We start from the raw sequence: 975175 nt of genomic DNA on the forward strand, positions 1-975175 counted from the left end.
GCCTGTCACACGAGGTTTGAGGGACAGACTGTGACATCCGTGTTTGACATATGCTGCAAGTAAATGGGGCTCTAGCAGGTAATGAATGAGTCATTATCAAAAGACTCGGGAGGAAATCGCCGCAACAGGAGAGAAGATCACTCTGCCCAGGATGAAGAAGGTAACCTGGGCAGGAAAAGAGGAGAGGAAGAGAAATCCAGAAAGAGCGTATAGCAGCGTGTGCCAGCAGGTGTGCACAGCCGTCCTGTGGCAGCTGGAGCCTGCTTCTTCAAAAAACATTAGGGAAGTGTAGTTGTGGTGTTCATTTTAAGGTCACTTTCGTGAATATTTGGCTATAATGATCAACATTTGTTCATATTTGTGACACTGAGTGGTTAGGGCGAAGTTGCGATTGCAGAGTTAATTTCAGGGTAGGGTTCTGGGAAGATGCTGATGGTCAACCGGGGTTAGAGAGCAGGTGCGGGCGGGGGTTGGACTAGGGGTTTGGGACTGGCATACACACACTGTGGTATGGGACTGACCGACCAGTGGGCACCTGCTGTATAGCACTGGGAACTCCACCCAGTATTCTGGGGTCATCTACGTGGGAAAAGAATCTGAAAGAGAATGGATGTAGGTACATGTATAACTGAGTCACTTTGTTGTGCAGCAGGAATGATCCCAACCTTGAAAATCAAGGATACTTCAATGAAACTTTTAAAAAGAAAACACTACTGCTTATTCTGACCAGAACCACGCTGAGCCACCCTTTAGATACTGGCACGAATTACAGAGGAACTTCATTATTCATGAGAATCAGAAAGCCAGTCCTATTGGCGATGGCCTAAGGGGCCAATTAGGTTGGGAGCGATAAAGAACCCCATTCTCATTGGTATTGCTTCATGCTGCTCTGCTGCGGTGGCACTAGCTGGCTAATATATGCGCTGCACCCCTGGAACTTAATGGGAAAGACTCATCATTGCTTTTATTCCATGACATATAATCCCAGAAATGATTTTTAAGTCTATCCATTTACTTGAAATAGTTTATTGAATTGTACAAAATGAACAAGGCAAAAATTAATATCTCAATTTCTTGAGGAAGGATTTGGAACTACTGAGACATTTTAAAGGTGTTTTTGTTGCTTCGATTTTTCTCTTTTTTGTTTCTTCTAAAATTAACAGATATTTTAAAAATTTATTGAAGTGTAATTGATTTACAACATTGTGTTAATTTCTACAGCACAGCAAAGTGATCCCGCTATGTGTATATATATATGTATGTATACTGTATGTATGTATACACACACCCTTTTTTATATTCTCCCACATTATGATTTATCACAGGATATTGAATGTAGCTCCACATAGTTCCCTATGCTATACAGTAGAACCTTGTTTATCCGTTCTATAGATATTATAAAATTAAATGATATTGATGCCCCCTCTCTGAATGAGCTATTATCATTGGAGGGTGGGAAGATAGAGGTAAACCAAGAATGGATATTTAACTTGTAAACAATGAAAAAAATACTTTTTTTTTTTTTTTTTTTTTTTTTTGCTTTTTAGGGCCACACCCACAGCATATGGAGGTTCCCAGGCTAGGGATCAAATCGGAGTTAGAGCTGCAGGCCTACACCACAGCCACAGCAACACCAGATCCTTAACCCACTGAGAAGGCCAGGGATTGAACCTGTGTCCTCAAGGACACAAGTCAGATTTGTTACCGCTGAGCCACAATGGGAACTCCTCAATACATTTTAATACGGGATTCCTTTTGGTGATGATTTTACTATAAGTAAGATATGCTAACTTTTTTATGACTGCACCCACGCATATGGAAGTTCCTGGGCCAGGGACTGATTCCGAGTTGCAGCTGTGTCTACGTCACCGCTGTGGCAATGCCCGATCCTTTAACCCACTGCTGGTCAGGGGATGAACCCATGCCTCTGCAGCAACCCAAGGTGCTGCAGTTGGAGTCTTTTTTTTTTTTTTTTTTTTTGGCTTTTTAGAGCTGTACCTGCGGCATATGGAAGTTCTCAGGGTAGCTGCCAGCCTACACCACAGCCACAGCAACTCAATATCCAAGCTGTGTCTTCAACCTACAGCTCACGGCAATTCTGGATCCTTAACCCACCGAGCAAAGCCAGTGAAAGAACCCACATCCTCATGGTTACTAGCCGGGTTTGCTACCACTGAGCCAGAATGGGAACTCCTGAAGTTGGATTCTTAACCCACTGCACCATAGCGAGAACTCCTGAGCTATGCTAATTTTTCATAAATAAACTATTTTACTATACTGGGTTGTGTATTTTTGACATTACATTTCTAAAAGCAAGTTTTAGGTTTTGATCACTATCTTGAAGTTTTAATTTTTAAAAAGACCTTCAAGAACATTTTTATTTTGAAGCTGATATGACTCATGTTTGAATAATATACATAAAGTAACACGGAGTCCAGGGACCTGCCATTCTAGGTCAGGCTCACATTCCACATGCGTGTGAATGTTCTCTTTCACAATTTCGCTGATGGATGATAAATTAAAGAGAGATTTACATTGCCAATGAAGTCAGAATTTACTGTGAATAAATCATAAAAATGGAACAAGGAAAATGACTTTTAAATTCTGAACGTGCCTCATATATCAGGCAGGAGTTGGTTTGGAGGTAGGAACAACTGAGGACTCCCAGCATGGAAAGGTACTTGCCTCGCGTCCTGTACAAGATGCTCCAAACACTGTTCCAAAGCCTGTTTTGCTGCAGCACAATCCACATAAGCTCCAGGCATGCTATATCTTATGTCGCGTGCCCATGAAAACTTAACATAATTAGGTAATCATGCATCAGGCTTAACTCCTCTCACTAACTTTGATAATAATTGCCCACCAAGGGAGATCCCATTGTGGCACAGTGAAAACGAATCTGACTAGTATCCATGAGGTTGCGGGTTCGATCCCTGACCTCACTCAGTGGGTTAAGGATCTGGCGTTGCCGTGAGCTGTGGTGGAGGTCACCAGTGTGGCTCAGATCCCACATTGCTGTGACTGTGGTGTAGGCTGGCAGCTGTGGCTCCAATTCAACTCCTAGCCTGGGAACTTACATATGCCATGGGTGTGGCCCTAACAAAAAAAAAAAAAAAAAAACAATTGCCCACCAAATTCTCCTCATCCTGTTTCAGGGCAAATTAGCTCAAGGATGTGGTCCCTTCTTTTCTGAGACGTGGAGTGACCATGTGACTGAGAACCAGTTAAGGGGAGTGAATGAAAGTCAAGGTTTCCGCTCAACCTGGAATCAAGTCGAATGTCAGTCAGCGGGGGAAGGGATGCAGAACTGTAGACCACTCCTGCCTGGGAAGACGACTCAGCACTAAGAGAGGACTAACCACGAGTAAATGCAGCAACCTGGGCGCATCTCAAAACAGTATTGCAGAGTCAAGCCCACAAAGAAGAGTACGTGTATTATTCCATTAATGGAAACTGCTCAAAGCACAAACTAATCCACGGTGATAAAACCAGATCAGTGGCTGCCTCGGGAGAGAATGAGGAAGGACTGAAGGATGTCATTACAAAGAGCCACCGGGAAAAGCACTGGGAACAATAGTCAGGTCCTCTGTCCTGCTTATGATGTTTCCGTAGGTTTGTGTGTTTGTCAAGATTTTCCATATTGTGCATTTGAAATATGTACTGTTTATTATTTGTCAAGTGCTCCTCATTATAGCTGTTTAAAAAGAGCTACATAGCAGAGTAAGGGGCAAGTTAAACATGTATCTATGCATTTAAAATGGAAAATGCTGATTTTGTGTATGAAGGTACATATGGGTATAACAGGTGTTTGAAAAGTAGTTTAGAAACTGTGCTTCTCTGCCTCTCCTTATCACATCAAGCCCAGATTCTTGACCCTCTTCTGGATTTTATTTACCACCACTTTTCTCCAACCCGCATATGCCCTGTGTCTTAGCCAGACTACACGACTCAGCATCTCCTCGATAGATGATGCAATGCCATGCCTTTATTTTATTCCCATCCTGCTCTCGCTTTACAACTTACTTTTCTCCAACTTCCTTTGCTATGGACAAGGCTCAAGTGAACTTCCCACCCTTTCTGGTTCTTTCCCAAGTTGTGTTCAATTTATATATATATTTGTTCCAATAGCACTTGGTATACACTAAGTTTAGAATTTTTTATATGATATTAAGCCAAAGTAGGAATATTTTCATTCATCCCAGATGCCCAGCACCAAATCTGGTCCGTAGCAGTTGCCAGGGAGCCTCAAACAGGTAGAGAGTAAAATAATAAATGAATGCATACTCTTATTAAAAATTTTAGTAAAAAGAAATTACTTCTGACAAAATAAATGTGATGGGCACTTCAAAACTGAGTACTTCTAAATGTCATGGCCATCCCACAAAATAGGTATTTTTACCCACCTTTTGAAAATAAAGGAATTGAGCTCAGAAAGGTAAAGGATTTTCCTAAGGCCAGGGGGCTAACTGATGGCGGAGTTAGAACTGAAAGCCAAGTTTGTTCTTGGTTCAAGGTCTGCACTTTAAGGTGGCAAAAGGATCGTCCTGATCCAATGGTTTTTCCATCCATACTTGCTTCCATCATCGTTCTGACTACACAGTTTATGTTCTGGAGTCAGATGTCTTTATCACCAGCTCTTGACTTTTCTTCAAAACATTCCAAATTTGTTTTTGGAAGGAGGCACCTACTCAGATATCAGCATGGTTGTCTCTTAACACTGTCCTCAACCCACATGCACCTGGACCTTCAAAAGACCCCACTGTTTTTAATGCTTTCAAGTTATATGTGTCTTTCTTCACTATTAAAATAAAGTACACTTGGAACAAAATATGTGCACCAGAAACTTAAGACACTAGAACAAGATGTCTACACATTCCCCGACAAGAGTTATTTAAAGACGTGTCTAGGTTCTTACCGATGCAACACATGTTGGGTGGTGAGGGGAAAGGGTGGTTTAGCTGAGTGATGGTGACTTGAGGTTTTCACAGGAAAAGAGTAATAAGATTATTTGATAAGACAAATGCAGATGATCTAAAACAATCATGAAATTGCAGCCTGTAAATCACAGGTGCCTTCAGCATTCTTCCTGTTACTCAGGCTGAAAACCAGAGGTCATGTTGGACTTTTTCTCTCCCTCATCCTTCACATTCATCTTCAGCAAGTCCTGCAGATGCCACCCCCCAAGACACACCTGGATCTGGTCTTTCCCCTGTTCCCCTGCAAGCCCACCCCCCAGCCACGCTATCCTCTTGTATCACCTGGCACGGTCATAGCCTCCTACTCGACTCTCAGCTCCTTCCCTCTACTCTCCACCAGGAAGTCACTGTCATCCTCTCAAACTGAAAACAGATTAAGCACCACCTGCTTAAACTTCCAAAGACTTTCCCTCAAGCACGGGATGAAATCCAAACTCTTTCCTACATCACACGAGGTCCTGTGTGGTTTGGCCTGGCATCCACTTGCTCTACGCAGTGTTCATCTGATGACTTTTTAGGGACTTAGATTTTCTACCTCGGGTCAAGTTGGTTTTAAATTCTGCCTGGACATGGGCGTTTGTATCCCTTGTTTTGCCACTGATTCCCTTGACCCTCAGGTAAAGTCAGGACCACCCTGGTATCTGGGAGCTTGGATAACATGGACTCACAAAGCCCAGCGCTCCAGTCTGAGCATCTGCCCTGCTCCTCAGCCAACCTGCCACACAGCCCTCTACTCAAAGCCAGGTTCTCCAGATGGCTGGATGCTTGTGGCCTCGATTTCAGCCTCCAGAGAAGAGATGTCAGGATTCCCAACTGGTGAGATTTCCTTGACACTGATTGTCCTTGAATTTCCAAGTACAGTCTTCTCTAGCACTTCCAGACTCAGGGCTCCGCTATCTTATTGACCTCTTCAAAATACTACTCCTCTTCTTAAAATCATTCCACTTTTCTTTCTTGGTAATAGTTTTTTCTCATAATCTTAGATACATTTAGAACTATACTATATTTATGAGCATATTTATTTTAACTCAACAGTTATTGTTATAATTAGGCTGAGATAAACTACTCAATATTAATACATAAGTAATGTTTTGCATCATGGGTAAGAATGAAACAGTTTATTAAAGTATGATCTATTTTATTTCCTTTGAAAGTAACAAACTGAATACCATATTTGTGCTGCTAAGGTAGTATTAGGTACTAAGTGATGCTGAGGTAGTATTAGCCTTCAATTACAAACTAAGGCATTGACTCATGTATTTTGTGAACTTAACTTAGATGTGGGAAAAAAATCAATGTAAAGTTGTGGCTTAATTTCAAAATAGGTACATTAATATCAAACAGGTTAATTTGTAGTTCATGATTTGCTTAAAACTAAGAAACTCCTCCCATCATATTTTGGGCTGAGGTGAAAAAAATTCTTAAAACTTTAAAAAGTAGCAATAAGTCACAAAGGCAGTTACTTTTCAAAAGGTTGCCAAAAACTCGAGCTAGTCTAAAAAATTCAATAGGAATGGCCTAGAACCTCCAACACTGGCATAACTTAGTTTTATCTGTGTTAGTTTAATCTCTTCTTCTAGTGAAACCCGACACAAAGCTCAGAGTGTCTGCCATATGCAGCCTCCTAGGCATCTCATGCTTGTATGACATCTCTATTAAGATTATAAATTCTCTGGGGATAGTATCCCCTTAGGTAAGTTATTGCAAGACATTTGCAAGTTTGATCTCAGCTGTCACTCAAAAGGAGCAAGAAGATTTCCAAAATTAAAAATTAGAACCCAATTAATCTTCAGCATAACGTCAACATGTTTCATATTTCCTTGAGTGAGCCAAGAAATTTTGGAAGGTGACATCATGTCTGCGAAAATGTCACACCCGGCAGGAAAGATTCTTTGACTAATTAGAGTCGTCCTTTGAGGTGATACTGTGCAGGAAAAGTGTTGAAAACGTATAGTTGTCCAAAAAGGGGTAGAGGAGTCCCCTTTTCTTCCACATCACACAGGATTTGAGAGCCAGGGCTCAAGAACTCACAATTTTGTGGAACCACTGTTTGGAGGCCACGGGACACAGAGACTATAGGAATGGTTATCTGTCTGGTTTCCGGTGCATTCTATCAAAGAGAGCAGAGTGTGGCGAGAGATGAACTACAGACCTAGGGCAGTGACAATTAAATGGAGCAAATGGTTGGCATCGTTGTCGGAAAGACCAAAAGGGTTTTCGGTCCATTGGGTCGTTGAGGTCTGCACAAACCACCACTTCCTTTCACACTAATTGTTTCTGGGAGATGACTGCAAAGAATCATAGCTCCCATGAAGCGAAAAAGTCAGGTTTCTTGTATCCCAATACAATATTATTATATATTGCAGATTATTAAAAAAAATTATCAGTTTTTGGCTGCAAAATCTTATGTTTATCAGAAAGACATTTAACAGCATAAATATTTTGTTAAAGACTTTGCTTTATGTTCATCTCATTGCTAAAATAAACATGAAATAAAGATGAGAGTTAATATCAGAAATCTTTTTTTCTCTTAGAACCAATTTGTTCTTAGAGGAAGACTGCCAAAAAACTATGTTGCAATCCCTAGGTCCATCTCATTCTTTTCAACAAGCCATTAAAAAAAAAAAAAAAATAGGATGTGTTTGTGTTTTGAAAAGCTTCAATAATGCAGAAAATATGTGATATGTTTCCTTCCTCAGTTATCTCATCCTTTTATAATATAAACTGAGATTTCTTTGTGGGTCCCTTTCAGATTTATTTCCACTCATGCACAGACCACTCCCCACAAGTTGGGCACAACTTTCCAGCTTCCTGCCAGCATCCAGGCCTGGCTGCCTCACCCACCTCCACACTCCGAGGACTCTCAGCCAGCTTACCACACTCCCCCTCAAGCCTGCTGCCCTCTCCCAGCTGCTTCTCACATCTTCTTTCCCAAGCCCACGCTCCACACCCCATCAACCTCAATTCCGATTTCATGGGGTGTCTTTCTCATACACACTCATCATTCTTCTTCTCGTTTTCATACCACTTCCTGCATCAATTTTTCTAGTTCCTGTTATCTCTCATCTCGATTCTGAGAGGATTTTTCTAGATTTTTCTGGCTAACTCCATTCTACTCCTATTCTCTGTTCCTTTTTTTTCTTTTTCTTTTTCTTTTTTTTTTTTTTTTCCATTTTGGCATGCAGAAGTTCCTGGCCCAGAAGCAACCTGTGCCACAGCACTGACAATGCCAGATCCCTAACCCACAGAACCACCAGGGAACTCTCATTCCATGCCTAGTCTAATCAGTCCCACACATCGCTTCCCATTCATTTTCAAAATACAGAATTGCTGTCCACTTATCTCCTCGGAAGCACCCCCTGGCAACCCATGGGCTGACAGTCACAACCCAAGGTCACTTCCACAGCTTCTCAGGACCTGCCTGCGTAATGCAGCTTTGTAGGTTATGTCCCACGACGTCCCTGCCTGTATTTGAAACCACAGCTTCTCCTATTCCGTGCTCCCGCCTCCATGTGCTGACTCTGCCATCATACCCGCTTAAATCTGTGTCCCCGTTGTCTTCAAATAGCCCAGGTCTCCCTGCCTGCAGGCCCTGCGCACACACCACCTTTTCCTTTAACCATCGTTCTTGCCTGGCTCTCTGTTCTGAACTGCAAGAGCAACTGAATGGTCCTACTTGGTCACTTCACACTTTCCCTCTTGTGCCTCAGCCATTTGCTGGATGAATTTTACCCTCTTCCCACCAAAATCTAAATTTCTTGAAGACAATATGAGAAAAAGAATGTGTACGTGTGTATATATATATATACACACACATACGTATCCATATATATACATATATATATGACGGGGTCACTGCTGTACAGAAGAAATTGGCACAACATTGTAAATCAACTGCACTTTAATAAAATCATCAGGTAACTTTTTAAAAATAAAAAAATAAACTTCTTGAAAGGCAGAATCTTATTAATTTCTATACCCCACTTGTCTTAGAAACTTAAGGTTTATTTAAGATTGTTTAAATATTGCATATCATATATAGTCCATCAGTTTTAGCTCTAACAAGGAATTATAAATTAAGCATTATTTTTCATCAAGAAAGAAGTGGATTCTTCCATATTTGTCTTGTCAGAAAGATGAAGTCCATTGAAATAGAAACACCTGTGGTGCTTTCATTGATCCAGTACAGCTGTGACAAGTAGAAACCCTACTGGTACTTTGACAGAAAACTCAGGGCACTTGGGTCTACCGAGACCTCGCTTTACTTCCCACACCAGAACACTGAGTGTTTTACAAAGCATGACCTTAAAATTACGAGATTGATTCCACAAGCCAACTAGGAAAATTGGAATCATTATTTAATGGGCATATATCAAGTGATACCAAAACATCATAACCACTGTGATTAAGGGCATTATGAGGAGGATGAAAATACATCGAATAGAAACACTTAGCCATATGGGAAGGAAATGAGGTACTAATATATACGGGTTCAAATAAATCCTGTCGTAAGAGAATTGAAGTGAGTTCTAACAGTGATTACCAACCTCCACTCCGCCTTGACACCGTGCTTCCCCCACCCGAGGAACAGTCATTCAACCTCTTCTGGCATGTTTTTAACAGTTAGAGGCTAACAACCCTCACGGCAATCCTGTCCATTACGTATTCAATTCACACAGTTGTAAGTGCCATTTTTACAAATTTGAAAACTGGTCAAACTTTTGTCCCCAGTTCTGTATCTCTAGAGGAAAGTCTGTTTCTGTAGGTCCACTAAATGCTTCCAGCACAATGAAGCACTGATTGTGTTTACTCCAATTGTTATGCAAGTGAGAAACACCCTTCTTTCGTCAACAGTTACTAGATGACATCATTTCCACGTTACAGGGCATCCGGGATCCCCTCACACACTCTGTTGTGTTCACTCACTTCGCACTTGTTTATTGAGGAGTTGTCCGTGCAAGCATTAGGCTCTGAGCTGAGAAGGATACACAGACAGACAAGGTGATTTGCTTGCAAAGTAGCCTTCTTTATTTCTGTGCCATTATTCCACTATATTTGCACTGGGAATCTCAGATCATTTGTTTTTATCTGGACGTCTGCAGGTGTGACAGCCAACCTTGAATTATGTGGGTCTGAGACCTCTCCAAAAACGTGCCCTTGGCCAGAAGCTCCAAGAAAAACTAATACTCTACGTAAAATCCCAGTGAAAGTTTTTAAGCATGTCCTGTACACTCAAACAAAGACTACAGGGCTTGGTGTATGCGTGTGGTCTGTACAGAAAGCAAACACACAAAGGCTATCTTTTAATATTTGTCCTACACATGATAAGGTAAAGAATAAAACCTGTGCCATGTGTTCATTCCTGACTTCGATTTGGCCACCTGTACTGCGCGAGTGAGTCCAACAGTTGGCAGAAAGAGTCAATGTGAGCATAAGAAAACATCCAAGTATGGCTAGATTTTGCAGAGGAAGGGAGTTTTTCCAAGGATCACAGAATATGATATCTGTACCCACTCCTGGGGATGGAAATGAGTTATATATTCTAGCTTTCACTATTTTTTTAAGCCAAAGGAGAGATGTGATGAGTCCAACTCATAAAAATTCAGAATACACACATATTCTCTAACAGACGTGGTGGCCTGCTCTTTCAAACAGCTGAATTAGAGGAACTTGGAAGACCAAACCCAGCGCCCTGACTGCCTCTCTGAAGCCAGCCGTATAAATGATTTTAATTACCCCGGCATAAGTGGAACCACAGAACAACGATTTGGAGCTTATCACACCTTCAGCTGCCACTGCTAGCTTCCTGGACACAGGTCAATGGTAAGGTCTTGAACTTGAAACTTGCATCAGCCTGACGGCTCAGCCTCCACTGGGACCCTATCCTGAAACAGCCCAATCACTGTCCAGTGATAGCCTCTGTCTCTCTGCCACCGCCAATGCCAGGCATGCCCTCCGCATTCTCCCCACTACGATGTGGAAAGGAGGGGGCTGCCAAACTCATAAAACAGTCCTCGCACTTTATTACCCCAGCCAGCGCCCCTTGCATTTTACGGGGTCAAAACAGTCATGTCTTGGGGTGGAATTTCAGGCATGGTTGACAGAGGAGACTTGGGTCTGGGTCCCCTTCACGTCCCAGCCCACGGGCAGCTCTCTGCTTCCTACAGGTAAAGGTAACGACGGCTGAAGATGCTCGTTCTCTGTGAGGCATAGGGCGAAAACGGTTATTCTAAATGCTAAGGTTTTAAGGATAGAGGAGTGGACGCGGATAAAATTACCCCATAGCGCATCACTAAAACGGCCCCTCTCCTCCCACAAAAATGTGCTGGCCTTGTCCTCTTGGCTGACAGTATCACCCCCTCCCCACCCCATCGCCAAATGGCCAGATCCTCAGCAGAGCTGGGTGTCCAGCCCTGTGATGGTGCTGTGGCCTCTAACTTGTAAAGACTCCATAGATGAATGTGGTCTACACACAGGAAGCTCTGCCCTGCTGCTGGCACAGTGCTAGGTAGACTGTGGGTGCCTTGTTTGACCCGTGATGGAGGCCGGGTTTCCCCAGCAGCCAAATACCCTGGTCCCTGTTAAACTCTCTTGTGGGTTAAATGGACCCTCCCGTCTGACTCAGGGTAGCATCCCTCCAGCCGCCCACTATCACACAATTGACCACATTGCTCGATTTTTAAAATCACCACACACAGGGAAGAAATATACTGACACCAGAGTTTCTGAAACAAGAGGCTAAGGACAGCATTGCAAGGGAGGTTCTACCATTTTGAAGATTTAAAACAAAGCTAAGAACAGGAAAAAGATGAAGATAGAGACAACAAAATTAGTATGATCTCAAGATTGGAAATCAAGCTGTATATTAATAAAAGCAAGAGATCCATTCAGAGAATAAAACGATTTCCAGAGAACTCGGCTGTTGGCATCTCAGATTCTTTTCCATTATAGGCTATTATAAGATACTGAGTACGGTTCCCAGAGCTATACAGTAGGTCCTTGTTTACCTAACTTATGCATAGTAAGCATATATGTTCATTCCAAACTCCTCATTTGTTTCTCTGCCATCACAGGGCTTCCCTGGATCATCTACAGAAATAACACATTGTACGAAATAACACTTCTGCCCCGGCCTCCCTTCTTTTGCTTCACAGCCTTTAATGTCCAGGGACCTGTGTGCGTCCGTCTCTCCCCCCACTGAACCTGAGAACAGGGACCATGACTTCATCCACTTGCTTTACCTCTAAGGTCCCTGACAGTGTCCAGAGCCTGCTGGGCCTCCAGGAGCAGCTGGGGAAGGGGACAATGAAGGAGACGGACATCCCCACATGCACGACTCAGCATCATTGCTTTTTTTAACCCCGATCGGGATCTCGTAAGTAAGTAGCACTAGCTCCAAGCTCAGGAAGGTTCGGAAAATGTGCCCAAGAAATAGACAACCGAACGGTGGAAGAGTGCTGCAAAGGCAGGCTGGCCAGCCTACAGTCTGGGCTCTGGGCCACTCAATGCGGCGAAGGCAGAGAGGAGAGAAACATCGCCTGGCGTTCGGGCAAATTCAGACGTCTCCTGGTCAAATCGAAATGCCCTCGGTGCACAAGTGGTAGGTGTAGAACCTCTAAAGGAAGGCTCAAAGCCATTTGAAATTGCCCATTGTCTCTGAACACGCACGGAATCTAATTTGGTTTATTGGCTCCCAAGTCAGAAATATGGCTTGAAATTAGGGAGTCTTCTGAGCTCACTCCTTTTGCAAGAGAAAAAATAAAACAGAGCGCAAAAGAGAATGAAGGGGGGGGGGCCACTTCCCCCTCCCAGATACACTGAAACAGGACTGTCAAATGCAGGAAAATCTTGTAAAGAGTTCCTCCGATGTAGGCCATTAAATACAACTGTAATAAACTCTGACCCATAAAGAGTCATGTAAACATTATAACCTGTTTTTACTAGCCCTTTAAGCACGGGCAGCAATTGATCTAAAACAGCTTGGGTCTCCCAAGTTCCTGAAGTCTCCACCAGAATCCAGCCTCCACCATGGGTGTTCAAATGCCTCCGGCACTGAAAGCCAAAAATAGGGCCAAGCTAGAAAATTGCAGCTATTTAGCTATCTGCCCTCGGCAGATGTTTGCCAGTTCCAAGAGCAAAACATCCACAAGGAAAGTTCCGGAAGAAAAGCTACTTTGCAGCACCTATTGCCAGGGGCCCTGGCATCCCTCACCGAAATCAACATCCATGTGGACCTCAGCTGCCAGGTTTAGCTGTCCCTAAAAATCACACCAAGAAAGGTTTTCATGCAGTAAAAGCAGTCACATCACCGCCGCAGGACAGACCAGCTCTGACTACCGCCCTGAGGCTAAAAAGCTTTACTGGGTGAAACACAAATGTGGAAACATTCAAGGGAGATTTTTACAGGTGTCAACATGAACGTTCATTCCATTACCCATTCGTGGAATGCTAGTTAAGCCTGCCTTGAGACTTTTCTTCTTCCGTTTTCCTAGAATCCAAAAGAAATCAGGGAGAACTAGGGGAAAATTAGGCAGGACATCTCGCTAGCTGCCTGTCAGAGGCCACGCTTTCCTATCTTGTTTGTAATTGTCCTTCCGAGGCATTTACTGTCTGTGAGCTGGTCTCTGTTTAAAAGCGGTCAGGTGGCCGAGGAGAGGAGAGCGTAGTTTAGTTCTAGAATGGGGGTATTGGCCAGTTGATGGGGACTCCTCCGGCTTTGCTTGGCATCACCGAGCATCCCCGTGGTGACCTGGTTGGTACTCACCTGTCTTGCTGGTAGCATCAGGTCATGGATGGAGCGTGAGAGTCAGATCATTCCAGGTCAGCAAACATTCCTTTACTGACAGCCTATAAAGAATTGGGGACGGGGCTGGATGCTGATGTGTGGCATAGGCCCTGCTCTGAAGGAGCTCCCAAACCTATGGGTGTTCTAGGGAACCCCTGGGGTCTGCCCGCTGCTCGGATGCTCTGGGTGTGCTGGACAAAGGCAGAGGCTCATGTTCCTGATATGGGAAACAGGTGTATCATGCTAAGTGCTCAGAGCAAATTACCCTTGAGCAGAAAAAGGAAGGAGAAATTAGAACCAAGATAAATTTTATTTATGACTTTGTAATTTGTGAGAATTTTCTGAAATGCTGAGACATCAATGTTTTGTTTTATGCATGCATTTTACCTAAATGCATGTATGAATAAATTTCTTAATTGGGGCAGTAACTTTCCCTAAGCAGGATTCATGTTCCAGAGTTAACAGAAAAAAAAAAAAAAAAGAAGAAACTTGAATGAATGTACTGTGAGATTTAGCAACCTGCCTTACTGGATTTAAAGGGAAAACATTTCTCTCCATCTTGTGGAATATCAGAAGCACCCCCTGGGGCTGAACCAGAAACAGAGAGAAAGTACCACCAAAACTTAAACATGCAGTCACTGGCGATGACGCAAATAGATCTATGCATCTGATCTTCAAAATAACCTGGAGAAATTAGCCAATTCAAATGTTGTCTCTGGATGGGAGCTCCCGTCGTGGAAGCAAGACTAGGAACGACGAAGTTATGAGTTCGATCCCTGGCCTCGCTCAGTGGGTTAAGGATCTGGTGTTGCTGTGAGCTGTGGTGTAGGCTGCAGATGCGGCTTGGATCCTGTGTTGCTGTGGCTGTGGCACATGCCAGCAGCTGTAGCTCCGATTCGACCGCTAGCCTGGGAACCTCCATATGGCATGGGTGTGGCCCTGCAAATAAAAAAAATAACAAAATAAAATGTTGTCTCTGGAGTTCCTATTGCAGCTCAGTGAGTTAAGAATTCCAACATAGTCTCTATGCAGAAGCGGATTTGATCCCTGGCCCCACTCAGTGGGTTAAGAATCCGGCACTGACTTGAGCTGCAGCATAGCTTACACTCTCGGCTCAGATCCCGCGTTGCTGTGGCCGTGGTGTAGGCACGCAGCTGCAGCTCCAATTGGACCCCTAGCCCGGGAACTTCCATATGCCGCATTTGCGGCCATTAAAAAACAAAACAAAAAGATGTTATCTCCATCTTTTAGATCTGCTAAAAGTGACAGGAAAATTTTGTTTTTTTACCAAGACCACAGAGTAATGGCAGCTTCTTGAACTCCCTGTTCTTTCCACTCTGGTGTTTGGATGCAGACACCCTGTCCTCCCTTCTCTTTTCTGACCATCCTTCTAGAACAGCAGCAAGTTAAGCTGGTACCAGAGAAAAAAGAGCCACCTAAAACTATGCCACATCTCAAAACCCGGGCGGCCAGTACAGCTGCACCTCCTGCCCATAATGCCCCTGCGACTTCTTTCTCAAAATAAAGAAACGGCGAGTATTTATCCTCACATTTGGATTCTGATGCCTGCTCAATGGAAGCCAAAACTTAGGAGCGTGAATTATTAAGGTCAAATGAAAATGATTTCTCTAACTGCCCTATTCTGGCTGCAACAGGCCAAGCACAATGCAAAACAGTTTCCATGAATCTCACTGAAACCTCATAACATACACATAAAATTAGTGCTATGATTATACCCATTCCACAGCTAAAGGAACTGAGGCACAAAGAGGTTAAGGTACTTGCTTAGGGTCACACTCACCAGTAAGCGGGAAAAACAGCAGGGTGTGTACCGCCAGTGCTTAATCACTCTGCTGTGTGAAGAACAATTGCTACAGACTGAAAGTTTCTTACTGCAGAGTCTCCTCTTCAGGATGGTATGGGGGGTAGGCCTTTAGGGGTGATAGGTCATGGGGGGACCAGCGCCCTTATAAAAGGCCACCCCAGAGGGCTCTCCTGCTTCTGCCAGATGAGGACAGAGGGTGAAAGCCAGCCGTCTGCGAGCCAGGGAGAGCCTCCAGCAGACACCAGGTCTGCTGCGTCCTTGATCTTGGACTTCCGGCCTCCAGAACCATGAGGAATAAATTTCTACTATTCATAAGCCACCCGGTCTATGGCATTTCTTTTACAGCAACCCCAAGGAACTAAGACAGAAACATACTCAAAGATTATAGCCAATAAATATTATGGTATGTAGCAACATATTTACTCATATAAACAGTCTGAGACATAAACCTAAGAACACTTGGGAGAGTCAGGATTTAAATAATGTAATGAGCCCTCGTCTCTCCACCTTGGGAAAGTGGATCAGGGCATTTGGGGGCAGAGAAGGTCTCTATGGCAACTGAGTACCACCACTTAAGTTTTAGCTGAGAGTGCGGGGTTGAAAGAAGAGGCAGGAAAGCAACAGGGAGCAGGGAAGGCTGAGCGGAGGGGCGGAGAGAAACTGCTGTTGCCATGGCAAGGGCCCCACCTCCCTCCACAACAGGCACACAGCTCCTGCAGGAGTCACGTCCTCTAAGCGATGGTTCCTGGGCAGGATCTGGTGCAGCGCGAGCACGCCAGCTTACACCTGCGCGGGTGTAAACCTTGAGCAAAGGGAGTTGGAAGTCTCCCCTTTTCTCTACGGGGTTTTCTCCGTAGCAAAGAAACATGATGCTTCTCAGCACATATCCACCCTAGTGTCTACACAGCATCCTGAAAGAGTCTAAAAAAGGGTGTTACTTGTCTAATGGGCACCGCTTAGAGAGACCTATCATTATTCCTACCAGATAGAAAGAGGTGATTAAGACGCTTGGCAACAGACACCCTTCGTGTTTGTGGCCCCCCCCTCCCCCCCTCCCCGTGGAGGAACATTATGAATTACCGACTGGGGGTCTCCCTTCCTCAACTCACACATACGCCGTATCTTCAAATGAAATAAACTTCCAGCCTCACAGTTGTATTTCTTGGTATTTGTTCACACAAAAGTGATCATTAGCCTTTCAAAATAATCAGAGGCAGTGAAATGGATAAGCTCATTCATCACACTGAGCAGAGGCAATGTGAACCGCGCACAGCGGTGAGTATGGGTGTGAGCGTGTGTAATGAAAATCAGGCTGGGGTTCTAAAATCTGCCAGAAGCTGGAAGTTGCTTAATGACAGTTATCTTTTCTGGTCTTCACAGTGGACACTGAATGGATGGATGCTTGAATTCTCCTTGCCTTTGACCTAAGAGGAGACAATGGGCAAGCAGAGGCAAAGCGGAAGAATCGAGAAGATGGATCTGTGTGACTGATCGAGGGCAATGTGGCAGATGGATGTTTTGACCAGTGACCACATCTGTTGCCATTTAAGAGCCTTCAACAAATCGTCCATCAGACACCTCAGAGGACTGGCTTGAAATAAGATGTGAAAACCTGTTTCCACACTTTGTGTTTCATCGTGCACCCAGTCCGGCTTCTCGAGCTCGCTGGATCGACAGCTGGCCAGAAAGAAGAATCGGAGTCTTTCCCGAGAGTTGGCCCTGAGGAGCAGGTGCGCCTCCATTAGTGAGGACAGACGGTGGTGGTTCAGTGAATTCCACCACCAGCTGGAAATGGGTGGTTGCCACGGGCTCCCAGCAAATTGGGGAGGAGCACATTTCTCTTCTTTCCTCTGGAACACGTGCATTAGCAGATGGAAGGGGGCAACGTAGCAATGGTCCTGGAAGAGCGATGCAGGAAGAGCTGATGTTCATCTCACCTGCCCTCTCCCTGTTCGGGGGCTTAAAGGAACCTAGAGATGGTGGCCCGCTCCGTCCTGCTGCAAAAAGTGCCCGAGGCACGGCTGACATGGACTTGGTGTTCACCAGGCGGCCGCCAGGGCTCTGAGAGCTTTACGTGGCTTAACAGAAAGGCACTGCCTGGTTCTCCTCTAAACAGATCCAGGAATATAAAAAGAAATCTCAAGGTAACGTCCAAATTACCACTCCCAATTCCCCGTGTAGACAGAGAACCCCTTGTGTGAGGGTGTGCGGGCTATAACCATCGCTTCAGCTGGTTTCAAGAAAAAGCTTAGGAGTTCATTTCTAATTAGCGATTCTTAGAATTGAGATGTCCGTCCCGGCTTCATGCGCTGAATAAAATCATAAAAAGTTTCACCGCTTTACTGTAAAGAAAATGACCTCAATCCTCAAAAATAGCTACAGAGTAAAATAAATAAGACTGGTGATGGGACACATAAATTGCACCTAGGAGCAAAAGGCCCAGAGTCAGGGCCGGGGGGAGTCTAGTGGGCCTGAGGCTGGGCTCCCGGACTGGAGGGTGTCTCTGGAAGAGCTGGGAAAGGAGACAGGAGGGGCAGAGGGGGTCCCCGTTAATTATGCAGGAACCTGAAGTCGCTGGGATCAGCGTCTGGCTTTGAATTAACAGGCGGTGACTCTTGAAAGTTGTTCAACACAGGCCCCAATCTGCCGCTGGGGCCCAGAAAGCCTTTCTGATTTAAGGGCAGTTGTTGCGCCGCATGGCTGGACTTTGGGAGCAAACCCAGGGCCTGGACAAACCCGGGCTGAACTTTCATCCTGTAGGTTGCAACCCCAGAACCGGGGGGGACGGGTCCCTCTCACCGCTCTTCCCCGGGAAAAAGGGATCAGCCGCTGACACCCCAGGAGAGGTGATGGATGGGGGTGGAAGGGCCCGGATGCGGGGCGGGCGGGAGCAGCCGAGCCTCCAGCTGCAGGATGAAGCGGGAGAGACGATCGTCTGTGGACAGTGCCATCCCGACGGGTGGCAACGAAACGTCTCAGAGGGGCCTCCTGGAGAGGCAGAGCTCCCACACGACAAACCGGAGGATGCCGGCGAGTGCTTGCTCCAGCGGTATGTCTGGTTAACCCTCTGGCCATTTGATAGTCCAGTCCAACCAACATGGCCCCGGGCTTGTGCAAAAGCTCTAGCCCACAGTCGAGGCAGTAAGGATTAGGAGACTTTATTAACCGCATTTACAGTTACTGATTAATACCACATAAAAAGCAAATCTTAGAAAAGCAGCATCCAAGCCTTCCAGTCAAATAAGAACATTAATACTTATTCCACATCTTTTCAAATATTTCACTTCTACTCTACGGCTTTTCAAGCTATATAATTCAGCAGTAAAACACAATTGGCTTACAGAACAGTTTCCATATAGCTATGTCGCTGACACATACTGTACCCAAGTGATCATAATAAAATAGATGATATTTTAAGCTTTTATTATACACTTGAATTAAGTTTTGCTTGGCTGTCGTATAAAAGGTATTTGAAGTATTCACTGCATTTATCATGCATTTTTTTCGCATTAAATATTATTTCATGAGAAATAATCTCACATTAGGTCAAACCAATGGGTTTGTCTCAACTGGTGTTCTATTTGGACACACACTGAAATACTTACAGAACCTGATAGGAAAGGATAATATAATAGGTCTTCAAAAACTACACTATGTCAGAGATTCCATCTCTTTCTAACACCCTGGGTGGGCTGGCATGAACTACAAATTGAGCTATTAAATCCTGAAAGTTTTGAAGAAAATCCGGAATGAATTCTAGGTATTCAGACTAGCTTCAAATTACCTTTAAAAATGAGACTGAAACACTTAAATAAGTTAAATATCATTTAGTTGATGAACTGGTGTTATGCAAAGATATCAAAAAAAAAAAAAAATCTGAGACCACAGGACTTATTTCCACTCAATACCATTCACTTGCTAACTTTAGTAAAAAGAATATACACCAAAGAATACTGACCAAGATATTACCCTAACACAATCTATTATATAAAATGATATAGTAATTCTTAGCGCTGTCAGATAACAGACTCTTATGTCTTATGGAAGAACTTTTAAAATGTTAATAATAGTGGAAAAAGAAAAGTGATGGAAAAATAGATTTTTCCAAGAATTTCCTTTCCATTTGGGGAGATATGAAAGGGGGGGAAAATGTTTGTTGTTTGTTTTAGGGCTTAAAAAATTCTCAGTTTATGAAAGTAGCATAGTCATATGACTATTAAAAAAAATTTATAATCTGCTCATAATACCTTCTTGACTGTGCTTTGGCCTCTGGGAGCTGGAGTGTCCCCTGCTCTTTGGTCTAGTCTGGTGATGACTCAGGAATTGTGATTTTAAGAGGCAAAGGAATGGCCCGTCACCCAACCCACGTGTGGAGGACAGGAGGGCCTTGGGCCATTTCTAAAGGAGAGAAAACCCACCCTTGAACACCCAGGACCTGTCCCCTTCCTGCTAAATGCTGAGGATAAACTATAGTCAACGCATCTATCTAGAAGGCTCCAGAAGACACACTGGCCAGCAGTAGTGACCCTTGCAGAATAAGAATGCTTTTAGAACTGTACTCAAAGGTGACACAGGCCCAGAACCGTACAGTCGGTGGGGGTCCAGAGTGTTTTCCGGGATGGCAGTTCCCGTTTCCATGATGCCAATGGCACCTGACAGAAGGGGGCGCCACACACCCCACACAACCACTCTCAGCCCCACCCCCAGAAACCTCCAGGGGAGGTGGGGGCAGACTCGAGATGCCTGGAGGAGCAGGCCTGAGGTATCTCAGATCCAACCACAAGGCGATTTTATATTTTTTCACATATGGCCTTGAAGGCAGGCATCTGGGGGTGCATCTCAGCTCCAGCAGGTGCGAGCTGTGTGGGTTCAAGGTGCCATTTCTATACAAGCTGCAAACTGCCCTCTATCTCAGGACAAAGAAGCGAGTGAGAGCGGCCAAGGACAGGGATCCGGGCTGCCCACCACCTCCCCAGGAGGCGAGGGCTTTCCTGGGCGAGGCACAGAGCTTAGCCTCGGAAGCGAAGGAAGAAGGTCAGGGGTGAGCCCATCTCTGATGATCCCTGCCCTCTGCCTCATGCAAGGAGGAGCAAACCTCATTTTATTCTTGCAAAGGCTGTTAGAGCTTTCTCCTTGGCAAACCTGCAAAGAAGAACATCAGCCCAAAGAGTTCACACATGAAGTCATAGATAAAACAAAAAGCCTGGGACCTAATCCCTTAGCCAATGGACACACATGTAGAAAGCAAGCCTGGGTTTGCAGTGAAATTCCTAGTTGGTGTTCACACATGGACATCTATAGTGTCGTACACAGCAAACATGCTTAGTAAGAAGCCATTGTCAGGGCTGTTGTTAGCAGGTGGGTTTTAGGAGCAGAGGCTGTCCTGTTCATCCTTCAAGCCACATTATGAAGGATCTGGTCTGCCTTTTAATCGTCAGATTAAACTGGCTGCCCAGGATAAATGTCTAGACAGGTAGCAACCTGCAAACCTATGGAAACTGCTACACAAGGAATGGTCATCAGGACAGGACACATCAAGAAAAAACATGCATGTGAAATTGGAGGCTAAGAATGGTCTCTTCTGTATAAACACAAGCTTTTTGGGGTATGATACACAAATACATCCTGATTGAGACAATCTCCGTATATCCACAGGTAACTTTAAGTTGAATAGGAGAGTCTTGTTTTTTTTATTTTTTTATTTTTCGCTTTTTAGAGCCGAACCCACGCCATATGGAAGTTCCCAGGCTAGGGGTCCAATCAGAGCTGTAGCCACCGGCCTAAGCCACAGCCACACCAACTCAGGTCCCAAGCCACGTCTGTGACCTACGCTACAGCTCATTGCAATTCTGGGTCCTTAACGCACTGAGTGAGGCCAAGGATCGAACCCACAACCTCATGGTTACTAGTCGGATTAGTTTCTGCTGTGCCACAATGGGAACTCCAGCAGCAGCCTTTTTTAAAGCTAAGCACAGATTCGCTTGGAGTCCTCAGCTGAAAAATCTATGCAAATAGTTTCAAGGCCAAGAGCAAGAGAGGAAGTCTATGTGCCAAAGATGAGAGAGATTCAACAAAATAGCTAGCCGTCAGTTTATCCATAATACCCTGGCGTTAGAGCTTGGCTCTGCCTTCATGCTTCCTACATGTTTTATTCATTAAAGCATTGGGATATTACCCTCCTTCAATAACTGAACTATACTTGCCAAATCATTTTTAATTTGTGGATGACTATAATACTCCAATTTGTAGATTCAGGGTTTGCTTGTATTTCTACAACCGCTTCAGAAAGATGCATGTTGAAATGTTTTTATATTTATTTTTGACTATCCTATAAAGCTTCAAGTATTTTTGCTACAGGCAGCAGGACTAACCAAACGTAAATTAAAAAAAAAATTTTTTTAAAGAACAGAATGTGTACATGTATGTGTAACTGGGTCACCATGCTGTACAGTAGAAAAAAATTGTATTGGGGGAATAACTATTAAAAAATAATAATTACCAAAAAAAAAGCACAAATCATATAATTAAAAAAAAAAGCCACCTAGAGCACTGGAAACTAAAAAAATTAAAATAAACCCAATATGGCTGCCAATATTGATCAATTTTTGAGTGGTTCAACAATATATTAATCTTGTCAAAAATATATGAATCTTGGCAAAGAAAAATAACTTTTCTGAATGTATTTTTAGTGCCTGGTTGACAATCAGCTCTCTGAAATCTTGCTATGATTTGTCATCAGATCTCAGATTTCGAAATAGGTGCATTTCCGACTCCTTTCTCTTTTGAAGTGGTTTTCTCGTAGCACATTCCTTGGCTTTGACGTAAGAGGACTTTGGGGCCAGAATAAATACCCTCCCGATAGATAGTGGTGTACAACACTGTCCTGCCTGAATGGAAATTTCAGACTATTTGAGCCGAAGGTCCCCAAGTTTCCTGCAGGGTGTTTGAACAGAAGATCATTAAACCATAAACAAGCCTCAACAAAAATGACGTATTTTTTTGGTTGTTTCCCTATGTGGCTGTTTGACGGAACTCTTTTCCAGTATAAATACCTGAGTCACATCCATCCTGTAGGTGTGTCACACGCCCTTTTGCTCGGCCACCTCTGCCTTGAGAAACCAGAATGAGAGTTCCTGTGGTGGCTCAGTGGGTTAAGAACCCAACGGGTCTCCCTGAGGATGCAGGTTCGATCCCTGGCCCCCCCTCAGTGGGTTAAGGATCTGGCGTTGCCGCAAGGTGTGGTATGGATCACAGATGTGGCTCAGATCTGGTGTTGCTGTGGCCTCAGCTGCAGCTCTGATTCAACCCCTAGTCCAGGAATCTCCATATGCTGCAAGTGCGGTGTAAAAAGAGAAAAAAAAGGAAAGGAAACCAGAACGCCCACGGTCAGAGTGCATCTGGCCTCAGAATGGATGGATACACGGCAGAGGTTCGGGGGTAACCCTTTGACGAGCTCCGCACAGTCACTCTCAAGTCCACTGCCTGAGGAGGAGCCCTGAGCTTGCTCACCGTGCAGTTGAGTGGCCATGTCAGGGGTCAGGCAGCATCAGCTTCTCCAGCCAAAAACATGTGGTGATGTATGACTGTGTTGCCTGGCCAACCACCAGGAATCCAGTTATCTTAACTCACCCAGGCCACGCTCTGAAAAGCTAATCTCTGCCTTTTTAACGGCATCTTCACTGGGGGAGCATCACACATTCTCAGGCTGTACCTCACCAAGGACGGTGGTTGAAATGACCCACTGTCCTGTGATGTCCATGAATTGTGGCTTCCTTCCTATGCCTCCCCGTGTGATTTTACTATAACCCATGATGGAATTACTGCTGAAAACACAGCAACATCATTCCACGTTTGGGCTCTCTATGTATGCATAGCAAGAGCACTTAAGCAATTGGCACGTGCTTGGGAAACCAAATGAAAAACTGGTGTTATCAAAGCATTCCACAGGAAGAGGCCTCTCCTGGGTTTTCTTGCCGATGTCCTCTGGGAGGGGACAAAGAACTACTGTCCTCTGCTAAGCTACGAACCGCAAAACCTCTCCTTTGTCGTCCTACACAACAGTAACAAAATGGCATCCTATGTTTGACTAATTGGCTTTTCACAGTCCACTTCGATGTTTTAGCACTTCCTTGATTCTAAATTTTTAGTCATAGGAATAAACGTATTAAGCTAAACGTAAATAGAAGACAGAAAAACGTAAGTCAACCCCAGAATCTCCAGAATGGGTCAACCCCGCTGACACCTTGACTTAAGCCTCGTGAAACTGGCTGCGGACTTTTGGCCTCCAGAACCGCAACAGGATAAATCTGTGTTCAGTGACTATGTCTGCGGCAATTTGTTACGTCAACGAAAGGAAACTAACCTACTCCCTTTCCAGTAAATTCAAGAGAGTTCACTCTAATTTGCCACCTTGTCAACACCTGATATTTTGTCTTTTCCTTTTAGCCTTTCTTGTGGGTGTTTCATGGCAGGCTGAATATGCATTTTCCTGATTAAGAATGAAATTTAGCAATGACATGTTTAATGGCCAAATAGATTTCCTCCTTTTGGAAGTGATCTTTTGTGGTTTTATCCCATCTTTTCCACTGAGGTATCCTTTTCTCGTTGATTTGTAAGTATGATTTGCCATTTCTACACATTAACCAGCCTTGGGTGTATAAATATGGACATGGATTTGGATTCGGATATTGATATGAATACATACTCATCTCCCGTTACAGAGCTCATCGTTTTAGGCTCATATATTTTTAAGAACAGATTTCAACTTTGACACAGTTCTTTTTATCAACCTGTTCCTTAAGAATTGAGAAATTAATCTCATTCCTTGAGGCCATGAAGATATGCTTTTATATTATACTCTGAAGGTTTTGTAATTGTATTACATTTATACTTTCTATACAGTTGGAATTGCATTTGGCTATGTTGTGAGAGCCATCAAGTTTGTCTTTCGTTACACAAACACCCGATTTTCTTATCACCATCTGTTGAAACTCCAGCTGCTGTCTACTTCTGCAGCCCTCTGTGTATGTACGACTTTTCCACTGAACTCTTTATATATCCCTGCCCCTATGTTACACTGCCTTTATCACTGTAGTCTTACAATAATTCATGATATTTGTTAGACTCCTCCTACTTGGTTCTTATGTTTGAGTCTCTTAGCTGTTCTTAGCCTTTTGCAATTTTCTGTAAACTTTAGGCTTAGCTTATTAAGTTCCACCCAAAACCTATTTAGATTTTCATTGGATTATAGTGACTGTGTAATTGAATTCAGGAAGTTTGATATCTTTAAAACACTGAGACTATTCAACTTATATAGATATGGACTATATTTCCATGTACTTAAGCCACTGTTAATGTCTGTCAATGAGACTTTTTTTTTTTCCGGACATGTCTGTGGCATGTGGAAATTCCCAGGCCAGGGACAGAACCTGTGCCACAGCAATGACAGTGCTGGATCCTTAACCCACTGTGCCACAGGAGAACGCCTATAATGCATTTTATAAATAACTGTATTTGAGGGAATTTCAATTCTATTGTTGGCTTTATTCCTACATGATGTATATTTGTGATGCTATAGTAAACAGTGACTTTGTTTAAAAAATAAGTCATTAAAATTTCAGGTATTTTAATAAAATTCTATAATTAATTGTATGCTTAATTCTAAACAATAAATGCCTACCATCATGCTTGAAGTGGGTTCCAGAACTGCAGCCGCATCAAATATAAAGTCAAATTACTGTACTGTTAATCAAATGACTGATGAAGGCTGCAAAACCAGCAGCTCTGAAGGTCAGGGGCCCAAGGACTGAAAGCCAATTGCTTGTTGCATCTTATCCAAATTTTCTTTAGCACTGGGACTCACTGTATCGTCAAACCACTGCAAAAGTTTTTACAAACCAAGTAATAAAAGAGACACCAGTTCACATTAACTCAAAATAAACTCCTGCTTTTGAATTCCAATTTTCACACACAGTTGAAGAAATGTACGTTTCATAAATAACTAGATTCCATTTTTCGCCTGACAATGATAAATAGTAGCAAGAGTGAAGAAAAACAAACCCCTCTCATACACTGCTGGAATTCTGCAAATTGGTATCAGCTTTTTTTAAGAGCAATTTAGCAATTTGTATCAAAATGTAATATGCTTGTACCTGCTGTCCCAGCAATTCTACTAGAAATTTATACCATGGCTATACTCCCACGTATGCACAGAGAGTGTGGATGAGGGCGTTCAAAGCAGCTAATGTCCATCCACCTAAATGACCACCACCCCCGTAGGTCCATGTGAAGCATGCGTCCGGAGTGGAGGGCAAGGCAGACACAGAGAGCGATGGCTCCGGCGCGCTCCTGTGAGGTTGGTTCCAAAGATTAGATAATAGGGTTCGCCAAAGCAGCCGGTACTGCGTCCCTTCTGTTATTAGAACCTTCAACAGCTCCTGCCATGGACCCAATTAAGTACGAATTGCTCACCCTCGCATTTCAGAGCCTCCGCCATATGGCGCCACCTCCCTTTCCAGCCGCATTTCACACGTCTCCGCTCCAAGTACCGACATGGTTGCTTGTTGCTCATCAAAACTGGTCTGTGCATGTGGCCCAATGTCTCTGCCTCATGCTGTTGCCTCAGGTGGTGTGTCCTCCTCCACAATGTCCCCTTAAAAAAAGCCCACTGTCTTTTCAAGTCCAATCTGAAATCCTGCAAGGCTCACGGGAATCATCCCACAGCTGACCCAAAGGGATGCGTTCACTTTTCCCTCTGACCCCCTTTAAATATTCATACTGTGTCTCTTATATCCCCTGCAACACCTGATGTCACGATGTAAGTATCGTCCCTTCTTCCCATTAGGCTACATGTTTTCCTTGAAATAAAGGCTTAATTCACTTATTTTCATTATTCCTTTTAAAAAGAATACAGTAAAAGCATTTTAGAATATTTTTTCCTGAGTTTAGTTTTGTCACACGCAAGAAGTTTGGAAACGTAGTATTATTATTAATGTTCTTTTCAAAACACTATTTAATTACATGTTTTATTTCCTTTGTTACCCAAGAGTTTTAATAAATTTTATTGGAGCACAGTTGACTTACAAAGTTGTGTTAGTTTCAGGGGTACAACACAGTAAATCAGTTGTGCAGGTACCTATCTAATCCTTTGCAGAATCTTTTCCCATATAGGTTATTACACAGTATTGAATAGTTGACCCTGTGCTACACAGTAGGTCCTTGTTAACCTATCCATTTTATATATACTAATATTTATAGGTCAATCTCGGTCTCCTAATTTATCCCTTCCCCTACCCACATTTCCCCTTTTGTAACCATAAATCTGGTTTCAAAATCTTTTTTTTTTTTTTTTTTAAGGGCCATACCCATAGCACATGGAAGTTCCAAGGTTTGTGGTGGAAACAGAACTCCAGCTGCTGGCCTACACCATAGCCACAACCACAAGGGATCCGAGCCGCATCTGCGACCTACACCACAGCTCACAGCAACGCCAGATCCTTAACCCACCGAGCGAGGCCAGGGATTGAACCTGCAACTTCATGGCTCCTGGTCAGATTCGTTTCCGCTGCACCACGATGGGAACTCTCTGATACTGTTACCTTCTTAATGGCAGAGATTTGATTATATTTTTCATACACCCTAGCACACTTAGCACTGCTGTATATATTTTAGATATTTTTCATTATTTTGTCTAAGTGAACTCATTTGCCTATCCTAGGTCAGCTCCTCATCATTCTTAACTGGCTTCCTGACACCTTCCAACCCCTTCTCTGTCTGCTACAAAGTAACCTTTCCAAGTGCAGGTCTGATGGTGCCGACCATGACTTAGAAGGTTCCCCTTGCCTACAGAACAGATGCAAACACCTGTGCGTGGCACACAAAACCCTCTGTGTTTCGGCTACTGGGGTCTATTTCAGCAGCCCTGCCTCCAACCCTATTCTCATAACATGGGGTGAGTTTCCAGGTGCAGATTCCAGGCCAGACGTCTCTCCGCCTGTCCTCCATCCCGTTGCTCACACCGCTCCTTTGCCCAGCCCCATCCACCTGCAGCCCCTGCTGACCCATCTTCCCCGCCCAGGAAGAGTCTCTGCTCATGACAAAGCACTCCCTTCCTCGGACACCCCTGCATCCTTCCATCACAGATCCTGGAATCCTATTCCCTACTCACTGCCCAGGTGCCTGGACCCAACTACTGTAAGATAAGCCCCTCGAGAAAAGGCTCCATGTTTTACAAAGCTTTGCATCCTCATGCACAAGCCTAACAAAAAGCATCTTATTCAATGACTGCATGACAAAATGAACCCAAACCAGAAAGTAAGTCTTTCGGTTATCAATGAGGACCGTAAGAAACCAATGCATAAAATGCCTCCCAACCAGAAAAATCAATTCTGCAGTGCCTGGGTATCTGACATCACTGAGAGATCTGCATAAGTCAATTTTTTAATTGATTGCTTTGTCAGTTTCATATTAAAATTTCTAAACTGCCTTACGTATTTCCCTGGGTCGGCCAACAGGATATTCAGGAAAGAGTTCCACCCTCTGCTGGAGTTGTCAGGATGAAAATAAACCTCAGAATGGGTTTTAACTAATTTATGCCCACAGACACCATTAAAGAATGGCCCTCTACTGGGAAGCCCCAGAAAGCCTGCCTTTCCCTTTACTTCCTGCTTTGCCAGCAGCTGTTACCTCCCATCCCGCTAGGGCTTCCGCTGAAGGCATCACCCACTGGGCTCTCCCGCCCCTTCTTCGCCCTCACCTCCCCCCCTGCATATGCATCTGAAGACTCGGGGGAGTTGTTAGGACAGAGTAGAAATGCACACGCATGAAATCACATGCCTAGTCAGACAGGCCTTTATTTACAGATACCGTCCTGAGACCACTACTTTTCTGTCCCTGGAAAGAAAACACAAGGGCTAAGAGTTTATCCCTTGTGTGGCAATGGCTTTGTAAAGGAATTTCTGCATCTGAGCTCTGGTCCTGGGTCTTAAACTTGCCAACAGCCTGACCACCAGAGACTCATCTCCACTGGAAAAAAAGGGTTCAATCAAGTACCATCAATGGAGATGTTCCGTTGACAGCGTGTGGTTTAATCCTAAGAAGCCAGAAGGGAGAAACGGAAGAACAAGGCTCAAACTCTACCAGCCCAAGGTGAAAGGATGTTAAAGCTGAAATAAAAGAGGCGTGATATTTAAAAAAATTTTTAAATAGTATGGGAAGGCGAACAGATTGGAGAAAACCAAGAATCTGTAAAGGAAAACAGGACGGAGAAAAATACTTGATGTCAAGGCACAGATAAAGTGTAGTGGGTTTAACAAAAAGATCTGCTTGCTACTGAAAGGAAACATCAGTTCTGAGGAAGGACTCTCTCCGGCAGAAGACTGCAGCAATGTGGAGGGTGGGGACGTCTCGACAGCCCCTGGCGTCTGAGTGGCAGTACCAGCAGTTACCGGCCATGTTCTCAGTGGCAGGTGCAAGGCAAAGCACTGTACATGCAGCAACTCAGACGAGGCCCATATAGGCCACTTCGGCAGGCGTGAAGGTCACAGGTGCTGCTTCAAGGTCCCAATATCATGGGTCCGAGAAAGCCACCTGGCCAGGCACAGAGTCGGAGTAGGGGACATGACAAGGTTACCTCCATGTAGGCTACCTAAGGACAGAGGGTGGGTGAAGATGCGCCCCTAATGCAGTCAGCCTAGCAGCAGAGATGGAGACGGCCACTTGTGAAAGGTCACTCACTGCTAAGGGCCTGGATTCTAACCAGACCCGAAATCAGTGACTGCCTTTCCAGGGGCCATGATGGGTCAGATGGTGAGAGCCAGTCCATGGGCAAGCGGCATGGCAAAGAAAGTTCAGGGACAGAGGGATTTGAGAGATGGAGTAGAGAGTCCCATTGCTTTAAAAAAGGAAGCGTTCCCTGGTGGTGCAGCAGGTCGAGGCTCTGTCACTGCTGTGGTCTAGGCCACTGCTGTGGTCTGGATTCAATCCCCAGCCCATGCTCTTCCATGTGCCATGGGGGTGGTGGCCAAAAAATTTAACTTCAATGAATTTTATAGTTGTGCAATCATCACAACATAATTTTAGAACATTTCTAGGGATAGGCTGGGGGTTTGGGATGAAAATGTCTTGAAGAAACTTTAAAATGAAAAATAACCAAATGTACAACTGAAGGGATAGTCCTTCTGAAACTTGTGACTAAGTTTATGAGGATAAGGCCAACCGGCCGGGAGGCCCAGTCATTTTACAGAAGGAATAAGAGGAGGAATGAGATCCGGAGAAAGGGTCAAAATATGAGTTGACAGCATTTACTCCTCAAATGTTAGTAATTTTTTGTGTCTGGATATTTTTATTTTTTCCAGCTTTAAGGTATAATTGACAAGTAAAAATGTAAGATTTTGTCTTTCTGTCTTTCTAGGGCTGCACCCACAGCATAGGGAGGTTCCCAGGCTAGGGGGGTCCAATCAGAGCTGTAGCTGCCGGCCTACCTCAGAGCCACTGCACCACAGGATCCGAGCCGCATCTGTGACCTACGGCACGGATCACGCAATGCTGGATCCCCAGCCCACTGCGTGAGGCCAGGGATCTAACCCACATCCTCATGGATGCTAGTTGGGCTCGTTAACGGCAATCCACGACGGGAACGCCAAAGCTGTAAGATATTTAAAGCCTACAACGTGATGACCTGATCTAAGTATTCACTGTGAAGGAACACCCCCCACCATGACTGACTGAATGTGGGATTTTATTTTTATTAGGTAGGAAAGTCTCAAAAGTGTGCACCTCGTAAACAGCTTTCCTGAAACAAAAGATAGAGCTGAGATTTGCTGACAAAATTCGCCACACAAATTAAAAGGCCCTTTGGAAATCTGGAGAACGATTCATGAGCCAACCATTTTTCTTGAATGAACTGGACCTTCTGAGTCACTTTCTGTTTCTAGGATCTTACATGCCTTTGAAAGAAACAAGATAGCTAAGATAAATAAACACATTCGGAGACTACCTTCTCAAAAGTAATCCAGATTGTTCATTAGAGTGGTGTCCGGGCTGAATAAAATTAAAAGCAAACAAAGAGATCTTAGTGCTAATTCATCTAAAAGATCCTTCAGGAAGAAACCTACATGAGGTTACCGCCACCCACGTTCAGACGAGACAGAATAAAGCAGACAGGTAACATTTTTCATAGCTGATGAGTGACTCCGAATTAAATTTTATCCTGTGGCCAATTTCACGTCTCAGCCAACACAACCGGTTTCATCAGGGCTTATCATAACATCAAGGTGACTTTCAGAGGCAGTGGTGTCATGGTCACTTGTCACTTTCACCTGTTGGCCCTACTGGGCAGACTTTTTGCCTTCAAAATCTGACGTTTCCTCACTGGGTAAGTTCGAGGCCACGCGGGAAAGTGGGACTTTTCCTTAGGGGTCACTGCTCAGGCTGGACGGGAAGGTCTGTGGAGGAGACAGTAGGAGATCAAGGGTGTCTCGTTGCCATGGGCAGTGTTCCCGACTTACTGGTCCACACTTACCTGTGTGATGTTATCATTCATAATTGTGGTAGGAATAGCAACAGTTGAGCATACCTCGGTGTGCTGAATTTGACATTTTGCCCACATTCTCTGGTTTAATCCTCCCCACCACCTTTCTGGAAGCCACCATTGTGGGTACTGTTTAAGCATGCAACTTGAACTTGGAAGAAGTTGAACAGCTCTAAGTCACAGCTTGCCTGCGATTCCTAGCCATGGTGCTCACCTGTGTGTGGAACTGCCCCTTTTTCCATTTTTAAAGCTTTACTGAAGTATCATTGATTTACAACGCTGCGCTCTCTCCTGCTGTACACCAAAGTGAGTCGTACGTGTACACACAGCCATTCTTTCAGATTCCTTTCCCACACGGATTATCAGACAACACTGGCCAGCGTTCTCTGTGCCATACAGCAGGCCACGCCCACACTGAGGTTTATGCAATGACTGGCCAAGGGGGACCCGCTGTACAGCCCCTTATTCTTATACCTCAGCTTGGCAAGACAGAGCCCTGCATGAAGGTTCAAATCCTATGGATTTTCCATGGTTCTATATTCACCTGACAACTTTGTGTGTCTTTTTAGGGCTGCACCGGCATCATGTGGAAGTTCCCAGGCTAGGGGTCTAATCAGGACTGCAGCTGCCGGCCTGCACCACCGCTCATAGATCCTTAACCCCTGAGCAAGCCAGCCTGAACCCACATCTTCAGGGATACTAGTGGGCTCGTTACTGCTGAGCCCCAACAGGAACTCCACCCTGACCTTTACAAACTCCTTGTGTCATAGGGTCTAGAAGACCAGGGACCTAGTTTGATTGTGTGTTGGGGTGGGGGGACATCCTTGGAATGCAGAAGTTCCCAGGCCAGGGATAGAACCCGCGCCACAGCAGTGACAATGCCAGATCCCACTGAACCACAGGCGAACTCCGACAATGTGATCTTCAGGTCACTCACCCTTGCCTGGCTGGTGTTTCCACTTCTTAGGATATTTTACAGGAACCAATGAGGATCAAGTACGTGAAAGAATTCTGCAAACTCTACAGCAACGCACACAGGCGACTGTGATTTCTGCCTTGATAAATCTCCCACTTGGACCCTGGAACAGCTGTGTCATGTTGTGTTTCCAAAAAGGATGCAGAGCTGGGCAGCCAGGCCAATATTATTCCACCTTGAACTGGATCCCTCCCGCTGACCCTCTGCTCCTTTCCCAGGCACGCTGACGATTTATCTTCTCAAAGCAAAACAGCGTGTTCCGACTGCCTCACTCCTTCCCTGCACTTGTTACTCTGCGCTTTACCTCTTGTGTTTTTTTCTGCAGGATGCGAGGGGTGGGAACCAAATGCAAACACCACCACCAATGAACACAGGTTTACATCTCCTGCAAGGGACTGTTTCTCCCCTCCTCCTCCCACCCCCAACGCCCCAGAGCTCGACGGATGCAATTCTCCTTTAAATGTTTCTAAGTCTTGTACAAATACTCAGGTGATGCAGAAATTCTGAACTTAGGAGCAAGCTGTGACTGTTCAAATGATTTTGTTTTCTGTTTTCTTAAAGATGAGCCATGGCCAAGGATGTCATGGGGGATGGTACAGAGTCTGTTTACCTAAAGCAGCCTTGTTTGGGTAGTCTTCCCTTCAAACCAGGACATCAGCCTCCCCTGCCGCTCCTGAGGGACAGCGTGACGGACTCAGCATCTGTGCTGGTTCACCCAGCACCGTCCCACTTTGAGCATCGCAAATCTCACCTCCCAGCAAACCCCCGGCCCTGAGCACCCTGGCCGGCCAGCGACCCCGGCTTCCTGCTCCAGCACTGGCCCTTTGCCTCTCTGTATGTCACAAGCCCCAAGCACAGTGGGTAATTTCCACCTATCAGTTACACACATGAAGTCCTAACTGCATTCAAAAATAGATCTACCACCCCCATAGACCGTGAGGGAGGAGAGAGAAGAGGGCAGATGTGCACAACTGAGCCACCTCGCTGTGCTGCAGAAACCAGCACATTGTGAACTGATACCTAGTATAAAAAAAGTTTTTGCTCTTTTCACACAACAGCCGTTCCCCTGACGCTGGAGCAGAGCTCAGAGCTGGCATGGGCAGAACAAGCCCTCGCACTGTGGCCGGTGCCTCCCAGTCACCCTGGGTCCTCGCAGCATAGTTGGTCGTCGAACCTCTTGATAAATGATGGTTTTCATGTGGGGAGCTCTCGGGGAATAAAGCAAAAATGTTTGTCATCCACAAACTCCATCTGCAAGACGTGTGTGGGAGTGATAATTGGCTGACACCCAGGGAAGGGGGAAAAGCAGCCTTTCGGGAGGATGAGGTGTCGCGTGGAAGGCGAGCCAGCGGCCCACAGAGGACAGAGCCCAGCAGGGTCCCGGACCCCGGGCCCCCCGGGCTGCGGGGACTCGCCTGCTGCCAGCCCAGGCAGGTTCCAGCAGGTTCCCGGGCCCCACCGGCCGCCGGCCAGCTCCGGGCCTGCTCGTCCTCACTTTGGCAGCTGGAGGCAGCCCGAGGGGAAGGCCGTTTCTGCTTCCCAGTGGGCTGCGGTGCGGGCGAGGCCAGCGCCTTTACCCCCGAGCAGGCCCTTTGACAGCCCGGCTTTGATGCTCCGGGGCAGCAAGACGGGACCGGGGAGCCTCATGAAAGCGCCACCACACACGTTTGATCCTCTCCCCCGCGTGTCTCCACGTCCGAGGGCTCTCCGCAGTGGGAGAACTCGGGGATCGTAAACAAAGCGGCATTGATTCGCGCCGTCTGAGTCTGCGGCTCCTCTTTTTAATCCCTCCTCCAGGAAAATCTCCAGGAGGCTTCAAAACCAGCCCAGCAGTTTCCCAGCTTTTTACGTGACACCCCCAGACAATCAAAGTCCACGGCAAAGATCACACGCCGATATTTTCAAACGGTGAAAGGTGGGTGCAGGCCTGGGGGTGTGTGTGTGTGTATGTGTATGTGTGTAAGCCGCATGGGTTATTCACAAAAATCAGCGGAGGCAGCTCAAGATCAGACATCGCGGAAGAAGAGCGCCTTACCTCCTGATGATGCAGAAAGCGAAATCGGAAAGCAACATGTGTATTTTTTTCTTTTTTAGAGCCACCTTCATAGCTTACAGAAGTTCCCAGGCTAGGGGTCGAATCAGAGCAGCAACTGCTGGCCTACACCACAGTCATAGCAATGCCAGATCCCAGCCGCATCTGCTACCTACACCGCAGCTCAGGGCAACACTGAGTAAGGCCAAGAATGGAACCTGCAACCTCATGGATACTAGTCGGGTTCCTTACCCTGGTGCCACAGTGGGAATGCCAACATTTTTCTACTGAGGGAAAAAATTTTTTACGTCCGCATCTGCAGCACATGGAAGTTCCCAGGCTAGGGGTTGAATTGGAGCTGCAGCTGCAGGCCTATGCCACAGCCAAGGCAACACTGGATCTGAATCACATCTGTGACCTACACCACAGTTCACAGCAACCCACTGAGGCCAGGGATCCAACCAGCGTTCTCATGGAAACTAAGTCAGGTCCTTAACCTGCTGACCCACAATGGGAACTCCCAGGAGGGCAATTTAAACAAGTGGCACAGGAGTTTAGAGAAAAGGAATCATAATATTAAAGGGAGAAGAAAAATGGGGGCATTTAATTTGAGCTCACCCTGCTAGGTTATACTTTACAAAGAAGAGAGAACATTATCGGGAAGCAGGTGGGGTCACCCTTGGGCCCCCAAGGAGGCACTGGGTCAAGGCTTCAACCACAGCCAGCAAGCCAGATCCTAGCAGCATCCTGGATCTTCAGAGAATGAAAAAGAGCTGCAAGGGAGCTCCCATCGTGGCTCAGTGGGTTAAGAACCCGACTAGTATCCATGAGGATGTGGGTTCAATCCCTGGCCTTGCTCAGGGAGTTAAGGATCTGGTGCTGCCATGAGCTGTGGTGTAGATCGAAGATGTGGCTTGGATTTGGCTTTGCTGTGGCTGTGGTGTAGGCCGGCAGCTCCAGCTCTGATTTGATCCCTAGCCTAGGAACTTCCATATCCTGCAGGTGTGGCCTTAAAAACAAAAAACAAGAAAAAAAAAAAAAGCTGCAACAAGAAGGGGAAATATGGTCTGTGTAGCTCAGGGAAGGTTCTGGAGCTCCCTGGAGCATGTGGCCTGCTGCTGACCAAGGCTCAGCACTGTCTTCTCTCGGCCTGAGCTATGTTCTTACCCCCGGACACAGGTCTCTCCAGCCTGGCACGCTTGGTTTTTGGGACGGCTTCCATCAGGGGCTGTTCTCCACTCAGGCTGCTTTCAACAAGTACCACCGTCTTTGCGGCAGCTTCCTTAAACAACAAACGTTTGTCTCCCACGGTTCTGGAGGCTGGGTAACACCCCCCTCACCCCGTTTCCCACTCTGGGAAGCTTGTTTGTGCTCTTACGTCCTTCAGCCAATCAGCGGACTCCCACGCACATGATGGAAGGTAAGTGGATTTGAAGTCCACTGATTACTGACTGCAGATGTTAACCACGTCGAGAACATACCTTCCCAGCAACAGCTAGAGCAGTTCGTGTTTAAGTGCTTGGGTTCCCTGCCCAGCCGAATCAGTATGCACAGCTGATTATCACAGGACCAACGGGTAACTCCTCGTTGGGGGGGATATTCTGTGCACTGTCCAAGTTTAGCAGAATTCCCGACTCCTCGTTACTGGCATCGCTGGGGTCCTGACAGAACCGCTTTTCCAGGACATGACGTTAAGACCTGCGTTTCCTCCATCTCCCCACAAACGGCTCTGTGTTCTCCCCAGCTGGATGCAGAGAGACCACATTGCAATGCCTGCATCCTCTGAGTTGGATATTTTCACTCAGATGCTGTTTTAACACGCTGACAGTTAAGGAGTTTAATACTCTCAGGGGTCTTCAGTGGGCAAAACAACTAGACCTTTGGGTGGGAGCAGTCCTAGGCTAATACGTCGAAAGGAATGCGTTCTCTGTCCTGGTGCTGTCTCGTACGTACCCTTCCTGGAGGAAATGCCTTTTCTCCTGAAACACAGACTTCAGAATGAAATAATATAACCAGAGATGACAGTTAAGGCTGTTCAGGCTGGGCACTAGGCTTGAAAGAGGGTCTCTTTACCAAAAATTCTGAAAGCGCTTAATGTCACCATTTTTTTTGTTGTTGAACAGAATATTTTTACTTACTGAATACGTAAAAATAGCTTTGACCTTGAGATGAAGGCAATTTGACAAACATTCACTCATCTAAATTATAGATCTTTTTCCTTTTTCAGTGCCTTGCTATCAACAGATTTTTATAGGTACCCTTGTTATATATATACACACACACACAAAACCATGTCCTGTGCTCTTCCAACCATCTGGTATGAAAAAAAACACGTGGATGCAAAACTGCCATTTGAAGCACTGCCCGTGTTATATACAAGCAGGATTGTCGCCTGCACTGTTAATTTCCTTCTGTGCTGGTGTCATTCCAGTTATTTTCTTCGTTATATATAACTGCACAGGACCTTCCAAGAAGCCCACATACATTAAAAAGGAAAAAAAGAAGTAGAGTTGTTTAATGGTACTCTAACCACAAAGTTCTGAGTTGCAAAATAAACACCGCAAAAGGCTAGTAAACCATCGTTTGCAAATGACACATACATATTTGTTTAGTTGCTTCAACAAAGCGAGGGAGAACATCCAATTTGGAATTCTGACCCATTAAGCATCATGGCAGGATACGGAAATCTCTCCTTGGCATTCTTTTTTGCCATTAAAAGAAAAAAGAACTATTTTATTGGGCTCTTAAATGGGAAGCATCTTCTGTCTGATTTACAGCGTGGTCAGCTGAGAACCAGACGCCAAATGTGTTTATGACAAAATACCCCAGATGCTGGCATTGCTGGCCCAATAAAGTATTCCTTTTGCTAATGAAGTTTTAAGGCGCCAGTGTAGACCCAAGCAAAAGACGACCGGGGATTCATTTCGGAAGGAAGGATTCTTTGTTTTCTCCGAATCCACCTAGTTGTTCACATGAGGCTACTTCCCAAACACAGGAGTGATGACAACTTCTATCCTCCTCTGTGTGTTTAAAGAGAAATGGATCTAACTGGTGAGAGAAGGGACCGCCAATATGTTGAAGGATTTTTTTTTTTTGGCATCCTTCATCTTAATCCTCTCTGTGTGGCCCTTTTCATCCTGACTTAAGACATAAATGAAAGTGATTTATGTATCTTTAGGCAGCGAGTCAAACATATATACATGCTCTGCATCAGTTAACTAGTATCGACCCTCCCAGGTTAGAGGTTAATCTTACACACCCAATAAAAGACACAGAATAAAATAAAACCAATATTCTTCATAGGAACATGTCACAAGGTAGTAATTCTATTCACCTTGAGGCTTGGAGTTTCACAGCCCTGGATTATTTGACGAAGTCAGTAAAGTGTGGCCCCACCATACTCAGAATTTGCATTCTGACAAACTAGACTTTCCATTCACTTTAAGTGAAAACATTTAACCGTATGCACCCCCCCACCCCCAAAATACTAGGGGTTTGGCTCCTTTTGCAAGAAGGTAAGCACTTTCCCCTTAGGAAAGCAAATAACCTTTTGTTATATGTTTGTAAATTCATCACAGCTTGATGGTGAGAGGGGAACAGACTAGATTCATTGCTTCCCACAGTCCTTCCCACTCAAATCTCCCAAGAACCAGGCAGAGTCAATATACTTATTTCCATTGACGGGAGAGAAACTGAGGCTTGTCTAAGAATGGACCATTTAACAAGAAAAGAGGTTTGAAAACATGATCAAACTTATGACCTTGCCAGGCATGAAGCATGCTCGACAGCTCATTAAGATGTGGACACTTTTACCCTCTCAGCCTGAATATTCTCCCAATTCTGCATCAGAGAACACTGAAGGTCCCTCTGCCTAACACCAATTACAAGAGCAAACGTTCACTGCTAAATGTCTCAAAGAGAGACAATGATAGCTTGGAAAGAGACGGAGAATAGACCATATCATCTCAAGTGCTTTTCCCCAAGACGACTGAGAAATGGGAACCCATTTCTAGACCTAATCTGGCATGTCTTCTTAGGCAGACACCCCGCTCTGAGTGGTTCCACAGAATAGTGTGTTTACCTGGACATGGGTTTATTGAGATGAGTCCCGGAATTACACACAGCCTACAGACCAAAGCAAATCAAAAAATTGCCGCCCTACGCATTCAGCCATGACCCCACTTTATCATGCACACACATGGGTTAAAGCAACAATTTCAACCCCTTCTGGTGTTAAAGCCTTAAATTACATATTGTGAGTACTGGAAACTTCTGGGTACTGCCCCTTGCTGGGTTTCTACCACTAAACCAGCTCCTGGCATCTGCAAATTCAGTAAGTTTTTACCGAATGAATGCATGAACAGTGGATTATGATGTGAACGAGTCTGTTTTATGTCAGGGAAATTCAAGGTGCTTCTGATCATGAAGCATCTTGTTTAAAAGAACTGATGGTTTGAAAGTATCAGACCAGTGTACTTAAGATTTATCGCTGGCTAGAAGAAAGCCTAAAACAAATGAGACTTATTGCATGAAAGGGCAAATGGAAATATGTGGAAAGGATTCTTCATATAGCATGAGTGAGCCCAAGCGGGTTGCACCATAGACCCAGACCTACCTTGTAAATGAAGAGTTGGCTATAGTAAAAAGCAAAGATAAGAAAAGCCTTGTAGTCCTGCCAATTCCCCCACTGTTGCTTAGCCATCACCTCCTGTGTCATACATAATTGGCTTAAGAGCCAGGGAAGGGGAGGCTTTAATTATGGAGAAGGTAATGGTGCAAAAAATAATTACTCCAGAGCCGTTTGTATTGTGTGGTTTCCATTTTATGGTTTTAATAAAGAGAATGTGACAGTCATCACAGCCGTATCCAAATTCCTTCACAACGACAGAAACGTAATGCAACTTGACATGCAAGAATTTCGTTCAGCAAGCCCACGTGCAAGTGCTCCTGCCAAAGTCCTGGCCCCTCTCCTTCCAGCCATGCTCGTCGTCTTTTTGAAAACTATGTCAACCCCCTCACTGCATCCATGCTTCTTTAAGTGCACAGTCCTCTGACTTGCTTCGTTTCCTCCCAATACTTGATTACTTCCAAAATACTACCCAGCCAATTTTCTCTATTTATCATATTCCAACTATTTCATATTTCCTGTGTGTCTTGCCAGCAACCTAGTGGGTGCGTATCCTAAGGCTGCACCCCTTTACCAAAATTCCGTCAAGTTCTATTCCTTTCATAAAGTGATAAGTGATGATGAAGTCATTAATTCTGAAACCATCTTCTGTTTTTTTCCCATTCCCTCTTGATGGCTCTGCCTCGGAGCTCAAATTTCCCAAGTTGTCTTGTAAGTATTCATTTTCCCAAGGTTGCCTTATTGTGTGGGAGACCATTACGGAAACAACAGTGAACCTTCCCTTTGGCTCTGTGCTCGCGCTCAAGACTGAGCAAGAAGTAGGATTAAACAAAAGCAGAAGATACTCAATTTATCAGGAACTTCCTGGCAAAGGAGACTAGCAAGCGTGTAGAATTCCTCCCTGAGGACCTCTAGAGTTGGAAAAACACCCCAAATGTACTTGCAGTAATTTATGTGGACCTAGGGACGTCACTCCATTCTCCCATCTTTCCAGTGAAGAATTGCTCAACACAAGGCATTCTTACTACACAACATCCACTGTGACGCAGGCATCCATCACACTGCACCATGAAAAGTTCAGTCTGCCCAGAAATTGAATGGGAGATAAAGAACCTCATGGTTCCTCAAAGCGGATGTCTCCATATGATACATAGTTTATGAAGTATCAATTTCACAACTCTGGATGTGAGTACTTCTCTTCTGCTTCTTTGTTCCCCACAGATTCACCAAGAAACCAGTTCCCCCTGCTTGAAAGACGTCCTGATGGCTGAAGCTTCCACAGCCAAGTGACGCCCTGATTTAGGAAATAAGAATATAAGCAATTTAATGTGAAATTAGAAAGCATTTTTGTCATTTAAAACCATGCGCTCTGAATCTTGAGGTCTCAATTAAGTTTGAAAGCTAGTACGCCAAAATGAGGAAACACACACTTTAAGAAGCGCCAAATGCAAGCTTTGGGAAGCCTAATATACTTGACTTATTTAATTGCAAGACACGGCAGCTGCCTAGATCGTAAAAGCCATGGAAGGTCAGGAAATGACACTCAATTCACTGTCCAGGAATGTATTAGGGATAAACACAAGGCATGCTCGTGGAAAAGTGTGAACAGTCAAAAGTATGGAATTGAAGGCTGCAGAGGTCATGAAAATTCACAGTGTAACAAGACACAGAACCCCTCTGAAAAATGTGCCTCAGTTTAAGGAGACATCCTCCGCGCTCCTGCGGTCCAGCTTCCTGCTCATGTGCAGATCAATCAAAACAAAAACCAAGCCAAGGAGGAAGTCCCAGCCCCACCCCTTTCCCCCTTCTCAGCGACACCTGGCTAATCCCATAGCAGCGTTAGCGTGGACTCATGCATCCTTGGAACCCTAACCAAAAACTCCTTCCATGGCCCTCCGATGCCTCTCAGAAGTAAGAACAGTCTCCTTGAGAGAGAGTAAAAGATGGCCATGGCTTGTTTAAAATATGAAGTGTGTAATATGGAATCGAGCCCTTACAACTCTGAAAATCCATCTCAAGCATACACCTAGGTCACATTAAAAGAACTGAGAAGCACAGACCCTTTCACTGGTTTCCTGCAGAGGAACAAAGCATTGGGCTTTATTTGTAAACTCTGAATTTCCTCCGTAAGCATGAGCTTTTTCCCCCCTCAGTATTGCTAGTCAAGAAAAATATGGCTCTAATCCTTTAGCTGTGAATTAACCTGGTATGGGAACTCACTTGTTTTTTTATGGTTGGGGGAGGGGGGAGTTGAGAGGGAAAAAAAAAAAAAAGCCAGCTAAGTTTTTATTGTCTTCATCATTCTAAAATGCCAGACAAGACACAATGTAATTCTGCAGAATCTAGTCTCATCCTGTGACAGATACTTAAATACTCAGGTCAGAGACACTGGAAAGCTATTCTTCATTGCTTGTTTCAGCGATTCCCATTTGGGGTTGCAAATCTGAACCCCCTTCATATAGCATATACATGGGTAAGTATCACGCCTTGGTCTGCAGCCTCAACCTAATTTTGTCATTTTCGGCAGAAGCTACGCAACGCAGAACTAAGGAGGGTGGTGGGGAAGGGAAGAAAGTATGTTTCAATCTTCCCAAAGGAGAGCAGGGATTCCAGCGGAAAGACAAGTTCCTTCAGGTCAAGTGCACGTAACAGCAACATTCATCCTCTTTAGCCTGTAAGACTTCCTAGCAGTAACCAGCAGTGGAAACACCACAGCCATTAAGACCTAGAAGAGTCCCCATCACCCCACAGTTCTTTCGTATCCCTTTGTGACTTACCCCTCTCCCCAGCCTCAGCTCTGGGCAAACACTGGTCTGTTTCCTGTCCCCATAGATGTGCCTTTTCCAGAATGTCACATCCATGAAGTCCCGCCGTACTTAGCCTGGTAAGCATGTGTGGTATCAGAAGAAACAGGAACCTTGGACAAAACTCTGGGAACCACGATTGTCAAAGGAAGGAGGCTTTGCAATGGAAACTCAACCGTAGCGGACAGACAGGCGGAGTGCAGACAGGGAGAACATGTTATCATTTAAATGAAGGCAAGTGGATATTTCAAGAAGAATGGAAGGAACAGATTGTGACAGAGACAGAAAAAAAGATAGAGTGTGGGGAGGGGGGGAGAGGGGAGGAGCAAGGCTCCATTTCCCAATGCAGGCGAATCTTTCAAGAGTTGTTTCCCTCTCTTCTCTGACCCCTCACGGTGTGTTCCCCATTTTGATTATGGTCTCTCGGTATCTGAGGCGGTTTGGATTCATCTCGATCCCTGTGCACTGACACTTTAGGAGCGACGTGAATGGGAGGCTGCATGACTCATGTGCTCAGTTATAGACTGTGGAGCCCTGGACGGCGATGTTTAAGTTCATCTTTGCATCCGGGATGGTGCCCAGCACAATGCCCAAGGGATGCTTAGCAATTATCTGCCGCCTGTCTGAGGAAATGAATTGATCAATTAAAAACGCAGACAGAAAGTCTCTTAAGAAGGCAAATCTGTACCAGATTTTCAAAGGGTCCCTTTCATTATAAATTCACTTAGAACACTGGATAAAGAAGTTGTGATCTATATCTATCTATATATATATATACACACACGTGTGTACATATACATAATGGAATATTACTTGGCCGTAAAAATGAGGAAATCCTACCATTTGCATACAACAGATATGCACTTGAAGGTATTATGCTAAGTGAAGTGAATCGGGACGAGAAAGACAGATACTGTTGATCTCACTTATATGCGGAATTAAAAACAACGCAGAACTCACAGAAAAAGAGCAGACTTGTGGTTGTCAGAGACAGCGTGTAGGGGGCAGGGGGAATTGGAGGTCAAAAGGCACTCATTTCCTGTCCTAAGATAAGTAAGTATTAAGGATGCGGTGTCTGGCTAACACTGCCAAGTGGTGCATTGGAGAGTTGCTGCGAGAGTAAACCCTAACACTTCTCATCACAAGGAGAACTTTCTTTTTCTTTTGACTGTGTCTGCATGAAATGATGGATGTTAGCTGAACATACTGCAGTGATCATTTCATAATATACATAAATCAAACTCTCATGCTACACAACACACCTTAAACTTATACAGTGATACAGGCAAACATTTCTCAATAAAACTGGGAGGGGGTTTCTTAAGTCTTCCACTTTGTCTCATCTTTTCCCCTCTTGGTCATCTGCCATCTCATGTAGACAAATAAATGCCAAATTAGGACACAGTAGAAAGGAATAAATACCAGACACGGAGAAATACACCTCTGAGAAAACCGAATCATTATGGTTTGTGGACTATGAAATTATGTGACACCATGAGGCATATGCCACAGAGCTTCACGCAGTGGCCCTTCAGTAAGCATCATTACCTTCCCGAACTCAGTGAATGGAGCCGACTGCAGATGGCCGTTTGTTTGGATGTTCTCCAATTACACTGCATTACTGATGCTTTCATAAAACCGACACTACTGACTTACCATCGGTTAGCTGTGCACTAGGGGGTTCAAGCTGTAGATGGCTGCATGTCAGGTGATCCGACAGATGCGTCTACAAGCCAAGGAACACCCCAATGGATAGCAGCCACCGGAAGCTGACAGAAACAAGGAAGAATCCTCCGTGAAAACCTTCAAAGGGAACAGACCCCTCTTGACACCCTGGTTTCAGACTCTCAGCCTCCAGAACAGTGAGAAGATACGTGTGTGTTGGGCTAAGCTACCAGGTGTGTGGTATTTTGCGAGGGCAAAGACCTCGGAAACTAAGAGAATTCACCCTGAAAAAGTACCAAAAGCACAAAAATCAAAAAGTTACTTGTGAATGCACCCTTGAAGTAACAATTACAATTATAGCAATAATATCAATTGCGTATCAAAGACGAGCGCCTCGCCTTTCAGACAAGAAACACATCCCAGGAAAAAGATGGCACATATGTTGGCAGAAGGCAACAAACAGGCTTCCTAAGTATGTAGGAGAAGCAGCGATTGATGTCACGATTGGGTGACATCCATCGTGACACCCCTTATCGCTGAGGTCAACAAAGTCTGTGTTTACCTCATGACAATTTTTTTTTTTTTTAATGGCCACACCTGTGGCATACGGAGATTCCCAGGCTAGGGGTCGAACTGGACTGCAGCTGCCAGCCTACACCACAGCCACGGCCGATGCAAGCCGCTCTTGTCTGCAACCTACACCACAGCTCACAGCAACCCACTGCATCCTTAACCCACTGAGCAAGGCCAGGGGGTCGAACCATCCTCCTTATGGAGACTATGCTGGAGCCTTAACCTGCTGAGCCGCAGCAAGAACTCCCAATGACTTTTCTCAATGCAGCTATTTCAAAGGTCAAATGAGAAACTGTTTCGCGGAAGTGGCCAGTGATCTGTAAAGTGCTATGCAGATATAAACTGTTGTTCTAAATACCCACGAGGTTGGATTTTGTGAACATTGGAATGTTCGAGAGACTAATTCCAGGGAAGTTGCTGGGAAATAATAGCTCTTTCACTCTTGTGAAATGAATTGCTCAGCCTGGATCAAAGTACAAATGGATACCAGTGATCAAAATACAGGAAAATACTAAATCAACTTCCCTCTACAGGCAATAATAGATTCCACAAATAAAATCTATGTGATGGAGCAAACATGTGACACTATTAAGATCAGGCAAAGGGAACGATGAGCTAGAATTGTTTTAAAGACATTGTTTTCTTAATTTTACGAGCAATGCATATTCCTTGCAGATGACCAGAAATACACAAAAGCATGAAGTAAAAAATAATCAACCAGGGAATTCCCGTCGTGGCGCAGCAGAAATGAATCCGACTAGGAACCATGAAGTTGCCGGTTTGATTCCTAGCCTTGCTCAGAGGGTTAAGGATCCGGCGTTGTTGTGAGCTGTACTGTAGGTCTCCGATGCACTTCGGATCTGGCGTAGGCTAACGGCCACAGCTCTGATTAGACCCGTAGCCTGGGAACCTCCATATGCCGCGGGTGTGGCCCTAAAGACAGAGACAAAAAAATCATCAACCATAATCCCCACCCCTCTGCTAGATAACCGCCATTAGCATTTGGCTGCATCTCCTCCCAGGGTCTACATGTTTTAATAAGTATAATTGACCTACATCATTTTAGCTCCAGCTACACGACCAAGTGCCGTTTCTGTACACCAAGCGCGGTAAGTCTAGTGAGCATGTCACCAAAGGTATAACTGAACATCTCCCCCACACGGCACATCTTATCCCCATGACTCGCTTGTTTTGTAACTTTAAGTTTGTGCTGCTTTACCTCCCTAATTCTCTCGTCCCTTCACTACCCTCCCCCCTCCAGATGCCATCTATTTGTCCTCTGTATCCATCACGCCTGTTTGTTATGTTTGTGCATTTGTTTTTAGATTCCACAGAGGAATGAACTCAAACCGTATTTATCTTTCTCAGACTTATTTTCACTAAGCATAATATCCTCCAGGTACATCCATGGTGTCACCACAAAATTTCCTGTTTTATGGCTGAGAAATATGTCATTGCGTGTAACACATCTTTATTCATTCATCTATTGATGGGCACTTGTTTTTTTGTAACCTTTCTGCTGGTGTCTTATTTAAGCATTTAGTCCAATTAAAGTAACGACTGCTAAGTCTGTACTTACTGCCTTTTTTTTTTTTTTTTTTTTTTTTTTGGTCTTTTTGCTATTTCTTGGGCCGCTCCCGCGGCATATGGAGGTTCCCAGGCTAGGGGTCTAATCGGAGCTGTAGTCTCCGGCCTACACCAGAGCCACAGCAACGCAGGATCCGAGCCGCGTCTGCAACCTACACCACAGCTCACGGCAACGCCGGATCGTTAACCCACTGAGCAAGGGCAGGGACCGAACCCGCAACCTCATGGTTCCTAGTCGGATTCGTTAACCACTGCGCCACGACGGGAACTCCCTTACTGCCATTCTGATAAACGTCTGGGGGTTGTTCTGAAAGCTTTGCTCCTTTCTTTGGCTCTCCCCTGTTGACTCGACTAGCTGTGGTGTTATTTGGAATCCTCTTTTTTGCTGTATGGGTTATAAATCTTTGCTTTGTAGTTACCATGATGTTTACCTATAGCAACCTACGTATATACTTGTATACATAAAATCTGTGATTAAGTTGTCCAATTCTGAGGCATGTGAACAGCGTTCCCACATTCAGTATTTTGGACATTTCACATCTTGTTTGGTGTCATCTCTTAACTACATCGCGTGGATATAATTTCTTTTACCCTTCCCACTAGCCCTGCGTGTACTTGAGCCATACCTTTACTGTACACTTGCCTTTACCAATGAGATTTTTCCTTTGCCAATTTCCATTTTTCTAGTCATGGCCTTTTGCACTTAGAGAAGGCTGTGTATCATTTCTCATAAATCTGTTTAGTGGTGCTGAACTCTCGGCTCTTGTTTATCTGTAGAACTGTCTCACCTTCAAATATGAATGGGCGCCTCGCGGGGTAGAGTATTTCTCCCGTTCATCACGGCCAGCACATCACAGCGCACCCTATGACTTGCGACGGTTCTGCTGGTCTTTCACCTGTTTTGACCTTTTGTTAAACTCCTCCCTGGGTTCATCCGTCCTGAGCCCGCGGGGCATCCTCCATTTTACTACCTTCACCTCTTCACTGGGTAGATGGTTTATCTCCATTGAGCTTAGTTCCAAGATTCTCACTTGGAGCATATTCCTGTGGTCTGGTTCTGGTTTTACTTGTTAGGTGGGCTGGCTACGCGGCCTTTGGTGGAAGACATCCTAGGGGCCCAGCAGCACACTGTCCACCAGACACTTATGCCCCAGGGGTGCCTCCCTGCCTCCCACGTGGGCTGTGTGTTCTTTTGCTCGAGCCAGGCTGGTTCTATCCACGGCAGAGTCTGCTGGCCAATGGTAGGTGGGGTCCCAGGGCTGGGACCTGCCTGCTGGTAGGCAAGGCCCAGTCTTTCAGGTTCCTGGACCAGGTCCCAAGGCTGCTGGTAGATACAACTGGCTGCCGGCCTGGAAGGTCCCAGGGCTGGTGCCAAGTGCCTGGTGGGCAGGGCCAGGACCTGGCACTAGGAGGACAGAGGGAGGACTCCAGGATTGCACCTGCCAACACCAGCATCCCTGTGTATGATGAGCTCCTCTAAATAGCTGTCACTAGCATCTGTGTCCCCAGGAGGAGCCCCAGTTGCCTCCTACTCTCCAGGAGGCTAAGATGAGCAAGCGCAGCTGACTCAGGCTCTTTGCGAATGACCACTCCCGCCCTGTGTCTAGACTTTGGCTTACGCCCTTCAAGCGTCTATTCCCACAGCCTTCTGGCTCTCCCAAAGGCAACCCCCACTAGCCTGCAAAGCCAGACCTTCTGAGGCGCTCAGACCCCTCCCTCAAAAAGCATCCCTGCCATTGTGATTATGCCCATTTGTGGGTCTCAACTATGCCATCTCTCTGCCCTGCCTGCTTTGTTGTGGTTCTTTACATCTTTGGTTGTAGGTCTTTTCTGCTAGTCTTCAGGTCATTGCCCTCAATGGTTACTCGGTAAGTCATTGTAATTTTTGTGCACCAGGTGAGCTCAGGGTCTTCCCACTTTGTCATCTTGGTCACTGCCCTTATACGTCTTTTTTTTACCCAACAGCACTCACTATTTCATACATTTTAGCTGCTTAATAATATTTTTACATTATGTTTAGAAATATGGTTAAGAACTGGGCTTTGACTATTCACAATAGCCAAGACAATGGAAACAGCCTAAATGTCCATCAACAGATAAATGGATTAAGATGTGTATACACACAACGGAATATTACTCAGCCATAAAAAAGAGCAAAATAATGCTCTTTGTAGCAACATGGATGGAACTAGAGACTCTCCTACTAAGTGAAGTCGGTCAGAAAGACAATACCACTAGAATCTAACATATAGCACAAATAAACCTTTCCACAGAAAAGAAACTCATGGACTTGGAGAACAGATTTGTCGTTACCAAGGGGGAGGCAGTGGGATAGACTGGGAATCTGGAGTTGATGCAAACTATTGCATTTTTAATGGCTAAGCAATGAGATCCTGCTGTATAGCACTGGGAACTATATCTAGTCACTTGTGATGGCGCATGAGGGAGGATAATGTGAGAAAATGAATGTATATATGTATGTGTGACTGGGTCACTTTGCTGTACAGTAGAAAATAGACTGAACACTGTAAACCAACTATAATGGAAAATATAAAAATCATTTTAAAAAAAAAGAACTGGGCTTTGGTATCCCAAAATACCAACACTCCTACTTCCAAGGACACAATTTCCTGAAGATTACTTGCATACCTTGCACATTATCTTATTAAATCAGTTTACCATTTCTTTAAAAATTTTAACTAGATCATCAGTGGAAATTGGACTCGAGATCTCTCGAGAGGAAATTTAACTGAATTTGTAATACATATTTCAAAGAATTCATGTGACTCAAAATTTTCATTATAGCGAATACTGGAGTCAACCCACCTGGATTCTGAGTGAGTGCTAAAACCCAAATAAATTAGTGGTATTCATAGGGTCCAAAGAGGCCTGCTAACTAGCCTCAGTCTCAGACTCCCCCTCAAAAACCATCCTGTTCATTCAGAGCCTATCTTGTCCTGTCAGCCCACCTGACACTAACAAAGCCCCCTCACTCCTCAACAAAAGGCAGGTGTGGCAAATGACACCTTTCCCTCCCCTGCAATCCCTCCAATCCGCCTGCCCACAGAACTTCTTCAGACTTGGGGCAGTCACATCTATAGGAGCAAATTTTCTGTTGAAGGTCAGCAAGAGCTTCCACCCGAACTCCAGAGACCACGTCCCACTCTTCTCGCATCTCCCGTCTGGGAGGCACGGCCTTTCCAACAATGACCTTTTCTCCTCTTTTTACAGCTGCACCTGCAGCACATGGAAGTTCCCAGGCTAGGGGTCCAATCAGAGCTGCCAGCCTATGCCACAGCCACATGGGATCCGAGCCACCTCTGCGACCTACATTTACGGCTTGCAGCAATGCCAGATCCTTAACCCACTGAGCGAGGCCAGGAATGGAACTTGCATCTACGAGGAGACTATGACGGGGTTCCCAACCCGCTAAGCCACAATGGAAACTACAATCACTCCTCCGTTACTTCCAGTTTTTCCACCTGCTGCCCTAACGGTCTTTTACCAGGTCCTTGCCTGGCTTCTCTTCCTCAGTTCCTCCAGCATCTATCTTCAGCCCTTTTCTTGCACACTCAGTGGCTCTGAGTCGCTGCTTCCATACGCTTAACCTCTACCTTTAACTAAAGAGCCATGTGCACAGCCGAGCCAGAGATTATTTTCAAAAGGATGTTTATTGTCTACAAAGAGAGGACTTTTCCTGATCTGCCCGGAAGTTTGGTCAATTCTGTCAGATGACCACTGTGTCCATCCCAGAATTTCAGGCAAAGCACGTGTCAGAATGTGTAAGCCCCATAAACATCTCGATGATATATTTTGGTCCAAGCAGGCTTGCTAATAACGTCCCCCCCTCTGGGAGGATTTCTCATATCTGCTTTAATCATCACTACCTACGCTATAGGAAGGTAAACACACAATGAGGTTGTGGTGGAGACACTTGGGCTGTAGTCAGGGATACGCGTAGCCCGCACTACCTACAGGTCAAATTGCGGGGGGAGGGGGGTGCTGACCATTGCGAAGGACAGAAGTGAGACTCAGATCAGAGGTATCCAAACGCCACCCACACTGAGGTCAGAGTCAGGGTCACCCAGTGTCCCTTCCTCTCTCCTCCCAAACGCCGACGCCTCCGGTTTGGTTTTCAATCCCTCCCAGCCTGGAAGCACTGGACGCCTGCTCATAGATAAATCCTGTCTTGGCACTGCCTTCCGCATTAGGGGCCACTGTTCCTTCTTGTTATAGGAAGAATTGTGCCGCCTGCCCCCACCGCCACCACAAGTGAGACTGAAGTTCTAATCTCACACCTGTGAACGTGGCCGTATTTGCAAACAGGTCACGGCAGAGGGGATCCTGTTAAGAAGCGGCTGTCAGCGTGGGCTTGAATCCCAGCGACTGCAGCTCCTACGAGAGGGGACACCCATGGGAACACAGTGGCAGAGACTGGAGTTTGATGCTGAGAGCGAAGGAAAGCATGGGGCTCCCCAGCAGCATGGGAAGCAAGGCAGGATCCTCTCCTGGTGGTTTTGGAGGGAACTCGGCTGTTGCCCTCTTAAGCTGCCTAGTTCATACTTTGTTGAGGCTGCCCTGGGAAAATGATCCAGTTCCAAACAGTATTGCTGTTTGGCCTGTAGCATAAATTGATGCTTAGCAACTACTTATCATACAAAAGACTAAGGCTGGGTGGCTTCCAGGCTCCCATGCACCTCCTCGTCATCCTTTGTATGGAAATGACACTAATCCGCATCTTGTCTTTCTCTTGCTCAAAATCCCTGCCAAATATCACCTAAGAACAGAGTCAAAATCTCAGGCCGATGTCTTCTAAGGACTAACCTTAGCTCTCCAACTGCACCTCTTCCTACACGGCCTCAGACCCTCCCCTGAAAACTGGAGTCTCCCCACCCTTTCCCCACCGCTGTCCCTCATAGAACTGCCCTCCTCCCACCTCCGCCACTCAGATGCAAGTCACAGGCCACTGCTGGAGTAATCGCCTCTCCCAAATAAACACTTCCTAAGACCTTGTGTGTACATACTGTATCTCTAACAATACGTTCCTTGTTAGAGTAAATTATAAACATTTTGCCATGTCCTCAATTGCATTCTAAAGTCTGTAAGGTTTTTATGTTTGCATATTCTTTCTTCTCTTGCATGGAGACTGGCATATCCTGTAATACTGGCTGGATTGAATTGGGAAAAAATGTGGGTTGTCTCAATGAAATTCAATAACTCACATGGCAATGAAATAGCATCCACCCTCTTTACCAAAAGGCGCCCACGGACACTTGTCCACTCAGGTCAGGTCTTTAACTGGTAAGGAAAGCAGCAGCAGATGATGCGTCAGAGAGAAACGACACACTCGTAACTGTCTCTGGTAACACGATCGCGCTGTGCATGTGGGTGTGTATTTGCACACTCTAGTCATTTTTAACGAGGAGGAAAGGGGAATACGTGAGTATGTGCACATGCGCGTGTTTGTGTTCACACATAAGAGGAAATCAAGTATCAACTCAAACACCTGAGATATATAGTCCTTTCTTAAGTAAATTACCACAACGATCCCCCAAAAGTAGAAAACGGGATCTCCCGCAACCTAATCTCTACAGAAACTTTGGAATTCTTTTGCGTCATGCCATGTCACACGAGTGACACAATCTGATCCCTATTTTTACGACTTATGGTAACAATTCAATAAGGCTGGATCCTGACTGACTAGTGGAATGGCATTTTATAGAATTCCTTCTTTTCGCTAAGCACTTCAAGCAGTCGGTTACTGTATGGAGCTGATTAACTGGACTTAACAAGTAGAACTTGGAAAGGAAAAGTCTATTGCTTCTGGCTCCAGGAATTTATCCTGGCTCAGTTAATTGATGCTGTTTCAAACGCTCCAAGTAAAAAGGTTTTCAGTAAGAATTATTTTACTATCTTTATGGAAATAATGAAAATTTCAAATAACTCTTTGCAAAATCTACACAATTACTAGGTAGGATGGAGGGGGGGAAATGTCTACAAATGTGCTTTCTAAAAATAAAATCTTGAGGTCAGTGCATTTATTATGAAAGCCAGTGTCCAATATGAAGCAAGTGACATCATTTGCAAAAATAAAAATGAAATTTTCAAAAAAGACATATAAAGCATGCAAATTCTGGAAATATGAAATGGTATTTGATAAGACAACCCAGGGTAAAATGTTCTTTTTATAAAACCATAGACTAAGTTACAACTAATTCAGAATCAAGGCTTTTAATTGTTAGGCTTTGGGTTTTTTTTTTTTTTGGCCTTTTTAGGGCCGCACCCACAGCATGGAGGTTCCCAGGCCAGGGGTCAAATCAGAGCTGTAACAGCCGGCCTACACCACAGCCACACCAGATCCGAGCCACGTCTGCAACCTGCACCACAGCTCATGGCAACGCCAGATCCTAAGCCCACTGAGCAAAGCCAGGGATCAAAGCTGCATCTTCATGGATGCTAGTCAGAGTCATCTCTGCTGAGCCACAACAGGAACTCCTTAACTGTTTCTACCCACTGAGTTATTTGACCTGAAATTTTTGTAGTTTCTCCTTTCAACATCTACATGTTTTAGTTTAGAATCGCGCTTCATTTCCGCCTAACACTTATTTCCAAGGAAATTAAAAATTTAAGAACATGTCATGTCACTATTCTCACCAACTCTCTCAGTAAAATACATAATAATTGGAGCCAGCCTTTAATGTTGACTCTTTCTCCACTACAGTTTTGCTTTGGAAAAAACACATTAAATGTCTTGTTCTTAAATCCTGTTAAATATTCTCGTGTTACCCAGAGATTAATCACATCAGCATCAGGCTGGGGCGTCCTCCCTCCCTCCCCCAGGCTAGAAAACCAACCCTGGTTCTTCTCCAGATGGAGGCATACCTATCTTGGAGATTTCCTACAGATGTGAGGTGGACTTGGTATTTGTTAATCATTATAAAACTCATGCTTCAGTTGTATGGTCTTCGCAGAAGAGTCTTCTTGATTCCACTTTACATGCTTAAGAATCATACACTGTCATAGCTTTTAGAAAGAAATTTCCTCAGACATCAAGTTTAACCATTTTGTCCCTTCTGGGATTGTCAGCTTCAGTTTTCACCAATATCATCGGTTTTATAAATCATAAGGATGCTGATCTTCATAGGAAGGTAGAGAAACAGGAACACATTAGGGAGATTCGAAATAGACCCATTACCAGCCAAGAAGATAAACTGAATGCCCTAAAGACTGGTCTACCTGCTGAGCTAGTTTCCAGAGATACTGAAACACTTGGTTCCATCTTCTGCTGTAATGGAACTGGCATCACAGAACACCGTGACTATGCCGGGTCAGGCTCTACCTGTTATCCACCAAGAGCTCCTGTCCTGAAGAACATGCGAGAAATAAAGCAGAAAGCAGGCATTCACCTGTCCTTGAGCAGCTTACATCTAACAAGAGGATTAAAGTAGAAAGAGACAGATACAGAGTGTTAGAATCAGAATCATGTTTTAAAGGAAATTATTTTTCACAAGTTTTACTGTAAATATGTTCTATGGATTGTAGTAACCTGGAAAGATGATTAGTGAGCTGACAGATAAGCAAAATTTAAAGGTACGGAAGACCAATTCTGTTACTCTATACGTATGATCAATACTACAATATAAGCTGTATCAATTTTTTTTCCTGTAGAAAAATCTACTTGACAGCATTACCTGGATTTGACTCCCTCCTAATATGCAATAAGTCAGTAAAAGTCAAACATTCTGTAAAAGAAATAGTTAATACGCTGCTGAGTGCCCATTGATAGGCACTCTTAGCATTCAACCTAAGGATTACCTTGAAAACAGTGGATCTATCATAAATGAATATACCAGTTTTAAGTGTGATTTCAAGTCTACACAGAAACTAGAAGCCCATAACTTTCTGACTTACTCTATCATGTAAACCAAATATCTGGAATGACTGCTTCCTAGTTTTAGTTTGACTTCCCTATTGAGACATTTTGTGTGTCTACAGTTTATGATTCTGCCCATGGCATGATATTTTCAGTCATCCTTTATTAGATTCAAACAGCAATTCTTGATCCTTTGATATGTTGGGACAAAAAAACAAAATCAAGGCCCAGTTCCTTCAGCTGTGCCTAAATGCAAAAATCTCTACTCATCTCTTCTACTTTTCCCTTTCAATGAGAATAAAATTATCCTTTTAAAGAAATAAAAAAATTCTTTGAAAATGAAAATAAATCAAAATGAAAAAAATGGAAAGCATACAAATTATTGCAAGTTAGAAGTAAATAAACTGCTTTGCAAATACTGAAATTTAAAATGAACAAAATGCAACTGGTATTTCTGAAATGAACATATGGTGTCTTACCCTTTAATAAGTTGGTGTTAGTATCAACAGCAAAAAAGGGAGTGGATGCTTACTCAAAACCGAAGCCCAGCTACAGACTAGACAAAATAGACTGGAGCAATGCAGAAAAAGGCTCAGGATTTGCTGCTGCTGTTGTTGTTCAAATAGAGAAATAGCTAAGTGTCAGCTTAAGAACCTGTAAACTCATACAAGAAGAAGTACTATTGGCATAGATATAATATAACCAAGGTAAATAATAAAGTTACAGTTGTTTTCCTTGGAGGATATCCTCTACACAAAAATATCATTAAATGGGTTCCAGGAAACAACAGAGTTTAACAGAGAAACCTCAAGATTCCACAGTCTCTCTTGTATTTAAGGTCTGTTCGCAGGCACAACAGGGCGTTCATCAACCACCTCACACAGAAGACGGAGGACACGTGGACCGATGCATCTCAGCCCTACGGGTGTCCCAGGGAAATTCAGGAATCGCGACACTGTATCTGTAAGTGCGCCTCCACGACAAGAATGTTCAACTGGTGATACGTGCATCTAGACAGGTCCCTCTCTACAAATAGAGTATTAATCATGTACAAACGCCACCAAGAAACTGGTAGGCAATGGGCATAGAACCAGAAATAGCTATTAGTGTGCGTGCACACACAAGTGAGACTTTTTAAACTCATTTTCTAAGCCTGAATTATTTTCCTTTCAGTTTTTAAAACTACTTTGAGATATAACTGACATATAAAAACCTGTACACATTTAACGTGGCTAACTCGAGTCTGGAGACAAACCTCGGTGAAACCATTGCCAGAATCTCTATCAAATAGATTCATCGCCGCAGAAAGTTGCTTCCTACCCTTTCTGTCATGATGGGAACACTTAATTTACCCTCCCAGCACAATTTTAAGTACACACTGCACCACTGCCTGCTTCAGAGACCTGCTAGAGAGTCCCATGCCCAGGACTTGGCTGTCTTGCAGAGCTGACTCTTTCCTGCCTTTGACTCACAGCTCCCCGTGTCCTGTCCCTTCAGCCTCCGGTAACCACTCTTTCAGGGGCTTCTACCTGCTACATCATAGCATTTGTCCTTCTGGGTCGGGGGCCTTCCACTGAGCGTACTGTCTCCCAAGGTTTGGAAGTGATATTTCCACACTCAACTCTGGTCAGCAGTAAAGAGACACTGTTACTCCAACAAAGTAACGAGTTCCCCTATTATTCTACGAACGTCACAGCTTAAACGGCTTTTCATTTTCTCCAGGAAAAACTAGCGAATTCATTTCCCTTTGTACTAACCCAAGACAAACTTAGCTGAAATTGCAGTGAAGACAGCACATGGTCAGTAGATATACAAATTGCTTAATTAAGTCTTGTTTACATGGAAAGATTTGAAGAATCTCGTGTGCACTTAGGATTCTGAGAACCGTGTCAGACCATTCGTCTTACGATAGAGGAAAATTCCTGCTGTGAATGTTGGGTCTCAGATTTATTGGCTCTAAGTCCTTAAACCATGTAAACCCTTTACAGGAACCTCAGGCTCTACGTTGGTAAAAGTTCAGTAAAGATATCCTCATGCCAGCATCATAGGGTTTTTATGAGGATCAATTTTTAAAGTGTTTTATGATAATATACATACATATATATATATACCCACAGACACCAGATACATATTAGTATTAAAAGTTTAACTACTTTATTTTTTCCTTTTATTTTATTTTTTGTCTTTTTGCTATTTCTTGGGCCGCTCCCGCGGCATATGGAGGTCGAATCAGAGCTGTAGCCACCGGCCTACGCCAGAGCCACAGCAACGGGAGATCCGAGCCGTGTCTGCGGCCTACACCACAGCTCACGGCAACACGGGATCGTCAATCCACTGAGCAAGGGCAGGGATCAAACCCGCAACCTCATGGTTCCCAGTCGGATTCGTTAACCCCTGCGCCACGACGGGAACTCGTAACTACTTTAATATCTCTGGCATATTATATAGAAATCATAAATGACTGGATCATTTAAAAGTAATGGTGAAAGGAACTTGTGAGGTTTTGTATCCCCAGCACGGAGCCCTGCGAAGGAATAACAGTGCACTACTAAGACCGCGTACAACTGTGCAATGGCATCATAGAAAAAACAGCCAGAAGACGCCCACTTTCCCACTTTCAAGAATCCAGAATCATTAGAAGCAGACTTAACCCTTCCATCATTGCATTTTATCAATAAAAACGAGCTAACAAGGGCAAAAATGTCCTAGCACTACAAACCACTGTTACTGGTAATTAGGGTATTAAAAAGCAGCAGTAACAGAGGCATTAATGAGGTAGGGGCGAGAAAGAAAAACAGATGTTCATATTCAAATGTATAAACAAATACTAACAATTACGTCTAAATTCTGATCCACGTTCAGAGTTATGAATTTATATCAAACAAAAGACTGATTATATATATATGAAGAAAAATTAATTAGAAGACTAACAGGAAAACGTAGTTTCAAAACCCTAAAAGGATTTGAGCATAAATACAGCAAGATCGCGCAAGGATTTGAGCACACGCTATGTACAACTCTGTTCTAAATACTGGAAGATCAAAACTTACGTAAGAGATAATATCCAATTCTGACAATAAGGAAGGGAAATGGCCCTCTCATATCGTTATTATGGATAAGTGAATGATTAGATCTTTTTAAAAAATCCTAGAAATATCTTAAAAAATATGCATAGTCTTTGACTTGGTGGTCTCCCTTTGGACAGCTAGCCTTCAGAGGAAAACACAAGATGTATGTGCAAGGATATTTATGGCAGTTTTACAGGATAAAAATAACAGTAACGATTACAACAGATCTGGGAGAATCTGAAAATCATCAGCAGGGAAATAGATAAAAAGCCTGAACATTAAAAATGAGTTAGCTCTTGGAGCTCCCGTCGTGGCACAGCGGAAACCAATCCGACCAGGAACCAGGACATTCTGGCTTCAATCCCTGGACTCGCTCAGTGGGTTGAGGATCTGGCGTTACCGTGAGCTGTGGTGTAGGTCTCAGACGTAGCTCGGATCCTGCAGTACTGTGGCTCTGAGGTAGGCTGGCAGCTACAGCTCCGATTAGACCCCTAGCCTGGGAACCTCCACATGCTGCGGGTGGAGCCAGAAAAAGACAAAAGACCAAAAAAGTTACCTCTATATATGCCTTCCTCGAAGGAAGTCTATGATATATTGCTAAATGGAAAAAAAGAAGCTGGCGAGATTCAGGGAGTTGTTTGAGCATCTGGTTATTCATGTTCGCTTTATAAAGCTTTATAAGCAATAGCTGCTTAATTTTTTAAGTGGATAAAAAACAACTTTGAGAAATAGTAAAGAAGGTATTGTGATGATTTCAAGTTTGCATTTACATAGTTTAAATAGGTAGATTTTTTTTTTAATTTTTTGTCTTCTTAGGGCCACACTTGAGGCACAAGGAGGTTCCCAGGCTCAGGGTCAAATAGGATCTGAAGCTGCCCGCCTACACCACAGCCACATCAGATCCGAGCTATGTCTGCATCCTACACCACAGCTCATGGCAATGCCAGATCCTTAACCCACTGAGCAAGGCCAGGGATCAAACGTGTGTCTTCACAGATACTAGTCATATTTGTTTCTGCTGAGCCATGATGGGAACTCTGTTAAGAGATTTTAAATAGCTAATTCTAAGACCAGTTAGAAAGAGCATTCAATAGGCATTTGACATTGCTGAAACACATAGAAATGTCATGGGCAGTTGAGGGGTGGTTAAAATTGAACTGGAAAGGGTTTAGGTAGAATGACTGAATTTGGTCATACCCCCTTCAAGAATGTTCTAGACCAAATAAAGCCAGAGGTAGAGGCTGGGAATAGCTGAATGAGGCAAAAACAATCTGGATCACAAGATTCCTTCCTTCCAATTTGTTCTGTCCAACTGATCAGCTCTGATTCAGATGACACTAGTTCCCACACAGTTTTTATACATGTAGCCAAAGAGTGTTCAAATAACCTAGAGAAACATGCTTCTTCTCAAAGTGGTGTTTTTGAGTTTGGGGAGATATATATCCAGGAGTGGAACTGCCGGCTCATACGGTAGTTCTATTTTTTGGCATGGGCCCCCAATGTTCACAGCAGCATTGTTCACAAATACCAAGATATGGAAGCAACCTAAGTTTCCATCAAGAGGCAAATGGAAAAAGAGGTTGTGGTGTGTATATACACAATGCAATGCTACTCAGCTATTAAAAAGAATGAAATTTTGCCATTTGCCACAACATGGATGGATGGACTTGGAGGAAATTGTGCTAAGCGAAGTCAGCCAGCCAGAGAAGGGAATGTACAGTATGTTATCGCATATGTGGAGCCGAACAAATACAACAAACTAGGGAACATAACAAAAAAGCAGACTCACAGAACCAGGTAATGATTACCGTGGGGAGAAGCAGTACATGGGTAGGGATTAAGTACAAACTGTTTGGTATAAATAAGCTAAAGGAATGCATTATAGCACAACATGGGGACTAGAGACAACATTTTATAATAACTAAATATTACCTTCGAAAAGTTGTGAGTCACTAGACTACACCTGTAACACATACTGTCTATTGACTATAATTCAATAAATACTATTACTCTAGAATCTAAAGACATTAACATCTGTCAAATAGTTTACTGATGTAATCGTAGTCTAGGAATATTCCAGTTATGTTGAAAAGATCATTTACTAACAAAAGAAAATGTTAACAGTCGATCTTAAAATACAGAACACCCTCAGAACGCAGACGGCACGGCTGTGGGATCATAATGAACTCTGAAGTACGCTAATTTGTGTATGATCTTTGTCTCGAGTAAGACTATCTGCCTTTGTGAGGTTCCAATTTCCAAAATTACCCCCATGCAGACCTGAACATCATCCAGGCAACTGCCTAGCACTTTCTCAATTGCTTTCACAGAAACAGATGGTAATAATAAATTTGCATATCAAACACTTACGGAAAACTATAAGCCAGATATGAAAATTAAGATCTAAGCAAAATAAATTAAAAATCATTAATGAGTTCCCAAGTACAAAAAAAAATGATTGGAGAAATTCTTTAAATGACAACAGTTCTAAGTTTTGTGAAGGCACAAATTAAGCAAGAATGTCTTATGTTTAAACTTCAGTCAAAGCTTATTAACTATGAGTGAGAACTCGATGTTCGGGTTCCCAAGGTGGCATGTTTGTAGATGACAGCTATGTGGGACTCAGGCTTGACATTTTGGTGGCATCCGCACTTTAATGTAGCTAATCAAACAATAGTTATCAAAGGAAGGGTTTCTCATTAATAAATAATGAAATATGTAGGAAACAATTACATCATCTAAGAATCTAAAAGTCCACCATGTTGGGTAGACGGTGACTTAATTTTATTATAGTTGATTATCAATGTTCTGTCATTTTCTACTATACAGCAAAGTGAGCCAGTTATACATATATATGTGTGTTGTGTGTGTATATATATGTGTATACACCTTTTTCTCATAATATCTTCTATCGTGTTCCATCACAGGAGATTGGATATAGTTCCCTGTGCTATACAGCAGGATCTCATTGCTTTTCCATTCTAAATTGCATCTACTAACCCTAAGCTCCCAGTCCATCCCACCCCCTCCCCCTCAGCAACCACAAGTCTGTTTTGTATGTCCATGAGCTTCTGTTCTGTAGCTAGGTTCATTTGTGCCATATTTTAGATTCCACATATAAGATATTATATGGCATTTGTCTCTTTCTTACTTTACTTAGTATATGAATTTCCAGTTCCACCCATGTTGCTATAAATGGCATTGTTTTGTTCTTTTTTATGGCTGAGTAGTATTCCATTGTGTATATGTACATCATCTAAATCCATTCATCTGTCAATGGACATTGAAGTTGTTTCCATGTCTTGGTTGTTGTGAACAATGCTGCAATGAACATTAAGGGTGCATGTATCTTTTTGAATCAAAGTATTGTCTGGATTTATGCCCAGGAGTGGGATTGCCCGGGTCATATGGTAGTTCTATATTTAGTTTTCTGAAGTGCCTCCATACTGTTTTCCACAGTGGCTGTACTAATTTGCATTCCTACCACCAGTGTAGAAGGGGTCCTTTTTTCCACACCCTCTCCAGCATTTGCAGACTTCCTTAATGACAGCCAGTCTGTCACTTCTTTACCAACACTGAATCACAAGTATCAAGTGTTTCACTCTTTCAGAGTATGAGGATATCAGTTGTTCCCTATTACCCACATGTATAAGCCACTTTTATAGCTAATATCACATAAGTGGTCAATACCTCATTTAAATTGTAAATGTATACTCATGTATACTCAGAACAAATATGTCGTCCATTCCAACTTCCGAGTAAGCCTGAAAGTCACGGAACTTAATTTTTTGGTTACTAGAAAGACACTAGCCTAGATCCTCTCAACACCTGCACAAATGTTGCCAGTGCGATTTTCACTAGTCCTGTGGGTGCAGGAAACATGCTACCTACTACGTAGAGGAAATGCATGAAGGTCCTCATGATTTTGGGCCAGTTGCTTCTAAAAACCTAGTAAACACAACTGTTTCAAGTTTATTTTCATGCTTACTTGATACCACCTACAATGTGGTTGATATATTAAATAACGTCCCATTTGAAAGATTCACCTTCACAATAAACACGGGAAGAGGACAGAGCGTTTAGGCAGATTGACCACAAAATACAAGTAGGCTAGAAAATATGCCCTTTGGACATCTGGGAATCTCCACGTTTCACAGCTAAGATCATCATCAAAAGGTCTGAAGGAGAAATCCAAAGTTATTGCTTCCCGTTGACTTTGCTTCTGAAAGAAGAACAGAGACCAACAACAGGTGACCACTGTTCCAAAGGAGCCGTGTATTTATGGGCTCTGGACTGACCTCACCTATCACCTTACCCCGCAGAAGCCCGCAGGTGGTCACCATCTACGCATCCCTGACCGCACTAAGGGCCTTCACAGGCAGGCATCCAGAGAGCAGAGTCTGTGTCCGCCCTCGCTCCGCCTTAACTCTAGTCATCTCTCAGCATCTGATTTCTTGGACCCCTTTCCTCAGGTAACTCCTGGGACAGCACTCTACAGAGCTGCAGGTCTTTCCATTCTGACCACTTCTCCTTAGTCCTCTGTCGTCGTCCCTCTGCTTGGACTTTACAGGTCACTGATGCCCTCAAGCTCTGTTCTTAGGTCTCTTCCTTTCTACGGGCACATGGGCTCCTTGGAGGACTTATATCTGCACCCTCAACACAGGTGACTCGAATCTTTATCTCCATCTAGACCTCTTTCCTAGCCTCGAATCCCCATACATCCAACTGCTGATGGAAAGAGCCAGCTGGAGTCCCATGAGAACTTCAACCAACAGCCCTAAAGCCAACATCAATTTCCTTCCCCCCCTCCCTCCCCATCTACCCACACTTCTGTATCTTCTTGTTCTGGTTAATGGAAACTCGACCAGAGAAACATACTCAGTGACTGAAGAGCTTCAAGTCATGAAAACAAAGCATTTTTTTACTCATATTTGAATTCCCAGCATGATGTGACAAAAAATTGATGATCAATACTCTGAATAGACAGTAAGTGAACTTTATAATGAAAACTTTTGAAGGATAGACAACATCCAATAGAACAAGAATGTGGAACATTGGGACAAAAAAAATTTAAAAAAACTGTTTAAAAACTGGAAGAAAAGATTTGTGACTTCGTAATATTAAGCAGGTAGGGAACGTCTCTAAGACCTGGTAGCAGCAGGCAATAATATTTGTGTAATGACTTCATAAATTACTCACTTTTCACAAAGTGTATTTTATATTTTAACCCAGTCATCAGATGACTAACATTGAAGGCTTCCTGCCATTTGTTAATTAGTTACTTCCAAGCAGTAAAAAAGGGTAAGACGGTCTTGGGTGGTCCGAAGAGCATGGACTTTAGAATCAGTAAGCCTAGGACACGCATCCTGGTCCTGACTGCTGTCTGTGGGACCTTGGGCAAGCTTCTTACCTTCCAGAGCCATCGTTTCTCTATCGGTAAGTGGGCTTAATTATCCTCAGCTGGCACGGCTTCCTTTCATCTCAGAAAATTTCAGAATTATGCCTGGGAACTGACACACTGAACACAACACAGAGCCATGCATCAAAAACGGATTTCAGGCCAGAAAACCTTAAAACAGGAGCATTTCAAAACCTCCTGCAAGGGTGCTCTGAAGTGCTGTCAGGATCTCTAAGAGCTGACATTCTAATCAAGTTCTGTGAATGAGTCCAACGCACACACGCCAAACATGTGAGGACCCCGCCTTGGGTGAGAGCAGTCACACATACTTTGGTGTCTTCTGTATTATTTAAAGCTCTTTCAAACACACTCACCTTTCCCAGTTCTCACAGGACAGGGAGTCGTCCATCCATTCACTTATTAAACCGGCAGTGACCGAGTGTCAGGCATTGTGTGGGCTGCTGGGGGCAGGGGGGTGCCGGATGGAAAACAAGACCAGACATCCCTCAGCCATGCACTACACAATTTGCTCAAATCCTAACCTGACTCTAAAATTTACATCGCATGATGTGTCAGAGGTAGAGACACACATGTCACTACGAGATTCTCATCCTGCTCGTATCGGCAAAGAAGCTGGCACAGAGAGGTCAGCGTACATCTTAAAGCAGCCTCATCAACCGCAACCAGAAATAGTGAAAAGCTGGATTTGCTTTATGATGAGCATTCTAACCATCTGTGAAACTATTATCTAATCCTGGCCTCGATGTGTGCAGACGACAGGGCAGTAAGTTGCCAGAGAGCTGCCATATGACGGGCTGACCTTGAACTGCTGTAAGCTCGGAGTGCAAAAGCAGAAGAAAACATCTCCACCGCAAGGTTGCCCTGAGACAGAGCTCCAAAACCGGGGGCAGGGCCAAGGTCTAGGGATAGGCGAGGGGCAGGTGGGCTGGCTTCGCGCTGAACAGCATCCTCAAGCATTCACGCTTACTGGTGGGAGACTTGCCCTTCTTGAGAAATCCCATAGGATAAACATATTAGGCTTACAACTGGAGCCAGAACTTCTACGTTTAGGAGCTACATTTTTAAACATATGCTCAAAAAAATATTTACCTATTGTATTCTGAACTGTTAAGAAATCAGAAACTCAAAAGTAACGCTAAATGAGGATTTTTTTTTTATTTTCCCACTGTACAGCAAGGGGATCAGGTTATCCTTACATGTATACATTACAATTATATTTTTCCCCCACTAAATGAGGATTTAAGCAAGTACAGGCTGGCCATCAACTTGAAAGGATGAAGCCGTCAAAAAACACAGGATTTTGAGTTGTAACATTCTGGCTCCCTAAGAATAAATGGAAAAAAGTATATAGGTTGTTTGGTCTGGATTTATAAAAACACACAAGCACAACAGTTACCTGGTGCAGATGCGTGGAAGTTCACACAAATAAACACCCTCATACTAACGCTGAACAACTTGTTCCATCCTCTACTCCCCTCCGCTCTCAACATGCATCTACAGTTAAGAAGGAACAGGAGCTGCCGTCGTGGCTCAGTGGTTAATGAATCCAACTAGGAACCACGAGGTTGAGAGTCCGATCCCTGGCCTCGCTCAGTGGGTTAAGGATCCGGCGTTGTTGTGAGCTGTGGTGTTGGTTACAGACAGGGCTTGGATCCTGTGTTACTGTGGCTCTGGCATAGGCTGGTGGCTACAGCTCCGATTAGACCCCTAGCCTGGGAACCTCCATATGCCACAGGTGCAGCCCTAGAAAAGACCGACAAAAAGAACAGAAAAATGGGTGTTTGTAAAAAGAACGGAATTTCTTCTGCAGAGCCACACCTCCGCCGGCCGCCCCAGACGCTCAGGGACTAAGGTGCACAGAGCACCAGGCCTTCCCGAAGAGCAGCTACCAGGACAAATCAATGAGGAGGAATTTTCACCTGTATCTGGGCAGTGAGAACCCACCGTAACGATGGCACTTTTTTAAAAAGTAGGAATTTCTGTCGGAAGCCTAGCAGTACAACACGTACATTGCAAACACACCTGCAGGTCACAGCTGTTTATATTGTTGGAAAATCTTATTTAAGTGATGTGGGGACCAAACAGTCCTCGTAGCCTGGGCATATTTGTTCGCGTATAGGACCCTCCTCTTTAAACTTCCAGCTATGTCTGGACTTCGGTCAGGACATAACTTAGCTAAAGACTCGCTCGCCCTCCATCATGTCAAGTCACTCTTCCTGCTCTCGCATGGGCGGTCTTCATGGGGAGAGTTGGCTTTCTGAAGGTCTATTAGCTACAGTCTCTCACATGAAGCCAACATGGGATATTAGGCCACCAGAAAAATGCAACACAAGGACCTCTCTGTTCAGTCCTGAGCCTTGCCTCCAGTTGCAGGGCTGGTCGCTATACTTCTGTACACAGTATCATTATACTACCCCTTAGAGTTTCTGTTAGCATATTATGCCATGTTTAATACATTGCACCCTTAATGCTGTCCTTATTTCAAGAGTCTGAACATAAGGCATGCCAGCATTGTTTGATAGTGAAATTTTAAGTGTTAATAAAATAGCATACCCATTTAAAAAAAAAAAAAGTAACGTAAGATCCCAGATGCATAAAGCAGGTGCCTCTGGGAGCTTTCTGGTGGTGGCGGGTTGAGCTTGCACATGGGGTCTACGCAGTGCACTTGCACATGGGGTCTACTGAGCCCCTCGGGTCCTGAGGGAGGCAGACAGGCTGCCCTCCCAGCTGGTGGCCATCTGCCCAAGTGACAACTGCCAGATGGGGAGAAACGACTGAAACGGGGATCAAACATTAAGTAAATGAGGATTTCTTGGAAAGCAGCATTGATATCGATTATTCATATATGACGTTCTAATGTCTTGGGCGTTTTCATTTGAAACATTTGGGTGGGAACAAAGATGATAAATTCCTGGATGAGTATGCCTAGTGTGTGTTCGACATGAAACGCATTGTACTTCCTGCAGAAAACACACTGAATTGATTTATCAATGCACTTGTTCCATTCAAGCTTCCAACTCAGATCAAAGACACAGAGGTGTTGTTTTTTTTAAATCTCCTCCACCACACACGGTAGGGAGCATTCTGACTCTCCCCTGATCACATCACCAGTTCCTGTCTGTGGTTCGATTCCCCAAAGTCATTCCTGAGTGAACCTCTCACCCGTGGGTTTTCTGACTTCGGGGCTTGAAGCAAAGGAAAGGATGAAAAGTGACAAGAGCAGGGAAAACATGCGATGTTGCCCGCCTTCCTTGCAACGTCAATGTAAACCTAAAACTGCGTCAAGAAAGTTTTTAAGAAAACAGTAAGAGCTGCCTGCCTCTCACCAATTTTCAAGTAATGACTGGGAAGAAAAGCAGGTGATAGATGGGATTAGAATAAAAAGAGCCTCTTTGCTACCTTTTCTTTATTCCACTTTGAATTATAAGAAAAAAAACTATCCTGCATCATCATTTTTTAAGTTTTTACTTATTTTTTTCTTTTTGCAATGCCAGATCCCAGCCGCATCTGCGACCTACGCTGCAGGATGTGGCAATGCCAGATCCTTAATGATCAAGGCCAGGGACTGAACCCGCATCCTTACAGAGGCTACATCAGGTTCTTAACCTGCTGAGCCACAGTGGGAACTCCACAATTTTCTTTGTTGTTAAGTTTTGAAGTTTAGGACACAGTTCTAAACTCAACATCTAACTAAAAATAATTGAAGTAATAGATAGTTGAGACTATTCTATTTTTTTGGCTGACCTCACAGCATGCTTAAGTCCCTGGCGCCAGGGATCAAATCCACCACAGCTGTAACCAGAGCAATAACAACAGGGGATCCTTAACCGGCTGAGCCACAAGGAAACTCCTATGTTTATTATTTTTAACAAAGAAAAATAGTAAATAAAACATTTTCAGGAAAGCAAGTATTTTTCATTAAAAAGGTAATTCCTGCATAACAAATTTTTTTTTTTTAACTACCATCCATCTTCCTAATCAAATCTGGATCAAATACATTACCTGAGTGTGGACTTAAAGGAATTAATTAACTACCATGGAGGCTCAAGCCTTCTTTGATTATCAGAAGATGAGCAGGGGAGTAGCTTCTTACCAGCCCCAAGCAGACGAGAGTCACACTCGAAAGGTCATCTCAAGGGCAAGTGCATCGGAACAACTTGTTTCCAGTGGCTGTCTCGGCTGTGATGCCAGCTCATACAGGGGCTTTTGCAGAGGTTTTGTTTACTCCCTTTTGAGTCCATTTCTTCCGTTTTGGCAGGCGATTGGGTCTATCCAAGCACAGGCTTTATCTAAGCTGGCAGTGGGGAGGTGAAAATCCCTAATGAAAACTGACACATGCAAATCCTCCAATTTGACATTTTCTGAAGTGTTTGATTTGGTTTCAACATAACGGCTCAAAGAAGCTGTGAGTTATTTTCATATATTTACATTTTTATCATCGATGCCTCTAGGACTCATGTTTTTCATTTGTTTTATAGCATCTTGTCTTTTTTAGTGTTTTTATTATGGAAATGCACAGCAACAATATCCCACAATGATACAAGCCATCGGTTTTCATGGAGTTTGTTGGTGGTGGTGGAGAACCCCATCCGAGCATTAACGTCCTCTGAGCTTTAAATTCTAAAGTTAAAGAAGGTTCACTTTTAGGCTCAATGTTCAATTGTCAGATTTACTTCTAAGATGTGAACAATGGTTACTAGGGAGTTCCCACCGTGGTGCAGTGGTAACAAACCCTGCCAGTATCCATGAAGACACAGGTTCAATCCCTGGCTGCCTCAGTGGGTTAAGGAGCTGGCCTTGCTGTGAACTGTGGTATAGGTCGCAGATGCAGCTTCAATTCAATCCCTAGCCTGGGAACCTCCGTGTGTCACGGATGTGGCCCAAAAAAAGAAAAAGACTTGAAAATCTCTTACAATTACTCCTGAAACACAGTTACTCATTTTCTACAATATGTAATGACTCTAGAGTAAAAGTACATACGGGGGCCTATGTGTTATTGCAAAGAGAAGTAAAACCAAACATAGGTTTAAGGGTAATTTTATAAATGGCTATTTTGTATCGCTTTTCTATAGACCAAGCGGAGAGCACCAAGGTCAGACACATTGAATATTAATCATAGTCTACAACCACAGACATGAATTTTAAACTGTTCTACGGCAAAAGGAAAAGGATGACATTTCCATGGAATGCCGAAGTGACTAAATTAAAAAAACAACAACAAACACCACAGCAACTGGTCTGATAGTTTCAAAGCCCTCAAAACACACTTCCTAAGAGGTTAACCAAACATCGCTGGAAGTTGATACACCTGCCTTTTTCTGCTCCTGGATATATTCCTGGACCATCCAATCTTCCTTCCTACCTTCAGGGGAGAGAGACACATTTTCACTCACACACACACACACCCAGGGCTCACTCAGAAAGTACACATTTGGTTGCACTTCCTTGAGTCAGCACACAGTCGGATTTTACAGACACTGTCAGCTTCCGTGTCAACATCAGCTCGTCTTACCTCGCTTTGGATCATCTGGGTGACTGTTGTTTCACCAGTTTCCTCATGGCATGTCACATTTTCTCAAGTGCTGTGCTTTGGAGAAATATTTCCTGTTTTGTAGCCAAAAATTCTAACAGTCAGAAAATACTGTCAAGTTTGTGGTGAATCTTCTGATGCCGGGACTAGCTTTTATTTCGTACTGCAGCTGCTACAAATCCCTCGTGGCTCTAGATAAGGCAGTGCCTTCCCCTTATTTTTGGACTATTCCTCCCAGGTTTTGCAAAGATAGCTATGGTTTTCAAAGCTGTTCCATTTCTGAATTCCTTTGATAGTTCTCAAGAGTCTTGGGTTTCAGGGGAAAAAATGATTTAGAATCTTCATTCTACTATTCACTTAACTAGATGATTTGAGCCAAGATGCCTCTCTTTTCCAGTCTCAGTTTCCCTATCTGAGAAATGGCGACTAAATGAGCTAATTCATGTAAAGTGCCCAGAACACCATCCGGCTCATTAAATCCTCCTTAACAATAATATTAACATCAACAAACCCTAAACCATGCCATCAAGGTTTCTCCAGCAGCTGTGTCTTGCCTAAACGTCTTATCAACCGAAACAGGTATGCAGGTAAGGCAAAGACACATGAGGCTGTCTGACCAGTTTCTCTCCTACATGTCTACGGAATAATTTGGGAGTGAAGCTGACAGTGACAATACCAGACATCTTAACCAGTGCTGGTGCCAAGGTTAGGGTACTCTTCATCCTCTGTTAAAACACCACAAACAGCCATCAGTGCCCAAATGTCTTCAGCAAATAAGCATATTCAAAATAGGAAAGCTGGTTGGTTGATCCATGTTCATCCATAGGCAGGTAATGCTCCCAGTGTCATTAACACTTTGCAAGGAAACCTCCCTTCTAAACGTCTCGAGTTCCCATCCCGCCCTCAGACTAGCAGGTTAGCACAGAAGACCTTTCAGGGCATCCTAGACGCCTCCTCTCAACCATCATCGCATTTGGGATGCCACGTCTGAGAACAAATTCCAGGTAAAGAGCTCATATTTAATGACATCATAGCTCAGTTACAGACCACAGAAGCGAAGTCTATCAATGCAAATGCTGGTCATGCAAAGTGCTCATGAGAACACACCTGCCAGATCAGTAAAAGAGAGTTAACTATGTAATGCTTAAAAGTCTATACCAAAAAGGCATAATCCAGATCAACAACCCAGAAAGTATATTTGCAATATTCGAATATACAAAAAGCTCTTATAAGCCAGTTAGGGGAGAAAAAAAAAAGTCTATAGGAAAGAAGGTCAGAAAACTTTGTAAAAACTATTCTGCTACCAAAAAAAAAAAAAAATAGACAAATAGGCTAACAGGTACATCAAACATAGATTATAAAAAGCCCTAATATTAAGTCAAAATAGGCAGAGTAGTGTTTATTTACCTAACAGATATAGTTAAAAGTACTGACCAGTATTATTAAGAGTATGAGGAAAAAGACACCTAATTAGGAGTTTAAATTGTACAACCTTTTGAGCAATCGTAGCATTTAGATGTTTTTAATATGTAAACTTTTAACTTAAAAATTAGAAAGTTTCTTAAGAATGCTCAGAGTATTCCTTATAATTCTAAAAAACTGAATATAAAGGTCCATCATTAAGCAGTTGGTTTAAAAATGTATGCCTATTAAAATTGGTCCTGTAATACCTATTATTTAAAATATAAAATAATTTATTTAAACTACCACATTGTTAATAGAGAATGAAATTACAAGATCATTAGGAATTCAATGTTGCCACTCGTGTAAAATTATAAATAGCTAAAAAGCTTATTTAGAATAATGAGTGCCAAAGATGTGATTATTTTAGGGTCATGAAATTTCAAATGCTTATTTTAAAAATATTCTACATTGTATTTTGCTATGAATTTGCACTACTGAGATGAACACAGGTATGTCTAGTTTTACTCTGACACAACGTTGGACTTGCTCATATGGAACTAGTGTAACCCTCCGAAAGTTTGTCAGCTCTTTGCAGCTAGAAGGCAACTTGCAGAGAAAAAGACAGCCCTTGCATCACATGTTTGCAGGCTGAACGTCTCTCAGGTTACAGTCTGAGTTTAAATAGGGTGAGCCGAAGAACAGGTGGAGAGACAAGAAATGGGAGGAAAGCCACTCTGCAAGACCAGCGGTCTCAGCTTAGGGTCCTTACTGCTCTCGGATTGACCGTATCTGAAACCAGGCTCTGGACCCACAGCCTCCCCACCTGCCACCTTCACTTGGTAACCTGTTTCTTTATACCCGATGCCTCACGCTGAAAGCCCAGCGGCCCCCTCACCGCACACCCAGCCCTGCCCATCCAGCGAAGGATGGCCTCAGTTCAGTTCTGTCCACCTCTTTCCATCCCTTCTCTTATCTCGCTTTTACCTGAAACTACAGTGACCTCGGCATCAAAAACCAGGCTCCCCTCTTCACTGCCTCTGATCTAGGCTCATAATAGCAATTTGCTAAGCCTTTATTTTATTTTAGCTTTAGGGCCACACCTGTGGCACATGGAAGTTCCCAGGCTAGGGGGCGAATCAGAGCTGCAGCTGCCGGCCTACACCACAGTCACGGCAACACTGGATCCAAGCCAAGTCTGTGACCTACACCACAGCTCACGGCAACGCCAGATCCTTAACCCACTGAGCAAGGCCAGGGATGGAACCCACAACCTCCTGAGTATTAGTCTGGAGTTTGTTTCTGCTGAGCCACATGGTGGGAACTCCCAATTTTTATTTTTTTGGCAGTACCTGTGGCATGTGCAAGTTCCCAAGCCAGGGATCTAATCTGTGCCATGGTGTCTACCCGAGCCACAGCAGGGATCACACCAGATCCTTAACCTGCTGAGCCACCAGGGAACTCTGCTAACCTTTTTTGAAAAGTGCCTTGGAACTCATCAATCTCAAAATCAAACCCTATCCATGGCTTCCCTTTTAGGATTCCACGTAAGATATTTTGCAGAGTTAGGACCCACTGAATTTGTCCCTAGCCTGTTCTTAACTCCACACGTGTTATACCCTTCACTGTAGATGTAGCTTGGCAGTTACTGCAGAGGTTAAGTTCTCTGGAAAGACGCAGCCCTCTGCCCGCTTTTTCCAGCTAACTCCAACTGCAGGTGCAGGCCTGCATTTCAATGCCATTTCTCTGTGAGGTCTTCCTGGATCTTCCCACATAAGCCAGTTTACCTACATGCTGCCATTTTCTTTTTTTGATCTGCTCTTTCCTGAAATTTCTGTTTTCACATTTGCCTATGAAGCTACATATTCACACTTGGCTCCTCTACTTGTGAACATGAAGGTGGGGAGTCAGCTATGTTCTGTCCCAGCAGAGACCTGAAACCCCTTCGCCATGCCTGGTAGTCAGCATTGGCTGAGCAGAGGGGGATCCCAAGAAACCAATGCCTGCATGAAGGCACCCCACTTAGGGCACAGACACAAACACCAGGCTCTCCCTGCCCCGGGCAGACCAGATAAGACCTCACTGGAAACAAAACTGAAGCTCCAAGTCGGAAGCTTTAGTTGAGTAGATGCGACCCACACAGCGCCTGATAACAGCACCTCCCCAACCTCATTCTGTAGAAAAGCCGAAGAATGGGGTTCGAAGCAGAAGAGATCGAGGGGCAGGAAATCTCCCCCATTGCTCTGGAAAGATGCAAAGAGGAGAAAGGGCTCTGCTGGGGAACTCCCCTGCCCTCATGTAATCAAGATCCAGGACTAACTGCGGCATGCCCATGAGACCGTATCGTCAGTTAATGTGAGGTACCTGGGTGTCCTATTTTAGAGTCTACATGGTGCTTTCACGCCATGTTCTCAAAGTGAAATATGTCCCGGGTCTAAGAGTCGCATCCTCAGATTACTACGAAAGCCTGTTAGAGAGGGTCCTCCATCCGAAAGTTGAAGAAATAAACAGGAGTTCCCGTTATGGTGCAGCAGAAATAAATCTGACGAGGAACCAGGAGGTTGTGGGTTCAATCCCAGGCCTTGCTCCGTGGGTTAAGGATCTGGCGTTGCTGTGAGCTGTGGTGTAGGTCGCAGACGCAGCTTGGATCCAGCATTGCTGTGGCATAGACCAGCAGCTACAGCTCCAATTAGACCCCTAGCCTGGGAACCTCCACATGCTGCGGGTATGGCCCTAAAAAGGAAAGACATACATATAAAAGGAGTCCAGATACTCTGGGTAGACCCTAATAAAAAGGCCTGAAGTTAGAGAGATGTTTTCATTGACACCACTTGGCATTTAGTCATCTCTCTGCACAGTTAAGCCAGGCAGCGTTTGCTTCAAGACAGCACCTGTTTGAAAGCACTGACCTGCCTCAGAAGATACCACGTGAGAACCTGCTGAGACGGCAGACTGGACATTGCTTCCTCCACTGCCACCACCTTCTCCATTGAGAACCTCTATTTGCATCTTCCCAATTTAAAGCCTAAGTGCTTTATTTACTGGTGTGATCCTCTAGTAGTGGACTCAACTCCAAGAATTAAAAGGAAAAACAAAAACATGGGTGTATGAACATTTCGGGTAACCTGGGTATTCTCTGTGATGCAGCTACTACAGCATCAGACTCCCCACCCACAAGTTGTCTCATCCTGCCAACAAGCCTGGCTCTGACAGGCAAGGAGGCTGACCTGGGCGTGTTTTGTAGGAATCAAGTTGGCAAAGGCAGTTGGGCAGTTGCTTTTTCCTACATGATTGTAGCTGCGACTGTGAACCTCATCCTTTGTCCCAACTTCAAATTCACAATTACAAGTATGCCCATGCTACTTTTCAGCGACTGCTTTTCATTCAAAATCATTCTGAACGGCAATTCCACCAGGCACTATTGCTGATGTAACTACGGCAATTGCTTTAATATTTTTCCCAGATTTGACTTTTTTCCCTTATACTATTTTGCAATGCCGAAATGTTAGGGTGCAGGTTTAACCTTACTGCTTAAAAGTAATTCCGATGTCCTAAACACATGTGTGCGTATTATATTCTTGTAAAAATGTCGATGAAATACATTTCTGGACTCTGCTATACAGTATGTGTGCGTATTATATTCTTGTAAAAATGTCGATGAAATACATTTCTGGACTCTGCTATACAGTACGTACAGTTTACTTCAATTTGCCCTAAGATTAGAAGAGAATGTAGACAAGGAAGGAACAACTGAGAAATAAAAGGGACCTGTTTAACCTGTTTTGCTTTTCAAAAACTGGGATGCATCTCTAACTTCATGTTCTTTGGGAAGGGCAGAGGAGGGGACACTGAGAGGGTATGTACTGCATGTTCTTCACGGGCCAGTGTCTACTCTTGGAAATCACATCTATCGTCTTCAAGTACTCCAGTTCCACAGCAAGGGGAGATGACAGTGCAACCAAGCTCGAGGAAGGTAGAATTCTAAGGCACGCCAGCCTACTAGGCAGCACACCTGTGCACCCTCTTTAAATGGGGGTGTCCACTGAGAGCGACACAGAGCTTTACGACCCAAGACGTTTGCATAAAAACAGATTCACCACCATCCTCTATTCTTTGAACTCTCTTAAAGTAAAATTACAAAATGCATCCACATAAAAAAAATCAATCCAGCAGCTGGAATGATAACTCAGCCTGCTTTAAAGAGAGAGGAAAAGAAAATAGGCACCCTGTAGCCCAGAAGAGTTAAGTTCAAGGTCTGACAGTTTCAGTGGGGGTTAGAAGGGACATCTGTGTTCCACGTAAATTCGCTGCCCTTCTGAACCTTCCATCAACAAGATTTTCTCATCCTCCCATTATTTCTGTCCACCAATTAATCAACAGCTGTTGAAACATTACAAGCATGCTTGTAATTTGGGGTAAAATTAATGATTGCTTATCTATTAAAATGCTGAGGGAGGCTTTGTTTTCCAGCCCTGGTGTGAACTTGCTGATTTATCCTTCCAATCCATTACCCTCCTGAACTCCCTTGCCTCCTGGCTGTTGGCGAAGAGCATCCCACACCCCACGCTTCTCCTAAGTGAGCGGGTGACACACGTGAGAGACTGGGAATGCTCATCTGGTCACGCGGGTCAGTAGATCACAGCAATGCGTTAGCAGAGTCAAAGAAGAGCGTACTTAGCAAGACTCTGCTCTCCAGCATCTTAATTATCTGAGTAACTTTTTAGAAATAATGGTTGTATCAGAACACCGTATCATGGACACTATGAAATCAATGACTTGGAGTAGTGAATAAATAATGTCGTTTACAGAAATATACAACAAAGATGATGAAACCACCTTGAATGGGTTCATTCTTCCCTGGCTGGCATCTGCAAGATGTTTCACTCTCTGGACCTGTTAACCCAGAACCTGGACCCTCCCAAATGTCCAGCAGAACCCCTGTTCAGTGACGTGGACATCCCATCAGCGGTAGTGGTCTAAGTCCATTCATATCAAGCATTGGGATTCTGCTTTGATGCCCCAAAGTCTTGACCCAATTCACTCCCATCTACCAGGTGGAAAAGAGAAAACCTATCCTCTGCTCCTACTGGCTCATTTTAGGAAATGTGCTGAACTATTATAGGCAATTACTAGTGTTTTGTTTTTTTAAAAAAAACCTTTTCAGTCATGCCAAGTAATTGTCATCAAGGAATAACATGATCCCTTGAACTTCAACTGAGAAAAGCAGAGACAGATGTGGATCACCACTTCTGTCTACACTGCTTTCCATGCACGACTCTTACCTGGTACTAAATCAAGTGACAGAAAATATTCAGTTATCACATGCCCTCTCTAGTAGCTCACACACATGCACACTGCAAACCACTAAGGCAGACAATGACCCATGAGGCAACGCTCAGGGAAACTACTGTTCAAACCGATGTCAGTTCTGCTGCCCACCCAAACCATAAGGCCATTTTACCCTTTCTTTCTTGCAGGTAATTCTACATAAGGAGGAGAAACGTACCAGCATCAATTTGTTTGCAAAAATAGAAAACAGCCTTTGCTGTGAGGATATGAAACACATAATTTAGGGTGAATAAAGACTTTCATTATATAATGTCTGCAGATTTTCACTATCTGTATGAAATGCTTGAGTTCTCAGTCTGACTTCTCTCCATTTTCCTTTCCACATATGGGAACAAAATAATTCTCTCTTCCAAAAGGAAGTCCTATTTTTCTATAAAATACATCTAATATATTAGGAATAATGGTGTGCTACTTCAAACGAATTACAAACTAATGCTAGTGTTCTTACCAAGGGTACACCAAGTAATAACTCCCTGCAGACCAATTTGCATACAAAATGTAACATTTAAAGCCAAGTTGCAATTAGTACTTTATTATGGAACCCTCTGATTGTAATATACTGCAAACTACTTATACCTGCTACAAGGATTTTCATTTATAAAAATTACACTATTAGAGATGTCATTACAACAAACCAACCTGCATTCAATTACAAACAGACTCAAAGACCAAGAGTCATTGTTTATACTTGTAAAGAGTAAGAAAATATCCGGCACGGCAAACCCAACGAGACGGATTCGGCTGAGCAATTGCATATTTAAATTACAATATGCACACATACCCATATAAATAAAATCCTACACCAAAAAAGCACAGAAATAATTTTGAGTAATCACCATAAAAAAATAGAAGAATATCATTTGCCTTTCAAAGTATAGCATTTACCAATTGCTAATACTGGATATGTTGAATCTCTTCACAAGCATTTATAAAGCTAGATTATAAATAATGCCACAAGTATTTCCACATACTTCATTGTTTAAAAATTAAAGTTATATAGTATCTGATTTTTCTCACTATTCACTCAAAATTCATACTTTCTCAGCTATTCTCCCTTTTCAGTGGTGGACTCTTGGTGTTCAGTGGCGACTCTCCAATTCCTCATTCTAGTTAAAGAAAACTAGATTCTCAAGTGTTCTAATTGTCTTCTTATGAAAGACTACATGTGGGTGTTAGAAGCATCCATTTGCTGCCTGAAATGGCAAGTATGCCCTTCAGATTAATTTCAGGTTAATTATTTTTTTACATTTCGCCTCCATATAAAAAATAAACTGAAGTTGAATGCATTTACTTTCATGGTTAAGTTTATATAATAAAGTGACAGAGCAGCTTGATTTATTAAGATATTCCAAACACCGAGAAAAGCCGCAGAGATGGTCGCATAAACTGATGTACACATCCATCTCGGGCACGGGCACCCACGCGCGCCCCTCTCGGGCACGGGTGTACACACGTGCTCATGCCTTTCGTTTGAATCTTAAAGACACTGCACATGCAAACCGAAATTCCACTTAACAATGATCTCCGAGCCTTTAAAGCATCTGCGAACCAAAGTTCCATTCTCCTTTTTCCTCATTTCAGCTTGCCCTTTCGTACACTCAAGAGTGATATAGTCCCCTCATCTTCCTCATTCTTACCCAGCATATTCTTCTCCCCATTTCAAATACTATTAGTCCAAGTACGTGAGTAAGCGGTGGGGGGTGGGAGAGAAGCTATCCTACAATGGGCAAATTCTAGAAAAGCCAGAGCCAAGTTCTGTTCTGAGATAAGCACCGAGATTTACAGCTGCCATCCACCAGAGACATGGAGGCTACACCAGGGAGAAAATGTTCCCTCATATTTTTATCGTGAGCATAACACTACAAACAGAAATGAGAGCTTCCTGCAGAGAAGGGGTAACACGACTTGAAAGCCTGTCCTCTGCTTCCCCGCCGATTAGGGTCATGACCTTAGACAGGTCACCGAACAGCTTTGTGACTCAACTTCTCAGATGCTAAACTGGCAGAAACCCCATCTGACATCTTTTTAGGAGCAAGCACAATGCATATTACAGAGATAATGTTGGTAAAGACGTGTTGAATTCCAGAGCCAAAGAATGACGTTTCCATCCGATGGTCACTTACACTTACTAGGATGCGATGGAGGGATGCCAGCCTATCTATCATGACTTGGGAAATACAGAGCGTTTAGCTTCCCAGGCTAAAAGAAACCTTGGCATTGTCATTAATCCAAGTTCTGTGGTGCAGTATTTGTATTTAATAAGACACTCACTGTTCACAAAGTCATATTCCAAGACTGAATCTAACAGCCTCCAAATGAGTAGCCACTAGTTCATGAGAGGTCAATTCTATCTGAATAAAATACTGTTAAAGTTATTTAAAATATTTTATGGAGCTCTCAATGTTCAAAATGAAAATAAATTCAAGATTTTTCATTAGGGATACAGCTCTTTTCCTATTTTGTGCACATTCACATCACTAGAACAGCAGGAGAAAAGTGGAAGCATTCAGCTTACTGTAAGATGATTTTAGGTGTGGGCTGAAAAACTGGTGGCCAAGTTACCTTGAAACTCACCTCCTCCCCCTGCTTCGCAATTTCTTGGGACACCTGGAGTTAAATCCCAAGAGGGACTTAGAAAGATGCTCTTTTCACTCAAGCTACGCTTTCTTTTACATCCTCGAAGTATGGTGGAAGACTGGAATATTTGATTTTGACATCTAACACAGGGATAACAGTTAAAACATACATGGATTTTTAATTGCGAAGAGTGAGAAGTTACAGGCAACTGGAACCATGTAGGCAAATGTATGGAAATGACCTGAGGTTGCAGGACTCCTCGGGGGGAGAGGACCTCCTGGGCTGTGATGTACTGAGCACGGCACATTAGCAAACACTCTCTCCAAACCAGCTAGACCAGCCGGCCACAAGGTCGCTGCACTGGGCTGCATTTCTCTGATGATTACCTGAGGATGCTTTTATCAAGCATAGTCGCTATTGCCTTGTATTGAGCTCACTAAGCAACTAAAATCTGCACAGCATTCTTTCGGGGGATTTTATCAAGCTTGGTCACACTTCTATTCCTGTACATCATTTTTTTTCAACCTAATGCAGAACCTGACAGTGCCATCATGTTTCTTTGTTACAGTGATTATTTTAATTTATCAAATCCTGTCTTTGCCATTCTCTTTAACAACTACTCCTCCAAGCTTTGGGTAAGGACAGTTTATAATGATACCGAACACCTTGAGAGGATCAAAGGCCAAGCCTTGGGGGCACAGCCTGAGACCTCCTGCCAGACTCACGGTGCTCCACCGACACTTAAGTACTGATTTGACGAGCTCTTCATCCGCACACCTCTCTGGTTCTTCCTCTGTCTCTCCATCTTCCACACAAGGTTCATGAGATGCTTTTGAAGTACACCGCTGAAATTTAAGGTCACGTTCACCTACTAAAATACCAAAGCCTATTTCTGGGCAGGACGTTGTTCTCTGTGTGGCAGCCATATTTCTACGTTTTCCTACTGAGTCATTTATCCTTTCAACCACCATTTACTAAGAACACTAGCTCTTCTGAGTTGGCGAGAACCCATTTCAGAGCAGCCTGTGCTGGACTACAGCCACCTTACACCAGCGCACCAGAACCAACTGAGACTCTCTCCCCTCTGCAGCCAATGACCATCCTGGGTGGGTGACATCAGCCTCTTGGGAATGTCTGCTGCGTGGCAATCAGCACATGCTACCTCCTAGGGATTGCCGAGAAAACTTGCTAAATGTTTACCAGCATAAAACTAAGAACGGTTCCAATAATTCTCCAAAATCTTGAGCAGCTTTATACCAATTCAAATAGTGTCCCATGCAGATAAAAATAGGTTTGGGATTTGAAGAAAAAAAGAATCCTGTTAATACCAGGGGCATCTGAGGTGATCTCAGGACACCTTTGAGATGACTTGCAGCTCACAGGCATGAAAAGCACAGGGGAGAGAAAAGCCAGAGGTGCAGGTTTGGGAACCATCAGTTGGTTGGTACCAATGCTGTCCCTGATAAGACGAGACTTTGCAAAGGGGAGTGTGTGCAACACAAGAGCAAAAGTCCAAGTACCGCATTTTGTAGAGCACCTTCTTTTACAGGGAGTGTGATACCCAGAACCCTTGAACAAGTCCAAGATGCAAAAACCACACGTACATATCAAGCCACTGTCGCCTGAATAAGCATCACTAGAGAACAGGAAGGGCATTCAGTGCTGAAATTGGGCATCCCTCTGCCTGGGAACCACTCTGTGCCTTTAATCCATGATGGATCTACACATGCAACTTTGTTTTCCAGAATGAAAGAAGAACCCTCAAATGGAATGGAGACTTAAAGCATTATTGCAGTTTTAGCCTGAAGGATACATTCTATATAAACATGGATCGAGTATAATTATCCTCATTTTGGAATCATTTGACTGTTTCTCTAATATTGGGAAGCTGAAAACAAACATGCTTTGTCTTTTACCCCCTTTGGCTTAGCCATTATTTATTTATCATCACTAATAAACTTGCTGTTTTCATTTCAAAATAGGACTATCAGAAGAAAAGCAAAGATAACACAAGTAATCTTCCCAACATGCTTTGTTGGAACTGTTGAAATCACCCGGAACCACCACTCTGTTTAAAGGACGTAGCCTCACCTTTTGGAATTATAGATGCTCTTGCAACCCTAATGGCATTTGTAAATCAAGAAAAAATTTACAGTAGTAACAAGTTGAAAATATGCAAGATCTATAAAATGGTGACTTGGAAGACACAGACTGCTCCCTTTCTTCCAGATAGTTATACTTTTTCACCCAAAGCTATATATCTTGGGCTAATGAATGAACTATAATAAAACTTTATTCTAAGTGATTCTGCAGTTTTCATTCTCTCAAATCCAGCACCCCCATTCTGGACTGATGTCAGGGGGAAGTCTCACATAGCAGGTTATTAAGCCAATTCTCTTTCTGCTTTTACGTATTTTCCAACTGTTCTGCAGTGTGCATATTAGGTTACAATTTTTAAAATAAACCTTATCTTTAAAAAGGAGAATACTTCTTGCACAAGCTGAGATTCTAACTCCAAACCACATTTACATCAGTTTGCTTCGTTTTAGCAAAAATATAGCTAAGGAAAAAAAAAGTATGTGTATATATAAGTTCTACTTTGAGGCTGAGTTTATTCTGTAAAGTACATCAACTTGGAAGATGTTTACTTTAAAATAATTACAATTTCATAGCGAATGTTGACAATTTTAAGGAATAGAATGGTTAAGGGCCAAATATAAAATGTCATAAATACAAAACGTTTTAAATAGGGATGTCTTCAGCAGGAATGGAGAAAATCATAAAACCCCTAAGAGCTCATAAGATCTCTACACAAGAGGACTCGCCACCCAAAGTCTCAGTTTACCCCGCGCCTAAGAGCAACCTAAGAAGAGCTTTAAATCAAGATGTCGATTGGCGTGCAAGTGTGTAGGTTTGGTTTGCATTACATTCAATATATCGAACAAGATTATTTTTCTCTTCCATGATTGATCTCTTCTTTGGCTTGGTTCAAAATATGTAACTCGCTTCTGCCAACCAAACCATTCTTCCAGCAACAGATGTTATGTCATAAAGAGAGACTTACGCATGCTAGTATAAATAACAAAGGTGTTAGCTGGAATTAAAGGGAGACATTTCCTGTTTATATATAACTCTCTTCAGTGATTACTGAAGGAGGGTAAAAATCCGCTATAAATAAATTTTATATAAACAACATGTTTAAGAAACATTGCAAAGTTTGACTAAGAAAATGTATCCTCAAATTAATGGCTGTTTTGTTCACCCCACATAGAGTTTACATGAGTCTTATACATACACAGATTCTAAGATCTTCATTAATCATCAGCTCTGAATTAATCCCCATTTGAATGGAACACATGTGCTTCTGGGTGTGATTTTTTTTTATACACACCAAGGTGCCTTAACACCCTCCCATGTTTTAGAATCTGTCACTGCTTCCAAATCTTCCCCCTGAAGGAACAAATCCAAGTGGAGGGAGACTGTCCTGCCCTCGCCCCCTTGTCAGCCCCCGTCTGCTATCCAGGAAGGCCTCTGTCGCCCTGCTGATGCGGTGTTCACTCAGCAGCTGCTTTCTGACTCTTCTAGAGGGTTTCAGGAAAGCCGAGTTGCCAACAGCTGTGGGGCCACCAGTTCCAGAACAATGATTCTCCTATCAATCTGGTGTGTGTGTGGGGGGGGAGTGGTATGGGGGAAGGTGTCCTTATAGGAATTCTGGGCACAACACAGAAAAACCTTCTAGCCCACTCTTCACAGGTCTTTTTTCCCAACTTTTTTTTTTTTCCAGCTTTTGGAAAGTAGCATAGAAGTGGTTAAAAAAAGAACCAAGAACTCTACAAACAGAAGGATTCAAACCTTAGCTCTTTCACGTGTGTGTGCATGTGTAAGAGAGACAGAAAGACACCTTGGGCAGGTCACTTGGTTTGCTTGTGCTTCAATTCCCCCTCTTATAACTTAGTTATGACGACAGCCACCCTATGCGGTAGGAACTAGGAGTACTTGATACATGAAAACTCAAAGGACTTGGGGAAAAATCTAGCACAGAGTATTTATTTTTGCCTTAATAAACAGACTTCTACAGAACTCTCACATGTGTTTCTTAATTTTCAAACACATGAAGGTAATGTTTTTCCTATTTCAGAAAGATCTGAGCATAAGAGTAACCTAAGTGTCAGCCCCAAACTAACAAGCCCACAATTTTCTATGTAGAGAGCAAGTTTTCTACAGCCCTTGTTAAACAAAGCTCAATAAACGCTCAGAATGACTCCCAAGCTACTGAATGAAATATTCAGCAGGGTCATTGGTTCTGCACTTTTATTCTAATTTGCTCCAAAATGGATTTCAGGAGGCTGGTATAAACTGCTCACAGTATAGAGAGACCAAGAAGAGGACACATTTGCCATCGCCCATCTCTCACTGACTCCCTGAGACCCCCCCCTCCGGACCCCAGGACTACCCCTGGGCTGTGAACCCCTTTGGCGTCTTAGCTCATTGCCAAGAAAGAAAGGAGAAAATGAATGAGAAGTGTCATTAATGCGGTTTCCTTTAGTTGTGGGAATAATGTAACAGCTCTCGAGGACCGATTCCCTACACAAGTATGGATAAGGAGGGCGTTCATTAACAGCTGGGACATAAAGGAGAAAAGCTGGTGACACACCTAGGTAATAGCCACCAATTCTGAGCAAGCACAATTCAGAGGAATGCATGTGGATATATGTGCAGATAAACACGTGGCTATATGTTTATAATCTACTTACATTCCTCTGGATGCATTTCTATGTATGTGACTCAGAAGGGGGCATGACTGGAGAAAATCTTTGCATAGGAAACAAGGATGTAAAGAAACTAAAAGCCATCTCTTTGGAGAGAGGACTGTGAGGGTCCAGAAAGCATGAAGGCGAGAAAGCATGAGAACTACGAGAGACGGCATTTCTTCTCTCTTGCCCATGACTGTTTAAACCAACGCGTGAAGGTGGAGGGTAAACTGAGTATGAAGAAGTCACTGGCTGTGGAGAAGGGCAGCAATCAAGTCGGAAGCTGAGTTCTCTGAGATTGGAGGCACTTGCTCCAAAGCTGGGTGGTCAAACGTTGGTCATCGATAGAAAAGAAATTCATAAAAATATAACGTGGTCCCTCAGAGGCTCCCAGTCACTCAGTGTGTTAAGGGTCTGGGGCCGAAAAATTCTTCATTGGCTGTGAAGTTGAAATTGATGACTTTTGGGCTTCCTTAAAAACGCTCGAATACTGATAACACATTTTTTTTCCCCTTTGTACCACCCAAAGTTTAAAATCAAAATTGGCCAACCAGAGGAAAAAAATAAGACATTGATTAAAAACAAGTGAGTTTTTCACGGGCTCCACAATGCTGTAATAAACATGAGCGCAGTTGGGACGATGGATCCACTGTGTTGAGTGAAATTTAGATAAAAATAGAGGAATTATCTTTTAAGAAAAATGAACATAATTACTTCCAGTTTGGTATGTTTATGATACTGTAATTTGGTATATCTATGTACTACTATTGATGTATCACCTAAAAATAGCAAATACTGTCAAGACTGAAATATTGTAGCAGAGAGAACCGCTTCTCCAGAAGCTATGGAAACCTCTCAGTACCTAGGTGTGATTACCGACTCAGCAAGAGCCCAGGGAGTATCTGCTGGGGATTTAAACATTGTTAACAGGGCAGCTGCAGACAGAATGTTAAACACGAACAGGAATACAGCGAATACACATAACGGCAGTACGTGTTTTTCCCTGATCCCGACTATACAGGCTGGGAAATTTTAACTTAAAACAGCAAGTGTTTCCTCGCCCAGAGCATGATTGTTTCTATTGTCATGTTGGAGGGTTCATTCATTTATTCTTAACAAAGGGATCCCTGGACTGACCGCACTGATACAATGTTAGCAAAGAGAGAACAGGAGATGTAAATACAACAATACAGAATTTCAAGGATCAGAGTGCAGAGCTGTAATGGTGACCCACTTCTTTGATGTGTGTTGTTAACCACAACTCGGCCAATTCAATGTGCAGGTAACTCATAAATACAGGAAGAATGTTAGCACACTAGTAGTCTCACTTTTGTGTACGTTTTTAAAGCTATGGTATTTTACCTAACTGGAATGTTACTGTTGGATCTGCTAAATATTTCAGCCTTGATTTCCAAGCGTTGTATATCACAGCCTCCTGTTCAAGCAGCCCCCCGCCCAGCATGCCCCACCCTGTTTATTATGTGGTTGTTCTTCACACTCTGCTTCCAGCTTCACCTTTCTAGGCTCTCGGTCCCTCCTTAATTCCCATAACTTTGGACGCAGCAGTATTTATCACAGTAAGACATTTAGACAACTAGTTCCACTCCTTCTATGTACCACGAAGAGGCCAATGAAATTGAATATTTTGAACTGTAGTAATCATGAAAGTACATTAAAAATGTGATCAATTGTTCAAATGATTGCTAAGGATAAAATAAAAATTCAGTTTAGTATCAGGAGATGCTGCTAGTTATTCTGATTCTTAATTTTTATGGAATCATACTGAGTAAAAAGCCTTCCTTTGCAAGGGTTGGTGTTATCCTATTACTTCAGCTTGCCCCCCCCATCACATTTAATTCGTCTTCACCAGCAATGCCATCACATTCTATTCATCCTATTCTAGGAACGGTGCTGATAAAACCTTGGGGTTTAATTTTTTATTATAGTTGATTTACAATATTCTGTCAATTTCTGCCAAACAGCAAGGTGACCCAGTTATACATGTATATACATTTTTCACATTATCCTCCATTGTGTTCCATCACAAGTGATTAGATATGTGATACACACAGGATCTCATTGCTTACCCACGCCAAAGGCTAGTTTTTACACCAGGTTCAGCACACTTGGCAAACCATGGCCTGTGGGCCAACTCTAACCCTCCCTCCACCTGTTTCTCTGTTTGACCTGCAAACTAAGAACCACTGATACAGATGGACATTTGCTGTTGATCTGAGGAGAAGGAACACTAATTCCAATTAAGAAAAATATGCCCTCAAAAATAATTCTGTTCTTATAATTAGACCTGTTTTACAAAACACTGTACTCAATTATATTTTGAATTTCATTAAAACAACAACTTCGTGCAAATGTGTTTCCTGTCATGTTATCTAAGTGCCTAGAGCACAGTCTGTCGTCCATGGTCAAGCCCTACCTATTTCCTGTCTGGCCCTGTGCAGAAAGTCCTTGTGGACCCTGATGAAGAGGTAAAGCCAGTCTCCTCCAAAAGACCCTATCAAATAGACTGAGAAGACAACTTGATTGCTCCTCACAGCTGCCCCCTGGAAAAACTGCTCTGCTGGTCTTTTCATCCTCTCCTTTAAAAATAAAATTAAAAAAAAAAAAAAATCAGGCTCATCTATGATTTCCTCCCCTTCAACTAACAAAGTTATTTGTTCACGGTCTCATCACAGTAACTCTTATGTACCCTTAATTAAAATCTTTCATTCCCTAGATTCAAAGACTTCAACATTCACTAAGTTTGAGGCTCCTTTGCCTTAACCATCCCCGCTTCAGGGGCCATGGTTAGCTTGCCTCTGCTCACTCAGCCCCACTGTACCCCCAACACACCCCCAATTGCTAGCTCGTTCCCAAGATGCAGGTGGGGCTGGGAAAAGAAGGAGTTCAAACTTTGCAACTATGCAGCTGGGGACCTTAACATCCTGGCCCCTTATCTCTATTTCTTTCTATTTTCCAAACTTCGGTGTCAGGCCAAGTGAACTCCTTGATGGAAGTCCTTCAAAGCCGACCTTACTGCTCCATCTGGAAGCTCCTGCATCCCTCTCTTCATCTGCAAGGTGATTTCAGAGTCTCTGAGCTCCCACTCCTTCTGGATGTGCTGCTTCCTCCACACTCTGTGGTCCACTTACCTGTTATACAACTGTCATACATGTTCAGTGAACAGCCTTGCTTCTTTAACCAAAAAAAAAAAAAAGCAGCTCTGAGAGATCATGGGCTTGTCTAATACGCGTTTTCACCACTGTGCCTAGTCTGACTTAAACATCAAGTAGTGACCAGATTGGCTGATTCATTTTTAGCTCTACTTAGATGTCAGTGACACACATTGCTTAGTACATGGGAGTGGCTGGTAATCTGCCTTTAGGTCATGGCCACTGGCCATGCAAATAGATTATAAATTATTAGTTTCAATGTGACATTATCTCCCCAATTATAAGAACACTTAGAGACTAAAAAATACAAATACATTTTGAAGCTAAGATAACAATGATGAGAAATTAGGATATAGAATTCCTGATAGAATCATAAGTGACATGAAAAATGGATTTGACCTTAAGATAAACATTTTTCCAATGTAGTGACTGGATAACGGGCAATTAGATCGATTAGACCTATATGTATACACAAAACTATGTATTTATCGACCTCAGTTATAGAAATCAATTTTAAATGGTTTTAAATTATTCCTTTATCCTACTTACAGTGACAAGTCATACAACTTTCCTGTGAGCTACCGAGAGTCTATGATCACCTCCAAGTCATTCCTTATGTTTGTTATTTTTATGTTGTCCCTGAGCCTTATTCCTATTCTTGCTCAACTACTTGGAGAATTCTAATCTACATTGTCACTGAAAAGAAAGCTTTGCTGATTTCCCAGTAATTTGCCTCTAAGTTATTTCTCTAGGTTAGTTATGCAGAAAATTGTATACACCTTTTCAATTAAATTTATATCTTGGATTAAAATTATAAAAGTCAGCTGAAATAAAGAAAAAAAACTTTCCCACATGAAGTGAATCTTAAAAAATATAATTTAGGGTTAGTAGATGCAACCTATAAGCATGTGGGGTGGATGAGCAGTGAGATTCTGCTGTGTACACAGGGAACTTATCTAAGCACTGTGATGGAACACGATGGAGGCTAATGCGAGAAAAACAGTCTACGTGTGACTGGGTTACTTTGCTGTACAGCAGAAATTGACAGAACATTGTAAATCAAGTATAAGTTTTTTTAAAATATAGCTATACTGATTTGAGTCCTTCACGGTTCTTATTTCTGAATTGTTTCCATTCTAGCCTGCAACAACACGTAGGAAATAACCTTCATATAATTAACTCCACTGCTCCTTTTTCATTCATGATGGTGTAATTTTTATCAAGGTTTTGGTAGAGGCAGAGGGAACATACCAGTAGATGGCCTGTGATACAGAAGAAATGGGTCACAGCACATAGAAACATTAAAAGAGAACATACATCTGTAAAGTGCTATTTTGAAAGAGTACCATTCAGGTACCCAGGAACAAGGGAAGATCACCTTCTCCCCACTGTTCTTCCTAAACATCTAAATGCCTCCAGCTGGACTGGCCACCTCTCATGTCTACTGTTGCATAGTCAGTGCCACAGACAGGATTTTGGTTCACTCGTTAATATTATAAGAGAGAAACGTATTTCTAATACAGAGATAAAGTGAATGAAGGTTTGAATTTGGTTATGTAAAACGCGTGTCTGGAGAACAAGTACTGTTCAATCCTTGTTGGCTTTTCTCCTACCACACTGTGTGCCCACCTACATGGTCCGCATATAGATTCCAGACCGAGCACTACCAGAGGAGGAGCCTACAAAGTAAAGAGGAACCTACAATTACAGCAGAAGTGTTGGCACTGGACGTGGCAAACTCTCGAATTCTCCTGAGATTCTGGGAAGGAGTTGTGTCTGGCGTCAGGATCATTGAAATCAACTTTCAAACCAAGAAAGTGAAATTAACTATCACAGAAAGAATGCTTTTTTTTGTCAGAAAAGAATTTTTTAAAAAAGACACAATAGGAAATGAAGATGTAATCACCCTAATCCCTCAGCCCTAAGAAGGCAGTTGTTCAGACTTAGTCTCCTGATATTTTGCTGTTGGGTCACAAAACTGTCAGGAGAGGGATATATGAATAAAACCTGAAATATTAAGTGCTGAGGCTTTCTTCCTTCTGGTATATATCTCCACCCTATAAAACACATGCACTCTCAAAGACTGTAGAGAGAAGGTAAAACGGTACACTTATCTACCTAGAGCAGAAAATCTAGAACTACCCATCAAAATTATGCATAGTTATTTCACTCAATTGGCACACTTTCAGACTCTGGCCTATAGTTACACTTGCATACAAGTAAAATTCGGAACATCCAAGCCTATGGAATTAGTTACACTAGGTAAAACCACACAAGTAAAATTCAAATTTTAGGAGTTCCCATGTGGCTCAGTGGGTTAAGAATTTGACTAGTAGCCATGAGGATGCAGGTTCAATCCTTGGCCTCACTCAGTGGGTTAAGGATCTGGCATTGCTGAAAGCTGCAGCATAAATCACAGATGTGGCTTGGATCTGGCATTGCTGTGGCTGTGCTGTAGGCCAGCAGCTGTAGTTCTGATTCAACCCCTAGCCTGGGAACTTCCATATGCCACAGGCCCAACCTTAAAAAAAAAAAAAAAAAAAAAAAAAAAGTGAAATTCAGCTCTTAAAAAGGAAGTTTTTTTCCACTTCCAAACACGATGAAGTAAAATGAATGTGATTAGGGGAAAAAAAATATATACTGGACATCAAAGAATGATCATCCCTAAGAGAGAAGGAGGAAATAAGTTTTGCAGTTGTTTCCACTTGCTGGCTTGACCAGTGCCTAAAAACAAGGAAACCACTTGTGAGTGGGTGAAGAGCCACTCCAAGGGATTTTTAGTGACAATGCCAGGCACAGTCACAGGATCAGGAATAATGTCTATTCCCACCAGTCAGATGCTGAGTCACACACAGGGAAGAGCATTATCTCAGTAATGGGGAATAATTAGCCCTACACGTTGCTCTGGATGTGCATCACAAATCTTCAAAACAATAACCATCACCCAGACTGAGATAAAATTCACCATGTCTGGCATCCAAATTGCCATAAAGCAACAAACAGGAAAAATGACCCATAATGAGGAGATAATATAAAAAAATGCACCCGAGAATTGACACTAATGTTAGAATTAAAGAAGGGCATTAAACCAGGTAGGTGTTAAGAATAAGAGTATTCCAGGTCTTTAAAAGTGAAGTAGAGACGTAAACATTAAGAGATCCAACATAAACTTCTAGAGAAAATGATAATGCCTGAGATTAAAACAACAAAAACAGTTAACAGCTGTTTGCATATTGTAGAAGGTATGTAAATTTAAATATAGAGCAACAGAACCATCTAAAATGAAACAAAGGAGACTAATAACAAAAGAGCATCCATGAGCTGTAAAACAGCTTTGAGTAGCCTAATGTATATGTATTTGGAGTCCCTTAAAAAGAAAAGGTTGGGAGAGGTGAAAGGCAGAAAAGTTACTAGAAGAAATTTTCTAAGTTTGATGAAATTAACCTGCATATCCAAGGAATCCAACTAATCCTAAGCAAAGAAACATGAAGACAATACCAACACACATTATAATCAAACCCTAAATGTCTACGCACACAATAACAGAGCTTCAAAATATATCAAGCAAAAACTCCTATAAATGTAACAGGTGATAAAACCTCTCACTATAATTGAGAACCTACTACCCTCTCTCAGTAATGGACAGAACAAGTATACATAAAGGATATTAAAGACTTACACAGTATCACCAGTCAACTTGATCTTATTGACATTTGTAGAACACTCCGCCTACACCACCAGAATATGCATTCCTTTAAGTGAGCATACAACGTTTATCAAGATATATCACTTTCTGGGCTATTAACATGTCGCAATGCACTTTAAAAGATTTAAGTCATGAGATGATACTTTTTGAGTACATTGGAATTAAATTAAAAGTCAATAGTAGAAAAATATCTGGAGAATCTCAATATTTGGAATCACTTTTAAATAACCCATGAATCAAAGAAAATACCAAAAGCAAAATTAGAACTGAAGGAAAATGATAAAATATCAGAATCTGAAATGTCACCAACATACTGAGAGGAAAATTCGAAACAAAAAATATCTTTAAAGGAAATGGGACCATCTCAAATCCAGAGTCTAAACCTTTACCTTAAACTAAAAAATTGAAAAGTGCTAAAACAGATGTAGTACTCCAAATAAGCAGAAGAAACAAAGATCAAAGTGGAAATTACTGAAATAGAAGACAAAACCAATAAAGTAAACCAATGCAACTACAAGCTATTGGAGAAAAATCAATGTTTGACAAGCCACTAGTGACGGTGATCAGGAAAAAAAGGCAAATTACCAATATGAATATGGCCGAGGAGAGTTATCAGTATTACTTCTGCATTTATTAATATTATATACAAACTTATGCCAGTAAACTGAACAATCTAGATGAAATGGCTATTTTCCTTGAGACACAAACTAGCGCTCACACTCAAAACTGGAAAATCCCCTATCTATTAAAGAAATTAAATATGTAATCAAATGTCTTCCCACCAAGAAAACTCCAGATCCAAGTGGCTTTCGCTAGTGAATTCTACCAAATGCTTAAGGAAATAACTCTAGTTTGATGCAAAATGTTCCCGAGGGTTGAAGAGTATACAGTACTTCCCAAGTAACTCCCTGAGTCTGGATTTACTTTGAAAAGAAAAAGCTAAAGATATTCCAAGAAAACAATAGACCAAAACACCTCATGAACATAGATGCCTAAATTCTAGACAAGCTTTAACAAATAGACTCCACCAAAACATTTAAAAAGATAATATCCCTTGACCATGTCAGGCAGAATTCGAAGACTGTCCCCGAGATTCCCGTTCCCAGAGTTTACGCCCTGAATGACTTCTTCTCCTTGAGCAGGCCAAGGTGTGCGGATATAATTACAGCTTCTTAAATATGCACCAACCATTGAATTTAGCTATTTAACTCCTAGGTATTTACTTATGGGAAATGGATCCATTTATCCTCAGGAGAAAGGTACACGAATGTCCGCAGTGGCTTTCTTTGTAATTGCTGCAAACTGGAACCAATCTAAACATCCATCAGCAGGTGAAAGGGTTCGCAAATTGTGGCCTGTCTCTAACGATGCTCTACCACACCGTAAGAAGGTTCAACATGGATGAACCTTGCAAACGTTATGCTAGTGCAAGAAGCTAGTCACAAAAGGCCAAACTATACGATTGCAATTATATGAAATGTCTGGGAAAGGCAAATCCATAGACACAGATTAGTGGTTGGTTGCTCAAGTCCTAGGGTGAGAGGGTGCAAAGTGACTGGAAATGAGCATGGAGTTTATTTTTGGAGGGTTGGGGGGGGGACAAAAAAAAAGATCTAATGTTAGATCATGGTGGTGATTGGACATGTTTGCAAAAGTACTGAGAATCATTGAATTGTACCCTTTAAAGGTACAATTACATGGTAAGGCGTATGAATGGTAATCTTAATAAGACAAATATTGCTTTCATTAATTTTCACTGACTACCTGAGAGATTTGTATTTTTCGATAGCCACTCATTGAGCAAAACAGATATATAGTCCTTGACAGAAATAATGCATTACTGCTTCCACATCTACTAGCAAGTGAGTTGAGAAGAGAACCATGTGAAAAGCCCAAGGCGATGTGCTTCTAGCTAGGCAGGACCGCAGAAACCCCAGCCACACTCAACGTGCAGCTTCGTATGTGGTTCCACCATTGCTTCAAAGCCAGGCCACATCGAGACGTGCTTTTTCACAAATTGTACCCGACCAGCTGACGGACTCAGAAATTCTTCCCACACGGACTCCTGTTGACAGGTGTAAAATAATCAAATATCCAATGATGCTTGGAGTGTACGAGAGGTCATTCTAGGGTTCATTTAAGTATATTTGAATTGCTCAATTAATGAGGCCAACTTAATACCACGTGCCCTACCAATTAAATGTTCATTCCAGTTTGCTGGACTGTGTTATGGAACAGAAAATCTGAAACCCTAATCCAGATGGGTGGTCTGGAGAGAGGACCAGCTGCACAGAGAAAATGACAGGACAAAAAGAAACAAAGTCTAAGGTAGAGAAGCCTGTGATGGCAAAAGTTACAGAATTAGGTCAATAAAATGTAAGCGTTTTCAGTCCAGAAAAAGTACAAATGAGGAGCTTAGAAATAACTTAACTTGATTAAATTAGATGACTACAGGATAAGACCACACACAGCAAGTAAAAAATAAACTCAGATCTAATTATTGTTCTTCCAATTTATTTAGAGAATCATTATAATTGGAAACAAAAATTCCATGCTGACAGAGGTGACAGGATTCCTCAGGAATTGCCATCCTAATGCAAAACCAGAGTTAAACAGAGCTTCTATTTAACATCATACTCCACGGCTATTACGGAGGCAAAAACTCAAGACTGGAGGGAACTTAAGAACAAAGCAAGAAGAAGTAGTTACATGAAGCTGGTCACTTCACCTGCGGTGAAAAGAAAATAAAAATCCGACTATTTGCCCCAGAGCTCAGTGCTCTCTAAGCCATTCACAAATGGTGCTGCTACTACTGTTCTGAGTGTTTTCTTCTTCATTTAGGCACCCAGTAAAAACTGACATTTTACTGTTTAAGATGGGGGGAAAACATTCTGAACATTTTAAAATACTTGGATTCTGTCTATTTCCGAATCAACTTCCTTTGCTTTCTTTATACAAATATCAGAATCAAGAAATATGTTTATATATAGGAAAGAAGAAAGGAAAAGTTTAGAATTTCCTCCTTGGATATAAACAAAAAGAAAATCCCCCTCGCTGGCGGACAGAGCCAAGGGGAACAATAAATGGATTGTTGTATTTGGGGAAAAAAGCAATGCTCCTGAACTTGAACAACCCTGCAGCAGTAGACTCCCGTGAATCCATTCTCATCTGAATGTGGACCTTGACCAAGGGCTTGCTCTGACCTCGAGCACGTAGATAATTACCAGGTTCAAGGAAACAAAATCATGTTTAAAAGTCACACTATGTGATGTAATCAAGGCCACCCAGAGCCCAGGGCTCCTGGTTTTTAAAATGTTCCAAGGAAGTCGTTTCCCAAACCTTCTCCTCCTCTATGTCTCTCGATTAAGGCTCTACATAGGACACAGAGCTGAAGACAACTGATGAACAGTAATGAGAGCATCCCTTAGAAATAAAAGGTCATTCTGGAGGAGAGCACGGGATCCTGTTAGGGTCAGGGTGCAAACCACCCTTCCATCCCTCCTGCAGCCACCTTGGACTTGCCTTGCTCTTCGACGTGTCCTCCCAGCCTCCCCAAGGCCACACTCCCTAGGACCCTGCATCTCTGCCTCCTCCATCGTTGTCTCGCATCACTCCGTCCTGGTCCAGAGCTAGGTCTGTGGTAGGACACATGGGGCTGGCAGATGGTCCTCCTCTCCTGTCCCCATGTCGCATCGATTTACCACTCCAACAACCCACCGATTTTCCTCAGCAGACATAGCATCATCGAGAATTCTGAAAGCCCTAAGCTTTCACCCTGCTTTCAAAGTCAAAGCCAATACTTGACCGTTTCATGGATACCAGCAAAGAAGAGATTTCTGAGTCTGAGTAGATCAGTGTTATTCACAGTGGTCACTGTAGCAAGAAGGTGGCATCTGTGCTGTTTCCTCAAGCCCAATGCCCAGAGGACATGGAAAGAGGGCAGTCGACCCCACCTGGACAGTGGGTTGTGTTTACAGGAGAGGAACTCCGGGTTTAGAGACCCGGATCTTTTCTAACAGCTGAGTACCAAGGAGCACGACAGACGATGCTTCATTGCACTGGGCACCGAATTTGCCTGCCCTGAAGGGAAGCCACCCAACCCATCTTCCACAACTGGACAAACATCCTTGAACAGAGTTCAGAACAGTTGGCAGTCAAGGTCTCTCTTCCAAAGACATGCCGAGAAACAAGAACCCTGCAGAGAACTGTCTCCCAGTGTGTCAGCATGAGGGGTGAAAGGAGACCTGGGCAGGAGTCCACCTGCCTCATCACGGGTGCATCATGGGTGCCTGGTTGATAACCAGGAGGGAAGTAAAACAAAACAAAAACCCTCAGCAACTTCCCAGGGACCACATCCTGGTGTAGGGGGCAGGAAGGGAGGATGCACACTGTCTTGACACGGATCTACACGGGAGGCCAGGACCAGCAGCCGCTGGCAGTCCAAACTAAACACAGGCCTCAGCATTACAGCTATGGGACAACCGACCATTAAAATGTCCGCTGAGAAAACCAAGACATGAAACTTTCTCTTCTCCATGGGCTCACAAATGCACACAGTAGGTCGTTTCCTCCCACTTCTTTGTCTTAAGACCTTTGGGAGCTTTGCCCCGTGGCCCCAACTCATAACCCAGTCTCACCAAAACCTCTGCTTTAGAACTAGCACCTCTGGGATCACACATGCCTTCCGTAAGCATTCAGAGAAGAGGGAGGTGGAGCCCTTGAGCCCATTAGCGCGGATGCAGCTGGGGGAAAGGTGTTCTCAGGGCTTCCCCGAACGCCGGATCCTCTTTGCTCAGAAGCTGTTGCAGCTGATCCCGAGGCTGCTGCTGCTAAGACCGTGTGATGACTCAGAACATGCCCAAATCTTCAGAACCCGAGGACAGCCCAGGAACACGACCCCCACGGAAGCCACTTCTAGAGGAAAACATTTTCTAAGCAACACTCCTGAGAAGTTTTAGAATATAGCCATTCACTTGTTAGAGAATCTTTATGTATTAATTAGGTAAAGACATTTACATGTTGGCTAGCATGGCCACTTTGTGTATAAGGTTGTGAATAAACACATCCAATCATACAACCGTCTTCACTGTGAAGAAAATAAAGCTGAGATTAAGATGGCTACAAGAGGAAAAGTGTGTATGATATTTAATTTTCAATGAGTGATCCATGTTCAGTGACTTCCACGGAATTTGCTGTTAAAAATGCAGGGTGGGGAGGACATTGTTTATTCTAAGCAGGAGCCCTGAAAAAACGTCTTTAAGTGCCTGTCTATTCTACACCTGGCTGCAAACATTGTCTAGGCAACAAGAAGTACCAGGTAAACGTACGTGGTGATGAGGGGTGACCAAGAATGAACAGAACTGGAAAGTGAGGAGCAGCAAAAACAGCGTCTAGGCTGAGAAGCACTTTATCCTATGAGGCCAGAATTTGCAAAACGAACAGAAGCCCCACTGATCTAGACCAGGGTCCACGTACGACAAGTCAGAAGGGAGCCTGCCTGGCGCATGGGACCCATCTAGCAAGCACTCTTTCACAGTCTGCTCTCTGGTTCTACCTACTTGTGACGCCACGGAGCTAAACAAGCCCGAAAACTTCCTACTCCATCATCGTTCCTCCACTGCTCCTGGGTCGAGGTTTTATTCCCTGGGTGTGACTAACGGAGAACATTCTTCCTGGTTGCAGTGTTTCTCTCCTGGGGGGATTCTGAGTGAACACAGCAGTTGTTTCCTGGCCTCTGTCAGACTGTGCCTGGGGATAAAACCATCACAGACCTTATGCTTCAGAATCGAGTTCCTATTTACTTGCCCGTGAATAAGTAGTTGCAAACGATTACATCTGCAAGGGAATCTGCCACATCCTACCTTGTCCAGGAATCAGATGTGAACTGTTAGAAGCCAGAGAAAGAGGGAGTGAGTAGTGTTTGTCTTAGAGAATAATAAAAGCCAAAACTACGGAGCATGGAAAACTCAATCAAGGGTGCTTAAATTGTTTTAAGACCTTACTGACAAACACCAGTAAAACTAGGTTTTTTGGGAATCCTATATACTTCCCGATTTATTTTTTTCTCTTTTTAGGGGTGCACCCACAGCCTATGTAGGTTCCCAGGCTAGGCGTCGAATCAGAGCTGTAGCTGCTGGCCTACACAACAGCCACAGCAATGCAGAATCCGAGCTGCATCTACAACCTAAACTACACCACAGCTCATGGCAACACAGGATCCTTAAACTATTGAGCAAGGCCAGGGACCAAACCTGGGTCCTCATGGATGCTAGATTTATTTCTGCTGAGCCAAGACAGAAACGCCATACAACCCGATTGATTGATTTGTGTTGTACAACTGATTTCTTCATAGGTTATCTTTTAAGTCCTACAGAATTTTGTCGAACATTGTGCTGGTGGGACTACATGCAAAGATAACAGTGGTTAAAGAGAAGATTGGTTGTTTTGCTGAGATATACGGGAAGTACTGCAGAGACCATTCCTCTCCGAGGAAAGCCGCCTTCTGGTCAAATTCAACCTGGAGCAGGTGCTCATCTCTGCTCCCTCCCCCATCACAGGGGGCAGGTGCGAGGGTGCCTGGAGCAGAAGCAACCTCTTGAGAGGTATTCGTCTGAGCGTCTTGGGGGAAAGCAAATTCAAATCATGTCAGTGGGAGTTCCCGTCATGGCACAGCAGTTAACAAACCCGACAAGTATCAGTGAGGACATGGGTTCCATCCCTGGCCTCACTCCGTGGGTTAAGGATCTGGCATTGCCATGAGCTGTGGTGTAGGTTGCAGACACGGCTCGGATCTGGCGTTGCTGTGGCTGTGGTGAAGACCAGCAGCTATAGCTCTGATCCGACCCCTAGCCTGGGAACTTCCATATGCCACAGGTGCAGTGCCAAAAAGACAGACATAAGTATCAATGAAGTCCCAGAGTTCTGACCAAGAGAAAGCTCACTAGATGCCTTTCACTGGTATAAAAAGGGGGTCATCCTGAGGGCTGGAGCAGACCCCACAGAGAGGCGGTCATCTCAGGAAGGGCAGAGTGCTCCACCGAGCCAGCTGGCCAAAGGAGAGGAGTCGCTGGGGAGGCCGGCTGGCAGCGGCAGGACGCAGGGCACGGCAGCCACACCGAGGTAGCTTTGTAGCTGTGCTTAAGGACAGCCTCCCTCCGACGTGTCACCTCCCCGGCCCAGAAAGTGGGTTATTATCCGATAATCCCCTTGTCGTCTTCCAAGTCCCAAGTTCCAGAGGCCCTCGGTTATTAAACACCATCACTCAGAGGCGGTTCGGCACAAAGCCAGGCGGTACTGGGCCACATTCTCTCAAGGTCGACTCTGCGGAGCTCTCGCCTCGGAGCAGGCTGACTTCGTTATTCGTAATCACGAGCAAGCAATCTCAGGGCTGAGGATTTTTGTGAATATGCCCATACATCCCGACTTGTGTGTCCAATTCTAAACTTTGGTGAACCAGGAAACCGAACTACGAATAGAGCAGGCTTGAGTCTTTCTGCAGAAGGTGTGCCACAGAGAACAGACACGCACAAGATCCTTTATCTTCTACAGGCAGATTCTGGTGCTCACATAACTGTACCCTTAACCCCCTCCCCTCACCCCCTGGGGCTAGATGCTCTGGCAGGGAGCTTAATCCCAGTGACCCCCGGAATTCCTCTCTGCTGTGCCTGGATTCCAGAGCCCTCTGCATCTGTGAAGACCTGGCGGCCAGTTGTGAAAGGTTATCAGTCCACTCTTGTTATCACTGAGTCACCAAGAGTCTCCCTCTGCCTGGCCCTTCAGAGCTGGCAGCTCGACCACTTTCCCAGCCACGCCTGAGGCTCTGGAAGTCTTTGCAAAGCCTGGGAGGCTGTGCGGGGGCTGGCCTGCCAATGCAGGAATCAGCCCGCATGGGGCCCTGCCCCCCCCCCAATAGGAGACCTCCACCCTAGGCCTCTCCAGCCTGAGGGGGACATCTTCCCTCTGCCGGTCCTCGGAGGCATTTATCCCTAAGGCCCTCACTTTAACAAAGCTGTTACCAAAGACAGGAAAGGTGGTTGTACTCAAGTGTTTGCCAGGAGATCTGAAATCTGAAGCAAGAACACAACCTGCCTCCTCAAAAGGAGCCCAGCTACCCTATGGGCTTAGGGGAGGGAGCAGGTATCTACCGAGAAAAGGGACAAGTGAGTTCAATAAAGTACCCCCCCCATTAGGTCCTGCTCTGCCCAATTATGTGGCCCTGGGGAGGCATGGATCTTACCTGCTTCCCCATCTTCCCATTTGTTCCAAGTGGGAATTTCAATCCCTGCCCGCCCCCCACCCCCAGCGGGATACCACGTCCTCTGCTTGTCGGGTTTATTGCTCTGACTTTGTTTACCGTCTACGTCATCCTGACAGCATGAACACAGACGTCGACACTGTGCGTTGAGACGGGGAAGGTCTGCCGGCGTTACGTTACCACCACTGTTCTAATCCTTCAGGCGACCCTGAACTTGAACTCTGAGCTCGGCCTGGAAACATCTGTCTCCTTCCCCAGCAGGACAGCTGCGCCCCTGCCCTCAGGTCCCCCCGGTTGCCCAAGCCAACCCTCCTCCAACACATTTGTGAAGAGGGAGGAAGGGTTAGGAGTGGTCGCTCCGATCTCTTTGTAGAAAGAGGTCTTAGTATCTCAGGAGTAAAAATGAGAAGTGAATTTGAGGCATGTCTTCCATACATGAGATGTTCCAAGTTTTACCACAATATGTCAGTCAATAGAAGACTACTGGAGAGTAAGTGTGTGTTAGAAAAGTAGAAAAATGTTAAAACCGATGTATTCATAGTAAAAGTTTAAAAATGTGGAAGCTTGTTTATGAATAAATGTATAAAGTTGACATTCTCACAACTTAATGGGCTCGGTGTCTTCGGAGAACTATAGGACAGTGCTAACACAGGCTGCGGGACGAAACTTAACAAGCCAACGTGGTTGGAGTGAGAGACTTCTGAAAGCAATTAAGAGAGGAAATTGGGAGATCAAAGATTGGAGGGAAAAAGTGCAATGATGGCAGGAATGCAAAGTGGCCTGACACACCCGAGAGGGCAAGACATCGGGTCGGGGTACAACAGAAAGCTTGAGGTCGTACAAGTACTGCTCGGGGAGCTGGTGTTCCACGGGCCAGCTGCAACAGCAAACACATCGGAAATAAGGCAGGACCCTGGAGGTCCCGTCGTGGCTTAGTGATTAACGAATCCAACTAGGAACCATGGGGTTGCAGGTTCGATCCCTGACCTCACTCAGTGGGTTAAGGACCCAGCGTTGCCGTAAGCTGTGGTGTAGGTCGCAGACAAGGCTTGGATCTGGTGTAGCTGTGGCTGTGGTGTGGGTTGGCAGCTATAGCTCCAGTTGGACCCCTGGCCTGGGAACCTCCATATGCCACGGGTGCGGCCCTAGAAAAGAAAAAAAAAAAAAAAAAAAAAAACACAACAGGACCAAAGAACCAGCAGTCATGTTAATTCAAGTAAGTAGAGGGATGGAATCAAAAAGATGACTATGCCTACAGGTGGAAGAAGAAAAATGAAAGCACACAGCAGCAGCGCACAAATTAAAACCAGGTGACAAATTCTTTGTTAGTTCAGCTAGATTTAGCGTTGCCTGGATTGTAAGTCTGTATGTAGCCCGGTCACAAAATAAAAGTGTGACCTTTAAAGAGATTAAAGCAAGTGAAAGATATAGCCTGTGCTTGTTTGTGTTGAAGTTGTTCTATAATTTTGTTTGAAATACCTCCAAATCTCCTAAAAGTTTTGCTTGGGAAGGATAAGATCACACAAAGCACTTGGTATTTCCAAAAAAATAAATAAATAATTAGGATAATAGTATGTAAATTTATAGTAGAATTAACTCCAAATTAGCCTACACATTTAAAAATGTTTTTGCTTACAATTCTAAAGGATTTCAGGACGCTCTAAGATATCTTTTAAAATAACCAGTGCATGTAGCATAGGTTCTAAGATTTGAATTTTTAAATATTTGATTACCATCTCTCCAAAAATGAAATGTATTTTTCCATTTCTCTATGAAGTGGTAGTCTTTATTCTGCTTTCCAGACCATACTGGAAGAGATCTAAAAGAAGTTAGAGCCAGAAACCTATATTACTTTTAGTTTTTGTTATTAAGAAAATCTCGTAATTCATTAAGTAGCCACCAAACTGGAACATATACTTTCATCAAAAGAAACTTCATCCATGGAAGGCAGCATTCTTTCCTCGAAGAAACAGGATTAGAAAGAGACCCATTTGCCAGCATTTCCCATAAATACAACACCAGCAATCCCTTCGCCTTTCTTCAATCCGTATGAATATTCAGCAGAAAAAAAGGAAATGCCAGGGGCCCTGGTGGGTATTTTTTTTTTAGGGTGAGACAATCAATAAAGCAGTAGTTTTCAGCTCCATTTTACTGCCTGTTGCGTCTTGTTCAAGAAGAATTTGCATAAATCTAATACCTGTATGAGCAACCTTTATGTTACCACTTAACCCTTCCTTCGAGGAAGAAGAACGGCTCTGGGGACTCATGGGTATTGAAAGATGCCATCTAACAGCAAATCAATAAGGTAGTGACTGCTGGCCTGTGTGAATGAAGTGAGGGATTCTGAAACACAGCATCATCATGTCATTATATGTGTGTGATATTTTTGGGCATTTTGCAAGATAATTCCTACATATATGCTAAGAAACAGATGATAAACATAGGGTCCAATTTTCATTTCTCAAGCAGTCATGTTACTGATTTGAAACTTTCAAACTGAGCTGTGTTCGGAATTATCATCTTAAACTTGATCAGAGTTAAAAGCATATGTCTGAAACTTTTAAACATACATCAAATGATTTAAAGAATTAACTTCCCCTAGAAAATGAGCCTCACTATTAGATATGTGCCTTGAAGCTATGTATGGGCCCAAATACTGATTTAATCTAATGAAGACAAGTTATAAAAATAACCACAGCAAAGGTGGTTGCTCTGCCTCCATTTATGTGTTTCAACAGAAGAGACCTCTGTAGGGCTGCCTATGTGCTTCCTAAGGCACCGTCTATAGATAAACAGGAGACTTTGTTCCCTGGGTCTTTTCATTCAGAGCCTTTCACGAGCTGTGAATTCCCTCTAAAAGCACCTATCAGCATGAATAAACTGATAAAAGCAGACGTGTGAAATGCCTTTCACTTAACTAACAGGCATGACTCCAAATTCTAGAACCCCCACTGCTTTCATCTGAAACCCTAACCCACGACGATAGTAAACATGGTGTGACAGAAAGTCCTGCACTCTTGTTACATGATCTTCGGGCCACTGTCAAGTGATCGTTAAGGACAAGCTTTGGCAGACATGATCCATTCCTGTATAGTCTTTCCAGCATCTTCCGTGAGTGTGGCATTCCATTTTATAAAAAAAAAAAAATTAATAAATCCAGTCAGCCTTCCCAGAACATTTATTCATTTGTTCATTCAGGAGCTGCCACCCTGGGGAATGAGAGGGGGACAAGTTATGCCCCCTGCCTTCAAGGCCTGGTAAAGACATCAGACCTGGGAGTTCCCGCTGTGGCAACCAGCTGGACTCGTATCCACGAGGATGCGGGTTCGATTCCCGGCCTCGCTCAGTGGGTTAAGGATCCGGCATTGCTGTGAGCTATGGTTGTAGGTCACAGATGCGGTGTGGATCCTGCGTTGCTGTGGCTGTGACGCAGGCCAGCAGCTGCAGGGCTGATTCGACTCCCAGCCTGAGAACTCCCATATTCGGTACGTACAGCCCTAAAAGGGCGGGGGGGGGGAGACAAGGAGAAACAGAACTGTATGGAGATGCTAGCAGGGTCACAGTAGTGAGTTCTCAATTACCGATGGGTCAAGAGAATAAAAGCATTAGTAAAATATAGAATTTGAGAATAAACAAAAAAGCTTATTGAAAAGAATTTACCTAGACCCCTGCAGAGAAAGTATGCATTTTTTCCTCAAGCACACATAGGAAATGTTTTCATTTTCGAACTAGTTCATAAGTCTCAATTTCGGAGAATTATGTCACAAAGAAAAATAACACTAACACAAAGGCAAATTTAAAAATCCCCATATATTTGGGAAATCAGACATTTCTACATCACTTATAAAAACAGAAGTAAAATAATAAAGCAAATACATATGAGCACTTGTAACATTCAATGTAACATTTCAATTATTAGATCCTCAGTTTACAAGAAAACTAGGGTATCTTAACAAATGTGTGATATGGAAAGAAAAGAGCCAAAAATTGGTGTCCCAAGAAAACTAGTAAAACAGATAATCCTCTAGTGAGAATGGCAACTGCAAACAGAAAGAACATAGAAGTCATCCTCAGCGTTCATGAAAAGGGAGCGATTACCACAGATGAAGAGACTAGAAGGATGATGAGACTTACAGACAGATCTGCATCAACTAATCAGAAGACTAAATGGACAAGTTATTCGATACATTATTTTCAAAATGGATTCAAGGAGAAACAAAGCCTATTTCTACCTTATTTTTAAAACTGTTCCATAAGCAGTTTAAAATCTTTCCACAAGAAAAAGCATTTGGCCTAAATCGTTTCATAGAACTTTTCCATATTGTTCTACTTTTATATAAATCCTTCCAGAAAATAGAAGTCACTCTCCAACCCATATCCTTAAGTTTGCATCTGCGGCTTTGACCTTGGAGCAAACAAGGACAGGGCATGGTGGAAGTTCAGAGCAATCTCACTGAGGAAGGCAGAAGCAAAATTCCTAAATAATGTATGAGCAAACCAAACTGAGCTATGAAATTAGAAGAAAAAAAAAAAAAAAGACAGCCAAATTGGGTTTATACTAGGAAAGCAGGGAGGGAGGTCTTAAATAAAGATGTTTTTAATGATTCATGTTAAAAGATCAAACACACTTTGATGCTCATATGGTTTAAGCATCTCAATAGATGAAGAAAATGTATTTGATAAAAAAATCCATCCTTGACACAAAATAGTTATCAAACAAAAAATAAGAGCTCCCACAAGATAAAGGCATCCACCAAAATACCTAGAGCAAATGTAATTCCCAATGATAATCATTTTGAAGCATTCCCTTTAAAGTTGGGTTTCAAATGACATTAAGACTTGCGTAAATTAGAACTCACAAGAATAGGAAGACATAAACCGAGAGATGATATTTGCAATACACAAAACCAAAAATACAGATTAGTTTCTGTAACACAGAAGAGAATCCAAGATATCACTAAGAAAAGCAAACAACTGTATGGAAATCCAATAGCAATGGACACGAACAGCCATCCATACAAACGACCCGAAAACATAAGAATTCTCCACCACCTTGGTAATCATTGAAACGTAAAGATGACAGGATACTGTCTCACACCCCTCAGAGAGCAAAAATCATGACGTCTGACAGTCTTAAGTCTAGGAGTACAGGCATCGGTGGCAATACTAACAGTGTTGAAAGCAGGATTTAGCATCACTTTTAAATGTTAAGCTTTTAACATTTACCTACCCTGCAGCCCAGGCAATTTTTCAGAGAGAGAACCCCTTGCAGTGCATTCGAGACAGGTGCTGCGACAGCAAAGAGAAGGTCAAACAACCCAAATGTCTTTCAGCACCTCAATGGATAAGCTGAAGTGTGTCCACATGCTATGAAGTATTACATAATGAAAAGAAACTCATTTAACGAAATTTTTCTCCTCCTGAAAGTGCTAGCTTTGACCCATCAGTGCAGAACAGATGCTCAGCAGGTGAGCTCGGACCATGGGCGGCACCGTGGGATGATCTGGGAACTCATTAAAAAACGCGAAACCCCTGGCTCCATCTCAGATGTACCGGGTCAGCGTCTACATGTTAACAAGATTGCACTCATGCTAAAATTTGAGCGAGTACTGCCCTCCAGGAGCTGTATTCATTATTCGCTGGATCATCTGCTACTTAGATCCTCTATGACGTCCAAATATTGCTTTCGGCCACTCTAGCATTCAAATACACGTAAATGGGTTTCTACTCTGTGCCAGGCATCCGACTAACGGCTAAAGATACAAACAAAATACTCTGGAGCTTTAGCATCGAAGAGCTCAGACTTATACACACATACACACACGCACTTGCAAGAAGAGTGACATAACCTGGTGTGACCAAATTGGTTTCAATTACACTTTTCATAACATATGGTACTTTACATCCTGTTCATATAATTATGTGCACACACCCACTTTATTCTCCTCCTATGTTCTGACGATGAATACTGACACTCCCTTCCAGTAATACAAAACACATTTACTCAGTTTGTGCCACACCGGCAAAAAACCGAAGAGCTTCGGTGATAACTTCACTTACCTTTTGCACCTAAACTTGGAATAGAGCACAGTTTTTCACTGGATCCTCTGGCTGGCCCTGATCCATTCAGCCTTTGAGTGGATTCCAGGACGACTAGCGCAGGCACTAATTCAGGCAGTTTTTGAAAGGGGCCAGTAATACTCCTAGCATAAATTCTACTATGCGATATGATGTCTCTTCCCATCCCGAAGCAAAATGCATAATGTGCTCTACTTGCACATATGTTACTCTTGTAAGTGTCCGTGATGTTTTCATTTTTCATAGAAGCATGCTGGCTCTAGGTTACAAATCCCCACCCACACAGGTGTGTTACCTTAGACTCAGGTCCCGTGACTCCTGTTACCACCTCTGCCTTGGACAGCCAATGGCTCTCAGGGAGCTTTCGAACCAAGAAATGCAAATACACCTCCTTTTACACAGAGTTGAATTCCTAGAAAATCCACTATTCAAGCCACACGAAAAACACAAGCTATACAACAATTCTAGGTTCAGATCATTTTAAGCAGGTGTTCTTCAACCTGGAAGATTATCTGGTACCAAAGAAATCTATACAAGACCAGGTAATTCTAGGGTGTGTGATATGGACCTGACCTTTGCAAGACGCCCAATATCCTTGACTTCTGTTCAACCCTTATCATGGTTCCCAGTTCACGGTGACAAGAGAAACTGCCCCACATCAAGTTCCTTGGAAGAGAAACCCTCCAGGAGGCAGTACCGCCCCACTGAGGACACAGCTCTCAAGAGCCTTCCTGGTCGAGTCCCCACCTTTGACCCCACACAGCCTTTGGAAAGAAACCTGTCATGTCCTAAGTGGACGTTTACTTCCATCGCTTCGGTACTGCCTTTTCTCTGAACACACCCGTGTGTTCCCTCTACCAGCTAGCAAGGGCAATGATTAATATTGAGAATTCTTACAAGCCAATTTCAGTCTTGTTGGTGTAAATCCACCCTGGTGGGGATATTTAAACAACTGAAACTGCTAAGTGCTGCAAAAGTCAGGGCTTGTTTTGCTGGGGGTGGGGGGAGGGCCCATGGGTAAATGTTTAACAGCATACTGCTGATTTTATACGAAGGACCTCTGCCAACTTCCTCTTATTCTCAGTTTTACATATTCAGGTTCAAGTTCCTTTACTGCAGTGCGTACTTACTCCTTCGACGGACCATGTTGGGTGGGATTGTTCCTGAACATTATGTCAGAAAGAACTAGACGCCCACTTGGCTTTCATGACTGAAAAACGTACCCTTAATTTCAAGGTATGAAAATGGCCTGTCGCTCACTTTTTCAAGGCACTGATTAAGATCTCCTTGCAGCAAAACATACACACAACTCCAATCATATGCAGAAAAGAGTTTGTTTCCCGTGTTTTGATGAAGGTGTAACTTAAAAAGGCATGGGCAGGGGTGACAGGCTAAGGGGTGGGAAGAGAGGCTGGAAAAGTTTCCTCCTCTGTCGTCCAGGCTGCAGCTTGCTCAGGGTTCAGGCTTCAAGTGGTTGCCAGGGCAAGGTCACATGTCAATGGAACTTCTCAGAGCGACAAGGGGACTTTGAGCCCACAGGGCTAGTGTGACCGAGGCTCTTGTTGGGCTCAGAGACTACTGGGCCTGAGCCCAGGAACTGGCACCCTGAGCAAGCAGAGGCCCGGACACACCTGCCTCTTATCTTGACCACTGGGACTGCCATGGGTGGGGTGGTCCTGAGGCTCCTCCCAGGGGTGGGGAGGCAGTAAAATGGGCAAGTGAAAGGGACCACAAGGGGAAGACAGGGTGGCTACTCACAGGGACCAGGTCTGCAGGCAGCTGGTTGAAGATGATTTGGGGAGCAGCCAGAAATAAGAATTACTTGAAAACAAAAAACCTTGGAAGTCTGTTGTGGCTCAGTGGGTTAAGGACCTGGCATTGTCACTGCAAAGGCGCAAATGGCTGCTGTGGTGCAGATTCCAGCCCTTGCCCGAGAACTTCCACATGCCATGGGTGTGGCCAAACAAAACAGAAAAACTAAGCCGCAGGGAAGCTGTTAATTCAGCAAGAGATGTGGGTTCCACTTCAACTAGAAACACCCGTTACTGGGACTATCTTGATATCCAAATGATAACTGAGTTACCATTAAGCTAGTGCTTCTGTAACTTCAGTGCAGGGAACTGTTCCCCCTGGCACTTAATTCAAACGTAGATTATGGAGCCCTAACCCCAAGATCATCCTGCTTAGGGCTGGGTGGGGGTCTGAAGCCACACTTTAAACTACCCCTCCTCTAAAGCATCAGGCACACTGGACTAACCCCTTTTATTTCTGAGCCAAAAGAAAAAAAAAGTTGCTCGTATTCTTGAAGAAATTCACCTTCACACGATCTAATCATGTCCATACATTAATTCTGACACAAGAAGATTTTACTTATGCACTTCCCAAATAATTAAGAACATCCTTTGATTACAGCAGATTTTAAGAGTTTAGGAGTTTCCTTAGGGTGCAGTAGGTTAAGGATCTGGCATTGGGGCAGGGGCTAGGGTTGCCGCTATGGCACAGGTTCAATCCCCAGCCCACGATCTTCCGTGAGCCTCAGGCATGACTCCAAAAAAGATTTAAAACTTTGCAGAGAAATATTACCCCATAGGAGGAGGGATCAGCACATGGTCAATTAACAAGTTACACAAATTATTTCCATTTGTCCTCAGTGGAGCAGCAAAGCCGTTATAGCCCGGTGAGCTAACGAGGAGTATAATGAACTAAATACTTTGCTTTTTTGAAGGGCGTATTCAGGTAGAGCCAGATGTGACCCAGCTGATGTAAACGTGTCCCCACGGTGTTCCTTCCTCTGCACCACAAACCCGCAAACCTGACCTTCAAATTCTGTCTACATGACAGTGACATAATCCAAGGACAATGTCAGAAATGTTTTGTTTCCTTTTAACCTGAAACAATAGATTTTATCTAGTTATTTGTTCATTCACCTGCTGAACAGGTCAGCTCTGGCATTGTTTAACAGCAGATTTGGAGTAGAAAAGCATTGTCGTCTTTACGGAACTTGCAACAGAACAAACCCACCAGCGTCACGTGAAAATTGATTGGCCTTCAATCTCAAGTTCTTGAGGTCTTGATTCTTAATTCCACTCTTTAATACCTTACAGCTAGTTATGGCCGGAAGAGCATGAAATTTTTGTTTCCCTAATTTTGAGGCACATCATGATGGTTTTTTTTGCTATGGCTCCACCCACAGGATATGGAAGTTCCTGGGCCAGGGACTCAATCTGAGCAGATCTCAGCTGCAACAACGTGGCATCCTTTAGCCCACTGTGCCAGGCCGGGGATCAAAGCTGCACCTCCACAGCAACCCAAGCTGCTACAAATTCTTAACCCACTGCACAACACGAACTCCCCCCGTGGATTTTTTTTTAAATGAATGAGCTATGTCCTTGATCAAATGGATCGTCAGACAAAAGGAATAGGATGTGATTCATGGCAGGGCAGCTGCAAAGGGCAGTGGGTCCTTTTCCCGAATGAAAGGTCAGTAGGTCACTCGGTCACCGAGATGTTTACCGAAGGTATGACTAAGTCCAATATTCATATTCTACTGCCTTGCACCCTAGTGTCAAAACTGCATTTCATAGCTTCACTAGACTCAGTCTACCCCCAAATGAAGCACGTACAAGCTGTCTGACATCGGCACTCTCCCACTGAGCACTGCAACAGCCCGTCCGTTTCTATGATTATTGACTAGCCTCCCAAACAGTGTTAACAAGTACATTTATTCATCTAAACATTGGATAGATTATGAAAGTTAAATGTAGTATCACAATTACACAGTGAACCCACCAGGTATGATTTGGGGACAGGTAAATTTGGGGAAACCAGAGCAGAATAGTGTTACATAGTTAACACCACGTTCAACCAAAACCCCGTAATCGCTGACCATGGCATGCGATGGGGGTGACGAGCTGGGAAGCAGAACTGAAGCTTCCTCCTTATTCCCTGTGAGGCCACTGCTCTAAAAACAACTAGCCCTGGGCTACTTCATGTGACGGACTTGCCAAACGGGAAGACCCAATTCTTTCCACTCAACTAAAGTATGTTAAATTACAGTACAAATAATAGTACCATCCTAGAGAAGTCTTTTTCCTTTAAATCTTGTTCCAAATAGCCAATACATTTCTTTATTTCTAAATTTAAAACGTCAAATTTAGATAGTCTCATAGTATTATTACAAAATTATAGAAGCCAGTGTTTTGCTAAGCTGCTGATTGTAATTGGAAATTTTAACTGTTTCCCAAAGTCATAGCGACAGAAGGTTGATCTGAAACAAGGGCCCTCTAATACTCCGTCATCTTTTCATTTCCTGCCACTGTTGGCTTTAACTCAATGCATTTTATTGCATTTATAGTTGTACAATGATTGTCACAACCCAATTTAATAGCGTCTCCATCCCAAACCCCCAGCCCATCCCCCCACCCTTGGACCTGTCTCCTTTGGAAATCCTACATTTTTCAAAGTCTGAGTTAGTACCTGTTCTGCAAAGTTCATTGTGTCATATATATTCCACATGTAAATGAAAGCATATGAATGTTGCTGTCTAACTTCGCTTAGCATAGTAATTTTTAGGTCTATCCAAGTTGCTGCAAATGCCATTATTTTTTTCCCTTTTAATGGCTGAGGGATATTCCATTGTGTATATGTACCATATCTTTATCTACTCCTCTGTCAATGGACATTTTAGGTTGTTTCCATGTCTTGGCTACTGCATCTAGTGCTGCCATGAACACTGGAGTACATTTATCTTTTTGAGTCATGGTTTTCTCTGGATAGATGTGCCCAGGGATTGCTGAATCAAATGGTAATTCTTAGTATGGAGATTCCTCAGAAAACTGTTTTCCACAGTGATTACACCAATTCACCTTTCCATCAACAAGGTAAGAGGTTTCCTTTTCCTCCACACCCTCTCCAGCACTGATTGATTGTAGGCTTTGTGATGATGGCCATTCTGGCTGGTATAAGGTGGTACCTCATATTAGAGAAATCTGATGAACATCTTCCCATGTGTTTAGCCACGTGTATGTCTTCTTCTGGAGAATCGTCTGTTTAGATCTGCAGTTTGATGGGGTTGTCTTTTTGGTATTTAGCTGAAGGAGGTGTTTATAAATTTTGGACATTAATCCCTTGTCAGTCACTTCATTTGCAAATACTTTCTCCCCTTCTGTGGGGGTTGTCTTCATTTTGTTTAGGGTTTCCTTTGCTGTGCAGAAACTTAAGTTTAATTTGGTCCATTTGCTTATTTTTGTTTTTATTGCCATCACTCTAGGAGGTGGATCTGAGAAGATATTGCTATGGTTATGTCGGCCTATGTTTTCCCCTAAGAGTTTCTAGTATCTGGTCTTATATCTAGGTCTTTAATCCATTTTGAGTTTATTTTTGTGCATGGTGTTGCAAATGTTCTAATTTCATTCTTTTACATGTAGCTGTCCAGTCTTCCCAGCACCACTTATTGAAGGGTCTCTTCATTGTACATTTTTCTAGGCAACATCTTTCTACCCCCCAAAACAAGCACTCCTAGACAACACCTTTAATTTACGGTTTTCAAAGAATACAGATGTAAATTTTACCAATATCAAAATTTTTCTTTGCAAAAATTTGTACATATAAATGGCACATCATACGAGTTTTTATTGATATTTTCATACTTATTTTTCCTTTTACCATGTCCCATAGCCTAGAGCAAAATGTAACTACAGCGGAAAAGTAAAAAGAATTAGCAAATTAAGAGGGATCTACAGGTTTCATATTAACAGAACAGTAAAACATTTTCTTGGCATGTAGTATAGTGAATCCATTCAGTTTTCTCATTCAGGAGGGAAAGGAATAGCATCTTCTCAGAGGTGGAGTATGATGACAATTTGCACAAAACCAACCATGAGGTTTTCCTCTTGGTGTCAATCATTCATTATTTCGCTAAAATATTGATAAGCGGTGGTCTGACATTTTGCTTAAATTAAAAAACTAACTTTGAAGAAACACTCAGTTATAATCCACCAGAAATACCCAAAGATGTAGGACCGTGGTCCCAGCTCCCCAGATGCTCACCACCTGGTGGAGGTGGAGGGGATGCACACACTACTGACCATGACACAGGCAGACAATAGAAGGGGCTTCCATAGCAACAGTATTTCCAGAAATAATTTTGCCTTCTAGCATCAGGAGCCACTGCACTTGAATAAGTCATAGGAGGAAAAGGTTTTCACCAGGCAATGGTACATAAAGAGGACTTTCGAGTCAAAGGGAACAAGATGAGAAAAGGCATGGAGGTCCAGCAAAATGGGCTGATTTGGATAAATTGGGATGTAAGAATATAAATGAGATGGATCTGAGAATCAGGGATGGCAACAGGAGATAAAGATCCTTACACTTGCTTCTAGGAGTCTAAAATCATCTATGGGCCAATGATGAATTTTAGGGGGGGAAAAAAGCAATGAATATGGTTTCCTGGGATGAAGCAGAGGTTGGACTTAAAAGGATGAGGTGCAGGATGGAGGGTGGTCAGGGATGTTAGAAGAATTAAGGACAGGCAGAGATCAGGGTGACAGCAGGGCATCTGCAGAAGGTGATACTTGATAAAAAGGGAAAAAAGGACAGAACTTTCACTTTCCAACCTGTCATGCCAAAGTAGTGCCCTGTTTTTCTCCTTGCTGAAATAATGGCTTCAGATAGATCTTGTCATATTTGTGTCACAATGACTTCACTAAATTAATACCTATGCAAGGAAAACTAACTTTGCTTAAAAGAACAGGATGGACTGAAGAAAGGGTTCACCAAAGGTGACGGAACCAAAGGTGACGGAACCAAAACAGATGATGAGTCTTCCTTTTCTTGTCACCGCTCTTCCGCATCTCCCTTCCACAAAACACGTCTTCCATTCCTCTTTGAGTGCAGACCCAAGCCCTTGACGTGGTTGGCCTACAGGATGCTGGAAGGCTTGCCCTCATTTCTCAAGCTCTGTCACCTTGCCCCTTGCTCTCATCTCCAGCATCACTGGTCTACCCTCAGTCTTTCAAAATAGCTGATTCCTCCTCCATGAACTTACCAAACACTTTGCTTTGTTATTTGCAAACATGAACTCACCCCTTAGCTCCTGTTCGGATGACTTGTGCAGAGCATTCAGCATTCATCCTGGCTGCCCCACCTCCTTGCCAGGGTCTTTGGAAATAATCTCATAGAACTACATTCTCTCCTTGGAAGCAACTCTTGTGCATTGTGACTGCACACTTGCTGGTGATGTTATTTAGGCTAAACCCCATGGAAAGAGGGCTTTTTCTAGTTAGCACTCTATCCCCACAAGTTATATGTTCAATAAACCTTTTGAATCAAGAGTAATGAATGGGTAAAAAAAAAAAATAAAGTATCGAGGAAGAGGTCTCCCATTCCCATCCGTTTCACCTTGCCTTTGGGAAATTCTCCCGTACCCAACATCCCTCTACCATGTTAAACTAAGAAGCACTGACTCCTGGTCCTGACCAAGGCTGGGCTGTGTTACAAGAGACACTGAGAGCTGTCACTGGTCGCTGTCTTTGCCATCCAGAAGAAACAGTGCCAGCTTCAGGATGCCAGTTTTTTTTTTTTTTTTTTTTTGGATTCTGGGCTTCCCTCGGAGGAAGGAGGAAAGGCATTTGCTAGTTCATCCTACCGTGGTAGAAAGTTTATTTATTAGAGACCACGTCTACCCAATAGCACTTAGACCTCTGTGATACTGTCTCAGTCTAACCTAACGACACAGGCTCTGCGAGAATCCGTTGCTCTTTCCTACTGCACTTGGCTCCTGCCATTGACCACACAGCTTTTCAAAAACTCTGACATTCTGGTTTCCAAAATTCACTTGGAACTCCATCAGAGCCCTCCCTTCCAGCGGTTCCAACCCTCAGTTTGAGAATTAAGGCATGAAACACATGGAAATACAATGTTCCAATCCATCTAATTAATGCATTAAGTCCCTCATTTGCATAGTACAAATTTCCCTTTATGCTTTCAGTTGCTTGGCAATTGCTTGCCTCAAGAAAATATATTAGCAGTTAAAATGCAGCTTAATAATAAGAGAAACAAAGACATCAGCCCTATTTCAAAAAGCATATTTCAGAAAGGAAAGGGGGGAAAAAAATCCATGTAGGATTTCAAATCCTATAAAGTAGCTGAATCACCCGATTTTGAAAAAATAATTTAACCACAGGAAGTAAAGTAACATCCATTACTCTGGCAGGCTAGAGGAGCCTCCATGCAAGTCTGCACAGCAGATGCTACCCACAAAGCTATGTAGCATTCTCCCCAAACATATCTTCATTGTAAAGGGCACAGAGACTGGAAGCCCCTTCCGACTTTACCAGGAAAGAGGACAAAGTAGATTTAACTCCAAAATTACACCAGCCTAGGAGCGGCGCTCCCATTAGAACTGAAATTCTCCCAAATAGGGGTAAGATCTTGAGCCAAACTTAACATGAACAAAGCACTATAAACCATCCTGAATCACTGGAAAGAGGCAGATGGAGGGGCAACTTTGATCCTAAATTAATCCCAGCTTGCGTTGGAAAGCCATGTGCTGAAAGCCATGTGCTCCGCAGGCGGCCAGGGAGGGGCAGGGCTCCGTCGGCTCCACTGCACTGCGCATGCTCCTCAGGACAGCCTGCGTTTGAACAGGCGAGCGGGTGTCCTCTGCTTGGAGCGCCTCTTTCTTGGTGTGTGCAAATGACGTCCCACCAGGAGTCAAGGCCGAAGGGGCAGCGTGACCTTCACTAATTTAGATTTAAAATCAAAACATACGCGAAGCAAGCAATGCAATCTTGCTGTGTAGCACTGGGAACTATACCTTGTCACTTATGATGGAGCATGATAATGCGAGAAAAAATCCAAACATGTATGTGTAACTGGGTCACCATGTTGTACAGTAGAAAATTGACAGAACACTGTAAACCAGCTATAATGAAAAAAAAACAAAAAAAACATACACGAAGCAGCATTAAGATGCACATGAGGTTGCCCATAATAAAGCAGGTACTCTCCAGCTCAGAAAACCCTGCGAGAACATTTCAAAATGCAGGCCTGCAAAGGATATGTTGAAAAGCCCCCTCCACCAATTTTGGTCTTTCACATATGATCAAAATTCAGAAAAACCTTGACAGTGTTTTATAACGACATAACACGATTTTAAGTAGCACATTAACACACACAGAAAACTTTATATAATTCCTACTGATACTTAGAACTGGCAAGTGGAGTTTTGACTACCCTTGTGCGTCAGAGGAGGGCAGTTTCCGAGAACTGAAAGGTGAACTGTCCAAGATATCAAAAAGTCTCGGTCGTGACAAAAAGGAGATTTTATGCTTCCAAAAGCAAGCTGAAGGAGGAGAAAAAAGTTAACATGTGAACTCAAGTTGTACAGAGTGTACACGGGGTATGCGCTTTCAAACTCATGACCTGATGTGCAGCATGTGAAAGTCAGTACAGAATGGTCCATTCTCCTACTAAATTAGAATGGACATTTTCTCAGAATGCCATTTTTAGCACATATATACAGATAATAAAGTGAACATGAGATGGGAGAAAAAGGTACAATGCCCCAATAACTATATGAAATGAAGCTTAACAAACATATATTCGACTGGAGGAATATTAGGTGTGCTTTCCTAACCAGACACCTTAGTTTGAAAACATCAGAGCCAAATATTCAAAGGGAGCCTCATAAAAATTTTTTTTTTAGTGCTATGTGCAGGGTAACCTATGATAGCCACATTTCTTGGGACTGTTGTTAGGGAAAGCTCTCAACTTCAAAAATCAGACGCGGAGCTGTTTCTACACAGGTCTGCAGGTTTCCTAGACTGCGATTTCAGAATCCTCTTCGACTTCATTCTGGTTCTTCCCATCTTGATCGTCACTAAACCTCCTAAGGGAGTCTCCCCACTGCCTCCTGATTTTCTTCTAAAAATCGAAACACCAGAACTGTCATTCTTACTTTCCCTCTCTATGCGGTTATCCAACAAGTCTTGGATTTTTTCATTCTTTAGCCAGATCCCTTCCAACACCTGATGGGGAAATTCAACATCCTCACGCAGGCACAGGGCCTTATACATGCGGCCCAAGCTGACCGCCTCCCCTACAGACCTCTGCAGCCAAAGGGCTCTACCTTCCTGAGTGTCTCATTTTCATCCTCTTCCTGTCACCCCTGTTCTCACTGCCTGCCCTTCCCAGTTTCACACGTCTGAACTGAACCCTGAAAGCCAAAAGCAAAGTAACGCCAAACTTTTCTGAGCCTGTCCTTCCTGTCTCCTGCCTGCTCTGAATTTTCCTGGAAGGTTTAAGTAGCCCTTCACAGGCATCATATGCACAAGGCCATGGATTGAGTCTCACCTCCCCCCATGAGACAGACTTGGAAGGTGGCCCACCCTGGGCACATCCAGGGTATCCTGTAAGTACTTAACAACGAGCTCTTGGGGCCCAGGGAGTCCTGCTTTGCAGGGTTTGCCAGTCATTGTGGTATCCATACTTCCTGGTCATCATCCATTTTAAGCAGCCAACAGGTTCTCCCCGAAGGCGTAGTGGGGGAGAGAGGAGCAAAAGCGTGTTATGCAGGATTTTCAACTTAAAAAGCAGAGGTCCTAATAAACACATCACTATATATAGACAAGTAACAGGGACCTACTGTACCGCACAGGGAAATCTAGCCAATGCCCTGTAATAACCTACATGGGAACAAAAATCTGAAAAGCAATGGATACGTATGTGGATAACTGAGTCACTTTGCTCTACATCTGAAACATTGTAAAGTCAGCTATATGCCAATAAAAAAAGATAGAATGAAATTAGGATGTGATGAATTAAGCCTTTGCACCTTCTACAAATATGATTTATATAAGTTTCTCATTTAAATTTTTAGCTGAAGTATAGTTATTTGCAATGCTATTAGTTTCAGGTAAAGCGAGTCAGTTATACCCACATTCTTTTTCCGATTCCTTTCCATTGTAGATTATTCCTAGATATTGAATGCAGTTCCTTATGCTATACAGTTTAACTGCGGTTATGATTACTGATTACCTGCAACATTCCTGGAAATTTAAAAGTCTGTTATGAGCTAGTACAGAAACGCTCCAGCAGAGAAACCCCTTTCCTACCCCTGAGCAGTGTTGTGTGACCTTGAAGAAATTACTTGGGGAGCTTTAGTTTGCTCATCTGAAATACAGCAACACAATATTAAGTTATTGAAAGGATAAAACATTTACAGCCATGCCTCATAGCTGGTTAGATCTCACAAAAAGGGTGGTGTTCCCTGCAGCATCAGTTCCATCTTATAAACCTCACAGTCTTAGCACTGTCTTAAGTCTTTGCAGATACATCCCGTTGTACAAGTTATAAATTTTTATTCCTAGACATCCCCTTGTATGTAGACTTTGGGTATGTTAGCTAGGAGAGACTGCCTCCGAGCAAAGGGGCTGTCTTTTTCGTCTTGGGGCAGATCAGTGTCCTCAATAAGGACCCATATCTGGAAGATGGCTATTATTAGCCCCAGAGGAATTTGTGGAAATCAACCCAATACTCCCAGAAGAGTTTCATTTTTTTCCCTCTGACAGGTGGTGTTTTAGTGCACTTTCACTGTCACCAATAAATACCATCACAGTTTTACCATTAGCCTGTCTATTTTTAAAAATAATTTTTAATCCGCAGGATACTTCGTGTCCCAGTGATCAACAGACATGCTAGAGAGAAGGGCATGTTTATAAAGCAGAAGCCTGCATCAGTGAGAACCAACCCAACACGGTTTCTCTTCTCACCGAGCACAATTTGAGGGCAACAGTAAAATTTGAACAAGCTATTGTTTTGCAATGAGGTTGCTTGTTTTCAGCCAAGAGCTTCTTGCTTGAAGGGCACAGGGACCTAGAAGGAGCAGCGGTCTTTGCCTTGCCAGGTCACTCCCATTCCATAGCTCACCATTCTGTCCATTTTATCCTCTTATATGTGGTTTGTATGCATGCTTTTCCAGGGGCTTGCACACAGCTCCCGGGGTTATTCCATCTCCTCCTCCATGTCTCCAATTTCTCTTCTGCTGACTTTCTTCTGTCAGCCCACAAACCCGATGTGTCCCTTAAACCCAGCCCTGCGCAGCACGCACGCAAATCCCATTGGTCCTTATGATGCTGCTCTTTTCACCCAACTTTTTAAGAGACTTATCCAGGCTCGTTACCTCTGCACTGCGTGAAATCAGTATTTCACAGCCTCTATTCTACCAGTAAAACAAACCAATGCCTCCCCCCATCACAACACGCCACCCCCTCCCCACTCTCACCCAGGACAACCTCTGCGGTCCTTAACACCCCCAGCCCTGCCCTCTTTTCATTCCTTTAAGATTTTTAGTGTATGACTCAACTATTACCAGGCTGCAAACAGCACCTCTGTCCATGTCTCAAGTCCTCATCTCCCCACACTCACATTTCCAACTGTGGGTTGGACTTTTCCAAATGAATCCTAAAGACGTGCTCAAACTAGAGCACAGCTGCCTCCTCTCAAAAAAAAAGTTTAAATGGTTCTGCTCATTAATCAATGGCATCATCAACCATCCAGGAAGTTACTGTTGAAACTTGACAATCATCTTTGATGTATCCCCTTAGTTCCACCCCCACGTCCAACCATACGTGGAAATCCTGGCAATTCCCTCTCAGGAAGCACACCCGCTGCCTCCTCGTTGATACGCTCTCCTAAGGCTCTTCGCCGCGTCCCAACATGCTCTTCTGGATTGTAGATCTCGCCCCTTCTCTTCCCTAATCTATCCTACCCCTTGCTTTCCAAACCACGTTTCTCAACAGGTATCTGCTATTATTCGACACTCACAGTTTCAACGACTCCCTTCCAGGTTGAGAGTAAAGTACAAAGACCCAGCCCAGCATTCAATTATTTATTTGGTCTCCGCCTATCTTTGGAGCATGGTTCTGCATTATATTCCACTCCCCAGAACCACCCTGCTGGCCCTGATGCTCCGCTCCCTGCCCCCCAAAAGACCTAGTTCTGTCACCCTAGCCTAAGCCGTCCCCTTTCTCCACAAAGCTCTTCCCCCTTCGTCCTCCTCCCTTGGTTCACCTACTAGGGACTCAGGTCAAACCCAGCTTTTCCAGAAGCCCTTCCAAATCCCCCAGTTGGAGTCCATCTTTTCTTCTTCCCCTGTTAATGCTCAAGCTCCCCCCCCCCCCCCGCCACACACACAGCATTTTGAACTAAAATCCCTATGCAGCTATAGCAGGTCTTTAAAAATTATACACATACTCCTTAAAAGTGGCAATGTCTGTTTTACGATTTTAATCATTCACGACAGCAAAAGTATTTTTTGTGAGGTGAGCTACTTAAGAAATTGATCAAGAGCCTTGTAAAATGCTCACTTGTGCTGTGCCAATCCAGATTCACTCATTCTTATCACACTCCCAGCCATTCAAAGCAATAAAACATGGAATCTTTGGACTTTTCTTGGCAGCTTTAGCTCCTTTGACAGTGTTTCCTGGTCACGTGTTTATTTTGTGGTCTGCTGTTTTATGATAAATTAAACTTCAGAACTCCGCCATCCCCGTGCCTGTGACATTTCCTTGAAAAGCTCATAAAGCTTACAGACCCTTCCCCTCAGGCAAAGCACAGAAGTAAATACAAACATTTATATCCAGCTTCAGCAGGCTCACCGCCGCCCCATGAAACCTACGGACAGGACATCTAGGAGGTCAATGAACATCACCTAAGACTCCTCGAACTGGGGGACCTCTACCATCAGAGGTGTAACGGCCAACAAGAATTCCAAAGCCACTTAAAATTTATGACTAGACAAAATTATGCAGTCAGCATGATGTAGAGATCTCTTGAAATATCAGGAGCTGCATCTCACCTTTGAAGTTTTAGAAAATTCAGAAAAATTCTCTTCAACTTTCTTACAGATCATAACATTTTGTAACTAGGATGCTACTTTGGTTTCTAAAGTACTTTCTGAACTACTTGTACATAATTGTTATTAGTTATTAATTCTAATATTAAAAAGACTCCCTAAATACATCTAAAACTCTTTAGAATTAAAACATTTGAATGGTGTTGCAGACGTTTAGAATAGCCTTTTGAATCCCAGGCATATACTTAAAAGCAGTTCAGGACAACAGCAATAAGAACTATTTAAAAATGCTACTCCGTGATGATTTAGTTATAATCTTGCCAAATTATCAAGTAAAAATTCTATTTAAGAAACTAGTTATTATACTATCAAACAAAAGCCTGAGAAATTTACTGGAATCTTTTTTTCTTGTTTGTAAAATCTGTTCCTCAGTTTATTGCAAAACCTCAAGAAGGGTGTTTTTGGTTTCTCTTATTCACTCATTCTTTCCATGTCATCATACTTTCGACATTTATAGGACACTTACTGTGCATTGAAAAGGTGCTTGGTTCTCAGAATACAAGGTTGAGGAAGATAGGTTGACTCCCATTTTCCTGAAGTCGACTGTCTAGCAGGTAACAGACAGTTATTTTAAATGTACAGTAGATGCCAAAGGCAGGCTTCTGAGCCAGACTGCGATGGTAAGGAAGGCCTCTTACAGGAAGTGGTACCCAGAGGGGAAGGAATCAGGGTAGGTGGGTGATGGAGAGGAATGGACTCTAACAGCTCAGCCACGGGAGCAGGCCGAGATGATGGAAACAAGTGTCAACATGCCTGCATCCACGTCAGAAGGGACTGGGGGGGAGGAGGCTGAGAAGAGGCAGAAATCAGATTATGAGCATCTCTCAGGCCACATTTAATAGCTTAGACATTTTCCTAGAGGCACGAGGGAACCCCTGCAGTATAGTAAGCCAAGAGGCCACAAGAGTTGATTTGCCATTGTAGAAAAAAATCACCCCAACTTCAGTGAAGAAAGGGGATTGGATGAGATGGGCTGACAAGTCAGCCCGTCACCCGAGTAACCGCAGGGAGACACTGATGGCCGAGTTCGTGTTGCTGGTCAGCCTGGCCTTAGAGTCGAGGACAGGGACAGGTCTAAGCGTGGTACGCTGTGCGCCCAGTGCCTCTCCAAGCTGGTCAATACAGCCCACTAGAGGTTCTAGAGAGACGCCTGCCCCCATGCTCTGCCTCCTGAATTAGCTATTAGTGACTGACCTGCCGCTAAGTTTCCATTTTGGGGAATCACCAATCCATCTTAGTCTTCTCTTGGCCATGCCACCTTTGGAACCCAATAGGCCACCTCACAAGGGGAGATGCCACATGTCAGCCTGCAAACGAATTCGTCTAGGACCTCTCCCCAGTAGAAACCCCTCTTACAACATTCCGTAGTAGGCTGATCCCAAATATGTCTTCTACAGTAAAGACCTTCTCGATCATTCTAACGCTTTTTCATGCCCATGGAACTTTGCACTTTATGATAATTTTCCAGGCTGTAGTAGAGTTTGAGCTTTTTGTTTCATCGAAAAATGACACAAATGTAATATACACTTTTTGGTGAGTTTGGACATATACACACCTGTATTACCATCACCACAACGAAAGTACTAAGCCAATTACCAACAAAAGTTTCCTCATGTTCTTTTGTGGGGTTTGTTGTATTTTGTGGTAAGCACACGTAAGCATATCTTAAATTGCACAAAACTATATTGTTACAGTTAGTTAATCTAGTTCTTTACATCTTGAAACTTCTTTCTTTGCCTCGAAGAGCCAATACCTAGTCAACTGACCCACTGAAGATATGGGGGGTGGCCTCAGAAACACACCAAAGTCACTTTTAAAACAGCCTATATTTCTTCTGTTAAATACCGGTAAATAGCTATGAGTTGATTATGATGTTTTGATCTGATCCATTCTTTACATTGGTCATTTGACTTTGAGCGTCTTTAGTACATATTATTTGAATTCAATAAGATACCAAAAAATAAAGCCATGTAGCCTAAGTTTTTGTACACAAAGGTGAAATCCAGGATGAATGTTGAGCTCAGAGGATCCGAGATTATCAAACCTATCACATTGGCTCACGTGAAAGCAGAGCACCGAGTTTCTAGATTCCGCCCCCCCATTGGGATTCTAAAGCATCAGAATAAAGCAAACTGTTCTCCATGGGAAAACAGAGGCGGGCAGGTAATGGGGCTCCTGCAAATAACCCACTGGAGGCAGAGAAAAAAGGGCCTTAAGGAAGCCAAGCATCGTAACAGTGACGGGTGTAATGTTTACCACATGCCCCGTGTGTGTCCTAGTTACGCAAGCGCAGCTCGTCCCCACAGCCCGTTTGCAAGTGGACCTGACAGCCCGGCCCGCAGAAACCCAAGACTGATCTACCATAAACTCTGCCATGCTCGACGGAACGAATATCTGTCAGGCCTTTTTAAACTTCTCTTCCTTTAAGAGAGCAGCATCTGGCTCTAAACTGCACATTTAATTGGAAAATCCTTTAATAATAGCATTAATTTTCATTTTGCATTCTGGCCGGCTGTGACAGGGAACAAGGCCTGCATGTGGGAGGAGGGGCGGGGTGCAGGGCGGGGCGCAGGTGAGGGGTCAGCAAGCATCCTGTGCCAGCAGCCCAGCCCAAAGATAAAATCAGGTACTGGAGGTGCATATGATGAAGGAATAAGGTGGGTTTTATTTTTTAACTGATGAGCTCTTTTAAACAGGACAATGCACTTCAGGCTTATCACAAACCACCTGGGCCCTGGAGAAGGCTAGCTTGGCAATGGTGACAAAGGCCAAGGGATCCCTGTTCTTGGACTGTCAGACAGGTAGGGTTTTTTTTTTCCTTATTAGGGCCGCACCTGTGGCATAGGGAGGTTCCCAGGCGAGGGGTCAAATTGGAGCTACGGCAGCCGGCCTACACCACAGCCACACAGCTTCCAAGCCGCATCTGTGACCTACACCACAGCCCACACAATGCAGGATCCTTAACCCACTGAGCGAGGCCAGGGATCAACCCCACATCCTCACGGATATAACTGGGTTCTCAACCCCACTGAGCCACCACGGGAACTCCAGCGACTGCAACTTTGACCAATCTTACTTTGGGTTCTCACTTAACCTCATTTGGGTCCTCCTCTTTCTAAAGCAAGTGCTCCTTTTGATGGAGAAGCTAAAAGGAGTAACGGATGCCCCAGGCCACACCCCCACCCCCACCCCATGGGGCCCTTTACAAGCTCTTCCCTCAAGCTTGCAGACTGGCCCCAGGCAGGTGAGGGATGGAGCCAGAGAGAGCTGCTGTCCTGGTTTAGGCTCAGCAAAGCACCCCAGGGATCTGTGCCTGGCAGGCCAGAAAGGTGGGGGCACAAACTGGCAGCATGGGGTGGGAGGGGAACAGGAAGGAAAGGGATGTAGCAAAGTGCCCCTTCCAGCACAGAAAAAGGACGAGCCTCTTTTGTTGGGCTTTCCAGTGCCAGGGACCTTGCAGAAGATGAAAGGCCAAGCTGCCCCTCCCGCGAGGGCTGCCGGCTGCCCTTTTGTTTGGGGAAGCGCACACACCCTGGGGTGGGGATTCCTAACCCGTTGCCATGACCGACCCGTCACACTAAGTTACAGGCCTGTCCTCTCCCTGCCGCCTCCTCCTCCGGAGCTGGCTTCAAATGGCCTAGATTTTCACTTCTTCAGGGGAAAGGGAACTTCACTTCTTAGGGTTTCTAAGCAGATGATCTCATTTTAAAGTCCTGGTCCCTCAGTGGCAGAGCAAATCTACATGAGATTTTTTATTTTTGTTATGTCAGATGTTCCTTGTTGTTTTATTTAAAGCTGGGTTTGGTGCATTAGCAATGCATAACAATAACTGCTTAACAAACACTGCAAAATGGGAACTCAAGTAGGGGGCCCCCCCCCGGGGGTTAAACAAAAAAAGGAAGAAACAACAGACAATTCTCTTGGACTCAAATTTTCCTCTTCTTTCACACAAATTTTCTAGTATGTAACCCCCCCAAAAAAGTAGTCCTTTGAAAAGAGGTCTGTGGTCTGACCCCCTCTTCAAATTTAAGTTTTATTACTAACTAAGCATACTGCTCAAAAACCTCATTAACTTTTGGGGGGAAAAAATAAAAATCAGACAGAATGACCAGGCTTGGCCTTTTGGCTCAGCCTTCAAAAAGCTTTAAAGTTCCTTAAGTGACAGGGTGATGACATTGGAATTGAGGCCACGTCAACCAGCCCACCCCCCAGCTCCAGTCACTGTTCCTCAAAGGCTACAAACTGAGCCCCTTGGACCTCGGATTCTCCCCCCCAGATCTTCACAATGTCTAGAACCACCGTCCCTGGAACATCAGAGGGCCTCAGCAGATACTTGAAGGAGAGCAGTGGAGCTGTTTGCAGAGGGATGAAAGCCCCAGGACAAACATGATCCAGCTTCCAGGAAGAGCTGAGGAAAAAACACTTAGGTTAATCTTGCTAAAAATTAAAACCCTAGCACGTTTTTTCGCTCCTATCAGATTCCCTTTCTTCCAGCCCTTCAAGTTGGTAGTGTGAGCTAAGCTTATTTTAGGGCTGCACAAGGCCATATTCTAGAAAAAACAAAATCATTGTTTCCAAAATTACCAAACACTCAAGTAGACAAAACATCCTTTTAACAATGCACCAAGAGAGAAAGATTTGAAATTAGGAAGAGATTCTCCTGTCTGGCTGGAGGGAGGCTTGGGAGAGAGGGTTCTAGAGATCCTGGATTCTTGTCCATTCTTGTTCGAGGCAGAAATGTGGAGCCGGGAGAGCCCAGGGGCAGCAGGGAGGGGCGGGTTAGCTAGAGTGCGTGGGCTGCCCACAGAAGACGCCCCTGTACCAAGTATGGAGATGTGGGAGCCCCGTGTCCTGTGGGTACATGGATGCAGTGACCTCGGGACTGCTGATGGAAACGGACTTAAACGTGGTCCAAAGCTAGGGACGGGAGAGGCACAGGTGGGTGGAAAAGTCCCAGTAAGGGACCACAGATTAAGAGGGAAACCTAGGGGACTCTGGGACATCACTGTGAGTTAATGATTGCTAAAGAAAGCCATGGAACGTGGCTGGCTGGCTTGACTAGTGGAGGGCCAGACCTTGGGTGGGGGGTGGATGAGGGCTGCATTCAGATTCAGACCCAGGGCAGGAGTTTGAGGACCGCCCTTCCGCTGATTTGAATACACACCTCACCAGAGACCAAGGAGAGGCTACCACTCCCAGAAAGGAAGAGGCGGGCTTTTCCGACCCCCACTCCCCTTGGACAATAAAGCTGGAGCCCACAGGATCCTCGGGGCAGAGCTTCTGTGCCCGCCTGCTTGCGTCTCTCATAAGCATCCTATCCTAACAAGCCTATTTCTTGCCAATCACTGTCTCACCGAATTCTTTGCGTGGAGGCGTGAGGAACCTGAACCTCAGAGAGTCCAGACACTGGGTGGGTGAGCGATGCTAATTTAAAACCATGGGTTCAAGTCCCAATCTGGGCTTAAGCCGTTTAAGCCCCAGAATGTGGGTTCCAGTCCCAGGCTGCATTCGGGCTGGGTTCAGGCCATCAGTGCTCCCAGTTCCACCCCCACTTCCAACACCTTGACCCCCCCCACCCCCGCCAAAATCCTTTAACACAGATCTGGAAAGCAGTGGGGGGGGGGGGGCGTCAAACCCTGGAGTTGGCACATCCTGCCAGCTCTGCTAGAGGCAGCCCTAAAGCCTGCGTATAGTGTTCTTTCTCACCCAAGCTGATCTTGGGAACAGAGAGTCGCTCTGAGTGGACAAGCGGTTTCTCTGACAGCAAGTGCAGATGGACTTTAAGTGGATTTATCAAAGGAATCGCCTACTTGGAAGAACCATCCAGCTCCTTTAGGCTCAGATGCCTGCCTTGCTGTACAGCCTTCAACCACCAGCACAGCCCCGCCATGCCCAGCATCACCCCAACTAGTCACCTCCCACAGAGCCACTGCCAAGTGCCGGGGTTGCCCCTCCTGACTCGTACTGGGACACCTGCACCGTTGGCCCCCACCTGCATGTTGACCTGGCGTCTTCAGCCTTGTCTTCAGCCCTGCTGCCCTCAGCACTTGGTGTTCTTGCTGGGTCTCCCCGTTCCTCCCTTGCATCTGCCCCGATCCGCGCACGCCCTCTTCTCATCCTGGGATTTCTGCCTCACTGGTCTCGCTGCCCCTGGCCTCTGCTCATGACTCCACTTCCCCCATTGGAGCAGAGCTGCTGCGTGACACAGGTTATAGGTGTACAGCATAGTGATTCAGTTTTCCAGGGTCATAGGCCATTTATAGTCATCATAGCCTACTGGCTATATTCCCCATGGTGTACAATACAGCCTCGTAGCTCATCTTACACCTAATAGTTTGCATCTCATTCCCCTACTCCTACGCCACCCCTTCCCTCTCCTCACAGGCAACTCCCCATTTTCTATTATCTGCGAGTCTTTGTTATAGTCATTGTTGTACGTTTTAGATTTCATATACAGTGATATTGGACAGCGTTTGTATTTGTCCGCCTTATTTCACTGAGCATAACGCCCTCCAAGCCCACCCATGTTGCTACAAATGGAAAATTCGATTCCTTTTTATAGCAGGGTAGTCGTTCATGAATCTATTCTTTGCAGTCTAAAACCATGCGTCTCTTCCAGCCCTCCATTCAGAATGCTAACGGCACGAACTTCACTAAGGAAGCAGTCCCTCATCCAGTCCTGCAGGCAACAGGTGATGACTGAACAGCTACTAGGCTCTAGGTGCCACGACTCAGTGAGGAAAAGCGACAAGCTGCTTCAGCTATTCCAGCCATGTCACCTCTGAGATGGCAGCACACCCAGCCCAGGACTCTTTCAGAGCCATTGTGCATCTTGCACATCTGTCTCCCACCTCACCTGGGATGCTTTTGGATTCCTCTGCACCCTGGGAGCACCAGGACAATATGGACGAAGCCGCAGGACACGCAGAAGTAGCTGAGATGTCCTCACACAGCCAGAGGGGCCGGCAGCCACGCAGCAGACCCATGCTTCCAGGACCAGGAGGAGTGGGGGTCCTCCAGCTGGGGCTTTTCACCCCTTTTCTTAGCGGGCTTCATGCTCATGTCAATGAAACCACGTCCCCCATGCACCAGAATATAAGCCTCTGCCACCAGGGCCTGGACGTTCCCTTGGACTCATTCTCAGCTCTCCACCCAGTCCCTGAACCAGCACCTGCCATGCAGCAAGTTCAACAGGTGTTCATGGAACAGGTGAGGGAAGGGGTGAATAAGCCACTGCCATTCTCAAACGGTGCCACTGCAAACATGCCCAATTGTGGGGAAAGTTCTCCAAGTTCCTGACAACAGGAACAAAGTGTACATGCTGTGTGTTCTACTGTATCAGGTGTTACACATATTTTCCCACAGCTACGTATGGAAGTAAATTGATTGCATTCTCTTTTGTGGGGGTGGCAAGCAGGTCAGGGTCACCCAAAGACTGGTCATTCCCTCAAAGGATTTTACGTGGTTGATTGAATACAATCTTCACAACCCTTTGGTATCGACGCTGCACCTATTTGACGGAAGAGCACACTGAGGCAGAGTAAGGCACCAAGCTCCGGGAGAGTTACTTAGTGGGAAGAGCTAGCATTCAAGCTGCAGTCCGCCCCGCTGGACAAGTGGTTCCCATTAGAGCCATGAGTCACCTGGGTGGTTCTTTCAGTCCGCAAACTCTGAGCACCTATGCTTCATCAGCTGAACAGAATCACGAGCACGGAGCCACAAGTGCCCAGGTCCAAGGCCTATCGCCAACCACCTGGGAGGTCAGAGGTGGCTTTGCAGGGAGAGCTGTGATTAAGCTCCATCTTGGGGGGATGTGTAACATGCCATGCAGGCGACAGGGAGAGACATCCCAGGCTATAGGACAGCATCTGTCAAGGCCGATGGCCCCGACAACATGGACATGGCTAAGTTTTAGGACATGTACTACTAGTTCAGCCTATCTTGAGTTTGAGAGGCCCCATGAGAAGGGATTTGGCCAGAATTCAATGCCGTGGTTACAGAGGGCATTGTCGAATGCCACGACGGGAGGGATGTCACCTCGACGTCTTTTAGCAGGAGAGGATGGCCAGAGAGGTCTTCCTGCAAGGCTGTAGACGGAGAACAGGCCTGCAGGAACCAGTGACTGGGGAGGACACACGTGGGGCCCTCTGGCATCTGTAGAGGGTAAGACTGGGAAGAGAGGCCATAGGAAAAGGCTGAAGATGAATTATCTGACCCAGTGACTCAACGCCTGGCCAGAAAGGAGGAGCGAGGGACACACAAGACGTCTGGCTTGAATTTGGAGTGAGGGTTCCTTCCAGGGGCCAGGAATCACCTTCCAGGGCTGAAGTTAAGGCTTCCAGCTCTGAAAGGTCACTGCCTAGGAGGCAGTGGCCTTAAGGCAGTCATGGCGACTCACCTGGAGGATACGGGTGACTTTGGATTCCAAGTAAGGACTGCAGTCATCAGGATACACGGGGCCAGTTGTGGGGCCCTGTGCCTACAGTGCTAAGACTCAAGCTGTGACGGAGCATCACGTGAAGCTCAGGGTCCTTCCCACCGTGGGTCCCTGTGTAACTGGACTGGTCACATCCTCACGAAACCCACCCTTGGTGGGAAGAAGAGATGGAGCCCAAATGTGGCAATTCTGGGCACCAAAGGCTAGAACAGCTCCAGTGAGGGGGCAGCGGGAGCACAGTGGACTCAGGTGCAGCCAGTCAATGCCTATGAGCCACACGTTGGCAGAAATCACTGTCTCAAGTATGGATATTTTTCCCAGGAGGTGTTTCAACAAAGCCTGCATTAGACTAGGGAGTTGATTAAATTCCTGGTCAGAACAGTCATTAGACCCATTATCTGAGCCTCCCAGGAGAGCCCGTGACCTCTCCCACAACAGTAGGCAGGATACGGAAAAAATGAAAAGCCCGATTCTATCCACATGGTTGCCTGGATCCCCCGCCCCGAGGGCCCAGGCGGTGCCCAGCTCCCACACAGGCACCAAGGCTCTGGAGAACTTGCCTCCGTCTGCGATCTGGCCCTCAGCTTTACAAGCAGCTACTTGGGGGCAGAAACACGTTTTCCATGCTCATTAGACTAGAGCATAAAGCAAGAAGGTCAATTTCATAATTTGAGAAATAAGGTGGCCTCGCAGACTCAGGACTGGCACACTCTGTCCCTTGAGGTTACACAGTAGCAGAAGCCAGCTTCTCATCAGGAGCCTTTCCGTCGAGATTCCAAGGAGAATTTTTATATGGGGCCCCGGTAGGGCTGTGTGTTCGGCCCTCTGTAATGAGTCAACTCACTCATTAACTGAAAGAAGTTGCTACAACAGCCAAAATTCTTGAAATCGGCAGGCCTGTGGGGGAGGCCAGACCATGATCAGAATGCTCTATCAAACACAGACACCAGCCCGCTGCTTAGAAGAACTAGGGGTTTAATGGCACCAGGCAAAGAACCACCAGGCTAACTTCTCCCAGGAGGGGCCTTTTGCCGTCAGGACCTTGACCCCGGAGGCATCTTGGACGAGCTCACTCCCATCAGCATCACACCCGGACCCTCACCAGCAGAGCTGGGTGTTCCAAGACTCTTCCACCAGTGCCACCATCGGCAAGGCACGCTAGCAACAGACCCATGTAAGGCACAGTCCATCAGACTCAACTGTCCGATAGAAAGACATTCCTCCAGACAGAGAGACAAATTTAACCCTGTTCTGCAGGCTCAGAGGGCCCATCGATTCCTTTAAATGGTCACTTTGCACATCTAGACGAGATGGGTCTTGCTATTGCAGGTGCACATTCAGAGGACATGTTTATTTCCTTTCTCTCTTCGTGCTTCTCCTGGTGGCTGTGGGGTCCTCGCTGTGAGGCAGCAGCATCTGGGAACTCATTGCAAACGCAGAGTCTCGGCCCCAAGCCCTTGCACCGAACCACAAACTGACAGGACCCGGTGGTCTGTTGTAACAAGACAGACTCCACACAGATTTGGGGACACCCTCTAGTACTAGTGCTCTCACCTTCACCTATTTTACTAAAACACTAAGATTTAAGAATAAAGGCAGCTGTTTGGCTTTTAGATGAAGTTGTCATCTTTAAGCATACTCAGTTATAGGTGGTCAAGATGACCTAACCAAGAGAAGCTGCTTGTTCTCACTTAGAGCATCCCTAACCCACATTATCTCAAGCAAACTTAACAGTCTAGAAAAGTCACCTGGCACTCGTCAGAAAGGCTCAGATAATCTTCCACCCATGGGATTAAAAGACCTGACTCGGCTGACCAAACAAAATAATTCAACGTCCTCCAAGGCCACTTTTCAGCACCCCTTCTCATAAGCCTCAAACACGCTGAAGTGCGTAGTTTGAGAGAAAGGTCAAGCTTTAAGTACGTGCGCTGAGGTCCCCGCTGTCCGTATCAGAGTTGCGACCTCACAAAACAGGAGGACAAAGGTCCTCAGAACCCAAGAAAGGGGAGTGACATAAAGAGGAGTAATTTAATATCATGTTAACTCATTCTATACGATCCAAGGTAATGCTGCATCGTGGCCAAGACACGGTGTAAAGTATTCCCATATGATTTTAGGGCTATTAATACGAGAATTCCATATTTCATAACATCAGCAAACCAGATGGGCCGCATCCACTCCAAGTACAGAGCAGTGAAAAGAACCAATGTCTTGTGAAGAGTGGAAATGAGAACAGCGTGTGCGAGGTTAGACAGTGGGCATGAGACGCGCGGCTGGGCACGAAGCCACCATCTCTGCAGCGCCGTTTCTCTGTTTAGTTTACAAGCACGTCAGCGTGTGTGAGCCAGGCCCGTGGCACAAAGGAAACCCCGGTGTCTGGGACGGGTGGGCAAAGTGGCCGCAGACCCCTCCAACTCCCGACAGACTTGGCAGCAAAACTTCGCCAAGACAGTGTTTCTGGCCCGGGTGTACCCAAGGTGTGCCTGCAGCGCATTTAGGCCCACTGCGAGCTTGGAGGAATCAGGTTTTCTCTTCAACCATACCGTAAAGGGATTATAAGACAGGAATTTATTTAGAAACAAAGTGAAAGCAAGCTATGAAATTTAAAATCGCTACCACGATGGAGCAATACATATATGCTCTATAATTTAAAATCTAGGTTGATCTCATGTTCTGGATATTTACTATTTAGGTAAATGATATGGCTGATGCTGAAGTCAAGTTAAAACTTTCTTCTCCACTACCCCGAGTTTCTGAAATAACCAATACGAGGAATCCCCAAGTCGTCAGACTAACATTGTAAAAGTAGAAGATTCTAGACTGTTGGTGGTCTTACATATTAAGGAGTGGTGGCTGCTCAGGGAGGGCAGGGACCCTCAGAGCTGGAGGAGTCAGGTTCCTTTCCCTAGGAAGCCCATGCTGTCCCTTCAGAGTGGGCCCTGGGGCAGAGCTCATCTTAGAAAGTTGGCGACGGACTCCCTGCAGAAAGGCCTTCTGGAAAAGTTCCATGGAGGTCAGCCCAGGCGAACGCTTTAGGCATCGAGGCAGGGTTGCAGGCTGAACTAGCAGCTCAGCCCATCCTTTCTGCCACAGTCCTGCAGGTCAATTCCCGTTTACACCAGTTGAGGGGCTGGGCATCCTCAAGTACGCCATCCAACTTTGAAGGCCCTCACCCAGTGCCCCTGTGCTGGGGGTCCAAGATTCGGCCGTGCCGGGTTCCTGGGCACCTGGCCCCACCCCCTCCGGTGTTACAGACCCTCCAGTATTTGGAAAACCCCACCTCGTGGTGTATAGGCTGCTTGTGGCTTCATGACCGTGTCATGACAAAATGCTGCCATCACTCAAAAGCATTTCCGTGTTTGGAATTTTTCAGTCATTTCCTAAGCTTTTCTTTGGAATACTGTCAGTGGTGGACAGTCTCCGCACTTTGTGTTTTGTTTCTGGAAGAACAAAAGGACAATGGCTACTCAGGGCCAAGTCTGGTGAATACAGGCGAGTAATCAAGCCGTGTGACACTATTTGGTTGAAATAAGTGCTGTATTCAAAGAAATAGATGGATTGTTATTTGGTTCCTAAACCAACTCTGAAAGCCTTTCCAATAGAAGGTTTGAGTAACATCGTTAAACAAATTCTAAATCTTAGGAAGGTATTTTGAAGGACAGTCCTTGTTTGCATGGATGAGTTTTGAAGTTGTGCTGAAAACACCAGATCCTATCCACATTGCAAAGACATGATGTATAGCATCTATTTTCAACCTGTTTGTATTCTCATCTCCCTACGAGAAGTTCCATATACCTACTGGCTTAGCAAAACAATGTTGACACCTTGAAACATTAAAATAGGATTCAATATTGAACCAAGTAGTGGCTCCATGCCAAAAACATCAGAAATATTGCTCTTACCAAGTCCTGTAAACCCAAGATTTATGACAAGCCCAGGTAATGCTTTCTGAATCCGCGCCTCGGTACATCCAAGTGCACACACGTGACAAATCAATGATATTTACAAAGGCCTCTCCATCGGTTATTTGTTAAGCTACACTGCATGCTGAGGTTGGCGAAATGAACCATCAACCTGTCGCTTGGGTAACAGACTAGCCAGCCTGCTGTTCCACGGGTTCCCCAGGCCAGAGACCAGAGCCCGGGGAGCAGCTGAAGCGGCCCCAGAGTCCAGTTTCCAAATTCTCCACTGCATTCCCCCGCCTGAGGTTTTCCCAGAGACACTCCTGAGGAGTGAGTGAAGAAGAAACGAGAGTGGACAGACACAGACGTCAACGGCAACATGACCAAACATACTCCATCATTGGACTCAGCAGTGGTGCTAAGAGAAGCCACTCAGTGAATACAGTGATAACCTCTTTTCTAAGGACTTCCATAGGATCCGTTTCCTCGAAGTGCCTAAGCTATTATTTCATATGCAACAATGCCTTCTTCAGGTTTTGTTACCTGGATTTACTTTCTCTTTTAGGTTTTCATGTTGATTTTGCATATATTGCAACCATTTAGTTTTTAGTGTACTTTCTCCTTTGACAGTAATGACGCCCCCTTCTATTTGTGGAAGAAAATTATATAAGATTATATAACTTTATTAAAAATACATAATTATACTCAAATGCTGACACTAGAGCTATCTCTTGTCCCTCATCAGCAAATGAGAGCCATTTTTGTTGATTCATAAGTGAAGGCAAAACAATTCCCCGATGCTGCTCTGAATAGAAAATGAAAGGAAAAAGGTCTACATTTCCAATTACTAAAAGCAACTCCCATCTCCACCCTCACCCCCCAAAGTTCTACAGTTGGACACCTCCTTATTCTTTTGCACAGTGGATTCGAAAGGAGAATTTTACATTCATGTTCCCTTGCTCCTAAGGTTATTCTTTCAGTTCCTCAACAGAATCACAGCGAGAACATCTTTCAGTTTTTTCCTGCACATACAACATTCAAGTGTCTTTTCATAAACTGTAAATTAATCCTCACACATTTAAGATTCAGTCACATAGCATTATGGGACTGAATTGAGAGTTGTCACCCTATCTTTATTCCCTAGTTGGCCATTCGCTCAACTTTTAATAATTATTTCCCAACGATATTGGTTCTAAACCTATAGACCAATACAGAATTAAGGGGGAAAATAACACCCAAGAATGGGTTTATATCCTTAAGGAGACTATTACCCCTTCTCGGGCCGACTGAAAGTACCATGTATTTGCAGTAAAGAGAACACCTTCCGTTTTAAGATACTTGAAACATTTTACAACAGGCAAACGTAGAAGACCTGCTGAGATTTAACTCAGACATGAACTGCTGAATGATGCCAAGAGGTAGAGGCAGTTTTTGTTTTAAGTGTCTGATGTATACATCTGCCATCTTTTGAGATCTTGATTCTACGTAAAATGGAATATGTATTTTTAGGTTAGAGGTTTTATGACTTTTTCCAGATACTTTTAATTTTAGTTAGTGGGATAAAATACTAAAAAGAATGGTAAGGAGGAAATAAAAGTATTGGAAGGGCAAAAGGAATTAAAATTAGGGTGGCTCAAGCTGGCCATTGGTGGCATCAAACTTGAGGAGCAAAAGCATGCAAGTTACAGTGCCATTTTCAGCCCTGTGCATCGAAGGCTTAAGAAGCCCTCTGGGTTTTTAGGGTTAGATCTTCGTCAGGGATCTGACCTTCTCCCATCACAATAGCCCGGATGAGTGTCAGGTTACAGTGGTCACCTGAGGAATCACACCCAGAATAGGCATCGGTTTTGTTCTGTTTAGGGCCACACCCGAGGCATATGGAAGTTCCCAGGCTAGGGTTCGAATCAGAGCTACAGCTACAGGCCTATGCCATAGCCACAAGGGATCCAAGCTGCACATGAGACCTACATCACAGCTCACGGCAACACTGGATGCCCAGCCCACTGAGCGAGGCCAGGGATTGAACCCATATCCCCAAGGATACTAGCTGGATTTGTTTCTACTGCACCACAAAGGAACTCCCACAGTCATCTTTTTGATGGGAAGGAGAAAGATGCTGAGAAATAGGGACTATTTTGAACTCAGGTTCAGAGAGGGGAGAAGGAGGGTGCTGGGTAAAGAGGGCACAGCTGCTCGGGGCTTAGAAAGATCACCATCTTTCCCAGGGCTGATCCAAGAACAGCCGTGAGGCAGCACAGGCAATGAGCCCGGGGAAGATGAGAGGTGAGCAATACTCAGGTGCTCCAACTAGGTTTGGGCTTTTTCCCACTGCTGTTTTGCTATTTCCTGGTCCCTTCCTTTGCTTCTTTTCCTTAAGGTACTTTCAACAAACCGTAAGAGGGAATTTGTTCAATAGATACAGACTACGGTCTATAAAATAAACAAGGACCCACTGTATAGCACAGGAACTATATTCAATAGTTTATGATAACCTATCATGGAAAAGAATCTGAAAAATAGCTATGTAAAACTGAATCACTTTGCTGTACACCTAAAACATTGTAAGTCAACTATGCTTCGATAAAAATAAATACACTTAACAGCAGCCAATCAGTGTACCAAATGAGAAGGAATCCATTCTGGAAAACAGGAGGCTTCTTAAAATTCCTCGGGGTAGGCCCAAACTTTACTGGAATGTCTCTCTGGAATAGCCAGCTGTACCAGGCAACTGGCACCTGCTTACTCACCTGGTCCTTGTCAAGTCAAGGGATTCCCAACCACAGCTGCTCCAGTCTCACCCATTCCCTCCCATCTGTCTGGTTCCAAGCAGTGGAAAGACTTGGGGGTGCAGGGTGGGGAGTGGGTTGAATTAAGCAACCACGAATCCGAGCAAAAGGGAAGCTGAGCAAAGTCAGGCTGAGCAAGACTGTCCCATGAGAGCAGCTGACGCTTGCTCAGAAGTGAGGAGGAAAACGGGCATCGGCTCCCGTCCATCTGGAATGCTCCCTTCATGAGCTCGCCTGTGTTCCAATTGCCTGAGCTGCGTGGAGAACGCTGATCCAACATGCCTCTATCTCCATCACAGCAGGACACAGGGTAAGATTCTGCACTGTCACATACAGCCTAGCATCACTTCGTTTCTGGGCTAAAATCTTCAAGGGCCACAAGAATAGCTCTTTAGTTTTTGGCAGTGCCTCCTGCAGAAGTTCCCGGGCCAGAGATCAAACCTGCACCACTGAGGTAACCAGGTCCTTAACCTGCTGAGCCACAAGGGAACTCCCCCTCTTTCACATCTTGAGTCAAGAGGCGCGCCACTTTCCCCCAGAAGCAAGAAAGAGTCTAAGACAGGAGGCGCTTCAACTCTCCTGCTCAGTCCTTCTGTGTAAGCAGTTCCCAGCACAAAACATTGGAAAGGGTGAGACAGAGCATGCCGAGCTTTATGACTAGACGGGTATCTACTTTAGAGGCAAATAATAAACCTGTCCACTGTGCTTTGAGCATCCCCCTAAGTATCTGCAATGTCCACGCTTCGGCAAAACCATGTCTACGGACCTCCAGTTTGGATCTCTACCTCCCAGTTCCCCCTTTCAGTTCTTTAAACCATATCCAAGCCACATGAAAGAGTGGATGCCCCCAGGCTTTACTTCCTTCCTTCAGCACCTTCACTAAATTACCATCAGAAACTAAAGAACCCCAGATTTCTTTCCTGTATCCTAGGCAAGAGTCCAGCTTTGGCTCATACACGTATGATACTTAAGCATCTCCATCCTTCGGATCATGCTCTGACCTCGCTTCTTTGAGGATTACTTGGGAGAGGTGAAGCCCAGGGCTGACCTTTCACCCTGCATGACAAAGCCCTTCAGGAGTCTCAAGGAAGAGTCTCTCCTGCGTTTGTGGGGAGGAATCCTCCTTAATTGTGGTCTTTAAAACGTCTTCCTCAAGACTAATAGCTTCGTAAATTGAATTCTTTTTTCATTTATGCTTCCAATAAATACTGTTCTCATTATTAGAGAGTGCCTTTGAATAGTCCATGCCCAAAAAAGTAGTTCAAACTTGTTGACATAAAACGCTCCAATAGTATCATGACGGAGAAGACAGCGTCTGAAAACTTGTCTATTAATTCTCAGGTGACCTCTTCTATGAGGACTAGGATACACAGATACATTTTAACAGACTGACACTGGGAAGCACGTACAAAGCTTTAGGATCACAGCAGGACAAATAAATGTGCAGAGTTGAACCCAGAACAAGGCAGTTTATCAGGCTAACAAGAGTTCTACTGAATACACTTGCTCACACTGACTCCACCTCACTGGCTCAGCAGAGCAGGTATTCCCACCCCCCAGTCACCAATACATAATCCACAGGAGCTCAGGAGAAAGGGCTCTTAGAGCAAACCTATTGAAGGACAGGCTCCTCGTCTTACTTAAAATCTCACAGGTCCCTCGTTTTCAGGCAGAAAAGCAGTTATCGACTTGGAGGAACTAGGAGATGCAAGACATTGCAAGCATTTGAATTTCCATTTCTACATCTCCGGGCTGTGAGTCAGCTACATAAAGCCTCTGCCTGTAGTTCCTCAGTCTAGTGCGAAGTCAAGGCCCCCAAATGGTGAAGGAAGATCTGAGAAGCTTGGAGAAAATAAATGAACTGCCTGCTTTTCATTACGCTCCAGTCTCAGGATGGGGAGACATCTGGTTTTCTGATTACACTTTCCCGTAGTAAAGAAAATTCTAGCCTAGCAGGTCAAACCAGCTGATGACTAGCCAGCTCCAATTACTGACCTGACCTGCTTCTAACCTCAAAGGGGAAAAAAGAAAACCCTTTTCACTCATCCTCAGAAACTGAAATATGGGCGTAAACCGTTGTTGGGTTTTCCTTGATTAATTAAAGTTGCTTATTCAAATTGTGCTTTAGTCTTTAATTATAAACAAAATAATGCCTGACTTCCTCTATAAAACACTCAAAGGCAAAGAGAAAGACTAGACTCTTTTCTTCTTGTAATAAAAAGACAACAAAAGCCCAGTAATTTCAATATGGCATTTGGAACTTGATTTGTTCTATTTAATGAAGGAAAGATAATAGTATTTCTCAAAGGAGACAGTGTCTCCTAAGATAAGGCCTTTTTGAGGTTTCTTTCAATAGGCACTCCAAAAGCCATTTCTAACTTCCAAATCAACTTCACCATGGGTTCCGATGAACTCTGCTGAACAGTGCCTGTGGCCTTGCTTACAAATTCTGAAATGTTAATCTGATCCAATTTTAGCCCTCCTCAAACTTCTCCCCATCACTTCCCCATCTGTGGAAGATTCACACAGTAACAGTTTTTTGTCAAGCATTTCAAAACAATAGGAAAAATACCTGCCTCCACATTGAGACCACACTATTTAAGCTGACAGCTCACAGAACACACACAAGCCTACTAATTTGTTCTTAGGTTACAATTCAAAATGTTTACGATAAATGTAGCGGTGTTCGCTTGAACCAGATAGAATCACCAATACCCAACTTTTAGACCTATGAAAATGATTTCAAATGCTTGGACCTCATATTAAGGAGAGCTGAATCAAATGAAGTCATTGTAGTCAATGCATCTACAGGGTGATCTTTAGCCTATTACCATAGGTGACCCCTGGAGGGCATTACCTGGAAGGTGATGAATCGCCACGGTCCTTCTACTGTAGCAGGATGCAAGCGCTGTCTCTCCAGTGCTGTCCCTAATACGTTACAAAACAAGCAACCTCATCCCTCCTTCTAGACACAGCACATATATTCCTTGTGATTCACCCGGGAGGCAGAGAATACTCTGCCCATTCTAGAGATGAACAAACTGAGGACAGATGGTCAGTAAGGCAAGAGTGGTGAGTCACTCTTGGATCTGCTATGGAGTCTCTTCCTCAAGCCTGAATTTATTTCCTTTGGAGTGTTTAAAAGGCGCCCAATAAATGAATGCTCATTCTCTGGAAGCTTTTAATGACAGATTTGAAACAGTCCATAGATGCTTTCTTTATAAGCTTTTAATTAAATTAAGCCAGTAAAAATACCAGATGTGTACACTCATTTTATCATATCTGGATTGCTTCTCCCTTTTTCTTCTGTATTCTAATGTGTGTGTACTTCAGCTTAGTTTCAAATATTTTTTGGCTGCCTATTATGTGCCCAGCACCTCAATGGCTGCTGTTAAGCATGAACCATGACTGAGATAAGGAAAGCACTGAATTACCTAGAATCTAGGAAAGTCAGAAGAATATCGACAGAAATTTAATGAAGAGAATACCCAAAACATCCAGGATAGGTAACAAGGAACTACATTATAGAAGATCATGCAGAATTTTTTTTTTGACAGTGGCACATTGAGCATATCAAACAAATCCATTTTTCTCATTTTCAGTAAAGATGCTCCAGCAGAAGCTCTGATCAGAGTATTCCCACAGACAACCAAACATTTATAATTAAAAGTTCTCCACACACCAAGCAGGAAGTTTCTCTCTGGGCTGGGCGCCTGCTTTTCAGTCTGCTGTTGAAACAAGCACGAAGTTTTAAGAAAATGTCCTTTCCGTCTTGCCACCTGCAGCGCAATTCAGAGCTTGCCTCTGTCCCTCACATCCCTCCACAAAAAAACAAACTGTACCCCCCCCCTTCTGGGCTGCTGGTCTCCAACTCTGAGCCACTTCTCCCACCCAAGGGTCATCTCGTCGGAAAGGAACGTCCCTTTTGTTGTACGGAAGCGGAAACGTTGTATGTTTCCAATCAAGCCTCCATCCTTTTATGCTCACAGTATTATGTCTAGCAGAGGTTGGTGGTTCAATCCAGTTTTAGTAACAATTATCTCAAAAATAGCATCAACTGTAGGAAAAAATAAATCAAAGGCGATAGTACAGCAGTGGTGGCCTTGCACACTCAGCAGATAAAGCCGGTGCTGAAGCAGGCGAGCTCCATTTTCAGGTGAGCCTCCGCAAGCAGTGTGCCACACGCGCCGTGCCCCACCCCCCACCCTCTGAGGGGGTCCCCGCTGTCTCGCAGCAGCCCCAGCTATGACCAGAACTGTCCTCTGGGAGACGACCAGTGACCTCTACATTGCCTCCTTCCATGGGCTCTAAACAAGCTGAATTCTATCATCTTCAATGTGGGGGATGTGTGTGTGCTGAAGGATACTCGACCTCCGATGCTGTATCCCGTTCAGGGCACAGCAAAGTGAATCAGCCATACACACAAACACACCCATTCTTTTGTTTCCCTCTAGGCCATCACAAGCCACTGAGCAGCTTTTCCTGTTGGATGTTGATGAGAGTACCATCCCTGAAACTGTCCGAGCTGGACTCCAACACTCAGGCTGCTCCAACGGGATACCATTGACAGAGGCATCTGTTTACAAGCCACCTGTGGTTCTGGAGACTGCAAGTCTGGGACCAAGACACTGACAGATTCAGTGTCTGAGAAGGACCTACTTCCTGGTCCAGAGATGGCCGTCTTCCTGAGAGCAGAGGGGGCGAGAGCCCTCTGGGGTCTTTTAGAAGAACAGTAAGCGCATTCATAGGGGCTCTGCCCTCATGACCTGATCACTTCCCCAGAGCCTTGAAGTCTCACCACATCGAGGATTAAGTTCTCAACATAGGAGTTTTGTGGGAACATAAACATTTCAGTCAACAGGGCTGACAATACCGGTTTCTCTCCCACGTCTTTCAGTCCTTCGTTTCCTTCATAGACCCATCCAGGTCTGCCCTGCTTCTTGAGCCTGCGTTCCCATCACTGCACACCTTTCCTTCTAGACATACAGTTACCATCAACGCTCCCAAAAGGCCAAGTTTCCCACAGATAGAGGCACTGAGTCCACACCTAAATCCACTGTCCTTCCTCTGCCCTAATCTGTTCCCTGTAATGACCCCGAACCCACTCAGCACCTAAAGCCAACAACTTTCGGGATGTTTGACTCCTCTGCTCACTCACCACAGTACGTTTGTTGCACAGGCCTGCTATCTCGCTTCCTAAATATCACAGATGCTTCATCACCTCTTACCTGCTCTGGATAGTTGGTTCCAATGATTATCGTTCCAGGCCGTGTTCCAACATAACTGTCAAAAGGCGCCAAAACCACATAATGATGATGGTTGTAATTCAACGGCTCTCCACTGGTGGACAAGATGGTCCGACCTCTTCCCCAGGAATACCAAGTCTCCTAACACCAGCCCTTCACCATCTGGCCCCTCCCTTGGATTCCAAGCTTTGGTTCCATCAATCACTTGGATCAGAGGCAAAGCACTAATCCTAGAGTTATCTTGCTTCTGGGATTTTGCATATGAAGTTTCCTCCATGAGAAAACCCATCTCCCTTCATTTGGCAAGCGAACTACTCAGCATCTAAGCCAAGACGGTGCTTTGTCTAGGAAGCCTTACACATAACCGTACCTGCACCCACCATTGCCAAGGTCAAATGCCACCTCCTTGGAGCTGCAAGACTATGTCATACACAACAGCTCCATCTGGGTACTTCCCGAGTTGTAGCTCCTCATGCCTTGCACTTTCTAGACCAGGATTCCTCAACCTTGCCCCTGTTGTCATGGTGTTTCCAGGTAGTCCTTGGTTGTGGGAGGCTGTCCCGCACATCGTAAGACCTTTCACAGCATCCCTGATCTCCACTCATAGATACCTACCCTCCTCATGAGCCAAAAAAATGTCTACAGACGTTGCCAAATGCCCCCTGCCCTGGCTCGCCCCCGGCTGAGAACCCCCACTCAAGGCTGCAGGTTTTACTTTAGGCAAAGCTCTTGGCACCCCCAGTTATCAAGCACACTATGTGTTAATGCAAGTGTTATCAATACATGTTTATTAAGTGATGCTTATTGAATAGATGCTCTAAGCCTTATGCATCAGCTATTTGAAAATAAATCCTGAAATGAAACTAAGTGAACCATGCATAGGTCATCCTTTGGGGATGGCATTATAGACTCGTGAAAGCAAGTAATTGTTAACTCTGTTGATTTCCCAAAAAGGACTCAGTTTCTGCTCTAGAGATAACACATTTCGTAACACCATCGTAGTATGTGAGTTATTTTACTGGGGAAACAGGCAATTAGCATCAGACTGTTTCAGTGTGTTGTTCCCATTTCTTTACATAAAAAGAACACCTTGAGCCATGTATCACATTTCAATTGATATTTTCCCCAGTATTAAGTTACATCAAATCTGGCTCAAGTGAGGAACTCTAGAGATAATGTAACACACTTGAAATACATTGAGTTATATTACAACCAATCATTGGCAGTGACCCTTAAGCTTTTCAAGATCTGTGCCTGATTAAAACTTGCATTTTAAACCTTAAATGAGGCCCACCAATTTCAAATCTCTTTCCTCCTCTTCCAAACCACACAACCAATTACATATGCATTTTCCTTCAAAAGCCTCATCTCTCAAAAGGATCCTGCTTGCCTTTATCCAAGGATTATGATGAGAGGCAAAAAACATGAGCTTGATTCTCTTTTGAGAGAACTACTAAGTAATTAAAAGTTTCACAAGTGAAGAATCCATCCGTTCGTTGAGGACAAAGTTTGGCTTCGAGCAAAGAACCAAATTAAATTAAAACCTGAAAGTAATTGGTCGTAAGTGTCTTTATTGAAACTTACCCCTTTTATTCTCTGTAATCAATGATAACGTTCCTTTATGTTCTCCAAAAATGCATTAACCAACTAAACCCAGCCCGCCTCACTTTTTCCAGTTGCTCAACTGAAGATTTTATGAAATACAAAGTTCTTCGTGGTCTGGTGGAACACCGTAACAAGAAGCCCTTCAATTTTGAGATTAAATTACGTACTTCTTAGAAGAGACCCGAGTCGTTACTGGGGCTGACAGTGCTCCTGGTTGTCAAACGCCAGGAATAGAGAGGCCTCAACTTGAGGCTATCACATGATTTAGTGTTTGATTGTTTTGGGAGCGTAACGGCAAGTGTTTTAAGTGATGTCCTTTATTCAGAAAGTAGGAATCTTAAAGACTGAACGATACCCAGATTATAGTGTACCTCCAAAATAGGTACACGACACTCAAATACCGACGCACAATGTAACACACATTATCAAATTAACAAAGGTAGGACACACATCACGTAGAAGCAAGCATCTGAGGAAATCTGCCAACGTGAACTGCTTAATAAGATAACCTGAAAAGGGGTGACAAACACAAAGAAAATGTCACTTCAACTCTACTGCAGAGGTAGCAGCAAGATCCACGAAACCTCAAGGTCAAATGCAAGTTACAAGGATAAAGATTCAGCTCAGATGTGGCTGCAGAGAGACCCGAGCGCTGCCACTGCTGCTCCTCCATCACACCTCAACAGTGTTGTGGTCCCGTGAGTGCCCACAGCATCTTCTGCCTTCAGAACACGGCCGTGTGCTCGGGACCAGAACCTTATTTCCCTCTGCGTTCTCCTCTCCCCTCAGAGGAAACCACCAGGTTGATTTCCACCTAACCCCCCCCCCGCCACACCCCCCCCCTGCATCCCCACCACCTCGTTCAGCTGCTGGATTATTTTTATGTCCCTTGCTCGCCAGGCTCAGTGTCCCTTACTCCTCCTCCCTCTCTCAGGAACCCAGGACTCAGCTTATAGACACTGCCTTTTTGGAAACTCTTCCCAAGTGATCTCAGGCCCCTCAACACACCCCTAAGTCCGGATTTCTTTCCATGATCCCACAACTCTCATCCATATTCTCTTGTAAGACAATTCGAAATTTCCCATGTCCATCCAACTCCTCCCATCGTCCTGCCATCCAAAGTAACTACTTCTCAATGCTTCCCTCATCTCAAGGGATCAGCAGATACATCCTAAGAGACGCTCAAACAGGTACATGGGGCCGGTCCCCACAGCCTTCAGCAACCACAGCCGAACGGCACTGCTGCTCTGCTTAGGCGTGTCCTGTGGTCCCTGCCACGGTCTAAGGCCGAACATCCAGGTGACCCAGTCTCCTTACCTCACTCCACCCAGCCTTTCGGTTTTGCTTCTCTCTGCCTGGAATCTTCTTCCCCCGGGCCCTGACATGGGAGAGACCAACTTTTCTTTCAAGGGCCACAGCTGCTATTTTCAGCCCTATCGTCTCTGCACACAGTTACTCAGCTCTGTTCTTCCAGCAGGGAAGTGTCACAGACAACATGCCAACAGATGTTCAAACGGTCTACATGCACAGGGCCCAAGGGAGCTCAGCCAGACACCACAGTTCGCAGCCCATCTTTGAGAGGGAGGCTTTTACGTATTGGGTCTCCCCCCACCCTTGGATCGTGGGCTATAGGCAGGAAAGCACATTCCTTTGTCCACTACCGAGTCTGCAGTCGTCAGAGGACCAACTGCCACGGATCCCAGTGTTTACTGGATGAATAAACGCATTCGAGGCAACACTTTCTAGCAACCTTCATGTATCTTTCTCCGATGCAATAAATTCTCCTGATCCATCTCCCCCCTCCGTGAGGTCTTCCCGTATGTCACTCCAACTAGACCCTGCTCACCTATTTGGCGAAGATGGGTTTGAATCAATCCCTTCTTTAGAGCCCAATGCACAACAGCACACTTAGCGAACACACTCAATAGATTTGTATCGAATGAAGGAATCAATCAGGACAAGACTGAAGTAGGAGGAGACGGCAGAGCAGAGTGGGTGAGAGGAGTCTCCACGAAGAAGGATCTCCTACAAGTGTAGCTGCCAGCAATTTTCCCCAGTTACCGAAAATGGAGAGGATTCTGTTATATGCTTTGCTGGTCAGACACCACCTGGAGGGTTTATGTTCCAACTCCGGCGCCCGTACTTTCAGACAGTTTGCGCAGTGCTTTGTGCTTTAAGAGAAATACAGTCAAGATAGTGAAAGGCAGGAAAGTCAACGCAGTGAAAGGAGAAAACTGTCCATGTTGAAACCGAGACTGCTTCGCCTAGGAAGGAAGGGATTTAAGGTACATGCTAGCCGTCTCCACTTCCAGTTGTCAGATTTAAGGAGGATTGAATTCTCATCGTTGCTTCAGAAGTCAAGCCACCTTGTGAACCTTAGAGTGAGGTTGATCTTAGTTCAATATAAGCAAGAATTTTCCAGGGATTAGAGCCATCATCTGAAGACACATCCTTCCCAACACCAGGAGAGCCCAACCACCCGTCAGGAGGAGGCTGGGAGGATGTGGGCATGGGGTCAAGCCTACTGCCCAGACAACCGAGGTTCCTTTCAATTCTGAGGAAGGACAGTTTAACAAAAAGTTACGAAAGGGAAACGCACCCAGAAGCAAAGGTGATGAACCAACATGGCAGCTGCAGTCTCCTCAGGAGGCTGGGGTCTCAAGACAGGACTCTGAACCAATGCAATAAACAGCCTGCTCAGAGGCAATAGTGTCAACTGGTCACCTTGAAGATAGAGCAAAAAATTGGGGGGGGAGTCTCAGGCCAAATGAGGCTCGGTGAAGAGTCACACAAAGGACTATTAAGTCTTCTAGATGTTCTACGTATCAAGAAAAAGGGGAAGGAAAGTGAGAGTTATCTACATTCCCACGTCACAGCTGAAGATACCCTCAAGAGTTAGGTCCTTACGACTGGTCCACAAGGAAGCTACAGAAGGGGAGTCCCTGAAGACAGGCCAAGCAAGTTATGTTCCTGGAGAGGCAGGGGCTCCCCAGACACCTAGCCCCATCCTAGCAGACAGGCCTGACAGCCCATTTCCATCGACTTTCCTCTTTCTCTGCATAGATCTTTAAGCTTTTTGTCAGAAGCCTTGTTTTCACATCAAGGCATCAAAATGTCTCCCTTCAGTCCCAGGCTCTTCCCACAGTCTTATTCTCTTGCCTTTCAGAGGAAGGCTCCCGAATGACCTGCCTCCAGTCTTTCTTACTCTGTCCATGCTACTGACATTAGCCAAGCCTCTGAGAGCCAAACACCAGAGGCTTCACTCTCGCCGTCTGACACCTCGCGAACTTGATACGGCTCGCCTCTGCCTGCGTGCAAATCATTTCCTTTCTGCGTGAGTGAGAATTCCTTTTTGAGCTGTGTGTCAGGCACAAAGCTTAGCATCTGAAGAGGACAAATGTGGTGTCTGTTCAGAGTTAACAACTTTCTGGGTGATGGGTACACGTGTTGTGGATTGAGCAGCATCTCCCCAGTAGGTTAAGTTTGAACCCTTGGTACCTGTGAGGGTGCCCCAGCTGGAAATAGGATCTTCACAGGTGCAGTCAATACCAAAGCTACAATACGGTCAATGTCGGCGGGACGCGATTCAGTAACTGGTGTCCTTAGAAGCGGACCAAGACTTCCGTTGATGTTGAACACAGACACAGGAAAGATACCCCAGGGAGAGAAACACTCCGGAGAGGGAGGATGTAAAGATACACAAGAGGAATGTCACATGACCACAGGTTGGAGTGATACTCCTACAAGCCAACGACACCAAGGATTCCTGGGCTGGCAACACCGGAAACTCAAAGACAAGCACAGGACTAAGTCTCACTTTAGAAAGTTAGGAGAGCAGGACCCTGCCAACCTCTTTAATTAGGGACTCTGAGAACAGATCTTCTGTTTCTGTATTTTAAGGAAGCCCTAGGAAACACACATGAAGCACTTGGGCAGTTGAGTGGCAAAGTGTGTCAGGTGCTGGGAGGAGAGTAATAAGGAGCCACAGGTGAAAACTAGCAGGAGTGAAAAACTTTGCCTGTAAACAATGGAAGCCAAGCTCAGGTTGAAGAAAACACATCAGCAAAAGTTTATTATCTACAACCAGCAGGTCTAAAGGGTCCACGAGACTTAAGGGTTGTGATAATGCCTTCAGGAGTATTTCTCCACTTCCTCTTCTCAGGCAAGCTCCCCCCACACAGAAAAGCAGCCCCAGGCTCACCCTCTGCACATCCATGTTAACACTGAGATGCTCTGCTTGGCGGGCCAGGATCACTCATCTGACCTTAGAGCCAGAAAGTAGAGCGTTGTGATAGTCCCTGTTAAGGGCAGAGGGGCAGGCACTGAAAGGCAAAGTGTTCCAGGACTCGGAAAAAGCAAAGAGGGGTGCAGGCAAGTCAACACCCCACGAGGAGTACCTAGTTTCCAGGGCAGGCACTGAAAGGCAAAGTGTTCCAGGACTCGGAAAAAGCAAAGAGGGGTGCAGGCAAGTCAACACCCCACGAGGAGTACCTAGTTTCCAGGGCAGGCTGGGGTTACGAATGCCTTCGTGGCTGGGGTTCCTCGGAATTGGCCAGGCCAAGATAGAAGGAACCCGTTTCAGGCCTAACAAATGAGGCCTGCAGGGGCCCGACACTCACCTGGGCCTTCGCAGCTGCCTGTTGTTCTTCTAGATTCCCGGTAAGCAGAAGTTTTAACTCCCGTCCCCAGAAAATAAGACAACCTTGGTTTTCTTCCTTAGCATTCTCATATCAGAGACCTGTAACCCACTCGTTTTCAAGAGATGACTTTACTCACTTCTTAGAAACGAGGAGCAGAAGAAACCCCATCCATTTCCCACCAGCAGCCCACAAAACTCACCTCCAGGCCGGGTTTCTCACCACCAGCCTCCCAAAGCGTCAAGCAAAACCACGGCCCTCGGCCTCCTCCCCGCCCCCACCCAGCCATCACTCAGAAAGCCGTGTCCCTACGGTACCCCGGTTAACGCTCTTTCCAAAAGGAGGGTGCAACTTCTAATCTTTTCTGTGGCCCGAGTAACGTTTCTAAAACGCGGCTTCCGTCCTCTCCCCCCCTGTGGGAGTTGTCCAGTGCTGCTGGATAAAACCCAAACCGAGGAGCAGGGCATCAAGAGACATGCCCACCGCAGCCTGGTTCCACCCTTAGCTGCCTCCCTCACCCCACCGTTCCTCGCTCTGGGCTTTCAACAGGGCCCTCGCTGGTATTTTCTGGTTTTTTCCTCTAACAAGTTGCCCCAAGCCAAACGGAGGGTCTTAAAACAACATAAGCTTGAACAACTTACGGTTCTGGAGGTCCAGGAGCCGCCGCAAGCCCCACTGGGCTCAAGTCCAGGGGTCCCAGGGCTGCTGTCTCGTCTGGAGACTCCAGGAGAGACACTTTGCTGGTTTCTAGAAGCTTCCCACATGCCGAGGCTCACGGCTGCTCCTCCAGCTCCCAAACCACAGCAAGACAACCGCCGTCTCTACCTCGGCCGTCGCTTCCCCCTTTTAAGGACGCTTGTGATCACCTTGAACTCACCTGGGTGGGTTGCCCGCCCCCCGCTCCCTATTGGTCAGCTAATTAGCACCACGAATTCCACCTGCAGCCGCCCCGCGCCCACGCGCTGCCGCCTCATTGGCAAACACAGGTTTCTCAGGTGTGGCGGTAATCCTGCCCACCGCACAATCCGCATCTCCGTGGCTTTGCGACACTCGTGCTTTTGTTCACCTCTGGGCTATTTTGCGGGCTGTTTCCCTGCCTGCACCTCTCTTACCTCCCCCGCCTCTCCCTCTGCTCTCCAGATTCCGCTTCCACCTTCCTCACCATCGTCCCTGGTGACCGCCCGCTCTGGACTCCGTCGGTTAAGTGGGCGGTCCATCCCCGGCTCCAACGAGTCCTGGGTGCTCCTGCATCCCGCAGCATCCACCAGGGCCGATGGACACCTCATCCCCTTATCTCTACGCCCAGAGTGACGGGGCCACGCCCTTGCCCGTTGGCCCGGAACTAGCCATGCAGAGTCCGTCCAGGCTGGAGTGTATAAGCCACGGGATTACCTGGATTCCAAGGTCTGCCACAATCAACCCAAAGCTTCCTTTGGTTTTATGTGTTACTAAACCACCTCTCACTTTTCTCCGTTTCCTTCTTTACTTTTTACATAAGCATCTGTGTAAACTCTAATGATTTCCTTCCTCGTATTTCAAGTGATTTCGCTTAAAAAAAAGAACCCCAGTTCCCAGATTGTCTGTAGTTCCCGGCAGTAACCTAGAAAGCAACTAGACAGCTCCTTCATGTTGTCAATATTTATTTATGTCTAATTTTGTGGACTGAGTGATAGGTTCGAAGCCTGTAGGGCAGAGCTTTTGCATAGCACACTGTGTTTATAAGCTTACCAGTAGCAGTCTACAAACCACATCTACGATGACAGTACATTATCTGTACAAACCAACACATGCCTTTCTAATTTGCGCATTTGTGGCAAGTTTTGTTATTTACCAAAGATGGCTATCACCGAAGTCTACTTTTCTAGAATGTAGGTCATGCTATCAAGTTTCAGAATATTGTGTTAAACATATTGGAAAGATTCCATTTGGAATCTTTCTTTACTCTCCCCAGGATTGTAATAGCTCACAGAACTCAATTTGTTAATAATGTATGAATTAATACAATTTTAAGGAACACAAATGATTAACATTAATGATACTGGTAATTTTATGTTCCTCAAAATGTAACTATTCTGCATGGCATCCCCTACAAAATCAAGCATATCGTGGGAAGTCATTACGAAGCTACACATCAACAAGCACAAAGTATTGAAATATAATTCAGGAATTAAATGCAATTATCAGTGTCAGCTACATTTAAAATGAACATATAACTGTATGTATACTGAAGAAAATCATGAATCATCAAATTATAATAGAATCACATGTGGAAAATTTTCCTTAGGGAAAAGAAAATTTCCTCCAGGGGTGAAGTTGTGGCATAGGACTGCATGGTTGAGCTGGGCTATTACATTATGCAGTAATCAGAGAAGTGAAGAGAGCCAAGGCCATGTGAGAATTGCCTGCTATAAAACGGACACCTGTTGGTGGGAACGTAATTTGGTGCAGCCATTATGGAGAAAGGGATGGGGGTTCCTTAAAAAAGTAAAAACCAGAGCTCCCATTATGGCTCAGTGGAAACAAATCTGACGAGTATCCATGAGGACACAGGTTTGATCCCTGGCCTCACTCGGTGGGTTAAGGGTACGTATTGCCATGAGGTGTGGCGTAGGTCACAGATGAGGCTCGGATCTTGTGTTGCTGTGGCTGCAATGTAGGCCAATGGCTAGAGCTCCGATTTGACCCTTAGCCTGGGAACCTCCATATGCCACAGGTGTGGTCCTTAAAAAAAAAAAAAAAAAAAAAAAGTAAAAACTGAGGTAAAATATGATACAAAGATCCCATTCCTAGGCATAGATCTGGAGAAAACTATAGTTCTAAAAGACACTTGCATCTTCAGTGTTCGTAGTAGCACTATTTCCAGCAGCCAATGCATGCAAGCAATATAAATGTCCATAAATAGATGAATAGATAAAGAAGCTGTGGTATATATACGCAATGGACCACTACCAGAAAAAGAATGAAATAATGCCCTTTGCAGCAACATGGATGGACCTAGAGATTATCATACTAAGTGAAGTCAGAGAAAGACAAATATCATATGATATTGCTTATATGTGGAGTCTTAAAAAAAGACACAAATGAATTTATTTACAAAACAGAAACAGATCTACAAACATAGAAAACAAACTTATGGTTTCCAAAGGAGAAAGGGGAGGGAGGGATAAATTGGGGTTTGGGATTAACGGGTACACAGTACTATGCATAAAATAGATAACCAACAGAGTCCTACCGTATAGCACAGGGAACTAAATTCAATATCTTATAGTAATTTATAATGGAAAAGAATCTGAAAACAAACACGTATATTCAGAATATATATAGAACTGAATCACTTTGCTGTACACCTGAAACACGACCTTGTAAATCAACTATACTCCAATTAAAAAAAATAGAAAAAAAAATACCCCAAAACTCAATAGGTTCATTGAAGACCGTGCCAACTGAGAAACTCTGATGAAATGCAATGAGATATTATTAGAGAGAAAAAAAACAAGGTTGAAGAAGTCTTAGGAAACCCGTAGTTTACACTCGTTATTTAATCTTTGCACAAATGTTTATTGATTCCCTTCTAATTGCCAACCACTGTGAAATCCGTCAGCTTGTTTGAGGATATGTCCTCATTATTGGATAAGGTCCATCTTCTTATCTGATGCCTAAGGTGTTGACCTCACAGGACAAACTTTGATGAGAGCCTTATATTATGCAACAATTTTTAAAAGGTGAATCACAAGACATTACACTTAACGCCATTAAACTTCATCTCTCTGTTTCTGGTCTATATACCTATTTGCTCATTCCCTTTAGTCTCCTGATACAGCCCTCCCCTGTCCTAACTTCTCCCAGCTTTGTGCAATCCACAAATATCAGCACAGGCTTCTTTGGTTTGACTTAGGTCGTTAACAAGGACGTGAACTAGCACGGGGCTTCAAACGTGGGCTCTAATCAAGGATGAGAAACACACAGGTCCAAGGGCCTCCACTGATAAGCAAAGTCCTTGAAGACAAAGAGGTCTTCCCACTAATACAAACGAAAGAAAGGCCCAGAGAGGCAGTAGGCCCTGAGAGAGGGAAGGAAGGAAACTCCCAGTTGCAAGTACCCTTCCAGTTACAGAGGGGTCCTCACCAGTTGGTACCCTTGCCTTTGGGAGGTTCTGTTCTCTTCTTGTGGGATGACACTTAATAAACCAATATGTTTAAGGTTCAATAACATGTTCCTTGCTGCTGGCCTGACATGCCTACATTCAGGCACATCCCTTCCAATGTGGATGGAAAAGCTTGGGATTGTGTTCTTCAGCAGACCAAAGCTTTCGCACAAGCCCGCAGTTCAGACCTCTGCACAATCCATAAAACCTCCATCTCTCACCCTGGGACTCCCCAGTTTAACACTGAGTAAGGATGGACCCCATAACCAAGACTTACTGTGGAGTCTAGACCTTGAGGAATTTCTGAATGCTCTTGTTTCTCAGCTGTAGATTTAATACTTGGTAACTGGGAAGCTCGTGGCAAGATCTCAAATGGACACTTGCTTTCTCATGGCCTTTCTAAACCAGGAAGAGAGTTGTGGAGTCGCTCACCTCTAAACTATGACCAGCTGCTCAAAGAGCAAGCACACAGAACTACAATACTTTAACGAGGTCCATATATATCCCATTGGCCCCAATGAGGAGCTTAAGGACTTTCTCTCAAGATTTGAAATTCATCATAGGCAAATTCAACACATTAAAAATATCCTCTCCCTCCAGGCGAGACAACCACCTAAAGACCTCCAGTGAAGGCTGCCATCTCCTTCAAGAACTGGTTTCAGTATTTAATAAACCTTACCATCGGCCAGCTCTTAAATCTGACTTAAATCCCGCTTCCTGGTGTTTAAGTTGGGGAATATCCTTCTATGAAGGAATCTGAAAGTTGGGGAATTACTCATCAGCTTAGGTATCACTGCCAAAGATTAACTACACGTGGAAATAACTGAAGCGTGATGCTTTTGAAAATAGAATCCCATTATTCACACCCTCTGCAGCCAAAAACAGAGCCACAAGACATTATTGTAACCTATTTGGAGAACCAATCTGGCTGTGGGATTCAGCCATGAGCCTGAGCCCCGGTCTCCACACTAACCTCCTTCCAGCCAGCACGATTCCGAGAAGCCATTTCTACATCATAATATAGAATTCTGGGTTCATTACTGTCCTCTTTGATCCTCTCGGTGTGGTAATGACATGCTTGCACATCTTTTCAGAGCCCAACAGAACACTAGGCAGGCTGGTTATTTACCACAAAGTCGCTGGAATTTCTCCTGGGGAGCTTTTGCAATCAGAGTTCAGCTTATCACTTTGCTTTCCCTTCATCTAAATGACCCATTCTGTTTGCTTTCAAGTCCCCCGGTGCGGACCGGGCTCGTACCAACCAGTTGCTGTTTGTCATGATGAGAAAATCCTTACCTGTGTTCCCCATGAAATTCTGAAAGCTCTAGTATCTATAAACCGACAATTCCATGTGAAAAAAATAATGCCTGCAATGGTGGGTCTACAGCCAGAGTAACACAGGGCATTTTTACATCTAGCCCTTCCTCCACTTACATTCCGATAAACTCACTGTGAGTTGAAAATATTACAAGTCAAAGATGCATTTAATCCTCCTAACCTAATGAACATCACAGCTTAGCCCAGCCTACCTTAGACGTCCTTAGTTGGCCAAAATCATCTACAAAAAGGCTGTTTCATAATAAAGTGTTGAATACCTCATGTAATGTGTGGGATACTGTACTGAAAGTGAAAACCAAAATGGTCAGCTGGGCCCCAAAGGATTTTAAGTACATCAGTTGTGTGCCCTCGTGATTGCATGGCTTGCTGGGGGCTGTGGCTCTCTGCCACGTTCAACATCACAAGACAACATCTAACTACCCATCGCTAGCCTGAAAGAAGATCAAAATTCAAAATCTGAAGTACAATTTCTACTGAAGGCATATCCCTTTCACCCCGCAGTAAAGTCAAAAAGTCATGTCAACCCTTGTTAAGTCAGGGACCCTCTGTGAAGCCTTTTAAGAGGGCCTTTACATATTTCCATGCAACACTGCAGAGAAGAAAACTTAACAAATCCTTTCAGTAGGTGCTAAATACCATCAACATGTGAATCATCTTTAAATCATTTCCCGAACAATAGCTACATTCTGAATGGTACAAATTACTTGGCTGAAAGAGACAAGGAGAGCGCCAGCATCCTGATAAGCTCTCAGACTCCAATGAGGTCCATGTGCCTGTCACTTCATATACCCTCAGCACTCAGCATGGGGAGGGTGGAAGGAGCCTTGAAAATGCTGTGGAAAATGACAGCCTTCAGCTGTCATGACTGCTTACTCAGCAGAATTACCCAAACTGGAGGGTGAGTGCTACCTGCCTCTGGAGGAGCACAGTGTTATTAAAGTGGTCTTCTCTGAATTCCCTGGTGGCTCAGGAGCTTAAGCATCCTGAGTTGTCATTGCTATGGTTCAGGTCGCTACTGTGGCACAGGTTTGATCCCTGGCCCAGGAACTTTTGTATGCTGTGGGAGCAGCCAAAAGTTCAAATACATATGAGTAAACATTTTTAAAATAAAATAAAATGGTCTTCTCCCCACCTCCTATTGCTCATCATCATTGCTCTGGTAGACAGAATGATGCTCCCCAAAACTGTTCTCCTCCATAGAACTGGGGGATACGGCAGTTTCCATGGCAGACGGGACTTTTCGGAACAATTAAGGATCTCGAGATGGGGAAGTGAGCCTGGATTCCCCAGGTGGGCCCAACATCTTCACATCGGTTCTCCTAGGGAGGAGCGGGAGGTCAAAGTCCAAGGAGATGTGAGTGGAGAAGCAGAGGCAGGTGGATGAGAAAGGGCTTGGAGCCAACCGATTGGGGCAGACTGTGAAGCCAGAAAAAACCAGGAAACAGTTTCTCTCTTTGAGCGCCTAGAAAGAACACCACCCTTGATTTTAGCTTGGCAAGACTTCTTACTCCAGAATGATAAGACCTTAAAGTGGTGTTTTTTTCAGCCACTGCGTTTGCGGCAGTTTGTCACGGCAGCAATCTGAAACTCATACAGGGGCATGATGTTTACAGAATCAAACATAAACCAAAGATTTACACAGACAGCGACTGAAATAGTTCCTTTTTTAGAGAATTAAAGGTGATCACGTGATCTAGCTTTTCATGTTTTAATTAGCCTTCTGTTTACTTGGTGTTCTAAGATTTTAAGTTCATCAGCATTATTAAGATAACAATTTTCCCATCTTCCTGTACCTCCATAAATAGGAGGCACTAAAATAGGATTTTATTCAAGGGCATTTAATCAAATTTTCTCAGGGAACCATTAAGTTAAAACCTTCCACTTATCCAGTAACTTAAAACTAACTTAGGCCTCCTTGCCCCAAATAAAAGGAACAATGGCCAACTACAGACCCTGGGCCAAGTGCACTGCCTGCGTAAATGCAGCTTTATTAGAACTTAGCCACACGATTTGTTTATGTATGTGACTGTTTCATAGTACGACCACAGAACTGAGTACATGTGACAGTGACAGTAGGGCACACAGGCGCCTACTTAACATTCTCAATTCTGTCCCACCACCTACAAAGCCTGAAATATTTACAAACTGGCCCTTTACAGAAAACACTGGCTGACCTCTGGATTAGAAGATTCATTCTGGAGTCAGACAGACTCAAGTTCTAACGGCACCTCAACCATTGCTGAGCTGTGTCATTTGGAGCAAAGTATTTAATTTCATTGACCCTCATATTTCCTTATTTACAAATGGAGATTTCAATTCCTATGTTAGAAGAGACTGAATTTTTCTAATCCTTAAACCTGAGCAAGATTTTGTGTACTTTCTAAACCAGGAAAATCAATTCTTCAAGTCGACTGAGCTTTGGCCACACCTCTTTATCATATGCTTTATTGCAATTTTATCATTTTCTGGGCACAACCTTGGCTATCCCCAGGGAATAGGGTTAATTGGGCTTGGAGTCAAAATACCTGATCTGAATTCCAGCTCTGTAACTTTCCACTCTAGTCATTTTAAGCAAGTTGCTACACATCCCTAACTTTCCATTTTCTTATCTGCAAAATGGAACTACACATTCTTAAATTATGGAATTGCTATAAATATTAAATGAGTTAACATATGGAAATATACAAAAAGCATTATTATTTTGCATGTTTATTACTAAGATAATTAGATAGCGGAAATTAGATGAGGCAAAAAACGCAAAAATACTCTATAAATGTTAAAGGCAATATAAACATTAGCCCTTTGTATGCAGCAGTATATGGAGTAAACTTGATTGAATTTTAATGTGACTCAAAAAATCATACTAAAAGCCACCTAATTGTTCTAGTTCATAGCAAAATTTTTACAATGGACAAAAACTGGAAAGAACTCAAATATTCATCAACTGGCAACTGGCTGAATAACTGGTATAGTCATTCCATGGAATACTACTGAACACGATAAAGAATGTATTACTAATGCGTACTTGAACATGGATCAATTTCATAGACATCATGCTTGAGTGACTGAAACTAATTACAAAAGGCGGTGTGATGATTAATTTTACCTGTCAGCTTGGGTAGGCTATGGTCCCCAACCGCTTGCTCCAACAACAATCTAGATGTTTCCGTGACTGTATTTTATGATAACGATGTCTTTGAATGAACAGATTACCTTCCATAATGTGGGTGGATCTCACCCAACATGTGAAGGCACAAGAGCAAAGACTGATTGGGTCACCAGGCTGTACAGTAGGAAAAAAAAAAATTGTATTGTGGAAATAACTATTAAATAATAATAATAATAATAATTTTTTAAAAAAAGAGACTGAGGTTCCCTAATAAAGGAAAGACTTCCGCCTCCAGATGACCTTTGGCCTCAAGATTCTAACATCAAACCAAAGAATCTGGAAAAGAATGGATGTGGGTACATGTATAACTGAATCACTGTATTGTCCAGCAGACGTTATCTCTACATTGTAAACAACTATACTTCAGTAAAACTTTTAAAAATGAAAAAAAAATCTTCAACTTTTGCCCAAACTTGTGGCCTGTTGCCCTGTCTTGCCAATTTCAAACCTGCCCACCTCCATAATCAAATGAGTCAATTCTTTTTTTTTTTTTTTTTTCAGGGCCACACCTGTGTCATATGGAAGTTCCCAGTCTAGGGGTCAAATCAGAGTCATTTTAACAGGCCTATGCCACAGCCACAGCCATGTTAGATCCAAGTCACATCTACAAACTATACTGCAGCTTGTGGCAACATGGGATCCTTAACCCACTGAGCAAGGCAAAGGATTGAACCCATATCTTCATGGATGCTAATCTGGTTCTTAACCCACTGAGCCACAATGGGAGCTCCCAATTCTTTTTAAAAATAAATCTCTTGATGGATAGATATTCTATTGCTCCTGTTTCTCTGGAGAACCCTAATACGGGCTGAATATCATAAAATTCCATTTCTATGAACTTACAGGAAAATTAAAACCGTCGAGACAGCAAGGATATCAGTGCATACCTGTAATGACCTAGAGCTGCAAGCATGGGAAACTCTTTAGGATAATGGAAATGTTCAATACATTTGCAGTGGTGGTAGTTACACAGTTGCATCAGTTACCAAAATTTATCAAACTGCATACATGTACTTAAAATGGGCGAATATTATTGTATTTAAAATATAGTTCAATAGAACTGCGAGGAAAAAGTCAGACTACAAGCCATATAATAGGCCATAATATGACTTTCTCTGACATATCATGAGTAAACTCAATTAAAAATTATTTTGTGTATAACTTCAGTATTTTCATGAAGATGGAAAGACAGGAATTCACTGACTGTGGATTGCTGTCTAAGATATTGAAATGTTCAAGGTGAGCAAACACTGACTAATATATCTGTCAGGCAGGAGCATGGGTAATTCACATATTCATTATTAGGAACAAGTTAATTAAAGTCATAATATTAATAAATTACATCCACTAAAGTCATTATTTTATTCACTTCTGATTTATACACAGTCCCTCTCTTGAGTAAATGGGAATTTTTATGTGACAATAAAAACTTAATAACTAATATATCAGTCCACAGCAAACATCATCCAAAGGCAACCGCGATAAAATTAAGTCGCTGTAATATCAGGAAAGGACAACAATATCAAAAACAAAAGCGTTTATAGCTTCAGTTGATAATGCTGTAGCAGCAACATTATCAGTTCTGATGGGGCTCTTTTGATCTCTGGCTCTAAAAGCATTTTGCAGCAGTTCATGAGTTATCATCAAGAAATCATACGCCCAGGACAGAGCATTTGACAAATGCATGCAAACACCAAATAAAGAGCTAAAAGCCTTTGCTCCAAAGTTTCACCTCTGCTCTCGCAGCTGCCCTTCTGTCTCAACAATTTGACAATAAACAAATTGGTCTACCCTGGGTTGGCCACAAATTTCCTAGGTATGAGTCAGCCAGCAGAAGCACTAAGCCAGGAAGCATGATTAACCTGTGACTGCAGACACCCCAGGTCCTTCTGCTTCCAAGACAGCTAAGCCCATAGGTTACTGTCACTATGGAGATTTATTCAGAACATAAGAAAATATCAGAAAGGGAGAGCTCCATGTCTCAAAACGCCTAGTCCTGGACTTTACAACATAAAGGCCGTCTTGTAATTAGTGACCTGGGACAGTGGGGAAAACCCGGGTTTTGGAGACTCACTTGGATTTTAACACCAATTCTCACACTTTGGAGCTCTTAAGTTTTAGACAAACTCTCGATCTCTTTGAAATTCAGTTTCTTAGTTTGTGAAATAAGAAAAATTATACCAACCATGTGTAACTGTTCAAAGGCTCAAATAATGTTTGGAAAGGCTCTACTCAGCCATTGGAAGAGCTCAATAAAAACGAGCGCTGATACGGTTATTATTCCTAATAAGCTAAATTTGGAGGGACCAGCATTTGATTCCTGAGACAATTGCCATCTCCCTGAAAACCACGGTCCCAGAGTTACAGATTCTCATCGATTCCAAGTCAGGTCATATGAACGTCAAGGCCAACCTTAGGTGGAGATGTGCCAAGTATGGTCTCCCCTGCTGGGGGAATCCACAGGCATCTCCTGAAGTGGGGGGCTTTATTTTGAAGGACCAAGCATCCTCTCAAAATTGGTCCCCCAACATGCCAGCCTGAACTTTCATTTTCAAAGATGCTTAATCAATAGATGCCAACTAAGTCGTAACTGAACTTACTCCTGGTATAAGCAACTTGAAAGGTCTGACAGGTGTCCGGAAGTGCTGATCGATTTTTTAGGAGATACGTACATATATTAGGAGATTAACAAATATTACATGCTATTATAAAATACGTATGTATTAGGAAGCCAACTTATTGTCTCTGATGATGACTGATAACAATTTCAGTTCCTTAAAATGCAGCTGGTCAGGGTTTCTGTACCCTTCTCTTTTTGTGCAATTCTTTTTCTCTATTGGACATGTCATGACTCACCAACTGGTAACAGTTATGTCTTTGTTACACTGAAGCCCACTTTTTGGAATTACCACCATATCGTTAGCACCACTGGAATCTCCAGCATCAACATGGATGACTGATTGGGCAACAGCCACCAGTGAGGTGCAAAAGCAAATCATAAAGACTTCTTTATAAAGATACTAAAGATTCTTATATCTCAAAGCATGCATAATAGTGCACAAACAGAACACATATTAGCCCATATACATGTACCAACAGCTCTGTCGGGGTGAATGTATTCTCTTTCTTTGGGTTCTTCACACTAGCAAAACACCTGGCACAAAATAAGTGCTCAATAAATACTTGAGGACAGAGTGAATAAGCCCCATTTAAAAAAAAATGAAATAATGCCATTTGCAGAAATACAGATGGACCTAGAGATTATCATACTAAGTGAAGTACATCAAACAGAGAAAGACGAATATCATATGATATAATTTATACGGGGACTCTAAGAATATGACATAAATGAATTTATTTACAAAACAGAAATAGAGACATAGAAAACAAACTAATGGCTAACCAAAGGGGAAGGGGCGGTAAATTAGGAGTTTAGGATTAACAGATACACACTAGTGTATCTTCCTGTAGATAAAATAGATAAACAATATGTATAGCACAGGGAACTATATGCACAATCTTGAAATAACCTATAATGGAAAAGAATCTGAAAAAGAATATACATATATATATATATATGTACGGGTATATATATATATAGATATATACATACATGTATATATAAATGAATCACTCTGCTGTACATCTGAAATATCATAAATCAACTACATGTCAATAAAAAATTTTTTTAAAGAATGCATAAGCCACATCTCACACAATATACTGAAAAATGACAGAGACAGAACAGTGTCTTTTTCTTCTATCAAAGGGAAAAGTTTTGAGAATGCCCAGTGGAAGAACTCATCAGAAGGTGAGTACTAAGTGGCTGGATTCCTCTCTCCCACTAGTGCAATTTCTCTGAGAACCCCCAGGGCTCAGATAGAGGCACTAAAGCTGGTCTGCATCTGGGGTCACTAAATTAAGGAGCTCTAAGCACAAAGAAACAAGAAATGCCATTTGAGAAAAGAGCTGGGAATATATGATAATAGCTGCTCTCTTTGGGACCATGGAAAACAATTGATTCAATCTTTGAAAGGACTGATATTTATGACTTCTTTTTAATAAAATTCTTCAGGGAAGTCTTCTATAAGTTATTCGTGCAGTGAAATTCCCTGCACCAAAATAAAATGCCATTTAGACACAATCCTTTGATTTGAAACCGTCAGAACCACACCTTGTTAGAAAGGTTTTATGTTCCCCCAACATTTAGAACTTAGGCTTGGTTGGGGGGTGGATATAATTAGATGTGTCTAGATATTGCTGTGTTAATTCACCACACATGCCTCAGCTACGATGTCTTAAACTTGATGTCACATAGACAAGTCTACTGAAGTTTGCCTCAACTGGAAAGAAAAAAACCCCCATCATATCTCACTAGCATGGTGCATCTTTCATTTTGCATCATTGCTGCTTACTCCCCTGCTGCCAAATGAAATGATCCTGACGAATTCAAGATATGAATCTGAAGGCAAGTCAAATTCAAATGACTTTTGGCTGGGATCTTTGTTTTTTTTTATCACTGCAACTCAAAAGCTAGGCATAAGTTTAAGGGCCAATAAGGCACAAAATTCTCCTTATTTTTCTCTCCTTACGCCCCACTTCTAATGATTGGTTTTACACAGCTGTCCAACCAAAACTTGAAGGCTAATCGCAAAAACATTTATAAACACCAAGAGGTTTAGCCTGCACGTAGAATATGAATTTGAAAATGTTTACCTATGCAAATATATGGGTGCCAGAACTTTATTCTTGGCATGGAAATGATGGGTTTTTCTCCCGGAGCATGTTGCTACAGAAAACTGATATCCTGGAGGGACTGTTTACTTGGAAGAGGCTGTGGGGATAAGAGTTTTACCAGCACTTCATGATGTTGATGAAATGTTACTTTTATCTTAAAAGAAGCTGAGGATTTGACCTTAAACTTTTACCGAACTGTCCTTCTTTTCATAGTAATAGTAGAAACTATCATTCTGAAGTAAATTCAAAATGTAAAAACTATCATTTTGAAGGTGGACTATTATTATAGCACGGGGTGCACTTCTTTCTCAATTCCGCTGACGTCAGGGAAAGCAAAATGGGATGGAATTGCATGCCCACTGGGGTCATTAAAAAAGAAAACTATGTAATTACAGTATTTAGTCAATAAAGGAATTGGATAATATTTACACACTCATTTTTGAAAGAGTCATTTGAATTTTTACTTGAGCGAAACTGAGCCAAAGCCTGGAGCCCTGCTGGCCATAGGGAGACCGCCAAGGCTGCCATGAAAATGCAGTCCTGTGAGCTTCTCTCCCCACCAGGGTCTGTCCTGAGATTTCCAGCGCTGGGTTTCTCTGTCTTGATTGATCATTAAACAGCCGAGGTGTTTATGTTTTATTCTCAGACATCAATTTCATGCTCCCATTGAATGTTCTGGTCGCATATTTCATGTTTACCTGCTCATATGTGAAAATAAATACTTGAGATTCCATCTCCGAGCTACCTTTCAAGTTGGTTTCTGCTCTCCCCGGGAAACCTGCTCAACCAGTCTTACCAAGTTCTTAGAAGAATGTTTCATTCCACAAAGAAAGCATTGTTCTCCAGGACAAGATAGGCAATTATGAGATCATGCATAAGTTTGTCTTTCATTGTGAAATTACATAAAATAGAAATAAAGTGGAAGATTACTGATTACAGAAGTTCTCTGACTTACCAGGGAACTTGTAAGGCAAACAGAGGAAGTGCACGTACCAAAAGGGCATTCCAAACATGCTCGGTTTGTAACCCAAGCTAATGAAACCCAGGAAACGTACAGTTAGGGCTGACTTCCAATACCAGCTCACACCCCAGGGCTGCTTCTGAATCCTTCCCCTCCGATGTCCCCGTGTCCATGGAAGGGAGAGGGCGACTTGGGCTGTGAAGTTCCTTATTTGCCTCGTCGGTCTCGACTTGAATGCACTTTGAGTGACTTGGGTTGGTTGGTACGTTTAATTTCCTCTCTTTAACAACGTAGGTAAGACCCTCACAGGAGACGCCGCCGCAACTGAAATTCCATTATCGCCAAATGCAGAGATGGCTCCCGTCTGAGTCCCAGATGCTGGTGTTCCGTTCCTTTCCCACTGCTCTCACCACAAAGGGCCTGTTCGGAAGGCAATATCTTCATAAAGGGTTTTTTTTTCCCCTAATATTAAGAGCTTCTTTTATGATGTTAATAAAATTTTACATGTAAATGCTTTTTAACGTCATGGTTTATTGTTTCAAAATCAAGATCAAGAAAGCGACCTTCTGTAAAGTTGCTGCTGTGATTTACAAGAACAGACCTGCAGGCTTCTTTGTTCAGCCAAAGGGGTAGGATTCCACTGGGCCCAAGGAGAAAACAATATCACTTTCTCATTACTGCCCAGTGTCTGTGGACAGTACACAAACTGGCCACCTGATGTCATGGTCATTACTGCCCGGTGGCTGGACAGTTCTCCAACCCATCACCTGCCGTTCACGGTCATTCTCAGATAAGCAAAGTCCTCCAGTCATTTTTGCTAATAAAAATAACACAGTTTCAGTCATTTAAAAGTCGAAACCAACATAACTGCCCAAGTTTCAGACTTCGTTTGGAAGTAAATGGTTTCTCCCCTACTTCTGCCCCTGCTTTGGGGGTAGGGGGGGGGCTGCTGCTGTGGAAAAAGGGTTGTCCTCTTCATTTCAGTACCTTTGCCTTTTCTTGTCTGCCCTGGTCCCCACTAAGCTGCCTCTGGCTCTTCCTGGGCTAGAGTGGGCTCTGGGAGGAAGGGGAGGTGATTGCACAGAAAAGGTTCTAATCAGTCACCCACGGTCTCTGGACTTCGGGCATCTTCAAAGCACTTTTTGTCTTGAATGCATTGTGAATTCTTTGGCGACATCACCCCAAAGGAAGATGTCTGCTGATGGCGACCACGTGAGGAAGTCAACGTTTCTTCTCTGGCTGTTCCTTAAGATGCCCCTCCGCACGCGCGAGACCCCTCCAAGCGCCTTCAGTGGGCGCTATGTGCGCCCAGATGGGGTTGCTATGACAACGACTCTCACGCCAGTCCCTCCCCCATGGCCTACCTGCGCTCTTCCCGTTTCCAGGAGCGCTACAGCCCTTCACCAGGACCAGCTACAGAACGTGCAGGGCCCCGGGCAAAACGGAAGTGGAGAACCTCAGAACGCCCAGACGGCGGCAGCCCGAAACCAAGCATGGAGCCACGTGGGTCTGGGGGCCACTCTTCACTTTCCTCCAGCCCGGTGGCTGCAGCCTCTCACTGCCCCGACGTCTCCTGTCTTCAGCAGCACCCCCCGGTGTTTCCCTCTGAGTCCCACTCAGCACGCAGACAGCCAGGCCACGGAGGAGGCAAAGGCCTTGGTCTCCTCGAAGGAGACCTCTGAATTCATCGGCCTCAAGCTTTGCGACCCTCCAGGTCAGCCTGACCCAGAAGGTGGCAACACTCTCCTTTCTACATCGGCGCTCGAGTGAACATCCGGCGAAGTCCTTGACCAGCTGCGCTGGATGTTCCTCTGGGAATCCTCTCCTTTCACAGCCCTCAGGACACGCGCGTCAAGGTCACTGCCGAGCACACGGCCCAGCCTGCGCCATCAGCACATGCGTTCTCCTCAGCAGAGACGGGCAGGCGGTGAGAGTCACCAGCGCAAGGACTGAGAAGGAGACTCTTGCCACTGCTGAGGATAACGAGGCAGGGTGTGAGAGCAAGCGCAAGAGGCTGGCCACCGTCTCGTGACCGCAGAGGTGAAATCCAGGGATGCAAGCGGATGAAAGGACCTGAGGACGGCCTCTGAGCCCCTGCATCTCACGGGAACGGAGATGCGGAGTCAAATGCCCTAACGGACCAACGCCTTTTTTGTTTCCACCCATGTGAATTAGGTTTTCTGTAATTTACACACAAAAGACCTCACTGTTACATTTGCCAACACTAACATTTTGCAGTTCATCGTTTCAGTTTTATTCCTTGGGAATAAGTGCTATAAATACAAAATTTAAACAATATTAGAATGCATGTACCTGCACCATTATTCTTCCTACACCCAGGTCAAAAGGAACTAACATTAAGTATAAAACGATGCAGTTGATAACACCAGGCCACATATGGAAAGTATGATATTTTGCAGGTCACGGTGGCAAGGTTTAAGGTCTTTGAACCCCCTCAGAGACATGCTGTAGAAAATAGCAGTGAATTAATGTGAAAAGTATTTATAATTCATTATTCGATGCTAGCAAACAAAATAGAATGTCTTCACTTACATAATTTACAGAATGCTTTCATATAATGTTAATAATATGCATGGCTTCTTTTAAAGATGATTTTTAATGTTTTTAAAATTATTGCTCTGTCATAAATACCTGTCATTTCTGGAACAAGAAAAAGATAAATGAAGAAAAAATTATTAGCAAAAACAACACGAAGAATATTGAAAAGCTTGACCTTTCATTTCCTCCCACCTGTGAAACTCACACCTTAAGGTGAAACTATAATATATCTTTTTTCCACATTTTCTAGCCACCAAAGACACATATCACCTTTTCCTCATAAACAGGAACCCTTCCGTGAATATCAGCCAAGTCGAGCTTTACAAAGACCATCTCAGAGCAAGAGGAAGGCTGTGCTGAGGAGAAATGTCGTCTGTTCTAGAAATCCTACCGCCCTAACTGTGCCTCACCACAGCTTCCCGTTTGATTTTTGTTATTTTTAAGACAAAAGTGCAGGAGACCACAGTGCTGGGGATAATGTCTTAAATGCGTGGCAGCTGTATCCATGAGCTGCGTTCTCTTTGAAGTACAGAACTAATAGTTAAACTGTATACCTCAAAGACGGTCGCCGAAGGTGGCCAGAGCGCGCTCACTCTGCACTTTTAAAACGTGAGCATTCCCAGAGGTGTGCACACGTGGGTGCCGCGAACACTTCCATCTGGGAACGTTTCCTCGTCCTCCTGCCAGCTACCCACGCCGAGTCTTCTTTGAAGTCTAAAGCATCCCTGATGGGAGAGAGAGAGATACGATTCCAGGATAATGGACTAGGGGTCCTCCCGGCAAATTGCTCTAGATACAAACAAACAAAAAACAAAAGAGCCTCAATCACAACGGTTTTGTCATTTAAGTGCAGCATCTTCCCCATGAAAACTCTGAAAGACTCTCTCTCTATGTCTGTACAGGTCCTCCTAACCCAAGCAAAGGCATTTTCATGGCTAAGATGATGGTTTTTAAAGGATTTCTTGAAGGGATAGAGGGGAGGGGAAGTAATGCTACAGGTGGAGAATAGTTTGGAGGGAGATATTTTAAAATGGGATAAATTTAATGACAGTGACAGGATGACTTATCAAGTGAAGTCCCATGAGCTCTGCCCCACACAGACACAAATGACAGAGAGATTAGCTCTGTAATACACAAGTCTGAGCTGACCACTCTCCTGCTGCAATCTCTCCACGAGCTTCCCATTGCCTGCAGAATGGCCCAGACCTTTGGTCTGTATACAAAATCTATTTAACCTCATGTGTCCAAATAGCCTGCAGATACTGTTTCCTTTAACTCAGGGATCAGCAAGTATTTGTTTAAGAGTGAATATTTTCGACTTTTGAACTCTACAGTTTCTATTGTAACTGCCCTGCCATTTCACATCAACGAATGGGCTTGGCTGCGTCCCAATAAAACTTTATTTGCAGCTTCTGAATTTTAATTTCATATAATTTACAGATGTCAAGAGCTATTCCTTTTCTTTTTTTCACTGCACCATTTAACTATTCACAAACCATTTTTAGGAGTTCCCGTTGTGGCTCAGCAGGTTAAGGACTGTCTCTGTGAGGATGCGGGTTCCATCCCTGACCTCGCTCAGTGGGTTAAGGATCCAGTGCTGCTGTTAAGGATCCAGTGTTGCTGTAAGCTGCAGCACGGTTCAGACCCAGTGTTGCTGTGGCTGTGGCGTAGGCCACAGCTGCAGCTCCGATTCAACCCCTGGCCCAGGAACTTCCATATGCAGCCATGAAAAGAAAAAAAAAAAAAAATTGCTGTTCCCAGACCATATGAAAACAGGTAAGGGGCCAGACTTGACACGCAGGCCATGGTTCCCCAAGCCTACTGTAATTGTCTGGCCTTCCCTTATGTGCCAGACTTCCTCTTTAGGACATTCTGGAAGCTTCCATACCCAAGTACAGAGCTGCTGTGGCCATGTTAGAACATCTCTCTAATACCACTGGCTTCAATTCTTAAGTGCTTTCTACTCCCTCTCCTCCCACCCAGGCTCTGAGCTCTTTATAAATAGGAAAAGTCTTAAGCATTTCGGTCCCCCTCCAAGCCCTCCCCACGTGCCAAATGCGTAATGACACAAAGTCAGCGGTTTCTAATTTCCAGATTCCTTCTTTCTCTCCTACAAAATGTTTCTGGTGAGTCATCCCTCCGTGAATAAGAGGTATTAGGTTTGGTGGGGCTGGGAGATGAGAGCCTGTCAATGTCCAACCCCAGGTACCCTGTGTGTGACCACGGCTAGTAGGCCTGGGGCGTGGCAGACATTCTGCGGCTCCTGGCTGTTAGGATTCTGGCCCCAACAGGACAAAGATCCTTCTTTCCCTGAGGAATTTACAGACTGGTCAGGAAGAAAGATGTCAAAAGCTAATCCGATGAGAAATAAAGAGCTGCCAGCACGCTGAGCAGAGGGAGCCCAGGCCAAGGGTGGGGAGAGGTTTGCTGAGAAGCAATAGGCACACTATGACCTGAAGGAGGAGTCAGAGTTGGGCAGGTGAAAAGAGAAGGAAGGATGGCCACACAGAAGGAACAGCCTGCATGAAGGCTCAGAGGCAGGAGAACCAGAGAGTTTCCCAACCGTCCTACTCCATTAACCACTGCATGAGGCTTTACAAGGGATTCTCAGGGAAACAGTTGCTGCCTGGCCCAATTCAGGCTCATCACCTGCAAACCGAGGGCAGTGAGTTAAAACACATCCTTCCGGAATATGTTCATTCCAGAGGCACACGTTCTTGTACGGCTCTGCGTCTTTGTCAATGAGACATCCTGTGGGTTGGGCGCCTGTGGGTTTTTCATTTGGGTTTCCCTTCTCCCCCCACTAGTTCCTCTGCCCTATAAGGGAAGACCCGTTATTCTCTGCCGCATTTCTTTAATTCCACACCCTCTTAAGATGTTATGTATTCGAGGAATAGCTATGCAGCGTCACCATGTTCTAGCTGCCCGGGATACGTCAGATTAAAACAGAGCAAGGTCCTGTGAATCCTGCAGGGGGTGGGGTGGGGGGGGCAAGGCAAGAAGAGGTGATGATATCCACAGAAAGAATGTATGAGTCAATTGTACGTTAGGCAGTTGCTGTGGCGTTAAGGCTGCATTTAAAAGAGGGTGTGGCGTTAAGGCTGCATTTAAAAGAGGGATTTCAGAGTGGACCCCATTGCAAAGGAGCCTTGAGCAGAGGTGCTGGAGGAGAGGGTTCACCATGGGGAGACTTTCGGGAAGACAGAACGCCAATGCAAAAGGCCTCGGGCAGGAAAAGGCCACCATTCCAGGAGCTACGAGAAGGACCTGGCACCGAAGGAATGAGGGAAGGGATGCAAGAGGTGAACTCAGATACGGGGGCGGGGGGGGGGGGGGCTGATGGTAGGGGGTCTTGGAAGACCCCATCACCAAGTGGCTTTTATTCCTGACTCAGGTGGGGAGCAATGCAAGGATGTGAACAGAGGGATGAGGTCGCCCCACCTGTGTTGCAAAGCGATGCTTTTGGCTGTGGGATGGAGCCAAGATGGTCGGGGCCAAGACGGAAGCAGGAAGCCTGCGGAGGAACCTGTGGCAGAAACGCAGGTGGACTGGGAGGGGCAGGAGAAGCCGTGGGTTCTGGGAGCTGCTGGAATAAAGTCCACAGTCTCCTCACCATCCGAACGTGGAGTCCAGGAAAGGAGAAGAGACCAAGGTGACACCAAATGTTTGGCCAGAGCATCTGGAAATCTGGGGTGGCCGTTGGTTGACCTGTAAGGGCGTCTGCCGTGGAGCCCATGCAGGAAGCAGATCAGAAGGTGGATAGGCTGAGAATTAAATTTCTCTTACACTTTTTTTTCCTCTTCTTTCTAGGGCCACACATGCTGCATATGGAAGTTTCCAGGCCAGGGGTCGCATTGGAGCTGCAGCTGCAGGCCTACGCCACAGCTCATGGCAACACCAGATCCTTCACCCGCTGAGCGAGGCCAGGGATCGAATCTGAATCCCCGTGGGTTCTAGGCAGGTTCATAACCCACAGAGTCACAACAGGAGCTTCCCTTTTAGACTTTTAAGTGGAGAGACCACAGGCAATTGAAGCGGCAGGTCTGTGATTCCAAAGAGAGTAATGAGGAAGGGCAGTGAATGTGGCATCTATTGCACGCGGACAGCCAGCAGGACAGGAGGCGGGGTGCGGACACCAAGGGGGTGGATGGGGGCCAAGAAGAGGTCCGGGGACAGAGTCCAGAGGCCCCTGATGTGAACATGATTTACTGCCATCTTGACTGAACTGATTCACTGGCTGAATCAGGTAAAAAAATAGCACAGTCACCAGAGTCACGCATTGGAATTATGTCTGAACCTCTTTCATATTACAACAAATGATATTGCCTATTGTTGACAATATGATTTGGCTCAGCCTATTTTGACCAAAACCCCCCTGCCAGAACAGCTAGCTTTAGCAATAACCATCAAAAAAGTGACAATTACACACACACACACACACACACACACGTATATTTCAATAAGAAAACAGTGCCGAAAGCCCTCTCAGTTACTCCAACTCTAATTTATAGTCTAGGTACAAAACAGGAACCAGATACACAGGGAAAAAAAACAAAAGCTGACTGATTCTAAAAGGAAACGGCAGCCAATGTGTCACCTCGCCGCCCGCGAGGGTGTCAGGGCCCCAGGAGCAGCGTTGATGGCCGTGGGAGACCTTCCTGAAATTGACTTGATTTTGATGATGCCACAAGCTGAACAGAAAGATGAGGTCAAAGTTCCCAGCGCCTCGCCCCCACTTCTGCCCTCACAGTCTCGCTGTCGATCATGCAGGAATCCAAACAGCCCCATTCCCAGGGGCTGAGGAGAAAAAAAAAACAATTTGTGAAGCTATTTTTGGACATAGTGGGGCAAAACATTTCCCTACTCAAACAGGTCAAGTCCAACAGCAGTGAAACAACACCAATACGGCCCACGGCCAAACTGAGCATTTCAACCCGTTATCAAGAGGGTGCATTCACCCGGGGGGGCCACAGGGACCAAGGGCCCTTCCAAGATCAACTTTCTGTGGCTCATGAAAGACGCTGCCCCTTCCACCAATGCTCTGTGCGGGATCGGGTCTGGAGAGCTGGTCCCGCTGCAAGAAGAGGCGAAAGAGGAAGAGAAAGCAGGCGTGTGTGCCCGCTCCGTGCACTTGAGGGAAATTGCACAGCCCTCCAGCGGAAATCTTGGAGCAGCCCTCAAAGACGCAAAAGCAACGCATCCTCCTAGAAGCCTAAACGTTTGGAACGCAGGTTGCCTTACTTCTCTCTCTCTTTTTGTTTTTTGTTTTTTCGTTGTGATTTCTGCTTTCTAAATCGCACACCTGCAATGGACGGGAGCTGAAGGCCCTTTCTTACTGACAAGGTAAGAGGACTGTTTTTGTAGGAGATGCAGTATTGTTAGGATAAGACGTGAGAAGCTAACTCCTCCAGCTCTGTTTCTAGTTTTGACTGTTGTGACTGGGAAGCAGTGTCTGGGAGCCTATAAATACTTGCCATAAAGGTGTCATTTCGACTAGACTCCATGGGATTCCTGCTATCTCTGGGGAGAATACTATTACCATCATTGCAGTGCACATCGGCCAGTTGTGGTCTCTAAAATGAAATATATACACACACATACATATTTAAAATATACATACACAATGGTTGAACATCCTCTGAATAGCAGCCATGCGTTCACCCTGCAAACAGTTGCTTAGACAGTTAATCGGGTTTGACCACTCTTAAACTACTTGACTAGCACCTTACCTGATGAATTTCAAAGTTCCACACCATACCACTAGGAAGAAAAAAAAAAAGGAACAGAATTTTCTGTTTTAACATAACCCATTGTCATCATTTTAAGAAGTGAAAATGACTAATGGGGACTACACTTAGGAAGTCACTTATGTGGGATATTAATTTTACTTTGGATTCAGGAAAAGAGGAGGAACAAACAGCAGATTTCAGCCTGCTTCCTTAGTCAAACGCAATAGAATCGTCTCAATAAACATCGTCAGATCCACCGACAAGTAGCCCATTTTCTTGAAAATTTATTTTTTTGTATCAACCTCATAATCTTCCCTGCTTTATTTCTATTTTCGCAAGTACTATTTTACTGCGTAGCTGAGATAACATCTCATCAAACGGGCTCTAACAAAACCAGAACAGGTCGGTGTTCTTTTTCAATCGGAGGCCTGGCCGATTAGGGGAGAGGGAATGGGAGAGCCCCGAAGAAGAAGGGTCCTCCTGGGGCATCCTAACCCTTGCCAGTGGCCGGAACGCCCCCCAGGAATGTTCCCGAATGTGGAGTCCAGTGTGGTGACAATGACTCCATTATGCACCATTTCCTCCAGGAGTCTGTTCCACAGACGCTTCTTCAGGGGCCAAAATCATTAGCACTGTGTTTTTCTTCAATACATGAATTTACAAGCAGCACAATCTTAAATTAAGCCCATGAATCCCCTTCGTGGTCTAGCCTGCAATCTAATGCTCCACCGTTTACTGTCTTGAATTTCTTTCACGTTGAGCAACTCACTGGGGCTATTTTTCATAAATTTCATGCCGTAAGTGTGGTAGACAACGGCCGATGCTGGAAACAATGAGATTTAAAAGGCATAAACTATGCTGGGTACGTCTGTTTGTAGCTGTAATCTCTTTAGTGTAAAATACTCTGTTCCTGCCTCTTTTCTATACCGGATTCAATAAATCTATTCAAAGCTATTTTCCAAAAGCCTGAAAACAAATGTCAAGGACTCCTTCTGTACCTGTGGGTTCTTCTTTACTTTTAGTAGCTGCTGCTTCATTTTAGAGCAAAGCGACATTTCCAGAGCCAAAGACACAGCCTTTACTTTTAAGAGAATTTTCTTTTGTACAAATCTGCTACCACGATAATCCTCAAAGTCCAAAGGCAGCTAAATCATCTGTCCTCTTTTCTGGCCACGACAGCTTCAAAACTTGAACTTTGATTACGATTAAACGGAAAAGATCTCCAGAGAAGCCTTGGGAAGGTAGGTTGGTGTTGGGTGTGACCAGCAGCTGCTCCCGCAAGTCTGAAGGGCAGGGCCAACGTGCAGTGTAAGTTTGCTAGGAAAAGCAGTAAGTAACGATTATAAAATGCTTCATAAATGCTTTTAATGTGACACTGAAACGCTGCATCCTAAAAGAGTCCTCCGCCCAGGCATGAGGGGACCCTGCGTGGGAAAGTCGCCGGCCTCGGGTTGAATAATAACCACGATTGGCAAGACCTGCTGGCTCCTCCGAGAGAGGGGTGCTTTCTCTCTCGGTGGGAAAGTTATTCTTCAGTTCCTTGACTTTTGAGCGAGAGCAGTGCTGCAGTGCCTTGCCCCCGACACCAGTTGAGGGAATGAGGGCCTTGGAAATTATCGGATTGAAGAAAGTAGGTGGTCTGTCTCTGTCCATCAGGACGGGACACTTGACCAGAATTCCCTCAGGTTCTCCAGCCATGCTCCACGCCTGTCTTCCTTGGGGCCTCTTCCGCTCTTTATTTCCTGCTAATTTGATAGTCACTTGTCTACTTCTCAGTTTCAGCCTCAACCTCTGCTCCTCTACCTCATGAATAACTACCTTTAACCCCGGGTTGCCTCTCCAAATGGCAGCAGGCACACGTGCTCAGACCCACGAAGAGCACCCTTAAGCCCTGAGGTTCCAACTTTCATCCGTAAAGTTATTTACTCATCCCTATCGATAAACGACCTCTTCTTCATTTTCCGCAGCCAACTTTGAGACTGATTTTTGCTTCACGTTCTAGATTTTTCCCTCATGGGTAAATTATTAAAAAGATATTGTTCCTACACTTTTCTAGCAATTTGCATTAAAACTAATACAAATTTTCCCATAATAGGGTGCACATGTTACTGAAGATATTTTTTCATCAAATTTAAGTAGCTTATCCACTCATCACCCTAATGGTGCTTGTGTTTCATGTTCCCTGTTTTTTTAATTGCATAAAAACTTTCCATAAATCCCGTTTCTCTGGCACCATTCATTTTATTCAACGTCCCCTTGTAGCTGGATCATCTGCAATTAAGATTCTCCTGTAGGGGAGTTCCTATCATGGCTCAGTCAGTTAAGGACCCAACATTGTCTCTGGGGGGATGCAGTTCCATCCTGGGCCTTGCTCAGTGGGTTAAGGATCTGATGTTGCTGCTGCAAGCTGTGGCGTAGGTCACAGATGTGGCTGGGACCCAGCACGGCTGTGGCTGTGGTGCAGGCCTGTAGCTGTGGTTTCAACTCAACCCCTAGCCCAGGGACTTCCATATGCCACAGGGGTGGCCATGAAAAGACAAAAAGAAAAAAGAAAAAGATTCGCCTGTAAGGATCAGAGAGGCAATGAGAGCAGGAACTGGAGGGAGAGGATGGGCTTGTGCTTCCCTGGGGGGACTGAATACTTCTGCCTTCTGGGGACATGTCTCTGATACGTACAGACCACAGAGATTTTGAGATGCTCCCTCTTGCAACTTACTCATTAATCCAACTAGTAGTTTTTGAGCCTCTTCTGTCACCCAGGCTCTCCCCTTGGTGCAAGGGGATATAACTGCAGAAATGGAGTCCTGTAAGCATCATTTACTTTCATCAGTGTTTCTCAGCCAATTATTCAACCTCCCCGAATTTCATTCTTTCCTTCTTTCTTTCCTTCTTTCTTTCTTTTTGTCTGTCTTTCTGTCTTTTGTCTTTCTTCCTCCCTTCCTTTCTTCCTTTACTTATTTTTGGCCATGCCTGCAGAATCCAGAAGTTTCTAGGCCAGGGAACTTACCTGCGCCACAGCTATAACCAGAGCCATAGCAGTGGCAATGCTGGGTCCTTAACCTGATGAGCCAAGAGGCAACTCTCTGCAATTCATTTTTCTGAAAGAAGTCTTCCTGTGAGATCTTGGATACGTCATTAAAATGTCTGGGTTTCAGTTTTTCTGTCTATGTGATCAAGCCGTTGGCTTGTGAGAAAGCCTTGAAATATGGACCACATAGATTTATTTGTCAGTTGCTTTTTTATACAGGGTTAATCCATCTGTTTCACTGTATTTAACATACAGTAGCTAAATCATCCATGTGCCCCACCAAAATGCACAACAATGGCCGCATCGGTCATTTTAATAGTTTTCTAGGTCCTCTGTGTTAACTCAGCTTCAGGAGAGCTGAGCTTTGCCGTCTGCTAGGTTCTCAACCCAGTTACATTTCCACATACCTTTGGGTGTTCTGAACACTCACCTAGTTTCTTACCTCTTACTCACACAATAAAATGGTGAACTATGTCACAATCACTATGTAAAAATGCAAGAGAGGAAGACCAGTGCTGATGGGGAAGGATTCGCAGAACAAGAATCCCCGTTCAAGCTGTGGCAGCCTCTTGGGACAGCAATTTGGCGGCGTGAACAACAAGGGAAAATGTATGTGATCAAGGACCTCGGGCAATTGCCGCTCCAGGGAAACCCTCGCAGGTGAACAGGGAGGCAGGTCCACAGCAGTTTACTGTGTGTGGTTTGGAATAGAAAGGGGATATTCCCAACCATCAGTGGGGAGCCCAGACATTTGAAAGTGGCCGTGTGGATAACGCATGGTGCCCACACACAGTGTGTCACTAGATGGTGGTGAAAATCGATGGACAAGAGAGCTGCGTGTTTCAGCTCAGCAAAAGATGTTGGTAAAGCCAGGCTGGCCCCGAAAATACGACATGGAAGCAAATGTCAGACAGAACGGTGTTCTGCTGATGGCTGTTGATGTATAAGTAACAATGAAAGGATTCTCGTCATTTAGTTTCCACAGAGGAAAGGCAAAGGGTGAGGTGGGGGCGGCGCTTGGGCGAAGGGGCTCTGGTGCCACCTGGGATGCGCTGTCTTTCTCTTTTAAAGAGAACTATGGAGTTCATGCTTTTTTTCTACTTTTGTCCATCTTTTTTCCCAAAGAGCAGGAACGCATGCTTTTCTTGTGTGATTTTTAAAGAATGTCGATAGAAAAAAGACACAGGCAGCATATACCACAAAACGTTTAACAGCTGTAAATGTGAGTAGTGAGAATAGAGTTGTTATATTATTCTTTGTACTTTTCCGTATTTCAAAAATTTCCTCAAATAGGGGGAAACAATTCAACTCTAGGAGGAAGCTACCAATGATCTAGTTTCTTTGGGTTTCTTTGTCACACACACACACACACACACACACACACACACACACACACACACACACGCCGCCACCATTCATTAGCGGTGAGATTTGGAGAGGATCTTAAGACCTCAGCGGCCCCTTGGGGGTGATGAATCCTTACCCCCACTCCCTGAAAGCCGAGGGCAGATGGTCTCTTGAGATGCTCAGGTTTTCAACTCTGTGATATCAGCTTTGCTTGCCTTTCCAGGGACAGAAGCCGCAAATCTCCCTGATGCCGACTCATTCTGCAACCTGTCACCTGCATCAAAGAGCCGGAGATGCAAGTCTGGACAGAACTGGCTGCTCAGAGCCCTGTGGGAGCTTCCTCCCAGAAAGAACGAGAAGGCTGGGGACCGAGAGAAGGGGACAGAGACAGAGGGGAGGGAAAGTCAGCACCAGGGAGAAGGAAAAAAGAGCCACCTGGAACAGCAGACACGCAGACACCAGGACGTGGAGAGGACAAGCCAGGGAAAACGTAGTTTTCTATGCTGACACGTCAGCAAGCGTATCATCTGGGTGTATGCATGGCTGTGACAGAGGCACCATTACTCATGCTTGAGTGAAAGAAATAAGACCCATCCAGTGCTTAGGCGCTATTCTCGCTGGCATTGATTCTCACAAAGGCAGCACCTGCATGCTTTGTGCGTCTTGATGCAGTGACGTCACCCTCTCACCTGGGAAACCTAAACCACCAAATCCCCTGCATCCCACTTCACTTCCCTCCACCATTATGGTTCCATTTAAAAGGGCAAAATATGAACTGCTTGACCTGTGGTACCTTAAGGCAAAATTTGAGTCTAATGGAATAAATGTGTTCATACAAGTCCTGAGAACAGCTCTGGATTTTTTTTTTTTTTTCTGCCCATTTCATAAAGTCGGGGGAAACTGTGGAATAACCACCTTCTTCCATTGCACATTATTTATATCATCCTTTTGTATAAAAAAAAATGAAAATTTTCTCTCCCCCCCCTTTTCTGGCCACACCCTCAGAAGATGGAAGTTCCCAGGCCAGGGATTGAATCCAAGCTGCAGCTGTGACCTACAGCATAGCTCTGGCAATCTGGATCCTTAACCCACCACACCACAGTGGGAATTCTGAAAATTTTCAGTTTCATTTTCTCTAAAAACTGAAACATTAGTTGCACCCAAACAGGTGTGTGGGTTGCAATGGCAGTAAAATCAGTATTAATTTCTTTCTTTCTTTCTTTCTTTTTTTTTTTTTTTTTTGTCTTTTTGCCATTTCTTGGGCCGCTCCCACAGCATATGGAGTTTCCCAGGCTAGGGGTCTAATCGGAGTTGTAGCACTTGGCCTACGCCAGAGCCACAGCAACGTGGGATCCGAGCCGTGTCTGCAACCTACACCACAGCTCATGGCAGCGCTGGATCGTTAACCCACTGAGCAAGGCCAGGGATCGAACCCACAACCTCACAGTTCTTCGTCGGATTCGTTAACCACTGCGCCATGATGGGAACTCCAAAATCAGTATTAATTTCTGACCAACTGGAAGGAACTATTAGACTAAACAGGTATTCGAAGAACGATTTCTTGGCCAAAGTTTTGCCCAGCAGTGTGTGTATAAGATGTAACAGTAAGAACTAGACAGGAGTTATTTCAACGAATCCCAGGTGACTGGCCTCAAGTGACTGCTATAAGTAGGATTTCACAACATGGGAGCTTAGCTCTGTGAATTGACTTTTCTCCACCGATTTAAAGATCCTTTCACCAGATGGAGGTTTCAACTACTTAGACATACCATTTTCATATGTATAATTTTCCCCTTAGTTCTCAAATTGCATCATAAAATGGGAAGAGTGATACAGACACTGTTTCTCTATTTGGAATTTAATATGTAAGATAGAGTTGTTGTTGTTTTTTTTTTTTTTTCTTTCCCTTTCTGGAAAAATGTGAATCCACATTGTTCCAACAGTTGGAAAGTTATCCATCTCATGCCAGACCTATAACGGAGCAATAAAATGTGCGGCAGTTGGGTGGAGTGCCCCGGATTCCAGAAGTCCGTGAAATTCAGAGGCCCCCAAGTTTAAAAAATAAAATGTCTGTTTATTTTGTCCTTAACACATTTCTAATTTGTTTTTGCAGATTGTTCTTTATTAACAAGGGAAAGCTATTTTTGTCTTGTTGCCAAGAGACTTCAGAAACCAACAGTCTGATCAAAATAATAACTTCCTGTAATGAACAGTCTTGCTGGTTCAAAGATATTTAATTCTGTAATTTTTTTTCTTAAAATATAAATTAAGGGCTTTTAAGCCTTAGCGACATGACAGTGCCGTTTCGGCATCTTATACTAAATCACCCTGCCCTATTTTCACTGCTCTACTAGGGAAGGTGAAGAACAATGCTTTTCTCTTTGAAACGCTATAGCACTTTGGAAAATACTGACAGACTTATGCATTAGTTCTAAATGCTATTTGCTAAAGGTTTCTTTAAAGATGATAGGCTAACAAAAAACATACCACCCAAACCAAAACAAACAAAAAACAAAAACCCCCAAAAAACAACCTCTGAGACACCCTGACAGCACAGCATAACAGTCAATCATAAAATCAAGTTGGAAGCAAATTTCAGTTCTTTATTTTTCTAAAACTTCACATGGACGTGGCAGGAAATAAGTTGCCAGTGAGACAAGCTATAGCGTTATGAATTCTTCTCCCAGAAAAGAAACTATGAAATGCATTTTCTTGTTGTAAATTTTCTCCACTAAGAATGCTAGATCTTCTTTAAAAAGCTATACCAATTACCTTTTAAGATATAACCGTACAGGCTGACACTATTGTAAGAGTAAATTATATTAAGATAAAGGTCAAATGATATTTGTTATAAAGTCTCCTCCTCTGCACTAATTTTGCACCTTCTTTTATCATACACGCTTCTAAGTTTCTTTGAAATTTGGTCTCAGCTGAAAAGCCATGTTAGGAAAGAGGGGAGAAAGACAGATTTCCATGTGGAAATTTCGGCTGTCAAATGATACATTAAAAGGTAAGAAACTGAAGATACGTGGTTGGGGAGGCTGAGTGATGCTGATGCAGAAATGTTACAACCTGAGATATGTTTAACCTGGAATTGCGGTTTCGGGTGGAAAGTGAAACAAAGCGATACTTGTTTTTCCTTTGAACCATGCTTACTCCCTGCCTCACTTTGGTAATGAAGCAAAAAGAAAAGTTCACTCAGATTATTTTTAAAATTACAGAAAAGTGCTGCCATTAGTGCTTGACAAAGTCATTAAATTTCTTTTTTGATCCAAGAATCCCTTTCATTCTGAGGGTCTCTCTTCTATGAATTCAGAGAAAATAAATCCTTGAAAATTCCTACTCTTTTTTGTTTCTTCTGTAAACTTATTTTATGAAAACACAACCTTGCTGTCCAGAGCAGACGCTGTCCTAGCCGTAGGTCTGGGGAGTCAGAACTGATGAATTAATCTTCTCACCTCACTTTCTCTAAGAAACGAGTCCCAACTTGGAGGCCATACCCAAAGTCGGGGTGAATTGTTGCTCCTTTTAGAGTACGAGTGGCTCTGCCATGGCCCAGGTGGCTAAGAGCGGGTCTCAGCTGCTGTGGCTCCCACACAAGAGCAACGCAGGGACCACCCCCACGTCCCCACCCTGAAAAGGCTCACAAAGATGCTGAAGGCATCATGCTAGCCCGGAAACCAGAGGCACTATATCATATTTAAACGCAAAAATACCGGAGTTCCGGGTGGCTCAGTGGGTTAAGGATCCAGCATACTGTCATTGCAGTGGCTCTGGTCACTGCTGTGGCGCAGGTTCCATTCCTGGCCCAAGAATGTCCACATGTCGCCTGGTGCAGCCAAAAATAAACTCAATAAATAAAAAATAAGGAAAGAAATAAATAAATGCAAACATTTTAAAATAGGAAAGTCTTTCTTTTTCGAGAAAGTGTTAAAATAGGATGTAAAACTCATGGACATGGAACACAGACTTGTGGCTGCCAATGGGAGGGACTGGGGATCTGGGGTTGAGAGATGCAAACCATTGCCTTTGGAGTGGCTAAGCAATGAGATCCTGCTGTGTAGCACTGGGAACTCTATCTAGTCTCTTATGATGGAGCACGATAATGTAAGAAAAAAGAATGTACACATGTATGTGTGACTGGGTCACCTTGCTGTATAGTAGAAAACTGACAGAACACTGTAAACCAGCAATAATGGAAAAAAATAAAAATCATGTTTAAAAAAGGGGAAAAAAACAGGCATGTAAGCCAAAAGTCATTCAAAATAAAGGAGGCATCCTAACCAACTGAGACTGGCTATCTTAAAAAATAGAAAAAAAAACTAAGCTTCTCATCAGACACCAAGATGAACTAGAGATGGCTGCAAAGTTTAATGTCTGTGACATCACAACAAAAGCCTAAGAGAAGCTAGAAGGCATCATTCAATATTTTTCTGACTTTATGTGGAGGGTAAAAAAAGCTTTCTGCGCACCAAAGCAATGGTGGAAATCGAAAACTTTTGATATTGTAAAGTAAGTTTCAGGGGAAAAAGAGCATCTGCAACATTAAAAGACCAGCAAACTAGACGCTGTAGTCACAGTAAATAGACATAAAATTTGTTAATGCTTGAATTTGTGAAGAACACCTACACATAATTAAAAAGAGCAGGAAGACCCCCAGTGGGAAAATAGCCAAAATCACCAGCACGGAAATTACAAAGGAGGAAATGCAAAGAGAGGATACGTGTAGGTGAACCGAGGTTCGACTCCCTAATAATCAGGGAAATGCAAATTAACTGCAATGGCATTTTTCATAACTCACGAACAGGCAGAGAGTTTGGATAGAGTCTAAGCAGCACTGGTGAGACTCACTAGAAAATACGTGTTATGACAATATAGGTCAAAATGCGTAACTGGCTTGTTACGGCCCTGACCAACCAATCAGATGAGATTCAGGGCACAGAGGTGGAGAAGGTTCTGGAGTTTCTCCTGAAGCTTGTGGAAGTCTGAGTGTTCCTGGGAAAGCGTGGGATGGCCAGGGGCCCTCCCAGCAACTATTTACTAACCCTGTATTATGGCTGAAAATCAATTCAAGTATTACCTAAACAAATAAATTGCAGAAGTTCCCGTTGTGGCTCAGCAGGTTCAGAACCCAACGAGTATCCCTGGCCTTGCTCAGTGGGTGAAGGACCTGGCCTCGCTGCAAGTTGTGGTGTAGGTCACAGACACAGCTAGGATCCAGCATGGCTGTGGCTGTGGCTGTGGCTGGCAGCTACAGCTCTGACTCAACCCCCAGTCCGGGAACTTCCACATGCCAGAAGAGTACGGCCCTAAAAAAGAAAGATAAATAAATAAATTGCAAAAATTAAAAAAACAAAAACAAGAATTTTTTTGCTTTGACCTAGGGATTCTATTACTGTATATCTAATTTCTAAAAGTTGACAAAATGAAAGTGGGTTGATCACAGAATAACAATGACAGTTGACAATGGCTAAAGTTATGATGCGCCAACTATCCGCCAGGGCTCTGAATGATATCCATAGACGACTTCATTTAATATTAACAACAATCCTGAAACATAAGTTGTGTTATTATCCCCATTTCCTAGAGGAGGAAACCGAGGCACAGAAAAAGGAAGCCATTGTGCCAAGGTCCGATGGTCACCAAGGGCAAGAACCAGAATTCAAGGTTTTCCCCCAGGCCTGAACTTACCCATTCCCTCTGTGCTTAAAGACGTGGTATAGTGTGAATTGGCAAGCTTTATGGCGTCTTAAATTAAAAATAAGAATCAGTCTACCTAAACGATAGGTAAGGTGCTTAAATTTTCATTACCTGCTCACATTTGCTATTACTCCCTCCTCACTATTTTTGCGCTGTTTTCACATCCTGTCCAGCCAGCGATAAGCCATAAGATAACACTGTACTCCGGCTATAAATCGTGATGTGGTTGCGATTCAACTATCTGCCTGCATCAACTGCCTGCCTTTCCCCTTGTTCCCAGGAAACAGTAAACAAGTTACTATTCGATGCATAATTAAAAGCATCAGAAACAACGGATTCATTAAAAGCAATAGCATAGTCACCAATAAACTTAGGAAAATGCCTGTTTTAGATGCGCCATTGCGTTTGAAGCTCCATTAGCAAAATCATTTCCTTTTGACTCAGCGTTTCTGCCTCACTCTACCATCTCCAGCCGCGCGCGCAGGGCTGGTACTCTGGCCTTTGACCTGCTCACTCAGTGGACTGGGAACCCCAGCCGTATTTAGACTGTTTCCCTAAACCCCAGCAAGTCCCAGGTGGTCTCCCCAACATGACCAGTGACCTTCACATTCCTTAACTGGCCTTTTCAGGGTTCACTTTTGGTAACTTTCCGGTTCTTCATGAAACCGTTTCCCTCTGAATTCTGAGACAACCGTCTCCTGGCTCGCCGGGACGATTCCTTCTTGGTTTCCTTTGCCAGCTAATTGTCGTCCCCACAGGCTTTGGATCCTGAGGGCCAGTACGTGGTCCCCACACTCTGTTCTCATTGCATCCTTCCTCCCAAGGCAACATCTTCTCCATCCATCCTTTCTCTCTCCTCCTGTCTAGACACAGAATCCCAGGGTTTTCTCTCAGGTCCAGGCATACCTCAGAGTCTTACTAGCCCACTCAGTGTCTCAAAGACACTTCAAACTGCCCAGGTTCCAAACCTCTCCTCCAGACCGGGTTCTCTCCCAGCGTGTCCCAGTTGAGGGCATGGCTAGCCACCAAAACTTTTACGCACCATCCCTCCTTTTCTGTCCACACTTCACCCTCTGCTGCCTGCTCCAGCCCAAGGGTCATCATCTTTCCGGACAACTGTCGGTGCTCCCAGCTGCTGCTCCACCTGTTCATATGGTGCTCACCCCCCGCCCCCAACACTTTCATGGCTTCCACCGATCTTAAGATAAAAGCCTGGAGTTCTAGTCATGGGCTCCATGGAAACAAACCACCAACCTCATAGACTAGTATCTATGAGGATACAGGTTTGATCCCTGGCCTCGCTCAGTGGGTTAAGGATGCAGCATTGCCATGAACTGCAGTGTAGGTCACAGACATGGCTCGGATCCCGAGTTGCTGCGGCTGTGTCGTAGGCTGGTAGCTGCAGCTCTGATTCGACTCCTAGCCTGGGAACCTCTATATATATGCCATGGGTGTAGACCTTAAAAAAAAAAAAAAAGGATAAAAACCCAAGGGGGCCCACATATCCCTACATGGTTTGGACTCTCATCCCATTTCCACTCCAGCCTGTCTGCCTGGCGTCGTCCAGCTCATCATTACCTCCTGAAAAACGTCACTGATCCCTGTCAGACACGGATAGACGCCCTCCAACTTTCCTTAGGAGCGCCTGTCAGAAGGTGTGACTACACGTTAACGGGGATATGCCCAGTCTTTCTCCCCCCTGAGGCTATGACCTCTATGTCGATGACGGTCATTGCCGCGTCCCATGCCTAGCGAGCACCGTGCCTGGCACATGGAAGCCACTCAGTAAGCATTCATGGAAGGAATAACTTAATACTTAGGCAAGTTCCATGAGTTTAAGGCTTCTTTCCAAATGTTATTCCCTTCTCTGCCACTAAACACTTTGTCCAACCTGTATTGGTTTGCAAAGAGGATTGCAATTCTCCAATAACTCAGTAGCAATGGCTGCCTTACTCTGCACCCTGAAGCCCACTTGGGTGGGGTCTCTGGCTTGCCATATCATCCACTGCTGGCTGGGTCTGGCTCCAAACCCAACAGCATTTGGAACCCAGGCCTCTTCCACGCCTGGCTGACAATCCTGCTGCCCTTTGGCTCCCACTTGCTGGATCTTCCTGGCCATGAAACACAAAGTAGAGAGTCTTCATTGGCTCCTTTGTCCCAATGGACAACCTAGAATGGCTCCTTACTCCCAGACCACGTCCATTCATGACTTCCGGCCTTCCCTCTCAGCAGCACTTCCTCAACCTCCCCAGATTAGCTTAGGGTTAAACTGGTATGGATTTGGAGAGCTTGAGATATCCTCATCTTATTCAGTAATTTCCAAAAGAAACTCTTTGTGCAAAGTTAAGTTCAATCGATTTGGTGACTTCCTTCTTGGCATTAAGGAAAAATGCGGAAAAAAAAAAAAAAAAGCAGTTTCTGGGTTTCCACTGTCATACAGCAGAGTTCATGGTTTTGAGACAAGTGGGGTACACCCTCATGAAGGATGGTGCAATAATGTCCTCTTCCTTTTAAATCTCTAAAAAAATTCTTCAGACCATTATTTTACTGGAATTAGACATTTTTAAAAATTTTAAACCAAAGTTGTCTTTCATGATCAAAACCATGACACCAGTTTTTCTAAACGTTTGTTATTATGGAAATTTGCTACAAACCAGCCTCTTCAAATAAATCTTGGTCCTGTTTTATTCTTTGCCTCTGCCTGGCCGCAGCAACTAATAATTCTATGCCATGCAGCGATCCCCCAGGGGGGTGTGTTCGAGTGTGCGAAAAATGTGGTTCATCAAGAGCGTCCCATCTGGAATTCCCTATGGGAATTCTCCTCATGAGAATTACTTAGTCCGTGAATATACCCATGAGGAAATGATACAAGAAATGCACGTCAATCTCATTCTGCAGATTTTACAAGAAGTGCTCTGGGCTGGTTATGTGTCTGTGGATAAAAAAACTCACTGACACAAACCTGGCTTTCTCACTTCCTTAAAGCCATGCGCTCTGTATTTGCTCCTGAGCAGAGCAGGAATTTGTGTTTAAACATCAAGGCCCAAAGCAACACTTTAGCTCATCTCAGGCTCTTCCCATCTAGCCTTCACTCAGCACCACCCAGAAAACGGACCTGCCCCTCACCCTGTTGGAGAGTGAAGGCTGCCAAGCAGGTGGGCTGTCAGAGGGACTGCAGGCTCTCCTCGGGGCAGTGCTGGGCCATGGAGACGACACACGAGAATCAAGAGGAGCCTTGTGGGCATCCCCTGCCAGAGTGGGGTGAAGATGAGCGGCTTGTTACTTGGGGAAGTGACAACACTGAGGATGGGGATGGCGGGGGGTTTACTGAGCATCAGGCACCAAAGTGCTTCCAATGAACTCTAGTCACACCCACCCTGAGCACCGGGTACTATCATTAGCCTGTTTGACAAACAAGGGAGCAGGCACTAACTCACTGGGTCACCTGCTTGGGCTGGGAAAGGACAGAAGCAAGTTTGCCACCCCCCCTCCCTCGCCCAAGAAAAGAACATTCCATTCCCACCTAGGTAGACCATTCAAATCAAAACTACATCCAGTCTCTTGGGGTATGGCATGATGGAAAATAGTATGACCCATAGGACTGGGTCACTGTGCTGTACAACAGAAATTAACACAACACTGTAAATCAACTATTCTCTAATAATTTTTTTTTAATTTTAAAGATGTTCTCTCTACGGTGACAAGGGACAGGTCACAGGAGGATCCCAATCAGGCATACAAATAGGTTCAAAACAGGCTTTGATTTTCCTAAAGGCCATAAAAGAGAAAATAAAAGCTAATGTATGATAAAAGAGAAAATAAAAGCTAATGTATGATAAAATTATATACGTTCGACTGTCGAAGTTCCTACTTCTTAAAAAGATAAAATGCATGGCTCTGTACACATATCTCTGTACAAACATCACGTATTTATTCAGCAAGTATTTCCCAAGCACCAGCTACATGCCAGGCTGTGGTAGATGCTGGACTGGAAGAATAACATCCCTACTGCCCGCTCACAAGGGTCTCGTAATTCCCACTGCCTGTGCATGGCTTGGATGAATAAACCAGCAATCACAGCACTGCATTGTCTGCTGCTATGCTGGGTCCAGTGCTCCAGGCCAGCACAGAGAGCTCCCAGATCAGGCAAGGAGGGAATGGATGCTCAGGGGGCTGACAATACCTGGGCTGAGTCCCGAGGATGGTTGGGAATAAACAAAGTTTTGGACAAGATTGTTCCAGAAGGAGGAAGTGGTCTTTGATACAAAGAGTGTGTAGGGTCCCTCAGTGGTTCCTAGTGGTGGATGAATAGATGGAGAAAGGGCAGACCCATTGGGAGAGGAAGGTGGGGGGCACCCAAGGGGGTTGCAGAGCTGAGCATTTTGGACATTCCTCAAGGTTACAGGGAGTCATGGAAGATTTTCTCTTTCAAGAAGTATAACATAATCTGTATCCATGAGGACACGAGTTTGATCCCTGGCCCTGCTCAATGGGTTGAGGATCTGGCATTGCCATGAGCTGTGGTGTAGGTTGCAGAAGTGGCGCTGATACCCTGTTGCTGTGGCTGTGGTGTAGGCAGGCAGCTACAACTCTGATTTGAGCCCTAGCCTGGGAACTTCCATATGTCATGGATGCAGCCTTAAAAATATAATAATAATAATAATAATAATAATAACATAACAACAATAACAATATAATAAGATCTGGTTTGTAGCAAAAGCATGCTGATGGTGGTAGGGTAAAAATGGAGCAGAGTTCCCTGTGGCATACTGCATTAAGAATCAGATTTCATTGGGAGTTCCCATCGTGGTGCAGTGGAAGCGAATCTGACTAGGAACCACAGGGTTGCGGGTTTGATCCCTGGCCTCGCTCAGTGGGTTAAGGACCTGGCACTGCCGTGAGCTGTGGTGTAGGTCGCAGATGCAGCTTGGATCTGGTGATGCTGTGGCTCTGGCATAGGCCGGCAGCAACAGCTCCAATTGGATCCCTAGGCTCAGAACCTCCATATGCTGCAGGTGCAGCCCTAAAAGGACAAAAGACAAAAGACAAAAAAAAACAAAAAAAACCAGAATCTGATTGTAGCAGCTTGGGTCAGCCCAATCCCTGGGCCTCCAAATTGGGTTAAAGGATCTGGAATGGCTACAGTGGTGGCTTAGGTCACAGTTGTGGCTTGGATTCAATCCCTGCCCCAGGAACTTTCATATGCCACAGTGGGTATGGCCATTTAAAAAAGGGGGGGGGGAATGGAGAAGGAAGTTAAAAGGGTAAAGATTTATGGAATCTGAAGAGAAATTAAAGCCCTAAAATATATTAAAATACATATTTAAATTGTTTAAACAAAAAACAAAAATAAAATTTAAATTTAAAAAATAGAGCAATCAGACTGAAGAATGGGGCCTGTGACAAAATGATGAAGGTAAAGACTGCGTGCTTTCACTATTTTAATAAATATGCGCATAACAGAAAGGAAGATAACAAATACTATTTTTCCCATGCACTGCATTAAGATCGCCTACCTTGATTATAACCCTTTGCAAATTCAAGTGTGTGAATTCCACAAGTGTCTTTGTGGTACCACCACCACCCCCACCCCCACACCCCCGCCATCCCGAAAGAAAGAGCTGACCTATGAAATGTTTTGATGGGGAAGAAAGTTCATTGTGTTTCTTTCAGGACTTCCATACCCCAAACTAGTGGGCCCTACATTTTTGTTCTTAGCTGTTAAATTATCTTAATAGGAAAATGAACACATGCCACACAGAGGTGACACAGAGAAGAAGAGGAAATAAAATAATTCACTTTTTGAGCTGAGATCCAGGGCTATTACAAGCTATAAATCCTACCAGAGATAAACATGCAGGCTAGAACGGTTCTAAAAGATTGTTAAGTAGTTTCTGCACATGGAAAGCAAAGGAAAGCTTTTATGTGTCAGTAATCCTAGTACTCAATGCTTTCATGGCATGTCTTTCAGCAAAGAACAAGTATTCGCCCGTCTCTTAAGAGTTTGTAAATTTATAGGCTTCTAAGATATTCCTGAAACCTTCCAGTGTTCTCTAATCCCTTTCAGAGAGCAAATTCTGCAAACCACTCACTGATGACCAGCAGCAGACGGTAAGGTCGCTGGCCAGGAATTTGTACGGGTGGCCATTTCAGAGACTCTGTGTTTTTCTGTCCTTTTTGCCAGAGACTTATTTGAATATCTTCCTACCAAAGAGGAAAAGAGAGAAACCTGAAATAATAGATTCACAGGGAACTGCTCTGTCAGCGGCCCAAGTCCTTCCTAGCCTTCCTATCAGCAGATGACAGCAAATGAGTTTGTTTTGCCCTCAAACAACTTGAAAGCTTGGCGCGCCCTCCTTGCTTTAGTGAGACGGCATATTTGCTTTGTGGGCAACTGGGTTTGGGGAGTAGATTTAATCTTCCTGCTTCCAGTAACTCTCCCTGGGATTCTCACCTTTTCCCCACTTCAGAAAATTCCCTTCGTACCCAGCAGCTAGAGTCTGAAAATGTCTGATTTACCCCCAAGTCGCAGGAGAGGCTATGTCACGTTGCCTTGAAGATTTCCATCTTTCTCCCACATGATCTTAATCCGGAAAACTGTAAATTGTTTAGGCTAAGAACTTCAACATAAGCTGCCTCCAACATAAAAGCTGAGATGCGGCAAGTAAGAATTCAGCTTTTTTTTTTTTTTTTTTTTTTTTTGGTCTTTCCATTCAGAGACTTAAAACAACTTGAAAAAAATTTATTAAATGAAAGCAGTGTAATCACTTCAGACGACATAACATAATGGACATCAAAGATACACACAAATAAGATACGGATTGCTGTAGTTGAACAACATGAAAGCGTGCATGCTTGCATTTGGATTTTGTTTTACATGCGCAGGCTATATACAACAGATTTACTTATTTGAGTCAGATGTGGCTTTTGGCAAAGGACTCTTAACATTTTAGGTGGCCCATTTAAAAAGGAAAAAAAAAAAGAACTTTTGCCTTATAGACTGTAAGAGATTCAACTTAAATGAGGGTCAACTGCATTGCTTTTCCTCTTGGAAAAATATTCCTCCAGCCCCTTGCAATGCCTGCAACCCCAATTTTTACCTAGATTTCCCACCTGCTTGCAGAGGAGGGGGGAAAGCCTGTAGATTCAGAAGCTTAAGGGGAGGAATAGCTCAGTGACTGTCTTTGCAAAGTGCAGTTGTATCCAGAAGGTTCTGCATCTGGGCATGGGAATGAGCTCACACTGTCCCCTGAAAGACTCTGCAACCCCTGGAGTTACAAGCTGCTCATCACTACCGGCCAGTCCCCAGAAGAATGAAGTGAAGGAACAGTATCTTGGAAATGTCCCAACATGCCAGCCTACCCTGCTGGAACGTGTATTACCTCGTTATCAAATTTCCAGGAGGCAGAACCCTTGAGACTTGCATTCCAAGGCAATGAGGCCGAACCAAAACTCTGTCACAGCCGATGGCTTCCACAATGCCTCCAGATCAAAGCCAGGGGAACCGGGCTGGGGGACCAGGTGTATATGATCCCAGGCACGGGGGCTGGGGGGAGCAGTATGGGGATTGGAGCCCACACCCTGCAGCAGGCTAGTGGGCTGGAGCAAAACAGGTGTGGGCTGCAGGTGGGATCAAAGGGTTGTTTGAATATTATTCTGACGAATCTAGTTGGCCCATTCGTGAGAGTCACACCGCAGTGCCCCAAAGCCATGACTTAATTATCATCCAGTAGGAATACCTTATTAGGGACGGAGAAGCCAAGCGGTGAGCTCCTAATTGCACCTTGCTGAACTTGAACATGAGGCCAGCATCTTTTCTCCCAGGCTGCATCTTTGAGATAACCCATCTGGGGTGACTCCATCTTCCAAACCAAAGCATTTCTTGTGGCGATTCAGAGACTTTCCCATCAGAAGGAATGTGACAGAAGCTGGGAGAGGACCAATTTGTTGAATTCTACCCCACTCTCCTGCTTGTGTACGAAAGAGAAAGGGCTACAGATGCAAACAGTCGTTTTATGTTTCCATGAGAGGAGAGAAGACCCAAATGCCCTGGGGTTCCAAAAGACCCTGGGGTTCCAAATATTTAGATGCTTTCTTTTCTCTCCCAAACAAAGCCAGAATGGTAAAGAGGGATGCAGAAATGAGAAACAGCCCTACCGGGACATGGGCGGCCTCTCTGTGGTTCAGCCACTGCTGTTTGGCACAGAGAGAGGCAACTGTGGTCTAGTTCCTGTATTCTTGGAGGTGTCTGAGACCCAGAAAGGGAGGGCTGTGTCCTGAGGGCATGCAACATAATGGAGCTACCTCCCGGAGTTGAAATGTCCCCTGCCCTGAGCCAAGAGCATGTTCCAGAAAGCAGTGACGTTTCAGGAAGAAATCATTGTTTTGGTAAGGTGTTGCCAGCGTCCCGTCCTCAACTCGTTGCCAAACTGAACCGGGGCAAATAAAACAAGATAAGATGAACTTTGGACACATTAGGGTGCTTCATTCCAACAGCTCGGCGGCTAATCTCTGATCAGATCTTTTACGCAGCATGTCAGGATTTCGGACTCAGCAAGGATGCACGAGGCAGGGGCCAGAACAGAGTCTGGGTATTTTATGCAAGCTCTGTGGTGTAGCTTCTGCGCCAGGTCCTCCGCCAGGGGCCCTGGACACGAGGAACTGGAGAAGCTCCGGGTGAGAAACGACCCACAGCCTGTTGCCACATTAAGTCACTGGAGATGAGCTGGGATGAAGAGAAAAGCAGATGTGCAGGGAGCGCCAGGAAGGAGGACAAGTTAACAGTTCCATGTGGGAGCCTCTTGAAAGATGTTCGGGAAAGAGAAAACCCCCTCAGGCGGGGGAAACGGAGCCCCTCGCATTTTTAATGTCCCCTCTGCTTGGAATATGCTTCCCAGAGCCTTGCTGGCGGCTTTAGTCTTTCACGTTCTGAGACCCCCGCTCCCCACGGACTCTGCTCCTCCATCATTCTCCAAACTCCCTCTGCTTTGTTTACTTCATGGCACTTAGGGAGATGGGAATTTCGGAAGACTTGTAATTATCCTCTTTGCTGCCTGCTCGTTGTCACTCCTGCCGCGGGGTAGGTAGGCTCGGTCAGGCAGGGCTCTCGGCTTCTCGCATTCACCCAGGTTTTTCCAGCCTCGGGGGAGGGCTGGCACATCACTGGGGTTCAATCAACACAGGGATAACTGATGGAGAAATCAGCTCGGCTTCACTAGCCTGTTTTTAACATGGGCCATTTGTGGGAATCACTGAGAAACATAAAGCAAAACTTTCTACCAGTGCAGCACAAGAGGGCTTTAATTTTAGCACTTCAAACAAGCACGGTCTCAACTTTATACAGGAGTCCCAGCACCCTGTAGGTTTTGAGATTTCATGCCAAGCTAAAAGGCCCAAAATAAAGCGAGTGCCAGCCCCCTTCACCTTCCTCCACACGCTCTCTCGAAAAGCAGTATAACCTGGCAATTTCTTCGATCCAAATTGCTGTCTGAACAGCTTCATGATCAATATTTTATTTCTAGAATGTAATATTGTTTAGGGGGGAAGGTTTCTCTCCGCCCCCCCAGAGACACAGAAAAGTTTATTGCCTTCTAAAGTGTGATTTTTATTGCAAATTCATCAGCTTAAGGCTAGAAACCCAAAGATTCAAGTTCTGCCTCTCTTATCAGCCTCCATCTAGTGCTGAGGAGTCAGTGTCTCTACGTGTCAATTTCCCTCCCTGCAAAATTAGGGTAATAATAGCTTCCCTCTGCATCTCAGTGAGATGTTGGGAGGATAAAAAGTAGCACCTTTTTAATTAGCGTAGAACATGCTGCGATTTTAAGGAAGGTGTGAGGTTCACACAGAACAGTACTTATCTCCACTTCCTGGAATACTTTAATGGAAAAAACTGTTAGAAACGCAGCTGCTAAGAGGAAACACAAGCCAGCGAATCCTCTGCGTGATTGATGGAGTTGGGGAGAATCAATGATAATAGCATACACATTGGGCTTGGCGGGGATTTTCCTCCTAAAGAAGTTAAGTATTTTATAAATATTATCTCTTTCATCCTTTTAAACTTCCTGTGATGTGGCATTTATGACTCTCAGCTTCCAGATGGACAGCTAACCCCAGAGAAATGTCCGCTCTTCCCAAACGCCCCTGACGGCTGGGCCTCTGTGCGCTCGGCGGGCTGGGCCCTGGTTGGCAGAGTCCCTCGTTCATTCGCTTACTCGCTCGAAAAGCGGAGAACCCCTTAGGTGCCAGGCCCTGCGCCGGGATGTGGGGAGGAGACAGGGAAGAAGGAAGCCCTTTGGAGGCACCCGTCGCCCCCCCAGGGAGGTCAGGAGGCTCACAGAGGCAGCCCTCAAAGATGGGGAAATTGTGAGACACCAACCATCCAGAGGAGGAGGAGGAGCGTGTGCTGATTTACCGAGAGGCACACATGCCTGTACTGATCCCAACGGATGTAGGACGAATACCGCAAAGTGAAACCCAGGTTCAATACGAAGGTTATGGGGAGTTCCCGCAGCACGTTAAAGACCCAGCTGCGGGGCTGGTCACAGCTGCAGCTGGGATTCGATCCCTGGATCCCTGGCCCGGGGAACTTCCACATGCCAAGGGTGAGACTCCCCCCCCCAAAAAAAAATAAGAGGTCATGCTTGATGTGGTTCTTCAGGTAGGTAAAAATAAATAAGGCAGATGTCGAGCTGTTAAGAAATGCCAGGGTGTAGAATTACACGTTGCTTTTCACTTCCTTTTTTATACCTTCATGCAGTTTCTGAATACATCTACAGCAAGCATGCATTGCATTTTCAGTGGAAACAGATTATTTTGCTTATTATAACATGTTGATTGACAAATACATCAAATAGTGTAAAATAAAAGTTGCTAAAATAGGAAATAAAAAGTTTCTTAATCTCAACTCTCAGAAATAACCACGATAATCAATGTGTTTTATAGAAATCCACATTTTTAATTCATAGATATATGTTTTTTAAAGGGGATTTTCAGTGGGATTGTTACAAAATTATACATGCCTTTCCCAGTTAATATTTGTTATTGCTGTTTGGTTGTTTTTTGTTTTCTTTTTCATTTTTTAAATGGATAGGCTAAAATATATTTAACCAAATGTTTATTATTAGAGTAAGTTTTTTTGTTTGTTTGTTCGTTTTTTGCTTTTTAGGGCTGCACCCATAGCATATAGAGATTCCCAGGCAAGGGGCCGAATTGGAGCTGTAGCCACTGGCCTACACCACAGCCGCAGCAATGTGAGATCTGAGCCACATCTGTGACCTACACCACAGCTCATGGCAATGCTGGATCCTTAACCCACTGAGCAAGGCCAGGGATTGAACCCGCAACCTCGTGGTTCCTAGGCAGATTCGTCCCCCTGCGCCACGACAGGAACTCCTGGAGTTTAAGTTCTTTTTCTTTCTTCCTTCCATCTTTCCCTTCTTTCTTTCAACCAGTAGAAATTGATATTGCATATTCCTGGCATATATCTGTGGAAACTTTGGATTATTTCCTTAAAATAAATCTTACAGGTGGGATTAATAAATCAAATGTCTATTTGCCTATCACATATGTTGCAGATAATTCCTGAAACAGTATTAATGAAAGAAAAAAATCAAATAAGTGCAAGAATTAGTCTCAGATTTGGAAGGATAAGTCATATGCTATTACTTTAAATAGAATACTACAAGAAAAAAGTCAGTGTCCCAAGAAATAAAGATACTATTTTTCAAATTTTTACTGCTCAAGAAACAGAGAAGAATATGAATCAAAGAAAGAGAAGTATATGAAAAAAGTTGATTTTTCCAAAACACTTAGAAAATATGAGATTATTTTTTGAGAAAAGGTTAATAAAAACAAAAATAATAGATCCTGTACTTTAGCCGTACATCAAAGAGGTGTCCTAAAAAAAAGAGTGAAAAGGGTGATGAGGAAGGGGGGAGGAACAAGAGTTTGGAACTAGCAGATACACACTATTATTTGTAAAATACATAAACAACAAGTCCTACTATAGGACACAGGGGAACTATATTCACTGTCTTGAAGTAACTTTTAATGGAAAAGAATCCAAAGGGGGAAAATATATATATACATATATTTTTAATATTCAGAAAATACATGAAGGTATAAAAATACACACACACACACACACACACACACACACACACACACACACGTATATATTCCCTGGTGGCTCAGCAGATTAAGGATCCAGCATAGTCACTGCTATGGCATGGGTTCAATCTCTAGCCTGGGAACTTATGCATTCTGCGGATGCAGCCAAAAACGATATATATTTGTTTGAACTGAATTAAACTGCATCACTTCGCTATACACCTGAAACTAACATAACATTGTAAATCAACTTTACTGCAATTTTTAAAAAGATCAAAGGAGAAAAAAAAAGAGTGATGAGGGAAGAAAGTTATTTCCTTTAAATAGAAGAAAATTTCTCTGAACTTATAAGATCAGAGAGAAAGAAATTCCTGAATAAAATATAAAAACAAGCAGAGATGGAGTTCCCGTTGTGGCTCAGCAGTTAACAAACCAGACAGACTAGGATCCATGAGGATGCGGATTCGATCCCTGGCCTCGTTCAGTTGGTTAAGGATCTGGTGTTGCCATGAGCTGTGGTGTAGATCAAAGACGTGGCTTGTATCCCACGTTACTGTGGCTGTGGTGCAGGCCAGCAGCTACAGCTCCAATTTGACTCCTAGCCTGGGAACCTCCATATGCCGGGGGTGTGGCCCTAAAAAACAAAAAACAAAACAAAACCAAAAAACGTAGAGAAAAAAATGTTAAGCAATTTCCTCATAAATTAATTTATAAAATTCAATGCAAATAATCACAATTTTTAAATCTTTTTATCATTTTCATTTTAAAAATTTTAACAATGAATTCTAAAATTTATCTGGAAGAGTAATTTTGACAAAGACCACTGGAACAAAGGGTTTATTTAAAAATCTAATCAAATATAAATTAATATAAGTGAAAATATGTTTTATGTATTATTTGTACAGGAATAAGAAATCAATGGAACAGAATAGATGAATGAGAAACAGACTTACGTATGCAAAGAATTTTATAACATGAAAATTTAAAAATTTTAAAAATTTTAAGTTGATTGCTTATAGGTTACATTGGGTAATTCAGTACTTATTTGGAAAAACTAAAGTTGGATTTCTACCTCCAACCATTCACAAAAACAAATTTCAAGTGGATTAAAAAAGTAATAAGTAAAAAAATAGAACCCATGTGTTAGTGAAAGATACAGGAGTCTCTCTTTAAAACATCAGTATATGGAGGGTTTCTTGTACAAAACACAAAATCCTAAAGCCAACAGAAAAAGGGATGGAATGCACAACTCAAGATTAAGTATTATTAATATATAATAAAGATAAAATCCATAACACAGATTAAAGATGACCATGATTTGTTGCACTCCTTTCACTGGAAGGTAAGTTCTAAGATCCCTCTTCTTGAGTCTAGGTAGACTATTGCTACTTGGAAAGTAGAACACTCTAAATGATGCTAAGCCAGTTTCTGAGCCTTAGCACAGGTGCCAAGCCAGAGTGCTGTGAGAAATCTGAGTCATATAATGAAGCCACTTGTAGATGCCTTAGCCAACAGCCCTAGAAGAGTTTACAGCCAAGAGCCAACACTAATAGCCAGAGCTGGGAATATGCCATCCTGGATATCCAGCCCAGCTGAGCATTCAGATTACTCCAATTCCAGCCATTGACCACAATGACCCCAAGAGAGAACTGCCCAACTGAGCCTAGGCAACTCACATAATTATAAGAAAGAAAAATAACTTGTGTGCTTAAGTCATCACATTTTAGCATGATTTCTTAAAGCAGGAGTAGATAACTAGAACACAATTTGATATTACACATGGGGTGCCATAACAAATTCTAAAACATGTGACACTGGCTGTGGGGCCCAGTGGTGAACAGAAGGTGAAAGGAGTTTGAAGAGAGTTTTGGAGCAAATAGCAGAGTTTTGAGGAGACTATTGGTGAGGGCTTGAGTGAGAGTGAAAAATTCTACTGGATGCTAGAGAAAAGGTGACTCTCATCCTATAGAAGCTGAAAGTTACTACAGAAAATAGAAAATACATGTAATAAACTGAAGGACTTGGCTAAGGACATTTCTAGTCAGAATGTTATATTTTTGATCACGCATTAAAAGGATACACAACTGAACTATATAAAAAAAAGAACTGTTCAGTTTTTAAGTTGAATTTCAAAAAAGCAAAGGCAATACTTAATGAGATACGAAATTAAACTGATTCTTCATGGAGGGACCCAGAGATTATCATACTAAGTGAAGTAAGTCACAGAGAGGAAGACAAATATGTAATATCATGTATATATGGAATCTAAAAAAAAAATTATAAAATGAATCTATTTAGAAAAAAGAAACAGATTCACATACACAGAAAACAAACTTATGCTTATCAAAGGGGAAAGGGGTGAGCAAGGGATAAATTAGGAGCTTGGGATTAATAGATACAAACCACTGCACATAAAATAAGTAAGCAACAAGGATCTACTGTACAGCACAGGGAACTAAACTCAATACTTGTAATAACCTATAATGGAAAATAATTTGAAAAAGAATAAATAAATAAATACACCTGGCTGCAGATTGGAAACTAACACCATAGTACTATAAACCAACTATAATTTAATAAAAAATAAAAGTTTAAGAAATAAAAAAAGAAAAATATTTAAAAAATTCTTATTCCAAGTTGATCCAGACAGCAAAAGACTCCAAAAATAAAAAATGACTTCAGGACAAATACTAAGTCCAGATCATAAAGCATGACCTCAGTGTAAAGACGTTAATAGTGAGTCTATACAATCTTTAGATGTGCCCCGAGAATGTTTTATGTGCGTGCCTATTAGATTCTTAAATGCTCTTAAGGCCATTAGTCTGAAATCTTCTAAGATGACGGGTAAGAATTAAAACGCCTCAAAGCCTCTTTCAACTACACAAAAACTCTTCTGAGATCTTAAAGAGTATTGTCCCACAGGCTCCTGGCTATTGCCTCAAAAAAAAAGAGCCCATATTCAAAAAATGTGAGTATGACTTTTGTCTAATGAAGTATACTGTAATGTGATACACAAGGGATCTATGATGTTTTTAAAAGAATTACATCAGCTTGGACTGAAAGAATCAGAGGGACTTTGGTTACCTCCTCTCCAAACGACAATGGGCAGAAAGAAGGAGATACTCAGATGTGAACAGTCTATATGTTATGGAAAAAGAAAGAGGACTTGAAGGAAGAAACAAGAAACCAGGGCCCAAAGCCAAGAACCATGGAGAATCATTCCCAGGGAGCAGAATAATTCAAAGAATTGGCAATACGTGCCCAGCTGGATTTCATAACTGCTGTGGACCAGTGATTGCCATGTGCCTCCCATTTTCCTCACTTCTGAATGGGAATGTCATTTGTGGCTTTTTTTATGCCTGTCCAACATTGTATGTCTAGTGTGCGTGTAGATAACTTGTCTCTTTTTTTTCATGAGTCTTCAAATAGAGATGGTCCACACCCAAGGAGCCCTCATCCACAACTGGGCCTGATTTAGATGCAAAACCCTGACCCTTGAACTTGAACTTGAAGCTATCATGGTATAAGTGAGACTTAAAGTGGGAGGAGGTGTTAGGAAGTGGTGGCAAGGGCAGGGGCAGCATACATTCTGCATGTGGGAAATATGTAAATATGTTAATAATTTGTGGTAAGAGTGGACTGTGGTGAATTAAAGAGGATCACATTTAAAAAAAAATATTCTTCCTGTCCCTTCCCTTGCATCTGGGTGGGCTCCCTGACTGCTTTGAACAATATACGGGAGCAGAATTGATTGGCGCTACTTTCCATGCCTAGGATTTAAGACTGGCCATTCTGCATCCTGTCTCCTGCAACACTTGCACTTAGAAATAAGCCATCAGGCTATGAGAGCCCAAACCACATGGTCAGGCTACATGGAGGCACCCTGGCTGTCAGTCCCAACTGAACCCCCAGGGACAGATAATACCACCTGCCACCTGTGTAGGAGCCTCTGAGGTGACCAACCCAGTCAATCAAGCCTCTGGATAACTCGGGTCCCAGTTGCTACTTGACTGTAACTACATGAAAAAAATGAACACCTGGGCCCAGTCAACTCACAGAACTGTATGAGATGGCAATGCCCTGTTGATTCAAGCCTCTAAGCTTCAGGGTAGTTTGTGACCCAACAATAGGGAGGGGAGTAAATGTCTGTGCATAGAGTCAGTATTTGAAAAGGAAGACAGAATCAAGGAGAGGATTTTGCAAGTGAGAATCAAGTCAGCTTGTCTGAATGTTGAGCAGAAGAATGCAGAGGAGCCCAGGGGCGATGAAGTTGCCGGAAGTGGCTCAAATCAGATCTCTCCCAGAAAAGAAGGGAAAGGGATCCAGAGCACGCGGTGGGACGCCAGCTACACTGCGACCATGACCCTGGTCTCAGAAGACGTACAGATGGATGGACCAGTCCGCAGAGGCACAGCAGATGCAGAAAACATCAGACGCTTAGTTTGTCCACTTTCTCCAATACAACTAAGTGCGTTTAAGTTTATCCCAGGCTTAGTTAATGTACTGAATGCTTAACGACCAAGATAAGATCCCCTCGTAGTTGTCCTTGGTTCCCCTCCCAAGTTGTAGATCTCTGCTGTCTTTGTATTTCTGCCTCCTTGCCTCCAAAATACTGTGTAGAACCACGATGCACCCCAGGAGTAATTCCTGAAGGGCAGGGGCCATCTCAATGGCAAGGAAAGAAGCTTGAGCTTTTCCTTGGGCAACAAAAAGGAACTGCCCGTCCAGACGTTGCTCTTCATGAGATGTGCCTAGAAGAGCCTGCCGCTCCAGTCTGGTTCTCCTGCATCAGGACCACAGGCACCTTCTCATTCTCCAGCTGGAAAACCCCATCCTCTTTCTGAAGAAGACCGTTCACAGGAGGCATTTCCAATAGCTGTTTTCAGCTCTTCTTCCTTTTATTCCTTAGTCGTCATTTGCAAGCTGCTCCCAGAAACCTCCAAATGAGCAATGCGGTTTGCCTTCTCCCATGTCCAAGGCGTCCTGTGTGGAAGAGGATCTGCCCACAAGTGAGGAGGACAGGGGTCCTCCTGTCCTGGATTGGTCTTCTCCACAGTGACAGTGAGCAGCCTCCTAATTCTACAGCAGCCTATTTATTAAATACGTCTCAAAACATTCAACCACGGAGGCACAGCGTCTAATTCCACTGTAGGGAGAAAATGGGGTGTTTCTGTTACAATCAAGGCTCTGGCATCAAGGCGTGATGAATTCCTCCTTGGTCTGAGGGACACTGACCTCCGCCCCATGCAGACTGCAAAGCCATGCCAGGCTCCGCAGCTGCTTGTTTGCCGCCTGTGGCGATGGCACCACCGCCATGACACTGTATTTATCCAACCTCTACTGAGAGTGGCTTGCCGGTTCCTGTCACCACATAATTACCACAAAGCCTGCATGCACTGTGACAAATGTGACTTCTCCCTGGCCACCCCATGGCCTGTTCAGGCAGTGACTATTTTTAGACAGAGGTTCTAATGCCTGGTTTTATTCCCACAGCCGTCCTTTATTTTAACGCACCATTTGGCTCCAAGAACCCAGCCATGCCTATCACATTCCCACGAGGGTTCTGCAGAAAGGTAAACTTACTCCCGCTCCTGAATTAATGAACCCCTCTTGCTGTCAACTGTGGTTTAATGGATTTCACCATCCTGTGTATTTTCACACCCAGAACAGAAAGTCATACAGAGGTAACTTAATTCAGGAGTGACCTTTGAGTGCATTGCCTGGCCAAGTCGTAAATCTTGGACATTAGCAGGTTTCTTTCTTTGCCTGTGATTTCCATAGGCGGCTTCACCTTATGTGTGGCAGTGACTTAAAATGGTTGCAAAAATGTTATCTCTGTCTAAAATGGCTGATAGTCATTGCATTTTATCAGCCCTGGTGATAACTTATCCCATTCATTCCCCAAATTCAACGTTTCACTAGACAATCTTTCAAAAAGATAGTGTCCCTGTGGTACATAATATTTCAAGTTACTAGAAAAATAACTTCTGTTCTCTTCATCACTGCATTTTTCTTGGTGACGTTCTCTCTGAGCCTCAAAAATCACCAAATGTGGGGGCTTTTCTTTCCGTTTTTATTTTTCTTCCTAGGAAGTCTTTTCATGATCAGTTGTAACCCTCATCTTTAAAATTAAATGCAAATGAGTCAGGTGAGTTTGAGATGAAAAAAAATCTCCAAAGTGGAGTTGATTGATTAAGAACAGAGTTTCATGGGTCAGATATAAACTAATTTAAAACAGTAGATTCCAAAACTAGCCCCACTTTTGTCTACTTTCTCCCCAGATATGATTGATCAATCACTTTTTTTTTTTGGTCCCTTTTTTTTTTTTTTTTTTTTTTTTTTTGGCAGAGCCTGAGGCATGTAAAACTTTCTGGGCCAGGAATGAACCTGAGCCACATCAGTGATCTGAGCCGCTGCAGTGACAATGCCAGATCCTAAGCCCACTGAGCCCCAAGAGAACTTTGATCAATTGCCCTGTGTTGAGTATTAGGTAAATGGGTGCACAAAAGCGAACATCTTAAAGACAGTTCCAACTAGTGGAAGAGACAATCGATTTTATAAAGAATTACAATACTTTGTTACACTATAACCACGAGAAAATGTACCAAGTGTTTTGGAAGCACATAGGAGAGACAAGCAGAAGGTACAGCAGAGTGTTGCTGTTTCTGTATCATCCATTCTCTTTCCGGAGCCAGCATCCTTCTTCGCCTAGACTGCTGTGCCAACATTCCTTCCAGCCAATATTTCTACCTCTCTGCCCCCATCTCCCTGCAGAGGTGAGCACTGTAACCTGGGCATATCCCATCATAATGCCCCATCTTCCCAACCACAGTGATTGGCCCAGGGTGAGCACATGACCCAAAGTAGACCAGTCAGAAACGTTTCTTGAGATATTCTGCACGGATGCTAAGAGAAAAAAGCTCTAATGATAGCAAATTGATGCACATTTTTCTTAAGTTTGTTTGAATTGGCTTTTGTTCACTCTCAGTTGAATGAGTCCTGACTAGCACAGAGGCATGGCAGGAAGAGAAAAAAACTGTGATGGCAAGAACATGGCATACTCATGGTAGAGCAAATACAGAAAGAAGACATTTGTACTTTCCCATTCCAGCCCACCATTTTGACCATAGTATCTTCATATTTTGATCCTGCTATTTTAATCCTGTTCTTTGTTCTATATTCTGACAAAATGTGGACCATATGTGTCAGATGAAATGGTAAGACATATATACAAAAGAGATTATCAACACCATAGACCATCTGACCATTCTGGACAATCTTAGAATATCTGAGAGAACTATTTACTAGAGTCTTTTGAATTAAATGAAGATTCACAAAGTTTTTAATTTGATTCATAATAAATAATGTTGGAAAATATAGCAAACAAAATAAAAACTTTAATAAGGGCTAAACCTAAACACTGTAAAATTTTAATCTCTAAAATTCTACTGAGGAAAAAAAAAGACTTGAGAGAAGTGACAAGTACAACGCAAGTCTTATGATGCAAGAAAAATTAATCAGAAATTTTAGTTTTGTGAAAGACTGTTAAGTACTCTGATACAGAGAAGCCTGATGAGTAAATCAAATATCAAGTATAAAATTAACAGGGAAGATAATCTTCCTAATGAGATTATTTCAAGTAAATAAAAAAATACAAAATAAACTATATAATTCAATCATGTTTCATAAACACTTAGACAAGCAATAATTTGATTTACTGTATCAGCTAGAGAAAACATTCTCTCAATAAAGATTCACTTTGAAGTTAATTCCATAGGATTAGCACCTATTGATTCCATATGTGCATCACTTTGGTTGAAGTGTACATTTCAAGGGAAGAAGTGTCAAAAAATGAAGCTGTTGGAGTAGGAGGATGCCGATTATAAAGGATCAGGCAGGCAATACCAAAGGCTTTGGACTTTATCCTGAAGACTACTGCGGATCTCTGAATCACTTTTAAAAGAGCAGCAATAATCTGATCAGCTCGTCAGTCAACTCAAATCCCCCCAGTAGCTCCGTGGAGAATGAACTGCAGAGGAGTAAGATCGGAGGCCAGGAGGCAAATGAGGCTCTGATTCAGGAATCCAGGGAATGGCGTCTGGACTTGGGGAGGGGCCCGGGGAATGGAGGGAAGGCAAGAGATACAGGATGTGATGTCGGTGAGTTTGACAGGACCTGGTGACTGATGCGACGCGGGGAGGAGAAGAATGAAAAGTGATGCCTGAGCTCCCCGCTGGTGCATTTGGACACTTTTTGCCGAGAAAAGGAACAAGAAAGAACTATTGGTTTCGGTGAGGAGGTGATGAGTTCCTCCCGGATGAGGGAAGATCTTCGCTCATCAACGTGATTCCATTGCCCCAGCAGCTATGGGCTGCAGCAAGGTGGTCCGGAGGATCAGGACATAGTTGGTCCAAGAAGTCTTTTGAGAACATCAATTCACCCAGAAAGACTGGGAACGCAGAGAACAGACCCAAGAAGGAAAAGCTGGTTTTTGTCTGTTTTGCTCTGAACAGATATATTGAGCTCTGTGTGCTTTACGTATTTTAAAAAAACTTTTGGAGCCTTCACGTTCTTTATTTTACTTTACTTTTTGCTTTATGTATTTTGATTTGCTTAATTGTCACAACATGCATAGGAGATAAATACATCCTTATGATCTTTTTTTAATGAAAATATAGTTGGTTTATGATGTTGTGCCAGTTTCTTTCTTTAATTTTGTTTTGTTTTGTTTTGTTTTGTTTTGTAGGTACACATCCATAGCATATGGAGATTCCCAGGCTAGGGGTCAAGTTGGAGCTGTAGCTGCTAGCCTGCGCCACAGCCACAGCAACACAAGACCCAAGCTGTGTCTGTGACCTACACCACAGCTGACAGCAACGCCAGATCCTTAACCTGCTGGGTGAGGCCAGGGATAGAACCTGATCCTCATGGATATTAGTTCGATTCATTACCACTAAGCCACAACAGGAATTCCTATTGTGCCAATTTCTGCTGTACAGCGAAGTAACCTAGTCATACATATATGTACATTCTTTTTTTAAATTAAGGTATAGTTGATTTATGATGTGCCAATTTCTGCTGTATAGCAAAGTCATTCACACACACATATATATATACACACACACATATATACATAAATATATACATATATACACATTCTTTTTCTCATGTTATCTTCCATCATGTTCTATCCCAAGAGATTGGCTATAGTTCCCTGTGCTATACCATAGGACTTCATTGCTTATCCATTTTATATGTAATTTATGATTTTTTTTTATGGTTGAAAACACTGAGAACCAGACAGGTATTCTGCCCAAGGTAACATGTATCATAAATGGCATAGCAAGGAACCAAAACCACATGATCTGGACTCAGCCTCTGCTCTAAAAGGCAGACGGTACTGCCTCTTATTGTGCTGAACACCACCTGTCATGAGGGACAAGCTGAAGAAATCCAAGGCAGAAAAACCAGAAGACGAAATCAGAGAAGAAAGAGGAAAGGACAGGGGATGGGGTCACAGAGGAGAAGCAACGATGGGTTTCAGGAAGGGTGTCACCAGGAACCCTGAGTGACAGAAAAGAACCTTGACTATCCAGGGCTAAAAACTGACCTCTTGGCTGGGATGGGTAGGCTGTCCTGTATTTTCTGTGCAGTGTTAGAGGCAAGAGCCTTGAGAAAGTGGAGAGAGCAGAGGAAGGCAAGTACGGAATTGAAGGCGACGAGCGTAGAAAACCCTGTTCTTCCCTTCACAGCCAAGCTCCATGTGACCGGCGAAGGGGGAGCCTGAGAGGCATTCAGGTTGTGACAGGAGAGAAGGACGCAGGAAAGCTTGGACAAGACAGCCGGTGCGGAAGGAGAACGCCTGGAGAAGGCGCGTCTACAAGGAACTTTAGTTCCACACTTGAAGTCAGAGGTGAGACCACGTGCCACAAACAACACGGTGGATGCAGGGCTGGGGGATTTAAAGAGAACACCAAAGGGCTGAACTATCTAGTGTGGGGATTAGGAGAAAGAACTGCCCAGAAAAGTTTCCCCTAAAGTGATGGGTCCCTTCGATCCTGGAAGGGCAGTGGATACGTCACGGTTTGTGCAGGAGGGTCCCAATGGACACCTTTGGTCTTGGTGTCGCTGGTTCTCTTTCCAAAGAGTCCCCAAGGGGAGGCTGCTGTGATGTGAGGGGGTGTCTTAAGAAAGAGACTGATAAGAATGGTCATTCTCAGAACGTTAGCAAGGAGGACGTTCAGTCCTTCACAGGGTGATCACAGTGGGAACTCATGAGAGAAAGCTTGCGAATCTGCATAACGAGCTACTGTTTAAACGTGGGCACCGTGTATCCTGCGACAGGATGACCGTCTATGCCCGGATTTGTGGGAAACTGAGCAGCACGCAGGCACACTCCAAACAAACGCATCCACGTCTTGGGCACGCCTTTTGTATTCTGACTGTGTTACCTTTATGTCTGGAAGTACTTTTCAACCCTTAAATTTCCATGGTTGGTCATTTTAATTTTTCATTAGATTTGTAAAATTGCCTTAAGTCCTTTCCGGAACTGGAGATTTCATTCAGTTTTTCATTTATTCATTCTGTTTTTTTTTTATTTTTAAAAAAATAGTAAATAAGACAGTACAAAATGTGGAGTTAGAGTTCTCTTGTGGCACATTGGATTAAGGATCTGGTGTTGTCAGTGCAGCAGCTTGGGTCACTGCTGTGGCACAGGTTCGATCCCCAGCCTAGGAACTTGCATATGCTTTGGGCTCACCCAAACAAGATATGTGGAGTCATGAAAAAAGCCAGATGAGATTTTTTTCTTTCTTTCTTTCTTTCTTTTTATGGCTTCACCTGCGGCATATGGAAGTCCCAGCCTAGGGGTCAAATCAGAGCCGCAGCTGCAGGCCTATGCCACACCCACGACAACACTGGATCTGAGCCAATCTTGCGGCAGTGCCAGATCCCTAACCCTCTGAGCGAGACCAGAGATCAAACACATCCTCACAGAGATGTCGGGTCCATGACCCAGTGAGCCGCTGCAGGAACTCCAGAGGAGACACTTTTTTTTAAGTTTCAGAAGCATGTGCTCTACTTTGTTAAAGAGAAGTCACCCTGAGAACTTAGAATGCGAGCTTCACGGCTAGGTAAAGTGACAGGGACCACAATCGTGATGTGACTCTGATGGCCCTTTGCTGAGCTGAACTGGTGAGCTGGGGCAGGTACTATCCATTCTCTCCAAGGCTCTCTTGCCCTTTCTTCCTCGGTTTGCAGAAATCCAAGTTGCACGGGTCAGACCCTGTCCTGTCCAGTTAAGATGCCATCTGAGCCTCTTCCTGGCAAGACAGTTCTCCTTGATGAAAGGAGGGCTCCTGTCCCACCCCAACAACTCCCCTCCCTCCCAGCAGCACTGTCTCCCACCTTTAGGGAGGGCCGTGGAAATTCACAATGTTTGTAGCAACAGCCATTCTGAGACAATCAGGAGAAGATAGAAAGAGAGTGAACCCAGCGTCTTGAAACCTTCCTCGAAGTTTCTGACCTTGTCAAGTGAAGGAAAGGAAGCCCCCTTTGTCCACGCTTCTCAGAATCAGGTACTGTCACTTGTACCTGAAAGCATCTTAACTCATGCACAAGTGTGCTAGATATAAAACGAAACCAAAAAAACCACTGTGCTGGCGTTGGCCTCAGAAGTCCTAGGAAATTCATCTTACAGGCAGTTACCTTGGTGAGAAATAAAGGATGCCATCTCCTAGACCAAAGTCCCCTCAATGCCCCCATGCTGTCCTGGAGAGGCAAGGCATTTTTAGACAGCTAAAGTCAAAACACATTCTTAAAAGAGTTTGTTTTTTTTTTTGGTCTTTTTAGGGTGCACCCGAGGCACATGGAGGTTCCCAGGGTAGGTATCTAATAGGAGCTGCAACTGCCGGCCTACACCGCAGTCACAGCAACACCAGATCTGAGCCACAACTATGACCTACACCACAACCCACGGCAATGCCAGAGCCTCAACCCACTGAGCAAGACCAGGGGTGGAACCCGCAACCTCACGGTTCCTAGTTGAATTCGTTTCCGCTGCACCATGACAGGACATCCCCAAAAGAATTATTTTAAATAAAATAATTATATGCATGACTTGCAGCAAGACGAAACCCTTAGGAGTAGGTTTATGGTTGTGTTGCATATTCTTTTTGGCTTCCTCCATTTTTCATCTGTTGGACCCTCCACATATACTACTTTCATAATCAGGAAGCAAAACAGATATTATTTATGAAATAAAAGTGTAGTCCCTTCATTACCATGTCAACACTTGGCATCAAAAAGACAAATACCATATGATATCACTTGTATCTGGAATCTAATATATGGCACCAAAGAACCTATCTATAGAAAAGAAACAAACTCTTGGACATGGAGAACAGACTTGTGGTTGCCAAGCGGGGGAGTGAGGAGAGGGGGAATGGACGGGGACTTTGGGGTTAGTAGATGCAAACTAGTGCACTTGGAATGGATAAGCAACGAGATCCTGCTGTATAGCGCAGGGACCTATATCTAGTCATTGTGATGGAACATGAGGGAGGATAAAGTGAGAAAAAGAATGCATGTGTGTGTGTGTATGACTGGGTCACTTTGCTGTACAGCAGAAATTGACAGAACATGGTATATAAACCATGATAAAAAACTATATAAAAACTATGATAAAAAAGAAAATCTTAAAAAAAAAAAGAAAATAAAAGCAATCAGGAACCCAAATCAGGGTGGAGCCAGCAGGCAAACCATTATTTGAGAGGACTTTTTCCCAGCCTCTGATTGTGATGGGAATGCAAGGTAGTTTAGGTGACAGGTACCTCTTTACCCAGCTCATTTTCCACAAGAGTGTGCAAGCAATGCTTCTCCCTGTTTTGCTGCTTAATTTCCATGTCTGGGATGATCTGTTTCAGTCCTCCTTTTTTCATATGCATCTTATTCTCATTAGGCAATGCTCTAAGTTCTATATAGCGCATATATTCCCAATTGGAGCCTATTAACATATTAAAAATGTAAAAATACTTCGCCCAGGCTTGTAAACTGTCATATCTATTAAACACCTATTAAGGTGTTGCAAATGAAAGGCTTTAACTTGTCACCAATATAAGTCATATTTCAGTTAGTTTTTTTTCCCACCTGTTCCCAACTAGTCTACTAAAATACACTCCTTTAGAGATAGTTGCCTATATGCAATATCTTGTAATAACCTGTAAGGGAAAAACATATGAAAAAAATAGATAGGCAGGTATGTATGTATCAGAATCACTTTGCTGTATACCTGAAGCAAACACAACATTATAAATGAACTCTCCTTCAATAAAAATATTTTTAAAATAAAATAAATAAAACAAAAATATATATTTACAACAACAACAACAACAAAGAGATAGCAGCCTATTTTTAGTCTCCTGGATTATGGCTTTAATGACCACTTGAAGGCTCATTAGGCGTCACTGAGAAATTTTGTTGTGAGTATAATTTTAGAAGCTGAATGTATGACTCAAAGAAGACCTAAGGGCCTTTCAGAATGCATTGCCCTTTAAGCAGCTTTTAAAAAACAGTAGCTTTCAGAACTTTGTTCAATATGTGTTTAGAAATGGTCTTTCCATAAAATCTCTAGGCTGAAAATAGAGTTCTCCAATGAATGTATAGGCAATCAATAAAATGCCACATTATTAATTCACCTTATAGTACTTGGATGCTTTTAACATTAAATGTTCATCTAGAGAAAAGAGAACATGGCAAAGGGGGGTAGCCTTTCATTTAAATTGGTGCTTGAGCTTTGCAATTACTTCAAATGTCATTGCTGATATTTGAAGAGCTTTCCAGCAGAATTTTTCTCAAGTTGAGTTTTTGACTGATATGATTAACCTTAGGCCCCATCTTGATGCCACGAGATTTTAGGAAAAATTAATTTTATCTTACAATGTGTGCCAGATTATCAGATGATGAGGAAACTAGAATCGAAAGATTATTCCGGGACAAAGATCATGATATGTTAGTGATTAAATTTTAGATCACAGGCTGTTCTTCATCATTAAATTGGTTCATTTTTACAAAACTCTTCTTCAAAAAGTATTTGAAAGCAAATAAAAAATATGCATCAAGGATGAAAAACTTAGTAAGGAAAACAGGAAAAAAAATCTCTTCTTACATATTATATTCATTAATTAAAGGATAAGGTAATATAACATAATATACGTAAGACATTTGTCCATAAGGCACTGTATATAATTTTTTGGCTAAAGAGTCTTTGGAAAATATTTATTTAATATTTTTAAAATGTCCTCTTCCAATTTCACATTAATATCAGTGGATAATTTCTTTCCTTTTAGTTGTTCATTATAACCTTGCAGGGCCTGAAAAGATCATTTTAAACATAGCTTTAATTTACTAAGCCCGTTCTCACATAACGTTAACAACCGATTTAAGGAAAAAAAATAGTACTTGAACTTTTCACTGAGTTCTACTATGTCTTATTTGAAAAGCTTTCTTTCAATTAGCCTAAAACACAAGAAAGTTCATGGTTGGTTTGTTACATCATTCTGTCCAAGGAACCCAAATACAGAACAAATGTGGGGAGTGTGACAACTAAACAGGACTATTGAGAAAAGAATAGTGTGAAAATTAACTGACTTTCTAGGCTCATGGCACCCTTCGCAATAGCGCAGCTACTGACCCATCTCAGACCCGACTGTGGGTATTACGTTCTCTCCCGCAGCTACACGATGCTTCTTCCTATTCCGGGGATAGAAACAGTCTTGTAAGACATGACGATTAAAGTCCTGTAACAGGACTTGACAGTACTTAATACCTAGGTCTTCAGAAGGGCGTGTGTCAAAAATTTTGATCAGAATGCAATCTGCTCAGAGCTGTTAAAAGTATGGATAATTTCACTCAATTTTCCAGTAGGTTTCTGCCTTGAATAAGTAAATAATGGGTAATGGTTTGTGTCAAAGCCCTTGCAACACTCCATTAAACCTAGAGCATGACAATCTGATCAGATGTCTCTTTTATAGTCCGAAACTGACTTGTGACTTTGTGCGTCGCTCAGCTACATCAGGTCACATCAGAAGTCTTGTCTCTTCATCCTCCCAGATCCCTGATGGTTTTCTATCTGACAACTTTTGAATCTCGGCATCGTGACCCTACTCTTCAACCGAAATTTGATATAGTCTGGAACTGCTGTTGAAATAATACTAGGTTACTACTTAAAGAGCCAACTGGATCCGCAAATAATACCGACGTTAAGAGAATTTCAAAATTCTACATTAGTTTCTATCAATGTCTAGCCCAAATAAATCACAGCTATGCCTATATATATTGTATATATATACACAGACCTCTGTCTCTCTCTATCTATCTATCTATCTATCTATCTATATATATATATATAGGCATAACTGTGATTTGTTCATCTATATATAAATAAATCTATATCCTTTTCTATATATATATATATATATATATATATATATATATATATAGACCTATATATACATCCTGAGTCTCATCCAATAGAGCTGACACTAGATAGTTCAGACCAGGTTAACCAACCTAAACATTGCACCCAAAATTGGATTATGTTTTATGGATATCCTGCCTAAAATTCTGGAAGTTCACTGCTGAAATTAAACTTTACAGAAGTAAAGTTTTCTGTCCTCAATTACAATGCATTTTAGGATACACTGGTTGTAACACTGTATTTTTATCAATTAACAAAACGATTAGGGGAGGGATAAATTACGAAGTTGGAATTAACAGATACACACCAGTACACATAAAATAGATAAATAAGAGGGTTTTACTGTACAGCATAGGAAACTATATTCAATATCTTATAATGACCTATAAAGGAAAAGAACCTGAAAAAAGTTATATATATATATATATATATCACTTTGCTGAACCTAAGACAATATTGTAAATCAAGTCTACTCCAATAAACAAATTATATGCACAAATGTTTGGCAATTCCCGGCCCAAGATGATGACTATAATACAACATTGTAAATCAACTCGACTCCAATACAATTAAATTTAAAAAAAAGTTAGAGGGGCAAGGCCAACACAAGGGCTTACCACTCTAGGCTTACAGTAAAGATGACACAGTGAGTTGTAACAATTACTTTCACCCATGACCTCTGTCATGGATTCTGTCGATTGGCCCTTTTAAAAAAAATGAGATGTGTACCGTACGGTATCTGATTCAGGTGTACAACCTAGTTTCAGGTGAATAACATAATTTCTATTCATTACAAATAAATCTGTTTTAATTATGTGCTCCAGGCAACTCCAGGGTAAAACCATGGTGAAGCAAGAAGGATCTCCTCAGATATATTTGCGGTGTGGAAAAAAACAAAAAACTGGAGTTCCCATTGTGGTGCAGCAGAAATGAGTCTGACTAGTATCTGTGACGCTTCGGGTTCGATCCCTGGCCTCACTCAGTGGGTTGGGGATCCAGTGTTGCCATGAGTTGTGGTGTAGGTCGCAGACGCAGCTCAGATCCTGTGGTGTAGACCAACAGCTGTAGCTCCAATTAGACCCCTAGCCTGGAAACCTTCATATGCCACAGGCGTGGCCCTAAAAAGCAGCAAACAAACAACCTGTTTATTGAATTTCCTCAGATTTTAGAGATTTGTGTCTTCGTAACTTCCAGCGCAAACTTATTTGGGTTGCTGTCTGCAAGCCTTGTAATATCTAGGCACCCGTGTATGGCTTTGCACAAGCCTAGAGTCAGAGCATGTGTCACCTGAGCGCTCTTTTGCACAGCTGAATCTGAGGTCCAGATACAGAGAGTAAATGGGGGCGTTTCAAGAAGGAGCCTTCAATCATGGTACCATCCCAGCGGAGCACACCAGTCACCAAAGAACCAGGGACGGGTGAACCTGGAGAGGACCCAGTGGTTCTGCCTGTGTAAGGAGATCATCAGAAACCCACTCGGCGTAGTTTCTAGTTTCTCTTGAATACATCACTAAAGCAGTTATCGGGGGAGGACTTTAGTCGCCTAAATTGTCATCCTTGTGTTGCCACTTTGAGCTGCACTGTGCTTACCTGGTTCTCTGACTTTAATTTTCTCAACCTATTTTGCATGACAACCTTTCAATGATTTCCATAAACTCTCCTATAACCCCTAATTTTCCCATTCTAATTAAATTTTTCTAGTTCTTCCTGTCATTTTGTGTGTGGCATCAATTCCCAGACTTCCTGCCATCTTCCGTTATTCTCTGATTTTTTTTTTTCCCTTCAACGTTTAATTGTTTGTGTTTAACTTTTTTTTTTGAGGTATAACCTACATACAATGAAGTAAAAACATCTCAAATGTAGAATTCAATGAATATGCATACGTCATTAACGTTTTGTTTTTCAAGCCCACCAAAATAGACTCTTATCAAAAGTCTCAGTCTTCTACAGGCAGGAGCTACTGTAATCTAGTTATCATTTCCCTAATTGATGAAAAGACAGGCTGTGTCTTCTGTCTTTTCTTTCTTTTTATTTTTTTGCTCTTATTAAACACTGGCTTTTGTGGATGTTATTTTTCACATCATTTTTCTTCTTTTAATAATAGCACCCATGCTTATTGTAAAAGTTTTAATGTTTTAAAAATTTATGGTTTAGAAAAAGAAAATCTCTCCTAAGTTCTCTCTCTTGAAATGCTCTGAAAACCTTAGTGGGAAAAAAAGCATATGTTAGTTAATCTCTGTATGTTATTGAGTCTTCTCAATACTTCTACTGAGTCATTGTCACTCAAGCTTTTCAAGATACTTCACTGAATCATATAAGCCTGAATATCTTCTATTTGAAGAATGGAATTCAGAACATCCATGAACTTGGATAGGGAAATGAATAAGATTGTACTTCCCTTTCACTTCCTTCAATGATGAATGTTAGCCAAAAAACCAAACCAAACCAACCAACCAATCAAACAAACCCACAGGAGCACCAGCTATAGCTGGTACTTTCTCACTAGTGAAATCACCCATATTTTCATACAAGGTAACTCTAAATATACACTGTGCTCATCAAATAGACCCACCACTGGATCTTATTAGTTATTATTCCTAATGAAACACACAGACTGCTATGTCAAAAATGTGCGATTGTTTTTCATTATTTTCATAATTATTTTAAACTATGATTTGCTTCCTTTGAAATCCTATGAATTTTATTTTACGCATTTATGAATGTTGTTTTGAGGAGGGTTTGCCCAAAGGTGTCCACAGCACAAAAACCAGTTAAGAGCTCCTGTCCTGGATTTACTTTAGGGACTTAACATCTTGTTAAGAAAGCACCTTTCTTGGGTGATACATGCACCCATAACTTGTACTGGAAGTTTTTGTAAATTCCCTAGAGATGTCTTTAATGATTTCTGATTTCCTACAGAATAATCTACATATTATCTCACAGCCAATACAGTCCATTCCACTGGCTAAACCCTTGTTTCCCAAACTACATGCTCGTTTGAACCTCTTTGCTCATATCCCATCCTTTACCCAGAGTCTCATTTCCCGGCAAAGAGTCACTTGTGGTGATCAGAGGTGAGTTTTTCTTATCCTGAAATTATATAATCATCTTTTGCAACCTTATTCAATTTAAGGCCACACTAGCAGTATCATTTTGAATGTTCTTCCTGCCCTCTAAACAAAACTATCCCTTCTGATTAACCTTGTTAGCCTGGTGGCTCAGTGGGTCAAAGATCTGGCATTGCCACTGCTGTGATTCTGGTTGCTGCTGTGACTCGGGTTCAGTCCCTGGCCCTGGGAACTTCCACCTGCCACAAGCAAGGTCAAAAAAAAAAAAACCCCACAACAGTGTAAGTCTGTTTTATACAGAAGAAGCACCCCTAGTTGACAAATGATATAACTGACACCTGTCCTTGGAGGAAAAGTAAGTTGATTAAATAAGAGTAAGATGAAAAGGATCCATGCCTCTTATTAACACTTAAACTAAAACCATGCAAACATCATTTTTGCGAGTGAATGACGACAGAAGGGCCAAGCTTCAGTCTCTGAAGATACGCGTCCTCTGGTTAGATTTCGACTTCATTTTTCTCGCTCAGAACGCCCTCTAACACATCCCTCCTGATCTCCAGGTTTTTGTTTCTTTCAAGTGAAGGGAGATCACGTTTTTCTTTAAAGCTGTGAGAGCACCAGAGTGCAGAACCTCTCCAAATTTTTATGACATTTCTTCTTCAGTTGACTTCCTTATAATTAATTGGCAGCAATTACTGTGGTGAGCTTTGACTGAATCATTGCAAAGCATGCGACTGAGTTTTCACAGTAACATCGCTCTTCCTTGCTGCCCTTGTTTTCCATCACTTGAAGTCCTACTCAATTACACTGTTTAATCGCAAACCTAACATAATTAGCTTTACCGTGTTGGGGTGGGGAGATACGGGGCGGGCAGTTTGCAAGCAATTGATTCTTGGTAGTGGCTGAACTGGGACAAATGAAGTGTGCAGGAGACGGCAAGGGAGAGACTCACCACCCTTGAGCAGAAATTGGCACGTCAACAATGACCGTCAGTGGCTCTTACAGAAAAAAGGGACCTGTTGTTGAATTTGGCGAGAAAATTAGGTGGTGACTGTGACCACCATACAAAGTAGGTACAGAACTTTTATTCACTTTTTACGTCTCTAGGTTCTCTCTGCCTCAATCTTTTATATAATTTCTGTAAAATCATCTTAGAAAAATAAGGGATTTTAAAATCAAAAGTTTCGGAGTTCCTGTCGTGGCGCAGTGAAAATGAATCCGACTAGGAACCATGAGGTTGCGGGTTTGATCCCTGGCCTCGCTCAGTGGGTTAAGGATGCAGCATTGCCGTGAGCTGTGGTGTAGGTTGAAGACACGGCTCGGGTCTGGTTTTGGTGTGGCTGTGGTGTGGGCTGGCAGCTGTAGCTCCAATTAGACCTCTAGCCTGGGAACCTCCATATGCCATGGGTGCGGCCCTAAAAAGCAGAAAAAAATAAATAAATAAAAAGGCTAAAAGTTTCAGAGTTCTTTTAAATAAAGGAACAAAAATAAGGCATTGGAATCAATGATTCAGTGTTAGACACTGAAGTCAGAACTCACTCCACTGCAAAAAGGTGATTAGGCACGTGGAGACAAAACCTTTAGACTTTCCTCACAACCCCCGGGCTCCACGGCCCCCCTCCAGTTTGGAGAGAAATTCACTTATAATTGATAGCGTATGAAATAAATGGGCAGCAGAGTTGCATATATGCAAATGGGATAACTCCTCAACCCAAACAGCTATTAGAAAATAACTAAAACATGCTTTGGAAGTTTGGGTTTGGCAGATGCAAACTAGTGTATATAGAATGAACAGACAACAAGGTGCTACTGTACAGCTCAGGGAAATACATTCAAAATCCTGTGATAAACCATAATGGAAATAATATGAAAAAGAACCTACATGTGTACATATATTGATACATACACACGTGTGTGTATCCATCTATAGGTATATGCACGTGAGTGTGTATATATACTTACATGCATATGTATAACAATCACTTCTCTGTGCAGTGGAAAATAACACAACATTGTAAACCGACTATAAATAAAATACTTTTCAATTTAGAAAAATAAAACTCGCTTTAAAACTTCCTTACAAAGAGAACATTTTCACTAACTTCTACATTGGTAAAGAGTAACTAGATCAGCCTTCCAGCAAGGGTTGCTATTCAGCATCAAATGTTACATTACAAAAACCTGAATGAAAAAAATTTTCCAAGACTCAAATCTACTCAATGTACTCCAAAGGCGGGGGGGGGGACTCTCTCTGAACTTAATGGGAGCAATTTTGTGTAGAACACAGCAGCATAGCGGAAGCAGGAGAATGCAATAATAGTTTCCAGCAGACTTTGAAAATGACTATCTTTCGTGGACATAGATTTTACAGGTAATCGGTAGCCCCTGGAAGCACCACCGCATTCGGATGCAACACTGGATTGTCACTGATTTCTCGGTTTGTGGCAGTGTTCTAAATGGTTAAAATGACTAGAAATATTCTCTTGGAAAAAGCCATCGCCCTCATCCTCAAGCTGAAGATATGGACTAGTGTCTTATATGGTTCTAGCCATAGGTACAAAAAAAATCTTCTCTGCTATTATTTGCCAGGTGCTGCAGGCAGGCACCTGCCTAAGGTGGCTGAGTGGTTGGCGCACAGGAAATCAAGGGGTGACCAGCTCTGGGAAACCACCAAGGCAGTGCCCAGGATACTGAAGACCATGGGGGTTGCACATATTCATGCAGCTGACAGCTGGACCTTGTGTGTAATTCCTGGATGCAGCCTGCCCTCCGAAGTGGCCCTATTAGCCCCAAACTGTCTATGCTGGAGGAGGCTATGAGAGCATCCTCTCTCTAGAGTCCCAGAGCTCCTAAGGAAGTTCTATGACGGACTGAATTACGTCCCCTCCTTACACCTGTACATTGAAGCCCTAACCCCCACCATATTGATTATACTGGGAGATAATTAAAGTTAAATGAGTTAATAAGTGTGAGGCTGTAATCCAAAAGGAATAGTGACTTTAAAGAAGAGAAAGGGACCCCATGAATGTCACATAGAAAGAAAAGGCTGTGGGAAGACCCATTGAGAAGACAACCATCTACAAGCCAAGGAGTGAAGTCGAAGCAGAAACCAACCTTGCCAGCACCTTGATTTGGGGCTTTCTCCCTGCAGAACTGGGCCTGTTCCTCCCTCTCATCTTTTGTTTTCTCTCTTTGGGTCCTTAAAGAGATAAGCCCTTAACCAAAATATTGTCTTTCCACTTGTACCGGAAGACCATCAAGAAGTATCAGCCACAACTTAGAATAGATTTACAAGGAGATCCTGCTGAACAGCATTGAGAACTATGTCTAGATACTCATTTTGCAACAGAAGAAAGGGTGTGGGAAAAACTGTAATTGTAATGTATGCATGTAAGGATAACCTGACCCCCTTGCTGTACAGTGGGAAAAAAAAAAAAAAAAAAAAAAAAAGAAGAAGAATTTGACGTCTCATCACCATGGAGACCCAACTCACAGAAACATAAATTCTGGTTTCCTCTGCCTGGACCGGGAAAGAAACCCATGCATCCTTCCTTCTGAGTCACGCTACTCCAAAACATGGGCCGAAGGCATTTGGCACAAGCCACAAAGAGAAACCCAGGTTGAACTGTTGTATCTTGTTGCAAGTACTTACATCTCGGCACAGGGAAGAAGCCTGTCTAGAATAAAGGAGTGGAAGTAGGTCTGGAACCAGATGGGACTGAACTACAGAACAATCAGATACAGCCTGACCTCACTGTGAAGTTGGTGCAATAATACCAACGTCACCAGCCTAATGAGATAACTGAATAACCTTAATGCATGTTCAGTTGTTTCCTATATTTATAATAATGGCCCTGAAACTGCTGAAGAGCTCAGATTGTCCCACATCTTCAAGACCGTGGTGGGAAAGCATGAAATACATTCAGAAAAAAAAATACGCATTTCCTAAAAATAGTTAAAAGACCAAAGTGTTGATACATGAGCCCTTTTTTACTATTGGGAAAATTTCCTTCCTCGAACACCTCAATTCTTCCACTACACTAAATTAACCAAGTGTTGCTATCCTTCAAACAAAGCACTTCAGTTAAAAACACACTCAGAATTCAATGAATCACATCTCTCCCACTTGTTTAGAAATTTAAATGGTATGTGTCCCTGGAACATGTTTTTCTGGCTCCATCAAAGTGAATGTTGTGATTTTTGACAAAGAGTTTCTCACGGAAATACCACGAGACCATTTCAGCTTTAAAATATCAGGGATTTAAAGCTGGAATAGACCTTATTTTTATTTTCTAAAAAAACGAATCCAACTTTTGGAAGACCAAGGAAAGATGTGCTCCCCAAAGATAGGGAGTAGGCTGAAACCCAGGAAGAAATAAAACAGGAACTAGGAAACTATGGCATAGCAAGAATTTGCATTTATAGGAAGGGGGTGGACCACTGACGGCTAGTGCGTGCTCTGCTCCCTGATCCCCGCCAATAAAGTAGCTCTAAAAAAGCAGCAAGCTGTGGTTTCTCTGTTCTGGTGATTTTCGTTCCTCAAAAGCATAAGGAAACCACAAAATTCGTGACCACCTCCCTAGGAAAACCAAGGGGGAAATAACATCACAAGGTTGCATCCACTCACTGTGATGGTTTTGGTCTCTGCAACTGCTTGTTGGTTCACTGGATACCAAAGTGAATGGGACCAACCTTGTGGAGTCGGAAGCATTATTCTTGCCCAGCCTTGAGCCCAGACCAGCGCCAGTGGTCAGGCCCAGCTCATGCCTTACACGACAGAATCGAAACCTGAGGTTCCACGGGCAAATTCCATCTTTCATCGTGTCAACGGCCCCCTGCAAACGAAATGGCTCAGGGTAGAAAGGGAATAAATAGTTCGCCGTCGGAAAGATAGGGAGCAAGGGTGGCCACACTGAAATTTTTGTGGCGGTCACCGAGACCACTTGCGGCATGAAGAAGAAATTCACACCGAGTTTTCCTCCCAAGACAGAGAAATACTAACATATTAACCAGACCATTCCGGTGAGGGCGTCTGTAACGGAAGAGTGAACCCAGCCCTCTTCCACATCGGAGGCTCTTTCCCAAAGCCCCGTATCTCAGGTTTGGGGTGCAGTGAGACCCCCAGTTGTCCTTCCAAACACATAGACCCATGTGTTCTCAGAGAAATTTGAACCCATGTGTTTCTGATTCACTGGAACATCACTGTTGAGACTGCCCTCAAAGATTTTACAAGCTTTTCTCAGGAAACTTTTTGTATTTTAAACTCAAGAGTTATAGCTAACCAAAAATAAACCCAATGTAAACCTCCACCTATGGGGCGTTAATTTGAACCAAAGACCACAAAACTACTTTTAAAGAGGACAACTGGTTTCTGGGACACGCAGGGCCAAGAGCTGTATTCTTTCTAGTACCTCTCTAACTGAGCCGGGTAAGCCACTAAAAGAAGCACTTTTTAATCAAATTGAAAAAATAAAGCTCTATGGCAAATCCAAAATAGCACTTTCTTAAATCCCTACTCCAAATAGAAGATGTTATCATTATTAAACTTGGTTTAAGAAAAAAAAAAAAAAAAAAGCACATTTTTTTTTTCAGGTAGTTAAGGAAATTGTCATGTAATTTAGTTAGCGTTTCAGGGTTAAGTATGTCTGTGATATAAATTGAAAATAAAGGATTTTTATCTGAATTAAATCCTTTTAAAACATTCACAAATTTAATAGTAACCTATGGTACCCAGGGGATTTCAAATCCTTACTTCTAATATCCACTGGATTTCAAAAGCAAATTCTAGACCAAATATTTGGAGTAACCTGAGTTTTGCCTACATACTATCTTCTTACTAGTTTAAAGGAGGTTTATAGAAATGGGACCCTTGAGAGAAATGATTTCTTCCCAACCATGAAACCAGGTGCACGAGAGGGTTCATTAACAATTAGCCCTAAACTGGGGCTTTCCTGGTGAGTCTGAAAGTTGTTAGTTTTCCTCCAGAAGTAAAAGGAAATAAGTATCAGTTAGTTGTGTTATCCACACTGGCAAAATTCAATGGAAAGTAATAATGAAGGTCAAGAAATTTAAGTGTATGGAAAGTTGTTTGTGGGAGTGTATATATATATACATGTATGTTGTGCATTAACACATATTTCGTGTATGTATAAAATCTGCATATACAGAGAGGAAGTTAAGTAAATATTGGGTAGAAGCAATTATTTCCACAATAATAATGATTGTGACCCTGAGGGATAATTCTTTGTGATTTCAACCTGCACAAGTGGACTCGGAGACCATGAGCTGCCAGTTGACATCAAAGGCGGGGGGGGGGGGGGGAGGATTCACTTTGGGAGAGTCTATTTACGTCCTCTTTAACCAATAATCCCCAGGCCTGAATTCACTTCCATTTTAGGAAAAACGAAGGTAGAAGAAAAACATAATCAAGAAATAAATTTTCCATGTTCACCTAATTCAGACTTCAAGTTCTCATGAACAGAACCCTCTGAACAGGAAAAGAAAGCACCCCACAAATTATAAATGTGTTTACTGGGCTATAAAATGTAAAGGCTGAGATTTGTAAAAATTGCATGCATGATTTTCCTTCAACTAAAACGCAAGTGCCACCATGGTTTAAAACAAAGAAGACTACCTTGCTTTCTCTGGAGTCTTTTAACTCCAAGAAGACTGAGACTTTTCTGCTGTGGGCGCCGTCACCCTTTGCTGTTGCAAAGCTCTTTTAAGTCCTCCTTCAGACCCATTCATTTTGCATTTCTGTCGCATCACTGATGCTTTACCCCTTCACACAATGTGGTTAGAGAAAGGTCAGAAGAAAGACAAAGGCAAGGTGATTACAGACAGGATTGTCTGCTGTCTCTAAGATTTGTTCACCCTCCCTGTTTTGTTTTGTTTTTTACTTAACTTCTCTGTGTGTTTCTATTGGTTCCATAATCCCAGTACCCGACAACTCTACCTCCTTGAATGAAAAACATTACAAGGATGACACAAATCTGAACACATCATCCTGTGGTCTCATATGATGGAATCCAAGCAATCGAAATTACTGTCATAACACAACACAATCATTTTCCTCAAGGAATGGGCTGACTCCATACTTCACAGAATCAGATAATATATATTTAATTGCAGGAATTCATTTCTCCCATTTTAGAGGAAGAATGTACACATTTAATTCTTTGGAAAATAAAAATGTGTATCTCATTTCTTTATGATACTCTTTCAAATTCTTCCTTAGATGAGAAGGATTAGGCAGCCTTATCACTGTAAACGTATGATGTGTGCATGTATATTTTTCAAAGTGCATTAACTCTGTTTTCTCAGTAAAACCATGGCTTAAGCAGCTCTTTAAGGCATTGACGCTGTTTTTTGGATAAGACTGCTGGAAAGGAAAGAGTCGCAAGGATGTTTTGGTCTTCAGGGTGAGCCATTCTGTAATAGCCCGTGGTCTGTAGGAAAGTCCAATAAAGTGCGACCTGAAGCTTTTACTGTCTCTTCTAAGGCGCCGGGTCCACAGGTTTCACTTAGAAAGATGCAACTACGTGACACTAGAATAGATTCATGTTGTCCCTACACGTATGCTTTGCCCAAGAAAAAATTGTCTGAAAGTTCCTATATGGAGAAGAGAGAATGCAAGTAAGTATGAATTCTGGTTGGATTCCACCTTCCTTCCTCCCTAAGTGGACCCATCTCCACAGCTGAGGGGCCCTTAGATTTCCTCTGGGGACCTCAGCCTCCTTCCAGGTAAAACAGAGGTGGGGTGACATCCAGCCAACTACTGAGGTCCCTGGGAAAAATTCCGCGTCGTGCCCAGCCATACCTGTCGGTGCCTGACTGCTCCCCCCACTTCTATAAGAAAGGTTAGGGGAGTTCCCGTCGTGGCGCAGTGGTTAACGAATCCAACTAGGAACCATGAGGTTGCGGGTTCGGTCCCTGCCCTTGCTCAGTGGGTTAACGATCTGGCGTTGCCGTGAGCTGTGGTGTAGGTGGCAGATGCGGCTCGGATCCTGCGTTGCTGTGGCTCTGGCGTAGGCCGGTGGCTACAGCTCCGATTCAACCCCTAGCCTGGGAACCTCCATATGCCGCGGGAGCAGCCCAAGAAATAGCAACAACAACAAAAGACAAAAAAAAAAAAAAAAAAAAAAAAGAAAGGTTAGGAAAGAGCTGAGGTTACTGCATCTAAAAGTGTAACCACAGAGATTGCTACTGACAGCTAAAAATTACTTGCTATATGCTCTGAGGGAACACTGAGCCATTAAATGTTTCCAAATAGCAAGACAAGCACCAGACAGATGAGATACGCTCTTCAGACTTAAGACACCACACTGGTTAGGCAAGGCAAGACGAGAGCCCTCTACTTAGCTTAGAGAATAAAAATTTCCCTCAGTTTCCCTCATTTAAAATAAAGACCCTATTGGCAACTTTTCAGCGCTTTTTTTCCTGCTCAAATTGATTGTGACAATAGGCTGCGGCGGGGAGAGAGGTGGTATTCCGTGATGGATCTGAGTGGTGACTTCTGCCCCCATTTGTGAAGAAAATGCATGGCAAGGAGGAAAGGACGGAGTGGCATCATGAAACATGAAAACAAAGCCTAGAAGCCTGCCGTCCTGAGAATCTGCTCCCCAGCACGGTGAGGGTTGTCCACCACATCCTAGTGTGTTAGGACTCCCAGAGCAGAGAGTCACAAACAATAGCAATAAAAATAGTCCCCTCTCTGGACCCCTAATGGGTGGTAATAGGAGGGAGAGAACAGCACGGATAATCCCATCCAGTTCCATGACACAGACACTAAGCAAGCCAGTAAACGACTCCTATGGTGTTGGATTGGGCAATCAGTGCAATAAATAAGGTCATAGGTATTTTTGTTTCCTCATGTTTTTATTGAAGTACAGTTGATTTACCATGTTTCAGGTCTCCAGCAAAGTAAAAGCAATTCTGTTTACTTATACATATGTGTGTATGTACATGTGTATGTACATACATGCAATTTTTTGGATTATTTCCTTGACAGGTTAATGAATAAAGAAGATGTGGTATATACATGAGATGGAATATTATTCAGCCATAAAAAGGAAAGAAATAATACCATTTGCAACAATATGGACGGACCTAGAGATTGTCGTACCAATTGAAGTCAATCAGACAAAGACAAATATCATATGATATCATTTATTTGTGGAATCTTTAAAAATGATACAATTGAACTTATTGACAAAACAGAAATAGAGTCACGGGCACAGAAAACAAACTTATGGTGATTAAAGGCCAAAGGGGGGAGGAATACATTTGGAATTTAGAATTAACAGATACCCACTACTGTATGTAAAACAAATAACAAGGACCTACTATATAGCACAGGGAATCATACTCAATATCTTGTGATAGCATATAATGGAAAAAAGTATAGATTTTCAATACTTTCACACAATAGCAAGGAAAAGAAAAATATCAGTCCCCTTGCCTTTTACTTCCTCTGAATAACCACAATTCCTTCCAGGGGATGAAAATTCAGTTTCATTTTAAGAAACTGCTCAGCTACCTTTTACCAAGAGTAACTGTCATTTGCAACTTTAAAAAAATATCTGAAACCAAATGTGCCCCATGTCCTGTTTACGTATTCAGCTCAAATTACACTGTTTTGCATCCATCCATATGCAATATGATCGCGTTACTGAGTCACTGGATGTTCTGATCATCATATCATGAAAATGCAAACTCCCCCAGGTCAGGTCTGCCTCATTTCACCAGCTCCGCAGTGCAAGGCATTCTATAGAGGTTTAACAAGTGCTTGGAATTTGTTAATTGACTGATCATTCTGCAACTTCAGAAAAATACTAAAATAGATCAAAGAGAAGAAAGGAGCAGACGGGAGGCCAAGAAAAGAATGAGGTAATTTGCTTGAACAAAATAGGACCTCCAAGAACAACAAGCAAAGGGTTCAAGTTCATTCTCTCCCTCCATCCGTCCCTCCCTGCCCCACTCCTTTCCTCCATCCCTCCCTCCCCCTTTAGAGCCTGATGTCCAGATGAAAGGAAAACGTGGGTCACCCGTTCAAACGGTGCACCTAACACCAGGCATCCGGATATGTGGCGACTGAGTGCCTGGCCATGTTTTCCTTGTCCTTTTCATTCAGCTCTTACAATTTCAGACCAAAGGAAAAAATGAAACTCCTCACTAAGTGATAGTATGATAAAAAAAAAAAAAAAAAAAAAAAAAAAAAAAAAAACAGTGGGCTAAGTTATTTTGGAAGCCGTATTTTTTTTCTTTTTGGCTGGGCCACGGCCAAGATCGAACCTGTGCCACAGCATCAACCAGAGCTGCCTCAGTGACAACACTGGATCCATAACCCGCTGCTCCACAAGGGAATCCCTGGAAGCCCTGGTCTGAGTTCAGAGAGCAGACGAGAAAGGCGAGGTGAGAGTCAAGGACGTGGAGGAGAAATGGGGTCAGTGTAGTTAGGCAATAGGTTGTCACACATGAAGATGACAAGGGGTTCCCGCTGAGGGGATAAGCCACCTCTTTGTTAAACAACAGTGTATTTTAAAAAGAGAAAAGACAGTTCCAGAATCACGCTTACCCTCACAATTTTCTAATAAATAGCAGCCCGCAGCAGCTGGTGTGACACTAGCCCAGCTTTTCAGCGTCTCAAGTCACATAGTAAACTGAGCATTCCCATTTTGCCTCTACAAACTCTCGCCTGCTAAAAAGGGAGAGTTTGACAGATTTTTAGAAATGTTCCATGAATCCTAATTTATGAGCAACAGTTGGTAAGTGAGCACGCCAATTAAACCAAATAGTGAGTGTTAACTCATTGACATGGTGCTTCCACGTGGAAAGGAGAAAATAGTCCGAAAGCAATAATGGGAAAGGATCTACTGACTCAACGTTGCATCAGATTTTAGGCGGCGTTTCTGGATTATTCGCCAGTGACTGTTTACTGAAAATGCATCTTGCAGAGCAATTTCCACGTTGGTTAGGGTCCACTCATCATTCGCCCGGACACTTATTTCATTTAGAACAACAATCAATAAAACAGGGTCATTTCCCAAGGAAGGCTTTTCATGCGAGAAGCGTGCAAAATTGTCAAATAAATGAAAATGGCCATCGTGAATTGTTGAGCTCCACAGTGTCATTTCAAATTAATCTCTATAAGCCACTTTGAACCTTTCAACAAGAGCTGTGGTACGCAGGTTTCTTCTTTTCTGTGCCCAGTACGAACTGGGAATGCTGGCAGGATAAGAACTCGAATGCCATAGCAGACACAGAGGGAGAGAGGAGGACGGTCCCCCTGTTCACGGGAGCCTCGGGGGGAGGGACACACGACCAGAGGGACATGCCCACTGTTCTCAAGACAGAGGGGTCGAGGGGTCGAGCCTCCAGCAGGAAGGCCCTGCCCAGCAGGTAAGAGAAGGGAGGGATTGTATGAACGCGCTGCAGTGAAACACGCTGGACGTGCGCAATGTGGGACCATTTGCTTGGCTCGTGTGGGGCGCTGTGTGTCTACCACATAAATAACAGCAGCCGTGATACCTGCTGGAAATTTACCCTCTTTTTTCTTTTTTGGCATACATAAAGAATACATGTATTTATTGCTAACAAAACTAAATGATATAAATGCTATGCAGACCAAATGTTCTTTCAAAGCTTCTTTAGGATGAGTTTCTTTTTTTCTCTCTTTTTTTATTTATTTATTTATTTATTTTTTGTCTTTTACCTTTTGTTGTTGTTGTTGCTATTTCTTGGGCCGCTCCCGCGGCATACGGAGGTTCCCAGGCTAGGGGTCCAATCGCAGCTGTAGCCATCAGCCTACGCCAGAGCCACAGCAACGCGGGATCCGAGCCACGTCTGCAACCTACACCACAGCTCACGGCAACGCTGGATCATTAACCCAACGAGCAAGGGCAGGGACCGAACCCACAACCTCATGGTTCTTAGTCGGATTCCTTAACCACTGCGCCACGACGGGAACTCCCTCTCTCTTTTTTTAAAGTTTTATTGACGTACAGTTGATTTACGATGTTGGGACCATTTCTGCTGGACAATAAAGTCATCCAGTTATGCACGTACACACACCCACCCTCCTCAGATTCTTTCCCCACACAGGTGATCACAGAATACTGGGTAGAGTTCCCTGCGCTCGACAGCAGGTGCCTGTTAATGAAAACAGGAGACGCAAAGAAACCAAAGGAGACTTCAGTTAGGTGTTCATTGAAAACGTATCGGCGCGTCTTCTCTGAGTGACTTATGCGTAAAGTTAGGAGAAGGGTGCGATTTCTCCCAGAGGAAGGACGCGCTGCACGCGAAAAACACAAGAGCCCAAGCCTAGGAGAAGGCGAGGTCCTCATTCTGCGGCTCCTGTGTGCTGTGCTTTGAGGAAGTCCCTTCATCACGCCTCATCAACAAGTACGTGGACACGGCGGGAGAATCATGGAAGCAGCACTTTTAAAAGGGAAGTCTCCCAAACGCCCTAGGTTGTGCTCGGGTGGATCCGCTCATCTTCCGCAGGTCGCCACCCATGAAAAGAAAGTGACTAGAGTTTCCACGTTCAGTGAAGATTCCAGAAGGGAAGAAACAGCCTACACGTCGGAGGGGGGTGGTTGGGTACCGAGACATCGGGAGAAGCTACTGTTGTTACTGAGGACGAAATACAAGTCATAAAAGTGGGGGCGAAACTTTCAACTCTGCAAGTGTGAAGATGCGGTGAAATCAAGGGGGGGAATCTTAAGACTATTCCAAAAACTTTGTGTTAAAAATGCTTTCTGAAACTTGCAGGAAAGGCTATTCTGTCATTTTGTGTCTCCAGACCGGATCCCCCAGCCCACGTTCCATTAACCACCGACGTGTGTAACAAGCTAGAAATATCTTGGCTCAGAACGTGGACAGAGATCCAATCCCATTTCTTTCAACCACCCCATAGGTTAAAGTGAAAACATTCCAGTATTGATTATATAGGGGTCAAAAGGCAAAAGAGGTTTAGAAAAAAGCATTTACTTCACATGAATTATAAAGACTTCTACGTGGCCCAGACTATAAGGGTTTCTACCCAGAATGGGTAAACTTTTATGGTAAAGAATAAAAAAATCTGGTTGAGGGCTATTGAATGAGAAATATCCAATATCCAAAAAGGAAACAGCAAAGATAGGACAGTCTTCTGGGGAATGCCATATATATACATAGAGAGAGAGAATAATGGATAGACTCTACACGGACATATGCCAGGCATATGGAACTGCTACAGTGCTGATCTGCGGATTTTCTTATTTCATTGTATCAATTGCTCAATGATGACGTAATACTTTAATGGTCCTTGACCGCACTTTTCACTTCACCTCCCAAAAATAAAAATTTGCAGACAAGGTGAAAGATGTCCCCCGTTATCCCTTTCAAATTCTTCCAGAAACCAATATCTAAAAACCCCAAAACCCCAATTCTGAACCCATTCAAGTGAAACACAGATTTGTGTCCCCAACTCCGAAACTCAAAACTCTAAAAGCTATGTGGCAAAGAAAGGTGACGTCTCAGAAAGGAGAAATAGCAACTGACAATGAAAATCGCATCCCGGAAATAACCAGGTGATTTAAAGCTTTCTAGATAATCACCAGCAACTAGAATGATAATACTTTAATAACGGATTATATTTAAATAGCACCTTTCAAACGCCATCACGTTAATCTACACAACATGTTCGCAGGTAAGAAGGCATGGGTATTTCTCCCATTTTAGATTAGAAAATTGAAGCGTAATAGAGGCTGGCTTTACCCGGATCTGCCCGGGTCCAGGCAGTGGATTCAGGATTAGATACTCAGATGTGCTTTTCCTCAGACTTCAGGGCCTCCGAACTGATTCAGGGGGTGGAGCGAGTTGGCCTCCGGTGCATTTATCACCCCGCCTCCACAGACAAGAGAATTTCTCAGTGGTTGGACCAAAATCTCAGGCGTTCTCTACTTCCTGCCACTGCCTGGTGGGTGTTCTGCGACGCCTTCCTGAGACGGACAGAAATAACACCCAGATCTCCCTCCGATCTTTTCTTAGTCCCCAGGCTTTGCCACAAGCTGAGTGCATAAATCAAGCCCCACAGGTTGAGGAGTTTTCAGGGCAAACATCTTTCTCAGTGTTTCCTCCCTCTGGACACGTCTCCCCAGGCCTAGGCCAGCCTCTCCTTCACCTTCCCCCTCGAGAAATGCCCATTTTTACTTTGGCTCTATTCTTACTCCCAGACGAAGCTGACCATGCCTTTCAGGCCCCAGCCTCCACCTGTGCAAAGCTCAGACCTCTTTCTCTAGTTGAGGAAGAATGCAGGCGTAGGCTCTCGACATTCTGGGCCAGGCGGCTCGCTTGAATTTCAACCTGAAAGGCCTTTCTAATCTGATCAACGAGGCTCTAACAGAGACTCAAAGAGCAGGAAGGATGACTCTCGTGGACACATGCCACATGCAGAGTCGGCTAGAATCTGGGTCTCCAGACACCAGATCAAGGTGGTCCTCCAGCATCCAAGCCCACCTGCCACCCCCAGCCCAGGGGCAGCCGTGCGTGTCGTGGAGTGTGATGAGCAATGCTTCCACGGGAGCGTCGCAGAAGAGTGTGAAGCAGGAAAGGAGCTGAGAAGCACTGAGGGGACTCCGCCTGCTGCTCCAGCATCCTCACACACCCCACTCCGAACTCCCGCCTGTGTTCTCAGAACAACAAGGCTGCACCTTGGTTCTCATTCACCACGCCTCGGGGTCCAGGCTCTCTTTCGGCAAGTGGTCCTTTCTCTTGCTCTTTTCAAAGCGCCGCACAAGTACAATGTTTGTATGGGACGGTTTGCCGATGACACGCAGGCCACCACAGAAGGGCATTTTCCTGGGGATGATGAGTAGGATGTCTCCTGAGTGGCCTCAGGGGGATGCTCTAATCCAGGTAGAAAGTGACAACTCAGAAACACACCTTCCTTTAGGGCCTCGTCATGTATGAAGCATTTTCACAGATATCACTGCATTTGCTAGCAAATTATTTAGCCTCTCTGGGCTTTATTTTCTCCACATGCATAAATAATGGTGCCAATGTTTCATGATGTATACACATATTTAGATTATGATTCGGTTACAGGACTGACCTGAGAATTTAAACACCACTTATACTCTTCTACTGGTGTTGCATTTTTTAACATGAGAAGTGAATTTCTGATCATCTGCCGCTTGGGAACAACAGTACTTTAAGAGCCACTGTATATATCAGTCACCTTCAGGATATTGTTAAGCACTGAGCAAACTATTTAAAATTCTCTAAGGATTTTATTTAGTCATAATAAAAATTACATAATTTGAAAGGAGCAGCAGCAATAAATTTGCAAAGATAGATTTTTTTTTCTTTTTAGGGCTGCACCTGTGGCATATGGAAGCTCCCAAGCTAGGGGTCGAATTGGAACTGCAGCTGTCGGCCTACGGCACAGCCACAGCAACGTCGGATTTGAGCCATGACTGCGACCTACACCACAGCTCACGGCAACGCCAGGTCCTTAACCCACTGAGCCAGGCCAGGGATCGAACTCTCATCCTTATAGATACTAGTCGGGTTCATAACTGCTAAGTCGCAATGGAAACTCCCAAAATAGACATTTTAAAGCTAATCCCACTTTGGTACAGAAAGGTTTGTTCAATCTGACTTAGTAAGTCATCTTGGGGATGAAGTTGTCTACTGACTGTACAGAACATTCTTTCTAGGTGATCTAATCCATTCAGTTGGCTTAAAATACCACTTAGATACCAAGGCAGCCAACTTCCTATCTCTGGCCCAGACTTCTCCGAATTCCTGGTGTGTTCACTTATAATCACTTAGGGTCATTTCCAAACTAAGCTATGTAAAGTTGATCATGATTGATTTTCATCCCCCAAAAAAGTCAAAATTTAAATGATCTCTTGGGATTTTAATGAATGCCATTTGGTTATGGTCAAAGGTATTTTCTATAAGTTACATTGGTTATTTTTTGCTAATTGCTTCTTTCAGAAGATTCCTACGTTTATGCACACACACACACACACACACACACACACACGAATACTCACACATGCCCACTAATGTGTATAAACATACATTTCCAAGGAGGATTTTTTACCAAAAGAGAAATTTTTTCAATTTTATAACTCTAAACTTGAATTGTTCAATGCTTTGGAAAACAAGGCCTTTTGAATGATTATAGAGCTGATTCAAATATCTAGAGTTAAAGGCATTTGTTATGATGCCCCAGATTCCAAGATGCAGGTATGATGTTTTACAGGTTGAATGAAATAGCAGCAGGCGCACACTATCAGCTGAGAACAGATTTCCTGTTTGTGAGTTTAGGAACTATTCTTGTGTGTGTTGGCTGATAGCCGATGAGCAAGTCATTATTTCATTAATGAAAAAATAGAGGAAATAGAACCATCCATCATTCTGCATCCTAACAGGTCTCTCAGCTTTATCATCACTTTTGCATAAGATGGTAAATTCCCAGGACTGACAGTTGTCCCTCACAGACACTAAGACAGCAAGCCACACCCCTTCCCCAGCTTTCCAGAAGCACCATCACACCAGCCGTCTCAGAATCATCTGTGGGTTCACTGAGATCCTTGGGGCCAAAGAGGGGGATCCCTTGACACCAAGCCAGATGCTCTTTGAAAAATTCCCAGTAGACAGCCAATGATTATGACTCTATGTGGTGGGCTAGGGCACCGAGGATCAGAGAGGTTAAACAGCACACCCAGCATTACACAGCTATTCAGTGATACAGCCAGACTTGAACCCAATTCTGTCTCCAGAGACTGTGCAATTAACAATGACACCAAGTTCACAAGGATATATCCCTGAGTTTTTGAAAATAGGCATCTTTTCTTCACACACACACATACACACACACACACACGCACACACCCCACTATCCAGGTGTCAGAGTAATAAGCTCTTTGTAATATCCACATACGCATAACCTAAAACACTTACATCTGTGACGCCAGTAACAAATCTTAACTTTGTGAGCCTTCCCTGTTCAAAGGAAATTGGCTTTAAGCATCAATTTGGAGAGAGAAAATACTAATTCACCCCTCCTAGAAAACCTTAGCAACATCTAATAAAGGCAGGTTAGAAAAACCAAGGGTCTGTTCATCTCGCACAGAATTATATACATGCAGGAACATTTGGCCATATTTTGTAGCACATCACATTAATTTTTTCCAAATACTAATCGCAATATCAGAAACATATACTTTCTCTTTCTTAGGCATAAACTGGACACGAACCAAATGCATGAAAGAATCCCACAAACTTCATGTTGAATCTGAGATCTCCCTAGCGCCTCTTTTCTTAATACATCTACTATGACTATCTTTCTATAAATAAGGCTTCTTAATTATTTTACCATTTTAAGAAATAGGAGTCAAATATCTAGCTATCAACATAGGTCTGATAAATGCATGGGGTTTTCTGGATTTTTGTTTGGTTGGTTTTTTTGACGGCACCTGTGACATATGGAAGTTCCCAGGCCACGGGGCAGAATCAGAGCTGCAGCTGCAACCTGTGCCACAGGCATGGCAACACTAGATCTAAGCAGCATCTGTGACCTACACCGCAGCTTGCAGCAACGCCAGATCCTTAACCCACTGAGTGATGCCAGGGATTAAACCCGTGTCCGCATGGGCACTATGTTGGGTTCTTAACACTCTGAGCCACAGTGGGAACTCCTAAACACATATATTTTTAATAGAGCATTTACAATTAATTTTCTTGTAATTTCTGGGTTTTCTTTCCTGCTTAGTTAAAACAGCAAATCTGTGTATACTTTGTGATAATAAAACAAATATACTTAGTTTTCTATTGATCTCGTGTTAAGAGATGCTCATGTCATCACATTTCCAATGTTCATGTGATTCTATTGAAATATCCTGAGTGCAGTTTCTAGATGTTTTTGCTTTAAATTCTGAAATAAACTGGATCCAATAGCAATTCTCCTCTTGTCATTTCAATATGACGTTCCAGGCCCTTCACCCCCATGCCAACAGCGCTACAAAGAAAATACTTCCTCAAGCCTGGAGAGGGGAGTCAGCTTCTCCACTTGGCAACCGATCTCGTGTTGATGATTTTTAAAAGAATAAGTGTTCAGTTCAAGGGCCCTAGAGAGAGGCTGATGATTGCAGCTCCGGTCATTTGAGGAAAAAGGAAAGAGATTTTTCAAAGCCGGGGGCAGGGGCATGGCATAAAAGACATTTCCTTTCATTAAAAAAAAAAAAATTTAAAAAGCAAAAACAAGTTTTGAGTAAAAACATATGTAGTCCCTTATAATTAGATTAACGGCCCATAGATATATAGATTCATGCCTTTGATGTGTCTGGATTTCAGATCAATTATACACATGCTAATGTTCAATTTCCATAAGAATAAAGCAAATGACAATTATATGTTGGCTTAATTTTGTTATGACAAAGACAATCTTCAGACCCCTTAGCAAGAAGCTTGGTTCCCTTCCATGTGGGTTCACTCCTAGAATCCACAAAATTCATCAAGGAGAAATTAACTAATTTGTATAATAAACAGACCCAATATTCCCCCACCAGACTTTTGGGCCTCGGTGGTTGTAAAATTTAGAGAAGATGAAGAATCACTGATGCTTGGCTAACCTCCCTTCAGAAGAGGCCTCTGGGAATGGACCAGGAGGTGGGGGTCTGTGAGGTGCTTGGGTCTTACAGGTGCCCTGGGAAGATGCTCAGGATGTGTCACTGACCTGCCCCACTTTCCCAGGCTCTCCTTCTTTTCTTCTCGGGGAAAGAATGCACAGTTGTTTTCCAGAAGAGAAAAAAGTTACCTAATATAACTCTACTGCTTAAAAATAATTTTGGAGTTCCCACTGTGGCACACTGGGTTAAGAATCTGACTGTGGCAGCTCAGGTAGCTGCAGAGATGCAGGTTCAACCCCTGGCTCAGCACAGTGGGTTAAAAGATCCAGCCTTGCTACAGCTGTGGTGTAGGCTGCAGCTGCTGCTCAGACTAGATCTCTGGCCCTGTAACTTCCATAAAAAGTGGGTGCAGCCATAAAGTGAAAAAAAAAATTTTTTTGAATTAAAAACTTAGGGATAAGTTAGGAGCTTGAGATTAGCGGATATAAACTACTGTATATAAAATAGATAGACAACAAGGTCCTACTATATAGCACAGGGAACTATATTCAATATCTTTAATAAACCATAATGGAAAAGAATTTGTGTGTGTATATATATATATGTGTATGTATATATATATATATAGAATCACTTTGCTGTACACCTGAAACTAACGCAGCATTGTAAATCAACTACACTTCAATTAAATAAATAAATAAAAATAATTTCATGTATCCTATTGGAAAAAAAATAGTAAAAACTGGAGTTAGAGTGGGTTCTTGATGTAATAATGAGAAAAACTCAGTTTATCACTAAATAGATGTGTGGTTTTGATTAGCTCAACCTCTTATGGTTGAGATTCCTTAATACAGCGGAGGGCTTCAATTAACTAATTATTTAGGTTCTTTCTAGCGCTATGTCCCCCAGGTTCTATTTCTAAGGAAGGCTGTTTGCACCGAAGGGCTGATGGGCACCAGCTGGGAAATCTCGGCGGGGTCACGGCCTCCGTCTCCGGCACAGACACAGCTCCAAGCATCTCCATTCCTCAGCTCTTGAGAAAGTGGAGGTGGCCACTCACAGGCTCCAGGAAAGAATGGAAGGGACAAGGGGGTGGCTTGCTGGGGGAGATATGTCTCAACACCAGCACATTCTCCAGCCTAACTCATTAGCCTCCCACCCCCAGAGGAGATGGCAGTAAGTAGAGGGGTCTGGGGGACCCTCTGCACGGGAATTTGCTCGTGTGGCGCGGGGTTGCAGCCACCAGGTGGAAAAGAGTGTCAACTGAAACCATCCCTGCAAAGGAGTCTGATGCTGAGATGCTCTCGGCACGTAATCAAAACAGTCGCCCCAAATATAAAATGACGGGTGAGGAGAGAAGCAAAGAAGAGCCAAGGGAGCATATACCTCCCCAAAACTCACCCCCACGACTGCCCCCGGGCTCCTGTTCCAACGCCGACCAGGCTCTGCTCCTTCAAAGCTGCATCTTTAATCTCCACGGGACAGAATGCAAGTGGACGTGTTTATCCTGAAAATGAGAGGCAGCTTGATAGACAGGCATCTCGACTTCTTTCAAACTCTCTGCGAAGACTCACAAATCTCTGCAAGGTGGTATTCATTTCCTCTCATAATAATTTCTGGGTCATTAAGTTCATTGCATCTTACTTTCCCCTCTGCTTATCGAGAGCACAGAACCCTGCGCAGGTTCCCCCAGGAGCCCGGCTGCCATATCAGAATGGCTCACACTTTCCAAGGATTAATAACACCTCTCTGGTGCTTTTCAAAAATCCCTCGCTAATCTGCACGCTTTTGCTTAGGCTGACCCTGCCTGGCCAGACTTCTCTGTGACTGCCTACACTGGCACGCTCCAGGGAGGGCAGCGTCCTGGCTCACCATGGATGGAGCGCAAATGCACCAGGGCGAAACGGATAAGCCAGCTCGTAGTCCTTTTATTTCTCCTGCGTCTGGAAGGGATAACACAGAAGAAGGAGGGAGGATAAGGCCATCGTCTGACGAATTAAGTGGCCTTTCAATGAAAGGCATTTGGAGGGATTTGACTACTTATAACAGGCATCCTACTTCGATGGAACATAACTTCTTCCAACCATGTCTCCTGTAACTCGGGACACATCACCTAAGCTCTGGCTTCATAGGCAGAAGTAGAATTTCTCCTTTAAGCTGTACCCCCTTTTTTCCCCCTTTTCAGGGCCGCACCTGGGGCATATGGGAGTTCCCAGGCCAGGGGTTGAATCAGAGTTGCAGCTGCTGGCCTACGCCACAGTCACAGCAACGCCAGATCTGAGCCACATCTGCAACCTACACCGCAGCTCACGGCAACACCCGATCCTTAACCCACTGAGCGAGGCCAGGGACCAACCTGAATCCTCAGAGATACTAATTGGGTTCCTAACCCACTGAGCCACAATGGGAAGTCCAAGCTGTTTCCTCCTTGATGATGCTAAACATACATTAAATTGGTATGAACGGTTTCATTGGCAACCCTTAACTATGACTCCAAGATGGAGTTTTATTGATTGATAAAAACCCCAAATCCCTCAAACACAGAGCTGCTCCCCACACGGATGAGACTTTGCTGTTTTCATGTAACGTATGGTCGTGTTAGAAGACACTGCAAATCCAGTTTCTTTTCTTTCTCTTGGGAAATACGACTCTTTCAGCGGGTATATCTTAACCGACTTCACTGGACTGTGTGTATTTATTAATCGCCCTGCGTGTAACACAGTGAAGAAAAGACTTGGAAAGAACAAACTGGTCAAGGATGCCCCCTCCAGTCACAGCAGGCATCCTGGGAATGGGGCTGGGCTTCAAAAGCTTACACTTGGGGAGAAATGCCCTCTGTTCTGCTCTCACTATGCCTTCCTGTGTGATACTTTTAATATATACATTAACTTAGAGATATGCACACATAAACACAGCCACATTTGGTCTACACACTACCTCCCATACAGGCAGCACCACTGAATCGGGTTCATTGAATCACTGAACCTCAGAGCTGTAAACGGACCTCTGTACTCCAATCACTCTTTCACCCATGTATATAATCAATAAAATGGGCTCATTCTCCTCTGAGATCTTGAAGGAGGTAAATATTTTCACAGTTTAAAACAAAATCCTCCCCCCGACTTTCCAGTTTCAAAAGGGTTCACAAGCAGTGTGTTGCAAATGTCATCAACATATTCAAAGGTGCAATGAAAGGGAGGTTTTTGTATTTTTCTCTAATAGGACACCTCTTCCTCCTACCCTCCCACTCCATCAAGGGGGCAGAAAAAGAGACTGGCCGTCTGCCTCCAGTGCCTCTCCTCTGAGTTCCCCATAGTCCCTTCCATGTAGAAGGTCAAGTCTTTAAAGGGCTGCTCTGTGGCACCATGGAAGCTGTTGTGCCTGTTCTTCTCTGGACCCTCACTGAGCACTGGGGCAAAAGTGTCCCTGGTGCCCTGTACGGTTTGGTCTGTCCTTGTGCCAGGGACACCCACAGCTGGTGGCTTCCCAGTCTGTTCTTTCTAGGCTGGATTGGCACCAGGTGGAGTGCCCACTGGTTCATCCCCACTGAGGCCACTCAGGCTGTTGAGAGACTCAAGTCAGCCTGAGAATCTCATTCCCATTGCATCCCTGGTCTGGCTAGCACATGGCACCGCGACCATGGCAACGTCCCCAGCAAGCATCTTCAGCTCCTTTGCACAATTTCTCCAAGGACCACAGGCCTCCTGGATGCCAGCCACCTGCGTGACAGCTGCCGGACTCAGCTCAGGCACTCCCCTCGACCTCGACTAAGGGACGGCCAGTTTTATTCTGTTCCTTCTTATATTTCCTAGTTCCTTTCTAAAGGAATCTGCATTATTGTTCGTATCTGCTCTTAACTCCTTGATATTCAGCTTTAATTCCTTCAGTATTTTCACTAACTCCCTTTTGAACGCAATGTCTGTCAGACTGCAGAGGTCCGTTTCACTGTTTGCTGCTTCAGGTGAATTCTCCCGTTCCTTGGACTGGGGATGGTTTCCGAGCTTCTTCGTCTTGCTTATGTTTTTCTTTTTCTGTGAATTTAGGGACACCAAACTGTAGTTTTGGAGGGCTACTTCTATGCAAGAGCACCCCTTTGTATTTTGTGGGGAGTTACTGTTTATTTTATTTGCTCTCTTTCTTTGGTGTGAGCAGGCTGTTATCCCCAGGGGGCTGAGTGTGTTTCCAGGGAGAAGGAGGCAACGGGTAGGGCCAGCAGTCAGTGCCTGGTTGCTGGGCTCTTAACAGCAGCAAGGAGCTGCAGGAAGGTGGCTCAGGCTACTCCTAGTTGCAGGGCCCAGGGAAGTGGGAATGAGCCTTATGCAGATGGACAAGGTGGCCAGAGCATTTGGCGGTGGCGGCAGCAGGATGTGTGAGTTCCCAGGAGAATGAGAGCCACAACAGGTAGCGTTCGATTGCAGCGCCCTCCTCTGAGGTGGTTGGGGCTGCAAGTGGTTCTTGTTCTGGGATCCCCAGTGGTAGAGGGCCATGCCCACCTCTGGAGTCAGTGATAACTGCAGTGGTTTGCCCCTGCCACCCTACAGACTCGACTGTGGAGGAAACACCCTGTCCTGCTTAGCCCATGCAGGAGGTGCTGCACCAGCTTTTCCTAGTTTCAGGGTCTTGGGAAGGGACAGTGATCAAGTGTCTGGGCACCGCCCAGAGCATTTGGCAGTGGCAGCTGCAGGGCAGGTGTGTTCCCAGGGGGCAACAACATATGGTGCTTGGTTCCAGTGCCCCCCCCCCTTTTTTTTTTGTCTTTTTGCCATTTCTTTGGGCTGCTCCCGCGGCATACGGAGGTTCCCAGGCTAGGGGTCGAATCGGAGCTGTAGCCACCGGCCTACGCCCGAGCCACAGCAATGCCGGATCCAAGCCATATCTGCAACCTACACCACAGCTCACGGCAACACCGGATCGTTAACCCACTGAGCAAGGGCAGGGACGGAACCCGCAACCTCATGGTTCCTAGTCGGATTCGTTAACCACTGCGCCACGACGGGAACTCCTTTTTTTTTTTTTTTTTTTTTTTTGCCGACCCCTGAGGTGACTGGGGCCGCAGGTGGAGCCCGCTCACAGCCCCCCCCCCCCCATGGTGGCAGGACGCACCTTCCTCTGGCCTCCGAGGTGACCGCAGAGGTCCGTCCCTGCCGCCTGTAGGCACCACCTCACACTTAGCACCCCACCCCCCCGGTGACCTTAGCCAACCCAAGGGGTGCCCGGCCACCCCAGCAAGTGGCTTCTCACCGCCCCCGCCCCCCCCCGCGAGCCCGAGTGCGCCTGCGCGGGGAGCTGCTATGGCGGCCGCCCCCCCCCTCCCCTCCCCCACAAGGGCGCCCGGCCTCCCCCGCGGGCCCAGACCTCCTCCTGGTGCCCTCTGCCCTGGCGGACCGCTCCCCGGCCCGGGGCGCACTGCTCCGCAGCCCCGCAGGCTGTCCCCACACCGCCAGCCCCGGTCCTCTCCGCGGAACTGACCTCCGGAGCCCGAGGCTCAGCGCCCAGGCCGGGGTGTCCGGCCGGGGGTGCAGACGGTCTGGGCGGCTCTCACTGCGCTTTGCCCTCCTGGACCAACGGCGGCGCTGTTCTCGGAGGCTTCGAGGTCCCGGCTCGGCTGATCTTTCCGTGGGCTCGGCGGCTCCCCAGGGTGTGGGTTCCTTGTCCCCTCCGCAGCTCCCTGTGGGGAATTCGAGTCCCCGCCTGGTTCCTTCTCTCTGTCTTTTGTTCTACCCAGTTAGGTCCAGCGTGTCCTGCCCCTTTCGGAGGTTAAGTTCTTCCGCCAGCATCCAGCAGATGCTCCGTGCAGGTCGTCACATGCGGATGCGGGTTTCGACGCGCTCCTGGGAGAAGAGGGGCCGCGCCCTGCTCCCCCACCATCTCGATCCTTGCCGTCCAGGTTCACTGGGGTGGACACCAAGGCCCCGACTCCAGCGCGCAGCGCCTCCGCTGTCAGCCTTCCCCACAGCTCGCTCTCGGGGACGTTGGCTTCACGGGCCTCCATCTAACACCCTCACTGCTGTCTCTTAGCTCCAAGGACCGTGCATCTCTGACCCCGGGGCAAGGGGAAAACTCAGGGCAGGATGTCAGGTTCCCTCTGGCGAGGGATCTCAAGTTAGAAGGGTGGCCACTTTGCCTTCGCTTGAGTCCTGGTTTCCACAGACTTGGCTATTGTTCTGTCTGATGAAACCCTCCTTTTACAATCCAGGTTCAGTGTGGGGTCTAGTTCCTCCTATTCTCAGCAGCCACGATGCTCCCATCTTCCTGGGAAGTAGGCTTAGTGTATTCAGCCACACCGAATTCCAACTCCAATTCACCATGCGGTATAGATGGTACACACCATAGTTTGTAAATGGGTCAAATGCTGTGGCTCAAGCCGTCAGGTGGCCTTGAATGAGGACTAGAATTCAGCTCCGTCCAGAAAGAGAGAATGAATCCAAACTCCTGCCAGATGCGTATATTCTTTCTCATAAAGTTAAGCTGTTTCCCATCTTTAAGTATAATTATGGATTTATTTTTTTCAGAAGTGTTTTGAAGTGGCAAATGTTAACTGAACCTCATGCTCAATTTCATATGTTTCATTGGCAGATGAGATGCTCTTTTATTTCTTGGACTTTGGAGTGGAAAAGATTTCTTTCAACTGAATAACGTGATGATAAACTCTACAATGAAACGAAAAACTGCCATTTATTCAAGGGCTGGCACTTTTCAGAGAAATTAACTCTGTCCCTAAGGATGAGTGCTTCCCTAAAGATGTCTCTTCATTCCCCTGGACATTTAATTTTCTAGAATTAAGGGAGATGATAATCTGAGCATCATCAATCAATCAGCAAAGATTTCTTAAGGGGCATTCTGCAGGTGATCCCAATGCTAAGTCATGGAAGTTTGGAGAAAGACAAAACATACCCTGTCTTTGTCCTCAAGAAGCCTGCAGTCTGGCAATCATTTACTAGGGAGTAGTGGCTGTGATTTCATAATACAGGGGATCTGACCTGCTTGCCAGCCAGTCAGAATCCTAGCTAATCATTTAACCTAAGACTTGGTTTAATCACCTGGAAAATGGGGTGAGGCTGCTTGCCCTGTCATCTCAAGATATTATTGCGAAGCAGAGATAAACCAGAAACATGAAACCACCGAGTGCGGGGCAGACTTCTCTCCAAAGACGTAGGAGGATGACAGGAAGGTGTGGAAACGCTGTGTACCCATCACAGCACTGACACAGGCACTCTGTGGGCCGGCTCTGACAAGGCATTTCTTGCTCAGATAATACATATTCTTGTTTCGGTGGATGCCTGGTATTCGAATAGCCCTTTACAGACATTAAAGAAGGTTCATTTTGGAGTTCCCATTGTGGCTCAGTGGAAAAGAACTCGACTAGTACTCATGAGTTTATGGGTTCGATCCCTGGCCTCACTCAGTGGGTCAAGGATCTGGTGTTGCCGTGAGCTGCACTGTAGGTCACAGATGTGGCTTGGATCCCGAGTTGCTGTGGCTGTGACAAAGGGTGGCAGCTGCAGCTCCGATTTGACTCCTAGCTGCACGTATGGCCCTAAAAATCTAAAAAAAGAAAAAAAGAGACTTCAAAAAAAAATTAATTTTTTAATAAGATTCGTTTTGCTTTTGGCCAAATGATATCTTCTCTAAAGACAGATGAAACCAAAACTGTAAGTCACATCATAATGGAATATTATACTCCTGTGTAGTGTTTAGAAGTTTTCAAAGCACTTTTACTACTCTCTCTCATCAGGTCTCATTTCATTCTGATTTTAATGTGTCATTTGATTTCTATGTACTTTATAACAGATATCTAAAAAATGTAAAATGCAAAAGACTGGCCCAATTCCCTTCCAATAGTGTTGTGGAAATAAAAAGTCTGGCAAACTTTCAGGAATTTTCGCATCCAGGACCGCCTGTCTTTAAAGGCAGGCTGTTCTGCGGGAAGCTGTGCTCTCTCACGCCGCACTGCCCAGGGACTCCCAGCACTGCCCTGGGCTGTACCCCACTGCTGATGAAGGTTCTTGCTACTAATGTGAAACGCATCACCAACGCCCAGGAACCTTGCAATGGCCAGGCCCCCCGGAGGCCCTCAGTCACCTGATCCGTTGCCAAGTGACAATGACTGGGGATGAGGCTCTTCTGAGGACACTTTAGTTCAGGGAAATGGAGCTGCCAAAAGGACTGCTACTCATTCTACATAACATGGGTAAAATCCACAAGCAGCCAGCACTGACTTAATAGAGACGCTGGGTGGAGGAATGAGGAAAGAGAAAAGCAATCAGTCCTGCATGACATTCTTCTCGGATTTTGACTTAAACATCATCTAAGCACATTACAATGCCTGCTCAGATGTGTTGTCTCTAGTTCACCTTGCTTCTGTAAAAGATCTGTTTAAACGATGCCTTGAAAATGTTTTGTGTGGAAACTGAAGAGATATATACATCTATTTCAAATTTACTTCCATTCTGTATTAAATTTGTAAGCTTTTTGGTCAATAGGCTCTGTATTTTGGCACGATTTTATTTTCCAAAGTAAGTCATAGCTTTAAAACGTTTTTCGCAGTTTCTCTAAGATCAGCTCAGGCCCTTAAGAGTGGAAAATGATCTTATTGTATCTTTGCAACTTCATGACACCCAATGTGGTACTTCCACATGATAAGATATGCAGAAATTGCTTGTTTTTTAATTGATGGCTGTTCAGCCGTTTGTTGTGATTTTGCTGTGTGCGTGAAAAGAGGTGAGTTCGAGATCCTTCTACTCCACTATCTTGGAAAAACAGAGAAATGGCTTGTCAGACAGAAGATAAGTTGTCAATAAAGACTTTACTTTCAAAAACAGCAGCTTCATTTGGAACTGCATTTCTAAAAACCATCACAAGGACGATGATTCCGAGGAGGGGGACTCTTTGGGGAATACTTTATGTTACATGACATAAAATACAGTTACAAAAACTGGAGTTCTAAGGAGTGATGTTAGAATTGCAAATAAACTTGCATTTCTAATCTACTTGCTGGATATCAGACTTGTCTATCAAGACAGAGAAAGGGCTGCAGTTCCCTGGTATCTCAGTGGGTTAAGGAGCTGGCATTGTCACTGCAGTGGCTAGGGTCGCTGCCATGGCACAAGTTCAGTTCCTGGCCTGGGAATTTCTGCATGCCAAGGGTGCAGCCAAAAAAAAAAAAAAAAAAACCCAAAACAGAGAAAGAGGCATTAGAAGTCAAAGCTCACTGGAAGCCAAGTATTCAACTGCGTACATGAATTGTCAAAGCAGAAGTGCCATCTGCAAACCCAACCATCCACCTAGAGAAGAAAACTGAGCTTCAGCAAAGTAGGGTGATTGCTCAATACTGCAGAGCTAGTTGGGGGGATTGAAGAGGAGAAAAGAGTAATCATTCATATGTCCCAAGATACCTTTCCTTATGCCCCAGCCCTGATCAATTAATGGCTAAACTGGAAATCTGAACAGTGTAATGCCCTCCAAAATACACTCAAAATCACTAAGTCAATGTTGTCTCATAGTATTTTCCTATTTTTCTTTTTTTCTTTCTTTTTTTTTTTTTTTTTTTTTTTTTTTTTGTCTTTTTGCTACTTCTTCGGGCCGCTCCCGTGGCATGTGGAGGGTCCCAGGCTAGGGGTCGAATCGGAGCTGTAGCCCCCGGCCTACGCCAGAGCCACAGCAACGCAGGATCCGAGCCGCGTCTGCAACCTACACCACAGCTCACGGCAACGCCGGATCATTAACCCACAGAGCAAGGGCAGGGACCGAACCCGCAACCTCATGGTTCCTAGTCGGATTCGGTAACCACTGCGCCACAACGGGAACTCCTTTTCCTATTTTTCAATGATCATAGTAACATCTGTCCTCACTATGCAGCTTATTACCCAAATTCCAGCTATTGGTCTTACCCATGTTGCTCAAACTCGGATGTCAAACTATTGATTTCTAAAATAGACAAAATAATCCTTCTTCTGCTACTGCAGTCACTCCACTGCTCAGTAATATTCCAGTTGTCCCCCTCTGGATACATGGCAGGTAAAGCTGATTGAAATTGGACAATGGTCATGTCACCCACATTGGCCAGCAGATGTGAGTCTATGGGCCATGTGTCACTTCAAGGTAGAAAACTCTAAAAACCAGCATACAATTTGCTGGTCCTCTTTGCCCTTCCAAAGTGACGAGCGACCGTCCAAGTGGTTCTAGGAGCCTCCGTCAGCCGGCATCCCTGAGAGGAAATGATGTGGAGAAGAGCTCAGGAGGACTCAGAGTGGACAGGTAGAAAGAACAACAAAAACAAACAAAAAAAAGCATGGCTGTTGCTTTCAGTTAGAGTGCTGGGGGTTATTTGTTACACAGCTTAACCTTGTCTGCCCTGACTGATTCACCTTTGGGAGTCTTCCAGCACTGAAAATGTTATGCGAGGAATGGGCACGACTTTGCCTCCAATGGGCATTCAATCCAATAGCATCACCTAGCTCAACCACCAGCAAAATAACTTTTTATTTTTAAATTGGGAAAAAGAAATTTCTGAAACAAACCAGATTTTTAAAGTTTGAAAAATGTGAAAAAAAAAAGAGAGAGAGAAAGAGAGATACAACTGTCATAAGTAACATGCCTGGCTAAGAAAAACCCTGTGTTTTATATTCAAATTGATCCTAGAAGTGGCAGAATAGATTTTCTATCTGAGTTTCATCTGGTGTGGTCGGTCAGTTCAGTAATAACACTAAATAGTTCCCATAACAAGTACTCATACTCATTATACACAACTGAATTGCACACATGCAAATAAATAACAATATCATACAAGTAACATACACCTAGCACTTTCTACCTAAAAAAGTACCGCTTAAGTACTACGAATTTATTTGTATAAATCGAAACAGACTTTGCCCAAGCATTTTAAAGTCTGCTATTTCACTTGGTCGAAATAATTATGAGGCATAAAATACTTAAGGAAATAATGTTGTTAACCTATTTTGGAGCAGCTGTCCCCTTTTAAGAAGTTGACAAAAGTTAGCAATCGTCTTTTCAAAACGTTCCATGTAAGCTCCAATATACACTTCGCACACTGTCATGGAAGACTTAGAATTCTCATGGCCCATAACAGATTCCTGTCTAGGAATATGGGTATTAACATTCTAGGAGGCATCCACCTTTGCTAAGATTCCACAGCATCTTAAATTAGCCTTACCTCACTCATCCGCATTTAACGAACAGTTCAGCTATCCAAAGCATTTGAAGAGTCCAAGGAAAATTTCACGAAATTGTCAATTACATATTCCATCTCATGAAGAAGCTGTAATAATCCCGGGACCTTTACCCTGAGGTTTCCAAAAGAAGGAGATGGCCCACCCCTTTCCCAGGATTTGAAGGTTCCACGTGAATAATAACTTTGGAGCTGCCAAAGGCAAGAGTCACAACAGAGAAGGAAGAGATAACTGACAGTGGGAGGGGTGGGGATGGGATCTTGGAATCTCCAAGTCCCCACAGAACTGCTGAATCATTCAACAGCAGAAATTGCAGAGAAGGGCTGCCAGGTTTTGAGATTCTTTTTCTTTTTGGGGGGCTGAATCTAAGCACTGAGAGCGTTTCCATTGGTCCTGCAGAAAAACCAGAGTGTCATGACTACGGGTAAGCAGGACATACTCATCCTTCGTCTTTGGCCTAAAACAAACAACCTCTCAAAGGTCCTGCCTGGGCATCAGAGCCCACCAATGATGAAGAGGAACCGCAAGGATGGTTTAGCCAATCAGATTCTCCGCCAGGCCCACTGAGTCGCTGAAGGCACCTTTCCCAAGGAGGAGAAATCCTTACTCATTACTGGCTTTTACAACCTGGATTTCTCAGGAATCTGGTATAGACCTGAATTCACTTCTTAAACCAGAAGCAAAGAGTAGAATTAACATTAAGACAGAAGTTTAAATTCCCGGTCCTGGAGATAAGAAGCTTATTGTTTATGTAGAAAGCGCCGGGGGCAGCTACGCTTTACATCCCCGGGTTCCAAATGAGCCGTGGCTCTTGAGTCAGCCCAGGTTCTGGGCTCTTAGCCTCCTCAGTGTGCACATTGCTCCACAAGAAGATAAAAGGACGCTGATCTTTGCGGCCCAGCAAGAGTTTGGATAAAGATCGCAACAGTCCCCCACGTGGTGAGGCCTTAACCCACTGCCTGCATGCTGGTTGGTGAGACTTTCAGCTGAGAACACCTCGCTCCTTCTACCGATTTTCCCACACAACTGTGCTTGTAAGTGTGTGTGTTCAGTGTGTTGCGTGGTTGCATGACTTACACACGCCAGTGATGCATTAACATCCATATCTTGCTAAATACAGGAATTCTATATATGTTGTTAAGCATTTGGCTTTTTTAAAAATCTTCTGATACACATACAGAAGATCTTTCCAGAAGATCTTTCCAGATAGATCTTTCCAGCACATATAGATTAAATTCTCTTTTCAAAAAAATTAATGTAAACCACTCATATTGTCAAAAAATATGTATCTGAAGAATGCAAAGGGGAATAAAGTGAAAACTAAGCATCCCTTGAATTCCAAATATTCTTCCAGTCTCTCTGCTCAAAAGCAGTCATTGTTAGGAGTTCCCATCGTGGCACAGCAGAAACAAATCCGACTAGGAACCATGAGGTTGCAGGTGGGATCCCTGGCCTCACTCCGTGGGTTAAGGATCCCGCGTTGCCATGAGCTGTGGTGTAGGTCACAGATGTGGCTCGGATCCTGTGTCACTGTGACTGTGGTGTAGGCTGGCATCTGTAGCTCCGATTTGACCCCTAGCCTGGTAACCTCCATATGCCTCGGGTGCGGCCCTAAAAAGACAAAAAACAGGAAAAAAAAAAAAAAAAAAAAAAAGGCAGTCATTGTTAGAGATGTTAGGACTGATATAAACGTGCACAGGCAGCGAGGAAGAGAAAGAGGATGCGAGGTGGCTGCAAATTACTTGCCACCTTCCCACGTTCAAGCCGAGTCTGTGTCTCTCTCCTCTTGAAGCTGGGCTGGTCCAATTAAATACGGCAGAAGAGCACCCGTTACCATCCTGGGCTGAAGCTTTTGAGGAACTAGCTGCTTCCTCTCCTTGGAAATAAAGAGGCCGCTGTAAGAAGTGTCCCTACCCTGCCTGATCTCCCCTGAAACCAGTCCTGGCCCAACACCCTCCGAAAGCAGCGTCCAGAATGCCTGGGCTCTCCACGCCCTGGTCGATAGAGTGCGGTAACCGATCCAGCTGTTTTAGTCTGCATTTCTTAAGCTGTGGCTGGCTTTCAAGCACCTTTTTGCAGCTTTGACAGCGGGTTTGTGTGCGTGTGTTTTCTTTCTTTTTTCTGTGAACTAACTTACTTGACCCTTCATATTGTTAATCTTTCCACTGAATTATAAGGCTTTTATATGTTGAGAAAATGAATTCATCTTCTGCTGAGAATACATTTTTAATATTTATGTAATTAAATGGACCCATCTTTCTGCTATGGTCACAAGTTAATAGGACGTTTTCACTCTAATATTTACTCCTTCCCATATTTTCTTTTCACCATTTTATATTTTTATTTTTTACATTCAATATTTAGGATTTCATTACTTTATATTGCTGTAGTAAGTAATGTAGAAATCTAGTTGTAATCCTTTCCAGATAGTGATTTTTCCCTAACTATTTAAATACAACATTTATATACTAATTTCTCACATCTATTTGGATTTTTTCATCTATTTTTCAATTCACACACAAATTGTTGGCTTTAGTTTATTTTTAATTTGATAACAATAAGAATATGGAACAGTAAGATCGTTTGATGTCTTATAGATGCCATTAATGAATTTGAGTTTAAAATTTCAATGAAAAGATTCTAGCAATGTTCATACAAATTCCAAATGGTCATCAAAAAATTATTTTATAAAATCGTCCTTCAAAACCTATTCAGAGCTTTTTTTTTTTTTTCCTTAAAGAAACTCACATTCTCTGAAGAACAAAGAAGAAATGGCTATTTGCAGGAGTTCCTGTTGTGGCGCAGCAAAAACGAATCTGACTAGGAACCATGAGGTTATGGGTTCAATCCCTGGCCTCGCTCAGTGGGTTCAGGATCCAGCATTGCTGTGAGCTGTGGTGTCGGTTACAGATGCGGCTTGGATCTGGCATTGCTGTGGCTGTGGTGGAGGCCAGCAGCTGTAGCTCCAATTAGACCCCTAGCTTGGGAATCTCCATATGCCTCGAGTGCGGCCCTACAAAGACAGAAAGACCAAAAAAAAGAAAGAAAGAAATGGCTATTTTCACTTAATATTTGGCTGGCACAGAAACACAGTACATAATATGTTTTGTAATTTGGGGAATTAGCGACATTAATTACAAATTTTCAACATATGGGCTGTGCAAAATGAAAAGTTAATTTATTTGAGCAGACATGGGCCAATTTGCTCCAGAAAAATAAAAGCAGTCGGTGAAATATACAATTACTTAAAATCATAAGGAAAGCAGTATTTATGGTTCTGCTGCTTTGTATTTTACTTCTTAGATTTTTCTGCTTTGTATTATAGTCCACTTAAAAAATGGATGTTCTTCCATCCCCTGGTAAATGGAAGTTCAGTTACTTAGGACAGGAAAAAAATGCCTATTTGTGTTGGAATTTCCACCGTGCTGATAACGGTGCATTGAATATAATGTGCACCAAGTGAATCAGATCAATGATATGAACACGTGGATCCAATACCTTATATTTTTCCTTGAAACTTCATTAAGCTCCCAAAGTTGAAGACAAAGTATGCCATGGGGCGGGGGCCGGGGATCCTTTTAAAATAAGTCTGCTGAAACTGTCGCAAATGTTCATCATTGGATCTGGGCCTGGCTGGACCAATGCAATAGCAAAAGATAATGATTTGAGCATTCATTCGCCATCATATATGTCTACTATACTATACATATTATTTTTTTCTATCTATCTATGCATCTCTTTTTTTGTTGTTTTGCTTTTTAAGGCCACGCCTGTGCCATATGGAAGTTCCCAGGCTAGGGGTTGAATCTGAGCTACGGCTGCTGGCCTACGCCACAGCCACAGCAATGCTGGATCCAAGCTGTATCTGCGACTGACACCTCAGCTCACGGCAACACCAGATCCTTAACCCACTGAGTGAGGGCAGGGATTGAACCCATATCCTCATGGATACCAGTCAGGTTCATAACCCGCTGAGCCACAGAGGGAACCCCCTATAGATCTGTCTTTTAATTAAATTTAGTATAGATATGTTCATAAACCAGCTATGCCAATGCTCTGTACTCGAAACTGGACCTAAGATGGAAAGCCGTCAATCACAGAGGCTCTGATGGATTTTTATTGAAGACATTGAGTGAAAACCTCCTACAATGAAACACAAGCAGTGCCAAGGGAAAGGCATGGAGGCAGGATTAGGGCAGGAAGCACAGGACACACACACACAGAGTTTGGGAATGATGCATCCAAGGAAGGCGAGAGAGCTGGTTCTTTAAATAACAAGAAGCACACTCCAGAGAGAGGCCAGCACGGATAAATGGTCCTGTGGCTAAGCCAAGCCAACAAACGAAAATCACTGTTGGCTGGGGAGGGAGTCTCCCGGATTTAGGATTAATAACTATGTGTTTCATGTTTCCCTGATACAACCTGACATAGAGGGGTTTTTTTTCCCCCCTCACTTCTCTCCTAGCAAAGAGAAGTTCAAAGACCTTTCCAGTTCTGCCTCTGTGCCGCCCCGCGAATTACAGCACATACAAAAGGAAAGCTCGGCTTTGCTATTCACCAGCCTGAGACATGGAATTCCTACTGAAAAGAGGAGGAAAGGCCTTCTTTCAAAGGCAGTACCACTTTATTTTCCAAAGGAAAAAATACCCATGTAATAGCAACGTAAATACATGACTGTTGACAATGTAAAAGTGCCGTCAAACCAGAGAGCAATTATCTAGTTCTCTCCTCTTTTAAAACAAAGACCGCGCTGAAAGTCTAAGAGCTAAAGTTGCATGATGATTATTCCGTTCATTACTTGGTAACTGGAAGTCTAATTATCAAGTAATCTGCATGAACATAATTACGTATTTACATAGTCTTTGCTGTGTAATTATAGAGGAGTTCAGTGATTAGACAGTACACTCTTGAAAAAGAAAGTGATACCAAAAAACAACAAGAAAAAAATCTGCGTTAAGTAGTCCTCTCAAACGGAAAGAATTAAACATGAGGAGGAGTCATCTGAGAACAGCGCTAAATTATAACATAAATGAACAATAAAATTAGATCAATTTCCAATCGTGAAAATCAATCAGAGTCCGTGTCGTGCATTAACGGATGCCTGCTGAGACCGTCCAACCGTTTCATCCCGAAGAGCTCAAGGAAAAGAGGAGAATTTGCTTTCTTATTTCAAAATGAACGTTTTTTTCTCTGTATCAATCACATCTTTATCTCCGTCTCCTTTCTCCCACTTTTAAAATCACCAGTCCCTCTTTTAAATTCCAAGGTGTTTAATAAGTAGGTAAAGACAGGTAAGAAGGTATAAAGTTGAATAGTATTGATCATTTCACAAAGCTCTGAGGCTTTTTCTCCCTCCGAAAAGAAAATCAAGTATTTGCGAAGATCTTTAATGTGGATGTTTTATAAAATAATATTCTGGAGTTTTGAGCACTTGGGGAACTGCATCCTTATTATTAAAATCTCTGTGGTGACTGATAATTGATGAGGAAGCCCTTGTTATCTGCAGGTTTTTGCAGTGGACGGTCCAGGCAGTCCATGACTTGCTGGCATATTCTATGCAATGGAGATTATTCCTTAAGAGAGTCATGGTCTGCAGTCATTCGATAGTTCAGTCAGAAACGAATTAAAAGCGAATTCTGTTGTTTATTCCATATATGGATAAGGGCCTGTAAACTGTAAACTATACACATAAATTGAGACATAAATATACACATAAAAGCAGCACAAATTGACACTTGTGATCATTTCCCACTAGTCAGTGTCCTCTACATGGAAATATTCTCCCAGGACATACAGCAGCTCAAGTTTGAGCCTAACAGGCTTGGCAAGCTGACTTTTTAAATTCTCTGAATGCTATTTAATACATCCGCGGAGTAATCTACGTTTATTTTTCATAGTTAAAGCAGCATCTGAAGGTCGGGGAAAGTTAGAAAGTAGTTTAAAGAGGAGACAATCAGAATGCGAGGCTTTTGTGCATCTGCATTCCAGACAATTCCATGAGACATTTGATCTGCAGCCATTTTTGCCGAAGATGTCGCAAATTCATTTTTACATTTTTGGTGAAAAACAAAGCATTGAGTCTTTAAAGAACTTCTGCTCAATGAACAGCATGACACGTGTTCAAGGCCTCTTCCCTGTGATTCTATCAAATGTTTGTTTCATCTGCAGGAACAGAATCTTCCTTCCTGGGCACAGAAATGAGAGCCAGAGCCTTCGTTCAAGTAGGTAGGAAGACACTTCCTAACTCCTCTGCTGTCTGTGGCCTGATTCAGAGACTCACTGCACCAGCCAAAGACAAGGAGGTGGCGCTTCCCTGACAGCCTGGCCCAGGCTCTGCGGATTATAAACACACACACACACACACACACACACACACACACACACTCACACGCTGAAATGATTTGTACATGGACACACATGGTTGGCTCTGTGCTGGGGATTTGTCCATGACTCAGACCATCCCAGCTCCTTGGAAACAGCACTTCACAGCTCTCGCCCTGTGACCCCGAAACAGCATCCAATTTTGGTTGAACGCCTTAATGGTTTGTGATCTGGGCCTCTGCTGTCATCCAAGATGGGCAGAGCCTGGACGTTCCAGGAGGAATTAGACAGCAGGCCGCCAGGCAAAGAAAAAACAAATGGATGACACGGGCGTTTCTTCCTCTGCAAGGGCAGATGGATGCAGTGGATTCTCGTACATGTAACGAAGCGTTCTCGTGGAGATGGGCTCTCATCGCCTTGGTGTCCTTCACTCTCTGCACCTGGCCAAGGCGGCCGAGGAACAGCACACAGTACCAAACAGGTGAAAGCTTGTGTGTATGTAGGTCTAGATGTTTGAAAAAGTACATGTGTTTTCCAAAAATCAAATTTGAAAAGTTCAGTTTCTTTGAGATAATTTCATTGTTTTTTTTCATTTTTAGGGCCGCACCTACGGCATATGGAAGTTCTCAGGCTAGGGGTCTCATCAGAGCCACAGCTGCTGGCCTACACCACAGCCATGGCAACACTGGATCCAAGCCACATGTGTCGCCTATGTCACAGCTTGATGTAACACCAGATCCTTCACCCACTGAATGAAGCCAGGAATCGAATCCACATCTTTATAGAGACAATGTCAGGTCCTTAACCTGATGAGCCACAGGGGGAACTCCAGCATGAAAATTTTTGTATTCATCACTTATAATTTACATTGTATGGAATGGATAATTTTGAATTTTTAGAAAGAGCAGCTTTTCAAAATTTTTAAATACTTGAAATTTTTTTTCAGTGTGTAACATTTATATTTTAATCAAACTACATTCGGATTTTGAGCATTCATGCAATTATCTGTTTGAATCCTTTAGGTCATTACTCTGAAAAGAACAAAAATTTTGTGAAAATCTTTATTATGAAGCAGTTGGTCATTTTGATTAATAAGGCAAGAAAAATTATATGGACTACATAATAAATTTATAAATTACATATGCTTTTATTTATACTCTTCAAACAGTTCCACCTATCATTGGGACTCCCTGCTGTGTAATAATTGTGACATTCAGTTACATTTTGCCAACACTCAGTCATACAAAAAAACCACAACTTTGGACTCGTTTTCCAGTTTTGACATTTTGAAGGTATAATTGTCAAGACAGGAGAATAAAATATCTTTTATTTAACATGTCTGACTTGTAACTCTTGAAAGCTTAACCATATGGTATGTTGCCTTCCTTTTTTTTTTTGACTTGTCCTAAGCCTTAAAAATATTAAGGGTAAGAGTGTGAGAAAACTCTTCCCTTGTGAAAGTGAGATTTTTGGTCTTTTTAGGGCCACACCTGAGGCATAAGGAAGTTCCTAGGCTAGGGGTGGAATCAGAGCTTTAGATGCCTGCCTACACCACAGCCACAGCAATGCAGGATCCGAGCCTTGTCTGCAGCCTACACCGCAGCTCACGGCCACACGGATCCTTAACCCACTGAGCGGGGTCAGGGATTGAACCCGCATCCTCATGGATACTAGTCAGGTTCATTAGTGCTGAGCCACAAGGGTAACACTCAAGATGGGATGTTTTTGAAGGGACCCCAATACTGCTCCCCAGCTCACCATAACCACCACCATCACTGGCTCTACAGCAACCTATCTGTGCTACTGCAGAATACAGGATAGAAATGCTATAGAGAGAAAAACCCAGGGTTCAAACAATAGGATGGAAAGCAAAGAAGGATAAATGAGAAAAGAGAAAATTATCAGTAAATTAAGAATAACATATCAGATTAAACATCCACGTAGAAGTCAGGGAAGAGAATTCACACTGAAGAAAATGACGCCAGGGGCATGGGAGGCACACCTGGATGAAGAGGAAAATGACAAAGGGGTGACAATGGCTAGAGAGAGAAAAATAGTCCTGCAAGTACAAGAAGAGAGATGTAACACTGATAGGATGCCCACTCCAGATTTTTTTTTTTTTTTTGGTAATGAAAAGGAAAGAAATATCAAGAGGAAAAATTTCTTGCACTGAAAAAAAGATCTGCAATGACAGGTGGAAAGAATTCACTGCACGGCATATAAAAACCAAGAAAAAAGTTTATTACACCTAAATAGATCCTGGCCAAAAGGATTTAAAAATAATGACCAAGAGAACAAACAATTACTCCAAACATGGAGCAGAGGTGAAGGTGGAAGGAACACCACCACCAGAAAAACAGGGATTAAAGTCCTCGTGGGCTTCCGGACGACGAATGCCAAGACAACAGCTGGAGTTCCCTGGGAGGGAAGCTGTGGCCCACCGAGTGGACCAGTCAGGTTGTCTTTCATGTGAGGAAACAGCAGGGGGACATTTCTATGTACACAAGGACTCCGACAAGGCATCAGAAAAATAAATCCATGTGTGAGGCCATCGCCATTCAAAGCTCACCAGAGGTCTGCCTGGCGGTCAACCCCACATAGTGGTCAAAGCTCAGAGATGAAGTCCCACAGCCTGGTTTCAATTCCTGACTCTGGTACTGGCTGTGGTTTTTAACCCTATAAACCTTGTCTCCTGTCCGTAAAATGGGACGGTAGCATCTACAGAAAAATCACTGTCAGCCTTTAGTGTATGTAAAATATTGATGGTAGGAGTTCCCGGGTGGTCTAGTGGTTAAGGATCTGGCTTTATCACTGCTGGGGTTCCGGTTTGATTCCCTAGCCCAGGAACTTCTTTTTCTTCTTCTTCTTCTTTTTATGACTTCACTGGCAGCATATGGATGCCTCTGGGCTAGAGACGGAATCAGAGCTGCAGCTGCCGGCCTACACCACAGTCACAGCAATGCCAGATCCAAACCACATCCGTGACCTACACCACAGCTTGCAGCAATGCCAGATCCTTAACTCACTGGGCTGGGCCAGGGATCTCACCTGCATCCTCACAGACACTCTGTCAGGTTTTTAACCCACTGAGCCACAGTGGGAACTCTGCGGCCCCAGTATTTCTGCATGACTTGGGTGCAGCCAAAACTGATGGATGGACGGGTGGATAGATAGATAGACAGATAGATAGATAGATAGATAGATAGATAGATAGATAGACAGACAGACAGGCAGACGGATAAATTATAGAGCCTATCAGATGGGGGATACTCAGTAGACTTTCAATGACATTATCATTGGCTCCATACACGAATAATACCTAAGACTAAAATGAATTGGGCAGCCCTTTGGAGAAGCTGCTTAAATATATGCCAGTCGCTTCTGTGCTGTGTGTATGGAGACGTATGATCACTTTGAAGATTATCTTTTTATTTCTGAAAAGTACACTGGAATGAGCGCCTCTTTTATGAATGTTTATATACATGTACGTATATTTTGTGTATTACGTAAGAATTGTTGTGTAAGCATATAGGCAAAGGAATAAGGCTCAGCAGACCTGTTATTAACTAATCAGGGTCTATACCAATTGGCCACAAAATTAACCACAGAGGAAGAAATGCATCACCTCTCTATGGAACAGGCCCAGGGCCATCCCAACACCTGCGCTCTGGTAACTGAGGTTTGAGTGGGCTGTGTAGGTAAACCAAGGTAGCCCCAACCAAGATTCTCTCTCGTTGACAAAGAAAGGCAGCGTGCTGGAAGGGAATCTCCGTATTTGCCTATGTTGGTGGTTTAGATTCGACAGGAGGGCTAAGTGTTGAGTGATTATCTTTGAAGCCCCATGGCAGGTACCACCTGGCTAGTGCAGGACCCAGGGCCAGCAACCGTCTCCCTGCAGTGATGGATGGGTGTATCCAGGGGAAAGACAGGCCGAGCCCCAAAAGGACAGTCTGTCTCAGAAAAAATAAATGGTAGTTGCTGACATCTGGAAATAAGAATGATCAATTGGTCTGGAAACCTCAGCACAGGGAAGACATTGGAAGTTCAAGAGAGTAACCAGAAAAAAAAAGGACGTGACCACATGTGTACATGGGTAGAGTGGATGAATCAAATCATACACGTTAAAGGCGTCTGTGAAATTTACAAACACATGAGACGTGCCTGGAGACTTAATGTGTCTGTGTCCCCACCATCCGCAGCCCTTCCAGAGAAGGGCCCGGGCTAATTTTTAGTCTAATGAAATCCTGCCTCCAAATTATACAGTCCCCACTGTTTAATTAAACCTGACTTCTTGCCAAGACTTTTTAAGTGTTTTCCAGGGTGTCACTCTTTTAGCCTTTTTAAAATGTTGTGAGCATAAGATTCAGTTAAGCAACAATTACAACGCAGTTTCTAACATATATCCAAACACAGTATATTAATCTACCAACACTTCTGATTCCGAGTTCATGGAGAAAACTCCTCTTCTGCAGGGAATTACCTGTATTTTGAGTCCTTTCTGATGTCCTGTCACAACACAATTATACACATTATATCCTGAAAACCTCCCACCAGCTTCTTTGTAACCCATTAAGCATCCAGGCGGGAGAACTCCCCAATCCATTAAAAATAACGTCAGGCTTTACCAAAACTGAAATATAGTTTCCTTCAAATTCAGAAACAGAATTTCTGGGAAAAATTAATGACTGGAATTTTCATGTTTTGCGGTGAAGAAAAATGTAAATAGGAACCAATCCTGAGCTGAAATTGCTAAATGGGCAAAGAGTCTTTAAGAATTTTCCATTTTCAGGAGTTCCTGTTGTGGCGCAGCGGTTAACGAAGCCAACTAGGAACCAGGAGGTTGCAGGTTCGATCCCTGGCCTCGCTCAGTGGGTTGAGGATCCCGTGCTGCCGTGAGCTGTGGTGTAGGCCAAAGATGTGGCTCAGATTCCACATTGCTGTGTCTGTGGCGTAGGCCAGCGGCTACAGCTTGGATTTGACTCCTAGCCTGGGAACCTCCATAGGCCTCGGGTGAAGCCCGAAAAAGACAAAAAAAAAAAAAAAAAAAAAAAAAAGAATTTTCCATTTTCAGGCCCTGGATGTTGTCACATTGTCCAGTCTCCCCGTCACTAAGAGAAGGACTGGTGAACTCGTTCACACCAAGGTGCTGCGAATTGACATCTATGTAATCTCAGAACGGAAATATGTATCAGAGACCACCCAGCCCAGATTTCTACCTGATACTGCGATCTTCTCTTCAGGACCCTGGAGAGGCAGACAGCTCTCTGGTGCCCGAGGATCAACCCCCCCTTCTGCTGCCAGGCGAACTGCTCCCCAAGTTCTGACCTCCTGTGGGTCAAAGCCGTCTTCTTCAACCCTCGCCCATTGCCCACCCTTTGACCACAAACTGTGCCCTTCCTTCCGTGTGATAATTCTCCAGGTATTTGAAGAAGAAAGTTATTTTATTCTTAAGTGGCTCTTTCTTTGACTTAACTTCAGTAATTTCAACTTTTCCTCTATGTCACAGTTTCAAAATGACTATCAACTCGATCACTTTTTTTTTTTCTTATGGCTTCACCCATGACGCATGGAAGTTTCTGGGGCAGGGACTGAATCTGAGCTGCACCTGTGACTATGCCACAGCTGTGGCAAGGCCAGATCCTTAACCCACTGCACCAGGCCGGGGATTGAAGCTGTGCCACCCTAGCAACCTGAGCCACTGAAGTCAGATCATTAACCCACTGCACCACAGCAGGAACTCCCCAACTTGATCACACTTATTCGAATGCTTCTTAGTTTGTAAATATTCTTCTTTGAGTATGCCACTCAGAAAAGCTTCATTCTGATTACAGTTTCTGGAGAGGTGTCATAGCATTTTTGGAAAGAGCTCAGATGTTCAAACCATACAGACGCCTAGTTCTGAATCCAGGTTTTACACTTAGCAGCTGTATGACCTTGATAAAGTTATATAATTGCCCTGTTTCCTCATCTGTAAAAGAGGCACTGTACCACAGGACAAAATTATAGTGAGGACTAGAGAAAATCAGAGTCGCATCAAAGCACCCCCCAGCACAGGGTGGCAAACCCTCAATTCATGACAGCTGTTATTATTACACATCACTTTTGTATGCCAAAAAAGGATGACGTCCAAAGATTACTATGTTGCCTTACATATACATGTGTGAATATTCTGGAAGCAAGAAACCAAGTTTGCATAACCCCTGAGAGTGACTTCTCTGTTTTCAGTATTCTCTCCCCTGGCTCTCATGCACGGGTACAGACCAAACTATTGTTTTTTTGTAAAAAGTGACACTGTCTACAGTTCAAGTACTTCAACTCCGGAAATTGACCAGTGAAGTTTTCCAAAATTCCAAAGTAGTACTTGGGCTTTTGAATGTAGTACTTGGGAGTGAACCCACATCTGCATAGATACTAGTCAGGTTCTTAACCCACTGAGCCACAATAGGACCTCCTCAAAACTACTAATTTAGAATGTCATATACAGAAACGAACATGTAAAAAAAAATTGTAAAACAAAAATAAAAAAAATTTGGACATATTTATATATAATACACAAGGAAGGAAGAGTACACAGCAATTGTTACCAAGTTTCTATAAAGCATTCACACTGGAAAAGGCAAAAAGGAGACTATTTGTTTTAATTTATACCTACAACAACTTGTGAAGCCATGAAAATGAGCGTATATTATTTTGAAATGCAAATGACTGAAATAAATTTTAGATTATAACATAACTAAAACAGAGGTGTGAAAGTTTTAGTATAAGTTTTCCATAATTGTATATTTTCTAGGCAAAAGGAAAACATTGAGTGTAGAGATAGAAAATAGCGTATTTTCAAATACAATAAAAGTTTTTCCATCAGAAAAGGAAAACTTCCACTGACAATAGTCCATTTATGGCAAAATATGAGAAAGCCAGTTTCACAGGGTAAGCAATTTTAAAACATTCAAATATTTTTTTCGGTGCAAAAGCAAATATCAACTCCTCACAGAGATGTGTATTCTAGCAACATGGCATGGCAATTAGAAACTTAAAAGTAAATAAAGGTTTGCCAGGGAGAAAAACTCTCTAGTGGGAAAGTCAAATGTTATTCATAAACAGTATCAAAGGAGTTAATTTTTTAAGAGATCCAAGAGATTAGTATTTTACCGTGACAGAGGGTCCAGAGAGCCTGAAGTTACTCAGGGAAGTTTCAGTCATCAAAAGTTTGATTCCCCGACCATTTCTTCTGTTGCGACATGAGTATCTAGACATAGTTCTCAATGCTATTCAGCAGGATCTCCTTGTAAATCTATTCTAGGTTGTATCTGATAAGCCCAAGCTCCCGATCCCTCCCACTCCCTCCCCCTCCCATCATGCAATGTATACATCTAAGGATAACCTGACCCCCTTGCTGTACAGTGGGAAAATAAAAAAAAAATAAAAAAAAAGTTTGATTCCCTTGAATTTGGTTACTTGATTCTGGTTTGGTCTGGAATTTTCTAGATTAATCACCAACATTGTTTTGATGACAGTCTGTATATGAGATGGATCTTATCTAATCATATAGACTCAATATCACCCACTGTACCTCCTGTCCAGAGCCCTGCTCCTTCCCTCCTTCGCCCTCCCTCCCTCTCCTCCCCCTGCGTCCCCCCTCCCCTTCCCTCTTCCTCTCCCCCCTCCCTCTTCCCCCCCCCCTCATTCTCTGGTCCAAGGATCTATCCCCCAGATTCTATCCCACCAGCACCTCCAGTTCGGCAAAGGAAGCCCCCATCGTCTCTCGTCACCTGCTCTTCCTCCTGCCTCTTTCTTCTCCTCCACGAATGGCACCGCTCTGCTTCCGTCATCCTCGTCTACTCCTCATTTATGCTTTTCTTTCATCTTAAAGGGCACGTGGAGGTACTTTCTTATATCACCGTAGAGCAAAACTAAATAGATCTCCTATGGAAGCATACAATGAAATGTAATCCGAAGCAATGATTGTTACAGGAAAGTAACACCCCAATTAACTGGGTAGCCTTAAACCCAACTGCTCGAGCCAGAACCAGCTCTCACTTGACCTTCCCTCGCCCTTGGTCCCCACAGGCAATCAATCGCCAGGACTCGCATGCGTCTCCATTCCCCCGCTGTATCCACCTCCAGCTCCACCTCCCGGAGCACGTGGCACTGTCCTCAATTCGGTGACCTTCCTTTGTGTGGTCCGGGCTTCCTCTAAACCATGCCCCGCATTGCACAGGGTGACCACTGCACGCGCCGGCCCGGCTGCTCCCTGATAAGCTCATCCTGCAGCCCTTTATTCCCCACACAGAAATACTCCCTCCCACCTCCAGAAACTGCAGGATTTCTCCTCTGCTCCCCGTGGACCTTTTTTACTTGGCTAACTCCCGCCTCTCCTCAGGTCTGGGCTGTCATGTGACTTCCTTCCTCGACCTAGAAGACCAGCGACCTGCTCCATGGGTGCCCTGCCAGCAGCCCACACCACATTCTCCCCTTCAGATTATGAACATGAACTTCCCACTCGTCTGTGCTTGCCTCCACCGCAAGGATCCCGGCAGGTAGGGTCTAGGTCTTGTGTACTATTGGGCTCTGTAGGCAGCATACAGTAGGAGCTCTGGGAAAGTTGTTCAATTTGAAGGAAGATTTTCCAGAACAGTCTCGTACTGGACCATATATTTTATACACAAAGGTGAAGTGTATGCCATATTGTTGGTAAGGCACATGCTTTGCAATGATGCCTTCATGAGCTTATGACTTAGTTCCAATTTAATCCTGTGGCTGTGGAACAGGACAAATCCATCTGTCCCTCCAGACTGGCGCTGATTCCCAAATTCTCTCAGCATATGGAAGATAACAGCAACATCTGAGATTTGCACACTCCTTTACAGCTTACAGAGTTCCTTCAGATCCACCTTCCTCTAATCGTTCATTCTTCTTCATGCCTTCTAGATCAGAGTTCTTGCTTCTAAAACCTCCTTTGTCGGAGATTCGACACATAGTGTCAAACAATCCGGGTGGCGTGACAAATGCAACAGGGCCTTCTCCATCTCTCTTCCCCCCAAACTGTATCCGCTCCAAAGAGGTGAAAGGCAGGCTGTTAACTTCTAAGGCTCCCAAACCTTAGAGGTTTCAGGCTCATCCTTCCCCGGAGTCGTGGTTCTAGCTTCCCCTTTACCGGCAAGAATGTTGTGCTTCCGGAGTGGGGAGTTCACCAATGTGGACTGGGCTGCGGTGTTTTTTCCCTGGATCGGTTCATTTTGCTCCCCGCTTACCTCCCTGTCTCTAGCCTGAGGCCCCCTCGTTCCCTCGTCTCTCTGCTGCTCAAGTGCTTTTTCAAACCCATAAATCTCAGCATGTCACGCTCTGCTTGAATACCCTTCCGTGGTTCCAACGCTCCCGAGAGCTTACACCGGCAAGTGACACCCGTGATGATCTGGCCTCGAATGTTCTCCAAGTTCAAGGCCAGCCGTCCCCCTCGTGTGCTCCTTGATCCCAGGGCTACACCCTCCAGCCACAGCAAGTGAGCACCGGAGGCTGCGTCCTGCTTTTATCTGTTTTCAAAGACTGCTCTGTATTTCAAATGCACCCTCCTGCTCAATGAACGTGGAAAATTCCTCTTGACCCTTCAGAAGCCTCCGCCTGCTCACCGCCCCCACTGGAACCACCCACCGCCCCGCCCCCGACTTTGTCTCACTTGCTGCATTGCGTCCTTTTCAGCTGAAAGATGCTAAAGCACACCTCTGGGTTTTATTTTTCCAGGGCACACTGTAGGTGTGTGCATGAAATAAATGAATGAACCAACACATCAATCATCAGAAGCAGCAGAGACTCCACAGGGAATTTTTCCGGCCACGTTCTAAAGGCACCAACACTGACTCTAGGCATCGGCTCAAAGTTTTCTCCTGGTTTGGAGTAAGGCCAGAGACCCAGGGGCGGGGCCATCCAAAGAAAAATCCTAATAGTCATGAATCTCCCTGAGAAGTCCGAATTTTTCCTGCCGGTGGCTTTTTCTAAGTCTTGTGACCAGTCTGGCCCATTAAAAATAATAAAGACCCTGACAAGCTGAATACCGCTCTAAGTGGCTCTAAGGTACAGAAGGAGCCATGGAAAGTCCACCATTAAACCAAGTAATGCGTGAACAGGAGGAAAATTACAAAGCGAAGCCAAGAAGTGAGCTGGGCGAAAATGCACATTGGTCTCAGAATTCAAGGTGTTCCTTAAAAGTTTAAAAAAAAAGAAATACCACCCACACCGAGCTGCATCGGTTCACTCTGCTGACGAATTTGTTTCCAGCAGCCCTGGCAGTGAGGGCAGAGTTAGTGTATATCTAGGAATTTAGAGTGGCAGGGAGAGACCAGGGAAAGACGCTTCTAGCTCTAGGCTTCAGCTGACACAGGTTCCAGAAGTTGCATCGGAGGGGGAGGAAAATCATCCCACCCACCCACCCCCCTCCCCATGGCAGACGACAGACGACATCACGATTCTGACAGGACACATCCCCGGGAAAGAGAAAAGCACACACCTGGCAATCTGCTATTGGCCCACCATCTAACATCCTGCAGCAGCTCAGTTGGTTTAATAAGCTACAGCAGCTTCTTGAAACGTCTAAGAAGCTGCCAAGTAAAATGAGCTGATGTGGCTAGAATATTGTGTTCTAATAGCTCTGTACTTGGAGAAGGGTCTACTGCTTTCCAGGGGGCCCGGCGCCTTCTCGGCGTTGGCCTCCAGTTGTCCTAAAGGTGGGACCAGAGATCTGATGGACAATTGCTCTTTCAAAGTCCGATTTCATTCAAAGGGAAAGTGAAGCTGTCAACATTTTGTTGCGACCCATTAGTTTATCTGGGAGGATGTTTCTATCTTTTCATATCATCATGTATTAATTATCATCAATATGTTTGACGAGATTTCCTATAAGCTCAATCTTTCACCATAAGGAATGTCATAGAATGGAGTTCCCATGTGGTTCAGCAGGTTAAGAACCCGACATAGTATCCATGAGGATGCAGGTGCCATCCCCAGCCTTGCTCAGTGGGTTAAGGATCTGGCAGTGCTACGAGCTGCAGTGTAGGTCTCAGATGTGGTTTGGATCCTGTGTCTCTGTGGCTGTGGTGCAGGCCGCAGCTACAGCTCCAATTTGACCCCTAGCCCAGGGACTTTCATATGCTGCAGGTGTGGCCATAAAAAGAAGAAAAAATGTCATAGAATGATCCGTAACCTACAGGGTACCATCTCAGGTTATCCATCAGCGATATGAAAGAATCAAATCGATGTTTAATACTCGTGAAAAAAATAATTTTTTAAACTAAATGCTTATGCTAGAACTAAAATGTGAAATACATTAACTCAAATCTGGCTTAGAGATTTACGATAAATACAGAAATGTAAATAAGTTACCAGCTAGAACCTCATTCAGATCCATTCAAAGCCTCCTACCAAACAAAGCAAAGATCTTAAATCTAGGAACCAAAAGTGCTCTTAAATTAAACCTCAGCGTTTCCCATCCAGGTGACACTTATGTTATAACTGGGACTTTTTAACCTGTTACAAATGAATTTCTACTTGCTCTAGTGCATTCATAAGAAATATGCACGACTCCACATAGGTAAAGCTCTATTGATTTGAAAGTTTTGCTAATGTCATTCCCTGTATTGCATAAGTTCCCATAGAAATAAAACAAAGGAGGAAAATCGATATTGTATTGTTCCGGAGTTTTAGGTAACAGATACTGACTGAAATTAGAACTCAATCAGGAAAAGCCTTTCAAGGGAAATTTAGCACAAGACCTTTAAATAGGCCCAAGTCAGAAGACACTCGGTCCTTGGTTTCCTTTGTTTGCTTTCCTTTTTTCACTCTACTTTTTTTGTTTGTTTGTTTTGTTTTTTTAGGACTGCACCCGTGGCATACGGAAGTTCCCAGGCTAGTGGTCTAATGGGAGCTGCAGCTGCAGACCTGCACCACAGCTCCCAGCAAAGCCAGATCCTTACCCCACTGAGCAAGGCCGGGGATCAAACTCACATCCTCTTGGATCCTAGTCGCGTCCATAACCGCGGAGCCGCAAGGGGACCTTCCTGGACCCTGTTTTTTAACAAGCTGCCTGTGTTGTTAGGAAGGCTGCCTGAGAAAGTGATAACTGCAAAACTATCCCAGATGGTATCAACGTGCCAAGAAGAGAAAAGAAAAATTTGAAGTTCAGTGATCAGTCCCGTTGTGTAAAATGGACAATGAAGGAAGGCAGCCTCCAGGTGACCAGGAGCTCTGGGACTGTCCCCAGACGGAGACCTGAGCAGTGGGCCAGGTGGAGCAACAAGAGTGACTCCGCTCCGACACCGTATCCTCGGCTGCCTCAACTACAGAGCGGACGTGTAACCTGCCGTGTTCGTAACCTGCCGTGTTCACAACCCTGAGCGTACAGCGTGTCCCAGTGGGAGCAGAGGACAGGTGAGTTTAAAATCTGGAACTTCCTCGTGAACAGAAGGCGCCTGGGAAACAGACATCTCCCTGCTATGATTCATGTTTTCCTTCTGAAATTTAATTCCATAAGTGAATTAATTTAATTCAACAATGTACATGAGAGGGCAAAAACCAGAGCCTGTTTTTGAAAGACTATGTACAAGAAATTAGTAAAAGGTTTAGCTGAATAACTAAGTAAGTAGCTAAATATATCCTTTTAGTAAATTATGCATATAGTCGGGCATTACCTAATGAAAATATAAAAATCCTACAAAGTGATCCTACAACCTTAATCAGAATAAGAAATGTCAAATATACTGTTTGTACTCTTTTTCTTTCTTTTTTCTGTAATGCTTTTCCTGCAAAAGATGTAAAGAAAACTTGCTTTTTCATTCCTGGTGTATGCCCGTTACTCATATTAAATATAAATCTATTAGAATGGAAACTACGCAAACTGAATAGCATTCCTGTCCCCTATGAATTAATTGCAAATTTAAAACTATATGCTATGGCAATATGACACACGAAAGTATTTAGTATGCTTGCCAAGTATTTTTTGAGTCCTTAGAGTAAAAATCATTTTACTTAGTACAAAAAATTTGCAGAGGAGTTCTGCATAACTATAATTATTCATGCAAAATACTTCATACAGCTTCTTATAAAAACAAAGCGATTAAAAGCCTGCCATTGTGGGAGAAAAAGAAATATATGTTTATAAGCTTAATAGTGTGGTGAAGATCAAAACACATATAAATTCCAGGCTAAAAAAATGAAAATTTTGATTTAGTGAAGTCGAAGCTTTGAATCGTATCAAATTGATGCTCCTTAAAATTTGACTCATTTTCCCCAAAGAGCAGTAGTGCGGAAATTCCCATCACCCTCTTCTCCCATCACACACGGACTCTCCAAAGAGCAGCGCTTTCAAGCTTGTCACCATTCACTTCCAGCTCAAGATCCTTTTGAGGGTAACACGGGCTGGCATTACTAAATCTATCAGGAGTTGCATTCAGAATAGCTTAGTTTCTAGCAGGTAATATATTAGCAGGCCTTCTTTCACTCAGACCAGACCCCCCAGGTATTCTGACATAAATCCCATGAAGCCTTCCTCTGCGTCAGTGGTTCTTCAGGTGTGGTCCCTGGGCCAGTAGCGGCAGCATCACCTGGCAGCCACGGGAAATGCAGGTTCTCCGGGCCCACCCCAGACCTACTGCCTCAAAAAGTCTGCAGCAATCTGGGCTTTAACATGCCCTCCATGTAATCCAGATATGAAAAATTGGAGACCCACCACACTACCTCAAAAAACAATTTAGGTCCTGGGAATGCAGAAGGATGGGCTATAGGAGGCAATTTCTGCGTGGTTAAAAAAAATCCTGGTTTCAAGGTAGTCACGACTGTTTATAAAGTGGATTCCTCTCTTAGAGAAAAGAACTAGTGTAGTAGCACTGGTTTGCCCAAAGCCCACCCCACTTGATGTTCCCGTGGCCCATGTAGCCCTATTTTGCCCTTAATTTCTCTTTCTCATCTAGAAAAATGGCCTTCGCAGGGCCATGCGCTGTATACCTTTTGCTCTCCATTCTCTGGTCGCATACACCGGCACAGAGGAAACTTCTGAGGGGTTGGTTGGTTTCTTTGTCTAATTTATCCTGTCTGCCTCTCAAGGGAAAAACTGGCCTCTTCAGTTTATCTTCTGCAGACACAAAAGACACAGGGACATAAGGCTACCGCCACGATCCCTACCTACCCTCTTCCTGCTCTGCGACTCTCCAGACCCAGATGTCCCCCGCATGTGGCATACTCCTTCCCCCTCAGACACTTAGCCGTCACTCTTCCTTTGGAACATTCTAGAACCTGACCTTGCAAGGCCACTCCCTTCCGGTCATCCAGACCTCGGTCCCCAAGTCCCTCTTCAGAGACCCCACCCCATGAAGCCAGCCTTGGCCTTAGCCATTCATGGCTCCCCACTCTGGCTCGGATTTACTTATTGTCCCCCCATTTTCCTTATTCTGTTACGTGCTGGGCTCTCTGGCCACAAATGTAAACTCTGCTGAGTTGGGAACTCAGCGGTAGCAAACCCAACTACTCTCCATGAGGATGTGGGTTCGATAGCTGGCCTCACTCAGTGGGCTAAGGATCTGGTGTTGCTGTGAACTATGGTGTAGGTCGTAGTTGTGGCTCTGATCCCCTGCTGCTGTGGCTGTGGCGAAGGCTGGCACCTCCAGCTCCAATTTAACCACCTTTAGCCTGGGAACTTCCATATGCCGCATGTGCAGTCCTAAAAAGCAAGAAAATTAAAAAAAAAAAAAAAAAAAAAAAAAAGAGGGAGAGATACTATCAGGAGAGTTTCTCGGTTTACTTATTTATTTATTTGGCAGAGCTCTGCAGACGGTACTAGGCCAGGGATTGAACCTGCACCACAGATGTGACACTGCCTGATCCTTAGACCACCGAGCCATTAGAGAACTCCAACCTTACAGGTTCTTGAAAAGAAAAGAAAAGAAAAGAAAGAGAGAGGCTGAGCAGACGAAGCTCTGGCTGAGGAGAGTTGCTGCCGTCAGGTCATTGAGATGCCCACTGGTGAACTAGCGGAGGGAACACAGCCTTTGGTGGGGGCAGGCCGATTTACAGCCCGTCTTCAGGGCTTCGCTTCCCAGCCCTGCCACCCACAACCTGTGCGAGCCACACGCTTGTCCTCTGCGTGCCTCGGCCTTCCCTCTGGGGAATGAGAACAACACAGGCCACTGTGAGGACTGGCATGTGAAGAGGACTTTCCACAGTGCTGGGCATACAGCAAGTGCTCAATATGTGTTAATTGTGTTACTTTTACTGATCCGGTGTTTGAATGATTTAAGATAGCTTCCAAAACAGCCTAACCCACTCAAAGGAAGCACTGACAGAGAAAGGCAAGTATCATATGATATCACTTATGTGTGGAGTCCAATAAAAAAAATGATACAGGAGTTCCCGTTGTGGCTCAACAGAAATGAATCTGACTAGCATCCATGAGGACACAGGTTCAATCCCTGGCCATGCTCAGTGGGTTAAGGATCTGGCATTGCCATGAGCTGTGGTGTAGGTCACAGATGAGGCTTGGATCCTGCATTGCTGGGACTGTGGTGTAGGCCAGTGGCTACAGCTCCGATTCCACCCCTACCCTGGAAACCTCCATGCTGTGAGTGTGGCCCTAAAAAGCAGAAGAAAAAAAAAAAGAGGGTTACGAAAGAACTTATTTACAAAACAGAAGCAAACGCATAGATTTCATAACCAATCTTACTTTTCCAAAGATGTGAAACCCTTGAGGGGAGGGAGGAAATGGGAGAGTGGGAATAACACACACACACACACACACGACTGTATAAAGTAGATGATGAAGGAGAACCTACTGTATAGCACAGGAAAATCTACGCAATAGTTTGCAAAAACCCATGTGGGGAAAAAGAATGTATATATTTATATGTAGGACTAATTCAGTTCGCTGTCCACCTGAAACCAATACAACATTTTAAGTCAACTATATTCCAATAAAGTTAAATTTAAAACCACACCCAGGAAACACTGACACTGTCCACACAGCGTGGGTATAACATCCTAACAAGCCACGTACAGATGAAGGCTGTCAAAAGAAATTGCTAGACACACCTTAACTTTTCCAGACTTCCACACAGTAGGCGAGAGGCTGTCGTCCTGGCATAAAAAAAGGCATCATTTGGTCAAGTGAGTGAGGGTTCCGAAGTGAGATGGAAAGAACTTTTTTCTCTAAGTGGACGTGGGATGGGCTCCGAGGCGGAGGCCCTCACTGCTGGACTGCCCTGCACACCCACGCAGGGTCTGAGAAAGCTGCTCCGTGCGGAAGGGGTCAGGAGACAGACCTGAAAAGCCTGTGTCTCCCGTCCCAGGACTAAACACATGAGGGCAGCCCCCAGAGAGGACGGAGACGAGAAACAGGTGGCCGAGGAGGCTCAGGGGACCCGCTCCTCAAGGAGCTGGAGCATGGGGAGATGCGGGGAGGGGGTGCCTGTGCACCCCAACTCCCAAAGAGACCCAAAAGGCAGAGACACAATGGGCAGCCCAATGGGGAATAACATTTGCCACAGGAACTCCACCAGCCAACCACACACACACACACACACACACCCCTACCTAGTACTTGACAGACCATCTGTCCATTGGACGCTTGGAAGCTGAAGACTTTGGATCCTTTTTCTTCTAGATCTCAAAATCCTTCGAAACAATTTCAAGCAGCCAATATTTTCAGGCCACACAGAGGATATGTGACTTTTTTTTTAATTCAAGAAGTGTTCATTATTATGGTAAATTTGAGCATATATTAATAAATCACATATAACACTATTCGAGAGGGTGTCATTACTGAAGCAACAGGACTTTCTCAAGTGATAACAAATGGACAAAATAATAAGTGGCTCATAATAAAGGCTATTAAAATATGATTGTCATGGGAGTTCCCGGTGTGGTGCAGCAGAAACGAATCCGACTGGGAACCATGAGGTTGCGGGTTCGATCCCTGGCCCCGTTGGGTGGGTTAAGGATCCGGCGTTGCTGTGAGCTGCAGTGTAGGTCACAGACAGGGCTCGGATCCTGTGTAGGTATAGGCCAGCGGCTACAGCTCCAATTAGACCCCTAGCCTGGGAACCTCTATATTGCTGCAGGTGTGGCCCTAAAAAGCATTTTTAAAAAAAAAAAAAAGGTTGTTATTACATATTTCTTTAAATAATCAAAATTATCTACCTTGAAGATAGATAAGTGGTAAGTTCTCTATCACTGGACATGTTCCAGAATGCAATATCAGATACAGACTGATTTTTTAAAATACTTCAGTATGCAACCAGGAAGACATTGTCTCATTCTTCCAAAGCGAGGCGGGACCAAAGATGCTGAACTTCAGGCACATTGATCCAGATTCATCTGCTGACCCCAAACTCCTGAAATCAAGGCTACTCTTGTTGGCCCTAACCTGCACTCCCATCAGCTATCTCTGTGATTCGTCCACTCACCTCTCAAAAACTTTGACTTCATGGCGGTGCTTTGCTAATAGTCACCTGCTGCTTCCCTGGGCATCATTTTGCCTTCACTCTGCTCACTTCATCCTCATCCGACCCCACAACATTTCATAGGAGTCCTGCAAAGGAGAACTCCTGCTGAGGGGATTGGGTCTAAAATTAGCTTCAAAGGCTCTCTAAAATCTGAGATTGTTGTGACCCTCTGAATGCAAGAAGAGTCAGGAATAAACCTGCTCACTTGCTGGTGACATGAACAGACTCTGTCCAGGTACCACTTCTCATAGGGCTGTAGAGACCCACACAGGAATGTTCCCCAGAAAGGCATGAGCAAAGCCATTCCCTAAAGGATCAGCTGGAAAACATAAGGAAAAGCCAGGCATCAAAATCACATCTGTGAAACTTACAAAGGTGAATTCTGCCATCATTGCCCCCCTTTAAATATGAATAAAAAGGGAGTTCTCATTGTGGCTCAGAGGAAACAAACCCAACTAGTATCCATGAGGATGGGGGTTCAATCCCTGGCCTCGCTCAGTGGGTTAAGGATCCGGCATTGCCACGAGCTCTGATGTAGATCAGGTAGATCGCTGACGAGGCTCGGATCCCACGTTGCTGCACGCTGCAGTAGAGGCCGCAAGCTGTAGCTCTGATTAGACCGCTCGCCTGGGAATTTCCATATGCTGCACCCATGGCCCCAAAAGTAAATAAATAAATAAATAAGAATAAAAATTTAAAGTATATCGTATTTGTATTGGCTTATAGAGCCCTAGGGAAGATAAGATACACTTGACTTCTTTTTTTAATTTTTATTGGAATATAGTTGACTTACAAAGTTATGTTAATTTCAGGTGTATAGCAACGTAAATGCATGTACATATATCCATTCCTTCTCAGACTCTCCTCCCTCATAGGTTATTACACAGTACTGAGTAAATTCCCCTGTGCCATATTCTGGGTCCGTGTTACCCATCTGTTTTACGTATAGTAGTGTGTATGTATCAACCACAGCCCCCTAGTCACTCCTCTCTCCCAGTCTTCCCTTTGATAAACATAAGCTTGGTTTCAGAATCTTTCGGTCTGTTTCTGCTTTGTTGGTTCTATTTGGATCATTTCGCTTAGATTCCACATATTAGTGATCTCACATGATATTTGTCTCTCTCTGTCTGACTTCCCTTACTATGATCATTTCTAGGTCCATCCATGTTGCTGCAAATGGCATGATTTCATGCTTTCTTACGGCTGAGTAATATTCCTTTGTATAGATGTACCACATCTTCTTTGTCCACTCCTTTGTGGCTGGACATTTTGGTTGCTTCCAAGTCTTGGTTATTATAACATTTTATTTCTTACTCCACTAAAACATTTTCCCGTTTCAACGTTGTACCAACATTTCTCAATAACTATCAAAAACAGTGATTTAAGATTGAGGGTGCCTTCTGGTTGGTCACGTGGAAATGACACATTGACATTAGCAGCACTGATGAAGGACTCGACACCCAACAGACCGTTTGAATTTACAAAAGCAACTCAGTAGCTGTGTGATCCAAGAACATTTTTTGATATAATTTTGTTCTCTGTAAGATTCTCCAGAGGTATTTCTGCACCACAACATATGCTTTAAAGAATCCCAAAGCTGTCATGATACATACCCAAGTTCCACCTAGGGCTTTCTGGTATGTTTTGCTGGATGTTACTCTGTCTCTTCAGTGAACAAAAATTCATCTGATTTTCCTCGTCAAACTCTTGAATGTCTACATTCAAGGGGTGGAGGGAGGCCTTACATATTCCTGCCCCACAGATCAAAGTACAAGTTTTATCTTGAGCAAAATTCCACTCGGACTTACCCCTAAAATTTTAAACAAATGTGTGAGGTTTATCCATGAATCTCCCACAAGAAACACAAGGCATAATCATCATTTCTAGGCAGCCAACTGATGAAATTGCTCTAGAGTTTATTTGTATTGCTCTTATCCTGCTTAAATAGGATTGAATATGTCAGCTCCTTCTTGCCTCCTAACCCAGAATGCTGAATAGCAGTTTCTGCGACAGTCAAATCCATTTAGCGTAAAACTACCGACAGCCTAAGAATTGTGTACAGTCCAACTATTTCGGCCATTAACAAAAAATGGCCTTCATATGGAGAACCATGGACAAAGATAACATATTTGACTGTTTACCAGGCTAACAGCCGCTGTAATGAAGACTCGGGCTAACAACACATGGTTTCTGTAAAGGACCAACCTTAGAGCAGAACAGAGCTGGGTGGGTGTAATTGCTCCACTTACTTAGCCCCACCTTCCTTACAAACTCACACCCTATGGCTAAAGTACAGACTCAGCTTGCGCAACTAAATATATTCCATATTTTCTGTGATCAGCCAGAAAAATCGTCTTCTTGAGTGATCAGAAGCCTTGGCAAGCAGAAATTTCATCTTCTGGACATTGATGGTGATTTCTGGTCACAGAAATAGAATTTTTAGAAAGTGCTGTTCAAAAATGTATTCTCAGAGAATACCTATATGAAGGAGCTATTTCTACACAATCGATTTTATTACTAGGGTTGGGTTTTTGTATGTAATGGCATTAAAACAATTTTGATGGTGGCTTGAAAAATATAATAACAAGCAACAAATTCATAAACACACAAACCTTTTCTAATATCCGCCTCTATTAATATTTAGTAGGCAGTCTTAGGTTTTCTCCAAACCAATTTTGTTTCAAATATTAAAAAAAAAAAAAAAAAGTATTTCAAGCCTTCAGAAAATACCTCAGATGCTTCTATTTAAAATCAGCTTGGCCACTGGGGAACCGTTACTTCGTCACATAGAAATGCGAATGACCCAGCTACCCATTTCACGAGAGTCCGTAATAGTCAGATACACGGGACTTTCCAAAGTTAGTTTATTTTGGATTATAGCCTGATTCCCCAAAGATTCAGATATTTAACAAGGAATTACTACTGACTTAAAGAAGTTCACAAAAGACACCAAACGGGCTCTGTGTGCTCCACACACAAACACAGAGAGGTATCCGCAATGGCCAGCCTTCCAATAAATGTGTGATTCATTTTGGTCTGATTAGCCACGGTTTTCAAAAATGGCTCCATTTATCCTCACACAACCACCCCCCACCTCAACCAGGAACCAGCCAAATCTTCAGCTTATTTAAGCTTGAAACTTGAGAAAATAATCTTGTGCTCTATTAGAACCCCAAATGCAGCTGGAGGAATTCCTCAGAGACTTTCATGGGGCTGGTAGACACCTCAGTCAAAGAGTTTTATTAGCATTTAATTTACTTAATTTTGAAGGGATTAGACGAAATGTTAGCATAACTGACGGCAATCCACATTCCACCATCACCAACCTTCTCCCAAGAAAATGACCATGTATTTTGAGAATGGCTTTATATAGTCAGCATGTTTTGCAGCCTGAGGTTTCTCTGGAAGGAGGAAAAAAAGAAAGATGAATAATTTGAGGTTTTTCAGCTAACTAGCTACTTAAGAAGGAAGCAGCCATAAGCCAAAACCTCACTGAATCATGTCAACCTGTTTGGAGGCCAATCCGTGCCTTTAATTCTCATTTCTATCTGAGAAGAAATTCTTATTCTCAATTTATTATACAAGTTTATGTTCATTGCTATTCATCATAGGGGTGAGGCATTAAATTAGAATGCCCTAGGGGAAGAAAAAAATCTTCAGGTCATAACTGAGCGTTTAAACAGCTTTTTTTTTTATTTCACTGGCATAGTGAGAAAAGCATTAACCCTTGCAGTAAGGCCTTTCAGGTGCAATTTTTCAGGAAACAAATCCATCAGAACCTACATGGGTGCTACCCCATGCCCACACGCACACAGAATAATCTTGATGAAATGCATTTTTTACTGATTCCTTCCTACGTACCTGGTACTTTATGTACCAACGTATCGAGAACACAGTGTTTTCAGAGATTATTTCCAGCCAGAAAATTAATTGTGACTCATGAAAGGGGAAAAAAAAAATCATCCCTCCAAACAAAGAAAATTACCTGCTGGTTTCATACAAATCAGAGCTGGCACTAGCAGCACAGGATTCTGGCTTTTCTGTGAGCATCCAGTTAAGCTGGCATCTGATGCCAGTGAGCTCATTGCCAATATCAGCTGCACGCCAACCCTATCACTAGTCGGGCTGGCAGCCCCAAAATAAAACAAAGAGCAGATTACTGGCCTTGAAAATATCAAGAGAGAGGAAGTGCTGTTTAAGAGGCATTTGAATAATCTTCCTATGTTTCTTAACAAGATTACCCTCGAAGCCCCTGAGAAACCAGCTCCTTCCTGCTGGGTGCTTTGTGCTCCCCTGCGGAGAAGGCTTCATTTAGGCCTATTCTCAGTGCACACCTCTCCTCCACGTGTAGGAGCTCGGCTCCACCAGCTTGGCTTGTCACTCTTCATAAGGATGTGGTCAGACAGCTGAAACCCACACTGGGAGGCTGGGGTGCGATACCCCCAGGTCCAGGCCAACAGGAGCGACTTGGTCGGGCTGGTGCACTCAGAGGCTGCATTCATTGAGCTGGCGCTTTCCTTTTATGGGAGTGCATATCTTACAGGCAGTCTTATGAAACAAAGTAAGGATTATTTTCCCCCATTTACAGCTGGGGGCAAAAGGGGGGACTGTAGGAGCCAGGCGATTTGCTGGCACGTGGTCTTTGCACTGGCCATCACATCTCTAGGCTGGGGCTCTTCTAAAGGCTTCTCCCTTTATGGGCGTTGTGAATGGAATCAACCTACACAAGCGCCCCGATGGCAAGGAGGCGAGAGAATCATACGGTTTAGTCACCTTCACCGTCCAGGGGATGACATTTACCGCATTCGGTCAGGAGTGTGAACTAAAGGGGCTGCTGGAATCCCACCCCATGGCGTTAGAGGATCCATTCACCACCAGCCACCTCCACACAAGACAGAGCTCCCCTTTCCAAATCCTGGCAACTCTGTGAATTCATTTTAGGACAAACGAAATGCTATCCTTTTAAATGCCTATCACTCTACAAATTGCTGTCCCAGAAAGAATGTTAAACAATGGAGCGTCTACACTGTTCATGGCCGCAGCTCTCTTTCCTTAAAGTCTCCTCTCCTAAATAAGAATTTGAGAGTTTCCTAACATAATATGCAGAACATCATAAAGAACTGCTTTGGGGATGACAACACATAACTACAGACCATGACAATGGAGTGTGGGCCATTTTCGTAACCATAGCCGATGCAATTTCCTAATGAAAAAGATCCCCACCCAAAGACAGGACAGCGATTCCAAAATACAGAAACGGAGATCAAGTCCACTGGGGGATATTGAATTTCCAAGTTTAAAGTTAATCCTCAATTGCTCAGAAACATTGTTTGTCTTTAATTATTATAATATTCTCATTCAATTAAAAAAATTAGGTGCTGTAATTCAGACTTTTAATTAAGCGAATTAGCTTTTGACATTTTCTTGGAAAAAGATGTTCCCAATGTGGCTTTTTCCCTTTACTGGCAATTAAACATTCCTTAGCACTATTTAAATACTCTGGTAAGAAATATGCAATTTATAGCAATATGCCAACTTTTTTTAGACACTGACGAGGCAGCTATTAACCTCAGGCATCCTACATTTTAGGGAGAGGTGGAAACTTGCGTTGAATCTGAATGTCTTTTTTTACCGTGATGGATGCGAATACCACCACTGAACCTGTGGCAAAATCATCTTTTGATGCTCGATATAAATGCCAGGGTCCTCCTAGAACTGCTGTCTCATATCCTGAAGTGGCACAGATCCTTGCCATAGCTAAGGGGGTCTCCACTTTGATTTCATGTCTCAACTGCAAATGTTCTGCTGCCACGTTCCTGTTGTTTTCTGTTACTTGAAATTGTCAGAGGAAAGAGTTCCCTCTGTCATGAAACAGAGGCTTTTTGTATCCGCCTGAAGTGGTAGCTGAAGGAGCCTTGTGAATTGAACATTGACTATGGGAGAAGGATGACACCTTGGCTGTATGGTCCTTGGTACACGTTTCAGGGCATCTCACTGCTCCTCATAATTGGTAGGGGACAAACAGATCCCGCCATCCACTGTGGACAGATCATTAGCAACAGCTTCTCCCAGCCGCTGTCATTCGAGTGTTTGTTTTTATGTTGGAGATAATGAATTTCATCCTCAGAGCTCATCAAAGTTTAAGTCTTTATATTATAGCAAAAAAAAAAAAATCATCATCATAATAATACTTTATTTCTCTAAGTACCCACACTGACATTCCTCTAATTAAGAAGTTAGACTCTTAAAACATGTTCTGTTTGTTGTCTGGATACAAAAGCTTGGACAGAATGAAGACAGTTAGTGAGGCAAGGACTTGAAATGACTTGGAGTTCCCATCGTGGCTCAGCGGTTAACGAACCCAACTAGCATCCATGAGGACGAGGGTTTGATCCCTGGCCTCGCTCAGTGGGTTAAGGATCCGGTGTGGCCATGAGCTGTGGTGTAGGTCTCAGAGTCAGTTCAGATCCCATGTGGCTGTGGCTGTGGCATAGGCTGGCAGCTACAGCTCCGATTGGACCCCTAGCCTGGGAACCTCCATTTGCCAGCGGGTGCGGCCCTAAAACAACAACGACAAAAAAAAAAAAAAACCCTCACACCTTCTTGCATCAGCCCTTTTCATTGACATGCCTCTGCCATTTGGACAACATGATGCAGCTCAGGAGCACGGAGAATTGATCTTTGATGACTCATAAAATATTTGCTTCTTCAAAAGAATGAAGGAAGTAAAACATTAGCTATTGTGTAGATTAGGATCTGTGCCTATTTGAAATCAAGCTCTTTGATATGCAATACTGATCCTATCATCGGGGAAAAGGAAAAACATTTTTTAAAAACTCTTAAAAAAAAAAAAGTTCCCCTCCGTTTCATAAAACCTGAAAAACTCTAGAACTCTATCTAGTTATTCATCTTTCATGTCACCTGCTCGGTCAAACATTCTTAGCTGTATATCTGTGGTTTCAAATGTTTGCTTTTGTCATAAAACAATTCTCACCTTAGGAGACTGTCAACCCTACAGAATCAGATCAGCTAACTAAAAGCTTTTGCTTTAGTTTTTCAACAATGCAATAGAAAAAAAAATGAAAAGGAAGACAAGGACAAGAATAACAGGGTATTCAAATAACTCGAATGGATATGGCAGAAGAAAATTAGACTTCTGAAGCTAGTGAACAGTGGCCTGTGATCTTATCAATTTTCATAAATTAAGCAGGTTGAAACTGGTCAGTGTTTAGCTAGCAAATTGGAGTGGAAAAAAAAAGAGACCGATGAAAAGTAAAAACCTTCAACTCGATTTTATCTGTGGGCAGATTTACCAACCTGTGGCTTAGCAATGCTATCCGATATTTTGCCCACCAACAGGCTTTTGTGTGGTTCTGAAATCCCAGGCCACCTGGGGCTACTAGGAAAGCTCTTGCCTATCCCCACTGAGCCACAACGGCTGTTTACACCAACTGAAACCCATCTCCTCTGGCCAGTCGCTGCCGTGAAAAGAACAAAGAGGAATTCTTCCCCCCAATTCATCACCAAGGACAGGACACCCCACCTTTTCATGGAGGACATTTCTCTTTTCAAACCTGTAATTTTTACACATTTTGTGTCAGGCACTTTGTCAAAGACGTATGTATCTATTATCTAATTTAATCCTCACCACAACCCTATGTGGAAGAAACTATTACAATTTTTATTTTAGAGGTGAAGACAGTAATTTTGGATAGATTAAAATCATACAAACCGTGGATGGGGAAGGTAGGATTTGAACTCATGTTTGTCTTACGCCAGAGCACTTCGGAAGAGGGTGTCGGTACCTTTGGTCCATCCAGAATTTCTTTGCCCTTTCTTCTGGTACCTGCCACTTTCCTTTGGGAAACAGTCTCTTGGCCTTCCACGTGGTAGAGCCAGTGGTCCCAGAGGTGGCTCATGCCAGCGTGCCCCAGGTGGACTAGTCGGATTCTTCTGGGCATTTGAATGTTGAGCCAAGACTAGGTCAAGAAGGGAGCTGGAGGTTCATCATCAGATGGACGAACCGAGAGAGGCAAAGAGCCCTTACAGGGAGCTCAGCCAATTGCTCTGGTTGTTGCTTTCCTGTGACCTGGTGGTTCAATTCTTCCTTTGATTCCAGGAGCCACTCAAGATCTTTCCATTAAACCCCCTTTCTTGTGTTATTCAGCCTTGATTCTGGTGTTTTCAAGCACAGGGTACCTCCCAGTGCCCTGTCATAGCATGCTTCATAGCACACATACTAGGTACGTAGTGCCCAGGAATAAAGACATATCCAGCCCCTCAAGGAATCTGGCATCTAGACAGAGAGGCACACACGTGTCTAGTCCAAACTCTCTCAAAGTATAAATCATAAATGAATCAACAGCTAATTCTGCTTAGCAAACTTCAGAGAACAATCCCAGAGAAAGACGGGTGGGCAATAGGGTGCCATGATTACGTTCTCCTTAGTAAGTGGGATCCTGGCTGAGATATTAAACCTCTTTGCTATAGAGCAGCAATAGAACGTGTTCCCAGACTTCTGTATATTTTCATTCTTTCAATATTCACATATCGAATAAATCTTCTCTTTGATCTAAGGACTATATGAACAGGAATTTAAAAAATAAATACTTATCAAATGGTAGTTCTATTTTTAGTTTTCTGAGGCCTCTCCATACTGTTTTCCACAGTGGTTGCACCGTTTGATCCAGCAGTCCCACTCCTGGGCATCTATTCAGAGAAAACCATGACTCGAAAAGACACACGTACTCCAATGTTCACTGCAGCACTTTATACAATAACCAAGACATGGAAACAACCTAAATGTCCATTGACAGAGGAGTAGATAAAGAAGATGTGGTACATATACACAATGGAATATTACTAAGCCATTAAAAGGAAAGAAATAAGGGCATTTGCAGCAACATGGATGGACCAAGAAATTATGCTAAGTGAAGTCAGCCATACAATGAGACACCAACATCAAATGCTATCGCTTACATGTGGAATCTACAAAAAGGATACAATGAACTTCTTTGCAGAACAGACACTGACTCACAGACTTTGAAAAATTTATGGTTTCCAAATGAGACAGGTTGGGGGGTGGGGGGATACACTGAGGGCTTGGGGTGGAAATGCTGTAAAATTTGGTTGTGATGATTGTTGTACACCAATAAATGTAATAAAATTCATGAAGTAATTAAAAAACAAATAAATAAATTAGATCCAGTTCTAAAAAATAAATTAAAAATAAAAAATAAATACTTGACAATAAGCAAATAAACCTACCTGCTAGTCTCAAAGAGTGACACATGTATCAAATACTTTCAGTGACATTTCATGTACCTGGTAGAATGAGAAGCCATTGTAGTACAGAGCAAATAGGACAGATTCTACCAGACAGACGGGCCTGAGGTCAAGAGTGGCTCTGCTCTAGCTCTGAGGGTTTAGACAAGCAACCTAAAAGCTGAGTCTTGAGTTTCTTCATTTGTAAAATCAAGACCACCACCCTTGCCCCATATACTTGTTGAAAGATTCAATGAGAAATCCTGTCTGACGGAAGGAGACGTGGTTGCCAAGGGAGAGGGGGAGCAATTGGGATGGACTGGGAGTTTGGGGCTAATAGATGCAAACTAACACATTAAGAATGGATATGCCATGAGGTCCTGCTGTACAGCACAGGGAACTATGTCCAGTCACTTGTATGGAACATGATGAAAGATAATATGAGAAAGAGCGTGTGTATCGATGTATGACAGGGTCGCTTTGCTACACAGCAGAAATGGACAGAACAATGTAAATCAACTATAATAAAAATGCTTAAAAATAAAAAAATAAAGAAAACCTGTGGCTGTAGGTGAGACGTCTAACAGGTCTCACTGGGCTAAAATCACGGTGTTGGCAGGACTGACCATCCTTTCTGGAAGGTCCGAGGGAGAATCTGCTTTCTTGCCTTTCTAGTGTGTAGCATCTGCCCACTTACCTTGTTCAAGGCCTGTCCATCTTCAAGCCAGCATGGCCGGGCACATCTTCACAGTGCATAATGCTGACTCTCTTTCTTCTGACTCCCTTCTCCTCTTTGAAAGACCCTTGCGATTGCAGTAGATCCACCTGGATAATCCAGAATAATCTAGGGTAACCTCTCCATCTCCAGGTCAGCTGATTAGCAACCTTAATTCTATCGACGACCTTAACTCCCCTTTGCTATGTAACCCCAGGGAGTGTAACACAAACATCTTTTAGTTATTGTTCTATCTACCACAGTAATGAAAAGTGGAAACCATAAGTAAGCCAGCATATGTCATAAGAACTATATTTGCCATTGCCAGATTATTTAAAAGTTGTTAATATTTGGAAGGTCTGCTTATTCCACACATGCATGTGTACTCACTCACACAGGTCTGAACAGGGCACTTTAAATAAATTTTACATTATAGAAATATTATGGGTTTAATTCTTTTTTTTTTAAATTTTCCCACTGTACAGCAAGGGGGTCAGGTTATCCTTACATGTATACATTACAATTACATTTTTTCCCCCACCCTTTCTTCTGTTGCAACATGAGTATCTAGACAAAGTTCTCAATGCTATTCAGCAGGATCTCCTTGTAAATCTATTCTAAGTTGTGTCTGATAAGCCCAAGCTCCCGATCCCTCCTACTCCCTCCCCCTCCCATCAGGCAGCCACAAGTCTCTTCTCCAAGTCCATGATTTTCTTTTCTGAGGAGATGTTCATTTGTGCTGGATATTAGATTCCAGTTATAAGTGATATCATATGGTATTTGTCTTTGTCTTTCTGGCTCATTTCACTCAGTATGAGATTCTCTAGTTCCATCCATGTTGCTGCAAATGGCATTATGTCATTCTTTTTTATGGCTGAGTAGTATTCCATTGTGTATATATACCACATCTTCCGAATCCAATCATCTGTCGATGGACATTTGGGTTGTTTCCATGTCTTGGCTATTGTGAATAGTGCTGCAATGAACATGCGGGTGCACGTGTCTCTTTTAAGTAGAGTTTTGTCCGGATAGATGCCCAAGAGTGGGATTGCGGGGTCATATGGAAGTTCTATGTACGGATTTCTAAGGTATCTCCAAACTGTTCTCCATAGTGGCTGTACCAGTTTACATTCCCACCAACAGTGCAGGAGGGTTCTTATGGGTTTAATTCTATAAAGTGCCTAGTTTCAATCACATGACTTAATGGCCATTATGTTTCTATTTTGAAAGTCTATTCTTTCTCTGGGCACATATTAAAATTAGGATCATACAATTTGTCTTTTATTTTGTTGCTTTGATCGTCACTTTGGTTTCATTTACTTTCCTGCCTTTAAGAAACCTACCAGAACTACAGTTATCATATTCCACCATTCCTTCAAATACACTTCGAAATCAATGAAGTGCCTAATAAGTAGCTGAAACCAAAATGTTTCCTTAAAATGAGCTTGACAGTTTGCCTGCATACTGATAAGAATAATGCTCAGGAAATTAATTAACAAAGTATTTTCTTAATTAACTCCCAAATTGTAGGTTGAAAACACACACACACACACACACACACACACACAAAAAACACTGTCAGTTGCATGCGGTCCTCACAACACTTTGTAGAATTTGGAAATGACGGATGAGGGGGACCCAAAGGGGACGATGTGGGATTAACACATGTGCACTACTAAACCTAAACTAGATAAACCACAAGGACCTAGAGCACATTACAGGGAACTATATTCAATATCTTGTAATCATTTGTAAGGGAAAAGATTTTGAAAAAGAATATGTATTTGAAAAGAGTATACATATTCGGAGATATATGTATATCAATTAAAATTTCAATTAAAAAAATATTGTCACATAGGTTCAGTTTTGGCTTCCTAAGTCAAATAAGAGTGAAAATTAAACTTTAGCTAAAACTCTTTCCCTTTATGAGGCAAAACGCAATTACCTGTTTAGCGTCTTTTTGCCTAATCAGTAACACATAGGACCATGGCATTATTTTAACATCACTCTTTAAAACTGAAGCAGTGAATACCAATTAGATAGTGTAATGTCTTAAAATATAAGCAATAACCTAAAGGGCCAAAAATTTAGTTGACATATTTAAATAGGACATATTGACTAAATACATAATTATTTATACAATTACGATGTTTACCAACATAGATGTAGGATTTAACATCACAGTGTTGTAACTTTTTCTTTTGCCTCCTTAATTCTCTGAACAAGAACTTAGAATAAATATGAGTAGTGCTATAAATGTTCAATTAAAGGGGGGGCAGTTCCCGTTGTGACTCAGAGGTAAAGAACCCAACTAGTATCCATGAGGATATAGGGTCAATCCCTGGCTTTGATCAATAGGTTAAGTATCCAGTGTTGCTGTGAGCTGTGGTGTATGTCGTAGATTCGGCTCAGATCTGGCGTGGCTGTGGCTGTGGTGTAGGCGGGCAGCGGCAGCTCTGATTCAACCCCTAGCCCGGGAACTTCCATATGCCGTGGGAGTGCCCCTAAAGAGCAAAAAAAGAAAGAAAAGAAAAGAAAAGAAAAGAAAAGAAAAGAAAAGAAAAGAAAAGAAGAAAGAGAGAGAGAGAGAGAAAAGAAAGAGAAAGAAAGCTGATCCCCAAATTATATCAAGTCCATGATTAATTTGTCCTGGAAATGACAATTATTTCTCCACATTTATGGAAAGAGTATGCTACCTAACTCTGGTAAAGTCTTCATGGGGTTCTCAATCCCTCCTCCGTGCTCTATGTGGTGTGAACGCAGCTACAGATGAACAAAAACCAAAGCCATTGTCAAACATTCACCTCAATATCCGTCTCAGTGTTTTTCTCCAGCATTTTTTCATTATCACCCTTCCATCCAAGGAAACTTTTTAGATCCTTTTTTCCCTAACGGCCCCCCACCATGAGGCTGTAATGCAGCAGTTACACTGTATATGTTGATGTACTGTATGGAAATCCATGCTTTATACATAAAAAGAGTAAGACATTTTTGCCCCCACCCCACCCAGAACTGATACGGCCTTGTGGAGAAGTATGCTTAGGCGTGATCTCCCTACATCCACAGGTTAATTTGCCCCCAAACATGTACTGGGGGCTTACCGTGTGCACCATTCTCATTTGAGTGAAATAGCAAACACGCCCATGACTACGTCATGCGCTGCAATGCTGATTTTAAGAAGAAAATGTCAGGAGCAAGAAAAATGTTTCTGTGGGCAATCTTTTTATAATTAAAAGAAGGTGATCGCTTGCAGCATTCCTTTGCTATCACATCTAAGGAAATTGTGGCTCCTTGAAAGTCGCAGGAGGCTGAGCTTTACGGGGCTTCTTCACAACGGCCTCAGTTCTCCAGAGCTGAGGGTCTGCCATCCCCTGCGAGAAGCTGGGGCTGTCACACAGAGAAGGTCCGCCTCCAGCCCCCTCCTGGAAGACCCAGAACTGGGAGGAACAAACAACTCCCGAAATAGGACAGTTAATAGGCTGGACTTGATGTTGCTGGCCCATCCCTCTTTCTTCCTTTGGAAGCGTCAAAGAACAACACAAATCTATAAACTATAATTAACTTTTAAAATATTTGAGAACTATCATGTAGACAGAATCTGATGTTAAAAAAAAAAAAATGACCATATTTTAGAGCAAAGGATCAGCGGCATGTTCCCACGTTTGGGATTTTTTTTTTTTTTCAAATGTAATACACAATAATGTCTACTCCCCTGATAAAATTTAGAATATGGAGCGAGGTAGAAAAAAATAATAATGATGACCTCAGAATCCCATTCCACTAATAGATGCAAATTTAATATTTAGTTTGAGGTGGGAGGAGCGGATGTTGTCAGGAAGCAGAAAGCAGGAGGCAGCGAGAAGGAGAAGGAGTCAGTGCAGGGAGGAGGGGGCTGGAGGGGCTGAGCACCAGCCTGGCCGGACGCTGGTGGTCACGGGCGCCACCGCCGCTGCCGGGAGTCGACTGCGGTGCCCTAAACAGCAGCGGGTCTTGCTTCGGTTTTCCGCAGGCTGGCCTTGAGGCTGGTGAGGCGTCTTTTCTGACGTGGTGGCAGGAAACACCCATGAACTGAGATACCTAGATTGCGTCTCTGCCTGAAACCCGCAAGAGACTAACTTAACCTGACCCGACAGGCAGATCCACCGCTAAGGGACTCCCATTTCACTCCACAGTTTGACTCGAGATAGTAGAAATAAGTTGTGTTTCTTTTCCCTCCTTCTTTCGTAAACCGAACGGCTACTACTCGGCCATAAAAAGGAATGAAAGAATGCCACTCGCAGCAACGCGGATGGACCCAGAGACGACCGTGCTAGGGGACACACGTCAGCCAGTGAAAGACACACCCCGGGTGGTACCTCGTATCTGGGGAGCCTACACTGTGGCGCAGACGAAGCTCTCTACAGAACAGAAACGGACTCACAGACACGGAGGACAGACTTGTGGTTGCCAAGGGGGGAGGGGGTTGAGGGAGGGGTGGACCTGGAGGTTGGGGTTGACAGACGTAAGCGATTATGTGTGGAGGCGATAATGAACAAGAGCCTACTGCAGCGCACAAGGAACTACCTTCCATGTCCTGTGATGAACCCTAAGAAAAGAATATTAAAAAGAGGATAGGGAGTTCCCGTCGTGGCGCAGTGGTTAACGAATCCAACTAGGAACCATGAGGTTGCAGGTTCGGTCCCTGGCCTTGCTCAGTGGGTTAAGGATCTGGCGATGCTGTGAGCTGTGGTGTAGGTTGCAGACGTGGCTCAGAACCCTCGTTGCTGTGGCTCTGGCGTAGGCTGGGGGCTATAGCTCCGATTAGACCCCAAGAAATGGCAAAAAGACAAAAAAAAAAGAGGATATGTACTTAAAATTAGGGTACATATATGTGTGTGTGTGTATAACTGAAACCCTTTGCTGTACGGCAGAAATTAACACAGCATTTCAAATCAACGATACGTCAGTACAATAACTTTTTTTTTTTTTTTTTTTTTTTGTCTTTTTACCATTTCTTGGGCCGCTCCCGCGGCATATGGAAATTCCCAGGCTAGGGGTCTAATCGGAGCCATAGCTGCCAGCCTACACCACAGCCACAGCAACATGGAATCCAATCCGCGTCTGTGACCTACACCACAGTTCACGGCAACGTCGGATCCTCAACCCACTGAGCGAGGCCAGGGATCAAACCCGCAACCTCATGGTTCCTAGTCAGATCCATTAACCACTGCACCATGATGGGAACTCCCAATAACGTATTTTTTGATCCAGCTGGGTACTTGCAGGGTGGGCATCCTTTCTGTCTACGAGTGAGGACAGTCAGCTAAGGGGGCCAGTGAACCAGTAAGAGAACCAGGACGAGGTCCAAACGGGATGACCCAGAACCAAACTGCCCTGGCCTGAACCTCCCAGGCAGGGAGCAAACGGGGATGAAGTGCAGCCCAGGAAACGTCTAGAAGGCTGATCCGACGCAATTTAGGGTAATGGAAGGCACAGAGACAGACAGAAAGAAGAGGTGGCCTGGAGAGTCACTTAGGTGGATCCTGGGTCCCCACTGCGGGATGACTACTGCCTCTCACGCTTACCGTTGCCCAAAGCCGGACAATGCCTCAACTTCCGTGCCTCGGGTTCTTGTTTAGAAACATGTGGCTGGTAGTAATATCCATCTCACAGTGTGCTAAGTAGTAAGTCCTACCGTTAGTTAATTATTAGTAAACTACTGGGATCCGTGCCGTGTACATAACAAATGCTAGCACAAGCATTTCTTAAATCAATCCTGTGAATAAATCAGATTAGGAAGGATCTAAAGGCATGACGTCCAGGGCGCGCCGGAGAACATGACTCTTATGGGGAAGCTTCACTACATCCTGAGTGGGAGACAGCGGCTCCCAGTATCTTGCGGGGCTCAGGTTAGAAAGGACCCAGAACGTGGAAAAAGGACGGACATGTTTGTAAACTGGGACCAGCTTTTTAGAGCAAAAGTCATTGTCACTCCCATCAGGAAGGGGACGTTTAATTCCACGTTCCCGTCAGGGCACTGTACCCACCCCCCCGGGAGGGGGGGGGCGGAGCCGCTTCGTGGTATTCTGCCACTGTTGGCACCACCCCCGTCCTGCGCTCCTGAGAATCAGCGACCTACAAAAGCGATGTTCCTGCTCCGGCGCGAGATGGATCGTTTTCATTAACAGCAACAACTGCAACAGCAAAACACCCCGTCGGGGACTGGTGTGTGCCGTGAGCAGCACGCCCGTCTTCTGGGTCCATTTCTCTCATTTATGGTATTTTGAGACTTTCATGCACGCTTTCTCATGCCATGCTAACAGCCCTCAGGCTGCTGTCCTGGAAAAATGACGTTGGCAGGGCCCTTATCTCACCAGTGATCTGGAGACCTTTCAGAGACTGCTGCTTGCCTCGGCAGAGTTGTCTTAAGTGTCCCTGAGATTATTCACAGACCCGTTTTTCTCTCACCGCATCCATTTTTTCCACTCCCATTTGTTTCCTGTTTTCCTGCATTTCTATGTGAGGTAACATGCCAGTTTATTCCTGTTTACAATATAGTTACTGTATTTCAGGGACCATGCTGGCCTCGGGTACAATAATGGTGGCAAGCTAGACATCTCCCTGCCTCCTGCATGGACCATATGGACAGGTGTCTTGGTCAGGGTTCTCCAAAAACCAGAACCAATAGGGTGTGGAGAGATAGAGAGTTGGATGGAGAGAGGGGGGGCTGGGGAGAGAGAGAGAGAGGGAGATAGGGGTGGGTTTTAAGGACTTGGCTCATGTGATTCTGGAGGCTGGCCAGTCCAAAACCTTCAGGGCAGGTAACAGGCGGGAAGCCCAAGGAAGAATTGATACTGCTGCCTGAGTCTGAGGACAGGCTGGAGGCAGAATTCCGTCTTCCATGCGGAACCTCAGTCTTTCTCTTAAAACCTTCACCTGATTGGATGAGGTCCATCCATGTCCTGGAGGATAATCTGCTTTACTCAAAGTCTACTGATTTAAATGCTAATCTCATCTGAAATATACCTTCCCAGTGATATCTAGCCTAGCCAAGTGGACACACAAAATTAACCTTCACAAGTGGTGAGCAGGCATTGTTCATCTAGAATGAAGGATCCCACAGGAGAAACACAGGACACTGTCCAGACACAAAGGAGAAACCCAGTCTCAGACTCCAGGGTTTACAGGCGGTTTCCCTGAAGTGTGACATCTGATCTGGGGGCCTTGCTCCGATGTAAAAAATAGCATGTACTGAGGTTGCATGGAACACTTGAAGACCTCAGAGTCATCTGACGTCCCAGGAACCATGTGAGTCTTGAGTCCAGGAGCTAAGGAGAGACAGGGCTAGCTCATAAAATGTTCTGTTGACCAAGCTAAGGAGTTGGGTACTTTCCCAAAGGCAAGGGGAGTCACTGGAGGGCTTATAAGAAGTGACATGATGAGAATTAGAGGATATATAATGACTTTCATTGTGTCATGGAGAATTTGCTTTGGGGTATCAAGCAAGGAGTTAAGCTGAGAGAAACAGGAAGAGTTGCTATGGTGACTCATGCGTGAGTATCCCCTATGGCAGAGGTCAGATAACATTTTCTATAAAGAACCAGACAGTAAATATTTTAAGGTCTGTGGACCATATATTCTCTGTCACCTAAATTCATCTTGGCATTTAGAGCATAAAACAGCTAGATAGGAATTCCCCTGGTGGCTCAGTGGATTAAGAACTGGACTGGTATCCGTGAGGAGGCAGGTTTGATCCCTGGCCTTGCTCTGTGGGTTAACAATCTGGCATCTGGCGTTCACAGATGCAGCTCAGATCTGGTGTGGCTGCGGCGTAGGCTGGCAGCTTCAGCTCCAATTCGACCCCTAGCCTGGGAACTTCTGTATACCACAGGAGGAGCCCTAAGGAGTGGGGTGGGGGGAACCCACAGATAATACACAATGAATGGGCACGGCTATGTTCCAAAAGACTTTATTCACCGAAACCGACAGTGGGCCAGATTTGATCTTCAGGTCACAGTTTGCTGACAGCTGGTCTAGAGGGATGGAAAGCCATAGACTGGCTCAAGAATTGTTTAGGAGGGAGAATCAACGTGAAGAGGTGACCAATAACGTGTAAAGGGGGAGAGGGAAAGTATCAAGAATGGTACATTCAGGGCGTTCCCGGTTCCCGTCGTGGTGCAGTGGAAACGGATCTGACTAGCATCCATGAGGACGCAGGTTCGATCCCTGGCCTCACTCAGTGGGTTAAGGATCTGGTGTTGCCCAGAGCTATGGTGTAGTCGCAGATGTGACTCGGATCCCGAGTCGCTGCGGCTGTGGTGTAGGCCAGCAGCTGTAACTCCAATTCAACCCCTAGCCTGGGAACCCCATGTGCTGCCAGTGCAGCCCTAAAAAGACAAAAGACAAAAAAAAAAAAAAAAAAAAGGTACATTCAGGACTGCTTTCAAGTCAAGATGCTCAGTCAACTCCTGAACATGAAAGCCTAGAATTCCAAATAATAATAATAATAATCTGGACTGAAGAGTTAGAGTAGGCGTTTTTTTGCATATAGACTCTCATTGAAGCCAATAAATCCTGTCCTAGGAGGAAAGGATAGTTGGTGAATGGAACTTCAGAAAAGCTACCAGGTAACTCCCAGCATTCGAGAGAAGTACGGTGGAAGAGGAGTGAACGGAGTTGACTGACCAGGAGCGCCCGGGAGGGAAGAAGCAACGCGGAATCTCCGCATCCAAGGGACCAGCCAGGGAGGGGTGCCTTGGGAGAGGGAGGATCAGCGCCGTCAAACGCTGCTGTGAACAGAAGTGAGGTCACACCCAAACACACGGGCGAGTGTAGCAAGAAGGAGGTGTGTGGAAGAGCGGGCCAGTGGGTTTCCCAGTGGAACCACGTAGGAGAAGAGAACGCCACCCTCAAACCCTCTGCGGACACGCCGTCCCTACAGCGACTTCAGCAGTTCTATCAACACCCAGCTGGTTTGGTTTGCTGTCGAGGAGCAATTACTTACGTCTCATTGCCTCTTGTTCTCTTGCTTCCAGTCCATGCAAATTCTTAATTGTGCAAATTGGAAGAGATAGTGTGGAAAAACCTTAGACAGACACAGTGTTCCTCCAAGCATTATATTTAGACTCTCCCATTAAGACTCTACTCTTACGATGCCCAATTGCCCAATGAAAACTCGGAGGGAAAAAAATCCTCCTTTTTCAGTGATGTTAATACTTGCCATTGTATGTCTTAACTGCATAGGGTGCACGATAGTCCCTGGAAAACAGAAGCTTTGATGAAAAACTATATTCTCATTATTAAATTATTAAAATAGCTTGTATCTTTTAGATGCAAAATATAAGTGTGTGTGAGCACACGCATGATGTGATTTGCTCGCATTAAATAAACACAAAGAAAAGTTCTTCTGCCTTAATTAATAGGTGTAGGATAAAAATCTGATGAGGAAATGTTATTTTTAAATATGTTTCATTAAGGGAAACCTGTCACAATTTTTTTTCCAGCTGCTATTTTCAGCCTCCCCTGCTTGCTCTGAAGGATCTGGTATAAACAATATCCCCTGTCTTCACACCTTTCTTGAAGCTTGTGGGGGCGGAGGTGGAAACCAGTCTTGGCGCAGAGAGCAAGACGCACAAACCTCCTTTCATTTCGCACCGGCTCCCAAAAGACAAGGAACCATTTTGCCAATACAACCAACACAACTGACATTAATTGGCTCTTCACTGAGCTTAAGAAAAGGAAAGAAAACGCACGAGTAAATTTAACTGTTGGAGATAAGTCCTATTTTTCCTAAGTTCAAAACAACTTGTGAGGTTTTCAAACTTTGAAGTACTCCTCAAAGCACTCACTTACTTTCAGAAAGAAATATCTATTTCCTATGAAACTACAAGTAACCCAAGGATTATTGTTTGAAACAGTAGATTAAAGATTCAGATTTATTCAGTGGAAGAGTCCAGAAAACATCTTCCTTGGGATAAAATAATGTTTAGAATTAGTCATGTTCGAATCAACTTTAGAGCCTTATGTCTAATTTCTCTAGGAAATAAAATGAAGTTCAAGGCCAGTCGCACACAGAATGACTTTTCAGAATGCATTTTGCAACAGTAGGTAAGCTATTAATTTACCCTACAGTAAATGACAATAATGGAATTTCTTCAACATGATATGTAATTTGGAAACTTTTTGCACTGGTCTCCAAATAAGAGTTTACAACCACTTAAATAATAAAAATGTGATAAGAAATGAAATGAAGAGCTTGAATTTCATTATGTATAAATCAATTTCTTTCTTTATTAGAATTTCTTCACAAAACGTACCAAGTAATTACCCTGTTATATTGTAATTCATGCACATAAAATATTTCAGCGACGAAGGTTAATTGAAGCTCCTTCCTCATCTTTGTAAATGTCTCTAAACTGCTTTGTCTTGGGCAAATTAAAACAAAAGATATTCTTTAATAAATGCTCAGAGAATAGTGATAAAACTAACCTCATAAATGATGTTTCCTGATATATTAAAATTTTCATTTCGAATATTCCTCATTATTTTCCAGACTTATTTTATATCAAGCATAGTGCATACAGACAGAGCAAATAAATTTATGAGCCACATTTTATTTTCTTAATGCAAAAATCCAAGGGAAAAATAAAAATTACTAAGGACATTTCCAATAGTTTGATTTTTACCTTACCATGTATCATTTATTTTATTCTTTTCCTTTGATTTTATTCTAAACTTGTGCAAATATTCAGCAACATACAAATGACTTTTTCTGATATGTTGACAGCATTATCATCTTTTCCTGAGTCTTTGCTATTTAATAGTGGAAACGTGCTTAATTTGTTAGTTATTTTCTTGCATTTTGTGAACTTTTTAGAAGCAAACCAAATACAAATGTATTGTGATCTGTCCTTTCATTTAGGAAAAAACCAAAATATTAGTTTCACGTACGTTATTTGTTAACATATCATAAGGGGACATATATATTTTCAGGAACAAATATTGTACTACATATCTCTCCAGGAACAAGAAGGAGAATTCATCTAATATCATGATGCCTTGGAATATTTCCGCAATAACACATCTCTCCTTTGCTTATTATAAAGGCCACTCGATGCGATTCCAGGAAAAGAACAATTGTAAAAAGACAATCACAAAGAAATAATGATAAGTTTTCAGCTGTAACATAAGATTAATTTAAAACCGAAGAAGAGCAGAAGCCGAGAAGTAGGAAATATCTGTAAAGGTTCCAATTCAAACTTCAAAGGAATGAGAGAAATAACCAACACAAATAAGTACTTGGGTGGGGAAGGGGCAGGGAATGTTGCCTAGATTCTCCATGAATGGCTAAAACAAAGTAAGTGCCTATCACTATTTGTGGATTAATACTATTAAGGAGGTTTCTTTTCCCCTCTTCCTTTCATCTGAAACCCACTTTCATTTCAAGGCCCGAGGAGGAAAGAAATACCTGAATTTAACATGCAAATAAAAGGAAATCAGTTCTTATTCACAAAAAGAAAACCAGCAGTCAGCAGGACCCTGCAGTTCACTCAGAGACGTCGCACTGGTGATTTACATTCCTTAAATCTGAAGAGCATATATTTTCAGGCACCTTTGTTGTCAAGGTTTATTTATGAAGATGTGACCGACTTCTCAATGGAAATTCAAGCCCTTTTTTTTTTTTTTTTTTTTTTTTTCTTTTCCCACTTAATCCACCAGGGCCAGGAAGTGGAATCTGGATTGGGAGGCTCTGTCCAAGCTCGTTTGATCCATAATCCCCTCGTCCATCGGCTGCCATAATTCATTGTCACAGCCACACACACCCCTTCTCACAGAGCTGCTTCTGCACCCAATCCAGAGCCACGTGCGAGCTCCCGCGGTTGATGTGTAGACTGATGTTCACGCGTTATCCGGTCGGAGCCTCCCGAAGAAGCACCTGTACACTGTAAGTCACCGCCGGATTTACGGCTTGTCAGGACAGCCATGCCCTCACCGCGCGGTGTCAATCACGGCCTGCAACTTTTACTCAAAACCTTCTCTCTCTTTCTCACACCACCTGAGGAAGCCTGACATCCCATAAAATTCAAAAATGAATTTGTGTCACAGAGAGGAAAAAAAGAGACAGAAACGATTCCTGATTCAATGAAGCTAAGACCCATCGACTTTTCAATACAAGGTCCGCTCTTGTATTTCACATAGGGCGGTAATAAAAATCTTGTCCGCCAGCATTTCTTCTCTTTTCCTATTTTACGTCTTTGACTTTACGTTTCCCTTTAGTAGGGAAAGGGGAGCTGTAGGGACCTACGTGGGGTCACCAGTTAGAATCCTATTGGGTGTGATGAGTTGCAATTAATGTTAAGGACAGAACAAGTGGTTGCGAGCACTTGGGTGTGAGAGCAAGTGTGTGTGTGTGTGTGTGTGTGTGTGTGTGAGAGAGCGCGCACCGGATGGAGGCCGCATCTTGAAATACCTTATCTCAGGACAAACGCAAAGAGGAAAAGCGTTTTCTGTCCCTACCAAAAGCCACATCACTGACACGAGAATCCCTGGAATCACTCCCTCGGGCTTTTTAGCGGAAATGCTGCCACACTGTATGTGGCTAAGTGTCACATCAGCGTCTGGACCGCGGCAAGACGGGAGGGACACGTGAGAGACCTGGACAGGACAAAAGCTGAGACTGCGTCAGCATCAGAATCCCGACCCCCGGAGTTCCCGTCGTGGCGCAGCGGTTAATGAATCCGACTAGGAACCGTGAGGTTGCGGGTTCGGTCCCTGCCTCTGCTTAGGGGGTTAACGATCCGGCGTTGCCGTGAGCTGCGGTGTAGGTTGCAGGCGCGGCTCGGATCCTGTGTTGCTGTGGCTCTGGTGTAGGCCAGTGGCTACAGCTCTGATTCGACCCCTAACCTGGGAACCTCCATATGCCGCGGGAGCGGCCCAAGAAATAGCAAAAAGACAAAAAAAAAAAAAAAAAAAAAAAAAAGAATCCCAACCCCCAATCGGCAGCTTGCACCACGCAGCCGGGAACCCAGGAGCTGCTGGCTGCAGGTGGCCGCAGAGGTCACAAGGGCAGCAGTCAGAGGCTGCGAAGGAAACACACAGCAGGAGGGCTGGGGACGCAGGCCACCCCCCACCCCCACCCCCCTGCGCGCCTCCCGCACCTGCGGGAAAGCTGCCGCCTGGGGACCGGGAAACCCTGAGCTGCCCGGCAGCAGGACTGCAGGGGCCTTAAAGCGCGGCCTCCTCAGCCCAAGGCCGTCAACACGCAAGGGAGCGTCCCCAAGGCACTGACCCCAAGGGGTCCTCTGCCAGGGACTGGTCGCAGTTGTTCCCCAGAGCCCCGGCCGCCTAAGCCTCTCGCATGCAGTCCTCGCGGGTGCCCCAGGCGCCAAGCCCCTCTGTGAAGCGTTAGGGCTTCTGAGCTGATGGATTAGCCGGCACCTCCCTGGAGCACCTCGGAGGAAGCACCCCAAACTCTGCGGCCGCCTCCCTCCCTCCCGGGTTTAAGGAGGAAGTACCTCTCAGACGCCTGATCTGGGCTTGAGTGATTTGATTTCAGGAACTGTCCACTAACAAGGAAAAAAGAAAAAAAGACACTTTAAGCCTTAAAAAGACAGACGTGTGTAATTAAGAGACTGTGTGTCCAGCCTGTCACCCTGGCTGCTAAGATGTCCATCCCACCAACTGCTGAGAGGACGATCTGTTTCAGAGCCTTTTCACCTGCACCCTTATTTCCTTAATTCTTGTTCCACATCCTAGTGAGAAGCGTTCATTCTCGGTAAAGGAAGGAATTCTACACTATTGTGTGGCATCAATTTCAAATTTTCTTCACGGGTTTGTGTGACTCTGTTTGTAAATATATTCAAAAAGTAGTTGTACCACAGAGCAAATGGTTCAGCACATGTTCTCGCTAAATATATTAATACAAAGAGCGTGGTTAACTTTTTTTTTTTTTTTATTGTATTTTTGCTATTTCTTTGGGCCGCTCCCGTGGCATATGGAGGTTCCCAGGCTAGGGGTCGAATCGGAGCTGTAGCCACCGGCCTACACCAGAGCCACAGCAACGCAGGATCCGAGCCGCGTCTGCAACCTACACCACAGCTCACGGCAACGCCGGATCGTTAACCCACTCAGCAAGGGCAGGGACCGAACCCGCAACCTCATGGTTCCTAGTCGGGTTCGTTAACCACTGCGCCACGACGGGAACTCCTTTTTTTTTTTTTTTTTTTTTGTCTTTTTGTGTGGTTAACTTTTAAAAATGTAAAACTTAGCAGTTGTGGTTATAAAACCTGAATACAGCTTAAGAGCTACCTGCAAAACCACCTTTCTCATTTCTTTGAAAAGAGGTGTCATTCTAAATAATAGTGGTGAAGGAGAAAATATATCACCGTAATGAAACATAGTTAAATATTAGGTAATGTGGGCTAAGCAATAGGCAGCTGCAGCCAGTTTAGTAGCTAAAAGCACATACTCTGGAGCCAGACAGGCTGGCTCCCATCCCAGCTGCACCAGTTACAGCTGTGCAACCTTGCACAGGTGACTCACCCTCTCTGTGCCTCAGATTCCTATGACATGGCTTTGCTCTGAGAATTCAGTCACGTAGCTGGCTCCCATCCCAGCTGCACCAGTTACAGCTGTGTAACCTTGCACAGGTGACTCACCCTCTCTGTGCCTCAGATTCCTATGACATGGCTTTCCTCTGAGAATTCAGTCACGTAGTATATGTCCCCAAACTTAGGACCGTTTCCTCAATCCACAGTAAATAAGTCGGTTTGGTCCATGGACAACTTTCAAGGGACGAGGAGATGAAAACCATTTTCACAATGATATTAAGATATTTCCCTTCTCCACTGAGTTGACATTTGCACAGATGGACTCACAACAACAATGGGTTAAGCTGCGATCACCTCAGCCTGAACCACGTACGGGGACCCAGTGGTGCCAGCAGACATACTATTCACCACCCCCCGTGCCCTCACAGGGAAAGAAAAGCACTGAATTGATTTAAGATTTCCTTGATGGAGCAGTATAAACTATTAACTTTCTAAATCTCAACTTTGGATTACATGTCTTTTTTTAACATTCTCTGCAACAAAAAGGGAAGCCCTTGTGTGGCAGACCCAAGTACAATGGTTGTCTCAAAGAAAAGGACTCATCTAGGCAGTACTTTTTTGCTTGGAAGACAACTTTTACTCTAAAAATGGGTAAAAGAGCCATTCAGTGCAAGATAGACCATCAGATATCCATGTAACTTCTCAGAAGTTCATTGATACAGTTGCGGATTCGCCATGGTAACTAACCTGTAGGTAATGAGCAGAACGACCTGCTGTTGAGTCTGAGTCTGGTGTAATGTCCAGGTAGAGTGAGCACAAAGTCCCATTCCCACCACACCTCTGGGTGAGGCTGAGTTTTCTTCACATCCTTCAACCAAGACAACATATCATAACCGGTGAAGGAGAAGCAGATATGAGAAGTTCTAGCAAGTTTTAAAAAAATTAATCTTGACATGAAAGAGAGCTGGAGGGATGTGAAAAATGTTATTCTTCTTACCATTATTATTTTAGAAAATACTTCTTTTTCCTTAAAACTGTGTCATTATACCCTAAAAATCTCAAATTACTTGAATCATGGGAAAGTGAAAACACTGACGATATGAATGAGAGTAATGAGGCAAGAAGTATTTACCTATAGTGCCAAGCTGCCAACAAGTTTTTCCCTGATAAGGAATCTTTTTATCATGAACAGAGAGTCAACAATGCCTCCATTTGATTTATTAATGATATTTGTTTATAATTTCTGATGTCCAAACTCAGTATAAGTTCCTCAAGAATAAACTGAAATGACCTGATTTGCTGCTGGCTTCTTTTTTATTTTTCCCCTTTTTAGGGCCACATCTGCCACACACAGAAGTTCCCAGCTAGGGGTTGAATTGGAGCTGCAGCTGCCTGCCTACACCACAGCCACAGCAATACGGGATCTGAATTGCTTTTGTGACCTACACCACAGCTCACAGCAATGCCAGATCCTAACCCACTAAGTGAGGCCAGGGATCAAACCCTCATCTTCATGGATACTAGTCAGATTCTTAACCCACTGAGCTACAATGGGAACTCCCAACTTGCTGGTTTCTGAGTCTCAGGTTAAGAAGGTTTGAGGGTTTGGGAACTGTCCTGACCAGCCTAGTCCATCAGGCTTTATTTCAGAAGGTTCTTTTTTTTGCTGCAGGTAAAATGTTTCAAGCCCTTTCCCCATGCTTGGACTGAATTTGGTCCCTCCCCAAATTCATATGTGAAGTCCTAACCCCAGTACCTCAGAATGTCACTCTTTGGGGGCCTCTAAGGAAGTAATTAAGGTAAACTGAGGTCATATGGGTGGCCCTAGTCCAATAGGACTTGTGTCCTTGTGAAAAGAGGTTAGGACGCAGACTTAGACAGAAAAGACCAGGTGGAAACATAAGGTGGCCTCCTGCAAGCTAAGGCAAGAAGTCTTAGAAGAAACCAACCGTGCTGACACCTTGATCTCAGACACCTAGCCTCCAGAATTGTGAGAAAATTAATGTTTATTGTTGAACCCACTCTGTTTTTAGTCTGGTATTTGCTATGGCAGCTGTAACAACTACTACACACATAAACACACACACACAAGCTTTCTCTTCAAGGTTGAGCTTCTTTGCCTCATCCAGCACCATGGCCCAAGTAGACTTTGGAATGTGGAATTTTCACAATTAGAGATTTATCTAAATGTCTAGTTTAGACATTTGTTTCTCTGATTTTTGAATGGAATTAAATCACACAAAAATAAAAACGATAAGCATATATAAACCCCAAATAACCTCTATTCATTTCATGGGTTAGATGTAACGGTGCCTATTCAATTTAACCTACCTTTTTTTCAAAGAACTAGACGTGGCTGTGTATATAATTTTCCCAAGGGACAAAGAGGAGATTAGGAGTCATGAAGTAGGAGGAGATGGAAGATATCAGAAAAAAATGAAAAATGGGAAAATTTATAGGAATTGGGCAGAAAATCAGGGCTCTGAGGTGTTGTAAACAGAAATAAATGTAGAATTCAAAAAAAAAACCTATCAGATATTATAGAACTCCAAAGATTTCTATGACCTCATGGGGATAAAAAATGCATAGTGTTGAAATACTAAAACTTATGTCTTCAGATCCCAAATTAGTAGCACTAGGTGAATAACCTTCAATTCCATATGTTTTCATGCTCTCTTGGGATAAATAAATCCAAGAATCATAAATATTTCTCCATCCTACCATACGGACCTGTCCCTCTCTGGCCTCCGTCAGAGAGCCCCCCACTTAAAAGACCTTGTGCTTCCACAACACAGCAAAACGAAGCCCATGATGGCACCCAACCTTGACAAGATACGTCTGCGTGTCCAAACAGGGCAAGGTTTTCCTTCACCTTAGTCCTCATGAGACGGTTTCCAAATGATTTCCCACATGTATGATTAAGAACAAAAACAAATTTGATATTGACCTTGACCTCCAAACCCTCCGCCCACTGTTTTCCTTCCTTCCCAGGTCATGGACACTCCATCCCGCCATCTTCCTCAGCATCGTGCTTGACAAGGCAATTCCTCTCCTACCTGAATCCAATCCAAAGTGAAAGTCTGTTGGCTTCCCCCTCAAAGTACCTCCAAAGGGTACGTCTGCTCCTTCCCTTCATTGCTACGGTCCTTGGCTAGCACAGCCTCCAATGGGTCCCTTGCAATGCCCACCCCCCAACAAAGGACTCGCTTCTTCCAACCTCAGTCTCTTCACAGTCTGTTCTCCATGTGGCTGCCAGGAACATCCTGTTAAAACATGTCAGACCATGTAACTCCTCTGCTTAAAATCATCCAACGTGATTCAGACTGGACATCCAATTTTCTTTCATGACCTGTAAGACTCTCCCCAAGCTGGTCCCCCGTCACCTGTCTACCACCTCTCTTTAATTCTTCCCCCATTCACCCACTCCCCCTGCATCAGTCAACTCGTTATTCCTAAAATGGTCAGGCTTGATTCTAGCTCAGCGCTGTCTTGTCACCTGTCCCCTTTGCCTGGAGTCACTGTTTCTCCCCAAATCTGCGTAACCCATTCCTCCACCTCCTTCAAGCATTAACTGAGATGACACTTTCTCAGTGAGCTCCCCATCTCTCCTGCTTAACAACACACCACACCTCATGTTCTTGTTACCCTCCCTCTGCTCTTCCTTGAACAGCACTTAATACTTCCTAACATACTCTATAGAAATAGCATATATTTAGAAATAATTTCTAACACACCATGCCCTTTTCCTACTTATTGTATTTACAGTCTGTCTTCAGGCACTAGAATTGGAGATCCACACAGGTAAGAATTTGTATCTGCTTTATTTGCCAAGATCCACTCAGGTCTAAAACAGGGCCAGTACATAAAAGGAACTAAACCAAAAACTGTTGAATTTGTTCAACCTCTCTACACACTCCTCAAGTTCAGTTTTTCAGCATAACAGAAATGCCTGCAGAGTAGGAATCAAATATTTTATTTGCTTGCTTTCTATAGAGATTTCTGAACAATGGGAAACACCAAACAGCCAAACATATCAATGGAAACTCCAGCACGCATTCAATTATTCAGCTGTTTGGTCTGTCTCAAATAAAAGTGACACAAAATGTGATTTTTCAGAAAGAATAAAGATCCTGGGCCAAAATGGATTCCACCCCCACTATGTCAGTTCTTTGCTGCTTCTCCATATTCAGGAGCTTTCTATTTCTATCTGGCTGAGGAGAGGCCAACGCAATATAGCTCACAGGCCAGTCTCTCTCCTCCAAGAAACTCCAAGTCACTCTAAAATTCTTGGCAAGACCCTCCCCTCAACCAACTGCCTTTGTTCCCAGGCAAATTTGGAGAAAAGCAGTCTTCTTAGGAGCAACTATTTTAAGATGTAAATGACTAATACGGTTAACACTTTCCTGGACCGCTGCATTTTAGAAAGAGAATTTCGAAAGCCAGGTGAATGTGTGCTAGTGTGGACAGGGCACGCGCTTCTGATATTCCTTTCCATCCCTGGCCCTATCTGGTATTCAAAACGACACATCTCTCCAACACAGCCCCCATTCTATAAGACGGCAAATCTCCACAGAAATATGATCAAATTGCTAAATAGTTGGAAGTTGACCTACTCTTTGGTCCTATTGCTGAACGCGATCATAACCATGAGAAAAGCATCTTGTGTTAGTAATTGAGTTTATTGGGGGATGTTTATATTTGTTGCCAAAACATTGGGAAGGAAAGTGAATAGAATCTTTCAGTCTGATATCTAGTCTACATCTAAGTAGGAGAGGGGAGAGAGAATGGGAAGGCAAAATAAATCTGAAAAAAATTCGGTTTCTAGTGTGGACTGGGGTGAATCATTAAATTATTCACCTTTAACCTCTAGTGCATTGTCATTGCATGTAACCCTAACCGAAGCACATTGGTGTGCCTGACTCTTAAAAGTTTTAGAAGCATTTCTTATTGGTGTGATTTTGCTGCATTCTAAATAGCCGTTCAATTTACATGTGCTGAAAGGTCAAATGAAATGCTTAATGGTGCTAAACAATATTTTAACACTTTATATGGGTATTAAGTAAATAACTAGAATATAGAAAATGCAAGTATTCATTTCTTCAGCAACTTTTATTGTTGTCATTACCAGCCTAGGTTGGCAATCCGTGTCTTTGGGGTGGCTAAAGATATTTCTCCAGTGTTATCGTAAGGACATTGTTGATTTGATTTATCACAAATATTTACCTCTACCTCTTGTCTGTAATTGAAAATGGCATTTCCTTTCCCCCTTTGCTCCAATGGTTGCCCATGAAGGTTGGAAACTGATGGGGAAGAAACATGAACAAAATTTAGCGGTGGGAAATTCTCTATCGATTGAGTGTTGGTTAGGAAGGTGGAAAGAATGTGCAAAACCTCATCCAATTTCCCTTTTAACATTTGTGTGGTTCAATTGTATATAAATTATTCCTATTTAAAAAAAAGAGAATGGAAGACATATCAACTAATCTCAATGGATAGACTTTATTGGGATGCTGATTTAAATTCTCAAAACCTAAAAATTGGCACATCTGAGAAAAATAGAAACTCTTAGATATCTGATGACAGTAAAAAATTTGTGTTTGCTTTTCGTTTGCTTTAGCTGAGCAGTGGTATTTTGTTTTCGCCTTTGTTTTTAAGTCCTTATATTTTAGAGAAACATTTTGAATATTTAATGGTGATGTGATCTAGTATCTGGGATTGGACTAAAACATATGAGAAGAGTTAGTACTGGACAGGAGTATATATGAAAACGGATTGTTCAAGAGGAGACAACTGATGAAATTGGAAGACAGACACTGCGGTTAGCAGACTATTGTCTTCTTTTTAGAGTTATCTATAATAACAACTTTTTTTTTTTTTTTTTTGGCTTTTAGGGCCTTGTCCGCGGCAGTGGAGGTTCCCAGGCTAGGGGTCGAATTGGAGCTGCAGCTGCCAGCCTATGCCACAGCCACAGCAATGCCAGGTATGAGCTGTGTCTGCGACCCTGGATCCTTAACCAGTGAGTGAGTGAGGTCAGGGATGGAACCTCATGAATACTAGTCGGATTCATGGCTAAGCCACAATGGGAATTCCTATAATAAAAACATTTTAAAAGAACATATGACATCTTCTTTATCTGGTCATCTGCCAGTGGACTTTTAGCTTTCTTCCTTGTCTTGGCAACTGTAAATCACACTATTATGCATATTGGGTGCATGCATCTTTCGAATTAGAGTTTCTTCTGAGATATATGCCCAAGAGTGGGACTGCTAGATCCCAGTTCTCTGGTGTTAGTGGTTGTACCAATTTACATGCCCGCCAACAGTGCAGGAGGGTTCCCTTTTCTCCACACCCTCTCCAGCATGTATTGTTTGTAGACTCTTTGAGGATGGCCATTCTGACCAGTGTGAGGTGATACCTCATTGTAGTTTTGATTTTTATTTTCTCTAAGATGTGGTATATATATATATAATGGAATATTATCCACAAAAAAAAAGATAAAATAATGTCATTGTCTGCAACATGGATGGACCTAGAGACTATTATACCAAGTGAGGTTAAACCTGAGAAGACAAATATCATACGCTATCACATCTATGTGGAATCTGAAAAATGATACAAATGAACTTACATGCAAAACAGAAATAAATTCGCAGACATAGAAAACAAATTTGGAGGATGAGAGGAATAAATTAGGAACTTGGGATTAATACATACACACCACTACATATAAAATAGATCAACAACAAGGATTTTCTGTATAGCACAGGGAATTCTGCTCAATACTATAATTGAAAATAATCTGAAAAAGAACCACTTTTCTGTACACCAGAATTTAGTACAACATTCTAAACCAAATATATATATAATATATATATACATATATATATATATATATATATATATGGTTTTAAGGGACTCACCTACAGCTTATGGAAGCTCCCAGGCGGGGGGGCTAATCAGAGCTGCAGTTGCCAGTCTACACCACAGCCCCAGCAACACCAGATCTTATGCCTCAGCTTGCAGCTGAGGATGGACCCCACATCCTCACGGAAACGACACCAGATTCCTAACCTGCTGAGAGCTCCCCAACTATACTTCAGTTTAAAAATAAATTTAGAATGTTGTAAAGAACAAACAAATAAAAACCTCCGTCTTTGTACCTAATATTTTCTAAAACGTCTTTGCATCCTTTCTCCCATGTAAAGTATGGCGAAATGTTTCTTTTGCTTTAAACGCAATCTCAAATGTCACTTCCTTGTGAATCATTTATTCTGGCCTGTTCGCCTCCTGCTTCAAGCATGATTAGTGACTGCCTCCCCCAGTGGTTTTCATTATTCTGCATTAATGGGACCCCGAATCCCTTCAAACCCGCACAGTCCTCAAAGGGAGGAGACAACACCCCCAAAGAGATTCTTGAGTCCAGAAAAAAAGCTGAGTGGTTTTTAATGTTAATAAATCCCTATATGCCTCGTCAAGGAAAATCTCCTTGTAAGAATCATCAAGTATCATTTATATGCTGAAGCACAGCAATATTGAAGAACAAATCCACAAGGTTCAAGGTCAGAGTTACCTGGGAGTCAAAAGGTTTCAAGGATGTAAGCACACATGCTAAGGGACAGATGTTCACAAGCGCGCGAGCGCGCGCACACACACACACACACACACACACACACACACACAGCAGTTAAGGAATGTTAACATCTAAGATAATGGGATCACATGGACACTTTAAGCTCTTTTCTCTCTGGGCATTTGTAACTATGATTGACCACTGTTGTAATCAGAAGAAAGAATAAGGAGTTCCCATCATGGCTCAGTGCTTAACAAATCCGACTAGCATCCATAAGGATGCGGATTCAATCCCTGGCCTTGCTCAGTGGGTTAAGGATCTGGTGTTGCCGTGAGCTGTGGTATAGGTCGCAGACACGGCTCGGATCCCACATCCCTCATTGCTGTGGCTGTGGTGTAGGCCGGCACCTATAGCTCCGATTGGACCCCTAGCCTGGGAACCTCCATATGCCGTGGGTGTGGCCCTAAAAAGACAAAAGACCAAAAAAAAAGAAAGAAAGAATAAAACTAATTTTTAAAGTCAAATGAATGATTATCTTTTCATCAGAAGAGGATGACAATAAGGAACCCTTCATTAGACTCAAGATTGGGAAGAGACTACAATGCAGTTAAAGACAGTCAAACAAATCCCACGTAGTCATCACTTAGCTCGTGTTGAGACGGCTGTTTTGATGTGTCTCCCATGTGACTCAGGGGGAAGGTCCCCATATCACCCGTGAAAAACTCTTGCCAAAGATATTTCATCTAAATGCAATTAAGCTTTTAAACCTAAATTTCAGTTCATAGGCCATATAGTGGCTGCAGGAACAAGTTCATCATCCCCATGAGGAATCAGCTGCACAAGAGGCCAAATATTCCACAGGAAAACACAAGACTTCTCAACGTAACAACGTCAAGGGGAAAGACGAGGGGTGGAGGGGTTCATACGATGCAGGATATGAAAACCTCGACGGTGAAACTGGAAAAGACATTCTGAAGGTGAATTAGACGAGATGTTGGAAGCTATTAAGGAATTGATGTCAGTTTTGGTTAGGCCATGGAGTTGCGACTCTGTAGGTCCACTTTGTTTCTCTGTGATGCAGCCTGCAGTGTTCAGGGGTAAATGTCACACCGACGACAGCTTGACATCTACAGCAGAAACAATGGGACAAAAAATTCAATGTAGGTTGTACATGGTGATAGCCTCAGAAATGGCTGGCCCCTCAAAACGTATATCCACATTCCAATCCCTCATGTCACCTTATATGCCAGACTAAGGGTGCACGGGGGTGGGGGGGTTTCTTGATGATGAGATTAGGTTAAAAGTCTTGACCTGGGGAGATCATCCTGCATGATCCAGGTCAGCCCTTGATGCAATCACGTGCCTCCTTATGAAAGGGAGGCAAAGGGATATTTGTCACTCACAGAAGAAAGAGCAGTGTGAAGATGAAGAGAGAGATTGGAAGATGCTGATCTTGAAGACTGGAGGGATGTGGCCACAAGCCAAGGAGTACCGGCAGTCACCAAAAACTGGAAGAGCCTAGGAACAAATGCTTTCCTGGAGTTTCCTGCAACACCCAGGTTTGAGACTTCTGAGCTCCAGGACTGTAAAAGAATGCCCATGTTTGTGATGATGTGTCAGCTGCAGCCTTAGGAAACAAATACTCCATTTACAGGAGTTTACTGCGATCTTATCTCTTTCCTAATGCTTGAAATTAATCATAATTTTAAAATTTAGGTCTGTAAAGGCCTCATTTTTAAGAGCCAGCTGTAGCTATTTTAGGGAGAAACAATACTACTGAAAACAGCTTCAGAGAGATGGTACCATATACACCAAAATACAGGCATTAATATCAGAACATGGTCTAGATTATTTGTTAATGATGCACAAAATTAAAAACCATCTTTTTAATCTTTATTTTTAAAACAACTTTCTTGTTTGACACTTATTAAATTATATGGAAGCTGGTGAACTGCAAATGATGTCATGGGGATAAAATATGAGAAGCTAACCCTTCCAGCACCAATTATACCCGAGTGATATGAAAAATGGCATTTGTAGGCTTTCTGATTTTTTTTTATATTGTGGATTCCCAGTCATCCTTAATTTGTAAACTGTATTTTTTGTGAATTTCCTCTCCTCCAAAAATTATAACATAAGTTATCCAAATTTACTGCCACAATCAGAGTGTATTTTGGCAAAGAAAGATATTGGCATGAAATGAAAATTGTGGCTCAGGGAAGTATGGAAACCCCTTCAAGTGATCTGTCATATTTAGTAGGAGCTTTTTTCCCCCATCACAAGATATTTTGGCTTGGAATTTAATAACCTAGCAAGAGCAGATGAACTGTTATGTCACCATGCACTAAAGGAAGACAGAACAGAATATGTCTAATTTATAATGAATTTTCGAATTCATTTCCTTTTTTAATGGCACATGATTGTGCAGTGTCGATATTCTGGTAAGTGCTTGGCATGCAGGTCCAAGAGTGAGCCAGTAGAAATTTAGAAGCAGCTTGAAAAGAAAAATTATACACTCACCCTTTTTTAAGCCAACGTTTTTTGTGTGCTTTTTTTTTTTTTCCTAAGAAAGAGCACATATTTTAATCTGTGCATGAAATAGAATTATAGGTAGGGAACTGGGAATGAAGGGAGCTGGAAGTGGAGTGAAGTTGTGGAAATATTTAAAGACAGTGAATAATTCAGAATGTAATTGAAGCTGGAAGGCAAATCCGCTCCTGCATTTGAATGTTCATGTGTCTGACGTTCTCGTAGTTCACACCACGTGAGCAGAGTTAGAAACCCACGTTTCGCCGGGACATCGAAGTCCTGAGTTGCTGGGGAAAGCCCAGCTGACTCTCCTTCCGTGTACTTCACGTTCTTTCCCCTTCTGGCCCATGTTCGGAAGACCTTAGCCCATCTGTCGGATTGACACGATGCAGGTGCTGCCCAGGGAACCTCTTGTCTCGCAGAGATCCCCTTTGGGAGAGGGGAGAAAGGATGGAGAGAAATGCCCGTTTTCTGATAGGCAGGGTTGACAGTGCGACTGGACCTGCGCCAGGAGTTCTGTTTGATTTGGCACGTAGCGCACGCAGGGACCACGCACGGGCAAAGCAAAATAGATGTCAAAGCAGGGAGGGACCCACGCACGAGGACTGTCAACATTCCCACATTGTCTTGGAACCGCCTCATGCAAGGACAGTATTACACATTAGCAGGAGCAAAATCCTCAAGTCAAATTCAATTCTGCTGCCGTGTCTGAATACTCGGTAAAGAGTCCCCGTCTGGTGCAATAAGTCCCAGGATGTAGATAACACATAATGCAATTCTCCTGAGTTAACACATAAAAGCTATAATTTGTTTATGCACAGGAAGGCCCAATACTGTGCAGATGGACTGCCACTAGTTAATATTGGGATGAAGCGCATAATCCAATCTCTAAAATAATGGGGTTCTTTAGAATTTAACAAAATTATCCCAAAGTTTATGTAGAAGGATATGCTTTTAAACAGGAAAATTCGGAGGAACAAAAAGCATAGCAGAATTCCGAATAGTAAATAAAATGGTAGGCCAGAGCAACAGTGGCGGTGGAAAATAGAGCCTAGACCAAAGCATCTATGTGGGTGGATACAGGAAACAGCACAGGATAAAGAAGGCTGGCAGGTGAATGGGAGGAGACACATTGACTGCTTACAATTTTGGCAGAGCTCGCCAGCCATTTGAAAAATCAACGAATAAATCTGCATTTTTTACCTCACTTTCTTACAACTAAAATCAACTCCAGATGGAACAAACACTTGAAGGTAAAACATTAAGAAAATGGAAGAAAAACATCAAAATGTTTTTGTACCTTTGGCCAAGCAAGTTTTCTAAGACCACGGCAAAGCCTCTAAAGTCCAAGATAGGTAATTTGTATACACATATCTAAAGACGGAAATTAACTCTGAGTCAAAAAAAAATCCATGTTAAAAAGTGAAAGGAGAAACCGAAAAATATTTACAACACGTCTGACGGCCACTAATTTTCTTGACAATGTGAACCATCTTATGAGTCAATAGAGAAAAGAGGCCTGATCTATTTTTGAGAGAGATAAAGGGTTATTTCACAGAGGACAGAATAAGTGGCCGTTAATCATTTGAAAACCTAATCAAACTCACAAATAATTAAATTCAAATAACAATGAGATATCATTTTTCAACTATCAAATTGGCAAGCGTTAAAAGATTAATAACTCCCGGTGTTGGCAAGAATATGGGAAAACAAGTTCTGTTATATGTTACGACGGGGACTGCAAAAATTTGCTAATTTCTTTGGAAGGAAAGATTGCAATATCTATTCGATGTTTATTGTTTCCATTGTTTAACAATTCCACTTCTAAGAATTCATCCAGCTGAAAAACTCACGAAAATATACCAAAAAAAAAAAAAAAAGGACACTCTTTGCAACATGGTTTTGAATGGTGAGAAAAAATAGGAACTCTTTGAATTTTTATCAATATAAAGGATAATTAAATATGCCAACACAGAATGACACCCAAGATATAGTGCTGAGCATAAAAGAGACAGTTGGCAACCTATATATCTTCTATAAAGCCATTGTTGTTAAGAAATTATATGTCTAGAGATTTTATATATATATATATATATATATGCAATATACAAGTCAGAAATAATATACCTCAAACAACAATGGTTTCTGAATATTAAAATTGTGAAAGACGTCTCTAGATGCACTAGGAGTGTGGAAACAGAACGTGTAAACTCGGAGACCTTTCAGGAGGACAAAAACAAAGAGCCCAGGACAACAGCAGCTCCCCAACCCACTGCAGGGTAAGGAGAGCTCCGTCAGCCCCACCCCCTCCTCTGGGAGGCCCGGCTCGACCTTCCCGAAAGGCCAGGCCTTGGCTGCCAGCCCTGGGAGGCACTGGTGGGAAATTGTAGAGCAAGAATAAGAGGTCAGGCTGCTGCTTCCCTACTTCCTTCCTGTTTTGATGCTGTGTCTTACCAAAATTTAAAAAAAAAAAAAAAAAAACACACAAAAAACCTGGCTTTAGTAAAGAGAGATTGTATTCAAAAAGCCTTGGTGCAAAGGATCAAGGAGCCATTGCCACACAGAGAATGTCCTGCTGAGACATGCAGGCATCTTGAGTTAGGCCAAGAGAAGGTTTCCCTTTTTTCTAGAAAGGGCTCATCAAGGCTAGGAAGACCCAGATGTGGGGGGATCCGGGTGGGGGGTGGATTGGACAGGAGATCTGAGAACGTTCTACGGGGGGCCAGCCAGTTCTCAGGAGGGGCCGTCCACTGGCTCAGGCTGAGGGTGGACAAAGTTCAGGCGCCCGGGGCAGGAAAGAAGTTTCTCCAAAGTTTGATGAGCACGGATTTTATTCCGGTGGATCCGTGGGAATAAGCAATTCAGCTCATCATTTACGAGGCAGAGAAAGGGAGCAGGGGACTTGCGTCTGGCCGTGTCCTGGGCAGACAAAGAGGCATCGGGGCTTTATCTAGTCGCATCGGGAAGGGCAGTTCCTGACAGGAAGCAGTTCCCAGAACACAACGGATGGAAAATCCTTAACCTTTGCTGTTTCCCAGGATTGCGGGGCCCGAGAAAAGTTCAGGACTGGGGGTCTCTGGCAGTGCCCGCATCTCTTTGACCAGAGCTCTCAGGGCCCCTTCCACATGAGGACGGCCTTGGGGACAGTTCCTCCGCCTGCCTCCCCCTGACGGCCAGGGCCTCCACGCCCCTGCGGGCTCCCCAAGCTACCGCTGGAACGTCCATAAAGCTCGCATCGTTTGTCTGGGCTTAATCCCGAGTCCTGCCAGGGCCCTGCAGCTTTATCACAAGCACTTGCAAAATTGACCCCACTCTCCGTTTGGAGCTAAAATTTCTTTCAGAGAGGGCAGCTGCTTGCAGGATAAATAAGGCCAATGTTGAGCTGCCAAGAGAGAGAAAAGGAGTTCCTGCTGTGGCTCAGCAGGTTAAGAACCCAACACAGTGTCCATGAGGATTCTGGTTGGATCCCTGGCCTCGCTCAGTGGGTTAAGGATCAGGCGTTGCTGCGAGCTGTGGTGTAGGTCACAGATGAAGCTCGGATCCAGCATTGCTGTGGCTGTGGCCTCAGCTACAGCTCTGATTCAACCTCTAGCCTGGGAATCTCCATAGGCCACAGGTGCAGCCCTAAAAAGAGAGAGAGAGAGAACCTGCTTCATCTATTTTTGGAAAACTGCCTAAAACCGTATCATCGTTAGTATGTTGTAAAATGGTCCTAATTAGCTTTCTGCTTAAATACAGTCGTTAAACATGAGTTTATTGTTATCAAAAAATATTATGAGACACCTACAGGACCCACTGTTAATTAGAAGCATAAAAACAAATGAATACATGGGCAGTGGGGTCCTTAGGGATAACAGGGTTTATTGGTATTTTTCGATGCATCACCCCAGGCCAAAGCCAGGAGGGGGAATTTGGGAGCCACCTCTGGGGGGTAGCCTGCCCCTCCCCCTCCTCCCCCTCCCTCTGCAGGAGGGAAGAGGCCTTTCCTGCCCTTCTCCTCCATCCTGCCCTCCTCTTATCTCCGGAAAAGCCTTCCTGGTTTTTCTAAACAGCCTGAGACTCTATCAATCACGGCCTCCAAGCCAAGTTGTTAATACGGCCAACGTGGAAAGCAGTGAGTCTGGGATTCTATTCTTAAATGAACAGCCTGACTACGAGGCTTACAGGTGTTTTGGGAAACACTTCAGGTTTGAACATCCAGGGCTGAGGGTCTCCTTGATCTTTCCCTCTGTGTCCCTTTGGTAACAAGGCCCCACCTTCGTCTCGGCAGAGGACGTCCTGGGTGATGCTGACTCAGTCTTAAACTCACTCTGGCAAAAAAAGAGCCCGTTACATGACGTTTTAATATTGACGTCATTAGGTATCACAGCGAAGCACAGCATCTGAGTTAAAACGAGCTGCTGGCAATTGCAGTATGAGCCTTCAGGAACAGCTCAGCTACAGGACACGGGGCAGTGCCGGGCAAGACCCAGGAAGCGCATCCTCAAGTATGATGCAAGGTACCTTTTTTTTTGGCCACACCCATGGCATTCAGAAGTCCCGGGCCAGGGATCCAACCCAGGCCACAGTGACAATGCCGGATCCTTAACCACTAGGCCACTAGGGAACTCCCCTCCTTTTTTTAAACTGAAGTCTGGTTGATTTACAATGTTGTTAGTTTCAGGTGTACAGCCAAGTGATGCAGTTTTATGTATGTATATACATATATACATATATTCCTCTTCAAATTCTTTTCCATTATGGGTTATCACAAGATCATGAATAGGTAAACAACAGGATACCTTTCGTTGTGATAAATCAAGATGTGAGGAGGCGGTGCAGGAGTAACATACAGCGGAGTTACAATTCCATATACATAGCCGTCAATCGCATTTACAGAACCAGCCCAGGTAATGTTTGTGTGGCTTTTGTGTGTGTGCAAATGTGTGTGTGTGTGGCGCTATGTACTGGCACAGCAGCCATAAACCAACAAAAGGACCGACCCTTACTGTATATACGAAACAAGTGAACAACAAAGCCCTGAGACCTAACATCATTTTGCAAGACGCTTGTCAGGAAGCTTGAAGATGAGATGGATTTGTGGCCTTCGAGTACACAGCTCGGAGGCATCCTGCGAGCCCGCTTGCAATCACTCTTGGAACGCTTTTGCATTCAAAGCGGCACGAGATTCACATCTCTTCACTTGTCTGCATAGTCTTATGCAACAGGAATAAGAGTAGAATAACAGAGCAATGGAAATGAAGTTTATTAACTTTTGAGGCTATAGCAAAGAGTTTCAGAATCTTAAGACTGAAGTTTTAGGAGTTTTTGTTTGTTTAATCTTTTTTACAGCCACACCTGTGGCACATGGACATGCCCGGGCCAGGAACTGGAGCTGCGGCTGGAGCCTGCACTACAGCCATGGCAACACCGGATTCTAGCCGCATCTGTGACCTGCTGGATCCTTAACCCACTGAGCAGGGCCAGGGATCAAACCCAAACCCGCATCCTTACAGAGACGCTACGTTGGCTCCTTAACCTCCTGACGACAATGGAAACTCCTTAAGACTAAACTTTAATCATTGCAAACAAGGCAGAAGATAGTGAAGTGGGGTGGGGGGAGAAGCATGGACCAAGGATATTATTTAGCCAAATTCTGCAAGCTTTGATAGTCTTGAAACCATGTCCCCATGATGCTCACCAGCCTGTCATCAAGTGTCAACACCCAGTTTCAGGAATCCCCTTCAGTTCACAGTGCCATCAGTGGGTGACCTCAAATCCCTTACTGGCTAGAAACCAAGGACCTATTTCATCAAGTTGAACAGTCAATGGATTTGGGATAGGTTCCTTATGAGAGAGGTCCTTCCGGTTCTGCACATCCACCAAAGCAGCCTCAAATTGTGGACTCCCCTGGATCATCAGCATCGGGATCTGTGACTTTATAAGTAACCGCAGAACATCAATCTGCAAACCATTCTTCTTGGTGGAGGCTGGATGCGGACATAGAACAGGGGACCTGTCATCTCCCCTGGGACACAGGCTGCTCTGGTTGTCCACTGAGGTCAATTCAAAAGTAGACACTGCAAACTGAAAACGGAACCAGGAAGACAAAAGATGGACAGTAACCACAGGACACAATCCCGGCCAGTTCTGTCTAAGAGCTGCATCATTAACCACGCGACGGGAAGAGAGGTTTTTAGTTAACCCACGATTTGCGAGGTAATTACGCCATGAATTATGTATCATTTTCTTCAAGTATTTGTACATAATTTAGCTCTTAAGAACGTCTCGAGTTCCGTGTGGTTCATCCCAGAACATGAATTCAATTCTTCTTGACTAATCCTTTTGTTTTTCTTGTAAACCCCAAGTTACAAGAACCTACTTGGATATTACAATAAAAAGTTACCTCAATTTCCAACACCACAAAGGGTGCAGATTACAAAGACAAAATGGGACCCAGATCAAAAAGAAGAGGACTCGATTTGCGACTGCCCCTCCTCATGAATGCCCCTCTTTTTATCGGCACATAGAATTTCAGGAGAAAAGAAACTCAATCGAACTTACATATTTGTTTTTTGAAGGCTCTCGTGAACATCTAAAGCAGTAATGCTACCACTCATTATTAATTTCTTTCAACTATTGAATTTCAGCTATTATCTTCAAAGAGTTTTAATTCATAAATAACCCCAAAGTGTCTCCCCTGAAATATAATTCACAGAGACATCATTAGTTGCATATGATGAGAAACTGGGCAAAAAAAATTCAGCAACTTCTAACCAACTTCTGAATAAACTGATCTGAGGGACTTGATAACCGTATGTGCTATTTCACGTAAAAGTAGGATCACTAATCAAAAAAGCTGAAATGCTAAAGCCAGGTGAGAACTGTTTTTCACTATGGGATTGTTTGTTGGTTTTTGTTTGTTCTTGTTTTTGCTTTTTAGGGCAGCATCTGCAGCCTATGAAGTTTCCAAGCTAGGGGTCGAATCGGAGCTGCAGGTGCAGGCCTGCGCCACAGCCACAGCCACAGCAATGCCAGCTCTGAGCCATGACTGCAACTTACAACACAGCTAGCAGCAGTGCCAGATCCTTAACCCACTGAGTGAGGCCAGGGATTGAACCCGCGTCCTCATGGGTACTAGTCGGGTTCACAACCCAGTGCGCCACAACGGAAACTCCTGTTTGGTTTTTTTGGCTGTGCTAAACAGTGAACTTGTCCACTTCTTCCACTAGCCATTACTAGGTTATTTTATAAATGACAGAATGAAACTATTCACACGACTTGGCATCAACCTGGCCAGAGATTGTCATTCTTTTAACAAAGATTGAAATGTACTTGATTCCTGGTCTTGCATTAGGTCGTGTCTTAATACAAATGCATGAAGAGATGTATCATTTAGAAATTGTTCTGATGCCTTGAACTTAATGATCTAATCACACTTTCATCATTATTATGAAGAACGAACACTTGTCAGGTAATGGAATTAAACTCAAATAGAAATGCTCATATGTTTAATGGCTAATTTGTAAGAATAAGGTTTTAAAATTCAAAATTCGTTTAACAAAGAACTATTGAATAATTATATTCATGAATATAGCATTTTAATCTAAGAAACACGTGAGCATTTTAAACATTGAACATTTTCAGAGGCACACACTCCAAAAAAAAGCCATCTGTTTCAGTACACCTGCCCACTATTTGGTTGGTTTTTCAGTCTCAGTTTTCCTACTGTTTGATAGATCTTTCAACCCTTTTTTTTCCCCCTGGGAGCAGAGATGTACCTGAACCTGCGTTCATTCTAGGACTGATGTCTCATCCACTTTACGCCAGTTTCTCGAGAATCAGATCAGCATATGTGCAAGGTCAGATCAGATCTCCAATGCAAGCCCTTCTCCTCGTGCTTCTTGCTCATCCAATATGAGGGGCTGAGGTTATTAAAACGCGAGTCTGTTTCATGTAATGCGGTAAGAACAGATGAAAAGGGATGCTCTTTTATCCTTGAGTATCACAAAGGGTCAGGGTGAAGGCAAGAAGGAGAGCCCTGTGCTATAGCTGACTCATTTCAGAAGCTCGCAGAGCCAACTGGTAAACTTTCAGGAATTTTACAAGCAGGGTGTTAAACCATCACCAGCTTGAAATTGACCATAAGAAGAATATTTAGACTGTTTTCCTCCATGGAAATTACAACCAGGGTTTGGGCGGCAGCAGGGGAGCCCGTTGTTAAACATTCACCAGCACATCACTCTGTTAGAGAAGCAGCAGTTTATGGAATATCTCCTATAGTATGTACCACTTTCATTTTTTTTTTTGTCTTTTTGCCATTTTCTTGGGCCGCTCTCGCGGCATATGGAGGTCCCCAGGCTAGGGGTCGAATCGGAGTTGTATGCCAGAGCCACAGCAACGCGGGATCCAAGCCTCGTCTGCAACCTACACCACAGCTCATGGCAACGCCGGATCCTTAACCCACTGAGCAAGGGCAGGGATCGAACCTGCAACCTCATGGTTCCTAGTCGGGTTCGTTAACCACTGCGCCACGACGGGAACTCCCCACTTTCATTTTTAAAAGTTGCACTTAATTCTCACATCAACACTGCGGGGATGAGCTGGGGGTTGGGATGGAAATGCTATAAATTTGGGTTGCGATGATCATTGTACCGCTATAAATGTAGAAAATTCGGAGTTCCCGTCGTGGTGCAGTGGTTAACGAATCCGACTAGGAACCATGAGGTTGAGGGTTCGGTCCCTGCCCTTGCTCAGTGGGTTAACGATCCGGCGTTGCCGTGAGCTGTGGTGTAGGTTGCAGACGTGGCTCGGATCCTGCGTTGCTGTGGCTCTGGCGTAGGCCGGTGGCTACAGCTCCGATTCAACCCCTAGCCTGGGAACCTCCATATGCCGCGGGAGCGGCCCAAGAAATAGCAACAACAACAACAACAACAAAAAAAAAAAGACAAAAGACAAAAAAAATAAAAAATAAAAATAAATGTAGAAAATTCATTGAGTAATTGGAGGAAAAAAAAAAAAAAAAAAAAAAAACACTGGAAAATAGGCATTGTTACTGCCATTTTTTCCCCCCAGGGAAGCAAACTGAAGCTCGGATAAAGAACTTGCCAGAATTTAAACCATTGCCTGAAGGGTTATAAAGTCTAAACTAGTTGTCCTCTATGCCTTACCAACCTCCATCTGCTTCACCCTTTATTCCCATAGGCTTTTAGGGTTAGAAGAAATCTTAAATGTTCCCCAGTTGATTGTGATAAGCCCCAAATAGTTGTCCTACCTATGCTGGAACATTCCCAGTGACAGAATTCATGACTCAACCCATTCAGAGTTTCAAAGCCACTATTCTTAGAAAGTGATTTTTTGTTGTGAATAGAAAATTCCCCTTTGCCTCCAACCATTGATTCTTTTTCTACCCATAGAAAATTCGAGAATAGTAGACACTCTTCAGGCTCCTGTAAGCCTAGCCTCCCAGGAGACCCACCAACAGAGCAAAAACAAATACACTTGTCTTAGCGTCACCACCTGCCTTTACACGGTCCCACCATCCATCCTGCAGACACGTTTGTTGATCAGCTAAGCAGAGATGTTCACCGGACTACAGATGAGTAAGGCCTTAAGAAGCTCTCCTACCTAGACCCCTGTCATTCCAGACGTGGTCCTCAGACGAGCAGCAACAGTAGCCCTGAAGATCTTGTTAGAAATACAGTCTTAGTCTCTCTAAGACCCCAGACCTCATGAATCAGAATCTCCATTTGAACAAGATCTCTAAGTGACTCTTTTGCACCGTAAATATTATGAAGTCTTGGCCTCAGCTGAACTGAATACTTGGCTTCTCTAAAGCACTAAGCTTCCATTATTCTCCATTACTCTTATTTTAATGAGGTATTTCTCTTAAGATCCAAGAAGCACCTACACACCTCTGGAGCTGGCACTCTTCTGTATAATTCTCATTCTGTTTTGAAAGTGGTTTTGAAAAGGTAGCTCACTTAGACCACAAGTGTTCACCTTGGGTTCACATCATTTGTCAGAATTCAGAGACAATTTTTAACCACGATCAGAAAAAGCCCCCAAAGTGCTACTATGATTCCGAAAAGTAGTACACGGATCGGGTCGTACTTTGAGCGCTGGATGTGATTGCCTGTGTAGGTTTCTCTGCAGTCTGCCTCCGGGGTTCACGCTGCAGTTTCCCTTTGAGGGTGTCCTCCCCAGAAAGCCACTGCAAAGGAGGAAAGTCTATTCTTTACCCCCCGCCCAGACACTGTCAGCCCTTCTTAAGGGAACTGCAGTGACAGCCATCCAGAGTGGGGGGAGACGGGTTTTCTTTTTTGCTCCTGGAGAGTTCCTAGACATATTTATCTAGTCTTTGAAGAAATGGCCTTTGACCTGGGAGTTCACCCCCTGAGAGGACAGAAGTCTTTTTAGTCTGTGATGGCTGTGACTTAAATCTGAAACACAGAGATAGAAGCAAAAAAAAAAAAAAAAAAAAAAAAACCCAACAACAAAAAATCCGCAATAAATGCACAGGGCAAACAAAGCAAGGCAGTGCTCAAGGTGCCATTTTAACCTGGGACTGTTCTGGACCTTTTAAACACACAGGTTTGCTTGGAAACCTAAAACACTGCCCAGAACCGCCCTGGGGGGCACACACACCACTCATAACACGGGCACTGGCCTTCAGGCGGCGCACACGCATCTCAACACCTTAACACCATGATCAGCAACCCCCCAGCCTTTCTTCTGAGAAGACATCTTTTGTTGCCAGGGTTACGCTCCTTTCTTCTCCGATACATGGTAATTAAATTATTCCTGAAAAGTAAGAACATCACAACACTTTACAGGAGAAAGCCTCAGAAAACAGTCACTACGCATGACGAAATTTTTAGTCCCATTAACATCCCAAGCCCCTTTCTGGTTTGTTTTTACTCTCTTTTGCTTTCTTAACTCCTTTTCATTTTTGAAGTTAAGGGAACGCGTTTCATGAGCAATAATAGGAAGCCCTCACTCTGCTCTGTAGAGCAGTCTGAGGGCCCGTCAACAAGGCACCGGGGACTGGCGGGTTGACACAGCTCTGGATGCGGGAAGGCCCAACAGGATGCCCGGGGCTGGGTTGACAGCCTTGGCTTCTCTCCTTGGCTAGGGTCGGCCACCTTCGCTGCATTGCTGCCCCTGGCATCCTCACGAGGACCTAAATCATGGGGCTTGGGCCTCACCCTGGCAGCCGCGTTTTGATCTCATCACCTCTTTAAAGACCCTGACTCCACCGGTGGTGACATACTGAGACACTGGGGGTGGAGACGCCAACATCCGGATCCTGGGGAACGCGATGCAGCCCATAATACTGTGTCAGACGCTCCCCACGCTTTCAGATAGGAGCTCGTTTAACTCCCGCACCACCCCTAGGGGCACACCCAGTGCCGCCCCCTCGCACCGACCAGGCACAGAGCCCCACAACCACCCCGCTGGGCCCAGAGTCAACATGCCCGCGGTCTCGCTGATTGTGACTTTGATTCAGCGCATCACTGGCAGGTGAATCAACGCTGTGATGTGTCTGTGCTGAGAACTCTCCCCCGACCCAGTGTTCAAGTCCAGAAGGCGGAGTTTTCTGCAGCCGTTGGACCGAGCTCGTCCTTTTCTGGTCCCTCCTGGGGTGAGGTCCATTCCTGCCATTTGCGCAGAAGCCTGTGGGGGTGCAGGAGCACAGGTGTCTCCTGGAAGCTGCCCGCCACGCCCCTTTCCCACACCTGCGGTGACGTCACGCAGCAGCCTGGCCCGAGGCTCTGGAATGAGAATTTACACCACCACTGCAAATCAGGGCTTACTTTCTGCTGGAATACTAACTCCCTCCCCTAGCAGTGTGCTCATGAGAAACGTGCTAATCTCTAGACCTTCTGCCGTGAATCCTTACCCTGAAAACATATTTATTTCATCCGTAAACTTTGCAAGAACCTTTTCTGTTTTCTCTAAGAGGTCGGTTTTTCTTACTTCATCTGTTAGCAAAATACATAAATTTTCATTGTGCTGTTATGAAACATATATTCACTAAACGCTCTTTAAATGCCCTTAATCGGGGGTTCCCGTCATGGCCCAGCGGAAATGAATCTGACCAGGAACAGGAGGTTGACAGTCTGATCCCTGGCCTCACTCAGTGGGTTAAGGATCCAGCCCTGCCATGAGCTGTGGTGTAGGTAGCAGATGCAGCTCAAATCCTGCCTTGCTGTGGCTGTGGTGTAGGCTGGCAGCTGTACCTCGGATTAGACTCCTAGCCTGGGAACCTCCATATGCCATGGATGAGGCCCTAAAAAGCAAAAATGAATAAATAAAAATAAATGCCCTTTATCACCTAAAGGATGACCAAAATGTCATAGGTGTTACAAGTTTTTCATACAAAATTTACATATTATATAAATACATATACATAACTACGTGGGTACACATGTTAATACGTGTACCAAACTCAACTCATGTTCAGTCAATGTAAAGTTACATCACTAAATATAATCTTTTTTTTTTTTTTTTGTCTTTTGTTTTGTTGTTGTTGTTGTTGCTGTTGCTATTTCTTGGGCCGCTCCCGCGGCATATGGAGGTTCCCAGGCTAGGGGTCCAATCGGAGCTGTAGCCACCGGCCTACGCCAGAGCCACAGCAACGCGGGATCCGAGCCGCGTCTGCAACCTACACCACAGCTCACGGCAACGCCGGATCGTTAACCCACTGAGCAAGGGCAGGGACCGAACCCGCAACCTCATGGTTCCTAGTCGGATTCGTCAACCACTGCGCCACGACGGGAACTCCTGAATATAATCTTAAATCAATGACATCTGAATTATCAATAAAAATTATCAATAGAAGTTTTCGTTAAGTATTAATTATAAAATTTATGATGAGGTCTTCAGTTTCAGGTCATATACCTTGATTTCCCCATTAATGGAGTAGATGAGGAGTTCCCACTGTGGTGCAGTGGGTTAAGAATCTGGCATTGCTGCAGCTGTGGTGTAGGTCACAGCTGTGGCTCAGTTGATCCCTGGCTCAGGAATCTTCATATGCCGTGGGTGCAGCCAAAAAAAAGTAGACGAGGAGTTCCCTGGTGGTCTAGTGGTTTAAGGAGCCGGTGTTGTTACTGCCGTGGATTAGGTTCAATCCCTGCCCAGGAACTAACGCATGCCATAGGTGCAACCAAAAAAAGCTTTTTAAGTAAAGAATAAAGGAGATGAATGTCACTGGCCTTTTTGAGGATGAATGTGCATTCCTCCAGAAAGAAATAACAGCGTCCCACACTGGAAGTATTCTAGGATGGCACCAGGAGACGGAGCCTCAGCTGTCCCTTTTGGAACTAGTAGGCTAAGATTTTTATTATTCTTTTTAGGTCCAGAGTCCCTCCAATCTGGTCCCCATACTGAGGCCCGTTTCTCTCCCAACCCACGTTTCCTGGGGTTCTCCAGGGGACAGGGAGCAGCTCTGAATGGCTGCGCTGGGACAGCTCCTCCCCCGACGCCCCCACGTCATGCAGCTCCGCTGGACGTTGCCACCGGGGCCAGCCCCATGCCACGTGCCCAGGAGTCTTTCCGTGTGTACACATTTACACATGCTGGTGTCACAGGTGCCGTATTTCATTCCGCCAACCCTTTAATAACTGTGCCCCGAGAGGAAAACCGACCTCAAACGTCATAATTTGAAACAAGAAGGACAGAGTTTGCAACTCTTTAAGCTTCCAACCTACCAAACTGCTGGCTCCTTGTATCTTGGTGATGGAGGGCAGGCAGGCAAGAATCCAATTTCCATCTCTGCCACCTTCACGAAGCATCGTTTGCTGAGGACCTATCATGCACCAGGTTCTGGGACAAGGGCTTTCTCACATTACCTCACTTGATCCTTGATGCAAGCACGTGAGGCAGTGATGCCATTTTCATCTCCTGGAGGAAGATGCTGAAGCTCAAATGAACAAACCGACTTGTTTAAATTCATCTCCCTCGTGAGCAGCAAGGCCAGGATTCAAAGCCTGAATTAGCTGGTTGCAGGTCTGACCTCTCTCCCTCAACCGTGGGACCTGTAATTCTGGACTCCGTGGCAGAATGTTAAAACTGGAAGGTCATCAAGCATGAGATCCCGGGTTTCCAGGGAAATCACAAGTTCGGAGGGAAAAATCCCTATGGACAGGATGAAACAGATCTCTTCCCTTCACCTTTGAACAGACAGGGGGGCTGCTCTGTCATTAGCCTCCTGTGAACCTCGGTGGAGGCCTGCTCTGTGTTCCTTTTACTCATTTGTAAACAAGATTCATTCTTACCCCCAACCTGCTTCACGGGTGGTGCAGATGAATTATATAAAGTCTCTAAGAGTCTTTGAGCACATCAAAGACAGCGCTGTATAAATACTATATTATTATATGTGTTCCCATAGGAAGCATCTCCAGGACCCTTTGATCCATAAATATTTCATTGACTCAACACAGCCAAAGCCATCTTACACTTCGGCATCCTAAGGTAATTGACCACAGAAAGAGTTCAAAAAGTAATGCATTCTGTATCCCTATCACAGCGCTCTCTCTTCTTAACTCTTTAATTTCAACTTTTTTTTTTTGGCTGTGCCCATGGCATATGGAAGTTCCTGAGCCAGGACTCAAACCCACACCATAGCTGCGACCCAAGCCGCAACAATGGCAATGCTGGATCCTTAACCTGCTGCACCACAAGGGAACTCCTCAACTTATTTGTTAAAATAATTTTATATTATGTTTTATGTTTTTGATTTTAGGGTAAGCGTGTACCAATACATAATTTTAGGTTCCATAAGAATTCAGTGAATATGATGACAATACATAAGGTACATACACTGCAATGGTGCTGAATCATTAAAAAAAAGTCATATTTTTAAGGGATAAGAAACCCTAAAATATTCAGGTGTCTGCCCTTAAAAATAATATTTGATACCCCTAGATCCATTTTTCTGCTTTTATAGCCTTTAGGATTTAATTTCATTCCATTTCTAAAAGAAATGCAACAAACATATTTTCAAATCATTTGAAGAAGGAATACATTTAAACTATATAATTTCCTAAAGAATCAAATTCACTGTTACTTCACAACGTTATTGGGATGCTTTCACTTATTAGAAAAAGATAAGGTATGTTATATTTAACTAAATTAACTTTATTTTTTATAAATACAGAAAAGCTCTCCATCTTCAAGCCCCAAAGGAATCTGGGACAATTAGCAGCTGGTGATATTTTTTTACAGACGACTATTCTTCAGCCAAAATTATGAATTTTCATGAACATATTTAAAGGCAAATCCTTCTCAAAAATTACTAACGATGAAAGAAAATTTTCAGAATTTTGAAGTAATACTGTAATTACAGATCCGAAATATTCTAACAAATATAAATGTCTGCAATTCCTGGGGCAAAGAGGGGAAGCATACCTGCAAGCTGCAATGAGCTGGTTTCATTGTTTAATCTCAACCATTTATCTGGCTCCTACTCTGCTGACTCAAAAGAAAAAAAAAAAAAAAGAGAGAGAAAAAAACAAGGGAGAGGAATTGCGAGGGGTGAGTTCATTCCCCCAAAGGTTAAATCAGTGGGAGTGAGTGTTCCCACTCAGCTTTGTAGCCGACGTGGACTGACGCTTGGAAAGACATGTCAATCATCAAGATCATTACCGCCAAAAAAGAAGAAGGAAAAAAAATGATTTCACAAGCATATATGCATGTGGTATCCTATTCGACCAACCCGGCCACTGAAAATGGAGATTTGCTTTTATCTTCATACTTTGATAAGTGGGAAAAGTTCTAGAAGAATATTTTCTTCTTAACATACTTGCCTCCACCCCTGTTGGTCTCTTGTTTTATTCCAGCAATAACTGCTTTTTGTTCCCCCAAACGGGATACCCCAATTTATAGTGTTTAGTTACTTGTCAGCTCATGGATGTCTTGCCAAATCTGTTCCCCGCAAAGGATCATGCTTCCATCAACAATAACATTTTAGGACCTGGGTGACATTTCACATGCAATTCACAAGTCACTTGGGTTCGATGTGCATGTTCAGTAGTCTGCAGCTGTCCCATGAATTATTGCCTCCCCCAGGAGACAGAAATGCTGCCTCAAGGCTTCATAGAGCTCCTCTTGGACCACAGCCAGGGTAAAGAATAGTCATGTGCTCACCAAAACATGCTCCGTATACACCAGACACATCAAATTTGTCATTTTTATTAGCCCTTAAAACATGTCCACTCCATCACTACCACAAATAACTACTGAGTACCTGCAAACGTTCTAGGTGATGGAGATATAACACAGAACATGGAGCCACCTGCCTGGAGGGAACGTGAATCCTTAGTAAGCCAACAAATTATCTGTAGTATAAATTCAGAGAGTTGCCTCGTTTATAAGAGACCTTAAAACATGATTGGAGGATACAAACTGTCTGATGGGGCGAGGAGGTTATCGGGAACAGCTTGCTTAAGGAGGGGACATTCTAGCGGCAAACTTGAACGGGGAAAAAACTAGACTGTTCAGAGTCTGTCGGAAGAAGTCCAGGATCAGGCAGAGCTGGAGTGCCTCGGAGGCAAAAGCACGGTGATAAAGGAAGGGCCGAGGCAGCCAAGGAAGACCGGGAGTTGATCCTGCAGGAGCCTTAAGGTTTGGATTTTAATTTCGGTGTAAGGGAGACCCTTTCAAAGTTGTATGCAGGAAATGAAATGATCTCTTTTACATTTTTGGAGGAGCCTAATCTGTGTGCCAAATAGACAGTCCAAGAAAAAAGGATACCTGCCAGGAAACTACGTCAATGCTGTTGCCAAGAGGGGTCCGGGAGAGAGGGGATGGCAGCCTGAGTGGGAGGTCATGGAGGAACTGGGGACTGGGTTGATCTGGGTCTTTGGAAGGAGACGCCAAGATGGGACACACTGGGCAAGGATTTTATTACAGGAAATGCCTGTGGAAGGCCATGGAGAGGGAGTCAGAATAGGCCGGGAGAGCGGTCGGGGGCCATGCAGGGACAGGCTGGGCCGAAGCATCGCAGACTGCCCTGGCATCTAAGGGAGGTTTGATGAGCCTGCGGAGAGTCCGCGAGCCAAATCAGCTGACAAGGAAGTCTCCCAGGAATGGCTGCTTTAGTGGCTCTGCCACGCAGGCCTGAGCATGGAGCAGCCCTCCAGAGGTCTGGTGTTGGCACAAACACAGCAATGGATTTCAACGCCCAGCTGGTGCCCTCGTTTAAGTACTCCGGCATAAGGTCTGTGAGATGCATGCTCGGGGCCACCTGAGGCCACTGGAGGAATGGAGAAGCCAAGGCCTGGGGTGTGACTCCAGGAGACATTAAATGACGGTCCAGCCACACCTGGGCAACCTCACAGCAGTGGAAACAAAGAGAACCTTTCCCGCGGGCTGGCAGGGAAAGACGGAGTGAGGAAAACAAGGTACAGCATCCGTAGGATGGGATGCTCTCCTTCAACAAGACGGAACAATCTACTGATACAGAGTCCGTCTAGATGATAAGGTTAAGCTCACACTAAGTGAAAGAAGCCAGACGCAGAGGCTACAGGCCGTGTAATTACACTCACCTCCTCTCCTGAACAGGGCAAAGCCGTGGCTCTAGAACTCAGATGACAGGTTGCCACGGGGGAGAGCTGACTTCAAAGCAGCATGAAGGGATTTCTAGAAAGGGTGATGGGTCATGTGGTATCTTGACCGTGGCCCTTTCACGACTGGATCCATTTCTCCAAACTCACAGAACCATACACATTTTCATCGTGCATTTTACTGAATATAGATTACACTTCAACAAATCTGACTTTAGGAGTTCTGCGACATCTCGGCAGTGCCAGGACGCAAGTCAGATCCTAGGCCTGGCACCGTGGGTTAAAGGATCTGGCGTCACCAAAGCTGCAAAGTAGGTAACAACTAAAGCTTGGATCTGATCCCTGGCCAGGGAACCCCACATGCCACAGGGCACCTAAAAGAGAAAATACATTAATTAATTAAAATCAATCAATCGATCTGACTTTAGGAGTTCCTGGTGGCTCCGTGGGTTAAGGTACATGAATAACAGTGGCAATTTGTTAGGAGGTGGAATTGGGTGAATCAAAGAAAACTGTGACGGAAGTTATCGGCTATCTCCCTGCACACAACATACGTTTAAAATAAATAAATAAAATTCTTTCCTTCTATGTTTATGAAGGAGAGAGAGAGAGAGGACTCCGAGGAGAAAAGCTAAGATGTAACTAACAACTGGGGGATAACGGCGGTACCATCAGAGGGATGGGGCTGCCCCAGAAGAAGCAAGTTGTGCGTTTGGTGGGGAGAGAGTGAAAAGGAAGACGAGTCGTACCCAGTCAAAATGATGGTTAGTTTTATATGTCACCTTGCCTGAGCTAAGGGACACCCAGATAGCTGGTAAGATGTTATTCCTGGGTATACTGATGGAGGCGTTTCTGGAAAAGACCTGATTTGGTAGACTGAAAAAAGGTGACCCTCACCAACGCAGGGGACTTCAGCCAACCCCCTGAGGGCTTGAACAGGACAAAAAAGGCTAAAGAATGGGACATGGGCCCTTGGCTTCTGTCTTCTCTGTCCTCGGATGTTGGCGCTCCTGTTTTCAGAGGCCTGTGGACTCGGACTGAATTTCAGCGCCAGCCGTCCTGGGTCTCTGGCTTCCAGGCAGCAGCTCGTGGAACCACCCCTCGCCCCCCAGCCCCAGCCTCCCTAATGATGTGAGCCAGTTCCTGCAGTACGTCTCCTCTTACCTGGAGCCTCCAGAGCCTCTTGGTTCTGTTTCTCCAGGGAACCCTAGCTGTTCGAGACGCCTGGATCGGGCTGATGCACAGCTTGGCATCTGTACTCGTTGCACACTCAGGGGCGAGTTCCCGGCTGGAGAGGAACGTCATCAGAACAGACCTGGTGTTTGAAGCCACTGGCCAGGATGAGCCCTTGCCGGCAAGGAACGCCGAGAAGAAAGAGGAGTCCCCAGACAGTCCCACAAGACGGGACTGGCTGCCAATGCCAGGGAGAGCTGTCCCTGAGCTCAAGTGAAGCCATGTGTTTTATTTGTTTTTGTTTTTGTTTTAGGGCTGCACCTGCAGCCTCTGGAAGTTCCCAGGCTAGGATTTGAATCAGAGCTACAGCTGCTGGCTTATGCCAAAGCCACAACACCACCAGATCTGGGCTGCATCTTCAACCTGCAGCTTGCTGCAAAGCCAGATCCTTAACCCACTGAGCAAGGCCAGGGATCAAACCCACATCTCACGGACACTAAGTTGGGTTCTTAATCCACTGAGCCACAGTGGGAAATCTGCCAGTACCGTGTCTTAAGAAGGCAAGTCCAGTCCAACCTGTCAGATGCATCTGGGATGTAAACCAGAGGAGAAAGCAGGATGGATGGATGGATTTCCCATGAGGCATCTTACAGAAGGAGGCAGGGCCAAGACTTGGTGGGAATGAAGTTACTAAGGGGAAGGTGGGCCGTGGGGATTGGTGACAATAGGTAGACACCGCAGAGCTGTCTCTATAAAGGGACTAATAGGTTAAGATGGAATTGGTTTTTGTCCGATTGATGTCACCCCATGTCTGAGCACTGACAGAAGTAACACCGTGGGGAGGAAAAGAGTTTGCAAACAACCTGAAATTCCCATGTTGAGAGGAGTGATTTTCGGGTTGCCACTTCATAAATTTCCATCTGAAAGTTCCGTGTACCCAATATATTATCTGAAAGAAATATTCTGTTGTCAGTTTAATTATCTATTTGTTATAGCCAAAAACAGCACAATGTCAAGCTCTTTCAAAATTAATGATTCTGTGCAGAAGCAGCTATTAATTTTTGAATTCTCAATTTCATTAAGGTCATTACAGCTATTTCAATAACATAATTTTCATTTACTTTTCATACAGCTCAGCGTTTTTCTTTCTTTGAAATTCGATGACCTTTCAGGGTAGATCCTCTGTGGGCACAAATGGGGCTGCAGCGGCTGTCAAACCACTTACCTGAAACCAAAGATGCTGGTGGTAATGTGGCTTTTATAATAGTCATGAAAACAAAAAACAAAAAAAAACCCGCATTCTTTCAGAGAAGGAGCACAAGAAATGTAAAATCAACTAACACACAATATCTTCCCAGAGGAAATGTCATCTGAAGATGGCAGTTAAAATAGATGCAAAAATCACTGACATGTATTCTGTGTTAAGCTCCATAAAACAGCGACACGTCGTCCAGGGGCTCGGATGGAGGAGGGATCAGTTTCCACGCGGTGTGAGGATGGAGGCTGTGGCCGTTCAGTGTCCCCGGAGAAAGCAGATGGGCCTGGCAAGTGAGGCCACTGGGAGAGGGTTTGTTTACAGAGGGAGCTCTGTAAATAGAGGTGTGGATGCTGGGAAACCACAAGCCGGTGCCTGCGGCCGGGTCGCAGCAGGAGCTGTTACCACCCGGGCTCAAAGGAACAGGCCTCCGCTCAGAGCTCAGAGGTGAAGGGGAGGAGTGGACCCCTGCAGAGCAGCGGCTTCAGCCAGAGCCCCTAACCAGCCAGAAGTGACCTCACAGCGGGAGCCAAGGACCAACCCCCTGAGCTCTCTCTCCTTCTTCCGCTGCCCTCCCACCAGTGTTCCCCAAAGGCCTGCCCAACCAAGAGCCAAGGCCTGGGGGCCATCCATGCAGCCCAGACCGCTTCTTGAGAGCCGTCGGGGGGTGGGGGGTGGTGGAAATGGAAGCAGCTGGGACAGAGGGCTTCAGAAGAAACATGAAGAAATGGGGATTAAAGGGAGTTCCCGTCGTGGTTCAGCGGTGATAAACATGTCTAGTATCCCTGAGGATGCAGATTTGATCCCTGGCCTCGCTCGATGTGTCGGATCTGATATTGCTGTGAGCTCCAGTGTAGGTCGCAGATGCCGCTTGGATGCCACATGGCTGTGGCTGTGCTGTAGGCTGGTAGCTACAGCTCCAATTTGCCCCCTGGCCTGGGAATGTCCATATGCCACAGGTGTGACCCAAAAAAGAAAAAAAAAAAAAATGAAAAAAGAAAAAAAGAAATGAGGATTAGGTGTGCTCTTCTCTGCAGAAGTCACAGCAAAACCAAATGCTGGAAACCACAAACCAGAATTCGGGTTTGCCATCAGCTCTGAATGCACGCAGGGTTAAATACAGAGAGGACGGGAGGCAGATTTCACAGGATTTGCACAGGGCAGTACAGACTGTGCCCAGATTTCTGCTTGAACTTGTACAAAATGAAGAGCCCCTGAAAGTAACTAGTCTGCCAGTGAAGCCAAGAGAAGAGGAGAGAAGCAAGACGTGATGGGCAGAGGAAAGAGGGAGAAACTACTGGAAAAGTACTGAGAATGGACCATTGTGCTTCTCTAAGGTTCTCCATAGAATAATCTGATTAAAATCATTTTCATCTGGGCAACAATTTAAATGAATTTCCCAGAATAGCAGAAAGGCAGCCACAGTCAGAATCATTTCCATTAGCATTAGCAGGATGCATAAGAAAGATTTTGAGGAAATAAAATGACCGCGTTCACTTTACGGCAAAATGCATTTTAAAACTTGACCAGATTCAGAATCCACATTTTTCACTCTGCAAAAATGGAACAGCTGCTGGGGAAAACAGTCAGGCCGTTAGTGAAAAAGTTTCACAGAGAACTGTCGCAGGACCCAGCAAGATCCCTCCCGGATACATAACCCAAAAGAGTTGAAAGCAGGGGCACCAATAAATGTTTGCAGCTCACCTTTACAGCAGCATTATTCACAGGAACCAAAAGGTGGAAATAACTCGAGTGTCCATCAACAGCTGAATAAATAAACAAATGGTGGTATGTACATATCAAGGAATATTATTCAGCCATAAAGGGAATAAAATTTTGATGTATGCTACAGCTTAGAAGGATCTGGAAAACATTATGCTTAGTGAAAGAAATCAGGCACAGAAGGACCACTATTTTATGCTTCCACTTATAGGAGGTATCTGCATTGGCAAATTCATAAAGGCAAAAAGTAGAACAGAGGTTCTGAGACTTGAGAGAGGGATTTGAACTATTTCATAAAGTACAGTTTCCGTCTGGGACAAGGGAAATGTTTTGGGTATAGAGAGTGGTGATGGTTACACACCATGAAGAATGTATTTAATGTCATTTTAATGTATTTAATACTTATATTTATATTTATTTATATTATACCTATATATTTATACATATTTATATTTATTATATTTAATATTTAATGTAATGACTTGTACACTTACAAATGGTGAAAATAACAAATATTGTTATTTATATTTTACCACAGTTTGAAAAGTAAACTACTGACCCGCGGAACAACAAATATTGCATCTACATTTATTTTTGCAACAAATATGTGCACCATGTCTTGCAAGCAATATTTACATAACATTACATTGATATTTCTTCTTGGCGTGATTTACATTGAGAAGAAAGATTCGCTGTGTTAGGGGGTTTTAGTCACCTTTTTTCTTTTTTTTATCAAAAAGAAAACTCACATTCTGGATTAATTTGTGTGTGTGTGCCAAATCATGTAACAATGTGTAGACAAAGATTTATAAACATTTTTCCTTATGAATACATTCACTGAGCCAACTTTGTAAAAAATTGTTATATAGCTCTTTATTTTTGAAAACACTGTAGGTATATACACCAAGTAAAAAACATGCTTTCCCTCTATGAGTTCTTATTTTTTTTAAGTAGCATTTCTTAAATTGCCATCCGCTACTAATGAAACGCGTAGATTACACTAGAAATTCTGGAACTCCATTAATATGTACTGCCGTGTATACGCCCTTGTTAACAAAACAAAATCACCCTCATACACACACACACACACACACACACACACACACTCACACACTCACACAGGGCGGGGGTCGGGAGGGGGACTCCTTTCTTTTCTTCTTCTAAGAAACTATTCTGAGAGACCAATTCACATAGAAGTAAAGACCTAGTTGTACAAACCGTGGTAATTTTCCAAACCATACACTGTCTGGGCTTCCGCTTAGGAAACACTGATTTTTAACGTTACCCAAGAAAAGCGAAGAGAGATCATTCTAATGCAAATAGGTCATTCCACGCCATTCACCAGCGGAAGGCTTCTTGAATAGTGCAAACGTTGAGCTGGTAATACGGTTTGTTTGGTTGCTTTTGGTTTGTTTTTGTTTTTTTTAATCTGTTTTCCTTTCATCAGAGCAAAAATAGCAAAAAAAGAAAAAGCGGGGGAGCTAGTGCTACAGTTCAGAACTTTTAAAAGTGTCTGTTTTACATGACAAGACACTGGAAGGCGTGTTTCCAAGTGGAGGAGGGAGCCAAGGGGGATAATTGGGGGGAAATGTCTGTTCCTTGAGTCAAGACAGTGGGAAGTCACCCTCAAAATGAGAGACCTGATTTCATAGAGGCATCTGTACTTAGCCCACATATTTAAAATCTTTAGTCTTCCAGCAAGATTCATTTTCATCTACTCCAAGAATAAATTTAGAACTTACGCAGTAAAGACAAAACTAAAAGACTGACTGCATCGTTACGTCCAAAAGAGGCCATTTCTTCTATTAATACTTTTTCTTGTAAAAAATATTTCAAAAGCATCTATTTTCCATTAAATGAAAAGCCAAGATAGCTTTGTTTTACACCTGCCTGAACAATGACAACAGTTGTTTACACCAAATAAGCCACAATCTTCACTGAGAAATGAGTGACAAGTTCATAAAAGGGGTGAACTAACGAATTTCTCATTTACTGTAAGGAAGAATGTTCTTAAAAGGTAAAAATTTCCCGATACTTATAAACATAAAATTTTCCCCCAAATACTTCGTTTCACTTTCATTTACCATATATAATCCTAAAAACATTAATACTGATTCTTTTTTTTTCTTTCTTTTTTTTTTCTTTTCAGGGCTGCACCTGTGTCCTATGGAAGTTCCCCGGGCTAGGGGTCGAATTGGAGCTGCAGCTGCCAGCCTATCCCACAGACACAGCAACGCCACATCTGAGCTGCATCTCTGACTTACACCATAGCTTGCAGCAACACAGGATCCTTAACCCACTGAGCGAGGCCAGGGATCTAGTGCATACTCATGGACACTATGTGGGGTTCTTAACCCACAGAACCACAACGGGAACTCACTATACTGATTCTTTAGACCAGTGTTTATAACAATAAAATTCTGTTTCACTGTCAAGGAAAGCGTTGAGATTAAATTATCTTTAAGGTATCATCCTGGTATCCAAATCTGTACGTGATCCTACCATAAAGTTTTGCCTGATGGTTTCAGAACAGTCATGGAGGAGGGCGGTGTTTAGGGTCCTGGGTGCGTTTCCTTTTCTAGCAGTTTGTTCTCCATTTACTCAGCTCTGAGCAGATGCCTGTAGTTAGAAAAACAAGGAGCAATTGGGAAAGTCTAGCCCACATGGGCAAGCAAGGAGCTCAAAGCGACCAGGACCCCTGAGAGGGCTGGGAGCGGCGGAGACGCTGCCTTCTCACAGGGAAGCTTGGAGCCCACACCCGTGCCCCCAGCCTCCCAGGCTGGACCAGGCTAGAATCAGCTGATCCCTCATCTCACCTCCCACGTTGGTACCCAAGCCCTGTGTTTTGAAATAAGTTCGAAGACAGGCCATCCTGTGTGGTGTTAAAATAGGTCTAGTTACCTAAGCAGTAATTTTTTAGTGTCAAACTTCAGAATTCTACCCAGCATTCCCTTCCCCTGTCTCCTTTTGATTCTTAACTGATGAAATAAATCTCCTGGATGACTTAGCATCAGTACAAAAGGACTATCTTTGCCATCAAAAGGGCCACAAAGGCAGGAAAAATGACTCTTTGGGAGGTCCTGGCGGGACCTGAAATGCCATCTCTTTCAGGTAGCAGGACTTTGGCCTTTTGAATACAATGGGATCTAAGAATTTGCAGCACAAATATTTTTAAAAGAAAAAAAGTCGACATTATTTTTTACATGAGCACTTTGATGTGTAAGTTTCTCCTAATTTCTTAAGTTTCATGGACGGCTATTAAAACGCATAAGCGGGAGCATGTCTTCGCCTAACAAATGAATCTCGTTTACATTCTTCTGACGTTGTCCCCCCACAATGGCTTCTGGGAGGATATAACTGCCACCTTCCAAAAGAGAGAGGAGCATTTTACTGGAAACCATCACTGATCAAAATTTAAGATTATATTACTCACATTGTTCTTTTAACGGTTACTATGGGATTAAAATCTAATGTATTTTTAGTTTCCTTATTAACTAAGTGTTGTGGACCTTGATTTCATTTTTCTGAGCTCTGAGTGAAATGTGGTCAGTTACCTCAAGATTCCTGTTTTCATGTTTACATATTATCAGGAAAAGTCCCATGGGGTACCGGGTTAAAAATTCCGCTTTGCAGCACCTGTAGCTCAGGCCACAACTGCAGTGTGGGTTCGATCCCTGGCCGGGGAACCTCCATATGCTGCTGCTGCGGGTGTGGCCATAAAAAAATGTTATTCCATATTTACATCTTATTCATATTAGAAGCCTGTGACTTTTTTAAATTGGCAAACTGAGAGGTACTACTGGGTCCAATCAAGTTTGTTGTTTTCCTTACCACCTAAATATATACAGTAACTGTACTCTTGCTAATGTTTTAGCTTCCCACCAGATTCAATGATAATTATACAATCAAACTTTGGAGATACAGATATTTTTGATATAGATTTGTCTCCCATATTTTAACGTAAGCTAGATACCAGCCCAAATGTGCATTTATGTTTCCTCGAAAAATGTTACTACTAGTTATTTTCTCAAATTTTTCTAAAATTATTTTAGAGCTCAAATAATCTACAATATTTATTCATTTGTTATTTGTAGCAAATAAAATATAATGGTGCTATATTCCTTCTTTAACTAATGCTGGAAAATTTTGAACATGCTTCAAAAAGTACCATCAAGTGATCATCTCAATTTTTTCAATTTGTGAATAATGCCAATAAATACCACCCCAAAAGTCATAGAACAAGGCACATCCACTTTTCCTATTGCTCCTTGAATTATTTTATACAGCTACTTTAGTAGAAATAGCAAAGGCAAAATGAATACAAAGACACACTCACAAAAATTTCGTTCATTTTCTAATGCTAGGAAGAATCGCTCCGTCTTTAATAAGAGTCCCTCCAATTAAGTGAAACGATGTCCTTCTACTTTCTTCAACTGACTACCCCAAGGGCATTAACAGAGTTTGAAATACCAATTAACCTAATATTGTGGGGAGAAAAACCCACATCCATAACCACAGTGTCCACAAATGAATTATCGTCAATATAATTTTATGGGTGACATCTTTGAAGGGAAATTTTTTTCCCTTCATATTTAGTGTTATTATAATCTCTCAGCTCATTCCTTTTTTTTTTTCCTCCTGAAATAGCCAGTCACTGTTAAGATCTTAAAGCACACTCTTCAGCCTAAATCCATATCCCCAGCTCATTTCAAAATGTGCTTCTGTAATTCTGCACTAGGCTTTGCCGGGCACCATGGATATAGTATCAGCTCAGTGGGAATATTTTTTAATTGAGACAATTACATTCCGGGCTTTTGCATGAGACTTTAAATTAGAATCCACGAGAAATGTTCCTTCTAAATTGTTATTTGAATTAGACTTTCTAAAATTACTCTTCTTTTTAAAATAATGTTAAAAAATAAGAAATGGCTGTAAGAGATGCAACTGGATTGCCCAAAGTGGAACCACTCTAAATTGCCCAGACTCTTCCCTTTTTATTGTCATTGTATACTTATAAAAATCTTTTACCAAAAACATGCTGAGGACTGGAGAATCTTATTAGCGAGAGGGCCATTTATTTACCCTTAGATGATATTGAAAGTTGAACACCCACAACACTGACAGAGGGTTGTTTAAAATGCAGAAGGCGGAGCAGATAAATAGAACACGACAGAACTGAGGGGAATTCCGAAGCATGTGCTGTCTTTATCTACTGAAATGTTTTTGGTGCTGTGAAGTTATAACTTGTGAATCCAGAATTATATCTTGTGAGGACAGAGAGCATATGACCTGATATCCAGAGACAACCACAAAAAATGCAGAGAGTCCATCTTTACGGAGAACCAGAGGGGCAAGTTTTTACACAGCTTTGTAGTCCAATGAAAGTGACATAAATAAAAACCAGAAAGCCCACAAGCAAGAAGAAACACACGCACTGGCCCTCGGTCCCACACGCACACTCAAGGTCTGGATCATTGATGCTGATGTAGACAGAACCAGTACATGAAGAACAGTCACTTCAAGGTCTACCCCCTGGCAATGTGCGTTTTGAAAACGAGAAGTCTAAAGACGGGAGGTGACTTACTGCTCACACCAACCAGCAATCGCGTCTCCAAGTCCAAGCCTCCCCCGATTTCCTTCCCTCCTACACCTGTTATTCTGTCCTCCAGCTCACAGCTCCTACCCTACGGTTATGTTTAAGTTCGAGTCTCCCCCCTTTAAAGGCAAATGTGGTTTTGATATTCCTGGAAGGGGACAGGGGATCTGATAAAATCGGGTGCTTTGGAACAGAGGAACTGAGGGGCAGAGGAACACGTGTGGGAAAGCAGCTTTTTGTCCTCTACCCTTTCGAACCGATTGAACCATGTGAATGGATTGTCTGTTCAAAAACCAACTAAACATTTTTATGTGCCTATTCCAGGACCCCACCCTAGACCTATTGAGACAGAGTTTCTAAAGGAGGGCCCTGGAATCTTCATTTTAACAAGCTCATCAGGTGGATCTGATGCATAAGTAAACAAGCAATCAAAAGGATCGCAGTATAAACACAGATGGCCCAGCCCTGAGAGGCCCTGTGTGTCAGGGAACACAAAGAATGCTGAAAAACCACACTGTCAAAAAGAACCTCGCTCACCAGCCTGCTCCGATGTCTGAAATTCTTCTGGTAGACATTGTGTCTCCATTACGTCCTTGTAAAATTGTGATATTGGGCGGGGTGGGGAGAGAAAACTTGACTTCACCAAAGTCACCCTTCAATCTACTTTCTCGATGTTATCTCATCAGTTTGAGATCTTCTCTTAGGACACAGGCTGTGCAAACTCTCCGTGACTTCATCACCCTGACATGCCCGCTGCAATCCATTCTGATACTTAATATTCTTGGCTGGAATGATTTTCTTAAAGGTCGCCAATGACTTTACAGTAGCCACCCCACCACGGCCTTTTCTCATTCCTGGGTCTATAGACTCCATTCTTCTTGACACTCTCCTTTCCCAGGAATTAATCATGTGATAGTGTGGCATCTTGGAGTCTCCTCTTTCGTTAACATTTCCTCCTCTCTGTCTCGAGAACCCTTCTGCCTCTCTCCTTACAAGTCCTTCTTGGGCCTTCTCCCTACCCCATCTCTCTAGTCATCATTTTCATGCAGTCATCTCACAGATGCGTAGTTCTCAGCCTAGGCTCTCTCTCCTGAGATGCAAAACTGCTTCTCCATCCCCCTGAGCAACTCACCGGGATATCTTACTGAAATCTTCATAGCCACAGCTATATCCATTAGCTGTATGCCACACACTTGTCCACATATTTTGCAAATATGAGCTCATTTAATACTCACAACAGTCCTATTTTAAGCATGAGGGAACTGAGATATCTAAAAGTTAAATTACTTTATTCAGGTTGCATGGCTATTTATGTGGTAGATCAAAGATTCATACCCAGCAGGCCGAGTCCAGAGCCACATTCCCAATGATCATGTTATGTTGCCTCTCAGCATTAGTTTCATATTTATCTGCAAAACTTCAATCAGTTTTTGGTCAGAAACTTTTGATGTATCCTCCCTGAATACTGAAATGTTTAAAAATCCATAATTGGGCAATGAGGTCCATAATCGGACTTTATCTCTGCTGAATTTTATAGCCACGTCTCCCATTATTCTCTTCTACACATCATAAATTTTCTAAACAGTATCAATGATTTACTGGTTTCAATATTATAATGTAGGTGTCAGAGTTCCCGTCATGGCTCAGTGATTAACGAATCGAACTACGAACCATAAGGTTTAGGTTCGATTCCTGCCCTCGCTCAGTGGATTAAGGACTGGCATTGCCCTGAGCTTGGTGTAGGTCGCAGACATGGCTCGGATCCCGCATGGCTGCGGCTGCGGCATAGGCCGGCGGCTACAGCTCCAATTAGACCCCTAGCCTGGGAACTTCCATATGCTGCGGGTGTGGCCCTAGAAAAGACCAACAAAAAGACCCAAAAAAATGTAGGTGTCAGTGTATAATAGGCAGAGGAAAAAGAGACATTCAAACCAGAAGTGATGGATACTGCATTTATCCTCTCACCTGAAATAACTAGTAAACCAGAAACATGCATATTAAATGATGGTTTTCCAGATCTCGGACAGTAGACAACAAAGAACTATGCTACCAGAGAATGCAAATAGGATGAGCCCCAGGACGGCCCCAGCTTCCTTCCCGGAGACAGTGTCCAAGCTGGGCCACTGGAAGGGAAAGCCCAGGCCCGGTCTGGCGATCTCGGTGGTCAAGGAGACAGAGCTCAACAAGGGTGGAGGTGCTGAGGGCGCTGCCAGTAGCAGAGCAGCACATCAGTGAGCTAGAGGACCACTTCGAGGGTCCTGACGTAGGTGTAACTGGAGTCCCCGCGGAGAGAGGGGAGAAAGAGGAGAATAAAACACATCCAGAAAGTAATAGGCCAAACCTTTCCAAATTTTATGAAAACTGTATACACACACATCCAAGAACCTCAGCAAGCCCTAAGCAATTGAAACATGAAGATTACTACACACAGACGTGTCAAAACCAAATTGCCTGTGAAAAAGCCATTTTTGTTTTCCTTTTTATGGCTGCGCCTGCCTCAGGTGGAAGTTCCCAGGCTAGAGGTGGAATCGGAGCTTCAACTGAGGCCTACACCACAGCCAGGGCAACACAGGATCCAAGCCACATCTGCAACCTATGCCACAGCTTGAGGCAATACCAGATCCTTAACCCACTGAGCAAGGCCAGGGATCAAACCCATTTTCTCATGGACACTCTGTCAGGTTCTTAACCCACTGAGCCACAACAGGAACTCTGAAAAAGAAAATTCTTAAAAGCAGCCAGAGAAACCCTTTGTACAGAGAAACAGAGATGACAGTGGTAATAGATTACTCTCTGGAAACAATGTCAGCCAGAAGACAATGGAACAGTATTTCTAAAATAATAAAGGAAAAACCCCCAAAAATGATTTAAATCTCTTAAGTGCAAACAGACGGTTTAAAGCAAAAAATAATAACAATATATGGAAGGGTTTATAACTAATGTGTAAATAAAATGTTTTAATAATAGCACAAAATCAAGGTGCAATAAATGAAATATTTGGTTACAAGATTCTTATCCTATAGTCGAAGCTTGATATAAGTTCAAGTTATGCTATAAACTACAAATCAGCCTCCACAAAAATCACAGCAAGGAATTATTGCTAAGAAGCCAAAAAGAAGATAAAATGAAATCATCAAAACCACAAAATTGACCCAGAAGAAGGCAGGAAATGAAAGAGAAGAAAACAGAGCACAGGCAAGACAAACATAAGACAAAAGCAAATGGAAGATTTAAACACAACCATAATAACGAAATATAAATGGTCAAAACACATCGATTAAAATGCAGTAATTGCCAAATTAGGCTAAAAAAAAAAAACAAGTTCCCAACTGTATGTTCCTTCACCAAACCCACCTTAAATACAAAACACAAGTAAGTTAAAAGCAAGTGGATGAAAAAGATACCATATTAACTCTAGCAAATGAAACCTGGCTTGGCTACATTAACATCAGACAAAGCAAAGAAAATTATTGAAGATTTTTTAAAAAAGAGTCATTTCACATTTGATGGAGACCATAAACTCACCTATCCAAGTTCAACTCACACACCCAGGAAGTTCAACAAAGCCCGAACCACAGCAGCAGGAGAAAACTACCCAGAGACGCATTAACATCAAACTGCCCCAATCCAGTGATAAACAGCCTTTCTTAATTCCACACCCAAATCAGCGAACGCACACACCTTCTAAAAACACACTCTGCAGCACGAGGCGCTACCAAGGGCTCGGTGCTGAAACACATGCAGAGATCAGACCTGGAACAGGACGGGGAGCGGTTTGCTGGGCATCAGCTATGCTTTTTCTCTGAATCCAGGAGGAGCTGTAGAATTCTCTGCACGGAAGTGGTGGCTGGAACAAATTTTAAAGGAAAAATGCCTTCTTGGCAGCAGATTCCAACAGATTTAGAGGATAGTGCCGCGAAGATAGGATAACAGCTAAGGGCCAGCCATGGCTCGGGGCGGAGGCAGAAGTCAGTGCAGCTGGGGATGCGAGTGGTAGATCAGGGAAAAACCACTACGATGCTGTAGAAATAATGAGCCTTATAACTCATCATTTCGTTTATCTGTGTAACTTTATGTAATTATTATATATATAAAATATATAATTGTATGTATTTTTCCATAGCTATTTTATATGATTAATAATTTTATATAATACAAACAATTATTTTATAGAATTATCATCTAACTTCTCAATAGCACAGTGAACATCTGGAGAGCCAAGCCTGTCTTTTTTTTATTTTTTAAAGTTTTATTGAAGTTAATTTACAATGAAGGGACGTCTTTTTATCTCTCTGTCTCCAGCATGAAGCACCAAGCTTGCCATACAGATTCTTAAAGCAAATAGATTCATGGAGCCGATCAAGGCTTGTATTTTTATTTATTTTCTTTAAGTTGGAGACCCTAATATTTATAATTCTAGGAATTTGTCATTTGTAAATTTGCGGAGAGGGTAAAATAATAAACTCCATTAAATGTTAGTCATATCTTTTCTTAAACATTGATCAAATTGTGTATATAATCACATATACATTAGATGTTTAATTACAATAAAGTCATAAATTATATTCACATGACTCAAGAGCAAAGCCATAGGTTTGGGTCATGTCTTTTGAAAACGGTATCATAATCGTATTGCTTCCTTGGGAAAACACACACCTCTTATTTAGAGCAAAGAATAGAGGGAGAGAGCAAGAAAGAAAACGTTGTTGGTAATTATAATTTCAGGCTAAAACCTTACCACTGGCACATTCCCATTTTTCACTGAATTTTCTTTCCTCTCTATTAAGGTTGAATATCATTTTGGAAAATGAAACTTCAACAGAAATGAAAATGCGTTAACTAAAATTTGGAGATGCTAATCGTGTGTTACAACTTTTGGATTTGAATTTCTCCCCAGTATAACAATGGTCCCCTTTGTTGTTTTTTTTGTTTTGTTTTGTTTTGTTTTTTTACAGCCACATCTGCAGCACATGGAGGTTCCCAGGCTAAGGGTCGAATGGGAGCTGCAGCTGCCGGCCTACACCACAGCCACGACAACACTGGATCCTTAACCTACTGAGCGAGGCCAGGGATTGAGCCACAACAGGAACTCCAAAATTATTCTCTTGTTTAATCTCAAATATTCTTCAATCATTTTACTACTTTTTCACCCAAACACCTAGAAGAGTGCTAAAAATCACACTTTTAAGCAGAAATAAATACGTCCTTAAGCACAGTGGAGGAAAAACAAAAAAGAAGAGGAAAAAACAAAAAAACAAAAAAAGCAGAGTGGAAGTGATTGAGATTTGCCCATGATTAGAAATTACACGACGAAATGGAAAAAGCCAAGCTTTGGAATCACAAACCTTGGTTCTGTAGTTAACAGCGAGGTGGCCTCGGTTCCTCTCTGAGACAGACTCAGTTTCCATATCTGTAGAGTGGGGGTGCACCAGACACTTGTAGGGGACCCCAAAAATGTTCTCTACTTCACCTCTTACGCTGCCAATGCTGGAGAGAACAGCGGGACCCAGCTCCCCCCAGCAAGGAGGGACAAGGACAGGGTCTGGGGTCAGGCCTGTGTCCGGGTGCCCCTGACACCTCTGCGGGGGGTACCCAGGGGAACACACAGCAACCCTTCACCAGCCTTGACTGATGGGAGGATGGAAGCTGATGGACAAACATGCCCCCTTTTCACCCCAAGAAGACGGATCTCGGATGCATCTGAAGCCTTTTCCAAAGGTCCCAGGGAATCACGTCCAACCTGACGGTGGAAAACTCCCAAAGGCATCCTCACGCTGGTATTCCCTCCCTCCTCCTTTCCCTCCCAATCCTGTCCACCTGCTCTCGGCGATTATTTCTTGGTCACAGGTTTTGCTTTTAAAGGGCCCCCGGCTACGGCAGAAGATAAGAAAGCAAGCTTTTAGCCTCACAGGATGGGTAAGGATAAAACAAGGTGATTTCTGTACAGAGACTACTCCCAGGCATAGTTCTAAGTGCTTCCTATACACGAACATCATGGACACCTCGCCACAACCCCAGGAGGCAGTACTGACTACCACTATCCTCTTTCTAGCGAAGAAGGCACAGAGAAGTCAAGTAACTCATCCGAGATCACACAGCCATCAAGCAGTACACTCAGCTGCGAAAGCATAAGGAGGGGCCAGAGATGGGTGGCTTAACACACTTAGGGTGCTGTTTCAATCTCAACATGCATGGGCTCTGAAGGTTGGAAAATTATGAGGAATACGAAGGAAGATAGAGCAACTGGGAATATAAATCTGCTTATGAATCGGTATTGGAGTCCGTTCTGATGTCTGAGTTGAGGCCCAGAGCTGGGCTCTGTTCTGTACACATAAAAAGGCCACAGCTCATCAGCTCTACTGGCAAATAAAAATGGGAGTAAGACTAAATTGATTCAGATGCTGACGTGCCTGCTTAAATTCCACTTATCCTATTGACTTTAAACACAGCCTTTGGCTTTCGATGTACATTTCTGCCATTATCTACCCCCTCAAGGCAACTCCCACGAACAGATGTCTATCTAGCTTATATATTCTAAAGCCTGAGGTCCCAAATCCCCTTATCAAAGGAGATTGCAGGCTTTTCTCCCCCCATTTAACGGCAACTGATATCTAGGTACAAGAAATAAAGATAGAGCCAGCAAGTGAAGCCCGCCACCCCCAGATCCTGGCTGTGTAAGCCAGATACTGCTCTCCTGACTTGCAGCCAAGATAAGAAAAGCTTCTGGCGTGGCAGCAATCACATCCCCACTTCCCTTCAGAACTCGGCCCAGTGGTCACAGAGGAGGACCAGGTATCTGGAAACCGGCTGTGACAAACCCAGGAAGTGGTGAGAGTCACTGTTCCTGAATCAGCATTGGCGTGGTCTCCTTTCAGTCCCCAAAGCTAAACATCCAACTGTCACTTTAGGATTTACAGGCCCCATAAAACAGAGCCCACAGGGATCTGCATCCGCGCTGGCACTCAGATCCTGCCCGCAAGCCGGCCAGTCTCACCTCCAGGACCCAGAGAGGCGCTTTTTTGGTCTTTTACATGAAAAAGCAAAGACATCGCCTTTCCACCTAAGAGGAGCAAATCAGAAAGACGAAAATCCAATTTCATGATGGGCCTTTAAAGTTATCACCCAAGACCATAAAAATTTAACGCTGGATAAAGAAAAACAGACTCCTAGAAGATACATAGTCAGCTGTGACTTGATAGGATTTCTCAAGTTAAAATGCTGCTTTTGACTTGTAAACGGAGAAATCTGATAAAATATTTGGCATGTGGAGACAAGGAAATAGTGAGGGTTTTCATAGCTATAAATAAGACTTCTTTTCGTTTTCAAAAGGCTGGCTGCCCTAATATATTCCCAAGATGTAACAGGCTCTTTGGCCCCACCATCCCGGGCCTGACTTCAGGTGTGAGATACAGGAAGCCAGACAAATTTAAACAAATTCAATTTAAAAGAAAATTAAATTTCTCAAGACTGCATTTTCCTCTAAACCGTGAGGGTTTTTTGCCTGTGTTCTTTTTTTTGTTTTTTATTTGCTTGCTTTTTGGTCTTTGGCGGGGCAGGGGGAGGAAGAGTTGGCTGTTCCCGGGAAGTTCCCAGGGCCAGGGATCAAACCGGAGCCACGGCAGTGACAATGCCAGATCCTTAACCCCCGGAGCCACCAGGGAACTCCTGGGAGATTTTATTAAGCGGGGGGGAATCTTCTATATATTACAAAGCAAGAGCCAAGAATGCAGATTAAGCCACCTGAAAGAAGAACTACTGCTCTTTTAGCAGGAAAAGCAATTTTCCACATATAGCCCAAGGAATCTGGTCAAGACCTCAACATTACTTTTAAGTTCGTTTTCACAGAAAAGTGATCAAAATTTCAACTCGAATGTTTTTTGCAGATGCTCTTGCTTGCTGTTTCCTGAAATCTGGAATTTTAATTTTTTGGAAAAAGATAATTTCTGAATGATCTTTTTTCAGAAGTTTATAGCATATTCCCCTTGGAAATTTCTTTTTTGAACCTCAAAACTATTACCAGATAACTCAGAAATGACACGATGAGTGTATATTTGCCCTAGGCATAATTATAGACAATAAAAATTTAAACTAAAGAATATCAAACATTAAAAATAAATTTGATCGTAAGCACATCTCAGTTTACCTTGACTTGAAAGATACTGCACCTTACAAACTCCATTTTTGTAAAAAGTAAAATGAAATGAACTCAACCACCTGAAAATTTCTGCACAATTTACCTAATACTTTACCGATAACTTAAAAAAGAAAGCATTTTAAATAAAGTCCTTTTAGTGGACCAGTCTAATAATTTTCACCACTCAGTTGCTCTTTTAATTTAATTCAGGGAGAAAAGCAACTTAAAGCAGAAAAGGTTGGTCACTGACGAGGTCTGAACTGTTCCAACATCATTAACGTGTCGTTGCAGGTAAAACAATTACTCTGGGCATGCGCTAAATCTTACACTATGTGAGTAAAAGCCATGGAATTTGCATGCAGCTGACCCTCAGGTATTGCTATGAAACAGGGAGAATGCAGCAGAATGCAGTGCTGTTATATAAAATACTCCTGATTATTAACCAGAGTCTTTGTCCTGGCCCCAATTTAAGACGTCACTTTGTAAAATTACAACGAATATATTTTGAAATAGTTATGTTTTACACACAAAATAGTATTTGAGAATGTAATATAGTCACAAGCCATGTTACCTTTGCCAAGTAAAATAGCTAATTATGAGCATTCTATAGAAATATGCATAATATCTGCTTCAATCAAAGTCACTTAAATCCAGGCAAGCCTTGCCTTTGCATATAAAACCCAAGCTGGTGCTGTGTACCAGCAGTGGTGACCAAGACGAGGCCAACTCAAATATTAACTTGTCCAGGAATCCACATTCCTGACCCTTCTTTATAAATGTCTTGCATGTGATTAAAAAGATTACTAAAACGCTGCAAAAGCTTCTATTTTTCGGTTTTATCTAAACTCTAGCTGGAAGGAATAAGAAAAAGAAAAGAGAAATTAAAAGACTAGTATCAACAATGTTCAGATTCAAATGCTGCATCCATTTGAAAGCATAATCTAATTGTTGCCTTGGGAAAGTCCATAGTGCCTTTTGTTGGAAGGTAATTAAACCTCACAAACGTCCTTTGTGATGAAAAAGGAAACGATGCCGCCGCAGTCAGGGTTCAGAGTTGCTTTAACACATGGCACGCCATTCCACACCACCTCTTGGAACAGTCCTCGCAGGTGCTTCATGCGTGTCTCAGGTGCACAGGTATTGATGCTCTTAGTAACAGTCACGATGCTAAGCTACGCCTAATTAAACAGCAGGTGTTGCAGTTACTTTGCTAACGTGGATGATGTGTAGGGTCTGCTGTCACCGACTGCCTTCCACTTGCACATGAACTTAGTGGCTTCGACTATGATGACTTAGCACATAAGCAGATCCCATGATGTGAAAAGAATGAAATGAAGAGGACTTGACCTCTTTGGGGTTTTTTTACGACGCCAGATCCTTAACCCACTGAGCGAGGCCAGAGATAGAACCTACGTCCTCATGGATGCCAGTCAAGTTCGTTAACCACTGAGCCATGACAGGACCTCCTAACTTTGTACTTTAAATATTGAGGATTAAACCTGTGCCTCTGCAATGACGTGAGCCAATCCAGTCCGATTCTTAGCCCACTGCACCACGGTGGGAACTCCAAGGGTGTTTTATTTGAATTTCCGTCTTTGTAAGTTTCCTAGGATGTGAGAAAATTTTAATCTTAATCTCAAGTATTCTTCAAAATGTTAATTATTTAGGACTTTTAAAAACAACCTATGGTTAGAGAGGGACCATAAGGGCAGCATGGCTTTTAGACTATAAGAATTCTTACCCTCTTTAGGGGAAAAAAAAAAAAGTGCTATTTCCCACAATGCCTAGGTTGTTCCAGTAATGGAGCTTGCTGGATAAAATTAACAAAGTCATTGCATTGTTGTCTAATTAAAAGGAACACAAACAAGAAAAATAAAAACAAAACAAACAAACAAAAATATGCGCGTGCGCACGCAAGAGAGAGAAAGAGAGAGGGAGAGGGAGAGAGAGACAGAGACTCACTGATTCTGGCCGCTACTAATATTTAGATGTCTCAGGTTGGGCAACAAACACACATTTAGTTTCTGGTAAAAATATATTTTCTATTCCTTTCTCTGTTATTTAACAAATTAAAGTATCAGACCTGGCATGTGTGAAGAGTTCAGCCAATCAAATTCCTGGGAATGACAGGAAATATTTATTTTTAAAAGCTGTTTTCCAATCTAAAAGTTTTAACTGATGAAGCCTTTCTTTTTAAACATGGATTATCCATTTTTAAGTACTGCAAAGAAGAATTTCAACATGAAATATTGTTGATGTCAATTCAGTAATTTCAAATAAGTTGTCCTTATATTTTAAATTCCATAAAGGGGGAAATAGAATTTACCCCTAGTCATTGTGAAATGTTTGAATAAATACTCGCTGTGTTAATGTGTCCATTTCTTTTACTGTTTTAACACCGTTCAGGTTAATTAGTCCGTATGGTTAATTACAAACACACACACAAACAGCTACTGCTGTTTTCAAACTTGTTCTCATAGATTAAAAGAACCAAGCTCTTGGCATTGTGCAGTGCACAACCTCCCCAAGTGTCTATGGTAGACTATGAATTCTATTTTTAATCATTTAATAATTATTACTTCAAGCAAAATCGTGATGCTATACCTAAGTCCCTTTTGGTCAGGACCCTACTTTAGGTATATTACCTATATTGTTACATGTCACAAAAAAGAACACAGGGCTCACAGCCACAGAGGCAGGGTAAATGCCTCTGTGAGATTCCAAGAGCATTAGTCATTTGACAGCTTGCGCTCGTTCACAACAAAGCAAGGGCAAGCTCAATACCTTCTGATACTGAAGGACAGGCACAGACAAAAGGCTGATACGACAGCCTAATATTTCAGAACAAATGACAACTCTCAAAATGTGCTAGAGCTCCGAAACGCTCAAGAAAATATGAAAGTGATTTTCCAAGCCCGATCCTTGATGTTTCTTTCTTAAAAGAAACATGATCTCTGGAGCCTTTGATTAAAGAAAGGTGTAATGACTCTTTCTTAATTCACTCTGATTTCACCTCAAAAGGGATGCCCAAGATCTCTTTCTTCCAGCAGGTTGGCTCACTTCAAACCAGAAGAAGGTGCACACACAAAAAGTCGAGTCAACTTGAAGAGCCCTTTCTTTCCAAAACTGACATACACTCAACTATATTGTTAAAAAAAAAAAAAAAAAAAAAAGATCCTTATCTGCCATGGCATAAGTCAGAAGAATTTTATTTACGTTTTAAAATTATTTTTTTTTACTTTTTACAAGTGAAAACCATCCATTTTATTGCATGATAGTTACAAAATATAAAATAAAAGAATAAAACACAAAGAAATTATTATCACAATAGTAATACTTCTGGGGAGTTCCCACTGTGGCACAGCAGGCTTAGCATCCAGTGTTGCTGCAGCTGTGACATAGTTAACAGCTGTGGCTCCATTTCGATCCCTGGCCCAGGAACTTCCTGATACCATGGGTGGGGCAGAAAAAAAAAAGTAATACTTCTGGGAAAGTATGGGAATGTGATCCCAAAGGAATTTCTCAGGTCCTGATAACAGTCAGCTTTTTTAAAAAGCCAAACTATAGTAGAGCACAGCGACTATAGGACAGCACAGTGATTCAGTTATAGACACACTCACACGCACACACATGTGCATATATATGCACATACTCTTTTTCAAATCCTTTTCCCTTATAGGTTATTACCAAAACAAAACAAAACAAAGTGTGTTTTGGCTGTGCGCACAACATGTGGCAGTTCCAAGGCCAGTGCAACAGCAGTGACATGATGGGATCCTTAACCCACCGAGCCACCAGAGAACTCCAGTATTACAGAATGTTGAGTACAGATTCCTGGGCTCTGTAAATCCTTGCTTAACCATTTTACGTAGTCATGTGTACAGTAGTGTTTCAGCAAGTAGTAACCCAGGAGGAGTGTGTGCCTGTTAACTCCAAACTCCTCGTGTATTCCTCTCCCTCTTCCCCTTTGGCAACGCTAAGTTTGTCCTCTATATCTGAGTCTCTTCTTTCTGTTTTGGAAAGAAGTCCATTTCTTAAAAAAAAAAAAAAAAAAAAAAAAAAAAAAAAAGAGAGAGAGAGAGAAGAATTTTAATGTAAATAGTGGAACACAGAACATACGCAACTCCTCCTGGCATGTGGAATAACCCTTAAGTCAGGCAGCAAATATGTACACTTCAAAGACCACTCCTGTTGTGTATCTGCATTGGCTCCTATCTCTAGAGTGAACATGGCTTGCTTATAATAATAATAATAATGAAAGTTGCCCTTATTAAAAAAAACCTAACGATGAATTCTGTATTATGCTTGGAGATAAAAAATCCATGGATCAGCATTCACGGCGGGGCCACAGCTGAGAGATGCTGAGAGATGCAGCAGGACACCAGGAGGAGGAGAGGACCGTCCCCGCGGTGTTAATTGATAAGCGCAAGGCCGGGCGAATCAAAGAATGGAAAGGGGCTGGGAAGCGAGGGCAGCCAGGGCAGTTAACACTCCGAGGCCGGGGAGCCTGTCCAACTAATCGGCCCGTTTGTTTTCACAGCTTTGCTGGGAACATTTGCAGGGCTGGCCCGGCACTCCCTGCAGAGCCTGAGAGCGAGTGGCGAGCCAAGATACCAGCGGCACATTGTTTCACCTGCGCTGCCAGATACTCAGACAGAAAAAACACACAACACTTTGTCAAAACAGCCGCGGCCGCTGCACGCTCGTTTTTTCCCCGCAGCCCCGGTCCCGGCTGCCAAGGTACACGGCCTGGATTTATCTCCGCGGACCCAAAGATGCTCTGAGATCCCGACCAGGGCTGGGAGGGGGTGACTTAGGAAGGGAAGCGGCGTGCTCCCCGGGGAGGCCGACTCTACCTGGAAAAGCCTGTGCCAGACACATTAAATCAGGTTCCCACAGCCCTCAGCCTTACTCAGCACCTGGCGACGAGATGACTCAGACACCAGAGACCAGCGGATCAAGGTGGGGGGGCGGAGGGGGGGGCGGTTACTCCCTGCTTCATGGGAGAGCTGAGCTGTTTAATTCTCCTCCTACTGCTGGAGTCACATGATTAAAAAAAAAAAATAGAGCCTGCCCATAAACCTAGGGTGGAATCGGTCTGCCTTTGTCTTCCCTTTGTTATCCTAGGGGACGAGCATCAGAATTGCCTTTGTTGCGTTTCCAATTCCTCGCCAGCAGAAGCGCCTGCGATAAGAACTTTCTGATTAAGCGCTAAACCTTTGGCACATATCAGCCATGCCTAATTATGAACGATCTAATGATATGTTCTTGTGTTTCTCTGACAACCACGTGTTCTGCATCGGGGCGGCATCTGGGCGTCCAGAAAGATACCGACACGGCCTCGCCCCGCACGGCGCGGGGGCGGGGCGGGGCGGGGAGCGCCTGTTCCTTAAAGCGGCCGCAAGCCAAGGAGGCTGGAGCCTTCCTCAGGCACATACCTCCTAGCGAACAAGGAAACAGCCTCTGCACCCAAGCTGTGTGTTTAAAGTAAATTTTGCGTTAGAAAAAGGAAAAAAAAAAAATCAAGTGTTGCTTGGCAATTAAAATAAGCGGAATGAGGTTATCTTTTAATTAACATTCTTCAAGTGGCGGGGGCTGTTCAGATGTTGCCACTGTAAGATTTCCTGCCTCATCTTCTGTCTTCTTTAGATTATAGATTTCTAAAAATACCTTCGGTGACAGTTGAACAGGCAGGAGAAAGCAAATCGCTGTGCTCTATACATATGGAAATAAGCTCTCGCAGGCAAACCCTGCGACAATGGCGGCAAAATCTAGATCAAAGGCGGTGGGACCTGCGTCCCTTTGCCTTTGTGTGAGGTGTGTGGGAGCCCTGGGCTCGGCTAGAGCGACCCTTTGGAACAAATAAGGCTCCCGTCCCCTCCACTCCCCGCACCCACAGGCTGCCTGAAAAGTACATAAAAGGGGCTTCTCCAGAAAGAGATTTACCATATACACTTGACACCTGATCAAAGCACAGGCGTTTGCCTCCCTGAAACAGAAGTGAGACACCAAAAAGCTGCGCTGCGTCTGTGCCCAGACCTCCGGGGGGCTTCATCCTCAGCCTTCTGGGCAAACAATTACGTGCAATCGTCCCCAGAAATGCTTCTAAAAACACTCTTTAGAAAACAACGCCGGGGGTCTCACCTAGAAGTCAGAGGCTGTCCCTGAAGTCACTTGGGTCATAGGCTCTGGTCGGAGGCACTGGCAGGTGGGCTCTGTGACGACAGCAAGTGAATGTCAAAGAGCTGGCCCCATGGCCGCGCTGACCTTGTCTGAGACCGTCTCACCTCCCAAGCTCCCAGCCACCTCGTCCTCCACTTCCACTCCAAGAAAGGTGAAATACAAGTAATATCCGAATCCTTCAAAGATTAAAAACAGAGGACTTAATCCAGCTCCATTTTCCAGATGTTGAAGTCATGCCCAGGCTGCTTTTTCTAGCTCACCACGGATTGTACCTCTTCATCTTTTGGACTCAGACACTTGAAAAGGCGCAACCCTGTGACGCTATGGTTGCATATTTTCTGGCCTTTCACCAAATTAGCTCATTGAGACCCAATATTATAAAATTGATTTTTTTAAATTGTTTTTCCTGACCTGAACAAATAGCTGGATTTTTTTTTTTTTTTTTTTTTTTGGTATGATATCACCATTGGGTCTAAAATTTCCATGCAAAAAAATTAAATTTCTTTTTTTTTTTTTCCCTTAGGGATGTAAATTGTTTCCAGCAAAAGAGCAGTCTCGAAATCCCTGAGGCCCTCCTAAAGTGGAGTCTTACTAGGAATGGCAAGTGTTTGCTTTGCCTTGGTAGAATCTCACTCCATCAATTCCTGGGGCCTGGTGTCTGCCGGTCCCCTCCATGCACACAGGCACCTTCTGGCAGCAGAGCAGAAATCACTCTCACTGGAGATCAGGGAGAGGCGATCCCCGATCTTTAAAAAAGTTTTCAAAGCCTCAGCTAATCGCTAGACAGGGCCTCAGATGGGCAGCTAATCTCATCATTCAAATTTCCTGGTTGTTCTGTTTCCCTCTGCCTGATAACGCTTTATCAGACTGTAATGGAACTTCACTCTGATGGGGAATCAGGCATTGCAACGAAATATATACATACCTTTCATATCTTCCTTTTTGGAAAGCAAGCGAATTTAATTGATAAAGCACTGAAATATGAAGCTGGAGTCCTAAAGTCTAGACTCGGTTTCAACCACCAAGCTGTAACTCAGGGGCTTAGTTTCGTATGAAATATAAACAACTGGAAAAACTTACCAAGCTGGGCTTTCCTGAGCTAAGTATGTAAAGCAGAAGGGAAAAATACAAACGAGGAGTCTTTGCAAGGAATCTGGAGAGCACTTTTGAAATGTTGTATTAAAAATTAAATTCTTAAATGGACTTTAAATGTATTGATACCACTAAGAAGCTAATATATGTAAAAGGTTTAATTCTTCTTTGGGGGTTTTCTTCTCTTTTTTTCTTTTTTCTTTTTTTACCTTTTACAGCCACACCTGTGGCCTATGGAAGTTCCCAGGCTAGGGATCAGATTGGAGCTATAGCTGCTGGCCTACGCCACTGCCACAGCAACGCCACATCCAAACTGCATCTGCAATCTACACCACAGTTCACGGCAATGCCGGATCCTTAACCCACTGAGCGAGGCCAAGGATTGAACTTGTGTCCTCATGGATACTAGTCGGGTTCGTTACCTCTAAGCCATAATGGGAACTCCCCCAGTTCTTATTTTTAAAATTGAAATAAAAAATACGTGTACTCTCTAAGAGCTCTCTTTTGTAAAAAAGCAAAATACAGGCAAGAGAATTAATAGAAGACTCATAACTTTGCAAGCACCTGAGTACCAAAAAGATTGAAACCGGGGCTGTAAGCATGAAAACAAAGTAAAAAAAAAAAAAAAAATTAATAATCGCATTGGAAGACAGTTTGGTGAGTTTTTTACAAAATTAAACACAGTCTTCCTATACAATTCAGCATTTGTCCTCCTTGCTATTTTCCCAAATAACTTGAAAACTTATGTCCGTACAAAGACTTAAACATGAATAGCAGCTTTATTCTGAATTGCCAAAACCTGGAAGCAACCAAGCTGACCTTCAGTTTGGTGGTCCATAGAAGTGGTACTTCCAGACGGTGGAATAGGAGCAACGAAAGGAAAGGCGCTACCAAGCTGCAAAAACCTGAAGGACTAGAAGAAACGTCAGTGCCTGTGATGGCAGGCAAGCAGCCAAACTGAAACACCTACCTCCTGCTTGTATGATTCCAACTACAAGACATCCTGAGATTGGCAAATCCTAGGGGCGGGGGACGGGGAGGAGGGTGGAGGATGAAAAGGGGAGATATGAGGTCTCTTGGGCCAGTGAAACTATTCCACTGAGACGGAAATGATGATAAGTGTTGCTAAACATTTATCAAAACTCAAGAGAATGTACAACCCAAAGGCAAAACCCTCCGGAAATGGCCATCAGCCCTCTGTATCTGCACCATCTGCACCCACAGCTCCAACAGAATCAACAGATCAAAAATGCTTTTTTAAAAATATGTAAAAGTTCCAAAGAGCAGAACCTGAATTTGCTGCACATCCGGGCAACTAATTACATAGCATTTACATTGTGTTAGGTATTGTAAGGAATCTGGAGAAGATTTAAGGTATCTGAGAGGTTGTGCTTAGGTTATATGCAAGCAATATGCCATTTTGTGTAAGGGATTTGAGCATCTTGGATTTTGCTGTCCTCAAGGGTCACGGAACCAACCCCCAGCAGATTCTGAGGGACGACTATATATATTTTAATTAATAATAACAATAATGTGTCAATATTGACTCATCAATTGGCATGACTATACCCCACTAATGCAAGACGGCGGTAATTGGGGGAAATTTAGGGTGGGACAGGAGGGAACTATTTGGGAACTCTCTGTACTTTCCATCCAATTTTTCTCTAAACCTAAAACTGTCCTCGAGATAAAGTCTATTCATTTTTTAAATAAACAGCCCTTCAAATATACACTAAATGCAAAATGTCATTGAAAGTGCCTGTAACTGTCATCTCGCAAAGAGGCCTTCAACAGCCTTGCATTTGTAACACATACTGTTCAGATTGGAGGCCAGAGTCAACATTAATTCTTTTCCTTCACAAATAAAGTTTTTAACTGTTAGCATGGGGGGGGTAATAATTCAGACCCCCAAACCTTTTTTTTTAATCACTTAGAAAAAGGGAAAAATGTTTCAATACCCCACTGTACTCTACCGATAGAAGCCCAGCGCCGGGAAAGGACTGTCGCTGGCCCCACTAAATCTCTTCCACTTTGACAGCTTATTACTTTGTAGACACAGCCTCACCAGGAATGTTCTTAACCCCATCATCCTGCTCAGTGATGGATTATTACCCATCTTTCTAAGACTGACCTCTCGTTTCCCTTAATCAGTGTGTTCCGAACTGGCCGGTCTCCTTCGAGAACGTTAATAAGCACCTTGCAGCAGCGACTTCCAGGGGCTTTCGCAGGGGGCCTGGGTCAGCCTCTTTGTGTGTGCTGCTCCTCCCACCCCCACCCCCCGCCCCTCCTGCACCCCAACCTACCCCACCCCCCACTCCCGTCCTCAAGCTGGAGAGGAAACAGGAAGGGTGACGGGGACCCCTCCTACTTTCTGTTTTCCATGCTGAAGTTCCAAGTAAAATTTCTTTTGCAAAAGAAAAAAAAAAAAAAAAAAAAAAAAAAGGCGTCTCTGCTGCCAAGATGCCTTTTTGAAAAACCACTAATGGAGACCATATTGCCTGCCTTATCATAATGAAATTAATAGAATTTCCCTTTAATTTGCTGTTGAAACTGCTCCCTCGGCTAGTAAGGGCAATTGCCTCTTTAAAACAAAATACGCCAGTGGTGGAAACTGTAGCTAGGAGCTACCCTCCTAGCCAGACGTGTGAGGGTGGCCCTGAAGCAGCTCAAGGCACAGACACTGACCTAGAAAAAGTCTGGGAGCTGGGGACCTAGAGACCTGCAAGAGAGAAGGATTTCCATGTTATTTAAGATTGGCAAGTGACAGGGGAAAACTCCGTGAAGAGAGCGAAGGTAGTGATAGCTATTTCTCCATCTCAGCAAAAAGATTTTGCTGGAAGGAACAACAACCTATTCCCTGGCAGAACCAGTGTCCGTTTTCTCACTGATATACCCCGGTGTGCTGCCCACTCAGATTCAGCCCGACCAGTCTTCTGGTTGCACAGGGATGACTCACTTTCCCATCCCACACACAGCAAGAGCTAAACACGTGTACACACACGTGGGGAGAGGGTCGGGGAGCTCCCAGCGGGAGGGCAGCCATCCGCAAGTCAAGGTGAGAGGCCTCGGGGAAGAACCTTGATCTTAGCCATTCAGCCTCCATGCTGTGGCCCGAACATCGGTGTCCCCTTTGTAATTCACATGTTGAAGCCCCAGGCCCCAGGGGGATGGTGCGTGAAGGTGGGATCTTCAGGGGGGGATTAGGTCGTGAGGGGGGCGCCTTGTGAATGGGATCAGTGCCCTAAGAAGAGAGATCCCAGAGAGATGAGAGGCCACCTGCCTGTGAGGACGCAGCAAGAGGACAGCCAGGTGTCAGCCGGGAAGAGGGCCCTCGCCACCAACTCCACCGGGCTGGCACCTCGACCTCAGACTCCCTGCCTCCAGAACCGTGAGAAAATAAGCTTCTGTGGTTTAAGTCCCCCCCTCATCTGTGGTATTTGGTTACAGCCGCCACAGCAAAAACTAATACAGCTTCCAAAAGACTCATCTTTCTAGACAGCATCACATCCATCTGAGAGAGACTCAATCCCAGAAAAGAAGATGCTAGAGACCAAAAGAGAAGTCCTTTTCACATCCACGGCATGTGCGGTCCCAGAGGACAGCTGACAATAAGAGCAAGGAGATTTTTTAAAAGGCTGAGATGCCAGCCAGCTCTAGCCAGCCCCACTCTCCACGGAGCCCATGGCTGGACGCCTCATCCAGGCCCCTTCCCAGGCAAGACTCGCACCACACACCGCCCCCCAAGAAGGTCGCTAAAGAGAGTCAAGAGGAGTTCCCACCATGGCACAGTAGGTTAAGAATCAAGAAGGAGCTGTCTGGACTGGAGAACAGACCTAAAATCTGAGGGGGAGTTGCCTTGGAAGCAGAGGCAGCAGAGCTCAGCAGAGCAATGACAAAAGAGGGTCAGTTCAGAAAAGCTTACATATGTGTGGGACCCAGGGCAGGGTCATAAACCATCAGGGGGCATTTAGTGTGACATCGGAGAAGAGCTAAAATTCTCAAGGGATTTGACATCCGGTTAACACGCACGAAGACTTGGAAACATAGGCTTCTTCTAAGTGAGGTCGCTTTGCAGTTAGAGACAGAATATGCTGATAAAGGGATCATTGAAGCAAGCAAGAAATAATAGACCTAGTACCAGGCAGGGTTCCAGCAACAGACAGAGAGCTCCCGCCAAGGCACATTGAAGGGAGGAGCTATTTGCACCGTGTCGGCAGGCTCGGGACAGCAGGCAGAGATACTGAAGTCCTCAGGGACAGCAAGATGCAGGATGTCACCAGCCCAGGCCTGAAGGGCCGAGGGGAGGGCACGGTGTCAGCAGAGCGTGGCCAGAGCTGCATGCAATGGGGGCCGCTGGGGGCAGGAGCTGGGCCCGTGGAGAGAAGCAGCATCAGCGGAACTCAGGGAGATGGGTATTAGGAAGCAAAAGGGCATAAACCGATGCCTGCCTCCAACTCCCCCCGTGCTCCCACGGATCAGCCCCCCCCACCCCCCAGAAACCACAAGAGAAGAGAGCCTGGTGTTGGATTCCTGGACCACGACCTCCCTGTGCACCTGCAGGGCAGAGGGGCACAGAGCGGGCTGAGCAGGGGGCAAGAGGAATGTGCCTGGGCTCCTCCATTCAATGGTTGCACTAAAAGAACCCAAGTACCAGAGTTCCACAGTGGGTCAGAGGATGCAGGTTCGATCCTAGCCTCGCTCAGTGGGTTCAGGATCCAGTGTTGCCTCGAGTTATGCTGCAGCTCTGATTCGACACCTGGCCCAGGAACTTCCTAAAAAGAAGGTGTGGCCCTAAAAAGAGGAAAAAAAAAAACACACACAAATGAAAAGACCTCAAATACCTGCACTCGATGGTGCTCAACCAGTAAGGAAAGTGATCGCTCACAGACAAGGCCCCAGACAGAGCCCTCCAGAAACCCTGCCCCTTCTGTCTCCCCTGTGCACTTGGCCTTGACCTCAGGCTGGCGGCCCTGGACTCATGGGGCCCCAGCCGCAGAGACATGCCAAGGGCTAGTGGGTCGGTGTGCCCAGTGCAGGGAGTAGGGGTGCCCTGACTATCATGAGTGTGAGAACAATAATAAAACCAGCTCAAAGGCTGCTTTTTGTTATCACCAAGGGCTGGCAAAGCTAAACAATGTCCGGGAAGAGAACGTTCCTCCCAGAACAAAGCTTTTGTTCCACAAGCTCTAAGCAATGGCTGTAGTAACAGTTGACGTTTAGTAACCCATGCAAGCTTCAAACTAGCACATTTTTTTAAAGCGAAGTATAGTTAATTTGCAATGATCTGTTTGTTTCAGGTGTACAGCAGAGTGATTCGGTTGTGCTTATATCTCCATTCACTTTCAGATTCTTCTCCACATATCGAGCAGAGTTCCCTGTGCCATATAATAGGTCCTGGTTGTTTAGCTCTTTTATATAGAGTGGTGTGTATATGTTAATCCCAAACTCCTAATTTATTTCTCCCCCTCCCCAAAAGAAAAACAAAAACAAATATAGAACAAAAAAATACGTTGTGTGAACGATTTTCCCAACTGAACTACGAGCTCTATAAGGACAGTTAATGCGCCATTTATTTTTGTGTGTTTTCCTTTCTGTCTGCCATAGTGATTTCTTCATAGTTGGGTTTTGTTTGTTTGTTTGTTTTTTCCTTTTTAAGGCCACCCCTACACCATAAGGAAGTTCTTAGGCTAGGGGTCCAATCAGAGCTGCAGCTGCCAGCCTACACCACAGCCACAGCAACACCAGATCCGAGCCATCTCTGTGAGCTACACTGCAGCTCTTGGCAACACAGGATCCTTAACCCACTGAGCAAGTCCAGGAATTGAACCTGCATGGATGTTAGTCAGGTTCTTAACCTACTGAGCCACAATGGAAACTCCATAGTTGATATTGATAAAAGTACTAATGGGTGAATTAATTCAGAGAAAAATTAAAAGACTTTAACACATTCAAAAAAAAATAGCACTTTTTATTACTTACATCTAGACCTGGGTGTTGGAGTATAAATAAATGGCAAAGGATGTCTCCCCACTTAGGCTTGGAATTCAGCCCGTTTGTGGCCCCCAGGTCCCCAGGGACACAGCACAGGTCAGGGACTGGGAGACAGCCAAGGCTGCCCACTGTTCACACAAGGTCAAGGCTCCTGCAGGTCCCAAGGGAGCTGCAGACTGAGCTCCATTACTGCACAGGCATTTGCATTATTACAGTCAGGGAAGCAAACCATTAGGGCACCTTCGGACCTCCTGGAAGATGCCTCCAGGAACTCCCAGAAATCGGGAGTGGGGACTTTGGGAGGGAGGTGCCCCCTGTCTGGGACACTGTGCCACCACTTCCAGGGGCACAAGGTCAAAAACAGAACCTTCTCTGCTGATGGGATCTCATTTATGTCTCCAGGCTTATGAGACCTGCAGTGAGCTCGGGTTATGGAATAAAGTAATAGATATCTTTAATATACATAAGGAGTGGAAAATGGATGATTTAATCTGGGTGACCCTAGGACAGAAAGGCTCCATCTTTAATCTCCAGGAGCAGATGTGCTTTTCCGTTCAAATGCTGAAAAGGCACAAAACCATCCGATTGACAACAATGTAGTCACAGGCAGCTACTACGTGATTAAATCGGTTTGAATCACAAACAGAAAAAAAAAAAAAAAAGAGTTGAATTTTGGGCAATTTTTTAGAGGTAAGTACTTTCATACTAAGCGCCTTTTTTTTTTTTTTTTTGTCTTTTTGTTTTTTAGGGCCGCACCTGCAGCATATGGAGGTTCCCAGGCCAGGGGTCGAATCGGAGCTGCTGCAGCCGCTGGCCTACACCACAGCCACAGCAATGCCAGATTTGAACTGCATCTGCGACCTACACCACAGCTCACGGCAACACTGGATCCTTAACCCATTGAGCAAGGCCAGGGATCGAACCCACAACCTCATGGTTCCTAGTCGGATTCATTAACCACTGAGCAATGACAGGAACTCCCTGAGTGCTTTTTTTGAAATGCAGGCAGTTTAATATTTCTTTCTTCTTATCTGGCATATCACTTTATCATCAAAAAGTTAAATGCTTAGGAAATAACTTTACACACATGTACTAGCTAAGAAGATATTGCCTAAGAGTAACCTCAGTGAACAGATTTAGACATGCAGAGGTCAGTGGCCACTGGCCTTGGTTCAGAAGCTTGGCTAGTGTCTCTCCAAGTTCCTTGTCTTCTCCTAATGACTCTTGCTTCAGAATCACAAGACGGCTGCTTGCACCTCCAGCAAATCCATCCAAATGCGCAAGACGAATGGTGAGGCATGAAGGGCTTTCTCTTCTTAGGACTTCTGCTGGTTTTCAGGGAAGGATGGTTCTCCCCAGAGACTACACTTCTGAGTGTCATTGGCCTGGAAGTATATTCCGAGAAATTCCTAACGATGAGAGAAGTTAGAAGATCAAGAATTTAGCTTTCTACAACTTAAATGTCCATCGACAGAAGAATGGATTAAGAAGATGTAGTACATATACACAATGAAATATTACTCAGCCATAAAAAGGAACAAAAGAATGCCATTTACAGCAACATGGATGCAACCAGAGAGTGTCATACTAAGTGAAGTGAAGTCAGAAAGGGGACGACAAATACAATATGATATCACTTACATGTGAAATCTAAAATATGGCACAGATGAACCTATCTATAGAACAGAAACAGACTCACAGACATGGAGAGCAGACTTGTGGTTGCCAGGGGAAGGGGGAGGGCATGAGATAGACAGGAGGTCTGAGGTTAGTACATGCAAACTCTTACTTTTAGAATGGATAAGCAATGAGGTCCTGCTCTACGGCACGGGGGATGTATCCGATCACTTGTGATAGAACATGATAGAAGATAATATGAGAATAAGAATGTATATATATACACATATATATATGACCGCTTCACTATGCTGAACAGCAGAAATTGACACGACATTGTAAATCAACTATAATAAAAAAATAAACAAATTTTTGAAAAGAATTTAGTTTTCCAGATTCTGTGCCTTCTTTCCTAAACTGTCAAAAACAAATGGAACAAAACAAAACAAATTTCACTCATTTCTCTTCTTCCTTTCCCATTTTTGCCATACTTAGTCGACTTACTAGGTTCATTAGCAGAAACCAGAATCTTCCTGAGCCGTGAGATGACCCCGTTGACCTCACAGGGGTACAGACCCCTCGGATTCCGAACACGAGTGGCTGTGTTGGGAGTAAGGACGCCCACGACGCAGGGTGGGGGTTGATCCCTGCGCATCTGTGGGACATGCCAGACGCGGTCCCGTCATCTGATGACAGACTGGGACTCTGGAGGCCTCTTGGCAGGGATGGAGGTGCGGGGGGAGTTCTGGGTTCCAACTTCATGATACACAATCGAGACTTCACTCTGAGTCTCGGGTCTCAGTCCTGTTAATGAGGAGCCCCAGCCCCTCCTCTTCCCAACAGATCAGGAGGTTCCCAAGAAAATATCCCCAAATGGCTGTGAAAATCTGAAAACATTACAGCAAGGTAGTATCTGATTCTCCGTGTTAAATTCGTCCTGAAGCAAGAGGAAGAAAACAGAAATAAGTAAATGGGTGTCCCTTGCTCACTGCCTCTCCTGGGGATCGGTTCTTCCCCGTCCATTCCAGTTTCCTTTGTAAACCAGACCCCGTGTCCTCACCTTCACCTTCAAGCGCCTCTGTCCCTTCCCAGATGGCTCGGCTACCTTCTCCAACGTCTCTAGTCTTGTCTCCCCCGCCCGCAGCCCACCCCCGGGGGACTCTCCACCACAAATGTACTGTTGTTTTCTTAAACAAAACCACCAGCTCTGCTTGCCTGGAAAGAGCCAATACACTGGGGGCTGAATCGCCCTGCCTTTCATGTCTGAGCAGGTCGAGTGGCGCAGGATCCGTGCTCAGAGCTTCCAGAAACACACTCCTGTAGGGGAAGATAACGGCTCTTCCATCAGAAGATCCTGAATATTAGGAGAGATAAATATACTGTCAAGTGTAATGACATCTTCCTCCCAGCTCCCTCATAAAGAAGTATTGAGAACACGTAATTGCCCTCAAAATATGTCTATTTTATGATCATCATTGCCTAAATATTACACACCAGAGACTTGTACTATTAAAGAGGGTTGAAATTACTCATGAAACATTAGCTGTGTTTTACTTAAGCTCTTTGGACCTAATTCATAAAAATTAATTCATGGTTTATAAGAATAATCTCTGTTCTTTAATAGAAGACTTCTCTGATTCATTACATTCTTTAATCCGATCACCTCTGATCATGTACATTTCAATTCTCGTCCTTCAGAAGGGGGAGGAAAAAAGAAAAAAAAAAAAGACTAACTTTCAGCAAGTAGAAATAACAGCAGGGTTTGCAAACAGGACCCAGGTCTCAAAAGATCACAAAGAAACATAGAGAAACACGTGAAACAAAACCCAGCCCTGCTCAACCTGCTTTTCAAATAGGTTTATGATTATTTGGGAGTAAATCTATGTTAACGAAATGTTAATTCTTGAGGAATTTCTCTGGGAACATGCGGATCCCATCTGAACAGGCGGCCCGATTTCTAAATTGTCATGGCGCTTCCCAGGTTTTCTATAATCCCTGGATTTTCAGCATTTTTAAGATCTTATCAAAAAAGGAGCGCTGGGCCCTTTGGAGAGATGGCGGGGTCTGCGTGTGTCAGTCAGTTTTGCACCAGCAAAACAATATTATAAAATATAGCTTATTATTTCTCACAATGACAATTAAGTCCTTGTTCAGTTAGTCGATGCACGTCTGTCTCCGCTTCTGGGCTGTGACATCCCTGAGGCCTTGGCCTCATTGTTCTTGATGTCCTTTGCCACCTGATACAATATCTTTTTTATTTTGTTTTATTTTTTGGCTTTAAAGCTTTGATGAGAAGCAGAATCAATGGCCAGGGAATAGATTTTTTTCACATTTCACTTTTTTTTTAATTGAAGTATAGGTGATTTACAATGTGTTCATTTCTGCTTTACAGCAAAATGATTCAGTTGTGCATATGTACAGGTTTTTTATTTTTTAATTATTTTTATTTTTTAATTTTTTAAAATTTTTTATTTTTTGTCTTTTTTTTTTGATGTTTCTAGGGCCACTCCCGCATATGGAGGTTCCCAGGTTAGGGGCAGAATCGGATCTACAGCTGCCGGCCACAGCTGCAGTCACAGCAATGCCAGATCCAAGCTGCATCTGTGACCTACACCACAGCTCACCGCAATGCTGGATCCTTAACCCACTGAGCAAGGCCAAGGATTGAACTCACAACCTCATGGTTCCTAGTCGGATTCGTTAACCACTGCGCCCCGACGGGAACTCCCAGATTTTTTTAAAATATTCTTTTCCATGACCGTGTATCACAGGGTATTAAATATAGTTCCCTGTGGTAGGCAGTGGAACCTCGTTGTTTATCCATCCTATTACAATAGTTTGCATCTGCTAATCCCCAACTCTCACTCCATCCCTCTCCCAGCCCCCTCTTCCCTTGGAAACCACATGATACAATTTCAATCAGTATTTTTTATTGGCTGCACCTGTGGCATGCAGAAGTTCCTGGGCCAGGAATGGAACCCACACCACAACAGCAACCTGAGCCACTGCAGTGACAACACTGGATCCTTACCCACTGAGCCACAAGGGAACTCCCTCAATCAGTGTTTTTAACGAACATATTTTATTCCTAAATTTACTCTCTTCCACCCAGGGTAAGTAATAAGGGTTCAAGTCACAATATATGTATTGATTTTTCACTGGAAATCAAGGCTTATAAAAATGAGGACAGCAATCCTTGATGTTTGTATTCTCCTTAAGAGCTCGCTTTTCATTACAGGAATTAGAGTAGATTTTTCCCCCCATGTTTTGTACGTAAAGATACTGAGGTTCTGAGAAAGGACTGACAACATAACACACACTAGGTAGGGGTGGGGTGAGTCAACCGGGCGAGGCATCAGTGCATGTGGGTTCTGGATCCATCTCACATAATCCACTTTGGACAAGTCACTGAATTCTGGTGTCTTCATCAGAGAAATGACAAGGAACAAGAGGGCCTTCGAGTTCCTCTCTGGTTAAGTTAGTCTTGGCTGTAGGACACTTGTCCTGAGAGATAGTCAGAGATAAATCAGGCGTCGATTTTGTCTCCGGGAGGCTGCATTCAGCCTCACAGAACAGGATCTGAAAGCAGGAGTGAGAACGAGAGGAGACGATTCTATGAAATACCTGCTCATAACATTTGTCCTTTTTCTGATGGAGTGTTTTATTGCAGACATATAAAACCTCTCTGCATCCCATAAATAGTCACTGTTCCTCAAGCCGTCTCTTTCTGTGTTTCCAGTTCTTTTGTATTTTGACTTCGTGGTGGTTTTTTGACGTGGAACTTAAATTTTCCATCGAGACAAACGGATCAGATTTTTAGTGCTGCAAGTTTGCTGTCTAGTTTAAAATGGCCTCCTTCCTCAGGTCTGTTTGCCAAGAGCAGGGGTGAGCACGCATTGCCAGAGCTCATGCCATCTCCGTGTGAGCGCATCTGTTCCCTGATGTGGGTACAGTTGCCTCTGGGACCTGTGAGCACCGAATAAGCAAACTGAGCTGTTAGCCTAATGCACTTGTTGTTGAGATTCAGAGGGTTTGAAGGTTATTTGCACCACAAAGGCTTCCAGCTTCTCCCAGGGAGCCCCAGACCGGACCTGGACTGGGTGTGAGGTCTCCAGAGGAAGTACACCCCTCCTTTAAACTGAAGAGGAACCCATCGGACTCTGTGGCATTCACCTCCACTCTAAAAATCCCAGTCAATAGGAGCTCCCGTTGTGGCTCAGTGGATTAAGGACCTGACATAGGAGAGCTCCCACTGAGGCTAGCGGTGACGAACCCAGCTATTATCCATGAGGATGTGGGTTCAATCCCTGGCCTCGCTCAGTGGACTAAGATCCAGCATTGCCACAAGCTGCAGTGTGGATCCAGCATTGCTGTGGCTGCGGTGTAGGCTGGCAATTGCAGCTCCGATTCGACTCCTAGCCTGAGAACATCTATATGCTGCAGGTGTGGCCATAAAAAGAAAAAAAAAAGTTTTCAATAAAAAAATAAAAATACAAAGCCCAGTCTATAGAACTTTTACCAGTTCGAGATAATTTCATCACTTGGTCTAGAGTTCCTTAGCTTCTGAAACAATGAAAGATGACAAGTAAAAAAACAACACTCAGTTTACCTATGGCTACCCAAACCTGGGTATCTATACCCAAATTGTCCAAGGATCTTTATTTTTATTATTTTTGTTTTATTTTTTGACTGTGCCCATGGCACTCAGAAGTTCCTGGGCCAGGGATGGTCCCCGAACCATAGCAGTGACAACACTGGATCCTTAACCCTCTGAGCCACCAGGGAGCTCCTCGATGAAATGTTAATCACAAGAAGGCCCTTGCTAAAGTCATCTTATTGCGAAGAACTAAATAATTTGCATAGGAGTCATTGATTCACTGACCATCACACAAAAGCTCCTTATGCCCGTAGGGGAATTCCTCTTGGCTCTTTGCTAAGCGCACAATCACGAGCCCCCGCGTCTGGAAAGTCAGCCTCCATCTGCTTGTGCTGGGGCCTGGCAGAGGGAGTCACACCTTGGTCATCACTTTCAGAGAAGCCTGCGGGGAAAAGGATGGAAGTTCAAGGGTCAAAGCATCCAGATTTTACACAGAGGTTAGCTTTTGCCTCCTGCCTCAGCCCAGCAGGAGTGGGTTTCCCATGAGAGGCCTGCCTTTTCTTTTTTTTAAGACCAGGCATAGGAACTGGGTCACCTTGTAGAGAATTAGCAAAATCTCCCTCAGAAGTTAATTTAGTGCAAACGGTGTGGGTCCTGGGTGAGCGGATCACAGACACACCCACTCCTCCCCCCACCCTTCCAGAGAGAAACCGTAGGACTCAGGAAAACAAAATCTATGGTGAGCACTGACCGCATTAAAACACTTTACGGTTGTTCTTTTTCAGGTCCCAAGCTTTCCAGAGGAAAGGCTTGTTTTTCTTAGGAAAGATTAACAGTAAGATGCTAGGCCAGTGGTGGCCAGAGAGAACGTTCTAAGGGATTGCATAGGCCCTTCTCGGCTCTCAAGGATGCAGATTTCCCTGTGTTTATTTGGAAAAGAGTAGTAAAAGAAATAAAAAATTAAAGATGTTTGAGGTAATATTAGAAAACCATTTATGGAGAGGAAGGACGGTACTGCAAATGAGGGATACGATTATTTTGATCCTTGGGACGAACTATTTGTAATCAACAATACAGAAGTCTGAATAAAAAGAAAGGTTGGATACCTAATTAGTCGGAACACATTTAATGTGTAGCTTAAAACTAAAGCTATTAGTGAATTTAATGTGGTTCTACCTCCTGATAAATTGCTAGGAATACCAAATGCATATTCCATTAGCCTGGTAACTCTGGAATGGAATCTTGGATTAATGGGATTAATGTGAGTTTATCTCTTAAGACGATCCATTGAGAGTCTGGATATTAATCCTGTACACTTTCTAATGTTTTAGTAGGTAATTAAGACAAATGTATATTAATCCTCTTATGCATAATGTTTTTCCAGAAATAGACAATGGTAACAGATTGAAAGTGCTTTTGAAGCCTGATATCCGAAAATCTTTCAGAGTTGAGCAAATGGTAAATGACAACCTTGAAACATGGGGGAAAAAATACTTTCTGCCTTCTGTAACTGTTGGTGCTTGTCACATCTGAGACATTTTTACTGAAGTTTTTCTGCATGTTGGCTGGTTGTCTGCATTCAGAGGCATCGGTATCTGTGATGCGGAGACATTCTGGCCAGAGGAGCTGATGGACCGGTCAGTAAAAATCCGGGCAGTAAGTAATCAAGGTCGATGGCCATCTCTGGCTGACCTCCGAAGGCAAGGTCTTTTCCCTAAAGCCCAGGACCCGGTGGCCCCAGAAGAGGCCACACGTGAGGGCTGGCATTCAGAGCCCTCCCCTCCACTCTGCGCCAAACCCCACAGCCCCTGCTCTGCCAAGGGGTCCCCCCAGCACACAAGCGCCTCAGGCCTCTCCAACCAGTAACAAGAAGGCAGTTTCTAAGGGGTGGGGGTAACTCCCTCAGATGCCCAGGGTCCTCGTTACCCGCAGCATGCAGGTTACCACCAGCTGCACCCACACTGCTGTCTCCACGTGGGGAGTCCCTTTCAGCAAAAGAAAAGAACTTTGCTAATTCCTCAAGCCCCTAACTGAGATCCAATCTGAAACAGTACAGAATAAATGAATAAGTAAATACTTGCAAAGGAAGAATTGGCTCATTGGAGAATAACCCAGGACGACAAAACCCTGCTGAGAACAGGCTTTGTTTTTGTTTCTGTTTTAATTCAGGGCCGCACCTCCAGCATATGTGGGTTCCCAGGCTAGGGGTCGAATGGGAGCTGCAGCTGCCGGCCTCCACCACAGCCACAGCAGCACCAGATCCAAGCTGCATCTGTGACCTACACCACAGCTCCTGGCCACGCCAGAACCTTAACCCACTGAGCCGGGCCAGAGATCGAACCTGTGTCCTCATGGATACTAGTGGGGTTTGTTTCCACTGAGCCACAACAGGGACTTTGAGAGCAGGCTTTAGAGGGAAATAGCTGAGAGCAGGAGCTCTTGCGAGCAGCCCAGACATGGCCTGTCCTGGGGCTTAGAGCAGCGGAGAGGCAGCCCAGATTCCCCAGGGCCACAGAGAGCATGGGACGTCACCCAGTCTCCATGACGGGGTCTTTTATTTTGGGGGGTGGGTTAATGTTCTTATTTTTTTATTAAAGTATAGTTGATTTACAGTGCTACGCCAATTTCTGCTGTACAACACAGAGACTCAGTCCCAATCGACCACCATAAGATCATATTATAGGAAATAAGGGCATAATATGATCTTACGGTTGTTGATTAGGATTTGTTTCGGGCAAAATTTCAGAAGACTGCCACTGTGTGTAAATGAAATAACAGAACTGGTTCATAACAAAACCACTCACTTTTGGGTGACATAAAATAATGTCAAACACTAAGAGAATAGGCAGATTTCCCTTTAAAAATTAACCTATCCCTTGCCTGCTTCTCCAAATGCCAGAAATACTCTTTCACTGATACCAAAAAAAAAATAGAACATTGATTTACCTAGGTGATTTTCAAGCTTAATTCTTAAAAGGCCAGTAACTAGATTCAGACAATGATAATAGTAACAAACATTTTGGTTCTTCTTACCGTAAAAATATAGTAGTTCCTTCTGTGATTATAACATGTGGTTTTAAAATGTTTTCAGCTAAACCTAGCGGTTAACTTTGTGAAGTGTATATCTTTTTTCATAGTTCATCTTTATTTAATCAGTGAAAGAAATATTTTACAACACAATCCCAGCGAAGCAAATGACAGGAAAATATAAGAGGTTACAAATAACGTAAATATCCTGCAAAACCACAAACTCCCACCAGATTCTCAAGACGACTCCCACCATGAAAGGACAGCTGTGTTAGCCTGAAGACTGTGTTGGGCCATAAGTAATAAGTCATGAGCACTCCAGGAAGCCAGTAAATACACTTCCAGATCTTTCCTCTTGGTCATCCCTGATTCACGCTCCCCAGTGCTGCCCTTTGGTCCTGAGCGCTCAAAGCACAGCCTCAAATTATCGGGCCCCACCTCCTGAGCCAAAAATGAATCAAGACTTTATGGGACCCCCCAGGGACAGAAGACAGAGAAGGTCACTTTCACGCTCCTATAGGCCGCAGGCCATGAAGAGCCACCACCAGCCTTATGAATACACGAGGCTGGGGGGGGATCGCAGCTGGACATGTATTTCCTATCCAGCGGGCTTGGGAAAAGAAAAGGCTGCTTTCAGTGTCACTGTAGCAGTGTCGACACTGCTGGCTTTTTGTGTGTCTGGGTGCTAGAAAACTGTATGGTTGCACCCACGCCTGCCAGTGGGGTATCTTTTTCAGCAGTCTGCCTGTTTTGGAGGGGTTCTATTGCTTGACAATCCCAAATCGATAAATCTAATTTGCAGCAACATACCACATCACAGCATTTTATATACACATGCAAGAACCAGCGGTCTCGAAATCTTGACAATTTAAAACACCTCTCCACTCCTGAGACGGAGATCTTTTTCAGTAAAAAATATAATAATCATCTTTTTTTCATATACACCGCAGTTTCTGTCCTCCCTGCTTTTGTCACTGGTCCCATCATCTCCAACAGGTGCTTGGGCTTCAAAGGTTGTAGCCATTACCTTCGACCCCCTCTTCTCCTGGGTGTCCAGCTCCTTCCAGGCACCCACCTCCATCGATTCTTCAATCGTCCTCTGCCTTCGTCCGTTCCATCCATCTGGAGTGGCATCAGCCTCCTCCAGGGGTCCGTCACCTCATACCTGGATTAGCACTGTCCCTTCCTCATCCATCTCACTCGCCTTGCCTCTTCCCGCTCCAACTCTTTCCTCTTAAACACCACCTGCCTGCTCTTCCAGAAATCTTCATTTTTCATGTCACTCTCCTTAAGCACTTTCAGTGCCTCAACTTGGCATGGGCTCATCCCACCAAGGCCTTCCAGCTTTCCAAGACTCGCTCACCTCTCTCCAGCAGAGGGAGAGACCAGATTTCTCACCACACCCTACACACCCCACACCAGTGCTTCATGTCACACCTTTATTGGGCGGCAGGTATGTGCTTCCCAAATGTCTCCATTTATCAAAATTGCAGCTGTCCTCCCAGGCTCAGCTCAAATCCAATCTCCTCCATAAAATCCCCAAACGTTCCTGCCCACAGGGATTTCTCTCTCAGAACTTCTCCCTTCCGCTTTCTCTCCAGACATCCTCTGTGCACTTAAATGCACCTGTCCTAGCTTTACTATCCTTTCCTATACAGAGACGTATATGTATAGATACATACACATCCATTTACATATTTAAATGTATATATTTTCCCAATGTAACTGTAATAGGGAAAAACAAATCTGACTCTATACTAGATCTGTTTCTTTTACTTTCACCTTTGTATTGTATTGCTTTTGCTTCCAGCTTAAAATGTTGCCCTGGGTAGTCTGAAACACACAAGATAGCCCGTTTTCAAGGCTCCAACCTTTCAGGGTACAACACTTTCTCATTCCTGTAGAGATAAAAAGTTGCAGAGCAGCAAGTCAGATTTGTCATGTGAAGGTTTATAGGAACGTGGTGACCTGACCTATGTGAACAGCTGCAAGAACAAAGGATTCCAAGACCAACAAGTTTGCACCCGCCAACCACGCCTCTCCCCCTTACGAATAACAGAAGCCTGAAATCTGACTTGGGTAAGATGGTTCTCTAGGACATTAGTTGGCCATCTTCTCAGACTCCTGGATTTGCAAATAGAGTTGTTATTCTCCACCCCAACACCCCGTCTCCTGATTTATCAGTCCGTCTTGTGGTCGGTAACATAACTGCTATCATCTATAAATACTGTAATGTGACTTGTTTTCTTAATACCCTACAAATGTATCCTGGAGCTCTGTCTCTATGATACCTGTGGGAAAATGGGTGGCTATTTCTTATACATCCTTATTTTTTCAATTTCCCTACAATTATCATGTATAAGCTTTGGGACGACATTTTAAAAAATGCTATTTTCCAGACCACAAAAACAAGCAAATGAAGAGAAGATTCTGATGTAAGGGATCATGACCCCAACTTTCTATCTAATAGGGAAAAAAGAGATAAAAGTGGATAAGTGGAGAGCACAAAGGTGTATCACCCTCAGAATTCCAAGATGTTTGTAAGAGAACTTAGGATAGTGTATCCATAACAATACTCCTATTTTTGTTCCATGTACATTTAAGCACTTACTAGGCTCAAGGATCGTGGAGTCCAAGTGCAGAAATGAATTAGCCCCATCCCTGCTCCAAAGGGATAGTTCATGTGAGTTTGAAGTAGTGACCCTGTGCCTATTCGTGTATCTTTCATGGAAGCTCTCATTGCAAAGAAATGGTATCTTTTTTTTTTCTTTCTTTTTAGGGCCGCACCTGCGACATATGGAAGTTCCCAGGTCAGGGGTGAATCAGAGCTGCAGTTGCCAGCCTACACCACAGCCACAGCAACACAGGATCCGAGCCACATCTGCAACCTATGCTGCAGCTTGTGGCAAGGCAAGGCTGGATCCTTTAAGCCACTGAGAGGGGTCAGGGATCAAACCCACATCCTCATGGCTACCAGGCAGGTTCATCCCCTCTGAGCCACAGTTGGAACTCTGAAATGATACCTCTTGAAAGAAGTTCATTTGATAACAGAGTTAACCTATCAACCAGAGTCTTAAAGATGAGACCATCATGAAGCACCATTTATACTTAATTGCTTGATTTTCATGTCTAAAGATTGATGCCTTAGGCTTAAATTGCTTTTGACTTCTTAAAGTGTCTTTGTAACGATTCCCTCATGTTACATTAACAGCAACCCTTGCAGGAGGTAGGGTAACAGCATTCTGTAGAGATGAAAACAGACAAGGGCTGGTCCCAGGACTGGCCTTAACTCACAAAACGAGCCAGGCAACCACGGAAATCTCCTGGCTTCTCATCTCCTGTCTTTTCCCTGAACCAAGCCAAAGAATGAAACTTTGTGTTGACAAGAAAAATTCAGCTCTGGTCCCAGAACACATGTGGACATTAGAACTAAGTTACAAATAAGTCACACGGTAGGGACCTGGCACCCAGCGATCTGTTTTATGGCGAAGATCATGTGGCACATACTGAATGTTCTAGCCTGTCCTTCCCACGACAATCCTGGGTGACCATGAACCAGAAAAGAGATTCGTTCAAGCATATTCCATTCGACAAGTGCAAATAAATTCACTCAACCACCTATATTCTGAAAGCATCCCAGTAACACCACCATCACATAAATAAAGAAGCCAAGTTGGAAACAAACCTCTAAGTTTCAGGCACACATAATGCTTCAAAAAAATACTGATTTTAATATCTGATCAAATGCTGAGAATGAGTGGGAGTGGGGGCCACCGACACAAAAAGGACCATCTGTTACTTATTTAAGCCATTTCAAGACAAGAATATATTACTTTTCAGGGGGAAAAATATTGTTCTTTCCAGAGGAATAGGAATGTGATGTAAACAATGAGATGAGATAAAGCTGTTTATATCAAAGGGTGAATCAGATTATAACGCTGAAAAATAGTACACATTTCCTGTTATTGCTGCTATAAGTAAAACAGTATTTGAAAGACAAATTACCATGTTACTATTCTTGAAAACCCCAGGCTCTTCTGTAAGTAATGACATCTTGGTAGACATGAGACTAACCAAGTGCAGACGTATTTCCATCTACATAATTTAAGGTGTGTTGGGGGGAGAATCCATCATTTCTCCCTCAAAACAGAGAAGACTATTTTCCCTTAAAACTTAAAGAATCTAGAAAAGCTTAAATTTAAAACAAACAAAACCACAAACAGGGGAGGGAAGGTACAAGCAGCAAATATGCCCCCAGTGGGACTGGGTGTGTGGCCCTAGCTCCAGAGCCGATGTTCTGGTCACAAGCCACAGCAGGAGGACAGAGCAGGTCCCCAGATCGGAAGTGTTTGCAGCAATTCACAAGCTCCAGGGACCTCTGCAACCACAGCTTCAACAAGACCCGCCACCACGAAGACTGGCGTCCTTCTCTGTGCGTCCTCACCTGCGCCAGCTTCACCTATGCACCCTCACCTGTGCATTCTCACCTGTAGCATTCTTACCTGTGTCACTCTCACCTGTACCTCCCTCACCATTGCATCTTCACCTGTGTGCCCACACCTGTGCCACCCTCACCTGAAGCATCGTCACCTGTGTCAGATGGCAGAGTGCTTTCCCATGTCAACCCCGCACTGACACACACGCAGTTGGCTCCAGCACAAAAACCTGGGTGCCCCCAGAAACCACCTAGGTCTCAGCATGGACAGAAGCTGGTTTTGGCAAGAGCTTCAGAACAGGTCCCACCCAGCCCCACCCCCACCTACCGCCTCTTATTTGGAAGCTCACCTAACCTCATCTCTTAGCAACTCCCTGATGCCCTAGAGGAGAGAACCAATTGCAGCCAAAAGCCAGGGTGTCCACTGCTCCCCAAAGGCCAGTAAGAAGCTGGCTCCATGCCCCCCTTCTCTTGCTGCCAACTGGGGGAGCATCAGCGTCTCAAACTTGACCGTCTAGCGGCCAAAGCCAGGAAAGACGCTAATCAATCTGCCCTCAAACCTGGATCCCAGCAGGGGAGACGATTTGCCCAAAGATGCGCCCACACCACGCGCCACCCCAGGCTCCCAGCTTGGCTGCTTGACTCCCAGGCACAAAGCTCCTTGGTCGGCAGGGCCTTCTCCCCGGGGCGAGCCCCCAGCAGGACCACAGACGGCGTGAGCATCAGGGCTGGGCTGCCAGGGCCCAGCGCACCCACAGGCCTCTGTCTGGGGTAAAATGTCTAACTTAGCAAAGAGAAAAGGGCCCACCTCTCTTTCTCAGAGAGAGGCTTTCTCTGCAGAGGAGGAGTGTGTGCACGTGTGCACGTGTGTGTGTGTGTGTTTCTGAGGGTATGACTGTGTGACTGTGTATGTATGTATGTTTTCGACTGTGTGTGTCAGTGTGTGAATGTATGTGCCTGTATGGTTCTCAGTGTGTGAGTGTGTATGTGTGTGAGCATACATGTGTGTATATGTGTGGGTGTCTGTTTCTGCATGTGTGTGTATGAGTGTGTGAACTGTGTGTATATGTGTGTGTGTATTGTGTGTCTATGTGTGAGTGTTTCTGAATGTGTGTGTGTATTGCAGGAGGGAGGGGTGTGTGTGCCTGTTCCTGAGTGTGCGTCTAAGTGTGGTGTGTGTGTGTAGGAGGGGGAGTGCTTTGTTGTCCGAGGGGCGAGTAAGGGCTCCCGTGGTGGCAGCACGTGGGCCGTCTGTCTCCATCCCTGCTCCTGAGTCAGGCCCTGTGCTCCTGTATTCTTTCCTAAGAGCCTCACGCATGACCAAGCCCGGGACGAAGCCCATGACACAACGCTGTGCGGCTCGTCTCACCAGCCCGGCGTGGAGGCCTGATGCCGAGGGGGCCGACGTCTGCCACGGATTCGCAGGAGGGCAAGGGAGAGATGGGAGCTGTAAGCGCGTTACGCGCTCGTGGCTGTGCGACGTCTCTGGCAGCGCCTCCCCTCCGCCCTCGCTGGCTCCCCGAGCCGCCTTCGGCCAAATTCTCAGACTGTAAAAGAATCCCTTCTGCAGCCTCCCTCCCGCCCTGGCAGAGGCGGCAGCACCGAAGCCTCACGCTGGCTAAAGGTGCCTCCCCATCCTTGCAAGTAGAGTTGCAAAAACTATTTCTAGACGGTTTATGCAAGGGGCAGGGTAATTTAAAGTCTTAACTTATCCAAAGCCAGTCAAGATACGCATTCACTCCTTCGTCCTTCAGTCCATCACGACGCAGGTGCGTTCAGGATTGTCTACGGATTTTGGAGTCAGAAGGACCACAGTCAGAACCTTAGCTCCACCGATGCCCAGTTTCATATGCTGATCCCGGGAGAGCTACTTAACAGTCCGAGTCTCAGGAGCATCACTTGTAAAAGTTAGGAAAACAATACCAATCTCACAGGTGTGTCGTAAAGATGAAATAACCTCAGGCAGGCCAGGGGCCGGCACACAGGAGCCACTCAGCGGAAAGAAGCGCCGCGGCGCAGGAGTGCAAGGCAGCGGCATGTCGGCAGGTGGCATCAGATAAATGTCCCGACCATCACTGCGCGTGATGTGGACGTTGCATGTGTGAACGTTCCTGTCCCTCGCCTCTGCTTCGCCGCATCCAGCGTCTTGGTGGTCTCCTCGGTCCCCAACCTCAGGGCTGTTTCTGGTTTCCCACCTTGTCCCTGGCTGACAAGCCATTTCCAGCCAAACCACGTCACCCTCTGCTCCTCACCCTGAGAACTGGTGCCAGCCAGGGCTGGACCACCCTCCGTCTGGTCACATGAGTCCAAACTCACAGGGGAAGAAGTCACGCTGGGCTGCAAAGCTCCCGTGCACCAGCTGGACCTGGGAGTGCCAGGTCCACGGCAACCTTTTGCTCTGTAGAATTTGAGAATGAATTTAAAAGATCATTTACTTTCCACTTTCTCATCTTCAGGCAGGAATGAAGGCCAGAAAATGCAGAGTTAGACAGTCATTTAAATGGCTAGATTGGAGTTCCCGTCGGTGGCGCAGTGGTTAACGAATCCGACTAGGAACCATGAGGTTGCAGGTTCGGTCCCTGCCCTTGCTCAGTGGGTTAATGATCCGGCGTTGCCGTGAGCTGTGGTGTAGGTTGCAGACGCGGCTCGGATCCCGCGTTGCTGTGGCTCTGGCGTAGGCCGGTGGCTACAGCTCCGATTGGACCCCTAGCCTGGGAACCTCCATATGCCGTGGGAGCGGCCCAAGAAATAACAACAAAGAGACAAAAGACAAAAAAATAAAAAAATAAAAATAAATAAATGGCTAGATTTCCCCTCCCTGTGTTAGACATGCACAGTCTCCTGAACCATCCCCGCCGCACCTGAAAAAGTTAAGTTCCTTCTAGAAACAAAATCACATATCCCACTACAGCAACTTCATGATTTCCTGACAAAATATAATCGGTCCCAGATTATCACTAAACCGCATTTTACATTTGACAACTGACAGTGTCTGGGAGCCAAGTGCAGCGTTAGGCACTGGAGTCTAGTTAGCACAGGCCCAGCTGGAAACCACGAGGTGACATCCCCACAGAGCCCCAGGGACGCCTGAAGTGGGTCTGCGGCGGGCAGTCCCCACGCACAGGGACGGAACCAAGAAGCAGGCTCGCACCCATCTACACCCTGAAATCCAGTATCGTCATTTATGAAAATAATACATGGATTCAGTTGGAATAAGAGGAGAGCGCATTTGTCAGGATTCTCCTGAAAAGTAAAACCAATAAGATATATGTCTGTCTGTATGTAGAGACAGAGAGAGAGAGAGCAATTTTAAAGAACTAGCTCATGGGATTTGGGGGCTGGCAAATCTGCAGTCTGTAGAGCAGGCCGGCAGGCTGGAAATGCAGCCTGGATTCCTGTTCTGCAGTCTTGAGGCAAAATTCCTTCTTCTCTGGAAAACCTCAATGTGGACCCATAAGGCCTTCAACTGATTAGATGAGACTCAGATTAAGGGGTAAGCTGCTTTCCTGAAAGTCATTGGATGGCAAATTTTTTTATTGAAGTGCAGTTCTTATCATTTTTTAAAGTTGTCTTGGCAGTTGATTTACCCTGTTGTGTTCATTTCTGCTGCACAACAATGCGATTCAGGTGGCTGCACGCACACATACATATGTTCTTTTTCAGATTCTTTTCCTTGTAGGTTGATACAAGGTACTGAGTCGAGTTCCCTGTGCTGTACAGCAGGTCCCCGTTGTTTATCTATTTTATATTTTGCAGTGTGTACCTGTTAACCCCATACTCCTAATTCTTCTCCCCACCCCACCCCCTTTCCCCCTTCGTAATCATAGCGTTGTTTTCTGTGTCTGCGAGTCCACGTCTGCTGGGTACATAAGCTCATTTGGAACGGGTGGTTCATGTGCATCCCGTCTGAAAAATGCCTTCGCAGCAACACCTCGATGAGGGTTTGACCCATCAAATTAGCTGTGACAGGGAGGCAGTGAGAGGGGGCCTATCCCACCCCAGATCCATTCTTCCCTTCCCTAGAAGTCCTCTCTCTAAATGGCCAAGCTCATTCTTTCAGGGATGGATGTCGGTCCTATTTGTGCCAAAAGTTTACGTGTGTAAGAACTTCATTCTTCTCCTCCTTCTCCTTCTTCTTCTTCTTGCCTCACCCAGAGCATGTGGGAAGTCCCGGGCCAGGGATCGAACCCACACCACAGCGGCGCCCCAAGGCACTGTGATTGTGGGCCTTCTTCTTGACATTGGTTTGACCTTACTCTACGCCAGGCCCTATGATGAGCATTTTACACAGATGATCTTGTGCAAAGTCTCTCAGGGACCCTGTGATGGCAGCGTTATCACCATCTTTTACCATCTTATGACCATGACTTCTGTGACACGACAAGAGAGGTCGAGGGATATCAAGGTCCTTTCTGTGGACTAAGTGGGATGACCATAAATTTTCAATCTGCTTACAGCAAAACCAACCTCTTGATCCACTTCCTTCGAGCAATTCCAGGCAGACACAACTTCAGAAAAAGTGTCCAAGGCACCTTTGGCACCAAAGATTATTGACAGCACTCGTGTTCTTGAACCCGTGAGTGACACCAGAGGGACCTGATCTGAGCCTTGTTTTAGTCACCTCCCTGTCTAGGTGGCAATGGTCTTGTTTTAAATTATTTATTATTTTGTGTTCCCAATTAAGCTGTAATGTGACAAGTGAGCTATTTTACAAGGCGATAAAAAAAACCCCATCATGCTCCCCAGCGGGTAAACTGCGAGGCCACAAGGTGAGCTGTTTATATCAGCGAGAGAAGCGTATTACTGCTCTGAGGAATAGTGGGCACGTCTTGTTATTGCTGCTGCAAGTGAAAACAGCTACAGAAAAGAGCAAGATAAACTGGTTACCAGCCTCCTGGAAAGCACTATTTTTAGAGTAATGACAAAACTGCCTGTGTTTGCATAAGGAGCAAAAGTGATGGATAGACAGGGTGGAAGGAATCAAGTCTCAAGCCCTAAATTAGGGCCTCAGGGATGGAGGGGGCGTTGAGAGGCAGAGCAGAAAAACTCCCCCCGGGTGCGGGAAAAATGTAATCGTCCATTAACCTGACTTGAGGGTCACCTCTTCTTAGTCTGATGGATAAAGCATCCCTCAAACTCCCATCAGCCCAGCGATGGCAAACTCAGATGACAGCATGAGCCTGTCCTGTCATTACGGCAGTTTATAGGAAGCCAGGGTGGCGGCATATGGCCACCAGACTGGGAGCTTGTCTTCCAAACAAAAACAAAGTACACCGAAAGCCCTCCCCCCAAGTAAAGCCAGAGAGCCTACCTGCTGGGAGGCTCCGTGCGTTTCAGCTGGAAGCAGCTGGTGACAAGTGAGCCAGGGGATAGAGGGTGGGGGGAGCTGGGGGCCTGCCTTACAGGGCATTTCCTCCCCCCAACCCCGTGTGCTGTGGGTTTGTGTGTCTGGAGAGGTTGCAGGAAGCTGGAGGGAAGAGGACAGAGAGGAAACAAATGGGGTTTTCAGTGACTGAGCCAGGTCCATAACACAGAAGAAAGGCTGCCCCCTTCCTAACTTCAGATGCAATCTCTGCAGGAAGCGCTGCCTTCTCGGTCCTGGGTCAAGAGTTATTCACTCTGCGTCCCCACCGCCAGGAACGGGGCGGCCGCCAAAGGCATGGCCGCACCGCGGGTCTCCTGCAAGGATGCCTAAGCGCCTGCGTGACTAGGAGATGCATGCTTTCGGCCTGCAAGGAAATGAGTCCCAGCTCCCCAGTCTGTGAAGAAACGTGGTCTTCCTCTTTTTTTTTTTTTTCTTTTCTGTCTTTTTAGGGCCTCATCCAAGACACATGGAAGCTCCCAGGCGAGGGGTGGAATCAGAGCTGTAGCTGCCAGCCTACACTACAGCCGCAGCAACGCCATATCTGGGCTGTGTCTTCAACTTACACCACAGCTCACGGCAATGCCAGATCCTTAACCCACTGAGCGAGGCCAGGAATCGAATGCACAATCTCATGGATACTAGTCAGGTTCATAATCCACTGAGCCACAGTGGGAACTCCCAGGCATGTGGTCTTTTGAAAAGCAGTCCCCAAAGAGCTCTCCCTCGTCCATGAAAGAGGAATGGAGGCACGTGTCCCCCTTGATTTCTTTTTTTTTTTTTTTTTTTTTTTTTTGTCTTTTTGCTATTTCTTGGGCCGCTCCCGCGGCATATGGAGGTTCCCAGGCTAGGGGTCCAATCGGAGCTGTAGCCACCGGCCTACGCCAGAGGCACAGCAACGCGGGATCTGAGCCGCGTCTGCAACCTACACCACAGTTCACAGCAACGCCGGATCGTTAACCCACTGAGCAAGGGCAGGGACCGAACCCGCAACCTCATGGTTCCTAGTCGGATTCGTTAACCACTGCGCCACGACGGGAACTCCCCCCTTGATTTCTGCTGGCAAACCCCCACCTCCTGTTAATTCTTTCTCCAAGTAGCCTCAGCTTTTTTCATTCCTCCCCTGCTTTTAGGCTTCCTTGTTTCAAAAGCTAGCTCGTGGTATTTTTAATATCTTCATACATTCCCCGCTAGACTATGATCTCTCTCTAGCCAGTCATGATTGTAGATCCCTGCCCCTACCCATCCTTGCCTGTCTCCGGTGCCAATAAAACAGGATTGGGTCATGAGGAAGGGTGACCAGCGAAGAAAGCTGATGGGGGAGTTTCTGCTGTGGCTCAGCAGCAGTGAACCTGACTAGTATCCATGAGGATGAGGGTTTGATCCCTGCCCTTGCTCAGTGGGTTAAGGATCCAGTGGTGCTGTGAGCTGTGGTGTAGGTTGCAGATGAAGCTCTGATGTGACCCCTAGCTTGGAAACTTCCATGTGCTATAGTTGCAACCTTCAAAAGAAAAAAAAAAAGAAGAAAAAAGAAAGCTGATGGGTTAGACAGACTCTGTCAGTTTGCAAGAAAAAGAGGTGTGCTCAGGGCATCTTGAATGTTGAATTTTGTTACTGCCGACAGGTAGTGTGTTGGTGTTCCTCCACCTGGGCTGCTTTGACTGAAAACCACACACTGGACGGTTTAAACAGCCAATATTCATTTCGCACAGTTCTGGAGGCTGGAAGCCCAAGATCAAGGTGCCAGCAGATCCAGGGTCTGGTGAATTCTCTTCCTGGCTTGTAACTGGCCATCTCCTTGCTGTGTCCATGTGAGGGCGCTAATTCTGTCACAAGAGCCCCACCCTCATGAACTAATTTAACCCTAAGTACCTCCCAAAGACACCCCCCCCAACCAGAAGTGTATGCAAGATTAGGGCTTCGACATATGAACTTGGGGTGGGGTGGAGACATGAACATTCAGTTCATGGCAGGGAGACAGGCCCCCAGGAGGGCCACCACTGATTCTTCCAGAGGGAGGACCTTTCTCCTCTCCCCTTGTCTTTCCACGAGCCTGGTTCCTTGATTTGAGCAATGAAAGGTGGATGCTCTGTCTCTCCCAAGCCCTTAAGCCTTCTTGGTCCTCCTCCTTAGAAGCCAATCACCAAGAGGTCTGGCCACCCCCAAGCCAACAAGCCCAACCCGGCCACACAGAGCGGGTGGGGTGAGAGGGGGCAGACGTGTGAACAAAGCCCCACTGGCCCTGCCAGCTCACTTCCGGGCCAGTGAGCCCAGCTGTCCCCAGGTGGAGCAGGACCTCTGAGTCCCCGACCAAATAATCCTAGAAAGTCGTGCTGCTTTAAACCACTTTGAGTTTTGGCGTAGATGACTCTGCAACAGGAGATCATTAAAACACACAGAAAGCGTACAAAAAGGGTTTCGAAGAAAACCCATCCCCAGCCAATCACCAGGAATCAAGGACCCTGAGTGTCTCTGTGTTTCTTCCTCTTGCGAAACTCCCAGGTCCCAACTGCGTTGAACTTGAAACCCATGAAGCTGGAGAACATCGCCATTGACACAGAACGTTCCCCCCACACCCTTTCCCATCCAATCCTTCCTCTCCCACCCAAAAGCAAGCACAGTTTTGATGGTTTTTCCACCATAGGTTAGATTTGAACGTGTAGAACTTGACACATAGAGAATCATACAGGATGCAGGTTTGTTTTGGGGGGGTAAGTCGTCTTTCACTTAGCGTAATGATGTGGGGACTCGCGTGGTTCTGTGCCATGTGGGTATCGCCCTGGCTCACGAGGGCTGCCTTTTCCCTGTAGGGAGGGGAGCCCGTTTTCATACCAAATCAGCCAGGAACCCCTCTGCCAGGGCTGCCATGGTTTGGAAGATGCTCTCTGTGGGACCAGAGGACTGTGGGGAATGGAGAGGAATAAATCTCGCCTCCATCAGCACAAACAGTTGCCTTCCTGGCGCTAAGAGATCTCTGGCTTCCTGGCACTAGGAGGCGTGGCGTGCTGGTACGTCCTCCTCGGGTCTCACTATGGTCCCAGATTCCATCTGTGAGTTTGGACATGGATGTGAATATTTTCCCGTCACCAGGAAAACAAATCAGATCCAAGAGAATTGCTTGGAATTGCTAAAACTCCAAAAGGATCTTGCCACCAACATGACACACCGTGCACGTGAGCAGCAGGGGGAAGATGGTACCTCACCTTGGCAGCTCCACCTCCTAGAAGTGCTTTGGGAGTTTTTTGACTTAGGGTTTCTCCTTGTCCTCATGGTCCTTCTCACTTCCAATGTGCCTCTTGCCTTTTTTTTTTTTTTTTTTTTTTTTTTTGCTTTTTAGGGCCACACCTGCGGCATACGGATGTTCCCAGGCTAGGGGTCCAAGTGGAGCTATAGCTGCTGGCCTACACCACAGCCACAGCAATACCAGATCCGAGCCGTGTCTGCGACCTACACCACAGCTCACGGTAATGCTGGATCCTTAACCCACTGAGCGAGGCCAGGGATGGAACCCTCAACCTCATGGTTCCTGGTCTGATTCGTTTCCACGGCACCACAATGGGAATTCCCTCTTGCTCTTTTAAAAAGAAACACCCCACCCCCCAGAGAAAGGCCATCGCTTCCTAAAGACACACCTGGAACGTGAAATGCTATTCAAGGAAGGGAACGCAGATTTTAGACAATCCACTGCAGGTCCTGCCTTTTTTAGTTGGCACTCTCTGGCTAAAACAAAAACAGAAACAAAAAACAAATCCATGATCTGCATTAAAAATTGAATATTCATGCAGAAATTGCTACTGGTTCATCACAGGGCAGCCCCCACCTCCCCATCCCTTCATGAAGTTTAGTTTTTCTGGTCAGAGGAACTAGAGAGATTGGGGATTTCACAGACTTCCCCGGGGAATAAAATAGAAGAAATTCACTCCCACCCCCAGAAAACGTGGCTTTTCCCAGATGGAACTGATTGTGCAAAGCTGCCTAAAACTAAAAAATACTTGGGGTGAAGTCGACTTAATGTTTACCAAATGCATTTATTAAAGCGACTTTCTCTTATTGAAAATTTCCACTGTGGGCCTGGAAAAAGATCAAGGGTCGTTCTCATGAAATGAGCCTATTTTATGCAAACTTCCATGTCAGTCAGCGAAAAACAGTTAGAAAGCATACAGCGGGCGAGGAGCAGCCCTGGCCCTGGTCAAAACCGTGAACTTGGCCACCTCCAGCTCTGGCACCTCCAAGCTCCCTGCCTCACTCAGCCCACTTCTTTCCTCCCGGGGCTTCGCTATTTTGTCCATGACCAGGTCATCCTGGGCCACACACCACAACCTTGCTTGGCCCAATGGCACAGCAGATACTGACCACGGAGTGCCAACTCGGGCTGGGGCCATGTCTTTCTCTAATGACCGAAGGAGGGGTTTTCTTCTGATCAAAGGGACAGCGTGGGGTTTCCCAGCATTACATCAAGGAAGAGGTTGTCAGGTCTTCTCGCGCAGACATGAGAACTTTACATTTCTCTGGGATACAGCGAAGCAGTGGGTCCCAAACCATGATCTGGGAACCTGTTGGAACTTCGGTGCTTCCATCTCGTTTCTTAAAAGACTGAGAGCTCCTGGAGTTCCCACTGTGGCTCGTGGGTTATGTATCCACGAGGAAGGGTTCTGATCCCTGGCTGCTCTCAGTGGGTTAAGGATCTTGCATTGCTGCAAGCTGCAGTGGAGGTTAGAGATGCAGTTCAGGTCTGACATTGCTGTGGCTGTGGCGTAAGCGGGCAGCTGCAGCTCCGATTCAACTCCTCGCCTGGGAATGTCCATATGCTGCAGGTGCAGTCCTAAAAAGAAAAAGAAAAAAAAAAGAAGAAAAAGAAGAATACAGCTCTTGTTGGAAGAGAGGGAGAAGAAGGACTTTTTTCATTTTTACATTCAAAGAGGAATTTCTGACTTAAAAAGGTTGGGAAGCAGTACAATTTTTTAAAAAAGAACAGGATGGCTCCGCCAGAGAACCAGTATCTGCTAGAGAAGCAGGTCAGGGAGACAGAAGGACAGGAGTTCAAAATAACACAGAGGATTTCACAGCAGGACTGGGGAGAGAGAGCGTGCGTGTGTGCTATTTATCCACACCTCTATTTTCACCCAGCACGTCGATGGGCAGATAGGTCTGAATAGGTGGATGAAAGGAAGGATGGATAGACGGTGGAGGGAGACAGCTCAGGTAGGTCTCCTGCACATTTTGAGCTGAATGGAGATGGTGAGCTCAGTTGTGAAGTCGTCTGGAGAAGCTGGAAACGTTGATATTTGAGTGGATATTTTAGATTTTAGATTTGATGTCATTTCTTTTTCTTTCTTTCTTTCTTTCTTTTTTTTTTTTTTTTTTTTTTTTGCATTCTAGGGCTGCACCTGCAGCACATGGAAGTTCTCAGGCTAGGGGTCAAATCGGAGCTGCAGGGCTTACGCCACAACCACAGCAACACAGGATCTGAGCTGCGTCTGTGACCTACACAAAACTCACAGCAACACCAGATCCGTAACCCGCTGAGCGAGGCCAGGGATCAGACCCGTATCCTCATGGATACTAGTCAAGTTCCTAACCCACGGAGCCACAATGGGAGCTCCCCAGTGTCATGTCATTCATTCATTCAACAAAGGCCTCCTCTCAGGCAGGGCTGGGACTAGGAAGAGACTCATATAAGTAAGCACAGCTGCCACCCTCAAGATGTTTTTGGTCTGATGGGAAAAGCAGACCTTAGAACCAAAGCGCATCTCCATCCGGTGGGCAGAACTCTCACTAGATGGGGACACACGCGGTGAGTGCCCAGTGACACACGAGGGCAGCTCCAGATGCCACACCCGCCTGGGAGGAGAGGGGACAGACAGCCCCAGCCTCAGACTCCAGGGCTATTTGTGGGCATCATCCTCTCTCTTCTTTCACCCTCTCACACCCGGTCCCTGGTCCCCAAAGCTTTAGTCCAGGCCCGATGGTTGGGCGTGTACGTGGGTCCAGCGTCTGGCAAAACAGTGGCTGAGAATTTTTAAAAATTGCACCCGCTCCTCCGTGTCCCCTATCCTCACTGGGGCCACTACCAGGGGACATGTCTGGGCCACCCAGCTGGCCCCCATCCTCCCTCACCTGAAAGGAGGGGCTATCCCCCAGGCTCAGCTCCTTCCCTCCCAAAGGCCTTCCTCCTCCTTCTAAAAATCCCCACCTCCTTTTGCTGGGGTTAAAAACTCCAGAAGGAAGAAGAGCCTCTGCTTAAGACGGAAGACAACATGGGAAGGGAGGAGTCACCCTTTGGGGTCCCCCTCGCGGAGCCAGTGCGGGGGTAGCTTGCGCCACCTCCATGCAGCCAAGGCGGGGAGGCAGAATGATTTCCCCCTCAATCCAGAAGACCCGCTTCACCGTGACCGCCTGCCTGTGCCCAGGTTTTTAGGAGATCAGCAATGTTTCTGTTAAAGTCCTCCCGCCAGCCTGCCACGCACACAAATGAGGAAGGAACGGGGATGGCGATAAACCTACACAAGGAGTTCCTGTTGCGGCTCCGTGGAAACAAACCCGACTGGTATCCATGAGGACGCAGGTTCAATCCCTGGCCTTGCTCAATGGGTTGAGGATCCAGTGTTGCTGTGGCTATGGTGTAGGCCGGCAGCCTACACCATACGATACGACCCCATACGATACGACCCCTAGCCTGGGAGCCTCCATATGCCTTGGGTGCAGCCGTTAAAAAAAACAAAACAAACAAACAAACAAAAGCAAAGCCCCCACCTCCTCTTACAGGGACACTTGTGAGGACATTTAGGGCCCATTGATTATCCCGCTGATCCAGAATAATCACATCCGCAAAGTCCCTTTTTGCCACACAAGGTGACATCGACTGGCTCCAGGGGATTCCAACCTGGACAGCCTGGGAGGTGATCCCGCATCCTCCGTCTCAGGGCACAGCAATCTGGGACTCCTTGCAAATTTCTCTTTTTGTTAAACTTTCTGTACATTTGACATTATTTTAAAATAAAATGTTTTCAAAAGGTGAACCGGTTTAGACGTGAAATTCTATGGTCACCCTAGCAAAGAACACACACTTCCCGCTCTCTGGCCCCTTCAATCCTTCTCCCTTTGCTTTGTGAAAAATATTTACTAAATCTTACATGACCACCTGCATCTCCATTCTAACGCCCACACGCTTAATTCCTCTTGAAAGGCAACCGCTAACACAGCGTGAGCCCAACTGCTATCTTTTTAAAAGGCTGAGAAAAACCTGGAAAAGTTTTCCCAGCCCTGAAATTTATAAATTGAACGTTGTCAGAGAAGGCACGCATCTCCGCTCTGACAAAGACTCTAATAATTAAAGAACTAAGCAAGAGTCTCGGGGGCTTTCTGCCCCCTTCCTATGCTTGCCTGCACAGCGAAGCAGCCGCCCAGCGCGGTTACAGATGTGCTCCGCATCTGCTCCGGGTCCCTGCACAGCGATGTGCACAGGCCTGCGGTTTCGGCACCTTCCACCCTGTTATTCCAGTCACTTGGGACTCAGCCTGTCTCTGGGCTCCTGTTTCCTGAGCTGACGTGGGGGAGCCTCCCCTTCCGTTCAGGCTGGATCCTTTCATCCACATGCTGGAGAACTACCCACTGAAGGCTCGTTTCACTGTTATCTTGCATTATTGTCATTGAGGCCTCTTTCCCCGGGGGGGCGGGGGGGGGGGCGCAGCAGGACGGGAACTTCCCGAAAAGGGGGATTCTGCCCCCTTCCATTTATTTCCCAAGCACAACCCACTCTGGGGTCAGTAAGGATGACAAGCCAAGAGCTGGTCCTCTTTGCAGGCACTCAAACAGCAGCTTCCAGGGAGGGTAGAAGACGGATCTGGAAAACCAGGCAGGGCTCAGAGATCACCCCCAGCTGGAGATGGGGTGAGGTGGACGCACCTGGGTGTGGAGCCCAGCTAAGGCAGTAGATCAGGTGAATAGAAGCAGAAATTCAGGTTTGAGGAAAACAACTCCATTCCAGGTAAGGACGAAGCAAACTCATAATGAGACAGCTGATGACCTAGACAAGGCAATTTCCTGAAGAAAGTGGTTTGAATCGCAAAACATAAATAAATAAATAAACTTGGACCAATTGCCAAATGTTTCCATTCGGGATTGGAGTGACTCTCTGGACAAAGAAATAAGAGATATTAAGTGTAAGATAATAAAAGATATTTTGCAACTTGTTCCTTTAAAATAGTTTTTTTTTCCCTTTTTCCTTTTTGGCCATACCCAAAGTATATAGAAGTTCCCGGGCCAGGGATCGAATCCAAGCCACAGCAACCTTGGATCCTTCACCCACCATGTGGAGCCAGGGATCGAACCCACACCCAAGCCTCAGCAGTGACTCCAGCCGTTGCAGAGACAATGCTGGATCCCCAACCTTCGGTGCCACAGTGGGAACTCCTATGATACTTCCGCCGGAAAAAGAAGTCCTGAGGATTTTTGCCCCAATAATTTTCACTAAACAAGAACTATTTTTTCAATGTTTTACTTCTCACCATTGAGCAGAGTGGCAGAATACGGTCCAAAATCCATTTGGCTGAATATGCCCAGAACCACCTTTCCTCAGTTCAAAGAGACGCTGCAGAGTTCCTTTTCTCTGATCTTCCCCAAAATCACACGGGAAAAAGGGATATGCATCAACTTATTTGAATATTTGGCTTCTCTTTTATGCAAGAGACCGGCTGTTTGTGCTTCTGCCTCAACTCCTGTGTTGAAATCCTAACCCCCAATGTGATTTTTATTAGGAGGTGAGGTCTTTCTTTGGGGGTGACGTGGTCATCATGATGAGTCTCTTTTTTTTTTTTTTTCTTTTTTTTTTTTTTTAATTTTCCCACTGTACAGCAAGGGGGTCAGGTTATCCTTAGATGTATACATTGCAATTACAGTTTTTTCCCCCACCCTTTCTTCTGTTGCAACATGAGTATCTAGACATAGTTCTCAAATCTCTCTTAAAAGTGATCCCCGAGAGTTCCCTCGCTCCTCCGCCAGGTAAGAACAGCAACGAGACGCTGTCTCTGAGCCAGGAAGTAGGATTTCTCCAAACACCACATCTGCCAGCACCTTGAGCTCAGACTTCCAGCCTCCAGAATGGCAAGAAATAAATTTCTATCGTTTCTAAGCCACCCAGTCTATGATTTTTTTTTTTAATAGCAGCCTGATTGGATTAAGACAAACCACTTTATAACAATTTTGTTCCTTGTTCACTCAGGATGAACGACACCTGAGTCGTGGTTACACGTGCTCCAGAAGTTTCCCTACTGACACTTTAAGAGGGAACTGGGAACAACGGACCAGGGTGCTGTCAATATAAACGCACCCCCAGCCCATCAGAGCAGCTCACCCTTTGCTTTCTGCAGACATGACTGTTCAGACCTCTGCCATCACCTACGTGTAGAATTAGAGGAGGTTCATTTTTCAGTGTTTGGTGCATCTTTATCTTTTTCTGGATTTAAAGGATTCTTAAGTAATTTTAACTCTTGCCCGACTTACCCTGTCTCTCTTCTCAGATCAGAATCACAATCTATGCAGTTAACTCGCTGGCTCCCCTGACAGGGGTCCTGATTTGTCCCTCCTGACCTACACAAAATTTCAGCAGGGCACCTGCCAGCTCCCTTTCAGAGGTGGGCCCTGGCTTCCTCTGAGTGGACGTCAGGACGCTCTATGGCCACATCCTCTTTCGCGCATCGGTTTCTTTCTACCTCCACGAAGAGGGGACTTGAGTTGCCCTTGGCTCTCATCCTTGCCTGTCCTTCCCTTTTCGAACTAAAAAAAGGCTCAAATTTTCCTCCTCCTTCCCTTTCCTCCCTCCTCCTCTCCCTCGAGACGGTTCAGCGGACAAAAGGGCAAGCGTGACTTTACAGATGCGCGTGAATATGAACAGGCTCCTTGTCACTGTTCTCTGACGGCGTCCTCAGAGGACTCCTTGCCATGAAGATGTCAGGATTCAACACGAGAGGGGCTCTCGCCAAACCAGCTTCCGCTGATCTGAAGAGGTACCGAGATTTTTAGCGTTTCAGCTTTCTGGCCCCAGGGGTTAGTGAAGGAAGTTTTGTGCATTGGTCCTGGATACCCAGTTGCGGGGTTTCGTCCAATGACAGGCACCAAATGATGCTCCACATTCAAGTCTCTTGACTGTGACTATTGTGCTGTATCACCATCAAGAGCCGCTGAAAATATAGCCTGATGCGGAAATATGGACAAATCTACAATAAACTACTTAAAACGCCGTGAATTTACAGCCATTCCACAACTGACTTACAGACTCAGTTTTCAAGTCAACCACCGACCACACCCTCTTCTTCATACCTACGTCTTAACCTGACGAAACTCAGTGCTGACTGGTTCCAAACTTGAGAGCAGGTGGCGCCCTCTGAGGCTCTGGGGGAAATCAGTTCCGTGCCCTTCCCTCGTTTCCATGGTTTCCAGGCAACTTTGGGGTTCCTTGGCTTGCGGAAGCTTTACCTCCCTCTACTTGATGCTCACGTGACATTGTCCCAGCGCGTAGGTCTGTGTCCAAATGTCCCCCTTTCAAAAGGACACAAGTCGTATTGGATAGGGGCCCCACCCTGCTGCGGTGGAACCTCATCTCAACTAGTTATATCCACAAGGACCTTGTTTCCAAATGAGGTCGCGTTCTGAAGTTTGCAGGGGATCCTGTCCGACCCAAGCTGCAGCATCCTTTCCTCACCCTTTGGGACCCTTGGGGACAAGAAGTCAGTTTCCTCAGCACAAGATTGCTAGACCCTTCCAATCTCTTGTCACCCCCCTGCACACTGCTTCCACAGGGTCTTTCGTGCTAAGCAGGACTGCACCCCCAGCACCCCACTCTGCACTCCCACCCCAGGTTAAAACCTGCTTTCCACAGCTGCTGTCTGGTAACCTACGGGGACTGTTACTGAGACGGTCTGGGTGTCAAAGTTGCCCTCTTCATTCCTTAACCCCACGGAGTCAGCATGCAATCGCTCCGAAAGAAGGGGGGAGGGAGTGGGGAGGGCAGAGGGTCAAACCTTGGGGTCAAATCACCTCGCTCAGCCATGATTTTCAGCCCTGGACGCGCCTCTCCTTTTTCCAGCTTGAACACAGCATCTGACCTTCCGTTCGTCTCCTTGCCAAATCCATATCCCAATCAATTTTTGAGTTATCCCTCAGTTCCCAAAGCATGCCAACTTTTCAATACCCCTTCAGAACCGCTCGCCCTGAGAACTGGTGCATCCTCAACATTCCCCCCCGAGGGATTCCTGACATCACGGTGTTCCTTTTGCCCGGGCCATGGGCAGCTTGGCATGTGTCATTTTCAAAAGGCTCACTCTGGGGACCGGCTGTGACCAGCCACTCTGTGGTCTGGAGTCAGAGCCCAGGTAGACTTTGTGCTGAAAGGAAAAGTCCTCTGCTAAATAAACTCGCTGCATCTGGCTGGTCCTTTTTGGTGCAACATGTCAGGGTCAGCCACTACATTAGTGAAAATTCCTTTGAAATCCAATCAGATCTTTCTCAGAAATGGAAAGCCGTTACCGAAAACGTATGCAGTTAGTAAACTTCGGCGGTGGGTAGAAGGGTGACCAGACACATCCTTTTGTGCATTAACCATTGAGAGGTTATTAGAAATGAATCCGTTGTGTTTCCTGATGTTTAATTCGCCCTTTTCATGGTATTTGACATTCCAAAATAGCTCATCACATCTTTCTGAAAATATTCTTCTGGAGCTTAGGCTATTTTTAAAATCGACACTCAAGACTTCACCAATGTAAATGCAACGTTACTGCTCACAGCAAACCCCAGCCTCTGCTCAAGCAGAGAGCACAGTAGCTGTATGAGTGATGGGGGCACTTGGAAGGAATATGTAAGGAGTAGAAAATACATATATTTTAGGGCCACACCCGTGGCATATGGAAGTTCCCAGGTTAGGGGTCAAATCCGAGCCACAGCTGTCAGCCTATACCACAGCTCACAGCAATGCCGGATCCTTCACCCTCTGAGCGAGGCCAGGGATCGAACCCACATCCTCATGGATACTAGCTGGGTTCCTTACCCGCTGCACCACAACGGGAACTCCCAATTGTCTATAATGTTGAATCAACCTGATCTCTCTTGTTTTTCGGGTCGTCCTGAGAATTCAAAGAACAATCATCTCACAGGGCCCATCACAAGGGTTCCTGTTCCGTCGGAACCTAGATTTTCTTTCGCCGCAGGTTGCTCTGCAAGCCACAAGGCTCCCAGTGTCTGCAGTCACCCTGCTGCTTGTTTAGGGTGGAAATCACAGCAGCAATGGCCCATCGGCTGGTGGTGTCACAACGTGGTGGGAAGGACCGTCGCCCCCTCCCCTAAAACCAGCGCAGGCTGCAGATTTGAACCCCCTTGCTTGGCAGTGTGGTGCTGCCATGCCGACACCCCTTAACCAGCAGACCACGTTTGCAGAACTGCTCTGGCAGCAGGAATCAAAACTCTGCAGCGCGTTTTTTTTTTTTTTTTTTTTTTTTTGGTAAGCCCTTTAGAAATGACTATCAGCATCTCTTCTCCCCTTTTAAAAACTAAGTTTAAAACGCAGAAGGAAATTCCAAGAATGGCAACACACATCCTTTCTAATTTTACAACAAAATGGTACATTTACATTTATTTTCCTCAAATAAATATACACATATACACACACGTGATGAAATCGCATGTCTGCTCACATTCTCTCTGCCAGTACTATGGAACATTCTTCTCATCAAAACATCCACACACTATAATTGGAGTATCGCTTTTCCCAACACCAGCGTGCCATGCCTATATATATATGGAATATGAATACAGAGAGAGACAGAGAGAAGATACATATTCAAATGCATGCACACACAACAGACACTTCTTTGGATTTTTCAAAATAAAATAGGCTGGAAGTAAAGTCACCTTAATAGTAAAAAAAAAAAAAAAAATCAAATTGAAAAAAGGCAAAGTTAATAGCCTGGCTCATGGCTATCAAAAAACAGTAGTGTCTTTTTAGTGAATGTCCCTTTTTCAGTGACCAGAGATCATTTCTAAGTGATTATCACCCACCTGAGCATGCGAATTTTAAATACCTTGCTCTATTATATCCATTCTATTACATCAATTCTTTCAGCAATTTCCTTGTAAAATTAGATTTGTGCTACTGCGTGCTCTCTGTCTCGCAATGCACTGAACCCAGAACTGTGGTGATCTCCGCTGCCTTTCATGCCAGATTTAACCTTATGATACATGCATTAAATACAGATTAACATCTTGTCTCTGAGAAACTTACATTGAGTAGAGTGGCCAAAGTTTCATTAAAATAGGAATCAATGCACAACTCACGAAAGGCAAACTAGCTGGAGAGCGTCTGTGTTCTTCTTTCGAGGAAACTGCCTTTCTTGCACTCAGCCCCCCGAGTGCATGGGCAGAGTGGGTTTTATTCAGGACAATGAGCCAAATGCATTTTCCTCCAGTTGGGGAAATGACCAGATGGGCTTTTCCAGGCCCAGCAATCTCAGTTTTGTAACTGATTCTTCCAAACGAACCTGGGATATTCGACCTCAGTCCCGTGATGGCCACGGCTCTGTTTCGGTGGGCTGTGCCTTCGATTTTCTTCAGCGTTGCTTTAAAACCCACATCCAGAACTGGGGATACAATTTCCTCAGGAAACTCATTCCCCTCAGGATTCCACCTCTTGGCAAAAAGAAAACTTTTTTGTTTCAGACCAGATGGGAAGTCCTGTAGTTGCATAGCAGCAATTAGACGGATCTTTTCATTATTTCCTAGAGAAGAGTAAATGCAATTTCAACACGAGGGCTCCGTCCCCACTCCTTCTCTTGGATGGTGAAGAGAGTCCAGCAAAACCCCAGAGAGGAAGAGGAACAATCAGGACATAAAAGAAATGAAAACTGCCATTTCTACCAGAATAACAACCACACAAAAATATAATCAATAGGGTGGAAAAAGTGGCTTAAAAAAAACCCCTCCCATTTCCTTTTTTTCCCTTTAAGTCCCCATTACAAACCCTCCGTTCTCTTCTTTTTCCACCCTGTGTCCCTCCGCTTTCCTCCAAATCACAGCCATCACTCTGCTCCCATTATTTCAGTGGCCCTTGGAGAGCTAGGCTATGAGTTCTCTACAGCCTGTGTTCATTTCTTAATACTAAGAAATGTAATTCTTAGACTTCAAGACCAGACGTTGTCCTCCCACGTGAGTTGGGCCATCTGAGAAACATACACTTATTTTCCCAGAAAATACCTGTTTGGAACACTCAATTGTCCCCACGGAATATTTAGACTCTTCATGGTAAGATGTGTTGGAATAAATACTGTGGGTTCAAGTTCAAGCCACAGAATACCTGCTGTCCCCACGTAAGCCAAGATATTTTTTCTTTTCCTGTCTGAACCCAAATTGCTAACGAAATGGTTTTTCCCACTGAACTGACAGGGTTTTTTTGATGCTTCTGTGTGGCAAAAATATGGATGGATACAAGATTAGTCACTCTTCCCATAGTAATATCTGCGCCTATTTGGAATTACCATTTCGGCAACATAGAAAATTTCCGTTGCTGGATTTGTGAAATAATTACGTATTTAGCTGGAAAAAAATCTGGCTCCACAAATGCCTCATGCTAAGGTAACTCATTCCTAGATCAGGTCTCCACAGAGACCAGTTTCTGAGCACCAGACAAATATTACTCATAGACCAAGGACCCCCACACAAAGAGTTCCGTGCCCATCACAAGACTTGATACCTTGGACTTATTTGCAAGAGGTCCTAGCACATCTGTCCTGTAATGGTAGGGCGAGGAGAACTAATAGAATCAAACTCAGCAGAAACATGTTCTGGCCCCTCGGTGTTGTATGAGGCAGACAGATGTGAACAAGTTGAAATGCTGCTTGTGAATTACTTTCAGGTTTAGGTCTTCACATGTGGTACTGGGAGATGGTGGCCTCATAGAACGAGTTCGGGGGTCTTCCTTCCTCCGCAATTTTCAGAGTTTCAGAAGGACAGGTGTTAACTCTTCTTTCTATGTTTGATAGACTTCACCTGTGATGCCATCCGGTCCGGACTTTTGTTTGTTGGATGATTTTTAATCACAATTTCAATTTCGGTGCTTATGATTGGTCTATTCAAATTTTCTATTTCTTCCTGCTTCAGTCTTGGAAGGTCGTACCTTTCTAAGAATCTGTCCGTGTTGTCTAGGTTGTCCCTGCATATAGATGCTTGAAGCTGTCTCTCATGATCCTTCGTATTTCTGTGATGTCAGTTGTAACTTCTCCTTTTTCATTTATGATTTTATGGATTTGAGCCCTCTCCCTTTTTTTCTTGATGAGCCTGGGCAAAGTCCATCAGTTTGGTTGATCTTTTCTATTGTTTTCTTCTGTTTCATTTATTTCTGCTCTGATCTTTATGGTTTTTTTCCGTATTCCAACTTGGGTTTTTTTGCTTGTTGTTTTTCTTCTTTCTCCAGTTGCTTTAGGTAAAAGGTTAGGTTGATTATTTGATATTTTTCTTGTTTCCCGGGGTAAGGTTGTTTCGTTACGGTACTGGGAAATTAGTCATGAGATTAGCAGTCCCACTGAAGATGGGAATGGTTTGCAGAATGGTGCAAAGTAGCCTAAGAGAGTATGAAGCTTGGGGGCCAGATGAGATAGCAAAGATTTCCCTTACCCATCTTCTCTTGTCTCGACCTTGACAAACTCACTTCCATTCATGACTGTCCCTGCCTGGCCTCACAAGGGACAGCTGCACCAGATGGACTAACATGAGGAAAATGGAGAGCAGAGTCAGCTGATGGTGAGGACAAGAGCGAGACGAGTGCGTCTTCTCTCAGCTGACGAATACCCAGACACGGCTCTGCCCAGGAGGGTTTTCAGAATGGATTTTACAATGTGCGTCTCAAACTGAAAACTATCAGAAATTAGGAGTGCTTTTTCTGCGTCGAAATTTTTAAATAGAGACTTTTTCCCAAGAATATCTAGAAGGAATATTTAAATTTATACTTAGGTTTGTTCCTCCTGCAAATGCTTAAAATCACAGTCGTGATAAATGCAAATAGTTACTTGCATAACCAAACTTTTAAGTTTCTGAGGGATCTTACAGACAGATTCTTCCAGAAAAGTGTACCATTTCCTGTAAGAGACCTGTATGTAATTTTGTTTAACAGATAGACTACTTGAATAAATAAAGTCAGTCTAAGGTCAGATACTGAAGTCAGGGTCAAAACTAGCTCCTTCAGCAACCGGTTGCTTTCAGTCTGCAGATCAAGGTTTTTGGAGACAGCGCTTAGAACATTCCATCTAGAACAGAAGAATATAAAGTCACAGAATGGGAAGAACAAATGGGACTTTGTTTTTAACACCACTATCCAGAGCAATGAGTGAACTAAATAAACTTAAGACCCAAATAAGGGAAGGGACTTGCTCTCTCTTACATGTAGGTTTTTAGGATTGCAACAATAGCCATGACTTTTGGGTTATTCCCTGGAAGTGTGGGACTCATCCAATTAAGACATCTTGAGGTTATTTCCAGATGGAAGCCTCCTCAAAGATAACAACACATCAAAGGGCGATCGCGTTAGACAATGCTGCTTTAATGACAGGCCTTGCTTAACTTCTCAAAACAGAAATAAGAAGCAAGAAACATCAAAGGAAAGTTGGCAACTTTCCCTGTGTGCCTTCCAGTTAACCGTCCCAGGGTCAGTAAAGCCACAGGACAGCTAAGCCAAACCCAGACAGAAGGGGCCATGAAGGCACAGTACCTACACGGCAACCTCATCCACCATCGTGGGAGGTGAAGTGATGATTCCTGCAAGAACATAACCAAGCCAACTAGAAAGCCAAAGACATAGTTGCAAGAGCTAAGCTAGGCAGCCAGTGAAACAAACACGAAGGGATGATGCAAAAAAGTATATTTAACACCGTGATGCTAGGGGCATTCTACAAATATAAAAGACTGCACTAAATCCAGTGGGATGGACTGGAACTATTTACCAAATCCATAAGGAACCACAAGCACACAGAAAAGATTTTTTTTCTCCCAGTGTATGTTACTTCCTGGCGCTATGTGTTACTGACTGTACAACATCAGCAATTAACTGAGAATGGAAACTCTGACAAATTGAAGCAGACACTTGGCCCCATCGTTTTCATCTCATGATTCATTTTTAAAGCCCACAAACTTGAAAGTAAAACTATAGGTGGGAGAGACAGGAGCAATGTTGCAAAATTTATGGTATAATCCAAATCTGCCAGAGATGGAAGAGAGGAATGGGGCAGCAATAAAGGTCACGTAGGGCCATGATCACGTGTGTTACCCAAACCCAGGAAGATGCGAGCAAGCTGTGGCCAGATGCGCTGCTCAGCCTGAGAACAATGCACGCATTACTTCGGGTGATGGGAGGTGTTCACCTAGAATACGCCTCTGACGCCACAACTTTCACAAACCATCTGCATTGGTTATTCTGTTACACTGATTTTTTTTTTTTTTGGTTGTTTAATAAATATGAGCTGAAATCTACAACGTGCCCAGAGCACTTCTGGGTCATACTTCCACACCTCACACTTCTGTTTAATACAGCTTAATAAAATCTCAGGGGCTTTATCCATGCAAATTCACCAAAATTTTTTTACTCTTCTTTTTTTTAAATGATTTTTACTTTTTCCATCATAGCTGGTTTACAGCAGGCTTTTTTTTTTTTTCTTTTAGGGCTGCATCTGCAGCATATGGCAGTTCCCAGGCCTGAGACTGAATCCAAGTCACAGCTGCAACCTACATCACAGCTGCGGCAATGCTGGATCCTTTAACCTACTGTACCAGGCCAGGGATTGAACCCTTGCCTTTGCAGTGACCCGAGCCACTGCAGTCAAGATTCTTAACCCACGGCACCATGTCAAGAACTCCTTTTATGGCTTTTTAAAAATCCATGCAAAAGTTTTATTTTTCCTACCCGCAGAATATTAAACGTTGTTTATAAAGAATATTTGAACAGAAGTTCCCTTTGTGCCACAGTAGGTTAAGGATCCAGCATTGTCCCTGCAGCAGCTCAGGTTTGATCTCTGGTCCAGGAATTTCCACACCCTGCTGGTAGGGCCAAATACATATTCGAACATCATATAAGGCAATCCTGGGGCTATATTGTCAGGTGGAAACATAGTGGACAGTGACTTCTACAGACGATATTGCTGATGCCATAACACAGAGACACACACAAGCGTGGAAAAATGAGTGATCCCTTTTCATTTCCTCTTAAACTTTTCTGTATTGTACATTTTTTAATAATTTTATGCATTATTTTCAAACCAGAATATACACACACACAGAATGAAATCTTTCTCCCCTCCCAGCAGTGGCAAAACTTTTGCATGTGGCATTACTCAAAAAAACTCAAAAATAATCCAAGAGTGTTTCCAAAAATCAAAAGCCAGTTCCATCACCACCTGCTCATTCTCAGCTATGACCATTAAAAACTCGGGAGCAGGTGCCAAGAGCATTTATTCACAGCTAACCATTCCCTGGGGGATAAAAAAGGCCAAAAAAAAAAAAAAAAAATCCAGAATTCTTGGCCCAAAGTGTCCTGGTCTGGGCACACAGCGTGGCGAGCGTGGATGAGACACACTCATGAACTAAAGGTCACCGGAATCGCCAAGTCAAAATGTGACCTGCTTGGGTCTCCCAGACCTTGCTAGGAAAGAGTCACCACGATGCAGCCTGTGAGCAGTCGTGCTGCTTCCTGCATTAGGCGTCATGCATTATTAAAAGGCATCTCGTTACAATGGAAATTATGACCTTGTCACCAACACTATAAATGTCAAGAAATACCACTTTAAAAGAATATACTGCCTTGATTATAAAAAGAAACCTCTTAGGTTTAAAAAAAATTATTTTCATTGAAATCTTCTTATAAAATGTTTTGTAATGACTCATGGCCATTTCATAAAGCTCCTTAGTAACCCACCTTTTAGAACTGAAAGGGAAACCACACACACACATGCACACACACAACGACACACACAAAATTCAAGACAGTATTGAGAAGTCTGGATTTTCCTCTGTAAATAACTGGCGACGGCATGTATACATTATTTAATAGTCTAAATAGTATTAAAGACTCCCCCCTCTAATAGTCCACCCTTCAAGAGAGGAGTACTCCCCAAACCGTGACATCTGCACAATTTTTATTGTGTCGAAGGTAATATCTACATTACTATTTCTTTAATTCCTTAAAGTAGGTCACTTTTTATTTTTATTTTATTTATTTATTTATTGCTTTTTAGCGCTGCAGGTGTGGCATATGGAAGTTCCCAGGCTAGGGGTCGAACCAGAGCTACAGCTGCCAGCCTACACCACAGCCACAGCAACACAGGATCTGAGCCACATCTGTAATCTACCCCACAGGTCATGGCAATGCCAGATGCTTAACCCACTGAGCGAGGCCAGGGATTGAACCCACATCCTCACGGATACTAGTTAGGTTGGTTTCCGCTGAGCCACAACGGGAATTCCAGATCACTTTTTAAAAGCCTAAATGTCTACTTCAGCCTCAGAGGTAACACTTGTACAAATAATAATGTATTGATAAAATACTGATAAAATAACATCAATAAAATCCTGGATTTTAGATGATACTTCCACATTTTCCTAAAATACATGAGTAGATAAGTATACTGAATGTATCACAGTATATGAAAGGTGATAAAAGGTATTTTTTTAGAATCTAAGTCCTCCCAAATATATATAGATATAGAAAATACTGTGTATCTCAGTGACAAAGAGATACTGCTCAGACCTTAGAGCCCAGAGCTTAGACACTTGCTCTGAGGCAGAGGGAACCTCTGGGCTTTGATATGCAAGCCCTGGACCAGTGGGGACTCTCCCACAGCCACCAGGGACTGATGCTCCAGCCTCCTTCAGGCCTGAGTAAAATGAAAATAATGTTAAATCCTGAATCTGAGGACTGGTTAAACCAACATCTCTGCAGGTTGCTATTAACATGTGTTTTGTGAAGACAAGCCATTATGTGCACAACGTGGCATAGACACCAGAGCACGTTTGTGTGTGACAAACGCATAGGTGGCCCCGCTCCAGCCTGAGCATGCCAGACGTGGCCCAGGGACATGAAGAAAAGAGGCCCAGGCTGCATCCTCGGGAGAGAGTTCTTTTACTCGAAGCTCATGTGCTGGAGTGCCCGTCGTGGCTCAAAGGGTTAAAAACCCGACTAGTGTCCGTGGGGATGAAGGTTCCATCCCTGGCCTTGCTCAGTGGGTTAAGGATCCAGAGTTCCCGCAAGCTCCGGTGTAGGTCACAGATGCAGCTCGGATCTCGTGTTGCTGTGGCTGTGGTGTAGGCTGGCAGCTGCAGCTCCAATTCAGCCCCTAGCCTGGCAACTTCCATGCGCTGTGGGTCTGGGCTTAAAATAAACAAATAATTTTTTTAAAACCTCCTGTGCACCTGACAATCAATATTTTCACTCACTTAATGGTGCCGCTGCTGAGCAGTTCTCTTTGGAGTATAAGCCTTTGACCAGAAAGACAGTAGGAAAGATAACACGAACCCCCCCCTTTTCCTTTCAGTATCACTCATCTGGGCTCAGGCTGTTATAACAAAATACCACAGGCAAAAATATTTCTCACAGTTCTGGAGGCTGGAAGTCCCAGATCAGGTGCCAGCGTGTGGGTGGGTTCTGGTAAGGACCTTCTGGGGTGCAGGCTGCCTGTCCCTCCCTGGACTCTCCCTTGGCAATTCTCCCTTAGAAGGGCATGGATCCCATTATGGGGTCCCACCCCATGACCTGCCAAAGGCCCCCCCAACACCATCACATGGGGGGTTAGAGTTACAGCAAAAGAAGCCTTTCTGTGTCCCCCATTTCTTATTTTTAGGGAATAAACTTCAGCCTCCATAACCTCCCCTGTTCCAAAGGGCAGATTCAATCAGTTGCTAGTCAGGGAACGGAGGAGGTGCAGAGACAGGAGAGGAGCAGTCAAGAAACAAGAGTGCAGCTTTGGGGCAGGTCCTGGTCCCTCCTCAAGGAATATAGCTAACAGTATCTTTGAGTTCTTCTACAGAACTAAACCCCCAACAAACAGACGCTGTCATCGAAGCATCCTTTATTCCCGAAAGAAGACCACAGGCCACTGGGAACCAGCTTGGAAAACAATGCAAGCTTGCCCTACCCTGATCCTTACCTGTGCCCTGTCACTCCCCAAACTATAAAACCACCTTCCAATCTCTCCTAAGGGGGGCACCGTCTTTGAGGCATTAGCCTGCGGTGATCCTCCTTTGCCTGGTAAAGCAATACAGCTATTTTTTTCCCCCTTCACCCAGAACTCTGGCTCTGAGCTTCTATTCAGCACTGATGAGCAGAGGCCAAGTTCCAGCAACACCACTTCGCCTGCATCACCTGGAAATTTACCAGAAACATCAAGTATCCAGCCTCACCCCTGTTACTGAGTCAGAAACTCTGAAGTGGTGCCCAGCGAGCCCCCCCTTGGAGATTCTGGTTCCTCACCCACGTTTGAGAGCCTCTGGTTTAGAACATGGTGTAAACAGAGGATGAAATGCACATTGATCCCCCAAACTTGAGAAACACTACATTGTTACAAAATAAATAGAAAGCTCTAACCCACTGGTCCTCAGGCTTTCAGCCTCATGTGAAGGGACAGCTTGGGGGGACTTAAACCTCTTACCGCCCAAAACCACACCTCAAACCAATTCATACCAGGAATCCTGGCAGAGGAAACCAGACATCAGTGTTTTTTAGAAAATGTATCTTCCCAGATATATCATTAGAATAGAACAACCCTGATATTTTAATCGAATTAAAAAACAGTGTGACGGAGTTCCCCAGTGCATAGAGACTAGTCAGCGGTAACAAAGCCGACTGGTATCCACGAGGATGTGGGTTCCATCCCAGCCTCACTCACGCTGTGAGCTGTGGTGTAGGTCGAAGACATGGCTCAGAATCCGCCTTGCTGTGGCTGTGGGGTAGCCCGGCAGCTGCAGCTCCAGTTCGACCCCTAGCTTGGGAACCCTCATATGCCACAAGTGTGGCCCTAAAAAGCAAAAAAAAATAAAAATAAAAATAAAACAAATAAAATAAAAAGCAATGTGCTAGAAAGATGCCAATTTTGTTCCCTGTTCCTTGCCCCCAACGCATAAAACATGAATGTCTATTTAAGACAGTTTATGTTTTCTTCTGAAAATTTGGAGGCAAAGAAATTACAATACAACTTATCCTGTGAAGACATTGCTCTTGTACCGTAACTACAGGATCTACTTGTAAACGTGTTTACAAACATAGAGTTTCACGCGCGCCTTTCTGAAATTTGTGTCAAACCACCTAGTCTTGAAGCCGTTGGAGCGTGTTTTTGTCATTACAGAATGTATCCCATTTACACAAACACACATTTTTGTCAATAGGATACAGGACTTTTATCTTTTCAAAGAGGTCAAGTGTTAAGTCAGAAACATCTTTCAAAGGAAATGTGATAAAAGTAATGTCAAATTCAAGCAAGTGATCTATTCCAGAACAAAGTATCCCATTTTCTTTCTTCAAAGGTTTCTAACAAGTAGGTATTAAACTTCATCTTAATGTTGAACACACAAATTTATTTTTCAAGCTGCTGCTTTGAAAGCAAAGCCTATGAGTTCCGTAACGTCGTTGCAATTCTTCTTTGATTCCCTGCAAAGGCTAAAGCAGCAATACCTCCCGGTAGGATTTTATCTAGAGGCAAGAGGCAAAACTAAATGCCTGAAGTGAGCCCACTGTCTGCTAATCCCAAGGCTAATTTGTCAGATCTGCATTGCATTTGCTTCCCTGGCTTTGCAGAAGTTTATTGATAAGCCATTGTTGTCATCTTTCTGGGAACGAGATGCCAATCAATCTAGTTTGCATGCCTAAATCTTTCATAATTAGTGATCCAGTGGGTCTCTTGCAGGAACCGTAAATTCTCAGACGTTTTCTACTATGTGGCTCTTATTATAAACGATTTGCCTTCTTGCTGGCTCCCAGGTTGCTGCATTTTGAAGGTTTATCATTTTTTTCTTAAGAATTTGTTCTGCTTCAGAACCTTCCAAAGAGGGATGTCAACTTTTTGTTTACTTCATTTCTGTCCATCGGTCGGGGGGGGGGGGTGCGGGCAGGGGGACAGAACTGATCCTAAAAGATAAAAACCATCTGGGACTGAGAGATCCTTTTTATGAAGATGGTACTGAAAGGAAAAAAAGGAAACTCCTGACACCACACCCTCCTCTGCAAAATCAAAGCCAAAGCCGTCTTTGAAGGTCAAGGAGGCGGTACTGAAAGGCATTTGCAGCCAGAGACAGCCAGTCACTCAGTCTTCCTTGGCACCAAACCCTCGGACTGCAGGAGCAGCCCGGGAACCCTTAGAGGAACTCTCCCTAGAGAAGCAGGTTCTAGCACAGCCCGTTCCCCAAGCACAGAGAGGAGGATGAAAACGAAAGAGGGCAACACCCTGGCAGTCTCTGTGGAGGACAAGGATGCCAGGGCAGCCAGCACCAGACCCAACAAGCTGGCAGATCCCAGCACAGGATATGCTCAAGGGCAACAGAGCCTCAGGGCGTGGGGGAGAGGAGGCTGCCCTGGGACCCGCCCCTTGGCATTGCTTTGCGCTCTGCCAACCGCGTTGGCAGCATCAGCTGCACTGGGTCCAGCTGGCTGGTCCTAAATACATTCCCTTCTTCTGTCGCTCAAATGGAGGAGAGGAGAAGGAATTCTGACGAGCCCAGTAACCTCCAATCCAGACATTACCTAAGTTGTGCTCGCAAACATTTTAAAGGTGCCTCCAACGTATGTTTAATGGGAACCACACAAACTATCATTTCAAAGTTGTACAGCCATTGGTTCACTGGCTATTTCCTACCCTAGTCATGTCTTCTCCTTTCACCCCATCCACCCCCCCAACCCCCCCAGCCCTCATCAGCCTGCTCCATACTCACGGCAAAGAGCAGAGAAGTTGGACCAGATCTGGAGTCGGATCAACACGACATCCAAACTCAGTTGCTTACTGACTACGCAGCCAGCCTGAAGAAAGTCTCTTTAGCTATACAATTGGCAGAATGAAAAATATTTAGAGGAATTTTGAGGTAGAAATAATGAGTACACAATGCCTGGACACAGAGTGGGTGCTCAGAAAATGATTGCTATTGTTAGAACTAAGAGGAGTTCCCTCTGTGGTGCAGTAGGCTCGGGGTCCAGCAGGGCTGCAGCTATGGCTTAGGTGGAAACTCCAGCTCAGATTCGATCCCTGATCCAGGAACTTCCATATGCTGCGGGGGCAGCCAAATAAGAAGGGAAAAAAGAAGAAGAAGAAGAAGAAAGAAAGAAGAACTGAAAAGGACACCACCGTCACGAAAAAGAGGGAGCAGGAGGCAATTTAGCAAGATTCCTCGGAATAGAGAAAAGTAGGAACTGATAATAATTAACGAATCAGTAGGAACCCTTAGATCTAGGGGTCTCCACGTCCTGGAGACACAAAGGTAATTAGAAGATGAAAGAGACAGCAACTTCCCTCAACAAGCTACATGAGTAATGGAAGATATAAATAAACTCATTGTTAAAGAGAATGTAAAATTCCAAAAAAAAAAGGTTTTTAATTAATAGCAAGGGCAAAGCTTGAGAGGTGCTGTGTATAAGCTATTATGAAAACAAAATCCTTACCAGGCACTGATGGGAAAAGTGATGGAAGTTTCTGCAGACGAGAATAATGGCTCCTCTAAGATGTCCACGGGCTAAGCCCCCAAATCTGTTGAATATATTACATTCCACAGAAAAGAGCAATTCAGGCTGCCCAAGGTTTGCTCATCAGCTGACATCAAGGTAAAGAGGGTACAAACCACTGACCGCCACCCTGTACCAAGGAGGGCCTGGGGCACCATACAGCTGACCACTGGCCACCATGCCTTTGTCAAACAGACCCACGGCCACAAACCTTTCAAGGCTTTGTGCCTTTGGTCACACCAACCCTTCTACCTCAAATAACCTTCTTGCCCATTTCCACTAGTTCAAACCTTACCTTCAGTCTTAAAAGCTGAATTCAAATGTCCTCTGAGCACCATGACAAAAATGGCCCCACCTTTCTGAGAACTTCGGCTGCATCTCATGGTCCTTAATTATGACTTAACTCCCAGTTGCATGACTGAGGCTCACTGTGTCTAAGCCTTGTCACAATTCTGAGGTTCTTTATTCTTTTATTTACTTATTTATTTTATAGCCACACGTATGGCATATGAAAATTCCCAAGCTAGATAGATGGTCGAATCGGAGCTGCAGCTGCAGGCCTCTGCCACAGCCACAGCCACCCCAGATCCGAGCAGCATCTGTGACCTACACTGCAGCTTGAGGCAATGCTGCATCCTTAACCCAGTGATCAGATCTGCATCCTCAGAGACAATGCCAGGTCCTTAACCCCCTGAGCCACAACCAGAACTCCCTCTTCTGAACGTCTTGCCACCAGAATATATCTGCTTGTTCTACCCTTGACAATTACTCCCCTGGAGCCATGATAAACAGCCCTTGACAAAGCGTTTATGAACAAATAAAAGGGTGACATCAAGCACGCCTCCACTCTGGAGGCGAAGAATGATGAACCAGTGTATTAATCGAAACAGTAGGTTAGACAGCTGATCACAACCAATAACGACACCGCCCTTCAACATTTTGTTTAAAACAAAACATCTGTTTACCCCACTTTGGGGCTGGGGGTCTTCTGACTGGGGTTCCACCTTGTCTGTCACATAAACTGCCCCACAACACTTCTGTGTTCGTTTGTCAAGGCTGCCAGAACCAAACACCAAACATCTCCAGCAGAGATGGAGGCTGAAGTCCAAGTTCAAGGGGTCCGCAGGTGTGCTTTCTTCTGCGGCCAAGCTCCACGGCTTGTAGGTGGTGGTCCTCTTGTGGCCTCTTCCCCCAGGGCCTTTTCTCTGTATTCGGCCATCCCCCATCTCTCCTCCTCTCGCCAGGACACCAACCACATGAAGCTAGGGCCCCACCTTTCCTACCTCATTTTAACTGAATCACTTTTTTAAAGTTCACCTCCAAATGGGTTGTATTCTGAGGTACAAGGGTTGGGATTTCACCATATGAATTTGGGGCAGAACACAATTCAGCCCATCGCAACATCATGTATCATTTTCAGTGCCATTTGCTTTAAAAATCGAGCAAGGGACTTCCCATTGTGGCTCAGCAGGCTAAGGACCTGACACAGTGTCCATGAAGACGCAGGTTCAATCCCTGGCCTTGCTCGGTGGGTTAAGGATCCAGCGTTGCTAAAAACCACAGTGTAGGTCAGGGATGTGGCTTGGATCTGGCGTTGCTGTGGCTGCAGCGTAGGCCAGCAGCTGCAGCTCTGATTTGACCCCTAGTTTGGGAACTTCCACATGCCCCAGGTGCACCCCTAAAAAAAAAAAGAAAGAAAGAAAGAAAAAGATGAAGAACTACAATTTGACCGCAGAGTCCCTCTGGATTTTTACATTGTCTCTTAGTCTTTTAAAAGTTTCTCTCCCGCATCTACGTCAACAGCAATTTTTCACCATTCTCCTGGGGCGATTCGCCAAAGCAGTCACTTTCATTTCACAGAAATAACAACTCCCTTCTCGCATTCACACATAATTGGTTTACCTTATAGAAAACTAGATCAGGTAAATACAATAGAAAATAAAGCTGACATCAACAGTCTCGGGAACAAATACAACGGAATTCTGGTGAGCTTAGAACTAAGCTTTTTAGAAGCCTAAGAACACAAGCACAGGCCAACAGAGACTAACCAAGTGATAATCAATGTTCAGCATATGGTGAGCTCACATCATGTGTTTTGTAGCACAAATGGAGAGCCGTCCAGTGGGTGGATTTTGAGAGCTTTTATAGTAACAGAATCTGGGCATTGGGCAGCCATAGAGTTTCACTCCCAGCCTCTCTCGGTAGAACATCTATGTTGGGTTTACAAGGTTCTTCGGAATTCTAAAATTTAATGATACACTGCACACCTCTGACACTGGTCATCTAAAAAGCTACTGGATTCTGTCCAGTGATGGAGCCTATCTGCTCACAAGGCAAGCCTGTTCCTTGTTCAGATGTTCTCATTAGTGAGAGGTGCCTGCTTCTCTCCAGGCGAACTGTGCTTCCTTGCAACTTCCATCTATTTTAACTCCCAGGAGTTTCATCCGTCTTCTAAACACATTGCTTTAATTTTATCCTTCTTCAAACATTCAGAGACATTTTTCTTAATCTTATGTAACATCCCAGATCTTCTGATCATTCCTCCTGGACAAGATCTCCATGTCATTTCCATTTGATCGCTTCGCGCTGGAGACTCACTTTGCCAATGTTCTCATCACACCATGGTACCCAGATCTGCAGATCTGGGCCAAGAAATCCAAAATAAACCAAAACCATTTCCTTCCTTGTTCTCTGCACTTCAACTAAGATAAGTGAAAACTACCTTGCCTGCTCTCAAGTAAAACACTCAGGTCTCTTTCAAGCCAACGAGTATGTGAATGAGTCGGTCCAAGATTTTTATTGTACACAAAATCAAATAAAAAATTCATTTTTTTTTCTTTTGCTTTTTCAAGAGTCTGATAGAGAAGTAACACGATCACTGGTAGAATAACTCATAGAGTCATGACATAGAACCAGCTCTAGCACTGACTAGCTATGCAACATCAGCCATGTTTCCCAAATTTCAGCCATTCGCTCACAACTGTTGTGACACGTGCTATGTCTTAGTGTTACTATTCAATCATTTAATGAAACAAACTAATTTTTGAAAATTTACATATACTTAAGTAGGAGATTTTTATTCCCATTAAAGATCCTGGACAACTTATATACCATATCTCGATTGCAACACGACCTGAACTGAATTCCTGATTTGCCCCATAAAATCTGTTAGGGTCAGCTTTCCCAGCTCAGGTGAAAGCTACTCCATTCTTCCAGTGGCTCAGGTGAAATCAAACCACAACAAACCTACTAAGTGTCATCCTGGATTCCTCCCTTCCTTGCCTAAGCCCAACTGATCAAAAAATCTTGTTGGTCCTGCCTTCCAATACGGCCGGAATCTAATACTTCTAAACAGCCAAAGCGATCCTTTTAAAACGTAGGTTGGTTCTTGTCACTCCCCTCCTCAAACTTGTTCGATGACTTTAAACCTCTGAGAATAAATACCTAAGTCCTGACCTCATCTCCCAGATCCAGCAGGCTCCACACCCACTGCCATCAGCTACGCCTGCGTTGCCTCTCTGCTCCTCTCTCCCCACCTATCTCTACTCTCCCTCTCCTTGCTCCTTCCACACTGACTCATGCGCTTATCTTCTAACTGGCCAGGCATATGCTAATCCTAAAGATTTGCACTGGCTATGCTTCCTTCTAGAATGGTCTCCAAGATAGCTGCCCAGCTAAATTCCTCCTCTTCCTTGAAATCCTTCCTCAAATGGAAATTTCCCAGTGACTCAATTTTTTTCCCTGGCCCCTCAATTTTAAATCATAGCACCCCCTAGTCCCAATCCTCATCACCCTGCCTCCCTTTCTTTTTGTTTTTCTCCCCAAGACTCATCCCACTCTAACGCGCTGTACAATTATCTACTAGGTCAGTTGCTTATGCTCTGTCCCACCCCCTCCTCTAGAATGTGGCCTTTCAAGATCTCAGATCTCTGCTTTGCACCTCCAAAGCACCTACGTGCCAAGCACAAAGCCTGCCTGGTGATCTCCTTGGCGTTTGCTGAGCAGAGTGGTTCAGAAAGGGACCCTGACCTCATTTCTGCTGTTTTCCACATCAGCCAGAGGACCAGTGTCACCACTGTAGGAAAGAACCTAGATGCCCTTGGGTATGGTGATGAATTCTGGGGGAAAAACTAAGGGCATGATCTCTAAAAGAGATACCTGATGAGCTGTACCTCATGAAAATGATGAGCTTCTGCTCTGGGAAGGACAATGTTAAGAGCATAAGAAGACAAACCACAGATGGAGAAAATATTTGCAAAGACACATCTGATAAAGGACTGTTATCTAATATATACCCCCCCAAAGGCTTTTAAGACTCAACAACCAAAAAAACAAGCAAGCTAATTAAAACAACAGGTCAAAGAAATTACAGACAGCTCACCAAAGAAGATACACGATGGCCACTACACATATGAGAGGCACATCCTAAGTCCTTAGGGAAACACACACTGAAAGGAAGAGACACCACCACACCTCTCTTAGAAATCCAAAGCTCCGCCAACACCAAATGCTGGCAGGGATGTGGAGCAACAGGAACGCTGGTGGAAATGGAAGACACTCTGGTGGTGTCTTTCAAGCCTTGTCCTATCATGCGATCCATCAATCCTGCTCCTCGGTATTAACGCAAAGGAGTTGAAAACATGTGTCCCCACAAAAGCCTGCACAGGCATGTTTACAGCAGCTTCATTCATAATGGCCAACACTTGGCAGCAACCGAGATGTCTTTCAGAGAGTGAATGGATACACTGTGGCACATCAAACAGTGGAATATTATTTTATTCAGCACTGAAAAGAAATGAGGGAGTTCCCTGGTGGCCTAGTGGTTAAGGAGTTGGCACTGTCACTGCTGCAGCTTGGGTTCAATCCCTGGTCCAAGATCTTCCGCATGCCTCGGGCATGGCCCAAATAAATGAATAAATAAATAAATAAATAATTTTTAAAAAATAAAAAGAAATGAGCTACCAGGCTAAGAGAAACGTCGATGCCTATAAGGAAGTACAAGCACCCAATCTGAAGAGCCAACTCTATGGCATTCTGGAAAAGGCAAAACCATGGAGACAGTAAAAAGATCCGCAGTTGCCAGGTGCTGGGAGGGTGGGAAGGGATGGAGGGCTGGAGTACAAAGGGTTTTTAAGGCGGCAAACATACTCAGTAGGATGTCATAATGATGGACACCTGTTACTATACTTTTGTCCAAAAACCGCGTAACTCCGAGAGGGCTCTCAATGCTAACTACGGACTCTGGGTGATAACAATGGGTCAGTGAGACTTGGTCAGTTGTAACAACGATACGATACTTCTCTGATGGAGGATGCTGCTGATGCGGGGATGCTGATGACGCGGGCAGCTGAGCCTGGGGGCTGGGGAGTATATAGGAAATCTCGGCACCCTTCCCTCAGTGCTGATGTGAACTAAAACTGCTGTGAGAAAATAGTCTTGAAAGAGAGAAAGAGAGAAGGAAGGAAGAAAGGAAGGAAGGAAAGAGGGGGGAAGGAAGGAAGGAAAGAGGGAAGGAAGGGAGGAGGGAAGGAAAGAGGTAACTAATTATTCCAAGTTCTTCTCTTCAAAAACACTGTCAAGGGTAACTTGCTGAGAATTTTTGCCTCCTCTGCTCACCTCCGACTGGTATATTCTGGAAAACAGTCCTTTGGAATAAGGCGCTAAACTACAGCACAATTTTGTGATCTATAAATATCTTATTTGTATCATACAGTTGGCCTGAAAATAAATTTTGTTTCGAGCTCCCTGTTTTTCTGACAGATATATGACCAGTGGGTAGCTATGGACTTGGGCTCCATGCTAGCGACATAAGGAATAATTTACCAGATGTGAAGATATGATTTTTCTATTCCACTGTTTCTCTCTCGACTGCCTTTAGTTTCACAGCTTCTTCACGGCCACCACTTGAGGGTCTTATCTATTACTCATCAACACAGCAACTCTCTTCAAAGCAGCAAGAGACTGGGTTCAATTTTCCTCTTGCCTCAGAATATTCTTCAAGCAGCGACAGGAGGATTTAGCAGGAGGCCAGCCATAAAGAATCAAGACACACGTATTAAGACATAAAACGGAGTCCATGAGTTTAAGAGAGAAAATAAAAATCATTATAAACAAACAAACAAAAGATATAAACTCGAGTACAGAAGTGGGTGTGTTGGTCCCGAATCTACAATAGCTCTGTGATAAATAAAGTAAAATAACCTGAAAAAAAAAAAAAAACAAAACAAAACCATGGCCATTAGCAAACCCCACCTTGATGGTCTTGGGAATCATAAGTATCTCTCCCGACGTCCAGGGGAATAAACCACTCTGGACGCCACTTGCTATCATCTCCATCACTAGCTCCAGTTAGGTATTTACAGTAACTTACAGCTGCATATGCTTGACTGTACGGCCATATGTTTTATGATTCCACCAGATGTAGGCCATAAAACTGCTTTATCTGTTTTGTGGTTTGCTGAGTCCGAATAAAAATCAACTCAAAATACCAAACTTCGTGGCTGTTCCGAGAGGGCAGCGCTTTAGCCACATCGAGCTTGGCCGACCGGTGTCCTCAAAAGGTTCTACAATCAAAGGCTATTTGGGAAGAGCGATTCCTGCTCCTCAAGAGTTCATAAAGACCCTTGCAATTGAATGAATCGTGCTGCGTCACTCCTTGGTTTTCTATTGATTTCTAGGCTGATGGGCCATAACTTTCATTGACAGTTCCGTTTGCCTTCCCTCAGACTGAAGAGGAAGTGGCTCTTAAGTCTGTGCTCTGCCTTGGAGCCTGCATTATTGATATTCTTTAATCATTATGTTGGAACATAAAGCTTCTGGTATGTTGCAATTATTATGTGTCCTTTACTAGGCTGCAGTTAGTGAAACTAAAATAGACAGGACACCGTGGGGCCGTCCCGCTGGTCTCTGCTGTGCTGGGTACAATGCACAGACCTCGGAGAAAACTCCCCATTCAAGCTGATCTGTTGGCAGCAGTTTACACAAAAGGAATCTTTCTCGAGTTCTCACAAGCGAAACTTCAGAATTTGCATTTTAACCCAATCGGAGTTATAGGCAGAAGATCTGAGTCAATGTTTAGATAACCACGGAGCAAATTTTTTTTAATTCAAGTTCTCTTTCTCTAGATATTCTTTTATGGCTTTTATACCATTTTTAAAAAGTCAACAGCGAAACAAGATTATGAGATTTCTACAGGAAAAATAGCTGACAAAATTTAGTGAGTTTTTTTCCAATCATCTTGTGAGAGTTCTTCCATTAGCTTTCATCTAAATGCTCAGAGCATGAGAAGCCGTCCTGTTAACCTATAGCCATGGTGATTCCTCCAAGCATCTGAAGTTAAACATGCACAAGAACAAACACTTGTATGCCTTTTATGATGGCGATGATACATTAAAAAAAAACAAAGAGGTCTAATGATCATGCTTACCAGATATTTACTTTGCTGAGACTAACCACCCAAAGGCAGCATATGTTAATTCAAAGTCAGAATGGATGGTGGTGGCGGGGAGGGGACTGAGTGTCTTTGCCTTGGTTTCTTCCAGTGACAGCAGTTACCTGTTGTTGGGAGAACATGCCTCATTTTCTCCACCTCGCTAGTCCTGAGCGAGACCATTTGACTCGTTCTGCCAATGCTTTGTGAGCGTAAATGATGAATCACCTCTGAACCGTGTATTTAACTGTTGGTACAAGACCCTGCAGGGCTGGCTTTTTCTCTCTGGCCCAGCTGTCAGGGGCTACTTCATCGGCTCAGTTCCAGACGGACCTGCCACCACCCAGGATAGACATAAATAAAGCTTTTGTTGCTTTAAGCCACTGTCACTTTGGGGTCAGCTGACATCCCAGGATAACCTAGCCTATTCTGACAGATGTTGCAATGGCTGAACCTGTTCTGCCTCTTGCCTTGCAAATACACTTGGCTCCATTAAAAGGAGTGGGACATTTTTAGGGGCCTCCAAATCCCTGGGTTACTAGACAGGGATACAAAGGCAGAAACCAGGAAAGGACTGGGGCCATGAAGGCAATCTCTTTTCTATATCAGGGAACTAGAAATGCCTGGAACTTCCAGGGCACAGGGTCCCAAGAGAAGAGTTACCTGTGCTCTTTTTTCATATGAAAGATCTGGTTATAATGAACTTCAGAAGTTGCTTTGAAGGGGGGGGGGGGGGGAGTGAGGATGGGCAGACCTAATATGCAGCTAGAGCTAAGTAAAGTAGGCAAAGATACCTGGTATTGATACACTCATTATATGTGTGTGAATTTCAGAACTTCGATTTTTTTTTTTTAAAGCAACATCTGTGACTTTGCATTGGCTTCATATTGTCCCCTGGTCAGGGTAACAGATTAGGGACCGCAGGGTTACAGCCATCTGTTTTCTCCAGGAGACGCAGGTGCAACTAAAGATGAAAAGGTACCAGGTCCCTTTCCTCCCTGTCACCTGCTGCCCTCACAGCTGTAAATGCCAAGCTCTGGCTTGTGACCACAGGAATGCTCTGTTTCACTGACTCAAAAGCACAGTGGACTTGATCTTTTGAACTTCCAGCAAACCCCACCTTGCAGCGGGGTGATCTTTCATTTTTCCGGCAGGAGTGTTTGGACCCCTCCCTCTTCGTGCCAGCTCCACATCTTCCATGAGCTGCTCCGACAGAGTTTCTTCTCACCCATGGCAATGTGAAAAGACGGTGCCCCCCCCCAAAAAAATAACAACATCGTGAACATCTGGTTCGGAGCCTTCCTCACAGCGTTTGTTCTGCGGCACCATCAGATTTAAACATCTGTCATTTCCATCACGCAGTTGGTTGACCAAGGGCTCCCCGATGAGCTGCAATCCGCCATCATTAGATATCTTTGGGGGGAAACAAACGGTTGCTTCTTGAAGGGGGAGGGTCCTAATCCCGAAAAGTGTCGCCATCCTTTTCCCCAGGAGGATGCGTTTTCATCACATTCTGTTTTCCCATGTTCTGTCCCACGGACCGCTATACTCCGTTCCTCTCTGCGTGGAGACAATGATGGGCTTCCGAGAGCCATTTCAAGGGTACTGCTGTGTAAGTGTGTTTGTCTATTTGAAAAGCCTTGCAAGTTTTCAGCGGTTCGGAACCCACTGTCCTGGCCCAGCGGGACGGATCTGTCACCTGTTAGAGCAGCGCGGTCTGCGGGAGCTCTGGCCCTGACCTTCTGCGGTCCCAGTGCGTGGGCCCCTCTCCACCTTCTCCAGGGGGAGAGCAGAGGCGATAAAACAGACAAGTAAAATGCTGCCAGCTGTTTGAGGCGAAAGCGATAACATCTGAATATCATGCAGACCCCTGGACCTCGAGAATCAGCGAGGACAAGGAGTGGATTTGCAAAGAGGCCGGCAGACTGCTTGTCGATACCCAGCTGCAGAGCTTGGCCACTGTGGAGGAGGTAAAGTGGGGCTGATTAAAGAGAAAATATCTAGACGGCCTTGGGCCGCTCACAAAGCTCTGGTCGCGCTGTCGCTGTCAGGTGATGGGAGGAAGCTGCTCTTTTCTTTCCAACAAGAAGACTGATGTCTTCCCTTTTAGTTCCTAAGTTTAAGACCGTTTTAGTTACGGTTTCGACAAAGCATTAGATAACGTGAGGATATTTATTAGGTTTGAAAAACACAGGGGCGGGATAAGCTAGATATAAACAGATAACCAACAAGGACCTACTGTAGAGCACAGGAAACGATACCAAATATTTTATAATCACCTATATTTTAAAGAATCTGAAACAGAATATATATATACGTATGTGTATATATCAGAATATATATATATTCAGTTTTTTAAATAGTTACGTATATAACTTTAAAAAGGGGGGGTTTGCTATCATTTTAAAAATGAGCTTGCTTGGGGAATCCACTATTTAGAAACCCTACCTCTTCTGTATGAAATTTTTTTTTAGTTTTGTTCATTATTTATTGCAGTATAGTTGATTCACAATGTTGTGTTAGTTTCTGGTGTACAGAAAACTGATTCCATTGTATATGTGTGTGTGTGTGTGTATATTCTTTTTCAGTCTTTTCCATTAGGGTTTATTAGAGGATATTGACTATAGTTCCCTGTGCTGTACAGTAGGACCTTGCTGTTTATCCTGTCTATTTATAATTCTCTGCATCTGCTAATCCTCAACTCCCAATCCTTCCCTCCCCTTTGAAATTCATTATGTGGTGGGTCGGGGGCAGCCCTTTTTGGGCGTGTGATGGTCATTCGATTATTCGAAATGCCAGTTCCAAAGCATAAAGAAAGGGAGCAAAAAAGTGAACTAAAAGCAGAGACGTTGTAATGAGGAGCCGTTGTGATTTTCAGGTTCAGACGGCACCCTCCCCAGCGGGAGAATGTGGCCAGGTGACTTCCCCTGTGGATGCCAGTATTCCCAGTCTCACCCTGTTGGTAAGAAATCCTCGTCGCACAGCTGTTCTGGAAATTCCATTAGAAAGGCAGGTCCGAAGCCCGGCAGGCAAGGTGGTCACTAAAAGGGAGCTATTCCTATGACGTCCGATAATATCCGAATGTCTGAATCACTTGTGATATCCGTGAAGGTATCACAGAAGGTGTGTGTCTTTACTGCTTCTTTGAATACGTGATGTTGGCCCCAGGTCTTTCTCTGGGTGGTTTTCTTTGAGATGCGATTGAGCGTGATCCTACTACTTTTCCAGCCGTATAGGAACTCCTATCCCGTTTTGCTTTTGTTCTTGGTTGGTGGGGTTTTAAGGAGACAGAGAATTGAGGCAGCTCCCCAATTCAAGGTGACCCTTGAAAGAGGTTCAGTTTTCAAAGCCCAGGGACGCCTGAACCCCTTATGCATAAGAACCGTGTCACACATCAAAATGTCCTGTTTGGCCCACTCACCATTAGCATTAAAATACAGCTCGGTTGGGTAGACCTTCTTTAAAAAGTCTTTCTTACATTTTGAAAAGCAGATCCAGAGGGTGCTTTGCAAAATGCAACCCTCGGGCAGAACCTTGCTTCTCATCTGGGACAGTCCACGGTTTGGCCCCCTGCCCCCACCCCTCCCTTGCAAACTGTCCCCTTCCAACCTCCCCATCTCCAGACAGACCACCCTACAATTATTATCTTTACCTGATGCTAAAATCAATAAACACGTTTTGAAGGTAAACCTCATCCCTGTGATGAGACAGTGTAATATTTCGCATCCTGCTTTTTAAAAAGTTTTAGATTGAATTCTAAATGGGGAGAATATGCTTCAACCATCATCAGTACACCAAGTAGTACAAAATGTTCCTAGAAGTCAGGTGTGAAACAGAGAGTGATTCATTACAAAAAGCAAGGGTTAGGAGGGTCTTAACCATTTGCCATAAGCAACAAACTTAATTTTTACAAAATGCATAAAGTCACGAGCAAAGGCGTGATTGTAGACTCCTGACTTGGAGGTGGCACTCAGAGGAGCCACCCCCCATCCTTAGCTTTCATATAATGGGACTTTTGCATCAATACATCATCTGATGAAACGCTGACATAAAACCAGAATATGGCTTTTAATCGAGGCTGTCAAATTGTATGCCTCTCTGAGCCAGGATAAGGAAACCACAACCAAATGTAAAGGCTTCTTGCATTGACACTGGAAATTTTCAAGTGAATTCGGCTCTTTTAAGGTTAGAATTCCAGGTAGTTTGGGCAAAATGCCACTTCCTGGCTTTGCCAGGGAAAATGTTGGTGAGGTGGTTTATTGGAACAACTCTGAAAACTTCCATTACCTGGGGATGCTTCTCAAGGCAAACTCAAATCTGAAGAGATGAGTGAAAATTCAGCAAATCCCGGCAGATGGGCGTCCGCCTGAGATGAACTCCACCTGGATGACACTGTCTTAGGAACAGCCTTGAACGTGGTTGATATTTTACCCAACCCACAATAGTTCCGGGGCCCCCATCCTTTACCGTAAACAAACTCGCCACAACTGAGGGTGTTTTTCTTCAGTTGAGAGGAGGAAGACACGAGAAAGGAATTTGTTTTCCCTAGTGACTTCAAAAGATGCACGAACCTTTTAGTTAGATTTGTTGCCTTTTTTTTTTTTAATCTGCATTCCCGATGAAGCGGCACATATTTCCCCCACGCTCTTTAGATTTTTCCAGAAACTTGATGGAAAAGATAATATTTTCCAGTGCACATCAGAAATCAATGTGGCATCATATCAGCTATACCGTAGTTAGTATCTGGACCTACACTCTGCTTTCACAAAGTAGTGTAAATTTACTGACAACCCCAAAGACAAACACCCAAAGATAAACGAGTAAAAAGGGGTACTGGTAGCTTATATTTGATTTAACAGATGTATGAGCACCGAAAAATTACAAAATGGCCAAATTTATTCTGGGGATTGCCCCAAAATAGGGAAAATTCTATCCATTCGCTTTTTTTTCTTCTTGTAATTATTTTCTGAATTCCCTCAATATATTCATATATTCAATATATTCATCAGGAGGGGACTGTACCAGGAGAGTAGAGAGCAGCTGACTGAAAAGAAGTCCATTGGGACAGACCATGATGGAAGATACCATAACAAAAGGAATGGATTTATATGTATGACGGAGTCACTTTGCTGGACAGCAGAAATGGGCACAACATTATAAGTCAACTCTAATTTAAAAATAAATTAAAGAAGTTAGGAATTAGACTTAGCGATTGAAAACTAATATCTACAATATGAATACACATATGCAAGGAGAAACTTCCACACTGAAAAAGAATATAAAAGGATGAAAATCAGCAAAGAGTTCATAGCATTTACTTTTAGATGGGGAGTCTATGGGCAGTTTTTTGTTTTGAGTTTGTTTTTTGTGTGTTTTTGCGCCTCTTTGCATTTCGTATAACTATTATAACAAACATGTCTATATTGCTTTTTACCTCCTTTAAAGGTAAATAACATATATTTTGATATTCATATATTATCCAAAATAATTAAGGTGAGGTGGTGCTTCAGAACCTCTTTAAAAAGTCCATTATCCTGATGCTGTTGGTATTAAGCATGTGATATAGTTGGGTGACTGTATTTCCTCTGTGCATTTTTCTTTCTTTCTTTCTTTCTTTCTTTCTTTTGGCTTTTTAGGGTTGCACCTGCAGCATATGGAAGTTCCCAGGCTAGGGGTCAAAGCTGCAGCTGCCAGCCTACACCACAGTCACAGCAATGCTGGATCCAAGCCACATCTGTGACCTACACCACAGCTCACAGCAACACTGAGGGAGGCCAGGGATCCCACCTGCATCCTCATGGCTGCTAGGTGGGTTCATAACCCGCTGAGCCACAGGGGGAATTCCCTGTGCATTTATTTTCCAATTAGACTTTCCTTGGCAGAGACTAAATTAGCCGTTTTGGTGTGTCTCTACTCTCTACAGACTCTTAGTAGGACCTCAAATGCAACAAGTCCACCACAAACTATGTGACTATCTTCCCACACCCAGAATCACACAGACACACACCTCCCAACTTCACAACGTCTGTGACTACAGACAGCCACCTCTGTGTCCCCCTTGAAAGTTCTGAAATTACTTACGGTCCACCCTGCCTCCCCCCCCCCACCTTCTGCAGCGAGATTCCGCCCCCACAAACTCGCTCTCCTTTTATTCCCATCCTCTGCCCACTTGCTAAGGCATCCTCTCTGCTTGACAATGACAGCGGCCCCTTGGTCCTCTTCCCGCCTCTAGACGTCATCCTTCCACCACCTGACCCTCCCTCGCCTTTACTGCACAGTCCTGTTTACTCCTTGAAGCCCCCTCGAGCGGCTCCACATGGCTAAACTACCGTCTTTTCAGCCGAGCTTTCCAGATGGTGGGACTCACCTGGCCTGGTTGACCAGAAGTCTGCCTCTGTTCCCTCCCGGGTGGACCAGGCTCTGGAAACCCTGGGGCTTCGCGGTTCCCCCACCCCCGCCAAGCCAGCCCTGCTCTTCTCTCCCAGTATCATCGGACTCCTCTACTCCAGCCCCCTGAGACCCCAGCCTCAGGACAAGCGTGACCGGCCTTCCTCTGCTTTGCCCTGGTGCTCTGCATCACGCCCGCACTCTGCCCGAGGTGGGGTTTCTAAAGTCCTGATGGCCCCGCGATGCCCTGAGACCTTGAAAATCGGGAAGCTGGAGTTTGCAAAGGCTCTGAGAACAGGGCCCGGCTCACCGTCGGCCCTACATAAACGAGGTGCTCCTCAGGACACAGGGGGAGGGTGTGACTTGACACTGAGCTATGCGTGGAAAAAATGTGCATTCTAAAATTCTGTGCCTGCAACACAAATTGCCTCAGGAGCCACCTGCACAAAGCCCTGCCCAACTGAAAACAAAGCTTCCTGAGGCTGCCAGGCAAACACTGGCCAACTAGAGCCACCTGAGGCCAGGTGACCTGGGGCAGTCCCTGTAGGGGACATTCCTAACCCCACCTGACCTCTGACCTCCAGATTTACCCCCTGAGGCTGGGAAGGTCACTCTAGACAGCATGTTATCCGGATCAACAGGTCGGGCCAAGCAGCCAAAGGAAGATGGGCCTTTTTTACTTGTTTATAGTGAAAAGTGAGCTGGGGGAGGGGAGAGTTGAGCTAAGCTGCCTTCTGAAAGATGCGGTCTGTCCCTTCAGACTCCTTTGCATTTTTGCCAGGGTTTGTAGCCTCCAACTGAAAATGAAGACTCCTGGAGGGCTGGCCACAGGCACCCGCCCCTATCCCCTGCCACCTGCAGAGAGCAGCTAACCAGCCCACGGAGCCTCCGCAGGCCGGGAGAGTCTTCTTGAGGGTGTAGGCTATTTAAATTAATTCCCAGGGGTCATCACGGCAATTACCAAAAGAATGGGAGAGCTGCAATTTCAGGAAAGGTGTTTACACATAAATACAGTGAACCCCCTTTTTAAAAGCAGGTGGCAGAGAATGAGAGTAATCCTTCTCAGATACAAGTTAGCTGCCTGGTTTTGGGGGGTTTGTTTTGTTTTGTTTTTTTCAGGAAGCAATCAGTTTCATGGTGCTTTATTTGAATCAGAAGTTTTAAAATGCATGCCCAACTGAGCCGTGTTATGAATCTTAATCAACACTTTTAGGTCTAATACTTATGAAGAAATAGGATTATCACATTAAAAAAAAACCCTCTTGTTTCAGAAATGATAATAGAACCTTACAAGAGCAGCAACTGAAAGTTCTCAGAAACAAGGATTCTCCATAGAAAGTAAAGCGATGATATCAGCTGCTCACCCTTGACAGTTCAAAACATTGACAAAAGTCCCGGGCAATTGGCTAGAGCCCTGTCGTCTCGTTTAGGCAGCAGAACAACTCTAAACAGTGGAATATCCGTGGAATAAGAAGTCGACAAACTCAGAATGAAAAGGAAGTTTATCACTTAAAGGGGGGGGTGGGGTGGGAAGCAGGGTTTCTCACCAGAAGGGAAGGACTGACCAGTCAGAAATGGGTCAACAGTCTCCAGTTAACTCATCAGAATTGGGGGCTTTCTTTACAATTGACTTCAATCAGGTATTCGCTCCAAGGAAAAATTGCCTTTGCTGAGGCGGGAAAGATGTGTCTCAAGACACATGTGTGAGAGGAGACGGCGTGATCACTGATATGAGAGGGGAGGGTGAGCCTGGATGAATAGGGTACCACATTTCAAGAAGGCTTTTAAGTGACAGCTTACATTTTCAAGGGGTCAGAGGAGTTCCCCAGTGGTTCAGGGGGTCAAGGATCAGGTGTTGTCCCTGCTGTGGCTCAGGTTACAGCTGTCCCACAGGTTCAATCCCCAGGACCTCTCAAGGCCTTGGGTGTGACCAAACTAAAAAATAAGTACATAAATGTATATCTTAATATTTGCCCCATAAAACTTTTCAAATGTGTAAAGTGATCAAGGGTTCATTCAGGAACATAAAGGATCCCTCTATGTTTACGATCCACTGAGACTGACTGTCTTTATCTAACTACAGACAAGTAGCATTGTCTTATTACAGCAGGCTGGCTAGTCATCAACATTCATCCCCCTTTGTTGTGATAAAGCTCAGAGTCTGCCTGGAGGCGCCTGCCCTATTAGAAAGCCCCAAATCTCGGAGTTCCCCACGTGGTGCAGCGGAAACAAATCCGAGGAGGAACCATGAGGATCCTGCATTGCTGTGGCTGTGGTGGAGGCCAGCAGCTATAGCTCCAATTCAGCCCCTAGCCTGGGAACCTCCGTATGCCTCGGGTGAGGCCCTAAAAAGCAAAAAAAAAAGAGAGTTTTCTCCAAATCCAAGACACAAACCAACTCCTAACTGCTTTGCAAACACATTCTCTGCCGCGAGGGCTGTGTCTCCTTTCCCTTCTGTAAGTCCCCCCTCCCAGGCGCAGAGCCAGCAGGTGCTGACAGCAAGGAGTCTTCAGATGACATGGTCCCTCAGCAAGGCCCCTGGCTCTCGGCAGGCCCCCTTGAGAAACCATGTGAGGCTTTGAGATCTCCAGGCTTGTGCCCTCAGCACGATCAACCCTCCTTCCTGGGACAGAAGGCAAGTATTTGAGTTTAAGGAGTGGATGAAGATGCCCTAACCTCCCTACCTCGCACTCGTGCAGTAAAGAAAATGTGGAAGAATCCCACGCCCTGACCATACGTATTTAGTGGTAAGTTTTTTGTTTGGTTGGTTTTGGTTTTTTTGTGTTTTTTGGTGTTTTTTTTTGTGTGTGTGTGTGTGTGTGTGTGTGTGTGTGTGTGTGTGTGTGTTTTCTTTTTTCTTTTTCTTTTTACAACTACACCCGTGACCTACAGAAGTTCCTGGACTAGGGGTAAAATCAGAGCTGCAGCTGCCAACCCACACCACAGCCACAGCAACACCGGATCCGAGCTGCATCTGTGACCTATGAAGCAGCTTGCAGCAATGCAGGATCCTTAATCCACTGAGCGATGCCAGGAATCAAACCAGCATCCTCGTGGGCACTAGCTGGGTTCATAACCCACTATGCCACAATGGGAACTCCCTAAAGTGGTACTTTTTAAATGAACAATGACCCAAGTCTGGCTTTTGGAGGTTTAACATGATAATAAAACTGACAACACTGAAGCTAATTGAATGTGCGAGATGGAGCCGATTATTCCCCAAACTGACGGGTCAGTGGTTCTGTACAGCTGAACCAAGGGCCCCTGGCGTGGTCACATGAACAGGCACTGGCCGGAGTCTGGTGGGGAAAAGGCCTTTGGTACCACTCCCAGCTAATGGGAATATCTTACCCACCCACCCCACTGAAAACAGCTTCCTCATGGGTCCCCTCCCACCCCTGTGAACTCATATAAAATGCACTCGGCCATTAAATGCCTTAGAGCTTAGCATTTTCAGAAACCCACGTATGAGGACTAGCTTTTGGTATTTCCTGAGCAAGAGAGTCCCCAGAACGATACCACAAACTTTTGGTGTTAATAACTCTTTGCTGAGTCTGGAGGCTGAGGTGCAGAATAAGAAACACACCTTCCTTCTTCCTTCCTTCCTTCCTTCCTTTCTTTCTTTTTCTTTCTCTCTCTCTTTTCTTTTTTTTTTTTTTTTTAATGAGCACATAGTCTATCTAGATATAATGGAACTTACATGGCTTCCTTAAGAAAATGGTAGGAGTTCCCATTGTGGCTCAGCAGGTTAAGAACCCAACATAGCGTCCATGAGGATGGGGGTTCTATCCCTGGCCTCGCTCAGTGGGTTAAGGAACCAGCATTGCTGTGAGCTGTGGTGTAGCTTGCAGATGCAGCTCAGGTCTGGCATGGCGGTGGCTGTTGCGTAGGCCAGCACACAGCTTGGATTCGAACCCGAGCCCGGGAACTTGCATGTGCCACAGATGCAGCTGCAAAAAGAAAAAGAAATAGTAATAACTGCATTGAAATGACATTTTATTTAAACATTCCTTGCAAGTTTAATATAGCATCTATGAATGTAGTGGTTGAGAATGTACAGGGCCTGGACTCAAGATGCATGTTGAGTTACTAAGACTGCCTGTCGCTAGCTGTGACCTTGAGCAAGTAATTCTACCTCTCTGCCACGGTTTCCTCACTCATAAAATGGGGATAATAATAGTACCTTAGGTCAAAGAATTGTAGTGAGGATCAAATGAGCGAATGTACTAAAAAGACTTAGAACAGTTTGTGGTACATGGCAAGCAGTCAAGAAATTTTAGGTATTATTTTCCACGTCCTGTCGATAATGATAATGCAAATGGATTCACAGCTTGAAAATCTCCCTCTTTTCATGGTTTTCAAAAAGATGACGCTGAGGAAGCAATGGAAGCTGTAAATAGCAGCACCTAGATGAAAATTCCAGTGCATTGAGCGTATAATTGCATTAATTCAATATAATGATTAAAGAGCTTTGCAGCAAAATATAACCGCCTCGTCCAGACAGACTCTGATTAACCAACAAGAGGTGCGAGAAAGCAATTATGGATCAAAAATGGATAAGAAACAGTCAAATAGGTTTGGAAAGTTGTAAGTGATATTTAGCAGCTCTAGCAAAATGACACGTGTTGAATGTAAACTATACAATTACTGACCAATAGTGTAGAACTTGGCTTGTAAACGAGGAATGGGGAGAGAACAGAGGATCATAAATCAAGGAGAAAATTAAGCATTTTAATAAATCTTAGATTTGACTCTCAGGCATTTAAAAAATGATTATTTAAAGCCAAATGATTTATAATCATCTATTGTATTTCATTGCAATATTCATATATATATATAAAAACTACAGACTATTATAAACTTTCACCAAGTCACTAAATGTTTTTTAAAAACTACGTTGAACCAAAACCCACGTGCCCTTGGTACTGAGCAGAGAATTCCACTCTATCCACACACCTTGGGGAATATTAGTCTTAAGAGACGAGTCTTGAACTGCGTCCTGCAGAATAACAAGCTGACATGTTCCAGAAGAGCTTAGCTCCCAACGGTCCAGGGGAAAATGCGCACAACCTTGAAAGGCTTTGAAGAGTGGCCAGACTCCCTGAGTCATCACTGCCACCTAGACTAGGCACCTTGTGGATTTTTTGCAGAAGACAAACCGTACACTGTGATAACTAGTTTAATGCAGTCTGACTGAGACTTAATTATCGTCTCTCGAGACCTCAGTTGGTCCTGGGAGGGGGATGGGATCTGATGATCTCTAAATTATGATTTTCGACTGGCATTCCTTGAATCGTCAGAAGCAAATCCTATGTCTTACTCCAGAAGCAACTCATTATAAACACTAGTTTTAGGAATGAATGAATATTTGTCATACTCACCCTTCCCCGTGTGGTAAATAAAACGTTTTTCGAAGACTACGACTTAAATAGGAATCCAACTTTAATTCTTCTTATCCAATCTGATGGATTTTTGCCTCAGGATAAATTTCTTTGAGGCAAACCAACTATAAATATACATATATTTATATAAATAAATATATAAATAGATAAAAGTAGATAAATACACACACACACACACACACACACGGAGGGATGTGCATGCTTGTGCGTTTCTTTGCTTTGATTCCTTGAGCACTATTTGGTATAAGCAGTGTTGCAGTCCCTTCAAAGGAACTGTCCCCGGGCCAGTCACCTTGGTATATGTCACCTAAACCATTTATTATTTTCGTGGGTTGCACGTACTATTTTAAAGGTGATTTAATATTTTTCAAGGTATCCTAAGTCTGCCTGGTGTTCAGATGAGCATCTCGCAAGGTTCGGAAATTCATTCCTCTGTGCCTCTTAGGGGAGAACCAGTTGGCAGCGGAGATGAAGGTGATGCCTGCACAGAACCAGACTTATGGAGGGAGCTATATCGGGCGGTAGGTTTCCATTAAACGGATGTCTTGGGTTTGCCGTCTCTCCCTGTAATTGCTGCGTCCAGGAAGTTGCCTGTCTCCAGAGATTAATCTATTTTAAGTTTAATGGATCAGTGGAAGCTACTGAAAGACTGGTACAGCCCTTTCTCCTTGACTCTTCCATCCAAAGGAAGATACTGCCATCTGTGAAGCTGTAGATGTCACATGCCATGTTCGACCTCTGACCCACCAGCAAGGAACCACCTCCCACGGACTTCATGTTGTGAAAAGCTTCTATGCTAAAATCTCTTGAATTTGTTAGTAATAACATGTGTTTTCCTATGTGATATACATAATTTTATATGCATATGGAGAGAGAGACTTTTCTGATCAGTGTGAAATAATTTGATTACCAAACTGAATTGATTTAAAGCCAAGAAAACGCAAAGAAAATTCCCAGGCATTTATTTAGTCGGTGTGTGTTTGGACCTTCTTGTGGGTAAATGTGCAATTTCCATGAGTTTTTATTTAAAAGAACCTTGGCATTCAAAGGTGTGACCTTTGTGGATTCATAAAATGCCACCCTCAATGTTCACGGCACAGAGTCATTTGTCATCTTTCTGAAGGACAGATGTCAATCATGCACTGGTAAAAGGTGAAAAGTCACTTAGCTGGCGAGGAACTCAACCCATTCCACGTGGCAAAGCCCTGAATAATCAAGGGGGCTGTCATGGATTGACTCGGGTCACCTCAAAATTCATATCTTAGAGGCCTAACCTGCGGTACGTGGAATGTGACCTTATCCAGAAACAGGGTCTTGGCCAATGGAATCAAGTTTAAACTGAAGTCTTTGGATTGGACCCTAATCCAGCATGACTGGTGTCCTTACAAAAAGGGGGCACTTGGAGACAGACATGCAGACAGGAAGAACATGCAGACTTTCATCTACAAGCCAAAAAGAGAGACCTGGAATGGAGCCTTCCCTACGGCCTCAGAAGGAACCAGCCCTGCCACACCCTGGTCTCAGCCTTCTGGCTTCCAGAACAACGAGACTATATTTATCTGTTGTGTATGTGGTACTTTTTTGCAGCAGCCCTACAGGAAACATACACTGGGGCCATCAAGAAATGAACCTGAAGAGGAGCGTTAAAGGCCATGTTGAGCATCTTAGATGTTTTTATCCCTGTGCAATGAGTGTGACATGGTCCAAGCTACATTTTTATATAGGTCCACCCAGCTACTGTTTGGAGAAACGATTAGAAGCAAGAGCGGGTGCCTGGAGACCAGTAAGAAGGCCGGTCACAGGAGGCCAGGTCAGTGAGAGATGACAGTGACATGGAGAGAAGCGGCTTGAGTCAGGGTTTATTTGGGAGATGGAATTAACAGGACTCAGTGATGGACCAGACACAGGAAAGTGGGTTATGGAAACAGTGGCTTCAGGAAGGACTTGCAGGCCATGGGTTTACACAGCTGGGTAGGCAGGGTCGGTTCTTCTGACATGAGGAAGAGATGATGGGCCTAACTTATTTGGAAAACACCAGGCTTGAGACACCTGGCCCATGTCTAAGGGTGAGTTTCAAGTAGACAGTTAAACATCTAGATTCGGAACTCAGAAAAGAGGTCGGGAACAAACACCCAGGGCCTACGGTCTATCAAAGGGAACGCTATTCCATACACTGTGCTAAACCATAATGGAAAAGAATGTGAAGGGAAAAAATGATATATATATATTTATATATATCTGAATTTCTTTGCTGTATACCTGCAACTAACAGAACATTGTGAATCAGCTATATTTCAATCTTAAAACAAGAAAAGAAAAAATATTACTTGGCAAAATAAAAATTTGCAGCCATGAAAAGAAGGAAAAGAGATCTTGTCTGGAAACACGAGCATGAGATTTGTTGTTATATAAATGTTATTTAAAACTGGGAAAAGATGAGCTAATCCAAGGAGAGAAGGGAAACGAGAAGACAAAAAGGTCCAAAACGGAACCCCTAGGAGGCTGGATTAGAGGAAGCTTAGCGTTCCTCAACCTCAGACATTTGGGGCCAGATAATTGTGGAAGGGGCTGCCCCAGGCATTGTTTGATGTGAGCAGTCTCCCTGGCCTCTCCCCGTTCCACGTTCACCGCACCCCTCAGCAGTGACAACTGGCTGTCTCCAGGGATTGCCAAATATCCCCTGGGGGCCAAAATCTCCCCCTGGTTGAGAACCACAGGTGCCACATAAGCAAGCATGGTACAAGTATAAGCAATGACCAGAGAGGCAGAAAGACAAGCGGATGGTGGGAAATGGCAGAAGCCGACAGGAAAGACTGTCTCAGGAATTACTGACGTGCCACGTCAGGCAGAAGAGTCAAGGAAGCTACATCCTGGGATGTGTCAGTAACTCTGCCATGTGAAGGTCACCAGTGACTTTTACAGGAGGAATCTGGGCAAAGCAATGGGAGCACCGACCGATGTGGAGCAGACGAATTACATTCGATTCAATTAGCTTTTGATTTGTGGAGTCAGTAATATATACATAAACGTAATCCATTTTTAATAACATGTACTGTGTTGTTGTTGTTTTTAATGCTGCAAGTCGCCTACTCAACAATTCCTCTTTGTAAACACACGGTCCATGTTTTCACATACTGTGCAGTCTGTTCGTGGGACGCTGCTTTGCGGTGCCGTTGGCGGGGACCCCATTCTCCCTGCCTCTGATTGGTTTAGGGACAGACACGTGTGATCAGCGATGACATGGGGAGACATCCAAAGGCCTCCAGTAAATGTCTCCTTGCAGATACAGACAGCAAATGAGGGACCCTGGGACTCCTCTTCTGGGTGTGGCTTCCCCAAATCTCTAGGGGATTCCAGGCGCTTTTAACACAAATTTCCTCTCCACTGCACAGGGAGACTTCAGCTCAGACAAGACAAACAGGAAATGTAGCAAGAGGGAAAGTGGGAAGAACAGGGGTTCTTGAAGGAAGGAGTTAGAGCTTTGCATTAACCAACCTGGAAGCTGTCCATATGCGGACGTCTTGAGACCAAAGCTAATTTCCTGCCACCTCCCATCTGTATTCTGTTTTTGTCTGTGTGTATTTGTTTGCATTTATCATCATCATGACCCAGCGTCTTTCCCTTGGGAAACTTCATTCTTTTGTCAACAGCCTCTGGAACAATGAGATCCTTGTCCTCTGATAATTCTGCTCTCCTCCTAACCTGGACGGAGTCCTGCGTTCCCCATTGCACACTTGTGTTCATTTCTGCTGCACCGCAAAGGGCTTCAGTTACACATATACATTCATTCATCGTGGTCTGTTCCATTATTGTTGATCACAAGATATTGAAGAGCGTTCCCTGTGCTACACAGTAAGACCTTGTTGTTTAGCTCTTCTATATATGGTAGTTTGCATCTGCTAACCCCAAATTCCCACTCCACCCTCCCCCAAGCCCTCCCCCTTGCCAACCCCAAGTCTATTCTCTAGGTCAGCCACAGCCACCTCTTGACCCCTGACGACTCTCTTCCAGGCTTATCTCTTGTGTCGTTGCCTCTGAGCACTTCCGTCTCCATGCGGCTATCACTGTCGCCCCTGCCCCCGATTCTCGCAGCCTCACCCCACGCCTCCAACATCTGCACCCTTGGTCCTCACTCCCGCTCCCCGAGCAGTGCCCCAGGAACCATTCGTGTCAATGACCCTTGCGAACCCCTATCTGCACACTTCGGTGACCTCCAGTGACCTTCACCTGCGCCCACCTTAATATCCACAGCGGACCACATCAGCACTGAAGCTGCCCCACCTCCGAGATCTTAACCCCTGACATTCTTTCCTCAACTACGACCTCCAATCACCTCGAGCCGGCGCAGCCTCAGTGGGACCGTTGACCTGCAGCCCCATGCTGATCTCCCTGAGTCCTTTTCTGGAAATAAAACATGAATGGAAGCCCTTAGGAATTAAGAAACACAATCAGCTCTAAGGTATTATGACCACTTAATTGTTACACTTTTAGAACCATCCAGCCTGGCACCGCATTTTGTTCAACCATTTCAACTAAACTTTTACCAGCACCCAGAACCCATGCATCCTCTACACCTCCTCTGTCAGAAGCCAAGGATGACTTACTGTGAGTTTTCCGCACTCCCGAATCTAGGCTGTAAAAACTACAAAAGAAAATTAAATAACCATGTGTAAGCCAACATTTATGCCCCAAATGTCTAAAAAAGCATGTATGGAAAGGCCATTTCAAGAAGAAAAAAAACACAAAAAAAAGCCGCAAAAAAAACCAGTGTTACTACTAGCTAAAGAGGAAAGCAGGTGCCATAAAGACGATGCTACAAAACATCTTTGCCTTTAGTTTCTCCACCAGATCACCTTTCCGTCCATGCAGAGTGTCGGTTGAGTGCTCCGGTGTTTCTTTTTCCCCTGAGTGCTCTTCTTCCCTCTTCCCTCACTCCAGCCATCCCTTGAGATGCTGTGGTCAAAGCCACATTGCAGACACCATTCGGGAAGGTAACAGCAGGTACTGCGGTCAGCAGGCCCTAACAATGCTTCACAGGAGTCAGGTTAGGTCTTTCGGATTCTTCAGAATAGAACAGCTCCTCTGTCCCCAACCCCTCTCCAAAATACCACCTTTCTCTTTCAACAGCACTTGACTCTAACAACAAGATTTGGAAACCTTACATTGGAGTTGCGTCATTCAAGCATTTAATTAGTATCGATTTAATATATCGGCTCAATGAAATCATGGTAAGTGTAATACCAAGTGATGGAACTTTAGCTGGTGGTTCCACTCAACGAGGCGGGTGGGTGGCGGTTGGGAGGCAGAGGGGAGAAGGTGCATGAATTTCCTCGTTAGCTCGGGCTCCTGCGGGCCTCTCACCCTGTGAGTGAGCCACAGCAAATGACTCTGTTGACTCTGTTGTTCATATGCACCAACAAATACATCTGTGAACAAATATATATTATCATTGACCCTTCAATTCCAGGTGGTGATGTTCCTTGCTCAGCCCCAGAAACACCGCTGTCTTCCAACCCTGACGACTCTTGTGCTCTTTGAGAGAAAGCAATGGGAGTCACTCATGGTGTCACCACCAGAGATTTCCAGGAACAAGGCTGACCTCCTGCTGCTTTCGCCCTACACACCGACGTAGACTCTAACCCCCACTGGACTTTCACCTCCAGCCTCTCACACCAGAAGGGCCCCCTGTCCACCGGGGATGAGGCTGAGCAGACTCTGAAGCCCGGAGGGCTGTCGCCCTGCCGCCACCAAGACAAGCTTTGTCATGGACCATCTGAACATCCCGGCACCGTGTCCTCACAGGGCCCTGAGTGGCTCTGACTCTCCTTGGATACCTCCCCAACCTTCCGTGGCCTTTGCAAGCCCTGGATCTACTAGAGTCCTTTCCGCCATCGCTCCAATCGTCTCACCTCTTTTTTAACTAAAAACAAAGCATAGATCACTAAGCTCCTCAAATTCCTCTCCGTCCACCTCGAGGAACAGTTATAATTCTGTTAGCTTTTTGCTTTATGTCTGTTTCAGAATGCATCTACCTTTCCAAGGTCAGCTGCCTCTCCCTGGGCTTTAAAATTTTGTTGTCTTTCTGTGGTAACATGTAGACAACATAAAACTTACCATTTTAACCATTTTAAGAGTACAGTTCAGCAGCAGTAGGTACACTCAAGGTGTTGTGCCAACATCACCAATGTCCATCTCCAGAAATTTTTCATCATCAAACACAGAATCTCTGTGTCCATTAAACAATAACACCCACTCCCTGTGCTTTTGAGGGTATGAAATACTATAACATCTGATCTCCTTTCTCTTAATATAGTTTCTTCAGTCTATAAACATTTTGGTTTCTCATCCCAGATAGGCTTTCCTTACCCTATTTTCTCTTCTTTTTTTTTTTTTTTTTTGTCCTCCATCATCTGCCCATCAAGCCATCTGCCCTTTTTTTTTTTTTTTTTTTTTTGTCTTTTTTTTTAGGGCCACACCTGTGGCATACGGAGGTTCCCAGGCTAGGGGTCTAATCGGAGCCATAGCTGCCGGTCTACACCCCAGCCACAGCAACATCGGATCCGAGCCACATCTATGACCTCCCCACAGCTCATGGCAACGCCGGTTCCTTAACCCACTGAGGGAGGCCAGGGATCGAACCCGCAACCTCAGGGTTCCTAGTCGAATTGTTTCCACTGCGCCATGACAGGAACTCCCATCTGCCCTCCTGACTCTTCTCTTTCATTCAACTGGAAATGCCCTCAGGGTCAAGACAATGACTCTTCTACCCACACCCTCGGCACCAGCCCTGGTGTCTGACACAAAATAGACAATAAATATTTGTTGGATGAATGACCAGAGGAAAACAATCGCTCCAGTTGTAAGAACACTTGCTGAGCACTGTGCTAAATCATTGACATGGATTTTTTCATTACAGGTGGGTCCTGCCATTAATCCCATTTTGCAGATGTGTTAATTGTTCCAGTTGCTCAACTGGAATATGGTAAAGCTGGGTTTGGCCTCCTAGGATTCTGATCCAGAGACTGCACTCAAAATCCATTTACTATTCTGTTGGGGATTTTGTTTGTTTGTTTAACTGTATTGGACTGTAGTTGATTTACAATATTGTGTTAGTTTCAGGTGTACAGCAAAGTGAATCAGTTGTACATATACACTTAGCCATTCTTTTTCAGATTCTTTTCCCTTATAGGTTATTACAGAATAGTGGGTAGAGTTCCCTGTGCTATTCAGTAGGTCCTTGTTGGTTATCTGTCATATATGGAGTAGTGTGTATCTGGTAATCCCAAACTCCTAATAGATTCCTCCCCTTCTCCCCCTCTGGTAACCGTCAGTTTGTTTTCTATGCCAGTAAATCTATCTCTGTTTTGTAAATAAGTTGATTTGTATCAGTTTTTTAAGCTAGGTTTCACCCTGTCTACTGTTCTGCGTCTGTCTAGTCAATGATAGGAATTGACCTACTCCTGGCAGTAACCTCTACCCTCCAGAATCTGCAGGGAAGATACTTATGTTTCTCCCCAACCTCAGCACTCCATGAGCATTGTCTGTCAAGTGTTAGACATAAGCAGTATTTGATGTATTTTTTAGATGGAGTTCAATGTTCTAAATTAATAGAAGCAGAAGAGTAATAGTAGGTGAACTAATATTGGAGGGAGGACAAAAAATGAAAGGTATTATTTCCTTTCATACAAAAAAGGTTTTACACACTGTGGTAGATTATATTTTTCTGTTATTGTTCCTGTCGTCCTTGACAAAGGAGTTTATTTCACCCTCACTGGCAACAGGCTTGGCCATTTGGTTTGTTTTAGCCAGTGAATAGTATGCCCGAGAGAGTGGGCCCTCCTTCAGCCCGGATTCAAAGTGAAGAGGACACACAGAACAAAGCCAGCAAGGCAAGTAAGAAGCAAGTCTCTTATTCCTCAGATGCTGGAGTTGTTTGTTACTGAGCATAATCTCATGAGGGTTGACTCACAGACACACTGATTCATCCCAATTATATAAACTCATTGAGAATGCAGCTAGTATTTAACTACCGAAAAGTGTTCCAAAGTTCACCTTTTAGTGAAGTTGCTGACAGTTCTAAAGAGAACAAAATAGAAAATCCCTAGGATGCCAAACTCACGTTAGTACCTATGACTTTTAACTATGGTTTGAGAGAAATGTGAGAAAATGAAAATTTTAAACCTCAGGTAGAAGTTACGATCGCAACTAGATATTGATTTTTAATAAAAGGTACATGTTAAAGTCATTTTAATATTCTGTGATTTATTTTGCTTGAAGTAAGGGAAGTCTTTCAAATTACATTTTTTTCCCTCCAACATTCACTCAAAATAATTAGGATGCATGCATTTTCTGTATAATAAAATATAAATTTAATACTGATCTCTTTTCCCCCAAGGATGAAAACTCATTCCCTCTGTAGGTCCTGTGTTGTATGTGGAAAACATCCAGTCCTCATAAAGTGCTTTAAAGTGCAGGGGATCACCGCTGTAAATTGGTCCGGCTTCTTCAGCATCGCTCTGAAAAGATCTATAAATCTATCGGTGTTATACCTCTGGCCCTCTCAAAGCTGGTCCTCTGCATGGGTTGACGCATAAATGAGACTCCATGCACGCTCTGAAGTGCACCACAGATTCAGCATCAGTTGTCCTTTGCCCCACGCAAGCCCGGCGGTCAAGGACTAATTGTCTAATACGAGGGTGTTTCATATTTGAACGAGTACAGGCAAGATAGCCGAAAGATAGATCCTCTTTTATTAGCCAAAGCAGATTTTCGTGGATCAGATTAGCTGAGCTCTGCAGAGGATATTGGTAAGTTGTTACCCAGGTGGAAAGGTGGAAAAGGTATTAAAATTCTTCAGTGTCTCCCCAGAGCCTCAAGGAAAAAAAAAAAATCTTGGCAAGACAGACGTAAGTCCTCTGAGATCTGGCCTCTGATTTCCTCTCCAGACTCATCTGTCTGACTCTAGCTACACTGAATTATTTAAAGGGGACATTTCCAAGTCCCCTTCTTCTGGGGAACTCTGACTTTCCTGATTTACCATGTGGCCTGTTTTATTTAGGAGAACGAATGCTGGCTGTGACAACTGAAAAGCCCTGAAGACTTCGACCGCTTATCCAGAAAGCCCAACGTGGACCTGGTTTCTGTCTTCCATTTTGTGGTCACATCAGGATCACAGGACCCCGAGGTGCCCACGGGAAGGAGGAAAGGGAGGAAGAAGGCACCTGGGGCTAAGGCCACCGCTCAAGGTCCAGAGAAGAGACTTAGACTGAGTCCCATGGCCCCAAGCTCACTCCAGGGGATCCTGGGCATTGGAGGGGGGACAGAAGCCTAGCCCCCAACCCCAGCCTGTGCTTTATCCAGGCCATAGTGCGTGAGTGTGCACTCGAAGCCATAAACACCTGCTTCCTCATCGCCCTTCCTCATTCAACAGGAAGTGCTTTGGAGTTGCATTGGTAGCCTCCTTGTTTTTGCACACAGAGCTCCCTGCACCTTCCCCACATAGCAAGTGCTCAATAAATGTTTGTTAAAATGAAGATTAAATGGGTTGATGGATAAGTGGATGGATGGATGCATGGATGCATGGGTAGACAGGTGGATGGGTGAATCATTCAGAATTAGGGATCTTGGGAGGATTTTCAGTACCCATGGGGACCATTTTTTAGGCTCAATACCTTCTAGAAAATGTCCTGTGAGTGGAAAATTTTCAACATTGAGCCCAGGAAATTGAATTTTCTCCAGTCTCCTGTACCATGAGAACATAAGCATGGGATCTGAGTTTCCCTAATCAAATAGACTCACACAAAGCTTTGATGCAGAAGCAAGCCACGCAAGCCATTCAAGGAAACAGGCCATACGCATCTTCATCTCCGCAGGGGCTGGAGGTAACAGAACTGATCTCATGGTGTCCGTGGAAGCCAGTGATTTTGAGGCTACCTCTGTGGTTTCGGTTTGACCTTGAATCTGGTTTGCAGTCCTCCCAAGATGCCTGTGATCTACTCAGTATTTCTATAATGCAAACCCTTTTCACATCACCAGAAAGAGTTAGCTTCTTGTTTGCAATGAAGAACCAATTAAGATCCAAAAAATAGCGTGTGGCCATAGGACATTGGAACTGAGGGAGTTGTGTGTGTGTGTGTGTGTGTGTGTGTGCACGCGCGCGCGTGTGTGCATGCACATGCATTTCAATCAAAGAGAGGGAAAAAGATGTAGAGTGAAGCAGAAGGAAAGTCATAAAGGTAATGACAAAGTGGCAAATGGGCATTAAAGTAAATTTTGCTGATTTCACTCCGTATTTTTTTTTTTTTGGTTGTTTTTGGTGTTTGGGGTTTTTTTTTGCTCAAATGAGACACTCCTGGTACATGACATTGTAAGGATTCAGGGATAGTGGTCCATTTATAATCTTAATAATTATCTCTTAAATTCATGCCTCATTTCCCTCAATCTATCATTAAATGTAATCATCATTAAATTCATAAAATTGTGCTTTAAGTAAAAGCTATTAGGTAGAATACACATTCTTTGGTCTTTCTATAAAGTTTACTTTTGAAGATGAGCTCAGATGAACCAGATTTCTGACCTAAAAGGAAATGAGGCCCAGAAAGTTCGATTGCCTCCCTCCAAGTAATAGAGTTTTGCTGAGTCAAAGGAGCTAAAGTGCTTGGAACAGCAAGAGCACCCTGGAGATAGAATTACAAGAATATTCTGAAGGAGACAGTGCTTCTGCTTTGTAATACTGTAACATTATGTGTACTAATCAATATAGACTCAAAAAGAAGGAGCTATCGGAATTAGGGAAGGGACTCTTGAATAAAAGAGAATTTGGAGTTTTGCCCAAGAAATTTTAACAGAATACTTTTTTTGGTTTGTTTTCATAAAATATTTATCTCCACTAAGTTGGTGGACTATCAAAAAGTTACTTCCTAAAGGATGACTTTTTTTTCCTAGTGGCTAATACTTGTCCAAGTTCACATCGATTTTTTAAATTTTAAAAAACCAGTATTTCAAGCAACCCACCAGAGTGGGCCACCCTTCAACCTAAAGTGCCTTCTCTGAGTTTAAAAAACAAATGAACAAACATACCTCTAACTAAGGTGTGAAGCACCTTGATTTAGGATGTTTCATATTAGCTCATCGGCAGTGGGCAAGCAGTCTCCCTATGAGATAATTGGCTTTTACCTGCAATCATGCCAGCAGCTTACAGAAGTGTAATTGATGCAAACATCATTGCCTCTCAATGTTTTCAAGGTATTGAAAAGACGAGATGAAGGGCTGACCCCTTCTGAAAGCCTGAATACCCGGAGGTTTCCAAGTCATCTGTCACGGCCACAGCTAGCTCTTCTTTGAAAACAGGTTCATTTTTCAAGCTATTGTTGGGGTGGCTGTAGATCCTGGGGCCATGGCTGAAAACAAGATCATAATTCAGCAGTAGGAGGTCTGCTTACCTCTCTCGGCAACAGGGAACCCAGGCTGGGTGAACACAGGGAACCAGGCACCTGCTGGAGGTCCAAGGGATTTTAAACCTCATTGGTAAAAAGCTGTCAAGAAATGCATCTGAGGGAGTTCCCAGGGTGGCTTAGTGGAAACGAATCCGACTAGGAACCATGAGTTTGCGGGTTCGATCCCTGGCCTTGCTCAGTAGGTTAAGGATCCAGCATTGCAGTGAGCTGTGGTGTAGGTCGCAGAGTGGCTCAGATCTGGCATGGATGTGGTTGTGGCTGTGGCTCTGGTGTAGGCCGGCAGCTATAGCTCTGATTAGACCCCTAGCCTGGGAACCTCCATATGCCGTGGGTGTGGCCCTAAAAAGACCAAAAAAAAAAAAAAAAAAAAAAGAAAGAAAGAAAGAAATGCATCTGAATGTCCTGTGTTTGCTGACTTGGGATTTGGCGTGGGGATGGAGGCCGGGCGGCTCCATGGAGTGAGGAGAAAAGACATAATTAAAACTATTCATTTCGTTAAAAAAAAAAAAAAAAAATCTGCTCCCTCTTCCCAGTGGGCCTTGATCTCTTTGTTACACTGTATTTGGAAAGTTCTATTGAAATGTCATTCAGGAAGTGCCACTCGGAGGCCTCGCAGAAGAAAGGAAAGGCTAGTCAGGGAATAAGAGGCAGTTGAAAGATAAAAGCATCTGTGTTTTAAAAGAGTAATATTTCACTCGGGGCCTCTTATGAAGTGCTCGCTCAAAGCGAGAAACTTTGACCTGGATTCCAATCAAGTTCTTTCCCATAAACAGAATGAGATTGTACGGAATTAATAATTTCATATAAAACCAGGTTTGATCGGTCTCCTTCTCAGTCCTGCAGACAAAGGAGATTGCACCAAGGCAGCAGGCTGATTTGTACCTAAGAGTGGGGGGAGGAAAGGACAGTAATAAAATAATAACGCCCCTAATTAAAACAAGCTCAAACCCAGATCCTCGAAGGACGGTGGCATCATGAATCAGCAGTTGGCGAGTGTTATGATTTTGTTCGCAGCTAACTGAAGCTTCTATTTGATTTTCTTACTCCTTTGGATGGCTCTCAATAACCTCTCTGCGCTGAGGTGACATCAAAGGGAGTGTCTCGTGCACAAGAGAAGAGAGCAGAACCGAGGTGAAGGAAGGAGAGAGCTGCAAAGACCATATATGTTGGCTAATTTTGAAAGAATGCACACTCATATTTATATAATGAATATGTATGTTGAACTTAAATACAGAATTATCCAGGGGAAATACAACAACTTTTCTACCGTTCGTCCATAAACCTAGCTCTGTAAAAGCTAAGGGTTTCCAGAATACAGGAAGTAATGTTAACTTGGACTTTTTTTTTTTTTTTTTTTTTTTTTTTTTTTGGTCTTTTTGCCTTTTCTAGGGCCGCTCCCACGGCATATAGAGGTTCCCAGGCTGGGGTTCTAATCGGAGCTGTAGCCGCCGACCTGGGCCAGAGTCACAGCAACGCAGGATCCGAGCCGCGTCTGCAGCCTACACCACAGCTCACGGCAACGCCGAATCCTTAACCCAATGAGCAAGACCAGGGATCGAACCTACAACCTCATAGTTCCTAGTCGGATTCGTTAACCACTGAGCCACGACGGGAACTCCCAGACTTTTTTTTTTTTTGATCTTTTTAGAGCTGCAGCCATGGCATCTGGAAGTTTCCGGGCTAGGGGTCAAATCAGAGCTGCAGCTACCAGCCTACACCACAGCCACAGCAACACCAGATGGGAGACACGTCTGCAACCTACACTGCAGCTCACGGCAATGCCAGATCCTTAATCTACTGAGCAGGGCCAGGGATTGAACCCTGTCCTCATGGATACCAGTCGGGTTTGTTCCCACCTAGCCACAACAGGAACTCCCAACATAGACGCATTTAAAATTGTCAATGATTTTCATTCTCTGAAACCAAACGATTCCCAGCAAGAGCAATCTTGACAATTCAATTCAGAATAATGAGTTGAGTTGGGTCTTTAGGTTATTAGTCTGCATACGGTTGATCTGCTTGTCATCACTAAAACTAGTTGGGGAGAGAAAGAGATGCCTATGGGAGGGCTGAGTAAGGAGCAGATAATGTTTTTGTAATGAATTTGAGTCTTGTTTCCCAAAGTTTATCTGTGTTCTGCACTCTTGCTGAAATATGAAATCGTGAGCGCAGAGTGAGATAAATAGCAGCATAGCTCACTTGCAACGCTTTCAATTATGACTCTAAGCAGAACTCAAGTAAAAGCCAAATAGCTTTGCCTGGAGTTTCTCTGTATCTTATAGAAAGGATACAATTCTTTTTTCTCAAAGTAAACAATTTTCTGCCATATAATCAATGTATTTAATAACAATAAATTGGAATAATTTCCTTTTCTACCATCAACAATGCTATTCATCCAACTCTAAGGAATGTGGCATCACATAAAATCTTACCGATCACTAAAAGCAAAAAAGGCAGGAAAATCACTACTCTTTTAAAAAATAAATACAGGAAGAATTTGAACACAGCCTGTTAGAACTTTTGTGAAGCTCATCTGTTATTAGGAAAAACTGGATTCTTTATTTTAAATAATGAAAAATGTTGTAATTGGTTCATTTTTTCCTAAAGGGACCAAGTTCCAAATAGCTTTATGGAAATAATTACTGGAATTTTTATATATGTGAATAAAATACATGTATGTATTTCAACTGAGATTTTTAAAAAATAAGTATTTAGCAATATTTGACCATTTTCTGAGGCAGTTTTTTCTTATAACCTGAAATCTCGAGAACTATCAAATCCCTGCTTTAAAAGGTACTAACATTTTACATGTTTCTTACGTGGGCATGAAAATTTCAACCACTGGTATTAAAAAAATCTAAACAACTACCCAGGGAGCAAAAAAAGGATGGGAAGTATTAAGAGAATATGGCACCTTGTGTACCTTCAAAGGAGGTCTTCATTTTTAACCCAAAAGGTTTTATTATAACATAATCAAGTTGCATAATCCCCGCTTTGAAACTAAAACTGCTATTCAGGACACATATTGTAAATCTGTGACATCAAACACTGTGATTTGGAAGAAAATTATTCTTTAGAAAGGAAATACCCTATACTTGCCTAAAAATAAATTTTGCGGAAAGACATCAAGACAGTGTTTCATTGTAGGTTGTGAATCCTTTCAAAGAGAAGGTGCCCTGAATATTAGCATGATCTCGGATATTCCCAAGATGGGTGCAATTACTTTGGAGAGAAGCACTGGGACTGTAAGGTCCCCAGGGCTCAGATAATGACATAAAATAAATTGCCACGATTACCCGTGTGCTTTTCTAGGAGACGTATTATTTAAAACCTATCTAGGACTTCAAGAATGAAAGACACAGGAATGTCCACTTTATGAAACCGCTATTAAAGTGTGACCTGGAGTGGAAGCGAAGGTTAATTATTGGTTTTTAACTGAAGTATCATTCGAGTTTAATATCTGTGCCCAGGTCTTAAATATTGAAGCAAGTCACATTTTTCAGGGACAATTGCCTTTGAATGAAGAATGACAGGGCTCTGGTCTTTGCTGACCCTTACAACTCCTGCAGCGCAATCCATGGTAACTCCGTTACTACGGCAACCAAGGAACACTCACAAGAACAGGATAAGACCGTGAAATCTGATGTCATACTTTCATAAGATATAAATTGCAAATGATATTCTAAAGTGGATGTGTCAAGGGTGTGATCGAAATTATAAATCAGTTGGAAGTAAATATGGAGCTTTATCTGAGACTACGAATTAAGGATTCTGTATTCCAGGACCTTCTGTGACCAAGATCCAAGGTGACAAAGATGTAGCTCCTGAAGCTCTTTCCTCCCCTTCCCCCTCACCCACCTCAACTAGAAGCTCAAAGTCAGTTCACTGCTTTGCTTAGGGGCTACATTACCAAAATAAGCACTTTGAAACACTTCATTGGATTGGTCAACATAAAATCCATACCCAGATCTTATAAGAAATGATCCAGATCTTGGCCAAATTCCCACGTCTCTCTCTGTGTTAGAGGTTGGTGCTCACTTTCACTTTTCCACCTGGAGAACTGGACTTGAGTACCTTTGTGTCTCTGGGTCCCACTCTAAGCGGGTGCTGCTCTTAATTACTTCTGTGGGTGTTGGGTTCTCAAAGCGCTTGCAGGGACTTTCATCCAAGCCTCTCCAGTACTTCATCAAAACCGCATACTTGGACAAGAAAGTGAGAAAAGGAACTATTACTGGCTTTAGTTTACCAGAGTTCTAAAATAGACTCTAAAAAGTCTGTTTTTCCACCTTATGTTTCAGACAAAACATGGAACCTACGATTGAGTTTTGTGGGAGGGTTCTCTTTTTTAAAACAATGAATAAACCCAAGGTGAATGTGGCAACAGTATGTCTCTGCCCTAACCCTGTCATTGGCTCTGATTCAATTTGTTTCTAGATTAAGATTCATAGTCAACTTCAATTTTGTTACCCTGGAGACAAATGTCTTAGCCAGTTCTTAAATTTGCAAACTCTACAAATGGCAATACCAAAACTCTCGGGAAATGGAAGAGAGCAAAATCAGTGTACATGCATGACCCATCTCCATCCTCATTCCCAAAGCAACTGTGGGTAGTTCTAGCTTCAGTCCCCAGTGCCTCCAGAACCCATCGCTGGCGTGGTTAAGATGCACTCCCAGTCAGGCTCTCTCGGACAGATCTCACAGGCCAAACTGCTCTGCTCCAGCCTGTTTCCAAGTCAGCCTGAAAATGGCTCTTTCTTTTTCCTTCAGATCTGTTTATATTGCAAGTATGTCCCCCATGTCACAGACTAGAAGAATATAAAGGAAAGCATACTTAGGCGTCGTGAGAAGTGGGATGCAGAAAACAATTACTGCTGGACTCCTTCATCCATTATAAAAGTAACCATTAAGCACCTATTGGCCAAGCCCTCATAGAAAGAAATACAGTCCTCAAAACAACACACTGATTGTGGGAGCGAATTAAATACCAGACATGCTAGGTAAGCACCAGTTATCAGAACTATAGTTAAGATACGCAGAACCTGCCAAGAGAATGAGTGCCAGGACACCAGCTTCGCCCCAGAGGGAAGAGCAGATAACGCTCCCTAAAGGGGAGGCTTGAGTCTCCCCTTAGGAAGCGCAAAAGACTTTGCAGAATTGCAAGGGGATGAGAGGCATGCAGCGTGGTTGGAGGTTGGTGTACCTAAAGGAGATGGATGCACAAGTCGAATTAAGAAGGGCTACCCTAAAGAGACTGGTCTTCGTCTCCTCCAAAAACCCAGAGAGCCTTTGCTGAGAGCCATGGAGCCCAGGTCCCTACACAGCCCAGCTCCGATACTGTATTAGTCATCCACAGCCGTGTAACAAATTACTCAAAAACGTGGCATCCTGAAACAGCCAACATTCATTATTTTGCAGCCTCTGTGGCTCAGGAACGCAGGTGTGGTTCAGCTGGATGCCTCTGGCTCAAGACTCCAATGTGGTCGGACTGAAGAGGAAATGCTGGAACGCGGCTGAAGGGTATGACCCCAAGCTCCCTGCAGCCTCTCCGTGTGAGTGGAGGGGCTTCTCTCAGGACGAGTGGTCCAGGGGGGAGTGAGACACACCCAAGGTGAAGGATGCTCAAGACAGAGCCATGTAGTTTTGCAGCCTGCTCTCAGAAGTGACATCTCATCACGTTTGTCATCTTCTACTTGTAGAAGTGAGCTACTAGGTCCAGCCCACAGTCTAGGGGAGAATATCACCCAGAAGACCCAGGAGGCAGGAGTCTCTGGGGGCCACCTAACAGGCTGCCTTGCACAGGAGTAGCCCCAGGCTGGCACAGGTGCTGGCAACATCCTGCCCTCCTGCAGGGAAAGGCAGTGGCAGCATCCTTCAAGCACATTCATGGAGTTCGCGTTGTGGTTCAGCAGGCTAAGAACCCAACTAGTATCCATGAGGATGCAAGTTCGATCCCTGGCCTCACTCAGTGGGTTAAGGATCTGGCATTGCTGCAAGCTGCAGTATTAAGTCACAGATACGGCTTAGAGCCCACATTGCTGCGGCTGTGGCACAGGTCTGCAGCTGCAGCTCTGATTCAACTCCTAGCCTGGGAACTTCCATATGCTGCAGGAGTGGCAGAATAAAGAAAATAAAAAGCACATTCATAACTCCAGTAACGGCTTCATGCACTTACCAGAACCCAGGAATGATAACGAATGCATTGTTTACTATAATTCTTAGGACAACCGTGTGAGAGAGGAAGCACTGTCTCCACTTTACAGTTGGGAAAATTGTTATTACTGTACCCGAGGAGAAATAGCCAGCAAATGTTAAGAATATCATTGGGGAGTTCCCGTCGTAGCTCAGCGGTAACGAACCTGACTAGTAGCCATGAGGACGCAGGTTCAATCCATGTCCTCACTCGGGTTAAGGATCTGGCATTGCCATGAGCTGTGGTATATGTCGCAGACAAAGCTTACATCTGGCATTGCTGTGGTTGTGGTTTAGGCCAGCAGCTGTAGCTCCAATTTGAGCCCTAGCCTGGGAACTTCCATATGCCATGGGTGCAGCCCTAAAAAGACCCCCCCCAAAAAAAATATATATACATATATAAAATCGGAATTGGGATTCAGACCTAACCTAGTAAGTCTCTCCTGGTTCAGTCTTTTACCCATTGTGAGCACAGCCTCTAGCATCCTACCCAGGCAGTTCAGCACACGCTATATACGCATGATGCTCTAAAGAGGGGAGTGAGACCAGCACCCCCAGAAGTCATACAGGACCTTAGAACAGTGGTTCCACACCCTCAAGATTAGACCGACAGAGCTGATGGAGTTATTATTGCTAAAACAAACAAAAGGTCGCCCGTTCACAAACTGAATCCCAAGCTTGCAGCATAATCCTGTAATACTTCACCTCTCCCTGATACAAAACACCAACCTGTTGACTTGCTATGTTCTCAGTAGCACTGTGAAGCCTTCCGAACATGGAGTTCTAGACAAAACTAGCTGGGTATGAACGCCAACTTTCTAAAAAGAGGGCTGACAGTTAATACAGAATTTTCACCTGAAATTTAATGCAAAAAATAAATGACACCACCCAGAAGATACATCAAAGTATGTAGATGCCCCTTCCCCTAAAGATCACCGTTAATGCTCTATAAAAGTTAATCTAGGAGTTCCTGCTATGGCGCAGTAGGTTAAGGATCTGGCGTTGCTGCAGTTGGGATGTATGTTACAAATACAGCTCAGATTCAATCCCTGGCCCAGGAACTTCCATGTGCTTGGATGCAGCCAAACACACACACACACACACACACACACACACACACACACACATACACACACAGTAAGTCCAAATTTAAAAAAAATTTTGAGTAGGTGTGAAAGTACCAAGTCACAGGAGACATTATCTCCATCTGAGTGGATGGTTCAAAAATGAAACATGTTGCAATGCGTTCTATAATAACAGCTTTTATTTATCTTTATTCCCAGGAACTCCAAGTACTTTGTGGCAAGATTTCCTGCCCAAGAAGTAGTGGAGACATTGTTGTTATCCTGGTTTTGGATGAGGAAGCAGTCACTTCTCTCATCTTGTCCTCTCCTGGGCACTTTGTCACTGAGCAAACTTGTCTGGCAGCTCCCCACCCCACACCCCCTGACAAGTGTCTGTCTGGACAGCTGTGCGAGGCACGTGGACTCAACTCTGTCTTTGCAAAGCTCACCATCTAAGGGCAGAGCTGAAGCTGTAACATGAAAGAATGGGTGTTGTCACAAAGCACTGCCGGAACGCAGGCACAACAGTGATCAGGTCCTCCTGGGCTGTTAGGAGAGCTTGACAACAGGAGACAAAGTGGATCCTAGACCTCAAAGGATGGGTAGGTGGAAAGCCTGGTGAACTGGGAGAGCTCCCGCCAAAGACAAGGTCCACCCCAGCCCCTGCCAGTCACCACATCGCATGTCTCCTCAACAGCCAAACAGTGGCATTTTGCCTTTTGTTTTATTTTTTATTGGTGGTGTCTTTTAATTTCGTTTTGGTTAGTTACAAAGTCTTACCTGTGAGCACTACAGAGTGAAACTCTCCGGAGTGGCTGCCAAATACAGGTTTAGGTCACCGAGCTTTCATTGTTTCAGCAAAGGCATTTTCCAGGCTTGGAGTGGGTTCTTTATTTTGCTGGTGTCAGAGGTGCTCCCTGCCTTCCCAGCACTGCCTTACTGTCATCCCAACACTGGGGTTTCTCTCACGCTGGGTGAGTCCCGACAAGGCTCCAGACCCAGGTCCCTGCTCAGATGAGCCTCCTGGGAAGTTCTATGTTTAATATTGGCTTCCATAAACATAAAAGGTCTTCGTGAAATTCTCCAGGACCAGCAAACTCCTTTTTTGGTTTTGGTTTTGGTTTTGGTTTTTAATTTGAGTGTTTTCTAAGGAAAAAGAACAAATCTATAAAGCATAAAGATCATCTCTCAACAACAAATGTCTTCTCCCTGGAAAACAAACAGAAACTGGTCAATCACTGAGCATCCTTCAGTTTGGGTCATTTTCAACATAGAACATCAAATGATCTCTCCTTTTTAAAGCAGTTCTTATCTTCGATGTAATGCAAAAAAAAAAACCCCACAAACAAAAAAAACTCTGATGGATAAGATCAGGTTTTTTTGTGCAACAGTGATTTCTTTTTCTCCAATTACTGATCTACCGCATAAAAAAATAAATAAAAGTCAAATAATCTGGACAAGATACTAACATTTCTGAAAACTTAACTAGATTTATATACTGACACGGAAATTTGTCAGAAGTAATTGGTAAAGGGGAGGGAAAAAAAAGAACAGTTGAAGAATTCAATTTTTTGGTTAAAGAGTTATTAAAATTGGTATACGTTAATTAACGTTTTTTAAATCTGAGGGAAATACATCTGTCAACAATGGTTCTATCTGGGGAGAAAGAGGTATGTGAAATATCTGATTTTTTATACTCCTAATTTATTGTTTTAATTATTTATTTATTTACTTTTTACGGCCACATTCTCAGCATAGGAAGTTCCTGAGCCCAGGATTGAACCCCAGTCCCAGCTGCGTCAAAGCTGGATCCTTTAACCCACTGTGCCAGGCCAAGGATTGAACCCGCACCTCTACAGGGACCTGAGCTGCTGCAGTAGGATTCTTAACCCACTTGCCACACAGGAACACCTATTTTAGTTTTTTATAATGAGTCTACTCTTTTAATAATCAGAAAAATCAATAAAGAACAAACATTTTTTTTCCTCTCTCACTCCCAAGTGAGCTGTGATTCCTGCGCTCTGATGAATGGGTGAAACTGCTGGAGCCTGTCTTTAAAAGTCATTACAGGCTAGAAAGGGGGCCTGTGAGGGGTCTTGTTCCAGAACGTTCCCTCCCGCTCTGGTACCTTTGTCAGCAGCCCCAGCGTGGGCTGCCAGACCCTGAAGGCAGAGGCAGGGAAGTATGAAATCAGCAGAGCAACCCAAACCAGAGGGGTCCTTGCAGAGCGCGGCCTGAATGCAGCCGGGTGGCTGCAGGATACTAAGCCTCTTGCAAGAGACGCTAGTCTGGGCCCCGGGCCCGATTCCCAGGTTTTGCTGCTAAAACTAAATCATGGAAGGTCTTTCCCCAGCCAGGGGGAAAAAATGTTTTAAGCTTTTCTCTCACAAAGCATTCCTAAACCTTTAGAACCTGCTACCACCTGCCTTTCTTTGAATTTTTTTTTTTATTAAAATGCTATCTGCTTTCACACTTACATGTTTGTTTTAAGCTTCATGCGCAGATATTTTATGTAGTTTTACAAAACACAGCAGGGACCTCCTGCTGCTTCACCACCGAACGTCCTGGAAACCTTCCCGAGGCCGCCCTCCTCCCGCAGTGTCCTGCTCCCCCGCACCGCCAAATCAGCCCCCCCGCCCCCCACCCCCAATCCACCCCCCCCAATCCAGCCACCCCCCACCCCCCACCCCCCATCTACCTCTGGCTGCTATGCACCTGGTTCCGCTGCTTGGCCTGCTCCTCCTCCTTCCCTTTTCATTTCAGATTCCGATCGACTTTCTTCTTCTTCGGGACCTTCTCCCTGTTCTGCCCGCCCTCAAATATTAGGCGCTTTGCCGCCTGTGCTTCACCTCTGGTCACGTGCCTCTGTTTTATGGACTATTCACACTGCAGACATTTCTGCGCATGCATTTTACCCCAGAATGATGGGTTTCTCGCAGACGGGCACAACCTCGGATGTACCTTTGTCTTCCCAACACACTGCTGGCCGCCAAGGGCTTAATGTGCTTGTTGAAACAAGGGTTACTTGAGCAGTTTCTTAAGGAATGAGGAGGGGGAATGTTTCATCTAATCCCATCTCTAACCCCACCTCCGACCCAGCCCAGCTCTGTTCGTGTCTTCATGTGAACTCAGAAAGAAGGAAGGAAGAGTGGGCGGGGGAGGAAGAGCTGACTTGCTTCCAAGCCTCTTTCTGTGCCTTTCTTTTTTTTTTTCATTTTTATTCACTGTATTTTTTTCTAATAGTTGATTTATAATATAAGAAGATGTGCATATACACAGTGGAATACTACTCAGCCATGAAAGAGAACAGAGTAGGGCCATTTGCAGCAGCATGGATGGAACTAGAGACTCTCATGCTAAGTGAAGTAAGTCAGAAAGAGAAAGACAAATGCCATATATCACTTCTATCTGGAAACTGACGCTGGCACGAGTGCACCTATCTGCAGAAAACAAAAGCATGGACGTGTCTTTTTAACCCACCCAAATGAGATGATGACCAGAATCTAGTTCGTCGCTTCCGCAGGAATATTGTCTCACCCACAACGTGTAACGGTCTCATTTTGCAAATAGTAACAAACACCCATCCTGTGCCCATCACTGTCCGAGTGCAGTGAGCCAAGTGCAGCAGGCTCTGGCCTCAGAGAGCTGAGGGTTTGAGGGGGCGGAAGTCACTGATCAGCATGCACACGCATGTACTCACAAACCATCACACAGCAGCGGTGGACTTGACCAGGTCTGGGAGGATCAGAGACGTCGTCCCAGCTTGCACGTTGATCAGCCTGACATGAAGATGAAAGCAGTTCTCCAGGCTGTGGGGCTGCTGGGGAGGGATGGGGTTGGCTGCATTCCGAGTGGGAGGGAGGCCACGGGGCAAAGCTTCCGAGACACAGGGGGCTGCACGTGGACATGGAGGTCCAAAGGTGAGGAGGGAGGTGGGGCTGGAGGAGAAGGTAGGGGGAGAGAACCCCGGGCCACCTGGCTGCCTCGAGGACAATGAAAACAGAAGCAGTTGAGCCTGACGGGGACGTGATGGGTGGGGGTTTTGAACAGCTTTCTGACCACCGTGTAAAGCAGCGAAGCAGGGAAAAAGGAGTCAGAGGGAGCAGTTAAGAGACCCTGGCAGGTGTCCAGGAGGACAGGCTTGGACCCACTGCTTGGCGATGGGGAGCAGAGGAGGAAATAGGCAGTGAGAATCCAGGACATAGTGATGAGCAGGGTAGGAGCAAGGAGGCAAGACAGGCGGGGACTTCTGCCTGGTGGGGGGAGCGAGTCCCCTCCTTTCCTGGGAGATTCTGGGTCCCTTGGGACATGTTGGGTTTGAGGTGACTTCTGGATACCCCAGGGGGCATAAAGTGTCTCTCCAACTTGGTGCTAGAGCACAGACAAGCCAAACCTTCTTTAGAAAACAGAGGATCAAACCAGAGAGGATTTGGGAAGAGAAGAAAAATGCCTTTCTTCACGCCTCCCCCCCGGAGCCAAAGCCCACATTTGTCTTCATTGTCTTTATTTTATTTTATTTTATTTTATTTTTTTTTTTTTTTTTTAAAGATTTAGGGCCAGACTTCAAGGTGGGGATCCAAGGACTTGGAGCTGAGTTCTCAGATAGAGCCAAAGTTTACGCTTTGGGCAAAGACTGATGCCAAGATTGAGGGTGCAGAAGAGGGGAAACAAACTCTTTTTTGTTGTTGTTGTTGTTGTTGTTGTTGCTATTTCTTGGGCCGCTCCCGCGGCATATGGAGGTTCCCAGGCTAGGGGTCTAATCGGAGCTGTAGCCACCAGCCTACGCCAGAGCCACAGCAACTCAGGATCCGAGCCGCGTCTGCAACCTACACCACAGCTCACGGCAACGCCGGATCATTAACCCACTGAGCAAGGGCAGGGATCGAACCCGCAACCTCATGGTTCCTAGTCGGATTCGTTAACCACTGCGCCACGACAGGAACTCCTTCATTGTCTTTAGAAAACCTTTCTTTATGGTGTGTGCTGCCAAGACTGTGTCGCTGTGATGATCTACAAAGGCAAAGACTGCAGGGCCTGGGACATTCAGTCACATAGCCACTTATTTCTGCATGTGTTGGTCCCCTCCAGTCACTATAGTGTTATATTTTTATTCAACTTTACTCCTTATGGTTTTTATATGTATCTATTTTTCCTTACTGGAAGATAAGTTTTGAAGGGTAGACTCCTTCTTTTAAGCCCTCTTAGTCCTCACAAGACCTAGAAAAATGCTCTTCCTCCTACAGTCCCTCGATAAAGATCTGGCTAACAAGTTGAAGTCACATGAGCTAAGTTTGCTAAACAATCTGGAAGGGGGGTGTTAAATGAGGTTTTTTTGGTGAGTCGTTAACATGACCTAATCAGCAGGTTTTCTCGTGGCCTGGAAAATTCTGCAGAGGGAAAGTGTTCACACACAGACTTACTCGTTTATTCAATCAATAAGCAGCTCATGCCCACGGCAGGTGAAGCGAAGCTGCTTTCTCCCAGGAATGGCCGCTCGCCAGGGGTGCTGGCTTGGCCTGGTGAGCGTCTCTCCATACTGGACAGAAGCCACATCCCCTGTTCCATGAGAAGGTAAGAAGAAAGGCATCTTTCTCCTCCCAGATCCTCTCTGGTTTGATGTTCTGCAGCCAGAACGGGAGGCTTGGCTCCACTGCATTCCTTCAGGGGAGTATAAGAGATGCTTAGCCAGGTGGAATGATGATTTTGGAGGAGAGTCAGCATGAACGTTAAAATGGACAGGAAGGTTCTTGTCCAAATTGCTGGTGAAACCCAGGAGAGGCACGCGCCCCTCCCTGTTCCCTGACGATGCTGGGATCCTCAGTGTGGCCGTGTCATCATCTTGCCATGACTAACCCGCCGTGTGGAGCACCACTCCCTCACTGCCATCCGGCCCAGTTGGAAGACTCGGCTTTCCTTGGGGCAGGAAGGGATCGGGGAACAGGGAGGGCCCCCCCAGGAGCCGCGGAGGGCGGATCTCCCCCAGAAAGCTGGGCCACGCTCTCCAGGTCCACCAGATGTCCACCTGCAGGATGTCTTCTGCCCTGAAATTAGAGCCCGACTCTGCTGTGATCTTGGAGCCCGAGTCCTGGGTCAGGACCTCACCGTGGACGCCAAGCCCAGGAGTGAATTTCCTCTGCTCCACCTTCAGAAGCAGTGGGTCTACCAACGTTTCTGAACATGGGTAATTAAAGGATGAGGAAAGGGGTCTTGCTGTTGGCCCCTGGGCATCAGTGTTGGGTGCGCACTGAGCCAGGTTAAACTGGAGGGCTGGTTTACCCTGGAAAATGCCTGGCTTGTTTTCCAAGGTGTAGTGGTTTGTTGCAACAGACTGGAGAACTGAACCTGCCGTGATGAAATAGCAAATTCATGTCCTTCATCGGGTCAACAATTTTTCTTTCAGGCTGGATAGCTGTTAAAATGAAAGTCTGCACTGGTCCAGGAATGTTTAATTCTTCTCATGTGTGTATTGTTGGTTTTATACTTTTGATTATTTTCTTAATCTACTTTCCAGGCTTACTTATTTTATCAGCTGAAAAGCTGGAAAAAATCCTTATGACTAAATACTTTGCTGTTTATTATTTTACTTATTTTTTTTAGCCAAACCCTATGATAACATTTTAATTTGATAATGTTCCATTAAACACATTAATAGGAGATGGAAAAATATAACAATTAAGGAATGTTTTAGCAATTTTTAGTAAGATGCATCCTCTAGCATAAACACATGATATTTACTCTTTTTGAGCTTCAGCAAATCTGTAACAAAAGATTTACCTTTCTAAGCTATATGCATACAGCTTATTGTATGTTAATGTGTGTGTTATACATTTTTAACATATCTACGTATACATTTTGAGACATGTAAATTAGAAGCAATGTCATATGGACAGTGTTCTAGGATGGCAGCATGAAATAAAGACATATCCCTGACTCTAACACTTTTTGTTACAATCAGCAAATCATTGAACTTATCATAAAAATGCATAATGGAAGTAATAGTAATATGTTACATTGATGTCATCACGAGGAACTAAAGCTACCCCATAAATGCTACAAAAATTAGTGCTCGTTAGATCTTGGGTTGTAGGAGTTCCCTTTGTGGCCCCATGGGTTAAGAACCCAGCTAGTATCCATGAGGATGTGGGTTCATTCCCTGGCCTTGCTCAGTGGATTAAGGATCTGGCATTGCTGCAAGCTGCAGTGTAGGTAGCAGATATGGCTCAGATTTGGTGTTGTTGTGGCTGTGGTATCGGCTGGCAGCTGTAGCTCTGATTCAACCCCTAGCCCAGAAACTTCCATATGCTACAGGTGTGGCCCCAAAAGAAAAGTAGAATTGGGGTTTTAAATACATTTTATCTACAAATAAAACTAATACACACGCTCTTTCAGATATCATTTTTAGGATCTAGCTAATAATCAAACTGGGTCTCATTAAGTGTATAAGATATAATAAATGTTTTTCCAAGAAAGGGAAATAAAAATGTTAGAATTTAAGCTATTATCTTTTTGATGGCAAAGATTGCAATAAAGGAGAAAGAGAAATTCAAAATAATTATTTGCTAGTGATATTTACTCATTCAAAGAAATTCCTCTCTGAAAAAAGTCACACAAACCTTCTTTTTTTTTTTTTTTTTTTTGTCTCTTTAGGGCTGCACCTGCGGCATATGGAGAGTCCCAGGCTAAGTGTCTAATCAGAGCTGTTGCCACCGGCCTACGCCAGAGCCACAGCCACGCCAGATCTGAGCCAAGTCTGCAAACTACACCACAGCTCACGGCAACGCCGGATCCTTAACCCACTGAGCAAGGCCAGGGATCGAACCTGCAACCTCATGGTTCCTAGTCGGATTCATTTCCGCTGCGCCACGACGGGAACTCCTACACAAAGCCTTCTTTGACAAGAAACTTTATGTTTGGACTTTACTAAAGTCAATAGTAATTCTTTTGTAAACTCATATTTCCTTCAACACAATTTTCTAATAGATGAAACTAGTGTGCTTCTCAAGTTTTAAATTTAATTTCTTGAAAGTAGCTATGGAAGTTATCAACATCTGTGTTGGTATCTGAAAATAAATAACAAGCCGAAACCCGGAAAACAATAAGATTAAGTAATATTTACATAATGAGTTTAAGTTAACCACATGTACAAATGTCTTGAATTAAAGTAGCAAAAACTTGAAACTAGATGTCCGGATGTTTTAGGAAAGTTTAACATTTCTTTATCCCAGACATTTTCTTTCTAAACAAGTTTGTTTGAAATAATTAGAAAAAGGAACAAATCCTTATTAGCCATATATATATGCACATATACATATGTATACATATATTTATCTTTTTAAATTTAGTCACAATCTATTCCTCATGTGGTATTGTGACATTGTCATCCTGTGCTATAAAAGTTTCCTGTGAGCAGAGCTTAAAGAAATATTATTGTTTAATGTAATATCAACTATTTCAAAAATTTCACTTTGCTTTGGGGGTAGGCACTGTTTACTTGCAATCTTGCTCAAGCTATTAAAATATATTATACTGGAAAAGACAAAACTATAGAGCTAGTGGAAAAAAATCAGCATTTGCCAGGGGTTGTGGGAAAGGAAGGGGTGAATGGGTGGAGCACATAGGATTTTTAGGCACAGTGAAAATACCCTGTAAAATGTTGTAACATTAGGTACATTTATCTAAACCCAGAGAATGTGTAACACTAAGAGTGACCCCTGATATTAAAAAGTATGGACTTGGACTAAATGAAATAAATCAGACAGAGAAAGACAAATATCATATGAGACCACTAATACCTGGAATCAAATAAAAAATGATACAAAAGAACTTACAGAACAGCAACAGACTCAAAGATTTTAAAACCAAATTTATGGTTACCGAAGGGGAACTGTTGGGGGTGGGGAGAGATAAATTCAGGGGAGAAGGTTGGGACTGGCATATACGCACTATTATAAATAAAATAGATAATGACAAGGACCTTCTTCATAGCACAGGATAATCTACTCGATAGTGTGTAATAACCTAGATGGGGAAAGAATCTGAAAAGGATGGATATACATCTATACAAATGATTTACTTTGCTGTACACTTGAAATTAACACAACTTTGTGAGTCAACTATACTCCAATAAAATTTAAATTTAAAAAAAAAAGTATGGACTTTGGGTTTTAGTGATGTGTCCATGTAGGTTCATCAATGGTACCAAGGGCCCCACTCTGCTGAGGGATGTTCATCACAGGGGAGACGATTGATGTGTGCAGGTGTGCAGGAGGTATTTGGGAAATCTTTACCTGCTGCTCAGTTTTGCTGTGAACCTAAAACTGCTCCAAAAAAAAAATGAAATCTGATAAAATTTTCTAGCTATTATACTTTGGCTGTATAAATTAAGATCTTTACATATCAAACTTTAAAATCTCTATTTCTCTTTGTTAAGGACACATGCAAATAACCATCTGACTGAGAACAGCTGACAGTTTGTTTTTCTTCCTGTCTTTCTCTACTGAACATTTCCAAAAAGTTCTTTCTTGGAGCCAGATATCTTGCAATACTGCATTTTCCAAGCCCTTTTGGAAAGTCCCCTTCGTGGTGGGCTTGCCATGTTCGCCACACTGAGCAGTGGAAGGATTCCCAGGATTCACACGGGATGTACATGCTCCTTCTTAACCTAATGCCTTCTTTTGCTTTCCTCCCATCATCTCTGTCCACCTCCACTTGCAGTCTCAGAAGAGGGTCGAGCCAAGAGATAGGAGGATGGACAACATGCCTGGTATGTGCTTGGTGCTCGCTGAGAGTTTATTTTTTGAATGAATGAATAAACAAGTTTCATATCTAGTCACATCCAGTCTTTGACTTCCCAGTTAGTCTTTCATGCTGCTCTCCTCTTAGGCAAGATGATAAAAGAAGCAAAAGTGACTATCACATCCCCTCAGCCCTCCAGGCATTCCATCCTTACTCTTCCCTAATGTGCAGAGCTATCAACTGCTGCCTTTCTAGATCCCAATCATGCTGCACTGATCTCCCAACACTGCTGTAACAAGGTACCACAAACTGGGTGGGTTAAAACAACACGAATTTATCATCTCACAGTTCTGGAGGCTAAAGTCCCAAACCAAGGTGCCAAGGGCCACACTTCCTCTAGACTCTGGGTAGACACCTTCCTTGCCTCCTCTAGAATATGGCATTGCCAACCATCCTCCAAATTCCACTCCACCACTCCAATTTCTGCCTCTCTTGTCACATGGCCTCCCCTCTGTGTGTCCTGTCTTCACATGGCCTTTTCTCTTCTTATTAAAACATCAGTCACATTGGATTAAGATCTATTCTGATGACCTCATCTTGACATATTTATGACTGCAAAGACCCTATTTCCAAATAAGGTCCCATCCACAGGTACCAGGAGTTAGGATTTAGGCATAGCATTTTGGAGAACACAAAAATCCGGCTTTCCCTTCCTGGAAGTGCCTGGTGCTTCCAGACAATCCTTGAGCATGGATGAAACCACTACCACAGTAACCTCAGGAGCAACAAACACCATGAAAACAAAACAAAGTGGAAAACTCCCTGATGGTGATTTAAAACAGCTTAATGTTTCTTTATTCCAGAAGTGCTCCTTCTGAGCAAATTTGTTACAAATAATGAGAAAAGGAAACAAATCTCCACATCTTGATTTTATTAAAGTCAGCAGATATTTCTTCAGCAAGTTTCCACTTCCCTAACTTTAGCTACTTGTTGTGGAGGAAATAATCGAATATTTATTCAGATTAAAATTTTGGAAAATTGGTGTTTTCATCCAATAGTATGAAACCTTGTGGTAAAACATCAGGTTTTGCAACGGGAAGTTGGGCAGATGTTTAGGGTGCTTTCCTGGCATTCTGCAATTATGCCTCATAGACCATCACTGACTTGTTCCCAAGTCCAAACTTGTACCACTCACCATCCTGTTGGGTGATGACAGGCCAGTAAGTTGAGGCACAAGGCGTTGGGGTGGAGAAAGTCACCTTTATAGGGAAAGCCTGCAAACTGAGAAGATGACGGACTAATGTCCTAAAGAACCACGTTAATTCAGGAAAGAATCCCAGCTCCTTTTATGTGAGGGAAGAGGGGAGCAGGAGGCACTGAGGTCAGAAGGTGACCGCTGGGCACCAACCACAGTCAAGGGAGGTTACAAAACATCTTTGTTCTTGGTCAGTTACCTCTAGTTGGCATTAATCTGGTCTGGTCATGATGTTCCTACAGAAGTCAATAAAACAAATGCAAATTTTTCTTGTTCATGTTTCCTTATCACTGTGAAGGAGGTAGCATTTCTTCAAAAGGGGCCTATTATTTACACCCCAAGCTATGGGAAAAAAATCCCTTTAGTGACTAACACATCCATGTGTGGGCTGAACAGAGGTTGATGACTCAGAGGTTAAAGCAGCAGAAGAGATGGATGCAGCATGGACTTGAAGATAACAGGCTTCTTCCGAAAACAAGGGGCAAGTGGGGGGCATATGTGGGAGGTGTCTTAGTTCCTGAAGAACAGCTCAAAGATACCCGTCAGACTGTTATGTATATCCCTTTTTATTGCCAAATTTATTGTTATCACTTTTCTTGTGTAATTGCTTTTCCTCTGCTTCTGCATTCTCTCACTTCCCTAATTAGTAACTGACTGGGTCTGTGCTTTGGAACTCAGTGGAGGCATAGGAGACTAAAGTCTTTTTCTATAAATAAAAATGGGGGACACAGAGGAGTTCTTATACCCAAGAGGGCCCCCTAAGGTCCCTTCTGCTCAGTTTCAGAATCTGCTTGTAACTGAGGTTGGCTTTTGAAGTTCTCACTGGCTACTTGCATCCAAGTAGAGCCAAGCTCCAATTTCTTTCTCACTACACTCACAAGTTCAAGGTACATGCACAAGCTTAGGTAAGTCGGTAAGAGGGTTTTGGGTATGCTCATCCCACAGGCTTGTGGTAAATGGCTTACATAGATTCTCGGCCCAAACACAGGTATTCAGAGTTTATAGGTTTCAAATGCACTGCTTTTATTTTATTTTATTTGCTTTTTAGGGCTGCACAAGGGCATATGGAAGTTCCCAGGCTCCAGGCGAGGGGTCTAATTGGAGCTACAGCTGCTGTCCTATACCACAGCCACAGCAACAAGGGATCTGAGCTTCCTCTGCGACCTACACCACAGTTCACTTAAATGGTGAATCCCTAACCCACTGAACAAGGCCAGAGATCAAACCTGTGTCCTCATGGATCCTAGTCTGGTTCATTTCTACTTCTCAATGGCATCGTTTTTAAAAGTTAAGAACACAGAGAGATGAAGCCTCACAGGGGACCTGCTCTTTCTGCTTCATCCAGCAATCATGGAGCCCTCGTGGAGCCCAGTGATGGCAAAGCTTTGTCCTGCATCTCAGGAAGAGCATACTGAAGGCAAAATTTTCCTTATTAGCTGGATTTTCAGGCCTAATTAACAGGAAAATTTAGGGAGAAAATATTCTCTACCCCTTTAAAAAAAAACTCTAAACAAAATTCAGCAAGTTTTTTCTAAAGGTATGAGAGTCTACAAGACTGAGAGCTTTATAATTAGGTCTAATGAGGCCATTTAGGCCTCCATCTATGAAGGCCCCAGGGCTTAAGATGCTCCAATCAGAGGCAGAAGAAGGACATTCCCTGGCTGTTAGTAGGCCATAATTAAGTTAGCGTGAGTGAGGAATGCTGGCCGGGGTTAGATTCTGAGGTTCTGGAACAGTGAGCCGTTTAGGGGGCTCAGGGGTACACAGAGCCTGCCTGTGTCTGTCTAGAGCCTTACATCTATCTGTGTGGGGGTGGGGGTGGGGGGAGCAGATGGCAGATGACTAAATTGAAATATTTCATTGCCCCTGCAGGAATTAAACAGAAATCTAGTAGGTTTAGGAGTTCCCGTGGTGGATTAGGGGTTAGCAAACCCAGCTAGCATCCATGAGGACGCAGGTTCTATCCCTGGCCTCGCCCAGTAGGTTAAGGATCCAGCGTTGCCTGAGCTGTGGTGTAGGTCACAGATGCCACTTGAATCCAGCGTGGCTGTGGCCTAGGCCCTTCGGCTACAGTTCTGACTGGACCCCTAGCCTAGGATCCTCCATATGCCGTGGGTCAGGCCCTAAAAGACAAGAAAAAGAAAAACCAGGGAGTTTAAAAACTTTGGTTTTGTTTTTTCTTGTTTTTATCGCTTTTCTCCGCTCAGGGAGAGCAGAGACCCAATGATCATGTGAAAGAGCCGTGTTCATTCATTCCTTTCCTTGATCCGCATGTAAAGCGGCCGAAGCCCCAGGCAGGGAGAAAGGAAGAGGAACAGCACACGTGACTCCGCCCCCGGGGGACACCCTCCAAGCTCCCACGTGCCTGCTATGACCACAGTCGCATCCCATGGTGGTTCCCAGACACAGGAGCAGCAGAGGCTGGGAGTGGGTGTGGGTGGAGTCAGGGGACGGGGGACAGGTACCTGAAATAGACTTGAGCTGCAGGAAGGAAAGAACCAGGGAAGATGGAGGGGAAGCTGCTCTGGGCAGAAGTCAGAACAAGAACGAAGCCCGGAATGGGGATGAGTCAGGGGGAATCAAGAAAGGTGCTGTGTCTGGAGCTTACGCACCAGGACCGAGAGGAGAGTGGAAGGAGGCGGGGACCAATGAAGGTCACACGAAGACCAGCGAAGGCTTGCAGAGTAAGAAGGCTGGATTTCCCTTTTTCTAAGTACAATGAGATCTCAAGGAGAAAATTCTAGGGAAAGGGTAAAATGATCCGCCCCGAATTTTCAGGGGTCATCCTGGCAAACCTGCCCAGAAGAGAACTGATTGTTAGGGAGCAAAATGAAGGAAGCAGAGGCGTGTAGGAGCCCCTCCCAGGAGCCTGGCAGGAGACCATGCTCCCAGGGACCAGAGGAGATGAAGAGAGCTGGATGGATTGGGGACTTTGATTTAGAGGAAGAATCACAGAACTTGCTGGTGGAATAGTGTGTCATTTATCATTCAAACAAGTGTGAGAGTGAGAGGGGTGCTATAAATAGATACCCTGGATTGACAAATCAACACAAATGTATCAGGCAAACCAGGACACAGGGTGGGGGGGCAGGGAGAGGAGGGGCTGAAGGGTGACACCTGCCAGGCTTGGGGAAACCCATACTGGTGACCTGGAGAGGGACGTGGACCAGGCTGTGAGTGTCTGAGACGGGCTGGGCTTCAAGTAGCTGAGACAGACATTTATCCATCAGATCTGCCAGAGAACAGAATCAGAAAGAGATAGTGGATGGATGGACAGATGAATGGATAGAGAGATGGATGGATGGATAGAGAAATTTTAAGGAATTAAATTTATAGGGCAGATTGGTGGTCTGGAAACTAAGGCAGAATTTCTGGGGTACTATCTCGAGGTAGATTTCGTTCCTTTCCTAAAAATCTTGGGTTTTGCTCTTAAGGGCTTCAACTGATTAGATGTGGCCCACCAATTTATTGAGGAGAATCAGCTTTACTTAAAGTCAACTGACTGTAGACATTAGCCACATCTTCAAACACCTTTCGCAGCAGCACCTATGTAAGTGTGTGACTAATAACTGGGTACAATAGTCTAACCACGTTGACACCTAAGACTGTCCTATGAGCCGAGATGTCCAACAGAGAGGTAGGTTTACCAGTAGGGAGCTATCTCATAGAGAGGCCTTAGATGAAGATATATAACCCTTTTTAAGCCAAGGAAGAGAATGAGAATGAGAGAGGGAGAATAAACAGAGAAAAGGATGTGTGATTAAATCATGGACTCCCCCATCGCCCTACATTCAACATTTGAAGGAAGAATCATGAGTCAGGAGTTCCCATCGTGGCACAGTGGAAACGAATCCAACTAGAAACCATGAGGTTGTAGGTTCCATCCCTGGCCTCACTCAGTGGGTTAAGGATCCGGCGTTGCCGTGAGCTGTGGTGAAGGTCACAGATGCGGCTCAGATCTGGTGTTGCTGTGGCTGTGGTGTAGGCTGGCAGCTGTAGCTCCCCTTCGACCCCTAGCCTGGGAACCTCCATATGCCACAGCTATGGCCCTAAAAAGACAAAAAGGAGGGGAAAAAAAGAATCATGAGTCAGCAGATTAGACTGAGAATTAATGAAGCTTGAAGTAAAAGAAAGCTGGAAAGAAGAATTTTTATGCAACCAAAGGTAGAAACTGCTTCAAGAAGAAGGGAGTGGGCCACGGGTGAAATAGTGCTAAGAATTTAATTGAAGATGGAGAAATGGCACTAACCCTTGGGTTTAGCATCATGAAGGATAGAAAGTTTTCGGGAAGTTTGTTTGAAGGGCAACAAAGAAGAGGCGTGTTGATGGGGGGGGGGCATCTGTGCCCAGCCCAGGGTGGTGGAGAGACTTTCTGAAGGGAGTGAGCTCTAAACACCGTGGCAACCTGGAGGGATTTTCATGACATGTTAACCAGCACACATTTTAGCCCTTAGACAGCAGGGACCCTGGGAAGAATACTGGCTGTGGACAGATTCAAGTTTTAATTAAATTACTATGGTTACCGGGCAAGTATGGATGCTGGGGGTGGGGGACCGGGGGAAGGAAAGTAGAGCCTATTTGCTGTGCAGTCAAGAAAGGAGATGATAATGGCCTGACATACACAGGGATGGAAACCAGCCTTAGGAAGTGGAATGACCATGAGCTCGCCTAGATGTAGGTGTGTGGGAGAGAAAGACAGCAGTTCTGCGCAGTCCCATCACCAAAGGCAGAGGGTACCAGGTGAAGGGCCAGCTTCTTTTGTTTCCCTTTGCTTTTCAGTGGTTGGGGTGGAGAGATGATGGAGCTTGGAGAGGATTTCCGGTGTCCGTGGCAGGACAGGTGGATGCAGAGGGTTTACTCAGTTAGACATTGAAATCTGCTGTTCCAGAGACACGTTTCGTCTCTCCAGCAGGTCATGATCTGAAACAGGATGCCCAGTACCATGGGATCAGTGGCAGAAGCCAGCCAAGTGAGTGAGGACCCAGCCTGGTGATGTCTAGAGTTTCAAAGACTTGTGGGGAGTTTTCAGTTGTCCAAGGTGCAGACTGTGTGGTGTGAAAATGTGGCTAACGCGGACAGTTTTGCTAAATGATTGGAGAAGTACAATAGGGAGAAATGATTTTGAATGCGCCAACAGCTCACATTTTGGACTCTTTTTTTCCTCCCATAACTAGGCAGTATGTGAAGGAAGCATCTTTCTTGTGCTCTTTTTTTATTCTGCTGGCTGTCTTGCTGTGAGTTTTAAGTTACTAGAGACTGCAGGAGTTTCAATTGCAATGTCAAAGCCAAGAGGTTCAGAAGCCAGCTGTGAAGGGTGGGGTCATCTATTAGGCTAAGTCCATCACCAGGTGACAGGCTCATTTCGTTTTGCCAAACTAAGGGCAGCCGGAGTGGAAAGAACAACCCAGAAATTTATCAGAGTGTTGTTCACTGACCTCAACATAGGGAACAGATAAAGATTTTCGAGAAAGTGGTGAGCAGCACATTCTTATCCTCTTGAAGCCCTCCAGCTGCCCATCACAGCAGATCGAGAAAGCTGCATTTGTCGGGGCATGGAGGAGCTTTCTTGGCATGAATCCCAGAATCTTCCTGCACCGTGGGCTTGGTGGGAAGGTTGGGAAAGTGGTATAATTTACAAGTTTGAAAGCATGATGTGTATAAAAAGGCATAAAATCATTTCTTCACTTGGGCCACAGGTAAACCTATCTGACAAAACTCTTGATGTATTTCCCTTCGGTCTCTTAAGAGTAGCCAGGAATTTGGGGGTAAATGGTATGCAAGCTGAGAATGAAACATGGATGATTCTGAGTGATGGGATGTCATAACTTGGAGTGTTTGCCAGCCCCAACTGTGGGTCGAAGGGCTAAAGTGTCAAGCAGTGGACTGGAAGGCAGGTGATAGATTCCAGATAATGAATACGAGTGAGTTCACTGATGACACCCAGATGAAAAGCTGTAATCCCTGGAGGGAAAAAAAAGTACCTGTCTACTTCGAAAGAACCTCAGTGGAGGCGGAAGCTCATAGGAGAAATCCTATTGCAAAAGCCTGTGGGGATTTCCCACTGTGGGCAACCGGATCAGCAGTGTCTCTCCAGGGCCAGGACACAGGTTTGGTCCCTGGCCCAGTGGCACAGTGGGTTAAAGGATCAGACATTGCCGTAGCTGTGATGTAGGTCACAGTTGCGGCTTGAATCTGATCTCCAGCTCAGGGTACTCTATATACTGTGGGGTGGCCAAAAAGAAAAAAAAAAAATGTGGAAGAGCTGCAAATAGAATAACTTGTTGGCTTTTTTTTTTCCCCCCACACCTACGACAAATGGAAGTTCCCCAACCAGGACTTGAACTTGAGCTGCTGCAGTGACAACACTGGATCCTTAACTCGATGAGCCACAAGAGAACTCCAATAACTTGTTTTTATTGAAAAAAAAAAACAAACCTGCGGGAAAGTACAGAAAATAAAACAAATACCTGGATAGCCACTATCCAGAATCAATCACTGTTAACATTTGTTGTTTGAATTTTTTTTAAAAAGTAATAAAACATTTGATAATGAGAATTGCCCCTCCCCTTTTATAGCTCAAGTTCCACTTCCTGCTTCCTCAGAGACAATCGTTACGGGAATTTGATGTATGTATTTCCCGTCCAGGTTACACACACACACACACACACACACACACACACACACATCAGATAGTGTTGCTTTTGAAGGTATACATACATATATATGTTATTGTATTGTACTATGTAATTCTATACCTTGCTGTTTTGGGTTCAAAAGTATGTTTTTGATATCTATTCATGGCGATACCCAGCCATCTTATTTATCTCAATTATTGTGCACACATTTCAACGTCACAGCGTGGTTGTGCCAAATCTATTTCCCTCATTCTAATTGTGCATTCATTTTAATTCTGTTACATGAATACATTACAATTTGCAATGCTGTCATAAATCCCCTTGCTCTTGTCTCCTTCTGGGCAAAAGCTCAAAGTAGAATACCCTATCTGAAAGTCTAACCGTTACCAATCTGTTCTCTAAAGATAATTGAGTCAATCTATCTTCCCAACAAAATACATCAGTATATTTTGGAGATTCCCAACAAAGAGTTGGCCATTCAGTTGGCCCGATAGTATGGGTGGCTGACAACGCAGACTAGCATCTTTATGAATGATGGGCTAGAATAACGGAGAGCTTTGCTCTGCACAAAGAGCTGATCCTATCACTGTTCTCCAAATACTCTAGCGGCCCCTCTGCAGGGCCCTCCTTGGGGTAGAATTATTCTTCTCAACCTTGTGCACGTTTGCCAATGAAATATGAGTAGAAAGTGACATGCATCATTTCGAAGCAGCAGTTTTAAGAGCCAGCCCTGGGCTCACCAGCTCTTTCTCTTCCGTCTGCCCAGCAATTTTCCACTCTGCGGGTCTCGCTGGGAGGAGAACAAAGCTTCAGTCAACCCAGAAGCACACAACGCAGGAATGAAACAAACTTTTGTGGCTGGAATCCACTCAGACCATGTGGCCAGTATTGCTGCAGCATCACCGTGCTCACCCTGACTGGTTATAGACAGTTCCAGAATGAGCAGTAGCAGTGCTGATAGTAGCTATCGTGAAATTAAATGAAGGAATGAAAACTTGGTGCCCTAAGGAAAAATGCCTTTAGGCTGTGCTGAGGCTGACCCACCATTGATCCTTGATCCCTGTTTGAGAAATGCTTCATTCAGAGTGGTTAATGGATTCGACTAGGAACCATGAGGTTGCGGGTTCAATCCCTGGCCTTGCTCAGTGGGTTAAGGATCTGGCGTTGCCATGAACTCTGGTGTAACATTGCTGTGGCTCTGGCGTAGGCCGGCGGCTATATCTCAGATTAGACCCCTGGCCTGGGAATCTCCATATGCTGCAGACACAGCCATAAGAAAAAAAAAAAAAAAAGACCAAAAAAAATGCTACATTGTAACAGTATCTAGAATGTCTTCTGCCATAAAAATAAAAATAAAGGCACTATGTGGAGTTCCCAACGTGGCACAGTAGGTTAAGAATCTGACTACAGCAGCTCAGGTTGCTGAGAAGGTGTGGGTTCCATCCCCATCCCTGTAAGTGGGTTGTAGGATCTGGCATTGCCAGAGCTGCCTGGCCTGGGCACTTCGATATGCTGTGGGTACAGTCATAAAAAATAAATAAAATAAATATAAAGTCTTTTGTGAGAACATTAGAATGCCTGGATTCCCTATAATCACCATCTGTAACAGATGAAAGCAAGGCAAATCCAACCTTCTAAATTAAGAGAAAGAGAAAAAAGAGTTTGTATACCTGGAAAACTACCCTTCTGGAAATTCTTTACGACCTGGGATTTCCCACCTGGAGAGGTGTGGAATGGTTCATCACCCTTGAAGGCCACCACGCATTTTGTTGTATCCATTTTTCAAAAATAAGACAGGATTGTATAGTCTAGTATGTTATTTACTGTCATTTAAAAGGATCACTTACAAAGATATTCAGCTAGGACTTATTAAGAAAACGACCTAATTAGAAATGAGGCGAAATTACAGAGGCCATTTGTTCAAAATTGTGAGTTCTGGCCCTATAGAGTAGAAAAAGATAAGTTACAGAGCATATGGAATGAATAACTCTGTACCTTCTGGAAATTCAAACAGGTATCCACTAAGCAATGCATTTTTGAAAAAACTGAAGTATAGTTGCTTTACAAGGTTGTGTTAGTTTCAAGTGTACAGCACAGTGATTCAGGTTCTTTTAAGATTCCTTTCCCTTATGGATTATTACAAGATATTGAGTAGAGTTCCCTGTGCTATACAGTAAGTCCTTGTTGGTTATGTATTTTATATGTAGTAGAGTATATCTGTTAATCCCAAACTCCTAATTTATCTCACCCCCAGCAATGCGTCTTTGTGAAACTCTTATTATATGTTAGTTACAGGGTTGTGTGAAAGGGAGATTCAAAGAAATGGAAACCACAAGACCTGTCTTCCAAGACCTCACCATACACATGGCACACTGGCTACAATCATATGGAAAAGCATCCAGTGCTGCTGATAGAAAACAAGGGATGGGTGCAGATAAGGAGGATCCCCAGGTGGCTGTAGGTCCGCTTGTCCTTACCCAAGATCAAACAGTCAGCAAGGGGCAATCAGACTGGAACTTGGGTTCTTTCAACTCTGAGACACAACTCTAATTTCGTGATGCAAACAGGTGGCCCAGGGACCATACACAGTCCACGGACAGGCTTCTTAGTGATTTTGCCTGCACAGTTTCAAAATTCAAGGCAGCATGTAATAGTAACCCAGAGTGTTCCTATGAAAATTCATACTGCTGTGGATTTCCCACTGTGGCTCAACAATAGCAAACATGACTAGTATCCATGAGGGAGTGGGTTCGATCCCTGGCCTCGCTCAGTGGGTTAAGGATCCCATGTTGCTGTGAGCTGTGATGTAGGTCACAGTTGCAGCTCAGATCTGGCATTGCTGTGGCTGTGGCTGTGGCTGGCACCTGCAGCTTCAATTCAACTCCTAGCCCAGGAATTTTTATATGCTGCAGGCGCAGCCCTAAAAAGCGAAAGAAAGAAAGAAAGAAAGAAAGAAAGAAAGAAAGAAAGAAAGAAAGAAAGGAAGGAAGGAAGGAAGGAAGGAAGGAAGGGTGGATTAAGGAAGGAAGAAATCATTAAGGAAGGAAGAAAAGGAAAGAAAATTCATACTGCTGGCAACTCTGGGTCTCCCATTCCCTCAGGTACCGCGGCCTGGAGGTAACTGGTGCCTCCAGTAGATGGAGCGTGTGCCGCCTTACCACTCCCAGGAGGGATGCACACACGGCCACCCCAGCCTCTCTCATCTATGCCTCCAGTCCACCGTGGGGGGCCTCTTTTTCGGACCAGCCACCTTGAGGATATTACACAGATGTTATCTGGCCTGGTCTACATGAAAGAAAGACTGACTGGGTGCCTAACATAGGAAGATTTAGTTCCCCAACTGTCAAATGTCACTTAGCCTGCACCTGGTTCCCCATTCCATTGCTCCGACCTCCTCTGCTACTGCTCCCTTGGTCTAATCTCTGTTTATACCTTTCCTTGTCATTCCAATGTGATGCATGGCCCGCCTTCTCTGAGTCTGTGACCTCAGCTCTCTGCTTGCCTCTGGCTTTCATCTCTTTTCTCTGGCTCTTCGATAAAACAAACAGCCTTCCCGTCAACACCCATGCTGGTCCCCTGGCCCTTCCTTCTGTCAGCAGAACCGCCTGGGCAGCACCTGGCCTAACCCACTTCGATGCCCAAGTTTAATTTCTACTAGTTGTCTCCGACTTAATGATTTTACTAATGTATTCATTTATCTCACCTGTTTCCAATTATATTCTGAAAAACTCAGAAGAAATGCACAGCTATAGTAAAATGATTAAAATAAGAGAATAAAAATTAACTAATGAAGAGGGTAGGGGATAATTTTACAAAAAAAAAAAAAACAAAAAAACTAAGGCTAATTAACCCAGAGTTATTCCAGGGGTGCTTTTCGCAGTTCTCAGCTTCATAGAAACCATGCTCCCCTCACCCCTCCAAGAAGAGATATTATGAATTAGTGCAAGTTATGTGACCTAATGATCAAATAAAAGAAGCATATTCGTCCATGTGGAGACTAAAAATATTATGCAATTGAACTCTAAGGAAAAAATAAAAGGCTCAAGGAAGAAATAATTTTCAACAGTGAACTATTTTTCTGAGTATTAAAGACAAATAAAGCACACCCTCCCCTTGACGGAGGATTTTCAACAGGCCCCCACAGAGCAATCTGATGAGAGAAAAAAGATGCATTCCCCTTTTCAACCTAAAAGTGTCTTCCAGTGTGGTAAATATCAGTGTGGCTGGAATGTTCCATCCATGGGAACAAACACTAACCCTGACCCTTTCTGAGGTCTTTGACATGATCTAATTTCACTGAATGCTACTATAACTTGCTAACTTTAATTACCACTTAGCACCTGAAAATTGATACTTTGAAGGTGGCTGGGGAGGGCGCTCCAAGTTTCCTTGAAAGGACAGGATTTTTCTTGACAGGTCCATTGTGTGAAATAGACCCATCATTTCATTACTCCTGGACATCAAATTGTCGAGATGGGACCTCATTCCCCTCTCAGCGTGTCCGGGCCTGACAGCTCCTTTACAATGTTTTTGAAATTCCATTATCTCCAGTGACCCCTGTGACCTGCCCTTTACTCGCTGGGCATCTCCCCCTGCGGGGGGGTGGGGGGTGCCTTAAACCTTTCCCTTTTAGGCCTTTCAAAGCTGTTCTTTTAGAAGCCAAACAGGAGTTGGAGCCCACGGGTAACGCATGAAGGACTTCTTTTAACTTTCCTCCAAATTATCTACATGGACAAGCCCCGATGCCTCAGTTAGTGATGCAGCAGAAAGACAGGTTTCAGCAATGCGTTTTCCTCACTGTTGGAATCGGATGGCAAGTGAAAAGGCTGGATTTTTAGTGGCCTTGGGCACATGCCAGCCTCCTAGCTTTGCAACAGATGCCAGCCCTCCCCTTTCCACCATGAAGATGGGGTTCACAGGTCCCCGATTCTCCAGTCTGGGTGTGCAGCCTTGGCTGATAACATGGTAGAAGCCTCAGCTGGATGGAAGAGGCAACTGGGAGCCGGGGTGGTGACGGCGACGTTCAATTAGCACTTTGGTCCACCGAGCTGGCCACCTGTCAGTGGGCACAGAGGCCGCCCATCAGCTACCTCAGAGGGGGATATGCCACCAGATCTGGAAAGAGAGACGGCAGTTAACAGGGGAAGCAACACAAATGAATTAGAGAGGAACTGGGAGACGGGCAGGGCAGGGGCTCTGACAAGGCCACCTGTCCCCAAAGCTCCTGCCTCAAGGGACAGGGAGAATGTGACCAAAATCTAGGAGGACGAGTTCAGACCTGACTTTTCTGCAGACACTGGAAACGTGTCATTCTGGGTCCGGATCTGAGCTTCCTGTAACATCCTCGTAGGTCTGCTTCTGAAATCACCACATGGACACCTTGAGGGTTTGGGAGCCAAGACAAAATACATTTTGGCCGGAAAAATGTTGTCAAATTGTAAAAAAAATAAAAATAAAAATAAAAAATTATCCTAACAACCCTCAACAGGATTCTTCTCAATTTTCTTTAGACGCGTTGCCTTGGAGACACAACCTCGTACAGTCAAAGCTCCCTTTCTTCAGGAAAATGAAGTTGATGTGGGAAGCACTTTTGCCACTTTTTAGGCATGAGGGTACAGACAGTCCTCCCGAGTCTGCAAGGAAAATACCGCTTTCCGGCAGACACGTGAGCTGATTCACAGATGCATCTAGAAAGCTCACCTGGGCCCAGGCCATCATCCAGCCAGCTCAGGAGAGGCAGGGATGCTTCATCAAAATCCACCTGCAAGTCACAGTCCAGTCCTTGGCACCAGCCGCAGTCCGAGCATCCCGCAACAGGAGATGACTTCCTGCAGAGGAATCACCTTGACCTTCATTCCAGCCTGGAAGCTGGTCCCGGGGAGTCCAGGGAGAAGCCCACGCTCCTGACTTGGCTGGAAGAGAGCTTTTGGACCAAGCCACTCACAGCCCAGGGCCTCCTCCTGCAGGAGGTAGAGCCCGGGCAGGAGGTGGCGCGCCCACGGCTCAATAATCAACAATCAGGGCTGATGGAGACACCGCTGCCCCGCAGAGGGCTCGGGCCGTCTGGCCTCAACACGGATCAGAGCAATGAGGTGACTATTCAGCGCTTCAGGTTTTGGTCAAACTGAAGAATTCAAAGGGGAAAAACAGCAACTTGCAAGAGCAGTCTCGCTTCGTGAGGCTTAGGTGAGTTTCCAGCTTATGTGGCTCAAGTCTGGGCCAGATTTTATATACAATACTAAGTTTTCGGTTTTCCAGAAGCCTGGAACCTGGAGACAATTAGCCTGTTTGTTTGACTGACTTTAAGGTTTGTTTTTATTCTTTTGAAGGGGAGCGTGATGAGATGGGAGCTGGGCCTTGCCAGGCACTTGGGTGCTGAGTGGAGGAGGACAACCAGCTGGTTCTGGGTCCAGACACGTCATGAGGGACAGAACTGGGGCACGGGACTGAAAGAGGCAAGGCAAGGACAATGTGTAATGACATGTAGCCATCACTATGGTCTTACTCAGTATTTTCACTGCCCTAAAAATCCTCCATGCTTCACCCCTTTGTCCCTGGTGATCCATTTTTACTGTCTTCATAGTTGTGTCTTTTCCAGAATGTCACAGAGTTGGAATCATACACTATGCAGCTTTTCAAGGTTGTCTTCTTTCACTTAATCATACGTATTTAAGATTCTTACATATCTTTTCATGGCTTGATCGCTCATTCCTTTTTAGTACTCAGTAGTATTCTGTTGTCTGCATGGACCAGTTTATTTCTCCACTCATCTCCTGAAGGACACCTTGGTTCCTTCCACGTTTTAGCAACTGCAAAGCTGCTATAAGTGTTCCCACTGTGGCTCAGTAGAAACAAACCTGACTAGTATCCATGAGGATGCGGGTCCGATCCCTGGCCCCACTCAGTGGGTTTAGCATCCAGCACTGCAGAGAGTTGCCGTGTAGGTCAAAGATGAGGCTCAGACCTGGTGTTGCTGTGTTGCTGTGGCATAGTCCAGCAGCTGCAGCTCCCATGTGACCCCCCTAACCTGGAAACTTCCATATGCCACACCTGGGACCCTAAAAAAATAAAAAATAAAAAAGCTGCTATAAACAACCAGGTATGGGTTTTTGTGTAGACATAAGTTTTCAGCTCCTTTGGGTAAACACCAAGGAGCACAGCTGCTGGATAGTATGGTTTGAGCATGTTGAGTGTTGGAAGAAATTTCCAAAAGATCTTCCAATGGTGGCCTTACCCGTGTGCATTCCCACCAGCAGTGACGGAGGGTTCCAGCTGCTCCTCATCCTCCCAGCTCTTGGTGGTGTTGGTATTCTGGATTTTGACCATCTGAGAAGCAGGTAATGGTCCTTCCCTGGTTTCATCTACATATGCCTGATAACATCTGACGGGGAGCCTCTTTTCATATGCTTCTTTACCGTCTGTATGTCTTTCTGGTGAAGTATTGGTTGAACGCTTTTGGCCCAGTTTTTATTTGAGTTTTATTTTCTTATCATTGAGTTTTAACGAGTTCTTTGTATATTTTGAATAACAGTCCTTTATCAGATATGACATTTGCAAATATTTTCTCCCAGTCCGTGGCTTGTATTTTCATTCTCTTGGCAGTGTCTTTTATAAAGCCGAATTTTAAAATTTTAATAAGGTCCAGCTTATCCCTTATTTCTTTCGTGGATCATGCCTTAGATTTTGTATCTAAAATGTCATTGCCTGGAGTTCCCTGGTGGCCTAGTGCTTAAAAACCCAGCATTTTTGCTCCTGTGGCTCTGGTCTCTGCTGTGGCACAGGTTCATTCCCTGGCCTGGGAACTTCCAAATGCCATGAGGGAGGTCAAAAAAAAAAAAAAAATTCATTGACAAATCCAAGATAATCTAGGTTTTCTCCTGTGTTATCTTCTCGGAGTTAGTATGGCTTTGAGTTTTATATTTATGTCTGTGATCCATTTTGAGTTAATTTTTGCGAAGGGTGTAAGGTCTGCATCTAAATTAATTTTTTTTGCATGTGAATATCTGGTTGTTTCAGTGCCCTTTGTTGAAAAGACTGGCATTTCTGCATTGTATTACCATTGTTCCTTTGTCAGAGCTTAGTTGGCGTGTCTCTGTGGGTCAAATGGGCTTTCTATTTTGTTGCATTGCCTGTTTTGTCTTGAAGAAGTAGTCTTGATTACTAGGTTGCATAGCAATTCCTGAAGTCCAATCGTGTCAGTTCTACAACTTTGTTGTTCTCCTTCAATACTGTGTTGGATATTCTGAGTTTATTGCCTCTGCATATGAGTTTAGTTTTGAAAAAAAAGCTTTTTAGACCCAACCCTCAGAGTTACTGCATGGTTAATTTAGTTGCCAATGAAAGCTTATTGATTGCAACAACAATAAAACAAACAGCCAGACAAAAAACGCCACCCACCATAGCCGTATCTCACCCCATGTTAATGGTGCTTGTGTTTTGGGATGGCTTACTTTTCTGAATATCAGCAAGTGGGGACCCCACAAGGCAGGGAGAGACTCGTCAGTTTGCCCCCTGCTGCTTATGCCCCACTTTTTTCTAATTTTATGCATTGTTTTGAGGAAAGTCAAATAAAAACACTTTTGGCTTTGAATATGAGAACATGAATTAAAATTGAAATGGTTAATGCATTATCTTGACAAGCGTCCCTTTTCCTATTTCCGAAGAAAATATTTTCATTGAAAAAAACACAGTGTCTCTTAGTTCTAGTTATGCAGTGACCATTGCTGTCTCTCTCTGTTTTGCTTGGTGGTGCTCTGACCCCAAATCTTTCACTGCGCCCCAGGATTCACAGCTGAGTCTCTGTCCCCACCGGCCGCGCCTGGGTCTCTGATGTTGACTGAGGCTCCTCCCCTTCCTCTGATCCTGAGGACACTCATTCTTACTGACATTCCCGTGATGAACCCTCAAACGTGAGTTTGGTCAAGTCCGCTTACATCGAACACCCACACAGGAATGTGGGAATGTGGAAACACCCACACGGCAAATTATACTCCCCTTCAATTCTGGCTCATTTGAGTCTGTGTGCTTATGCTCTGAATAATAGAAAATAACACAGTCAGTTGTAATGGGTGTGTAGCCTGTGCTCAGCTGTGTGCTAAGCACTTCCGTGCTTCCTGACAGGTGCCAGGTACCAGAAGGGGATGCTGAGGCTAGTGGAGGAAAAGATACTTCTCTCTGATCCCAGGGGCAGTAAATGGCTGGGCAGTCTGATAATAGTGTCCCTGCTCTTTTTTATTTTTAATAGTTGTTTAAATTGAGGTATTTTTGACCTACAACATTATATTAAATTTAGGCATCCAACATAATGATTTGATACTTGCATACATTTTGAAACATCACAATAAGTCTAGTTAATATCCGTCACCATCCATAGTTACAAAAAAATTTTTTTTTCCTGTGATGAGAACTTTTAAAATCTATTCTCTTACCCTGAAACTTAATTTCAGTTTCTAGAACTAAGTCATTTATCACATGAAAAAAAAAAAAAAAACCCTACTTGCTTAACAACTTTCAAACACTCAATACAATATTATTAACTAAGTCACCAAGCTGTACATTGCATTCCCAGGATTTATTTATATTTCTTTTATAATTGGAAGTTCACACCTTTGGACCCCCATCACCCATTCTGCCCCCCTCCCATGCCCCAAACTTCTACCCCCATCTCTGGCAACCACCAATCTGTTTTCTGTATCTATGAGAGCTTCTGGGGTTTGTTTTTGTTTTTAGATTCCGCACATAAGTGAGATCGCATGGTATTTGCCTTGCTCTGTCTGACTTCACGTAGCATAACACCTCCAGGTCCATTCGTATTGTCACAAGTAGTAAGATTTCATTCTTTTTTTTTTTTTTTTTGTCTTTTTGCCATTTCTTGGGCTGCTCCCGCGGCATGTGGAGGTTCCCAGGCTAGGGGTCGAATCGGAACTGTAGCCACCTGCCTACGCCAGAGCCACAGCAACATGGGATCCGAGCCACGTCTGCAACCTACACCGCAGCTCACGGCAACGCCAGATCGTTAACCCACTGAGCAAGGACAGGGACCGAACCCACAACCTCATGGTTCCTAGTCGGATTCGTTAACCACTGTGCCACGACGGGAACTCCCTAATGGCTTTTTTTTTTTTTTTTTACTAAAGCTTAATGGATTGAAAATGTTGTGCAAATTTCTGCTGCACAGCAAAGTGACCCAGTCACAGATACGCATATATACATTCCCTCATATGATCTTCCATCATGGTCTGTCCCAAGAGACTGGATGGTGTTCCCTGTGCTGCACAGCAGGACCTCAATGCTTATCCATTCTCAATGTCAGAGAACCCCAAACTCCCCGCCCATCCCGCTCCCTCCCGTTCAAGCCATTTTTTAATGTTACTGTACAGAAACATTGCTCCTCGCAGTTCTTAATTTGAAAGATGGAACGTTTGACTCCACTCAGTGCACTGGCAGCATCAGTGGAAGCTGCTTTTCCACCAATTCCTCCTTGCGAGCACCATACTATTCTAAGAAGCAGGGAGACACACCATTCTTTCCCCGAAAGAATGTGCGACATGAAGTGTCACTTTATCACCAATGGAAAATGCAGCTATTTTCACAGCACATCGAAGGCTGGGCAAATACCTCGAAATGTCATCGCCACTCATCACTTCTGAGATACGTGCAGCTCTTTCTACTTAAGGAGTTAATAAAGAGGCCCTGGTAGTTCTCTATTCCAACTATCCTAATATGTGGATAACTGTATTCCTTGATGTTTTGTTTCCTTTGATAACTCTATTTCAGCATAACTGGTTTCTTTGGTGTCTTAGGTTTTCATGTGATGGGTTTTTACAATGCAGTTCTTAGTAGGGATCCTTAAGCCTCGCTAGATTTCTAGAGGGGTCTTTGGCTCAACAACTGGGTTAAGTCCTCTCACTGCCTCTCTTGGGTACAGAAAGCAGTTACTTTTTCTTGCAAATGGGCAGGGGTCTTCCCCCTTCACTAAGGTACCTGTCCTGTACCTGAGGCAAAACCCTGGGGCCCAAGGGGAGGGGCCAGGCCGGGTCTGGAGTCAGTCTGGTTTCACCTGGGAGGGTGGAACTGAGTCAGCTGTGCCCACAGCCGTGGGAAATGACAGGCAGAGCACACCTGCCTTCCTTTCACAAACACCAGGCTCCTCTGGCGTTTCTCCGCATCTAATTCTGACTACTGGTTTCCCAGCCTCTGTTTGATGCCCTCCCACCCCCACCCCAGTCCCCACTTCTTGAGTCTGGAGTTTCCACCTCTGCTTTGACTCATCCTCTGGGGCCTGACTCCTGGCTGTCAGAGCTGCTACCTGCCTGCCCCTCGACTCAGCTGATCTTTCCAGAATTGACCTGTCTGACCAAGCCGGCTTCTCTCTCTGTAAAGATATAATTGACATGTAACATTATATTAGTTTCAGGTGTACAGTATAATGATTCAATATGTGTATACATTGCGAAATGATCACCTTAATGAGTCTAGCTAACACCCATCACCACATAGTTATGAAAGTTTTTTTCTTGTGGTGAAACCTTTTAAGATCTCTCTTAGCAACTTTTAAGCAAGCAACCCAGTATTATTAACTGCAGTCACCATGTATGTTGCATGTATGTTACACCCCATGACTGTATATGACGTCTTCCTCATGACTTACTCATCTCTAACTGGAAGTTCGTTTTCTTTAACCCCCTTCATTCATTCCCCCACCGCACCCCGACCTGTGTCTCAGCTTCCCCACATCCTAACATAACAGAGGAATGGTAGAATAAAGCCATTCCACAAAGGAAAATGAGCAGCTGACAATGACAATGCTTCTATTCACAATGGAAGGAAGTACTAAGTTTCAGTGAGAGGTTAGTGAAGATAAAGATACAGGTTTCCTTTTGTGTTCTGTTTGGGTTTACAGATTCCTGAATTACAAGGTCTCGAACCTCCGCCTGAATGATTGGAAAGGTAGCTGAGCTGGCAGGGCTGGGACAACACCGACTGGGACGAGGGTCTCCCGGTTCTGCTCATGACTCGGTGTTTCTCTAGTAGGTTTTCCTCCCTCTTAAGCGTCTTTAAAAATTCCCCTTAATGAGTGTGGCAGCCCGGGAGAGCCTGGTCTGGGGACAGAAATTCCTCCCGACTGCCCGAGGGAGTCACCTTTTTCCTGCTTGGGCTCCAGCTGACTGCAAAACAGTTTCCCATTGTCACCAAGTCACCCAGTGTCCCCAAGTCCCCACCCTGTGACACTCCCGCCCAGGGTGGTGCCACTGTGGCTGCTGCATGGGGGGGGAGGGGCAGTGGTGCCACCAGCCCCTGCTGTTTGTGCGGGGGTAGGGGAGCAGGGTGCCAGCAGCATTAAGGCTGGGCCTGCCTGTGCTTCTAACACAGTGGCCTGCAGGTGGTCAGCAGGCTTAGATGTCTTCTGAGTTGGAGGGAGGCTTGGGCTCTCACCAGGCAGCAGAGACTTTGGTAAGATTGTTCTTCTGATTTGTACATTGCCCAAGACTCAGGGGGGCATGTGAGAGCCAGGCCAGGGGGCTCTGGAGGGGGCAGAGGGTTAGCTTCTGAATCAGCCCCCGCTCCCAGGGACCTTTGCACATGGCCTTGAATCAAATCAACGAGCTCTTCTCTTCCTGGTTAGCCAGTCACCTTTTCCCAAGAAACTCCCTGGCTCCTTGCAGTCAGAAGCCTCGGGCAGGCCAGCGCCCACCCCTCCCCCCGCCCCCCGGCCCACCAGCCACGCCAGATGGGCATGCACCCTGAGGTAATGGAGCTTAGGCCCAGGCCTGGTGCCACCTCAGGCACGAGCATGGAAGCAGAATCCTGGAATCCAGTCTGCCCGCTGCCCTGAGGTTCAATTAAGCAGAGAACACTCGTTTGGAGGAGGCGGCCCTTGTAACAGAGATGGAACTTGTGGTTTCTATAAAACAAAGGCTTGCCAATATTCTTTTCATTGGCATATTGTGCTAATAATAGATGATTTGGAAATGGTGTCAGTTGGAAGTTGGAGAAGATTATTAAGGCAAAGCCCGTGGGAGCTGCTGACTTACTGTTCTGCGTTGTGAGTGCAGTTTTGAATGGCTGCCCTGAAAGGGCAAGTGGAGGGAAGCAAGAGCTTTCATCCTCCGCTGTGGCTTTTATTTTATTATTATTATTGTTGTTGTTGTTGTTGTTATTTTTGCTGCACCAATGGCATGGGGAAGTTCCCACACCAGGGATCGAAGCCGCTCATTTTAGTTTCTTTGTTTCTAATCTATTTTTTAGCCACACTATCAGCATGTGGAAGTTCTTGTGCCAGAGACTGAACCCTCGCCGCAGCAATGACGGAGTTACCAGATCCTTTTTTTTTTTTTTTTGATCTTTCTGTCTTTTTCTAGGGCCACACCCATAGCATATGGAGGTTCCCAGGCTAGAGATCCAATCGGAGGTGTAGCCTCTGGCCTATGCCAGAGCCACAACAGCTCGGGATCCTTAACCCACTGAGCAAGGCCAGGGGTCAAACCTGTGTCCTCATGGTTCCTAGTCAGATTCCTTAACCACTGAGCCACAAGAGGAGCTCCGATGGACGATGCCAGATCCTTAACCCACTGCACCACGAGAGAACTCCGGCTATGGCTTTAAAATCATTATGTTGTGCACCTGAAACTAACATGTGTCAGTTGTGGCTCAGTAAGAAATGAAGAAATAACTGTATCTTTACAAATTCACTAAATCTGCCTGGAAATACAACAACACTAATAATAGTGCTCAAATCTAACAGGCTTACAAGAGGCAACATGACTTTAAGCACTTGCCTTTTATTAACCCATCTGCCGTCACCATGGCCCTCTGTGAGTGGGACCATGGCTTTCCCACTTTACAGATGAGGAAACTGAGGCACAGGCCCTGTTAGAAACCTGTACCAATCAAGAGACAAGACTTAACATATCCTCGTGGACGCAAGAATATTTCTCTTTGTTAATTGCTTTGGTGACCTTACCTTAATGCCCATATAGTCCTCTGGCAAACTATAAAACTCCTCTACCAATGATTTTCTGTTTCTTTTTCATTTTATGGCTAAGCCTGCCTGCGACATGTATAAAAGTTCCTGGGCCAGAAATTGAAACAGAGTTGCAGCTGCAGGCCTACGCCACAGCCAATGCCAGATCCAAGCTGCATTTGCGACCTACACTGTAGCTTACGGTAGCTTATGGCAACACGGGATCCTTAACCCACTGAGTGAGACTAGGGGTCGAACCTGCATCCTTACAGAGACAAAATCCGGTTAACTGGCTAAGTCACAATAGAAACGTCCTACCAATGATTTCTAAGTTACGGGTTTTAACCTCGTCGGAAGTTGGGAAAAGTTGCAAAGTAAATGTAATGAGTTAGACTTTTTTTTTTTTAACTCAAGTAGATCAAAAAAGGTGTGTAAATAGCGGAATACATCTCAACTTTTCTGGAACCTTTTTTTTTTTTTTTCAGTTGTGTGTGTGAGAGAAGTAACCTATACTTTGTAACATATATTTGGTTACAGTCAAAAGAACAGTGTCTTCAGCCTGCCCTCTGCCTCCCCCAGGACTGTGGGGGTTGAGCTCTTGCTGAGTTAACAGGACCCTACCTGAAAAGGCTAACTGGTTCCTTAGCCTGATCTGAGCTAAGGTATAATATCCCCTTTGCCTTTGGAGCACAATGACAGCTATCTGTCTGTTTCCATCATGGTGAGAGCCAAAGTAGCGTGTTATCTTCATGGCATGAGTTAAACACAGAAACCCCAAGAAATGAAGCCACACACACAGCATGAATCACTTGTGATGGCGATCACAGGGGAGCCATGGCAACGGGCTCCTTTCCTGCTCTCTTCCCTCTGATGCCCCTCCTGAACAGATCTGCACAGGCATTTAGCGTAGAGTAACGCTCACTAACCAGGCAGCTAGATGGGGATTGGGACAGAGCCTGGGTAAGGGCAATCTGCTGGGGGTTGTTGCCCCTCTCCCCACGCTGGGTTATAACTAGGAGCATCCTTGTCAAGGTTTGAAAGCCTCTTGGTGATTGGCTCAGCCCTCTTCATCCTGGAGCCCTCATGCTTCTGGCTTAGCAGTCACCATAGTTGCAGTTCACTGTGTCTTTGTTGAATTTAGGGTGCTTTGCTTCTGATGTGGATAGACATTTTGCAGCATAATTTGAACAGAACCATTTAGAAAATGAAATGAATAATCAAAGAAATCAGAAAAAGTAAGTAATGAATATGTAACATGCTTTTTTTTTTTTTCTTTTTTGGGCCACACCTGTGGCATATGGAGGTTCCCAGGCTAGGGGTCGAATCAGAGTTGCAGCTGCAGGCCAACACCACAGCCACAGCAATGCCAGATCTGAGCCACATCCTCGACCTACGCTGCAGCTTGCAGCAATGCTGGATCTTTTAACCCACTGAGCAAGTCCAGGGATCAGACCTGCGTCCTCATGGATACTAGCCAGGTTCATAACCCAGCAAGCCACAATGGGAACTCCTGTGACATGCTTTGAGATTTGATGGATTCATCAGCAACATAGACTGAAGCTAAAAAATAGAAAGCAACCTCGAAGAAGACAAAATATGTGTCCTCTTAAGACGTATTGTTTCTGCCTAATGTTGCAAATTGACCTTCATATGTTTTCAGGACCCAGAAACTTCTCGGGCTGTGCCAGGTCCAGCCTGTCCCCATCTCAGCCCTTTGTGGGAATAGCCTTGTGACTGTGTATTTTTATTACCTATTTATCATGAAATTTTCAAGGATGAATCATTGGTAGAAAATGTCCAAGGAAATTCCCAGCTGTTATCAGGTAGAGAGATATGAGAGAGTTATAGTCTTGGCCGTGACAACATTTTCTCCTGACAACCCTCCCTCCTGACAACCCTCCCCAAACATGTAACACAGCCATGCAGACAAAATTATGGGCAGGGCAGCATCTCATCACTGCTAAGTTGCACATCCGCTCAAACTCTCCCCGTATCTTCGTTCTCACCTTCATGATCATCGCTGCCGGCATTTAATCAGCTAAGGTGGAGTTCCCGTCGTGGGGCAGTGGTTAATGAATCCGACTAAGAACCATGAGGTTGCGGGTTCGATCCCTGCCCTTGCTCAGTGGGTTAATGATCCGGCCTTGCTGTGAGCTGTGTTGTAGGTCGCAGACGCGGCTCGGATCCCGTGTTGCTGTGGCTCTGGCGTAGGCCGGTGGCTACAGCTCCAATTCGACCCCTAGCCTGGGAATGTCCACATGCCACAGAAGCGGCCCAAGAAATGGCAAAAAGACAAAAAAAAAAAAAAAAAAAAATCAGCTAACGTGGTATCCTCGGGCTCGTAGACTGATTCTCTCACAGTCACTGACTCAGGTGCGTCCCACAACGTCTCACGACGTCGGTACCATGACCGTGGCCATTTTATGGTGAGAAAACGTAGGCCCACAGAGCTTATGAAAGATGCCCAAGGTCATGAACCATTAAGTTGTCATTTGGAAGGCAGGCCAAGATCTGCTGAATTCCAGGCCCTGCTCTGAGTTGTGTGTCACCGTTTGGCTGTCCAGCTTCCAGGCTGGCACCCAGCAACCCAGTACAAAGGAAGAGCCTGCTACATTCCTTTTTTTTTTTTTGTCTTTTTGCCATTTCTTGGGCTGCTCCCATGGCATATGGAGGTTCCCAGGCTAGGGGTCGAATCGGAGCTGTAGCCACCGGCCTACGCCAGAGCCACAGCAACGTGGGATCTGAGACGCCGTCTGCAACCTACACCGCAGCTCACGGCAACGCTGGATCCTTAACCCACTGAGCAAGGGCAGGGATCGAACCCGCAACCTCATGGTTCCTAGTCGGATTCGTTAACCACTGCACCACGACAGGAACCCTGCCTGCTGCATTCTAACTTTATAATTCACTGTCTCTTACGCTGGGGCTTCTAGATGTTTTTGTAGGACAGTATAGTCAATGTTTTAACTTGCCCGGTTCACAGTTTACGCAGGGTGAAAGTATAATTTTCCTCAAAGATGTGGGATGGTAATTCCCAAATCAATATAAAACTGGACACACAGTGAAAGATTTCACTTAACTCTCTACAAATAACAAATGCTGGCGAGGGTGTGGAGAAAAGGGGGAACCCTCCTACGCTGATGGAAGGAATGTAAGTTGGTGTAGTCACTGTGGAGAACAGTATGGGGGTTCCTCAAAAACCTAAAAATAGAGTTGCAATATGAGTTGCAATTATGTCCAGTAATCCTACTCTTGGACATATATTCAGACAAAACATTCATTCAATAAGATACATGAACCTGTATATTCATAGAAGCACTATTCACAATAGCCAAGACATGGAAACAACCTAAATGTCCATCCACAGATGAATGGATTGAGAAGATGTGGTACATATACAATGGAATATTACTGAGCCACAAAAAAGAATGAAATAATGCCATTTGCAGCAACATGCATAGATCTAGAGATTCTCATACGGAGTGAAGTAAGTGAGACAGAGAAGGACAAATACCATATGTCACTTATATTGTGGAATCTAACATAGCACACAAGTGAACTTATCTGTTTAACAGAAACAGATTCACAGACGTAGGGAACAGACTTCTATGTGGTTGCCAAGGGAGGCGGAGATAGGGGAAGGATGGAGTGGGAATTTGGAATGATCAGATGCAAACTAGTATATATAGAATGGGTAAACAATAAGGTCCTTCTGTACAGCACAGGGAACTCAATGTCCTGTGATAAATCATAATGGAAAAGAATATTTTAAAATGTGTATGTGTGTGTGTCCTAATCACTTTGCTGCACAGCAGAAATTAACACGGAATTGTAAATCAACTATACTTCAATTTAAAATAAAATAAAGTAAAAAGGTTTTACTTATTAATGAGGAAACTAAGATGCAACAGCCAGTTTTTTGTTGTTTCTTTTGCTTTTTTTTTTAGGGCCTCTCCTGTGGCATATGAAATTCCTGGGATGGGGTCAAATCAGAGCTGCGGCTGCCAGCCTACACCACAGCCACAGCAACGCCAGATCCATAATCCACTGAGTGAGGCCAGGGATGGAATCCGCATCCTCATGCACACGAGTAGGGTTCTCAACTCACTGAGCCACAGTGGGAACTCCCCAAATCCCTCTTCTTTTAAGGACATTGGTCCTATTGGACTAGAACCCACTGCAAAGGCCTCGCTTTAACGTAACCCCCTCCTCCCCCTCCCCGCCTCCACCAGGACCCTGTCTCCAGCGCAGGCACATTCTGAGGCGCTGCGGTGAGGTCTTCAATGTTTGGGTGGGGACACAAGTTCAGCCCATGACACTTGCTTGGAGAGGAATTTGTGCTCATTAAATACAGTATGAAGGTAGGCAGATTCTCCACCAGCTTGTGAGGGCTGCGCCGCTGCGGCCGTGTCCGCAGTTAGACCTTCCCCTTCCCCGCAATTCTGGACCTCGTGGCTCGCGGTGAGCATCTTCACGCTTGCTCTTACCTGCGTCTGGAAGCCTTCTGCTCTCTAGCTGCAGCTGGCCAACGAAGAGCACTGACAGGTGAGCAGGACACTTCGCAGCCATCCATTCCACGTCCACCTTTGCATTGGTACAGCTACCGTGCCTCTGGTGTATCGTGCACACCGGGAAAAACAAAATCTTACCGTGGGTCTGAACCAGTAGCCACTTCAAGGACATACGTATTGGCATTGGCTTACAAGTAGTAAAGGCAGAAACGCGAGGGGCAAAGTAAGTTGTGTTCTTTCCTTCCGAGGGGCCGGAGGCGGGTGGGGGGGCGAGGGGGGAGAGTCAGTGCTTTCCCCTTTCATTTAGAGAATCAGAAGATGCCGTCTGTAGAATGTTGTTAATATTAACGCTTTGTATGTCCACTGAAAGAGGTAGAGTTTAAAACAAAACAAAACAAAATAAAACCCATAGACGTGGGACTTGTGGCCAAGAGTCAGATCCCTCCAAAGCCAAGCCTTGAGATCAGCTGTATGGCACGTCGTGGGGGGCCTATTATCTTCCAGCCTCGTTTACATATGTTATTTCCACTAATCGTCACAACAGCTCTTCAAGGTGGGTGTTAATAGACCTCCTTTCATCGATGAAGAAACTGAGGTTCTGGAAGGTTAAGTACCTTTCTCAAGATGCGTAGCCAATAAGCGGCCAGGAGCCGCGGCCCACCCCCCACCCTCAAAGCCAATGAGAATGCGCTTGGAGCGATCCTCCCTGACAGCCGCGACCCGCGCAGTTCTGAAAGAGCCCCTTCGCCTTCCAGATGCTCCCTGACAGCATTCGGGGGCAACGGGAAGGCCACCCCCGCCGATGCTGCACAGCGCAGAGAGGGGACATTCAGGGTGCTGAGCAGCACTGCACCCAGCTGCACAGCGCTGGATGCCAAACCCAGGGGGAGATGGCCCCTCAAACCCTCCCTTCTTGCCATGTGATCTTTTTTGAAAGCGTTTTGATAATGCTGTTTAAACCCCGCCCCTCGGAGCTCAGATCCACAGAGCACAAGCCCTGTAAACTCTCCAGCGTGTGCAAATTGGCACAAAAGAAAGGGAAAGAGCCTGACGGAAAACAGATAGACCTCCTCTCTCCCTCCTTCCATTGGCCACGGAGCGTGTGTGTTCCCGAAACAGTGCAAAGCCTCTCCCGGCTGCGAATCCCTCTCTGAAAAAGTTGGGAGTGTTCATGGTGTGAAAAAGAGAAGAGAAGGAAAGAAAAATGATTATGCTTCTCCTTAGCGTTCTAGAAAACTACAGCCCAAGCCAGTCCTACATCTGGACGGGGACGGCAGGTTTGAATGTTGAAGCTTCTGTTGCCAAAACAGTAATTCTGGATTGACTCTCTCTGAGCTGCTGTCTTATTGGGAGAAACAAGAGAAACGGGAGCATCGTCTTCAGAAGGTTAAATAAACCACGTGTTTCCTGAACCGGGCCGTCTAACTTTTAAACTGTTGCTCAGATTAAACAGATGAAATCCGGAGGCAGAGGCACGGAGACACGAAACAGGGAGATGTCAGCGGGTGTGGTTCCCGCCCAAGCAAACGTGGTGGCCGCGTGGCCGATGAGGGGGATAAAGGGAGGGACACCAGCCCGCTTTCTCAGGTGCCCCCGGACACGTGGCCTGGTAGCAGGAGGGAGAATGAAGCAGAGGTACCTGAACTGCATTCAGAACCAGCTTCGCGGTCTCTCTACGAGCTGATCCTTCTGCTTTCCCTGTGTGTAACAACGCTGACCTGTTGGCTTCATCTCTGTTGCAGAACCACCTGTAAGATGTGCAGACAAAAAGGCCCAGGGGGCATTGCGGAGGCCTGGGGGAGAGCATATGTCTGCTCATAAGTGGAGACTTTGGGGCTTAGGACAAGCCTTCCTGGAGACCAAGAGGACAAGCACACATACATGAGAGCTAAGTTCCCGCTCTAAGGAATTCTTGTCCAAGGAGTTCCCTGGTGGCTCAGTGGGTTAGGATCCAGTGTCATCGATGCTGTGGTTTGGGTTACTGCTGTGGCACGGGTTTGATCCCTGGCTTGGGAACTTCCACACACCATGGGCACAGCCAAAAAACAATTGTCGAAGAAAAAATATATATATACATACACATCTCCTCATCTGCTTTCTTTCTTACCTAATAACAGGAAGCATGTTAGAGAGTTCAATGGAAGAGATTGAACCCTGTTTAAAAAGGAAACCACCTCCCCCCAAGAGAAAAAACACCAAGCTGTTATGACATTATTGTGCCAGTGATCTTTCATGCTTGTTGGGGAAAAAGGATTTAGGGGTTACTCTCCAGCCCTTATTGAAGCTGAACCTCTGGCTTTGGGTACAGGAATCCTTATTTGAAGATGGGCATCAAAGTTTACAGAACTACTTCAGTGGAGAGTCAAAATCCTTAGAGTAATTCTTTACTGTCCTAACTTTTTTAATAAACAAAATTTATTTTCCTAAAAACATGTTCCTCTTGAAAACTAAGTTAAGGAATGGCTGCAATTACTATGTTAATAGCACCTTTACCTTAGGTGCTTTGCTTTCTTCTTCAAAGCTTCCAGCATAATTTTCGGCAAATGAGGATAATTTGGGGGAGACACTCAAGTAAGTGGGGGGTGAACTAAGTGAAGTCCATGTCTCTTGAGTTTTCCATAGAATTATTAACACATTCAGAAGCTTAACTGGTTCTGGATCCCAGCCCACCTGTGTGTAGTAACAACAGAGACAGAATTAAACAATACATCAAATTCATGAGAGAATTACCGCCTAAATCTCACTAGACGACATTTCTATTAGATTCTGGAACTTAGTGCAGGTTGCATTAGCAAGATAACCAACTGTGATTAAGCCATTTAAATCTAAGCCTCTTCTACTAGAAGCAAAATAGGTCCTTCTGCATCAGGATTCAGCTCGACACCACAGGTTCTGGACATACTAGCAGATACTGGGCCCCATGTCAGTTTCAAATATACTAATGAATACTGATACCTGTATTTATGTATGTGACATTTCGAATTCCCAAAGCTTGGCACCAAAGCAATATATAGTGTCTTAAGAGTTGCTCCTTAAAGAGAGGGTACTTTAAATACAGCTACACAAGCCAACAGAAAGCTCCTGGCAGTATTCATCTTTTTCATCTCATTTGCCTCTTGTAGATTTTTAAGCACATCACAGAGTAAAAATGTAAACAAACTGGAGAAGGGAGGCATGGAGTGGAGCAGAAGTTATGTATTTAACCTGGGCGGGGGGAGGAAAAGAGAAAGGAAATTGGAAGACGATCTGGCAGCATTTATCAAAATTTCACAGGCACACTCCCTTTTGTACAGCAATTTCATACTAGGAATTTACCTTAAGGATAAACTTGGAAAAACACCTGGCGATGGTGAGCGTGTATAAAGGTAGGTCAGGTAGGCACGTGCTGAAAGAACCCCCAGATCTTCCAGCTGATGGTCTGAGTCCTCAAGCACACAGCACAGTAAGTAACACAGATCAGCCGGCAATTCTGCTCCACATGGTCACTTAGGACCCAGGCTGCACGCTCAGGAACTTGTGACATCCTCATCACCACAGCAGGGGACGAGGGGGGCACAGAGGACCCCTCACCTGCTTTTATCCTTCACACGGCATTTCCATTGTGCTCCAGGGCTCTCAACCTAATTGCAGGAGAAGCTGAGAAAAACGGGAGTCCCTAAATGACCTGACCACCCTGCTGTCTCTGCCACTGACCATGAGATATGCATGAGGTATTGTGGGTAGGAGCTTAAAAACCAGATTTTGCTAGTGAGTGATGATTTCAATGAGCTGTGGTCTATTATATGGTTGTTAAAAAAAAGTGAATCTGAATGTACAAATGAGGAAAAATATCCTAGATGTATTATTTCCCCCAAAAAGCATGAACAATGTGCATAGTAAAATCTCTGGAGATATCATTTAAAAAAATGTATATATGCAAATATATACATACAATATTTTTCTGAACAAATAGACAGGATTTTGTTTATGGTGGTTGCTTTGAGGGATGGAGAAAGAGATGCAAAAGGAAACGTAATTTTTAACCAGCCAGATGCAAGCACGGTACTAATTTTATGCAAAATAAGATAGGGAAAGTGATACATGTAACACGCTAGTTGATTATATTTCAAAATTCTTAACTTTCTCACGATTGATAAATGCAGTACTCTGTTTACATGGGGGGGGGTCTTTATTCTTAGATGCTGAGACATGGAAGGAAGTGTCATGAGGTCTGTAAATACTTTCAAATGCCTCAGCCAAAGAAGTTGTGTGTGTGTGTGTGTGTAGAACACACACATAAGTGCCAAATGCGAATTGTTGAATCTACCTGATAGACATACGGGAGTATTTTGTTTTGGTCTTTCAACTTTTCTGGATACCTGAAAATTTTCACGGTAAAAAACTAAGGGAAATGAAATGAAACGACATGGTAAAAAGCATAGCACCTAAGGACAGAGTGCCCCAGCCCATCTTTCTGACATAGATGGAGGTCAGAGGAGGTCCTACTAAAATGTCAGAAATCAGTCATCAACATCTGAAATCAAGACACATCACAAGAGTGTGGTGACAGTGGTCTGCAGTGGCAGGCATTCTCTAAAAGGATTGCTCTTCAGGCCCATAAAAAGCTGGGCAACCTTGTTAAGCATAACCAGACTCTTTAAAGTGCTTAATCGCTGTCATCGTCCTGGTATTGGCTGGCGGTGCTGTTGCCCTCTTTCAAACACTTTTCTGGCATCTGTTCTTAAAGTTAACCTACGTGAGACTTGAAAACAATGCATGGAGGATGACTGTATATCCCCATCTGATCGTGGTCCATTCTCTCCTGCATCCTTGAGGTGGTGGTGACTCCCGGAGGAAATAAGCTCCCTGGGGTTGTTCTCAGGAGGTGGGGAGGCTGCCATCCACGCTGACGGCTGCCTCTCCCTGCTTCCTTAATGACGCTGCACGCAAAGGCTTATGGGTCCTGCCCACTGGGTCCCCTGATAGTTCCCACATTTGGCAATTTTCTGCAACCAAGCCCTGTCCCACGGGGCAGAGGCAAGGGTGTCCAGAGAGGGGAAACCATCAACGTGTATTTTCCATCATTGAACAAAATGAACCATAGCTTCCTCTTCAGAAATGGTGAATCGTGATTCTACCATGTGCTGAAGACACTTTTTTTTGTTGTTGTTGTTTAGGGCTGCACCTGAGGCACATGGAAGTTTCCAAGCTACAGGTCTAATTGGAGCTACAGCTGCCGGCCTATGCCACAGCCACAGCAATGCAGGATCCGAGCTGCATCCTTGACCTACACCACAGCTCATGGCAATGCTGGATCCTTAACCCACTGAGTGAGGCCAGGGATCAAACCCAAATCCTCATGGATACTAGTCGGGTTCCTAACCTGCTGAGCCACAGTGGGAACTCTAGAGACACTTTAAAAAAAATAGATTTAATTTAAGAGAACTTTTAGATTCATGGTAAAATAGAGCAGAAAGTACATGGCGTTCTTATGTTGCCCCCATACCCCGTGCCACCACACGGGACAGCCATCCCCACCAGCAAAAGCTGAACTGAGCAGCGCATGTGTTACAATGGATGAAGCTACACCGTTACACAGCATCATCGCCCCAAAGCCCTAGTTTACATTATGGTCCATTCTTGGTGCTGTACCTTGTATGGGTTTTGACACGTGTGTCATGACATGTATCCAACATCCTATTATCCTACAGAATAGTTTACTGCCCTAAACATCCTCTATTCTCTGGTCTCTTCATCTTTTCCTCTCCTAACCCCTGACAACCACCGGGGAGGCACTTTTTATGTACCTGTATGTGTCTGCCCCCTCCGAGAGGAACTTCTGACATCCGTGCTCCTGGAAACCAAGTGTTCTGGTCCTTTCCTGACACTCAGCCAACCGTTTGGAGGAATCCACGGGTGTAAATTACAGGGAGACTAACACAGTCATTACCTTTTATCTAAGATATTTAAGGGAGCTGGTAGGGGCCCCTTATCTTTTTCTCTCCTTTACAAGGAGGGAAGTTAAAAGGCAGAGACCTGGGTCTCGGTGGGAGGAGTCCTGTGTCTGCTTGGCTGAAATGCTTCTGCTGCACGGAACTCAGAGGTCACTCTGGCAAACATCCCAGATGCTCAGACCTCATTTTTTTTCCTGCTGTTTTTGAGCTCGGTGCTAACTACTGCGAGCAGACATAAAGCTCGCTGCAATTCTTTCCTCAGAACCAGCTACGAGAAAACTACCAATTATAGCCAAGAAACAGTCTTTCAAATACACATACACATTGTAATGTGGGCTGGAAACCAATTGGAAACATTTTGATTTGCCCTTTAAGGCCAGAGGCAGGCACTTAAGGCAAACTCCAAAGATGTTTTGAAGAACAGTTATACTAAATTTAGCATCCTAACCAGCCAGTTGGCATATATGTAATGAAAGATTTAAAAGGAAAGAAATTCAACCCACAGTAACAAAGACAGAGGCTACTAGTGGACAAATACTTTCTAAAAAAGATGCTCCAGAAATAAAACATAAGGGGGTTATAATTATTATTAGTTCTTTTTTTTTTTTTTTACATATATCTGAGCAGCTTAGTTTTTCTTCATTGAAGTCTCAGAGTGCCAGCTGGACCGTGAGCTCCCTAAGAGGAGGAGCCCTGTCTTCCAGGTGGTCATCTGCAATGCTTCTCTCTGCCGGGCACATATTAAGTGCGAAATAGATGCATGATGCTAAGTGAACAAATGAAGAGTGTGTGTTTGTTCCATGGACAGAAGCTTCTAGACTTGTGCAGTGTCTCCTTGGGGGGGCCCCTGGTTAGGGTCTTGGACCAGTCTGGTAAAAAGGCCATAGCTGAGGATGGTGTAAACCCAGTCGGCTTCTGCTTCTATGTCATTCCTTTCTACTGACCTCTAAGTGTTCAGTGCTGACGAGCCACAGAGATACTATTTTTTGATCTGTTGCGTTTTATCAGCTATGCTTGAACATCAGATGCCCGTAATTAGGTTAAACCTTGGTGTCCCAAAGAACCCACATTCAGATGATTGACCTCAGTGGAGGAGCAGCGATGTGGTTTGCCTGGGGTTATAGACGGAGCTAGAAATTCCAGACCGGGGTCCCCAATTCCACAGGTTGTACACTTTCAGTGAAATGACACCTCCTCTAAAGGATGTGAAGGAATCCAAGTAGGCTGAGTTGCAGTAAAATGAAGAAACTTGTAGTTATGTTTAGAGAAAGCTTATACACCTTTCTCAGCTTCTTGAGTAATTTGCAGATGATGAAATCTACAAGATGATGAAAAACTAAGGGACCAAATAACTTGGCGACCCCCATGAATGATGTAGCAGGTGGGGAGCTTTTCCTGCAGCCTTGCCGTTGTTTTTCTCCATTGGACCAAATTCTGGAGTTAAACGTTAATCACTACTGCCTTTTTGGTCTTCCTTTAATGTTGCATTAATGAAGCCACTCTGCAAAAATGATATACCTCAAGAAGAGTCCCATGTTTGGCTTAGGATTTCAGTTGAGTTTAAGCAGTTTTCTTGGATGACATTTCCCTCCTCTACTGTTCTTGGACTTTTTTTAAGATAAAGAGTCACCATGGCTTTAAAAACAAAACAAACACGCAAATCTAATCTCTTTATTAAGCATGAATGGCACTTAGGAAATAATAGCTCCATTATCAACCAAAAGATGTTTTTCAGTCTTATGGTTCTTTGCCACAGGATACAGAATCCGAGGTATAAATAATAAGGATGTGTTCCAGATACCAGCATGAGAAGAACAAACTATGAAACAAATTAACCTCAAGAGCAAAAAAGCCAAGATGACATTCAGCTCAATTGACTGGTGGAAAAGAACATTACTGAGAGCTAACTGCCCGGCCCCTGGTGGACTCTTGCGAAATGTTTAAACAGAATCTGGGGGCCTGCTTGCAGTGACCTGCCAATGTTTTTAAATAAAGAAGAAGAAGAAGAAGAAAAAAAAAGATTTACAGGCATACCTCATTTTACTGTGCTTTGCTTTATTGCCTTTCTTACAAATTGCGGGTTTGGGGCACCCCTTGATCTGGCGAGCCTACTGGAACCATTTTTTTCCAACAGCTTTGGCCCACTTCATGGCTCTGTCACATTTTGTGAAGTCTCCCAATATTTCAAGCTTTTTGACTATTATGTTGGCCATGGTGACCCATAATCGGTGATCTTTGATGTTAATTGCTTTGGCCTTTCTTAGCAATACAGTAATTTTTAAAATTAAGGTATATACTGCTAAGCAAAGTCAGACAGGGAGACACCAACATCACATGCTATCACTGATGTGTAGAATATCCTCAAAACAGGACACAGTGAACATCTTTGCGGAACAGATACTAACTCACCGACTTTGAAAAGCTCATGGTTTCCGAATGAGACAAGTGGGGTGGGGGATGTGCTGAGGGTTTGGGAAGGAAATGCTATAAAACTGGGTTGTGATGGCTGCTGTACAAACATAAATGTAGCAAAATTCATTGAGTAATTTAAAAAATAAAATTAAGTACTTTTTTTTAGACACAATGCCATCGCACACTTACTAGACGACAGCAGAGTGTATACAGAACTTTTATATGCAAAATCAAAAGATGCATGTGCCTCAAAGCTTTATTGTGATACTTGCTTTATGTGGGTGGTCTGGAGCCAAACGTGAAACATCTCTGGGGTGTGCCTGTCCTTAAAAACTACCAATAAAAGGCGAAAACACAAGAGCAGGCCTCCCAGCTCAATCGGTTACGCAGACATTGTTAGTTACCGGACCTCTGCGCTTTAATGGGAGGAGGGGGTGGAGCACTGCAGAGCTCAGAGGCGGGATGCGGGCTTTGGATGGGGGAGGCGTGAATGAGCAGGTGCAGCCCAGGGGGGTGTAGAGTTTGCCCGTGAGCCTCTCTGGAGTCTTCAGAGCTTTGTGTGTGGGATGCTCGAACAAACAGAAGCTTGCATCGAGATACTTCTACACAGCCGAGAAGACCGATGGCTTTGCCTCCAATCCCGTCACAAGTTGAAAGTGACCCTCAGTGTCTTGGAGGCCCACCTTCTCACTTTACAGGTCAGGCTTCTGGGGGCACAGAGCACAAAGCCATGTGTTGAAAGGCTATGAAGCCAACAGTAGCAGAAATAGAGCAGGAAGCCCGGCCTCCCTTTGATTCAGCACATCGAACAACTGCTACCTCTGATTGGCCACAAACGGCGTGGGCATCGTTATTTCTCCGCTGCTGCGGACTCACGTCCACGGAGATTTTTTTATGAGGGGGTTGGTTGTTTTCTTAAGCATAATTCACTTCCTAGGAAGAGTTGTTTCTAAGGGACTCTGTCAATCCATTTATCACAGTAGAAAAGGCTTGAGATGAATTCATCTTTAGCTTTGGGGCACAGTTTTAATCACTAAAAAATGGATTCATCCGCCCGGTATGTTATACTTTACTACCAAAAATATTGTAATTTAATATCTCCCCAGTTACTGAGAGATGCTTCTCTGCCTAGAAAAATGAAGGGTAGGAAATACTCTCTTCTATCATAACACAGAAAACTTGCCTTCAAGGATGTTTATAGGGTAAGCATCGCAAACACAATCCCAAGTTCATTGAAAACAGAACTCCCAGGTGTGTGGCACTGCAGTAGCCATTCTGTGTCCTGTTAAGCCACCTGAGGACCTGTTTGCCACCCAACCCAAGAGGGCGGTAATCAGCCGCTTCTACATACATTAGGAAGTCAGTTTTACTCCTCTGGTTTTTTTTTTTTTTTTTTCTCCTTTTGCTGATTCTTCTCTTGGGTTGGGTCCAGAGACTGTGCAAGCCGCGTAGTCCTGTGACTAGTATTTTACTAATTTTTTGTCCCTCATTTCTATTGTGAACTTTTATCAGTGTTTGAGTGGGCAACTGACCGTAGGAAGTTTCCTGTTGTGGCTCAGCGGTAAGGGCCTGGCTAGCATCCATGAAGATGGGGGTTGGAGCCCTGGCCTTGCTCAGTGGGTTAAGGGTCCGGCTGTTGCTGTGAGCTGTGGTGTGGGTTGCAGACGCAGCTCAGATCCTGTACTTCTGTGGCTGTGGTGGAGACCGGCAGCTGTAGCTCCGATCTGACCCCTAGCCTAGGAACCTCCATGTGCCACAGGTTCGGCCCTAAAAAGCATAAGAAAGGGAACCTGACTACACTGAGAGCTCTCCGGAAGAGGTGCCAGCTGGCTGACATCACTTAGAGATGCAGCAAAGGAATGTTGCCATGGTGGGCTTACCTTTCAGGCAGAACGAGAGGCATTGGCTTTTACAGCCTCTGCGAGAAGTTTCTCTAGGTGAGATTACTCCTCGCTGGTTAAAAAGAATACCAACTGGGCACACTTCTCTGTTGAGGTTGGTTTACTTAGTTCGGAAAAGGTGGTTTCAAAAACAAGGTGGGGACAACAGTGACGCTGTGCTTGAGCGTTTAGATGTTAACAGAGGTCATAAGTCAAAGTTGAAAGGCAGGACTTCATCATCATCTTCTTTTGCTCAGACAGTCACCGGGGATCCTGGTACATGCGTGGAGCCTTAAGTGACTTAGGGCCAGCATGTAAATCGTACCCCCAAACCTGGATTGGCAGAGGAGGGGCCGTTAGTACAAACTAACTAACGTGTGGGAGGAGGTGAAGCGATTCTAGCACCAACCGAAACCAAGGGCCTCTGGAAAATTTCAGTTCTGTTTTGTTTTGCTTTGCTTTTCAGAACCACATCTGTGGCATCTGGAAGTTCCCAGGCTAGGGCTCGAATTGGAGCCATAGCGGCTGGCCTACGCCCCAGCTCATGGCAACACCAGATCCTTAACCCACTGAGCGGAGCCAGGGATCACACCCACATTTTCGTGGTTACCAGACAGGTTCATTTCCGCTGAGCCACAACAGAACTCCCTGGCTTTTTTCTTGGTTTTTTTTTTTTTTTTTTTGCTCCTTTGTTTGTTTTCTTTTCCAGCCGCCCCATGGCATATGGTGTTCCCATATGGAGTTCCTGGGCCAGGGATCAGATCCCAGCCTAAGCCACAGCTGCAGCAATGCCAGATCCTTAATCCACTGTGCCAGTCTGGGGACCCGCATCCCTGCGCTCCCAAGACGCTGCTGACCCCACTGCACCACAGTGGGAACTCCGTGATTTTGGATTTTTGGAAGGAGAGCGTTTACTCGACACAGGTACAGAAAGTACTTTGGCACAAGGCTACAGGCAGATCCTGCCTTTAAGGGTTTTCAACACACAGGTTCTTCACTGACTGGGGCTGTGATCTTGGGCAAATCAGTCTAGGCTGGGAAATCTCCTGGCTCCTTACTTCAGGGGCCCTTCCTCTTACTCCCAGCCGAAAATACTTCACTCCTAAGGCAGGGACTCACCAGAGTTAAGGGAGCCAGAGATCTGAGCACTTCTTGGTATCTAGGAGCTGCTTCTGCCTTGACCATACCTCTGACCTCGGATCTCAAACGAGGATGAGGGCGGGAAATCTTAAGACGCAGAGACCACGAGACAGCGGAGCAAACACTCAGGGCCCCTCCCCAGGAAGGCAGCACCGACAGTGGTTCAGCTCACCGCTGGCTGCTGGCTTGCCTCACCCCGGCATCTCCACACACACTTTCATCTGGGTCCAATTTTTGCAAAGAGCATTGACTTTTCCCCTCCTCCTGGGATTATTTCGTAAAGAAAAATGAAGCATCGAGAGCAAACTGCTTTGCTTGAATGGAAACTAGAACAAGCTGGAACCGAGGGTTGAGGGTGAGATCAAAGTCCCTCTTTTTCTTCTCACGGCTACCTTCAGACGGTGCAGGTGAAATGGCTCAGGATGAAGTGGATTTTTCTACAACTTTAGGATAAAATGTTCCTTGTGAAATGTGAGTGCACAAGTTTTATGGGGAAGCCCATGGGCTCACTTTGCAGTGTTGCAAGATTAACATTCGTATTGTCTGCAAGGCCTGATTTGAAAAACAGGCACATGCTCGCCCCTGGGCAGAAGGCTCTGGATAACTGTAATCAGAGAGAAACACAGTAGGAGAAGGCAAATTAAAATAACAAACCAAAAAGAACGAAAAAGGAAAAGAAAAAAAGAAGGAAAGGAAAATACTTGGAAGGCGCTTTTTCCATAGGAAAAAAATATTTTATTTTTTTAAGAACAAATTCAGTTCGAAACAAGATTTGGAATGTGACTTCACGGATTTCATTTTCTGGGGGCTAACTGCGATGTGAAACTAAAGCAGATCAAAAACCTAGGACGGGCTATTAAAAATAAAACAAAGAAAAGAAAAAATATTTATAACTCAAGCATAATACTGCGTTACTTACAAATTGGACAACGAAATTTTAAATAAATATTCATGGTACATAATTACGGCACAAATATGCAGCAATTTGGCAACCTTTTATACCATTTTTTTCCTCATTACAGTGCAAAGGGGAATGACACTGCCGTTTAACAAGCTGTAGCTAAATACATTGCAAAATTCAGATTTTATACAAAACATCTTGCTTAGACTTTATAAAAAACCAACATTGCTCTATGTACACAATCTGGGTAAGAAAAGCCATTTCTGTCTTGTTTTCATGTGTATTTTTATTAAAAAGGTGAATAAGGCTACTGTAACACCCCAAATCCATATACAGTAAAATCTGAACCTATTTACAGCATCTTCACTTAAACATTATGGTGCAAATTCCAAAGTCAGGTGACTCGGGCGGAGAATATAAGGAAGGCATTTACAGGAACTTTCCAAAGCGGAACCAACTTCAAATAAAGGGACAGTTGGTAGATTGTCATATTCTGCACCAGACACAAAACAGACGTACAGAACACTTCAACTGCTTGCAGGGAACGCTGCATCAATTCATCTGATTTTCACAGTTTAGCATATACCCAAAATGTAGCCAACCGATGACACACACCTTCGATTTCAGTAAAATCAGACTATTTCCCATGTTCCCCCGTCTTGCCCCTCTCCCCCATCCGAAAGGTAATTTCCGATGGCTTACAAGAAAATCTTGTATGAATGCACGTACAGGAGAGGTGAGGGTGATGCAAAGAATTACATATGTACTGTGGCTGGTCGCCATAGCAACCTTCCACAGAAATATGATATAGATATATATAATATATATTGTAGATATATATTATACATATATGTACACATGTATACCACACACCCACTCACACATACACACACGCACTTTGGACCAACATCATTTTCAGGTTCAGGAAATAGAGAAGAAGAATTTCTGTGACAACTCATTTTTGCAGGTATGCACTGGAGGTTTGAGAACCTTAAAATGCTGTTGCTACATTTTTTTTCCTCCCAATTCAGAAAGCAAAGTGTTACCATAGCAACGGGACTATGTTAAAGATGTCTATTTTGCATAGCACATAAAAAGTAGGTTTCCTGTTTACTCGTTTCTTTTCCCAGAAGGGAGGGGGCGAGGGGAGGGGAGGGGGAAGGAAGGGGCTTAGGCTGAACTTTCAGCTGAAACCCCCTCGATGTGACCCCGTGGATTCTAGCGAACACTTCAGCCCATAAGGCAAGGGAAAACACAGCACGGAAAATAAATGCCGGCACATCTCATCACTGTCAGATACATGACGCAGTAACACCGATTTCCTGGTATTGGGGCTTGCATTTCCTAATCTACGGTTACGTGAGATGCCTTCAGAGGACTTGGTTATTTTTGTATTTGCTCCCATTTATTGTTATTTTTGGAATGATGTTTTTCCCAGAAGTAGCTGTCCGATTTTTTTTTTTTTTTTTAAAGCACTGAGCGTTGGGACCACTTAATTGCCACAAATGAATTTCACATCTTCTGGTGTGGATTGTGTGCAATCTTACAATATATATTAGTAAAAATCTTTCACTTTATATCCCTTGTGTTCTATATACCTATTATAAATACACCCTATCTTCCTCCTCCCCCAGACATCATAATTTATTTCGGCCCTTCAGGACTCTAAGAGGTTGACCACGTGTGTTCACCTTGACCCAGAGCCCCAGGCTGCAGCCTCAGTCGGTACCTCACAGCCCGGACAGGGACAGCACCGCAGTAAACCAAAGTGTGGAAAGGCTCAAGGGGAGGGGGTGGCGGGGAAGGGGCCCTGGGGGAGGGTGGATCTGACCTACCTTTTATATATATGAGAATTCTTTCATAACGTCAATGGTGATGGAATTACAGCCTGTGTGACCTTTGGCTTTTCAACTTCTAGGTCAGATTTGGCTCTCTGCTATTCTCCTAAACGCTCTCCCTGTGTTTCATAAAATGTGATAAGTATAGCAGCTGAGTCTGCTTTAAACATCATCCAAAGCAGACCGACTTTCCTACAGCCTCGGAGCACCTTATTGCCAGTACCACAATAGTCCTGCCGGAATCCATCAGGAGCCGCCTCGTCCCCTCCCTCCAAGCCTGTGCCTCTACCAACAATGCCCCTTTGTTCCCCCCAGCCTAAGGGACTGTGTCTTTTTTCCTGTGCATTGCTACTGGAGAAGAGTGAATTCCTTCAAATGCACCCTGATCTACTGTGTGTGTCCTTGTGTCTCCTACTTGCCTCTTAAAAAAAAAATCTCAGCAGAACCAAAGTGCTGTGCTATCTCATTGGGGTTGCCCTTCCCAACGCCGTTTCGGAGGCAGCAGCACCCAGCTGCATTTGCAGACAGCCCTCTCCCCGGCCCCTCCTTCGGTGAACTCCTCCTCTTCCGCGGCGGACAGCCCAGCGTCTGGCTGGAAGGCTCCTGCTTAGCCAAGGCGACCGCTCTCAGTGTGGGACCCGTTCGACTGGAGCGGTTGCTGCAAACGGATGGACTCGGAGACGCCAAACGGTAATGTTCCATGAGTGATGCAGACAGCGTGTGGCGTGAGAGGACATCTATGTGAAGGCCTGCGGAGCCCTGGATAACAGGAGTGTGCGCAACGGTGAGGACTAAAAGCTGGCGCTCTCCCAAAGCCTCACGCAGCCAGAGTCCGTGCGACAAGGCAAGTCCGGGGTGCGGCTTGCGGGGGAGGGGAGCCACACCCGAGGCAAAGGACGGCATCTCCGGGCCAAAGCGACCCGGGGGCAGGGGGCGGGGAGGGTCCCCCGGGGGTCCCCCGCGCCCAGGATGCTCACGGCTCTCGCTCCTGCCCACCTACCGCTCTGTCTTCCCATGGCTCCTGCGGAGGCCTGAGCGCCCTGGTACCCAGAGGAGGAGAGGGGCCGGGCGCGCGCCGCAGTCCCGACCGGCTTCTTCGGCGCGAGTCTTCCACCTGCCGGGGCGCATCCGTCGTCACCGCGGCCGAAACGCTACAGACTAGTAAGCTGTCCGATTCCACGGGGCTCTTCGGAGAAGGAGGGTACCCCCGCCCCGCCCCGCCCCGCCCCGCTGTGCATCAGTCCGTTGCAGACACAGGGGGCATTCGACCCTCCGTAGGCGGCAGCGGGACAGTAAGTTTCCTCCGGGAAAGCGAAGGCACCGCCGAGGCTCAGACCTTGTAGTAAATGTTCGCCGGGCTCTGCGGGGGCATCTCCTGGACTATGTACACCGGGTGCCCGTAGTCCCCGCTGACCTTCTCGTAGTGGGGGCAGAAGACACTGTCTGCAGTCCTCAGCGGGATGATAATGTCACTGGGCTCCGAGCCGTTGTTGTTGCCGCCGCGCTTGGGCGTGGCCAGCGTGCTGAGCGACAGCGTGGCCGTGTGCTGCGGCGAGTGCTTGCGGTGTCTCCGCCGGTACTTGAGCAGCAGGACCACCAGCGTGATGATGATGACGATGAAGATGATGCATCCTGAAGCAATCCCTGCGAATAAGGCCACTTCGGAACCGAGGATATTGTTCCCAGAATGTCCGGCGCTGTTGCCGTCTGTGCTGGAACCTGCAGGGGGTGGGAAAGAGGAGCCAGGAGAGTCATCGCTGTCCCCAGGGCTGGCAGGATGCTGGCGGGGGCCCTCCGAGCGCGGAGACTCAGCAGGGTCGTCAAAGACTTCCCTGGCAGCTAGAGCCTAGCAAACCGATTACCTCGCTTAGTAGCTAAAGGCAGGGATTAATTAGGAGGCTGGGATTAACAGATACACACTACCACACAGAGAACAGCTAACCAACCAGGACCTGCTGTATAGCACAGGGAACTACATTTAATACATTTAATAGCTACGACGGAAAAGAATCTGAGAAAGAATATCTGTGTGTGTGTGTGTATAACTGAATCACTGTGCTGGACACGTGAAATTAACACAACATTGTAAAGCAGCTGTACCTCAATTAAACAAACAAACAAACAAAAAAGCTCAACGCAATGGCAGAAGCCAGCAGTCAGGGAAATGGGACTCCAGGTGGAACTTAGATGCTGTTCCCAGACCCCATCTCTTCCTTTCCCTACATCCTCATCCATCAGCAGTGTGGACAGGCTGTGACAGCCAGCCATCGATCCTGCCCCATCTCAACCCTTGTCAGCCAGCCCGTGGCCCGCCACCCGGGGAGAGGAGGAAAGGAAGCTGCAGCTTCTCTAAGTCCGTGTTCGCTGCCCAGGCCCCACTGCTCTTGCGCCTTCCTCCACCCATGGTGGCGTCATGGGGAATCTCTGCCCTACCTGCCTTTAGAGACAAGCCCTGCCTCTCGGAGGAGCGAGGAGTGAGCGGCTGGAGAAGGCTCGGGGAGGGATGGAGCCTGGGAAAATGCTCCACCCGCAACTCATTTGTATTATTTGATTTACGCTTAAAATATATCTGGAAGGCAGCAGAAACTCTCACACAGAACAGACTGCCAACCCAAATGTTAAGCACTAAAAAATTGCCTGGCATCATTATATTATCCATTTATCAGTTTGTCATAAGAATTTGACACATCTTGTCATTGAAAGTTAGAAATAACAACTTCCCTCCTTGACGCCTGGAAAGAGATAGAATATTGCTACAGATGCTAAATTCGCACGACTACCCAGGCAGGAACCTCGGATCCCTAATACAGAACTGCTGACGTCTGCTCAGCAGCCACCATATAAAAAATTCATTCGTATGGTAACAAATACATAGCTATTTGTTCCAAGACTGCTAAAAAATGAAGTTAAGGGACAGCCAATTTTATCCGGTATTCTAAACTTGTGCCAGGAATCCCTTTAATACTTTATCTTAGGTGGAAAATGTGAAAAAGAACTTTTGACTAAACTACCTGAAAAGCGTGGCCTTATGCAATACTTTCAGATGTTACCGTCTTAAATGTAGGAGAGGATCAATCAGGTTCTTTGTGGATAAGATATAATTAGATGAGGCATTAAAACCTTAATTATATATACATTAACACCGGCTTAAAGCCAGTGCTGCAACCAGCATGATAAAGGGGCAGCCAATGAAAACCACTTTGATGTGAAAGACCAGCGCTAACAACTGGCACTTACGTCAAGTGAGTTCTACTCTTTTGAATGTAAGACTTTTGTGGGAATGAGCTATTTTGTTCTCATTGAGTAATTAATAACAATTAACCGAGAGCAATGATTAGCGACTGCGGTAACTCCAAGTTCATCGTCCTGGTAGAGAAGTACTTGGATTCTGTCCTACCCTGTGATGCTCGCTGGGCAGTACACACACGCTCGCGCACGGGTCATGCTGCTATACCTGGATTTGGTTTGACAAAGGGGCTTGTTGTTGAACTTCTTCCATTTGTACCAGCTTCTAGTTCTGGACGTCTTGTTGGCTCATTATGCCTGGTTGACCCAGCGGAACTTGCATCTATATGGAAAACAAGCGATTACTTTACGGCACAGATATCTGATGGGATCTCGCTTTAGGAGCTAGATCTATGTCTCAAGAGGCACGAATAGCAATGCACATAAGATTCGCTATGCAAAGCACTGTGAGATGCAAGAATATAATTTTCCTTTTACAACAAAACGGTTCTACTAGTTATTTCAGAGGTTTAGATTGTGAGGCCATCTGTGGAAACTATAGGGATTCTTGAATTTGGCAGGCAGAGCATGGCAGATGACATTTCAATTTAACTGAGCAAGTTGACTGACTACTATCCCAAATTCTAATTAGAAGAATAATTCTTTCTGCACGAGAGGTCCTCGCTACGTGAAAAGGCTCAATGAACACACGTCTTCCATAGTCAAGAGGCAGAAATGGGCCACATGGCAGAAACTGCGTTTGCATTCTGGATATTTTAATTGTGAACCAAAGAGTTAAGGAAGCATAGAGCTGTAGATACATACATGGCAATACATGGTCCCTGGCGACCTCAACTTTTTAGAAGTATCTCCAAGGAGAGAAGTGGGTAACGTCAACATGAGGAAATCTGTCAGTGGCTCAAGGTGTGGAGAGAGATTTGCTTGGAAACTAAGGTGAAGAGTGAGTGGAGGCGCGTGTGGGCAGCACCGACGCCATCCTAGCGGGGGCTCAACCAGCTCACAGTGGCTTCGTGAAACAGCAGGTGGTCTTTACCTTGTCCAACTTTCATGAGGATCTTCATGGCTCTTGTCTGGCACACCCCTCCCTCCTGGTTATCCAGGCCCTCCAAAGACCCATTTGATGTAGCTGATTGAAAATAAAATGGACAAAACAAAAAAATAAAGAAAAAATCAGGAACTCAATAAGCCAAGTTTACATGAACATGAAATGCCTGAAAACAATTCGAAAAATAAGAATTCACTCTTAGTCACAAGTCGTCTGAACGTATGGGATGCTGAAAGGCAAAACGAAAGAAAGAAAGAAAGAAGGAACGATGAGGACTGTCCACACTGCCGCACACGTGAGGTCTGGTTCCCCCGTGCTTTCGCCTCCCTTCATAATCAACGGATCGTGTAGGGACAGCATCTTCCAAAAGCGGACTATTTTGGAGTGAACCCCCAAAGAGCAAAATAGTAAATACGGTCATTTCAAAATGTGGTAATCAGCACACAGCACCTGCTTCCTCTACTAGAGATTTCCTGCTTCGAGAACAATTACCTTGATGCGCCCTGTTTGTCAAGCGTCCAACTTCTGTAAACACTAAGACGGGAGACTCCCACGCCTCTTTCTTCCCTCAGCCTTACTTGAGTTTCAGAGCTTGTACTAGAAGTCAAGGCTTCAAATTCTAAAGTTTTCTGCCATCCTTTTGTACCTGACCCAAAAGAACGAACCACCAACATCGACCTTGGCCGAACTCTTCCACCAAGCTCCCTGGTGCAGCTCATCTCTGGATACACGGAGGCCCCACACGGGCCCATTGGTCCGTAGCTTAAGGGCACCAGCTTGATTCTCTTCCCACCTCAAGCGGGAGGGGGAGGAAGGACAGCCATCGGACCATTTTTAGTGCCTGTTTTTAAAGTTAATTTGTAAATTCATTTTTTAAAAATTTGGCTACACCCATGGCAGGTGGACGTTCCAGGGCTAGGGACTGAACCTGTGCCACAGCACAGCCCAAGCACCAGCAGTGACACCACCAGATCCTCAACCTGCTGAGCCACCAGGGAACTCCCTGGCATCTGTGTTTTTAAACAGCCCATGCGCCGTGCTATTTATCTCTTTAGGATGGTGAATTTGTTGAAGAACATTATAACTCAAGCTGTACAAAGATAGGCTGCCAGGGACCTTGCTAAGCGACAGGACTGAAATCACAGGTCAGATTCCAGAAGAGAAAAGGAGCTGGAGTTGGACATTTTCATTCTCCACAGTTCAGAGGGCAGCGAACACAAGTGTTTCATACACAACCTGCCATGTAAATGCTTCTCTACTTGGATCACCAAAGTCTGTCTACTAACTTACTAACTCTATATACTCTTTATTTTTTATTTTTATTTTTTTTGCTTTTTAGGGCTGCACGCACGGGCATATGGAGGTTCCCAGGCTACGGGTCAAATGGGAGCTACAGCTGCCGGCCTATGCCACAGGCACGGCCATGCCTGATCTGAGCCGATTCTGCGATCTACACCACAGCTCACAGCAACGCCAGATCCTTAACCCACTGAGCGAGGCCAGGGATCAAACCCCCATCTTCATGGATACTAGTCAGGCTCATTACTGCTGAGCCACAAAGGGAACTCCCTAACTCTATACTCTCAAAAGCGCTGAAAGAGGGACAGACTTTGTGGGAAAATCAATCCAAAGATATTCTTTGTTTTCTTTTTTTTGGCTGCGCCCATGGCCTGCAGAAGTTTCCAGGCCAGGGACTGAACCGGTGCTACAGCAATAACCTGAGCCACAGCAGTGACAGTGCTGGATCCTCGATCCACTAGGCCACCAGGGGACTCCCCAAAGACCTCCTTTTAATGGGCTATTTGTTTTCCACATGGTGGGGCAGCAGACAAGTTGGATATGCACACATAGAAATACCTGGACGTGCACGTGTGGATGGATAGTTTTCTTAGCTGGAAACAAGGCCGGGGTCGACCGACTTTGTGCTCTTGAGCTACTTCTACTTTCACTGTTTTCCTTTGCAACAACGGCTGCCTCTCGTGCGTCTAAATTTCTCTTCGCTTATCTGAGTGTTTCCGCCAAGTCCAGTCTCACAATCATATCTCACTCTTCTGTTCTTGCTGACCCTGAGTTTCTCCTGGGAAACTGGGCAAAAATGGCCCTACTACTTTTTTTTTTTTTAAGGTAAAAAGCAGATAGTATCCCTCTTGTAGATAGTTGAGAAAACGCTTGGCAGATAAGTTGGGACAAATTCTCAAGCACTTCGCATGCTCTGTGACTCTAAAAAGATATCATCCTTTTCCCCCATTTCCATCCTGTCTCCCTTTTGTTTCCTCCAAACACGTGCCTACATTTCAAAGTGTCCTTTTCTTCTAAAGGTTTAGAACAGTATGGCTAGTTCACAAGCAGGCACTTTTTCTGGGCAATTTCAGAAGACTGCTGTAATCCTCACTTAGTTACTTAGCGGTTTCTCAACATTTAGGCTGTGTTTTTACATAGAAAAAAAGGTGAAAGCTGATGTCTTTATTGGGCTGAGCATTTCAGAGGTTTAGTTGATTTAATTCATGTGGAATCGGTATCTTTTCTAGTTCATATACACATAAATGCACCCAAATGCAAAATTAAAAGACTTTCTTTTGCTAAAAGTTTAACGCTAAGCTGACAAATGATGGAAATAAGATCTGAAGGGTAGCTCACAGGGGGGAGCAGAGGTGGGGAGGGAGGAATATAGATTTATTTATTTTACCCCTAAGGTTACAAGATCAAAGATTCAGGTTGAAAGAAAAAAATAAAATAAATGAATATGAAAAAGGACAGACAAGGCATGGCAGAGAAGAGTCGGTGGTAAATATACTTCAGAACTGCACCCGCAGAGGCAGAAACTACAGACAACTTCTACTTTGTCAGCTGGGAAGCACAAGAGGTGCAGGGAAGTCGAGTGACTTCTTCTTTTGATTTTTATTTGTAGGTCAATGCCTTTTCTGAATACCAATGCCTTTGCGGAGAGCTCCCTTTGGTTGACTCAAAATGATGTCTGAAGAACCCCCAAATGTAAAGAACTCTAAAAGAATTCCAATTAAATTGCAATCTATAATTTAACATCCCACACAGACTACACATGGTAGGAATAAAACCGTGTAGCAGGAGAATGAAACAGCTTTGCATCTTTAGCAGTTGACATCTTTTTATTCCTTGGGGAGGAAAGACCCCCAAGCCCTGGAGATGCAAAGGGAAAATCTTAGAGGCTGCCTTTGCCTGGTTCTTGGCGGCAGAGGTCACTGGCAGTACGGGGGAGGGTGGGGTGAAGGGGGCAGGCTGGCCAAGAGGCAGAACCTGGTGCAGAAGCTTCTGCTCAATTCTGGACTCGGACTCTTTCCACTCTAAGTCATCTTGGAAGTTGCAAAGGTGACTGGACGATATCGAGAAATTTAATACTTGTCTGTTTAAAACTCTAAAATACGGTCAGATGTTCCGCCAAGAAAGATTTGTGCCCTGAGTTAAGAAAGATGTAATGAAGCCATCAGGGAAAGCCCTGTTTTAAGGCATTAGTACCGATGGAAACCTCAGAAGGTGCATGTCATAGCAAGTTTAATTATAAATGAACTCAGAGTCCCTTCGACTTATTTCATATTTGATCCCAGAGTAAAAACTAACATCTCTCTTCCCCACGACCCTGAGCAGTGGCGCTGCCCAAAGTGTCCCATCCTGATGGCACCTCTGCCCTGGCACCGAACTCTGAAATAAAGCCTCAAGACTAATATTCTGCTTTCTGCTGCAACGGCTCGTTATCAACCAGTTTTAAAAGCCTTAGTGGCAGACTCTGAAATACAACAAGAAATGGCTAATGCTTGGGGACAAAATCTACTTCCACTTCCGCAGACCGTTTTGCACTTATTCCTAGTGTTGATTGGCATGTATTGAGAGTTTTTAACTTGGAGAAAAAGTAAAAATAAACAGCTACCTGAGTCTACTTCGTTTTCTTGTCTCTCTCTACCAGCATCGGTTAAGGCCACCACAATCCTAGTATTACTGTACTAAATGGATCAAATGGCGTTTAATCACTTAGAGAGAAAAGAAAAGATCATTGTTCTACCTAAGGGTTTCAGTGCCCAGACACTGTTTTTTTAAGCCCCGGGGGAAAAAAACCAGACTTTATAAAATTAAAAATTACTAGAAAAGTATCTCCATCGAGTTAGAAAATAGGTTTGATAAAGATATATGGGCATTTTACAGCCTGCTTTTAAAAGCTTTTGCTTCAGGGTTCTAACTGCATGTGATCAGTGTATTGCAATCACTAGGCTGTTCCCTCAGGACCCGACTTTAAGTGGGTGGAGATCACTGCTCAGCCAAAAAAAAAGGACCCTGAATTCACACTGCCTAAAAGTTCTCCCCACATCTGGAAACTGCTCTGCCAGCACCTAGGCTTTCCCAGGTATTTGCACATGAATTTATCCGCAGGTCTCACTGGCTGACAATCTGAGTAGAAGAAGGGAGAAGCAGTGGGCACAGCCGACTGAGAGGGCAGGAATATTTAGGGCTGTGGCTTTCAGACGGCGCCCATGGAGAGGAAGTCCTGTGGCATTTTAACACGTGTTCATTTGACCACTACTGCACTGCGCCCCCGCCCCCGGGGGGGGAAGCTCCCACCCCGGATGGTGGCTGTGTCTGTTTCAGTGGATCGCTTTGGTAATCAGATGGAGAATCCCACTGCAGGGTTTGTGCCCATAGATGGGTCTCATGCACGAAGAGGTGAGGAATGAGGCAGCACCTGGAAGAATTCAGCAAAAACCCTAAGTGCGTCACTATGAAGGAACAGTCTTAGGTTATGATGGGAAGAATGAAACATCAATATATACTCATACTGCAGAGGCTATTTCAAACTATTTTAACATGTAGCTTATTGGGATGGGGCCGGGATGTGGGGGAGGGGATTGAGGGATGCTTGAAACCAATTATTTTTTATCAGCTTCATCAAAGAGGCCCACCAAAGAGAGCCAGATAATGAGTATATAAGGTCAGGAAAACCAGAGTTCGGTTTTCCACTAAGAATAAAACCCCTGGAGTTCCCTGGTGGCTCAGCAAGTTAAGGATCTGGCATTGTCACTGCAGCGGCTCAGGTTGCTGCTGTGGCACAGGTTTGATCCCTGGCTTGGGAACTTCCACATGCCGTGGGCACAGGCAAAAAAAAAAGAAGAAAAAAGAAAGAAAAGAAAAAGAACAAAAAAGAAAAAGAAAAAGGTGCACAAGACATCATTTGCTCTTATTTCCATAGGAAAAAAAGAGCATTTTACAGAAATCCTCTATCAACGTCATCTTCGGGCACAATTCTCCTCCGCCATGTCATGCCTGCTAATTCTTTTTTTTTAAGGGCCCCATGTGCAGCATATGGAAGTTCCCAGGCTAGGGGTCTAAGTGGAGCTGCCGCTGAGGCCTACACCACAGCCACGGCAGGGCTAGAACTGTGCTGCATTTGTGACCTACGCCACAACTTGCAACACCAGATCCTTAACCCACTGGGCAAGGCCGGGGATGTCAAACTCATCCTTATGGACACTTTGTTGGCTTCTTAACTGGCTGAACCAAAATGGGAACTCTTTTTTTTTTCCCCAGCCCTGCTAATTCCAATTTCTTAGGCCAGCCATTCTGAACATCAGCCAACTCAACTCAAGAACTAAAAGACTAGAAGCCAATTACCTGGCAAACTGAGGTGCTAAAAGGGGCAGAACCAAGTAAGAAATACGAAAAGCAAAGCCATGACGTAAGAATAAACATGACACATCAATTAGGTTATGCTTTTCTTCTAGCGCTGTTGGCAGATCTTTGAGTATCTAAAGGAAAAAAAAAATGAACGAGATACATATGCTGAAAACCAGAAGCTGATAAAAATATAAGCACTTAACTTGAACATACAACCCAGGAAGCTAAACTCTACCCACTTAACACTCAGACATGAATTCAAATTCAAAATATTCAGAATACGTACTGCAGGAACAGGGGCTCCATTTCTGGAACTTGGTGTAGTTTAATGCCTAGGGGTACCATGGTTATCCTTTAAGATATCAACATAGAAGAAAAAGTCTAAACAGGGAAATGACAAAAAACCACTGAAGTCCCCAAATAAATGCTTTTTTCTTTAATAAAAACTTGGGAAGCAAAAACATCTCCATCATGTGCCACAAGAAAGGACAAAAAAATCACTTCTAACTTCCTCCTTTGTGTGTGCTTTTCACTATGGATTTATAGAAGAAAGGACGAATCTACCATTGCGATTTTCCAAAGGCCATGCTGTTTTGCTTGGTGTAATACCAAAGAAGGTTTGGCATTATTTCACGTCAGGTGGCATTTCGTCCCAGAATGCCTGATCTTAATGCAAAAGTTTTATATAAGTGCTTCCTCAAGTGGTCTCACTTCGAAGGAAGAAAAATACAAAAGGAAGAGAGAGGATGTATGTGTTTTTCACCCAAGAAAAGTGTGCCAGTATTCTGGGAAGAATCACCTGAACTAAAACCACATTACTCTGGACGTGTTTGGAAATTTTAAAGCAGTAAATCAGTCACTACGAGGTAATAACTGGCTTAGCTCCAGTGACTTCTATAGAACACAATTAATTAGTTTCTCTGCTAGACAGAATGATTTAGAAAAACGAATTAAAAACCAGAGTCACAATTTAGACCTTCCTCCCATAATCTATTAGAATATGAGATACCAGGTATCTAGTATAAATGGATGGTCTTGAATAAAATGGTACAATTTTAATCCCTCGATTTCGTTTTTATTTTTAATTATATATATATTTTTTTAATGGCTGCCCTGGGGGCATATGGAAGTTTCCAAGCCTGGGATCAAATTCATGTCTCCTGAGCCACTGCAGTCAGATTTTTAACCCACTGCGCCACAGTGGGAACTCCTTTCCTCAATTTTAAATGTTCACTGGGACATTGCTGACATCTCAGAAATAAGAGTTTTAAAAACGTAAACACCTTTGAAACCATTTAGTAAACTGCTCTGGTTTGTGTGTTCACTAGAAAGAGTGAATGACCTATTACTTTGCCCCTTGATAATATTCTTTGGGGAAGGGGGAGGTACCAAGATACTGTGCCGAACTGTCTACAGGTGCCAAATATGTTTTCATATCTCCCGTCTCCTGTCACATGAGACTTGGACGTTGATGGAGGTCAGTCTATTGAGAGAGCAGTCAAAATATAAAGTGATAAACACCACCTCCAGCACATAAGAGATTTTATCACAGCTCACTCATAAAATCTTTTCACCATTAAGAAGTGTATATGAAGATCAAGTTGGTGACAATCACTGAAGATGCTAAGAGCCATGGTTACCTTTGATGAGACACTCCTGGAAAATCACTGGCCACATACGACCAGAGTGAAAAAGATGGGAGAAGGAAAAGCAGTGTGTGTGTGTGTGTGCACAGCAGGGACTACGTCAATAACAGAAACACCTTTCAGGCTCTGCAGGTGGACTGCCACTTTCCTGAGAAAGATCAAACAGTCCTAGCAATAAATCATTTGTCCCCTCTTTTTACAAGAGACATGCTTAGACACGTGAGATCATTTATGAGTGGCTTACTTTATTTCCCCTCAAAATATTGCTCGTCACACCTTGATGTCTTGGTTTTTCATAAATTCTGTGGCGGGAAAAACATCTCTCTCTAAGTCTAAAATTTTATGACTAAAAGTTATGATGACTTATACAGGTAGAATCTCTCATTAGGCAAAAAAAAAAAAAAAAAAGTGCAACAAGACTTCATAAAAAAGCTTTACATCTAGTGTGCTTTAAGGGAGTTTTATCTTATTGTCACCGTGATTCAGAATTCACATCTGAGAATGTGATGGTCAACGGTAATCGAATAATTACCTATAAAGGTAATCATTGAGCGTCAACCTTAATAAGGGCCAAAACTTCCTAAGAAAGAGGAATTGTGTTTCAAAAATAGGGACCATGGTCACATCAGTATAATAACCAAACTCACACTAAAAACAAGACAAAACAAAAATGTCAGAATTCTAAAGATAAAACATAATTCCCTATTGTCCATTTCCGCTTTACTTAAGCTTTCCAATTTTTTTTAAAACATGAGACTTCCTGGGCAAGAGATGGTGATAATGTCTCATACAAATACTCTGAACCATGAAGAAGCGTGTGTTTGAGTGAATTATTTCCAGCACACAATGCCTGGCCGGTCCTGAGTTGCCAACGGTCTTCATCATTAAAATATCTGCGTGGAAATGTCTAGATCACAAAGGTCAAAGTAAAAAGTTCATGGTGGGGAGGGCACACACCCCACAAGCCTCCTGCTCGGTCTGCTGTCACTAATCGCATGCAATGATATTAATGACCCAGTAATTGGGAGCCCGCAGCACTGAAGCGGAAAAGCTCCATCTGAGGCAGAGTTCATCGCTGGCTGGTGGGGCTTCACCAGTGATGGAATTAATGTTTGCTGACAGTTCGGAGCATAACACTGCAGATGAGAAAATGCGCCACTCTCATGGCATAATAGTTTCGATGGACGTGATGTTATTGGCTTTGACCATCTAGAGACCAGGGGTAACCCTGCGAAAGTGCCCTCTCTGACTCTGCCCTACACATGAACCGAATTCCGTTCGGGGGACAGGTTCTGTACTCCAGGAAGCCAGAGCAATTTTCCACATGTTTGCTTCAATAAAAGAATACCTTCATCTCCTGGTTTAGCATCAGGAACAACGAAACTGGGTTACTCCACTAAAGCAAAACGCCACGGGGGAAGCAGGACTGTCTCTGAGCAACACACAGCCTGACTCCTTTGTGAAGAGCTCAATTATGCTCCTGCCAGAGGTTCTGCCTGCCCATCCATCCATCCTTCCATCCATCCACCACCCACTCATACACCAATACCATCCACCCACTCACCCACCCATCCACCCACCCACCCATCCATCCACCCATCCATCCATCTGCCCATCCATCCACCCATCCATCTACCCATCCATCCATCCACCCATCCATCCACCCATCCATCTACCCACCCATCCATCCACTCATCCATCCACCCATCCATCCACCCATCCATCCATCCGCCCATCCTCCACCCACCCATCCATCCACCCATCCACCCATCCATCCATCCACCCATCCACCCATCCATCCATCCATCCACCCATCCATCCATCCATCCACCCACCCGTCCATCCATCCATCCGCCCGTCCATCCATCCATCCGCCCATCCATCCATCCATCCACCCATCCTTGCATCCATCCACCCACCTACCCACCCATCCATCCATCCTTCCATCCACCCTTCCATCTGCCCACCCATCTACTGAATTTTTTCTCTGGGTTCTGCCTGTGCATCCATCCTTCCATCCACCCATCCACCTGTCTACGCAAACAGTAGCACTTATACTTGGCTAAGGAAATTGGAAGTCTTTTTTGTCTCTTCTGTATATTTGAAAGATTTTTATTATTTTTAATTGTATTACTTAGTCACTTTCTATGGGAGAGCCTCATAGTACATTTGACCTTGAACAACAAGGGAACTGGGGCACCAATCCTCACACAGACCAAAATCTGAGTATAATTTATAGTCAGCCCTTCAGTACCCACCATTCTTCCACATTCAAGGATTCACCCAACAGCCATCCTGCAGTGCCATAATGTTTACTACTGAGAAAAATCTGCATTGAAGTGGACCCAAGCAATTCAAACCCATGTTGTTCCAGGGTCAACCGTACTTGATAAAACATAAAGCATAGTCTTATTGAAGAAGGGGAATGGATTAATAGATAACAGATCAGAAAAGAGAAAAAATTTAGTAGATCTGACAAACTGCTTTGACAAACACGGTTAACCAATGGCCCTTTCTCCCTTCCTATCGCTCTGCAGAATCTTCTTAGGTCAACTGTGGGGCACATGACTGAAGTTAGCTACACATTACACAATACGGGACAGGCCTTCTGGTCCAGCATGTCCAATACAAGCAGAGGGTTCATGGGGCATCCATTCCAAGGAGCATGCACGTATGCACACGCTATGTATGCAGTGTGCTTTGGACACACACTACCCGTCCTCTCGCGTTGTATATCTGTATATGCTTGGTGACCGGGGGACAGGTACTGTCATAAACCAGTGACTCTGGTCAAAGGGCCTGACAGCCCTGGTTTGAGTTTTGCTCCTGACGGTCCATGGCTGGGAGGCCTGTACTAAACTACTCTCACTTTGGATTTTTGTTATTGTTGTTGTTGCTGTTGTTTTTCTTTTTAGGGCCACACCTGCCACATATGGAAGTTCCCAGGCTAGGGGTCCAGTCAGAGCTGTGGCTGCCGGCCTGCACCACAGCCACAGCAATGCTGGATCTGCGCTGTGTCTGCAATGTATGCACAGCTATGTGGCAACACCGGGCCCTTAATCCATTGAGTGAGGGCAGGGATCAAACCTGCATCCTCAGAGACTGTATCAGGTCCTTGACCCACTGAGCCACGACGGGAACTCCTACTCTCACTTTCTAAGTTTCTGTTTTCTCGCAGTGATAAAAATTCCTCTGTCACCTGTGTTTCGACATGGCAAAGTGACACCGAATATGTGAGGCCACACAACTTCCCTCTAAGTGATCAAACACCCAGGCTGCGATTTCAGATTTTTAGGAACAATTGTGTGACTGTGAAGAGCTATATAAATAAGTTTTCGCGAAGTAGTCTTTTCATGTCTGTCTAATGCCTCTTGGCTCTTTCTTAAAGTGCTTTATTTTGCTTTAAATTTTGATTTTCGTGATGAATATTTAAAGGCTATTAGGAGAGAAACTTGCTCTTGAGCTTGTACAACGTCTCCAGGACAGTTCAATTATTTACAAGTCTGAGTAAACTTTCAAAAAGCTATCACGAGAGGTGTTAGAGATATTAAGATGTATTCCATGAATCAGTAAAGGCTGTTTTATTCTGGGCCATCCCTAAGTAATTCTTTTTTTTCCAGGGAACCTCCTTCATTTTTCATCTGCTCATCTTTCATAGACGAGGTTTCTAGTCCCTCCCCATCTCTTTAGGAACCAGGGTCATCTTGTCCTTTCAGAGGTTATTTCGGGAATAAGGAAAAGGGCTCACAGGACAATCTAGCTTTAAATGAGATCAGCTGTCACTACTGCCTAGGTGACGCCACGAATATGAACAGAGTCTCGTTCTGCAATAGCCTAATCCTCAGAAACGCGACAGATACGGGATAAATGTCCCAATAGCCATGACTCCGTGAGACCCGCCAGCCAGACATTTCTCAGCACAAGCTCCAACTGAGTGGAAGCAGAGATGTGATTCCTTAAAGTGTAAAGAATTTATGCTTTACTTATATTAAATTCAACAAGGAGCCCCACTAATATACTCCAGGAGAAAGCCTTCAATATATATTTAGCACAAAATTATATATATATAACTTTTAATATTACGGCCATCCCTGTGGCATATGGAAGTGTCTGTTTCTGGGCCAGGGATTAAGGCCAAGGCTGCAGCTGCTGCAACACCTGATCCTTTACCCACTGTGCCAGGCTGGGGATCAAACCTGTGCCTCTGCAGCGACCTGAGCCGCTACAGTTGGCTTCTTTGTTGTTTGTTTGGTTGGTTGGTTTTTAGGGCCACACCTGTGGCATATAGAGGTTCCCAGGCTAGGGTTCGTTCGCCGGTATTGGAGCTACAGCTGCCGGCCTACACCACAGTCACAGCAACGCCAGATCTGAGCCGCATCTGCAACCCACCCCACAGCTCATGGCGATGTCAGATCCTTAGCCCACTGAACGAGGCCAAGGATCAAACCCGTGTTCTCATGGACAACTAATTGGATTCTTAAGCCACTGTGCCGTGGCAGGAACTCCTAAAATAATATTTTATGTTAAAAAATAACAAGGATGTTTCTAATTACCAGACTAACGACATGAGGTACCTTCCCAGCCATCTCATGACAAGGCCACTCTGACACGCAAGTTTTCCTCCAGAAGAGGGTGCATCCTACCTTAGGATGCGGCTGCAGTTATCAGCCTTTCCTCTGTGCAACAAGGAGCAGAGGAGAAGCCCTGGCAGGTGAGGAGCCGATTAGACCCCGAGAAGGCTCCTCAGGGTCGAAGGGAGGACCTGCCAACACACTTGGGCAACTCCGGCAACAAAAAGATCCCTCAATGCGTGTTCTTGGTGAGGGAAGCCCGGGGACAAGAGAACGTCTATAACATTCCAAGGAGACCAAACAGAGAGAGGGAAGCTCCTGCAATTAAATTACGCAGCTTTCGTGAAACTTGTAAAGTCCTGGAGCTGCATTTTGTGGATGGTGTTCAGATAAAGGAAACTTTCTGAGCCTGTCTTCTCTGCGGGAGAGCACAGGTTCGCTTATAATCCTTTGCCCCACGCGTCCCCCCACCCCACCCGCTCCCCCCAAAGAGACCCCCAGCTGCACGTATCTGGCGCCTGCTGTGGAAGTAAGCACTTTGCCTGCACTGCCCTTTATTTAGTCAGTTAGGTTTTTTACAGCCTCACTGGGGCATGTGGCAATTCCCAGGCTACGGGTCAAACTCACAGTGGCAGCTGCAGGCCTTTGCCACAGCCAGGGCAACATGGGATCCTGGGTGCATCTGTGACCTGCACTGCAGCTTGCAGCGACGCAGATCCTTAACCCACTGAGCGAGGCCAGGGATCGAACCGGCATTTAAAGAGGGTAGGCGGTCCTGTGGCGGCTCACTGCGTCCGTGAGGATGCACCTCCCCCCTTTAAATGCACATCATCCCAAGAAAGCAGGTACCGACAACACCCCCAGCTTACAGGTGAGAGACTGAGGCGGACTAGTTAAGTTACCTGTCAAAGGGCCTTCGAGAACCCAGGTCAGCCGGACTCTGGACACACAACCTACCACCATGTTAATCTGTCGCTCTAAGTGGTGTGTGAGTGTGTGTGTGTGTGTGTGGCCTCCAAACAGGCAAGATTCACGTGACCATTCTACTACCAAGGCAAGAGTTGAGGTTAAAAACGAAAATGTGTTTAAACACTTGAATTTAACAATTCTGTGGAAGGTATTGGACAGAACCCCTACCCTACTCCAAAGTCAGATAAGGGACAGGCTGATGTTGTCACGCCCCTGAACTTGGTGGTGTTTAGTGATGGAAATGCAGCTTTTGCTACATTTATCATGTAAAGAATTCACTAACTAAAGCACAGCGTCACGTTACAGAGGCCACATATATATTAGTAAAAAAAAAAAAAAAAAAAAATCTGTACGTAAAAAGACATCCTAAATGTCCTATAACTATTTTGCTAGGGGTTACAGTACACTCAGTAATATTTTTGTTTTTAATTAAAAAAACTTTTTTTTTTTTTTTTGCCTTTTTAGGACCACACATGCAGTATATGGAAGTTCCAGACTAGGGGTCGAATCAGAGCTGTAGCTGCCAGCCTGCACCACAACCATAGCAACGCGGGATCCCAGCCGCATCTGCGACCTACACCACAGCTCCCAGCAAGACCTACTGAGCGAGGCCAGGGATCGAACCTGCATCCTCATGGATGCTAGCCGGATTCGTTTCTGCAGCACCAGGATGGGAACTCCAGAGTAATATTTTAGTGCCACTTGCCATGAAATAAGAAAATCAAAAGCAGAAAAGGAAAACACAAACAAAAAGAACGGAAGCAAACACTCCACAAAAATACGGGAATCTGCTGTTCCTCTGTTTTGATTCTTTAAGAATAGCGTTTCCTATTTGTGTGCAAGCATTTTCATTTATTATGCAATTTTGCTCAGAAGCAGAGTTTATGCCTAAAAAAACAGCAAAGCTGATGGTGGAGCTTTCCAACTTTATATGTGCTGATAAAATTTTTTTTTTAAAAGTTGCTTTGGAGAAGGACACCGATGAAAGGCCTATGAAACAGTGACTCATTCAGACTCACCCAGTGTTTCTCAAGAAAGATGTTCCCGGGCGAGGAGAGGGAGGGCGCTTTTCAGAAGGACCACTGAGAACACCGCGAGGTGCAGTTATAGAGCAATGTCTAGTCAAACCCCCATTAAAAATGACTTTTAGGTTATGTCACACGTCCACGTCTTGGCTACGTACAGCCTGGAGGACGTCAAAGCCACACGAAGCTACATCGGGAGGCAGCCTGGCATGAGGTGTTCTTTCTACCAGCTGAGCCTCGGCCACTGCTCCCTGAAAAAGCATCCACACAGTGGCATTCCTTTGCATCCATCTCTGCCTCACATGATGGGGCCACGCGATGAAAACCTCTCTGTAGGGATTTTGCGAGGTTTTATGCTGAGGCGGGATGAACCCACAGGTCCTCTGGGCAGGCAGACACTGCAAAAGGCCTCTACCCCAAAAACTGCTGACTCACGCGGCCCTGGGCTGTCACTTGGAAAATGCCACCGGCAGCCAAGCCCAGGAAGTATCTACAGGAAAAGGGGCTGACACACGGAGTGGATGAAGGCTGAGAACAGGGTTCCGAACGCTTTCCTGATGTCGACTGCAGTGCTTTTCCTAAGAGCTTTCCTTGACGACGGGCAATCCCTGAACAGAGGGCTAGTTTATAAACTTAATGAAAAAAAAATGAAAGACATGATAAAACAACTGTAGGGTATATAAAATGTTCCCTGTGTTTTTAAGGCAATTAAGAATCTGAATCTAATGAAAACCAGACCAAACAGTCAAGGCACACCCAGCTTGGGGTCATCTTAAAATGAGATTTGATTATGCGGATTAAACCCAAGGCTAATGACTGAAATGGGGCACTTGCAAAAGTCCGTTCTAAACATTAAGAAAGGCCATATATATGATTTCGCCGCAGGTCAGAGCAAATAACCATGTAGGAGAAAAACTAACGAGGCTCCGTAGCATTTTGCCAGGTCATTGCCTAGGAGAAGTTAGTGGGTCCTCAGCAGGTTTCAAAATACAGTCCCAACTAACACGTAATATTTACATTTAAACCCTAAAGGTTGTGATGCTTGTATTTTATAAATCTGGTAACACTGCAAATCAGATTAGCTGTCTTTAAGGAGTTTCCAGGGGATACTGTCCCTTCAGCTGGAGAAGGGCCACACTAACAAGAGGTCCCAGGCCGGATGTGCACATCCCACCGCTGGAGACCTTCGTCATGAGCCAGGCTGACACCACCACAGGAGCAGCAGCTGCTAGAGAAGAAACTACAATTCAAAGAAACAAAGGGACTTTCTTGTTCAGCTTAGGCAGCAGGACTAGAACTCAGGTCCTCTGGCTCTCGACCCCGAGCTCCTGCCATCAGTTCCTCCAGGGATCCCCCAACACCAGTTCCAATTCAGTCCTTTGGCCACGCGGACTGTCCCCCTGTGGGGTTTGGAAGCACTACCCAGACTATCGATCGCTTCTCTTTCTCCGTCGCAGGGAGAGAAACCAGAACCCACGGAAGATGCTCTTCACATCGGTGCCCTGGGCACCTACTGGCCAGACACAGAGAGTGGAGTTAAACGCATGCATGGGACAGACCCAGTAGTAACTGAAAAACACCAATATTCTTAACTCGAAGCGGTAGGGTGACTGGAGGTGCTCAGAATATGCACGTGCATCTGAGAACCTTCCATCGTGCCAACTAGAATGGAGCTGTTTTCAGTATTGTGTGACCCTGCAGATACGTGTGAGTGATTGCGGTGACTTTCAAAACTCTACTTATTTTTGTGTCTTGGGATTCTTGAAGAAGCAATGGAAAGTCAACATCAGCTTTTTAACCCCCCCCCATTGAAGAAGTAATAGAAAGTCAACATTAGCTTTTTAAACCCCCCCTTTTCTGGTCTGTGAAGGGCCACATGGGCCGCATATGGAGGTTCCCAGGCTAGAGGTCGAATCGGAGCTACAGCTGCTGGCCTACACCACAGCCACAGCAACGCCGGATCCTTAACCCACTGAGTGAGGCCAGGGATGGAACCCACATTCTGATGGATACTAGTCGGGTTCGTCACCACTGAACCACGGCAGGAACTTCTAAACTCTTTAAGATTTATTCTCTTCCTCTTCAGTTCCTTTCCAGGGCGAGCTGTCCATCCACTGGCCTTTCTGTAGGATGAATGGGAAGCGGGTGCCTGCGTTCTCCCTCGCCAGGCCTGTGATGTCTTTCCATTCTGCACCGAGGGTGTCCCTCTGAGCCCTGGGTCTGTTCCCCAGCCTGGGACAACCACCCGGCCAGCGGCACTCAAACAGCCACTCAAACAGCCAGGCATTGTTTCCAACGTGAAACTCTCGACTCCTAGAACCTCTGTCCCAGCCCGTCACAGGCTTTGGCACCATAAATCAAGCTGCAGGGAAGGTTCTGGAGAGGGGCGTAGCTCAGCTACCTGCTGGGGAGCCTGTTACCGAACCCAACTGTGAATTCTTAGAGAAAGAAAGATGAGGGCTGCCATTACCACGTGGATTAATAATTTATAATTATAAATTAAGTTGTGCTTCTAAATACAAACCTGCCGTGTGCAGATAACAAGGTGTTATTAAATGCTCGCTCCATTAAACAGGAAGGGGTCGATAAACCATGTATTTCTCTGCATGTCTTGGGTCTTCTTTCAGACCAAACCGGTGACATCTGTCGAGAACCCGCTCGCACTCTGGGGAACTTAGGGTCAACAAAGCCATCTGCGTGACGTCATAAACTAAGGAGGCGGGAACAGGGCTTGGTGGCTGATCTCCGGGAAGGGCCAGGCGGCAGCTCAGGCTGCAGGCACAGTACTAGGGGCACGTATTTAATCCGGAGCACATCTGATCTCCAGGCAGCCCTGCACCCTTTCTCTCTCGCTACCCAAGCGCCTTGACCTTCTTGATGAATTCGGCAGGGTCAGGTTCAGCACCCTATAACTGGTAGGCTAAACATCAGCATCCTGGTCAACAGTCTTACTTACAAAGTTTTTTTAATACACTGTTGGGTCTCTAAACACTAAAGGTTTCCGTGTATTTTACCCATTCACCTTTTTTTTTTTTTTTTTTTTTGCTTTTTAGGGCCACACCTGCGGCATATAGAAGTACCCAGGCTAGGAGTCGAATCAGAGCTGCAGCCTACACCACAGCCACAGCAACACCAGATCCTTAACCCACTGAACGAGGCCAGAGATTGAACCCGCATGTCACGGATTTTAGTCAGGTTCGCGAATGCTGAGCCACGGTGGGAACTCCGCTAATAACTATTTTATATTCTCAAAGATTTCTCTTATTTTGTACACTTTACCACCCATCTGCTGTGTCAGCCCTTCGGAGTGCTTTTAATTTCACTGCATGATCGCAGTGCTTTTAAATCTGTAATTTACCACTTCCCCGCTTTCTTTGTTACTTAGTCTTGCCAAGCTGTTCTCTGTGCATCAGTTTGGCTTAAAAACAGGTTTTCAATCTCTGGGGCATTTCAGGATCACAAAAAGGACAAGGATTACATGGTCATTACCATCTTTGTTTTCCTTGCTAATGAAGGTAATAAAAAGTAGAAAAAGGTATATTATTGAGTACTTAATAAGTAAGTAGTCCATGAATTATTGACTGGGCACCTCAGGCAGCTAGGGGGTGGAGACAGTCAGAGCTTCAGGCTAATCACCACCCAGAGGTGGGAGAGGACACCCAGTAGACAGCAGCTTGGTGCCTCGGTGCCCTGGAGCCGGTCATGGCCAGTGAGCGCTGACTCACCAAAGAAACCAAGGAAAACCACATCACTGCTTGAGCACTGGCAACAGCTACCGCAGTCACCCAGGCTGCACTCCGACAGGCCCTGGACCTGCACAAGCCTCGCCTCTGCCAACAGGTGACCTGCCCCGAGCAGGCTCAAGCCTCATCTCACTTCACAGCATCCGGACAGAACGACAGCTCAGAAATGACCCAAAGAACACAGGCTCTGTTCCTACAATGATGTGTTGAGCTATGACACAGGTAGAAAAAAAAGCAGCTCACTGAACCAACCCAAATTTTGTCTTATTCTTCCAGCTCTGACTTTAACTTGCCCATGGTCTCCTGTGGTTCCCCCATAATCCCCATCCTTTGAACATATAAGCTCCGTGAAGCATGGGTACCATTAAGCCACCTTGCTCACTCTTGAACCCCTAACACTTAGGCACAGTTTCTGGCACAGAGTAAATACTAAATGAATGAGTGGATGGATGGATGGATGGATGGATGGATGGATGAAGTCATAGCACAAGATTCACCTATCAAAATCTCACCAATGGTTCTTAAAAACGGTTTTGTCAGTAGAGATGCTGAGTATATTCATAGATATCCATTTACTCCAACACTACAAAAGCTTTAGGAGTTTTTTTCTCTTTGAGTATTTATATTTATGAGTACTATTAGTACAGGGCCCTTCATTCAACTAAAGTTTCTTAAAAAAAAAAAAAAGGGACAATTTTCAGCAAAGATTCCCACCAAATTATATTTGCCACAATGATACTTTTAAGGAAACAAAAATTGATACCAACCTATTTAGCTTATCCTAATTTCTAAAAAATAAATAAATAGAATTATACTTACATATAATGTAATAATCTCTGTTCTTCTGAAATTCTAGACCCCAGAGGTTAGGGCTGAATTCTTGGAACTTGATAGTGAATTTTACATCTTGATCTGGTCTGGCACAGTTGAGGAGAGGGGTATTTTCCTTCTTAATAGTGCATCTGTCTGCTTGGTCTTTATCCACCATATAAACTTTATAATATTCATACTGGCCAACAGTTTTAGAGTCCACTTTGGGGCAAATAATATCCAATTTGTCTCCTATCTGTGGGTATAGTACCAGTCCTTGTCCAGGTAGAAATCTAAAAGCATAAAAAAAAAAAGCGCCATTGAGTTGATAACAATGAACAGTATTAAGGATAATGACAACAGAGGCAGACAACATCAATCTTTCCAAACTCCAAATTAGAGATCCACGCTTTTATGGATCCCAGACATCTGAGTCCAAATTGGCACGAGATGCATGTTTTTAGGAACGAAGCTTTACAGAAAGAAAAAAGGAAAAAGCAAAAGAAAGAAACCATCTCTCCCCAGGAAGATCAGCCGACCTGCTCACACTTCCCTCCCGCCCCCTCGATTGTAATATTTCAGGGCTCCGTTGTGTGGCTCCCCAAGAACTTTTCCTTGGTGGTGAGTCAGACCTTCCCACCTGTTTGTTATTTTTTAACCACTGGCAGCCTTAGATTCTTGGGCAGGCCTCAGAAAGGCGGCATCAATCCCAGAGAACAGTGGATGCACTAAGACTTTGTTGTCCTGTTAGTTTCCATTTGCTGTTGATGCTAATTAACGGACAAGTTTCATCAAGACTGTTTCAAATTACTTATCATAATTAGTCACTGATCAAACAATGGGGTTTTTATTACCCTGAACAGAAGAAACGTCTTACAAACCTATAAAAGATAACCAGAAATAATTAGGTGTAGTATTGATTCAGCTGGAAGATGAAAAGTCCCCGGCTGGCTCATGAGGACAGCCACTACTGTCCTGGCCTTGCAAACCTTCCCCTTCCCTCCCCCCTTGAAATGTACTTGCTCCAATTAATTCTTAAAAGTAGCAAATCTTTAGAACTAAAACTACCGAGACACTATCCCCTCAATGCTTATAGGGAAAAGCTCTCTCTTCCCTTTCCCTTTCTTCCCAGCCACGTTGCTGAGAGATCTTTCCTAATGGGGTGTTTCTCTGAGAAACAGCAACAAGGGCTTCCTAATGAACATCCTTCTACAAGTGCTAACACTAAGAACACACTTAGAAATCCCATCTCGTTCCTTCCTCAGCAGCCAAGCCCGCAGGCTCATTAAAATATTCGAGCCCAAGAACAAAAGCATCGCACGTCTGAATCTTTCCAATCCAACGTTTTATTTGAGCAGGAAAGCCCACCAGCGGTGCCTAGGAATGGGTCATAATTCACGGAGAGAGGGAAGTACAGGAATATGCGGATACTCCAATTTCAGATTAGAATTATGATTGATGTGAGAATGGTATTAATTCACCTGCAAAGTGCATGAGGTTGGTTACGGAGCATCACAGAACATAACAGAAATGACATCAGAGATTTATATTAAAAACGAATACTCTTTATGGCAGGAAAAAAAAACTGCATGTGGAACACAGTGGCTGGTCCCTTTTCTCTGGGAATGTGTTATTTTACCATCCCAAAGAGCGGGTCCCCTCTTGCTTTTTCTTACCTTTTTTTTTTTTTAACTGAGCTTGCTAAAGCAAGGGCATGTGACATGGTTTTAAAAATTTTTTTTCCATTATAGTTGATTTATAGTGTTCTGTAAATTTCTACTGTACAGCAAAGTGACCCAGTCATATACATGTATATATATTCTTTTTCTCACATTATCCTCTATCATGTTCCATCACAAGTGACTAGATAGTGTTCCTGTGCTACATAGCAGGAATGACATGTTTTTTTAAGTTAAAGAAGAGACAGAAAAGTGAAGGAGAATCACTTAATCTTTCTGAGAAGCAGGACTCAAAATGAGTATGTTTTATAACAATGACAAATTTCATCCAATCATGGGTGCACCCTTACAGAATTCTCCAGAACTGCTGACAGGTAGATCACCACTTAAGAAGAGCCTCTCTATGAATTTCTTGGCCATTTCTGCAGTTGGGCGGGGGCGGGCATGTTCAAAATTCAACTCCAGGGGACTGAAGGGCCTCCCAGGGCTCCCTGAGGGCCAGCGTGGGCTGCTGCTTCTTTGTGGCTAAAACGCAGCTCCGGTTTCCGGAGGACAGACTGGAGGACGGAATCCACAGGTCTGTGCACAGGGCTTTTTTGAGTCCCCCTCCACCCCCAGGGCCCGGGGATTCCGCTGTGGTTGGGACACGGGAACGAGATGCCCGGGAGCCAGTATAAATGAGATGCAGCGAGTATTATTTACGTGGCTCACCTTCCTGACACATCCTTCTCCTGTGTCTCACCCCTAAACCTTCTTCAGACATCTTCACGGCATCCAAGGCAGAGGCCTACTCCTGCCTGGGGCCTCCCACCCCACTCCAAACAGCTCCTATCCCAATCCTGCTCCTTCGACAGCCAGCACATGTTGGCTGTTGTTGAAAGTCTTCCTAAGTCACACCTCCGTCTAAATCACGCACCCGGATGCCAGCACCCGCCTCCTCTCAGCTCTGATCTTCACACAGAGCAGCACTGACCACGGCCCACCTCCCCTGGGGGCCTGCCCCGGCTTCAGGACCCTTAGCAGCCAGAGGGATCCTCGTTCTTGTCCACCCATTGAATTCCTTTAAGAAGATGCATCGGACCTCCCCCTATCCGTCCCCAAGCAGGGGTACCATGTCTGTACATCTCAGGATTCTCCCACAACACACCTCCGACTGCAGGTGGCTCACCAAGCTCTTTCTTCATTCAAACGTTCCCGAGATCCTGTTTCCTTCATGAAGATGATTTTTTTTTTCCTGCTTAACCAGGGTCCCTGTGGATTTCCTCTGTGCCCAAGAACCTAGGGATTCTCTCCTCACCCCCCAGACTCAAGTGCCCATCCTTGCTGGTGCTCATGGGGTGAAGTCAAGAACATAGACACGTGGGCTGCTTTGGCTACAAGGAACTTCACACTTCAGCACATATTTTCAGGTGGTATAAATCACATAAAAAGCTTTAATGGTCAGGCATGGGGGAACAAGGTATAAGGAGGGGTTAAGTCAAGGGATGGCTGGGGGTTAACCCAGGGGGTGGCTGGGGGTTAACCCAGGGGATAGGAATAGGAGGAACTTTGAATTTCACCAGGCGTAGTTGACGTGCTCATAATTAAGTAACTCCTAATAAAACCCACTCTTCCAAATGCTTGGGAAAGCATTAGTGCACTTTTCAGAAGACACTATGGCAAAAAGCAAGGCAAGGATTTGATCCTTCACCCTGGAAAATGGTTTCAAGGGTTCCTAAAAAAAAAAAAAATTATGTTCCTTTATTTAAATCCATACAAAAAGATCCAATACTTGAGTGGTTTAGAGGTTCACTTTTTAGGCGTGTATAGGTATATAGGTAGACAAGCCAGTTAGCACACCAATCTGTTTAACTGATGAGACTGTGGTTTCTCAGCAGGAAAAGGTTGTGATTGAGCTGAGAGCCCAAATCACAGATTTCTTGCCCAAGTCACCACTACGTGCAGGGAGTCCAGAAGTCCCTTTGCCTCCCAGAAGCCCTCACAGTTGTTTATTTTTTTTTGAAATTGAAATATAGTTAATTCATAATATTATATTAGTTTCAAGTGTACAACATAGTGGTTCAAAATTTTTACAGGTCTAGTCCATTTAGAGTTACTAGAAAATATTGGCTCCATTCCCCGTGCTGCACGATGTCCTTGCAGGTTATTTATTTTATGCAGAAGAGTTTGTACCCCTTAACCTCCTCTCCCATGTTGCCCCCACCACTGGTAACGGGTAGTTAGTTCTCTGTATCTGTGAGCCTGTTTCGTTCCTGTTATATTTGTTTTGTTTTTTAGATTCCACGCGTAAGTATTTGTCCTTCTCTGACTCATTTCACTAAGCACGATACCCTCCGTCCATGAGCCTTCGTAGTTTCTAAGGAAACACGGGAGCAGACAGAGGGGGGTGAGTGTAACAACTTTGGGGCAGAGGCTCTGAGAGCCAGAAATCTAGAGGACCCTGGTGGTTAGGGCTTTACAATCCAGCTTCCTGAGGGCAGGCAGGTCCCACGCACGGCTGGTTCAATACCAGATGCCCAAGGGCTGACATCTGGTAGATGTTTAAAATATGCATGAGTGAATGGCAGCTAAGACATACACAATAAATTTAAGTCAAATTTAGTGCCGCGAACTATCTGCAGATCAGAAGCACGGGAGGAAGCCTGAGCTAGGATGGCCTCGAGTGGGGATGAGGGTGTGCTGAGAACATAGTAGGACCACTTCCTCCTGTGACGGCATTTCTGGATAGCAAGGAGGGGTGCAGGTGCAGGTGGGGACCCATTCTCTCTGTACTTGGGAATATCAGCAGTTTTCTGCAATCCCTTCCTAGTGAACATGCAAGGCAATTAACCACCTCCAGAAGCACTAATAACAGCAGCCCTGCTGCTTTCGAGCCCGCACCCTTTGCTAAGCACTGATCAAGAACCTTCCATCACCATCTTCATTCAAGCTCCAGAAGCACTAATAACAGCAGCCCTGCTGCTTTCGAGCCCGCACCCTTTGCTAAGCACTGATCAAGAACCTTCCATCACCATCTTCATTCAAGCCCCGCACATGCACACAACATCCAAACCAGATGAAGACACTCCATGCCAAACTCGAGAGGCGACAGGAAAAGCCCCTTTCCCTGCACACTTCTCAGCTCTCAGTGCATCCCATTAAAGCATACACCTGGTTTGGGGAAATGCATCTTTTTCTAAATTGAGCTTTTCAAAGATAAGCCGTGAAGTTAAGGCAAATCAAAACAAAGAAAGTCAATCCGTGCACAGGCTTGCCAGAGTCCCAGGGGGCGGCCATCTGGTATACCCGCCATTCTCCAGGGGGCCCAAGAACCAAAGGCTGAGGAAGAAACTGGCCACACCTGGAACGTGTGTTTTAAAGCAATATTACACAGGGACTCTAGGTAATCCTAAGAATCACAGAATGTACGTGGAAAGAAAACAGGGTGATTTTCTCAATACCAGTTTTTAAAAATGGAAGACAGTGTGTCCCACAGGTCAAAGTCAAGTCAGTAACCAGAGCTTCAGTTTTGAAGCCCTGTCACGTACATGTGGATCTTGCTACCTTATGGTTTCTCAGAGACTTTTACAAGTCAGATCATGCAGCACATCTATGCCCTGAATACTCGGTAACAGTCAATATGACCCCTGCCTTGCTGTTGACCTTGGAAGTTTTGTTTTTTTTAAGAATAAATACGATGGCCACAACTGGCTAATTTTACATTTACCACACCAGCTCTGCACAGTGCCTCTCAAGTGGAGATTTCTTTATTGGGATGAGATCTATCTATTTTGCAGCCAAAGAAGCACAGAAGAAAAGTCCCATGTTTGTAACCCATACCACAGAGGCGAGGTTGTTTTTGTTAAACGATACTAAAAAAGTGACTCCAGGTATTCTCTAATAACATCTGCTGGTTTTAATGCAAAACACAAAAGCAGAGAATTAACTTCAGCCTCACAGTGCCTCGCATGCTGGGTGGGAGGGGACACACGGGGCCAGATCTCCTTCAGAGCCAGGTACCCAAAGTCAGAGCAAGTCACACTACTGCCCTCCTGGGAGATTTCGGAGTCAGGACTGGGCACCAGCACTGTGCTTTTGTGTCTCCTACTGGAGGGCTTCCCCGGGGAGCCCAGAAGACCAGGGTGTGCGGAGCCGAAATGGCAACTCCTTTGTTTTTTCCCAATGAATCATTTCCAACTAAGACAATGAGATGGGCTGACTCAGAATCAAACACACAATACAACGCAGAATAAAATGGAAACTCTGCCTAGGGTTTCCGAAGGTCTCCTGCCTGAAATGACATAATTCGATGTTTTAGAGTCTGTCTTTATCTTCTGATTACCTATCAACTTTAATCCAAGTTTTTAAAAGTTATTCACCAAGCCAGATGCTAATACTTCCACGGGGAATACTTTGACTCCATCTAATAACCTGAGTTAGGCTTTAATATTTAATAATCTGAATTAGATCTCTAACAATCTCAATGAAGACATTCCAACTTCATACTCATCCACTGTAGAAACTTTTAAAATAACACAGCTATTAGGAGACTCGATAGCCTTTTTGTAAAATTTATGTTATTGAAGTATAGTTTTATCCACAAGGTGGTTTGTTTCTGCTGTACGGCAACGCGATGCAGTTACACGTAGATATACATTCTTTTTCATATTCTTCACCGTTATGGTTTATCACGGGGTACGGAGTACAGTTCCCTGGCAGCACAATATTCTTTAATGTTTTAATCCACACTACAAACCCATGCTTGTTTGAAAAACTAGCCTAACACACTGAAAGCATGAACCTGCCACTTCAGAGTCCAGCGGTCATGACACACGCTCTTCTTTGACAGATTGGAACGTCACACGTCGTGACCTGCAGTCCGGTTTCCATGTTGACCCGTGTTGTATTACCAGGCCTCACAGGGTAAATCGTAGGTAGTGGTTGCTTGACTGACTTCTGAACCTGGCCCTGACTGAAGAGCAAGGTGCACGGGAGGCCAGGAGCTGAGCTGCTCGGGGCTGGCTGTGTAGGGGAGCCAAGCCGCACGCCCCAACCATCCCCCGCGGGCACCCCATTCTCCCTGCTTCTTTTCCTCCCTCTCCACGACCGCACGCGCCCCCATCACAACCCAGGCACCTCAGGACAAACCTGCCACAACTTCTTGTACTTTTCTTCAAGGTTGCCATAAATCTGTAGGGTAGGCTCAAAGAAAAGCCCAACCCCTGGATGCTGAAAAGTTTGTGAAAATAGACTTGAAATAAGAAGCCCTGGTTCTCCAGAGGGAAACAATACATATGCCAACTACCGTAACAGGAGGGCAATCAATGCATTGTAGCCAAACACCAAAATCTCAAGCTGACACCATGAGAGACGAGAAAAAGAGGCTGTAGACAGGGAATGACCACCCGTGTCCAAACCATCAACTGGGTCAGGCTAACCCCCTCCAGACAAACATGACCGCAGCGCTTCTCATCGAAAGACGGTCTGCTCTGGGTACTGTTATGCACATACAATTCAAATATCTATTTAAATATCGAATATTTCTGCCTACTTATGGCAGGGATCATCCACCTGAGAAACAGGACCACGTTACGCATGTAACAGGACCCATGCAAATCCTGGTGATATGCAAATTAGGGATACAGGAAATACAGGTGATGCTCTTAGGTCTCTGGAGCACAAGAAGATTCAGTGTCTGAGTGAAGTGACATGACTTTTTTTCCTGGAGAACTGATTTTATTTTTCCTTCTGTTTCCAAACGACATCACTAGAGCATATGATTATTGAACGTAAATGGTAAGTTCAGGTGAAAATATACACACATACTCAGCATGTGTTGTTACTCTGTTCATTTGGCTGACCATACAGAGAATGCAGACACAGATGGTCAAACACGGGGCCTCTTCCTAAGTCTGCTCTGTGCTACTGGATGGGTGACGTGGGGTGGTTTTTAAGCTTTCTGAGTTTTTCAGAATTTTCTGCAATAAACATCCGATGCTTCTGTGGTCTGAGTGGAACATTATGTTTCAACGCACATTTCAAAGAACGAGTCGTATCCTGTTCCTGAGCAATTTTTCATGATTCTAGTTTAAAACAAAATATTGAAGGCCTGTAGACTTTTAAACCTTTTTGTGATGCTAGACCACGACTAAATACAATTATTATTCTCTGAATTATGGTCGATTTCACAAATCAACTCTTGAGTCCACAAAAGCTGTAGTAATATATGAGCTTATTTAAATAAATGAAGAATAATGGGATACAGCTTATGCTTAATCATTAAACAGCACAGATCTGGGAGCGAGCTACCACTGCAGGGACTCTGAATCCCAACTTTAGGAAGGCGTTCGCCCTGGTGGTGTGCGCACCCGAAATCATCTCGTAGAATAGGTTTATTTGCAAGCCAGAGTTCTGGATCAAGTACACTTTGAGCTGACTGCATTTTGGAAAACATGCACTTCTCCCATAAGATGCTTTTATTTTTAATTAAATGTCAAAGGCTGCAGGAAGAAGAGCAGTCAGTTCGTGGGCCGGTTTGTCTGAAAGTAAGCCTGAGGCTGCTTTGCTGGAACTGCTTTGGTCCCTCCTGATAAAAGATGCTCACTGCTAGAGGGGGGGCCCAAACCCTTGACCCCGTGACCTCCCCATGCACTTGAAGCCTTCCGGGGCTGCATGGAGCTAAAACAGCATTAACACGGAAGCCCAGGTTTCTCTTCAGAAAGGCTCTGTACCCTTGGCAATATAAATCCCCCAGGAAAGTGACTTCGACTTCTGAGTATGTGAATTCGATGGCACATTTCATAAACAGGCAGGATATGACTTGGGTTTGCATTACTTCCGTTTAATGCTAGATTGCTGCCAGCTTAATAAGGTCATCTCCAAGTGCCCCCAACAGACGAGTTTGTCACAAATGAATAAAAGCAGGGCCCAAGAAAGACTCAGGCCACGGCAACCGTCAGAAAGACTTGGGGAACCAATTTTCCTGTTTTTGTGGATAGCACTTTACTGCCCCCTTTTGCACTCTCACATCAGAACAAGTTTCTGCACAAACTTGACTCTGCCACCAGAGAGACGGTGGGGGGCCTCTACAGTGTGTCAGGCTCATAGAGAATCAGGCTGCCAGATGCCAGGCTTGGAGTAACAAGTCATTACCTTAAAACCTCAAGTAAGCGTACCACTGTCTTCTCGGTGGCTTTAAAGCTCCAAGAAATAAGGTAGTAACTGGAGGCTTGAATGGACGTTTTTTGCTTTGCTTCCAATGTGTGTGGGGCTGGAACAACTGCCTGTTTTCATAGGTGCCCCTTTTTTCACACTTTTCTAAAACAAATATCATCTGCAACACGAAACTGATTCGTTCAAAGGAAAGAAAAGGAACGTAAAAGCAGGCTCTCCAATCTGGGACCATTCAGGTGTCCTAAATCCACGGGCTGCAGATGGAGGGCGGGAGGGCCTTTCAAACTTCACACCAAGGACAAGCAACATCTTTTCAAGGAAAGGAAAGATGAGACGCACAGAAATTCAAACGCACCGGGAGCCTCTGGGTGTACAATCCGGTTTTGCAACTCTGCAAGAGGAGGAGGCCTCTTCATCCATGCAGACACTTGGAAAAAGTATAAACTGCAGTGTAAAGGGAAGTTTTATGTATAAAATTCTAATCCACAGTGACAGAGCTCAGGGGCCCTATTCTCAGCCCAGCGACCTCAACTTGCATTTGGCAGTCTGTGTGCGCTGCTGTGTACGCTTTTATTTAAACTTAATCCATTTCCCTCTGTCGTTCCACAATTACCATACAAGTCAAAATAATATTAAATTTCACAGCCTCCAATGCTGCACAATTGAATGAAAACTGACTCCTTTTGATGTTAATCTTGTTATTCATTTGTGATATCATGCTCAAAACACTGGTGGCTAAAGTAAATTTTATTTTATAAGCACTCAAAGATAAGATTCTCGTGGTTGAAGTTTTCTTTTAGGAAAACAACACAAACGTTTCTTTTTATCTGTACCATAATTTTCACCTACACCAAATCCCACCCCCACCCCTGCCCCACTTCACGGAAGGAGCGCCTATCACGAGCTAAGGTTGGAAAAAGACAGCTTCATCTCAAAGTCCCTTTAAAAGTCTGTGATGTACAGAAAAACCATCATTTTCTTTTCGTGGGTTCACAGAGACCAGCTAATCTCTGGCATGGAATTAAAAACAAAAATCACCCCCCAACACACACACAGTAGAGGTCTTTATGGAACTGAGCTAAATACAACCTCCCTCAAAACTTTCCAAAAAAAAAAAAAATCACTCCATGAATTCTGTAGCTAGCTGAGGCCAGAGTGGGGGCTGGAAAAGGAGGGCTGGGATGCTGGGCTGTGCAGTGCGCAAGTTGCTGGCGAGTGACTCACCAGGGCCAACCTTTGTCAGGCTGGCCTGACCACACCGGCTCCATTATCGAAACAGGGATTGCATAACCCTGAGAGGCGAGAGCCCGTACAGGCTTCTTTCCCAACTGCAATTTGTTCGCACCTGTACAGTCTTGTTCCAAACCAGGCTCTTAGCAAGAGTCTATAAAGGAAGACGGAACCCTCTCATTATTCACAGGGGAGGCCCCGGGAAGAAAAATGGCTCCATTCTGGAAAGAGATTCGAAGGGCACTGCCAGGCGGTTCTCTGCTGTTTGAGACGCAGTGTGGACATTCTCCCGCTTATCTACTGGGAGCTAAAGCACATGGACATCTTACCGAACTGGCCTGGCAATTTCAGAAGCTGAAGGTCTTCGCACATGGTCACAATTGAGAGCGTGGGAGCATCTTTTTCCTCAACCCTCTTCAGCCCTTTCATTTGATCAACACTTTCGTTTCCAAGACTTATGCTTATGTAGAGACTCAATGCACCCATACCTCGTGGGTGAATGAAACGTCTCCCCTTTGGCGGGGAAAATGGCCCTGAAAGACAGGGGCACACCAAGGAGACCGTGACCCCAGGCTGAGCCTGTCTGGTCCCCGCAGGACCCCAGGGCCCCACCCCGGGGCCCTGCATTGAGCTTGGGTGTTTGTGTGAATATACAAAGAGCACTTTCACAGGTGAGGTTTGAGGAGACAAACCCTGGCGCTCCCCGGCTGGAAGAAGAGAGCCCCTTGCCAGGCGAGCTAAGCACTAAAGTCCACCAACACAATGCAGCCACTTCTCAACCACCTACACGCTGGACCCTTCCTTCTTCCTGGCTCCAGAGGGTCAGGGATGGCTCTTTGTGGGTCGGTGACAGGAGCCACTGCCCTGCCCCTCTCCCGGCTCTGTGACAGCTCGGGGAGCAGAGGAGGAAGAGAGAAGAAAGAGACACACACAGCAGCCTGGTCTGCGCTGTAACAGCCCAAAGGAGGGAAACCAGACCCGCAGATTCCCCCCCACCCCCACCCCGCCAGCCGTGAAAATCAGAAAGAGGACGTGAATGGCAGGTCTCAGGACCTGTGGGGACAGTGCATTTCCTGCCCCATCCCCGCAAGCAGCCCGGGATGAGCTGGACCAAAAAACAAACACAAACAAAAGCAAAATACCTGAAGTTGCTCTGGCTGCTACTGAAATACGGGAGGGCAGGGGACCAGGAGGTGACAGAGGATTCCCGAGGCTCTGAACTCGGAGCAGCGTGAGGATCTGGTGTGTGAGAGCTCCCGAGGGCTGTCTGCGGGCTCTGCAGGTGAGCCTGCAGGTGGGCAGACCCTAAGCCCGGGGGAAGATGCCACCAGAGGCTGGCTCGGAGGTCCCGGGCACCCCAGGCCCACCGACCCTCCCTGCCCGGCTTCCTGAAACAAACTGCTCTGAACTTCCAGAACATCAAAAGCCAGATGGACTCTCCTGAATGAATCCACAGGCAGGAAGCCAGAAGCCCAGTTTGCTGTCGAAATAGGCCTGGACTTGATTTGAGTCTTCTCGGCTCTGACAAGCTGGAAGCTGGCGCAAATCCCAAAATCCAAAATAAAATGGCATTTAATTGTGACTAGACTCTAAAAAAGATGTCACACTCTCTCCTTAGCTTGACACACACATCGCATCGCACTCCTCGGACCTCTCCTCGAAAAGCTGACCTTTGCCTCTTCCAGCGAAGAAATGCTCAAATGGTGAAAATTTTTAAAGGAAAATGTCAACAGCCAAAGGGATAATAATAAATGCGTTAATAGGCTAGGCTTTCCTGTCTAGTTTCCATCGGAGGGAACCTCGTTATCCAAGATTCAAAGGGTCCATGTAGCATCGCGTGCCCGTTATAGGAAAGACTATCAATCAAGGTGGACAAGGAAAGAATTATACTCCAAACTTTCTTTTAATTCACCCTGTGGGTACCGCTGTGACCAAGCGCATGCTTAATTTAGTTAGATTTCTAATCCTTCCGTGAGACAGCACAAGCAAGAGAGGCAGAGAATTAAGAGGAAGGATCCTGGAGCCAGAACACTCAGGTTCGAATACAGACGGTACCACTTCCTAGTACCACTTCTTATGACTTTGGGCAAGATAATAAACAAGTTTATGCCTCGGTCTCCCCACTGGTGTCACAGGGATGATGAAGGTACCTCCCTGAAGTGGTTACTGTGAAGGTTTAAGGCGTCAGAATCTGTGGCGCATACCTGCCCCTCGTAAATGCCACATACAATCGCTGTGAAATAAAACAGCGTCCACCAGGTGAGTGGATTTCTATATAAGATGGAGCATACAACACTCATGCAAAAATGCTACATGTGTATTCATTCAACAACCCCATCTCTTACTCTCCCCTGCACATAAAGGGGAGGCAGCCCAATCCGTGGTGAAGTTGAATGGATTCAGGGTTATACATGCTGCAAGGAAGCTTTGTGGGTAGGAAACAGGAGAGAGTTTCTAATTTGACAATAGAAGGGTGGGGGGGAAGGTGCCTCATATAGCAGAGAATTTCGCAAGAACGCGGACAAATCCGACAGCTCGACAGGTACCATTTCACATTGGGGTTTGAGAGGTGCAAGTGCCGTTTCATAATCTTTATTAGCATTTTATTTTTATTCATTCTGCACTTATATGGAGAAGGCAAATGGAACCCCAAACAGGCACATAGCAGCTACTCAATTAACTTTCATTAAGCATTATCTTTTCTTTTTTTTCTTTTTTCTTTTTTTTTTTTTTTGGCCTTTATTTTAGGGTTGTGCCTGAGGCATATGGAGGTTCCCAGGCTAAGGGTCAAATCGGAGCTTTAGCTGCTGGTGTACGCCACAGCCCACAGCAACACTGGATCCTTAACCCACTGAGTGAGGCCAGGGATCAAACCTAGTCAGGTTTGATACCACTGAGCCACAACGGGAACTCCAATTATTTATTATTTAATTATTTTTAGGGCCACACCAGCAGCACAAGGAAATTCCCAGGTAGGGGTCTAATCAGAACTGTAGCTGCCGGCCTACGCCACAGCCACAGCAACTTTAGATCTCAGCTGTGTCTCCGAACCTACACCACAGCTTACGGCAATGCTGGATCTTTAACCCACTGCTCAAGGCCAGGGATCGAACCTGCATCCTCATGGATACTCCTTTTAATATTTTTTAATGGCCACACCCGCGACATATGGTCATTCTCAGGCCAAGGACTGAATCCGAGCTGCAGCTGTGACCTATGCTGCAGGTGCAGCAATGCTGGATCCTTTAACCCACTGTGCTGGGCCAGAGATCAAACCGGAGCCTATGCAGCTACCCAAGCTGCTACAGGTAGATTCTTAACCCACTGTGCCATAGCAGGAACTCCAATGACAGGTGTCATTTATGGGTTTGTTGTGCCAAGTACAGAGCTGGAGTCTTTCAATGCTGACCACAACCGTATCACTCTTTTATTCAGTGCTATTAGATTACTGTCCCCCTTTCAGAGATGGAAAAACTGAGAGGGATGGAAGAGACTGCTGCCATAGTTACACAGCCAGCAAATGCCTAAACTGGGAGTGGTCTCAAACTTCCAGGTTCCAAGGCATGTGATCTTAGCTAAACCAAAATAGCACTTGCTCGGCTTGGTGTGCTAAATTGAATTGCCTGACCTTTCCATGATCAGCACACAGATTTTGGAAAGCGATAGAATAGGTCCTGCTGCTTCCCAGGGGAATAAGGTGGCTGGAATCGCTGGGGGAGCTGTCCCACAGGGTCTGTTTGTTCATTTCTGGGCTGTGTCTTTGAGCTCTGCTCAGACTACGAAATAACACAGATTATTATAGACGTACAGTGTGGACACGTGCCCCCCTTCAGCTGACATGTATTACTCTGACTTGCTGCCTGTGTTCTTTGCTTCAGAGCTTGGCTTTGTGGGGTCTCTTCCCAGTTTCCCTTCCCCAGGAGGAACGCGTGACGTCCCCTGTTCCCACTGAACACACCTGCCGGGCATCACAGCACAACATGTGTTGCGTGCTTCCATCCGGGAGACCCTCCACCCCCTTAGGTCTCTTGAGGAAAGACACCGTTCTTTGTATTCTCAGAGCCTAGCGTAACAGCCCTCATGGCTAATAAGCACCTGCTGGACAGATCAATGAATGATCTACCACCATCAGTGATCAACAAGGCAAGAGGCAGGGGCCCAGAGCAGGGAGGCAAGGCCAGGGATTTCTTCCAAGATCCGAAACAGCCTTTAGGAGGATGATCTAATCCTGAGCTGTTTTCCAAAAAAAGTTGATCCAGAGCAACAGTTCTCAAGGTGTGGTCTCAGAGCGGCATCAGCTGAGAGCTCGTTAGAAATGTGAATTCCAGGTCCCACCCAAATCTCAGGAATCCAGCAGTCGGTCGGGGGTGGGGTGGGGAGGTGGGCAGCAGTCCTGTGTTAACAAGCCCTCCAGGCAGGATTCTGATGCCTGAACGTTCCAGAGCTGCTGCGCTGGAGAGAGACCCAGTAGCAGGTAATGGGTTACCCCAAGGGGGGCGGCCAGAAAGACACATCGGAGTCATGTCTGCTTTCTCAACCAACACTTACGGGCTGTCAGTGCTCCAGGAGGAGACCGGTGACCTGGAAGAATCTGGTCCCTGCCTTTAGGGAGAGGCAGGGTGGTGAAGAGATTAAGACCTGCATATGAATCATGGCAGTGCCCTGGCTCAGGGCTTTCCTCTGCTCTCAGAATTGACCTAAAGTGCTGCAGGATTACAGAGAAAAGATTTAAAGAAATTACGTTTGATCTACACCACAGAGAAAAAGCAGTCATTTCAGGGAACTTGTGAGCCTAAGGACAGTCCATTTGCATGGAGATCCATTTTGCCATAGACAGAGGGGGTTCAGGGCTTAGAGGAGCTTGCTTTTCCCCACCATGTACCCCAAGTATAGCTCTAAGTGAAAACTGACGTCTTCTAACTACCTGTGCAGGCAGACGCATTCAGTGCTGCCCTTGAACGGAACCGGCTGGCCCCATCACTCATCAGGCAATTCCCATGGAGGACAGACAAAGGTTTTCAGGCCACGGTGAGCCGAGGAAAGAGCAAGGATAGAGAGATTCGGAAGCGTTTCCTCAGGCGCTGGCGCCATAGGCTGGGTCTCAGGTGTCTCAGCTGGAACACGAGGTGCTGGAAGGTGACACTGCAGACACTGGCTCTGCAGGTCAGAGCTTCTGATACGCTGGCGGGGGGGGGGGGGCATGTGCCATCATTCCTGGGGGGTCCCGGAGTAACCAGGACGAGAAGAGCACGGAGGGATGCCCTGAGGGGCAAGAGAGACTTAACTAGCAAGTATTGGGAGAAGCATCCAAGGGCTGTAATTAAAATTGGGTGCAACCACACTTAAATCAAGAAAACCAACTGGACTGTTTCACAGTTTCATCCAGAACACAGGAGGAAAATGAAGTTCTCGGAGCCTCGGTTCATTCACAGCGTTCTCACTGTCTGCCCACCACTGAGGAGTCAGAATATTTACCTCCCCAGCTCTAGAGAATGCAAAGAACCAACTATTAACACCTCACCACTGCCAATTTTTTCTTCACATTTTGTTGGAGAATTACTAAGGGCAGAACCCACTTGTTTTTCTTGAACGGAGCTTTCCCCTACTATGGTTTTTTATTTGAAACCAGCATGTCTGCACTCTCCAGCCACAAAATGCTTTGGACTAGAATGACATATTTGATGGTTATACAGGAAAAGGGAAATAAAAGAGCCTCGGCTGATCCTCTGTGGGAGCCACAGAAATAGGTGCACCTGGCATTCAGTGTGCATGGAAAACATCCGCCACTGAGCGCCCTTTCTTTTCACCGGGTGACCGGGTCCAACCATCCTTATCTTCAGTGCTTCTGAAATAGGTCCTCGCAGGTAAGAACGCACAGCCAGGGGCTGGACGCTGGTTAGCAAACCAGTGGCAGGGCTTCCTGTGTCACTTCTTTAATCACTTTAACCCTGTTCTTCATAGAAAGCTGGAGGCCAGGGCAATTCAGCATCTCCTTTTGTCATTTGCCTGCCATAAATATGCACCAGTCTGCATCTGAAAGGCTGCAAGCTTGCTGGACATTTATCATGCTCTGTTCCCTGTTAACAAGCAAATACTTTAGCTGAATGGGCCATTAGCAATCATTGTCAAATGGAGAAGGCGAGGTGCAGGGATGTGACCAGCCTGTGAATTAGGGGGCGTCCCTTCTCTTTGGTCAGTCTGGACAAGTGCACTGGATCTTTCGGTAGGTTTCTGGATTCAATTTAAAAGGGACGGTAAAACAGCAAGCACTGGGTATGGCAGGTCTCTGTGCAATAATTCTGAACTATTCTTAAATGGTGAAAGCTACGTAGTAGCAATGACCAGAAAACCAGGGGACAGATAAAGCCAGAGCCCGGGAGGGTCGAGTCGGCTCCAAAGATGAGGAACAAAATCAGTGAAATGGGTCTGAAGTAGAAGATTTCGGATTTAGTGCAGATCTTCAGGCACAGAAAGTGTGGGTCCAAAAAGGCCCCACGTCGCTGTTCAGAGAACACCCCTGGATGCCCCTTGCCCCGCTCAGGCAACACAGCTACTTGGCGTATTTGTAGCTTTCAGTCTCGTCAATATCTAGAGCTCAGAGGTTCCTCCAGAGATGCGGGGACTTTTGGAAAGGGCCAAAGAGCAGGGGATAAAGCCAGGCCCTCCCTTCCGGCCTGACCCAACTGCAGATCACACGTGGTTTCTAGGGCTGCCTGTGTTTAAAGGACGAAAATGGAAAGTGCGGGCCGGCCCAAAACAAAAGCCCAGCTTCTTTACCAGACTGTTCAGGACCCAGGGCAATACGACTGGGCAGCCTGGCGGGCCTCTTTTGTTTTTAACTTGAAAGGTGGGCAGCTCCCACGCTTTCATAATCTCTCCTTCACGCCAAGGGGCCTGTCCCATTCAACGCAACCCAGTTACCAGTGAAATATCATCTCAGAGCCGGTCGCTTTGGGCCTGTTGGTTTTACTACCGATCTGAATGAAAACTAACTCCCCCCCACACCCCCAGTCACTTATTTTACGACTTTTTTTTTTTTTTTTTCCCCCTCCAGGGTGAGAAAGACAAAACTCAGAAGAGAGCGCTCGGGCTGAGGGAGGGAGAGAGACAATGCAGAATGTTGACCTCGGCTTCTCCCAGGCTGAAAGATGGCTACACTCCAAAGGCCCGTGTTTTTTCCCGGCGGGTGACTCCAGCCCTCCCCATGCCCTCCGATCTCCGTTCCTTCCCCGCGGGTCCCTGCCTGAGGCCCGGAGGGATGAAGGCCGGCACCGCCAAGTGCAACTAATCCTACAGAATGGCTGCCCCTGTTAGGCCAGGAGTTAAAAAAGAAAACCTCGCGGGGCCTCCCCTGACCGCTGGGACCGGGACTTTTCATCAGCCCCCATCTCCATCTCTGGAAAAGGCCGTCAATGAACTCTACCTTGGCCATATTATCTGCCACCAATGAGCAAGAACTGAGTATCTTTTCTTTGCTGCTTCGACCAGCCCAGGCCACAAGTGGGGCTTTCATGCTTTCTAATCCGGGTTTCCAAGCCTGTGTGGTTCTCACATAATAGCCAACAGCCTGGGGCAAGGGCCTTCCTTTCTGCCCCCTTTTCAGAGACGTGTCATTCCCCACATCAAGCTAATCTATATGTTGCCATGGCTTCACCCTTTATCTGCCTTTACATCTTATGAACTGCATGGATTTACCACATTATTTTTATCTGAAAGACAGAAAATGGTGGTTTTATTGCCATACAATCAGATTACCGCTGCTAGTTTCTCTATGCCTTTTTACCATACTTCAATCAAAAGGGATCAGTTTCTTTATGCTCTGCCCTTGATTTACATTACATCTGTAAAGACCCAGTCTGGGTTGTAATCCCCTTATTAACTATGACCAGGGTTGATTTGCCTAAAAATAAAAGCAAATTGTGTCAGACCCTTTCACTTTGTTTTTGATTCGGAACTACAAAATGGATTACTAAAGAAATCTTCAGAGCTCACACGGCTCGTATAGTACTGAATTTAAAATGAGAATTAAACAAGTCAAACAGGAGAGCCACGGCCACGGTTTACATTGTCCATCATGGGAGAAGGGCTGCATTGCTTATGTCTTTGTATTCTTTGGCTTCAGCGGGACAATGAAGCCACAGGAGTTTTTCCAAGCTGTTTGGAACACTGTCCCATGCCCTACCCTTCCCTCCCGGCCCCACTCTAATTCCTCCCCTAAAAAAGAGAGAGAGAGAGAGAGATTGGGCTGGGGGTGGGGGAACCGTCCCTCAAAAGAGCTCATTCCTGACTAGAAGCCTATAGTTCTAGGGGTTCTGCATATTTTAAACAAAATATTTTCCACAGCTGAACACGCCTCTTTAAGGCTCTGCTCCACTGCACGCAGGCGAGCTCCCAAGCACGTCTATGGAGATGTGTGGTAAGTGACCTGACACCCAGGCTCCGGATGGCAGCAGCCAGCGAAGGCAGGGATTCCGTGGGCACAAGTACCATTTCAGTGAAGATTTTCCTTCCAAGAGCCCTTCTGTCTAATTTGCAGCGGGAGGGTTGAAGAATAAAGTTTTCACAAAAAATGGTCAAGAAAGAGTCTTCTCAATTTTTTTTTTTTTTTCTTTTCTGAAGAGGGGTCTCCAGTCTGGATCACCACCCCCCACCCCCCGCCACCCCGCCACTCCCATTCCTGTGACGCGACACTGCAGTCGCGCTGAGATCTCAAATCGGTCCCCATGGGGTGGCCGAGGTGGGAAACGCTGCAGGAAGATGGGCGGCCCAGTCCGCCTCCCTGGAGCTACCTGAAGCATTTCAGGGGACGGCCAGGTGGGGAGGTCGCTTTGAAGGTAATTCTCACGCGGACCCACCAACCAAAGGATTTCACTCGGGCCATTTACAGATGAGAGGTTTTCCGATAATGATTCTAAATACACTGATCATTCTTCAGCTGACTCTGGGCGGGGAGACACCCCTCGGCAGCATCGGCAGGTCAGGGGGTGGGGGAGGGCTCATTTACCTGTCCTCCTACTTTAACCTGGGAGCTGGGGTCACTTAGGAATGTGGGAGTCATCATTTGCATTTCTTGGCATCCCAGGACAAGTGTCAACAACTCTGCTTCGAGAGAGATTTAAATCCAAGTGCCGAGCAAATGATCTCAACCTCCAGCTCCCAGTTCTGGGGCTGGAAGCTGTCATTGCTAAGGTGAAAAAGTGCGGTCCCCGGACCCATGGTCCCCAAATAAATTCTCTCCTTGTCTGAAAAGACAGCGCCTGAGTGTTGTGAGATCTTGCGGCAGGCAGCCTGGTCCTTGTGCCCTCCCTGGCTCGGCTGTCCTGGGGAACAGCGACAGTCCATTACCTACAGTTTATCATCCTGACAAAATGTGAGGAATGTGGATGTGAAAGCACTAACAATTCCACCCCTGGCGCTTTGTGCTTTTTTTCTCTCTATATTAAAACCGACGAGATTAACCCCAACGCAAACTGGGGAGCATAGTTCAAGGGGCTATTCAATCGGTGCTGAATGTGCATTTGTTTACCTACAAAAATAAGAATTTCAGACACAATGGAAGGCAGGCTGGCTTATATATGGTATTGAATGGACTGTTTAAACAGCACTATGCATTGTAGTTTATTTTATCAATCTCTGACAGGTCCGTATTTATTCAGAGCCTGACTCTGGTGGAGCCCAAGTATTATAGGTTATCTGGATATTATCCAGCCATTCTTTTGTATCAAGTCAATCAATATCAGGAATTCACCATTATGCAGGGAAAAAATGACATGGGAAAAGCAAAATGCTTTGTTAACTAACTAGGGGATGGTGCATAGGGAACTAGCACCCTAGACCCAGAAATGAATGCTCTGCTGAAATTTTCAACCAAGTCAATGTAATTCACTCCAGAATACCATACCAACACAGACTTGCTCACTCTAAAGTGAAACCAATCCATTTTTTCAAAAGAGCCAATTATTTTATTTTGGCAAAAACATGACGCTTGGAAAAAACCGTTCTACTGAAATGTTCATTAGAAGTGAAAACCAGGCTTTGCTTTTCTCTCCAGAGTTTAAAAAAAAAAAAAGGCGATACAACCTAAAAGGCTACAGTGGACACAACTCTTCTAGAACCTGTGTCGCTAACGTTTCTGTACACAGAGACCTTCTTCCCACTACTGCAAAAACTCTCAAGGGTGGGAGCAGCAGACAGCATGATTAAAGGAGTTATGGAGACAGTGAATTTTCAAAGGATTTTCTGGACCCTGTATCCAGACAGCTGCTGCTTGCTCCCTCTGTCCACCACCTGCTAAAAAAGCTGACCTCCGAATGAAACAAATCTAATTACTGAGGGCTGCTTCATTACAAATGAATTGTTCCACAGTTCAGGCGAACTGATGTGAAACTTCAATGCATCTGATTACCTTCCTGCCACATCGCATTTGCTGACCCAAACTTTTCCCTGGAAATAAATGTGCAAGTTCCCCCCGTAAGGCAACTCCTTGGCACTGGAGTTTTGTTGTTGTTGTTTTTAATTCATTCTTCAACTTAGAAAAGGCTCTTTCATATCATTCCTCCGGGGAGAAATCTTTCCAATCTCTCAAGCTAGCATCCAGCTGCATACTTTGTTAAGCAGACCTCTTTCAGGGCCCCCAACGATCCCACCCTCTAGGCCAGCCATTAGGGTGAGCATCTTAAAAGACATTCTGCTCCTGGGGAGCACGATGACCAGGCCAACAGCGTCAACAGTGCAGTGGAGGCAGGCCGCCTGCTCCAAAAGCAGGCCTCCAGGAGGGCTGTAAATCTGTGGCCACAGCTCGGAAAAACAGCCTAATCCTCATATCAGAGTGATGAGTATCAGTCATTCCCCTCCCCCAACACACTGGGGAAAGAAGACATTACTGTCTAAAACCTTAGGTTGAAATAGTTACTGCTCTACCTTTTTATCCCCACTCAGGTTAACTGTCATCCACCTCCCAGATACTTAGAAAGCAGTAGTTGTTGTGAGATCACGTATGCTGAGCCGAATGCAAAGATCACCTATACTGAGCTGAACGCTGGGAGTTTCTTTAAACAAATTTTAAAACTCAAATCCTGTTGGGGAAAAACAAAACAAAACAAAACCCCAAACCAAAACACCCCAAACCAGCCCCCAAAGACAATCAAGACAGTCTTTCAGTGAAAGTGCAAAGTGGAGCCGAGCAGGCCGCCCGCGGGAAGAGGTGAGGGCCGGCGCCGCGAGCATCGCGCATGGAAGAGTGACCTCTGTAGGCGGAAAGCGAGCGCGGGCTGGTCTGGCCCGGCTCTCCCGGCCCCGCGCCCCGCCCGCAGCGCGCAGGTCCGCGCCCCGCGCTTTCCCGCACCGCCCGGTGCCTCGCGCTTCCGAGGCTGGGGGGGGGGGGTGTCAAGGTGTCACTGCTACTACCACTTTCCGGGCAAATGCAGCATCTTACAGCAAGGGAAAAAAGTAGTCCCTATAAGGCCGGGCTGCAGGGAAGGAGGTCGCCTTAAGTAACTTTTACAAGGAGCAGGGCTGGGAAGCATCTGCTTCATGGTGCCATGCAGCATCTTTTAAGAATTTCTCTGTAATCCGATTTAGCCGGGACGTTTTTCACCCTCTGATAGGGAATTCTTGGCTAACATGTTGGTGAATGTGAAATGCACCACTTTTAAAAGAGTGCATATAATTCTTTAATTAAGATGCGATCTCTAAATCCCCGTCCTTTTATTCCTAAATCCATGACGAACTCGCTCAACTTCAATTAGGTCACTGATTTTGCTTCTGATCTCAAATGCTTACTCCCCAACAGCCAATGTCTTCATGCTTGGTGTCCCAAGTTTCCCAAGGTGAAAATTCCATGATTCTATAAAATGTTTTTGGTTATGATTCGAAATGTGTCTGGAGAATGAGATGATACGCAATACTGAATGCACAGACGACTAATTATATATTTAGGGAGGGATCACCTTTTCTAAATTCTAGATGTACGCTGGTAGCTAGTACTGAAACTTAATCTGCACAAGGCCTGGCTTTCTCCCGGCTGCACTGTTTCATAAAAGCAAGTCGAATTCAAGGATCCTATTCCCCATTCCCGCCCAGGCTCCTCGAGTGCGAAGGCTTCAGGGGCTGTGTTGGCTGGGCCGGGCCTTAATTAGGCTTTTGCAGAAAACGTCCTCAAAATCAAGTCAGCTATCGCGACGGCACAGAGTTCGGGGCCGCTGGTTTAGAAAAGAAGGTAGAGGCCGACGTGCAGAGGGTTCCCCGGGAGCACTCTAAGGCCGGCCTCCAGGGCGGGGAGGAAAAGGGCTCGCCGCCCGAGTTCTCCCAAGCAGGCGAGCTCCCTGCGCACCCTCGGGCAGGCGGCGCGGCGCCGAGGCGCACGAGCTCCGGGCGGCCCAGAGACACCAGGCTCCCTTCTCCCGAGTGCTCTCCACGCCCGAGCACCGCCGACCCCGCCCGCCCGCGGGGCCTGGACCGCGCTCCGCTGCTCCTTGGGAGCACAGCATCCCCGCCTCTCCGAAGCCTGCAAGCCCTCGCGCGCAGGCCAGCATGGTTGGTGGCCCTGTTCCCCGGCCTCGAAAAGAAGCGAGGGTCAGGTATCGCCATCGGACACCTTCCCGGACATGACACTCGAGCCATCAGGGTTTTTTTAGCGCCAGGGAGCTGATGGGGGAAGGAGTGACTAGGAGGGCGCCCCTTAGGGCCGGCGCTCTGGCTGGAAGGCCGAGCGGAGTCACCATCAAGTGAAACGTGCTGGGGTGGGGGACAAGCGGACGCGAGTAATCGAGGTTCCAGAAACAGGCTCCGAGGCTCCACGGCCCGACCCTTCCTCCCGCCAGGACAGCACGGGGCGCGGCGGACCCCGGGGCGGCGATCGAGGGGGATTGCGGACGCTACTTACTTAGAGTTCGAGGAATTCCAATAGATGGGCTCTAAAACTATCGATCTGGAAATCGCAGTTCTGCATAAAACCATCAAAACTCCCCAGCAGTACTTCCACACGGAGTCCCTCCTCGCGGCCATGGCGAAGCCGCTCCCAGCTCCGCGCACTCCTGGCGTCGGAGGAACGGGGTGCGGGCCGAAAGCCCCAATCTTCCGGGCAGACAAGGAGGGACCGCAGGCAGCTCCGGGGCGCGCCGAGCAGCTCCAGCGGTTGCCGAGGCCAGGGACGTTCCCTTCGGGGCCCTCAGAACGCGGGGCGGGAGCGCACGCGCGGGGCGCGGCGGCGCGGCGGGCTCGGGGCTCCGGGGCGCCGCGCCGGACGCAGCTCGGACAGCCGTACCCCGTGCGGCTCCAGGGTGCCGGGCGCGGGGCGGCGGAGAGGGCGCGCGGCCGGGACACAAAGGCGGAGAGACGGACTCGGCGCGGGCGGCGGGCGCTGCGCCCTGAGCGGGGCCGCCTGGCACTATAGATCCAGGGGGGCGGGCAGTGGCCCGAGCGCGCGGGCGCCGCTTCGGCGCGGTTCCATGTCCCGGAGCGCGGACCGCGAGCTGCGAAGGGCGCCTCCAGGCGCCCGGGAGCCTCCAAAGTCCTCGCCGCTCCCAGCCCGCGGATCAGGCAGGAGGGGCTCGTTCCTCGCCGCGGGCGCCAGACGCGCGCGGGCCTTTGTGTGCGGGGTGGGCGCCGGGACCAGCTTCGCGCGCGGCTCCTCGCTCCGGCCGGCGCCGCCGTCCCCGCCGAGGAGAGTCAGCTCTGCCTGCGCGCTGTCAGAGCACTATAAACGCCGGGCCCCGCCCCACATCGCGCAGCCCATTGGTCCGTTGCTCCGCAGACGCGAGCGGATTGGGCGGCTGGCCGGTCCATCAGCCGCCCCCTCCCGACATTGGGAGCCGCGAGGCGGGGCGCCAGCTGACAGGTGAGCCCCGCCCCCGGCCAGGGCGGCGGCAAGAGCTGAGCGCTGGGAAGCCCTCGAGGGAGAGGAGGTTGCGCGTGCACCCGGCGCTCCCGGGGCTGCGGGATGGGGACGCTGGCAGGGGCGGGCGAATGGGGACAGGGACAGCACGGGCCACCTGTCCCCACGCCCAGCACGCGCTCTCATTGCCCGGGAAGTGTCCTAACTTCAGCCGAGGGACGACGTCGATGGCGAAACTTTCCCTCCGGAGTGGTTGGCAGTGGGTTTCCCGTGGGCCTTCCTCCTTAAATGATGTGCGCCTTCTGCGTGGACTGGCTCACGTCCTGTTCGCGCATCCCTTCGCGGCCCCCACCAGGCCTCTCAGTCATGCGTTTCACACCTGACTTCGGTACCAAACGTCAGCTGGCGCCGGGAGAAGCAAAACGACTCCCGGGGCGCGGACGTCCTGGCCCCGAGCCCTCCGCGCCTCGCTTCCCGCGAAGGGAGCACCTCTCCTTCCCCCAAGTGTCGCCTGCACACCCGCGCCCGCCGCGGGACCTTCTCCTTAATTAGCCTCTGCGACACACTCACGCCTCCCAAGGTGACCGGGGGATTTAGGGGTGACGGTGACAAATAGCGCCAAAACACAGAGGCGGCAGGAATTCTTCAGTTGGATTGTCGGCGAGGCGCTTGCCCAAAGAGTGGCTGGGACCGGCGCCTCCGCGCCGCCGCTTCCACGGACCCACAGCGCCCACTAGCGGCCGACGCGCTCGGCGGGAGCGAGCACCACGGTCTCGCCACCCGGAACCAGAACCCGCGACCCAACCACGCGGAAAGTCCAAAGGAGGATCTGCTGAAATGACAACAGCAGGGAGAGCTCGGAAGAAATAAGGCACAATACAAACGTAACAGTTCACAGTTGTTACATTTGGATACCAACACGCTTTAAAAAAAATCCTGACCCAGGGTTTCTTTAAAAATTTTTTTTAAATTATAGTTGATTTACAATGTTCTATAAATTTCTGCTGTGCAGCAAAGCGACCGGGTCGTACATACATATGCCTTCGTTAAAGGGTTTCTTTAATGTCTTAATGCAAGGAAGCGGACAGTATTCCTACATTTTTTTTTTTTTGCCAAATTATCCACTAAATTTATAACAAAATATATGTGGTAAAGAGAATCCTGTTTAGATACCGATTTGTTTTTAACTTTTCGTTGTAATAACTTTTGAAAGATTTTTATCGTGCATTAAGCATTCATTTTCTAAACATTAAACGTATTTAAACCAGGAGTGTTAAGAAATTTGTAAGACCGAAAACACTAACACACGCGAGTTATGAAATACATTCATGTTATTCCAAGGTTTCAGAAAACTTTATTTTTTGAAACTGCTAGTTTTGAATTAAAGTCTGTATTTGAGGAAATATATACTTCTTAAAGGCTCCAAGACAGTAAACCCTTTCGAAGACTTCAGCAGATTCCCAGAGGACTAAAAAGCCAGGAAGAGGCAGGGGGTGGTATTATTATAACCTCACAAATGCAAAAGGAGTCGTTTTTAATAATCTTACAACATTTAAAAGGATTGATTTGAAATTTAATATGAAGCTAGCTTAATAACCCTTTAAAAGAGCTAAAGCTGAGTATCTCCATATCATGTTTCATATTCAGCAAACTTAAGTTCTGAAATTTAAGTCGTGACCTTTTAGCGCCTACATCCTCTCTCCAAGTAAACTAGAGGAAATAAAGGAAATTTGCACTGTTTGAAAATAACCCTGGCTTCCATTTTTAGTAAATCAAATATTCTCACATCCAAAGCATTTTACCTTGGGAAAAATATAAATATGCATGTTTAGATTGTTTCCTTCTAAAAAAAACCAAGTGTGTATTTGAGCAAAGAAAACCCTACACAAAAAGATTTCTACTGTGTAGCTTTAGGGTGTGAATATGCATGAACTTACTTTCAGTAAGTATAAAATAATTAGCTGTAGAAACGATGTGAAAAGCATCAGCGGTATCAAGTCCAAGATTCTAACATTCATTCCACTGCTCTTTTGTTTATTGTTAAGTGTATCATGCCAGAAAAAAAATCAGTAACATCTGCTTGTACAAGGCAAAGTTGAATTTCTAAAGCATGCCAATCACATCAGTTTAATTCCTCTTTGTATTTGGACTTCATTTTATAAGTAAACTGTTGCAGAAACACGATTAAAATCCGTAATTTTACCAGCACATATTTAACCCCAGAGCAAAAAAAAAAAAAAAAATCGATTTTTTATTCGAGCAGTTTCTTCAACTGTTTCCAGAGTTAAGGAAAAAATTTTTAAAAGCCCAATTATAAAAATTTGGGCGAGTTCGGAGACAGAGCCAAGTATAAAAGTTGATAGACATGAATTTGAATGTAGAATGAAGTGGCAGTATAAAAGTTGGACAATTCCAGTTTTAAAATTAAGAGGACAATCAATTTTGCCAAAGTAAGTGTGCCTTACTAGTCATGTTCCTGCACCTTTTGAATCCCTAAGCAAGCTTTGTTAAGAACTTAAGTTGTTTCTTGTATTTTCCTTGCACAGTAATCCAGTGATTCTAAGATGTACTCCGAGAGATACCTTTAACTTCTATAAAAACAAAGAACAAAAGCCTTACCTAAATTTAACATTACTGGTATATGTATATTGATTGTTACCCAAGCCATCAACTTTCTGTCTGGAAGCCTCTACTAAACTGTTTCCTGTCCCTGCGTGCACTTTATTTCACACAAGTCACTGAAGTTTTTAGAACTCCTCTAAAAATGCACTTTGCTCAGATTACTCAAGGGAAAAACATTTCAAAACAGGAGTAAAGTAGCACTTTCTTAGATCAACTATGCCATACACTCCTGCCCCATCTATCTGTTGCTTAAATTCATATGCCACATTGTGGCATGTTAAATTAGTGTCTACTTATTAGTTTGGTAGCCAAAATATTATTTAGGTCAAAGGAAAACCATTTTTGGCAAGTTTCATGGCAACTCATACCTCATTGGTCATAATTTTTTTTCTTTTTAGGCCTGCACCCGAGGTAAGTTCCCAGGCTTGGGGTTGAATAGGAGCTACAGCTGCTGGCCTACACCACAGCCACAGCAATGAGGGATCCAAGCTGCATGCCACAGCTCATGACAATGCCTGATCCCTAACCCACCGAGTGAGGCCATTGATCAAACTCATATCCTCATGGATCCTAGTTGGGTTCGTTAACCACTGAGCCATGAAGGGAACTCTGGTGATAACATATTCCTAATAGAACCAAAATATCTTTTTTTCCACTATAGTTAATTTATATCTCCAGCTCAAACTGTCATAGCTTTTGAAACATATTATTAATGGAAAATCAACGTGTGTGTAGTTATGGTTCCACTAGCCTGGGTGCCTGGCATAAACGTGTCATTTCCTTATTTGTAAACAACCAAGTTTAGAGATCAGCCAGTCCTAGACACCATTCCAAACTGGATGAGCTGTTTTGGTGGAGATGAACAAGCAGTTACAGCTAACCATGCCGTTTTACCACTCATAACTTTAACACGGTGATTCCCACTTGATGGACTGAGACATGCTGTGTATCACACCTGAGTTGTATTTGGTTCTCAACGTATAAGGGGCATTGGTGACAGCAGTCCTAAGAAGATAACGCATCTCCTGCTATGGGTCCATACAACCATCCTTGCTCCTTCTTGACCCCACTTTACAATGAGATTTAACAACATCTAGAATCCCACCTTACACCAGCCAGAATGACCATCATCGAAGAGTGTACTAACAATAAATGCTGGAGGGTGTGGAGAAAAGGGAACTTGATTACACTGTTGGTGGGAATGTAAACTGACGCAACCAGTATGGAGATTCCTCACAAACACTAAAATTAGAATTACCATATGATCCAGCAATCCCACTCCTGGGCATCTATCCAGAGCAAACCATGACTCGAAAAGCTACATGTACTCCAATGTTCAATGCAGCACTATATACAATAGCTAAGACATGGAAGCAACCTAAATGTCCATTGACAGAGGAGTGGATAAAGAAGCTGTGATACATATACACAATGGAATATTACTCAGCCATAAAAAGGAATGAAATAATGGCATTTGCAGCAACATGGACAGACCTAGAGATTATCACGCCAAGTGAAGTGAGTCAGATAGTGAGACACTAACCTCACTCGCTTTCACTTGCATGTGGAATCTTAAAAAAAGGATACAATGAACTTATTCGCAGAATAGAAACTGACTTTGAAAAACTTATGGTTACCAAAGGAGACAGTTGGGGGGGGGGTGTGATAGAAATACTGTAAAATTGGGGTGTGATGTTCATTGCACAACTATAAAATTCATTGAGTTAGAAGCCAAAAAAAAAAAAGTTTGATGAACAGATAGAGGGTTGGATGGAGAGACTCAGGTGTGATAAAGCAGCATGTTAATGATAGAATCTTGGAAGACGAATGGTGTTTGTCAAATTATCTCAACTTTTTTAGTGTTGGAAATTTTTCATCATCAAAATGTTGGGGCAAAATTTTTTAAAAAGCAGCTCCTAGAATCAATTGCAGTTACTTCCTGTTACTCATCACTTATTTAATCCACAGTTAAAGTGTGGAAAATGACGAAGGCAAGAATCATTATCCAAAGGCATGCAAAGAATTAATCTTATTCTAACCCTAATAAACTAGGCTTGGTCATCGGCAGCTGTATGGATCTTAGAAATGGTACTGATACTAGTGAACACAAACACATTTGTTACTGGAACATTCATTTTACCCTTTAACTTACTGGCTTCAGACCTGAAAAAGACTAAACAACTATGTATAAAAAACCAAACTGTTCCAACATCTTCTGGTCAACCATTGGAGGCTCAGAGAAGCAATCTTCCTTCCAAATGACTTCCCACAAAGTTCAACCTCAAACTCACACACACACATTTCAGTTTTTACAGGATTCTTTGTACCCCGTTCCGTTGTTTCCTAGCTGCAAGTCAGTTACTCTAGTAATTACAGATATACAATATATAACAGATCAGGCAATGTGATCTAATCATCTAAAATGCAATTATGGCGAGTCTGCCACAAAACATACAGTGGAGTGCATTAGCAAATTACTGTACCAATAGTGACCGACTCTGTGATTATGGACAACAGAATGTTCTTAAGAAACCCTGAACAGAAGGGCCGGGAAATGACATGAAAAACAAAGGTGCTGGCAAAGAATCGCCACCACAAGTGGCAGTTCAACAAACACAAGAGTGGGGCCTGCTGCTTGGGCATTGCGCATCCCAGACATTTTTACCTTCAGTGGGTCCTTTTAGGTGCTGACAGTAATTAGCAACACTCCGGTCATCTGAGGGGTCACACACAAGACTACTGGGAAGGGCACGTCTCAAAAATCAAGACAGCCTATTTTCGGGATTTCTCATGGTCGATACGCTGGGTACAAAGGAGCAGAAACTTGAGACTTAACTGAAAACAGAAGCTCTAGATGGTATTAACAGCTTCAGAGAGATTTCAGTTAATGAGGGCCCTTAACAGAAAATGAGGCATTAGAAATAACCTATATAGTTTAACTGGCCAGGATTCTATGCTTATTTTACTTCAGAAAATCAAAAAGTACACACTTTCTTTGGCAAATTCTTTTCTTTGTAAACTAAGTTATTATTATCCACAAATTCTTAAGGTACTGGCATACACTAGCACAGCTCAACGACTCGGCAAATAACTGAGGAAAGATTTGCTACATCTTCAGAAGAGAAACCAGAGCAGTAAATCTTTAACTACAAACCCCTTCCCCTCTTTGCAAGTATTAAAGAGTCCTCACACCAAGCTAATTCAAAGGTTTAGTTTATACAATTGATTTAATTCTGCAAACTCCACAATATAAATGGCAGTAACTACATATTTTAAATACTGTAATAAAAATAAACAAAGTCAATAGTTAATTCTATAATGCATTAAGAATACCCTTTAAAAAACAAATTGTGAATAAAGGCATATTTAATAAATTATGGAACATCTGAACTGCTAAATGGTTTGGGAATTTGAACTTTTATAATATGTACACAAAAGCAGGGGAAACAAATGAAGAAAACAAATTACTACACATTGTTGCAGCACAGAAAAGACTGGGTATATTTTATTAACAATTACATCCTCCTTCCTGTAGCCTGGCACAGGAACAATTTCAGTATCTGACAGGCGTCTCCAACAGCAAGCAGATACTGCAATACGTTACTAAGCAACTTACTGTGATTTCACACCATATGTGGCAGTAAGAAATTTTTTAAAAATTAAAAGGCACGCATAAGCCGATTTCAAATATTTTTTTAAGTCCAGGCTACTTTCTTAGACACAATGTTTAGAACACTTGTTTAGCAAAACAGTTTTTAAATAAACATTTTCAAAAACTTGAATATACAACTTAGGAACAATGGATCTGCACCAAAAAAAAAAAAAAAAAAGTTACATTAAAAAAAGTCTAAGAATCATGAAATAGAGCTAACCTAATTTAGAGAGTAAAAATATTCATAAGCAACCTAAATTTTTCAGGTAAATAAAGTGAATGTTTTAGAGTAATAGGTATGTTTACTAAACGTCAGTTCTCACTATAGTTCATGCCTATTTAAAATTCTATCTTTAAAGGTATTTAAACCGATTTTATTGTTCCTTACCACAGTTAGGTTCACTGAAGAGCTCAAACTAAAGCAACAGCATTTTTCTTAGCATGCACACACAAAATAATCTACCACTTAGTCATCTCATTAACTTAGGTTTTTGACTTTTAAAAGACTGATCAAACCGACTCAAAAATATTGGAGAAAGTTTCTCTACTTTGATGACATGCCTATGCATCTCAGGTAGCATTTTTATATCCATATCGTTTTCCTAAATAAATGTTTTAATGCCAGCAGACTTAAAACAAACACGTAAAGATAAAGGAGGCAGATTCTAGTGTATAAAAGTCGTCCATAAGTTATCACATGCAAAAACAAAACAAAAGCTTGCAAGTTTTAATGTGTTTGTCCCAAAAATAAACGTGCAGGTACCCTACACTGAAAATGATTTGACTACCTTAGCCTTTTGTAAAAGTACAAAGCTAAGTTCTTTCTGATGGCCCACTTTGAAAATAATCTAAGATACTATAAATTTTTAGAAGCATTTTCCTAGTCTTCGTTAAGTATAATTTGTGGTGATAATACTTCTATCCTAAAGCAGAGGCACAGGATTGAGAACTTCCATCTTTTTCTGGGTGCTCAGACTTTCTTCAAGGTAATACTGTTGTCATAATTGCTGTATTGGCATAAATTAGATATTTGTAAAAAATAGCCATTAAATACTAATTTCAAGTATATTTAATGTACATATAAATCCTATGTTAGGAGTATAAATGAGAGGAAATATATACAGCATAGTTCTAGGATTTCTAGATTGTTGACCATCAAAAAGTAAACCACCCTCTTTAAGACTTAACAGAACTTTAAAGAAAATTGCTTCAACATATGAATTTAAGACTTGACTTTATTCAGCAAAATCATTTATTTACACAAGGGGGAATGCTGGTTTGATTTTGTCAATGAAATAAAAACAAACTGAACAGACAATACTGAATTGTATATGTGTATTTTGTATCAGAGCTGACCGACTGTTTCCTTACCTGTGTCAGGAACATCAAGAGCAACAGTATCTCGAAGACACTGGTTAACAAGACACCACACAAAGGTCCAGTAACACCCTGGGCGCTTCCAATGCAATTACCAACTTTTTCTTTTTTTATAAATATATAAAAAAACAAAAAGTCAGCAAAACCAGCATTATGATGTAGTCAACAGAGTGTAACTCTGAAGTCAGTGGGTCCGTAAAAACCGTATCAGATCATCCACAGTTTCAAAGTGATCTCTTTTTCAGACCACTAACACAGAATCCAACCAGTGAAAATATATCACTTTTCAGAAGACAGCAATGATCTGATAAGGATTTGACTTAATGAAAGTTAAGGGGAGGGAGGGGGAAAAAAGGAATTGCAGAGCATAGCCCCTATTAGAACAAGCTAACTTTCCAGATTTTCCAAATTAAAAAAACGAAAACAAAACAAAAAAACCACTTCAACATGAAGCTACCATACAAAGTTTTTCCATTTTTCTTTGTAAAAAGTTCAGAGTTTGCAATTTAATCCTGGGTTTTTAATGAGAAGGACAGTTTTGGCCTGGACTTCCCCTTGCCCAGGATAATTTTTTGTTCTTCTTTTTGTTGACGCTGTCGCTCTTGTTCTAGTTTCATCCTTTCCTCATGAATCTTTCTTTGTTCTTCAACAATTCTCAACTGCTCTTCAGCCTAAAAGTTAAAAGTAAAAAATTAGAATTTCAAGTCTTCTACTAGTAAACTTCCAGAAACTGGGTGACAAATTAATCAATATGAGCATACAAAAGAGCATAATACAAAAGGAATCTTGCCTAGGATTACACAGAAAGTGTCAAAGGAAAATATACTGAGGAATTAGAAAAGATTTCCTTTCTAATTATTCCTACATTTTTTAATTGTTTTAATGAAAAATACATGAACAAATTGTAGGAGGGCACTTGTATATTTTGAAAACAGAATTTCTACAAATCATGTCCTGAGATCAGCATACAATTTGTCTTATTTCCTATTTTTCAGCTGTACCTTCAATGCACCAGATTAACAAACTGTCAGTTATGAAAGTATGATTTTTTTCAGAGTATGTTAGCTACCAATTATTTAACTAAATTTATAATCAGAAAGGCATACAAAAAATTACAGACAATTTATAATCAAAAAGGCACACAAAAAATTGCAGACAAAATCCCCAATGGAGCTACATTATACTGTCAATAAACCACCAAGACACTCTACTTTTTTTCTGAAGAGAAATATAATAGGAAAACTTATTAACCTAGCTGACTATAAAATGCCATCTAATTTCAAACAGACACCAATATAATTATTTCCTGCAATGCCTTCAACTCCTTCAGTCTCAAGCAACCAACCTGTGTTCGTTTCTCTGTGATTTCCTCTTTACTGAGAAAATTCAGGCTTTTTCTCATGAGCTCCTTCCTCACCAAGTCTCTCCTTCCCACCACGTCCACTTCCTTAATTCTCAACTAGATGCAATTTTATTCCTTTCTCCCAGGGGACGGACACTAGGTAGTGGGTACTGGCGATCTGGGGTGTCACAACTGGGGGCAGGGGTGACTCCCAGCATCTAGTGGGTAGAGGAGAGGCTGACAGACATCCTACAATGCAGAGGACACACGCCCAGACAAAGAATTATTGTTACCACTGAGTTGTCCTTCTTTTCCCATCTGACCTTGATCTTCAAATATCCACTACATCCTTTGAGTGTCTATTTCCAATCAAAGCCAATTTTTAAAAGTCAGTGCTTCCACCAGCATAATTCTACTGAAATTATATTCCAGATGGTCGAAAATTAACACCAGGTTTAGTGACCTTTGTCTTCATTCTTTTTTTTTGGCCTCGCGGCTTGTGGAAGTTCTTGCGCCAGGGATGGAATTGAGTCCGCACTATAGCTATAACCAGAGCCACAGCAGTGAGAACGCAGGATCCTTAACCTGTTGAGTCACGAGGGATCTCCTCTTTACTCACACTTCCGTTCACCTGAACCTGATGTTTTAAAAATCTTCCCGCCTCCCACACATGAAACACTAAGGTTCAAAAGGTTACGGTCCTCCACCAGCTCAGCCACGTCTTTCTCTACTGATCAGATTTTTTTTTCCTGCTCAGGAATAATAAAAATCAATGTGACTGAATTATAGGCTTTATGGCAGAAGATGGGAAAGGTAATAATTTCTGGTACACTACATAAAACGTCTGCATTTTATTTTGTGGCAAAAAAACAAACAAGCCAACCCAGCTTTAAAACACGTTAAGTCACACCAGAAGAGGGTTGCTTTCCTTTAAGATGGAGGGGCAGTGGGTGGTGTAAGGGAAGGATGGGGGCCGAACGAAGGCCAGTGGGAAAAATCCGCTCTGCTCGGGTCAGCTCAAAAATGAGGAAGACTCAAACTTTTAAAAGTGGGAATTTGGTGGGCAGGCAAGATGGAAAAGTGGATCTTCATGTACTTCTCTCTCTCTGTATTTTCATAAGGCGGAACGTCCAACAGAGATGAAGGACATCTCTCACGCCCTCCTCCTAAGCTACATTTGCAGCTGGCTGATGAACATCCAACTGGGAAGCCTCTTCACTACCTTCCAAATCCCACCTGTTCAAGACTGAAACTCTTCAAGCCTAACCCTAAAACAAGCCAGCCCTTCCTATCTTCCCTGCTGCCGCCCCGTGTGGCACAACTCACTGTCTCCACCCCCTGCCCTAGACACAACCACCAGTCCTCACAATTGCTAATTCCTCTTTACATTCTCTCTTCCTATATGCCCCCATCTAGGGTTTTCCTCCCCATTTTTCCTGCCACCACACTAGGCCAGGGCCCCACATCTCTCGCAGACCTAAATTGGTTTCCTTGTTTCCAGGCCCTGCCGTTTGGCCCGGCCCACACAATGCTGCCAGCCTCACTTTTCCTGCCCTCCAACTTCTAACAGATTCCCAAGGCACAGAAAAGGCTTAACTTCCTAAATCACCAAACTACCGATGGCTTTCTACAACCTGGCTCCAACTTTGTTCTTCCGATTCTCTCTCAGACTTTCCTTTCCATTTTGCCTCCCCCCTCCCCCCAGCTCACGTATGTCAAAGTCCATTTCAAACCACCACTCTCTTCTTTACGATTTCACTGATAACTGCAAAAGAAGTAAGTCTCTACTTCTGATCATCAGTCAATTCCTGTATCAATTACCTTATCCACAGTCTTAGTAAGTCATCACATATTTGGGGTAAGGGCATTCAAGGCACTAAGAACTCTCGGGCTAAACGCATGTGCTTTGGAAACGCTTAAGACAGACATCCCAAACTCACTCTGCCCCAAGGCTCTAAGTCAGCCCCTAGCAAAGCAGAGTAGAGAAAACCCTGGGGAGTGAAGAGTCTGAACACTACAACCTCAATGCATAAGAGAAATTTATGAAAAGTACTTGGGCACTATCGACCCCAACTACATTTCATAGTACTTTTATCCAGTGATTTTATTTTCTAGCATTTATCCTATAAATACAATTGTATTCATGGAAACTGAACAAGTTTATTGCAACATAGTCTTTTTTTTTTTTTTTTTTCTGCCTTTTTGCTATTTCTTGGGCCGCTCCCGTGGCATATGGAGGTTCCCAGGCTAGGGGTTGAATCGGAGCTGTAGCCAGGCCTATGCCAGAGCCACAGCAAAGTGGGATCCGAGCTGCATCTGCAACCTACACCGCAGCTCACGGCAACGCCAGATCGTTAACCCACTGAGCAAGGGCAGGCACCGAAGCTACAACCACATGGTTCCCAGTCGGATTCGTTAACCCCTTCGCCACGACGGGAACTCCAATTGCAGCATAGTCTATGAAAGACTGGAAAACCCAGATATTCACCAGCATGGAATTACCCCTCCTCCCCTAGAGCAATGATGTGAAATCTTAGCTACAAGACCAAGGACTGAACCCAGATCACAGTGGTTAAAGTGCCAAATCCTAACCATTAGACCACCAGGGAACTCCCCCAATATGGAACTATTAAATACATTATGGAACTATTAAATTATGTAAGATCTTTAAAAGAAAAGACTGTGTTGCTTTTTAAATTAAAAAAAAGGAAAAAAAAAAAAAAGGAATTCCAGGTGAAGGATGCAGTGTTGTCACTGCTGTGGCACAGGTTTGATACCTAGCCAGGGAACGTTCACATGGGTGTGGCCAAAAAACAAAAAAAAACAAAAAAAAAAAAAACAAAAAACCCCAAAAAACTTGAATGTGATCATATTACCTAATCAAAAAAAACGAACAAGATTTAAAAAGTAACTTCCTTCATAGACAGAAAATACTATTTCTACTGCATAGGAATTACCTTTAGATTGAGCAAAGAAAAAGAAAAGGTTCAGCTTCATTTAAGTCTATAAAGATGGGACACTGAAGTACGTGTGTGGGAAGGGGAGCTGTGACTTCTCTGGACTACAGCTAGCAGTGTTATCCCCAGCGTGAAGCACACAGTGCTAAGCACTACTGGAAGTGCCTGATAATGGAATGATTTTCAAAAATGAATCAAGCAGATCTTTCCTATCTTTATGTACAAATATTTTTATGTTGTTCTGCTGCAGCTCTGAACTAAGATTATTCAATTACATCTTGGCCACTAAACTTGTGATAATCACTCCTCAATGTTAAGTCAAATCGTTACTAAGTACACAAACGTATACATGTCAATTATAACTCAAGAAAACTGCAAGAAAAAACAGTAAAAAACACTAAAAAGAATGACGCAAATTTAAGTGTCTTTATGTAAAAAAATATGTATCTCCACATGCGCCCTGTATAAGACTTTAACAATTTTAATATATTAAAATTAACACTCAAGGCTTCTGTAAAACAAGTATCTTATGACCTGCATAATTGGTCTTTAAATTTCAGGACTTCAATAATCTTGGGAAAATCTTAATTTCTTTGATTCTTATTTGTTACATATGAAAAGAATGGCTCTAATAATAATGATCAAAACAAAACACAGATTTCCCACTGTGGCTCAGCAGTAACAAATTGGACTTGTATCTATGAGGACACGGGTTTGATCTCTGGCCCTGCTCAATGGGTTAAGGATCTGGCACTGCCATGAGCTGCAGTGTAGGTCACAAATGCAGCTCAGATTTGGAGTTGCTGTGGTGTAGGCCGGCAGCTGCAGGTCCAATTCAACCCCTAGCCTGGCAACTTCCACATGCCTCAAGTGCAGCACTAAAGCAAACAAAACAAAACAACAACGACAAACAAAAAAAACCCCGAAATGATCACAGAGTATATCACAGGGTTAGTACAGAATTAAATGAGCTAATTATGAGAACACATTGTAAAATGCAAGTAACTTTATAAATGCTAGAAATTATCCTTTTAATCCAACAAAACATTATCTGAAAGCCCAGGTATAGTGACCAAAGAAGGAAAAAAGTTATTTTAGCTCTAAGAGAACCATGTTGAACTCAAAGTTACAGAAACTTTTCCAACTGGATGCTATGTCTTGATCAACTGACAATAAAAGTAAACTTTATACAAAAAAAAAAAGCTAGTTGAAAAAACCCAAAGCAACCTCTTATTTTAATACAGTGGCTTTCGAGTGAGGAAAAACTGCCCACCTGTCAGTAAGTGTGGTATGACCCCACACCTTACTAGCTAGGTACTCTTTTAAGCCTCTTTTAAGTCTCCCTCTGTAGTAATTATCTGATATACTGCTTTGCTCTCTGCTTTGCTTCTGGTGACTAGCAGCTCCTCTCCCCGCTTATTTTGTTTCAAACATAGGCAAAAGAAAGCACCATCCTGGAGTTCCCACTATGACTAGTGGGTTAAGGATCCTGGTGTTGCTGGATTCAATCCCTGGCCAAGGAATTTCCATGTGCCGTGGGCGTGCTCCCCGCTCCAAAAAAGAGAAACATTATTCCAAATAGGGGGAGGCTATCCACGCCTATATTCCTTACAGATGAACACCAGGCTCCTACGAGGCTTATGTGGGGACAGCACGGAGACCCTGGAGCCAGCCAGCACCCACAACACTGGAGCCGGCACATGGCGGCAGGCCTTCCTAGCCACTGCATCCAAGGCCCTGTTCAGTCTCAAAAAGGCTTTCAACCCTGTGTGCCGCTCAAAAGAATGACTGGTGAAATGAAACACACAAAAGAAAACTACCCCACTGTAGCAGGATCAATTTCCCCTCCCAATATCTGCTTCTTCCCTCTCCCCTTTACAGAGGGCCCACTGCCTTTGTAAAAATTACTCCTTATAATTTTAGATCAGGGTCCTTAGCAGCAATTTCCTTTGCAAACAGGGATACTGAAATCTACTACTCTCTATGTGAAATATATATAAATTTTTACCAAAAAAGAAAAAGATCCAAAGACAGAAATACTTATCAGGGGTGATTATAGGAATGATGGGAGAAAATGAAAAATACTACAATTAGGAATCACGCCCCTACCTGGGACGTCCGTTTGTGTTGTAACCTTCCAAAAGGCACCTCCTGTGCCACTCTACCATTTGCAACTTTAATTCTTTGATACACTTTTCCCTCCATAGCAAGGGCAATACATGTACATGTCCCCCTTTAGACAAACAATGAGTAAAAAATTTTTTTAAAAAATCGATGTAATTAGACCTGATCCTTAGCAAACTCTATTACTACGATGTCCTTCATGTACAAGGTTAAAAAAATAACATCAGAAGAACTGAAAAAACCAACTCCCTCTCCCCCTGCCCCAAGCCCACGACAGTTTAGTTATTCTGATAGTCACCTCTCCTCAGGATGAATGCTGTCGTTACGGAAAAGCATTGGTTACCCATCTAAAGGGAAATCATACCACACTCCCTCTAGCCCCTTTCATTTGTTAAATTTCTCTGTTACCTTTATGACCTTAAACATATTTCTGAACTTCAACATTAGATAATATCTCCTAAGATTCCATTTTACCTCAAGGACAGAGAATTACTTCAAGGACTGAGTGATGATTGAGTTTGGTTTTGAAATATTAGGTACACAAATCACCGCCCTCCAGAGTTTTGAAGAGACTGTGCCCTGCTGCTGCCAAGAGAAATCTCATACTTTCAGGAGTTTACCATTTATGTCCTAAAACTTCACAAAACAACAGTACTACTCTGGATGTGGTCCTTGTAATCTTCTGTGCCCTACACCCTCTGCTCAGGGGAGCTCTTGCTGTCTTAACATCCATTCCCTTCTGCGAAAGTGCCCTTAGATGCCTGGTGCTCTCGCTGTCGGCAGATCAATTCGAGGTCTTCCCTGGTTCCTACAGCAGCCCTTTCCTCCCTCCCTCGTTGCTCGTCTCCCTCCCTCTGTACACCCCGATCACTCACCAAATCCAACTCTTCTCTTTCCTGTCTCCACTGCCTCCTTATTAAGTGCCCATCTTTGCACTGGTCTCAGGGGCTTATCTTGTTTCCAGTCTCTGTCCTTCGAACCACCCACACAATGCCAGTACATTAACGTCCAGAAAATTCATTAAAAAAATTGCTGCCCAGAATACATTAACATAATTAAATCAGCTTTCTATCTTATCAACTGGGAACAAGCCTCTCATTGATTGAACGTTCTTACCTAACTTGCACACCATTTCACTTCAAATTAAAATATTTAATAGATATTTACATTTGGTACCACACCACATTCTTCCATCTCTTAAAATTCTAAATATATCCTAAGTACTGTGCTATTTCAACTTACACATGCCGACTTTGCTATAAATCCCCCATTCTCTTTCCAACTGTGTTAGTTTCCTGTACCCACTGTTAACAAATTATCACAAATGGAGAGCTTAAAACCTCAGAAGTTTATTCTGAAGGCAAGAAGGCCAATACTAAAATCACTGCAACAAAAGCAAGATTACACTTCTTCTACCGCTATCTTCAAACCTCCCTATTCTTCCTATCACCTTGTCCCACATTAGCAGACCCTGAAAATCTTTCACCGTGATGTCCTCCCTTCCTTGTAGGGCAGTTGGCAGCGTTTCTGCTGATAGAACATCCTCAAAAATTCTGTGGGTCTCCCACATACGTCAGGCCCTTAGACAACAGGCTCTTCCACAGGTCTTTCCTGGATAATCACATCTAATTCTGGCTTTTGCCAAAATGACTGTGGTAACCTGTGAGTCACATGCTTAATCTCTTCAGCATTAGCAAAACTGTCCAGTCATACGCAGCCTGAGCCTTCTTTCCAGAGTAAGTTTTTCTAACGGCACACCTAATTTTAGCATCTTTTGCAACCCAAACCTAAAGTTCTCATTTATTTTACTTCTTAGCTCCTTCCTCAATTTCGCTTCTTGCATTTCACACAAATAGTGAGAAAAAAATCAGACTGCACTCTCCTTGCAAATACCTTTTGCTATATATCCAAGTTCATCACTTATCTAAGTCCTGCCTTCCATACAATACTGGACACAATTCAGTTGGATTTTCACCCACTGAGTAACAAGGAATTCCTTCTCTCCAGTTTTTTTTTGGGGGGGCGGGGGGACATGCCTATAGCATGTGGAAGCTCCTGGGGCAAGGACTGAACCTGTGCCACAGCAGTGAACCAAGCCACTGCAGTGACAATGCCAGATCCTTAATCTACTGCGCCACAAGAAAACTCCCGTTTCTAATATGTTATACATCTGCCTCTGAGCCCTAACAAGAAGTGCCTTTAAAGTCCATATTCCTACCAACAGTCTTTTAAAAGCAGTCTGGTCATTTTCTTCCACGTGCTTCAAAATTCTTCCAGCCTCTATCCCACGAATTCCAAAAACTCGTCCACATTTCCAGGTGACAAATTATCACAAACCAGGTAGGCTCGAAACAACACAAAATTGTTCTGAGGGCCGGAAGTCCAAAATCAGGGTTACCACACCAAAAATGGAGGTGCCAGCAGGGCTGTGCTTCCTCTGGAGGACCTGGGAGAGTCTCCTCCTTGCTCGTCTACCTCCTGGTGGCTGCTGGAGTGACCACCTCACTCCCATTTCCAAGGCCAGCATCCTCACCTCTCCGCCTTGCCTCTGACTTCCCCTGTGTGTTTTGTGCTAACATCTCCCTCTGTCTCCCGTTATGAGGCATTTAGGGCACAGAGATAATCCAGGATAAATTCCCCACCTCAAAAACGTTAACTTTATTCGTATCTTTAAAGACTCTTTATATAAAGCATCATTCACAGATTCCAGGGATTACAATATGGTTATCTTTTGGGGGGAGGGGTAAGGGGACTATTTTTCAATCTACCTACTAAATAAATATTAAATTCTTCCTTGGGAGTTCTCACTGCGGTGCAGCGGGTTACGAATCCAACTGCAGCAGCCTGGGTCACTGTGGAGGCACTCAAGCCCCAGCCCAGCGCAGTGGGTTAAGGATCCAGAGATGCTGCAGCTGAAGCACAGGTTGCAACTGTGGCTCAGATTTCAACCCTGACCCAGGAAATTCCATACACCGCGAGTGTGGCCAAAAAAATTCTTACTTACATTTTTCTAAGAACTCTTTTCAGAGCTCTAAATTGTAAAGTGTGATATGGTTTACTATAAATTTAACTATGTGCAATAAATTTCATATACAGTCAACTGCAAACACAGTACTATTTTTTCTCCTCTCTCAAACTGGTGAGATACCAGGTATTACAGCGCGCAATGATCACGGTAAATCTCCCTATCCGGCGCAGGGATAAGAGGAAAACTATTCCAATTTAGAGGAAATACAGTGTATATCGAGAACTTCAGGGGATAGTTTGAGTTGTTCTTCCTACAGCCTGAGGTTTTCCTGCAACTGAGAACATTCTGCTCCACAGCATCACCTTCGTTTAGTCTGTTTCCCTTTCTGAATAAATGAGATTCAAATATATCTCAGAAAACTACCTGGACAATTTCCCAGACACATCATTAAAATAAAAAAAAATGTGTGAAAAAAAAAGACTTTTTAAAATTTTAAAATACTACTTTTAACATTTTAAAGAAAATGAATTTCTCCATTGTACTAACAACACCCTTTCAAATATTTGAAGACAGCTGTGCAGTGCCAGTACTAACCCAAGAACTAGGAACCAATCTGCCAAAAAGCCAGGCCAATCCACATTTCGATTAATTCTTATTTGATTTTTACAAATCAAGCATGTTTGAGTTGGTTAATATTTTCTTGCCTCCTTATGGACAGGTAAACAATTTGGAATTGGAATGAGCAAAAATTCCTCTTGGTCTGGATGACTTAACCTGTCTACCATGTATGAGAGGCCGTATGTGTTCCTTATTTCACACATTACTGGGACCAATCTTTCAAGTTTGTCATGAGAACCTACCTAAAAGTTAATCTCAGTGTGGCTTAAATTTATTTTCTTTACTAATTATTCTTATCTAATCATAACAGTGATATATATTTAACTTGTAGAAAACGCACAAACTGCATAAAAGTGTATTACATATAAGCTTATCAATTAGAGATAATTATTCTTAGCACTTCGGAATAGTTTTCTTTTTTTTAGGGCTGCACCTGCAGCACATGGAGGTTCCCAGGCCAGGGGCTGAAGAGAAGCTGTAACCGCTGGCCTACACCAGAACCACAGTAACGTGAGATCCGAGCTGTGTCTGCGACCTACATCACAGCTCACAGCAACGCCAGATCCTTAACCCAGAGCAAGGCCAGGGATTGAACCTGTGTCCTCACGGATGCTAGTAAGCTTGTGTCCACCGAGCAACAATGGGAACTCCAGAAAACCTTACATTTTACATTAGGAAAAATCAGGTCGTATGTGAGAGTTTTGTATTTAGCTACTTCCCCTAAATTATCAAATTGCTTTTTGACTACAGGAAAAACTCGCTGTTTGTACATGTTATAACTTATCTAAAAACCTGGGCAATTTTTAGTACTCAAATAACATGAGCAAAACATTTTTGTGTTTGAGTTGATTGGTACCCGATTCATTTTCCATGAGACAAATTCCAAGGAACAATTAACATTTAAGGTTCCCGATGTTTACTGACTTCGTGTTATTTTCTAAAATGGTCGTAATCCATTTAAACTTCCAGGATCACTAGATAAAGGGTCTCTTTATAGCATACCCTTTCCAACATTTGGTACTAATGAGGAGTCTTTTCAAATCTGTCATGCAGTATTAGAGAAAAAGAAAAGGGGGGGGGGCATTTCTTTGCATTCCTATTGAGATTGGGATTTCTTTTCAGGAGTTTATTACAGCTATTTTTCATCTTACTTATATGAGTTACTTATTTTACATCTCAAAGTAGGTTTTTCTTTTTTTTTTTTTTTTGGTTTTTATCGATTTAAAAAAGATCACTGTGTTACTCTTTCAAAGTTATAAACAATGTTTAAGAAATCTCCCCTAGGGTACTTTCTTCTCCAACCTGTCTTTAACCTGCTTTGGAAACCTCATCTCCGGAATTCCCTCCGTGGCTCAGTGGCAATGAATTTGACTAGTATCCCTGAGGAGGTGGGCTCAATCTCTGACTTTGCTCAGTGGGTTAAGGATGCAGCATTGTTGTGAGCTGTGGAGTAGGTCGCAAGACGTGGTTAGGATCCAACACTGCTGCGGTGGTGGTGTAGGCCGGCAGCTGCAGCTCTGATTTGTTCCATACCCTGGGAACCTCCATATGCCGCAGGTGCAGCCCTGAAAAGAAAAGGAAAAAACAAAACCTCATCTCCCATTACTTATCACACAAACTTCCTACTGCACATAAAATTTGCTTATTACATCAACAACTACTTTTCCCATTATCCCGAGAGATCCCACACACTCTTGCTTTCTTCTAATTCTACTTGCGTAAAGGCCTTTGGCCCTATTTCATTTCCCCAGACTCTTGTCCCCAGCCTGAATTCAACTTCTAATTATCCATCCAGGCCCAGCTCAGGGGTATCGATTCCAGAAAGGTTCCCAGGGAAAACTATGTCAGTTATTATCTCACACAGTTCACACCATTTACCAATTAGTTTCATATTATTAACTTTCCTGGGAGTTGTCCCTGTCTCCACAATTAATACATTAAAGTCTTTAAAAGAACTTAACATCTTGGCTATTTTTAATCTTCAAAGTGATTTTTTTTTTCTTTTCCTTTTTAGGGTTGCACCTGCAGCATCTGGGCATTCCCAGGATAGGGGTCGAATCAGAGTTGTAGCCACCAGCCTATACCACGACCACAGCAGCGCCAGATCTGAGCTGCATCTGTGACCTACACTACTGAGCCACAACGGGAATTCCTCCAAATTGATTTTTATACACATTAGTTTTTCAAATAAATTATGTAAATAGTCACTTAGCCACTCCTCTTCCTTCCTTGATTTCTACAAGAAAAATACTTCTCATTTAACTTATACAGAAAAATGAACAGGTCTACATTTCCAATATGCATATAACATAATGAAGCAAAGAGAACTGTTGGTTCAACAAGATATATATACTACCATGACTGGCATACCCAGGAAAATCTCATGCTGTCTACAGCACTCTATTAGATCCTTCTATTTCTTAAATATTTTATTATTTTAATGAGACTTTCAACATACTCTATGTGGCATTTCCTAGTATACATGTATAAAGACTAAAGAACCACGGGAGTTCCCTTCGTGGCACAGAGGAAACTAATCCGACTAGTAACTAATCCACTAGTAACCACTGGCCTGGCTCAGTGGGTTAAGGATCTGGCATTGCAGTGAGCTGTGGTGTAGTCGCAGACATGGCTCAGATCTGGCACTGCTGCGGCTATGGTGCAGGCCAGCAGCTATAGCTCCCATTCGACCCTTGGCCTAGGAACATCCATATGCCAAGGGTGCAGCCCTAAAAAGCAAAAAAGCAAAACAAAACAAAAAATGGGACTAAAGAACTATACTCAAAATTGAGAGGAAGAGGAAAGGACTACAAAAACGAAACTTCAGTATGCGCCTTGCATCTTTATATGTTAACATTTTTTTGTCTTTGCCTATTCATGGGATACTCTTCTTTCCCTGCAAGTATATGATCAATATTACCAAATAAAAATGAATTTTCTCCACATCAACAATTTATGTTTTCAACTTGTCTGAACACATGAATGAGTTATATCCATATTTGTAACAATTTTTCCTCAAATTCAAGTTTTTTTCTCTAAGATATCTTTTCACTGAAGTTTTATTGACAACATGCAGAGGTGAACTCAAATGCTCTAGTGCTAGTATGGCCCACGGAGCAACGACAGTGCAAACTAATCAAAATCCACAAGATCTGTGGAAGTCAAGAGTAACCATTTTAGAAACTTCTACAGCAACCTGACCTCATTTTTCTAATAATTCATCTTAACTGATTTTTGCAAAAGCAGAGGTCTGAGAAAGACTGAGATTAAAAGACAAAAAATCTGGCCAATTACCACCTGAGAAACACTGCTCTAGAAAATGCTTGCTGATCTGTTCTCCAGTAATGACACTCAGGAGGCTGTATTTGTATGGGTTGTGTAGGGAAACAAAGACGGGATGCGGGAGGAATAGAAGGAGGCCAAGCTGTCCTTAGGCATCAGCCAGCCACCCCGGGTCAGAAGGGATCAAGAGCTTCTCGGGGTACAGCAAGTTGAGGAGCTCTGCTCCAGCGGTCACAATCCGGCACTTCAGGGCACCCACAGTGAACTCCCTATACTAGACAATCCCTTACACCACGTTCTAAGAAGAATTCTATCCCATGCCGGGTAATTTTGCTTCAATGTTTTAAATTTCAATTATCCCGTTCCTCTTTTCTGTGAATATCCATTCCTTAGAAGCAAGTTCTTTCAAAGTTCAACCTTAAAAACTAAAATTAAGATGCACACTTCCCATCATCTCACTTCCTCCACTGAGATTCTCTCATGTGGAATCACGAAAAAAAGCATTATCGCATACTTATTGATGAGCAGATAGTGATACATCTTATTACGACTCTTTATCCATTTCATATTCGCAGGGTTTTTTCCTACCTAAGCAGTTTTTAAGGTCTTTTCATTGGTAAAGCTGGAGGAGTAGGTCTCTCTCCTTTCCCCGTGGCTTTCATAAGAATCAGAGCAGTGACATTAAGAACCCACTGTGTCATGCGCACTAAGCTGCTTAGGATATCTCCAGGTTGGCTCTTACCTGAGACAGACTATCTTAAAAGTTCCTGCTCCAGAACCAAGCCCTGGCTGGTTGAACTTTCACATTCTTATTCCCTACAGGACAATGTTTACAGTCCTCCTTCCCTCGGATCACCCGATGGGACCCACTGTTTATTACAGAGATCCTCCCAGATCTTTTTCTTTGCCTTCATACAGTCAAGAATTTGGTTTTTTTCTAAACACCTTAGTTAGAGCTTACATCTTGGTTTTTCCCCTGGTCTACAGATAACACAGCAGCAAATGTCTACCTATGGCTGCCTTATTTCTAACTGGACAAAACTTGTCTACAACCAAGAATCTGTCTTGGATCATGTCTTCATTCCTAGGGACTAAATGCCACTAATCCCCATTCATCCTACATAAATTTCCTTCTATCTCTGGTTTATATTCTTAATGTGAAGTAAAATTCTTCATGGGGGGGGGAGTTCTCCCTTATAATATGTCTTACTATTCTTCTTTGGTTTTTGATCTATGTATATCTATAGTCCTTTAATTCTAGCTTTCTTTTTCATCATACTGAGAATGCTTCAAAATAAATTCATACCCTTAATTGGGAAAACCCTACTATACCAAAACATTTATCTACTTTTTTATTCCACTTTAAAGGGTAGTATATGTTACAAACAGACAAGTAAGTATTAAAATACACAATGGGAAAGAAAACTAGACGTGATACGTATTAGTTTGTCTATTTAAAAAATTAAAATATTTCCACGTATGCTTTGTACATACCAGTTTGGCTTGTGCTTCTGCAATTTTTCGGTTATTCTCTTCTAGTATTCGCTCTAGCTCCTCACGTTTTGCACGTTCTTCCTCCTAAAGGGGAGGACATGTTAAGATGTTAGGAAAATAAAATGTTTTTTTAATTGATTCAATATTTACTAATCTTCCTCTGAACTTCTTTGATCTGACTTACAGGGTAGCTTTATAGCCACCTTCTGTCTGACAAATGATATACTGTGCAGCCACTAAAATTTGTTTCTAGCACTAAATTTAAATCATCCCTCCCAGTCCAAACAGCAACCAACTAAACCCTCCCTAATGATAGTCTCCTGGCAATTATTACTAATACTTTAATATCACACAAATCAACAAGGACAACTACAAAACTGGATAGTATTTACCAAATTAAAAAAATAATATATAAAATATAAATAAAGTGAATATTTGTCTCACCAATTATGTATACCTACGTATTCTTTACCTATACTCCTTTAATCAGCATTAAAAGTTGAATATTTACTGTCTTGTCCAGTGTCCTGCAGAGTGTGCTCCTCGGCTGCCATACGCGCCAGCTTCCTCTTTAAAATGATTTGTACTGTTAGCTTGGCAATACCTGCATCAGCAGCTCAACCATTTATAAAGAAACAACATACAAGGAAGGCTGAGCTGAGGAATGCAGATGTTTATGGTAAGAAGGAACAAAAAATGTAATTCATCATTCCTAAGGCAAACAATTAATAAGAAAAATACATTTACTGTTAGTGAAAAATACAAATGGTAATCCATACTTCATGGAACTAAGGGCTTCTTCCATGGGGAAATGGACTTAACATTCAGATGTTGACAATTTCTAAAGGCAGCTTATCTTGTCATCTACAGTCTGAACTGAAATTCAGGAATCCAGGGGGTGCATGGTCAGGAAATAAAATTCTGTAATTTATTTTTTCTTGGAGAATTTAATGAGATTTTATAATGCAAACTATATGAAGATTGCTTGATGGTTTGGGCAGTGTTGAGATCACAGCATACATATTCAAATGATTTTAATATTTGGAAAGATTGTCAGAGGGGTGTGTCCGTGTAAAAAAAAATTGTTAATATGAAACAAAAAGCAAATGAAGAGAAAAAAATCTTCCTATGATTAATAACTCGCTACAAGACAGCACCATTACTCCAAAAGTATCTTCATTATTAAAAGCACTAATAAAAATTTCATATATTCAATTGCACAGTCTGTGAAAGCCACCAAATATAAACATGTTTACCTAGTTAAAGACAGCACCAGGGAAAAATGCATTTGCAAGGCTAACCTTACTGGAAAAGATTGAATATGATATCAACTTGTCCACAGTAATGCCAAGATAAATATGACGCGTCACATATTTTGAGTCGAATATTGAAATTTAAGAAAATATTTCACCTACAGGATTTCCTACAGCACACACCAATAGAATTCATATTCATTATGAAAACTATGTTGAGGAACATTCAAGGCTGCAAGGTAATAATGGGCCTTGAGAGTTTCAGTGACTTTTAACAAGTTTTAGGATCCTGGAGTAATCAGTGCAAATAAGCCATAAAGCTTCAGTAGCAAATTACTGTCTCACAGAAAGACATTTTCAACTTCTGCTCCAGCTGCTGATAAAACAAATCATGTGTTTAGCTTGACTCCAGACAAGGACAACCTGTTCCTTCATAACTCTCTAGAGAAAAAAAGGAGTTGTTAGTAGATACTAAAAAAGTGGATGAATAATCTGGACATTTTTCCTAAAAAGATTCTTTGAAACACATTAGGAAAATGGAGGGCCTTATGATCAGAATGCTTGATTAGTCCATTGTGTTGAAGCAGGATTGGGGGTAGGGGGTAAGGGATAAAAGAAGGAAAAAAAGAAGAGCAAGAAAACCTATTTATCAAAAGCAGGTGCTGTCACTCAACGTTAGGCCCTGCTCTTTTTAATCTGACTGAAGGCAAAAAGCCTCTCACAGTCTAGGTAATAAGAGTGATAAACAGAAAAGAAGAACACACAACCACAGGTGGATTTTTAACCTTTTCCCTTTACCACTCCCTGTCTTCCCCCACCCTCCCAAAAAAGAATATAAGTCCTGCAGCCATGGCAAAAGTTTCAAACACTTCTCAAATATGTAAGCCAGTTTCATTAAATCAAAACGTATCCTTGAATATGTTTTATGAAAATAACTTTTAATATCAGTCAGTGCATCTTAATAGGCTAAAAAAATTAACTTCCACAGCAATGTTAAGTTTAGATGAGAAAGGAATTAGTCTGTATTCCATCTCTTTCTGAACTGAGCAGGAGGCACACCCAACACTGAAAGTTTTGCCATGGACTGTCTCTACTTTCCAAACGACCGAGCGTTACCTCTCTGGCTTTTTGTGCTGCAAGCTCAGCTTGTCTCTGTCGCTCGAGTTCTTCGAGCAACTGCTTTTCCATGATGCGCTTGGCTTCCTCCACCCTTCGGAGAACTTCTCGCTCAATTTCATCCTTCCTTTTCTCCAATTCTTCCTCTACCCTTTTTGCCACCAATTCTTCTACTCTTCGTGCTGTTTCTTCCTCGATGAGTTTTTCTTCTATTTCTTGCTGCCGACTAGCAAACAAAGTGGGAAAAATGATTTAGATAATGTAAGAAATAAACCTAGTAACTGAAACAGAGCTAGTTTTAAGTCTGTAAAAACAATGAGTTGATTATATATCTCTATGATTTTACAATTCATTTGTAACAGTCAAGAAAAAGATAAATACCCAGATGTTAAGTGATACAGAAATGCACATAAATACAAAATCATGTTTTATTCCTCTATCACTTTAAAGTAAATACAAAAAGGCCAATATGTACAAAGAGTTTAATACATTATTTTTAGGACCCTAGAGTAAACTTGAAACAGGAAATCTATTTTTGTTATCAGCTTTATAATAATAGGACAAGCTGCTATATCATGACTTGCTCATGTGCCAATCCATTCAGTCTAAGGGGTGAGCTACAAAGAAGTTAGGAGAAACTATCACGGAGCAAGCAATCCAGGCCAACTAAAATCAGTCTCCCCCTCCCCTAAAGCAAGGCGAGAATAAAGAGATTCAGACTGCTAAAGCAATAGTACTGTAGCTTTGAGCAAAAATATAGACCAACTTATTCAGATACTGAACTTTATACCCTTAATTGCACCTTTTCTTTCTTTTGTTAACCAACTTTTGATTACAAGCTTTTCCAGATAGGGGAAAGAGGATGAAAATATATTTTTGTTATTACTTCTGCTAAAAAGTTTAATAATGATATTGTTCAACTATTTTAATCTCCTTCAGATATCATATATGAGCTTATTTACTCAAAATGAAATTCTATGTCGAAGATATGACATTTATCAAGGCACTGTAGTGGAAGCCTTTCACATTTTATAGCAATGATCTCCTATGTTAGCCACTAGTCACATATGTCCACTCTGAACTGTAGTAGGAAGAAAAAATAAAAGATCTCATAAATATTTTTATTTGATTATATGCTAAAATGACAATATTTTGAGACAGATTAGTAATATATTAAAATTATCTTCACTAGGTTTTTTTTTTTTTTTGGTCTTTTGTCTTTTTTAGGGCCGCACCCACAGCATATGGAGGTTCCCAGGCTAGGGGTCTAATCTGAGCTATAGCTGCTGGCCTACACCACAGCCATTGCAAGATGGGATCCAAGCTGTGTCTGCGAACTACACCACAGCTCACGACAACACCGGATCCTTAACCCACTGAGCGAGGCCAGGGATCGAACCTGCAACCTCATGGTTCCTAGTCGGATTATTTCCATTGCGTCACGACAGGAACTCCTTCACTAGCTTCTTTCTAATATAGAAAATTTTAAATTACGTATGTGGCTCACATTTATTTTTTGAACAGCATTATTCGAGACAATAATTTTTGCTGAATGAATGCAGAGACTCTGGAAGTATAACTACATCCTAAAGAGATCAATCAATCTATTAATGCTTCAACATTTTCATGATCCACAAATCATGGATTAACAAATTAAACAAAACCTGTAAACTTTATACCCTTTGATGACCTACGTATGAGAGGCATTCCATTTATTTGTTTAGTAAAGACGTTACAGTTTCTAAGTGGCCTTTAAATATTCCAATCCACTTCAATGCCAGTGAGGGAGGGGGGGTGATTCAATTCCCACTCAAGCGCTTTTGTTCTCAACTCTTGTTACTCATTCACGGTAGTACCACACTAACACCAGAAGGAGAAGAATGGGATCTAACATTCTGAATCATATGTTTCTACATTTACAACCCACCCATCTCTGCCAGGTAGGTAGTAGAGTTGAGAAAGTGTAATTTGTTAGGGTCTAGGTATCTGCAATAACCATTCGGAAGATTCTGTTGCTTGTTTCTTAAATCTCTTCCCCAACACTGAATCATTGGTGACTTTCATTGGGGAAAAAAAGAAAATAGAACACGAAAGCCTAACGTATAGCCTATAACTACACTCCTTTTAACTTCCAATAAGATACAGGGTAGTTTCAATAAGCCTTTATCTACAGCAACTGAGTAAAAGAGAACAGAAATCCACTCCAATGCTAAAAATGAATTACCAGGAATATCTAAAGGAAAGCGGGCAGTGATTTTGAAGGAGATTAAACTACATTTCAAATATAAAAATGTTGTTTCTCTACTTCAGCCAAAGAGAAAAAAAGAGTAAGAGATAAAACAAGTAGGGCTGACAAGTGCTGAACCTGTAGAGGTGTATGATGTTTACACTAATTTACTTGTAAGTTGAAAAGTTTTCAAAACACAAAGTTTTGAAAGTATACACATCCATACATACATTTTGTTTGTTGGTTCTTCTAAAATTAGTAAACGTAGAGACATCTAAGGAGAAAAACTTCAAAAATGGTACAATTCAACTCCTAAAAGGACAACGTAAACCAAATTCCAATTAAAACTTCCCACACAAAGTAAAGAAGAGGGAGAAGAATGGGATAAAGCTTTGGGTTAGCTTTTCAGTGGAAAAGCTGTCTAATTAAGAATCTGGAAAAGGTGGAAGGGACCTGAGACAGATTCAGGGTTTCTGTCAAGCAAACAGCCCCTAAGCAATAACAATACAGCGCAATGCCTAATGGTGGCCACATTTCATAGATTTGGTCTGTAAGGAGAAAATGAGCCTAAATAAATCCAGTTTATTACTTACAGCAAAAGCCAGATCAGCAAAGTGTCAGCTCCCTGTCTCTGCTCCCACTGATGGACAAACCAGAGGGGCCAGGTGACAGGCTGTGCAGGCAGTAGGTGGCTGCTGCTAAGGAGTCACTTCTAACTATAGCTCAGCAGCTTTATAGCCTAAAGGGGAGGGCAAATGGAAACTCCCAAGCTCAACAGAAATCAGGAGGATGAGAAATGGCCTACTAGAGTTTCTCACAAGGCTGCTTATCTCTCTCTGTTCCTGGAGGAACCTCAGGGCCACCCCACCCCACCCCCGCCACACCCCCCACGGGACTATGATTATTACGCCTTGCTTGCCACTTCCTACACGGAGACAGGCAAGGTCAGGGCACCGGAGCAGAGCTGTCCCCACAGGTATTATCAAGGATATAACTTCTGTTGTTGCTGTTATTCTTGGTAAGGTTAAAATGGCTACTTCAGTAATCAGGAAACAAATTTAAATCAATTTTTACACTTGGTTTTGAAAAAGTTAAAGCCCAATATTGCTTTAATTCCCCTCCCTGACACCACCCAAATCCAGAAAACCAAAGGACACATAAAACAACAGAATTCAGCATTTGGGAGACAAACAAGTCTTTACTGAACAACCTACTATGTACTAGATGCTGCACTAGAACCCTGAATCCCACTAATACCTACTAATACTCCCTATATTTCTGTGACTCCTCAATTGAATTTAGAAGTATTACTATACAAGATAAAGATCCGCTGCATGTTTCAGCGATTTCTGTTTCCACAAATGCACAATGATATAAGGCACAGAACGGAAGGAAACTCTGTAATAACATGGCCTTGCTCTACCACTTAGTCAGGTGTGATGGGGGTCCAGTGGATAGTTCCTCAAATTAAGAAGTCTGGTTCATTTTTATTGATGACAAATTTATTACAATGATGAAGTAACTTCATAGGAGGTGCTAAAACTTTTTCAGAAAAAAAAAAAAAAACACTTTTGTCATTAGTATCTTAGAAAAGACATGTATCATCTAAAATCACTGCCTATCCATCCCTTAAACTCTTCTCACAGGAGCTACCACTCTTGATGTTCTCCTCTATCGACTCCTCTGCTGAATCCATGCCCTTGCTAAGACTCTGTGCCACTAATGAAAGGGGTAAACCAGAATCTTCAAGTTTTTCAATAGAAATGGTAGAGAGCAGGTCGTCATTTTCTCTCTGCTCGCGGATATCTTAAAAACACAAATCAAAATCGACTTTAAAATGGCAACCATTAAAACAAACAGCAAGGGCTCAGGAATACAGCACCCATTAAAAGAGAGTGTGACTTTGTACAGAGCAATGGGCAATATGAATTTTAAACGTCCTTAAAATGCACAAACTCAACCCTCAGAGATTACTTCTAGGAACTGCTTTATAATACTAACAAACAGCATTTACTCAATACTGAACAGACAGCAAATGCTCTGCCCAAAGCTTTCTACACCATGGCCTCCTGAACATCTCTGATGGCTCAGGAGGCTAACCAGTTTCAGATTGCTGCATGTTGCTGAGAGGTGATGCTCAACCCAGGTGACTCCAAAGCTACTCATTTTAAGCTCAATACTACCCTACACTGTTTCTCTATCACAAATGTGAAAGGGAAAGATATCCAAAAAATTCAGCTACCAAAATACTTAGAAATTGATAAAATTCTCATCAACCTGGATTGATCTTATGTCCCATGTCTATCTCAAAGCCCTAACCTCCCTGGTATAAGTAGTTTCATACACTGAATCTGCTCTCGCAATCAGTTCAAGTGTGCTTCTAAGAATCACTCATATAGATAGATCCCAGTTCACTTTAGATACTTAGGAGGCTCTCAATCTGTCATGCACTTGAACACTAAATACAATGCAAACCTAGATATCAAAGGCTATAGTCAATTACTATGTCATTAACACTACCTTGTTTGCTCCAAGTCATTTTCAGCTGCCCGTTTTTTCCAACAGTTAATACAACACACATAAAGCACCTCAAAAATAATACCTATGAAAATAATAAGAACGCAGGGGACGGGGAGGAAAGGAACACTGAATGACAAGCATCTAAGGAGACCTTTTGGACTAAATTTTCAATTACATAAATTAAACGAGCTATTCAAAATTGAGAAAAAAATTTTTTTTCTAATTTTAAGGTCTGCCTTTTATTGCATTAAGATTATCACCTGTAAGGTCACTTCTTAAATCCACTAATTCAGTCTGGCTGCATGTACGCAAAGCAACATTATTTACTGAGTCCCATCACATACATGCCAAGTATCACCTAGACACTTTATTTTATTTATTTATTTATTTATTGGCCATTTCTTGGGCCGCTCCCGCGGCATGAGGAGGTTTCCAGGCTAGGGGTCTAATTGGAGCTACAGCTGCTGGCCTACACCACAGCCACAGCAACGCCAGATCCAAGCCGCGTCTGCAACCTGCACCACAGCTCACGGCAACGCTGGATCCTTAACCCACCAGGGATCGAACCCTCAACCTTGTGGTTCCTAGTCGGATTCGTTAACCACTGAGCCACGACGGGAACTCCCACCTAGGTACTTTAAATGCGCTATTTCTAATCCTCATTACAAACAAGACAGGTATCTCATTTTCAGATAAGAAATCAAGCTCACAGGCAGGGAAGCTGTGAAAGCCCTCAGAACTGCAAAGGGCAAAACAATCCAGGGTCCAATCTTACTGAGACTTTCTCATTGGTTAAGCCCAATAGAAAATTTTCACTTTGCGGCTTCTCGACCTGGACCTCTTCAAGGTACACAAGATAGTGTGTTCTTCTGGCACCTTGTCCGCTCTCTGGACCACCACACACCAGTCTTCCTCCACCAGCTGTAGACGCAGACATTCCCCAGGGCTCTTTCGTTCAGAGAACCAGGTGCTCCTCCCTCCACACTCTCCCAGCTACTTTCAATCCTTCCCCAGGCCTGTCTCCATACCACCCTCGGATAACTATGTCCAAAATCCAGTGTCTATATGTCAGAAGAGCCAAGTGGAAACTCGCTTTGACTCTTCCCTCTCCCATTCTGACATGTTAACTAGTGTCTGACACACAGGAGTACTTAAAACATCTGGTGGCTGAGATGCGAGAGCCACAATGTAAATTTGAGAGCTAACAATAATGCTCTATATCCCTGATGTTTCACAACCAATTTTATTTGTCCTAAATGTTTCTAAATCTGCTCCTTTCCCATTCCAACAACTGCTCCCTCACTACTCCTATGTGGACTTACTGTTTACTTTCCATCCCATATAGCATCTGATCTGTTTAAAACCAAACTCAAGCCACTTACCTGCTTAAGATCTTTCTGGTTTATGGGATGGACTCCAAGCTCCTTCAAATGGCAGACAAGACTCTTCCCATGATTCCCAGCCTCTACCTACCTCTCCATGACTCTACCACCTATAGAACCTCATGTTCCAGTCAATATTCCCCTTTCCACTCCATCCCAAGCCCACTGTGCACCCCTCCCTTTATTCTGGCAGGGGAGAGGGGCCTCCCTTTAGGTCCACGTGAATCCTCCTTTGCCTCCTGTTTTTACCAGCCTTGGCTCTCCTTCCTTTTGAGAACCAAGGTGTTTACCGGTCTGGGATGCTTCCTTTTTACAGTCTTATCACTGCCACTGAATTTACTACACTGTCTTCAAGCTAGATCAAGCTTTTGGAGAGGGGTCGATCATCTTTAACAGCTCCTGGCATAGTGCCTGGCACTTATTAAATGCTTCATAAATATTAGTTGAATGAACCAACCAACAAGATTCGCACCAGTAATTCTACCCATAGCCATGACTGCAAAACCTAGGTCTTTCCACTGTCTCCTTTGCATTATTAAGCATTAAACCGTATTAAGCAGTGCTCAGACCATATTAAGTAGTACCTACTGTGTGACACACAGACATTCAGTGTACAGGTGCCTGCTAGCTCTGCCTCTCCTCCCTTCAGACACACGAATGGCAGTGTGCTTCTTCATCAACTTGGAATTCATTTCAAGCCTGGATTTCTCTGCGACTCATGTGTAGCCCACTAAATGCACTTAAGGACTTGCATACCAAGTTTCCTTTCACTCTTCCTCAAAGTCTTTCTGGTGAAGAGCAAATCATTACCCTTTGGAGGTATCCTTTGTTTTCACAGGGAAAATATTACTTCAGAGATGTCTTGGATAACTTTTTGAAAAGTTCATCTGTTCAAAGTTATTTGAAGTCAGGGATCTTGCTACAAACCAAAAAAAACCCCGGGTTCTACATAACCAAGATTTGTTGTGACACAATTACTTGTATTGGGTTTTCCTGTGTACTGCTGACAGTTCTAAGTAAAGGAAACATGAAAGCGCTGAGCGAGTTTTCAAGGAAGGCAGCGAAAACGCTCTCCAGGTACTCTGTAACAGTGCTCCAGTCCCTACTTAATGATCTGCTTTTAGAAACAAGCTCTGCTGGAACATCCACATAACACAAACCGCACCGCAGAACTATTTAAAACCCCTACACAATTCAGTACACATAAATTTGCCTCAGGAAAATTCTACATTCATAACTTTCCTGACTCAGGAACACTTAAAAACTCACACGGAAGAACTGAGGAAGACGGCTTGTCAAACTTGGAGTCAGCAAATCTAACTCCACCTTCCAACCTGGCTTTGGGAACGAATACCCAGGGCACGAGAGTAACTATGGTCTTGCACCAAAACTCCACAAGTGAAAGCCAAAATTTCATTAGTTTGGGGTTAATTTGCACCATCTCTTAGATCAAAGATACTTGAGAGGTGACTCTTCCGCATGTGATCAGTGCAAAAGTAAACATTAAAGTATGTTCCAAACGGCAGGTATCCCCAAGGGGAAACGAACAAGAAGGCACCAAAGTTGCTGCAGAGAAGTATTGAGGCAAAATCCCTGAAAAGAAAAAAGATGGAGCAGGCTTTGATTGGGACGGCGGCTGGGACTGCATTCAAACACCAAGGCTCATCTATGTGGCTGTACACTTAGAAGGCGTGCACTCTGTTTTCACGCCTAAAACCAAGAGGAGACCCGAGAAAGGCGAAGCGACCGCGACGTCTCTCAACAGGAATACACCGAAGCAAAAGGTCTCGTGTGGGGCATCGCGTTGCACTACCCCAAGTGTTCTACGCCGGAGAATCCCTGCGCAATGCTTAAGATGCAATGCGAGAACGCTCTCGTCCAGAGGGCCTGCAAACGCACCCCTCCACGTCCTCGGGAAGCCCGGCCCTCACCGTCCGGGGCCCACGCCGCTCCCCAACCCCACCGTGAGCTCCACCCCCTGCTTCCGGGACTCGCCTGCTCCTCTCGCGCCAAAATGCTTGCTCTCCTCTCAGCCTCTCCAGCCTGATCCCCCCATTCTCCTTCCCAGCCAACGTGGACGTCCGTGCCGCACCGGGCTTCCCCGACGCCGCCGAGGACGCTGGCCCTCGGGGCCGGCTCCTGCGACCCCCCTCGCCGCCTCCACCCCCGACGCGCCCACCACCACCCCTCTCCCCGCCGCCTCCCGCTCCCCGCGCCGCCCCGCGCCCCTCCCCCCCGCAGGTACTCACATTTTTCGCTGCCGCTCGAACTCCGCTTTCTTCTCCTCCTCCTCCCGCTTCTGCTTCTCGTCCAGGCTGCTGCGCTTGCTCACCGTGCGCCCGAAGATGTCGATGCGGTCGGGCGGGGACGACGCGCGCTCCCGGTCCCGCTCGCGCCGGGACACGGCCGTGTTGGTGGAGCGCGAGCGCGAGCGCGACTCCCGCCGCCGGTTCCGTTTACTTTCCCGGGATTTGGAGCGCTTCCGCACGCGCTCCTTGTCCCGAGACCGCGACCGCGACCGGCTCCGCTTCTTGTTGTGTTTGCTGCTCTTGGTGTGTTTGGAGCGGGACGAGCTGCGGCTCCGAGACCGGCCCATCCTTCCGGGAGACGCTGTGACCAACCGCTGGTTTCGGGCCCCGCACGTGCCCGGCTACCCTCGCCTTCGCCTCCGGACTCGGGCTGGTCGTCCTGTGGAGACCGGGGAGAGGGCAGCTGTTACCCAGATGACTTCGTGCCGCTCCCTGAGGTCAACGGCCGCCACGAAGGCCGCTTGAAACGACAAGGCCGCAACGCCAGGAGTTGCTAAGATGGCAGCCGCGGCTGCACCGGCCGCCCTTCCCACAATGCCCCGCGCGGAACGCGCCGTCGCGCGAGCCCCGCCCCCTGACGCTCCTGGCGGAAGGCGTGGCGAGCGTTCCCGAGCGCGCTCGGCTCCTTCCGCCAGCCCCTCTCGGCCTGACGCGCGGGAGCGGGAGCCGCTGGCCTCTGCTTTAGAGCGCTTTTGCTTTCCGGTAAGATGCCGACAACCCTGAGCATGGGCCTGTCCGGTTTGGGTGCGGTTGAAAGCGCGCCTCCTCACGACCTGACTGCATGGTTTTCTAGGAGCTGGTTTTGTCAGGCGAACCAAAGTTGTGTCAGAGTGACCCTGAGTAGACCCCTTGCTTCTCTGAGCTTAGCTTCCTCATTTTGTGCGGTGGGAAGAATCACCCTTGACGAAGTGGTTCTGAGGCGTCCAGGGTAGGAAAGAGGCGTTGATAAATGGAAGTCCGTGCTTAGTGTAGGGCTTCAAGTGCCAGGCGCCGTCCTCAGCGCTTTGCGTTCCTTAGCTAGCGTTCGGTCCTGATGTGGGGGGTGGGTGCAGAGGTCCACAGGGCAAAGAGGTTGCCCAGGTGGCAGAGCTGGAGAGGGGTTGTACCTAGGGGCAAAGAACGCCCCTGCGCATAACCGGTAGGCCCCAGCCAGCGCTAGTCAGGGAAGTGGTGGCCCCAGGTGGTACAAAAAGCAGATTGTCACTGTCCAGCCCCCCCAAAAGAAGAGGCTAGTTATTATTCACAGAAGCCCTGAAAAGTCAGATGCCTCAATTTTAAAACTGAGTTCAGTCAAAGGCTTAACTCAGGAGAGCTAGGCAGAAGGAAAATTAGCAATTTAACTTTTAAACAAGCAAAAACCAACTAAAAATTTTAAAAGTTTCTTTTTTCTTTTTTTTTTTTCTTCCATTTTAGGTCCATTTCTGCAGCATACGAAAGTTCCCAGGCTAGGGGTCATATTGGAGCTGCAGCTGCTGGCCTACACCACAGCCATAGCAACACAGAAGCTGAGCCTCATCTGCGACCTATGTCACAGCTCATGGGGATCCTTAACCCAGTGAGCGAGGCCAGGGATCGAACTTGCATCCTCATGGATGCTAATCAGATTTGTAACCTGCTGAGCCACAATGGGATTCCTAAAGAGTTTTTCATAATCAATGAAAGAAAGACAACTCAATAGAAAAATGAGGAAAGGATATAAACAATTCACAGAACAAATACAACTGATCCAAAAAAGAACCTGGTAAAAGAATCTAAATCTCACTAATTAGAGAAGTTCAAATTTAAATTTAATAAGAAGCATGTGTGTGTGTGTGTGTTCACTTAAGATTTACAATTCTTTCAAAAATTACTAATAAGGTATTAATATGCAGGGGAGATAAGTTAAGATAAACACCCATATATACTGTTGGTAATAGTTTATTACAACATTTTTAGTGTATAATTTGGCCATGTCTCCCAGCATTTTAGGTGTTTACATCCCATGACCCAGCAGTCTCTCAAGAACTCATTCCACAGGTAGGACTTATATGATATAACAATATGCAAGAATATTCATTGTGGCATCGTTTAGATGGCAAATAATTGAAAAAATCTAATCATTAAAGGGCAAGAAGTTTATGAGGTATCTACAAATATAACACAGTACACATCTATATGGACTGATTTGCAAATATGCCCTTAGTATAATTATGGCAATGAGGTGAGAAAAAAAGTTGTAGAAGAATGTGTGGGTTGCAATCTCCCTCTCTTATTTTTTAAAAATTTTTGTTTATTTAGAGTTATTTTTGGTCATGCCTTTGGCATGTGCAAGTTCCTAGGCCAGGAATCAAACCTGTGTCACAGCAGTGACCCAAGCTGCTGAAGTGACGGTGATGGATCCTTAACCCACTGCACCATAAGGGAACTCCCCAATCTCATTTTTGTTCTTAAGAGCATATTTGTATGGTTATATTTATCTATGTGAATGATAGCAGCATATTTCATAGAAGGGTCTAGAATTGAAGAAGCAAGCTGGGGAACTTAGTCTGAAGTTGCTTGCAAAGGAAGTAATCTATTTTATTTAGATCGTAAATATATTGGGATTGGTTTTGAGATAGTTAAGAAACTTTTAAGGGAGTATGGTGTTTATCTCATTCATGTCATATGCTTTGCTGTCCCTGGGGGGAAAAAGCCTGGAAAAAAAAAGTGCATCAAAGCCACTCAAATTACTAGGGATTACCTCTGAGGATCCACGGATGCAATGAGGGACACACACACTTCATTCCACTTTGTAATTATCCAGGTCTCAGCACTGCACACTCCCTGAACTTAACTCACCTACAGAGGGAAAAAAAATCAGCATCATGTCAGAATTTTCACCAGAAACCATGCAAGGAAGAAGACAGGGGGGTGAAGTTCAGTTTTGAAAGAAAAAAAAACAAAACACTGACCTAGAATTTTGTACCCAGCATTTGTATCCTTCAAAAGTACAGACTTTCTCAGGTAAACAAAAATATAAGGAATTTTGTCACCAGTAGATCCACTTTGCACGAAATATTTTAAAAAGTTCTTCAGAGAGAAGGAAACGGATAAGTGTCAGAAGTTTGGATCTGTGTAAAGGGAAGAGAGTCGAAGAAGAAATAAGTGTTAGGTTGTTCTCGGAAGCCCTCACCGTTGACAGTGTTGAATGTTACTTGAACTCCAAGCTTCTAGTGCAGATTGATCCATCTCCAATGTTTTGTGTTCAGAGAAAAGGCTCGAAAGGAATCCATCCTCCCCATAGGATTAGTTAAGACCCACAGGAGCCCCTTGATTACTTAGGAAAAGACCAGACACAGACCTTCCACATTCATTCTTTGCCTCTTAAATGAGCTGAGCTACTTTGTCCCCACTGATCAGGGGGAACAAAATGTGTGTTGGTCAACCTTTGGCGAAGCTGCTCTCCTGCCCCAGGTGGCTGAACTTTGCCCATCCTCAGCCTGAGTCAGCTGGCAGCCCCTCCTGAGAACCGGCTGGCCCCTGGCAGAACATTCTTTGATCTCCCATCCAGTCATACTCTCCTTCCCCCACCCATCCACAACTGTCTTCCCACCTTATTTACTCCTTTTATAAGAGGAAAACCCATTTTGCCTAATTCTGGAGATGCTTGCAGATCTTCAGGTCAGAACACTACCTACCTCCATGGCCCCCTCCCCCTCACCCCCTCTCAATCATCCATTTGAATAAAGGCCTCCCCTTCCTAAGTCAGGATTTGTTTCTTATTTGATTGAAATCTTTTCTCTTGTTGGGTTGGCATTTGTTGTGACACCTTTCAAAAAGACTACTCCCCTCACCTCAGCCGAACAAGGGGAATTTTCTCCCTTTTGCACCAGGAAGCTGGTGGGGGGTATCAGAGGTAAGATCCGTGACAACGTGAGGGGTCCTTGCTTAAACTGTTAGTCCATTGTCAGCTTCCAGCACTTTGTTGCAGGCACCGCATAAGCTCCCCTATCTGCTCCTGGCCCCAGTGGCTTCTGCAGGGAGGCTGGTCTGTGTGGTTGTGTTCTCTGTTCTTAACCCTCCCCTCTTCAGGGTGGTTCTTTGTCTTGGGATCTCAATTCTCTGATGAAACTAAGAAAAGTCATTGAGTTTGTTTGTCCAGCTTTCTTTTTTCTTTCTTTTTTTTTTTTCCCAGGGCCGCACTAAGGAATATGAAAGTTCCCAGGCTAGGGGTCAAATTGGAACTCCAGCTCCCAGCCTACACCACAGCCACAGCAACTCAGAATCCTTGACCCACGAAGCGAGGCCAGGGATCGAACCTGTGTCCTCATGGATACTAGTTGGGTTTGTTTCCGCTGAGCCACAATGGGAGCTCCCTGTCCAGCTCTTTTCTCCTTCCGAAGGATGGAGACATGACTTCACAGTTTTTGTTTTGTCTTTACACTTAAATAATGCTTTAAATTCCCACAAGAATTATACACTAATAGCCTATGAATTCACCTGTTCTTTTCAGATAACACAAACATTAAAAAATGTGTGTAAGCTGTGTCCCATCTCTGGATTTGTTTTCCCCATTTAATGTGAGCGATCTTCCCCTAAAAAAAAAAAAAGAATTGACATTTTCCAAAGAGACCCCAAAGTTAAGTGTTTCACTACTAACCTTTGCTAGTTAGCCAAATTTTTTTTGAAGGAGAGGTTTTAAGGACGTTCTTCTCTCGTCTTTCATTTAGTGCACAGTTATTACATTAAATGTAAACTCAGCTGTTTTATATAAGTGCCTTTGTGGTGTTTATGGGAAGAGGGGATTAGCGTTTATTGCAAATTATCATGCCCCAAGGACTGCTCAGTCCTCAAGCTTTGACACGCACCTGAAGAAGCTCAAGCTCCAGCTTAAATGCACATTCTGGCTCAGTTGGTCCAGGGCGGGGCCTGAGGTTCAGCATTTCTCACTGGGTGATGCCCGGGTGCTGGTCTCACTTGCCTCTGTTAATCCGCGTTTATGGGTGAGTCCTCTGAGGTTGGAGATTGGAGAGCATCACAGCTAGTCCGTATTTAGATCCGGCAAAGGGATCCCTGCAGGTAACTCTCCCCTCTGCCCCACAGTCACAGCTGTTTGTTTAGATCCTCTTTAGGACACTGTTGTTAGTCGGATTGCACCCCCCCCCAACATACTCAAGTCCTAACCCTGCTCCCGTATGTGTGAATGTGATCGTTTTTGGAAATAGAATCATTTTAGATATAATCAGGTGAAGATGAGCTCAAACTGGAGTGGTTGGGGCGCTAAATCCAATACGATGGATGTCCTTGTAAGAAGAGGGTGACAGGGACACGCAGAGACAGAGAGACTGGAAGGATGCAGCCAAAGCACAGGAACCCCAAGGATTGACAGCCGCCACTGGAAGATGGGGAAGGGTCTCCCTAGGGCTTCAGAGAGGATGTGGCTGTGCCCACCTCTTAGTATAGGACATCTTGACTCCATCACTGTGAGACAATAGAGTTGTGTATGTTTTAAGTCTCCAAGTTAGAGTTTTTACAGCAGTCATAGGAGGCGAATAGAAACAACACCATGCCTCGGTTTTCCCGGTCTGAGTGCGTCCAGCTGCATTGTCATCAACACATTCAGTGCTGCTGAGAGCCCGTCTTCACACCAACACAAGCTCTCATCCTGCTTTGTTTGCTTAGCTTAAGAAAACTAGAAAAAAAAATGTTTACATTGTAAGTAAATCAGCCATATTTTACTTTTTTTTTCATATTGTACCCTAGAGCAGAGAAATCTCCAGTTTGCTTTTTTTTTTCAAATACTTTTAAAGGTCTATTTTTCAATGACAACAAAAAAATTTTCTCCACAGGAAAAAATCTTGTATACATATGATTAATTGCTTAGATATTTGCTTGGGAACTGTACTGCTAAGCAAGTGTTTATCATCTGAAAATCTCATGACATTTTAAAAAAGAAAACCGTTTTAGGATTGCCTTATATTTGTTCTTCAAAAAAATCTATGCTGCAGAAAGTTAAAATTCAGAACCAAGTTTTACTTCATTTCTCTTCCTGAATGAAGTGCAGTGTTCTGGCTTTAGTTAGCCTCACACGAAGGTAAAATAGACTAGGAACCATTTTTTCCTCTTTGCTCCCCCCTTAAAAGTTCTTAGTAGCAGGGAACAACAGTGTCCATATTCCTGCTGCTGTGTAACAAACAACCCCAAAACCCAGTGGCATAAAACACCCATTTTATTATGTTTGGAGATTCTGTGGGTCAGGAATTCAGGCCTGTAATGTGGGAATGGCTTGTCCTGCTCTGCAGTGTCTGGGGCTCAACTGGGAAGACTCAGTGACCATTGGAACCTCAGCTGTCAGCTGTACCACGTACACATGGCCTGGGCTTCCTCACAACTTGGCTGCCTGGTGGCAGCTCAGTGCTGCAAATGTCAGTGACCCAGGAGAACAAGCGAGGCGGGAGCTACCCAGCCTTTTCTCATGTACCTTCAGAAGCTGTGTCACTCACTTCTGCTCCATCCTATTCAGTATAGGTGAGTCACTGAGGTTGGCCCAGATTTAAGGGGAGGAGACATCACCTCTTGAAGTGAGTTCACAGAATGTGCAGAGGTCTAAAAATCTGAGAATTCTGTTGTCGCTCAGCGGGTTAAGAACGCAACATAAGGAGTTCCCATTGTGGCTCAGTGGTTAATGAACCAGACTAGTATCCATGAGGACTCGGGTTCAATCCCTGGCCTTGTTCAGTGGGTTAAGGATCCAGCATTTTCTTCCTCCCGTTTCTTTTCAAATACTCATGATCAAATTTTAAAATAAGGATGAAAAACCGCATTAGCAACAAGTTCCTTGCTTTATCAGATGCTAAAATGTTTTTTATATAGCTAACAGTAAGTGGATTTAGGCCAAGTTTAAAGAGACAGATGAATGGGTCAGAATAGAAATGGAAGAACCGTTCTTGCCCCAAACAAAGCCCAGTCCCTGAATTGGACTAGCTAGTCCCTAGGTCTAGATCCGATTCCCTCTTATGCCTGCCTTTACCCCCCTCATCTGCACAGTTAATTTTTTCTTTTTCTGGGGTTACCTGATCAGGGTGCAAACATGCTGAATTCGCTTTCATTAAAAAAACAAAACAAAACAAAACACACACACAGAAAAACGGGGTCCCTGGTTCCACACATTTCTCCAAGCAGTCTCTGAACACCTATTTCTGTCTCTTGGCTCCACTTTTATTCTTTTTGCCCTGAACTCTCTTTAGCCAGAAGCCCTGCTCCTCTACTGCCGTAGCCCCATCCTTGTTGCCCATGATCCTGAGCTCACAGAACCCAATAGTCCATGTGCAGTCTTGACCTTAGTCGCCCCTCAACAGCTTGAAGGAGCAGATCCTTCCTTCCCTCTTAAAATGCTCTCTGTCCTCTGAGGGCACCACACCCCGTCCTCCCTCCCAGCTCACTCCTGTGCATTCTCCTCTCCCCCGGGCCCTCTGATTATCTTCACTCTCTCCCAGGAGATCCCCCAGGCCCTGCATGCCACCGGGCAGCTAATGACCCTCCCAAACGTGTATTTCCAGCCTGAACTCCCCTGAGGTCCAGACCTGCGTATCCAACCAGTGTCACTGCTTGCATAGGTATCAAGGATGTCACCCTGAACTCGTTCAAAACAAAACTCCCTGATGTTCCGTATGGAACTTTCTGTATCCCCTATTTTTCCCACCTCAATTGTTCAGGCCAGCCCCAAATTCTCTCCATTCCCCTCATGTCCAGCAAATCACCGAGTCCTATGAGCTCTAACAGTTTCATAGCTTGAATCTGATCCCTTCTTGGTACCTCCAGCCTTAGTCTCTCTTGGATGACTCCAGTGCTTCTTACCTGGCCTCCTGGTCCTGCTGCTCTATCTCTTGGTCAGTTTTCCACACGGCTGTAAAGGTGCCGATTTAAGTAATGTAAATCAGCCCACACTCCCTAGGTAAAGAATCTTCATTCATGGCCTGCAGTGAGCCCCAGTCTCTGAACTTCTGCTTGTAAATGTCGGTCCAGCTGCTTTGGCCTCTTTGCTCTTCTCCACCAAATAACAAACCTGATTCTACCTCAGGGTCTTTGCACCTCCTGTTGCTCTATCCCCAGACTTTCACAGGTTTACTCCCTCAGTACCTTTGGGGCTCCCTTTTATTGTTCATGTTGCTTTTGCTTTCAGGTGTCTATCAAACATCAGTCCTCAGACTCCTCTCCGACCACTTTTGCTAACATAGCTCTGCTGTCCTCCTTTCCATGCCATCTCTCCACAGCGTGACTGTGCCTCATTTCTCTTCCTGCTGATTGCAGTTTCTTCATTGTCTGCCTGCGACTTGAACAAAAGCTCAAAAGTCAGGGACCATGTCCATCTCACTCAGTGCTGTGTACTTTGTGCCTAAAACAGTGCCTAGGACATAGTATTTGCTCAGTAAAATTTGGTGGCATGAATAAATGAATAAAAATTCAGAAACAAACTGATTTTTATATAAAGATTTGTTTTACAATGAAAGTGGTATTATGTAATAGTGGATAAGTCATTAATGTTTATTTATTGGTATTAGGATAACTAGCTAACTTACCATTTGGGAAAAGATAAATTTTACGTCTTGCTTCTTTGTAAATAAATAGGTAAATAAATATGATGAATTATAATTGTAAATTTATGTTTGAAATTTATGTTTTTATGTTTTGTGCTCTCTGGCACGCATTTTCTTTTTTTTATTTACATTTTAAACATTTGAAGATAGAAAACAAAACTATACTAATGCTTTAACAATATACATTTTCTCACATGTATATTTTGGATGATTGTTTAAACATGACCCTGAGGAAAAAGTGTTAGGAGAAAATATTACTGAATTTTAATAAATAAGAACTTAAATCTTCCTATGACAAATCTTTAGAAACAATATTCAGAATTAAATGACCTGGTAAAAAAGATTTCAACATATGTTACAAAGACCAGTAGCCTTAATATATACAGTGAGCTTATAAATCAATAAGAAAAGTGAATATCTCAGGAGGCAAAGGGCATGAATAAATACTTCACTAAATAAAGATAAATATTAACTTTTTCACTTATAATTAAAGGTATACATTTAAACAATATAATCCTATTTTTCTCTTATCATATAATGAACATTTTTTAAATGCTAAAGTCAATTTTTGTTTTGGTAGGGGGAAATGAGTTCCTACACACAGCAAGTTTAAACTAGTACAACTTTTCTGGATAGTAACTTACACTGCTAAAGCTTTTTTAAAAATACAAATCAATCAAACTCAAATTTATGCTTCTTAGAATTGTGTTTGTAAAGTAAAAAAATTGGAATACAATATATAAATCAAAAAAGGGGTTATAATATTATATCCATAAAAGGAATGTAATGAAATCACTATGAAATCATTATATAGATATGTAATACTCATACAGAAAGGTCTAATATTTAGTAAAAAAAATTATGCATGTTGAAAAGCACAAAACATAAAAATAGTAGTTGGTACATTTGCTTTATTTTTTATCAATTAATATGTAAATATGCTCTTGTTGAAAATATTCAAATAATATGGATAAAGCATCTCTCTTGGCATTTTCTTTCCCAAAGATAACATCTATTTATTTGTTGCATGTGCCTTTAAATTTTTTCTTATGCTTGTTGAATATATTATTTTGTTTATTTTATATATATATATATATATTTTTTTTTTTTTTTTTGCCTTTTCTAGGGCCGCACCTGCAGCACATGGAGGTTCCCAGGCTAGAGGTCTAATTGGAGCTGTAGCTGTTGGCCTACGCCAGAGCCACAGCAACACGGGATCCGAGCCAAGTCTGTGACCTACACCACAGCTCATGGCAACGCCAGATCCTTAACCCACTGAGCAAGGCCAGGGATGGAACCCTCAACCTCATGGTTCCTAGTCGGATTTGTTAACCACTGAGCCATGACAGGAACTCCATATTTTGTTTAATTTTTTGAAGGACTTAACCATTTGTCTTGGAGTTTTTTTCTTGTCAGTACATACATATTTACCTCATGCTTTGAATGCTGTATACCATTCCAGAATACACGTACAGGATTGTTATTGAATTATTTTCCTTTAATAATTCTACTTCTTCACCCAACAAAAGCATATGTGCCTGCACTATGCTAGGTCCTGTAGACAAAGCAATGACAAGAAGACAGGGCACCTGGCCTCAGAAGCCACTCTACTTGGGATGTTCCATTTGGGGACTAGAATTGGAGGATCCCAGAGGCCTGATTCAAGTTTATTGCCTTTTCCAAAAAAAATTAAAGTTCTTTTTTTCTGGTTCTCCAACCTCCTGGAAACTGCCTCTGCAAATGTCCTTCTCGTACAAATCCTGCTTTGATTAAAAAAGCCTATACATCTCTGACTGGCAGCACCACCAAAACCAGTGCCACTGGCTCATTAACACCTTCTTTCTGGTAACCTTGAATGTGGTGTGTGTTTGCAGAGGGAAGGAAGGCTGGGGATGGGGTCAGGGGGAAAGGCATGGGGCACGGAGAAGGGTAGCACCAGCGGCCTTTGAAAGCCTGGCGCATGGCAGGAAACATTTTTTTTCAAGATTCACCTGTATGATATCTGAATGCTAGAGCAAAACCCGAGGCTACCCGGAAATTGAAGTATGATTTCTCTTATTTGCTTGGATGAATATGGACTCCAGCTCATTTTCAAATGACTGACTTTTCTTGCAGTTGCTTAAGTTTGTTTCATAAAAGTTGGTTCCACCTGATAGTGACAGGATTGAAATGCAAAGTCATGCGTGCTTAGGGGCAATTTATATCTGGGGAAAGTCGTTATTATTTTTGCCTCAACCGGCTATATATCATGCTGGGCGCTCCTACTGCCAAGAGTCTGAGATCATTTTATTTTAAATGTGGGGCCCCTTGGTTGGTCTCTGCAGGCGTGGGGGTGGCTGTGTGGGTGGATATGTGCGTGTGTGCTTTTGTGCGCATTTATTTTGAAAACGTAGGAGTGGGATTAAAAGCAAAACTTTATCTCAGTTGAGAGGAATAAGATTTATCGTTACTATTGCCCAGACCCCTTTCTCATTTCCACAATTAGAACCCCCAAGAAGGACAGACAGTTCATCTTAATACAAAGGGATAAGCAATAAACACGCACAAACAGCGGGGAATAAACTATGTCAGATGCGCCATGAACTCAGCATTTTTACAAGTTGGAACCTGAAAGCAATATGGTAACTAGTTGCTTTTGAACAGGGATGGAATCTGGAATCTTTCTAAAGATTTCTAGAAGGGGGTATCAAGAGGTAAGCCAAAGGAAGCAGCAGATGTGGTGGCAGATAAGGGACAGGCCCGGGCTGGAAAGGGAGGAATGGTTGAAAGTCTATATAGAGCAGTCACATCTGCCACCAGGCACCAGCCCCCAGATGTTTGCAGGAGGCCATTGGAGGCAGCGGGGATGGTGGAAATAGGAAAGATGGAAACAAATATTTTATGACAGAAACATGAGTAATTTACGTTACAGCCAAATGTGATTTTGTTCATAATGTAACTTTTTTTGGATTAAGGAACTAGTTGTTTGCTTTTACTTTAAGCATGTGAGGTATGTTGGGTATATTGTGCATATGTTGTGTGTGTATGTGGTGTGTTTTGTATGCTGTGGTGTGTCTGGATATTGTGTGGTATGTTTGGTGTGTGTTAAGTATATTATGTGTGTTGTGTGTCAGTATGTGGGATATGTGGAGTGTGCATGTTGTGTGTGAGTATGTGGAGTGGAATATATTGTATATGTTCTGAGTGTTGTGTATGTGGTATGTGTGGTGTGTGTGTTGTGTGTGTGTGGCATCTACAGCCTTAGCTCTTCTACAAGGGCATTCTTTTCATTTTAATCAATCCTCCAACTTTCCCTAAAAGCTCTATGCACAATTTCAGTTTCTTAATATGTACCTTGATTGAAATATATTTTTCATTCTTTCCTCCTGTGATTTATTCAATAAGGAAACACAGGCCCTGAATGAAGCATTAGACCAGATGGACTTAATAGATATTTACAGGACATTCCATCCAAAAGCAACAGAATACACATTCTTCTCAAGTGCACATGGAACATTCTCTATTTTTTTTTTATTTTAATGATTTTTTTCCCATTATAGCTGGTTTACAGTATTCTGTTGATTTTCTACAGTACAGCAAGGTGACCCAGTCACACATACATGTGTACATTCTTTTTTCTCACATTATCATGCTCCATCATAAGAGACTAGATATAGTTCTCAGTGCTATACAGCAGGATCTCATTGCTCAGCCATTCTAAAGGCAATGGTTTGCATCTATTAACCACAAATTCTCAGTCCATCCCACTGCCTCCCCCTCCCCCTTGGCAACCACAAGTCTTTTCTCCAAGTCTGTTCTCCTTCTGTGGGAAGGTTCATTTGTGCCATGTATTAGATACCAGATATAAGTGATATCATATGGTATTTGTCTTCCTCTTTCTGACTTACTTCACTCAGTATGAGAGTCTCTGGTTCCATCCATGTTGCTGCAAATGGCCAGCCTCAAGCCTGCCCTCTCCATGATGTCCTCCTTGATTTTACCCGGCCTTGTCTTCTGCGCCTTTCGCTTGTACTGCTCCAGTGCTTAGCCTATGTGGCCTAGGATTGTTGTCTTACTTTAAGTGAGTGTATTTTCTGTCTACCTTGGACCTGTGTCCTACATTTTTGTTTTATTATACTAATTTCTACATAAATACATGAGCCATATTCATTTTACCTGACTTCACAACAATTTGACTGTAGAAAAGCGTGGGAGGCCGTTTTTAGGAGGCAGGGGTGGACTGCCAATCATAGGAAGTATAATTTTACATTCATCCTTTTACAGTTTATTCCTGTATATGTCTGTGCTCATATAAGATTTAACTTTGGGGAGTTCATATGCTTTTTTAACAGGAAAGTCACCAACAGAACAGACTTTTTTCTCTTTTTTTTTCTTTTTTCTTTCTTTCTTTATTTTGTCTTTTTTTGTCTTTTTAGGGCCACACCCATGGCATATGGAGGTTCCCAGGCTAGGGGTCTAATTGGAGCTATAGCACCAGCCTACGCCACAGTCACAGCAACACCAGATCCAAGGCGCATCTGCGACCTATACCACAGCTCATGGCCACGCCGGATCCTTAACCCACTAAGCAAGGCCAGGGATCAAACCCACAACCTCACGGTTCCTAGTCGGATTCATTTCCGCTATGTCACGACAGGAACTCCTATATATAATTATTCTTAATGGCTGTGAAGAAATTACAAAATTACCATAGCTTATGTAACAATCCCTCATTTAGGCTGTTTAGGCATTTATGCTATTTATGTTTTTACTATTTAAAAGAATATAGTGAAGCTAAATGTAGTTAGATACCTTTTTTTTTTTTTTGCCAGTTTCTTTCTTTGGTGTAGATTGCAAGAGGTGCACTGACTTAGTCGAAAGGATGTCTTTTTAAAGACTTGGCAGGCGCTTGCCAGGTACCCTCTGAGGGTTTTGCCTTCCCACGGGCGGCACTTGGAAGCGTTCATTTCACTGACTGTCAGCCACATCAGGTACCATCTTTTTCATGTTTGCAAACTGGTTGGTGAGACTATGGTTTTTCTTTTCCATTGATTTGTGTGTTTTGATAACTAGTGAGGGGGAATACGTTTTAATGTTCAGTGACTTAGTATCAGATGTTAAAGAAGTGAAGTTCATGAGTCTGGATGAGTGACAGGGTGTTGAGTGGGGAAAGCCTCCAGGGGCCTGGGGAGCTGGGCTCTGGGAATTGGGATCTCAAGGAACAGTAAGAGAGATGCACGAGCAGGCCTGGGGAGACATCGGCCGTGAAGAACCCCCTCCGGGCAGGGTGAGTCAGGGTCCTCGGAGGACACTCAAATGGAGAGTGTCAGTGGGCGGTTTAATACATGGGAGGGTGCAAAAATCTGGGGCTGGAAGTACGATGTAGGAATCACGAGCACACGGGTCTTGGCAAAGATCAGTGGTGCAAATTTAAAAAGTGTCTCACTGCTTTACAACTTTACTAAATCTTTTTTTTTTTTTTTTGGCTGCATCCACAGCATCTAGAAGTTCCCCAGCCAGGGATTGAACCCGTGCCACAGCAGTGACAACACCCGATCCTTAACCACTAGGTCACCAGGGAACTCCACAACTTTACTAAATCTCAAATAATACCTTCTTTCATTTTTTTTTTTTTTGTCTTTTTTTCTTTTTACAGCCGCACCAGTGGCATATGGAAGTTCCAGGGCTAGGGTTCAAATCTGAGCTGCAGCTGCAGGTCTACGTCACAGCCACAGCAACACCAGTTCTGAGCCACATCTGCCATGGTTTGTGGAGGATCCTTAATCCACTGAGTGAGGCCACGATTGAACCCACATCCTCATGGACACTATGTTGGGTTCTTAACCCGCTGAGCCACAAGGAAACTCCCTTCTTTCACTTTTTTGACTCTTAAAAAGTGAGAGGAAAAATCAGGACTTATCTGCTTTTTTGCCATACTGTCCCACTGGCCCTCACAAAGCTGCTTCCTTGCATCCTCCTTTCATGCCCACCCTTGGATGAATGCCCCTCTCCCCTCTAGGTGAACTGCTGTCAGTCTTTCCCAAATCTTACTTTCCAGTGAACATCTCAGTCAAAGGCGATTCCAATAGAGGTGGCTGTGGAGGATGAGCCCTCAAGCCGCCCCTGGGCTTTGAACCCAGGCTAACTCTTGCAGTAAGAGGCATCCGACAACTTTTGTGCCAAGTGCGGGATTCCTCCGCCACCCTCCCTCTGACCACCTACTTCCTCGGTGCTCTCAGCTGCTGCCCCTTTGGCTCCACCTCCTGATTCTAACCCCATCCTGTCCCGGCATCATCACTGCCATGAGCATCTGCAGGCCTCTGTGCGTCCTGATGGACTCTGCTCCCTGTCCATCCTGCTGCAGCTCCCAGGCCCGCCTTTGTACCTGGCCATCTGGCGAGTCTCCTGCTGAGCATTCTGGCCTCCCACAGGTTGTGTAGACACATAACTCCTAAGGATGCTCTCTTGGAGTGGTCGTGAGGGTTTCTTGACCCCTTCCCAGCCCTGCGCAGAGTAGGTGGCAGTTCCTAATGTGTTCACTTCTTGGTCACCACCTGTACCACTCACTCTCTTCAAGCTCACTTGCTCTGGTCCCTTCAGCAGTTTCCACCTCACCCCAGAACGCCACTTCTTTGACCTTACCACTCCCTTCTCAACTCTGATTTCTTCATTCCTTCCCTTGCTAACATACTCAGTTCTCTTACCCTTTTGCCTCTGCTGTAATGTGACAAAATTCTGACTCTGATTAGAGCCACCCTCCAGCCCTGGTTAACCCCTGGACCCAGCCCTCCAGCTCTTCTGCCGCTTCACCTACTAGGAGTCACAAGTTACCTGGGAAAATTATATACCACGTGGAAGGGTTTCCATGAAAATTCACGACCACCAGCCCTTAACACTCCCTCATGTTCTGCTACATTCTCCAAAATATCTCCTGCTTTTCAACTCTTCTTGGAATTTTTAGACCCCCATCTCTCCCCTGCCCTCTGTTTTAGCCTCCAATCTCGACCTCCAAGCTACGAGATGGGAAATCCCTCCTTGTCCCTTGACTAGAGCTACACACCTATCTGTCCCCACATCTTGTCACAGGGGTGCGATGGGGCTGCTCTTTTTCAAAGGCAAGCTCTTTCCTTTATGGTCTGTACCGTCCTCCCCCTCCTGCCTGCTCTAGGCTTTTATTTCTGCTGTTACTCCACCTCTCTCTTTTCATTATCTGTTTCGCCTTCGTCCCTGGCTCATCTCCGTGGGCTGTTTTGTCTCCATCTTTAAAAGGACCTGTTATGGACCTGCCATCCTCCTCTAGCTGCAGCACCATTTCTTTGTTGTTTCACAGCAGAACTTTTTGGAAAACAAGTTGTACATGTTTTGCCGTACCTTTCTCAATCGCTATTTATGTTTCACTTAAAAATTTTTTTAATAGAAGTATAGTTGATTTACAATATTGTGTTAGTTTCTGGTACAGCAAAGTGATTCAGTTATATATAATTCTTTTTCATTATAGGTTATTACAAGATATTGAATATAGTTCCCTGTGCAGTAAAGTAACAACTTACTGTTTATCCATTTCATATGTAGTAGTTTGTATCTACTTTTCACTTTTTAAAATGTGAGATAGGGAGTTCCCTTCATGGCTCAGTGGTTAACAAACCCAAATAGGATCCATGAGGATGTGGGTTCTATCCCTGGCTGCGTTCAGTAGGTAGGTTGAAGATCTGGCATTGCCGTGAGCTGTGGTGTAGGTCTGTGGTGTAGGTAGCTGTGGTGTAGATTCTGCATTGCTGTGGCTATGGTGTAGGTAGGCAGCTGTAGCTATGATTAGACCCCTAGCCTGGGAACTTCCATATGCTGCAGGTGTGGCCCTAAAAAGCAAAAAAAAAAAAAAAAAGAAAAGTGAGGTATTGTGAAATATATTATGCATTCAAGAGTATATAAAATAAACATATTTGTTATATACTTACATATGTTATCTATATAAACATATAATATGACATAAATATTTCTGTAAATATTAGATATATTTAGGTATTCCCATTGCGGCTCAGCTGGTTAAGGACCCAGCCTGGTCTATGTGAGGATGTAGGTTCGATCCCTGGATTTGCTCCGGGGGTTAAGGATTCAGTGTGGCCGTAAGCTGTGGCAAAGATCACAGGTGAGGCTTGGATCCGGAGTTGCTATGGTGTAGGCTGGCAGCTGCAGCTCCAATTCAACTCCCGGCCTGGGAATGTCCATATGCCACAGGTGTAGCCCTAAAAAGAGAAAAAAAAAAAAAGATCTTTGCTTACCTCGAGGTCATAAACATCTTCCCTATTTACCTTAATGTTTCAAAATTTTGCCTTTCACATCTAAGCTTTAATTTATTACCCAAATGCGAATGAGGAAAATGCTCCAGTTAAAATACAGAGATTAGAATTTTAGAAGTCCAATTACATGGTTAAATCGTCAATGTCTAAAATTAATCAATAACTAAAAAATAACCAAAAAGATAAAATTAATCAACAACTTTATCCTACACCTGGAAAATATAAGGACTTAGAAGTTTCATTTTTTTAACTTGTTTTTCTGACTATCAGTCCCTAGTGTTGTCTTACTTTGCCAGTTTTCCTATTTGTTTATTTACTACCATTTTGCCCTTCACGTCTTTATCTTAGGCATTCCATCTGAATCACTGTTTTCTGCCTCTAGACTTTCCTATCTTGAGGGACTGCCAGTGGCAAATGCTCAGTCTTTGAACATGATTTTACTTCGCCCTTGTTCTTAAAAGACAGCTTCACTAGAGTGCAATTTTAGGTTGATAGTTGTTATTTGACAGTATCATTCTTTTGTCTTCTGATTGCCATTGTTGCTGTTGAGATGTTACCTGTAAGTCTAGTTGCCACTCCATTAAGAGTAGTCTTGTTTTTTGTTTTTCTGGTTTTTCGCTCTCAATCTCTCTCTCTCTCTCTCTCTCTTTTTGGCAGCACCCAAGGCATATGGAAATTCCTGGGCCAGGGTGCAAATCTGAGCTGAAGCTGTGACCTATTCTGCAGCTTGGCAATGTTGGATCCTTAACCCCATGTACCAGGCTGGGGATCAAACCTGTGTCTCAGCAGTGACCTGAGCTGCTGCAGAGACAACACTGGACCCTTAACCTGCTGTGCCACAGTGGGAACTCCTCAATCTCTCTCTTTTAAATAATCTGCTTTTCTTGGAGTTCCCTGATGGCTCAGCAGGTTAAGAACTGGGTTCAATCCCTGGCCTGGGAACTACCACATGCTAGGTGTGCAGCAAATAAAATAAAATAAGATAAAAATCTGTTTTTCTTTTTGTCATTGGTGTCCTTCAGCTTTTCTATGATGTGTCCAGGTATGGATTTCTTTTTTTTTCTTTAATTTACCATAGTCGGTACTTATCGAATGCCTGAATATATGTACTGATGTCTTTGTGGAAAGTTCTCAGGAACTCCGTCTCCAGACACTGCTTGTTCATCACGCTCCCTCTCTCCATTACTACAGACACGCTAACTAGTCACATGCCAGTCTTCACAATGCCCTCCCATTTCTCTTTACTTCCTGTTCACGTTTCACAGGAAGTGTGAGCCGAGCTGGGAGGTGCAAGAATATTCCAGAGGGAGGGGCACGGGCTTGGTGGAAGAAGGCTGAGAGAAGGCTTGTGTGCTGAAGCTCTCAGACTGAGGCGAGTGGGGAGATGAAGCTGGGGATGTAGGAAGGAGCAGCTCGTTGAGGGCCTTTGGCTAAAAAGCAGTGGAAAGCATCTCGGGGATAAAGTGATGGTAACAGAGTCAGATCAGTGTCTCGGAAAACCCACTCCGCTTTTGGACCAGAGAATGGATGGAATGAGGGCCAGACAAGGAATCGGGCCTGGATGAAGGAGTCTTGTGTCCAGGGCAGAAAGATTAGCTTGTTCTCAGTTGGTGCTTTGAGGGGAAGAGAAAGGAGCAGAGGGAGGGACATTTAGGAGGCGAAAATCAACAGAGCTCTGTGTTTGGGCAGTTCTGGCGAGGACAGTAGGATGGACAGAAGTATGGAAATACCAGAAGTCACAATTTCAGACTCTACAGCTAGGGGATCTCATGTCATCCACTAAGAACCACTTGAAATATAAAGACATTTCATAACCGTGAATTTCCTCATCCCGTTTGTTCAGTCACGCTCCAGGTGGCTTTCTCCTCTCTCCCCAAACTTCCAGCACCCTTTCTGTTCTCTCGGTCTCCTGTCCGCCTCCCTTTGCTTCGCCCGTGCTTCTAATTCCGGGCAAACGCAAAGCCATCAGAAGAGAGTTTCCACCGGCCTCCATCACCACCCGGCCCTCCTGGCCTATGAATCTATTCACCTAGAGTCTGTCTTTTCCCAGGTTCCCAGCGGTGCGTTGCCCCCAGGCCGCACCCTCTGCTTGTGCTCTGGCCGCCCCTCCATGATCCCGTCCAGCCTCCTCTCGGTGGCGGCGGCGTCGTGTTTTCTACTCTCTAGAGGATCCCTCTCAGCAGACCATGACGTCATTCTTTCCACTTAGAAATGACCCCGCTGACCCTGTGCACCTATCCAGCTGTAGCTCCACTGCTCTGCTCCCATTAACAGCAGCACTTCTCGGAAGAGCTGTCTACACCCACTGTCTGCAGCTGCTCCCTTCCTGTTCTCTTGAACACACTCAGTGAGTTTCACCACCCACTGCCATTAGGGTCATGAGTGACCATCAGGTTGCTAAATCAACATGGGACTGTGGCCACTGACTGAAGACTCGGCATCACTGGCCTCGAGGCAGGACAAACCCCTGTCTTTACTCCCACACCTCCCTGTGGGCTCATCTCCCGGGAACTACATTCTTGCTTCACTTTTCCTCCTGTTCCGTCCTGCTTCCTCCACTGCCCTTCTCCCAAGGTCACTGTCTGAGTCGACCTCTTGAACAGATATCCTGTCTAGCAACTCAGCATAAGACAGCTCCTCTGGGCCTCATCACTGGATGTTCAGAGAAAGACTGTCCACATCTGTGTCAAATACGAAACCTTCCGAACTCTCACAATTAACCTTTCCCAAGACACCAGTCTACTGCATGTCTGCTATTTTCGGAGCTAGTTAAGAAGTTCTGCTCAGGTCCTTCTGTCTTCCTGACCTTGTTCAGATGAGGATATCTTGCTATGAAGATTATAACTAGCCTCTAGCGCAGTGCCCAATAGTTAACAGATCTGGCCCGTGGAAGGTATTCAACGCGTATATCTGAATGAAGGAAAAACTGATGGACTTTGCCCATTGGCCTCGTGTTGTCGTTGTTCTGGCTGGTATCTTCTGTCCTCTAAGATCTGGAACCTCGGGCAGATGCTACCTTCTGTTTCCACATAAACAGGACGTAGACTAAAAAGACAAAGCTTTTCTTCTAAAAGACAGGCTCCTTGAGCATGCACAAAAGGTCTGGCACAGATGTTTTCACAAAATAGTCTCTTAGCAAATTGTGCTTCAAAATGTCTAAGAACCTTGTGGGCTGGAAGAAATCTGAATGGCCATTTATTCCAGCCACTTTTTGTTTGTTTTGGCCACACTTGCAGCATATGGAAGTTCCAGTGTCAAGGATCAAATCTGAGCTGCAGCTGCGACCTGTGTCACAGCTGTGGCCACACCAGGTCCTTAACATGCTGCACCACAAGGGAACTCCTCCAGCCACTTGTTTCAGTCTTTCCATCTTGTGATGAGGTTGCCTAGGTGTGGACCCAATGCAGGCATGCAGTAGGCTTTGGTAAACCCATTTTCTGGTAACCTTGTTTATCTTGGGATGGCTCAGCCTGGTAAAATTCTTTTCTTTCCTATCCTGGCATCACGGGGCCTTCTAATTCCCATTCAGTGGTCTCAATTCTACTGACTGGGGGAATATTAAACATATCTTACTCCTCTTTCACAGGATGGCCATTCAGATTTTTGGAAGTAATTATTATGTTTCCTCTGTTTCTTTTATGCATATTTTTCTGTCCTTCTCAAAACCCAACCCCTCTACCATACTCTGATTCCCATCTCCTCTGGCTTCTCAAGGATTTCTGTTCCCTCTCTCTTCTCCACTATCGATTTCTCCCTGCCTAATGCTTCATTCCCATTAGAACCAGAAATAATCTGGGATAGTATTTCCCAACTCTGACAGATTTGACCTCCCTCCTTTTTTATAACAAATATTTTGCAGTATTCTCTTTCCGTTCTAAAGTGGAATTCATCAACAACATAACTCACACCTAGTAAAATCTTACTAAAATGCCTTAACCATAGTAAAACAGAGCATTAAAAGGAATGCAGTTATAATGGGGAAATTGATGTTAATATGCAGATGTCTGGGCTGTGTGGTAGGTAGCTTCTTAAGTGGCTCCCAGTTGAATTATCCCTTTGTACACCCCTTCTCCTTGAATGTGGGGCAGACCAAGCAACTCTCTTCTAATGAACAGAACACAGTAAAACCATGGATGGCACTGCCAAGGTTACATTGTAAACCCGGTGACTTCCATCCTCTGTCTCTCTCACTTTCTCTCTGGCTTTTGCTCATTCTGGTGAAGCAAGCAGCTGTATCAGGAGGATCATGTTGCAACAAACTCTGTACAGCCTCTGGCCCATTGCCAGTGAGGAACTGAGGCCCTCAGACCAAAAGCCTGCATGGCCCTGAATCCTGCAACAACCCCATGAGTAAGCTTAGAAGTGGGTCCCTCCTATGACATCTTGATTGCAGTCTTATCGGAGACCTTGATCCAAGAGGGACCAGCTGAGCTGTACCCAGGTTTTTTTTTTTGTTTTTTGTTTTTTTTTAAGGGCAGCACCCAAGGCATGTGGAAGTTCCCAGGCTAGGGGTCAAATCGGAGCTGTTGCTGCAGGCCTATGCCACAGCCACAGCAACGTGGGATCTGAGCCGAGTCTTCGACCTACACCACAGCTCACAGCAACACCAGATCCTTAACCCCCTGAGCGGGGCGAGGGAGCAAACCCACAACCTCATGGTTCCTAGTCGGATTTGTTTCCACTGCACCACAATGGGAACTCCTATACCTGGATTTTTGATCCTGAGAAATGTGAGATAATAAATGTTATTCTAATCCACTGAATTTCAGGGTAGTGAACTACTCAGCAATAGAAACCAGCTCTCCATGGGGAAGTGGTCAGAGATTTGCATCTTCTTCTAGGGAATCATTTGGATTTATGGGAAGTAAGATCAGACATCATTCTGAACAGAAAGTCTAGGAATGGGAAGGAGCAGAGACCTGAGGGGACACCGATTAAAAACCAACGTTAGATCGCAGACTAGTTTTAGGAAAACCACAGTTACTCCAGTGTTGACAAAAACCATCCCTTTCATAGCCAAGCAAACTTCACACTCCATATTCAAAATTTAAAAACGTAATGAACAGCAAGAGTCTTGATGTTTTACTTCCCTGGACAAGCACAGTGATTTGTTAATAGAAACTAAATGTTTTTCTGGACAAATGCTATAATCTTTTAAAAAATGCCTATTATCAGTACTCTTTGAAATAGGTCACCTCCCCCTTAAATGTGCTGCCTTTGACTATAGGGGCACTTTTTCCTTCTCTCCTGGGCACTGGGATGTCCCATCTTCCCTATTTGACCGTCCGAGGTCCCTCCTTCCCTGATGACCCTGGGGAAAATCTTGGAGGGGCTTCATAGTCTGTGGTCCTTTTCTCACAAGGGTGTAAAATAAGAGGGTAAGGGAAATATCCTTAATTGAACTGCGTAAGTTGATAACAGGTCAGGACAGTTAAAGTAAAAATAAAATGAGGAAGTTGGGTAAATCTTATGAGTCCAGCTTTGTTTACTATTGCTTTTCTTTCTTTTTTTTTTGTTTGTTTTTGTTTTTTAGGGCCACACCCACTGGCATATGGGGGTTCCCAGGCTAGGGGTCCAGTCGGAGCTGTAGCTGCTGGCCTACACCACAACCACAGCAACGCAGGATCCGAGCCTCGTCTGCAACCTACACCACAGCTCACGGCAATGCCGGATCCTTAACCCACTTAGCGAGGCCCGAGTCGAACCTGCGTCCTCGTGGATGCTAGTCAGATTCATTTCTGCTGTGCCACGACGGGAACCCCTCTTTACTATTTTTAAATGCAGGGACAAAATAATTTTCTTTGTTGTGATATGGGTCAGGGTGGCAAAGATATTACAGAAAATAAATGTCCTCTTTGCAACCTACCTCACTGTAGAGTGTACAGTCAGGCTTATTTTTGGATGAGATCTATGGAAATTATGCAGGATTCCGAGCTATCTTCTTTTTGCAAGCGACCCTGTGCAAGGTAGGGTGTTTGACATCCCTGGATCTCGCCTCTAAGTGCCAGTAGCCCCCTGTAATAATTGTGACAATCAGAAATACTCCCACAGATTTTTAAAAATCCCTTCTGAGTGGTGGCACCCCCACTGAAAAATCACGGCTCTATTATTTCTTTAAAATTCATCATCCAGTCCTGTCAACTCAACTGTCAAAACAAACCCTGTCATTCGCAGTGCGACTTAGTCCCTGTGCAAGACTCCACCCTCAGCTCAGGAAAGGCATGTGAGACTTAGCCCAAGTCAATCAGTGTGTTCTACTCATCTGCTGACAATGGTTGGTTTAGGGTCCATGACCCAATCAGAGCTGATGACATGGAATGGAGCTTTGGCTTAATACCTGGGGAGAGATTCCGATTCCCAGCCAACATGAATGATGGAGGTTGCAGTCATTTTCCATCTGGTAGAGCTATCGTAAGAAGCAGTCCAGTGGCGTGCAGAGTTGGCGCTGGGTCCCCCGTGGGTGATTCTTTCCAGGCTGTAGGGACTGCGAGATTTGGGAAGGAGGAAACTGTATTTCTGCTTTATGGGACAGGGGTACGTAAGGGCACGGCCAAGGAAGAACTTGGGTGTGCAATCTGCCATCTCAGTGCTCTCCTAGACTCTCCTCATCGCACTGCCCTGATCCCCGAACCAGTTCTGTTGTTTCCAAGGCTACAACCTATGCCCTTAGTGGAGGGAGAAAAAGCAGGGTCGCCACACAGGTGCACAGGAGCGCCTTCCCAGAGTCCCAATCATGTTCGTTGTCTGTCTCTCCCGCTAGAATACAGCCTTCATAAGGGCAAGAGCTTCCACCCATTTTGTTCACTGCTGCGGTCCTGATGCCTGGGACAGCCCTGCTGAGAGATGAGGAAAGGTAAGTCTTGCTTTCCTGGTTTTCTGTATTTGCCACCTAAACAGTATTCATTGCTGTCTACTCCCTTTCTGTTTTTTAAGTTTTTATTATGGAAAAATTGTAAATACATATCAAGTAGATAATTCATAAATGAGTCTCCTTGGACCCGTTACCCACCTTCGTAATTGGCACGGCCAATCCAGTGGCTTGTTTACCTGCCTCCACTCCTCCTCTGCCCCTCGTGCTAGATTCCAGCAAAGCAAATCCCAGGAGACTTCTACACCCTCCTTTTAGCTGCTCTTTTCTGGTTTCGGGGATGTATTTCCTCACTGATTATCTCTTTCCTTTCCAGCCACCCCTCCTTAGTCTCCGATCTTGTGGGGAGCTCTGGAGCCAGGATGGGGCTTTGGAGTTGTCCCCTGTTGAGGGCAGGGAATGGGTCTTTAAATCCCCCTCTACTCATAGACCTGTCACTGGGTCAAGGTTGCTCCCAGGGGGGCCATGAACTTGGGTGAAATTGACTTCAGCTGAGGTTGGGTAGCTCTGTACAGCACGGTATCCATGTCTGTCTACTCCTTATGTGTCATTCCTGCTACCTTCCTAGGACAGCGCCGGGCACGGCTTTCCCAAGGCTTTGCTTGGTCTCTTTTCTGTGGATATAACAAGAGGAGGGTTAATGGGACGTGCCTTGGTCCACCCGCACTGCTGTAGCAGAATACCACAGGCTGGGTGGCTCAGGAACCACAGAAATCCATTTCTCACAATCTGTGGACACTCAAGATCTGGGTGCCCACAGAGCCCACTTCCTGGGTGCCAGATGGCTGGCTTTCGCCGTGTCCCCAAGTGGCAGAAGGGGCCAGAGGGCACTAATTCCATTCATGAGAGCTCCACCTTCATGACCTAATCCCTCCCTAAGTTCTCACCTCCTCATACCACTGCATTGAGGGTTAAGTTTCAACACATGAATCTGGGGGACACAGACCTTCAGTCCACATCAGGGTGAAATACAGACGCTGCCACTGACCTTGAATGCTGTGCCCGCCCCTCTGCCAGTCCTGGGGTGCCTTCTCCCTCGCTTGGCAGTCCTGCGGTGCAGGTCGTTCCCCCCGCAGCAAAGTGACCTTCATTCCCACGAGGGGTGAACCCCTGGCCACAGGCCCTTCTTCAGTCAGGACACTGCACTTGTCCACTTCCCTGCAACACGGGCCATGAGACAGCACAGGGATGACCTGGTACCAAATATATTCTCCTTCGGCCCCACTGTGTCCAACAGGGGCTCCTCTGGATGGTCAGGGCCAAGGACTCTGCAGGAGGACGGCTCCTTTCCTGCCTGATGGACTCGAGGCACGAGGTGACTGCAGGGCCGAGGCACTTCCGTTCTGGAGTGTCCCGCGTTTCCAGTTCGTGGTGTCCTGAACACATGACCGTAGGCCCCTCTGGCAAAGGCCTGTGGGAATCCCTCCTGTGTTCACTTGCGCAGGGGCCCCCGAGGACCTACCTTCTCTTTAATGAGCAGGTTCTATGGCAGAACACTGGCTCAAGGATTGAGACTGGGCTCACCACTTCTTCCACCATCTACGGCACAGGCCTGGCATTCCAGCTCTACTCTGTGTGGGCCATAATTTTCTCCAAAGTTCCAAGAGTCACCGTAGCAGCATGGTGACACCTCCTCCCAGAGCCCTTGCCAGGCGGTGAATCACACGTGTCAGGGAGCGGCTCCCATATAAATAAATTCACACTTATCCCTCTTTATCCTTTGCGCCTTAGGATCCCGTCCTGCAAACCATTTCCAGCTTGGCCAGTGCATGATCCAGCCCCCATGGGGCATCTATTCCCTTTCTCCTGTCAGCAGGCCCAGCTCTTCCTGCCATGTGCTGTTTGCACTGGACTCTAGTTACTGGTCTGGTGGGAGTGGGAGTTGGGGCAGGTCCTTCCGGGGCCTGTGTTGTTTGGCGATGCCTCACGTTCAAACAAAGGATGAGAACATCCTCACAAAAGGACAGGGCCACCTCTACGGGTCTTCAGGGTGCCCAGCGGGCTTTCAAGGTTTCGAGAGCATTAACTCAGATGTCCTATCCAATGGTCAGGTCTCACGTGCCCACTGAAGCCCCTGATGTGGTCACAGAGGACTTGCCGGGGCCGAAGACACAGACTTGTGTGGAGAGCTGCTTTCTCACAGTCGGGTCCAGGCGTCCGCCTCTGCTTTTCTCTCCTCCACCTGCACCTGTAGGAGATGAGTGTTTAGATGCCACCAGCCTGGCTTTCTACCTTTCACACTTTCTTTCACTCAGGGATTCCTAACCCGAGCCTAAGGCATCAAGGACTCAGGAGGAGTCATCAGATCCCATTCTCATGAGTGGAACCTTCCCTGAATCTCTCAGTAGCCTGGGTGTCCCCTGGACCAGCGCTTTCTTTCCCACTTGGATCCCATCCCAGTTCATCACCAGCATCACCCATGATGTGGCTCCTCCAACCAGCCAGGGACTGGCAGGGCCTCACCTGCCACCAGGAACGGGGCTGGGTTTCTAGCTGGCAGGCTGATGCTGGGCCCCACAATCCCACAACTGCCCGAGGGAGTGGCCACAATTCCGTTTTAGAGCCTGTTTCCTCAGATCACTCCTGGCACCTGACCTCTGAGAGCTGGTGCGCTGGGAAGCAGATGTGGAGAAGACAGTTTGTGTGAAATGAGTGTCCTGAGAAGTGACCCTGGTGTCTTCGCCTGTAAAGGAAGAGCAGACATAACCTGAGCAGAAGCTGATTGCGGTGGTGGCTGCAACAAGGCCTCAGTCCATCCCACTGGGGTCTGAGTGGGAGGGCCTTGCAGACTCGTCCTGCCACCAGGGAGGCCCTGGCCCTCTCTCCTCCCTTCATGGACCAGTCATGGGGTGCTGTGAACTTGGGCAGGCGGCTCCCTTCACCCAGGCCAGTTCCCGGCCAGGGGCTCAGCAGAGAGCCTGGAGCCACCAACGTTCCCAGCAGCTGAGGGATGCTGAGGGGGACCTGGGCACCACTGCGGCCACCGCTGTCCCCTTTAAATACCTCTTGACCTGTCTGCCCCTTCTTGAGCATTGCCTCTCCCCAGGCTCCATTCTCGGGCCTTTTCTTCGTTGACTCCCATTTCTTTGGGGGGAGCAGGGAGCATGACCCGTGCTCCCCGGCCTTAACCAGCCCTGAGCCTGGGCCCCAGGGTTTCCTGTCTCTCCAGCATCGCCAGTTTACGCTTCTCTTTGCCCCGCCCCTTGGGACGGCCCACCTCTTGCATCCTTTGATCCACCCCCACCCCCCCCACTGCTCCTACACGCGGCCCTCACTGCCTCCCTCCCGGGCTTGCTGTCCACTCAGGCCCCCGGCTCCCGGCATGGGCGTCACAGCCCTTCGGGAGTGGAAGGGGTCACTTTACATGCATGTTTCCTCCCTCCTGTCTCTGTTTCCAGCGTTGCTCTCTCCTGCGTCCCCCAAAGCCAGCCCCTCCGCCTCGCCACTGCTGCTGGGGACACTTCCTCAATCACAGATTGTTATTCACATAGGAACAGTTGCTGGACGCTTGCCACGGCCTGCCCACATCACATTCTGGGCCAGTCATGGTGAGTGACGCAGAAAAAGTCTCTGCTTGGAGTTCCCGTTGTGGCTCAGAGGGTTATGAACTTGACCAGTACCCACAAAGATCCTGGCCTCACTCAGTGGGTTAGGGATCCCAGCTTGCCGTTGCTGTGGTGCAGGCCGGCAGCTGCAGCTCCAATTCAACCTCCAACCTGGGAACTTCCATATGCTGCGGGTGCAGACCTAAAAAGAAAAAGAAAACAAAAGCAAGAAAAAGTCTCTGCTTTCAGTGGCGTTTACATTTTAGTAGGAGACACAGGAAACTAAAGAAATGACTGAATGAGCTGATGGGTAAATCAGTATTAGAGAGTGATAAATGCTGTGCCAAGAATTAGAATAAGGAGTTCCCGTCGTGGCTCAGCAGAAATGAATCTGACTAGTATCCATGAGGATGTGGGTTCGATCCCTGGGCCCGCTCAGCAGGTTAAGGATCCAGGGTTGCTGTGAGCTGTGGTGTAGGTCGAAGATGCGGCTCCGATCTGGCGTTGCTGTGGCTGTGGTGTAGGCTGGCAGCTACAGCTTAGATTCCACCACTAGCCTGGGAACCTCCATATGCCCTGGGTATGGCCCTAAAAAGACAAAAGTAAAAAACAAAACCCCCAAGATTTAGAATACTGTGGCCGAGTGTGGCAGGATCAGCAAAGGTCTCACGTTGTCTTCTGGGCAGGGGGCAGACTCTAGTGTGGCACAAAAGGCTCTGGTGGAGACAAGCTCTGGCCCCCTGGCGAGGACTGACAGCTTCCTCCTGCCCCTTGCACTCGGTCAGTTGGGGGTAACCCTTCCTGGAGGGCCAAGGGGCCACCTGGGTTCCCCTTCTCCCCCGCCTTCCTTCCCTTATCCTCCCAGTCCCCCCTGTGCTGGAACAATGTCCCTTATGGCTGACAGCGACAAAAGCCCAGCTGGCCTCAGCAGGTTTATTCTTATCAGTGACTAGACCCAGACAATTAACAATCCCTTTCAACGGCCCTCTTGGCCATGATTTTTGGGAAATGCTGACTAGGACATGACTTGGGGAAGAGAGATTATTTTAAAAAAAGAAAGAAAAGAAAACAGGTGCAGTGCTCTTTCCTACTGAGCCTGTCACCGGGGTTAGATTTGCAGCCTCCACCCTTAACCGTTGTCCCCTGCCTGCCCAGGAGCCGCCCCTCCCCCAATTCCACCTCCCTGAGGTTTTGGAAGGAAAACTAAACAATGGCTAAATGAAACCAAGCCCATTATCAACGGGTTCCACGTCACGGCTGATAATTCCTCGAAAATCCCGGTTCTCATCAAGAATCTCCGACTTCATTTCCCTGCACTTGTCGCCGGTGGGCGCAGATGAAAGTGGGAGAGAAACGCAAGGCCCAGGGCGCCTTGCTTTGGCAGCCAGCCCCTCGGCCTTTGCTTATGTACCGGGCACCTGATCATCAAGCCAAAGACACGGGTGGCTGGTTTCCTAAACGCCCCAGATGCACCCGGAGCTCCTCCCCTCCGGGGGCCGCCTCTTTGCCCCTTTATCTGGGCACCGCCTTCCTGCACCCACCCACCACCTCCTTCGCAGACTGGCCGCGCCTTCGCTTGGCTCCCCCTAGCGGCGGGCGCCGTCCATCACCCGTGGGAACACGGGTCCCGCACCTCCCGCGCCGGCTCCAAGGCAGACGGAAAAGACATTAAAACCGGAGAAAGCCGAGCATCGATCCCTCAGCGGAGATCCAGCTTTTATTTTCACCACAACCGACGGTCCCGTCAGACCTTGTGTGAGGTTTTTTTTTTTCTTTCCTGTCTGATTACACACAAAAAAATCACAACCATGTAAACCAAAATTTGTAACTTATATAATCAAGACTTTTAGGTGTGATTCTTTATTACACGTAAAAATAAAATCGATAAAAAATAAAAAATGCTCTTATCTGAACATTTATATCTGAATTGCAATGTAAGTTGGTTCTGTAAGACCAACTGGTCACCTCGACTGCTGTCTTGAGTGGAATCTATATGGTTACTTTAAGAAAACTGTAATTCTAGGGTGATGCCTGCACTTCTGAGGCTGGTAATAGTCTTAGGAGGGGGCTGAGCCTGTATGATAGGAAGAAGGCTGGAGAGGCTCTTCTGCGGCTAAACATTTTACTCTGTGTCACGCGATCTGAAATGATTCACTTACCTTGAGCTGAAGTCAAACGCTCATAATAGGCAGATGTCATGAGAATCAGCGCATTGTCATCCTTCTCTCTTTCCATTGTTAAACCTCTGAAAGCCTAACTCTGAGCCACTGGGAAGAGGTGGGGACAGAGGGCTGTAGGGGGAGGGGTCCATTTTCTCGCCCCCAGGTAACTAAAAGACAGAATGAGAAGTGGGGACAGAGACTGGGCAGCGTCCTAGAAGGTGGAAAGAGGTGTGAATAGGGCTTTCCCAGCGTCTGTCCTTGGTCACCACTTTTTAAAATTTCTATTTCACTAGGCTTTATGAAAATTTCTCTCTCCAAAATGTCAGTGGTGCAGGCCAAGGGCTGACGGATTTTTATTCTTTATTTTACCTGTGTGTTAACTCATTAAATCCTCCTCACAGCCTTACGAGGGAGTATCCATTGCAGAGATAAACTGCCGCACGGAGAGGTTAAGGGACTCGTCTAGAGGCACTGAGGGAGCAGATTCCAGCCCAGCAAGTGCCTCGACTTCGCACCCCTGCGGGGAGCTGCCCTTCCGCTGGAGGCGCGCAGGGCGGGGCTTCCGCAGCAGGAGCTGGTCTGATCTCTGCAGTGGACGGACCATGACCTTTTAGGGCACTTTGATTGATTATCAGTCAGTCTTGGAAGGAGAGTCTTTCTTCGAAGCTTAAGTCAGCACGGCCTTCTATCTTATCCTTCAGGACCCTAAGCTGAACTCTATACAGATGAGCTGGAATCTGGGTGGCCTCCATCTCCACCAGACCGCGTGGCAGAAATGAAAATACCCTTTACCCCCCACTTTCATCAATTACTTTTTGTAGAACAAAGATAAGATTTTCTTAAGAAAGCTTTTGTTCTTGGTGGTTTATAAACGATCCATCTGAGAGTTTCACAGCAGCAGGAGCCGGAGAACTCCTGCCCTGTGACCTTGACCGTGTTTGTCACCTCGCAGCACATTGTTCTGGTAGGGACCGGAGAGAAATGGAGGAAAGAACCACTCCATGACGGAAACCCAAAGTCCCTCCGTACATGCAGACAAGCCATTGAAATAAAGAACAATAAGACAGATCAAACTCACGCTGGTCGTGGTGCCTTCTTATGGCTCCCCACCCCCACCCCCCAACTATGACTTTATCTAGTGGGTTAGCGTAAATCCATGTGGTTAGATCTCTTACCAAGGGGGCGGAGATCTGATTCCAGATCAACCAGCGAAAGCCGGATAGTCTTAACCACTGACGTCTGCAACAGCTAAATAAGACCCGTGTCACCTCCCTTATGCAGGCTTTTCTACTGTATTTCTGGAAATGTGCTCCATTGTCACATAGTAAAAAAATAAATATTGGGCCCATTCCCAGGGATGGTGGTACTCTTAAAAAAGTGATTCCAATTCCTCTGTTCTTTAAAAACAACTTAAGTAAACATACGAAATTAAATTCCATTCCTTTCGCCTCTGATTACTGGTCCATCTAAAATTCCATCTGTTTGGAATGGTTGAGGGATGGACGATATCCTTGGAAAGACTCTATGTCTAGACGAGGGGACAGATCAGTTTTATATTTTCACATAGAAAAAACGTTGTGATCAGAGAGCCAGATGGTAGACGGAGTTGCTCCCCTGAATTCTGGAAGCTGTTCATGAAAGACGGTGCCCTGGATACATAGCCAGAGACGAATGCTGTGGCAAGATCTCCCCTCCCCACCCCAAACCAGAAACTTGATTTGCAGTTGAGGGTGTGTCTGTCTCCTCGGAGACTGGATCTTCAAGGGCGGCTTTAAGAAAGGTGTGAATTGAAAATTAAATCTGAAATCAGGAGATAAGTAGCATTTTCCTGCAGCCTTACATGTGTGGGCGTCTGATTAATTTCTGGTCACTTGGCAGGACTCAGAAAACAAATCACAATCTGAAATACACTTCTTCTATTCAATTTGTATGCAAGAATGTATTTGCTTGGCACCCAAGGATTTGCTTTTTGCCAGAGTTTTGTAACAGGGAATAAGGATTCGTGTCAAAAAGAGAAAAAAAAAAACGTGAGTTGGTCTATCAACCTTCCAGAATACTGTTGTGCTTAAAAATTAATCAGTGTAGGATTAGCACTTTGTGTGGTGTGTTTACATACAGAATTTCTTGTATCCAGCATTTCTCTTTCCAGAAGGAATTCGGGGATTCAGGTCTAACCAATTATTTATGAACACTTGGTGATAAGCAGGAGGACCCTGTGCTGAACCCCACACTGGGAGATGGAAAATCAGTGGCCCCTTCCAGGGTCTGTTGTGTTGGATTATACTTATATTCCATAATATTTTACCCTTTTCATTTTGGGCTCATAGTTGCAGTGGTTTATGAAGTAACGGTCTCTAGATTTCATTCCAAATGGAAAATTGGCCTGAAAACTCTCAATCCAATTATTTCTGTACACATTTTGAAACAAATCATTTTGGCCCTTTTGAAAATTTTACAGGAGGTGATAAAAATAGGAAATTTCAGGTTTCAGATGTTTTATTGCATTCCTGCAGCGCACTAACAGCTTCATTAAAAATAGTTCAACGAGACAATGTGAACTTTGTGTGATGTCTCACACACATTGGCTGGCTTTCTTTTTAAGGCTTTGTGTGCAAGAAAGTTGTTCACTTTTACATGTTAGGTTTCACTTTGTTTTGCTAAGGTTTTGTGAGATATCGAATTCCTTTGCCCAAACCTGCAGTTGTTAAGAATTCAAGAGCCTTGGAAGGTGGTACCCGTCTAGGCTGAGGGCTCCGGACACTTTCCCAGCCACCATCACACACTGGGATCAGTGTCAGGACTTACTGAAAGCTCTCGCACCGCAAGTGCTTCGTTTCATGGGCTGGTCTGGAAGGGGATACGCTTCGGCAGAGCAGGGGAAGATCTGCAGTGAGTGCAGGGCGGGGAGAAAAAGATGCCCCTCTCCTCCCAAGTGGGACTTGACTGTCCTGCAGGCCCAGCAGGTTTTGGAGACTGGAAAGCATCCCTCAGAGTCATCTCATGCCTTTGCTCCTCCACTCTCCTCTCCAGAACCCTCTTTTCAGATAACGCTCAAATTTCTCCAGTGGTGGGAAGTGGAGTCCCCAAAGGCGCCACTGTTCGAGTTCTTTCTGCTAACAGTGACCTCAGTGTTACAGAGTTCTTCCTGCTATCCGACTGGAATCTCTCTTCCTGTCATTTCCACCCATTGTTTCTAGTTATGTGCCTCAGACCCAAAAAGAAAGAGGCCTATTTTCCATTCTGTAACAGCAAAACTCTCCGTGGGAGGCAGTGGGTAGAGTGAGAAGGATTTGTGGGCAACGGCGTCCTGCGCTCTCTGACCCTCTCTGACCCTCTTCTGTGAAACGCCGATTGTAAAACCTGACTTACAGGGTGGTCGTGGAGGTTTGAAGAACAATGTGTCCCAGGCGTACAGTGGTGACGCAGGCACAGAGTGTCGTTAGTATTATGATCGAAGGTGCGTAGATAGTTCTTGTGCGGTTGCTTTTTCTTTAAGTGAATTAGCCTCCATTTTTTCAGCCCATTTTCAGATTTTGTAGTTTGGGGTGTCTCCATCCTCTCTGTCCTTCTAAGCTTGCCCTGTGCCTTTCCATCCCTTTTTGAAGACATGATACTTGCTAGAGAGCAGAGCAGCCACATCACTGGCCATGAAACTGCCTCGGCGTCCACAGAGGACGCCCTCCTCTAGTCCTTCCATTCAGAGATCAAACGTCCAGCAAATTCCTGGTGAGGACATGGCAGGCATTTCAGGGGATAAGAAGAGTAAGAACTGCGAGACTGAAGTTCACACTCCCTGACATTCTATTCATTACAACACACACCTTACCTGCTGGTCCCTGGGCCAGACGCTTGTGTATTTCTCCTCTTGCTTACTCTTCACATCAGCTCGGTGAGGTCAACACTTTCTCTTTTTTCCTACCAAGAACATAGTTTGGAGAATTTAGGTAAGGGCAGTGTTCCAGATTTGAACTTGGGTCCTCTTACTTGGAACCAGGCCGTCCCTCCAAGTTTGGCAGGTGGGATGGACGTTCTGGATCTCTTTTTGTCCTGCCATCCCAGGATTTCCATCTCCCTCTTGCTGCGTTTCTCCTCCCTCCTCTGACTTGGAGGGCGGCGTGGTGGGCATGAAGCCTCTGCTCCCTTTTGCCCTCCATGCAGGGCCCGGGGGTCCTGGGAGGTTTGGGGGACCCTGTCCGTGAATGAGGCCATGACAGTCTCTTGGAAACAAAGCAGGCAAGAATCACATTAGTGGCTTCCAAGGCCATTCTGATGACTGAAACCCTGGGCACTCACTCCCCCTCTCTGTTGAATGGAGACCCTCAGAGGGAGGGCGCCCCCTCGCTTGTCCAGCACCCGCTTGCCTGCCCACCAGGAAACAAATGCGGAGACCGCACTCAGTTGGTGGGCACGGTTATCCCGGATTTCCTGAACCCAAGTCTGCCTCCCCATCTCCAGGCCCAGGGGTGGCTTAGACCCCCCTCCCCCACGCCACCCAAACGTCTTCTTTTTCTTCTTTTTGTCTTTTGAGGGCCTCACTCATGGCATATGGAGGTTCCCAGGTTAGGGGTGGAATCGGAGCTGCAGCTGCCAGCCTACATCACAGCCACAGCAACTCGGGATCCAAGCTGTGTCTGCGACCTACACCACAGCTTGCTGCAACGCTGGATCCTTAAACTACTGAGCGGAGCCAGGGATTGAACCTGTGTCCTCATGCATGCTAGTCAGATTCCTTCCGCTGAGCCATGACAGGAACTCCCCAACTTCTGTTTTGCATCTATCTCACTGTTTCTTGTATTAAAAATTAAAAAAAAAAAAAAAATAGAAAAGGAGTTCCCGTAGTGGCACGGGAACAAATCCGACTAGGAACCATAAGGTTACAGGTTTGATCCCTGGCCTCGCTCAGTGGGTTAAGGATCCAGCATTGCCATGAGCCGTGGTATAGGTCACAAACACAACTTGGATCCCACGTTGCTGTGGCTGGGGTGTAGGCTGGCAGCTGTAGCTCTGATTTGACCCCTAGCCTGGGAACCTCCTATGCTATGGGTGCGGCCCTAAAAAAGTCCAAAAAAAAAAAAATTTTTTTTTTTTTAGGCCTGCACTAGCAGCATTGGATCTTCTCAGGCTGGGGATTCAGGCATATTGAATCTTCTTGCCCTGCACCTGCTTGACAATGCCACATCCCGGGCCAGAAATCAAACATGTGCTTCCAAAATGACCCCGCCACTGTCGTCGGATTCTTAAGGCACTGTGCCACAGAGGGAACTCCCCATCTCACTGTTTCTGATTCTCTTGACTGTTTCTCTGAAATAACATGTGGCTCCCCCATCCCAAAAGGGCATTTCAAAAGACAAACAATCACCATTCCTTGGTTAAGAGTAATTATAATATCTGTGGGCCCTTGTAACATTGCTCTAAATGGACATTTTCAAATCATTTGAGAAATATTAAAATTTAAAAATGCAATAGAACCTCAGTCTCCAGATAAATGTTTAATAACATATAGAAAGCAAGTGGTTAGAAAGGGAGAAACATATGCCTGTAGCCAATGTTCCCTATAAAACAGAAACTCGAAAGCAATAAGTCCTAAACATCAGCTTGGAGAGGCCAGGATGGAGGTTGTCCAGCTTATAATAACATTGCTCTTCTTTTCATGTTGTTTCTTTTCCAGGTCAGAGGAAAACAAGTATAATAATATATTTTGCCTATAGGTGCCAAGACTTGTATTGTTCACTTTCAGGCGCTTTTCTTTATTGTATTTGGGAACAAAAGCCTGGCTGTGGCATAAGGAAGAGCATGTTGGGTGGAGATAGAAGAAGAGAAAAGAACGGGCTGCAGGAATGCTACCCTAAGGAACTCAAAATGTTCAGAAACTACCAGAAGACTCTTCCTTTGCTCCCTCGTGTCCGGCTTTGCAGCCACGCAGCTCTGTTCTTGGAAAACCCTGTGTCAGTCAGCGCCCCACCAGGATGGCCGGCATCTCAAATTAGGATGATCTGGGGAGGGTTGACTCAAGGGACTAGGTGCAAAGATATGAGCAGGCTGTTTGGGAGCCCAGAGATAGTGCAAGGACCAGGGTTGACAAAACAGGGCTGTCACCCCCACTAGACCCAGGGGGACAGGGGAGGGGTGGATCCTGGGACAGTCCTGCAGAGAAGATGGCCCTTGGAGCAGGGAGGGACACAGCCCGCTCCACAGGGTGCCACAGGGCAGGAGCCGAAGGGATGAACATCCTAAGTTTCTTTCCGCTCTCTCTGGACTCCTCACCAGCCGGCTGAGCTGGACCTCGGAGGCCACTGCACACCAGACAGGGCAGCGATCAGGGAGCGCAGTGTTTGGGGAGGGGAGTGGGCTTGGAGGGGCAAATGGGCTGCGCTGGACCTTCCCGAATGCCCGGCGTAATGCAAAGGCGGATGGACATGCTGGGTGGGTCAGTGTTCCGCTGAGTGAGGTAAATTCTAGGCTTCCCCGAGACTGTGCTGTTGTAGACTCAGATGCGGTGTTCTTTCTTCCCCTTGAATCATGACTTAAGCGCCAGTTGTCTGAAAATCCTTGCTTGTTCTTAGACGAGGGGTGTGTGTGTGTGTGTGTGTCTGTGTGTGTGTGAGTTCTCCCTAAGCCCTCAGCTGGTAGGGGGACAACTGGCCCCCAGTGTGAGGGCCCAGCTGGCCTGGTGTTTTCTCCCCTTGGGTGGGATGGAAGACAATGGAACAGGCTCAGCACAGAGTTTCTGGAACTAGGCTGGTGGGTTCCCACACGTGGTGTTATTTAAAACCAAATGAGCCAGACTTTGGGTATTGCTCTGTGAATTATTGTCATTGTTTGGGTCAGGCCTTCTGAGTTAGACGCTGGAGGGTGGGCCGAGGGTCACACCCTGGAGGACATAGCTGTGGCTGCTGTCATTGAGGTGAGCCTGGGCCTGGGAGCAAGAGCTCTGGGAGAAAGCCATCAAGATTTGCACTGAGAGGGACAGAAGTGACTGCCCCCAGCTGGGCCCCAGGCTGGACAGGCTGGCAGGAATGCTGAGGTCTGGTGGGGACCTCAGATCTAAGTGACCGTGACACTTGGTGCCATCTCTGTGACTGTAAACCTTGCGTCCATTCTCATTCAGGGTCGCAGTTGCTGTCATCTGTGCTGGGAGATCAGGAGGGCAGGATGCCTTCACGGAAGGGGTAGAGTGACACGGGGCATTTGTCTTCAGGAGATGCAGAGGCCACGGCATGGTCACAAGAAGAGGTCAGGATGGAGGGGCCCCCCACCCCCGGAGGCCACACCCAGGTGGGCATGACGGCCCCGGGGGCTTTGCTGTAACTACTCTGGTCTTAAAAGAAGTGTGACTTCATTTCCTAGTCACAACCCAGTGAAGCCAGTGAATATGCAAAATAGCCCTCAGCAAAGCTCGGCCGCCTCTCCCTCAGCCTTGAGGACCTGCCGCCCTTCCAGTCACAGGCTCTGCTTGATCACACTCTTCACAGGCGGGTAGCCTAGCTCCGTGCAGACATGCATGAGTAGATGAACTCCCCTCTTACCGGCGGGAGTAGGATGTGCCAGGCTAGTGTGTCCAAGCCTAGAAAACAGGGAAGTCACATGGGACCGGGTGTCAGTGTGGCATGAAATGCAGAGCTGGAGCCGTAGTGTGTCATTACAGACGGGACATGATGTGCCCCGGGCCTCTTGCCCCAGGGGAGCATTGGTTTCATGGTCTGGCCATAGTGGGGATCAGGCTCACCCTTCAAAGTGACCAGAAAACTTGGGGGCCTTCTCTCAAGTTTCTTCATCTGAAGACAGGGCAATAGCGGCCACCTTATGACGTGGTCATCAGGATGAAATGAGCGGCCACATTCAAGGACTTAGAAAAGTATCTAGAGGGTACCAAGATTTCAGTTCATTGACCCATTTGCTCATTCATCATTTAGGAAAAATTGACTGAGTTACGTGCCAGGAAGCATTTTAGGCTGCGGCGAGCACAGGTGAAAGTCCTTGGCTGCATGGTGCTTGTTATTGGAGGCTCGGGGCCGTAGAGTCTCACCCTTCTCTTTCCATCACACCACCCTCATATGTTGAAAAGATGTGCAGGCTACATGCTGTCTGGGCCTCCCTCGCTTTGCTCATGTCAGGCAGTTCTGATTCCTCACTGAGGCTGAAGGAAGAAATGCATTCCCACTGAAAGTGTTCGTCCTTTCGGAATTGTTCATGCGTTCTTGCGGATACACGGGTTCAGTACTGCCGAACTGGACGTTGGAAGTTTAACTCAGTGGCCGACCTATTTAGCCGCTGAACTGGCTAGGAGAGCCCAGCCTAGGACGGAATTGAGTTTTGGGAGTCAAGCAAAAGAATCGTCCAACTTTTGAACGTTGCTTTAGGAAGGGATGGTAGTTGAGATTTGGTTCAAATATGGACGTTTTCTAGAAGTTTAACAATGTCTTTATTGGTGGTAGGGAGGAGCCTTGCAGAAGGGCGTCCAACCCCCGATTCAATTAAAACCCACACAGAAACTCCCACAGCTCCGTGCCACATGGCTGCGTCTCACTCCAGCATTTGCTCTTTGGCACGGTGTCCTGGGTTAGATGTTTACAGATTCTGCACTTTGGGGCTGGATCTCAGAGGTCGGCTCTTATGCACGTTAGTTATATTAACTGATTCCAGCCAGAGAAACTGGGGAAAAGATTGCAAAGCAAAGGAAGAAAACCAGGCACATTTTCTCATCTTTTAATCATGGGACTTGGCACGGGGGAACCTCAGCCTTTTCATGTTTATTATACAAGTTTTGTTTGTTCTTTTATTCCAGAAACACTGTGTGAGTGTCTAGCTGGGGCCGTGCATATGGCCTGTTGTGTTGGAGACAACACAGCACAGTGAGCAGAGTGACAACAGCAGGACCAGGGAGTCCTGGTCCTGCCCCTCAGGGAGCTTGCCATTGAGTGGGGGAGACAGATGTCAAGAGACTCTATTGTCCTGATCAACGTCAAGTACCCCCCCGTGGTTCCCTAAGAAGCAATAAGAGCAGAATTTGGTTCACGGGCAAAGTTAGGCTGTGCTTTTTAGAGGAGGAATAGTTGGAGCTGAGCTCTGGAGGGAGAGTGATAGGTTGACTGGATGAAGAGTGCCAGAAGCAGAGGAGTCCAGGGGTGGGGGTGGGGGGGCCGCATGTGCAAAACACCCACCTGGTGGGGCCTTAAGCAACGCGGAGGGATGGAGCTGGGGAGGGGGTGAGGCTGGAAGGCAGAGACACCAAGCCTTGCCGTTCTTTGTAACACATGCTCACTAAGGGCTTTGATCACTTCTGAGGGCAAGCCGCTGAACCGTTTTCAAGGACAGCTGAGAGGTTTGCTTAGGTGTGTTGGGTGTAGCCCTGGTGCAAGGTTGCACAGGCACCTCTGCATAGCAGTGAGATCTGCTGCCTTCGGAGGGCAATGGGGGGCCAAGCAGGACTGGGCAGAAAGAGCCGCAGACCGTGATGGGGTCAGAGCACTGGGTGGGGTGGGAGCTGGCCTGTCAGCTCTGGCTGCTGTTGGAACAGAGATGGGGCAGCTTGAACAACAGGAATGGATTTCTCACAGTTCTGGAGGCTAGAGGTCCCGGGTCAGAGGGCAGGCAGGGCGGGGGGTCTGAGGCCAGCCCTCTCCCCTGTTATGTCCACGCAGGACCTTTCCTTGGTGCGAGTGTGCGCAGAGGGATAGGGACGGGCAGAGAGGAGATGTGGGGGGGACTGAAGGCGAGACTCTCCCGTCCCTCCCTCTTTTCATAAGGCCACTCCTCCCATCCTGCGGGCCTCACCCCCACCATTGCATCTGAACCTATCACCGCCCAGTGGCCTCAGCCCCGGATAGCATCCCACTGGGGGCTAGGATTTCAACATTCGGAATTGTGTGTGTGTGTGTGTGTGTGTCAGAGACATTCAGTTCATAGCACCCGCTAGGTGTCAAGAGCTGTGCTCCTGTCGTGAAAACTGACGAATAAAATCGGCCTGGTTCCAGTTTTCACGGAGTTTACAAACTAGAGGTCAGAATGCAGTGAAAACATATGAACAAATATGGAACCTGGAGCCAAGAGTTCTCAATCGTGGGGTCCTGTGTTGAGTAGAAACGGCCAGGGCTGGTACCCTATGGTGCTTGCCTGCTGGCTGGGGGCTCCTGGAAGGGGAAGGCCATGGTCAGAGCAGCGGTGGATCCTGCAGGCTGCCCACAGCCCACCCAGGAAGGCTCTCCTGAAGGAGTGCTGAGCCTCCGGCCGCCCACCCACTCAGGAGCAAGGGCTGCTGCTGGGACCAACTGAATGGAGCCCTTCATGGGAAGGCAAAAACTCTGCTGTTAAAACATCACAACACGGGTCTCTGGAGCATGGGAAATGGCCTTTCTCACCCAGAAGATAACAGCAGCTCACATAAGCCTTCTCTCCAAGATCTGCTCAATTATAATCTGTTACAACAGCGAATTTCAGGAATAGGCACAGTGTTTGAGTAACAGATGTTACACCGGAACTGATGTTTGCCGAACTTGCCCGAATAATAATTGAATGCTTTTCACTTATTTATATTCATATTTTAGTTGTTTTCTGAGACATAAAATCATTTGCATATTTTTAGTAATGGTAGAGAGGAGTGAAACTTAAAATGTTGGTAGAGACCAGTGAAAAATGAGGCTTGTTGCAACTTCTCTTTACTGTAACATTTAATAAAACAATTCGCGGAGAATAGACTTAGTAATAAAACTATAAAATACAAATTATACATTTCCTACTGTGTGTTCAAAGTAGATGACCTAGATTATTCCCTAAGACAAAGCCCCACATGCGTAAAACAGACCACATTGTAGGTATTTTGAAATCATTGGTAAATGATATTTTCAGAAGGAGATTAGCAAATGAATGCAAAATTTAGAGTATCTCACTTTATGTTTCTCTGGACTACTTATGAAAAGTTAGGGTTTAAAACAGATGCTAAGACGTATTGCTAATCGGATCATATTGTTCTAAGGCAATAACACAGATTGAAATTTTCTGATTGATTGCCTGGCTGATGAAACAAAGACTTTGGAAGTGACTAACTAAGAGGGCTTTAAAACCAAGCCACTCCCCGAGATAGGCCCCTTCCTCGAACTAATACTAATTTCCCATTTCTAGGAAATACTTTTAGGTGCAAGATGTTTTCAAGCCCATCGCAGTTTCCCCCATTTGGGCCCCAGGCCCTCCTTCTGCATCACCACTGGCTCGGGTGGTTGCCCCACTCCACCCAGCCGCACCAGTCGGAAACCTGGGAGGCTCCTCCTTACATCCCACTGGTCATCAGAGTCTCAGACCCAGCCTTGCCTCTGCACGACATCCCACTGGTCATCAGAGTCTCAGACCCAGCCTTGCCTCTGCACGTCCACCCTCCCCTGCTTTAGCTCAGGGCCTCAGGGCTCAGCTTCCTTGAACGGGAGCCTCTCACTTGACTGTGCTTTCAGGACTAACACCATCTAGCTTCATCTTTGAAAGCCAGCTTGCTAGACCAGGGAATCCTGTTGTGTCGTAGCAGAAATGAATCCAGCTAGCCTCCATGAGGATGCAGGTTCGATCCCTGGCCTTGCTGAGCGGGTTGGGGATCTGGCCTTGCAGTGAGCTGGAGTGTAGGTCTCAGACGCGGCTTGGATCCTGCATTGCTGTGGTTGTGGTGTAGGCTGGTAGCTGCGGCTCCTCTTTGATCTGAGAATGTCCATATGCCACGGATGCCATCCTAAAAAGCAAAAAAATAAAAAATAAATAAAAATAAAAAATAAATTAAAAAAAATTGCCAGGCCATTAGCTTGAAGCTAAGAGATGTGCAGATTCTCAGGCCCTGCCCCAGATTTAGTGAGTTAGAACTGGGGGTTGGGGGGCTGGCAATGTGTCTTTGGATAAGCCTTCCAGGAGATTCTGCTAATCATGAAGATCAAGAACCAACGCCCCAGTCCATCCTCCCCTGGGGAGCTGCTCTTCGGCGTCGAAGCTGATCTTGTCTCTTCTGTTTAACCCCTGGACGATTTCTGCGTGATGTCCACATGGGGCAGGCAGCAGGCGGGCAGCCTTCTGGCGGCTGGTGCTGCCTCCGCAGTGGCAGAGTTCTGCGCCCAGCTCCCGAGTTAGCAGAAATGATGGCTTGTTGGTTTCCGTGGCTCCGTCCCCGCCTGCACCCGCTGATCCCACTCTGGCCTCCGTGGCCCTCTTCGACTTTCTGCTTTCTCCTCACCCTTCTGCCGCCTTGCCAGTGGTTCCCTGCAGTATCCCTGAGCCCCTGGCTCGGATCAGCCCCTCCTGCTCCTGGACTCCCCCTAACCTTTTGCTCATCCCCTCCTGTAAATCTGCCACCTCCTGTTGGGGGGGCCGGAGGAAGACATCTCTGTGGCTGCTCTGGGCCCTTGTTTTCTGGCACTTGGTCTAATGATTCCTTTATTCTCAGCAAATGTTTGTTAAACCAATTGAACTGAGCTGACTGGTGTCCTCTGGCTCCCCCTCCCCCTGGCATTTGTACTGTTGTTGACTTTGGCCACTGCCTTGGTCTAACACTGGACACGTCATTTACACTCTCTCCAAGTTGAAAATCATAGTGTCTGGTTGGTGAATCTCATGGGATTTTTGAGTATCCCATGAGGATCCCAGAAATCCCAGCTGAATTATATTCCTTTGGATGGAGACACTGGCTTGAGTCACGTCTGCATTGTCTCTGCTTTTCTGGACCCTGTAATTTGACAGCGGGCTCTAGTTTGCTCAGCCCTGGCCATGCCCGCACCTGCTGATATCCTGCTCCAGCAAGGTCAGTTCCTGGGAAAGTTCTAATTCCCACTGGTGTAAAACGGGAGGCAGAGATGCTGTAAGAAATCGGGAGCTCCAGCGCCATCCAGAGAAGAGGCCAGCAAAGGACGGGGGCAGAGTGTCCTTCAGAGGAAGAGAGGCACCTAAGGGCAGGGCCGGCACTCAGAACGCTTGCAGGCACTCTGCTTTCCTGGGCTCCTCACTGCAGCTCTCACCGCCCTCAGAGGTCGGCCCTGTATATTTTTCTCTCATCAGAAGAGGAAAAAGAGACTCAACTCGGAAATTGAGCCCCTTCCCCCAGTCCCACAGGAAAGACGTGTCAGAGCCAGGATTTGATTCCAACCTCTCTACTCACATCCACCAAACACTCTTGCCTCATCTGCTGGGTTTGCAGTAACTTGGACCCGGAGGTGAGCCTCCGAGTTGGCGACTCTGGCAGGGAAGGTGGTGCTTCACCTGCTCATTCATTCATTCATTCATTCTTCAGTGACGAGAGCCAGTGTGGCGGGGTGGCTGCTGTGGATTGGACTGTGTTCTCCCAAAATCCATATGGTGAAGTCTTAATCCCAGTACGTCTGAGTGAGATCTTGTTTGGAGACGGGGTCTTTACAGAGGTAGTCAGGGTAAAACGAGGTCGTTCGGGCAGGCTGTAATCCAAAACGACTGGTGTCTGTCTTGAAAGCGGAAATCCGGATGCAGAGACATGCCTGGAGGCAAGATGACACCAAGAGACAGGGCAAAGAAGGAACCAACTCTGCTGACACATCATTTCAGACATTGGCCTCCAGAACTGCGAGGCAATAAATATCTATTGCACAAGCCACCCAGTGCGTTATGGCAGCCACAGGAAACAAATACTGTGGTTAAAAGCATGAATTTCTGAATCCGAATGGCTGGCCACAAATCCCCCAGGCTTGGCATCGACTAGCTTTGTCACTCTGAGCAAGCCATTCAGCTTCTCTGGTCCTTGGTGCTCTCCTCCATCAGATAGGGCTGGATGTGCCTCACAAGCGTGTTACAGAGGTGAAATGTGTGCCTGGAGTGCATGCATGCAGCTAGTGCTTGGCACAGAGCAGGACACTCTCCAGGTTGGCTGTTTCTACCGATTATCCGCAATGTGCTTCCCAGCCTGCCTCCCCTCCCCCACAGGACCGCGCGTCATGGTGGGAAACACACATGAAGGCATGATGGGGCTTCTGTTCATTACGGTGATGCCCCAGTACTATGGCACCTACTGATTCTCTCGTACAAGCAGGGAGCATGGCAGGTGGCCCATGAGGGAGCCATGTCCCCGTTCCACGGGTAGGGGGCCTCACTCCAGCTGAGGAAGGGGAAGAATGAGACAAGAGAATAAACTTTTTTTTTTGGAGAATTTTCCAGGTATATTAGTTTTCTAGGGCTGCCTGAACAACCTAATGTAAACTGGGTGACTTAAAACAAGAGAAATGTATTATCTTTTAGTTCTGAAGCTGGAAGTCTCACATCAAGGTCCCAGCAGGGCTGTGTTCCCTATGAGTCTCCAGGGGACAGTCATTCCTTGCCTCTTCCAGCATCCGGTGGCCGACGGCATTTCTGGGCTTATAGCTGCAGCAGCGCAGTCTCTGCCTCCGTCTTCACGGCTTCTCCTCCCTGACCCTGTGTTCTCATCTGCTGCATCTTATAAGAACACTTGTCATTGCATTTAGAAATTTCGACCCTGTTTTCTTTGTTTCTTTTCTTTCTTCCTTTTTATGGCTGCCCCTGCAGTATATGAAAGTTCCCAGGCTAGGGGTCAAATCAGAGCTGCAGCTGCCAGCCTACACCATAGCCACAGCCATGCACAGTGGGATCTGAACTACAACTGCAACCTATGCCGCTGCAGCTTGAGGCAATGCCAGATCCTTAACCCACTGAGCGAGGCCAGGGATCCAACCCTCATCCTCATGGATATTGCTCGGGTACTTAACCCACTGAGCCCCAGCAGGGACTCCAAGACCCTTTTTTCAAATAAGGTCACACTCAGGTTCTGGGGGTCAGAGAGGACACAGCTTTTCGGGGGCCACCATTCAAGCAAGCACAGCCAGTATTTTACACACAGTCTCTGATTTAATCTTGACCACAGCACGGCTATGTCTTCATTTCGTGGATAAGGATACTTAGAAAAAGAGATGGGCTACCTTACCGCAAAGAGTGGCCGTGCCACGGATTCAAGTCTTGGTATTTATGACCTGCCAGCTCGTGACTTGCCTCTCCCCGTGCTCTGAGTGAAGCAAACTGTTTCAAACCTTCTGGAAAGTATCATCTTGCTTCAGGCCATGGGCAGAGCCCAACACAAGGGTCACAGATGAGAATGAAGAAAAGGATGAGGTTCGTGCTGGTTTCATAAGGTACCAGCTGCATGAGAAATACAATCTTCTTTGAAACTGACGGTTTTATGTTCTTGCTTTATGTTTGTATTCACAATGAGGACATATTCCCTTCTAATATTTAACTTACAGCTGGGAGGAAATATCTTTGAACTGTTCTCAAGGTTTGTGCCAAATATTTGGAGATTCAAAGGCAGACCAAAAAAAACCTGTCATTTTCCTCCGCAGATTTTCCCCTCTTGCATTATTGCCTGGTTTATTCACGCTTGCCTTAGAACCAAGATATCTGAGCAAAACTAAGTTCTCTGTATTTACTGGAAGCTCTCATTTCTCATCACCCATATTTCAAAACAAAACAAAACCAATGTATGCAGTCTTCAATTCCTCTGAGTGTTCATCTCATGTACTGATATGTTTTAATCAAGATGCCAACTTTCCACCCTTCTTGCCTTGTTTGGGTAATTCTAAAAAAGAAAAAAAGAAAGAAAGAAAAGCTAAGGACAGGACAATTGAAAACACTCGATTTTCATCAGGAGGTTGAAATGTGGGTCTCCCATTTGTTAGCTCTGTGACCGGGTCAAGGACGCCCAGCTCGGGGTCTCTGCTTTCTCGTCTGGAACCTGAGGTTGATAATCTTTATCTCCTGCGAGGAAGTGAGTGACGGCATGTGGGCCATCTTGGATGTTGCCTGCTCCACGGCTTCCTGCCCGTGCCAGCGTCCTCCCTCCCCGTCGTCCTCCCCCTCTTCGTCTGGCTGAAGTTCTCCGTTCTGTCTCTTGTTGAGGTTTCCATTGCTGGTGAAGATGCATTCTCCCAAGCTGTTTTGAATTCTAGAACAATCCTTGGTTATTTGGTCTTGGTTTCTGTATTTTTTTAGAAAAGTCAGCCTCCCCCCCCCCTTTTTTTTTACTTTCTGCCTTCTAAATTTCTGTCCTGGCATCCTTAGCGTTTTACAAACTCCAAAACATGTTTCTGGGATAAAGTTTATGTGTAAACAGCAGGCAACTGAAATCGCTGGGTCTCTGTTTCTCTGCAGGAGGAGGAGGGGCAAAGACAGTGAACTTTTAGTCTCTTTTCAGATGTCTGACTCTGATGCTCCTCTGTCTGGTTTCAATGCTCTTGTGAAGTATGTGAGCCTGGGGTTGGCCCGCCTTTGCCCCTTGGAGAATGCTCCACTTACTTTTCTGCCACTCTGGACGGGAACAGCTGGGGAAGCAAAGCCAATTCCTGGCCGCCGGAGCCTGTGGAGGGAGGGTGTTAAACTCCGGCCCCTGTGCAAGGCGAGGTGCCTCCAGGTTAGAGTTAGCTGGATGCAGGGAAGCCAGTCCATCCTTACAGACCCCCTGCAAATTCTGTCCTTGAACTAAACCAGATGCTCAGCGAGCTGGACATGGGCTCCCACATCGCTGTAGGCGTCGTGTTCACTTCCTAGGGTTCTGTAACAAACGGCCACAAACAGGGAGGCTTCTACCAGCCAAGAGAGAGTTTCCCCCAGTTCTGGAGTTGAGACGTCAGAATCGAGTGTCAGCAGAGCCACGTCCCAGCTTTTGGGGGTGCTGGTCATCCTTGGTGTTCCTCAGCTGGCAGCTGTGTCACCCCCCTCTGCCTCCATCCTCGTGATGCCCTCTCTGTGTCTGTCTCCATGTGGGGTCCTCCTGCGTTGATCTCTGGCCTGGGCTTCTTGCAAGGACACCAGTCCTATGGGGTTAACAGCTGTCCTGTTCCAGCAGGACCTCATCTTAGCTTCCACCTCCATGATATCCGCAAAGACCCATTTCCACGTAAGATCACATTCACAGCGACTGGTGTTCCAACTGCACCCTGTCCTTGGGGATTCAGTTCATGCCACAGCAGCAGGCCTAGAGCTGAGTTTACCGCCCCAAGAGTGAAGAGCATAGGAGGCCACAGGCCTGACTGGTCCATGTGAAGATGGGACGAGCTGGGAGTGAGGGAATCAAGACTGGAGGACCCCACCTGCTGCCCCACTGTGTGGTTTGGCCGCACAGGCTCCCTGTCTGTCAAAGGAGCCGTGGGGTCTCTCCCACTGAGGTGTTTGTGGAGTGCGCCAATCATGTTCATGACTTTGATTTGGCTCCAGACCACTTTTATCACGTCCTCTTCGATTTTTATGTATGTATGTATTTATTTATTTATTTTCTTTTTAGGGCCATACCATCAGCATATGGAAATTCCCAGGCCTAGGGGTCGAATCGGAGCTGCAGCTGCTGGCTTACGCCACAGCCATGGCAACAAGGGATCCAAGCCACATCTGCAGCCTACACCACAGCTCACAGTAACGCTGGATCCTTAACCCACTGAGTGAGCCCAGAGATCGAACCTCCATCCTCATGGATACTAGTCGGATTCTTAACCCACAGGGCCACAATGGGAACCCTGTCATCTTTGATTTGATCCCTCTATGTATGCTGCAAACAGCCAGGGCCACTTGTCTGTCCCCTAAAACACCAGGGGGCGGACCTCCCGGCCCTCAGCAGGGCAGTTTCTTGGCCCCAAGCTTTCCTCCACCCGTGTTTGCTCTCCTCTCCCCCACACGCGCCCCAAGAAATGCTTGCTCAGCACCGGTTCCACTATGGGGCTAAAATATGCATGTTCTACAGCCAGCCTGGGGTCACAGCCTGTGCCTGCTCCCCTGTACAACAGTCAGATCCTTACAGGAGGCAGTGGTGCCTGATTTTTTCCCCATCCCCCATCCCCCACCCCTGTAGTTGCTTTCAAAAGACCTGCTGGATTAACATCTGATCAAAGAAAATGTGTGTGTATAAATCCATGGTGAGCGGCAAAGCAGAAGGCAAAATGATAATGACGAGGCAGTGTAATGTGAGGGGGTGCTGAAAAGACCCCCTGATGAAAATGATCTGTCACCTAAAATTCTGCTGTGGGCGCACCTCTTACAACCTTCTGGAGTGGTAGCATTTTACTTCCCACGTGTGTCCTGGGAAGGACAGCATTTTATTATTCGTCGTCCCCTCCGGGGAGAACAGGCCTCTGGGAGAAGGAGGTAAAGGAGTCAGGTTTGCAGGAAAGAATAAATCAGGAGGTGACTCATATCAAGTGGGTCTCAGGGCCCCTTTGTGCAGGCGTCTGCTGCTACGGTCGGGAGCGCCTTGCTCGTCTGGTCGTCCCCCCTGTGTGAGCTCTGTCGTGACACTGGGGCATGTTCCATAGAGAGGAAAGGGTTAGACTTGGGCACCCCATGCTCTTTCGTCATCTCCAGTCCATTTTTGGGGTTCCCCACGGAGGTGCCTTCTTGCTGTGGCGATTTTGGTTCTGATGGCGTGGCTGCCCATCAAGAGCTTTCATGTAAGCTGACCACTTGGCATCAGACCAGAGCCCAGCTGGGAAGACGTGACGGGGCTGGGACAGTGCAGGCTGGTCTGTGCGTCCACATCCACTTTCCTCCAGCCTCCCACACTGGCCTCAGGCTTGGGGAGGCTGCGCTAGGCCGAAAGAAACAGGAAGAGAGAAAAAGTGTGTTCTACCCCCCACCCTCCCCATAATGCAAGGGTGTATGTTGACTTACTGCTTGAAGCCCAGGAAAGAAGTCACCTTTACATCAAAATAAAGGCCACTTCCATGAATTCCTAGCAACCTAGGGACATGGTGAAAATCTCCTTCCACCTCCCAGCCTCTTCTTTTTTTTTTTTTTTTTTTTCTTAAATTTTATTGGAGTGTAGTTGATATATGATGTTGTCAGTTTCAGGTGTACAGCAAAGTGATTCAGTTATACATATGCTTCCATCCATTCTTTTTTGGATTCTTTTCCCATATAGGTTACTACTGAATACTGAGCAGATTTTCCTGTGCCCTATAGGTGGTCCTTGTTCATCATCTATCCCCTATACAAGAGTGTGTATATGTTAATCCCCCGCTTCTAATTTACCCCCCCCAACGCTTCCCCTTCCCCTCTTTCTTAATCCTGATAGTTAATTTCCCATATTGGCTTACTGAACAGCAAACCAAACCCCCCATGCTGTCCAGTTTTCTCTCTCTTCCCCCTTCACCAACTTTCCTAATAAAAGACTTTAGTGCACGTGCTATAATGCATGCGGCTCATGTCGGTTGCGTGAAAATTAGAGTTTTGGATGAAAGCCTTTAGAGTCATTGTCTTTCAAAATGATTGCATGCTTTTTTTCCCACTGAAAATATTCTATTTCTTCAAAAAAATGTGCCACATAGAAGGGAATATACTCTCTGATTCTAGCGCTTGCGTATTCAGAAATCACCAGTATAAAAATGCTGTTGTCATTGTGAGCATAAATTTGTTGCCCTTTCTTTTTGATTTCTTAACACATGCTGCATGGCCTTTGCTGTATTGCAGCGGCATTCATTAAGTTTTAGGCTAAATGTCTAAATCACAAGCCTGCTTGTTAGGTGTTACTAAAATCCTTTTTTTTTTTTTTTTTTTTGGTTGTTGATATTTTATGTCTCTGCAGCAATTTAAACTGCATTAAAAACAACCACCAAATTTAATATCCCCCTAAATAATATCCAGATTTTAAAATTCCATTTTGACTTAAAAGCTCTATGTGAATTTTATGTTTTCCTATAGTATCTTAATCTCTCTCTGACATGATTATTGAGGGCATCTAATAAGGCAAAAGAAAAATCAATCTGACGCTGGAGAAAATAAGACGGCCTAGTGAATTGCTCCACTTGGAGCATGGCGAGAGGTTACAAATGCAGTAAAGCGTGAGGGTTCACGGCAGCAGCCTGAGGATGGCGGGCCATGCTTTTCCGGCGTCTTCTCCCGCCGCATTACACAGTGCTGCTTTGGCACCAGGAGCACGAGTGATTCTTGCTTCTCTCTGCCCTTTCCTTCTACCAACTCATAGGCTCTTGCAGTTACCGTATATTTTACGCAGCACCTGCTTTGTCTTCCTGTACGACTCAGCCAGGGAGATGAAAGTCCTTATCTCCCTAATCCTCCTGCTGTAAGGTTCTCCACGCTCCCTAAGTCCTGCCAAGCGGCTGCCCTTCCACCAGACCTGGAGGCGGCTATGCCTGGGAGCTTAGATCCCTGGAGACTGCAGGCCAGGATTATATTGGATTATCTGGCTTGGTCTTACCTCACCACGTGAGTCCTTAAAATCAGAGAGGCTTTCCCAGCAAAGTTAGAGAGAGAGACAGAGGAAGGAGGCGGGAGATCTGGCCCATGAGAAGGACTCATCCTGACGACACCTGGATTTTAACCTGGGGAGACTCACCCTCTCCAGGATAGAAGGTACGCATCAGGCCGTTTCAGTGGCTACAGGTGTGAGCCGTTAGGGCACTGGTAGAAACCCAGTGCATCTGAGCTGCGGCTCTAGGATTCAACATCTGGAGTCACTGGTGCTGGGTGTCCCACTGTGGTGACGGGGGCTTACGTTGGGACCACTGGTGGTGGGCTGGGCTGTTCTGCTCAACAGGCTCCATAATTTGTGGGGCCCAGTGCAAAACGGAAATGTGGGGCCCTTGTTCAAAATGTCAGAAAACAGTGCTGTTTAAGGTGTCAGTATATAAAGCTTTTCCCTTTTTTCTGTCATCTCTCTCCCAACATATTGTGACTTTTTAATTTGCTCTTTAATATCCTTCTAAGATAGGTTAAAATAGTAAATTATTAACATGAACTTTATCATCTTAATGTTGTATAATATTCCCAATATGCCAATTGTAAACATATAGAGCATTCAACATGTAGGCAGAATCACCAAAATTATACGTTTAGTGTTTCCTAGCTTGTACAGGTGTGTGTATTTTGTTCTTGCTGGAAGAGTGGAAATGCTCAGAATGTGCCCTTACTGGAAATGATTCATTAGGTTAGATCCCAGTCCAATATGACTGGTGTCCTTATAAAAAGGGAAATTTGTTCGAATTGGCACATGCACACTGAGATATAAGAAATGACTGGCCAACAGGGACCTGCTGTACAGCACAGAGATCTCTACCCAATATTCTGTGATGATCCATGTGGGAGAAGAATCGGAAAGAGAGCGGAGGTGTGTGCACGTATAACTGAGTCACTGTTGTACAGCAGACATGATCAGCTATGCTCCAATGAGCTTAAAGGATAAAATTAAAGAACGGGAAATCTGGACACAGACAGACATGCACAGAGAGACGCTGCCACGCAGAGAGGAAGCAAAGATTGCGGGGATGCAATTTCAAGTCAAGGATTGGCAACCCACCAGCTGGAACGAAGAGAGGGCATGGGCAGACCCCTCAGTGCCCTCAGAGGGGACCGACCCTCCCCCCACACCTTGCTTTCGAACTTCTAGCCTCCAGGAGTGAGCGACCAAACATTTCTGTTGTTCACATCACCCAGTGTGTGTGGTACCTGGTCATGGCAGCCCCAGGCCAATAAGACAATGCTCTGCCACCTTTGGGAAATGGGCTGTGGCCCAACTTGGAGGAGAGTTCAGGGGCTCACCGACTCGAAGCACCACACGTCTGCATAGGACAAGACAGATGCCGGATCAGTATGCTGAGTTGTGAACAGTGAATGAACGTGGCTGAAAGTCTTGCAACTTTTAGGAGAAATTTCTGTCACGATGCAATAAGCAAAGCAGTCATTTTAATACTTTATACACAAGCTGACTAAAAAAAATTGCAGTAAGCATTTCAAATGAGCGGCGCATAGATGTATAACATAAAAATAAGGCAGATTAATAAGGAAAGACATCAAGAACCTGATATGTAAATAGCAGAGGGCATGAACAGTTTTTAAAAGAGGAAATATAGGCGTTGCCATTGGGGCTCAGCGGATTAAGGACCTAACTAGTATCCATGAGGATTCGGGTTCAATCCCTGGCCTCGATTAGTGGGTTAGGGATCCAGCGTTGCCACAAGGTGTGTCGTAGGTCGTGCATATGGCTCAGATCCAGCATTGCTGGGGTTTAGGGTGGCAGCTGCAGCTCTGATTTGACCCCTAGCCTGGGAAGATCCATATGCCACAGGTGTGGCCGTAAAAGGTAATTAAAATAAAATCGGAAATGTAAAATATAATAAACAGAAACATTGTAAAAAGCTATCCTATCCCAGAAGCTCACACTGGCAAAGGAAATATTCCAAGGCTGAATTTGGAAAATTTGACATTTAAAGATCAATTACAAGATATCTCCCTTTGTTTAGACTTTCTATAATTTCTTTTACTCCTTTTTTAGATCAAATTACTGGTTGTTCTTATAGCCCTCTTGAATCATACATATGGTTTTTTTTTTCTTCTCCCTTCTTCCCTTTTCTCTTCTTTTTTATTTCTTCTCACCTGTGGTCTTCTTCTTCCTCTTCCTCTTCTTTTTCTCTCCTTCTTCTCCTCCTTCCTCTTCCTTCCTCTCTAAAAAAATTAAAATAAAATAAAAGCTAATAAACATGAAAATTTCCAGCTACATTAGATGTTGAAAAATGAAAATTTTACCAGTTACACACTTAGAGTTTTGTTCTTGGCCTTTTATTCAACTAAGTGCAGATTTCCCCTGCCAAATTTCATTCATCTTATTTAATTAAAAGATTCTGGGTTTTTTTTGTTTTTTGTTTTTTTAAAATTCCCATCATGGCTTAGTGGTAACAAACCTGACCAGGGTCCATGGGGACGCGGGTTCGATCCCTGGCCTCACTCAGTGGGTTAAGGATCCGGCATTGCCGTGAGCTGTGGTGTAGTTCACAGACTTGGCTTGGATCCTGCTTTGCTTTGGCTGTGGTGTAGGCCAGCAGCTGTAGGTCCAATTTGACCCCTAGCCTGGGAACTTCCATATACTGCGATGCAACCCTAAAAAAAAAAAAAAAAAAAAAAAGATTCTATTTTTTGGAGTTCCCACCACGGTGCAGTGGGTTAAGATTCCAACTGCAGTAGCTTGGGTCACTGCCAAGGTGTGCGTTTTATCCCCAGCCCAGTGCACTGGGTTAAAGGATCCGGCTTTGCCACAGTTATGGTGTAGGTCACAGTTGTGGCTCAGATTCAGCCCCTGGCCTGGGGGACTTCCATTTGCTGTGGGTGTGGCGATAGAATGAAAAAAAAAAAAAAAAAGAACGAAAGAAAGAGATTCTGTATTTTACATTTGTATTCGATAAAATATTTTATCATGTACAGTTTTTATTGTCAAGAGTTTAACTTTTTGTTGGGAGTTCCCATCACGGCTTAGCGGTAATGAACTTGACTAGTATCCACGAGGATGTAGGTTCAATCCCTGGCCTTACTCAGTGGGTTAAGGATCTTGCGTGGCCATGAGCTGTGGTGTAGGTTGCAGACACGGCTTGGATCCCAAGTTGCTGTGGGTGTGGCGGAGGCCGGCAGCTGGTGCTCTGATACGACCCCTACCTGGGAAACTTCCATGTGCCACATGTGTGGCCCTAAAAAAGCAAAAAAAAAAAAAAAAGAGTTTAACTTTTTGTTGACTTGTACTAATACATTTCATATGAATTGGATGATAGAAACTTATATTTCTTCAAAAATAATCTTTTATTTAAATTATAAAAAAGGAAAAAGAACAAAAGAGGAAATTTTAGTCCCAGCATGACCATCACCCTGTTGACATTTGAAGAATATAATACATGCACTTAGTTTAAAAAGTTCAAATAATTCAGAAGCATGTGAATTGAAAGTACAGTTCTTGCTTTTCCACCCTTCTGTGTTCATCTCTTCAGAGTACTTAAGTTTTTTCTGTGCCATCCAAGAATGTTTTAGCAAGTATATATTTTAAACTTGTGGGTTTTGGAAAATTTGAACAATTGTGTGGATAGCATGACAAAGAGAATGAAGAGACATACGTATTTGAGAGAAGTGTACACACAGAGACCGGATACTCCATAGATAGAACTTTGTAATGTTCACCACAGGGTCTATGTGTTTGCATGTTCACACTGACAGGGCTATGTATTCTCCCTCACAATTACAAAATACCACATTTTATCAAGTCTCAGAAATCATTCAGACTTTTAAATGTGGAGGAAAATACCCTTAAAATCCAAGATCCTTTGACCCTGAAGTTATGCTTCAAGGATGCTATCCTAGGGAAATACTTAGGAGGGCAGAGACTTATGAATAGTTATATTTAAGGCAGTATAATATAAGTAAGAAATGACCCAAACATACAAGTTGGATAATGAAGGTAAGGTATAACCACATGAGGAAATATCATGTAGCCATTAAAATGTTTGTGAAGAGGGCTTAAAAACCTATGCAATGATGTGATTGTTTAAAATAAATTTTATTGGAGTATATTTGACTGACAAAGTTGTGTTAGTTTCAGGTATACAGCGAAGTAAATCAGTTTTGTGTACACACACACATATCTCCATTCCTTTTCAGATTCTTTCCCCAACAGGTTATTACACAGTATTGAGTAGACGTCCCTCTGCTATACAGTAGGTCCTTGTTACCTATCCATTTTATATATAGTAGTGTGTATATGTCAATCCCAACCCCCTAATTTCTCCCTCTTCCCCCTACATCTCTCCTTCGATAACCATAAATTTGGCTTCAAAATCTGTTTCTGTTTTATAAGGGTTTTTTTGGTATCATTTTTATTAGTTTCCACATATTAGTGATCTCATATGATATTTGTCTTTCTCTGACTTATTTCACTTATTATGATAATTTCTAGGTCCATCCATGTTGTTGCAAATGGCATTATTTCATTCTTTTTATGGCTGAGTAATATTTTGTTACAATATATCATAATATACATATTATATATTATATATATATTACATCTTCTTTATCTGTTCTTTATCGATGGACATTCAGGTTGCTTCCATATCTTGGATACTGTAAATAGTGCTGTGATGAATGTTGGGTGCAGGTGTCTTTTTGAGTTATAGTTTTCTCCAGATAGATGCCCAGGAATGGAATTGCTGGATTATATGGTAGTTCTATGTTTAGTTTTTTAAGGAACCTCCATACTGTCTTCCATTGTGGTTGTACCAGCTTACATTACAATCAAGAGTGTAGGAGGGTTTTTTTGGAAACACAAAAGACCCCAAATAGCCAAAGCAATCTAGAGAAGGAAAAATGGAACTGGAGGAATCAGGTTCCCTGACTTCAGACTTTACCATAAAGCTATAGTCATCAAAACAGTATGTTGCTGGCACAAAGACAGAAATATAGATCAGTGGAACAGCATCGAAAACTCAGAAATAAACCTATGCACCTATGGTCAATTAATCTATGACAAAGGAGGCAAGAATATACAATATACTGAAAATACAGCCTCTTCAGTAAATGGTCCTGGGAAAACTGCATAGCTCCATGTAAAAGAATCAAATTGGAACACTCTCTAACACCATACACAAAAATAAATGCAAATTGGGTTGACAATCTAAACATAAAACCGGATACTATAGAACTGTTAGAGGAAAACACAGGCAGAACACTCTTTGACATAAATTGCGGAAATATCTTTTTAGATCCACCTCCTAGAGTAATGAAAAAAAAAATAAAGAAATGGGACCTAATTAAACCTAAAAGCTTCTACACAGCAAAGGAAACCATAAACAAAACAAAAAATAAACCACAGGATGGGAGAAAATCTTTGCAAATGAAGTGACCAACAGGGGATTAATCTCCAAAATACACAAACATCTCATACAGCTTTATACCAAAAAACAAGCAAATAAACAAACAACCCAATACAAAAATGGTAGAAGATCTAAACAGATATTTCTCCAAAGAGGACAAATGTCCAAAAAGCACATGAAAAGATGCTCAACATCACTAATTATTGGAGAAATGCAAATCAAAACTACAATGAGGTACCACCTTACACCAGTCAGAATGGCCGTCATCAAGAAATCTACAAACAATAAATGCTGGAGAGGGTGCAGAGAATAGGGAAGCCAATGACAAAACTGTTAAGCAAAACAAGAGTAGGCTATAAAATTGTATATAAAGAATGATCTCAAGCGTGTAGGAAACAAAGACAAACAAGATTAGAGTAAATTATGTCCGTATTCAAAGGCTGGTTATTTCTGAGGAATGGAATGATGTATTTTCTAATTTTTCTACTGTACAAAATGGATTAATATTCAACATCAGCATTTAATTAAAATCCATATGGAATTTTAATGCTATCACCACATTTCTCTGCAAAACCAATAGCAATAATCACATTGAAAGATGACCAAAGACCAGGGCTGCTGAGGCTCCTCAGACACGTTACCCACACTTGGGGCTGGAAGTGTTGAACAGAATCGCCAAGAACGGAGCAGTTAAATGACACCATAGAAATTCAGGTCAGATGCTAATGTATCAAGCTGTTTTTCTGAACTATTGAATCTTTGATTCAAAATTTAAGCAGTAATAAAAATGGGCCAGAATCGTCTATACCACCCCCATCACTTCAGAATTCAATCACTCTCCGTGGTCCCTAGGGACGAAGAGTGAAATAAAAAAGCACATTTCCTTGGGTTTTAAGAGGCTCCATAGACACAGGAGAACATCACTCACTTGTGTATGCATAGACTGTGAACAAGCTCGAGATTAGGGAGATCAAAAGCTTCATTCAGACTTTGATGAGGAAGAAAGCTTTCCGTTTAGCCAGGGGTAAAAAGCTATATCCACTAAGACAGCTCTTAAAGGCAGCTTTACAAGAGTAGAGCAAACCCAGGTCCCAAGTTTACCGCAGGTAGAGAAACAATCCCCGACATCATAAACACAGCCCCGGCCCGGCGCACACTTTCCATTGTAAATAAATGACAGAAAGTCACCGTGTCCAGTTTGCTTCGTTTTCCCAGTGAAGATAAACGAACGCTAGGCCATGGTGGCTTCCTTAGAGTCGGCTTATTTCTGCGATTGAGCAGAAATAGCTGAGGAGCTGAAGAACTTCTACCAAACAGATTTGTTTTTCTTAAGTTCTGATTTCTGGGAGAGATTTGCATTTAGGTTAAAGTCTTTTTTCAGAAATGGGCCCATTTGTAAATGGGCTGGTTGTGCTGCAGAATCATACACAGGCGTCTCCCAGGAGCAAAGAGAAGGTGATCCTGGACTTGAGAAGGGAGTTGATTGTTGCTTTTTTTTTTTTTTTTTTTTAACGTAAAGGCTAAATCCCAACTGAACTGTTTAAAGAGAGTTATGACACACCACTTTTTTGAAATTCCCTTTATTAAACTGGTATTAGGATACCTTCACTTGGTTTCAAAAAGAAAAAAGAGCCATTCAAAATTCATGGGCACCTTCATGGCCGGAGGAGTTTGGGATGTTAACTGTGAGGGTGATGCTTGAATTAACTGAGCCCTTCCTTGTCGACGCCTGCAGGTGACAGATTAAAGAGCAGGAAGGGAGTTCCCTCTGTGGCACAGAGGAAATGAATCCAGCTTGTGTCCATGAGGATGCATGTTCAATCCCTGGCCTCGCCCAGTGGGTTGGGGATCCAGTGTTGCCTTGAGCTGTGGTGTAGGTCGCAGATGCAGCTCTGATCCTGTGTTGCTGTCCCTGTGGCTCCAATTCCACCCCTAGCCTCAGGTGCAGCCCTAAAAAGCAAAATAAGATAAGATAACAAAATAAAATAAAATAAAATAAAATAAAATAGAGCAGATGGCTTCTCTCTGGTTAGAGGTCTCCTCAGGTATAGTCAGGTTATTATGGTCTATAACTCAGTGTACGTCCCTTCTAAAACAAGTAGCACCAGCTACTTCTACATGCTATTTCATCTTTATAACATCCCTATGGTTGTTTTATCAGCCCTATTTTTATTTATTTTTATTTATTATTATTATTATTATTTTTGTCCTTTTAGGGCCGTACCCACGGCATATGGAGGTTCCCAGCTGGGGTCTAATCGTAGCTGTTGCTGCCCGCCTGTGCCAGAGGCACAGCAACGCCAGATCCAAGCTGCGTCTGCGGCAACACTGGATCCCTGACCCACTGAGCTAGGCCAGGGATTGAACTTGCAACCTCATGGTTCCTAGTCGGATCCGTTTCCACTGCACCATGACAGGAACTCCTATTTTTATTTTTATTTTTGGTCAAGCCTGTAGCATGAAGAAGTTCTCAGGTCAGGGATAAAACCCAAGCCACAGCAGTAACCCAAGGCACAGCAGTGACAATGCCGGATCCTTAACCCACTGAACGAGGCCAGGGATCGAACCCACATCCTCATGGATACTAGTCAGGCTTGTTACCACTGAGCCACAAGCGGAACTTCCCTATTTTCTTCCATTCCCTTACCCCAACCTCGGGCCTTCATCACTTCACTCCCCATCACTCCAATAGCGCCTCACCGATATCTTCTTTTTTGGACTCTCTTCCATCCATCCATAGCCCCAACCCATTTCACCATCTAATTGGTTTTCCCGAAACACTTTGATCACATAACCACTCTTATCTCAAAACAGTCATAACTCCTCCGGCCCGTTGGACAAAACAGAACATTTTCTGAGTCTTGCATCTAGGGTGATGCTGACCTTTGCTTTTAGTTGCCTTGCCGTGGTTCTGTGCGAACTATTTGCTGGAAATGCCTCTACATTTTTGCCTCTGAATTTTTGTTCTTGCTCTTTCACATGGGGGAGAAAAAAGTCTTTTCTTCTCTATTGTGCCAATCAGACCAAACTTTCAAAGCCAATCTAATTTTATTTTCAGCATCCAGCTGGCCCTGAAGGCTTGAGCGCATAAGTGACCCAGCTTGAGACACCTCCTCTTGGTCACCAGCCACACCGGAAGCCAGAGGTCATCTTGTGTCAGCATCAGCAGGAACCAAAGACAGGGCTTGCTGATGACAGCGTGCTAAGAAAATTCTGGAGAAATGGTGAGAAAGAACCTGGGGCAGTTCTGTGAACAGAGGGTGAGGACGGAATATTCTGTGAGGTTGTGATGAGAAGAGTGGGAACGAGAAGCACTGGGACTGGATTTGAGGTCAGGGCGAAGGCAGCCATAGGGCAGGGGTCACAACTATCCTCTTAATGAGCCGCCTGGGATAACACTGAGGCCATCGTCACTTGGTCTCCCGACTGTGGTCAGTGATGGAGAGAAGGTCTGCAAGTCTGCGTGAAGTTTCCAAGGAAAGGATGCTCGCAGCCTAAAGAGTCCAGAAGTCCTCGAGAAACCAGAGGCTCTAAGCAGAGACACACTCCCTTCCCGTAATTGTAAAATTCCCACTCCTACTCCGGTTGTTCTTGCCGCCACTTGGGGGGACCGGCCGCTTTTATCTGGGCACCTTTCGCAGTCCTCTTGGGGAGACTTTGGCCAAATCCCACACAGTTCGCCTTGTCATTAGTAGCGTTTTACAAGGTAAACCCATCCCATGCTGTATGTTGCTCACGGCCTGTCTCCAGCATTACAAATCCTGGAGTCTCACTTTATAATTTTGAACTTTCAGGCCCACTTGTAATATCAAGGCTAAAGCGTTGTGACTAAACAATATATTGGAAGAAATTCATGGTAATGGCATTTGGCTCGAGTTGAAAGCTTAGCTTTTAATGTTCTCGAAGATCTAAGAGGACCTTGGTTTTGTTTTCTCCAAAGGTCCTTCTCGGTTAACTGCATAATATCCAATTATGCATCTTAGAAGAATTTAGGGTTGAGAAAACCCAGCTACTATTGGAATCTTTGATTCTACAAAATATTCGTTTCCAAAACCAGTGCTTATACAACGAAACTCTTCCCTTTGGGATTTAGTTGATTGTCATAACTTTTGAGCTTGCCTTGCAAAGCCACAGACTCATTGCAATAAAAAGCTTCAGCTTACAATGTTTTAAAAGTGTAGCGTTGTAGCCGATTTTGGTCGTTATTTGATCAGGAAAGAAAAAAAAAATCCCACAAATCATTTTTTTTTTCCCTGATGTCTTAAATGAACTGGGGTTTTCATATTTATTTCTTAGGATTGTAGCATTTTGAGCACATTGTGTTTATAGGTGTGGGAATCACAAGTCACTAAAATGTTTGAATCTTAAAGATGGCGGAAAAAGCCTGCAATTACCATTTATTGTAAGTAAGCAGGGGGCAGAGAAGGGTTTTGTTTATCCTGATCTTTCTTAGTTGGGAGGGGAATGGCAGGCTACCCGTCTGGCCACATCTCCCAGACAGATTTGATGTGGCCACAGATAATGTGCTCCTATAAAAAGGTGTAAGTCATGTGTCTGGCTTTGCAGGAATGCTAGGGTGTAGGAGTTTATAAGCACGATTTCCTCTAATTTGATTAAGACATCATAAGGATAGCACTTTCCCTAGGTCGAAAGCAACAACTGGGTTCATTTTCCTCTCCTTGGAAGAACTGCATTCTCCACTTAGTGAGTCATGAGTTCAGGGTTTGTTATAGGTTGGACCAGGCACTCAGGGACCTGAATTTCAATCATCTGCTTCAGTATTTCTCAGACTCAGCAAAATCCACGTTCTGGGTCCAGTAGTTCTTTGCTGGGGAACTGTCTTATGTAGGAGGTTTCGCAGCTCCTCTGCCCTCTGTCCACTAGAAGCAGGTAACCTCCCAACCCCCACATGTAATGATAAAAAATGTCTCTTCCAGGGACAGGGAAGGGAGGGGCATCTCCTCTGGTTGAAAATTACTGCTTTAGATTTACTTTATTTGGGAGTGAACTAAATTAAAAAAAAAAGTTTTGGGAGTATAGTTGACTTATATATAATATTGTGTCAGTTTCAGGTGTACAGCAAAGTGAAACAGTTATACAAATAAATATATCCATTCTTTTTTCCCATATAGGTTATTACAAACTATTGAGTAGATTTCCTTGTGCTATACAGGGGGTTCTTGTTTATCATCTATTTTATATGGCAGTGTTATGTTGTGTGTTATTCCCACTCCCCCAGTTCTTCCCTCCCCCCCAATGGTTTCACTTAGAGTGACCATAAGATGGGTTTTGAGATCTGTGAGCTTGTTTCTGTTTCATAAATAAGACTTTTTCCTTAAATGTTAATGGGACCCAGGGAGTGGGAGGTCCTGGAGAGAGAGAAACATCCTTTCCCACAGGGGTGGGTAAGTGAGCACCAAAGGAATTGTTAAGTCTTCCAGGATGGGAGTTCCTGTCATGGCTCACGGGTAGCAAATGCAACTAGTATCCATGAGGATTTGGATTCAATCCCTAGCCTCACTCAGTGGGTTAAGGATCCGGTGTTGCCATGAGCTGTGGTGTAGGTCACAGATGAAGCTCAGATCCTGCATTGCTGTGGCTGCGATGTAGGCCAGCAGCTATAGCTCTGATTGGACCCCTAGCTGGGAACCTCCATATGCCACAGGTGAGGACCTAAAAAAGACAAAAAACAAAAAAAGAAGAGGACTTCCAGGATAGACCATGGCCGCCATGTTTCTATATGGAGTAGAGCTCAAGACAGTCAAATTTTTGGTAAGATTTTAGGGGCTCTAGGAAGGTCATGTTTCCAAGAAGATCCAGTTTACTTTCATGTGGGCTGGAGTTCCCATCGTGGTGTAGAGGAAACAAATCTAACTGGGAACCATGAGATTGTGGGTTCGATCCCTGGTCTCACTCAGTTGGTTAAGGATCTGGCAGTGCCATGAGCTAGGATGCAGGTTTCGGACGCGACTCGGATCTGGTGTTGCTGTGGCTGTGGTGTAGGCTGGCAGCTGTAGGTATGATTGGACCCCTAGCCCGGGAATCTCCATATGCCATGGGTGCAGCCCTAAAAAGACAAAAAAAATAAATAAATACTTTCATGTGGGTGCATCCTTTAGCTTCAGGTATAAATCCCTATAAGAGATTCAACCTCATGTAAGCTGGAAAACCAAGAAGGGCCAAAGCCTGTCACCACTTTTCCCCTTCCCACAGCAGACATCACTAATCAATCATTGCATTCTGATGCTGAGTCTGGTGTTGGCTTCAAAATCTTCCTTAGCCCAGGACTCCAGGTATTGCCACCCATACTCAAGAATTAGAACTCAAGTTGAAACCTCTTTGTAACCTTGGCTTTTAGGTTATTGCCGTTTATTTTAAGGACAAAGGTAGTCAGTGATGAAATATGTTTTTTGAAATTAGCACCTACATACAAAGCCTCAAAGTCTAGAATGGAAAATGTGAACATAAACACCAAAGCAAATGCATCCGGCAAAATCGGATACCAAGATAAAGTTGATTTGTGTCTTTGCCACCTAAGGCATGGAGATTTCTTCTCTTAAGTGAGAAATTCTGAAATGTTAGAGATTTGAGGGCCCCACACTTCATTCCTGGTGAATCAAGGCTGCCCATCAGAAGTCACTTTTGTGTACAGTCTGGAAAACTATCCACAAACATTTCAAAGTGCTCAGTTTGAAATGATGGATAGGCTTTTGGATCCTCCTGTCAATGCTCGAGAAGGAAGGCCTTCAATATTTGCAGTTATGTGGGTGGCTGAAAGTAGTTAGAAAATGCACCCAGAAGTGAGAGTTTGCTGAGAAAAAAAAAAAAGTGCCTCAAATTGAGACCGACTGTCAGTCAGTCTGTGGGAGCCAACAACTTTCTGTTTCCTTAAATGTTGGGAAGATCCTGACAAACTGCTTCAACTGCAGGAACCAAAATCAAAGGGATTCAGATTAGTTTGGGAGCATAGACACTGAATCTGAAACTCCGGGGGTGGGCCCAGCGATCTGGGTTGTTAAACAAACTCTGCAGGTGACCTTGATGTTCAAGTTTGAAACCCTTGGTCTAGGCTTGTTGGTTTAATTCGGTTTGCTTCCCATACCCCCTCACCCCCTGGAGCTTGTTAACATGTGGTGGGTCTGCCCTGGAACCTGAGAGTCTGCCTTTGCTGTTGGCTCCTGGGCTACTAGCAACATCTATGGTGGATCAACACAATTGCCATTTCTCTTTGGATGGCAATTCTTTTGATCCACCAAGAATGGATATCTTATATGTCTACGTAAACTTAATTGACTTTGTTGTACACCTGAGACTAATACAATGTTGTAAGTCAACTACACTCCAATACAACTTTTTAAAATATGGCCATTTCTCTAGAGAAAGCTCTTTAATGAGGGAGCACTGGCCTTGAGGATGAGGAGCGGTTACCGGAAAGGTGCGGGTGTTGAAAAGTGTAGTGAGGCCTGCTCAGCAGTAAACCTGTGAGCCATTGAAGCAGAGAATGGGGGTGCAGTAGAAAGCTTCACTGGCCTTTGAAATCGAATGTCACCGGCTCTCTATCCACCACGTGACGGGGACGCTTGCCTGTTCTCAACTTAATACCACTGCCATTCTCATCTGACTTCGCATCCTGGCCAGGCGGGTGGCTGGAGACCCACAGTTGCAAGGATCCCATCGGGTCTCGGTGCCTGGTTGGCTCCTGGATCCTAAGGTGCTTTCAGTCACGAGGAAATATCTATGAAGTCATCTTGGACCCCAAAAGCCATTGCCCAATGCTTTCAAGGGACTGGGTTCAGAATGACCATTCGTCATTCCCAGAAATCAAAGTCGCATTCCAGGCAGGAAGGTTGGCTGTCACAGAGGCCATTGGAACCAATGTGATGTGATGTTTGAAGGCAGTTCCAAATCTCAAAGCCGTCGTAGAGATACTGGGAATAAGAGTTTCTCAAATGCTCCTGAGAAGGTCTCAGCGGTGGTTTGAATGCCCGCGCTCTGGCCTGCTAAAAGTAATCCGGTGTGGTCACGCTGGTGGTCTCTCGGTGTGAACGGGTGGTCCCCAGGGCCGTTCTGTTGGGAGCGGAGGAGCATGTGAGCGAAGGTCCTGGCATCTTTCGAGGCGAGGAAGGGCCCTGGAGACTCTGGGCTGCAGAGAAACTGCCTGCTGTGCCCTTGTGTTTGGAGCCACCTCGTCAGCTTTGCCCAAAACCACCCTTGGTGGGAGGGAGCAGAGGAGACGGCGAGACCCTGTGGTTCAGTGAGTCAGCTGCTCCCCACAGAACGGGGAACCAGACTCTGTGAGATGTTAATTATCTGTTAGAAAAAACAGTTTATTTTACACAATTTCAAAAACGAAAACTCAGTTCCAGGGCAGACGCTGTTATTTAACTCCCTCCACTGACACGTATATATATGCGCTCCATAAAGGTATGTGCGCAAAGTCATAAAGTGGTGTTTTCAAAGGTGACAACAGATGTTCTTTACTCGAAACCATAACCCCTACATGCATGGTGACTGAGTTGCAGCCAGAAATGTGCTATAAAATGACATTTCCTGCCCCCAAGTTTAGATTGCCCAGGCCATTCTAGAGAAGAGTATTAAATCTTAAATACAAAACGATCCACGCCATTCCAGTAGTATCACATCATTCGTATCGTTTCTTGGGTTATTTTATCGGCTCAGTTTCCTCTGTTTCTCCAGTGACAAATTGCACTTTAAATTATTTCTTTATTTTATGGAGTGTGGAGTCATAGTAATTTCCTTGTCCCTGTTCCATTAACTTCCTGGTAGCATTGTTTGAAGTCTCCAGACCCTGATGTGTAATCCAACTGTTTTCCTCATATGTGGGAAGCAGCAAATGGCTTGTTTACGTCAAAAACAATTCTTGCTACCGTTTTCCTTTCTCTACAAGTCTTTTCCCATGAAGACTTTGGCAGGGGCCGAGCGGGTATTCTGGGGCTAAGCATGAACCTGCTAGATAGTAACATTCCAGGAGTGTTTGATGATTGACTGAGTGTGAGACTGGACCTGGAATAAAATACTGATCCCACCAAAGGAAGCTTAAAAATTTGGAGAAGAAATCACACCAGGATTATTTTTATGTTCACTTTTTGTTGAGTTCCTTAAGAAGTCCTTCCCCACCCCCCACTTTTCTCATGTCCTCTGTTCTACCCCTCCCTCCCCCCATTTCACAAGATAAGCGGGCCCTCGCTTTACCGTGAGGTCCAAGGTCATCTAGCCAGTGCCCCTTCGGCTGGCTGCCCGTCTCCGATCTCCTCCACGCGGCTCCCGCCTCCTCTCTAAGCCTGAACAGGCATCGCTTTTCTTTCCCGAGGAAATCCACTCCCACCGTGTCTGCGATCTCATTCCATCCCTCACCTTCCTTAATCCACCCCCACTTCTTCTCACCTGGATTTTCCCTTTTCAGCTTCTCCTTTGTCTCTTAATGCGGAAAAGATCTATAGTCATAGGACTCATTCAAATCTATATCTTCATAAACAAAACCCTTTCTCTACCCCCTTGCAATACGGCTCTGCCACTTTCTCTGATCTCACTGTGAAACGTTTCCTTTGGGGAAAAGTCACCTATGGATTGTGTCTTTATTCCTCAAATGCCAACCCCTTTTCAGACACACTGTAAGTCTCTTTTGGCCCCCAAACTCCTCTACAAATGTTCAGAGTTAAGATTCTGGCTGATTATTAAGCAGGCAGCAATGTGGAGGTGGAAAAAGCAGAGAAGAACTGGAGGTGGGAAACCTGTCAGTGGCCATCACCAGCCGAAGGAAGCCAGAAGCAGTGAGGACCTGCTTTGGGCTGTGTTGGGTGTCGGCACAGGAGAGCTCGGCGGCAGGGACACCGCAGGCAGCAAGCCGGTGAGAGCCGGCGCCTGAAGGGCAGCGTGTTTCAAGCCTGAGTGTTTAAGAAAACGACACCAAATACAAGGACCCTGGGAGGAGGAGACTGTGAGGGCAGGTGGGGTGCTGCTAATGATGAGGTTCCCTGTAGACCCGCAGAATGGATGGAGAACAAAGTTAGAAATCCTGACATCGGGCTTGAGAAAGAGGCGAGGCCAAGATACAGACTTTGAGGTCAACTGCATAGATGAAATGAAAGGGCATCGCTAACTGTCGCTGGGAGTTTCCTGAGGAAGAATGTACACGGGGCCAGAGAGAAGGTGACTTGGAGCTTTAGAGGAGGAATCCAGTGGTTCCGGGACAGGAGGAGAAGGCCCCGAGGGAGAGGAGAAGGGGAAATCGGAATCTTGGAAAGCAGGAGTAGTTTCCAAAGGGGAAGCATGGTCAGCAGAGCCAAATGACCTGCAGCATGTGAGGCACGCTGACCACGCAGGTGAGGCAGGCCGAGCACCCGTTTAGGAAGTAGAGGCTCAGGGACCGACGACCCAGGGTGCTCCTGCCTCCAGGGAATGTGCATTCCAGTGGCCGCGGGAGCAAACTGAAGAACTACAGTTAATTCCCCGGAGAGCTGTACGGGGCGTGTTCCTGTCTCTAATGTCACATGGGCGGGTTTGGGGACCTGGCAGCCTTCCTCTGGCAGGTGAGGGCACCGAAATCAGTTGCCTGAATCTCCATTACGGCTCCGCCACTCATCAGCTGGGGGGCCTGCAGCATAAGGTTTATCTGCTCTTTTGCAAGTGCCTCACTGATGGTGAGAAGCATGATCACAACTACCTCTCTTCATAGGTTTATGGTGAGGGCTTACTATGTTAAAAAGTGTGACATGACGGACATGTAGGAAGCCGTTGGCAACCACCAGACTTTGGTGGTGCTCCTTCTGCGCCAGACTCTCCTTGACCCCTCATCGCAGCCTCACGAAACTGTGTTATCACCTACATTCTTACAAGCAAGGAGACCAAGCACAGAGAGGTGAAGTAATTTCCCCCAGGTCACACAGCTAAATGGGGTCGTTTAATCATCTCTTCATCCCATTGGTGAGGGAGCGGTTCCTACCCTAGAGTCATGGGGATGGCCCAGCACTTGACCCCTGACTCTGGACAGATGGGGTTTCCTTGTCTCATATTCTCCCAACCTGGGGAAGAGGACACCATATACCTTGCAGAGCCACCAGGGGCTTTGAGAACAGAGTGATCCAGGAGGGCCTTAGGGAGGCTGGCTCTGTTGCAACAAGTGAGTGAGGTGGCCCTGGTTCCCCAGGGAGGACGTGGCTTGTTTGAAGAATTCCATGGGCTGGCGGGGAACCGAAACCCCCTACTCAGGCTGAAGCAGGGTCCCATGATAAGAGGTGCTGTTTGGCTGGGGGACCTTACCTCCTGGAGAGACAGGGAGGGACTTTGTGTGTACATGTGAGATGCCCTCCCGACTTTATCCAAAGTCAGAGCAGCACTGGATCCTGACTCCTGATTCCAGGCTGATGCACAGAGATCTAGTGAGGATGGGACCCAGGCAGTCTAGGTCCAAAGTCATGCAGTCTACACTCTGCCACACTCCCTCTCACTTGGACAAAGTGGTTGTTTCCTGGGCATGACTTATGCCCCTCTAACACCATTCATCCCTGTGTCTTTGCCCAGAATTCTCTCTTGATGCTAAACTGCCCTTTGAAACCCTGCCTGTCTACCAAGGCCCATCTCGAATGTCACTTCCTCTGTGAAGCTTTTCTTTCTCTTAATCAGATGTGGTCCCCCCTTCATTTCCAGGCAACACTGCATAGGAGGGAAGGCATGGCTTGGCAACTAGGAAACCATGGTTCAGTTTCTGGCTTTGTTATTTATTTGCTTGGGGGAAATAAATTAAGCTTGATTAGCCTTAGGTTTCCCATTTTTCAAGTAGGGGTAATAATATCTCTTTGAAATAATGTTATGAGACCATTCATAAAAATACATGCAAAGGTGCTCACACAATAGATATAAATTTAATGTAAATTAGAAGGCAAATAATAAATATGAATTTCCTTCACTCCAATTACTTTGTATCTCTACCGATACCTGTTGTATTGGGCCTTATGCCATAATTATTTGTGTATTTATTTTATGCACCCCCCTACCAGACCATGAGCTTGAAGAGAGATGGTATATTCCACCTTTTTCATTTTCACCTCTGTTCTGCTTCTTCACTGCTCACCATCCCTTGCATGTGGGGATAATTTTTATCAAGAGTGGAAGGAAATCTCAGCATATGCTGCTCTATAAATCAGTAAAGCTAATTAGGACCATGCCGAGTGTCTCTCATGCACACGGTTACTTTAGCTGTTGATAACACCTTTTATTCCTGAAGTAAACATGCCTGGGAAAGGTAGTACAACTATATCAGTTTATATTATGCAAATCCATATTAGGATGAAACCGATATAGCCAATCCCAACTGAATGCTAGGTTCAGAGTTCCTGTTGTGGCTCAGCAGGTTGAAGTCCAGCATAGTCTCCAGGAGGGTCTGTGTTTAATCCCTGGCCTCGCCGAGTGGGTTAAGGATCTGATGCTGTGGTGAGCTGTGCTGTAGGTCGCAGACACAGCTTGGATCCAGTGTTGCTGTGGCTGTGGCATAAGCCTGCAGCTGTAGCTCTGATTTGACCCCTAGCCTGGGAACATCCAAATGTCACTGGTGTGGCCCTAAAAGAGAAAAAAAAAAAAAGTAAAAAAGAAAAAAATGAACACTAGGTTCAATGGAGGTAGTTTTCAAAATTTGAAGAGGAACAGAAATGAAGAGGAGGACGAAAAACACGTACGTGAAGATGAGTTCCGGAACGTCTAAGGCAAAGCCTGCGTCTTTCTTTTTTCTCTTCTCAGCCGCACCTACAGCGTATGAACGCTCGCTCACAGGCCAGGAACTGAAGCCAGCTGCAGCTGTGACCTGTGCCACAGCTGCAGCCACACCGTATCCTTGAACCCACTGCTTTGGGCCAGGGATCGAACCCGTGTTGCCACAGAGACAATGCCAGATCCTTAACCTGCTGCGCCACAGCCAGGACTCAAGCCTCTTCATTGTTTTTAATGCACAGATTTGGGAATGGGGAGAAAATAAGTCTCAAACACATTCTTTGTGCTATTTGCTTGTAAAACATGTGATCAGGAAGAAACACACAACTGTCCTGGGAAAGATATGTTGAATTTTCTAAGGATTTGAAAAGGTTTGTGCCACCTCGTCTGTTCCTCATTAGTGTATTCGATGGGAACAGGATGTATTAATTGGCACAGAGAGTGGGAGACAGAAAATCAGGGTTTATTATTTTTTTTCTCACTCATCCCTGATAAATTGTATGATGAAGTGCAGTGGACAAGGCCTCTCACTCCTTTTTCTTTAGTTTTTCTGAATAAAATGAGAGAGACAGCATCAGCCTGTGTCATGAAGAGACCGAAGAGCTTGATAAATGTGAGCACCTGGTTTTTATTTTTTTTAATTTTCATTTTATTTTTTGCTTTTTTAGGGTGGTCCTGAGGCACATGGAAATTCCCAGGCTAGGGGTTGAATTGGAGCTACAGCCGCTGGCCTACACCACAGCCACAGCAATGCCAGATCCGAGCTGCATCTGCCACCTACACTGCAGCTCATGGCAATGCCGGATCCTTAACCCAGTGAGCAAGGCCAGGGGTCAAACCCACATCCTCATGGATTCTAGTCGGGTTCATTACCTCTGAGCCACGACGGGAACTCCAGTAAGCACCTGGTTTTGAGATCCCTGAATGGTTGTCACCAAATACAGACAAAATGGGAAGAAAATACTTGCCTGTAAATTCACAGCTCTGGAGGGGAGGGCAGCATCATTCAGCAGCTGCCTTCCTTGGCCAGTAAATACCCTGGCTCAGTAGTAAGTAATGCTAACTGTTTGGAAGCCTTACTTAAGAAATCTCAAATGTCAGGAAAGCTACACAATTGAAAGTAATTATAGAAGTCAGAGGGAACTCAAACAATGTCTAGAGTGCATTGATTTCCCATCCAGCTAAGTTATCCTTCTTTCCGCTGGGTGAGATGTTGTACAATTTGCTCTAAATGCCGTGGAAAGCGTTTGTCCAGTGTTCTACCCAACAGTTACATCAGTTAAAAAACTTGCTTTCATATAAAACTCTTAGAGGAAAACACAGACCAAACACTCTCTGATGTAAACGACAGCAACATCTTCTCAGATCCACCTCTTAGAGTAATGACAGTAAAAACAAAATAAACAAATGGGACCTAGTCAAACTTAAAAAGTTTCGGCACAGCAAAGGAAACCCTCAACAAAACGAAAAGATGACCCACAGAATGGGAGGAAATCTTTGCAAATGGATCAATGGACAAGGGATTAATTTCCAAAATTTATAAACACCTTCTGCAGCTCCATACCAAAGAAACAACCCCATCAAAAAATGGGCAGAAGATCTAAACAGACAGTTCTCCAAAGAAGACATATGGATGGCCAAAAAACACGTGAAAAGATGTTCAACCTCACTCATTATTAGAGGACTGCAAATCAAAACCACGATGAGGTACCTCCTTACACCAGCCAGGATGGCCATCATCCAAAAGTCTACAAACAATAAGTGCTGGAGAGGGTGTGGAGAAAAAGGAACCCTAGTACACTGTTGGTGGGATTATAAATTGGTGCACCCACTGTGGAAAACAGTATGGAGATTCCTCAGAAAACTCAAAATAGAACTACCATTTGATCCAGCAATCCCACTCCTGGGCATCTACCCAGAGAAAACCACAACTTGCAAAGACACATGTACTCCGATGTTCATTGCAGCACTATTTTCAGTAGCCAAGATATGGAAACAAGTTAAATGCCCATCGACAGAGGAGTGAATCAAGAAGATGTCCATATACACAATGGAATATTACTCAGCCATTAAAAAGAACGAAATACCAGCATTTTTAGCAGCATGGATGGACCTAGAAATTATCATGCTAAGTGAGGTCAGCCATACAATGAGACACCAACATCCAATGCTTTCACTGACATGTGGAATCTGAAAAAAGGACAAACTGAACTTCTTTGCAGAACAGATGCTGACTGACAGACATTGAAAAACTTATGGTCTCTGAAGGAGACAGTTTGGGGGTGGGGGTGGGGGGATGTGCTTGGGCTGTGGGATGGAAATCCTGTGAAACTGGATTGTGATGATCATTATACAACCACAGATGTGATAAATTCATTGAGTAATAAAAATAAAATAAAATAAAAATCTTGGACATGGTAAAAAAATTAATTCAAATAAAAGTCATTTTCCTTTTCCTTGGGAAAAAAAAAACACACTTGCTTTCAACAAACTAAGATACTTGAGAAATTACTGAAGCCACCTGAAATCCTTTTCGAAACAGATTAAGTAAATGTCCTACCAAATAAATCTATCAACAATCCTGTCTGCGGACATAATTTGCTACCTCTTGCGTTATTATCATTTTAATGATTAGCAATGTTTTTTCACTTCTTCTATTCTATTTGTGAATGACGAGGAAGGAGCGAAGAACATTTGAATTAAATTGTACCGATGTGTTAGTATTAATCTTTCTAGAGTCTGATATGCTCTTTACTATCGGAAAAGCTATTTCCATGGCTGTGTTTGTGGAGTTATAATACTTGATAGGAAAATGCAATAAAATAATAGACCAAGAAAATGTGTTTGAATGATAGCAAATACAATTTAAACTAGGCTTAAATGGGACATTTCTCTCCGGTAGATAAGACCTGCAGTTTTTGAACCCTATTTCTAGTCTAGACGGATTGTGATAGAAACAGCAAAGACGGACTGGGATATACGTTGAGCGTTTTAATGTATTTTTAACCTTTTTCTTTTCCTGCAAAAAGGAAGTGCCTAATATTTAGAGAGTCGTAAGTGGAATTTTGAGGAGCTTTATCAAGAGTCTTTGAAACCATTCTTATAGAACCATCTCTAAGATGAGGATCTAGTTTGACTGATGTAGTCGGGAGAAGAGAGACGCAGACATGAAGGAAGGAAGTGAGCTGCATTTATACCCTGAGCTGAGGGATGGCACAGGATTCCTGAGCATTAAAAGATGATTTGAACAGTAATCTTAATTTAAGACTGAAGAGGGTCTGGCAGGAGCCTGCAAATTCTAGGCTTGGAAATTCTCTCACCTGAAAACCTTCTATGACTGTCACTTTCATAGGAAGTCTCTTCTCCAAGCTTAATATTCTTTTATTTTTAAAACTGCTGGTTAAGATGTGGTTAGCTTAATGTTCTCATTAATGCCCACACGTGAGTTCACCTAGCGAACAACCTTAGTAACAGAGAATGAAGATTGTGCGCTAAGCGTTTTAATGAGTGTTCTTCATAAACACAGTTTTAGTTTCGGAAGGAGGAATGTTGGAAAATGGTGTGGTCATAATCACAGAGCCTGCGTTTTTCTGGCGTGTGAAAGAACCACATGTTAACAGGGTTAATCTCAGGCGTACGAAACCCCATTTGACAGGTGTTGGAGGCCCAACCATGGGGCAGGGGCCACGCCTCTATCCTCTTTGTGTCTTCAGCATCCCAGGCAACGCTGGTGGGTACCAGGGGCTCCATCAATGACTGCCAAGCCAGGTAGATAATTTTAAATCATAGAAAACCCCAAGCCTGATTCTAGCCAATAATGCCAACCACATTTCCTCCTAGATCTTTTATTCATGCACTCAATACCCATTTCAAGGGACTGGTTTGAATTTTATCTCTTTTTGACACTGTATTTATGATGCCTTTGGACCAATTATTTTGTTCTTAAAATTCTTTTTGGTACCAGTATACCTGCCAGTGAGAAAGACAGTATTTTGTAAGAGAACATGGCCATGTTCTGAATCGAATGGATGCAATGTCCTACCCCCGGCTCACAGACTTGTAGGCCAGCGTGGAACTGCCCAGCACACAGGTTCCTCCCCAAATGACGTTGCCATGGGCCTAGAAGGATGCCTGTCCTCTTGAGCCATTCATGGGCCCAAGATCAGTCCTATGAGGTCATTGCTAATAATGACACCCAGAAAGGTTCTGTCTCGTGGCAATCAGTTTTGGCCGGGTGGCGGTGAGTACCTGAATGTCTTACATGAACAAAGTGGCGCAAGATTCTTTATCTTAAAAGAAAAATGGTGGCCTGGTCACTAACGTATAGGCTGAGCCTTTTATCAAACACCAAATAAACATCTCTACTTTTAAAAAAATTCCCAGGGGTTCCCATTGTGTGCAGCGGGCTAAAAACCTAACAAGGCCTTCATGAGGACACAGGTTCGATCCCTGGCCTCACTCAGTGGGTTAAGGATCTGGCATTGCTGCAGGCTGTGATGTAGGTTGCAGATACAGCTTGGATCCGACATGGCTGTGGCTCTGGCGTAGGCCAGCAGCTGCAGTTCTGATTTGACTCCTGGCCTAGGAACTTCCATATGCTTCAAGTGCAGCCTTAAAAAGGAAAGCAAAACAAAAAACAACTTCCAGATTTCTTAGGTTATAGTAAAAGTATCATTTTTATTTGTATGGTTTTGAGTAGAGAGGTGAGGGGGCATAAATTCATAAATTCTTCCTATTCTGCTCACTGCTGTGTTCTCAGTGGCTAACAGTGCCAGACACACAGCTCTCAAGCAATATTTGTTGAATGAATCTTAGATGGGATGCAAGAAGTGTGGAGATGGGCCTCGGTACATGGCTGTGTTGTCGGCATGTTGATATTTTTTCCCCTATCTTTTCTTGTACGTATTTTCTCTAAACTTTTAAACCTATTTTTAATATACCTTGTATACATCAGGCCCTATGTACTAGGCACTATAGGGCACATAGCAATGAAGAAGAAGATTTGAAGTTTTTAGGGTTTTTTTTCATTACTCTTTGTTATTTTACTTATTTACCCACTTAACAAACTTTGTTGTTCTTTTCAAAAGCAGTGGATTCCTATTGAATTTTGTTTCTGAAAATAGCCTGTTTCAAATGTTATCCTCTAATGTACCTTGCAGTTTAAAAGCAACGACTGAACAGATGAAAATAGTAGGAAGAATCTAAACTGATCAAAAAGGCATAATGATATGGGCCATTAATTCCTAAATGTAGACTATTCTGCTGAGGAGTATTAAATTGGAGAAATAACAGGTCTAATAAATATCACCTTAGCTACTGTCAAGGAAAAATTGCTGAAACCAAATTGGCTAAAGGAAGATTTAGTCATTAGATCTTTGAAGAAAAGAGAGTTTGGAAAGATAACATAGAAATAGAACTATTAACTGATTTCACTGCCATAGCTAATATGAATTGTTTTTAGGCCATGTGACTTGGAGCCCAGGAAAATAAAATCTTTTAGTCCTTAAGCTTCAAATTACCTATTTGCCTTAATTCACTTAAAAGCTTAATACATTTGACTTAACCAACATCAAATACTCCTTAACGAATATAAACCGTTCCGGAAGAAAACAGGAATCCTAATAGATTCCAATTGGAAATTGGAAGGAATGTTAAAGTCATTTTGTCCAAATTTCCTATCTTCTAGAAAGGAAATTGAGGTCAAGAGAGGTCAAGTGACGGATTCGGTGTCACCCAATTAGGGCACCTAGCGTCTGCTCTGTAGTATCCTTCACGGACACAGCCACACTTCCCTTGGACGTTCGTAGGTTACCTTCCCGGTACAAAGCCGTCGTGCTGGGATTTTGAGTGGTCGGAGTTAACGAAACGAGTTCAGTGCGTTTCCACACAGACCCTCCAGACTGTAGCTCCCCCAGGACAGAATCGACTGAAATCTAGCAGAACGCCCCTGCTTGACAGGACTTGTTGGACTACAATGGAATATGACTAGTTCGGTAATTTTCTGAATTTAAATTTGGATGGCCCTTTAGAGGCAGTGGGTGGCAAATCAGTAAGAGAAAATCCAACTCGATGAACCAAGTGCACCTCCTCTTCCAGGCGGTCCTGGAGCAGGCATAGTCCCTTTATTTCATTTGGGGAGGTGCCTTATAGATGAGGACACTGAGAACCCAGGTCTTGGAGCCATTTGAATGGCAGAGCTGTCCGGTACATTCTAGTCCGCAGCCTCCTCCTGCCGTGGTTGATTGTACATGTCAGCTTGGCCCTGGTGCCCAGTTTGATTAAACACCAGTCTAGACATGGCAGTGAAGGTATTTTTTCGATTGACCCTTAACTCAGCAGACTTGGAGTAAAGCTGATAACCCTCCACAGTGAAGTTGAGGCCTTAAGAGAAAAGATTGCAGTTTCCCAAAGAAGAAAGAGTTCTCCTTAAGACGGCAACATAGAGCTGCCTAAGTGTTCATCCTGCTGTTTTGAGGACTTCAGACTCAAGAAAGACTGCAGCGTTAACTCCTCCCTGAATTTCTAGCCTGCTGTCCCGATCTATGGATTTTGGACTAGGCAGCCCCTGCAATCATGTGACCAGTTCATTAAAGTCAGTCTGTCTCAAGTTCCCATTGTGGCTCATTCTGTTAAGGACCCAACGTCTCTCTGAGGATGTGGGTTTTACCCCTGGCCTTGCTCAGTGGGTTAAGGATCTGGCATTGCCTCAAGCTGCAGTGTAGGTTGCAGATGTGGCTTGGATCCCACATTGCTGTGGCTGTGGTGTGGGCCAGCAGATGCAGACCTGATTTGACCCCTAGCCTGGGAACTTCCATATGCCGCAGGTGCGGCCCTAAAAAAAAGTTTTTTTGAAAGTATCACTTCTATTTTATTTTATTTATTTTTTTATCTTTTTGTCTTTTCTAGGGCCACACCCATGGCATATGGAGGTTCCAGGCTAGGGGTTGAATTGGAGCTATAGCTGCTGGCCTACACCATAGCCACAGCCACGCCAGATCCGAGCCTCATCCGCAACCTACACCACAGCTCACGGCAACGCTGGATCCTTAACCCACTGAGAGAGGCCAGGGATTGAACCTGAAACCTCATGGTTCCTAGTCTGATTTGTTAACCACTGAGCCACGACGGGAACTCCCCTAAAAATGTATTAACAAAAGAAAAAAATACGTAAAAAATAAGTCTATCTGTCTATCATCTATCTTATCTATCCATCTATAATCTATCTTATCTATCATCTGTCTTATCTATCTGTATCTCTATTATCTGTCACTCGACCTCTGAGTGATTCTGTTTCTCTGGAAGGACCTAATACACTTCCCTCCCCCTCTTCTGCATCCTTTCTGATGCAGTTAAGCTGGACTTTTCAGCAAGTGGAAAACACTCAGTTCTGTGGGCCGGGAACCTGGGAGCCTGTGCGAGGGGCTAGCTGTGGAGCCATCCATTCCGTCTGAGAGATGGGCATTGAGAGAGGCCATGCATTACAAAGAGGTCACGGTGGCACGGCCTGGAGTCCTGTAGGTCTGTGACAGAGGCAGCTGCCCTGCCCGTGGGAGCAGCAGCAGCAGGAGCAGAATTGCTGGCGTCCTCCAGGAAGGCCTCTGGGATAATGAAGACGTCACAGCAAGACCATCAGTCTCAACAAAGGGCATCTTCAGAAGCAGCCTTGTATGCTTATAGAGTTAAAAAGAAACACATTGGAAGATATTTTGCAGGATGCCTTTTTAAAAGGACAAAACATATATGTTCCTCTTATTCATGGTAAAACAACACTTTCTTGAATAGGAAAGAATTTAGACTCTGAACGAAATGTTTTTAATGAGGGGCAGATAATAAGTGTGAATTGAAACTAATTGGTGTTTCAGATCACTGAGCTGGTTGAAAAACCATTTGTGATGAGGTCTGTATAAGTTAACAGTCGCTTTTAAATGCCTAATTAAACATCGTTCTGTCCCCAGTGAGAATTTAAAAAAAAAAAATGTATTGTCACTCATTGCACTACACTTAACCAATTGATTCAAGTGGGCAATCTGAACAGATTTAGTTCTTGTGTGTGGCCAAAGCTCCTTCCCCCCCCCCCCCCCGGAGCAGGCTGATGTAGGTAACCCTCGGACAATGCTGTATTGTGTCCATACAGATGGGAATACAGCCTTGCGGTGAACACGAATAATGGCCTAATGTGAGAAAGAGCCGAGAGATTCTTGTTGAACAAAAAGGAAAAATAAAGAGACAAGGTGAGAGGTGGCTCAATCTTGGTTGATTTTTTTTTTGATACCCTGGGAATAATAATTAGAAGGGAATCCATCAATGAGAGGATTTAAAAAAAAATTATGCTACTTGGGCTCAAAGACCAAGGCCAAAAGTGTTCGCAATGACTTATATTCAGAAGAGGTAAGGCTTAATACTTGTGAGTTCATTTTACGATCAGCCGAAGCCCCCAGGAATCCAATGAAAAGGCCATTAAGAGGACGGTGTGACAGACGGAGGCCTGGGGAGGGGTCAGCGGCTGTCCTGGGGCCCCTGCCTGTGGAATCAGTTTCTGGGTTGAGGGATTGAGGAGCTATTCTGGAAACTGAGTCATTCTTAGGGAGAGGGTCCGAGAGGTACCGTCTGCGAAGTAGAGGGGTCCTGACGAGACATCTGCTTCTCCTTTCAACCCCCTCCCTCCCTCTCTTCCGCCGGGGTTTAATGTTTGGGAAGAAGGAAGCCACTCCTACAGGGTTTTAACACCAGTAGCTGCATAACAGCTAAAGGGGAACAACGTTATTTCTCTAAGGAGCTTCGCTCCAGGTTTGCAGCGTAGTTGATCTGACTAGTTTAGCATAAGGTAAAGGAAGGCACTTTCAAGGAAATTTTTTTTCTTATGATTCTAGAAAATGAACAGCAAACTAAAACCCACCCCACAGATACTCAAGGAAAAAGAAAAGGAGAATGGTTTAGATTATTTACATAACTGGGGAAAAAAACCCTCTCAGGTTCCTGGTGGAACTCTGGATTTTGTGAGGAAACATCATTTGGCTGCTTCTTAGAGTGGGGAGCCCAGAGAAAGAAGGAGGCTCGTGGCAGGAGGCAGGAGGCGAGGGCCACATAGCACAGAGTGGAGGAAGGATGAACGGAAGGAAGGCTGAGTTTTTTGCGTTGAATTTTGTGTGTTTTGAAAACCTTAGTGGAGGGGACAGGTCAGGGCACTCAGGAGGGTTTGGATATGAGATGTATGTACTGTGGCTGCATAATATATTTATGCAGATTTGTATACTTTTTTCCTTTTACAGCCGCACCCACGGCATATGGAGAGTCCCAGGCTAGGGATGGAATGGGAGCTGCCGCTGCCTGCCTATGCCACAGCCACAGCCACTTGGGATCTGAGCTGCACCTGCAGCCTACACCACAGCTCCTGGCAACACTGGGTCTTTAACCCACTGAGCGAGGTGGGAGATTGAACCCACTTCCTCACCGACACTGTTGGGTTCTTAGCCCTATAAGCCACAACAGGATCTCCCAGATTTGTATATTTGTTATCTTGTTTCTTAAAAATTGTATTGGAGTATTGTTGATTTACCATGTGGTATTAGTTTCAGGTGTATTTGTAACGTACTTAGGTGTCTTTTATGGATAATATATTTATTTAAGTTCATATATTTGTGTCATATGATCTAGTTGTTTGTGCTGATTGTATTCTTGCAGTTCTTACTATTCTTCAAAATGCAGAGGTTTGTATTTTAGCTGGTATTATTGTCTAACGTATACAGGATTGCAAACTTCTTAAGGGCCTTTCCTTTCCTTATTCGTCTGAGGGGTCGCTTGCCTCTAACTGCGCTCATGGTTTCTCACACGTTACTTGCACTGCTATCTGCTGAGTCCTATCAGTCGGTCAGTAACGTTCTGGGTCCCGAGGCCACATTTTCTTAGAGTTGACCTCAGACCGTGCTGATTTGTTTTCCTTCTGAATCGGATGATGACGTGGGTGCTTTAGCCGTTTCTACCTTTCTTGACCGGCCCTTCGGGATGCTTTTGCGGGTGGGCCTACCTCTCTGGCATTAGTGTGAGTGCGCTCTGTGAGAAGCGCCCATCCTCCCTTCCAAAATATGCCCGGACTGCTTGACCTGACCCCAAACTTTGCTGGAACAAGGGCTCGCCAACATGTCCACTGCGTTTCTCCTGAATGTCATTTCCTCTCCCAGCCCCCACTTCCCCACTGGATGCTCCCCCCGCCACTGGAAGCCCCCCCAGGGAAGTCAGCAGGTGGCAGGTGGAGTCCTCCACCTCCACGCCCAGGAGAGCTGGACCCGGCTTTGCTGGGACAGGTCACTCTGGTCCTGAATAAGGCAGGTAGGGGATGGAATCCCTTGGGAGGAGGCAGCCACTTGTCCTCGGCTGGGACGCTTCTCCTCTTGACTCTCTTTGCAGAAACACAAAAGCGTCTCTGGACTCTATCCTTACCCCCTGCAAGCCTCGGTCTCGCTTTTATGCTCTTGGTAGAGGGCATGAAGGGTTTATTTTATTTCACTTTTTTGTCTTTTGCCTTTTAGGGCCGCACCTGCAGCATACGGAGGTTCCCAGGCTAGGGGTCTAATCGGAGCTACAGCTGCTGGCCTACACCAGAGCCACAGCAACGCCAGATCCGAGCCTCGTCTGCAACCTACACCACGGCTCATGGCCACGCCAGATCCTTAACCCACTGAGAGAGGCCAGGGATTGAACCTGAAACCTCATGGTTCCTAGTCCAATTCATTTCCGCTGCGCCACGACAGGAACTCCACATGAAGGGCTTAAATAGCTCCCCCCCAGTCAGGGAAATGGGTACAGGATGAGGCAGCTGGCTACACTCAGCCGAGGTTGAGTCAGGCTTTCCTGTCTCCACCTCCCTTTTCACCTCCCTCGTTCCATCTTGCCCTTGACTCCTGCCGCTGCTCTCATTCCCACATCTTGCTTTTCAGGGCTCCACAGGCTTTGATGGTTTCCCTGCCCATATGCTTGGTGCCCTGTGGGTTCTTGTTCCAGACTCAATGAAGTAGTGAGCAGGTTTAATAAATCATCAGGAAGTTCCTGGTGTGACTCAGGACCTGACATTGTCTCTGTGAGGATGTGGGTTCAATCCCTGGCCTCACTCGGTTAAGGATCCAGTGTTGCTGCAAGCTGCGGTGTAGATCGCAGATGCAGCTCAGTTTGCTGTGGCTGTGGCATAGGCCAGCAGCGACAGTTCTGATTTGACCCCGGCCCAGAAACTTCCATACCCTGCAGGATCAGCCCTATAAAGAAAAAAAAATCATCAAAATAAAAATATTTGCAGCAGGTATGCCACAATTTGTCTCTATGACTGTCACTACCCAGTGAGAGAGATACTTCAAATGTTCAAAGAGCTGTGTTAGGTAAAGACCTTTGTAACTCTGTAACCTCTTCATGTTTTTCTTATTAAACACTTTTACTCAGATACTACACCATCTAGAAATTTTCATTAAAATCTCTAAACGTTTAATTTCTAAACATGAAATCATAAATCTTTAAACATGAAAGATTTGCTATTTCATCTTAGAAATGATCATTTCAGACATATTTATCTAAGAAGGAGAAATCTAAAATATACAGTAACGGTACTTAGAATTTTAATATTACAGAAAATCTCTCAGTTCTTTCAGGATGTTAGAGATAAAGGGTTAAGATGGTATTTTAAACCGTAATGTAAAATAAACTATAAGTATTCTATGATTGCCAGTGTCTTTACCCTGCTGGTTTTAATAATGTAAAACAGATTTCGTGATAATAAAGCCCATATGAAGAGCATTGTAGAAAATGAAAAGATGAAGACAAATCAAGTCAGTCCACTTGCCCTTTCGTATATACTTTCCCATATACTTAGGCTGGTTGAACATGGAACAGGAGGGTAGACCTTCTTATAAAACAGAAAATAATTCCTATCCATTAGGAGTTGTTTCTTACCAAATAATTTAGAATATTAGGATTCCAGCATCCGTAAATCAAAATGATAGGAATTGAATTAGGCAGCACGGGGCTATGTAAAAATTATTCCTTTTTTTTTTTTTGAGGTTTAAACTCATATGAGAGCTGAGATTGATACAGGAAAACTTCACATACAAAAAGAGTGAGCAGGCTACTTTTTCTCTGGTTGTCTTCAAGGAAACAATTATATATGCTTTGGACAAAGCGCTTGACATGTAACAAGTGGAGACTAATATTAATAAAAAATTAAATAGGCCCCCCAAATAAGAGAGGCTAAGATACTAAACTGTTTTTCCCCCTTTTAACAGCTTCCTCTGTCCACTCTATAGCTTCTGCCCTTCCTTGAGGCTGAAACTAGAACATTCCTACGCAAGCAGGTTGTCCATCACTCCATATATAGACATGAAGGACTGCTTCCATGTCCCTTTTACTTTAATTTTTCTTTTTAGGGCCACACCCATGGCATATGGAAGTTCCCAGGCTAGGGGTTGAATCGGAGCCGCAGCCACCAGCCTACACCACAGCCACAGCAACACCAAATCAGAGCCGAGTCTGTGACCCACACCACAGCTCATGGCAACGCCAGATCCTTGATCCATTGAGCGAGGCCAGGGATCAAACCCGCAACCTCATGGTTCCTAGTCGGGTTCGTTTCCACTGAGCCACAGTGGGAACTCCCCCGTCCCTTTTAAAGTAATTTTTATCCTTTTAAATACTTTATTAGTTTTTTCGAGTTTTAAGTTACTCTGGAAGGCAGTTTTTCCTCCCTAATGCTTTCTAGTTGGTTTCTTCTGGGAAACCATGGATCATTTGTATTTCGCGTTACGCTGCGCATCTAGATTCCTTTTCCTTTTTTGGGGGGCCTGACTTGGTCATTTTGGTGAGAAAGTGGGTTTAAACTGGTTTGTAAGCCTGTCTCTTAGTTGTGTGTGTGAGCATGTCATTTTCTCTTCATGGTCATCTCTGGCCTACACCTGCGAAGTACGGGCCTGGTATCTCCCATGTGCAAAGCTTGTTCAGAAGGAAAACCACAGATATTTCTTGACTTCTCGGTTTTCTCTCTTCCTCTCATCTCTTAGAAGCTCAGTCCATCCACGTGGCATGGGAATAAACAATGAGTTTTGTATTTTCTTTCCATCTCCAGCCTCATATGCCAGGATGTAGTATACGTATCATTAGGGCTGTCCTAGCTTTGCTATTCTGGGCTATGTGTCAGGGAGGTTATGTATGGGTTCCTGATAAACTGATTTAGTTGAGATGGTTTTACATCTTTCTGATGGTCTTATGAGTTCAAGTCCTTGTCAGTTTTCTTATGTCAGTGGAGATTAATGGTGGCAGCCAGATAATGGCACCCAGAGATAGCCAAACTCAATCCCTGGAACCTGGGAATGCATTGCCTTTTGGCAAAAGGGACTTGGCAGAAGTGACTAAAGATCTGGTCTTTGAGATAGGGAGATTATCTTGGATTATCAAGGTGGGCCCATCCGCTTACAGGAGCCTTAAAAGAGAGATGTGGTGATGGAAGAGTCAGAGAAAACAAATACACTGATTTATTAATTTGCTCAGGCTGCTGTAACAAAATACTGAAGTTACAGAAAGTTATTTTCTCACAGTTCCGGACACCAGAGGTTCAGGGTCATGGTCCATCTTGGTGGGGTTCTGGTGAGAGAGCTCTTCCTGCCTTACAGCCTCTCCCTTGTCCTCCCGCAGCAGAGAGAGAGAGACACCAGCTCCCTGGTGTCTTTTAGGAGGACACTAATCCCACTGGATCAGGGCCCCACCCTTGTAACCTTCTTTAACCTTTATTACCCTTGGAAGGCCCCTCTCCAAATAGCCACAGTGGGGGTTAGGTGACACAATTCAATCACAGCAACTGATTTTTTAAAAGTTACTTTTTTTTCCATCTTAGCGTCGTTAGTGTATATTTGTTTTTCATGAAGGGGGGACATAGGAGTAATTAGTACCTATGAAAATATCTTTATTGATCCCTTTTATATTTATTGGGTTTATCCTTTACATTTTATTATTTTTACCCTTTTTCTTTTAAAATGATTTCGGACATACAGAGAGTTGATAGAAACAGAACAGATGTCCTCTGGTCAGTTATTTCGTGGGATGTCTTAAGTGTGGGTTTGTCGTACCTTTTATGTTTAAGGGAGAGACGTCTCAGTGTTTATGCCACTTTCTGATGTGATTCTCATTTAAACCTGGCCAGACACTGGACTCTTGTCATAGAAGACCTGATGTTCCCTTTGCTCAATGGTCACTTGGTATCTTTGAAGACTGCTGTGTGGACTGATACTGAGTTTAGTAGCCTTTTGCTTTTTACAGGTATGATTCTCACAAGAGGACCGCTTACAATTCCTCTAGTCTATCCAAAGTCTCTAAGTAAATTCAAAACAGCTGGAAATAACTGCATGCCTAAGAGTGAGAGAAACTGCTTCTGTGAGTCGACCAAACCTGGCTCTGATTAGTGCATGCGTGCCTTTTGGAGACAGTGATCTGAGTGTTGGGGTGCAGTAATGATGGTTAAAAGAGCAAACGTTATTTAATAATTATGATATGCCAGGATTTGTGCTGAATGTCCTACATAAATGATCTAATTTATTCTTCACAACCAGCCCTTGAGGCAGATGGATTGCAGACCTGAGCCATTCAATAACTTGGTCATGATCCTGTCGTTTGGAGGTACCTCTGCCCGGAACAGAGACAATTTGGTGGTAGATCAATAGGAGCAACATATACCTCTGCATAAGCCGTTATCAGATGAAGGTAGATTGAAGGTGGAGTTTGGTGGCCGGGAAGCAGGGTGAGGGACTGGAAGATGACAACCCGGTCAGTCAGAGGCTCTGGGGGGCGAAAGAGCCCCTTGCAGCTATCCAGGTTAAGAAACTTCTTCCCGGCTGAGATAGTCCTGCATTATTTTTTCTAACAGATCAATGGCCAGTCTTAGCTTGGTGCTTTCCATTCTGTGTGGGAACAACTGTTAATGCTGGTCTTATTCCTCCTTCCGAGCTAGAACTCACGTGGTCCTAGTGAAGCTGTCTGGAGTCAACAACATAAACATCATGTCTCTCTCACTCGGCCATCCTTCAGATGTTTGAAGATAACAGTAAGGTTTCCTTTCAGTCTTTTCGTTTCTATTTGTATGTTCTTGAGCTAGTCTTCATCTGATTAATAGTCTTGTTATCAGGTAGGTGTCTATTATTTGGTTAGAGGTGGACAAATCCTGGAAGGCTACTCAAATTTGGAAAGCAGAGGAAAGCCATTGAACAATGAAGGCCGCTTAGACGTCAGGAAAAGAAAACTGCGGGACCAACGCTAAGTAGCCAGTCAAGGATGGGAACATGATCCCCAGGAGACTCGTGGGTATAATAGCAGTCTGGAAGAACTCAGTGTAAGATCATTTCAGGAATTATTCCTTTTAAGATTTCCCTTAGACGAACACGCAACCTAGATTTCCTGAGTGCATAGTCTGGAGCACATCTGAACCTTTATAAACTGGATTCTGCCTGGCACTTAAAATGTTTTCCTATTTAGGAGATGTGATTGGCAAATGAGACTTTTATCTTTTGATGCTATCAACTGATATCCTGCAGAAAAAGTTGGATGATGGATTTCTTTTGGAACACATGATTATTCTGTAATTTTACCTCTCTTCTCCTCTTTCGTTACTTGTAACAGGACCTGAAATAGAACTTAGTCTCTCACATATACTCTCCGTTTGTTCTTTTTGCACAGCAGATACTATTATGCAGATGTCCAAAGTATAAATTCGTCTTGAAATTAAAAATAGGTGAAAGAAAGAAAATAGCTCTTGCAACTGTGTTTTAAAATCTTTGGTGTTTACTATACTGTTTTAAAATACTGTGTTTCAGTAAGAAAACAAAAAACATGGCAAAGTGATGTTTTTGTTTTTGTTTTGTTTTGTTTTTGTGTGTGTGTGTATGTGTGTGTGTGTGAAGCTAATTAAATAATCAGTAAACTTTGAATATAGCGAACAGATTTGTGGTTGCCAAGAAGGGGGGGGGAGGGAATGGGATGAATGGGGAGTTTGTTATTAGTAGGTGCAAACTGTTGCGTTTAGAATGGATACGCAATGAGGTCCTACTGCACGGCACTGATAGCTGTGTCCAGTCTCTTGGGATAGAACATGATAGAAGATAGCATGAGAAAAAGAATGTATATATATATATACATATATATATGTACATGCGTGACTGGGTCACTATGCTGTATATCAGAAATGGACACAACACTGTAGGTCAATTATACCTAATAAAAAATAATAATCAGTAAACTTTAAGGCCAAATGCTACTGAGATTTTGAATCAACCGAAAATCAATCTGAGTCAGGCATTATTCTTTTCTAACCTTGAAATATCTTTGCAACTGTTCTGCAGAGTGTCCTAAGATGCTAGTCACTGCAATAATTTGTGACCATATCATTTGTCAAGGGCATTACATAGAAGTTAAAAAAAAAACAGAACTGTTTATAAGACAATGAATTATACCCATCTTTAGAGAGGTGAAACAGATACTTCAAAATGTCTTCGAGATCTTAGGAGCCATGATAAAGAGAATCAAAGCAGTTAGATTCTTAAGTCTTCTTAAAAGTTGTTCATTAGTTGGCAAAAATAAGAATTGGTTAAATATTTCAAGTCAAATAACCACCAGTTTTCTCCATTACTCCATTTATGTTTGAAAATGGAGAAGTACTCTGTATTTATTACTGAAAATTTCTCTTTACTTTCTAGCAAAAATCCTTCAGTTTGTTCCCTGTGAAATGTGTGTATGTCAAATTTTTATTAGAATACAGTTAAAATGAAGAATTCATCTTAGTGATAATATGGTACAGACATGATGAACACTGGCTATTATATCAATCCTTTGAAAGGTTTATGAAAAATGAAAAAGAAGACATGTCTAAGATTGTTGGGGTTTTTTTTCTGATGTATTTATAAGCAAGCTCAGGTGTCACAGCATTTAAATTAATTTTGCTTTATAAAATTAACCATCACTTTACAAAAATGGCTTAAGTTTTGGGGTGACAATAGGAAACTCAAAAGATCCTGCTGAAATATGCCCAAGATTATTTTTAAGGTGTTTGTTAAGTCATAGACTGAGATTTTTGACTACTCTGACTTTTCCTTGTATCCTTTGAGAAATTCAGTTCTAAGAGCTCTGTTTGAAAAAAGCCAATAAAGCTTTCGGCATTGAATTTTCTCCCTTGCTCTTCTGCTGTGTCACCAGCACATGACTGTAAACAGTAAGAGCATAATTTTCTTCCCCAAGGACCACAGACCCTTGAGCCAACCATGGTTGACATACTGCATCCATGTCAGCATCCATGGCCTTGTAGGCACTTACGTGATACCCGGTAGCTGGTTGGGGTGTAGGAGGAAAATATCAGAACACCTAATTTTATTTTATTTTTAATTTTTAAAATTTTTAAAAAATTTTTAATTTTTTTTGTATTTTTCTCTTTTTTAGGACTGCACCTGCGGCATATGGAGGTTCCCAGGCTAGGGGTCCAATCAGAGCCATAGCTGCCAGCCTACGTCAGGGCCACAGCAACGTAGTATCCAAGCCTCATCTGTGACCTACACCACAGCTCATGGCAAAACCAGATCCTTAACCCATTGAGCAAGGACAGGGATTGAACCTGTATCCTCATGGATGCCGGACAGGTCTTTTAACTGATGAGACAAGACAGGAACTCCCGAGAACATCTAATTTTATTTTTTACTTAAAAATGAAAGAACTCAAGGAATTCTCTTGTGGTGCAGTGGGTTAAAGATCTGGCATTGTCACTGCAGACACTTGGGTCACTGTTGTGGCCCAGGTTTGATCCTGGCCCAGGAACTTCCATATACCACAGGTGTAGCAAAAAAGAAGGAAAGAAAGAGAGAGAGAGAGAAAGAAACTGAGCGTATTAAATATTCAATATGCTCATTGATACTGATGCCCTGCTTTGCTTACACTCACTGGTGGTTTTTATGTGAGGCCCTAATGCAGGCAGGGGGGTCCCCACACAATGTTAAGTTCTTCATTATTTATTTTTGCCAATATCATTTGTGGGGGGAGATATGAATAGATGTTTGCTTCTGACCTGAAATCAATTCTGTTTCCTGTGTGACTGAACTTTGGGGCAATGGAGGAGTCAGAAATGTGAAATCAACAGGTGGGCTTTGGCCCAGGAGATGGGCATTATTTAATTTTCAAACGCCATTACAAGGAACTGATAGCGGAAATAGTAGGCATTGTATTTGTGGGAGAAAATAAAAAACAACTTTGGTATTTAGAAACCTCTATAAAACTTGACTGTTTTTCTTATTTTACAGATAAAAATGTTATCAATGTCAAAGAAATACATTTCTTAAACTTTAGCAGTGAATTCATTCTAATGTGTAGTTAACCAGATTAGTCGTTTGTTGTTGTTGTTGTTTTAAACTTGGTCTTTGTCTAGTTAATTTCTCTCTGTCTTATTCTTTTTATCCTGCTTTTGTTTCTTCATTAATCAAGTTGAGCTGCAGTGTTGGAGAGAATATGTGTACATTGGGAGTTTCGTAGAGTTTGACCCAATATAATAGAAAATTCAGGTGGTCAGAAGACTCAAATCCTGTCTCTGCCCATTGCTTTGCGCTCTGGGCCTTTTCAGACCTCAGGCTCCTCCTACTGAGAAGAAAGGGATAATGACCTACTTGACCTCCCTACAGGGAGCCTGTGAGAGACGATAGAACACCACTGGGCTCTATGCAAATGTTTCCCTTTGTTGCCGGTTGGAGGGTCTGATTCCTGAGATGTGCTACCGTTCTTCAGGGAGATCTTTCCACTAGCACTTAGAGGCCAGTTTCCAGAATTGGTAACACATGCGAGGCTATGCAGATGGCAAAATTCACCTGAGAATGTTATAAAGCCCCAGTTTTTGGTGGAGAATCTTCTCCATGTCCAGGAAGTAGAATTAAGAAGGCTTTAGGTGGCGTTGGTATGAAGTGATCAGTAAAAGGTTTTCTCACTTTGGTGTGGTTTTTAGCTTGTGAGAAACCCAGGGGAGGATAATGAGGATATTCTTAGAAGTCTCCTTAGAAGGGAGACATGGCTGGAGTAGAAAGGAACTGGTACTGACTCAGTCCTTACTATATGTTGCTCTGAGCCAGGACACCAAACCCCACAGCAACCTCAGAAGATGGATAATCTCGATTTTACAGGTGGGTTATAGATGCTAAGCAGCTCTACTAAGATCCCAAGTTACAGAGGCTGGGTCCCAACCCAACACTGCCCAGTCTCTGTTCCCCATGTTGCCGTTTGAATAGCAAAGACCACCTCATTCTTCTCCTGTGGTGAATGAATTAAGACTCAAGGTAAATGGCTAAGTGGCCTGTGATTAGTTCTAGAATTTCCAGCCACGTGGAGAAATCCATTTTCATGTCAGAAAGCTCCTTAAACTCATAGCAATGTCTAAAGGGCTGCAATGCTTCTGAAAATGGAAGCACAGTCTTTTGGAAAGGCCATTTTAATGCCATGTATATGTGTATATACGTACATACATACAAACTTACCCTCTAAAGTGGACACACAGTAAATCTAGGTTTCATAATTGGGAGTACATGATCCATAACTCAGGAATTAAGATAGAAAGTACCTTGAAAAATGAAAATGGTAGAAAACATGGAAAACATTGTTTTAAAGAGACATAAAGTATCCCATTTGGGAGAAATAACAACAGACAATAAATCAGTTGAATAAATACCGACTCAAATCTGGAGAGAATTATATCAAATGAGTTAATAGGTTAATTCAACATAATATTTTAGGCTTCCAGCCATAAGCTCACAGATTCACTGCCTGTCCTCAGCATCAGTCTTCTGAATCTGTTCTGTATTTATTTTAGTGGAAATGAGTGAGGAATTAAGACATAACTAAATTACTTTTCCATGTTGCATATGTTGCACTGGTGCCATAAAAACATAGTTTCCTCAAAGTTTAATTCATCAATTGGAGTGTAAGATTAACATAAAGATACTCCCCAGACATAAACAAATATACACATATGTACACAGATGTGCATTTACCTCTCCTGGAGCTCTCCTTGGTACTATGGGCAGAGAAAAAATTAGGTCACCAGGAGCAGGATTTGTTTTATAAAATGATTTCTAAGATAAGTAGTTGCTGGAGAATATTCCTCTGGCATTTTATAATATTTCAAACTCAGACATAGCAGTCTTGGAATCTGCTTTTTATTGTATAAATCAACTTCAGCAACATTCATAAACAGTAAAAGGATGCCAAGATGTGAACATTAAAGACCATCACGTCTTCTGAAAATATTCAGAAGTATATACAATATAACTTCGCAGATAAACAGATGCAGCCTTCTGCTCTGAGGGGAAGAAAAATCTTTATCCATGGAAGAAAGATTTCTCAACATTTTTGTAAGTTATCTGATATAAACATCATAACTCTGTCCTAAGTGCACTGTTTTTTCTTACTATTAATTGGATAACCAGACTGGGAGCACATATTTGCAACCTACTAGCAAAGATCCTATCCAGAATATATAAAGGACTCTTACAAATCAATAAGAAAAAGTTTACTTGGTAGGAAAACAATGGCAAAGGCTATAAAAAGGACATGAAAGAAGACTCAATCAACAGAGGAACTGGCCTTTAGTAAGATCCAAGATGAAACATCAGTTTCAGCATTTATCCTGCTGGCTAATGCAGATGTGGGGAAACAGGAGCACTTAGACATCCCTGGTGGAATTATGAGTCAGTCTCGCCTCTTTAAAGAGAAGCTGGATGATACGGAATAAAATGGACGGTGCCCGCACTCCACTTTTAGGTATCGCTTCTAGAGAAACTTTGACACAAAGGTTCAAGAAGATGTAAAGAATGATGATGACCTCGTATACATCAGTAAAATATGGACCCAACTTAAACACCCTGTTTTAGTGTTAATGGACGAGGATTTAATTATAGAATAGGAGCATATGTAGAGGTTCATCCATATATAACTATATGGATGAAACAGAAAACCATAATTGTGAAAGAAAGCTATAAAATGACTGAAACAGCGTGAAAGCACTCATGTGATTTTTAAAACACAGAAGCAACGGTATACATATATAGACTGTATACGAATTCTTATACAGGAGAGATACAAAACCAAGCATGGAAACAACATGTGTTTTCAGATTAGAATTGACCTCTGGGGAGAGAGATGAGTAAGGGAGAGAGGAAGAAGGTCATTGTTTAATTTATAACAATTAATTTAATCTCTTTGAAAGATCTGAATCTAATATTGCAAAATGATAACATTTATTTAATGTCCATGGTAGGTCAATTTTTTGTGTGTTACATTTTTTGGGTGCTTTTCTACAGGTTTGAAATATTTTATAATTGAACAATTAAAAATATAATTAAATGTATATGACTTCAAGTTAACCTTATAATAATAGAACAATTAAAAATATAATTAAATGTATATGACTTCAAATTGACCATACTAAAATGTATTGCTTCACCTCTTTTTTTTTCAGTTTCCACATTCTACTTCTCCCCCAAAGTAAATCCTGAGCAAATTTCATTTCTTTAATTCTAATTTTTATATTTTAAAGTTTTTATTGAAGTAGAGTTGATTCATGATGTCGTGTTAATGTCTGCTGTACAGCAAAGTGATTCAATTATGCCTGCACACATATCCATTCCTATGTAGGTTACCGCAGACCGTTGGGTAGGGTTCTCTGTGTTATACAGCAGGTCCCTGCTGACCATCCATTCCAGGTGTCACAGTGTGCATATGCCATCCCATCTCCCAGTCTTTTCCTCCCCACCGCCCTTCCTCTTTGGGAAACGTCAGTTTGTTTTCAAAGTCAGTGAGTCTGTTTCTGTTTGTAAATAAGCTCATTTACATCATTTTAAAATTTCCACACGTAAATGATATTATATGACATTTGTCTCTGTCTGACTTACTTAAACAGGACAGTCTCTAAGTCCATCCATGTTGCTGCAAATGGCATCATTTCATTCTTTTTATGGCCCAAGAATATTCCGTTGCATACATGTACCACATGTTCTTTATCCATTCGTCTATTGATGAACATTTAGTTGCTTCCATGTTTTGGCCAAATAGTGCTGCAATCTCATTTCTATATGGTTGCACAGATGGAGATTTTACCGCCCTTGAGCAGGTGCATCATGATGGTCCCAGTCCTTGGGGCTCCTTAGAAAGCTCCCGATCTGTCCATATGTGTCAAATGCAATGGGAGTTCTGAGGGGAGAAGCGAACTGGTGTGTCTGAAAATCCTGCTGACATCTGCCTGGGAAAGGGACTTTAGTGGCAGAACAGAGGCAGAAGCATGTGATGAGCACACCTGTGGGAGGTGAAATTGCTTGACCTCAAGGCTCTGGGAAATTGTGAAGCCAGTGGAGTTGATGTGGGCGCAGTGTGGCCCAGCCCAGGTAACCTCTTCACCTGTGGAGTCTGGTACCCAAGTGTGCAAACAGAACTTCACTGGGATCAGGGAGCATCACCTCCATTGGAAATGGCCGGGAACTGGAGAGCCATCAGGCAGACGTGGGAGGGCTCTGTCCCAGGCTTGAGAGCCTAGAGGTATTTATGGCAAGCAATAGAGCTGAAGTCGTATAAGAAATATTTTGGAGTAAGCCCTGCCCACAGCTCCCAGCTCTGCTCCCAGCCTTGGCCTCTCCCCTTGTCTTTCTGGAAGCACAGAAATGGGCTGGGACAACGTGGTTCTGGCAGTTGCACTGGTGGAGGCTCAAGGAGGAACGTGTACTTTGTTCTGATGAAGATGGAGAGGGGTAGATGGCATCTTCCTGGGTTGATGGCCCGAAGCTATACCAGTCACTACCTGTTTAGAGGGAACTCCTTTAAATCGGTGTGCATGATTTCATAAAAGTACATTTCCAGAAATACCAGCTCTTTCATTGTTCTGATTTCATGAGGTCCAAGGTTGATACCTTGCAAAAAAAAGGAGATGGAAATAAGATGTGGAAAATTGCCAATAGGTTATGTTCTTAAAATATGTTTGGCATGTCAAAATTTAAAAAAACCAAACAAACCCTGAATTTGATTGTCTCATGTGTCCATGAGACAATGAAGGAACTAAATTTGGGACGTTATTAAAGATATCTCACTCCCTTCCCTTCCCCATCAAATATCTCTCTCTTTTTTTTTTTTTTTTCTGGCTTTTTTTAATGGTAAAACTCTTCATTTGCTGTATGTCCAGTTAAGTTTTAGTTTGTTGGAGATCCGGGTCAACTAGTGATAATCTTGCTTCTTTTAAGCTGAGGCATGGTGTTCTTTTTCAGCCACGTATCAAAAGGTAAACAAGTATAGAAACTTCTCCTTTGAAGAGTCTACATGAGTCTGTTGCTGGTTAAATTTTCCTTGAAGAAATCAAACAGGGTTTCCTGTTGCATGTTTACCAAACCCCTTTTCTCTCTAAAGAACAAATGCAGTGCTGCAATTTTCCCATTTGTTAATTTTTCCCATTGAGTTCATTCCTTCCCCTTAAATATCTCCTTTCTTGAAGTCCACCTCGTTTAGCGGTAAATACGGAGGATTACAAACATTCTTGTTAGATATAAAACATTCCAGGAAATTTAATTTCTTTAGTCATGGATTTTAGCTGTAATGATACTTTGCATTTATATAATATCCCCGCTATGAGAAATCCAAGCCCCTTATTCATTATCTGGAGACAAGCATTATTATCATAATTTTGCATCCTGTGTAACTGAGTCACAGGAAATGAACCAGAAATAAATCATACCTGGAGTGTAACTTGTAAAAGGATGTAGCCAAATGGAGAAATGATTGCACTGGGCCTTGGAACCTTTTTCACCGGAGGACAATACGGCGGGTCTGCCATTCAGAGAGGAAGGGGTCTCAGTGGATGGGGGTGGGGTAGGAGTAGGGGAAGGGGAGTAAGGGTGAGGGAACACAGTGAGGAATGCTGGGGGCTGCTGCTGACATTGGCCAAGCCTTCCTAAAAGCTGTCCCTGACCTCTCTATCACTCCACCCTGCACTCAGCCTGCCCAGGCAGCTGGAGCCACACGTCCTCAGCCTGGAAGCCCTGCTGGGTGCCAAGCTCAGGCACAGCTGCCATGTGACCTAGTGCGGTCCTGGCCTGGGCTGAATTGCTTGCAGCCCACTGGACCCGATGGGCCTCTGGTTCCATCCACAAGCCCAGAATCCTCAGTGATCCAAACCTTCACCCCCAGGGGCTTTCTGTGATCGAAGCAGCTTCCTAAACCAGAGCACATGTTCTTGAGAAAAAGGAGCTCAGAGAAAGCTGGGATGTGTAAGGCCACCCCTCCCCCGCCCCGGCCGGGCGCCCCTTGCGAGGTCGAAGGGAGCTGTGAACTTGAAGACTGTTTTCCCACTGAGCATTTAGAGCAGGGGTCCTCTGCCTCAACTCATCCTATCTCACGGGTCCAGAAGTACCTGGGTCCACTAGGAAAAGTGCAAGAACAAGTAGGAGGGGTAAATCAGGGAGGGGCATACGATTCTGCCCCTTCCAGCCAGGAAAGCACAGAACCCATCCCCCCGCAGTCCACGGGCTTTCTCCTCGGGGTTCCTGTTGCTTCCTTTGGTGTTTCTTATCTCAAGGTAGAAATCAATGAATGAGTTCTGTTCTAGCGAGAAAGGCACACTAACCAGCTCTTGAAACTGAAATAATTAATCATCGCAAGCAGAGAGACTGCTCTGGGACCAGTAAATTTTACAGCTAAGGAATTGCCTGTGAACATGTTCCATAATTTAGGTTTTCTGGAACACCTAAAAGATAGATACTCAAGTAAACCCCCTCATGCAAAAGCAGACTGTAACCTCTGAGGCCACCTCACAGAGGGATTCTGGTGCAGTGCAGCTGTGGATCCATGTACCCAGAATTTAGAGCGAGCTGTTGGAATTTGGCGGGGCTTTCTTATCTGACACGTTACCATTTTATCCAGTTAGTAACGGGGTTGGCGAGGAGGCTATGACAAAAAAAGGCTAGCAAAAAAAGAACCAGAGAAAGTAGCACCTGCAAATATATGCCATCCTTTTTTTTTTTTTTTGGTGGATATGGAACACAGTACAAGAAACTCTCATGAGAACTTCAAGAGAGGAAACATACCATGTCTGTCACGAAAAGGGGGAAAAATGTCATTGGACCAGTGAGCATTGATTAGAACAATAAGAACTTCCTGGAGCCAAGAGTCAGAACAAATGTGTGAAAGGGGATGAAAGGACATTACCATACTGAGGCTTTCACAGGAAAATGCTAAGTAAACGGAGGGACTCATGTCAATATTTGTAGAAGGAAACTTGCCTCAGTCTGACTCTAAGCCATGCTACCAAAAAAAAAAAAAAAAAAATTCTCGTACAGGATTCACACTCACAACACAAATAATAGACTTGGAATTGGGGGTGGCCATTCGCATGGAGATGAAATGTGTGTCAACACCAATCCCTTATTCTGAGCGTTGGGGGAACATGTCTCGTGCCTCTGGTGGAAGGGAGGTGTGGCGCTGTGGCCTCAGCTGCCTCCTGTGTGTCCAGCAGGGACATTCGCAGGTCCTCGAGGGCAGCAGGGCAGGGCACACTCCGTGACAAAAGATGGCTGCTTCGTTTGGAAGTGACACAATTTATAAACATTGAGTTATTACCTGCTCCACGTTTTATTTGTTAGGGTCATTTTGATCCAAAGCTGGAGGCACAGACCCACATAAAGGGCAGCTGTGCCTCCGGTCAACCCAGTAGGAAGCAAATTGCCAGGATTATTGAAATGAAATTGGACCAGAGGGTTTCCTTCGAGGAGCACAGCCTCGCCCCTGCTTTCTCTGAGCCTGCCTTTGGGTGAAGTCGGTTGTGCTCTGCCTCGCCGGTGCTTCCTCTTCTCCCTGCCGGCCAGCCTTTAAAAACAGGTGTTTTGGTCTGGCAGGAAAATGCAGTAGTCCACATCTTTTATCTCTGGTTTTGAGAGGTTTCTCTTAGACTGGGAATCTAAAAAGGAAAGCAGAGAAATCCAATGGAAAGAAACAAAAAAAAAAAAAAAAAAAGGGAGAAGAAAGCTTTCTCCTTTCTCTTTAACGATAACAAAGAAGGGGGGGATAAGACTCTTCTATTTTAACACTTTAGTGGATAATGGCATATGAATAATATCATCATTTTTCTGCCATTTATTCAACTCAGTGAATAATAATAGCTGCTGTCAAAGGTATTTATATTTAAAAGGTCTTTATGTAAAAAAATTTTTTTTGTCAGGACTGATTTTTCTCTGTGAGAATCCCACCATCTCCTAGCAACCAACCTGGCCATCTTTTTGAATAGACGCTGCATTTGCAGTGGGTGCATAACCTTTATGGAGAGGCATTTGCAAATTTCACAGTCAGGACTCATATGCATTCAAAGCAAGTGGTTAAACTGATCCCAGAGCCAGCATGGTGAAGAAGTCTCGGGGGGGTCTCTCCTCTTGGCACAAACGCACACATGTGATGTGCACACAATTTCCCTTCCTCTGTTGCCCTAGCTTTGCAAGTTCTGCAAACGAGAAATGGCCCCTTAAATAACCTGTTCACAGAACTTTTATCTATTTAAAAAGAAGAACTAGCTCAAGGAAATACAAAGGCTTTGCTTTGCAAATTATTATTCTAATGGAAAGATTATCTCTCAAAAAAGAAGGTGTCTAGCAGGAGTTCATTGACTTAAAAACATTTTTTTTTTTAAAGAGTAATGGAAACATTTGGAATTCAATCATCTCTTGCTACTGCGTTTTGGTTATTTGTAATATATTAATGTCATTTTCATTCCTACTAAATCTTACGGTAGGGACTTTCCGATAGTCTAAAAACATTGGCTAAGGCTCTTAATGTCTCTTGGAGATAAATATTGTAATAACGAGATTACACATCTGAGACACAAAATTCATAGAATGAGAAGAGATAAGAGACAGGAATAGAAATGGTTTCCTGTGATTTCTAATTCTATGAGGTTGTGTTAAGAACAGAATGGATATTTTCATTAAAATGAAAAACAATATTTGTCTCATGTAAATATTGCACTATATTAGAATGAAGATATGGTTTTAAAAGAAGAACATTTAAATAACCAAAAAATCTTTTAAAATGCACCCCCTGGAACCAAACTTCTGTACAGGAAGCACTCGTTGCATCTCAGAGAACACACCAAGATCTTGGTGGCTCCTGGATGCATTGTCGTTTGTCCCTTCTCCACCCAAGGGTAACAATTTTAGGCAAGGTCGTGACTTTGGCCAAATTTGTCACCAGACCCTCATCTTTCCTCTTTCTATGTACTCTTTCTCCTCCTGCCTTTTCAGGTTTCTGCCTTTCTTTACCATCCGAACAGGAAGCACTCACATAACCAGTATGGTATTTGTTTATTTACTGAATTGGTTTACTTTAGTTTTGATTCACGTGCCTTCCATGTGACTATGCATTTTAAATCTTCTCTATCTTTGTTCCCAAAGATTCTTTTGGAATATTTTCAGGAATCGGTAATAACAGTCCGTGACATTTCTGGAGTACTCCTCTGCAGCTTCAAAGGGGCTCTTACTTTGTCTCACTGACATTCAAGGTGACCTTGTAGAGGTATCTATTATTTTTATTAACGCCCGCATTTTTACACCTGAGGAAACAGAGCTTCAGAGGGATGACCTGACATGTTCGAGCTTGTAAAACTAGTAACAGACGGTGCTCCAGTTCAAGAGCAGGGCTGACCCTATAGGAAGCACTTGCTCTTCCTCCTAGATCACAACACTTGGCAGAAAGAAGTTGGACAGGTACTTCTGGAGGCAGATGTTAGGTGAAAACTGGCATTAGGTGTATAGTAAGGCTGGAATTGTCAAGGAACCCTGATCTGGTCCCTGGGGGTCACTAGGAAGTCAGGGAGAAGGCACAGGTCATGGTTGCCTCCTCCAGATGCCGCTTAGGTGGAAAGGCTGACTTGGGACTGTGGAGGCTGGGGGGTGGGGGGGAGTCTGAATGGCTTCATCGGGCTTCCTGTAGGCCCTGGGCGTGGTTCCCCTTGTGGTTAAGTTTCTCTCTTGGAGCAGCCACATCAGTGTCTTCTGCAGACTCAGACCTCAGACCAATGAGCCTGAGACTGTGGGTGGGGTATTGCCCAGAAATCAGTCTTTTCAAAAACACTCCAGGCGATTCTCATGCCCTTTAAAATTTAAGCACCACATCTAGAAGCACCGCCCCCTATTATGTCTGACTAAAGGGAGCCTTTGCTCCCAATGCCTGAAATCTTAACCCTAAAAAGACTCTCCTGTCCTGTTTTAAGACTGCCACATTTCTATGTACCTTCTTCTCCAGAAGAATCTGTTTTTATTTATACCTAAAATTGATTATCTCCTCTCGACTGACTCTTTAAAATGCATTTTAAAAATGTATCTTATTTTTTAATTTAAAAAATGTTAATACTGTTTTTAAAGGTTCCTTTCCATGTGGAGTAATTACAAAATACTGGCTACATTCCCCATATGGTACAATACATCCTTGAGCCTGACTTACACTCAATAATCTGTGCCTCCATCCCAGCCCCAGCCCCCATCTGCCCCTCCTTCCCCTCTCCCCACCAGTAACCACTAGTTTGTCCTTATATCTGTGAGTCTGCTTCTTTTTCTCTACATTCACTAGTTTGTTGTAAAAAGTGCCTTTTTTTTTTTTTTACTCTCCTAATCTTCTTTATCTCCAATGTGAAATTTCTAAGTACATGTTGAAACTTTTAACCGGTTCTCAGGTTTCCAAAAGATATCTTTACCTTTCCAAAACAGAGGTGGAGAGAGAAAGGAGAATGGTTCTGGAATAAGGAAGAATTACATACAATACATGAGAAAGAAAAGTGTGTTGAATGTGTGGTAGATATCGACATTGATTTGTTCTGTAGGAGTGTGTCCTCAGTCCCCATGCAGGACACAAACGGGTGGCCTGCATGAGCCCGGCATGACCGCAAAGCTGCCTTTGGCTGCCTTCCTGTAAATAGGAGACAGTGGATCAATTCAGCTGAGAATCTAGTTAATTCGGAGGGAAAGAGGTGATTGGTTGTTTGTGGCTGTTAGGTTAACCTTCTCACTCACCCACCTAATTGCTTGAGATGTTCTGGTTTAATGAACGATTTTGGTACTCTAGAGAAAGTTTTAAAATTATGTCATTGCAAACCCGCTATTCACAATGAGAGCACGGGAAATGTGGGTTTATGGTCCTGCCCCAGCCAAGCATTACGTATGCTGAAGAATGACAGTTGTCATTCTGGCGATTAGAAGGCATTCTCTCTGATTCTTCTAAACCTCTGTTTAATGCTGAACACGCGCATGCACACACACGCGTGCACACACACTCAGATCCACTGCCCTTTTTAGCGAATGTGTCACAAAGCTTTGTTTCCAACTATAGAGGAAAATAAGACATCTATCACATTGTTTTCCTCCCACTTAAAAGCTTTTCCATTAGACACTTGCACAGGGTGAAACCAGATGGGAGAGCAGAGCTTCAGGAAGGGGTACACCACGGGGCTGCCTGCTCTGCAGAAACTTCTGGAGCCAGAGGTCACTCCAGAGAGCTTCTGATTCTGCCCAGGAATCCTCATCTCAGACCTTAAGAAGTGGGCAGAGGGGCAATTTGAAGGCAATTTTCTGCATAATCAAAAAGCATATAATTGAAGATTGAACTTGAGCTATGGCTTAATGTATTGTTTCTGCGTTGTTCTATTTTAATAGCTCCATATGGAGACAATAAACCAACAAGACAAATAGTCTGCCGCAAAGTTTCGGTGCATGTCTCCAATCCCCATTCATTCTCTCTTGTCAGGTTACCAATCCTATCCCCCGATTTCTCTCCCAATTTATAGTACTTGAGCAAATACATTTTTCATTTATACCTAACTGGCAGTCAGACCAAAAATAGCAAAGCTACCACTAAGAACTTTTTCTTAAGTAGCTTTTCGTTTGAAGAGAAGAGGAAATATTGACTCAACTGGGTTAGGAAGATACGGAATTTAGTTACCTTTATAGGATAGTTTTTATTTATTCCTTCTGCTCAGAATCCATTTCAATTTTATTTTTACTTTGCAGACAAGTATCTTTCTTTAGTTCATGTTGACTTTGTCACTATCTTTTGGTTTCTTAAAATACAGGCATTTTATGAAGGAAAGTTTTATGTTGATTTTCAGACATTCTGAGGCTTTTTTTTTTAAAGAAATTATTCAGAATCCTCAAGTGAAATGAAGCCATGGTGGTGTTCAATCTGATTGCTTATCATCATCAAGGCTGTTTACAGTCCTTACTTTTCTTCATTAATGTGCTACCCGGCAGTGCAGAATTGCTAACTTCATAGTTTTGGTTTCCAAGAAGATGATGCTAGATGTGAAGGGAACTATTCTGGGGTGAAGAAGAATGAAAATAGAACAAAACACTTCAAAGCTCTGAAGGGCACATCAAGGGTCTCTGCCATCCAATGCAGTCGTGGAGTTGTTGAGTCAAAGTTTAGGAATGAAGTGGGGAAAAAAAAAAGGATGCTCTAATACTAGAAAGAGGTTGCCTCCCCACCGACTCATGTAGTTTTCCCTTCCAACTCTTCCCATTCCCCATGTGGAATCTCTGCAGCTTCTTTGGGAGTCTTTGGGCTCCCAGTTTCTTCCTCAGTAATGAAGTGTAACCAAGACATCAGTGACACTATCAGGATTGATGCGTGTTCTAGTGTAAAGGGGACTGGCTCCTTTGTTATGTCTTTGCAGTCCTGTATAGTCCATGTAATTTGGGTACCACTGTCAGGATCACAGGCAGCTTGCCCCACCTGTTCTCCCTGAGCTCAGTGAATAATTCAGTAGAGTCACCTGAGAATCATTCTTGACTCTTTTCTCTCCCTTTCTAGCCACGTCTAAATGGACCTAAAGTCCTCTCCACTCATCCTTCTCGGCAGCTGTCTCATTTTTCCATTCATCTCCATCCTATTCCCCTCTCCTTTAGCTAAATCCATGACTCTGTTAGGGCTTTCTTTCTTGATCTCCATTGACTCACCTGACTGTCTTCCAGACCTGGAACTCTGCATTGGCTCCCCATTGGACAAACTCCAAACTCCATAACAGGTGTAAATGACCCTCTATGTGTGTGGTTTCAATCTCATATCTACCCTTGGGGCTGGCTTTGTGCTTCCCTCTGGACCTCCCGAGCATGCCTCTGTGTAACGGCCGGCCCTTCGTGCTGGCCCTGCTCGGCTACCTACAGCCTGAACCAGATTCTGTGAAGACAAAAAAGGTGTTTTCCCAGAGCCAAACTTATCAGCCAGTTCATTGTAAATACCCAGAGGCCATCCAAGGATCCGTAGAAAGGAATGGTCCTTTTAGGCTGGGGATGATGAGGGATGGTTTCAAGGATTATCTAGGTACTTGCGCAAAATACATTTTACCATCAATTCCTAGGCTTAATAATAATAATAACAACAAAACGATTCCTGCCTGGACTGCTACAATAATGTTTTCACTTATTATGTGACTAAGGCTCGACTCTTCCTCACCTTCACGTTGATGCAACCCAATGATTTCCCTTAATTTATACAGCGCCGAACCCAGATCGGGAAGTGGGGGGATGCTGGGGCTGTGGTGAAAGCTTTCTGGCAGAAGTGATGGCCAGGTTGAACTGTGAGGGAAAAGCAGGTGTTAGAACTGCATAGCATTTGGGGGGACAGAAAGATGATCTAGGCAGATGGAACATTCTGTGGGCCGGTATGAAGTACTAGCTGTGCTCTAGGAACGAAAGAGTGCGAGTATAAGGAGTTTCTGGTGAGGACAGGGAGGAGAGCAGGCAGGTTACTCAGGGCTGGTGGCTCTAAAGGGCTGCAGACTGTATGTTTGAAGGACGAGGGGCTGTTAAGGGATTTTAGGCAGCAGAGGACAAAGTTGTATTTGTGCCTTGAAAAGAATTCTAGAAAATGGAATGGAAATGGACAAGAAGCGAGGTTGGAAAAGCGATTAGGACGTCGGGAATTCTGGAGCAGGAAGGCAGTGAGCATGAGCAGACTGCTGGATGGAGTCGACTCAGGAGCGTGGAGATAACCACCTGCTGATTGGTTGTGGGGACAGAGAAAGGAATAGGATGGGCCAAGGAGCTGCTGGGCTCCAGGGCAACTCTGTCAGGAGGAAATTGTTCACGGGGCCATGACAGGTCTCCTAGGGACATTCCTTGGATTGCAGGTGCTGGGAGACCACCCAAGGAGAGCTGCCCTCCAGGCAGGGGCTGTATAGGCTTCAAGTATGGGAGCTTTTTGGCTGGAGACTAAGATTAGATGGTCATTAGCACAGACAAGATCATTAGAGCCCTTGGACCAACCACTGAGGGTGTGAAGGGTAAGGAAACACTTTAGGACAGAAACTGGAAGGATTCCAATGTTCAGGGGATGGGCAGAAGAAACGTTGCTTTGGAGCAGACAGAGAGGGAGGGAAGCTGAGTGAGGCTTTTTGGGTTGTTTATTTATTTGTTTATTTATTTTCACTTTTTAGGGCCGCACCTGAGGCATATGGAGGTTCCCAGGCTAGTGGTCCAATCAGAGCTACAGCTGCCAGCCTACACCACGCTCATGCCAACACCAGATCCTTAACCCACTGAGCAAGGCCAAGGATCAAACCCACGTCCTCATGGGTATTAGCTGGGTTCATGAAGCCACGACGGGAACTCCTTTTTGATTTTTCTCACAGGGGAGATGGGAGGGTATGAAAACCTTGAAAAGAAGGAGTGGGTAAACTCTCCCCACCATCGTTCCCCAGGCCACATCACCCACACCACCCACACCACACCACACAACACAAAACAGGCTTTCGTGAAATGATTTCGGCAGAGAAATCAAGGTGAAAGACAGTTTTCAGTGGACTGAAGACTAAGTGGGAGCTGAGGAAGATGATCAGATAAATACAGACAATACTTGCAGAAAGTTTGCCTGCGGGAAAAAGGAATCTGCTAGGAACAGAGGAGATTTTGAGGTCAGGTCTCCTTCCCTTCCTCTCTCTCCTTCCACGAGAATGACTTCCACCTTTACAGAGTCACGGCCTGGACCCTGTAGAGCCCTGGGGTCTGAAGGCACAAGAGGTGGTTCTGGGTGGGGGTGGGCAGGCCCACGAGTATGGGTCACACCACGGCCCCTGCGTGGGGGGCCCGAGTCCGCCTTGTGTAGCACCAAGAGATGTTGTCCAGAGGCGGGGCTGCCTTTTCGGGGTGGTCCTCTCGCAGAGACGCTCAAGGGGGCCTCAAGTGCCAGCAGGGCTGTGGCAGAGGGCAGCGGCCTTGCTCAGTCGACCGAGCAGGAACATGAGGACGTGCAAGGACTGAAGCCTGCAGCAGAGGAGGCCAGGCCCCCTGGAGAGCAGACCCACGCTGCAGGGACACTGGCCCAGAGGAGGCTTCTGGAAGCCGTCTGCCTGGGTGGTGAGACCCGGGAGAGCGGAGTCCCATCCATCCTTTGTCTCGTGAAGGAGGAGGGGAGGGATCCGTGAGACGCTGGGGCTCCGAGGCGGTTTGGGGCAGGTGGAAAGGTTCGAAGCTGCCCCTGTGGCACATCGCAGAGGCAGCTGGTCTCAAGGCCTGCCAAGTCCTTTTCCCCTGAAACCCGGCCTGGGCAGGAAGACCATGCTTCTCAAATGAAACATCGTTGAAATGCTTGTTGACCCAGCTCACCGAGTCGGCGAATGTGGTCATGCTGTTTTGATTGGCTTCCTTATCTCTGCTTCCCAAGCCCGCTTGGGACAGGCCATGGGGCCCGGCTTGGAGGAGGCAGCCCGCTTCCTGTTTACGGCCACTCGAACCCCGGCTCTCTCCCAGGTCCTTCTGAGAAGATACAATGAGTCTTGGGAAAATACTAGGAAACTGCGAATTTCAAAACAAGAAGGCCGATTGACATGTAAACTCTCCAAATGATAGATCCTGAGAAAGTGAGAACGCTGGCCAGGAGTTCAAGGCAGGGCCAAGGAGCCTGGAGGGACCTCAAGGGCTCCTTGCTGTGGTCTGGTCAACGCACCATGTCTGGAACTTCACAGCCTTCAGCCGTTTCCTTGCCTCAAGTTACCAGGAGTCTTTTTTTTTTTTTTTATGATGATGGCAAATGTGTGGGCAGACAATCTCCAATTGAGCTTCCGAGGCCTCATGAATTTGTAATAGAGTCGATGGTTGTCACTAAATATAAAACAATGGACTTGCACTTAAAAGGGAATTGGCTCAGGACCCTGTGTAACCACAGGACATTTGTCTTTCCCACTTCCCCCGCTGTCCTTTTCTTTAAAACCCTGGTGCTTGCAAGCGTGAAGAGGGTGCAGCCAGCTCATCCCCTCCCCCATAGCCCCTAAGTTGGTGGTTTGGGCTCAGCTGTGGACCGGCTTTAATGGCCGCTCTTATCTGTCCTTCCCCCTCCTCACCACTTAAAAGAAACCGAAGGGGCAACATATTCACGGGTCTCCAGCTATTTGTGTGTCAGGCACAATATATTCTTAAGTACTACATGCATCCGAGATTTGTCTCGATGTGGTCCATTTATTTTAATTTGGGACTGTCAGCAGGGGGAAAAAAAGACGTAATTAAACTTGTGACGAGTATGGAGGAACATTCTGAGTCCTCACGCCACAGCCTGCGCTTCATTCTGTTTCTTCTACTTGTCAGATCAAAGTCTCACCTCCTAAAACTCAGCCCTGCTTTGATTAATTACTTCATCCAAAGAATTTGCAAGTTATGGTTCTATATGATTTATGTCATTTTTAGCTTCCATTCGATTTTTTTTTTTTGGATCACTCTATTCACTAAGCCATCAGATTTCACCTTGGAGAAAGCATGTTTTAAACATTGCATGCCAGTGTTTTGTGCTTAGGAAAGTTATACAGAAAGGCTTTTACTAATATGTTGCATCATACCTAGACTATAGAAGAAATCTGTTATTTTATGTAGAGATCAGACTTGGAAAAAATAGATTTTCTGATACCTCCAAGTTCTTTGAGCTGTGCCTCACCTTTTTTTTTCCTCATCTGCCTTGATTTCTTTCCCTTGCTGAATAATTCCCATATGAAATATAAAGTGTTGCTTTGGGGCTTGCCCCCAGCTTCTCCCTCCAGTTTCCTATCGAGATGATTAAGAGTACATCTATTTACCATGATTCAACTTTTTTCCTCCAAAATTAAAGCTGGAGATTGATTTGGACCATGCACAGTCATGGTTTAAAGGTATTTTCCTTTTTTTTTCCTTCTATATTCTTTCATCCTTTTATGTTTTTTTCTTAATTTTTTTTTCACAATGAGTGGATGGAATGAAGGCTCTCAGAAAAAAGTTCAGCGCCATCTGCAGTGTGTCCTTTTAAAGAAGAGACAGGAGAAGGCCCTTCCCTACTTCCTCAGCCCAGATGCTTCTTGCAATTGATACCACTGTCTCCTGTCTGTCACCTGAATTCTTGCTCTTGGAAATGGAGTTTCGGGTAGGGGCTGGTGGCTTCTTGGCCCCTGTGCTCTGAACATGTTTACTTAGTAGGGACTGTGCTTGCATCCTGAGGAGTCTGGGGTCTTGGTTTTTAGAGGACTGGACAGTGTCCTGGTGTAGGCAGGTGCAACAGACCCATGACTAGGCCAAGTAGGAATGGAAAAAACCCTGAGAGCTAATGGCAACCTCTCACAAAGTTACATATTTATAGATGGAATAAACCGGGGGCCAGGGGCTCAAAATAAATATATCAGCCCAGGGAGCCTTGCATTCACTGAAAAGAAATACCCACAGTTGTGATATAAAGATTATAAACATGGATGTTTTCCCTTGTTATTCAAAAACAATATTCATGACACAGTTGTTATCCATGAGGTCAAAAGAGAATATTACCAACAATATTTAATAAAATTGTATTTATCATGAAATTCACACAAACCACATTAAGGGTATTTTACAGAAAATAGCAGGAATACTCTCTATAATGCCACCTCCCTTGAAAAATGATACCTAGTTTTTTGAGGGCCTTTCTTTCCAGGCGCTTTTTCTAAAGTGCAGATTAACTTTTACATCGTAATCAGAGTTAAATATATTTTTGTGCATTACATCACATCACATTACATCATAAACATTTTCTATATTATGTTATTCTAGTTAAATTTTTATATTAATTCTAGTATAGAAGTACTATTTCCTGAAGGGAATAAACTGTAAGGTACTTAACCATTTCGCTATTTGGGGATATTCATTTTTTTCTCATTTTTAGTGTTGTAAATAATGTTGGCATAAATAGCCAGGAGTATGCACATATTTTCAGTTAATTTTTTAGGCTAAATTCTTGTAAATTCAATTCCTGGATCAAAGTTCTTGGTATATGAACTGCTCAGATATTTTCCTTTTAAAGGAAACGTTTAGAATGTCAAGAGCAACCTAAAAAATACTGATGTTACTACACTTTGTCTGACAATTTGTTTTTGTAACTTTAGTAACTGGTTTACTAACTGGTAGAAATGCATTTCTTGGTCTTCTTTGGTGGCTCAACAGGTTAAGGATCCAGTGTTGCCACTGCTGTGGAGCAGGTTTGACCTGGCCTAGAAACTTCTGCAATGATACAAACTTCTGCAAAGCTTTTTTTTTTTTTTTTTTTTTTTTAATTAAAAATGTGACATTAGGAGTTCCCATTGTAGCTCAGCCAATTAATAACCCAACCTGTGAATATGCGGTTACATCCCTGGCCTCATTCAGCGGATTAAGGATCTGGCATTGCCACAAGCTAAGGTGTAGAGGCAGTTTGGATCCATTGTTGCTGTGGCTGTGGTGTAGGCCTGCAGCTGCAGCTCTGATCCAACCCCTCGCCTGGAAACTTCCATATGCCACAGGTACAGGCGAAAAAAGGGAAAAAAAAATGACATCTACAGGTCAGGTTGAAGTCCCTGCTGTTACTTTTTCAGTCCCCTCACCTCCTGCTCTCCAGAAGTTAAGGCATTTATGAAATTGGTGTGTATCTTCCTTGTTCATTCCTTGCTCTTTTTTTTCTTTTTCTTTCTTTTTTTTTTTTTTTAGGGCTGCACTTGCAGCATATGGATGTTCCCAGGCTAGGGGTCTAATTGGAGCTGTAGCTGCTGGCCTACACCACGGCCACAGCAATGCCAGATCCTTAATCCACCGAGCAAGGCCAGGGATCAAACCCACAAGCTCAAGGTTCCCAGTCGCATTTGTTTCCACTGCGCCATGACAGGAACTCCCTCCTTGGTCCTTTTGTTCGTTGCCTGTACTCTTTGGGGAGTTGCTGTCCTTAAATGATTAACAAAGTCTGAAACGGACATATCTTTAATGCTTTAAATGCAGATTGCCTTCCTCCATCAGTCATATTTAGTGCTTTTAGATCCACCTTAAAAATACTTTTCTTTAATCGTAATGTCTGATTCTTTGTGATGGTCTGTGTGTTTCATATGTAACTAACTAGTCGTGGGTTTACCTCCCTGGATTATCTATTCACATGCTTCGCTTCCTCATTTAGCTCCGCATTCCCAGATGTCTTTTACTCAATCCTCTCTTCCTATTGCAGATGATTAATTCTCAACCTTCCTCTCACTGGCGCATTTGATGATTCCTCTTTCTTGAAACCTCTTCTTCCTTTGCCCCCCCCCCCATTTCCCCCTCTCACTGGCACCTCCCTCTCCATCTTTTTTTGGGCATCCTTTCCTCTGTTGCACTTTGGATGTTTGTGGTTTCTTTGTTCTGCACACTCTCCACTTCTCACTTGCCACCCTCTTGCTAGATGATCCCATCCTTCCCCATGGCTATAAATACAATTCACGTACAGATGACTTATATATTCAGCCAGATCGCTCCTCTGACTCATATTCCTAATTATCTACTGCATATCTCTAACTCAACATCTTAAAGTTAACATAGCTGAAGCCAGGCTCTTAATCTCTCCTAGTTTCTTCCTCTTCATCTTTCCCATCTCAGTGATCCATCCATGCCCCATGGCTTGCTCCAGTGGAAACTCTGGCTTCCTCTTTCATGTCTTCCTTTCCTTTCCTCTTGTCCAGCAAGCCCTGTAGTGCCGCCTCCAAATCTGTATCCTTCCAGCTCCACTGACACTGCTCTAGTTCAGGCCATTGTCATTTGCCTTGAAGAGTATGATCGCTTTTAGACAGCTTCCTCTCTGTTCCACATTCCATTTGTCACTTTAAAGGCAGAAATCTTTTTAGAAGAAACAAATTGGATTTTGTGTCTCCCCTACCTACTATCCTTCAAAAGCTTTCCTTTGCACTCGTAATAAAATCTAAATTCCTTGATCTGATCCCCAAGACCAGGCATGACTTGCCCCTGCCTATTTCAGGCATCTTTCTTTCCTTTTTTCTCTTCCTGTACAGCTATATTGATCCTGCCCTTTTTCAGAACAACCAAGCACCCTCTGAAACGAGGGATTTCCGTGCTTCTGGATCATGCATTCCCTGAGTCATCACCTGGATCTTAGTTCTTGCTTTAAGGCTTCCTTCCCAGAGAGAAATTTCCATACCTCCCTGTCTGAAACAGTTCCCATATCCTTTAGATTTCCATAATAGCATTTGTCACCTTGGTAAGTCTCATCAAAGTTTGTACCTTGTGTCACTCTCCTCGCTCTTTAATTGTCTCCCTCTCTGGACCGTAAGCTCAGTGAGGACAAGGATCAGGTCTGTTTATCCTGTTGTGTCCCAGCACTATTACACCTGGCATATGTCCATAAAAAGCATAGTTATTGAATGAATGTGCACCAATATGTTATGTTTTCTTCTGATGGTGGGCAGCCACTGAAATAGTTAGATGGATTTGGGAAGGTCATTTGGCAGAAGCCTGAAGAATGGACTGTGATTTCAAAATTGGAAACCAAGTGACCCAAGGAAGTAGTGATTTTAGTCTTGAGGCTACAGATGATGAGATTATAAAGGAAGGAGATCAGACAACTAATATATAAGATACAGTGCTGGCTGCACACACTAGAGTGTCCACTCAGGTGACAACCAGCAGACTCAGCTTCATAAGAGTAGATGTGGTGGGTTTATGGGGACAAAAGTCCCACTGCTTGAGGTTGCAGATGAAGTACAAAGCAGAGGAAAGCAGGTGTTGAGTGTTCTTGGGAAAGGAGAGAGAGGTCGGGCGGAGGAGGGGAGTTTAGGATTGAGGAAAGGCATTTAACTTCAAAGGAAGCAGCTTAGACATGAGCTCTGAGGAGCACGGTTGGAGCAGAGAGGGAGAGGTCGGCTCTGCAGGCAGGAAAGCCTCCCACAGGCAGCTGCCCAGTTGTTGGGATGTTGTGTAGGGTGGGGGGCTGGGCTGAGTCTTGAACTGGAGAGTAGGAAACATATCTTTTTCTTTGAGACTGAGGTCAACAAGGTGAGGGTAGGTGCAGGAATAGCTGGGTGGACAGGATTATCACTAGCAGTATCCTTAGCCTTCATGTTCCGGTGGAAGCTCCTCAAGGACAGGACAGGATTTAACCTTTCGTTGGCATTTTCCCAAATGCTGACCTCATTTCTGAGCACAGAGAAGCCCGTGCATCATAGGTCCCTATGTGAGGCGGGGATCTAATCCTCTGATATTCCCACCGACTTGTTTGGACTCCAAAAACCACTTCCCACCCACCTGCATCACACCTTTAACCAAAGAGCCAGCCTCCCAGATGGCATTCGGCCAGGCTCCCCTCTGCTGTGGTCCTCAGCTTTCCACAACTGAGCCACATTATGCGCTGCATGGTATTAAAACAGTCCTCCAACCACCGCCCTCATTCACAGTAGGGATGGGCTTGCTCGCTTTTGCACATTTATTGAAGTAGGAAGAGCAACGACTGACAGTGGGGATGGATAGCTTTGTTTTTCCTGAACCCACGACAACGATGTGTGGCTGTCTTCTCACACTGCTGCCGCCAAGGCATCTACATCCTTTCATTGGTCCTTTCGGCTCTTCGGGCACAGAATGAAGTGCAGGGGAGCAGCGGGGAGGAGAGCGGAGGACGTCCGTGTCTTCCCAGCGAGCTGTGCAAATGAGTCCTGGTTCTCGTCAGGCCACAGGTGTGCCACCGTCAGCGGCCGTGATCACCTGCGGTGACACACTCCCCTCGGGGCTCTTTACCCTGATGGCCGTCAGCTGCCTCTTGTGATGACCCTTGTGAATGTGGGAGAAACACACAAAAATAGAGAGGCTGAGTGTAGCCCTAGCTCCGTGCTTCTCTGCTCTAGCTTCCCGTGGAAGGAGGAGGGTTTTGTTCCTGCTGTGAAAGTCATTTATCTCTCTCCCATCCACTGAATTGTGTAGTGGCCTCTACTTAATCCTAATGGGACATTATTACTGGCTGAACAGGCTCAGGCAGGAAATGGCAGCTTCAGAAAAAAAGTTCTTTAAATGATGAATTTCAGCAAAAAAAGTATATATATTCTTTTATTTTCAGTACATTTTTATATATTCTACATATTTATATATTATAATTTTCCAGTGATTCAGTCACCAATACGCACATATATCTCTGTCCGTAGACCTGTCTACATATATTTATCCTATATCCTTATATCTCTAAAACTCAGAAAAAAAAACCAAACCCTCTTTCTCTTCGTTTATAGTTGGGCTCTTCTGGAAGACACAGACTTTACAGAGGTTGGAATGGGGGAGGGCACCAGAGCATGCAGTGTAGGCAGGTCATGAGCATAAGTTGATCCCCAAACAAGGGGGTCTTTAGGAGGGGGTCACGTGCCTCCAAAAGTCCGAAGTTTCATTGAGTCCCAGAATTTTTAACTGTACATCTTCACACACAAGGGACATCAATAAGCAGCTGGAGGTGGCAGTGCTAGTTCCTGTGTGCTAACTGGTTCACATTTTTACCTTGCACGAAGATGTTTAAAGTTGTTTGGAACTGTGATCCTATAGCACAGATTCTGTTTCTCGACCTTTGAAAATATTTGCCTACGTTCACTTTTAGCACTAACATGACACTGGTAGACAGGTATGAATGGTGGAAGGTGTCCTAAAAGCCTAGTGAGGAGTTCCCTTCATGGCTCAGCTGTTAATGAAACCAACTAGGATCCATGAGGTTGTGGGTGTGATCCCTGGTCTTGCTCAGTGGGTTAAGGATCCAGCGTTGCCATGTGCTATGGTGTAGGTTGCAGACGTGGCTCAGATCTGGTGAGAGCTGTGGCATAGGCTGGTGGCTACAGCTCCTATCCAGCCCCTAGCCTGGGAGCCTCCATATGCCTCGGGTGTGGCCCTAAACAAAAAAAAGCAATAAATAAATAAATAAATAGAAAAGCCTGGCGATTCCAGCCTCTCAGGTCCAATGGCATTTCCTGAGTCTCAGAATGTGATCCCTCAGCTACGTGATCTGACCCACGTCTGAATGACTTCTTTACCTGCCCCGACCAGGGTCACCCAGCCTGCGGGAACGTCCCTTTTATGGGCATTGCCATCTACGGGGTGATAATAATGGAGGCAGTAATGTTTTGCTTATTTCCTCCCCGTGTTTTTATTACATATATGCAGCATGGGGAATATATATGTATAGCTCTATTATCTTCATCTTTTTTTGTACAGCTGCACCCTGGGCATCTGGCAGTTCCCAGGCTAGGGGCCGAATCAGAGCTAGAGCTGCTGGCCTACACCACAGCCATGGCAATGCCAGAGCTGAGCTGCATCTGTGACCTATGCCTTGGCTTGTGGCAATGCCGTTTCCTTAACCCCCGAGTGACGCCAGACATCGAACCTGCATCCTCGAAGAAAAGTCCGGTCTTAACCTGCTGAGCCACAACAGGAACTCCCATTATCTTTTTTGTCACACAATTTTGCACCGTAGGTATGTCCACTTCTCGAGAAGAGGCTTTATAAGCCTCGCGGTGGTGTATTCCAATGGCGTATTTATGTACATGCCTCTCGTTTGCCGTGAGCAATGTTGTCAGTTTTGCTACTGTAAGTACTATCGTTATCATGTTATCGTGGCCCATCTCCATTGGCTTAAGGCAGGTTCTGGAAAATGGGATCAATTTTAGTGTTTTAGTGCAAATTCACTACATACTTCTAGGAAGACAATACCAAATTATAGACCTAATGTGCTTCTTTTGCTTAAAAGATATCGTCATCATTACTATCAATTATTTTAAACCTTTTGTTAACTAGAATTATTGTGGAAATAATTTCTTAGTACATACAAATATTGAATCATTATGCTGTACACTGAAACAAATATAACATTGTATGTTAATTATGCCTCAATAAATTTTCTTTAAGACAAAAAAATTTCATAGGAACTAAATGACGGTCCATTGTTGAAGGCATGTGTCTCTACTTACAAGTGAGAGTAATCATTTTTCACCATCCATTTGAAACTTTTCTGTGATTCGGTTATTGATGCTCATCGTTCCTTTCTTTTCAAGTTAAAACAGGATGGCCCGTATTTCCCTTGATCTGTCTCAGTTGCTCTCAAGCTTGGCCGTGCATTAGAGTCATCAGTGTCCTTTTAATAATTGTGCTGATGCCAGACTCCTCCCAGTGACACAGGTTTAACTGGCCTGTGTTGAGCACTTAGCACTGGCATTGTTTAAACTTCCCAAGCGAGTCTTCCCAGGAGATGCCATAGCTGAAGACAACTGATCTGGAATCTCCAGATATTAACCTTCTCTCTTGTTATATTTTTCTGTTTAATTTCTTTTACAGATGTTTTCTTTAAACAAAAAAATAAATAAATTCCAGCCATGGGTTCCATAGAGCTTAAGATGTGTCCTCAGAAGCAAGACAAGCTGGGCTTAAATCTTGCCTCTGTCCTTTATAAGCTACATCATTTTGAACAAATGATGTTCTCTCTCATTGCTTCAATTTTCAGTGCAGTAATGTAGTATTAATTTATAGTATATCTCACACTTTTATTAGAAGGATTAAATCAGTTGGTACTTGTAAGGCATATACAACAGTATCTAATACATTGTGAACATTAAGAAAGTATAAACAACTTTTTCTTCTATTATTTCTTGCATTGGTTTTATTCTAGTGAAGTCTTTTTCGACCATGAGAGCAGGTGGATATTGATGTATGTTGCGTCCTAATTTTTTTCAGTTTTATTTCTTTCTGTTTCTGATGGCCTGTTAAGTTTCTAGTTCTCTGAGTCCTGGGATGAAGTTGGTGTAGAAGGAAGAAATAAATCGACCAGGGCCCAAGGGGCTGGTGTACCATTTCCCCAAATCCCCGATTTAGATAAACCACTTGTTTCTGATTTAAGGATACAGTAAGTTTATTTTCTGATAGTACCTTGACTTACAGAACCACGTAAAACAGCTGTAACGTGTACTCTGCTGTGTTTTAGAAGCACATCCTCCGTTTGGGCCTCGTCGACCCGTGCTTGCCCGCACGCTTCTCTAGATCTCAAAGTCAGACCAAGGGGCTGCACATTGCTTCCCAAATAACCTAGTGACAACAGGTTCCATAGGCTTCTGCAGAAATCAAAAGGAAGTCATAACATCACAGGCACATGAATGTATGCAAAATGACCTCGAGCCACTACTGCAGAGTATTTTACTTCCACAGTATCCGGAAAAGGTGATTAATGATACAGAGGTTCAAAATTTGATTATGGGCTTCTGCAATGAGCCATAATAACATCATGAGAAAGCATCTTGGCAGCTTTTGCCCCCTCTCATCACCACCTCCTGTGCATGCATTCCTTCAGTTCTCCCTATGTTGGACGTCAGCCTCCTTGTTTGAGTTCATAAATTAAAGTGCACAAGGACTTAAACGGAAGGAGTCGAGGAGCAGCAAAAACAGCAGTAGCGTTCTTAGGGTTTCACTTTGGGGAAAAGTATAAGCATCTTCTTTGTCTTTGATCAGTTTCCCATCAGCTCTCTAGGAGTGGCGGGTCCTGCCGCGCTCACTCCAGGAGCGATAGCATCAGCAAACACAGGAGGGAGGCGGGGATGTGCTCAGCCGTGACGACGCCAGGACACTGGGAATTTCCCGTGGTGTGTCTGAGTCCCCCTCTGCTCTGCGGTCCCTGCTTTCACTGCCCAGGATGCTACAGCACTGATAGAGACCGCCCAATGTACGGCTGTCTCGGAAGTACTCCGAGACTTGATCAGGTTAGCAAGCCTGTGGGTATTAGCGTTCTTTCTATCTTGTAAAATATAATCACCAAAGGCTTCTCCAGTGACTATCTATCTATCTATCTATCTATCTATCTATCTATCTATCTATCTATCTATCTTTCTTTCTTTCTCTCTCTATCTTGCTCTCTCTATCTGTATCTAGCTATCTAGATATATATGCTATAAACTCAAAGAAAATACTAAACACTTTAACTTTTATGACTATCATGTTCTTAGATATGAGATTTGTTTTTATTTTCTTATTTTATTTTATTTTTTGTCTTTTTGCCTTTTCTAGGGCTGCTCCTGCGGCATGTGGAGGTTCTCAGGCTAGGGGTCTAATCGGAGCTGTAGCTGCCAGCCTACACCAGAGCCACAGCAACGCAGGATCCGAGCCGCATCTGCAACCTACACCACAGCTCACAGCAACACCGGATCCTTAACCCACTGAGCAAGGCCAGGGACCGAACCCGAAACCTCATGGTTCCTAGTCAGATTTGTTAACCACCGAACCACAACAGGAACTCCCTATTTTCTTAATTTTTATGGCCCCACCCATGGCACAGGAAAGTTCCTGGGACATGGATTGAATCCAAGCCATAGCTGCAAACTTCATCACAGCTGCAGATTTAACCCACTGCTTCAGGCCAGGGATTGAACCCTCACCTCCACAGCAACCTGAGCCGCTGCCATCAGATTCTTAACCCACTGCACCAGAGTGGGAACTCCAGATATGGGATTTTAAAAATCATCTGTGTTCAGATTTGCAAGGGTGCTGAGAGATTTAGCTCTAGAATTTAAGCCTACTGCTGAATTAAAAGCCTGGCACAGAGAAATGTTCACTGAATGAATGAAAAGCCATTTGCTCTATTGAACAACAATGAATGTATCACCTGGGTCACTGACTTATGTGCCATTGAATACTAAGTCTTTTTTTTTTTTTTTAATTTTATTTTCCCACTGTACAGCAAGGGGGTCAGGTTATCCTTACATGTATACATTACAATTACAGTTTTTCCCCCACCATTTCTTCTGTTGCAACATGAGTATCTAGACATAGTTCTCAATGCTATTCAGCGGGATCTCCTTGTAAATCTATTCTAGGTTGTGACTGATAAGCCCAAGCTCCCAATCCCTCCCACTCCCTCCCCCTCCCATCAGGCAACCACAAGTCTCTTCTCCAAGTCCATGATTTTCTTTTCTGCGGAGATGTTCATTTGTGCTGGATATTAGATTCCAGTTATAAGTGATATCATATGGTATTTGTCTTTGTCTTTCTGGCTCATTTCACTCAGTATGAGATTCTCTAGTTCCATCCATGTTGCTGCAAATGGCATGATGTCATTCTTTTTTATGGCTGAGTAGTATTCCATCGTGTATATATACCACATCTTCCGAATCCAATCCTCTGTCGATGGACATTTGGATTGTTTCCATGTCCTGGCTATTGTGAATAGTGCTGCAATGAACATGCAGGTGCATGTGTCTCTTTTAAGTAGAGCTTTGTCCGGATAGATGCCCAAGAGTGGGATTGCGGGGTCATATGGAAGTTCTATGTATAGCTTTCTAAGGTATCTCTAAACTGTTCTCCACAGTGGCTGTACCAGTTTACATTCCCACCAACAGTGCAGGAGGGTTCCCTTTTCTCCACAGCCCCTCCAGCACTTGTTATTTGTGGATTTATTAATGATGGCCATTCTGACTGGTGTGAGGTGGTATCTCATGGTAGTTTTGATTTGCATTTCTCTTATAATCAGCGATGTTGAGCATTTTTTCATGTGTTTGTTGGCCATCTGTATATCTTCTTTGGAGAAATGTCTATTCAGGTCTTTTGCCCATTTTTCCATTGATTGATTGGTTTTTTTGCTGTTGGGTTGTATAAGTTGCTTATATATTCTAGAGATTAAGCCCTTGTCAGTTGCATCATTTGAAACTGTTTTCTCCCATTCTGTAAGTTGTCTTTTTGTTTTCTTTTGGGTTTCCTTTGCTGTGCAAAAGCTTTTCAGTTTGATGAGGTCCCATGGGTTTATTTTTGCTCTAATTTCTATTGCTTTGGGAGACTGACCTGAGAAAATATTCATGATGTTGATGTCAGAGAGTGTTTTGCCTATGTTTTCTTCTAGGAGTTTGATGGTGTTCTGTCGTATATTTAAGTCTTTCAGCCATTTGGAGTTTATTGTTGTGCATGGTGTGAGGGTGTGTTCTAGTTTCATTGCTTTGCATGCTGCTGTCCAGGTTTCCCAGCAATGCTTGCTGAATAGACTTTCCTTTTCCCATTTTATGTTCTTGCCTCCCTTGTCAAAGATTAATTGACCATAGGTGTCAGGGTTAATTTCCGGATTCTCTATTCTGTTCCATTGGTCTGTCTGTCTGTTTTGATACCAGTACCACACTGTTTTGATGACTGTGGCTTTGTAGTATTTCTTGAAGTCTGGGAGAGTTATGCCTCCTGCTTGGTTTTTGTTTCTCAGGATTGCTTTGGCGATTCTGGGTCTTTTGTTGTTCCATATAAATGTTTGGATTGTTTGTTCTAGTTCTGTGAACAATGTCATGGGTAATTTGATAGGGATTGCATTGAATCTGTAGATTGCTTTGGGTAGGATGGCCATTTTCACAATATTGATTTTTCCAATCCAGGAACACGGAATATCTTTCCATTTCTTTACATCTTCTTTGATTTCTTTGATTAAGGTTTTATAGTTCTCGGCATATAGGTCCTTTACCTCTTTGGTCAGGTGTATTCCGAGGTATTTGATTTTGTGTGGTACAATTTTAAAAGGTATCGTATTTTTGTATTCCTTTTCTAATATTTCATTGCTGGTATACAGAAATGCAACTGACTTCTGAATGTTAATCTTATATCCTGCCACTTTGCTGAATTTATTAATCAGTTCAAGGAGTTTTGGGGTTGAGTCCTTAGGGTTTTCTAGGTATAGTATCGTGTCATCTGCATACAGTGACAGTTTGATCTCTTCTCTTCCTATATGGATGCCTTTGATTTCTTTTGTTTGTCTAATTGCTGTGGCTAAGACTTCCAAAACGATGTTGAAGAGCAGTGGTGAGAGTGGGCATCCCTGTCTTGTTCCAGATTTGAGTGAGAAGGCTTTCAGTTTTTCCCCATTGAGGATTATATTTGCTGTGGGTTTATCATAAATGGCTTTGATTATATTCAGGAATGTTCCCTCTATACCCACTTTGGCGAGGGTCTTGATCATGAATGGATGTTGAACTTTGTCAAATGCTTTTTCTGCATCTATTGAGATGATCATATGATTTTTGACTTTTTTTTTGTTAATGTGGTGTATGATGTTGATTGATTTGTGTATGTTGAACCATCCTTGTGAACCTGGGATGAACCCAACCTGGTCATGGTGTATAATTTTTTTGATATGTTGTTGGATTCGGTTGGCTAAGATTTTGTTGAGAATTTTTGCATCTATATTCATCAATGATATTGGGGGATAGTTTTCTTTTTTGGTGGTATCTCTGCCTGGTTTTGGAATGAGGGTGATGGTGGCCTCATAGAATGTCTTTGGGAGTATTCCTTCTTCTTCAACCTTTTGAAAGAGTTTAAGGAGGATGGGCACCAATTCCTCTTTATATGTTTGATAGAATTCACCTGTGAAGCCATCTGGTCCTGGACTTTTATTTGTAGGGAGTGAGTTTATGACCTCTTTAATTTCATTTCTAGTGATCGGTCTGTTCAGTTGGTCTGTTTCTTCTTGATTCAGTTTTGGCAAGCTGTAAGATTCTAGAAAATTGTCCATTTCTTCCAGATTGTCAAACTTATTGCCATATAGTTGTTCATAGTATTCTCTTATGGTTTTTTGTATTTCTGCTGTATCCGTTGTGATTTCTCCTTTTTCATTTATAATTTTGGTGATTTGGGTTCTTTCTCTCCTCTTTTTAGTGAGTCTGGCCAGGGGTTTATCAATTTTGTTCACCTTTTCAAAGAACCAGCTCTTGGTTTTATTAATTTTCTCTATTGTTTTTTGAATCTCTATTTTATTGATTTCTTCTTTGATCTGAATACTAAGTCTAATATCCCTTATAAATAAAAAATATTTGGGGTTTCCCATCATGGCACAGTGGAAACAAATACGACTAGGAAGCATGAGGTTGCGGGTTCAATCCTTGGCCTCGATCAGTGGGTTAAGGATCTGACGTTTCTGTGAGCTGTGGTGTAGGCCGGCAGCTGCAGCTCTGATTCGACCGCTAGCCTGGGAACCTCCATATGCCATGGGTGTGGCCCTAAAAAGCAAAAAAAAAAAAAAAAAAAAAGGACCACACTGTCCTTTGTTACATGTTGAGTCAGAAGTCAGGTGTCTCTCAGTCATAATAGATCTACTGTAAGTTGGCATTAATACTTAGAGACCACTGGGGTACCGTTCAGTGCAAGGAGACTGTGTGGATTGAATTTCCACCCATGCAGATTCTGAAAGTCCTTAACCCTTTCCCAAAGCGGAGCTGGAGCCTCAGGGAAACCTGAGGATCCCCTTTGTCTTGGCCATAAGCTAGTGATGGGGGTGGGGTGGGAGAGGAACAATTATTTTTCACCGACTCCAACCGCAGCAGGAAGGTGCCTGCTCCAGTGGGTCACGTTTCTCTTGTTTACTGGCTGGGGCCGTTTCTATTGCGTAGTTCTTTTGTTTTCTGCGGTGTAATCTCTGTTGCACATGGCGTTCGGACAATGCAGATGACCCTGTCTTCGATGCGCAGGGTTCTCTGTCAAGATATTGTTGTCCCTCGCTGGGCCCAAGTCCCATTTTAGCAGGAGAGAGAAAAAAGAAACAATGGAGACAAATTTAGACACTGATGGGAAAAGAAATGCAGCTCACTGTCCACCAGCCCTCTGAAGTTACGCCCAGCAGGCCATTTCCTGTGACCTTCTCAAGGACTCCCAGACACACAGAGGAGCTCCTAGGACCCGAGGCAGACGACAGATGATTAGCTTGTGGCTCACCCCGTCCTTGTAAGTTCACTTTCCAGGCATCCCTTCTCTAAAAAAATACCACTGCCACTAATAGCGCGCGCACACACACACACACACACCAAAAACAATAAACAAAAAAACCTCCACATATTCCAAACAGAAGCAAGATAATCTCTCCCTTAGGATCTAGACTTGAAGTTCCTGTTGTGGCTCAGTGGTAATGAACCTGTCTAGTGTCCATGAGGACGCGGGTTTGATCCCTGGCCTCAATCAGTGGGTCAGGGATCCAGCTGAGATGCAGCTCAGATCCCACGTGGCTGTGGCTGCAGCATAAACTGGCAGCTGCACGTCCGATTCAACCCCTAGCCTGGGAACTTCCAAGTGCCTCGGGTGTGGCCCTAAAAAGACAAAAAACGAAAAAACAAACAAACAAAGAAACTAGGCATGCTTGCCGTCAACACTATTTCCCAACCATTCGTGGCCAGCATCAGATCTTGTACCAGATGTTTCCCAGGCCTTGGCACGTTCACTAGCCTGTATCCTCCAATGGTGGGTGAGGGATGCTCACAGGCCGGTCCTCCGCGCCTTTTCCCCATTCCAAATGCACAGTTTTGTCTCAGGTGTCTGTGTGCTCTCTGCTCCCCCTCACTGGAGACAATGTAAATTTACCCAGTGATGTGAAGAGACATTCATCAGCATGTAAGACGGATGACTGATTTCCAAGGTACCCAAACTGTGTGCTCTTTATGCCGGGATAGATATGTGTCTGCTGCAGCGGCCTAGATGATAAGTGCAATAAGCAGTAACAGTGCCGTCTCCTCTTGGACTGTCTTGTTGATGAACTGTGAAACCAGACGGATGCAGTCAGAAACACAGCACGCTGTTCTGCACGGGAATGACGGACGTCTGGCGTGAAACCATCTCCTGTGTTACTGGGAGGTCTCGTTTTGGTTGGTCACTGAGTGTCACTATTTTTTTTTAATGTCTTTAATAATTGTGTATGTATTTGACTGAGAAGTACAACTTGTAGGTGCATATCATCAGCATAAGCAAATTTATCATAAATATCCCTTTTTTTCAGGCAGATTTAAAATCTCAGAGGGCAGGTCTGTACTTACACTAGACATAGCTGCACAAGCAACCCTGCGTACCAGACATACTGCATTTTACTTCATTTATGTGGATGCAGCTTTCTAGGCCTGCAAGCTTTTCTCACTTTAGTTCCTGGTTTAGCCATTCTGCTTCCATTATTTCTTTCCCTAGCACACCACTTCTTACACATAGAAGAAAGAGGATGGGTGAGTTTCCGTGGTGGCTCAGTGGGTTAAGGGCCCAACGTCGTCTCTGTGATGATGTGGGTTTGATCCCTGGCCTCCCTCAGTGTGTCAAGGATCTGGTGTTGCCTCAAGTTGCGGTGTAGGTTGCAGATGTGGCTCATGGCTGTGGTGTAGGCTGGCAGCTGATTCGACCCCTAGCCCGGGAACTTCCATATGCTGGGGGTGAGGCCCTGAAAAGAAAAAAAAAAAGAAAAGAAAAGAAAGAGGGTGGAGTGGGAAGCAGAGAGGAGAAAAGAAACAGTAAGCAGTAATTGATGATTGAATGAGGAAATTGTAAGACCGAGGCTGAAAAAAAGAAATCCAGTGTTTTCTTACTTCTCACTAATCCTGAAGAAGAATGCAACTCACTGGTTGTAAGCGACGGGCAGTTACAAGGTCTAAAATGCGTGGCTGACGTGGAGAAACGAGGAGAAGCTTGGGAAAGCGCACCTGTTCAGTCTGCTGCAGGGATGGTTATGATTCTTCCCGACAGGCAAACAACATTCTAGTTTCCCGCTGAACATGATACCACCCGAATCTTAGACCCCTTTGGTAGCAGAAATGAGCACATTTCACCTTGAACGCTATTTGAAACGTCATATTATGAAAACTAGAAAGTTAAGTTTTGAGTCTCTTCCTTCTATCTCCTTCCATGCGCTCTCTGTGCAGCATTTATTGGTTCTCATTCAACACCGTCTTGCCAGGAAAGCTCAGCCCTCTCTTCATGTGGTGATGCCTGTCATCTGAGACAGCCCAGCATCCTGCATCTCTTTACCCCCTGACTCCCCATCTTCTTTCCAGTCTCCGTGGGCTGCCTCTTTTCTCCCTTTCTTTTACCCTCTTATATTTCTCTCCTCGGGTTGCTATCAGTCCTTTTAGTGATAACGGCATTGTTTGCTGCCAGATTTTTAGGATGCAAATTGGAAACAAACAGGTTGTGCTACATTGTAAAAAAGTTATGCCCTGGAGCTAAGACCTGAGAGACGATGGAGGGCTCAACGTGGGTAAGGAATTTATACTGTCTTTCATTCATAGATATAGCAGGCACAGGCTGTATAAAGTAATAATAATTCTACATCAAACTTTCATTGTATGTGCCACCTTCCTTTTCAGTGAGTACGGTGCCTGCCATCAGTGCAGTGATCCTTCTTCTCATAAAAAAGTGAATACAGTCTGGGATAAAAGCTTGCTCTGGTCTTCTCTCTAAATCCTCTTCCTCGTCATAGGACCCCATCATCCCAGGCAGACAGAGCAGTGCCCGAAAAGCTGGAGAAGACAGTTTAGAACAGGTTCTCACCCACAGGCACCATTGATATCTTGGGCTCGATAATTCTTCTTGGGGGGCGGGGGGCTGACCTGTTCATTGTGGGAAGTTTAGCAACATCCCAGGCCTCCACCTAGTAGATGCCAGTAAGGCTCACCCCTCCCCTGCCCACCTCCTGGATCTGACACTCAAATCATCTCCAGGCACCACCAGAATGTGCTTAGGTGGTGGCAATATCACCCTCATTTGAGACCCACCCACACACACATATATGTGGCCACACCCACAGCATATGGAAGTTCCCAGGCTAGGGGTCAAACTGGAGCTGTGGCTGCCAGCCTGTGCCAACACCACAGCCATAGCAACGCCAGATCCGAATTGCATCTGTAATCTACACCACAGCTCATGGAATCACCAGATCCTTAACCCACTGAGCGAGGCCAGAGGATCGAACTCATGTCCTCATGGATACTAGTTGGGTTCGTTACCACTGAGCCACAATGGGAACTCCTCATTATATTTTTTAACATAAATTTTATTGAACTGTAGTTGGTTTATAATGTTGTGTTAGTTTCAGGTATACAGCAAAGTGAATCAGCCGTACATATATATCCATTGTTTTTCAGGTTCTGCCCCCAGATAGGCTAATACAGAGTATTGAATACATTTCCCAGAGCTGCTTTGTAGGTCCTTGTTACCAATCAGTTTTGTATATAGTCGTGTGCATATGCCAAGCCCAGCCTCCCTTGTTTGGAGCAATAATTGCCTTCTTGCTGCTGGTGACCCTGTAACTTCTTCAGCCTCATAGCATCCAAACCACAGCTCCCTGTTCCTGGGTTCCTCTCTCCCAAGAACTTGAGATATCTTGTTTCTGCAAATGCTTCTCCTTAAAAGTCACATGCATGAAGAGAGTTTTCCTGGCCATCTCTCTTATATAATGGCCCTGCCCACCTCTCTCTTCCTATCCTACATCATGAAATTTCATAGCATCGTTTCCTGCATGGATTTATCTCACACGTTTTTATTTTTTAATTTTTTTCCCCATTGTTGGCTTTATACACCGGGACATAAACTCCTTGAGAGCTAAAATTGTAACTTGTTCACAAATATGTTCAGTGCAATATTTGACATCTAGACTGTGGTAGGTGTGTGTTTGTTGAATGAATAAATGAGCGGTTGAGTGACTGAGCCACCATCCCTGCTGTGGGAGAGTTGAGAATTGGCAACTGCATGTGGGAGAGAAGCACATGGGGGACTTTGTTAGCTCATGTCCTAGGCTAGACACCTCACCACTCTTTTTGCTTCTATTCATTAATAATTGGTTAAGACTGAATTCTTACCACCATGGAAGACTTATCAGAAAAGAATAGATTCTTGCATCAAGTTGAGTAGGTCTTTGGTTTGAATTTTTCCCATGGAAAAGATCATTGTGAGACCGTTGTGGTTCCCTTTTCCTTTTCTAAATCATTATCAACACAGAGAACTTCCCTAAAATGACTTTGTAAAGACCAATTTATGGAGTCATCATTGTGTGAACAGGAATGAGACAGCCTGGGATGGATTGTTCTGTCCAGTGCTGACCAGTTGAGCTGTTTTCAGCCTAATGCCTCAGCACGCCCCACTTTTCCTGTGAGTCAAACCGAGATAATGATGAATCAGTTGCATGGACTGCAGGTATAGCTGGGACATAATACAACCTTGGCTTCTCTGAATTCTTTGCCTCCTAGCTGGGCCAGGGGCATCTGGAGGGCAGACCTGGCCATAAATCTCCATCTGCTTGCACTTTGTCAGCAGAACGACTTCTCCTCCCTCACCCTCCTGCTTTTTACTGTTGTTTTTTAAAGCTGGGAGGGAACATTGGAAGGACGTTTCCAAACGTTGTGATTGAAATTCCCAGAAACACGCACTGTCTGTGAAAAGCTGAGGGCACGGCGCACCGGGTCTGTAGTCCCAGGTGGGAAGTGGGGCAGGTGGGATAATTCCTCATCTCTTGGGTGATCACAGCCTTAGATCCACGTCACCACTGCGGCTACTAATGCGCAGCCACATCTGAGCTGCCTCTTCACCACCCATGCCTTCCCTTTTTCAAATTTTCTCTATCAGAATCCCTCATACGAAAAATAAGATTCTTTTGCTAAAAAGGTTCAGAAGCAACAGCTGTAAACAGTATTATTGTTACAAAGAATTTCAAAAACTTGAAAGATTTCTTATGGGTTCTGTTTAATAGTGTTCAGAGATATTGTTTTGTTCTGAGTCCTTAGATAATGTTCCAATATGCTGTCTGCCTGGTATTTTTTTTTTATAGATTCCATTAGAGTTTACCTCCCTCTCTTTCTATTTTCATATTGTTTGTGTATGTGTTTCAGTCTATTTCTTTCTTAAATAAGGAAAGCTTTAATGACCTCTGGTATTTTCCAACATCATATGTGTGTATGTAGACACACTGGATTTTCTCCCATAGCTGCTGAGTTAATACTAACAGAATGCTTGGACAAAAACATGAGATATGCAGTTTGGAAAAAGTTATATAGTACAGGGGAAAAGTTCATAACAATGATAAGTGAAAGAAGTATGGTACATCCTCGATAACCTCATCTCAGTTCTGTGACATCTAAGGCTCTCGCACACATGTGTAAGTGCTCGGTAAATTTGCCATTTGAATGGAATGAATTAATCACATCGCTATACGGTGAGATTTTGACTGTTTCACATATTGTTCCATAAACCACTCAGAATTTTCCAAATGCTCTAACTATAGACATGCAGAATTACTGGGAAAGAATATAATTTATAGAGATCTTTCTTAGTTTCCCAAATGATTAAATCATTCCCACATTTCTCAGAAATTATATCTACTTTATTCATCAGAACATACTTTCATGACACAGATTTGTTTTATGCATGCTTAATTTCTTTGCTAGATTAAAAACAACTTGAGTTCAGGAATTAAATTTCTGTTATTGTTGAACTACCCCATGTGAGAGATGATCAAAATGTGATTGGTGATCTATTCCACTACACCAGAAAAAGGACGAAAATGCTCAAGTATTAATAAATAGCTTTTTCTTCTCCCCATCAAATGTACAGTATCTCCTGAAATAGATCTTCCACTGTTACATTAAAAAATGATAATAATAGGAGTTCCTATTGTAGCTAAGTGGGTTAAGAACCTGACACGGTGTCCATGAGGATGAGGGTTCAATCCCTGGCCTCTCTCAGTGGGTTAAGGATCTGGCATTGCCACAAGCTCTGGTATAGGTTGCAGATGTGGCTGCGATCTGGTGTTGCTGTGGCTGTGGGGTAGGCCTGTGGCTGCAGCTCCAATTGGACCCTTAGCCCAGGAACTTCCATATGCTGCAGGTGCAGCAGTTAAAAAAATAAATTATAAAATCCATTTAGGCCAAGCATTTGGAGTGAAATTTGTGAACTTAAGGTGATAAAAGTTTTAAATAAGAAAAGAATTGATGGCCTGATTTCCCATCAGGATGCCCAAATATGGACAATTGAGGTGTTTCATGAGTTTGACTCACAGAGTTTTATTTCTGTGGTGTATGTAGCTAGTTAATAAATAATTAAACCAACTTTGATATATGCCTATATGATATCATTAGTCAAATGCCAAATGTCCCTTTTTATGGTTTTTAATCCTTGAGGTTCTGTCTTGGTGCCTGAAATCCCTACCAAAATCCAGCCAATATTTGTGGAGTTAAACTCATTGTCTGTAGGAAGCTTCTGTTACAGTGCAAATATGGTACCCAAGAGGGGAACCATTAACGCAAGAGGATGCGCTAAGAATCTGCTAGTACCTTAGACCTGGCCGGCCCAACAGGTCAGACCATCAGCCAGCTAAGGGCCACTTTCTGCAAGAATAGGACAGAGAACAGACGTGTTTTTATAATAGACTTGAAGGGGCCCAGGGCATGGAGAGAGTCCCAGAGTACAGGCTGGGGAGAGAATCCCAGGACCCAGGAGTTAGCACAGGGCTCTGGCTGGTTAGAGATTTCCAGAGGATTAGGCTCCAGGTCCTGCAGGGAGTTTTCTGGGGAAGGAGCACTGGGGATTCTGTACAGGCATTTAGATGCCCTCATGTATCTGCCTGGTTTATGGAGCAGTTCCCTGTGGCAACAGACGCTCTCTCCTTTGCAGCAGGCTCTTGCATCCGCCTCAGGGTTTCAGCCCTTGCTAAGAGCTGGGACATACTCTCTGGCAAATGCACAGGTCCTTTGCCAAGTAACTAGATCTCACTCTTGCTAAAGGAAGAACATTGTTCACTAAAATAGTTTGTCTTTTGATGCCAAAGGAAATCGAATTGTAATCAAGGGCTGAGAACCAGCTGAAGTCACCAGGGCTGTCTTGCTTCAGATTTGGCAACCCCGCGTGTTCCCATGGCTTATTAAATATAATTTACGTTTACAAAAGGGAGAGGCTTTAGTGAACTGGAAATTTGTTTTAATAATGTCTAAGTAAACCACGGATGGAATGGCCAGCCTCACCATCCACGCTCCCATGCATCTCAAGGACATGGAGAGAAGCACAGATAGGGAGGAATTTAAATTTTTGTTGAAGCTTACCAAAAGAGAGACAATGCATCTTAGTAACTTCTGAAGACTGATTGTAACCATACTGAAATATCTCAGATGGGCTGATGTGATTTTTTTTTTCCATCTTTGCTTTTGTTGTGGTGGTGGTGGTGGACGATATAAGAGTTAAGAGTGAGAGGGCTTATACCTATAGATCCAGGTACCGCCCTGAGGAATTAACTGGAATTAAAACTAAATCGTGGCTATGGAATGCATACTCTACAAAACTATTCATTAAGTATGCTGTTTCACTTGCCCTTACACCACGGTTTTGAAGTTACGTATGCCCATTTTAGGAATCCAGAATTGAGGCTCATATTTGTTAAATATGTTACCCAGTCTCATAGATAGTTCAGTGGCAGAGATGAGATTCAAGTTCAGGTCCCAAAGCTAGACCCCAAAGCTAAAGCTCTTTCTTCTATGCTCCCTGTGTCATGCTTGATGGAAAATTGAAGGAAGGCAAAAAAGAGAGAGAGTGAAGAATGTTTATTTCCACCGCCAAGTTTCTCCGAAAGCTGAGGTGCCCAGAGAGGCCGCTTTTGTGCCTGTAAAATAAAGCGAAGAACTCAGACAGTTTCTTCAACACCTACAATGATTTCCTTCTCTCGAGGAGCACAGGGAATTGTGCTGGCCTTGGTTACTGTATCATTGTGGTTCCATTTTCCTTGGCCTTTAAAGCCATAGCCACAAGCAATAGCAGTGAAAACAAGGCTTTCCACCCAGTAGCACCACGTGATTTAGGGCAATTTGTCTTGTTTCAGGAAGGCTTTGGAATATGCAAAGTTGGAGACCTCCCTCTGGCTTTGCAACCTGGTCTGTATACCTGGTGGGGCAGGGAAGATAAAAGACAGAGGAAAAAAGAATTTATCCTTACCTCCAATATGCAAAGGGGGAGACAAGTCTAAATTTTAAGGAATAATCCAGTAATACCTGATTTTTTAAAAGTATCTTTGTGATAATTTTGCAATACACAGAACAATCAAACCATTGTATTGTACAGCTGAAACTAATATAAGTCAACTATACACTGATAAAAAGGACATTCACTTTTTAAATATTTGTTTTTGTATGAAAAAAGTGCTCATCTTTCCCCAAATGGGAAACAATGTGGAAAAACTGTTTTCCTTTGTATTTTTAGGATGATATCAAGTTGGCCACTAAATTACTTAAGTGGTTGTTATTTTTATTTATTTATTTATTTATTTTTTGTCTTTCTGTCTTTTCTAGGGTCGAACTGGAAGCATATGGAGGTTCCCAGGCTAGGGGTCTAATCGGAGCTGTAGCCACCAGCCTACACCAGAGCTGCAGCAACGCGGGATCCGAGCTGCATCTGCAACCTACACCACAGCTCACGGCAACGCCAGATCCTTAACCCACCGAGCAAGGCCAGGGATCGAACCTGCAACCTCATGGTTCCTAGTCAGATTCATTAACTACTGAGCCATGACAGGAACTCCAAGTGGTTGTTATATTCACCAAAATTTACCAATCCTCCACAAGTGAGGGGAGAAAAAGGGAAGAAAAGTTAACCCATACAACAATTCAATTACATAAGAGTTATGAGCTAGCCTGTGAGGCTTGTGCTTATCTGCTCCATTGTACGTTTTTCTTTTAACTTCATTTGATTTGCTTTAGCTGGGCAGTGTGTTTAGGAGCAGGGCCCGCCAAGTTAAAACAAGAGAGCAGCAAAAAAGCCGGATGCTTTGAGGACTAAGGGCCCAGGGTTTTTTTTTTTTTTTTTTTTTTTTCCTAACATCATAACAGACTTTCTATATGGAGCCCGTTTTACTGGTTGGCATGAAGTCACGGATATTAGAAGTGGCTACTATGAAACCAAGTCCTTTACACGAACAACTGATGGCCAGGCTGTCCTCTGCACTTCGCTCAGCAGCTTCATAGCTTTGTAGTAGTTCGGTTAACAGAGCCAATGCACTTTCTTCCACATAAAGGAAATTATGATTCCACTGGAGGCTCAAAGGGGAAAATTAGAGTCATCAAAAATCAGATTCGAGTAGGCATTTTCTTTGAAAATGTGAAGTATGCTTTGATGCATCCCAAATCTTTGCTGAGGGTGCTATGCAGAGGGTGAGTTTGGCTCTTGATTCCAAAGGAATAAATTACATTGTTAATTCCACCCTCTGAAGAAGAAGGGGATCCATTTCTTTTGGCAGTGGGGGAGTTCAGAAGGACAGGCAACGAATCTAAACAGGAATTCTCTGCAGCTTCTCTGTAATGGAATAAAAAAAACCAAAACAGTGCCCAAAGCAAGGCTCCCGAGGAAGCAAAGGTCAGCCTTGGAGGTGCAGAAGGGTGTTGTCTGAGCACGTCTGAGGAACTGGAGCAAACTCAGTTTCCGTCAGAGGGACCCCTCTGACCCATCCCACAGGAGGAGGTTGGACCATGGCAGCTGGCCTTTGATCCACCGACAACATCCCAGGCACGAGAGGAGATGAAGATGAGTAATTTTCCCCTCGTGAAAGAAAGTCTCCATGTCTTCTCTGAAAGTTTATGGGCCATGATTGTTTTTTATGATAATGAGAACAGAGTGTATCATGGCTGATGTCAGAAGTATTTTCCCCTCTAGCAAAACAATTGTTTTACATCTTTCCATGTGTTGCATCCTCAGGAAAGACACATTGGCATAGATTTCCCCCAAGAAAATCTTTCTTTAGATAAACTTTAATAATAGAAGAATATACCCCGAAAAAAACCCACTGTTTACAGAAGCCCTCTAATAGCTTTTAAGGCTGACAAAGAAAGAGCCAGGAAGCTATCATGACAAGCTGACATTTGCTAGGACTCTTTTTCCTTGAGATTATTAAGTAAGCAGTAGCCCCGTGATGCTGTGAAATTTTCCGCAGATTGAAGCTGGTGGTGGTTTCCCATTACCCAGGTGGTGGTGTGATGGGGTTTTACGGCAGCACCATGATTATGTGTTAAAAATAGGTTATCATTAATGTCTGTGTTCACATTACCATCTTGAGGTCTAGCCTGCATCTTGTAATGATTAGAATTCAAACAGTCACAACAGCACTTCCTTGGAATCATGATCTAATGCAAGAAACAATACAGTGCAAATAAATAGATTTCCTCCTCTGTCGCTGCTCCAGTTTGCCCCATTGTGTACGTCTTCAGTGGGCATTGAAAACTGGGAAATGTCTTCACAAAGGGTTTCTCTCATTTCCAGGGTAGAAGTCTCTTTCTCACCATTCTTTGTTTCTCAGATCAGTGCATATGCTCATTCTCCTCATTCAACTGGGACGGTGACTAAGTCCAGGGCCTCTGACCAGCAAAGACTGCATGACTGTGGGGGTGGTGGGGGACCCCTTGCAAATGACAGCTTGTTATGTTTCAAGAATGGGCCGGTTCAATTTCACTTCTGTGGTTCCTCAAAAAGAAGGCGTCCGAGGACCACACTGGGGACTTTGTATATTGTTTTCAGGCCATTAAGAAATGAGAGTGTGTGATGAATGTTGCTCTCTGTTTTGCATGTAGGGGAAGCCTACTGGCCCTTCTTCCCACCTGGGCTTGGAGGAGAGAGGAGCTGCCAGGAGCTAGGGTGTCCCCTGTAGTCTGGTGACATGGGGGTGGGGATGAGACCTCTGACTGTCCTGCTGGATAGATGCCAGATGTCACTGCAGGGACTGCCCTTGAACAAAGCCAAGGAGAATATGAATGCATTTATCGAACCAATAAATATTTACTGTATGTAGAGCCCTGTGTAAAGTGGCGATGTGTTTAAGACTTGTTCTCCCACGTCGGGGGTTGCACTGCTACCTAAGTTAAACTCTCGCCAGGTCTCAATGACGTCATCACAGTGAGGCAGTTTTGTTGGCCTCCCATCCCACGGTGCTTTCTTTTCCGGAACATTCCTGAACGTGCTCTGCCCATCACCCTGGCCTCTGTCATTTCCCTGGAAGCCTGTTCACATTTTGCCCAGAATGAATTGTGTGTCTTGAAATGACAATTTAACCTTTGGCTTTCAGTGTCTATTTCCCAAAAATGAGGAGTGTATACATATGAGACTGTGCTGCATCATGGCCCTCCTCAGTGGGCGAGCAGAGGGTGGCTGAGACAATGGGGTGTTTGCCTCTCGGCGCCCTTCCCATTACCTGTTCCACTTATTGCAAAGATTATTTTAAATCATAGAACGGAATCGAAGCATAGGCTTCTGTGGCTATAACAGTCTGTGACTCTAGAGCTCCTGGGAGGGGGGCGTCCAGACTGACCTGCAGTGATGTTCTTAAGACACTCCTCCTTGGAAGCCTTCATTTTCATAAAAGCTAATTGAAAGTACCAGTCTAGTGGGTCCAAGGTCTGGGCTCCCTCAGAGAAGTTTTCTAATGACTTTTTTTCTTTAAATGTATGTTGACCATATTTTCTTGTTTCTTTGCATGCCTCATAATTTTTGTTGTTGAAAACTGGACATTTTAGATGACATAATGTGTCAAATCTGGAAATCAGATCCCCTATCCCAGAGTTCATTGCTGAAAGACTGTTGGTTTTCAAGGTTACTGCAGAGCTGGAGAGTAAAGGATAGAAGAGAGCACCATTCTTCCCTAGCTTCAGTTGTTTTTATTGACTGAGTATTTACTTGTTTTTGCAAGACTTTGGATTCTCACAGTTCTGAAAAAGTAGATTTTTATCATTTTGCCAGTATAGTAATTGCTTTTATGGAGGAGCGGTTTTTCAGAGGATCTTACTTTTCCAGAAGTGACTCTCTTTTGTTGTATTCTAATGTGTGTATATTATCATGTTTCTACTAGTTCATTCTACACATTAGTTCAGTTCTTTTTATCTTTTTTAAATATCAGGGTAATTATAACATCCAGAGGATCTTTTGCTTTTTTGAGTTTTAGCATATTGGAATTTTGAGTAAAGATCTCCTTGGTAGAGTTCCTTTGGCAAAGAGGGAGGAAAAGTAGAAGCTCATTGAAATGTAGCAGATTTTGGTTTTGGCTTCCAGCCCTGGGAGTCACACTTTTGGCATCTGATCAATTATTAACTTTGGGGGCAGAATATTGGTGGATAACATGATAGAGAGCCCATATTTTTCTTGACACAGCTGTGAGCTCTACTTATTTTTTAGGTACTCCTCCATTAGAATCTAGAGCTCCTAGTGAGTATATGTGCATACGCAGAGGGAGAATGAAGCTCATTCTTTCATAAATTATCATATTACTGTTATAATAATCAAAGTAAAAGATAAATGAAAGCAAAAGCTATTTAGTAATGGGAGTTAAAGTTGCAAAATAAATTTTAAAAAATCTTGCTCTACTATTTCTACATTTTAGCAGTAATATGCAAATACACATAACATTATGAATGGGAATTCAATCTAATTAAAACACAAATAGCAATCCTCATGCTATGTATTTTGTCAGCCACAAATGACAGTCAGAGATACCAAGAAAGTTATTCTCTGTCCCTTTTGCACAAGTTAAATCATATAATGCGGAAGAACAAAGCATTGAACTGAAGTCTATTTCCAAATTGCTTTTCTAATGTATGATTTTATCAAGGAGTTGAATATTACCCTTTTATACCTTAAGGAGACGTTGCAATGAAAGAAATTAATTTGTTTACTATTCTTGTGTGTATATGTGGAGAAAATAGTCTGTATGCTTCTAGAGACATGCAGATTTTAATTCAAATTATTGGGATAAAATATTAAAAACTAAGTTATATTTATTGTCATTTATAATTTTGATGAAAAATCTGCTCTGTGGTTCTTTTAAAACTGGGAAGTTTTTCTAAAGTAATTTAGGTGTCTTTCCACTTGAAGGTGAATTGTCATATTAAAAACAACATCTCAGTACCTTCAAGTGCTGATTTTAGACACTTCTCAGGAACACTTACACTTATTGTCTTATACACACCCATTGTGAGCACCTGCTCGGAGTGTGACATTGAGCTCTGTGAGGCACTGAGGTTGCAATAGCAAACCAAGCTGTTTATTTCCTTGTGGAATTTTAACATATTGGAAGAAACAACAGAGTGAGCAAATTATTGCAATAAGTTATTTTGGGGGAAAACTCAGGGTACAAAGTGTTGAGTGTAAAGTACAGCTGGGTTTTCTACTGGAAAAAAACATAGACAGGTTGCATGGGACAGAGAATGATAGATTGAGGTGGGGCAGATGTATTTCATGGGATAATTTATTTTGGAGTCCTAGAGCTGTTCTCTTCAATAAAAACACAACGTAAGCCACATCTGAGGAATCACAGCCACAGCCAAAAAAATGTGAAAGAGAAACTCTGAAATACTTTAAAAACTATGTTTTATTTACCCCGTGTAGCCAAAATGTTACCACTTCAATATATTATCAGTATAAAAATTACTGATATTTTACACTCTTATTTTTACCAGCTCTCAAAATATATACTCCTACCAAACATCCCAACTTGGAAACTAAATTTTTATTAGAAATAATTTATCTGTATTAAGATTTCATGAAATTAAAAGTTGAAAATTAGATTCAACTACTCAAGTTGTCCCAAACATACTTAAGCTTTCCAATATCCAAAGTATCAGTTTTTAAATTTAGATGAAAGTTGATAAAAATTTAAATTTGGAATTCAATTCCTTATTCTCACAAGACACATTTCAAGCGTTTGAGCACTTGGAAGGGATACCTCAGGGCAACCAGCCTAAGTCCCCTCCTCTAATTGACAAGGACTTTCTGAATTAGATTAAATGGAACGGCTGAGATTAGTGAGGTTAAATGACAGCTCAGCATGCCCCAGATAATAAAAAGTGATGAGGATAAACTAGAACCCAGGCCTTTTGCTATCTAGTAAAATCCTAGAATAGCATTCAGGGTTTGAGTTTCAGAAAATGATTCACAGAATTTGGACAAATAGGGATTTTCTGAAATTGTTTCCAAATTCTTGGTCCTTAAGTTTGGAGAGGGAACTCTAAGAAGAACAATTCAGAGAGTAAGTACCTGCATTGGTCCTTTTAAAAGCTAGGAAATGCTGTTCTAATAGAGTAAAGGAGCAAGGCTCTTGCTTAGACTTTTCTTACAAAGCATTTCTACGGCTTGTGGGAGAACATCATTCGAGAATCTTAATTTTGTCTTCCTTTTTAGGAACGAAAGTCTGCAGAAGTGTGTGAAAGGGGTTTAGTGTCAAGGCTGGAGCAGAAGCAGATGACCTCAGGGGTGAGCTGGGTACTGGCTTATGCAACTGCTCTCAAGAGGGGTGGTTGGAGTTCATCTTCGTGGCTTCCAGGGAGAGCAAATAGGAACCCGTCTCTTGGGCATCCTTAGCTATGGAACTTGGAGATCTGGAGAAAGTCATGGTCAGTCTGTGCTGCTATAACAGAAATACCATATACCGGGTAGCTTATAAGCAATGACAAGTTATTTTTTCACAGTTCTGGAGGTTGGGAAGTCCAAGATCAGGACTCTGGCGGATAAAGTCTGTTTCCCAGGTGGCTGTCTTTTTTCTGTGTCCCCATGTGGTGGAAGAATCTGGGAGCTCTCTGGGTGTCTAAATGAGGCACCAAACTCATTTACAAGGGCTCCACCATTATGACCCAATTACCTTGCAAACCCTCCACCTTCTAATACCATCCTTTAGGGGTTAGATTCCTAGATGTGAACTCAAGTTGGGGTCAGGGGACATAAACATGCAGCTACATTTGGATCAGTAGTCTTTCATTCGATCAGATGAATGAAAGAAATGAATTAGGAGACTGACTTTGTCTTCCCTACATTGAAATGACAATTCTATTCAACTCACAGAGAAATCCTTTTAATTATTTTTTAGAACAATTGAGTAAGTACAATCTCATTGGCTAGAAATAATTTATTTTTTAGAAAGTTTTGTTTGGTTTAGTTGGAAAATTTGTTTTCATCAGAATTGGAAGGAAAACAGTCAATGGCAAGATACTGCATTTTAAACAAACATGGCCTGTCTGAAATGAACTACCTAATAGAAACCTGTCAAAACAATCTTTTTAAAGGACTGCAGGTTTTTTGTATCACATGTGTTTATATATTTAGCTTTTGGAAAGTTGTAATGAGGGGCAAATGTTGTCATTTCATAGATGGATACCTTTCTAAGAAACAAACCCAAGACGAAGAGCGACTGCCATTTGGGGTCATTCAGTCATTTGCCCTCCTCTGAGACATCTGTGATTCCCTGTGAACCCCCTATGGTTGTCACTGTTGATCCCATTGAGAGGGACCCATCCACTGTGAAATCCCATTCTTCCCAAACTTCGCCTACTCCACTACAATGTCACATTTCAGGTCGGCTTTGCAACGTACTATTTTGACAAGGCAGTTGGTAACAAGTTTTTAAGGGGTTCTAATGGCAGTATTATTTTTAGCATTTTTATGGCTTTGTCTAGTTGAAATTAAGTGTCATTTTGGGGAGCAGAACACTATACCCCCCAAATGTCTAAATCTTCTCGACCTTCGATATGTTGAAATCTATCTTAATTGTCACTACATGACTGTCTGTGAGAACAGGAGGTACGTTTTTCGAAAAGTAAAGGCATTTTTTGATGCTGACATGAGTAACTTGTGCTAGTAGCCACCATTTTAAAAGCTTCCTGAGCATACCCCTTTCTCCTCTTCCAATCAAACAAGCTTAAGTTTTTTTTTAACTTTTTAAGTAAGCATTTTGATATCTACCATGAACTAAAAATAATTCTGAATGGCATGCACTTAAAATAAATGGTTGTCTCTCTAGTATAATTAAAGAGATCAGTGTCACCCCAAATCCTCACTTATTTCAGGGAAATGTAGACAAAATCATCTACTTAAGTGAGGTATAGTCTATAAATTAGATTAATTTGCTAATATGCATTTAGAGTGATAAAAATTCTGAAATTCAAAATTGACAGGGAATTTAGTCTTGATAATGCTTACTAAAGTAAAACTATTTTACAGAGGAACTTCTTAAAGTTATGAATGCTTGGATTTCGAGCAGAAATTTGCTGTAATTGCAGTTATGGTGCCTGTAATAAGTCTGCATTTTCCTGTGTAGAATTTCCTTCCCTTATATCTGAACTGTGTGTGGAGTGGGTTTGGTGAATTTCCATCCCGATGCCCCAAGTGATTGCCAGGATTTGCATTTAGACCGTGTGCCATGTTCAAGAGAGCCCTGGGATTGGTCTGAGGAATACTGGGCTTTTTAAGTCAGAATGCAACTTGAAAACATGCAAAGATGAGATGATGCCATTATTGTTATCACAGTGGGTGTGCTTAACACTGATTTTAAAAAAAATTGTATTTATAAGGGACAGATAGTAAATAAGAAAGGCTGCAAAGCAAAAATGATTAAAATTCAACACCGCATTTATCGGTTTGAGCTTGTAACTCCTAGCTATATCCCTTTTATTTAGAAGCACACAGATACTTGATTACGAATAGACGTAAATGTCTCCATAGAACAGAAAACCCAGGCACTTACTACCCTATACTGAAGCAAATACAATCTTATGTTTTGTGACACACTGGATAAAATTATATCTTATGTACAAAACAGAGATTAATACAATAACACATCCTTTAACTAACATCGTCAAAGAATGAAGTATTCCACATAAATGAGTTTTCCTGATAACAAAGCCTTTTTGAAATAAAACAAACTTAGAAACAAAGTTTTATTTCTTCATTTTTGTCAGAACATCAATTTACATGGGTAGATACACCTCTAAACTACCTAAGCAGAATTACTCAATACTGTTTAACTTTTTCTTGGACTTAAGAATGATTTCAGAGAATTATTAACACAATACTTTGGGTACAGTTCATCTTAAAGTTCAGGGCACATAGAAACAACCTTGGAGCTTGTCAAAAATGTGTATTCTTGGAACCCATTCCAGAAATTTTTTTACTGTTATTTTTAATTTTGTTTTTATTGAAGTATACTGGATTTACAGTGTTGTGTCGATTTCTGCTGTACAGCATAGTGACCCGGTCACACCTACATATACCTTCTTTCTCTCCTACTATCTTCCATCGTGTTCTATCCCTTTAAGAGACTGGAAGTAGTCCCCTGTGCTGAACAGTAGGACCTCACTGCTTAACCATTCTCAGTAGAGTTGAATGTGCATCTGAGACAAGCTCTCCTCCTGATTCTGGTCACAACAGGTGGGAGAATCACACTTGGAGAAACCTTGCCTTCAAGAGCATCATTTAGAAAACGGTAATCGTTGTAACAGCTGCACATCTCCTTGTCAGGCACTGTTGCTCATCCTTCCCTCAGTTAGCTTATTGATGCTCACAACCTCCCCACGGGAGAGCTACTGTTTTCATTCCCCCTTTTCTGACTTGACATTGAACAGCAGATGATTCAAATGTCTTACGAGGTTACCTAGCCACCAGGTAGGAAGCTGGGGTTTGAAACCAGCCTGCCTGACTCCAGGGCTTGACCACCATTTATAGGCCCCGTTTAGATGTGCAGAGATGAGCCTTTCCAAACACTTCCCAGGCGTGTGGTTTCCATCCTTGTGTCTGGTTCTCCGGGGATCACTCGGGGGGGACCTGGTCTCAGTCTGGCGTGGGGGTGGGGGCTCGGCGAGAAGCTGCCGCTGGTAAACTCATGCACCCTCCTTCTCTTCCTCACTAACTAATCCTGATGATCAGCTGGCATCAGGGAACCAGATCGCCATCCGTGAAAGAAGCGATCCGCAGCACAAGCATCTAGGCTCTGAGCAGCATTTAAAAATAATTATGCTTAATGAGTCATTTTTCTAAGTATAAGGCATAATGTTGATTATATAAGAACAATATGGACTCTGGGAAATTTGGAGAAATAGGAAAGTGTCATGGAAAGTGTAGTATCCAAACCAGTCAGCGTTGATTCTGCTACCATTGGCATCTCGTTAAAATCGTCTTCTAGGAGTTCGCATTGTGGCTCAGCAGTCATGAGCACAACTAGTATCCATGAGGACACATGTTCAATCCCTGGCCCTGGTCAGTGGGTTAAGGATCCGGCGTTGCCACGAGCTGGAGTGTAGAAAGCAAACATGGCTTGGATCCCGCGTTGCTGTGGCCATGGTATAGTCTGGCAACTGCAGCTCCGATGGGACCCCTAGCTGGGGAACCTCCACAGGCCACAGGTGCAGCCTCAAAAAGACAAAGTAAATAAATAAATAAAAACAGAGATTAAGAATAAATAACTAAATAAATTAAATATTTCTATATACTTAAACATAAACATGCAAATACAGATTTGTGTGTTTGCATGTAAATATGCAAGCATTATCTACACGTATAAACCATAATCTATTTTATACCATTTTACACAATTGGGATAATTTTGCATATAATATTTTGCATTATTCACTCTCCATTAAGTGTTCTTCTGTGAGTGTTTTCTCAGGATATTAATAATTTTTGAGAATGTTTTTTTCATTAAAATTGCAGGCATAATTTTCAATCATGGCTGTATTTTAATTTGCATAAATTGGAACCTATTTTTGGATTTATTTTTTTTCCATTTTTAGCTATTGTGAATCATGCTGGGAGAAACACCTTTGTGTAAGAATTTTGTCCATAGTTTGACTTGTTTCTTTGAAATGGAGTTTTAGAAGTGTAGTGACTTTGTTGACGTGAATAGCTTTTCTTACAGAACTTAAATATTTCCCGCATTGCTTTTCAGAATTTCCGTACAGCTTAACATGTCCCTCACCAGTATACAAGAGAGCCAACCTCACCTTATCCTTGTTCACCCTGAGTATTGTCATTACAAAGAGGCATTGGCTTATTTAACAATGAAAGTAATATTAAGAACATAGGATTAACATATACACATTACTATAAGTAAGAGATAAACAATAAGGACCTACCATATGGCCCAGGGAACTAACTTTGATGTCTTGTAATAACCTGTAATTGAAATCATTTTGTTGTACATCTGAAACTAACACAGTATTATAAATCAACTATATTTTAGTTTTTTTAAAGTATAGATTTTATTGCAATTTGTAGCTCTTTGGTATTAAAATTGATTCTTTTGCTATATATGTTTATTAGCAATTTGTTTTTCTTTTTGCATGACTTATCTATAGTTGTTCCTTCATACATTTTTATTTACTGATAGTAGCTTTTTATTTATCAGCTGTGGCCATATTTTCTTTTGATATTGTGAGGGATTCTTTTAGGACTGAGTGAATGAGTTTAAGAGACTTGATTTTATGACAGCACTTTTGGGTGTTCAGAAGAGTTCTGATTTACTTCTGGGCTCTGGCTTTATTAGAAAGAGTTGATGCTAGTATGCTGGTAAAAAAAAAATGTTTATGCAAATGCATGGCATATTTTGTTTTGTATAATAATTAAAGGTCAGATTTATGCTTTGCTAAAATCATCAATTTTTTTCAGAAGCTGTTTCAGGGATATAAGATAAATTGTTTTTAACTTTCTCTTTTGTTTTAGCTGCGTATTTCAGCTTCTATCTATGATGTGCCAAAACCAGATCTCTATTTATGATATAGAATATCAAACCCAGAGATGATAAGTGACTTGGCTAGTATATCATTAAGTATCTGAATTCAAATTCTTTACCTTTTCTCTTACACCAATTTCCTATTCTTACAAATAATAATGCATATTATATGCTTTGGCATTTTCTGACAATTTAAATATGTTTCAATAGTGTGACTCAACCTTCTATAGGAACATCTTACAGAATTATCTTTAAATAACTGTAGCAGAAATAAATATTCCCAGACTTAAAGTTGCAGTGGAATAAGTGAGAACAGTGCTTAGTTTAGACTTTCAGAAAATTAAAATTATACACCATGAAACTCCACACTTAGATCTGCAATTAAAAACGTACTTCTTTATTCAGAAAATGATTATTTTTATTTCAAAAGAAGAGAAAGCTAATTAACTAAATTCCAAGGAATCTAGCAAAATTCTCATTTGTTCCAGTTTTACAAATCTATCTCAAAATCTTATATGACTGGTTCTTCTACTAAAAAAAAAAAAAATGAAAGTACAAATGAAGGAAACTTGTTTTAAGAAAAATAGAGGGAGAGGGAATCAAGGTCTTGAAAATAATGGCTTAAAAAATACCTACATTGGGGGGGGGGAAGGAAAATAAAACAACTATTTTTGAAGAGAATAAATTATTGATTTAAAAATCCACATTTTTTGGTTTGTATGCGGGGATTTTAATAAAGCTAATTCTGGCACATGCTCTCTTGTGCCAATAAACCTAGTGGCGAAAGTAAGCAGCTGGGGCCTCCTGGATGCCTGGTTCTCAGAAGGCCAAGAGCATCAGCGGTCCTCAAGGCAGCACATGACTGTCCATCTTCTGGGATCAGGCCACTAAGGGAGTCCTTTTCCAAGACTCTCCTCGTAACTGGATCCAGTTCTTTTGTCCATCTTTGCCTTCCCCCACAAATCTGTGACCCTTGGCAGGATTCTGGGGGTGGCTGGGAGCATCAGGGCTGTTGGCCTTGCCTCTCCCAAATCATGGGGCCCAGACCAAGGACAGTACTGCAGCAAAAGCCATGCCCAGCGATGGAACTGTCCCACGTGTATATTCATAACTCACACTCAATTAGGGCCCCAGGGAAGGTGGGAAAGCCAGCCTTGTCTTGTCAGTCTCAGAGAAAACCATCTTATGACTATTTCATCTTTTTTCATTAGCTCAGTTCAGCCCAGGCTGGGCCCACTCCCTGCTCCCCCCGCATCCCTCCCCTAAGCGCCTGGCCTGTCACCGCCAGCTGCCTCTTCCACGGAAGAGCTTTTGGGAGGGGAGAAAGTGTAGGAAGATTCAAGTTAATAAGTATTGTGACCTTGGAGGTCTAAAGATTTCCTCTTCCCCACAAGAGCTGTGTACAAAGCCCAAAGGAGGTATTCAGTCCAATGCTAAGTCCTCTTCCTAAAGCATCACAAACATTGGTTTCAGGACAGCGCAGCACTTGTTTGGAACAAGGCATTTTGCTCTGGGCTTGTGGGGTTTGTAGCAGATCATTAGACTCATCTGTCCATGGCTCTTTATTTAAAAGAGGTACAACGGCAACGCTGGGTGAGTGAGTATTAGATGGGATTCAGGGGCTGCTGGCGAGGATGGGCATTCGTGTGTGTGTGTGTGTGTGTGTGTGTGTGTGTGTGTGTGCGCTATGCGGATCCCTCTATCATCTCCTAGCATCTTCTCTACCTGCTGGTGCCACTTGTGACCTCACCTGCTTTCACCAGGAGGGGGGATGTGCATTAACAACATGGCTCCAAGCTCTTGTGCAAGAGACTAGATGCCTGGAGAGGAGGAGGCAGAAGACAGGAGGGAAAAAGGGAAAGAGAAAGGGAGAAGAGAGGAGAATATGCCCCTCATGTGGGGTCGCAAGCGGGCTGGGTACATACAAAGTAGGCTTCAGGGTAGGGCCGCCTGCCTGGACACCTGGAGAAGAATGGACACCCCCAAGTGCCCTCTCTTCTTCCCAGCACTCCTGTTACTTGTCTGTCTTCTTGCTGGTTGCCAGCTGGCTCCCAGCTTTTTTTTTTTTTGAGGGGGTGGGTAACCTTCTTGTTGACTGGTTACCAATTAAGTGATCATGCAGTTCATCATGTTTGGCTCACTGTCTTCCATACTGTGGCTCCTGGGCTGGTCCTGTAGGGTCATAATTCCCAGTGCAGGGGTGGGGTGGCTCCTTGCCATTTGCTGGGGAGGAACATCTCAGGGGCGTGGAGTCGGGGTCCAGCATGTAGGGTGGTGTCTGGGCAGTGTTTAGTGCCAGTGCTTCAATTGTTTTTTTTAGCCATGGCTCTAATTTATTTTGCTCCATTAAACAATAGTTTTTCAAATGCATGAGATTTTCATGTTGTAGAAAGGGTACGGGAGTTTAAAATACATTAGTAACACTGAAGTATGGAATCTGAGCAAGTCCCTCAGTTGGTCTAGGGAAGGAAACCCTGAAGCAGTTCTGGTGAAAATGGGCCCTTTAACCACCTCACAATGGAGACGACTGTATAGTCTACACGGTCTTCTGTGTATGATTAAGATTCAAGGTGCTTTATGAAACTTCATGTAAATAGCATTCCATTAGCTAGTATTTATGACATTGTGAGCAATGCTAAAGATGGAAAATCTTTGTGGCGTAATTACGTGGCTCTGAAAGGGCTTTGCGGAGACTTCGGCAGACATTCCTTAACGTAGTCGACCTTTACAGGATTTTTAAAGCATGTGTGATGGTCTTCGGCTGAATTCAAAATGTTTACTTTTGGAGAAAAATACTCATTACAAAGTACGTTTAGGAATTGAAATCTGGGAATATTTTTAAAAACTGCTCTTGATCACTTAAGGGGCTTTGGAAAGCTGAGTTAACTGGGTTGGATTTTTAGGTGTTGCAAGGTGAGGGCGAGCGAGATCTGCTCATCTTCCCCTGGAAATGGAAATGGCCCTCGTCAGTCCCCACTGGCTCCATGCTCAAAGCTGGCCCTGTCACTCGCTTTGCCACCTCACTCCTCGCCAGAACACCCGTCCTGCCCTGGGACTTTGATAAATGAAATTAGAGGGAAAAAAAAAAAGGGGATGTTCTTGACTGGGGGGAGACAGGGCAGCCAGCATCGAAGCCGTGGTAAGAGCCAGCTGAGATGCACTAGTCCGCTGGAGCAGCCAGCTGGAGCACAGCTGCAGGTGGGACTGCACACGCAGGATCGGGATCCAACTTTCTGCACCCTGGGCAGGTGACCAGGCCGTGGGTGAGCGTGGGGCTGGATGGACACAGGGGCGCCCAGCTGTGCCCTGTTCTGTAGTTATCTCTGCCCGATAAAAACAGCCTGTTTTATGTGTAGACATAGAAACACAAAGGACAAGGGAAACTCCCGACTGTACAGATGTCTGTTATTCCATTGCTTGTATAGTGTCAGGTAGGTCAGATCACATTTTCCCCAAAGAAAATGAGATTCACATGCAAATCAAATCAATCCAGATTGGTGGAGGCTTGTGATATCCTGGGTTCCTGGAAGTGATGCAGAAATGCTGAGACATAGATCCTACTTGCAAGGAGCTTTTAGTCTAGTGGTGGAGGCAAGACCAACATACGTGAAAAATCATAATAAAAATAACACTTGATGGGGGTAGAGGAGAATAAATAGGGAACCACAGAGGATTTAGAAAGCAGCCTGCGTGTAAGCCAGGGCCGACTATGAAGATGTCACATAGGCCTTGATCAATGGACAAATTAATGGCTCTGGCAAAAATGTTGTTACCACTCAGAGACAGAAATATCTCACTTACACCGAGGATGCTTGGGAAGGACCAAGGCTCAGATGTTTGCAAGCTCAAAAGAGCCCAAGATACTAGCCCTCCCATGCCTTATTGGTAAAGGAACAGGATGTGTTTATAGCAACCCAGACCCAAAGGGAGAGGATTTGCAAAAATCGGTACCCAGAAAGGGAAGAGAGACCCGTCCCTCCTAGGCCAGAATCCTTTTCATTCTACCTTTTCCTTTAAAGGTTTAGCAAAAGTTTTTAAAAATAGCTACAACTGCAGCATATGGAAGTTCCCTGGCCAGGGACTGAATTCGAGCAATGCTGGATCCTTTAACCAGTCTGGGTCTTGAACCTGGGCCAAGACCCAGACCTCCATAGCAACCAGTGCTTATACAGTTGGATTCTTAACCTCCTGCACCATGGTGGGAACTCCAAGCCTTATCAATTTTGTTTACCTTTTCAAGTATAAGGACCTTATCAAGTCTAGGAAGGGTGAAATTTAAACAGTGACAATTAAGGACCAGTGTCTAATTTTGGAGCCTTGAGACCTGGATACAAAATTTTATATGGAGAAGTTCCTATCGTGGCTCAGTGGAAACGAACCTGACTAGCATCCTTGAGGACTCAGGTTCGATCCCTGGCCTTACTCAGTGGGTTAAGGATCTGGCATTGCCGAGAGCTGTGGTGTAGGTGGCAGACACGGTTCAGATCTGGTCTTGCTAAGGCTGTGGCATAGGATGGCAGCTACAGCTCCGATTCAACCTCTAGTCTGGGAACCTCCATATGCTGCTGGTGCGGCCCTAAAAAAGACAAAAATATTTTTTTATGTTGAAATTTATGTACTTTAGCTCCTTAGCTAGTTGATAACAGATTTCTCCTAACACTGATTATATCCTACACTAAATAATTGCATAATTAATGAGCTCCAACCCTTGGACCCAATTCCCCTCATTCGTGCATTACCAGCTAGTGGTTATGATCCAGGGGACGCCATCACTACCTTTTTCCCCACTGTCTTTCCTGGATTCCTGGTCCAGCAGGGTGAACGGCCAGCCAGCTGGCCAGCCGGCCCCACATGCCAGCACTTTCCACTGAGTGATGGGAGAATAGGAACCCTCTGTCTCTCATGTGGTGGCTCTCTGCTCCCCTAGCGCCGCCCCCACCCCCGGCCCCACCTTGGCAAGTTTACTTATCTTATCTGTGAAAAGACAAGAAAGCACTCTGGGGAAGATACCAGCGCACTTGCACTTCACTCTTTCACTTCATAGTACTCTGCTGGAAAGATTCTTTTTGAAAAGGTGCTTCTTATCTTGTTTTACTTTGAAACCCCTTCAAAGGGGAGCTGTGACCCAGGCAGCAGCAACGGAGATGTCAGATAAGTTCTGAGTTCCGAGAGGAGGCCGAGGTGGGCTGCTGCCTGGTCGCCACGGCAACGGCTTTGCTAGCACTGTCTAGTCTTCAAACCGACAGCCAGATGGATGCCACCATTTTGAGACTCTTCTAGACTTCTGAGGTGGAATTCCTGGTCAGAAGCTTTTGACAACTTTTTTCCCTCTTTTTCTTCAGAGAGGGCTCTTTTACTAAGATTCATGTCTGCTTTTTTTAAAATTGTAATTTATTTAAAGAGAAAGAGGAAATACATCAAGTAAACTGATACTAGGAACTGACTCTAGAGATGCTTTGAAGTCACAGATTGTATTCTTAGTCAGTACATAATCAGCCTTATCTTTGACAACTTTCTATGTAATTTTTTTTTCCTCTTTGGGCTGCACCTGTGGCGTAAGGAAGTTCCCAGGCTATGGTTTGAATCAGAACTGCAGCTGACAGCATACACCACAGCCACGACGATGCAGGATCTGAGCCACATTTGCAAACTATGCCGCAGTCTGTGGCAGCGCTGGATCCTTAACCCACTGAGCAAGGCCAGGGATTGAACCTACATCCTCATGGATACTAGTTGGGTTCTTAACCTGCTGAGCTACAACAGGAACTCCCAACTTTCTATGTTGACCACATAGAGTTAAGATTAAAACAACAACAACAACAAAACTCTTTGGAAACTCTGATTTATTTAAAAGACCCCATCTATGGTATCAATGCACAAAGATTGTAAATTAAGGCATTTTATCTAAATGCTAGTGAATGTAAATAGGGTATTTCCCTGGGAATAATACTTTCATGTGTTTTCCTAAAGATTAAAGTCTATGTTTGCAGGAAATAAATTTTAAAGTGAATATATTTAAATGATAAAATCCTGACAGCGTCAGTGTTGACATACTTAGCTATACAATAGCATGGCTAAGGGACAGTGAGAAGTCATTTCATCAGCTATTACAGTATTTTCAGGTTATATTGCAAGTTATCACTGCTCTGCTGTATGTTGGAAATACAGTTTGTCTAGAAAATAGTTACAGAATACTACATTAAGGTCAAATCTATTGATTTTGGTTTTGTTTGTTTTGTTTTGTTTATTTGTTTCTTTGCTGTTGTTTGTTTTACAAACAATAATTAGGATGTTCTCCCCCCAACCCCCTACCCCCACGCTTACCACAGAAAAGTTTTCTGGAAGAAAAGTATTTCTAGAAAATGGCCAAGAAGTATCAATAACTAAAATTAAAAACAAATGCAAGTGTGACTAATTCTTGCTACTTGGTAACTAGAAGTAGATCCATTTGAGCAGGAAAAGCACTATTTGCCTCAGGGACTCCCATTTGGTTTTTTGCCTGTGCTGACTCACCCACTGAACTTGTTAGTGTGTCAAGTTCAGTCTTGGTTTTGAGCTTAAGCCTCTGCCCAGGGTTGTGCAGGCAATTTCTGGCTGGGAAGAACTTACTCTGCAGAGAACTGGGTCGGCACTGCTTACCATGCAGTCCGTGGGGGTCTCAAGGGTTTGGCAGAGGAAGATTGCTCCTGCTACTGAGCAGCTCCAGCTAGCTCAGCCCTCTTTGGTGTCATAGCTAGGAGTCTGGCCAGAATACTGATATGATTAATTACACCTCTTTCTCATGGAAAAACAAAACTAAACTAAACCCAACAGAGAACCTCATTATCTTCTGGACATTAAGATGGATAAAGCGGAGTTCCCGTCATGGCGCAGTGGTTAACGAATCCGACTAGGAACCATGAGGTTGCGGGTTCGATCCCTGCCCTTGCTCAGTGGGTTAAAGGATCTGGCGTTGCCATGAGCTGTGGTGTAGGTTGCAGACGAGGCTCGGATCCTGTGTTGCTGTGGCTCTGGCGTAGGCTGGCGGCTACAGCTCCAATTAGACCCCTAGCCTGGGAACATCCGTATGCCGCGGGAGGGACCCAAGAAATAGCAAAAAAAAAAAAAAAAAAAAAAAAAAAAGATGGGTAAAGCTACAAAGTCCAGTTCTCACTGTGGTTTTTAAATTGTTTTTGCACTGCTTAGAAATTTTGGCATCATTCTGTAAATGAGACTCAATGGAAGAGAGGCAGTAACTAAATCTGTCTGCACAGAACAGCCCAGCAATCTTACCCTGGGACGTCCACTGATTAGATAGAATTTGGAAGTGATGTTTTTGCTGCTTTTGCAATATTAAAGTGATGTCAGACCAACAAGCTGGTGAAGTGTTGGAATTTTGGGTCAGGTGGGCTGCCATTTGTACAGGCAGCTTAAACTCCATCACAGTAAATATGTGAATTGAACAGAACTTAATTCAGAAAGGAATTAGAAAGCCTGACATGTTTTTACAAGGTGTTTCAGATTGATTGGTTAATCCACATAACATCTGGAGTGAGGAACCACAGAAAGGAGGCTGCAACTAAACTGGGATTAAAACTCAGCCAGAGTAATTAGCCCATTAAACCCAGGAAAGTGGTGAGGGAATTCCAGATAGTGTACTTGGTTGATAGATTGCAAGCGATGCTTCATTTTAAGGGAAAATGAATTTTGAGTGTATTAGATATAATTAAGGTATCTCTCCGAGCCTTTGCATTCTGAGCAAGATAAGCAGAATGGCTTCTGTGACTTTGTTTCCTGATACTGTTCAAGTAAGAACATTCTCTTCTTTTTATTTACCCAACTTCTATCGCCCTTTCAAGATGAGCTCAAATTCTCCTCCACGAAGCCTTTTCAGCTTGTAAAAATAGCTATGATTTGCTGCTAAACACTTTATCTTCACAACAACTCTGAACATTTTGAAGATAAAAAGAGCTGGGATTTAGAGAGCTTTTTAAACTAATGAAAGTCAGAATCAGAATTCAAACTCATGGATTATCATGTCTCTGGAAAAAACTAAGTCTGCTCCTCCTCAATATTGTATAATTAATCTACCACTTCAGTTCATTTTTATCATTATTTAAATATTTCACTAATACTCATCAATATTTCAGTTCTTTGAAAGTAGAAACTATGGTTCTATTTCTAATGAAAATTACCTAACCATTGGGACAGATTGCAAAAGTAGGTATTTAAAATACTGGTGATATGATTTTCCTTTTTTGGTAAGTTTTATTGAAGTATAGTTGACTTACAATGTTGTGATAATTTCTGCTGTACAACAAAGCGACTCCGTTACACATGCGTACACACCTTCACTCTCTTTCAGATTCTTTCCCCACATCGATCATCACAGAATACTGAGTAAAGTTCTCTGTGCTATGCAGCAGGTCCCCATTGGCCAGTCATTCCATATACGTCAGTGTGCATGTGCCAATCCCTAACCTCCAGTCCATCCCTCCCACCTTCCTGCCTCACCCCGTCCCCTTTGGTAACCAGAAGTTTTTCAAATGACTTTACTTTTTTAAAAAATGTAGGCAAAGGACTTTGGTGCTGAGCCAGTGCTATCCTCACAGCAGCGGATGCGGCCCACGTGTGGTGTGAAATGGAGACACTGACTCTGGGAGTGGTTCTGTTCTGAGCATTCCCAATGTTTATGGGATCTTCACTCCAAGTCTGTGAATAATCCCCAAGGGGCTGCATAACCTTGTGTGGAGCCTGGTATGGAAGGAAAAAAAAAAGATGTTTATTGAGCTAATAAATGATTGACTGCAAAGATGAGAGAAGACTACACTTATTCATGACAGAGAAAAATCTTTTCTCTCTGTAATTGCTCACCTTGCACTGTGAGTGCAAGTTCATTTTCTTGCAGAGAAATCTCTTGGTGAACGGCCTCACTCTTCCAAGATTTCTATTTTATTTGTGAATGTGTTGATGGACATCTTTGTTATCTTTGAACAGTAGTTACAACACTTACTGCCAAGCCAGTTTCCTTTCTCTGTAGAGATTCTGTGTTTTTGTTTGTTTGTTTGTTGTTTGTTTGGTTGGTTGGTTGGTTGGGGTTTTTTTTGGCTGTGCCCACGGTATATGAAAGTTCCTGGATCAGGGATTGAACCTGTGACATGGCAGTGACTAGATCCACAGCAGTGACAACACCAGTTCCTTAACCCATTGAGCCACATGGGAATTCCTAGAGATGCTATTTTGGTAGCTAGCATTGTTTTCTGTATGAGTGTCAAAATCTGCTTTGTGAGAAAACGTCAGTGAAGTGCTTCATCCTGAAAACTGTAGATAATCTTAAAGAATGTAGTTGATACTACAACCAAAGTCAATGCAACATTGACTCTCCCAGGGCCTAAGGTAAAGGGCTCTGTGAACCACTGGACATCACTGTTTGAGTTAGGGTGGGGGAGGTACGCAGAGAAGGGTTGCTGCACGAGGGAGAGAGGAAAGAACAGAAAGCTGGTAGCACTGAGAGCTCATTTGCCACCCTGACTTCCAGGATACCTTGAAAAAGGAGGTGAGGGTAAAAGCATGCTCAAACAATGCCACAATGCCATTATCCTTCCTGTATGCTATATCTCCCGTGCCCAGAGGGACACAGGAGGTGGCTTACCACTTAGATACCTAAAAATCATAGAATGTTCATGCTAGGAAAGATTTAGAAACCCCTTAGATCAACTTACTTTTTATTTTTATTTTATATATTTTTTTGTCTTTTTGCCATTTCTTGGGCCGCTCCTGCGGCATATGGAGGTTCCCAGGCTAGGGGTCTAATCGGAGCTGTAGCCGCCAGCCTACGCCAGAGCCACAGCAACATGGGATCCGAGCCTCGTCTGCAACCTACACCACAGCTCATGGCAACCCCGGATCCTTAACCCACTGAGCAAGGGCAGGGATCGAACCCGCAACCTCATGGTTCCTAGTTGGATTTGTTAACCACTGAGGCACGACGGGAACTCCAGGTCAGCTTATTTTTGTCTGAGGCTGTCTATTTTTGCCTCCTGCATTAGAATCCCCGTAAGATCTTATGATTTTAATATAATTCAGAACCAAGGTCAACTAAATGGCATTGATTTAGAGTAATGAATTCATTCATTCATTCACTCAGCCATCCATTCGACCCAACAAACAGGTGTTGAATGACCACTATATGTCAGTGTCTGGACCACTGATTTCCAGGGACAGAAGGATGAATAAGTCAAGGGCTTTGCCTGAGGGACAATGGTAGTCTAACATTGGCATTCACATGTCAACATTTAATTCTAATACAATATAATACTTGTTAGAAGATAGCGTTTATAGGGTGTTCCCGTTGTGGCGCAGTGGTTAACGAATCCGACTAGAAACCATGAGGTTGCGGGTTCGATCCCTGCCCTTGCTCAGTGGGTTAAAGGATCTGGCGTTGCCGTGAGCTGTGGTGTAGGTTGCAGACGAGGCTCAGATCCCATGTTGCTGTGGCTGTGGTGTAGGCTGGTGGCTACAACTCCAATTAGACCCCTAGCCTGGGAACCTCCATATGCCACGGGAGCAGCCCTAGAAAACGCAAAAAGACAAAAAAAAAAAAAAAAAAAAAAAAAAGAAGATAGTGTTTATAAAATGCTATGAAATATGGGGGAGGAAATATTTCCTCTGCCTGACATACTTGGGGAAACTCTTTTTGGAAGAGGTGGCATTGAAATTAGGGCTGAACTGTCCAGCTGTACCAGCCTTAATGTGCCCAATCTCAATTGAAAGTGAACAGATGTTATCAGTTGGCGAAAAGAGAGAAGAAGGGAATAGTATTTCAGAAAAGAGGAAGAGATAAAAATACATGGTGAGTTCACAGAACAAAGGATAATCTGATACCATTTGAAGGTAGGTGGAAAGGTTGAAATAATATTTCTCATTAACCAAAGGCTTTATTGATCATACCTGTTGTGATTATTTTGTGTGTCAGCAGTCCACACACCTCATTTCTTCTCATTAGTTTTGAACAGGAAGCAGCGCTCATCCCCAGAATCATGGGGTACTTTATTTTTCCTGAGTTAGGTACACAGGAACACAACTCTGACACATCATCAAAAATAAAGACAGCTGGCCATAATCTCACTGGACAACATAGAATTTCTGCCATTCTATTTTATTTTCTAAGTATAAAGAATAAAAGGCAACACATTTCCCAAATAGATATTCTTGACCCTGGAAGAAGTTACATTACTCATCTTTTCTTTCTAACTCATTAGAAACCACACCTCCAGTTCCCATTTGCACTTTCATTTTCACGGATCCCACTGAGAGTTGTACTATTCCATTTGACATTGAACTTCAGAGTTTACGTTGATGGCAGAGTCACAAAATTTTAAAAAATGTACTTAGCCAAATGTAGACAGCCCAGCATAAAGCTGAAGAAGCTTCAGCAGCTCAGCCTTAAGAGAGTTGTGAAAAGCATGATGGCTTTTGAGGACAAGTAGCAAATTTAAAAACAAGACTAAAATCCCATAACATTGCTTTAAGACGTACGAGTACACTGGGGAGCCATTTGCATCCTATTTTTGTGTTTGCATTTTCTGGGCCAGGTGCCTGCAGAATAGCACCTCTGAAGAATAATTAAAACCATTTTCTGTCAGCCTTGCCTTAATTTAACTGACCTATCCATTTTGATTAGATGCAGTTCTCTTACTTTAGGACTTTTGCAAAGGTCAAGGCTCTGCCCAACAATGCTTTTTATTTAAACAAGGCCACAAGATTATTTCTATGGCGTTCCTTCTAACATTCAAAAGTCTCAAGGATTCCCAAATTTTTAAAACATTTTACATTGGAGGGTGTTTTCTTTTTGTTCTACTTCCTGTTGGGTGGGTGTCTTAATTCCTCTTTTTTTAATATCTGCCCCTTAGATAATGTCCATCACCTGCCCCCCAGACCCACTAGCAGCCCATCTCATAAGGCAGGAGTGGAAGGCACTCTGCCTGATTCAATACTGTGGTGTTAATAAATGCTTATTAATCTAATAAAGAAAGAAAAGGGAGCTTCTGATATTTGCATCAGTATTTACTCTATCAATGTTCTAATAAAAATGGAGGCTTTCTCTCTGTCCATTTGTTTATCCCACATCGTCCTTATGGGCTGATGTTTTTTTGGTTAACTTTATATAGCAACTAGCAAATAGTAGCCACTACCAAGGTATGAAACATTGTAATGTTCTGGTGATCAGAACTCATTGGGCTTAATCTAAGCTTAGAGTTTTTTTGGAGTGGCCTGGTGGCCTAGCCGTTAAAGATATGGTATTGTCACTGCTGTGGCATGAGTTCCATCCCTGGCCCAAGACACTTCCACATGCTGTGCCCCCACCTCACTCCCAGAAAAGTTTTTTTTAGGTCATTCTAAGTGAACTTCAAAGCAAGTGTTTATTAGCCTCTGGCAATAAACTAGCAAACATCCTTTGGGTAAAAATCTCTTTTTTTCTCATTTGCATATCTTCATTTGCTCTTTGGGTTTTCACAGAAATACAGCCGTTTTCAGTTCTAGTGATGGTGCTTTTTTGATCCAAGCCATACTTGACTGTACTTGCTTTGAAACCAATGAATTATAAAGGAGGATTTTCCAAACGAGAGTCATCAGTGCCTTCCCTAGGAAATCTTATTTAGGACAGGCTTAGTGTTCAAAAACATTTATCCTTCATAAGAGAAAAGACGTGACACCAAAGTATGCATTTAAACAAAAGAGGTTAGAACTTTTTAAAAGTGAGAAAGTCTGAGAAATAAGCATAAATCTCACAGAGTGGGAAGAGTTTTCCAGAGCAGACCAGGGACAGGCTTCCAGTGACTTTGATATTCGGTTCCTGCCCCTGAGGAAACACCTTCACCTGCAGTGCTGTGTACATACCCGGTCCCCTGCCATTTCGCTGCATTTGTTATTCACCGGAACCTCTCCTTTGCAGTTTTTGTCACCACAGCTGTCTGAAGTTATCTTCCTTATTGGCTCCTTGGTGTTATTCTTTTCCAAATGCATTATTCTTCATTCATCCGGGCTGAGTAGCACTCTTAGCTTGGCTTGGTAAGACACCTCAAGTGGAGATTAACATAAGGAACCTTCAAGCCTTCGAAGGTGGGCTGTGTCGTATTCGTCTCACAAGTACCCTTTCTCTGTCTCTTTAACACTAGTATTTCTGTATTATTACCCTTGGGGTCCATTTTTTTCCATGGTTGATCCATGGTGGAGCAACTCCTGTGCTCTTCTTGAACAAGCATTGACTGGAGCTCTTATTTCATTTCTTGAATGTCACTTACCAACGACATCACGAGGCTAGAACGTATGAAGCTGGACTCACAAAGGTTCAGTAGTTAAGAGAAAGAATGACTCATCAAATTTGCCCGACTTTTCCTGCAACATGAGAATCACAAATCCTCCAGAGATGAATTCAGGAGTTGAAAAATTTCAGGCAGCACACGCTTTCATTACAGAGAGGTTAAAACCGAAGAGATGGTTATCTGAGGGCAGTTTTACCTAAGTTATCTCAAGCACTGGAGCTGGGCTTTGATCAGCGGAGCCTGGAAACCTCCCTTTACTTGATGTCAAGTCCCTGTGGAGGGAGACAGGGAAGATGAGTGTGGTTAGTCACTGGTGTTCCAGTGTGCTGGGTGGAGGGCCAGTCCTGACCTCTGAAAAGCACAGTGGCCATTCCTTGTGTAGCCTTTAAACTATGTAGCTCATCATAACTGTATAACATACTTGGAAGCAAAAGCGACATTTGTGGGAGGGAGAGGCACACGTTTAGGTGATGTGGGAGGGACTGGGGCTCCTTCCTCTAGTGGACTCACTGGGTCTCCTTGCTCTAGTGAACGCACAGGTGTGGTTACCTGCTGATTAGCCACTGGGACCCACTAATGCTGGAAAGATCAAGGGCCACTCGGTCTTCCCCAAACCCGGCTCCCACCTGGGAATTAGTGTAGACTGGTTGGTTTAAAAAAGCTGAACTATGAGTTCCCGTTGTGGCTCAGCAGAAATGAACCCAACCAGTATTCATGACGGTGCGGGTTTGATTCCTGGCTCTGATCAGTGGGTTAAGGATCCAGCATTGCTGTGAGCTGTGATGTAGGTTGCAGACACGGCTTGGGTCTGTCATTGCTGTGGCTGTGGTGTAGGCCGGCAGCTGTAGCTCTGATTTAACCCCTAGCCTGGGAACTTCCATATGCAGCAGATGTGGCCCTGGAAAACAGGGGAAAAAAAAAAAAAACAGCTGAACTAAGCTTGGACCAGTGAAGGCAGTGACGCTTCCTAATTACTCCTCATTGAATATGATTTGGTTGCAGTTCATCTTTCTAAAGTTTAATAAACAAATGAACAATAAGCATTTCCCTGTGCAGTTTGTAAACGTCCATGGCCAAGATAAAGGTAGGTACTATGTAACAGCATAGCACGGAAAAAAACTATTTGAGTTAGTTATCAATGGGACTGGGCATATTATTATGACCAGGTAATTTTTCAAAATAGCACCACCCCCATCCAGGTAAATCCATTACAGAAATGGAATTAGAGGGCAGCCATCTGCTTTGCGACACACCGAAGATTAGTTGGAACAGAAGCAATTTGCTTAATTAAAATGTTTCCATTACAGTTCTGTGTAAACATTCAAATCATACCTGTGTGGGAATCGCTCATTGACAGAACATCCTTCATGCTCTAGATTAATGGGAAAACACTCTCCGTGCTTCAGCTCCACGACAGAAACATAATTTTAACAAGGTGGGAGGAGAATGAAAGCATAAGGCAGGTTGCTGCTTTCCATACTTCCCCCATCTTATTCTAAGGATCTTGAACGTTTATAGGCATCCTTTAATTTCAAGGAAGATGGAAAAATTTCACTTCGTAGTTTTGCAGGTTTGGATATTGAGTTTTTGAATTTGGTATTTACCAAGTACAAGAAACGTTTTTAAGTGTTTTTGTCGTGTGAGGAAAAGGATTTTTTTTCTGTGATGGACATTTCTCACAGTCAGCAAAAGGTCGTCCTAAAAGGTCATCAGACCTTTTAAGGCCAGGTCTAAAAAATAAAAACTAAACCAACGGGGGAAAATATCAAAAAGGTTGCTACTGTGTTAAATACAAATTCCACTGGTTAAAAGTTTTGGCACCAAATCTTGTATTTCCCCCAAGTGTGACCAATGTAATTCTCAGACAACATGTTTAGTATCAGGGACTAACAGCCTCCTTAGAGAATGCTTCTTTAGGTGTGAGCCCTGTAAGCACTCCTGACGCTGGCTCTGGTCAGGCTGCTCTGAGTGGAAGATGTGGGTGCTGGTCCTCCTTGGTCATGGAGTGCTCCCCTCCTCCCACCCCACCCAGGGTAGCATCTTCTCTGGCCCCTGAGATGTCTGTGGGTTTGGTTCCCCCCATCTCTGTCTAAGTCTGGTGGACAAGTTCCTAACTCAGCAGTTTGCAGTGGTCCAATTGGACTGTTGCAGCATGAGGTTGAATGTCGATTCAAGGGCCAGGCACTTTTATTCCGCATTCTACCCCTTGTAGTAGAAAGAATAAGAGGGGAGGAGTGAAAGGTAGATAGATGTGAATTTTTACATTCTCTCCAGAAGGATATTTAAGACCTTTGATCTTGATAGTTCCAAGATATTTACTGCCCTGGGGTTTGTTACAAACTCATCCATTAACACTCCTTTAATCTGCTCAACAACGCAAAGGAATTTTCAGCTCCTAGTTGAGGTTCAACCAAGGTCACAGTAAAAATATTAAAAATCTAGCAATAAATCAGGAGACAATTAAAATATGCTATTTATTAATCTCTTATTTTTACTTATCAATTTACCAAAAAGAATTTTTGACATATTAAATATTAAAGCATACCTAGGACAGAGCAATTAAAATACAAAGAGAACAAAGTTAAAGTAACAGAGAGAGAGAGAGAGAGATGAATCATGTCAAACAACAGATACAGCTTTGAGTTTCTAGAAAGTAAGCTTTAAAAAAGAGGATTGTATTGTATTAGATTAGATTAGATTAGATTTGGTCCAAGTCAAATAAAAGGTTAATGAAACCCCACAATCAAGTAGTGAAACATGGTTGTAACTGACCTAATTTTACAAAGAATGCTTCATGTCTGGATTCTAACAAAAAGAGATAGTTTGCGATATACCTCAATTAAAATAAAATTTAATATTTTGATCATTGAAATTGTACATGTGTGTGACATGAAGGAAACTCTCCGTGTTACATGATCCCTCTATAATCTCTACTTCAGAATATTTGCATTAAGAGCAACTCTCTGTGTTAGTCACCAAACCCCTCACCTGCAGCATGGCACCCTCCAGTTTTCCTTTTTTATTTATTTTTAACATTTTTTTAGAGTTGATTAACACTATTTTGACAATTTTGATCATTTGGCAGGAGAATTTCCTAGCTAAGTCAAACTCCTTCTTGATCCACCCTTAGAGCATCCGTGTTTCTCTCCCTAAAAGTACTTGGCAGAGTTGCAGCTTGTGTGGGATCATTATCTCTATCTTGCACTAAATGCATATAAGTTTGATGAGCATAAAGACCAAATCCACTTTTGTTCAACATAGTTCTTCAGGCACAGGGCTGGCATAATGAGGCATTCAGTACGGATTGGTTGCATGAATGAACTCTTCTAATGAAAGCCTTTTATGCCATCCCTTCGAATCCCAGGACATTACATTAAGTTTCAGCTTGTGTAATGAATTTCCTCTCAGAGAGTGAAGATAATATAATCTAGTCGTTTGGGGGCTTGATGATATCGCTATTCAGGAAGATGGCTTAGGAAAGCTAGAGGAATAGGTAAATCCAATGTCCCTGAGATCGTCCCTTCAAACATCAGGCATCTCTGGTAAGTTTTGGCAAATACTGGCTCATAGGAATTCACAATTATCTGTTCTGGAAATAAGATGTCTGAGCTGTAACTCATTAAGGAAAAAAAAATCAATACCAACATTAAAATGCAACCATGCATTTTCTTCAGTTATTTCTTCATGATTTCCTTGGGAGATTATGTGGTGCAGTGAAAGGAGAGGACTTGGGGACAGGTCAGACCTCAATTCCAGTCCCAGCTCTGTCCCTTTACCTGTGATACTGGGCAGAATCTGCTGCCCAAGATACAGGTATGTTAATTGACACCTGTGACCTCTTGGAATTGTTGTAGAAGTAGGTGATGAAAGATGAAAACTGTCCAGCGCAGTGGGGACATTCACCTTCACCAAAGGTACACTTGAGACTCTGGGGGGAATTTCTGGAGCCAGGATGACTCTGGGCACGTCAATAATAGAGCAATGACAGTTTTCCAGAAGGTTCTCCAATACCATCACATACTAGAGCTCAATAAATAGTTGCTGAATTAAGAGTGAATGACTAAATCAATAAAGTTGGATCTAAAATCTCTTGATGGTCTTTTACTGTGGCTGGAATAGACCTCTAAGATTCATAAACAGGAGTTCATGTTAGCTTTTACTTTATTTTTTGTTATTTTTCTCCAGCTATGGGTTTACTTTTTGAAATCTGGATTTTTGAAAACCCTTGAAGACGAATGAATTCACAAGTGTGTTAAAAGCCCAAATCTGTCTCATCTCCTTTTTGCCTTCTTAGAGGACATCATAAAACAGTCCCTCTATATGTCTGGGCTGCAGTAACACACTCTAAGTTTTATTTGCCCACAATTGAAGCATTTAATGGAAAGAAAAATATCATGTATTTTCACAGTATCATTTTCTGGTAGAATTTTCTATTCTTGGAAGCTAGCAGGCACTCAATGAACTTGGCAAATCAATGAATGAGTGCCTTCTATGTAACTTCATTTAGAACCAAAATTAATCTTATTATAATCTAAGTGGCCTTAACTGCATAGTGACTTCAGTTACTAAAACTAGAACATCCAAAGTTTCCTGGAGGAGAAATCTATGTTTCACCGAGAAGTAAACAATTATCCTTTTGTGTGGGAAACAGATTTTGGCTTTAATAACCTGCCCTCTTCCATCTGCTCCAACTCTGAACTGGATACACAATTTATCATCATGACAGGATGATGTCAGGTTAGAATCACTGGGTAGGAACAGCGTCTGGAGTCCACTGTCTTTTTAAAAAGGCACCAAACCCTTTGTCACTCAGCACAGGTCACTTTCCTAGTTTAGAGAGTCACAGAGTGATGCAGATAGGACAGGTATTCCCTCTAGATCTCAGGAACAGAGTGCCTATTTTAGAAAGAGCTATCGCTGAACACAGAAAATAAAGCAATTAAATCAGCATCTCAGTTCTTCAGTCTTTGAGCAGTTATTCTTGATCACTTACAAGCAGCTCAAACAAATGAAATAATCCAATTTTAGGATTAAAGGTTTTGTATAAAAAGATATTTGAAAAAAAAAAAAGTGGTGTCTGCACCACTGTTTCCAAATCTTTGACAAGAGGTGGGAATTGGGGAAAGTAGGTAGCTTGCCTTGTAGACACTGATTGTGTAGTCTATGAAAAAAATCGCCGATCACAAGCGGGCCTTTCTTAAAATGGAAGACTTTGCACCTTTAAGAAACAGGCTGGAGCCAGCTGGGGAAATGCCAGGTGTTTAGAGGTTTTCCTCGGGACTTTGCAGAGGGGAATCTGTCCTGCAGTGCAGTTGTGACCTTCGCTCACTCATTATGATAAAAGATGAGATGCAATAAGTTCCTTTTTTTTTTTTTTTAAGTCTACTTTGTTTACATTTTTTAGAAAAGAGTATGAAAACCACTGAAGACATGAGACCATTTGAATGGCTCCTTCATGACTGCAGTGGCTCTCAGGTCTGTGGAACTAGTCCCCTGTCACTCTTGCCAGTGTGAACATGCAGTGGTGTCATCCCCCCTGGGTGTTCCGTACGTCGTTATTTTGAAGTTCAGATTCTGCAACTTAAGGATCAGATGGTGGGGTCTGGTCACCCAACCCTTCCATTGCCCCCGAGAGCCCAGTCCCTGTGTGGATCGGCCAGGGGAGACCAGTGCATCTCCCTGCTGTGCAAATAAGCCTCCTGACATTTCTTGCCGGTGCTGTCTCCTCTTGCCCTTTTTCAACTGAACAAGAGTTGAAGGCCTTGCACGGCTGCCATTGGCAGCTCTGTTTCTGCAGAAAGCTTGCCTCCCTGGGCCTCAGTTCTCTCACTTAATGACCTGTGGTCTGGGGAGGGCAGACTGAGTGAGTTTGTAAAGAGCTGTTGGAGGGTCTCCATTGGGGCCTGACATGGGCCTTGTACCCTGAGAGGAGACTCCCCGGGGGGGTGCTGAGGCCCAAAGAAGGGGACACAGTTTGTTGGAGTCATGCCGGGAATGGGGACTCAGGGCTTTTAGTTTCTGTTCTGATTTCTCTCTACTGTCACTATTTTTTTTTTCAAGTTTTAAACTTCCTGAATGATTAACACAGAGAACAAAAACTGATTTTCAAAGGGACTTTTAAAAACTGAACTATAGGTGATTTATAATAGTGTTGTTTCAGGTACACAGCAAAGTGAATCCGTTATACATACATATTCTTTTTAAGATTCTTCTCCATTATGGTTTAAGATTTTGAATATGGTTTTCTGAGCTATACAGTAGGCCCTTGTTGTTTATCTTCTTTATATACACTAGTGTGTAATTGTTAATCCCAAATTTATCTCTAATTTATCCCTAATTTGTCTCTCACCTCTTTTCCCCTTTGGTAACCATAGGTTTGTTTCCTTTGTCTTAGTCTGTTTCTATCTCATAAACAAGTTCATTTTTATCATGTTTTGGATTGCACATATGTGATAGCATGTGGTATTTGTCTTCCTCTGCCTGACTTACTTCACTTAGTATGATAATCTCTAGGTCTATCTATATTTTTGCAAGTGGTATGATTTCATTCTTTTTTTATGGCTGAATAAAGCATTGTATATATATGCACCACATCTTCTTTATCCATTTACCTGTCAGTGGATATTTAGGTTGCTTCCATGTCTTGGCTATTATAAATAGTGCTGCAGTGAACCAGGGCTCATGTATCTCTTTTTTTTTTCTTCTTTTTTTTAGGGTGGCACCTCCAGCATATAGAATTTCCCTGGTTAGGGCTTGAACTGGAGCTGTAGCTGCCAGCCTATGCCACAGCTCACAGCAATGCTGGATCCTTAACCCACTGAGTGAGGCCAGGAATCAAACTCACATCCTCATGGATACTAGTCAGGTTCGTAACCTGCTGAGCCACAGTGGGAACTCCTGGGGCGCACATATCTTTTTGAATTAGTTTTCATCCTTTCCAGATACATGCCCAGGAGTGGGATTGCTGGATCATATGGGAACTCTATTTTTAGTTTTTTAAGGAACCTCCACACTGTTTTCCACAGTGGCTTCACCAGTTTACATTCAAGGGAGATTTTTCTTGTTCTAGGACATATTCACATTACCAAGATTTTATTTATTTTAAAGATAAATGTTAGCAGATAAGCCTCTTTATATCTTTTATTTTCCAACTATAGGTTTGTATTGTACTTAAAGTCATTATCAAACAGTTTATGATCAGATCTAGAATCCGTGTGAACTCTTAAAGGCTGCTTGGTACCATAAGCACCATTCCTGCACCGTCTTAGCAGAGATGTTGAAGAGGAAATCTTACTTTTGCTATAACTCTACATGAGCACAACATCTCACGAACTCCTAAGAAATACTGGAGTTCCTGTTGTGGCTCAGTGGAAGTGAATCTGACTAGCATCCATGGGGACGTAGGTTCAATCCCTGGCCTTGCTCAGTGGGTTAAGAATCCAGCATTGCTGTGAGCTGTGGTGTAGGTTACAGATGCATCTTGGATCCTGAGTTGCCTTGGATCCTAGGCCGGCAGCTGTAGCTCCCATTCGACCCCTAGCCTGGGAACCTCCATATGCTGTGGGTGCAGCCCTAAAAAGACAAAAAAAAAAAAAAAAAAAAAGAGAGAAAGAAATATTAATCATACCGTATGATTTGAACCATTGCCATGACTTGTATATAGGAATGACATGTATAAAGGAATAGAATTTTTATAGGGAGGTAATACTTAATGTTTCTTAGATTTCAGCATACTACATTTTAATTTTTTATCACAAAAGTAAAAAAGAGATTTTAACCAAATAGAAATAACATACCCTATTTATGATAAACTGTCTCAATAAAGTGCATTTGAGTCTAAGAAGCCTAAAATGAAGGATTCATGATGAATCTGAACTTTCAGTGACAGAAAATTCTATTAGGGCTGTTTTCAGTTACAGGATGTGTTATATTCATTCCAGTGTTTGTATGCTATTTTTATTAGTATCTACAAGAAGTTATTTTATATTTCCATGTTGTATCAAAATTTGGAAATAACGATCAGGTTACCCTCATGCAAGATGATTTCATGTTATCATACTTTCCTTTAGATGCTTTTACCATATTGTTCTATAGCACGATAAAACTGTGGATGAATCCAGGGAACTGCAGGTTATCATGGAAAAATATTCATCTGCACTTGCTCCGGGTAAATAAATCTCTCCTCTACCCCCCGCCCGCCCGGATGAAAAAGAGAAATTATCACACACCTCCCCATTTCTAATAACCTCCTTCTAGAATCCTCCTGCTGAGTTTTATTATTTCTTCCCACCAAGGAGAAGGCACAGCTGAATAAGGGGAGGCAGGTCAGTGGACATGGTCGTGCGTTTTCCACAGGGGCGTATGTGTTAGGCTTTGCGCATGGAACCCAGACTGGTGGGAAATTGGAAATTAGATTTATGAGAAAGCAATGCCGGTTCTCAGCTTTCCTCAGCCCATTGTTTTCAGGGAAGTATGTGTTTCTCACGGGCAAAGGAGGGGATCCAGATCAAGATAATGCAGAGAACCAGGAAGTCCGAGATGGGCTTGGTTTCAAAACCGATTCGAACGTACAGGACTCTTAAGCTGATGGGCTGAGGCTGGGCTATTTCAACTGTGACACCAAGGGAAGTCCTAAGAGCTTTAGAAAGTGAGGGGGTGGCTCTGAGACAAATGTTTCAGGACACTGGAACTGCAAGAAAAACTAACTGGGTCTGAGTGAAACAGCCCTCCCCCGCCCCCTTATGGTGGCTTCTGGGCACCATGGGAAGGCCCAGAGGAGTCGTTAGGCTTCTCTAACCCAGGGAAGGAAATCCTACACTCCTGCATTCACCCTCAGAACATGCTTCATTTTATTCCTGGAGAAACCAACTGAAATTTCAGCATAGGCAAGAGGACTGTTTCAAATGCAGAAACATGGAGAAGGTACCTCTTAATCAGGGTTGTTTATCCAGCCTGGGAGCCACGGCCGGTCACGCTGCTCGCTTGGTGCCGTTGGGTCTGCTCTGACGCCTGGATGGACAGGAAGTCCTTAAGATTAAAGATTGTATTTTTATGGGCTCATGCCTGCCTATCCCAAGCTATAAACTGAAGAGAGTTGTAATTGGGAGTCAGTCTCTAGAAAGGATATTACCAGTCATTTGCGTGAGTGTCAGGATGAAAAACAGGAGGAAATCAAGGTGGAGTCTGGGGGAAGGAGCACTAAGTAGAAACCAGCCGGGAACATTGGAAATTAAAGCATTGCTGGGCTGAGGTAGAACGCTCTTATCTGAGATCAGTATGGCATATATAATTAAACCAAAACTGCTAATCAGCACAGAATATGAGGATATTAACAGGGCAAATAAAAGATTGCATCTCACTTTCTGCAGCTGCCTTTCACAAAAGGACTTTTCTTCCTCTTCTTCTTTTTTTTTTTCCAGAAAAAATATCTTGGCAAGTGGAAACAAGTAAATGCTTGAGAAAGTAAAACCGCCTGTGAGTGTAGGAAAAAGCCCGTTGGTTCTGGTTCAGCCCTGCTCCACGTTGTGGCTCTTTCTGCAATTGTTTGGAATTGATGGGACATGTTGAAAGTCCCCTCGCTAGTGGGCGACTTAGGGTTCTGTACTTCACAGTCATGCCACGTGGGTTTTTATATAATATGGTATTTGTCTTTGTCTTTCTGGCTCATTTCACTCAGTATGAGATTCTCTAGTTCCATCCATGTTGCTGCAAATGGCATGATGTTGTTCTTTTTTATGGCTGAGTAGTATTCCATTGTGTATATATACCACCTCTTCCGAATCCAATCATCTGTCGATGGACATTTAGGTTGTTTCCATGTCCTGGCTATTGTGAATAGTGCTGCAATGAACATGCGGGTGCATGTGTCTCTTTTAGGTAGAGTTTTGTCCGGATAGATGCCCAAGAGTGGGATTGCGGGGTCATATAGAAGTTCTATGTATAGCTTTCTAAGGTATCTCCAAACTGTTCTCCATAGTGGCTGTACCAGTTTACATTCCCACCAACAGTGCAGGAGGGTTCTCTTTTCTCCACAGCCCCTCCAGCACTTGTTATTTGTGGATTTATTAATGATGGCCATTCTGACTGGTGTGAGGTGATATCTCATGGTAGTTTTGATTTGCATTTCTCTTATGATCAGTGATGTTGGGCATTTTTTCATGTGTTTGTTGGCCATCTGTATATCTTCTTTGGAGAAATGTCTATTCAGGTCTTTCGCCCATTTTTCCATTGATTGATTGGTCTTTTTGCTGTTGGGTTGTATAAGTTGCTTATATATTCTAGAGATTAAGCCCTTGTCAGTTGCATCATTTGAAACTGTTTTCTCCCATTCTGTAAGTTGTCTTTTTGTTTTCTTTTTGGTTTCTTTGCTGTGCAAAAGCTTTTCAGTTTGATGAGGTCCCATGGGTTTATTTTTGCTCTAATTTCTATTGCTTTGGGAGACTGACCTGAGAAAATATTCATGATGTTGATGTCAGAGAGTGTTTTGCCTATGTTTTCTTCTAGGAGTTTGATGGTGTCCTGTCGTATATTTAAGTCTTTCAGCCATTTTGAGTTTATTGTTGTGCATGGTGTGAGGGTGTGTTCTAGTTTCATTGCTTTGCATGCAGCTGTCCAGGTTTCCCAGCAATGCTTGCTGAATGGTTAGGATGGATTTAAAACTCACAACCTCAGAGGCTAAGTTTTTAGACATGACTGGAGTTTTTGGAATTTTGGAAGTGTGTGTGCACACGTGCGTGTTGGGATGTTTTCTTCAGCACAAAAATGAAACCTCGTTGATGTTGTGCGTGAAGAAAGTCTTAACATTTGATTCATTCTAATTCCCTGTTCATCTGCAAGGAAACCAATACCCACTTAATAACTTTTATTCAGATCAAATCACAACAGTATTAAAATAACCCTTAACGTGGAAAATAATCCAATTAGACAGTTTTCCATTATCAGTAAAGCAACTGCTTATTAATACATAACAGTCATTGTGTGCATTAATTTAATGTTCACTGGCAACTAGAAGGTGAAAAGTTTGGTTTTTAGAAGAGAAAGCCCTTCTAAAAGCAACAGCAGTAGAAGCTTCATGTTTTGGGAGGACAGAAGTATTAGAAATGTTAAAAGTAATATCTGGTGTATAATCAAGTTAGAAAACCTGAAAACAGAGAAAAATGCAAAGAAGAAAATAACGGTCATCCATAATCCCATCCATCAATAACCGCTGTGGACGTTTCAGTTTGCCTCATTTCAGCTCCTTGTCTGTGCTCATATATTACCTTTTAAGTCTCTCTGTGCTGATCTATCAATGCCAGTGTTTTGTGAAAACGGGATCTGTTTTGTAATTTGTTTTACAGACGATAACAAGAATCCTTTCTGATTTCATTATTCTTTCACAATCCACATTATAACTGATTTATGCAATCAGTCTCCTGTGGTTGGCATTTCGTTGGGTTACAGTATTTTAGTAGCAGGAATTTAAGTGGACAGTTGTCCTAATCCCAGGCACTTTGCACTTCCCCACGGCAGCTGTGCTCAAGGGGCGCTGGGTGCGGAAGGCCGTGCCTTTATAACCTTCCCTGGAGTAAATGTCTTCGTGCTCTGCTCCTGTATTTCCACCTGCAGCTCTCTCTAGATGCCCCCCTGAGACCCTCTCTATACCCTTTCTTTTTTTTTTTTTTTGTCTTTTGTTGTTGTTGCTATTTCTTGGGCCGCTCCCGCGGCATATGGAGGTTTCCAGGCTAGGGGTTGAATCGGAGCTGGAGGCACCGGCCTACGCCAGAGCCACAGCAACTCGGGATCCGAGCCGCGTCTGCAACCTACACCACAGCTCATGGCAACGCCAGATCCTTTAACCCACTGAGCAAGGGCAGGGACCGAACCCGCAACCTCATGGTTCCTAGTCGGATTCGTTAACCACTGCGCCACGACGGGAACTCCTCTATACCCTTTCATTGGCTGACATCAAACTGCTAAATTCACTTTCAACTTGACACTGCAGTGAAAAAAAAAAGAAATCTAAACATTTGTCTTGGAGGTTTCCATTTGGATCAGGTGGATTTTGGACGATGGATATTTTTCTCGCCCATTTTAGGCACACAGCTTCCATTCTTAACAACTAAAATAGATCGTCCTTGTGCAGATTTCCTCGGACGCCCTAAATGTAGCTTCCTTCCAGCCTGTAATAGCCAATTTTACACTTATCTGACAGGGCTAAGGCTGCTTACTTTCCTGTTGTTTTTCCTCTTTTTTTGTCTTTATGGAGATAAAATTTGGTAAACAGAAGGTGGACATTTCTTACCCAGGACTGAGACGTCCGGGTGGTTGGGAAAAGGAGGTGTCTTCCTGTGCAGGTGCTGCGGCTGCCTCGCTGTACCTGCAAGTATCTTCCCCAGGTGGGGTCTCCCTCTGGTGCCCAGGCAGACGCAGCGCTTGATGAACTTTCATCCTAATACTTTCAAGGAGGGGAAGGTTTCTCACAGTCCAAGTATGTAACTAATGAAATGGGAAATGGGGTCCCCACTGAGCTGAAAAGCCGGGGGTTCTTTGGTGGCTCATCCACAGACGATCTTTCTGTTGTTCTGTGCTTCCACTGAGAGACACAAACCCAGAAGCAATGCCGAAGGAACCATCCCCTTGCACACTCTTTCCATTCTTTCCGTTGCTTTTTTTTTAGGGCTGCACCTGCAGAATATGGATATTCCCAGGTGGGGGTTGAATCAGAGCTGCAGCTGCCGGCCTATGCCACAATCACCAGCAGTGCGGGATCTGAGCCACAACTGCAACCTAGATCCTTAACCCACTGAGCGAGGCCAGGGGTCAAACCCACATCCTCATGGATACTAGTCGGGTTCTTAACCCATTGAGGCACAATAAGAACTCCCACTTTTTTTTTTCCCAAAGAAAGAGAAAATAAATCATCCTTCTGGTTGCTTCCCCGTGATTCTCTTTCTTCAAAGCCAAGCTCATGAGTGAAGTGGTTTGTCGTAGTGCCCACGAACAGGGTCGAGTGCCAGCTCGTTTAGGCTCTGAGGACTAGTCCTATGTGAAACCTGTGACCTCATAAAATGAGTTCTCACAGGTGTCGACACATCCGTGTGGATGGCGCCAAGAATCTGAATCTACAGCCCAAATCTGAGATTTTTGCCAGGGCCACTGCAAAATAGAAACAAAAAGAAAAGAAAAGAAAAAGCCCAGTGATAAAAGGCAGGTTGAATTTTGTTCACCTGAATGTAGTAAATTAAACAAAGTAAGCTAGAGGGATCAGAGCCAAAAACAAAACCCAAAAAACTACAGAAACTAACATGTTAACACTCCCCCAGCAACCATGATTGACACTTAATAGTTAAGCCAGTCCATTTGTTTGTTTGTTTTGAGTGTTCAATCACAGATAATTTTATTTTCTCCATTCTTTAAAAAATGTTTTATTGGAATATAGTTGATTTACAAGGTTGTGATAATTTCTGCTGTACAACAAAGTGATTCAGTTGTACATATACACACACCCATTCTTTTTCAGACTCTTCTCCCATATAGATGATCAGAAAACATTGACTAGTTCCCTGTGCTGTACAGCAGTCCCCGTTCACCTCCATTCCCTAAACCTCAGTGAGCACGTGCAAATCCCAAACCCCCAGCCCACACCCCTCCACCTGTCCCCATTCATAACCATAAGTTTGTTTTTGAAGTCTGTGAGTCTGTTTCTGTTTGTAAATAAGTTCATTTGTATCTTTTTTTTTTTTTTTTTGGTTCCACATGTAAGTGCTTGTCTTCCTCCGACCTCGTTCACTTCGTATGATCATCTCTAGGTCCCTCCACCTTGCTGGCCGAATTCCCACACATGGAAATCTCACAATTGGGCCTGCCTGGCAGCTTGGGGGTGAGTGTGAGGAGCGTGGAGGCCTGAGGAGACTATTGAAGGGGCAGCTGTTTGCACCCTCTCTTCTGACCCACCCGGCCTCGGGCTGGCTCCGCTCAAAGCCCTGTTTCTATCCCCTCCCAGCCACTTACTGTTCAAGAAATAGAAGCTGGGCATGTGCTGGTTTCAAGGACTTTAAGAAGCAGATGCTAGTGTTCCCAGCGTGGCACAGTGGAAACCAGTCCAACTAGGAACCATGAGGTTGTGGGTTTGATTCCTGGCCTCACTCAGTGGGTTAATGATCCGGCATTGCCATGAGCTGTGGTTTAAGTCACAGATGCGGCTTGGATCTGGTGTTACTGTGGCTGTGGTATAGGCTGGCGGCTACAGCTCCAATTAGACTCCTAGCCTGGGAGCCTCTATATGCCGTGGGTATGGCCCTAAAAAGACAAAAAGGCAGATGCTGCAATTACTTCCTGGAGCAGCAGCGAGATGGGCTTGGCGTGGTGGTGGTTTTCAGACCTGTGGTCCATCCAGGGGCGACTCGTCCTGCTGTTGGTCCTTTGAGGTCTCCAGCGCTAACTGACCGTCTTCCAGCTCTTGTCACACAGATGGCGCTGGGCTTGCTGTGCTTGTATTTTATATGGTTGAGACTTTCGTACCAAAAGATTGAACTGTGAATGTTGGTAAAATGAAAGACTAGTTTCATCCTATTTATAAAAAATTTTTGTAAAAGTATAGTTGAGTTACAATGTTATGTCAATTTCTGCTGTAGAGCAAAGTGAATTGGATATATATACACACACACACACATTCTTTTAAAAATATTATTTCCCATTGCAGTCTGTCCCAGGAGACTGGATATAGTTCCCTGTGCTGTACCGCAGCACCTTGTTTTTTATCCATTCTAAATGTAATAATTTGCATCTACTAACCCCAAACTCCTCATCTGCTCTCCATGTCTGTGAGTCTGTTTCTATTTTGTAGACAGATTCATTTGTGACCTATTTTAGATTCCACATATAAGTGATATCATATAGTTTCATCCTATTTTATCTACCGTTGTTAAAAAGAAACAAGACGCCCACACAGACTCAGAATTAAGCTGATATTAAAATATTCCCTGTACATAACATTCGTAGATGTATATGTATGCAGCTGTAAGTGTACACAGCAGATCCATGAAGGAGATTTAAAACTTAGACTTGTTTCTGTGATAAATTGCTTACCTCTGTATAGAGCAGGTACAATATCAACAGGAAGAGTTCGATATTATTTCCTTATTTTAAAAAATGAAGTTTGCATGGTTGTCTTATTCTAATAGAATATTAGGGGAGTTCCCACTGTGGTGCAGTAAGTTAAGGATCTGGCCTCGGTAGGTTAAAGATCCAGCGTTGCTGCAGCCATGGCATAGGTCGAGAAGCTTCGGCTCAGATTTGATCCCTGGCCAGAGAACTTCCATATGCTGCAGGGGTGGCTGAAAAAGAAAAAAAGAACATTAGAGCAGCAGTTTTCAGCATTGTACATGTGAGTCATGGACAGACAGGTTTGTGAGGAACACGGGGCCTCAAACAGGACAGCCTCGTATGGTCCTGGATGTTCGTTTCACAAGCGTGCCTGAGGGGTGGCTGGGACCACCTTGGAGAAGCCCGGCCATGGGAGCCCAGGGGCAGTTCTCTGCCTGTCCTTTCCTCTCTGGGGATCTGCTGTTCCCATCCAGTCTGGCCGCCTGTCTTGTGCTCCCGGACTTTGCACTCTTGGCCCAGCCAGCTCTTCTGGGGACTCAAGCTAACCCTCAGGCTGCACTCCTTCCTTTGATTAGATGATGCTTTTCTGTCCATGCCTCTGGGGAAGCACTTAGAGCCCTTTCCACCCTTCTTGTTTGTCTGTGTTCTCCAACCCGTCCTACTTGAGGGCAGTGACTTCTTCCATCATTGCAGGGCTGCCCACAACCTCACATGGTCACTGGCAATAGCAGCGGCTTCCATAAAGCGACAAAGGACAGACCCTGTGTAACAAGGCAGAGCCCTGGAGGAGAAAGCTGGACACCGAGGGTCCCCTCTCAGACCCCACCTTTCAAACAGATGATTAACGAGAACCTACTGTAGAGCACAGGGAAATCCACTCCACAGTTTGTAGGAATCTATATGGGAAAAAGAATGGATATATTTATATGTAGGACTGATTCACTTTGCTGTACACCTGAAAAGAACACAACACTATAAATCAACTCTACTCCAATGAAATTTAATTAAAAAAAAAAAAAAGAAAAATAAACAACCCCCAAGCTGCTGGCTCCCCAGGAGCCAGTAGACAGATACGCAGTACTGCCAGCCTATTGGCATTTATTCTGGCAACAAATATTTGCAGCAGAAAAGAAAATGACAGAAATGTTTGCTGCCATGGGCCTGGAGGGCAGGGGTCCGAGGTTCTGCAGCGGGCAGGGCCCTGTGCCCCAAAGGCTCTCGGGGAGAGGCCTCCTGTGCCTCTTCCAGCCTCTGGTGGCTCCTGGCATTTCTGGGTTTGTGGCTGCATCATCGCTCCAACTTCCATCTTCGTCTTCCTGTGGCTGCACCTCTTTTTTCAGTGTCACTCCTCTGTGTGTCTCTCATGAGGACACGGGGTTTCGGCTTTAGGGCACACCCAGATAATTCAGAAAGATCTTACCCCTGCCTGCATCCTTAATTTAATTATATTTTCAAAAACACTTTTCCCAAATAAGGTCACAATTTTCAGAGCTTAGGACACAGACATATTTGGGGGGTGGATGCACCAAGTTTATGGTAATTTGCTATGGCCGTTATAGGACTTGACACTCAGGTATTCCCCTGACACAAGAGAGCTGCCTTGGCAGGGCTATGTCCCTGCTGTGGGCAGAGCTTGGTGGTCCATATTGGGGTGTATAAAGCTCAACCCCCTTGCCTCAGGAGGTGATTATGCTCTGTGGGTTGGGCTGAGGTTTCCATTCCGCCTCTGCCTCTGTCACAAGACAGCCCCCCCGCTAACTCCTCCCTCCACAAGTCACACTTCCTGATCCAAGGGCAGGCACTCCCAGAAAGCTACCTCTGCATCCACTTCATAGTCTGTTTCCTGCTGAGCCCCACCTATGACATAGCAACTCCTTAAGACTAGAAATATTTCTTGAAATTATCACATATGGGCATTCTCTTTGTGGCTTAGTGAGTTAAGAACTGGACTAGTATCTGTGAGGATGCAGGGTTTGATCCCTGGCCTCACTCAGTGGGTTAAGGGTCCAGTATTGCCATGAGTTGCAGTGTAGTTCGAAGATGCCGCCTGGATCTGGTGTTGCTGTGGCTGTGGTGTAGGCGGGCAGCTGAAGCTCAGATTCAACCCCTAGCCTGGGAACCTAGCACTTATTCTTTTGGGTCATCTTCTTGAACCCAGCCAAGATAATATCAACTCTGCATATCAATGATCCTGTTAAACCAAAGTTAATGGTGAAGTAGATTCTACTTCTTCAGTTTTTACCTCTTTCTTTTACACATGGGGTTCCGAGGAGGTCCACTCTGATCCCAGGAACGCCATCTACGAGAACTTAGTGAATGGGGTAATGGACTAAATATCTTTCCATCTGGACATTTTTTCTGTGGCTTATTTCTGGAGCAGTGTGGTGGGTAGTGTAGAAGGACACCGTCCACTGGCATTTATCCTCCTTTCATCCATAGATAAGAAGGCTTCCTGAGGTCAGTCTGTTTTAATGATGAACAGCCTGAGTTCTTGGGGGGCCGTCCGACTTGGGTTCCCACCCCGTCTCAGACACCGACATGGCCTCGTGTCATTTTCCCGGACTTCAGCCTCTCATCTGTAAAACGGCGGTCCTGATGGCTGAGCTGTGGTAAGAAGGAAAGGGGACTCCCAGGAGGATCTCAGCTTGGCACCGGCACTCAGGCGGTTGTCAGGATTCCTTTGCCCTCCCTCCAACGCTGGCCCCAGATGCACATGACTGTGGGGGCCAGGCCGGCTGAGGTTCCCTGCAGAGAGAGGAACCAGTTACTGCGGAAGGTTCAGTTCTCTTGCAGGGTGTGGGGTGGGAGGCAGGAACCCACTTTTTCCTCCTTCGATCTGAAGAGAACGTTGTCTCTGGTCTTTGGCCTCAGGAAAGAGCATCATCAGTGTGTCAATCTGGCCACACAGGTGAGAAGTACCTGCCCGGGTCCCTCACAAGAGGGTCTAAGGGTGAAGCTGCCTGGTTGGAAGGGAGATAGCCTGGCCCTGGGTCCCCTCTGCTAAAGCTGCCAAGTTGCTGCCAGAAGGGCAGGTGGCCAGGCCTGCAGGCCCAAAGTTAGCGGTGGCCGGGGGTGCAGAAGGGCTGCTGGTCACCTTGCCTAACTCCCTGCAACACCCGGCTTCAGGACACCATGTCTGACCTGCAATGGACTGGTTTTCCAAATCTCACCCCTTTTCCTCCTCAGGAAGGGCTTCCGTATGGGGAAGTGCCAAGTCTGAGCTTGTCCTTGAAGACTGAGTAGGATCTGTGTGAACAGTGAAGGAAGCAGGGCGCTGTGTTGGTGTCAAGTGGCAAGAACACAGGCAGGAAGAATGAGACTAATACAATAAAAGGAAAGCTTTCATTTTTAATTAAAAATTTTTTAAAAATTTAATTGAAGTATAGTTAAGGAAAGCTTTGCTATAGAGATTCACATTGCACAAAGCTGGTTTTATAAATTTGGGGGCAAGTTATAAAATACCTGAGATTTTTCCTTTTTCTTTCTTTCTTTCTTTCTTTCTTTCCTTCCTTCCTTCCTTCCTTCCTTCCTTCCTTCCTTCCTTCCTTCCTTCCTTCCTTCCTTCTTTCTTTCTTTCTTTCTTTCTTTCTTTCTTTCTTTCTTTCTTCCTTCCTTCCTTTCTTTCTTTCTCTCTTTCTCTCTTTCTCTCTCTCTCTCTCTCTTTCTTCTTCTTTTTTGGGGCCACACCTGCAGCACATGGAAGTTCCTGGGCCAGGGACTGAACCCTCATCACAGCAGTGACCTGAGCCACTTCTGTGACAACGCCAGATTCTTACCCCCTGTGCGGCAAGGGAACTCTACCTGAGATTTTTAATGTTATATAAATGCAACATGTTTGTATTCAGAATTAAGGAATGATTTTAGGAAGGAGAACTTTCAGTATGTTTTTGTGTGGATCAATCACATAACAGAGACTTTCAGAAAAGAGATTATTTTGCAAACTATTAGAATAAAGGAACAAGTAAGGGTGGCACTGGGAATGGGAAAAATAATGTAGGAAATATTGTGGGGTAATAAATGTTAAGGAAGGCATGAAACGGAAGGATGTGTCTGATGGATCCCAAGATATTAAGTCTCCTGCCTGAGAATGCTGCCAACTGGAAGAAGGAAGAGAACTGGGGAAGGAAGCCGGACTGGCTAAAAGGTGGTAAACTCAGCTTTGTACCTATGAATCTTGGTATCCACATTGCAGTGTCTTCTATGCATGTCCTCTGAGAGGCTAAATCATTGTAGCAAAGTTGCAGACATCATGACATTTTGAGAAGGACCTGGGGATATATGGGGCAGGCTCCAAAATCCTGAGAGAAGGCAAAGAAGGGCCTTCCTTAGTTCAACAAAGTTCTGTTAGATTCCAGTTATGTGCCTATCATGGTCCTGGCTACTGGGGGACCCAAACTCCCTGCCTGAAACGGATCATGAGGGGAAGCGACCCTGTGGTAAGAGTTGTAACACAGTGGTGAGCACACTTACAGCAAGTTCTAGAGCTGGGGGTGGGGGAGAGCTGGCAGTGCCTGTGTGAGGGTTAGTGGCAGCAGCGGTTTGCAGGAAAGTCTCCCTCCCAGAGGTACATTCTGTGCGGCTTTACTAATTCTGCACCATTTAAGAGGTGTTGATGACAAATGCAAAGACTAAAAAGCAAAGAAACAGCTTCGTGACTTGACACATAATTTTCAAGTTGCCTTTATAATTTGGCAAATTAATTCCCAAAAATGAGTGGCTAGGTCCTGGGGAGGTGAAGGTAAAATGCAGGCTAAAGCATTTTGGATCTGGGGAGTTCCCTTGTGGTAGAGTGGTTAGGACTCCACGATTTCACCACTGTGGCCTGGGTTCATTGGCTGGTCTGGGAATGGAAACCCCACATCAAGCTTTACATACCAGGGCCCAATAGATAAATAAACAAATGATAATTAAAAAAAGAACAAAAAAGACCTGTGGATTTACTTTGGAGGTGATGAGGAATCCGGGAAAAGTCTCTCATCCCAGAAGCGACTGGCTCACTTATGAGTTCTAGAATGATCCATGCCCTCTGGGTACGAATGGAGACTTGGATCAGGTAGCACTGCAAGATTGTGAGGAAACTAACCCGTGTAACTCCTGGGGAGAAACGATGTGAACAAAAGATGATGAGGAAGCACAGGAGGGGATCCAATTTCAAGTACATTCATGAGGAAGGAGGAGAGGGCAGACTCCAGGAAAACTCAGCTCTCGAGTCCTGGGGCTGTGCTGTGTGGTGATACAGGGCACAGGGAAGCTGCAGGGTGAAAGAACTGGGGTCCCAGCGTGGTCCTAATGAGGTGGTGTTTGGAGATGGAGCCTCTGGGAGGTGAGCAGGTCATGAGAACGGCGCCCTCGCGGTGGGATTAGCGCCCTTGTGAAAGAGGTCCTGGCGAGCACCCCACCTGCCTCTGCCTTGATCTTGGATTTCCCACTTTTCAGAACTGTGGGCCCCGCTTGTTGTCTCTAAGCCACTCAGTCTGTTCCCATAGCCAGAATGGACAGAGGCAAGGGTCAGGCTGGAGATGCTGGTCAGGAGCTGAAAGCAGGTATCTGACTGGAGATGACGTTTTGAAAGTCACTGGCACAGAGGTGATTGAAACAGGACCCGTGGGACATGCCTCAGGCAATAGGTGGCCTGAGAGGACGGGCGGGCTGGATGCAGAGGTGTGGAAACGTGACACTTCAGGGGTTGGAAGAGCAGCATTTCTGTCACCACAGTGGGAATTACACTGTTTGACCCATCTTCTCTTGATGATATCCCCTAGCCCAAGGTGGCCGAAAGCCATACATTTATTTAAAACATATACATTTCCTCTTCTTTGCTTGTTTTCTCATACATTTATAATAAATGGAACCAGAGTGCCACAGGGAAGAGCACTCAGGTTTCTGCACTGCACTTCCTTGGGGAAAGCTGTTCTCGCCCCTTGCGGTGCGTCTGACGGTGTCAGGGTGGGCAGTGTTTGCAAAGAAGGGAAGGAGGAGTATGCAGGGACTGAGAAAGACCTTTCCAACCAAGCCCCTACCCAAGGACTCATCGTGCAGAAGGCCTCACGCTCATGACTCACCTGGTGTGTCTCACTACTCGGGTAACATGTATCTTTCTCCCAGTTTTCAGAGGAGAAGAGTCAAGGCTGGTTGTGGTGTCTGGGATCACATCACATTGGATCGTACTGACCATGGCTGGATGTCCAGACTTGCCCCTGCCTCTTTAAGAACCACGTTTACTATGTCTGTCTTTCCTTGAACCTTTTTTTTTTTTAAATTATAGCTGATTTACAATCTTCAGTCAATTTCTGCTGTACAGCAAAGTGACCCAGTTATACACATATATACATTATTTTTCTCATATTATCTTCTATCATGTTCCATCACAAGTGATTGGATATGGTTTCCTATGTTATGCAGCAGGACCTCATTGCTTATCCACTCTAGATGCAATAGTTTGCATCTACTCACAACCAAGTGGGATCTATCCCAAGTTCACAAGGATGGTTCAACATATGCAAGTCAATCAATGTCATAAAACATGTTAACAAAAGAAAAGTCAAAAAACACATGATCATCTCAATAGATGCAGAAAAACATCCATTCATGGTAAGAACTCTTACCAAAGTGGATACAGAGGGAACATACCTTAGCATAATAAAGGGAATTTATGAAAAACCCACAGCCAATATAGTATTCAATGGAGAAGAGCTGAAAGCCTTCCCACTAAAATCTGGAACAAGAAAAGGATGCCCACTCTCACCGCTTTTATTCAATGTAGTATTGGAAGTCTTAGCCACAGCAATCAGACAAACAAAAGGAATAAAATGTATCCAAATTGGAAGAGATCAGGAAGAATTGTCACTCTATTCAGATGCCTTTCCTTGAAACTTTGCCCTGAGAGTTCTAATTAAACTAAGATGCTGCTCATAATCCCCTCCACTGGGCAGAGACAGCCTGTGAATCTGGATATGTCCAGGGTGGGTTTTGGAACGAGCTTGGTTTGCAGTTTCCAAGCTACATTTCACGGCATTGGATGGGACTCGGGGGTTACTCCTGCCAAGAGTATTGTGGGGTTCCCTCCAAGGGACAGGTGATGTTTGGAAGGGCAGAGAGAGAAGGAAGTGACTTAGAACTGCACTCTTGTTCCTCATTCCTCTAGCCTTCTTTTTTTTCCTGACATGTGATTTAATTTCTGAGACAAAATCATAACCTTTTAAATCTGGAAGAAATCATTTGCTTTGTAAAAAGTATATTCACTTCTTGAGGAAATATAATATATGCACTTGGAGCAACATCTAAATAGGACAAAAGGAAATATGGTGAAAAGTCATTGTTGTTTCTGCTAATTTTGGTTTCAGCTTTTTCCAGGCTGATAAATCATTTTGGACTTTTTTCTTCCTTTTCTAACTCTGTGAGTTAGATCCTTATCTCAATTTATTTTTATTCTTTATTTGTGGTTCATATAAGTACTTAGGGCACTTAGTGTACTTTTCTCTGCCTTTAGGTATTAAAATGCCTTAGCTATATGATATTAAATTATATATTTATAATTTATATATCAAATAATGTAAAATAGTAAATATATCAGTTTAATATTTTTATTTATATTAGAGGATATTAAATATTAAGATATTTTAGCTATATATTTTCATTTTCACTATTTTCAAGAGCTTCTCCTTTTTTTCTCATCTTGTTATCATAGTTTTTTAAGATACAAAGATTTAAGATTTTAAGTAGGTTTTTAAATTTGGAAAAATACTTTTTATTACATTATGATTAGAAAGTACTGTTTTATTTTGATAAACCTGCTGGTGAGGCACCTTGGAGTTCCATATTTTCAGACAGGACACAGTTAGTGATGAGCAGTTGGCTCTGGCCCACCATGGCTTCGGTTTTCAGCTGGGGTGGATAGCGCTTTTCTCTGTTATGGAGCAAGGAGTTAGGAAGTAACTACTTCATGCTATTTTAGACTTTCTTAGATCAGCCTAGGGCAACTTTTGTAGCATCATAAGTTTATTGTCTTTGTTGCAGCATGGACCAGAAGACAAATACTGTTTTTCATTGACCTTATAGTACTAATGTGTCACTCACATTCTGAGTTCCTAAATTTGTTATGTAGGCATTCAGTGTCCTTCCTTTACTGTTTTTTTTTATATCCAGTCATGTCTCCAGGGTATGTCCTATTGTTACTGGGTCTTTGTCTTTTTGTTTCTGTTGTTTCTTTCTAAGAGGTGGTCTTAGGTTTCAGAGTCTTTTGGAATAGTAGAAAGTGTAGGGAGCCTCCTTTTGTGGGCTGGGGCACTGATGATTCACATGTTTTGTCTGTCTCCCATTATCCACCATTACCTACCATTTCCTCTCTTGCCCATCTCAATGCTTAGTTTGTTTCCATTTTGTTTTTCTTACTCTTTAAATTATACTTCCCATGGCTTTTATGAGGTTCCTATAAAATATCTATTTTCTCTTTTGCCCCATCCAATATGGCCTTCATTTCTGAGAAAGTATTCTGTAATTTTCTGTTTATTTCCTGATCTCTGCTAGCTCAAGTTGCAACTTTTCCTGTTTTCCTGACAAAACTTTCCTGAATTTTTGTAGGACAACATAGAACGTTTGTTTTATGGAAGCAATTTCATGATCTAGAGTTTTGTTGGTATGTTTGTTTTTGAGCTTGCGTGTGGCTGTGTATTTGGTCATTCTTTTTAATCTACTGGTGTCGTTCTTTTTATAATTCTTTTCTCTTAAAGTTGTACAGTTCTAAACGGTTCCCTCCTCCTTCCTCTTCTTCCTTCTCATCTTTGGGTGAAGTGAGGCTAACGGGAATTCTCCCAGTGAGAGAGGACTGCATGTGGCATCTAGTGGTTTCAGGCTTTCCATCTCTTCGTTCAGCAGAGGCAGGTGCTAAAGGGCTGCGCTCAATGCAGAGGCTGCCTCCCCCGCTCTGCCTCAGCTACACAGGGCTTCCTGGAGACATGGCGGTCGTGGGGTTCCCCACTCAGCCTTCTGCCTTACTTCAAATAGCCAAACACGGAGAAATTCCCCCTCCAGTCCCTCCCCCTTGCCCTAAATCAGGCTGTGGCTGTGACCCTCACCTTGAGAAACCAGTGTACTCCCGACTGAGTCTGAAGACTGCAGCTACAGGCACCCTCTTCTTAAATCTTCCAAGTCCCCATTTGACCTGAACTATTTGGCAACCTTTCCTCATATATTATTCATTTTCCAGGTGTTACTATTTTCTTTAAAAAGGGAATATTCCCTCATTTTTTGTAATTCTGTCAATTGCTTTTGGGTCATTATAACAGGAGAAGAGGGTGGTACTGTCCCGTAGTTTGTCTTAAAAATCCAAAGTCAAAGAAGGCCTAAATCCATTAATTAATGAGGCATCGAGGAGTTTTAAGTTAAGAGATAAGTAAAGATGAATTAGGCCTTCTTTCTCTTCTTAATAATCTCAGTTTGTTAATGTGACCAAGAAATATAAACAAATAGAAAAACTCACCTAATAACAGGCAAAAAAAAGATTGCTACCTGAAGAGACAATAAGATTTTGAAAATCTGGAGTTCCTGTTATAGTTCAGGAGGTTAAGAACCCAACTAGCATCCATGAGGATGCAGGTTAGATCCCTGGCCTCACTCAGTGGGTTAAGGATCTGGCGTTGCTGTGAGCTGTGGTGTAGGTCACAGAAGTGGCTGAGATCCCATGTTGCTGTGGCTGTGATGTAAGCTGGCAGCTACAACTCTGATTCGGAACCTAACCTGGCATGCAAACTTTGTTTTTTAGGAAATGGCCCTAAAAAGCAAAAAAAAAAAGACACAAGATAAGAAAAAAAAAAAGATTTTTGAGAATTTGAACAAAGAAAAAATAATCACTGTGGGCTGTAGTGGTCATAATGAAATTATTCTGTTTCCTGCTTCTTTCCCCCCCAAGAAGCTACTGGAAGTCAGAACAAACCAAACTCGTCTTCCCTGTGCCCCTGACTCTCCCCTTTAAAGCATCCAGTGCAGATGGGGAAAGAGAGTTCCCGAAGGGAAGAGACCAAAGCTGCATGGTGACCTGAACTGTCTCCCAGACAATGCCCGCTGCCAGGAATCAGGGGAAGGTTATGACCGCAGCCTTGGAAACTCCAGAGACAGCGTGGGGTCTGCGTTTCTCCCAAGGGCCGGTGGTCATGTGGATGATCAGGTAGTTCCGATCCCTCGTGGGGAAGGTAGAGCACTGAGCTGGATGGTTTTCTTTCTGGCTTTGCCACTCACCAGGTGTGGCGTCAGAGCCTCCGTTTTCTTGTCTGTAAAAGGGGGAAACTGGACTGGATGCTGGCTAACATCTCTTCCTCCTTTAATATTCCATGATTGTCCAAAACGAAGAGTTTTGTAAAACTCTCCATCTCCATCATAAATGGAAAGGGGGAAAAAGGAAGACTGGAGGCAGGAGGCTAAGGAAGGAAACCTGAGAGAGTTTCCCTGGCACAGAGGAGGGTAGAAGTGCAGCCTTTTCTCCTGCTACATCTTGAAAGAAGAATGTCTAGGTGCAGCGCTTAAGTGGATTCAGTAAGACTTCAGTGTTGAGTGAAGCCAAGCCTGTGTTAGACACGATTTGGATCAATGATTCATTTATGCAATACAAATTTTCTCAAAAGAAATCCTAAAGCACCAGTAAGGCATTTTCTCTTTCCTGGGGCATGTAAAACACAGTTTTTTGTTTTTCTTTTTATGGCCATACCTTCAACATCTCAAGCTAGGGGTCAAATCAGAGCTGCAGCTGCAGGCCTACACCGCAGCACATAGCAACGCCAGATCCTCAACCCACGGAGGAGGCCAGATATGGAACCCTCATCCTCAGAGAGAAAACATAGGTCCTTAATGCGCTGAGCCACAATAGGAACTCCAAAAACACAGTTTTTTTTTTTTTTTTTTTTTTTTTTTTTACCTAAGTGAGACCCAGCCTTTCCCTCAGTTGCTGTTTAGTATGAATGGCCATTTTCTTACTTTAGGAGTTTGATTGGCAGGCCTCTATTAAGGAGGGAAAACGAGTTTCAAAGGCAGCCCTAAGGATAAGTACCTTTCCTGCTCCCTCCAGACTTTTGTAGCTTCAGGTGCTGCAGGAGAACCTTCTGTGCTGGTCCTGCGCTTGATGGTCGTGTTACTGAGATCCCCAACACATCTGAGTTGCTTTTCCTGAGTCAGGGGAGCGCCATTCATCTCGACTCAGCAGCCACAAGGGGCTCATGATTGGCTTTGTCTGAAGGACCCGAGCGCCCTTCTTGTTTTTGTTTATAGAGACACTGGCGTACACCTGAGAGCAGGGGAGGACGGGGAGACGAAACAGCTCAGAGCCTTTGTTCGCCCCTGGCAAAGCCTCTGGGCTGATTGATTGGTGGTTTGGATACTGTTTCTCCCCCTCCTCCACGTGGGACCCTGGCGTGGGTGCCTGCGACGCACCCTGACCCTCAGCGCCGACCTCAAAGGTGGATGGTGACCACAGGGACAGATTGGCTTATTCCTCCGCCTTTTCCTGGGGGGTCTGTGACCCACTTGCAGACTCAGTGGCCATCAGGGACAGGAACAGCATGTGTAAGGCTTCCTGCTTTATGGAATTGTTTCCAAAATTCTCCTGGACCCAATGTGGGCTAATCCCAAAAGCAGGGGCCAGTGGAAGGTGGGTGGCATTTGCAGTGGCCACAGGTGTGGTGCAGTGAAGGCTGGAGTGATACAGACGTGTTGTAGGAGCTGCAGGTGAGAGGAGGGAGAAGGCCTGGGAGCCCAGCCTCAGCAGTAGGAGATGTTCACACAGCTCAGGCCAGGACAGACTTGGAAAGGCCCTACTTGTGAGGCAATGACACTTCTGGAAAACCCAGCCTCTGGAAATGCGGTGAGACTTTCCCTGAAAGAGCCCTGAGGCGAATACATAAACCATCTCAGTCACCAAGTCAACTGCACTTCATCACAAGGAAATGTGTCAAAGAAGCCTGGATCTTTAGCTCTGAGCAATGGGTGGCAACGCTGTGAGGGTGACGTCCGTAGGAAGAAAAGATGGGTGCAGGAGAGAGAAGTGTTCAGAGAGTGAGGCTGGGGCCAGCAGAAGAGTCCTGGGTTATAGGGAGTCACCTTACAGGAAGTCACTGCATCCCCCCGGGAGAAGAGAAACTACATTTAGTCCCGTCCAAACTGCCCTTCCAATCCACCGGTGAGAACCCTTTCGTGGCCTCCCCTGAAATCCCTCCACGCCTCCCCGACAACAGCTGTTAAACACATTTTCACAGCCAAGGCCCCGCCTCGACCTCCTCACAACCAGCGGCCAACCCCACTCTTGGTTTCCCATGAAACTTCCCACCCGCTCCTCGCGGCTCTCGCTTTAATCCGGTTCCTACAGGCAGCCCGCGTCCCTGAAATCTGGAGTTAGACACGCCCCGTCTGTTAGAAACTTTCCTAAGCCCTTCTCTGCTCGCATCTCAAGGTGTCCGGGGGCCCTGTTCACCCCTCCTCCTCGGTGGCCTGGAGAGGAGCCCTACGCCCTGCTCCCAGGACCCCCTCCCCGGGTCCTGTCCCTTTCACCCCGGTGGGTGCGTCCTCACTGCCTGTCCACCTCCTCCCTGTCCCTGCAGTCTCTCCCCTCCCTGCTTTGTCTGCATCTTCAGGTCTTTCCTGACTCAAATAATACCATAGGCCCACCTTTGTTTTCTTCCTGCCACACTATTATACGCAGATTCCATTTTTTTCCCTTTAACTGCATGACGTACTTCTAAGAAAATATTTTCGAGTAAATGTAGTTTACAACTAAGTTATCACTATGTATGTGTGTGTGTGTGTGTGTGTGTGTATTTAAATCTAGGGGATAACCAATATATTTTATTAAGTAAATGGCCAAATATTTCACAAACATCCATTTTCTTAGGATTTTTCTTCTTCTTTTTTTTCTTTTTGTGTTTTTATCTTTTTTTAGGGCTGCACCCGCGGCACATTGAGGTTCCCAGGATAGGGGTCTAATCGGAGCTGTAGCCACCGGCCTATGCCACAGCCACAGCAACGCCAGATCTGAGCCACATCTGTGACCTACACCATAGCTCATGGCAATGCCAGATCCTTAACCCACTGAGCGAGGCCAGGGATCGAACCTGAAACCTCAGGGTTCCTAGTCGGATTCATTTACACTGCACCACAACGACGGAAACGCCAGGATTTTCTTCTTAATGCCTGTTTTCTACATTCATAATTTTAATGAAATATTAAACCCCAAACTGTCATGGTCTAACTGTAAAATCCAGTGGTAACTCGTAGGTTTTTCTCCCACTGACTTTCTCACCCACACGTGACTACTGATCAATTGTTAAGTGAAAAGCTTGTCACCTTCCCTGGATCGTTCCATCACATTCTTGGTCCAACTCAGGCATTGGCAAACTTTTTCTATGAAGGGCCAGATAGTAAATTTTTTCAGCTTCGAGGACCATATGGTTACTGTCTTAAGGACTCAATTCTGCCCTTGTAGCCGGAAAGCAGCCAGAGACAATATGTAAACAAACTGGCATGGCTGTGCGCCCGTAAAGCTTTGTTTACACAAACTGGCACTGGCCTGCAGGCTGTAGTTTGCAGACCCCTGGTCTAACTCAATTCCAGCTCTTTCCTAGGAACCCAGCTGCCACATCCATTTTACCATTTGTGATAGACTGAACAAAGGCACCCCCAGAGATCACCACATGCTACTTTCTGGTTCCTACAAGTGTTACCTGAGATGATGAGAGACAGAGAGAGGGAGGGGAGAGAGCGAGGAATGAGAGAAAGAGGGGGAGAGGGCAAGAGAGACGGAGAGGAGAGAGAGGGAGAATGATGAGGGAGGGAGGGAGAAGGAGGGCGGAGAGAAAGAGAGAAGGAGGCAGAGAGGAATGTCTCTGCAGCGCTTTTAATTTGCAGATCTTGAGATGGTGAGATTATTCAGAATAATCCAGGGAGACCTCAAAGGTAGCCACCTTCATCCTTAGAGAGGCAGGGGGATGTGTGATGGTTAACACAAGATAGAGACTGGAGTCAGGAGGCTACACAGCAAGAAATGCCAGCAGCCACCAGAAACAGACATGCCAGGGAAATATGCCAGGGCCTCCAGGGGGCAAGCGGCTCTGTCCACTCCTGGACAGTAGCCCCAAGGGCCCAGTTTGAACTTTTGGCTTCCAGAATACATTTTCCGCTTGTTTGAAGCCACTAACTTTTTGATAATTTGTTGGAGCTTCCACGAGAGAGGAGCAGCGCACCACTGCGTGGGCCTGACCTCACTTTCGAAACGTCCTCCTCCGAGGGGTCTGGCCTCAGGCTGTGCCCTCTGTGCTTTTCCTTGTCATTTTCCATGACCAGACTCTTGAACGTGCCCTCAAGTCTTTGTGGACTTCGGCTCCTGTCCTACATTTTTCTACCCTGCATCTCACCCTTGTTCTGTCACTTTAATGCCCTGAGGATATCCTGTCTGATACCCAGCATCCTAGGTCCTTGGCCAACTGGACGCCAACAAATGATTTTTTCTTCACTTTGTTTCACCAATACTGTGTCCCCAGGTTTATCGTCTACTATGAACCTAATGTCTGCATCCCCCCCACTCCCCGCAAAATTCATAAATCGAAACCCTAACCCCGATGGCATTAGAAAGAGGGGCCTTGGGAGTGATCAGGCCTACACCGCAGCCACAGCAATGTGGGATCCGAGCCACATCTGTAACCTACACCACAGCTCACAGCAATGCCAGATCCTTAATCCACTGAGCGAGGCCAGGGATCAAACCTACATTCTCATGGATACTAGTCAGATTCATTTCCACTGAGCCATGAGGAGAACTCCAGGTCCCTTTCTTAAGTTGTTGTTTTTTTCTTTTTTTCTTTTCTATTTTTTTAACCCTTAGGCTGAGTTTCTACAACTTATAATAGAAAGAAACCTAACCAGACACCTTCTAGAATTTCTCGTGTGGCACAGTGCATTAAGGATCCAGCATCGTCACTGCAGCAGCTCTGGTTGCTACTGTTGTGCGGTTCAATCCCTCGCCTGGGAACTTCTGTATGCTGTGGCCAGGGCCACCAAAATAAATAAATAAAGTCTTCTAAATTTCTTTTTTTTTTTTTTTTCAATCCAACATCCAGAGCTCCCAGGCAGAGTAGGGAAAGAATATAGAAAAAGGGACTAAATTGCAGCAGCACAGAGGTAGGAACACAGATTGTGTGGCTGAGCCTCTGCAGTGTATGTGCTGTCATGAAGAGTCTGCATCTATCTCTACATGGGAGCCACTGGTGTGTCAGTAAATTAGAATTTTAAAGTAGTTTAAAATAGTTTTGGAAGTAACCACTGTTAACTCAGCAAACAGTTTCAACAGAAAGGACAAACATGCTCAAAATGGGGATTTCTGTAAACCAGAACACCCAAGAACATCCAAATACCAACCCAGGAGGTCGTCTAAAGGAGAACAACTACCGAAGTCATGCATGTGCCTTCACAAGTGAGAGTAAAGGAATCATTTTGTCATAAAAAAATTCCATCATCCAATATAATTGTAAGGAGACCTTGTATTCTTTTCACTATAAAAACTGATGAGTAAGACACAATGCTCATGAGATAAAGAGAAAGAGCTCTTCCCTTTTCTGCTTCGGTTGAGAGCCATTGATCGTTCTGCAGGATTTAAGAACTGGTGTTCCCTCGGCTGCTAATTTACACCTCCTGGCTGTTCAGGGCAATGTCGTACTAGATCTTTTCAAAATATTGGCCTAAAAATACTTAAATAGTGCTTATCACATTCCATTGATGTGTCCTTCTAGTGTAACGAGAATTATCTAAAGGCTTATGTACAATTATTTTCATATTCCACTTTGGGAGTTGGTATTTACCTCACTTGTTCTGTAGTTAATGGAGTCACCTTCCCTTATTCTTCCAGTATCCATAGCTTCTCAAAGATTATATAATCAATAGTCCAGAGATTCCTTTTTTAATTAATCTATCTATCTATCTATCTATCTATCTATCTCTCTATCTCTCTATCTCTCTATGTCTCTATCTTATCCATCCATCCATCCATCATCCATCCATCATCCAACCATCCATCCATCCATCATCCATCCATCATCCATCCATCCATCCATCCATCCATCATTCATCCATCCATCCATCCATCCATCCATCCATCCATCCATCATCCATCCATCCATCTCTCTCTTCACTTGGAGTACCTGGATGCTACCTGGTTACAGTGCCCTCATCTCCTTACTTGAGTTGTAGTTTTCTCTCATGAACATTTGCTCTGCTTTTTCCATTGTGAAGACTAGTCTCCTTGAAAGAGGCAGGGTTTGAGACACTCATGTTTCTGTTTGTATGACTGATATGCACCCCAAGTCTAGAATCTCATTTTCTACTTTTCCAGAGTCAATACAGTTTTACCCCATAGATAGTCTTCTGTATGCTTTCTGAAACACTCTTTTATTTATCCATATTTTGTTAGTTAATTATTTTACATTAGTGTTTGCCCAAGTACAAGACACTAGTTCCCCAAGCAGTTACTAAGTTACCACAGAACAAGAAGTTTCCTGCATTTGATTTTTTTGCAACTATATTACACTTTTGAGTCAAATTGAAGTATTTCTTAAAAATCTAGCTCACTGTAATATTTAATTCATATTTCACTTATCCCTTTCCTTTGCACATGTTAGTTCTCCCAAATTTTATACACTGTATAAATTGTATCATCTCTCATTACAGCATAAATCATCTTTTTTTTTCCATTGAAGCCAGTTGATTTACAATGTTATGTTAGTTTCCAGTGTACAGCAAAGTGATTCAGTGATATCTATCTACCTATGTATCTACTATAAGAATATATAGTATATTTTATAATAGCTTTTCAGATTCTTTTCCATTATAGGTTATTATAAGATATTGAATATAGTTCCTATGCTATTCAGTAGGTCTTTGTTGTTTACCTATTTTATGTATAATAATGTGTAATTTTTAATCCCAAACTCCTCATTTTCCCCTCCAGCCTTCCCCTTTGGTAATCATGAGATTGTTTTCTATGTCTGTGAGTCTGTTTCTTCCTTCCTTCCGTCCTTTCTTCATCCCTCCCCTCCTTCCTTCCTTCCTTCCTTTCTATCTTTCTGTCTTTCTGTCTTTTTAGGGCCGCACCTGGAGCACATGGAGGTTCCTAGGCTAGGGATCAAATCGGAGCTGTAGTCATTGGCCTACACCACAGCCACAGCAACACCAGATCCAAGCTGCGTCTGTGACCTACACCACAGCACAAGGCAACACAAGGTCCTTAACCCACTGAGTGAGGCCAGCGATTGAACCTGTGTCCTTGTGGATACTAGTCAGGTTAGGTACTGCTGAGCCACAATGAGAGCTCCCAAAATACACCGTTTTCATATTCTCTAACTCATCTGTGTCATGCTCTGCAGTGGTGTGTTCTGCACTCTCTCTGTCTGTGCTCGTCACACAGGAGTGTAAGCAAGAGCCTGGGCCAGCCTTGAACACTTGCGAATGTCTGTGCCTTTGGTCCCCAAGGTGATCTCTTCTTAGCACAGCCCCCCTGAGACCACCCACCTCCGCCCTCTTGTTCGCTTTCCAGGCAAACTGCTTGCCGTGTGGACCCACGTCTGTCACAGGATTGTGAGAGGCAGCAAGGAGGTCTGGGCTTGGGAAGAAGATCTTCTGGTATCAACCCCTTACTCTTTGTGGGAATGAAGGCAGATTACTCAATGTCTCTGTCCCTCAGTTTTCTTGTCTTTAATCGTGGGTGTAATAATAGTCATTGTGACAATGAAGTGAGGTAATGCATGTAAAATGCTTAGGCCAGGATGTGGCAGGTGCTTACACTCTGTAGGTTTTAGCTGTTGTTACAGTAGAATTGAAGAATCTCAGGTGTGAGAGATGCTAGATTCAGCCTTGCAGCGTTCGAATCTCCTGTAGTCTTCCTGTTAAATATTTATGCAACTTCCCGAATGCGTGAAGTGAAAGGGGACTCAATGCCTTCGCAGGGCATTCATTCTGTCACTGGAAAATTCTGGATATCATCATGTTCTCCTTCGTCTTCAGTAAATACTCAGCTCCCTGAAACATCTGCATCGTCATTCCTAGAAAGGCTTCCTGGGGCCATTCAGTATAGTCTAATTCCTCTTCTATCTCAGAGCATTTCAAACATGGCCGGGATACCTCGTTCCCTCACATTTTATTGCCCTATGAGCCAAACAGCCGCTCTAAGTGTTCCTTCTGCCATCTGACCACCTGGCCGTGGAAAGGCATAGAAACTGTCATTGCTCTAGCAAGATCCCATTATCCCAACAACACCTGGATTAGGAACAGCTCTTTATGCTGCTTGAAATCCGAGAGCAGGAAAATTCTTTTTTAGCTCTTTGGAAATCACGGTCCACATGCGAGAATGGTAATTCTCTTTTTGTCCAATGTTGTGTAGGAATGAGGTACTTTACATTGGAGAATTTTCCAAATAACTTAATATTAACCCCTTCAATGCCACCATTTCTGTGGATAACCATTCATTCAGCGAGCACAACCTGAAATCTACGGTAGGTGTCGTCAGTGCATATAAAGTTAGAGGGTACCTGGTCCTTACCACCTGGCAATTTAAAAATATGGAGGTCAGAGGTGATGCCTGCGTACAGATCATTGTAGAGCTTGGCCATAGTGATCCAGGGCAGCTGAAACAACCCAGAGATTGCACCACTCTTTACAGGAGTAAAGACCACGTAGGGCAGACGTGAACTTCATGGTCAAGGACGAAGAGCGAATGGCCCTCCAGGATGGCTAGAGGTGTAGCAGGTGGAAATGTGAAGTGTAGCGTTACAGACAAAATATCATGGAAGGGGCAGAGGATGGGGTGTGTACAAGAAACGAGGGAGCTTAAAATCAAGTCAGGATCCAGTGGGTAGAACATTTGCACTGAGTAATGAGGAGGAACGTGTTCTTGTTACAGTCCAGGCCCTGTCTGTCCTGGGTGTGTGGGGTTGAATAGGAGCAACCTGGTTCCAGGCCTGTGGTGCTTCTGGGTTATTAGGACAGAGAAGAACTAAAGCAATATTGCAAAATTAGTTGCGATCCTGATCTTACAGTGGAGGAAAAGTATAAGCCACTGTGAGAACATATAACAAGTCCCGGGGTTGGGGAAGGCTTCCTGGGCTCACCATCTAACGGAGCAGGAGAGAGAGAGAGCTGGGTCTATAGCAAGGTAGAAAGAGGAAACTTTGTACACACTGGGAATTTCAGGGTAACAGGCCTGAGGCAGGATGAAGCGGATCTTGTTGGAGGAACTGGGGTGGTTGGAGTTGAGAGTGAAGAGGAGGAAAGCTGGGGCGGGGGTGACAGGGGTCATATTTTGGATATTAATCCTAGCAACAAAGAGTACAGGATCTGAGTAGGGGCTATCAGGATCCAAGTTGCATTTTTTTTTTTTTTTTTTTTTGTCTTTTTAGGGCTGCGCCCATGGCATATGGAAATTCCTAGGCTGGGGGTTGAATCAGAGCTGTAGCCACCAGCCGATGCCACAGCCATAGCAACGAGGGATCTGAACTGCATCTGTGACCTACCCTACAGCTCGGGACAATGCTGGATCCTTTAACCTACTGAGAGAGGCCAGGAATCCAACCATCATCCTGCATGCTGGTTGGATACTAGTCAGATGAGTTACTGCTGAGCCACAGTGGGAACTCCCAATTTTCATTTTTTGGAATGTTGTATTGGGCTTAAACTGGAGCATCAGTGTAGATGAGCCTCCCTGGCAAATGAGTGTTGCACCAAGAAAAGACAGCCTAACACCGCACCCTTAAATCTCTTCAAAATTTAAGCCAGAGAGTGGAAGAGGAGCCAATTATGGAGATACGGAAAGACTGGGACACGAGGGGACAAAGTTAAGACATCTCTTTGGCATCTTCTTTCAACTCACACACAACCTTCCTGACAATGATCTTTTAGGTCTGTGAAGTTAAACATCACCTGCCATCTTCTTCTTCTTCTTTTTTTTTTTTTTTGGTTTTTAGGGCCGAACCCATGGCATATGGAGATTCCCAGCCTAGGAGTCAAATCAGAACTGTAGCCCCTGGCCTACACCACAGGCACAACAACGCTGGATCCTTAACCCACTGATGGAGGCCAGGGGAAGCTGTTGGGGTGGGAGGACCACCCTTGGAGAGAGCGTCTACTCTAGGATTCAGAAAGGGCTGGCCATGATGTTTCTCGAGGAAGCTACAGCCTCCCAAGAGAACACTGGGAAACAGGGCACACCTCCCTGCATCCCCTTCCAGAAATCTGGGGTTTTTCTTGGCGCTTCTTTTATCCTGATGCTTTCTGCCATGGGGAAAATGCTCCAGGGATAAAGCACTGGTCCCTTTTCTAAGTGCAGGCAGTTGACCTGGGTCACATCCAATCTTTATTTCAATGTTTTTTTAAAAAAATAAATATTGACAGTTTCCATCCTGCAAAGTATACATGCAGAGGTTTGATTCCCTTTGCTGTGATCTTTAAAGAAGTTTAGATGGCAGCTGACGTCTTTCAGTCGTTTCTATGGTTGTGCCTGATTCTAATGTGAAGGTTTTATGTAAATGACTGACTATTCAAAAACTACACTATACCTGAATGGAAAAACACAATTTATTACTGCAAAGTACATATAATTTAAGTTTGGTCAGGGAAGAATTCCGTAAAGAATGTGTTTTAATAAATTAGGAAGTGATGTTTTTGAAAGTTTTTTTTTTTTTTTGGTGTACAGTACTATATTTTATTTTATTTTATTTTTTTACAAAAAAAATACATATATTTAAACACAATTGCATTCACACAGATTATTATATCATGGATCTTAAGAAACAGATTAAGTGACTCCCTCTGGAGAAGTGGAATGGAAAATATGCTGAGACAAATAGGAAATTTATTCTATACTTTATCCCATTTTGTATGGCTTTCATCTTTACTATTTAGTATTATCTATTACATTTCAACTTTTCTTTAAAAATTAGCATTATATTAAAATTGTGTATCTTATGCAACTAAAATTTATAAAGAAGAAAGCCTTATATACCATTAACTATTTTATATAGCATAATAGATAGAGTAACTTAAGTGGTAAGAATAACAAAAATAATACACCCTCTGAAAATAAGTAAAATATGAAATGCATAAATTGGTTAAAAAACAGTGTAACTATATAAATACGTCCTCACAATTTGTTACATCTTATTGATTCTTCAATAAAGGCATTACACCATTCTAGGTGACGTGATAAACAAGACATTATAGACTTTACATTGTACCATGGAGAGAAATGGTTACTAATAATACAATTGTAGAACAAAAATATGGAACGCTTCACGAATTTGCGTGTCATCCTTGAGCAGGGGCCATGCTAATCTTCTCTGTATCGTTCCAATTTTAGTATATGTGCTGCCAAAGCAAGCACTGAAAGTGTTTTTGTAAATTTTAAACACAAACCCTGTGATTCATTTATAACGTGGGGAAAGCTTTTGCTAAGGTGAAAGTGCAGCTCATTCTTTGCCCAAGCTTTCCCAAATGCCACAGCGTGGGAGGACGCATCAGTCAAGTTCAGCTGTAATACAAGGCGAGCTGGATACATATGGATACATATGCGTTTGGGTGGAGAGGCATAATTTTCATGAGGGTGGTTCTGCTTCATCAGAGTAAGTCCCACCCGGATGATTCATCCTACCCTAAAATGCCAGGTGATTTCTGCACCCTTTGCTTTAGCCAGATGATATTTTTAAACCGATGGTCTCACCTCCCCTCTTGGTCCACGTGAGCATCCTCACCTCCACCCAGGTTGGAGGAGAGGTCTGGGGGATGAGAGGGACCCAGGCAACTCATTAGGTAGCATTTTCTGCTCCACAATAGCATTTTCTTTGTGAGAATATTAATCTATTCTTCACCATTAAGACACAATGTTCTTTATTTTTATAATAGATTTTGCTCCTCATTATAAAGTCATACATATTCATCATAGTAAGTTTAGGAAACACAAGAATGAGAAAGAAGGGGAAAGCTACCTTTAAGTCTATCACGGAGAAATACTGCTGGCCTATTCATTTATATTCTTTTATTCTTGCATTTTTCTTTTTCTTTTTTTTTTACATGTAAAAGTTCTTCGTTGATTAAGCCCCTCATGAAAATTTTGCACAATCACCACAGACACAGTCACTGCAGAATCTTTACTCCTTCTTTTTGCCAGCACCAACATTGGCCTTTGCAGTTCCCCTGGATTTCTTCATCCTGTTCTTGCGTTCTTTTCTCTGTTTTCTTGAGGTCTTTCTCTTCTCATACAAGCCGTGTCTTGCAAGGTTGTGTTTGGGCTCATTTTTCTTTGCGTAATCCAAGGAATCATAAATCAGGCCAAAGCCGGTTGCCTTGCCACCACAAAAATGGGCTCTGAGTCCAAAGACAAAGATGATGTCTGGTGTAGTCTTGTATATTTTGGCTAGTTTTTCCCGAATTTCTGTCTTTGGTACTGTTGCCTTCCCAGGGTGAAGGACATCAATGACCATTTGTTTCTGCTCAAGTGGTTGGTTGGTCATGAACTTCCTGCTCCCAATCGTTGCTGTGTCATTCATGAGAGCAGCTAGTCTTCCTATTGTATTTTTCTTGTGCTATAAAGTTGTCTTTAAATTTTTTTTTGAAGTGATAACTTACATAATTAGGTGATCTACTTTTTTTTAAGACTAATGTATCATAAATGTTTCCCCAACCCACTAAAGGTTGTCCTACACAGTATTCATCTCTGCATGGAATTCTGTTTTAATCAACCTTTTATCTTATCGAAAGAGAACAATGAACTAGAACTTTCTTGTTTAAGTTACTCATTGAGAAACACCCTCTGGGTAATTCATGATTTGCAGCACAAGACATGTGATAAACTAATGACCACATTAGAATTTTTAGATAATTTTTCTATGGCCAGTCTCTGTGACATCCACTAAATTATTTTATAGTAGTGACTTCCTACATAGAGAGTAGCTGTGAAAAGTAGCACCCAATACTTGAATTTGGAATTAGGATCCTAAAATTTGCAGAAAGTTTGAGATGTCTGACTTTCTCAATATTTGCATCCTTTAAATCATTGCCGTATATTGGGATAAAAACAATCTTAAAGAGTCTTGGCTCACCCAGTTCACCCGAATCTGTTCATTTTAACACGTATGTTTTAATCTGAAGCATCAGTGAACCTGAATCTGCACAAATTACGTCTCTGGTGTTTTAACATCTTTGAAGGTCCTCCACTTGCCTTTGCCAGTCGCTGGCTGTGTTTAACAACCCTCCTGTCCCTGGGTTCATTGGGCTCCCAGGCAACGTAAATCCCTTCTTCTGCGTTCTGGTTACCCTCCCCCCCCCCATTTTAATGTAGAGGAAGGGCAGCTGGTCCCTAATTCTCACTTTCAAAGATGCCTTTCAACTTGTTGATGAGTATAAATTGCCGAGTAGAATAGACATCCAGTTGGGTTTCCGTGCATTCCAGCTGAGATGACTGTCAACACCTCAGACACGTGATACCTTGGGTGTCAGTATCATTTCATTTAATATTTATTCTCCCCCACCGAGTGTATGGCACTCTAAACAAAGTGTTTACCATGAAAGTGATCTTCAGATCCAGTGAGACCAGTGTCACTTAACACGCTACTTAAGTCTTAATTGTAGAGTATTTGACACCACCGAAAGTGATAAAATGAAAAACCATTTAGAAGTGACTACCTCCCTGTTGGTGTTTACTCAGCCAGCGAGGACTAATTGTGTTGACAACCCCTGGCTTCTACTTCATTGGGTAATTCTGTGATCAGTTGAAAAGTTAATGATAGCTTCCATCAAGCCATCATTTCTCCTTCCATCTTTTTAGGTGAGATGGTGTGTACTGTATCTTTTTTTTGAATGACTTGACCTTATTGGACAGAACTGTTTTTAGCTGACTTTTTAGCTGAGGTAGATTTTTTTTTTCTTTTTTACCTCCAAGAGGGGAAATCCTTTGTCTAGAACACAGGCAAAGATTTCCCCCAAACTCTCCCAACACCGTTAGCTACCCTTATTGAAGCACATGGAGCGTAATTAACATTTCCATTCTTGGCGTCTCACTGCATTTCTTCATTTCAACCATCCAGTTGTTGGGTTTAGAATGGCTTTCTGTAAGTGGGAAATAACTGCTTGTTCTTATTTTGGAAATTGAGTTCTTTCCTCCTGTTCCTGTGTCTTCCCTCCCTGTTTATGCTGTTAATAAATAAATGGATGATCATGGACATCAGAGTCTCTCTAGGTGCCAGGAAGAGTTATAAACGTTTATATAGGTAAACTCAGCTCATTTAACTCCCCCTCCCTAAACCCTGTGAAATGGAAACTGTTCTTATCTTCTCTTGATAGAGAGGATAGTCTTTAATTAGAATAAATAACTTGTCCGAAGTCATACACCCAGCTGTCCACCTTGCATTACTGTCTTAAAACATGGATATTCTTGGAAAGAAAACTCTTCAGGGGAATTTAGAAAAGTCAAGGCTTACACAAAGTGATTAGGAGAATAATCAAGGGATAGACCACCTCCCCCACCTCCAAAAAGGTTTTCCTGGGCTGGGAAGACTGTCCTAAGGGGAAGAGCATGAGATCAAAGCAGGATGTTCTGTGCCTTCCGGCCCGTGGGGCTCCAGGGAGGCGCAAGACCCTGGGAGACAGGAACAAAGAGATGAAACAGAGATCCCAGGGCCCCACGGCTCAGAAGTAGCAGAAGCTTCTCCGGGTCAGAAGCACAGGAAGGAGCTGCAAGAATTGACCCTGTCCATGGCCCGAGGTGGGTGAATAGCCTGTGATCAGAGCCCCAAGAACATCTCAGCAGAAAAGGGCCCAAGAGATCCATCAGCCCTTCCCCGGGTCCCCACTACAGAGCCCCCCAAAACTGAGGCCCCAACTCCCGAATCATAAAATCAACTAGGGTTAAGGTTCTGCCACTCTGGTGGAACGCTGGCTTAAACTAAGGAATAGGGGAGTCACTGGGACATGTAGACAGGTGTGTGTCCTGCTGGGGAGCTGACCTGGATGTATCTGATCCATTTGTTTAAAGTGGTCCCACTGCTATGGTAACAGCAATAATGTAGTAAGCAATAGGCAATAATAATAACAAAGCCTTAGATTAAATTTGCAGTAAGCAGACCTACTTGACTTTGTCTGTAAGGGAGGAAACAGTTCCCAGGACCCTCTTGGGGTCCTTGGCTTGGTCTGAAGTCAGACTGGCAAAGACAGATGAACAGTAGGAAAGCATGCGTATGTATTTTTCGTAAATTATATGTGATACAGGAGCCTCCATAGCGAAATGAAGACACAAAGAAAGGATTAAGCATGCGTGTTTTTAATGCTAGATTTGATGAAGAGTGGAGAATTTTGGCGAGATGGGTTAGGATAAGGAGTACTAGGCAGGTGTGGTAAACAGGACAGAGCAGGTCTATCCATAGGGATTCTTCTCTGCATCCCTCCATCCTGGAGACGGGACACATCTTTCCTCTGGGTGTAGGGAGGGCACCTGTCACAAGGATCTTATCTTAGGACTTGTTTCAGAGGAGAGGGATGGGGGTGGGGGTGGGGAGTCAGGTTCTCAGATTCCTTCAGCTTAAAAGGAGTATGTCAAAGTAGCATCCTTGAGGGTAGTATGTTCTGAACCCTCTCACTTCTCTTCCATAATAACTGCCCGATAATTTTATGATAGGCTAACTGATTTTTCAAACTATCCTGTGTATAAAATTGATTGCTAATCAGAGATATTAATGGTGGGCCCGGTTCAGCGGATCTGAGTACTAACATTTGAAAGCTACCCTAAAAAATCATATCACAGCACAAAGAGTTGAAATGTGTCATTTAAATTAAGCTCGATATCCATTCCTCTATTCATGGATGTTTAAGATGGATAGAGAAGATGTGATACATATACACAATGGAATAGGACTCAACCATTAAAAAGAATGAAATAATACCATTTGCAGCAACATAGATGGACCTACAGATGATTATACTAAGTGAAGTTAGTCAGATAGAGAAAGACAAACATCTTATGATATTATCTACATTTCGAATAAAAAAAAAGGGTACAAATAAAAGTATTTTCAGAACAGAAACAGACTCACAGACTTTGAAAACAAACTTATGGTCACCAAAGAGGACAGGGGTTGGGGAGGGATGGGCAGGGGGGTTGGGACTGGCACACGCTCGCTGAGGTCTATGGAATGACTGGCCAACGGGGACCTGCTGTATAGCACAGGGAACTCTACCCAGTCTTCTGCAATCACCTCTGTAAGAAGAGAATCTGAAAAAGACTGGATATGTGTACCTGGATACTGAATCACTTTGTTGTGCAGCAGAAATCGTCACAACATTGTAAATCAACTCTACTTCAATAAACTTTTAAAAATGAAAAAAAAAAATAATAAAGGTCAATAGACAAATCTAGGCTTCCACAAGCCAGAAGAGAGGCTTCCCTGGGTGCGGGGAGGGCTGGTGACCAGAAGGTAGGCTGAGAGAGTGCCTGGAACAGTGATTCTCATGGGTTGAATTGTGCCCCCCACCCCCCCACCCCCCAAAGTCTTGTTGAGGTCCTACCTCCAGAACCTGTGAAGGCAAATGCAACCTCATTTGGAAACTGGGTCTTTGCAGATGTCAGGTCATGGCCCACGGTTAGAGAGACACAGAGGGGAGGCCAGTGAAGACGGAGGAGGAGCCTGGGGGGACGTGTCCACACACCAAGGCCCCCGGGGGATGGCCAGCTGTCACCAGGAGTGAAGGGAGGGCCCCAAACAGGTGTTCCCTCCCTGCCTTGGCAAGGCGTCAACCCTACCAGCCCCTGGGTCTCTGAGTCCTGGCCTTGGAACCCTGAGAAAACAAATCTGCTCCTTGGCGGCCCCAGGCTGTGGCCCTTGGTTTCTGCAGCCCTAGGAGGCTGAGCTGCTGGTCCTGTTGTGAGCTGAGTCTGAGTGCTGGTTGTTCAGGAGTTTTTAGCTTGTGGCAGTTTCGCTGTGCCATCATGAACTGCACACTTCTCCCTCGTGTGCAGTACTCCAGGAAAAAGGGCAAAAAACGCACACCACAAAGCGCGATGCTCGGGTGAAGGCGGGCCAAAGGCCCTTTCGCGTGCTCAGTGGCAGAAAGGCTTTCACTCCCTGTGGACCCTTCCTTGATGTGCTTCAGAAGGAACCGTGGGGAAATGACGGCAGAAAATGGTCACAAGAGAAGCGTGCAGAGAGAGTGAGTCTAACTGGGAGGGTTCACGTAGAAAGACCCCTTGTTGGAGGGTAAATAAAAGGAAACAATAGTTTGCAAATTTAAAGGAAATTTGATTTCTCTCTTCAGAGCTTATCTGCTCACAGGAGCCTGCTGTTAAGTCAGGTGTACTTACAGCTAGTTCTCAGCCAGACCCCCTGTTAACGAGGCTCCTGCACTTCTATCAGCGCTGGATTTGTTTCCTAATAGATGCCCCTTGGTTTGTGGAGGACGGGACGCTTCCACAGAGAAGAGAGGGGGGAGTGGCGGGCCAGGGAAAGTGTCCGAGCCGCAGGGAGCCTCTCGGGTCTGGAGACACTGGGTAACTTTTCTTAGAACCGTCCCTGGTATTAGCTTCTAACCCATTAAACTCGCTTGTGGGAGAGCTTTAGTCAATGAAGCAGGATGTGGCCTTTTCTTGGCCTCTCCATTTCCAATTCCAGCCAAATGAATGAAACACAAAAAGTTCACAGGAGAAACGGCTGGGGAGGCAGTGTTGGGAGCTGGTGTCGGAAAGAGCTTTTAACTTGTCTTAACATTACTGTCCTTTTCCATTTCAACTTTTATCTGCCCATTAACTCCTTAAAGTTTGCTCATCCATCCATCAAAAAGGAAAAAAAAAAAAGCAAATGATGTGTGAAAAGATCTTCTAGGTGTTGCTAGGTCTAGAATGTCGTCTTCTAAATTTGTCTAAACACAATTCATCTCTCAGCAGGATATATGGGCTTCTTTTTAGGAACGGTTAATTGTCATTTGTGATTTTTAAAAGCACTTATCTTTGAAATGCCTTTAGAAGTATTTCAGATCATTCCTGTTTCTGACAAAAGGAAGAGGTAACTGCCAGAAATGTAACAGGGTCAGTTTTTACAGATGATGAAGCATGTTTAAGATCATGTTTTTGTTTTGTTTTGTTTTGTTTTTGTTTTTGTTTTTGTTTTTTTTTTTAGCAATTTACTGGTAAAGATGCCACAAATCATGAAAAATCACTCATCCAATTTCACAGAGCTTTTCTATGGAAAAATTCAAGTTAATTACCCTGTATGTGGCCTAAAAACAAAATACTTAATTAAGGACTGGGAGCTTTGCTTATAAAATAATGCAAGTTTACTGGTCATAGGAAAATATATCTATTTACTAAACTTACGTATCAGGACCTTTCTCAGATCTTTAGGAACTTAATTCTGTTACCTTCCAAAAAGAAAGCGAATTCTTTACAGGGAAATGGGTTGTACTGATTAGGCAGATTTTCTTCGATTTGACTAATAGGATCAAAATGGGGGAAAGTGTGAGTGAGCGAGCGTTCAAAGAGAGCCAGCACTCAGTCCTGATCAAAGATGTGATTTACTCACTCAGTCAACGAGGATATTCACAGGAGACATAAAGACATACAGGGTCAGGTCTCCACACCAAAAACTTTACAGTTTTGTAGGAGATAGGAACACGATGTTAAGGCAACTTAGATGCACTTCAAGACAGAATGTGAAACTGCATTCTGTAAATATTAATTGCTGGTGCAGTGGGGGAAGAAATACAGTCTCCAGACACCTGAGACAGGTGCACGTACTCCGTCCCTGCAGAGAGATGCCAGCGTTCTCCAGGTGGGCCCTCACTCTTCGCCCCCAGCTATTCTCACTGCCTGAGATCAGTGTTACCGGCATAGAGCAATAAGATTGGACGGCTGGATAATCTCTTTACATCTTGTGTCAACTTTTAGCGCTACTGTTGAGATTCTCTTTTGGAGACCAAGAACATAGTCCAGTGTTGAAACGGAAGAAGCGTTGTTAGCTCACGTAACTTGAGGGCAGCTTGAGATTTTAGAACATTGCTCATCATTTATTTATTTTTAAACACAGATCCTCTGTTTTCAGTATTGATAAAGGACAGGTCAGGGCAACAGCCACCATTTACATGACCAGCTGGAAAGGGAGAAGACTGCGGATCTAAACTCGACTTTCAACACAAGCCCTCAGTTGCTTGTGTTCATCGCAGCCAAGCTCTGGGCTGACTGTGGGGACCACAGGGGACAAAAAGCCTGGGTGCTTGATCTGTCAATGAAATCTAGCATCTCCTGTGTGTATTTTGACGTCCCTATGTTCTCTAATAATTACCGCCTATGCCTCGCTCAGGGACTGAAAGCAGAGCAGGTGACGTTGCTTAAATGAATGTGTGAATGTGGGAACAGTCACAGCCTTCCACAGGAGACGAGAACAGATACACCGGTGACAGAGCCAGACTAAATATGCTAATGGGCATACAGCAACATGTCCCTGGGGTCCAGAGATGGATTAACTAATTCTGACTCCAGGTGAGGGCTGGATGTGGAGAAGAAGTATAAGTGGAAATAAAAAAATCCCTTTTATGTAAAAAAGTATGTCCAGCAGATCCCTCCTCGCCTAAGTAATTACTTCAGAAACTCTTGAAACACCCACATCCCAGCTGCCCACACATTCCCTGCTGTCCTATCAAGTAAGAAAAGTTAACTGCGTTCCCAGTGAGGCAACGGCAGGACACTCTGGACACTGTGTTCCTGAGTTTACAGAGGGCATGATTCTCACGTGCCCCACAGGGTCTCTTCCGCTGGCTTGTGATGTCAGCATCCTTTCCTAGGATCAGGCGTGGCATCCCCTTAGGGAAGTCCCTCCTCTGGGTTGTATGCTGAGAGCTTGCTCCATAAGGACTCCAGAGTTATATTCCTTTCCTGCCAACCTGCACGTGCTTATCGGTCAAGCTCACTTGGAGAGCACGTGGAGCTTGGGTTTGAGAGGAAAAGTGGAGGGAGATGCCAGGGTCCAGCAGGAGCTTGAGGTTGCTAAGGCAGGAAAGTGGTCCAGGTGGGACGAGGGCATACCCGGAAGGGGGAAGCAGAGCAAGCCTCCCTTGTTTCAAATGTTGTCTGCAGCACAGCCATGTCAGAGTTTGAAGATCCTGATCTCAGTCCACGAACTCTGACTCCAGGCCAGCAGACTTTGTGTGTGTGCGTGTTTAAATTGTTCAAAGACTCCTTTTCCTCTTAATCTACTAATTCCTGGGAAATAGGTCAGCTCAGAATAGCTGACAACATGATCTACCATAGATAAGAGCCCTTTCTGGGGAAAAAAAAAAGATTGAAATATTATTTTGTGTCTCCTCTTCCCTCACTGTTTCCTGCAGGTGGCCTTGGCTTAGGGAGATTTTACCGGAGGAATTTCTGCCAGGCTGGAAAGTCAAAGCTTCTTCCCCTGGAGGATGAGTCTCTTGCCGAAGAGAAAGCTTACCCAGGAGGCTGCATCTGCTGTGCTGCAGGATGCAGGCTGACTGCCCAGGTAGGAAAGAGTGGGTTCAGGACTAGAAGGGGAAAGAGGTCTCGTGTCTTTCCCCTGCTAGGAGTCTGAGCTCTGATGGACCTGGCTCTAGGGAAGGAGCAGAGCTTCTGAGCCTGACAAGACCACGTGGGAACCAGGGTGGCTGCTTCTGGAAGGAAGCGCACTGGCTCTAGGGATGAGGAATGTCCCAGTACCATCTGAGACTGCATCTCCCACCGTAACGCTGGAACCAGGAGTCAGGGAGAGCCTGAGCCGGCTGGTTACAGAAAATAACATCTCTGCCCACTTCATTCTGTGGCTAAAAGGCATTCCTTCTACAATACTTACATTTATTGTTTTATATAAAACACACAAAGTTCAATCAATTTCCAATTTACCAATTTATCAAAATAAACATGCTTAGGAACCGATTTTAACTGAAGCCCTGTTATCACGGGAAGTGGAAAAATATACATAGGCACCCCATAGGAGTCCCTTCATTATTGAATGTATTTTATATTTAGCAATATTAATTTATAATTCACAACAGGACAAGAAGGGGAAGAAACCAAAACATTTTTTTAGTAGAAAGTCATAGTTTTAAAATGTAAGAATCTTGGAGTTCCTGTGTGGCTTCGCAGGTTAAAGACCCTCTGTGGTCGCTGATGAAGCTCAGGTCACTGCTGTAGTGCGGGTTCAATTCCCGGCCCGGGAACGTCCACATGCCATGGGCGAGGCCAAAAAATAAATTAAAAAAATAAAGTGTAAGAAGCTTTTGAAAATCATCTCGTAATCTATTTTATATTTTGATAATAGCCTTTAATGACAAGACCATGGTACGTAGAAGGATTTCTTTAAGTATTTTTGTTGAGTGGCTGATCCACTTCCTGAAGGGACATTCCAAACACTCTCCAAGTTCGTTAGTGAGGTGTACTGTGGCACAAATTTTGAAGAGTGGTTTGGCAGCATTTACAAACATCTTAAAATTATTCATATCTTCTGACTCAGAAACTCCATTTCTAAATATTTATGCTAAGGAAATCATTGCAAACATATGCAACAATTAATAGAAAGAATGCTTGGCTCAGCGAGGTTTTTAAAAACAATGTTAAAAAACTGTAAGGAATGTTAATGTCTCAAAATAATGCATGAGCCAAATAAGAATGATCCCTCAAATAATGAGATGCGATGCAGCAATTATACATTATATATATATTAATTGTGTATTCTTTGTATATTTTAAAAATAAATTTATGTATTCAGATTTATAGAGCATCCTTCCCTACTGGAACTATCTCAGTTGTTGTATATGTTTATGTGATTTTGATTTTCTCTTTAATTTACCCGTATCTTCCTAATTTTCTGCAATGACCTATCATTACTCTTAAATTGAGGACAAAAGCTCAATACAATTACCTAAGACCATGCATTTTAAAAGGAAAAGGATATGAATATAGATCATTGCATTTTTTTCTATTCCATAAAAAGAAAAATATTTTAAAAAAATAATGATTTTCTCATATCAACCCAAGTTGTTTTTCTTGCTTGAGGTTTAACAACAGACTTTAGTTGCAGTAAATTTTTTTGTTTTTTAGTTTCAAATAGATTTTATGTTTTAGAAATATTTTAGACATGTGGAAAAATTAAGAAGATAGTTCAGCCAGCTCCCGAAAGTCCTCTGGCCTTTTCCCCTATTGTTAACAGCTTACCTTTGTTACAATCATGAACCACATTATTTTACTAAAAGTCCATAGGTAATTTAGGGTCCTGAGTTTTCACCTGGGGTCCCTTTTCTGTCCTGGAATCTCATGGGGACACCCCTGTCGTGAGCTGTCAGGACTCAGTCTCCTGGTGTGAAAGCCTCTCCACCTGTTCAATCTCAGAGGCAGACAAGTGGGAAGAAAGCCTGGAATGGAGAGAAAATTGAGAGATGGCTTCGAAAGGAGGGTGTTCACAACAGAATTTATATTACAAGGGATATGGGACTAAGAACGTCCTCATTCAAAAGATGGTTTTGGGGGACCTGAGCCTGAACTCTGGGGACGTGGGGGTGGGGAAGAGAATGCCCCGTAAGGGATGGCACTGGCATAGACGCACCACCATATAGAAAATAGATAATCAGGGGCCTGCTGTGTAGCGCAGGGAACTCGACGTTCTATTCCGTAATGACTTTTAAGAGAAAAGAATCTGAAAAAAATAGATATGTATGTATATATAATTGAGTCACTTTGCTGTGCCCTTGAAACTAACATAACACTGTAAATCAACTACACTTCAATTAAAAAATATTTTTTTAAAAAAGGAACCAGGTAACTTCCCATTCCACACCTGTGATGTGCATTTCCTAAACCTGAATTTTCTCAGCTGCAAAACGAGGGGAACGCTAGCTACCTTTTCCTTACCTTACTCTGTGCCTGGCACCGTTCCAAGTGCCTATATCTAGTAATTCCTTCCTGCTCCAAAAAACCTCTGTGAGGTCAGCACTGCTTTTATCCTCTTTTGACGGGTGAGGAACTGGAGGCGTATGGAGGCAATTAACTTATGTTAGGCTAGAAAGCGAAGAACCGTCACAGCCAGGATGAAAACCTAGCCACTTAACTCTGCCCAATATTCTGGGATCATCTCTGTGGGAAAAGAATCCGAAAGAGAGTGGAGGTGTGTGCACGTCGGACTGATTCACTTTGCTGTACGCAGAAATGATCACAACCTTGAATGAAACTTTAAAAAATGAAAAAGAAAGAAGAAAGGAAGGAAGGAAGAAAAAGAAAGAAAGAAAACCCAGGCACTTCTGGCTTCAAAGTCTAATATCTTTTTTTTTTTTTTTTTTTTTTTTTTGCTTTTTAGGGCCACACCTGAGGCATATGGAGGTTCCCAGGCTAGGGGTCAAATCAGAGCTGTAGCCGCTGGCCCACACCACAGCCACAGCAACATGGATCCGAGCCACATCTGCAACCTACACCACAGCTCATGGCAAGGCCTGATCCCTAACCCACTGAGCAAGGCCAGGGATCAAACCTGCAACCTCATGGATCCTGGTCAGATTTGTTAACTGCTGAGCCACAGGGGGCATGCTTTGCTTTTTTCTTTTTTTTCTTTTTTTTTCAAAGTCTGACATCTTACCCATCATGTTCCACTGTCTCTCTGGCAGGACAAATAGTAGCCACCTTAGAGAGGTGACATTAAGATCAAGGGAGGTACTGTATGCAAAATACACATTGAACACTGGATAAAGGTTACCGCTGTAGCAGCAAAGTGCAGCCCCCTTGCTGGCTGCTCTTCTTTCCGTGGGGAATAGAGATACTTAAACAGTCACTTCCTGCACAGTAGCCGTAGGAAAGACAGAAGTCCCCCGGAGGCTGGGGTGCCATCACATGGTCCCCAGTCAGATGGCCAGGAATTAGCAAAGGCTTCCCTGGGGCTGGGGGAACATTATTTGTATCTTCTATTTTTTGAGGGATCAAAAGAGACAAAATAAAAATCTGTTTCTCTTCTCACCTCAGTCCATGTTGCTTTCTCTTCTTTCAACTCTTCTATCACCGCCCTGCTTATCACCTTCTTCAGAATTCTCTGGAGGGGACAGGACATAGCTGGACACACGCTGTTATACCCATCTGTTCCCCAAACACTGGTGAGTGGGGAGCCCCAGGAAGCTGCAGTCGGGTTACACCCATGCGATAGACAGAGAGAGAGGGCGGGGTGACTGAAGGGATGGGGAGGAAATGTCTTGGGAACTTTCAGACCTTTTGCATTTTAAAAGATGAGACTAGTTAATGAGTTATCTCTAATACTAGCCGGGATGGGTCTCACTGAGATGGTCTAAAAGCAGCCCATCCTGGGCATAGTCCCCAAAGTTATGTGAAGTCCAGGTAACTAGAAATGTGCATACACCTGAAAAGATAACCTTTCGGCTCACTCACCGTCTTGGTAGAATGGAGCATATTACCCGTTACGGGCTCTTTAGTACGATTGCCAGCTCGTAAAAGCGTACCTTTTACCACAAAGCTAAAACTTACTTGTTTTTCTCTTTTTTTCGTAAATAATTGCAGTGATATGAAGCTTACCATGTCTCAAAGCAGCCAATTTGCATGTTGCAATAATGACCTTGAGTCTACCTATAATTGTAATTTCCAACTACTGGTCCTTGTCCTGTCCTCCAGAGAGAGAAAAAAAAATATATAGGTTGTTTCCATGTCTTGGCTATTGTGAATAGTGCTGCAATGGAAAAAATAAGAATCATTATAACAAAAAAAAGTATATATATATTTTTTCTGTAAATTTCAAGGTTTTCTTTTGCTCTTTGGATGAACTATTAGTGGTTGAGGATTTTATTTATACTCCAATAGGCAAGTTATGCTAAGTATGATAACTGAGCATTTTTATATCTCAATTTACTTTGCTTATTTTAAGCATGTTGTTACCTAGAATTTTTTGAATAATCTTGAGAAAGTTGAGCTTATGACATTACAAATTATTTTTGAAAGCAAAGTTACACAGTAACTGTTTTGTTGTTGCTTTATAATTTGTGTTCATCTTTACCAGTACAAAGATGATACCCTAGAAAATGAAAATAGTTTCAATAACAAGATCAAGTATGACCTCACTAATGGAATTCAAAAGGAATCTTTTATAAACATTTATTTTTCTAGTGCACTTACAAATATGTAAAACATTTTGTATTTTGGGGGACATAAAGATGTCCTATTTGCTTTCAAACTTATTTTATTAAACAACAGAGGTAACAATAATAAATATACTTTCAAATAGCACTGACACTTTATCATAATTTTTATATTACCTTTTCCAGTCAATATGTATTTTTAAAATTGCATGTAAATTTAACAATCTTTTGTAAGAAGGGTGTTTTCCCATTCCGCAAAATGTGCTTCCATATTAGCATTTCAACGTAGGAAAGGGAAATGAAAATTGCCATAAGATAAAATCTTAGCATTCCTTTGTGGCTCAGAGGGTTAAGAACTTGATGTAGTGTCTGTGAGGTTGAGGGTTCTCAACCCAGTGGGTGAAGGATCTGGCATTGCCTCAGCTGCAGCATCAATTCTCCTAGTCTGGGAACTTCCCTATGCAGCAGATACAGCCCTAAAAAGAAAGAAAGAAAAAAAAAAAAAGGTAAACTCTTTCTCTTAGAAATATGAAAGGTAACATGAAAACACTTTGCTGGATTTAGGACAGCTCTGACAACATTCTGGCCGTCACATGCTTCCCTTGGATTCCTTACCCAAGGGCTTGGGTCCCTGCTTATCCAGACAGCTCTGATGTTTCTTTTATTTGGTCTTCATTACTTTGTTCATAGATTTTCCTATTCCTCCAAATGTGACGCAGGGTGTAATTGTTGACAGTTTATGTGATGTAGTCTCAGATCTAATTCGTGGGGATTTTCATATAAGTGCTTAATGATACGTTTGAAGAGAAGCTATTGAATTCCAAGAACACGGTTAGTTCTTGGAAACATTAATTTGATTTTAATATAACTTTCCCCCCTCAGGTTATGGTTGATTTCTTACCTTGGGAAAATACTAAGTGAATTTAATTCACTCACGTTTTGAAAATTTTTGCCTTCAGCTTTGTGAGACTGAGAATTTGCAAATAAATGCAAAGCAGAGCCATATTTTTAAACTTAACCCTTTTGGATACAACCTCATTTATCTGACGTTTTAATGTCAGAGATAATAATGCAGATATGCAAATAAAAAATGTTTACAAGCACTTTATTTAAGTGATCATGAATCATATGTGTAAACGTTATCTTTTAACCTTTGGAACATTAAAATACCATAGCACGTCTTCTCTGCTTTACAAAATAAATTATTGCTCATCTGTTAAATATAGTTAGGCTTTCAGGGACTTTTTGGCTTTAGGTCACATTCTGTGTCCTTTTAAGTATCTGTATTGGTCCATGCCTTTTGTTTTGTTGCTTGAGAAGAAAAGGAAGATGTTTGACATTGTTTTTTACGAGAACAAGTACCCAAGTGTGTTTAACAAGAAAAATTGAGGGGGTAACTTCTGCCCCACTGGTTGGAAAATCCAAAATCTTCTTTGCAAATAGAGTCACTCAATGGTTACAACTGGATCAAAAAGTAACAAGTCTTGTCTAAATCTTTGGCCTAAAACCTCCCCCAGTGGCTCCCAGATTAACTCTGTTGTGCCTGGATTAACCTCTCGAAACCCTAGTATTGTTTCTCTTCATTACACTTATCCCCTTGTCTCCAATTGTCTTTGCTTTTCATTAGGGGAAATAAACAGCAGAGGGTTTAAGCCACCGTAAGCTTCTCCAGCTTGGAGTATCTATTTGTGCTTCATACTTGTTCCCCATTTCAATGTAAACATTCATTTGGAATCCAATAACCTTGTCAATAGAAATCATTAACGTGAAGTGCTGAGCGGGCTGTGTGAGCAAATTCCAGCGAGGTCTCTCATTAGCTGTACAAAACCTAAAGCCAGAGATGACAGTTTTGCAACTGAATTAATGGTCCGTTGACCCATCTTGTTGTAAACAAATTGAAAAGAGTATTAGCATATGAGGAACCATATCCGTTTTAATATGATGAATTTGGAAAAGTACAGGATGTCCCTGGAGCCTGTCAACAGACAGCTATTCATAATACACTCGATTCTTTCGTTTTATAGCAAATCTTGAAAACAGATTGGAATATTACATGCATTTAACATACATTTGTTGGCAGGGCACGGGATTGAAAAAGACAAAGGAAACATAACTGTATGCTGCCTATGGAACAGAAATAATTTTATTCTGATCTCCAGTTACTATTTCCATTCAAACAGCCATTCCTGACCTTGTCCCAAAGGAAATTTGACATTGATTAGAAAGGCCATGAACGTAGGTCTCTGAACTAAATACTGGGGAAGGCCGAGAGTGATGTTATTTTTCTTAGAAATGGCGTGACAAAGAATCAATACTGGGAGCACTCTATGATGTCATAATTTGATTTACTAGCTGGCCTGCCGGCCAATCGGAGGCTGGTTAAGATCCAAGGTAGCCTTGCTGAGCTCATCATGCTCTTCTCTTTACATACAAATTTAATCTTGACCTAAGTTTAGAGCCCCGAAGATTAGTCACCCTGTCATGACGAAGTGAAAAGACTTACAAAACTGGAACCTTCATTCGTGGATTATTTATTTACGGTTTTCCATGGCTTAGTAGCTTTTTCTGTTCCCTCCTTCTGGTAACAGTGTAGAGAGCTCAGAGGTTTTTATTATTATTGTTGTTGAAGTATAGTTGATTTGTGTTAATTTCTGCCGTACATCAAAGTGATTCAGTTATGCAGGTACACATATCTATTTTCTTTTTTTTTTAGATTCTCTTCTCATAGAGATGATCACAGAATATTGGGTGGAGTTCCCTGTGCTATACAGCAGGTCCCCTTTAGCCAGTCATTCCATATACCACAGTGTGCATGTGCCAATCCCAAACCCCCAGTCCACTCCCCTCCCTGCGACCCTTTTGGTAACCATAAGTTTGTTTTCAAAGAGCCCAGGGCTTTTACTTCATCCCTGAAAATGGTTCTCAAATGCAAGTCTATAGTTCGGTGCTGAAGATAAGGACCCATGAGGCTTTCCAGGAAAGGAAGCCTGTTCTCACTATTATTTTCTTAACAGGCAACCCAGAAGGAAAGCAATATGCCTATGTTCTTTTCCTCAGTGTACAAAATGATTCTATCTATATGTGAATTTTGAATTCGTCATTTTCGTCAGAAAGAACATTCAGGGTTTGGGGCTGGGGCTAGAACCAGCTCCATGATTTGGGGGGTCCAGTGCCTTTTGTTTAACGAATTGTTAAAGATGCCAAGGCTGGCCAGAGCAGAGCATTAAACCAAGCTCAGGGCCAGTCTAGGCTCCATGACATCAGTCCTGGTTGAAGCAGAGTCTTAACATTATTCAACGGCATTTGCTTAGGAGACTGAGGAATGCCTGACTCCTACCTCAGATCCCAGCCACCCCAGCTTAGGAGGCTCCGGAGGCAATTACAGACGTAAGTGACAATGGGAGAGAAATAAAACTCAACATACCACTCTTTTCTGCGTTGGCCTTTCACCCAGTATCTGCAGAGCCCTTTGGTAAACAAGGCTGGAGAATGCTGCCTAATCTAAAGCCACAATCTCCTCTTCACGACCTTAAGCTTAAACCCAATTTTAGAATCTCGCCATCCTCCCCCGAGGCTGACTTACTCTGAGAGTGAAGGAGATGAAAAAAATCCAAACCCAAAGAGCAGACCATGAAGACACTGAGAGGAAGCAGGATGGTGCTGGGCATGGGAGGGAACCTTAGCTCAGTGAACCATTTTGGCCAAAAAGACACCACATTTCGGAGCCTCATCTTTGGATGCCTGGCAGCTTCACCCATGATGCAGCTGGTCATGGAGCTGGACCAAGTGTATGCGCCAATACTTCCGGTCGGGGCTGAGCAGGGAGAGAGACCGTGGCCCATTCCTCCCCTTAATTCAGTAAAAAACAAGAAGAAAAAAATAAGTAATTTCTATCGAGCATTTTTCCAGTTAAAGGTTATTGAACTCTTTGAAAATAACAGATGTTCTCTGAAGAAAATGTAAAAAATAAGTCATTGAAAGCAAGAGCCAAGGATAATAAAGAAGAAAAACCAAACTGAATTTTCTATTCTCCTCACAAGTCAAATATAAGTGGTATCCGCATTTGGGTGTATATCTCTTCTTATCTTTGTTTCATGCATTTATAGTAATACATGTATGTTAATAAAAATTGCCACTGTGCTACATGTTCACTGCTCCTTTTGCTGAGCAAAATATAGGGAGTGTCTTTAGGCCAACAATTATTTTGCGACATCTTCATCTTAATGGCTTCCTAGTGTTCTTTCATAGGTATTGCCTTCAATCCTTTTTCTGGATAGTTATGTTGATTAATAACTTAAGCTATTATAAATGAATGTCCTCGTACATATGACATTCTGACATTTCTGGTTATTTTCATAAATTGGATTCCTACAAGTAAAATGGGTGCCTCAGTTGGTGTGCATATTTCAAAGGCTTTCCTGTATTAGTGACAGCATGATGGTTTGCAATTCCACTGGCAGGGTAGGAAAGAGACGCTTTGGCCAGGGCTGGGCACGATCACTCTTTGTCCTTTTTTTTTTTTTTCTTTCTAGGGCCACACCTTCGGCATATGGAAGTTCCTAGGCTAGGGGTGAAATCAGAGTTGCAGCTGCCGCCCTACACCACAGCCACAGCAACACTGAGTCCGAGCCGCATCTGCAACCTACACCACACCTTGTGGCAACACTGGATCCTTAACCCACTGAGTGAGGGCAGGGATCAAACCCGCACCCTCATTGGCACTAGTTGGGTTCTCCTAGATTCCAAAAGGAACTCCTAGACTCAAGAAAAGAGCGATTCAATAGACATGCCATAGAACTGTCAACTCTTCTCATTCGTTTTATCCCCATCATGACCCTGAAAAAGAAATTCTTTCTCTTTCCTCTTTAAAAAAAACCAAAACCTTTATTTCAATTACTCTTTCCATTTTTAGAATTTTTTGCAAGATTAATGCATGGGAAGGATTGCTGCATATCCCAAGTGAAAAATCCTCCTTTTTTGTATGTGAAATGCGGTGAGAAGGTGAAGTCAGACACAGAGGTGCTGATTACAGTGTCTGTGGCTCACTCCCGGAGCGCCACCGAGACACCACTTTCAGCAGAGGCAACATTTCGAACAAGATCCATTAGTACTGTTTTCCCTCTGACAGTCTGGGAGACGTGAAGGGTTCGTGATTTTCTGCTCTCATTGCTGTGATCTGATGTTTGTATCTCCAAAGGCCCTGACGAGTGAACTGTGAATCTGAAACTGAAGAAAGAAAGTAAGGAGGATGTCCCCGAGTGAGTCATGTGGGTAAGTAGCCCTGTCACCTGAGCGTCTAGGTCTGGACACGGGGCAGTTACCATCATCATACTTATTGTGGGATGTGCACTTGCCAACAGATGCTGCTTCAACACACAGGTCTGTGAAGGGAGTTGGCCACCTAGGATCCAAATAGGAGGAAAATTCTTTTTGGTGGGGCGAGGACTGACATAGATTAGGAAATACTGAAAGCAACTGGGCAACACGCTTAGTGACAGGCTTTTCTGTGTGTGTGCATGAAGCCGTGAGAATACGCCATGTGTGATATTGTGCTGGTAGAAGTAGAACGTGTTGATGAAATAGAACAGGTGAGGAGGGCAAGCTTCACTCAGCAGGATTTGTGGACAGGCAGGAAGGATGCAGGCATGAGAAGAAAGGCTTGAAGGGACTGTGATGTTGGCTCCCTTGAGACCAAAGAATGTTCTAGAATAGAATTGGGAGGTTCGTACATAGAACAGCCTGAGGTGGTGTTGCAAAGAGTTTGTGATGCAAAGAGAAAACCCAGTGAAACAGCATTCCTGAGAAAGCCTCGGCCGTAGGCTTGCCTGTCATTTCTTTCTTCAGGATAATTTTCAAACGGAATGTCTAAATGTTTGTGAACATATACTGTTTTCCTTTCCTTCAGCTCACATTGCTTCAAAGGAAACAATCAGAAAGGAGTCAAGAGAGGGGACAGCATAGTCATGTCTAATTTTACACTGATTACCCCGAGTCCTTCTCTAAACCCTGGAATGTTTTCCATTTCTCATCGGAAATGTTAGTATCGCTGCCTGGCATGTCAGAAAGTGGTAGAGAGAACAGTTTGGCCTAATCAGTTTCATTTTGCATAGTAGAAACGCTCAAAGGAGAATGTTTAATTTATTACCTTGTGAAAAACAAAGCTCTGAATTATAGATTATAATTATTTTTTATGTGACTCTTTTCTGAAGGTTGTTTTGTTTTGTTTCTTTTTTTTGTCTTTCTAGGGTCACATCTGCAGCATATGGAACTTCCCAGGCTAGGGGTTGAATCAGAGCTGCAGCTGCTGGCCACAGCCACAGCCATGTAGGATCCCAGCCCTGTCTGCAACCTACACCATAGCTCACGGCAACACCAGATCCTTAACCCCCTGAATGAGGCCAGGGATCAAACCCACGTTCTCATGGATACTAGTTGAGTTTGTTACAGCTGAGCCATGGTGAGAACTTCATCCTTTCTGAAGGTTTTAAAGATCGACTTGCTTTGTGCCTCTTTATCAGAAAATTATTAAAGATAAAATTAAGAGATTTTTTATTAAGTATAGAACTTTATGGCTTAGACAGTTATACAGAGAATATTATAGTAAAGTGTTTTAAAAAGTGTATATTATTTTTTGTGCATAGATAATCTCCGGAGAGCACAGATGCTTTTGAGTTGGAAATAGGAGGAATTACAGCCCGGTTTTCAAGGATGTTAGAGAGACTCTTGAGTAGTGAATCTAAAGGTCATTGGGTCAAGGTTTGGTTTACACCTCTCACTTGGCGAAGCCCCTGTTAGCTAAACAGAGCACGGTGGGTGCACAAAGCAGCTCACGCAGCTGGTGACCATCAAAGAACCCTTTGGTCACTTTCCCAAATTTGAAACTGCCTGAGGCAAACAAGAAATGAACATATTTCCACACTAACAGCTAAAATGAACATCAGTTAATTTCTAAGAAAAAATTGTTCATTATGGAAGGTAAGCATTAAACTTTCCTTACCCTTAAAAATACCCATACCTCCGTCAACTATTTATCATCTAGCTATCTATCTGTGATCGATCAACACATGTGTATGTGTATAGACAGTTACATAGACATATATATCTATGTGTTATTTCTCTGTATCAATAGATAATATTTCTATATCCACAGGCATATATCTATATATTTGGTCATATCTGTGTATATAGATTTACAATATATCTCAATATATTTAGATTTTCAGTGTATAGTAAATAGTAATATAGTAATATATATATTATATATATACAGTATGTAGTAATAGAGTAAATAGATCTCAATGCATTTCAATATATAGAAAGAGATTTTAATTGCTGTTGTCAAGAATGAAGATTGAATCTTCCCTACAGAAAAAGAGGAAAGCTATGAATGGGTAGATAGATATACTGGTAGAAATGGATATAGATATGGATATGGATCTATATGGGTATGGATATCGATATGGACACGGATATAGATATAGTTAGAGGTATAGATATGGATATGATATAGTTACATATATAGATATGGGTATGGATATCGATATGGATATGGGTATAGATATAGTTAGAGGTATAGATATGGATATGATATAGTTACATGTATATATATGGGTATGGATATAGATATAGATGCAGATATAGATATAGTTAGAGGTATAGATATGGATATGCTATAGTTACATGTATATATATGGGTATGGATATCGATATGGATATGGGTATAGATATAGTTAGAGGTACAGATATGGATATGATATAGTTACATGTATAGATATGGGTATGGATATAGATATAGATGCAGATATAGATATAGTTAGAGGTATAGATATGGATATGCTATAGTTACATGTATATATATGGGTATGGATATCGATATGGATACGGGTATAGATATAGTTAGAGATACAGATATGGATATGATATAGTTACATGTATAGATATGGGTATGGATATAGATATAGATGCAGATATATATATAGTTAGAGGTATAGATATGGATATGATATAGTTACATATATAGATATGGATCTATATGGGTATGGATATCGATATGGATACGGGTATAGATATAGTTAGAGGTACAGATATGGATATGATATAGTTACATGTATAGATATGGGTATGGATATCGATATGGATATGGGTATAGATATAGTTAGAGGTACAGATATGGATATGCTATAGTTACATATATAGATATGGGTATGGATATCGATATGGATACAGGTATAGATATAGTTAGAGGTACAGATATGGATATGATATAGTTACATGTATAGATATGGGTATGGATATCGATATGGATACGGGTATAGATATAGTTAGAGGTATAGATATGGATATGCTATAGTTACATATATAGATATGGGTATGGATATCGATATGGATACAGGTATAGATATAGTTAGAGGTACAGATATGGATATGATATAGTTACATATATAGATATGGGTATGGATATCGATATGGATATGGGTATAGATATAGTTAGAGGTATAGATATGGATATGCTATAGTTACATATATAGATATGGGTATGGATATCGATATGGATACGAGTATAGATATAGTTAGAGGTACAGATATGGATATGATATAGTTACATGTATAGATATGGGTATGGATATCGATATGGATACGGGTATAGATATAGTTAGAGGTATAGATATGGATATGCTATAGTTACATATATAGATATGGGTATGGATATCGATATGGATACGAGTATAGATATAGTTAGAGGTATAGATATGGATATGATATAGTTACATATATAGATATGGATCTATATGGGTATGGATATCGATATGGATACGGGTATAGATATAGTTAGAGGTACAGATATGGATATGATATAGTTACATGTATAGATATGGGTATGGATATCGATATGGATACGAGTATAGATATAGTTAGAGGTATAGATATGGATATGATATAGTTACATATATAGATATGGATCTATATGGGTATGGATATCGATATGGATACGGGTATAGATATAGTTAGAGGTACAGATATGGATATGATATAGTTACATGTATAGATATGGGTATGGATATCGATATGGATACGGGTATAGATATAGTTAGAGGTATAGATATGGATATGCTATAGTTACATATATAGATATGGATCTATATGGGTATGGATATCGACATGGATACGGGTATAGATATAGTTAGAGGTACAGATATGGATATGATATAGTTACATGTATAGATATGGGTATGGATCTATCTGGGTATGGATATAGATATAGATGCGGATATAGATATAGTTACAGATATGGATATGGGTATGGATATGGATATAAGTATAGATACGGATTTGGATATGGGTATGGATACATATACTTCTTTCTCCCACTTTGTCCTAAAACCTGAAGAAGGAAGGCAAATAATCCCATCGGAAATACAGATCTAGGAGTGGAATTGTCTTCCAAAGAAATTTCAGAAATAAAGCTAGAGCTGGATGACAGGTATATCACATACTATTTAAAGAAAATCTGGGGGTCCTGTCATGGCTCAGCTGTAACGAACCTGACTGGTATCTATGAGGATGCAGTGGGTTAAGGATCCAGTGTTTCTGTGAGCTGCAGGTTGCAGACACAGCTCAGATTCTGGTTACTGTGGCTGTGGCATAGGCGGCAGCTGTAACTCTGTTTTGACCCCTAGCCAGGGAACTTTCTTATGCCACAGATATGGCCCTAGAAAGACGAAAAAAGAAAGAGAGAGAGAGAGAGAGACGAAAGAAAGAAAGCAAGCAGGCAGGAAGGAAGAAAGGAAGCAGGCAGAGAGAGAGAAAGAAAGAAAGAAGAATTCACCAGGCTGAAAAATTCCGACTTCATTTTGGGGATGAGGCATTGTATTTGAGCTGACCCAAGTGTGACCTCAGGAAGAGGTAGACCTGGGTAGAGAGGTAACTGGTATCTGGATAGAACTGACTGGAGAGTAAGTGGATAACCCAGCTTTACCAACTACTTGACCTTGGTTTGTTTCTCAGTTTTCGAGTCTGTAACTTGTGGTGTACTAAGTGGTACACACAGTGGGTGCAAACGGCGCCTGGTACACAGTAAGCCCTCAATAAGTTAGTTGTTGTTTACAAGGAGGAGTGAGGACTGGTGATCTTTGGTGACAACACTTCTTTCCTGACCGCTAAATTCAATGGGGCGAGGTATGCTGAGAATGGTTGGTTTACATTTTTAAAAAATTCTGCAAAATACTTATGTTCTCCCCAGTTTTTCTCATAACATCTTCACATCTAAAATTCTTTCTTTCCTGTTGAGGTCACTTGTTATTAGAGACATTTTGGAATATATAACAATGCCTGGAAAAATATCACATACATTCTTGATTTAATCCAGTCCAGACCTGAAGACTTGTTTCTGTGGCGGGTGCTGCTATGCTAGCGTATTAGAAAGGCTGGCTCCAGGAGGGTTCCAGTTCATGGACCGTGGAATCACACATTCACCAGTTCTAATTCCTCTCCCTTACTCTTCAATCATATAGATTAGCCAGATAACAACTCCTAAACTATCATTACAAATATGGGGAAAAGAGTATCTACCTCCTAAAGTTATTAGAATTTTTCTACCAGTAGTAGAAAAGTATTGAACTGAATGCCTAAAAAGGTGTTCAGTAAACATTAGTCATTATTGAGTGTAGGATTAAAAAATATTTATTCATTTTCCTTTCTCTAAATTCTGCACTAAGCTATTACACTGAAGTTATTGAATTATAAAGTATGCATTAACAACCTAAAATTATATTTGTGACTTACAATTGGCCTCCTTAAGGAGAAGTACTTTCGACTACTTTATCTTTATACGTGTTTCATTTTTTTATGACACCATATTCTGTGTATTTTTCCATTATCATCACACCATCCCCAAACAAGGCAGAAATTTCCTTTAGGGGAGGACCTTCTTAGCTTTTGCACTGCATCTTGAACTGTCTTTGATGGAAAACTCTCCAAGGTTAAGGGCTGTATCTATGCCTTCTAAAACTTCCCTGAGTGTCTATCTGGTGCCCTGCAGGCTGCAGACAATTGCTTTATTTTATTTACTGACGGAGTTAGATAATTAGGCCGTATATTTGAATGGCCCACACCAAATGGTTTACTGTCCCAGCTGTGCAGAGGTAATGTTACATTGGAGAGAAACATATATTTTCAGTGTTTAGTTAACTCGAGTCACAGCAATGTACAATGACCCACACCAGGAAATCTTTGATTACGTAGGCAACTCTTAGGAGATATACAGCATTTTATGAATTGATTATTCCTATCTTCCATATTTCTGTGGTCTCTACATACAGATCATTAGGCAGAAATAGCTCTTGTTTCAGACCTACGTAAATCTTTCAATAGGGAGTAAAGCACTCTGGTTTAAAATGTTACACTACTATATTTAATGGGATTACCTTCTAGAGTATGAAGTGAGAAATAAATTATTTGGGGAAATGTAATCAATGATGCTATAAAAATTAATTGCAAAAGACTGGGCTCATTTAACTTCTGTTCTGTAAAAATGGTCAATGGGGAAAAATACGGTTAAAGCTACTGTAGGGTAAATCTGTCAATAATTGTCGGGCACCATATAATACTGAGTTTCAAAGGACTCAAGGAAACTCAATTAGGTTTACTTTTATGGAAAGCATACAAGTATGAAATCATTTTGCACAATGGTAATCTCAGTATATATATATATTTTAGGCATCTTTTGTATTTTTTTCCTAATGTTTTATTATGAAAATGTCCAGATACAGCAAAGTTGAAGGCATTTTTGGATGAACATCAATATATTTGCCATCTGGATTCTAGCATTAACATTACACTAAAGTTTCTTTATCACATGTGTATCCATTTTTTCCATTCCTCTGTCCATCAATTAATCATCCTATGTTGTAGACATATTTCAAAGTAGATTGCAGATGTCATTGTATGCATTTGATACATTTAATGTAAGTTGCCAACTATGCAATTCCTTCTAAGTACTTAAGCGTGTATATCGTGAATTAGAATTTAATAGCTATATTCTTTTGATGTTAGATTGACATAAAATGAAATGCACTTATTCTTAGTGTACGTTTTCTGGATTTTGGCACATGTTTACATCTCTGTAACCCCATGACCTATCCAGTGCTATCAAGGTCCAAAACATCACCTTCACCCTAGAACATTTCTTCTGGCCTCATCCAAGTCAGTCCTCATCCACCCTTGTTATTTTCTTTCACCACTGAAGATTTTTCCCTCCTCTAGAATTTCATATCAGAGCAGTTTTGATTGACATGATTCTTGTTTTCCTTTGTGTAGCACATCTCTAACTCAGAGCAATGCCTTTGAAATTCCTCCCTGTTCTTGTCTGTAGACATCTTTCGTTCCTTTTACTGGCTAAGTAATATTCCATTGTGTGGATATACCATGGACTGTTTGTGCGCTCTCCTGTGGATGGGTATCTGGGCTCTTTCCAGTTTGGGGCTGTTGTGAATAAAGCTGTTATGAAAATGTAGTATCATTTTTTTGTGAAAGTATGTATTTTATTTATTTTTGGTAAATGTTAAGTTGAGTTGTTTTTCTTTTTCCCCTAATTTTTCAAAACACAACCTATGGGGTGGGTACTATTACTATCACTATTTACAAATGAAACAATCCGGAAATGTTATGAATGCCCAGGTGGTAAGTGATAGAACCAAATTTTGAACCCAATAATTTAGCTCCAAAATTCCCATTTCTAGTACATGATGGTTAAAGTAATAGGAAACAAACCTGGAGATATACCCAGGAGACAGATCATAAAAAGCTGTATAAACCAGTTTAAGGGATTTAGGCTTTACTTAGGCTTTATCTTATGTGGGGAGCATCCTAAGGCATTCATTTCTGTTTGCTGTTAAGGGTTTTTAAATAAAGGGTGACATGCTTACCTCTGTGTCCTAGGAAGTGACCACATTTCCAGTTGTGTGGAGGGGACAGTAAATATGAAGCTTAGTGGAGCTGTAATTATGATTGATACCTTCATTCAATTATTCAGTAAATATCTATTGAGTACCTACTATGGGTTAAAAAGATATTCCAGGTCTGGGAATCTACACTGAACAAAAGATCTTTCATGGTGCTTACATTTCAGTGAGTAGAGAAAAACAGCAACAACAAAAAATAAAAATACATAGTCTTTCAGGTGGTAACAGGTACAACAGAACAACAAAGCAGGTTAAGCGAGAAAGAGCGTTTCTTAGAGAGTGGAAGCCATCGCAGTTTTATCAAATGGCTCAGGAAAGTCTCTCATCAGGGAGCTAAATGCAGAGCTGAGTTGTGGAGGAAGTGGGTTATACAGATATCTGGAGAGAGAGGGCTCTATTCAGAGGAAATAACATGTGCAAATGTCCTGATTTGCTGGGCTCGTAAAAGGAACAGTTGGAGGAAGAGAGAGTTGGAGAAAAAGTCGGGTTGCTCTCAAAACACAAACATTAAAACCAAATATAGCCATTCTAGAATCGTTGCTGTTAGCATCAGCAGATATTAGTTACAGTTTTATCTTGTCTTAGATGAAAACTGCTGTGTGGAGGGGTGGATTAAGAAAAGATCCCTGAATATTTCTGTTTGTGCGTATCTGGCTTTTTTCCTCTTGGTGTAGTTAAGATTAAATGGTGAGTGGTAGGTGTAAGAGTTTATCCCTCTTGAAAAATATCCATGGACTTTCTGATCACTTTTTAGTGATCTGTGGTATCCCCAATATATCCTCAGTTCGTTGCTCTTTTTGAGAACCTCTTGTGCATCTAGAACTAGTCTATTGCAAGAAAGCGACCGTATGCTTCCCTTTTTCATTTTCTTTTTTCACTGTCACACTTCTCATTGCAAACATGCATTTGTTGGCTCACGGTTCCTTGAGTGTCTCATCTCTATGTTTCTGGTTACAAACACGACTACATGTGCTTCTCAAATGAGAGGAGGAAGTCGCCTCACTGGAACTGGTCTTTTTAGGTACTCCGCTTACCAAACACCTCTTCAGCATTTGCTCTGGTTGATATTTTCATAGGTTGAATGTCAGTGATTAACCACAAAATTCGCTTTCAGACACCACAGCTCATCCCAGGACCTAACATCAGGACCACTTTTCAGAGGGAGATGTCAGACGAAACATACCCGAGATGTCCCTGGAATGCATGGAAAGGAGTTTGGGGTACTTCTGTAGGGTCAGGGATAGGGTTAGAGTCAGAGTTAGGGTCAGGGTCAGGGTCAGGGTCAGGGTCAGGGTTCCCAAGCACCAGAATAGCATTAATCATGTGCTTGTCTATTTCAAAGCCTCAACCTACTTCAGAGCAAATATTTGATATCATCTAATATTTCAGTTTTTGCAAGTAATATATTCAAATCACTTTATTTGCTCCCTATTCTGCCTTTGCTGATGAAATTAATATTAAGCACGCTTTCTGTTCTCTAGGCTGCCTTAAAAATCCAAAAAGAGATAAAATACTCTCCAGCCAGTCTCTATAGGGAAGGATGGAGCATTCTTCCTAAGACTGGTTTCCCAATGTCGCTCTTGGATGCACTCTTGGTGTTTCGCAGTACCTTGCTTGTCCTGTGCCGCCTCGTGGCAGGGAGAACAGTCTGGGGGAAGCCACTGAGTCCTGATCCCACAGTAATCCCACTGCTCTCTGATTTGGTCAGATGACCCCGATACTTGGTGGCTTTCAAAAGGACACTCTCCAGAACAAAAACAATGTGGTTGTTCTCCCTGTGGACCGACACTATCTGCAGAGCATCTTCTGTAATTGTTGCTCTTCCTACTAGCTGGTCTGTAGGTCAGCCAACCTGTTCTCATTGTTTCATTCTGGGCTCTGACAGCACCCTGCCGTTTCCCTCAGGCTCCCTTCCTCATTTGCTTCCCATCTACCTTTCCGCTGGAGGCGATGGCTTGAAACACCACCATCTGTTTTTTTTTTTTTTTTCAGTCAGAGAACTCCCACCGTGGACGTGCAGAGGCAAAGACACAAGAGCTCAGACGCCAGGCGACTCCCTGGGCCCAGAGCTTGGACACATTCCAGAATGGGGGGCACTGGAGTGAGGGACTCAGGTGTCAGTCTAGTGACAGGTTACAGGTGGCCAGAGACAGAGCTCAGTGTCTGTTAAATGTTTTTCTTTGACTCTCTTCCGGAAGGCGGTGGGAACCCCCCCACCCTGCACCACCCTGAAGAAATTAGCTAAATGTTCCACTGGCCTCCAGGGGCCTCTTGTCTTGATGCAGAAGGTGGGCTTCGAGGGGCCTGATTTTGGGAGATACTGAGCGTCCTCGCGTGCTTCCTAAGAGCCTTACGGGAGACTCTAAAGATGTTGACGTCATCCCCCACGAGGCAGTTCTATCAGAAATAAGGAGAGTGTCCCCGGAGATATACGGGGGAACAGCCAGGAGCTCCCATCACAGAGATGCCCTTGTCCCCTTCTTTCCTCTTATGAAATCCTCTGTGGGAGGAAAGGGGACCCTGTATTTGTAAAGGTCCCTTCTGCTGCAGTCGTCAACACAGCGCAGAGGCCAGGGAAAGATGTGTGCCTTCATATTCCTTAATTTTCTGGTCTATTTCCTTCCTATCTCTAAGCTCTTTTTTCAACAGACCTCTCTCAACCTGATGCAGGAGAAGCAAGACAGATTCCGTCTAGTTTCCGTACCTATTTTTCTGCTCCTACAGGTCTGAGCTCACATTTATGTGGAGGAGCCCAAAGAGGAAGCCTTGTGAAGTGGCAGAGGAATTGATTTTAAAAATCTTTGTTGTTCGCCTTTCTAGGCATTTTAAAGTTTAAATTTAACCCTCAGTGACATTCACCCTAAAAGTTTTTATTTTTGAGGCTAACGTAGTTGACTAAAACTCAATGTAGTGAATGCAGAAAGGATATTATCTCATTACCTTTTAAACATCACACGAACGATTTGTATATAATTTCAATTAAGAAAACAGATGGCAATGTTCTGAAAGTAAAAGAATTTATTATTGTGTCTTACCCTGTTTTATTACTAGGTTTTTTACTTTATTTCCCAATCTACATGTAGACCAGAGTGTATTCAAACAGTAATTAAAAAAACAAATGGGTGATTCTCCCATTTTGCATGTTATTCATAATCGGCATAGGCTATATCCCATCCTATCACTGGCCATAATTCTTAAACCAGTATCTTTTTTTCTGTCTTTTATAAGTTTTTATTTTCACTTTCTAGAAGTGCTAGTCTGCTTCTCAGACTGACATGATTCTACCCTCTTCCTTCATCTGCTTATTTTAGCTGCATTGCCTTTCACCTCTGAGCACTCCTGTGCAACCTCCCACACCCCAGCCATTAATCATTCAACAACAAATATCTTGGGAACAGTGGTTGAAAAATGAGTTGGATCCTGGAATTTTCTGCTTGGTATTCTAATGGAGCTTCCATAAAGTCCACTTTTTGATAATTCTTTAAAAAAAAAAAACTAAGCCCTATGAGAAAAACAAATTGGAAAAGGCAGCATTCAAAGAAGGGGCTATTTGCCTGCCTTCTAGGAGTACCACTATCTTGGAATCAGACACACCAACACTGTTGCTGGTGGGATGGTTCTCGTCCTCACTCCATCCCGCATCAGGCAGGAGTGTGCTGTCCCACTGGAGTTGCTCGAAGAACCTGATCCACGTGGGTCTTGGTCCAGGAGAAAAATGAAACTCAAAGGAGAAAATGAGGGCAATTCATTTTTGTTTTTTTCTGACATAGTTTTTGATGTCTAGAGCCTGCACTTCCTAAAGCAAATCTTGAACTCACAGCCACCTCTCAATCTTCTGCTCATTTGTTCCCTTTGCTTAGATTGCCCTGTCTCTTCTCCTCTTGAGAGAACATTTTGCTTATCATCCAAGATTGAGTTTTCTGAGAAATAACCCCATCCAACTGGTTAAAATGAAGATTACCCTATTTCGGACTTGCATAGCTGTTTATCAGCTCCTCTGCTATGAATATGATGATACTTAGAGTGTATTACAGACAGGTGCACACATGTTGTCTTCTCCCTGAGGTTTCAGATTCCTTGAAGACAACCCTGAATGTGTACAGAGTTGAAATATCTATTACGTATCAAGTGTGTATGCATATTGCCCTATTTGTAGATGTTTTCCACTGTTCATATTTATTGTGACTAAGTCAAAAAATACAAATCAACTCCAACTACTTTCCTTCTGACTCATATAAACAAGCACTCCCCAAATACCAAATTACCTGGTAATCTACCATGACTGTTTCAAAAGAAATACTGCATGCCAACAAAAGAATACATGTGAAAATGCTTCGGAGATTACAATCATAAAACTTAAACTAGTGGGTATTACACAGAGAACTTCAAATACTGGCCCCCCAAACCTTAACTTACTTCTTCTTCTTCTCCACCATGGAAATTATTTTATTTCCTGAACTTTTATAAACCGTTTTCCCTTCCTTCTTTGGTCAGAATTCAATATTAGCGCCTTTGAGGTCAGGCCGCTGGTCAGGTAAACGAGGACTCTTGACTCCTCTTGTATGAGACACTTACTCTGGTCAGTCCGCTGTGAAGCTGAAGGCAAAACCAAGTCCCACGTTCAAATTTGCAGGCTGAGTCTGCAAGGTCTTTCTCTACTGCCTAGCTCTTAATTTAGCTTGAAACTGAAACAAGCCTGATGCCTTCACTTTATCTAAGGATACTGGTCTTATTCATCCTGAGGATGTTGGAGGACTTCTGGACAGTCCTGGAGGGACACTTCATTTACTTGGGATTTTAGAGGCCCAGTGTGATACTTAGAAAAAAACGTTCCAAATCTTTGGCACTCCTCCTCCAAAAGGTGGAGATGAACTCTTCTCCTCTTGAATATGCACCTGAGTTAGTATTTTGATCCTAATAAATAGAATGGGGCAGAAGTCATGGTAACCCCTCAGGGCTATGTTCTCTATTTTAAGACCACATACCTACAAACAGCCTAAATATCCACAGAGAGATGAGTGGATTAAGAAGATGTGGTACATATATACAATGGAATACTACTCAGCCATAAAAAAGAATGCCATTTGCAGCAACATGGATGCTACTAGAAATTCTCATACTAAGTGAAGTGAGTCAGAAAGAGGAAGACAAACACCATACGATGTCACTTATATGTGGAATATAAAATATGGTACAAATGAACCTATCTACAGAAGAGAAACAAACTTACAGACATAGAGAACAGACCTATGGTTAACAAGGGGAAGAGGATGGAATGAGATGGACTTGGAGTTTGGGGTTAGTAGATGCAAACTATTACATTTAGAATGGGTAAGCAAAGAGGCCCTACTGCACAGCACGTGGAACTATGTCCAATCTCTTGGGATAAACCATGGTGAAGGATTATATATATGTGTGTGTGTGTGTGTGTGTGTGTGTGTGTGTGTGTGTGTGTGTGTGTAGGTATATATATGTATATATATGTGTATGTATATATATGTGTGTGTGTATATGTATGTATATATGTATGTGTGTATATATGTGTATATATATATGTGTGTGTGTATATATGTGTATATATATGTGTGTGTGTGTGTATATGTGTATATATATATGTGTGTGTGTGTATATGTGTATATATATGTGTGTGTGTGTGTATATGTGTGTATATATGTGTGTGTGTGTGTATATGTGTGTATATATATATGTGTGTGTATGTATATGTGTGTGTGTGTATATATGTATATATATGTGTATATATATATATATGTATAGCAGAAATTGGCACAATATTGTGAATCAAACATACTTCAATAAAAAAAATTTAAAAGACCGTATATCTAAAAAAAAGACAGTATTGCTTCTGCCTCGATCTCTCTCTTTTGGGTCACCACCCAGGTCACAAATGTAACCTCTTAGCTTTAGGCAAGGCTGTTACAGAATGGAACTGAGATCTCTTGCTGACAACCAGCACACCGTGCCAGCCATGTGTGTGAACCATCTTAGTGGCGGATCCCCCAGCCCCAGTCAAGCCTTCAGATGACTACAGCCCTGGCTGCCATCATGGTTATGACCGCTTGGGGGCACCTGGCTGAGCTGAACCAGGACCTACACATTGATGGTCTCTCTGATTCCTGATCCACAGAAAATATGACAATAGATGCTCATCCCTGCCTTAACCCACTAAGCTGTGAGGACATGCAGGCAGACTGTGAGGAGGTCTACAAGAGAAACCAAGTCTTCCTCCCAGCAGCCAGCACCAGCCCACCAGCCATGTGAGTGAGCCTTCCCAGAAGCAGATCCTTCAGGCCTCATCAGCCCTTTAAATGACTGAGACATTTGCCAACACTTAGAGCATAACCTTGCAAGAAACCCTGAATCAGAACCGCTCATATAAGCCCCTCCCAAATTCCCAGCTCACCGTAGTGGTTATTTATTGGCTCACAACAAATTTCCCACAAACATAATGGCTTTGCAAATTAAACAGCTATTTTCTCGGTTCCCTTGAAGGGGATCAGCTGGATGTTTCTGGCCCAAGGTCTCTCATGAGGTCACAGTCAAGGTGTTGACCGGGCTGGAAGTGCTACTTCCAAGATGTTTTCTTCATGTGGCTGTCAGGCAGGCCTCAGGTCCTCACTGACCACTGGCAAGAAGCCACAAGCTTCCCTCCTGTGGACAGGCTGCTTGAGTGTCCTTACAACATGGCAGCTGTCTCCCCTAAAATCGAGTGATTCATGAGAGGGGGTAACGTAGGAACCATGGTGTCCTTTATGACCTGGCCTGGGAAGTGACATATTGTTCCTTCCACAGTGTCCTGTTGGTTTCCCAGGTAACCATTCAAGTGGGAGAGGACCATACAAGGCTGTGAAAACCAAGAGGTGGGGCTCCCCATGGGCCGTCTTGGAAGCTGGCTCCCAAGGGAGAGAGCAAGTGGTTGCTATTAACACCACTAAGTTTGGGAGCCATTCCTCAGACACACAAACAAAGCATGTGGAATATGCTGGTTATCCCTGCTGATTCTAAGTGAAGGGTGTTAGTGCTTCGCCCTCTCTGGCCATAAGTGCAGGAGACGTCCTGGACCAGGAGGGCACACACTTGGCATAGACCTCTGTTGTTGGACTGGTATCCTAGAGACCTCAGAATCCCTGGAATCGGCTTGACATCCTAGCAGCTGGTGCCTGGGCATAGCTCTTGGCAGTTCGCTAGCCAGATTTATGGATCTATTTTTCTACCTCTGTGTGGGTCAGATTTTACACTTTTACCTAAGTTACAACCTTGGATTCTAAAACCTTTGTAGTCCTCTGGTCAACAAATGTCATCCGCCTCTAGAACAAGGTTTTACACCATGACTCTTCAGAGAGAAAAGTGCTGGGTATGTTTCCTACCCAGGCTTTTTCCGGAACACAGAAATGTAAATCAGCCTCCCCAGATAGAAGCGTAGAAAGAGGGAAGATCAGGAAAGAACAGCATTTGTTTCCAACAAGGTGGAAAACTCATCTAAAATGACAGCATTCCTGGGTAATGACGAATCTCTAAGGATTCATGTGTCACAGCAAAGTGGCTGATTGGTGTGTGCAGCTGAGCTACGGCTTAATATCAATACTTACACTCCCCTTTGAATTGAAAACGAGGCAATTAAAAGTTACTAAATTCCTTGTTTTGAATTGCTTCTGTTCCCTCTGGGTTTGCCATCGCCCAGTTTTGTGGCTCTTATTGTGAGAAGCCCTGTCTTGCAAATTTGAAAGTTCATAGACTCTATTTTGAAATAGGCTTCCTTCCAGAAATAGGTTCTACTTTATTATTTTCCAGTCCCTCTGGGGCTGTCTTGACAAACATGGCAAAAACCAAAGACTTCCTGAAGGCTAATCTTTTTTCTGGGTCATGTGATTCTTTTCAGTTTTCATCTGGAGCAGGTTTTCTGATAACAACAGGTTCGGCTGGCAGTGAACTGGAGAAAATCCTGTTGCCGTAGCGTTCACAATGAATGGAATTTCAGTGCAGTATAGTTGTTTGCTTAACACAATAGAAGCTGGTGCAGACTGAACTTGCAAGTGTCACATACACTGTGTGGGAAAATCTTTATTACTGCAACTGAATCAACAAACATTTCTGGATGCAGAAACACTGACGAGACTGTGGCAAACCATTGGGCCAACTTCAACTCGTACCCCAAGATTAAAACTGGATTAAAAACATCCTTCTGAAGAAATGGTTAACTATTGAAAACAGCAGGGATCTGCAAACTAAGAGGGAAGAAAATAGAAGAGTCAGTGAAATGAAACATTGAAAACACAAAACAATATGCAATTAATAATACCTGTCTCAGAGGCAGGTTTGTTACAAGGTGAAAAGCACAAAAGAACAGGTGATCAAAGAAGATGCTGAAGGCTTCAAACTCATTACTCACACACATCATGTAAAACAAAGTGATTAGCTTACCCTGAGATGCTCTCTCTTCCGATAGTGTTAAGCTTCTGGCTCAGTTGGGTAAACAGTTTCCAAGTGGATGTGAATTTAGTGGAGCCTGGTGTGTTTGAGTTCATTGGCCAGACTTAGCTTTTCCAATGGGCCTGGAATACATATGGTGTTACATCGTGCAGGGTTCTGCCCTCTGAAGGCTTATGCCACACCCACAGCATATAGAAGCTCCCAGGCCAGGGATTGAATCCGAACTGCAGCTGTGGCAATGCCAGATCCTTAACCCACTTTGCCAGGTAGGGCTCGAACCCAGCCTCCAAAGTGACCTGAGCTGCTGCAGTTGGATTCTTAACCCACTGCACCACAGCAAGAACTCCTGTTCTGGTTACTTTTGGAGATTATGCTCATATCTGCTAACTGCCATTGGAGCAACGTGTTTGCCCTGAAGATGCTGGAGGAAGGTCATTATCTCTGACCTTCCAGGGTTTACTCTCTAATTCAGCAGGTTCAGCGAACACCGATGGTGAGCAGGTAATCACCAGGCCCTGGGCACTGTGTTCTGCTGCAGAAGTGCGCTCCAAGTGGAGGGACGTTCAGTCCCCTGCGTTATGACATCTAGGGAAGCCTCATCCCGGCGGGAAGACAGGTGCACACTTGAAATTCCGTGGTTAAGGGATGGAGGGAAGACTGGCCAGAGGAAAGCAGCCTTTGTCTGATGGAGAAGACCTGACGGAGGAAGGCCCTTAAACGTGACCTGGCACTGCCACGACTCAGTGTTGATGACCAGGTGGCAGAGACTGGCAGGCCAGGGTCTTTGGAGTCAGTACAGCTGCATTCACATCCACATCCTGCTTCTTCTGTGCTCGGGGCAGTGAGGTGGACTCCGCTAGCCTCGGGTTTCGCACCTAGAGCCTGCGGACTTTCTCTGTGACTTGAGCCAGAGTGGGCTCTCCCACCAGCGGAGGCCGGGACTGCCGGAGTAGCTCCTGCTGGATGATCCTCTCCCGTTTACAAGCGAGAGGAGTAAATCCAAAACAACAGTTGTCATGACTTTCAGTGGCAATCTGTGCAACCACCGTCTTAAAACTGATGGCTCAAAAAGTCCCAGATGTGCCACATGTGATAAGCCTTCCTCCGTGATGCCAAGCTGACTTTGCATCAGAAAAAACATTTATGAAACTCCCAGCCAGCTGTCTGCCTTTTGAGGGACTCAATTTAGGTTTAGAGAATTGGGAAGAAATGTCACAAATGTTCAATTTATAAAGTAACGCTCTCGTTGAAAGTATTTGTGATCTTTAGGAGATGGAATTTAATGCTTAAGTGTTTACTATTTTGACACCTGGCAGGAAGGTAGTCAAAATAATGAAATTTGAAATTATCATTTGTTGCCACACTTTAATGTCCAAAAGTTGGAAACAAATTCCAAAAGGATAAATTTTAAATTTAAAAGTAAAATTAGGAGTTCTCGTCGTGGTGCAGTGGAAACAAATCCGACTAGGAACCATGAGGTTGCGGGTTTGATCCCTGGCCTCACTCAGTGAGTTAAGGATGCGGCTTTGCCGTGAGCTGTGGTATAGGTCTCAGATGTGGCTCAGATCTGGTGTTGCTGTGCCTGTGGTGTAGGCCAGCAGCTGCAGCTCCAATTAGACCCCTAGCCTGGGAACCTCCATATGCCACAGTTGCGGACCCAAAAAGCAAAAAAAAAAAAAAAAAAAAAGATAAAAGTAAAATTAAAACGTCTTTAGTTGCCCTGTTTCCTACGGCTATTGAAGAGAGTTCAGCTACAAAGCAGAATCACTTTAACTTTTTTTTGAAATATATATGTATAAAGCTTAGACTTCAATGGATCTATAACTGACCCGGCCAGCGTTTTAAAACATAATAGATATAGTGCAGACATCAAAATACATTGGGTCAAATTATATTAAATCTCCTTATCTGACTCTTTGTCAATTAAAAAATATATTCAAAAATCGATGTTGTCTGGTAAAAAAGAAAGGATCAGTATTATAGCAATGAAAATGTTTTCAGATAAGAGACTCCCTGTATCTTTGAAAAGAGATTTTGCAGAAAAAACCAAACAACCCCCCCCCCCCAATTCCTTATGTTTAATGTAAAGTTTGAAGTTTGGTTTTGGTGAGCAACGTTGTCTTGACATTAAAGGCAGGTTCTGAGGGAAGCAGAAATGCTGTTGAACTTCACAAGGGGAACATCCAAGCTCATTCCTTTCCTCTTTCCCCCTATTAAAAAAAAGGGACATTTTCTTAACTAGCTTATTTTTTTGGCATACAAAGAACACTCTCCGTTTCTTCTCTTTTCCTTGTGTTGGTTAGTTGACAGGACCTCCAGGTAAAAGAAATGTTTTTAATAAAATGTATTCCCTCGCCCGGTGTGGCGAGGAAGGTAGCTGAGCGAGAATAAAGATGTTCGCGTTGGCTCCTCGGAGACATATGAGAGGTTCAGTGTAATCTCTTTGATCGCCCTGAATGGCTGCTCACTGCTCTTTTCTCTCCCAGGCACAAAAGGGGAGCTTAATATATTTATATATGTACATATGCAGAATGTACAGCCTGTATTAGGCATGCTCATTTGCTTTCTTTTCTGCCTCGCTCTGTTTCTGCCTTTCTTCTCACCGTGAGCTGAAAAATGGAAGCAATTTGCCAGAGCCATTCCTAAAGCTCAGCTCTCTGGCATCCTGAGTTTTATAATTGCTGTGATATTTCACCCACGCCAGCTGAGATGAGTGAAAACTGTTAGTGGGCCAGAGTGGGGGTGCTGATGTGCTGATATGTCTTGGGCAGCAACCTATAAATATTCCCGTTCCATTTTCCCTTGCACAGAGAGGAACTACTCCTACGGTTGTGCAGAAGATCGTGGGTTGTGGGTTTGCTTCTGTGACCCCCTGTCTCCTCTGCAACCTGAGACATTAGCGGTCACTGTCGAAATTGCCCTTGAAACAAAGCATTTTGGGTAATAGCCCTTCGTCCCTCCGGTCCCTCTGTACAGAAAGCCACACTGCATGTGAAGATTCTTGGCCCTTATGGTAAAAATTAAGCATCCAAATAAGCCATCAGTTTTAGGATAACAAGTTGGTCTATGGAAGTTTTTTTTTTTCTTTTTCTTTTTTCGTGTTATAGCTAAAGTTCCTTCTTTCTTTGAGCAGTGTCTGAAGTGGTGGTTAGATGGGAATTCTGTGCTCTTCTGCATGCTCGCCTAGACGGTGGGCGTTCAACAGCCTTTCCCCAAGACAAATTCATTGTCTTCTAACTTCCAGATTTATGATTACCCTCTTTGCTTAATTAATACATTGACAGGTGCCTCTCAATTACATTTTACTTCATAGTTCCATCACTGGCCTCTTGTTACTCTGTTATATGTAAAAATATTTAATCAGAAGGATGGAGTGATCTCTCCATCATGTATAGTGTTGATCGCAGGAAAGCTGTAATCAAAGGAGACAGAGCACGTGATGTTCGTTATGAACCCCTGACCGAAATCGTTCCCCAAATCTCCCTTTCTGGCTCCTGGCATTTTGTCATTCTTGGTGTCTCTAGGGCTCAAGAAAGTTCTGGATGCCTTCATCCCCGGGCGTATGTTGCCTATTCTTTGATCAGATAGTGAAGGACTGACATTAACTACAAAAACATGAAGTCTCAGGTTCATTGGCACTTGCCAGCTACCTGTACTAGCCTGATGTCAGATAGTTTTCATGCATCCATCTCACCAATGACAGGTGCCCTGTCGGAGCTTATCCATGACCTGCATCTTGGTGGGATGACGAGGACAAGGCAGAGATGAATGAGATATGGCTTCTGCTTCAAGAAGCTCAGAGTCGGAGAGAGAACCAGGAAACACAACCCTGGGGCTGCTGGCTTGTTGGACAGCAGGCTCCTCAGCTCTGCTAGAGGTTCCTCAGGTACCTCTTGGGTCCCCTCCCACCTGTGTTACCACAGCAGCTTCCCTTCTGGTTTCTGATCTACAGACTGGGTGCTTAGGGCTAGGTATGGGTGGAGCCCTGATGGAGCAGACCTCAACAAAATGAGGGCGTTTCTTTCTGCTTACAAATGTGGGAGCCTCCACGTGAGGGATTTAGGTGAGATCATCCATGCAACAAACAAAAAGACCAGGAGAAGAGCTCCTGCTGTGGCGCAGCGGGTTAAGAATCTGACTGCAGTGGCTCGGGGTGCCACAGAGGTGCAGGTTTGATCTCCGGCCAGGTGCTGTGGGTTAAAGGATGCAGCTGTGGTGTAGGTCGCACCTGTAGCTTGGATCCAGTCCCTGGCCCAGGAATTTCCATACACTATGAGCACATCCATAAAATAAAAAAAGGGGGGGGGGAGGGCCAGAAGAGCAGCTCACACATGCAAGTGCCCTGCAGGAAAAAAATCTATGCATTACTGCACTTCAAACTATGCTCTGAAGTGTAATAAATTTATAATAATACTAATAAAGAGATTGAAGGGACATTTTATGTGTATATATATATACATATATATTTGATGTTTACAATAAAATGTCGGTTCTTTGATATTTTTATAGTCTGGGGTAAAAAAGATATTACTTGAAAAGAATATTTTATGTGTGTATTTTATAATCTATGTGATCTAGACAGCATAATGCATGAATTAGAAAACAAAACAAAAGCAATACAGTAGCAGGTTAAAAACTGGGACTTACTAGGCGTTCCCGCTGTGGCCCAGTGGCCTAAGAGTCTAACTGCAGCTGCTCAGGTGGCTGCACAGGCAGGGGTTCGATCCCTGACCAGTGCAGTGGGTGAAAGCGTCTGGCGTAGGAGGACTGGATTCAATCCCTGGCCCAGGAACTTTCATATGCTGTGGGTGCAACCATAAAATTTTTTTTAAAAAATCAGACATAATAAATGGTAGCTATTGTGATGGTTGAGTAACTGAGTACAGACTTTTGACTCTTTGGCCCAGAAAGAAGTACAGACATTGCCTATGGGCCTAGAATTCGAAAAATTGGAATTGTCTCAAATGGGAAGGATCACCAGCCCCAGAAAGGGGGCCACACTGCTGAACTCTCGTTACGTCTAAGTCTATCAAGCATGCTTGAGGTGAGCACACATTTCTCTGATGAGTAATGTGCTTACTCCTTGAAGGGCATTCAGGATGACCTTAGCTGTGACAGCTCGGGAGGAATTGGGGTCTGTGTGGTGGGGGGGAGAAGGAAGACCACTGAGAAGAGGTGGGTTCCATTCAAAACAGAACGTATGTAGGCTGAAGCCTTGACAGAGACAGAAATTGGAAGGGAAAAAATCAAATTTCAAAACTCACGAGTGGCTTAGTGGCCTAGGAAGAATTCCCTGGTGAAGTATATCAACACCCCCCCCCCCAAAGGGGGGCTGGCTTTACGCATTTTCTTCTTCACATTGGCATGACTGTACCGTAGGTTAGGAAAGTCTCCCACCTAGTTTTGGATTTCCTCATTTTTTAAATAGAATGCCATGGTCATCGTAGGATCGTTCCTTGGTGCCGTGGGGTCTGCTTGGATCTGTTCAAGAGCCGACTGTTCCGTCTTGGTGTATTTGCTTCATGTCACCCATCACAAGAACCTCACCATGAAGACAGGCCACAAATCACGGCTCCCCAGCGCCCTCTGCAGAGCCAGCTGTTAGGCTTTTACCAGTTCATCACTGAGCTATGTACGAAAGGCCTCCCTCCTCAGAGGTCTTAAGTTCTTCCACCCGTTATCCTCAAAAAGCCCATCAGTGCCCGCATGGCCTCTTTGCCCAAATTTAAGCTATTCTAGCTAAGTTTGCATTTCAACTGTGTCTTTCAATTTTTGATGCTCTGGGAACTGAAATTATCTCTTGAACGTGTATCTTTATTACCCTGAAGGATCATAATTAAGTCAATTCTTATTAAAAGTATGAATAGAGGAGTTCCCTGATAGCTGAGCAAGGTTAAGGATCTGGCATTGTCACTGCAGCCGCTCAGGTTACTGCTGTGGTGCAGGTTCAATCCCCTGCAGGGACTTCCGTATGCTGTGGGTGCAGCCAAAAAGAAAAAAGAATTGAGGAAAGAAACCTGGGGGGAGCCTCAGAAGGCTCTCAATGCTTGTGTCCTCATCCTGGCGCTGGGACCTCCCAGGTTTGTTGCCAGGAGTGAGACTCCTAGGTTCTTGGTGCCTCAGTTTATTCACCTGTAAACTGAAAATAGCATTCCTTATCTTTCAGACCTTGCAAGGATTCAATTACAGGTGTGTGTGTGCATGCGTGTGTGTGTGTGTGTGTGTGTGTGTGTGTGTAGTTACATGTATATATGAGTTAGAATATATAGCGTCGTGTTTAGCATATAGTTAGTGATTCATGAAAATTAATTAGTATTTTAACTTTTTTCTTTTGAAATAATTTTAGACCTATGTAAAAACTGCAAAACTGCAAGTATAGAAGGTCCTGGTGCATCTCTCAGTCAGCCTTCCCATGTCCACACCTTACCTAACCAAGTGGAACCTTGTTAGCCTCGCTGTTAACTCACCTGCATGCCTTTCCTAGAGGCAGGCAGTCTCCCCACTCAGGTTCTGCGTCTGCTCCATGAGCCCAAGGGCCACGGACTGTCACATCTGGTTTGTTTTCTCTGCTGGGTTAGACACAAAGGCTTAGAGAAGAGTAGATGGATTCTGGCAGCGTCTCCAGGAGGAGCTCCGAGGGTTGGGTTAACAACCAGGAGGACTCTCCGGAGGGTAGAAAAGTGGAAGTCTTCCCGCCGTCCCACCTCTGTTCCTGAAGGTCTGGATCTTTGTGCACCAAGTGCTTGATCGGGGAGGCCGGGTCAGAAGATGCGCGTGCCTAAAATCCTAGCTGAGCTGTACCTTCCCTCAGAAATAGCCAGTGGGGGGCTTCCCGCCGTGGTTCAGCGTGTTGAGAACCCAACGACTATTCATGAGGATGTGGGTAAGATCCCTGGCCTTGCTCAGTGGGTTAAGGATCCTGCGTTGCCTGAGCTGCTGTGTAGGTCGCAGCTGTGGCTCAGATCTGGCACTGCTGTGCGCTGGGGTGTAGGCCGGCAGCTACGGCTCTGATGCGACCCCTAGCCTGGGAAATTCTGTATGCCACTGTGCAGCCCTACAGAGAGAGAGCGAGAGAAAGGAAATAGCCAAGGGAAGAGCACTTCGCTGTTATTGAGGAACCCTCGGTTGAATCCAGTGTCAGTGTCTAGGATTGAAAGAGTGGTTAAGCACCGTGTGGGGGTGAGTGTGATGATTGCCCCGTGTGGCTGGGTGAGCCGGCCTTCCTCAGGGTTGCATGGCCGTGCAGACCTGCTCGTTCAGTCAGTGGGTGTAAATACGGCCACTAATTCAATCTTTAATGCACGTTTCACAAAATCCACACGTGACCATCTATGTAGGACACATGATGTAAATGTTGAGAGCGCTACAGCGTGAATGTATGTTATTGAGGGGAAAAGTAATTATTTGTGTGTCTATGTATTGCTTATAATTTCTTTTCAACGTAACTTAAATTCAATTTTCTAGTTCCCTTGAAAATAAACCAAGACGGCCTCCACTCCATCAGGGGGTCCTACAATTCGTGATTCCAATGGTTTGTGATTTCCACTGTCTTTCCCCCCTGCAATTAGATAAGCAAGAAACACCCCCATTTAAATGCGGGTGGACAGATTCACACATTTTAGCTTCTGGACACCACAGCAATTAAGACACCATCTGTATTTCTGTGTGATTTGTACACAGAAAGCCCTGGAATCCTCAGCTCTTTTTTTTTTTAACAGAAAGAGGGGGTTAGATCCATGTATGCCCAAACTAAACATTCATGTCCTAAGTGAACGAAATAGTTTGGTGAAATGTGAGTCGTCCTCTGTGTGGTTCAATTTGAACTCATCCCCATTATGTGTTCGAGGTGGGGGAAGGGGCCTATTTGAGGTTGGGATATCTTTAACTTCAAGGTTTTGGCAGAAGAGGCAGGGGTGAAGTGTTTACTTACTGGAAGAACAGAAATACCAGGAGCTCGGCTCCCCACCTCATCCTGCTTCTAGCCTATCATCTCAAGCCAGGGCTGAAATAGAAGGTTTGGTATATTTTTGAGCACCTAAGGGACTAAGGCATCATTTTCATTCTCTGTACTCCATGTGCACACAAAAAGGCACATTGCACGTGATTTCTGGCGAACAGAAGGGCAGAGGGAGGCTTGAATAAGTAAAGCAAGAATTTCTTAGCTTCAGTGCATTCTTACGAACTGGCAAGATTTCCAGCCAAAGTCTGCAGCTCTGAAAGGGTTAGAATGCCTGGAGAGGATTCTAGGAACGTGTAAACGCGACTCTTTCCCTCGTTCTCTGCCTCCAAACCTGTCCCTTCGACTTCCCCTCTGTCACCAAGCAGGACAAGGTTCCTTTCTTGCCCCACAATCTTCCCATTACAAGCTCACCAATTAAAAGTGAAAAATTGGGCTTCCACCGTGAAAAGGTTCCAGCTTCTAAAGCAGATAAACTGGTACGAAAGGCCCTCTTTGTTCATTTTTCTTTGCTCTAAGAAAGCTACCTTTAAGGGTTGCAAGAATATAGCGAGCAATTACTCTAAAAGGATGTGCTTTGAGATTTTTAATTCATTTTAATCTTCCTTGTATTATGAAAGCTATACTTCTTTTTAAGGGTTTCAGACACCAGCTTAATTTTCATATTGATTCATTCGGGGACAAAACAAAACTTAGTAGAAACTGAATGGAAAATGACTCTTTTGTGGTGAAGAATCTGTGCTCACATTTAATTATAATGCATAGAAGCGTTCCTTCCTAATTAAACATTTAAATGAAGGCGTATAAATGGAAGTTTGAAAAAGCGACTGAGCACGACATAGTTCATCCTTCCTGAGATGAAGGTTCCCATCAGTCCTTATTTTTTACTACCCCCAAAGCGGATGTGACAGTCCAGGCTTTTAAAAGTGTGCCTGCGCATTTTAGGGGGACGTTTTTCAGTGCATCTGATGATGACTAAATTAGCCATCTTCGCCTTGCGCAGACTTATCAGGGAGGGGCCTCGAAGTGCTTTATTATCTAATTAAGTCTCACACCATGCTGCAATTTTATTAATATTGAAAGTGAGACAGAGATGAGGGTCTGACTTGATTGCGTGAGACGGGAGAAGGGAGGAGGCTATCGGGGAGTTTGGAAATAGGACACGCTTCAACCGTGGGTCGCCCAGACCACCAGCATCTCCGGGAACACGTCCTTCCGTTTATTAGACAATTTGGGAAAACCTAAAAGTCTGCTCACACACAGACACTCGGCTTTCACACTGACAAAAATGAAAAATAACAGCCTTCCTGAGTCACTTTGTGGATTATCTGTTTCCTACCAGACCTGATTTTCCCCTTTTTCTTCTCCTTTTATTTTATTCCCAACACACAGGAGAGGGTGCTAGTCTGCCTCTGGTTGTCAGCGTGATGCTCACTTTGCTCTAGGACAGGACGCAAACGTTGCAAACATTTCTTTCTTCAGTTTGCAGAGTTATCCAGTATGGGAAGCGCTGTGAGGGCCCAGGACAGCTGTTCATGAGCATCCTTTGATGACTGGAGAATTGAGGGCAGGGCCCATGCACGTGGGAGTGTTGGGTAGATATTTAGGAGACAAAGGAAAAGCCATCCCCAGAAACATTTAGGGGTTTGGAAGAGTGTGTGACATTCCACATGGAAGGCTGTTATTAGTCATGCCCCACACTGAACGAGGCTGAGAATCTGGCAGGAAATCCCTGGGAGAACAGTGGTATGGAAATACATGCTGCAGAACAAGCCAAAGACCGATGGGAAACAGTCAAGCCCAGAAAATTGTTTGTGTGGCTCAGAACTGCGTGTGTGTATTGGTCAGCCCTGTTGTTCAATAACATTTCAGTGGTTTAAAATAATAAGCGCTTGTTACTGTTCAGGAATCCAGCAGCCAGCTGGGCAGTTCTCCTGGGCTGGGCAGGGCTTTCCTGCTTGTATGAGGGTTGGCTGCTGTCAACTGATTCGAAAGAGCCTTGGCTGAGAATGTGGGCTCCCTTCTCCGGGGTGCCTCCGCCTCGGACAGGCTGATCCAGGCAGGTGGGGAAGAGAGTGTGCAGAAGCTCCCGTGGCCCCTGATACTGGCAAACCGTCACTTGGCTACCTGGATCTGGCTGAAACAGCAAGGCTGGCCCCGGTGGGAGGTGGAGAGAGTCTGGCTCTTGACATGATGCAGGGAAGCCATTTATGAGGGGCATCAGTGGAGTTGCTTTCCCACTGCAACTGGCCGAATGGCCCTGCAAGTCACCTCAGAGAGACCTTCTGTCCAGTCGGGAAAGTGACGAAACATCTAGACCTGAATAAGTACAAACTATAAGGTGAACAGAAAAACGAGAACATGATCTCTATGCACTCACGATGGGGAAGGCTTCTTTTTTTCACCCCCTGAATCTGCAACTACAGCATAACTTTGGCCACACTGGATGCTTAACCCACTGTGCCGGGCCAGGGATGGAACCCACACCGCTTCAGAGATAACACCAGATCCTTAACCTGCTGCACCACCGAGGACTCCAGAAGCCCTTCTTAAGAAAGATACGAATTTTAGAATTTTTACCAGAGCGGATAAGCCGAAAAACTTTATTTATTATAGAAAGTTAAAGCCTCTATGGAAAGTATATGAAAGCATAAAACAAGTTAAAAGATAAACTTCAAAATTGACAAAAAATATAATCAAACTATAACCATAAAATGTAGTTAATGTTTAATGAACTTTTAAAATTGGTTTTCTTAAGGAGACTACCAATATCATAGAAGAAAATTTTAAGGAATACAGAGAGGACATGTTGAAGAAGAAACATACAGTGCCAATTAAAGAAATAATAAAGAAAATAATAATGAGACTCAAAATTTTAACCATTGCATTGCAAAAATCTCAGTAATGCCAAAAGGTTGTAGGATAATCACCCTTCTGCACTATTGGTAAAATGAAATAGACAATCTATAAATTATAGAGGTACAGGACTATTTAGTAGTATAGTTACTTAATTTTTATTTTTCTGTCTTTTGTCTTTTTAGGGCTACACCTGTGGCATATGAGGTTCCCAGGCTAGGGGCTGAATCGGAGCTGTAGCTGCCCGCCAACACCACAACCACAGCAACATGAGATCTGGGCGGCATCCGTGACCTACACCACAGCTCACGGCAACACCGGATCCTTAACCCACTGGGCGAGGCCAGGGATCGAACCTGCATCCTCGTGGTTACTAGTTGGGTTCATTAACCGCTGAGCCACAATGGGAACTCCAGTAATACAGTTCCTTTAAATAATATATTTAGTGATATAGTTCTTTACTACTGGAATCTCGTAATTAATTGCATCTTATTCTTGCCTTATCCTTTTGTTTGTTTGCTCAGCTATTTCATTACCCTCATATGCGACCTCGAAGATGGTAAAGCACAAGAAAAGTTTCCTCCAAAACGGAGACTGTGAGCAGTGCCTGCAAGTTACGTGCCTGCTGTTTGAGATTTTATTGCCTCATAAAATGGGAACCTTTTAGCCTATTTTAATCTAACAAACAAACAAAAACCTGCTGAGTTTCTCCTTTGTCCAAATTATGTGATCTGATCATGTTCTGGGCGTGGTGGTTGTTTTGAGGGGTGGATGGCCACACAGCATCCAAAGGCGATGGGTGAAAACGAATGCATCCTTCTAATGGTGGCTCTGGTTATTTATTAATTTTCGAGAGTTATGTTTCAGACCTAGCATTTGGTAATTAGCAATTACTCATTAGCTTTTGACTGATGGATTGCTTTATTGGTGGATTACCTCATTTAATCCTCACCAGTTAAGTTACCTAAACACAGCTTTATGTGAGAGAACGGAAACTCAGAAGCTGAACAACTTGCCTGACGTTACTTTACCTAGAAAACAGTAGGATTCACACCCAGGCTCATTGTCTCCGTGGTTTGGGCGCGTAGCGGTGTTTAAACTGAATTCAGATGCCGATTTCATGCCTTGCTCCCTGAACATGTTATGACATATATAGGAACTCAGAACTATTTTTTTCCAAACAAAAGTATAATGCTTTTCAATAAAATTAAGTGCCGTAAAACTTTTGGGCCATCCTTTAAAATGTCAGTTATTAAATTGTGCCAACTAAAAACTGTCACTCGCCATCTGCCTCTACAAGGGTTAGCGGCTAATCCTGGCAGGTGCGGACTTTCAATCCCCCCGAAAGGAGTTCAGGGTGGCGGTCAGGAATGAGGCCCTCTCTGCTCTGGGAAAAACTGGCATAGTCCTCACTTGGCCCCAAATCAAACTTAACTCACATTGGGTATTTTTTTTTTTTTTTCATTGCAAGAAGTCATCATGAGTTTAGATAATTTGTTAAAGGAAAGAAATTTTAATATGAGAGTCAAGTAAACTTTTCCCCAGGCTTACCTGGAGAAACCTATTAACATGAAAAAGCAGAAGGAAAATTCTTTTCCCATCATTCCTATATACATTTAAATGAATATTTGAAAATGGTATGAAACAACTTGATCCCTAAATGATATTACATCTGCTTCTGACACTTTATCAGGTTAGAAGACATGTGTCTTGCGTGATTGAGCGTCAACCAGAGTCACTATAATTTCTGGTGCTTCTTTACTGGTTTCTAGTCTTCTGGGGTTAGTTCTCCCTTGATCTGCTTCTTCAGGTTAAATGGGGTGCCAGGAGCCTTCCCCCCAAACTGGCATCAGGAACTTTCAACAATGAGAGGGCTCTGCATGTGCTAAACCTTTTTTCTGAGCAAACATCATTCCAGGCCTTTCTTCTGGTAATATTTCAAGTAAATGAGTAACACAGCTGCTTGAGCCTTTTTCTTTTCCTTTCTTTCCTTTTTTTTTTTTTTTTTAAACATTGGAAATGTCCCTGATTACTTTGGAGGTAAATTCGCAAGAGACACTGAGGACTTTTAATTTTTAAATCCACCGAGTGGTATTAGGTTCATATCGTGATTTTTGAAACGCCAGATTACACTTGGCTTCTTTGAGTGGAAATGTGAATTCTCTGAAGGCTCAGTTCGGCTCCAGTCACAAATAATAGAGTTATTTATTTTCCAAAGCTCTGTGCAGTAGGATATCCAGGTAGTTTATAATCAAGCAAACAAACATCCTTTTGGAGACATGTCGGCTGCAAGGGCTGCGGTGTTTTCATTGGGAGGAAGGGATTCATTCACCCGAAAATCTGTTTCTCGGTAGTGAACAGTCTGAGCATTTGCATCAATGACCGGTGAAGAAGTGCCAGTGGCGAAAGAGGAGTTCACTCTCACAAACCTCTCAGGCCGCCCTGAAGGGCTTGGGATGCCAGGGCCTGGTGTCAAGTCCTTACCGTTACCAGACGGGTATCTCAGGCGCTTCTGGAGAGCGAAAGAATCCTGCCATGTTTCTCCATCAGTCTTCACGTAGTAACCGGCTGGATCCTCCAGATAACTTGCAGTGGCCCAGGTTCTCTTGACTCTTTGCGTATTGAATATCTAACTGCATGATCCTCCTGTGTTTCATTGCTCGTGTGGGAAATCGGTTGCGCTGAGACCATTTCCTGAATTCCTCCCAGAAAACTAATGATTGTAGCAGGACCAGACTAATCAGAAAGCTCTCTCTGTATGTAGCCTGGTACAGTTTGCAAATCACTAGCACGAAGATTTCAATTTGCTCACATCATGAAAAAGGAAACGCCTGTGGATTGAAAAGGGAGGATGTCGGATCCGTGACCAGTGCTCTGGCTGATGCAGAACACCAGCCCTGGAAAGCTGGGAACCAGAGGCATTCCCTTGCCACGCCGTGTTTACACGGCACTAGGTGTTTAGCCAACACAGAATTTGCCAAGGGTAAGATCGCGCCGCTGATTAGCTGCTAGGATTTCACCCTTGGGCTCTGCCACGGGACGGCTCAGGTTTCAAGGACTGGGGGTCTGGGCTTTAGCCCACCTCCTTCAGATTAGTTCACTTTAGAAAGGACCCTGGGAATTCTCAGCCCAAGTGCATGAGTGTGTGTGAGTGTGAGCACACAGGATTCGAGCACTGCAGGTGTGTTATTGTATTTACCTCTTGGGTCAAGCCTTTCTCTTCCATCAGATTTCCAAAACTCCCCCCACCCCATCACTTCCATGGCTCTGCCCAATGCCTGGAGTAGTTTCTAAGCTCAGTTGCTGATATGATTGCCTTCTCACTCCCCCTACAGCCCCCTATCCCATGTTCACTTCAATCTCAGCATCAGCACCAGGACATCCAGGAAAAAATAAGAAGGCATCTCCATTCTGGTTGAAGCAGACAAAGCATACATGCACACTCTCCCCCATTAGAAAAGAGGTTAAAAGATAAACTGAGGAGTTCCCGTTGTTGCTCTGTGGTTACAAACCCAACTAGTATCCATGAGGATGCAGGTTCTATCCCTGGTGCTGCTCAGTGGGTTAAGGATCCGGCATTGCTGTGAGCTGTGGTGTAGGTCACAGATGCAGCTTGGCTCCCTCGTGGCTATGGCTGTGGTGTAGGCCGGCAGCTGCAGCTCTGATTTGACTCCTAGCCTGGGAGCTTCCATATGCCGTGGGTGTAGCCCTAAATGAAAATTTAAAAAAAGAGATAAACCTAAATGCTCAAAAAGTCAGGCATCGTTAGGCCAGAAAATGACTTAGCTCTGGAATTCTCCTTTAATCACATTGCTTCTGGAATCTTAAAAAGGTTGGTCTTGTGTTTTTCACTGCATGAGGTGACAAAGACAAGAAAGCTTTATAGTTTTTGATGGGACGTGGTGCATTTATATGAGAAAGATGTATTTTACTTTCTATTCCCTAAATCTCTCAAAAATAAGTGCCATCTAATACTAATATTGAGAATTATGACACATAGCAAGATTCATTATTTGACTCAGATGACAAATCAATAGCATTAATAGATGACATCTTAGAGGTCTACATTCCAGATATTGCACAAAGCTTTTTTTGTCTTTTGTCTTTTCAGGGCTGCGCCTGCAGCATTTGGAGGCTCCAAGGCTAGGGGTCAAATTGGAGCTGCAGCTGCCAGCCTACACCACAGCCACAGCCACTCGGGATCCAAGCCGTGTCTGTGACCTACACCACAGCTCATGGCAACGCTGGATCCTTAAATGCTGAGCTAGGCCGGGGATCGAACCTGCGTCCTCATGGATGTTAGTTAGATTCGTTTCTGCTGAGCCACAACGTGAACTCCATAAATCGTTTGACACGTATTATCTCATCAAGTTCTTCTGTCCACTCTGTGATGTAGGTTTGATTATTGTCCCTACTTTATAGAAACCTACGAGGCCTACCTAAAACGTTCGAACCATTTCCCCAAAGTCTCACAGGAAGTGGTGGAACACATGAGCCTCTGTTTGATGCAGGTCCATCATCCGAAGGTACCCTCTTAGTGAATAGCTTCAAAAGGAAAATGGGAGTAGAAGTTAGGATTGTGTACCTTGCACATTGTCCAGCCATCTATGACGCCCAAAAATGGGTATGGGGTGATTTGGGAGGAGGTGGTTTGATGTTAGGCGCAGGGGTGTAAGAATGATTAAAGGAGATCATGTGATCCACAAACATTGACGAGCTGTGGACCAGATGGCCCAAGAAAGCCGGGGTGTTTCTTCTCTGATTCTGCCCTGGAGCCATTCAAAGTCTGCCTGGGGAGGGAGACACATCCTGGTGGGTACATCGTGTGCGTTAGTGCCAGCACAGTTGAGCATACTGTGGCTGGCATTTGCTTCGTGACGTCCTTGGGCACAGGCGTAAGATGGGACGACCCTTCTCATTTCCTTCATCCACAGCCAGGACCCCATGCTTTACTCTACGGAGACATGGTGGCCTAAGTCAGCCTGGTAGGTCAGGTTGTCAGATTTCTTGGGTGTTTCTTCTATTAGTCACACTTTTTACCTGTCCCCCCGCCCCGTGTTTGCCAGCATCACTCATCCTAACTTCTCTTTCAAGACCCGTAGACAGGCAGTCTGGTCTAACAAAACAAGCACGACTTGAGAGTACACAGACGTGAGAAGGGATCCTGGCTCCTTCTTAGGTGTACAGTTTCAAGCAAAGTATTCAAATTTCTTTGAGTCTTTGATTCATCCACTGATAAGTGTGGTTAAGTTATTATGAGGCCTCCTTAGATAATGTATGTAAATTATGCAGACTCAATTATTGAATCCCTTTGGTCTTTGTTTCCTCAACTAATACATGGGGTTATGCTATTTTTTTTTTTTTTTTTGTCTTTTCTAGGGCTGCACCCATGGCGTATGGAGGTCCCCAGGCTAGGGGTCCAATCAGAGCTGCAACCGCTGGTCTACTCCTGAGCCACAGCAACATGGATCTAAGCCGCATATGCGACCCACACCACAGCTCACAGCAATGCTGGATCCTCAACTCACTGAGCGAGGCCAGGGATTGGACCCGCAACTTCATGGTTCCTAGTTGGATTCGTTAACCACTGAGCCACAACGGGAACTCTGGGGTTAAGCTATTTTAAGGACTGGATTAGATACCATATGTAAATTGTAAAAAGCCAATTAGATAATATATGTAAATGGTCTTATGCAATGCCTGGCATACGGGTGATACTTAAGAAACACCAGCCATTCCCCCTCACGCACCCTGCTTCATATAATTATTGCTGTTGCTTATTTGGTTGTGTTAGGACAAGTTGTCAAAGAGCGGGAAATGGACAGAGGGTTACTGGCACCCTTTCAGCGGAGATCCGCATGGCACCGTGCAGCACTCTCTGGTAGAACGTTCCACGACTGTGGAAATGCCCTGCATGTGCTCTGAGTAGGGTGGTAGCCACTAGCCACGCGGCTCTTGAGCACTTGAGATGCGGTCACCGTGATGGAGGAACTCGTGCTTAAATTTGACGTCATTTTAATTAGTTTAATCTTAAATAGCCACAAGTGCCAAGTGGCGATGGTACGGAACAGTGTAGGTATAGCCAGTTCTCTGGGCACCGACGTTATCAGAGCTTAACCGTTAACTGCCCTTCTGTGGCCCAGGCTGTTGATTAACTCTTTAGGGGTGGGATTTAAGTTGTAGAAAACTGGAATTAATGCAAGTGACTCTTGTCTGTAGCAAAGCAATGTGATTACTTCTAACTTGCAGAAAAGATGACCCAAAGCATTGCACGTTATTTCTGTGTTGGGTATTTCTCAGTCTTGCATCCATTTGTAAATTCTTTCCAGCACTCCTGATTGATTGCCTATACCTCTGTCTAATCTTTAAATTTTTTGAACTGATCTTAACATCTTATCCATGCCCTCTCTTATTAATGCGTGAAATAAAATCTTTACCTGTGTTCATTTTATTTTTACATGAAAGTGATGATTTTACAAGTGTCGTCTCCTATTTATTTCCCAATAAGACTTTCATTCCAGAGCAGTTAAATGGGGGAAATTGGAACTTTTTTTCAATGTAACCTAGTTTTGTGCTAGCTTATTTTATTGCATCTATTTTTCACTTGGGGTGGGGGTCGTAGGAAATTACTTAATGTGGTTATTGGAGGGTTGAGGGATAGTATTGGGAAATAAAAAAAAAAAAAACAAAGAAATGAAGTCTAAGTTTCATGCATGAGTTAGTTATCGAACCCTCCCCTGCCCGCCATTCCTTCCCCTCCCCCCAAGCCAGAAACCTGCCTTCATGGATTGGAGATTGCAGGGCTTAACAGCATTGTGACTGCTCGTTTTGTTGGTTTATATTTCATGACTTTAAGAATGGAAGAGCTTGGGTCTTGAGTTGGTTCGTAATATCAGCTGAAACTTCAGAGTATTATTAGATAGCACGGCGTGGCACTTAAAGACACAGGGAATATTGGTCTATGATGAAAGGAGAAGATAGAAGGCTGATCACAGGGCTCAGTTTATTCTTCTGTGACCTTCTGTTTCTAGGAAAGTTGTACAAATAAATATATAGTTGCATTTAACTAAGAAAATGACTTGAGAATTAGAAACAGAAGCATTCTGCAGATCAAGGGAAAAACTAGAGTTGAATTATGTCAGGAGAGTTCTGAAAGTAGAGTGAAAGTTTGAGAAGTGACAAAGGCTTTTAGAATAACTGACACAGCACATATACAACCCAAGTTTTATATATCAGACGAAGTATAATGCACCAGAACCCTGACCTGCCTCTGCCTGGAAATGTTTTGTGGATGAGAAATAGTAACCTGTTGAGGCTCAAATACTGTTTAAGGTGGAGCTGGAACACCACCGATGCTCCTTAAAATGCCTCCAAAGCTGGTGACTAGAAATAGGCGAATTCGAGGTTGGTTGTAATCTATAAAACGCAACTGCGTGAAAGTTGCACTAGACTTTTTCCACCACCTGTAGCTGTGACAAACATAATGCCCAGCAGAGATGGTGAAAACAGAGATTCTTGTAGATGCAGAAAGGAAGGAGGCAAGAAAACAATAAGAGGTGTGTCGACAGAATAGAATATTTCTAATTACTACATGGCTATAATAACATTACATTATGGAAGAGGGAAAAGCTTTCATAAACAAATGTTGAGGGAAACGAGTAGAAGGCAATTTTACTGAAATTTTAGATTCCTCTGACCACCGAAGATGTAAAACCTGTATAGTTCTACGGCTTGAAAATCAGAAGAAACCAGCAAAGCCTTATTTCTTTTTAAGTTAAATCTTTTTTCTTTTATCGTCCCTTTAAACTTGATTTAACAACACATTATTTATGTTTGAAAACAAAGTGAAAAAAGGTGAAAAAAGGAAAAAGGGAGGAGGGAAAAGATGAAAAGAAGACCCTAAAAGAATAAAAGAGACAAAAGCGGAAAGAAGAAAAGCTTAAATTAGAAACAAAAGGCAGGGCATCCAGCAGGAAGGAGGCCAGAGTCTCAGAGCTGCCGCTGCTTTGAAGGCCCAGCAGCCAAGTCGTGGTGTGTGACCAGGGAGTGTCCGGTCCTATGAGCTCCCCCACCCCAACCCCTTCTCACTTAAAACGTCCGCCTCCCACACCACCCGGTCTGGCAGAGTTTCTGGGTTTTGTTTTCTCCCTTGCAGCAGTGGCGACACAAAACCCCTTTGCCTCGCGCAGGGAGAGGGCTTTAGCGTTCCTTAGGTAACCTTTGTCCTAGCAAATTAAATTGTCTGAGCAGAAGCCTGGAGAATTCAGGCCCTGCTGAAAACACGTTCACAGGCCCAGTCATCAAAGGCGCTGCAGAAATGGGGAGGCCCTTGCAAAGGCAAGAGCTTCCCTTCTTTTACATTGAGGAAGTTTGGGCAAAACTGCGACTCTGTCTGCAGTTGGAGAGGGACAAGCTCCCTTGTGAAGTTCCAAACACAATGAAAGGAAAGTGTTAGACAAACTGAAACCCAAAGGGAGAAGCTGATTGCACTTTTTAATCGAGGAGGCCGCAGCCAGAAATGAATACATCCTGAAACTGTGGAGGGGTAACTGTGGAGGGCTGACGATGGACCCCGCACAGGCCGAGCCATGTGTGTGCAGACAGCAATGTTCTAGCTCCTCCAGAACACTTGGAAAGAACTTCAGGTGATAGATATGATAGATTATAAAGCAATATTTTCAGATCTTCAGTCCACTCTCATATGACTGGTATGGATTATATCCTGGCAGAGCTAATTCTTAACGTTTTGATGCTTCTTTAGGGCAGTTGCCAGAGCCCTAAGGAGCCTTTGCAATTTGCATGAAAATGTTTTTGCAAGTGGTAGATGCTCAGATGGGAGACCAAGTCGTGGAATGGTGTCTTTGGGGTTAGGAAAGTTCCGCTCGAAGCTCAGCCCCTCGCCAGTTTACGACCTTGGCTGAGTGACTCGCTCTCTCTGACACTCGGTTTCCTCCCCTGTACATGGGAGATTTAGTGAGGATTCAGACACAGGACACGCCCAGCTGGGTATCGACACATAGAGGGCATGCCACCATGAGCAGTTATCTTCCCGGGGCGTTTTAACAGTGGGGTGTTACTGGAGCTTCTCCCTAACATTTTTTAGCCCAGATTTTAAAGGTTGGGTATCAAGTACATGTATTTATAATCCAGCATTTATGAGGAGAATGGAATAGAATAGGATTAAGAATTGTTAGAAGAAATATGAATCACTTTTTCACCTCTATAAAAAAAGAAAAATAATATTTCACAAAGATCTTGAGAGCCCTAACTTTAAGGAGGGCAAATTTTATAAAAAATAGGATAACGTTATAAAGAGCTTGGGCTAAGAAATTAACATGCATTGTCTCATTTAATCCTCATGTAGATTCTAGGAGAAAAGTACTATTACCGTCTCATTTGCCAATGAAGAAACTGAATTAATGAGATAAATTGCCCAGGATGACACATCAGTGAGAAGGCGGAGGAATTCTGGAATGAGGGCTTCAACTGTCTGAGTACAGATTCCAAGATTTCATAAATAATAGACTTTCTGGAATCGTAAAGGGAAGAGATAGTGCATGTGTCTGTCAATCATGCAGGGTCTCAAACTTGGAAGTGGGGAAATAATGCTGCTGCCGAATTCACTTCTGCAGGACACTGGGGGTGGCTCAGAGCCCCTAAGGAGAGGCGAGTGCTCCTCGGTGTGAGGAAAGGGGTTGGAAAGAGGCAGGAGAAAGGTTAATCACCGTTACACACAGCAAAGGGACTGACCAGGAGGCCACTTTCGGTGGTGAGTTTTCAGCAATGTACCAGGTCACCAGGTTAGACACTTTAATAAAGGCACGGCTGAACACAACACGGTAAATCCACTACCCTTCAATACAATTTTTTAAAAGGAAAACCAAAGAGAGATATGTCAGCAGCTACCGCTATATCATATACTTTAAAGGGCTCAAGTTATCTACTTCTGAAATCATGTTTATTTTTCCAATTAATAAAAAATACAGGCATTATTTTCCATATCTTAGAGGATATAAAACTAGAAAACAATGAAGGCACTATATGCAAAGATGTGGGAAGGAAACCACAGAAGTAGGGCAGAGCCCCCAGGAAGAAGGGCATGGAGGGCCACCAGATTCCGGAGACGGGGCTGTCTATGGAGAGAGCAGCCCGATAAGAGGTGAGGTCAGAATGCAGGAGCAGAGGGCCTCTCTGACCACATGCTCTTCCCCTCCTCCAAGGTGCCTGTACTCCCCTTGGCAGAACCCAACTGGAAACAAGGAATCCACTGAAATAAATAATGCACGCAAATCAGCCTCCAGAGGGGACAAAGGGAAGAGATCCAGGATGGTCGTCGAAAGGCTCATCCAGGATGCGAGGGAGCTAGGATCTTATCCCACAGGTGACTGGGAGCATTTCAAGTTTAGAGACATTGCTCCTCAGGATACAGTGGGCGCTTCCAACTACAATGCTTTGATTCCTCCTTTATTTAAACTAAAACAATAACACCCCCAAACAGTTCAGCCATTTCTCCCACCCGCCACTTCTGGCCACTACCCAGCTCGGTGAGCATACAACCAGCCCCTCTTACTCTGATCCTACGGACCGTGGTTTTGAGGAAGATGGAATTAAGGAGGGCAGAGCTGGAAGCGAAGGTAGAGTAAGAAAGCTAATGCCGTGATTAACAGGATGAGGGTCTGAACAAGGGCAGCGCGGATGGGGTGTAAAGGAGAGGATGGAGTTGTGAAATACTCTGGAGGTTAAGACATGGAGGTTGAGGGGAGAAGCCAAGGATGAGTCTGGGCTTATGGCTTGAGACTATGAGCAGAGAGTTTATCACAGATGAAATAGAGAGTGCAGGCTTAGAAGGAAGCCAGTGACGAGTATAAGTCAATTTTATCAATTTAAATTTGTAAAACATGATCATAAGAGTCTTATGCAAATTTAAAGTCATCTTGGTTTTAACATCAAGACTCATAATTTCTTTCTTAATCAACCCATTCCATATTTTTATGGGTAGAGAGTAGTTCGAATTTGATTACAAAGGTTTGACTATAGATCATTTTAATTAAATCACAAAATAATATATATTAAAATTATTATAAACATTATCCAGATAAACTTAGAAAATTAAGAGTCTAGCACTCCTAGCTTTTTTTCTTTCTGGAACTGTTTCTTATTAGCGGCCTTAGACAGGCTACTTCCTTTTTGTTTGTGTGTTTTTAAAATTTTTTTAATGATCACACCCACAGTATATGGAAGTTGCCGGGTCAGAGATTGAATCTGAACCGCAGCTACTGTGGTGACACTGGATCCTTTAACCCATTGTGCCAGGCCAGGGATCGAACCTGTGCCTCCTCAAAAGTCAGAGCTGCTGCAGTTGAGTTTGCCATAGAGGGAACTCCTAGACAAGCTACTTCTTATTCAGTGTCAGTAATACATAGCTACTTGCAGTGTTATAAGTGAGTTTTCGCACAATGCTTCCTTATGGGCAAAATAGAAACAATGCTTTGCGAAATTGAGGTCATAGGTATTAATTATTTCATGTCCTAAGCAGGGATGCAGCAAACATTTTGTCTCTGGGACAGAATCTTATTTTGTTCCAGTGCTTTGTTCTCTCTTATGATTATAGGTCACTTAAAAAGTGTATTTAAAATATGACTTGATGTTTAAATCTTCCAACTAATGTTTAAAAGATCATTTAATTGCAGAAACATGCTTTCTTTTTTATTATAATCTCTTGATAAATACTGGATTGGAGTGCCTTAAATTCTGTCATGAATGTAACTAGTCAACATTTATTCTTGCTTTGCTCTACTTATTATTTGTGATTTTGTCATTTAATAAGATTTTCTTTGCAAGGCATATCCTCTAGAAGGTATCTGTTTATGTATTTATTTATTGGGGGCACTATGCTGGTCATTTTTTTTTTTTTGTCTTTTGTCTTTTTGTTGTTGTTGTTGTTGCTATTTCTTGGGCCGCTCCGGCGGCATATGGAGGTTCCCAGGCTAGGGGTTGAATCGGAGCTGTAGCCACCGGCCTACACCAGAGCCACAGCAACGCGGGATCCGAGCCGCGTCTGCAACCTACACCACAGCTCACGGCAACGCCAGATCCTTTAACCCACTGAGCAAGGGCAGGGACCGAACCCGCAACCTCATGGTTCCTAGTCGGATTCGTTAACCACTGCGCCACGACAGGAACTCCTATGCTGGTCATTTCAGTAGCTGCCACATTGGTTGCGTCTATCAAAGTAACCCTGTACTTGTGTAAGTTAGCTTACCAGTCATGGAGAGTGTACAGTATTTATTAGCTGATTCATCTCATGTTAGCTTAAAAACCTTTTTAAAAAATCTTTGGTAATTAGTACTCAGTATGCAAAATCAGTTTCTTATCAGAGTGATTTTTTTTTTAACTGTATAAAGGTAAATGCTTAAAACAAAAAGCGTCTCCATTGATGTAAGGGTCGTCTTGCTCACAATCAGCCGTTAGAGTTAGGACTTCGGCACTGGTATTTGTTTAGCCTTTGCAGGCTTGTGGTCTGCCTTCTCCTGGGGCCACTTCTCAATACTGGTACTGCCTTGCTTGTACATTGCGCCTTTTGGAAAAATACTCTGAAATGTGTTGGGAGAAATCCTTTAGTTGGGTGTTTACCCCATTAGGTGAATAGAACTTAACATCATCTTGCTAGTTTTAGAGCTCTTAAGCCCCTCCCAGGGCTTGGCAAAATCCTTCTAGAAGCTCTCGCTTCCTGTCTTGTCTTGTCTTGTCACTCAGTGACACAGCGGGGGACAGCTGTGGGTCACAGCACACAGTGATTCTCCAAAGTGGACGCTCCCTAATCAACAAGGTTTTACATGGTTGCTCTGCCAACATGCCCCCCTTCCAGTTGTCTGCAGGTAGTTCAAGTTTTCTGCAGGTGGCAGAAGAGTTAGACTTTTGCCACATAGCTTTAGAGAGGGCCATCCGAACAGAAGAGGCTGCAGCATTCTGAATCGTTCATGGCCCATCCAGACAGTCTTCCTGCAAAGAATGGCATCCGTAAGGTAGAGCGGTGTTCTACGGAGAGCTTGCCGAAGAGACACTTTCCTTATCGCCAGGATTTCCAGAGCACAGGCTAGTTCGTGGAGGCCTGTGCCTGGCCAGTTTACTTGCCTGACGAAATGCAGCTATTTTCCTCTTGCAAGGCTGCTGTTTGTGATCACAGTTGAAGTGGAACATAAGGAATTCTAGCTCCCAGACACTCCTATCTCTTGTGAAGGGGAATGATCTACAAAGATATAATTAAGTCTACTTTTAAAGACCTCTCTTGGGGGAAAAAAAAATCTGACAAGCTCCTCTGGAATCAGCCACATGCTTTAAACACATTGTCTTCAGGGTGCGGCAGGAAACAGTTGGGAGGCTCATTTACTAAATAAAATAGTCCTCTGGAAGTCAAGTCTTGTCTTTGTGGACATGGGTCCCCTTGGCCATATTTTTATTAATAGCTAAGTTAGAAGGTGTCTTAGTAAATTAATTATGCTTTTGGTTATGGGCTGAATGTGTCCACCCCAAATTCACCCCAGTGCAATGATGTTTGGCGGTGGGGACGTGCGGAAGGTAATGAGGTTTAGATAAGATCCTAAGGGTGAAGCCTCAGTGACGGGATTAGTGTCCATTTAGGAAGAGGGAGAGACACCACGTGGGCACACGGAGAGAAGACACCATCTGCACACCAGGAGGTGGGTCCCCCACAAGGACCACATCCACTGGCACCTGACGTTGAATGTGCAGAACCGTGAGAAAAAACAAATGTTCGTTCTTTAAGCCCCTGGCTTATGGTATGTTGAGTTGACCAAGACAAGTTCTGTTTCTTTATTTCCTTGAAAGAGACTTAAGAAATGAAAAATTGGCTATTATTTTATCCCCAAGTGTTTACGTTGAGGGGGAACTGTCCTCCATTCCTTTTCCAGTTGTGATACAGTTTATTCCTACCCCGAAGAGGGGTCAGGCAATGACAGCAACTAAACATCACACGTGCATCTTTTTATAAAACGTTTGGACCATCTGAGGAGCAGTGAGACAAAGACTAGCTTTGCAGTGCAGCTGATGTTTTTGGCAATGGCTTCACGTCATTTGGGTTGGAGGGAGATGAGAAAGGGAGAAAGAAGGTGAAATCTGATAGGCACATCTTCTTCCTTACTCAGGTCACTTGATCTTTACAGAAATACTCTGCCTTTCCTTGCATTTTGACTTTTTTTAAATAATGAATCTAAGAAGGGAATGAGGGGGTCAAAAGAGCAAAGACAAGAGTTGGGAGTTCCTGTTATGGCTCAGAGGGTAGAGACCCAGCATTTTCTCTGTGAGGATATGGGTTTGATCCCCAGCCTCACTCAGCGGATTAAGGACCGGCTGTTACCGTGGTGGTGGCGTAGGTCACAGCTGCAGCTGCACTTTACCTCTTGGCCCAGGAACTTCATATGCTGCAGGTATGGCCATAAAAAAAAAAAAAGTCTTTGAATTAGGTGATCATGAGGGCCCTCCAGATTACTCTGAGGCTATCCACACCCTTGCCCAAAGGAACGTGACCTTGGACCCATGACTCTGGAATGTTTTCCTCCCCAGCCTTCAATGCAGGAGTCCCAGAAAGACAGAGCTACTTGGTCTAAGTCCCCACCTCCCACCATGCCCTCCGTCTTCATCCTACCAAGTCCACAGGAACAAGCCAGTCTGCAGACCTTTCATTCAGGAGATGCCAGAATTCCTTATCAAAGCTTAGTCTGCACTTTTTTTTTTTCAAACCCAGCAATTTTGAGCCTGACTTTGCTGGCAGCTCTCTTAGAAGGAGCAGAGAACTGGGAAAGAGCCATATGGGCCCGAGGAGAGCGTCCTTGAGTCCACTTCTGGTTTACGTGTCCTTGGGACCAAGTCACTCCTTCTGGCAGAAGAACTGGGGAGAAACGGTGATTGAGCTGCTCTGCTCTGTTTGCAGGATCCTCTCTTTGCCGTCTTTAAAAGCCAATTAAAAACAACTAGAGGAGGCTTCCAGTCACGCTGCTTTAATTTCAGCCTGGTTTTAATTTTAGGAGACTGAAAATTCTCTATTTGGTAATTTCCTCTCTTTCTCAAGGTTTGTACATTTACAAGGTTTTCCCTTCTTATCAGCTTGGCCACTGTTGCGGCTATTGTCACTCAAGTGTTGACAAAGGGTAGGAAAAAAAAATAAAATCAAAAAAACCCCAAACTTCTCCAAAACAAATCCACAAAAACACATTAAAAAAAGATATTTTTTGGCATGTTGCCTTCAAAGGGTGCAGTTCCGGGTAACAGAGAATACAAGTCTCAGGAGTATAAATGGAAGGAGTGCCTTTAACCTTTTATATAAATAATTTGAGGATAACTCAAAAATATTTTCAAAGGGGCGTCTATGCCCCTGGGTCCTCAAATCCCAGACGAGTGAGTTCTTTACTCACAACTGTTTAAAACCTTTACTTCAAACATTTTTAGATGTAGTTCTTAGCCACGCACTGACAGGTCACCGAGTGACATAGCGAGCATGGGTTTACCGCACCGACCCCGTATGTGACCGAATCTTGGGGTCTCTGTTACAGATCAAGGTGTATCACATAGAATCTGAAGTAGATTGGAGGAAAAAACAGATATCCAGACAGTTTTCCTATGAACCATGCATGATCCATTTGCAGATGCATCCCTCTTGCCTAATGTTAACTTAATACGTTGCTCTGTGTCTGGAACAAGGCTAGGCTGTGATGATTCAAAATGAAGGACAGGCACGGCCTCTGCCCTTGAACTAGGGAGGAGAGACATGTAAATTGGATGATGGGGAGGCACCTTCGCTGAAAGACAGGGACACCCAGTAAGTGCCTTATGTATACATGGAAGCACACACTCAGCTGGTTTATGGGGAGGGCGTGGCCTTGGTCGGTCTGTCTGTCATGTTGCTCAGAGAAGAGGATATGAAACATGAGGGAATGAGGTTTTCCCTGAAATAACCTCACCGGCAGTGAGGGGTGGATGCCTTCCAGAAGCTTCCCAGGCCCCTCCCACTGCCACACGGTGAGAGCTGTGAAAAATCTGTGAATTCTCCTGTCTCACCTGGAATTTAACGGGAAATTTGTATTCACTTCTCTAATAATAGATCCTATCAAAATTGCTGGTTTTGTAGGTCAGAAACTTTTGGGAAATGATCACTTCTTACCTAGAGTGCTGACGTCTGAAAAGAATACTTTACATGATTTGTCCTTTGTATCTTTTTTAAAATTTAATTTTATTGGTGTATAGTTGACCTCCAATGTTGCATTTGTTTCAGATGTACAACAAAGTGAATCAGTTATACTTATACAGATACTCATTCTTTTTGCCCATGTAGGTTATTACAAACTATTGAGTAGAATTTCCTATGCTATACAGTGGGTTCCTGTTAATCATCTATTTTATATGGTCGTGTGTATGTGTTATTCCCACTCTCCCAATTCCTGCCTCCCCACCACAGTTTCACCTTGTTGCAACCATAAGTTTGGTTTTGAAATCTGTGAGTTTTTTTTCCTATTTTATAAATAATTTCTTTTGTGTCATTTTTATTAGATTTCACATGTAAATGATATCATATGATATTTGTCTTTCTTGGTCTGACTTACCTCACTCAGTATGATAATCTCTAGGTCCATCCATGTTGCTGCAAATGGCATTATTTCATTCTTTTTTTATGACCGAGTAATATTCCACTGTATATATATGTACCACATCTTCTTATCCAGTCCTCTGTCGACGGACTTTTAGGTGGTTTCCCTTTGTATCTTACCTGCTTTTTCATGGCCCAAGGCAGTGCTGTTCTGGGGAGCAGAGAATGAGTGTGTGTCAGCACTGAGGGTCCACAAGACTCTTTTAAAGACTTCACTGTATAGTTGGTGCTCCATATCCAAGGGGTCTACATCCATGAATTCAACTACCGTGGATCAAAAATATTTTTTAAGAAAATCCCAGAAACTCCAAAAAACAAAACTTGAGTTCGTCCCATTCCAGCCATTGTGTGCAAAGCATTTAGATTTTCTTAGGTATTGTAAGTCATCCAGAGGTGATTTAAAGTATACATACAGGAGTATGTGGGTAGGGTACATGCAAATATCACATCATTTTATATAAAGAACCTGAGCATCCACAGTTATGAGATCTGCGGGGGGATCCTAGAACCAATCCCCCTACGGATACTAATGTGCTACTGGGCACATGTGAGACACTTGAGAACGTGGTCTAAGCCACCTACCTGTATCCAAGAGCAGGGTCCTCCAGGGAGTTGGGTTTGTTGATGGGAACTCGACGTGGTGATCTGGTCTAGGGCTATAGATGGTCTAGGGGGTCATTGCCTTACAGGGGAGATTCAAGGCCTTGGCCAGATACGAGACCACCCACAGACCACCCTGAGCTGCACATGTTATACTGATGGAATGATCGAATCTGTTCACACAGGGCTCCTTAAATCTCCCCCAGCCATGAGGGCACTATTTAAATACCTGTTCTGAAGCATGAAGCTCTGCCAACCACTCCACTGTCTCAGAGAAGTTGTCGCTGTACCGCGGATGTACTCATGTCTCATACATGAATGTTTGTTTCCATGCAAAACTATGTCATAATTGAGTGCCTTGGCAATGCATTTATTTGGTCACAGGCTTTATTTTGTCTACCTCCCCAGTTTTTTTTTGTTTTTTATTTTGTTTGGTGGGTGGAAAATCACAGTACTTTGCTTTCTGAGGCTGTGGTGTTTCAGTCTTTCAGAGTGAAATAAAAAAAAAAAGAAACCAAGGCAATTAATTACATAATTAAGAGAAAAATATCATTTGAGATAGTTCAATAGTGGAGGGAAGAGTAATTACCTTTACTGTTGAATTATGTCTCAAGTTCTCAATTCCCCGGTCTGTGTCGCTATGCCCGTAGCAGCAATATACTCGTTCTGTACAAAATTTAACAGCTTGTTAAAATGTGCGTGCTGCAATGGAAATGGAGTCCATGTAAATGCTTTCCAAAAGTCAGTCTCTTTCTCAGAAGGAGCATTCCGAGAATATGTTGAAAATAGCGCAAGTGCTGTCAGAGGATGGTTCTGAAGCTTAAAGGTAAACATTTGCTGTGCGTTGGGTCCTCTGTGCTGTGTCTAAACAAGGCCAAGGTAATTAGTGAAATAGTTATTTAGTTTGTGGGGGACTGAATCTGGTAAGTCAACCGAATCCCATTCTCTTTTCCTTCTCTTGTGGAATCGTCTGAATTGTTTTGTTTTCAGTGTGTAGAATCAGTCTAAATGAAAGTGAGAACCTCAAAATTTGATGCAGAGTTTCCAGGATATTTGAAAACAGCCCCCCCTCAGCCTTTATTTGCTTAAACTCCCATAAAGTTTGCAGCCACCGGGTGGGAGGGATGTTACTATTCTCACTGGGAAGAAGAGACACCGGGCTTCTGAAGGTCGAGGTGACTTTCTCAAGGTCAAGCAGCCCTCAGGGGCACCAACAAGATTTAAGTAGTCTTCCATTAAAAAAAAAAAAAAAAAATCCAACTTTCTTTTCTCTATCAGATCCTTCTAGGTAAACGCTTTCTAAATCATAGCGTACGTCTGATAATAGGTTTTCTACTTTTAGTTGTTGGTGATTTAGGAGTGTAAGCAGGAAATTAACTTGATGGCATTTGTTAACTGCTAAGATAAATGCCTGAGTTCAAACCCATGGAGCATGCAGTGCTTCTGAAAATAAGCACCACCCTGACTGATAAGGATTTACCCTGTGCTCAGGCTCTGGAAGGAAGTCTGTAAGGAAAAGAAAAGTCTTTTTTTTTTTTTGTCTATCATTTAAAATCAGAGAGCTCAACAACCTCCTTCTGAAACAGGCTACTGTTATTTAGAAAATAGAGTTTTCTAGGATGGTTAACACACTTCAGACAGCAGAGTGAGGACCAGCCTTCAGGGTTTCTGAGAAGCTTCTCAGTGTAAAAGCCCTTAATCAGGGAGGACCTGGTCCTTTAAGTCTGTTCTGCTATCATCTGCAACAGGTGTCCACAAGGTTGAAACCTGTGGCGTTACTTCCTCTTGAATTCTCTCTTATTCCTCCCATTGAAAGAGTATTCTAAAAAACAGAAAAAGGAGTGCCTACTGTGGCTCAGTGGGTTACAAACCCAACTAGTATCCATGAGGTTTCGGGTTCGATCCCTGGCCCCGCTCAGTGGGTTAAGGATGTGGTGTTGCTGTGGCTGTGGTGCAGGCTGGCAGCTCCAGCTCCAGTTTAACCTCTAGCCTTGGAACCTCCCTATGCTGCACATGCAGCCCTAAAAAGCAAAAAATAAACCAGTTAATTAATTTTTGAAATAAATAAATTAGAACAGAAAGGATGTTCAGCTAAGCAAATTCAGCCTTAAACCAAGCTCGGTTTAAGTTTAGAACGGGTATCCTGAGAGAACACCCATGAGATGGCTGCTCTATTGACAACACAGACAGAAACTTTTCTATCAAAAATTCTTTGTCAAGAGTGTAGGAATCAACTCCTGGCTCATCATGGTGACTTCTCTACCACTTCCTCCACCCTCGGACACGGGCTGAAAAATCACAGAAGGAAAAATATAAACACGTCTGGCAATAATGTTCAAATTACAGCTGAAGACTTTGCTCTGTTTGAGAAAAGCAGACTGTCTTCCAAATTCAATTAGTTAATTGGAAATTATTCTGTTTTCCTCTTAACAAAGTCCTTGTTGCCTGAACTGAGATCCCTTTTCCTTCTTATTTTTGAATTCCTTTCTCCACCGGTTCTTGGCTCTGGGCTAGCTGTTCTATCACAGATTTGTACACCTGCTGTCACAACTGGACACACACAGATGCTTGTTAATGACTTCTTCGGTGGGAAAATGTATACATGAATCAGCATTCAGGAAGTTTTTCTGATTCTGCAATAACGACGTTTTTGCATCGCATTTGGGGTAGACCGCGATGATTTTTTTGCAGACGGGGTTGGGGAAATGAAGGAGAACAGAAGCCAAGTTTCCTTCAAGACTCCCATGTCCTGTCTTGTCTCAAATGCCAGGACCTGTAGGTTCTCATAATATGAAACAGAATGTTAATGATCAGAGAGCCAAAGGTTCACTATCATTTAAAATATTGGGGGGTCGTAGAGTTCTTTAGTGGTGCAGTGGGTTAATGTTCTGGCATTCTCCCTGCAGCAGCTTGAGTTCAGTCCCTGGCCCAGGAACTTCCACATGCCACAGGTACCAAAAAAAAGAAAGAAAAAAAATGGGGGTGTGGGAAGGTGTCATTATCACATATGCAAGTCTCCATAAACCTGGGCCACTGAATCCACATTTGCTTGAATGTGGGCAGACAGGTCATTTCATATATTCATTCTTGTTCTTCCTGCCTAAACTGTGTTATAAAATATGCCAGGGTAAAAATCTAATTATGTTGGTTTTCAAATCAAAACTATTTAGGCTTTGCCATATCTCGAGACTGTTGAGAATATTTTAGGATCATATAAATAATCCCAAGGTTTCCAAGAATAAATCCTGGGAACTACTCAGCAGACCCAGCTATTTTAGTTCACATCCATCCACACTTCTCTTTGTCTAGTTCTATTTCCAAAACCATGCTCTTTTTAGTGCCTCTCTTGTTAAAGACAGCTAGGATTATTCTTAAATAAGTTCATATAGACAAAAGGCTACGCCTTTTATTTGAAGAAGTTTAGGACTCGTAAATGAAGAAAATAACGCCATGTAGTTGCTAGGCTGTGCCTAACGTCGGCTACCCTGAGGTTGAAGCTGAAAGCTTGGTTCAAATCCTGAAGACCATTAGTGAACACAAACAAGGAGGGGCTTCTGAGTAGGTACATTCAATCCAATGCTGATTGTCTGTTTACAAAACATGCTTATTCCTTAAGACGACTTCCTGGAGCCTTTGCCCTGGTGTTGGGTTTCTTAGCCAGCTCACACAGAGCCCTGGAATTTAAAGAGTCCGGGATTATCCAGTCAGCCAAGCAGAAGAGGCGAGTGAAAACAAAGTAGAGAGCCAAAGGATTGCAGTGAGAACCTCTGGTTATCTTGGCCGCCACCACCCTAAGGACCGCGAGATGGATCCATTCTTCCGAGAGGCCAGAGGTCACGTTCTTAGTTTCGAAGACAATACAAATAACAGTTGGTTACTGAAGCCACATCCTTCCCTTGGTTTCAAAACTGGCTTTTAGTTTCAGCGGGTTTGCTGTTGACCAGCTGGGTCTGCGGAACCAGGCTTGGCTTGGATCCGACTTATGTCCACCTTCCCTCACCAAGTGGAGGTCCACTGGTAATGCCCAAAAGCGATGCCTCAGGCATTGGTGTGGTCATATTACTTAGTGATACAAAGTTATCCAGCGGAAAAATTAAACCCATAAAATGTATAAAAATGGTCCAAGGCTCAGGGGAGCAAGGCTGCTAGTAGCAGGATGGATCAAGGAACTAGTGCCTTCCTTTGTCAGCCTGACGTTCTGCTTTCTGTTTGCTTAATTAAAGACATGGAAGGCATCCATTAAAAATAAATTGTTTTTCGGGATTAGCAGATATAAACCACTATATCTAAAAAAGGTGAACAATAAGGTCTTACTGTATAGTCAACTATACTCAATATCTTATAATAAACTATAATGGAAAAGAGTATGAAAAAGAATATATATATGTATGTATATATAGATATATGAATCACTTTATTGTGTACCAAAAACTAACATAGCCTTGTAAATTAACTATACTTCAATTAAAATACACACACACACACACAAAATCAATTTTAAATAAGAAGTTTGGTTTTGTTTTTTCAAAAAATTCTGTATAAGACTCATTCCATTTTTTAAATGTAATATGTTTTTTAGCCTTAATTTAAACATCCAGATTAAGGTATTTTTCCCATTAATAAACACTTAGTATCTGGGCCCCAGAGGAGAAAAACGATGGTCAAAATTACTTTTTTTCGATTTAATTTAATTTTTATTTTATATTGGAGTAGAGTTGATTTACAATGTTGTGTTAGTTTCAGGTGTACAGCAAACAGAATCAGTTATATATATTCTTTCTTATTCAGTTTCTTTTCCCATATAAGTTATTAAAGAATATTGAGTAGAGTTCAGTACCTTATCATACTTTTTTTCTTTTTTGGCCTTTTTTCATTTTAGGGCCACACCTGAAGCATATGGAGGTTTCCAGGCTAGGGGTCGAATTGGAGTTGTAGCCGCCAGCCTACACCACAGCCGTGGCAACGCTGGATCCGAGCCTCCGAGCCGCGTCTGTGACCTACACCACAGCTCACCGAAACGCCGGATCCTTAACCCACTGGTAGAGGCCAGGGATCGAACCCATTGCCTCATAGATACTAGGCAGGTTCATTAATCACTGAGCCACGATGGGAACTCCTATCATACATTTTGAAGCAGTAGTTGAATGAAGGAGAAAAGTAAGTATGTGACGAGAAACCAAACACTGAGTTGTTTTTTTTTTATTACTCAAATGAATTTATCACATCTGTAGTTGTATAATGATCATAACAATCCCATTTCACAGGATTTCCATCCCATAACCCAAGCACATTCCCCCACCCAACACTGAGTTTTTTAAGTTTTGTTTTTTTTTTTTTTTTTTTACTGCTACAGAAAGATTTCAGAATACAACCTAATAGTGTATGGGGACAAAGCCTCCTTTCCTCACTTTTGTTGCCTCTTTAAAGCCCAGCAACATACTTTGGCTGCTCCGAGGTTAGATCATAAACCATATATCTGGTTAACAGTATGCACTTTGAAGACAGATCAACTTGGATTTAAACCCTGACTCTGCCGCTCTGCTCTGTAAGTTCACTCTTTACAATAGCATCTACCTTGCTGGGTTGGCCTTAGAAGTCAGAGGACGATCCGTTTAAGGGAGTTGTCACATATAAGTGTGCAATACGCTTTATTATTGATCAGAAAAGCAAATAGCCAACCAGGATGTTGCCCAGCATAGAGCGAGTACACAATAGGTGCCTCATATCTTCCAGGTTTACATCTGCAAAATGGCACCACATTTGTCTATGTGGGTACCAGTCCCATGGTCAACCTATACTAGCCAGCACTTGCAGGCTGGTTGGGGTGTATCCCGCACTTCCTGTGGACGTGCGTTCGTGCTTCTTTGATTTTTCATGTGCTTGAGTTGAAAGGCTGAGAAGCATAGTTACAGAGTCTCCTCAAGGGACCTTATCTGTAACCAGCACTGATGAGAAAGTCATCCAGAGCCCTTAATGTTATCACGAGAATTTCTTCTGAACATGTAGATGTCTGGGGGCAGAAGTAGAGCAGTGCTAAGAGAGAAAGAAAAGGATGGGGGCCAGAGAAGGTTGGTCTACGTGGAGTTGAAGGAGTAAAGCTGAGGAGACGAGGAGACGAGCTGCGGCAGAGAGCAAGGGTGTCAGTGAATTGAGGGAGGAGTCAGAACATTCCAAGTCTTCAAATGTGTTTGTATGTGGCTTGACGCTCCTGTTGGATACACCCTCTGCTCGGAGAGGGCTGGTTCCTTAGAAGAACTGGGTGGGACAACGTTCCGTAGTGGGCCACAGGCTTTGCATGGAGAATCAAGACATCAAAATGTCCCAAGGGAGTTAAGATACAAAAACTTAATGACTGTGATTGGCCATTAATGGAAAAACAACTCAATTGGCTGAATCACAATTCAATCACAATTCAACTCATTAATATTCTTTAAATGTGTCATATTTGTTTCATTAGAACTTTTTCCACATCTGTCATAAATGTACTGAGACTCACTTTAGGGTGAATTTTTAAAGTTTCCAATTTGACATTTCAACTTCTTTTTCCTTTCGGCTTGTGAATACATACTCTCTACACATCGCCTGTTATCTGTTAAGAAACAGATAAAGAACCATTTGCTGGTAACCATAGATCTCTCAATGTTCACAGGCATAATCTCAGAAATTTTATCCTTGAAGAAAAATTGTGAAAACCTACAAATATCTTAAAATTGAGACTTGAAACGGAAAGTGTTTTGTATCCTTAAATACAGCATTTTTCTGCCATGCCTGCCTCCTGGGTAGGGTTAGTGTCCACACATATTGTTATGGAAATATTTCTTTTCCCTCACATCTTATTCTTAGTTCTGTTCTTTTTAGTCAAACACTTCAATTTGAGCTAGATTGGGAAAGGAGAGAATTATTATTTCTGACAAATGTTATTTGGAAAGAACGATTTCTTTTTTTCCCCGAGTGTATGTAGGAAGTAAATTTATTTTTGAAAAAGGTACAAAGGCACCCCTAGGCTTAGCAAATAGGAATATTTAAATATTTTTAACATCTATTTATAGTGTATTATTTAAATTTACCGATTCCCCTTAATAGCCTAGAGGGATAAAGAATATTTATTTGCCCAGGAGGAAGTATCCACAGGTGATATGTATTCACATCTGAATTTTTAAATGTTTCTCACGTAGTGATCTTAGGACCTTTTGCCACAGTATCGCCAGGATGTTTATTAAAGATGTAGGTTCCTGGCCATAGACTGACACAATCAGAACCCCTGGAATGGAACCGGGGAACATGCATTTGCATTTTTTTCAAAAATCCTTCCCTTTCCCTGACCCCATTCACAAAACACTCTTTTTCTTTATTTTAATCTTTTTAGGGCTGCACCTACAGCATATGGAGGGTCACAGCCTAGGTGTCAAATCGGAGCTATAGCTGCTGGCCTACACCACAGCCACAGCAACTCGGGATCCGGGCTGCGTCTGTGACCTACACCACAGCTCATGGCAAACGTCGGATCCTTAACCTACTGAATGAGGCCAGGGATCCAACCCACATCCTCGTGGATGCTAGTCAGATTTGTTTCCACTGAGCCACAGCGGGAACTCCACAAAAGCACTCAATGCGGAGTTGACAATCCTTTCCTGTAAAGGACTAGAAAGTAACTATTTCAGGCTCTGTGGCTCACACTCTGTTTCCACTACTCAGCTCTATCGTAGTAACTCAAAGCCAGTTGTAGACACTGTGTAGATCATGGTGAGTGGCCGATCGCCTAGAAAACTTTACTGGTGTGCCTTGGAATTTGAATTCTATAAATGTTCACATGTCACAAAATATTCATCCTTTGATTTTTTAAGCAATTAAAAAACGTAAAGATCATTCTTAGCTCTAATGGTGGATCAGCTTGAGCCCCCAAGCTGCAATTTGCTGACCCTTCAAGTCTGAAGACAGATTAGCCAGAATGATGGCAAAGGATGTAAATGATAGGCCCTTGTAAACACGTGTCCAGAGCACGAGGTCGTTATGGTTTGCTACCACTTCAAAGAGGAAGCGCATGGTTCTTTCTGTCTAGTCACGCTGCATTTTTAGCAAAAGGTTAATAACCTCAACTATTAATTTTTGCATGTTTAATTCTTGCTGCTCTTCTGAATGAATACCCATACTTTCTCAACCCTACAGCAAGCAACTTTAAATAAGTTTAAATAGAGACTCATCTTCAGCCTTCTCCTATCAGAGAATAAAAGAGGGTGGTGCCAGTGGTTTGAGGACCAGCGATCTGCACCAAGCCCATTCGCCGTGTGGTCGCACCGGCCACAAGCTCCCCCTCATTTTCTTTCCAAATCCTTTCAACTGCTGTAATGTCAAAAGACTGTAGCAAACCATCCTTATCTTGTGGATTGCTCCGTGAGGGGATGACTTAATGAGATGCGACTTTGCACCGTTTCTGTGTTTTTCCCGTCTCCAAAGGGAAAGCTTCATTGGTGTTTCTATTATGAAACTTGGAGCGGAAGTCACTTGTGGATGCAGACAGTGGAGGAGAGCTGGTGGCAGGGTGCCTTGTGGACACCCAGACCCTCCACAGCTAGCTCACCTTCCCCACTTCTAGACTTACTCTAGACTCTTACTCCCTGTGTGAGCAAAGATCACACATAGTATCTTGGGTCTTTGGATTTTCATCTCTAAATAAGGTTTTTCTTTGCACTATATGTATATTTTTTTCTTTTTACCTGCACCTGTGGCATATGGAGGTTCCCAGGTTAGGGGCTGAATCGGAGCTGCAGCTGCCAGCCTACACCACAGCCACAATGATGCCAGATCCGAGCCACCTCTGTGACCTACACCTCAGTCACGGCAATGCCAGATCCTTAACCCACTGAGTGAGGCCAGGGATCAAACCCACATCCTCAGGGACACTCTTTCAGGTTCTTAACCTGCTGAGTCACAATGGAAACTCCATTTTTTACCGTAATTTTAAGCTACGTCAGTGGTTTCCAAATCTGATTCATCAGGCTCACCCAGGAAGCTTTTGGAAAACATGGATTCTCTGTCTGACCCCCCTCAGCTTCATGTTCAGAGTGGAGTAAAGGATGGATGGTACCTAAGGAGAGGTCTGCCCTTTGCCCTTGACTTATAGGAGATTCTCCCCAAGCTCCTGGAATGTCCTGCCTCATGGGAGTATCTTTGTTTGCCTGGGATTTTGGCCACCAGACTGTCTAACAATGTGACTTACGATGGGGGCTTTGGGGGACTACTCAGCATTTATTTCCATCTTTGGAGAAGCAGAAGCAAAGAGGCATTAAGCCCGAATATCCAGGAGGGGCTGGGGAGTGCAGGTCAGCCATAAGGGCAGGATGGGCCTGAGCCCTCGCACCCGCACTGGCACCAGAACTCTGGTGAGCTTCCCTGGGTGCAGACTCCCTGAGCCCCTCATCCACGTGGGCACCGGGATGGAGACGTACCCCGTTTCTACCCTCGGTGTCTCCTCCTTGGCCTGGTTCTCGTTGCGCCTTTTGCCTGCAATCAGCATGGCCCTGAGTGGGTGAGGCGTCCATGGGTTCCATGCGTCTTTCTAGTGAAGTGCTGAACCTGGGAGTGGGGCTGGAGACCCTGGGTCCCCTGGTCCGAAGTGAAGGTGGTCCCTGAGCCTGCAGCCGAGATCTGAAGCGAGGGTGGTCTGGTTGGGTGGTTTCTTCAGGCTTCTCATCGCATCTAACCCACAGCATTCAATATACAGTCACACCGCATTTTAGTGCAGTGCATTTCAGATTACAGATGCTGAGGTTTTCACAAGTGGAAGGTTTGGGGCAACCCCCGGACTCGAGCAAGCCTACGGGACCATTTTTCCAACTGCATTTGCTCACTTCGTGTTTCCGTATCACAGTTTGGTAATTCTTGCAATATGGCAAGCCCTCCACATACAACAAAGACTATGACTTGCTAAAGTCTCAGATGATGGTTGGTATTTTTTTCTTTTTAGCAATAGAGTGTTTTTAAATTAAGGTGTTCACATTGTTATTTTAGACATAATGCTGTTGCACACTTAATAGGATACAAGACAGTGTAAACATCACTTTTATGTGCACTGGGAAACCAAAAGATTCTGTGACTCACTTTACTGCAGTGTTGACTCTATCATGGCAGGGGTCTGGATCTGAACCTGCAGCGTATCTGAGGTATGCCTGTATATGAAAGGAGCTAAAAGCAAAAACTGGAAGAGTACTGCTGGGCTATGCTACATCTAAAGGTCGTCCTGAGGTCTAAATTTTATTTCTTTACAAGGTCTGTCTGTTTGGCGTAAGCATTTGTTTTTTATTTAGACTTCAAGTGCAGAAAGTTGAGTGATTCATGTTCCTTAATTCATGGGACATCCTCATTCTTGGGTTCATTGTAATTCTCTATTTCGTTGATTTATCCTCATACCTACACTTTTGCTTTTCATCTTGTTTCTTTGAATTTATTCTCTTGCTCTTTTTCAACTTCTTAAGTTGAAAGCTTTGCTATTTATTTTCCAGCTTTCTTGTTCACCAAATAATTTATCATAAGCTATATGCTATTTTAGTTGTGTTACATATATTTTGACAGTAGCATTTTATTTCTCAGTTCAAAGGTTCCATAATTTCCCACGTAATTTACTCTTTAACTCAGAACTCATTTAGCCATCATCTATTTAGTTTCTGGATATCTGGAATCTTGGTTAGTTCTTTTTTTGTTTATTGATTTCTAATTTTACTAAACTTAAGGTCAGAGGTCTTGGGTCATTATTGCTGAAATTTATTATTTCATTAGAAATGGCAAAATGGTGGAGTTCCCATGGTGGCTCAGTGGTTAACGAATCTGACTAGGAACCATGAGGTTGCAGGTTCGATCCCTGGCCTTGCTCAGTGGGTTAAGGATCCGGCGTTGCCATGAACTGTGGTGTAAGTCACCGACTCGGCTCAGATCCTGCGTTGCTGTGGCTCTGGCATAGGCCTGCAGCTACAGCTCTGATTAGACCCCTAGCCTGGGAACCTCTGTATGTCACGGGAGCGGCCCTAGAAAAGAAGAAATGGCAAAATGGTGATTTTAGAATTCTTTTATTCCTTCAGCATATATTAGCTATAATTCTCCCATAAAGAAGAAATATCCCTCAGCAACCATTTTTTTACCCTGAAATAGTGTCGGTAAAAAAAAATTCAGGATGAATGTGTAATTTTCTTGCCTTTATCAATTTTTGCAATCATGAGCTGGTATCTTAGCAACCTCCAGTGGTGACCAATGTGTGTATTTTTCTATCGAGAACCCATGGGCTTTCATATGCTTCAAGCCTTTCCATCTATTGTTTATCATTATTCTTTTTATTGCTTAAATCACCCCATGTCCCCCACCCCTCAGTATTAGGCTAGTGGATTGCACCTTCAGGGAGCCCTGTGTCCTTTTAAGAGGGTTCTGTTAGTCCTGGATAGTTTCCTTACTTGCTGGCATAACCAGAACTTTATGCAAGAAAGACTTACTTTAGGAACTTCCTGCCTCAGCCCTGGCATTGGCTCTGTGTGCCCAAGGCTTCGTGGGACTTGTTTTTAGAGACCACAGGTTCAGTGCCATCAGTACCTCTAAGCTCACTGCTTCTGGTCTGCAAAATGCACATCATTTTTGAGAGCAAAATACATCATAAAATCGTCCTGATAGTTCCTTTGGTTTTTTCACATTTTTAATCAAAGTATAGTTGATTTACATTGTTGTGCCAATTTCTGCTGTACAACAAAGTGACCCAGTCGTGTATAATATACATTCTTTTAATATTACAATATTTTTTTTTGTCTTTTGTCTTTTTAGGGCCGTGTCCACAGCATGTGGAGGTTCACAGGCTAGGGGTCGAATCAGAGCTACAGCTGCTGGCCTACGCCACAGCCACAGCAAAGCAGGAATCCAAGCCGTGTCTGCAACCTACACCACAGCTTGCAGCAACGCTGGATCCTTAACCCACTGATTGAGGCCAGGGATCGAACCTGCATCCTCATGGATACTAGTCGGCTTTGTTAACCACTGAGCCATGACAGGAACTCCAATATTATGAAATTTTTGACTTCCCATTTTATTTTGTTTGCTAAGAAAATTCACTTTTGTCCTTCTATTTTATTTATCCTTATTTATTATTGTTTATCCTTATATCATTTCTTTTGAAAAAAATTTCAAAATTTATTATTTATCCTTATGTTGTTTCTTTTGGAAAAAACTTGCTCCTCGCCCTTATTTAGTCAAGAGTTTAAAGCAGCCATTATTTCTACTTTGCTTCTTTTTAAAAGCAGTGTAGCCTGGAGGTCCATATCGCAATAGTTTCTCTTTAGTTTATTTATTCATTCATTCGTTCATTTTTGGCCATGCCCATGGCCTGCAGAAGTTCCCAGGCCCAGGGATCAAACCCATGCCAGAGCTGTAACCAGAGCCACAGCGGTGACAACACTGGATCCTTAACCCGCTGTGCCATCAGAGAACTCCTCTTTAGTCTTTTTATAGTTCCGGCTGTGAGTACCCCAGCTTGTGGCTGTATCAAAGATTTTCAGCCAGTCTCCTGTTGATGGTTATTTGCGTTGTTTCTAATCTTTTGCTTTTGGAAATAAATACCGAAAAATATCCTGTATAAATTTCATTGTGTATTTTTGTCCATGTATCTTTTTTTAAGTCAATGAATTTTATTACAGTTATAGTTGTACAATGATCATCACAACCCAATTTTAAAGCATTTCCATCCCAAACCCCCAGCCCACCTCCCCGCCCCCCAACCTGTCTCCTTTGGAAACCATAAGTTTTTCAAATTCTGTGAGTCAGTATCTGTTCTGTAAAGAAGTTCGTTGTACCTTTTTTTTTAGATTCCACATATAAGTGATAGCATATGACGCTGGTGTCTCACTCACGGGCTGACTCACTTCACTTAGCATGGTAATTTCTAGCCAAGACATGGAAACAACCTAACTGTCCATCAAGAGAGGAGTAGATAAAGAAGATGTGGTACATATACACAATGGGATATTACTCATCCATGTATCTTCAAGGTACATTTTAAGAATTGGAACTGTTGGGCCAAAGGGTTAATTTATATGGAACTTGTCTGCATAGAGCCCACTTCCTCTGCTCAGGTGTTGAAGGACTTTGCCTTTCCGCCTGCAGTATGCGAGCACCCATACTTCCCCATGTCTCACCAATAGGGTAGGTTGTCAAATACTCAGGTTTTTACTGGGCTTATACATAATGTAAGGATCCCCATAAAATTAATATACTTTCCTTTCCCTATGAGCAGGACTAACTAATTTTTTGAATTCTCTCATTCTTCTTTTTGTTGGTCCTTTACATATTGTGAAGCAATATCGTTAGGTCAATAAATGTTTATAAGAATAAAATTCTAAGATCTACTACTGTCAGTTACAGAATGTTTACCTTGAATTTCTATTTTGTGTGATATCAAAATCGCTAACTCCGGAGTTCCCGTCCTGGTGCAGCAGAAACAAATCCGACTACTATCCATGCATGAGGTTGCAGGTTCGATCTCTGCCCTCGCTCAGTGGGTTAAGGATCTGGCGTTGCCATGAGTTGTGGTATAGCTTGCAGACATGGCTTGGATCCCGTGTTGCTGTGGCTATAGCGTAGGCTGGTGGCTGTAGCTCCAATTGGACCCCTAGCCTGAGAACTTCCATATGCCACAGGTGTGGCCCTATAAAGCAAAAAAAAAAAAAAAAAAAAAAATTAAAAACAATAAAATAAAATAAAACCTAACTTGATTTTCTTTGGCTTACATTTTTCTGAAGTATCTTTCTCAATTCCTTAATTTACAAACTTCCTGAATTTGGGTTTTAACAGTGTCTCTTGCAGACAGCAATTGGCTCACTATGTTTCATTTGAAGATTAGAAGTTTGAGAATGTCTTAATCATTGGGTATAATACAGTTACACATTTCCATAGCTAGATTTATTGTGCCATTATTTTGTGCGGGTGTTTTGTTTTTTGGTTTTTTTTTTTTTTTTTTTTTTTTTGTCTTTTGTCTTTTTCTTTTCAGGACCGCACCCGCGGCCTGTGGAAGTTCCCAGGCTAGAGGTCAAATAAGAGCTGCAGCTGCCAGCCTACACCACAGCTCACAGGCAATGCCGGATCCTTGACCCACTGAGCGAGGCCAGAGATCAAACCAGCATCTTCATGGATACCAGTTGGGCTCATTTCCACTGAGCCACTATGGGAGCTCCTATTTTATGTGTTTTTCGAACCACATATTTTAATTTTCCTCCTTTTCATTTAAAAAGTACATCAGTATTTCCTTCTCTTGATTTAAAAATCATACATTTTATTTTATGCTTATGATGAATACCCCTAATTTCAAAAAAATTAAAAATTAAAAAAGGCCCATATTATTTTTATTATCTTTATTGATTTTTAAGCTTACTAATATCTGTATCTTTATCTCTAAACAAAGCAAAATAGAACCAAACACAATCAGCAAACCAACCAATCAGCCCAAGCTCACTCTTTTTGTCAATTTCACCTCAAACAAACTCACTCTTTCCCGAGATATGTTTCCACTTTTTTTTCAAAATGGCAAACAACAGTAAGTTATTGACTCCTCTGTTAATATACAGAGATTTCATAGAACCTAAATTTATTTTTATTTCTGAGCTGTTTCTTGTAAGAGGGTTCTGTCTACTAAAACTTCTGCAGATGTATGTGATTGAAAATAGAACTGAGTGGGAAAATTCATGACCAACCCTGGAAATAATGACTGCATTGTCTCCCAGCATCTTGCATTACTGATGAGGCGTCTGACGTCTACCTGATTCTCATTCTGTGATGGGTGATCCCCTCATGCCTTCCGGAAGCTTTTAGCTTGATGGGCAGCAATAATCTGCCCTGGATTACGGCTGAAAAAGAAAATATTGCAAATAAGATGCTCTTTCATCCGACCCCCCGTCATACTCCTGGCAACTTCTGCGCCATTATTTCCCCCACACTCCCCAGGAAACAACCACCTCATTTCTTCCCAGGGCTGGGACAGGTTTTATGTTGGTTTCTCACATCCATTAACTTCTCATTTCTACTGATCTCCAGAGTAAAGTACTGGGGGGAGGGCTGGCAGCCCCCCATTAGTTTGTCATTCTGACGGGAACTGGATCAACCCCAATTTCATTTAAAACCTAAGCAAACAGTCCAGCTTTTGCAGGTGGCGCAAAACCCCAGTTATACATCTTCCCAGTTATTTGTTGTTATTGACTATTATTTGATTTTTTCTTTTTTCTTCATATTTATTTTCTAAAATTCTTCTTTTTCTTTTTTTTTTTTTTTGTCTTTTTGTCTTTTCTAGGGCCGCACCCCTGGCATATGGAGGTTCCCGCGTTAGGGATCTAATTGGAGCTGTAGCTGCCGGTCTATGCCAGAGCCACAGCAACGTGGGATCCAAGCCTCATCTTCTACCTACACCGCAGCTCATGCCAATGCCAGATCCTCAACCCACTGAGCGAGACCAGGGATCGAACCTGCAACTTCATGGTTCCTAGTGGGATTCGTTAACCACTGCGCCATGACAGGAACACCCCATATTTATTTTCTTTACCTACTATTATTTTTTAAATTTTAAAACTTTTTTATTATAGTTGATTTACAATGTTCTGTCAATTTTTGCTGTATAGCAAAGTGACCCAGTTATACACATCTGTACATTCTTTTTCTCACATTATCCTCCATCATGTTCCATCACAAGCAGAACACGTGATAGTTTGCATCTACTAACCCCAAGTTCCCAGTCCATCCCGCTCCTTCTGCCTCCTGCCCCCGGCAAACACAAGTCGGTTCTCCACGTTCACGATCTGTTTCTGTTTCCTCCCAAACCTTCTTCTAGTTCCATGATACATGATAATTACATGTTTATAACACAGATGATCAGGTCCTTGTTATTATTAAAAATATTTATCAGTTTGGCCATTTTCTTTATTATTACGCTAGATAATAAGCTACATTCAATATGATAAATCCGAGTTGGAAGAAATCATACCTTTGGCCATCTGATATGAATATATAGTCTTGATTTGTTATCAATAAGCAGAGGAAAGCCTTTCAGAGGTTTTGGTGAAAGGAGAATTTATTTCCTCTTTGTTGAGACCGGAATGATTCTCCATGGAGCTATGCGTACACTCCCAAATATTTTCTCCAGGCGAGCCAGTGGGCTGGGACCCTGTCCTCCAGGATCTTACTTGAATGTGCTGACAGAACTGGATGTCTCATAAGCAGGAGACCTAAAGAGAGAGTCTGGTCTGAAATCCACCTGGAATAGACAGTGTTTGAAGTCAGGGCTCTCCTGCCCGCCCCCTAAGCAGGGAACACAAGTGTGGGGCAAAGCTGGAGACTATTCTGACATGTGGGTTGTTGGGGTCTGGGGCTAGTTATTTGAAATTTTAATTTAAATGTCCCTTATTTTAAATGCTCTTACTTTATGTCCAGTGGTTCATCGCAAATGAAAAAGATAATTTTGGCAAAAGAGAACTTGAGGCAAGAAGGCAAAGTCCCCTGGCAGAGGGAACCGTGGTCCCCGAGGGAGACAAGCAGTAAATGTCATGAGAGACTGAAATCAAACATCTGTTTGAGAACAAGTGGATTATCCAATTGTGAGACCAGGGGTGGGGTGAAGCAGCCAGACTAAAGTGATTCATCTAAACTAGGTCTCTGCCAAAATCAAGCAAAATTCTTCCATCTGTGAAATCTGCACACCTTTTTATTTTGTGTGTGTGTGTATCACCAAGACTTGAATACAGTCTTGGCTTTTCTTACTAAACTAGGTTCTCTGGATACGGGTAACCACAAGAATACTGAAGGCATGGAAGCCAATCCAGAAGCATCCTGAGGGGTTTGCACCCAGTCTAGAGTCAAGCACCGGCCAGTTCCGACCCACAGCAGGAGGCAGGACACGTGGGTCGCTGAACATGTGCCGTTCCTGTTGCGAGGGCAGCGTGCGCTCCCGAGGTGGAGTGTGTCACTACTTTAATGTCAGAAATAATTACAGCAAGTTTCATTTTTTATAAATACTTTAAAGTGTTCAAATAACATATAATAGCTGTAAGAAATTTAGGGGAAAAAAATCCCCAGTGACTCCACAACCTAAATAAAAATATTGTTTAGGATTTACAGACTTTTTCCCAATGTTTTTCCTGTATGTTTTATACATCAGGTTTAAAATATATATATACATATATATATATGGAATTATCTCCTGATTTTATTGATTATATATCATTTTCCCCATTCATGAATTACTTCATAACATAGTTTTCAGTGGCTGCATAATATTCCATTTTGAGTAGTGATATCCTTCACAATCAATGGCAGATTATGCCATCTACAACGGTAACAAAATTATTGTTTCTCTTCATGTGTTATGGTGGCAAAGTAAAAATATATTACTTAGAATACATTCTTCTACCCATGAAAATCAAAAAACACACATACATGTTTCTTGAAAAATTTTGGTGTATCAGTCAGGGTTCAATCAGAGAAGGAGAACCAGTAGGAAAGAGGGAGAGAGATTGAGAATAGACAGATATATCCTCGTATTGCCAAGAACCAGCCCACCGCATTGTGGAAGCTGTCTAGGCAATCCCAAGGTCTGTAAGTCACAAATCGAAAGGGAAGATGGTGAGTAGACTGTTACCCCATGAGTATGAGCTAAAAGGCATGGGGTCTTCAGGCTCAGTGAGGCCCTAAGTCTCTAAGTCTATCTTTAAGGGGCTCACTTGATAAGGTCAGGCCCATCTAGGATAATCTCCCTTTGATTAACTTAAAGTCAACTGATAGGGATTCTAATCATACCTGCAAAGTTCTTAGATTCGTGTTTGATGAATAACTGGGAACTCTATTTTAGATTAGCCCAGTTGTCCATCAAAAAGCCATCACCCAGAAGTGGTATATGTATACAATGAAATATTACTCAGCTGTAAAAAAGAACAAAATCATGCTATTTGCAGCAACATGGATGGACCTAGAAATTATCTTACTAAGGGAAGTAAGTCAGGCAGAGAAAGACAAATATCCTATATTACTTCTACGTGGAATCTAATAAAAATGATAAAAAGAGCTTATTTATAAAACAGAAACCATCTCACAGATTTTGAAATCAACCTTATGGTTACCAAAGAGGAAACTGTTGGGGGGGGGAGGATAAGCAGGGGGATGGGATTGTCATATACACACTACTATGCCTAGTTGAGACAACTAACAAGGACCTGCTGTACAGCACAGAAAAATCTACTTGATAGTCTGTAAAAACCTGTATGGGAAAAAAGAATGGATATATGTATACGTATAACTGATTCACTTTGCTGTATACCCAAAACTAATATAATAAGTCAACTCTGTTCCAAAAAAAAATTTTTAAAGCAATCACCTATGGAAATAAGGCAAATTGAGTTTAAGTCCAATTTGTGATGCTGATTGAAAAAAGTTTGACAACTTTGGGTTCTTTTTTTTCAGCTTTTTTTTTTCTTTTGATCTGAAAGAGTTAAATATGAACAACATGACTGCCGACAATATTATTAGTCCTCAGTTTGCTCGGTTTGCTTGGCATGCACTGTTAGAAATACAAGAGCATTGCCTAGCTTTACTCCATTTATTATTGACGTCTACCGTTCTTCTTTAAGCTCTTAGCCACCATTTGCATTAATATTAATATTTAATACAATTATGGCTAATATTATCCTCTGAATGCTTTCATATAATAATAGCTTTGCATTTGCACAACATCTCTCTTCCAAGGGCTGTAAGTGCTTTGTCCACCGTGAGCCAGAGTTCCTCCCCTGCCTGAGCTGTTCTCCATCCACCTCTAGAGAAATGTTAACACTTTAGAACAGGACCTCGATTTGTGCTTGTAGCAGAAATAAAGCAATCAGTGTTCTTGCAGCATAAGATCTTTCCCCAATAGGTCCTAGGAGGATTATTCCATGTTTTAAGTACTTCACAAAGTCTCACGTGGAATAAGTTATTTGTTACAGTGGTGAAACTGAACATAGAATATTGAACATTAAGAAAGTCAGTGTTTTTGAATAATGGGTAAGTTGTGGCTAGAACAATACGTTGTTTGGGTCAGTGGGATTTTCCAGTGGTTTTTAAGAAAGATGCAGGTGGAGTTTGGTTAGAGTGGTAGCCTTCCTGTTATGTACAAAGGAGAGAATTTGCACAAACAGGAAGAGGAATGTTCTCAGCTGTAAAGACTGGGGCAACTTAAATACTTTCTCTTTGTCTGGAAAAATAAGAACCATCTACTGAATTCAGACTAAGATGCTATCAGTGGGAACGATATCATCTCATTAAACAAGAAACCAAGCTGATACCTTAGAGAAAATACTCAGCTGGGAGAGGGGCTCATGTCTCTTGCTGGTTTTTTATTTAAATAGCTTCATAGTTTGAGCAAATCATTTATCTTCTCTGTTTCTATTTCTTCACTGACATGACTAGAGAATTGGTTTAAATGACTTTTCTCAACTCCTTTGTGCCTAAAGCTCTAAAATAAGGGATTAAACATGTTTAGTGCAACGAACATTACCTAGAAAAAAGGTATGGATGTTTCCATTTGATATTAGAAATGCTTCAGTGTTTTACCCCTAAATGCCAAATATAGATGCAAAGACATAGATTGTAATATAGTACAGGTTGACAAATTTAATATTTAGTTTAGAAAATATGGTGATTCTGGTCGGTTTTATATGTTCTAATATTACTTTAAAACTTGGTAAAATATTCTTTTCACTTTCAACTTAAAATAAGTTCAAATCAATTACTTAATTACATTAAAAATTGTAATACCACGGCTAATCTTTCGGATCCTTGAGGATGCTAAATTCTCTTAAACATTTTAAGCACTCAAAATATCAAGTACACAAATAGTTATTCCTCAACTTAACACAAAAGTCTTCCTACAATGAATTTGATTTATGTCATCAATATACTTGATTCTAAAACCTTTCTGGATTATTTATGATCACCTATTTATCTTTTATGGAAACAATTTCCTATCCCAAGTAAGTTGGGTTACATCATTTATAGGCTGAGTTCGTGAATTCAGAGGATTTGGCTACAGAATGAGATCTAGAGTGGCAGACATCTGGGGCAATTTTTTTCTCAAAATGATGAGAGGCAGATCGAACTTGTCTTGGTCAAACTGGACTCCAAATCCAAACCTTACAAGTGGGATGGATTCCACTTTGATTTGAATCTGCAGTTTCTCTGATTCTCAGCCCTGATTTGAGCCCGCAAACTCCCCCTGGGCTCTGGGACTCTCAGTTTGAAATCATTTAATGACTGATGCTAAATGGGGCATTTATTCTTCAGTATTATTCTGAATTTCCCCCGCATTCAGCTTAGAGCTTTTTAAAAGCTACTGAGTAGGATTTGACCCAGCTCTTGCACACATAACTGACTATGGCACAGCCACGTCCTCTTAATCCCTTCTGCTGACTGCACAGATTTCCACTTTCAAATACACTATCTCATTTGAGTCTTTTCATAAGAGAGAACAAATGTATTTCATAGAGAGTAGCAAATGTTATTACCATTTCTGTCATGATTATCCCTATTTTGTTGAGTCTAAAGGACAAACTCATAGAGTAGCTATGAGGTCCACAGCACGTCTCGTTGAACTTTTGCTAAGTGGAGAACTCTTAGCCCCGAAGTTTTATTCTACTTGATCAGTGTTGAATAATAGTTTAATTTTGTTAGTTCTAGAACTCAAAACAAGCTACTCCAGCATTCCTCTGAGCTGGTAGAAATGTGAATTCTGATCAGAGGAGTGTCACCTCCAGATGGTGAGTTCTGCTGCTCTGGTGACCTACTAGAGGGAGACCTCAGGCCCCTGCGTCTGAGGGGTCACATCCCTGCCCTCCATCGGACAGGTCAGGCCTCTCCCTTGCAGGACTGAGGCATGAAGCCGGCTTCCTGACAATCCTAGAAGGACTTGGGGGGAGTTTTGTGACTATATTCCCCTCCCCCCAAACTTAAACCCCTCCCTCCCAAGTCTGGGCACTCGATTCCAAGACTTCCTCTCCTACGTTTGCAGAAGGCTGGTCTGTGTGTCCTTGCTCCTGAGCTCCAGCTACTCCAGGAGCCTCAGCTTTTCCAATAGCCTGGGTTGCAGAAGCTTCTAATTCCCAGAAACTTGTTTTGTCCCTAAAAATCATACACACATGCACTTGCACACACACACAAAGCAAAAAGGGACATACAGTGCTTAATGACTTGTTGGAATGGGCAGAGAAAGAACAATAAAATAAAAAAAGGAGCAGGTGTTAATAAGTCAATAAATAATCTTGAATTATTAACACTATTGTAAAATGCTTTAAATTTAGTGGTGTATAGTTTACAAAGCACTTTCCTATATTATACCCTAGTTAATCTTCTTAATACCTTGTCAAGTCAAGTAAGAAATTACAACCCTTATTTTGCAAGTGGAAAATCTGAGACTCAAAGAAATTAAATAAGACATGTCTTGAAGTCTCTCAGGTGTGTGTGTGTGTATTCTCAGTGGTGGTGACACATTAGAATAATCAGGGAAGCCATTGAATAATGCCTGTGCCCAGGACTCACCTGAGATGAACGAAGCCCAAGTCTCTGGAGGTGGCCTGGCACTGATAATTCTTTTTAGGTTTCCAGGCGATTCTAACATGCAAGCAGGAAGGAGTACCAGAACCGAATTTAACATACAGGTTTTCTGATTCCAAATGCTAGGTTTTCAGGGTTGTAGCAGCACAATCGTTTGAATATGACATTTAGGATGTTAATTATTGCTTGCCCTGTGGGGTGACGGTGACCTAGTTTCCTGGGGCATTTTCTGGAGTGCTTGCCCATCCAGGGGGGGCATCTGTAGGAGACAGCCAGCCTGGCAGTGGGGGAGGAGGCAGGGGTGGGACAAAGTACCAGATGGCCCTGGAAGACTAGCAAATCTGCTTTCTTTGATGGGTTCCATGGAGTTAGCCTTCCTAAATGGCGTGGTATCATTAAGTCCAGGGGATTTCGAGTCCACAGGGCATAAGCCTTGTTCCCTGACCTCCAGTGTTTGGACTGAGTCCTGGATGAGGAGTAGGAGACATACGGAGACCATAACTAGAAGCTGTAGCTCTTTAGTGGTGGGAAAAGGCAGGCGTGCTCTCTGAGGAGGTGGAGTAACGTTCCTGTGACAAGGGTTCTCTGCTTTTAGGCTTCGGCATCCCTGTTCCTTAGGTCCATCACCTTTGCTCCACTGGCATCTATTTTGCACACGGGGAGGATCAAGAAGGGAAAAGAGGCAGGCTGTGATTTCTTGCTAAGCTCTTGCTGCATTATTTACGATGCACATTCTTCGGGAAGATGAGTTCCATTGTTCATCCCATGATGAGCAGGCAGATTCTAGTAAAAAAAAAAAATGCCCTCCTGTGTTAGGGCTCCAGGCTTTTCACTTGAGTGATACTAATTTCCCGCCATCAGCTGGGAAAATATATTTAGAAACGCGGTTGAACTCATTTGAAAGATACTTGCTTTATGAGTGAAATTCAGGAATCTGATTTACCGAAGAGATAGGTCAGATGGCTAGGAGAAAAACCCATGTAAATATCATGTGCGTTTGATCTTTTTTTAAATTTTTTTTAGGTTTAGTTTTACAAACTTATGTTCTGTGTAAAATGATACAGTCCTTTTCACTGAGGATGGAAAAACTTGAGGATAAGGGGACTAATAAGAAAAGTCATTGTTTGTGAAATAAAGATTTAATCAGGAAAGAGACTAAAACTCGGGGAGAGCGTTGTTTCAAAAGGAAAAAGAAAGAAAAAAGCAGCAAAGAAAATCCCTGGAGGCAGTCAGGTGTGGAGGTGTGTAGACTCAGATAAAAAGCAGACTGGTTTCTTATTACCTTAAAGCTTCCTGCCTGCCTGCTTGGGTCCTTAGTAAATTGAGGAGCCAAGAGAAAACCCTTTCTAGAATGATAAGGACAGGCACACCGAGAGACCTACATTTAATTAGCACAAGTGGCCTCAGCACCTGAGTGCATCGAGGTGGACGATAGGGAGCGGGGGTGGACCTTGGCAGATGTAAGAAGCTGGGGCGGCCCGAGGTGACAAGTGGGCCTAACATCCCACGGCTGGGATTCCTAAGATGCACGGGAATCCTGGAAGGGATGTGACCTGAGAATTCGGCTTCACACCTGGCGGAAGACATTTTCTAGGAAGAGATGGGAAAAACGGCAATGACTACATTCAGCTGCATGGTTGAGAAAAGACTGAACAATTAACATGTTTCTTAAGCAGGAAAACCTCTTAGTCTTTAAATGCACTGTGCCTACTATTCTTTGATTTAGAGCCTATTGAATGACTATACTATGTATGAAAGACTCTTTCTCCCACTCACTAGTTAAAAGCCGGGAGTCAGACCACTCCACTGAAGGAGGCTCCTGCTGTGATCCTCTAGGGAAAGCCTGTCCTTTGATGAAGGGACATTAACTTCTGAGTGTTAAAGTTACCACACCAGCTCTAACACTGCCATTGCAAGCATCTTTTTACAGGACTGAAGAAGAAGCCTTCATTTATTCAACCAATCGCTGGGTTTACTGGGGGTCAAGAGATCCAGGATGCCCCACCTCTGGATGTTCCTGTCTGGAGGAGAAACGGGTGTAAACTCGGTTACACCTGCTGCAGAAAGGGTCCACTCAAGACATTCTTTCAGAAAGAAGTGGTTTGGGGTCCAGCCTGAGACAGGATGGAAGTTAGGGGGAGAGGCACGGCTGCTCTCCTCACCAAAGTCACTTGATTCACAGATTTTTAGATGTAGAGTTTTACAGACTTTTAGGGAAAAATCTCTGAAGCACATGTAGTATTAAGAGGGCCAGTCTTAGAGCCTCTCTGGGGTCAAGACGCAGACAGCTCCAGCAGCCTGTTTGCTGTTTCTGAGCTGCGGGGAGAATTCCGCACCTGTAACAGGGGAGTAAAGGGGAGAACTTCACAGGTCGAGCGGTTGGCCCCGGGAAGCGATGGATGGTTTGTAGCTGCTCTTATTGCAGCAGGAGAGGAACTCTGGAAGCACTTTCTATCTCAGGTCCTCACCGTCCCCATCTGGTGACAGGAACCTCGCCAACTTCAGTCTCGTTCCTGCCATCGCGGCACCACCAGGATGACCCCTTTAAGCCAAGCTCCGCCCCCCATGCTTCCCACAGAAAATCTTCACTCTCACTGGCCCAGGACAAAGTCCCTTTTCCCTGCTTGACACACAAGGTCGCCCACCTTCCATCTCATCTCCTGCTTCCCTCCTGCCCCCGGAACCTTCTCCTGCACCCGGACCAGACCCCGAGCAGCACCCTGATCTTGGGGTGTCACCCCCAGCCCTGTTCCTCTGAACCTGCCCTTTCTTCCACGTGATGCCCGGCACCTCCTCTCTCTACAAACAGGTTTCAAAGCACCGAGCACTCGAGGAAAATTCCCCGGCCATAACCCTCCCACGAGAACGTGTCTGTGCTCTGGACTCAACGCACACAATTGCTTGTGTACCATGCAACCATTTGACCAGGTCATGGTTCTCCATCTGTATCACAGACTCCTTGGGGTCTCATTTTGCCTTTGAATCCCCAGATCCCAGCCCAGTGCCTGGCATGGAGTTGGCCTTCAGTCATGTTTCTTGAAGGGGACTTAACTGTAGGGTTTTCTCTAAATAGACAGATGGATGGAGGGATGGATGGATGGACCGACGGACTCATGGACAGACAGACAGATAAGTAGGTAGGTGGATAGATAGATAGACAGACGGATGGGCAGACGGACGGACAGATAAATAGATAGGTGTGCAGATAGACAGGTAGGGAGATAGACACAGATATATAAAGTATATATATCTACATATACACACATATGTACACATTTTATATATATATATATATATAATTTTGGCTGATTCAGTTGAATGTGTATTTAAAGATTCATGTTTTCCTTAAGATAAAGTCCTGACAGTCGCCACTGTTTGTTGTTAGCTTTGCGATAATTATAAGTCTTGTTTCGGGCCGTTCGTCTCCGTCGCTGGATAACTCAGGATGGATTTGCTGTGCCTCACGATGTGCGTCCCCGCTTCTCCGTGTCCTCGCATTGTCTGCAGCGGCCTCCGCGCGTCTGCGTCTCCGAAGAAGCGGGGCCGTCGTGACTCTGGCGCGCGGTCCTGCTGAACCCCCCGCCAGCCGACACCTTTGACCGGTCGCTTTAACTACGCTCCGTTTTTCTTATGATTCACTCTGTTCTGCTTTGAGATCCCCTGTCTCCAATGTCATCTGGTGTCCCTGGATGATATATTCTGGAACCAATTCAGCGTGTCTGGAATATGCGTCTATTCGTCAGAGGAACCTGCGCTCATCGCCGCGGCTGTCAGGCTAACGGCCCTGGGGGATATTGATGGCGCTTTGCAGCCACCACAATGGCTCCTGCTGCCTCTGCTGATTGTTTTTCTGATACTAATGTTTGGATGTTGGCTAATTTTCTTAAGCATAATGCTGATAAAATGGTGCTGTTACAGAAAAGTCCTCTGCGCAGAGATCCCTGTGGGCAACTTCATCCTGCCTGGTTTCTTGGGTCTTTTCTGCCCCAGACTTTTTCATCTTTGAGTCGCCTTTGACTTTGGGTTTCCTTGTAGGACAGATTTGAAAGAAATCATTGTTTCCATGGTTATCTTTATATCCCTGCCTTAAATTTAAGTCACTGATACCATCAGGTGAGAATTCAGATGACACAAATACCCGGGGCAAGTGTTATCACCGCTCTCACCCCCAAATCAAAAGGTGGGTGATACACTGATCATTATCTTTGACTTTCCCATGAGTTTTCTGTGATCATTTGTAGTAATAACATACTTCTAGCTCTCAGTTTAACAGACAGCTCCATTCCTCCCTTGAATACTGGTATTTGGATGTCACCCTTTTCCACCCACACCACAGCTTACGGCAATACCGGATCCTCAACCCAATGAGCGAGGCCAGGAATCGAACTCGCAACCTCATGGTTACCAGTCGGGTTCGTTAACCACTGAGCCACGAGGGGAACTCTGATTTCTTTTTTCTTTCTTTCTTTCTGTTTTTTTGGCCATGCCTGTGGCATGTGGAAGTTTCCAGGCCAGGGGTCAAACCTGCACCATAGCACTGGATCCTTAACCAATTGCACCACAAGGGAACTCCTGAATTACTGGTTTCTTCAACTGACACTCCCCACCTCCATCTGAACCTTCTCTTATGTCTTTTTTCTCCATGATTATTTGTTGTAATCTTGTATTATTATAAAACCTCATTAATGAACACTCCACAAATTTGGAAGTTGTGCTAACTCAGAGCACTGTTCAGGGAAGTGTCTTTTTTTCCTGTGACATAAAGACACACCAAGCCCCGCACCCACTGTGGCGACCAAACTGCTGCCCTTCTCTTGTGTGACACCATCAGTCGGTCCCTAAGGGAAAGGCTGGGTCATCTTCCTTCTTCCCTAATAATTGCCACTTCCTTGGTGCCCAGCTCCCTGCCTCCTGTAACCTCCCAGAACCTTCTTTACAGTAAACACCCTGTGTGTGGCTTCTCGTGCTGTTACCTGGCTCTCCCCTGGGACCATGGCCATCCCTGCAGCCCACTGATCCTTGCTGTGTATTTTCTCGCACTTCATGTCTTCAGGGGCAGCCATGGCGCTGGCTTTCCTCTGGCTCCTCATTGCATTGCTGCTTTGAGATCACAGCTCCCCCACTTCTCCATCTGTAAACCAAAAATGAAGCAACAACAACAAAGCCTGGTTTTTGAGGCTGAAGGCATTTCACACTAATCGCCACCTCTTTCTCCTGTTAAGACTGTCCACCTTCTAATCTCAAAGAGATCACAGATTTTGCACATGACTTCGTCATTTTCTTTCCCCCACGGCTTTTCATCAGTGGGGGTGACTTCTGTACCTGTGGGCACCTGTCCATCCTCAACGTTCTCACTGCCACCGAACTCCACCCACTTTCGCCTGTTAGGCCCACGCCACTCTGGCAGGCTTGTTAGGACACAGCTGGGGACACCTCCAAGGTCATCGTTAATGGGGACCGCAGATGTCCTCCATCTTCTGCTGGCTTGTTAGGTGACTCCCATCAGGACATTTCTCCTACCTGGCTGAGACCTACCCATTACTTGTCTTCCTGTTTTTTCTCCATCAGCCTCTGCCCTCCACGTGGTGGACACCCAGCTTACCCTGAATGTTCCATCTTGTTAATAATTCTTGTCTACTGTAGTTGTTTTTGCAACTCATCTGACAAAAAAAGCAAAACAACAAAAACCAAACAAACTCACCTTGGAAGGACCCAACTGCCTCTTTCTTGCCCTGGAGGAAGCACGCAGCAGGGGCAGTGGGTCTGCTGTAAGTTCATGATCGGTTCATAAATGCAGGGCTGCCTGGAAGTCCTACTGGATGTTTTGGATCGACATTACTCCATTCTGCACAGGATTATTTCAGGCTGCCTCCAGTTTCCATAAATCGCAAGCATTTTCCTGGTCCCACCCTCCTGGTTGGCAGCCTTGTTTCTTACATTTCAAAAGAAAAACCAGCCATCAGTGGAGATCCCATCATCTTCTGAAAACACAAATGGGCCTACCTTCAATTCTGCCCACTCTGTCTTCCCTTCCTCCTGACATAATAAAGCAAACGCCCCCATTCATCCTCTCAACTCTGCCTTCTGTCATCTTCGTCCTTCTCTCTGGAATACCGTAATTTCTTTTTCTCCGGAATCGTTTTCCCTGGCTCTTTTATATATTTGCATTCTACAGGAATGACCATTTAGTTTAAAATCTCATACAGGCACCATCTGTTTCAGAAAGGCAGCAGAAAGGTGCGGTTAAGGGCATAACATCCAGAGCCCCACTGCCGACCCCAGCCTTGCTACCCTTCAGCTTTGGGACTTGAAAGTTACTTACACTGTTCATGCTTCAGTTTATCCATAAAATATGGACAATGACCATACAGTTTTGAGGGATAATGAATGAATCAATTAGAAAAAAAAAAAAAAAAAAGACTAAAGGGAGTTCCCTGGTGGTCTGGTGGTTAAGATTTGGTGTTTTCACCATGGTGGCCAGGTTTAATCCCTGGTCTGAAAACTGAGGTCTTACATCAAGCAGCAGCAACAACAACAAAAAAAAAGGGATTAAAAAAAGATTTTAAAATTGTTGGACATGTAGTAAACTTTACACGTGTATTTACTGTTATTATTAGTTTGCTTCCCAATTAGAGCACAGATTTTGCTTGTCCTGAGTTTTACTGACGCCTTTTCCTCAACAGTCAGTCAAGCTGGACCACTTTCTTTCTACTTCTGCTCTGCACCTGTTCTGCTCTCATCCTAGGGCTTCGCTTTACCTTCTTTTGGTTCAGACCCCTTGTTTCCTGGATCCCATGATTTGTCCTTTTGTGTCTTCTTCCCCCACCTGCTTTTACTAGCTTATATGTGCAAGAATTTTCGAAGAAGGGGCTGTGGGAGGTAAAATTTACAGAACTCTGAATGTGGGCAAGGTGCTTAGCGTCTCGCACTTGATTTATAATTTGAGTCTCAAATCATCTTCCATCAGGCTTTAAAGGCATCTCTCCACTGTGTTCTTTCACGGGTTGCTGATAAGGCATAGGAGAGCACTTTCATCCTTGTTCTGCAGCAGCTCACTCTTCCCACCCCTTACAGAAGCATTTAAGACTTTAAGTTTGGCCCTTGGGAAAATGTGGGAGCTTATTTTTGCACCCTTTTTGCATCCATTTGCTTTATCATTGGATTCTTCTGATCTGAAGACCGTGACTTTCTAGGATTCAAATTCTTTTTCTACTATGTCTTTTTTTTTTTTTTTTTTTTTTTTTGCTTTTGTATTTTTTTTAGGGCTGCATCGGTGTCATATGGTGGTTCCCAGGCTAGGGGTCTAATCTACGCCAGAGTTACAGCAACGTCAGATCCGAGCCATGTCTGCGACCTACACCACAGCTCACGGCAACGCCGGATCCTTAACCCACTGAGCAAGGCCAGGGATGGAACCCGCAACCTCATGGTTCCTAGTCGGATTCGTTTCTGCTGCAGCACCACAGGAACTTCTGCTATGTCTTCATAATCTCTTCTACACTTCTTTTCTTTCTTTTCTCAGTTTGTGAGCTGGATCGTCTGCATATTCAGCCTCCTAGACTGTCCCCTGTACTACTTATGTTCTCTGTGTTTCCTGTTTCTGTCATGTGGCTCCACATTCCCGGAGAGTTCCTAGACTGTATTTTCTGTCCCTTTTATTGATGTATTTTTTTATGTTATCCATCGTATATAATTTCTCACCTGTTCTCATGATTTTTTTTGTGGAATTCTGTCCCTATTTTAAAATAGAACATTTTTCTCAAATCTTTCTCATCTCATGGAAAAGTTCGTTTTTGTTTCTGTCCTTTCATAAGGGCTCTTGCTTCTCTGAATTGCATGTTTCTTTCCGGATTATGTGTTTCTGTGTTTTACTGTTGTTTTTTTCTCCATCTTACTTTTCATAGTAACGCATTTCAGCTCCACTTTAAGACCAGAGGATTGGGAGCTGGGTGGGGGTCTTTGCTGCGACGGAAGGACGTCCCCTCCACAGACACGTTCAGGCGTCTCCTTTTCATGGGGCAGACTGCCTGGGAACCCTGGAATATGGGTACAGCCCGTTCCTAGCGGGCTTCTCTTTGCCAGGACCGGGCAGAGAGCCTGTTGTCGACTGTAAGAGCCTCCTTCCACCCAAAAAGCCATGTTGGAACCAGGAGGGTCACAGGCTGGAAGCCCAGCACCCACAGCGTGTTTCCTGATGTTGCTGTTTTCCTGATGATAAACCCCTGGTTACTACGCATGGCAGATCTTCAGCAAAAGTAAATGTTCCCGTGGTTCTCTGCTCTTGGCCGCACTGCGTTTTTTTCTGATTCTTCCCTGTACCTGCCCATTTTCTTCTGCCTTGCAGCCTCTCGCATGGGTGCCCGGAATCGCCCCACGCCCCAGCCTGTCCAAGGAGGACTGTATTCTCAGCTGCCTTCCCTTGTTTTGGTTTCATGTGCCCATAGATTTGGCTTTGTTTTCCAGTAACTCCTTGATAACGTTTATCTGATGAGGACTTCCGCTCTTCTTTTCTCTGTAGCTACGGCTTTATTTCTTGCCCTACTTCCGGTGGACTACACAACAGATGGGAAATGATCCATATACTTACTTCTGCCTATCTGAACCTGAAGCTCCCATAACTAGTTAAAAAATTCATGAATGAGGAACTGTTTTTGAAGAATTATTAATTATTAAGCACAAGACTTAAGACTGTCTTCTATTTCATCTCATTAACTTCTCACAATGACCCTAAATAGCCCCATTTCCAAGTGAGGAAAGAGAGGTTCAGAGAAGTCAGTTCATTGCCTGAAGTTGCACAGCTCTTAAATGGCAGAGCCAGTGTTCAAACTCAGGCTTTCTGATTTTAAGCCAGATGTGCTCTCCTTCATGCGGTAGCTGAGAAGAAACTGGTTGTCTTGGACTTTGGGGAAGGTTGGAGATGAGGAACAAAAATGGATATTTGTATTGATTCATTTACGGAAGATGCATCTTTCTTTTACAGAGGAGCAGATATCGGCTCTGAGCCTGCCCCAGGAATTTACATAAACAGCGAGAGGAACTTGACAGTCAGAAACAGGAGGATATTTTTGGGAACAAAAACTTTTGTAGACAGAATTTGGGTCCAATATGGTCACAAAGTTGTGACTGTGAAAAAAAAATCTAACCAGAGCAAGTTTCACAGGGTTAGGGTTATCAGATTTACTAAAAAATATAGGACACCCAATTAAATTTGACTTTCAGATAGACAATGAATAATTTTTTAGTATAAGTATGTCCTAGTAAGAAATAATTTATTGTTTATCAGAAATTCAAAGCTAACTGGGCTTCCTTTGTTTTATCTGGCAACCCTACCCAGGGATAAGAGCATTTTCATGAATTTCAGTTTTAAAACTTACACAACTCTAGGACAGTGAATTCTAACAGGAGTGTCTATTAGAAGGCTCATTGTTTAGGTGGTCTGTAATGTCAATGAGTCTATGGTGTCCTTAAAAAAAAGAAAAAGATCTGAGGCCAGATTTTAAAAAAGAATACCCCCTACAGAAAGGTTTCTTGACATATGAGTAAGGAAGTCTTGCTTGTCACATGCAGCTTTCTGAGCCTCTAGAAACCTGAATGTCTAGGAAAAGGGCTAGGAAATGTCCTTTTTTTTTTTTTTTTTTTTTTCAGTGCTGCACCCATGGCATATGGAGGTTTCCAGGCTAGGAGTCAAATCAGAGCTGCAGCTGTGGGCCTACTTCACAGCCACAGCAACACAGGATCCGAGCCTCATCTGCGACCTATACCCCAGCTCATGGCAATACCAGATCCTTAACCCACTGAATGAGGCCAGGGTTCGAACCTGCATCCATATGGATACTAGTCATTTTCATTTCCGCTGAGCCATGACGGGAACTCCGGAAATGTCCATTTTTAACAAGTCCCTCAGGCAAGGCTTGGACATGTACAAGTTTGAGAATTACTGATAAAGAAAAAAAGAGACTTCCCATGGGGTGCTGGTCAGGCCACAGCCTGCAGACTGGGCGCAGGATCCAGAGCTGCACGCTGCAGAGACACAGCCTGAAAAATGAGACCGGAGCGGATAAGGGCTTTGCTACGACACTGTGCAAAACATCAGAAGGAGCCAGCACTGTTCAACATAGAGAATTTTCAAGAAACTTGAGAACTTCACTTAAATATGACTGCAGAAGAATACTTAGATTTTTCTTTCCCCCATGTGTGCCCCAAAGTCAGAATTAAGATGGATGAATAGAAATTATGAGCAAAGTGGGGCTTAATTTAAGGATGAATTGTCGCTCCATTATACGACCTGAAAATGGAATGAACCTTCTTTCAAGGTAGTGCTTCTCCATCACCAGATGTTTTGAAAATGAAGGATGAAGGCTTGCCAGAGATTCTGTTGATGGGCTCTGCTCAGAGGTTGGCCTTAGGGTCAGTTCTCTGAGTGCGCGCCAGGCGCCTTTCGCCAGCCCTGCCCGTACATCTCAGACTCAACATTGACAGTCACCACGTTTTCACTGAGATGGATACAAATAATCAGAGGGCCGAAGTTTCTTAAAAAATTAACCATCCCTCAGAATTTTGACCAGAGTAGAAAATGTTGATAGTTACATACTGATTTTCAAAATCATATATATGGTTTGGACTCCAGGGAAGTGTGGATTTAAGGCTCTTCACTGTGGAGAAGAGAGAAGAAATGCCGCCGTCCACAGAGGAGTTTCTTTCAGAGGCTGGGTTTGTTCCTGGGGCCAGCTGTGAGATCTCCCTTTCTAGAGGACAGCCTTTCTGCTAAGACGGAGTCAGGTTCAGCCAAGGTGTGCAGCGGACCCCGGGATGTAGGAAAATGTAGAAATTGCACGTTCCCCTTGGAAAGCATACAACCCTTACTGAGCTTTTAAAAATATCCTTTCCTATAAAATTAAATGTGAATAACCTGGAAGGCAACACATCATGTCTTTGAAAACTATGAAATCTCATATTTATTCTTTTCTTTTCTAATTTGAAATATTTGGAGGTATGGGGCATATTTCATGCCGCCCAGCAAATTCACGTTCCATATTTGAAGCGAAAGGTGATAAATTGTCTTGAGAGGAAAGGAAACACCTTTGTGTTAAACACTTAAGTTCATGTCAGTTTTGGCGAGTGATGCAGCTGCTTAGGAACTAAGAGGTTTTTTTCCCCCCCTTTTTATAAGACAATGAATTTTAAAAAGGGAGCCCACTCATTCCTCAAATTACCCAGGTCTTACTCAGGCTGGTGAGGCTGGCTGACTGGAATTCTGGGGCTCATGTGACCCCTATGCTGACTTTGGTTTCGGCTCAGAGTCGCCCGCGGTGTTCATCTTTCTTATTGTTATCATTTTAATAGCCAGCCTTTGTCTTTGTCCTGTACTTTTTACTTTCCTAAGGAAAAGCAAAAACAAAAAGTGAGCAATAGCCAGGCCAGACGTATGAATAGGGGAGTAGGCAGCCTGGTTGGGGAGGGTCGCTGGGGTAGGTCGCAGAAGAACAGAGGAAACACTGGTGCCCAGGAGGCTCCAGCCATTAGGAATTCAATGCCATGGTCTAAGGCTGGGAGGGGGAACGGAGTCGGGGGTGGCGGTGGGGGTGAGGAGAGGTGAGAGGAAGGGTGGCGCGGGGTGTAGGAGGGGAGCCCTGAGAACCTGGCCTTGGCCCCAGGGAAGGAGGAGGCAGCAGGGCCAACGCCTGCGATGGAAATGAAAGCGTGCTATTTTTACTTCCAACCACTCTATTAAAGGACGGAGAAGACTCACAGCACCAAACTGGAGACGCCTTTTTGGGTGGGGTGGGGCTTTCCTTGGAATCCTCCCCGGCCACTCGGATGGGGCTCGGTTCCGGGTCCAGGGATGGAGCTGGGAGAACCCAGGACGTGGAGGAGGAGGAAAGTGGAGAGAGAAGAGGAGGGTGCCCTCCTGCAGGGGCCACGTGGAGGCCCAACCTCAGCTCCGCGCGCAGACGGAGCTGCCAGGCTGCCGGAGGCTCCGCCCTGGCTCGTTGAAGGCGCTCTGGGTTCGCTTCCGAACACAGCCCTGGACGTTTTCCCTGTGCAGTGGGGTCGACTCTAAATTCAACAAAACGCTGAAACGAAGAAGTGAGGGTTTTTGGCTTTGGAGACAAAATGGAGCGAGGACCGTGTGCTGCTGGGGTCGCAGCGAAAACACAGGGGTCTTTCCAGGAGCCTTCACGACTTCCGACTGCACTTTAAAATCTATTTTGATGCCAGAATGTTTGTTTCTTTGGTTAGAAATCACTTCATGGAAACTGTATTTGTATGTTATTTCTTTTGGTCTGTAGAAGTAAGAGGATTTACCTTTCAACACACGGTTTCTGCTGTTATATACTGCCCTCTGCTGGCCACGTCGAGGGCGTGTGACCAGCCTCTCGAGTCAATGTTGAAGAATAATGAGGTTGGATTAATTCAAACACATAAAACTGACTTTTTTTCCTACTCCTTCTGGACAAAAACAACAACAAAATACTAGGTTGTTGCTACATTGAAAATAATACAGAGGTTGAAAGATGTTCTTTCTTAATCTTTGCACATCCTCCTACAATCATAATGGTAATTTTGAGGCGAAAGCAGAATTTGGCTCTCTTATATCATCTTTCTGCTTTAATGTGCCTTAAAGTATTCTTATGAGACTTATAAATTATAAATTCTTGCTAATCTTTATTTATTAAGGGCTAAATCATCTAAACTTTCCAAAAACATTAGAGCCTGTCAGCAATCCTCTCTCTGCACGTAAAGAAACCATCTTGGTACAAAATCCAAAGAATAAGACGAATAATGCAGAGAAATATCTTTGAAACCCAAACCAGATTTTGTAAGACACAGCTGAGCTGTGGCTCCTAAGTATTAGGTTATGTGGAATTGTTCACTAGCAACAGTCACCAGATCATTTCACATTTTGTGTAACTTACAAGTTCATAAACCATGGTGTCGATTCATGCTTAATTGTCAAAGGAACTGAGATGGAGTGAGAGTTGGTAGCAAAGCCTGGGTTAGAATTAATTGTCTCAAAATCCTCAGCCCGTTGCTTTGTCTCCTGAACAAAGCTCTGTCTTTCATAGTAATTAGGAGAAAGAATTTGGTGTGTCAGACACTTTCTCGCAAAACTAAGGTTCAGCGGTGAATTCTAATTAAAGTCATTTTATTAGTAAAAGAAAGTCAAACAAACTTTAAAAACATCTTTAAGAAGAGAAGCCCCTGTGGCTTGGAAATGGGACTGATCACTGTTGATGGAGTCGAAGTCTGTTTCAGAGTTAGCTGCGTGTGGTTGTTTATAATTATTTGGGGGTCGGAGGAGTCCTCTGTGGCTCTCCTGGGTTCTCGAAATTAAATAGCAGAGTTGCACCCGGCTCCATTCCGTTCTGGTTGAGTAAACTTCTTCAGGGTACCAGGGCTTCACGGCACTTCCTGGATGAACAGTTGGCTGCCGAGAGCAGGTTTATTTAAAGCAAGAAACTCGTTTCAATAAGTCTTTGGTCACGCCGGCTCGGGGGCTGTTAATGCCCCGTGAGCAAGGGCCCTACATGCTGTGGATATTCCTCCAAGAGCCTCTGGTTTCCTGACGATGGAGGGCTGAACAAAACCTTTTTTTTTTTTTTTGGTACATCTGAGAGTTTATGTTCATTTTATTATACACAGTCTTAATTTGAGTCTGAAAAGGGGAGCTCCGGGGCAGACATAAAATTAACTTCTCTTTCAGTGTCCTAACCTTTGGGTTTTAATTTATTCACTTGTCAATCTCATGAATGCCTCATGAACTCCAGCCATTGATTTCCGTGGCCAATGCTATTTTTCCTGTTTATTATAATATATTGTCCCATTGTTGCTGGCCGTTTGCACTCAGTTAAATTTCCCACACAGCGGACAGGAAACTGCTCCACGGCCTCAGACTTCCTTGGATTGATTTTCAGAGGCCGGGAGGGACCTGCCCACTTCTGGGCCCTTTGTGCCGAGCCAGCCGGGGCCCCTAAACCGCCCTGGGGACACTTCCTTCCAGGCACCCCGCGGCAGACGGCCTCCTGGGCTCCGTCCCACGCAGCCCCTGGGAAAAGCTCCCTTATCAGCACCGAATATTATGTCATTTCTTTTTACATACGGTGTTTATTGTCTTTAGAGCCTGCTCTGTGGGAATGTTCTTTTCAAGGCGACAATGGGGAACCACAGAACAAACCTGGCGAAATCTCTCAGCCCTGGGGCCACAGGCCCTGCAGTCGCCTCATAATTAGAAAACAAAACACTCCATGTTTTTATACTCTCTGGCCGCAGAATTATTTATTAATAAAAAGCTTTATCACCAGTGCATTAGCAAACCCCCTGAACGGCGGGTTATAAAACAACACCGAAATGAACCAGAAAACTGAAAGGGTTCTTTTTTTTTTTTTAAATAAGCCAACATTCATGTTATTCTCTAGAGTTTCATGCAACACTTTTTTTCTTAAGCTTTTCTAGACAGAGTCAGCATCTCTGAGTTGGGATGTAAGGTACACCTGCCCAACCTACACTCAGATCTTAGCTCTAAATACTTTTAAACTCAGCAAGTTGTCTGAGACAACACATACTGTGTTCTGTTTTTTTTTTTTTTTTTTTTTTTTTTAAAGGAGGCCACCAAACAATTGTGGATTTGCTTACTACATGGGTATCATCAAGCTCAAACATTTTTTTCTTTCTGTAAATTTGCCTTTTTAGGGCTAGTTTATTATAAAAGATAACACACAAGGTAGTAGATAACTTATTAAGAATCGGGTGCTAGAGTTCCCCTTGCAGCTCAGCAGATTAAGAACCTGATAGAGTGTCTGTGAGGAGGATGCAGGTTCAATCCCTGGCCTCGCTCACTGGGCTAAGGATCCCGTGTTGCCACAAGCTGCGGCATAGGTCACAGAGGCAGCTTGGATCTGGTGTTGCTGTGGCTGTGGCATAGGCTGACAGCTGCAGTTCCAATTGGACCCCTAGCCTGGGAACTTCCATGTAAAAAGAAAAAAAAAAATGAGGTGGATCCTTTGAAAATGATTATTCATTTACACCCCGAAATCGTGTTCCTCCAAGGAGCCCATCATCAGTTAGAAAACCTCCTGCAGGCAGTGGCTGACAGACGAAGCCAGTTCCACAATTGCAGTTGTAATCCCATGGAGGCACCAATGTGCAAAAAGACAGCTTGGGATTTGGGGGAGGTTTTTTCTTCCGAGTGTAGAAGATTTCAGAGGTCGTCGAGAAAGATGTCAATTTTTTGGAGACTTTACCAGGGGAACTCAGTCAGAGCCGTCAAACAGATGGATCTTTGGGGAGGAAACTCAGTTTCTATTTCAGAGTTGTAATTATACAGCGTGAATCAATTCCCCCTGTGAAAATCAATGGCCAATTTATAGATCGAAGGAATGGATTGATGCTTTTGATCCGTTGAAAACTAAATCTTGTTCATTTGTTTCAGGAATGGTCAGGACTCAGAAAGTTTAACTGGGTTTCATTAAATCGTTTCTAAAATTTAGACTTGGTTGAGTTGGCCAAATCGCAAGCAAGTTTGGAGACAGGACAAGTCCCAGACATGTGCATGTCTGTTTTACTGATTTGGAAACTGAAAGTCACAGATATTATGTCTGCAGTTGAACCCTATTTATATTCTTGGAGCAAGTCACCTGGATTGGAGGCAAACCCTGCATTTTACCCTCCAAAATTTTGTTAAATTGTACTGCTCTCCTTTGCGGGGGCGGGTGGGGGGGCATCTTCTGTAGTGTATACATATGAGATATTAAAATGAGATGACCAGATAATTTAATTTGACAGGTACAGATAAGGAAAAATATTCCAAGTAGGTGCTGCCTCAAGGTGATGTATTGGTAAATGGAATACCTCCTAAGGGCATTTTTTCCCCTTAGTAAAGTGATTGATGCTGTGGTTTACTGATTTGATCAGATTTAGAGTAGAGCCATTCAGAAGGCAAGCTACTATTTTTACTACGGATTTCAGTATTCACTCTCCAATGGATATTCCTGCTGTCCTATTTCTCACTTTCTTTCTTCTTAGACTACAGTTTTCACCTTTTCTAAGTCTTAGCCAATATCAACTGATTGTGCATATTGGATCCAAGGGTTCCTGTTCACAAATTTCCTTACATAGGGATTGAAAACATCCCGGATGTAAGGGTACAAAAATGTTGTGTCGACTACCCTTAAAAAATGTTCATTGTTCTCCTGGGGGAGTGAGTAGCACAGGGGTCTCAGATGGTTTCCTTGTCCTCTGACTTAGAGTCAAAGGCTGATCCAAAGATGAGTGGGGAATTTAATTTGTGAGGAAGAAAGGCCTTTGGGGAAGAGATACAGATGTAAGTGGGGGTTATCTGAGTATACTCTAAAGTTTCTGGCTTGAGAGATTGGCTTCTTGATAGTACTAGTATCTAAGATTGGGAAAATACGAAGAGGCTGCAGTCTGGTTGGGACGATGAGAAGCTCCAAGCTCAGTGGAGGACACGTTGAGTGTGGGCTGATGAGCCTATGGTACCTCCAGACTTTCATACCCAGAGGATGATGGCTTGAGCAGGGAGAAGAGAGGGGAGCCAGGCAGGGATGTGAATTTCCTGTCTGAGATTCATCAAACCTTGAGGGCACAGGATCATCCAGGAAGATGGAAAAAAGGAGACCAGCAGGCCAAGGCAGAGAAAAAACAGGAAACGCCGATTTTAAGGCTATGAAGAGGAAGACCTTAAAGTGAGATGGGGAAACAAATGCAGTAGAAGAAGAAGCATGAGGGAACAGTGTCTTAGAGATTGTGTCAGGGGATCCTTGGACAAGCTTCACCCAGAAAGCTATTGGCCACCGATGTCTCCTCATCAATGTGAATGCCTACATTTGCTCTTTGGAAAGGAGAAGGGATCCCCCACCCCCTTGGTATTTGGCCAGGGAAAGTTCTAAAATACTGAGTCTGGAAACCTCCTCAGGAGTTGATAAACTCTGTCTAGGGAGGGGCTCATGGGGTTAGGAGGCTTGGTCGGCTATTTTCTCTATAGATAGTGTGTATATATTATTCAGTGCAGAGGAGCCACAGACAGGAATGGTCTTCACCCTATGCCTGTTGGTCTGGCCTGAGAATGTTTTGCATGCCTATTTCTTCATACCGATTTTGATTAAATTTAGAAGACCCACACCCCCCATAGGGCCCCACAGGACACAAAAAATGTTGCAACCTCGTCCCATCACTGTGAATCATCTCAAAGATGAAAGAGAGAGGCAGGTTACCCCATGATGGGAGAACATTTATTCGGCAGAAATGACATTGGATGAATTTCTTTTCTTAGGTGGCTTTTTCTCTGCCTAAATTATGAAATAGTTCAAGGACATGGACATCACCAGCAAAGGGCAGGGAAGACTGCAGGTGTTTAAGTTTCCAGGAAATAAATGGAATTAGTTAAATATCAAACAAACCAACAAAAACTCTTCTGATTGAGGTCTCTCTTTGGGACCTTAGAATTCATCCATCATTATCTTAATTAAAAAAATAAATTCGGGTGAACGCCTTTGCACTTTGGAAAGGAGAAGGGATTCCCCCTTGATATTTGGCCAAGGAAAGTTTTGCAATACTGACTGATTACAGAGATTCCGGAGGAGAAAGGCTGAGGAGCCTAGGAGTACTGACAATAAAGACATCTTGGCTCCCCTTTGCCAGAGTCATTTCTGTGGAGTCCCAATGACAGTTGGTAGAAAAATGCCTAAGAGATGAGGAAGGGAAGGAAAGGAACCAATATGTCACTTTCATCACTTTCAAGCAGTTTGGCTGAGAAGAAAAGGAAAGCCGAAAGGGTGGAAGCTAGAAGGTGGTACAGAGTTGGAGTGATTTTTGTTTATTTATTTCAATTTGGGAACTAAGTGGGGATGCTTAGAAGTTGGGGAGAGAGAGAGGTGTACAAATGGGAACAAAGATGAGGCTTCCCTCTTCCCAGTCCTCACTAAGCGAACTTAATCATCAGTCACCAACCCTCCAGGACTGTCCTCTGTCCAGACCAGATCTCTCATCTGAGTTCCAAGTGACACAGCCACCATGAGGTCTCCACCTGAAGCTCTGGCTCCCAGACCCTCCTTAACTCTAAAAGGAAGACAGTTGGGTTTGACAATTGGGATGTCCATGGACCCGTGTCCTCTGGACTTCTTCATTGCAACCGCCCTCTAATTTCTCCTCCTCCCTTCATCCAATCTATCTGTGTTGATGGAACAATTTTCCTAAAGCACATTTAATTCTTTTGGTTTGTAACTCTTTAACATCTCCACCAACTACATTTGGATAAACTCCAAACTCCTTAGCTGGGAAGATAAGACATACCATATAAGTCTCTTGATGAATCTGGTTGGACCCTTTCTCACATATATCCAATTTCTGGTCATGCCAACTTGTAGCCCATTAAACATAGTGGATGGACCTGGAATGGTCAACTTGCGTCAGATTTTTTAATCGCCACTCACGTGTTTTGTAAACTTGGGCAAGGTTCATTTTCATTTCTCCAAGTTTCCTTATCTGCCAAGTGGGGCAATTAGTACTTACCTTACTGGGGGTCGGGAAGATTTAGAAAGGCAGTACTTTAGAACCATTAGAATAGAGTCTGGTTCTGAGTAAATGTTTGCGGTTTAGCTCTAATTATGATGACATTTCTTCACTTTCTTTTTCAGTAGCTCTTTTCCATTGGCCCAGTGTCCCCCCACATTCCTTTCAAGGCAAATTTCCTGTCTTAGAGAGATTCAGTCTAAATGTTGACTCTTCTACACAACTTGCCCAACAGTCTTCAAGGGATTAGCCGGGTCCCCTCTTGTTTCCCGTGTTCTACTTTTCTTTCTTGTTTTCTCGTGTTCATCGTCCACATGGAGAATCCCCTCCCCCACCTTTAATTCCCTTACCCCCACCCCCGTGACGGCCTTTGCATTAATAGCCTCATAGCCTGTCTGCCTTCTCCAGCGAGTTATACAACCTTCACAAGTGCAAAGGTCAGGAGTGTTCGCCATTGTACTTCCAGCACTTAGTAAACATGGTGTCTCCTCATTAAACCCAATAAAATGCAAATAATACCCTTCCATGGTTAAGGTATCTTTGTTCCACGTACCTAGTATTATATAGGCAAATCACATATTAGATTAAACTGGGGAATCTCAATTTTACAGGGCCTCTGTAACAATGCTGAAAGCAGAATTTTAGACCCTTTGATGGAACCCAAACAAAACAAATAGAGAATTCTAAAGACCAGTAGCATCGCTGGTAAGATTCCTCTCTTGGAATCAGAGAGGTCCAAGATTTAAACCTTCATTCAACTTCTATCAACTGAAAGTGTCTCATCTTGAAGATGGCACTGTCTGGAATGTGCAGAACCTTTCATCGTAAAGGTTATGCCTGGAGGTTTCTAACTCAGTGTCTAACTGGGAGAGGTTGAGGTAACTAACCCGTCATACTAATTTATACTAACTGGTACGCTCGTTGCATCACTAAACTGTTGCCTTTTTAGCAAGCTGATCTGACTCTGTCATTTCCACACAACTCTCCAGATAGTGCTGCCTCCTTTCCCTGCCCCTCAACATTTTCAGATTTAACCTTCACTATTTGGTGTTCACATGAGACCTTATGAGCCTCAGGGTAAGGCACGGCCAACAGGCTGAGCCCAGGGTGGGGATGGTGTCAGACCGTCAGGGTATTTGCAGCTCTGGGGCTGTTTTCCCTGCTAGACTTTGTGAGGTGACCCAGAACCAGCATTGTGCTTTGAGCTGGTACATTGCAGCCTGCTGTCATCCAGAGAATGTTCTGGAACTTTTCCTTTCTCAGGGAGTTTTCTCTCCTATTTTTCTCACCTGTGATTTTGCTGTGAAGATCATACTTCACTCTGCCACCTGGGTCTCAGTGTCGCTTGCTTTGTGCCCAGATATTTTAGTCCCAGAGAGGGATCTTGCCAAAGCCCAAAGCCTACACCCCAACCCCCCATCAATCTCTCCTTCTTTCTCCTCTTCCTCCTTGTCATCCTGCATCATTGTTAAGAGAAGAAGGCTTTCCTCCAAACGTTCTTTACAGTAAGGTGTGTACCATCAGATTCCTATGCGGTTAACATGGTCTTTCCTATGTCTGTCATAATCCCCTTTTTCTTACCACCCTTGGATTTCCTGAGGAACGTAGAAAAATTTTCTGTAGGATCAAATAAGAAGGTTTAGAGGACAACCAGCTGTGTCCTTGGGACACACAGAATCCCTCTCCCATCTCCTGGTCAGTGTGGGAGCAGTCTACATGGCCATTTGTCCACCCTCCCCTTGTCTCCTGTGGGGTTTTATGACAGCTTTGTTTTACTTTCAGTTCATGAGTCTAGAATTCTCAACTTCCGTACCTCCAAGACATGTCACTTGCAGAGCAATATGTACAAGGATCCTTTGCCATCCCAGCACCTGGCCTGCAGTGACCTTGGGTCTGTAGGTCATGGAGGACTATAGCGTATGCTCATGCCGTTATGTTCACCCGGATTCTTCCACGGTTAGATTGTAGAAATACAGCTTGAATCAGTTTCCTCTTAGAGTTATTTTTAATCTTTTGAGTTATTTGAGAATTCAATGAAAGAATTCTGTAGAAAATGTACACGAATTGCAGATTTTACCTTCCATTTTGGGGGTTCCAGAGATCCTGACGTCATCTGGTCCAGGAACCTTCTGCTTAGAGATGCTATTTATGGGAACCCTTAGCCTCCTACTGTTGGAAAGTAGAAAGATGTTTTCTTTGGTTTCTCTCTGGATTCATTCAGAATTCTTCACAATGAACTTTACCTTTGTGCCCAAAGGTAACAGGTTTGAGAAAATGAGTCGCATAATAAAGAGCTTTCTCTTATTAAATGCTTCAACGGCGATGGCTGCTCCAAGTTTCCAACGTGTGTTCATTTGGTCTCCAGTCCAAAACTGGCCGCTGTATCAGGAAAGGAATAGCAGAGGGACATGATGTTAGAAAAGGGAGAAGAAGAAATCCTAAGGCACACCCTGCACGGCTACAACGATAATTACAGCTATAAAAATATTAAGGAAGGAGAACAGAAGAGCAGAGGCCAATGGAGTAGTGGTGACTAACTTCCAGCAAATAACTGAGTTCAGTACCTGCTACATTTATGTTGGGGCTAGTTTGTTTCATGAGACAGTACTTTGTTCGGTTTCAATGTAAAAGAGTACCTCCTACCCAGCTTCAGTCTAGAAGCTTCATTTCTCCCCCAAAGGGTTAGGCTTCTTACTTAGGAAAATAAGTTCCTGATGCACAGTCCATAAAAGCATCTCTTTTTTGGCTGAAGAATGAGAGATGGAACATCATGCTGCTGGTTTGTGCTATGCACCCAGGGACGGTTAGGGCTGGAAGGGGGAGGTCGACCAAGATGCTCTTCTTCAATCCATCACGAGATCATTTATTTTCCATCACACACAGTCAGACACAGCCGTGCCCTTAACTATTTAACCAGCCAGGACTAAGGCAATGAGGCTCATCTTTTTTGGATGTCCTAGGAGAGATGACTAGATGAATCTCAGCTGCCCTGTGGTGATGGAAATGCAGTTCCAGCTGACCGCAGATGTTTTTACAGTTGTCCCCCCTTAGTCTGAAATTCTCCAAACAAATAAAGACTGGCCTTGCAGCTTTTTTCTTTTTAATTTATCCCCAGACTAGAAATCATGCTAGTTGCTTCTCTTTAATGCACTCTACTGATTAATCCATTTCCTTAACTCAATTTTAGCACTTTAAAACAACATTACAGATGCAATCCTTATTTCTAAAGATTTCTTCTTTTTTTTATTACTTTCCAAGTCTTTAAATTTGCTGTTAAATCTCTTCACCATCTAATGATTAGTTTCCTTGAAGAATACTCTCCTTTTTACCATAATTTCCTTTTCTTCCTGGAAGTGATTGAAGGAGTGAAGAGTCCTTGAAATGCTGTGAGGATATTAGCAACATAAAATGAGAAAATGGGAGCTGAGCTATGAATGTAGAAAAGAATTTGTGATACATGGAGATATGCCAAAAAGAGACCATGGGAGGAAGTCAGGTAATTGCAACACAAAGTTACTCTTCCCCTTTGCTATTGGTTTAAGAGAACTTTCCCTCTCATGAGGGGAAATTGCGACCAATGGCTATGTATTAGCTGAGCAGTGATTTCTTTCTTGGTTAAGGTCAAAGACTGAGTCAACTATTCACTAAGAAACAGGAGTTAGGATTTCCCATCATGGTGCGGTGGTTAACGAATCCGACTAGGAACCATGAGGTTGCGGGTTCGATCCCTGGCCTCGTTCAGTGGGTTAAGGATCCAGCATTGCCGTGAGCTGTGGTGTAGGTTGCAGACACGGCTCAGATCCTGTGTTGCTGAGGCTGTGGCACCGGCTGGTGGCTGCAGCTCCGATTAAACCCCTAGTCTGGGAACCTCCATATGTCGTGGGTGCAGCTGGGAAAAAGACAAAAAAAAAAAAAAAAGAAAAGAAACAGGAGTTAGGGACAGCAACAGAGGGAGAGAAAGAAGAGAAAATCTATTGTGTTGTTCTGATCATTAGAATCAAGGATCCATTGAAATTCACAAAAATTATTTCTTTGTCACATGATGTCATTTTTTTAAAATTAGGCTGTAGTTGACTTACAGTATTTTGTCAATTTCTGCTGTACAGCAAAACGACCCAGTCATACATATGCACATACGTTCCCTTTCTTGTATTATCTTCCCTCAGGGTCCACCCCGAGGGACTGGACAGAGTTCCCTGTGCTGCACAGTAGAATCTCATTGCTTCTCCATCCTAAATGCAATTGTTTGCATCTTTTTGATGGTAGGACTGGGTGCTGCTTTTGAGGCAATAGAACTTTTTTCCTTCAGTTGAGCAATTCAGAGATAAATGAAGATGAAGATGGTACAACTATCCACCCCAGACCATCCCTAAAATAAGGCACAGAACAAATTTGAAGGGAACAGATTAGCCTTGGCTGGACAAATCAAGTAATGGAGAAATACCCAAAGCTGCTTCTAAATGCTGCCCTGTGCCTCTATGCTACCCACTTTTACAGCACTGGGGCCAATCTCTCTGCAGGCATGGTCTCCTTCATGGTTAATAACTTCGTAAAGTGTGTTTACCAGAGGATCACTTGACGTGGGTTTCACAATTATCATGAGGTCAGCTGTCACAAGTTTTGACAATTTTATTTGATTTTTTGTGAATTTATTAAAGATGTTCTGAATCTCAGTAATTTCATATAATTCCGCTTAAAGGAAGCAAGCTAAAATATGAAAAGACATCAAAGATAGGAAAACCAAGTCAGTCTACAAACTCTTAATTTTTTAAATTAAAATTCCAGGATTTTGATGGCAATTCCTTGACATTTTTCCCCCAAAGATATATCCATTCATGTATACATTCTTAATACCACTTTCCAGAAAAACGGAGGTGAGATTACGGACAATTCAGCTATCAACTCGCCTTTTATGTATTTTTAAAGGTCTCCATTTTTTTAATCTTTCAGGAACTTTTCCTCATAGTCAAGAAATCTTGAAAAATGATTATATTGAATAAGAAAGATCATTTTTCTCCAAAGTCTCAAGTAGAAATTGGCAGCATGCCCTTTCTCATCAGTTGGTAAAGATGTTATTTAAGTAATTGAGTTTGTCTCATTCCTCATCGCTCTAAGAGTTATCTGTGTTTTCACAGGCTTTTCTTTGGCTTAGGCCACGTGCAAACCTCTGTACACAGTTTTCATTTCACTTTCACCTCTCCTGTTAATGGGCCATCCCCTGATCTTGACTCCAGGAAAGGTGAAATCTGCTCCTGAGTTTAAGAAAATTAAGCAGGTTAAGGACACTGGGCTCTTGATCTTTCGAAGGTTGCCTATGATCCCAATCGCGTTGGCCAGCGCGTGGGGGCTGCAGGAAGCGCCCTTCTCTAACGTATCTTCAATCACTTCCTCCTTCCAAGAGCCTCTCTGACCTCCTCCTTGTGCTGCTTTAAGACATCCCATCGTAACAGAGTGTCGGTCTGGGTATAGGAAACTTTCTCAACTTTCTTTGGAAATAGTTCCAGACCATTCCCCTGGCTCCAAGAATGTCGGCCTTGGGGTTATCTTTCAGCCGTTGCCTTGATTCAGGAAGTTGCTACCATGTGGAAATCACAAACCTAAGGCTTGAACTTCCTCCTCTTAGTAAGAACTTGAGTTCTTCTGGGTCAGCCAGCCGGACGGGGAGACAGGAGACCCCAGACTGCCCATAAGGCAGCGGAGGAGAGCTGTAGATTTGAGACCTCTGACAGGAGGTATTTCTTGAAGTGGAAAGTAAGGCAGAGGGATAAAGTGGAAAATTGAGCATAAAAATAAAGGCATGTACGATCAAATTTTTATATTCCGAGAAGCTCTAAATATAGCTTTAAAAGTGGTTTAAAGCCACCTGGGTCATTCCAGTATACCACACGGCATTGGAGCAGGGCTTGGCTGGCTATCGCTGCTGAATCCTTCCCATGGCAATTTCCATGACTTGTGAAGATAGCGAAAATATTTTTTAAATGATTTTTATTTTTTCCCTCATAGCTGGTTTACAGTGTTCTGTCAGTTTTCTACTGTACAGCAAAGTGACCCCGCCACACATACACATATGCATTCTTTTTCTCACATTGTCATGCTCCATCATAAGTGACTAGATATAGTTCCCAGTGCTATACAGCAGGCTCTCATAAGATAGCAAAAATATTTTATTGTTCAGAGGTATAACATAGAAAGTATGTGTGTTCTGACAAGCCACCACAGAAATATTTCTCCATATGTTATGGAAATTTCGTCTAGCAATAGTCAACTTCTATAATGTCTACAGAGAATCAGGTAGGAAGAAGGTTTACTTTTATCTCGGCCTTCAAGCTAACTTAAAACTAAAATAACATTATGCCTTATTGGTGCTTAACCTATTTTAGCATATTGGTCCTGCTTCCTGTGTGTCTCCAGCGCTGTCAAGCTAGACCCAACAGGATAGAAATTTCAGGCACATTTTACCCTCTTGTTGATCCTTTATTTTTATCTTTGTGATGGCTGATTTTATGTGTCCACTTGACTGGCCACTGTGCCCAGCTGTATGGTCAAACATTATTCTGAATGTTTCTGTGAGGGTGGTTTTTTTTTGTGAGATTAGCATTTAAGTCAGTGGACTTTGAGTAAAGCAGATTACCCTCCCAAATGTAGGTGGGCCCTGATTAGCTGAAGTTCTGAATAGAAAAAAAAGACGGGCCTTCCCTGAGCCAAGGGGAATTCTCCAGCCTGATGGCCTTTGGACCTGGATGATGACACTGGGTCTTCCTGGGTCTCCAGCCTGCAGGCAGCCACAAGGGTTTGGACATTCCCACCTTCATTGTCCTGTGAGCCAGTTCCTTAAAATAAATATCTCTCTGTGCAGGTACATTCTCTTTTAGTTCTGCTTTTCTGGAGAAACCTGACAAATACCTTCCTTTTTCCTCTCCCTTTCTTCCCCAACTCATGTTACACCCATAAAGGGATTTCCATTGACATCAGGTTATGATGACATGCGAATCTCTTAGATGAAATATTATCTTGCCCCATAAGGAAGAATGAAAACCTAGAACTGAATGCAAAAATGGTGTATGTCCCCAATGAACACAAACTCAATTGATTTTTTTCAAGATTATTTGTGACTCTTATATGCCAATAGTTATCAGTTCATTTCCAAAGGATATTTAAATAGAATAGAATGTGTGCTTTGCTTTATTTGGTCTTATTTTAATGCAAGGTAGTTCTCTGAAGTATATCACTGAGGGGATAACAGATGGAAAAAAAAAAAATCAGGTCAACTTTCAGAGCTGTGTGGCCTGAGGAAAGGGTAGGAAAGCCTTGCTGGGCATCTGGTATACCAGAAAAGGTGTCACCATCCAGCAGCCCCCTTCTTTCACAGCCCCTGCCCAGAGTGACCTCTTGATACTTCTTAAGTTAAAAATTCTTCAGGGGCCCCCTTTGTCAGGTGGGTAACTCCCTTGCCCTTAGCAGAGCCTGCAAAGTTTCTCACCATCTGGATAGGAGGCTAGTTTCCGTCTACTTCTCCCCAGTTCCACTCTATTTCAGCCCCCACCAGGCCACCGAACTTCCCCAAAAGTTCATGTTGGTCCACACCTCTGCCTGGGTGCTGACGCTTTTGTCTGCCTGGATGCTGTCTACCTCTAGATGCCTACTTACCTGAAAAATCTCAGCGCAGACATTTAATCTCTCTGTAGACTCCCTTTGAAAGCTGTATTCGATTTTTCTCTAACCCCAAACTACATATTTTATCCAAATGTTTTTGACAAAGGTGCATTTGTTTGCATATATGGCTTTCTCTCCTCCACTAGATTCTGAGCCTTTTCAAGAAAGCAACCATTCCTTATAAACCTTTGCACACAGCAATGCCTGACAATAAGTAAGTGCTTTCTTAAAAGTAGAAAGCAATGTGTACACAGCTCTGACATGTTTGCTTGATCATAGAATTAATAAGGAGTCCTTTTAGTATTTTTAAATATCTCCCACTCACATGAGGATAATGGAAGTCTGTTGATCAGAAATAGCAGAAAAGAAAGGATGGAGGCAAGGAGGAGAAAGAAGGAAGGAAGGAAGGAAGGAAGGAAGGAAAGAAAGAAAGAAAGAAAGAAAGAAAGAAAGAAAGAAAGAAAGAAAGAAAGGAAGGAAGGAAGGAAGGAGGGAAGGAAAGAAGGAAGGAAGAAAAGAAAGAAAGAAAAAGGGAGGAAGGAAGGGAGGGGGGAGAAAGAAAGAAGAAGGGAAAGAAAAAGCAGACAAATAACCGAGTTCCTTATTGCGCAGAAAATTTGAAAAGCTTTATACTCACTACCTTTTTAGAAGGAGTTAGAAGGAGCATTAGAAGAGAGCTTATGGGAGTTCCCATTGTGGTTCAGCAGGTTAAGGACCCAGCATGGTCTCCACGAGGATGTGGGTTCCATCCTTGGCCTCAGTAGGTTAAGGATCCACTGTTGCCACAAGTTGCTGCATAGGTTGCAGATGTGGCTCAGATATGGTGGTGGTGTGGCTGTGGCCTGGGCCTGCAGCTGCAGCTCCCATTTGACCCTTAGCCTGGGAACCTCTATATGCTGCAGGTGCAGTCATAAAAAGACGAAAAAAAAAAAAAAAAAGGAGAGAGATTAAGAAGTTAGAACTGGAAGTATCACTAAGAATAGAGAAGCATGGAGGGATTTTCTCATCCCATCTCCAAAAGAAGAAGAGCAGGAGGAAGCAAGAGAACAGGAGGCCCCCCATGAAGGAACTGCCCGGTCATGACCAAGAGCAAGGAGATGAAGAGAACTTCGAGGAGGCAGAGTCTCATGTCGGAAACTTGGACATCTCTCTTACAAATAAGGTTTGAAATAATCAGCTTCAAGCCCACCCCAGTTTTGAATTCGAGGGTGGCTCTCTTTCAGTATCCAAATGCATTCTCAGCATTCTATTTTGAGACTCAATTAGTATCAGCTTTAAATGATTATGCTGAATATAGAATAATTAAGTTGTGTTTTGAGAGAGATTTTTTTTCATAGAGGGCTTGATACAGAATAAAACTCACTATTGCTTAACATGGAAAGCTGACTTCTTTGTCAGTTCCAAGGTAAACACTTTCTGCATTCTGACGTGTGAGCAGGAATTTGTGTTGAGGTCCTTCACTCTGGGAAGAGATGCTTGGTGAGCTTTGGAAGCCAGCAGATATGATGCGTGGACCCATCCAGAGTTACTTGGGAAACTTACTTTATAGCAATAATCTAAGTGTTCTCTTTCTTAAAATAGAAATTGACTGGCATGGCAGTTCGCCCTTCTGTATTTAGAGGAATGCTGTTTTTCTTACAGTTGGAGTTGGATTGACTGTTAGTCCCTGGGAGGGGTGTGTGTGTGTGTGTGTGTGTGTGTGTGTGTGTGTGTGTCTGCGTGCACTCAGGCAGGTGCACATGTACTCTGTCCAGGAGATAATCACGGGAGAGTAGGAGAGTCTCTGAGGAACAGCAGGAAAGGACTAGGAGGTCATTCTTAACCTCTGGCCACAAAGGAGGCCAGTACTTGGGGCTGCCCCGCCCACTCTCTGGAGACCACATGCACCAAATACCCCGAACTCAGCAGATCTTCCCTAAACACCAGAATTGGGTGAACGGTCACTCACATGCTCACTAGGGTGTTTAATCTTTAAAAAAAATTTTTTTAAGTACAGTCGATTTACAGTGTTCCTTCAATGTCTGCCGTCCAACAAAGTGACCCGGTTGTGCATATATACATACTTTTTTTTCATACTGTTTTCCGTCATGTTCTAGCCCAAGAGATTGGATATAGTTCCCTGTGCTGTACAGCAGGACCTCCTTGCTAATCCTTTCTGATGTAATAGTTTGCATTTACTAACCCCAAACTCCCCCTCCATCCCACTCTTCTTCTCCCTGCCCCGCAAACACAAGTCTGCTCTGCGTGTCCGTGATCTGTTTCTCTTTTGTAGACAGGATCGCTGGGTGTTTAATCTTGAGCATGAAGACCCCATTGTCTTCAAGCCTGCACCCTCTTTCTTCTTCCAATCACGGTAAAAAAGCAAGTTCACCCTCTAGGCTGTTCAAGACGAGGAAGCCTGGGATTTGTCTTTAATTTTTTTCCTTCTTTCACAGTCTACAGTCAGTCAATCAGCAAAATTGACCTTCAACAGACTGCTCCTCCTCTGCAAATCTCGAGGCATTTACTGTCATCTCTTCCGTGCGTTATTCCACCGCCTTTCTAGTAGGTCTCCTGCTTCCGTTGCTGCCTCTGCGGTGTGTACAACATAGCAGCCTGCCTCGTATCCCTCCGGTCAAATCCTTCGGCATCTGCCCATTTCACTCTGAGTCAAAAACATCTTTCCTGTGGTCTTAATGATGGGGTAGGTCTACACCCACCCTCTAACAACATCTGGATCAAGATTCTCCCTCTCCTTCACTCTGTTTCTAGATCCTCCCGCCTCACAGCTGTTCCTCCAACCCTCCAGGAAGCCCTAGGCAGGGCCTTTGCACGTGCTGTGCTTTCTGCCTGGAGGGCCGGTCTCCTAATCACCGCGTGTAGAGTCTTTACATCTCAGAGGTCTTTGCTCACGTCTGTGTTTCAAGTGAGTCCTTCTCGGACCAACTCCATTTAAGACAGTAAACCCTCCTGAATCCCTACGCTCTTTTCTTGCTTTTGTTTGGTGTTTACTTCATATTTTGTGTATTTTTGATACACTACACTCCAAAAAATACATAAACCCTATAAGGGCATGTATTTTCAATTTTTCAAAATGTATTGCTATATCTCAGTGTCTAAATTTTGCCTGGCACCAATACTTATTGAGTAAGCTATTCTGAGCCAAAATAATGTTTTCATATTCCTGTCTTTAAGAGTCATAAGGTAGGGAAAACCTCGAGTTGGAAATGGTAGAAGAAGTTTTTAAAAAATTTCTCCATTTTAGCACGCATAAACATGAAAGAGATTTATAGGGACCTTCTGGACATTTCTGACAAAGAATAGAACATCAGGAAGCTACTGAAATTCGGCAGACCAGGCCAGAGAATTTCTCTGGGGAAATATGGGTGTCTGGAGACTGGGAGTGGTTAAAGCTGGCTGGGCTCTGTGGGCCAGTGCTCAGATGCCCTGCAGCCTTAGACTTAGGAATGAGCAGACCTCATCGATGGTGATGGTATAGCAACACGTAGGGAAATTTGGGTGCACTCTGTAAACCCCAGACAAGCGCTCAACTGAGACTCCCAAGCAAGCAAAACAAACCACAGAAATGCCATTTCATAGTGCATAGTGTCTTTTAAAGTAAGGGGTACAACCTGATTCCCTCTTTATTAAGATGTGATAATGGCCTTGCCTTTTAATGAAATAGCCAATAATAAACTATATAATATAGTCAGCCACGTGGGGCAGGAAAGAGCCTTCACGAAGAGGAAAGCAAATTGGTGGAAATTAAGCAAAAGATCCTCGAGGGGACCCCCCCCCAACACACACAAACACACACACACGTTATTGCCTACCTCCTCATGTTTGTAAACTGGCCTCTCCTGCTTCCTATGGCAGGCAGCCTATTTATATCCCTCTACCAACATAAATTCCAGGTCATTCTGGTGACATGTAATCACATTAGAAAACAATTTGTGCTTTCAAATAAGTTACAAGAAGAGAGTTCCCTGGTGGCCTAGTGGGTTAAGGATCTGGCATTGTCACTGCTATGGCTCAGATCACTGCTGTGGTGCAGGTTTGATCCCTGCCTGCCGCGGATATGGTCAGAAAAATAAATCACAAGAAATCCAGCGTTTTCCAAGTGGGGCACACCATCTTCTCTATTTACAAGTGTCTTGTTTCCCATATCTTAATGTCACCTCCTTCAGATATAAAATCTCAGAGTGATGCTTTGCACTTCCCTCAGAGTGGACTGAATCATCAAATTTTGTTGAATTTGCCATTAAATTGGTTTTCTCATTTAATCTTCAATTTTGTGTTCCCCAGCTAGATCTTTTGTAACTTCACTCTGCCTATTGCAACTAAAGTCTTTGCTTCCCATTTCTATTTTTTTCCGTCCTGGATTCAGCTATCAGAGTTATCTTTCTATGCCAAAATTCCTCCGTTTTCCACATACTGTCACTTTCACATAAGCAGCACACTCTCTTGGACATAGGCAAATTGTTACTCTCCCTCCCCACAACTGTGTGCGGAAATAAGGCAAATATTGCTGCTTTTTTCTTCTTCTTCTTCTTTTTTTTTTTTTGGTGTGATAGTCATTAAAATATTTTAAAAGTATGAAAGTAATGAAACCAGCCATTGGAAGAAAAAACAATGTCATTTAACTGGAAAAATAAATAAATTGGCAATTTTGATTTTAAACATTTTTATTTTTATGGGAAATGAGTCAAACATACCAAAAAGCAATGAAAATAGTATAACAAATAGCCACGTATCGACCACCCAGATTTACCAGATGTTAACATTTTGTTACACTGGCTTCAGCATTCTCTTCTTTGTTTTAAAAAGAAAAAGGAGACACAGCTAAACCTGGGCTTTCATCCATATCCTTCCCTTTCTTTCTAGAGGCTGAAGTTTTGTATATCAGACTGTGCATATGTTTGTAACCCTATTATATGTATATGATAAGCAATTTATATTACCATCCTGCGGAGGTTTTTACTTAAATTGTATCACACTGGATTTACCCTTTTGCATCTACTTTTCGTCATCAGCATGTTGGTACATGTTGATCAGTTCAATTTGATCAGTTCTCTGATGGGATTCCAGTATGCGAATAAACCCATTTATTTATGTATTTCGCTCCTGGAGGATAGTAACTTTGTTCCAATTCTCTATTTCACTGCTACAAACCTGGTTGCAACACACATCCTTGTGACTATCCCTGGCCCAGGTCATGGCAGCCCTTCTAGTCTAGAGTAGAGAAGGTTTGCTAGCCAAAGGGACCCTCCATTTAGGAATACGCCTCTTCAGCTGTGCAAATAATATTGCTCTCCAGATGGCTGTATCAAATCACCCAAGGGCACTGGATAAGAGTCCTTCTCTCTCCATTGTCGCATACAGAGGGATTAATAGTTTTTCCAGTCTGATGAGTTGAAATAGAATTTCATCATGGGTTTGATTTGCATTTCCCTGATTCCTAGCAACATTGCAGAAATATATTCATATGTTTACTGGCTATTCTCATTTTCTTTTCTCTACATGGCGGAATAGTCGCAATTTTTGCCCCCTCTTTTATTGGGTTGTTCGTTTGTTTCACTAAGGTGAAATATATATTCTATAGTCTAATATTCTTTATATATTCTAATCTCTTATAGGTATATGTGTTATATAGATTACAATTATTATCTTCCAGTCTATAGTTTGTTTTCACTTTATTTGTGTTGTTTGTTGATAGCAGTTTGAGTTTTTAATTTTAGTTAGGCCACCTTCAGCAGTCTTTAGTATTTCATATTGTGTGTGGATAAGCTTTACGTAATAAAGGCTGCTCAACAACAAGGACATGGGTCCTATATTTTCTTCTTTTTTAAAGTTTATCTTGCATTAAAATTCTTAATCCAATTGAAAGCGTGTGTGTGCGTGTGCATGTGGTAGAGATAAAGATCCAATTTCATTCGTATTTATACAGTTAATGATCTTAGTAGATTTTTTTGGTGGTCTGTCATGTTTCTATTACAAATCTGTAATGGCATGTCACAAGTCATGTTTCGTTATGAATGTGGCCCTGGGTTTTGATCAAATACTTTTTTTTTTTTTTTTGCTTTATAGGGCCGCACCCGCAGCATATGGAAGTTCCCAGGCTAGGGATTCAATCGGAGCTGCAGCTGCCAGCCTACACCACAGCCACAGCAACACTGTGGGATCCAAGCCGAGTCTGCAACCTACACCACAGCCCACAACAACGCTGGATTCTTAACCCACTGAGCAAAGCCAGGGATTAAACTCACATCCTCATGGATCCTACTCAGGTTTGCTACTGCTGGGCCTTGATGGCAACTCCTCAAATACATATTTTTAACAAAATAATTTTATGTAAAAACTAATTCTAAAATATCTATTTATGCTTTAGTTGCTATTTTGTATTTATATTATATTTTATACTAACAAAGATTTAGAACATAATTTGGAGCTTTTTCCAGATCGTAGTAACATGTATTTAACAAGTTTTTTATTTTTTATTTTTTTATTATTTTTTATCTTTTAGGGCCACACCCATGGCATATGGAGGTTCCCAGGCTGGGACTGAATCAGAGCTGTAGCCACTGGCCTACACCATAGCCAAAGCAATGCCAGATCTGAGTGGCATCTGCAGCCTACAGCACAGGTCATGGCAACACCAGATCCTTAACCACTGAGCAAGGCCAGGGATCAAAACTGCATCCTCATGGAAACTAGTCAGATTCACTTCCCCTGAGCCATGATGGAAACACCTTAACAAGTTTTTAAAACTCAGTTTTATACTATTAAACAATAACTACACAAATCCTTAATCAATGTAGGAGATATACAATTAAATTTTTCTATCTTTTATGTGTTATCTGTAATATAAATGACATTGCTAATTTCACATAAATGATGACTTTACCTTTGATTTTATTAAAGTGAACAATATACTTGTAGAATTAATCTGACCCAGGTGTAATGGAGAAGTGAATGCCCTTTGAATGGACATTTGGGCTTCTTGAATATCTGTATTTTAAAGCTGTAAGATAATATAATAAATTAATGGTATTAGTATTAGATGAGAACATTGTCACTGTTTGCATAAGAGTGAAGGTTTTTAACTATAGCTGTGTCATGAATAAGCTGTCTATGAGCAAGCCCCGTGTGTGAGTGCTCCCTGTAGTTCCTGCTCTTCCTCTTACGCATAAAATAATTGGCATGCAAGTAATTATGAGAGCCAATATTGTAAGTTAATATTTTGGCAGAGCTATTGACTGTGCGCTGAGTGTTCCTGAGGTCTCCCAGATTTCCCAGCCTTCTTGCAGTTGGGCAGGACCATGTGACTGGCTCTAGGTGATAAGCAGGATCTGAGACTTGCCGATGCACCGTCATGAGAGGTCAAGCCTGGGTCCCTGAGCCTGGGGAGGTGCTGTTGGAGAGGTACCACTGAATGCACATCATTCATAGGCAGTGATCTTGGCACACGTAAAAGACATACAGCTTGGTGACTGATATCCCAGGGTTGTTTGCTTAGACCGCATCATGTATGCATCCTGACCGTTCAAGCGTTACTAGACCGGTGTATTTTTCAGGGTGGATGCGGGCGCTCCATAAACATACCGAAAGATGTTAAAAATAATTCTGAGCATGATATACAAAATTTTAAGGAGTTCCCACTGTGACGCCGTGAATTAAGATTCCGACTCTAGCAGCTCAGGTCGCTTCAGAGGCACGGGTTCAACCCCCAGCCTAGCACGATGGGTTAAAGGATCCAGCATACAATGTAGGTCACCTCTGTGGCTTGGATTTAAGCTCCCTTTTTTTCAAACTGTGGTCCAGCAATATTGGCATCGCCTGGGTGGGAACCTGCTTGGTTCTCAGACCCCAATCGGGCCTGTGAATCTGCATTTGGACAAGATACCTGGCTGATTTGTTGCTGCTCACTGACGACGTTTAAGAAGCTCTGATTTAGATGAGTACCTACAAATATTACTGACTCTCATCTTCAGGGCCCAAATTGGCTTCTAGGTTTACACTTTCGTTGTTGCCAGTCCCTGCTATTAGAATTTCACAGGCTGGAGTTCCCTGGTGGCTCAGTGGCTTATGGATCCAGCATCATCACTGCTGTGGCACAGGTCACTGCTGTAATATGGGTTCAATCCCTGGCCCGGGAACTTCCACATGCCACGAGCATGGCCAAGAAAATTCACAGGCCTTTGAGAAAAGAACAAAGACAGACAATGCGGGATCCGAGCCGCGTCTGCAACCTACACCACAGCTCAGGACAACGCCGGATCTTTAACCCACTGAGCAAGGGCAGGGACCGAACCCGCAACCTCATGGTTCCTAGTCAGATTCGTTAACCACTGAGCCACAACGGGAACTCCTCGAGTCTCTGATCTTTAAGAGTCCATCCATATGGCGATAAAAGGTTACACAACAACATATAGCATTTGTTTTGTTGGAGGTTTACAGAAACATTGTGACCTGACCTATGTGAACAGCTATAAGAATAAAGAATTCCTACACCAAGAAGTTTGCAACAACCAACCACACTCCCTCCCTAATCTTGCTTTTAAAAGTGCTTTGCCAAATCCCTTTGAGGAGTTCAAGGTTTTGTGGGCATAGCCACCCATCTCCTTGGTCCTGCAAGAAATATTTCTGTCCCTGCTCCAAGCTCCCCTCATTTCCATATTGTTTGGCCTCACTGTGTGTTGGGCACATGAGCTCTCATTTAATAACATACATATCTGTGTAATTGCTGAACCTTGAAAAAATAAGGGATCTTATTCACTTTGCTTTTGTATTTAGAACCACGAAGACTAAAGGGTTTGGTATACAGTGGGAGCTTATTAAATGCATTGACTGCGAATACCTTTGTTTGGGTCAGGAGCCATGTCACATATCAAATGCTTTTCACCAGAAGATTAAATTTTTCCTAGAAAGAGAAGCTTCACACAAAAAAGAAAACATTCAATCTGAAAACTGACTAATTGCAGAATCCAGAGGCCAAGCTGTGAATTGTTTTTGACGGGAAATCTTGAGGGTTTTTGGCCAGGTTCAAAGCTATTGTAACAGCTTTGGAGATGTTCTAAGTCAGCTGTGTGGGTGTCTGCTGCACATGAAGTTACCCTTGAAACTCTCCTCTTGTGAATGAACTGTGTTATTTATTCTCAGTGACAAACTGGAATAGAATATGGCCCAATACTAGAAATTTATTATGACGGAAAAATAGTTCTGCTTAAGGATTATGTGGACAGCATTTTACAGTTAAAACGGATATAATGCACTTTGTCTTGGGTGGGGACCGACTCCAGATTTTTGTTATGTTTAGTTTTGGAGGTTCTTTCTGAATTGATGGTTTCTTGGTATAAAATAGTCACGGTTCAGTTCCATGTCTTTACTGACAACTGAGGGAACCTCTAATCAATAACTCACTATATATTCAGTTGGATCTCAGATAAACACTGTGATGAGTCTCATTCCATTTGTAGCTGTTATATTATCATACATCACATGGTTCAATACCAGACATTGAATGATACGATCTTTGAGCTGAGCTCTCCTTTCTGAATCTGGATCTGTCGGCTGCTGAATACAAAAGACCACTTACTCTGTGTGCTTTCCAGGGTCTATGGCAACTGATCAGCTAGTGGGCAGAGTGGGCGGCCACATGGAAAATCTTAAAGATGTAGAGATATGCCTTCCTGAGAGCGGAGGCTTATGTGTTGGTTTCCTAGGGTTGTGGTAGCACACACTGGGTGGGTTAAAACGGCAGGAGTTTATTTTTTTACGGTCCTGGAAGCCAGCCGTCCAAATCAAGGTGTTTGCAGAGCTGGTTTCTCCTGAGGGCTCTGAGTAGAACACTTCCTTGCCTCTTCCAGCGTCTGGTGATGGCTGTCAAGCCTTGCCGTCCTTGACCTGCAGGCACATCCCTCCAATCGCCACTCTGTCCTCACGTGCCATCCTTCCTGCATATCTTTGGCGTCATATGGATGCTCCTCTCTGTGGATTAGAGGCCCACCCTGCTGCAATAAGGCCACATCTTTTTTTTTCCTCTTCTTCTTCTTCTTCTTCTTTTTTTTGTCTTTTCTAGGGCCGTGCCCACGGCATATGGAGGTTCCCAGGCTAGGGGTCTAATTGGAGCTGCAGCTGCCGGCCTGCGCCATAGCCACAGCAACGCCAGATCCAAGCTGCATCTGCGACCCACACCACAGCTTACGGCAACGCTGGATCCTCAACCCACTGAGCAAGGCCAGGGACCGAACCCGCAACTTCTTGGTTCCTAGTCGGATTTGCTAACCACTGAGCCACGACGGGAGCTCCTCTTCTTTTTTTTTTTTTTAAGTTGTATTGACGTCGAGTTGATGTACGTCGTTGTGATCGTTTCTGCTACACAACAAGGTGATTCAGTTTTACATGTACACACACCCGTGCTTTTGCAGATTTCTCTTCCACATAGATAATCACAGAATAATGAGGAAAGTCGCCACTGGCCAGTCATTCCACATACCTCAGTGTGCACGTGCCAGTTCCAGATCCCCAGTCCCCTGCCTCCTTTAGGCTCTCATCTTAACCCAACTAATTACATCTGCAAGGACCACATTTCTATATCAGGGCACTTTCTGAGGTACTGGGGGGCAGGACTGCAACATGCCTTTTTAGGGGGACCTATATCCATTCATAAGGACTTCTGGTGGAACATGCCTTTGTAGAAACAACTCATGATTTTCAGAGCAGCCCTTTACGCAAGCAACTTCTGATGTGTTCAGATACTGGAAAAGAAGGGAGATTAACTCATGGGTTGTAGGAAACAAAATCACAGAACCTTAGAGCTGAGAGTTACCTCAGACAACTTTAGTGACTTCCTTTTTTAATTTAAAATAATAAAACAGCACAAGTTTATGATAAAAAATACTCAACTATATTAAAGAATGAAATTCCTCATACACTATTTCTTATCTTTGGAGGAAATCAGTGTTAATTTTTATGTTTGTTCTTTCTGCAATAGTCTATGTATATTTAAGAATATATATGTATATATACACACAGATACATATGCATCTGTGTGTATATATAAGTGTATAAATGGAGTTACACTAAATACACTTCTGTGTAATTTGCCTTTTTTATTTTATAATAAAGCTTGTAGCCCAAAGGTATAACACACTAGTTTTCAAAATGAGCTCTATACAACCCTGGGCTACACACAGGTGTTTCTGGGGCTATAAAAATTAAACATTTATTTTCACCAGACAATTAAAATGTATGCTGCCTGAGGGTCCTTTTTATTACTTTCATCTATTTTTTTATATTTGGGGGTTCCTTAATAAGATTTCATTTGAAAATAAGAGTTTTATTGCAAAAAGTGAATGCAGAGAAAAGTAGAAAGAATGGATTAGAAAGAATTCATCTGGAGTTCCCGTCGTGGCGCAGTGGTTAACGAATCCGACTAGGATCCATGAGGTTGCGGGTTCGGTCCCTGCCCTTGCTCAGTGGGTTAACGATCCGGCGTTGGCGTGAGCTGTGGTGTAGGTTGCAGACGCGGCTCGGATCCCGCGTTGCTGTGGCTCTGGCGTAGGCCGGTGGCTACAGCTCCGATTCAACCCCTAGCCTGGGAACCTCCATATGCCGCAGGAGCGGCCCAAGAAATAGCAACAACAACAACAACAAAAGACAAAAGACAAAAAAAAAAAAAAAAAAAAAAAATTCATCTATTTCAATCATCTCATTCTAATGCTGAGGAAACACAGGTCCAGAAAAGGGCATTAAAGCCGTAACGGGAGGCAGTGTATGTCCTAATTTTCCTGGTGCTCTACAAGGTCGAAAGCTTTCCTGTGATGGGTGAACCTCTGATGCCGTGTTTGTGGGAGCTTCCTTTGTCTTCCTTTTGTTGCTCACTGGATCTCAGCTCCTTGCTTCAGGATTCTAGAATTGATGAGGGTCATGATTTTGTCGGAGGGTGGTGCGGATAGAAGTGGGAGTTAAAGGAAACGAAAGGTTCTGGTGAAAGGCTGTCTCACCTGGAGACCAAACCAGGTGGACAGGAGGTGAAGCCATGACGGTCAACATAATGCGGAGAAATTCAGGAATGGAGAGCATGGAGTCTTGGGAGAAGATAAAGTGGGTACCACGGGTTACTGGCATCTGTTGGTCAGAGAATGAAACACAGAGTTGAAAATATGATGGAGAGAAGTTCTGGCGATGAGACGCAGCAAACTCTGGTTGTGGGTGATGACGAGTGACCTGGAAAAGAGATGAAGCTGGGAAAGAGGTAAATGACCACGTGGAAACTCCATGTGGATATCAAAGAACTTCATGACACTGGTGGAAGCTGGGGTGTAGAGTAACACTGTCCCCCTTTTGATAAACCCCCCAGGGACTGGCGAGCCAGCCAGGAGCTCTGGAGATGATGCTGACATGGCAGGATTACAGGACATTTAAGCAGGAGTGAAGGAGGGGGACCATGGAGCCAACAGGAGGGGAAAATACCTCATTGCTTGAGGCACTGAGGCTTTGCAACACAGCTTCTGAAGACGGTACAAGGGATGTAATTTCTGGATAGGGCCCAGAAGATGAGGACATGCTTAGGAGAGAGTTCTGGTTTTTGCAAGGTCAAACCTACATGACTGCACTGGGAAACTCTTCGAGACTGGCCCTAATAGAGGAGAAGGGACCCACCTTGACAGAGTCTATAAATGGGGTCCGACTGACGAATATCTGTCCGGCATCCCCGTGCGTGATTTCGAGGAGGAGATGGACGTATATTTCAATTGCACATGGCCTGTCCGACTTTCATGTTAACTCCCTCTTGTTAACGCATCCTTTTGTTGTTCCCTGAAATGTCAAAGGACAGAGGGTAATGAAGACGGTGGGTGGAGAAGAGAATGCGCTTCCCTTTCAACCCTTCTTTTTCTTTTCTCATGGCTCCTTTCACTGTTTTCAGCATGAGGGAAGCTGTCCACTATGGATTACTGTAAGTGCCATGTAGAAGATGTGGGTTTTGATGAAAAGTGCCCCCTGGCAGATAAAAGAGGAGGCCAATCAGGGCTAACCCTAGAGAAATAAGGTGTGAGGTGTCATTCGGGTCCCGCTGTCGGACTGTTTTAACTGGGCTCCATGATGGAATGATGAGGATGAAGATAAGGGGGCATAAAGAGACAGTCCATGTGGACTCGGGGCTTTGGATCATGGATTGCACCCAGCAACTGATTCTGCACTGACCTTAGAAGTAAACAGTGCTGGGACCAGAATTACGTGGCATTTAATAAATAATCTATGCAGATGAAGCGTTTGAAAAGCACTACCATAGATATGCTTTTGCTCTGAGTGTTCTGGAAGAGAAGTCCCTTTAAAATGACCCCAAAGAATTAGAAAGATTATATCACAAAGCAGAAAGATATGTAAAGACACAATTTTATAGCCCTAGATTTATAACTCACCAATTGCTCTTATTTCCTCCATGTGAACCACATTCATAACTCTGAATCTTTATTCATGACGCTCAGTCTTTTTGATATTTTTCCAAACATGGCAATCTGTCTTCTGGAGATGGTCTTAAATAAACCAAACCAGTGTTAAGATAATAAAAGAATTTAATTTTGCCATTTTTCTATGTGCTTTATATCATTTTCTTCTCAAACTGTCTGTGGTAAAAAGCCAGATTTTTACATTTGCTGCTCATTGCAAAACCATGTATTTGTAATATACAAACAAAGCGAAGTGCTAGGAAAATGAAAAGAGAAGAAAGGCACACAAAATACACGTCTCAATCTTTTAAATTATCACATTGGACAGACATAAAATCCGTCTGTCACAGTGGCTCGATGTCTGTCTAGCCCAGAGCAGGTAGCCGTTTTGGACTGAGAAGCATGGTTTACCCGGATAAACTCCCTCAGTCCAGCGGGGGCACATCCACTGCTCCCTGCTGGGAAACCTCCACCGTCCCCAGCAGGGCTTTCAAGATGCCTAAGTCCCACTTCCCTTCCCTAAAGGGCTCAGTCTGATGCGAAATTTCTGCTATTTCGGGCGCTTGCTAACTCAGCCCTACACAATTTTCTTGGAAGCCTCTTTTGTTAAATCATCATTTTTAAAGGTAAAACCATGAATTCCATCATTTTAAAATGCCCTTTGCCTGGAGTTTGTGTTGTGGCTCTGTGGTTATCCGACTAGCAACCACAAGCATGCGGGTTCGATCCCTGGCCTCCCTCAGTGGGTTAAAGATCCAGCATTGCTGTGAGCTGTGGTGTAGACCGCAGACACAACTCCAATCCTGCATTGCTGTGGCTGTGGTGTAGGCCAGCAGCTACAGCTCTGATTCGACCCCTAGCCTGGGAACCTTCATATGCTGCAGGGGCAGCCCTAAAAAGACAAAAGACCAAAAATAATAACAATGATAATAAAATGCCCTTTGCCCTCAAATCTAGTTCTGTAATGAATTTTTTGTTGTTGTTACTGAATAATTACCCGCATTTGTATTTCAGTTCAAATTCTAGATTTTTTTTCTTTTTAATACATGCCTGGAAATTCCTTCATGGTCCTTTCTTATTCGATTTCCTTTTTTGTTATTCAACAAGAAAAATATCCTGGTATCTATCTTTCCCCATGCTGCGAGCTTCACTCTGTTTATTACTTCAGTATTCTTTTGACTTTTAATACTATTACTAAAGGTGGTAATTGTACCTCTTAGATTTTTATTGGTTCATTTGATAAGAGTTTAGTCTGTTGGTGGCTCAGAGGGTTAAGGATCTGGTGTTGTCACGGCCAGGGCTTGGGTTCCATCCTTGGCCTGGGAACTTCTGCATAATAAAAGAAAGTGATGAAAATGCTTTAAAAAATAAGAGCATGGTCTATTTTTTATATGGTAAAGTAAAAAATATCAAATGGTCCTAGATGCCCATGAACATCTTACAAAATCTCGCTTTATGAAGCTATAAACTTGAAATGTAATTATTCACTGATTAATATTTCAGTGAGACACCACAGTTATGTCTGTGCCCAAGGGACTTTATGATGACCTCCAGTCCTAGTTCATATTTACCCAGATTATATGGGAATGTTACAAGGGACTATAAACTTTATTAGTGAAGAAATACGGTGCCATGTTGCCCTCGAATTTACCAGGCTCTCACTATCGTAGGAAGAAATTATAAAACTTAGACAACCTTTTGCTTCACGATGGCGGTGAATTATTATCTATCACGATGCGCTCTCCGCCCTGCTTGCAAGTTGATTTTTGGATGATTTGTTCCGGTTTTTCCAGGTAAGGAAAATAAGCTGATGCCTGTAGTTCCGGGGTCATTGTTCATCCCACTTTTAAATACAGACACTGCCTTTGCCCTTTTCGGATCCTCTGGTGCTTTACTGGTGTCCTCCATGTGTCCTTAAAAATCACTGCCAGTCACCTGATGAATATGCAGCCAAGTCCTCTGACATAATAAACTGGTAGACCGACGCATTTGAACAAATCTATTCTTTAAAAAAATTTTTTTTTTCTTAAGTAGAAGGAAACAGGAAGACGGAGTCCCCAGCAGTACAGAGATAGAAAACCAGAGTCTCCTGGCGGCCTAGTGGATTAAGGAGCTGGGATTGTTACCATTGTGGCACAAGTTCAGTATCTGGCCTGGGAATTTCTACATGCCAAGGGCATGGCCAAAAAGAGAGAGAGAGAGAGAAATCTCTTAAAGATAGAAAACCATTTACTTCCAGGAGCCTATTTGGTTCTGATAAGAGAACACCAACCAAGCTTTGATAGGAAAGCTCCATTAAATATGATTTCTAAAGAGTTCCCATCGTGGTACAGCAGAAACGAATCCGACTAGGAACCATGAGATTGCAAGTTCGATCCCTGGCCTTGTTCAGTGGGTTAAGGATCTGGTGTTGCTGTGAGCTGTGGTGTAGATCACAGATGAGGCTCGGACCTGGCCTTGCTGTGGCTGTGGTGTGGGCTGGCGGCTACAGTTCTGATTAGACCCCTAGCCTGGGAAACTCCATATGCCATGGGTACGGCCCTAAAAAGACAAATAAATAAATGTGATTTCTATTTTTACTTTTTTTTCATTTTTTAAAAGTTGTATTGCAGTGTAGTTGACTTACAAGGCTGTGACAGATTCTGTTGTACAGCAGAGGGATTCAGTTAGACATGTACACACATCCTTTCTCTCTCAGATTCCCCATACTGATGATCACAGAATATTGCTGCACCGCAGGTCCCGGTGAGCCAGTCTTTCCACCTCCCTCAGGGTGCATGTGCCAATCCCAAACCCCCAGTCCATCCCTCCCGCCGACCCGGTCTATTTGTTCTTATACAAACACCGTGATGTATTCAAATACTGGCATGCTAGTTTTATGCCCCCTCCCACAAGGCAGGCCGAAAATGAACAGCACTTGTCACCCTTACCAGGATCTCCACCAGCATTGCAAATCCACGTGGCCCCCAGAGAGGGCTAGGCTGAGGCGGAGCGACCAGCAGCCGTGTGAGGGCGGAGACCCGGTTCCGGAAGAGCTCGGGAGCTTTCGGTGGATGCTGCGAATGAACGAAGGCACAGCGCTGGGGTCAGCTCTGCCCTCTCCCTGAGCTTACTGCTGGGAGGGTAGGTTCTTTCTGACTTTTAGTAGGATGCTCTCAGAAGCTCTCGGCCCAAACCAGCAGTTTGTCCTCACTCGCCGAGGGGAGAGGATTTAGGGCAGAATTCTTCCCCATCTCCACTCACTTGTCCGGATCAACCCAGGGAAGGGCTTGGCCCTCCCTCCAGGGAGGCCCGCGTCTTCACGTGTCCATTCTGGGGGCGGGGGGAGGGGGTGGCAGGGGTGTTGCAAACTAAGTCTGGGGGCCTCGCATCCGTGTTCTGTAGTTGTATCTTCTGGTACCCAGTCCCGAGAACTAGATGTCGGTCTTGTCATCTGGCAAGCTCAGTTAATGGGTTAATTTGCTTATAAAATATTTAAGAAAAGCCTATCTGTTGCCTGAAGCAGGCAGTCATCTCCGTACATAAATCTGGCTAGTTGGAGCAGATAATGCTGCACGACGATTCCCCTAACTTTACATTTCTGGGAGAAATAGAATGCACGTTTCCTAGGCTTTCCAAACCATCTGGAGTTGTGGGGGTGGGAAAACGACATTTACTGAATGAAGCTCTAAATCTCTCTACCGAAGCCAACCTCCACCCCTGCCCCCACCCCCACAGCAAAAATGGTAGGTAGAGCAGAGGTGTAATAACCACCTTTACCTTTGAATACCAAACGCCACTTCTACAAAGCCTAGGTGAGTGCATCATTGATCATGTATTTCTATGCAGATCTCAAAGAGGGACATTTAACACGCGGACACACATCAATGATACCCAAGTTCCTAATGATCAAGGATAGGAGTTCCCTGGTGGCTCAGTGGGTTAAGGATCCAGCATCACTACTATGGCTCATGGTTACTGCTGTGGCTCGGGTGACCACTGTGGGGTGGGTTCAATCCCTGGCCTGGGAACTTCTGCAAGTCAAGGGTACAGCCAAATAAAAAAAGGAATAGACAGATATTTAGCATACTTGGACAGAGGCTCTGAGTAGTCTGAGAAAGCTGATAACTGTAGTTAATATGCCTTCGTCTTCACGTGTTCACTGGCACCAAAGTGCCTTCCATAACAGGGACTGAGCAAGTGAAAGAAGTATTCATTGTGGCCCCAAGGGGGGGAAAATGTACTTCTTTTGTTGGTATTGATGGCCACTCAGTGTTTAACTTTAGGTGTTATTGTTAAAATACTACACGTGCGTTTTTGGTACAACCTGTACGTTTGGAAAGCATGTCATTACAATTGGCAGAATTTGTATTAAGAGTTTAGTTGTAGCTATCAGAGAATCTACAAATACAAGCTTGGTGATAAAAACAGAATTTAAATCTTGAACTAGAGAAAAATGAGAAATGAACGGGTAAACGGAAAAGCAGAGAGTGAGAGAGGTTTGTTTCATTTTTTTTTTTTTTAACCTAATTGCGAGGAAAAAAAAAAGGAAAAGAAATGGGAACTTGGCATGCCTTGAACTGAAGGTGACCTGGCAGGGTCCATCAGAGGCAGCATTTTGTTATATAATTTAATGACCCTCACATACTTCTATCAAGGTGTCTGAAGCATTTTTTCCCCCTTTCATACAAATCTCATGGTAACCTTTGCTCCCCAGTGGTTTAAATCACATTCTTAAGGGATTAAACTGTTATGACAAAAGAGGAATGTTTAGATATTGTGCTTTGCAGCTCCAAATTTGTCAGATTAGAAACTGTGTATTTTATAATCTTTAGATCAAAGAAGCTCTCCATCAAAGCTTTATGTCTACTACAATATTTTCCCAACCTTTGTTGAACCTGAATTGTTTTGGATTATCTCACATCGGGTTCACTGAGTAAGCCTAGACTAATGTGTGCAGGGAAAAGCTTTCGTCCAAATATTTTAAACATTTTGCATGTGCAGGGCTGGGGCGCTAAGCTCCAGGTATTCACTGACGGAGTGGGCAGTCTGCCTTGACAGGCTTTGTAACTCCGGTCTCATAGGGATGCTTTCTGAGATGAGTATGACAGCTAAAACCCTATAGGGCCACCGTTTACCTTCCATTAAGAACCCTGCTCACTTTCTTTAACTGGCTGACCAGAGCGCTCAGTAAAGAGGCCTTTATAGAGTTTTTTACATCTCCATGGATTACGTATCATTACCCCTTTGGAAAAAGAACAGCTCAATTTTCTCAGAAGAATGGTTTGTCAGAGCCAGGCAGTTTGTCTTTATCCATCTCTAAATCCAGCCATCATGTTTCCCAAACAGGCACAAAGCAATGATCATTCAAAGTTCAAACTGCCAATTAATTTAGAACCTGCTCCCTGAATTCCTTTATTACGGTACTGCTGTGAATCCAGAAAGGCAAGCATGAGGTCAAAGTAACTTGATGGTATCCCTCATAAAGATCTTTGTATGTTAAAGGAACAACAAAAAAAATCGATACCGTCTTTCTTTCAACAGAAGATATTTTCAAAATCACATCTATGGCTAGACAATATGTTTTTAAGGGAAGCCAAAATTAAGATTAAGTGCTTTAAAAATCACTTTTTGCTATAATGAATAGGGCAATGCAAGGATGCAGCACATGGAAGATGTAAGTCGATTGCATTTATTTCTGCATGAAAGATGTCTTTCCTTCAGAGATCATAGAGTGTAAGGTGCGTTGCAGAAGAGATGAAGGACTTATTGAAGATTGTAAATATGAACATGCTGTTTTCTCTTCTAGACCAGCACCTATATTGTCACGTGCTGGTCTATTTCTCAAATGGATTGAGGAGAGGACCAGATTTGAGAGGGTGCAGCCCTTACATTTATTGTTACTCATAGAATTGTGTTCATCACATAAACCCACAGGAGCAATGTCTTGTGTTTTAGTACTGGGAAGAGTTGTGGGGTTTTGTTTTTTGTTTTTTGTTTTTAAAGCGACTGCTTTGTTTATAACTCAGGTGCACAGTAACTCCTGCATCTGAGCGTTCCCTCCCATCCTTCTGACTGCTGGAACCCCTCAGTCTAGGTTTGCAATCTGTCTCCAGCAGGGTGGAGAGGAATTTTCCAACATCTCTTTGCAACCTAACTCTACTCTCGATGGATCCCATTTTGCTTTTCAACTTGTCATGTTACCTTGAGATTGTTTTTATTACCTATCTTCGTTAACTTTCTTCCTGTTCTATTGTACATATCTTTGTAAGTTAACATGCTCTTGGGAACAAGGAAAGGATAAGACAACAACAACAAAAAACATAGGGCCTAGGAGTTCCCTGGTGGCTCAGTGGGTTAAAGATCAACTGTGGCTCGGGTCACTGCTGTGGCTCAGATTCAATCCCTGGCCCAGGAATTTCCACATGTCACAAATTTAGCCAAAGAAAAAATATAGAGCTTATATTTTTGTAAAAATCCCTGTGAAGTAAAAGGCAGAAGTTGAAGATGTGCAGATACATAACATCATTAGAACAACGTTGCACTGGTCTGGAGTGGGTCCCGGGAGACGCTTCTGTTTCTGCAGGCGCTGTCCATCAATGTACACCTGGCCAGAGTCCACCAGCGGCATTGCTCACTTTGCCTAGTCCCAGAAACCAGCCAACTGGGCAGCAATAATCCTTCCCCGACAAAGGTCTGTCCTAGAAGAAGTTACATGGTGTCAGAAAACATCCTCTCTGTTCTCAGGGATCCAGTGCTTTGCTGAGGGAGACAGATTAAAATGCCTTTAGATGCAACTAGCACTTATGTCAGTCTAGACATAACTAGCTCTAGCTTTGCAGAGCTATCTTTGCATCTGCAGGAAAAGGAGCTGCTGGGGTGGTTGAGGAGAAAGGAAATGGGGAATGCTGGGAAACTGTGCGGTCCTAACTCAGGGGTCAAGGAGAATGTGGGGAGCAGCCAACAGGGTACTGGCCACGGCTGGACCCTGGAGAGTGCAGTGAGATTTAGAATACCTGCTTTTCCCCAAGTCAGGGTCATTAGAAGGCTTAGCTGATTCAGTTTGGGAGAATGTTGCTGTTATTTTTAAATTAAAAAAAGTAGAAGAGAGATTTAAGGAGTTCCCTGGTGGCCCAGTGGGTTGAGGATCTGGCATTGTCACTGTTGCAACTCGGCTGACTGCTGTGCTCAGGTTTGATCCCTGATGTGGGAACTTCCACATGCCACAGGCACAGCCAAATAAAATAAAATAAAATAAAATGAAATAAAATAAAATTACAGACTGTGGGAAGTAACCACTGATTAATTTGAAAATTAATGTCCTTAACAACTGCAATTTACTAAGCAGTATTTTGTCCTTGCTTTTCAGTTTGTAGCCACTGTTACGCATACTCTTTATGGCTGTCTTGAGATGCAGTCATTGGTCCTATAATTTACAGATGAACAAACACACGGACACACTCATTGTGGTCCCTCAGCAAATCATGACGAAAGCAAGACTCGAACCCAGGTCTAGCCCCCAGTGATGTAACTCATGGGGTGATTTATGTTGACTCCCAAGAATAAATGCCTCTTTCATGCTGGTTTTCTAAGCTTTATTGAAATTGGCCCATTCTGGATATTTCACATACACTGATCATATAAAACACGTGACTGGCTCCTTTCACTTACCATAATGCTTTCAAAGGTCATCCATAGAATGACTTGAGTGAACATGTTTTAGCGCTCTGTTCCTTTTTATTGCCTAATAATGTATGGATTTACCCCATTTACGTACTCATCCACCGACTGAGAGACATTCTTTCCACTTTTTGGCTATGATGGACAACAGGGCTCTGAGTGTGTGCACAGCTTTTTGTGTGGACACATGTTTTCATTTCTCTTGGATAAATACCTAAGAGTGGAACTGCTTCCTGATGCGGAGTGCTACGTTTCGCATTTGGACAAACTACCAAGCTGTTGCTGGGATGGCCTCGCCACTTTCTCCACATCTTGCCAGTGTCTGTCTCTTTGATTCTGGTCGTTCTGGTGTGTGTGAGGTGGTGTTTCAGTGTGGCTTCGATCTGCATGTCCGCAATGGCTAGTGATGCCGAGCATCTATTCCTCGACGTCTGGGCCATGTGTACGTCTTTGCAGCCTGCCCCCTCCCCAGGAAGCTTCCATAACCCGAGACTGGGTCGCGGGGACACAGGGAGGTCTGCATTCAGGTTGGCGCTCACCTGCAGGGGCACTTCCATTACGATGAGCAGAACTGGGGAGGGAGTGGGCTTGGCTCAAATGCCACAGACTCCTGGTGCTCTTACTGAGATTTAGTTGACATTCTTCAATAAAGGTTTTTCCTTTTTTTACTGTAGTTCATTAGGACAGGTTCCAGGGGGCTGGTTGTGTGTGTGTGTGTGTGTGTGTGTGTGTGTGTGTGTTTAGTAATTTCCCCCAGTTACAGTTATTGAACTAGGAAAATTGTCCATGGAGCTCCTCACACTGCCATCTGGAAAGTGTCACCTCTGACTTTTTTTGTAACATTCACTTCATTGATGACTTAGCTTGAGGTCAGTCATAACTCTTCCTGGATCTTTCTGCTAGATATTGGATTTCCTTGATGTCTCACCGATTTTACCTTCACATTCCAATGACATGTACTTCCGATTTCTCTGGTCATTCAGGCTCGAATTTACTCCCATCATTTTGTAATATCACATTCCCCACTGATGTGGTGATTTTTCATTTTATATCTGTATTTTATAGAGTAAGTATTAAGAATTCTGCCTAATGGGGCATGTGCGGAATCGGAAGCAGCAGTCCTTTCCGGCAGTCAACGTAATCTTGCAGTAGCTTCTAAATATATCTCAACATTTGATGGTCAGATTCTCTGTTCCTCCAAGTAGATCATTAATGCCTAAGTCTAATAGCTTAGGTGCTACAGTCATTTTTATGCTACAGCCCAAACTCACATTGCACTCCTAGCTGAATCTCTTTAGGATAGGACACTTCACTAAAAGCCTTAACTACATGGTCCCAGTACATAGAAACCATACCACACGCTCTCATCAACCAGCAAGCTCCGTCATGATAGGGCTCTAGGGGTCAGACTCCGAAGCCTCATCATCGTCGACGGTCTGTGTTTATTGTTGTCCTTTTGCTGATGTGGCTGCTAGGCTCTCAGAGACAGAAAATGAACCATCTTGCCTCATTTGCTTCTTACGAAGCCATTTCGATTGTTCCAAAGTGGCACAGTCCTGTGGTGCTTACAGAGTATGGATTTCTGTGCACGTGTCCCGACGCATGTGTGATGAGGATGTGCTGGGGTAACCAGAGGGGAGAGAACTTCAAGGGGGTTGTGGCACCACTGCCAGCCTGTGTCTGTGGCTACCTTTTACGTCCATGGCTCTTGTCATTTCTAGATGTGTCTAGAATGTAGATATTGAATGTAGATATTTGATATATTTGTGGAGTAAGCTAAGAGACTCTTACATCCAATTTTTAGAAATAGCTTATTCATACTTGCATTATACCATTCCTACTTACATTATTAAATTTACTTTTATCGATTTCATCATGTGTCAACATCATATTTTAAGCACTCCCTAAATTATATAGACTGCTCTTATGAGCTTTCATTTCAGTGTTTTCCTCTTTTACCTTCTCCACCTTGTAAGATTTCACTGCTTCCTGGGACGTTTTTTACAAGTTCCTTCCCTTTACACACACACATACACACATGTGCACACGGGTTCCTACTCTCCCCTTTTACTTTATGGTAGTGTGGGTATGTGTATGTTCTACAAAGACCGTCAGCAAGGTAAACCTCTAGGGTCCTCCGTCTCCCCACCATCAATGCTGCTTCTTTGTCTCTGATCTTGAATGTCAGTCCAGAGTTATGAAAAATACCAATGAACTTCGCCTTCACCGAGAAGTAAAGGATAAATAAGAATTCTGCAGACAGTCCCCCCCCAAAAAAAAGCCACCTCTGAGAAGGCATTGAAATTTACATTTATAGCAAAATCATGCGTGGTGTGCTACCTTGTGCTGTTAGAGCATTGGCTGGAAAGATGCATTAGACTTCATGTGTAAAAAGCCATTGAGTGCCATGGTGGGAGTTTCATGTTTAATCTGTAAGAGGGAAATTGGGAAAGCCATTTTTGTAGAAGCAGGTGATGTTATCTCAGCTCTATTTTATATGGATAGTACATTAATACCAAGGAGAGATGGATAGCCGACCAGAGGGAGAAAAAGGCTGGGGACAAGAAGATAAATGAGGGGATTGCTAGTGTAGCCTGGGGCAGGTAATATGAGTCCCTGAACTTAAGCAGTGCCAGTGGAAATGGGGTAAGTTGTTGGGCTGAAGTTCCCCAAAGTTGGGAAGACTTAAATGTACCCCACTGGGCTTCTGAGTAGCAGAGGAAGTGATGCTGGCTCTGTGTTCTCCAGTTTGGGGATCAGCTTTGTGGTGATTCCACTAACTGAGACATGGAAGGAATGCGCTCATTTACCCTGGAGTTTGAGATCTCTGTAGCACATCTAAGAAGAACCGTCTAAAGGGAACTTTACAATAGGATGCTCAAAGACCAAGAGAGAATCAGTGGCTGAAGAAATAAATAGAGAGTCAGCATACAGCTGGAAATTGAAGATGGGATGGATGCCATTACGTAGGAAGATGGTGCAGGAGGAGAAGAGAGAGGCTGTAGGGTTAAAAGAAGGGCTAGAAAGAGCCTCAGTGGGATGGTGACATGTGAGAGCAGGCTCGTCACCCAAGGGGACGGGGAGCTGGCAGAAGAATCAGGATGGGGGGTACTGATGGGGTGTATCAGGGAAAAGATCATTGACGCCGGACTCATCTGTAAATAACAAATTTACCCAGTATTTCACCCTTCTATCAGGAGCTTACAGAGTGACAGGGTGGGCAATAGCCAGCTGCCATTCATCTATAAAGAGTTAGCTGTCTTTGCAGGTTGTATCTGCAGTCTTAACTAGAATCCATTTTTCACATGGAAAAGCTGAAGATCAGGTGACAAAGCAAATCTGATTCCAGTTCTAGTCCATTTCCCCCTGCTCTGAGCTCTTGGTATTATAAGTCACCTGTACCATCAAACTCATACTTCTCAAGTATAGGAATCACCTTGTTAAAATGCGCTCGACCTGGAGTCTGGACTGAGATTCTGCATTGATAATATTCCCAGGTATTGACAATGCTGATGAGCCACAGACCACACCTGGAGTGTGGAAGCATTAAAAGATTTTTTTCTTTTATTCAGAGCTAAAGATCTAATTTCTTTCCTTTCTCAAGAAACTACTTTCTTTTTTCATCATGTATTATAGGAAAAGAGATTGGAAATGGGGCAGAAATAGATCCAATATACATTCAAATAGCTTCTTCCTTAAAAATTGTATTGATAGGAGGTTCCCTAGTGGCTCAGCAGGTTAAGGATCTGGCATTGTCACTGCTAAGGCACGGGTTCGATCCCTGGCTCGGGAACTTCCACATGCTGTGGGTGCAAAAAAAAGTAGTGAATATAATAACGCCTCCCTTACATTTATTGCATGATAGTGTAGAGTTCTTTTAGAACTATTTCCTCACTTGCCACTGTCCTAATTATCTAAATATTCAGCCACTATCATTACATAAATTATGTATATATATATATATATATATATATATATATATATAATTGAGATCACTTAACATTTATTTTACTTATAAATTTTTATTCAGGGTGACATTTGTGATGATTAAAAATTTCAGAGATGATTATCTGTAATGAAAAATTTTATGTCCTCTTGGACATAAAGTAAGTACAATTGAACCCCCAATAGCCAGGTTACCCTAAAATCAGAGCTCTAACTAAAATATGTGGAGGCCCTTTGTCTCAATACAAAGTATCTAACACAGGTGAATTTCTTAATGAGAAAAAGTAGGTTGCAATAATAAATACTGCCATTTATGGATTTTTTTTCCCTCCTTAAATCATGTCAGTATCAGTTCACCTCTGTTCAAATTGGTTTTTATCATCACCCACACTAAGACCCCAAATGACTTTCCCTAGATTCTTCTTCCCTTTTCCTCTGTTGCCCTATGTGCTAGGTCAGCGCCCAAACCCTCCCTATCCTTGCTCAATCTAAGTTCTCCTTCCCAAAATCTCACTGTAGAACCCAGTTCTCTTGCTGCCTTTTTCATGCCCAGGCTTCTCTCTCCATCCAGATTCTCCGCCCTCCTTTCTCGAATTCCCTGGGCCCTGAGTTCATCTCTTCTGGCACTTACGGCCGGTATTGTAGGTATTTGCTTATGATCCATAATGGGGTGCAGGAGCCACGAGCTGTTTTCCTCTTCTTCCCAGTCCTTGCCATGCCTGGGACGTTTGCGTCTCCACAGCGACCGCTTGGAAGCAGGTTGAATGAATTAAGCGGAGTTCTCAGGCGTGTACATTGGGTTCAGCAGGAGAATTGGGGTGTGGGGGTGCTCAGGCCCCTGTCTCCCAGGCCTGGACTTCCTCCTCTTCCCAGAAAATGCCGTTCCTCCTGGACATGCATCTCTTCCTCCATACTCTGGCATATGTGCTTTAAGAAGAGTAAACTTGGGGAGTTCCCGTCATGGCTCAGTGGTTAATGAATCCGACTAGGAACCATGAGGTTGAGGGTTCCATCCCTGGCCTTGCTCAGTGGGTTGACAATCCGGCGTTGCCGTGAGCTGTGGTGTGGGTAGCAGACGTGGCTCGGATCCCACTTTGCTGTGGCTCTGGCATAGGCCAGCGGCTATGGCTCCGATTCAACCCCTAGCCTGGGAACCTCCATATGCCGAGGGAGCGGCCCAAGAAATGGCAAAAAGACAAAAAAAAAAAAAAAAAAAAAAAAAAGAGTAAACTTGGAGCTTTTGAAAACATTTTTCCTTCCCATTTCTTTGAAAGCCTGTGATGAGCTGCTTTACATCTTAATTTCACAGCATTGCATGCCACATTTTACGATTCAAGGTTCACTTTTTTGCTTAGTTTTTCATAATTCAGACTATTCTTTCTTAAAAATAAAATGACTCACCATCAAAATACTTATCCATAAGTATTCAAAATACTTAGAAGAACTTACCATGTGAACATTTTTAATCCAACAATCTCAGTAGACTGTGAACACTGGTTACCAAAACAGGGCTACAAGAAAACCTACAGAAACCCTATATCATTAAAGAAATGCATGGTATGCTTTTCAGTTTAATTTAGCAAGAAATAGCCATTACACCATCTGAACATTTCAACTGAGGAACTTCTTATACATGAATCAAATATCAGGATTAATACTGCAATGATTCCATTTTTTATGACTCTTCTAGTTTTATGGTAGTTTTATTTCTTCAGTGGAAGCATTTCTAGGTCTAATAAATTTTTGCAAATATTGGAGCATTTATTTAATAAAATAAAGCAAGTTCCTTTGCTTTGATGTTACCTACAAAAGCATATCTTGAACTTGTCGGGTCATAAAAAATATTAATGAGTTTGTGATTTGTCATGAAATCTTTGGGACCAAAGAAATGAGTTTTAAGAAATAAATATGCCTTGAACCTTCTAGAATACTTTCTCCTCCTTTGCTTTAGAAGACAGAGTAATGTATTCATAATCGAGAGAATTTAGAGATTTCTCTGTGAGGTGAGCTGAAATAAGATTTCAAAACACTGTTGGGCTCTTCATGCTTGAGTAGCACAAAGATAATTATTTGTCATAACTGTTGCTGCCTAGCAGAATGACAGAATTAGGGAATTGTATTTTCGAACAAATAGTTTATTACTTTCTGCATTATTTTAAGCTAACATCAGTGTATAACTAAAGGGAAGGTTTTTTTCCTTTTTTCTTTTCTTTTTGAGTGAAGATAATAAGTTTATGCACAGTAGCCACTGTTCTGTTTTTCAAACTTTCAAATTTCACAATGAGATGAACTGAAATACCTCTTAATGCAAATACATCAGTGCCTGGTTAGCCTGTTTTAAGCCTCTGTGATTGACCGTCAGTTTCTTGGTCACCTGTCCTATGAGCCAAGTTTTCATTGACTATCCACTTTTTTTTTTTTTTTTTTTTTTTTGCTTTTTAGGGCCACACCTGAGGCACATGGAAGCTCCCAGGCTAGGGGTCTAATCAGAGCTACAGCTGCCGGCCTAATCACAGCCACAGCAATGCAGCATCAGAGCCACGTCTGCCACCTACACCACAGCTCACAGCAATGCCAGATCCTTAACCCACCGAGCAGGGCCAGGGATTGAACCTGTGTCCTCATGGATGCTAGGCAGATTTGTTAACTGCAGAGCCACGACAGGAACTCCAAGTATCCACATTTTCAAAGACCCTGGGTCGTATAAGACTTGCAGAGGCTTAGTTAGGACTCAGTTTGTCCTGGAGAAATTTACAAATTCTGGGAGAACGGACCATTTTCTAATTCATGCCCTTCCCTGCTTGTCAAAGATGAACGCCATGCCCGACAGGCTTTGTTCAAGTTTGTACTGAAAATTGGCTATTGATTCAAATTGGGATGGGTAATGCTTTGTCATCTTTGGGTTTAGTAAAGTTTTCATGGTGGGTGAATATCCTTAAGTTATAATCCCTCTGAGTGTTTGTCATCAGGATAACTAGCAAGGCCCCCTCCCCCCATACATTTTTCTTGAGACTTTCTGGGTTGGCAGCCAGTGTGTTTACTGACAAATCTATATGGCCATTGCATATACTGAGGGAAAAACTACAGCATCATCTAGATGATTATAATCTTGTTTAAATGTTGACAGATGTGATATCTGTGTAATATATATATTTACTCATAAGTATTATAAATACAGTCATACACATCTGTGTTTATTTGCCCTCTTTGTATTATGCCTCTTTAAAATTGTAAATATTTAATGAAATATTTGATCAGACTTAAATGAAGATGTAATGTTATATTGGAAAGGGTGACAACTGCATTCTACATAAACAGTACTTATTTTTTACGTAGAACCTACGAGCGAGAACACAAAAGGGAATAAAGGACCAAGGTTAAGAGCATAAAAGCTAATTGATATTTACTTCTTTATTTAAAAACCAAATAAAGCAATGCTTATTTGGTCCAAAACCTTAGACCATGCCAACATTTAGAGTAAATAAGAATATATAGAAAACTGTGGATCTCGGCTAGGTGATTAATAACTTTTTATCAGGGGATATTCTAATTTAGTGTCATTAAGATGCATGAAATACATATACTGAGCCCATACTAATTACATTAATATGCAACTCCGTATTAATGTAATTAAGACAAGATGGCGTCCATTCAAACTCGCCCCAAACAAAAATGCTCTTAAGACCGTGGTTCACAGATAATTCGAAGCTTTAGAAGTTCTTTGTCGCATTGTCTCTTTGTTTACATCTTGATCCAGACTTCTGTGTGACAAGCAAAAGCATAATAGCTAGCATCTCACTCAGCAGCTTCAAAATGTTCATCCCTTGATATTACTTAGACACTGTTACAGAGCGTTGTTTAGATAAGGTGGCCCCGTTATCTGCAGCACTGACCTTACAATGGAGCTGATTTGATCAGATGGCTTTAGGCTGTATCAGTAAATAATCTTGGTGCTGAGGAAATTATCTTGGGTCAGCCCTTGGATGAAGGGCTGTACAAAATAACAGGTCAAAACCTGACCCTCTCTTTACCTGTCTCCCAAACCCATATCCACACTCACTGTTTAATTAAGAGGATTGAATGCTCCATAGCTATAGGAAAAAGTGAAAACAAAACCAATGACTTTGAAAAGCTAGGTTCTTAAGTTTATAAGCGTTCTCCAGTGGGCTTTAGATGTGAATGCAAGTAAAACAGCCCCCTTGTCAGTGGATCTCAAACTTGCATGGGTATTGGAATCTGTGTTGAAAGACCAATTGCTGGCGCCCCTCCCTCAGAGTTTCTGACTCAGTGGTTAGGACCGGACCTAAGAGTCTGGGTGTCCAGTGTCCCAACCCACGTTGGAGAACCAGCGCTCTGCTTCTGGGTTCCACTTGGAAACAGTTTTGTCTCCTGTTTTAAAAGCAGTAGGGCTGCCTTGGAGGAAGGTTTTTCCTTTCTTCATTCCAAAAGGAGTCATGTAAACTCTGGTCATGTGTCTTGTGTGCTTGGTGGTGCTGCTCTAGGATGCCAGATGGAATACAGGACACTCAGTTAGGCATGACGTGAAGGTAAAAATCAATAGCTTTTCAGCCTGAGCATATCCCATGGGTAGATTTGCTAAGTTTGGAAAACCTACATTGAGTCATAAAATGTTAGATCATAGCCTATTTGTTTTGTCCTGAAGTATATATAATCTTTTCAGTTAAGCAAATTGCCACCTTAATGGGAAAAAATGTGTAGTCTCTGACAATGTTAAAATTTCTATGATACCTGAACATGTAAATAAGTCTGAGGTCATTTTTTTGTAGTTTTAAATAAAAATGCTGCAATGCTGCAAATTTGAGATGATCACTGTTCATTAATTATGAGATTTAATTTTTTTCCTTAAATGTCTTTTTTTTTTTTTTTTTTTTTTTTTTTGTCCGCACCCACAGCATACAGAAGATCCTGGGCTGGGGATAGAACCTGCATCACAGCAGTGACCTGAGCTACAGCAGTGCCAATGCTGGATCCTTAACCCACTGAGCCACCAGGTAACTTCCATTAAAGCCTTTTCAAAATGATTTTCTCCAAATTAAGGCAAGTGCTACAGAGGTAAATTAGCTGACTGATTTAACTTTAAGAGGTTTAGAACTCACTCCAGCTTTGTCGAATTATAAAAGCAATGGCAGCCATGGAGAGTGGACAGTCAGGGATGTGGATCAGTTGTAATCGCAGGTCACCATGAGCCTTTGAGAAAGCCAATGGCCTCCGTTTTCTAACTTGTAAAGAGGATTGCAAGGGATCAAGGCTGCACATTTGGTAAATATTAGACTTCAGAAACTCAATGTTGAATTGGGGCTCCTTGATCACCCTTGAGCTGATGGATAAGAATCCAAGTACAAAGGTGTTGCCCACGTGGATTTCAAAGGATGATTGACTAGAAGACCCCGTTTCAGATTGATGCACAGCTTCTGACAACACTGGTTGGCATTTCAGGAGTTAACCGGCATCAGAGCTATGATTTCTTAAATGCCTCAAAATTCTCCTGTAAAGCTCATGTTTTCATCTTCCCTTCCATGCAAAAGAACCTTTCTAGTAGACAGAAATTGATTGCAGTTCACTCTGGCAGGCGCCCATGTGCTTCTTATTCATTGGAAAGAGAAGGAGTTATTATTAGAAAGCCAAGTGGTGACCATGATTTCAGAGATTTCATTAATATTTTTTACTGCCATCTGATCCCTTTAATTATCTGACATGACAAAGATGTGTCCTTCTATCTCTCTGTATAGAGTCCACGGTAGATTATGTTCCTTCTGGCACAAAAACTAATAACTGAGCCCAGTATCTACAACTTTAAAATATGTCTTCTGACTCTTTTCTCTCTAGTACTTGCGGTTGATATAGTTTTTATTTTTACAAAGTGAAAATTTGAGTTGCTTCTAGGCTGAGAAATATTTTGCATGAAGGGCTATGAAAACTACAAGAAAAATGATGTAGACTTTGGTATTTTGGTACTTATACACAAGAAGAAGCTTTTAGGAGATTATTCCGAAAAAAAGAAATGCCAGCTTTCCAGGATTTCTTAGTAATCATACTCTAGCCTACAATTTTCAAGGAAAAAAATGCCTGTAGATTTCTGGATGAAAAGCCAACTCGAGTGCTGATTTGGAACATCTATGGAAGGAACTTTGCCACCAGGATTGCTGTAAACTAGACGGTGTTTGCCAAGCTGCTCAAGTAACACCTCAGCTCAACAGTATCCCCCTGTGTCTTTCAGACATTTTTATAAGAAAACAACCCATTTATTGCTTTGCTTAAAAAAAAAGAAAGAAGTTCTTATTGCCAATCCACTCAATAAAGCAAGCTTTGGAGAAAAACTCCTAGTACCTAAGAAACCATTTCTTTCTTCCCTTTCTTCCCTAGTTCACTGCAGTTTGGTCTCTTCTCACTACCATCCACCCCTAAGTCATCAGTGGCCTCCACGTTGCAAATTCCTTGGCCGTTTGGGTCCTTGTGTTGGTTTTCCCTCAGGAGCATTTGATGGAAATGATACTCTGCTTTGAGATGTTTTCTTTTCTTGGTTTTAAAGAGGCCACCTTGTCTGGGTTTCCTCCTGTCTTCCCAGCTGCCCCTCCCCAGGCTCCTCCATCTCCCTGATGCCTAGAAAGCTCAGAACTGGTACCTTCCTTCTTCCTCTGCAATCCCTGGGGACTCTTATGGCTTTACCCATCATCCAGAGATTGTTTCCCAGGTTCATATCTAATCTAGACTTTTCTCTCTAGACACAAGTGTCCAACTAACTTCCTGAATTCCCACTTGACTCTCACACTGAAAATAGATACTAGGCCCCTGATATTTCCTGACATGTGACCCCACTCCCAACCCAACCCCTTTCAGGTAAGTGGACTCTATTCCTCCAATTCCTTAAGCCGACTGGCGTGATGTCAACCTTGACATCCTTCTTCTTATTTTTTCTCATTCCTTGAGCTGTTCTATCTCAACCCCCAACCTGGTACTTTATATTCATTTATATTCCTTAGCATGTAGGATTATCTAACATGTTACATATCTACTTTTCATTTTATTGCCTCTAGTCACATAGTTCTATTGAAGCAGAGATTTTTTTGTTTGTTTTGTTCACTACTCTAACTCTAGACCAGAGACGTGTCTGATGTAGAGTATTTGCAAAATAAATATTTTTTTGAAAAAAAAAAAGAGTGAATAAACAACAAATTACATTAAAGATCTCTTTTAACCCCAGATACTGCAGTGGGAGAAAGAGATTGTTAAAGTTGGGAGGGATGCAGAAAACTGTTCCCACAAACTTAGAATAAAATACTTCAATTAGGAAACACTTCTAGTTAATACTCTACCCAGAAATTATTCTGTCTTTGCCCAAACCAGAGAATTCTATAAAATTTCTCTCACATATTTTATTGTGTCACCATTTTTTACAACAGGTAGTTTTACAGAGAGCATTAATATTAGAGAAGATTAGTTTTTCTGACACTTCAAGGATCTGTGGAACAGCAATTAGGAGGAGAAAATGCTGAAATGACAGAAATTCAGTAGGTGAAATCAATAAAATTTAATAAGTCAACTTTGAGATGGAAGAGGAACTGACTACCCTCTCTAATTAATACATCCACCCTTATTAAGATATTTGGCCAAGACAAAAGACTACAGGGAGAACTAAAGGTATAGCCCAAATGAGAAGAAAGACATTCTTAAGGCTGGGGATTTCTTTAGTGGCTGGTCATTCCTTATGGCTTGTTTTCCATGGATTTATTCCTTAGTATTCTGCTTAATATTTTTCATCTTAGGGTTCCTGTAGTCTCAACTTTGTTGATGGCTCAAAAGAGTGTGTAAAGTATTACTGCTATTATTTAAAATTGTATTGAAGTATAGTTGATTTACAATTTGTGTTAGCTTCAGGTGTATAGGGGAGCAAATCAGTCCTACATATACATGTATCCATACCTTTTCAGATTCTTTTCCCATGTAGGTTATTACACAGTATTGAGTGGATTCCCCTGTGCTATAAAAAGGCCCTTGAAACTTAGCTATTTTATATATAGTAGTGTGTATATTTTAATGTCAACCTCCAAATTTATCCTTCCCCTCAGTGTTTCCCCTTTGGTAAACATAAATTTGGTTTTGAAATCTTTGAATATGTTCCTGTCTTGTGAATAAGTTCTTTTGTATCATTTTTATTCAATTCCATATATGATTGAACTCATGTTTGTCTTTCTCTGCCTGACTTACTTCATTTAGTATGATAATTGCTAGGTCTATTCATGTTGCTTCAAATGGCATTATATCATTCTATTTATGATTGAATAATATTTCACTGAATACATGTACCACATCATCTTTATCCATTCCTCTGTTGATGGATATTTAGGTTGCTTCCCTATCTTGGCTATTGTAAATAGTGCTGCAGTGAACACTGGGATGCATGTATCTTTTTTGAATTATGGTTTTCTCTGGATATATGCCCAGAAGTGGGATTGCTAGAAAACTCTAAGACACTGATAAAGGAAACTGAAGATGACACAAACAGAAGATGTACCATGCTGTTGGATTAGAAGAATCAATATTGTCAAAATAACTATACTACCCAAGGCAATCTACAATGCAATCCCTATTAAATTACCAATGGCATTTTTCACAGAACTGGAATGAAAAGTTTTTAAATTTGCATGGAAACACAAAAGACCTCAAGTAGCCAAAGCCATTCTGAGAAAGAAAAATGGAGCTGGAAGAATCAGGCCCTCTGGCTTCAGACTACATTACCAAGCTACAGTTATCAAAAAGTATGGTACTGGCACAAAAACAGAAATATAGATCAATGGAGCAGGATAGAAAGCCCATAAATAAACCCATGTACCTATGGTCAACTAATCTACAAGAATATACAATGGAGAAAAGAGATAGTCTCCTCAAAAATCATGCTGGGAAAACTATACTGCTACATGTGAAAGAATGAAATTAGAACATTCTAGTATACTTTGCACAAATATAAACTCAAAATGGAATAAAGACTTAAATGTAAGGCTAGGCACTATATAACTTTTAGAGGAAAACACAGGCAGAACACTCTTTGCCGTAAATCACAGCAATATCTTTGTGATCTCTCCTAGAGTAATGACAATAGAAACAAGAATAAACCAATGGAACCTAATTAGACTTAAAAGCTCATGCACAGCCAAGGGCATAATAAAAAAAAAATGAAATGACAACCCACAGAATGGGAGAAAATCTTTGCAAAGGAAGCAGCCAACAAGGGATTAATCCCTAATATATAGAAACATCTCATAGAGCTTTATATCAAAAAAAAAAACCCCAAACAACTCAATTTAAAAATGTCTAAATAGACATTTCTCTCAAAAAAGATAGATGGCCAAAAAGCACATGGGAAGACGTTCAACATCATTAATTATTAGAGAAATGAAGATCAAAATAACAATGCAGTATCATCTCATAGGAATCAGAATGGCCATCATCAAAATGTCTGTAAACAATATGTACTGGAGAGGGTGTGGAGAAAAGGGAACCCTCCTACACTGTTGGTGGGAATGTAAGCTGGTGCAACCACTATGGAGGACAATATAGATGCTCCTTAAAAAACTAAATATGAAGTATTATTAAAGAGAGGATCTTGAACTGGATGTGCTATTACCATCCTAGACACATTTGGGAAAGAAGCATTTCCTTACAAAATGGCAACCAAGTAAGACCCATTGCCAAATGGTAGTCTTAACTGATAGCTAGATAAATACCAGAGCTAGTTGCAAGAGCCATGTATGTTTAGTTTCATCTCAGGCCCACCATAGGACATTGTAGGAAACTGGCTGAGCGAGAATGTGAAGACAGAGATGTTGGCAGTGAGTTGGGTGAGTAGTGATTGATTAGCTTTAGTTAGCACTAAGAATCTGTTGTTCAAAGCCAGAGATTCGAGTTGGATTGGCAGGTAGGTTTACCATGGCAACAGGCACTGTCTGCCACTCATATTTCCCTGATGCCCTGGAGATTATTGGGGCCTTTTTTCCTACTTATATTTCCACAGCCTCCTACCTTATAAGATTTCTTTCCAGGACCACTTCTTGGGTAAGAACATGGCAACTTTTTCCCATGTTTTGGTAGCAGTGAAAGAGAAGCTACCAGAACAAATCTTAAGGGAGGGGTGTTGTGCCCACCCTAGAAGGCATGAGATTAATTGGTGAGCTATGCTCCTTTGTTACCACCTTCAGCCCCACCTATGTAATCAGGATAAAGCATCTGGCTCAATGGTGTGTATGCCTTTGAGCTTTGTTTGTTTGAGAAAGAATATCTTAGGACCAAGTAACTCAGTTTGGGAAACAGTTCTTTAGAAGGTCCATGACTTATTATCAATAAAATAATAAGACAGGCTTCTTTGTTCTGACGTTTGCCTAAATTTACTAACCATGAGGCATAGCAGGCAAAACTCACGTCTTCCCATATTCCTACCTTCTTTACTCCACTTTATCTCAGCCTGCTTTGCAAGACTTAATGGGGGTTACTCCCCCTGCCAAAAAGCAAACAAACAAACAAACAACCCTTCACTTGAACCAACAGAGTCTTGGGAGAATTTGACTCATGGAGATTATCGGTGCTAGAAACTCTCTTCTTTCTTTCTTTCCTCCTCTCTCTCTTTCTTTCTTCTTTCTTTGTTTTTTCTGTGCCTGCAGTATGTGGAGGGATCAAACCCAAGCCACATCAGGGACCCAAGCTGCTGCAGTGACAACGCCAGATCCTTAACCCATTGAGCCACACAGGAACTCCAAAAGTCTACTCTTTAAATCAGGCTTTTCTGGTCCTTCTCTGCCTTCTTCCTGGTACCACCATCCCAATGTTGCCATATTGCCTTGTGCAGGACTCTGCACACATTAGGTACCTAATACATGCTTTTTGTTATTTAGTTGCACTCGTGAGGTATGTTGTCACCATTATTACTGCCAAGAGGGGAAAAAATGAGAGGGTGTTTGATGGTAACATGGCGGCACCACAAAGTTCACAGGTAAATTCTCCTCTTGAGATATTTTTAAATGAATGTGTGACACTTTACTGGGTATCACTGTGAACACAGCTATAACTTCTGAGGAAAATAAATCAGTGAATCAGAAAATGTTTATTAGCCCATGTGCTGTTATTTCATAAAGCACTGCTTCCACTCGTGATAAAATTGGCAGCCAGGGGAGAAAAAGAATTTGGAAGCATTTGATCCCTGGATCCCAGATGAATTGCAGAAATACAGTGCATATTACATGAGAAATGCTGTTCTTTCATTTCACTGTGACGTTTAGAAAAGTACTATTTTTAGGATGTTATCTTTCCTCCAACTCAGTTTCATTAAAACATTTCGTGATTATAATGTTAAGAGGGAAGGCCACGTTCATTCATTTATTCTCCTCCTTCCTTTCAACAACTAGCTCCTGATGTCTGCAAATTACTAATTGGTTTCTCATCTGTTTTCCATTCCATGTTCTATAATAGTTATGCTACTGGTCACTCTGCCTTCTCCTCCATCACAGGCAGCACATCTAAGTTTTATGATAGTTTTTTGTTACACTTGGGGAAAAATAAAAGAAGATGGGGACTAACACATCTCAGCAGAGCTATGAAGCAGGTCAGAAGGATGCTGTCCTGTTGGCTGCAAGTTCCCCACAAAGCAGGCCTCCTCACCTTGCCTTCCACTCTGCACGGAACTTGCTCAAGACCCCATGGGTTTTTGGCTTTGCTATGCCTGTTGGATTTGGGAGTTCAAACAGCACCTGTCCCAGAAGCAAATAGGGAACAAATAAGAAGTTTGCCTGGTGGCCTGTGCCTTTCCTGTTTCCTTGTTTCCTCCTTTCCTCATCCCAGAAGCCAGGATGTCACTTCATCCCAGGCAGGGGTCAGCAAGGCATGGAGAACAGGAGCAATCGCACTCCTGGGCATCTATCCAGAGAAAACCGTAATTGGAAGAGATACATGCATCCCACTGTCTATTGTCTGTCCATTATCTATCCATTATGGACTTTCTGGAGAACAAATGAAAATGGAAGTTAAATAAATTGTCTACAATTTCACTCTCCTAAGATAAATAACAGGTACATATTATTAAGATTACTTCTAGTCTTTTTAATATACAAATATATACAGGAGACAAGAGATGATCCCTGTTTGGGGGCTGGAGCAGGACAGGGTATCTGGTGAGTTTCCAGCGAGAGCAGGAAGGGGTCTGACAGCAGACTGCGCTCTTCCAGTGACCGTGCAAGCTTAGATGCTCAAATCGCCCTTGAGACGAAAAATGTAAATACAAAACATTGTTCGCAAACAAAATGTGCTCATCTTCATGGAGAAAGTATACATCGTTTCTCTCACGTGTCTAAAAGGTGATGTGGCCTCTGCCCTTCCCCAGAGAATGGGCTGTGACGTCCTGGAAAACTCCATCCGTGCCCTCCTCTTCCCCATCAGTGTGTATGTGCAGAACGGCGTCACTCTGTGGTCCAGCAGAAGTTCTCACAACACTGCGAATCAACCGTACTTCAACCAAACTTTAAACAAATGAAAAGCAAAGGAAAAAACTTCTAGATAGGATTTTCTCTTGGAACACCTTCAGTCTTTTGTGGATTTCATGTCAAATTCAGAGCTTTTTTAAAAAAATATTTGCCATAAATATTGTTCGATCCATCTTTTCAGAAATATGCTACTGAGTTGGATAGTCTCCCTGGGCTGCGTCTTTGGGTCTTCCAGGCACGGGGGTGGGGTGGGGTGGGGGTGGGTGGATCTCCGGGCCGCCTGTCTGCGTGAGTGGTGTGGGTGAGGGGGACACCACGCAACACAGTGAACGCGAACTGCTCCGCACAGTGAACTCCCCCAGTCCCCCAGGCTGGACCGAGGTCTCCCCTCCCTCCCTTATTCAGAGCTCCCTCCAGTGAGCACTTCCTCCGTGTCTTAACCTCATCCAAATGTCACCTCGCAGTCACAATGCTGCGTAATGAGGACAAGAAGTTGCCCTCGGGGGCCGTTGTTATTGTTGGGATTGAACTGAAGCTAAGGTGGCTTAGGAGGAAGAGCGGTGAGCATCCACGTTGCTCTACTTTTGCATAACAGCTGGGAGGAATCAGCTCGGCCTACAAGCGCGGGCTGCTGCTGGCCAGCTGGCAGGGAGCACAGCAGAGCAAGAGTGCCAGATACTTAACAGCTGTATTATGGCTGATCCATCTGTAGCGCAAACCACATGCCAAACCCCAAAGGTGGGGAGGGGATCCCGTTAAAAAGAGATTTTCAAAGCCGCAGAGAGAAGGCGTTTTTCCTGTAACGTACAGGCTTTGATCTCAGATTCCCAGGCGCCATTCTCCCTTCTTCACCCGAGCACAACACCCCTGGTCCTTTAGAATCGATGCAAAATAGTAAGGGGCATGGTGCTTGGTCAACTTCAGGAAGTCATTTTTCAGGGAACTTGGAAAGAAAGCTAACACCTGTATGCATTTTAAAAAGAATCATATAATCCTTTAATTTGGGAAAACCTCTCAGGATGTTTTAAACCCTTTGTCTTAAGTTTTCATCATCCTACCCTGTTTTGAACTGTCTTTGAAAAGCATAGAATAAGTACCTTTAGGAAAAAGTCCAAGATTTTCTTCCTCATAGTAATTTTAGAAGCTCATAATCGACAGTTAAGGAACACCATATCCCAATAAGACCATCCAGTCCTTCCTTCCCTTCCAAGGTCAATGGGGGATCGTGAGAACTGAACTCCAGCGGCTGTCTGCTCAGATCCCTCATCTTATAAAAGGAGATGCCCGCTCAAGTAAATGCGAATGCAAGAACGAGCACTGTTTAGAGTGAGTCAATCACTTACAGAAATTATTTCCTGCTGGAAACAAGAAGAAAATATTTTCCCACTCTTTTGCGAACATCTCAAAATACAAATGGCAAAGGGCCAGCAGACACGAGAATACGGAAGGACTTGCAGGGGTCACCCAGAGATGGCAGAGCCACCCCGTGACGCAGAACCCAGCTGCCTTCCGAGCTGGTGGTCTCCTGTGAGGCACTTCTGTCCTGTAACTTGGCCAAGCACGGCGGTCACGGCAGTCCTGGCTGAGTGATGGAAGAGCCAAGGCTTTATTGCATTTCCCCCCCTTTATCAGCTTTTACTTTGATTTCTGAGTCTTCCTCCTTAATTCGTGAAGTTAAGAGCAAATTTCACATCTACATATGGCTTTGCTGTTTAAGAAGTGTCTATTTACAAAAGAAGCCCTTTGAAGAGCCGTCCAGGCCTGAAAAGCGGGGAGTCCCTCAGAAAGTGCCACACTCGGTAGAAGTAATCAGGGCCTCACTGTTTGGTGACTTATTTTTACATCATCCTAAATGTAAGCCACGGGGCCATCGGCTCCGCATGGAGTGGTATTTGATAAAGAGGGCAAAGGAGTTCTAATGTTCACTTTTATTTTTCAAATTACATTGAAGGGAATCCATTCTCTAATTTACAGCAGCACTTCTTAAGAGCTCTCTTTACTCAGTTTCCAATTGTTTACTCCTTCTCCAGATTCTGAATCACAAGGAATCTAGGTTGGCAGAATCTTTGGCTGGCATCATAGGTGCAGTGTGTGTGTGTGTGTGTGTGTGTGTGTGTGTGTGTGTGTGTGTGTGTATCTGTGTGTACTGTATGTATATATTATGTTTATACACACACATATATAATGTACAGATATATTGCTCACAGACATATTTATACACATGTGTAAACTTACATATCCACTACATACACATGTAATACTCATGAATGTAGAATAACACGAACACACACACCTGCGAATATATGCACATTTATGCTTCAGTTTAAGCATATATTTGTATGTTAAAAAGTCGAGAAGGAATCTTAACAACACACACTTGCTATTTATCTTCTGATGGTGGAATTGTAGATAATTTCTTTAATTTCCATTTTCATTTATTCTCCAAAAAAAGTCTATAATGGCTATACTAAAAACATGCTCCAGTAGCATTATTGCATAGGACAGGAATCTCTGTCCTCGCCTTGAGTTGCCGGAGTTTAGAGAGTCAAGAGGAATAGCTCCACACGGTCAGTCTAGTCGCCGGGGCCCTGGGGAAGGAGGAGCCCCACCCGTGGGTCTGGAAGAGGTTGAGGGGGGCACAGAGGGGTGACTGTGAGAACCATGCAACAAGACTGTCTTAGTCGGCTGGGGACGCCACAAGAAACTCCCATGGATGAGGGGCTTAGACTCTGATTTTCTCGGGAGTCTAGAGACGGGAAATGCAAGGTCAGGGTGCCAGCACTATGGGCTTCTGGTGAGGGTTCTGTTCTCAGCTTGCAGACGGCTGCCTCCTTGCTGCGTCCTACTGTAAGGGAGACAGGGAGAGAGAAAGAGAGAGAGAGGGGGCGAAGGATCTCTGGTGCGTCTTCTTACAAGCGCAGGAATCCCAGCCCAACCCACCCTCTGACCGCCTCTGACCTTAATGACTTCCCTGAGACCCCATCACGTTGGGGGTTAGGGCTTCAACACATGAACTTGGGGGTGGGAGGAACACATTCAGCCCCTAGCAGCAGGCGTGCGTGGTTGTATGTTAGTGAGTTTTCCAGGCTTATGAAATAACTAAGGGGAAGTTTTCAGGGACACACAGCTTCGTTTCCGTCCCCTCACACGGAGGTGGCTGCATGGCAATGGCCACATGATCCATAAAGAGGTAGCACACATGTCCTTTTGGAGTCTCCCCAGGGTGCAAGGTAATAGCATCCTAGAAATGGCCCGAAAGCCTTTTAACCCAACATGCTATTTTCAATTCAGTGCAGATGATAGGAAAAAGGCATACACAGAAATTAAAAGAAAAACAAATTCAAAACAGATGTCAGGAAATACTTTGCTCCCCAGAGGAGGGAAAAAAAATAGATGAGAAGAATATTTAAACAAGGCAGTTTACTGAGCTAAGAAGCCAGGATCATCATTTAAAAATAGAGATGGGGCGCTGGGCTGCAGGAGAGGCCGGGCAGATGCTAAACTTAGAGAAGTGTGACCTCGTGCATGAGAGCAAGCCCGGGGTCAGCTGGCCGGCGGCCTGGACTCCCTGCCCCCGGGCCCTCGTCCTTCCTCGGGCATTTGAAAGGTGTGTTCTAGTTGCACTTAGAAGACAGGAAATATATGTTTTAGCAGGAAATAAATCTGTCCCCTGCACAGATGGCTGTGTATTTCATTAAGTCGGGAGCCAACGGTGCCCTTTCCACCTGCGTTTTCCACTTTGAATTCCCTCACACGGACAGAGCTTTCCAGACGAAGGTCTTAAAGCCGGTTTTCTGAGTGACTCCAGGTCAGGTTTACAGACCAAAATTTCCTGAGTCCTCTTTCAGCTGTGCGTCTCACACTCTCTCTGGTTTCAAGGGTCGGGTAGCTGGGGGCTGAGAAGCTGAGGGAAGTTTGGGACCAAGAGAATTTCAGTTTATTTTAGGAATGCGAGTCCGAGGAAAAGCCAAGGAATGTGAAGCTCCTTGGACACATCACTGTGGGTTCCTTCCTCTCTGTACCACTGAGTCCCTCCTCAAACCAGCCCAGGGAATTAGGCTGCCATAACAAAGAAGGAAATAATGCCATTTGCAGCAATGTGGCTGGCCCTAGAGATGAAGACACTGAATGAAGGAAATCAAAGACAAATATCATATGATATCACTTATATGTGGAATATAAAATGTGATGCAAATGAACTTATTTGTGAAACAGAAAGAGACTCGCAGACATAGAGAACAGACTTGTGGTTGCCAAGGGGAAGGCGTGTGGGGCAGGGTTGGACGGGGAGTTTGGGGTTAGCAGATGCAAGCTATTACACTGACGATGGATTAACAACAAAGTCCTACTGTACAGCTCAGGGAACTATCGCCAACGTGCTACAATAAACCAAAATGTAAAAGAATATATATATACTGTATATACATAATGGAATTGCTTTTCTGTGCACCGGAAACTAGCAGAACATTGTAATCTATCATACTTCAATAAAAAATTATTTTAAAAATTTTTTATGATAGTTGATTTGCAATGTTCTGTCAAGGTCTGCTGTACAGCAAAGTGACCTAGTTAAACATATATATATATACACATTCTTTTTCTCATATTATCTTCCCTCATGTTCCATCTCAAGTGACCAGATCTAGTTTCCTGTGCTGTACAGCAGGACCTCATTGCTTATCCACCCCAAATGCAATAGTTTGCATCTACTAACCCCAACCACAAGTCTGTTCTCCACATTCCTGAGTTTCTTTTTTGTAGATTGGTTCGTTTGTGCCTTAAAAAAAAAAGAAAAAAAAAAAGAAATGAGGCTGCCTGATAATGATGCATAAATAGAGGAAAACGTTAGAAAGGGAAGATCTGGATAAATTCTGTATGAAACTGAGAAAGAAAACACACAAGAAAATGGAGTTCCTGACGTCAAGATGCTCACAGGGAAGCGGAAAGTCGGTTTTGCTAAATGTGGTGGAAAACCCTGTCTCCCTCCCTGACCCGGGCCGGTGCCCAGCGGCCAGCGCGCCGCGTTCTAAGCGTTCCTTCGGAACCAGGTTGCGTTTCTCCGCTTGGTTCACATCACTCCCACTTTACCTTTGTTTTCCACGCAGCACGCCGCTCTGTGATACATGTAGCATCACTTTAAACACCTCTTCTGGCAGCATTCCAGAAGAGATGCCTTACTCCCCAGCCCCCACGCCGCAGAAATTTCCTGTTCCCTCCTCTGAGCGCTCAGAGACCTCTGGCCATGCTGTTATTATAATATTCTATTGTGGCCATGTGTCTATTTGTCTCACCCTTTCAGGAAAAGCCACCCCTCCCTGAGATCAGAAGAGTGTGTGGCCGCATTGCTTGTATTCAAACCCCAGCACATTTCCTAGCAGAGCCAATGCCCAGTACAAGCTGATTAAACGGAAGGGATCTGGGAAACTGTTTTAGTTTGGGTTCACCTCCCAAAAGAGCTTGACATGAGGTCTGGGGTGCAGGTGGTCTATTTGAAGGGTGGTTCCAGGAGTGAGGGAGGAGGAAGGAGACAGAGAAGGAAAAAGCCAAAGGGAAAAATCATGCACCAATGAAGGGTGCATTCGCTGGGAGCAACTGGGGCCCAGGCCTCTTACCACCCCCTGAGAAATCACAGAACGGAACTCCCTCCAAAGGAAGATGCTGACGAATTTATCTATCCCTGTCTCCACCTGCTGGTGCTAGTCCTGGGGCCAGCACCCCACCGCTCCTTGGCTGTCCTGGCTGCCCAGACTGGACGACTCTTAAGGCTTTGAGGAAGCCGAGAGACCAAAACAAGGCTGAGTCAGGGAAGCTGCTAGCAAGCAAGGATCTGTCTGTCCAGCAGCAGCGAAGGCAAAGGAAGTGGCCTGGACGACAGTGGTGTCTGAATGGACTTTCCAGCTGCAGTGAAGGCAGAGGAGGTGGCCTGGGCTATGATGGTGTCTGCAATGGACTGAGGCTCACTGAGGAGCAGGGAGAAGCCTGGAGAACGCGGCCCGTGCAAGCATGCATGGCCTCCAGCTAGCCTCCTGTGATGCAGGCAGAGATGGAGTTGGTGGCTGCTTCTAGTGGTCTTTCTTCTTCCCACCCAAGCTGACAGTGACCTCTTTAGAGGGTCATAGCGTAAGAAAATGAGGGACCATAGCAGATTTATAGCTGCGGCTATTGTGCCTTATAGAATCAGGAGGGAACAAGATGTCTTGCCTGCTGCCTTAAAGAATACCGTCCCTCTCCCCACTCTAACCACTGTATCTGTGGAACTGCCTCTTTTTTTGTTAATATCACTAGTTGTATTTGTAATTTTTAAATTTTTTTTTCTTTTTAGGGCCTCACCTGGGACATATGGAAGTTCCCTGGGGCTAGGGGGTCAAACTGGAGAGCAGCAGAGGCCTATAGCACGGCCACCGCAATGCGAGATCCAAGCTGCATCTTCAGCCTACACTGCAGCTTGCAGCAATGCTGAATCCTTAACCCACTGAGTGAGGCCATGTATGGAACCTGCATCTTCATGGATACTAGTCAGGTTCATAACCACTGAGCCACAGTGGGAACTCACTGTTGTATTTCTTAGATTCCACATATACTTGATAACATAGCGTCTTTGTCTTTCTCGGAGTTATTTCACGTAGCATGATGCCCTTCAAGTCCATCCATGTTTTGGCAAGTGGTGTTATTTCATTTATTTCACTATCGTAATTTCATTATTATCATCATTATTATCGCTTCATTATGATTTATGACTGGGTATATTCTATTGTATATATAAACTACCTCTTCCTTATCCATTCATTGCTTGATGGACACTTAGGTTGCTTCCAGAGCTTGGCAGTTGTACATAATGCTGCAATAAACATTGGGGTACATGTATCTTTCCAAAGTAATGTTTTTGTTTTTTGTAGACATATGTGCAGGAGTGGAATTTTTGGTTTTGAGAACCGCTGCGCTGTTTTCCACTGTGGCTGCAATAATTTACATTCCCGCCAGCCGTGTACCAGGGTTCCCTTTTCCACAGGCTTTTATTAACTCCCACATTCATAACCACTGACCTTTAGGGCCTCATGTTGAGTTGTAGAGGATATATTAAAATATCTGTGTCCAATATCTTTGAAAATCCTTAGATATTTATTTACTAATCCTAATCGTGCCCTCCCCCAGAACAGAGAGTTCATTTTATAGGTAGGAAACATCTGATACAGAAATGAAAGAATTGGCAATTAGTGATGGGGAAAGAAACACATTCCCTGACTTTTAACTTCAGCACCATCTCCTGAACTTAGTAACAGTATTGAGTCAACCAGGCAAATCCTTTCATGTAAGACAAAGTGAATGACTTGCTGGAAAGGACCCATGAAAAGCATCACAATGATGGAAACATTTTAAAAAAATTGAGGAGTTCCCGTCGTGGCGCAGTGGTCAACGAATCCGACTAGGAACCATGAGGTTGCGGGTTCGGTCCCTGGCCTCGATCAGTGGGTTAAGGATCCGGTGTTGCTGTGAGCTGTGGTGTAGGTTGCAGATGCGGCTCGGATCCCGCGTTGCTGTGGCTCTGGCATAGGCCGGTGGCTACAGCTCCGATTAGACCCGTAGCCTGGGAACCTCCATATGCCGCAGGAGCGGCCCAAAGAAATAGCAACAACAACAAAAGGCAAAAAGACAAAAGACAAATAAATAAATAAATAAAATTAAAAAAAATTGATGGCTCCCCTCTGTGGCAGACATTGATCAGATTGGTTTATCTGTAGACATTTTTTTGCCCTCAAATTATGTTTGACTTTGGAGTGAGAGGAAACTTGATATTTTACTTGGTAGAGAATTAACCCAATTTAAAATTTAAAGGCTGAGATGACATAAAAGAGCATGGGTGATATTTAAACAAAAACGAGGATTTCAGAGATTTGGAAAGTCGCCTATCTAGAGACATAAAGCTATATTTAAAAATAAAAGAGATTTGTGTTTTCTGTAAGAAATACTATGACTAATGCAAGTTAGCCATCTTCTGGTTGAAGCTGAAACAAGGAAAAGGTTACATTTTGAGTCAGGACACATATTCTGGGGAAGTATACTGTAAAATAGTGACTCACTAACGCTATGACAGTAAGTCCCTTTGGGATCACAAGTGAATCAAACCTAATATTTGAGAAATAATTGACTCAGAAGACCCTGTTTATGAATAGGCTGGCTCAAGAAATAAGGAATGCAAGTGTTAGGAGGTAATTCTGGGAAGCTGTCTTTGACGGCATCTTCACAAGTCAGCTGAATCAGAACAGCTTTATGGGTGGGAAACTTCTGTCCAATCATGCTCTCAGCGGCGACCTTCTCACGGATAAACCCATGCTGTACAAACAACGACGTACCGGGTAACAAAGATAAAAGCTATTTAGAAAAGATAAATTCCACGGTATCGGGGTAGAATAGTCAATAATTTATTTGGTCTGAAATACATTCTGCATATCTGCAGAAGCCAAGTTGGGTGAGCCAGGGGAATTGATATTTATCCTGTTCTTAACAGAGGAAGATCTTGGGCAGATGTTTGTGAAGGATTATTGAGTTGTTCAGACGCACGTGGAATTTAACACAAGGTGAGGTCTGGTTGCTCCTCCATTGAAGGCTGGGGACAACTTCCGGTCCTGTCTTCAGTGGGCCAGAGAGGAAAAAAAAAGTTTCATTTTTAAGGAATCACAGTCTCTCAGGATTAAAAGGTACATTAGTATTCAAGTTTAATTGCCTATATGAAGCTTAAGGCTTTTCTCTACTTTCCTTATAAATGGTCCTGCTTGCATTTCAGCATCACTGAAGCATCTCAGACCTCCTCAGACTGCTTATTCTGTATTGACAGATGTGATTTCTTGGACAGCTTACAATTACTTGGGCGCTTTCCAGTGCATACCTAGATATTCTTAAAATATAGCCTCGGGACATTCCAAAAATGATCTGAAAGTACAGAATGGTACATTTATCATTTAATAAATTATGCAACTCTTAATGTAGCTGAAGATCACATTGGCTTTGGTTTGGCAGTTAGTCACACAACACTGTTGATTTATAAAAAGCTTACTCCACCTACGACCTCTTTTATGCCTGCTGCCGCCAGGGCATATATTCTCAGTTGTCTTCTTGTAGAAGAAGTTTTGAAAATCGAAGGTGCCCTAATAATTTTGAATCCAGTAGGTAATTTCATCAGATTCTAGATAGAGTCTATAGTCTCTGCCTGTGCTTCTCTCTTCCCTCACTGGCTTGGGATGCCAAGGTCGTAGGGCAGGAATGTGCTGTGGGCTGTATCCCTTCCCAGCTCTGGGTGCCTTGAAAGCCCCTGCACCTGCATGTATATAGGACAGTGGTTTTCAAGCAGAGGCAGTTTTGCTCCCCCCCCCCCCCCCCGCCCCAGGAACAATGGGCAGTGTCTGAAGATACTTTTGGTGCCACAACTGGGAAAGAGTGAACTGGCATCTAAGGGACAGAGCCTAGGAATGCTGCTAAAATCCTGCAAAGCATAGGGCAGCCCCCAACAACAAGATTCTTACAGCCCCAAACATCGCTCGTGCCAAGTTTGGAACTCCTGATGGTCACCATTATCATTAATTAGTGAACAATATCAATGAAGTGCCCTTCTGTGTGTACTGCTAAGAATTAAATTTAGTTCTTGTCCTCAAGGTGTTTATGCTCTAATTGGAGGGGTGCAGAATGTACTGAGGAAAAACACAATAGTCAATAAAAACAGGTTTATCATGGCATTTCCAGACACATTTAAAAAGAAGACCTGCGACAATTTCTTCTGAGAGTAAGTGTCAGAAGTTCATTATGTTAGAGTCACAGTTAAACCCACACAAGTAAGACAATGTGAACCCAAGTGTGAATCCTGAGTACTGGTTGTCACAAGGTGGACGATAGGTATTATGCCCTATATTATTCAAGTCGATACAAGCTATAATCCTTTTAGTTAAGTAACATTAATTGCAATTCCAGAGAGAGAAAGATTTGTCTAAGGCTTTACCCCATCTTTTTTTTATTCATTGTAAATTTACCAATGCAATCCCAAATTTCAGATTTATGATCTTTGGCTCAGCCTCAATGTGACTTATGCCTTAGGCAGCACCTATAGAAATGTATGCTTTCTATGAAAATATTAGCTATTATTGTCCTGATTGATTTGTAAAGGAAGTTGATGTAGTCTTTTTCCAATGATAGCTATTTTTATTGCAAATGTTCTTCCTTCAAATTTAAAATTTTGAGATAAACTCTCAGATACATTCGTTAATCTCTGACTTGATCTCTTCTGAAAGCCCTCCATCCCCGAGCGTCTCCTTAATAATTCATGTCACTATCTTCATAGCTTGTGTTTCTTATACTATAGTAATGTGAGTGGGTCTAAGGCATTGTGCTGTTCATCCTGCACCCTCCACCTCTCATTCTCTACTTGAGTAAATATTAGTTAAGTTAAAAATATTAGCACTCAGTATTTACAAGTTCTTGTCCATTTGGGGAATATTGGGCCAAGATAAGTCTCAGAGCAGGAAGTTCCTTTAGTCAGAACAATTACTTGCTCATCCATTAAATCACAGTCACTATCGTTTATTGAGCATGTACTCTGTGCTGGGGTTACTCCAAGTGCATTACGAGTACAAGTTCACTCAGCTCCCATGACCACTAAGGAGGTGGGTGCTATGATTATCCCCATCTTAAGAGCTCAAGCACTTGGTAAATAACTTGCCCACTGCTAGGGGAGGGACTGAACCCAGCTAATCTCCATGAAACACGTGAGATCAAGCTTCTGCTTCTCTGTCTGACATGAGACCCATGCAAGGCCCTGAATGGGCCCTAGCAAGGAGATATTTGTCATTTTGTATTCTTTTTTTTCTTTTTTTTCTTTTTTTTTTTTTTTTTTTGCTTTTTAGGGCTGCATCTGTGACATGTGGAAGATCCCAGGCCAGGGGTCACATCTGCAACCTACACCACAGCTCACGGCAACGCCAGATCCTTAACCCACAGAGTGAGGCCAGGGATCAAACAGCGCATCCTCATGGATACTCGTGGGGTCCTTAACCTGATGAGCCACAATAGGAACTCCGTGTCGTTTTGAACTCTTTTTGTTAAAGGAGGTGTAAAAAACTGTTAAGCTTCAGGCTCTGCAGAACCTGAATCAGCCCCTAATCTTTACCATTACGTAAAACGAGATTGCTAGAGGTAGGGAGGCATAAATGAGGAGTTTGGGATTGAGATATACACACTACTGTACAGAAAGTAGATAACCAACAAGGTCCTACTGTATAGGGAACGCTGCTCAGCACTTCTTAATAAACTGTAAGGGAAAAGAATCTGGAAAAAAAATAGATAAATATGTATATGTATAATTGAATCACCTTGCTGTACACCTGAAACTAATACAACATTGTAAATCAACTATACTTCAATTTTTAAAAAAAGAGATTGATGGATATTTTGTTTATACTTAAGGAAATTGCTAAGTGTACCTTTCTTACGTATAATACAGTATAAATTTAGTTCTATTAATGAACTGTTTTCTAATCTTTTAAAAATACCAAATAAAAAAAACAGCCTGTGTTTTAGATTTTAAGTACCAGATAAATCCACCTGTCTTATAATGCCGCTCTCGTGGGGTCAAGAAAACAAGGCAATAACATTCATTCCACTTATCACAGTCGGGACTGTGTCTGTTTCCACCGCCACCACCACCCCATTTAGCCTAACACAAGCAATGTGTTTGAACTGCGACCAGTTTAAAAGGTAAACTTCTAAAACTGAAGCTGCCCAGGTTGGTGGCAAAATATTGGAAGATAAAGATGTGAGGTCCTTTCTCTTAAGAATGCACTTGGAAGTTAGTCCTTAGAATTGCACAGTCACAGGCTAGAACGGGTGGGAATAAAGACCGAAGAGCGAGTTTTGTCTGATAGAAACAAACGAGTGTGTGGTCTGAGTAGCAGGCAGAAAACGAAGAGTATTTGTTTTACGGTCCGTTTCAGGACAGCAGTGCAAAAGGCTGGTAAACCCACAACTGTTGTTCGATATTTGCAGGAAGGCTGTTGGGTGGAATAGCCCCCCTTGGTCTTCTTGCCTTGGCTCTGGGCAGCCTTTTCTGCACTATGTGAGCAGATGCACAGCAAGAGGAAACAAGCCCCCCCCCCCATGGGTGTCTGGGTCCAGATACTCTGAGGTCGGGATTTTAACCTTCACACGCGCAGCCCAGCAAGCTCTGAGCCCTGCGGAGTGGGTCCTCAGGTAAGGTCTTAGGAGCCGGCCAGAGCCCACCCCCTGGAGTACAAAGGGGCAAAGAAGAGTCCTAGCCAGCTCACGTGGCCGTAACAAAATACTGCAGACTGGGGGCTTGAACAGCACAGGTCTGTTCCTCCCAGTCAGAAGCTGCAAGTCTGAGATTAGGCTGCCCGCATCGTCAGGTTCCGGGGAGGGTCCCCTTCCAGGCTTGTAGGTGGCCACCTTCTCACCTTGGCTCACGTGGGAGAGAGAGAGCCCCGGTGCCTCTTCCTCTTTTTCTGAGGCCACGACTTCCATCAGCGGAGGTGGGGCGGGGGGCACAGAATTCAGTCCCTAATAAGAAGCAAGACCAGAGCAAGAAACAAAACACTACTGGGTCATCTCTCGCCTGCGGGGACACTCCGTTTTGATATAAAAACGATTCTATTGTTTCGATTCCCTTTTTTTCCTATCCAGTTTCTTCTTCCTATTTTATTCCTTCTCCCCTTCTTTCCCCCTCCTTCCTTCCTTTCCCCCTTCCTCCTTCCTTCCCCCCTCCCCTTCCCTCCCCTTCTCTCCCCTTCCCCCTCCTACTTCCCTTCCTTCTTCCCTCTCCCTCCCCCTCCCCCCTCCTACTTCTCTTCCTCCCCCCTCCCTCCCCACCTCCTTCCCTTCCTTCCCCCCTTCCCCTCTCCTACTTCCCTTCCTTCCTCCCTCTCCTCCCACCTCCTACTTCCCTTCCCCCTCCTACTCCCCCCGCCACTTCCCTTCCTCCCCCCCCTACTTCCCTTCCTTCCTCCCCCTCCCTTCCCCTCCTCCTTCCCTTCCTCCCCCCCCTTCCTTCCTTCCTTTCCTCCTTCCTTCTTCCTTCCTTCCTCTCTCCCTTTCTTCCTTTCTGTTGCTGGCATCAGCAATTTAAAATTAATGGACTAAAAGTTGTTCTGTTTTCTTGTTTCCTGAGGTCAAAACCATTAATGGCAAATAGGCTTTAGGCAACCTTTCATCCAACTGTAACTTAATTTGTAATTCTCTATTTCTAATTTAGAAAAAAGCCCTCTTTGCAGAAAATTGAATATGACTTAGACAGTTATTTCCTATTAAAAGATGAAAGTTTAAGGAATAAAAGAATACAATGTGTCAAATTAGAAGCAAGGGTATATAATATTTTAAATAAGTGTGGTATCAGCTGTTTCATAGAACATACCTGGGGGTGCAGGAGACAGGTGATAATAGTTTCTATAGCATTAAACTCTCTAAAATGAAAGTTTGCATCCTTTAAAAAGTTTGACCATCAAATATTGTAAAGATTTCTTCTAGAAAGCACTCATGAGCATTTCTTTATGTCAGTTTGACACTGGCCAAATAACGGGCCAGAAATTAAACGCTTGGCCATTTATAAAACTGTAAAAAAAAAAAAAAGGCATTTAAAATCGTTTAGTGCACATTAGCCTGGGAAGTATGATATAACGTCTTGCTCCTTGGATTCCTACATGTTTGGCAGATTATTGCACTTATTCTCTGTTATTGATATTGATGGACCACTCTTTATTGTAATATGGCAGGTTATTAAATCTCAAGGCCACCCATCATAATTTATAGCACCATAATTTGAAATATTGGAATCAGAATTTGTACTTAAGATATTCTTATGTAGGGGACAAAGAGGAATGAATAGTTTCTTTTTCCTCGTTTCAAGGCCTCCTTCTTTCTCCTCCTTTGGCCGTATAGGAGTTTGATGGGGCATTTTGTCTCCTCCCACATCTGACTAGACCCTGTGGAAACCATGTAAAGATACAGCCATTAACACTGGCAATTTTGGGTTCTTTAAAGAAGCTCTTTAACTATCAGTTCATACAACAGTCTTATTTTGCAAGTTTGTGTGACTTTATCCCAGTAGAAGCATAATTCTGAACCATAATGAGTAGCGATAAATAATGCATGACTAACTGGAACCAAGTAGGCACCAAACAGCCACACTCCTGACCACTCGGCCCTGAAGGCCTGTTCTTCCCATAGTCTTTGCGTTCTCATTAACGACAAGGCCTTCCTTCCAGGCGTTGAGGTCTAAAATGGAGCTATCTTTGTTCAGTCTTTGGAGTAGAGCATGATGGAAGGGGGGTGAGAAAAGGAATGTATATATATATATATATACACACACACATGTGGCTGGGTCACTAGCTGTACAGCGGAAATTGACGCAACGCTGTAAATCAACTACACGCCAATGAAAAGTAAATAAAAATACAACAAAAATAAAATAGTTATCTTGGATGCCTATCTTCTTCTCACAGTGTATCCTGTCAACTTTACCCTCAAAGTGTCCACAGCCTGACTCTGTTTGTACCACACTGGAGCCCCTGCACTGGCTGGACACCCTGGGAGCCTCCGGGCTCTTTCCTTGGCTTCTCCTTTGCCCCTGGAATCCATGCTCAGCAGAGGAGGCGGAAGATCCTTTCAGCATCCATGCTGGTTAATCCCCTCTGCTCAGTCCTGAGACCAATTCAAGTAAAAGCCAGAGGCTCAAAATAGGGCCTTCTCAGGATCTGCCTCCAGGGCCTCCGCCTTCCAGCCGCCCCCCTTTTCCTCCAGCTCCCCTGGCCCCCTGGCTGATTTTTCCAGGGCCTTTGCATGTGCTGTTCTTCCTCCTGGAATGTTCGCCCCAGGACCATAAGGCTCCTTCTTCACCTCGCTGGTTGGTGGTTACTCAGATATCACTTCAGCCTCGCTCAAAACTTCAGCCCTTGTGGACACGCCATGTCCACAGGTAACATACGTTATGCATTGATTGGGCGTCTATCTCCCTCCCCCAGTGACCACCATAGACTCATGTCAGTTCTGTGAAGGCAGAGATATATTTCTGTTTTGTCAGTGTTGTGCTGCTGGGGGGGAGAACAGGGACAGGCACAGAGATGGAACACTACCCCCCACAAGATACTGGCAAAAGGAATGAGTAATAACAAATGTTTCTAAAATTTGTTCTTAAAGATGTGTGTCATCTCATTTTCTCTCCCCCCCAGTATGGCTCTCTGTTCATTACTGACGCGCTCCTGAGCCAGAGGGCCCGTCATCCATCCCTGCCTCCCCCTCAGACCAGCCGCTCCTCCTCCATCTAACTCCCAGGGTGACACCTGCCGGAAGCGCTCTCCCCTCTTGCAGAGACTGACTGAGGCTGGGTCATGCCTTGTTCCGTGCGTATTTATGTGTCTTAACTTACACCCACGTTAAATGCCTCCAAAGTCAAAGGACACATCTTATCCAGGCCTGGGGTACATAGTTACGACTGTTTGCTCCCTAGATACTTGTTAAATGACTAGACGAAGACATGAATAAAGGTGAAGCAATTAATTAATGACAAATGCCAAGCTCTTTGGCGAATAGGAAGAGTGTACAAAATCTGGAAAGGTTTATTTAGGGTGTATTAGAAAAACCTCAAATACGCATCTTTTATTCATACGCATCTTAGGTGTGTTTTCATCTGATTGAACTTCTTTTGGAAGAGATTATTTACTGAAAACTTATCAAAGCAAAAAGTCACATTTTAAAGATGAAACTTCTACCACCCCCTGCCCTGATAATGACTCTTCTTTTCCTATTGGAAGTTAACTTCTTTATTGCTTTTTATTTTATTTTATTATCTTTAATTATTTTTGGTTTAAGTAAATTCAACTTGAAGAGGTTTTTTAAACAAAGCCCAACCCATTGTCACACAATTCTGAAAGAAAATTTTTTTACATACTAATTCAGGTGTTTGTTACAAAGGTTATTCCTGACGCAATTTAATGAAAGAACTATATATGATGCATAATTAGACTACTCCAAAATATGGAATAATATTAAACCTTTTTTACATTTTTAAAATCTAATTTTATTGGAGTATAGGTGACTTATAATGTCTTAGTTTCAGGTGTACAGCAAAGTGAATCAGTCACGTATAAAAATATACCCATTCTTTTTCCCATATAGGTTATTACAAACCTGTGCTGTACAGTAGGCTATCTTTAATCATCTATTTTATTTTATTTTATTTTTTGTCTTTTTGTTTTTTTAGGGCCGCACCTGTGCAATATGGAGGTTCCCAGACTAGGGGTCAAATCGGAGCTGTAGCCACCGGCCTACATCACAGCCACAGCAATGCCAGATCCAAGCCACATCTGTGACCTGCACCACAGCTCATGGCAGTGCTGGATCCTCAACCCACTGAGCGAGGCCAGGGATCAAACCCACAACCTCATGGTTCCTAGTTGGATTCATTTCTGCTGCACCAAGACAGGAACTCCTAATCATCTATTTTACACAGTTGTGTGTATATGCTATTCCCACCCTCCCAATTTCTCCCTCGCCCCAGTGGTTTCACCGATGATAACCATAAGATTGGCTTTGAAATCTGTGAGTTTATTCTGTTTCTTAAATAAGTTCTTCTGTTTCATTTTTATTAGATTCCACATATAAGTGATATCTCTAGGTCCATCCGTGTTGCGGCCAATGGCATTATTTCATTCTTTTTACGGCTGAATAATATTCCATTGTATATACGTACCACATCTTTATCTGTTCCTCTGTTGGCTGACACTTAGGTTGCTCCCATGTCTTGGCTATAATATTTAAGCTTTTATAACAGCAAAATTTGGTCCTTCAGTAAAGACAGCTGCATCAGTTCCAATGGGGCAAACTCTCCCTTGTAGATTTTTTTTGGAAGTTATGTATGTGTGAGTTTGTGTAAATTTATTGCATGTGTGTGTGAGTTTGTGTATCTGTGTTTATACATAAAGTATCTGTTCAAATGATATATTTATATGGAATCAGTCCCTGTTTAAAAAGAGTAAGAAGGTTGATGTACTAAACTGAGTTCTCACCTAGAAATCAATAGACATGAGTTCTTAAATAGTAACTTCTCTGTAACTGCAACTGTGTATTGAATGTCTCTTGTACTCAGTGCTCTGCCTACATACCTTATTAACATGTGACACAAACACTGGGCTCTTATTTGGATGATTAGGAAAAGTGGTGACACCGATAATACTCAGGACCAAAGCCATTCTGCTGACAAATGCCTGTGTGACTCTGAGGCCCACGTTCTGATGCTTTGCCAACAAGATACCCAGCACTGGTATCTTGGGAAGGTCAGTGGATGGTTACAGTGTAAGCAGTGCCCTCTAGAATCACCCAATGCCGTCGCCGTGTTTCTGTGACCCTCAGTGTCTTTAGCTATAAAACAGCTGCCGTAACAGCAGTTCTGGTACCTCACAGGTGATTTGTGGTAGAATTCTCACTCAGTTCAATAAATGACACTGGTGTACATGGTTGCACTATGGGTGTATGTTAAAGCTGCTGATAGGAGTTTCAGGCGTCCATGCAGGTCCGGGGAGAGTGGAGCCCTGAAGAGGACACGGCTGCTCTGTGCCCTCACCCAACCTTGCCCTCGGCGTCTCTTCCATCAGGCTATTCCTGAGTTACATCCTTTTATCATAAAGCAGCAATCCAGTAATTTAAAAAGCAAGATGTAAATATAGTGATGCCAGTATTCTAATTCGAATTATTTTCACATAATTATTATTAGTAGTATAGATACGATTATCCTCTGATCAAACAACCCTTTTTCTTTTTCTTTCTTTTTTTTTTTTTTCCTATTTTTTAGGGCCACACCTGTGGTACATGGAAGTTCCTGGGGTTGGGTCAAGTCACAGCTACAGCTGCCAGCCTACACCACGGCCATGGCAACAATGTAGCATCCGAGCTGCAGCTGCAACCTACACCACAGCTCAAGGAAACACCAGCTTCTTAACCCCCTAAGTGACGCCAGGGATCAAACCCACATCCTCGTGGATACTGGTCAGGTTCATTACCACTGAGCCACAATGGGGAACTCCAAACGACCCTGCTCTGACTACGGGTCTCTCTCTTTCCATTACTTACGCACTTTAATTTTTCCCATCCTAGATTGTAGGCCTCTTTGAAGCAAGAAACTACAGATTATTCCCCATTCCAGGTATTCCTGGGGTTGTCAGTTCTAAGAGTCATCTAATTTTTTTCCAGACCTGGAATCGATTGATCTCAAACGTTGCCTTGGTTTATGTTTTAAGAATTCACTTAATTCCTCTGAATTCCAAGTTGACCCCACTGTAGCCTTGTTATTCAGACTCTTTCAGATTTCTTGGCTAAGTTCATACAGGGTCATAAACAAATGTTTTAATCATATATTTTTATAGGTCCTATTTTTATAGAACATGATTAAAATTGTTTTAAAAATACAGGACTTAACTATTTTCATTTCAACTGACAAGTATGCAGCTAAGTTTTCATTTTTATAAAATCAATATTTTTGAGCTATTTAAAATACATTCACAATATATGGACCCTAAAAAAAAGTGTTTTTGGAAGTAACATTACAGACCACTGCTTTGAAGAATTCCTGTTGAAAAATGGATGCTTTAGATCTACACAGGATGGTATTTGTTCCGCAGCCACCTGGTATGGAGGGAAGAGTTCAACCTCTGAAATTTGTTCCCAGCCTTCCCCTCACCTCACCCACCCTGGGGAGGGTAAAACTCAGCTCTGGAGGGGTGGGATGTCAGGTGCATCCCCAGCTGTGATCCAGCTGGGTGTGCTCTCAGCCGGAGCAAACGCGGAAGTGTAAGCCATCTTGAATTAATCATAATTTTCTCTTGTTGGAGAAACCTCCGCAGCTGCACTGACACTTGACCTTGGGCCGAGTTCTTCTTAATGGCTCTGTGCATGGACAGAGATGGGGTGTGCTACACAAAACTGCGATGGTGGCACAAATTCTCCCTGCTACCCAGGAAGGGAGGGGATGTGGCTTGTCCAGTCTAACCAAGGATGGAAAGCAGAAAGAAACCAGCCTCCTCTCGTCGTTTCTCTATTTCTCCATATTGAGTTTATAACTGACGACTGACCCGTAGACATATCAGTTTGTGAGGCGTGAATAGTGCATAGCCCCTTCATGATTTGGTATTTTGAGAAACCATGATATATCGGCATTTGGGTACCCCCCCCCCCCGAGTGCCGTTCAGTGCCCACCTCCCGTGTGCCTGACCTGAGTGTCACAATTCTGGATCTTGTGCAGGATAAAAGTGACCTAACACCTGTTTTCCACATCACAGCCTCTGAGGTCTCTGTTAGATTAATGGGGCGTAGTTAATAAGTTATCAGGAAGAATGTACCCACGTATATTTTAATGGTCTTTTATCATAGCCCCACAAACTATAAAGCAATAAAACACAATAAACTCATTCTAATCTTAGGTTAAATGATTTTAAGAAACAATAGCATTCACTGGCCAGCTATGTCTGAAAGCTTTCGGTAAAAGCCAGAGTGTGATACCCTTATCTTGACTTTTTTCAGTTCATTTTCTTGAGGCCTGTGTGTTTTCTGAATGTGTCGTGAACTGTAACTTGCCTAAGGAATTCCATTGCAGTTAGAACACTGACTTCAGTGGATGCCCATATAAATAGCCTGCAGTGAAGGCATAGTTTGCATTCTACATCATGGAATGCTATGTAAAACCTAACTCTATTGAAATGCTAATTCCTGTGGCCAACATAAACTTGGGTCCTTTCCACAAAGGACGCAAAAGTAGATATTGGCAAATCAAACAAACACAGCTAGTTGGTTTAAGGGAAAAATGTAAAGTCTGCCCTATATGTTTGAGGCATTTGCGTTGACAGAATGTGTACTGTATCATTTATCCAAAGCCGAGGGAAATAGATTTCTCAACACAAATTATGAGTAAAATTCTATAATGAGTAACACATGAATCAGATGTAGCAAGAGTTAAACCAAACATAATAATTCAAAAGTAATATTTGTTTTAGATTTGGAGAAAAAAAAGAAATCCACCTGAATTATTTGTATTTCAGAAAGGCTATGCTTTCAGCAAACATGGAATACACACATAAACACATAGACACCAACACACCCACCTGCACATGCACACACAGACACACCCCATAAAGATACATAAACACACAGCATCCATTTACATACCAACATAAAGTAGTATTAACTCTTGATCTATAATTAATTGCAAACTAGTTTTTCTTTCTCTTGAATTTTTGTTCAGAGGACAAGCAAGTGATCAGCGCCTATGAGGCACACTTAGTGAATATTGGCTGACTTTGACTTAGTTGCATTAAATGAGCTCAGGACTGTGTCACAGAATCCCTGATTTAGAGAAAGCCACTTACATACTGATGGAGTGGAAGGAATAAGTACACACTTTTGATGTCAAATGCTCACCCTGTTTTCCATGGCATGTTCCACACCGACACAGATGCAGGCACAGGGGACAGAATATTCTGAAGTTGGAAAAGTGTGTCCATCACTGGCTCCTAAAGGGACACCTTTAAAACACAAAAATAAACGCCTATTTTTCTTCCCTTTGTCTCATTCTATTTTGAGCCTCTCTGACACGGTATTGGTTTTTCTAATAAATCTCCAGTGCAGAAAGGAAACAATGCCCAGGCTTCTGGAAGCAGAAGGAACTGTTAACTAAACTAAAGCAGAGAGTATTATTTTGCCCAACCTGGGGCAAAGTTAACATGAAAAGAGGAACAATTCTTAGAATGCAGTTATGTGAATTTCCAAATTCAGCCCACACTTCCACATAAAGCCCTTTGCAGAGCCCACGTTTCTCTTCCAAAAGCGTTCCTTTTAATTTTTTTCGCATTGAGGAATAAACAAACTACAGAGAGGGCGTCTATTTTTGCTCTTTAGGTTAAACGGGGAGACGCCCAGGATCTCCGTTTTCCTGAAGTTTGACCCCACTTGCATGGAAACAAGGACCGGACAAACTGTGGCATCTGCAGGGACCTCCTCTGGGCAGATGTGGAAGCGTGATGGGCCTTTCGCAGGCCCTTCCGCAGGCCCTGCCGCAGTGCCTAATCTAAGGTAAATAAGGCTTCGGTATCCTCAGGTGGAGAACCCACATTCCTGAAAGCTTTCTTGGGTCCGCAAAAATAACCAAAATAAAACGACAAGCCAGATAAGATTATCGCACAACAGACCTAAGAACTGCTTGGCATTGACGGTCAATCTCTGCAGATGCGTTCGGTCAACAAGGAGCCATAAAAGGAACCAGGGGTTCACAGAGTTTATTGGTCTCATGGAAACACAATATTGATCCGACAGGCAGGTCCACCTGATAGGCTTCAAACACTGGTCAAATAATCAGTTACTGATTTGAAGCATTCAGAAGATAATTTTAAAATAATTTCTTCGGTGTGAAAAAAAAAGAAAACACCATTTCAGTATTTCAAGCCCTGAACGGTGTGAAGACTTATGAATTGCTAATTCGAGTGATGTGTATGGTAGAGTCAAAATTCTCTTTCAAGACCGAAATCTTTATCGGAAGACGTTTAGTGTTGGATCTTTCACTGCCTTGTGAAACGGTGAAACCAGACGAAGAGCAGGGCAAATGGAAGGCGAGTTACAGATAACACAAATGCCCCCAAACATTTATTCATGTAGATTCATAGACTTTCCCCATAATTTTGCATTTATCATAGAATAAGGGGGAGTCAAGTTTTCACCATGGGATAGATTGACTTTACCTAGGTTCCAGGCACAATACAAATTTTCCTTAGATGTAACACTTTCTGAAAGCAAAGTCCTTTTGAAGTCTAGGAAAAAAGAAGAGACTCATAGAATGACTTTTCTCTGCGGACTGATCTTAGGGCTCTTGGATAAAATGGACCAGGCACAGCACTTCCATAAAAACTAGGATCATGCCGATTTTCAGCTTGCTTTTCATTTTGCAGAATAAAGAAAATCAACAAGGTTGTTTCTGACATACCCAGACCATCACTTTGTCTACCGTGAAACTGTTTGTCTGACTTTAGAATCGATTTAGTATTTACAGACACCAAAATACCTTAGGAAGGTGCTTCTTAACCCACTCTGTGGGTTTCCAACCCACTCGCAGTTTGCCTTGCGTTCAGAATTTGGGCAGAGCTGCCAATTCCGTGTTAAAAAAGGAAAAAGTGAAAAGAGTTTGTTTCTGCCTCCTTGGATTCGGTTAACATCTGCCGTCTTCCTGACCTGGATTCTGACAACACAATTGCTATGAAATATTGGTTTGAACTTAAAACCAGAAATCCTGAGTGTAGTTTTCTGCCAAATAGGTGCTAGTTAAAACCAGCTGCCTGAAGCGGAACTTTTGCCTGCTTGAAGCTTTGCCTGTGAGCCGATCTCAGACTGAGCCCTTTCAAAGGAGAGCCTGCTCTGCATGTGCTTTTCCAGGATGGATGAAGGTTTGTCTATAGCCCAAACCATGTGCTATTTCTCTTCTTGTTTGTCATGGGGTTGATCCAAAACTTAAGCAGAAATAATGAATGATCGCTATATTTAGTAACTTAGAGCAAATATCTTGGGTGTGTGCGTTTGGGGGTATGAAAGAAAAGAAATGAACTATCTGTAAATCCAGGGGGCACAGCCTTGTAACACATGTTTGGGAAAGAGGCCTTAACTGTGGGCGTGTGATGGAAACTGCAAGTCAAAACAGGCTCAAATCACTCCTCTGTATAACTTTGTGCAACAGGTGGCCCTGGATCATCAAAAACAATCAAAAGTTTAACTAACAGAAAAAATTCTCCGTGGGTAGAATTGGCCACGGTCATCTCATTAAGCACACAGTTCTGTTTTCACCGTAATTAGTCATCTAATTACTCATCCAAAATTAGTTAGTGCCTTCATATGCCTAATTAATTATAATTTCATTCAAACTACCCTGTTGGTAATGCTTTTGTTCTCCGTTCCAACAAATCAAATTACTGAGGGACAGATTCGATGTGGAAATGGGTTTGGGTTGAGTCTCATCATAAACATATTAAAATATTAATGAATAAAACAGTGAGAGTATTCATTTCCATAATAAAGATAACCCCCCAGTGTTAACTATTTCCAAGGAACGCGGGTTTCAAACATTAGAGCCATGAAGTTCCTAGAACCTCCGATTGAGAGCTAAGGTTGAAAGAATAAGATCTGGGTTCAAATCCATCCATGACTGGGAAGAAGTCCTGTGTACACGGGACTGAAAATGCATGTGTAACACAGCAAACCTGGGGTGTTCACTGCTGTTGGTCCACTGTTCATGGCTAACCAGCAAAGACGATTCTAAAAAGATCATCGGAATGTTGTTTGATAGTTAAGTGTTTTTCCCAGGAAAAATAGTAAACAGCTGTTTGTTGAGACAGTGCATGCACTAGTTGCTACTCTGAGGGTTTGAATTTTGGCTCATTTCGTCCTCACAGTTGGCCTTTGAAGTGGGCACTGTCATTGGCCTCATTTCACAGAAGAAGCAACTGAGGCACAGGTTAGACCACTTCCTTGAGGCCACCGGAGGGGAGCAATAAAGAACTGTTTTTCTTTGTGTGTGTTTGTTTGTTTTGCTTTTTAGGGCCACACCTGAGCCTTATGGAGGTTCCCAAGCTAGGAGTCCAATCAGAGCTGTAGCCGCCGGTCTACACCAGAGCCACAGCAACACAGGATCCGAGCCGTATCCACGACCCACACCACAGCTCATGGCAACGCCGGATGCTTAACCCACTGAGCAAGGCCAGGGATCAAACCTGCAACTTCATGGTTCCTAGTTGGATTGTTTCTGCTGCACCACAACAGGAACTCCAAAGAACTGTTTTTCTTCACTAAAAATAGAATTACTGTATGATCCAGCAGTGCCACTCCTGCACATATACCAGGACAACACAATGATTCCAAAGGATACATGCACCTCAGTGTTCATTGCAGCACCAGTCACAAGAGCCAAGACTTGGAAACAACCTAAATGTCCACCCACAGATGAATGAATGAAGATGCGGTACGTATTTACAATGGAATATTAGCCATAAAGAAGAAGGAAAAAATGTCCTTTGCAGCAACATGGATAGACCTAGATATTATCACATTAAGTGAAGTAAATCAGAAAGAGAAGGATAAATACCATGATATCACTTATACATGGAATCTGAAAGATCGCACAGAGGAACCCATCTGCAAAACAGAAACAGACCCATGGACAAGGAGAGCAGACGAGGGAATGGGATGCACTGGGAGTTTGGGGTTAGTCTATGTAAACTATTACATTTTCTTTTCTGTCTTTTCTCTTTTTAGGGCCGCACCTGTGGCATACGGAGGTTCTCAGGCCAAGGGTCCAAATGGAACCGCAGCTGCCAGCCTACACCACAGCCACAGCAATGCCAGATCCAAGCCAGGCCTTCGACCCACACCACAGCTCATGGCAATGCCGGATCCCCAACCCACCAAGCGAGGCCAGGGACTGAACCCAAAACCCCATGGTTCCTAGCCAGACTCGTTTCCACTGCGCCAGGACGGGCACTCCTATTACATTTATAATAGATAGAAAACAAGGCCCTACTGGATCCTGCGTTGCTGTGGCTCTGGCGTAGGGCGGTGGCTACAGCTCCGATTGGACCCCTAGCCTGGGAACCTCCATATGCCGCGGGAGCGGCCCAAGAAATAGCAAACAGACAAAAAAAAAAAAAAAAAAAAAGAAAGAAAAAAAGAAAACAAGGCCCTACTGTACAGAACAGGGAACCCTATCCAATCTCTTCTGACAGACCAGGATGGGAAGGAATACTGAAAAAAAGAAAATATGTATGTTTATAACTAGGCCACTTTGCTGTACAACAGAAATTAGTACAACATTGCAAATCAACTGTACTGTAATTTTCTAAAAAGAACTCTTTCCTTAGAAAGTCAGCCTTCATGCACTCTTTTATGAGTTTTGTCTGGGAAGCGTTGTGGAAATAAAGCACCTCTGATTATGAAGATTGATCACAAAAAATATGAATAGGGGTTTGTTCCTTTTTTCGTCTTCTTTTTAGGACATACTGGTATTTGCATCCATTTTCAAGCCTGACCATGGAAAAGGATTCAGACCGATGCCCACTGCCTGCTGCAAAGTCTACGTGTCCTAGTGGGACAAGGTATGAGGTCGTAATCTCATCTTTTGGAAACTCTCAAGGACAGTCATTGAGATGCCTGCTTTGAAGTCAATCTGTCTTCTGACAGGGAAGGAGAAGATGAAATGAGGAAGAGAGGGCTGGTTGCATTCAGCAATTTCTGTGAGAAAGACACTGATGGGACCCATCTTGTAATTGCCTCTCCAAGACCTGATTGCTAGCCTGACAAATGTCCCCATTCCTGAAGTCCTGGGCAACTTTAGCATGGCCTAGGGCTGGCCTTTAATGGCCATTTCTATCTTGCTCTTCTAACTTAGGACGTCTTTGGGATTAGCCAACACCATCTAAAATAGTTTGTATGCAAGAGTTCCCTGCTTCATGACCTAGTTAAAAAGAATGCCAGCATGTATAAAATATATGCATTTCCATGCTGATTGGACCATTGTGGGGCTAAAGGAAGGGCAGCCTGATCCCATGGCCAGAGCACCCTCGGAGGCCTGATTTCAGGTCCCAGGTTTGCATCTAATTAGCAGCATGACTTGGGCGAGGCTCGTAACGTCCCTGTACCTCTATTCCTCTTCTGCAAGATGAAGGGATTGACTTCTTTCAGATCTAAAAATGTACCACGTGAATGACCTGGCAAAAAATGATTTCCCTTCAATTGCTCTATGCACGAATAGTAATACAAACAGAAATAGTAATGAACATATCATGATAGTAATGAATAATAATAAAGAACACCGGGGATGCTGTGGGGCCGTCAGTGAAAGGATGATTTTGATAATGTGAAATGACTCGATGAATGAAATGACTTAGATGTGTGATCTAATATTACAGCACGTGGTTACCTTTCCCCCTCCGCACTCAAAAGTAGCAGTTAAATACATTCCCCAACTGCTTTATGTGCAAGACCCTACCATGAATTGGGGCCATTTCATTTCTAACTATACTGTAAACCATGTTAAAAAAAATCTACTTTTTAAAAAACTGGGCCACTGATTCATCTTCGTATTAGAGTTATAAAAGGAAAAATTTAAACTCTTCAAGGGAAAGAGACAAAGCAAGAGAACCCAGTTACCCAGCTGAAATCATACAAATACCAGTTTGCACACCCAGCCTCAGAACAATAGGCCTTGTAACGAATTACCCCTTTTCCATAAAAGGCCTGTTTCTATCCCCTGGTTTGCTATTTTCTCCCAAGGTTGCCATCCATCTGAGCTATAAAGAAGTGATGCATTGCCTTCCTTTCCTTGTCTCCACCTTTTGAATTCAGTACAAAAATTAAACCATTCATTTTCAATTTTCTCAAGAGTTTTCTTGCCTTGCTGAATGTGCTTATGAGAAGAAAGGAAAGGAAAGAGTGAAGGTGAAATATACAAAGAAGCTAGAGAAAATCGGAAAGGTGATAAAAACGTGAAAGAGTAAAGTGAGAAGGGGAGAGGCTCAAAGCAAAGAGAATCCAAAAATTAAAAGTGAGGGAAAGGGGCCGCAACGCGGGAGTCGGAGCTCATCTTTCTCCATTTGTTAGTTTCCCACATCCGCGTCTCCTCCCCTTTCATCTTCCCTTCCTCCTGTTTCTGATTGTGCCCTTCAGAACTCCAGGAACTAGAAAGGCTCCTTGTCTTTCTTCCCAGATCCTCTTTGAATGATGAAATCATATCAAGTCTTGGCATAATTGCTCTGTGCTGTTCAAAAACCACTTTCTTGAACGGAGCTTTATACTTTATTCGTTTCAGCTGTTAATGTGTGTATAATACGCCTTCATTCCCAATTATTTTGTCACCATTTTGTTAAGTGTCCACGATCTACATTTGAACTAAGACACTTTAATTATCAAATTAACACAATTTCATGGTTGATATGTTCAATTTCTCACCACTGGACTTTTTAATTTTCTTTTCCTTTTTTTTTTTTTTTATTTTTTATTAACTGGCTCCTTTCTGGTCTTTTCCTCTAATCACACAGAGGTGAATAATACCCTTGTTTTACATTCAAGAAGACTTTCCATAAATAACCAGGCCTTAAGGGTTGCCCATTCTTGTAACAATATTTTCCTTGTAGTCTTTCTTCCTTGATTTCTCACCCATTAATGACATTTATTTATTCACAGGTTAGGATCTTCAGTTCAGTTGGAGCTATAAAAATTGTCATAGCTTTTTTACAACTAATTGCTTGAACTCAGCAGTCGCATGTACAAAAAGAAAGGAGTTTTGCATTAATGAAAAGAAAAGGGGCATCTAAAACTCTGGCTGACTTTAAATTATGAAAAAAAGAGAAAGATGGGTTATTTTTTTAAGTTGTCAAACAGAAACGATGGAAATGAAGGAGTAATGGCTGGATAAAAAAGAAAGTAATTACAAGATCTGGAATAATTAATTTCTTAAATTCTCTGTAGGGCTTACTCATTGTGAAGTACTTTGCGCAGTTTCTATCGTGGATTAAGGGACCTGAACACACTTGTTTCTACACACGAGGATGGCAGTTTGCCCCCTGCGGTATTCAGGGCTACCTCTGAGCAGATTCAGAGGCAAAGTGACCATCACAATTCTTTTTTTTTTTTTTTTTTTTTGTCTTTTGGCCATTTCTTGGGCCGCTCCTGCAGCATATGGGAGGTTCCCAGGCTAGGGGTTTAATCGGAGCTGTAGCCACCAGCCTACGCCAGAGCCACAGCAACGCAGGATCCAAGCCGCGTCTGCAACCTACACCACAGCTCACGGCAACGCCGGATCGTTAACCCACTGAGCAAGGGCAGGGACCGAACCCGCAACCTCATGGTTCCTAGTCGGATTCGTTAACCACTGCGCCACGACGGGAACTCCCAACCATCACGATTCTTGAGTTTAGAAATTCACCTCAAGGACGCCAAGCTGGCTGGGTGGATCTGCGTGCACTGCCATCTTGACAAGCATCATTTCCAACAGCCTTATTGAGGTATAATTTACATACCATAAAATGTACCCTTTGAAGTATATGAGTCGATGAAGGCAGTAAATTTACAGAATTATGCAAACTTTATCATAATCCAGATCTGGAACGTTTCCATCATCCCCCCAATTCTCTGTACTCATTTCCTGTCATCTGCATTTTTGCCCTCTGGCCCCAGGCGTCACTAATCTTTATCTATTTGCCTTTACACATCCTTCATGTAAACAGAATCATGCAGTATGTGGTCTTTGTGTCTGATTTCTGCACTTAACCTCAATTTACAGCTGGTCTTCCAACAGGTTTTGGTCTAAATTACGGTTCCTCCTATAATCAGTTTTGCTGAGATCTGCTCTGTTGTGTGGTACCCTTTACTGCTTATAAGGATGAACAAACACCACACCGTGCTGGGGTGAAGAGATAAATTTTATTTTTTACATTTTTAAAAGTTATTGTTGATTTACAGTGTTGTGCCAATGTATGGGGCCCAGAAGAGATAATTTTTAAATGATCAAAAGAATATTACCAAGGGTGAGAAGTGAGAGCAAGCACAACTCCAAGAGTGGGTTGGGTCTACATAAAAATATTTGTTTAGAAGGAAGAAATGGCAGCATTTAGTGTACATTTAGTGTATTAGCATTTTAAAACACTGCAAAAGTGTAACATTGACGTGTGACTTTTTCTGAAGGTATTCTTTTCCAGAGTGTATTATTATTTTTAATTTTTAAAAGAAAATGACAAGCAGTTCTTCTGAAGTATTTTGTTATGGTTACTGAATTTGAAATTGGCTTCTTTGTAGAAGACAATGGAATTTTTTTATAAAAGTCTTCATTTGTTGAGAGGTTTGACTGCTCAAAATCATAGCATTTTGTTATGTTTTTACAGATTCAGGATTGTTTCAGGGGAGAAATCCTGGCTGAAATTCAGTGGGACACATCTACACTCTTGAAATGAATGTACAAGGTATTGGGACCCTCCACTGGAATGAGCTGTGGCAACACCCAGGGCCAGCTGAGCCATATTGGAGCCCAGAGTGAAAGGTAAAACATGTGTCCTTATGTCCATGCGTTCATTACTTTTAAAATAGGTTTTATTTTTAAACACAGCTTTTGGTTCACAGAAAAATTAAAAAGACAGTCCAGAGAGTTTTCATCTCCGTCCTTGCCCTGTTTCCCCTGTTATTAATGTAACATCTTACATCAGCTCTGTACATTCGTTATGATGAATAAACCAATATTGCTATTCTATCATTAACTAAAATCCATAGCTTACTCAGATTGCTCTAGTTTTGTTTGTCTGTTTGTTTGTTTTGTTTCTTTCTTTATGGCCTTACCTGCTGCATATGGAAGTTCCCAGCCTTGGGGTCGAATCAGAGCTTCAGCTGCCGGCCTATGCCACAGCCACAGCAACACGGGATCCAAGCTGCATCTTCAACCTACACCACCCCTCACTCATGGCAACACCAGATACTTAACCCACTGAGCGAGACCAGGCATCGAACCCACATCCTCAGAGAGTAAACTGGGTTCTTAACCTTCTGAGCCACAATGCGGACTCCAAGATTGCTTTAGTTTTAACTCACCACCTTCTTTCTGATCGAGGATCTCGTCCAGGATGCCGCATAACGCATCATCCTCATGTCTCCTTGGGCTCTTCTTGGCTGAGATAATTTCTTAGACTTGGTTTTGGTGCCCTAGGCAGTCCCGAGAAGGACTTGTCAATTATTTTGTAGGATTCCCCTCTATTGGAATTTGTCTAGTGGGTTTTTTCCCCACAACATGTGACTGGAACGATGAGTTTTGAGGAGGAAGCCCACGGAAGTGACATCCATTCTTGCATCATATCAGGGGTACGTGCTGGCAACAGGAGTTATCACCGTTGAGTCCGACCTTGATGGCATGACTGAGGTTGAGTCTGTCAGGTTTCTCCACTGGAAAGTTACTTTCCCCCTATTTCCACGCTGTCCTTTTTGAGAAGTCACTCACCACAGCCAATATTTCAGCAGAGAGAGATTCCGCTCCACCTCCCTGAGGGTAGAATATCCACATAAATCATTTGGACATTTGTCTATTCTCCCTTATTTATTTATTTACTCACTTACTGTATTAGTACGAGCACATAGGTGTTTGGATGTTTATTTTATACTCTGGCTTATACCCCCATGTACTCGAAATTGTTGCTCAAATTGTTGCAGTTTGGGCCTCAAGAGCTCCTTTGCTTGGCACCCACATCACAGAGGTAGGGCTTTTTTTTGCAGGGGCGGGGGTGTGCTTTTTTGTTTTCTGGCACCACCAGTTGCTACAGGCTCAGCATGTATACTTACTGCCCCACCATAAATTCAGCCAGTTCTCCAGGGAGCCCTGATTCCCCTTCCTAGCGAATGGTTTTAGAAACCAAGGGTGTGGGCACTGGGTGTGTTTGTTGCTGCTGGGGTATCATTGCTTCAGTTTCCTTCAGCTGATAAAGCAAGGAAATATATGCGTGCCCTTGGTATTTTGAAATAAGAAAATACACTTTTAGTAAGAGCACCTGGTAATCTGGAAATAAATGATTCTGCATGGATAATATACTCACTTCTGATTTGTTTTCATGTTAAACTATGTAAATATTTCAGGTTAAATATTTTCCCAGGTAATTCCATTTAGGATAATTTCATTCAGTGGATATTTTCATAAGATTCTTTTGAATGTTTTCTAGGGAAATTAAATTTATATGCTGCAAATTTGTAGCCCTTCTCAGTTTACTTTAATTTGCTGCAAAATATTAATTTACTTAATTAAAAATAGGAGTTCCATCAAATGATGTTTATGCGAAATCAATTAATTTCAAAATGTAATGATAAAAGATCACATTTAAATCCTAAATACCTTTGGACTTCTCACCATTTAATGTATTTGACTCATCCTTTGCTTTTATAGGAATGATTTACAGTATCTTCCAATTCAGAAGCTTTGTTTTGAATTACCACATTTTGCTAAAAGATTCACAAGCTGATTTTGGGGGTAGGATGCTTAGTTTATCAGTGATGTGATTGCAGAGTTTCTTTTCTTTTTTTTTTTTTTTGGTCTTTTTAGGGCTGCACCTGTGCAATATGGAGGTTTCCAGGCTAGGGGTCGAATCGGAGCTGCAGCTGCCAGCCTACACCACAGCCACAGCAACACCAGATCTGAGCCATGTCTTTGACCTACACCACAGCTCACAGCAATGCCAGATCCTTAACACACCGAGCCAGGTCAGGGATCAAACCTGCATCCTCATGAATGCTAGTCGGGTGCGCCAACCACTGAACCATGACAGGAACTCCGTGATTAAAGATTTTCAAGTTATTTTCTGAGTTCTCAGCGTGGCTCAGCGGAAACAAATCTGCTAGCATCCATGAGGATGCAGGTTTGATCCCTGGCCTGGCTCGGTGGGTTAAGGATCCGGCATTGCCGTGAGCTGTGGTGCAGGTTGCAGAAGTGTCTTAGATCTGCCGTTGCTGTGGCTGTGGTGTAGGCCACTGGCCACAGCTCCAAATAGACCCCTAGCTTGGGAACTTCCATATGCTGTGGGTGTGGCCCTAAAAAGACCAAAAAAAAAAAAAAGATTTTAAAGTTATTTTGAATAAAATTGCAACCAAAATATAAAGATCTTAGTATTACAAAAGCTCAATACCACTTAGGTATTAAGTTGATATTCTTCAGGGCTTCAAACATTTTAAAACCTGAATAATGACATGTAGCAAATGAACTGCCATGTTGACATATTTTTTAAATTCCCATCAGCTTTCTTCAAAAATTTTAGAGTTAAGCTTCCAGGACGAATAAAATTGTTATCTTTCTATATTTGAACTATTGAACTTATTTGGATGCCAGTTATGAATTATGGGTACATTACAGCCAAGTTCACAGATACCCTAATTTAGTAAAAACATTGTTTTCCCACCATGCTGTGCTTGCCCAAAATTTATGTAGTGTTATCACTAAAAGCAAACATACCAAAAACCAACAAAAATACATTATCTTATCTTCAACATTGAACTTCTTATTTGATTTTGTAACAGCATTTGCAATCGTGCTTCACCTTTGACAGAATTAATTTCCAAAAGTCTTACTTTGATTCTGTGAACTGGATGAAAAATCAGAACGCTTATTGGGATCAGCTCCTTTTCCCTCTGCAGCATCTGATGGCACTGGCATGAAAATGGCACCGTATAACTCTTTGACACATTCCTCTGCCAATGGAGCCAATGCATGAACCCACTCCTCTTTTTGTTGGTACAAATGGAAATCTGGAATTAAAAAGAAATAAGTGAAATTAGTTGAAACAGGAGTCACTGAGCTAAAGGAAACAGTATGTTTCATTAAATAATATGAAGTAGACTTTTCTCTTTATATTATTAATGTATAGTTGATTTGCAATCTGTGCCCATGTCTGCTGTCCGGCAAAGTGCCATAGTCATACACATATATACACTCCCTTTCTCTTATTATCTCCTATCATGGTCTATCCTAAGAGACTGGACACAGTTCCCTGTGCCGTAGAGCAGGCCCTCATTGCCCATCCATTCTAAATGTAATAGTTTGCATCTACTAACCTCAAGCCCGCGTCCATCCCACTCCCTCCCGCCTCCCCCTTGGCAATCACCAGTCTGTTCTCTATGTAAAATGGACCTTTTCTAAAGCCTTTAAATAATATTTGGGTCAAGCCTCAAAAGTAAAAATAACGTTCAAGGAAGATGTTGACGCTTGTCTAAGAGCTGCTGGTGGTGTTTTCAGCCCTGCTCCTCGGCGCTTTATAGATGGTAAACGTTGAAAACCAACCCCGTCCACACAAGTGCATCATCACCTTTCTTGCAAAATGGAAACCCAGCACCCCATTTTCATTGAAAATGAACTTTGTTTCCCCGAAGTAGTCATTGAAAAAGAAAAAGCAGTATCCCAAAACAATCATAGTTGTGGTTTGTTGCTCTGTACGTTGAAGAAGGCACAAACTCCTCTCTATCTGCTGGATGTCAGGACAGCTCAGGCCTTATTTCTTACTCATATTTTCACATCATCTCGCCCAGAATTTCTCACATTTCCCATTGAGTTGGATGCCTTGCTGCTCGGTGGCTTCATACCTTTTGTTGCACAAGGTGGCAGTGGCTGTTTGGGGTTGGCAGGCTGACACAGTGATGCCAGATTCTTCCATACTGCTCTGGAGACCAGAGGAGTTGTTAGCCGACCCAATCTGCTGGAGCCTGAATCCACTTGTTTGTAATGAATATCCTGCATGCTGCCCCCAAAGGAAAACCAAGATATACGTCATCCTGGTTGTCTTATGCATGTGCTTTAGCTGTGGAGAATAAGGACCAGAATCGCCCACTCTGGGGCTCATGGACCACAAGGGACCTCGGAGTGGGTTTCAGGGAGATCACAAGCCTCCTAAAATAGTGCACATAGTGCTGTGGGTGGGTGGTCATAGCTTCCACCAAATTCCCAAGGAGGATAACTGTTATGAAGAAAAATGGTCTGGAGTTCCCCTTGTGGCTCACTGGGTTCAGGGCCCGACCTAGTGTCCGTGAGGGTGCAAGTTCGATTCCTGGCCTCGCTGAGGGGGAAAAGGATCAGAAATAGATATTGATCAAATCACAGATTACTTGCCTGGGAGACAAGCCAGCAAGAGAGGTGAGAATTCAAAGAAGGGAACCGAGGGGAGCAGATACCACGACGGCATGTTTAATGGTTCAAGGAAAGGAGAATGCATTCTGGGAAGGAATGTTAAAACTCATATTTTAAAGAGTTTTAAAATGAAAAATTTTGGAAACATTATCACATTTTGAAAAGCCAATAGTTTTCATTTGTTTCTAAGCAGCAGGAACCAAGTGACCAAAGGTATTGTGGTACATCAGATAAATGGCCAGGACAAGGGCTCTACTTGAGAATACCACTCCCCCCCCCCAAAAAAAAAGATCTTTATAAATATTTTCAATACAAAAGTTTCTGGAACACATCTACTTCAAAGAAATCTCTGGAAGTACCAGAGGCAAATTTATCTCCTGTGAAATCATAAATGTATAATTCCAAAGGTGTTGGCTTTATGACACACTTTTTCAGTCTCTATTTGGGGTCCTTCTCTATCATTTTTAATTTTAATTTTTTAAAAAAAAATGGTACTATATTTTTTACCAGTTGGAAGGATTAACTGCAGTTGGTTTCTTTGAATACTCTTTAGCTGTTAGGTCATAAGTGAGCCTTTTCTCAATATAAACCCCTGAGGCCCTTAAATCACAACATTTGTTATATCCTACATACCCTAAGGAGAAATCATCTCCTTACCGCTGCTGCCTCCATCTGCCCGGCAGGCATGGTAAGCCAAGTCAAGGAGACTTTCTAGGTTTCCCTTAATTAATTCTCTAATCTGCTGCTGTTGGTGTTGAGAAAAATCAATCACACTGTAGCTATGGGAAAAAAAAATGGTTCAGTGTGTAATTTCAGTGAATTTAAAAGCTGAGCTAACTACTACAAGGACCTAAGATTATATTTATTCAAGAGTAATAGATTTCTAGGAGTTCCCATTGCGGTGCGGTGGTTAACAAATCCGACTAGGAGCCATGAGGTTGCAGGCTCGATCCCTGGCCTTGCTCAGTGGGTTAAGGATCCAGCGTTGCCATGAGCTGTGGTGTAGGTCACAGATGAGGCTTGGATCCCGTGTTGCTGTGACTCTGGCATAGGCCGGTGACTACAGCTCTGATTAGACCCCTAGCCTGGGAACCTCCATATGCCACTGGAGCGGCCCTAGAAAAGACAAAAAAAAAAAAAAGAGTAATAGATTTCTTTAGAGTTCTATCTGTTATCTGCACAGCTCAGCTCTTTTGGGGGTATATTGTTGAAGGACTATGGAAACAATCATTTTTACTTAGATTTTACAAGTAATTATTTACATGCAAACATGATAAAAAATTTCCAAACTATTTTGCCCCCCCTTTTTTTGTCTTTTTTTTTTTTTAGGGACACACCCTCAGCATATGGAGGTTCCCAGGCTAGGGGTCCAATCAGAGCTGTTGCTGCCAGCCTCCGCCAGAGCCACAGCAATGCCAGATCCGAGCCTCATCTGTGACCTACAGCATAGCTCACGGCAACACCAATCCTTAACCCGCTGAATGAGGCCAGGGATCGAACCCGCAACCTCATGGTTCCTAGTTGGATTCGATTCCACTGCGCCACGACAGGAACTCCTATTTTGTGCTTTTTATATAAGCCAGTGATACTCTGGATCATCAATATATGTGTAAAGACAGGCTTATAAATGTAAGTTGATATATAAAATACATCAATATATACAAATGTGTAAATAGATGGAGAAAGTGATAGATGAACAGCAGAAATGTTGAACAGCCTATTCAAAGATTTGCAGAGAAGCTAAGGAAAATAAATGCACTTTCAACTTTAAAACATGCTAATTGACAAGTGAGAAAATTCTGAGATTTCCTTCCCGTGAAATAAAGCATAGGTGAGAATGAGTGAGTGTTTTGGCCCCTGGCTAAGAATGCTCTAGTGCGGCTTTAGAGGAGAGACAATAGATAATAGGGCTTGTTTTAAAGACAGAGTTATTAGGAGTGGAGAAAAGGACGTTCCTCTATGGTTTGGGGGTTGAAGGAAGAGGTTTGAGCCAAAGCAAATGGATTGAAAAGCCCACTGTGAAAACAGGACAAGAGAGTTACAAATACCTGTGTTAGAGATACGTCTGGAAAGGGGACGTTGGGGAGTTCCCCTTGTGGCTCAGCGTGTTAAAGACCGAATGTTGCCTCTGTAATGATGCCGGTTCAATCCCTGCCCTCGCTCAGTGGCTTAAGGATCCCGCATTGCCGAGAGCTGACCCTTGGCCCAAGAACTTCCGTAGGCTGCAGGTGCCACCTTGGAAAAAAAAAAAGAAAAAGGTCACGTTTGGATGTTGGTCCTAACATAGGGCTAAGGCCTTTATGTCCACGGCTAGAGGTGAGAGGAAGCATTTGGAAGTCCTGTCTGAGGAGGCGGCGCAGATGTACCAGTCAGGCAGGAGTGTGTAGAATGCACAAAAATGTGGAAAGCCTTGGTTTTTTGTTTTTGTGTTTATTTTTTCTTTTTAGGGCCACACCTGTGGCTTATGGACATTCCCAGGCTAACAGTCAAATAGGAGCTACAGCGGCCAGCCTATGGCACAGCCACCGCAGTGCTGGCCCCAAGCCGCCTCTGCGACCTACACCACAGCTCACGGCAACGCCAGATCCTTAACCCACTGAGGGAGGCCAGGAATTGAACCTGCAACCTCACAGATGTTAACTGGGTTCTTAATCTGCTGAGCCACAACGGGACCTGCCCCTTAAAGTTTTTTCATTCACAAAGTTACTGGAGTGTGACTGGCTTAACAAGTGTATCCTACGCTGACTGATCAAAAGATAGCCAAGGTGAAACAGGTGACTTTGTGGTATTAAGACTAGGGAGTTAAACAAATTATTTGTAACCTGTATTCAGAAAACAATGTCAGTGTATAAAATGGAAAATAAAAGATCAAAATTAATATAACATAGGAAGAGCGTGTGACCAGAAATTGGAATTTATTGTCTTTCTAGGGAAGTTGAGAAAGTCTTGTTGGGCCCAGATCTCATTGACCATGTTCCAGCATGTGCCCTAGATGGCAGTGAATAAGGAAGATGGTTTTCCTGTTAGAATTTGGCAGTTTAAGGGAGGAAAAGCCATGTCCGTGAGCCATTGCAGTAGAGTGTGATGAGTTTCTTGATAGGGTGTTATAAAAATTTTGAGGAGGGGGAGTTCCCATTTGAGGCTCAGGGGGTTAAGAGCCTGACTAGCATCCATGAGAATGCAGGTTTGATCCTAGTCTCAATCAGTGGGTGAAGGATCCGGTGCTGCCATGAACTGTGGTGTAGGTCGCAGACAGTGCCTGGATCTGGATCTGGCACTGCTGTGGCTGTGGTGCAGGCTGGCAGCTGCAGCTCCAGTTCAACTCCTGGCTTGGGAACTTCCATATGCCACAAGCGTGGCCCTGAAAAGCAAAAAAAAAAAAAAAAAAAAAAAAAGAGAGAGAGAGAGAGAGAATATTGGGGAGGGAATATTACGATCAGGGGGCCAGGTGACCCTCGAGAATGGAAGGATGAAGAAGGGGATCATTGACGAGGTTCAAGGTGGCGGAGGGGCAGAAGCTTCTTTCCCAGGAGGCGCGGACCATCTAGGAGGTACCCCACCCAAGAGTCACCCTTCTCCCCCTCATCACAATGGCCTGCCCCCTGGTTTCCTTCCCTCCCTTTTCCCTACAGTTGACCCGACATTCCACGAGCAATTTAAGATCCCAAAGGCTCTGTTTTCATCGTCTCGTTTCCCTCAGGGATGCAGGGAAAATGTTATTCGAGAGCGAAGATCCTCCCTGACGGGCCCACGTCTCAGCTCAGCTCCTTCTCCTCTCAGGGATCAATTATATGCACGACTGAAGCTGGTTCATCGACTGCCCTGATTTCTCTTCTTTCCTTCTATTCAATTAGCCTCACACCTGCAGCAGAGGTTGTAGAGATAATTAAGCACGTCAGTTCGTTACCCTCTTCCTCGCTAAAATTTTGGCTGATTCTGTCCCTGACCCTTAGGTCCATTGCTCTCGTTTCAGGGGAAAACTGTACATTCGCCTCATCTTCCCGACCTTTACGCTGCGGGCTCCCTCTGGATGAGCCCTTCTCCATCTCTCTCCCCGCGCCCTCCACCCCTCTCTGTATGTTGTTGGGTGCTTTCCTCCGGATGTGTGGCTTCAGTTACCAGCCAGCGACGCATGACTTGGGAAGTGATGTCTAGCCAAGACGTAGTGCCCGAGACCCCATCTGCACTTCCAGCTGCCCACGAGACCCCCCAGCCTTATTCTAGGAAACATGATTGAGGCCGGAGGACAGTTCTACTCTTCAGCTCAAAGGAAATCACTTCGATGAGTGGAAAAGGGATTCATCAACTCTTTTTCGTGCCATAAGAAATGGTCACCAATGCCAGTGGAATTCTGAGACCCAAGGCCACATGCTGAAATCTTCTCAGTATCATCCACTCTTCATGACAGCGCGGTGTGGTGGCGGGCTTGCTATCCCCATTTTATACATAAGTCGTTGGCATTTGAGAGGTCAGGTTGTGAGATTTCCTCCAGGCCAAATACCTCCTGTTTAGCAAATCCCGTCACATACAGGGGTCTAATCATCTTTCAAAATCCTTGCTTTTAAACACCCCATATACTGTTTTCAGATACAGATGATTTTTTTAAGCATGCTGCTGTGATCTGTGTTCATCTCATTAGAACTCCTATGGATAAATATGTTGTTTATTCTCCTGTTTTGCCAACTAGAAACTAGAGGATAAGGAGCATGAGGAGAGGAGCTCAGATTACGTGAGTTCACACGGCAAAAGGCAGATCCAGAAATTAAATCAAATGTAGTCATGTACACTGGAGAGCATAAGGAAACAGACAGCCCAGGCTACAAAATAACCTAGGAAAAACCTGACTCTTGCTTTTTAAGGTATTTTACTTTTTAATAAAGTTTGAAGACGGTCTGCAATATTTATGTCAAAATATTATTTACTATCATTTTTCTAGACATGTAGAAGCAAGAACTAATTCTCAAAGTCACTAGTTAAGCTTGCCTTTCCCTTTTTATTTTTTGATTTTTAGGGCCACTCGTGTGGCACATGGAGGGTCCCAGGCTAGGAGTTTAATCAGAGCTGTAGCTGCTGGCCTACGCCACAGCCACAGCCACAGCCATACCAGATCTGAGCCTCATCTGTGACCCACACCGCAGCTCACGGCAACACCAGATCCTTAACCCGCTGAGCAAGGCCAGGGATGGAACCTGCATCCTCATGGATCCTAGGCAGGTTTGTTATAGCTAAGCCACAATGGGAGCTCCTAATATTATTTTTAAATGAACATCCTGAGAAACTATTCTTTTTATATATGATGAGGCCACAGCTCTTTTGCCATCTGTTATCTGTGATGACAAAATGAAATATTACTGCACAATTTCTTTCTTTTTCCCTAAAATGAGAGCTAATTGCTGAGATGGCTCCCAAGAATAAGCAGATAACAGGCTTCAAATGACAGGGCAAAAACCAACACATCGAATGCCCTACAAACTTAAGCAAAGAAAGATGATTTTGTTCCGGAATAATCATAAGGATATGAGAAGCCACAATATTATGCTGATGGCTTAAGGTCAGTCTAGAGAACTGGGGTCTGACATATGGCTTCCCTGATCCTATGAACTCCCACACAGGGTCAGAGAGGAAAAAGGTCTTATCCGATGTTGTTGACAGATCCAAAACAAAAAAAAAAGAAACGTCTCTAGAGAAGTGCTGCTAAATAACCATGTAAACAGGAAGAAGTTAAAATGATAAATGTTAAAGCTGAATAAACTCTTTTAACGTGGGATTGATGGATGTTAAAACTCCATGTATGGAAGAGTTTCTAGTTATTTTTAAAGATCAACACAAAGTGTAAAAAGAAAATAAAATCAACAAAAAAGGGTATCATTTCTTACCATGTTCCCCCAGAAGTGGTAGACTATGGCAGCAAATGTTAACTAGTAGAGTGTGTGTTTATATGTGTATGTTTCATAGGAAGATTGTTTGAATGAGACTGACTGTGGCTTCCAGTATAAGTTTTTATCAGTATTTGTATGACTTTTGTTCCCAAAGAAAATATTTTCCAAAGTTCCCTGAGAGTCTCTGGGCGACTTCAGCTCTTGGTGATTAGTCAGACTGCCACAGGCCGTGGGTCAACAGCTGGTGACAGCAGCCTCTGCTGTTGAAGGAGGGACCCCTGGCCCAGAGCTGGATGTCTAACGGGTTCTCACCGCAAATTTCAGTGTGGCTTGGTAGTTAATTCTTTGGCTAACCAAATTAATTTCGCGTAACCAAATTATCCTTAGTCATGGATTCTTTGCGTGTGACTCTTCCTCATTTTATTTTTTATTTTTTTGTCTCTTTAGGGCCACGCCTGTGGTATATGGAAGTTCCCGGGCTACGGGTTGAATCTGAGCTGCAGCTGCCGGCCTCCACCACAGCCACAGCAATGCTGGATCCCAGCCATGTCTGCAACCTGCACCGAAGCTCCCAGCAACGCTGGATCCTGAACCCACTGAGCCAGGAACCTGTGGAGCTCCTCACGGATTCTATTAGGTCCATAACCCACTGAGCCTCACAGGAGCTCCCTCTTCCTCCTTTTAAAGTCATGTCTGCCGTCTAGACTGTTGAACATGTGGTCTCGTTGGTGGCCTGCAGTTCCATGTGAGCAATTTGAAAGTGTGGTTTAAGGAGAGGTGATCAAATCTTCCTTGAAAGCTGTTCCTGAGTCTCTTCTTGGAAATATTGACTTTAGATACTGACTAACAAATCAGAAAGTCCCAATGTCCTGTCTGAAGTAGTTAGGGACCCAGGAAGGAAAGAAAATTTGTGGAAAATATTATAGTATGAATTTAGGTAACAAGAGATTGAAATATATCTTTCTGACAGCATTATCACATCAAATTAAAAGAGAACTATAAAGCATTCAATTTCACAAAAGCTTGTTTTTCCTTTTAATAATTGTCTCTCATAATTTGTTATGACTTCATATCCCAAATGATATGCCCTTGAAACCCCTAATACTTACATTCAGAAAACAATTATCTATTCGGTGGTTATGCTCTTTAGAAAAAAATGGAAGCCCTCACATTAAAAAAAAAAAAAAATCCTATGATGCTCATACATCTTAGGCTAGTGATTATCACTTAAATTTCTTTTTGATTCATTTGGGAATCTGATTAATGGGAAGAACCTGTGCTTAGGCAGATTCTCTGTGTGTTCCTACACTATTTGCTTTTAAGTCAATTCCATGAGGCTAGTCAGCAGTTTAAACCATTATCTCCCATTTTTTTAGTCATTCAGGTGTGGTTCTGCTTGCCAGTCATGGCTCTTCCCAGCCACGGAGAGCCGTGCTCAAAGAGGTCTCTCTTTGCTGGCTCAGAAAAAAAGAAAGCTGACTCAATTCTGGAGGCATCTCTGTGCAGCCTGCATGGCAACATGGCAATAAAAGTTAATCCTAAACTGTGAAGTATGCAGTCAGTTTCTGGCCAAGAAAGATGAATTCAGTGGAGGAGTTCAAACCAGCCTTGCCTTTAGCTACTAGTACAGTTAATAACAGGACTTGCATTTAGTTCATCAAAGCAAAATAATGGTTATTTGCTGAGAACCGTCTATGTTATGAGTGCTTTGTCTGTATCATTTGGAATTTACAAGACGTTCTGTCAAGGCAGTTGGTATTACACATATTTCATAGATGGGGAGCTGGGCTCTGAAAAGTCTAAGTAACTTGCTCAAAATCACAGCAGCTTTTGTTTTACATTGGCTACACTCACAGCATTTGGAAGTTCCTGGGCCAGGGACTGACTCTGAGCTGCACGGATGCAGCCAGATCCTTAACCCACTGTCCTGGGCTGGGGATTGAACCTGTGCTGCCTCAGTGACCTGAGCTGCTGCAGTCAGATCCTGAACCTACTGTGCCACAGCACGAAGTCCCACAGTTAGTACCTTGTTGAGATGGGATTCAGTCCCAGGACCCTGGTGCTGCAAAAGCCAACCTCCAACACACCCCTGATCACTTGACAACACTTAAGAGGCCGCGACATGGTTGTATGAGGCGGGGTTTTCCATGCAGTATGGAGGCTGGCACGTCTAAAGTCTACAGGGTAGGCTGGCAGTCTGGGAGCTCAAGGAAAAAGTGATGTCTCTGGCTTGACTCCAAAGGCCGTCTGGAGGCAGAACTCCTTCTTTCATGTGGCACCTCAGTCTTTCCCTTTAAGACCCAGCTGGATGAAGCCTACTCAGATTATTACTGCTTTATTCAAAGTCAACTGGCTTAATGCTAATCTCACTTAAACGCTACATTCACAGTAACATCTAGACTGATATTTGGCCAAAACTGGTACCAGGGTCTAGCCGAGTTGACATGTAAAATTAACCGCCACGTTGATCATTGGACAAGAATATTGTAAAGTGTGAAGGATCTGATTGGTGATTGATGGCTTCAGGCTTTTCTGAGGTTCTGTGAGTTTGTTATTCTAAACATGAGGCAAAATGCGGGTGGTGTGGATGATTACAACCCAGCCAGGAGACACGTCCTCAAGGGGCTCACCATCAAACACGAGACTCACCACGAAGGTAGAAAAAGCCCATTCAAGGTGAAGTTCATGAGGTGGCTTTCTGGATTTTTATAAATAGATTGTGGACCCCTGCCAGTGGTTTTCAGGCTTGACCTCTTTCCTGAGTTGCAGTGGCTGATCCATTCTCAGGATAAGGAAGCAGAGATCAGAAAGGTCGATACCATAAGTCAACAGGGCTGGGACTGAACCAAGATGTATTATCTGACTCCCAGTCCTTTTCCTGCTGTCTTGGCTTCTGCTTCCGCTCTATCAGTCCAGTGCAGTTGGGTTAACTGAATGATTCTGGGCGTGAAATCAAAATTAGCCTATTAGCATTCTAGTGGAGTTGCAGAGTTGCTTAAACATTCTTGACCAAATAGCGACCCTCTTGTTTTAGACTGTGCTTTTACTGCATGCTCAGTTTCAGGAGGAAAGCTTGGGAAGCTTCAGTGAGGAAGGGACCTTGAGAAGAGGAGGTCACCGGTACCAACTCTGATGTGATGGATGCTGCAATCAGATGACCTTTATGTCCATGAGCTAACCTTGACCTGCCATGCTCCTGTCCAAGAGAGTTTTCTTGTTGCCTGGGTCCCCTCGATGAAACCCAAACCTAGGAGTAACAATACACGCATTTCAAGTACAAAGTCAGTTTTCAGCAAATATGATTAATTTGCTCCCCCCCATCTTTGCCTGATCCAAAATTATTCTTCCAAGAAATCTCAGTAATGGCTAAAAAATAAGTGATCCTTTTTAATTCCTAGCCAAATTTATTGGGTCACCTGGTTTACAGTCCCTTCATCTTGCTAAAGATTCCAAATCATGACCTCAAGCACAGCCAAAGAACTTTATTAGTAAGACTTTCAAGAAACATTTTAAATTTACTTTTAAAATGAATAAGACATTAAAAACCAAGCCAGTCTTTCTGAAAACTAAAATCAGCCCCCAGCACCTTAGCGTTTCCAATGTAAAGATAAGATTTTTCAAAACCAACTTACTTAAAAATCTGAACAGAAACTTCACACCTGCAGATCATCTTAGAAATGTGCAAAATGCAGACACATTTTTAACAAATATAGAAATAACATCCACACATTGAAAATAGAAACTGAGAAACATGAAATCTTACAAACTTGCAATAAACTTTAGAGATGAAAAAATTAAACGGCCCCCAAAAGAACAGATCAGTGACTTTTTATCATCCTAATGCTAAATCCTAAAGATGAGAAGACATTTACTCTCTTTTCTAACACCTTAATTTTTACACGAAGACATTTCAAAAATCGCTTGACAGAAAATATCAATTTTAAACATTAAAGATTTTTCTGAGGACGAAGGTTTTGCTCTTGCAACACTTGAATGATGAGATTAATTACATTAATTTCATGGCCTCACCCACCTTACATTAACCTACCTCTGACCTCTAACCTCTAACCTTACAACCATCATGGTGATTATAAGAGAAATGTTGGGTACTTGACCACAGCTAGCAAGAAATGATTAGAAAGCAATGCATGACAAAATAGTAAGTATATGTGAATTTTTAGGTAAAGAAAGGACAGTGGGAATAGCCAGGGGCAAATCATGGTAAATTCAGACTCTTCAGGGAGGAAATAAATTGTCCATTGGACTCAGCTGGCAGAGACAGATATAGAAACAGCCTTCGTGTTTATTAGCCTTTCAGTAAATAACAAGTGGAAAAAATGCCTTTTCAGTTTTTCGAAGTTGTGTCTGTGTTCTATGATTTGATAAAGTTAACCCACAAATTGACACTATGGTCACTCAAATAAAATTTTAGGGAAAGCTGTGAGTGATTTTTAGTACTTCTGTCATTAGCCCTAAACTTTACGAAAAAAATAAATAAATAACAGCTAGTCAGCGGACCCAGTCTGTTTTAATCACCCAAATACCTTTTAACTTGCTCCCACTTTTCATTTCCACTGTCCCTGCTGTAGTTCACCCTCAAGGCCAGCCCACCGCACAACTCCAGGGAGCAGTGTTGGCTTAAGTTCCAGTGGGTGCTTTGCTGGGGCTCCCTTAAGTGGAGTCCCCAGGCCAACACTGGCCCCTGATTCTCACCCTTATCATTCCTTCCTGGGGCTCCCTTCTTACCTGGTCACCTCCTTTCTGATGTGTTTCTATCCAAATCTACTTTCTCAACGGACACAATAATCATCATGTGAAAATTCAAATCCAACTGTTCTAATTCCTTATGTCACTCATTCCTTCTTGCATTCATCAAAAAAACTACCAGGGAGTTCCCTGGTGGCTCAGCAGGTTAAGGATCCAGCATTGTCACAGTTGTAGATCAGATTGTTGCTGTGGTGTGGATTCGATCTCTGGCCCCGGGAACTTTAGCATGCCATGGGTGCAACCAAAAAAACAAGACAAAACAAAACCAAAAAACTACCAAATTCCCAAATACTCCTAATTTTTGCAAGAACTACTATACCTCTCAAAATTTGAATGATGTGTCGTAGCTTTTTTACTTTATTTCAACAAATATTTGAACATTAGATGTAAGAGCCATGGCCAGCCCAGGAGCACCCAGAGCCTTTTGATGAGACCACCCCACCTCCCGACACCCAGCTGCCCCTCACCTTGTTGGTTACCTTCCAGCACTTTTGAAGAGTTTGCAGTTCTTTCCTGGGACCTGCCAGGCTGTCTTCTGACTCTTGCCTCTAGCCTGTGCTCTTCTTCTTGCCTGAAATGTCTTGCCTCTCTTATCATCCTCACCACCCACTAGGATGGCCATGATGCCAAGTGGCAGAGGGCAGGGTTCTTGTTCTTTGCTCCCTGAGGTATGAAAAGCACCTAGACCAGGACGCAGCGGGCTTTGGGCACTCAATACATACCTGTTAAATGTGGGAATGAATGAACATACACACGAATGAAGGTCCAGCTCACTTCTGGGCAGCACGCAGAATCTCTTAAAACAAATGCTCCAGCAGCGAAAAAGCGTGATACTGGGGACTCTAGGGGACCCCAGGGGACCCCAGAGACTTCCCAGGATGGAGTGAGCAGGGTCGCTGCCTGGAACTTTCTTCAGAAAGACTTGCCGAGAGATTACCCCTGAAAGAAGAAGGAAGGGACCAACATTAGGAAATGTGAAATGGAAAGTTGTGCCAATCCCGTAAGAATTTTTTTCTTCTTGTGTTCACTGGGTTTTAACTCATCTGTGACTCAGCTTCTCATGAATCCCACCGAACCCGTTTATCCTCTCTAAGCGGGACGTACACGTGCAAAATCAGACGGAAACACGAGGCAAGCATAAAACAGACCTATGAGAACAATGTCAGGAAAGGCTCAAACCCATGACAAATGAAGTCCATGAAAAATGCTAGAAAAAATAGAATTTTTTTTTTTTTTTTGGTCGGAAGCTACAAGAACAAAGAAGGCAGGACCTTGGGAACATATGATGTAATGCTGACCAAAGGCAGAGCTGTGTGAATCCCAGCTGGCTTTGGTGCCTTCAATGCAGATGACAATTCTCTTACCTAGGTGAGAATTATACCTGAATGTGTTCAATAAATCTGTGTAGTCTCAGAAAAAAATGGTTTTAATAAAATTTTTTAAATATATAGATTCTATAAGATTTTTTTTTTTTTTTGGCTACAAATATTGCATGTCTTTCAGAATTTCCAGAAACTACAGACTACTGTGAGTTTTGGCCAAAAACATACAATCACCTCTCTTCAGTGTACTGTCTGCGAGTATTTAGAAAAGAAGCTGGTAACTGTGAGTTCACAGAAAACTTGTCAAGCGATTCAAGGTTTTTAGTTAGGGTTACTAGGCACACGTTTCAAACGTGCCAGATGCAGCTGACTCTTAGGCTCATGTCACTGCGACTGCGATCCTGAAATGTGGAAGGAACAGGAGAGGTGGGGACTAACCCAGAGCTAGAACATCGGGGTGCCATCTGCTGTTTAATTATCTGAAGCCACCACGGAGATCAGAAGTTCCACATGCCCCTGTCCTGAGTTCCGTCTTTCTCAAGATGTTTCTTAGTAACAGGAAGGCATGAAAGGCGGCAAATCTATTTTAGGAAGACAAATATGTTTGTGGAATACTTGATATACTGTACTGCACATACTGTGATGCTTATTATTTATTTTAGAATATCTGGGACACTGCATGGAGGAGCATTTTGGGAATTACATGCAATTAACCATGCTAGGTGATGTGTGACAGCAAAGATTTCTGAAAATTTGAAATACGTCCATTTTTATAAAACTCTTTGCGTATTAGAAAGGTTGTCTTTTTTTCCTCTTTTCTTGATATGTTCTCTATAGTTGAGACCCTTTTTGTAGCTGTTAGAACCGTGGAAACCTTGGCACACCTGTCTCCAGGGGGGCTCTGTGAGATGCCGTGTCACATTAATTTGCCCCATCCTGCTCTCTGGGTCTTTATTGTGGGCCACAGCCTAGCTTTGGTAGGAATTTCATGAGGAGGAAGCTGATGGCTACAGAACCAATATGCAGCTGTAGGACATGGTGGAAATGATTTTCGTTCAGGGTTTACTTCTTATCAGCGAAATGCTTGCTATAAGGACTCAAAAGGAGGTACATGGGGCGTGCAGTTTAGGAGGAATGAGCCATCAAATAGAAGGAAAGAGTAATTGACTCTACTTCTCCGAAAGGCAAGAATGTGATTTTGAGGTAAAGTTTCTGCAGAATGAAAAGCATATGCACCAGAGTTGAAACCCAATTCTGGAATCACCTCCTTAGTGACTGCTGAAAGTCAGCTTCCATCCCTCGGCCCCAGCATTCCCATCAGGTACATAACATCACGATAAACATACCCACATAACATAACCTGTTACGTTGGTACATTTATATATGGCTGTACAAATGCTACAGCTCTGTTTTTATAGGTCTGTGCAGGTTACGTAGTGCTGCCATGTGCCTTGCTGATCTGAGACAATAACCACGTGAGAGATTATTCTAGATCCCTGTTTTACAGAGGAGGACACAGATACACACACACACTCGGGGCGTGTGAGGGTCTTGCCGTGGACAGTGACCAAGCTGCCCTCACGTGTCGGCATCAGGACCCAGGCCCAGGAGCCGCAGGCACCCAGGCCACCCTTCCCAGTCCCTGCTCGACCACCAGCCAACCAGCTTCTTCACAAAACAGTGGACTTCCCAAACCAGCAACTCCTTCCTTCTGAGTAGAAGGGGTTGAGGAGCCTGCCGCTCCTACGGCCAAGTCATTCCATCACTTTGTGGCATAAATTCTGTTTATTTCAATGGTCTGCTTTATTCACACTGGTGCTAAACCTGAGGAATTCGGGAATATCGTAGTATTACAGAAGATATGACATATCGGTACTGACTCACGTGGCTTCATTTTTTCTACTGGAACCCGATTTAACGGCTGTTTTCTAAGAACATTTTAAGAAGAATCCCGGGGAGCTGGTTGGTGTTCCTTGCCTTGCCCTTCTGAGCTCTGACCCCCATCTTAATCTCCATCTCAAAAAAGGAGGTTACTCCTCTAGGTGATGGATCCCTCAAAATTTTTTCCGTGTTAAGAATCTTCTACGATGATTTCAGAAAACAGGAGTGCAGGCTGAATTATCTAAAGCAGCAACTCTGTCCCTGGGAAGTTCAAATGGAGGCTACCCTCTACAGAAACAACTTTTAAATAAACGTAGGGACCGAACTATTTATTCTTTCCCTTCTGGGTGTATAGTAGTTTTATTTTAGCGTGGAGGAGGAGGAAGACTTTTCGAGGGGGTCAGAAGTTGCGTCCCATACCCTAGCTTGATTCTCCCCACCTGGAGGGCATTTTCAACCCAATGTGACCGATTTTCAGCAAACGCATTCTTAAAGAGCTTTTCACGTCTCTGGTTTCGATGTGGGCGAGTGGCCACATATGTTAATGACGTCCATTTACGACAGAAGCTGCTGCTGAAATACAACTACTGGTCTCCTGCCATGTCCATTTCTACCTCTGCTGTGGGTATTCTAGATTTTTCTGTGTTCTTCTCCCCTCACCCTTTCTTCTTCTACCCCAAGGAGCTAATTCATACTGACTCTGCATTTCCTGCTCAGCTTGGCTTGGCCCCCACCCCCCGCCCTGGGGGGCACCCTAGGCTCCAGATTATGGCTAATGCTGCAGAAATGTCTTCTTCTAGCTGCCTCAGTTCCAAACTTCCAAATTTCATATTTTATCACGGTGTTCTTTGCCTCTGGTCTCAGGCAAATGCCACTTAAATAAAGTTGCTAGGAAAATTTTTAAAGTCATATCTTTTATTTCGTTTCTCTGCATATTCTAAAATTTCCTGCTTCTGAGAATAAAACTGTCAGGGACAATTCGCCCCAATCAGAAAACACAGTTTTTCCTCTATTTTGGAGGAAGAGGAATCTCCCAATAGTTTGGTCTCTGCCTGAAACTCTGAGGTCAGTTCAGGAGGAGTTTTGAGTAAATCACATTCGGCTGCATTTTGTGGACATATTCCATTGTTATCAAAACACTTGGGGGAAATGGCTTTTTTTTTTTTTTAAACAGAAAATTAAACTAGATGCATTGCAAGTTTGCATACAATGTTCTTCAAACATGGAAATTATTTTATTGCCCTTTCTTATATTTTATGGCCGATTCCTCTGACCCCACATCCATCTGCAGCTGGTATTTTTCCATCTGATAGGAAAGGAACAAACGCTTCTCTGGAGGCTGGTGAGCAAGGCGATCTGAAGTGTGGCTGAAACACACCTGAACTTCAGTCTTTGTTCAGGCAGGAAATCACCCAATTTCCCTGCATTTTGTATTTTCTGTCTTTTAAAGTATATATTTAAAGTGTGCTTTTATAAACGGGTATCATGCGATCTCACTTTCACAGATGACAAAGGCTTGGGGGAAGTTAATGTTTTGCTATTATTAACTTATCAAGCCTCCACAGTCCCCAGGCATTCTTTTAGGCAATAAACCATATTCCTTTTGTTGTTGGCTCGCTCTTTATTTTTATGGCCCATTAACCAGTACTGAATTACAATCAAATTTGTATAAATGATCTAAGCCCATATAAATAGTTCTGCAAACCAGTTAGTCATGTGAATACCCAGCACGTGGCAATGCCACAATCAGGTTATGAATCAAATACAAGCATAGATTTTAAATCATTGATGGTTAAAAATATTCCTTTTTTTTTTTTTTTTAAGAGCTGCACCTGCAGCATATAGAAGTTCCAGGCTAGGGGTCCAGTTTGAGCTGCAGCTGTAGGCCTACGCACAGCCACAGCAACACCAGATCTGAGCTGCATCTGTGACCTATGCTGAAGCTCACAGGAATGCCAGATCCTTAACCTGCTGAGCGAGGCCAGGGATCGAACCCACATCGTCATGGATACTAGCCAGGTTCTTAACCCACTGAATCACAACGGGAACTCCTACAAATATACCTTTTTATAAACCTGATAGCCAAACTGGGAAAGAAAATGTTATTTTAAAAAAGAGGAAGGAGAGAGAGAGAAATTTGGCACAAACTTTAGCAAACATTTCATTTGCCTACAAAGTAGGTTTTATAGCTGAATGAAACCCGTGCTCCCAGGTGGCAGAATTGCAGCTGATAACTTCCTGCCTCCTTTTCCTTCTGGTCACTTCCTATTGGCATGTGGAGTTAAGGCTTCTGGACTAATTTTTCCATTTCTCAATACAAATGCCATCGAAGCTTCCATTTGTGAATCCTTTTACCATCCTGGAAAAAATAGAGATGAAACAGAATTTTGAAATGGGAAAATTTTTGTGGTTCTAATGAGAGGTTTAGAGTTCTCTGAACCACTAATTACAGTGATTTGATTCTAATTTCTCTTCCTCAAATAATAAGCAGCTCTTATTTGGGGTAGAAGAATCTAATTTATTTCCTCCTAAATAAAGGAGGTGACCCTCTTGGCTCCTAGGAGACTTGCCGCCAGAGATCCCCTCTGGCCTGGCCCAGCCACAGCCAAGGTGGGAAATGTCACTTGAGATGCATCTACTCACGTGGCAAGGTCGTCACTAAGCAGAGGGTTTTCTCAAGGACACTGCTGTAATACTGCGATGCATTCTGCTTCCAAATAATACCCCAAGAGTGCATGAAATATGTCATTTCACTGTGGGATTCTGCAAGACATTTTGCCAAGCAGACATCTATTTGGACTGAGATGCTACACCTTGAAAAGAGAGAGGTTGTGAGGTAGGGAGACAGGATGTTTGAGGCAGATAAACTTGGTTCCGATCTTGATTTCACCATTTAAGATACAGGCTCAATGAAGGTTTCTGTAAAACTCTGGAGATGAAAATACCTACCACGGATCTTAGAGCAGGGTGGGAGTTAAGTGAGATAATATGTGGAATTATCTCAGTTTGATGATTGGATATCACAGAAGCTCACAGATGAAATAGAAATAATCTCTTTGCCCAGAGAGGAACAAAAGATTCAACTAGTCTAACTGAAGATGCAAATAGCTGAGGCTCGACTCAGGCACGTGATTGTCTAGTCAGATCCTCGCTATACGCAGACTCTCCATGAACGTGGTAGATCCAAATTCAGACTGATTCAGATGTTTCCTAGTGATGGTGCCAATGCCATGGACAGCATCAGGGGTTTGGTTTTTTAATGAATAATAATTAAATAATAATAATAATAATAAAAACCTTCCTCAGTTTACATATAGTTGCTTTCCTGGAAAAGACTGTTTATATTAAAATTGGACAAAAAGTGTTTGCATTCATAATTAAACCATTTATGTTTAGGAACAAACAATTATCTCACACCAGTTTCTCCTCTTCACATGGACATCCTGTGGGACACGGGAAGGCATGAGAGAGTTGGGACCAGCTCTTCACTCCTCCAGGTACAGAGCCAGCCACACACCTTTGCAGGAGGGAGACTTCCAGCTTCCTGTTGGCTAACATGTAGTTGAGGAGCTAATCTCTGGCAACCAGAAAACCAGGTCCACTGGTTTTCAACATCTGCCCCTGGACTGGCTCTTCTTCTCTAGAAGAGGACATTCCAGAGTCTGTTGAGTAGCAGATCAATGAGGCCGTCAGAAAGACACCAGCAGGTGGTCCCAGGCATTGGAGTGAGGGATGCAGAACATCATCAAAGGAAGCTCTCTGAGCACTCAAGGACTGGCCCAGGACCAGAGGCTCTTCCAGAAGGAGGAGCTATAACTGGGCATAGATGACTGAGCATGGTGGGCCCATGACGGAGGGACCACGTGGGCTGAGTCTTAGAAACCACCGCTGAGCTGCATCTGCCCCAAGAGGCAGGTGGCCCCAACAGGCCAGGTGTAGACTGATGCTATGGGAGTCACCTCCCGAGAAGACTACAAGCCATGCTTCCCCCTCTTCTGAAAAACACAGACAGAGGTCTCCTGGAACAGTGTATACCAACCCTCTGTCCTGGCCACACTCTTCTCCACTGGCACCATGAATTATCTCAGCACCAACCACAAGAATCGTTCTCTAGCCACACAACTTGGAAACAGAGAAGGGTAACCTTCCAAGTTCACTCGCCTCCCAGTGAGTCAGTCTGTCTACCTTGAAGACCCAGAAAAACAGTAAGAGCATTCTTGCCTTTATTACCTCAATGTCTTTGATTTTGTCGCTTTCAGTATTATTCTATGAAGCCATTCTCTTAAGGGCTGAATAGGTAATCTGATAGGTTACACCTGCTACTATAATGTTTTATACATAATGTAATTACAATATTTTTTATTGTTAAACAGAACACCGGACCACCGGAGCTTGGTGTTTGCTATTTACCACGCCTCCCTAACATCAGCCTACTGAGTTTTACATGAGAAGTTTCGTTAAGTGAAGTATTTAAAACTCAGGTTTATTTCTATATAACTATGGCTCAATATCCTCTTATTATAAAAGTAACATTATTTACCATTATAAAATGTGGTTAATAGAAAAGCCAAAAAGTTATCTGGATTATGTGTTCTGTTTTGTTCAAAGGCCAGAACGTCAGTTGGGTTCATCAATAACGTACTTCCGAATCTACCTTCTCTCACCAGAAATACAATTAGTGGAAATTCAGCTTTGAAGGACTCTGCCGTCTTCCTCACACTTTGTCATATGGTGGCCTGTTTTGCATTTCTGTGTGACCCGGGAGGACATGTGTCAGGCACGTGTCATCTGCTCCTTTCCAGACCATGGATTTCCTCCAGTTTGTGGCCTCATGGCTGTGGGGAACTTAACTGCCTTGTTTCATTCCTGTATCCACAGCATCTAGAATAGTTCCAGACATGGACTAAGCACCTCTAAAATCTCTGTTAAAGCAGCAAGGGCAGGAACAAGTGGGTAACACATCACCCATCCTTATGTTTTATATAAATGCATCAATGTTTTTCACAAGTCTTGACCCACCGGATTCAGGATGGCGAAGTAAAGTCTCATGGAAACAGTCTACCCATTGAACAAGCATGTATAAACACACACACTATACGAGCCTATGATTTGTAAATCCTCATTAAATACTCAGTTTAAATCAACAACTCGACCTTCTGTGTCTCCTTTGTTCCAAGAAGGCGGATGATCACTGCAGAGAACACAGTGAAAAATGGAACCGATCTGCAGTAAATCTCTGAAAACAAAACAAGCAGTTTGAGGCAGGTCTAGAATTATGAAGTCAGTAGAACTTTATAACATCAGAAATAACTGAAATCTTGGGGTGTTAAGTCTAGAGACTGGTGAATGTACAAGACGTCAAATCTTGGAGACACTACCGTTTTGTGGTCCTGTTATTAGCTATTTGGCATGTTTCCATCATGGGTAAAGTTTGGACTCTGATGATAAGTCAAAGGTGGCTGAGAAGTAGAATCCTTGATGGTTAAATATTTACAGGGAAGTAAGAGGTGGTGAGACCCTTGTGACTGTGTGGTCCGGGGGGATACTTGGAGATTTTTGGAGGAAGCTCACACCAGGTGGCATTCACTTGGCCTTCGGTGTCCTTCCAAAACCTGGGAACTTTTGTAAGACAAAAATCCCAAGTATTATTAAGCTATGAAACTAATGGTACTGGGTCTAAGAGACACGTTTCAGAGAAAGCAAGAGGCTCTAAGGTCGCTCAGAGCCAAATAGTCAGGGGAATATGTGCAGAGGATTTGGGAGGACTCTTAGGATTGGGAGGATGTTCCGAGGAAATAGGCGGAAGAGGGAATAATCATCAAACACACCCAGAGGGCATTTTGGCCAAAATGAATTTTCACGCAAACTTGTATTAAAAATTGGGTTCGGTGAGGTACAGAGGGATACAATCCATGGCAAGAGCTGGAATTTTACTGAGAGATACCATACAAGAGTTAAATACTTTTCTGTCTTCACCAGGAGACTTGAACTGCCAGGCGGACTGTCAGGAAGGTTGGCAGGAGATATGCCCAGGTCCAAGGTTGCCCAAAAGCAGGAGTCCCCACAGAAGTAGAGAGCTAGGAAACCTACCTAAATTCCAGGAATTAGGCAGCTATGCAAGCAGTTGGCATCCAGGGGAAGGGCTTTGGCCGTCAAAAGAGACGAGAAAGGGTAAAGGAACCGAAATCCAAAGAAATGACGCATCCGCAGCCAATGACCAGGCTGTAAACCCAGATCTGGTGCCCTGTACAAAGAAGCCCAAGCATTGAGTTTGCAAGCCCAGTGAACAGAATTAAAACGTGAGATCGCAGAGGGGCCAGCGAAGAGGCTGACTTTTTTTCTCAGCCTCTGAAACACTATCTTGAGGTTCCTTAAACTTTTATCCTTACTGGGAAGTTTGACTTCTGAGCCTGGGATAAACCTGAACTTGAGATGGAAGTCAAAGGGTCTTAGCCACAAGGATTGGAAAATATGGGGAGAAAGAAGCCCCCAAGAACAGCAGATCTATTTAAACCTGATGCTCACTCTGATCAATCCCTCATGCCTTCTTGGAACCTGATCCTGAGAGGGTTTGAGAAGATGTATTACTACACAGAGTGAAAAATAAAAGATGCCACAACTGAGTGATGGTGCCTTCCACGGACACAGGACAGAGGTCAACGCAGGCATCACGCGGTCGTTGTACTGGCACGAGAACGTGTCCCACGAGGGACAAGGCTTTGGAAGGAATTAGAGTCAGAGTGCGGCAGACTTTGATTCCCAGATTGAAGAACCCTGATTTTATAGGCGAGCCGGGGGACACTGCTGAAAGGTCATGGCCAACCCCGCGGTGCCCTTCTGGTGTTAAGTTAGCCAAACAGGTCTACAGGGGAGCTAAACTGATGAGGAGAGCCGAGATTTCGGCAACATCTGTGTTTGTGGCTCTCAGTTTCCACTCCAGCATGAGAGATGGAATCCCAAGCCTTCATGTTACATTTTCTGTGCTGTGAATTGTAAAAGCGATTGCCAATAAGAATTATTTCATGTGCACATAATCCCATGTGCAGCCTGCTGCAAATTTATTCATGATCTTCTCCAGCTAATACGAGGAAACTCAGCCGCAGTGCCAAAATGACAGGATGATTTATACAGAAAACGGAAATCCACATGAAAATTGTTCGACTTGATCTCCAGCTCTGGAATTTGAAGGGGAACGCAAGGGATATTTCTGTCGTTGTTGTTTTTTAGGGCCGCACCCGCAGCATATGGAAGTTCCCAGGCTAGGGGTCAAATCAGAACCACAGGTGCCAGCCTACGCCACAATCACAGCAACTTGGGATCCGAGCCATGTCTGCGACCTACACCACAGCTCACAGCAACGCCAGATCCCTTACCCACTGAGTGAGGCCAGGGATCGAACCTGCATCCTCATGGATACTAGTCAGATTCATTTCCACTGCACCACAATGGGAACTCCTATTTTTTTGTTTGTTTGTTTATTTTTTAAATAACCCTTCCTTGGTTTCCAAATAATTTACAGGATTATTTCACTATGCTCTTATTCTTACCATGTTTTATTAAAAAAATAAAAAATAAATAACCCTTTCTCAGAGAAGATGTGCAGGTAAAGATAAGCCTTGTTGCCCAAATAAGGTAGACTTTAATGTGTCGCTTGTGACTACATGGGGTAAAGATACTGAAGAAATGACCCCAAAACGGACGTGTAAACTAAGTAAAACTATAGAATTTTAATCTGAACATTTAAAATATGTTTGTACACACACACACACACACACACACACACACAGACACATCTCCGACTCCCAACACATTTTATAGATGAGGCAAGTGAGACCCAGGGACAGAAGAGACCCACCCGAGGTTCTCTTACAGAGGCAGAGGCATGACTTGATTTGCTCTGCCATGTGCAGAACCTTTGTGAGTCCCTCCCCACCATGATGTATTTTGAGTTTTCTACTTTTTTTTTCTGGTACCTTCACGATCCTCCAGTCCTCAGATGCAAAATCTCAGTTTTCCTTATCCGCACTCACTCCCACGCCCCCCACCCCGAGGCCTTTGCTGCCTCACTCTCAGGTGCGATACCTGCCTGTCCTGCTGCCCTGCCTGCCTGCCTTCTTCATGAATGCTTTAATTTCTCAAAGGCACGTCCCTGAGAGCACTGTCATTCGCTTGGAGGCTTTTTAAAGTATTTTTTAAATTTTAGTTTCTCTCCTCTTTGCTGTAGTCCACACGGCACCATCAGATTTAGGCGTAGTGGGCATGTTTCGTGTCATCTTTCTCAGCACCAAAGCCGTCGATGGCATCCTGTCTCCTACTGACTCAGGCGCCGTGTCCCTAGGGTCTCACATTCAGTAATGACACCCCACGTTCCGGCCCCAGCGCCCAACCCACTCTTTTTCCAAGAAAATCCCTCCTTTGATGCCTCTGCTGCAAAGTGAGAATTTTAATGTTTTATGCATATATATATGTAGTTATGAAATGTGGGTCACTTTACAAATGTGTACATGTTTATTCAATTTCTTTTACTCCGCTGAACTTCCGGGAAGCTTTGCACACAGAGAGCCTGTCCAGCCAGCCTGCCCTGGGCTCGGCTGGCTGACTGTTTCATCAGGTGCTCAGGTGTTTGGTGAGCAGAGGAGACGCTCCTCCCAGTTTACACACCCGGTCAGCCATCCAGACTGGATTCTTTCTACTTTTTCAACTCCTGCCTTCTACTCAATGCATATTCTACTCAAATGCTATTTTTTCCTTATGCAGCTTTTCTTGAGTATTACAGCCGGGAGAGACTTTGCCCACTTCAGACATCCTGTTACTTAAGAATTGCACTACCAGGAGTTCCTATTGTGGCTCAGTGGTTAACAAATCCGACTAGGAACCATGAGGTTGCAGGTTCGATCCCTGGCCTTGCTCAGTGGGTTAAGGATCTGGCATTGCCGTGAGCTGTGGTGTAGGTTGCAGACGCGGCTCGGATCCCGCATTGCTGTGGCTGTGGGGTAGGCCGGGCGGCTACCGCTCCAATTAGACTCCTGCCTGGGAATCTCCATATGCCGCGGAGCAGCCCTAGAAAAGGCAAAAAGACAAAAAAAAAAAAAAAAAAAAAGAATTGCACTACCATATGATCCAGCAATCCCACTCCTGGGCGTATAAGTGGACAAAACTATAATTCGAAAAGTACCTGCACACTTATGTTCACTGCAGCACTATTCATGATAGCTAAGATGTGGAAACAACCTAAATGTCCATCAACAGAGGAATGGCTTCAGAAGATGTGGTATATATGCACAAGGGAACACTACTCAGCTATAAAAAAATGAAATAATGCCATTTGCAGCAACTTGGATGCAACTAGGTATTTTCATATTAAGTTAGAAAAAGAGAGGCAAATACATATGATATCACATATATGGAATCTAAAATATGGCACAAATGAACCTATCTACAGAACAGAAACAGACTCACAGACATGGAGCGCAGACTTGTGGGGGGAGGGGGAGGGAGTGGGATGGACTGGGAGTTTGGGGTTTTGTTGGGGGAAGGTGACTCTGGCTCAGATCGTCAGTGTCAGAAAGTAAGACACGAGGAGATCTCGACAAGACTTCTTATTTCTGCAGAAGGGCGCAAGTGCTCAAAAAACACCCATGAAGAAGGAAGGACCCCCCCCCGCCCCATTTGTCCCTAATGCAGGGACAAATCTGTCCCCTTCCCATTGGTCAGGTCAAGGTGCACATTCCTCTCGGTTGGCTAAGTCGAAACTAGTTGTTACTGGGAGAAGGGGGGGCGTGGAGGAGGGTGTCTCAGATAAAGCAGGAACAAAACGGAGTAACCAAGCTTTCCTTTGATAGACATATGCTAATTCTCACAGTTAGTAGATGCAAACTATTACATTTAGAATGCAAAAGCAATGAGGTCCTACTGCATAGCACAGGAACTGTACCCAATCACTTGTGACAGAGCATGATAGGAGAATAGTATGAGAAAAAGAATATATATGTATATATGTGTGTATGTTATATATATATACATATGTGTGTATGTATGTACAACTGGGTCACTTTGCTTCACAGCAGAAATTGACGGGACATTGTAAATCAACTCTACTTTAGTTAAAAATGTAAAAACAGAATTACAGTACAAGACATTTCATGAAAAGACCCCTGAAAGCCTTCTATTGAAAAGATTTGTTTTTGTATGTTTTATTTCCTTGTGGATGATGAGGCTTGTCTTAACCAATACACGTGTTTCCTAGACTACTTAGTGCCAAATGAAAGAGCAAATATGAAATATGCTCGTTCAGGATGGGGCACAGGCCATATTACTTAATATTAATAATGGCAGAAACAGAGCTGACCAAAGGAAGGGATTATTAGCAAATCCAAACTTGGAAGAATTTCTGAACGGTAAAAAGACAACTCACATATAAGAATTGACTGGGAGGCCTTTCAGAACCCCATAGACAGAGAAAAAAAATAGCAGCACGTATTAAACACTGAACTTCTCACTAGCAAAACCTAATGTTTGACAGCAATGGAGCAACAATGATACGGGGAAACCACATTCGCATTCAGTCACAAGGGCAACATCGGGTATTTCCAACACAAAAAGAAAGTTTTTTGGTTATACACTTTTTTTTTTTTTTAATATTTTTGTCATGCCAGAGTCATTTGGAAGTTTCCTGGCCAGGCACTGAACATGCATCACAGCAGTGACCCGAGCCGCAGCAGTGACAATGCCAGATCCTTAACCCAGTGAGCCACACAAAAGCGGTGGTCATACACCTTTCTTAAAAAGTTTAGGAGTTCCTGCTGTGGTGCAACAGGATCGGCAGTGTCTCTGGTACACAAGAACGCAGGTTCCATCCCCAGCCCCAACCTGCACAGTGGGTGAAGGATCCAGCATTGCAGCTGTGGCATAGGTGGAACTCCATGTGCCATGGGGTGGCCAAAAAAGAAAAAAAAAAAAAGTACAGACAATTTTTTAAAAGCCAGGAAAAAAAAAAAAAAACTATACTAAAAAGAAATCTGAAAAAGAAGAGGATACCAGTTTTAAGGTAGAACTAACTTATTCCTGGGAAAAAAAAGATTAATCTCAGAACAACGCCTTTACTGTTGGCATAGAAATAATCATTTCAGATTAGAACATGAAGACTGAGCACTACGCAAAAATGTCCTGAAGAAGAAAAGAGTGTCATGAAAAATGAGTGATTATCTTTCTTGTCAAGAAAAAAGAAAAGCAATTACAAAGTGAGGTTTAAAAAAAAAAGATGAAAATAAATCACAGTCCCCAAATGAAATTTTGACATAGTTTTTTTTAGCAATTGATGGAGTTTAAAGAACAGCGCCTTTTGAAATAACAAAGTCAAACAAACACTATTCAGGTAATTCATAGGAAAAGAGAAGGCTGATGAATATTCTCAGTTGACACATAATCACTGTGGAGTTGTGATAGCCACGCACGTAATTACTTTACTGTGATTTTCTTTTCTAGAGGGTGATTTATCACTTTTTGTGTAATGACCCACTTTCTAAGTTTTTGAAAAATTCTAAACTTTATCGAGATATTTAAGAATTTATTTATTTATTATAATGATTTTTATTTTTTCCACCATAGCTGGTTTACAGTATTCTGTCAGTTTTCTACAGTACAGCAAAGTGACCCAGTCTCACACACACACACACACACACACACACACACACACACATTCTTTTTATCACATTATCCTCTACCATGCTCCATCACAAGTGACTGGATATAGGTTCCAGTGCTATACGGCAGGATCTCATTGTTTATCCAAGAATACACACACACTCACACACATGCACATATAGTTGGGAAGAAACTTTTATTCTAAGTTTAGCATGTTTTCCAGTTTTGTTTCTTTTTTCCAATAAAAATTTTTAAATGAAATAGAACACTTTAAAATATTAACAATGATTTTCTCATGATCATTCTTTTTTCTACTTTTCCAAATTTTATAGGCCCAGTATGTATCATTTTTAAAACCAAAACTTAACGTATCATTTTAAGCAAATTAATGCATTGAAAGTACCCAAAAAAAGCATCTTTAATGCTTTTATTAGACATACTGTCACCCAGTTCCAGAAAGAGCTCAGAATTAATGAGAGATGAAATGGTTTTTAAGCCTATTGGGCTTTCACTTTTTAAAAAAATCAAAAATCAAATAGTCCTATTTACTTTGTTGGGTTTTAAAAATTTTCTTAATTTAAAAAAATTCTTTTTTTGGCTGCATGGCCCACGGCATGAGGGAGTTCAGGGGCCAGGGGTCGAAGATGCTGTGTGGATTTGGCCCCTGTTGTAACTCAGTGGAGGAGGGTGGGATCCAGGTGCCTCGCCTGGGGGCAGGAGGCTGATGGCCTTGGCTGGGCAGGATGGGAGCGGCCAGGGAGTCGGAAATGTTCCCTCGCAAGACAAGTTAGATCCAAATTTGAGGGTCGAGCTCGAGATCCATGTTAGGGGCTGAAACGAGTCAGCGTAGACTTTGGAGCCAGACAGGCACGCGATGAGGTCTGCCACTGCAATTACCAGCAACGGAGGGCTTCCAGCTTGCTATTTATCTTCAAAATGGCGAGACGTCTTACCTTGATTCTTATTTCATATTTGTTATGAGGTATATTTACGCCTGGGTCCCCCAACTACAATTTTTATTTAGTTGGTCCAATGAGCAGTTGGAATTGAGAACCACTGAGAAAATTTCATGAGTGGCCACAGCTAAGTGGAGCTGAGATTTTTGCTACTGACTGGACTCCTGGGGTTAATATCCATGACATTAGTAGATTCCCGTGTATAGATTTATTATAGTTTCACCCTAAAATACTTACATTTGTAAGTTAATTGATAAACTTGTTCATGAGCTTATTGACATTCCATTCACCTTTCCAGCACAGGTGTAAGACAAGGTGGCTTCTAACATGTAACCATGACACCACTTCCCTCCCCTTCTCTAGCAGGACAAAATCCAGGCCTCCAGTCTAGGCTAGACTGGCTGGTGAGCGGCTGGTTTGCCTGTTAAACACCCTGCGTCTGTGATGTGGTCACGGTGTGTTCGTTTACTCATCATTCCATATGGCCCGTTGACAGCCTATAGCAACTTCACCCATCACTGCAGTTGGGAGGTTGACAGATGACAGATGTCAGCTGGAGATGGCTCTCTCACACCCGGCCAGCCAATCACCAGGCACCCCCAGAGGTGGGGACAAGATCCCAGCCAACAGATGGCTTGGCCTGCCTTGATTAGGCAGTAATTAAACATTTTGGCTAGAAATCTCCATTTTTAGGTTTCCCTTAAGAAGTTGTCACCCAGCCCCATATGCACTGATTTTTCTCCGTCCCCAAACATTTTTTCACACTGTCATTCAGGCACTTGACAGAAGTTTCCACAAAGTACATTTTCAGAGATTTCTGATCAAACCCAGTCCAGAAAATCAAAAAGATGAAACCAGCAATGTCGCACACATCAAAAAGAGACAACTGAATTCCAGGTGACAGTTTATAAAAGGCAGAGGTGGTTTTAGGAGAAGGCGCGTTGCTTCCTTTTCAAAAAGGATATTCTCAAGGGCACCCGCTTTTCTTACAGCTTCTTCCTCGTGATCTTGCTGATGGTTTTGTTCCAAGATGATTGTTCTTTTTCCCAACAGGGATCCACCATCTGACTATTGGTGTAAAAGTCCTACATATTTTGGCCAAATGTGTGCCGCTTGAGATGGTGTCCTGTAAGCTCACGGTGGAGCACAGGCCCGTGGTGGGAAAGCACAACTTCCTTCCTAGGGAAAGGGGCTGCTTTACCCAGCAGCCTCTCCATCCAGACCCGCTTCTGGGAGTTCTCCGCTTTTTTCCTTTTCATGCAGTTCTTCCTGTATGAGAGATTCCTCTGTCTCACTGACATGAAAAGTACTCGAAAAAATACTGTATGTGTAAAATGGAGGCATGCAATTCATCATTTTAAAGGCTATCAAACATTTCAACATAAAATGAGGGAAAATGCTGCTTGAGGGAAGAATCCCGATTATTTCGCTCCTATCCAATTAAGGAAACTAACTTTCCCCGAGACCACTGGTACGGTTTTGAAAAAGTCATGTTGAATAGAAGTTTTCCTAAGAGAATGGAAAATCTTGCTTCCAAAGTCTGAATCTTTGTGTTTCAGTGAGCACTCTAGAGAAGAAAATACGTATTTAAAATAAACTCATATCTATGATTTATTGAAGGAAAAACCTGCTACATATTAAAATATGATGAGCCACACGCTTGCTTTCATCAAACTCTGCGTCTTAACGGAATTTTAATTCAACTTAAGTATTTGTTTTACCTTAAAGAAAAGACACATAGAACCATGACCCACAGACATACACGTCTGGAATTGTGTCATATTTTTGCCGCTTCTCTATGTTATTAGCAAAAGGGGTCACGCCCTTCACCGCGGCAGTGAACTTGGTTCATTGAGCACTGACACTGTGGAACCTGATGGCTTCTACTCGTTGTCACTGAGTGTGACCCAGGTTTATAGTATGGAGCTTTCCATCCATGGATCTGGGATGGGGGACAAGAAGGGGTACACCTTCAAAACTCAACATCATGCCAAGCCAGAGAGGACCACTGGGCTCCATTGGTCCTGTGTCACGGGTCCCATTTCTTATCATGTTTCCTTTTGAGTTGCCCTCATTCATGACGGAAGCTGACCGGAGTCCCACTTTCAGGCCAGTTTTAGAAGCTTTGGGGAGTTCATACCACTTGCCTTAGAAATGGCCCATGGAATCTCCATGTTAGACAAACATCAAGCCATTAGGAAGCATATTGAAAAATAATATACAATAATCTATGCTGTTAGTGTTTCCTTCAACTGTTTTGATTTAGTAAAGGTCTCACTTGGAAGGGTCCAAAAGAATTAGTTTACCAAAATGAAGGTCTCTGTAAATAATTCATTTCTAGATGCTTTTCTTTATGACTCTTTATGGTTCTGTTGGCTTTTGTGATGCGAGCAGATCAGACTCAGGCTCTGTATCCTTTTAGTCTTGCTGCTGGTATGACCAGGTAAGCCTGGGTTCTCCCAAGAGTGGTTCCTGGGCTCAGGAGCTGAGAGCAAGTCATCGGTTAGGAAGAGCCCCGTGGAGCCGGACAAGCAGGACAGAGAAGGGGTGAAGCTGGGCAGGGTGGGATTTGAGACGAAGACCCCGGCTCTGCCAGATACTACAGGTGCTCTTGGGGGCAGGGTGGGGCAGACTGTAGACAAAGCACTGGGCATCGGTACTTCTCGCCAGTCGCTGGCCTTGAGCTGGTGTGATGGTGGCGATGTCAAGGGAATTTCTGGTTCTCTGTTGGGCAGTGTACCTGTGGGTCAAGACCCGTCTCTGAAAGCCGCAGACATGAGGCTTTAGCAGGCTGTTCTCAGAAGCTGGGGGAGGAAGCTCAGGGCTGATGAAAGGCACAGGTTCTGTGTTAGCTGGGGCGGGGGTGGGGGGACACAAACTCTGCCTGTGGCCTCGCCCTTGGGAAAATGACACTCTCAGGGGACCAGGTTCCTTACCTGTAGAAAAAAAGGTGGAAAGGAGAGTTCCATAGAAAGACAACACTGCTGAGAGGCTTACGTGATATAAGACTACGTGAAAGTGCCAGACACAGCTCCTCAGACCGACGCCTCAATGAGCAATCGCTGCTTTCTTTCTCTGCTTTCCGCATCATTTCCAGCTTAGGAATGTCCGGTGGTTCTGGTTTCCTAAAGAGAGTTCCCAACTTCGGCGTTGAAGGTTGTTTATCAGTGTGAACCCAGTACTTCCACCAGCTACCCCACAGATCAAACTGTTCAACCCGAAGAGTTCCTGGCAGCCTAGCCATTAAGGATCTGGCACTCTTGCTGCTGTGGCATGAGTTCGATCCCTGGCCTGGGAACTTCCATATGCTGAGGGCCCAGCCAACAACCAAAAACCAAACAAAACTGTTCACCCACGGTCGTGGGGACCCATGAAGTCCACAAAACTTTGAAATTGTGTGGAAATGCAGAATGCACCTTTTTCTAGAAAGAGGGTCTGTTGCTTGGAGAGGCGGGGTGGTGTTGAGCCCAAATTCCAGGTCACCCATTTCTTGCTGAGTGATCTTTAACCTGTTTACACTTCAGCTTTGTCAGCTGGTAAAGGGAGACCTTGACCATGAGACCTCATGGGGTTGGGAGGGTTAAAGCAGTAGCAAGTGCTTGCATGAAAAACGATGAGGGCACTTTGAAATTATGCGTTCCTCTTTCTATTACAACCAGCGTCGTTGCCGTTATTATTATTATCATCCTATCATTTGATGCTTAAAAGCACATTTAGGAAGCTCTGCCGTGAGGCACTGGCTGCTGAAATCTTGCTGTTCTCTAAAAGCCCCTGGAGAGTTCCCTGGTGGCTCGGTGGGTTAAGGAGGCAGCATTGTCACTGCTGGGGCATGGGATCGACCCCTGGTCTGGGAACTTCTTCTTTTTTTTTTTTTTTTTTTTTTTTTTTGTCTTTTGTCTTTTTGTCTGTTGTTGTTGCTATTTCTTGGGCCGCTCCCGCGGCATATGGAGGTTCCCAGGCTAGGGGTTGAATCGGAGCTGTAGCCACCGGCCTACACCAGAGCCACAGCAACGCGGGATCCAAGCCGCGTCTGCGACCTACACCACAGCTCACAGCAACACCGGATCGTTAACCCACTGAGCAAGGGCAGGGACCGAACCCACAACCTCATGGTTCCTAGTCGGATTCGTTAACCACTGCGCCACGACGGGAACTCCAAGGTCTGGGAACTTCTGCACGCCATGGGTGTAGCCATACTTTTTTTTTTTTTTTTTAATTTAAAAAAGAATTTTAAAAAAAGGAAAGCCCCTACACACATTCTTACATCTGTGGCTTTGCTCCAGTGTTAACACTCAGAAGGTGCCTCTCTTCATTACACACTGGCCCCATTCAAGGGCCAGCTCCTCGGTCCAGCCGCTGTGTCTCTGGCCCCAGGAGCTTGGCTCTCCCTCCTCTGAGTCCCCATCTCACCCACAGCTGACTCAGCCAGCGAGCTGTAAGCCGGCACTTCTAAGGCGACCATTAAAGGTCGCAGCTCAGTGTGTCTCAGTGCTGGCAAAGTGCTGTGAGCACTGAGGGGAGGCCTTGCTTCTGGGGCCCATCGTTGCTCATTAATAGTCTTCTAGAACCAACAAGTCCTAGGCATGCCGAGCAGATGCTCAAATACTGTAGGTTCCATGCATCACTTTATTTTTTTAAATTTTACCTAAATACATCTTATTTACCATGTTGTGTTAATTTCAGGTGTACAGTAAAGTGATCCAGTTATACACATCTATGTAAATATGTATATATATGCACTGGTTTTTTTACATTTTCTTCCGTTATGGACTATTACAAGATATCATGTAGAGTTCCCTGTGCTGTACCATAGGTTCTTGTTGGTTTTCTATTTTATATATTGTTGTGTGTATATTTTAATCCCAAACTCCTAATTTATCCCTCCCCCCACCTTCCCCCTCTGGTCACCAAAATTTGTTCCCTATGTCATTGAGTCTCTTTCTATTTTGGAAATAAGTTTATTTGTATCTTTTTTTTTTAGATTCTGCATATAAGCAATATTATACGATATTTGTCTTTGGCTTACTTCGCTTTGTATAATAATCTCTAGGTTCATTCATGTTGCTGTAAATGTCATTATTTCACTCTTTTTTGGGCTGAGTAATGTTCTGTTGTAATCATGTGCCACGTCTTCTTTATCCATTTATCGGCCAATGGACACTTAGGTTGCTTTTGTGTTTTGGCTGTTGTAAATAGTGCTGCAGTGAACATTGGGGTGCATGTGTCTTCTTGAGTTATGATTTTCTCCAGATAGATGCCCAGACGTGGGATTGTTGTGTCATCTGGATATAAAGTGGTGCAGCCACTATGGAGGACAGTATGGAGGTTCCTTAAAAAACTAAATATCAAGCTATCAATGCATTATTTTCATAGAGGTCATGCCTGTTGCCATACGAATATCAAACAAGGAGTGAGTCAGCCCCCTGGGAGGGAGATTAATGTTATGAGTGCCTCATAGAATGCCTGGCACATAGGAGGTGCTTAGCAAATATTACCAAATGGATAAAATCATCAGTAGTCAGGTTTTACTTAAATGACTATGCCTGGAGGGGAAACCAACACTGATGAATTTTATAGCATCTTTACTTCTTAAAATGTGTCACATAAAGGAGGGAAAATATTATTTCCATCACAGTCACGGAAATCTTAAAAGGATTACAACAGAAGCGGAAGAGACTCGACTTTCCTACACGCTGCCATTTCTGGGTAGAAAGTGTCACTAGCTACAGCAAACTATTGCCTGACCCTAAAATAACTGTTGCTGTGGGCCTGGTTAATGATACCTCGTTAGCGATGGAAGATAATGAGATGATAAGGGCAAGATTCATTGACCTTTCAAAGGCTTTTGATTTACTAAATGACACTGTTGGATAAGCTAATTAAATTTGGCTTTTTCTCCTGCAGTGATGGCTGGATTCTGATCGCATTTGATTAGGAAGAAAAATCAGGGGCTGTTTGAAGGCTATCAGCCTGATTTATTACCATTCCTATCTGATGGTGCCTTAGGGCTCAATAACTGATTGGCTTTATTTTATTTGTTTTAAAATTATCTTTCTGATGCTCGGGATAAGCCAGGAATTCACTTATGGAGCAATGATAATACCACTTCAAATAATGTTTCCTTCAGCGTCCCAGAACTTAATATGTTTTTCTCTCTGAGTCAGTGCTTTTGCCAACAAGGAAGATCCTGAAAGATAATCACACTGATTATGAAAACCTTGCTTGGTGACAAACTCCCCTGATACATATGCAGGCACAGAAATCTACGTAAATCTTAAAAAAAAAAATAATAAGGCCAAAAGGAATCCATTTGGTATAATTTAGTTATTTGACATGTCTACCTACTTGTCAAGTTCTAGGAAATTTGCTGCATGTCCTAGGAAATTTGCTGCATGTCCACACAACTTTATTTTAATGGTAAAAGCCTGGCATTTTTCTCAATAAGTGCTGGTGTGGCTAAACCCAGTCCTGCATTCAACTACAGACTACTCAATAACCAGGAAAAAATAACCACCCTTGTTTTTCAGACTGAGGCATATATTTAAAATGTTTGACGCCTACAGAGGGCTTGTAATTCTCTTCTTTCTTGAATTCGAATCCTAGTCTTTCTTGGCTGTAGTGAAATGTAAAGAATGTAAAGAAATCCTGTTTTAACTAAAATGAAGTTGTTTTTTAGAACTTGAGAGGTGAGATTTATTTCTGTTAGGCTTTCAAAGACACATCTGTAAATAGTCATTCAAAAAGTTGAGCTGAACCCCAATAAGGAAATAAATCCCAATTCATAACTGGGATTTATAAGAGAATGATAAATTGGGCTCCTGACCTCTCTCTTATGTAAGAGAGAACAGCATGGCATTAAAAGCCTATTAGCAACATACACCTACCATACGACCCCACAGCCTTTCCACCCCAGGCCTCGACCCAAGAGAAATGAAAGCATATTTCCCCGCAAAGACTTGTACACAAACGTTCATAGGAGAATTTTTTTTGTAAAACCCCTAAACTGCAAACTACTCCAATGACAAGTGAATGGATAAAAAAAAACTCTTGGAGGGAAGCCTCCTGCACTGTTGGTGGGAATGTAAACTGGTACAGCCTCTATGGAGAACAGTTTGGAGATACCTTAGAAATCTATACATAGAACTTCCATATGACCCCGCAATCCCACTCTTGGGCATATATCTGGACAAAACTCTGCTTAAAAGAGACACATGTACCCACATGTTCATTGCAGCATTATTCACAATAGCCAGGACATGGAAATAACCCAAATGTCCATCGACAGATGATTGGATTCGGAAGATGTGGTATATATACACAATGGAATACTCCTCAGCCATAAAAAAGAATGACATCATGCCATTTGCAGCAACATGGATGGAACTAGAGACTCTCATACTGAGTGAAATGAGTCAGAAAGACAAAGACAAATACCATATGATATCACTTATAACTGGAATTTAATATCCAGCACAAATGAACATCTCCACAGAAAAGAAAATCATATACTTGGAGAATAGACTTGCGGCTGCCCAATGGGAGAGGGAGGAAGTGGGAGGGATTGGGAGCTTGGGCTTATCAGATACAACTTCGATAGATTTCCTGCTAAGTAGCATTGAGAACTATGTCTAGATACTCATATTGCAACAGAACAAAGGATGGGGGAAAAAAAATGTATACATGTAAGTATAACTTGATCCCCATGCTGTACAGCAGGGAGGAAAAAAAAAAAAAAAACCTTGGTTTATACATACTATGTTAACATGACTCAGCAATAAAAAGATGAATTATCAATACATACGATATTAATGAATCTCAAAATAATTGTGATGAATGAAAGAAGCCAGACAATAAGAGATAACATACTGTATTATTTCATTTGTATAAATTTCTCTAAAATTCAAACTAACCTATGGTGACAAAAAGCAGATCAGTGATGGCCTGGGACGCGGGTAGGGAGTGGGATGGGGCCGGTGAGGGATTGTCAGGTGTGTTAGTCAGGGTTTTTCAGAGAAACAGACCAACAAGATGCATACAGGTAGGGAGTTCCCTTCGTGGCTCAGTGGTTAATGAACCTGACAAGTATCCATAAGGATGCAGGTTTGATCCCTGGCCTCACTTAGTGGGTTAAGGCTCCAGCATTGCCATGAACTGTGGTGTAGGTCGCAGACATGACTCGGATCCTACATTGCTGTGGCTGTGGTGTAGGTGGCAGTTGTAGCTCCAATTCGACTTCTAGCCTGGGAATTTCCATATGCCATGGGTGTGGCCCTAAAAAGATAAATACAGGTAAAGCTACAGATAGATTTACCTTAAGGAATTAACTCCCATAATTGCAGAAGTATAAGTCCAAAATCTAGAGGGGCCTATTGATATTGCAGCTCAAGTCCCAAGGCCATCTGCTGGCAGAATTCCTGTCTGTCTGCTTGGAAGATGTGTCTTTTCCCTTAATTGATGTTGAACAGCCTTCAACTGATAGGATGAGGCCCACCCCCACCAGAGTGGGCAACCTGCTTTACTCAAGGGCTCTTGATTCCAATGTTTCACATCCAAAAAGTACCTTCACAGAAATATCCAGAATAATATGTGATCAAATATCTGAGCACTGTGGCCCAGAGAGGTCGATCTATAAAACTAAGCACCACTGGGGGGGGGGGGGCAGGGAGGGGCAAGAGTGAGGATTAGGCCCTGAGGAAATATGGGGGGAGATCTGTATAGAGACTGATCATCTTGACTCATAAGTGACAGTCTTATGAGCGCCTATGTAAATTATCATTTATCCATCTTTACACTGTACATATTCATAGCTTATGGTATGTCCATTACAGTTCAATAAAGTTGTTAAAAAGACAGAGTCAGACTTATGCGAAAGATCACAGCTGGGCTGGCCAGTCAGAGAGACCTCACCTGTGTGCCTTCAATGACGTCTGAAAAAATGCCCAACATCAGAGAACTGAAATCTTTACGTACGAAAATAACCTGTGGAGAATAATAAGGGTCCATGGGTTCTACGTTTTAGAAACTACACACTAAAAAAAAAAAATAAGGCGTGGGATGAATAGTACATTTGCCACTCCTCTGGGTGTAATTGAAGACTTCAGATTTCTAGTATTTACTCTCGTCTTTAAATAAAGGAGTTTTTCAGAAGATCCCATTCTTTGGTATGTGGTTTTCTGATGTTATGCAGTGGATCCAGCACCAGATGGAGACAAGTGTGGCATACGCTGGGGCACAAGATCATGTTGACAGGGGCATTTCATGCCAACAGATGGTGACTTTTTTTTTCTTTTTAGGGCCACACTTGCGGCATATGGAAGTTTCCAGGCTAGGGGTCGCATTGGAGCTACAGCTGCTGGACTACACCTCAGCCACAGAAACAGCACCTGCAACCTACATCACAGCTCAGCTCGCAGCACTGCTGGTTCCTTAACCCACTGAAAGAGGCCAGGGATCGAACCTGCATCCTCATGGGTACTCATAGGGTTTGTTACCGCTGAGCCAGGATGGGAACTCCCTGAATGGTGACTTTTGGAGAAATAAATAGAACACCCATTTGCCTTTTCCTTTCTCCCTCCCCCCATTCCCACCCCAACTAGCAATCAGAAGATATTTTTGTAGCAAAACACACCTTCAAATGATGCACTCATCAGTGCACCCCTCAGGATACATTTGAGGAGCCTTTCAGAGGTCATGCAGACCCCGAATCCCCCTCAACACAGCGTCCCAGGAAGCACTGACAGTTCATTGCAGGGTCCAAGGGTTGAAACAGGTTTAGGACGGTCAGTGCAGATGACACAGCGCAAGTAGATAGCGCAACTCCAAAGACATTGAAAAGAGGCACAGCCATGAAGTATAAGGATGCCCACTTGCTCTCTGATCTCCTTCGTCCAGTCACCCCCGGCCTCAGCCTCTGGGCACAGAAAGGCTCTGTTCCCCCCATGCCTGCTAAGCCGAGGTGGGAGGAGGGAGAACTGATCATGGGAGAATATTCTCCCTTTTCCAAGGAGAAAACAAGAATATGTAGCCTACATGTCCATTCAAGATGTCCAACTCCGAAAGAGGCTGCCCGAGGCTGAGTCCTCACTAGTATTCTCCATGGGATGGATACTCGCTGTCATTAAAAACGCCAAGGGGACAGTCGCTTGTGACGCTTAAACACCTTTGGAGTTGTTGAATAACTTATACTTTTTCATAACACTTCCATAAAAGAGTAGGGAGCGGTCAACATTTTTGCTCCCATTTGATGGGCAAGGGAGCAGGGCCAGAAAAAAATGCAATGTCTTGAGAAGATGCAGAGTAGTTTAGGCAGAGAGGGAGTCTCGCATTTGTTTTATTGTTGCAAATTCATTTATTTCTCCTGGGAAGTCTAATTCCCTTATACCCTCCCATCCACTTTCTAGTTTCTTATTACATAAGAAAACCAATATTTCTCCCGTGAATATCTGTCTTCTCTCCTACAACACTGTAACCAGGACTTAGAGAAATGGCACCCAGGCAGCCTTTTTCTTTTTTTTCTTGAGGCAACCCATTTTTTGACCGCTATTTCTCCAGCCACACCAACAACCACAACAGGGCTCAGCAGACTGTCTTTTAAATGCAGGCATGTAGGCATGTAGGTGTTCCCTGCTTTCCAAGAGAAGCGCCCACCACCGGAGAGGAGAGCCATTTGCATGACAGTCATTTATTTTGCCTCAGGGCAGGGCAGAGGGATCCTTTCTGAAATTTGTGCTTGTCTGATTTCCCCCCAGTGAGAACCTGAGCAAGCCTTTCCACTTTCCCCCTTTATATGTCTCCTGTGATCACTTCATTCCCGGACCAGAGAAAACAGCCTCTGTGATTGCCCACGTAATTGGCAAGCATGGATCTCCAGGCGGCACTTGTCGTGTCTCGTCATGTCAGGTTGCTTGCAATTCTAGGCCACCCTGGCATCACATTATTCCCAAGATGGCACTTGTGCGTGCCTTTCATTTTCCAATCACTGTGTTAAAAATCCCACACCTTACTCCCGGCTGATTTCAGTGACAGAGACTGCGAGATGGAGGTGAGAAGGACACACCTGCAGCCACTCTGCTGTCACTAGGGTGTGTGTGTGTGTGTGCGTGCACGCACATGTTTGCAAACCCCATTTGTGAAATTGACCCGGGGGCGGCCCTCTGCCAGCAAAGAGTGAGTTGTTCTTGAAGGTCAGCCCAGTCCGTGGACCCCCTAGTGTTGTGCAGGGGACCACGGGGGGGAGAATTTCTCAGCGGCTGAGGGTGAAATCACTTATTGGAACTGGAAAGAAAAATAACGAAACCACGAGATCACAGATCCAAGGATTTGCGAGTTGAAAGGGACCTTCAAGAATATCTAACTTAATTCCCTCTTGGAGGATGAAATGCGGTCCCAGAGTCCCCGGGAGGTTAAAGATTTTAAAGAGGACGATTTTGTGTTCCTCTTTGTTTTCTTCCTTGGGGGCTTTCAATATTTTCTTGTTTGTCTTGTCTGTATGATGTCTTCTCTGAGAATCAACTCTTAATTACACTTGCTGTCGGGAGGGGAAACACAGATAAAAGGAAGGCCATTTACACCCTTATGTTTGGACTTTACACGTGCGTTCGTGACGTCCAGGAGTTTCAGTGTTAAAGAATGAAGCTCCGTGCCTAAGACCATCCTGGTGTCAGAGTGTAAATTTATTGGAAGGAGTTCATATTTCTTAAATGTCTCCTCATTTGAGTCCAGGCTTCTTTCTCTCTGTCCTCCTGCAGCCTATCTGAGACGACATCAAATTAAGCCAGGAGGAATCAGAGTCAATTGCTTCCTTAAACTTTCTGAAATAAGAGTTCCCATAGTGGTTCAGTGGTAATGACTAGTATCCACGAGGACTCAGGTTTGATCCCTGGCCCCGCTCAGTGGGTTGAGGATCCGGCATTGCCATGAGGGAACTTCCATATGCCATGGGTGCAGCCCCAAAAAACAGGAAAAAAAAACTTTCTGAAATAACTATACATTTCTGCTCTTTAAAAATTAGATATTTATCTATTGTCACCAACACAGGACACATCTGTGAACATAGGAGCTGAAAGAAATCAATAGAAATTTCAAAAATATTGGAGCTTTCCTTACTTCTGCTCTTGGTTCAGCACCTATTCCTTGGGTAGTCACTGCTCTTTTGGAGTCAAAGGTCTTTTTGGTAATCTCGATAAAGATATGGTCTTTCAGCCAGAAACACAGCGTATCTACACATACAGAATTCTGTTTACGACTTTTAGGGAATATAAAGGTGTCAGGTCAAGAACCCCAATTACAGATTATCGATAAGAAACTTCGTCCACTTTTTATAGTGACTTAATAGCTGAACTTGTGTTGGAGTCAGGCTGAACCAATGGTAGGTCAACTGATTTTCAGAACAACATTTTTAACTGAAACTGATGACTGAGTCTAGTGGAAAAGCCACATCAAGATATTCGTAATAACCGAGGCTCCTTACATACTGGCACAGTGGAGACCCGTCAATAAAGGATTTTGAGAAACTTGAAGATAATTATCTTAATGGTAAATACACATGAAAGTACGAATGAGCTGAAAAGTCATTAATGAACTGTTTTAATAAATGTTATCATTTCCATAGAACCAAAAGTATGGTGGTTAAAATGAAACGAGTTTTCTGAAACAGCGCTCCCATCAAACGTGAGCCAAAGGTCCAAAGAAAATAACCCATGTAGCATGTGTCTATTTCAAGAAAGGCAGAATTTTGTGATGAAGCTGCAGCCCACACAGAGTTAAATGCAGTTCACTGGACCTTGACAACTCCTAAGTTTACTCTTTGATGAAATTCCAGAAGGAATTTAGAGGTAGGATCTTGATGAGGAGACTCTTATCTGTCAGATGGGTTTTAGGAATTCTAGAAATTCTAGTTAGGAATTGTCAGAACATGGAGAATGAACAGTTCATCGAGAGACACATATACACATATACTTCGGTCACTATACAGCACAAAGACAAACGCTTTATATCCATTTGCAGCGTCCTCACTGAAGGCAACTATTTATTGAGCAATTACCTTTTCAGGGGCATGTGGCTAGACAAGCTAGGGAAGGAGGACGGGGACCCCTGGGAAGTATGAATCGTGAGTTGTACGATCAAGACAATTACTGAGAAGAAATAACGTGTATGAAGCTGTTGCCTAATTACAGTAGGCAGCCTTGAGGATTGGCCCAAAGGGCGATTCTAAAAATAGAACATGCAAAGTGAAGGAAGAAAGATGAAGACGTATGTGGAGGGAGGGATTGTTCTGGAAGAGCTGGGACTGCAGCTGCATTTGGGGAGCGGAGAGGATGTGGATGAGGAGGCAGAGCTGGAAGAAGGAAGGGCCTGTTGTTTTCAGTTTTCCTTCGTGCGGATCTGACTGGTTTCCCTGCCCTTTTAAGTTGAGGTGGAAGGAGATACTCTGGTCAGTTACCGCTTACCCAGCAGCCCCAGGGGATAGAAGAACCCACAGCCCACCTTTGAACACGATAACCGCGAAGGGAGGCCAGCCGGCCCACTCCCACCTCCCCCAAGGCTGCCTGCGGGGCTGCGCTGCCAAGTCAGGGGCTCCTGACATTCCCTGACAGGTGTGACCAATTAATTCAGCCAACCTATTCGCCACCGAGGGTCTTTTGGTGTCACATAGACAAAACAACCGGATGGAGTGGCTCAATCTGTCCTTTTTAATCGAGCCATTATTTTGAGGACCTGAAATGACAGGTCTCGGTTCTTGAGGCAGGCTTTGAGGATGTCTGTCTTAATGAGAGTAGGGCAGGGAGGTGTTCCGGGGGCGGAAGGGGAGAGAATATTTTCCTCCAGGGAGAGGATCGCCTTCTCGGTGGAAACTCTTCCATGGGAATTTCCAAGGAATGAGAAGTGAAGCAAGGAGAGGTTGACTGTTTCTGGGAGGGGGATTTACAAAACTGAGTGGTTTATGAGATGTAGCCCAGAATACATTCTGGATTTTTCCGAACAGTGTGAAACAGATAAATGTCATTGGTTAGTGAGATGATTTATCTGAATTCTTTCAAATGTGAAAGTATTTTTTTTAATATGATTTGCTTGTGATGGAACATGATGGAGGACAATGTGAGAAAAAGACTGTATGACTGGATCACTTTGCTGTATAGTAGAAATGGACAGAACATTGTAAATCAACTATAATGCAAAAGGTAAAAATCATAAAATACAAAAAAATAAAATTAAATTAAAAAATTTTTTAAACCTGGAAAAAAAATTTTAAAATGTTACGTTCACTTGCAAAAACAGTATACTACTGGTTTGGATTCTCCAGTGGCAGAAGGTCTCTGCCACCATGGATGCCAGGGCACAGTTTTACGTTTGGGGTTTTTTTTTTTTTTGTCTTTACTTTTTACAAACCGATTTTACCTTAAGATAAACATAGAAACCCCTTCTTTATCATCATTTGAAAATTTTACATTTATAAATGTGACCAAAGAAACTAATTATAATCTTGAGCGTGTCTTTCTAATTACTCAGTCTCTGGAGATTCAGAAATGCCCTTTGGTCAATCAAACTTTCCATCTTCCTGTTTGCTGGTACCCGAAGCAAGTTGGAGAGGGTTTAATGGTTACAGCCCTGAGAGTTTATTTTTTTGTGCCGCTCTCTTAGCAACACACTCTCAGATGGGTTTTCTTAAGTTTGAAAATACCACTTTGATATGGGGATAAGCAAATAAGAAGAAAATAACATAAATAGATGGTTTTATACTGAAAGAATAAATAGCCACCTGAAAGCAGTTCCATTTCCATTTTTGCTTTTTCCTTCAAGAATTGATTATAGGAGGCTTTGCCTAGAGGCTAAACTGGCGATTATGTGGATTCGGCAACCCACTTAGGAGTTCCCTTTGTGGTGCAGTGGGTTAAGGATCCAGTGTTGTCTCTGCAGTGGCATGGGTTTGATCCCCAGCCCAGCAGAGTGGGTTAAGGATCTGGTGTTGCCGAAGCTGTGGTGTAGGTCGCTGCTGTGGCTTGGACTGAGCCCTGGCACAGGAACTCCCATAGGTGGGGAGTGCGGCCAAAAAACAAACAAACAAAAAACCAGACACATCTATGTAAATACAAAGGGCCAGAATCATCCAGATTTGTGTTGTAAGAAGCCACTCGTCCACACCACCTCCTCCTGGGAGTTTCCTCCCGTCTCATGCCACCCAGCCCTCACCCTCAGCTGCTTGCCCTTTATTTGCTGAGAATCCTTTTACTGTCTTGCTCACACCTGCCCACTCTGCTTCTCTCTTATCTTCCTGTCACCAGAATGAAAGCTCCATGAAGGTAAGGATCCTGTCTGTCCCCTGTCGGGCCCATCGCCTAACAGGGCACAGTGCATGTCCTTGGTAAACCTCAGCAATACCCATATACACGTGAATAAATGACCACCTTCCCTGAAGTAAGGCCTAATCCACCTGTCCACGTGGTTCAGGCGCCATCTCAAAATAGGGCCTCAAATTTAGACTTTCAATGAGATTATACATCCATGAACTGTGTGGTTAAACCATCATTGATGAGTGCAAAGGAAGCTTTAAAATATTACAAATTATATAATCTTGTTTGGGCTTTTCCTCACTTTGAAGCATAAGTGGCTCCTAGTCTTGCTTAATCTCGAAGTCAATTACTTAGGATGTTTTTTCAAGTATGTTTGAACCCATGTCCTTCCCTGAGGGCCGCAGACCCTCGCCCTGCTGTCTATTTTGAGGAAGTAGAGAAGTGCCCCTTGTTAGTGGTTATTCCCGAACACAAGAGGCATATAATTGTGCAACCCAGATATCACATGTTTAGGTGTAAATAACGAGGTCTGGTTCAACACATGCACCTCAAAAATTGCTTATCATTATACATATAATATTTTATTATGTATAACTTGTATATGCTATGTATTTTGTGTATTATGTCTTTATTAGTGTCTCGGCCATTTGTCAAATGCTTATGAAGCTTTGCTCTGTGGGAGGCGCCATGCTGACCGTTGGAGATGGGAAAGCCAAGGGAAAACGGTCTCCAGGAGTTTAACGTCCAGTGGGAAAGGTAAGAGTGAGAAATGTGACCATATAGCCTGGTCATCACAAAGCCATAAACCTGTACCACCGTAAAGAAACACCGGCTGTAACCACGTTTCCGCCCTCAGACTTGGGAAGCCTCCATCAGGGGAGCACAGTTTGAATGGAGCCTTTCCTAGGAGTTTTCCTGGCAAAGACACAAGTAAGAAGGGCGTGGGTGGACCCTGGTCATGCCCAGGGCACGTGTGAGGTGTGAAAAAGCTGACAGTTCCCAGGAGGGTGGTGGCGTCAGGGGAGGGTATGTCAAAAGGAGTGGAAAGAGATGCCCAAAGAAGGCGCCGTCGGCTGAGGTGAAGGTCCTGTTGAACGGAGTCTGCATCTCACATCCTGGAAGCCGACAAAGCATCGTAAGCACGGGAGTTATCCGTTCAATTGTTTGTTGAAAGCTGATTTTGACAGCAAGGTGGGAAAGGGACTGAGTGACGCAGGTTTGGAAATCAGGGTCACTGTCAGTAAATCTTGATGGAATATGTTCTAATAGTTGAGAGGGGAAATACCAAATCCACACGGTGTTAGAGTGAGGGGAACAGAGTGGCCCACATGAAGAATCCACAGAGAATGGATACAATTTGGGTGTTCACGCGTTTCTAGTTTGGAAGGCTGGTTGACAATGAGGGTATCAATGGAGATGCAGGATATAGTAGGTAGACCATGATTTAAGGGAGGCATTAAAGACTACACACTGCAAGAGTTCCCATTGTGGTTCAGCAGAAACAAATCTGACTGGGATCCATGAGGACGCAGGTTCGATCCCTGGCCTCACTCAATGGGTTAAGGATCCGGCGTTGCCATGACCTGGGGTGTAGGTCACAGATGCGGCTCATAACTGGCATTGCTGTGGTTGTGGTGTAAGCCAGTGGCTACAGCTCTGATTCAGCCTTAGCCTGAGAACCTCCTCCATATGCTGCAGGTGTGTCCGAAAAAAACAAAACAAAACAAAACAAAACAAAACAAAACAAAAAAGAGAGAGAGAGACTACACATAGTAGGTAGTTGTACATGGAGCTCTAGAAAGCAGAAGGGCAATGACTTGTTACTCATGTTAATGGTAATGGGAGCCTGAGAATGGATACTATCTTTCAGAAAGAGGAACAAAACCCACTATAAACAGCAGCAGGCTATTCTGGGCAGTGGAGGGGGAGCCAGGTCCAAAATGTGCCATGATAAGCACAAGTTTTGAAGAGGTGAAAACCATAAGGGGCCATGAATAAATATACAGACACAATGAAAACAGAGAAAGTAACCAACAGCAGGAAAGGAAAAAGGGGGCGCATCTGGAAAAGAACATGCAGAGAGTACTCACATCTCTGCCCTGGTGGAGAAGTATAATGAAAACCCAAGAACACTGCCAAGTTCTGACTTAATTTTAAGGGCCATTCAGAAAGGTCTCTTTATGATCCGTGCTCCTTCTGTTTCCCTCCTTCCACGTAAGAAACTGGAATGGGTCATTATACATTTCAATTAAAGGAGGTCACTCTTTAAAGGGCTAGAATAAATGGCTAAAAAAAAATCTTTGCATGAATATTAAGCCACATCAGTTAGCATAATTATAACTATATATGCATATGGATCCAGAAAATCTGAAGGAAACAATCAGAGATGTGCAAAAAATTTGCATTCAAGAACAGATATTCATCAGAGTTGTTTTCATCAGCAAAAATCTGAAGACCACCTGACTGTGTAACAATAACTTTAGTAATGGCACACGCACGTACGATGTGTGCAGGAAGGTCATCTAATGACATATAAGATACGGTCTTAGGCAAAAGAAAAAGAGTTTAGAACTGTGTGTATTATATGATTCAATTTAAAATGTTTTCTCTCCCCAGAGGCAGGCTAATAAATACTGAAATGTAAAACACACGGGTTATGTTACAAAGTTGGGATATTTTCTTGTTTATATATTCTAAAATAATGAGTTTGCATCCAATTTTTAATGAGAGAATAATGAAGTGAAGTCAAGAAATGAAATGAATAAAGGGGAGAGTGGAGATAATTACAGAGAAGCTTAGAGGATATAGGAGGAAAAGGGATCTAGGTCACTTGCTTAAAAATTATGTTTATGGTGTATGGATAAAATACTTCCCTTGTATCTTCTATTTAAAGCCATCACAGGACTTTAATTTCAATTTTTTCTGTCCATTCAAAGAGCTGGAAGTTCCCTGAGTACAGAGGTATTTTTCATTTATCGTGCCTGGAACAGTGTCTGGCTTAAAGCAGAAAATCAATAGATACTTATTGGTGAAATGCATACAGAGAGCTAACAACTAAGAGAGGAGAAGTGATACTTTCTTCCCTGACCATAGAGAAAGAGATAAGGATTCACTCTGAAATTGGTTATTCATGTATCAGGGCTGGAAAGTGAGGGCATTTCCCCAGGGGGATCCCACATCCCTGGGTGTGGGAGGAAAAGTCACAGGCTGAGGATGACGGTAATAAAGGTGGAAACCAATCACCATAACATCCATGGTTCCAGGATATCAGTGACATCAAGGGATGGGAAGAGGTCCCAATGACCTGCGTGACTAGTGTAAGTCTGAGTGAAAGAACGTGGTATAATTTTGGCTTTGCTCTGATAAGAACACATCCGCAGAGTTTGCATATTCTAGGAGAGCCTATGCCATGATCACCCAGCCTGTCCCATGACGGGAAAATCCTCGAACCATGTTTGTTTCCTGAAAAGTGTCGACAAGGGACACATCTTAGTCAGGCAATTGTCTCCTGTCACTCATTTTCATTTCTCCTTACTCGCTCCATCAGTTTCTCCTTTGCACAGTCAAGCCCTTCCCTCTCGCAGTGGTGGGTCACTTTGTGTGTGCTCAGAGGTACTTGGAACTTGGAGCCACTCCATGTGTACGCCCTCCATTTTCCAAATGTGCTCACTTTAATTGTGACTACTGGTTTGTTGGTGAATGTGGCTGTATTAGTTTCTCAGGGTTGCTGTAATAAAGGGCCACAAACCTGGTGCCTTAAAATTTATTGCTTCAGAAATTTACTGCCTCACAATTCTGGAGGCTAAAAGTATGAAATCAAGGTGTCAGCAGAGCCATGGACCCTTAAGAATCTGGGTAGAAACCTTCCTTGATCTCTCCTGGCTTCTGGGGCAGTGCTGGCAATCCATGGGTATTTCTTGGCTTATAGAAGCGTCACCCCAATCTCTGCCTTCCTCTTCCCACAGTGTGTGCATGTCTGTCTCTATTTCCAAATGTCCCTGTTTTATAAGGATACCTGTCATGTTGGGTTAAGGTCCAGCCTAAAGTCTTCATTTTGACTTGATTGCCTCTGTAAAAGCTCATCTACAAATAAGGTCACATTCTGAGCTACTGAGAGTTAGGACTCCAACCCATCTTTCTGGGGGACACAATTCAATCCATAATACTGGTATTCAAGACCCAAGGGATGGGAGTTCCTGCTGTGGTGCAACAGGCTCAGTGGAGTTTCTGGAGTACTGGGATGCAAGGGGCAGCCAAAAACCCTAACCCTAACCCTAACCCTAACCCAAGGGTTGACTCTATTTCTAAGTGATTCCTGATCTTGCATGGATGGGTTCTAAGAATCCAGAAGAACCTCCACCCTGTACTCTTAGGAGTGATGTTCCAGAGAGTAAACCCCTGTTCCATCCCTGGTCAGAGGTTCACTGTGTCTAGACTCCAACGTTTGGTCATGTGAAGCCTCCTGCTCCAACCCAACTCTGCTTGGCTATCTGAGGCCATTACAACCCTGCGGTGTTTGCCCACGGAATCTTTAGTTCTAGATTTTTCAGATCACCAAAAAGAAAGAGCCTGGATTACTACTCACCTAACAAGTTCTGTCTGTTTTGTTTGCCGTCAAGTGTCTGCAAGTGTAGCCAGGTTTTGCTGAGATCAATTTCCCTCATGAAGGCAGTGACGTAGGACCTTCTCTGCCTGCACAGTTTTGGTTTATGCCTGTTGTCCAGTTGTAAACACTAATAGCTCTTCACTTCCTGTCCCCAAAGGGACCTGACTTGGTAGCAAGGTGGAGAGACATCTCTAACCCCCGTCTACTTCTAAACTCTTGGCAGAACATGATGTTTGCGCATTATCCAGTTGTCTAGATGAGGACATGCCAGGGTACCCCGAGGATTCTGGTGGAGAGGGTCTCAAAAGCAGACATACTGGAGCTGCAGCAGAACAATCCTGCCTCTTTGCGGGCTGTGAGGAGAGAGGAGTTGCCGGTCTTGAAGGAAGGCTTGTGCTTGAGCAATGAGTAGCTGGATTTACAACGCTGCCTTGGCAGCTAGATGTCTTTTCTCTAAGTTCGTGAGCTCACCTGCCCTGATCTCTACCTGTGGGTCCCTCATGATGACGGATATTGGGCAGATCTCATATCTCAAAGGCTTCAAGCCAGATTCAATGTAATGCAGAAAACTTCTGATGGTTCTGGTACCCGTATTCGGTGATGTCATTTGTGTCCATCATTTGTTTCCTTCAAAGGAAAGCATTATTTGAATCATCCTACATAGATGCTACACAACAATATTGAATCCAAATAGAAAAACTCAGTTACCTTTGACCTACTTTCAGGTTGCCCAACAATTATCAGTTTAACCCAGTGTGGGCTCATTGGCTTACCAATCACTCCACCCTTCCTGATATAGTTGACTAAATTTTTACTAACTTAATTATAATAAATAGTCAGGTAATCTTTAACGATCCATGGGGCTCACAGCTATTCCCTTTGTTTTTGGTTTTTTGTTTGTTTGTTTGTTTGTTTTGCTATGGAAATTTTAATATCATTTAGTTTACTGATTGACGTGTAATAGTTATCATATATTTGCTAGATTAAATTTAAGCCTGAATGTCTATTGATTAATGTTTAGGTGAAGTGTGGGTATCCATTAACCTATTAACTTATATACATATATGCCTGCAGCATATGGAAGTTCCTAGGCCAGGGATCAAACCCATACCACAGCAGTGACCCAAGCTGCTGCAGTAACAATGCCAGATTCTTAACCCGCTGCACCACAAGGGAACTCCAAACTAACAAATGCTGAGTATGTATGGAATGCTGGAATGCTATGGGTTTTCTTCTCGTAGTCAAGTTGAAGACGACTTGTGTGCGTCTCACCCACTGTCTCGCAGTGTCTCTATATCATCTTCCTGTAGACAATCTCTGGGGCCCAGGAGCGCCCCCTACCGCTGCAGGTCAAATTACCACACTTAGCACTTGACACAGCACACACTCACTCTCGCGGTTTCCGTGGGTCTGACATGTGGACAAGGTCCCCACCTCAAGTCCTCATCAGGGTGCGAGTCGAGGTGGTGGCCGGGCCTGTGATCTCATCTGCGGCTCCTGGTTCTCACCTGAGTCCTCTGTTGGCAGAATTCGGCTCTTGGGGTTGTGCTCCTCAGTTCTGAGAGGCTGCGTGACCCTCTCTGCTGTGGACCCTCTACACCATGGCCGCTTCCCTCCTTGAGGCCCATAGGGAGAGTCTGCTGTGGCCCTGAGTCTCTCTGACTTCGTACTCTGTTCTCTAGATCCTCTCTCTCTTTCTTTTTTTTTTTTTTTTTTTTTTGGCCGTGCCTGCAGCATGCAGAAGTCTGTGACCACAGACACAGCAGTGGCAATGCCAGATCCTTAACCCACTGAGCCACCAGGGAACTCCTCTAGATATCTTTTAAAGTGCTTACCTGACACCATTAGATGTATTCCGAATAATCTCCACCTTTTGAGTAATTTAAAATGAACAGATTAGGGGCCTAACAGCATCTGCAAATCTCTTCCCTTTTACCATATAATGTAACCTAATAATGAGAGTGAGATTTCATCATATTTATGGGTCTTGGTCAAGCACCAAGGAGTCAGATTATACAGGGTATGTACAAAAGGGGGCAGGAATCTTGGAACCTTCTTAGAATAGGGGTGACAGCCCACATTCCATTGAAGAGAGGAAAAACTATTGTACTCATCTGTAAAATGGGCATTACAATATATTCACTCATATGAGGATTAAGTAACATAAAGTATACACTTATCGCAGTACCTAGGAGAGTGGTTGTGCTCCTGTGACTTTTCCTTTTTTTTAGGGCCGCACCTGTTGAGTATGGAAGTTCTCAGGCTCGGGGGTCCAATTGGAGCTACTGCTGTTGGCCTACGCCACAGCCACAGCAATGCAGAATCCAAGCTGCATCTGCAACCTACACCACAGCTTAAGGCAATGCCAGATCCTTAACCCACCGAGCGAGGCCAGGGATCGAACTAGTCCTCATGGATACTAGTCAGATTCACTACCACTGAGCCACGAAGGGAACTCCTCGTGTGACTTATTAACCAGGAAAACACTGAACCTGGAGGGGAGTTAGCATCACATTCCTACGGCACCAAAACTTAACATATTTCAAGATTACGATGGCTCCTTGCCTTCCCCTTCCCCACTCGAGACTGTCCAGGTAGAGGGCTGCCTACAGGGTGAATAAAAAGGTGCCCTGGCATTGCGGCAGTCCCCAAATAGCATTCTGCTCCGAGCTGTTGTGGGCAAAATTCAAGCACGTAAGCTTTGAGGATGGAGCGAGGCACCCAAAAGCCAAATATTTAACAACGAGGAAAGCATAAGAAATTTCTGATAAAGACGGAGGCCAGGCTGATATCTGGGGCCGGACCTAAAGCCTCTGGGTGGACATTAACTCTTTAGTTACTACGGAGGGATGAGATCCCACAATCTCTGGGTAAGACATTGGAGCAGCTGCTATTTACCAAAATGAATGGAGATGTTTGGGTATTTTATCAGTTGGTATGCAACGTGGACAGACTAGCCCTAGACTGGACATGTTTGTGGTTTAGGAATATTTACCTCCCAAGGAAATTCCCAGGAGGGGTCATCTGTTAAGCCATTGTCAGCAAACGCTAGAGATTAAGCTCTCAGAGCCTGGGGTGGAAAGGCTGTTTTATGTAAAGGTGTTGCTGTGGTCTCTTTATCAAGGGGAGGGGAGAAGAGACACTCAGATAAAAAGGGGTTGTTCCAGAGTCCAGCCAGCTCTCTCCCCCTTGCCTGTGCTTTGTTCACGACGGCCTCTAAAATCTGTTATGTGTATCAGTTACAGGACCACAGGGCCCCAGCATCGCTCTGGCTCTTACAAAACCATGGGAAACTGGCTTTATTAATTACAGTGCTTGCCCAGTGCAACACTTTACATCCATTCATAATTCACTGACATCCCTGCAAAATAAATATTGGGGTATTCACTCATCCCAAGCAATTATCTAAAAGAAGCTCCATCTATCACCAGGGTTCATAAACCAAGGGACTCGAGTATAAAAAATTCTAATTAAAGGAAGCCGATTTTTAATAGGAAATGCCTCCATTCTCATTCATATGCGTTAAGTACTTACCAGGACTGGAAATGAGCTGCCAGCTAACCTGATACATGAAGACGCAGCCGCAGGGCCCCTCTCCTGGCGTGTGGAACATTCGGGAAGGTTTTCTTCACCAAGTGGGAGTTCTGAGTGGCCCCGTGAGGAGTCTCCATGCTCCTGTTGGCACCAGGATTGGGCTGGAACAAGCCCGGTTCTTACAGGCCTTGTCTGTGTTACCAGTGAGTCCACGGAGGCTGAGACCTGCTCAGCACCTGCGCACCAGCAGACGCCGGGCTGCTTTCCACGTGCAGTGAGGGTCAGACAAGGCTGAGAGTCAGGACCCACACGTGTGTTCCCTGACATCGGAGACCAGAAGGCCTTATGGGCGATTTCTGCCTCAGTCCAGCTTGCTGAGTCTTGAAGGAAGTCGGCACAGCCCGCCCTCTTCCTTCTTTCTGTTTTTGTTTTTGTTTTTTTAATTTTTTTTTTTTTTTTTGTCTTTCTGTTTTAAATGGCAAATCGCGAGAGCCTCTGTGGGGCTTGTATCAGCATCTAATTTAAACAAATTTGTTTCTTTCTGCTCTTACTTTCTCACATGATTACAGAAGCCTTCTCCTGGGAGGTAGGTGCCTTTCTGGGTATTGTAACTAAATCCTCCTTGACTTTTGACCTTGACGTGGAGACTGGGGCAGCCCTTCAAGTGAGTCTTTTTTTTGCCCAATCTCTTTGCTGATTTCTATCCCTGGGGAAATGGGTTCCTCATGGTTATCCTCAAAAATACGGTTGATGCTTCTACCGGGTTGTACACAAGTGTGGATGCCCTGGTCAGTGCTGGAAGCTGCTGCAGAGACTTGGCTTCCCACGTAAATGTTGTCACCTCTGGCTCCACCATTCACGCGTGGACAACATACAGCATTAAGTCCTGATGTCCCAGGGGACACATCAGGCCACTCACGGCCTTACCTTCTACCAAACATTAACGGCGATGGGGAAAATGATGAATGGACACTCCACTTACTTCGAAATAAGATAAACTATGAATGCAGAATTTTTAAGATTTCACAGAATGATGTATAGCGAAGACCAAGTTAACGTCTGTCTCCTAGTCTGAGTCCAATGTCTTTTTGAACTTTTGGGAGCCAAACTCTTTTTTTTTTTTTTTTTTTTTTTGGCTTTTTAGGGCCGCTCCCGCGGCACATGGAGGTTCCTAGGCTAGGGGTCCAATCAGAGCTGTAGCCGCTGGCCTACACCACAGCCACAGTAACGCAGGATCCGAGCCACGTCTGTGACCTACACCACAGCTCACAGCAAGGCCGGATCCTTAACCCACTGAGTGAGGCCAGGGATCGAAGCCACAGCCTCATAGCTTCTAGTCGGATTCTGCTGCGCCACGGTGGGAGCTCCGGGAGCCAAACCTTTGGGAGGCAATGGGGCGATGACTCCTTTAGAAGTTTGTGAAAGTAAATATTGGTCATGATGATGTTAAGAGGCAGAACTAATACAAGGATGCGTGTAAAGGGTTTTCAAAATAGAAGTTGACAGGCAGCCACCAGGTGACTATCATTACGAGTCTATTCTTAGCTCCTTATCTGAAGGTCTCTCTTTTCCTTTCGCGTCTTGCACAGTGAAATGATATTGTCTGCCTGCCACCTGGTTATAACGATTAACGAAAGAATGTTTGCTTGGCATTTGGAATTTTCTGCATCAGGTTCATTCTAAGTATTTATGTATTTTATTCATTTCGAGAATGTGGAATTGAAAACATCAGTTCTGGGGATGTTTTATCCTTTTTTTCTTGTTGCACCCTACGGTTTATTGTCAGTCAAATTAATACTAGTTAAGAAATGATTATTGAATCTTTTCCCCTGCATTGCATTGTGTAGAACAGCAGTGTTGCATGTCTAAATGACAAAACAGCAATTCTCTGTTGTAAACATGAAGCATTATACAATTACTCTTCATTCTGAGAGCAGCTAGCAAATCCTCAGAAGGTTTTTTCTATAG

General features: G+C 43.8%; 4 protein-coding genes, 6 long non-coding RNA genes, 2 other non-coding genes and 1 pseudogene across 65 annotated transcripts in view; 3 read left to right on the top strand and 10 right to left on the bottom strand.

Annotated features, from left to right (window-relative positions):
- Window positions 1-230618, bottom strand: part of LOC146398709 (uncharacterized) — an 843865-nt gene extending 613247 nt beyond the window's left edge. For 6 of the 12 annotated variants that reach the window (XR_014819883.1, XR_014819888.1, XR_014819890.1 and 3 more), the window contains exon 1: window positions 143725-143905. Coding sequence is in view for 3 of the 12 variants with exons in the window: in XM_084982272.1 (XP_084838398.1) it covers window positions 143725-143847 (123 nt within the window). In the remaining 9 variants the exon portion in view is untranslated. Of the gene's footprint in view, window positions 1-8865; window positions 9952-27259; window positions 31030-38738; window positions 40045-67251; window positions 67412-143724; window positions 143906-160545; window positions 160717-226469; window positions 226576-230537 lie in introns of those variants that run through there. The other 6 variants (XR_014819887.1, XM_084982276.1, XR_014819889.1 and 3 more) reach the window with 5 other exon arrangements.
- LOC146398710 (uncharacterized) lies at window positions 164954-170940 on the top strand. Its single transcript, XR_014819934.1, has 2 exons — window positions 164954-165334; window positions 170319-170940. It is a non-coding gene; the product is annotated as an uncharacterized LOC146398710 (long non-coding RNA).
- Window positions 230619-326181: 95563 nt separating the features above from the next.
- LOC146398711 (uncharacterized) lies at window positions 326182-335058 on the bottom strand. The gene is made up of 2 exons (XR_014820116.1): window positions 334944-335058; window positions 326182-331693 (listed from the first exon to the last, which is right to left on the bottom strand). It is a non-coding gene; the product is annotated as an uncharacterized LOC146398711 (long non-coding RNA).
- A 141514-nt stretch (window positions 335059-476572) lies between these two features.
- On the bottom strand, window positions 476573-521000 carry EFNB2 (ephrin B2). Its single transcript, NM_001114286.1, is given in 5 exon segments — window positions 476573-476961; window positions 478697-478810; window positions 479522-479614; window positions 497944-498227; window positions 520879-521000. Coding segments are annotated over 5 exon segments (1002 nt in total).
- An 8320-nt stretch (window positions 521001-529320) lies between these two features.
- ARGLU1 (arginine and glutamate rich 1) lies at window positions 529321-555590 on the bottom strand. The gene is made up of 4 exons (XM_001927201.7): window positions 555013-555590; window positions 546635-546860; window positions 544266-544349; window positions 529321-530151 (listed from the first exon to the last, which is right to left on the bottom strand). The coding sequence occupies exons 1-4, from the start codon at window positions 555357-555359 to the stop codon at window positions 529987-529989; spliced, it is 822 nt and encodes a 273-aa protein (XP_001927236.1). The 5' UTR covers window positions 555360-555590; the 3' UTR covers window positions 529321-529986.
- On the top strand, window positions 555222-555275 carry MIR7144 (microRNA mir-7144). Its single transcript, NR_128460.1, has one exon. It is a non-coding gene; the product is annotated as a microRNA mir-7144 (primary transcript).
- On the top strand, window positions 555571-942322 carry LOC110255853 (uncharacterized). Of its 24 annotated transcripts, none has more exons than XR_014819917.1 (11): window positions 555571-555774; window positions 578664-578756; window positions 613156-613321; window positions 686036-686107; window positions 750116-750267; window positions 760062-760135; window positions 882055-882153; window positions 911967-912095; window positions 914688-914789; window positions 918573-918727; window positions 940575-942322. It is a non-coding gene; the product is annotated as an uncharacterized LOC110255853 (long non-coding RNA). The 24 variants fall into 24 exon arrangements; XR_014819928.1 differs by lacking the exons at window positions 686036-686107; window positions 914688-914789; window positions 940575-942322 and adding exons at window positions 557033-557088; window positions 637795-637887; window positions 927303-928229; XR_014819914.1 differs by lacking the exon at window positions 686036-686107.
- On the bottom strand, window positions 556976-585000 carry LOC146398712 (uncharacterized). 3 transcript variants are annotated; one of them, XR_014819932.1, is made up of 9 exons: window positions 582136-582238; window positions 581235-581454; window positions 579760-580959; window positions 578241-578736; window positions 577770-577918; window positions 560482-560722; window positions 559899-560042; window positions 558003-558161; window positions 557792-557889 (listed from the first exon to the last, which is right to left on the bottom strand). It is a non-coding gene; the product is annotated as an uncharacterized LOC146398712 (long non-coding RNA). The 3 variants fall into 3 exon arrangements; XR_014819933.1 differs by lacking the exon at window positions 577770-577918 and having other exon boundaries at window positions 556976-557889; XR_014819931.1 differs by lacking the exons at window positions 557792-557889; window positions 558003-558161; window positions 559899-560042; ... (1 more) ...; window positions 577770-577918; window positions 582136-582238 and adding exons at window positions 584476-584645; window positions 584848-585000 and having other exon boundaries at window positions 578139-578736.
- Window positions 702471-713739, bottom strand: LOC146398713 (uncharacterized). Its single transcript, XR_014819935.1, has 2 exons — window positions 713580-713739; window positions 702471-704925 (listed from the first exon to the last, which is right to left on the bottom strand). It is a non-coding gene; the product is annotated as an uncharacterized LOC146398713 (long non-coding RNA).
- Window positions 741031-741137, bottom strand: LOC146398714 (U6 spliceosomal RNA). Its single transcript, XR_014820151.1, has one exon. It is a non-coding gene; the product is annotated as a U6 spliceosomal RNA (small nuclear RNA).
- LOC110255852 (small ribosomal subunit protein eS24 pseudogene) lies at window positions 741827-746134 on the bottom strand (annotated as a pseudogene). The gene has a single exon (XR_014819892.1). The product of XR_014819892.1 is annotated as a small ribosomal subunit protein eS24 pseudogene (transcript).
- On the bottom strand, window positions 784949-804641 carry LOC146398715 (uncharacterized). 2 transcript variants are annotated; one of them, XR_014819937.1, is made up of 2 exons: window positions 804574-804641; window positions 784949-786547 (listed from the first exon to the last, which is right to left on the bottom strand). It is a non-coding gene; the product is annotated as an uncharacterized LOC146398715 (long non-coding RNA). The 2 variants fall into 2 exon arrangements; XR_014819936.1 differs by having other exon boundaries at window positions 804327-804634.
- Window positions 907423-973565, bottom strand: LOC110255855 (uncharacterized). 16 transcript variants are annotated; one of them, XR_014819900.1, is made up of 9 exons: window positions 973208-973565; window positions 969653-970300; window positions 939352-939537; window positions 934698-934914; window positions 931235-932455; window positions 921781-921957; window positions 919270-919714; window positions 910084-910187; window positions 907423-908295 (listed from the first exon to the last, which is right to left on the bottom strand). XR_014819900.1 is itself a non-coding variant. In XM_084982277.1 (3 exons), exons 1-3 carry the CDS (start codon window positions 973284-973286, stop codon window positions 932383-932385), a joined length of 369 nt encoding a protein of 122 aa, XP_084838403.1. In that variant the 5' UTR covers window positions 973287-973565; the 3' UTR covers window positions 930215-932382. The 16 variants fall into 16 exon arrangements, 1 of the variants encoding a protein (XP_084838403.1); XR_014819898.1 differs by lacking the exon at window positions 939352-939537 and having other exon boundaries at window positions 934443-934914; XR_014819896.1 differs by lacking the exons at window positions 907423-908295; window positions 910084-910187 and adding an exon at window positions 922789-922943 and having other exon boundaries at window positions 918096-919714.
- Between the last annotated feature and the right edge of the window lie 1610 nt (window positions 973566-975175).

The sequence above is a fragment of the Sus scrofa genome, chromosome 11, assembly GCF_054392235.1.
Source record: "Sus scrofa isolate SSC_HxYL_T2T_F1_AM1 chromosome 11, Sscrofa_HxYL_maternal_Yorkshire_Landrace_v2.0, whole genome shotgun sequence".
NCBI classification, from domain to species: Eukaryota; Metazoa; Chordata; class Mammalia; order Artiodactyla; family Suidae; genus Sus; species Sus scrofa.

Coding starts and splice junctions, on each gene's coding strand:
- ARGLU1 (XM_001927201.7), bottom strand. CDS start 555,359: ATGGGCCGGTCTCGGAGCCGCAGCTCGTCCCGCTCCAAACACACCAAG. Junction 544,350..546,634: donor CAGCACAAAAAGCCAGAGAG/GTAACGCTCGGT, acceptor CCTCCCCTTTAG/GAGGAAGAACGTGCAAAACG. Junction 530,152..544,265: donor CAGAAGCACAAGCCAAACTG/GTATGTACAAAG, acceptor TTTAACTTTTAG/GCTGAAGAGCAGTTGAGAAT.
- LOC110255855 (XM_084982277.1), bottom strand. CDS start 973,286: ATGTTCCACACGCCAGGAGAGGGGCCCTGCGGCTGCGTCTTCATGTAT. Junction 934,915..973,207: donor GCAGCTCATTTCCAGTCCTG/GTAAGTACTTAA, acceptor TTCTTCTTTCAG/GGGTAATCTCTCGGCAAGTC. Junction 932,456..934,697: donor TTCATTCCCACATTTAACAG/GTATGTATTGAG, acceptor TGTTACTCCTAG/GTTTGGGTTTCATCGAGGGG.